The following is a 1,055,637-nucleotide window of genomic DNA, read 5'->3' as shown; positions in this document are numbered from 1 at the left end:
GGAGCAGCTGCACCACTGCCACTTAAGTGAAGATGCTCCTATGCTGACAGAAGAGTTTCTGCCATTGGTGGTTAGTCCACTGCCTCAAGAGGCGGTAACAATGTCAAAGAGAGAAGCTCTCTCACCAACATAGCACTGGCTACACTGGGGGTTAGGCTGGTATAACTATGTGACTCAGCCCTGGTCTACACTGGGGGGAGGGGATCGATTTAAGTTATGCGACTTCAGCTATGTGAATAACATAGCTGAAGTCGATGTACTTAGAACAACTTAACATGGTGTCTCCACCGTGGTGAGTCGACTGCTGCCACTCCCCTGTTGACTCTGCCTGCACCTCTCGCAGCGCTGGAGTACAGGAGTCGACAGGAGAGCGCTCGGGGGTGGATTTATCGCGTCTAGACTAGACGTGATAAATCAATCCCCACTGGATCGATCACTGCCTGCCAATCCGACAGTAGTGAAGACATACCCTCAGGGGTATGGATTTTTCACACCCCTGAGTAACATAATTATACTGCTATGCTGGGTCGACACTACAGGTTTATAAGAGGAAAAGTCTTGATTTTTACTTTTACAGGAAATGGTTCTTGTGTCCTACTCACAGCTAAGATGACTAGAACTCTCATTCTTGATGGGAGAGTCAGAGTGACAGGCTACAGTTACTCTACACTCTCTTGGAGGGAAGTGCAGGGGTGTGCAAAGATGGTGAAGGAGGGGCTTGCACATTCATCTTTTCCTCAAGTTCATCTTAGGCTAACTTCTCCGAGCTTCCCTTCTCTCACTACAATGTCCTTCTCTCACCTGGACTCTGAAATACACTGCAGCTTCACCTACAAAAGTAGGCAGATAATGAATGTAATACATTGCTGTAAATTCCCCAGAAGGACTGAGAAAGAATTCTTTAATAAGTAGATCTTACTGCACACTCATTTACTGCACTTAGAGTTACTGACAAAAATTTTCTGCCCTGAAGCTGCACTTTCCATTTCCATATTGCACTTAAAAGGCAGACTAACAAACTGTTTAATTCCATGTATGTTGTATTATGCTAATTAAAGAGCAGTAGATGCCTTACAGAAAACCATTTTTTCTGACTTTTTCATGTTATTACTATAAAATGGGTAAATCTGACATACTATACTTTTCACCAGGTTCAGTTAGGTTACTACAAATTAATTGTTATGCTAACCTAGCTGAAGTCATGTACACATCATTAAATTCTAGTGAATGTGACTATTGGCAATATAACAATACAATCATGCTATCTATATAATACATCATTAGTGCAAAGAGTGCTAGTAGTACTATTATGGGTATTTAGAAGGAAAGTGGATTCTACCACTTACTCTCTACTGTTTAGGATAGAATTTCCACACTACTAAAATTATATGATGAAGCATTAAACTGAACTCCTGACCACCTGTGATGATTAACAATATTAAGCACTTTTCACAAGAGATAGGATGTTCTTCCAAGTACCCTGCCAAAATAACATTCTGGTTATCTCTATTCCATTTATAGTTTCAACTGATACATTATTTTTCACATTCTATCCTGAAAAAAAAAAAAAAGGAACCTCTGGTAGAATGCTGATTGTCAAAGTGGCTATATACCAGTGGAGAATGTAAATTCTGTTTATGTTGCGACCTATAAAAGACATCTCACAGCAACATGGTGTGAGAAGCCAAAACAAACCACCCAAAGAAGCTTTAAGTTCTCCCCTGTGTGAGATATAATAGTTCAACAAAAAAAGGCCTTCCTTTTAAAAAGGCATACACAAGTTCAGATAAACATTCTTCCTGCTACCAATTTTTTTTTTAATATGTAAGTATATAAAAACAACCTCTCCCTTTCTGGAGTCCACCAATGGGCACAACATTCACCCATTACTGGCTCTCCCCCATCTTGCTTACTTCCATCTCCTTTTATGTCTAGCAGCTGGGCCTGACAAGTTATTGAGTTCAGCTGCAAGTATCTTACACTCCAAAGTGTAGAACAGGATCTTCCTAACTATTTTTAACGAACCAGTGCGTTATAATGATTTTATTGCAAAAGTGTACCAGAGAAAGCAGTATACACACTGTACTAGTACAGGTTTCAGAGTAACAGCCGTGTTAGTCTGTATTCGCAAAAAGAAAAGGAGGACTTGTGGCACCTTAGAGACTAACCAATTTATTTGAGCATGAGCATCCGATGAAGTGAGCTGTAGCTCACGAAAGCTTATGCTCAAATAAATTGGTTAGTCTCTAAGGTGCCACAAGTCCTCCTTTTCTTTTTGTACTAGTACAATGGCCAGACTCAAAGATCTGTAGCAAACAAGGAGGAGATCATTTTCCAAGATAATGAAACTGGCCTGTTGTCTTCCTACACTCTATGAGTCAAGTCCATAAGAATAAAAATTCATCAAACTTCTCCCCCGCCCCCCAAAAAATCACCAAAATATGAAAATCACCGTATGCTGAATATGAAAAAAAAATGTGTCACTGACATCTATAAAGATCACCGTAGGGGAAGTCGAAATGCCCATTGTGATCCTTGGAGACCCTGCTTACCCTTTAATGCCGTGGCTCATGAAACCCTACACAGGGAGCCTTGACAGCAACAAGGAGCGGTTCAACAACAGGCTGAGCCGGGGCAGAATGACTGTGGAATTTGCTTTTGGCCATTTAAAGGGCCACTGGTGCTCTCTGTATGGGAAGCTGGACCTGGCCGATGACAGGATCCCCACAGTTATATCTGCGTGCTCTACCCTCCATAACATTTGTGAAGGGAAGGGTGAAAGATTCACTCAGGCATGGAACTTGGAAGTTCAACACCTGGAGGCTGAATCTGAACAGCCAGAGAGCAGGGCTATTAGAGGGGCCCAGCACGGAGCTGTAAGGATGAGGGATGCCTTGGTGCAATTTGAGGCTGAAAGCCACCAGTAATGTCTGGTGCCCTGCACAGGAGTGAAGAGCGGTGGTTCCAATGTTAGTAGGAATCTGTGTTTGCTATGCTGACTTGCAGTGCCTGTTTCTTTCCTGGGCTAAGGTATCTTTTACTTTGTGCAATAATAAAGAATGTTTTCAAAGCCAAAAAATTGAAAATTAATTTATTGAAAAGAGACACAATTGCTTGGGAAACAGAAAGGCAAGGGGGTGGAGAACAGTACCATCACAGATTTGCGTATGTCCTATCTGGAGTACTGTGCACTGAGTGCTGCACTTCAGGATGGCTATACTGCATGGTGATGGGGGTTGAATGCAGTGAGTAAGGATCGTAGTTTTCAGGGCTGGGTGGTGAAGCTACAGGTGTTGGAGGCAGCTGGTGGCGGTAAGAAGCCGGATGTTGGGGAAAGTGGTTTGGAGGTGACATGGGGGCACAAGGGAAAGTGTTTTGGGACAAGGGCTGCGGGCGGGGCGTGGTAGTGCTCGACCTCCATTGCTACCAGCGCCTGTATCGAGTCTGCTTGACACTCCATGATGCTTAGCAGCTGCTCCGTGCTTTGGTGCCGGCGATCCGCATTCTGCTGGCGGACCCTCCTTTCACTCTCCTGCCACTCCTGCACTTTTTGATTTTCTTTACTTGAGTGCTGCATTACTTCATGCAACATGTCTTCCTTGCTTCTACGTGGCCTCTTTCTGATTCTTTGGAGTCTTTCAGCCGGTGATAACACGGACAGCTGAGATCTCAAGCTTGCATCTGTAAAGGCAAAATTCAACACTTAACAGAGGCAGCATTGTTCACACCAGACAGAGCAATGATTCCCCCATATTTAAGGGCAAGAACAGTCTACACAATAGCATAATTTGCCCGTCCCAAAGTGAGCGCACATAACCCATGGGAGTGCCAAAATGGTGAGTAAGCACAGGGTCAAGCGTGACTGATTGTTTCATGGCTGTACTGTCCTCTGGGTTTCTGTGCCTTGAGGAGAGCCAACAGCTGCAGGGGGCCCCAATACTGAACACTGTCCCCACATTTTCCACAGGAGTTCATCCTGGAAGATATCTCGCTGCTGAGGGTGACCTGGAAAGCAAGGGAGGGTCTTCTACTACAATGCGGCTTCCGCCCTGGCCCATATGCAGCTTGCCTGTGTGCAGCAATGGTCCCCCCGCCCCTCATGGCAGAGTGGCATGGACAAGTTAGCCTGACTGGGACAAGGACCACAGTGGCTCTCCCGAGAAACCTGCACAAGAGCATTGCCCAAGTTCTGGATGAGATCTTTGAAGAGATCGCTGAGGCCGATTACTGCAATGTGAGAGAGCACATCAACGCCCTATTCCGCATCCAGGCATGCATGCAGCCCTAACCCTCCTCACCCCAAAAGCCCGCACCAAATAACTTCCTTCCCAAAATAAAAGCCGCTTACCAGGAATCTCGTCTCATGTTTGTCCTTCCCCAAGCACCGGCCCCCGCAACTGGCTACCTTCCTCCTGGCTGCATGCATCTAGGGATTCCGGGGTGTCTTCCTCCGCCTCAGCACCCTCTCTCCCGCTTTGCTCCTCCTCCTCCTGCCTTGTTGCACTAGGCTCTGAAGTGACCATGGTGGTCCCCGGATTGGAGCCGGGGTTGCCCCCAAGTATCGCATCCAGCTCTTTGTAGAAACGGCAGGTTGCGGGGTCAGCACCAGAGCGGCGGTTTGCCTCGCGGGCTTTGTGGTAGGCATTCTGCAGCTCCTTCACTTTAATCCTGCACTGAAGTGCATCCCAGTCATGGCCCCTTTCCATCATGTCCCTTGATATCTGCCTGAAGGTATCGTAATTCCTATGGCTGGAGCACAGCTGGGACTGGACAGCTTCCTCCCCCCAGACACTGATGAGGTCCAGCAACTCGCCATTGCTCCATACTGGGACTTGCCTGGTGCGTGGAGGCATGGTCACCTGGAAAGATTCACTGAAAGCACTCCACGCCTGGCTGAGCAAACAGGAAGGGATTTTTCAAAATTCCCAGAGAATTTAAAGGGCGGGTCTGATGGTTAGTCACCTGAGGGCAGGGCGGTAGAGTTCAAAGTGATGACCATAGTGGCCAGCACAGGCATTGTGGGACACTTCTGGAGGCCAATCAGAGCGCACTATAGGACCAGGGCGTCCACACTGGCGCCGCAGCGCTCCAGCGGGGGCACAGCAAACATTATTCCACTCGCCAAGGTGGAGTACCAGCAGTGCTGTAGCCATGGAGTCAGAGCGCCCTACGTGCCTTACCAGTGTGGACAGGCAGTGAGCTAGTGCGCCCGGGGCTCCTTTATTGCGCTGTAACTCACAACTGTAGCCAAGGCCTTAGCGGAAAATCATCAGAGGTATCACCAAACAATCAAAACCTCTTAGAGGTAAAAAAGGAACATTACAATAGACTGAGTTTTGCCCTGGCTGTGAATGGAAACAAAATACTGTTTTCAGTATAACAAAGTGTAGGAAAAGGCACTATTCATTCACTGAGGAAACCACTTGAGGAGCAAGGGTACTTTCATGAAAATTTGGGATCCTTGTTATTGAGAAAATACTGAACTTGGGGCAGGTGGGGTGGTGAGGAAAATCTGTATTAGATACAATAGGTAACTACTGCTTAAGTATAGCCACAGGTTCACATTTGATTATTTTATTTTGTATTGTAAACATTTGCTTCCAGCACTCTTTCTTCTTTCTATTTAAATCTTTATTCTTTCTTAAATAAACCTACTTTTGTTTTATCATAAGTGCTGTGTGGTTTACAGGTAGTTTCAGGTAAAACTGGGGTACACTCCACCTTTGGGTGTAGAGGATCTGGAATTTCTATGAATAGTCAGTTTCAGGGGCTTGATACCACAGGGAACAATTCAAGGGTGAAGTTAGGGCTGGCGTAGCCCAGAGAAGAGAACCTGAGTGGCTGAAAGGCTGTTGATGCCAGGAGTTTTGTCACAGGTGCCCTTCTCTGTCCTTTTGGACCACTGCAAACAGGCTGGACAGTTCCAAGTTTATAAGCACCAGTGTGTTATTGATTGGGTCTCCTCTACCAGTTCACCAGTACAGCCTTGTGCAGCAACATACAAATTAGAAGTAAACTTCCCCTTTGGTCCATTCTCCCAGAAGTACTCCTGGAGGGAATTCTGCACCAAAAAGTTAAAAATTCTGTGCACAATATTTTAAAAATCTGCATATTTTATTTGTCAGAATAACACAATATAATCATGCCAATTTCAATTATTTTGGTAATTTATTTTAAAATTTCTGTCAACTAGTATGTCTATAACAATACAGACAACAAAAAAGATTCAGGAAATGTTTTTTGACAAATAGATTCCTTACTAGGCATATTAATATAGAACTTTGAGTAATAATTCATTGAAACTATAATACACAAACATATTTCCCGCACCCCTTAAAAGCAGTGCAAATGCTTGGAGTAGTCAGGGGTAAGAGAAGAGCTCAGGGAGAGAGAAGTAATTGCTGGGAAGGAGCCTGGGAGTCTATCTGGAGGGTTGTTGGGTGTGGATGAGAGAAATATCGAACAGGTTGGGGGAAGGGATTGTTAGGGAATTGGGGAGTCTTCCCCATGCCTGACTGACCCCTAGCATCTCCCATTCAGTCAGGCACATCTGCCTCTATTCCCATGTCACCATGTGGCCCTGCACTCCATCCCTCCATCCACACGTGACCCTGTACTCCCACTTACCCTCCCATTTGTCCCCATGTGGCCCTGTACCCACACTCCCATTCAGCCCCTGTCATCCCACTAACTCCTGTGCACCTGCCCCAGTCTGTTCCCCAAACTAACCATTCTGAAACCCCAGTTTGTGACCTCCCAGAAGCCCTGTGTGCCCCACACTGTCTGCCAGCCCTATATCCCATACCTTCTCACCTGGTCCCAGGGCAGGGTGCTCTAAGAGAATGAGCTCTCAGAACTGGAGACTCATACAAAACCAACCTTCCACACAAAATTCCACATGGCTGGACTTTACAAAAACAAGACAAGCCATTTACAATGCACACTTGACTTCTCTACAGAGGAAAAAGGACATTAAACTATCTAAACTCCTACATGTCACAGGGGCTACAAGAGTGGTACCCTTAACTCATCCAACAATATTGTTAATCTATCCAACAACACACTTAGCCAGCAGAAGACACTGTCCTATCTCGGAGACTCTCTTTCTGCCCCAGCCCACCCCACACACGTGATACAGTTCTGCGGTGATCTGGAAGCCTACTTTCGCCGTCTCCTACTCAAGGAATATTTTCCTCACCACTGAACCGAGCACTGACCTACAGGAACCCTCCTACCAACATTACAAGAAGAAGAATTCTGCCTGGACTCCTCCTGACAGTCAAAATGACAGACTGGACTTCTACATAGAGGGCTTCCGCAGATGTGCACAGGCTGAAATTGTGAACAAACAGCATCACTTGCACCATATCCTCAGCTGTACAGAATGCAACACCATCCACAGCCTCAGAAACAACTCTGACATTATAATCAAAGGGGCTGACAAAGGAGGTGCTGTAGTCATCATGAACAGGTCGGATTATGAAGAGGAGGCTGCCGGGCAACTCTCCAACACCACATTCTACAGGCCACTATCCTCCAATCCCACTGAGGAGTACCAAAAGAAACTACAACATCTGCTCAAGAAACTCCCTGCTAAAGCACGGGAACAAATCTCCATAGACACACCCCTAGAGCCCTGACTAGGGGTATTCTATCTGCTATCCAAGAGCCATAAACCTGGAAATCCTGGTTGCCCCATCATCTCAGGCATTGGCACTCTTACAGCAGGATCATCTGGCTATTTGGACTCTCTCCTCAGACCCTACACTACCAGCACTCCTAACTATCTTCGGGACACCACCAACTTCCTGAGGAAACAACAATGCATTGGTGATCTTCCTGAAAACACCATCCTATCCACCATGAATGTAGAAGCTCTTTACACCAATATCCCACACGAGGATGGACTACAAGCTGTCAGGAACAGTATCCCTGATGAGGCCATGGCACACCTGGTGGCTGAGCTTTGTAAATTTGTCCTCACCCACAACCATTTCAGATCTGGGGACAACTTATACCTTCAAGTCAGCAACACTGCTATGGGTACCCAGCATGGCCCCACGGTTTGCCAACATTTTTATGGCTGACTTAGAACAACACTTCCTCAGCTCTCGTCCCCTAATACCCCTCCTCTACTTGCACTACATTAATGACATCTTCATCATATGGACACACGAGAAGGAGGCCCTTGAAGAATTCCACCTGGATTTCAACAATTTCCACACCACCATCAACCTCAGCCTGGACCAGTCCACACAAGAGATCCACTTCCTGGACATTAAAGTGAAAATTAGTGATGGTCACATAAACACCACCCCATACCGGAAACCTACTGACAGCTATACTTATCTACATGCCTCCACCTTCCATCCAGGATACATCACACGATCCATTGTCTGCAGCCAAGATCTAAGATACAACCGCATTTGCTCCAGTCCCTCAAACAGAGACAAACATGTACAAGACCTCTATCAAGCATTCTTAAAACTACAATACCCACCTGGGAAATGAGGAAACAGATAGACAGAGCGAGATGGGTACCCAGAAGTCACCAACTACAGGACAGGCCCAACAAAGAAAATAACAGAACACCACTGGCCATCACGTACAGTCCCCAGCTAAAACCTCTTCAGCATATCATCAGTGATCTACAACCTTTCCTGGAGACTGATCCCTCACTCTCACAGACCTTGGGAAGGAGGCCAGTCCTCGCTTACAGACAGGCTCCCAACCTGAAGCAAATACTCACCAGCAACTACACACCATACCACAGAAACACTAACCCAGGAACCAATCCCTGTAACAAACACCATTGCCTACTCTGTCCCCATATCTACTCTAGCGATACCATCATAGGACCCAACCACATCAGCCACACCATCAGAGGTTCATTCACCCGTACATCACAGGGCCTAACAACATCAGCCACACTATCAGAGGCTCGTTCACCTGCACATCCACCAATGTGATATATGCCATCATGTGCCAGCAGTGCCCCTCTGCCATGTACATTGGCCAAACCAGACAGTCTCTACGTAAAAGAATAAATGAACACAAATCAAACATCAGGAATGGTAACATACAAAAGCCAGTAGGAGAATACTTCAATCTCCCTGGACACTCAATAGATTTAAAAATAGTCATCCTTCAACAAAAAAAACCTTCAAAAACAGACTTCAAAGAGAAACTGCAGAGCTACAATTCATTTGCAAACTTAACACCATCAATTTGGGCTTGAACAGGGACTGGGAGTGGCTGGCTCACTACAAAAGACATTTTCCCTCTCTTGGTATTGACACCTCCTTATCAATTATTGGGAGTGGACCACATCCGCCCCAACTGAATTGGCCTTGTCATCACTTTTTCTCCACTTGTAAGGTAACTCCCTTCTCTTCATATGCCAGTACATTTATGTTTGTATCTGTAATTTTCACTCCATGCATCTGAAGAAGTGGTTTTTTACCCATGAAAGCTTATACCCAAATAAATCTGTTAGTCTTAAAGTGCCACCGGACTCCTTGTTGTTTTTGTGGATACAGACTAACACAGCTACCCCTCTGATACTTGAGGAAGGCAGCCTCTCCCCACTCCCTTTCCATGGCAGTGAGCCAGCTGCTCTCTCTCTTCTGGCACCACAGCAGCCCCTGGTGGGCAAAAGGTATAATTGTAGCACCGCCCTGGCAGAATCTGTTATTCTATGGGTGGAAAAAATCTGGGAGGGGAACCTGGTTTCTGCACTTATGCAGTGGCGCAGAATTCCTTCAGAAGTATAAGAAGGAAGAGGACAAGTTCTTGCAATTCTGAGATCCTGTATCCCCGACCCCTGCCAGCCTTCCTCCTTGCACTTTCTTCCTGTTTTTAGCAGTTCCAAGCTGACAGATTGATTACTCTCATTAGCTTTTCAGTCTGCTGCCTAATAAAGTGCATGAAAATCTTTCCCCACAACTGAACCCACTCCAGGGAGGAAACAGCTAACTAATATCTTAGTGATCAGAGTGCTAGGTCCTAGCAGTCTGTCATAAGCTGACACCCAACTACCACAAGAAAGACTCCCGTCTCACTGAAGGCAGGGAGTAACAAGGTGACTCACAGTCCTGGGTATCCTGAGAACCATCACAATAGCCATCAGAAGTTAGATGGAAATAGAAATGGAAGCCTACACTCAGACTTTAATACTGGGTAGAGACCAACATTTCCACAATTCTGAATTTCAGCTACAGTGTTCTCATTTTAACAGGGCATTGAGATGGGGGTCTAACGACCTTATGCTGAACCAAGGCAAGCAATAGAGCAAAACTGGTCTAGGGAAACCCCACCCCTCAGCAGGTGCAGGGCATGCTCTCAGTGGAGGAATAGTTTAAAAGGACACGCAGGAAAAGTGTGCAGGTTGCAACAGGAAAAAAGGCTGATGCTCGGATAGGAGTAGTTACAGCTTTGTTAAGATTGTTATAGCAACAGTTGATTTCCCTACCCCTTGAGAACTGTAGGTTTCTTTATGCTAAAGTTCTTGACCCACTGCTGGTTATTCCAGGTCTGCATGACTATGTGATTCCACCAGTCTGTGCCTGTGGCCTTGCTCCAGAAGTACCAGTCTATGTGGAGGTCATCAGTGGTTACATTGAGAGTCGTAAGCAGCAGCAGCCAGTTCAAGTCCGCCATGTCTGTTTGTTCTCCATATTTGATAGATACCTTCGATAGGTCAGAAAAGGCTTCCAAAATGTCCACCAGTATCTCATGGGTGCGCTGCCTGTTTCCTGAAACAGGAGTGAAAGTCCACACAGGACAAATTCTTCAAATGGTGACTCTTCCATGTTGCTGGCAGCATACAGACCCAAAAGATGGCTCAGCTGGATGTTGTGGCAGGCTGCAACAACTTCCTGTTAGGTGCTGGGGAAGACAGTCAAGTTTTCCCATAGTGCCTCATGAACAAAGGGCTACAGTGACTTGGGTTTACTTGGGTTTGCATCATGCAGTGTAGATGCCTGAGCACAGGTGTGAGACCTGTGTTAAGAAATTCTAAACCTCAGATAAATATTCAGTGTGGATGCCCACATCTGGGCTTACAAACACTGAGGCTGCAGGCTTGAGTCCCATAGACTCTTGGTTTACATTGCAATCTAGAAATACCCAGGGCCTAAGTCTCATTGAAAGTCAATGGAAGTTGGCATCCTATGTGCCTAATTCACTTTTGAAAATAGGACCTAGCTGTCTAAGTCACTTAGGCCTTGCAGCACTGAGTGAAGCAATGCCTAAACTTTGAAAATCTGAGCCTAGACCCTTATCTTGGATTTCAGATACCCTCTCTTTTAGATGAAAATAATTTGTAGTGTCAACAATTCTTTTTTAATTTCAAAAATATTAATTAGGGCCTGATACTGCAATGAATCCTGTACAGTTCTCCATGTAGAGTTTATTGCAAGACTGGTACTTAAAATTAGTAACTAGCTTGCATAAAACCAAATATGTATGCAATGGAAAGAAAATAACCAATAGCTATTTTTCTAATTGTAAGAGGAGATGTTTGTTAAGATGCCATTTTTTTAGGTTGGACTTTTTTTCAGCTACATTGAATTTGAGAAGTCTTAATTTAATTGCAAAAATGCTGAATAAACAAAGGGTTAAATTGTCTTAAGAAGCAACTGACACATTGCGGGTCATGGCTTAACTGCAAGTGTAGACCAGGTTAGACCTTACTGTGGAAGCTTGCTTGCCTAAATAGTCCTTACCCAAGAGAAATTGCTCAAATGAATAGGAAGGACAAATATGAGTAAGGTAGGGTTTGTAGGATCAAGTCCATGGTTTAGATAATCTAGCTGACCTTGATTATTTAGAAGCTGTTTCAAGGTTAGGATAGTATTTCTCCCTCCAGTTTTGTGGGAGAAGTTGAAACAGTTTAATCTTAAAAGCCAAACATTTTTTCCATTAAAGATGTTTAATTAGTTAATTTGAGACTGCCGCTACAGCATGCTCTATTTCAAGCCTTGCTAATGTTTATGCAATAAGAGGAGGTAAAAACAGAAATCACTTTATCTCAAGACAACCAACCTCTATAACATCATCTGCTATATCCTTTGCCAGTTTCTTACCCATCAAATAAGTTCCAACCTTTCTTTCACACTCTATTTGACTGTCCCTATGGCCCTGGAAATCCCATGTTATTTTCTCCTTTCATAACAGCTTTTCTAGTCCTGTTCGATTAAGCTCCAGCTATCCAGAATCCTTTCCTTTTTGCTCTTCTGTCTGCTATCCCTTCAAGTTCACTACCAGACCTATATTTCAATGCTTTCTCTTAATTTTGAATCCTCCTTCTCCACCTTTGTCTAGTTTCTTCTGCTTTCTTATAGATAGTCTTAAATTCCCAAATGAAATTTGGAGTGTGTGCTGCACAGTGCTAATCCTTGTGCTGAGAAACCTTAAAGTTGTACTTAGGGGACAGATCACTACTTTGTGTTCCATTATTAGAAAGAACAGCACAGAGAACAATATCAAATTTTAAATGAAATTACATGCCTAGAAGGGGAGTATAAATGTAAGAGGGAGAGTACCTCATTATTGCTCCTCTAAGCAGCTAAAACAAAATTCAAGTAATTGTAAATTCCAAAAAATAAAAAATAAATCTCTTGGATATACTAAAAATGCTATTATGCACACAGCAATAATATGGGAAAGTTATTAGAGAGGGACATTAAGAGTAAGAAATTGCAGAGGCAGATTTCTGTGAGGGATAAAAAATAATAAGCTCATTAATAAATATCCTGAAGTAGTCAGCTCTCAGACTTTTGAGCAGAAATTGCATTCCTTGGAGTACTCAGCCAGTCAAGTGATATAAACTCTTCTAGTTCACTTAGATTTGCTACAGGTCTTTGCTGAGCCATGCATGAAAGTATGTATCAATAATGTACTGTATATTCTTGGAAAGATTTGCAATTGCCAGTGGTGCACATCCACGGTTTTACTCTCTTTCCTCCACCCCTTCTTCGATTTGCTACTACTACAAGGTAGGAGAAATATGGCAAAGGAGTTAAAAAAACCACAAACTAGTGAAAAAAGCACTTGAACTTTTATACCAGGTGTCATAAATATAAAGGGAAGGGTAACAACCTTCCTGTATACAGTACTGTAAAATCCCTCCTGGCCAGAGGCACAAAATCCTTTTACCTGTAAAGGGTTAAGAAGCTCAGGTAACCTGGTTGGCACCTGACCAAAAGGACCAATAAGGGGACAAGATACTTTCAAATCTGGGGGGAGGGGGCGGGGGGAAAGGTTTTGGTCTGTCTGTTCTGTGTGCTTGCCAGACACAGATCAAGGAAGCAAGCAATCCAACTCCATTAGAATTAGTAAGTACTAGCAAGGGAATGCGTAAGCTTATTTTTGTTTTGGCTTGTGATTTTCTCTGTGCTGAAAGGAAGGTGTATTCCTGGTTTTCTTTTTGTAACTTCAAAGTTTGGCCCAGAGGGCAATCCTCTGTGTTTTTGAATCTTTTGTGACCCTGTAAAGTTATTTTTCATCCTGATTTTACAGAGGTGATTTTTATCTCTTTTTTTTTAAATAAAATCCTTCTTTTAAGAACCTGATTGATTTCTCTATTGTCCTAAGACCCAGGGGTTTGGGTCTGTGATCACTTTGTAACCAATTGGTTAGGATATTATTCTCAAGCCTCCCGAGGAAAGGGGGTGTAAGGGCTTAGGGGGGATATTTTGGGGGAATAGGAACTCCAAGTGGTCCTTTCCCTGATTCTTTGTTAAATCACTTGGTGGTGGCAGCATGCCTTCCAAGGGCAAAGAATTTGTGCCTTGGGGAAGTTTTAACCTAAGCTGGTAGAAATAATCTTAGGGGGTCTTTCATGCAGGTCCCCATGTCTGTACCCTAGAGTTCAGAGTGGGGAGGGAACCCTGACACCAGGAATGGAGGACTGTTATTGCTCTGTAAGGGACTTGTGCTCTTCAATTTCTTTTACATAGTGAATAACAAACATATGTTAACATGTAGTGGAATGATGAACTTGTGGGTAAGAAACAGAACTGGGAGTCAGGAGTTCTCTTCCCCACTCTGCCACAGACTTCCTATCAGTCTGACCTTGGGTAGGCCATTTTCTGTGTACTTCAGTTTTATCATATGTAAAACTGGGAAAACAATACTGTTATAAGCTGGGTGAAACTTTTTTATGGTATTGACATTGATAGGTGTGAACTCAACCTTCAATTAACATAATGGTAAGCATAAGCTCCTCCTAAGACAAAGGAAGTGTGTGAACCCATCCAGGAGCTGAGGATCATTTTAGGCAGATGTAAGTGAGTGGGAAAGCAGAACAAAAAGAAATTGAGAACAGACAAGAGAGCAAGTGCTTAAATGAGCAGCCTAAATTACAGCAGGGTTGATTGCTTCCCCTAGAAGAAAGCTGGTGCGGATGACATTTGCGTCGGGATGGAGGCTGAAAATAGCATTCTTGGTGCTGTGAACATAAGAAGCTGTTTCCTTCTGCGTTCAGAGACACAAGAATTTGTACATTCTTTGTGAATAAAGAAAGCTGCATCCAAGAAATGCCTGATTCCATCAATACCCAGCTGGAGCACCCACAGGGCCCAAACTTTGACTAGCCACTCAGGTCAAAAGGGACAACAATACTTTCCACCATGAACATTACAAGGAGTAATGCCTGGATCCTCCGGTATCTATGGGAGTAAGTGCCTAAATACCTTTCTAGGATCTGGGCCGAGGGCATTAACAAATGCCTTTCAGATCCTCGGATGGAAGATGCTATACAAATGCAGGTTTGTTTATTTTATTTTTATTTTTATTTTATTCTTTATTTTTGTCATCATAGGGCATAGAAATCCCAGTCATTGATCAGGACCCCACTGTGATAGGTGTTGAACAAAAAGACAGATCCTGCCTCAAAGACCTTACAAGCTAAGTATAAGACAAGGGACAACTGTTGGATGCAGACAGATGGGAAACAATAAGGCAACAGAATGACAGGCAGTGGTCTCAACACAGTAGCTGTCTAACTGTTTCCAAGTTTTTTGGTAGATCTCACAGCAGCGTAGAATTTTAAGGAGGGTTTTGAAGGAGGATAGCATGGTAGCTCTGCGAATGTTTATTGGGAGCCTCTCCCAAACATGAAGGGCAGCATGGGAGGAAGTACAAAGGTGCTTGTTTGAAAATTAAACAAGTGGGCAGTAGAGGCTGGAATCAAGGGCAGATTCGAGGTGGGAATCAACTTTTAAATACTGAATGAGAAATGATAGGTAGGGCAGAGGTAGGTCATAAAGGACCTTGAAAGTGAAGACAAGTGGCTTATGTCTGATACAATAGAGAAGAGGGAGCTCATGCGGGGATTGAAAAAGAAGGGTGACGTCAAGGCAATGGGTAGGAAAATGATCTTTGAAGCAGCATTCTGAATAAATATTAGCAGGGCATTTGTTATGTCCAGAGAAAAGGATGTTGCAGTAACCAGGATTCAAGATAATGGGAACCTCGATGACAGTATTAGTTGATGAATAACATTTTAACGATTTACATTGCAAACTTGTTGATCTCCAAAGTGTAAAATTTTAAATTCTTTTACACTCACTGCATATAGAGTTACATGATTGCTTGCTATATTTTTCTACGAATGTTTTATCCTCCCTCCCCTCTCTCTCCTTTTGTAGTTAGTATTTTGAATTTCAATGTGTGTTGCCATGACAACATCATGATCTGACTGGTGCTGCTTTCTGAGTGTTTTCCAGTCTATGTTGTGCTATTTAAACTACACATTTTCTGTTAAAGGTGCCTGGAGATTTCCTCAGAACAACCTGATAAGCTTTTCCCTATCAGAAGCTATGCTGCAGACACACGTTCCTGATTCCTAACACCTACTGTTGATTCCTATCCCCAGGCATAAATTACTTTGAAGAATTGCTTCTTCAGGCCATGCTGGCTAAATATGAACTGGTGAGGATGGGTGTGGAATAGATACTATATACCTAGCAACACTGTCATCCCACTTTCCTTTGGGAAGCAACATGTGAATTGGAGCCCCTAGGCAAAATTTTCCGGAGAGATTGACCCCAGAATCCACCAGCTGCTACCATCAGCACCAGAGAAGAGTGGGAAGGAGATACCAAGCTCTCTTAATCTCTACAAACCAGGAAGAAGTAGCCAACTCAGTCCACTCCCAGAGAGTCAGGACTTTGGGGCATCTGGCCCCAGGGTATGACATAGTTATATCCTCAAAAGCCTCATGATATCAGCAGTTCCAAACTCCAAGCTGCTCTGTGGGCTTTGGGAAGAGACTGACTGTTGGGGAGGGCCAATGTAGGTAATAGGTAGGCCACAGTGGATTCTTCACAGCTCCAGACTGTAATGACATCAGCGTATGTGCTCCGTAACTGATCAATGGACTTTCTGCTCTCCTGTAGCTGTCACTTTCAGGGACCCTTCCCTGGCCCCTGGACAGGAGCAGGGAAATAGGAATAATTTTGAGGGTCCTGTGGTGCCCAGTGTACATGGGACAGGTTTCACAGAGTAGGGAACTTCCGAAGAAGTACAGAGAGGTGAGATTGTTGTGGGGATCATCATTTTTTTTTAAAGAACTAATAATGCTAATCTGTATAGAAAGGTAGAAAAATACATGCTATGGAGCTGCCAGTTGCAGTCATTAGTTACAATTCAACAGTTCAACTCTCGCCTCTCCTAATGTTGTCTAAACTCCCATACAATTTACAACCCTTATTATTGACTGCAACAATTAGCCACAGTGTAGAAGACAAGAGCTGCTAAACATCTCCATTTTAAAACAACTTAGTAGATAGCTTATGCGAGGTCACTGCAGGCACAGATCCCGAGTCTCACATAAACAAAACCAATATTATCCAGTACATCACAGGCTGACTTAGGTGCTGCAATGGTCAACCTAACTTTTAGGGGCCATGCCACAAAGTCGAATTCCCAGCTCTGAGGCACGCAGGCTCCCTATAGAATGCCTGGAGAGAGTTAAGCGTCTAGAACAGGGATTCACAGATGCTAGCATTCTGAGTGGTGAGCTGCTTAAGCTAATCAATAGGAAATGCTGAGGAAAGAGATGGGGACTAAGTCTCATCACTCAGAGGGAGTTAGGCACCTAACTCCAGGCCAGAGGGAGGTGTCTCACTCCACTAAGGATTCACAGCCTTGAACCCTTTCCCAGAGTTAGGCACCTAAACACCAGGTCAGTAATTTTTCAAGAAAAGCTGAGGGGGAGCTGCTGTCCTCTATCCAGAAGTCAGAGCACTAATCCAGGATATGGGAGAAGTGGCTTCAACTCTCCATTCTGGTTGAAGTGGAACAGAAACTTGAATTCAGGTCCCACAAAACCCCTGTGACAGCCCTAACCACTGGGCTATTAGGTATTCTGGGGAGGGTAGCTCTCAATCTCTCCTTTTAAAGATGATCAGCTTGGTTTAATATACTTTTAGTACCAAAAAAAAAAAAGATTATCTCTATAGCCCAGTCGTTATGGCACTCATGTGAAATGTAGAAAACCCAGTTTTGAATTATTCTGAGTCAGACAGAGTGAGGATTTTGAACTTGCCTTTGCCGCAGCCCTGGACTAATGGATATGTGAAGAAAAGAACAGCACCACCATCTTCTTCTTTGGCTGTGTTTTATAGTAGGGGCGGAGGGAACTGGTAGCTATGCTCTAAGGCAGTCTCTGAACACGTCTGCTGTGGAGATATGGGGAGGTAGGGATGCCTCGTTTGTGACTCACACAGTATGAGTTGAGGCACAGAGATGCTTAGTTGTGTCAGGATTGACATGGCTCTGGGCATGGCCATGAGCAAAAATTTAGCCACCTGGGGGACTTCACCATTGGAACGTTAGATGTCTAAAAAGTTTAGGCACCTCGAGGGTTAGGCAGCAACAAACCAGGCATCTTGAGGATCTAAATATTGTGCTTGGGCACCAAATGTGGCAGTTTGATGCCTCAGTCTCCACAGTGCCTTTCAGAGTAGGGTGACCATACGTCCTGCTTCGGTCGGGACTGTCCCTTTTTTTAGGCCCTGTCCCAGCCGTCACGACTTTTTTGACAAAACTGGGTATTTGTCCTGTTTGCTCTTGTCAACTGATCATCAGAGGGGGACCTTGGGCAGCCCCATGCGTGGGCATGCGGCGGAGGGACTCCGATGACCGGTGCTCAGCTGGCCTCAGGGGGTTCCCAGGTGTCCAATTTTCAACCGAACACCCGGTCAAGAAGGGACCCTCCCCCCAGTCTGGTGAAAATTAGCGATTGAGTGAGGTGGGGGAGAGTGAGCGACAGAGGAAGCAGGGGATGGAATGAGTGGGGCAGGGCCTCAGAGAAGGGGTGGGAGAAGGGTGTTCAGTTTTGTTCAGTCAGAAAGTTGGCAACCCTAGGCACCAGTGTGGAGGGGGACCTCAGGGTGGCCTCACATGGGCGGGAGGCAGGGAGGGCTCGGCCCGGCCTTGTGCGTCGGAGGGGTTGCGTGGGTGAGCGGTGGGATTCAGGCAGCCCCAAGCATGGGGAAGCAGCAGGAGGTCTGGGGCCAGCCCTGGTGGGGGGAGGGACCTCAGTCCAGCCCTGCATGGGCAGGAGACAGGTGGGGCATGGGCTGGCCCCACACGGTGCAGGGCTCAGGCCGGCCCAGGGGTGTACCATTTTCCCTTTGGGAAAATATGGTTACCCTATTTCAGAGTGACTAAAACAGTTTGTTATCCTACTTCTAATTACTACAACCCACATTCCTCTTCCAGATCCAGGAAGTGAATCCAGGATTCTTGATCGCTAATATTCTACTGCAGACCAGCCAAAAGTTGTGTAACCCCTCCTCCAGGTGCTGGGCTAGAAAGGAGCTAGCAATTACCCTGAATCTCAGCTAGTAAGGGCCTCAGCTAAAAATCTGAAGCTCAAGGGAGTGAAGCCATGCTGCCTATGTATGTGGGGGGAAGGTATGGTTACATGTGATTCACAAAGTGAAAAGACCACTTTAAAACAGTGACTTCAGCAAATTAAGGCAAATTAACTTCCCAAATGCATGGAATGTGTGACAGTCAGATGTGCTGATCTGTTGAAATACAAGCATATGAGGTCACTATTAAACGTTTCTGTTAGAGTCCAAGTTTGGTTAAGATGTAGTACATTCTGCTTTGGGGTATCTGTGGGAGATGGAAGTGAACCCCTAATGGAGTCTTGGAGTGTGTTATTGGATGTGTGGGCAATATGAAGTTGAGCAAGTCTTTCCCCTTAACTTCTTAAGGTTTTGTGTAGATGGGGTGTGTCCTGTTGCAACCTTTACTATTACTAAACATAGTTTTTTATTTTGCTAATTGGATACATTTCGAGGCAAGATTCAGTGTTGCTGAAGCCACAGACATCTCAATTAAACCCCATATGTTTTCCACATCACAGAATTATTTGCCAGCGCAATGGTCTGGGTGGCAGGGTTGCAAGCTTCTAGGGCAGTGCAGCTGCAGAGCCTGGCCTGACCTGATGCTCTGTGCTGGGTGGTGGGCATGACTGGCTCCAGCCGGGCAGCTCAGCTGTAGCACCACCAGCCACCAGTGCTCCAGGCAGCGCGGTAAGGGAGCAGGAAGCGGGGGGATTGGATAGACGGCAGGGGATTTCGGGGAGACTGGTCAGTGGGTTGGGGTGTGGATAGGGGTTGGGGTGGTCAGAGGGCGGGGAATGGGGCGGGGGTTGAATGGGGGCAGGGGCCCCAAGGGAGCAGTCAGGAAGGAGAGGGGGTTGGATGGGGCGGTGGGGGGCAGTCAGGGAGAAGGGGTGGTTGGATGGGGCAGAGGTACGGGGGAGGGGGACAGTCAGGAATGAGAGGAGGGGTTGGATGGGGCGGCGGGGGGCAGTCAGGGGTGGGGGTTCTGGGGGCGGTCAGGGGACAGGGAGCGGAGGGTGTGTGGATGGGGCAGGGGTCCTGGGGAGGGCCATCAGGGAACGGGGGGGTTGGATGGGGCAGGAGTCCCAGGGCGGGGCCGTCAGGGGGCGAGAAGCAGGGTGGGGGAATAAGGGGAGGGGACCAGGCCACACCTGGCTGTTTTGGGAGGCACAGCCTCCCCTAACTGGCCCTCCATACAATTTCCAAAACCCAATGCAGCCCTCAGGCCAAAAAGTTTGCCCGCCCCTGCTTTGGCAAGTCATAAGAAATACAAACCTTGGGTAGTGCTAGTGGCTAGAAACACTCCAAGTCAGAAGACATTTATGGTTTTATTTTTCTTTGCTTTGAAATCTTTCTGGAGAGGTACCAGAATTCTCCTTAAAATTCTGACCATCACCAACAAGTGGGCTCTGAGCTTGACATTTCATTTTAGCAGAATGTGGTTTGGATTTCTAGGCCTCAATCCTGTGAGGTATTTAGTGTGTTGTTGTTCTTATTAAGACATGGAAAACTGGTATTTTAAAACTATTACTCGTTAAGCATTGCATAACACAGCAATAAGAGCCTGCTTCAAGCTACAGCTAGCTACAATCTGTTTTGCCTCGTGCAGTCCACAATCCCACCTTCCAAAATGGAGGATGGCCTTTGGTCTCTGCAGCCACAACCACATCTTTACACAGCAATGACAGCTATTCCACATCTTTTGCTTTTATACAAAAGCAAAAAACAAACCTTATTTCTACACCAATAAATTGAATCCCACAAAAAAATTCTTTTTCAATAAGTTTCTTGGGTGTTTATTTGAAAACTATTCTGTCACTACATATTGTTGCAGGTGTTAAAACAGACCATTTAGTAGAAGGTCCTGGAATTGCAACTGCATGTTGTGGTGACATTAGTCCAACACATCATTACCAAGAAAGCACAGTGGTTCTGTGCCAGGGTATTAATATCCTTGGAAGTCTCATCTAGTTATACCATTTCTGTGCAGATTAGTATGGCTCCAGGCAAGTCCAGTCCAAAGGCTGTTGTAAGAGTGAGCACATGTGCACATTCTTCCATATGAACCCTAGTAAGTCTTTGGTCAGTGAAGCACTGGAACCAGAAACAGGTGATTAAAGTTTCTTCTTAACAAGAGTCTTACACAATGATAACTACAGCACACACTGAACTTTTCCAGCAAGGTGCTGCTCACCCTCCCATTGAAGCCCTTGCTGATTATTGGGGGGCTTGTGCCCCTGCTTGCCCCTCCTTGTGCACACCTGTGTGCCACCATTCTCCTTCATGTTGTTGTGCTGTGATTCAAGCAGGCTTCTCCAAACGACTAGTATCCAGGTTCCTGCCCCATTCCACTGAGCCTTCCTTAGTCCTTGGACTTATCTTCTTCTTTTTCCAAGCCCCTTCCCTTCTTGAGGTTCTGCTGTGATTCAGGCAGGCTGCCCTAGCTCACCAGTCTCCTTTCTGGTTTGGGATCTCATCTCAAGGGCCCTCTCTCCTGACTTGATGCTCCCCTGTCATTCTCTTCTGCTAGGAATCACCTAACGGCTGGGTTTTAGCATGTTAAGGAGGAAGCTACCTGATTAACACCTGGCTTCAGCGAGTCTGCTTCTCCCTTGAATACCTGTTTCCTTGGAGCAGGGTTCGGCTGGCCCAAAGCACCACTATCCCTTAAAGGGGACAGACCACCCTGTTATATCATACCACTTCCAACAAGCTCATATACCACCAGTAGTACATGTACCACAGTTTGGGAACACCTGAGCTACAGTAAAGAAACTGTGCCCTCTAAATTCTGAAGTAGGTTTCTACATGAGAAATACTTTCTGAATTAGCTTCTTCAACTTCGGTATTTAAAGGGAAAAATCAGCAGAAAATATTAAAATAGGAACTGTCTTCCCTGTTGCAAATATAATCATTGATCTTGTTTCAAAAAATATCTATTTTGTCTTTATCTCTATTTCAGTCCTGATTGTATCATAATTGTACATTAAGTGCAAACAGTGTGCTTCTTAGAAGATTGAAAAAAAAAAGGTTTTTTTAAGTCAAGACTCTGTTCTCCTTCACTGATAGCTGTTATTTAATGCAGATGATTGCATTTGCAGGACTACTTTGATATAATTTAAAAAAAAAACTAATCCAAAAACACCATTAATGTATTTGACTAGGATGTTGTAAAGCATTACTGTATGTAGTTTATTTTATAGGCACTCATCACTATATTGATTTTTATTAAACACAGAAGTTGCTTGGCTGCCTTTCATTAACTATCTGGTACTTGGGACAATGTTTGTGTTTATGTACAAAGTTGTTGTTTTTTTGCAAAAACTACCTTAACATCTCTACGTCTTTTTTGGTTTCTTTTAGATATTCATGCCAATACATCAAGAACACACTATTTGTTTCTTTTTCATCCTTTTATGTCCCTTTGTCCTTTTTACATACTGTATGAATGCAAAGGCTTGCCTGAACTTGAAAAGTAGCACAGACTGCACCACACTGCCACAGAAATTTCTTAATCTAGGAGTGTAACTCACCAGGCAAGAAGGGGTTAAAGTGCAGCTTTGGACCCACAAGGCATGCCAGTCGTGGAGAAGGAGCCTTAAAAAGGAAATTTCAACCAAAATGCTACAGCTATTTCCGAGAACAAGGCTAGGAAAAATGCATCATTTTGCCCACGTTAAAAACTTCCAGCAACTTTTTCTTTGAGAAGCTCTAGTGCTCCCAAGTTTTGGAGGAGGGTCTTGAAATCTGGCAGAAGTGGCCTTTGTGTCAGGTATGTGCCTTTTGCCATCCTGTGAAAAATTAACCCAAATTTGGCATGCTCCAGCCTGGGGTAAAGAAGAACTTCACTTGCATTTGGAAACTACTGGCTCCTAAGAGCCCTGTGGAGCAGGGGCTAAGACCTGTGGTCCCTGACAAGGAGGAAGGGAAGATTCTTTCTCTGAATGAGGTGTTTGTTGGTTATTTCAGTCAGGAGTGACAGTGGTTGTTCCTGACTCTTTCACAAGTCAGGAAGGCCATGGGTTGGATTACCAGATCTTGGGCCAGGACTCCTTTAGGATGTCCAGAACATCTTGATGAGTGAATGTAATGAAATCTGGGACTGCAAGTGATTATTGATTAGTGGATATAGGTGGCTGGATCCATGCTGTCTGAAAAGACTTCCCAAATGTGTGTGATAGTTCTTCTCGGAGGTTGGTGCTTGGCTCAGGTGCAGGTTGTAGGCATTCAGGATGGATTAATCCATTCATCACCCTGAATAACTCCTTGAGGAGAGATTTGACAGCCTCAGTGGAGGCTGATTAGAAGGTTCTCTTGGTCTGTAATATAGCTAGGCTTTGAAGAATTTGTTACATTTCATCCTGTCTGAATCATCCTTTGTTTCCTGCCATCAGTGCTGGAGTCTCCACTCATCTCTACTTGTCCAGTGCAGGGTGTCAAAAAAAACCCAGGTTTCAGAGTAGCCGCCGTGTTAGTCTGTATCCGCAAAAAGAAAAGGAGTACTTGTGGCACCTTAGAGACGAACAAATTTATTTGAGCATAAGCTTTCGTGAGCTACAGCTCACTTCATCAGAATGTATCTGATGAAGTGAGCTGTAGCTCACGAAAGCTTATGCTCAAATAAATTTGTTAGTCTCAAAGGTGCCACAAGTACTCCTTTTCTTTTAAAAAAAACAGGGAGATTTGTGTGGGTGTGAGGAGTAAGGGGCAATTTTGGGGCTAACATGTAAGTGGTAGAAGCCAGTTTAGAATGGTAGTGATTCACCAGGCTGCCAACTTCTTGTCCTATGGGTGGAATGGACTTGGACAGAGAGTTGTATGGGGAGAATGGGACTGGCTGGGCAAGGAGCCTGGACTGAGATAAGAGGCCTGAGGAGTGGAGATTGTTACTGGTATCTGAGAAGAATGGGATTAGGATAAAGAAACAGGACTGGCACAAAGGCAGGTTGAAGTGGATGAGGCAGAAGGAATCAAACTTGGAGCAAAAGTGCAGAAGCTTCTGTGCTCACTAAAGCATGCTCCCCTCCAGAGCCTTGAATGGAACCCAAGATTCCTGAGTCTTACCATTCCTCTCTGGTTAGCAAATGACTCTGGAGCCCTGTGACAAAGTGCCTCATCCCCATCAAGGTTGATCCACATAGAGGATTACATATTACAATTTACAGTGACTAGCATTAACTCCATTAGCTCAAGTGGCTGAAGTTTGGGTGGTGGATCTAAAGGTACCAATCTTACTGATGAAACATGGGTGACAGTATGATGCCAAATGATGGAATTTCTGGGCTCTGTTTAGTTTGATTTTAAAAAAAACCTAGCAAATTACTCACAAAAAAATTATATTAAAAGAACATTATTAAGGTTGTAAACTCAAGTACTCAAAAGTTAGTAAATGCTACAATTAAGATTTCCTATGCAAACTTAATTTTTCCTTCTTGTGCATCTGCTTGATGATACAGTTTTAAATTACATGATCACATACTATTTTCTCCACAATACCCCTGCCTCTTTAAGTGCACAGAATGGACCTGCTGTATGGGTAAATCAGAGTTGTGTAACAAAAGGAGATTTTTATCCACAAACCCCTGCTTCCTCCGTGAAAAAGTTGGAAGGCATGTCGTGAATGAGGCAGGGGATTTCAGGAAGAGAAAAGATGATGTCATGATTAAGATACTTAAATGTTGCCCAGGGGAGTTAGATTCTATCCTAGCCTCTGCCACAAAGTTCCTACGTGATGCTAGGCAACTCAGTTAAAACAAGTTTTTCAAAACTGTGCACAGGCAACCTTAATTCTGGCATTTCCTAAGTTGAATGCTTGACTTTGCGACCTTAACAATGTTCTTTTAATGTAGGTTTTTATATATAAATATATAGTTTCCACTGAACTCTTTCTTTTCTCAGCTACAGGCAAAACACCAGGAAATCAATTGCAGAACTTCTTGAAATTTAGCTTATAATAATTGTGTTTTTTCCATTTTCTCATTCTTCAGTTTTTTAAAAACAATACAGCTCTCTCAAAATTGTTTCCCACATTCATCTTCATAGGCTGTATGCATAATTAGAAGCTCAGTCTCATATTAGCATGTGGCCAGCTGTCACAGGATGGCACTATAGGGAATCCAGTATAATTTTAGTACAAGCTGCAGAGTCACATCATCCATAAATCTAAAATTCACTTGATGGTTTATAAGGGACATAGTTATCATCAAACCTGGAAACAAATCCTTCATTGCTTTTATCTTGAGTCTCATCATTTACTTGGCTTAAATTATTTTAATTATATAATAGATGTTGAAGCTCATCAGTGATAAAGTTGCAAAGTATAGTCTCAGTTGCAGAACTCTTTTAATGTCTTCCCAAAGACCTCTGATTCTCCTGCCCCTCCCCAAGCCTTTCAGGGTTTTTGGTTGCTTTTTTCTTAATACTTTGCAGCCCCTGAAAGAGATCTGTGGGCTGCTATCACTGAAATGTCATATCTTATGATCATGACTAAAAATAATCAGAAGCATACGTGTGTAGCCTAACTGCAGCCTAGGAATTTCAGTGTGAGTACAGATTTAATTGTCAGAAAGACTATAAAAAGTGTCAAATGGTCACCAGCTTCAGGTTTCTATCAAAACCTGACTTCCTTAATTTCTTATGCTGATTTAATTAGTAATCATTCTTTTATTTTTCACATAAAGCAGTCCTACAGTTTTCCTGAAAAAAGAGACAGAAGATGAAATTTAGCTCAGAATCATCTTCTTACTTTAGTAGGATCAGAGTCTCACATTCCCACTGTGTGTTTAATCTTTTACCATGCTTTACAAGCTCCTGTGAATTTTGGCATAAATCTCTCATTAAGGTGGCATAAAGCATTGAATGACTTCTAGAAAGTTTTTGAGAATGCAGTGTCTAATAATAAAATTTATTGTATTTGTATAGTACTGTCCAGCCCCAAGAATCCAAAAGTGCCTTACAAACTGTGGACCTGATCTTACAGTCCAGGTTCATGCTGAAAATAACAGGGTCTAGATCTTTGGAGCCAGCCACATGCAACCAAGTGCAACTTTTGAGGGGCAGCTGCAAAGATCACTCTTACTGCTCATTGATCCTCAGGCTTCCAAGTTCTGGTCTAGTCCTAAAGCATTTTTAGAGTCCCTTATAGCCACTCCAACTTCAGCCACTTGTAGTGACCCCTGCAGGGCTATTGCAACAGCTAGTGATTGCTGGTCTGCGGCAACACTCTCATCCCCTTTTCCTGGCTACATTGCCCTCGGTTGCAGGAGTATCGGGGCGGTGGGTGCAGAGAAGAGGTGGCGTAGCACTTCAGATAGCTGGTTAAGGCAAATGTAAGTCTGCTCCTTGCTACCAGAGAGGCACTAAATGTCTCAACAGAAATTGTGATCAGACTTTGGAAGTGCTGCTTGTGTTATGATTGCAGGATTGAGGTCTATGCTTAGGAAATACTTCACCCACACCTGTGTGCAGCCACTTCTCAAACAGAATGACCGTGCTGTATCTTAAGCGGGGTGGGGGCAGGGCATTGTCTGTATGTCTGGGGGACAGGGGTATACCTCTCTCAGGGCAGAGGCATGGATGTTGTTGCGGCTGCCGAGTGGATCAGCATGAGGACACTGACTCATTCCCCCCAGGTGACTGCTAAGAAGGGGGAGAGTAGATAGATGCAAGCTAGGCAGGAGAAGACATCTTTCACTCAGATTCTTCTGGAAGGGCTTTGGAACCAGAGGATATACACTGGGAGGGGCAAGTGGAAGTCAAAGGAACTTGCAGAAGTCAAAGAAGGATCAAGAAGGCTGGGGTGAATCAATAGTCCTTTGGGAGGGAAGCAACCCTGGGGGCTGCCCTGTGGAGGCTTTGAGGGCATACATGGCGATAAGACCGAAGAGTGATGATCTCCTTTTTGTGCATGGTGACAGGAATTGCCTCACAACATACCAGTTCATTACAGTGTTGAGATGGGGACTGGTGAGTCTGGGGCTCCCAGGCTATGAATTTGGTTCCCACTCATTCAGGATTAGGGCAGCAACAGCAGTGACACAGCTGGGTTTGGGGGCTAGGCCAATTCAGGCAATTGGGTGTTGGCATTCGGAATCATAAGGAACCTATGTGAGACCCCAGGTGGGGAATCAATGTTCATTTTCCATTGTGTTTTCCTTCCAGATGTGGGAAGATGGGCCAGGCAGGCAGTGGTATGGATCTGTGGGCACAGTATTGTACTGGGTGCACAGGTGGGCTTCCATGTTGTCTGAGGGTTCGCAGCTGGGGCTCACTGATTAAGCAATCCTGAGCTGGCATGGAAGGAGGGGCATGTTATGTGATCAGCTGATGCCCCTTTTGTATGTTGTGGGGGCTCATAAGTGGGAACCACATATAATTGTGGTGCACCTTGGGGGAAATGATTTGGGAGTGTGTAAAGGAGTAGCCTCAATGCTTAGAATGAAGAGGGACCTGGGGGAGCTCTTGGAACTTTTTCCAGGAGTAAAAATTGTATGGTTGGACATGCTGCAACACAGGGTGTGGTGGGGACCTGTGAAGGTCCCCTTGGGTTGACAGGCTAAGAGGTATGTGAATAGGGAGGTGGCCAAATTCATGGGGGTCATATGGGGCTCAGTAAGTTTGTATCCTGATATAGCATATGGGACACGAGAATTATTCGGGGAAGATGGGGTTCACCTCTCAGACGTGGTGGCTGACCCTTTTTTGTCTGATATTAAAGGGAACATTAGGAGACGCCTGGGAACCTGGCTGGGTATGCAGGGGAGTGGCCGCCTAGCTAATTGCTGGCACCTCCTTGTGACAGATGTCCAGTGTAGGTACTCCAGGGAAGGGATACAGTGATCAGACAAATGGTTTGGTAAAGGATTTGAAGGAGGTGTTTGTTAAAGTAGCGGAAACAGGGTGGGATTCAGGGTTCCGATGACTGGCATGGCAGGGAGCCACCCCTCCTCCTTTATAGCCTACCTAACCCTCATTCAAGGGTTGGGGAGACGGTAAGATCCCAGCAGGGGGTTGGCTGGGGACCAGGATGAAAAAAAAGCAGGAGGGCCTGATGGAAGCCCTCCAGGTAGATATTGAAATGATCATAGAGTTACCTGCACTGTACACTTTTATCTGTTGGGTATTCCCAGACAGTAATATAAAAGTTGTGGTCTAATTAAACGCATCCAGTTTTTGAGCTGTAGCTCACGAAAGCTTATGCTCTAATAAATTTGTTAGTCTCTAAGGTGCCACGAGTACTCCTTTTCTTTTTCCAGTTTTTCCTGTCCACTTTCCAGTATAGCCGGACAATGGATTTGATATTTACAAGGGGATTGGTTTATGTCTCATTCTAAAGAGTGCACCCCAGAACCTCATTTCTGTCTGAAGACTATGCTGAGGCACTTGAAAAGTAACATGTTTTATTTCTATTAGGCTGGGCCTGTTCACTCCTTGGATTTCTTAATTTGGGCCGCCTATCCAGAGTGGATATTGCTGTAGAGTAGTAACAGGATATTTTATTTTGATTCAACAGAAATGCCTTTAAGACCAACAAAGAAATTCCTAGCAAAACCAAGAAAGATCAGAGAATGATATAGACAGCACCAGCTTCACTGATGTCTGAACATCCTGTTACATTATGCGTCAGTTCATCTGTGTAGACTGATGGTGAGTGCCTTCTCATTCTAACAGCATACCACAAAGCTATCTCAGTTGGTTTATTCTGCCAAGCATCTGTCACTTCATGCTTATTGTATCCCCTATTGTTTTGGACCCCTGTCTGGAACTTTTTCTTACCTTGCTTGATTTCTGTACTTCATTGGAAATTTTTTACCTCCTAATTCGTTTCTTATAACCCTGATGTCTGCACTAAATTCCTGCTGGTTTTCTTTGACCTCTAGCTATATTTCTGGCTGATAGTTGCACTTTATTTATTTTTTTGGATTTACTTTTACATCTACTGTTCTTTAGAAAAGTGCTCTCCTGACCAGTGTTGTTATACTCCAGGTTTTTACCAGCTATTTTTCAAGATGTGAGTGGTGTCAGAAGAAGTACTTTTTCTTTGATTGGCAGTTTTAGGACCCTACACTACACTATGAAATTAGGTCGAATTTATAGAAGTCGATTTTTTAGAAAGCAATTTTATACAGTCGATTGTGTGTGTCCCCACTAAGCGCATTAAGTCGGCGGAGTGCATCCAGAGTACCACGGCTAGCATCGACTTTCGGAACGTTGCACTGTGGGTAAGCTATCCCACAGTTCCCGCAGGCTCCGTTGCCCACTGGAATTCTGGGTTAAGCTCCCAATGCCTGATGGGGCAAAAATATTGTTGCTGGTGGTTTTGGGTACGTCGTCAGTTGCCCCTCCCTCCATGAAAGCAACGGCAGACAATCATTTTGCGCCTTTTTTCCGTGCGGGCGTCATACTGCTTTCAGCAGACAGTGCAGTAGGACTGCAAACCATTGTCATCGAACGACAGCTTCCGCTGCCACTCTGCTCTCCTGCTCTCCTGATGCTATGAATCCACCTTGCAGGTCCTCTATATGACCGTCGTCATCCACCGCTTCTGCTTCCACTCTGCTCTCCTGCTCTCCTGGTGATCTCGCAGGGCCACTTCTGCTGCAGCTCTGCTCAGCTGCTATTGTCTCACCATACTACGGCAAGCGTGCAGCCCGCTCAGCTATTGTGTCCTGGCAGCAGACGGTGCAGTAGGTCTGCAAAACCGGTCATCCAACCACCGCTTCCCCTGCAACTCTGCTCTCCTGCAGACGCCATACCACAGCAAGTATGGAGCCTGCTCAGATCACTGTGGCAGTTATGAGCATTGTAAACACCTCACGCATTATCATGCAGTATATGCAGAACCAGAACCTGCAAAAGCAGACGAGGAGGCGATGGCAGCACGGTGACGAGAGTGATGAGAACGTGGACACAGACTTCTCTCAAAGCACGGGCCCCGGCAATTTGGCCATCCTGGTTGCAATGGGGCAGGCTCATGCTGTGGAATGTCAATTCTGGGCCCAGGAGACAAGCACAGACTGGTGGACTGCATAGTGTGCAGGTCTGGGATGATTCCCAGTGGCTGCGAAACTTTTGCATGCGTAAGGGCACTTTCATGGAACTTTGTGACTTGCTTTCCCCTGCTCTGAAGCGCAAGAATACCAAGATGAGAACAGCCCTCACAGTTCACAAACGAGTGGCGATAGCCCTCTGGAAGCTTGCAATGCCAGACAGCTCCCAGTCAGTCGGGAATCAATTTGGAGTGGGCAAATCTACTGTGGGGGCTGCTGTGATCCAAGTAGCCAACGCAATCACTGAGCTGCTGCTATCAAGGGTAGTGACTCTGGGAAATGTGCAGGTCATAGTGGATGGCTTTGCTGCAATGGGATTCCCTTCCTGTGGTGGAGTGATAGACAGAACGCATATCACTATCTTGGGACCAGACCACCTTGGCAGCCAGGCATAAACCAAAAGGGGTACTTTTCAATGGTGCTGCAGGCACTGGTGGATCACAAGGGACGTTTCACCAACATCAGCATAGGATGGCCGGGAAAGGAACATGACGCTTGCATCTTCAGGAACTCTGGTCTGTATGAACAGCTGCAGGAAGGGACTTACTTTCCAGACCAGAAAATAACAGTTGGGGATATTGAAATGCCTATAGTTATCCTTGGGGACCCAGCCTACCCCTTAATGCCATGGCTCATGAAGCCATACACCCTGGACAGTAGTCAGGAGCTGTTCAACTATAGGCTGAGCAAGTACAGAATGGTGGTAGAATGTGCATTTGGATGTTTAAAAGTGTGCTGGCGCAGTTTACTGACTCGGTTAGACCTCAGTGAAACCAATATTACCATTGTTATTACTGCTTGCTGTGTGCTCCACAATATCTGTGAGAGTAAGGGGGAGACGTTTATAGTGGGGTGGGAAGTTGAGGCAAATTGCCTGGCCGCTGATTACACACAGGCAGACACCAGGGCGATTAGAAGAGCACAGCAGGGTGCGCTGCACATCAGAGAAGCTTTGAAAACCGGTTTCATGACTGGCCAGGGTACTGTGTGACACTTCTGTTTGTTTCTCCTTGATGAAAACCCGCCCCCTTAGTTGCCTCTAAATTCCCTGTAAGCCAACCGCCCTCCCCTCCCTGCTTCGATCACCGCTTGCAGAGGCAATAAAGTCATTGTTGTTTCAAATTCATGCATTCTTTATTAATTTGTCACACAAATAGCTGGATAACTGCCAAGGTAGCCCAGGTGGGGTGGGGGAGGAGGGAAGGACAAGGCCACACTGCACTTCAAAACTTATTGAATGCTAGCCTTCTGTTGCTTGGGCAGTCCTTTGAGGTGGAGTGGTTGGGTGCCCGGAGCTGCCCCTGCCCCCTGCGTTTTTGGGCATCTGGGTGAGGAGGCTATGGAACTTGGGGAGGAGGGCAGTTGGTTGCACAGGAGCTGCAGTGGCAGTCTGTGCCTTTCCTGCACCTCAACCATACGCCAGAGCATATCAGTTTGATCCTCCAGTAGCCTCAGCATTGCATCCTGCCTCCTTTCATCATGCTGCTGCCACCTTTCCTCTTGACCCCGCCACCTCTCCTGTTGCTCCCACTACTTGTCCTCATGTTCATTTTGTGCTTTCCTGGACTCTGCCATTGTCTGCCTCCATGCGTTCAGTTTGGGTGGACTGCATGAGCTCAGAGAACATTTAAACGAGAATGTGATTTTTTCACCTTCTCATCTGCGCTAGCCTCTGGGATGGAGATGCTAGTCACAGCGTTGAAACATTTGCAGCTGCGGGAGGAAAAAAAGGGAGATTAAAATTGAAAAAGACACATTGGCCATTTAAAAGGAGGGGCTGATGTTTTCGGGTTAACGTGCAGCACAAACCCAACTAAACCGCCGCACACACCCAATTCTCTGGGATGATTGCTTCCAGATCTGTGTAGCTAACAGGGGGGATGATTTCTTTTCAGCCACAGGCAAACATCCCAGCAGGAACGGGCACCTCTGATGTCCTCTGAATAAAATTCCCCTATTTCAACCAGGTGACCATGAATGATATCACTCTCCTGAGGATAACACAGAGAGATAAAGAACAGATGTTGTTAGAATGCCAGCAAACACTGGGACCACACACTGCCATGCTTTCTTATGCAATGATTCCAGACTACATGCTACTGGCCTGCTGTGGTAAAGTGTCCTACCATGGAGGACGCAATAAGGCTGCCCTCCCCAGAAACCTTTTGCAAAGGCTTTGGGAGTACCTCCAGGAGAGCTTCATTGAGATGTCCCTGGAGGATTTCTGCTCCATCCCCAGACATGTTAACAGATTTTTCCAGTAGCTGTACTGGCCGTGAATGCATCCCAAGTCTTCAGGCAAATTAATCATTAAACATGCTAGCTTTTAAACCGTGAATTATATTTACAAAGGTACACTCACCAGAGGTGCCTTCTCTGCCTTCAAGGTCCGGGAGCCTGGGTTGGGACGGTACTGTCTCCGGGGTGATAAACAGTTCCTGGCTGTTGGGGAGAACGGTTTCTCCGCTTGCCTGGTGTGCGCTATCTTCAACCTCCGCCTCCTCATCATCTTCCTCGTCCCCAAAATACTGATTATGCTTCTAGAACCCTACAGGAAGAAGCAATGCTATTTTGTCTTTGGCTGTGTGGGCCTGCCTTATCTTCCACCATAAGAGATTAAATTCTATAATCCTATTTTAATAAATTAGGATGCAAGGACCATGCATAGCAGAAGGAAAAAGGAGCTGAGACTTAGAGTTGGAAAGACAAAGCATTCTTGTGGGGGACGTGTAGGGGGGAGGGGAGGATTCAGCACTGGAGTTTTTTTTTTTTGAGTATTTGTTGGTCTTTTGTCCTGAAAGCTTTTTTTTTTTTTTTCCCCTGGGGTTGCATCCTGTCACTCTCCTCTTTAACACGAGTATCAGGCAATTTGGAGAGTTAGCTAGAAGATACCCACAGAAACGCTTTCAGTATGCTGATGACACCCAGCTTTTTATTTCCACTTCATCCCATACAGACAGTGTGGTAAAGCATGCTTTCAAAAGCTTGGTAGGTATTGGGCCATGGATGACAGCAAGTTGATTGAAGTTCAGTTTATGCTAAGGTGATGAGAGATAGGGAAAGCAACCAGAGAATATGAAAAAGTTACATCAGGCCCCTTTGACAGTGTGCATCCATGAGTTCACTTGAGTTCCTAATTTGGGAGAATCTTGTTAGATTCCCTACTGCTTTTAGACGAAAAATAGCTGCAGGGACCAGGATGGCTTCCTTCCATCTGCAACAAGTCAAGATACTCTCTTGGTGTGGATCTCACTATTATGATTGAATCCTTTGTTGGCTCAATATTAGATTACTACAGTGCACTCTATTTTCACCACAAAATCCATTTGAAAATGGAAGCTAGGGCAAAATACAGCTGCCAAATTGTAGAGTATGAGCACGTGAAATCTGTACTCTGGTATCTACACTGGTGGAATGTTTCTGATTATATGGTGCTGGCTTGACCTTCTAAGCCACCTTCTCCTTTATCACATCAAACATAAACTGCTTGTATTCACTGTCAAGGTCCTTCACAGTCAATCACCATGGTATCCATCATTTCTCATTGAGCTGACAAGGCTCACTTTTGATTGCCCAGGTGCCAGACTCCACTGACCACTTGCTAAATTTTAAAACCAGCACCTTCATGCTTTCTCCCATGCTGCCCAACGCACTTGGAAGGCATTGCCTGTAAAGATCCACAAAGCTGCCTCATCTTCAAATCCTTTGCCATGATGCCTATGTAGAACTGGATAGTGGTTAGGCTGCTTGTGTGCAGAGACCACTGCCTACCATGCTAACCAATATTGTCTCATTGTTCACTCGTATTTCCCCTTCTGTCTGTATCCATCTCTTGTCTCTTACTTAGGTTGTAAGATCCTTGGGGCAGGGACTGTCTTTGTTCTGTGTTTGTACAGTGCCTGACACAATGGGATACAAATTCATGACTGGGGCTCCTAGGCACTATAATAATACGAATAAACAATAATAGAAGTCTTGAGACCTGTTGGTTTGAGAGACTGCATCTCTCATTATGCAATAATGCCTCAGTTGTGACCAGCATTTGTGCTCAAGCCCCTTTATAAACACGACTGGAATCAGAGGACCTGGGATCTATTCTTAGCTGGTTGATATTGGGCAAATCACTTAACCACATCATACCTCAGTTTCCCCATCTGCAAAATAGCAACAATAGTATTTGATGATCCCCTTCATAAGGTACTTCAAAACCTTGAATGAAAGGCACTTTGTGATTAAGTATTGCTTTTATAATAAACGAGGGGGCTCTCTCAGCAGCATTTTGTGAGGGTGCTTGATTCTGGAATTCTATTTTAAATATTAAATTAGTTTTAATTCAAACTCCTAACCCTAGAAAGAAAGGAACCATTTTTCTTTTAGTAGTAGATGCTGTCTGTTGGCTCTATATACTATTCTTACCCACCCCTGAAAACAAATATCTTTTGTGTTTTGAAAGATTACATTGACAACAATTACTTGTTTAGGTCTTACATGCCATTGTTGTTTGTTCTGACTGGAAAATATTTTTCCTTATAAATCTCATGGACCAGAAATCAGGATACAGTAATAGATGTCCTACATTACTTCGCAGTTTTTAAATAATGACTATAAAATGCATTTAGTGTTTGAGAGGGGGATGCTGAATTACCCCATCATTCACTTCTTGACCTTTCTGCTCCAACTGGCAACAAGCATACCAATTGTTTCTGAATAGAAACTGGACTGAAACCAGCTGGCTGTGGCTGAGTGAGGGGTGGGTGATTTGTTGAGGAGATGGGGGAGTGTTCAGCAGTCAGGAGTGGGTTAGAGTTGCTTTGCTCAACAGTTGGAAGAGGATTGCTGGGGGGAGAGGAGGGAGAGTGAGAGCTTTTCAGAGAAGGAATTGTAGGAGGATTCCATAGAAGAGAGTTGTTCAGGTCAGATTCCAGAGCAGTATATTCACTGAACTACACTAAAGATGAAGTTGAGTCTGCAGTATCTTAAGGGATACATCTGGTGATGTTACAGACTAGATCCCATACCCATTTCTTTGTAATGCAAGCTGGTCAGTCTGGCACTGTTCTGTTCTTGATAGTTTTTTTTTTTTCTTGAATGAAGAGTGAGTAACTTGTTCCATTCTGTGATTTCCCCCCCACACACACACACACTGACATTCAAGGGTTGTCAAAATTTTGACAGCTAATATTTTGTGAATTGAAGTGACCTTTTTAAAATACTATGTTCTGGCCACATGGCCACCCCTTTCCTCTCTGGATTTTGGGATAGTAGCCAAGGCAAATACAGAATACTGAAAAGATTAGTATCACATTATCATAACTCAGATGGTCAGAGAGTGATCCCTCATTCTTCTGGCAAAGCTCCTCACAAATAAAGGAGGCTAGATGGTACCAACAATTCACTTGGGTTTATTTATAGGCACTTACGAACATTTTACCTTCTATGTCCCATTTTCAAAAATGACTTGGGCACTTAGGGTCAGATATTCAAAGATACTTAGGTGCCTAGCCTGCATAGGCAGTCTTGAAAATCACACTAGGCACCTGGGTCCCATTGATTTCAGTGTATTATTAAAACTGGTGGTGAAGCTTTGAATGATTGGAATGTTAAAATAAATGGTTATCTATTTAGGAAGGATGAAATGTACAAAAAGGGAGAGAAGTAGCACTCTACTTCAAAAACAGCATTACCTGTTTGAGTCACTGCTAACTCAGAAGCAAATAATCTTGAATGCTTATGGATCGATGTGCTAACAAAGCACAAGATGGGGTATTAGTTGGTGTCTGTCACAGATCATTAAATCACACTAGAAAACAGCTTGACCCAACTTATTTAAGAACACATCTGTAATGTGTATGGGGGGTGGGGGGAAAAGCTGTGTTATGTGGGACTTCAATCTGAGTGACCAACTGGAAGCCTCAGGGTGCAATAGTAAAACATCAGAAAACTATAGATTTCCTAACTCAGTGTTGCATTCAACATAGGGAAAACCTATATTAGTCCTCATTTTGATAAGTTAAGAGGAATTGATCACAGAACTAAAAATTAGTGGTTGCTTTGGTGCATTTGAGCTTGACTTGATTTCATTTGTTGTGTGCAAACAGGATAAAGTCCAAACCAGTACTTAGGAATTTAAAAGGGCCAATTTCACAAAGCTGAAAACAATTATAACCAAATTATCTGGGAGGAAAAAAAATCAACAGAAAAATGTGAATAATTGGGAACTGCTAAGAATATTTTACTAGATACCTGAGAATCCTCAATCAAGGAAGAATACTACAATGATTAAAAAGTTAACATGGCTTAGAGTGGAAATGAAGCAGCTATAAAATTTAAATATATAACAAATGGAAAAAGGGGGAAGTTGATAGCTTCCAGTTTATGTACATTGCTAAAGAATTGTAGAAAATAGAATGGAAAGCAAAAAGACACCAAGAGACATCAATGGCTAGCAGAGTAAGAAGGAGTTTCCTACGTGTATTAGAAACAGAAGGAATTCTAAAAATAGTATCCTACCATTATTTGATGGAAATGGTACAATTTGTCAATAATGCAGAAAAGGCAATGTTCAATAAATACTTGTTTTGTAGTTAGGGATAGGCTATGAATACATCACTCTTCCCCTATGATAATGAAATACTTTCAATTCCAACAGTAACTCAGGATGTTAAATAGCTGCTATAGTTAGAGTCAAAGGTGTATGCAGAGAGCCAAAGGTGTAAAGGGCTGTTGCCACCCAACTCGCTCTCTGCTCCTTTGTACCACATTATCACAATTCTAAAGTAGCAGGGAAGAAGGGAGAATCAGGGAATGTGTATGTGCAGAACACATTTTGGACAATAGTTACCATACCATTTTAGTGAAAGAAAAAAAAAGTTACGTGGTGATGTACATATATTCCACTTCAGGTGACTCACCAGCAATTCCCATGTTGATGGCTGGACTTCAGAACCATTGAATAATAACCTAAACACCAACATGCTGAAGTTTGCATTAGCTCAGGAAGTCTGGGTAATGGCTTAGCACCTTGAGAAGGTTTGCCTAGATCATGTAGCAGCCCTGCAGCTGTCTACAAGAGACATAGCTTGAGGCATTCTGGAATAAGCCATTATCCTTGTTGGAGGAATGAGTTTAGCAAGGTCATGGCAATATTTTCATAAACTCAAATACCCAAAGGGGACAGCCTTTGAGCTGAGACAGGTTGTCTTTTAACTCTTTAAGCATATGCTACAATCCACCAAGAAGATGCTCTGAACACTTTGGTCCAATTGATAGAAGATAATGCTCTATAGACATACAAGGTATGAAAGCTCACTTCACTTTTATTTGCATGAGGCTCAGGACAAGAGATGGGCAGCTAAATCTGATTCGAATGAAAAGCTGAAATTCTTTGGACATAATTTCAGGATGGGGCCTCTGAGTAACTTTGTTTATGAAATACCATGAATGGTTGGTTCACTAAGAGATCCTGCAGCTCTGAAACTCTTCTAACAGCGGTAACTGCTACCAGAAAAGCAGTTTCCATTGACAGGACTGATAAAGACTGATGCTGGCAGACCAGGTGCCAGCTTATGCCAAGCCCCTAGTCCTCACTGAACAGTGACAAATGCATAGGTAGAAGCCTGTTTGCTATTAGATTTATAGAGGTGTGTTTGAACTTTATGAAATGTTTGTAGGATGCTGCATGCATTAATCTCACTTTTAAAATCTGTATCCCATGTTATAAGGCACTAGTTAAGGGTTTTTGCTCTAATTATTAAAGCATTTTCTATGAAACCAGAAACCCCCATAGTCAGAGAAGCATTACCAACTGTGAAATACTAGTTTCTGATGAGGTGTCATCTCCTGCCCAACAAAAGAAGGGCTATAGATACCAGACAAACTGTTTATTTTTGTCCACTGATGTTCAACAGGTTTTGTTTTCCCCACACCAATTAAGAAGGGATGTGCACAAATGCTTGTCCCATCATGGCTTGAACTCATGGAAAAGGAAATAAAAATCCCTGTCAAGAAGAAACTATCAGAATGTTGCTTGGAATTTGGAGAGGGCAATATTTCTAAGAATAAGCAAGGAATCTCCAAACTGCTTAACTTAGTTTAGCCCTAAAGGACACAGAGCTTGTACATTGCATATGACTTTTTGGAACCTCAGTCTAACTCATATGTTTACTTGCTTTAACCTTGTAAATAACTCATTTCTTTTTCCTAGTTAATAAACCTTGAGTAAGTTTATTATAGGATTGGCTACAAGCATTGTCTCTGAGAGATCTAGGGTGCACTTGACCTGGGGTAAGTGACTGGCCCTTTAGGACTGGGAGTAATCTGAATATTATGATTTTTGGTGTAAGGGACTAACTATGACAAGGGAGACCTGTCTAGGTGGCAAAATAGACTGTGGGACTGTCTGTGACTCCACGTTAAGGCTGTTAGAATGCCTGAGGGATTCACACTTGATACTGGGTTGGTGAAATGTAAGTGATAGAACACAACAAATTCTGGGTTTATGCCCTGGTTTGTAACAGTCTGCCCTGAGGTTGGCACTCACAGCCATGAGCCACTCCACACAGCTTGACACTGTCCCCATTAGTTCAAATGGGGGTCCTACTGAGCAAGACAGAACTAAGTTCAGATCCCAAGGGGGAACTGGAAATGACATGAGGATCATCTTAGACAAGACTTCTAAGGAATTTTGTTACCATTGGGTGTGAGAACTGAGGAACTATTGATGGGTGGGTGAAAAGTTGAAATGGCCATCAAATGAATTAACACCAAACTAATTGAGAGATGTGCAGGTTTCAGATGGAATGAATGGTCCAGCATATGCCTAACTTCAGTGTGAGAAGCTGAGAAACCATGAGACTGAGCCTAGACTGAACCTTTTCCATTGAACTGAATATAACTCTCATTGAGTCCTCTCTAGTGCTGTGAGATGAGCTAAATCATTGATCAGCCAGAGATGAGATGAAGGCTCTGTAAATCTGGATGCAGAGTGACCTTGATTTTGAGATGGAAGATCTTCCATCAGGGGCATGATCAGCAACTGTACTGAGAATTGCTAGAGATCAACTAAAATACCAAATAGCCGTTATCACAGAGGGAATCCCAGGTGAGTGCCCTAACCACCATGGTATAGAATCATTGGCCCAGTGACTATTTATCCAAAGAGTTGCTCTTTAACCCTTGGTTCCCTAGTGTGGGGCTTATATACCCATCACATACCTTCCCTCTCTGGCTAGGACCCAGAGGCAGGTCTTCCTCCTGTCACCTCCTCCATCCCAAGAAAAGAAATTAGTGTTTTGTGTGCCTTTCCCAGATAATGGAGTACCTGCAAGTCATAGGACTGCAGAGAAAGGTACCATTTTGTGATCTGGGCATTGGTGTCCTTCATGGAGTTTAGCCAGTGGAGGTGGGCCATAGTCTGCAGTGTGTAGAACGGAGTTCTTTAGGAGAAATATCTCTGGCCCATTTTACAGCCAGGGCTTCTTTCTTGATCATCAAGTAGCCCACCTCTAGAGGGAACATCTGTTTACTTGTGAATAGGATCAGATATTCTTTGCCCTTGACCTCTCAGGACAGCATGGCTCCGAGGACCACATCTGACATGTCCATTTGTGGAATGGATTGTTTCATGAAGTCAGGGTGGAAGAGAACTGGCCCCTGGATTAACTGGTTCTTTAGACTTCTGAAGGCCCTGTCACCAGTCTCCATCCACTGCTCCTCCTTCAGGGCTGGTGCCTTCCCACAAGTTGGTAAGAGGGGTGGCTACTGTGGCAAAGTTGGCCTGTAATAGCCAGCCAAGCCTAGGAATCCTAGAAGATTAGAGTTGGAAGAGACCTCAGGAGGTCATGTAGTCCAATCCCGTGCTCAAAGCAGGACCAACACCAGCTAAATCACCTCAGCCAGGACTTTGCCAAGCCAGGCCTTAAAAACCTCTAAGAATGGAGATTCCACCACCTCCCTCGGTAACCCATTCCAGTGCTTCACCACTCTCCTAGTGAAATAGTGTTTCCTAATATCCAACCTAGACCTCCCACTGCAACTTGAGACTTACTCCTTGTTCTATCATCTGCCACCACTGAACAGCTGAACTCCATCCTTGTTACCCCCCCTAACGTAGTTGAAGGCTGCTATCAAATCCACCCTCTCTTCTGCAGACTAAACAAGCCCAGTTCCCTCAGCCTCTCCTCATAAGTCATGTGCCGCAACCCCCTGATTTTTCTTGCCCTCCACTGGACTCTATCCAATTTGTTCACATACTTTCTGTAGTGGGGGCCCCCAAAACTGGATGCAGTTCTCCAGGTGTGGCCTCACCATTGCCAAATAGAGGGGAATAATCACTTCCCTCTATCTGCTGGCAAGGCTACAAATGCAGCCCAATATTCCCTTAGCCTTCTTGGCAACAAGGGCACATTGCTGACTCATATCCAGCTTCTCATCCACTGTAATCCCCAGGTCCTTTTCTGCAGAACTGCTGCTTAGACAGTTGGTCCCCAGCCTGTAGCAGTGCATGGGATTTTTCCTATGTAAATGCAGAACTCTGCACTTGTCCTTGTTGAACCTCATCAGATTTCTTTTGATCCAATCCTCCAATTTGTCTAGGTCACTCTGGACCCTATCCCTACCCTCCAGCATGTCAACCTCTCCCCCAAGCTTAGTGTCGTCAGCAAATTTGCTGAGGGTGCAATCTATCCCATCCCCAACCCCTGGGGCACTCTGCTTGATGCCAGCTGCCAACTAGAGATCAAGACGTTGATCAGCACTCGTTGAGCCTGACAATGTCATACCTGGTTTTTTTTGGCTGACTGCATCAGGCAATTTGCCAGCACTTGGTCCTTGTCTGCCAGGGGGAGCAGCCAGCTCTGCCCCATAGTGTATCTGAGGTACGTCACCTCTCTGTCTGAAGTAGCATTTGGCAGGGTTCACTATAAGCCCTGCCCTCTCAAGGGGTCAAACAATTGTGGTGACATGCAGTATGTGGTCTTCCCCATTACAGCTATAGGTGACCGTCATCAATGAATGTGGCTGTGTACTGATCACAGGGCCACAGCACCCAGTCCATCCACTGCTGAAAGGTGGCCAGAGTGGACTCAGCCTTTCCCAGTCTCTCGGGTAGCTCACCCACCTGGGGCATTGGGTATGTGCTGAACATCAATATCTCATTGACTTTCTGAAAGTCAGGGCAGAATCACGTCAAGCCATCGGCTTTTGGAACCAGCACAATCCAATTCTTCCTTTTGTTGTGGGACATGTTAACAACTCCAGGTTAGCAGAGCTTGTAGTTTGTGGACCACATTCCTCGGCAGGGGTAGATGACACTGGCATACTCTCGGCTCTGGTGCTGTCGCAAAGTGATGGTGGGTTAGAGCTTTCCCCAGGAGGGCCAACAACAGCCTGGGGAATGCCTGAGTCAGTGGCAGCATTTGTGCTCATTGCATCAGGTAGAGCTCTGTCTCCATTGGCATGGAGCCTGGGTTCAGAGATGTCATGGCTTGAGGCCCCCCACTTTGGCTATGGTGGGTACGGTGTTATCGGTGAGCCCTCCTGAGATTTCAGGCCTTTAAGAGGTTGAAATGATATGTTTGCATCTCTCCATTTTCCAGGCAGATGGATCTCCCAGTCTACAGGCCCTACCCTCACTGCTTCAAATGGCCCTTGCTACTGGGACAGTAGTTTAGAGTTTGCTGTTGGGAGTAACAACACCCTGTCTCCAGGTTCACCCCATCACAAGTCCCCTCTGTTGTGGGTGGTTTTTTGTTTTTTATGTTTGTTCTCTCCCTTCTATATCTACTGTATTTTATCACAACAATTTGTATTCAACCCAACTCAAAACACCTACACAAGCCTAATGGGACTCACTTACCTACTTCACTTCAAGCATATATGAAAGTATTTGCTCGATCAGGGATCTAACAATATATTTTTTTAAATAAAAGTTTTAACAGTTAAAGTGTAGGAGGTTCCTGCTTAATGTGCATCTCTCTTTCAACATAATGACTAGAGGTTGTTGGGAACTGGAATTTCCATTCTGTAGGAAATTCAGACATTTAAATGACAGGTTTCAGAGTAACAGCCGTGTTAGTCTGTATTTGCAAAAAGAAAAGGAGTACTTGTGGCACCTTAGAGACTAACCAATTTATTTGAGCATAAGCTTTCGTGAGCTACAGCTCACTTCATCGGATGCATACTGTGGAAAGTGTAGACAATCTTTTATACACACAAAGCATGAAAAAATATACCTCCCCTCACCCCACTCTCCTGCTGGCAATAGCTTATCTAAAGTGATCACTCTCCTTACAATGTGTATGATAATCAAGGTGGGCCATTTCCAGCACAAATCCAGGGTTTAACAAGAACGTCTGGGGGGGGGTTAAGAAAAAACAAGGGGAAATAGGTTACCTTGCATAATGACTTAGCCACTCCCAGTCTCTATTCAAGCCTAAATTAATAGTATCCAATTTGCAAATGAATTCCAATTCAACAGTTTCTCGCTGGAGTCTGGATTTGAAGTTTTTTTGTTGAAGAATTGCAACTTTCATGTCTGTAATCGCATGACCAGAGAGATTGAAGTGTTCTCCGACTGGTTTATGAATGTTATAATTCTTGACATCTGATTTGTGTCCATTTATTCTTTTACGTAGAGACTGTCCAGTTTGACCAATGTACATGGCAGAGGGGCATTGCTGGCACATGATGGCATATATCACATTGGTGGATGTGCAAGTGAATGAGCCTCTGATAGTGTGGCTGATGTTGTTAGGCCCTGTGATGGTGTCCCCTGAATAGATATGTGAGCACAGTTGGCAACGGGCTTGGTTGCAAGGATAGGTTCCTGGGTTAGTGGTTCTGTTGTGTGGTATATGGTGCTGGTGAGTATTTGCTTCAGGTTCGGGGGCTGTCTGTAGGCAAGGACTGGCCTGTCTCCCAGGATTTGTGAGAGTGTTGGGTCATTCTTCAGGATAGGTTGTAGATCCTTAATAATGCATTGGAGGGGTTTTAGTTGGGGGCTGAAGGTGACGGCTAGTGGCGTTCTGTTATTTTCTTTGTTAGGCCTGTCCTGTAGTAGGTGACTTCTGTAGTAGGTGACATTTAAATGTAGTTCTGAATCAGAAACATCAACATTTCTCATGAAATGAAAATTCTGAAATTGACTCCAGACCATCAAAACATTTTGAGTGTCAGTGTTTCATTTTGTTTTGGCTTTTGTTTGTTGTTAATCTGATATTGAAAGGAAGCTATAAGTGAAAATGACTTTGACCCTTTCCCCTAGAAAATTTTGTCAAAATCCATGTTTCTGCAAAACATTTGGATTTTTGACAAAACTGTATATTTTGACCAACTATTCCATCAAAATTTGTATAACGAGCTCTAATGATGTAGTTTCTACTTAAGTATCTACTACTTAATTAGTGTGCAATGTCTGAGGTCACTGTCATTCCCCCTTTCTCCATAAGGTGTAGTTTCTACTCTCAGGAATACTCTATTTGTCAGGTATTGTGCTCCTGCTCTCACACTGAAAATCTCTTCCTTTACCTTTACTACAGAGTAGTATTTGTTTCTGTTGCTAGAAATACTGGTACTTTTTTTTTAATCTTTGTTTTTGGTGGGTTCCTCCCCGGCCCTTGTGCTATAGATAAGTGGCAGAATACAAAGCTTTGCACATGCATAAGTGTTTGCCTGACTGGTATTCTAGTGTCATAAAAATCTATAGGTATCTGTCCTCAGGCATTTTCTGAGGTCTGCATAGGAGTCCCTTTAACTCAGTCTGTAATGGGACCATTATGGTTTGTAGATACTGCTGTCTAGTTTTATACAACTGTTTTTATTATATTGTACCTTTTTGCTTTTTACGTAACAAATGTAATATGAAGGAACAACATGGCCACAGGGCAGTCCAAATAACGTTTTTTGCTTCCTGGATCCTGTACAACTTACAAAGCCTAGCTACACTGCAGTTCTGGGAGGGTTCTGGTGGCTTCTGAAACAGACGACAATGAAGCCACTAGAAGGTGTCAAATCATTTCTAGGGATACCACCAAATTCCTGTACACAACTAACTGATACCCTTTAAAGATGAAGTACAAATCAAAAGACAAATAGCATATAAACTTATACTTAGCTGATGCTCAATCTTCTCACTGTTGTAGGAAGCATTCAGCTCAAAAACACTTTAACTTCCTCTTTTAAGATACCTCCTCCTTTACTGTATCATCACTGATTCTACAAACTCTGTGGTCCTTACTCAAGCACAACTGCTATTGTGTTCAGGGGAGTCTTTTGTTCAATTAAGGATTGCAGAATTTGGCCTATGGGTTACAACTAGACTTTTGGTATTTGCTGTCACAGTATGACACTGATACTATCTGGGATACTTTTTTTCAGAGAACCAGGAAGTACCAAGTGGTTTACAGAGGGAAAAATATTTTAAAAGTGAGTTCGGTGTTTGTTTTATGGCCTTACCCGAATAGTCATTAGTGGCTATTAGCAGAGTTGTCCCTTGGGTACAGCAAATCAGGGCGACCATTCCTGGCCCTGCTCTTTGGGAGGCTCAGCAGGCCAATGCAATTGTCTGGCGTGATTGGTCCCAGAAGTGACAGGTTCGTCACTTCCACCCCAGGCCCTGCACTCCGCTAGGGACAGCCCTGGCTATTAGTCACAATGATCAGGGATGCAATCCCATGCTCTGTGTCCTTAAACTCCGATTGCCAGAAATTGGAAGTGGACAATGGAGTGGATTACTTGATAAAGTACCCTGTTCACTTCCTCTGAAGTGTACCAGCCACTGTCAGAAGACAGAATACTGGGCTAGATGGACCATTGATCTGACCCAGTATGGCCATTCTTATGTTCTTACCCTGTTCTTCATGCTGAGTAATGAAAACTGTTTAGCACTTTGATTTTAATTAATCATAGATTTAACTTTTGCTTTGCAGTTCACCTTTAAAGAATAACTGAGCTCTTTTTGCACAGCACAACAATCTGAAAGTAAATAAGCTAAGAAGGACAGTCCAGTAGGAATAAGCTGTGGAAGGTAACTAAAATTAAAGGTTTTAATTAAAAATGGCTTTTCTAAATCTACAGATTATGCTGGCCATTCTTCTTGAAAAATTACACTGTTTGTGACAGACATAGGCATTGCACTCTTTCAGAACTTGTAAAACCAGCTCCAGCCTACTTTCATACTGGCTTAATAATTAAGAGGAGCATCTATCCTTAAAAAGAATTTTTTAATTCAATTAAGTTTAAGGATAGAAGCTCTTCTAACTCTTGTTAAACCAATATGAAAGCTGGCTGGAGACTATTTTACAAACTCTGACATTGGAATTTCTCTGCTAGTGTCAGAAATGTTATACTTTATAGGCAGATGCTTGTATGCCAGGATTAGCTTGAGAAGTGTCAATTGTAATTGAAAACAAACAAACAAAAAACCCCACCTCTTTATTTAAGCAGTCATAACCCCTGTCTGGTATTTCCTGGCAGTTACTGACCAGCTGGAGTTGTTGAGTTAAAGATCCAAGGCATTAACTGGCAGGAAATGATCTTCTAGATGGTCCTTATGCCTGTTAATTTTTTAAAATATTTTTATGGTTTAAGAAATAAAGCTCATTTTTAAAGTAATTTCTGATGCAAACTTAATTGTTGCCATGGACACTCTGTTTATAGTCCCAGGCCCAGATTCTGAGTCAAGATCCACCCAGAGAGGTTGCTGGGGTGGGGAACAAGTCAAAGAGCTGGTTATAGCGATTCACAGGCTGACCTGGCCCTGGGCCCTAGCATAAATTAGACTTGGGCTGCTTTGATTTGTCAGCTTTTATCTCCACGTAACAGGTATGGGTGGGGATCTGGGCAGCAAAGCAGGGTGTGAGTGAAAGTACTTTTGGGCTTGGAATCAGGAGGTGAATCTATTGGAGTATGATGCTATCTCACCAACGTAGTTTCCGCTGCTCATTGAGCTAGTTCTATTATATTGACAGAGCTCACTCCTGTTGGCATAATGTGGCTACACAAGTGATCTTACAGCAACACAGCTGTATTGGTACAGCTCTTAATTTCATTTTGTACTTTTCCATTTATATCTAAATTAAATCTTGAGATAGGATCTCCTTTTCAACTGGGTCATGATCAATTGAGCTCTAGTCTTTCACAATCTCACATAAATACATCCATATGCCAGTGCTGTGAAGGATTTCACTATTTCCTGGGACAGATACTTAAGGGAAAGTTCACAGCTGCTGAAAATCTATTTTTCCAAGTTTATTTTTAAACATGACACAAAGTTGTGCTTATATGGTTAAGCTCCATTACCCACTACCTCAATCCTTCTTCAGACTCGCTGTGTATTTTTAGGATCAAGCCTTCCTAGGAGGCTCTCTTAGCTTGGCAATAAATATATCTCTAATATGAAGATAAACAAAGACTTGAGGACAGGGCCGGCTCTAGGTTTTTTCCTGTCCCAAGTTACGAGAGCGCAACTGTCCAAGCCCCTCCTCCCCCCCCACACACAAAAAAAATAGGGTGGCCGGAATGCTGCCCCAGAATTGTGCCACCCCAAACACATGCTTGCTTTGCTGGTGCCTAGAGCTGATCCTGCTTGAGGAATTAAGATTCTTTTTTCTGTTTGTAGAATCCTCCAACATGCTGTTTCAGAATACTGATGTAAATCAGCGACCGTTGGTATTAAGAAGTTGAATTTTGTATCACTAATAGAATTACTTTCCAATAATTATTTGATGGAAATACCCATTTCATCTAAGTATCACTCTTGTGTCTATGGAACTTCATGTGGATTTGGCAGGACATCCTTTAGTTTAACATCTAATCTAAGACATATGACCCAACATCTTAATGATAGGCTAAGACAGCTGTCAGATGAACTCTTAGGGAAACTTCCTTTTATCCTCCATCTCTGACACCTGCAGGAGGTACTCAAGTAGTTTTTCTTTGTGGTTTTTTTGTTTTTTGGTATGAAGCATGTAAATGGATTAATTAGAGCTTTTTTGCACTAGACCACAAACAGTTTTTGCAGATACTAATACTTTCCATAGACATACTGTCTTGTTTTTTTTTTTCCTTTCTTGGCTGGTAGATGCCCACTAGATATTTCTTGTTGGACTAATCCCAAGCCTGCAGGTCTTCTTGAAACAGGAGACAAGACCCTAACAGACCTTGCTTTATATGTAAAACTTAGTGGACTGAGTGGTGGCTGCAAACAATGGCGAAAACAACATGGGAAAACCAAGTCTCAGTTCTCTGCACATTCCTCGATTTCCCGACTCCGGGGGCAGTGAGGCATTCGAATGACAAGAGGCTGCAAAGAATCTCTGGTACCAGGTTGCCAAAAGGAAACCAGACAACTCTCTCAGTGTGCACTTATAACTGCAGAATACTGACAAGGGAGGAATCTATTAAACCATCTCATGGAGGAAAAGGCAAAAACAACCTGCAATGTGCTGGGGGTTTGTGAAACATGATGAAAGAAGGAGATAGAAGTCAGCTGGAGGGATGGAAGCATGGTCCTTCTAGAAAAAGGAGAAGGCAGGAGGACAGTTGGAGTCAGATTCATCATAAACAAGGAATGGTCTTCAAAAATTGTCTCATGACATTTGAAGTCATTGCATATCAGGGTGCTTTACCTCCGATTGAACTGAAATAGTACCCTCAAATCATCCAGATCTATGCTCCCACAAGTGCATGCAAAGATGATGTGGAAGGATTCTATCAGGAACTGGAGGGAACCCTCGCCCAGAGTTCCACATATATGATTGTGATGGGAGATTTTAACACTAAGGTTGGAAGAGGGAGAGAGGGCAAAAAGTTCAGAGGAAGGTACAGTATCGGAGAATGAAAGGTGTGAGGAGAACAACTAGCTATATTGGCAGAGACTAGGAGAATGTTCATTGGTGTGATCCAGGTCCATCTTCTGTTGGCCTTCTTTTGGAACCAGGTGTTACCAAACATGGACAAAAAATGAAAGATTATTTTCTGATCAATAGACGATGCATTGTGCAGGATATTTCAGTAGTGCCGTCATTCAATATTGGCAGTGATCATCGCCTATTGAGAGCGAGACTCACGTTCACTGTGAAGGTGGAGAAAAAAGCACAGTGTATGACAAACAGAAGGCACCAACCGGTAGCTTTTGACAAGGCAAACCTGAAGGAAAACATTTCTAGGGAAGATTGGAGCCTCCTGGACAACTGCGATGACAATTATGAGAACTTCAGTAAGTCTGAAATGGTGTGTGAAATCAGCTGTGTGTGAAAGACCAAGAAGAGCTAGTGAAAGAATCTGAGAATACAAAGACTTTATTGGAGAAGAGGAGGAAAATGAAAAATGGCAGTGACAGGCTTGAGTACTCCCTTCTCTGCAAGCTGATATGAATGAAGTTGAAGGAAGACTTTGAGAAATTTCAAACTGAAAAGCTCCTAAAGGCTGCTGAAGATCATAAAAAAAATAAAAAAAAAAAGCAAACTGGAACTGGCGTTGTACAGGTCATCATTATTGAGTTTGAATAACACGGACAGAGAATCAGTAACCAATCGAACAGAGATGGAGGCAATCTGCAGGGATTTCTATACCCAGCTGTTTGCATCCTGTATAGACATCCCAATGCCATCACTTCAACAAACCGATGAACACATATTCCCGGTTCTCATCAGCGAAGTCTGTCACGCAGCCCATCAAATGACAGAGGGGAAGGCTCCAGGCAAGGATGGTCTGACAGCAGAAGTGCTTAAGGCTGGAGGTCAGGAACTTTGGAAAGCTCTCGCCCAAAGGTTCAGCCGCTACCTGGAAATCCAGAAGATACCGTCCAGTTGGAAAGAGTCCAATACCATCTTGCCACATAAAGGCGATTGAGAAAATCTAAAGAACTATCGCCCGATCTGTCTGCTTTCACATATCTAAGTTGTTCACTAAAATAATAAATCAAGTGTCGCAAAACCTGGATGAACAGCAATCTAGAGAGCAGGCTGGCTTTTGAAGGAATTACAGCACGATAGACCACATCTTCACTCTAAACCAACTACTAGAGCGTTCAAGGGAATACAAGTTCCCTTTGTGCATTGCCTTCATGGACTACAAGAAGGCATTCGACAACGTAGAGACTAAAGCTGTTCTTGAAGCTCTTTCAGAACAGGGCATCAGCGCAAAATATATCACCTTACTAAAGGAAGTGAACTCTGGCTGCGGCACAGACATATCGCTGTTCGATACTCCCTCCAAATCGCAACCAAGAGGTGTGAAACAAGGAGATACAGTTTCACCAAAATTATTCACAGCCTGTCTTGAATTGGTTTTTTCGACTAGCAAACTTGAAAGGCGGGATTGATATCAACGGTGAGCAGTTAAACCATCTCAGGTTTGCAGATGATATAGTGCTGATAGCTGAAAATACAGCCCAGCTAGAGAGAGTGCTTAAAGAACTGAACGTGAAAAGTAGTCACATCGGATTAAAAATGAACTAGTCAAAAACGAAATACATGAGATCAGATGTTCTGCCAAGAGTTATTTGGGTTCTTGGAGAGCAGATCCAAGAGGTTGATAAATACGTTTATTTGGGCCAGGAGGTCAACATGTGCCACGATCAGGAAGGCAAACTGTGTCGTGCAGGGAAAAAAAGCTGGATGGTGTGCATTCAATGACATCAAGGACATCCTCTAACGAAAGATCAGCAAAACAACTCGTGTGAATGTTTTTAACTCGACCGTGCTTCTAGCAATGTGTTAGGGCAGCAAAAAATGGTCGCAGTCAAAGATTGAACATCAACTGTCACACAGAGGGCAATGGAACAAACCATTTTTGGGCATTGCACTCCACGATCACATCCCCAACGAAATAATTAGCCAGCAGTTTGGAGTGCGAGACGCTGTTGAAAGTAGGCTCAGCAAAATGTGGTGGGCGGGACGTGGCCCAACTCAGTGACAACAGATGGACCACAGCTATATCAGAGTGGTATCCGCGAGAACAGAAATGGCCATGCTGTCGACCTCCAAAGAGGTGGGATGACTTCCTCATAACAAGGAGATATGGACAAGCATGGTGAAGGATGTCCAGAGCGAGAGAAGATTGGAAGATGTGTTGTGATCGGCTCAGTCTCAACCGATAAAGGACCGACAGTCTACGCAGTGGACTGATTGCTGTTTTGGAATATCCGGTCTCCAGAGTTTTGAATGAAAACTGGTAAAGCAGATGGCCCAAAAGAGGCTCTAGGTCTTAAATGGTGGACAGCACAGAACCTTTTGAGAACCATTACATTAGTGCTTTCGGGGCTACTTCTCTCCATAACAATAAATAAACCTGTAGTTCCTGGAGAAATTGAGAACTCTGGGTGAGGAATTCATCCCAATGAGCTGCCCGTTCTAGGTAGGATACATCATTGTTACTGTTACAATTTAGCAGTCCCTGCATTTCCACCATGCCAGAAAAGTTTGGAGGTCATTTGAGATATGAAGTCTTTGTGTACATTGTGGCCACTTGACCTCAGAATCCTGAGGTTGTCTAATGCCTTTGAAACTATGATTATTGTTGTTAATCCCTCCTATCATGGACCTGTCTTATAGCTTCTGGTTCTGGCAAGTCCTTTTTACCTGTTGTTCAATGGTCTGGATGCCAGCCTCAGTCAGGAAAGCTTTGAGATGTCTCACATATATGTATTCCAATTGTTTCCAGGATGCTGAATAGTTCTCTTGAACCCTAATGCCTCCATTACCCTGCTCGTGGGGTGGTCTGAATCTTGGATCTCTTCCTTGATAAGTTGGTAAAGGAACACCCACACTCCATTGTGTAAATATATGGTCACTATTGTCAAGCATTTTATAAAATTGGACAGTGCCAACACCAACTCAAATTGGGGATAGTGTTACAGTATTAGACATATGAGGTATGTGTCAAGTACAGGGTGCATCTGTGTCAACAATTTTCAAGGTTGATATTCTGCTCTCCTGTTTAAAACAAAACCCTATTTTGAATTTTTCTTTGACCAAATAAGTGATGGGCCTCAGATGGGCCAGTGTTCTGCCAGTCTCCAGGACTGATGCCCTAAAATCCAGAACTCAGAGTGGGTCAGCTATTGCCAGACGCTTTCTGTCCTCCTCCACCCCATCTCCTTTCGCTCCTGGAAGAGACAGACAAGGCAACATATCCAAGAGGGAGTTAATGTTTTTGGCCTTAGTGAGGGCTTCCAGAGGAAGTTCACACTGCTTCACAAAGATTCTGGTTCTTTAAAGCCTTATCCTGCACTTAAAATATAGATACAAATAGATACCAGATAGGAAAGCAACATAGCTGAGAGAACAAAATGCCAATGAGCTGAGACAAGCCTTCCTTTAATTTTCTGTTGCTTTGCAGGCTTGGAGCTGGTGAAGACTCCTTACCAGGTGTAAATACCTTTTTTTTTTTTTTTAAAAGAAAAATTTTTCACTAGTCTCTGATGCAAGGAATTCTAGGAAGCAGTCTAGGCTATAAAAGCCTAGATGTAACTGAAGACAGGATTTAGCTCTTGCTTGTCACTTGGGGATGACTGAAGAGTCTATTTCAAGGGAGACATTATGCAGAAAACCCTGGAACAGCTCTCACAGCAGGGGCCCAGATATTTAGGTAGAGCTTATACGTTTGATTTTTTTTTCTCACTTTGCAATAAACAGTTTAAGTTTTTGCAGGATACTACGTCAGGACACTATCAAGATGCCAGCACTTCTATCACTGTATCCTTAATTTAGATGCTCCACTCAGAGAGCAAGTATGACACAAAATTTGTGCCAACTAAAATTTAAAGGCAGTGTTATCTGTTGTTGGATTGGATAGAGCTATCACTTCATTTATTAGGCAATGACTCTGAATTATTCATACCTGATCTAAGCAGCGCCACCAGAGTGTTCACATGACAGATTAGGAACCAACGTGATTGGATGGCTACCCAATTATCCATCAGTATTTTACCACATCTGATCATTACAAATTAAGCTATTGACTGTCACCATTTTTCTATTTTTGCAAAGAGAGGATGCATTCTGGCATTTAAAACTGCCTGCAGGCTTGGTGATCAAGGAAAAGAAAATATACAAACAATAACCCAGAATAAATGATTCTTACATATATTTTGCTCCCACCTGTAGGAGTCATAATGTAGACTGATCCTCTTACTCTCATTTCTGCCAGTGACTAATCTAACTTCATTCTCCTATCCATACTGGCAAAAGTACCAGAATCATGTGAGGATGATTGATTATAGGTTTAATGAAAGGCCCTGTGTACTCAGGGGCACCATCAGCCTAGATCCTGTGGCAAGGTCCTATGGTTTCTTTAGCATACCAGTTCAAAATTTAAAGTTTTAAACAGGAAGATTGTGATGAATTTTATATTTAATACAATCATCAGAAATATCCCTTTTTATATTGAATTTAGTTTATTTTACCTCTTCCTTGAGGCATAGATTTGTTTTTTGTACTAATGATTCCTACCCATCTATAGGAGTTGCCAGAAGAAGCTGGAGGCTTTAGCAGCTGTGGAGGGGGCAAGTGGGCTTTTAACAATGGAGTGCAAGAAGTTTGGGACTGGGAGATAAGCCATTAGCTTCATATTTCTGCTAAAATAAACATCATTAAAATAAGTGTTGACATTGAAGTGGTTGTCGTTAGACATCAGAGTGAATGCCACATTGAAACAGGATAATTACATCTAACTGTCAGCAGAGTAAAAAAGATAGGACTATATCCATTTTACACTTAGCCATTATGTACAAAAACCTTAAAACAAACTATCAACATAATTTTTATTTTTTTAAAAAAGAAAGCTTAGATGCCAGTTCAAAATTCAGTAGCAAGGGGTGGATTGTGTTAGATATGGTGTGTGCTAGACTGAACTACACAAGGCCTTGATTTAATGCAAACATCATAAATTAAGGACACTTTTGCATAATCCATGTTCTATGCATGTATGTTCTGTTACACTCCCCGATGAGGGACAGTTTTAGAACTGGAATTTTATGAAACTTGCTGCAAAATAACCAACACATGGCCCATGGCTGCTCAGTCCTTTTAGAGCACACGCAACTTTGCTGCTGCAAACCAGAGCTACCTCCATTGATCCTTTCAGGAGACTGTCAATCCTTAAAGGGACAGAGTACAGATAAATCAGACGCTCATATTCCCTTATGAGTGCTACATATGCACTTTTGATCCTTTAGGGACAAGAAAAGGAATAATGCTGAAAAAGATGTAGTAGTATTCATGACATATCTCTTAAAATAGGAAATTGTCATTTATATAATCTACTGTGGCATGTCTGTCTCCATTTGTGTCATTTAAATGAGATTGTGCATCAACTGTTTTATAGAATGGAAAAACTAACTATAGTAACTAGCAAATTATGACTAAGACTTTGAAAAATACCTTCCTAAAATAAGGCTTCGAAGCCAAGATTTCAAAGGTATACAATGGCTGTCTGTTAGGCATCTAACATAGTGTCTAAGGTCCTTCTAGTTACCTGTGCCATTTTCAGAAGGGGGGATAAGCATGAATCAGGTCTTATTGGCATATTTCTGGGGACAAATAAATTGTAAAAATTCTATGTCTAATGGGAAATGAGGAAAAATTCTGAAAGATATGCTGGCACCTAATTTGAGCTTATTTGAATGGGAACCGCACTGACCTCATTAGGGTACCTATGGGATTGGTATACAGGTGATGCCTCCTAGGGGCAGTATAAATCCTGGTTCATGCCCAGTATCTTGTAACCCTATAGGGTGTGCGGATGCACTGGATATTTGCACATATAGAAAATTAGGCAGGGTCAGCCAACAATTACCTTTCCAGGAGCAGGACCAGGTAGTCTTCACCAAAATATTGTGTGCATAAATTTAGATATTTATTAGGCCTTATCTACACAGCTAGTTACTGCGTGGTCAGCCAGTGTGTGAATCTACAGTGCACCAGCTTGCTGTGCAGTAACATCCCATGAGGACACTGCTGTAGTGCAGTGAAAGACCTAGAGTATGGGTCGGCATGCCACAGTTTCAAGAAGTATTCTAAAAATTCCATCCCATAATCCTTATTTAGGCTCACCATAAAGACTACAACCTAACTGTAGTGCTCATTTTTAAAAATTTTGGGCTGTCATTATGCGTGTAGTACAAAGGAGAGCTGTACAAACAGGGTCCTTTTCATTCAGATCTGGAGGACAAATCCTGGCCATCACAGGGTGTAGTGGAGAAATCTGAGGAGAATGTTCTGATTTCAAACAAATGACATTTACTCCATAGTTTAATCTATTATTCAAAAATTATCACATACATTGCTAAAGAAGCATTATTTTTATGCTGAAGTGAGACTTTTCTGGCAATAAATTCAATATATCAGGTATCTTTTCCAGTTTTCTTAACTAATCCTAATTGGGTTAAGTGAGTTAGGTGTTATGCCCTTTTTTATATTAAATAATAATAAATTAACCATATATTAAGCCACTTGGCCAAAGTGTTCTCCCTCCTTGCGCCCCCCCGCCCCAAATAGGTTAGTTATTTGGTTTTGTAGTTTAAATGCTGTGGGCTTTTTTTTTTCTTTTTTCCCCATCACACCCACCACGTAAGATACTTATGTGTGGAAATTACATATTAGTTAAAATCTAATTCTCCCCAACACACTTGTGGGCAGAGAGAAATATCACCTTGATATTTACTTCAATGATAGACCTATGCAGTCTCTCTGGAGCTGTGAAATTGTTATCTAGGACATAGTAATCAAAAGGGGAGGTGATCATTTAAATTCCAACATGCACAAAGCCTTGCTCAATGAAGGTCACTTATAAATCAAATCAATGTCATTTCATAAACACCCCTAAACAACTGTACTCCATTATCTAAATGGGAAACAGAGCTGTTAATGGGTATCTAAGGACTGAAATCAATTTAGCTTACAGGCACTCAGCTGTTAGAACAGTTGTGAATGTGTCTGAATGTTGTTAAACATTGGTTTGTATTAATACCATACACATTTTGTAATGGGGCTAGAATGAAACTTTAAAATCATTGAAGGGTGGGGACTGCTGATAAAGGTTCAGTTTTCTTTATGCCCCGGGGTGTGTAGAGTTTACCATCAGCTTTATATCAAAGCACTAGCAGTGCTAGGTTTGTTAGTCTCTAAGGTGCCACAAGTACTCCTTTTCTCTTTGTGAATACAGACTAACACGGCTGCTACTCTGAAACAGGTTTTGGAGACTTACTCCCAAAGGCACTCTTTGCTTGTGATGATGCTCTGAAGGAGAATGTGACTGGGCTGTAATGTGCAAACAACATACACTATTGCACTGCACACTTAAAAAGCTTCCATGGGAAGAAGAGACTTGGAGCCATGAAGCAGACCTGTGGGGGATGATGCAGATATTTTGAAATGGAGTTTGGAAGTTGCCTAATTATATAGCTCAACTGCCAGTGTCTTTAGCCCAGCTGTGTTTTTCTTGTGATTTTTTTTTTCGTAACGTGATGATGTTACTGGGAAGGGAGAGCCTCTGGTATCAACTACAGCAGAAGTAGAAAAACTCACCAGAACAAAAACAACCATTTTGCTCTCCAAAACAGATGAGGACCATGTCAGCTCCACTTTTTAGAGGTAATTAGAAAATGTGAAAAATTAAGGGGTAATCAGTCTGGTCAGACTCTACCAATCCACAAAGGTCTGAATGGTACTCCTGGGGGAATTCTGCGTGTGCCCAGAATTCATGTCCCTTGCAGATTTCTTTGCTTCCCTGCAGAAAAATGACTTTCTGACAGGGAAGCAAAGAGAACCTGCAAGAGCAGTCATGCACCACTCCCTAGCAGCCCAGGTACATAGTTTTAGGCACCTGGAGCAGCCGACGGAGACCTAGTGGCTCCTATCCTGAGGCAGGATCAGTTGCTAGTCCCAGCTGGGGACTAGGTAGGAGAGGATCGGACTTTCTCTTCCCCTGCAAGGAGTGGCTGGGGCTTTGTCAGACCCACCCCCAGCTGCAGGAAGCTCAGCATCCTCCCCTGCTTTCTACCTCCATCACTCATCAGCTGTGGAGGGAGGAGTCACTGTATGGGGAACTGCTCCCCCATCTGCCCAACCCCCACGCAGCTGGACTTCCCATACCCAGATATGACTGCTAAGCCTCACCCCATACACCCAGAACTCACGTAGCACCCAAACCCCACCCCTCTGAACCTCAACTCCTCCATCTGGAACCCCCCTGCATCCAGACCTCCACCCCTGCACACAGACCACCCCCCACTGAGCTCCCTGCACTGAAACCCATATCCAGACCTCCACGCCACTCAACCCCAACTAGCTGCACCCAGACTCCCCTGCTGAGACCCTCAGACCTCTCTGCAGAATTTTAAAATATTGTGCACAGAGTTTTTAATTTTTTGGTGCAGAATACCCTCAGGAGTAGAGAGGCAATGGAGTGTGCTTGCACTGTCTTGCCACTCTGAAATATTGGCTGAAAAGAAAGCTCTTTGATTGAACCAGTTTTGACCCCACATGCTAAAGTGGAGTCTCGTCAGAAATGTGTGCCCTCGGAAGAAGAGAAAGTGAACTGGTTTTTGGGAAGCTGCCTGGTGTTCAAGAGTTTCCAGTAAAGAGTAGAGAAAAGACCCCGTGGAATCAGAGTTTGAAGAAACAAAGGAAACTATGAAATAAATGTCTAAACTTGCAAAACACTCCTAAAAAAACAACCTTGGGCTGGAACAAAACTTGGAAGCACTTGGGAATTAAGTTAGGGTTTGACATATGCATATTCTTGGAACATCAACTTGGTTTTTTTTGAGCCCCAAGCCATAGCAAAGCAAATCACTTGTGGACACTCCAAATGATCCCATATATATATTATAATAAAAAGAGGAATTATAGAACCCCTACATGTAAAAACAAAGTGTACAATGGAGGAAGCACAACTACTACCTTGTGTAATAGGTGACAGGAAGGGATTGCTGAAAGCAGCTAAACCCATAAGGGGAATCACTTACCAGAATTAATATATTATTTTTCTCTGATCAAACCCCTGTCACGCAGGTTCATTCAATAGTTTGTATGTCTTAGAAAGGCCATAGAAAGAGTCAGGATTAGAAACAGCTACATTATTCCTAGCAAAATTGCAGATAATCTCTTGGCTCATTAGTTCAGCTAAAGCCCTGCTGGAAAAGATCCTTAAAGCCAACTGATCTAGCTCAGCTGACTTATCAGAGGAGAAAGGGCTAATGTTTAAATAGTAATTACTGCAAAAAAGAGAATTTTTACTTTAGGGTGTGTCTACGCTTTGAGCTGGGGGTATGATTCCCAGCTCAAGGAGCCATACCTCTGCTCGTACTCTCATTTAGCTAGCATGCTAAAAATAGCCACAGGGGCATGAAAAGCAAGAAAAGCCAACAGAGTATATGCTTAGGGTCTTGGATGGGTACCCATTCAGGATGGCTAATTCCTCTAGCTTCTCGTACTGTTGCAGCTACATTCTATTTTTAACATAGTTAGCTAAATCCAGAGGTAGTACATGTTTCCCTGAGCTGGGAATCACGTCCCCAGCTCAAACTGCAGACATACCCTTAGTTGCCAGACATCTTATTCTATTGCAGATGGATTTACTGTCTATCCATCAATGGAATGCTTTTTCCCCTTCTTCTGTTATAATTGTGTATAGCTGTATCACAATGGCAGTGCATACACAGTGAAAGCAATTAGGAGAGTTCTTGTGGGCCGTAGTAAGACAAAACTTACATTTTCAGCAAGTTAAGTTTGACATCTCCCTATTAAAAAATGGCCAAAATTTTCATATTTGGATAACTAAAGTTAGGCACCTAAATAAAATGTCTTTCTTGCATTGGGGATGCTTCAAATTGTAGCCAATACTTGAGGAGGGGAAACTCCTCTTAGCATAAAGGATCATAGGAAGATCTCCCAGGTTTCTGCTTACAAAGGGAGCAGTAAAGATTAATTTTAACCCCTTTCTTCCTAGCATACAGCTCAGGTAGTAGTAAAATTTTCCAGATCCATAATACCTCCAACCATACTGTATTTGGTGTTCAGCCTATAGTCTTTTAGCCAGGGCTAGATTTGGCCATGTGTTCTTGCTCCAGGCTATTACTAGTAGTATTTGTACTGCAGTACGGCCCAGAGGCCCCATTCAGGATCAGGGTCCTGTTGCTCTAGGTGAATACAGAAGACTAGGAAAACACAATGCCTTGTACTGGTGCCAAACATGAATATTCCCCTCTCCTCAGTGGCACAAAGTCATCTTACACGAGACTGGAGCACGGGTATTGAACATGTGTGGCAAAGTGACTCATCAAAACACCCATTGGAGTTATCACTTTGGTCTTGGTCTCCCTGTGATTTACATGCTGTAGCACTGAATTTGCAAAGGAAGAAGACAGGAGACATAATGAACAAAGTGGAGCCACACTGCTGGGGTACCAATGCAAAGGCACCAGAGATGCAGTGCAAAGGGACAAGGAAAGGCCTCTTTGGATCTTGGGGAACTGCCCGTTTCTGAGACAGAACAGTAAAGGTGAATCTCTGTAAGGTTTTCTCCCCCACATCCCTCTCCTGTGGGTTTTACCTTGGACATGAATGATCTGGGTCAGAATTGTCTTAGTGTAGCTAAAGTTATGTGTTATGGGGAGAGTACACTTGCCTAATCCTTTCCCAGAAAGTGTGTCAGATTGATGTGGGTAACCTAATTAACATGAAAAATGGAAGAGAGAAATTGTGAGCACAACTAGTGTTACTAAGTTACCTGCATTGATGCATTTCATGGCAATAGGTGAAGATGGTAGCTGTAATTGTGGATACTTAGCATGGCTCTGCTGCTCTCATGACAAAACCAGTCATCTTCTCTGAAAGTTGAATGGATTAAACGGTTGTTCACAGCGTTGGGCCAGTTGGTGCCTTCACCCTGGAGACCACCATCTTCATGGTGTTTGTCTTCAATAAAAAAGGGAAAATTAGGTTAGGGTTTTTTTAATTAATAATATTCATTCAGCCACAGAGCACCTGAACACATGAACAGCCTGCCAGATCTTTGTACACACTCAGAGGGCTAGTACCACAGACTAACAGGTTGCAGACTGATGCAGAAGTACCATGAGAGCGATGCACTATTTGCTTTTATATCCATTGTGAAGAACTATTGCTGGTGTTCATTTAATAGAATTTTGGTGAAATAGGTGATTCTACTTCAATACACTGATTATATTTCATATAAAGTGTTAGTAAGAGTATTTAATTAAGGAACAGATGTTGGTGTAGGTAATTCAGCTGCTGCTCTTCTTCCAGGTCCCAGTAATAAAGTATGACCTGGAAGAAATGTTATTACTATAGATTTATTACTGCTGTCCTTATGGTGAAATTGCTGGTTAACAGTGAAGTAAGCTTAATTATTTCCGGATGCTATAATATTTAGAAGTGTTACATGAGGAAAGAGATGACAAAAGCTAAAAGCAAGCTTTTTAGGAAGCCTGGAGATAAGACAAAACTTGAGGGATAAAGAGGAAACAGACCACAAGAGGAGATACTAATTCAAAGAAAATAAGAGAAAAGTAGAGGAGAGCGAAAGACAGAAAAGGTAGTGACACATTACTCATTGTCAGGAAAAGCAGCCTGAAACTGTTGGTACCTGTAGGGGAAGTTTAAATAATCTGATCTATGCATTATGTGATTTTTTTTAATTAAAATATTTTTGAAAGACCACTACGGGATAGGAGAAGGGAAGGGAGCCTCATATGTCTTAGAATAACTTTCAAATAGACTTTTAGAGCACTTTTGAAAAAATATACATGTGGAGGATTCCAGAACTTGTTCTCCTATTGAGATTCAAAGCCTTTAGCAAATTCAGCTTCATGCCCAAGCATTTCTATTATGGCATAATGGCAAGGACTTTAAAACGTTTCTGACTCTGGGGGTTTAAAGTTAATAATGGCCTCTGCAATGCTTTCAATGTATTTATAGTTTTTGATCTAAGATAGACATAGTTTAATTGTGTTTAAAAAAAAAACAGGTGAAATTTTTAGGAATTTTTTTGCTCAGCTACCAAGAACAACACTCACATGGATCATCCATTGTTGAGCTCCTAAAAAAAATTAGAGGAAACGTTATTTAATATATGCATAGGCCAAGTTTACTTTTTCCAGATTGTTTTCAAACCAACAATTTTTGAAGTTATAGTTTAAATAAGAGAATAAAGTAATTTAACGTGTTATATTTCTGGTTGAAGGTTTTTATATTTCAAAATTATATAGTCCCTTCCTGCAAACTCTGTACAACACAGTGCTATAACTATGTCTTTGTGTCAAGCATAAATAATAGAGCCTACAATTTGAATTGATATGCATTATTTAATAAAAACTGAAGATAATATGGCCTTAGGGACATTGTTTTTGGTCTGCTTGCATTACTTTATTGTATATTTGAAAATATCTTAAAAGAAATACATGGAATAACCACATGTAAATCTGATCTAATTATTTTTCTGACAGCAAAGTCAGCTTATTTTTCTGACAGCATCAAAATAAACTTCTCTGTGTAAAAGGAACTTTGATGCTGTCAGAAAAATAAGTTTTTCTGCTATTCTTTTGAGGAGCAAAAAGAAAACCACTGATTAGGTTCTTATTTTTCTAATTTTCAAATGATTTATTGTACTGTATACTTATCTTTTATATGCCTGAAGGTAATTATGACATTCCAGGGTGCAATCCAGACCCGGGAAGGGGCTATGTCACCACCTGCCCTGAAACCTTCAGTGCCTCACAATGTTTTGCTGCTGTATTCTCATCTGGGTTGCTCCAAACAGCCTGCCAGCATGCAGGTCACACCCTGAGTGTCTGTGTATAGCTGCAACCTTCCAGCACACTCCAGTTGCACTCAGGCTTCCACCAGCCTCGGTTACTACACAGAAGGTGACCCCAACATACTGCCAGTCCTGGATTTTCCGCCCAAAACATATGATCTGTACTAGCCAGCCCTCCCTTAAACAGTCCAGGTATATTAGGTCCATTGCCCCTTGAAGGGGATCAAGATAAAACAGTTTGTCACCTCAAATGGAATTACCCACACAATTCACAACACTTTTTTTAATTAAAGAACAAAAAAGTGTATTTAATTAAGAACTGTTTTAAGGAAGTACAAGTATTGAGGCATAAAATCAGAAATGGCTACAAGAGAAAAAAAGAAAAAATGCTTTCTAAACTTAACAAACTAGACATGGTTCAAGAAAGTCCCTTACCACATGTTCCAGTAACTTTGTTGATTAAACTCTCAGGCCAGGATCTGTTTCCAAGCTTCAACTTTTTTTTTTGTCCTTAGGTGAAAGAGAGAGAGAGAATTAGGGCTGTTTTTGTTCTTCACATTTATAGTTGTCACCCTTTGAAATGCATTTTCCTGAAAGTGATCTCCTACATAAATTTCTTTCCAACTGTGACCAAAGAGACATCGACTCTGGTGGAGGATGTTCCATGCTCTTTCTTTACACCTGCATATGCTGAAACAAAGGTTTGCCTTGTTTCTTGCCTTCCCTTCTTTCCATGCCAATGAATGGCTGCTTGATACATGATGGCCCATCAGCTTTGACACCTGGGTAGAAGCGTCAGCTTGTCCTTTGACTTTGTGATATAGGTTTACCCACTTTCTGGACTGCTCTGGTAAACACACTTCAGTCATGATTTCAGCTTATCTTCATAATTTTACATATAATGTTACTACATACATGTCACCATATTATTGACCAGCAAGTTATTAGTTTTCTAATGATACTTTACACGAGATATTTTGTACAAATATTATTACAGTGGGGTGTAGGGTGTGAATACAGGGGTTCATTCCACCACAGTAATACGGTGGTTGGACTATCTTCCCTGGATTCAAGTTACTCCATCTGTTCTACTTCTGAAGTTTTTCTTATTATATCAAAGCAACAGAACCTCTGAAGATATTTTGTCAGGATTCTCATTCCTCGGGCTTGTGCACAAGGTAGAAGGAACTCTTCAAGCTCTAAGGATTTGTTTGATCCATGTGGGTTAAGGCACAGCCACTCCCTACTACACTGGTGGTGCATATCACCTTTAGATTTAAAAGACACATTTGGAACCCTTCCAGTTAGTTCCAGATTTGACCAGGACATAAAGGTTCAGCAAAGAAAAATCAGTAAATCATTAAACAAAATCAGTGCCTCAAAAAGTTAGAACAACATCTTTGAAAGGTAAAACTAGGCAAACAAACCAAAAAGGTTCCCTTCTGAACACAAAAGGGAGGTAGGTGAGTGCAAATCCTACCAGAGTTCTGTCCGCAGAATTACAAGGAAAGTAATTCCATGTTATCTAAAGAAACCATCTTTGGAAGCTTTCAAAAGCTTTGGGTTTTTGATGTTTTGGAGAGGGAAGTTAGGCCTGCTTAGTTTATGTTGATGATGATGCTGTGGCCAAATGCCCTGTGTTGGGGGAAACTAAGCCCTTTGAAGTCAATCATTGATTTGAAAGTTTTGTAAATTGAGTATTTCACTTCATGGCTGTTGGAAGGGGGGGCCATTTGATAAGACACACATCTAAAGGAAGGCAGAGTGACTCTTGACTCCTTTATCTTCTCTAGATAGGTTCTTGCTGGTATAGAGTAGATCCTATTCCATGCCTCTTGGTGGAATCTTGAGATCTGCAGCCAGTCAGCTGTGTGAACATTCACCCCTGAAACAGGGCTCTTGCTACCATATGCCTAAATCACAGGACTCCTGTACCTGATGTTGTATCACAGCCAGACTTTCAGGCACTAGCTTTTTGAATTCCTGATATTTGTCCTATGAAAGAGATTCAATAAGGGCAAATAAATTTTTCCAGAGCTTGTACCTTTTGACCATGAAGGCTTGGTTATCTAAATTGTGAAGGGTAGCAGCTGCACACTGAATTTTGTTCAAGAAATCTCAGTACCAAAGCTCAGGGTTGTGGGGTATAGGTACCATGTGTTTACAACTGGTCTTTGTTCTGCACTACAGATCCTGAGTTCTCTGGTGAGTGGGTGGAAGACATAGCCAGCAGCACCCTCAGAGAGGACATATTTTTGATGCCTTTCAAGTCAGAGCAGTGATCTTAGGTGTCCCCCATACCTTCTTCATCTATTGGCCCAAAATAGGGTGGAAGGATACAGTAGCTCTACTGAACAGGGTTTTGTGGACCAAGTACCTCTGCTCTGTGGCCCCTAAAGATACCTGTCTCAGATTCACCTGACTTAGCCCATCTTTCCAGAAACTTGCTCTCATGCAAATAGTTCTAGCAGAAATGGAGATGAACATGATATTGATACCATAGGCTGCTGAAAAAGAAGTAGAAATCTTCAGGAACCACTCTTTTCTTACCCTAAACCCACGTAAGCTCTCTTAAACTAAGTAGGATTGGGCAGTGCTAACACTTCGCTTAGAGACTTGCAAGAACAGCTAGGTGCCTGGGCCAATCCCCATCTCTAAAGGCATATGACAATGTAGAGCCAGGATTGTGTCAAAGTTTAAGAGTTGAAAAGGGCAGCATTCATTTCAGTGATTTGCAGGGGATGATGCAACACAAAACAGCTGTCTCAAAGTTCTGGCTCTCTGCCCACCCTTACCTCCCCAAACTTCACCTTTGTGGCGTTCACACACCGGGACTTCCATGTTTTCTAAGGAAGGAAATGAAACCACATAGGTTCCTTTGCCTCCCTTTACTTATTTAATGGACATTTGGGGCTAGTATTTGTCCCCCTCTTGTACTCTTCCCACCTAAAAACAAATGAAATGATTGGGTCCAAAGTTTGTAAAAGACTTTGAGATTCTTCTGTATGAAAGTAATAATATATAAATGTGAGTTCATTCTCAGTCTTATCAGTTTTCTTAAATACCACACATGGTTAATCATTCTCAGGACAGTACTAGTTTTATTTGTTTGTTGTTGTTCTGTCTTTGAGGGGAAAATGCTAATTTTTAATAATTTCCAAGAAATTAACATGACAAAGTAATTTCATACTGTTATTCTTTTTATTTTTGTGTTTTCAAATGTAAATGGCTTAACAGGCTTGTAGAGACCAAAGATGACCAGTATTCTGAATTCAGTAAGAAACTCTTTAATCCCTGTTGAGTATAGACAGCTGGATGTTAGCATTTGCATTGTGCCTAAGAGCCATCATGTAAAAAAGACGCACACATATAAAGGCTGATTGTTTTTCATTATGCCCTTGAGCAGCACATCATTAACAAAACTTTGTCCAATTAGTTTATGCTGTGGAGCAAAATTCTACTATACTTTCTAAATTAGCAGAGAGGAAACTCATTTAAACCTGCCGTAAGTTTCAAGCTAGTATCTCTTAGGGTTTCTAACTTACAGGAATGTAATAACTGACCTATTGTGCTATGCCCTAAAGCAACACAACAGAGTTGAAACAGTATCTAATTAACCTCCTGCTAAACCTCAAATGTCAGGCAGGAATATCATCAAACCTAAAAGGTTTTTCAATACAGTAGACATGGATGGAATTAGTTGTTCTCGATTTTGAGTCAATTGCCCTGAAAGGTGACAAGTCACTAACAGATAGGCACTTTGCATTTAAAACCTGGGACTTTGCCAAAAGGGAAATCTAAGGTCTTCTATATTTCAACCTATGTTTGTAATGGTGAGACAGACTCTAGTACCTGAAAATTACATTTTGCTTTTTTTTTAAACTTGAATTCGTTTGCAAGTAAATTGGTTTTCTGCTGGGAAGCTGTCATCACTGACCAGAATGTGCACATGATGATCATTCCAATTCATGTAAAGGTAGAAAGGAAAACTGATTCATGTTGTGTAGCAATTCCAATTTGAACATTTTACTTATCTGCTTTATATTTTTGATACACAGATGTTATACCTGGATATAATGCAGAAATTCATTAACAAATAAATTTCCCATATAGCTTAATAAAACAGAATCACAGGGAAAAAAAGCTTAGAAATTAAGATGCCATTGGTGGGTCCATATGCTAAGTGAGTCAGTATGAAAAGCACCTCAAATTATCTTGTACATCTGCATCAGAGGCTAGAGAACATAAACTTCAGTATTTTAATTGTTTGTGCTCAAATGTGTAGAGTTATGTGCTGGGAAGATGATCATGTTTCATTAACGGAAGGGTTTTGGTCAGAGTCCAGTTACTCTCTGAACATGGAGAGGTGTGTTCCACACCTGGAATAGTAGTTCCATTTTATGCTATTTGTGAACTATAAAAATCTTGTTAGAATGCTTTTGCTGCTGTGCTAGCTGTGCAATGGAGAGAGAGAAAAGTTCACTCGAGGTTCAACTCTGAACATAAAGTTACCTCTCCAGGTAGCATTTTATTGCAGGGTTTGAGATTTTAACACAAGTTTGGCTAAATAACTGCATTCCTTACATGCACTTTCACAAGCAGCAAACTCGAAATCCCTTCCTCAGAAAGCACAAACCATACTAGTAGCTCTCATGTTTCCCTCAAACTCTGTGCTCTGGCTTCTGATACAACTCCTTTTCCCCTCCCCTCACTGTAGTACCACACCCGTATTTTAAGGTTTTTAGCTTAAATAGTAGGATGACCATATTTCTCAAAGGGGAAACAGGACCCTGCCCCCACCCGCCCTGCCCCACTAGGCTGTCACTGGAACCCAGCCTATCCCCTGTGCAAGGCTGTGGCTGGTTGGTGGAACTCTGTTTCCCCCCCACACACACACACAAGCCCTGCCTGCCCCCTGCGTGCTGGCACCCTACGTGCCCCTGCCAGAGCCCTGCCTCCCCCCTTGCATAAGGCTGGCATCATAGCTCCCCCCCCAAACATTCCTCTGCACCGCACCCCACTTTTTTGACAAAAGTGGGGATTTGTCCCATTTGCTCTTGTTTGCTCTTGCCAACTGATTAAGTCAGAAAGAGCAAATGGAACAAATGGCTACTTTTGTCAAAAACAGGGATTAACAACGGGACTGTCCCAGCCAAAATGGAATGTATGGTCACCCTACTTAGACTCCATGACACTTAGGAACATAGGATAGGAAGGGACCTCCTGGGAAACCAAGTTCAGTCCCCTGTCATTGCAGGCAACCATGTCATAATTGCATTCATAAATTTATCAAGCTCTATCTTAACACTAATTAAGTTGTTTCCTGCACACACACTATTCCTATTGCCCTGCTGTTCCAGAACCTCACTCCTCTGATGCTTAGAAACTTTGTAATTTCCAGATTAAATTTATTCATGGCCAGTTTATACCTATTTGTTTGTGTGTTAGTATTGTCCTTTCACTTAAATAGTTCTTCACCCTCCCTGCTGTTTACAGTCCTGGTGTATTGACAGAGGGCAATCATCTCCCCTCACAGCCTTCAGTTTGCTAAGCTAAACAAGACAAGCTCTTTTAGTTTCCTCATCCTAGTAGTCCTTCTCTGCACCTGTTCTAGTATGAATTAATCTTTCTTGAATAGGGGTGACCAGAATTGTACATGGTATTCCAGATAATATCTTATCAGTTTCTTTTTTTCACCTCCCAGCCTTTCTACTCTGCTTTGTAGGTTCGTACACCATTCTTATCTCTGTAATATCTGAGCACCTCCCAGCAGTGCATTCAATGATATAACATCTGTCCCGTGTTGTTTGTTGTCTCATCCTCTTCCCAGGCGGAAAAATATGTAAAGCTGAATGTCTTGTTTTGGTAAGGATTTTTTTTAATTAAAAAAAGCCCCATGTTGCTAAGGATTGGGCTATACTACCGCGGTAAATCAATCTAACTTACGCAACTTCAGTTACATGAATAACGTAACTGAAGTCGATGTAGTTAGATCCACTTATTGTGGTGGCTACATTGCGCTGTGTAGACGAGAGAGCGTCTCCCATTGACTTCCCTTATGCTTCTTGGGAAGGTGGAGTACACAAAGTGATAGGAGAGTGCTCTCCCATCGATTTAGCGTGTCTTCATCAGACCCTCTAAATCAACACTCGCTGTATTGATTGCAGCAGTGCCAATCTATTGGTAAGTGTAGACATGCCTTAAGTATCTGTTAAAGAAGGCCAGGTCAAAGTAGTATGCCTTGCATTTGGAGTGGAAGGTGGTGAGATCCATCCTGTCTATTCAGAATGTAAACTCCTCAGGGTGGCGATTTCTCTCACTGTGTGTTTGTACAATGCATAGCAGAATAGGGTCCCTACCTTGTTTTGGGTATCTAGGGCACTACTGTAACACTGCAACTAATGATATTTCTGATTCAATCACATACCGTATTATGAAGCTGTAGGATTACTTGAAAAGTTCTGCTTTATTTTAAAAGAACAGGAGTACTTGTGGCACCTTAGAGACTAACAAATTTATGAGAGTATAAGCTTTTGTAGGCTACAGCCCACTTCATCAGCAGCAGAAAAACAAAAACAAAAACTTTTGTAGTGATAATCAAGATGGCCCATTTAGACAGTTGACAAGAAGGTGTGAGGATACTTAACATGTGGAAATAGATTCAATATGTGGAATGACCCAGCCACTCCCAGTCTCTATCCAAACCCAAGTTAATGGTGTCTAGTTTGCATATTAATTCAAGCTCAGCAGTTTCTTGTTGGAGTCTGTTTTGCCGATGAAGTGGGCTGTACCCACAAAAGCTTATGCTCTAAAAAATTTGTTCGTCTCTAAGGTGCCACAATTATTCCTGGTTTTTTGGGGGTTTTTTTTTGCGGATACAGACTAACACGGCTGCTACTCTGAAACCTGCTTTATTTTAGGCTCTGTCTAGTAAAATACATGTCAGTCTCTGGGTTTGCTCATTTTAGTCATCTCAGTACCTACAGTAAATAAACTTTCACTATTTTCCTATGCATGAAAATTTTTCATTTAAGAAAATTAGAAAGATTAAAAGACAGCAGTTATTGTATGGTGTGTTACTTTCTATTTATCTGTATTGGCTCCAGATGCAAGATAAGTCTCCATCATTTCTGTAATGAACTTTGATCTTTGTGGTTTGCTATCAGAACAATTCTGATTTAGGACATTTTGTTGTTCTAACTAAAAATTAAAACTGCATAGATTAAGCTATGGGCATGCGATATGGTACGACAAGGAAATCTGGATTAGCTTCTCATCTTGATTTCTTGTTCCTGGGAAGAGGCAAGAAGAGAAGTAAAGTTAGGATATTCTTTTGGTTGGCAGAGTTTGGGAGGAGATAGAACCCTTGACCACTTCTGGTCAAATGAAAGTGCTCATTGACTGACTGCAGAAGGAAGCAACATCTAACATTACTGGAAGAGGGGAAAGGTTTTTGTCACACCAAGGGACTTTTGAGGGAGGATTAGCATGACCTGGAAGGAGAAAATTGATGGATTTCAGAGATGTACCAACCAGGGCTGATTGTGCCCCCAAAGATCTGTATGTAAGGGGAATCTTTATTGCACAGATCACATCCATGCTTCATGAAAATCGGAGGAGAGAGAGAGGAAGCGAAGAGAGGCAGCAACCTCCATGGCAGCAGCTAGCTCTCTTCCCCAGAGCCTGTGGAGCGAAAAGGGGATGAGGGCTAAGGGGGGAGGAGTACTGATGGGGATATCCCCTTCTGTGCCTTGTGGAATGTGGTAGAGAAAGTAATACAGTGCCAGGTTGTATTATTTCTCCCCGTACGTGATGGTGATACCTCATTAAGGATTGTCCTGGAGTAGCTGCTGTCTGAGGAAGCCCCGACTCCACATCCAAACACACTGAAACTCAGTAGCTTGGCCCCAATTCCAGTTGTCATTTTTTAGTTCTCCTACACCTCTCCACTTTCTTGTTTGGGCTGCACCTGAAAGCAAAAATACCTAAAGCAGAGCCATTTTTCTGGTATTTCCACCAGTATTTCCAGTTTCTCCCCCCCAGTAAACTTCAGGTAATCTACTCAGCTCTTCTCTGACAGGGACCTCTCAGAACCCCAAAATCTTTGTGGTTTGTTCATCACTGGTAAAGACAAAATCCTTTGTCACTATTTCTGCTGGGATATGTCATACATCAAGTTGCACCACTCTGATCACCAAAAATGTCATGTGGCATGGCAGTCTGATAAAACAAATGGAACAGTAGCAGGGTGCACTTAAGATGCAAGGGTTAATTTCTATTAATTATGTAAGGGTCATGCACAAGAAAGTTTGAAGTATTTTTATGAATCATGTAGAACCTTTCAGAATTCCTAGATCTGTTTAAAAGTCATGGCAGCAGGCCAGCTGACTCTGTAAGTTCCATATGAAGAAAGAGCAAGAGACGGGAACAGAAGAACATTGCAACTTAGAAGGTATTTAAAGCCTTGCTAAAACTAGCATTTCCTTGCCAAGTTTGATAGGGTATAGCTAATTTTAGCAAGTTTATTTCCCTATAATCTCCCTCTCCAGAGTATCACATGCCTTCAAAAGAGAAAGATCTTTTTATTTTCCAGTCTGAGTTCACCCTCAGCCCACACCATAATGATGAAATACAATGTAAAGAGTCATAAAAGTTTACGAATGCCATATTTGTGATGACCTGAGGTTTCCTTTAGAAAATTCTCATCACAGATTCCATTGGGCATGATTTAGCCTAGTTGGGATTAAGGACACTCAGCAAGATATGTTCTAGTCTAGATAGATCCTTATAGTGTGCTCATCACAGTAGTATCTGAGCACCTTCCGGTAGGACATAAATAACATGACTTCTAAAATCTGACACATTTCCTCTCTTATCCTCACCCCAGGGGGAGAAGCATGTGCTGTGGATTGTCTTGTTTTGTAAATGTGTTTTTTGCGAGCACGGGGTTGGGTGGGATTCATTTTGTGTTTTATTTGCTTTTTAAATATACATGTTGCTATGTATGTGTTAGAGGCTGCAAGGTTAAAGAAATGCACCTCACACTTGGAGAAGAGACGGTGAGATCTGTGATGGTCCTTAGTTCTTGTGGGATTTTGTTCCAGAATTTTGGGTCAGCCTCTGAGACAGGAGCCTCTGGGAGCCTCTGTCTCCCACACAGATGAGTTTTACCCTTACTGTGAACAGTTCCATTGTGCCAGAGGAGAGAAGATGTCGACCACAGTGTTCATCCAGAATCCTTAGTAGTCTTTTAAATATCCTGGGCCAGATACCCTGGACCATGAAGCACCTTGAACATAAAGTGTAAGACTTTGAACTTGATTTAAAATATTATGGAGAAATCAATGGAGAGAGCAAAAGGCAGGCGTGACATGCTCACACTAGCCTTGGTTGCTGAGGAGACACGCTGCAGCGTTTCTATACTTGTTGGAGTTCTTAAGCATTGAAGCTTTCATGGCCAGGTATACTGCATTACTGTAGCCCAGCTGAGAGGTAACAAAAGCATGAATAGCTGAAGCCAAGTCATCATCTGACAGGATGGGTCTCCTAGCCACCCAGAGATTATAGAAAGTGTAATTCATGAATGCTGCTAGGTGAGAGCTTAGTGTGAATGAGGAATCCAAAGTAATTATGTAATTATTCTCTGTTGCTTAGCCTGATCAAGTGAATTCAAGAGGCACAAAAACAGTGAAAGAGTACTGAAAAAAATCTGCCCACTAAATCTGTGATGTGGGTGAATCAACAACCTCACCACTTTTCACAAGTAATTTTACAATGGTACCCACTGAAAGAACACTGCACCCATTTTCCTTTACCTTTTCCCCTTATCGTTCAGAAAGGAAGAAGCAATTTTCACAGTGAAAACACTAATGCATTTCAAATACATTTGACATTTCTGGGCCCGTGTTGGTCATTCCCGTCTTGCTGAAAAGCGACACTGGCAATATAACAACCCAAAAAGCAATAGTGCTGCAAGTAGATGCAGCCATGTATTGCATGTAGGTGTGTATGAGCAGTCCCCTTCGGACCTGGCAAGTGAAGCCATACCACAGCTCACGCTGCCCAGGCCACAGACCATGGAGTTGAGGCCACTGCTGGGCCCAAAGGCCTCCTCGATGCTGGTGCACCCTTTGCCACCATTGTTGTCTTGGTGACAGATCCCATTGTCAAGTTCAGTGCTGGCATCCTCTGCCCAGTCGGGCTCGACCCATGCCAAGCAAGGGGCCAAATGGTCATTTTGAGGATGTACGCGAGGGCGACCTACCAGACTATTCCCCAGGAACCGCTCCATCGTATATCCTCTATCCACACACCACACTAATATCATCCCAGCCTGGCTTGGTCTTAAAGCCACTGCTCTAATCTAATCCAATCTAGGCAGCTAGGCACTGGGAAAGCACAGATATTACACCATCCAAGTGTGATGAAAATGAGACAAAGCTGCAAGTCATCTTCATACAAATTGTCTTGCAATCTTCTTCAATGGCTTCATTGAACTTGAATAGGAGAAATTACAAAATTGAGCCTTGTGGAAGGTGCCACAAAAGATCCTTCCAGGCAGATGAGCTACTGTGCAAAAAGCACCCTTTGTGACTTCTTGTGGAGGAAACAGTAGAACTGATCAAGAGCAACACCATCCACCTTGGCTGGGTTGGTAGGCAGGTTAACAAAACTTCAAGTCAACTATATCAAAGAATGCTGGCAAATCTAAAAGAATTAGTATGAACTTCTAAACATGATATCCTCTAACAAATCAGCCAATAAGACCAGAGCAGCCTCCATCCCATATCCATATGTAAAGTCAGCTCAAAAGGGACCAAGGAAGTCTGAGGCCTACAGCTGATGCCAAAGTTATTTTATCATAATAATCCAAATCTTTCTCAAGGGAAGATTAAAGAGACAGAGATCATTAGCAACATTGCCAGCATTCAGAAATGGTTTTATGATTAAAGGTCAAACAACCATTGGTTTGAGAGAAGCTGGCCATCCATCTTCCCACAGGGAGGCTGTGGAGTGGACTAGTTGGTCCAGTTGCAATTCTTTCACCAAGCTGTTTTCCTTCCAGGCTTTATTTTGAGCCATTGTGTGCATTAGTTATGGAAAAAAAACCACAAGTGTTTTTAATATAAACACAGATCCAAGAGCAAGAAAACAAGCTAACAACCCAGCTCTTGAACAAACAAGTATAAAGGTCAACCTCAGAGATCTAACTTCCGATGACCATGTAGATGTTCTTCATATAAATTTTCTGTGTTCTCTCTGAGAGCCTGATTAGGCCTTCAGTTCTCAGCTCCGTTTCATTACTTCACCTTGTCCACCTGTGTAAGAACTAAACATATTAACTCCTTGCTGTCTGGAAAAAAGATAGTGTCTCTGCACCTGACACACATGATGGACTAGAGTCTATTTTATCTCAGTTGGAGGGGGAAAAGGCAGCAGCACCGAGGTATTGACAAGCCCAACGAACAAAGGGACAGTACCTCTCCGCTTCTTTCAGCATGGATATGAGCAAAGCTAAAGAAGGAACTTAAAGTAGGGAACCAGGAGGTGCAAATCATTAGTTCCTTCTGTGTTTCATTCACCTTTTTGATTATTGGATTCCCAAGCAAGAACGAGACACCAGCATACTGGAAGCACATTTGAGGGTAGCCAGACGATGAGTTGCTTTCCTTGCTGGTCCTGCTACGAGCAGCTCAGTGAGAATAAAGTTTGGCAGTGAATTGTTTTCTCATCATCAAGTTTCCATACTAAACTACAAAGAAACAGTACCTCATGAACTGAGAGCTGGCAGGGGATGTGGGCCTCCCAAAAAGAGAGGCTACTCTGCAAGCTACTTTCATTGCTCATGTGTCAGGTGAGTCTCGCATTCAATGGTACTCACATCACAAGTGAAGCAGAATACCAATGTTCTTTTCAGCCTCACGTGTTTTTTTTTTTTTATCATCCAGGATTTTAGGTAGATGTCAACAAGTTTACTGTAGCACAATGAGAAATTAAATGTCACTTTTCCAGACTGGGTTATGATTATCTAGGAGTGCTGAACAATGAGTAAGATAAAAGTGAATACAAAATTTATAACTGGCTAAAATCATCACTGTTTTACCCAATGGAATTACCCTAGATATTAATTTCATTTATTAAGACTAAGAGAATAGAGGTCAAGGACGCAAAGGACATTGGAGCTTATTAAGCACCGTACGCAGTGCCAGAACAACTTTTGAATAGTAATTTTGATTCTAACCTTTCATTGGAAGAAATAGGAAATAGCTTCATGAAAATCCACTGAAAACCTCTGTAGCATTTCCTGGTGTTTAATTACTAAAACATGGATCTTCAGTGTACTGAAACTTAAACCTTAATCTAGCTCTTTTTGTAAGAAATCCTTAATTATAAAGATGGGAAATCTAGGAGGGTTTGCTTAAGGGAGCTGTGATTTGAGACTATCTTCTTTTTTGTCGTAAAAGCTGAAGATACCTGGGTTGTGAGAAAAAGGTGTCATTCATTCCTGTGCAGAATGTCCACACAAAACTCATTCCGCACACTTATGCTCCATGGTAAGATCTTAAACAGCATAAAGGTCTTGTGTGGGTTCTCTGTACTGAGGTGAATAAAATGTCACTCTATGGCCCAAATTCCCTGCTGGTGTAAAATAGTGCTGCTCTGTTGGGTTCCACTGAGAATTTGGGCCCTAGGGCCTGGATCCACACAAACGTAAGCATTGTGATGCTGACCATTGCCTAAAGGTGCCTTAAAAATCCCTGGAATCCATAAAGTCTGAGTTGGGTGCTCAGGCTAGATACAATACACAGGGAGAGAGAGAGGCCCCTATGAATGGGATCCACAAAAAACAGCACACTAGGCAGGGAGCCAGCTAAACTACAAGTTTGAGAGATGGCAACAAGAGGGGTGTATCTTAAGCCCCACCCTTCTCAGGGAGGGACTATAGAATCATTTTCACCTTTTCTCTGGCTCAATTAATATTTATTACAAAGCAGAACAGCTTGAAAACAGGAGACTTGCATCAGAATAGGCCACAGGCCTGTGGTTAGGATGTTTTGCCTGGGAGGTAGGAAACCCCTATTCCAATCCTTTCTCCTTATCAGGCACATGGGGGGAATTGGACCAGAGTCTCCCACATCCAGGTGAGTTTCCAAACCACAGGGCTAAAGGTTGGTTATCCTTCTCCCTGTTTTGTGTGGAGTTAGGCAGGTGCCAAAGCCATTCTTGCAAGAAATGCCTTCGGTGTCTAAGCCTATCTGACTCCAGAAGACAATTCCCAGCTGTGGATTGCAAGCAGAGATAGGCATCAGCACAGATTTAGGTGCTGAAGGCCAGATCTTTACATATATTTAGGCATCTAGTGAGAATTTCAAAACATCTAGGTACCTAACACCCATTCAAATGAATGTGTTTTAGCCTAGGTGCTTTTGAAGATCCCACTAGGAGCCTAAATAGTTTTAAAAATCTGTCTCTGAGCACTGTAATGTCTAAGTTCCTTTGTGAATCTAGCCCTAGTTTCTTAAGGGGTTGTTAAGTGATACCTAGGAGCTTGCACCCTCTGCACAGGGTGAAGTTCATATATAGAGGACAGTAACTATTTCTCTTCATGAAACCCTGAGCTTTCTCCCCAGAAATCATTTCAACAGCCAAGCCTTTATACTGAACTTTTCTACATTGTTATGGAAAAGAGGGAATGACACTGTATATAGCTCTAGAGGGAATAGCAAATGCTTTGGGGCTAAAAGGAATAGGAGGTCTTCAAAGGTGAATGCAAACCTTACATGAAAATTGAATTAAGCCCAGAAATGTGTGCTGAATGTCTCCCTTAACTCGTCTCTGGGAGTGTGTGGGACCAATGGGATCCGGGAGCTCACAAAATGATGTAATTCAGCAGACAGTATCAGACAATCGAACAGAAATGGAGAAATAATTATTTAAAAAGTAAATGATCCATTTATGTGTGTTCCATGTCAGCCATAGTCTGGTACTGTGGGCAGCATTTTTATTAATTAGTCAACAATATTGCTGGTCTCTTTACAGACAGGGTGAGGTGACAAGGGCCCTGCACCCACTCAGCACATTTTTTTTTGGACTAGTTCAATTTTCATGTTAACTGTGCTGTTCACCTTTAAACTTTTAAGCTGTTTGCTCACGTTGAAGCTATTAGGATTCCCTTTGGTTCATTCCTGGAAACTGGCCTAGTGACCTCGGTAAGTCAAATGAAGGGGGGAAAATATTGCACAGCATTTCATGGGACAAAAAGTATTTGAAAGTACATCTGTTGTTGCCTGTTGTGGTTACTTTGGGATTTTGTCACATTTTGACAAAATTACCTTTTCTCTGGTGGCAAACAAGTCCATAATCATTATTCCCTATTTTTGACAGATATAGTAACACCTGCAAGCCCAGGGCCCTTTCATCACATTGGACAGACTCCAAGATCAACCACTATGCTGTCTACACTTATCAGTTATGTGAACTGTGCCTATACTCTATGGGCGATACTCTGCCCAGTGAAGCATTCTGTTTGTTGGAATGAGCTATTCTCTCCCTGTTGATTGAAATATGCCACTACAGATGTGGGGTTTGTTCCGGTCAAAGCTGCTCTGTCCATGACACAGTCAAATTATTACCAAGGACTTGTAAACTTCCCTTTTGCCTTCAGTTCATATAGGTGTTTTTTCCTGTAATCATCCCCACTTCTCCTGTATATAGAATGTCCAATATTAAAAAGCAGTAAATCTGTGCAGTTGTGATGGTGTTTACAGATCCCACACAGAGTCTAACAAAAAGAAGGAGCAAGACTGGGCCAAAAGGGCCCTGCCCCTCAGCAGTTACAAAGCATGCTTCAGGGGGAGGATCTGCTTAAAAGGATACTCAGTCAGGGATGCGGTGTGACAATAAATTTACTTGAAAAGGGTCATATAGAAAGTATGACAAACACATGTAAAGGTAGGATTAATCTATTTAAAAGTATTGCTGAGATTAAGTGGTGGAACAGATAAAAAAGTGGCGGTGATGCTATACAGAGCATTAATAAGATCAGCCATATGTTATGGGTGTCCAGCCTTTAGTTCTGCATTCGGAGAGGAGCTTAAAAAGTTAGTCAATTCAAGCTCAAGCGCTACAAACTCAATGTGGTGCATTTCTTAATAACACAATGTCAAATGCAGGTAGCTACTAACTAGAGAAATGCCTGTTGATTTAAGGGTGAAAATGTTAAATCTGACACTTTGGGCTAAAGTTAAGGGAAAGGGCACAGATAAGAACACTGGACAAATATATGAGGCATGTTGGGAATTAAGTGAACTAAATGTAGCTTGACACAGTAAACTACATCATGCTCTTGGGGTTAAAATGTAGGTAAAAGAGTTAAGTGAAAAGGAAGGATTAGACGAGATTAAAATCTATGGCTATGAGACAGAAAATGTATACCTGGAAAATCGTCTCTCTGAATGTGGACTTAGAATTATCTAATAAAGTAAGGGGAAATAAAGAGCCATCTTATATGACAGATAAAGTTTGAGTTTATACATACTAAATGGAGTCACCATTGCTGAATATAGACTGACAAATCTAAAGATGAAAATCAGGCAGAGTAGGAGTAGCATTTTGCATCCTTGAGATTGGAGTGAAGAAATCTAAAAGAATATCTAATTTTGTAGCCAGCCTGACAGCTGAATTGGTAGGAATAATGTGCAGATGACTGCAGCTGTTATCTTTTTTGATTCATTATCAGGTATATTGGCAATTAAAAGGAGTAGCTCAAAGCAGGAGTGACCTAATGAATGAAATATTGTTTTTGACAACAGTTAGTATGCTCAGGCATGAACACAGCACTTGCATGTATTCCTGGGATACCTGGCAATGAAATGGCAGATAAAAAAAAAAGCAAAAAATGCTTTAAAAATGGAGGAATTGATATAAAAATTCTTTGAGTAAGCAGAAATGTAAAAGTTTAGTTTAAAAAGGATTTAAAAGGGAATGGCAAGAACTGAGGACCAAGGAGACAAGAGGAGGACAAGTCTATGAAGTATGCCCCAAAATAGAGGATAATGCACCACTCCGGTACTAATGTTTAGACTGTTAGCTGGTCACTGTGTTTGAATAATAATTTATATTTATTGAATAGACCCAAAGCTGGGTTATGTAACCCCTGTAAGTTTAAAGAAACAGCTGATAACCTGATATGGGAATGCAGGGAATGTTCCCAGTGTGGGAAAAAGTCTCTTTGACTTTTGAGATGGCAGAATATACTATGAGGAGTTTAATAAAAGTATTGGAAAAGTGGGGAAACATTAAAAAAGGATATAGAGCATGGTGAAAATGTAGTGGCATAAATGTATGAGGAATATAGTATGTGGCAGTGACACACACAGTAGATGAGTCTGCTTTTTTGTAAAGGATAAGAGGAAGAGGAGGAGGAAGTGGGGAGCGAGGGAAAGTGAGTGAGAGGCTGTCAAAAGTGGGGAAGCCAGTTTGCAACATCTGGGGGTGAAGCAATCTACAGGAGAAGGTATGTCTGTGGGTAAGACCCAGGTGGAAGGGTAGGGGCTAGGATTGCCAATTCTGGTTGGACATATTTCTGGAGGTTTCATCACATGACATAATATTTAATTGAATGTTAATCTTTAATTCCTGGACCCTAGTAGGGGCCTGACCCTCTTCCTCTCCCCCTGCCCCCTGCCCTGCAATGCTGAGGGAAAGTAACTTGACACTAGGAAGAGAGCTGGAGAATGCTTATTTGACTGACTGAGCTGCTGAGACTGATTGGGTAACTCCCTGCTGTTTTGGGGACTAAGGACCTGTAACCATGCTCCAGGCTTGAGAGAGCAGGGAGGTAGGAAGTGGCCCAGGGGAAGCTGGTCAGATGCATTAGGAAGAGGAAAATCAACACTCCATGCATCTCCCCCCTGGGCCTTGGGTTGAGACACGGTAGAGAGAGAGGTCCAAGGTTCTCCAGCCTTCCCCTTTGCCCCAGGACTTTGAGGGTAGAAAGACTCTCTAGTCATGGCCTGCTCACAGGCCTTCCAGTTCACGAGTGAAACCCTCTACAGAAATATTGTGTTGGGATTACTATTAGGCTTTTTCTGATGTTCCAAGAAACGGTAGTAGGCCCAAAATATAGAGACGAATGGCTTGTATTTCGCAAAAATATTTTAGTGTAGTCATAATCTGCTAAATACCTAATAAAATTCTTGTATCCTAGAGGCAATATCCATCTGAGACAAGGAGATCTCTGAAAGAATATTATAAAGTGTCCTTGGGACATTAAGAAATTAATCCATTTTCCCTAGGTAGTAGTTTTCCATTCTCTGGAAGAAATACAATTCTCCCTTCTAGAAGACTATCCCTAAGGGAAAGGCATTAAAAAGTATGCTTATGGATCATACTGTCCCATCTACCTGAGTATTCCACTCCATTTCTGAATGAGACAAATGGGACTTGTATGTAAAATAACCTAATTTCTACGTGCGTGACAACATATCCCTTGAATCTGGCAGATTTTTGGAACTTTCCTTCTTTGTGCCAAGTAAAACAGATTTTTGTGTAGTTCTCTGAAACTAAATCTCAATCCAAATCTTCATTTAAATGCCTCTGCCCCTTAAAATGAGGAACTGTGACGTGCACCTTTGAAACAAAGCCCCTGAAACAAATCCTTAGGTGTGCTAGAGCAGTTCTTGACACACTAGAGAAAGGGGAAGATGATCCCACTATCTTTCTTGGAGACAACCAATGGTCCGTTCAACCCTAATTCAAATAACAGCTGGGAGCTCATATGCCTTTGAGGATTGCTGGAGCATAAATCACCCTGAACATGGACCCTCCCTCCGCTGTGGAGGCCAGGAGTGGGTGGTGTAGAATGAGTTATGCTGGCTTTATACCACTCAAGGATTGCCCGCTTTGAAGGGATTCCTGAACTGGCTGTTGAGCACACCTTTCTGTCAATATTGCACCACCACAGAAGAGCAAAGGGGATAGAGTGGAGTTGAGAATCTTCCTCCCCTGTTCCAAAGTTTCACCCAACGTACATTTATAATGCTATTATAACTTCTAGTTTGGAAAAGAAGAGTAATTAAGTCAAAGAAAGCTGACACTAAAAGAGACAGAGAGAGACATCAGGATTTATCAATATAAGAGACTAATGGTACTTTGTGCCTTGGAGTGTGCTTCATATCCTTCTCATAGCAACTCCTATTATGTGACCAATTGGATTCTTTAAAGATGCATTTCTTGCTCCATGAAACAAAATTTTGTATACATCTAGCCACAACTAGAGCCACTGTGACAGCAAATTTGCTTACTTGCTGGCTAACTTTCAATAGTTTGTATAATGTGTATCAACAGGCTCTGGAGAAGTATTACAACAGCCAGAAGTCTGAGGAAATGAATAAATAAATACCAGATGTGACAGGGTCGGGCCAGATGGCTACAGGAGAGTAATTTTTTTTTTTGAAGCAAAAGATGTTTTTATTTGCATAACACACTTACAAAGTAAAAACAGCAGCATATGCAATGTGTAACACAGCAACCAATCATAATTGTTTTCTCATTAGCTTCAGGGGAGGGAAGTGTTCAAGCTTGCCTAGGCCCAGAGCGGGGGGCTTCCTCGACTCTTGTGGTCTTCCACCCTTCCGAGTTACCTGGTGGCCCAGAGCGAGGGGGCTTCATCGACTCTCGTGGTCTTCCACCCCCTCGAGTTACCTGGTGCCACGCTCGAGTGTCACCAACAATTCCCTCCTCTGAAAGCACCCAACAAGAGGGGCAGGCTGTGGGGTGGACAATCCGGGGGGGGGGGGACGACACGTGCACCCAAGTGTGAAAGGACCCCTCTAGGGTGGTGGTGTCCAGAGCAGCAATGGCTGGAGCTGGGGTCCCTTACTGTCTCCCCCAATCAAAGGGTCAGACAAAGGGACCCGGATGGGGACACCGAGCAGAGAACCTCGGACAGCGCCCACCGCTCCTCAAAAGCATCAAGGGAGTCGGTGGACGCCACCCAGAGGAACTCCGCCCAGATACGTGAACGGACCGAGGATCGGAAAATGGCCCCACAGTCACAGGAAACTCCATCGGCCAACTTCCTCGCTCTGGTTTTATAGATGGCCGTTTTAGCCAGGGCCAGGAGGAAGTTAACTAGGAGATCCCGCGACTTTGTGAGGCCACGGATGGGGACTGCATAAATAAAAAGGTGAGGGGAAAAATGCAACCAAAAACGTAGTAGGAGATTTGTGAGGAGCCGGAACAGGGGCTGCAGCCTGGTGCACTCCAAATATACGTGCGCCAGGGTTTCCCTCACACCACAAAAGGGACAAGTATCTGGGACGGGGGTGAACCGCGCCAAGTACGTGTCTGTGCTCACAGCTCCGTGAAGGAGCCGCCAACTGATGTCCCCAACGGGCCTCGGAACCAAGATGGAATATAGGCTGGCCCACCGGGGCTGCTCACCCTCCAAAGGTGGCAGAAGGTCTTGCCACTTTGTGTCGGGGCGGGACACTAGGGTGAGGGCGTGAAGGGTGTGGAGCGCGAGCGTGTATAGATGTTTCCTTGGCACGGTTTGGAAGCGTACCGGCTGCAGTTCATGCAGCTGGCTCGCAGTGAAGGGGTGGGGGAGTCGATTGGATCTGCGAGCAGGGGTCCAATTAAAAAGTCCGGCAGGCCTGGGGTAGAGGGTGGGCGGGGTGTGCCCTCAAGCAGGACCTGGTCGAGGTAAGCTTGAGCAGAGGGCGTCAAAGCGGCCTTCACCTCCTGAAGTACATGCCGGGAAGTACGAGGTCTGGAGAGCCCGATGCGCCGGGCGAGCATCAGGGGATCCAGCCAGTCTCCCCGGTCATAGTCCAGGAGGTCTCCGACTCTCGTGACTTCTGCCAGGATCAAGCTCTGGCGCACCGAGCGGGACTCCACCACCTGCACACGGAGCTGGGGGTTTTGTAGCAGGGGCTCCACGAGGAGATCTACCCCCTCGGTGGCCACCACGGACCTGATCATTAAAAACAGTTTCCAAGTCCGGAGGAGGTCCTGATAGAAGACGGGCAGCCTGGAGAGGTCTCACAGAAGACCTCCTGGATGGAGATAAAAGAGCTGCCGGTCCTATTGGAGCCCTCGGATGCGGCGCAGGATGGCGTGCGCCAGTATGCTCCATGCCAAACTGCCTGCACCATAGAGGAGCCTCTATAGGGCCTGGAGGTGGAAGACACGGACCTGAGTGTGTAGACACTTCAGGCCCTGTCCTCCTTCCTTCAGGGGTAGATGAAGAACCCCTACAGAGGCCCAGGGCATTCCTGACCAAAAGAACCCCAGAACCGATGTCTGGAGGTTGGTCAGGAAACCCGGGACCGGGACCAGGGTGTTGAGCCGGTACCAGAGCATGGACAGGACTAGTTGATTAAGTACCAGCGCTCTCCCTCGGAGGGAGAGAAATCGGAGTAGTCCCGTCCATTTCTGGAGCCGCTCTATCACCCCGCCGTCTAAATTTTCCCAGTTCTCCAGCGGAGAGGGATGCGTGGCAGAAAGGTAAATGCCGAGGTAGAGCAGCGGACCCGCGCTCCACCGGATGGTCTGAAGCGCAGGTGGGAGGGTGCCCGCCTGCCGCCAGTCTCCTACCACCAAGCCAGAGCTCTTGACCCAGTTGACCCGGGCGGAGGAGGCTGCCGAACAGATGGCCTGGCAAGCCTCCACCCGCGCCAACTCGCCGGGGTCCTGGATCACGAGGAGCACATCATCAGCGTATGCCAACAGGACCAGCCGCAGCTCCGGCTCCCGCAGCACCAACCCTGTCAACCTCCTGCAGAGGAGACAGAGGAAGGGCTCGATTGCCAGAGCGTACAGCTGGCCCGAGAGGGGGTACCCCTGCCATACTCCTTGCCCGAAGCTGACAGGTTCGGTCAGGGTCCACTTGAGCTTAACTAGACACTCTGCGGAAGCGTACAGCACCCGGAGAAAACCCACAAACTGGAGTCCGAAGCCAAACGCCTGCAGAGTGCTCAGGAGGTACCCATGGTCCACCGTATCGAACGCCTTCTCCTGATCTAGGGACAGGAGGGCGAACGACAGACCGTCTCTACGCCCGAGTTCCAGAAGGTCCCGAACCAGAAATAGGTTATCAAAGATACTGCCATCTGGGACGGTGTAGGTCTGGTCTGGGTGGATCACGTGCGCCAGCACAGACCCTAGCCACAGCGAGATTGCTTTCACTACGATTTTGTAGTCCGTGCAGAGGAGCGAGACGGGACGCCAATTTCGTAAATCGCTGAGGTCCCCCCTCTTCGGCAATAAGGCAAGCACAGCTCGCCTGCACGAGAGAGGGAGAACCCCGCTCTGCAGAGACTCGGCCCAGACAGTGACTAAGTTGGGGCCGAGGATGTTCCAAAACACGTGGTAGAACTCCACGGTCAGCCCATCCATGCCTGGAGACTTATTGGTGGGCATACGACGGAGGGCTTCCAGGAACTCGGCCAGAGTGAGAGACAACTCTAGCCGGTCTTGGTTGCTCGCGCTGACCATGGGGAGCTCCTCCCAAAGCACTCTGCAAGGGCTAGGGTCAGTTGGATCCCGGGAGAAAAGACTTGCGTAGAAGGCTCGGGCCCTCACACACATCTCCGCTGGGTCCGTGAGGGGGGTGCCGTCTTCTGCCAGGAGGCAGGTGACGTGTTTCTTGGCCCCCCTCGTTTTCTCCAGGGCATAGAAGAAGCGGGAGCCGCGATCCATCTCCCGAAGGAGGCGGATGCGGGATCGAACAAAGGCGCCCCGGGCCTGATGGCCCTCGAGGGCCTGGAGCTCCTCCTGCTTCTCCCAGCACGCTCCACAGAGGAGCGGGTCTTTGGGGCTGGCAGCCAGACGCCTCTCCAGCTCTAAGACCTCCCGTTCCAACTGCTCTATTACCGCATTTCTCTGTCGGCTGGTGCCCTGCGTGTAGTTGCAGCAGAGAAGCGAGGTGCGCACCTTCCCCAGGTCCCACCATCACCGCACCGAGGGAAAGGCACACCGCTGCCCTCGCCAGGCCAGCCAGAATTCCCAGAAGGACGTCACGAAGCGCTCATCCTCCAACAGACTGTTGTTAAAATGCCAATAGGCCGGCCCCGGCCTCTCCGCACAGAGGGAGACTGTCACGGTGGCTAGGTGATGGTCAGAAAATGGGGCCAGCTGAATGCTGGAGGAGTGGGCTCGTGAGAGATGGAAGTGTGATAAATAAATGCGGTCCAACTGGGAGTGGCTCGACCGATGGGCTTCCACCCGGACAAAGGTGAACGTGGAAGTGTCATCCGGGTGGTGGTCACGCCAGATGTCCACTAGGGAGTGATGTTCAACTATCTCCCAGAGGGTGTTCGCGGCGGCCGGGCACTGCTCGGTCCCTGAGCGGTCTCGCTCCTCGAGAGTGGTATTAAAATCCCCTCCCAGGACCAGGCACTCGTGAGAATCTAAGGTGCCGAGGAAGGCGGACGCCTGCTGATACAATTGCAGCCGCTCCGGGCCCAATGTCGGGGCATAGACGTTAACGAGGTTAACCACGAGCCCCTCTATACGGACCCGGAGATGCAGCAGGCGACCCGGCACAGCCTCGGCGACCCCTAGCACCTCGGGCCGTAGGTCGGGGGAGAACAGGGTCGCCACTCCAGCCTGCCGAATCGTGGAATGGCTAAAGTAGACCCTGTCCCCCCATTCCAGCTGCCAACTATCTTCGGCGATCAGATCCGTATGGGTCTCCTGCAGGAAAATCACAGAGTACCCTCCCTCCCGAAGGAAGGAGAGCTCCTGGGACCTGCGGAGAGCCATCCTACAACCCCGGGTGTTCAACGTTGCGATGGTGAGAGGTGTCATGGGGAGGGCTGGTAGGGATCTTCACTGGCAGGGACGCTCGCATCCCCCAGCAGGCTGTGCAACAGTCCTTGTCCCATCCTGTAGGTGAGTAATTGGTCACTGAAGACGCGGACCCACCAGTAAGCCGCAGCATCCTGCTTCCCCGTCCCTTTACCTTCCCCCATAAGGGCCCTTGTGGCCCGGAGGATTTGAAAAAAATCCCCCCATCGCTGGAGAGCAAGCTGTACCTTGTTGCGGGAGCCACGGACATCCTCTAAAAACTTCCACAGCTCTCCTCGCAGCTCATGGGGGGGTGGGGTTATGGTTTCCCGGTTGTTCCCCGGCGGGGCCCTTGGTGCAGCCCCGTGGCCCACTAAAACGGGCAAGCAGGGTGCGGACCCCCGACGGGGTGCCTGATGGGCTGGAGCTTCTAGGCCCGCCTCAAGCCCTGGGGCAATACGGGGTGGTGGAGGGAAAATAGCAGCCCCTAATGGGTCGGGGCAGCAGAACGCAAAGGCTGCTCCCTGGGGGTCATCAACGGGAAAAGGGAAGGAGACAGCCCCGGGGGCAGCGATAACATCGCAGGAGGTAGACTGGATAGGGGTAGGGGCAGGGGCAGAGGCGAGGTTCTGGGTTTCGGGAGGCGAGCAGCTGGATGATGGGGCCTCCCTATCAGGCTCGAGAGTTAAGGGGGTGGGGAGGGAGCTCTCAGTGATACTGGGCGCGGGCTCCATGGTGGATTTAGTGGCTATAGCATCAGGAGGTGGATTATCTTCTGTTGGGCCCCCGCCCGGGAAGGAAATCAATTGCTCCGCACCAATAGGGGGTGCCCCTGGCGGCTTGTGTCCCGGTCACGTGGTGCTGGCTGTCACCTGAGCAGGCTCGGTGGTTGTCCGCAGGGTGCCATCGGGCGGCCGGGTCGATGGAGGAGTCCAGGGGCTCCTCGGAGGTGGGAGCAGAAGCTGCAGTTAGGGGGAGGGCGCATGGGGAAAAGAAGGGTGGAGTGAGGTCGCCCAAATCGAGGTTTGCTGGCAAAAGGTCGTCCTCCCCCTGGGCGACCGGGGTCAGATCTAGAGCCTCGATCTCCTCGAACATGGAGGAGAGGACACTTTCCGTCGCCCCGGGGTTCTCCCCGCTGGCACCCACCACGACGGTTGTCTCGGGGTTCACGGGGGCTTCGGGCAGTGTCAGGACAGAAAGGGCTTCCTCGAGGGTCTCAGAGGGCAGGGTCTCCCGTGGAGGGGAGACACTACCTTCCGGTGCTACCACGCCTTTCCCGGCTGACACCGGTGGATGGGACGCACTTGTGGGCAAAGCGGAAGGTTTGGCATCGGTGCCCCCCTTCCTGGTCTTCCGGGGGGCCTCTGCCTCGGGTAGATGGGGCAGAGCTCGAGCCTTCAGCTTGCCTCACTTCCCCTGGACTAGGGCCCAGCCCTCCATGGCATCATCTGGGGGCTGGTTAGCAGGGGTTGTATCAGGGGGTAAAGGCGATGGCTCAGGGGCTTGGGTGTGGGGATGGTGGGGCGGCATAAGGGAGGGAGAATTGTCCCTGGGGCAGGCTCTCTCCCATGCCTGGTGGTATATCTTCCGCACCCTCCTCCATAGGCCCCGCCAGATGGTGGGGCGTTGTAGGGGAGGTGCCCTTTGCACCTGAGCGGGAGAAGTGGTGGTCCGAAGAGGAGGGGGGGCGGGTTCGGGTATCGGGCGGCCAGGGGCGTCAGCAATAATGGGGCCAATGTCCTGCCGGGTCTCGGGGATCCCAGGTGCCCCTCCATGCCGGGCTAAGGGGCAGTCCCTCCGGACATGCCCTGACGCCTGGCAGAGGTAGCACCGGGCTTCCCCCGTGGAGAAATACACCCGGTAATGGGCCCCCTGGTGGGGGACTAGGAAGGACCCCTCGAGCGCCTCTCCGTCACGCGCCGCCGATGGCAGTAGAAGCTGCATTTGCTGGCGGAAGGAAAAGATGTGACGGAGGGTGGGGTCCTTGCAGCCCAATGGGAGAGGGCTGATGACAGAAACAGGTTTCCCCAGGGTGGAAAGGGCGGGTTATAGGGCAGCACTGGGGAGAAAAGGAGGGACAGAGGTCAGGACCAGGTGGACACCCAGGTCCTCTAGCGGCTCTAGGGGGACAAACACCCCCCCCCACCGCCAAGCCCCTCTCCACCGCTTCCTGGGTGGCAGCCTCTGATGCTAAGAAGAAGACAACCTTCCCGTACATTTTGGAGGCTGCCATAATGGCCGAGGGCCCCACCACCCTCGCCAACGCCCGCATATAGGTCTCCATGTGGGGCGAGGTGGGCACCAGGAGGCATCAGACTCCATGCTTCCTTGTCATGGTGGGAAAGGGGCCCCGGCCGCTATTGATGGTGGCGGAGGTGGTGGGCGGGAGAGATGACAAGGCGGCAGGCAGGGGGGCTGCTGCCGCCCGGGCATACATCCTGGGGGCTGAGGGAGGGACATCCGTAGAGCTGGTGGAGGGGGCAGCGGGGGAGGATGCCGTGGTCGGTGGCGGGGCCACAGCAGTGGGGGTGGCCCCTGCCACGGAGGGCCTGGTGGTTTTAGCGGGGCCCTTCCCCTTCTTCTTGCCCTGGCCTTTCCCGCCAACTCAGGGGGCTTCCCTAGAGTCTGGGGAGGCGATGGGCATGGCAGCGGTGGAGGTCACCCCGGTGCCCTCCATTGCCAATGCCCCAACGGGGGTGGTGGCAGGTGATTGACAGGAGTTGGAATCAGGTAGAAAGGGACAAGCTGTGGGGTGGTCAATTTTTGGGGGGGGGGCACATGAACCACCGTACGCTTGTCCAGAGAGTCCTGTTTGGTTGGCTGGTGCTTCTGGCCCACATGGTGGAATCAGAGCGAGCAGCTAAGTCCAGAGGCAGATGTTAGACAGCCAGCAAAGATGGTGAAGGAGGCAGTTGTGAAGATGGTAGCATGGGGGTTGGGAGGACACAGATGGATCGGGGGACAGCTCCGTGCCACACCCCCTGTGTCCCTACAAACACAGTTAAGACACAGTCAAGGCCTCCCCCCACACGAGACCACAGTTCAAAAGTTACTCAGTCTTAGGCCCCCTCCACGGCGATTTGTAGATTCCCCGGGCGGTGTTCCTCTGGTAGACAGCTTTTTCTCTGTCTGTTCCGGGTCGCAGCTGCAAACATTCCAGGGATGCCGGAGCGGATGATAAAAAATTCTCTCAGCCGGAGACGGGTCCACAGACAAACAGCAAGCGGCTGGATCTGGGGGCTGGGTCCTTCCACTCCCCCCTCCAGGGAGCAGCAGGCCCCCCCTCTCTCGGGGGGGGGAGGGTTTCAGCTGGAGCGGCAGCAGCGTCCAAGGGCGGGCGGGCGGGCGCGGGGGGGCTAACAGGCGGCCGGCGGCTGGCCAGCACTCTAGCAACAGCAGAGAAAGAAAAAAAAACAACAAAAAGAAAAGAAAGGGGGAGAGCATCTGGCCCGGTCGGGGGGAAGCCGAAAGCAGGGGCAAACAGCAAGAAAAGCCCAGGCCAGAGGGTAGCAGTAGGAGAGCAGGCTAAGTAGGTCCCTTTTCCCTGGGTAAGGTAACAGGGAAGTTTTTTGTTTTTGTTTTTTTTTAACAGAAAAAAAAATTTTATTGTGACAATTACAAGAATTACCAAAGAACCAAATCAAAGTATGCAACAAAACAACGCAAACAGAAGGTATAACACAGCAGCTTTCAGGAGGGAGAAGTGTTCAGGCTAGCCTGGGCCCAGAGCGGGGGGGCTTCTCGACACTCGTGGTCTTCCACCCTCCTGAGTTACCTGGTGGCCTAGAGCGGGGGGGCTTCCTCGACACTCGTGGTCTTCCACCCCCTCGAGTTACCTAGTGCCGCGCCCAGTGTCACCGATTATCCCCCCCCTGAGAGTACCCGGCAAGATGGGCACGGCTGCGGGGTGGGCAGTTTGGGGGTGGGGGGGTAGACACCCACGTATTATAGGGCCCTCCTAGATGACAGTAACGATGGTATCCACAGCGGCAACGGCTGGGGCTGGTGTCTCTCGCTCTTCCCCTCAATCAAAGGGTTAGACGGAGGGAACCGGATGGGGTCACCGAGCAGAGAACCCCGGACAGCGCCCACCGCTCTTCAAAGGTGTCAAGGGAGTCGGTGGACGCTGCCCAGAGGAACTCCGCCCGGATACGTGAATGTACTGAGGATAGGAAAAAGGCCCTACAATCGCAGGACGTTTCATGGGTCAACCTCCTCTCTCTGGTTTTATAAATGGCTGTTTTTGCCAAAGCTAGGAGGAGGTTAACCAGGAGATCCTGCAATTTTGTGGGGCCATGGATGGGGAGTGTATAGATAAAGAGGTGGGGGGAAAAATGAAGCCAGAAGCGCAACAGAATATTTGTGAGGAGCCGAAAAAGGGGCTGCAATCTGGCACACTCTAAATAGACGTGCGCCAGGGTTTCCCTCACATTACAAAAAGGGCAAGTATCCGGAATGGAAGTAAACCGTGTCAAAAACACGCCCGTGCTCACAGCTCCGTGAAGGAGCCGCCAACTGATGTCTCCGACGGGCCTCGGGACCAAGGTGGAATACAAGCCGGCCCACCGAGGTTGCTCACCCTCCAAAGGTGGCAGGAGGTCCCGCCACTTTGTGTCGGGGCGGGACACCAGGGTGTGGGCGTGAAGGGTGTGAAGCGTGAGTGTATACAAATATTTCCGTGGTGCAAGTTGAAAACTGACCGGCTGCAGTTCATGCAGCCGGCTCGCAGTGAAAGGGTGAGGGGTTTGTTAGAATCGGCAGGGTAGGGGCCCAATGGAAAGGTCCGGCGGGCCTGGGGTAGAGGATGGGCGTGGTGTGCCCTCGCGCAAGGCTCGATTGACATAAGCCCGTGCAGCGGGGGTCAAGGCGGACTTCACCTCCTGAAGTACGCGCCGGGGAGTACGGGGGCTGGAGAGCCCCATGCGCCGAGCGAGCGTCAGGGGATCCAGCCAGTCTCTCCGGTCGTAGTCCAGGAGGTCTCCGACCCTCGTGACTTCCGCCAGGACCGGCCTCTGGCGCACCGAGCGGGACTCCGCCACCTGCACACAGAGTTGGGGGTTGTGTAGCAGGGGCTCCGTGAGGAGATCTGCTCCCACGGTGGCCGCCACGGACCTGGTCGTGAGAAACAGTTTCCAGGTCCGGAGGAGGTTCTGGTAGAAGACCGGCAGCTCGGAGAGGTCTCGCGGAAAACCTCTCGGACAAAGATAAAAGAGCTGCCGGTCGTATCGGAGCCCGTGGAAGCGGCGCAGGAAGGCGTGCGCCAATATGCTCCACGTTGAACTACCTGCACTGTAAAGGAGCCTCTGCAGGGCCTGGAGGTGGAAAACGCGGACCTGAGTGTACAGACATTTCAGGCCCTGCCCTCCTTCCTTCAGGGGTAAATGAAGAACTCCGACAGGGGCCCAGTGCATTCCCGACCAAAAGAACTCTAGAATCAATCTCCGGAGGTGGGACAGGAAACCCGGGGCCGGGGCCAGGGTGTTGAGCCGGTACCAGAGCATGGACAGGACTAGTTGGTTAAGCACCAGTGCTTTCCCTCGGAGGGAGAGACATCGGAGTAGCCTCGTCCATTTCCGGATCCGCTCTATCACCCCGCCCTCTAAATTTTGCCAGTTCTCCGGCGGGGAAGGGTGCGTGGCGGAAAGGTAAACGCCGAGATAGAGCAGAGGACCCTCGCTCCACCGGATGGTCTGAAGCGCGGGTGGGAGGGAGCTCACCTGCCGCCAGCCCCCCACTGCCAAGCCAGAGCTCTTGACCCAGTTGACTCGGGCGGAGGAGGCTGCTGAGTAGATGGCTTGGCATGCCTCCACTCGCGCCAAGTCGCCTGGGTCCTGGACCACGAGGAGGACGTCATCGGCGTACGCCGACAGGACCAGCCGCAGCTCGGGCTCCCGCAGCACCAACCCCGTCAACCTCCTGCGGAGGAGACAGAGGAAAGGCTCGATCGCCAGAGCGTACAGCTGGCCTGAGAGGGGGCACCCCTGCCGCACCCCTCGCCCGAAGCTGACCGGTTCGGTCAGGGTCCAGTTGAGCCTAACCAAACACTCCGCGGAGGCGTACAGCACCCGGAGAAAACTCACAAACTGAGGTCCGAATCCAAACGCCCGCAGGGTGCTCAGGAGGTACCCATGATCTACTCTATCGAACGCCTTCTCCTGATCGAGAGACAGGAGGGCGAACGACAGACCGTCTCTCCGCCCGAGTTCCAAAAGGTCTCGGACTAGAAAGAGGTTGTCAAAAATGCTGCGACCCGGGACAGTATAGGTCTGGTCTGGGTGGATCACGTCCGCCATCACGGACCCTAGCCGCAGCGAAATTGCTTTCGCTACGATTTTGTAATCCGTGCTAAGGAGTGAGAGGGGACGCCAGTTTCGTAAGTCGCGGAGGTCCCCCTTCTTCGGCAGCAAGGCGAGCACCGCTCGCCTGCACGACAGAGGGAGGATCCCGCCCTGCAAGGACTCAGCCCAGACAGTGACTAGGTCTGGGCCGAGGATATCCCAGAACGCACGGTAAAACTCCACGATCAGCCCGTCCATGCCCGGAGATTTATTGGTGGGCATGCGGCGGAGGGCTTCCGAGAACTCGGCCAGGGTGAGAGGCAGCTCTAGCCGGTCTCGGTCGCCCACGCTGACCGTGGGGAGTTCCTCCCAGAGCACCCCGCGAGCGTCGGGATCGGTCGGATCCGGGGAGAAAAGGCTTGCGTAGAAGTCACGGGCCCTCCCACACATCTCCTCCGGATCCGTGAGGGGGGTGCCGTCTTCCGCTAGAAGGCAGGTGACGTGTTTTTTGGCCCCCCTCGTTTTCTCCAGGGCATAGAAGAAGCGGGAGCCGCGGTCCATCTCCCGAAGGAGGCGGATGCGGGACTGGACGAAGGCACCTCGGGCCCGGTGGTCCTCGAGGGCCCGAAGCTCCTCCCGCTTCTCCCGGCACGCTCCACAGAGGGACGGGTCCTCGGGGTCGGCGGCCAGGCACCTCTCCAGCTCCAAGACCTCCCGTTTCAACTGCTCTATCGCCGCATTTCTCCGTCGGCTGGTGCCCCGAGTGTAGTCACGGCAGAAGAGCTTGGCGCGGACCTTCCCTAGATCCCACCATCGCCGCACCGAGGGAAAGGCACGCCACTGCTCTCGCCAGGCGAGCCAAAACTCCTGGAAGGACGTCACGAAGCTCTCGTCCTCCAACAGGCTATTATTAAAGTGCCAATAGGCCGGCCCCGGTCTCTCTGCACGGAGGGAGACCATTATAGTAACTGAATGATGGTCGGAAAAAGGGGCCGGCCGAATGGTGGAGGAGTGGGCCTGTGAAAGATGGAAACGGGATAAATAAATACGGTCCAACCGGGAGTGGTGTGACCGATGGGCCTCCACCCGGACAAAAGTGAACGTGGAGGTGTCATCTGGGTGATGGTCACGCCAGACGTCCACTAGGGAGTGATATTCAACTATTCCCCGGAGAATATTCGCGGCAGCCGGGCTCGGCTCGACGCCTGAGCGGTCCTGTTCCTCGAGGGTGTAAGGTAACAGGGAAGTTTCCAGAACAATCAGGAACCTTCTGGAGACAATTAAGACAGACAGGCTGATTGGAACACCTGCAGCCAATCAAGAAGCTGCTAGAATCAATGAAGGCAGGCTAATCAGGGCACCTGGGTTTTAAAAAGGAGCTCACTTCAGTTTGTGGTGTACATGTGAGGAGCTGGGAGCAAGAGGCACTAAGAGCTGAGAGTGAGAACGCGGACTGTTGGAGGACTGACGTGTACAAGCATTATCAGACACTAGGAGGAAGGTCCTGTGGTGAGGATAAAGAAGGTGATGGGAGGAGGCCATGGGGAAGTAGCCCAGGGAGTTGTAGCTGTTGCACAGCTGTTCCAGGAGGCACTCTAGACAGCTGCATTCCACAGGGCCCTGGGCTGGAACCCAGAGTAGAGGGTGGGCCCAGGTTCCCCCCAAATCCTCCCAACTCCAGGTCAGACACAGGAGGAGCTGACCTGGACTTTGGGTTCAGAAAAACAGCCAAGCTGAGGGCTGCCGTGAAGCTCCAAGGCGAGCAAATCCGCCAAAAAGCACAAGACCCCCCAAGGTAGAGGAGGAACTTTGTCACACAGAGTAAAGTGATACAAAAATTATCCTCTTCAGGAAATAAAGCCTTTTAAGAACTATCAAGTTTTGAAACTGGAGTAAAATGACCCAGAGTCCCAGACGTTTGCTTGCAGAAGTTCTTATGAGGCACCTCACAGTGTACAAGAAGTGGAAGCTTAGACCTCTTTCTGTAAAGAATCAGCTGAGCTGGAGGATAAAGACTACTTCTGCAGTTTTGCTGTTGAATTTTTCTGAATGGAAGGGACTGGATTTAAAGTTTGAGAATACTTCTGAAGATAAAACATGCTTGGGTCTAAAGAACTTACTCTTACGTGCCTGCTGAGGAAGCACTTGGATGATAGCTTGTGATTTAGCAAACTCTGTACTATTTAACATCAAATTTCAGTCACTTTATATAAGCTGAGAGGAAGGGTCTGACTGAATGGTTATAATCAGAAATAATTTCATTTTTTCTTGTTACTTTTCCTTTGTGTCCACTGGGCTACCTGCCTGCATCTACAAATCATATATAGGTAATTAAACATCTAACTGCTGATATTGTGGGCATAATGATTTGCAGAGGAAAAATTGCAGCCCTCAAAACTGGCAAAAATTAGGCCATAAATAAATGCTAATTAGTTCTTGTGAATAGGGTAGGAGGTTGGTCTTTTTTCTCACATAATACCTAGGGAAGTGACAATCGAAACAATTTCAAATAGTAGGATGTGGGCTTTTGTTACCTTCTGTGCTTTTTTGAACACTTAGACAAAACATTTGCCAAGAGGAACTGAATTATTTTTCTAATGACTGCAAATCACAAAACAGTGGATCTCTCTTAAAACTCTTCTACCTATCTTAATCTTTCATCTGCGATGCACAGTAAGGGTAACTAGGTTTAACTAAGAAGAGCAGCTGGCTGTGTAGAATTGTTAGGAATTGTCTATAAATGAAACAATTCCTAAAAGATCTATCTCACCAGTCATATTAAATCAGACTATTTATTTATGCTGTGCTACATAGAAACTTCCACTTTAAATGAGTTGCATCTGCTTACACCGGGAAAAATGCATACCTCATGAAGCGGTGCATAGGTCATGTGGTGACTCTCTGCAAAGACATGAATCTCACCTGGTTTGAATTCAGCCCATAGGGGCTCCCATATAAGGGAATTTCACTTCCTGACAGGAATTTGAAGGAAATTTAGGGAATGTCCACAAAGGAAACCCAGGAAAGTTGACTAATCAACTAAAGGTGTGAAATCAACGTGCATAAATTAAAGTGTGTTTAATCCTCTCTCTATCAAGGATACTGTAATTCAGGAATGAAGTGGTCTGTGTTCACTGTAAGTTATATTCGTATAACAAAGTCGCTCAGGGGTATGAAAAATCCGCATCCCTGAGTGATGCGTTTGTAGCGACCTAATCCCCTGAGTAGACAGCACTACATTGACGGGCGGGCTTCTCCCCTCAACATAGCTACCATCTCTCATGGAGATGGATTAACGAGGTTTAGCAGAGTCTTCTCCGAAGCACTACAGTGGCTCAGCTGCACCACTGTAGCATTGTAAGTATAGACCTGCCCTTAATCCTCTTTACCTAGGATTTGTCTACACTGCAATCACAAGGTGTGATTGCTGTTCATGTATGCACACCTGAGCTAGCTTAAATCTAGCTAGTTTGGTTAGCAGTCGCAGTGAAGCTGCAGCAGGTTCCACAAGCCCACCCAGAACCCTGGATAATTGCTTTGCTGGCTAGCCTGCACTGAAGCCCATTGTCCTGCAGCTTCACTGCTCTAGTACTCAAGCTACCTAGGGTATGTATACATGAGCTGTTACCACACCCCGCTATTGTAGTGTACACATAACCATTGTGAGCCGAAACGTATGCTGTTTTCTCATGCCCTAGTGGTAATAAACTCTGTAGGAGAGAAAGTGGCCCATATTTGCTATTGCATCAAATAAATTGTCTTCTTTAAATATCTGCTTTTAATTTATTTTTATTTTGGTTATCAATATACACAGGTCTCTTGAACTTACTCTTGGCTGATATGTAATACAGTATTGTGTACAGCAGGCTTGTCTAGTCTTTAGATGAGCAGAGCCCATTATAATTATGTACAGCAACACATAAGTCTAAACCCTAAATTCCTGAAAATGTGACCTTAGGGTCAAAACAGTAAAAACCTTTACTGCTGGTGTGAGTCTTCTAATAACCTCAGTAGACAATAAAGTTATTGGCACCACAAGCTTTGCATTTAAAAAACCAACCAACAAACAAACAAAAATAAAACAGGTGACTTGACATTTCATATTTGAAATCAGGAGTGTAAATAAATGTGCATAAACCTTTGTATCATGATCTAACTTAGGAGATGCACTGTGCTGCTGCAGGCTGTATGAGCACAAACCAGTTTTATTTCACTAGCTCAGGAATAACAGATGTCTGGTACAGAAGAGATAATCCTCTCTCAAGAGAAGGCCAAGTAAAAAGAAGTAGGCTGAAAAAAAAAGAGAGGAAAAACCAAAGGAGTGGACTGAATTTTATTTACTTTCACTTTTGTGAATTATACTAGATATATAAAACTATTTATACAGACACTGGCCCTAGTTCTCCAATGTACTCAAGTTGTACTAGGACATGGTGGAGAGTGGCATTTACTACCCACAACATGCACATTCTTTACCCTTGTGCTAGGGCTTGAAGGACCAGACTTATGACCATGGAAATTGCCTCTCTAGTGGGAAAATTCACCTGTGGGTATCTCTGGCTGGTTTAGGTTAACTTTGTGCTGCTTATATGGCGCAATGTGAACTTGGCAGGCCAGGAAATTTGGCCCGCTGAATTTTTAAAGGTCATGCCAACCCTCATGTTACAGAATGGAGATGACCAGCTTTTTGGAGGGGGTCTGGCATTACTTGCTTGATCACATTCACTTCTCACCTTGGAGAAAGCCTAATTAAAACCCTAATTGAAAACGAGTGGTTTTTGAATGATTATGTATGCTTGGTCTATACTACAGAGTTAGGCTGGCAAGCCAGCTGACACTGACCTAATTATGTCAGTGTACACACTATAGCCTTGCCCCTGTGGATGTAAGTGTTCTAGTACACCGACATAATAACTCCACCTCCACGAGAGGTGTAGGGCTTACGTTGGTGTAGTTGGGGCAACGAAGTGTCTGTGTAGACACTATGTTACTTATATTGGCATAGAGCCATGAAATTGACAAGAAAGTCAGGCTGTCAACCTGGGGCTGATGGGGGCTCTAGCTAGAGCCCAGCTGCCCCCGAGGCTCCCTGCTCCCATACCGGCTGCGCCTGCCCTACGTGGAGCTGGGCTGCGCCCCGGGTCCTGGGTCCCCAGCCTGGCTGCTGCTCAGGCTCCATGCTCTCCACTGGATTCACCCTGGATTCCCTGTTCTCTGCTGGGCTGGAGCCTCAGGAGCCTCCTGGACTTAGGGTACGGAGCTCCTTGCTGGGGCGGGGTGGGCAGCTGAGCTCCCGCATGCAGAGTTGTGTGTGGAGCTGAGAGCCTGGATGGTAATTTACTGCGGTGGTTGTAGGGCAACCTACCATAGCTTGACTAAAGTTTCTAATGTAGACATGCCCTTAGTTTACTACAGCATTTTAATGTCATGCATAATACAATAACAGTCACAGATGGAGACCACAAAAACATAAAAATTGCCATACTGGGTAAGAACAAAGGTCCATCTAGCCTAGTATCCTGTCTTCTGACAGTGGCCAATGTCAGGTGCTTCAGAGGGAATGAACAGAACAGATAATCATCAAGTGATCCATCTCATCGCCCATTCCCAGCTTCTGGCAAACAGAGGCTAGGGACACCATCCCTGTTCACCTTGGCTAATAGCCACTGATGGACCTATCCTCCATGAACGTAACTTGTTCTTTTTTGAACCCCGTTATAGTGTTGGCCTTCACAACATCCTCTGGCAAGGAGTTCCACAGGTTGACTGTGCATTGTGTAAAGAAATACTTCCTTTTGTTTGTTTTAAATTTGATGTCTGTTAATTTCATTTGGTGACCCTAGTTCTTGTGTTATGAGGAGTAAATAACACTTCCTTATTTACTTTCTCCACACCAGTCATGATTTTATAGACCTCTATCATATCCCCTCTTAGTCATCTCTTTTCCAAGCTGAAAAATCCCAGTCTTATTAATCTCTCCTCATACGGCAACCGTTCCATACCCCATATCATTTTTGTTGTAATTTTCTGAATCTTTTCCAATTCCAATATCCAATATATCTTTTTTTGAGATGGGGTGACCACATCTGCACACCGTATTCAAGATGTGGGTGTACCATGGATTTATATAGTTTCAATATGATATTTTCTGTCTTATTATCTATCCCTTTCTTAATGACTCCCAATATTCTGTTTGCTTTTTTGACTGCCACCGCACATGGAGTGGGTGTTTTCAGAGAACTATCCACAGTGACTCCAAGATCTCTTTCTTGAGTGGTAACAGCTAATGTAGACCTTTAGTCATGACCAGAAAACCAGATGAAGCATATGTTTTTCATAAAGGCTTTGAGGATTTTTTTTCTGATAGTCTTCTTTAGTAAATTCGTATTGAAATTGAATATGAGACAAAATTGCTTTTAGAATAAGGCATAACAACATTGGGTCTGATTTTCAGATGTAATCAACACCAGCAGTTTCCACTGACCTAAACTGGCTTTCCGTGTTTAGCACTTCCGAAAAATAAATTCCCTTGTCATGTGCCATTTGGTTTGAAACTCACTGCCTCAGTGCCTCACCTTATCCTGCGGAAGCATAAACTCAAAAATTTACAAGTAACAGAAGTGTGTGTCGGTGGGGGGGGGGGGGGAATATTAAAAAGCAGAGTAAATAGTGAAGCTACCAGACAGAAAGTGGGATTTTTAAGTTTTTGGTATTTTGTTTTCTTCTGCTTCCCTGTCTTCTCATCTCATCTTCTCCCACTTAGTTCACTATAAGTTAACAAGGCATTTCTCCTCAGACTACTTGTCAGATATTTGTGATTAGAGTGTCTGCTTATATGGGGAGAATCCCAAGTAGTCTTTTGAATTGGAAAGAAGCAGCTTTAAAAAAATTATTCATTTTTTCTTTAAAATTTGAATAGTTAATGGGGACATTTTCAATATAACTAACTGGAAAATGATTCCTATTAAATGTGCTTCCTTTTGTGTTAGATGCCTTAAAATACCTTACCTAGATGGGTAATTACCATATCTTGGACACATTTCAAAATACAAATCATGAGAGGGCATGTTCCCACAGGAGGACCCCAAAACATGAGGAGAACAAATGAAACATGTACATGAACTTGTATGAATTAGCAAACAATTGTGAGTATAGGGACAGGAAACTGGAAACTGTGAGGGACAAGCCTGTCATAAGGACATTAAATAAAGAGTTTCCTGGAACTTGCTTGTCTGAGAGTAGCTGGCCCTCTGCAATCTTTTATTAAACACTCCAACCACTAAAACAACACAGCAAAAACAGACATAAAAAAAACATAAAGGGTCAAAAATAGAGACCATACTCATGCAAGACAACCTAACCGTCCTCTTCTTTCTGTCTGATATTCCCTTGACAGGAGAACCTCAACGCTAAAGGTTTGCGCCATCCTCCAAATACCATCCATTTGGTGGCCAAAGTCCAATCCAAGAAGAAATCAACCTTGACCAGTTGTCCTTGCTCAATACCATAACAGGTGCTACATCCCTCCATAGAAAGCCCCATACATATGCTGAAAATTCTGCTTCTGGCATCCTCCCAAAATGTGGGTGCAAACACAGCTCCTTGATACACAGAAACACATCGCTCCATAAAAACCAAAAGATAGAGAAAGACAATCAGCCTACAGCTATAACAAAATCCTCAGTCATTACATAATACTGATACTCTGTGCCCCGACATATTAATCAGTTAACTATACTCTTGGTCCAATGTAATTTCCCCCACCTTATACAGTAATCCCTTTTCCAATTCCCACTATATCATGAACTAAAACACATTCCAACATCCTCTTACTCCTTCACACTTTTGTCCCAAATTTACTCCCAAAGGCCTTTGTGCCTATACACTGGGCTTTTCTCCCTCAAAGGAGAGCAGCCCAACCCAAACTCAACCCATGTTAAACTCCACCACGTCCTCTCCTTCTCTAGGCTGCATTTTCTCTCTGCATGCCCCAACACCCCCAGCTCCTTCGGGATTGTGTGCATCAACTCCTCCACAGAATCCCACATCATAGGTTTCTTCTGAAACCACCACCTCACACCTTGCCTTGTACACAGGACCATGCTGATGAGATAGAAGGTCTCTCCCTCCCACTATACCAGACCTGATATACCAGCCTTGAAAAATCCTCATATCCCCATTGGGCCCTCTCTTGTCCTAAAATAACTGGCACTTTCAGCATTCTTGCTAATCCCACCTGAACCTTCTGAGCCCACAGGTATTCCCCAACAAATACGCCAGAGACTTCTGGATCACCACACCCCCCTGAACACAGCTGTTGCCTGGGACGTGCCCAGTCTTGTTTTTGCCGGGTTATCTATACTTCCCGCACGGCCACTTTATCAAGGCAAAGCCTCCAGGCCACCTCTTTATATTTAAAGGGGACCCTCTGGAACCTTAGAAGTCTCAAAGCCCCCAAAATGACTGAAGGGCTAAAATCTATATGCTATTTATGTAATAACCTGAAATATAGACCATGTCAGCTCTTTTTACAGGCCCAAAGTCCAGAGTTTGGTCAAGAGGCGAGAGGCCTAGCAAATAGTGAACAGTATTAGCTAAGAAGCAGAACAACCAAAAGACAACCTTGCTTATTGCTGAGATAAGCTTGGTCAGCAAGATGCCAGGTGAAGAATTATAGTTGGTGGTTTTATCTAAAAGTTGCAAACAGATCTAAGGAATGAAAGGGGCCCTGTTTCTTCTGTAGGAAGAGGTGCCTTTCCACACACCAACCTTGAGTTTATGGAAGAGGTTCAAACATGTTAGTATGAGATATGACATCCTCCTTCTCACAGATGTACACCCCTCCTCCAAGCCACTACCAATGCCTGCCTTAGAAACACAAATGAGCAACTAAAAAGTAATCTTTATTGCCATGTGCTTTTCATTTGTCTCTTTGCTTTAACCCATAGGTATGTACCTGTGGACAATCAGAGGAGCTACTTCATTCCTATGGACCCCAAATCAGAATTCAACATATATATTTTATACTAACACAGTTTATACATTTTTTAAAGGAAAACACCTGTGTACTAATTGTATGTTACTTGTTAACCTGAAACCATGGGTGGAGACATTATGTAATCTTTTTACTATTGGCTACTGTGCTTATCTTGTCTTGCTGCTAGACCTATCCAGGGGTTTGGGACTGCCTACCCCCTCATTTCCCTCCGCCCATGGAAAATCTATATAATCCACTGTAATCAATTGTTTGGCATTGTCTCTGAGCCTAATAAGCAAGGTGACACTCCGCCAGTGCTGTGTGTAACAAACCCACATGCTTGATTCTACACAGTGTCCATTTTGGTCCTTCAATGACTATCATCTGGACCACCAGCTGGCTGCAAAGGCTCATATACCTTAGCCTCCAACACCTGCTGGTACATCCCTATCTGGTCTGTCCTCCTCTCATCTCATCCCAGCATGTCCACCATTAGACAGGAGAGATTCCAGAGGACTGGAAAGGGCAAATATAGTGCCAATCTATAAAAAGGGGAATAAGGACAACCCAGGGAATTACAGACCAGATATCTTAACTTCAGTACCAGGAAGATAATGGAGCAAATAATTAAAGCAATAAATTTGCCGACACCTAGAAGATAAGTAACAGTCAGCATGGATTTGTCAAGAACAAATCATGTCAAACCACCCTAATAGCTTTCTTTGACTGAGTAACAAGCCTTGTGGACAGGGGGGAAGTGGTAGCCTTTTCATACTCCATTTCAGAGTGTAATCTGGTTTTCTGAATCAGGTCTTGTAACAATCCCATCTTCCACTCTCGTGTCGTTGGTGCTCTAACACAATTCACATTCAATGTCCCCATCAGAGGATCCAGCTCCCCTGTCTGCCCCTGCCCATTTTGCCCCTGCAGGTCATATTCTCACAACACATCCTGTTCACTTCGGACAGGAAGGTGGGAGGAGGGGGGAAGAGAGAGAGAGACTGACTGTTAATAGGTTTCAGAGTAACAGCCGTGTTAGTCTGTATTCGCAAAAAGAAAAGGAGGACTTGTGGCACCTTAGAGACTAACCAATTTATTTGAGCATGCGCTTTCGTGAGCTACAGCTCACTTCATCGGATGCATACTGTGGAAATTGCAGAAGACATTATATACACAGACACCATGAAACAATACCTCCTCCCACCCCACTCTCCTGCTGGTAATAGCTTATCTAAAGTGATCATCAAGTTGGGCCATTTCCAGCACAAATCCAGGTTTTCTCACCCTCCGCCCCCCCACAGACAAACTCACTCTCTTGCTGGTAATAGCCCATCCAAAGTGACCACTGTCTTCACAATGTGTATGATAATCAAGGTGGGCCATTTCCTGCAGAAATCCAGAACCTGGCAGGAAATGGCCCACCTTGATTATCATACACATTGTGAAGACAGTGGTCACTTTGGATGGGCTATTACCAGCAAGAGAGTGAGTTTGTCTGTGGGGGGGCGGAGGGTGAGAAAACCTGGATTTGTGCTGGAAATGGCCCAACTTGATGATCACTTTAGATAAGCTATTACCAGCAGGAGAGTGGGGTGGGAGGAGGTATTGTTTCATGGTGTCTGTGTATATAATGTCTTCTGCAATTTCCACAGTATGCATCCGATGAAGTGAGCTGTAGCTCACGAAAGCTCATGCTCAAATAAATTGGTTAGTCTCTAAGGTGCCACAAGTCCTCCTTTTCTTTTGACTGTTAATAGCATTTTTATTTTTAAATCATTAGGAAGTGATCATGCTCCACTGAGGGAAAACTATATAAGTACCTACATAGAACAGCTAAGTTTGTGATGCAAAGACCATGCCAAACTAACATGATCACTCTTTTTTGACATAAGTGTTGGTGAATGAAAAGACTACAATTTATCTGTATTTTAACAATTTATAATACTACACAGAAAACTCAGTGAGTGGCTTGAGAAATATTGTTGGGCTAGTATACAGTAAAATGGGTAATCTAGTTACTTAAGAAAAATATTATTTATCCCAATCGGACCAAATTACTGTGGGAGGATGTGTAAAATGGGATAAGTCAATATGGGAACAAGCATTATTCACCATAGTCATTAATGACCTTGAGAAAAATATTAATTCAACATGAATTCAGTTTGGTGATGAGACAAATAGAAGGTACAGCAAATATAAAAGCTGATATATTAAATGTGCAGAGGATCTGGATTATCTGAAACACTGGGCAGAACAAAGTGAGATGAAGTTAAGTATTAACAGATCTGCCAAGACTATTTTCCAATATAGACTACAGGTTTTTGTCTGCAGGAAAGCTCATATACACTGCTGGTTTTGTGCCCACTGATGTAATGGTAAAGGCTCAGTGAGGGGGATTTCATATGAAATTAGAAAGTGGTGTGGGGGTAAATACCCTTGGTATTAAAATATTTCAGTCATCTGCTTTCTTGATTTCTCTCAATTTATATTAGCCAAATCCATATATCCCGGGTTCTCTCACAAGCAAGTATCTTTCTTTCATTTTTTTAATGTCCAAATTTCTCACTTCATCCTATTTAAAATTTACTATGAGAACTTATTGACGCTACCATGGAATTTTACAAGTGGCTCTGAAGTCAGAGAGCCATCACTTTTGCATTTTTAAAAGAAGTTCATCCCTGACTTTTGAATCCATGATCTTAAAATATCACTACCAGTTCTTATAAGAACACCAGTGCTGTCCTTTTGACATTTTTGCAGTTGTTATAATGAAGCAAGGGATAGTACTCCCAGGGAATCCTCCCTAAGTTACTGCTTGCCAAACTGGAAATGTGGTATGAATGCTTTTAATTTATTTAATGGATTTATATACAGTATGTGACAAACAAACGATTGAGTAAATGTGTGCAATTATACCCTCATAGTGGCGTTTGTTACAGCATAACTTTAAAAAAGGAAGGGTAATGCTTCTGATGATCTACGCCTGAATTTATACAAATGTATGAAAACTTAGTTAACTTGCAAATCTAACGCTTTGTTGCAGAGGATGTTGGCAGGTATGTGTTTATAAAAGCCTTCAACATAATACAACTGGGGAAGTAATTCAGCAAAGATATATATTCATGGATTATTTAGAAATCAGTCATGAAGAGAGATGTAACTGGGTGGTCTGCCCCTTTAAGAGCTAGGGGACCTCAGGCCAGCCACCCTTATTCTGAGACAGAGCACCTTTAAGAATAGGTATTTGGGACTGGGAGAGGGGATTATCAGACACTGGTGGGAAGGGGTTGGGTGACTCCTCAATGAGCACTTGATTCCTATAACCGCTGAAAGAATGGGGTGCAGAGTACAGAAAGCAGGTTGGCTCATATGGCAGTTGCTAGAGTACGCGGATGTCCAAGCAGATGGTCTGGGGAAGAGCTGCTAGGAACAGAGAGACTCTGGCAAGGTAGCCCCTGGATCAGGGGAAATATGGTTTAGCTGTTGGATTTATGTTGAACTGTTTATTTGTTGGGTTTTGCAGAAGATTATTGGTGCCTCTGATAAATGAAGTCCAGAGAAAAAGGGCCTGATCCAGACTCAGGGTGTGGTGCCAATCCTTTGTGGGCTAGGGAAACAGATGATCAGCCCTCAGAAGAGATTGAGGAGTAACGTTGGGAAACACAGTAGATGAGTTCACAGCATAGTGTTGTGAAGGGCCAGTACTGTTCTGGGATGTGTAGAAAACATAGAGGGATCTCTTCACACTGCATTGGTAAGAATGAACCTGTGATATAATGCTGGAGACCGTTTTGGTGCCAACAGCTTTAAAAAGACATTAGTATGATAAAATAAACCTAAAGAATGGTAACTAGAGCAATGAAAGGATTTCAGAACAGTTTCAATAATTAAATTTGTTTAAATAAAGTTAAGGAAGAAGATGGTATCTTCATAGAAAAACATAAAAGGTAAATTATGCAAGGGAGGGAAATACTATTTAGATCTGATAATACTAGTAACACAACAAGCAGTGAAGACAAATTCAACTTGGAAAATAGGAAAGTCTTTTTTGATGACATTAAGGACAAGCAGACAGCAGATCGGTTTGCTTAACACAGGAGTTAGAGCAAACTAAAAGCAATTCAAGTCAAGGCTAGATCACATTATGTATAGTATAGACTGTTTCTTGCTTGGCAAAGGTGCTGCTCCCACCTCTGTAATCTCTGATTGTGTAGTGTTCTGCTTTAACTGAAGATCTGACAAATTTTGGCACTTGTGAACTTTTTTCTTATTTACAGTAGTAATAGATTTAAAGTATCACTCTTAATATTTTCTGCACTGTATTGACAAAAAGTGTGTGGTGTCTAAGTGCAATGTGAAAGCATACTTGTGTATGTATCAATATGTTTCCATAGCACACATTAGAAATGTAGGCACTATCCATGAAGAAAACATAGAGTTAACTTTATTAATCTGTTTCTGCTCTCATCCATTATGTTCAGTTCAGAATGGCTTATGTTAAAATATTTAATTTTTGTTATATATGTATGTGTTCTGAATGTTTTGGAGGATGCCTCTGTCTGCTAGGCATTCACTTGGCATTCCTGTCCATAGAGTAAAACCATGTCTCCACACTAACCCAAACCAGACTAGAAAAATATCATTATTTGTATAGTAAAATGTGATGCTTTCAAAGTAATTCTTACCATATCTAAAGTTAATGAGAAATTCAGTGACTCCCTCACCTAGCTTAGTTGAAATATGCTTCTCAAAACATCCTTTAATTAAATTTTACAGAGTTTTGCTTTTTAAGTCCTATTGCTGTTGGCTGTTATGAAAATAGGATAAGCGTTACTGCTGGAAGGAGAAAAATCCATTTTTTCCTCCAAGAAAGCACCCTTTGGCTAATCAGCATAGCGTGTAAATAGTGTGTTAGACGGTGTTTCTGTCTAAGGGGAAGGAACACTGAAGCTGGCAAGATACAAGTAGAAACTCAGCCAAAGATGCCAGGTAACTTGCTGTAGCCCCACAGTTTTTCCATTTGGAGAAATTAACTCTTAGTCATATTGATTTGGAGGAATAGAGGTCAGTGCAAGAACTGGATGAATCATTGTTTTATTTTTTGGGTACTCATGTGGGATACAGGAGACCCAAGTTCAAATCCCTGTTCCAAGTATTGATATAAAGCTTTAACAGAAGAGACTGAGGGAGACCCACCCTCCCGTACATGATAGTTTGGGGGCACTCCCCTGCAAAGAGGGAGACCTGGTTCAAGTCTATGTTGCAGAGCAAAGAATCAAACATGAATCTTCAACATCCCAGGTAAATGACTTACTCTGTAGGTTAACTCATTGGGTATGAGGGGCCATGTGAACTGCTGCTGCTAAATCCCTTTGTGAATCTAGTCTGAATTATTTTGTCTTAAACTGTCAAATATGAGAATAGTTTTAGTCAACCTGAGACTGCATTTTTTGGGCAAATAAACTATTTGTCTGAAATTTTTTTTAACTTGATCCTAGCCAGAATATAATCCACTGTGTTCAAAGTGCAGTGTGTACTGAGTGAGACATGATAATCTCTTTAGCGGGGGGGTTATCTCCTGGAAAACAACACATGTCAATGATATTTACTGCATTCCTAGTAAATGAAAAAGACTGACCTACTAAGTAAATTGCTTAAAAGGCCCCAGTAAAAATGAGATTTGTTTCTTCTTTCCTCCCCCCCCGCCCCAAAAGAGAGAGGTCAACAAATGTAATAGTCATAGGCTCCAGCCCTGGAGCACCCATGGAAAAACATTAGTGGGTGCTTAGCACCCATCAGCAGCCAGTTTCCCCCCTCCCCAACCCCAGTGCCTCCGGTCCACCAGTGGCCACGCTGATCACTTCCTCCCCCTCCCTCCCAGCACCTCCCACCCACCACAATCAGCTGTTCCGTGGCTTGCAGGAGTTGCTGGGAGGGAGGGGAGAAGCGGGGATGGAGCATGCTCGAGGGAGGGAAAGTGGTGGAGCAGGGGCTGGAAGAGGTGGGGGCTTGGGAAAAAGAGTGGGGTGGGGCATGGGGCAGAGTAGGGGTGGGAAGAGGCGGGGTATGGGTGGGACTTGGGGGAAGGGGTCAGTGGGGGTGAGGCCTGGGCAGAGCAGGGGGTTGAGCACCCCTTGGTCCCAGAGAAAGCCAATACCTGTGGCAATAGCAGATCCTGAGTTTCTACTTTATCTTCTTACAATTTAAATTTTTTACAGACTTACAGCTTAGATATAGAGAAGACATAGAAATTTACTTCTTTCTGAAGATGTCATCTCTGGGATTTCCCTCTTCTTCCCATCTTCCAATTACTTTGGGTGCTACTTTTTTAGACTATGAAGCAGTACTTCTCCTGAGCTAATAAGCTCCAGGACTTCTTGTTTTTATCCTCTGAGTTTTAGCCAATGAAATGGTTACTACCAACTTAACAGGGAAAGTGGTCAACTGTTATACTGAATGTATTATGATACTCAAATGTACTCTCCATCATCTCAGCTCTGCACTCTGGCTGCTATAAATCCTTCTGCTCCGATAGTCTATAGCCCTCAGGACCATATGCCCATACAGATAAGGATGCATTGACTTCTTATCCCATCATCCCTCTGACCCCCATCTTCTCAAAATCTACCCTTTGATTATCCGTGCCTCCTGAGGAAGGTTTCCTTGCCCCTTTTACTTCCTGAACTAAGATTAATTCTATTTTTAGTTACACTAACTCTAATTCTCATTTATACTCAGGCCCATTGTACTTAATATTTATTGTTAAATTGTGTGATAGAGTAGGAAGGGGAAAGGAGAAGAGGCGACCATACGTGTTGTAAGCAGTGTATTGCAATAAAGCAGTTTATTCCACGATTGATCAGTCTGAGCCTGGATCGAGGCAGCTCCTGGGGGTTAACCCTGCAGCACAAGCTATATTCTTCAGTCTGTGCACTACAGTGTTGGAATTATTATTATTTATGCAGGGTATTACCATAACACTAATTTAACCATAAAATCCTTTATTAAATCCAAAGGCTGAATGGTATTTATACAATTGCTTATTATTTAGGCTTTTAGGCATGTTTAGAGCAATTCACTACATCCAAACAGGAACAAAAGATTTATAAGCATTATCAACTGCCTAAACTCTGGGGTGCTTACACCCATATTAATCAGCTCTAACTTGGTTAGGCAGATATTAGCAATGAACCCTTTAAGAGTTTGTTTTTATACCCTTTAACAAACAAGTGATGTCTTTGCCAATTATCAGATTTTAGCTAAGTCCAGATGAAGGAGTTTCTTATATAGCTAATTATATTCTGCACCTGATACCCAATTAACCATGTTTTATTTCTATTAATTCAGCCCAAACCTGAAATAAGATAACACTGGTATTTCAAAAGGCCTCTACAAGTTTAGCACAACAACTCTTCTTTCTCATGATTTCATTCTTTTTTGGTCATAGGCTTTGGGCCTGTTGCTCATGCTAATAACCTAACTCAATTTAAAACCATAGATCACACAGGTTTAATTTGGGCCTATTTCCTACATATCGAATATCTGCTTGTCCTGTCACCTGCATATGGTAGGTGTACTCTGTACTTACTGCACCTGGATCCTGTCTCATTACCATCACAAAGAACACTACAGGTTTATGGATGGGGAATTTTGCTGATCTCTACTGCTATCTTTTCTCTCTTGCCCTATGCTAATCACAAAGTAAAAAACATGGTCGTTTAAGCTTCATACACAATGTCACATCTTTGGTTTTTATAATCCTTCTCTTGCCTTTCTGTTCCTCTTCCTTCACTGTTATTTCTGTATTGGTCTAATTTATGTTCCCCATTCCACTTTATATGGGAATAATCTTCAGGAACCATGCTACAAATTCCTCCTTCAACCTCCAGCTTCTACAAAACTACCCTCGAGGGATGGGATCCACATCACAGAGTGTCAAGCAATGTAAATTGTTGCAGCCTCTGTACAGTAATTTACTCTGCTTTGGCACACGTGTGTGTGTAAAATTGTGGCAGAACTTTGCCTACTCTGTCCACATCCATTGAGCTGGGACTCCCTGGAGCATACCATGGAGGAGACATCCCCTGCCAGCTGTGAGCTCTATACCTAGGCTCCCTTCTGTTAGCTCTTCAGGGAAGGGACCGTGCCAGTTTGTTTTCTGCAAAGAATCTTGCAGATTTGTGGCACAATATGAATATTAAATAATAATAATCCTGAGGGCAGTAACCAGTCAAAGCAGAGGGATTTACATAATCAATGTGTGGCTGTAACTGTGCAGTTATTAGGCATATGCCCCATCTCTGGCTACAATGGCTCTCAGCCAGTCAGTATGACTATTAGCATACTATATTGTTAAAATACCAGTAATAATTGTATGAATAACTTCCTGACAGTTCTTGCCACTTGATGTTATAGAATCACAGAATATCAGCATTGGAAGGGACCTCAGGAGGTCATGTAGTCCAACCCCCTGCTCAAAGCAGGACCAATCCCCAATTAAATCATCCCAGCCAGGGCTTTGTCAAGCCTGACTTTAAAAACTTCTAAGGAAGGAGATTCCACCACCTCCCTAGGTAACGCATTCCAGTGCGTCACCACTCTCCTAGTGAAAAAGTTTTTCCTATTATCCAACCTAAACCTACTCCCCTGCAACTTGAGACCATTACTCCTTGTTCTGTCATCTGCTACCACTGAGAACAGTCTAGATCCATCCTCTTTGGAACTCTCTTTCAGGTAGTTGAAAGCAGCTATCAAATCCTCCCTCATTCTTCTCTTCCACAGACTAAACAATCCCAGTTCCCTCAGCCTCTCTTCATAAGTCATGTATTCCAGTACCCTAATCATTTTTGTTGCCCTCTGCTGGACTCTTTCCAATTTTTCCACATCCTTCTTGTAGTGTGGGGCCCAAAACTGGACACAGTACTCCAGATGAGGCCTCACCAATGTCGAATAGAGGGGAACGATCACGTCCCTCGATCTGCTGGCAATGCCCCTACTTATACATCCCAAAATGCCATTGGTGGTCTTAGCAACAAGGGTACACTGTTGACTCATATCCAGCTTCTCGTCCACTGTAACCCCTAGGTCCTTTTCTGCAGAACTGCTGCCGAGCCATTCGGTCCCTAGTCCATAGCGGTGCATGGGATTCTTCCTTCCTAAGTGCAGGACTCTGCACTTGTCCTTGTTGAACCTCATCAGATTTCTTTTGGCCCAATCCTCTAATTTGTCTAGGTCCCTCTATCCTATCCCTACCCTCCAGCATATCTACCTCTCCTCCCAATTTAGTGTCATCTGCAAACTTGCTGAGGGTGCAATCCACGCCATCCTCCAGATCATTAATGAAGATATTGAACAAAACCGGCCCGAAGACTGACCCTTGGGACACTCCGCTTGATACCGGCTGCCAACTAGACATGGAGCCATCGATCACTACTCATTGAGCCTGACAATGTAGCCAGCTTTCTATCCGTCTTATAGTCCATTCATACTTCTTTAACTTGCTGGCAAGAATACTGTGGGAGACCGTGTCAAAAGCTTTGCTAAAGTCAAGGAACAACATGACCACTGCTGTCCCCTCATCCACAGAGCCAGTTATCTCGTCATAGAAGGCAATTAGATTAGTCAGGCATGACTTGCCCTTGGTGAATCCATGCTGACTGTTCCTGATCACTTTCCTCTCCTCTAAGTGGTTCAGAATTGATTCCTTGAGGACCTGCTCCATGATTTTTCCAGGGACTGAGGTGAGGCCGACTGGCCTGTAGTTCCCAGGATCCTCCTTCTTCCCTTTTTTAAAGATGGGCACTACATTAGCCTTTTTCCAGTCGTCCGGGACCTCCCCCGATCACCATGATTTTTCAAAGATAAAGGCCAATGGCTCTGCAATCACATCCACCAACTCCTTTAGCACTCTCGGATGCAGCGTCATTCATGTCATTCAGGCCTAAGCAGAATACAAGCACCACTCTGATGCTTGTCTATATACAAATGCAAGGAGTATGGAGAAAGAACAGGAAGAACTGGAAGTATTAGTGCATAAGCCAAATTATGATGTATTTGGCATCACGGAGACTTGGTGAGGTAAGTCTCTTGGACTGGAATATTGGCATAGAGGGATATAGCTTGTTCATGAAGGCCAGGCAGGGTAAAAAGGGAGGAAATGTTGCACTGTACATCAAGAATATATATACACTAGTTCTGAGGTACATAAGGAAGTAGGAGGAAGACCAGTTGAGAGGCTCTGTGTAAAAGATAAAAGGGGTAAAAAAATAGGGTGCTGTCATAGTAGGGGTTTATTATAGACCAACTCAGGAAGAGGAGAAGGAAGAGTCATTTCTAGAATAAATAACAGAAATATCCAAAACACAAGACCTGGTAGTAATGGGAGAACTACCCAGACTTTTCTGTCGGAAAAGTAATATGGCAAAACACAAAATTTCCAAAAAGGAATGTATTGGGGACAACTTTTTGTTTCAGGAAGTGGAGGAAGCAGTGCTTAATTTGTAATGAAAGAGTTGCTGGGGCTCAGGCAATTTTTTTACTTTCATATATGATGGGGCAACCCCAGAGGTGCTGGGGCTATGAACTGCAAAGCGTAGAGGTGCTTGGGCTCAGCCCTGGCAAGCCCTGGCACAAATTAAGCACTGGGAGGAAGTAACCAGGGATACAGCCATTTTAGGCTTGATTCTGACCAGCAGGGAGGAATTGGTTGCGAATCTGAAGGTGAAGGCAATTTGGGTGAAAGTGAGCATGAAATGATACATGTCATGATTCCAAAGAAAGGAAGGAATGAGAGCAGCATAATAAGGACAATGGATTTCAAAAAAGCAGACTTTAACAAACTTAGAACTGGTAGGTAATGTCCCATGGGAAGAAAATCTAAAGGAAAAAGGAGTCCAGGAGACCTGGCAGTTTCTCAAGGAGACAATATTAAAGGCACAATTGCATACTATCCCTATGCAAAGGAAAGGAAAAAGAGCCAATCTGGCTCCAGGAGGAGCTTTTTAATGAATTGAAAATCATAAAGGAATCCTCCAAAAAGTGGGACAAATTGCTAAGGAGGAGTACAAAAGAATAGCACAAGTATGTAGGAATAAAAGCAGAGAGGCAAAGGCATAAAATGAGTTACACCTAGCAAGGGACATAAAAGGCAATAAGAAGACTCATAGACTCAAGAGGTTCTTCAAATACATTAGGAGGAAGAGAAAGACAAAGGAACGTGTAGGCCCTCAACATATCAGGGAAGGAGAGCTAATAATTGGCGACATCAAGAAAGCTGATGGGTTTAATGCCTATTTTGCTTCAGTTTTCATGAAAAAGGTTAATGGTGAGCAGATACTCAAAACAATGAAGGGGGAAGGAATGTAAGCCAAAATGGGGGAGGGAGGTTAAAGAATATTTAGATAAGTTAGATGTATTAGACAGATGACTAGGGACAAGTATAAAAATATTGCTAGAGCATGCAGGGGTATAATAAGGAAGGTCAAGGCACACTTGGAGTCGCAGCTAGCAAGGGATGTGAAGGGTAACAAGAAGGGTTTCTACAGTTATGTTAGCAACCAGAAGAAGGTCAGAGAACGTGTGGGGGCAGCAACACAGTGACAGATGATGTGGAAAAAGCTGAAGTACTCAATGCTTTTTTTGCCTCAATCTTCACAGACAAGGGCAGCTCTCAGACTGCTGCACTGGGCCACAAAGTATGGGGAGAAGGTGAGCAGCCCTCAGTGGTGAAAGAACAGATGAAGGACTATTTAGAAAAGCTGGACGTGCACAAGTCCATGGGTCCAGATCTAATGCATCTTAGGGTGATGAGGGAGTTGGCTGATGTGATTGCAGAGCCACTGGCCATTATCTTTGAAAATTGGTGGCGATCGGGGGAGGTCACAGACCATTGAAAAAAGGCAAATATAATGCCCATATTTAAAAAAGGGAAGAAAGAGAACCTGGGGAACTACAGTCCGGTCAGCCTCACTTCAGTCCCCGGCAAAATCATGGAGCAGGTCCTCAAGGAATCAATTTTGAAGCACTTAGAGGAGAGGAAAGTGATCGGGAACAGTCACCATGGATTCAGCAAGGGCAAGTCATGCCTGACTAACCTAATCACCTTCTGTGACAAGAAGGTGGCTCTGTGGATGAGGGGAAAGCGGTGGACGTGTTGTTCCTTGACTTTAGCAAAGCTTTTGATATGGTCTCCCACAGTATACTTGCCAGCAAGTTAAAGAAGTATGGATTGGATGAATGGACTATAAAGTGGATAGAAAGCTGGCTAGATTGTCGGGCTCAACAGGTCGTGATCAACGGGTCGATGTCTAGTTGGCAGCTGGTATCAAGCGGAGTGCCCCAAGGGTCAGTCCTGGGGCCAGTTTTGTTCAACATCTTCATTAATGATCTGGATGATGGGATTAATTGAACCCTCAGCTAGTTCTCAGATGACACTAAGCTGCAGGAGAGAGATAGATACGCTGGAGGGTAGGGATGGGGTCCAAAGTGACCTAGACAAATTGGAGGATTGGGCCAAAAGAAATCTGATGAGGTTCAACAAGAACAAGTGCAGAGTCCTGCACTTAGGAAGGAAGAATCCCGTGCACTGCTACAGGCTGGGGACCAACTGGCTAAGCAGCAGTTCTGCAGAAAAAGACCTGGGGATTACAGTGGACAAGAAGCTGGATATGAGTCAGCAGTGTGCCCTCATTGCCTAGAAGGCCAACGGCATACTGGGCTGTAGCTAGTAGGAGCACTGCCAGCAGATCGAGGGAAGTGATTATTCCCCTTTATTCGGCACTGGTAAGGCCAGACCTGGAGTATTGCGTCCAATTTTGGTCCCCCACTACAGAAGGGATGTGGATAAATTGGAAAGAGTCCAGTGGAGGGCAACGAAAATTATTAGGGAGCTGGGGCACATGACTTATAAGGAGAGGCAGGAGGGAACTGGGGTTATTTAGTCTGCAGAAGAGGAGAGTGAGGGGGGATTTGGTAGCAGCCTTCAACTACCTGGAGAGGGGTTCCAAAGAGGATGGAGCTCGGCTGTTCTCAATGGTGGCAGATGACAGAATAAGAAGCAATGGTCTCAAGTTGCAGTGCGGGAGGTCTAGATTGGATATTAGGAAACACTATTTCACTAGGAGGGAGGTAACACACTGGAATATGTTACCTATGGAGGTGGTGGAATCTCCATCCTTAGAGGTTTTTAAGTCCCAACATGACAAAGCCTTGGCTGGGATGATTTAGTTGGTGTTGGTCCTGCTTTGAGCAGGGGATTGGACTAGATGACCTCCTGAGGTCTCTTTGAACCCTAATAATCTATGATTCTATGTATTCAACTCAGGAGGGCTTGATGACATTCATGCTAGGGTACTTGAAGAACTAGCTGAAGCAATCTCAGAACTGTTAGCAATTACTTTTGAGAACTCATGGAGGATGGATGAGTATCCAGAGAACTGAAGATGGGCAAACTTAGTACCTATCTTTAAAAAGGGGAACAAAGAGGACCCAGGAAATTATAGACCAGTCAGCCTATCTTTGATACCTGGAAAGAAACTTGAACAAATCATTAAACAATCGATTTGTAAGCACCCAGAGGATATTTGGGTGATACGAAATAGCCAGCAAGAACAACTCATGCCAAACCAACCTAATATCCTTCTTTAACAGGGTTACTGGCCTAGTGGAGAAGTGGGAAGCAGTAGATGTGATATATCTTGATTTTAATAAGGCTTTTCACACCATCCCACATGGTGTTCTCATAAGAAAATTAAAGAAATGTGGTCCAGAAGAAATTACTATAAGGTGTGTGCACAACTGGTTGAAAGACTGTGCTCAAAGAGTAGTTATCAATTGTTTGGTGTCAAAATGGGAAGACGTATCTCGTGGGGTCTGGCAGGCATCAGTCCTGAGTCCGGTACTAGTCAATATTTCATTAATGACTTGGATAGTGGAGTGGAGAGTATGGTTATAAAATGTGCAGATGACACCAAGCTTGGCTGGGTTGTAAGCACTTTGTTTGGAGGACAGCATTGGAATTCAAAACGACCCGGACAAATTAAAAAACTGGTTTGAATTCAACAAGATAAAATTCAATACAGACAAGTGCGAAGAATTTCATTTAGGAAGGGAAAATATCCAATTCACAAGTACAAAATGGGGAATAACTGACTAAGTGCTAGTACTGCTGAAAAAGGATCTGGGTGTTACCGGATCACAAACTAAATGAGTCAATGTGATGCATCTGCGAAAAAGGCTAGTATCATTCTGCATTGTATTAACAGTGTGCCATATTTAACACATGGAGGGCAATTGCCCCACTCTACTTGGCACTGGTGAGGCCTCCACTAGAATATTGTGTCCAATTCTGGGCGCCATACTTCTGTAAAGATCTTGAAAAATTGGGGAGTCCAGAGGAGAACAACAAAAATGATAAAAGGGTTAGGAAACCTCATCTATGAGGAAAAGTTAAAAAATGGGCATGTTTAGTCTTGAGAACTAGACTGAGAAGGGACTTGATAACAGTTTTCAAATATGTGAAGGGCTGTTATAAAGGGGACTGTGAACAACTGTTCTCCAAGTCCACTGAAGGTAGGACAAGAAGTAATGGTCTTAATCTACAGCAAGGGAGATTTAGATTAGATATTAGGAACATTTTTCTAACTATAGAGCTAGTTACGCTCTTAAATAGGCTTCCAAAGGATATTGTGGAATCCCCACCATTGGAGGTTTTGGCAGGTTGGACAGACACCTATCAGGGATGGTCTATGGTTACTTGGTCCTGCTACAGCACAGGGAGTTGAACTTGATGCCTTCTCAAGGTTTCTTCCAGCTCTAAATTTCTATGATTCTAATACTGTTTTCTTTTTTCAGCTGGTGGATCTATAGCTCTTGTACTTCCAGAACTACTACTGCTGGTTTCTTCAGTGGAGTTTTATTGAATGCTCATGTAGTTGAGTTATATGGAAACTTTAGGAGGTCTGTGTGTAGTAGGTCTGAAAATGTTCTGCAGAGGCTCACATCCTTCATGCTAATCTTCAGTGCAACAGACTGAACTGTTACACTGGTGTAAATCTGAAGTAACTTCATTATCTTCAGTGGAGTTACTCTGGATTCAGAATGATGTAATTGAGGTCAAAACCTGGCCCAAAGCCAGAAAGTTTATGAATATACAGTTATGCTTTACAGCTGGACATCCTCATGAGCTGACAGTCTAGTTTAAAATTAGCATTTTCCATAATTTCTTTCCTTGCCCTCGTGTCTGATCTTATATTTGTAAGATTCAGTCCTGTGAAGTTATAAGTATCAATATATGCCATAAGGTAAGAATACAACTCCAGTGCTAAAAATCTGACATCTAGGCAATAAAATTATTTACAGTTTAAAAACACAATCCAACTCATATTTAAAAGATACTATCCTAGATCTTTAGCTTGGCTAAGGGGCTCACAAGGCAACTTAGGAGAGGGTAATAGTACAAGAGTGACCTTTGTGCTCCCCTAATCCTGTGCTGAGGGTTTACCAAGCCCACCTCCCCACATAATTTATTGGAGCCTCTCCAAAGTTTCCCCAAATTATGCCAGCTATCAATTGCCCAAGTAGTCACTATGGCTGCTGTGGATCAGTGGGGTGGGCATACGGAGGCCCAAAACATGCCCTCTGCATCAACACCAAGAAAGAAAATTGGTACAGCAGCCTCTTTATCAAGTCAGTACTACTGCAAAACATCTTTACTGTTGTGATCATCCCCTGTCTGGCTATGCAGCCAGACTTTACTTGTGTGTGCTTGGATTTATTAATTTTAGCAAAATCCACCACCACCATAACATAATTTGAACCATTTGGTATTGGCTGGAGTTCTAGGCTCTTCTGGGACCAATTAGTTTTAACTTATAATGCTGAATATTACACATGAGTAGTTACTGAATATTTTTCCCATTAAAACTTCCTGAGCTTACTGAAGTGGCAAATTTTGTTTTATTTGCATGAATATAGCTACTGTATTGCATGTTCTTTCAGAAAGGTACTTGCTATACCAACAGAAAAGGTCTGCACTAGCTTGTTTTTGAGTCAGATCTTATCCTCCTTATAAATGTTTTGCATCTGACATGGTTTAAAGGGGGAAGAAAAAATCCACACAGTTGCAGTAGATGAACATTCCTGTGGCTCAATTTTAAAAACTAGCTGTTAGCAGGTTATATTGTCACTTGTATTGTTTTTCCTATGGAAATTCTTGATTATGAGTTACCCTGGAGGCAAGTGACTCAAATCTGTTAATATTTATATGTTGCTCTTGTAATTAATTTGCAACATACTAAATGGTCAGTTTTCAGAATGGAGAGAGGTAAATAGTGGTGTTCCTTGGGGGGTCTGTACTGTACTAGTGTTGTTCAACTTATTCATAAATGATCTGGAAAACTGGTAAACAGTGAGATGACAAAATCTGAAGATGATACAAAACTACTCAAGATAGTTAAGTCCCAAGCAGACTTCAAAGAGCTACGAAAGGATCTCACAAAAGTGGGTGACTGGGCAACAAAATGGCAGGTGAAATTCAATGTAGATAAATGCAAAAGTAATGCACACTGGAAAACATAATCCTAACTATACATATAATACAATGGGGTCTAAATTAGCTGTTAGCACTCAAGAAGGAGATCTTGGAGTCATTGTGGATAGTTCTCTGAAAACATCCACTCAATGTGCAGCGGCAGTCAAAAAAGTAAACAGAATGTTGGGAATCATCAAGAAAGGGATAGATAATAAGACAGAAAATATCATGTTGCCGCTATATAAATCCATGGCATGCCAACATTTTTAATAGTGCATGCAGATGTGGTCACCCCATCTCAAAAAAAGATATATTGGAATTTGAAAAGGTTCAGAAAAGGGTAACATAATGATTAGGGGTATGGAATGGCTGCTGAATGAGGAGAGATTAATGACTGGGACGTTTCAGCTTGGAAAAGAGACGACTAACGGGGCATATGATAGAGGTCTATAAAATCATGACTGGTGTAGAGAAAGTGAATAAGGAAGTGTTATTTACTCCTCAGGTCACTTGCCAGGATCATCTGAATATCTTATTTAATCAATTTCTTGCCATTGCAGGGGCCTCAAGTATTGGTGCAGCTCGGTCCCTCCTATTCTCTGCCTGTGGCACATAATAGTTTAGTCCCTGAGGGCTGTAATACATTGGTCTAATTTCAGTTGTTGGGTTTAGTGTGCAGGTATTGGCTGGTGTTAGTGTCCTGTGATACACAGGTAGTCAGACTATGTGATGATCCCTCTGGCCTTAAATTCTGACTCTATGACTCTGTCTGCTTGAGCATGTAGGCAGCCTGACGTAATAGCTCTACGGGGTGTGAACTACCCTATGCATCTTAATAGGATGTTAACTGTTCCATCCTCACCGAAGACCATGTATAGCAGGAGGAGAAGAGCACAGTTGGCCAAGTCCACCCATGCAAACATATACACCGCAGCTGCTGAGGTAATTATTGAGGCCCCCCTCTGCTGCTACCACTGCCTCTCCAGGAGAGAGGCTGAGGGAATCCCTGCTGAATGAGTGGACCTTCCGGAGTGAAGTCCAGTGTTGTTAACGGCCTAAAGGGTGAAGTCCTACATTGCCTTAATCCTGTCCTGACCTAGGCCCTAGTAAGGTTTTGTTTCCTTTCTCCCCTTTTCTTTTTCTTCCTTGCTTTGTAATAGGGTGGAAATTAAAAAAAAATTTCAAGCTACAATAAAAGTAAAGAGGAGGGTTTATTATGACAAAAGCAAAAAATACTGAAATGGTCTAACTCTCTGTTATGTCTGGGTATAGCAGCAGACGGAACATTACTTTTATCCCTATTAATTAGACACCTATAAATAATAGGATGAGCAGGACATCATGGTCAGTGAATATCAGCTGATTTCTTCATCCTAAGTGTTCTCTAGTAATGAGCCACTTTTGATTCTGAGCAAATGCACAGATCCCCAAAATGCAAAAAATTCACTTCTTGAATATCAAGATCTGTCAGACAAGTCATTGCCTCTGAAGTGTTTTAAAATGTCTGAAATGATTCAACTCCATTAGGAATAAGTATTTTAAGAACTTCACATTGCAAAGTGTGTGAAATAATTTTCATCTTTGAAGATGAAAAGCAAGTAGTGTCTAACTTGAAGAGCTTTATTTTGAGTCTTCAGACAACTTTCTTTTATTTCCTGCCATATAATTTGTGATCCATCAGCATGAACGACTGCAAAATATAAGGAAATGATTTGTCAGTTTTAATAACTATTTCAAAAGGATATTTTATGTACTTCTGTACCAGATATGGGCTGGTCACAGAACTTGCTTATGCACACCAGATGTGTTCATAACACCCTTTAATGCTCTTCCAGCTATGGCTCAGGTAAATAAGGTATTTTATGCACAGTATCACCTAGTGACTGAAAAGTATAATACAGTATAGCATTCCATTACAGATATCACTTCTGTTTCCTGCAAAAGTTGATGGAGTTATCCAGAAGACTATTTTGCATTACAAATATTTATCAGCCAGCCCTGCTGGATTGTTTTTGGGGGGATGATCACTGAATGAATGATGTACATTATAACAAACCTAGAGGAATGCTTTTATGTACTTAATTTCTTTTTTTAAACTTGAGCTCTACTTCTTTTTCTTCTAGAAAGTGTGTGTGTGTGTATATATATATATATATATATTTAAAAACCATTGGCAATAGCCACTTATCTGTAAGCACCCAAAAAATATATTCAGTCAATTGGTAACCCTTTATAAATGATACTTGGGAATGGGTCTATATAGAACATATGCGATTCAACTATGGGCATATGGTGGGGCATACAAATCCCCCAGTAGCCAATCAGCCCCAGCACGCTTCATGTGCAAGAGCTGTCAGGTGTGAAGGGTGCTCAGTCTGTGTAGTGAGAAAGTGGAAGAGGAACTATCTTCTGATTTTCATTGTGGGAAAAGAAAGGATGGTCGTGAGGCTATTGCAAAAGATAGGGAAATGAGTGTGGTGCATTCTATTTCCATTTCTGCAACAAGTTTCCTGTGTGATCTTGGGCAAGTTATTAACTTCCTGGAGCCTTACTTTCCCCATCTGTAAATATAGGATAATGTGAGACAATTAATCTTTGTAAAGTACTTTGTAATCCTAATATATAGAAGGCACATTAAATGGGTACAGATCCCTGCAGCACTGTCACTGGAAGGGCTCTGAGTTGCACTTTTTCTCAGTTGGAGACTGATTGGGAAGGAAAGCGGACAAGGAGCTACCACGTTGCATGAGAAATCTGCATGGGTCAAGGAGCTAACTGAAGTATGTGATCTTGCAGGACCTCCTTGTGCAAGGGTAGACCTGACACCAACTGTTATTTGGATTTGTTATCAACTACCAGGAACCTGTTGGTGGGTGATAAGGCAAGCCACTGCAGCTGGGGCCTGCCTAAAAGGAAGAGAGCTGAAAGCTGAACCCACTAGTCACTAATTCTTTTTAAGTATTTATCTATTTTTGTACATTGCTATACTAGCTGTTTCTATGCTAAGTCATCTTCCTTTTCACAGAACTGCAGTATTCTTTGTCTAAATGTGTCTCTATATAGTTATTTGCAGCTTATTTTCTGAGGTCTAGAGGGTTTAACATGTACTCTGACTCAAAGTGTCTCATCTATAAAAACAGACAAAAACCTAACAGGAAAGTAGCAGTTACTAGTGTGCATAGCTGTGGGCTTTGCAAGAAGTGCCTAGAATTACAGCTTGTTGGAACGATAGGTTGTTGCCTTGCAGCAAAGGTGCTATCCCTGTACATGCCCTAATGGCAGAGGATTGCAGGAGCACTGCCTCCCCCAATGGAGTTTCTCCCAATGGAGTCTTCAGCACACTTTGGTTACTGACGACACCAGCCAAGTCACTGCGAGAATTCAACTCCTTTCAGAGTTGCAGAGTCCTCAAGTCAAAATCCAACATAAACCCAAACCAAAAGAATCTTCTGCCAGTGCCAATTCAGTACCTGCTGTTTACAATGGCTCTAAGTGGCAGTGGACCCCAGTCTTTATGCTGCTTTCTTGTTCTTTGCTATAAGCTGTTCTGCGATAGTCACAAACCATATCATTCAAGATTTTTGTGGAAACAGCCCATGTCGCTGGAGGGCTCACATGCACATCCCTTAGGATCAGTTCATTTGGGACAGTGGCTGGGGAGAAAAGAGGAAGAGGGGCTTAAGAATGAAATATCCCACTTGTCCACATCCATAAATTGGGAGGTAAGCAAGATAGATTATCTGCTGGTTCTGAGACCCTCAAATCAGTTCTGCTCATAAAAGCTCTAGGTTTATTTGCTATTAAGATGACAGTATTGGATCCTAACAGGTGGTATGTTCTGCTGTAACAAATACTTGCAAACTGAAGTGTCTCCATTATAATGCTAATGTTTTCTGCAAGATGTGTTCTCCACATGGATTCCACTCTCGATGATATACAAAATCTGATTCTTTTGGCCAGCAGAGTCAAACTGAAACCATGCCTGGGCCTGAGGTGCCCTCCCACTTGAGGGCATAAAGGATGGAGCAGTCCCAATCACCCATCAGCACCTTTGTCAATACAGAAGCCCATAGGAGCAGTACTCCATAGTAGTTGATTCCATGACCCACCCTCTTTCCCCGTGTGAAAAACACATTTCAAAAACCAAGTCACTCCAGAATAATACTGTTTTTTTTCCCCCTCAAGTGGTTGTCCACACAGATTCCATTCTTGATGACTAACAAGCAGTTGTCTATTGCTTGGAGGTGGGCAACATGAGTCCTACTTAATTAGACTACAAATCAGCCTTGCTAAAACTGGCATCCGATCTGGAAATCTCTGTTAATTAATAATGTATTGTAAATGTGTTTGAGCTCCATTTAGCTCAACAAATCTCTACAAGGCTCTACAAATCTCAAACAGGCAGCAGAGGCTGCCTGAGCTCTTTTTATTATTTGTATTAAATAGCATCTACCAGTATGGCTACAGAGCAAAGAAAAACCCATGGGAGGCCCACGGGGGTTACATTTGTAACTAGGGTCAAGCCAGTGGCTTCACAGTAACACTCTTTACTGAAGTGATAAAGACACAAATTTAGGAGGAATCTCAGTCTTTGAGCCAGTGGATAGAAATGTTTGGGCTCTAGGAAGAATGCAAGTATTGTTCAGTGTCTTTCTTTCTGTCAGCCAGTAACTAAAGTGAGAACTTTCAAAATGGTGAATGGAGATTTACAATTTACATGCTCAAATCCCAGGAACGTTAGTGGGAGCTTTTTTACCTAACCTGCCTCCGTGCCCTCCTCCCATACCCCACTTGTGCAGCTTTAAAGATGCAACTTTTAGTAGCATTAGCCACATCACACATGTTCCTGTCTGTAGGGACAGAGATTCAGTCAAAAAGCCATCTAAATAATGGTTGGGTTCTATGGGGATAGAATAATGGGGCGCTGCAGGACTCATTTAAGTTACTTCAAATAGCAAAATCTTTAGGAACAGATCCAGGCTATTTCAGTTAAGTAATTTCAATTTAAACGTGGGCAAAACATAGTAAGCCGTTTTACCTATTTCAAATTAATGCCAATGCATAGAGAGAGAAAGCAGGCCCAGATTGTAACCTCAGGCTAACCCACAGGAAATGTAGACCTATAATTAACCATCATTAGGTATCACTACTGCTCAACTTAATTGCAGCTCAGAATGCATTTATCTAGCAGTGTAAAGTACTTTATATGTCTCATACAACAGCTTTGTACAGTTGCATTTCTAAATAAATCCACTTTATTACAAGAAAGCTTGGGTGGGGGGATTGGGAAGCATGAAGTTGTGTAAATATGAAACTTTATTAAGGAATAAAATTGTATGTCATTCAATGGGAATAGGTGCCATATGTTCCAGTTCTTGCACCCATTGCAGTAAATGGGATTTTTGCCATTGACTTTCTGGGAGCAGGACTAAGCCCCTAAGATCTGCTATTCACTGACCACTCCTATCTGACCACTGACATTTATTTAAACTTTAAAATAGAGGCACCTCCAAGGGTCTGCCTCATGATTTTTGACCTCTTAAGGTTGGCACTATTGCAGATTTTCTAAAGATCTGTGCATGCAACATGCTGAGCTTTTCAGAAATCTGGCTTCTATTTTGATATATAAATGGAAGGCGAAATCTTTTGAAAAACTAGCTCAACATCTCTCATAGTTCTTGTGAGGGTGATGTACCTTATCACCAGCTCATACATGGGACTGTGCCTTCAAGCCCTCTATATTTGCCTTTTGTAGTAAGGGTCTTTTCGCCTACTGATCTAGTGCAATAGAAATGTTGAAAAATCCAGTAGAGGACCTGATCCTACAACTTTTACACACTTATGTAGACTACATTGAGACTACTCATGAGTAAAAATTGCAGGAACAAGACCATATGTTCACTATTCAGTGATTGGAATTCAGTATGGCATAACTATTTGGATAAGATTGTATCAATTTAGTAATTAACCATGACAAAATATTACAATAAAATATTAATCCTAAAGGAGAAAAAAATATATATATGAAAAAGTAGTATAATGGTAGAAAAACTAGAAATGCAAGAAAGTTATGTGCACATAATTATTGTATGTGTTTTCTAGTTTAAGCGGGGCTTGCTATTTTGCCAAGAAATACTTGGCAGAAGATAGATGGTATCCATTGGTGCCACACATTATGGGTGTACCTGTAGTGGTCCCTCACTCACAAGCGAGGAGGGAGGCCACTCCACCTCACTACTGCAGGCAACAATAGCTGGGCTTACTGGCCCCCATAGACGACTGGTGCCTCCCCAAACTGGGCAATCTAAAAGGGAGGACATGTGACCACCTCATGTGTCTCCTCTGACCAGCAACACCCCCTGCGCCCAGTCTGGGCCCGCCGTGCTCTCCCCTCCCCATGTTACCTGCGAGGAGGGGCGGCTTTGTCCTTTGTCTGCTGCACCGTGACCTCCCACCCACCACAGCACGTTTGACCGTTCTCCCTCGCAGGTGGGCCTGGGCAGGGAGCAGGACAGTGCTGCTTCTCACGTGACTGAAGCTGGCTGCTCTGGGTCGCTGCTCTGTGCGGCGCAGCAGCTGCCTGAGAGCCTAGCTGGGGCAGCAGTGGTGGCCCGCCCCAGGTCTGGCTGCCAGGGACAGGAGCCAAGCAAGCTGGAAACATGCTGGAGCAGGTGGGGGGACTCCAGCTCACTCGGCCCCTGTTCCTGGTAGCTGGGCCCATGTTGGGGGCAGAAGGGACGGGCCGCCCCGCCACCTCAGGCAGCTGGCATAAAAGTGGCTAGTCCCACCCCTTCCACTCCCTGCCTGAGCCCAGCTGCTTGTGGGGTGTGGGGGAGCAGGTGCAGCGGGAGGACAGAGCCCCTCTCCCACTCCCCCCAACAGGCCAATATGAGGGAGCATTTGACCCCGCATGCCCCCCGCATGCGTTGCCCCAGCTAGCACCGCTGGCCGAGGCAGAGCAACAAGCAGTCCTTAATCCTAACCCTTCTGGCTGGGGCAGACAGCTGTCAACAGCCAGAGAGGAAGTGTACAGCCAACCCCAAGTGTGGGTATGGCAACAGGGGTACAGGGGCCCAGGCCCACCCTACTCCACTGAGTCCCAGCCAAGGGCTTTGTTAGTGGCAGGTGGTCCCTGCATTAGGTCAGCAAAGAAACAAAAATACACTGCTTTGCTTCCTACCAGCACAACCAGACCAAAGTCTGGTTCTGCTGGACTACTTCCTACCCAGCTCAGACAGCTTTGCTCTATTGGCCCCAGGCTCCTTCTCACCGCTTCACAGTTGGATGGCGTCCTTTCAGGCAACTCCTCAGAGTCCTCCACCTCTTCGGTCAGGAGGGTGCTAGTCTGTTCAGTTTCTCGTCCGGGATCCCGCAGAGAGCTCAGTTCCCTAGAAAAGATGTCCGTCTGTTCCAGCCCCAACTGAGCTACAGAGCCCTCTCTTTTATACTTCCTGTCCTGCCCGGATACTTCCGGCAAGTGAGGCAGAGCAGGACAGGAAAATAGCCTCTCTCTCTAGCCCAGAGGGAGGCCACTCCGCCTCACTACAGTACCCTTCAGGATCTCCATTAGAAAATGTGTGAAATAGAGGGATATGAGATAAGATGCTGTACCATCTTAATATAGGTTTTACCACTGCAGATCTCTTAAGTTACTGAAGATTTCACAGCTTTTCTGGCTTTGTTATGTTTGCATAAGGGTTATAAATACCCTCAGTTTGGGGATCTGCAATTGTTAGAAGGAGTGAAAATGTTTAACTTTGTTGCCCATTAGGGACTAGACTGACAAAGCTTCAGTATTTGAGAGCTGTATTTTCTCTGAAAGGTTCTGCCATGGCTGCTGCTACAAGATAAAGGGCCAGGTTCCATGTAGGTTTATGCTGGCATAAACCCTGGCAAAGACCACAACCTCATTTCCATGGAGAGATTGTAGGGACTCAGCTCTGCTCGAAACATTTCTAACGGATTATCATAAATGGCTCCCTGAAATAGGAAATGGGATTTGATAATTTTCTAGCCATATATATTTTTGTCACTTTTATGAGGCAATGTACAGGTTATGTTGATAGAGTAAACTGGGCAAGGTGAAAGATTACAGACTGTTCATTTACAGACATTTTATCATTTGGCTTTTTCAAAGAAGCAGAATTTTTGAAAAGAAAGTATATTTTTGGTGTTTGCTGAGCTTCCCGGAAACATACATTCAGTCTTAACTCCCTCTTCAAAAATATTAGTTTCCAGATTACTCTTTAAATATAAACTTTTCCTAAATAAAGGTAAAAAGTCTCCCGGCAAGTCTGTTACCACAAAGGTTTTCAGCCACATTGCCCTTTGTCTTGCGTCACCTGTTTCTGACAGAATTTCAGGCACATACCTAGTAAGGTTTTTCTCAAGACAGCTTTTGTGTTCAGTCCTGTATCTCTTTTGTGGGCAACCCTCGTCTTGGTCTGGACTTGCTCATTCTCTGGCTTCCCATCACTTGGTAACCCCCAGATATTGATCAGGTATTTTTGGGATTGGCTCACTCAAGTTTTCAAATTCCTTTCATCATCTTGTAGCACAGGGGTGGCCAACCCGTGGCTCCGGAGCCACCTGTGGCTCTTCAGAAGTTAATATGTGGCTCCTTGTATAAGCACCGACTCCGGGGCTGGAGCTACAGGTGCCAACTTTCCAATGTGCTGGGGGTGCTCACTGCTCAATCCCTGGCTCTGCCATAGGTCCTGCCCCCAGTCCACCTCTTCCCACCCCCTCCCCTGAGCCTGCCATGTCCTCGCTCATTCCCCCCCCACCTCCTGGCCTCCTGCATGCCACAAAACAGCTGATCTGGAGATGCAGAGAGGGAGAAGGAGGTGCTGATCGGTGGGACTGCCGGTGGGCAGGAGGCACTGGGAGCAGGGGGAGCTGATGGGGGGGCTGCTGACATATTACTGGGCTCTTTGGCAATGTACATTGGTAAATTCTGGCTACTTCTCAGGCTCAGGTTGGCCACCCCTGTTGTAGCATTTTATAAGTTATTGCAACTAATTTAATGATAAATCCTTCCAAAGACAACTTTCTAAAGCATATTAAACAAAATGTAACCCATTTAAAACCACTTATTAAAAATAACAAAAATGCCAGTTTAAAAAACAGCAACCAGTTAAATGGCTTGTGCATGTTAATTAGGAAGTGTTTCATGCAGCTTCTCCTTTCCTTTTGGTAAGCAGGGGAAAAAAGCCATCAAAGTCAGCCAGATCTTCTCCTCTATTTTCAGTATTTATAACAGAGTAAACTCATTTAAACAGTGAGTCAGCAGAGCTACACTAATGATCTTCCTCTGAGTACAAGGGGAGAGGAAACTGAGGTTAATACCTTGTTCCTCAAGAAGTAGGCACTGTTGTATGCATTGTCACACCTCTGTGTGGCATCAACAATTTTTTTTTTCCCTTGAAGGTTATTGGGGCTTTCCTGAAAAAGGATAATCCCTCCTCTCCTTTTGGTACTTAGAGTGGAAGAAACAATGAAACTTTCAAAAAAGCATTCTATATGACATACAATCTGTCAGTAACACTTCTCAGATGTATAACAAATAAGGAGCAGTCTAGATATACAGTGTCTCATTCTCATTTGCACGAAGACCTCTATGCTGCCAGAGTAATGTAAAATGGTTATAGTGTAAATGACACTCAGACTCATATACTTTTAAACGCCTTCGTACAGAATAGGAGATCCAATGTCATTGAGTACACTCTTGTATATAGACCTGACCTAATAAAATGTACAGTTGCATTAGAATCTGATCCTACATTCCTTACAAACCAAAACTCACTTTGCATTCATCAGGCATTCTGAATGTTCATGGAAAAATTAGGCCCATTATGTACAGCACTCAGTTTGTGATCTTCAGATTGAGAATATGGGATAAATAATATAATTTTTCAGAGCACAATATGGGCCCATGTGAAAAAAGACATAATAAATAAGAAATTGGTTCTAAAAAATGTTGCATAGATACCAAGGTCATAAGTGATCATTGTGATCATCTCATGTGACCTAGTATAAAACACAGGTCATAGAGTTTCACCAAAATAATTGCTAGAGCATATCTTTTAGAAAAACATCCAGTCTTGATTTTACAAAAGTCTGTCTATTACATCAACACTATTACCTTTATCAACCAAACTTGTAATCTCATAAAAAAAAGATATCAAATTAGTTTGATATGATCTATTTTCTATAAAGCCATGTTGACTGGTATTAATTATATTATTATCCTTTTAATGAAGTCCTGCTTCATTAATTTGCCCAGGATTGACATCGGACAGAAAGGCCTATCATTACCTGGGTCATCCCATTTACCCTTTTAAAATATTGAAACAACATTAACTTTCTTCCATTCTTCTGCAACTTCAAGACTTATAGAAAATCAACATTAATAATCTAGTGAGCTCATCAGCAAGCTCTTTTAAAACTCTTGGATGCAAGTTATCTTGGGCTGCTGATTTAAAAATGTCTAACTTTAGTAGCTGCTCTTTAGCATCCTCCTGAGATACTAGTGGAATGGAAAAAGTGTTATCATATGCTATGACTACATCATCTGTTCCCCCCTCCCCCCCGCAAATACAGAATACTCCTGTAAATACTCCTCCTCATCCTTGACTCTGCTAGCCATAGATTTCTCCTTGTGTCCCTTTGTATCCCTGATCAATTTTTTACAATTCCTAGCTTCTGATTTGTATTCATTACTATCAGCTTCCCCTTTCTTCCATTTGTTATCTTTTTTAATACTTACCCTCACTTCCCCTCTAAATCAGGTCAGTTTTTTTATCCAATATAGCCTTCTTCCTCAAATGTGGATTGTGACCTTTTGGGCATCTAGTAAAGAATTCTTAAACAATTCCCAATTATCAGTCAACATTTTTCTGATTAAATTTTTTCTGTCAGCTGATTTGGCTAATAATTGTTTTCAACTCTGTGAAAGTATCAAGTACATATATTACTGGTCTAGACTTCATTCTTTGTGCACATTATAAACGTGATCAGGTCATGACTGCTTGTGCCTAGGCTACCATTAATTTTTAGTTCTGTTATCAGTTCTTCTTTATCTGTCAAGAAGAGCTCTGATATTGAATTCCCCTGTGTTGAAGGCAACGCTTTTTGGCTTAGGGGATTGTCATCTATAATATTTAGAAATTCCAAGGATGTTTCAGTACGGGCAGCATGAGACTCCAGCATGTGTCATTCAAACTGGAGTCCCCCATGATCACACAGCTTTTTTTCCTATACATTATAGATTGGTACATAAGGAGCACTGGCCCTGGTCTTCCACTAGGAGAATGGCAGCCATAGTGAGACAGCTCCCTGATCCTCAGTTGACTTCTTGAAGTTGGAGAAGAAGGGGGAGCCTCCTGACTTCTACAACTAGCTGAAGGTCTATAACAGCCATTGGAGAATCAATCGCTATGGAGCTCTGCTCCTCCACACCCCCTCTTGTCCTTGGAATGACCCCCCTCTTCGCTGATGCTAGTGGCAAAGAGGTAGCTGGTGCAGAAACCAGTGTAGAGTTCCCCTACAGAAGAAGAATTCTCTACTGTCTGTCTCAGGCCATTTTAAGGCCATCTGGCATTAGCAAACTGGAGAATCCAGACTACTGTATATTTTATGCCTCAGTTATTTATTTTACCCCCTGTGTAGTTAAGATCACTATATGATACCTTAGAATACAGAATCTATAGTTTAAATTTTATGGTAGCAAGGAAGTATGAACCACAGTCATAGAAGCACTAGTTATGTGTTCCTGAGAAAAAGGTAAGAGACAGATTTCTGGGAGAAGTTCTGTCTGTAAAGGGACTTAGAACTGTGAATAAAGAATCTGTCTCCTGATGTTTGATTCCTATTGTGTTCAGAGAAACAGGACATTTTTACATTCTTTGTAATTAAACAAGATTGTAGCAAAGAAATACCTGACTCCATCATCTGTTTCTCCCCCAAATGGAAACAACCCAGAAGACCCTGCAATGTGGCTAATTGCTCAGGTTTATATGTTGTGATTGCATCTATACAGATGATCAAATCTTGTGTGTTACTGTAAATGTCTTAACCATTTAACAGCTGTGAGAAGGGCATTATATAAGTCCATGAGAGAACCAGGCAGCCTTGCTGATGGGTGCAGCCTGCAAATATCCTTTCCTAAATCTTTTCATTTTGGCTCCACACTTTGCCACTGCAGCCAAAGGCCCCACTTATAGTCATTAGCAGTGCATCTGATCACACCACTTCTGAAGCAATCGAACTTTCCCCAAAATAGCATGGAAGGTCAAAACCAGAGGCCTGGACTGTTGGATCTGTCACGAGATAGGCATTGGCTATGTTTTGTAGGTTGTTCTTGCCACCTACCACACCGCATGCAGGTGATATCAAGGTTCCTTAGGCAAATTGTCCAAATGGGGGTGACTTGAGCTGAGATGATGGCTCAGTGGATTAAATACATCTTGAAACAGGGATAGGTGTGATATGTCTTGCATCTAAAGGAGCATATTCCACAAGGTGGCTTGCACCTGATGTCAGGAGTGGGGATGTTGAACAGGACTGGCAACCAGGCCAGGTTGATCAGTATCGTGGTACCCATTATACACATGGTTCCATTCAGCTGAGTATCTATTAGTCCGGAGGGGGGGTGGAGGAGGAGGAGGCTGAGCCACACCGGGGAGCAATACTCTGCCACAAAATAGCACAAGGCATGCCAAGAGTATCTTAATGTCTGCACATTGGCTCCACAGGTAGAACCAGCTAATTTGCTGATCAGGTTGTTTCTTGTCCTTATTTTCTGTGAGGTCTTGGTAAGATGTTCCTTGAAAGTCAAGGTATATTTCAGTGTAACACCTGAAAGTCTTTGGGTTGTGGTCCAGCCTATGACAATTCAGGAAGATGCTGAGCTGTTTGTTGGTCTTTGTGTGGTATAGATGGAATCAGCTGGAATTTCTCTTTTTGGTACTATATTTAAGTAACTTTCACAATAGTGGGTCAGATCTTTGATGTTATCATTAAGGACTTCTTCCAGGTGACTGACATCCTGGTCCTGTACTCCTAGACAGATAAAACACCAGGCAGTGGTGTTGATAAAACATCTGGCAGTAATGTTATGAAAATCATTTGTAAAAGTTTAAAAAGTGTCAATGCTAGACTTTAGCCCTGAGGCAGAGCATTGTTATGGGACCTCCAGGAGCTATTTTGTGTGTGTGTTGTGTTGTGTGTTTTTTTCCAGGTAAAACTTGGAAAAGATGGCCTCTCAGCAACAGTTCCACAACCATGAGAACCCACTTCGTTAGGACCAATGACAGTTTGTACAGTAGGCCTGTATGTCAGATCGTGTCATATGCAACAGTAGGATCTAGGAGTACTGTCTTCTGCCTGGTCTGGAAGCAATTCTCATTGTAAATGGTCAGTGTCAGCACCTGAATACAGATATTTAGCTACACTCAGGACATCATCCAAGGTGGGGGCATTTCTTTGAAGGATAAGCTTTTCAAGTAATTTGTACACACAGCTTAGCAAAGAGATGGGTTGGTAATTTATTGCAAGCTGGTGATCTCTCTCTCAGGTTTTGGCAGGGCTATTACTTTTGCTCTATGCCAGAATTTAGGTATTTTATTCTCCTGAATGGCTCTAAATGGAAAGGTGGCTAGCTTTTGTCTGCTAATTTTTCCCAGGTTCTTCAGGAATTTAGGGGAGTTGTTATCAAGCCCACAGTCTTTACCATTTTTCAAAGGTTTGATTGCCATTTCTATTTCTTCTGCAGTGAAAGGCTGGAAGACTTCTTTGATATGCACTGTTTACATTGCTGCCATTTCTTCTTTACCTCTCCTTCAACCCTTTTGTCCTTATTCATCTTAGCAACATTTATCAGGTGGGTAGCAATCCTGCTTGGAGAGAGAGGGTAATGGGGCTGTACTGGAAGCTTCCGAGAAGCATTAAGTTATCTGATGAGTGCAGGCCTTGTGGTAGGATCTTGACATGTTTAGGTCCATGGTAGCCTGATTACACCTTGCTCTTCTACAAATGTTCAATCTGTCTAAAAGATGTGTGCCAATGTCTGGATTGCCATTCTCTTCATATTTCTTGAAGAGTTCTGTACTCTCCTCATCTGGGCAGAGAACATCTTATAACAGCGTCTTGGAATTGACTTGGTGGTAACTCTGCAAATCGTTTTGGTGATCCGCATGTAAGCTTCTTCAATAGAATTGTTGTGTGGGATTCAAGTGATGTGGTGGTGAGTGAATTGTGCAAATCTGGGCCAGTTTGCTTTCTGATAGTTCCAGAGAGTGTTTTTATTAGTGCTCAAAATAAGCATGATTACTTTGACTTTGGTAAGGATCGGACGATGTTGACCATATGGAAAGTTTTTCAATACACTGCTTATAGTCAATTCTTGCCTGTGTTGGTTGTCCAGGTGAGGTAAGGAGAGTGGTCTTACTTCCATCGGGTACAATGAAAAGTACTCAGTTGTCCCTGTTGATCACTCAGGTCGAAAGGGGTAACACCAGTCACAATTGATTTAGTAGGAGAAAAAGAAATTACTAAGAAATCCATTTTGTACTTAAAAGTCACAGTGAGACACATAGAAATGAAAAATTGTAAGTAAAGCACTGTAGGTGAAATCATGGCCCCACTGAAGTCAGTGGGAAAAACTCCTGTAGATTTCAATAAGGCTAAATGAATGAGTTAACACAGGACAGTATGTGTGTAGCCAAATGCACAGAGTTCGATCTGGTCTGATCTGCCAACAAGGATCTTCAGAAAGCAATGACATTTATGGCCTTATTTTAGAAAGAGAAGAGTTTAATTTTGCTTAAAGTAAAGCCCTTTGAAGCAAATATGTCATTGGGTTTAGCCAGATTTTTATAACCTATTGCAAAAAATGCACTCTTCTTGTAAGTATAAAAGATAATGCAGTATAGTAGGCAAAGGATGTTAAGGATGCACTTTTTAGCCTTAACATTGAATTTCCTGGATTATGTCAATTTAAAAAAGTCTTAATGTTATCTTTAACAATTTTTGTGTGTGTGAATTTATTTTCTCATGTTACTTAAAAGACAAAAAGTTGCAGTGAGGAAACTACAATGATTCCAAATGAGACACTGTGTAGTTTTCTTGAAAAAATCTGTACTGAATGCTTGGAAAGTAGTATTTTGGTAATAAAGTAATATTCTTCTTTAAAAGGCAGTTTCTATTTTTAAAAGTTACAGGATAATTTATTTCAAATTTTGAGCTAATTTTAATTCAAAATTAATTTCACTGCTTTTTTAAATTTCAGGATGCATATTTTTGTCTAATATTGGTAATTCTGTATATTTTTCACTCAAAATTTGAAACTTGTAATTTTAAAAAAACCTTTGTAAACTAAAAGGAAGTGGTGCAGAGCTGAGACCTTTAGCACCTAAGTTTCTGTATTAAATAAAGTTTTATTGACCAATGACAAAGGCTAACCTAACAATAAGGATTTTAGTGACACCATAGACAGCAGACGTGTACTTATAGCAGTATTATGGGAGACCAGAATACACCTTTTTGGTAATCAGTGTAAATATGCTTTTTCACTGCAATCTCAATTATACAGGCTTTTACAGATGACAGCGATTTTAAGAAAATTATGGCAGATCAGAATATTTTGAAACATGTGCCACCTCTTTCCCCATCCTCCCTCCTCTTATTGACAGCCTGCCACTTAGGTTCTAGTTTTCTTTTAATTGTACCTTAGCACCTGAGCTGTATTTCTTAAATGTTTGTTTTCTGAGTAAAATGCTGCCATCTTGAGGCTGTCTTAATTAAAACAAACAAACAAAAAACTTCTATTTTTTCCCCTACACTTCATGAAGTATTCATATATGTGGATTTTTAAAAAAATTATTGAAAAGGTTCTTCAGCTCAAAAGAAGCAGCTACTTTTATAGCCAGTCAATTAATGGAAATATTACTTCGTTTAACAGGTGTACACACTCATATGCCCGAATCCTGCAAAAACAAACACCTGTCACGGATGTTCTACATAATATTTAGTCCTGCCTCAGTGTAGTCCTCAGCAGACTGGACTAGATGACCTATGGAGGTCCATTCCAATCCTACATTTCTGTGATTCTATGTGCTTAACTTTATGCACATAACCACATGTGCAAGTCTTTGCAGGATCAGAGCCTAAGTTTTAATGATGAATCAGGTACTGACAGATTCTGAATTTATATTGTCTAAGAAAAAAATCTCTGACATAATCTTTAGGATGTCATACGAATGTATGTGAAAATGAAACTGGCAAACGTAATTTATTGCAGCAAACATTTCAGATGAACTGCATTAAGCAGGCTACAGGGCGTTCAGCACATCAACAATTACATTAACTTTCCTTTTCCTTCCTCACATTGCCCTGGCTAATTGTGCTTAGCAAAGTGATCACATAATGCATCAGAAAGAAGCACAGCTGGAGTGAAGACTGGATCTATAAAAGCTCTGATAACATAGTAGATTTTTTTCATTTAAAATTTATGACATGGTTTCATTTTTAGTACTATATACCCCTGATGATATACAGTAATATAAAGATAGGAATTTTCAGATTACCATTTTTCCAAAGATTTTTGTTTAATGTGGCACACAGAAACCATCATACTCGCTCTATAAATATGATCTTATGTATGCCATCCATAAATAGATCAGGATTCCAAAAAGCAAAAGAAATCAGTACCAGCTTGATCCTGAAGCATATTTATGGACAAACACTAACCCAGATCATTCAATTAAATAAAAAAAAAAACAGTTAACACACTTTTAAAGTTGAAATATCACAAACTTTAAAAGTCAGAAATTCAAATTATTGTTCCCATGGACATATTCAGTCACATTATATGTATTATGTTCTATTTTCTACTACTGTTTTATTAGTTAAATGTAAAATATTCAGGATAGCATGGGTGAGTTAATATTATGGAAATTACTTAATCTTTTGGGATTTCCTAAACTTTATGTACCTGATATTGGGAACTGGAACATATCTCTTCCAGTTGTGACTTCCACGAGCCTCATGAGCAAGAGCCCCGAGATCATTGCTGAGTCTGTCTCCCCCATATAGTAGAGCAACATGTTTCTTCTGGATCCCAAGGTTAGTAATGTCACTGACATTTTCCTCTTTGTGATTTATTTTCACAACCCAAATCCAGTGAGAATATACATTTTCAATTTGGTGATAGTGATGAACAGAGGAATGGAGGGAGTTTAAATGAAATTCTTTGGAGCGCTTCAGTTAAAGCTTTGGGGTCATTTCTCCGTTTCCCTTGTGTCAACTATGATAGGATAAGAGACTGATCTTGTGGAAACAGATATATGAAAGTTTGTGAGATTCAGGAGATCAGATACTATGATAATAATGGCCATATCAGTACCATAGATAGATTGATTAAAGGAATAAAAACCTTCTCTGATCATCAATGACTTTCAATATGAGAAAAACCTCCCTTAGAAAAGGAAAAGTCCTTGGCCAAAACTATTCTTGTGAAATGCCAGCCTTCTATTCCTTGTAACGATCATTTTACAAAATGTAATGCAGCCAGTTGCTGGGAATGAAGATAACTGAAAGTTGAAAGTAGACCAACCCAGCTATCCTCCTTGGTGAGTATATTAATATCTGTATATGCCCTATCTAAGTACATTATTAACCAACTTTTTAAAAGTAACCCAGAGTCACTGTGTAAAAGTGTATATGCTGCCTAGATGTCCAAATGCAATTCTCATAATTTCACATGAAAATAAAGAGTTAGGTGACTATTATTTGCAGGAACAGTCACTGTAATTTCATGGGCATATGTAGGCACATGACTGCCCATACATTTTGCAGATAGACCTCAAATCACTTTCTAAAAGAGTCTGTTGGCTTCTATGTATGCATAAATACACTGTACAGAATATATTTTAATTTATACTAGAGCCAAATTCTGCTCTCATTTACACCTCTGTAAATCTGGAATAACTCCATTGTTGTTGGAGTTACTCTAGATTTACATTGATAACTGAAAGTAGAATATAGCTTTTTTCCTCCCTTGCCTCTTACTCTTCCTGTTCAGCACAGGAGAGAAGGCACCTTCTCATTCATCTCATCATTTTTTCTTTATCATTTTATTTTCTTCCTATCCTTTCCCTCTGACAGCTGCTGACATGATGCTTTGCCAAATAACCTCTTCCTAAGCTAGACCCAATTGCACTCAAAGTTGCAGCCAGCATGGGAACATTGCAAGAGAAATAATGTTATCAGCAACCAGTCTCCTAGGGTCCAGGTCACCTCTATGTTTAACTCATGGACATAGATGCAAGCACAAAAAAGGTTGGGTGGATGGTGAGGGAATCAGTAGCCTTATTTGGACTCACAAGTTGAGGGGGAGGGGCAACAAGCTAGCTTCACAGAAAAGCTTAGTTCTACTCTTCCCAAAGGTCTCCCCAGTAACTCCACAACCTATATTTACACCATAAAGGTATGTGTGTGACTATCTTTTGTGTACATATGTGTATACCCAGTGATTTGTCACCCCCTCCACCCCATTATTCTGTCCCCTTCATTCTCTCCCTATGTGTTTTGTTCCCCACCAGCCTGTGTTCTTTGTCCCTTTTGCATTCCCCCATGTTCTCTGTTTCCCTCACCCATCTTTTGGGTCCAGGCAGTATCTGCTTCCTTCCAAGCAGTACCTTCTTCCTTTCCATTGGGAAAGTCACTGCTGGGTGTTCTCTTCTTCCTCTCATAAGTTGCAGCTTGTGGGGGCACGAGGGAGGGGCTCTTCCTCCCTGCCCCTGTGAATATAACCAGAAGGTAGGAAGTTTGACTTTTCCCTCTGGTTTTCCCTGCTGGATCTGTATGGTGCTGCCTCTGCTCTGCCTGTCAGATTGTAAGCAGCTCTTATCCTCACTCATCATCTATTAGTAGACTCAACAGGGAATGGAAGCAAGAATGCTGAGCCCACTGCTGGTGGAACTCATCCCCATTTGCTTCCCCTCCAACACAAGCTCAAAGTTGGGTGAGAAAAGACAGGGGTTGTGAAGTCTCACAAGTAATGTTATTTTGGCCCCTGCTGCAGACAGTCTTGCAATGATGTGAAAAGCTATGGCCCGCATGCAATTTTTTAGAAGTAAAACTAGAGAGAAAGACGCATCCCCACACCCAGCAATGCCCCTGTAGTAGAAGCTTTAACTGAGAGCTTATAAGCCATGAGCTCTAGTCCCAGCTCTTCCACTGACTGCTGTTAAAATTTCTATGCATTTAACCACCCTTATTATGAGCAATTTCATTCCTTTTCTGGTAATTTTCATAAACCTATTTCACAGATAAGATCAACAAAAGCTTGCACAAAATCACTTCAAACAGAGCTCACAACAGAAGTGAGCTCTCTAATAATAGACCTAAGTCTTTGCCACAGTCTTTTGAGAAGAATTTGTGAACGTAGGTGTTTGTTTAACTCTTACTAAGGCAGTGTGACTCTGTCACTGTCTACCTACAGTGACAGAGATTTATGGCTCTGCTACTACTTCCACACTGAGAGAGCTTGTTTTCCATCTGCAGTGGTAAATGCTCATGCTTTCACATGCAGGGTCCCAGTCTCAACGGACTAACCAGACAGCATCGTTGTTACATTTGGACATGTTGTCTGTAATCACTAAACAATAATCTGCTCCCGGTGCCAGGAGAAGAATCCTGGTGCTCAGTGTTCCACTGCTATCTTACAAATACTGTAACCCACTAGCACTGTGTGTATTGTAGGGGATGGTTCACATATCAGATAACAGCATGCTTTCACTCTCTACGGCTCCTCTTGTAGGTGGAGTGGATACTATAGATCTGAATTTTGTGGTTTCAAACCTTTCTAACTGTGAATAAATTGAGCAACTGTCTTGTCAAGCTTAAATGGAATAGAAGTATTGCAAATGTTGGGCCTCAAACTTCTGTTTACTTTAAAATGTAAGCCTTGCAAAAACAAAGCCTAAGCTTGTGGCTTGTGGTCAGGACGCGCTGCAACCAGATAACAATTTATGCTGACTCCTATGTACTTATCAACCCCAAATTACCCACATTCAAGATCTAATTGGCTACAGAAAATAAACAGGCCTAAATTATATGAACAACTAACAATTGGACATAAAAATTAAATATGCATCTGTCATAAATATAAAGGGAAGGGTAAACCCCTTTAAAATCCCTCCTGACCAGAGGAAAAATCCTCTTACCTGTAAAGGGTTAAGAAGCTAAAGGTAACCTCGCTGGCACCTGACCAAAATGACCAATGAGGAGACAAGATACTTTCAAAAGCTGGGAGGAGGGAGAAAAACAAAGGGTCTGTGTCTGTCTGTATGCTGCTTTTGCCGGGGACAGAACAGGAATGGAGTCTTAGAACTTTTAGTAAGTAATCTAGCTAGGTATGTATTAGATTATGATTTCTTTAAATGACTGAGAAAAGAGCTGTGCTGAATAGAATGACTATTCCTGTCTGTGTGTCTTTTTTGTAACTTAAGGTTTTGCCTAGAGGGATTCTCTATGTTTTGAATCTAATTACCCTGTAAGGTATTTACCATCCTGATTTTACAGAGGTAATTCTTTTCTTTTTACTTCTATTAAAAGTCTTCTTGTAAGAAAACTGAATGCTTTTTCATTGTTCTAAGATCCAAGGGTTTGGGTCTGTGGTCACCTATGCAAATTGGTGAGGATTTTTACCAAACCTTCCCCAGGAAGTGGGGTGCAAGGTGGGGAGGATTTTTGGGGGGAAAGATGTGTCCAAACTCCATTTTTTTCAGGAACCCAGATAAAGTTTGGTGGTGGCAGTGGAAATCCAAGGGCAAAGGGTAAAATTAATCTGTACCTTGGGGAAGTTTTAACCTAAGCTGGTAAAAGTAAGCTTAGGAGGTTTTCATACAGGTCCCCACATCTGTACCCTAGAGTTCAGAGTGGGGAAGGAACCTTGACAGCATCAATTATACAAGTAGGGCAACCACAAACAATGTGGCCCACCCTGATTGGTTGGTCTGTTCTAAAACACGGCTGTCAAATCAGATAAAAAGAACGAAGGCATGGGACTGTGTGTTTTCGGTACCAACACCCCCTGAACTGAAGGGACATGCACTTCTTGACTGTATCTGGCCAATGTGGAAAATGGCTGACTGAAGGGTAATGTATTTTTGGACGAGTGCAGGGTAAGTCTATGGAGTAACGAAGTCTGGTCGCTCGAGCCGAATTCGCTCGAGCCGAATTGATCATAGTTGTATCGATACTGTAGTATAAAATCAATAGTAGTAGTAAAATCAATCAATAAAATCAATGGCTGATCTATTAGTATAATAGCTTTGCATGTATTTGTGCTTCTTTTTTAAGTAGTCCAAGCAGATGCATGTAGTGCTGTCATTCACTAGCTCCTTATACGTATAGTTGTGTTGCCACAATATTACATGTACTTGCGCTTGTCTTCAATATAATCTGCCTTTTGTATTAATTCTTATTCAGTGCTGGTCTTTGGTTTTCCTTTTCTTTTTTTGTTTATGCTGTTATTGTCATTGAAAATCATTAAAAGCCTTTCTTGAGGAATAATTAGTAGTTATAAGGACACCACTTAACCTCATTACATCTGTGTTGGGTGGTGGGAAGTAGCGAACACCCCAGGGTGAAATAGGGCCCCAAGGTGTGCCTCCTTCTTCCTTTATCTCTGCACTAACGAGCCATGTGAGGGTAAAATACATTTATGTACAGAAATTAGTGTAAGGATGCTGAAATGATTTTATATTGCAAAAATCACAGAGCTAAAATATGATTTCATCTTTTAAAATCTGATGATTTGGGGGCCAACTTCATGGTGTTTGGGGGTGTCATAAATATAAAGGGAAGGGTAAACACCTTTAAATCCCTCATGGCCAGAGGAAAAAACCCTTTCACCTGTAAAGGGTGAAGAAGCTAAGACAACCTCGCTGGCACCTGACCAAAATGACCAAAAAGGAGACAAGATACTTTCAAAGCTGGGGGGGGGGGGGCAAAGGGTTCTCTCTGTCTGTGTGTGTGTGTTGGTTTTTGCCGGGACCAGAGCAGGAATGCAGGTCAGAACTCCTGTAAAAAGTCAGTAAGCAATCTAGTTAGATATGCGTTAGATTCTGTTTTGTTTAAATGGCTGATAAAATAAGTTGTGCTGAATGGAATGTATATTCCTGTTTTTGTGTCTTTTTGTAACTTAAGGTTTTGCCTAGAGGGATTCTCTATGTTTTGAATCTGATTACCCTGTAAGGTATTTACCATCCTGATTTTACAGAAGTGATTCTTTTACTTCAATTAAAATTCTTCTTTTAAGAACCTATTGCTTTTTCATTGTTCTTAAGATCCAAGGGTTTGGGTCTGTGTTCACCTATGCAAATTGGTGAGGATTTTTATCAAGCCTTCCCCAGGAAAGGGGGTGTAGGGCTTGGGGGGATTTTGGGGGAAAAGACATTTCCAAGTGGGCTCTTTCCCTGTTATATTTGTTAGACGCTTGGTGGTGGCAGCTATAAAGTCCAGGGACAAAAGGAAAAATACTTTGTACCTTGGGGAAGTTTTAACCTAAGCTGGTAAAAATAAGCTTTGGGGGGTTTTCATGCAGGTCCCTACATCTGTACCCTAGAGTTCAGAGTGGGGAAGGAACCTTGACAGGGGGTCTGACTCATTACTTTTGCCGTCCCTCCCTGTCTGAAAATTGGGGGCAGGGAATGATCCTTGTGTCCCCTTTGTAGTGGTACTTCCAATCATGGATAAATTAAACAATGATCTACCCTTTTGAGAACCTGTTTACATGAACAGGTAATTTCACCCCTTGAGCACCTATTTGTGGGCTCAGCAAATGAAGTGCTCAGCAGTCTGACCCTAATATAGCCAAACATTTAAGTACATGTTTAATTTTCAACATATGAGTAGCCCCACTCAAAGTTAAGCATTGCTTAAATTCTTTGCTGGATCAGGGCCAGGGTTCTCAGCATCTTGCAGGATAAGCAGGTGATCTCTGTCAAATACACAGTTGTAATGAATGAGAGAGAAAAATAGAATAGCTTCATTTCTTTTAGTAGCCCAGAATTGTTTAGTCCTACCTTTAGCTCACCATTAACTACATGTATCCTGATCAAATTTGCAAGGAGATAACTTTGATAAATGTCATACATTCAGAAAACTTGATTGTAGTATATCCAGTAAATCTTTAGCAGCATAAACTAGGTGGGATAGATAATTTTTTCAGTGTCCAGGTAGTGCATTTAATTGAATTTCTTGGATAGTTAGTTATTCAGCTTTTGGTTTTATGCCTTTTAATCTCAGCTAATATATGCAATAATCATTCAGAAATGCACTGCTAGTTATGTCCTCTTGCTTAAATTAAGATAGTTAAGACTTCACAGCTGATCAGATTGCTTGATTATCTAATTATCTCCATTATCTAATATTTCTGTCTCATCCCGCTGCCACAGCAAACCTTCACATGGTGCTCTTCTTGCATGAAGCAATAGTGACATCCAGTGACGAAATATATATATTAATCACAGGTATCTATGCCCATTGGCTTCTATGTATCCCTCAGGACAAAAATTCCATAATTGAAACTTTATGGGTTTACAGCTTCTAATAGGCCAAATTCTCCTCTCAGCTACACCAGTGCAACCCTAATTGGCTAGCTGTGTAGATGTTTAACAGTAAGCAACATTTAAAAATGTTGCTTGAAGAATTACAATTACTTTAGTCTCAATACAAATTTACTGGGAAAAAATCTGAAATACTCATAGATTATTATATCACCATTTTACAAAAGATCATAGGACCAAACTTGCTCTATCTGATCATAGAAGATATATATGACCAGATTTGGATCTAATTTACACTGAAGTTAATAATTAATTCATTTAGCCTATGGTATTTGAATGTAGGTCATACTTACAAGATGGGGGACTCTATCCTGGGAAACAGTGACTCTGAAAAAGATTTGAGGGTTATGGTGGATAATCATGTGAACATGAGCTCCCACTGAGACACTGTGGCCAAAGGGGCTAATGTGATCCTGGGATGCATAAACAGGAGAATCTCGAGTAGGGGTAGAAAGATTATTTTACCTCTGTATTTGGCACTGGTGTGGCTGCAACTAGAATACTGTGTCCAGTTGTGGCATCTGTAGTCCAAGAAGGATGTTGATTGGAGAGGGTTCAGAGAAGAGCTACAAGAACGACCAAAGATGAGAGAACATGCCTTATAATGATATATCCTAGGGCTCACTCTATTTAGCTTAATAAAGAGAAGGTTAAGAGGTGACTTGATTATTGTCTAAAAGTAACTACACAGGGAACAAATTTTTAATAATGGACTCCTCAATCTAGCACAGAAAGGTGTAACATGATCTAATAGCTAGAAGATGAAGCTAGACAAATTCAGACCAGAAATAAGATGTAAATTTTTAACAGTAAAGGTAATTAACCATTGGAACAATTTACTAAGTTGTGGTTGATTCTCTGTCAATGGCAATTTTTAAATCAAGGCTGGATATTTTTCTAAAAGAGATGCTCTAGGATTTTTTTCGGGAAAGTTGTATAGCCTGTATTCTATAGGAGGTCAAACTAGATGATCACAGTGATCTTTTGAATCTATGAATTAAGGGGGCTTCTCTGATTTTGCAACAAAGCTTTACAGTCGTTGAAGTTTATAGGATCCTGTCTTGAGCAGGCTGGGTCTTGTCTTCAGTTAATCAATGCTGTAAAAAGAATATTGGCAATCTGAGAATCCCATAGAACTTGCAAAGCCAGAGGGAACTCTGAAGACTAACTGCTAGAAAAATCCAGATTGCCTGAGACAAATATCTATTTGTAAATAAGTAACAGAGCAATTGAAAATAATATGTTAATTAGTAATTGGGTAAAGCTTCCATCCTTAGGTCCAAATACTGATACATATGTTTCATATTTACTGAGTGTAAATAATCTTTTGTTATGTGAAGTGGCCCCTGAATATTCCCACTGCATTCCACCTCAAGTGCTATTGAGTTTCAAGGACTTTCTGGAAAGCAGTGCCCGTTGGGGCCAGAAAAATGCCCTCTCACTGCTCTAAATGTTTGGAGCTAAATTCTTTCCTTTATGCAGCCAGTAGTGATTATAGGGCCCTTCAGTTTGTATCTGGAGTGATTTCTGGGTGTCTAGTCTAGACTACAGAGATAGGTTGACGAAAACTGCCTTACGTCAACCTAACTTTGTAAGTGTCTACACTACAGCATTGCTCCTGCCAGTGTAAGGCCCCCATTATGCTGGCCTAATAACTCCACCTCCACAAGAGGTGTAGCACTTAGGTTGATGTAATCAGGTCAGTGTCTGTATAGACACCGCATTACTTACATCGTCTGTCAGCTCCACACCCTGCCCAGCTCCCTGCAGGGAGTTCTGTGGGGAACTCAAAGCCCAGCCTCTCAGCACCAGGTAGCTGGGTTCCTAGCTGGGAGCACTGCAGGGACCTGAAACCCCAGGCTCTCAGCACCAGGCAGCCAGGCTCCCAGCAGGGTGCTCTGCTGGGTTTTGAGAGCCCAGGCTCTCAGCCCCTTCACTGTCCCTCTTAAGTTGGTGCAGGTGTTCCTCGTGTGGACGCTAACCACCGCAGAAGGATAGTGTGGATATGAAAAACTGTGGTAATTACTGCAGTGGCTGTAAATTAACCTAACATAGGTTGACTTAATTGTGTAGTGTAGACAAGGACTTAATTTATGGTTTGTCATAACTAGTTAGTTAAGTCAGGTAGTTCATTACCCAATGTAATTAGGGGCTGATTCCGACCCCAGTATGGTACTTCAGCAATGTATAGGGGCTGTGAATGACTTGCAATTCCTCCCCCTTCCCCACCAGAGAAGAAACACTGGGCCAGTGCAAGAGGCTATATGCTTCCCTTTCCTAGCAAACCTTGGACAAATAAAAGATGTTATCTCCTTCACCGTCTCTCTAATTGTTGCATGAGATTATGTGTGGCTGCAGAGACCAATAGTCATTCTCCCTTTCGAAAGATGGGCTTCTGGACTGCAGGCAGCAAAACAAACCGTGGCAGACTGAATCTTTCAGCAGGCTCTCACTGCTGTGTTACGTAATGCTTAAATAATAATAATTGTTAATCAGTCTTTCTATGCCTCAATAAGAACAACACCACAGATGTAAGTAAAAGTAGCCATAGCACTCAGCATAAGGGAGATTCTGGGCTTCATTGGCCATTATCTTTGAAAATTTGTGTGATCGGAGGAGGTCCTGGACGACTGGAAAAAGGCAAATATAGCGCCCATCTTTAAAAAAGGGAAGAAGAAGAATCCGGGGAACTACAGACCAGTCAGCCTCACCGCACAGACCAGTCAGCCTCACTTCAGTCCCTGGAAAAATCATGGAGCAGGTCCTCAAGGAATCCATTTTGAAGCATTGGAGGAGAGGAAGGTGATCAGGAACAGTCAACATGGATTTACCAAGGGCAAGTCATGCCTGACCAACCTGATTGCCTTCTATGATGAAATAACTGGCTTTGTGGATGAGGGGAAATCAGTGGATGTGTTCCTTGACTTTAGCAAAGCTTTTGATATGGTCTACCACAGTATTCTTGCCAGCAAGTCAAAGAAGTATGGATTGGATGAATGGACTATAAGGTGGATAGAAAGCTGGCTAGGTCATCGGGCTCAATAGGTAGTGATCAACGGCTCGATGTCTAGTTGGCAGCCGGTATCAAGCGGAGTGCCCCAGGGTTTTGTTCAACATCTTCATTAATGATCCAGATGATGGGATGGATTGCTCCCTCAGCAAGTTCGTAGATGACACTAAGCTGGGGGGAGAGATAGATATTCTGGAGGGTAGGGATAGTGTCTAGAGTGACCTAGACAAATTGGAGGATTGGACCAAAAGAAATCTGATGAGGTTCAACAAGGACAAGAGCAGAGTCCTGCACTTAGGACAGAAGAATCTCATGCACCGCTACAGGCTGGGGACCAACTGGCTAAGTGGCAGTTGTGCAGAAAAGGACCTAGGGATTACAGTGGATGAGAAGCCATTGTCCATCAATGGCTATTAGCCAGGATGGGCAGGGATGGTTTGCCAGAAGCTGGGAATGAGCGACAGGGGATGGATCACTTGATGATTACCTGTTCTGTTCATTCACTCTGGGGCACCTGGCATCGGCCACTGTCGGAAGACAGGATACTGGGCTAGATGGACCTTTGGTCTGACCCAGGATGGCCATTCTTATGTTCTTAAGCTGGGTATGAGTCAACAGTGCCCTTGTTGCCAAGAATGCTAATGACATATTGGGCTGCATTAGTAGGAGCATTGCCAGCAGATACAGGGAAATGATTATTCCCCTCTATTCAGCACTGGAGTACTGTGTCCAGTTTTGGAGCCCCCACTACAGAAAGGATGTGGACAAATTGGAGAGAGTCCAGCGGAGGGCAACGAAAATTATTAGGGGCTGGGGCACATGACTTATGAGGAGAGGTTGAGGGAACTGGGTTTATTTAGTCTGCAGAAGAGTGAGGGTGGATTTTATGGCAGCCTTCAACTACCTGAAGGGGGGGTTCCAAAGGGGATGGAGTTCGGCTTTTCTCAGAGGTGGAAGATGACAGAATAAGAAGCAATGGTCTCAAGTTGCAGTGGGAGAAGTCTAGGTTGGATATTAGGAAAAACTATTTCACTGGGAGGGTGGTGAAGCACTGGAATGGGTTACCTAGTAAGGTGGTGGAATCTCCATCCTTAGAGGGTTTTAAGGCCCGGCTTGACAAAGCCCTAACTGGAATGATTTAGTTGGTGTTGGTTCTGCTTTGAGCAGCGGGTTGAACTAGATGACCTCCTGAGGTCTTTTCCAACCCTAATCTATGATTCTATGCAGTGCAGCTAATAGGCAGCTGGGGAAAGGCTACTGCAAGTTAGGGCAAGGTTCATTGCACAGTAGCTGCCAGAGGGTATGCAATGGTGCGTGTATGCTGCTTAAGGAAAACCTTGCTCTCTGCTTTTGTCTATTACTCCCATCCTCTTCAACTCTAACTCAACCTTTTCTTTGTCTCCTCCTACTTGTGGCTCAGTGTTTCCCCCTGCTAAAATATTTCCTACACCTACAACTTACTTCCAAAGCTAGCCCACCTTTCCCCATCCTTCTCCTCCTTCAAATGTCTCCTTAAGAGACTTCAAACAAAGCTATAAGTTGTACACTTCCCCGCAGTGAAGTGCTCAAATCCCCTTTAATAGCTTATTGATAGCTTTCAAGTAGGGCTGTCAATTAAACAGTTAACTCACACAATTAACTCAAAAAAATTAATCAAATAAAAAAATTAATTGCAATTAATCGCAGTTTTAATCTCTGTTAAACAGAATACCAATTGAAATTTATTAAATATTTGTGGATGTTTTTCTATATTTTCAAATATATTGATTTCAATTACAACACAGAATACAAAGTGTACAGTGCTCACTTTATATTATCATTTTTATTACAAATATTTGCACTGTAAAAATGATAAAAGAAATAGTATTTTTCAATTCAGCTCATACAAGTACTGTAGTGCAATCTCTATCATGAAAGTCCAACTTACAAATGTAGATCTTTTTTGTTACATAACTGCACTCAAAACAATGTAAAATTTTAGAGCCTACAAGTCCACTAGTACATCTTCTCGTTCAGCCAATCACTAAGACAAACAAGTTTGTTTAGATTTATGGGAGATAATGCTTCCTGCTTCTTATTTACAATGTCACCTGAAAGTGAGAAGAGGCATTCACATGGCACTTTTGTAGCCGGCATTGCAAAGCATTTACGTGCCACATACCCTAAACTTTCATATGCCCCTTCATGCTTTGGCCACCATTCCAGAGGACATGCTTCAATGCTGATGGTGCTCGTTTAAAAAAAATGTGTTATTTAAATTTGTGACTGAACTCAGGGGGAGAATTTTATGTCTCCTGCTCTGTTTTACCCACATTCTGCCATGTATTTCATATAGCAGTCTCGAATGATGACCCAGCACACATTGTTCATTTTAAAAACACTTTCACTGCAGATTTGACAAAACACAAAGAAGGTACCAATGTGAGATTTCTAACGATAGCTACAGCACTTGACCCAAGGTTTAAGAATCTGAAGTGCCTTCCAAAATCTGAGAGGGACGAGATGTGAAGCATGCTTTCAGTAGTCTTAAAAGAGCAACACTCCTATGCCGAAACTACAGAACCCAAACCACCAAAAAAGAAAATCAACCTTCCGCTGGTGACATCTGCCTCAGATGATGAAAATGAACATGCGTCGCGCTGCACTGCTTTGGATCGTTATGGAACAGAAGCAGTCATCAGCATGGACGCATGTCCAATGAAATGGTGGTCAAAGCATGAAGGGGTATATAGATCTTTAGCACATCTGGAACATAAACACCTTGCGACGCCAGCTACAACAGTGCCATGCGAACATCTGTTCTCACTTTCAGGTGACATTGTAAACAAGAAGCGGGCAATATTATCTCCTGGAAATATAACAAAACTTGTTTGTCTGAGCAATTGGCTGAACAAGAAGTAGGACTGAGTGGACTTATGGACTCTAAAGTTTTACATTTTATTTTTGAATGCAGTCATTTTTTTTACATAATTCTACATTTGTAAGTTCAACTTTCACGATAAAGAGATTACACTACAGTACTTGCATTAGGTGAATTGAAAAATACTATTTCTTTTGGTTTTTACAATGCAAATATTTGTAATAAAAATAAATATAAAGTGAGCACTTTACACTTCTGTGTTGTAATTGAAATCAATATATTTGAAAATGTACAAAACATCCAAAATATTTAAATAAATGGTATTCTATTATTGTTTAACAGCGTGATTAATTGTAATTAATTTTTTAATCACGATTAATTTTTTTAATCACTTGACAGCCCTACTCTTAAGACAAATCCTCCATTAAGAACAAAAAATATTTACGGAATAAGATAACAACACTTCCTGCTAATCACGAACTGTAGCCTGTGAATGCCTTGCCCTGTGCTCCTTCGTTTATCTCCTCCCTAGCATGTAGTGCCTCACAGAAAAAAACATAGAACTGCTTATAGAATGTACAGGAAGTGTGGCATCTCTGCTCCTCCTGAGGACTCACTCTATAGCACAGCCCCCTTTCAATTTTTTAAATTTATATTTTATTATTTTCCCTCAAAAAATAAGGGGAGAACAAAACAAACAAACAAAAAAGGAAGGGGAAGGGAAGGGGAAGGGAAGGAAGGAAGGGGGACTGGTAGGAAGAAAGGAGTGCCACATCTCAGTTTCCATCTGCCAGGAATTAATCAAAGGTTTCTAAAATGTTAGAGCAAATCTTTTCAAATTTGTATTGAGGTCCCTCTTCTCCAAAACATTTCTCACTCTTTAGCTACCAAGTCAGTCAAGTTGCTGTGCCAAGCTTCTATCCGTGGAGGCAGTCTGCTGTTTCAGCTAAGTAATATAAATCATTTGGCTACAAGCACAGCTCTGCAGAACCAAACTTCCTATGCGTTGGAGAGTTTCCAAGATGCTGAGAAGTAAGTAATTTTAAAGTCGGTATCCATTATCATATTAATTCTCCTGCCGACTTCTAGCCAAGAGGATAGTACCATGGGACGGTCCCAAAACATGTGATTCTCCCAGAGCCACACTGGCTCATATCTCCAGAAGCAGTCTGTTTTACCAAGGCCCATGCACTGCAACCTGTGTAGGGATCAGTGTAAACAAAATACAATTTTCTCTTGGATTAGCCTTAATCATAGATCAATAGTATGGTTTTTAACGTTTTGTGAGGCACTTCTACATTGGCTAGGTTTCCAATATATCCATAAATCTTTTTTCCAGGCTTGGTCCAGGTAATCTAAATTAGGGAGGGTCTTTTGGGCCAGGATGTAATATTTTTTTTCAATTGACATGTTACATACACATTCAGTGTGTTATGTTCTCTTTTTTTCCCTTCCTTGATTTTGTGTTGCCTACTCTAATGCAAAGCTCCTTGGGGCAGAGTCTGTCTTTTATAATTTTGTAAAGTGACTAGCAAATTGTGGGTTCAACACAAACAATAATCAATCATTTGTAGACAGGCTTGTAGGAATCTTGGAAGAAATGTGTCTTCAACACAGTCTTAAAGAAAGAGAATGTGGGGACATTTCTTACAAAAAATATAAATCACAGTTGTGCGTTTGATAATTTGATTTCGATAGAACAATCTTTTTAAAATAATCACATCACAGACAGAATGTCTAAATGTAAGCACCTTGTTTGGGCAGTTCTCTTACTATGGAAGTAGGAGCAGAGTCATAAACCTCTACATGCTAGAGGAAGACACGTCGTCATACTGCATTAGTGTATGCATTACACAACCACCTGCTATGGCAGGTATCGTCAGGTAGCACTGGTATACATAATCTTCAAATTTATTTTTCTTTGAGTGAAAACAAATGATAAGCCTTGGAAAGACATGATGTGTGGTGTTGTTAGTTTTGTTATGCAAGGTTCTGTATAGCTGTTGTGGTCCTTGGAGGGGCAGTTGTGCAAGCAGCAGGAGCATTTGCTGTATGCCTCAATCCTTGATTAGAATCAGTTCCTGAAGTAAAGTTGCTCTGTGGGAACCAGGCATTGATGTTGGACTGGGATTATTGAAAGATGAGATTGCCAGCACGCTGTTTGACCATCTCTGTTCTACAAGTGGTTTACATGTGTAAATAAAACAAGTTACACTTAGAATATACTCAGACTCCACATCACTGACTTCTCTTCTCTGGGAAGGCAGCCTTCAAGACCCCAGCATTTACAAACTTTCAGGAGATGGGTGATTCTGGTGTTAGTATGAGATGCTGGTGTCTGGAGAAGGAACAATACTGTTATAATTTTTAAGGTGATATTGAATAGACTTGTCCATAACATTCAAGCCAATCATATTGACAGCAAAAATATCCCTACCAAAAGAATAATTTAAAAAGAAGTTTACGATTTCTTTCTTCAATAAACATATTAGAATATTTATAAAATGAATTTCCTATACTTGGTTCTCCTTGCATAAATGGAACTAGTCTTAAATCTTAAATTTAAGCATCACCAAATATAAGTGATTTGTTTTGAATATTGAAAAGAGATGTGTAATAAAATTAAACTTGTTTAATACCTGAATTATCTCTTTATGTTTTTAAGTTAACAATTCAGCTTGACAAAATCAATCTTCCATGAAAAACATTGCATTTCTTAAGGAACAATGTACACTGCATAAATTCATCACAAAGCCTCTGAAAGAAAACTTTCTGTCAACCCAGAACACACCAACTTTCCTCTGAAACATAATTCAACATGTACATAATAAAAGAACTCGTCAGAGGTTTGATTAAAAAAGAACAGGTTCCACAATAACATTTTTAGTAGCTTAAAATAAGTTTAAGTAATTTTATATTTAAGAACATCATCAAGTTTTAGTGCTCTGTAATTTTACTGTAAGTTGATAAAATGCTCTAAGGTTAAATCAGCTGGAATCAGAAGGCAACCCAGGTCACAGGCTGTGTGATCATGGAACAATGAAGTGATGGATCCTGTTCTGATTCTTTGAACTGTACTGAGGAATTCATTGATTCCAAGACCGGTGAGACACAGTGACTTATAAACTTAGTATAAGGCATTCCTAAAAGTTCTGGGAAGATAGGAGCATTTTGAAATGCAATGTTCACTGCAAGGGTCAATCTTTGTTGCAGCAATAAAGGACTAGAAATGTTCATACTACTCAGTCCGGCTGCATAAACCCAGAAGATAATGAATTTTTTTCAGGGTAGCAATTTCAGACTGGATAGTGTTCCAAAAACTGACTCATCATCAGACTCAGAAATCCAATATTTGCATGTATCTCTTTAGATTTATTCTGTAAAATACAAAATCCCTGAAAATGAAACTTCAGTTCCTAAAACTGAGCAGCTTTAATACTTGAGCAGTTATAACTATTTCAGAGCTCCTTTCATAGAGATTAACTATTATTCCAGTATACTAAATATTAAAAAATTGAATTTAAGCACATTAAAACAGAAGCTTCATAATGAACTACAAAAATAGGAATTCATATTGAGAAAAAGCTGCTGGCATCAGAAGATTTAGTAAATCTCGTGTGTGTAAAGTGATGACTATAAGTCAGTACATTCACCATATATTTTAAAAAGGACAGTCAAGTTAAAAATAATACAAAAACAAATAAATACATTTTACACATGTAATGCCCTGCTTGTTTGGAGTGGTGCTTTGTCCCCCTCTAGTGGTGGCTAGGTCCTGTAGAAAATTGAGCTTGCTACAGCCTTGGCTAACAGAGATGCGTCTTCCAGAGGTCCCAGAGTTGATCCCTGCTGCTCATGCCCATGTGTGGGTAGGCTTTACAAGTGGTGGCCCAAACAGGGATTTCAGGCAATTCAACTGGGAAACAGCCTCTGAAACTTGGGAACATGTTTCCCTGCCCAGGGGGAGTATGTAATCACCTGCTTTCTCTGAGGGGCACTCTTTCCCCATGTAGTGGTGGCTAGGCCCCCTAGAGCAGCAGTTCTCAGACTGTGGGTTGGGACCCCAAAGTGGGTTGCAACCCCATTTTAATGGGATTGCCAGGGCTGGCATTAGCCTTGCTGGGGCCTGGGGCCAAAGCTGAATCCCAAGCCCCACCTCCTGGGACTGAAGCTGAATCCCGAGGTCCACCTCCCAGGCAGCAGGACTCAGGTTACAGGCCCGCTGCCTGGGGCTCAAGCCCTTGGGATTCAGCTTTAGGCCCTCCTGCCTGAGGGGTTGGGGCTCAGGTGGCTCAGACTTCGGTCCCGCCTCCTAGAGATGGGTAATAATTTTTGTTGTCAGAAGGGGGTTGCAGTGCAATGTAGTTTGAAAACACCTGTCCTAGAGAATGCTGAGCCTGTTACAGTCTTGGCTAGTAGACAGGTGTCTTTTAGCTTGTACAGTAGAAGCTAATGCATTTAGCTCCAGAGGTCGCAGTTTTGATCCCTGCTGCTAATGCCCGTGTGTTGCCGGCACCCAGTGCCGAGAGGCTGAACAACAGCTTGAGTTGGTTCGCTACCCGGTGTGCTACACCCAATAATCACAACAGGGTGGAGAAGCAGAAAAGTTTATTTGAAGCTTCAAATAGGTACAGGGAGATTTGAATCTCAAATCCTGCACACAGAGCAGGAAGTTACACAGGCTTTTATACATCCTTTTTCCCAGCATACTTATCCAATAGCAAGCTGCCCCAAGTATCCATATAGCCAGCCAATCCAGTTCCCAGCTAGTTCCCTGGTTCTCTGTATCATTTATTAAACTATACATAAAGCTGCTTTATTCAGCATTGTTCTTCCATATCTCCCCTGTGTGGCCTTGCTTAGTTTCAGGCAGTCTGACTCCGCAGCATATTGTTGCAGATTCTCAGCATAACTGCTGTGTGCGCCTCCAGGCGGGGGGGCCAAGGACACTTCGGCCTAGTACGCAGAGCTGCTGCGAGTGCCTCCAGGCGGGAGGGGGGCCAAGGACACCTGGGCCTAGTGCGAGGGGGCTTCATCGACACTCGTGGTCTTCCATCCCCTCGAGTTACCTAGTGGCCATGCCCCAGTGTCCCCAACACGTGTGTGGGTTGTTGTTACACATCTATTGAAAGAGTGAAAGATAAAGGAGTTAAACAGGTGAATGGTCAAAATAAAACTATGAACCTAACTTTGCTCAGCAACTCCTACTGATTTTAGCTAGAACTGGGTGGGTGGTCATCACTTCTGGAAATAGAGCCTGAGAAATATCTATGTTCAGTGCCAATGCAATAAACCTAAAAACAAAAATAGAACAAAACCTAGAATGCTTGGCAATGGAAGAGGACTGTAACATAATGGACATTATTAAAACTTGGTGGGGCAGATCCTCAGCTGTCATGCAGTAGAATCCCTATTTTATGTGCCAATTGAGGCAGTCTTAAAATTGAACATCTCAAAAGTACAGTAGGCACTATATATAAATTGCAGTATGATTCACTGCATTGCTTTCTTCTTGTCCTTCAAATCATGCAAAGTGATTTCTAATGCACTGAAGGCATCAATGTGAAGGGATGTCAACTTGTTCTTCAATGACATCACTTCTGTTATGTGATTCCCTCCTCCCCCTCATCAGGAATAATAACTTGTATAACTGGTCATTTGTAAGATTGGTATTTGTAAAATGGAGATTCTACTGTCAGTGGAAAGATGACAAGTTACACCAACTGATGATAAACCCTGGTGGTTTTACAAAAGTCCATAGGATGCAGTATCACGTGAGTATAATCTATATAGGAAGGACAGGTTAGGTCACAGAAATTGGAAAGTAGCATTATACCTGAAAGATACCATGTAATCTAATTAGATGAAATTTCTGTAGGAAAGGACTTTACAGTAAAACCTGTACTGATACAAATTCCAAGGCATCTGAATTCCAAAATATTAGTATGGTTATATTTTTTAGTATAAAAACATAGTAAGAGACCCAAAAAAGTACCACCGTGGCTAAACAACAAAGTAAAAGAAGAAGTGAAAGACAAAAAGCATCCTTTAAATCCTAGTGAGGAAAATAGAAAGGAGCATAAACTCTGGCAAGTGAAGTGTAAAAATATAATTAGGAAGCCCCAGAAGAATTTGAAGAACAGTTAGCCAAAGACTCAAAAAGTAATAGCAATTTTTTTTAAGTACATCAGAAGCAGGAAGCCTGCTAAACAACCAGTGGAGCCACTGGATGATTGAGATGCTAAAGGAGCACTCAAGGATGATAAGGCCATTGTGGAGAAACTAAATGAATTCTTTGCATCAGTCTTCATGGGTGAAGGAGATTCCCAAACCTGAGTCATTCTTTTTAGGTGACAAATCTGAACAACTGTCCCAGATTGAGATGTCATTAGAAGAGGTAAAGAGTAATAAGTCTTTAGGACCAGATGGTATTCACCCAAGAGTTCTGAAGGAACTCAAATGTGAAATTGCAGAACTACTACCCTGTACCCTATCACTTAAATCAGCTTCTGTACCAGATGACTGGAGGATAGCTAATGTGATGCCCATTTTTAAAAAGGGCTAGAGGTGATCCTGGCAATTAGAGTCTGGTAAGTCTGACTTCAGTACCGGACAAACTAGTTGAAACTATAATACAGAACAAAATTGTCAGACACAAATTAACATTGATGTAAGCAAGACACAAGAAGTAATTCTTCTGCTCTACTCAGCTCTGATTAGGCCTCAGCTGGAGTATTGTGTCCAGTTCTGGGCACCACATTTCAGGAAGAATGTGGACAAATTGGAGAGAGTCCAGAAAAGAGCAACGAAAATGATTAAAGGTCTAGAAAACATGACCTATGAGGGAAGATTGAAAAAACTGGGTTTGTTTACTCTGGAAAAGAGAAGACCGAGAGGGGACATGATAACAGTTTTCAAGTATTAAAAGGCTGTTACAAGGAGGAGGAAGAAAAACTGTGTTTCTTAACCTCTGAGGTTAGGACAAGAAGCAATGGGCTTAAATTGCAGCAAGGGAGGCCTAGGTTGGACATTAGGAAAAAATTGCTGTCAGGGTGGTTATGCACTATAATAAATTGCCTAGGGAGGTTGTAGAATCTCCATCACGGAGGTTTTTAAGAGCAGGTTAGACAAACAACTGTCAGGGATGGTCTAGAAAATTAGTCCTGTCATGAGTGCAGGAGACTGGACTGGATGATCTGTCGAGGTCCCTTCCAGTTCTATTATTCTATAATTTGTTGTGGAAGAGTCAACATGGTTTTTGTAAAGGGAAATCATGCTTCCCCAACCTATTAGAATTCTTTGAGGGGGTCAATAAGCATGTGGACAAGAGGGATCCAGTGGATATTGTGTACTTAGATTTTCAGAAAGCTTTCGACAAGGTCCATCACCAAAGGCTCATAAGCAAAGTAAGCTGTAATGGGATAAGAGGGAAGGTCCTCTCATGGATAAGTAACTGGGTAAAAAGATAGGAACAAAACAGGTAAGAATAAATGGTCAGTTTTCAGAATGGAGAGCGCTAAATAGTGGTGTCCCCCAGACGTCTGTACTGGGACCAATACTGTTCAACATATTCATATTCATTCTGGAAAAAGGGGTAAACAGTGAAGTGGCAAAATTTGCAGATGATACAAAACTATTCAAGATAGTTAAGTCCAAAGCAGACTGTGAAGAGCTATGAAAGGATCTCACAAAACTGAGTGACTGGGCAACAAAATGGCAGATGAAATTCAATGTTGATAAATACAAAGTAATGCACATCAGAAAACATAATCCCAACTATACATATAAAATGATGGGGTGTAAATTAGCTGTTACCACTCAAGAAAGAGATCTTGGAGTCCTTGTGGGTAATTCTCTGAGAACATCCACTCAATGTGCAGTGGCAGTCAAAAAAAGCAAACAATGTTAGGAATAATTTAAAAAGGGATTGATAATAAGATAAAATATCCTATTGTCTCTATATTAATCCATGGTACACCCACATCTTGAATACTGCATGCAGATGTGGTTGCCCCATCACAAATTAATAAGCAGCAGGTTTAAAACAAACAAAAGGAAGTCTTTCTTCACACAACACATAGTCAAGCTGTGGAACTCATTGCCAGAGGATGTTGTGAAGGCCAAGACTATAATGGGGTTCAAAAAGAACTACATAAATCCATGGAGGATAGGTCCATCGATGACTATTAGCCAGGATGGGGAGGGATGGTGTCCCTAGCCTCTGTTTGCCATATACTGGGAATGGGCAACAGGGGATGGATCACTTGATGATTACCTGTTCTGTTAGCTCCCTCTGGGGCACCTGGCATTGGCCACTATTGGAAGACAGGATACTGGGCTAGATGGACCTTTGGTCTGACCCAGTATGGCCACTGTTAAGTTCTTATACTAATGGATTCCTATTCAGGAAAAGGATATTGTGTGCACACTGCTGAGGGAGATGAAAAAGATAACTAAATCTAATACAGCAGTAATGCTCAGTGACTTCAACTATCTGTATATAATCTGATTGTATATCATGTGAAGACAAGGTTTACAGAAGCTATTTGTAGACATATGACTACTTCTTAGAATAAGTAGTTCTACACCAGTCAAAAGGAGAGGCTTAACTAGTAATTCACTGTGATGCTTCCTGGGGATACACAGAGTTGTGAGGCACCTCGCTACCAGCTTAGCGTGAGGAAGTGTTGTCTGTGCCTGCTGTGAGTCAGCTCTCTAACTCCACTGGCCATGGGCAATACAAGCACTGCCTTCCAGACCTCCATAGACCTGCTCTCTCTTTCCAGATTAGTGATAGGCACATATCAACTCCCAAGCCCTGTGATCATCTCCCTGGGTTTCCAGCCCCTGTTCTACTGGACACTCACAGAATTCACAGATTCACTGCTCCCAAAGGAACAGTACACTCCAGCTGACCAGTTTCACCTCAGATCATTACTCCATTTAACACGCAGCACTTACATATGTTTATAGTGAAAACATGTAAAAGTTTATTTAACAAAGTACAGAGTTTCACATGATACCAAGGAGTATTAGACACGAATGATAACATCTAAAATAAAATCATAACATACATTCTATAACCCAGAGTTACTTAACTAAGCACTTTCATGTTTTATAAAGCAATGCTCTCTCAAAGCCTTCCATCATTTTACGAGACAAGTCACGCTGTCAGCTTTCCTCCTCAGTGAATGCTCCAGTGTTTCTGTTTGCACCCTGTGGCGCTGGAAAATTTTTAAGAGTTGGGGTGCTGAAAGCCATCCCCCTTACCTCTATCCACCCTACCCGAGAGCTGAGGCCAGGATCCTGGGTGCGTGGGGCTGGCAGCCGGGAGTTTGGGGGTGGTGCAACACCCCCTGCACCCTTAGTTCCCATGCCTATGTTTGCACCCCCAGATATATCAGAACAATCCTTTGTCTATATTCATCACAAGATACTTCTGTGTGGGTTGTTTTTCCTGTATACTTTTTTATTGTAGATTTCACAATCCTTTAATCAGCATCTGGCTCAGTAGGGAAATAGGCCTGCATTGTGAGGCATACAATACACAATGACCAGACAGGGAGATAAGCGTCTGTTACCCCTGGCCTGAAAGGAATCCATCCCAGACATGTCACCTCCTCGTTACTTGCCTCAGTAACATAATTTTAAGTATAGACACGTAATTCCTTAAATATTATTTGTGCATACATTTCACAATGATCATGGTGACCAGTGGGCTACGGGCTTGCAGTAGAGCCAGCATGTGTCAACCTTCAGTTCCCTCTGCCATTTGGCACCAAGAAGTCCCTGGGTCACACTCAGGTAACACTCAAGGAACATAAGCCTCAACTTAAGCTTTCCCCCCCACCTAGTCATTCTTCGTTTACTGCAGGCAGTGGTGGATTAGCCACTTGGCCCCGTGCCCAGAGGCCCCAACCAGCTGGCGGCCCCCTGGAAAAAATCCACTACTGGCAACAGAAGCCTGGAGCCCCGGCCACCAGGCGGGCAGGGTGGGGGAAGCCCCCATGCCCTGACCCTGCTCCGTGGCAGCAGCTCTGAGCAGGTGGGGTGGGAGAAGCCTCAGTGCCCTGACCCTGGTCCCCTACAGAAGTGTAGGGGGGATGGCAGGGGAAGCCCCAGCACCCAGACCCCCCCTGTGGCTCTGGGAGTGGAGGAGCTCTCACTCCCTTCTGTGACCCCGGGACCGGGGTGCAGGGAGAGAGCTCCTCCAGTCTTGGGACTGTGGGGGGGGGCATGGTGTGTGTGTGGCAGAAAGGAGCAAAGGGGTTGCAGGGCTGCAGTTCTGGGGGAGCAAAGTGGGCGAGAGACCCTGGGTGGAACAGGAGCAGGCCCTGGGGAAGGGACAGAAAGGGGTGCGGCCGCAGGCAGAAGGGGTGGGGAGGGGTCTCCCACTTGCTCTGGCCCCGGGCCCCAGCAAACCTTACTCTGTCTCTGGGACATACTTTGTGGGAAGCCAAACTCTTGGTGGTTTTGAGTCTTGTTAAGTCTTAGCACATCATTGCTGAAGACTAAGGTGTCTACACTGCAATTAAAAACCCATGGATGGCACGGACCAGCTGACTCGGGCCTGTTTAATTGCAGCGTGGGGCTGTTTAAATGCAGTGTAGACATCAGGGTTTGGTCTGGAGCTTGGGCTCTAGGATGCTGGTAGGTGGGAGAGTCCCAGAATTCAGGCTGCAGCCCAAGTTGGAATGTTGCAGCCTGAGCTGGAATGTCTACAAGGCAATTAAACAGCCGCACAGCCCAAGCCGGAGTCAGCTGTCACAGGCAAGTCATAGATGTCTAATTGCAGTGTAGACATACCCTAAGTATGATCTTGAAAAATACATGTATAACTTGACTCACCTTGGTAGCCCTATTTAGTTCAATAGGAACTATACACATAAATCAAGTTAGTCCCATGCTTGAGTGTCTGCAGGAGTGGGCCTGAACATAGGTATAATGCAGTGTCAGTTGGTGCAGTACCTAGCAACCATGCTTGTAAAAGGAGAAGCAGTTACTTTGGGTGGGGCAGGGGAGGCAGGAGTGAGGCTGTTTTTGTGTGTATGTGGAGGGGGGAGAAGGGTTGTTGTGGGTGTATGGAGGGAGGGAGAGCGGCTGTTGTAGAGATGTATGTGTGGAGAGTGGAGTTGTTGTGGGGATGGGGATAAGAGGAGGAATTGTGGATGTGGGGGAGTGGTAGGATGACCAGACAGCAACTGTGAATAAATGGGATAGGGGGTGCCGGGTAATAGGCGCCTACATAAGAAAAAGTCCTCCAAACCGGGACTGTCCCTATAAAAACGGGACATCTGGTCATCCGAGCGAGTGGAGCTGTTGTGGGGATGTGTGTAGGCGGAGAGTGGGGCTGATGGTGTGTGCATGTAAGGGGAGTGGGGCTGTTTTGTCTGCTTCCGGGGAGTGGGGCTGTTGTGGGGTGTGTCCTGGAGGAGTGGGGCTGTTGGGGGTGTGCGTGGGGGGTGAGGACAGCTCCTAGCCGTGAGCCCGGGGAGTGACTTCGCGGAGGGCGGGCTCCGGGCTCCTTTCCAGGCGTCTCGCTGAGCATCCTCGGCCCCAGCAGCCGTTGCGGGTTGGCGGCCCGAGCCCAGCCCGGCCGCAGGCGGCAGCAGCAACGCAGAGCGCTGGCCCCAAGGCGGCCCCTCTTGCTGGGCCGCGAGCGGCGCCTGGGTAAGGTCAGGGCGGCGGTAGCGGAAGCTTCTGCCGATTCAATGTCCCGGAACAAGCGGCGCCGCCTCCCGCTCGCTGCCACCTGCCGCCGCGCCCAGCGACCGGCCCCCGCCCGGGCACCATGACACCCGCCGCCCCTGCCACCGGCCGCAGTTGACACCGCGACGGGACCTGCCTGGGGGCGGCGGCCGGGCCCCCGCAAATCCCCGCTCTGGAGCTTCCTATATGGGCCACCTGCTCTCGAGGGAGGGAACCAGCCTAAGCCGGGAGAGGAGTCGCCGCCGCCGCGGGAGCAAGGTGCCGCCGCGGAGCCGGAGCTGCTTCCTGCGCGGGCCCTGCATGCTCTGCTTCATCGTGCACGGCGCCAGCCCGCCCGCCCCGGAGCAGCCCCTGCCCGGCCGGGACTCGCCGCCTCTCTGCGCGGCCCTGAGTTCCCCGGAGCAGCGCGCCGCCCGCCGCCTCCTGCACCTCTCGCCCGCCGCCTGGGAGCAGCGGGGCCCGTGCCAGCGCCTGCTCCTCTCGGGGCTGTTGCCTCCGCCCGTGCGGGCTTTCCTGGGCTCGGCGCGGCCGCCCGGCGAGCCGGCCCCCGACATGGTGTGTAAGCGCAAAGGGGCCGGCCTGCCCGCCTGCCCCCCCTGCAAGCAGCCCCGCTGCGGCGCCACCGCCCCGCCGGAGCCAGAGGCCGCCGTTTGCCAGTGCCCGAGCGAGCAACAGCTCTCTCCCCTGCCCTGCGCCTCAGACCGCGCTGCTGGCGGCGGGGCGCCACTGCCCAGGGGCTCCGCCGGGGAAAGTGGCGGCAGGGGGGAGCTGGCCGCTGAGCTGCCGCCGCAGGAGGAGGAGGAGGAAAGCAACGAGCCGGACCGCCAGGAGCCGCTGGAGAACCCCAGCGAGTGCTGCCGAGAGTCTCTGCAGCCGCCGACCCCTGACATCAATCAGCTGCCGCCCTCCATCCTTCTCAAGGTGGGTCCGGGTGCGGGGGAGGCCCCGCCAGAGGGGGCTGACTCCTCGCCAGCGGCTACGCGGGAGCCAGAGTTGAAGGTGCTTCAAACTCAGAGGGCTGGTGCTTTTTCCCGGTAGCTGTGTGTGATGGTGGGAAAGGGCCGCCTCCCTTCTGTGAGGTTCGGGCTATGCATGTTCAGGGTATGTCTACACTGCATATACGCGCCGGGGCTGGCCTGTGCCAGCTGATGGGGGCTCAGGGCCATTGGGATAGGTTGCTATTTAATGAGATGTAGAGGCGTAAGGGGTACATGGACACTGCAGTATAAGCTCAAGGTGAGTGGGACTTGAGCTAGCTGACTCATGTTAGGGATCCCTTACCTTGAGTGTCTACATTGTATTTAACTCCTACATTAAGATTTTTCTGACACATGCTCAAACCTCGGGTTCTAACATTCACACTATAGTGCACAGACCTCAGTCAAATACCCCAAGTCCCTAGCTTGCCCCACGGACCCTCTTCCCCCAAAATGTGGCTGCTCTAGCCCTTGGACTGGGGTGTACTGTAACAAAACTTTATTGTCCGACCTGCATATTATTAGGAAGCAGCTTGCTTTGCAGAAGGCTTGATTGGATTGCTTTCTATTGCAGACCCAGGAGGTTCTTTGACAGTGTACTTGCAGGTCAGTGATCAGAGCAGAATAGGTTAACACTGACCTGAGTTGCTGCCTTTTGGCAAGGGTGTGTGTGTGCGGTGGTGGTGAAGTCTTCTGTTTTCAATACTGGATTATAGATTGCTGGGATAGAGAAGACTAAGGAAGTTGTCCCATAGAATTGTGGGATACTTCCAGATGACTCCCGGGACTTGAGTCAAGTTTGAGTACGCCTACACTGCAGAGCAATAGGGCTCAGACCCTAGGTCCCAGCTTGACTCAAGCTTCTGGGTCTGAGCACTGGGACAGTGCAATTGCAGTGTAGACCCAAGGAGGGTAAGCCTTGAGCCTGGACTCAAGAACGGTTTTACATTCCAGTGCAAATATATCTTGGGACCCTGCTTTTATGTTTCAGGGTTACCGCTCTCCTTTCCTGAGTCTTGTAAACAAGTTTGGATCAATACATGAAGAACCATTAAACAATCTGTCTCCATCTTAATATTATGTTTCTTGAAAAATTTATAGCTACTGTTTTCCTCTGTGGATTATTACAATTAATGGGCAAATTTAAGAGATTTTATTTAGGGCTAAATACTGATCTTATTGGAGTAAGTATGGCTTCATTGCAAGCAGGATCTTGTCCTTATTTTTTTTTCTGAATCTGTAGGCAAGATATAGGATCAACTTTTGCCCCCTTCGCTGCTATGCAGGTCCCCCAGGCAGAAGTGGAAGAGAGTCAGGCCTTGTCTACACTACAAGTTAGGTTGACATTCAGCCACCACAGTAATTACTGCTGTTTTTCATGTCCACACTGCCCTCCTTCTGCTGATGGTGGTGTCTGTCCCCATCAGGAGTGCTTGCACCGACTTAAGTGGACCAGTGTTGGGGGTGACAGCAGGAGTCTCTCCTTCCCCTATCCTGGGGTCTGATAGCAGGAGTCAAAGTGGCGAGGCTCCAGCAGTGAGCTTGGGACAGGGCTGACAGACAGGGGTGGCAGAGCTCTAGCTGTGAGCCCTGGGGTGGGGCTGACAGCTAAGAGATGATGTCAGTAATACAGTATCTACACAGACATTGCAACACCCTAATTACATCAACCTCTCACAGAGGTGAAGTTATTAGGTCGGTGTAGTGGGCAACTTACGTCGGTGGGAGCAATGTTATAGTGTAGATGTTTACAGAGTTAGGTCAACATAAGTTGCCTTACATCGACCTAACTCTGTAGCGTAGATAAGCCTTAGCTGCCTCAACAATGCCACTTCTCTCTGCTGCATCCCTTTTCCTCTAGGACCTTGCAGGATGTGGATCCATGCATGGAGGTTGATGGGGTCTGCTTATGAAGATAATGGGCGTTCCAGAGTTGGGTGGGAAGGGAAAAGGCATGTGATTACTTCAGTAGCTTTACAGAATAATCTGGGAGACATTTAGTGAGGGTAACCTTGCCTGCCTTCTACCTTGTTCCCTTCAGAGTTCCTCTGGGCGGTGTCCACTGGCTCCCTTGGCACCTTTGAGGAGCAGTGGGCACTGTCCGGGGGTCTCTGCTTGGTGTCCCCCTCGGGTTCCCTTTGTTTGACCCTTTAACCCTCGTACCTGCCCCAGTTACATTTTTGGTTGTCCCCCTTAATTATTTGCGTTCCTGGACCTTGTGGAATCTCCCCTAAGGCTGGGGGAACGTCCTTTAGCAATGGACGGGCTTTTGCCCACCTGGTTCCTGAAACCCAATAGGACCTTGTTCCTTTCTGAGAGTCTTACCATGGGATGTGGAGTGACTGAGCTCTTAGTCGTAGGTAATGAGTTCAGTTTCAAGACTTAGCTCAAGGTTAATTTAAAGAATATTCTAATGTGTTCTCTCCACCCCCTGAGCCCCTAAGGCATAATCTCAGGTGAACTTCAGATTTAACCTTTCCTTGCCAAAATTTTCTCTATCATGTAAATACACCTGTTTGTTACAGCTGACCAGTACTAGGCTGTTGGAGTTGTGTGTGATTGAGGGAGATGCATGGGTGACCCCTGATGGCAGAATAAGAGATGCTGATAGAATGGAAAGGATTTTCATTTGACTAGATTGTGACCCAACTCTTGGGTCACACTTCAGAGGAAGTGCTGTTCAAAATTTATTTGAAATTAGTTGTACATATTAGGCAAATCTGACTCTGTACAACAATTGTAATACTCTTCCTTAGGCATATATTACAATAACGCCTTTTAATGTATGGTTCAGTGTGGGAAGTAAAATAAAATAATTCATGTGGACTTGTGTTACAAATTTACAGAAAAGTGCTTAACATTTTGCCATCAGTTTGTATCTATTTTCCTTTGATTCTATTCATGTATACAATTCTATTTGTTTTGTTCACTTCTTGTTCCACCCTTGGTGTTTAGTCTTCAGATATTTGTAGACTGTTATGTCTCCCCACTAGCTATTTTTTAGCCACGCTTTTCATGTTTAGCTCTTAATCTTTCCTTATGCATCTAACTCTCCAGTTCCATATTTGCTTTGGTTGAGCATTCTGATAAAGAATTACACTGGAGTTGTACACATTGGGATAACTGCTTCCCTATCCTTCGTATTCCATGATGCTTATTTGCAGCTTAAAACTGCATTAAGTTTTTTATGTTGGCATATTGCATTGCAAACTTGTCTGTTTTGGTGTCCATTACCTGGGTTTCTTTTAGCAGGACTGCTTTCCACATTTCTCCCAACCTGAATATTAGCATCTTTCTTGGATTATTTTTCTTAACTTACTCTGTTTACTGTCTTTCCAAGTACAAATTGATGATGTTGTTTTCCCCATTTTGCTAATTTCTTGGTCCCTTAGTATTATTTTTGTCCTCACTAGTGATCAGAGTGCTTTCCCATTTTGTTACCCTTCTTTTTGTGTTGCTAACCAAGATATTAAATGAAATATTACTGGATCCAAAGATTGATACTTGTTACCTCTTCCATAACTTAAAACATTGTTTCTTTACCTGTTTATTTTCCTTACATACATTCCCCAAGCCAGTCCTACTCATACAATTCAGCTTTTGTGAGAGACTATTGAATGCCATAGTAATACTCAAGCATGCATCATATTTTCTCATCTACTAAGGTCCCAATCCTGCTGACACTTAAGTATTTGCATAATTTATAGGAGCAGCTTCATTGAGTTGATGTGCTTTAAATGTTTGTAGGATTGGGATCTTTCTTCATAATGCTGTGAAAACAATTGCTTTGGTCTGGCAATATTAATTCTTTATAAGCCCATGTTGCTTATGGTCATAGTATTCTCTAGGGATGTTAAGTGTTTTTCTTCTTAATATTTGTTCTGTTATCTTACTGTCAATAACTTCTATTCCTAGTAATTCCCAGGATTACTTTTTTTTAAGATCATTGGCACATTTGCTTTTCTTTGGTCTTGCAGTACTTCCCCAGATCCCCAGGACTTCTCAAAATAGCAGCTTGGTGAGCCCACTAGCCCAGTGGTTCCCAAACTTTTCTGCATCATGCTCCTTTTTTAATTTTCAAGAAACCCTCAAATCCTCATGCCCCCCATCTCTCCTTTACCATCATCCAATCCCCCCTGATCCTTGTCTGCTGACTACCCCTACAATTTGCAGCCTCTTTGACTGTTGGGGAAATCACAGTTCTTCTAGACCAGCTGTCCATCTGATGTCTCCAACACCAGTAGCTAGTAGGGGAACCCAGGCCCACTCCCTGCACTGGGTTCCAGACTAGGGACCCTATAACATGTACTGTACTGACCTAGTCCTTGCTGCTGTTTCCCTGGGCTTCCACCTTCTCTGGGTATGCCAGCCTCCCAACTCCCTTCTCTCAGGGAGTAACAGCAGCCTGCCTTCCTGCTGTCTCTTGTTGCTCTCAGCTTCTGGGCTTTATACAGGCCCAACCTGTTCTTGCCTAGCTGAGCCTGCTACTAATTAGTTTACAAAACTTAAAAGCTGTATGTTTATTTCCTCTAATTAGTGGCCTCTTTGTAGCCTATATCTCTCCCTGACTTGCTGCTTAATTGGTTAATTAGGTGTGCCTGGATAATTTACTTTCTCAGGGCCAGTTTGGGGAATACACCCCATCACAGGTGCTCTCTCTGGACCTTGCTTAGGGCTCCATCTTAAATATTTTTCTTTAGCTAGTAGGCATCTGACAGACTTGAAGCTCTGCCTCTCTCTAGGTTTAGGAAAGACCTTTCCATATCTTTTTCCTAACTTTGTAGCCTCCTGGCTACTGCAAGGAAGTAGGTAGAAAATAAGTTAGCATTATTCTCTCCAATTAATTCTAATTTTTTCCTACAGTTGTGCACAAATTTTTCCAAGCATGAAACTGACTTGGTGGGGTGTCTTTGTTTTGTTTTGGAAAGTTCACTGCTGCCCATAGCATTCCAAAAAAACAGTCTGAAACTCACTGGTCTTGTTAAACCTCATCATGTTGCTTCTGGGTGAAGCTAGGAGTAGCATCAGAGGCACTGTTATTGTCAGAAAGATGTTTTGGTTCACGTTTTGAAGGTTATCTTTGCAACCATAATGTTCAGAAACTTTTTTTTAACATCTTAAATTCTGCAGAAATTGATGGCTTGGGCTTTTGCACTTGTCATTAAAAACTTCTGACTTATCAGTGTTCTGTTGTAAGCATGCTATGTGCTATAAAGATGAATTTACAAAGAGTTCAGTAAGTGTCTCAATTTAAATTGCTGCACAATGGTATAGAACAGCGTGGGAGAACAGATCATAGGAAAAATGACTGGGGGATTGGGAGAAGAGAGGACGCATATTTGTGAAGGGAAAGAAATAGACTGGCAACAGGAAAGAAAAGGTGGGACTGGTTCAGATGCTGTATGAATCAACATTAATTTTTGGTGACAGACTTATAAAGGGCAACCTTAAATATTTGAATGTTGTAAAGTAATCGAGCATCACCTGCCTGATTTTGCAGTCAGCATGAAACAATAGTTATGAGAGATGTGAACTCTCATTCACTTTGTTTGGAAGCACCCATGGACTTTTCCCAAGATGTTGTGGAACACCTCCCACTGCAAAAATGCTATGCATTTTGCTGCAGTCGTGTGCCTTCTGTCTCTGCCCTGCTGAAGTCAGCCTGTAGCTGCCTCTTGCTCTCCAAAGCTTTTCCTAAAATTGGTTGGGGGTTAATTGGATTGTCGTATGTGTTCCTGAGCTGATTTGTAGAGCCAGACATTTGTGGGTCAGGAAGTCAAGCTTGCAGCCAGTGCAGGGTGGGGAACCCAAAGGGCAAGCTGGGTACTTGGGCTGCCTTGTGAACAGCACAGAGCCAAAGGCTGAAGAGATGAGCTGTTGGAGGCTGGCTACCAGCCTCCTTTCCCTGACATGCATGGTGGGGAAGTAGGTTCCAAGACAGACTGACTGAACAGCACTACAACAGTCAAGACTTATGGAGCTGCCTGGAGAGCATAATGAATAACACCATCAAAAAAAAAATCATTGCTGAACATAATTGATGAATTTCTCAGTTGAACATGCTCATTATGAGCTGTAGTAGTAAGTGACGGAGGAGATGGGATAGAATAAAATATTACTGTGTAACTTAGTGATGTTTGTTACAGAATTTGAGCCCTTGTCCTACTGAGTACACATGGGACCATGCCTGTATCCTGTGTTCAAGTGTTAATACAGTTTTGTGTTCAGAATGAACTTTGAAGATGAAAAGCACTATACTATATGAGTGCTATGTAATTTATCTAACACAGACTTCAGTTGTGTTCCTTTCTTTGAGGTACCTGACAGCTGAATATATTTGCTTTTTTTCTGTAACTTTTTCCTGGGAGAAGTGTTTCAGAGAAAATATTTTTCTGTCGATTGTTGTTACCAGATTTGCCCAATATTTGGGGTGTGCTAATTGATTAGGGTTACTCTTCTGGGTGTGTGTGTCTGTGTGTGTAATTCTGTCAATGTACTGCTTGTATCACTTGTGTTGTCATACAGAGCTCTACTTCTCCCTGCTTCAAGTTCCTTCCCAATGGAGCTATCCTGCAGGACCTAGGTTCCCCAGGGCTGGGTTTTTCCAGCCCCAGCATCAGACAAATGCACACATTAACAGAGCACATCTTAGCAGCACTCCCAAGCAGACCCCTTATATGTTCCTGGACTCAGCAGGCTGGGTCGAACAGCACCTCCAAGCTGTCACCCTCAAATGCCATGGGCACCACACCGGAAGTGCGGGGCCCATGCTTGAGGTGGGGCAGCACGCAGAGCCCCATGCTCCCACTTCCTAGAAGCCGGACCCCCTGCTGGCTGGTTCCGGTACTGGGTCTCAACCTAAACTTTGAAAAACACTGCTATAAAGGATTTACTGTCTCTGAGTTTTCCGCCATTGTGTCTGTCTTTACTTTCTTTTAAACATATTTAGGAGTTCCCTAAGAGTAAATAGTAGCAACAGCATATTATTATTAATAGGTGGCAGCATCTGCAGGACATAGGCTGGAGGGGCCTTGTCTGGCAACAGCAGCCGGGCTAGCAACTTAGAGTAGTAATTGTATACCTAGTACCTTTTTTCCTAAAGCTCTGGTAGCAACTTCTTTCACTTCATTTTGGACCAAGGACTTTTGGCTGATTTTTCATCTCCCACTCATTGTCTCCAAGTGCCATGAAAGCTTCCAGCATTTTTTCTTCAGTCTTATCTGTAGTCGCAACCTTCTTTTTTCGCATTACAGCCGTACCTCTGAAAGAGGACTGGGTGTGACTCCTTTCCCAGCACCTCCGCTCCTATAAACCCTCTCTAGAGTGATACAGATCATTCCATCTTTGAAGATCATGGTGTGTCTCTCTAGCATTCAAAGCCTCAAATTGGGATAAGGATAAAATGCTAATCCTGCACTTGGATCCCTTGCATTGCAGTGATTTGTATTGCTGAACCTCTGGGCTATCCCTGTATGTGATCTCTGAGGATGCTTTTTAAAAAATTACTGAACATGTTTGTTAATAAAGCATTGTCGCAGTGTTTAAAAGGTGTGCCATGTCTCAGTCACATGAAGAACATCAGATGTAACACTGTGCCTGAACTAAATGTTTAAGTAGAATCCATGCTCTATACCATGTGGTTTATATGACTGAGATAAGTATCTCAACAAAGCTGTTTTGTTAGTCCTGTTTTTCATCCTTGGCTGAACAAGTTGGAGACAAAGAATAGAAACAAGTGGAAATTACAACTATATGAATATTTTTTCTGTCTGTCTTATACACAGGTTTTCATGATCAACTAATAAGGAAAGCATTTAATTCTGTCTCTCATATATGGTTACCATATCTGACAAAGTTTTTCTTCTTTTACAGATATTTTCCAATTTATCCTTGAATGAGCGCTGCCTTTCAGCATCATTAGTTTGTAAATACTGGCGTGACCTTTGTTTAGACTTCCAGTTCTGGAAGCAGTTGGATCTCAGTAATCGTCAGCAGGTATGAAGACATAATTATGAAAAATTGAGTACATTTGGACAATTCAAAATTTGTTAAAACTAAAATCAAAATTGTGAAGTACATGCTGGTAGTTGGTGATCTTTGTTCCTTCACTTTTCAACTTTACTTTTCCTGTTAGAAGCAGAAGATGAGTGAATTATGTCTTAGTTTAGATTTTCTAAATGCACTTTTGCTTTACTTTGAAGTCTGTTAGAACAGAATGAAAGTGTGCTCTATTTAAATCAAGTGGTGTGTTACCTGTCATCTATTCATTGTATACTTATGTAAATAAGACTACCACTGTTTAATAGCTCATCTTGGAGAAGAGGCCTGCCTTTGCTTAAATTGTTGAGAATTGGTTGCTATTAGATCTAGTTTTTGTGATCTTTGTCCAGCTGCTAATTGGTTCAGCATAATCTTAGGGAGAGGCGTATCTGTGGTGTTTTGTGGGCTTTTTTTTTTTTTTTTTTAAATGACCCTCTTCATCAGTAGAGGGTGCACCGCTTAAACATGGAGTCTGTGTGTGTCCCCTGGGTGAACCAAGTCCAGAATTAAACCTGTCTAGGATTCACAGAGCAAAAAGTCCATTTTTCTCCTTCCTTAGATTCCTTACGGTGTGTGACAGGAATCTTATTGGGCCTGGTGTTGGAGTTGTTTATCGTTATTTTTAAATGCTGCATTCTTCTTCTGTAACAGCCTATGTGATTATCAAAGTGACTTGAGAATCCACTCAAAACAGTGGTTACACACTGTAGTTTATCTTTGGGATAGACCTGGAGATTGAAAATATGAAGGTAATACATTGGTCATGGTCAGATGATCCATTCCTTTAGACTGGGGTGGGCAAACTTTTTGGCCTGAGAGCCACATCGGGGAATATAAATTGCACGGCGGGCCATGAATGCTCACAAAAGTGGGATTGGGATGCGGGTGGGAGTGAGGGCTCTGTTTGGGGGTGCGGGCTCTGGGGTGGGGTTAGAGGATGAGGAGTTTGGGGTGTAGGAGGGTGCTCTGGGCTGGGACTGAAGGGTTTGGAGGGCGGGAGGGGAATCAGGGCTGGGGCACGGGTGAGGGAAGGGGTGCAGGCTCTGGGGCAGGGCTGCGGATGAGAGGTTTGGAGTGCAGGAGTGTGCTCCAGGCTGGGATCGAGGGGTTTGGAGAGCGAGAGGATATCAGGGCTGGGGCAGGGCATTGGGGTGTGGGGAGAGGCTCAGGGGTGCAGGCTCTGAGTGGCGCTTACCTCAAGCGGTTCCTTGAAGCAGCGTCATGTCCCTCCTCCAGCTCCTATGTTGAGGCGCTGCCAGGCGGCTCTGAACGCTGCCCCATCTGCAGCCACCGCCCCGGCAGCTCCCATTGGAGTGCCGGAGGGGGCCATTGGAGCATGTAGGAGCTGTAACGGGGCCATGCCGTGGCTTTCAGGAGCCTGTGGTGCGGCTCCTGACCCAGCGCCCCGGCTGGAGCGGGGCTGAGCCACGTGATGTGGCCCCCGACCCAATGCCCAGGCGGAGCGCCAGAGCGGGGCCAAGCTGCAGACCCCGCTCCCCAGTGGCAACGGCTCGTGTAGTTTGCCCACCCCTGCTTTAGGCTGAGGTCAGGGCTTAGCCTTACTTCTGATAAAGTGGAGGTATTGGTCTTATGGTCTGCCCTACGACCATTGGTCTAATGCTCTGATGTAGGAGGTTCCTTGTTGAGTTTCCAAGTATGATACTTGACCACTAGTCCATTTGGTTGATTATTTAATAGGATACTAAACCAGTTTTTTAAAATGCACAGTCATACCCTCCATCCTTATGGGTGGTGTGTGTGTGTGTTTTTAGAAGTCACTATGGTTTTACAAATAGCCATTGGCTGATTAAATAAGGGTGGAGGCTTGAGGACCATTAACGGCAAACAGATTGTTTGTTTATTCCTGTACTGTACAAGAAATGGAGGCAAAAAGTTTTTATTTTCATCTGCCCATAGCAAAACCAAGATCTCATACAATGTAAGTGTTGAGTGATGAGCAATTTTGTCAATTTAGCTGGGTTTGCTTTACCTCTATTTTTAAAAGTAAACTTTTCTTCCTTACTGTTAGGAATTTTCTGTTCCTTCATTTGGATAGGTTTTGTATTGTACTCTGTCCAATATGGTAAAGCTTTGAATTGATTCATAGGCTTAAACAGCTGGAATTTGGCTGTCTTTTCTACTTTAAAAGACTTATATTATGCTAATATATTATTGGTTTTAATTGATGAAATGTGTTTAGGTGCCAAGGAGATGAGTGCTGTTACAAAGGAACTACTGTGAAAGGCATTGTATAACAATTCCTGGTTAACGATGACTGAGCGTGGGCTAACTGACATTTTTTAAAAAATCAAATTTTCTATTTTTTTTAAAATGAGAACATTATTTTTTAAGAGACTTTCTATTCCTGTTTTTTTTTTTTTCCCTGTCAACATATTGGATTTCCAGTTATCATTAGACTCTCCAAGCTGCTGCTGTCATTAAAAAACCGGGTATCACTGACATCACTGTAATGTTGAGATGGTAATAGCTATTGGATGGCTGCCAAAAGCTATCTAATACATAGCTTCTTAAGTGAAGAGCAACATCGAGTAATTCCAAGAAGCACGAGCACAATAGCTCTCTACTGTGTTCATAGAAAAGTACCACAGCAGGAGTGAGATTAAGGCCAGGTCTACACTTGGAAGTTAAGCTACATCACAAAAGGGTGTGAAAAATCCCAGTCCATGAGCAATGTCATTAAGATGACCTAACCACCAACATAGACCATGCTAGGTTGACAGAAGAATTCTTCCATTGACCCAGGCACCGCCTCTTGGGGAGATGGATTAACTATACTGATGGGAGAACCCCTCCCGTTGCTGGACTGAGTGTATATGCTGAAGAGTTACAGTGGTATAGCTGTAAGTGTTTCAAGTGTAGACAAGTGCTTAGTTTTTTCCCCATAAAAGACGGTGGTCCCCTGTTGAGGGTGTGAGCAGGCCATTTAAAACTATAGCTTTAATTGTCATCAGGGATTGGGACAGGACTCGTACAAAGGTAACTGTCAAGTTGATTACAATAATTCATGCTTGGAATCTGTTTAAAAAACAGAACTTTTTCCTCCCCTCCTTTGTGCAAATGCTTCCTGCTACCAAGTCATAGTACTCGTGTATTCACATATGATATCTCCTTCATTACTCTCTCTCTATACATTTTTTAATCTAAAGAATCAGATGACTATGAGAATATTAAATTGAGAATTTGAATTTTGTTGACAGGTCACTGATGAATTACTGGAAAAAATTGCATCAAGAAGCCAGAACATATCTGAAATCAATATTTCTGATTGTCGCAATGTGTCAGATACAGGAGTGTGTGTGCTAGCATTTAAATGTCCTGGACTTCTAAGGTATACTGCCTACAGATGTAAACAACTTTCAGACACATCTATCATTGCAGTTGCCTCCCAGTGTCCTCTACTTCAGAAAGTACATGTAGGCAATCAAGACAGGCTCACTGATGAAGGACTCAAACAGGTAACCTTAAATTTTTGTCAGAGATACCAAACTTGATACTGTCTTTTGCAGTGATATTAGGTTGTGATGACAGACTTTCTTCTAAAATCAGGCTAGTCCTTTTCAGCTGTATGAAGATTGTTATTAAAGGGGTACATAAAGAGGTCAGGAAACTGGGGATTTTCCATACAGACTTTCCATAAAAGAAATATTACTTGGAGTGCCTGGTCTGGTGTAGTGTAAATACATATCTTGCAAAATACAAAAAAAAAGTAACCTTTTGCTCTGTTTTGTTATGGTTTAGAAAAAGTTAATCTTTTAGACCAATAAGTTTTCCCCCGATGGTTGCTCTTAACATAAGAATGGCCCTACTGGGTCAGACCAAAGGTCCATCTAGCCCAATATCCTGTCTTCCAACAGTGACCAATGCCAGGTGCACCAGAGGGAATGAACAGAACAGGTAATCATCAAGTGATCCATTTCCTGTCTCCTATTCCCAGCTTCTGGCAAACAGAGGCTAGGGACACCATCCCTGCTTATCCTGGCTAATAACCATTGATGGATCTATCCTTCATGAATTTATCTAGTTCTTTTTTGAACCCTGTTATAGTTTTGGCCTTCACAACATCTTCTGGTAAAGAGTTCCACAGGCTGACTGTGCATTGTGTGAAGAAATACTTCCTTTTGTTTGTTTGAAACCTGCTGCCTATTAATTTCATTTGGTGACCCCTAGTTATTGTGTTATGAGAAGGAGTAAATAACACTTCCTTATTTACTTTCTCCACACCAGTCATAATTTTATAGACCTGTATCATACTCTCCTCCCTCCTCCCCAATGTCTCTTTTCCAAGCTGAAAAGTCTCAGTCTTATTACTTTCCTCATACCCCTAATTATTTTTGTGCCCTTTTCTGAACCGTTTCCAATTTCAGTACATCTTTTTTGAGATAGGACGACGACATCTGCACGCAGTATTAAAGATGTGGGCATACCATAGATTTATATAGACAATATATTTTCTGTCTTATTATCATTTATCCCTTTGTTAATGATTCCCAACATTCTGTTTGCTTTTTTGACTGCCGCTGCACATGGAGTGGGTGTTTTCAGAGAACTATCCACAAGGACTCCAAGATCTCTTTCTTGAGTGGTAACAGCTAATTTAGACCCCATCATTTTATATGTATAGTTGGGATTTGTTTTCCAATGTGCATTACTTTGCATATATCAACATTGAATTTCATCTGCCATTTTGTTGCCCAGTTAGCTAGTTTTGAGAGATCCTTTTGTAGCTCTTCACAGTCTGCCTGGGACTTAACTATCTTCAGTAGTTTTGTATCATCAGCAAATTTCGCCACCTCACTGTTTACCCCTTTTTCCAGATCATTTATGAATAGGACAGGTCCCAGTACAGAGCCCTAAGGGAACCACTATTTACCTCTCCCCATTCTGAAAACTGACCATTTATTCCTATCCTTTGTTTCCTGTCTTTTAACCAGTTACCAATCTATGAGAGGACCTTCCCTCTTATCCCATGACAGCTTACTTTGCTTAAGAGCCTCTGGTGAGGGACCTTGTCATAGGCTTTCTGAAAATCTAAGTACTGTAGTGTACACTGTATCCACTGGATCCCCCTTGTCCACATGGTTGTTGACCCCCCTCAAAGAATTCTAGTAGATTGATGAGGCGTGATTTCCCTTTACAAAAACCATGTTGACTCCCCCCCCCCCCCCCCCCCCCAACAAATTATGTTGATCTGTGTTTCTGCCAATTTTGTTTTGTACTATAGTTTCAACCAGTTTGACTAGTACTGAAGTCAACTTCACTGGTCTCTAATTGCCAGTATCGCTTCTAGAGCTCTTTTTAATAATTGGCGTCACATTAGCTATCCTCCAGTCACCAAAGCTGATTTAAATGATAGGTTACCAACCACAGTTAGTAGTTCTGCAATTTCACATTTGAGTTCCTTCAGAGCTCTTGGGTGAATACCATCTGGTCTGGATGACTTATTACTGTTTAGTTTATCAGTTTGTTCCAAAATCTCCTCTAATGATACCTCAATCTGGGACCGTCTCTCAGATTTGTCTCCTATAAAGAACGGCTCAGGTTTGGGAATCTCCTTCTCATCCTCAGCCGTGAAGACCAATGCAAAGAATTCATTTAGTTTCTCTGCAACGGCTTTATCATCCTTGAGTGCTCCTTTAGCATCTCCGTTGTCCAGTGGCCCCACTGGTTGTGTAGTAGGCTTCCTGCTTCTGATGTACTGAACATTTTTTCTGCTATTACTTTGAGTCTTTGGCTAGCTGTTCTTCAAAGTGTTTTGGGACCTTCCTAATTATATTTTTACATTTCATTTGCCAGAGTTTATGTTCCTTTCTATTTTCCTTACTAGGATTTAACTTCCACTTTTTAAAGGATGCCTTTTTGCCTCTCCATGCTTTTTTTACTTTTATTGTTTAGCCACAGTGGCACTTTTTTGGTTCTCTTACTATGTTTTTTAATTTGGGATGAACATTAAAGTTGAGCCTCTATTATGATGTCTTTAAAAAGTTTCCATGCAGCTTGCAGGGATTTCACTTTTTGCGCTGTACCTTTTAATTTCTGTTTTACTAACTTCCTCATTTTTGTGTAGTCCCCCTTTTCTAGAATTAAAGGGCATTTTTTGGTGAGTTCTCCCTGGAAATAGGACTATACGAATATGAAGCTGATACCTTAGTTTTTTGCCTTTGGTCAGAATGCAGGAATTCTGAACTTTGCCTCAGTATTTGAATTATTTTCTCTTGCTCTGTATTCTTTCACCCTAAATACAGTGGCTTCTGATTTCCCTTTTGCAGGTTAAAGACATATTCTCCTATTAAATGGACATAGACAGCTGTTCTACTTTAAAAAGTAACTTCTAGTTTTTACTTTTTATTCCCCCTCCTTCCATCTGAATTTTTTTTTTAAATTTCTGCCTCTGAAATCACAGTTAGAACAAACATTGGGAGACTCCTGAAACTAAAATCTATTTAAAGCAAAATAGACCTTCAGAATAGAACTTGGCTAATTAATGGGAGACTTGGTGGGTGTCTTTCAAGTTATATCTTGATTTTTCATATTGTGTGGAAAGTTGAAATTTCCATGAATGTTTTTTAAGTCATTTATTTTAATATGAAATAAAGTCTTCAAAAACCTCCTGGGTTTTTTTAGAACGATTATTCATTTGTTTTATGTTGTTTTCAAAATCAAGATTGTTACAAATTTTCATCTTATAATACACCAATGGTGACAAGGAAGAGAAAAACCATAGAGTTTAGAAGTGGGTGTAGGGATAGGAAACACCAATGAGGGAAGAAACGTCTCTAGTTTCTAGTGTTGTCTCAGTTCTCCATACCCTCCTCCAACAATTTCTGGTTAGTGTGTTGGTGGTGAGGAGTTTAGTTTTCTGGGAAATTAATGTGTTGTCATATTTCCTTCCACCTCTTAATAGCCCTCCCCCAACTCTTTCTGTAGACCTCCCCAGTACTACTTGCCTTATTTGCCTGAGCAAGGACAATTCCTGGATGACTCTATCTGTACCCCATTCTGATTATATCCTCTGCAATAAGGGTAAGCAACAGGAACAGATGAATTATTAAGGAACACAGATCCTATATTCACACAATTACCTAGTGTTTTAATAATAAAAAATACAGACTAGATCATGTAAATTCAATCACTTTTTTTTCAAAGCTCACCCAGGCATCAGCAGGCCTTTGAAGAAGATGGAAAAATTGAATGTTGAAGAGTAAGTCAATATTCAGCTTCAACAAAACACAACACACTGGTCTTATCAAAAGAAGTTTATTTCCCCAACTACACTTTGAGATCACAGATGCCTAAAAGACTATATGAATTCAAGTTTCCAGTACTACTGTTTGATATCATCTGTGTCAGGAAAGATTCTAGAATCTGGCCGGTTTAGTCAAGTGAAATGAGTTTTCAGATTTTTTTGAACAGTGCAGTTAGTAAGAAATGTTGATTGTACATATAAAGCTTGATATTAAAACGAACAAGTGAACCTACAAGCATGTCTAATTTTTAAACACAGTTACTATGTGGGACAGAGTCTATGTAACTGGGCAGATTGATGCTGGAGTCTTAAGCAAAGAAAGTCATCTTGAATTTTTGGCTTTACTGGGTTTTTGGTGTACCCTTCAATTAAAGCTCTTCCTGGACCACTGTTGTGCCTTGACTCCTAAATCTCAATGTCTCTGTTGCTCAAAAGAGCCTCTAGGAGCAGCACTGAAGTGAGGTGTGTGCTGACTTTGAGGAGGGAGTTAGGCGTCAGTAAACTAGTACATAATGTATTGTCAGTCAACTGAGTATCATAATGATTTAATTGTACATTCAGTGCTTGCCCATTTTTAAAAGTTGAGCGTATGGAACTACCTGTTCTCAGTTTTGTAGCATAATGTTGTTTTGATGGGAGCAATTAACTACAAAAACAAGTGAGAGAAAACAATCCTCCTTACACAGTGACTGTGTAATTGAACCACTTGTTGGCATTTAATAGGTTAACATGGAGGCTGTGGGGAAAAATGAAATTTTTTGGATTGTTCCAGAATTGTAATATCTACCTGAGTTTTTTGCATTTTTCATTATGAGCTGTACATCAGGCACTGTGACTATTGAATCACCTTCAGTTCAGGCACGCATATATCTTGCTGCACATCTATGAACTGTAAATTAGGATAAAAGCTGAGAGTATAATCTTATTTCAAAGGGTACTGTAAGTATTCAGCCTTCCTATTACAGTTGTTATGTGGCAACCCAGTTCAGTTCAGGCTGACCACTGGCACAACTTCTTACATAAAGAAAAGAGGTGAAATGTTTTTATAAGCCAAGGTTTTTAAAAAGTGTCTAGTGATTTTTTGGATGTTCTACCCCCCCCCCCCCCCCTTTTTTTTTTTTTTTGCTTGTCCATGTGACAGAGTGGCCTGTTTTTAGAAATATGGAGCACTTAGCCAATGAAAATAAGGCCCCTTTAAGGTTCCTCAGGTTAGGCAATCAAAAGTGGTGAAGTTAAAATAGCTAGTTACTTTTGAAAATTTCAGGGATATGGTAGTAGCTGTCCATGCTCAAATGCCTATTCATGATTTGAAGAATGTAGCCCATGAACCATTTTTAGTAGTGGTTCATTTTCTTACTATAGACAGGACTTTAGTGATCTGGCAACTAGAAGTTCAACTTGTTAAAACAAATACACTAGGAAGTTTTGTTGCAAAATGGAGACGCTTAACAGAATTGATGTATCTGTCTCTGAGAGAACTTTTCCTCAGTCTGTCTGTTTTTCCCAATGCAGACAGTGCAGCAGATACCTCTGATTTTGCCTTTGGCCACAGACATTTCCCATAAATGGATTTCCTTTACAAAAGGTCACTTTTGTACAAAGATGTGCATTAAAATACTGGTTATTCTTGCACCCCAGAGAATTTCCATTTCTTGACTACTTCCATTAAAGATCAGGTAATAATGTACCGCCAAATAGCTACACTTTTTCTTCAGTACAATGGAGCCCTCATCACTACCACATTCCATCCTGCACCTGCAACTGGGAGTGATTATGAATTACAGACTTCACAAAATATGTATCCTGAAGTGGTCTTAGTCATCCATTCATTATGCTTTAATTTTCTCAGACTGAGTGCAGTCTGAGTTTTTCAGGAATGACAGCCTTCTGCATAGACATTGTGATCTGGGCAAGGTTTCATGAGAATCTCTGCCGAGAATCTTATTTTATTTATCCACCAAAATGGGTCACCCATGAACTAATGAAATACTGAAGCTGGTAGTAAGCTAAGTTCAGGTTCTGATGTGGGCAGCTTATCTCAGAACCAGAGGGAATGGTTATCACAACAAATGGACTTTTTGACTGTGGACTTTGATTCCTCGGACAGGTTAGTTCAGGATCAGTGGTCTCCACAGGAATGTCACAGATGTATCAATTGTCTAGATCACTGAGCAACCTGATTAACTTATTGGGCAATAATTTCAGTAAAAGGTTACCCCATGCTATCATTAGTGAAAACATCATAGCCAGGTCTGTGTGAACAGGCAAGGAAAACAGTCACCTTCCCTATATGAGGAAATTGAATTCTATGTTTGTTAGATTTCAGAGTAGCGGCCGTGTTAGTCTGTATTTGCAAAAAGAAAAGGAGTACTTGTGGCATCTTAGAGACTAACAAATTTATTTGAGCATAAGCTTTCGTGAGCTACATCCGATGAAGTGAGCTGTAGCTCACGAAAGCTTATGTTTGTTAGAGAAACTCTTCCCTCCATTTGGGAACTTTCATAAGAAAGGTCTTTTTTTCATAGCAGACAAAAAGTGACCTGTTGAAATGGCACCTGCACAACACTGACTTTTTTGTCTCTCTCTCTGTTGGTAGAGATTTGGCTATCTAGCTGCAGACTTTTTTGCCAGGCAAAATTACAAAAGACCTTAGCTCTAGATGCTCTTTCCTAGCCCTTCCCCAATTTTACCCTTGGTCTTTCATTAAGTACATGGCAGTACAGTGTATTGGCACCTCTCTTAAGCTGCCAGGTTGTGCCCCAGAATCTAAGCTTTAATTTTGAGTGTAACCAATGCAGCAATATTGATCTGTGTTTGCAGAGACCTGAAACAGTAGTTCTTATTATTTTAGAGCTATCTTGTTCCCCTCAGTGAGATATCCTGATGATTTTAATATCAACATCGTTACCTATATCAATTCTAATCAAAGGATGTAAAAAGGGAGATGAAAGTTCACATTATGGAACAATGGTGGAAATCTCCTTTGCAAACAGATTGGAGAAGATCTGGAAGACAGGGCAATTGAATTCAGATTTTTGTCAGAACAGTGTGTGTTGTGGGATCTATCTTTACTCTCCTTAACTCCAGCACAATGGTGCCCATGTTACTGGTATTGGTGGAGCTTGCCAAGTGCTGCATCGTCTCCTATCCCATTGCATGGTAGGAGGGGGGTTGGGGCTGCCCTGTTCCCTGGCTGGAGGAGTTGGGGGGCCTCTGGCTTGTGATCTGTAGTTGATACTTCCAAGCTCCGGCACCCAGGAAAAGATGGATAGAACATTTCCCAGAGTGACTTCAGGCATAGTTACAAGTCTGTGGTCATGGGTGGGTTTGGGGGACAATGCTGCAGGTTACATTCCGATTTAGATGACTCCTGATTGGATTCTTAAGGATTATAACTGTAGAGCAGGGGTGGCCAATCTGTGGCTCCGGAGCTGCATGCGGCTCTTCAGAGCTTAATATGTGGCTCCTGCATAGTCGCTCACTCTGAGGCTGGAGCAACAGATGCTAACTTTCCAATGTGCTGTGGGGTGCTCACTGCTCAACCCGCTGCTCTGCCCTAGGTCCTGCCATCACTCCGCCCCTTCCCCCGAGCCTGCTATGCCCTCACTTTTCCTCCTTCCCAACAAGAGCCTCCTGTGCACTGCAAAACAGCTGATTGCGGCAGGCGGGAGGCGTGGGGAGGGATGGGGAGGCGCTGATTGGCGGGGCTGCTGGTGGACTGGAGGTGCTGGGGGCTGGAGGGAGATAGCAGATGAGGGGCTGCTGACCTATTACTATGGCTCTTTGGTAATGTTCACTGGTAAATTCTGGCTCCTTCTCAGGCTCAGGTTGGCCACCCTTGCCATAGAGATACTGCTTATGGCAACCATCATAGAGAGGCAGCCTAGAATCTGTCTTTTACATCCCAGGCAGCATTCCCACTTGTGGATATCACCAGTCTACTGTACTGGACCAATCCTTTGGATTCCCTGTGCTCTCAAGCCACCTGAGTCTGTGTAGTATCCAGACACTTCTGCAGTTCTGGTTTCTCTGGCGCACTTTCAGGTTGCAGACTCCCTGTCTGGTACCTCTGCTTGGATCATGTAGTCCAACTGCCTTCAGCTCTGAGACTAGTGCTGAAATCCCCCATGCCTCCATGGCATGCATCCGATGAAGTGAGCTGTAGCTCAGGAAAGCTTATGCTCAAATAAATTTGTTAGTCTCTGAGGTGCCACAAGTACTCCTTTTCTTCATGCCTCCCCAGTAGCTAATGCATGCTCTCCCCTGAGCTCCATCCTTGTGCGCATTCTGAATGATCGTTTAACTGTTTGAGGACTGCATGATAGATGAAGGTGTGATGATTTGGGAAATGTGTATATTTACAATTTATGAGTTCAGATTGCTGTTATGGAATTTGTTGTATTACAGGGGGCCTTTTTCTGCTTATGGAATCCACCATTTGCTGATAGGGGCTATAGCCCCTATCTATCAGACCAGGACAATGGAGAATTGTTAACCATAATGACTGTGCTCTGACCAAACAATAGATATGCTAACAAGGTTTCTTTAGTGCGGAAACTAGTTTGACCAAAAAAAGAAAAGGAGTACTTGTGGCACCTTAGAGACTAACAAATTTATTAGCGCATAAGCTTTCGTGAGCTACAGCTCACTTCATCAGATGCACCAAGTTTGACCAAGTTTCCCTGAAGGGGGATGATGAGCAAAGAGAGTGGGAAATCACCAGGAGCAGCACAAAGAAACAACCTGGTGTTGGTGGGGGAATATATAAACTTGAGAGACTTTCAGAGACATTCAAGAAGCTATTGGCAGGAGAGAGGAAGAGATGGGCATATTTTCCCTGGTAGCAGAAGAGGTCTGGCTTAACTGCAGGACAGCCAAGGTCAAAGAAAGCTAACTGACCTAGAAAGCTTCGTGTTTCTGAAGCGAAGCCATGAGTTGCTGGAGAAAGACCATGGATGCCCCAGAGGACTCTTTCCCCAAGCCCAAAGAACTTTCCAGAGTGGGGAGGAACCTGAGGCTGGGACATGCATAAATATATGTATGTGTTGTTTTGTGTAGCTCCATGTATTTCTCATGCTACCTAAGTAAAGCTACTGATAGTCTTAGCTCCAGAAGCTGTGGCTTTAAGTAAAATATTGGGAGACTTATAATATTTCCAGAGTTGGCTACAGGTGTTAACGTTCCTAATTACAACCTAGTTTTTTAAATATATACACTGGTTGAATGCGGCTATTGACTTAACTGAATTGAAGGACAGCAAGCCAGATCTTTTACAATGTTTCTCACATTTTAAAAAAATTAACAGATTTTATTTTAAAATCCCCACATTTTTTTTTTTTTGTCCACAGCTCAAAGTGCTACAAGTTTGGGGAAGATGTACTTTATTGTGTGTATGAAATAAAGAAGTTGAATCCTTATTAAAGGGGAAAAACTGATCTCGGCCTTAATAGCGGCACTACTGCATATCTATAAAATATATAGACACATTGTAGGTGCAGTCCTGAATGGCACTGAACAACTTCTTTCCTTCCATATCTCAGGAGCTTCTAAAACAAATGAACAAGAGTTTTGTTCAGATTATTCCACGTGTCTTCTTAGAAAACAAACGAATCAGTGTGAGCGTTTTTTGGCTTGTCATGCAGGAAATACAAGTGCATTATCTGGGTTATTTAATACTGTTTGGCTTGTTTTCATCAATGAGGGAAACTACAATTAAAAGAAAAAAGGGTATAAGACAATACTCTAAAATAATTTGTATAGTTTTCTTCAACTTACCTGATTACTCTGAAAATCAGTTTAGGATCAAATATATTTATTTACTTACATCAAGTGTAAATATGGTCAGTATGGCTATTGCTTCTCAATTTTCTTTCCAAGTGTCTGCATGATAGTATATTGAACCAAATTTCCTGGTCAGTCAATGAAGGGGGCTCTGGAAAAACTGCTTGTTACCTCTGAACTTTTTGAGGTCGTCTTGGCTTTCAGAAAGTTGTTTTTATTTGCCATTGGTTGCTAGGTCTGCAGTTAGTTGCTCTTTTTCCCAACTGCTGCCTATAAACCCCCAATTTTTTTTTTTCAGTGGTTACTTTGGTACCTAGCTTTTAAAATTACTTGTCAATTGATTAAATTATCTCTAATGTGTCAGTCTGGAGATTCATTATATTACAAATTTTTGGCTATTATGCCTGAGTTTTTCAAGGCTTGGCTGCCATTTGGAACTAAGGTTTGAGTATCTAACTTGCAAAATGAAAGAGAGAGTTAGTTGATTCTGACTGCTTTTATTCTTATTAGGTATGCCCCTCAAAATTTAAGGAGAATTAGAATTAATGAACATATATTTTAAACTGGTATTTACAACGCAATTATATATTAAAACAAATGTGTTGGAACTGGTGTGGGGCACAATCCTCCTGAGCTGCTCAAAATTGTCCTGTCAGAAATCTGATTTTCCTAGGCAATGTTGTAAACTTCTTCCAGGTTCTTCAATTTCATCATACTATAGGAACACAACAATCACACTAGTATTATTCACAAACAAGAAAAAGTATCTTCCAGATGAGCATATGCTTCAAAAACATGCTACAGATAAGTTCATATTCTTGTATGTTTGCTGTTTTTCTTTAAGTATTAACATTAATTTACTTACTTGCAGCTGGGCTCAAAGTGCAGAGAACTGAAAGACATTCATTTTGGCCAGTGTTACAAGATCTCCGATGAAGGAATGATCATTATAGCTAAAGGATGTCTGAAGTTGCAAAGAATATACATGCAGGAAAACAAATTAGTAAGTACATGTTGAAATATATGAAGTTTTAAAAATGCTCATGCTGTCCTTTGTTGTTCTGTTTCCAACTTTTCAGTATCAATATTTTCTCTAGATTTTAGTTCTTAATGCTATTTCTAAATACTTTTTTTGAAGTTGCTAAAACAACTTCTCCCCAGTTTGAGATTTTCAGTTCTCTATAGATAACACAGCTGTTGACTGACAAACTGAATGTCAAAACTCTTTTGGTATGTACTGATTAATCCTCTTGGAGGACAGCATATCTAATACCGCTCCAGGTAAGTGTATGTTTTTGCACTTGTTGCATGATCTACCCTACAGACTTTTTTTTTTTTTTTTTTTAAACTGCTTCAGTCTAGAAATAGATTTCTTATAAAATATGTTCAGGCGTCAGATAGATAGATAAGAACAGGTCAAGTCCATGCACAATCTTATGCAATAATTACACTCTTACCAATACATTGTTTAATAGGAAGTCAGTGCCACTTTCTCTGAACTTTCAGATGTGTAGTTTTTATAATGCCTGATCAGAAATGCTTGCAAGTACAACAATTTAGTAGTCTAATCTGGAAATGTGAAACCATTTCTCAATCAGGTTCCGGTAGAGCAATGTTCTTTAGATGATAAAAGGAAGCTATAACTGCAAGTAATTTATTAAAGAGTAATACAGCGTCTTTTGTGACCTAGATATTGGAGGCCATTTCTGAAGTGACAAGTTGTTACCATCAAAGCCAGCAACTGCTGAAAGCAATAGTTTAGAACAAGTGAGTGTCATGTATGTAGGTGAGCTGCATACTATGTGTGTGTTTGTTTAAATGGTTCTTAGCCAGTAGATCTTTAATCTCAATTAGATAGTTTGACAGTACAGATACTAAAGCAGAATGGCTGTCTGTGTGTGGTATCTAATGAAAAATGAGCTACACTCTGTGGTGAATGATAGACACGAAAGAATACTTTGTATTTGCAGAGAAGTATGGGGCGCAGCAAAAATTAATGTGATCGCCAAATGTAGCCCAGAACAACATGGAAAGGTCACTTCTTCATGGTGTAAAAATGGCATTTTTCAGTACAAGAGAGACTAAAATGATGGTATAATAATATTGGCTCAAAGTGCCTGAAAATATTAAAACAAAACCAAGATTTATAGTACTATAAGTTTCCAAAGATCAGGAGAAATAATACACACTACAGAATACGTTGGCGAAGAATTTTTTTTTTTCTTTTGAAAAGGCTGTTTTTTGCTTAGTTAAATTTAACTGTACTCCAAGGAAAGGCAGAAAAACAATCTCTGCCAGATGTGAAGATCCACGATTTGTGCATAATAGCATATGTAGATTTCAATAAATAATAACTGCAGTTGTGCATACCAGGTTATTTTATGTATTTGTGGCTGTTAAAGAGTGGAACTAGCTGCTATTCGCATAATCACTATAAATATATGGTTATGCAGTTTCTTGTGTAATTTGACCCTCTGTGTACCTGTTTTATTTTAATTATGGCATCTGTCTTTTACCCACTGTATTTTCATATTTCTCACCTGAAGTCATAGTCCTTGATTTGTGACATCCTAACTATTTGCATTAGGGAATTTTCATAACTAGGATTTTGCTACACAACAATTCAACTTATTTCTGAAATTTATTTTTTATTGGGGTCATTGTAGAATACTCATTTCTGAACTAATTTCTGAAATTATAGCCCCCTATTGGGGACACTGTAGTCAGAAATGAGTATTCTGCAATGACCCTAATATAAAGTTATATTTTCAGAAATGAGTTGAATTGCTGTGTAGCAAAATTCTTGTTATGAAAATACAGAAGGTAGAAAAACTTTTTTTTTTTTAAACATTTCCTGTAAATAGTATGCTGGTTTAAGTTGTAATTTGAAGTTTTGTCTTTATCTTCACTTATAATGTATTATCACTAAAGCTGAGCAGAAAATGGGATGAAAAGTGAAATTATTTTTTCTGAGATTTCAAATCTCAACTATTTATAGGTTTTGTTTTGTTTTTTTTTTAAACTGTAATTTTAAATTTCCAAATGAAATATTGTTTTGAACTGGAAACTCAAAAGCTTTCATTTTAGGAAATGTCAAAACACTCTGTTTTGACAACTTCAAAACTTTTTTCAGCATTTTTTAGAGCTGAGAAATTTGTCCAAACTGACCTGTTCCTGGAGAAAGTTTCAGTTTGAATTGTATTTTGCAGTGAATTAAAAAAATTTCAGCTCTAACTATCACAAAAAGAAACTGAATTTGTCACAAAGTATTCCTTCTCTAGAATCTTGAAACTAGAAATGAATTGTGAGACTGAGAGAACTAGATGACACAGAATATTTAGTTAATGGAAATACTGTAATATTCAGTGATGATACTTATTGGTAGCAAAAAGAAAAGGAGTACTTGTGGCACCTTAGAGACTAATCAATTTATTTGAGCATAAGCTTTCGTGAGCTACAGCTCACTTCATCGGATGCAAGTGAGCTGTAGCTCACGAAAGCTTATGCTCAAATAAATTGGTTAGTCTCTAAGGTGCCACAAGTACTCCTTTTCTTTTTGCGAATACAGACTAACACGGCTGTTACTCTGAAACCTGTCATTGGTAGCAAAGCTTTCAAAAAGCTGCTAGGTTACTTAAAAACCCCAAGCCCTACGTTTTCCAGCCCCCTAATGCAAAAACCTCATCTGCTATGGGTCAGGACAGTAGGTTGTGAGTTTTAAACTGTGTCACAGTTGTATGGTAATAATTTACAGTTTAGAAATCTGAAGGAAAAGGTTCAGAATCATTTGATGCCATGGGGTTGTCTGAAAACAGAGTGATAGTAAGTGTCAAATATGTGCTGATTTATGGTTTGCTTTAAGCAAGTCATAATTTTGTAGACTTCGCTTTATAAAACACCATATATTGCTGGTTGTGCTTAGTTTATTGCTCCTTTGAAATTATGTTCGCTGTGCAGATTATTCTAGCATCTTGTCAGATTTCATTTAAACTGAGATACATGAAACAGATTTATCCATGGACTACTTCCTTCAAATCACACATTCTCTAGCAAAATAATTTTAAAAAATGCCTGACGTTGTAATTTGTATACATATATTCTTTTTTTTTCTTTGTAATTGTTTTATGGACTAATAACATCCTATAGAAAAGCTGTTTTTATTCTAAACGTTCTGTTGTGGCTTCAGTCTATAAGATTGCAGAGCAACTCCCTCCTCTCTCTAAGGAGTTGAAAATATGTACATTTCACTGACTATTTCTTCTAATACGAAACTGTAGTAGTGCAGCATAGAGTGCTCCCTGGTGGCTGAGATTGCATGTGGACTCATCTCAGAGTTTGTTATATTAAAAAATGAACAAACAAAACTAGGAAGCTTCACGTTTACAGTGAAAACAAACTCATCAGTAAAAATTCAGCTTTTCTATCAAATGCATAAACAGTATAATTAGGTCCCTGTTTAATCTGTGATTCTGATTCTGTGGGATCTACTCCTTCTTTCAGAATTGTACTCCAGAATCAGAGGTGTCATTTTAAAACCCAAAAATTAGCCTTTTCATTTGCTAAAATAACTAACAGTTGAGAATGTAGATGCAGTGTTACTGTGCTTAGTCAGAGGGCTGAGTTTCTTCTCCGCTCCAGAGCTCAGCTTGATGCAGGGAAAGTGGGGGGAACATCAAGGAGCTGGTTGCAGCTCCCTGATCCTCTGCAATCCAGCCCTGACATAAATTGGAGCTGTTCTTACTTATGCCAGTGGCATAAAATCCCTTGCTGGCCTTAAACTAGTGGTGGATAGGCATAGTGGAGCTCCACTCCACTCTAAACACCCCTTTCTCATGACATGCTGTACCTCAAAATAACAACCTGTACCCCCATATTCACCACTTGTATATGGTTATGATATATATTTGTACTAAGTATGCCTTGTAAAAGTCCTAATCTGTTGACAATTAGTGTCCTGTTGAAATGCATGTATCATCATGGTATATGAAGTTATGAGATTCTGCTATAAGTCTGTGACTGAAACATGTGAGTCTCGGAAATACCCACAGATCAGCTCCTTAGAAATAACAAAGGAACTGTGAACACAAGACTTACATGTCAAGCCTCATGTACACAAAAGATGTAAGCAAGAATGTGCATTTCATATGAAGGACTGAATGCAGGGCTGTCTAACCCTATGACACAACAAGGATTTTTTTCTAACACCTGCAGGAGAGTATAAAATAAGGGACAGTGACATCATCAGGCCACATCTCCTCCACCACATATACTGAAGGCAACAAGATCATTTAGAAGACAGATACATCATTGAACTGGGGGGAGTGGTCATAACTGGAAAACTTTCTAGTTAGCACAGACTGTTGTAGGCTTTCATGTAAGAAAAATCTTATTGCTTCAAATTTGATTTAGTTTGATAAAGTTTAGGAATTAAGCTGCAATTTTATCTTTAATTCTGTATTTAACCAATTCTGATCTTCTATGCCTATATAACTTAAAATCTATCTTTCTGTAGTTAATAAACTTATTTTAATGCTTTATCTAAGCAAGTGTGCTTTTGAATGAAGTTTGAGGAATCTACTCATGTTACAAAGGTTGGTGCATGTTCATACCCCGTGAAGGAATCACAAACTAATTAATGAGCTTATTCTGTTTGGGGGATCTTGAACAGTGTAAGACACACAGTGTAGGACTAAGGGTGACTCCTGAATATCCCATCTGTAATTCAAGAATGGCTGGGCATAGCACTCTGGTATTTGTCTGGGAGTGACTTGCATGCTAGAGACTAGGGTGAGTGGCCATAGTGGCAGCTCAAATGGCAAAGCAGGGCATAGCACACCGGACTGGTGAGTTAAGGGGATGGCACAATGCAACAGTCCAGATTCCACCCTGGGATATGTCACATAGATCTCGTATCACAGAGCTGTGGCCAGGGGGAGGCTGGCACAGGAGCCGCTGTGCTGCCTCCACTAGCTTTAGGCGAGCAGCTAATTTCTGTACACAGGGAATTCTTTGCTGGCCACCTCTAGTCAGAATCCTATGGCCACTTTGCATCACCTTAGTAGTGCATGGTAGTTGTAGTGGACCAGTGAAGCTACCTCAGACCTGCAGGCAGCCTGAAAAAACACCTGAAAGTGGCAAATTGCCCTGTTTTTCTCACTGGATTGCGTCTGAAACCCAGTGATTATAGTATAAAATGTCAGCATTGTTAATGGTTTCATTGCAGATCACTTTAAACTGGCATTTCTCAAACTATGGGTCGGATCTTGCAAGGGAGGTGTGGGAGCATGTGAAGGGAGGTGCGAGCTGTGTGGTTTTTAAGAGCTTTGTCAGCCTCAAGTGGCTGGGACTTGTGCAGAAAGGCTGTGCACACCTGGTGGTGGGTATAAAGGAGGCAGCTGGAGCCCCACGACTGGGCTCAATCTTTCCTTTGCCCACCCCATCCCTCACCTGGAGGTGGCTGGGTGGCATCAGCAGTGCAGAAGTAAGTGCTAGGTCTGCTGTGAAAAATATTTACAGATATCACTTAGCCACTCTTACTTCTGTGCTGCTGCTGGTGCATGCTGCCTTCAGACCTAGGCGCCTGGCCAGCAGCCGCTCCTCTCTGCTCTGCCTTCAGAGCTGGGTGGTGGTATATGTACTTGGGGAGGGGAAGAATAAACAACAACTGACACAAAGAAGGGGACCTGATCAGATAAGATTGAGAACCACCGCTTTAAACAGCTAGGTAATGTGCTGATTGCATGATCTCCATACAAATCCCAGCTGCTTCTGACCCAGCAGCCAAAACCTCTATTGCTCGCAACAGCTTTTGTAATGTAGTTGTAAGTTGCCAGTTCAAAAATCGGAAGCATATCAAACAAAAATGTCTTAAAATTATATTTGATATCAAAGTAAGACCAGACGTTCTGTAATTTCTTCATTATTCATTTTCATATGTAAACATGTCCTTTCTTTTTTTTATTAAAAGTAAGTCTTAAAATCTTCCCTTTGCAGCACTGTTGCGGTGTAGTTTAGGTTTCAGAGTTGTATTAAGTCAGTGTTTGGTTGTAAACTTTTGAAAGAACAACCATAACATTTTGTTCAAAGATACGAATATTTCAGAGTTATGAATATGACCTCCATTCATGAGGTGTTCGTAACTCAGAGGTTCTGCTGCATTAAGTGAAAGTTACAAACAATAGACAGAGAAAGAAGATGGGAGAAGTTACACTGTCAGTTGGTTACTTTGTGTACATGTCTTATTACATGTGGACTATTTTGTTTCTATCCCACTAGAATGTCATGCTTGCTTGCTTGATTTTATATTCTCTCTAAACAGGAGAGAAAATACAGGCAAAGCAGGGTGTTCTCCCCCCCCCCCCCCATTGGGCAATTGTTCAGTCTGATAACATAGTAAAAAGTAACAAACGTTCCACTTTGCAAGCTTGTTGATTTGGTTTGATTTTTATAATTGCTCTGACAGTTTCTGATTTTATAATAGGGTAAAAACTGACATCTAACTACTTTACAGTAGCTGAACGTTAATGGAAAAACTGTTTTAGAACCAGGCTTTCAAGTTTAACCTGTTGGTGTGAAGATATGGTTTTTACTTAGCTGCTGCTGCTATTATTTGTCTGGCTGGAGCTAACTTCTGCAAGGTAAATATTAAATATATTTCAAATGAAATAGTAATGTAGATCAAGGTGGTAGGAGATGAATTGGTTAATATTCCTCACCCTATCCCTCCAAAAAAGGTGATTAGTAAATTAAATAGATAGTAGATCATTAAATGAAGCACGTAATCCTTGTCCTGCATTCAAAGGCACTGAAACCTCTCAAAAAGTGTAAAGCAACAGTATGGTATTGCCACCCTTATTTCTGCAATGCTGCTGGCAGTTGCATTGTCTTCAGAGGTGGATAGTTGGTAGGATGACCAGATAGCAAATGTTAAACAATCGGGACGGGAGTGAGGGTAATAGGAGCCTATATAAGAAAAAGACCCCAAAATCGGGACTGTTCCTATAAAATCGGGACATGTGGTCACCCTAGTAGTTGGAGACCCCCCCTGCTGCTGTACCCTCCACAGGCTACCTCCCCTCCCTGCAGTAGCGTTCTCTATTTCAGCAGTTCTCAACCGGGTTTGAGACCCCTGTGAGACCACAGTATGTTTTAGGGGGTCTGCCAAGCAGGACCAACATTAGACGCACTGGGGCCCAGGGCAGCCAAAGCCCCACCACCCTGAGCCCCGCCACCTGGTGCTGAAGCCTGAGCAACTTACCTTTGTGGAACGCTCTGTGGCATGGGGTTTGGCCGTTGCCCTGCTTGCTACCCCCTAAGGGCGGCCCTGGCTTTTCTGTGCAGAAAGACAGTTGTTGTGGTACAGGTGGGCCATGGAGTTTTTATAGCATGTTAGGGAGCCTCAGAAAGAAAAAGGTTGAGAACCCCTGCTCTATTAGGGAACTTGAAATATGGTAACCTGAGCACAAAATCTAAAGGTTATCATTTTTTTTTCTGATCCAGTGGCTGCCCTACAATAACCTTGTTGATTCCCTTTTGGGTTGGGACCCCCCAGTTTGAGAAACTCTGCTCTTGCCAGATTGGACTGGGAAGGGTGTTGTGTATGTGTGTGTTTTTTCCCCCACCCCTTCACTTTCCCCACAGCAGCCCAGGGACTCAGTGGGTAGGTTAGGTTATAAAATTCATTTTTGTTGCAACTTTGCAGGTGCCTTGTTCCATAGGTAGTCAGGTTCCCTGATAAAACAGAATTGGAAGCATCTTAAAAGAAGGCATCTACTAAAAGAAGAGGAGTAGGGTTGGGGCACCTAATGTCTGATACAACAAGACAACAGGTCCATGCTTCCTGATCCACTTAACTCTAGTAAGAAGGAAAGGCAATGGGGTCCCAGAAATGGTCTGAGAATGGGGTGGGGAAGGAGACAGCAGTCCTCCACCAAGCAAAACAGATTACAAAGTAAGCATGACCTGTACTGGGTGACTTGTTGCCAGGTGGTTCCTAATGAGTTAGTTAATAAAGTTGCGGCCTAGTTCAACCACATTCCTGGTGTAGTGTTTTGTCTTGTCTTTGTGTGGTGTCTAGAATAATTGGATTGATGCTTACAACCATTAGTAGTGGACAACTTCCATTTTAAGAAGACCAACTTCTGTTTGTATTAACCACTTGACATTTGAAAACCTTGTTTTTGATACTTTGGTTTGTGAGAGCATTTTGAAGTGTTTTAAAGAGAGTTACTTCAGAGTATTCTGTCTTTTAAAGACACCATGCTGATCTATAACGTAAGTTTGTCTATGTGTACTTGTGTGTTCCATATTTATAATCTTTGCTTTTCCCCATGCTGTTTTAGGTTTGTATCTTTTAACAGAGTAGAAATGGATTGTAAAATCTCATGCCATAATGATTAAATGTAGCCATAAATTAAGAGTGGATGTAAAGTGGGCAATCATTATAGTCTCTATATAAAGGAGACACTAGGCAAGGTCAGTTCAAGACATTTCAGTATAAATGTTTCTATCTCTCTATTGAATACATGTATGTGTGTAGAAACACTAACTTAAAAACATTTTTATACCTAAGTGAAACCCTCCTCTCTCTCCTTAGTAGTATTTAAAACCTATAGGAGAAAATAAATTTGCTTCTAACTTCTTCCACATAGATACCGTGAAGTAACTTGATCATTGATCCCTAGGGTATTTCAACACTGCAGTTGCAGTTGAAAACTTGCAGCTAGCCTGTGCCAGCTGACTTCGGTGTGTGGGACTCAGGCTCAGGGGCTGTTTAATTGCAGTCTTTCTCCACATTAGGCAGATGGGTCCAGGGTATGGTTTGACAGGGTTACATTGTAGAATTTTCAAAGATTCCAAATAATTTTCTCCTTCTTCCAGTATCCTCAAATCTGCAAAAGAGGCAAAATATGTAAAAGCCTATAGATTGTCCTTTGTGAATTGGCATAATAGAGTTCCTGAGACAGAGAGATTCTCTGACCAGTACTTGGTCTTGTTTTTGGTATCCGGGAGAGCCGGGGAAGACAGCGCTGTGTTGGACTTAAAACACCTGAACAAATTCATAAGGAGAAACAGATTCAAAATAGACACCTTGAAGTCAATAAGGTGGTCTTCCAGAGAGATTACCTTATGGCCTTTGATTTGAAGGAGGCCTATCGTCGTGTGCAAATTCACCAGCACACAGGAATATTCTATGATTTATTCATAGGACCAATCTTTTCAATACTGCCTTTTGGACTGCCATCCATTTTCAAAGCACTGCCTTTTGGATTGCCACCCATGCCTCAAATGTTTGCAAACGTTCTTGTTGTTCTGTTGGCTCCTCTCAGGCAGAGCATGTCCAACGGGGGGTCGACTCAAGAAACTCAGACCACAGTGCAACATTGTGAATTTATAGTAAATTTTGATAAACCATCTTCAGCCATCTCAGTGCCTGCTTCACTGTGAAGTGTTGATAGACACACAGGACCTCAAAATCTTTTCATCAGCTAGGAGATCAGATTGGCGATTACCCCTGTGAAATGCCTGAGGATGTTGGTAGGCACCCTAATGAATATTCTAAGGATGATTGTGTCCTGCATAGGGATAGTGCCTTGGGCAAAAATGTGTCAGAGGACTCTCCAGGGATTCTTCTATCCTTCCACTGCTATCTTCTGATACTTTCCATTTCAGAAGGTGAACATTACATTACTTGTTTGAATTCACTGGTTTGCTGGATGTGTCCAGAGAGATTCCAGGAAGGGCTGGCCATGGTGTAGCCAGAGAGGTCTGTCATAACTGACATGAATTTGAAAGGCTGGGGATCGTTTCCTGAAAGTCAGTGATTCAGGGGATTTGGTTCTTCTCAGAATGAAAGAAAAGCACACATTGTCTCGAAGTGAGGACAATAAAGTATGCTCTTCAACAAATGGCTGAAGCATTGCTGAATGGTCACATCCTGGTAATGATGGACAACACATCAGCGGTCGCCAGCGTAAACCATCGGGGGTGGGTACAGGGTCAAAGGATCTACAGAAGGAAGTGGCATCATTGATGCAGTGGACAGAAGGCCCATCTACCATCTGTCAGGGTCTCGCACATAAAGGGTGCCAGCAATATGAAAGCCGATTGGCTGAGCAGAAGGAGAAGAATCAATTTGGCAGAATGGAGTCTTCACAATTAATCCTTCTGGTTGATCCCCAAAACTTTCAGCACTCTGATTCTGGATATTTTTCTGTGTAAGGCAAACTGGAAGGGTCACCAATACTTTTCAAGTGAGAGAGAGCCAGGAGCCCTAGGCACATATGCCCTGCCATTCAAATGGCGAAAGGGCTTACTTTATGCTTTTCCCCGCAATGCCCATCATTGCCAAGGAAATACAGGTCAGGAAGGAGGAACAGAAGTGATTTTAATGGCTCTCCATTAGCCCGGGAAGTCTTGGTTTCCTGACCTCATGAACATAGAATTGTACAGTTAGAAGGGACCACTTGGGTCATCTAGTCTAACCCCCTGCCAAGGTGTATGATTTGTTGTTGTGTCTTAACCATTCAAGACAGATGGCTATCCAGCCTCCTTTTGCAAAACTCCAGTGAAGGAGCTTCTGTAACTTCCCGAGGCAGTCTATGCTATTGTCCTACTGTTTTTACAGTTAGGAAGTTTTCCCTGAGATTTAATTTAAATATGCTATGCTGTAGTTTGAACGCATTGCGTCTTGTCCTGCCCTTTGGGGTAAAAGAGAAAACTTTACTCCATCTTTTTTATGGCAACCTTTCAAGTATTTGAAGACCGCTATCATGTCCCCCCTTTAATCCACTCTTTTCCAAACTAAACATACCCAGTTCCCTTTAGCCTTTGCTCATATGACTTACATTCCATTTCTTTGATCATCTTTGTCGTCACTTCTGGATCCTTTCCAGTTTCTTTTGCATCCTTTCTATACATTGGTGACCAAAATTGGACACAGTACTCCAAATGAGGCATAACCAGCGCCAAGTAGAGCAGTACTATCACATCCTATGACTTGCATGCTATGCCTCTGTTAATGCAATGTTAAATTGCATTTGCTTGCTTTTTTTTTTTTTTTTTGCAATAGCATCACATTGTTGATTCATGTTTGAGGTCATGATCCACCAGATCCTTCCCAGCAGTGCTTCCTAGCTGGTTACCCTGCATTCTGTATTTGTGCATTTAGTTTTTCTTCCTTAGGTGTAGCACCTGACATTTCTTTGTTGAATTTCATTTTGTTGGCTATAGCCCAGTTCTCCTCCAATTTATCAAGATCCCTCTGAGTTGTAGCTCTGTCGTCCAAAGGATTGGCAACCCCCACTGGCTTTGTCATCTGCAAATTTGATCAGTATGCTCTCTATACCTACATCCAGGCCATTAATAAAGGTTCCTCCACTGACGTGTTGCTCCTGAATCCAAGGCTGGATTTATCATCCGGCGGTCCAGTTTTCCCCAGGATCCAAAAGGATTATATATAGCAGCCTGGCATTTGCAAGCAAGTTCCTAAATTAAAGGGTTGCACTGCTTGTTGCATTGAAACTCTGTTGGCATCTAGGAGAAAATCAATAAATGGGGCTTATTTTAGGATGCGGTCTAACTTGAAAGCTTTGTGCACAGGGAGATGTGTTCAGCATCATGTAGCCAAAGTGTCTCATGTTTGGGAATTTTTACAGGATATTTTTGTTCTCAGGTTACAAGCTAATCACTTGAAAGTATGTTTCTGCACTGTCAACAATTTTGAGCGTAGCCAGAAAATCTTCCATTTCCCGCCATTAGGACATATGTTGCTTCATTAGAACAATTGAGATACTGTGTCGCCCTACAGCTCATAGAACTCTGTCTTGGGATTTGAACATTGTGCTCAGTGCCTGAACGCAGGCACCTTTTGAAGCTTTGAAATCAGTTTTATTGTAATATTTGACTATCAAAATGACCTTTGTGATCTCTATCACCTCAGCACCCAGGGTATCTGAGCTGGAAGCATTAACAGCTAATCCGTCCTGCTGCATTTTCCACAAAGATAAGGTGGTTTTGAGAATGGATCCCACCTTTATTCCAAAAGTAAAGTTGCTTCCCCCCCACCAGTCAAACTCAGGAGATCTCATTGCCTTCATTTTTGTCCAAATCCTTTTCAGCCAAAGGAGAATCTATGGCATTTGCCGATTGTAAGGTAAGCCTTAAAGCTTTATATTAAAAGAACTGAGAGCATAAGGAAAAGAGGTGCAAAGGCATCTAAACCATCTGTCTTACAGTGGATATGCTGGTTCATTGCTGAGGCATATAGAGCAAAAGGAGTCAATCCTCCAAATAGGCTCACTCAGTACAAGTAGTGGCAGCATCATGGGCTGAGAAAGTATGAGAACTCTTGTAATGAAATCTGTAAAGCTGCGACTTGGTTATCCTTGCATAGTTTACGAAGTTTTACAAGTAGTTTTACTTGGTTTTCAGATAATGCAGCCTTTGGCAGGCAGGCCCTGCTCAGTGTGGTGTGACTGCTTAGGGTAAGGGAGTCCTTTATCTCAATGATGTTATTTTGTTCCCTGATGAGAAGATCTCACACTGAGGATCTGTGGTCCTAGCGCTGAAAGAGATTGGGAGAATTTGTGGTTGCGCACCTGAAAAAATTCCCTCATTTGACAGGATAGGACCATAGATCCAGCCCTCCCTGAAAAAGGTAACTAATGGTTAAAGTTATCTGCAGTAATAAAAATCTCTTATTCATAGTGTTCTCTTTTTTTAAGGTTTTTTTTTTAAATTTTTTTTTTTTTTTGCAAGGTGCTGATGAGGGTCAAGAGATTAGTGTTTTGTTTTGTGGTGCAAGTTCTAGAGGGGCTAGCTTTGGAAGCATTTCAGAACTGAGGGGATCTTCGGAAGGTGAGGGCTAGTCCCTCACCAGTCTTCCAATCAGCTTTGCTTCTGCATTCTACAGCGACTGGAAAGGAAGATTTTTTTTCAGGTAAGCAATCAGCAAGTCTCCCACTACTTCCTAGCAGGGCCTAATAACATCAGCCACACTATCAGAGGCTCGTTCACCTCCACATCCACCAATGTGATATATGCCATCATGTGCCAGCAATGCCCCTCTGCCATGTACATTGGTCAAACTGGACAGTCTCTACGTAAAAGAATAAATGGACACAAATCAGATGTCAAGAATTATAACATTCATAAACCAGTTGGAGAACACTTCAATCTCTCTGGTCACGCAATCACAGACATGAAGGTCGCTATCTTACAACAAAAAAACTTCAAATCCAGACTCCAGCGAGAAACTGCCGAATTGGAATTCATTTGCAAATTGGATACTATTAATTTAGGCTTAAATAGAGACTGGGAGTGGCTAAGTCATTATGCAAGGTAGCCTATTTCCCCTTGTTTTTTCCTACCCCCCCCCCCCCCCCCCCGACGTTCTGGTTAAACTTGGATTTATGCTGGAAATGGCCCACCTTGATTGTCGTGCACATTGTGGGGAGAGTGGTCAGTTTGGATGAGCTGTTGCCTGCAGGAGAGTGCGTTTGTGTGTGTGGTTTTTTGAGGGGGGGGGAAAAGGAGGGGGGTGAGAAAACCTGGGTTTGTGCTGGAAATGGCCCAACTTGATTATCAGACACATTGTAAAGAGAGTGGTCACTTTGGATGGGCTATTACCAGCAGGAGAGTGAGTTTGTGTGTGGGGGGCGGAGGGTGAGAAAACCTGGATTTGTGCTGTAAATGGCCCAACTTGATTATCATACACATTGTAGGGAGAGTGATCACTTTAGATAAGCTATTAGCAGCATGAGAGTGGGGTGGGAGGAGGTATTGTTTCATGGTCTCTGTATATATAATGTCTTCTGTAGTTTCCACAGTATGCATCCGATGAAGTGAGCTGTAGCTCATGAAAGCTTATGCTCAAATAAATTGGTTAGTCTCTAAGGTGCCCCAAGTACTCTTTTTCTTTTTGCGAATACAGACTAACACGGCTGTTACTCTGAAACCTGTAATTTTAAGTGTTTGTTTACTAGTACGCTAGAGAATATACTGAAATATACTTTTAAAAGGTAACATGATTTTAGTATGAGACCTCACTACAGCACTCAATAGATCTTTGCTGAGAAGTGGAGTAATATACTTTTGGTGAGAATTCTTGTATTATGTGAATTAGCCAACTGAGGCACTAATGTGGTGAGCTGTAGCTCACGAAAGCTTATGCTCAAATAAATTGATTAGTCTCTAAGGTGCCACAAGTACTCCTTTTCTTTTTATCCAGAACACAGGCTCTCTATTGGAAAGTTGTCCTCTCATTTAAATATTCTCTTGAGATCAATATTTTGCTATAATTGTTGTGAATCTATGACTAGTATAGATACTTACGGTGTAAAGATGTGAAATAGTTAAGTGTATTAGAGGAATACTCAAAGGCCAGCAAAGCTTTCTTCCTAGCTAGAGTCTGATCCTTTGCTTATTACTATGCATGAAAATCCTTGCCTTTTGATCCAGTTAAGAAGTTTCTATTTTGAAATAGGTTTTAAGGGGAAAAAAACCTTCTTGTCAATATCTCAGAGAAATATCAGTGTTCTTCAGATTTTTGGCTAAATATATTTGGTTAAAAGCACTTGAACTGCTATATAAATGTTTAATGTTTAATTTTTATGACAGTTCTCTGTAAATATCCTAGTACTAAATACACATCTTTACTTTGTGTATTGGCCTTTAGGTGGCAGTATTGACTTTGTAGATGGCAGTAACAGGCCTTTGTGTCCTTGGTATAACAATAATGAAATGCCAGTACGCAGGCTGTTTTTAAATACAGTACTGGTACTGTATGTTGCAGTATCCTTTATTCCTGTCATATACAAGTCACTGGATGACTATCTGTTTGTTTGTTGGTTTTTCTTTTAAAAGCCATTTCAAAATATGTTGACAGCGAGCACATAACAGGCAATTTAGCCTACATATTTAAATCTTACAATACAGATATGCATATTTTAGTTGCAATTTTTTTTAAAAGCTTTGCTTTTTAAATATAGGTCATTGCTTTGTTTCCAAAAATCTTAGCAAAGAATGGGGGGCAACTGACATGAGTTGTGGTGTTTGGGGAGTATATTAAACCCTTTCTTCTATAAAGTAAAGTTAGTTAATCATGTAGGACAGCAAACATATCCAGGGCAAGGAATATATGGAGTAGAAAATAAATGTGCTGAGGCTAAACATCACGCATCCTTAGGGAAATGTTGGAGAGAAACAACTATTGTTCCTTGATTAGACTTTTGCCCTGTCTTAAGTTCGTATGTCTGTGTTGTGAGTTGTGAAAGGTGAGAGGTTGGTGGTTGCTCATAGAGCACAAAGACCCCATCTTCTCAGGATGTGGTGTATTTGGGAATTCAACCTAAAGAGGATGGAAGTCTCCATCTAAGTACTGACATGCTGTCAATAATCAACAGCTAGTGTAAGGTGGTACCTCAGGAAATTGGAGGAAATTCTGACTAGAACTGTATTGTTCATATTCAAAATAAAATATGCTGAATGAGATTAATTTTATTTTACTCGTTTTTGTGTGTGCGTGCACATTTCTCTTTGATACTGTGTATTTTTTATGTACCATATTACGTGCCCTGTATAATACAAAATAAAGATACTAAAGCTCTTTGAAAATGTATCTGAAGAGCTATGTTTAGTTATTTTCAAGTCTAATATACCTTATTACTTCTGAGTATGACTTAAACAAATCCTATTTAACTCATTGCTGTCAGGTAAGTCAATAACTCCTGATCAGTTAGCACTGTTGCATCTCAGGTGCCTCCTCCTCCAATGTTATGTTAACATTTTTTTCTTATTGCCTAGTTTGTTCAAAAGGCATTTTGGTATGTGCAGGAGGAAGATATCGCTTAGAGTGGAGCAAATCTTTTTATGTACATAGTCACTGTTTGTTTTTCACCATCTTTAATAAATTAACTTAGTACTTAGGCCCATTATTACTTTTCAGAATTCTAATAACTTTATCAAGCAAACAATACTTAAATAAAGTGAAATATATATTCAGCTTTAAAATAAATTTAGTGCTTTTGAAACATGCCAGATTGACAGCATTGGAAACTGAAGTCCTCTTTTTGTCCACTGAACAGGTACAACGTGAGCAGCCGCAGTGCAAGCTTCTCCACACTGCCCCACCCCTGTGCTGCAAACCCTGACCTAGAGGATTCCTCTAGGATGGGTAAGAGAGTAGTTCAGTCTCCATGCTTGTTCAATCGTTACTGTGGCTGCCAACGAGAGTCCCCATTTGTGATAGTTGATAGCATCAAGAACTGGACTGAAACCACCAGCTCATTTTACATTAACCACCGAACATCTGTCCATGGTAATAACTTCAGTTACAGCAGACCTGGACCATTGATAGAAAAGTGAAAGGCTCCATGTCCCTTTGCCAATCCTCCGAGTCTAATCAAATATATAAACATTAATTATGATCACTACTTTGTTATATTGTACAAAAAAGTGTACAAATTATAATTATTTTGTAAAGTTAATGTCGTACAATTTCTAAATGGCTACCTTTTTAAGTTTAAGGGCCATAATTTAAAAAAAAAAACCCAAAACTTCAGTTACATAATTGTACTACTCTGTACACTGCAGACACTGCCTTTAAGTTAGAGATTTTTTAAAATGGTTTATATGACTTTGTCATTATACTATGTTACATACAGTATTTTTAGGCACTAAGCAATTTAAATTGTAATATGTATCAGCTTGTGCATTGTATATCTATTCTTTTTACTACATGAATTATGTTTTCAGTGCTCTGTTAGGTAATAAATGGGAGATAAATTGAATAAGAAATTTTTATAATTTTCCAATTGCTAATTTTAAGTTATCAGACACATTTTTGTATAAATTTATAATTTGGACATTTGATATTTATTAATAAAACATAAATGTAAATAGGTTATTGAATATCATTTGTGGTATTTATTCAGGTGTTAACTTGTTATAACATTCTTGGCTATAAATATTTCAGATATATATGAAAAACTTGGTGGATACACAGGAGCTGTGCAAATTGCAAATGAATATAACAGAAAAGATTACATTCAGTAGAGCTGGTTTTATGGTTTAGATAAGATGGAAATTTAAAAGCAATAGATACAAAGCACTGGTAAAAGCTGTGTCTATGTTTTTGGTCAAAGCGTAAATGTGGTATGATCCTGAATATTCTTCCATAAACAACATATGAATATATTTTGCATACAGTTGTATAGATTCAATGCTTTTATTAATTGTTGTTGACAGGAGACTTGCCAGTCATTAAAATGCAGGCATATTAGCACTACATAAACTTGTACATTGAATTTACAGTGTATATTAATGGATTCTAGTTTTAAAATTCTTTAAATCTTACTATATCAATCATAGCGTAATGAGTGGAGTTCAAATGGAAAATACGAAATTTAAAGCTGAATGAGAACTAAATCCCGCTTTGACCTGAGTAATCTAATGGAGTCCTATACTGTAATTTAAATTAGTACTGCAGGTAATGGGACTAATCAAGTGCGGAAGGTGGAAGAGGTTTTTCCCTGTTTTTATAGAACATACATTTTATTTGTATTAAATATGCTATTGATCTTTATTGTAATTAGTAGTTATTTAAAAATAAAATCCTAAAATTTCATTATTGCTGTGGTTTTTTGGTAATTTGAACTGTTGGCTTTTATGGATCAAGGAGAAATGTTAGCAAAATTAAACCAATAGAAAGGTTGCGTTAAGCAAATCTGCTCCAAATCAGGGCATCGGTATAGTTCAGAAAAATTATTTTACAGAAGCTAAATATTTTACTGAAGGATATTTGTAAAGTGCAAGGTATTTATCCTGAAGAGCCACAATCACCTTTTTTGTAAGATTTATTATGCTTCAAATTTTTTACCAAAATGACCAGAAAGAATTTATTAGAAAAAACTCCAAACTGTCTGAGCAGGATAATTCAATGTTGTTTATCAGGTTTGTGTATTATGTAATGGACATCATAAATCTTTGGTTAATCTGAAGTATATGTACCTGATATTTCTATTAAAAACAATCAAAAAATCTGCCCTGAGCTGGATATGGAGCCCCTTTGATTGCTTGAACATATGCATTATATTATAACCCAGGTCAGTGATGATCAAGTCATTACATTTTATACTTATATAAAATGAGAATTCTGTAGTGTTAGAGTGACCGAAAAGGGGTTTCCGCAGGTACATATGGTTAGGTGAGAGGAAACAGAATGTTTTAGCATTTCTGAAGTACTTGATATCTTTAAAGCACTGTACAAATAGTAAACCTCTGAATAAACCCGTGTGACCTAGCTAAGTGTTATCTCCATTTTATGGATGAGGGGGAAATGAAACACAGAGGTTGAGACCTGTCAGAAGCCACACAGTGAATCAGTGGCAGAGCTGGGGCTAGAAATCATGATTTCATTCTCTCCTGGCCTGTGTCTAGTCCATTGGAGCATTTACCTACCTGTAAAAAGCTAGGAGCAAATTTTTTCTAACTCGGGAGCCCAAAGTTAGGCACCTACATAAAAATGACCTGGCAATTCAGAGTTGGTCAGCACCCAGAGTTTCCACTACAATAATTTAAACAAACAAACAAACAAAAATTCCACCCACCACTGTGGGACAAGAATGATTCTGAAAATCAGTCCATTTTTACTTTAGTGTCTCTTGACTTCCAAGCTTGAAAAACTTGATGCTAGCTCCTTATGTCACAACTAAATTAAATAAAGAACTATTCAGATATTTCCTTTTAGTGTAACCACATCTTTTAGTTGAAGAGAGCACTGAAAAACTCTAATTATATGCGATTCTCCATTTACACAGTCATAATCTTGACCTCTTTTGTGTTGCTAAAATTTCTCAGCCACTCACTTAAAGGTGAGCAATGAATCAAAACAGTTGTTACTTCCAGTGAGCTGTAGTGCCTTCTGTTGAAAAGAGATCACAGTTATGATGCTATGAAGTGAGTCCTCATAACTGTTGGTATCATTTCTTTAAAATGGTAGCGATTTGCATCCATCAAAGATAATATAAAATAGACTTTTTATATCAACAGAACACAGACAAGATTATGCAAAAATAAAATGCCAAACAAGCCTTCCTATTTAAATCAAGCAGTTCTAACAAATACCAGTAAACATCCTTTTAGCTTTGTGAGCTAGGTTAAATGATCATATGTTCTTCCTTGTTCTCTGTTTTAAGCAGGACTTCAGCGATTTCTGTTCCCTCAAAGGAGATATTGATTATCACCATAAGTAGTTCAAAGTTTGGGGGTATAACAGTGCTGCCTCATGTTCCATAGTCTATCAAATGCCTTCTTTAGTGGAAGAAACTTCTACAAATTCTCTCCATCCATGCCAGTATAGTGCACCTATCACCGTAATAACTAAGCACCATGTGTAATCATGACCTGCTGATTTTAGCACAGTTACTACTGCATGGTTGGACACAGGTAACATTGTTGGCATATGCACAATAGAGGCCACGGACTGAATGGGCATGGAGACTGAACTATTCTGTCAGTGTTTAGAGGTAGTTACTCCTAAATCAAGGTTAAGCCTTTTCGCTTTTTTTCTCCATTGTAACGAACAACAGAACCATCTGTCACCCATGTTTACAATCTTGGATTCCTATTTCATGCTTCACTTTCCTTCTTGCCAGGCTTCCTGGTTGTCACCATGTTTTGCCACTTCAGCAATGTAAAATCTTTCCTGTGCTGTACAGATCAAAACCACAGTCAAACCCTGCCTTAATTACTGTAACCTCTACTTTGGCCTTTCTCCCCACATTAGTCCTGTTTAGTTTGCCAAAAATACAGCTGCTAAAATTACCTTCTGTTTATCAGGCCTTGTTGCTTCATTCTTCAGATCCCTTTACAGACTTACCTTTACTTGTCATTTTAAAGTTCTTGTCCTTGTCTGCAAAGCTATGCACAACTTCATTCTGGCTTCCATGTCAGATTCCATTTCTTATCTTGCCATTGCTCAACGATTCTAGCTTTGCCTCCTTTGCTGATTTTTTCCACTCCTGTCTTTTGCCTTCGTCCATGGTACCCCCATGCCAGCATCAACATGCCAGGTGCATTACCCTTTTTGCTGTTTTCACATCCCTCCTACAGACTCTTTTGGTGTGAAGTCTTTGAATACTAATCTGTGTCAGTCTGATGTCCTCTCCACCCCAATATTGTAGAAGAGGGATACTCACGCTTCATATATAAAAATAAATTTTATCTTCTTCTGGGTTTCATAGTGAGATTTGTTTTGATTGTTTACCTTTATAAACTCTTGAGGTGTAGAGATTCTGTACTTATTTTGTGCAGCATTAGAACATGATAATGCATGCCAAATAATAAGACCTGTTAGTAGGGGATTGGGGGAAAGATTGCATTGCCACTGTCCCGTGCTCCACTTATTTTGTAGGTAAATCAGGAGACCAACTCTGTTTAATAGAAGAAATACTTGTTTACTGTGCAGAACTGGTTAAATGTCTGTTCCTAGACGACTTAAATGTTTGTTTGAAAAGAGTGAACTACTGTTACAGTAAAATGCAATGAAAATGATCAAAGGGGAAACAAAAGTTGCTTTTTAATTTACTCATTTGTTTCTTGGTCTTGTGTGAACTTTACTTTTGTTCTATGTGCCTAACCCCCCCCCCCCCCCCAAAAAAAAAAAAAAAAAAGTGTGTTAACTATTTACGAGCTGTACAGAGATCCAGACGAAAAGAGCAATTAAGACTTTGGAAGGGTCAGTGAAAACTTGCTGCTGTTAATATTTTTGTGAAGCTCCAAAATATTTAGTTTGATGTGACAACTAATTATTTTATTATTATAGTACTGGTATTAGAGGGCTAATAGCAGTAGAAGTAACAATAACCAAATTTATGGTACTTTTTTAGCCTTTAAATGATTGGTTGAGAATAAAACAAAAAGGCTATTGTCAAATTATTTTTAAATTAATTTGAATTCATGACTGACAAAGGTGAAACACAAAATATTAATGGTTTCCAGGTTATACAGTTCATTATGCTTTTTTTCTTCTTCTGGCCTGGATTCAAATGTTGGTCAGACTGGTTAAATTTAATGGTCAGTCTTGTCCCTCAGTAGATGTTTATTCAGCATAAAATATACGAACTTTGGTATATTTGACTTTACATCTCTAAAATAGTATGGAATAGTTGATCCAGACTGAAGAGCATTAGAGTTTGTAACTTTTTAGCTACTATGATGATTGATTTATAGTGCGATCACTGATAGAAGGATATAGACAGCTCAGCACTGAGAAGGTTGTGGAGAAGACAATGCTGCAGCAGCAGCAATTTTGATTGTCTCATCCAGACCTCCTCTTGCAGCTTCCAGGGAGTATAAACTGCAGTGGTAACTCTCACTCTTTTTTAAATGATTCTTACTAGTGCTAAGGGCGGTGTAGTCATAACTCCACTATCTCCGCTTCCTGCTCCGTTTGTAAATGCGGGTGCCAGTGTCGTCTTCATGGAACAGTAGGATTGCTTCTATGCCACTCTGCATTGATATTGCTTGTGCCTCTTTCTTCCCACAGCCTTCCTTTTATATCCGTGTAGGGCTAGCCAAAGTATAAACCTCTTAAGACAGGTCTTTTTGCACTACCAAAGTCTGCTGTGTTCAAAACTCCTTTTATACAGTTATAAGTTGTTTCAGTGGTGCACAAGGCTCACCACTGCTTCAGCAGGTTATTCTGCTCCATTGTAATGTGAGTGTAAATCAAAAGTGCTGGTGTCTTTAGTTGCATTGTTGCAATTAGTTTATCTATCACAGTCCAACAATACTGAGAAAGAAATAGGTCCATGTCTGAAGGAAAACCTATTTTTGGTGAATAAACCAAACGTTTTTCAAAATTTCAGCTGTGAAGAACTTGCTACTGCAGAACATTAAAGCTTAAAATCAACCCCCCTTTCCAAATTCTCCCCAGGCAATCCCTTCTCCACTTCTGCTTGGTGGATGGGATGTGAAGAATCTCAGATGCACACATGACCCATACTAATGTCACTCTTGGAGGGTAAATCCGTTTTGGATTGTTAAGAAAGTTTACATGATCAAGTTTGTACAATATGTGTATATTGGGTCTCTTGTCTCTCTCCAGTCAAAGCTTTTGGCAGAATTTTGTTCCGGATTACATAAAGGGATGCTGGTAGAACATTTTGACAGACTTTTCAGGATGAAAAGCTTATCTACAGCACCTTTTTTCATTTATTGTGGAGCAGAAGTAATCTCTGTCCTGGTTAAAGTTGATTTCTCTATATTTAGGCCTGTGGTATGGATTTTTTTTTTTTTTTTTTGCGCCCCCCTCTAAAATCCACTGCATCTTTTCAGAATCCTGTACATGTCTTAAGATTGTGGAACGGGGGGTTTAGAATCTGGGGAAGTGAGAGGAAGAGGGGGAGAATAGTAGGTCTGCAGCTACATGTTGCTGAACTGCAATGACAATGCTCCCACTACTGGTTCTCCATAGCCTGGCAAACTGAAAGCCAAGAGAGATTTTAGTGCTTTTGAGGAAACAGCAATTTGCTATGAGGTAATAGTTTTAGTGAATATGCATATCAGATGGTACAATATCTCTCTACTGATGTGGGAGTGGGAATGGTTCTGCACCCCAGCTTCTTTTGAAAGCTCGTCTGTGGTGTGTGTGAGGGTACCTCCAAGCCTAAATTTTGGTTGGCTCTGCAGACAACTACTGGCATTTTTGCCACACATATGACAAGTCTGGAAGGACAGCATGGCCATCTCTGACAGCAGTAGCCTACCTGAATCAAAAGTAGGCTACTGCTGTCAGTATCTTTCCTGCAAATGGAAGTAGGGAATTAATTGTTAACGTATCATGCAAATGTAAATACTGTCTCTTTTTCCTTTGAAGCCCTCTATTTGCAGATCACTTCTACACCCGCAGGAATAGTAAGGAATTTTATAAGAGGCCATGCAGTATTCATTCACGAGTATAATCTGATGCTGCTGCCTTAGTTTGTCTTTTTTAATATCCCTTCACTTTCCATCAACAGATTTGGTAGCTTAGGAGCTAGATGGATGCAAGCTGTTTACTATAACTGTGAATTCAGAGCTTTTAAGGAGTTTTCCCTAACTTTCTTCTTTTATTTGTTTAAGGGATGTAATTAAACTTGGGTGGGGTCATCTTGGTATCCAAAAACACTCTAATGGCAGTGTTAATTTAAAAATTGAATCCTAATCGCTATGAAATAAGGCACTAATTCTGGAAAAACTTACGTCTTTGGTACTATTTGTGCATAAAGTTGTAACTGTTTGGAAGATTGGGACTGAAGGTTTTAATGTAGGTATTTGGATATAAAATTTTAGTTCAAAAATGTACTCCTAATTTTAAAAAAATGTATAGTTTGCAAAAAAAATAAAATAAAATAAAATATGGAAAACTGCTTGCTGTTATTGACCATTGTGTCTGCTAGGAAATGTTTCCTAGTAACTTAATTTGAAATATATATTTATTTTAACTACGTATGTGTGTGAGGTTTGAGGAATGCCTAATTTTTCTACTTTAGGGCATGGGAATAGTGCTCTTAAGATGGTAATATACATTTTGGCATATTCTCATTTGTTGTTTAATATTGGCCAAGTGATTAAAGATGGACAGGGTACTTGAGCGTATGAGAGCTATTAAAGGAAAATGCACATAGACTAGTTATCCCTCCAGGAATGTTTAAGACCTGATATTTCTGGCCAGGAAAGTGTGTGCTTGATTACAGCTGGTTTCTGTTCTGCAGAGGATATTAGCTACACTATATTACCCTACAAAGGAATCAATGTAACTAAACATAACTGATTTTTTTTAGCATGCTGTTTGAATAACAAGAATTCAAAGATTTCATTACCTGCTTTTAAAAAATTTATTTTTAATAAAATTTGGATCCAAAAATGTAGAAGTTCATTTTTGTCCAGTAGTTCAAACAGAAATTTTAATGGGTTCATCTTGAATTTAAACATGCTATTTATCTTTCTGCTTCCCGTATTTTTAGGAAACATTGGTTTGAAAGAAGATAAATTTAGATGCATAAATGAAAGGCAAAAGACAGATTAAAGATTTAAATCCAGTGGTTCAAGACCTTGCACCCAAAATGAATGTGTTCCTTTTATCTGGTAGCTGTGTTAACGATGTCATTCTTTATGGATCAAATCTACCCTGCTGAAGTCATTAGTATGCTGAGACTGTGTTTTCTAGAACATTTGGCTTTTACAGTACTTAAACTGTTCATCAAATTGGAGTTTAATTCCTATTCTTTGTACCGAATACTAGATTATTCCATTGCTTACTTTTGACAAATTTTATTATTTTATAACTAAAACTGGATTACACCATCCTAGAAAGTTAAAATTAGTTTTTTAAACAGTGTCCTTTTTAGTAATTTTTATTTTCCTTCAGATTTCTTTAGGGAAGGAATTACCCTAAATAATTTTCTTTGCAGTACTGGTTGGGGGTGGGAAGCAGGGGAGATTTTATTTCTTTTTTTAATTGCTTTTGCCCATTTGGGGACAAATTCCACACTTCATGATTTTTGTTTTTCTCTGGACTTATATTTACCACCTAGGATAATTAGACAGATTCATGAATGAAAGTAGTAGGTATTATTACTCTCATAACCTACAAAAGCAGCATGTTTATAAAGGAAACTGGTTTTGGTTGATACATATATTGCAAGGGACCGTTTACTATTATTATTTATTTATTTATTATTTATTAAACTATTTTAAAATTGGGACATTACTGAATAATTGATGATGATAATTTAGTTTAACGCCTCTAGTTAATGTTGCCAAATTCTATAAGACCCTATTTTCAGTTGCTTATAACTTTGCCAAACTTTTACTGTTTGTTTGGGCTGAAATTTTCCACGTAGGGTGTCTGTCTCAGGGTGATTGTGTGTGTGTGGTGCTTCAGCAATAAAGGTTCAACTGTTTTTGAAAACCCTTAAGGTTAGAGAAAAATAAGTTGTTTTGCCAATGTGAAATCCTAGTGTCAGGGAAATGCCATGTGCTGTCCGTGTGAAGAAAATTGCCATAAAGTGAGTCAGTTCATAATCCTCTGAAAAATGCAATTTGAACATGTTCAGCCAAGATTTGTTGTTGGCTGGCAGCACTATTCTTTGAAGATTGTCTGTCTGCTTTGAGCATGCCCCATTCCCACACAGCTCCTATGTTCCAGCCGGATTGTGCGTGCAGAGTGACAAAGCATGTTCTATTCCGGGTTGGAAGGGGCTACCAAGCAATTGCTCCTCCCAGGTGCCAGAAGCTGCTACAGTCCTAGTAACCTGAACTAAGATCTAGGAATCTGAACTGGGTCCCTCTACAAGCACCCAGTAGGAACTACCTGACTCAAATACAAAGGGTTGAGGAGCAGAGACGGGAGGAGTAGGAGCAGAGTGAGAAACTGAAGTCTGTGTAAACCACTAATGTACACTCCCTTTCTGGGCCTAGAACTGAGTTCAAGAACCTTGAATCTCAACATTCCTCAGATGCCTAGCCAATGGCTGTGAAATCCACTAGCAAAATGTCTCCTCTTCTTCTTATTGATCCCCATACAGGATAACCATCTACTACTCCTATCAATCTGTGAATCTAAAAGTCCTAATCTTGTTCATAATGTAGGGGTGGTCTGAATGCTTCTGCATGATGGAATTTTTTTCCCCAGTTTGTTTTTATAAAAACTTAGCAGTTTTTTATATAATTTTCTATGTTAGAATATTATGTTTGCAAAATCAAGCACTCAAATATAAGAAATTGATATTGCCAACCTCAGTTCTCGCATTTCCCAACTTTTTTGAGTGCTTGATTTTGCAATGTTAACTTTCTTCTAACATACATTTGATTACCCCCCCGGCCCTCTCCCTCCCAACAGCGTGTGCACACACAAAACTACGTATAGAATGACTGCTCCAGTTTAAACAAAAATCTGGTCTATTAAAAACACTGAAGCACAGTGAAACAAAACCCTGTGTAAGTAAATCTTTCATCTAATGTACATTGGATATCAGGTTTCAGGCCATAAACACGGAATAATATGTGAATTAATTGAATGAAATACTCCTGAAATCTCATCGGTTTATGTATAGATGCAGTCAGATCCTGGACATACACAAAGAAATTGCATCACTAGATCGATGCTTCAAAATGAGCCATAAAAAATTGTAGACCTTTGATATAGATTTTGTCCATGTTTCCAAATTAAGGTGGGGTGTGTGTGTGCGCGTGCGCTGCCTCTTTAACTATTATTTTTTATATTTTAATTCTACCACCGGTCTTCTTAAATGTTGTTCCCTTCTGGCAGCTGGTGGATAAGCAAGACACTGTATGAAAATTTTTATTGCTGAATTTTGCTGTTAATTTAGCACTTTCCTGAGAATATATTGGTTTCCATGCTGGTTTATGGAATTAGAGATGTACTATTCTATAGTAAATTCCACTCCTTTCTTTAACAACCTATTGCACTTTATTTCCATTTGCAAAGGGACTTAGAGCCAGTTAGCAATGATAAGGATCTATGCTGAAGGTTAATCAATCCTTCCAAGAATGGATGTTCAGGCCTAGTGGTCTCTGCCTCAGTTGTGTGGGCCCCTTTGAGCTAGGTGTAGAGACCCAGGCTGTGTGGCCTCACTAAAGAGCTTACAGTGGCGCAATTGCATTGGAGAAGCTCTCCTACCAACATAGCATTCTCCACACTGGTGCTTAGGTCGGTGTAACTTATGTCACTCAGGAGAGTGGCTTATTCACACCTCTGAGCAACATAAAATATATCGACATAAGTGGTAGTGCAGATATAGCCTAAGTGTCTTCTGACTAGGGAATAACTCACAACCTTAAGAATGAGCCCGTCTTAACAAGGTTCTTGCATATACAAATGCTAATTATGGATAGGTTTTGTTTTTTTAAGAGTCTTTGAATGATCTTTCTCTCTCCTAGCTAATTGCATTCCAGGTCTACCTCTGTGCACCACAACCCTGATTGTTTGAAAGGTTCCAAGTACAACTTTATCCAATAATAGTCATAATTGGTAGCTGGAAGCATGAGCTCTAACGTGGGGATATACCAAACAACTGCACCTGACAACAGTTGTGAAAACTTTTTAGTCTAGGTGTTCCTGTACATTCTTTTGATTCTCTAATTTCCTGAGTCTTCCAGACTTTACCACATTTGTCAAACGTGGTAACTTCACATCTTGTAGGCACCACCTACATTTGCTGAGGGAGAGTCAGGCATCATAAAAAAATTTCTATTCTGAGCTCTTATGTTAGAGGTAGCTTACAGTGAATCTTCTGGATGTTCTATATAGATATTAAAGCTGTGTGATACTTAGCCCAAAAGGAAGTGCCCCCTCCAAAATGGAGTATTATGGTTGACAGTTTGTCCCATTAAGCATTTTGATGACTACATTTATTTGTTACATTTATGCCTTAATTTGTGAACAGTGTGGCTGGTTAAAGTGGCTCTGGGAACTGTAGCAGAAGTTTTTTATACTATTTTAATTTGAGTACTACATTCAGTTATACTGTTTGAATTCTTTTATTTTCCCTTTAAAATTATGTAAAACATACATTTAAAATCTGTCTGCATGTGTTTTAAAGTACTTGCTTTTCTAACTGCAGGTTTTTGGTGTTTAATTTTTGGCAGTGCATTGGTGAATGTTTGACAAGTCATTGGCTCATTATGTTCTTGCAAGGACTGAGCCTCAAAGCTCCACCTCTTTATCCTCATTCTCTGTGCTGTTTCCCAGCCAGTCTGAGCTCCATAGGAAAGGAGGAGGAATGCTCCTGAATTGGCCCTTGCTTAGCTCTGTTGTTTCAAGTGCTTATCAGGGGAGGCATATCCTGTGTTTCTGAACATGGGTCTCATCCCCATAACCCACTCACTGACCAGTTTAGCCAACTGTGGGGGTGGGTGGGGAATGGCTTGAGCGTCTCTTCTCATCCACGTGTCTGCCTTAAAAAAAAAAAAAAAAAAAAAAAAGAAAACTTCAAGATGTGGGAATAAAAGAGAAAAATAGAAGCAAACTGCTTAATTTTGAGAGGTTTTATATCTTCATTTCTTTTGGTTACTTTTACAATTAAGTATCACCTTTAACTAGATTGAATTTTTCAGATAGTTTCAGAACTAACCTCTTTTCCCATTCCTCTTAAATGTTTGAATACCTTCCCCTCATGAAAATTTAATACACCACCCCACTCCACTCTTGTTTGGAAAAGGGTAGGGCTAATAGAGTGATCTCATTATGGTTCATGTTCACAAATTTAATGCAGCTTATGTCGATAGTGGTTTCTTTTCATCAGCTTGTAATGTAAAGCTTCTTTTCAGTTCAACTGCCTACGTTAAATTAATATTGTTCTATCTTCATGATGACGTGGGGTTTTTGTGTGTTCTGTTAAACAAGTTGACTTTTAATTGTCATGTTCTGGGAGGGTTTTTTTGGTATTGAGTTTCTCTTAGTTTCTTCTCTAATCTGACACGTTCTTTCTTTTTGCTCATAATATCGTTTCCTCTCCAGTTTCTAGTGTTACTGAGTTCCTAGAGAAACCACATAAAGATTTGGACTTCTTCCTGTATTTCTGAATTATCGGCAGCCCTTTTCTATATTCTATTCATCATCATATTGTGAAGATCACATTTTCATCTCTTTATCCACCATCCCTCCCCGAAGGCTAAATGTAATTGTGTCTGCAGATATTTTAATATCTTTCCCACTGAATCAAAAGAGTGTAAGAAATGTCATATTCATAATATGTTTCTGTAACAGGGCGCAGGTGGGCCCCTCTATCTTTGGCCAGTTCTGCACCCACAAACCAGCCAGAGACCTCTGCTTTGGTGCAATCACCCATGCTCTTTATTTACAGTATAAGCTTCCACCACCTTGTAGCTACAGACAGCGTCCAGCTTACAGCCTCAGGGACTGCTAGCTTCTGCAGCCAGCAGGGGAGAGCAGCCTCTAACTCCCTGGCTCCTCCCTTTCCTCTCCCCCCATGGCTCCCTTTCTGCCAGCCTTTATGCAGCCCCTGGCTAACGAGGCCTGCAACTGTTCTCTATTTTCCACTTAGGCCTGGGCCTCCTCAGCCAAGTCCAATTCCCCTTTCTGGATTGGAGCTGGCGTGACAGGTCTGGCTTAGGGTTTCCTAGCCTGTAACAGTTTCATAATGGCTATCACCATTTTTTTTTTCATTGTGAGCAAGTGGTCTGCTTATATAAAACCTTCATTGTGCCTTGGTTGCTCAAAATATATTTTGCCTCTTTATATTAGTGTTTTTCTTGAAAAATACATGCAGGAGGCTGACGAGCCTGAAGTCATACAAGCCTTTCTTCCTTTAAAAAAAAAAAAATTTGTGTGTTACAGGTTCTTTTCTCTCCATTTTATGACATGAACACTTATTTTTTTCCCCCGTTGTTGTTCTTCTGCTATGCTCTTGAGATACTTTATGATGTCAGTAGTGATGTTTTTTCCCCTCGAGCACACTTTCTCTTGACTGCTTATTTTCTCTGCTTGTTGTATCTTTACCGTTTATTTTCTGCTTACAGATGTTGGTGCCATGTTTGTCCAAGGTCAGTTTGTAGAACTGTTTGTCCAGCAGTAAAACTCTGCTGCCTTCTATAGGATACCATCTCGCTTTATAATTGTTTCATTGTTTGTCCTGCAAAAACTGTCACTTTTTTCATTTGAGAGTCATTTCCTTGTAGCCCTTTTTTCCTTCCAGAGTGATATTTTGTTTCTAGGATGTCTTTCTTTAGATCACACATGTTGTCAGATGCAGAAATCACAAGGTGCATATCTCCATCTCTTCAGCATGTTTTTATTATGTTATGCAAATAATTTATCTTCTTTGTCCAGGGTTTATAGATGTATGGTTTATTAAATAAAACATGTTTTTCTATGGTTCGTTTGCAAGAACTTAAAACCAGAAACTAATTTCAAGCGAGAGAAAAATGTACCATCTTTTCTAAGTTAGTTCTCAATATTTTGTACACTGATTAGTTTTGTGTTATGCAGCTTTGTTGATCTATTTTGATTCCATTTCAAGGATTTTCATGTATTGGCACCCTGTGGTCTTTTCTTTTCTTTTGCTTTTTGTTTTGCTATGAACAGTTTTTTGCCAATAAGCTAACACTGTATATAAAAAATATACTTATTTCAGAAAAAGGTTGGCTTAATTTTGCTGAAAATGGGAAATCAGCCTCCAGATTTCATATTTACGTAGATCACGGATTAAAAAATAATACAGCTGGATTAAACCAGTTTATGACCTGAGTCCCAGGGGAGCCAGCTGAGGCCACTCAGGGTGAACTGCAAAGAATGGGGCAGATAATCCCCAAAGATGGTGGATATTCCAATATTTAGGTTTACCAAGCCAGCACAAAACAGCTTCTTTATTACCTCACTGGTTACTCAGAAGTCAACACCACAGTTCCCTTAAAATAACCCAGCCTCAGGCCTCCCATAGGCACCCAAGTCAGATATGATGAGTGTCAGGGTTCCCTCCCCACTCTGAACTCTAGGGTACAGATGTGGGGACCCGCATGAGAGACCCCCTAAACTTATTTCTACCAGCTTAGGTTAAAAACTCCCCAAGGCACAAATTCTTCCTTGTACCTTGGATTAGGTAATGCTGCCACCACCAAGTGATTTAGACAAACTCAGGGAAAGGACCAGTTTCTACTCCCTAAAATTCCCCCAAGCCTCCACACTCCCTTTCCTGGGGAGGCTTGAGAATAAATAAGATGAGCATTGACCAATCTTGGGCTTTTTTAGGACACTAAAAAAACAAAAACAAAACCCAATCAGATTCTAAAAGAAACTTTATAATAAAGAAAAAAGGTAAAAGAAGCACCTCTATAAAATTAGAATGGAAGATAATCTTACAGGGCAATCAGATTCAAAAACACAGAGGATTTCCCTCTGGGCCAAACTTTAAAGTTACAAAGAAAATCAGGAATACACCTTCCTCTCAGCACAGAGAAAACCACAAGCCAAAACAAAAATAAGCTAACGCATTCCCTTGCTAGTACTTACTAATTCTAATGGAGTTGGATTGCTTGCTTCCTTGATGTGTGCAAGCACACAGAACAGACAGACCAAAACCACCTCTCCCCCCTATCCCCCAATATGAAAGTATCTTGTGCGCTTATTGGTCCTTTTGGTCAGGTGCCAGCCAAGTTACCTGAGCTTCTTAACCCTTTACAGGTAAAAGGATTTTGTGCCTCTGGCCAGGTGGGATTTTACAGTACTGTATACAGGAAGGTTGTTACCTTTCCCTTTATGACAATGAGGATTAATGAAAATCTTATTATCATACAAAAAAGGTTTTACCAACCCCAAAGGATCAGACACATTACCTCCCATGTTAATGAGTATTCCAGATCTTAGCCAAATACCCACTTACAGCCAATTCTTATTAACTAAACTAAAATTTTATTAAAAAGAGGAGAGAGAGAGAGTATGGTGAAAAGATCAATATACATACAGACATGAGTTAATTCTTGAGGTTCAGATTCATAGCAGAGATGGTGAGCTTTGTACTTGCCAAAAGTTCTTTTGAATTTAGTCCATAGATTATAGTCTAATGTCCAATATCATATTCAGGGTGTTCCAGTTTAACTGGAACTCAATCTCAATCTTGTGACTCAAACTTCCCCTGATGAAGCTTAAGCAGATCTGAGATGACTGGATCAGGACCCAAGGATCTTTTATTAAATTTCAAGGCCTTCTTTGACAGATTGGAGTCTGTTGGCTTACAGTAGGCAGTTAGGGTGAGTTTGAAGTAGGTCCATCACTGGTACTTAGCTACATTAATTAACATAAGGCAGTTGCCTGTTGTTCCACCATTCGCAGATTTACTATACATTTCAAAGAGAGATGAATAGAGCGATATCCTATGTTTACAGTTCATTTAAATGTTAAGAAGTTATTTTGATCTCTGAATTAACAGAATACAGCATAGACAGTGACTGTTGGATTATATTGTTGACCTCCTCCAATATATATGTAAATACACAAAAACACAAACATTATCTCCCCATATGTTTTTATGGGTTGAATTTGAGTAATTTGTTCTGCAGGATGTTTAACCCTTTCTGGTCATTTCACACAGTTATGAATCTGTACTGGTTTCTTATGTTTAGATCAGTGAAGATCTGTGCTTTCCTTACAAATATATATGTGATCACTGTGCTGCTACTTTCCAAATTGTCTTCTCTGCACAAAACTGACACAAGCAATCTGTTGTGGCCTGGCAGTTTGTCCCTTGCCCCTTACTACTTTTCTGGTATGGATCTTGCAAGGGCCTGGTTCAAAATTCACCATGTTAAAGTGGTGATTGTGCATTGTATTAGAGTGTCTTGATGGCTGGGATGAGAATCTGAATTGATGCCTCTTTTCCATATTTTCCTTCCTCTCTCCAGGAATGCTGTGGGTTGCAGATCAAGTCAGTGGACTGTGACCCCCCTGCTTACTTAGTTGATGATCTGGCCATGTGGCTGTCTGTGTGTCTTGAGGAGTTCTGGCCCAGATCTTCAAATGTGCCAAAAGTTAGATTCTGGAGCCAGATTAGCAGCAACCAGCAGCTCCTTTAAATAAGTTGTTGGCTTTTCAGTTGAGTTTGGCTCCCATTCAAATATCTGTTAGGAGCTGCTGGTTGCTGCACCCTTCTGAAAATCTGCCCTCGTCATTTAAGTGCCAAACCAGGAGCTGAGCTCTTAGAAAAGTTGTGCATGTTGAGCACTTTTGAAAATATGGTCTATACATTTATTTTTAGTCTCCTGAGTAAAGATGGCCAGAGTTTCAAAGGCATTGAGCATACTCGGCTCCCATTACCTTTCAAAAGTGTTGAGTATCAATAGGTTCCTTTGAAATCAGGACACCTTTATTTCATGGATTATAGCTACTGAAATTTGTAAATTGACACATTCATCATATGATGATAAAATGGGAACTGGATGAAACCTACTGGGCTATGCTTGTACTCTGAATAAGAGCTTTTAATCTGTTCTTCCAGACTGAAGAATACCACCATTTTCAAATGTAATATCTGAATATTTACAGTTGAGTGTCCAAGATACTATTATATAATGACAGTAAGAGTCTGAGAATGATTTTAAACATGCTGCATATAGTGTTTTCATTTTTCTTCCTTGCTTTGATATAGTGTCCAAATACTGTGTGTTTCAGTGATCTCTGAAAAGATCATATATAATATGTAGTAGTCTTATTCTGTGCTGTAAGGCTTCCTGAAAATGAAATTATTGCTAAAATACATAGCCTTACTAAACTCTGAATTAAAAAATCAAAATTTGTAATTATCCCATGTATCTGTTGATCATAGTCCTCTTATATGAAATTTCTGTGTAACTGCTAAAAGCTGCATGCTTTTATTGCTGTTTCTATGTATGTAAAAAACAAAAATAAAAAAAAAAACCCTTCTCCAACCCCTTTCCCTCCCCGCCCTTTCATTGCCGCTTGCCAGCTGGCCTGCAGTGACCTCATACAATATCAGTTGGAAACCTTTTTTTAAAAAAAGTCCTTAGTTTAACTACAGGACATTCAGTAGCTTTTGTTTTCTGAGGAAAGAGGATTTAAACAAACTTTCTATTACATTTGTTGAATGTGTATTTCATAGTAACCACCATGAAGTTCACAGCATTTAAGGAGACGACGAAACTGAGATGAAAAGATATAAATTCATGAAGGCTTGGCTTCACAGTTGGCGTATAATCCTTTCTGCTGTCATTGGTACCCTAACCCCAGTACCCACCAGAACAAAAGAAACTGAATTGGAAATTGTGGGAGCTAGGGAATGTTCTGTTGGCAGCACATCTCATGGCCCATAGGCCTTGTCAGGTCTCAGTTTGATACCCTTTATTCTATCTGACAGATGTGAGGTAAGTTCTATGAAGGGGAAGTCATTACTAGAGTGAGGGCAGTGTCAGATCAAAAGTAACCAGTGATCAAACAAGGTGAAGGGCTGTGGAAAACAGGCTTTTTTTTCTGGCCTTGACACCTGCCTGATCATTGAGGGGAACAGTCCTTGTGTGTCAGGTTGAGTTGATTCTCTTTGATGTACAGTGAATGAGTAAAGATGGAAACTGAACTGGAGAAGGGAAGATTTTGGTTTCCCTTTTCTTTCGGGTCAATTAAAGGTGCTTTGTTATGTGACACTGACATTTGGCTATACAACTGCATGTCCTCTGTATGAAATAAAATGTTCAGTCTTGGGGTATTGTGTTTTAGGTGCCTTAGTCTTGCTAATTAAATTTGCAGTAGCACAAATTGTGCTCAGTGAAAAAACAATCTGGTGTATTAGTATTTAAGATACACTTTTCAGAAAAGAATCAGCTCGTGGTTTAAAACACTCAATCTTTCTAGAATAACTTGTTTAAAATTATGATTCATATGTGCTACTGTTGGGAGAAAACTCTTCTATTTTGTGGAGTTACTTTGAAAATTGCAGGATTTGGAAATTGTCTCTGCTGTTAGTATACTCACACAGTAATGTCTCTCTCTTGCCTTTCAATCTTGATTTCTACATTTTGGTAGAAAATAATACTTTTTTTAAAAAGTAAGAAAATTTACCCACAAAAATTACTTCTGCTTGTATCATTAATAAAATAAAGTGTAAAATATTGAATACTTTCAAATGAAGCATGGATATAGAAAGCACCCAAAGGATTTGTATAAATCGCTTATTGCCAGTTCAAGTGTATTGATAGCACTTACTGGGGTTCTAAACCTAACAACTAAACATGTAGTCTGTTCAGCAAATAGAAATATATTATGTAAGGGCTAAATATACAAATGTTATAAATAGAAAATGAATTTTATAGTTGCCTAGAGTTTAATTTTAGGCTCTCCATGCATTCCATTGAATACATGATTGTATAAGCTACTGTAGTTTCAGTGAACTTCATTGGATCCCACAATTAGGATAATTTCTGCCTCATTTCTTTGCATCCTTTTTGATCTCTAGTTCAATATTTTTTACAATATTTTCATATTTCTGATGGATGGATGTCTTAATATTTGTAATAGGAAATATTGTGCAAAAATTCTATGGAAAAGAAATTCAGTCCGCTCGTAAAGCGTGATGTTAACTGTAACATGTTCACAGATACGTACTGAAATTAAATAACTCTCATATTCTCATACCTCTAAGTATTGCACATCACATCACAACTATATTTTTGTTTTCCTCTTTGCAAAAGGATATTGGGTATACAAACACACGTGCAAAAATATTGAAAATTTAAAAAGAGACAGGTACTTTAAAAAAGAAAAGCATTTGAAAGAAGAACTGTTTCATATAATCTTAAAGAAGCTGTATTTTAAATGAAATATTCTATATTACTGCTAATTATGGTCTGTTTTTTTTAAACATGATAGATCTGGTTCCACGTGTTTCTATATGTTTTTGTAGTTAAACTGGAAATTTGACAATATGGATTTCCCATAAATTTTAGTCAGTATTGGGCCTCTTCAATATTTCTTTTATTTTTAAAAATAAAACATTTAAGTTAGGTTAAGTTAGAGATAAACCTACCAATTTTAATTAAAATAATGGAAACTCTAATTGTTACCATCTTGGCTAAGCAATGCTGAAATGCTTGTCCAAAGTTCAAATTTGAAAGATCACAGAACTGACTGTAAACATTATTAAAACAGTCACACTTGACAACATACAGAGGAAATCTTTCTTTCTTTCTACAACTGTAAATTTTGTTTCTGTAGTAGGTCTGAGATTCCTATTATAAGAGTAATTTGGCCTTCAGGTGGTCTCTTAATTTTTATTTATTTAGGGCTGTCAATTAGTTGCAGTTAGTTCACGAGCTTAACTGAAAAAAATTAATTGCGATTGAAAAGATTAATCACAGTTTTAATTGCACTGTTAAACAATAGAGTACCAATTGAAATGTATTACATATTTTGGATGTTTTTCTACATTTTCATATATATTGACTTCAATTACAACACAATACAATGTGTATATTATTTTTTATTACAAATATTTGCACTGTAAAAATGAGAAACAAAAGAAATAGTATTTTTGAATTCACCTAATACAAGTACTGTAGTGTAATCTCTTTATCGTGAAAGTGCAATTTACAAATGTGGATTTTGTTGTTGTTACATAACTGCACTCAAAAACAAAACAATGTAAAACTTTAGAGCCTACAAGTCCACTCAGTCCTACTTCTTGTTCAGCCAATTGCTAAGACAAACAAGTTTGTTTATATTTGCAGGAGAAAATGCTGCCCACTTCTTGTTTACAATGTCACCTGAAAGTAAGAACAGGTGTTTTCATTGCAAGGCATCGCAAGATATTTGTGTCAGATTCATTAAAGATTCATATGTCCCTTCATGCTTCAACCACCATTCCAGAGGATGTGGGTCCATGCTGATGACAGGTTCTGCTTGATAACAATCCAAAGCAGTGCAGACCAACGCATGTTCATTTTCATCATCTGAGTCGGGTGCCACCAGCAGAAGGTTTGATTTTCTTTTTTGGTGGTTTGAGTTCTGTAGTTTCTGCATCGGAGTGCTGCTCTACTGAAAGCATGCTACATACCTCGTCCCTCTCAGATTTTGGAAGACACTTCAGATTTTTAAACCTTGGGTCAAGTGCTTTAGAAATCTCACACTGGTACATTCTTTGCGTTTTGTCAGATCTGCAATGAAAGTGTTCTTAAAAGGAACAGTGTGTGCTGGGTCATCATCCAAGACTGCTATAACATGAAATATATGGCAGCATGCGGGTAAAACAGAGCAGGTAAAACAATTCTCCCCCAAGGAGTTTAGTCACATTTAATTAAAGCATCATTTTTTTAATGAGCGTCATCAGCATGGAAATGTCCTCTGGAATGGTGGCTGAAGCATGAAGGGACATATGAATCTTTAGCGCATCTGGCATGTAAATATCTTGCGATGCTGGCTACCACACTGCCGTGAGAACGCCTGTTCTCACTGTCAGTTGACATTGTAAACAAGAAGCGGGCAGCAGTTTCTCCTGCAAATGTAAACAAACTTGTTTGTCTTGGTGATTTGGCTGAACAAAAAGTTAGACTGAGTGGACTGTGTTTTATTTTTGAGTGCAGTTTTGTAGCAAAAAAATCTACATTTGTAATTTGCACTTTTATGACAGAGATTTCACTACAGTACTTGTATTGGGTGAATTGAAAAATACTGTTTCTTTTGTTTTTTACTGTGCAAATACTTGTAATAAAAAATAAATATAAAGTGAGCACTGTACACTTTGTATTCTATGTTGTAATTGAAATCAATATATATGAAGATGTAGAAAACATCCAAAATATTTAAATAAATGGCATTCTATTAACAGAGCAATTACTTGTGATTAATTTTTTAAAATTACCTAGCCCTATTTTTATTAATTACTAATAAATATTACATTGTTTAATTAACCTGGGAATTAACCTCAGGCTACTCTTCCAGTTCAGGTTTCCCATATGGTCAGTTACTTATAAACACAAGCACACAAATTAACATTTCCATCTGTGGCTGTTTATTAATAACAGCTTTTTGAAAGAGAATATATCAATACTTTGGTAGGACAGTGCTTTAAATTTTGATTATTTTCTATCTGATGTCATGACACTACAGCTAAGAATCCACCAGCCAATGCAAATTCAGGACATTTTTGTTTTTTTTAAAGTTTTTTAGGAGGGTGACCTGTTATGATTGTTTTCATCCTCTTGTATGGTGCCCTGAGTATTCTGGGAGGAGGAGAACTATACAGATAAAATGATGAAGTGACCATTATACATTTTTTTTACTGAAGCAACTCACTGTGTAAGCTCCAGAGGGGTTAAATGCTTAAGGTCTCAGTGAAATGCAAAGCAATGATGCAGCTTTAACTAGGAGCCCCCGTTAATGTTTTCATAGTATTCAGTTTGTCTTAAAGATTTAGAGGATTATCATCAAGAGCTTTGCATTCAGTTTGACTCCTCTTAAAATGTTTATCGTTTAATGTGTAGATTCAGTTAACATGCTTCTCTTTTTGAACATACCTCCTAGCAACCCGCCCACCCCCCCAAAAAATTCAGAAAACAACCCAACAATCCCAACTTTGTGTAGTGTCTATCAAACAAATGTGTACATGTGCTGTCAGGTATCACAAGTAATGCACCTAGCTCTTTTTGTTTTGTGGTTACAAGAATTTGTGCATTCCTCTTTAAACTACTGCTTCAAGAAGAAATTAAAATAAGAAAAAGTTGATTTACAGTAAAATATTTTAAAAAGTAGTAAATGTAAGTTAAATTGGGAACTAAATACCTTTATAGTATCCCACTAAGAAAACTGGCACTAATTTTGTAAATTAAACTACCAAGTACTTACAGTAATAGATGCTTGTTTTGTGTGCATTGGGACTCCTTCGTAAAAGAAGTTTACTGGATTTGAAATGGACAGTTTGGATGCAGCATAAATTTATACTAATATTTAAATTCAGTTACTCAAATAGTTTAGTAGAATACTGTATGGTACTAAATAATACTGATTTTGTCATACCATTGGATTATTTTGTCTGAACTATTACTTCCCTAACCCCAGGTATTGAAGGGGGTATTGGTTCACCCTCAAATTCTCCTGCTTTTTTAAGGATATTAATCTTGTGAGTCTCCATAAAGTGTGCCTGGAGAAAACCCCAAGCATTTTATATTTGTGTACATCTCTATCTCTGTCTTGATTTTGAGGGGTTTTGGAGAAAGCTGTGTATGAATCAGTTTTTTTTTCTTTAACTGCCCTAAAGCACTTAATTCTCCTATGTTGCTGTAAAATGCATTTTTACCAAAATGTTTAGTTTTGCTAACAGTGCACAGAGCTGACTACTAAATATCTCAACTTTTCAGAAAACCAGGGAATTTCAAATAGCAAAAGTAACTTTATTTCAATTTAACATGGCAGATACTTCAGGTATGTTTTAAATGCTGAAACCTTTCTGTCACATCTGCTGTGCTATCAGTCATTAACATGCCATTAGTACCACTGGAATATTAGGGTGTGTCTGGTATATTCAGCATGGCTAGTGTATTGTGCCTGGAACATTAAAATAATGAACAATTAAAATACTGTGTCCGAAAATGGTATAAGCACCTTGGATATGAATATCCAAACTGTGCCTTGATGAGCATTTTAGAAAAATGTATATACTGTAGCCTGTAAAATTCTGATGATCAGCTTTATAAAAGATAAGTCTTGAATTGTCACTGTTGCATTAAGGAATTCAAAACTAGTTGTGTCTTAAAGTTGTTTTGACTGCTGAGGTATAATAAAATAAAACAGTCTCATATTTATAAAAACTTTACATTAAGAGGGGGAGAAGTCTGCACATTGACCAAACCAAACTACATCTTGAATTTCCAAGAGAGTGGCTTAGAAGCAAGTGAGTAAAAAATAATTGTAGAAATTCTAAAAGGTGGGGGTTGTTTTTTTTTTGGTTTGGTGTGGATGTGGTGTGGTGTGTTTTTTTTTTTGTTTTTTTTTTAGAGAGAGAGAGAAGAGAGCGAGCGCAACATTTCAAGTAGTATTTTGGAGGTCGGAGGATATTTTCTTGGAGGAAGACTTAATTTAAATCCATTAGAATTCCAAAGACCCTTGAGATGCACTAAATTATAGAATCCTACTTAACTTTAGTATCTTTTTCTCTCGACTGCTTTGAGCTAACTAGGGGGGCAGGCGGGCGGGGAGAGTTTGGAAGCTTTCCAAGACCACAGTCTATGTGTATGAGAAGTTATGATTTCTGGCTATGAAGTCTCAGTTTTACTGGGCAGGCTTTTCTGGTGGGTTAAAGCCCCCCTTTATCCCTTCCCAGATGGTAACTGGCTTTTATAACAAGAATTACTTGACATTCTCAGACCTAACTAAATGGGGCATCCACTGTAGGGTTCACATGCTGCCAACTGAAAGAAAGTGACAAATGAGAACAGATGACAAAACAGACTGGTATAGTAAGAGAGAGGAAGAAGAAAAGAGAAAACAAAAGGTATGAATATAAAGAAAAGGGAGATGGACACTGGGGAAAAATGAGGAAATAAAAAACAGAGGTAAATAATGAGCTCCAGCAAGTTTCAGGACTTCAAAAATTTATTACAGGAGTAAAAAATATGCCCTTTGCAATTAAGGATACAGTGAAGATTTGATGATCTTAGCTATGAGGTAATCTAGTGCTCAGTAATAGTGAAATGGAATGTTATCAGCAAAGTTTGCAAGATATTTCAGTGGTCTTTTTAGGTAAGGCCGGGGGGTTTTGAGTCTTTTTTAGAACCATTTTTCAAGTGTAGCAGGTCAGAAATATATTTGAAATTGGTTTATATAATCTGATCTCTGTATTTACCTACTATTACTGGTTAGAACTGCCCTTTGATTTAATTGTCTAGAGAAACTTATCATTTGCATAGTGAATACCAATAAACAGAACAGATTTCTAGTTAAGGAAAAATTACAAAAATATATGGGCCTTAGGTGTTAGAAAATGAATTCTAAAGAATTCCACACTTGAAATTATATATTTATTATTTTTAACTAACTATTTTAAACTACTTCCACTCTAGAGTACTTTTTAGTGTTGTAAAATAAAAATAATGTAGAATGTTATTTTTAAAATAGCCAGAGGAACATGAGAGCTCAACTGAATTTTGTTTGAACTGCTGTAAAATAATTCTGAACCTCTTTTACAGAACTTAAAAGGGACCAGTGAGTCCAGTGGGAGTCTTGGCAATGATTTCAAGAGTAACAGGATTGGTCTAATTCAGTAAAATCTAATACTCTCCTGAAAAATTAAAATTAAAACAGAATCTAACGCATATCTAACTAGATTGCTTACTAACTCTTTACAGGTTTCAGAGTAGCAGCCGTGTTAGTCTGTATTCGCAAAAAGAAAAGGAGTACTTGTGGCACCTTAGAGACTAACAAATTTATTTGAGCATAAGCTTTCGTGAGCTACACCTCACTTCATCGGATGCATTCAGCGGAAAATACAGTGGGGAGATCTATATACATAGAGAACATGAAACAATGGGTGTTACCATACACACTATAAGGAGAGTGATCACTTAAGGTGAGCTATTACGAGCGGGGGACACCTTTCGTAGTGATAATCAAGATGGTCCATTTCCAGCAGTTGACAAGAACATCTGAGGAACAGTGGGGGGTGGGGGTGGGGAATAAACATGGGGAAATAGTTTTACTTTGTGTAATGACCCATGCCCCACTGTTCCTCAGATGTTCTTGTCAACTGCTGGAAATGGCCCACCTTGATTATCACTACAAAATGTCGTCCCCCCTTCCCCCGGCAATAGCTCACCTTAAGTGATCACTCTCGTTACAGTGTGTATGGTAACACCCATTGTTTCATGTTCTCTGTGTATATAAATTAAGCAATAACATCTCTGCCGTCAGAATCCCTGAATTGTTTATGGCAGTCCTTATAATTAATTGAGTATTTTGAGGTCTAAACTATTATACAGCACCACATGCATTTTAAAATGTAAATAAAGTGTCATTTCTGGGAAGTCTTAGGTCTGACTGTATAAATATGTTTTTTGTTGCTGGTATTTAAAAAATGTATTGCTACATTCAGTGGGTAGTTTATAATTGGACTCGTAGACATAAAAACCTAATAAATCTGCAAAAGTCCCAGATATGTATAAATGTCAAACATGTTTAAGTGACAGGAATCTGTTGTACATCCTAAAGGTTTGCAAGAAGGTGATTGTTAAATACCTTATTTAGAAAACAAAACAAGCAACCATCTCATCCAGTCCCATACTTAAATTGACCATCTGCTGAATACAAGGTTCACAAACCTTGGCAGCAGTGAGATATTTTAAATTCATATGCTAATATAAATAGAAATGCCAAATTTAAAGCTTTGATAAATCAGGAAATATAAAAGTTGCACTTGAAGGCTCAAACATTTTGTTCCAATTTACTGTCTGTTTTTCATAGTCTGAATATGCTCTCAAAGGAAGTTTTCTTCTTATGATGGTAGTAGCAGTGTACCCTTTAAGTAAATTGCTAGAAATTGGTGATGCAATTTAATATTAGTTGATTAAAATGATGACTGCTGTTGCTGGTTGTGTATAATATTAAAAAGCTACCAAGCTATTTAAATTTTCACATTACTAGGATATATATTTTGATACTTCTGCCATATATGTAATATTCTAAGAAATGGAAAATCATATTACCGAATTGGTTCTGCATTTTTGTTTTCTATAAGAACAATTAAAATTTCAGAGCTTTTTTCCAAATACAGTAACCAACACCTTAATGTCTTGCATTTTTTTCTTAGTTTCTTGTCCTCCCTTTTTTCAGTGGCTGTTGCTCAATGTTCGAGTTAAAGCAATCGATAACTTGAAAAATAATGACTTTTCAAGCTGAAAATAATGTGAACTATTTTTGTTACTTAAGTAACTTAGTTAAAATGTGGAAAGCAATTTAGATTGGAAGCTCCTTGGGGCCAGGATCTTGTTTTCTATCTTTGCCTCAAAAGCTCTATGTTCTAAAGTAGTAAGATTTTTAATTCTGTACTTGGGGGTCCTATCATTCCTTTGCCAAGCATGATCCATGGTGTAAAGTTATCTATTACAGCCAAAGTCTTACTTTTCAACTACATGCACAAAGTGAAAATAACCAGTTTCTATTTTTGTAGGATTTTATCCTGTGTGGGGATAGCACTGAATTGTAACATGGAGACATTATGTCACAGCATACATGGGAGTTGGGAAGGAGTTCCTCTTGAAGGGAATTCAAAATGTTTGAAATATTGCAAAGGATATGGCAGTACCCACCAAATTAAAACCCTCTGTAAAAATTGGGGATGGTGGAAAATGTGTGTGGAGAAAGTCATTAGTAAAATGCAGCTCACCTTTGGATCCTGTATTCTATTGTGTTTGTTCTCTTTCTTACCCCAAAGTAAATGAAATAACCTGGATGTTAGAGTGTAATAATAGAAATTGGCTGTAACACAGCTGCCAGTCTATTTCAGCCTTATGGAAAAGCCATTGCAAATACCTAATTACTATTCAAAGCAATCTAGTAACTTCTGTGCTGTTACAAAAGCATTCTTCCGACTTGCAAATAAAAAGCATCAACAATACTCACGTCTCAGCAAAGATTTAGTATCATAGGGCTGTAATGAGGTCTCAGATTACCAAGATTTCATTATTAAAAAAAAAAATAGAAAGAGAACATAATGACTTTTATTGTAAATAATTAAAAGTAAGTTACATTTGTCAAAATAAATTAAGCTATGTTTTGTGATGCTCTAGCCCTGATTTTTTATTTTTTTCATTTACTTGCTACTTTACAAAGTTGAGCAATATTTAATGGGTTTCCTAGTTATTAATGAGGTTCTACTGACTGTTTTTGGACACGGAGCATTTTTGGGATATGTGCTTTCAGTTCTAATTACTCTTTTATTTTAAATAAGTAGATAAATCTAATAGGTCTCTATGCCCAGTTATATATTTCCAGTTCCCTCAGCTCGCACAGTAGTCATTTGAATATATTTTCTGTAGTCTTCTTCACTATTTATTTGGTAGCATATAGGACAAAATGTAGAGGACTTAAACAAATGAGCATTTTCTGCACTCTATCATATTAAGGACCACAGTATTTCATAAATCTAATGAGCATTAATGAAGGTAAGTAGCTTAAGGAAGGAATGTTGGCTTAAAATATTACTAACAATGTTCACAGCATTGGAAAAAATATATATGTAAAAATGTAAACTAAATCCTGCCTTTTTTCATCACCTCTGCTTGTCCATTACTCTTTTTCTATAAAAATAGGGTTTACCTGGAAGAAACTGGGAGGGATAACTAGGTCATCAGATTAAGAGGAAGGCAGTAATGATATTGTTTTAGGACCCAATCCTCTGAAATGCTGAGCATATTGAGCTGCTTTTTAACATCATAGGTATAGCCTTCTATGTTTTACCTTTTATTTAGGAAGTGTGAATGTTCATTTTTATTTCAAATTTCACTAGGAAATATGCATTTGACAAAAGCTAAACATGCAAGAAACTGGTTCTACATACTATTTGTCCATTTTCATACTCTGCTTGTATCAATATTTCTCGAAAATGCTTCAGTGTTTTATTTTTAAAATTGGAATAAATAAATTATTGATCATGTAAAAGCACTTTAGCTAATGGTTTCGTAAACAATTCTTATTTTATCTACGTTTTAGTCCTGGGTTAAACTGCTTTCTTTTTATGTTACATTAGTAAAAGCACATCCATTCCTGGTAATGGAGAAGATCATTAGTAACAGTGTGAGCATTTTTGCACTCTCTCTTTATGTAAAGCAGATTAACAATTGCAGATTACAGCACAGCTGCTGGATGGGGTTTTTTTTTTGGTATTTTTTTGGGCAAGCATATTGGTTTCCTTTCATAGAAATAAGTGTCAGTTTGCAAATTATTCCAATATTTTGAATCTTGCCTTCTATACATAGAGGCTTGATCAATGTGCTTTTAAAATGTATATTTAATGTATATTCTTTTAATGTTCAGAATAATTTTATAGGGTACGTAATTGATTATACCGTATTCTTAACATCGTGATAAAGTATAATCAAATTAATTTACCGAGGCTTACTCTACTTTTGCGTTTTATATGCTAGTAAATGAAAACTACACAAGATTGTCAACAGAAAAGAGTAGTGAACACTTCGAATAAAACAAACCAGACTTAAGCATCTGTTGTGTTTAAAAACAATAGACCTGTAGGCACCTGGCTCATATTTGTATGCCTTCATTATAGATTAGGTTCCATTGCTTTATTAAAGAACATTGCCATTTGTAATTTATATATAAAATCTGCATTTCAGTAAAATACACTATGCAAATTAAATGCTCGCATTTATACTATCTGTAGTCTTCAAAGATTTGGATATATGCAGTGGTCTTGATACATATTTAAAGAGATAATATTAAGACAGGCCTTAAATTTAAAGTATCTTTAAATTGTATGGGATATTATAAATTAAAATGTGATTTTTTTTTAATTAATTGTTTTCATCTAATTGTTCCACAAGGCTGAACAATTTAAAAAATGAGACTAAACAGAAAAGTATGGCACACAGTGTAGGTTCCAAGGATAAATAAAAGTGCTTGCAAACATGAAATTTGTGAAGATATGGTTATATATCTCTTTGTTTCTGTAGTACCTATTAGTACCACGGATGGGTTTGTTGGTTTGTTTTTACTTAATGATTCTTTCAATATATTTAATTTTACCCAAAAGCACTATGAACATGTTGTGTTTTATTCCCCTAAGCCACATAATTTTTTAAAAAGAAGTTTAATTTTGAGGGCTAAGCATGTTGAGAATCCCGGTAGTAAACAAAGCAAGAGATTTTGAAAGCTAGTTCAAGGCATATCTTCCCTTTCTAAAATGCACATGTGTAAATAAATTATATTTATGCACAAGCGTACATGCAGACACTGATATATATATTTATGCCTGCATAATAAATTTTAATAACTGGAAAATCAAAATAAATTTAAAAAATTCACATATGCAGCTAAGTTTTAAACTCAAAGAAATTGTATGCTATGTACTCTAAAATTAAACAGATTTTTCCTACTTAAGATCAGACATTTTCAGTAACACGGCTTCACTAAGAAAACCAGTGGTATCTACATGAATATTTATTTGAATTTTTAAAATACAACTGTAGGTAGAACCTAGCTAACCAATAAGATTTGAACAGTTTAATACGTAGTGCCAACCCATTTATTATGCTGAGAAAGCTAATTTGTCCTTTTTAGGAACTGTCTAAATTTTGATTGCTTAGTGCAATAGTAGAAAAACATAATATGTGACTAATAATTTGGATTTAGTTCTTGACATTTTAACGTGACTAGCCATTATCTGGCTGTTATCAAAGCTGTAATTTTACTTTATTGATAGCAAATGTAATCAATCTAAAATGCATAGTACGATTTTTAGTTTGCATAGATAACACCATGGCTCTCAGAAATGGTGGAGTGGTTTCTTACTGACAGCTTCTATGTACTGTTACCACACTGTTTGCTAGTAGTATCTGAGTGTTCTAGTAGTAGTAGTTTACTTGGTAGCGTTTAGTTGAAAGTTTAGGTTGTGGCACACAGGCTCACCTGAATGTACTCAATACTTTACATTTTGTCTTTCTAAATTGTAGAAGTATTCTTGAATTGTATTATAAACTTAAAGTGTTAGGTTTTGATATTGTGGAGACTTCAATGTTTGTAAAAAGAGAGTATTTTATTCATGTTAAATTATGATTTAAAAATATTGTATCTATAAATAGGGTTTTATTTTGCTAGAAATATTAACCATTGTGAAGAATATCAGATATACAATAACTTAACATCTTGCAATATTTGTCTGAATGGAGACTATATGTGGATGACAGATAACTTTGGAAGTGTTTTTTAAATCTTTTTAGGTGGCTGCTATTTCCTGTGCAATAATATTGTAATATGTTTTCAAGGTCCTTTTTTTTTTCTTAATGAAGTGTGCTCTGCTTCTATCACTGTGAATATTTTCAAGCCACTACATTTTAAGGTAACCTGTTTTGATAGGCTATTCTTATCCCTACCTTATGAGCTTTAATAGTTTGTAATATTTTATTTTGGCAGTAGCGTAGCTCTTGTAAGTGCCATTTTTGCTAAAGCGTGGTTTCTTGATTTATTTTTTAAGATGGTACATTTATTTTACTTTATGAATGTTGCTTTTTGAAAAATATTTTAAAAGTATTTTTGTTTTTATTTCGATAAGTTGAACAAAATGGTTTAAAGTAATAATTGTATATTGGCCTTCTGTTTCCTCTTAGATTTGCAGATCTGCTAAACGATAATTTGAAAGTAGATACTTTTTGCTATTAATAATAATGTTTTTTTAACGCCAAGAGCCCTTAATTTTTTGTCTCTGTATTTGATTGGTATTCTAGATATGTCACAAGAAGAAGGGGGAGCTAATGTGATGTTAGCAACTCTTTTTGGAAATTCTTTATTGCTGAACATGAATAATAGAAAATCTGAAAATAAAAGAACATAAATGATAAGAAAAGGTGAAAACGAATAAAACCCTATCCTGTCAGAAAGGGTTCACTGAGGTAGGGGTTCATAAAATGCCAATAGTTAGTGCGAATGGATTTTTGGATCTTTATTGTTTGACTAGACTGCCTAGGTTTTGATCTTTTGCACGTAAGATCCACATTATTCAGTGTAGTTTGACAAAACTAGAAAGTAATTAATCTATCTGCCATTCTGAATTGATTGTTAGAGAACCTTGTCATAGTGTACATAATGTATGACTTTGTCTTCTGTCGATAGTGATGTATTTACAACTTACAGAATTTAAACATGCATCAATTTCTTTTAATATGTCCTTGAAATGATCTGCTTATACTACATTTTGTGAAAAACACTTAGTTCTTGACACAGCAGAGAAGTAATGTGTTACTAGAAAGTGTAACTCATTCTAGCTTTTTGCATGTGTTAATGCAGCATCATGGTAGTGGCACTATAACTCTGGTGCTTTTAGGACCTCTGAAAGTGACTTGATTGGAATGAAACCTTGTTTTCTTTCTTTCCTAGTTTTCAGATTTGTGTTTGCTATCACTGCAAGATCACAAAAAATATTGTTTCACTCAGTGTAGTGAAGTACTTTAATCTTTCATTATATGAAGGATGGTCTTGTGCCTAAAGCACAGGATTAGAGGTCAAGAAATCTGGGCTATATTCCTAGCTCTGCCTGATTATGGGACTTCATTTTTATTCCTCTTTCTTCCCGACAGCAACAGCCTAAAGGCCTGCAGGCTGGGAAGGGGAAGAGAGAATTAGTTATTTCTGTTGTTAAATACTTGAGATGTGCTCAGACACTATACTACTTGGCACCCTGTAAGGAGATAGATTAATGAACTTCCTGTGTTACCTTCAGTAAATTACTTAACTCTTCTGTGCCTTGATTTCTCAATCTGTAAAATGGGGATAATAATGTCTGCCTCATAGGGTGTGGGAAGAATAATGTTTTCAGTGTGCTTTGAAATCCTCTGTTGGGAAGGTGCTATGAAAGTTCAAATTGTTTTATGTGGTTTGAATCTTAGAGCATAGGAATACTTAAATTGCATTGGGATATCAGAAAAATAAGGCTAGAGAGCCCCTTCTGTCCCATCAAAATTTAGCAATAATTTGAAGACGGGGCAACTGAGATGTCATTTATCCAGACTTTTATGCTGTGACTGTTCTCTGAGTATCCAGGATTGAGAATCACCTTGTTACCTCCCTGCCTTCAGCATGAGAGAGACTTACTTGTGCTTAACTGGGGATCGGCTAGTTGAAACCACCAGCCTGTTAGGCCAGAGGAGAGTGCTTGGGTGGTTATGCCAGCCTTTACCTAGGCTTGTGGGTTAACAATAGGTCTACTCTAGTTCCTGAAGCCCTTTGAAGCATTCCCCTGTAGTATCCAGCCCCTTACCTACTGAATGCTCCTAGAAATACCAGGTCTGCTGTCTCCAAGGGAACAGTGTACATCCCAGCTTGTGTGAATCAGCTTAATATCACAGCATTTAGATATATTTATAGTGAAATGAAGGATACATTTATTACCAAAGATGCAAGAGTAAGGATAATGGAAACCAAAGGGTTACATATAAAACAAAAGCTTAACATGCTTTCTAGAGACTTCTTTACTGCCTCTTTACTTCCTGTGTCTTTTTTGTTCCCCAAATATAGGCCAGCAAACCTTTGAAGTGTATTTCAAGATAAGGTTCTCTTCCCCCATTGTGTGCTTTTCCTTGTTGACTTGATCTCTCTCTGACTTGGTATGCGTAAATGTGCCTCCATTGTGATAGCTTACAGTTTACATGCCTACAGAGAGACAGGTGAATAAACACTGTTTGTCTAACAAGAAACGTGTTTCTCCCCCTGTGGTGTGATACAGAATCTAAGAACATATTTTCAGTATAGCTCCATAACTCCTTACCTAATATCGGTCCAACATTTCACAACAATGACCAATGTGACCCTAGGTTTCATTTAAGACCTCACATGACATTCTTTGATGAATCAGAATGTATACACCAGAATCAGGATATTCTTCTAACCTACTTGACAGTTGCCATTGAGGGGTTTTTGGGTCATATCTGCCCACTAGCTATTTGCAGATGGGAGTGAATGTGACATCTGACTGAAATAAAGAACAACTCAAACAAGGTGAGGATCAAGGAGAACTAAGGATATATCTACATTTGAAGTAAAGAGGTGAGTAAAGCATTGGTAGGCATACCGGTGTTAGGTTTAATCTAGCTAGCGTGGGTAACAATAGTAATCTAGAGGTCATGCTACAGTCTTCAACCTGGACTAGCAACCAGAGTACAAGCGTGCCAGGGACCCAGGGTACATACTTTGGTTGCTGGCTGGTGCCACCGCATCTATGCCAGCTAGATTGAACTAGCATGGATAGGCATACCTGTGATACAGTCACATTTTCACTTGCAGTGTAATCATACCCTAAATCACTAGTGTGATGGCCCACTGCTTCTTGAGGCTGCACTCAGAGAAACAGAACCTGTGGACTACTATTCTCAAATATTTAAGTTGATTGTGCTTCTGCATACTATGCATTGTGGAGGTGCATTGTGGACAGATGAAGAAGAAAGATGGTAAGAGGAGAGGGAGAGATTCTGAAAGGGAAAGGAAAGAGTACTGGTAGAGGCAATTGTTTTAATACATGTTAGAGTTTTAATACTGGGAAGTTGTATGTGTGTAAGGAAAACACTTCACATCAGCTTGTCTAATTAAATCTGTCTAGTTCATGGTAATGTATATGTATGTTAAAAAGTTACTTGAAGTCAAAAAATAAATACTGTAGGTTTATAAAAATTCTGTTAAATTTGCAGTTTATATATTGAACACGTATAAAAGATTTAATTGCCAGTATATAAAGATACAACGCATCAAAGTTATGCTGGCATTTTCTACTTGGTCTTTAGTTGGAAGGTAAATTTATTTTTTATAAATACCATTAGTTTTATATAAAACATGTAGTGATCAGAATTCATACAGTCTGTCATGATTTCCATAGAAGTTTTACTAAATTAAAGAAAAGCAAAATTAAAATTTTTAAGATAATGATGCCAGGAGTTGCATTTCAGTACTCTCTCTGAAATACTTCTTTAATGCACCTGACATTTGGAAAAATAAATACCTTGTCTTTATCGGTTTGGTCAATATACTTTGAATAATAAGACTTTGCTCTTATATAGCTCCCTGTTTTCAAACCACTCTAAAAATATTGAGTAATTAGTCCTCATTGAGGGCATAAGAATTTAACAATGGAAGGGCTGCATGAATCTTAGGCGTTTCATACAACACCTCAGATCCTTGGGCCTATAAGAAATTGAGATGTCTTCTAACTTTTGGGAAAAAAATTTTCTTGTTCACATTGTATGTACTTAAATGACAAATGTTCCTAATAATTGTGGTATTTTCAGAACTCCATTCATTAATTTATGTTCTGAAAATTCCTTTCTCTCCACTTTTATCCTACATATATCTGATTACCTACATGTCTAGAGTTCTTGAGCTCTGGATGTAAATATTGCAGACTACAGTTATATATGTGGACAGAGAATGATGACAGACAGGAAAAAAGCTGAACCATAATAAAACATTGAAATGCTGGTCCAGATCCTTGGGTATTGTGTGGCAGCTTTACACTGCATCAGTGGCACATTCTGTCATGAGAAAATCACCCCAGTGTAGAGAGATCTGTCAGTGCTTTAGGGCTGCAATATCTTCTCCTTTCACACTAGTGCTGGCATAAAGACATGGTTGGCGTAAAGGTGCATGGCTTGTGTTTCCAAATGACCAGCTGATTACCAACTGCACTATCGAGCTTTTGGGGCACTGGGAGATGTTGTGACTTGGAACAGACGTCAGGTTGCTTAAATTACACTGGGAGCTGCCTCAGGATCAAGGGAGCAGAGCACATTGTCTCTTGAGCTGAGTGCTCGCGCTCTCTGTCTCTCTGTCTCGCACTGCACTGCGAGCTCTTTGCATTATTTCTTTCCTCATCACTAGGAATTGTGAATGTTTGATGTAGTGATTGGTAAATGGGTTTTGCAGGAGGGCTGTTAAGAGCAGAGGGAGTAATGGTTAGAGTTGTGGAACAGGGTCTGTGGTGTACCGATGCTATTTAGTGTTTGCTTCTGACTGGAATTTCTACATACAATGCTTCAAACCTCGTTTCGGAGAGGAGAGCTTATTTAGAGATCCAGGTCTCACTGGCATATCAGTTTTACCATGAATAGAAGCCACTAAAGGCCTTAGCTTAAAAATGTGTTGGAATTCATCATGATTTTGGCTGTTTTTGAAAATACCTTCTAGTTTCTCAAATGTAACACAATTTGAAATAAAAGCCAGCAAGTTTCCGACAACAGAATGTAGGGCTGGTCTACGCTTGAAAGTTATTTCAGGTTAACTCAGGTATTTTTCAGAATCAATTGCCTTGTGTCCAGATAAACTTTTCCCCAGAAATTTTCTGGCATCACATTCCACATTCATTAATCTACTATGGAAGTGAATTTACTCAAATTCAGAAGAAGTTATTCTGCAATAATGTAGGTGTGGATTCAGATAAGCTATTCCCGTTCTGGCAGTACTCTGGCTGCTGTCCTTTACTGCATTGCTGCACACCTGCATAAGCCTGTCTGTTTGTCTGTGTGCCTTCTATTGCAGTCATCTTGACCTAATGTTGCTTTGCTATTTAAATTCTCATGCACAGCCCTTTGTGATTGCAGCTTCTGGAGAGTTCATGCACCCAGAGTCACATACTGGTTATACAGCAGCTGTATTCAGCAGCTGTGCTCTGTACTTCCCAGTTGTTCCCTGCTGAGGACTTGGACTTCCTTTCCCTCTGGGGAGAGGAAACAGTCCAGTTCCATCATAGCACCAGGTACCAGAATGCCAAGATATATGATAGGATATCAAACCAAATGAAGGACGGGGACACTCTAGGGCCCTGGTCTAGTGCCACAACAAAAGAAAGATGCTCCAGCTGGGTTATAAAAACAGAGGATTATGACGACTGTTGCGGGGGAGAGAAGGTTTGTATGGTCCTGAGCCTGCTGTGAGGAGCTGGACTGGATTTTTGTAGGGGAGGCCATCATCAAACCCTGACATATTCTGGACAGCACTGAAGACACCCCAGAGGATGCTGATTAGGACCCAAGCAGATTGACTATCCATGGTAGGATTAATTTGATCCACAAAACCCTGAGATGCAGGTGAGATCCCCACCCCCATCCCAGGAGGATGGGACCTCTTCCAGTAAATGTTGGGTGCTATATTACAATGCAGTTGTCGTGGGGGATTTAAATAACGTTGTGCTGGGTACTGTCAAGGCACTGCCATATTGGGCAGATGTGAGCTAGGAGCCTCTCACCTTTGCTTGCACTTTTGGTTTAAGTTGGCACTAGATTTAAATTTGTACTGTTATGTTGAATAACATTTATAATTCAGATCTTGGTTCATTTATTTACAGCTTTCACCCAAGATACCTTCAAATTCTCAGCCAGGTCCTTCCTATTTGTCAGAATCAAATCTTGCCTGTCCCCTCGTTGCTTTCTCCACCTTCTGAAATAAAAAGTTGTCTCCAATGCATTTTAAGAACTTGTTGGATAATCTGTGCCATGCTGTATTTTCCCAATAGATGTCTGAATAGTTGAAGTCTCCCATCATCACCAAGTCCTGTGCGTTAGATGATTTTGTTAGTTGTTTTTAAAAATCTTCATCCATCTCTTCTTGGTTTGGTGGTCTGTAGTAGGACTCCCACCATGACATCACCCTTGTTATATACCTCTTTTATCCTTACCCAAAGACTTTCTACAGATCTGCCTCCCACTTTTGTCTCAACCTCAGTTCAAGTGTATATATCTTTGATATAAAAAGCACACCTCCTCCCTTTTTCCCCCTGCCTGTCTTGCCTGAACAAGCTGTACCCATCTATACCACGTTTCCAGTCATGTGAATTATCTCACCAAGTCTCTGTGATGGCAATTATGTTGTAATTGTGATTATTCACTACAATTTCTAGTTCTTCTTGTTTTATTCCTTATACTTCTTGCATTCGTATACAGACATCTAAGATGTTCATTTGGGGTTCCTTCTACATTATTTTTTGTTTCCTTTGCCCCTGCTATGATTACCCATATGTTCCCCATCTTCCCCAGATTCTGATCCTTCATCAAGATCTTTCGCCTGCGCCTCTGTCTTCTTGCTCAGTAAGTCCCAGTTCCTTCCTTCACACACCCCGATCTCTCTCTCGCTCCTGGCCTCCAAGTTGTCGTCCTTCCTGCCCATATTCCCTATCCCCTTCATCTTGCTCAATTGCACTGTCCTTGCCTTTCCCAGTATCTTGTCCAGTCTTTGTCCAGCCAGTCCCAGTTCTCCCTGCACACCCAGTCTCTGCATCACATCTGTCTCACCTCCCCCCACTGTCAGGCAACCTTAATAGGTGGTGGTACACAGAGCATATTCTACGTGAAGAAATGGGATTATATATAGATATATATGGTGAATTGAAACAAACATCTAATAGAACATAGGCCATTTAGAAAAAAGAGAGTAAGGCTTCTGGAAAACAATAAACCCTGCAAACCCCATAATTCTTCCTGTAAGAATATAAAATGAAGTATTTTAGCTTGTTCAAGGCACTTTTTCAGTGTAGTGTTTCTTGATATAATTTATTCAAGCAACTTATTGATGCTCTTTGATATTTGTTTGAACAGGAAAGCATTGGTGAGAGAGGCAGGCTGCTGTTTGCACAAGTTCCAACTAAAGAGAAAAGGGGCTTACTTGAACTTAAAAGATACAAGGTTAAGAATTATTCATTTGCTAGTATTGTTTGGAATTTAGCACTGTACGAAAATACTGGAGTAGTCAGTGAACAAATAAATGTCTTTATAAATGTCATCAACTTTTGACTGATTATTACAAACAGTTTTTAAAATAACAGCACAGTCTAACTTATTCCTGGAATTGTGCATAGTGCTTAATAAATTATGTTAGTTAAAGGAATGGGTATGTAAATTTTTTTGAGAGAGCCATGAATATGAACATAGGAACCAGAAAGCACTTATGGCTGGTAATGTAGAAAGGTGATGGTCAAGCACAGGAATTACTTCCTCTAATTTTTTTTTTCCAGATGTATGGTCTATTTGGTGAGTAACTCACAGGGTAAGTCTTACAAAAAACCAACCACCCCAGGTGTTCAGATAACCTGAAGTGGTCAAATTATTAGATATCTTTTTCCACAGACAAGGAAACAAGCGATTGGTTTTTCTAAGGATGGAACCCAGTCTAAGTATAGCACAAGAGTCAGTCACCAAGGTTCTAGGCAGAAGACCTTCATTAACAATGCAACTACATCTTTATAATTCAATTTCCAAGGGTAGCCACAATAAGGGAGAAAGTTCTTCTGAACAGTAAAAGACTGTCAGACAACTTGCACCTTGGAGATCCATGTGGGAGTAGTATGCTCTGGGATAGAAAGAGATGCCTCAGCCAAAGTTTTTTCCAATGATCAAAATCCAGCAGTGCCCTCAAACATGAAGTGATTACCACTGAGGTTTCACATAAGTTACTTTATATTTACAATATTTTTATACAATACCAGCAAATGGAGAATCATTCTTAACCTCATATGTTTTAACAAATATAAGATGCAGGATGGAGTCCCTGGGTTTTTAGACAGCTTCCAGAAACATAGAGGATTTAATGTCTTAGATCTGGGGGATGCTTAGCTGTACTTTACGATCAGGAAATCATACAAAGTGTGTTTGAGGTGTTATTAATAGAACAGACACTTTCATTTGTGAACGAGTTCGTTTGAATTATCTACAACTACACTTCTTTGTGAGCATGTGAATAGTGAGTATTGCTTCCCTTTAGTCATTAGAAGTGCATATTTTCTCCTTTTTGGACGGCATTTTGACAAAGATATAATCTTTCAAACTGTATTGTTACCTGGTTGGGCATGAGGGAACAAACCTTGAAAGTGGTCACAAAACTATGACAACTAATCACTCAAGTGTCACAGTTTTGTGATGAATTTCAAGATCCGTTTCTTCATACGCTGGTAGGTGATTGATTTCAGCACTACCCCCAGATATTTAATATAAGAAAAATGTTCCATAACATTGAGTTAATCATGAATATTAAATTCAAAAGATCTTAATTGATTCGAGAGATGATGAGGGTTTTGGGTAGATGGTACCTTTTTTTATAGGTGTGACATGGGCCAAATACCGCTTTAGTTCCTTGAAAATGTTTAATCAGGGACCTAATTTTTCAAATAGGTCATGCAAGTCTACCTTAGAACCTAGGGCCAAGAGTTTAACTAAAATCCAGCAGAAATCATGGAAAAAAAAAGTACAGACCTCTTTAATCTGTTATCTTTGCAAATCTCTCTTAGCCTATTATGTGTCGAATAGTCCTTCAGAATCTGTTAGTCAAGCCTCCGTCTGCCTCATTCAAATTACGACTATAGATTTGCTTCTACAGAAACAGAGTGCACACAAACTAATGTACGTATGTTTGTGTTTTCACTAGACAAAAGGACTATCAAGACATATAAACACCCAACATCATAATTGTGTATCTGAAATCCATGTCTTTCCTTACTGCTCCCCTTCCTGGTATATGTTATAGTCTTGTTTGTTTCAAATCCATCCATTAGTTTATAAACATTATGGGACAGGACCTATTCTTTATATGTTTTCTGTGAGGTGTCTAGCACACTTGAGGGTGATATAAAATAGTTGGGATTTTTTTTTTGTCATGGCTTAGAAAACAAACCACAGATAAATATTCAGTTAATATATTAAAATGATTTATGCAAAGTTGTTTCAGGAACATCTGTATGCATTGTCCCATTTTCTATTTTGACTGATGAAGTTGAAATGCAAACATAAATAAGGTGTGTGTACAATATATATATTAGTATAGGTGGTAATGTTAGGATTTTCTTTAACAGCCCCTTGGCTATGTTTTTGGAGTATACTTTTATCTATATATCTTCAAACAGCTGAAATGATAGGAACTATAAATGCATATTTGCCTTTTAGGCAGGAAAAACTAATGGCAAGGATTGTTAGAAATTTGTGTGAACTGGTTCTATTTCTATTTTCTCATGTTATTGTTTGTATGTGGTTGGTGGGTTATTGTTTCCAGCAGCACCTAGAAGAAGCTAGGTATTGTATAAACATAAAAGCAGGTATTATCCTTCCCCCAAAGAACTTACAATTTAAAACACAAAATGATGCCTCCTCTCCACCACTCCCTACTCAATTTTAATATGTTGGGATAATTACAAACAGATGAAAAGTGAATTGAACAACCTCTGCTGCTGCAACGAGTGCTCTATAGAAGTCACAGAACTCAGCAAGCCACCACACTGTTGGTGTCCAATAATTTTTAATTAATGGAAGTATAATGATAATTTTTGCAGTAATATCTAAGGCCATGTCAAACACCTCATTTAACAGAATAATTAGGAGAATATTTGCCAATTTGGATATTCAAATCTTGGAATCTTCCGAAGGATGGAATGGATTGATTGCGAACTGTGTTAGATAAAGCAGTCGTTGGAATGTTCCTAATATAATAAGCAGTGTTGACATTAAGTGTTTATAAGTAGACTTCAAAGTTAACAGCTCATTTAGATGAATGAGTGAAATTAATTCCTGATGCTTACTGTTTTAGTTTTCCCAGCAGCAAACAATTCAAACATAATTCACATTCTGAAATGGATCTGAAAGCTTTGAATACTAGCAGGCTTTTTAAAATGAATTACTAGATTCTGGACTTTTGTGGGAAAGACTGTGAATCTTAAGTAATGTAACGGTAAGGTAAATATGTTCTATGTAAACATAACACTACCTAAGAAAAGTGAATAAACAATCACTACTGCCCAACATTTCATGTAACGTTATCACAAATGTTAGGCATTGTCCTCCAGGCCATAAACTGGAATGTTCTCAGTATCAGTGCTGACTAATATGAAGGCATGAGTGAATGAGATCCTGAAATGTGACCTTGTCTCTAATTCAGGGTCCATGACATAGGTTCATAGTGAAGGAGAATAAAGAGAAAATAAGGTTTATGCTAAAGAGTGGTTGCTAGCAATTCATACTGCTAAATTCTATCTAGTTTGAGATTTTAAAAATGTTTGTTCTTAAATTTGTGGCACAGGTAGTTTTCCATAGGATATGAATAAACTTACTTAGAGTGTTATCAGATTTTCTTCAAAGCATTCAAAGACATTTTGAATACTGGAAACTTTTTAGTTTTATTGCACGTGGAATGGGATTATAATGTGTTGGTGCGTTGATTTTTTTTTAATGATGGATTAATACAAATTATAAAACTTTATATTTTTCATTGTTGTGTAATCATTAATTCTTATAACAAGCTTATGAAATACATTAATGTCATCTTCATTTATGGAGAAACTGAGGTATAGAATGTGACTTGTATGATGTCATCATGACAAGTGGTCAGTGGAAGAACTAGGGGTAGAACTTGTGTCCAGGATAGAAACAGAGTGAAATTTACAGGAATGTGGTCATTTTGAGTGAGGCTAGCATTTCTGGCCAGCAATCAAGCTGACTATATTCTTGTAGTGTGCAGTGTTGTAGCCATGTTGGTCCTAGGGTGTTAGAGATACAAGGTAAGTATCTTTTATTGGACGAACCTCTGTTTGAGAGAGAGCGAGAGAGACAAGCTTACACAGAGCTCTTCTTCAGGTCTGAGAAATGTTCTCAGAGTCACAGCTAAATACAAGGTGGAGCAGATGTTTTAGGATAAGTAGTTAACGCATATTTCAAGGGACCATTCAACGGAAGTGGCCCATTAACACCCCTAGAGTCATAGGGGGGAAAGAAGGTATGGGAAAAGGCTGCTGTGTGTGGGGGTGGGGGGGTTGTTATTGGGTTATAGATTTGTTGTAATAAGCTCTAAATCCATTGTTCAAGTTGTGATTTTTAGCGTCTTACAAAGTTATGAATGTAGCCTCCCAAGCTTGTCTTTTGAAAGTATTGTGCAGGTTTCCTTTGAGGAGGAGGACTGATAAGTCAGATATAGACTGATCGCTTTGTGAAAAGTCTTCATCCACAGGTAACACAGTTTTTGTCTTTTATCATTTTCCTTTGTGTGTTCATTCGAGAGCATAATAATTATCTGCTTTCACCCACATAGTTGTTGGGACATTGAGGTACACCATATGTTGTGACGGGCATGCGTTGAGCCCATGGATCTTGAAAATGTTGCATGGTGTGTTGATCATCGTAGCAGTGGAGATATGTCTGCAGGTTTTGCATCTGTTGTTCTGGCAGGGTCTGGTGCCGCTTTGAATTGGTGTGTTCTGGTCTGTGGGGAGCTTGCTTCTGATAGTGAGCTTGGAGAGGTTGGGAGGTTGTTTGAAGGCTGGAAGAAGGGGTTCAAGAAAGTTTTTTCTTTCAGGTTAGGGTCTCCACTGAGTATGGGTTCTAGTTGTTTGATGATACCCTGTATAGGTTCCAGTGTGGGGTGGTAGGTGACAACTATGGTGTGCAGTCTGTGGGGGCGGGGGAGGTTATTTCTTTATTGAAGCAGATTCTCTTGGGATATTTGGGTGGGCTGTTCCATGATGCAATCTACTCCTCTGATGGAGTGTCCTTGTTTGATGAAGGCAGTTTTGAGTGTGTTAAGGTGTATATCATGGATGTTCTCCCTGGAGCATACTTGGTGGTATCTGAATGCCTGGCTGTAGATAAGATTTCTTGATGTGTGTTTGGGGTGGTTACTGGATCTATGAATAATATGGTGGTGATGCATGGGTTTCTTATATATAGTTATCTGTTGGGTTCCATTGTTGAAGCTGATTCTGGTGTCCAGGAAGTTGATGCTAGGGTGGGAGTGTTCCAGGGAGAGTTTTTAATAGATGGGTGATGGTTGTTGAAGTTGTGGTAGAAATGTATGAGGGAGTTTGTCCTCTGTCTAGACAATGAAAATATCATTTATATATCTCACGTATATCATTGGTTTTGTGATGCATTCTTATAAATGGCACAGTTTTGCTAGTTGGGAACACTATCAGAAGTAGCAGAGGCAAACTAAATTCTCTGCTGCTGTTTTGATGGACAGAAGAAAATGAGAGACAGAAAATGTTTAAAGCCTTCACTGTATTTTTTATCTTTGCATATATCTGATCATCCTCGATCTATACCATGCCTGCTTATATCTTTCAAGCTTTTGTAGTTTGTCTCTCTTTCTATAAAGTCAATAGGTGTCAGGAGTTAAAATCGAGCACATTGCTTTGAAAATGGCTCCCTTCTTAATATAGTTATGATTTCTTTTATTAAATATGGATTTCCATTGAATGCTTTTATTTATTTTTAAGGTTGAAATAGGAAGTGTGTGACTGATAATAGATATCAAATATATTTACAAGCATCCCATATCTTATCCATAGGGCAGCATGCAATAAGTCTAAACTGACATTTGCTTCTGTCAAAAAGGCATTAAAAATATATGTTGCTCTTTAAGATGAGGCACAAAAGGATCTGTATTTTTTTTCTACTGAGACATCAAAGTGAGTGCTAGGACTGTATCAAAATCTGAACCCTTATACATTAGTAATGTACAGTAAATAAATCCGTGCTTTTGGGTCTCTGAGAGGTTAGTCCTTTTCCTTTTAGGTTGTGTTTCTTAAATAGCAAGTATTCCTAGCATAGTGATCTCTTATTAATAAAATATCTTTAATAAAACAGGAAGTTAGAAATGAAGTACTGCATAAAGTACACAACCTTTCCCCCCAAAAAACCCTGAACAAAACTCTCCATTCGTCACATGTACATTCTTTGTTATCATGAAAGTAAGTGTTTTCTTTTAAGAAGATCCTTCTGTTTTTCAATGGACTTTGAGAACTTGTTTGCAAATTGCTTGTAAAAAAATTCACTTTCACCTGAAATTGGGTATATTGTACATATAGTGCTGTAATCTCAGACCAAAGTGAGTTAAATATATTTTTAATAAATAATATGGCACAAATATTTTATTTAAAATTTTGCCTGGTGCTGTTTCTTTGAAAGAGTGTGCAGGCTATTAGTCTGTACTATGGACTAATGTGTTTTACTTTAAAACAAACAAAACCTATTGTGGTTTATAAAGTAATTATAGTTTATGTGCAGTTCTTCTTTTATGTGAGGATTTTTACTAGGCCTTTTATGAATGTTCAGGTTAGCATAATGAACATTTAAAAAATCTAAATAGGAAATTTACCATTTCCCTTGAGTAAAGTCAGTTAAAATGCTTCATTTAGTAAAACAAAAATATAGAACTTTTACAGTCATAACACTTCATTTTGTTTAGTGTATAAAATAGGACATCTGGTTTTAAGTCAGTGTAAAAAATAACAAATGATGTTCAGCAATGAGAATAGTAGAAATTTAAAGTTTTCAAAAGTTGAAATAAGAAGAAATGATGAAAGAAATTATTTTATAAAATTATTTTATATTATTTTATATTTTATGGCTATTTTGACATAAGCTTCCACACAGAAGCTTAACAATTTTTCCTGGTTTAAACTTGTGGTATTTGTAGAAAAATCATTTTACTTGCTAATATAAAGCTGTTTCGTGACTCTACATTTGCATTGATATATAGTTCAAGAGATGTTATCTTCAGCCTTGATGTCCAGCAATCAAGTATATGATTAAACGGTTATGGATTGTTAGCAAGAAGTCTGTGTGTGTGTTTGCACTAAATGCATTTTTTATCTAAACAAAAATTAACGTAGAACACATTGAACACAAGCTTCATGGCCAGGACATAGTGTCATAATTCATCTTCTGTTGTATTCCATCTGAGTTATAATAAAATTATTTGAATACTTGAATTAAAATTTCAAAATATTTCAAGCATGTTTTTATAAAAGATTAGTGTGGTAGGAAAAATATTTTCAGAAATGAAAATAAGTCATAAACACATAAACAATAACACTCTCAAAAGAAAAGTAAATGACAGAAAAGTTAAGAAAATGAAGAAATAGGGTGTTTTAAAGTTAAAGTTGACTTCTCACAGAGTAAGGCAAGATTATTAACTCTGAACCTTGTGTAATTGTAATGACAACTGACTGAAGCAGGTAAGTACCTAAAATACTGACAAACAGAAAGGACCTAAATATTTTATGGACTGGATAAATACTGCTTAATAGTCAAAATGAGCTTAATTGCGAAATTAATAGCTTGATTATATGTATGGTACATTTTTTCTGAATTATGTTTAGTCTTTTATTATGGGTCTAACTATAATTAACAGAAATCTTAAAATACTTGTTTTTAAAGTTGACCAATTTGCACGTACATAAGTTCCTTAGTAGTGAATACAGTAGCTAAGTGAAAGTGTTTTGCAACGTTATAAACTTGCTTTCACTTACTCATAACTTTCTGAATAAACAATTTTCTGCCGAAATTTTCCATGCATGTTCTCAGATGAAAGGTAATTTTTTTTTTTTTAATATTTGAAGGAAAATGGTCAAGCGATTTTTGAGTTGTGTGAGGCAGAAGAAATATTCCCCCCCTATTGAAAATAAGCGCGCACAATTTTTTTTCCTGGTCATTTTTATAGCACAGAAGGTTGTTGCTGGAATAATTGTGTGAAAAAATTATAACTTTCTCATTGAAATAGAGAGAGAAATCCTCCAAGCTCTTCACCATATTAACATCAGGAAAGGAGAAAATTGTGGGCCTCTGAAAACTGCATATCCCATGATCTTGTGATTTCCCTACAATTTTTGCTCAATTCTCCAACGTTCTGCTGTCATTTAAAAAAATTCTATCTTTCTTACTTGCTAAGATACAGATATATAAAAATGGGGACTATTTAATTGCCGAATTGCAGCATCAATGGTGTGAACTCAGCCCTCCCCAACCTCCTCATCTCAGAGATATTAACTGCAAATTCTAATTGTTACCATTTGAATGGTAACATATTAAGCACAGGCATCTCTTCCCCGCCCCCCTTCTTTTATAAAAATGGAATGAAAAACTAATATGGCATTGAGGTTTAACACTTAAAATCACAAAATGGCAGGAATTTCAAAAGTCAAAGTTTCCTTCAGCAACATTAGGTCAGCGGCGTTGCACATCCTGTGTTTTATGGCACACATCCTGTGTTTTACATTTTATAGCTTTGATCCCAATCCTGCAAAACCTTACTCATAGAGGTAGTGCTTACTCATGTGAGCAGTCTCATTCATCTGCATGAGGCTTCTCATTTAAGTACTTCGTGCATATGTAAGATTTTCAGGATTGGCCCTTTAATCAGTGATTTACTAAGCTATGCATTTATCCAGAGGAACAACATATGGTACAGTTGGAACGTAAAATTTTATATTTCCTTTGTTTTTGAAATGTCCTTTGGAGTTGCATTAATGGTAATTTGCACTTGATATGGCACTTATTAAAACAATCAACTATTTTACTAGTATTATATCAATAATTTTTTCTGTTAAATTGTTCATTTTCTGTAGTAAACCTAGTGGTAATTGTTCCTTTTCCATCATTAAATGTGACCAACAAAGGAAAATTAGATTGGGTTTGTCCCCCTTTTTTCTATTCTGTTTTTTGTGTGTATGGTATCTAAAGACACGGAAGTTGGTTTTGGTTCTTTTTTTAATATTTTTTTCTTCTTGTTTTACCTTAGAAATATAAGGAATATTATTTCCTATTTGGGAATGGCATGGTGGGGCATGGTCTATTTAGAGGTCTAAAGAACTGTAAACTTTCCCAGCCTAATTTAATTGGTGGATGTTGAACTGTTAAAAAAAAAATATTTTCACCAAAGGGCTTGTCAAACATTTGAATTATGTGGGTGTTAACAAATATAAAAATAAACAAACAAAAAATCCCAGGATTTTAAACAGAGGCTAGAAAATTGCACCACTTTAAACTAAATCATTGAGAAAAAAATCAGTCTGGTTAAACTGATGCAAGCCCCTCATGGAGACACACTTAAATCAGCGTAACTCAGTTTAGATTAAGTCAGTAAAGAACCAATGCAAGCTTAACCAATTTAAGCAAAGCTTAAACATATTTGTATGTGTGTCAGGAGTTTGTTGATTTAACTAATCAACTTTTAAATCACTTAAGCTAAACTGATGTTTTTTTCTAGTATAGACAAAAACTTAAAGTTCTTCCTCTTGCTCAGATATCACTTCCTAAATACTTGCTATGTCATAATCTTCCTAGTGTAGTTCTCAAATCATCCACAGAGTGTGCAAGGGAGAACAAAGTAAACAAAGTCTGAATTCCTTATGGAGAAAAAATCATCAGGAACTCCCATTCTTTTTAGGGGAATTTTTTAGCTTTCTTTGTTCATCATAAAGGGCAGTAGAAAAGGCACCACATTTTCTCCCTCCCCTACCTTTTTCTGTACTAAGGTATATACAGATTTTTTTTTAAGAATACTGTATAATTTTGAGTAAAAGTTCCTTAAAATTAGAAATTTTATATATTCCATTTAGCCCAATCCATGAAATTGAGAGGTGAAGGATCCATCCTGCTGTCTTTTGAAGTCCATGGCAAAACTCTTGTTGAATTCAAAGAGAGCATGAGTGGTGGTCAAAACAGCCATTTTAATGCATGCCCTTGGATATTTTACTTTTGATTATTCATTTAAAAAAATGAATAGTGTCCTTTGAGAGCTATCTACTATTGATATTGACTTTTTGGGTTGGTATATCTGAGAGTTTGTATACTTTCTGAGAGTACAGTATTGTAAAAGTCAAGTTTTTTATTCTTTCTAATAGCATCCATATAAATACCTTGTGTGTAACCTTGTTCAAATCTTTTCTCTCAATAAATAAATTTTATTTTACACTTTTAGCTTTGCCATCTATAATCAGGTGCATATCATGTAGCAGTTTCCAATAACTGAAATAGTTTTCACTTTACTTTTCATTTTAGGAAAGAAATCAAAGCTAATTGAAAAGAGAGCTATTATACTTGGTTGACTTTATTGATTATCATAATCTTATTAATATCGAATGCAATAAATCATATGCATCTATTATTCCTGTAAAGGTGACTGGTCAATTAGAAATAATATGGAATTTGTGGCATAATGTTGTTTGGCTATTGGACAGTTTTATTAGAGACCGTTTTCTGCTTTATCCTTTCCTCCTCTCCGTGAGCCATTTTGAGATTTTTTTTATAAGATATACTGTTGTGTTAAGACAAATTGGTCAACAAATATTTAATTTAGTCTGTGTCCAGTTAAAACATTTATGTGTAAATACTTGTACCCACATAGGTCTCCTGCTTTCTTCCTTGATTCAAGCCATTAGCCAGTATTTGTGTCTATGCAATATTTGAAGAAGATTGTTGTGTGTGAAAATTGTGTTTTTTGTAATTTTTTTTGTGCAAAATCTTAATGTTATGATTATACCAGTGTAATTTTTTGCATTTGCCACATTTGGTTTTTAAAGGAAGTCTATGGGAATAGTTGCACAGTGATATTAATGCACAGAGTTTATTACAATATTAGCAAATATGCGTGGGATCACACATTCAACATACTGCATTTATATTAATGTATAATCGCTACATGAATTATTTCAGTGCTTTGCTGTCCAAATATATACAAGCTTCTGATGCACACTGAGACTGATAAGCACAGTACAGGTTCTAAACAGACAATATATGTTGGTTTTCATTTGTTTCATAATTTTTAACCACAGTTTTTTCAAACTTGGAAAAGCTTGAGAACTGTTATACAATCAGAAGTTGAAATTCAGACAAATGTGTTTGAGTACAAAAATGTCTTTAATAACTAAGGTGTGAATTTTTTTTCATTACCTGATTACTGGCTAATGGCTGGATTGAAGTTTGTCAAACTTCCTCCACAAAGAGAATACAGCCTTTGAACTCAGAACATGCATGAAAAAATTTGGCACAGAGGGCCATTTTCCTGGCAATTTACATGTGCTTGAAAACAGGGCCTTAGAATTTGTGGGTTTTTTTCAATACCATGGGCTAAATTGCTTCCTCCTTGTGAAAAGACATGGTAGTGGGTTCTTTTGGAAAAAACCTCTCTCAGGATTGCTTCATGGAAATTCTTTCTTTCAAATTATCCTAGTGGAAATAGGGAAAAGCAAAGTTTTCTCTCAGGGTAAAGTCGTGCAGAGACCTCTTTCAGACCTGGCAGATCCCATTAATGCCGCATTACTAGGGGTTCCCTGACCACACATGATTACATGGAAGGTATATTATCTTTTCTGGGTAAATTCTACGAGGTTAGAAGTGGGGCCATTTGCATCCTCACCCACCCAGTCTTCATCTTGTTAACCAGAGTAGACCCAGAGAGAGCAGGGCAGAGGATGTGGGTGAGCTGTTAATATCATCTGTGTTGTGAATCTTACAGGCAGGATGTGCATACGGAAGAACTCAGGTTATCTACTTCTCATTCTAATTTCAGAAAAACAACTGGGGAAATTTTGGATATCAGCTTCTTGCTGATATTTTTTATTAATCTCACAAATTAGAAATGGGAAAATACTATTAAATCATCTAGTCTATAGGACTTATGTTTTGATGGTGCCCATCACCATCTAAGTGCTCCCAGCACAGCACTGGTACCTACGGTATGTTTCTACTTCTTTGTCCAGCTTAGTTTTAATGGTCTGAGACAATGAAACTTATGTCACTTTATCAGTGAAATTATTCCACAATCTAATGTCAGTGTCCATTTGTTTGCTGATATTCAGCCAAATATTTTTCTTCCATAATTCCTAATTATATAAATTTGTAGCAACCTAAATAATTCCTCTCCTTTATGTTTATACTCTTCCTGCTTTACACACTTCATATAATTGCAAATGATTATTATGGCTAAGACTTTTTTTAAAAATGAGTGTCCAGAGTTACACTCTTAAATAAGTAGCCTGATTTTCAAAAGTGCTGCGCACTTAGCAGTACCACATAGTTGGTCCCTGGCTTTTCACTTCTATCTCTCATTTTTTGTATATACATATTTACATACACATATTGATTAGGGGAGTCTGTGTAGATCCCTCAACATAGCAGCGAAATTACAACAATGGGTTCTTTTGAGTCTGAAAATTATTCCCCCATCCCAGGCTTGTGGCCCGAAATATAAAAATTACATAAAATAAGACTGTCCTGGAATATAAATATCGTAGCATGAATGTGTTTCTTAAATGTGAACATACACTATGGATTGATTGCAAGTTTGGAATTAGATTTGTCCTTTTAGTGATGTCATGCAATGATATGTTCAAGTGAATAGCAAAGTGCTGGTAATATTTTTTGGGGGAAGAGATTTATTTATTTTTAAAAATGATTCCTGTCCTGTCCTGTCCAAACAATTTGATTAGTGTGAATATTTGACACACAGATCTATACTTAACTCAGTTTTCTTTTTTGGTTTGCAGTTAACCTTTAAATAAGTTGCATTAGCCCTTAATCAGAGTAGCTTAATTGAGATATATGAAAGCATAGCTAATAGGATAATATTTTTTGAATGAGATTCTGTGATTGAATTAAGAGATGTTTAAAAGTGAAACAATACTTTTAAAGTAGAATTAGCCTATAAATATAACGTACAGATAGATAAACTTTAAAATAAAGTATTTGAAAATCTGTTGTTCCTTTCTGTACTTGCCAAGACATGAGTTTAGGTTTCTATTACAGATGACAAATCAAACCTCAAAATAAGGAAAACCGGGGATTCTGCTCCCTGCTGTTGAGAAATTTACCAAATAGTAGATGAGAAAAACAGAAACTGAACTTGAATTTTGTTAGGGTGGGAATCAGTTTTTTTTCAGCTCCCATGGCTTCATTCAGAGTCTCGTGATTGGTGTTTTTCTTAAAGTCCCAGCTGCTGGAGTCATGTGACAGTGTTAGAATATCAGCTTTTTTTAAAAAGTAAACTTCTGCCTCTTATGGTTGGAAAGTAAAGCCTACAACCGTGAACTAAGGACTAAAAACAAACAAACAACCCTTAGTAAAAGAAACCCAATTTACTATTTTTAACAATCTCGCGATTTTTAAGTCAAGGTCATGACTTTTGAATGCTTGGAGTTAACAATACTGAGGAGCAGATAGATAGTTCTCTTAGGCCTGTATTTAAATTGCCTGTTGTTCCCATTCTCCTAAACTCTGTTGGACTGTCCCTAGATTGTGAGCTCAGACATGACTCACTATATGAAAATTTATTTTCTTAAGATACTGAAAATTTTTAATAAAAGCATGTAGTAGAGAAATCTCTTAACATTAACAATGTTTCTGAGCAAAAATTGCAACTTCATTTTGTTCCACTTAGTTTTTCTTTGTTTAAGTAACTTCTGTTTTCTGTTCAGATTTACTCTTGACTTTCAGTATACAGTATCTGTATTATTGCTGCTGCCTTTTGTATTCTGGAAATGCCAACAATGTGGTTAGTAATTTCCAAACACACAGACACATAATTACTGCCCTGAAGAGTTGATAATTTGCTCTTAAAATAGTGTAACGTATGTGACCAAGCAGGAATTATATCCCACATATTCCTACGTGACTTGAAAACAGGCAATAAAAAAGATTCCTTTGACTGTGGAGTAGATGTTTTGGCATAGAGCACTTGAACTATATTTATTCTGTTCTTTGATTGCATTTAAACTAAACTGGCAATTGTTCCCCCTACTATTTATTTACTTGTATTGCAAAGATGCCTAAAGGCCCACTGAAGAGGTTCCAAAGGATGGTGCATATATTTAATACCCCAAACTTTTCATTTCAGAAAAGTTGGCCTAGATTGTCTTTCAGTTGTACAGCTAGAATATCTATATGGAAGCAAAGAAGGTGCTTTACCCTATACACTATTTTTGAAGCATAACTGACTAGAAAAATCCCAATACTTAACAACGCTGGAGGGTAGGGATAGGATACAGAGGGACCTAGGCAAATTGGAGAATTGGGCCAAAAGAAATCTGGTGAGGTTCAACAAGGACAAGTGCAGAGTCCTGCACTTAGGAAGGAAGAATCCAATGCACCGCTACAGACTAGGGACCGAATGGCTAGGCAGCAGTTCTGCAGAGAAGGACCTACGGGTGACAGTGGACGAGAAGCTGGATATGAGTCAACAGTATACTGTTGTTGCCAAGAAGGCCAATGGCATTTTGGGATGTATAAGTAGGGGCATTGCCAGCAGATCGAGGGACGTGATCATTCCCCTCTATTCGACATTGGTGAGGCCTCATCTGGAGTACTGTGTCCAGTTTTGGACCCCACACAACAAGAAGGATGTGGAAAAATTGGAGAGAGTCCAGCGAAGGGCAACAAAAATGATTAGGGGTCTGGAACACATGACTTATGAGGAGAGGCTGAGGGAACTGGGATTGTTTAGTCTACGGAAGAGAAGAATGAGGGGGGATTTGATAGCTGCTTTCAACTACCTGAAAGGTGGATCCAAAGAGGATGGATCTAGACTGTTCTCAGTGATAGCAGATGACAGGACAAGGAGTAATAGTCTCAAGTTGCAGTGGGGTAGATTTAGGTTGGATATTAGGAAAAACTTTTTCACTAGGAGGGTGGTGAAACACTGGAATGCGTTACCTGGGGAGGTGGTGGAATCTCCTTCCTTAGAAGTTTTTAAGGTCAGGCTTGACAAAGCCCTGGCTGGGATGATTTAGTTGGGGATTGGTCCTGCTCTGGGCAGGGGGTTGGACTAGATGACCTCCAGAGGTCTCTTCCAACTCTGATATTCTATGATTCTATGACATACAGCTTGATTGTCCATGTCATTGCATTAGCTGGGCTTGTTCAGAGGGGTGCACATCTGTGGGTTGGCTCAGGGCTCCCAGCAGGCTCCAGTAGTGCTGTGCTTCAAAGTTCTCCATGAGGCCCAGTGCCTACTACCTCGCTACTGGGGCTGTGAGGCTCTGCAAGGCATAGTTGATTTTATATTGCCTGCATCAAGATAAATTCAAGTAAAAATAATCTTTGTTTTGTTGTTGTTGCACTCTAAATTTCAGTGAGCAAAACTATTTTTTTTAATCTTATTTTCTAAGAATCATTTACTGCACTGTCAGGAGTTGAATATTTTAGAGGAACATTGAAGCTGAACAGCTTTCTCATCAGTTTGTTTTGACAGTAAATGATGTAGAAGTTTATATACAGGTTGCTAAAAGTAGATGACAAAATATGATGCAGAAATAGATTTTCTAAATGGTTTTACAGAATATAGTTCTTTAAATAAAAATAACAGGACTCTTATAGGAAGGAATGTCATGAGTAGGTTTTGAGTGACAGAATGACGTATATTTTAGTATGAGCAATGTTTGGTTTAAATCAAGGCAAATCAAAATTGTAATGTTCAAATAAAAATACGTTCTTTAAATGTTCACAGGAAAACATCTTGCAAAGTATAACTATTGACTAAGTCTTTAAACCTTAAAAGACACAAAATACATCTTCGTTCAAGTGGAGATATCGTAAGCCTGACAGTATGAAGAAGGCTCTTCTCATAAATAACTTCATAAATAGTTCCATGGTGTCTGAGTAGATTCTTGAATCACATTTTTCTGGAATACTCTGCAAATGACATTAACTGCATTGGGATAGACATAGTTCACCAATATCCTGTGCTGTTCAGAATCATTACCTTATTTAAGATTTTCATGCTATTTATGGTGCTGTGTGTGTGAAAAACATGTGTGCTGGATAGTTCTTCCCCCTCTCTTCTCCCACCTTATTTAGAAATTATACTGCCAGTGTGCTTGTCAAAGAGCATTATGAATAGGGAGATAAAAATACCAGTAGTTAGATGGCAGTGTTTTATCCTTGCACGTTATTGATCCATAAAGACTTACAATGTATTATTCTAAGATTGCTATTGCTATAGGGGACCGAGGAAAGAATTAAGAAACTGCATGTACAGAAGTTGTCATTTTAATAACTGGCAATTTTGTTTGGGGTAGGTGGAGCAGTGAATAATACAATCAATCCTATCAGAAGTATTTTTACAAATTTTCCTAGTTTGTAACAAATGTTGTACATACCATCGAGGTCATTTGATAGTGTTCCCGAGATACTTTTTTCATATCATTACAATACCGGTGTTTTGAATAAACTGCCATGTCCAATTCCTTGGAATTTCCTCAGCACAGTGAAGCAATGAGATAGGAAATAAGACAGCTGCAAAATGAGACAATCACTTCAAAGTAATAGTTCTAGTATTTTTTGTAATAAGCAGTTTTTAGTACTGATCCTCCTCTCTTCCTAGTCCCTAATAAATGACTTGTGCCCAGGCAAAAAACATTTCCAGTAGAAGCAAAAGGCCTATGCTTGACCAGAATTCTGATAACCTGAGCAGATGTGTTTTCCTTCCTTTTGGTTTTTGCCTGCTGTCTTTAATGCTCCTTTGCTCTTGTAATAAAAACTCAATGGTAGGGGCAGAGATGGGAAACACACTTTATAGACTTGGGAAAGGTTGCGCTGAGGTGTATCCTCCAAACATAGTTTGTGTAGGGCATAAATACATTTCTTTATCATGAGGAAGATAATGCCAGATTTGTGTTAGAGATGGAACAAATCTAAAGCTGCCTTAATGTACAGTTAAAAGGTACAGTCAGGCCTTCTCACAGTATATGTGATTGAATCCATGCCAGTCTGACAAGAAAAAGGGTTTTATTCAGAGTACTAGGTGATTATTACAGGGATTCATGTAAGTTAGTTTTGAGAATATTCTCTTCCTTTAAGGATCCCAAAAGGAAAAAGTTCAGTATTGTGAGGTATGGAAAACTTGGGTAGTTTCATTGAAAACTTCTACACAATAAAACATTCTTACATTCATTCAGTGGAAGATTCTTCTCTGTTGATTTCATTGGAAGATTTTGGGAGATATTAAAACTTGGGTAGCAAGCATTTAACTATACTTTTTTCTCTTTTTCATTAAGAAGTATCCTGGGGTAGCCATTTACTAGTACATGTTTATATTCAGCCAGACTTCTGGATGTTATTCCTAGCCTGTCTCCTCCACTTCTATTCATATCTTTAAAGCCAAAGTGTTAATCTTGGCACAAGCATAAATAGTTATAAACTGAACATGAACAAATTTAGGCTGAAAATTAGAAGAAAGTTTCTAACCATGAGAGGAGTGAGGTTCTAGAGCAGCCTCCCAATAGGAGTTGTACCGGCAAATAACTTAATTAGTTTTGAGAGAACTGGACAAATTTAACAGTAGAATTGTATGATGGGGTCGCTTGTGATGATAGAGGGCCTCACTTCTAGTTTGTCTTATGTTGCTAATGCTCATATTTCAAGGTTTCAGCCGGCCACTATGTTCTGGGTTGTTGTTTTTTTTTAATCTCCTCCTTCTGAAATATCAGGGATGGGTGTTGCTGGAGTTGGGACATAGGGCGGAGTGGGCCAGGGCTCTGAGGTGGCACTGAGCATTCTCTCTCTCAGGTGCTTGGCTGGCTGAGGATCTAACTCATTGGTTCTCAAACTGTGGGTCGCGAGCCCTGACCCCAGCATGCGGCTGCAAGTTGCAAGCCCTGACACCTGCACCCAGGCTGTGAGCCCTGACTGTGACGCATGGCTGCGAGCCCCGACCCCGACAGGGACGCGGGGCTGCGAGCCCCGACCCCGACCCTGGCCAGGACCGGGGCTCTAGCTCCATCCAGGCACAGGGCTGCGAACCCTGACTCTGACCCCCCCATGGGGCTGTGGGCCTAGACCCCAACCCTGGCCAGGAGCGGGGCTTTGAGCCCTGAGGTGGGGCATCCAGGACGCTGTGAGCCCCAACCCCTGTACTGGGTTGTCAGGGGGAGCCCGGCCATGCTGAGAGTTATCAGCCGGGTGATCTGCCGGGCACGAGGTTAACCTCCAGCCCTGCCACACACAGGGTTGTCAGCCCCGAGCCCTGCTACCTGCTGTGAGCCCGGCCAGGCACTTGGTTGTGAGCCATCATCATCACCATGTGCCAACCTCAGAGCCCCAAGCTCCTCCAGCCCAGATCCACCCCAAACTCTGCTCCACCCCCAACTCCACCTCCAGCGCTGCTCCACCTCCAGAGAAAGGGCACCAAATAGAAGTTTGCCCAGGGCGCCATTTTTCCTATGGCTGGCCCTGGTACTGAGACAACATTAGAGGGCTTGATTCGCAGCTGAACAAGTACTTTATTAATTAACAGTCAGACACAAAAGTGCAAACTTTCTCCTGAAAATAATGGCCAGTTGTACTGCTAAAACCGCTAAAAAACAAAAGTATCTCGAGTCTTACATTATACTTGGTTTTACCAGTATCATTACCTCTGGTATTGAAAAACTGTAATGTGTAATTTGCTGTGAAGTTTTGTCTGCTGAATCAATGAAACCATGCAAAGTGCAGCGACATCTTGAAACTAAACATCCTGAGCATAAAAATCGAAATGTGGATTTTTTTCAAACGCAGACAAGAAGCAACAAAAGGCGGTCAGGCTTGATGCTGATGGAAGTTTCCGATCGCAAACGTCCTCAGCTGTGGAGGCCTCTTTTGTTGTGTCACTACGAGCTGCCCGTACCAAAGTGCCGCATACAGTAGGTGAGGAGTTTATTCTGTCAGCATGCAAAGAGATTGTGGCACTTATGGTTGGCAAGGATACTGCCAGAAAACAGAATATGCTCTCTGTCTAATGATACCATGATACGCAGAATATGTGAGATGCCTGACGATATCAAAAAGCAAGTTGTACACAAAATTCTGCTTTCAGTATGTTCAGCCTGCAACTTGATGAAAACTACTAATGTTATTCGCTGCGCACACTTGATTGCATTTGTCCAGTATGTTAATGCCGGGGATATTAAGGATGAGTTCTGTTTCTGTGAACAACTTGAAACAACCAGAACAGCACAGGACATTTTCAATAAGGTAAATGCCTTTTTTCAAAAGCAATGGCATTGAATGGAAAAATCTTTGTGGTATCTGTACTGATGGTGCTCCAGCAATGATGGGTGCATGGTCTGGCTTTCAGCAGAAGGTAAAGTGTGTCTCACCTAATGTGATTGTAACTCACTAATGTGATTGTGTGGAATCCATCGTCAAGTCCTAGCTGCAAAGACATTGCCAATATGCCTGAGTGCTGTGGTGGATGTTGTTACATGAGCAGTGAACTACATTAAAGCTCATGCTCTGAACAGTGGTCTCTTTCGAGAGCTCTGCAATGAAATGTGTGGTGAATATGAAGTTCTGCTTTTCCATACTCAAGTCCGATGGCTTTCTAGAGGACGTGCATTAAAGAGCGTTTTTATACTCCGTGAAGAGATGGCAGAGTTTTTCCTGCGAAAACAGAAACAAGAGCTGAACAAAATATTCAGTGACAAGAAATGGCTTCTCTGCTTGGCATACCTAGTTGATATCTTTGGTAGCCTTAATGATCTCAATCTGTCACTTCAGGGAAAACGTTCAACATTAATAGACCTGACTAATAAAATCAAAGCCTTCCAGATGAAGTTGGATCTGTGATGCAGGAAGCTGGACACAGACAGATACGGCATGTTTCTGACACTTTCCTCATTCAGTGAGGAGGAGGAGGAAGTTAACATTGATAGTGCTCTTAAGTCAGCAATCAGTGAACATTTGAGAGCCCTTCATGAAGAGTTCTCACACTACTTCCCAGCGCTACCAGAAGCTCTTCATTCCCTGGTGAAGAACGCTTTCAGTGTGACAGCTGAGCAGTTACCTACTGAAGATATTCACACACAGGAACAGTTTGTCAACCTGATCAATGATGATGAAGTGAAAGCAAAATTCACACAGCTGCCTCCAAACCAGTTCTTGTGGCACCTTAGAGACTAACCAGTTTATTTGAGCATGAGCTTTCGTGAGCTACAGCTCACTTCTTCTTAGTGCTCAGTTGCAAGTGAATACCCACTAGAATGGCCCTGAGAGTCCTTCTGCCATTTCCCACTACCTACGAATGCGAGAGTGGATTCTCCAGCCTTCTCAGAATAAAGACGAAATCTCGAAACTGGCTTCATGTGAAGTATGACATCAGATGCACCCTTTCTAAAACAACACCAAGAATAAAACTTCTTGTGTCAAATAAACCGCATCATCCACCTCACTGATTTTTGGCAGCTTCAGGTCATTAATTGCTGTCAAGTATTAAAATAAAATTCTACTTAAAAATAACTTTTCCACTTATTTTTAATTTGATAAAAAAGTGTTTTAGTCTTAATTTAAAAGCAGTGAGAAAGGTAAATTCATTTTAAGTAATAGGGTTTAAATTTAGTATTTAACATAGTGTTAAATATCCAAAATGTGTTCTTAATTTCTAAGGGGGGTCACACTCAGATGCTTGGTGTTTAAAAGGGGTCACTAATACAAAAAGTTTGAGAACCACTTATATCTGTATGTGGGGTTGGAAAACAGTTTTCCCCCAGGTGAGATTGGCAGTGACCTTCAGGGTTTTTTTGCCTTCCTCTGCAGCATGGGATGTGGGTCACTTGCAAAGATTATCTGGATATGTCATTTAACTTATTTCCCTGCCATTGCAGAGGACTAGGGCCTTGGTGAACCTCATTTCCCTCCTGTTCTCTGTCAGTGACACACAATAGTCCAGCTTCCTGTGGGTTGTAATACTTTGGTCTAATATCTGTTGTTGGGTTTAATGCATGGGTGTTGGGGGTATTCATGGTCTGTGAGATACAGGGGGTCAGACTGATCTGGTGGGCCCTTCTGGCCTTAAACACTATGACTCTGAATCCCTTCTACAGCATAGAGTTCCTAGTAGGTAGATGTGCATTCGCCTTCTGAAAATTCCAGGAGGGAAGAGACAGGGAGAAGAGAATCCTACTCCCATGGCATGGAGTGGCAGTAAATCTACTCAGCAGCCATGAGACATTAGTACCAACCCTGGCTCCTGTACTTCTGCTCTGTAGTAGAAAATGGCTGGTGAATCAGCACAGCCTTTGCTCTGCTCCAGATTTTCCCTCTGAGTCCTCACTGAACTCCACGCCCCAATGCAGGCTCCTCAAATCTTGTTTCTCCCTTCCATTACAGCAGAATTAGTGTGCCCGTACAGCTGCGAGGCATAATTTACCTTTAAATACATTGCATGAAATCGTGACTCTGTTAAAGTGAATGAGAGCTTGGCCATTGACTTCAGTGGGGCCATGATTTCACCCATTGCTCTGCTTGGAATCCACAGGAATACAAGGAGTTGCAGTCTGATAGTGCTGGTAAATAAAATGGACTGACATATGTTTCAACAAAGTATAGAAATAACTTGATATACATAAGTAAAACTTACTCAAACTCATCTCAATCCTCAATGGAATGTATAACGAAAGTATTGTAGTATATTACAGAAACTTACATTCTAGAACTGGATTTAATCTGTTCTCCTTTCATGTTTTTTATAAGAAGTTTGAAGTGCAAAAATAAATAAATGTTGTGTTCTACTAGTTGAATTGAATTCAAGTTTACTTTCAATTCTTATTTGCATTGCTAAATTAGTCTCCATAAGTTCTTATGCATGGGTTGATTCTTAATATGACAACTTACTTTTTAGATATGTTTTGAAGATATTGCTGGTATGCTTGAAATAGTTTACATATTATTTAAACAGACACTTGTAACATTGCAAATATTGATAGTTTTAGTTGTGCAAAGTATTGTATTTAAGTTCTGAATATATGGTTATTGTAATTATTGTAATTGGTTGCTACCAGTGCACATTAGCTGTGTAATTCTCACTTTATTTTCATCACAGACAAAAATTAAATCTCTAAGAGTTCTGTGTCCTCTCATCTTGTTCAGAGCTTCTCTAATGCCATCAAATTGCAGTTTTGGCTTGATTGCAGGTTTAGCAGATCCTGTTTTTCCCTGTCATTGATTGAGAGACTGTTATACTTCCATATTTGTATATTTTTGTACATAGTCATAAAAAGGAAGAAATATGAGAAAATATTTATGTAAGGACTTGGATGTATTGTGCTGATATGCAGGAAACTACTTGAGGTTCCTTTATGGAGCACCAAATGCAGACTGGATGTATATGAGCACAACTCTAGGGAGACAAATTTATTTTATAACAAATCTAAGTTTGGCAGTGAGTATTTGCTTATGTGCCCACTGGGAAATACACCAAGTTGCTTAAATGGCTCACTCATCATACAATAATTTTTTGCTGGACTGTGCAAGAGCTAGAGCAGAAAGTAATGTGCAGGAACATTAGGAAACATATGAGTAATGGCCAGTCTTTCTTTTTCCCAAGATGATATTTTTCTCCATTTTGGGGTAGGCTCGAGGGGCCCATATTCAGGCATATTTACTTGAACCAACAAGAAATTTCCTAATTTGGGTCTAGACTCGTATATTCAAGTTTTTCCCTGTCTTCTCCCCACAATATTTTTCTCCGTGGACCGGATCAATAATAGGCCTTTCCTATCTTCATGTCAGCTTCAATGTAATGTCAAGTTTTACAGAATATTTAGTTTGAGTATATAATGGTAATCTTTCTCTCACTCTAGGAGACTGTCCAAAGAGCATCAGGTTTGCAGCCTAGGACTGATTATTACCAGCTAACATGGTGTTGAATCTCATGCAGACTAGGTATTGAGTGAGGTTTTGAATGAAGATAGCCCAGCTAAAAGCAAACCGATTTCCTAACCTAGACATACCTATTATGTAATCTTAGACTATAGTGCTGACCCCAGTTATACCTGTTATCCTGACTTTGTGGTCTGATAGTTCCTTACTATATGCAATCAGTTGCCTTTATGGTAAAATAAAAAGGAATTCAATAGGTTCTGTTCTGCATATGCTCAAATTTGAGCAATTCTCATCTTTTTATTTTTATTTTGAAGATTGGGTCACTGGTGCCTATGTTAAAGATCAAACTGGGTTTGAGGTGCATGTGTGCTTTCCTTTAGTCTTCCTGAAGCTGTTCTTGATGGACTTTTTCAGTAGCAGTGTTGCTAAGTTTTACAAAATGTGATGTTTTGTGCCAGGTCCCAGCTCTTGGAGTAATGTGATTATCTGAGAATCTCAGCTTTCATTTTTTAAAAAGAAAGTGGAGTGGAGTGGGGCGCTAAGATTCCAGTGCACAGAAGCTAAGATCCCAGTGCACAGAAAAAAGCCGGAAAAAGTGAAATGTCAAAATGAAAAAGGCAAATGAAAATCAAAACTTTATTTGTTTTGAACTGTGGCTTAAAAATTGTAAATCTCATTACTTTTTGGGGCCTAGCTCATGATGATTGAATACTTGCAGTGGGCAATACTGCAGTAATAATTGCCATGGCAATGAACTTTGTTTTTAGCACTACTGTGTGTGTTACACAGAAGTAAATTAACAGGTATAAAATATTTTTTTCCAAAGATTTAAGTTTAAAAAGAAATTAAATTTGTGTATTCATATTGTAATGGCAAAAGTTTAGGACTAGGCATTTCCCAGGACCTGAGAGAGAGCCCAGGAATCTGGTCACGAGAGGAGGACAGTGTTCTATAACTGTCACTGTTGGTGGGTGGCCGGGTAGTAATTTCTGGAAATTTTGTGTATGGTTTGGATGACTTCAGTGAAAGATCAACAAGACTCATGTACATAGTGGAAATATGTCAATAAATTGCAGTACACCTGACTTAGGGTCACAGATTTCTTTAACAACTCAATCTGACTTGCTGCAAGGCCTGAAAAAGAACTACTGCTTGGTCAAAGCAACAACAGAATTAATAAGGAATAGAAAAAACACTTCTTAGGCTTCTATTTATAATTAAAAATGGACATAGATGGTAAGATATAAAAGTAATCTATAATAAAGAAATATAAAATTCCTTGCTGCACAGTTCAAACTGGGAATATTTCTCTTCATGTTACAATCCTAGATTTGTTTAGTTGAGTTGCAAGCAACTCAAACAGTAGTACATCGGGGGGAGTACCTCCTATCCCTAAGAGATTGATCACAATCAAGCTTTAATTGAAAAAAAAACAACAACATATCTACCCTTAAAGGTTGCAAAGAAAACCTTCTAAAAGTACTGAGTCTGCTATTGACAGAGAACCCAAAACTATTGCAGTAAAAGAGTATACTCCCCTTATTAATTCTAGTGGTCTGTTAATGCTAACAGACTGTCTCTGGAAGACATTTTTAAAATGTTTTCAGTTATTTATTTTAAAATCAGAATTGGGAGGGATGTCATTCTCTCCAAATCCCAGGCGGCATGAGAACAGGAAACCTATGGAAACCCATGCAGAGCCAGAGAAACTATATAAGTGTTCTCCATTAAAAGCAGGAGAGAAGGATGACCAAGTAGATGGGCATAGCTGGGGGCCAAAGACAAAGGAAGGGAATAATCGAAGCAGACTGTTGTGGAGGGTGTTGTATAAGAACCTGATTAGCAGGCCTGGATTAACCAATGTGTACTCAAAGCACTTGTACAGTGCCTCATCTCAGGGGAGGGGAGTTCCCTGACCACTGGATAAAAACAAAAATAAAACTGAGTGGTGCTGTGACCCACGCACCAGGTCACAATGCAACTAACTCATATGTGGCCTGGTCTCCTCTCCGTCATGACCGAGGGATGTTCAGGCCAAATTGAGTGGCACAGGGCTGTGAGACTGTGGGGAGGACGATGGAAGTGAGTGGATCTGCCTTAGCCTTGGAGAAGTGCAGAGCACTGAGCTGGGGGGTACTAATGAGTGGCCACAAAGGTCACAAGGATGGTGGGCGAGAGGCTGGGGGTAAGTTGTTGGTGTGCTATGGGGAGTGTTGGTGGGAGTGTTGGTGGGCTGTGGAGTGCGGAATTGGAGGTGAGTGGAGATGATGTGGGTTGGGGTCCAGGATGTTGGGGGCTTTGGCCAATGGTCTCTGGGGAGTGGCATATATGTGAGTGCTGCTGGGATGTGTGTGGTAGCTGTCAGAGTGGAGGGTTGTTGGGGTTTGTGGTGTGGGAAGAGGTGAATTTTGGTGTCTGTGTGGGATGGGGGAGCTTTAAGGAATGTGGGGGTCCCCAGTTTGCATTTTGCACAGGGCTCCAAAATTCTTTAATCTGAGCCTGCTGAGTAGAATACAAGAGTACAGAATGAAGGGAGAAGGGGCCAAAGGAAGTGGAAGTGGACAAAGGGGTTACAGGATGTTAAATAGAACCAAGGATGGAAAGAGGCAAGAGAGGACAGGGATTGCCAGCTTCTTCTCAGACTCTGCTATGTTTGCACAGCGTAGATCATCACATATTTGCTATTCTACCTATGACTACAGCTAATGGAGAAAATTCTTCTACTGTTACACAGCTGAAGAACTACTAACATTGTAAAATGACCCAGAATTATTCACTGCCGATGGAATAGTGTTTATTCATTGAGAGTTGACTGAATTGGTTGCTTTTCAAGAAAACCAGGATCTTGAAGATTTATTGCTTGTGTAAAGCAGTAGGTATTTTTCTATTCATTATATTTACACAAAGTTGGAGCTCATTTGCAAAACAAAAAACCAAACTCATTGAATGATTAATAGTGTCAATGCTTAAATTTTTTCCATGGATGTAGTGGCTCTTTAAGTACATTATGTATTTTAATGGAAAGAAATGTGATTCATACTGATTTAAATAATAAACATGAATAAAGAAAACAACTTTTCAGATACAGTACTGTGTATGTTGCACGTTGGATATAACACAGAGATTCATGTACGCAGTAAGACAAATTGGGTTCTGTAGCATGAAGCCGAAGTTAGTGTTACTTGAGTCTTCCAATAAATGGCGATATCCGTAGGACAGCTGACAATCTGTAGCAGGCTCCGGAGCCACGTGCGGCTCTTCAGAAGTTAACATGCGGCTCCTTGTACAGGCACCGACTCTGGGGCTGGAGCTACAGCCGCCAACTTTCCAGTATTCCGAGGGGTGCTCACTGCTCAACCCCAGTCTCTGCCACAGGCCCTGCCCCCACTCCACCCCTTCCCGTGCCCTCCCCTGAGCCTGCCATGCCCTCACTCCTCCCCCTCCCAGCCTCCTGCATGCCACAGAACAGCTGATTGGGAGGTGTGGGGAGGGAGGGGAGGCGCTGATCGGAGGGGCTGCTGGTGCGCGGCGGCCACTGGGTCGGGGGGAGCTGGTGCGGGGCTGCTGACCTATTACTGTGGCTCTTTGGCAATGTACATTGGTAAATTCTGGCTCCTTCTCAGGCTCAGGTTGGCTACCCCTGATCTATAGGAAAAGGTTGATAACTCTATAGAGTTTTTACACCACATTCTGTGGAATATTTTTAAAATTATCTGCCAAAGACCTCCCTCCCCCCAGTTTAATTTAAAATACACTTGCAAACGCAAGTTGTTTACGACATTATTTGTGTGTGACCTATTAAATAGTGCTCAGTAAAATGGCTCTTCCATTTTCACATTTATTTTTTACAATAATCTGGGAGAAGAACTTTTTGTTTCCCTCCCCTACATGAGAGAAGGAAGCCACTAGCCAGTTTGCTGCAAAGAATTCCCTCAGATCCAGTCATAAGGCCTGCCCCTCAAAGTCGAGGAATAGAAATTGAAAGGGTATGATTTCCCTTTCATCTGTTCATTAATCTCCTTATTAGTAACATCTGGCTGATGTCCAATTCCAAGTAAACATTGCCCACTCACAGTGCTGAGCTCTATGGATAAAATGTACTCTTCTTTACATTGGGCTGACAAAGAGCTTCTGCACCACATAAGCCCTGTAATGGAGATGTGTGGAGCTTCTTTTTTCCTTCTGTGCATACCATGGAGAGAAGGAGGTTGCCAACAGCTCTGAATAGGATAATAGAAAGTGGGGATGGAGGAGGGCTATGAGAGGCCCTGATATCTATTATTAGGCTGATCCACCATCCAGTATTTGTGGGTCACAAAACCCACAAATGAAGTTTGTGAATGGATAGTTATTGTCTTTTCCAGTGTGTAGGCTGAAGTAAGTGGCTGTATTTCAGTTGTGTGGCCTTTCTTACAGTTAAGAGCTGTTAATTTAATTTCCATAACCCTGGTTAGTTCCCTGTAAAGTAAGCCCCGTTATTAGTTCATTTCTGGAGTTCTAAGATTTTCATAGTGTGGCACATGTCATAATATAAGGAGTGCATTGTGAACACATTCCTTCCCATTCACAGTTGCACGGACTGCCTCCCCTCCCATGTGAATTTGCCTGATATAGCTGTGATAATGAAAGCAAAGACGTAAATGAAGAATTGTCAGGAGGTATATAATCTTAGTTCTCTTTAACCTAAGTGTTTTGTTCATTTCATAAAAATTAATCGCACTCTGTTTAATCCTTTACTCTTTTAACACATTTTTAAATGACAAATTTTGTTGTAAAATATGCTAAAATGAGCACAAAATAGAGTGGAATATATTTTATACACCACCTAGGGTCTGTTCTTATAGAACAATGCTATAGCTAAGAGCTTTCACATTATACTTCATTATATTTTTTTAGATGATGTTTACAGTGCCAGTGTTGCCAGGGCTCATACTTTTTAATTTAATGCTGGAGTAGGTTTATAAAAATAATCCTACATTAGTAACCAGATTTCCAGTCAGATAGATGCTTGGGCATTGTCAGCTTGTGAGATTTTTTTGGTTTTGGCTTTTTTTGAGGCATATATAACAATTAATTTGGTTTTGGTCCTGCTTCAGCTCTCCTTTTTGGTTTTGTTACATTATTTTCAGTGATAGGTAAGTTTTTGCACGTGGGGAAAAATCTGGTAAGTATTTGTCACACAAGTGTACCAAGAATATCACAGGTGCTTTCCACATAAATTGTATGAAGAGAATTTTTAGTAAATTCACACTGTTTGATTGCAACTCATTAATGAGTTGGGTCGATGTGTAAAAATCTCTCAGAAGTGATATTTGCCACTATTTGACACTGTGCACTGGAGTTGAAAAACATAGACTTGCCATAAAGCCAGTGTTAAAACCAAGTGAACATATGGTCCTCTTTGAATTTCAGAGATGTTTGTTTATTCCAGTTGCTTTAAATTTTGCTGCCAAAATACAAAACTACGGTTTTAAAGTATACAAATAAATCGTCTGTGCTGTTTTAAAGGGTAGTTACAGTAGAGAAAAAACGTCTCTTTACTTCTTGGTTTTGTTTTTAAACTTAAGGGTGAGAAGAGAATAGGTTAAAAGAAACAAGTTGAAATAAAAATAAATGTACTTTATTTAGACAAATTCAGACTATTAAGTAAGGCGTAAATTTTCAACGGTAAGACTAATTAACCATTGTAACAATTTACCCAGGGTTGTAGTGGAATCTTGATCTCTGTGGAGTGTAAGTACAAGAATGGATGTTTTTCTGAAAGATATGCTCTAGGAATTATTTTGGGGAAGTTCTATGGCCCATGTTATACAGGAGGTCAGACTGGATGATCCTTGGAATCTATGAAGCTATGATTGTGTAATTGGCCAGTCATCACAGGCTATTGGGTGGAAACTGTTGTGAGCTGTTAATAATGGAGGCATAACCATAGAGTCGGACTTATGGAAGTTTTGTTCTTGCTTGAAAGAACACATTGACACATGAGTGTAATGTAATAAAAAAGTACATCTCCAATCCACTTGTTGAATCATATTGCAACATGACTAAATGTCATCCAAGCCCTAGTTACTAGAGGCTTCACATTCCTAAGTATAAAGCTAAAGCCAACCAATGATAACTGAAGACAAAGAATTATAACAATGAAAGAGATCGCGGGAGAAGAGAAGGAGAAAGAACACTCTAAGCGAAGTTGCTTAACTTATGACAGTAATGGCAAACAGCAGAGTCCACTAATAGAGTCTAGTATGGCTAGCTCAATGCGAATCTTAATTACAGTATTCAGTAGATATCCACTTCCCTTAAGGAGGTAGTTCTTCACTTAATAAACATTTTTTTAATGTGGGCACTCACCAATTATTGTGGATCCTTGAGAAACCTTAGCTATACAAGTTCTGCTTTATTCTTGGTCACGCTTTTATATTACGCGTACATTTATATATAGTTTATAAAGGGATAATACATGATAAATGTTTTAATAGTTAATTGTTGATTTCAGCAGGTCAATATGCTGAAAAACCATCTGCAACACACACTGGTCATAGTGTTACTTGAGGTTCTTTCAACCCAAAGCTCTTGGTAACTTTTACTCTGTGTGAGATGGTGTCAGGAAAAAATCAGGGGAGACACGGCCGTCTGACCGATAGATGGCTGGCACAAACAGGACAACACAAGAGTGCTTTCACTTAAAGCTAAACTTTACTTAGTCTCAAGCACTTATACACATGTTTGCAACAGGTTAGTAAAACACCCCAACCCTTGATAATTACCAAAGCTGAGTGTGGCTCTCGAGTGACACAACAACAGGCTTCCAGTGGCCAAATCTTCCATCTGCCGGTGGGGACTGCAAGACGTATCCAGAGGGAGAGTCCAAAAAGAGTCTAACTACCTCAAACTTTTCCCCCTTATTTATACATTAGTAATAGAATGACATGTCCCTTAAAGAAAACTTGTTAAGTAAGCAGTTTCAATAGTCAAGCAAGAGGTTCCTTCTAATTATCGATTAACCAGGTGTGAGTTTTTCCAGAGTTTGCAGCCTTGAGGCCCCCAGTAGACATTGCTGGGGTATATCCTGCTCTTCTAAAACGCATGTATCAGCCACTTCAACACAATTCTTATCAGGAAGGACGCGGAGTCAAGCTGCCTTCTCTGTGGCACCCAAAGACCTCCCTCCCCTCCTGCCTTGGTTAAACTAAGCCTGCTGACTTGACGAATTTACAGCCTGTTGACTTGGCTGCTTTTAGCAATAAGCCATAGTGGTTTCCGGCACTTTACTGGTTTGCCAAAGTCTCCCCATACAATAGCTGCAACAGGCTTCTAACATACATTATTTATTAATTGTTTGCCAACTATTCATATATATACCTTTGAAATAAAATGGGATCCTGTTCTCCTTAGGATCTTATACTGTGTTCACCATCAAGATGTCTTAATGATCCAGATTATGCAAAGAATTATATAGTTCAGCCATGCAGCTAGTGGGAATTTGACTCAGTTGGCATTGTCAAAGTTCCTGGCATGGCGAGCTATTCAAACTAGAGGAAAACAGTTGGGAGCCAAAATGAAAAGCTGCTACTACTACTAAATGAATTGACAGAAGCTGTACAAGACTTTGACAAACAATTCTAGCGTGAAATATTATTGAATTGAAAGGAGTCATTCCTTGTATAGTTTTAACAAATCTGAAAATTTGATGGCAAGCGGATGGTCTCTAAAGTCACTTAGATAAGGTCAGCTTTCTGTACGTAGAGCTTGATTGAATCGATGTAGGAGAAATAGAAATCAAAATAATTCAAGGAGGATTCAGTGCCAGAAAGAGAACTTCCTCGTGTATGTGTTATATGAATTTCTTTTTTGCCACCTACAATAAGTGACTCTCATACTTACCTAAGGTCACACAATGAGAATCTCCTTGTTTTTGTAGTCTTTTGTTATGAATTATAAGTGGCCTTTCTACACAAACTGTTGGAAGAAGGAAGAGAAATAAAGATTTGAATAATTAAAGCCTATTTCTCTAATTTTGTAATACCAGTGAAAAAAACTTAGATTAGGTTGGCAAGGGTATATAATGGTAACAAAATGTCATGTGGGGACCAGTGATAGGTACTCTAGCTTAGTACTAATTACAAAGGCAGGGTCTTGAGTGCTGCTAAGACTGTACAGTCAACTATTGTGTCAAGGAGGATTTAAAAATTGGATGTTGCTTTGCACTGGCCACTTCGGTCATTTTGAATATGTTATTTCTGGGATTTTGAGTGAGCCTCACCCAGCCTTTGGAGAAAGGATCATTGAGACATAAAGGCATTTAGGGAGGGTGGAGTAAATGCGGGGAGGAGAGGGGGGAATAAAAGATTATTCTTGCTCCCAGACTGACTGAGGGGATTCTCACTTCCAGAAATGAAAAATAAACAATTTGGAATTCTCTGCCCTGTGTTATGTAGGGGAGAGGATCATCATATAAAACATTGCACTTGTTTCCCATTCTTCCAACACTAGTGTCCCCTTTTTGAGACTGATCTTGGCAAATGTCCAGTGCATTGCAGACAGACTTCCCTGTAGAAGAAAATTCTGTGATGCAGAGTTTGTGGGTAATATTCTAAGTCTAACTTCTTATTTAGACACATACAGCAATCCTGGACTTTAACAATAAGATAATAAATGATAAAACAGAAATTCTTCATCCAGTAATTGGAGGAGATTGCAGAGTAAAATAAATGATTGCCTGTCTTGGATTACTGAAGGCATTTAAAAATATGAATTTAACTTATGAATTTAACATGTGATTGACAGCCCTGGTGACTGGTATCTTCTTTGTGCAGCGTAAGTACAAGACAAATAAAATCGTAATCTTCTCCACGCTGCTTGGTCAGTGTAGTTTAACTTCTGTCCTGAAAGGAACATATTTACGGGGGAGATGGGATAGTTCTGTGTCCAGGCTAGTGTGTTGGCACCTTGGTACAACTGGGACTAAAGATGCTAACTGTGGTGGTGTCTTCAGTGACAAGAACATCTATCTATTGGGAGCTTGACTGAGGGAATTGACCAAATGAACATGCAGAACCCTATAATTTTTTATGAAAATGTATAAGAGCAGATCAGAGTGTGTAGAACCAAATTAAAATGTGAAAGATAATACCTCTGAGAAATCTATTTTAAATGGGCAATCAGATCTGTGTGGAGAACCGTTTAAGGGACTGTTAGCACAAAGAAGATCAAGCTATTCTCTGATTTGAATGGTTTTTGGTGGCTGTGGAACATGGAACAGAAAGATATGGTAGTGTGCTGCTATGTCACAAAAGAGAATGTAGCAAATAGGCTTGAGTTATTACAAGTGGATGGATATTAGGCACAGCTGGTGGTTGGCAGTGATTATCTTTTCTTATAATTGATTGATTGATTGTTAGTCACTGGCTGACATATGAGAATTGTTCCTATCTTACTTTCAAGAGTTAAAGTAAGAGTTTTAGAAAGATATGGGTGACCATTCCTGAACCAGTGAGCAAAGATTAAATGGTCAAGCCAGTAAACCAAGTAGCAAACTTTTAAAAGCTTGTCCTTAAAACTCATGCCATCTGAGTTTGAAAAACAGTTTAATCTTGACTGATGGAGTTAAAAAGGAGCTAAAGATAATGAAAGCCCAATCATGGAATGGGAAAATATTGATTGAATTTTTTCACAGCAAACAGCAATAGACTTGATAATCCTGATGATAGTTGCATTTCCCCAAGGCAGAGCTAATATCATTGGTAAAGAAACTGGTACCTTTCTTGGGATTTAACTGAGATATATTTGGCCTAAAACAGAGTTGTCGGGTCGTTTTATAGTGTTCATGTTGTACTAGTCAGAATGATACTATGATAAATTAACTTTTGTTCAAAAGTTATTTAGAAGAAAATAGGACATTTTAAAAACCATATATGAATGACAGAAGATGATGTAAGAGTAAACAAATTGGGGCAATAAATTTTAGGGATAACTTCTTAGGATTTGGAAATTCTTGTATTTTTCTTTCTTAAAACTCTTCTATACTTGTAAAAATAATAATGTAAAATTCATCAAAATAAGCAGAACAATGTTTACTCTTTTCCCAACAATTTTAATATATATTAAAGCATGCTGTAGGAAATAAAGTATGTAATAAAGACAGTATAGATTTCTAAAATCCTTAGTGAATAAACTATGTATCTGGTTTACAAATCTCTGTAGATCATTTTCAGTGCAATTGTGCTATGTATTCTGCAAAAAACATTTAGAGAGTTCTCTGCATTCTAAACGTTAGCAGGATCTTATATAATTGCACTCTAAGGGAAGATTAAACGCTGTGCTTTGGAAGCAGTATTTTTAACAATCCAGAGTAAACAACATCTTGAAATGAATAACGTTTTAGCATGAAAGCAATATTTTAATAAGCTAAAGAACATACTTATTAGTTTTAGAACTTTATTTCAGTTTCACAAGAAATAAGTTCAAACTTTTTGATAGTCCTGTTCAATATAATGGCAGTCAAATAGTGCTTTATTAAATGGTGGGGATTATTAATGTTGAATCAAAGATAATTTTACTGTAATACTGGTATTTCTTTAAGTCATAATTAAATTCTGAAGGCATGCGAGATGACTGTACATATAATTTTTCAAATTTCCTATGCTCTTTATTTGCTGAGATTTAGCCTCTGACTAGGTCAGCAGTTAAAGTAGATCAAAATAGGAAGGGAAACTCACCAGTTTTGGTGGCTATCACCACAAATCTCTATGTGATGTGATGACTTAATGACTGGGTGCATCCAGACGGAGAGAATAGGACCAAAAGAAGAGATGTTCCGAAAGGAGGAGGTTTGCATATGCAGGACCCTACCCAGCAAACAAGTGTGAGTGCAATGGGCATAGCTGGCCACTTGAATTATTAAACTACTTTGTAACTCGTACAGATACAGACACACATCATCTTCCTTTCCAAATGCAAACAGATGGACATCATACCAAAAGGACTGAAGGTAAAAAATCCATTACAATCTACATACCACACAGACTATGCTGACAGATTGTGCCACACACTCTCAAAGAAACTGCGGAATCACTTGATCAACATTCTCTACAGCAAACAGGGAAAGATTAAGAATGAGCTCTCAAAACTGGATACTCTCATAAAAAACCAACCTTCCAAACAAACTTCCTCGTGGCTGGACTTTACAAAAACTAGACAAGCCATTTACAACACACACTTTGCTTCTCTACAAAAGAAAAAGGACACTGAACTATCTAAACTACTACATGCCACAAGGGACCACAACGGTGGTTCCCTTAACCCACCCAGCAATATTGTTAATCTATCCAGCTATACTCTTATTCCAGCAGAAGAATCTGTCCTATCTCGGGGCCTCTCCTTCTGCCCCTCCACCCCCACGAACATGATACAGTTCTGTGGTGACCTAGACTCCTATTTTCGACGCCTCCGACTCAAGGAATATTTCCAACACACCTCTGAACAACATACTAACCCACAGAGACCTTCCTACCAAGACTACAAAAAGAAGGATTCTGGGTGGATTCCTCCTGAAGGTCGAAACAACGGACTGGACTTCTACATAGAGTGCTTCCGTCGATGTGCATGGGCTGAAATTGTGGAAAAACCAGCATCACTTGCCCCATAACCTCAGCCGTGCAGAACACAGTGCTATCCACAGCCTCAGAAACAACTCTGACATCATAATCAAAAAGGCTGACAAAGGAGGTGCTGTCGTCATCATGAATAGGTCGGAATATGAACAAGAGGCTGCTAGGCAGCTCTCAAACACCACTTTCCACAAGCCATTACCCTCTGATTCCACTGAGGGTTACCAAAAGAAACTACACCATCGGCTCAAGAAACTCCCTGAAAAAGCACAAGAACAAATCCGCATAGACACACCCCTAGAATATGCTACCCAAGATCCATAAACCTGGAAATCCTGGACGCCCCATCATCTCAGGCATTGGCACCCTGACAGCAGGATTGTCTGGCTATGTAGACTCCCTCCTCAGGCCCCTACACTACCAGCACTCACCGCTATCTTCGAGACACCACTGACTTCCTGAGGAAACTACAATCCATCAGTGATCTTCCTGAAAACACCATCCTGGCCAATATGGATGTAGAAATCCTCTACACTAACATTCCACACAAAGATGAACTACCAGCCATCAGGAACAGTATCCCCAATAATGTCATGGCAAACCTGGTGGCTGAACTTTGTGACTTTGTCCTCACCCATAACTATTTCACATTTGGGGACAATATATACCTTCAAATCAGCGGCACTGCTGTGGATACGCGCATGGCCCCACAGTATGCCAACATTTTTATGGCTGACTTAGAACAACGCTTCCTCAGCTCTCGTCCGCTAATGCCCCTACTCTACTTGCACTACATTGATGACATCTTCATCATCTGGACCCATGGAAAAGAAGCCCTTGAGGAATTCCACCATGATTTCAACAATTTCCATCCCACCATCAACCTCAGCCTGGATGTGTCCATACAAGAGATCCACTTCCTGGACTCTAAGGTGCTAATAAGTGATGGTCACATAAACACCACCCTATACTGGAAGCCTACTGACCGCTATTCCTACCTACATGCCTTCAGCTTTAACCCAGACCACACGATCCATTGTCTACAGCCAGGCTCTACGATACAACTGCATTTGCTCCAACCCCTCAGACAGAGACAAACACCTACAAGATCTCTATCAAGTGTTCTTACAACTACAATACCCACCTGCTGAAGTGAAGAAACAGATTGACAAAGCCAGAAGAGTACCCAAAGTTACCTACTTCAGGACAGGCCCAACGAAAAAAATAACAGAACGCCACTAGCCGTTACCTTCAGCCCCCAACTAAAAGCTCTCCAACTCATCATCAAGGATCTACAACCTATCCTGAAGGACGACCCATCCCTCTCACAGATCTTGGGAGACAGGCCAGTCCTTGCTTACAGACAGCCCCCCAACCTGAAGCAAATACTCACCAGCAACCACACACCACACAACAGAACCACTAAACCAGGGACCTATCCTTACAACAAAGCCCGTTGCCAACTGTGTCCACATATCTATTCAGGGGACACCATAATAGGGCCTAATCACATCAGCCACACTATCAGAGGCTCGTTCACCTGCACATCTACCAATGTGATATATGCCATCATGTGCCAGCAATGCCCCTCTGCCATGTACATTGGCCAAACTAGACAGTCTCTACATAAAAGACAAATCAGATGTCAAGAATTACAACATTAAAAACCAGTTGGAGAACACTTCAATCTCTCTGGTCACTCGATTACAGACCTAAAAGTGGCAATTCTTCAACAAAAAAACTTCAAAAACAGATTCCAATGAGAGATGCTGAATTGGAATTAATTTGCAAACTGGACACCCTTAGCTTAGGCTTGAATAAAGACTGGGAGTGGCTGTGTCATTACACAAAGTAAAACTATTTCCCCATGTTTATCCGCCCCCCGCCCCGATTATCACTACAAAAGGTGTTTTTTTCTCTCTCTCTCCTGCTGGTAATAGTTCACCTTACCTGATCACTCTCATTACAGTGTGTATGGTAACACCCATTGTTTCATGTTCTCTGTGTATATAAAATCTCCCCACTGTATTTTCCACTGCATGCATCCGATGAAGTGAGCTGTAGCTCACGAAAGCTTATGCTCAAATAAATTTGTTAGTCTCTAAGGTGCCACAAGCACTCTTTTTCTTTTTGCAGATACAGACTAACACAGCTGCTACTCTGAAACCTGTAAACTACTTTTGTTACAGTCTTGAAAGTTGGATTATTAGTGAGATCTGTATTGTGCCAGGTGCTCTGTATAAAAGTCAGTCTGACAAGTTATTTCTATCAAGTAAACTTGTAGTGTTTGTTTAATGTTAGCCTTTAAAGAAAGGGACAGGAAACTCTTTTACCAGACCAAATCTTGAATTATAAGATTATATCTATAGCAACTGCAGTAGGCTTGACTTTTACATTATATATGTTCTCTCTCACAGTGAAGGACTTCAGTTTCTAGGAAATAATGTAAACTATCTTAAAACTCACATCTGAGTAAAGACAACAATATTACTTTACTACGTTAAGTAAATGTTCTCACAGTTGAACACCAGCATATCTTTATCTTTTGGAAATATTTGTGATTAAACAAATGTGCCCTGTGCAACAAACAGTTTGACTATGCTAAGCAGACTGTTGGGGATGCTATAAGTTTTCTGTTCCATTGAAGCAAATCCAGTCAGTAAAATGTACTGAAAATGTAATTGTTCATTGTTGTCTTCTAGGGTATGTCTTCACAGCAAAGGAAAACTCGTGTCTGGCCTGTGCCAGCCAACTCAGTCTCTCAGCGGTAAGGCTGTGGAGCTGTTTAATTGCTGTGTAGACTTCTGGCCTTGGGATGAAGCCCAGGCCCCACGACTTTGCAGGGTGGGAGGGCCGTAGAGCTCGGTCTCCAGGTGGAGCCTAAAAGTCTACATAGCAAGGAAACAGCCCTGCTGCCTGAGCCCCGTGGCATGGACCAGCCACAGGTTGGTTTTTTTGCTGTGTAACAGACCCATAGTGTCTGGACCTTCATGAAAAAAAGATGCATCACATGAGGCTATCTCAGGGTGCAAAAGTGTTTGTATTTATAACTTGTTTTAACAAAACTCTAATGGATATAGAATTATGGTAATTCAAATGCTTTGATCTTAGCTACAGGAACCGGAATTGAATCTTGGTAGCTTTTGTTAGAGGCTGGATATATGTAACAGAAGAAATCCTTTGAATGTTCCTTGCCCTTGGCCAGAAGAAAGACCTGATAAAAACTTAACTAGATTGCAATAATCAGTAGCAAAATTTGAGATGGCCCATTGTAACAAATGATGAGAGAATTGATGAGCCTTTGCCTAGTATTTCCCATTAAGCAGTATGTAAATCATTCTGAGACCTGTTACAGAAATACTAATGAAGCAGTACAGAAATTATTTTAAGTGTTGTAGCTATAAAATGGCACTATGTCTTCCTTTTTTTAACCATCTCCTATTGAAAATCTTCATCAGAAATTAACATACATTACATAAACTGAAAATTACACTATTGAATACTTGAAACATAGGTTGGATTGTGCAGTATTTTCAACTCTTAAAATGTCATTATAAATTCATAAATTGTTCTGAAATAATTTCATCAAAGAAGAGGAGGATATTGAACAACTGGTACTAGAGAGGGATGATTCCTGGAGCAGCTTCAGATCATGCAACAAGGTTTCTGGGCTTGAGAAACCAGCGTGGATTGTTGGGAAAGAATTGGTCTGCGGACGTGGGATGACTAGCAGGGATGAGATAATTTCAGGATGGCAAAGGCAACCTTTTTTGAGATATGTGCTGAACTAACCCTGGAGCTGCAGTGACAGTGCACCAACACACAATACCCCATACCCATGGAGAAGGGAGTCGCCATTGCCATCTGGAAGCTGGTCACCCCAGAATGCTAGTGGTCCATAGCCAACTGATTCAGGAAGGGAAGATTGAATGTGGGGCCTTGGCCATGCAAGTGTGTAATGCCGTGAAAAAGGTACCGTTGCACCGGGTTGTAAAGTTTGGTAATGCTCAGGAGATTATTGATGACTTTGCACTCATGGGGTTTCTAAAATATAGTGGGGCAATTGATGGGACCCATGTGCCTATTATCTACCTTCCTTCTGCCGTGCCTGCTCCCCCAGAGCTCAGAATTTATAACAGAAAGGGGTATTGCTCCATGATGCTCCAAGGCCTTGTTGACCACTGTGGGAGGTTTACAAACATATATGCAGAATGGTCTGGGAGGTTCCACAATGCTTGATCTTTTGGAACTCAGCTCTGTTTACTTTCATGGTTACAGGATAGCTTGCCCACATGGTCATGATGGACATTAAAGGGTGGAGATTGCTCCAGTTACCCTGGGAAACCTGGCTTATCTTTTGCTTCCCTGGTTAATGAAGCCATTCAGACGCCGCTTGGACAGAAGGAAGGAACTGTTTAACTGTCACCTCAGTAGTTGCAGAATGGCAGTGAAGTGTTCATTTGGCCATTTGACAGGAAGGTTGTACTCTTTGTGGAAAAGGTTGGTAGCTTGAGGAAAAAAAGAGTACCTAAGATTGTAGCTGCATGTTGTATTTTGCACAATATTTGTGAGGATTAAGGAGAAAGCCTTAGTAAGGGTGGGATACTGAGGTGGGGAGACTTGCTCAGCAGTTTGAGCAGCCAAGAAGACATCCAGGAGAAAATGGAAACCTCCAAGGCAGTATTGGAAGGGATGCCTACTATTGCTCTTATATTGACTCTCAGGTCTGAAAATGTGCAGCTGTACATCCGAGCTGTTAGCCCATGGAGGGGGGTTGGGATGGATTGTGAGCAATGCAGTTTCATTTTTGGGTGGTGGATGTGGCATGTTGTGGCAGTCCTTATTTTCTCTTGTCTGTGCCTAGATACTTTTTGTAAAATCCTATGAATTAATTAAAATGTACAGACTTTCAGTGTAAAATGCATTGATGCATCTTTATGAAGGAATTTTAAATGGTTATTATTAAACAATCTATGATTTAGCACCAGAAATAAACCTTTAATAAAAACAATATGAAATAAACCTTCCAAGTGACACAGTGCAGAGGACGGCAGAACAATGCAAGGGGAGGGGGGGATTCAAGTCACAAGCAAATATATGCCTTGCCTCTCTGCCTCTTGTTCTTGGGCATTAGGATGACCAGATGTCCTGATTTTATAGGGTCAGTCCCGATTTTGGGGTCTTTCTTATATAGGCTCCTATTACCCCCCACCCATGTCCCGATTTTTCACATTTGCTGTCTGGTCACCCTATTGGGCATTCTTGTGTTGACTGGTGATGCTTGAAGTTATCGGGGTGTTGGATGGCTCAAAAGAGCTTGGTTCCCAAACTTCTTCTTGCTGCTCTGAGCATGGGTCTGTGAAGGGAATGACCCATGGGAGCAGAGCTGATGGGGTACAGTGGGGATGAGTTGCTGGTGTTCCCAACACACTGTATAGTCAAGGCGCTGCAGGACATGACTGGGTCCTGGTTTACAGCATTGTATTTCCTTCCTGGTGCCCTAACAAGACCCTGGGTTGCAGCAGAGCACTCTGGCTCTATATTGTCTCTAGGAGTTGCCTCTGCATCTCCTTCTCTTTTTCAATTGTGTCATGGCAACACTGTGCTTGGCCACTGCAATGCTGCCTTTGGTCACTACAACAATCTTTCTGGAAAACTCCATTTCTTTTTCTCTCTCTGTCCTCAACTGCAACCAGGACCTCTCTGTTCTTTTGGGCTATTGTTTGGGGGTGGCGGTGGGGGAGGGGAGGAGTCTGTAATGAGGTTTGCAAATATTTCATCCTGAGTTTTCCTTTTTGCCTGCCCCCCCCCCCCCCCCCCAGGGTAGCCAGCCACTCAGACGTTGGTCGTGCAGGTGTTGCTGGCTGCTGCAGGTGCTGTGGCTGGGAGCAGGGAAAAACCACAAGTAGTTATTGTTCATATTCATATTGTTCATAGAGAGGCTAAGTTAGCATTTTTATATGCATTTCTGACTTTCCCTTCTGGAGAGTCTTCCCTGTATTGGGAGAACTTGAGAGAGGGTAACTGGTGTGTGCATGAGGGCTGTATTGGGATTTCTGTTTGCAGAGTATATGCTCTTTGGGTTTGACTTTGTGCCTTGGAGGGTGGGGAAGGGGTAATGGGAAATACGATCCTGGTTTCAGTTTGCAGTTTTGCTTATTTGGTGTCGGAGGGCTTAGCAGGGGCATCTGGGACTGAATTGGGTAGTAATCTCTACGTCTCCTTTAGGCTGTCCCACTTACTTACTCAGAGGTAAGTAACTAGAAGGCAGAGAATGGCTATAATTCAAAAAGGAAAAGGGGAGACCATTGAGAGATGCTGTGAAGTTAATCATCAGCATATTCCTCCGGAAGTGCTGCAGGAGTGGAAGGGAGTTGGAGCTATACTGGGGAAATGAGCATGCAGCTTCCCCTCATAATGGCTGGAGCAAAATAGAGCAATTTCTCTGTCTTAAATTCTGCTTTATCTCCCCTGCAGACATGGTGAAAGTGCCGAGAAAAATAGATAGTGTTCTGCAGTGATTGTCTGAACCATTCAGTGTTCCCAGTTTTTCTCGGTGGAAGCCTGTAAAAAGCCATCACGAGCTTTGCCATCCCTAACATAAAGCTCTTTTCCTGTAAGAATGAGTGTTATAGGGCATTTAAACCTAAGTGTGGAGCTGTAGTCTTTGTACCTTTATGGGCATGCAGTGCCACATCTACTTCTTGTAAACTGACAACATGAAACAAAATTCTTTTCCTGTAACCACTGTCTGAGTAAACTGTTGAATTTTCCACAATTGTATGTTTCATTATCTGAATCTGCTGTGGAAGGTGGGGAGGGAGGATGCTGTGGCTGTGCCATGTTGCTCGACTGCCATTTTGAACTGGAGAACCAGGTGCGGGCAGTGTTTGCTGGGCAGGACAGAGGCGGGGTGGGGAAAGGAAAATAGGTAGATGAGCATGTACCCTCTGTGCTGTTGGCTTGAAAATGGTCAATGGTCAGGGCTTTAGCATGACACAGAGGCCGATTTGCCTGGCTGGAGCAGCTGCCATTTAAAAAATATGAACGGGGGCAAAACGGAGAGTGTGGGCTATGGGAGGGAGGGGAGCCAGAGACTCTCAAAGTCTCCTAACTCACATCTGCCTCAAATGGCTTTAGCTGTGGAACATCCGGAACAGAAACTAACAGGGCAGTATAGCATACAAATAATATTAAATTGTAACTAGAGATACTCATATGATGCGTTTCCCTTGATAGCGTCGGACTTCTTATTCCTGGCCTGTGTTTCTGGCTGGGAATTGGGCTCATTTCCTGCAAGGCAGGAATTTAGCTTGCCTGTGAACTGACCAGTGTCAGGGTAGAGCTAAGAGAGCTAATTCTGGGGCAGCTCTTCACTGGCCTCCTGGTGTACAAGCTCCAATGACTTGCTTTTTGGCCTCTGGGGAGGGGAGAAGCAGAGCCGGCAGCAGGGTCCACAACCTTCTTGGGTTGGGTAGTTGTGTAGTTGATCAAAATCCTGTCCAGCGCCTCAAAAAATGGACAGGTCACATGTCCACTGCTGGAGCTTTTCCTAGTATCCTTGGTTTTTAAAGTACATTTTTGTGAGCTGTTAGCTCTTTATCTTGCACTGATAGGCATCCTAGTTGTGGCCCCTCAGGGCCATTTGCTTAGCAGTGTCCACAAAAGATCCTGGTTCTGATGGCAGCTTCCAGCACCAACCCTTCTCCCCAGATGACAGTCAGATCTAGAATCTTAGCTGAACTCAAGGCGGCTGCTTGAGATATATTGTAGGGCTTCTGGAGTAATATCACAGCAATGCTGATATACTTGAATCTAGGACAAACGGGAATTCCTGGCTATGCACCAGTTTTTAAACAGGGAAGGGGACGTCCGGTAACCTTGATGCTGGAGCAGTGGACACGTGCATGTAAACGATCGCCCACAAAAGCAGTATGGGATAGCAGTTGGAGGACTGCCAAAGTTGTGCGCAGCATCATAGTGTACACATTAAATATGGACCAAACTCACTTGGTTCGCATAAAACATCTTCCATTTTGAAAGAGGACTGCAGGGTTTGTGATAAATGCAGAGTTAGTGCACTATAGTGAATTGTGTTGTGTGAACACAAGCATTTTCAGACCAGATTAATTTGAACTAATCTGATTTAACCACCTCAAGTAGACAAGCCCATAGTCATAGAACTAGTCATTATGCACGTGAGTAGCTTCCCTGACTTCCGTGGGACTATTCCCATTCGTAAGGTTCACCTGAGTTTCAGGTTTTGGCTCTGTATTAGAAATAATATACTATAAGGCCAGGAAGGGCCATTGCAGACTCATTAGTCTGACCTCCTTTGTAATAGAGGCCATTGGATTTCGCTGAATTAATTCCTGTTTGAACTAGAGCATATCTTTTTGTAAAAAAGATCCAATCCTGGTGTAAAAATTGTCAGTGATGCACAATTCACCACAACACTATGGTAAATTACCCTCACTATTAAAAATGTATGCCTTACTTCCAGTCTGAATTTGTCAAGCTTCAACTTCCAGCCACTGGATCTTGTTAGAGCTTTGTTATATTCCATGTTTAGATTTCAGCTTTAAACACTAATGTATATTTCATGTGTCCTGTTACTAGAACATGTGTAGGTCTTCTGTAAAATTCATTATTGAAAATGTCCACTGTAGTAAAATTTTCAGTTTATTGTTGATGTTCAGAAATTGGACTTGCAATTTTGGCAACATAACTTTCCCCTTGTTTTGAAACAATCAGCTAAATTAAGACATGAACATTCATTTTTTTGGTTAATAATCTAGAACTTTTATTGTCATATGGTAATATAGCTCACTTGAGCAACTATAATCTGTTTTATGAAGGACTGCATGTTTATAAGATTACTTCTCTTTTATAGGGTAAAAAAAAACCTAGAAAAGTTTTATAAAGCCATATTATGAAGAGAATGTATAACTGTAAATATTACAAATAATTAAAATGAAAAAAGAAAATTGGATAATTTCCTTACCTGCTGAGACTAGAGCACAGGAGTCTGTTATCCCCCTGCCACTCCCTCTCCCCTCCATGTTTATAATACTGAGTTGGCAATAAACCTGAAAGCTCTATATATTACTGCAGATTTAACCCAGAGCTCTTGAGTTGCCTTTTTGAATAAATCCACAGTTAAATTATCCAGCTGTTGTACTGAGCCTTAAGAAATTAGTAATGTGACCAAAAGCATTTAGATAAGGTGGGCATAGTACTGAACCATTAATGAAATTTGGATGTCTTGTACATTGAAGAATAATGATAAATTATCGTCATCTTATCTTTTGCAGATGTTTTGTAATTACTGTAGGGATTTGTGAATTTAAATAGTCACTTCAGCACTGGTTGCTTTCCCAGAATGTTTGCTCCAATTATCATTTAAATACAGTATGCCATTTGTAAAAAGTAAGCATCTGTACCATTTCTTTTAAATTCTGTGAGAACCTTTCACTTAAATTTTAGATAAGTCCTTTTTTATGTATTTATATTGAAGCTGTTTTCCAGCAATTTTGTCTGTGTGGAAATGTGCCCCCATACCGTGTGTGTGTGACAGAGAGAGAGAGAGAGAGCCGTATTCCCATCTAACTCAATACTACCACTTTAAATTCTGAGTTTTATATTTGCGCACTTTAAGGTAGCATGATCAATTTCTATTAAACTTTCTTTATTAATAAAGGTTAGAAATAAATGTTAATGAGTGCCCCTGGCATGCTAAGGGAAGGTGCCTTTAATTGCCTCTATACCCAAAAATGGTTGCTGCAGCCTGATGTAGAAATGGATTTCAGTGAAACTGAACAATTTAACAGTTCAGATTAAAAATGTAATAATGAATACTCATTTCTAGGGAGGCATCTCTTTTAGGCTTCTTTCAAGCTCATCTGTGATTGCAAGTTACATTTAGTCTTTGATGTATGTTCCTCTTTTCTTATTCAACCAATAGGGACATTCCAGAATATACAGTGTTATAGCTTCATCTATGAGGAGGTGAATAGACGAATCAGTGTGCACGCCCTGTATATAAGGTCCCGGCACATCTGTCATACTGTATTTAACAGTTTTTTTTTCTTTGCCTCCTGTTCCTGGAAGCATGAAGCATGCCTCTGTTCTCATGCCTAAGTTTTTCTCTTCCCAATCCTGAAAAAAGAGGGAGGAAAAGAAACGAGTGTGTGCCAGGAAAATAGAAAACCAGGGGCAGAGAGTCCTTAACAGTGAGTCCTCTGCTTCCTTCCTATCCTCCTTGTAGGACAGGGTGGTAATAGCACCAGTAGCTGTGAAAGGCAAAAGCCCCCCAAAGCTTCCATCCCTAGGGGCTCTTAAGTTGCGTTGCCTAGCACTCATCCCCACTCTGTTCAGCCATCTTGCCTTGTTGAGCAACTGCCTCTATCTTAGCTTCTCTGAATCAGGAAGCCTCTGTCCATAGCTCTTCACATGTAAAAAGTGAAGAAATTTGTTTTGCAAATTAATCGTTTGTCATAAATGCTCTGTAAGATAATAGTGTAGAGGGACTGTCACAGGAATCGTGAATAACAGTTAGCCATGTTTGGCAGATGTGTAAGACGGGTACTTGCTTTCACGTTATGTACAAATGAAAAATACAACTCCTCTGTTTGGTATAGAAAAAGTACTAGGTAACTGCAAATTTTTGAATTAGGCTGTTTTGTATATGCTTAACTTGACAGTGACAAGGTAGATTCATTGTGCCTTATTGTAAAGCAATGTATTGCTTTTTTCCTCCTCTTTCCTTTTGAAGGACAGTATCACAATTGTATCTCCTCTTCTGATAGGCTCTGATGTCTTCATAGAAAAACTTTGAATCAATTATAGTAAAAGGAACATTTTGATTGATTACTGTGCCAGTGCTCATTTACAAATTACAGGTTTCAGAGTAACAGCCGTGTTAGTCTGTATTCGCAAAAAGAAAAGGAGTACTTGTGGCACCTTAGAGACTAACCAATTTATGCGCAAATAAATTGGTTAGTCTCTAAGGTGCCACAACTACTCCTTTTCTATTTACAAATTAGTTTCTCTTATTTTCCCAGCCATATAGCTTGATTTAATACAAAACATCCCTAATTATGCAAAGATACTGACAGTGCTGGTGGTGGCAGTATGACACCCAAAAGCTGGGCCCTGAAGTATGCATCTAGGGATGACAGAAAGGTCAAAGGCTACTTTTCCCAAACTTGCTGGCTCCTATGGCTTTTTAAGAGCTTTTCAGGGCTGAGCGGCACAAGAGCTCTGGTATGCAGAGCTTAGCTTTTGACTGAGGCTTCAGACAAATCTCTTGGGCTTTAGTTGGCATTCTCATAACTGAAACTCTGTTAACTGGGGCTCAGATTACTGAGGTTGGACTGTATTCAGAATTGTATAATATAATTACTCATACATTTCCAAGGTAATTTTTCTACATTCCTCAGACAAACCCTCAGATATGAACTACAAAATGACAGCAACTAATTCATTTGTTAAAATCTCTTTGGTGATGGTCATTGTAATGTTGAGCACGTTTACTAAAAATTCCTCTAAAATAATACCACCATGCTCACAGTTTATTACTCAGAAGGCAATACTTTCCCCAAGTGCTCTTTAATCTGACTTTAAATGATCTAAATGTTTTCAGTGCTATTCTATAATAAGGGATTGACCATAAACCTCTCCGATTAAGTGGATCAATCGCTTGCATTGAAGCAATTGTCACAACTGCCTTATCCTTTTAGACAAAATGGAGGAGTAAGTCTCATCTTTAATTATGCTTTTGTAATTTGACATGCTTTAGCAATGTGGTAACCGAATTTCTTTTCTGAACTGATTTTTAGTAGTACATTTACAGTAATCTCCGTTTACAATAGTACTCTTGCTTTTGTCTGTATTCGCAAGAAGGGTACACAGAAATAGGAACAGTTTTCCTTACCTCTTGCCTTATAATATTCAAGTAGTTGTCATAACTTTAAACATTTTCATTTCTTCTGTGTTATAAAGGAGCCTACTCCCCTGTTGCAATAAAAGCTGGTAAAACCATTTCCCCCAAATTTCTCCTCTGGCATATTTATAAATGTATTTATTCTAAAGTTCACAGTAGTGAATTCTGTAGGGAAAATTGTGTGGATTTTCATTGTTATAGTTTTATGTCCTTAGATTTGTTGTAGTTATGTATGATTGTAAATATAAATTTTTAAAAATGTGTGTTTGTGTATAGCTGTTGTGATATGCTTGAAGTAGTTTTACCAAATCCAACCATGTCATTGCCTGAACAGTAGCCGATAAATACCATGTTAGCACATGTTATTATCATCAGTTACCAATTGGCTAGCTATTATTTGGCTGATCTGAATGTTCTGACAGTAAAGTCTTTAGCATTAAATGTGGGAATCACTGAGGACTTAAGGACTATTGCTCTTATAAATCATTTTCAGAAGTTGCTAACAACATTTGAAGATTAAGAGCAGTAGCGTGGCTGAAGTTAGTATATTGAAAGGTATTTGTACAAGTCAGATGACAAATTATATTCTTACAGTTTATAATCCAAAAATATTAATTTATACTAATTATTCTTTTTCTCCTTAATGAATAGATTAGTGGAAGCCATGGAAATATTTGGAAAAAAATATGGTCTAGAGCAGTGGTTCTCAACCTTTCCAGACTACTGTATCCCTTTCAGGAGTCTGATTTGTCGTGTGTACCCAAGTTTCACCTCACTTAAAAACTATTTGCTTACAAAGTCAGACACAAAAATACAGAAGTATTATAGAACACTGTTACTGAAAAATTGCTTACTTTCTCATTTTTATCATATAATTATAAAATAAACTGATTGGAATATAAATATTGTACTTAGATTTCAGTGTGATATTCGAGCCTGTTTTTCACTTGAGTCTTGTCTGAAGCCGGAGCTCTGAATGAGAGGGCTGAAGCCTGAGCTTCGCTGCCTGGGGCTGAAACATGTAACTTAGCTTCACGGGGGCCCTTTTGGTGTGGGGCCCCAGAGAGTTGCCCTGCTTGCCACCCTCTAATGCCAGCCCTGCACTTGCAACCCCCCTAAACTCACCTTGCGACTTCCCTGGGAGTCAAACCCCACAGTTCGAGAAACACTGATCTAGATGAGTTGATGTACCCCTGGAAGATCTCTGTGTTCCCCCAGGGGTACATGTATCCCTGGTTGAGAACCACTGGTCCAGAGTTTAAAGAAGGGGGTAAGGAGCCATTGAGAATCTGAATCTGTGTAATAAGTATCGATTACACAAACTTATGGGTGCCCTTAAGACTTCAAGATAAAAGAAGCTGCAAGAAGATAACTTTGGTATCTCAGTACCAGTGTGTTGGCAATTCTTGGAAAAGATTGATTTCTTATCTTAAAATTATTCATTTTGGCAGTGTGTCTTTACACTGGATTAAATATTCTAGAACTAAAAACAGCCATGCAGCTGGGGATGCAGAAGTATCATGTCATGGGACAGGACTGTGATAATCCCACTCTCTTATTATTCTGGTGTGACAGCCTCTGTGATATTGAGATGCCTCCTGGGCTCTTCATTATCAGAAAGATGGAAAAATTGGAGGCATTTTAGGAACGAGATCTGGAAATAGTTAAGGGGCTGGTAGTTTTATTTAAGATTAAAATATATGTACTTTTAGGTTAGCTAAATGATGACTACACAGGAAATAAATTCACAGGTACTTGAAAGATTTAAACACGAAGGATAGACAGAAATTCTTCATATACTTATATATCCAGGTTAGAAGAGAACCGAGAAAGAGGAAGAGTGGCCAGGCTGTACCAAGTTGGGCTGTCCAACCTTCTGAGTTCCCTCCAAAAGGCACCTTTGTGGCTCAAGTGATAATGGTCCGCAGTGACATGGTGAAAATTTAGGCCTCCAATCCTGAAGATGATGCATGATATGAGGGCTGTTTAATTTGCAGATATGGAATTTGCTTTCATTTCCTTTTTTTAAAAAAAAAAAGTAATTACACACACAGTCTGTTCAAAATGTTATGGTTTGGTTTTAACTGTAGCTTTATATAACCTTTTTATAAGTGTACCAAGAAAAAGAAAAGGGAAATGTTAGACTAATGATCAGAAAAAAGGTTTCTAACAGTGATTTCTCTTGGTTTGTGGCATAGCCTTCGTAATAAAAGGCGAAGAAAGCCCTGGAAAGAATACTCTTAAGGGGATCGTCATGCTGGCAAGTGGTCATTGAGATGACAGAATAGGTTTTTTCCACTTCTAATTTCTATGAAAGCATACCCTTGTAGTTTCTTTTAGAAAATTATATTTCAATCAACCAGTGAGGGTCAGTGGGTGGGTGCGCATGAATTCACATGAGTGGCCAATCTTGTTCCCACTGAAGACAAGAGGTATCTCCATTTATCCATTGTGAAGAAGCAGAAAAGGGCTCAAACAATTTTTTCTTTGCAGGTGATCCTTAAAAATAGCCCTTAGTACAGCTAAAGGGACAAATACTGCCTTCCTCTGCAGGCTTGGATGTCCCAAAATCCAGTGGCTCTATTATAGTTCCTGTAAGCCAGTGGGTTAACTCACTGTCCTGCATAACAAAGAACACTCTCCATCCACAGGAATCCAGCTCTACTTTGCTACTTTCCCCCAAGCGCACATGGTAGGCGTAAGGATGGGGGAGGCACCACCTGGGTCCTAGTACTACCATACTGTGCAGGCTAAGCTAGGGTGCGCACACCTTGTGTGACACAGAACACAACTAGCTGGGGGCTGCACACCAACATGTTGTTGTGCAGGAAGGATTTCAGGGTGAGCTGACAGAGACCTATTTTGTTTGTATGCATTGGGTTCCATTTTTAAAAATATGGTCCTTGATATTAAAGGTGAGATTATGTACAGTAATGTATGAGTCTCAGGTGAGTTCATACTGGGTAAAGTGTGGTTTAGTGCCTGTGCACCAGTTAAGTAAAAGTGTTTTAGTTTGAATTTTGAATTTCCTTGCATTTGTCAATTTGTGACCATTAAAAACACTAACTTTCTTTAAACATAAAGCTGAATTCAACTAAAAGAAACAACAACAACAAAAATTCAGTCTGGCTTATATGAGCCCTGAAAATCTTTCTGCATGGAGAAAGAAAATCTGGAAAAATAAGAATGGCATGTTGCACATTAACATCAATTTTTAATATGCATGTATAAGTTAGGGAACACAATTCCTATTTTAATCCAAGCTTTATTTATAACATTATCTCCTTTTATGTATTTCCAATTATTTCTGTTTCAGCTTCTCTTTAACTTTGTTAATCAGTTATTTTCAGTATTTTTTGTTGAAAGTTAAGTAGCTTGTGTTATTTTTCATTCTTGTTTAGAATTATCACCTTTGCTTCAGAGATAATCTTTTTTTGCAGGCTTGAAACTTGAATAGAATACCAAATAGGCTAATATTTAGTGAATTTAATTCAGAATATCCAAAATAGTGAATTTGAATAAAATAATGCAGAACTGCAATAATAGAAACTAGTCCAATAAATTAAAGGAAAATGGTTAAGCCAGGCCTAACTTATCATAGATCATTTTAATAGGTGAAAAATATCTGTGCCATTAGTTCCAGGCCAATGTCTTTCCCATTCACAATGCTTTAGTGCATAACTTATAAATCTCTGCTCATCAGCTTATATGACTATTTCAAAGCAAGACTAGCATTGAACAAGGCAGAGTGAGCGAAAGTCAATGAAGGTCGAACAGGCAATCAAATTATTACAGATTCCTCAATGAGCACTAATGTACTTTTGTAATGTGATTAGTTGCGAATTTCTGTGCCCTTGTTGACAAGGGGTCATTTTTAGTAGAACTATAGTATATTCTTTGATTTGCTTTGAGTTGCACTGACTAACCTATGTGTATTTACATGCAAAGAAAGATAAGGAAAAGAAAGTTATTTTGGTTGCAAAGTCAAGCACTCAGAAATTAGGAAATCCCAAATTTACAGTTGCCTCTGCAACCTTAATTCTGACTCTTGTGCTTCCATACTGTGGACTGAATGATGCAGGGGTTCACTAAAAACAAATTATGTGATCATGTAAGTAATGATTATCATAATGCACACATACAAAGGCACAGAATTAAGATTGTACAGTCACTAAATCTGACATTTCCTAACTTTCAAGTGCTTGATTTTGCAACCTAAATAACATTTTTAACACAAACTTTGTGTAATTTCTTAGTTGCTTTTTTTAAAGGAAATGAAAGAAAATTCCATTATCTGCAACTGTAAATAGCCTTCATATATTGCATCGTCATCAGGATTGGCGCCCTAAACTTTCACCATTGCAATGCAGGCTGTTCTTACTTGACCTACAGAACTAACTATGTTAGCTGGGTATAGAGGGTGCCTCTGGGGGGGAATCAGAAAGTTGGAGAGCCCAACTTGGTCCAGCTGGCCAGTCTTCCTCTTTCTCTCTGATCTCTTCTTACCTGGATGAAGGTTTTAAACACCAAAGATAGGGAGGTCTGATTTAGTGTGGTATAAGGATTAGAGCTGAGGATTTCCCAGGTTTTCCCAGTACAGCTGCTGCTGCTGCTTTGGCAGCAGTGTGTACTTGGCCTAGAATTTTCATGTTCCATTATTATTTTGCCAGTGTTTTCCTTAGGCCCATTTGTGAAAGAAAGGAAATGGCGATTTTTACACTTTGTATCTTAGCAAAAGCTGAATGGAATTTCCTGGGACAAAGAAAGGGAACTTCTGTAATTTGAGGGCGTTCTCTTTGCTGAATATCAAAGGTCTTCTGCAAGCAGTGGAGTTGGGGAAGCTTCTCAAATAAAAGACTGTAAAAAGTTTTCATAATGTAAAGTGCAACCTGAATGTTACCAGCTCGTCCTATAAAATATTATAATTCATTCTCTCTCTCTCTCTCTCTCACACACACACACACACACACACACACACACACGTGTTTTGTGTTCTGAGCTGAAATCGTACACTTGTTATATATGTCCGTTGTCTGTTCTTATGTATTGATGTCTGTCTATTTATATACATGTTCTATTTATATATAAATCTCTATATAAATAGCAAACACAAAATACTAATAAAAGAACATTAAGAATACAAAGTTAAGCACTCAAAGTTTAGAAGATGCTAGCTAGCATTAAGCTTGTCTGTGCAATCTTAATTTGGCCTCCTTGAGCATTTGCATTTTGATACAGTTTTTAATTACATGATCACATACTATTTTTTCCACAAAACCCCTGCCTCATTCAGTGCACAGGATGGACCTACTCTCAGGATGAATCAGAGATGTGTAGTGACCTTTGGTTCATTTGTTGCAGAAGTTGGAAGGTGTGTACTGAATGAGGCAAGAAGTGTGGTCTTGTGGTTAAGGTAGGTTTTTTTTTTGTTTTTTTTTTAAAGATGCATATACCTCCATTTGAATAACTCTCAAAATTTTTGAAACACTTCTCTCCAGATGAAAACATTGCATTTTCTGTAGGCATGTTGACTCTTTGCAAGGAAAAGTAATGTCCAAGTTAGGTTTGGTAATGGGATACTGTTATCAATGATTCTGGCTGGATGCAATGCTAAAGTATTTGGCCACAAAGGTATTTTTTGTTTGTTTGAAAAAAACCCCCCTCCCAATCCATCTCTTCCACCTCCCAAAATATCAAATCAAAACAGCTACCCTAAACACATCTCACACTAAATATCTGGCCAGACACTGAAGGACTTAGATCCATTTTTCCATAGATGTCTGTCGCTTTAATCATGTCCCAGTTGATTTCCATTTTTTATCGCAGCCAGGGAAAAGAGCAGCCATGTGTTAGAATTTCTGATTATTAAAATGTCTGGTGACATCTGTTGCATACTCACTGGACACTGCAACATTAAAATATCCATTTGCCGTGTATAGCATTTGGGCTGAAAAAATTCAGGAACTCCTGAGTACAAGTATGGTGAGGAATGTTAACTAGGAAATTACAGTGCTGACCAAAGAAATTTTATAATTTCCCCTTGAAAATTTACATTAGCCTCCAAAGTTAGTGGAATTTCTGCTGACTGGCAGCCAAGGAGGCTATCTATTATTGAACTGAGTCCAAAGTTGTTAAGCTGTTTCAGTGCAGTACTGGTTTTTGCAAGTCAATATTTAAGAGCACTTGTGTATGTTAGCAATACCCTATTGATGTCTGTCTAAAATTTAATCAATTCATGCATAATGTAAATAATTTCTATGAGACCAGAAAACATATGACTTGCATACTGTAGAAAAGGAGTGAGAGACCATATTTGATTGGGTGTATACTGAAATTACATATGACATTGAAAAGGTTCACTCAAGTAAGAACCTGTTTTACCAGTAAAATATCCTTTGTGCAAAGATTACTTGGTATGTAAAATGTTTTGTTGAGTACATTCATGTATTAGCAGGAAAGCATTGTGAAGTTTAGTAATTTTATTATTTGCAAACAAGTCAAATATTTGACATGTTTGTCATGTATTTAATATTAGTCATATATTTAATATTAATTTGAGAAACTGCAGAGCCTTATCATAAATCTATGGTATTTGACAATCTAACCCACTATTTGCCCACTCCATATCAGCAGGGGGAGGGAATGTTACTCCAGACTGAAAGAAATGATGCTCATACTCCAAGATGAGGTGGAGGAGGGAGCGTCAGAGCTAGCCTCTCCTCCAATATCAGTGAATGGAGGAATGTGCGTTGGGCGGGTGTGGGGGAGGTGATTTCTCTGCCTTCCATTGTCTGGCTAAAGGGGGGAGTAGAGCAGCCAGTTGGCTATCATTCCCCCCTCCCCCATTTTAAATGTCCCCAGGCTTTCAGTGGCCCTCTTACGCTCTTTGTCTACCCCAGTAACCCATCACTAGAGTGAACATAGGTCCCTTAACAGTCCTATTTCCAGTGACAGGACCCTTGGGGAGCCAAACCCCTCCAGTGCTGCTTTTGTTGCTGCCCTGATCTGGAAGGAATGTGTGCAAAGTTCTCAATAAAGTTGCAGACTGCCACTGAAATCCATCTGTAACAGGGTAGATGGCCCCTCAAATGAAATTGGACCCAGCTCTCCTGTTCCAGTCCAGATGTGCTATGGTTTGGTATAATGAGGGAGGGTAGGACTATCTCTGGGAATTATAAATGAAAGTCCAGAACCCAGAGAAGGGAGAGTTCAGATCCCAGTGTCCAGAGTGGGGGAGTGTGTTCAAAATCCAGGGTGAGATGGGAGAGTCCTGAGAATAGAGAGAGCTCAGAACAAGAGCAGAGCTGTGCTACGAGCTTCAGAGAGGGGATGCTCCTGAAGAAGGGAGCAGTGAGAATTCCCTAGTTGGGCACTGGGGGCACATCGAGCTGGTGAAAGCAGAAGGCAGCTAGGGGTCAGCTACAAACCTTCTCCAGGCCAGACAACCACAGGCAGAGCGGGCTGGTGAGGGATGAAGTCTGAGAGCATCAGTGGGAGATGCCTGCTGGCTCTCTAAGCCAGAGAGCTGAAGTAGGAAGGCTAGAAAGGGCTGAAGGCTGGGGAATAATGGAGGAGTGAGCCCACTGATCTCTCCAGGCAAGAGCTGGAACTATACCAGGAAAGGAAACAAGGCAGAGAAGCACCCCTGCTGGAGGGGCCTGGGTCAGGCACAGTGAGGAACACTGCAGCTATACCTAAGAGCCAGAGCATGGTGAGGTGGCGTGTTGATGGACTGTTGGACTGGAGAATTTTGAACTATGGTTGTGGGATTTTGGGTAATAAATTAAGCACATGAAAGGCTGTTTATATGTGAAAAGCTATGGTGTGGAGTTACTGGGGACCCTGTCAAGAAAGGGAAAACTGAGGCAGGCTTGCTGATCATTCCTGTGTGTCTTAATCAATCTCCTCCAGTATTTTTTTTAACTTTTCAAGCTCCTTAAAAGCTTTAAAAAATTCTTTGGTGTTTCCCACATTGTTCTATTTTTCCTTCTACTCCAAAATGTGGAATTTCCCTCCAGAATTATCCTGGTCTAAGGTCAGTAATGGCTTTTCTACACATAGAAATATCATGAATTTAAATTTGTCTCATGATCCAAGAAGCCTAAAATTAGTCCTATCTTCCTGTGGGGACCCAGCAGCATTCTCTTCTAAGGTGCTTGTCAGCAAAGAGGACATGTGTGCATGCACACAACATTTAGTTGTATTAAGAGCGTTACATGCATACTGTGAATGGAAAGGAAAATTTACCCAAATGAACATTCGTTTTCACATGTCAGAAGTTAACCTTCAAAAAATATTCTAAGTAACTATTAGTGAAGAAAAAATGCTCTTGATAACATTCATTTTAACTTTCTTTTCATATTTTACTGATTATAAAAATAAATTTTAAATATATTATTTTAATTCTCATAACCTTGAATATTTTCCAGTTGATTTGTTTGTGGTTCAGCACTGTTTTGAATGCACAGTTTTAAATGATGAAATGTTGCTCATGTGTTAATGAGGAACAAAAACATCCTGTGAATGGCAGATAACAAAATGGTACTGCAAAAGAAGATCAATCAAAAGAAGGTGAAAAGAAAAATGAGGGCTTCTGAGCTCTCTTTAAAGTAATGTTGCAGACTAGAAATAGTGTCATAATGCTCACAGTGTTTCAAGAGAAAAACTTGAGACAAGTGAAGTTTAGAACATGTTAGAATGTATTGGAAAAGTTATTTTTTGTATCAGAATTAGAACATGTACTGTAGAGCTGTACATGAGGTTGTAATGCTGTATACAGTAATCATTCTTCTTACTATTGCAGATAAATATTATAGTGTAAAACAAAGTATCCTCATACTTCCAAGGGACAGGAAACAAGATGTATCTAGATGTATGTTTTACTGCACTTAGAATCAGCTAACTTTTGTAGCACGGTAACTTTTTCAGCATATATACATTGGGGTCCAGTCCTATTCCCATTGAGGCCAATGGCAAAACTATCTATGACTTTAAGGCAGCAGGCTTTTGTGCACTTTGCTATCTTTAACTGAGCATATAACTTTATATATGATGAACATCGTTTTGATTCAACCTCAGGAAAGTGGAAAATGAGAAGGGAAACATGATGAAGAGGTTTCATGACAATAAAAGCATAGACTTGATTTGTTTATGGTACGTTGTATATTCTTTGCTTTAAACAAGTCTTCAGGAGAACATACAATACAAAACAACGCAAACTCAAAAAAACAAACAAACCCCAAAACCACAAGTGGCAACAATGCCTATTTTGCATTTATTAATACAACCCTTAGCTTAAATATGCTTCAGGCACGTATTACATTTGAAGGTGAGCTTAATATTTCATCAGATGAATGTTGATGCCAGTGGCTTCATTTCTTTTAAAAAGTACCCCTTTTGATTTGTTTTTATATTATGCTTTTAATATACTGTACTTAAGGATGGTGAGTTTTCAATGTCTGCTTAAAGTAGATAAAGTTCTAAGGTGACATTCTTAACAAGTAAAGCCAGTGTGAAATAGGTATTTGTAGTGAAGAATAGAAAATCTAGTAAAAATATGTAATTGTCTGGATAGTAAAATTGAATTCCAAACTGTGATGGAGAAAATTGGGTTTGGTTGATTTAAGCCATGCCTTAATAAACCATTGGGAGAAATACAGTAAAATATGGAAAAATATAAAGGAGTTGAAAATTTAAGAAGACTAAAAGTTTAAGGAAGGGAGTTCAGACTATTGTCCTTCCAATGAGAGAACATTTTTGTGCAGAAAGTCTAATATTAGAATATTTAAGCATCAAATTGAGTGCAGCACATTGCTCATGTTACATTTTATTAAGTTTTGTTGCAGATATAGACTTAATTATAAAGCTCTCTATATAGATAGATATAGATGTAGAAAAAGTAATATTCCAGAATAACAAAACACGCAGCCTGTACACCTGGCTTATAATGGGAGGTGGGGGGAGAAGGGGAAGGAGCAGAGATTAAATTGGAAAATTAGTCTCTTGTATGGAAAGTGAGGACAAAGCATTATTTACAACTGCTAGCCTATGTATAATACATTCACTTCTGTTAGTCAAAGATTTACTCATTGACAAGAAATTAGGATTGTGTTTTAAGATGAAAAAACCTTATTGATTCTAGATGGCTTAGATTTAGTGGAAGTTGTTTGAAAGATGAAGTAAAAAATCTTCTTGAAATATAACATAGTTCAAGTACTGTCTGCACAGCCAGTAATGGGGACCGTGAGAGTCTGCAGGAGCTGGCAATAATTTTCATTTGTTGATGTTCTGATGTTGTGCAAAGTTATGTGAAAAACAGATGGAATGGATTGTTTTTCCCCTACAGATAAATTCAGTAGTAAAATTTGAAATTCACTGTCCATCATCTAGTAGTTACTGTCTTTCTCTTTTGCTGGGGGAGATGATTCTTTTTTATCCCATACATATATATCTGCAGACCTGTAGGCACACTATACTTTGTCGCTCATACTGTCAAGACAAAGAGAACTATTGAACCAACAGTTCACCACTGTTGCTGAGATGCTTGCTAGATTTCATTGAATTGAGAAGATAAGAGTGTCATCTTCAACTGCTTTCTCTCTATCTCTTTGTGTAGGTGACAGATCACTCGGTAAAAGCATTTGCTGAACACTGTCCTGAGCTGCAGTATGTTGGGTTTATGGGCTGCTCTGTTACATCTAAAGGAGTCATTCACCTCACCAATGTAAGTACAGTAGCTACAATACTTAATTATCACCAAAACTGTTGGCATCAACAGTATTATGCTTGTACGTATAATAAAATAACTAGAACTGAGTAGAATGGAAAAAGATTTTTTTGTGGTCATAAGAAAAAAAAAGTCTTTGAAAAGTAAAAAGTGGGCTTTCCCTCTTCAACTGTATGCCATAAACATGTTGTGTAAAAAATCTTCCCACGGAAAAAATAGTGTAAATGTCAAATGTCTTGTAGGCAATCAGTCAGATTAGATGTATAGATTCAATAGAAAAACTTTCTGAAGTTCCATGCCCTCAGTTAATTGCAGACATAAAATTGTGGATGCAAATAAGACTTTAAACACCTGCCTGTGTGCACCAGCATATATTTTACATGTGTATGTATATGCATACATATACTATGTATACAGATATCTGTATTATGTAATATATAATGTAAATCACTCTTGATAATTATCTTTTATGTTTCCTTATTTCCTTTTTAATCAGTGTAGCAACATGAGAGAGATATGCCAGGCTCCAGAAATTGGTTTTGGGACTGGTCTTATTTAATATCTTCATTAATGATGTGGAAGAGGGGATAAACATATTAATTAAATTCATAGATGATATTAAATTGGGAGATGATGCAAAACAACAGGAAGGACAGAGAAAAATGCAAGATTAGCAATATAGCTGAGAAATAACAATGACATTCAAATAGGAAAATGCAGTCTAGTACAACTAGTAGAAATAATCAGGAATAGGGATGTCACAGGGTGACTGGGCCTTTAAGGGATGAGAGGTGCAGCCCAACTTGTGACACTTAGGTTACTTCTCCTGCTTGTCATGTGACTTTGTTTATATGCCTAAAATCAGGCTTTGGGGGTGGCGAACCAAGGGAGAAGAGAGGACAGACAGCCTGGAGAGGAGCATTGCAGGGGGAAGCCTACGTGCCTGCTTCACAGCTGAGGAGGAGTGTGGAATCTCTTTAACCTATGGGAAGGAACTGAGTTCCCTACAAGCTTAAATTAGAAGCCACAAGGGGGTGAACAAGTATGGCTATGAAGGGCCAAAGGAGACTACATTGTATACTTACTAAATTAAGCTCTGGAAAGGGGGGTGTTACTTTAAGAACTCCAAGCTGTGGATAAGCTATTGGGAAAACCAGGAGGGAACTGAGTGCAGATTATATCAAGACCATGCCATGCTATACAGGTTAGTGCTGTGGGATAGGATCCTACCTTAAATGTGAGAGAGAAAACTGGTAAGCAATAGTGACCAAAGAGACCTATGGGTGGCAGGTGACATCAGAGAGCATATGAGATAAGAATTTGTAATGTAATATGGCTGCAAAAAATACAAATACAATTTTGTGATGCAATTGTGTCTGCCTCTTGTCATGATAGTGGTTAATTATAGACTCTCTGTACTGGTCAGATCATCTCTAGACTATTCTGTTAAGTTCAGATCACCTCAGTACTTGAAAATGTTATTGAACTGGGAGGAATTCACAGAAAAGTCACAAAAATAATAAAGGGGTTGGAGGGACTAACTTACTTGAAAAGATAAAAAGAATTAATTATGTCTAGTTTGGATACATGACCGTGTTGGATACTAAAATCATGTCCTAGCATCTGAAAGGTGTAAACAGCATTAGGAGAGAGGAATTACTTAAGTGGGACAAATAGGACTAACATTCAGTGTCTTAACTGATATGTAAGTATTGTCCTGGGTATGCAGGAAGAAAGAGAAGATGTAAGGAATATGGTTTGATTAGGCAGAGACGTTATTAACTTGTCTGAGAAATACCTGATGATAACTTGTATAGTGCAGGTCATCATTCTTTCCTTTATCATTCCCATTGGTATGGGAGGGCTGCTGCCAGCTTTCCCCCTTCCCAACCTGGTTCCTGCTTGTTGTTGGAATCCTGCCACCTTCCTCTTACAGGACGGTTAAAGGCGGTTGGGCACTATACTATATATTAGGAGCACCAATTCACTTTCGCCAGCATCTTTAGGGGATGCCTTCCTTTAAGTCCACTTCTGACTGGTTTATCAGGGAACTGGACCCCCTATGGAATGAGAACCTGCCAAAGAAGGCAGCAGCTAGCTTGGTTGCCTCATTCTATCGTCAGCTAACAATTTCCCGATAGCTAACAGTTCCCACCCTAATACTGGCAAAAAATATATCCATGCTGAGGTCAGACAGGTGTACCCCGTTATCCCTAAATAACTTGGATACCCAATACTATATTTCCTGATGGGTAAAGTTAAGATTTAGTTATGGGTAATTTTAGTAAAAGTCATGGACAGGTCACGGGCAATAAACAAAAATTAATGGCCCTGTGACCTGTCTCTAACTTGTCCTGTATAACCCTGACCAAATCTTGGGTGTTCTGGGGGACTCTGGGGGCACAGCTGCTGGTCTGCATGGGGGGCTCTGGGGCACCTGCTGGTGCTTGTGGGGGCAGCACTCCAGCGTGCCTGCTGATGCTCGGGGGGCGAGGGATGGGCTGGGACTGTCACTGTGGTGGTGGTGCAGTGCCACAACTCCTTTTCTTCTTGTTGGCCAGACAAAGCCTCACCACATTCAGGTTGCATTGACTTCATTTAATCTAACCTATAATTTACTAAGGAATAGAGAGGTTAAGTAACCTGTCTAAGGTCCTGGAGAGATGACCTCACATACTTTTGATGCAGGACCATCCTTTCCCTTATTCTAATCTAGCATTACCTATTATTTAAGACCATTACATCATCATCTTTCACCAAGTGATCTTAAAATATACAAATATTTGTTAATATTAAGAAAATATTAGGTTTCTTCCTCTGATTAATATTAATTCATTTTTCTTAATATTTTCAATGTGATTTTTTCTTTAATAAATGAGGTTTTGTCATATCTGCACGCCAGAGTTCAAACTGGCACTCGGTGAAATATAGAGTAGGGGAAGACTAGGAGAACCAGGCAGAGGAACCGACAGGCTAGTGAAGGGAGTGTGTGGTGTTCTGGAAGTGTTGTGGTGCTCGCTGGGGGGTTTGTTTTGCTGTGGGTGGTGGTGTGTTGGTTTGGTTTGTGTTTCCTGGACTAACAGGACTTAGGTGTGAAGGCTATGACAGATACAGAGGCAGCAGTGGTGGTGACCCAAGCAGTGGAAGATACAATGAAGATGACTGGATGTGGAAGCTGCGCTATGTGCAGGATCCTAGAGGAGGTATCTGAAAAGAGTTTCGTCTGCATGAAGTGCTGCCTGATAGAGCTGATGGAAGAAAAGATCAGAGGATTGGAGATGCAGGTGGAAACTCTGATTGAGTTTAGAAGCGGGTTTGAGCAAATGATGGAGCAAAGACATGAGGGGAGACTGCTGGGTGAGGAAAGTGGACAGTGGAAGCGTGTGACTAAGAGAACCAGGCAGAGAAAAAGATGGGCTAGTGAAGGAAAAACAGAGCTGAGGAACAGGTTTGTGGAGTTGGAAATTGAAGAAGGGGCACAGCAGGTGGTCACTGAAGGTGGGAGGGCAAGGAAGAAGAGAAGAGCAGCTAGTTCTATAGGAAGAGACGAAGAATCAATGGAGATAACACCAAATATGAGCCCCAGGAGGATACAGGATGGGTTGCAGAGGATTGCAAAGGGAGGATAGGAATCGAGAGGACTTGCAGCCAGAGGGAACGGGATAGACCGGAGAATCGCACCATCACCAGGAAAAGGCAGGTCTACATGATTGGGGACTCCTTACTGAGAAGAATAGACAGCCCTGTAACAAGAGCTGATCCAGAGAACAGAAGGGTGTGCTGTCTGCTGGGTGCAAAGATACGGGATGTGGACCTGAGGCTGAAGAGGATCTTAACAGGAGCGGGAAGGAATCCACTGATTGTCCTTCATTTGGGAACAAATGATACGGCTAGATTCTTGCTGGAATGTATCAAGGAAGACTATGCCAGGCTGGGGAAGACGCTTAAGGAAACTGAGGCTCAGGTGATCTTCAGTGGGATTCTGCCTTTTCCTAGAGAAGGGCAACAAAGGTGTGACAAGATTACGATGATCAACAGTTGGCTCAGGCAGTGGTGCTATAAGGAGAGCTTTGGGATGTATGGCCACTGGGAGACATTCCTGGACAGAGGACTGTTCTCTCAGAATGGACTTCACCTGAGTAGGGACGGAAATAGACTTCTAGGATGGAGGCTGGCACAACTGATTAAGAGAGCTTTAAACTAGGAATTTGGGGGAGATGGTTGAGAGATGTCCAAGTAATCTCCATGCCGGATATTAACATTCAGAAGTAAGAAAGGATACAGCTGTGGGTAGGAGAATGGACATAAGGAGGAAGGGAAGTTTAGATACCAGTCTAATAGGTGATACTGGCGGTAGAATGTCTGTGCTTAATCAGGTAAAGAATGTGAGCGAAGCCAAACAGCAAAAATTAAGATGTTTGTACACCAATGCGAGGAGCCTAGATAACAAAATGGAGAAACTAGAGCTACTGGTGCAGGAAGTGAAACCAGATATTACAGGGATAACAGAAACATGGTGGAATAGTAGTCATGACCAGAGTATGGATATTGAAGGGTATGTGCTGTTTAGGAAAGACAGAAATAAAGGCAAAGGTGGTGGAGTAGCATTGTATATCAGTGATGAGGTAGACTGTAAAGAAATAAGAAGTGATGGAATGGATAAGACAGAGTCTGTCTGGGCAAAAATCACGCTGGGGAAGAAAGCTACTGGAGCCTGCCCTGGGATAGTGCTTGGGGTGTGCTATAGACCACCGGAATCTGATTTGGATATGGATAGAGACCTCTTTAATGTTTTTAATAAAGTTAAATACTAATGGGAATTGTGTGATCATGGGAATCTTTAACTTCCCAGTTATAGACTGGAGGACAAGTGCTAGTAATAATAATAGGGCTCAGATTTTCCTGGATGCGATAGCTGATGGATTCCTTCACCAAGTAGTTGCTGAACCAACAAGAGGGGATCCATTTTAGATTTGGTTTTGGTGAGTAGTGAAGACCTCATAGAAGAAATGGTTGTAGGGGAATAACCTTGGTTTGAGCAATCATGAGCGAATTCAGTTCAAACTAAATGGAAGGACAAACAAAAATAGATCTGTGACTAGGGTTTTTGATTTCAAAAGGGTTAACTTAAAAAAATTAAGGAAATTAGTCAGGGAAGTGGATTGGACTGAAGAACCTGTGGATCTAAAGGTGGAGGAGGCCTGGAATTACTTCAAATCAAATTTGCAGAAACTATCAGAAGCCTGCATCCCAAGAAAGGGGAAAAAATTCATAGGCAGGAGTTGTAGACTGTCAAGGTTCCTCCCCCACTCTGAACTCTAGGGTACAGATGTGGGGACCTGCATGAAAACCTCCCAACCCTTGCACCCCACTTCCTGGGGAAGGTTTGGTAAAAATCCTCACCAATTTGCATAGGTGACCACAGACCCAAACCCTTGGATCTGAGAACAATGAAAAAGCATTCAGTTTTCTTACAAGAAGACTTTTAATAGAAGTAAAGAAATCACCTCTGTAAAATCAGGATGGTAGATACCTTACAGGGTAATTAGATTCAAAACATAGAGAATCCCTCTAGGCAAAACCTTAAGTTACAAAAAAGACACACAGACAGGAATAGTCATTCTATTCAGCACAGTTCTTTTCTCAGCCATTTAAAGAAATCATAATCTAACATATACCTAGCTAGATTACTTACTAAAGTTCTAAGACTCCATTCCTGGTCTATCCCCGGCAAAAGCAGCATACAGACAGTCACAGACCCTTTGTTTTTCTCCCTCCTCCCAGCTTTTGAAAGTATCTTGTCTCCTCATTGGTCATTTTGGTCAGGTGCCAGCGAGGTTACCTTTAGCTTCTTAACCCTTTACAGGTGAGAGGATTTTTCCTCTGGTCAGGAGGGATTTTAAAGGGGTTTAACCTTCTCTTTATATTTATGACATAGACCAAGCTGGATGAGCAAGCATCTCAGAGAGGTGATTAAGAAAAAGCAGAAAGCCTACAATGAGTGGAAGATGGGAGGGATCAGCAAGGAAAGCTATCTTATTGAGGTCAGAACATGTAGGGATAAAGCGAGAAAGGCTAAAAGCCATGTAGAGTTGGACCTTGCAAAGGGAATTAAAACCAATAGTAAAAGGTTTGATAGCCATATAAAGAAGAAGAAAACAAAGAAAGAAGAAGTGGGACCGCTTAACACTGAGGATGGAGTGGAGGTTAAGGATAATCTAGGCATGGCCCAATATCTATACAAATACTTTGCCTCAGTCTTTAGTGACGCTAATGAGGAGCTTAGGGATAATGGCAGGATGACAAATGGGAATGAGGATATGGAGGTAGATATTGCCACATCCGAGGTAGAAGCCAAACTTGAACAGTTTAATGGGACTAAATGGGGGCCCAGATAATCTTCATCCAAGAATATTAAATGAACTGGCACATGAAATTGCAAGCCCATTAGCAAGAATTTTTAATGAATCTGTAAACTCAGGGGTTGTACCGTATGACTGGAGAATTGCTAACATAGTTCCTGTTTTTAAGAAAGGGGAAAAAAAGTGATCCAGGTAACTACAGGCCTGTTAGTTTGACATCTGTAGTATGCAAGGTCTTGGAAAAAATTTTGAAGGAGAAAGTAGTTAAGGACATTGAAGTCAATGGTAAATGGGACAAAATACAACATGGTTTTACAAAAGGTAGATCGTGCCAAACCAACCTGATCTCCTTCTTTGAGAAAGTAACAGATTTTTTAGACAAAGGAAACTCAGTGGATCTAATTTACCTAGATTTCAGTAAGGCATTTGATACGTTTCCACATGGGGAATTATTACTTAAATTGGAAAAGATGGGGATCAATATGAAAATTGAAAGGTGGATAAGGAACTGGTTAAAGGGGAGACTACAGTGGGTCATACTGAAAGGTGAACTGTCAGGCTGGAGTGAGGTTACCAGTGGAGTTCCTCAGAGATCGGTTTTGGGACCAATCTTATGTAATCTTTTTATTACTGACCTCGGCACAAAAGGTGGGAGTGTGCTAATAAAGTTTGACACAAAGCTGGGAGGTATTGCCAATACAGAGAAGGATCGGGATATTATACAGGAAGATCTGGATGACCTTGTAAACTGAAGTAATAGTAATAGGATGAAATTTAATAGTGAAAAGTACAAGGTCATCCATTTAGGGATTAATAACAAGAATTTTTGTTATAAAGTGGGGACGCATCACTTGGAAGTAACAGAGGAAGAGAAGGACCTCGAAGTATTGGTTGACCACAGGACGACTATGAGCTGCCAACGTGATATGGCTGTGAAAAAAGCTAATGCGGTCTTGGGATGCATCAGGCGAGGTATTTCCAGTAGAGCTAAGGAGGTGTTAGTACCGTTATACAAGGCACTGGTGAGACCTCATCTGGAATACTGTGTGCAGTTCTGGTCTCCTATGTTTAAGAAGGATGAATTCAAACTGGAACAGGTACAGAGAAGGGCTAGTACAATGATCTAAGGAATAGAAAACCTGTCTTATGAAAGGAGACTCAAAGAGCTTGGCTTGTTTAGCCTAAACAAAAGAAGGCTGAGGGCAGATATAATTTCTCTCTGTAAATATATCAGAGGGATAAATACCAGGGAGGAAGAGGAATTATTTAAGCTCAGTACTAGTGTGGACAGAAGAACAAATGGATATAAACTGGCCATCAGGAAGTTTAGACTTGAAATTAGACAAAGGTTTCGAACCATCAGAGGAGCGAAGTTCTGGAACAGCCTTCCAATGGGAATAGTGGGGGCAAAAGACATATCTGGCTTCAAGACTAAGCTTGATAAGTTTATAGAGGGGATGGGATGATGGGATAGCCTAATTTTGGCAATTAATTGATCTTTGACTTTTAGCGGTAAATATGCCCAATGGCCTATGATGGGATGTTAGATGGGGTGGGATCTGTGTTACTACAGAGAATTCTTTCCTGGGTGTCTGGCTGGTGAGTCTTGCCCACATGCTCAGGGTTTAGTTGATCACCATATTTGGTGTCGGGAAGGAATTTTCCTCCAGGGCAGATTGGCAGAGGCCCTCGGGGTTTTTTGCATTCTTCTGTAGCATGGGGCATGGGTCACTTGCTGAAGGAGTCTATGCACCTTGAAGTCTTCAAACCATGATTTGAGGTCTTCAGTAGCTCAGACATAGGTTCGGGGTTTATTACAGGAGTGGGTGGGTGAGATTCCGAAGCCTGCATTGTGCAAGAGGTCAGACTAAACAATCATAATGGTCCCTTCTGACCTTAAAGTCTCTGAATCTATGAATAGTCAATATTCTGATTAGTGTCTACATTAGTAGCTGTCATATTCATTTTGGCATTCAGAATACAATAATTATATTCTATTATGGAATCTACAATACCAAATATGTTTACATGAAATAATTTTTCTAAACAGTAGCAGAATTTACTTAACTAGGATTTGCTGTGGAACATAACCAATATATACAAAAATTAAAAATAAGGAATGCCATTACATAAAGAAAAAGTAGACAAAAGTGCTTATAATAATTTTATATATACAAAATACAGTGCTTCAAATAATTTTGAAAGAATTGCAGCTACTTTTTTGTTCAGAATGTGTATAGGTACATTTTCATCTGGATTTTTGGAAATTCATGCATCTGACTCCCAATGTACATACAAGTGTATAAACTCTGTTAAGTTATGAATTAATGGTATTGGAATATATAATATCCAGCTCCTAAATATAAATTTGCCTTTGTTTCCAGGTGGTTTTACAGTTATTTTTACTAGTAGTTCATAAGTGATTGCTTCTGGGTTACCAGGTATTAGTTTCAGCACCTATGATTGGTTCCATTAAATATCATTTTTATTTTTTAAATTGTGAGATACGTGTGGGAAATGTCTGATTCCATAATGAGGTGTAGAGCTCTTCCTATCCTAATGAGAGAGAGTGGCTTTACCAAATGGCTAATTATTTATCTCATCAAGGACTCTGTTTCGCTTGTCATACTCCTTTCCTGTCTTTTTCCTAATGTTTTACTTTTAAAGATAAAGATTGTGATGGGTTCGGTCACAGAGATCCCCTTGGGACTGTCACCTGATGTGCTGAAATTACCTCTGAGCCCATTTTCCCTTCCAGGAAACCCTGCCTTGTTGAGCCAGACACTCTAGCCTGCTGCAACACAGACTCAGGGTCTGGGCCATGCCCCCAAAGCTGGAGACTTTAACCAAAAACTGCTCAGCAGATTACCTCTCCAGCACCAGACACCCAGTTCCCAATGGGATCCAAACCCCAAATATATTTTTTTTGTATAAAACTTATACAGGGTAAACTTATAAATTGTCCGCCCTCTATAACACTGATAGAGAGATATGCACAGCTTTTTGCTCCCCCAGGTATTAATAACTTACTCTGGGTTCATAATAAACAAAAGTGATTTTATTAAATATAAAAAGTAGGATTTAAGCGGTTTCAAGTAATAACAGACAGAACAAAGTAAGTCACCAAGCAAAATAAAGCAAAAACATGCAAGTCTAACCTAATACATTAAGAAACTGATTACAGTTTCTTGCATCTGAAGAAGTGGGGTTTTTACCCACGGAAGCTTATGCTCATATAAATCTGTTAGTCTTTAAGGTGCCACCGGACTCTTTGTTGTTTTTGTGGATACAGACTAACACGGCTACCCTCTGATAGTTGAGTACAGGTAATATCGCACCCTCAGAGATGTTCCAATAAGCTGCTTTCACAGACTAGACTCCTTCCTAGTCTGGGCCCAATCCTTTCCCCTGGTACAGTCCTTGTTAGTTTCAGCAGACATCTTAGGTGGTAACTAGGGGTTCTCATGACTGGCCACCCCTTTGTCGTGCTCCCCCCACTTTTATAGCTTTGGCACAGGGCGGGAAACTTTTGTCTCTCTGGGTCCCCACCCCTCCTTCTAAATGGAAAAGTACCAGATTTAAGATGGATTTCATTATCAGGTGACATGGTCACATGTCATTGTAAGACTCCTAGTCTCCATTCTTCCTGGGTTAACCCACATGTACACAGGAAGATTTGCAAGTAAATAGCCATTTACAGTTCATTGACTCTGAAGTACCCTTAATGGCTTCCACTTAATATGTTTACATCAGTAATACAAGTTTAAATCTTATTCTCCTAACTTCAGACATAGAAATAATACATGCAAACAAATAGGATGAACACACTCTTGAGACTATAAGATTTATAATGATACCTTACAAAAGACCTTTTGCATAAAGCATAATCCAGTTACATCATATTCACATTCATAAGCATATTTTCATAAAGTATATGGAATGCAACGTCACAAAGATAATGGGTAAAAATTTGTGCTCTTAAAATAGGACAAGTTATGACCAAGTCATATAGGACAGTGCCATCATCGAGCAGTTGAAACAATCACAGTGTTTACTAGCACCTGAAATGATGGCAATGAAATAAGTGTCACTGCAAACTGTAGCCACTGTGCTGCACTAAATACACTAGCTGTGAAGTGGTTGGTATTGCTGAGTAAATCCCTTTCTTGCTGGCTTGCCCCTGAGGCTATGAAAAATGTCAGAATTATTCTACCTCTGAGCCATGTAGTTCAAGAAAGAGTCCAGATATCTCATACAATGGGATGTAAGGCTATTGTACGGTATATAACAATGGGCTCACTGCACTCTGGCAGCTGAATTTCAGAATCCGTTGTAAGAGGACACCTTTCATGTTTAAAGGAAGTAGGGTTAATCAGTTCTTCTGTATGTTAGGTTAACTGGAAAACTGGTTTCCAATTTCCTTCTTTAACAAAACTTTTCTACTAGATTCTCTACGTTTTCCATGCTGTACCTTTTTATGGAAGGTTTACTGAAAATTCTTCCCATAAGAGTTTTTTTCCATGTTTCATGATAATATTTTGCACCTCTATAGCATCTTTCATTTGAGGACTCTTTAATAAATATGTGTGCGACATAAGTATTGCGATCCATGTTTTATTAAAGAGTAAACAGAGGTACCGAGAGGTTAATTGATTTGCTGAAGGCCATACAGCAAGGAAGTAGCAGATACAGCTTCGGAATCCAGATTTCTTGATTCTCAATCCATTGCTCTTAACATGATATATTTCTTATGTTATGTTTTACGTTAGGTTTAAAAATAGTCCTTTTGCAAAAGCTATAATTCCTGTATGTTGTGGGGAAGAGAAGTACCTTGAATGTATGTGTTTCTTTGAATGTTTTCTGCTCCTAAACATGATGAAATTAAACAATCAAACAAACAAAAACTAAATACATTTTACAAAGATAGAAGTATTTGTTCTTGTGTCTTAGGTAAAATACTTATAATCTTAGACGTAAAATAAATCACAGTAATGAGACAAATAGGTGTAGGTAATCCTAGGACTCCATTCTTTAACTGTAACCAGCAGAGTCTTCCGTTTCCTCTCAATCATAACTTAAAATATTGTTACCATTGTCAGTTTCATAGCTGTAATGTCATTTTAAAAATAGTGCCACAAAACAGCTTGACAGTTCTCTGTGATGCCAAAAGGATTTGGTCAGTGGTTCTGCACTCTTTTGGGGTGGAGGAAGCACATTTAGTGAAGGATTGGGTGATTACACGCTTGTATACACAGTAATGCGCTATGGGGATTTCTTTTTTAACTATTTCTTTAGGAATCTTCAAGTTTACACATCCTTGCTATGTAAATATCAGAAACAAAACCATTATTACAAGAGTTAGTTTTTGTTTAAAGAGACATTATACAGGATTAAAGTAATCAGATCTTTTTGCTTAATAGGGTGTTACTCTATTACAGAAGGAGTATCATTACAACCCCTATGTTGTTTCTAGTGATTTTATTAAACTGAGTGAAATCTTTATCTATACATATTTAATAGACCAGGTATGTCTATCAAATGTTAATTTTTTAAAAAAGGGACAGGTGTGCTGGGGTTTTTTGCAGGTGAATGTACTTGTCTGAGTACTGAATAAAAGATAACCAAATAGTTATGTATCTATTCGCTGTCTGTTTTGCTGGGTACAAATTGGTGTGTTAATTTTTCCATAATCACAACCTTCCATATTTTTTTTTAAACATTCCTCAATGGTTGAGTTATTTTTCTTTTCCCAGTAAGAGTCTACCAAGAGCCAAGCAGCTAGTAGTAGATAAGAGATCAGTTCATTTCCTTTTGTGTGGCTGTTTCCACTAGGAAGCCACAGGGAGATTACCAAAGGATCATTTGGTAATAAATATCCAACAATGTGTGAGATTTGGTTATGGATTGCAGCCCAATACTCTAATGATTGGGCATGTCCACCATGTATGAATAAAATCTCCTCTTTCATCATGATTTCTCTGACATTTGTCCCTATCCTGTCTCTATATTTTTAATCTGACTGGTGTAAGGTATCACTGTTGTACCAATAAAATAAAAACCAGCAGGATCTTATTAAAGGGAAAAAGGCAAAATACCACATTTATTGTGAATACAGAAAGAATCATAGTAAGCAGTTAGTTACAGCTGTAACATTCCATTCAATCTCATATTTATGCACACATTCATTCATACACACACACACACACACACAGGTTCTGCAAAGTTGTTATCATAGTTACCAGCCTTAGAGTTGCTCATGCCAAGCCACTGGCCAGGTGGCCTGGACATGAGGAGGGAGCAGGGCCTTGTCAGATGCTCATCTGATGCTCCTGGAAGTTGGTTTGCAGAATCAGACCCCCAAAGTTCTCACTTTTTAGAGTCTATTTTTGTAGGAATTTCTTCCTATGCCAGTCTATGGGAATTGCTGCATCATGCTGTTGCTGAATCAATCAGCAGATGGCACATTCCTGATGGCTCCAAGATGTTATCTTGTTCTTTGGTTCTCCCATTCTTGAGGCTGTTGGGTGGATTCCAGTCTGCCCTCCGGGGGTCCTCTGGTTATTTCCACTTGATGCCTTCTTCAGCCGATGGACACTGGATTCTTAGGCTGGCACCTCCCTGATCATTCAGTTATTATCCACACCAAGCATCCATCCACATACATCCTCTATCTCTATTTTAATCACAATTGTTAATACAACAAAAGGGCGGGGAGTCTCTGGGTGCTGTTTCTGTTGTTAGAGTATTGCTTTGAGTCTCTGTGAATTGCTTTGAGAACAGACTCTGTCTTAGAATGTACTAACACAATTAGCAGCTTGCAAGTTTCACACACAGAGGGAGAGAAAGAGTACCAAAAACCAAGAGACCTCTTAATTAGTAATACCCTGGAATTTAAACTATGGGGAATCAAACTCATTTGTGATTTTAATACAGAACTTCTTTAATATGATCCAACATCACTGAAATAATATCTTAAAGAAGTTTTCTTTTATAGCGCTACAGACTGAGGTTGCTGGTCCTCTTTTCCAGATCAAACTCGATTCATCTGAGCTAATTTGTCTAGCCACAGCCTTCTTCCCGTATGTCATATATGGACACCTTTTTGTCTGCAAAGATTTATATCAGCTAGTTATAAGTTTTTTAAAAAGAAAAGGAGTACTTGTAGTACCTTAGAGACTAACAAATTTATTAGAGCATAAGCTTTCGTGAGCTACAGCTTGAAAGCTTATGCTCTAATAAATTTGTTAGTCTCTAAGGTGCCACAAGTACTCCTTTTCTTTTTACGGATACAGACTAACATGGCTGCTACTCTGAAACCTGTCTTTATAATTTTTTTGTTTCCTAATTGACCAGACACAATCGCTTCTATTAAAGTTAGCTTTCTGTATAAAACAGTGTTTCTAGAAAGTTGAGAAACATAGTGCCTGGCTTGAAAGTACTGGTACCAGGGGACAGTGGGCCAGTTAAAGTTAGTTCTGATCTCTAAATAAATTAGAAAAGTTTCTTTATTGAATAGCTAGCCAACCATGTATATTCCACATTTCTTCCATCTTTGAAGCTCTCTAGTTCTTGATTTGGGTTAAAATCTGGATTATCTGCAATGCGTGTCATTGGTGAGGGAAAAGAACTGATATCTCTAGTTCTATCCCAAATCCAAACCCACTGCTAAAGGATGTGTGTAAATTTCTGGTGGGCATGATTTTTTTAGTAATCATGGTAGCCTAGTGATGTTTACACTTTTGCAATCTTCTTGTGGCTAGGTTAGAGCACCCCCACTCCCCTACAGTTTAGAGCTGTCTGGCTTGTTAGTACAATAGAACATTTGGAACAGCTAGTCCACTCGGTTTAATCGGTCTGTACAAAGTATCTGCTATCTCTCTTGGACTTGTCTTATTCAATATAAATTCTACCATCATCCTCTGTATTCCTGCTAGGGTGAGATGATCACAGAAGGATTTTTAAATAAGAAAGAGATCCTTGGTTGAATATTCATTTTGACTGTGGCTATTCTTCACCACCAAAAATTGGCATTCTTCCCCTAGCACTCCAGACCTTTTTTTCATTTGCTGAAGTAGTGGTTTGACATTTAAATCATAGAGCTCTTCTAGGGTTGTTTGAGATTTGAATTCTGAGATATCTTATAGAATTTGTTGCTCGTTTGTATCCAAGTGTTTTCTGGAGGAGTGACTTTTCAGAGTCTAGCAAATTTATGGCTAACGTTTCAGATTTGGCATAATTTACTTTAAATCCAGACACTTTCCCAAAGTTCTGGATTTCTTTAGAAACTAATTTTAGGGAAAATAGTTGGTTTAGATAAAAATACTATTACATTATCAGCATGTAATGCTATTTTCTGATGTGTTCCCGCAAATTTAAGCTTTCGAGCCAATTGCCTATCACGTTTATTTCCTTTTTCATTAAACTGCTTTGTATACCTGCGGGCTTTTCCAGAGGTGTCTGTCCATTAACATATGCAACTGTCCTCTAGTATTAGTAACTGTTATCTTTTTTTTCTGAACCTGGGTTTTTATTAATGTCTTGTAACCTTTTTATTTCCTGTTCTAGTTTTATTTTTTCTTGAGCTCTTTTTTTCAATTGAGAACCTCTGCTTTTCAACTGAACCCTAAATATGCTTTACCTGCCTCCCAGAGAAGCCCTCTTTTTTTTTTATTTTTTATTTTTTTATTTTGTCCATATAATTTATTTGGAAGTATTGAACAATTCACTCTTCAATTGCTGCAACCCAGTCTTTGTCTTGGAGAAGCAATCAGTTCATTTTCCAATACAGTGATTTTTAGGACCAACCCAGATATCAAATATTACTTCCACTGGTGCATGATCTGACCATGTAATGTTGCCGATTTCCACAGACCTTGTCTGCTTCGTTAATGACTTAGAGATTAACATTAAGTCTCTCCTAGTATATAACCGATAAGGATGTGAATAATATATGCAGTCTTTTTCCCCTGGGTAGAGTTTTCTCCAGAAGTCTGAAAGATTGAGTTGTTGGTACAGAGAAGTCAATGCTGTATCTGCTTCCCTGTCCCCCATGTCTTTTTTTATCAGATCCCTCCCAATAAGGAGTCGGTGTGGAATTGAAGTCTCCTCCAAGTAGAATTTCCCCCTCCCCATAGTGTTGCAGTGTTTTAAATAAGTCCTTTTAAAAAAGTTTTTTTGCTTTTGGTTGGGAGCATACACTGAGCCCACTGTTATTAATAACCTAGCAATTGTGCCCTTCAACAGTATAAATCATCCTTCCTTATCCTTAAATTGATCTTTAATCTGAAAAGTACATGTTTAGCAAATATTATTCCTACTCCTCTTTTCTTTTCTTTAGACAAAATATCTGTTGAAACCAGTTACCTTTCATGTCTATAATTTGCTCCTCCTGAAAATGAGTTTCTTGAAGTAGAATAATTTGAGAGTCGGTTTTAAGTTCTACCAGAGCTTTTTTCCTTTTAACAACATGATATAGCCCTTTGATATTCAAAGATGTTACTCTCAATGTGTCTTCCTTTTAAAGTAACTGTTCAGCTTATTGAAAAACCTGAAATTATTGTGATTCTTCAGCTGTTTGATGAAATGAACCCTTGTGTTGCCAGTGACTCTCTTGTTTTTAATTATGTTGCATTCCCTATTGTGTGCCTGAATATGGCTTAGTTTCTGTTTGTAAACTTCCATATTTACTTCTTGTATTAATTCTGCCTGGCATCCCCAGTTCCCTCCCCCGTTCTGCATTCCCTTCACTCTAAACTGACAAATGAAATACCAACATAACATGTAAAACAGTCCCAAAACGACTATGCTTTGCTGAACCCTCATCCCTGTACTCTCCCCATAAGCACTTGGATTGCTTCTCTTGCAATCCAAAGGAGGTACAGTCTCCACCTATAGGACCTTGACCCTCACATTTAGGGTTATATTGCTATCTGATCATTTGAGTTATGGGGAGGGTTTACACAGAACCCGTAAAGACTCCTTCCCATCTCCTCTCTATCTTCTCTAATCTCCTCCAACCTTGAAATCTCCCCTTCCCCCGACTCCCTTCGTATTGTTCTTTATTTCCTCTACGTTTTAAAGTACAGAACACAACTATTAAAGTAAGCTTCATACTGTTTTGCTTATAACATTAGCATAGTCACTGTCCAGTTGTTCATTCCCGGTGACTCACAAGAAGTCCCTTCTGATTAGTTTTTGGATTATTGCTCAGGTATCTGAGTTCTCTTGTTCAGCTTCACTTCTGCCATTACTAGTGTATGGTCTCCCTTCTTTTCTTTTCCTGTCTTCTTTTTCCTGGGTTTCAACATTCACCAAGAGATTTTTTTAAGTAGCTTAGTTGTAGTTACTATCTCTGGAGAATCTTCTTGTATTTCTTGAGATTTGGATTTGTATCCCAAGTGACTGGAGTGTATTTTTTCCTTATTTACAGTCTCTTATTGTATAATACTGATTTTTGGAAGATGAATCAGATTTTAAATGGGAATCCCTGTTTATAGTGGATATCTTCCTTCTCGAATGCTGCTGTAATTCCCCCCGGCTCGCCTCTCTTTTTTAAAGTTAGGGCAGAGAGGTCATGGAAATTTTGCAGCTTGTGGCTTTTGAGTATGAGCTCTCAATACTCTCTGGCTTTTTTCATAACTACATTTTTTTGCTGATAGTCATGAAATTTCACAATGAGATCTCTGGGTTTATTAGTATTATGAACCCAAGTAAGGGGAGCAGCACCCTGTTTGCTCTCTCCCCTTTTCCAGAGAGTTCAGATGTAATAACTGCGCAATTAAAGTTTTTACATACCAAATTGGGTGTCCTCCTTCAGCGTTGTCAGCCAGTCCCATAATTCTGAAATTGCTGCTTCTTGGTCTTTTTTTATATTCTCCAATTTAAGGCAGCATTTCTGTCTCTGCTCCACCGCAGCCAGGCAGCACTGCAGCACTTTCTCTCACTTGCTTTTCTTAGGTCTCCAACACTGTGACTGTATCTTCTAAGTCAGCACCTTCTTTCTTTACTGCGAGAAGCCTGGTCATCAGATCATCTCTCATGGCCTTAAACTCCGAGAACTCATGTCTGCTTTGGTAGCTATTTGATTTTCTTGAGCCCTGGCATTTCTGCTTGATTTGGCTGCTACATGTTCACTTGGAGCCTGACAGGCTTCTCCATACTGTGAGCCAGAAACATTCTTCTTCGTGAGATGTCCTTTTCAACTGTCAGATTTTCTCAGAGAATCCATCCTCTGCAACTATGTGCTCTGTGTTTTGGGGGAGTGTTGCAGGTTTTGGGGGTCGATGGAGGCAGATTGCTCCTGACCCTTGCTCCTTATTCCAGGCTACCGCTGCTGGTTCCTGTTTCTGCTCCAGTTGTTACTCTGGCTCTGACCCTTGCTCCTGATTCCTGGCTCTTGGCTCCATCTCACTCCCTGGACTTAATATGTCAGCTCCTGATTTGGTCTCTTGCCACTGGGCCTGGTCACCTCTGCTCCAATCACGAGGCCAGGCAACCACCTTGACCATTAGATAAGACTGCCCACTACCCAGTCGGTAACAGTGTCTTGTGTACTGCAGTAGCTCAAATAGTTGTGCTGAGAATAGGGGATGACCTGACATTCCATTTTACTGGGTTTGCCCCAGTTTGGATAGAAAGATAGAGGGTCCCAGCTGTTTTTAGTGAAATCAAGGATTTTAGTTTGGTTTTCCTGTTTAATTTGGTTTTCCAGAGTAACCCAAAGACGTTTGGTCAGCTGCCTGTCTCATTGCCAACATGTGCTGCTTTGTCCCCCATCAAGTCTGCATTTTCCCTCCCATGATTCTGTGTTGGCTGCTTCTCAGGTCTTTAACGGATACATTTCTAGCAGATATACTCTCTTTAGAGTTGGTGTCAGTGAGTTTCAACCTTTAGAGGTTAATCTTCTGTCTAATACATTTAATAAAGCCAAGATAGATTTGTATTCATATTGAAGCCTACTTCCTTGTATTCATATTGTAGCCTAATAGCTTATCATTTTATGAACACTTCCCCTAATGCCTGTATGGGTGAAGTTGAGTGCATGATTTGGTTTAAAGTATTCCTTTTGCATTAATCCTAATTGGGCATGTCTTATTTTTCTCATCACCAATGTATCAGGTGATTCTTCATCTAAGAAACCTTTTACAGAATAAAGTTGTCATAATATCTGCCTAGCCATATTCTGATAATAGCTGCAACTATGCTATGTTGCCAAGAAATGTCCTGCACCACTTGGCACAAAGAAGGTGCTGCATGCCGTGTGTGTGTGTGTGTGTGTGTGTGTGTGTGAGTGAATGGCTGGTTGTGTGAGGGGAGATGGGAGGTAAGTAGGGAGGTGTTGCAGAGTTGGCCACAAGGGATGGCTGTATGTAATGAAGGGATTTCAGGGCTCTATTAGGACTGAATGAACCTCTTAGGTATATGATTAGTTTCCAAAACCACAAGTGGTGAATTATACATGACACTTTAGTAATTAATATGAAAACGGCAACATAGAACATAGCAGCAATTTTCCATTTTCAGCTCATAATCCCTTAACTGTTTTGTGCGACTATACATGCAGCTCAACTTTTAAATGCACATACACAGAAATTTGAAAAATATGAGTTGGGATTTTTTTGGTTAATATTTTCAACCTGCTGTCATGGAGCAGCAATTTGAATACAAATGTCCTTCATTTTGTCACTGCACTGCAGAGTCTGTTGTTGTGAAAAGGATGTATGCATAACATTATTGCTTTATTCAACACATCTCATCAGTAGTCATACTATTTCTCCCTAATGAATATACAAAACACTGAATATATAAAACACTTTGAGATCGATAAACGATGCTAGATTCTCTCATTACATAAACTCTTAAAATGTAGTCTCTACTGTGCTTGCTAGGGGTCTGATCATTAAGGGTGCAAGTCTGTCACGGAGGTCAAGGAAGTCACAGATTCCGTGACTTTCGGGGACCTCTATGTCTTCTGCAGCTGGCTGGTGCAACTGACCCCAGGGCCACTGGAGCAGCTAGGGTGGCCCCAAGACCGGCCACACTGGCCCATCCTCAACAGTGGAGGTCCCAGGCCATTCCTTTTCCCCCCAACAGGGACCACCCACTCCGCCGAGCTCCGGTGGGTGTCCCGGAGGGGGCCCCCCCAGAGCACTAACGGGCACCCCAGAGCCCCCCCTCCTGAGCAGCAGCTGCTCTTCCAGACCCCCCCCCCACCCAGGACACTCAAGATTTAGTCAGGGGTATATAGTACAAGTCATGGACAGGTCACGGGCCATGAATTTTTATTTATTGCCCGTGACCCATCCCTGACCTTTACTAAAATTACCAATGACTAAATCTTAGCTTTACTGATCATACATGGTGTTGAGCATACTTCTCATTGTAATCAGTGGGAGTTAAGAGAATGCAACATGTTGCAGTATTTGACTTCAAAAATGTTTTAAAATAAAACTTGTAGACATCTGGATCATTAAAGTACTCTGTGGGAAAACAGTCTCTTCCTGACCTACTCAATCATCTTTCATTATTTTTTTAAAAACCAGGGATGATTACTATTTAATGACAGCCATAGATATGAGTAGTATAACTGAAGTTAATCACTGCATGTAAAAAGAAGCCATTTACCTCCATCTTTAGTAAAGTCTAATATTTGTACCCAGCATTTTAGAATGTGAGATTCCATTCATATCTTCTTGGTGACCTCAAGTTTTTAATGGCAGTTCTTTAGAAATGCTTTAAAGTGACAGGGCTTGATTTTGCTCTCTTAGGGCAGTGGTCTGCAAAGTGGGGTGCGCAAGACGATCCGGTGGGGGGCGCAGCAGGAGGAGCGCTGCCAGAGCAAAAGGGCGGCGTGGCAGGAGGGGCACTGCCGGAGGGGGGAGGGAAAAAAAATGGGGGGCGGGGGGCGGTCTTGAGTCCTCCAGCCCGTGGAGGAGCAGCTGCGCAGCCAGCGGCCGGAAAGAAGCGGCACTTTCCCCTTCAAAGCCGGCCGGAGAGAAGCGGTGTTTCTCTCTGATCGCTGGCTGCACGTTTGCCCCTGCTCCTCCTGAGTCCCCCGGATCGTGCCCGCAGGGCTGCATTCCAAAAGGGGCTTTAGCGCTGCAGGCCAGGGCCCCGGGGCCCTGAAGCCCCTGCGTTCTGGGGGGGTGGAGGGAGGGCAGCTCCCAGAATGGTGCCCATGGGGGTGGTGCTGCGTTGCGGAGAGCCACCTGCACACCCCCTGCACCAAACAGGAGCTGCCCCAGGTAAGTGCTCTGCACCTCCTGCCTGCCCCAGCCCTGAGCCTCCTCCCACACCCTAGCTCCCTCCCAGACCCCGCACCCCACCCTGAGTGCCCGCTGTATCACAAAGTGTTAAGCCAAGATTTTCAAAAATAATAAAGCGTATTCAATCACATTGCTCTCACTAAAAATATTATTAATAATAATTTTTTTTAGTGAGAGCAAATAGGTTTTTTGTACTGTTAATAAAATAAAATAAAATAATTTTTTTAAAAAATATTGTTTTTCATCTTTATCACATCATTTTTTAATTTCTATTTTTGTGTATGTTTTATAATTTACATAATATATTAGTACAGTAGTACATGTATATAATTTATACATAAATAAATATACATATATTGGGGGTGCGTGCTCAAAAATTTTTTACTGATAGGGGTGCGTGATGAAAAAAGTCTGGATACCACTGTCTTAGGGAATGCCTACAAGGAGACACACAGGAAAGTTAAGCTGAATTAATGTCAATTTAGAGTGAATTAAGCCCCTGTATGGATGCTCTCATTCAGAAGGAAAGTGGCTTTAGTTCCTACAGGGTATTAAGCTAAAGCAAACTAAGGCACTTTGCTGCTGAATGAGAGCATCCACACTTGGGTTTACAAAAAGAAAAGGAGTACTTGTGGCACCTTAGAAACTAACAAATTTATTTGAGCATAAGCTTTTGTGAGCTACAGCTGAATGCATCCGATGAAGTGAGCTGTAGCTCACGAAAGCTTATGCTCAAATAAATTTGTTAGTCTCTAAGGTGCCACAAGTACTCTTTTTCTTTTTGCGATTACAGACTAACACGGCTGCTACTCTGAAACTTGGGTTTACAGTGTTGTTAACTAATCCACTATAAATGCATGCCTTCAGTTAATTTGTCTTAACTTTCCTAAGTGTACCTTTGTAGACATGCCCTTGCACATTGTTTCTGTGCCTGACTTTATTGATTTTCTTAAAGAAACAATGAAAAGTAAAAAAGGTCAATGACTTACAGGTTGTCTGTTTCCAAATACTGCACACTTCATGGAATCTCCAGTAGAAATATGCAAATGAGGCAATTTTGCCCCTGTCAAGGCTGCAAGACTGGACAATACTATGTAGACACAACATGTTAGGGAAGGGGTATAATAGTAATGAAATGGGAGAATATATACATGAATAGCGAAGGAGAAGATGTGGGGGGCAGTGAAGAGGAGTTAGGTGGAATGGAGATCTGGCATTGTTTGAACCTTCTTAATTTTTTTTATCCAAAGGTATCTAAAATTTCTTTGTATTCAAATAATTGTTCTCTATGGCAATAAACTGTTCTTTCTTTGGCTGTAACTCAGACAGGTTTGAATTCCACAGCTGTGTTCTGGGCATAAGGCTACTCTTCCATATTTGCAAAATCATGCTGTGACAGGGTCCCCGCGGTGTAACCTGGACTATGGGACTGCTGAGCCCTCCAAAGCCCACCAGCCTGTGATGCTGATGTCAAGCTACAAACCTCTGACAGGCACTGTACTTACACAGACATCCTTAGGCAGGTCCACACCCAACTGTGTTACATGAATGATCTCCCAGCCACTCAAGAACCATTAATAGAGAGACTCCAGCCAATTCCCCCCAGCTCCCCAGCCTTGCACCACAAGAACTTTGCCGACTTGCACTGGTCAGAAGCCTGGCCAGTGTAAGCTCACTAGTACACCACTCTGACAAAAGGGTAGTGGACATGCAATAGCTCTTGTTAACCTAAGCTGAGTTTTTGCAAACACTTCAACCAAAACACAGTTTTAGGTAAAATATAAAACAGATGCATTAACTACTGAAAGGTTGATTTTAAGTGATTATACATGCTCGTCATAAAGGTCAGAGATAGTTACCTTAAGAAAATGAAAAATAAACATGCATTCTAAAAACTAAAATTGTAGTCTAAGCAAGAGTTGAATCAAACAATGTCTCAGCCTGACAGATGGTACAGCAGGTTAAGTTCCTTAATATACCGACTGGACTCCCTTTCTAGCCTGGGACCACTCATCCCCAGTTCAAAGGCTTTGTCTTCCAGACAGATCCTTTTTCCAGGTGTTGAGATGTGTGGGAGAGAGGCCAAGTGATGATGTCACTTCACCTCTTTTATATTTTCTTCGAGCGGTTGGCTATGAGCATCTCCCAACTTTACAACATACTTCAGTAATACGTGTAGCAATGCTTCATAACTTCACAAATTATGATAGCACCATACAGTTCAATAGGATATTGATGTTCAGCAGATCAAGACTTTTAAAATGATACCTCAAAAGGTATACTTTGTACAAAACATATCATAAAAATATCACCATGGTGAATGTGGGGATTCCAGATTGGTACTTTGAGGTACGGAGTGTCACACATGCGCTTCGTGATCATTGCAGCCCTAAAGAACCAAAGTCTTTGTGGCAGAGTTAATCCCATTTTACCAGGTAAATATCCTATGATATAACTTTCATCTGCGGTTTGACTCCTGAAGCGGAGCTTTATTTTAACTCTAGAGTCCACCTCTTTCCACAGCTGCCTGACTATTGGACAGTCCCGTCCGGGCATCAGGGTTCTTTTTTCTTTTTTTGTTGTATTAAGCATAGGCTGAGATCCACAGACGCACTTTTAACATTAAATTATACACTTTGCCACTGGGATTCTTTTTAAGGGATGTGACAAATCCTTTGTCCAAACTAGGTTCCCAGTAGTTGTGGCCTCTGGCAGTCTTAGGGCATCTGGATTAATTGATACATTTAAAGCAGAAAAAGTCCCTTTTTTATACGCAAAACCGTGGGAGTGTCTACATTTGTCAATGACTTTTTGCATTGAAACTCAGAAGTTTCACTGCAAAAATGAAACCACCTGCACGAGAGATGGACAGCTCTTCGCCCCCCACCCCCCAACCTATCATCAAAATGGAGAGAGCTTCACTGTGGGATAGCTGCCCTAGAGCGCTGCTGTCATCGGGAATGGAAGTTCTGCTAATGTAAACGCTCTCTGAGGCCCGAGGAATTAAGTGAGTACACAAACCAGTGCTTTACTTTCACCGGTTCTCTTAGTTGTAAGTACTGCCACTCCACTGAGGACGGCAGGGCATAATGATGCTTTAGTGTTAGAAAAGAGACAAAGCCCTCATCACTGACTAATCGAGAAACGTGTATGATGCCCCTGCTCAGGCAGTTCTTCCAAATAATGGGTTTGTTCCTAATTTGCAAGTCTGGGTTGCCCCAAATAGGTGCTTTTGCACGCTTGCAAAGATTAAATTGCTGCATCTCTGCTTGGATAGCCCAAATCCTTTGTGCAGCCACCACAGTATGCAGCTTATTTTTTTCTTCATCGCACAAAAAGAGGAGCCAAGGAACCCATGAGGGCAGAACAGGTTCGGGGGGAATTGGATGCATTAATACACATTCCGTTTCCATCCACATGATTATAACAGTGTTAGCATGTTGGAACCAGTCTGACATCTGAGACATCATAAAAGCATATGAGTAATTTTGTAGGCCTCTGAAGACAACCCTCTTCCCCTTTGCCTCTTGGGAGTTGGAGTTTTATTAAATGATAGTTGTGAACGATGACCAGGGTCCCACAGGAAGGCTCTGATAATGCTATTAAATTTTCTTAAATAAGACAAAGGAATATATGCAGATAGGCCACTTAGAATGTAGAGGACCCGAAGCAGAATATTCATTTTTATTGTGATAATACTTTCCCATAGGCTCAGGAAGAGAGGATGCCACCTATTTGTGCCACTGTTTGAGAGAGTACAGGATCTAAATTTATTATCACTAGTTTATTAATATTTCTTGGAACTTTTATAGATAGGTTCATAATTGCATCCATTTGCCTATGAAAATTCCACTGAAAGAGTGCCCTACTACATGCCAACTGGGAGATTTCCAATAGTTCTGCTCCTCCCCCCCATTTTATTTTGTATCCAGATATTGACAGAAGTTTTTGAATTAGTGCTAAGAGGGCTGGAATTGTGATTTCTTACTTGCATGTAACATCAATTTATTTACCATGGAACCATGTTGGAAGAGCCTATATGGCTATTGCCAGGGCTCAAGAGCCAAATCAAACAGTAATGGAAACAACTTTCCTGAAGAGGCTGAAGGTAGCCGAAATCACATTGTTGGTTATGTTGTGGAAGGTGAGGTGAGATCATAACACTTCCACTGGCCGCGATTCGCCATTCCAGGCCAATGGGGCCTGCGAGAAGTGGCAGCCAGCACATCCCTCGACCCGCACTGCTTCCTGTTGGCCCGGAGTGGTGAACCGCGGCCAGTGGGAGCTGTGATCGGCTGAACCTGCAGGGCCTTACCCTGGCAGGCCACATGCCAAAGGTTGCCGATCCCTGCAATAAGTTGGCGAAGCTTAACAGAACCATGGCAGCCTCTGACAAACCTGACTTGATTTGGATGTATGATAGAGCCCAAGACCTTTTAATAGAATCATAGAATATGGAAGGGACCTCAGGAAGTCATCTAGTCCAACCCCCTGCTCAAAGCAGGACCAATCCCCAACTAAATCATCCCAGCCAGGGCTTTGTCAAACCTGACCTTAAAAACCTCAAAGGAAGGTGATTCTACCACCTCCCTAGGTAACACATTCCAGTGCTTCACCACTCTCCAGTCTCCCTGCCAGGACTCTTGGCAATATGTTGACATCACTATTAGTAAGTGAAATTGACCTATAATTGGAGTATAGTGGCATCTCTTCCTTGTTTAGGAATAACTGATATTAAGGCTTCTCTTATCATAGGCAGAAGGGTACCCTCTATAAGTGACTAATTAAATATTTCAAGCATCTTGTCAGACAGAAGTTCAAGGAAGTGTCTATGGAATTTAACTGAGAAGCCATCGGGCCCAGGGGCTTTCCGTACTTTTATATTCTTAATTGCCCAATTAACTCATCTTATGTTAGGGGGGTGTCAAGGTTTCAACACTAGGTTGCAGTAATATTTTGAAAAATTGATCCAAAACTCTTGTGGAGGGGTTTGTGTCTAATTTGTACAGATCTTTATAGAAATTAAAGAACTCTTTATTAATATCTTTGTGATGAATATAATTTACCATATTTGTCATGGCTGGTTGTGATTCTACATGTAGATGTGTTCTCTCTTATGTGGCATGCTAACAGCTTGCCTGCTTTTTCATCTGATACCCAGAAATCCTGCCTAAATTGAAATAAGGTGAATTCAGTGTGTGCCAAGTATATCTTGTTGAATTTATATCTACAATTGATAAGGGATCATAACCTATCTGGAGATGGGACTGTGGCATAAGAAAAATAAAGCTCCTTTACTTTTTTCTCAAGGGCCATCATATTTTCTCCATGTTCCTTCTTCTAGGCAGATGCAAAACTAATAATTCTACCTCTCAATAGGCCTTGAGCATCTCCCACAATAGCCTGCTAGAAGCTGTTGAAGGTTCATTTATCTCCAGGAACAGACCAATTTCTTTTTCAATAAGAACTTTGAAATGGGGATATAATAAAAGTGAAGTAATAAATGTCCATCTACATGGTCATTTCTTACCTGGCTCTTTTGATATTTGAGGAGTTTTATAGGGGCATAATCAGAGACAGCAACTGGTATCAATGGAAGAATCAATTACAGAATTAACCAAGTCCCTGGAGATCAAAGGTAATCTATATGGGAATAGGACTCGTACTGGGGAAAAGCATGAATAGTTCCTACTTATTTGGATGAGCTGTCAGATATCACATTGTCCCAGGACTTTAATGTGCAATTCCAGGCCATTCTATTTTTGGTTAGTTTATGACCCTTATGACAAAAGGATCGAGCCCTTAATTAAAATCCCCAGAAATCATAACAGGGGGTGTGGGGTTCTCCATATAATTTAGTAAATAGTATATGAAAGATTTTGGAATCATCTAGATTAAGTCCATACAGCAATTATTATGTCAGATTCATTTACCGTGACTTTATGGGTTAAAAATCTGCCCCCTGATATCTGAAGTTGACTTTGACATTGTTACTGCCAGCACTTTTTGGAAGAGTATGGCTGCTCCTCTGTATTTGGATGAGAAGCAGCATGACACTGCTTCTTCTACTGAGTCACATTCTAATTTAGCAGCCTCATCTGCGGTCAAGTGTATCTCCTGCAAAAAGCACTACATCTACTGTTGCTTTCTATAACTGGTACACTTTTTTCTTTTAACACTCCCCACAGAGAAAGGGAGAGGGAGGAGGAAGAATCTATGGCTAAAATGCTGCACATGTTTGTTCCACAATTTTTGGATTGTCTTAGAATCATAGAATCATAGAATATCAGGGTTGGAAGGGACCTCAGGAGGTCATCTAGTCCAACCCCCTGCTCAAAGCAGGACCAATCCCCAATTAAATCATCCCAGCCAGGGCTTTGTCAAGCCTGACCTTAAAAACTTCTAAGGAAGGAGATTCCACCACCTCCCTAGGTAACGCGTTCCAGTGTTTTACCATCCTCCTAGTGAAAAAGTTTTTCCTAATATCCAACCTAAATCTCCCCCACTGCAACTTGAGACGATTACTCCTCGTTCTGTCATCTGCTGCCACTGAGAACAGTCTAGATCCATCCTCTTTGAAACCCCCTTTCAGGTAGTTGAAAGCAGCTATCAAATCCCCCCTCATTCTTCTCTTCCGTAGACTAAACATCCCCAGTTCCCTCAGCCTCTCCTCATAAGTCATGTGTTCCAGACCCCTAATCATTTTTGTTGCCCTCCGCTGGACTCTTTCCAATTTTTCCACATCCTTCTTGTTGTGTGGGGCCCAAAACTGGACACAGTACTCCAGATGAGGCCTCACCAGTGTCGAATAGAGGGGAATGATCACGTCCCTCGATCTGCTGGCAATGCCCCTACTTATACATCCCAAAATGCCATTGGCCTTCTTGGCAACAAGGGTACACTGTTGACTCATATTCAGCTTCTCGTCCACTGTCACCCGTAGGTCCTTTTCCGCAGAACTGCTGCCTAGCCATTCGGTCCCTAGTCTGTAGCGGTGCATTGGATTCTTCCTTCCTAAGTGCAGGACTCTGCACTTGTCCTTGTTGAACCTCATCAGATTTCTTTTGGCCCAATCCTCCAATTTGTCTAGGTCTCTCTGTATCCTCTCCCTAACCTCCAGCATATCTACCTCTCCTCCCAGTTTAGTGTCATCTGCAAACTTGCTGAGGGTGCAATCCACACCATCCTCCAGATCATTTATGAAGATATTGAACAAAACCTGCCCCAGGACCGACCCTTGGGGCACTCCACTTAATACCGGCTGCCAACTAGACATGGAGCCATTGATCACTACCCATTGAGCCCGACAATCTAGCCAACTTTCTATCCACCTTATAGTCCATTCATCCAGCCCATACTTCTTGCCAGATTGCCACTTGCCAACCTTCAGGGAATAGGGTAGGTGCAGGAGGATTGGGTTGATACATCAACGTTATTTGCAGCTGCCTGCAGGAGCTTGATGCAAATCACATTCATGTAGGTTGTAATTTTCTTGAGTGCTGGTGTTAGAGAGAGAGGTGAAAGCGGGTGTGGAAGAGTGAGTGTAATAAGGGCTCTGGAGGGGAGAAGGAAGAGCCCAAAAAGACAGGTTAAAGTAAAAACATCAGGACACATAACATACATAACAACTTGACCTATTACCAAACATGACTGGGCTCTCTTTGGTGTGTCGTATTTTCCCATTCTCTCCTGAGTGGTAACTCCACTTAAAAGGTAAATGATAATGAAAAAGCAGCAATTGTCCAACATGTAATGCTGTAAACTAAATTAAACCAATCATCAGTTCTAGAGAGAGTTCAAGGCCAGGAGCTTCATCAATACCCACTATTTAAAAACAGGCATCCTATATTTCCCAGACAGCAAAGAAATAAGCACATTGTAAGGAGATAGAAAGGGAGTATACAATCCACAAATGTGATATTTCTTCACCTGGAATGTCAAGTATATGCCCCTGTGTTATCCCCTAATTGTAATCTTTTCAGTTTGCCAAACCAAACATCAAAGAACTGGTAGTGCAGGTTGGAGCACTGTGAGAGATGATGTATGTTGTGGGGATTATTTTCCCAGGGCCACATGCTTCCCTCCCTTTGTTTTACAACCAAACGTTCTATTTCCATTCTCCATATTAATGAACATATAACTGATGGGAGAAATTCATCTGCTTTACAAATTGTAAATTTATGCACCAAATAGCACAACTCTCAGTCCAATTCAGCCAGTGACTCTTCCATACTATTTTCATACTCCATGTCCATGGACTCAGGGTCTGAGCTTATAGAAAATGTTAGTTTGGGGAAAGGGGCTGAAGAAGTTGACAGGAGGCAGGGCCGGCTCTAGGTTTTTTGCCACCCCAAGCGCCAAAAAAAAAAAAAAAAGAGCCAGAGTGCCGCCCCTTGAAAAGTGCCGCCCCACGCGCATACTTGGTTTGCTGGTGCCTAGAGCTGGCCCTGACAGGAGGCTTTAGTGGGAGAGGGGATGAAGCAAGAGGGGGAAAAATTGGGGAAACAGAAGATGGAATAAGAGGAGCCAGGGAGGTATGGAGGGAGAGTAAGGCAGGGGAGGTGGAGAAAGGGATAAACAGTGAAATAGAGAGGAAGTAGGAGCTGATAGAGATGGCAGAAATCACTAGTCCATGTAGCTCAGCAACCGCTATTCTCTCCTGCTCCGTTAGCCCATATGGGGTACAGCTGCATTACTCGGCTCCTGTGCATCATACGAGGAGGAAAGCTACTTCTCATCCTTCCAGCACATCAAATGTCCCGTCACCAGGCTTTGAGGACCCACCAGTAGCTAGTTGTGGTGACACAGTAAGGACTCTCACTGAGATGAAATTTTAAAAGATGGAATCAGAGCTCTCAGGTTCCTACAGAGCAACAGGCAGCTGAACTGCTGCTGTGATCTCTTTGATATACTTCTGTGCTGAGGTAACACATAGATCTTATATAATCACAAACAAATATTTCATGTTGATCTATCCAGTTAGGGATGTTGTCAAATATTTCATTGACTTCCCAACACAAATACAGGCACAAAGACACTAAGTATTGTTAATACACATTTAAATAAATCATTTTCACAGTCAGTTCTCTCCCATGAGATCAGTTTAGGATGAGGTGTTCCCCTTAACGACCCTTCTGGGGGACTTCACTTTAGCCATTTGATGAGATGTGATATTTATGTCCCAAAAGTTAATAAAATAAACGCTTGGCGTAGAAGAGAGAGTCCAAATAAGTTAGTTAGTCCCAGTCACTGGATAAGTTTGGATGTGCAAGTAGGGTAGACATACCGATTGGGAAGTAAACTTGGCATAAACTAGAATAGATGCTTAATTCATTGCAGGTGATTTAAAAATATTTCTGCTTCTGATTGCTTTTGGAACAGATACACTTCATCCCCCAACCTTGATGTAGAACTGTGCTGCAAACTTCTTAAAATATTGGAGCCCTTGCTGCTTGGCAAGTTCCCTTGCTCTTCTAAAGGCTGATCTCTACTCAATCACATCTTTTGCTAAATCTTGAGAAATCATTATAGTATTTTGTGACATCCCCCCAAACAGTTCTCTCTCTTCATGAGCTAGCTGCATTATTTTTCCTTTTGCAGTAAATCTGAGAAATTTGACAATCAGTGCATAAGGCTTTGGCTTGTCAGGTCATCTTAGGAGCCCGGGACCTTTGTGTGTTTGTAAATCATATTTAAAATCATACAGCAGATGGAGCACTTCTGCAAGAAGCCAGGGAACCAATTCTTGTGGTTTGACTTTCTCTGCTTATTCCGGTATTCCTGTAATTCTCAAATTACTGCAGTGAGCCCTTTCCTCGAAGTCTGCCTCTTTAGATTTAGGAGAAGGGTAAGTCTGTTAGGCTTCTCTTCACCTGGGTAGAGAGCCCTTGTACCTGATCTTCCACTGAGGATATTTTCCTTTCTGCTTCATTCACCTGTCCTGTCAGAATTTGTAGAGAGGAGTTAATCGAGGTAACAGTTAATATTATTGTGGCCGTTGTGGCCTTGATATCTGATGCACCTGCAACAACTTTCTCCAGCAGAGCCACCACAGACACCGGGCCTGCATCAGCCATCTAGTTCAGGGGCCGAAGGGGGAGGGGGTGTAAATGGAATTGAATTAACTGCTATTTCCTTCTTTTCTAGCTTTCTCTTTTTCTTTTTACTTTCATATTTTTAATTCTTCTATTTGTACAATTCTTTCTGTTTCAAGAGAAAGGGTATGTTTACACTGCACACTCCGTTTGGTGGTGTTTAGAGTACATACACAACACGCCTTCCAAGCCCAACTATATATATAGCAGTGTAGATGGTGAGGCTCTGGTTAGGTGAGTAGACACTCCTGAATCCCATGGGTGTGTACCCCACTGGGTTCTCTACTCAACCAAGCAGTGTCTCCCCATCTACACTGTGATTTTTAGCAGTATAATGTCCTGCTACCTCACTCTGCTGGAGTCTTTCCCTGCCACAGGTGGGGAAAGGCTCAAGTAGTACCCTGAAAGACTCCAGCAGTGGGGAGCAGCCAGAGCCTTCTGCCCTGCAGCGAAAGACTCTGGCAACAGGAAAAGCTCTGCAGGAGGAAGGCAGCAAGGAAAGGCTCTGGTATTTACCTGCTGCTGACCCTTTCTCACTGTCTCCCCCCAGCCAGAGCCTTCCAATGACACATTAGCTATATATGACACTGTAGATGCAGCCTACCACAGTGTAAACACATGTCCAACATGCCACCACCAGTAGTGTGCAGTGTAGAAGTAGCCAAAGAGTAAGAGAGAGTTGTTTCGTACTTAGGGGAAAAAATGCAGAACTCAGCTTCTGCTTCACTTTGACTGCTGTTGGTAGTCAGTTTTGAGCTTTGGAAGTAAGTGTTGGAGAAAAGAGGGATTAATTGCAGGAACAGTCATCCTAAAAGTAGTCAGTAAGAGGGTATTGCTGCCTGTCAGAAGGCAGAGGAGAATTATACTCATTCTCATGCTCTAAGATGCAAAACTTCATTAATAGAATATTCTGTTCCTGCACTGTCTGTTTCTGACAGTGATTAAAAGTCTGGCATGTTTAGGACACTCAAGATTCATGCCTGACGGATCAAAAGTCCAACTGTTTACAAAGGTTTTTTAGTGTTCTGTGCTCTAAGAGCAAATATGTAAATAGTGAAATGATCATGTGTCTTGGTGCTGGAGTGGTTTGTAAATCAGTGGAATGGTAATTTGTTTGTTTTTGTATTATAGTTATTTGTGTATTAATGAATACATACTTTGCACAAAGATTTCAGATGCAGATCTTCAAAGTCCAGTTTAAACGATTAATTCCTAGATTCTAGCATGGTTATATTATTTAAAAGATTCAAGACAATATTTCTAAATCTTTCATGGACAATTATTTTTTCTTCTACATTTCAGGTACAAATATAAATAAATGTTTTGCCAGATATTCTGCAACCTTGTGCAACTAAAAATCTACAATACCCTAGTCCACTTAGGCCTAGAAGCAAAATTCCTTAGTGCATTGGAGTTTTGTGTCCCTTGTTTCCCTGTGGGTCATTGTAAAGTTATTTGGTTCTTTCCCCTGCTTGTAAAACTTGAAACAAAGAAGGAACACTGAACAAAGTTTGTGAAAATTCTATATAGCTTTTCTTTACTAAGTCTTTATAATGTGTTGCAGCATATATGGTGGTTGGAGTAGAGGACTGGGAGCCAGGAACCTTGGATTCTATTCCCATCTTTCCTACTGTCTTTATTGTGTGACTGTGAATATATCATCCACTGTAATTCAGTGTCTCAGTTTCCCCATCTGTAAAATTGCAATAATATCCACTTTGTAGAATTTTTTGAATCTTTACACTTCAAAGTGCTTTTTGATCCGGATTAAAGATGCTACATAAATGCAAAGTAGTAGTAGCAGTGCTATTACCAATTATTCATATATTTATATTATTCGTGACTTACAGGAAACTTAACACTGTGGCACTTACGTTTTACAAAATACTTCCTTTGAAATCAAATGAGAATGCCATGGGCATATGACAAGAGAGCATACACTCAACTCTAATTTAATTCGTGATGAAAATTGCTGCAAATATATTTAACACAATTCACTAGTAGCTAATGGCCACTGCCATGTAGTCCTTACCAGTTAGATCAGGAGGGATATGGCCTTTCCTTTTCATTTGTATAGGACCCACTGTCAAGAAACCACAAGGCTCCACTGTAGCTCAGCTGAACTAGGCACTAATGAAGCCAATAGACCCACTACTGATGTCTGAGCAATTCAAATCTTGTATACTATTGGGTTCTCCCAAGCCCAAAACAGTCCCTAATGGTTGGCTTATTTGTAAACCAGGACAGCCTTAGCAAATATGATTGTGTGGGATGGCTTCCAAGTGAGAGTCACAGATGAGATTTGCATCCACTCCTGGTTAGTGGCAGCTGGAGTATTGGCACCCTGATATACCTAAGGTAAAAGGAATGCTGACCAGATCGTACTCACCTTCCAGAAAAATCCACCTCAGCTTGATGTTATTAGTCCAAACATTTCACACTCATTTCCTTTGTGGTCTTTGATCCCATGGTGACTAATAATTACTTCTGGCCAGTTGTGCTTGTGCTACATATTATGGATAAGGATCACTAGTTAGTACAAGGACCTGCCTCGGATACCTTCTCATGTAATTTGGTTGAGTTCCTGCTAAATCCCAGTTGTGAGCCTCACTTTTTACCATTGACATGTTTTTGAAATAAAGGGGTATTCTGTGAGTGTTTGATAGCAACCACCTCTAGAACATAGTAGGAAGAAGGATAGATACAAACTTTCTGCCTATCCTAGGAAATTTTGCTACACCATCAGATGCACCCCTAAAAATCTCTCCAACTGCCATTTGTCAATGGCTCTGACTTCATGGTCTAGGGATCATCTATAGCAGCTGAGGTGGGGTCCTTGATATCAAAGGTTCAAGTTACATATTGTCTCGAAGGAAAGTCCATGAGAGAAGGTCTTGCAGTGGATTGTCAGAAATTGGTACTGGATAAGGAAGAGCACTATTCCCAGAACAGAAAGCTCTTTCCCTGGGGGTGGAGTGATACAACTTGGCTGTTGTGAGCTGTCTTGGTAATGAATCATTATAGGATGATGATCTAGGGCAAAATATTCCAAAGTGTGTCACTTAGAAAGCTAAATTCCATTTTCAAAGTGGTTTAGGAATTTAGGCACTTAAGTCTCATTGAAGGTCATTGAGACTTAGCCTCCTAAGTTATTTAGGTGCATTTTAAATATCTTACCCATAGCTCATATTCCTTCTGGTCTGTCTGTGAGAACTGGTTGTGAGGCTCAAATCAATCCTAAAATATATACTTGTTCCCCTAACTGTAGTGTGTTGGATGTGTCCCATCTTCTAGTCCTTACAGGCTGTTCACTCACCTGAAGTTCCCCAAAGATAGTGATGGTGAAGTAGCTTGGAATAAATGATGCTTGAAGAGCCTGGAGCTAGCCACTCCTACTAGCTAATGGATCCCTTAAGATTTGTGAGGAAATGTACATTGTGTATTTACAGTAATAACAATGATAAATATTAAGTCTAAGCTTCTCCACTGGTCAGGGAACTAGGTAGGCTACCTGTGAACAAGAGGATATGACAATTAATAGAAAATGATGATGAGATTGTATACATGTTGAATAGGATGGTGGAGTGATGGTAATCTCTAAAGATATGTCTACACAACAAAGGAAAACCAGCAGCTGGCCCACGCCAGCCACTTGTGGGATGGGTCCCAGCGCTCAGGCTCCAATCCAAGCCTGGAAGTCTACACAGCAATGAAACAGCCCAAGCCCCATGAGCCCGAGTCAGCTAGCATGGGCTAGCCATGGGTGACTAGTTGCTGTGTAGACATACTATAAATGTGAATTGGCCATGGAGTGACTGTGCAAACAAGGGATGACATCGTGGCCTCATTGAACTAAATGGCAATTTTGTTAATGATTTCACTGAGACTAGAATTTAATCCCAGTTTTGGGGAGTGTCTCCATCCAGAGCAAAAAGCCTTTACTGAGAAATTGTGTATTCTTATTTATGACACCCACTATCCTTCCTTCCCTGAGTTGACCCTATCATTTTGGTGCCCCACTTGTAAGCCACTTGCAGTAGGCCTCAGAGGCCTTGTTTTTCAGAAGTGCTGATCACGCAAATCTCCAGTTTAAGTCAGTGGAAACTGCAGCATTGGGAGCTGTTGAAGTTTTCAGCACCTCTGAAAATCGGACATTGAGTCTTTTTATCTTTATTAAGTGGTGCCCTTTATTGGACACTGTAAAACAATAAATAATAATAATAAAACTCATGAAGGAAAAAAGAGCCAGCAACATTGCTATCTGTGAGTAAACATAATGGGGCTTGAAAAAAGAGTGCTTTTGGCTGGCATTCACTTCTTGTAATATGTAGTCCCTTATTACCTCCAGGAGTTCCCTGTTGGATATTTGGTATTGTGGTATGGTGCACACGCCCTGCTGAATTGCCCAACAGAATTATTTCCTGCCCTTTTAAGACACTCATCCTTCATGGGATGGTCTTGTGGCTAAGGCAATGGACTGGGATTCAGGAGATCTGGCTTTAATTCTCCACTACAAACTCCATGTGTTAACTTGGGCAAACTTTGTATCTCAGTTCTCCATCTGTAAAGTGGGGATAAGAGGATAGTTGTCTACCTCGCAGAGCTGTTCTGAGGCACCTAGATACAGTGATGATGAGCACCATATGAAAACCTCAGTAAATTAATCATAGAGAGACTCTGGTACATCGTTGATTAGCAGCCCTCCAATAGTGAAGAGCTAGGCCAAGTATGTGTGTTTGGTTATTCTTTAGACCTTGTGTCTTTCTGGGATTTGGAGTGATTCTATGCAAAAACATTTATTCAGAAAACAGCAGTGAACTATTCCCTGGTAACAGTCTTTCATAATGTATAGATCCATTCTTTAGTTATAAGTGAAAGAGGAGAACATCTTTTCTAATATTGCTGTAGGATGTACATTTATTTGGATTGACATATAAAATATTATTGTAATGATTTGTTTGATGTTTGTGCATGCCGTTGATTGACTAAATGGGGGTTGCACTGCTTGCGGAAAATTTTTGAAGGGAACCATGAATTAGGATTATCATCCAAATTCATGACTAGCGTAAGTAAGACTTCAGTGGACTGTCATGTGGCCTGTTAGTCCCAAAATTATTACTATATATCAGATTATTTAATATAACCATTTAGTTGAGGCGAATCCATATCCCAATAGCAGCAGAGTCATTGCAGTTTCACTGCACAGATATGAAGGGAGATGGGATGCCTTTGTGGGGGACACTGAAAGTGTTTCTCCCCTGTGCTGTGTAGAGCCCAGTGCTGCTGAGGCTCTCTGTCCAACTAAGTGCATGTATTAGATAGGAGAAGGCCAAGAAGATCTGCTGCTGCTGTATGAGTCCATTGTCCCCCAATCTATCCAAACCCCATTTGCCATTCTTCTCCCCCTCCCAGTATGCATGCACAAAGTAGTAGGAATAAGTTAGGGTCACAGAGAGCCTTTCAGCAATTGGACTGGAGTAGCCTCTACATAAAGTGGCCCTATGTCTCATTTTGGCTGGGACCCTCCCTTTGTAAGCCCTCTCCAGAATGTCCTGAAAGTTTTTGGAAAAAGCAGGGTGCAGAGGAACATGTGGAGGGGTGAGCAGTGATGCCAGCCCCGTGCTGGAGGATGGGGGGAAATACAGAGCTCTGGGGGGGGGCAGGCATGGCTCTAGCAAGCAGCGACATCAGCCCTAGCCTCACATAGGTGGCAGGCGGGCTCAGGTGAGCAGGCATGCCAGCCCCAACCTTTGGGAAATATGGTCACCCTATCTAGTATGTGCGTTGCTGCTCACCCAAGCACTACCTGCTCCCCATGCGGGGAGAGGGCTCAGGTCATTCCCGCGCTGGGGGCTTGGGCGAGCGGCTCAGGCCAGCCCCGTGCAGGGTCCTATTTTGCCTTTGGGAAATATGGTCATTCTACCTCTACAAAACAGCTCTGCAACCTGGGGGTAGCATTCTTTTTCCCATTCCCTGAGGAAATATCCTCCATCCAACCTATTACTGGGGACTGGGTCCCTGAATTTAACTCTTAATCAGCAGAGTTTTGTAGGCAATAAATCTATGTAATTTCTTTTCTAACTTTAAATTGGAGAAAGTTAGACCTTGTGGAATAAAACATGGTTACACCAATTCTAAAGCTTGCCTGCATTCTAAGTCCCCAGTTTCTTTTAAATATCTTGACTTAGTGTTTAACTACTGAAGTGAACAATTTATATGATCTCAGTTGTAAGCCTTTACTTAATCAAATCCGTGGTAGTGACTTAAGTGAATAGGATTACTATTCTTTCATACAGAGAAGGTAAATTTAATTAAAATGTCAGTATTACCTAAATGCAATTATTTGTCCTAGAGTATGCCAGAGATTATTTCAGACAGCTTTTTTTTTTAAACACTAGAAGTTACTATGGCTAAGTGATTTAGAAATAAAAGGATTGAGAGTTATTGTCTGAGGAGTTTGTGGCAACTTGTGTACATTAACTCAAAATATGCCTCCTGCTATATCCATCCTTCACTTACGTGCATACTGAGTTCATCCTTTTTTATTTTTACAGGGAAATACTGAAAAATATTAAAAAATGGGAATACATCAAGTTAATGTTAAAGTTACCCAGGCTATATCGTTTGTCATATTGTGCTCCTCCCAGGAAGGCAGGATTGTGTTCTGTGTGCCTTTGAATTTTGTGTAACCCTACTCTGTGGATAGATATTTGTTTAAATTCTCCATATATAACTATAGTTAGATGTAGTATTTTAGACTGTTAGGTTAATAAGATAGTACTCTTTATACAAGATCACTCTGTCCAGAATGAGCTGGAAGCTGCCTGTTCCTGGAGAGAGAGAACACAATAAAAAGACAGCACAATTTTTGATGGAGGTCTGACTACTGTAATCAGGATTCAGTTAACTATTCTGGTAATAGTAATGTCTACTGTTTATAGGAAGATTGAGTATTTTAGGGGTATCCTTCCTGTCTCAATGAATTTGAAAAAAGGCTTTGATTTAAAGGGAAGTTGTCAATATGAAAATCACATTTCCATATGAAAACTGTCACAGGTCACCCCAGAGTGACTGAAAGAGATTAGAGAAATTAAGTCAATCAAAGCAAAGGTGTCTTGATTGCTCTCTGTAAATACTTACATGGAGAGAAGTTTTCAGATAGTAGAGGCCTCTTCAGCAGAGAACGGGCTTGTCCACATGGTGGGATGGGGTTGTGTGCTAGTGGGATGTTGATTTCTACTGCTCAGTAACATAGGCACTAACTGTTCCCTCGTTCTCATGCTTTAATGTTCTCATGCTTTAACGTAAAATGCACTAGGGAACATTTAGTGCACACCAGTAAGGTCTACAAGGACCAGTTAATGCATGACGCATTAGTGGGTGTTAAAAATCACACATCCCTAGTGCTTATTACTACACTGTGTAGGCAAGTCCAAAGATATAACAAGATACAGTATTGCCAACTCTTGCGTTTTTATCACGAGACTCACACTACTTCTAATTTTCTTAAAGCTTTGGCTCCCAGAGTTAAGTGATTACATTTGCATCTCAGCTCTTTCTTTTCTTTTTTTTTTTAAATATCTCCAGCACTTGTGGTTGCAAAGAAAAGCTTGAAAATGTGATCTAAAGTTTGTTCAAATGGCTCAAAAACCAGAAGGCAAATACCTCCCCTGCAAGTTTTTTTAAACACCTCATTATTTTTAAGCCAATCTCAAAATTTTGGAGGGGGTCTAACTTTGACTGCTTTTGGTTGACAATACTGAAGACCAATGGCTGTGCGGATAATTCACCATTGGATTACTTAACAATGGATATGAGGATTCCCCATCATGTAGTCTTTAAATCAATTTAGATGTCTTTCTAAAAGATACACTTGAGCTCAGATGGAAATTGTGGACTCGATGTAGAAATTGTATCACGGAAAAGCAATGCGATGTCCTGCAAAGATTAACTTTAAAAGTCAAAGTCACATATTTAAGTTCTAAGGTTGTAAAAAGTTTTTGAAAGCATTAACTTTATTTGCCTTCAACTAAACCACCACCAAAGAAACATTTTAGTATTTCAGGAAAACAAAATGCCGGAAGCCTTTGATTTCATACAGCCAAAAGCCAGAGCAGAGTTTTGCAGGTACTAAACCTGGGGGGAAAAAAATTCATAATAGAACTTCTAAAACACTCTAAACTATAGATACGCTAGAGGGCCCATATAATACTAGCCAACAGTTATTCTGTCATTTTAATTGTATTACATTTTCAGTAATAAACTCTTCTCAAAGAAAAATCTGGTTGTCTCATGCTGATGTCTGTATTATGTTTCTGAGTGAGAAGGGCTTTTCATTAACTGTAATGCATCTTGCCTGTCTGTCCTATACTGCACATGATTCCAGAAAGGTGTAAAAGCTTTTTAACAGAATGTGTCAGTACTTACTGAATATTAGTACCTTTTCAGACACTTTCCTCTTTATTGTATTTCTCTCAATAGCTACGAAACCTTTCCAGCCTGGATCTACGTCATATCACAGAACTGGATAATGAAACTGTGATGGAAATAGTGAAGAGATGTAAAAACCTTAGTTCCCTCAATCTCTGTCTGAACTGGATCATTAATGACAGGTAACTTAATTATACCATCTAACAGCAGTAAATCTTAGAAGAGCAAAGTTAACCCATTGTATTGAATAATTGGAGTCAGTGATGATTCATAGCAGTTTGGAGGGAAAGAACTCCTAAAAGCAAGCAAACTGTTTTTCAAACTGATGTTTCTGTCTATGTTGGGTAAATCATCTAGACCCTTATTTTCTGGTGCGTCAGTCATATTTTTTAACAGTAGAGAGTGAGTCACTTATAAATGAATGAGGGCATTATGCAGTTTTTCTTGTAGATAAAGTCAGAATGTGCTCCTTGATTTGGTTGCTTGAGGTATAGAATTCCTGTTTTGAATACTTCTGCAGACAGGTGTGCAGTATTTGAACATTGCTCATGGGCACATAAAATCCGAACAAAAACATGAGTATGTAAGGAATGATAATTTATTTGTAGGTTCAGTTTGTGGAACTGGTATTTGTTAAAAGTTAGAGAACTGTAATACTGCCAGGCTTTTGGCAAAAGAAATAGTGTGTATCAGTAAAGAATTACCCTTAGATTAACTTTAGCTATGACTTTATAACTTTAAATGTTCCTGTTTCCTTCTGTCTGTAAACTAATCTTGTATTTAAAATTAAGAAAAACCTCATGGGAAATTTAAGGTTACACCTTACATAGGGTGGAAAATATTGTTAAAACATGAGACTAAAAAGTTAGAAGTGTCTTTTAAAACAATTTGAAAATATCTCAAAGCCAGTTCTTTGAAGTGAAAAGCAACAAAAAATTCTTCTGAGTGAATTTCTACAAAAGGAGTTTTATAAATGCTGAAAATAGAGGCCTTAAGTAGAAGCCATGAGATATCCTTAAATTACAGTGGTTGTTCATAGTGCATTTCATACTAACCATAAAGACATTGTTTAACAGTTATAATATATTCCTCTTCCTAACCACAATCACAATTTTATTTTTAAACCTCTTACAATCTTTTTTCTTTATCCATTAAAAAATTATACCTGAAATAAAAATGGGAAGTAAGTATTGAAGCATATGATTAAAGAAATATTCACTCTTTCTCTCTCTCTCTTTTTTACAAATCTATATATCTATGACTGTCTTAATTAGTTTTCTGATTTTTCTTGAAATGGCCAACACATTTATTTTTAACTTCATTACATTTTACTGATATTTTCTTTTTAATTCACACCAGTACCAATTCAATATTGTTTTAGAATTTTGATTGGAAAATGGGTAAAACCTTTTTGGATAAAGGTCTTCTCACTCTCCCTTTGTCTTTATTTTTAAATGCCTAACATATGTTTGTGATGTACAGTACCATCATAGACCACTAACATGAATACCAATTATACCTCAGATTCAGTCATCCTTAGGCTGAATAGTTAATTCCTTTGATAATTAAATGGGCACAACAGATATAGTAACATACTTTCTTATAGGTTTCAGAGTGGTAGGTGTGTTAGTCTGTATCAGCAAAAAGAATGAGGAGTACTTGTGGCACTTTAGAGTAGACTAACAAATTTATATGAGCATAAGCTTTTGTGGGCTAAAGCCCACTTCATCAGATGCATGCAGGAAAATACAGGAAGAAGATATATATATATACACACAGAGAACATGAAAAAATGGGGGTTGCCATACCAACTCTAATGAGAGTAATCAATTAAGGTGTGCTATTATCAGTAGGAGAAAAAAAACGTTTGTAGTGATAATTAGGATGGCCCATTTCAAACAGTTGACAAGAAGGTGTGAGTAACAGTAGGGGGAAAATTAGCATGGGGAAATAGTTTTTTGTTTGTGTAATCACTCATCGACTCCCAGTCTTTATTCAAGCCTAATTAATGGTGTCCAGTTTGCAAATTAATTCCAGTTCTGCAGCTTCTCATTGGAGTCTGTTTTTGAAGTTTTTTTATTGAATAATTGTGACTTTTAGGTCTGTAATTGAGTGTCCAGGGAGGTTGAAGTGTTCTGCGACTGGTTTTTGAATGTTATAATTCTTGACGTCTGATTTGTGTCCATTTATTCTTTTGTGTAGAGACTGTCCGGTTTGGCCAATGTGCATGGCAGAGGGGCATTGCTGGCACATGATGGCATGTATCACATTGGTAGATGTGCAGGTGAACGAACCTCTGAGTGGCTGATGTGATTAGGTCCAATGATGGTGTCCCTTGAATAGATATGTGGACAGAGTTAGCAACGGGCTTTGTTGCAAGGATAGGTTCCTGGGTTAGTGTTTTTGTTGTGTGGTGTGTGGTTGCTGGTGAGTATTTGCTTCAGGTTGGGGGGCTGTCCATAAGCAAGGACTGGCCTGTCTCCCAAGATCTGTGAGACCCTTGATGATGCGCTGGAGAAGTTTTAGTTGGCAGCTAGTGGCTTTCTGTTACTTTCTTTGTTGGGCCTGTCCTGTAGTAGGTGACTTCTGGGTACTCTTCTGGTTCTGTTCATCTGTTTCTTCACTTCAGCAGGTGGGTACTGTAGTTGTAAGAATGCTTGATAGAGATTTTGTAGGTGTTTGTCTCTGTCTGAGGGGTTGGAGCAAATGCGGTTGTATCGTAGAGCTTGGCTGTAGACAATGGATCATGTGGTGTGGTCTGGATGAAAGCTGGAGGCATGTAGGTAAGTATAGCAGTCAGTAGGTTTCCGATATAGGGTGGTGTTTATGTGACCATCACTTATTTGCACTGTATTGTTCAGGAAGTGGATCTCTTGTGTGGACTGGTTCAGACTGAGGTTGATGGTGGGATGGAAATTGTTGAAATCATGGTGGAATTCCTCAAGGGAAAAGAAGCTTTAGTGTGCCATGTTATAAAATAGGAATCCTAATGGTCTTGTGTTTCTTTCTGGAGTGTCTCAGCTTGAGAGAATGGCTTTTTGTGGTTGGAGCCCTGGGGACCAGAGGAACATTTCCCACTCTCACTGTTGCAGAAGATGGTAGGATTATATTCCCTGTCTCTTAGTAGACCGGAGAAGAAATGGTCTTGCATGTTTGATGGCCCTTTCGAGGCTGAGAATAGGGAAAACTGATCATTCCCTTAAGTTCAAGAAAGGAACAGTCAGCAATTTTCTGAAGTGTTTGGATGGAGGCTTACAAGATGCCTCTAGAAGACAACACTAAGTATGCAGACAAGGGCAGGAGCTGTTGTTGTTTTGGAGGTAGGGAGTGTCCTATGGGAGAAGTCATTTAGGTGAGTTTTTTCAATTTTGTATCAAAACCAGTGAGTTTTGCTGTTTTTGTACTGAATTTCACTTTGAGGATTTGGATTTGTTTGTGTAAAACAAAAACTTAAAAGTGAAACTCTGGAAGTGTTGAAAACATGCAAACCAAACATACTGGTAAAGTTACATGTAATCTGGTTGACGAAAAACTAGACTTTTTGTTCAGCTTTAAGGTATAATGGTGAATAACCATGAAATGCATTTGATGTAGAACAGCAGTGAAATGAGGACAGACACATGGATGTGGCGGGCCACAATTTTTATTAATCTTAAATGCAAGGGAGGGGCACTACCTACCCATGACCCATACATTCCTATGCTAGGCATTTAGTTCCAGTGTAGGTGTTACAGGGCTCCTACCATATAACCTGTAACTTGTGTGGTAGGCTCTCCTCAGTCTGCTCCCCCAGGATTCAACTTGCTCTGCATCCAACACACATACCCCTGCAAGGAGAACAAAGGGTGCAGAAGGGTGGGGACCTCAGCTCCATGAACGCCACAAAGTCTTACCTTACGCCATGAGCCCAGGGCCCGTCACCAAAATCCCAGGTCTTTCACCTCTGGGAATTGTTCATTTTATTATTTTAACTGCACAGGAAACCAGATGCAAGTTGTGATGAATCAAGAACTCAACCAAGTACCTCAGTTAAGTACCAAGTGCATTGTTACTTAACCGACCGTGGCTTGACAGTGTGTGCAGGGAAGGCGTAAAACTCCCTGGCTCATGGGAGAAAAAATTCCTTCCTGACCCCAAAATTGACTAGACCTGCAGTATGTGTGAGGCCAGATTCCCATTCCTAGTTTGGGGTGGATAGGGTGGACTGCTGGGACGGAGTTGAAAGATGCTCCCCATTGCTCCTGCGCCAGGTTAAATCCTGGGAGCTGAGGAATTCTGGCCAATCAGCACCCCTCTCCCCAAACTGATCAATGTGTGTCAGAGGAGTTACCTGGTGTCCCACAGTGAGTGTCTCCCTCCCTCACTGCTGGGCCTTTCACCACCAGTCCCATAAAGTTCCTCCACCTGTTGAGGTGAGTGAGTGGATGGCATTTGCAGATTCTTTGGCAAAAGTAATCAAAGTTTGTAAAACTGCATTTCAGATGCAAAGTACCTTAACCTGGAATCACTAGAACTGTGGCAATGCACCAGTCTAGCTACAACGTTAATTCCTCCTGGTTGCACAGTGCCATCTCCCATTATGCTGCAACCAACGCATTTCTTGTTTTCAGGAATTTAAGCCTTCAGCGTGCAAGACTTTCACATGTCTTGTATACCCTGTAAATCATCTCCACATGCAGAAACTCATAAGATCTATTGATTATTTTTCATGTTTTATTAAAGCTATTTTGTCATAAGACGTCTGTGTCTTCAAGGCAAGCACAGAGAAATAAATTCATTTTCATTTTTACCTACAGGAAAAATATGTTCACTTAAGATAACTGTGAATTAGTTTTAATATGTAAAGAAAATAGGTTTCTTGTCATGACAAATAAACCAGTCTGTCAGATGCTGAGGGCTAAATAGGAACTTGAAAATAGTTTATTTTAAAATGGCTTATTAGGAAAGTCTAAATATGTTGAATACCTGAGTAGGTATTCAAAGTCGCTCTGAACTTGCACAATATATGTATCACTTAGGTAAAATAAAATGTGGAAAGAATTCCTTACTACCTGTTTCAAATGTGAAGGAAATCAAAAATGGTCGTCAATTCCATTAATAGACAGACTTGGGGAAAATGGTCATTATAGATTATTAGGTCATTTTGTATCCATACTTTATCATCTGATGGGTACAAACAGGAGATCTCTGTACACCCCTAGCTGCTGTAACACGCTTTGACACTGTATTTAAATATTTCTGTGGACCCCAATATTTTCTGCTTGCTTTCTTTTTACATCAAATTTCAGTTGATTCAATAACAACGGTGACATTTGGAAATAAAATTAATGGGGGATTTGAGCAAGTGGTGGTTTACCAGATGTTTGCAGAGTGCTCCATAGTATGTCATTTTCCAAGAAAGGTTTTGTGAACTTGTGCTATGTGTTGTATCTATAAATGATCAAGGATCAGGCAGTAGATAATCTATTATTCTTTTGTAAAAGTCATGTCACAGTGCACTTGGAATTGTAGTTCATGTCAATTTCAATATTACTTAATTCACCTACAGTTAAGTTTAAAAACTATACAAATGAAACAAAACTATATACTAAATATGGCACACGCACAGAGTAGATTTTGTTCTACAGAACTTTTAGTTTATCTTAAACTTGGGTGCTCTGGAAAGGAGAGATGGAATTTTCACTCAAACTTTTGGTACAAGGCTTGAGCGATTTTTGTTTTTCCTCTCCATGAATGGCAATGAAATCTTTGGCATATTACGGGCTGCATAAATTGCCTTTCGTGCTAAAACACTTTATTGGTAGTATTTGCACCACAGATGGTCTGTCTATGTCTATTGTGATCAACATAAGTTTTGAGTGGAGAGGGAACAGTACAGGTTTTTGTTTTTATTTTTAAATCATTACTAGAGAATTGAGGCAAATCATTTTAATTGGTGTGACTTTGTTTCTCTTAGCCAAGAGCATGTTGTACTTTTTCCACTGTATAAGAAAAGATAGAATCAGTGAGCATGGGAAAAGTAGCCACTGAAAAGATACAACTGAAAATGGAAGCAAAGAGGTAGAACTCAGCAGAGCTGAATTTTCAGTAAATCCACCAAGTGCTGAAACATAAAGTTTTTAGTTCTGTCTTGTACTTCCTTCTTAAGAAAATCGTGTGCAGTTGCATATACATTTTTGCAAGCCATTAAATATGAGGACCTATCTGCATGACAAAATTGTCAGTATTCGGGGACACTGCTACAACACAGTAGTGCCCCAACTATAATTAGAACACAGTTTGATCCTGCCTGTGTAGATGGTATCAAATAACGTTATAATCATGTATCAGTAGAGTTGTAAAAGAGTTTGGTAACATGGTGATAATACTGGCTGGTGCTATATAAAGAGGCAAAACCAACAGTGTCAAAGCACACTGGGGGTACTACCATGTTATTACCTAAAGTAAATTGTTATTAGAGCCATAACTACAATAGGGAAATATATGAACAGTTTCCTATTGTTGCTCACACAGGTTCATCTGAACTAGTGTTAACAACTTTGGGAGCCTGAGTGGAGATACGGCTTCTTTTCAGACTGTCAGTTGCATTTGTTGCAACCAGTGCTAGATGATAAAGTGCTGAAAATGGTGTCAGCAGCTGACTAGCTCCCTTGCTAGTGCTCCCAAAGTTGCTAATGATAGGTTCAGCTAAAATGGTGTTGGCAGTGGTGGAAAATGAGGCATTAGGACAATAACTAAGCTGTTACTCTCAGGTTTCTACTAAAATGCAGAATCAGTCAATGCTAGAAACAATCTTAAATGTCTAAAAATGGTCTAGTACATTTTAAAGCTTGTCCATTACATGTAATTAAACTAAAGCTGTTCCTTTAGAAAGTATAAGTTACTACATCTTGATGTTGAAGCATTATTTTAATAAAACACATTTTAAATTCAAATGTACATAGCCTTCCTTGCACCGTATTTTTACATGAGAAAGAGAATGTAAGCTTTCTTTATCGGTGGTAGCTACAGTAGTAAATGGTGCGTGTTCAGATCCATCATCTTTAATCTGACTGAAGTGGAAATGTACTTCAGGAGCATTGATATTTATTCTTCTTCCTATCGTGTAATATAACTTGTGCTTGGGGATATTCTAGAGTCTTCCAGAAGAATAAGTGTACTTTGTACTGTATGACAGCTTACATGAATTACTATAGGTAAATCCTAGCATTTCTTAATTCTGAATGCATTCACTTCTTTCAGTTGTCTTCTTTCAGTGTTGTCTAAAAGATCATAACCCTTGAGTCTTGCTATTATGCGTTTTGATGTCTACATATTCGTAAGACATTTACAACCATCTACGTTTAAAAAAATGCTCAAACTCCTCCACTAAAAAGATAAGTTATACAACTTACCATTAATGCACATATGACCGATATTGCAATCCTCTGCAATGTCTTTGGGGACCATGTTGTATTAAGTTTATGTATCACTGTGGGCCAGAGATTGTATGAAACTCTGGGGGGGATGGTTACCAGAACTCGTCCAGGAACAAAAAACAGTGTATGTGGGGCTGATTAAGGTGAATTGCTTAGGTTGTAAACACTTTCAGAAAGGCACCACCCTTTGGGAAGGCTTGCATATACTGGTACACACTGGATTTTCCAGAGACCAAAGAAAGGACTGTGGGTAAATAGCCTGAGTTTAAACTCAGGGCTCTTCTTCCTGATCCAGCAGACAAACAGGGCATTCTGTCCAGGAGGGGCCCCAACCCTTGCATTACGGTGCCATTGTTCTCTGGCTGCTGACGGGCACCTCCTACTGTACGGATACTGAAAAATGCTTTGGACACCCCATCTGCCTATATGGGAGTCTCTGTGATATAAATTGGGTCATACCGTCCACTTGTGTTTGAAGAGGATGAGGCTCTCGGCTCCCACTGCCCTAGTCCCTTTAGTATGGTCTCAGATTCCCTAACCACAAAAGGGGTAGGGGATAGAGGTACCAACCTCTACCTTGGAGCTTGCCCAATCTATCCTGTCTGATCAGTATACCAGGGACATTTTCTCCATATAGGCGGGGTGGTGGTGATGCTAGTGAATGGCCTGTCTTGGGGCTTCCAAATGTCTCCCTTGGGAACTATAGAACCACTGTCTGCTCTCTCCCAGCTGCTGGGAACTTCCTGCTTTTAAGCCCTTATTCCACGCCAACATGATAGACAGGGCTGGAGGGACAGGGGCCAGCCTTGCTCACAGCAGCTCTTTAATCCCTTTGTCACTAGTATGGGGTTTATAAATGTTTGGAAATACTTTAACTTACTAGGGCCCCATAGGGCTGATGAATGATGAACTTTTAGCATGTATATGGGAATGTTTGTTGTTTTTTATATGTTTTCTCTGTAATGAATGAATGTGCTTGCTTGGAAAGAGCTGTGTGGTAACTTCTAACTGCTGGCAACACAGTGTCAGTAGCCCTCAGAGAGAGAGAGAAAAGCCCAGGTACTGACTTTTGGGAAGACTGGCTTGCTGGGGATTTCACAGTGTAAGGAAAGGAGCTGTGCAACTTTAAGCCCCCCACATCAGAAGGGAGAGAAAAATGAATCTCTGCCCAATAGAGGTGATTGCTGGGAGCTGGAAACGTTAAATGAGTATCCTTGAGGGAGAACTGAGGGGGAATACAGGTGCAGTTACCTGAAAATGTGACAGTGTATTCATAAAATTACTTATTCTCTGAGAGTATCATACTATTGTGCTTAATTGAAGTAAATTTAGAAGAACTTTTACAACTTAAGTCTTTCATAACATAATTAGTTGATGAGTGTAAAATATTTCAAACTTTTAAATTTGGAGATAAAGTCTGACCAGTCGATAGAACTGGAATACTTTGGATGAGCTCCTACTTTAAATTGTTCTATTCAGAAGCTGTTTTATTTTGAAGATTGAAACTGTCTATGAAAACAGTGCATTTGTGATGAATACAGAGGTTGCATTAATCTAGAAGCTAAAGTAAATGGGGAAGACACAAAGTGTTTGTTCCTTCACCATTAAAAACAATCGGAGCTTTGCCCTTGAATTCTGTGGGCATAAGATCAGGCTCAGAAGTTTAAGCCAAGTGTTAAAAATGTTCATATAATGTAAGATCACTGAGACAAGAGGGATCAGTCAGGAAACTATCACAGGCATTTTCTGGCAAACATAAAATTGCTGGATGAGAAATTTGTCATCCTGAATTCTGTTAACAGAAAAGTATGAGGCAAGTTAAGTAAGGACAAAGTAAAGACAACTTCCCCAGAACACCAGTCAACCAAAAAGACCAGTGCCTGTGCTTTTTCTTCAATGGCTATGAATAGCATATTGCCAGCAGTTACAAGTTACCACACAGCTCTTTCTAAGCAAGCACATTTATTCTTAAGATAAAGGCATTGCAGAAAAACGATAAAGACAACAGACATTCCTTTGCACATGCAAATAGCTCATCAGAAGTTATTCATCAGTCTTACAGGGACCTAATAGGCTAAAATCTTTCCAAACTTTCTGTGAGGTGTGGGGCCCCCCTTTGAATAGAAAGTGCTGTCCATCTGTTGATTCAGTTGAATCAGGCTATTTATCCAAAAGTCCTTTCTTTGTCCCTTGATCTCTGAAGAATCTAATTTGCCCTAGTATCTCTCTCTTTGGGGTTATTACAATTTGGGTCATTGGGCTTAATCACCGCCCACTATTTTTAGTTTCTGGTGGAGCTGTAGCAGTCCTCCCTCATGAAGTAGAACACAGTCATACATAAACCATTGATTTAATACAATGGACTCCAAAGATGCTTCAACTTAAATTCAATAAGGATATAGCAGGAAGTTGCGATATCTGTCAGATGCCTCCATGCATCTTTGGTTGGAGACTTTCAGTAGCAGTGCCCATTTGGCCCGCACATGTGCTTTGGATCTCCTTCTGCCTTGTTCTAAGGCTACATCAAGCTGCACAGGCAAACCACCCTCAGTTCCTTCTCAACTGCCCTACGGCCCGACACAGAGCATCTTGCGTACCTGCTTTAAGCCCTTTAGTTTTTACATCTTAGACTTCTTTAGTTTTAGCTTACTCATTGGACTTTGAAGTACAGAAGGAACTGAGGATGATTTGTCCATGCAGCTTTGTATATCCTCAGTATGGGACATGAGGAGGTCTGGAGCACATACGTGGGTTGAACAGGCAGTCCTACCAAAAGCCTCCAATCCAAGGCTCTTGGGACACGTGTACTCCTGAAGTGGAGCACCCATACAGACACTCATTTAAAAAAACTCCAGTTTCTGAAGAAGGTAAATAACCTCTACAACTGGCATTGCTCTAGTCAGAGAGCATTTTAAAACTACTAATAAACGTATTTAGTGAATTCAGAATATTCTTTATTGTTTTCTGGTTATAGTGTTATGATTATGAGGAAATGGATTACAAATTTTTATTCTCGGAATTTTTGATAGTTTCACTTCAGTGAATGTTAGGTGTGTTAATAGATAAGGACGTGTCATGTATCACATTTTTCTTCATTTTTCTCTCAGATATATTTTGGTAACATTGGAAATTGTCCTGATTAAATGGAATAAGTTTTTGGAGCTTTTATTTTGTTAATGGTGTATAGGTTCTATGCTTTAAAATGTGTACATTATTGGATGATTTGATTAATTTTTCTCTTTGCAAGTAATAGTTTTATGTGAATCAGTGTATTATAGAATTTAATTGAGTGGGGGCCTGAGGATTTTGGAGTATCAGATAATTCTGCTGCAGTGTAAACAGGAAAAATATTAATAAGGTATCTACATTTGTAATTAAACAAAAGTTGGCTTTCAATTGTTTTATTGCTCTTTGTGGTTGCTACTTCAGATGTATTTCTGTTAGATTAATTATAGCCAAAAAAGTTGCTTGTTTATAGGTTTCAGAGTAACAGCCGTGTTAGTCTGTATTCGCAAAAAGAAAAGGAGTACTTGTGGCACCTTAGAGACTAACCAATTTATCTGAGCATAAGCTTTCATGAGCTACAGCTCACTTCATCGGATGTTTATATTCCCTCTCTTCTGTTGTCTCTCCAAGTCAGCTGTATCTGTTGCAGCTTTCACAGGACTATACCTAAAGGTGTTGACTATTAGGGGTTTTTCAACAGTAACCTAAAACCTGATTTTACTGTACTCATAAAATTGATTCATGGTAGCGTCTTTGACAAGAATTTATGGGAAACTAAAAGGACAAAATTATTATGTCTGATTCACTATCTCCTCCATGTTATATTCTGCCAACAATCTGTAATTTAAATAAAAATGCAAGTTCACATCTTATGTTCTCGCCATTAATGGTTTTAGGGAATTCCGATATCAGTTTTCTTTTAAAATCAATTAAAATTGTGAAGCTGCATGGTTCTGCTTACTGAATATCGAAGCACATATTCTGCAATATTTCATTATAACAGTAATGTAACATTTATACACACAATGTCTCCACTGACAGATTTAGGAGTTGTCACTCATTCTTTATTTCAGTAAAGTAATTTCTTGCATGATTTGCTTTTTGTTCTCATTGAGCAATAATGTATAGGTAAAAGGAACTTCATCTGATTATTCTTAGTAATCCATGATGAAATTTCTGTAGAAGCTAGCAGTGTACATATTAAAGTGCCATTCCACAGAGCTTTCTTTGGATGATGGAAGTACAGCAGCCACTTAAGTATGTTTACTGAAAAACAGTCTAGGCCAGTTCCCCAAACACCTCTCATAAATCAAAGTGCTTACTATAGTGAGTAGTCCCACTGAAGTCAGCTTATAGTAGTAAGCACTACATCCAATTAGAAGTGCTTGTGAATTGAGGCCCTTTGGCATTTTTACATCAATTTCTATTATAGGAGACAGATTTTAAATATCAAGCATTTGATTGAAACAGATCCTTTTCATAGTTGTTTTTAAAGTTTTACCAGACATAGACTCAGAGTATATTCTCAGTGATTAAGGTGGAAGTGTATGTTTGTACCTTCTTAATTCTACTTTTACATACCACCAGTGTTCAAATAAATGTCTTGTTAGAAACCATTTTCTAGTGGAGATGGATTTTACCAGAAGTGTTAAAATATTTAAGCCACGTTGCCACCATTTTTATTTTCTTCTTTCTATAGTTGAGAATTGGGAAAGGCAGTTAAATAGCTCAGTGTTGTCAAAATGCTAAAATGTATGATAAATGAAGCTCTGTAAATAGTGAAAATATGCTAAAGGTGATTAACTCCGACAATTTTCATGTAAGAAGCTTGAGATGATAAATCTCTCCTGTGGTTAATTATTAATTCAGTGCAAGGGATTTAGCATCAGCCTAAACTATTTTATGAATTGTGGCATAAAAAAAAAATTTAGAAGTTAGATACATGCATGTTAAACCAAAGGAGAAGTTGCTTGGACTTGATTGGTAGTAATTAAAAATGGCAGATTTGACGTAAGTGTGACTTGGCTATTTTCTATATGACAGTCCTTACAGAAATTAACAGAGTGCAATGGACCCTGAAGGTATGAAAAATGACAGAATATTATAAATGAGTCCTTAGACCTACCTGAAAACTGAAAGGTTTTATAGATATCATTCCTCTACAGATAAAATATTTGCAGTGGTATAATTTAAAGTACAAAACAATAAAAAAAACCCAGTTATTGACACATAGAAAACAAGACACAATCTTTATTGCAATTATAGTTTCATTTTGAGGCTACCACCTATAATTTACCATGCAACTAGCATGGACACTTTATTTACAAAAGAAAGAGAAAAAAGTGATGGTTGTCTTAAAGATTTACGGCACTGACTATATTGTTTAGAGTCTGTCAGTATTTCTGTTATAAACACCATTTTTGAAGGGTGAATAACTCATCTTTTAAATTTGCCTTGGGGTCTGTCTTGGTGCATGGGATATCAGCGCAAATATAAATTGTTCCTTTTTAAAATTTTTGTGCGTGAATTTGCTTTTCATAATAAATGAGTGATTAATATTACTGTGTGGAATCTGACATAGTATGGGCAGGAGCTACGCAAGGTGCCACAGACAGCTTGCTAAATCCCTTGAGTCCACATTTATAGTATCTCTGTGATCCCAGTTCTGGGAGCACTTTTAGCAGAGGTTGCTAATAGTCCTGAATTTTTGTGGTGGTTTAGTATGGACAGATATTCGCTGGGAACAGAGGGCGAAATGCTCATATGGTCAGAATCCATGGCTGGCCAAGATGATGTGCAGGAGAGGAGATGTGAACTTCTGCTTCTACAGAGGTAGTGATCCAGGGAAGGTTGTGGGGAGGAGGTTATCAGGAAATGATGAATCTCTGAGGGAGCTTAGTAGCATTAGGATGGTGAGGTGAGGGCTGCATCAGAGCTGGTACAGATTAAGCAATGGGGAATGCAAGTGTTAGCAAAACCAGCAACAGGTATACATATATGCATGTTGGGAGGGGTGCAGTGGCTTCTGAAGCTTGTGAGAGAGCAGACTTCTGGGAGCGTGTGTGGAAAATTATGAGAAAGGCTGGTGTTCTGAGGGAGGATTTGGGAGCAGCAGTGAGCACTACTAGTGGTGGTGGAAAGTAGGAGAGGATTAAGGAAAAGCAGCACAGTGGGAGGGACTATGCCTAGGGGAGGCAGAAGGAACACCTGACTCCTCACCAAATATAGTTTCTCAACTCTCATCTTTCACTGGCATCTTTCATCTGTCCCTCATTTGTGTCTTAAAGAAGGCCACTCAGTACTGGCTTGTCCCTCTCCTAATAAGATCTGTGTTTGCATAGATTGGTGGGCTGATTTGGAATACAGTCACCCTCTTAAAACGATGCTATATCAAGGGCACAGGTGCTTATTGTAATAATAAAAGAGGAAGAGATTCAGGCAGATAGTTGTAAACAATCTTTGACCTTGAGGACCATTAGGTGTTACTGCTTACTTCCACAGCCATTATGAAGGTAAAAGGAAGACATTTTCTGTTCAGAAATATAAGACCCTCCAATATTAATACTTACATTTCTATTGTGGATAGAAATAATTCTTTCTCCTGTGGCATCATTGCAATTAGTGGGGAAATCTGGCCAGGACCTACCTGTTCTTTGCTAGCTCTGTTCCATAGTGAGGCATATAGACTTCTAAGAGAGAGAAAGAAGTTTGTAGCAGCATCCTAAAAGAGAGTCAGATACTGCATAGTGTTTTCATGATGGCCTTACTTTCAGCTCTATGGAGGTACCTTCAGTTTCTGTCCATGAGATATGAAAAAAGACTGGAATGAACCATTACCCGCTAGGCAACCTGTCTTCCAAAATATTATATTGGAATTGGTATAGTCAGTTTACAATTAAATAAAATCAATAGGTTTCTTTTCTGCCGGCCTCTGAGACAAAAATGTTCACAAATAGAAATGTCAAGCCATTAATCTATGACTGCTTTACTTCTGGCCCATAAAAGGATGTACTACTACTTTTAAACAGACTTTCTTTAAAAGTTAGCAAAAATAGCAAGGCATTGCAGGTATATCTGAGAGCACAAAAAGGAGGTTTGTGTCTGCCAGACATACTCGGTGCATTTGTCATTTAAATACAGTGAACTGGCAACTGATGTTTCCGTTGATTTACTGTGGTATTTTGGTGTATTTTCTATTGTGCTTATTTGTAATTATTTTCCTTCACTGTATATTTAAAATTGTTATGCTTTTGTGTGTCCTTTTTTTCCTCCTATTGTGGGTGTGCGCATGTGTGAGATCATTGTCGAGTGCCATAACTTATGTTATATTTGGGGGACAGGGGAAATATTCTATATTTGAATAACTGCTAAGGATATTAATGTTTTCCTGCTTGCTTGACAGTTTAAAATTACTGTTAAATCTTTACAGCTCTCAGGAGTGAAGTGGGGGGAGAAGATTTTATTTGAGATGAGCCCACACTACAAAATTCAGATACAGATTCAACTCCATATTTTAACCCAAAGTTTAGGATGCTATGGCATGTTGCAGATTGAAACTCTAATTATGACATTGAAACCTGGGTTCAGGTCTGGGTTTCAAGCTCTACATCACTTTGAGGTATTCACATTCTTGTTCCTGGATCATTTCCTATACTTTACTAAAGCAAATTATTAACAACTATATTTTTAGATGTTAAGAGTTGTTGCTCTATTACATACAGATGACACTATCTTTGGAGCTCTGTTGCCAGTGTTATTGAAGTTGCATGGCTTACCACAACTAAGAAACATCAAACATATGAACAAGTATAAAAAGGGAAGTGGGCTGGGGAAATACTGGAATAAATTTATATCTGACAGAATGCCAACATGAGACAAAAGCTCTCTTATAAGTCTCCATTAACTAGGGCTAAAGGAAGAGAAAGCTGTTTTCTTTAATTCGTTCCATGTAAGTATAAATTGATAAATTAACCATCTGTACAGGCATACAGCTTTTGAGAATCTAATATTTATATTTTCAATTTGGCTAATGTTTTGGATCATAAGTGGCGTGCTTACTATAACTGAGACTTTAGAAATTTTTAGACCTCAAAGCAAAGTGCACCCTTGAAATATATTTGTTTACTTGCCATAATCTCTTCAAGTGGAATTTATTCCCAAAGTTTAAACATCATTATATTGTAGAGAACTGCCTTTCTGTGGTGAATCATGGCAGCCGTCCATCAATAGGACATAACAGTGAACTTGTTAGACCGAGGACTGAATGAAGTATTGCCAAGCAGGTCTTGTCAGATGACATTCAAATATTCATGCAAGTCATTGCAGGCTCTTGATAGTGGTCGCCCACTGTGAATAAAGCAGCTGCTTTAAGTGGAAGGTCGTAACTTCAGAATGTTATAGACTTATTGTTTACTCTGTGCATACCCATGTTTCTTTCAGTTCTGGGCGTACACCAATTTCTTTACTGTTTAGTTTCAAATGTATAATACTGTATCTCCGATTTTAAAAACCATCACTTTTGGACACATTTACACACATGAAAAAATCGGAGACAGTGGATTCTACTTCTGGAATTTTGATTTAACGTGAATGTTGTCTCCTACTTCAAGATATACAATGTAAGTGGGAGAAATTTTAGTTAAAACTTAAATCTCAGGAATGAAGCAAAGTTATGACTCTTTGTTTAATTTACATTTTGAGAAGCTGATACAGTTGCATACTTTTTTTGTGATACGGAGTTTTGTGGATCTGAAATTGTTTACAGAGTGTTTTAATAGAATATACATATGTGACTTTTATTAATCTGTTTAAATATGTTACATGTAAAGTTTTTTAAAATAGTTTTTTATTGTGTTTTAGTTATAGTAATATATCACTGTCTGTGGATATATCCACGCTACGAGCTAGGGGTAGCTCATGTACACATACACATGCTAGCTTGATGAGTGCTGCACATTCAAAGTGGAGTTTGCAGCTTGGTAAAGATACATATAGAGTTCAAATCTCATAGACAATTCATAAACTGTACAGAGTCCCCAAAATCATCACAGTGCTTAATACCCTGATTTATACATTCAAAGAACTTCTTGGGAATTTCTTTGCTTTCTCTGACCCACGTAATCCAAAACATGCTTATAGTGATGTTTGAATCTTGATTTTCAGATAGCAAAGTCATGATCTGAGGATTCTTTTCTTATTTAAAACAGTTTTGATCGTGAGCCTGGAATAATTTGCATTCTGGAAGAAAATTAAGGACCATTTAAATGCCTACAAAATGTTACTGCATAGTGTATGATACACTGTTTGCATTTCAGGCATTATTTCCCCACAATTTTAATGAGCTTTCCCAAATTCATTCCTACAGGAGCAGAAGTAGGTAAGTGACAGACGCACCACTATTGTTTACTGTACAGGGTTACCAGATAGCAAGTGTGAAAAATCAGGACACTCTTTTTTGGGGTGTGTGTGTGTGTGTGTGAGTGAAATAGTTCCATATATAAGACAAAAGTCCTATATCGGGATGGTCTCGATAATGTCAGGATATCAGGTCACCCTATTACTATAACAAATGTGCATACGTTTAAGTATTTTTGCTTACTTGTCATTTTATATACCAGAATTATATGAGCTGAAACATTTTTAACTTGGTCTCATCCATAACCAAAATATGATCCCCACCTTCCTTTTACCGTTTTCTGTTCCCACAAGTACTTAAAAAGTAATTATTTTCTGAAGCAACAATTTTGGTAAATACTCTCCCTTTCATACAATTTTTAGGTAATTTAAGAGGACCTGCACACCACTTTCCTAAAATTCAGTTGCCAGTTCGCTTCATGAAATCAGAAGTTACTTTACATAAAATCATGAATACTTTTCCTCTCTTCCTCAAAGAGCACAAAATCTAATATTACATATAGGCAAAATTAAGGAGCAAACACAATAGTGGAATAGGAATGGGGAGGAAAGACAAAGAGTATTGTAATAAGATTACAAGGTTCCTCAACAAAGGCTTATATGCAAGAAGGATATTTTTTCATAAAATGTGTAAGTAAAATAAGTACATGACTTTTTAAGTATAAATATTTGTCATGATTTTTTGTAGGTGTCACAGTTAGAAATGGGTCTTAAGGAAGGATTTGAAGGAGAGGAGGTTATTGGCCTTGATCATACATAGACACCTCCCACCCTTTGAGACACTCCTAAACCAGCAGTGCCCCTCACTTCTCTTTGGAATGCTCCAACCAGCAAACCTACTTCCCCCTCTACCCACAGGGGAAGCTGCTATGCTGGAGGCCTTTCCTGCCCTTCTACTTCCAATTAACTTTTTCTTTCAGTACTGCATGAGGAGTCCAGGGCGAGGGGGCTGAGGCTGGTGCTGCCAAACTTGAGATCTCTGCTGTACTAGACCTGCTTCCGGTTCTGTCCTGCTCAGAGCACACGGTTATGTACTGCGGGCAGCAACTGTCTGATGCTGTCTGCTGCACAAAGTGGCACGGTAACTGTCTTTTGGCCAAAGGGGGAATTGCTAGGAGCTCAGGTGAAATGTCCGAGCTACTAGCAGTTAATGTACAGGATTGAGAGTCCCCTCAAAATCTGACCTACGTTGTGACAAGTTTTGGCAATGCTGCTGCTTCTGAAGATGCCAGCAAGCAGGCTGGAGGACACCCAGAGTGGCAGAAGAATGAGCCCAATTACGTTAGGTGAAATTTGTTTCAGTTCTTCTTTCTCTGCTGAAAGGGAATTTGATAGCATCATCTTAATTCGTGTGTACTCCCTCCCAGCACAAAGAGGCCACAGAGGACAGCTAAGGAGTAGAAAATGTGTGCGTGCTCCTTTATAATATTGGAAGGGTAAAGAAGGACATATACTTTGTATGTCGAATAAAATTGGCCAGTATTTCATTAAATGGTTCTGAATTTAGAAATGTAGAAACCCTTTGCAGTACAGATGATGTAATCATCTCCTTGAAGGTCTACATTCATGATGCATCTGGAATATTACATTATCACTAGTAGATGAAAACCCATTTTGTCATGCACATGTGGCAATTGGGCCAAGTAATATACCATATGTGCAGTCTCCCTCAGACAGCCAATTAAATTGTTGCATGCAAAATAGCTGTCGAGTAAGGTTGATGATAGGTTAATTAATCTGTGATATCATGATGGTCTAGAAACTCTTGGCATGGCACAGATACATGGCTTAGTGTATCTATACACTGCATGGGTGTAATTCGAAAAGTCAGAGTGACTGAGAACTTGAGAACTTAAAAACTGGACAATTAACAGACCACAAATTCCAGTTATGATTGAATGTGGTGGTATTCTAAACAAAAAGAGCTCTCAGACATACTTATCGCTGTTTCCATCTCTCCATACTGTCTCAATGGACATTCTAGGCTTCAGAGTAACACAGTCTGTACCACAAGTTAGGAAGTGATTCCCTGCTCCTGTACGAGAGCTAGTATGAGTATAAGTAGTAATGAAGCTGCGGTTGCATGGACAGTGATATGTTGCCCTGGGTTTATACCCTTTGGTTTTACTTGGCACAGCTAAGCTAAGTTTTTTTGCTGTTTGAAATATTTGATAAGAGAGTTTGCCCTTTCCATCGTTTTCCATACTAATGAAAAAGCTTCAGGAATAAGTGTGGAGTGATGCACTAAACTCTTGCAAAAATTCTGTAACATTGAAACTTCTTGGAAATTTCTTCACCTTCTCCTAGTTCATATAATAATAAAAATGCTCAGCGATGATCTTATCAGGGTTCTCAGTGATTTGGAGAATCCTTTTTCTTTCTTATTCAGATAAGTTTTTATCACTTTGTTGGTGTGCATGGAATAATTAGCATGCTGAAATCAAAGTAAGGTCCAGTTAAATATCCACGTGAGGTAACTTCATGGTGGACTTTAAGCATGTGTCCTACAATTTTAGTTTTCTTAAATCTATTCACTAAGAGGTAGACCCAAACACTGATAGATCCACTATTGTACTTAACCTCAGTATATGCTAGGGAGACCAGACAGCAAGTGTGAAAAATCAGGACGGGGGTGGGGAGTAATAGGTGCCTATATAAGAAAAAAGAACCAAAAATCAGGACTGTCCCTATAAAATCAGGACATCTGGTCACCCTAGTATATGCCCACACAAAATTGTATTGTTGAGCAACCTATGTGAGGAGTAATAACTGTTTGCTGAGTCTCAGATCTTTTACAACTATTCAATAACTGGTCCAATATTTCATGTCTATCTTTATATGGGTTATCTATACTTAGGTGTGCTGCTACTCATTAGAGCAAAAGGTTTGAGAGGCAGTGATCTAGTGGTTAGAGAAAACTGTCTTTTTTTGTATTTGCTTAACGTAAGCTACAATTTCTCTTGGTTGAAGTTGTTGCTTAATGTATGCTTACCAGGTTCAATTATGTGTTCCAAGATGGTGTTTCCCTTTGCCTTTGAGTCAGGAGTCCTAGTTTTGGAAAATTCTTTAAAGATTTCTTCCTTTGGTTTACCTGCCATTCTTTCGTGCCTGGTTGTTCCCTGGACAGTTTAACCTTGCAAATCTTGAATAGCTTTTTCATACTCAAAGGAAAGTAAGGTTCAGTGTGTCCTTGGCGCTTTCCCTCACCTAATTACTTCATAGTTATAATTTCTTCTCTCTCTGACGTACATTTGTGAGAATTTACAAAAGCAATAAATGAACTCTTGAAAAGAGGAGGAAAGAAAAATTAATTATAATCTATTACAATATCCTTTGCCAAAATGTACTCAAGTCAAGCAGAGCAATCAATTACCGAATTAGACAAAGCTTTATGCAGTGTATTTCTCCTAATGCTGTTCTGATCATAATGCCAGTAAACCTCTTATAGGTTTGGCCAAGACAACACTGTGATGTATTTTTTGAGACATGTATAAATAGGCTTTCTTCTAATGAATAGGTTCAGTTCACCAATTTGGGCCAAGAAAACATGTTTTCATTATAATACCTTTGCATATTTATAAGGCTGAGGATAAAGTCCTTCAGAAATTTAATAATTGGATTTCAAAAGAGGGATCTCCACATATGTGAAAGCTAGTTTTTGATTAATGACTTGGCTTTCCATGCATTTCTGTGAAGTTTAGGTTTTGTTTTTCCAGTGTATAGTGCTGGATGCACCTCTTCAACTTTAAGTACTCAATTACACTGCTCTTTGCAGCATCAAGATTTTAATCACTGTCAATTGACATTATCAATAAAACATTTGGCACAGATCATATTTCTCCTGTACTTTACAATGAATTACACAAAATGCACAAAATGTGGGAACAGTTGAAGATTAAGCAGATTATAGAAGCACATCCTGCACATGTCATCACAATATCTCAAAGTTCTTCAAAAAAAAAAAAAAGAAAAGAAAAAAAGAAAAAGGTTTTCTGGGTTGTGGAGCCATGTCCCCTGCTCTTCTGTTTGTCCAGAAACTCCTTGCCCCAGGGGGTGACCATTTAAATTCATGGAGTTTCCACACACTTCATTCCTCCTCTATCACATTTTGTCATGGGAAGGTATGGTATGACCCAAATTGGATCTAATGATTTCACTAGTATTCTGATTAACAATATTCTGCATGAGATTCACTAAAATACAAAATTGGGCGGAAAGAGATGTTGTTCTTCTCTCTTTTTTCATTTCCCCTAAGCCAAATATAGATAATAAATAAATAGATGTGCTAACATGGTAAAAATGTCATTAACTTGCTTTCAGGGGTTTTATTACTATGAATTTGCAGTAAACATGTATTCAGGATTGTTAGTTTAAATACAAGATTATTGGGTACAGTGTTTTTGTTCTTGGTTTAATAATTGTGTTGGGAGACTTGTACAAATCTCAAAACCAAAGATGTTTTATGGCATACTTTAAATTTTCACTTTTTGTAAATAAAAAGTTGATTTAAAAGAATGAATACAAATTTTAAAGCTTAATGGTGTATAATGTGTACTTATTTAGTTATTTAAAATTCATGAGGTTGAAAATTTTAAAAATGGATTCCTCATAAGGATTGTCAGTAGCAGACACATTTGCTAGGTGTATTGTGTATAACAAATTATTTGGCTAGTGCAGTGTATTGCTTTTAAATACAATATGCAAATACTTCTGAGCCATTACAGTGAATACTGTCAGTTATATCTGTATTAATAATTGTAAAAATATGCACTGACAGAAATGTCTCACTTGATCCTGTAGAAGGTGTAGTAGTCTGTTTTATCAACTATTTTTGGATTATGCCAGTGAGTCGTTCACTGAGACTTTTAAAAAACTGTTGATTATACTTACCTTTTTAATATTTCTGTGGGAACTTAAAAGTGTAAGGCGTAATATTAGTGCTAAGTATTATCATCCTCATCATTGTCATCACTGTGTTCATACCTGTGCAATTCTGTACTTCAGTGTCACGGGGCAAACTGAGAATGGTGTGGACATTTTAATTCAGCTCTTTCATGGTACTTGCTGTTGCTTTTGTGTCTGAGATATTCATGTGCTGCTGAAGCATGGTTCTTTTTAAGGCTTGTTTTCTCATTTGTGTTCCACAGTCCTCCATTTGTATCTACTAAATGTTAGGCTAATAGCACTGAGTAGCCTAAAATAGAGTTTATGTAAACAATTGCTTCTGCTTTATATTTCCTGTACTCTCGAGTTCTATAACACTTAGTCTTTATAAAACATTTTGTGATAATAGTTCATCTTCAGCTTGTGTGTTCTGAATTTTTTCAAAATGTCTAAACTTGCAGACAAAGACATAATAAAATCCACCACCAGGAAGCTGAAGCTTGACAAATTCAGACTGAAAATAGGGTGCAGACTTTCACAGTGATAGTAACTAACTGTTGGAACAATTTACTGAAGGCTGTGGTGACTTCTCAATCACTTGGTGTTTTAAATGAAGATTGGTTATCTTCCTAAAAGCCATGTTCTAGCTCAGCAAGAAGTTAGGGGCTTCATCCAGGAATTACTGGGTGAAATACTATGGGCCATATTATACAGAAGGTCAGACTAGATGATTATAATGGTCTCTTCTATTTTCAAGTTCTATAAACCTATATGCTTTAATGTAATATGAATTAAGATAAGTGAAGACAAAACTAGGTATTTTAGAAAAATAAAACTGAAGCAAGATTTGTAATTTTCACTATTTACATCCTTTTGTTTAAATCAGGGGTGGGGAACGTTTTTTCTATCAAGGGCCATTGACCCACAGAAAAAATCAGTTGCGGGCCACACACAGCCCTGTTTGCAGGGGCGGGGGGTGGGGAGAAGGGGGCACAGAAACTCGGGGCTTCCCCTAGGCTCTGGGGTGGGGCCAGAAATGAGGGGTTCAGGGTGTAGGAGGGGGCTCCGGGCTGGGGCAGGGGATTGGGACGGGGGAGGGGGTGAGGGCTCTGGCTAGGTGTACGGGCTCTGGGGTTGGGGTGGGATGATGGGTTTGGGGTGCAGGAGGGGGCTCTGGGCTGGGGCCAAGGGGTTTGGAGTGCAGTAATGGGTTCAGGGCTGGGGCAGGGGGTTGGGGTGTGGGAGGAGGTTCAGGATGCGGCCTCTAGGAGGGAGTTTGGGCGCGGGAGGGGGCTCAGGGCTGGGGGTTGGTGTTAGGGTTGGGGTGGGGGTGCCAGGTCTGTGAAGGAATTAAGGTTCAGGAGGGGGTTCCGACCTGGGGCAGGGGGTTTGGGATGTGGGCTCCAGCCAGGCGGCACTTACCTCAGTCGGCTTCCGGTCGGTGGCGCAGCAGGGCTAAGGCAGGCTCTCTGTCTGCTCTGGCTACGCATTGCTCCCTGAAGTAGCCGGCATGTCTGGCCTCTAGGCAGAGGAGCCAGAGGGCTCAGTGTGGTAAGTGCTGCCCGCTCCTGCAGGCGTTGCACCCACAGCTCCCATTGGCCACAGTTCCCGGGCAATGGGAGCTGCAGAGCCAGCGTTGGAGAGCGTTGTGTTGCAGAGCAGCACACGGAGCTTCCCTGATTGCCCCTGCTCCTAGGGACCACAGGGACATGCCGGTTGCTTCTGGCAGCTGTGCGGAGTCAACTGGAATATAACGGCTCGGCAACCTTAGCTTCCCACTACAGTGGAGCGAGCCAGTGCTCGCAGCTTGGCATGGAGGCTCGAGCCTTCTGGCCAGCAGTGCGGAGACTTGTCGTGGGTCGGATGAAATGAAGCAGCGGGTTGGATCCGTCCTGTGGGCCAGAGGTTCCCCACCCCTAGTTTAAATAATGATTTAATAACACACAAATTAGAGATATAAAACATTTATTTCAGAATCAATTTTTATGGATAATTATGTGCTCCAAGTACCACTTCTTAGTCACAGACATCGTCTAGTACTCCTGGGGGAATTCTGCACCACTGCGTAAGTGCAGAATTATTGTCCCCACAGAATTTTTTTTTCTCCTCCAGAATAATTGATTCTGAAAGGGAGGCAAAGGGAGCAGCAATTACATCTTTCATCCATCGCAGTCTGAAATGGCTCCAGAAGAGAGGCCAGCTGACTCATGGGCTGGAGCAGCCAGCTGTGGAGAAGGAGGGGGCAGGGGCTGCCTTCCTCACAGTGCCCTCCCCATGGGGTCAGGTGCGGAGGCATGGGATATGTGGGGAATGGATAGAACAAGGCACATGGGATTGCTGTGGGGGGGGGGGTGTCACACAGACTGAGGTTCAGAAGGGCCAGTGGGGGGAACAGAAGGGAGGGGGGGTCCAGGAGCTAGTGTGGTGACATTGAGCCATGGGCTGAATGGTTAAGGGGGGTTGCAGGGCCACATGGTGACAGGGAAGGGGAGGTGCAGGGTGTGTGGGTAGCTGAGTGGGGGTGCAGGGACACATTGGGCAGGGGCAGCTATGCCTGGGTGAATGGGGAGTGGGGGTTCACGGTCAAATGGGGACAAGGGCAGATGAGCCTGACTGAATGGGAGAGGCTAGGGGTCAGACTGCGTCTGTATGGGGCTGGGTCCTCAATTCCCTAACAATCCTTCCCCCACCCCCAAAAAAGCAACAACTGTTCCATACTTCTGCCACCCACACCCAACAGGCCTCCAGGTTCACTCCCAGGCTCCTTCCCAGCAATTACTTCCCTCTCCCTCAGCTCCTCAGTTACCCCTGACTCCCCCAAGCCTTTGAACTCCTTCTGAGGGCTGCAGGAAATAACATTCTGTATTGTAGTTTAAATGAATTTTTACTCAAAGTTCTGTATTAATATGCCTAGAAAGGAATCTATTTGTCAAAAAACATTTCCTGAATCTTTTTTGTTTGTTTGTATTGTTACGGACATACTTGCTGACAGATATTTTGAAATAAATTTCCTAAATATTTGAAACTGGTATGATTATATTTTGTTGTTTTGACAAATAAAATATTCAGCATCTTGCAGAATTTTAAAATATTGTGCACAGAATTTTTGTGTGTGTGTGTTGGGAGGGGGTGCGGGGTTCAGAATTCCACCAGGAGTAATCTAGATCCATTTAGTGAATGCATGAAATCACACTGTGGTGCATAGTAACTTAATGTGTTTACCTTTCAGAAATGAAAAGATAATCACTCTTTTAAAAATGCATTTTTACCAAATTGTTGGGGTTTTTTGCACTTTTTGTAATACAATATCTTCCCATAATCTTGCATTACAAATACCAAAAAGAAAAGAATAAGCTTTGTCAAAAACTCCCCTGAGATTTTTTTATATTGACAGCCAAAAGGCAAACTGCCAGGAAGAAACAATAACAGGTGCTAATTTTACTTCACTAGATCTTGCCCTAGTTTTTGGCCCGGAGACTTACAGGTTTATTATAATCGTATGTTTATTCAGTTTTATTGGCATCTTTCCAGATTTGGTTATTGACATGTCTAAAAGTAGCAGAATGTAACCTCTGAATTTTTGAAACAGGTTTTAGTCAGTAGAGATATCAGCCAGCAAAGAATGCTTTAATAGCTGGCACTCTCCTCTGCATGCTGCGTGTTGCTGGTCATGATTAGTCTCTACCAGCAAAGGGCAGGAGAGTAACGGTGTTAAACAGGCTCCTTCATCTAAATAACTTGCGCTATCTCAAGTCATGTGGTCATGAGTAACCTCATCAATATGTAAAACATATACTACTATATTACATAGTAAAAGGGATTTCAGGAAACGAGCTATTTAAAAAAAATAAATATCAAGTGTCAGATTACCATATTTTGAAATCCTTTTCTGAGATTGTTTGAGTGAGAGACCTCCTCACCTATGCCCCCCAATTCAAAATACCATTTGAATTTCAATACTCATATAAATTACTTGTATAGAGTGAAAAGGGGCAAGCCAACAACATCTGTTGTTTATAGGGAAAAATAATTGTTTCATCAAATATAGAGGCGTTTTGATAGATAGATACCTCCGAAGATGATGCTTTTCCCACTTCAAGTTTATATATATATATCAGTAGAGGTGGTATTTGCAAAATTGTTTCACATAATTTGGTACTCCAGATATTTCAGTATGTTGTGAAATTTCAGGAGACTGAACATTTTTTACTTTGAGGCACATGATAAATTAAAAAGGCTTATTACACAATATTTTATTCAGGAGGTTTATTGTGACTTTTTGAAGAGGAGATTCCATGGAGAATACCTAGTGTAGAGAAAACATAGGACTGTAAGCCCCTGAGTCACATGCTGCTTGTGCCACTGATAGGACTTTACATTTATACTTTGCTTTTACATAGCACTTTGCAAGTATTGTTTGATTACAGCTCATAACATCATTATGAAAGAAGCTGTGTTTTCCAAATTGGGAAACTTCTGTTCAGTGCAATTACGTGACTTTCCCAAGATCATATAGCAAGTCAGTTTATAAAGAGGACTAAAATCCAGTCTACCCTTAAACACAGCCTCACAGGAAAGTCACTTAACCTCTCTGTTTCCCCATCTGTAAACTGAGGGTAGCAATTCTAGTCTACCTCCATCTATATGTTTGTCTATATTTTTAATGCTGCATATCTTTATTATTTTACAATATTATAATAGAGAATTGTATGAAACAGTATTTAATAAAAAAGGAGAGCTTAATGGCCAGATACCGTCTCTCTTATGTGTTTAGTAGTACTTGGTAATTGCTTTTCTAGCAGGAGAGGGAAATGATTTTTAATAAAGAAGTGTCAGACATGCAGCCTAATCCATGAGAAATCTGAGCTTTTTTTAGATGCTTTTTTAAAACAGTCCTTGTTCAATATGTACTCCTAATAATGGGGACATTTGATTTTATGTGGATTCTGCCTTTTCCATCAGTTACAAAGAGCCAAAGGGTGTGTGAAAAATTTAAATGATAAAAAAAAATTCTTTAATATGGTAATAGCGACAGACAGCAGTGTTCACCTTTACAGGATCAATGGATGTGTTGGGGGATAGATGATATAGAGTGTTCCTAAGATATTTGTCACTTTTCATTATCGTATATGATGTAATAGAATTTTCTCATCCCAACTGTAATTATTTCTTGCTAGAAATTAAACCTTGCCCACATGAGTGCAAATGTAAAATGCAGTTGTACTTTAACACCAGCATACAGCTGGTGACTGAGAACCACTTCCTTTGCTTTTTATTTAATATGTATGTGAAACGATAGAGATAGCGATTCGTCTAATTGCTGTACTGTAGTTACAATTATAGAGAAAAGGTCAATCTAGTCATCACCAATTAAAGTAGGAAAAAGCTACATTTATAGCCCTGAAGAGCCATTATGTCAATTTTATGCTGTTCATCAGGGTATAACACATTTTCTAGGATATATAAATCTAATCTTCCTTGGTAGCAGACTCACTTCATTATAGGCATTTGGTGCTGTAGAGGAGAGGTAACCCTGAGCAACGTCTGTTAATTGCACATCCTTTCATTGTATCTCATGTTTTTCAGGATTCATGTACTGTTAAACCTGGCAATTGTAATGAGTAGAAATGGATGTTCCAGATTGCTATTTGACCTCCTATTCTTATATATTTAACGATGTGAAGAATGAAATTGTGGAGTCTTGTGTCTTCTAACCTTTTCTTAAAGGCTGTGAGTGATAGTACTAATTGACTTCAGTTCTAGAATTGGCTACATTTTTAAAGGGACTGTTTTCACAGTTCCTAACATGATAGCAGGTACTCCCTGGAACTTTAATATATAAAGTATTACCAAAAGCTTAAAGGGATATTCAGGAACTTACTTATTCATGTATCTTTGCTGTGTGGTCAAAGGGCTTTCTCTCTGGTTCTTCATTTTAGTTGACCTGATTCTACTCTCATTCTGGTTAAAATCATGAGTAGCTACATTGATGTGGATAGGATTACATTACTATAAAACTGGTGTGATCATAAAATTGGCCCACTATATTTATCTTAAAAAGTTACTTAACATCTTGAAACAAATAAAACCCCTGCATTTTAATAGATTATATTTGAAACTCGGAAATATTAGGTACTTTTAAAGAAATTATAGGACAGCACAATTATGGTGGATGGCATATATTATATTATTTAAACTTACATTTTTAGTCATTTGACTTACTGATTGCTGCAATAGATTAAATACAAGCTATAATATAAGTTTCTAAATGTTTCAGAATGTGTTTGAGTTAAAATATAATTGTTGTTTGCCCCCAATGCTAACAAAATTAAATCTGACGCCATGTCTCCATGCCCTAAACTTATTACTGTATGTCTGTCGTCATGAAGCATGTGATTTTTTTCCCTAGGAACATAAGAATTTTGAGGCAAATATTTCCTTTTCAGCAGAAGACTGAATAGCTAAAAATTTCTGTGAAAAATTACTACACTTTCACTACAAATTAAATTTAAATGTGAAGGCATACTTTCACTACAGCTTCTCTTGCCAAAGCCATCTTGCATTTCAGGAGGAGTGTCTGAAAGTAAAAACTTGTGGAAAGCAAATTAGGAAAAAAAATAATTTGACAGTGTACTACAGTTTTATTAAAAATTCCTCTTAATGATTCTTTTTAAAGTAGGTGGATGGGCATGAGCAAGGAAAATTAATATAATTCCATTAATTAAGCTCAATGTTGATTTAAATGTTAAGAAAGGCAAAGTTTTGGTTACCTGTGCATAATGAAAGTAGTATAAGTAAGCAAGAATGCAAAAATAGTTATGATCTTATAAGATATACTAGTTAGATATGTATATAAGATTTTTGTAGGAGAAGGTCTGGTGTATATATGGTTATTTGAGAAAATAATATGAGACAATAACTTGAGATCATAGAATTAAAGATTGTATTGTAATCCATAAATACAAGGGGGCAAAGTTAAAGTTTCATGCACAACTTTTACATTGTTTTCTCAGTTTGGAACACTTAATGCTATATTATTAATGTTCTCTTAACATAGCTTTAAAATATAATTTCTTAGGTTTTTTTTTTTTAAACAGAAAAAACAAATTCTATAGTTTAGATCTGTTTGGTGCTATCTTGCCAGAATACTCTATTGTGTACGCTATATGTAAGAATTTTGCAGATAATCTTCACTAAATTCTATGAACGGGGCTGCTTTTATGTTTCAAGAGGCACAGTGAATGAAGCAAGGACGCCTGATGTCTGGATTCCTTTTCTAACCACTTAAAATTATTTACAGTAGTTAAGATGCACAGCGAATGCTTAGAAAATATGCGGTGAATGAGGCTAGGGCTTCTTCTGGTTCCTGAAATGCAATTTTCAGACTTATTATTTGGTCAGACCAAAACTATTTTTCGCCAGAATGCTTAAACACACTTCCCTTCAGAGAAAGCAGTTTTGAAATTTCTGTGCTCAGCCATTTTGCCACTAGAGCTGTTAATAAATATGGGTAGCATTTAAAAAAGTGCTTAGGAGGTTTAGAAGCACAAGTCCTTTTTGAAAATCTCTCCCAACATTGTGTGTATATATACACTCACACATACTCTCACACATATTTTCAACTTGTCCTGCAATTTGGCTTAAAGAATGGCTCAGTCATTTTAAAAAGAAATCTCCTTAAGACAAAGACCAGGCCTGGAAAGCTTCAGCTCAAAAATGACTTTATCAGGACATTACAAAGGACTAAAGCCAGCATTGTAGAAAGGAGGTGCTTTTGCTCTCTGTATAATGTAGTAATCCTTAACTCCCAGTATCTTTCATTTCAACAGCAAACCAAATGTTGTGAACACTTAGAAGAAATATGTGGTGGTGTTTAATTATCTTGTCCAATTTTAGATAGATGTAGCAGTTTGCAGACAGAATGAAAATCTAACCTTTCTTAAAACTTGCGTATGTTTAATATTTCTAATTTTAAAAAATCTATTATGATTCTGACATAAGCACACGTTTACAAGTGTTCTTCCTGCCCATTCCTTCCTCTCCCCCTCTCCTCCCCTCTCTCCCCTCTCCCTCCCCAGCTGGAAAAGGTTTGACACAGTGTCAGACCACAGTCAAAATATATTTCAGCCCCTTGTAGATAGAAAAATAAAATAGTGAATTATACAGTAGTATTTTAAACTTTTCAACATTATTTGGGAGACTTATTGTTTTGTGAAGACTTAGAGCGTTGTAGCAATTACAAGCCCCGGAGAGATTAATTTCTTTGTAAAATGGTTCTGGGACGTTGCCAGTGAAGGTATTTATGTGATAGTTCACCTTCTTTTCCCCTCTGCGAATCTGTACTAAATTTCTATGAAGTAAGGGTTGGTTTTCTGTGAAAGAGGTGAACACTTTGAAAAGATTGTAGAAAAGAACTAGTGTGAATATAATGGTATTATTGTAAACTGACATCTTATGTTCGGTTGTGCTAGGTTTTTAGGTTTTAGTTCCTGAGATCATACTGACAGAGAGTGAATATCTCCCAATGCTCCATTTTAAAAAAAAGGGTGAATGGATGACCCAGCTAATTATAGGCCTGTAAGCCTGACATCGATCCTGGGCAAGGTAATGGACAGCTGATACAGGACTTGATTAATAAAGAATTAAAGGAGGGTAATGTAATTAGTGCAAATCAATGTAGTTTCTGGACAATAGATTCTGTCAAAATAACTTGATAGCTTTTCTTTTATGAGACTACACAGTTGCTTGATTTAAGGCAATAGACTTCTATAAGGTGTTTGACTTGTTTCCGCACAATATTTTGGTTAAAGCACTAGAACAATATATAATTAACATGGCACACATTTTAATCCATTTAATAACTGAGAGGTCTCAAAATGTAACTGTAAATGGCGAATCATCATAAAATGGGTCTGTTTCCCGTGGGGTCCTGCAGGGATCTGTTCTTGGCCCTATGGTATTGAACGTTTTTTTCAATGATCTGAAAGAAAACATAAAATCATGACTGATAAAGGTTGGAGATGACACAAAAATTGAGGGAGTGGTAAATAATGAAGAGGACAGGTCATGGATTCAGAACAATAAATCACTTGGTAAACCACATGAAAGCAAACACTGTGCTTTTTAATACAGTTAAATGATTACATCTAGAAACAAAGATTGAAGGCCATACTTACGGGATCTATCCGGGGAAGCAATGACTCTGGAAAAAATTTTTTGGAGGTGAGGGTGGATAATCAGATGATTATGAGCCCCAGTATGATACTGTGTCCAAAAGACCTAATGTGATCTTGGGATGTATAAATTGGGGAATCTTGAGCAGCCGTAGAGAGGCTATTTTACCTTTGTATTTAGCACTGGTGTGGCCACTGCTGGAATACTGTGCCTGGTTTTGGTGCCCACAATTCAAAAAGGATATTGATAAATTGGAGGTTCAGAAAAGAGCCATGACAATAATTAAAGGTTTAGAAAACATGCCTTATAGTGATAGACTCAGAGATCAATCTATTTAGTTTAACAAAGAGAAGGTTAAGAGGTGAGTTGAATACAGTCTATAAATATCTACATGGGGTACAAATTTTTGATAATCAGCTCTTCAGTCTAGCAGAGAAAGGCATAACAATATCCAATGGCTAGAAGTTGAAGCTACACAAATTCAGATTGGAAATATAGCGTACATTTTCCATGGTGAGATTAATCAATCATTGGAACAATTTACCAGGTTTAGTGTGGATTCTCCATTGCTGACCATTTTAAAATCAAGATGGAATATTTTTGTAAAAGATATGCTCTAAGAATTATTCTGGGGATATTCTTTGGCCTGTGCTATACAGAAGGTCAAACTGGTGGTCACAATGGTGCCTTTTGGCCTTGGAATCTATGAAGTACCTCCTGTCACTGGATTGAGCTCAGATGCATTTTGTGTAGTAGAAAGAAAAGCTTCATACCATGTTATAAATTGTTCAGTATTGGCCAACATAGGTTTCAAACAAACAGAATACAGTAATGACATTTCAGACTGTTAATGGAAATATATGGATAACATGTTTTCATATTTGTGTGGAATTTTTAACTTTTTCCATACTCTTATTTAAAATAAATAGATTTGATTACTCTAATCAGACCAGTATGGATCCTAGTGTTACCAGTTTCCCCCCTGCTCCTAGTTTAGAATGCAATAGCTAAACTTCTTAGGATTACAGTTATTGATCATGTATTTGTATAGACAGTCTTAAAAACTTAGTTGCAGATTGATCTAGGTAGCACTCGACCTGCAAGAAGGCTACATCCCTTTGGGATTTGCCATGATCCTGATGATGATTGTATATTAGTTCTTTCATTGCTATTGTAAGGGGTTGACATTAGCACATTGACTGTAATATAAAATGTATCAAAAACTGTTACTATGTTTTGTGCTTAATCTTATTGTATCTTTTATCTGGAGTAGATCCTTTGTCTCTGCTCATTTTTAATTAAAAACAAAACGGACAAAACAAGTCCAGTGTAGAAGTCTTTCCACATTTTATTATTTTTATTTGAAACTCCTTCTGAACAGTTTTCAGGGTTTTTGGAAAAAGGGGGGTGTGTGGGGGGGGTGAGAAAACCTGGATTAGTGCTGGAGGTGACCCACCTTGATTATCATGCGCATTATAAAGAGGGGTTTCAAAGGGGGATGGGCTGTTGCCAGCAGGAGAGTGAGTTTGTATGTGTGGGGGGGGGGGGGAAGGGTGAGAAAACCTGGATTTGTGCTGGAAATGGCTCCACTTGATGATCACTTTAGATAAGCTGTTGCCAGCGGGGGAGTGGGGTGGGAGGAAGTTTTGTTTCATGGTCTCTGTGTGTATATAATGTCTTCTGCAGTTTCCACGATATGCTATGCATCCGATGAAGTGAGCTGTAGCTCATGAAAGCTCATGCTCAAATAAACTGGTTAGTCTCTAAGGTGCCACAAGTACTCCTTTTCTTTTTACGAATACAGACTAACACGGCTGTTACTCTGAAATCCTTCTTTAGTGTAATTTAATAACAAAATTTTAAAAAAAATCTTTTCTACTTAGCAAACGGTAGTGAATGTGTTGCACATTCTTTGTTTTCTAGTTGTCCGTGTTTTAGATCAAGTGTTAACAAATTCCACAATCTAATTGGAAAAAAAGGATAATTTATTTTTTGTGTACTAAGCATAGTAATCAGTACTGCTTCACGTAATCATGGCAACATATGACCTTATTTCCAAATGCATTTTTTGATGGCTTAGCACATATAATATCTGTACTTTAGAAACAAATTGTGATTTCTGGGACTTCTGAGTAGGTCAAAAGTCCTAAGCATTTCCATTAACTCATTTTGGTAGGACAGTAATGTGCCAAGTTAGAGGATTTGCTTGATTTTTTTCAGTTTTTTTTCCCCCCATGGAAAGAGAAAATCTTGAAGGAAAGTTTCTGAAACATTATTTATAAGAGCACAAATTAATCTAGCATTTCCAGATGTGAGGCTTTCATGCAAAAAACCCTGTAGATTAGTTGAATGCAGTGGACCTACATAGGGTTTTTCAGGCTCTTTGCTAAAGGAACCATATATCCCATAAACATTACTAAATATGACTGTAGTTCAGACATCATGCCTAGGAAATCTCAGTGAGATTTCTGGGGAAGAAAAACATAAAGCACTTATTCTTCTGTCTATTGTTATGTACATTCAGTTAGTTTAAAATTCTGTAACTATAATGCATTTGCTGAGAAACAATCTCTTGTACATGATTTCATGGCATATAGACTTCTTTCTAATTTTCATTAGAGTTTTCATAATCCCAACATGAAGTTTATCATAATCTATAATCCCCAGAGCCTCAGAGGTGAGGGTTTTTTGTCTGGGACAACACTTGCTTTTGGCCTCTTTAAGATTTGTAAACCCTACCCCCTTCTTGCGAGCTTGAAGGGGAGAGAAAGGGGCCTTTGTGGTTGATTGGTTGGGCAGCCGATTGGCTCCTGTGCAACCAAGGGTAGATTTTATAAGCCCTTCCCTAGCCCTATTCTGCACAGGGAAGAAAAATCCCCCTCCTCTTTTGGGATTAGGGTAGGACCAGGTTTGGGGGCCTTTCTCTGGATATTATGCTTGTAGCCTTTTTTGGGCTGGGAATGAATTTTTCCCTTACTGCCAGATTGTCTTGTGTAGTGTGGGTTTGGTTTTTGTTGGCCTTACTCTCGGTAGTCCAGGGACCTGGTGGGTAGGTTAGATTGTAAAATCCATTTTGTTGCAACTTGGCAGGTACCCAGTGCAGGTACTTGTTCCACAAGTGGTCATATTCTCTGATAAACCAGAATTGGAAGAGGATTAAAAGAAGACATCTCCTAAAGAAGGTGAAGAATTGGGTTGGGGATCCTAATGTTTGGTACATTGAGACAAACACCCCTCTTCCCCACCCCCATACCCTTGTATAAAGGGGGGGTGATGTGGTCAATTGATGAAATGTCCTGTTCTGTTCATTGCTTCTGAAGCATCTGGCACCAGTCACTGTCGGAAGACAGGGTTCTGGTCTAGATTGAAAGTTGATCTGGCTCAATATGGCCATTCTTACGTGCCCCAGAAATGGTGCTGGAACAATTTGTGTAGTGGGGGTGCTGCGAGTCATTGAACCAAACTGTAAATCCTGTATATGATGGAAACCACTTAAAGCCAGGGGGTGCTGCTGCAACCCCAGCACACCTACTTCCAGCAGCTATGGTGCTGGGGTCAGTTAATGGAGCCGGGGGCTGAAGCCCTGCACCATATGGAATGGGTTACAAAGGAAGGATGACTTTCACTGAACAAGTTATGCCAGATATGCTAATGAAGTTGTGGCCTAGTTAAAACACATTTTTGCTGTCTTCCTGTGATGTCCGGGACAATTAACAAGAAGCATATCTGGTTCTTAGAATCCAGGTAAAGTTCATCTTTGGGAGGGAAGGGGAACATGAAACAGAATCTAAATTATGTATTCTTATGGAATCATCACTAATTGTAATACCCAGGGATTTAAAAAACTTTTTATGGATGACCTAGTACTGGTGTGGTTGCTTCTATATAATCTAAGTAATGTTAGTGGACAATGCAATTGATAACTTTCTTCATGAAAATCATTTATACTATTTTTATTGTAAAATATGTTTTCAGAAAATATCTAGGACTGTATCTCAAGAATACAGAAATATACATTACTGTATGCTCGAAAGTATTTGAGTTTATTTTACAATGTATATAACATGACTGTGACAACTACTGAATGTTATTTATGAAGTGTATGAATGTACGTATTTGGAGCTAAATCCTTTGAGGCCAGTGGGAGATAGATGCTCAGCTTCCTTTCTCTATTATTATTCTTATTTATTTGCTTTACCATTGTGCCTAAATGTCCATCTCTTGTTCTCTGATTTCATGTAATAATTGGTTAAATCCAAACCTTACTAGGCATTGCTATACTTATTATTTACTCCAGGAGAGGAGCCTGGCACAAGATAGAATGGATTAAAAGATCGAGGCTGGTGGGAGAAGAAATTTACTTAGTCTGTGTATAAAGCAAGTTATTAGAATTAAGGCTAAGATTTTGTCACAGGTATTTTTAGTAAAAGTCACAGAAGGATGAAAGCAATAAACAATAAATCATGGAAGCCCGAGCCCCGCCGCTGACAGCTAGAGCCTCGCCACCCAGGGCTACAGTCATGGAGGTCACATAAAATTATGGAATCCGTGACCTCCATGACCAACTCGTAGCCTTAATTATAATTAAAACAATAAACTAAGTCACCCCTCTGTCTTCGTGTTATAACTACAAGCTTTACCCACACTCTCAAGGCTACTTGTAGAATTGACACAATTGCCTCTGAACAGGGTGAAGGCTTCTCTGGAACAAAAAATGATGCACATAGAATGCGTTTACTCTGTAGACACCACTCTGCAGAGATAAAGAAATCTTAACACTTGACAGTTGTTGGTAAAAGGATTTGGAACTTCATTAACCAAAAACTAAATAAGGAAAAATAAACTATTTAAATAATATATTTGGTTCAAAAAGAAACCGTGAAAAGTTAATGTTCTTTGCCCTAAACACATGTTGTTGAATCTAATTAATCTAATCCTTCTTTGTCGCTGTGGTATTTGAGCATCTTACAAGAAAACAGAATTGGGTAGTTTATGCAGAATTAGTTACTTCTCTGTTCCCATCTCTCCTGTTGAATGGGAGGGAAGGGTATTTGAATTTAGGTTTGTTTGTTTGGGGGGCCTTTGTCTTAACTTGGATCCAAAGGTGGTGAGAGTTGAGATTGCTTTGATTTCTTGAGAACAACAATTCCACAGTTGAGGGCTACCTACTGAAAAATTCTGGCCCCAGCTCTCTCATGTCTTACCTTTATTGTGGACAACACTGTCCTCAAGGAGTGTAACTGATGTGAAAAATTGTAGACATGGAGGGGAGGTAGATTTGATATTTAGTGGAGGACAAGTGTAATAATAAAAACAATCATAGAATTGTAGGACTGGAAGGGACCTTGAGAGGTCTTCTTGTCCAGTCCCCTGCATTCAAGGCAAGACTAAGTATTAGCTAGACCAGCCCTGACAGCTGTTTGTCTAACCTGTTCTTAAAAATCTCTAATGTCCTACCTAAACCTCCCTTGCTGCAATTTAAGCCCATTGCTTCTTGTCCTATGCTCAAAGGTTAAAGAAAACAATTTTTCCCTCCTCTTTGTAATACCTTTTATGTACTTGAAAACTGTTATGTCCCCCGTCGTCTTCTCTTCTCCAGACTAAACAAACTTATTTTTTTCAATCTTCCCTCATAGATCGTGTTTTCTAGACCTTTCATCATTTTTGTTACTCCTACCTACGCATTTTGCTGATAGGGTATCCTCACTTGTTCTCAGATGTAGGACATGTGCAATAATAATCCAGCCTTGAGGTCCCAAAAACTTGGATCATCATTCCTAAGTCAATAGTGGGAGCAGACTCATTTGAAGAAGGTTTTTATAGTGTTAGTTATAAATTGGGTCTACACAGAGAAACTCCCTTAATGAAGTGAGAAGAGACGCTTCTAGCTAGTTCTTCAAAAACCGCTTCATCTTCCTACCAACATGAGTTTCCCGGGTTTAGGTTCAGCCAGCTGCTTATCATTCATGCATTGGTATTACATAAGTATTGGAAGAGAAGGAATCATAGAATCATAGAATCATAGAATATCAGGGTTGGAAGGGACCTCAGGAGGTCATCTAGTCCAACCCCCTGCTCAAAGCAGGACCAATCCCCAATCAAATCATCCCAGCCAGGGCTTTGTCAAGCCTGACCTTAAAAACTTCCAAGGAAGGAGATTCTACCACCTCCCTAGGTAACGCATTCCAGTGTTTCACCACCCTCCTAGTGAAAAAGTTTTTCCTAATATCCAACCTAAACCTCCCCCACTGCAACTTGAGACCATTACTCCTTGTCCTGTCCTCTTCTACCACTGAGAATAGTCTAGAACCATCCTCTCTGGAACCACCTCTCAGGTAGTTGAAAGCAGCTATCAAATCCCCCCTCATTCTTCTCTTCTGCAGACTAAACAACCCCAGTTCCCTCAGCCTCTCCTCATAAGTCATGTGTTCCAGACCCCTAATCATTTTTGTTGCCCTTCGCTGGACTCTCTCCAATTTTTCCACATCCTTCTTGTAGTGTGGGGCCCAAAACTGGACACAGTACTCCAAATGAGGCCTCACCAATGTCGAATAGAGGGGAAGATCATATTTCCTAAACTTGTTGGGAAGAAGTACCGGCACTTGAGTCTCTCAATCTCCCTTCATGATCATTTAAAAGAGATCATGAGATCATGTACAGCACACATTATAAAACCTAGGCAAAATGGGATAATTTTTGGATTTAGGTGTAAGCATTAAGAAGAAATGTGAGGTTTTGTGGTAGTTTGTTACTCTACAAAGTATAGGGAAAGCATTGGCTAGGTTTACACCTCTTTCAGACTTTATATATTCAGTGAAATTATTAAGACTTGACACACCTCATTTAACCTTCATATTTAATACATTAATTTCAAATTGTAATTAAAATGTGACTCCCAGAAAAACTGAGCTTTTCAAGTAGCTCAGCATCCTGAAACAAAGCTTTTTCAGAAAAACAAAGAGTAGAGAATTTGACTAATTCATCTAATTATTTTATATGGTAAAATACTTTTTTGTTTTATTTTTAGCCAGTTCTGAGGGAATTGTGTGGGAAAATTGGCAGCCATCTCTTAGCTGTGGTGCTAGAGATTCTTCCTGCTCCTTCCCTTCCACTAAAAAAGAGGTCAGGAGATGGAAAAAAAAATTATCAGTATGCCCAGAAAGTATGAAATGTGTTCCTGGGAGCCATGTTAAAATGCAAAACTGAGTGTCTGTGTAATTGGTTACTTAATATGGGTACTGTTCCTTCAGGTTAAAAGCTAGTCTGAATCACTTCTTTTGCTCTGAAATTGTGTTCCTTCCTCAGAGCAGTTCTGATCAGATAAAGTTCTCTGAGTTAGGCTGATTGTTTCATTTATGGGAGCAGTAAGCAAATCAAATAATTATCCATAAAGAGGTGTGGTCTGGGCAAGGTATTCAGCAGACAGAAGGACAATGAATGATCTATAAAGTTAGAAATAATTGCAAAGTAGTTGTGCATAAAGGGATAGGCTGTTGAGAAGCAAATTCATAGAAAAAAAGTTTGAGATCTCAATTTAGTATTTGATAGTTCTAGTTATAGGCAAGATATTTTATATAGACTGCTTAAACTAAACTAAATTCTTCTTGCAGATATTAGATTCTTCTGTAATTTAATTCTTGAATGGGAAGATGAAACCTTCATCAAAATAATATAAAAATGGTTTAACAATCTGTGGTTGCAAATTTCTATATTTTGAAACAGATCCCGAGTCGTTATCCAGTTCTCCCTCACTGTCTTCAATGGGAATTAACCTGAGTACAAGAATTAAGACATAATTTTTATAATTTTCAGTCATAATAAAAAAGAACAGATGTTCCTTCAAAATAAACTGAATCTCAACCCACCAACCACTCACCAGGCCTGAGAGGAAAGATGAGCCTTGCACCATGCCATGAAAGTCAAAATACTATATTAAACCATGGGATGGTCTCTTTCCTAACCAGGACCAAGTAGAGAGGGCATTATTCATCAACGTTTACACCCACTTGAATTGAACACAGAAATTAATAGGAAGCCAGTACAGTTCCTGACACAGTGAAAATCAGATAACTATATACAGGCAGAATCAAGAATAATCTAGGTAGAAACCTCATTTTGGGAGAATCCTCCATTGTAGAACCTTTAAAGCAAGGGGTCATTTTTATTAACATATTCTAATAAATGTTATTGAATGCTTGGTCATTACTTAAGTACCTTCTTTCTGATGCAGCGGGACAGGAGTCAGCTAGTAGAGGGCTTCATAATTCCTAGAATACAGGAAAGAGAAGTAATATTCTAAGGTCAGAGAGGCCAGACTCAGAAGAGAGACAGAGATTTTCATGACGGAATGAGCAGCAGGTTGGCAGCGACAACCTTAGAGCTGAGACTAGAAGCATTAGAACTGGGGAGACACCTCCTGTTGCCGGCAGGTGGCAAGCAATAGCCACTCGAGCTTGGTGAATTATTGAGCTGGGCCACCAAACTGAAAAATAAAAAAAAAAGGGGGGGATTTAGGTTGACCTAAAACAACAAATTGTTGGTTTCTCTTGCTGAAATGAAAAACCAAAAGCATGTAGTTTCTGGTCAAACTAAGGGCTTGTTATAACTTAAGTTGCTCAGGGGTGTGGAAAAGCCACCCCCCTTAGCGCCATAAGTTACACCAACCTAAGCGCCTGTGCAGGCAGCACGATGTAAGTGGGAGAAGCTCTCCCGCTGACATAGCTACTGCCACGTGGGGAGGTGGAATAATTATACTGATGGGAGAGCTCTCTCCTGTCAGCATAGAGCGTCTGCACTAGAAGAGCTACAGCGGCAGCTACATTGGTACAGTTGCGCCACTTTAGCGGTTCATGTGTAGATTAGCCCTAAATGTTGAGTGCTCTGCACTTTCATTCTGTTTTAGCTAAATTTCACTAAATTTCAAAGTGAAAAGTCATTTTGAAACAGAGTTCAAATGTTTTGTTTCAAAAACTTTTCAACTGTTTTGGAAAGTTTTTTGTTTGTTTGTTTGTTTCCCTGGCCAAAATTATTAGATGAACAGTTTTGGTTGGCTCCAGACTATATTTTTTTTTACAAATAAACAATTTGTCAACATTTTTGCCCATCTGTACTAGCCGCAGATAAGATATTGAGCAGTGGCCTACACTGAGGGGAGTGTTCAGACATTATGAGACACTGTTACCCATCTGCCTTCCTACAGCACTGCCTCTAAAGACTTAGGTAAGAACTGTTCGGTTGATTATTTTGTTGTAACTGGTAAGGAAATTGTGTGTATGGTATTTGCATGTTTTTGTTTATGGCAGCCTTGGCAAAATAATTTTCTGTTACTCATAATGTGAAATTGTTTATGGAAACTTGCCAAGGACTACAGCCGGTACCGCTTTGTGCTTGGATCTCCTATAGAGCTTGAGTCTGAGCTCATGGTCCACAGAGTAGGCTACCAAACTTCCACAGGGGACTGGGAAGTACCACTACTCTCACAGCATCATTCTGCAGTGGGGATAGTTACAATATTTTTTTAAACAGTTTATATTCAAGCTTTGGCCCATATCTTTCTATTCCTGGACACTGTTGTTACATGAGGTATGTCCATAAGTCATGGGAGAACTGGCAGAATCTTAGTTTAAAAGCTTTAAATTCATTTAGCAGTGAATGGCAAAGATTTGAGTTTAAAAAGTGCCCAAACCATTAGCACCCCCAGTCTACAACAAAATGTAATTTATTCTTTTGGAAACATTTTAAAACATTTTACCTTCACTTGCTTGACAGACATGAATTCAGGATTTCCTAACCTCACAAATCCCTTCAATAGTTTAGCAAAATGGAAAGAAAAAATATCTTATGTCCTGATTTTCAGAACGTCTGCACAACTCCCATTAATTTCAGTGAGATTTATGGATGCCCTTCATTTCTGAATCTCAGGGCACTAATGAAGAAGAAATGGAAAAAAATCAGGTTTAAACTAAAGAATCAGAACTGGGAAATTTTGGGAAGTTATTTGGTCCAGCAAGTAGGCCACTGGATGGGGACTGAAAGATTTGGATATTATTCCAGGCATTTATTTTACTACATTTCTGACTACTGAGAAAACATTTAACCTGTCTCTGCCCTCATTTCTTCTTCTGTAAAATGAGGGTAATGATGCTATAACTCAGTTTTATATATCACTTAGATAGCTACTGATGTGGCTCTTTATAAATACTAAGTATAGATGGCTGTTATGGGCAGGGATGGCATCCCTAGCCTCTGTTTGCTAGAAGCTGGGAATGGGTGACAGGGGATGGATCACTTGATGATTACCTGTTCTGTTCATTCCCTCTGGGGCACCTGGCATTGGCCACTGTTGGAAGACAGGATACTGGGCTACATGGACCTTTGGTCTGACCCAGTATGGCCATTCTTATGTTGTTAGTTATTTTAAAACCAGATTTCAGCACAAGTAGGTAGTACTGTCTTGTGGCGTGACTGTACCTTTGTATTCACTTCCGATTTTCCCATGCCCGCTGTAAATTTTTGATAATGGTAGAGCCAGGCCACATGTTGTCCATTTTCTTTCGGTGATCAGAGAAAATGTAATGACATTTAACATGCTGCAAATAAGGAGAATGCTATCCAGTTGGGGTTGTTTTGCACAGTTAGAGTAAATTGGAGTGAGTATACTGGAGATTAAATTTCTCTGTAGTTAAATAAAAAAATTGCCTTGTCTTTTGTAGTTTTATCCAAATGAAAGAAATGCTTAATCTTTAAAGTCACTGACTTTTGGAGGAAGTTATCTTCTCCTCCTTCCCACTGGCACTTTTAAGACTTCATTTTTCTTAGTGTTTTTCTACTGAGATTATGTTAATCTCTTTTCCTACATTTTCATGTACAGTTCCTTCCTTCTTGATCTATTTATTTATCTTTCAGTTTATAAAATGTGCCTGCTGCTGAAGTCTCTGAGCACACGTATCCTTAATTTCTACGTGTTGTATGTCTATTCTGAAGTTGGGGCAAGCCTCCTAGCCCAGATCAAAAGACTCATGCTGGCAGTCTTTGAGCTAGCCTGCTAAAATAGCTGTGTGTGGACTTTGCAACTCCAGCAGAGACTAGGGTTAGCCACCTGAGCTCAAGCCCGCCCAATGTCCTAGTCTTGAGTTTTGAGGACTAGCCTCAGTCTCCACTGGAGCCGCAACATGCGCGCAGTTATTCTTGGTGTGCTTGCTTGAGCCCCGCTAGCAGAACTGTGTCTGCCTGAGTTTGGAGGCGTGTGCCAAGCTGCAGTGTACGTTCCTTAATAGGTCAAATAATTAGCTCCTCCCCAACCTCTCATCTAAAGCCTATGAAGAGATTATCTTTTCTCTGTGCCTGTAAAGTTAGTAAATTTCAGTTCTGTGAATTCCAAAGTCAATGATCCTTCCCCAAGAAGGATCTGTCCACTGAAATTTAAATGTGTGGTCTTGTTAGCTGATGCTTGGCCCCATGGGGAGAGGGTGGAAGCAAGGACTGACTACATGTGATAAATGTTAGTCACATTGCTTAATACATTGTTGGACAGCATTCAGATACTATACTGATGGGGGGGAATGTAAAAACCGATACAGAATATATCAGAAAAAAACTACATTAAAAGGAACATTAAGGTTGCAAAGCACTCAGAAGTTAGGAAATGTTAGAATTAAGAGTATACGTGCATCCTTAATTGAGCTCCCTTTTGGGTATGTGTTATAATAGTCTACAATTATATAATCACATATTATTTACTCCATCGGACCCCTGCCTCATTCTGTGCACATGACAGAGGTACTCCCTGAATGGATAGCTGTACAGTATTTCTTCTGATACTCATCATTCAATATGTGGCCCAGTCCTTACTCACTGCATATCATCCAAACCCTCCTCTAAATACAGAATTATTAATTTTCTCAAGGACTTTTCTGTAGCACTCATCACCATAATGTCTGGGTGCCTCACAAACATTTCTGAATTTACCTCATTTCCCTGTGGAATTTTGAAGATATTTTACTCCTCATTTTACAGATGGGGATTTGAGACCAAGAAAGATTCAAGCCAATGTTTCAAGTGTCCATTAATTTTGAGTCCCCAGTTTAAGATGCAAGGGCCTGCTTTTCCAGGCCTTGTTTATAGCATTTAATATGTGTAAAGTTGCAATTGATTTCAGGCGGAGATGTAAATGCTGAGCACCTTCTGCAAATTTGACTCCATGTGTTTCACTCTGAGCACCTGTAAAATAAGAAACACAAATAATTTGAAGTTCAACACCTGAGAGAATTTTTGATTTACGTAGCTTGTCCAGGGTCATATAGGAACTCTGGCAGACATCGGATAGAATCTAATTCTCCAGGATGTCACTCAACTGCCTAAATCATAAGACCATCCTTTCTTTTCTTGTAGCTCCCTGCCTCATTCACTATACAGCTTTCAGGTTTGCAACACACACTTTTTCTCCATTAGTACAGTAGAACCCCATTTATCCGAGTTGACAGCATCTGGGGCTTGGGCTGTCATCCCCAGGCGTCTGGGGCTCAGGCTGTCAGCCCCGTGCATTAATGACTATAAAATAGTTGCAGCAAAATGTCTGATTATCAAAAAAATTAGGAGGCATAACATAATACTTGAATGCTTATATTGTTGCACGAAATTGTTCTTAAACAAATAGGTTTTCTCTGGCTTTTCCAAATACTGCAATTAATAAAGCTCCATTATTACTTTTCTGTGATTTTTCGTGTCTTGTCCTCAACTGAGCCACAATATTTGACAATCATCCTGCAATTGAGGTAGGGCCTTATTAATACCACATTTCTTACATCTCATGGATTTCTCCTCGGCAAAGCTTTCTGACACACTATTCTTTTAAATTTTAATTTGCTCCTGTGAATCTGTTTTCTGAAAAGGAAATGTATCAGATATTCACATTTTGTAAGTCCAACTCTATTAGTTGCTTGAAGATATATCTACTCCAGTCCTCAACTAAAATGAAATTGCATCAGGAATGAACACCACAATGCAAGCACTGAGGTATTATTGTGATGGGGACCAAATAAGATAAAGTAAGAGAGAGATTAAAAAAAAGAGTAAGAGATACTGTGACAAATTTTTGTGGCTTTGATATGTCATCTGTAGAAGTAGTGTATATGCATTTTTACAATATTGTGTATAAGATGTGTAATATTATGTGCATAAATATCATAGTTAATGTATATATTGCATTGCGTATTGTAGAGAGAGCTGACAGCATCAATGTTTCCTGACATTTTCCTTTATAAAATCCCATTTTCAGTTGGTACAATCTGTGTGCTGGAGGATGTAGGGGTCCTATGGGCAAGACTATCAAAAGGCTCATGCACAAAGAGGCAAATTAAAGTTGCACAGGCAACCTTACCACTGGCATCACCTAAATTTTGAGTTCTTGACTTTTCAATCTTGATAATACTCTTATAGCATAGTTTTGTGTGTGCAATCTAATATATACACACACTACTCCTAAAGATATTTCAGAACCATAGAAGTATATTGTCTTTCTTTTTCCATTTATCTATATCTTGCTTCTTTTCTCTTATCTACTGATATGGCCCCCACCACTATAACACCTGAATGTTTTGCATTGTGGTGTCCCTTCCTCCTCTTCTTTAATTTTAGTTGAGGACTGGAGTAGATTTTGAATTAAGACAAATTTCTGATAGGAAAGGCTATATGAATGCATTAAACATACTGTGAGGAACAATATAGGCAATGAATTTAAGTATATGAAAGGGAAAAAGCACTCTGTATACTTTTTAATGTCTGACATTTGACTTGCTTACAAATTGCCAGTAGTATTGTATAATCTGGTATGGCCATTGCCACAGAAACGTGAAAATATTTTCATTCTTCGTTGACAGCATGCCTGTGTATTTTTGCATAATTTCATTCTAGATTGGATTTGTTGTATACTTATAGCTCTAAGGAATTCCTTTCACGTACTGAAAAAATATAAAATGAAGTCCACCATGCTATCACTTATTATTCTTGTGTATTCATATTATAAATATCATCTTGGGGGCTAGGTGGTGCAGTGAATTTGTGTATTCATTTTTCATTTGTGATGGGTCATCAAAACATTGTAATACCTCCAAATGCAAAGTTATACATCAAGGATCCAAGGCATTCAGGCCATACTCTACAGACTGAAGGACTGTATTCTGGAAAGCAATGACTAAAAATGATTTAGAGGGGTCATAGTAGAGGAGCAACTGACCATGAGCTCCCAGTGCAATGATACGGCAAAATGAGCTCATCTGATCCCTGGATTTATAAACATGGAAGTAATGAGTAGGAGGAAGGAAGTGATTTTACCTCTGAACTATGGCATTGGTAAGACCAATACTGGAATACTGTGCAAGATGACTTGATTACAGTTTATAAATCTCCTTCAAAAGGAGGTGTTACACAAATAAAAATGATACCAAAAGGATCTTGTAAGAGGGACAAGGCAAAATGCCACGTTTATTGTAAATACAACAAAATATTCCTATATGCAATTTCTATATAAATCCATTCACACACACAGACATTCACAGAGGTTCTGCAAAAAGGTTGTTATAGTTACCAGTCTAGACTTTGCTCGTGCCGAGTCACTGGCCAGGTGGCCTGGACACGAGAGTGGAGCCGAGTCGTTGTCAGATGCGCATCCGATGCTCCTGGAGGGTGGTCGTAGAACCAGACTCAAAGAACACAGTCCCTGGACCCAATTTTTATAGGTCTCTGGTTCAATACAAGTCTATGGAAATTGCTTTATCATGCTGAATTTACAATTGAAATGACCATCAATCAGCAGGTGGTACATCCATGATGGCTAGGTGTTATCTTCTTGTTCTTCCTTGATGCGTTTTGGGTGGATTCTGATTCGCCCTCCGGGGGTTATCCAGTTATCTCCACTTTGCATATCCTTCGGCCCATCGATACCAAGGTTGAAATTTTTAGGATTAGGCTGGCACCATTTACTAACCAATTATCTCCCTGCTTCAGGCTCTCAATTCCATGCACTCATCATTCATTCTTTTACTTAACAACACAATCTATGACTCTTCATTCATTTAACAATTGTTTTTTCCCCACTATCTTTTTTTTCCCTCTTTGGATACCAAGATTTACATAGGCATGACAAGGGGCACCCCCGCGGGGGGAAAGCATCAGGGTGTTGTTTTAAAGAACAGCATTGTTTTCTCAAACTTCTTATCACTTTCCAGCACAGACTCTTTATCCTGTACCGGCCTGAAATAATGAGCACTTTGGCCTTGCATTTGTTACAGAGTGAAATTCAACAGCATGGAACTGATGTCCATATCCTTTTACAATACCTATATACTCTTTTGTCTATCTTTATTTCTACTACTACATAATTACAATTCTATCATACTTATATAACTTTGAGGGTGACCCAACAGAGGCAATAATGGCTACTAAAGGACTCTGTAATCTAGCAGAAAAAAGAGCAACAAGAACCCATAGCTGGAAACTGAAACCCAGACAAATTCAAATCAGAAACAAGGTACAATTAACAACAGTGAAGTTGATTAACCAGTGAAACAAACTACCAATGCAAATGGTGTATTATGCATCTCTTAAAGTCTTCATTTCGAGACTGGATACTTTTCTGGAAGATATGATTTAGCCAATGCCAAATCATGCTTTAGTCAAACCTGAAATATTGAGCTCAGTATAGGGGCAAATAAATTGGGTGACATTTAAAGGCCTGTGATATATAGGATGTCCTAAATGATATCATGGACCCTTCTGGCCTGAAGCCCTGTGACTGTATGACTATGATGATTTTGAGGTAACTGGTTTTAATTGCGTTTGTGTTTGGGAATGTAAAAGGGTACAGCAGGCCTTTCTTGTTCCTGGTGCTCCCTGTAGGTTGTCAGCTCCACTTAGCAGATCTTCAGATCTTGGTGTGGGTTGCACTGTCAAAAACGAACCCCTTCCAGGGTAGCAAAGAGTTCAACAAATAGTCTGTTTGCTCTCACTAGGGTTTTCGGCCCCAAAACCAGGCCCTTTAAATTCAGCCCTTTGCTGTCACTTCTAAAGAAGCCTTGTCCCCTTCTCAGGGCTTAGGCCACTTCATCAGTGGCCACTCATCAGTGGCCGCTGGCCATCCATCCACCTACTACTCCAGGTTCTAACCCAGGGACCTATAAACAGCAGAGACACACTGTTCCTTTCAATTAGTTGCTGCTACTTCCTCTTTCCACTTGGCCTCTTTATCTTCAACCCTCCCCTTAGGGTTAAAATTCTCAGATCCAATATCTCCCAGCTTAAGCAAATGCCAGAGAGGAGCACTCCTCCTTGTCCCTTTGGTCTGAGCCAGGAACTGACTTGCTAAATTTCTGAAGGCCCTTTTGTCTGAGCCTGCTGGGCTCTGATTAGTTGCTTCTGTGCAGCCTCTCTAGGCAGGCCTGGAGGACCCATCTTTGCTGCTCCTTTTCTGGGGCAGGGTGTAACAGGACTGTGTGGCCTCCCGCAGGGTGCCATGAAGGTCAGGTACACCCCATCACTTGGAGTAATTACAGTCAACTTTGTATGGGGGAAAATACATTTGTATTAGGCTGATTACCTTGCAGAGAGTTGTATCACACCAAAGAACTTCCAACACCAGTTGTTTAACAAGGCAACTAAGTATTTTGACTATTCAGACATCAAAGAAAATTTTATCCCCATCAGAATCTGCTAGAATGCACTTACAATGACAGAGAGATCATTAATAAATCTCAAATAAACTTAATGTAACTGTTTTAGTATTCTAAACTAATTGAGGTTTGAAACCCACCAGTAATAATGGTTGTACTAGAGAGGTCATAGCTTGACATAGAAGAAGGTGATCAAAGACTTCATGATATTTATAACAAGGTTTCTGTGATTATGCCAATTTGTTAGGCCAGTCCTGCATATCTCAAACAGTGCACATGAAGTACAGTCCCAGAACAATGGCAGCTAATGCAGAGACCCATAATTCTATCTCTTGGGGGAAGGAAGAGAAATTCAGATAGGTTTAAGATTGTCAGTGTACCTGCTAACTCAAAGATGGCATTAGTTCAAAATTGTCCTACTCCTTTATCTGTTTAGATTTACGAAAGAGGCACATTTCATTGTAATCTCTTTTCTGTTAAACCTTTTAAAATGTTCCACAGTTTCTCTCTGGATCATGTTTCTGTGTTTGCGAATCTGAATCTATAAATATAAATATTATTCTGTAAACAGTCTCTGGTCTGATCTATGAATCCAGATTTCTAGTCACGCTCCATCATTTTGTATGTATCATGTTACTGCTACAAATATCCTAGAATCACCACACATCGTCCTAAATATGACAATATGCCTGAGAAAAGTTGTTATTTCTCATGATACTTTACAATAAGGAAGTTGATCTACGTGGGGTAAGCTTGGTTATGGTAGACTTTTTAAATCAGAAACTAGATGCAACAGTAATAGCAATGAAACACTATATTACAAATGTTACTCAAAGAAAATATGACCTCAAGTAACCTTTAAACTAAGTCTCATATAAAATGTATGCTTTAGGCAGTGATTAGCCTCATAAATTCTGGATCACAGTATATCTATATAATTATTGTAAAAACCTAAAGGATGTTAACGGTCCATTAAATTGACCATGTTTTTTTCTTTACATATTGTATAATGCTTCTGTAATGTCTTATAAAAAGAAAAAAGTAATCAGTAGTTAGATATAATTAACCTAAAGAGTTTTTAGGGGATTACAAACTGAGCCAGGCAAAGTGGCATAAGCCCTTAATGTTTTATTAAAGAGTTTCCTTAAAATGTTTGTACTGTCTTATAGCTGTAACAACTTAAATGTGAGATTCTGTTGTTTTTATTGGGTATGCTTTACTTGGTTCTATGTCATCTTTTATGCAAACTATGGCTTAGTTAATCTTTTTTCTCATTCCTCATCTTTTGTTGAACTAGTTCAAATCTGGACTTTCACCATGAGAAAAGTGGAGGAATTTGAGTGCTTTGTGCAGGGCAGGAGGGAGACAGTCAATATCAAACTGATGAGGAGTAAACACTTGTGGCAGGGCTTGTGAGTCAAGATCTCTTCCAGATTCAAGAAAAATAGCATACATTGTTTACTGAAAAAGTTATGATGCTGGCAAATCACCAGGACTGATGGGATCCATCCCAGAATTCCTAGGAAATTAAATAAGAGGCTAGACGAACCACTGGGATTTTTTTTTGTAAGTCACTGAGCATAGGGAGGTTACTCAATTACTGAACCAAGATGTAAGTAGTACCAGTTTTGGGGACAGGGCTGTTTGTTTATTTTTAAAAGATAGCAGCTGGTAATTACAGGTGAGTAAATTTGACTTCTGTTCCTCAAAAAACAGGAGTTAGACACTTAGGTTTACTAAGGCAATATGATATCTTCAATGGAATAACCAAAAATATTGATGAAGGCAGGGCACTGGGTGTGATTTATCTGGGTTCCAGTAAAACATATGATGTTTGAATGGTAGCTTAAGATGGTAAATATAGATATGGGGTGTGCTCCAACAAACACCTTTACACTTTTACCCTTGTCCCCTGGGAAGAGCTCCCTGTAAAAATTTCTGCTACACTACTGTTCTTTCACTTTCTCCTTAAAAGCAGCCTCAGCTATTACGCCTACAAATCACTAGATAGTGGCTAGGAGTTGGTGTGCTGTGACCACTGCCTATTATGCTTATAATAGTCTTGGTGTTATCTTGTACTCCCCCCATCTCTTTGTGGTATCCAATTTCGGCCCTTCTTATACTTAGGATTTAAGCTCTTTGGAGTAGTAACTTTCTTTTTGTTGTTTTTTGTACAGTGCCCAGCACAGTTGGACTAGGGACTCTAGGCATTACTGTAATAAAATAATAAAAACTATAAATAAATGAAACTATAAATAAGTAAAAATAATTAAACACTCTCCTTTATTTCCCAGCTATGGTGCAACAGAAGCAGCACCTATTTCCAAAGTAATTAATAATATGCTGTTTCCTTTCTTCACCTCCTCTGCTCTGGATTAGGCCCCAATTCACCAAAGGATTTAAGTATGTGCTTAAAATGAAGCTTGTGAGTAATCCATCCCTGTTCTGCATGTGTTTAAATCCTATTAATTTCAATGAGACTTAAACAAGTGCTTAAAATTCTAATATCCTTGTACAGTGGAACTTTGCCAACTACACTTTGTGTGGGGATGACTGTGCCTATGGACAGTGAGGGAGAGAATACTTGTCACCAAAAGTGGATTTGTATCTTATTTGCTAATAATATTTTAAAAATACTAAACTGATTATAGAACGTTATGACCTAATTGTTAGCTAAATACAATGTATTGTCTTAAAGCTATATTTTAATTATACAGACACGAAAAAGCATTCAAAGCAGAGAAGCTTTTTTTCATATAATCACTTTTAAAATGAATAAAGAGAATAGGTTTGCCAGGTTTCATCTTGGAGTAAATATTCATAATAGGTGTAACTGAGAAGCTGACAGACCCTTAACTTTTCTTGAGCGCAAACTCTGATCATACCATAAACATTGCTTCTGATGTTTTTCATTGTGGATATTTGTAATCATTGTATACTGTACCTGATCAGCTTTGTTTGTTCTCCTGAACAAATGGCCATCTACACTGTAAAATAAAGTAAATATGGGAAATTCTCAGATTCTTGGAAAACCATGAAGTTCAAAAGTACACTTTATATCTGCTGACCCATTCTGATCATCTAAGACAGAGGTGTCCAATAGAAATTCGATGCTAGCCACACTGCTAGCCACCCTTGTGGTTTTGAATTTTTCTTATTAGCCACATTATAAAAAAGCCACATGCATTAGCCACAATCCACATGTGGCTAGTGATGAATATATTGGACACTGCTGCTCTAAGAGCAGCACCCAATCTGTGCTACCTTAAATGTTCAGATTTTATTTTTTTTAAATAACAGAAGTAAGTGGCAAGTGTTTTGAGTGAAGTAATTTCCTCAATGAAAACTTCCACTGCAAATTAAGAAGGCAAATTAACAAATCTGTATAAGCACCATGGTTGTGGTAACAGTTTTATTGTTACTTGTCATTAAAGGCCTCAATTGGAAAGGCTGGAAGCCTGATAGACAAAAAGAGTTTAAAAGTTGTACAATTGCAAGTAAAGCAGTGAAAAAAATCTTTATGTAGACCAAATCATATGTTTGCAAATATAAACCTAATCTCTAGTCAGTGGACTGAGTTTTTGTTGTCCGTATCTGAGTTATCCTTGAAATATTAACAAAACTGACCATTACCTCTACCCTTCTATTCTGGAAATATTTGAAGTAAAAATAATTCTAAAAGGGGCTTCAATAGTCAAGAATTGACATTCCCACCTCTAGATTTATATGTTCTTGATTCTTTCAGAAAAAGTCAGAAGTATTAATATTTACTTCTAAAAAATAGTAGTTGGCTAGAATTTTGAATATTGCTGGAAGCTGACTCCATAAATTTTCATTTTGTCTTATTTCTTACTGAGCTTCTCTCTTTAATTCCTAAGTTAAAAAAAGGCCATTCATTTAAATGTTTTTCTTCATTGTCTTTTAGATTTTTAACATGCAATTAATTTTTAAAAGGCTGCAATTAGTGTTATTTATGTAGATTATAGAGACCGAAGCAGTTAACATATTGTAACAAATTGGCGTTTATTTATAATAGCCCACTGTTTTGAGGACTGAGATTGTCTCTTGAGTGTCAGAATGTTGTTGCTTTGAGTTGACTTACCAAAAAAAAAAAAAAAAAAGAGCATCTGGAAGTTTCAGACACAAATTATTTACAGTTTTACCTTATCATTCTGGGTCTGAGTACAGATTTAGCTCATTAAACACCTTTTAAGAATCACCTGCTGCTGGGAGTAAAGTGGGAAAAAAATTCCCAAAACAGTCTTTGAAAAATTACTGTTTGCAAAAAGATTACAGGGGAAGCAAAACATTGGATGCAAAGTAATTACAGTTAGAGTGCAGCTTCACAGTTTCTCAAGTACCAGTGCAAAAGTGATAAGACGTGCATGAGAGAAGTAATTTTGAAGATGTATTCAAATAAATAAACACAAATATTTAGGGTAATTAAAATTCTAATTCCTCCTGCTGCTATCTTCTTATCATTGTGAGAAGATGTTAAATATTTATAGGGATGATGACCTCTTGAGGTCCCTTCCAGTCTTACGATTCTATGATATGGATCACAGAACATTTTGATTCGCAGTCTAGGTCAGTGTTTCTTAAACTATAAACACCTAACAATGAGCAAATCAAATAATAAGTTTGCTAAATAGCATGAATAGTAGTTTATATTGGATGAGGTGAATGTCTTTAAAAGGGAGCTGAAAAATATTTGGAAGTGAATGTGATAACAGTAAAGTGTTAAGGATTAGAAGATTTCCAAGGCTCCCCAGAGTATTTCAACCAACTAGTGACTGGATTTAGATTCTTGTATGATTTGGAGCAAGTGTCTGCTTTCTTTTCATTGCTTCCTGGAAATTAGTAAGAAAAAGATCTCACGTTCCAATTCCAAACAAGCAAAAATATATAAAGTTCCACTTAAAAATATATTGTTATTTTATGTTTTGACACAGACAGGAGGAGAGGCAGAGCGAGTGAGGTCTCTTTCAAGACACGTTCTACACTTTTGCTTTAATTAGTCTCTGCTGACAGTGTTGGGTAGTTGCTTTGTTGTGCCTCAGCTCAGGTGCTACCGTCCTTGGTTGCAGTCTTGAGTTTTTTGGTGGGGGAAAGTCTGTGCACAAAAATGTGTAATTGTATGTGTAAATACAGGCATGCAGTCAGGCAATTGTACATACTACTGGCTATTTAGGCATCTAAAATAGCATTCTCATCAGTCCCTAACAGACATGTGAAGACCTATAAAGATCCAGAAAGAAACTGTGCGTATGTCCATAGAAACATATGTTTTTCATTTATCATTTTAAAGTGTAAAGTCACAAAAGGGCACTCCTGCCAACCACATGCTCCAGTCTGTCTCCACTCCCTGGACCCATCTGCTACTGAACAGCTCTCCCTGTTGGGCTAGATATTGCCATAGAGAAATCAGCCAACCTTGCAATGAGTCTTCTTAGTCATGAGCAGCAGGGGGAGCTCTAATCAATGAAATGATGCTCTGTTCTACGTCTGACCTCTTTAAAACAGCCAAAGGCAGTTAGACAATCTATTTCCCTGTTGCAGCAAGCAGCGTAATCCATGCGACAATCCAGAAATCATACAAACTTGATACATTTCTAGAATTCCCATGTATGTTGACAGACATGACTATGTCCAGTGCTAGTACATACGGTATGATTGGTGAACATGGTGGTGGTCGTGGCATCATTCCACTTTACATTCTCCCTTCTTCTAGGTCACCACTGCTGCTACCCTGCTGCGTGCCCTTTAAAAAGTTGCAGTGGCGGCAGCCTAACTTCTGCTGCTGTGTTCTATGACAAGGTTTGATTAACAGCTGGTTCCAAGCTTCTATGTTTGAAAATAAATTTTCTTATGTATCACACTCTTAAAAGGGACAAGTCAGCAATGGCAGTGAGGGAAGGCAGGGGAGGGGATTGAGGATCAGAGGAGGAACGTAAGCCCAGCTGCATAATTAGACTGTAAATCCATTGAGGAGGAGTGGTGATGAGATAAAACATATAGACAAAACAGAGGTGGGTGTGCTGATGCTACCAGAGCCACAAGATTAGCTTTCTGTCTACAAAAGAAGTATCATAAGGGTTTAATAATTGTTGTGTTCTGACACATTCTGCTTCTCCTACCCCCACCTTCCTATTTAATTGACAGATACATTTTTAAAGAAGGCCTTGGAATTTTTTGATTTATGTTTTATAGCGTGTGAAATAGTGAATTATGAACATCAATACTTGGTAAACCAAGTAAACAGCAGCAGGTGGAAAGGATACGCACCAGAGAAAAGCAGAGTGAGATTAAAGTAAATAATTTTTAACGTGCTGCAACTAGAATGATCCCCTCAGGAACATTCCACCAGCTGGGGAATTGGTGCAGCACTTTGCATAAAACCCCATTTTGCCTGTTGTGCTTTCTGTGCTGGCTTTACACAGGCCCAGAATTCCTCCATACAGAGATGTGGTATCTGCAGATGTACAGAGATGTGGTATTACACAGGAAAGAGGAAAATGTAGTATTGCCAATCCACTTCGGTTCCTTCAAACCTTGTAGTTTACCTACACCAGCAGTCCAAAATGACACTGGTAGAGCTCAGCACCTGGCCCATGGGTGGTATTTTTAAGTTTTATAAACTTTAAAAAAGGTACTTTTAGCTTGTTTGTAGTACTCTGCTATAGTCATGACAGTAAATGCAGTGTGCATTATAATTAGTCCACAATAGTTCCCTTGTGTCATTTCTCTCATTCATAGATACGTGTGTGTGTGTGTGTGTGTCTCTCTGTAGGTGATGCAGTGAGTTTGTGTATGCACACAGACAGATGTGCATACACTTAACTCACTGCGTCACCTAGCCTAATGCCATGACAGCAGGAAAAAATATTCTTACACTGTACTTCAGGGTGGCCACTTATCGTTTCTCTGCAAACTAAAACCACAGAAAGATTCCATGCCACACTGTATATAGTGCAGTTGCATAACATGCTTGCAATTTCACTCACTGATGCAAGTGTGCGATGCCTATATCTTTGCCACTGTTTGGTTAACCTTGACTCAGACTGCTGCTGGGTGAGCTCAGGCTGGCTCTTTCTGTAAGTCTTTGATCCTGTTTGGTTGACCCTAGGTCTCTGATGTCTTGCTTGCTGCTCTTATATTTCTTTAGTTGGCTCTGAATTCTCTGCCCCACTATGCTTGGGTAAGCTGGTGGATATTATGCTACCAGCAGCATGTTTCCTCTTTGTTGTCCCTGATGCCTGAAGCTGTCCCTTAAATCCTGAATAACATTACTTACACTTCCAGTAATCACTTCTACTTCCCAGATCTTGGGCTACTGTTGTTCCCTGTTTTCAGCTTAGGTGGTTTCATCTTAGTACGATGAACCTTAAAAATTCTAACCTGAACCTGGCAAAAAGCACACTTCCAATCATTTCCCAACCCTCTTCTGTCACTCCCACACTTTTCATATTCAGAATTCCAGACTTGGCTAACATGGTCTCTCATTCTCCAAATCTGACTAGTCTCCTGACTTCAAACTGCCATCTGTAATTCTTACAAATGTAAGCAATTATTGGTGTTCGGCTACTCTGCTGTGTCTATTTTTGTTCTCTTGGATCACCTGTTTCCCCTGTGTGTTACTGCCTCCTGCTTTGAAAATTGACAAAATGCCTGGACATTACAAATCTTGTAGCTGGTGACATCTTGTCTCAGTCATCCTAAGAGTAGCACAGTGATTATGTGACAAATTCAAGTCGTCGGTTTAGATTTCATTGGTTGGGATTCCATGCTTTATTGGTGTGCTTGCAAAATTGACCAGTCTCTCCTATAATTTTCACTCTGCTTGGGTTTCCAGTCGTCAATAGCAAGACACATTTGAAGAAGAGAGTTATTAAATGTAGTTAGAAACATTCATTTTTAATACTTACACAACCATATCTCATACTACTGTCTTTATGTGGTCTCAGTCAATATCCTGAGATAAACACATTTGGCCAGAATGATTCGTGCAGTTATGATATTGAGGAATGAATGTGAAGATATTGATGCTCCAGGTTGTAGCAAGCAGCTGTCCATCTACTTACTGTATGGATCATGGCTTGATCGCTCTCTCTCTTTCTCTCTCTCTCTCATCAGCAAAGTACATGCACTAAACAGATGCTGATAGGATTCTGGATCATTTCAAGGATCTGGTGGTGATCTTGAAATCTCTCAGTTGGCTTGACCCAGGCTATCTCAAAGACTGCTATTTTCTGCTACAACCTGGCTTACCATGATATCTATTTAAATCACTTGATTTTAAAAGGTCATTGGTTTAAATCAAGTTGCCGCTTTGTACAACTAATTTGAAAATGTGTGCTATAATGTTGATTACAATTTATAATGAATTAAATTATAACTGCAGTGTTTTTAAATGCCACGGTTGGTAGGATGTTCTTATTTGAACTTTACTAAGCTGTTATAGCAAAAAAAACGCAAAATATTGAAAGGCCCTGAATCTACAAATACTTAAGCAGGTACATAGCTTTACTTCTGTGTCTTCAGTGGAACTTGTCATGTGCTTGAAGTTAAATGTGCACACAAATGTAGCATCAGAAACTAAATCTTTCTCTTTTTTTCTCTTAAATCTTTTGTCTTAGTGGCATAAAATCTTTGTCACTTCAAAATAACTTTGGTTCAGTGTTAACAATGGAAAGCTATTTCAATTTTCAGTACATTAACAAAGTTGTTGTGAAGTCATTTTGGAGACACAGGCCAATTTTTTTCCCAAAAACAGGAGCTTAAAGGTGATAAATACAGACTCTTCCTAGCAAGCACACCACTTTTGTGTATTGGGTGTGTGAGTTATCTGCAATATGAAATTGCCTATGTATGAGCATGTCTATTTAGCAGAATTAAGTTTGAGTTGTGTTCTGGTGCAATTTGGTCTTCTCTGTTGGGATAGGACCAAACCATTTATCCAGAGATGGGATAGGACCAATCCATCCACTAGGGAGGAGTATAAAAATATTGCTAGAGCATGCAGGGGTGTAATCAGGAAGGCCAAGGCACAATTGGATTTGCAGCTAGCAAGGGATGTGAAGGGTAACAAGAAGGGTTTCTACAGGTATGTTAGCAACAAGAAGAAGGTCAGGGAAAGTTTGGGACCCTTACTGAATGGGGGAGGTAACATAGTGACAGATGGTATGGAAAAAGCTGAAGTACTTAATGCTTTTTTTGCCTCGGTCTTCACAGACAAGGTCAGCTCCCCGACTGCTGCACTGGGCAACACAGTATGGTGAGGAGCTGAGCAGCCCTCAGTGGTGAAAGAACAGGTTAAGGACTCTTTAGCAAAGCTGGACATGCACAAGTCCATGGGTCCAGATCTAATGCATCCAAGGGTGCTGAGGGAGTTTCCATTTTGAAGCACTTGGGGGAGAGGAAGGTGATCAGGAACAGTCACCAAGGGCAAGTCATGCCTGACCAACCTGATTGCCTTCTATGATGAGATAACTGGCTCTGTGGTTATGGGGAAAGCAGTGGATGTGATATATTTTGACTTTAGCAAAGCTTTTGATATAGTCTCCCACAGTATTCTTGCCAGCAAGTTAAAGAAGTATGGGCTAGATGAATGGACTATAAAGTGCATAGAAAGCTGTCTACATTGTTGGGCTCAACAGGTAGTGTTCAACGGCTCAATGTCCAGTTGGCAGCCGGTATCAAGCGGAGTGCCCCAGGGGTCTGTCCTGGGGCCAGTTTTGTTCAATATCTTTATTAATGATCTGGATGATGGGATTAATTGAACCCTCAGCTAGTTCTCAGATGACACTAAGCTGGGGGGAGATGTAGATACGCTGGAGGGTAGCGATAGGGTCGAGAGTGACCTAGACAAATTGGAGGATTGGGCCAAAAGAAATCTGATGAGGTTCAACAAGGACATGTGCAGAGTCCTTCACTTAGGAAGGAAGAATCCCATCTACCACTACAGGCTGGGTACTGACCGGGTAAGCAGCAGTTCTGCAGAACAGGACCTGGAGATTACAGTGGACGAGAAGCTGGATATGAGTCAGCGATGTGCCCTTGTTGCCAAGAAGTCCAGTGGCATATTGGGCTGTATTAGTAGGAGCATTGCCAGCAGGTCGAGAGAAGTGATTATTCCCCTCTATTTGGGACTGGTGAGGCCACACCTGGAGTATTGCTTCCAGTTTTGGTCCCCCGACTACAGAAGGGATGTGGACAAATTGGAGAGAGTCCAGCGGAGGGCAATGAAAATTATTAGGGGGTTGGGGCACATGACTTACGAGGAGAGGCTGAGGGAACTGGGCTTATTTAGTCTGCAGAAGAGAAGAGTGAGGGGGGATTTGATAGCAGCCTTCAACTACCTGAAGAGGGGTTCCAAAGAGGGTGGAGCTAGGCTGTTCTCAGTGGTGGCAGATGACAGAACAAGAAGCAATGATCTCAAGTTGCAGTGGGGGTGGTCTAGGTTGGATATTAGGAAATACTGTTTCACTAGGAGGGTGGTGAAGCATTGGAATGGATTACCTAGTGAGGTGGTGGAATCTCCATCCTTAGAGATTTTTAAGGCCTGGCTTGACAAAGCCCTGGCTGGGGTGATTTAGTTTGGGTTGGTCCTGCTTTGAGCAGGGCTAGATGACCTCTTGAGGTCTCTTCCAACCCTAATATTTTATGATTCTATCAAGGTTAAAAACAAACAACAGCTCCACGTGTATTATCCACCAAGGCTAAAGTATGGGGGTAAGGGGTTTTGTTTTGTTTTGTTTTTAAACTTGGTTAATTCCATCCTTGCAAGAGTGACCAAACCCTGTTATAACACTTTTGATATTAAACTGGGTTAAACAGCTACTAATATTAAACAGGGTTGGGTTTTTTTGGTCATCCATAGTGTAAAAGGTTCTTGGGTCTTTCTATTGGTCGCTCTCTTAATACCTCAGATCTTATTTACTCCCTTCCCTGTGACAATATAGATTTCAGGTTGTCTGAATTCTAGTTAGTTATCTTTTTAGACTCACTTAAAATGCATGTTAGATTATGGTTCATTATATGAAGGTGAGCAACGTAACAGAAATGACCTTATATACTCAGACATGCATAATAGTGGTCTATTTTGTTTTCTTTTATAAAGTTATAAAACATTCTTTTAAAAGAGAATAAACTGTCACAACTGTTCTGATATACATTTGGAACATATGGCAGTCCTGTTTTATATCCAAAGTATGAAAAATGCGAACTACACAAACAAACCTGCTATGGGCACACCTGATTTTCACATTGTTAATGTTGTTTGCTTTTAAATTAGCCTGGATGAAATTAAAGGTAATACAACATGAATGCATGATTAATTTTGATTCAGACTACGGGAAAATATCTTTTAACATGTGCATTTTATTTATAACCCATTTATATTTTTAGTGCTTATTCTTTCTTTGGCCAAACATTTTTCTCTTTTTAGTTCTGCTAAAGGTAGGAGTTTGAAATCATTCATAAAACTGTCAAGAGAAAAGGGTTAAAATGTTGGTCTTTTGTGGTGGGGAGTGGATTAAAATGGCTTTGTTCAATTTATCTTTTTTCTCTATTGCTTTCAGGAAATATTGAAGAGACCAAAGAAATTTTTCTAGATAACTGAAAAAGCAGGTTCACAGAGAGTGCTTTTGTTTTCCCCCAGATTATTTCTAGAATTACTTTTCTCTTGAATTTGTCACATACAGATTATCAAAGTGTGGGTGAATTTTTCAGTAAAGTTTTTGTTTTCCACAGTGGATCAGTTTTCTGTGCTTATTCTGTTTGAACGTAAGAACAAGCATTCTAGGTCAGAGCAATGGTCCACCTAGCCCATTATCCTATCTTCTGACTATGGCCAGAGCTGGATACTTCAGTGGGAATGAACAGAGCAGAGTAAGCTATTGAGTGACCACCCCCTGTCGTCGAGTCCCAGCTTCTAGCAGTCAGAGGTTTAGAGACCCTCAGAGCATGGGGTTGCATCTCTTACCATCTTTAGCTAATAACCATGAATGAAGCTATTCTGCCTGACCTTACCTAATTCTTTTTTTAAACCAGATATACTTTTGGCCTTCACAACATCGCCTGGCAACAGGTTCCGCAGGTTTCAGAGTAACAGCCGTGTTAGTCTGTATTCGCAAAAAGAAAAGGAGTACTTGTGGCACCTTAGAGACTAACCAATTTATTTGAGAATAAGCTTTCGTGAGCTACAGCTCACTTCGTCGGATGCATACTGTGGAAAGCGTAGAAGATCTTTTTATATACACACAAAGCATGAAAAAATACCTCCTCCCACCCCACTCTCCTGCTGGTAATAGCTTATCTAAAGTGATCACTCTCCTTACAATGTGTATGATAATCAAGTTGGGCCATTTCCAGCACAAATCCAGGTTTTCTCACCCCCCCACCCCCACCCACACACACAAACCCACTCTCCTGCTGGTAATAGCTTATCTAAAGTGACCACTCTCCTTACAATGTGTATGATAATCAAGGTGGGCCATTTCCAGCACAAATCCAGGGTTTAACAAGAACGTCTGAGGAGGGAGGGTGGTAGGAAAAAACAAGGGGAAATAGGCTACCTTGCATAATGACTTAGCCACTCCCAGTCTCTATTCAAGCCTAAGTTAATTGTATCCAATTTGCAAATGAATTCCAATTCGACAGTTTCTTGCCGGAGTCTGGATTTGAAGTTTTTTTGTTGTAATATAGCAACTTTCATGTCTGTAATCGCGTGACCAGAGAGATTGAAGTGTTCTCCGACTGGTTTATGAATGTTATAATTCTTGACATCTGATTTGTGTCCATTTATTCTTTTACATAGAGACTGTCCAGTTTGACCAATGTACATGGCAGAGGGGCATTGCTGGCACATGATGGCATATATCACATTGGTGGATGTGCAGGTGAACGAGCCTCTGGTAGTGGCTGATGTTATTAGGCCCTGTGATGGTGTCCCCTGAATAGATATGTGGGCACAGTTGGCAACGGGCTTTGTTGCAAGGATAGGTTCCTGGGTTAGTGTTTTTGTTGTGTGGTATGTGGTTGCTGGTGAGTATTTGCTTCAGGTTGGGGGGCTGTCTGTAGCAAGGACTGGCCTGTCTCCCAAGATTTGTGAGAGTGTTGGGTCATCCTTCAGGATAGGTTGTAGATCCTTAATAATGCGTTGGAGGGGTTTTAGTTGAGGGCTGAAGGTGACGGCTAGTGGCGTTCTGTTATTTTCTTTGTGAGGCCTGTCCTGTAGTAGGTGACTTCTGGGAACTCTTCTGGCTCTATCAATCTGTTTCTTCACTTCCGCAGGTGGGTATTGTAGTTGTAAGAATGCTTGATAGAGATCTTGTAGGTGTTTTTCTCTGTCTGAGGGGTTGGAGCAAATGCGGTTGTATCGCAGAGCTTGGCTGTAGACGATGGATCGTGTGGTGTGGTCAGGGTGAAAGCTGGAGGCATGTAGGTAGGAATAGCGGTCAGTAGGTTTCCGGTATAGGGTGGTGTTTATGTGACCATCGTTTATTAGCATTGTAGTGTCGAGGAAGTGGATCTCTTGTGTGGGCTGGACCAGGCTGAGGTTGATGGTGGGATGGAAATTGTTGAAATCATGGTGGAATTCCTCAAGGGCTTCTTTTCCATCGGTCCAGATGATGAAGATGTCATCAATATAGCGCAAGTAGAGTAGGGGCTTTAGGGGACGAGAGCTGAGGAAGCGTTGTTCTAAGTCAGCTATAAAAATGTTGGCATACTGTGGGGGCATGCGGGTACCCATAGCAGTGCCGCTGATCTGAAGGTATACATTGTCCCCAAATGTAAAATAGTTATGGGTAAGGACAAAGTCACAAAGTTCAGCCACCAGGTTAGCTGTGACATTATCGGGGATAGTGTTCTTGACGGCTTGTAGCCCATCTTTGTGTGGAATGTTGGTGTAGAGGGCTTCTACATCCATAGTGGCCAGGATGGTGTTATCAGGAAGATCACCGATGGATTGTAGTTTCCTCAGGAAGTCAGTGGTGTCTCGAAGGTAGCTGGGAGTGCTGGTAGCATAGGGCCTGAGGAGGGAGTCTACATAGCCAGACAATCCTGCTGTCAGGATGCCAATGCCTGAGATGATGGGGCGCCCAGGATTTCCAGGTTTATGGATCTTGGATAGTAGATAGAATATCCCAGGTCGGGGTTCCAGGGGTGTGTCTGTGCATTGCCTGAAGAAGTACTTCTTTTTGTTTATTTTAAACCTGCTGCCTGTTAATTTCATTGGGTGAGCTCTGGTTCTTGTGTTATGTGAAGGGTTATAGAACACTTCCTCCACACCATGCATGATTTTATAGAGCTCTATCATATCTCCCCTTAGTCCTCTTTTTTTAAACTGAACAGTACCAGTATTTTTAATCTCTCCTCATGTGGAAGCTGTCCCATGCCCTTAATCATTTTTGTTGCCCCTCTTTGAACCTTTCCCATTTCTAATATATCTTTTTTGAGATGTGGTGACCAGAACTGCACACAGTATTCAAAGTGTGGGTATACTGTGGATTTACATCGTGGCAGTATGATATTTTCTGTCTTTTCCTAATGGTTCCTAACATTCTATTAACATTTTTGACTGCCGTTGTGCATTGAGTGGATGTTTACAGAGAACTATCCACAATGACTCCAAAATCTCTTTCTTGAGTTGTAACAGCTAATTTAGAGCCCATCATTTTATATGTATAGTTGGGATTATGTTTTCCAGGGTGCATTACTTTGCATTTATCAACATTGAATTTCATGTGCTGTTTTGTTTCCCTGTCACTCAGTTTAGTGAGATCCCTTTGTAACTCTTTGCAGTCTGCTTTGAAGTTTGAAGAGAGTTTTGGAGCAGTTTCATTGGGTGTGATGTTTTATTTGGAGGCTGTGCTAGTTTTATTTGATTTTTGTATGCTTTTTTGTATGTATGTATGTGTTTCCTGTAAATGAGATTGTGTAGTACCACATGTTTGCAGAAGTTGGAAGTAGCATAGTTCCTTGGGTTAGTTAACACAGTTGGGATTTTTGTCTGCATAGTTCAAAAACTATCTCATAAAGAAGTGTGAGTCAGCACAGCATAGGGATGATATCTTCTCTTTGATACAGTATTAGCAGTAATTTATTAATGATTAGGGTGACCAGACAGCAAATGTGAAAAACGGGGCCGGGGGCAAGGGGTAATAGGAGCCTATATAAGAAAAAGCCCCAAATATCAGGACTGTCCCTATAAAATCGGGACATCTGGTCACCCTATTAATTATACTTATCTTTGTGAACACATTTAACAATGCTGTAGTTTAGATCCTATGTATTTATGGTTAATACTTTTTTGGTAAGCAAAATTAAAGTATTGGAAACTGTCAGCAATAGCTAATCTTCAATAAATTGATTTAATTGCTTACGTCACAATAATTTAACATTATTTTCAATTAAAGTCCTGTGACATTTCTATTTGAAACATTGTTTCTAGGAATTGTGCTGTAGGTATCAAAGGATAAATTGTGCACATATTAAAAAGTATTGTTGAATCCCAAAGTATTTGATCTGAGGTGTATTCAACATAGAAGAGCTAGGCAAGATGCCAACTCAATGAAACTTATATTTTCACTTATGAGTTTTTATTTTTCTCTCTGAGACCAACTTATAGGAAATGGAACTAATTGAAAGTAGTTATAATCTGTATCTATGGTGAACCATCCATGCTGGTTTTGTAACAGCAAGACTGAGTATAAATATTAAAATCATTACAACAGCTTTGCTTTAGCCAATCAGAATTCTAGGTCATCAGAGTTCATGGATTTGTAATTTTAGAAGGGTTTAAAGTGATGGTTAATTGAACCCCTGAAACAAAGAGCACCAATCTCTAGCTTTTTGTTCTCAGTAAGAGAGCATGAGATCAACTAATAAAATGTCCTCGGGGGTGGTGGTGGGGAATTAAACTAATGTTACATTTAAACCAATCACTTCAAATAGAAATGCAGATAAAACTATACCTGGATGGTATTTCTTCATATTCCTAGAACCTAATTTTTGGATTCTCACTTCCAGAGTGGAGGTAGAGAGAAATTACAGACTACTTTATCAGGTGATAAACCATGATATTATACCTCAGCTCAGAACCCCAATGTCCCTGTCTTGAGATGGCATTATGGTTAGTTTTGGAAGAGGCAGATGCTTTGCTTTTCCAGCCAAACTAATCTCTACGATGGTATGTATTCTGAAGGGGCGCAAAGGAAGAAAGGCATCTGAAAGAGGGAAATAAAGAAAGTGTAGAATGAAGGGGTAATTGAAAACTGGAGATCTGGAACTGCAGGCTGACAAATAATAATAATAATAATTAATAATTAACACTGATAAAAAACCACTCTTGAACCTCTGCCCCTGGAATCCTTTTGCATATGCACTGAATTATGATAAACAAATGAAGGTTCTCTTTCTGCCCTTATATTGTAGTAGAGTATATGTGTGTGTGTGTGTGTGTGTATACATCCTGAGATGATTGGAGAGGGGAAAAATTTAATGAAAAAATATGAGTCAGTTCAATATTTTGTTTCTGTTGGAACAAGTAACAGGTTCTACTAAACGTGTTTCCAAGAAAATCATGTCTAAATGGCAGTCGGATAGTTTGATTGCATTTGTAATTGTTACAGTCTGGTAATGTGAAGGACAATCCAAAGGATGTCAGTCTTTGTGGCCAACCTCCAATCTGTTTCTTTCCAGGGCTATTTTAGGGTCTAAACCTGCAAGTACTACTTAAGTACATACATAAGTGGTTGCGGCATTAGGCTCTTAAATTGCGCATACTCAAAGTCAGAAGAGTTAGGCAGTTTCCTAATACCAGATCAGTTGCACTGCTACAGTTAAGCATTAGTGATGCATCAGAGTCCTCTAGCAAGGATGCCTGTAACTGTGGGGAGACCCATTGAAAGCAATGGAACTCTGCCTGGATGCAGAAGTCTATGTTAGTAAATCCCAATGAATGAGTGAATCCTAAATGGGTAAGAATCCAGTTCATGATTCTAGTTTTTTCTCGTAGCAAGATTCATAGCTTGCATTAAGAAGAATAATCGTTCCCTGTACAAAAAAAATGGGGTTTTAGAGTTAGTTTTGAGTTTTATGGTAAAGCCATGTGACGTAATCCTTTCAGAAAAACTCTTAAAAGCAACTAACAATATCTTGTTAAATATCAGATTAGAAAAGTGTATTGTTTAAATCACCTTCTGAAGAGATTTGAATTTTCAGATATTAATCAAACATAAATGTAATAATGCTCCTCAAAATGGTTTGGCACTGTTTGATGTTGCTTCTTTGTTAAAATAATCCTGATGATTTTAGCCCCTTAAAGCACTTATGATTTTTTAGAAGTTGTTTTTCTGAATGTGTGGCTTTACATGCTGAACCTCATAATTGGTATCATCATCAGCTGCATACTAAAGTGTTCCCCTTTAACTTTCTTTAACAAGTGATAAGAGAGATCAACATCACATTAAATTTTAAAGATGCCCAGAAATAAAACTGTGGTACAGAACTTCACATAATTTTCATCTATGCTGTGTAGTCTCCTAATGCATGTGAAATTTTATGAGCTAGGTACAGCCATCAGAAGATTTTTAAATAAATAAATAAATAAATAAATAAATAAATATAATCTTAGAGTACTACTTGCCGCAGGGCAAGTTATAATAAGATGGCAACTACACTCAATGTGACATTAACCCTTTAACTTTTCATTTATTTCACAACACTGTTGATCTTGTAAAACAATATTTTACCATTAAGCCATAAACTAGTTAGGCTAACAGACCATAACAGTATGACTCTGCAGATTTTAGGTAGAAAGCATCTCCTGTTAAAAATGATAAACTAGAGAAATACCAGAGCTGTTTGTGAGTAAATAAGCATATTTTTGCTGTGTGAGCTTTCTGATAGATGTGAAGCAATGGATAATAAACTCGAGAAGAGTGAGTGAATTAGCCCTGTCTTTGCATTTTAGGGATGAAGGTAGTGAGCCTCTTGTGAAGAGATTATAGATTAAAAAAAATATCATTAACACATGATTCTCCCTTGAAATTTGGCAGATAAACTTTTAACATTCCTGAAATGGCATTCTTTGGAAGTGTCATAGTATTTAAATGTAGAGTACATAAACATCTATCTGGGCTTAATTCCTGCTTTAGGAGTCCACAGAGGTTAACAGCTTCTTGAAAGTTTTAAATTAAGTCATAATGATTGTTATTTTCCACAAAATTCATGTAGTGGGGGTCCTAAATCCACATTACAGGAATTCTGGTATTTTACAGGGAAATGAAACAGTTCATAGAAATTTTTTTCCCCATGCATTGGTATTAGATTTCGAATAGTAATATTTTATAGTAGTTTTTATGCTAAAAGATCTATAAATACTTCACAAATATATAGATATATGCAACATCACTGACATGCAGTCATCTCTATATTGGAAGGCAGCAGTTAACTGGCACACAGAAGGAAAGGAAAACTTTGACTAAAAATCATAGACTAAGCCTCTACTTATCATGGAAAGCGGTGTGAGAGTCATTTGAGTTTTTCTTTTAAGAAAATTAATGTAAGTTTATGGAAAATCCAGCTCTGATGGGAATGCCCATGTAACTCATTAATGTGATATGTTTCTGAAAGCATTTTCCTACCTAATTTCTTTCTGTAGCCCTGATACGCCAGTTTGGAATTGTTGGCTCATTGCTGTGATGTGAGTGGTAGAGAGAGGCATCACTTAATTTGCATGACTATTGGTCCTGCCCTGTGTCTCCTTGATTGCTTTGTATCTCTCTTGAAGGAGCTACAACCCTCAAGATCCCCTTGAAATAAAATTGGTGGGTCCCTTAAGAGATCTTACGAGTTTGTGCCTGACATGCTCATTATGGCATGGTTGGAAGAATTTCTGTCTTCCTCTAACAGGGCTGTGTCTCAGTCCTATTATATATGTCAGGACTCTCTAATCTCGTGTCCTCTTATCTCCATGATATGTCTCAAGACTGTTTAAAAATGTCTTACACTAGCAAGCACCACCATAGTGACATTCATGTACAGGAGGAAAGAATTCTGCAAAATTCTGGATCATGGTCCTTGCACATTATGATGGTTACTTTTTGAAAGATCCTTAGACCAGATACCAAGGGCCTGATCAAACTCCCATTGAAGAAAATGGGATTTTTTCTGGGACTTCAGTGGGCTTTGGATCAGGCTGTTAGAGACATTACAGAAATCAGAGGTGGTATGTATCTTCTTAGGAGACACTTAAGTCCTTTAATTCTTCTTGTCCATATATATAGTAAGTCCATACTGATTTTTGACTTTCCTTCTATAATGGAGCACTTAGGGACTGATAGTGGAGAAATTATCAAGGAAATTTGTTGTTTCATTCCAACTTCACTCAAAGGAGAGTTGGGAAAACACAGTTCTAAAATCATCCCCACTGAGAAGCTGTGGGGAAAAGAGGCAGACGTATCACGTTTCTTAATTAGTGGTGGTGCTTTGACCAGTGGACCCTCTTGATAGTCACCCAGAGTCTATTACGTAAAGATTCTAGACCTTCCAGACCGATCCTCTCCATAGTCCATGCACCTGAAACATTAGCTTTCAGTGAAAGGTTCCGTATCCTGATGGTTAGTGGTGCCTGTTAAAATGGATCTCTCTGCTGAAACCTGACTACTTCATAGTGACCACAGGGGCTAGGCTTGTGATATGGGGCCCTGATTGGGTGTGCAGAATGGTATAAGGAAAGTAGTTCTTTTCTCCATGTGAGGATTTTTCTATTCTTTTTTCCCGTATGCTTAGAAAAATCTCCTTACTCTTAAGTCCAGCCATCAGGAAAATGTAATTACCCATTGTTCTAGGAACATGAATCCCGTGTCTCTGAGTTTCTTGCTATTGTTCAGATGGGACACTCTTCTTTAGGGAGCCCTCTCCTTGTCCTCCTTAGAAGCCAGATACCCCACCGTTATAGTAGCTACATCAATTCACACAGGAATCTTTTATGGATGCCTTTGTGATTTTGTATAACTGTTGCTTCTAGTGGTTGGGTTTTTTTGGCTCCCCCTCAGTGATCTTCCCTCCTTTATTCCCCCTTTTTTCCTGTAATGGACCCTTTCAAATTCATTGAATTAGCTTTGAATTTTAATGAGTAGTTTTTATTATAATTATTTTATTGTAGTTTAAATGTTCCTGCTGTTCTGCACAGCACTAAAAGCATCTGATTAGAGGAGGGGTCTTTAAGAATAAAAGGATGATGATGAAGGAATGAATTATTATGAAGTGAATAATATCCAGGAATAATGCACACCATTTTATTTCCTACCATTTTTTTTTGAGATACGGAATAATGCTGCATTCAGTTTGCCAGTTTGGAATAAACATGGCATGGAAGAGAATAGATTAGAACCACTTCCAGCTGATTAGAAACCAGTGAGCTGGGACAGTTCCTTGAACCAGCCAGGCCTGTGGGGAAAAGGGTATTTAAAATTGTTAACAGCTACCAAAATTGTTCCAAAGCTATGTTAGCTAGATTTTTGTACCATCAGCAAGCAGAATATTGTTTTCAGTTCTTTGTCTTTTAAATGCTGCTGAGGGAGCGCTACATAAGTTATAATTGATGCAAGTGAAGAGATTTAGAATTTTATACTCCTATAAATTGGCACAGTTACATAGACTAGAAGAATGACACAGAGAAAATTATTTTCCGGGGCGAATAATACAAATGCTGTTTACACACACTAAAACATTTTTCAATCCATTCATTTTCAATACTAGCTGTATAGTCCATTTATTGTTATACAATAATGTGGGGGACAAAGTGAAGAAGTTTGCAGTACTTTTGTTTATAAATTAGGGCTGTTGGGTGATTAAAAAAATCATTTGCGATTAATTGCACTGTTAATAATAGAATACCATTTATTTAAATATTTTTGGATGTTTTCTACATTTTCAAATATATTAATTTCAATTACAACACAGAATAGAACATGTATAGCGTTCACTTGATATTTATTTTTGATTGCCACTATTTGCAATTTGTAAAAAAGAAAAATAGTTTTTTTCAATTCACTTAAGACAAGTACTGTAGTGCAAGCTCTTTATCGTGGAAGTTGAACTTACAAATATAGAATTATGTACAAAAAATAATTGCATTCAAAAGTAAAACAATGTAAAACTTTAAGGCCTACAAGTCCACTCAGTCCTACTTCTTGTTCAGCTAATCGCTCAGACAAACAAGTTTTTTTACATTTGCAGGAGAATAATGCTGCCCACTTCTTTTTACAATGTCACCTGAAAGTGAGAACAGGCATTTACATGGCATTGTTGTAGCTGACATCGCAAGATATTTACGTGCCAGATGCGCTAAAGATTTATATGTCCCTTCATGCTTCAACCACCATTCCAGAGGACTGGGGGGCAGCCTAGGGGTACCACAGATGCTCAGGGGGGTGGCCCGGGGGCGCAGTGGGTGCTCAGGAAAGGGGGTGCGGCAGGCTCCCTACCTGGTTCCACGCCTCCCCAGAAGTGGTAACATCCCTCTTCTGGATGCCCCCTAGGTGGAGGCATGGCCAGGCAGTTCTGTGCACTGCCTCCACTCAGGCTCCACAGTTCCCACTGGCCGGGAACTTCAGCCAATGGGAGCTGCGGAGGAGGTGCCTGCAGGTGGAGACAGCATGCAAAACCCCCTGGCCCCTCCACCTAGATGCTGAGGGAGGGGGATGTCCCACTTCCAGGGATCCCCCTCCCCCCCGAGATAAGCGCCACCCAGAGCCCGCCTCACCCCATCCCGGGCCCCAACTCCCTGCCCCCTCGCACCCAAACTCCTGCTGCTGCTGGGGGTACGATGACCAGAGACTGCCCCAACAGCAGCAGGTGTGACTGGCCCAAGGCTGCCTGAGCTGCTCAGGTGGCCCTAAGGCCAGGCACACCCAGCCGCTGCAGAGGTCATGGAAATCCGTGACTTCCGTGACCTCCATGACAAACTCGCAGCCTTATGCATAGCATATGCATTAGCCTACTCACAACCTTAAACACATCACATAATCTCAGTTGCATAGTAATTTCTATATAAATAATTTGATGCTTTATTCCTGCAGTTAGGGCCACATCCATTTCTCAATATTGTTCCCTTCAAAAGCAATCAAGAATGGAGAAGCCCCTCTAGCCTCCATGATGTCTGGAGAGTGCAACCAATATTGGAGAGGATGTGGGGTCGTTGCTCAAATTATATTTGGTGGATTGTTCAGTACAAATTGTAATGATGACTATTTATTATATGCATTTCCAGTGTTCTCATGGAACCCGAACGCATTGGGGTGTTCACCATTTGGTATTCAAATTTATGTACTTGAATGTGGGACACCATGTCTATGACAGATCTGTCTCACTGCATATTCTGTATGATATTCCCGCTACTACTAATGCAATCCTCTAGGTAATAGTGCAGGCTTTGCATCATTCTCAGCACAGTGTTCACAGTTTTGTGACCTACAGTTGATTTTTCTACTCACATCAACTTCTGTTTATTACAAAGCTGTCATTTTCCTCATGAGTTGGAGGTACAATATGTATGTAGCTAATTTCTTTGCTAATTTCTTGCTCCTTGTTTTTACTAAAAGGGGATCATCCAGCTTTATAGCACAAATACTATATATAAAATAATATGTATATGCAGTAAAATACATGCACAGCATGAAAAGGGGTATTTTAAAAAACAAAATTGTGACAGAAGTTAATAAGGGATAGAATGGACTGAGGGGATTTAGGACCACAATATTAAAAGTGTGTCCAAGTGAAACCCCTGAGACACAAGCACAAACTGAGATTTGCATGCATTTTTACTTGATCACTTCTTAAAATTTGTCCCATGCTGACTTGAGAGGGAATGATGTAATGGAAAAGACAGTATGATACAAATGAGGAATGGACATGCTAAAAAACATAAAAAACCATGTTATACAAAGCCAGAGAGTTAAACTTTATGGATGGGGAAGGAAAAATAAAGTTAGCACCATGTAACAGTTAGCTCTGGACCACCAGCTAGTGGTCTGTGGCTCATCAGTTGTCCATAATCAAAATTTGGGATTGTCTTCTTTGAATGTTCCCCCATAGGCATGTAGCACAGTACCTTTACCTTGAGATTACTATAGCTTTAAGTGAATTCCAAGATTCATCTCTATTTGTTTTTCAATTTGAATCATGACAATACACAATATATCATTTAAGGAGTAAGATGGAACAAAAGGAAAGTAAATAGAGCTAATGTAAATAGATTAAACAGTTATAGGGCAGAATGATACAACATTAAGTGCTGAATTTGGATATTATGATACAATTAAGGTTTTATATATAGAATGTTCAGATATAAAACAATATAATGGGTTAATCGGCAGCTCTTGGGTATCAATGGCAGCTGCAGCTCTGTATTTACGTGGATGGTAGAGAAAAACATTTTAAACATTCGATCAACAGAAGCTGCTTTAACACTTTTCTTGTAGATGGAGGTGTCCCAGTTTGCTTTCCAGCACTGAAATCTCAATGTTATTCTTATTAATATTGCAATATAAATGTCACCAGGAATGTTTAGTTCTCTTCCAACTTTGTGCTATTATTTAACTTGGTGAAGATGGGTGTAGATTTTAAGTTTACATTGTAACAGATGGCTGTTGCTAGTTGTCTGGCACACAGTGGATGCATGGTTCTTTCATGGTGCTACTGAGAAACTACAAAAAGGAAATCAGTTTAGAATAACTGGACTCTTAAGTCTGAATACTAAAAGATACTTGCCATTTACATGTTTCAGTTACTTAGTAGAAAATAGCAGGAATAACTGTATACAAAGTTTTAAGTTTAGAATATGTTTATTTCCTACAATGAATCTATTAAGAAGAAAAATGAGTTGTATAACCCAAATGTGTAAACAACCACGATTATCTTGTCCTGCTTCTGTGGATTCTCTGTCTGAAATTCAATCTGGAAGAGATTGAATGTTGAACATTGATTTATAATTTGAAACCCATCACAACACAATGGTAAATAATTTCATCCGTAATTACTGAGCTAAATTATAGCTTTGAGAGCCAGTGTAACACTGAAGAAATGGGGAGGGAGAAGAGAGCATGTGAGCAATAGGGATGGTATGCTATAGCTGTATAAGGCATAAGGTAACCAGGAGCCCAGAAGGCAATTTGATCCACAGCAGCATTTACTGTACCTGCACAAAAGATGTAAAAGACCTATAAAAAGACTCCCCACTGCTGTTCTCCTCACACTTGACAGTAGGTATGGGGTGGAGGCTAGGGCCTGTAAATAGGTAGAAGCAGCTCCCTGCGCCCTCTCTGCTACCTACCACATGTGTAATCTGTTTAACTGTGAATAGCTCCGTCCATAGGATTAGCAATCAGTGGTCTTTCAGTAGTCCATATTTCTTCTTTTTCTTCAACGCTTAGCCAAACACTTGGCCGTAGCGATCGTTCACCATTTGGTCCATTCCTGCACAACCGCAAAGACTTGACGGCCTGGGAGTCCAACATCGGAACAGACTTGATGAACCCATGTAATAAGGGGTCTGCCTTTGGGCCACCTCCACCCCTCGGTTGGTGGAATTTTATCCCAGATGTTACAAGCCACCTGGAGAACGGAGTTTGCTGGAATGTCTTGTGGCATCCCTGCGACATGTCTGAAAAGCAAATGGCCCCAGTAGTCTGTAGACCCAAACGACCATAAACATCTGCATTACAGATGAAGTCATTCCACTTTATGCCCAGTATATGACATTGACATTTTGTGTGTAACGCCTCCAGCTTTATCTAGTCTGCGCAGCGTAGTGTCCATGTTTCGCAGCCGTACAACAGTATGGGAAGGATACAGCTCGAATAAATCCTGAACTTGGTTGTCATACTAAGATTATGTTGATTCCATATCTGTTGTAAATGGCCCATGGCAGATGCTGCGATGCCAATCTAATGGGAAACCTCCATGTGAGAATTGAAGGAGATGGTAAGTATAGAACCCAGATAGTAAAAGCTGGAAACTGACTTAATGGTTTCATTGCTCAAAGAGGTTGGAGTCACAGGTGGACCTGGTTCAAATTTTGCAGTTTTGTCTTTGACCATGAAACATGGAGACCAATTTTAGCTGACTCCTCCTCCATCTGCTGGAGTGCCTCACGAAACCTGTTGGGGCTCCGTACTAAAAGAACAGCGTCGTCAGCATGGTCAAGGTCTGTGAGTAAGAGATCACTGATCTCAATTCCTATGGACCTGATGGAATGCTGCAGTATGAAATCCATTTCCCGACGAAAGAGTGCAGGGGCCAGAACGCAACCCTAACACCAGATACTGATTTAAAAGGCTCTGACATCCGGTTCCCCAGACGGACACAGACAGTGGTTCCATTATGCAGCTCTCTAATCAAGTCCAGCAGAGTGGTAGGACACCTTCATCCATTAGGCCTTCCATAATGCGACACGGTCTGCTTAATCAAATGCAGCCTTAAGATCAACATACACTACGTGCAGGGGCTTCCTGAACTCGCGATGTATCTCTGACAACAAGAGAAGGGCCAAAATGGCATCTAATGTGGACCTGTTCCTCGTAAAGCCTGACTGTTGGGGACGATACTTCCGATGTAGCAAAGGCTCTAGGCGTGCCAGCAAAACATGCACAAACACCTTCCCTGGAATGGAGAGCAAGGTGATCGGCCTGTCGCTCTTACATTCGCTGCACGGTCCCTTCCCCTTATTGAGTGAGATCACAATACCGTCCTTCCAGGCAATTGGCAGGGTTCCAGTTCTCCACAGATGAAAGGATGGCCAGAAGTGATTCTGCTACAGAATCAATAGCACATTTTAGCAGCTCTGTGGGGATGCCATCAGCACCGGCTGCGCATCCATTTTTAAGTTTAGAGATGGCACACTTCACTTCATCCAGTGGTGGTACATCAGTCCAAAGTTGGTACATCAGTCCATATTTGGGCTCAATAAATCTAGATAAATTTACAACAGATATAAGGTTGTGTTTGTGCATGTATACAGTGTTTGGTATCAGTATACATTATTGCATACAAGATGCCTTTCTAAATTTGTATATTCCAAGGAACAAAATCTACATGTGATGATAACATAAAGGTCATACTATCATACTTCAGCATGTACTAAAATTGCTAGGTTTTTGAATATACAACACCTTTTTTCCTGTATACAATTATTTTCTTGCCTGATTTGCTTCAATCAGCCATTTAGTGATATATGTATAATTGTGCGTCCATAATAGTAAATCTCAATTAAAATATGATGTTATGAAAAATTTATAGTAATTTTAAAACCAAAGACTCTTACTTATTGGGAACATAGTGAGTGGGATTGACTAATCACTGACAAATCAAAAGTAGTTTTAAGCGTAAGCAAATTGTAAAGGTTACTGTGCACAATAAATCAATAGGCAATTGTGCAGTTCCTTAGAGTTGATATAGGCAAAAAATCATGAATTTGTAACCACATCATGAAGTGCCAACTCTTCTGTTACATTTATCCTTGAGTATTTATTACAGTACAAACAATCAGAAAGTCAATATAGTGGCCTTCACATTTGGCATTACTTTGTGCAGAAGGTTGCTTTTCATACTCACTACAAATTCTGCAGAAAAAGAGTCGTGTATAGCTAAGGGGAAGAACTTGTTTTGTAATTACATTAACTGGTAATCATAGCTGATGAAAGCAGCATATTCTCTTATCATATATTGTTGAAATGAGGAGGAAACAAAAATACATTTCTTGATATTTCATTTTTAGCAGTTCTGCATTTTTCCATTTGAAATCTTAATCTAAGAGATTTAATTACATAATTAGGAACCCAGAGTTTTTGCTCACTAAATATATTTTAATTATAGAGTTCAAAAATATTGTATGCCTTTGCTTTACATGAATTGTGTCCATAGAAGGTTGCCCTAAATCATTCTAATATGTAGTAGACAGTGGCATATGCTAACTATCCAACCCAGAATTTATCCAATTTGGGGCTAATTATACACAAGCCAAAATGATCTTTTTGGCTGCTCACCCTTAGCAATGCTTTGAGTTTCCTAGGCCAGTGGTTTTCAAACCTCGGGTTGTGACCCAGGCACTGGGTTGGCTTGCTCAGCACCCAGGGACCCTGGCGACCGGCCAGTAAAAACTAGTAGTCCCTACCTGTTCTGACACCACGCTGCGCACTGGAAGCGGCAAGCAGCAGATCCAGCTCCTAGGCAGGGGGGCCATGGGGCTCTGAGCACCAGCTCCGCACTCCCAGCCAATGGGAGCTGGGGGGGCAGTGCCTGTGGGCGAGAGCCACATGGAGCTGCTTGCGTGCCTCCACCTAGGAGCTGGACTTGCTGCTGGCTGCTTCTGGGGCGCAGCGAGGTCCGCAGTGCCAGGACAAGTGGGAAGCCTGCCTCTGCACCCCGGCTGCGCTGCTGACCAGGAGCTGCCGGAGATAAACCCGTGCCCCAACTGCTCACCCCAATCCCCTGTCCAGCCCTGAGCCCCCCCCAAACCCAGATCCCCCTCCTGCACCCCAAATTCCTCATCCCTGGCCCCACCCCAGAGTCCTGACCCCCTTCCAGCACCCCAACACCCTGCCCCAGCCCAGAGCCCCCTCCCACACCCTGAACCCCTCATTCCCGGCCCCACCCCACAGCCTGCACCCCCACATCCCAACCCTCTGCCACAGGCCTGAGCCCCCTTCCACACCGCAAACCCCTCATCCCCAGCTCCGTTGGGTGACGGGCATCAACAATTTTCTTCAACTGGGTCACCAGAAAAAACATTTGAAAACCACTGTCCTAGGCTGTTCAGCCTCCAAAGTTCCATGCAGTGCTGATTTCATCTTCATACAGTACCACCTCTTTTCTTTCCCTGGAGACCTGTGTAACTCAATGGCACATACATAGATTTGTTGTTTGCAGCAAGTCATCTGTTCTGGTTAGTTTGACCTTCAGCATGGCTAGAATGCATAGCTTTCCAAGTTGTGCTGAATTTCTGCTGGTTAGGCCTGTTAGGTTGTTGCGGGGAGATCGGGAGGACAATTAAAAGAAAAGTGCAGGGAGGCTGAGTTCTTTACCATTGAAATATAGTTGACTTATTCTTCACCTTTTTACCAGGTGAGCTTGAACTCTGGAGACATTTCTGATTGTGCAGTAGATATGAAAGAAATTATTCTAATCTCTTGCCTAAATCGGGTATAAAAGATTTTTTGGAATGTTCAGTGTGCAGCTAGATGATTTCACCATGCCAGTATTGTGTTCTGAGCGTAGCAGCACCCAACCAGCAAAATTAATAGGTGCAAAGTTCATAGGCTATAGATTTTTTGCCAAAGTAAAATTCAGATCCACAAAGTTGGGGTGGGTATAAAGGATTTATAAAAGGACCTAGGCACCTAATTGCCAGAATCAGGCCTTGCTTTGCTGCCCACAAACCCTGCTGGCACCTAAACTTGCTCAGCGCCTAAATTTTTCAGTAAAAGCTCCCTAGGCAGCTATTTTTGTGACTCTCACAAGCACATTGCAGCCCCGTATCAGGTGTCCAGATGTCTAAGCTCCAGACTGAGGCATGGACCCTGGGAAAATAGGTGTTCCTCCTAACTCACCTGTGGGGTCCAATCCAGTAAGTATGCTCAGATCTCACCTACCGGATGGCGCCCATGTAGACAGGCTTACACAGAATGGGGGGAAGGGAGTGAAAGGCTGCTTTAGGATAGTGGTTAGATAGGGTACTCACCCAGTTTTGAAGCCATTGCACTGTGGATAAATAATGAAAGAATCACTGGGAGAGAGAGTGAGTGTGAGCAAGCAAGCAATCAAGCATGCATGAGAATGATTCTGCAGTGTGGTAAAGCACTCACCTAAGAAATGGGAGACCCAGGGTCCAGGGCCCTGTCTCCAATGAATTTTTATTTATTTATCCACAGTGCAACAGCTTCAACAAGAGAGACTGAGGGAATCCCTCATAACAATATCCTATATCCCAGTGGCTACATCAGTCCCCTGAGAGGTAGCAGATCCCAGTTCAAATCTCTTCTCTCCCTCAGGTGGAGGGGGGAGTTGAACTGGTGGTCTCCAATGTGCCAGGGGAGTACCACTGGGCGAAAAGTTATAAGGGAACGCCTTCTCCTCCTAAATTTCTTTGTGAATCTAACCCTAAATGTCTTCAGGTGAGGTTTTTTTCATACATAGAGAAGGTTTGCTATCAGAGTTTCCAGATTTACTTTAACAATTTTTTGGATGTAAATAATCTACCACGTTAATATTTATGTCATATAAAATATATTTTTGAAATAAATTAAATCAGTAAGAAACAATCTACTCTGAAGTGGTTTTATAGCTGAAAAACCAGGCATTGCTTAGCACCGCTATTTACAAATACTTCTAATTTATTTAATATAAAATATTAATATTTTAGTTTAAATGAGTACTGTAGCTTATAGTGGAGATTAAGGTCATACAGTTGTATAAAAATTAAGTGAATTTTGGTTTTGTACTTTCATCAGTGTTATATTAATTGCTTAAGACAGTGATAGGCCCCTTTGAAGCTATTCTAAAAATACTTTTACTAGATCCTTTTAAATGGAATCAATAAACAAGGGTGTCAAAGCTTTATCGTGTTTTTTAATTTTCACTTCAAACAGTTTTCAGCTAAGGTGTTCTTCAATTAAGTGCTGAATTTTTAACCCCCTTTTACTTGTTTTTTCTTGTTTTGAAAAGTAGTATCTGCAGCTAGTTGTTAATATGTATGAATTCACTGGTTCACTCTAGTGCAAAAAAGGGTCATTCTGGAACAGAAAGAAAAGTGATTGCAGAATTTCAAGCAGTTTTTGCTGCTCAGCAGGGTCTGTTAAAAAAGGGTCAGGCTAGCACCTGTTGCAAAGATGTTCTGACCTTGTCACAGTTAGAAGAGACCTGATGCTAGAATGAATAGTTTCTTCATGCATTTGTAGTAATAACACTATAGCTACCATGAGAAAATAGGCCACTGTAGCCCAAAATGGTTAAGATCACTTTTTAGAAGATCTACTAAAATGTCATCCACATTAGAACTGCATTTTTTAATTCTGCTTGCCAAATATTTGAGACCAATATATGTAACCAGGATTTTCACCCTTCCTGTTTGTTAGTTCTCTCCCACTGCCACAGTGATTATAGCCAGCTTCCTTGCAGCATCTTTTGTGGATATCACAGTCCATTTTAAGTTGAGTCTTCAAGCCCATTCCCTCATTTCTGCTTCTGTCTCCCTTAGAGTCAGAGGACAGTGTGCATCTTTCTGAAGTGCCTGACAGAGGACTTGTCTACACAGCCACTGGAAGTGAAATAACTAACTGTCTGGTTTTAAATCATTTTGTTATTTGTTCCTCTTATTTTGGATTAAGATGATCCATACTCAGGTTTGTACCAAAATAGCAAAGGGCGTGAATGAAGACCCAAGTTAAGTAATTTCACTTCCCGTTAGTGTGTAGATAAATCCAAAGTTTATACCCGCTAGATCTCTACACAACCATTCCATGTGTTTGGGGTGGGAGTAGTTACTTGTCATTGAATGGAAAATCAAAGAGAAAATGGTAAACAGTTACGATGTAAACAGAATGATGTAAACATAGGCAAATGCAATACGAAAAGCATAGCTATGCATGATCTAAACTTAGGTACACAGCATATTGGTTAAGAAAAATTAAACTGTGTATCTTAGAAAATTCTTTCTCAGACACATTCAGCCAGCTTCTCTCACATTTCCCCAGGCAGGAGTATGACGATGAAGTTTCTGTTTGCCAGGGAGGATCTTAGTCCTTTATAGGAAAACATCTTTTCTTTGATTTCCCAAAAGCATCTTCCCTTTCTTGTGCTGAAGGAGATCAGTTATCCATTGTCTCATGGTCCCAGACCAGTTTGAAGCCGCTGCATCCTTCTCCCCAGCCTCCAAGTGCTGTGAGCAATAAACCATATCTTCTTTGATTAGCTGCTTGTAGTCCTGCATTTGTAGCAATTTGTCATAATGACCCTCCACATTTTAGCTATGTTTTCCCGAACAGTTTGCCGTGTTAGTCAGTATCCACAAAAACAATGAGGAGTCCGGTGGCACCTTAAAGACTAACAGATATATTTGGGCATAAGCTTTCGTGGGTTAAAAAACCCACTTCTTCCGATGCATGGAAGAAGTGGAGTTTTAACCCACAAAAGCTTATGCCCAAATAAATCTGTTAGTCTTTAAGATCCCACTGGACTTGTTGTTGTTTTAATATAAATGGATTGTTCTCCTTTAGTAAATTATTTCATATTTCCTAGACGAAGATTTCTCACCCATTTCAAATAGAAGATCCTGTGTTTCATGGAATGCTTTATGGTTGGCCAGTCTTGTGGCCTATAAACTGTTATGTGCAGGAGATGCAAGTCTCTCACTCGCTAAACCAGCAAGACTAAAAGCAGATTGTGGACTGTGATGAGAGGAGAGTCTGAGAGTTTAATTTAAAAGATTTGATCTCCAGATTCTGATTGGGATGCTTGTTTTAGGAGACACATTGGCCCGCAAACATGCTATAAAACAGGTGACAGGGCAAAAGCCATATCACTATAATAAAATCTTATTTTGTCAGCACATTAATTAAACCACACAATAGGCATTACAAGACATCTAAATGAATCCGGAATACACATTATTAGCCACATTTTTATTTCAAGATGTACAAAGAAAATGATTGACCTGTTTCTCTTCCTATTTTGATTAAGCATATAAAATAGACTCAGTTCTATCAATTTTGATTACTTATTTGGGCTACTCAAATTGACTGTGAAATTCTATGTAATGGAAGAATATAATTCCCTTGTCAAATATATTGCTCACTTGTAAAGAATTAACTTTGCTGTTTGTTTAAAAGCTCATATATGATAGTGAGTAGTGATGTGGCTGCCTCCCCCAGAAAACAATCATTTGATAGCCAAATGATACTAAAAATTAAAAAAAAAAACAACCCATAGTAATAGAGAATTACACATTTGTATTTTGAATATATAATGCATATTTCTTTTTGAAGTGGTGTCTCCTTACTGTAAGTGTAGCACCCAGAGTCTCCAGTCAGGATTAGCACCCTCTTGTACTTTCCTATTGACCCTACTCTTGTCTAGTGCTTTTATAAGTTGAAACTAGTACACAATTATTTTCCTTCAAATTAAAAAAGCAGATTGAGGTAGTCATGTCAATCCCCAAAGAGTTTTGGATGTTTATAGTCTAGTTTGGATGAAATGGGTTGCTGACCTTTTTGTTAGTCCATCACTACTATTATATAAAATATATGTATTCAATAAGAAAGCAGCATTAATAGCATATTAAGGATTTAGAAATCAAATATTCAAAAGTCAGGAAATTCCAAAGGTTACAGTTGAAAACTCTTATATCTGCTTGCTTGTGTTCATGCTTTAAAATATGGGCTTTATATCATTATTATTTATCAAATAATACAATGTTGTCCAAATCCCGTTGTTCTTATATATGAATAGTCCCACTGAGTGGAATTACGTGCATGAATAATGCGAATAGGAGTTTACCTTATATAATATAACTAACATATAATGCATAATATAAGACATAATATGGAAAAAAATATATAAATTCATGCATCATACTCAGAGTTAAAGTCAAACTTTAATTTTGAAATTTCCTGTCTTCTAGACTTTGATCTTTCAATCTTAACATTGCATTTTTAAGTCTTAACGAGATCTACAGACAAGTCAACTTTGAACATTCTGGTTTCTACTGTTTTGAGCTAGCCAAGGGCAGAAATCCTGATTGGAACATATGGGGGAAATATTTTTCATAACTAGAAGACTCAAAAAATATTTTATTTTAAATCACTTTTCAGCTGTGGCTCAAAATAGAAAAACTTTTAGTTCAAAATAAATTTATTTGAGTGAGGTCTGAGCATCTAAAAGGTAGGCTAGAGTGTAATCGGAACTAAACCTTAACTAAATGCAACCCATCCCTGTTGTATTAAAAACAGTGCCACTTTTAGCCCTAAGATATCAGCTTCTCTATCATAAACTTCATTTCAAGCCATAAAGGTTCATTCCAGGCTGCTACGTGGAATACAAAATAGGTTTGGGGCAGATTTCTTTAAAGTAGTAGTATTCCAAGAATGGGCTCTGTATAGTTCAGTATTTGGTATGACCTATGGGAAAAGGACAAAGAGGAGAGAACAAGATGGGAGGAGTGTATTTCCTTTGCAGATATTGTAGCTCTGTCAGTTTGGGGGAAGGAATTGGCGTAGTTAATTGTTTTCAGCAATATATGTTAATAGTACTGATTAGATACTCTGGATTCTGAAGTTAATATTGGAGTTGTCTTGGCTGCTTACCTATATTTTTAGTATAAGTTCAAGCTGTTTTTATCTTGTTGTTCCTTTGACAATGTAAAAATTGTCTAGGGGAGGGAAAAGCCAAAAAGCCAAAAATAATAAGTATGAGTGTTACTTGCTGTATACAGTCACTCTCTTTCTCCCCTACAGCTACTTCTCATTTATGTCTTTGCAGATTGTCTTTATAGATTGCAACCAGTGCTCAATTAATTATTTTTCTTAAAATCAGAAAGCTAGATTGAAGTATGTTTCTTCAAACATTTGCACTGGAATACCACTTTCCTCCTGATTTTCTATTCTAGGCATTCCTCCATCTTTTCCTCCTCCACTCAGGAGACACACTCACATTTTTAAGTTCCTCTGATAAAATGCCATTAATCTCAGTTCCTTCAGGCAGAGCGTTGCTCAGGACTCTGTCAAAAGAGGTACTTCACTTCATTTAACGCAGCTCCCTGATTGTTTATGGCATTTACAACACTAAGCACTCTGGTTCACCTAGTTTGTGTACAATTTGACTGGAAGTATATTATTAACAGATATATCTTATTAATAATCAAAAGTTTCCTTGAAGTACTTTTTTATGCCCTTGTAACGCTTACTTTGGGAAAGTTATACTATTAATACCTTATTGTCAGTAATCCAACACAAAGGCAAATTATCCTTAAAAATATCCACAACGCTACCTCATTATCCAGTTGCAAATCCCTTTTCAAAACTCTCCTTTGCTGTGATGCCTATGAAAAACCTGAAAATGATTAGGTTGTTGGTGTGCTGAGACCATTGCCTGTTGTGCTGACAGACATTGTCTCATTGTTTCCTTGGCTTTCCCTTGCTCTATCCATCTTTTGTCTCTTGTATTATACTTAATTTATTATGTATTTGTCATACTGTAGCCCCTACGGGCCATAGTCATAGACCAGGACCCTGTTGTGCTGGGAGCTGTGTTATGCTATACAAAGCACACGAGATCTTTTATAGGGGAGAAGGCAAAACGCCGAATTTATTGAGAATACAGCACTTAGCATATGCTTTTCAGTCACACACACACACACACACCATGCACACAGTCCCACCAGTCGATGTTTATAGTTACCAGTCCAGAGTCTGAATCAATCTAGTGACCAGCCAGATTGGTCACAGAGGGGAGCCGGGCTCTGTCAGTCGCGATCCAATGCTCCTGGAGTGTGGCAAGACGAACCCAAAGTCCCATGGCAAAGCACCCTGTTCTTATAGTCTTTTTTTCTTCATTGAAGTCTATGGATTTTGCTGTGTCCGTCTGTGACTGGTTACTCCTTAATCGATGTTATCTTCTGGTGTTAACATTCCAAATCACCTCCGAGAGGATCATCCGGTCCTGGATTTGATTTAATCAATTGTCTTTAGGGGTGCCAGCCTTCACCTCAGGGTCGTCAATCTGCCCTTCCTCAATCATAGATGCGTGTTGATGGTTCTCTTGTGTCAATAAGTCTTGATCAGTGTCTTCGTTCCTCCTTTCTTGACCATCTGGTTAACAATGGCCTTCACAACTTATCTTTTCCTGATGCATGCATTTCTCATTCACACAAACAGTCTTTTACAGAGACCTTTAAGAATGCAAACAGCGGCATTTTATATTGAGCGAAAAGACATTGTAAATTAAACCTTGCTAAATTTTATAACCAGAACAATTCACATTGAGGCCCAGCCCTTCAATGTTCCTCTAATCTACTTAACATAGACACAATACAAGATCCTGTCTCTTACTAACTAAACCTTAAAACAAAGAACTAAAAGGGCTCAATTTGTAATGCGTATGGGAAACAGAATCCCATGGTCCCAGAGGGTCATTCCTTTCTGCTCTTCAGAAAGGGTGACTGGCAGGATGAAATCAAATCATACAATAATTCTCATAGTACAATTATAAAAATCCTTCTCCCACAGCTATACAGTCAGGGACCATCTTTTTGTTGTGTTTGTCTAGCACCTAACACAACAGAGTCCTGATCCATAACTAAGGCTCCCAATACAAATAATAAACAATAATATATGAAATAAAAGTATGTTTATAAAACTAATGTATTAATTTTATTGCTAAATTAAAAACTACATTCAACTGGCATTCCGATTGTGTGCATATCAATTACTTAAAGGCAGGGGCAGTGGAACCGAGGGGCGGGGAGGCTTGTATCCTTGCAATGGAAATATTGTGGGTGGCTGATGTATGTTTCCACACACCCCAGTGTTGTCTGCCCCCATACTATCTCTTGGAGGCGAGAGTGGGACCTGGCTATACTTTTGCTCCCCCCATCCATGTACATGGGGAAGGAGTGGAGGTGAGAGTGGAGCCCAGAGGAGGGGCTGGAGTGGCCGCTGCACACAACATTGACCCAGCTGCCAGGGAGCAGATAGGAGACACCCGGCCCAGGTGAAGGGCAGGACTTGGAACATATGTGCCAGCTGGCATGGTGACGTGAATGTGTGGGTTCATATCTTTTACTGAACCAGCGTCCGCTGATGAAAGAGACAAGCTTTCGAGCCATATTGAGCTCTTCTTTAGGCACAAAAAGGTGGTCTGACACCAAGAGCTAAATTTTATTAAGTATCCATTTTTAATGAATTTTAACTCATAAATTAATTAATCCTTTACTTGAAAATTCTCAGAATTCTGTACCCAAAGTGTCGAAGTGTTTTAGTTTTGGGAAGGATCCACTCTGTTCATCATACATAACAAGTGGTGGAATCTCTGCGTTTTAAGTATAAAACTCAACTCATCCTTTACTCCGGAAGCATGACTGGCACGTCTATAATACTACTACTACTACTAATTATTATTATTATTATTATTTATTGTTATTACTAGCAATTGCTAGTCTGTAGTTGCTACCTCTGACAGTTCCTCATTGTCATTCAGCAGCCTGTTACTTTCTTGGTGCATGTTACTGGACATACATTATTGATGAATGATGGGTATTTTCACTACAGTTGACTCATGTTATATTTAATGCATTTTTTAAAATTGTTTTGTATTAGAGCAATGTTTTTGGATGCTTTGACTTACTCTATGCATAATTTAGTTTTAAATCCTCAAGATGATTTCTTGGATTCTCTTATTTCCTTTTAAAAAAATAAAAGGGGCAGATGTTATCTTACTTTTCCTTGTCTGCATGCTATCCTGTGCAAGGAAAATGTTAAAGGGAAAGTTAATTTTAAAAAATAAAACTTTTTTCTTATTCAGTAATTAAAAACTTTCCCCCCATTTATATTGGTTGATATTGAAATTCAAGAGAGAGGTAACTCAGTTTAGTTCAAAAGCCACTTTCTAAATGAGAGGAATTAGCTGGGAACAGTACTACATTAACACACCCTGCCAACAGCTGAGCTCTGCATACAAAACACTTGTTCATGTTTTCCTGAACTCCTTTGATTGGACCTAACATTCAGCTTACACTGAATGAGCTCTGTCTGAACCTTGGCAGGAATTGGAGAATGTTGATGTGTGTTGTAATGAATAGTGGAACTTCGAAAGGCTTAAGTGTGCTGGCACAAGTACTGTCTCAGTATGATGAGCTAAACACAGGCATTGTTCAATGAGAAGCCTCTGTGTCTTTTTGGAAATTAAATCTTGGCCAGTGAACATTAGATCTGAATTGAATTTCTTTGTCTTCTTACTGTGGTATTCCATTCATAATCAAACATTTCAAGCAAAGTTCTAAAGAGGTTCTTGAATGCCACCTCCTTCAAATATGTCCTGAAACAAGTAGTTGATGTAAGGATGACATAGTCCTCTCTCTCTTAATTGGTAACATTCCTTAATTTACATCAAAAACCTTAAGAACAAACTTCTTGCTCTAGTTATAGTTACAGCTGGAAAATAGCATAGAGATTTATGACTGTTGGGGACATGATTCTTCTGAACTCAATGGTAAAATGAAATTTACAATAGATTGTATAATGTATGGTACTTTTATGTCTAGAATGCCTCCTGAATTTGAAGTTGCACTTCTATATTTGTCTCAAAATAAATCTAAAGTCAAAGAAGCCATCTGTTTTCTAACAAATGCCTGCTGTTTGCATGCAGAAAAATATGAAAGTAAAATAATTATTTAAAGTATTAATTCAAACTCATTAAAATTAGGGCTGTCAAGTGATCAAAAATATTAATCGTGATTAATCGTGCTATTAAAAAAATTAATTGCGATTAATTGCACTGTTAAACAATAATAGAATACCATTTATTTAAATATTTTGGATGTTTTCATAGATTTCATAGAATATCAGGGTTGGAAGGGACCTCAGGCGGTCATCTAGTCCAACCCCCTGCTCAAAGCAGGACCAATCCCCAATTAAATCATTTTCTACATTTTCAAATATATTGATTTCAATTATAACACAGAATACAAAGTGTACAATGCTCACTTTATATTTAATTTTGATTAAAAATATTTGCACTGTAAAAACAAACGTAATAGGTTTTTTTCAGGTCACCTAATACGAGTACTGTAGTGCAATCTCTTTATCATGAAAGTTGAACTTACAAATGTAGAATTATGTACAAAAAATAACTGCATTCAAAAGTAAAACAATATAAAACTTTAGAGCCTAGAAGTCCACTCAGTTCTATTTCTTGTTCAGCCAATCGCTCAGACAAACAAGTTTGTATACATTTGCAGGAGATAATGCTGCGCGTTTCTTGTGTACAATGTCACCTGAAAGTGAGAACAGGTGTTCACATGGCACTTTTGTATCTGGCGTAGCAAGATATTTACATGCCAGATGCACTAAAGATTCATATGTCCCTTCATGCTTCAACCACCATTCCAGAGGACATGCGTCCATGCTGTATATAAAAGTTTGGTGCAAGGAGGAGGGAGAAATAATGTTCTTCTTAACCTCTGAGAATAGGACAAAAAGCAATGGGCTTAAATTGCAGTAAGGGAGATTTAGTTCGGACATTAGGAAAAACTTTCTAACTGTCAGGGTGGTTAAGAGCTGGAATAAATTGCCTATGGAGGTTGTGAAATCTCCGTCATTGGAGATTTTTGAGAGCAGGTTAGACAAACACCTGTCAGAAATGGTCTAGATAATACTTAGTCCTGCCATGAGTGCAGGGGACTGGACTAGATGACCTCTTGAAGTCCCTTCCAGTCCTATGATTCTGTGATGACGGTTTCTGCTGGATAACAATCCAAAGCAGTGCGGATTGATGCATGTTCATTTTCATCATCTGAGTCAGATATCACCAGCAGAAGGTTGATTGTTTTGGGGGGGTGGTTCGGGTTCTGTAGTTTCCGCATCAGAGTGTTTTTCTTTTAAAACTTCTGAAAGCACCTCCACACCTCTCAGATTTTGGAAAGCACTTCAGATTCTTAGATCTTGGATCGAGTGCTGTAGCTATCTTTAGAAATCTCACATTGGTACCTTCTTTGCGTTTTGTCAGATCTGCAGTGAAAGTGTTCTTAAAATGAACAACATGTACTGAGTCATCATCCAAGACTACTCTAACATGAAATATATAGCAGAATGTGGGTAAAACAGAGCAGGAGACATACAATTTTCCCCCAAGGAGTTCAGTCACAAATGTAATTAACACATTATTTTTTTAATGAGCACCATCAGCATGGAAGTATGTCCTCTGGAATGGTGGCTGAAGCATGAAGGGGCATATGAATGTTGAGCATATCTGGCACGTAAATTCCTTGAAATGTCGGCCACAAAAGTCCCATGTGAATGCCTGTTCTCACTTTCTGGTGACATTGTAAATAAGAAGTGGGCAGCATTATTTTCCGTAAATGTAAACAAACTTGTTTGTTTTAGCGATTGGCTGAACGAGAAGTAGGACTCAGTGGACTTGTAGACCCTGAAGTTTTGCATTGATTTGTTTTTGAGTGCAGTTATGTAACAAAAAAAATCTACATTTGTAAGTTGCCCTTTCGCAATAGAAATTGCACTACAGTACTTGTATGAGGGGAATTGAAAAATACTGTTTCTTTTTATCATTTTTATCATGTTATCATTTTTACAGTGCAAATATTTGTAATAAAAATAATATAAAGTAAGCAGCATACACTTTGAATTCTGTGTGGTAATTTAAATCAATATATTTAAAAATGTAGTAAAACATCCAAAAATATTTAATACATTTCAATTTGTATTCTATGGTTTAACAGTGCGACTAAAACTGCGATTAATCACGATTAATTTTTTTGAGTTAATCACGTGAGTTAACTGCGATTAATCGTCAACCCTAATTAAAATTGATCAGACTACTAACTTTTTTAAAACTTCACTTTCTACTCCATTTCCTCCCCAATTCAAAAATCTATCACAATAGGAATTACTGAGGGAGCCAGGCAGGCGGGTGTTGAGGAATAGGAATTTGTACAGCAGTGCTTCATTTGTGTTATGAGCCTTGTGTATTCCATGATTCTGCAGTCACGTGATTTGCTGTGGAATCCATCCCTCTCTGAATGGTGCTCTGAAAGATATATTCATGTATCCAGTCATTCCACCAAGAACCCCCTGCAGAGGTCACTGTCTTACATGGTTCCGCTTCTCAAATGCACAGTAGGGTGACCAGCCATGTCCATATGTCCCTCATCTCAGAGAACCTGCAGATGGTATTTTTTGGATCTGGGGAAACAGGAGAAGGATTGGCGGGCGGGGTGGGACCCTGTTGGAGCCAAGCATCATTCTTGAACCAGAACAAGTTCTGAGTAACATATAATACAGCCCCAGACTGTATTATCTTTCTATGCCACTCTACCTACTCACCCATTCTCTATGATGGGAAATTGCCATAAAGGGGGTTCCTTCAGCAGCTGTCAGATTTGAGAGCCCTGTCAATACAGCTCCTTTGGAGTTACATTAGCAAGTTGCAGGGAACAGAAAAGCGAGTGTAAAGAGGAAATAAGCTCATGAGTGGATGACCTGAGCAACCCATTTCTCCCCCAGATCCATGTAGATCTGGCAGATATGTGAGTTTTGTGCTCAGGCCTTGCTGCCTGTTCCATGGGGGAGCAAACCTTACCTCCCAAATGAAATCAACAGGGAAAAGTTCAATGCAGTTTTTTAGTACAGTAGAAGACACACACACACAATTTTGTGCCTGTGTTAATCTGGTCTTCCAAATGACCTCACAGAATACACTGCTCTATTTGGTACTGGTGATGCTATGTGTTTGTCTTCAGGACATTCTATTCCCTACTGAGGCATTAAGGCATAGCATTAAGGCATTAAGGCCCAGTGTTTCCAGGATGCACTGATTCAATACAGTTAGGCAGTGTCATTAAAGTACAAACATGGTTGATCCCTGGTTGTGTTGTAAACACGATTCAACCATATTTCTTACATCGGATGAGAATATCACAGACTGGTTATAAAAACAAGTTTGTATTTGTAGTGTAGACAGGGACTTAATTTGGGAGGAGAACAAGGGACTGGATTCTTCAAGTTTCAAACTCACCCTAACCTTCCTGGTCCAACAGGGCCAAAGTACTACAGAGAAAGCGGGTGGCTCATGTTGCTCTTGAACAGCCTCTTCTGGCTGAGACTTGGAGTGATACTGATGGACTCTGGAGGGATGATTGGTGTGACATGATGTTTTATAGGATGATGGGGTTATTGAAGAAAATAAAGAGGGCAAATTAAAGGTTAAAGTCACCCAAATGGCTGCAGAAGATCAATGCAAAGAGCGTATCGGACACCTTGATTTGATGTCTGTGTGCTTATGAGGACAAGGAGATCTTTTTCTATGTGTTTTGATCCTTATAATGATAAGAAATATAAGCCATTATGTCTAGCTTTTAAAGCCAGTGAGAAGCTTAGTAAGAGCACTGGAAGTCTGTTTATTTCCTTCTTTGCAAGGGGAGTTTCAACAGTACCCTCCTGGGCATGATGTAAATAAATAAATACAGTCTCAACTAATAGTTTAGAAATATTGTCATATTCCAAAAAGAAAATAGCTATCCCATCATGGGAAAATGATGACTCAGGTTTGCCGACTGTATTAGCTCCCTAATGGCAAGATTTATGCCTGATATGTACTGCTCAGCATTCCTAGATAGAAACTGTTGATAATACAAAACCCTTTTAAAAGTAGTTCATGAATTGCTATTTTTTCTCATACGCTTTCAAAATATTTACCAGGTTTGTATGTAAAGGGCATAAACAATCAAACATACATAATTAATTTTGCATTTTAAAAGCATAGAGATACCTTTGTAACTTGTTTGTGTAGAAGAGTGTTTTCCCTGTGGTTTATCCCAGTTTCTTGATTAACTCATGAGTCTCATGGTACTTAATTTGGATGGAGTAATGACTGAAGGAAAGCATGTCTGATTGTTGTTGTTTAGTTTCACCGCTTGTGCTTTGTGCATGTATTATAGTGATGTAAGGCAGCTTTATTTTTGACATATCCAGGACTTGATGGTAACACGGATAGTACAATACCTTAAATTCCTTACAAGACTACAATTTGTTTTTTTATTATACTTACTTGTCCAGGTGAAATGTTTATGTTGTTTGTTTATGTTGATTTTAACAGATATGTATTGACTTGGTATTTACTCAGGGGGTAAACTCGGTGTTCAGCTACTGTTAATGACCTTCAGCTAACTGTTAAGCACTCATGGTACAAATTGAAATTCAAATACTGATGGTAACAAGGTCAGAGATTTGCACTTCTATCACAAAGTTTCCTCATGATTCCTGTATAGTTTTTGTAAAGATTTACAGTGATCAGTGTTACTGAGTTCATTTAAAGACTTTTTCTATTATATCTCAAGTAATATTCAGTAACTTCAAAAATTGTATTTGCTTTTTCCATAACCTCCTGCATGGTATTGTTTGACTGTCGTCGTTCTAAGATAAAATTTTATATTAAACCCCACAGAGTTTAAGATTTTAAATCTTATTCAACAATATGTACAGTGAGACAGATCCACCCTTCTTGGAAAACACTATTTGGGAATGTGTAAAAGGGTTCAATTACTGGCCAGAACATGAAGGGACTTGATGCAGATTCATGTTGTCAGACATGCATAAACGCAGGGTCTGGCTGGGATCTGTGGGGTGCTACCTGAGTGGACAAGGCACGACAGATGTTGATGGGGGGTGGTCAAATTCCTTGGGTTCATAAGAGGCTCGGCAGTTTGGGTATCCTGGAGAACCAAAATTACTCGGAGTTTGGGGTTCCCCCCTCAAGCTTTGGAGCTGATTTGTTTTGGCTAATATAAAAGGGGGGCAGTAAGAGATGTCTGGGAACCCAACTGGGTTTTGGTGGGGAGGCAGCCAAGCTAATTGCTGGCACCTCCATGTGGTATTCTTATGTAATCCACTGAAATTCAAGTAAAGTAGTTTCTGCTGAGAACTTGAAGGGATCAGTTTGACAATATACATTGAAATTTCATAAATGGGAACAGCAAACAAGCTTTCAATATAAACCTTTCGGTAAATTCTTTAATCTGTCCTTTTAGAGAACATAATTTGGATAAGAACTGTACTGTACCTTCTGGTCTGTTAATTCTCCCTTTAAAAATTGTACATTCCCCAGTAACATAATCAAAAAGGGTCCAGTTACATATGCAGGGAAAAAGTAGTTAACGTATCCTAAAAAATATCCTTTGAAATTCAAAGGAGGCAAGCTGCACAGTGAAAATCTTCATGTTTACATGAAAATAGGCTAGATATTTGAATCAGGGTTTAATGACTCGTATACTGTTATTGTCGAGGTCCTCTCTTGTTTGATAGAATATTTTGAAGTAAAAAGATAATGAATAAAATTAGGGCAGAATTTCTGCCATAGCATTACAAATTAACTTTTCTCTCACCTTTCCTCTTTCTACACATGCAAAGGGCTAAGGGCTGTGCTGCACTAGAAAATTAGATGAGCCCAGCTATCTCGCTGAGGGGTGTAAAAAGTCCACACTCGTGGAAGACCTAATTAATCTGACCTAACTCCCAACATAGACAGTGCTTCCATTGATGTAGCTACTGCCTCTCTGGGAGGTGGGTTACCTACAGAGATGGGGGAAGCCCTCCTGTCACTGTTGTAAGTGTCTTCACTGAAGTCCTACAGTAATACAACTGTGCTGCTGTAGTGTTTCTAGTATAGACATAGCCTTAGAGATTCATGTATGTAATTGAACCGAGAATTTAACCCATCATGTATTTACACTTTTTCCTTTTTTATGTGTACTCTACTGTGTGAGTCACTGGTTTATATCATAATCTAGTCAATAGTAAAAAAATAAAAAGTGACTTCACTGAGTTTCTAAATACACTGAAAATATTTAATATAAATAACAAATGAAACAATATAAACTTAACTAAAACTCATACATTTGTCTTGCTTCAGTTTAGTTGATAAATGTTAATATAGATAATCTGATAAAAGTATTCACATAATATAAAATAGTATTATAAAATAAATGATAGTGCTAAGTAATGACATCTGGAGAAAACAATATCAGACATCATTTATATTGCTTTCCCATCTTGCTTTTCCCAAGATAAATGAGAACTTTTTAGTATCTATCTGCAATGCTAAAAAGTGATGTGACTAACTGAAATGAAAATCTATCTTCATAAGTAGTGAATAGTTTATCATATATTAGATCTCTGTGTGAGGAATTGTAGAGAGATATGGTACATATAGACATATTACTAATTATTTTGCACTTGGTCTATTTCCTGTAGCACATAGGTACAGTCAAATGTTGGGAGATACTTTAATATGTATAGAAAGAAGAGTAGTATATACAGACCTTTAGGGTATATACATTTCTACAAAAAATTATCAGGTAGGGACACTTATTGGACTGATTGAAACTATATGTAGGTATATTATATACGTAAGTATTTAATCTGATAGACAATGGTACAATGATTTTTAAGTATATAATTTGATTTCTGTGTTAAAAAATGTGCTTTGGCTCAGTGGATGAGATTTGCAAGCTTTCTCACACTTATTAATTATACTGGATTTTTAGTTTTAATTAGAGTAGCTCTTCTGGGACTGAACCTTTTTACCATTAGGACATTTGAAACCTATGAGATAAAAAGGAAGAGTTCTTTCAGAATATTATTTACATGATTTTAATTAATGATTATAATCTCCATGGTCATTTTTGCAAAAGAGCATTTAATCCCTTAACCAGTTTTCATGATTTGCATTTTGCAAAAACATGTAAGCCCCATAGGCTTATTATCTCCAATTTTTTTCAAACCAAACTTCTTTTTAGAAAATTTTATTTTGTTCCTGCTCCAAGTCTCATTTCCTAACATAACACCTGTTTCTCATGCAGAGTGAACTGATAGGTAGAAAAGTAAAGTTTGCTTCCTTTTGCCAAGACAGAACATAGCCCTTGGCAAGGTTACCTTTGAAAACAGTTTTTCATGCAGAGACCGTATACAACAGCATTGCTGTTGCCAAGCTCCTCTGACTAATGAAGGGTCGGAGCAATAGTGTATTCTTTCTCATTGCTGGCGGCACGTATATGTAGCATTTCTTTTGAGGAAAGGCACTCTAGCGTTCCAAACAGAAGCTAGAAGTTTAACCTTCTAGGAGGAAGGTCAATGTTAGTTTTTATTGATAACACAGAAGAAAGCAACTTTATAGGAATATAAAAGTTAAATTCCGTGCTGAGCAGAAACTGTTAAAAACAATGAGTTTTCAACTGTTTTTATGAAAATCAGCGTGAAAACTTTTATGTTTACAAAGTTGCTTCTTTAGCTCTCAGTGCAGACTTTTGTTTAAAATGTCCATATTGACGATTTGGAGAACTGATTCCTAACCTGTATTAGCATACAGACTGAAATGAAAGGTCAAAATTTCAGGTGCACACTTATAGATAGATTTCCTCTTTTATTCCTAATTCAAGTTGTGCAGTATTAGGGAAAAAATGTACCCTTTAATGTTAATTTGGTTTACAAACATTGATTACTCATAATGATGGAGAGCATTTGCACTGTGTGTGTATTTTCAAGTCTTTGCAATATATGGTATTTCACAAAAGTATAGTTTAGGACCATATAGTTTGTGCTTAGACATGAAGATTTTGAGTAATAAGAGGTTTCAGAATGGTAGCCGTATTAGTCTGTATCAGCAGAAAGAACGAGGAGTACTTGTGGCACTTTAGAGATTAACAAATTTATTTGAGCATAAGCTTTCATGGGCTAAAACTCACTTCATCAGATGCATGCACTGGAAAATACAGTAGGAATATATATATATATATATGCACACACAGAGAACATGAAAAAATGGGGGTTGCCATACCAACTCTTAACAAGACCAATCGATTAAGGTGGGCTATTATCAGCAGGAGAAAAAAAACTTTTGTAGTGATAATCAGGATGGCCCATTTCAAACAGTTGACAAGAAGGTGTGAGTAACAGTAGAGGGAAAAGTTAGCATGGGGAAATAGTTTTTAGTTAGTATAATGACTCATCCACTCCCAGTCTTTATTCAAGCCTAATTTAATGGTGTCCAGTTTGCAGATTAATTCCAGTTCTGCAGTTTCTCGTTGGAGTCTGTTTTGAAGTATTTTTGTTGAATAATTGCGACTGAGTGTCCAGGGAGGTTGAAGTGTTCTGCAACTGGTTTTTGAGTGTTATAATTCTTGACGTCTGATTTGTGTCCATTTATTCTTTTGCGTAGAGAATGTCCAGTTTGGCCAATGTACATGGCAGAGGGGCATTGCTGGCACATGATGGCATATATCACATTGGTAGATGTGCAGGTGAACAAGCCTCTGATAGTGTGGCTGATGTGATTAGGTCCTATGATGGTGTCCCTTGAATAGATATGTGGACAGAGTTGGCAACAGGCTGTGTTGCAACGATAGGTTCCTGGGTAAGTGTTTTTGTTGTGTGGTGTGTGGTTGCTGGTGAGTATTTGCTTCAGGTTGGGGGGCTGTCTGTAAGTGAGGACTGGCCTGTCTCCCAAGAGACAAAGCAAAGCAAAGTTGCAACAAAGCCCGTTGCCAACTCTGGACAGTCTCTATGCAAAAGAATAAATGGACACAAATCAGACGTCAAGAACCTCCCTGGACACTCAATTACAGACCTAAAAGTCGCAATTATTCAACAAAAAAACTTCAAAAACAGACTCCAACGAGAAACAGCAGAACTGGAATTAATCTGCAAACTAGACTATTCCTACTAAAAGAGTAAACCCAATTTTCTTGACGGATCATTTTTTAAAATTAATTTTAACTCAAAAGCTAATTATTAATAGATTTACTTCTACATTCTGTCAGTGGGTAAGTGCTGTAATTTTGGGGAGGATGTGGTGAATTTTTCATAATACAAATAATAATAAAAAGATTGAATTCCTACTTTAAGTGCAAAGGTGAACTCAGCCCTAACTATGGAGCCTCAATTGGAACCTGCATAATGCCTTCTTCCTCTCTGCAGAGCTCTTCCTCTGCTTTTCCAAAACAGCATTTCTTATCTCTGTTTCAGAACAAGTTTAAAACCCTAGTTTGATATGGAACTCAGGGCTTGGGGCTTTCTCTTCAGTTAAATATTTTGAATGGACAATATCTAGCTGTTTTGAGAACCTGTCTTTTCTGTGTTTACTACATACAGACATTATACATGGAGGATATTTCCCCCCATGTGTCTGGAACCCTTTTGAAGTTTACACATAGAACTTCTATTGCACACTAACAATGGGCTTGCTAATTTAATAGACCCCTGTCTACAGGCTTTGGTTCACCAGGATAAATAGTTTGTCCTTTTTAATATCTTGTCATAAAATTGTATTAATTCACATTTTAAAAACCACTACAGTTTCCTCACAACATCTCAAGAATGCACCAGCCAAACCAAGTGCTTACTTGTAGTTGGTAGTATATTTTCAGTTACAATACACAAAGTGTTAAGTAATATAGAAACCTATGCTTAGTACCTGTATCTTGACTTTGTTTTTTAATTGGATATGTGCTCTAGAGGGCATTAGGCTGAAGTGAACAACAATATAGAAACAACATTGTATTCCTTGAGTATAGTCAATTAATCTCCCTCTACCTTTCAAAATAGTTAGTTCTAAGTAACTGTTGTGTAAATTAGGTCCCACTGCAATTGCTATATAATAAACAGAAGAGAGCCAGCTACAATGCAGATTAAATGCAGTATACATTTGATAATTCTCAACCCCTGGTGAGATAATCCATAAAACCTCATTGTTTGCACCCGCCAAATAGTTATAGAAACCAGGACCACAATGATTATGTAGTCCCATTGTAATTGCATATTTAAGTCTTGCAAACAGGTGTTCATAAAGACAGATTGTTATGCCTTTAATTAGGTTCTCTGGGTCTAGTACACTGTATAGTATTGCAGAGTGTTGTTAAGAAGTGTTTACTTTTAACTAGCTGTGACATAAAAACTTCTCTAAAGGCACTTGCAAAAAGAAACCAACCAAAGAAAAACAACCTCACCCCCACCTCTCAGGGAAATAAAACAATGATGAAAACCTGCTGGGAACTAGATGGCTCATATTTTGTGCACAGGTTTTTCACCTCTTCGCCTCTCGGTCACTGCTCTGAATTCAGGGTAGGTCCTCATTGACCAAAAGTAGTTTTGTGTTGAGGCTATTCAGTGACCTCTGAGTAATGAGTGTGGTCATACTCCAGTGGACATGTGTCCACATCAGAGTTGTTGCAAATTAGCAATTTCGTTGGCAGTGTCATTGAAGATGCCAAAGTTTGAATGGACCTGGAGCCTGGATAATCTGTTCATGCCTAAATACTTTGAAAAGAAAGAGATGAACTGTCACTGACAAAGATCAGATCCCACTTATTCTTAAAAAATATTATCATAGAGAAATCAAGAGGAAAATATTGACAACACTTTCCATAACTATACAAATTATATATTATATAAGCTTTATATTGTGTTCTTGAAAGTCTTTGTGGTGTTGAAAGTTATAGCTAAGGTTGAAAATCAACTTTTTTTAAATGAATTCCTGTGTTTACATGATCATGACTGTTCCTCAAATTTTAGTTTACGGCTGAAATGTCCATGCTTAAATTCTCACAAAAGGTGAATTTATTTTGGTAAAAGTATGATCAAATGCCATTTAGAATAATGCAAAAAGAGAAAATATCAGTTTTGTATTTTAAAACAACTGAATTGATTTGTGCATAGCACTCAGAAAAACCAGATTAATTTTAAAATGCCAATCTTTTCAGCCAATGGCTGTTCTTCACTGAGACAAATGCTATGTTTGGAAAACATATTTTAAAATAATGAAATTTATAAGCAATTTAAAATTAGTTTTTGCAAATGTTCAATAAACGTTGTCTTAGACTTTGTTTCTAAATTGCCTGCAGCACAAAAAATAGATTTATTTGCATATATGTATTATATAACATTATTTAAATTATGCAAATTATAAGAATACAGATTCATGCTGAAATCCATATTGCCACAGCTCACATATGATTTTATTTTTTGTTTCTGCGTTCTCTTTGGTGTATATAAAAATAAAGGAAAGTAAATAACAAAACCTATATTAATGGAGCATCATGGTTGTAACTTGAAATATGAGATGTCAGGAAATGAAAAAGTCAAGTTCACAATACAACATGAAGTCAGCTCTGCTGTTAAATATATGTGTAGTACTTTTTATTAATATTTAGATACCTATGGCCAGAGTCCAGCCTCCACTACAGCAAATCTTGTGCTGCTCTGGGGTGCGTAAAGAGGCCTTAAAGCTTCCTTCAGTTGCTCCTACCCAAAGCAAAGCTTCCTTGTAGGGGGGAAGGAAAGCCAAAATCTCAGTGAAGTCCACTAGGAACATCACGTTGCCACTTTTTTTCATGTTGGAGACCTTAAGACATCACATTGTTTAGGCCATTACAAAACCTCCAGGTAGACAGAAGACACTAAATTAAAACCACACCACCTCCTTGCCAACCCTTGTTGTAGTCCCCAGTGTATAGGATGTGTCAGACCAGAGTAGCTTTGGCAATCCTTCTCTTTGGAGAAACTTGAAAACTGTTCTAAATTGCATTGAGCCAAACTGGTACCTGGATGACCACAGGAACAAAGGTAGCTTAGAGCCATGTTTGAGCTGTAAGGTCACCATACCTATAGAGGTTACCATTAAAAAGCCAATATTTTCCCATTGTCACCACCCAGTGGAATCTGAGATACTATAGTTAGGGCTAGGCAACACACAAACCAATTCACTTGCAGCAACATAATCCACTTTCCTTTCGTCTGGTCTACCACAGATGTTGACGAGACATGTTGACTACAAATGGAAGCAAGTTGCTCCAGCATTTGTATCAGTCTCTGATTAACACTGCCTTTGAGAATCGAATCTCTTATATTGCTTTAGTCCTTCAGGGCAGCAATGACTAAACCAACCATAAATTGTTTTGCCAGATTTTAATCTTTAGCAGTTGCTCACTATGACTTTTGAAAAGCAGCTTCTCAGGGGAATTTCCTTAGAGGTGTTTTACTTTCAGATAATACTGTATACCCACATCATAAAAGTCAGACCTCTTTAAGGTGTCTTATATTGGCACTCAAAATCACTAATCACTTTTCAAAATGTTGGCCTTCAAAACCACCAACTTGCCATCTTAAAGTAATCAAGCATAATATCATCTCTTTTCTGAATACACAGATCTAAATATAGTTTTTCTTTGGAAAAAAATGCAAGTGATGGGCTATAATTAAAAAAATGGTCCTCTCTAAATTTAGTTTCTTTTATTGGTTAAACCCCTCCTGCTGATTTGAGGGTTCTGAAATGTTATCTATACATTAAAAAGTCAGAATAAAGAGGTAATAAAGCTGACCCTACCCTTCTTGCTTACAGTGTCATTCAAAGGTTAGCATTTATTTATGGAGTAAGTGGTAGTTTTTAGAGCCAAAGCCCAAATATATTTTCTCCTTACACTCATCTTTATTTGGGGTTTCAAACTTTTCTTGTCTCTTTTCAACTTCATCCCACCAAATCACAATAATCAAAAAGTAAGAACAGAAGAAACAACACCAGTTATGCTACTGGTAAGCAATCACTACTTATGATTTTAGAAAGTAGAAACTGTGTAAGCCCATATACTCATTTTTCAAAAGGAATAGCTATGGCAGGTCATAAACAGTTGTAAAATAGGCATGGTGTGTGTAGAATAGGTTGATGTTGCTTTTTAAACTTAAGTATGATCTAACTGGGTTAGCAAATTACACATTAATAAGCAGTTTTCCAATTTACCAACCTTTATCCTCATTTGCTCTTTTTTTTATTTATAGTACAGTATATTTCATAGACGTTTATTGATGTAACTTTTGGGTCATTTTGTCAGTTTCTAGGCTTTTCAGTAGATAGTGTACTATGTGCACAGGCCTCTTGTTAAACATTTTCATAAATTTGTTTAAACTATGAATTCCAAACTCCTCCTTTTGCAATTGTTGTATATTCTGAGGACTCTTCTGGAGAATCCCTTGCCTGCTACAGATCTAAAGACCATGTTTTCTCATTTGCTCTGCCATTTAGTGAGTTGCTTATGGACACAAATACCTAGTACAGTTATCATGTCTAACTTGTAACATGGGATAGTGCTAAAATAAAATATCATTCTGAGGTATGCACAAGTTGTTCTTAATGTTGTACTAAGTGTAAATGAAAAGAACTAGTACAATGTGAATTTCTGTGTAAAGAAAATAGTTTTCCTACCCTTTTCTTCTTTGGCTTAGTTCTTGCATTTGTCAGTTTCACATTTGTCTATTTTTTTTTTTAAACAACAACAACTGCAAGTTTAGTGATACAATCAGCATTGAATAAGGCCTGGACTGCCTCCAGCAATTCTGTAATGTCTTCAGTACCATGGAGCTGATGTAAAATGATTTTACAAATGTGTCAGTGGTTGAGGTCAGAAGCTTTATAACATTCTGTACAACTTATATGACATTCTTTAGATTGTGATGGCTTTGATCCAGAAATAAAATAACAACAACAATAAAAAATTTTTGTATAACTGAGAGTTACAAAGGAAAAATCTTGTTTATAGATAACATTGTTTTTGATATGACTACCTGTTCAATATCTTTAAATAGTATCATAGTGTGGAAGTGATTAGTTAACATCTTACTGCATTGGGTTTCGTGTTCCTATAAGCAAATAAGACTGAGTGCCTTGTTCTAAACTTTGCCTGCTTGTACTTCACAAAAAAAAATTGCATTTGTCAAAGATGGCTTGCACCACCACTTAACTTGACTGATTATTAAAAGGTATTGCAGGAATCATAGATCCCGCGTGATGTTCCATACAGTGTATATGCAGTGTTGCAACATATGCGTTGCAATACTGAAGCACAAGCAATCATTAGAGTCAACTTTCTGCTTTCATTTTGTTTATGAGTTAGTTTCTGTCAAAACTAGAGCATTACTGTAAAGGCAAACAGCAGTTTGTTTAAGATTCAAGTCATTAACAGAATATACTTGAAAAATCAAGAATTAAAAATAGTTACATACTCAAACAAATTATTTTGAAAATCATTTCTACTATCTGCAACAATCTGGGTTCAATGAGTTGCCACCATTATTTTACAGGTCGTAGCTGTTTATCGTGTTAACTATTGAAGGGAAACCACTTAACTGAAGGAAAATCAGTTTTAAAATACTGGTCCAATTTGTGCATTAGCCTACACTCCTTTGTGTAAATCAGCATACTATTACACCTATTTTATTTAAAAATGTAAAATGCTTGTTTGTAATTTTAAAATCTACAGTAATTGTTTCTTTGAACTCCCCGGTATGTATGTCTGTATCCATGTGTTGTCCTTTGTCTTATACTTAGATTCTAAGCTCTTTGGGCAGGGAACACTTTTTTTGTCTGTTTGTACGGCACCTAGCACAGTGTATCTTGGTCCATGACTAGAGATTTTAGGCACTACACTGAAACAAATATATCATAATCATAATTAATAATATACATGGATCAAATTGGAAAACGTAATCTCCTAGGCTCTGCCTGCTTGAGATGCCATCTTGAGATGACACTGGCAATAGATTTTGCATGTCTTTGAAATACACTTGCTGCTCTTCTTTCTTGCATGCTTAAATCAATCAGCAATGAAAAATAACAATTAATAGTTAATCTTTCCATTAAAATTATTATGACTCTTCAGAGATTGTGAACTGTTACTTAAATTAATGAGCAATTATTCCTGTGACTGGAACCCACTTCGGCTAGTGGGAGCTACTCATGAAAAAAGTGCTCACTAGCGAGAGTGAGGGTGGTCACAAACTGACCCTTATATATTTTTGTAATAAAGAATTAAACAATGAAGTTGAATTCAACCTATATGTGTGCATATATCATTAGTGTTTTCTGACAAGTTCACACTTTTAAAGCGCCATTCATCTTTAACATAGCTTGTTTATATGTTGTTTATTATTTTTTTCATCTAGAATAGAAGGATTTTTTTTTATAAATAATAGAAAATGTGGGGAGGTTGGTCTCATGAAGAGGGTTTGAATAATTTTTTCTTTTTACACAAATTCTTGAATAGTAAGACTACTATTGACACTTCTTAGCCTGTTCAGAAACGTAACATACAATACACAAAGCATTACGTGAAACTGTTTTTGCTTTATTATGATGGTGAGACTAAAATTCTTACAGTACTTTATTAACCTATAATTCATTATTCTGAAAAGAAACTATTTTGAAGCCTTTGTGGGCAATAAATTTTGGCTTTTTGGAAAAGAAGTGCTATTTGTCTTTGAAACTTAGAATATTTTTCCATGTATATGTTATCTCAAACCTATAATAAATCTTTATTTTTATCTTAGAAATTATTTTTCTCCAGTATTCCCATGTACCATGCAAGTGGTCTTAAATGGTAAATGTTGTTACTCAAAGGACGTTCCTATAATAGAGGACTGAGATGAGTGGGTGTTATTTTGCTTGAATTTTGAGACTGTATGTTACAAAGAAAGCATTCTCCGAATGTTGTACTGTATGTATTATTTAAATCACTGAATTAAAAATAAAATTAAGCAATTATAATGTGCTTTAGTCAAACAATAACATTGATCTGTCCAACAAACAGTTAAAAACCACATACTGTTTCAAGGTTCAGCCATTTTGACCTAAGTTATATGTGGATTTCAAATGATAACTTGGTAGTGTGTAGAATTCTTTTGTCTTATTATTTAAGATAATGTAAAGTTCCTTTAGATTTATTATAGTAAAATAAGGAATTAGGGAACATAGTATATAGAGTTTCAAAATTCAAATAAGCTATTTAAAATAATATAATGAACTAGTCTTCCCTCTCAAATAAAACACTGAATGTGAATGTATTAACAGATACTTTATTCTCTGCCAGTTTTAACGATTTCCAACCTTCTAAATTTATATAAAATAAAAAACATAAAAAATTGCTTTGACAGTGGCTGGTTCTCAAACTGTGGTCAGTGGACAGCCACTGGTCTTTGAGCCCTTTCTATTTATCTGCAGAGTGAAACCTGTGAAGCAGCCCTGGCAGAGTGGAGATCAATTAAAGGAGAGTTGCATCCATGAGAAGACCTTTCTCTTACAAAATGTTCCTCAGAATAGCAATTTTGGAGAACCACTGGCCTGGCACCAATATCAATGGCAGAGGATCACAGTCCTGGATTCAGGTTTGCAAGGACTGTGAGTGCTACAGAATAGTGTAAATGAATCATTCATATGCCTCCTGTTGCTCTCCAGCAACATTGGTAGCTACCAGGTGGAGCATTATTTTGTAGTGCCCATACGTTTTCTGGTAGCTTCATAGGAAACACATAGAAGATTGGCTCATGATCAAGGGAGCTTAGAATTTGAATGATGGACTTTAGGATAAAACATACACAAGGAAGAGGAGGTATGAGGAAGTGATTTTTGTGGAGCATACATATGCCATGGTTGTTTGGTTTTCTGGGTAAGTGAGCCAGTGTTGACTTGTCAGTAGAGGAGTTACATATAGTCCTCCTTATCCTGAATTAAACATTGCCAGGGTTTAACAGGATTTGTAAGGAGAAGAAATGGGGAAATGAATGATGACGCCTCAAAGGGAGGCTTGGATACATTGTACTTGGTTGTTTTTTAATTGTAAGATGTTTTGCAGAGGTTTTCATTGAAGAGTTTTATTTATTTATTGCCTTTAAGTTAGTAATCGCAGGATATGTTAGGAAGGTATCTTTAATGCTATTTTATTAATTTAGGGACAGATACTTCCTGTACAGTGGCAAGGAAAATCAGACTACGAAGTTTGGACACTTTAAATGTTTTCTCCTCATTCTCACATCTAGTGTGGATGTTCTGCTGTGCCTCTCACAGAAGTGGAGGAGTGTTTGGCCCACAGAACTTGTGATTTTCACAAAATATATAAGCTCTCAAGGATGCACTAGAGTCTAGGGCCTGTACCTTCAGACTGTCTCCCAGCCTCCTCTTCCCCCAGTTTGTAAGCGGGTGCCCTGCAGCCCCTCATTGTGGGAGGATCCAAGTCTTTGTGGGGAAACGCACACAATTCATTGCCAACTATATTAGCATGAACTTGTTCCAGGGTTTTCTTTGACGCTTTGAGGGAATGTTCTAGAAAGCCACCTTCCTCCTAGTTATCCCTCTTCAAATCTGCAGGGGCCAGATCATGTGGGGCACTTATAGAAAGGCTCACATTGGGTTGGGAGATGCATGCCATAGAGCCAAAGCAACAGGCAGAATAAAACTACCCATTTGCAGAGACTTCAGATCACAGTGAATGATACGGGGTTGTCCTCTGTCCCCCTCCATTGTTTGACATCTCCATAGAACCTATGACACACTGTGTTAAGTACAATTTTTACATAGAAGATTTTAATTTAAGGGTTACAAACCACGTGCTTTCTTTATTAATGGAAGACATCCTATTCTATCTGGGGAGCTGTTCACCTGAAAGACCTTCAGATTCTAATGCATCTTGAAGTAAAACTAGTCTGTAAATAATGTGAAGAGACTCAGTGTTACTTCCAGTAATAACAGTGCCCCAGGAATCCTTGTGGGAACCTACCTGTAAGGAGGACACCTGAGAAATGTGTATATACAGTGTAAATGTATATACATGCATTGTGTTCAGATAGGGTTAGCAAAACAAAATAACACAATCAGAACTATGTCCATGACTGTCACTTCCATAATTGATTCACTTATGAAAAATAACTGCAAAAATTAGATTTGCTCCAATAGAATGCAGTAATGCCATTCAGAGGAACATCCCCCATACGTTGCCTATATTTCCTGAGGCTTTCACATTAACTATGCACACAAGTCTTTCTCTGTGTTGACAGACTATTGAACATATTCCTGTGAAACGATAAAATGGTGGGAGCTTTGCCATTGACTTTGAATGACACCAGGATTTCACTCCAAAAGTTTGTTAAAAATATTGGTATTGTGTTTGGTTATCGGTAACCTTCTGGACTCTGCTTTTAATTGTTCTTCTGGGTAGGTCAATTATAATTTTAATATCTGAGTTGCAATATGGCCACTCTTCTACAATATATCAACTAGTTAAGACACTTCCAGCTCTATACCAGCCAAGCAATATTCTGTCTACTTTGACAAAAAATGAAATTAAAGCCATTACTCAGGATAGAACTATAACTGCATGTATCATTTGACATAAAGTGCTCAAACTCTGTAAAGTACATAAGCAATATCCCTCTTTGGTCTTTATCTAAAAATCCTACGTTTCCACAAGCTTTTCAAGATAACATTTTAGTCACTGGAAGTGCCAGAAAATCAAATTGCTATTAAATATTTATGGTGGAAGACACCTAATGACTTCCAGGGGATGCTGAAAGAGAGTCAGTATCCACAGAGTGCACTTATCATAGTTTGTTGTTGTTGTTGTTGTAATTAATTATTTAAGTGCTGACAGTTTGCTCAAAGTTGTACAAAACACAAATAAAAATAGTGTCAGCCCCCAAGAACTTAGTCTCCATCAAAGACAAGACAGTGTGTACCGGGAGATCCAGAGGAAGGAGTTAATTTATTTTCTTTTTAAAGCACTTTAGACCAATTGGCAGAAGAAAAGACCTGGAATTAGCAGTGTTATTACAAAGTTGCAATTTTGTTGTAGCTGATAATTTTTTTTATGTTGATGCTAAGTATACTTGTTTTCATATGGATTGCTAGTTATTTTAATGTCCATGTGGCTTGATTTTTTATATTGACTTATTTTTAATATAATGTATCATAATAACATAGGAATGGCAAAAGCTATAAAAAGGGAATTAAAGTCCATTTTTTATTCATGTATTTTTTGAATATTCCTTCTGTAGCTGATTCTAGATGCAGTTTAGCCTAATAAAGCATACCAAATGAAGCTACACAATCACTGCACTGCATCTAAAAGTGGGGGGCGTGGGGGGGGCGTGTTATCCAGTGTTGCTGGAGAAAGGCAGCAGTGCTTTATTGCAGCAGGGAAGGGGGGAGGGAAACAAGGTCAGAAACTGCTGCAAAAAAGGTGAGCGGTGGTCAGCTTTCCAGCGCTGACTCACCCCCCTGAGAAGGGCCGAAAGCTTTAAAGGTGCAAGCCCTGGCATTGGAAACCTCTTTCTCCATGCAGCAGGCAAGGCGGCACCCACCCTTCTTCCCCCAGAGGTGCATTTATCAGGTTGTGTTTGCTGTGGGCATTGCGCTAGTCGCTCATTTTTAGGGGGGCTGGGAAGGAATTGTTCCCTCACCACCATATTGGCTTCAGTGGAGTTGGGGGGGGTTTCACCTTCCCCACAGCAGGTGTCAGGGAAGACCTATTATGGTGAGGGAAAAAGTGGTTAGGCTGTATATCACAACTTATTTTGTAAATGTGGGGCAGATGTCCAGTGCAGGTAAAGGAAGCCAGTGCACAGATCAAATGGCCTAGTAAAGGACTTAAAAAGGAGGTGCTGATTAAAGAGTGGAACAGTGGGAGATTTTGCGGCTCCTATGGTTGGAACGGCAGGGAGCCAATCCCCTTTCTTAAAGCCCACTTTAATCCTCCTCCAAGGGGGGGTGGATGCTAAGGTCCAAGCCACGGACTGGCTGGGGAACCTGGATGGAAAATGAAGGGGGGGCTGGTGGAAGCCCTGGGTAGCTATTTGAATGATCATGGAGTTGCCTGCACTGTACACTTTTATCTGCCGGGTAGGCCAAAACATCTAATAATAAAGTTGCGGCCTGATTAAATCCATATCTAGTGTCTTCTGTTGTTCTTTCAGTATAGCTGGACAATGAGGGAGCTCTGGGTTTGTTTGTTTGTTTGCAAAAGGAAAGGTCTGTATATTTTAATTTTAGTTCTTTCAAATGTATGCATTTTTACTTTTTGAGAATGATAGCTACTTTTTTATTTTTGATCACAGCCTAATTTTTAGAGGTCATTTACGAGCACAAAGTTTTAACTTATCTGAGCACCAGAGAGACTACTTATTTCAATTACACTATACTTTTGTGAAATACATTTGCTAAAACATCTTATTTTACAAACCTGAATATTATACTGATATTGTGAGTACTTACTTAAATTGGAACTGAGAGTACTAGAATATATCCACAGGTTTAAACTATCCTTCATTAATTCAAATAATATAAGTTTTTGCAGACACTTAATCTATTAAAAACTTCAGACACAAAGAAGTTACTTTTAAAATTAAATGCTGAATATCTGAATTTATTCCAGTTTCCATTCCAAGAAAAATAGGACTGTCAGAAATTTAAAGACAATCCTGTGTTTAAAAGGTAAACTGATATAATATGTCATATTAATAACCTGCTATACATTTATGCCACTCTGATCTAGAGTAGGAACAAATGCAGTGGGAAGGAGCACAGCAAATGGTAGTTTATTTCGGTAACCCCTGTAATAATTGTTGAAGAAGTAATGCATTTCTTATTGTGCTACCTATATTTGAAGATACGTCGTTGAGAGTTTGTGAATGTTACAGTTTGATAAAATTTACAAAACATCTTTGCAACTGTGTCTCCTTTTGCATTATAGAAGAAGGAAGGCATAGGGCTGTGGCCCCTTTTTGAGAGGGTAGTAATTAGAAGTATATAGAAATAATACAATGATTAGATAAAATATTGTACAGAGTTTTCTTTTATGTGATTCTGCCTGTTCTAAAGTCAATTTATTAAGTGAAAATGCTAAATCTCTCTTCCCCAGCCCCAGTCTTTTTTTTCTCTCTCTCTCTCTTTTGTTCTACACGTTTTATTTCAGGCTGAGACACTAAATCTGTGTGTATTTAGTTCACAAATTTCTTTCAAGTTCTATTGCTGCTAGCTATAAAATATGTGGAATTTCTCTAGGCTTTGCATCTAAGTCTTATCTAGGCTTGGACATAGATCACATATGTACATCTGAGATACATGGAGGACCAAAAAGGCTTATTTATAGTGTTTTGTGATGTAGGGTGCACACTTTATACTCATTTTTAGGCTTTTAGAGAGAAGAGATGTGATTAATGAGATTTGGGAGGGGCAGGGAGTAGAGGTTGCTGGTTGGGGCAAAAATGTATTGGAGCCTATAAAGCTACATTTGTTGGTTCGTGTTCTCTCATTAGAAATCCTAATCTTAGTTACAGCAATATGATGATGATGAGATACATTGTAATGTGTTGTTGTAAGAAATGTTTCATATCAGCTATTTTACTTTGTTTTATTTTTAGTTTGAACTCTGAAAACAAAATTTAAGACTCAGGACAAAGAGAAACTGACCAAAACTGGAAACATTTAAATGAATACCCCTGTAGATGAAATGTTGACTGTTCAAATAAATGGGATCCGGATATCAACCTTTCCTGGTTTTGGCTTGGCAAAAACAAACCAAAAAACCATAACAAAGCTTTGCTAAAACAAAATCCCCTCAAGTTCAGTCCCTCTCTATGTAGAACCGTGTAGCTGAACTGTCCCACAACTCTGGAAAGTTGGATGAATTGGGATCAGAATTGAGCCTTCTTTGAATTTAGCTTTCCAAAACTAAAATGCTCAAATGCACATTTTTTGGGTAGCTACTTAAAGAAAATTGTGTGAAATGTGCTGGCTTACTCTAGCACAGGGTTATCATAAACCAGTGGATTTAGTAAGCACGGATTAGCATCCTGAGCATAGAGTTCATATGATCCTTAAGTGAAATCCTATAAAAGTTTCCATTTTCATACTGAAACTGGCAACTTTCATCAACTATAGGTTCCAGATTCCTATTCTAAGGGAGAGCCAATGCGACATTCAGCATCCTTTCCTTCAATATCTGGGAATGGCTGGCCTCTTCTATTCCTTCTGTGCTTGTTCTCATTTGTAGTAAAACACATAGTTTGGGGGTTTGTTCTGATAGCAAAATTCAAACTGGATTGAGTTTCATAGGAGCTATACGAGGGCATAAACCACAAGGGGTGTTCTAATACAGAGATGGTGGCTCACAGTTACATTTGCAGACAGTATTGTGCAGCATGGTTTAGAAGTGTTGTATTAGTCTTCATATATTGCTGTAAATATTGTTCTACTGGTCCAAGGAAGGCACCTGAGGAGTCTTTCCCTCACTATCTTCAGGGATTCTGTTTTTCTCTTAAATGCCTCTCACACCTCTCCATTAAGAACACTACATCAGCACAATAAATTCATCGATAGACTTCTGATAGCCTAACACAAGTCTGTAGAAGTACCTCAATAGTCAAAAAGAAAAGGAGTAGTTGTGGCACCTTAGAGACTAACAAATTTATTTGAACATAAGCTTTCGTGAGCTACAGCTCACTTCATCAGATGCATTCACTACAGTACAGTACTGAATGCATCCGATGAAGTGAGCTGTAACTCACGAAAGCGTATGTTCAAATAAATTTGTTAGTCTCTAAGGTGCCACAAGTACTCCTTTTCTTTTTGCAGATACAGACTAACACGGCTGCTACTCTGAAACCTGTCAATAGACAAAACCACTCTAAACTAGCCTCCCTTATCGTCTCCCCCGTGCCCCACCCCACAGCTTGGAGTGAAAGAATGAGTTGGAGTGAGAGAACAATTTCTAACTTTACCTTCCCACATGGTATCACAATGTCTGTACCATGCAACACACTTTAAGAAAAGAAAATCAAACAACTTAAAAGAGGGATATATACGGTATGCTATATTAATGTAAAATAAAAAACCTTTACAAATGCTACAGTTAAAAAGACTTGGAAAATGTCAGCAACAACATAGGATACAAACTACAGAGAGTAAAAAAAAAAATTTGGGATACAAACTTTTTCAAATAATTTATAGGATACCAATGAACCACAGGCGAAAAATACTACTTAAAGAAAACTTCAATGGAAAATGGGAAGCTCAGAATAAAAGGTACTCCTAGCGGAATGAAGCTTTGTTTAAAAATAACCAAAGAGACAAAGCTTAAAAGATTCAATTTTTAACTCAAGTAAGGAATAATGAAACTGACTCGAAAAGTTTGTGACTTGTTCGAAAACTCTATTAAAAAAGACAAACCCAAACAAGCCCCAGTTTCTGTTTAAAACTATTTTGACATTCAGGTCTCATATATATACATTTATTTGTGTAAACACCACACTTTTATGGCAATGTTTCCTTGTCTTTTGTAGTGAAAAGTGTTTTATTTTATTTATACTATATCTTGCATCCAATTAAACAAAAAACAAAAAGATCCTTTACAATGTCACAGTTAAAGAGGCTTGGAAAATGTTTGCAACAATAGGATACAAAGTACAAAGATCAAAAAACATTTTGGATACAAACGTTTTAACAATAATTTATAAGACACCAACGAACGACAGGCAAGAAATACTACCTCTTATAATCAAGTTATTTATAACCTGTTCTTCCAAAATATAAAATCACTGGTTTCTAAGGATAAAATTATGCGAGATTAGGGAAGGTCAAACTAATTAGAATAACTTAGTATTTTCTGCCCTGAACTTTTGGCCAAAATGTGAATCAAACCTAAACTTAACCTTTGTTAAAGGTCTGAAAAGTTCAGTTACATTTTTATTATTTTTATTCATTTATTTGAACTGTCATGCATCTCCAATTTCCAGGTTGGTCCGGAAGTCTGAATGGTACTTCAAGCCCAAGCAGAAGCAGGAAGCACTGCAAAACTCATAGAAACACTAGTCTCTTGAGATGATCAAATGAATTTTATAGAGTCAGAAAGTTGGTTATGTTCAGATAAGCATCTGGCCTTTAAGATGCTTTCTGAAACCAAACTCAGACTCTTAATGTTGTGGAATTTGTCCATCATTAGTCGAGAACATGCACAGTAATGGAGTTTGAAATACATTCTCGTGCCCAGGGAATTCATCAGTCCAGAACAGAGTGCTGATAGCCAAGCCTACAAGCATTCCTGGAGGCAGCTCAACTGGATACTTTTTGACCCTGATCCCTCTGTTTCATGACGGTGGAGATGTTGTTAAGGGCGCAATCTGTCCTAATGTGCCTTCTTTGGAGTATTTCACAAAGTGGGGGTGAGGAATTCTCCTTTTTGTTCTTTGCACATAGCTCCCATTGTCATTAATGAGAGCTCCATAAGAGATCCTCATTTCTTGAAAGTGCACCCACACTTTCAAAAGTGTAAGTTCTGAAAATGAAGGGTCTCCCTTCAACAAGTGTTCCTTTACATTGGCTGAGAAAGTTTTCCAAGCCCATCAATTAAGGCAGCCTTTCTGATATACCCAAGGTGCATCTGACTGGAAACTTGGCACATACTATAACACAGTGCATTTTGGAACATTCTTAAGAAGGAGTATGTATAATTTGATTTATGGGGCAGTAGGGTCCTAGCAAAGAGGCTGCGATAGCTGTTCGATCTTGCAATATTATTTGCTGTGGTACAGATGCTTTAAAAGACACCATGCTGTTGTCATGGGCTTCATGTTGCTAAGAAGTCTATGAGGGAAGTCATATAAGTGGAAAGAAAGGAAGTATCATATTTTTCAAGTGCAAATTAAGTTTTGGAGAAAAATGCAAACTTTCTAATATTTTTCAGAAACCACTGGCCTTCTTAAGCTTTGTTCTTCTTATACTCGCTTATCACCTTATTACTTCATTTAAATCATTATCGAAGGTGAGAAATTTTCAGTATGTAAGAGACACCAGAATATGACACTTAATAGAATCATAGATGATCTTTTGCGCATTCACAAATAAGTACTAACGATTGTTTCCTGGAACGCTGATTTAAAAAAAAAAAAGACAAGACAATAATGAACTCTCTCATTTCTCATACCATTGCGGGATTACCTGTGTCTCAGGGTCAAGGCTAACTCCGCACTTAAGACAATTTGGATAGAAAAAGGATTAATGAAATTAAGTATATAATGCAAGATGATAGACTGGCCTCCTTTGGTTATTCCTGAGAGAATTTTGTGCCAAAAAAATCAAAAATTCTGTGCACAATATTTTAAAATTCTGCAAAAATCTGCTTTTTTTAAATCAAAATAACAAAAGTATCACTCTAGCTTCAATTATTTGGGTAATTTATTTCAAAGTATCTGTCAACAAGTAATCAACAATACAGACACACACACACAAAAAAAAATTTCCCCAGGAGTATAGAGTTAAAGAAACCCCTACAACAGCACAGTTCCAGTTCAGTGGTACTGGAGGGGCTGCATGGGGCCACCCAGAGCCCAAATATCTGCACCCTTCTCCCACCAGAGCTCAGCTGCAGAACATTCCCCAGCAAAGACACCCAAACCCCCTCCCCCCAGAACCCAGCTATGGGGCACCCCCAAGTCCAGACATCTGCGCTTCCTCCTCACAGATCCCAGCTGCAGGGCACCCCAGAGCCCAGACACCTGCACTCCATCACCCACAGAGCCCATCTGCGGGGCACCCCCAGAGCCCAATATCTATACTTCTCTCCCATCAGAGCCCAGCCACAGAACACTCCCCAGCCCAGACACCCACACCTTGTCCTCCCAGAGCCCAGCCATGGGGTACCCCTAGCTGAGACACCCGCATCCTCCTCCCCCAAGAACCCAGCCATGGAGCACTCCTGGCCCAGACACTTGCATCCTCTCTCCACAGCTTCTTTACTGTCCTATCAGGGGACGAAGTATGGTGCCGCCCTGCCCTTCCTCACCATTTACCAGAGCCGGGTCTCCCAGACCCTCTCCTGTCCCTGGGTAGATGAGGATCAAGCCTGTCAGCCAGAGCGTGCAGAGCCTCCATCCCCCACCAGGCTGGGTGCTCCGCTCACTGTCAGCTGAAAAGCTAGGCTCTGCAGAGCGTGCAGGCCTGCAGCCTCAGTTCTTCAGGGAAACATAAAATTCTGTGTGCAGAATTCCCCCAGGAGTAATGTGGAACTAATACCAGCTGCCACTGTCTCACAGTTCCTTCTTTCAGAGGCTATGCTCAAGGATTCATTCAAGGCTAGGGGACAATTGATTTGTTTCAACTCTCTGACCTCTAGAGGAACACGTTAATATGGGGGAAAAGTCTCTTTGTAGGAATAGCTTACAGGTGAATTAATGCTTTGCAGCACTCTCAGGCTCAGTCTCAAAGAAAAATGGGAAAAAGAAATGACCCTTCCACATTTCAGTTGAGATAGTAAGGCTATCTGGCTTAATGTAAAGATACATCAGATACTCTTTATCCTTGTGATTGTTCCAGAGCAAGATATTTAACAGGTGCTACTGAACTATGGAACATTTGTTTTTCTAGATGGGCAATGCCCAGCGAATGTTAGAAATGCAAACAGTCACATGCTAAACTTTTGCACATCCTGTGTATCTGTCAAAAAAAAAAAAGCATGTGGTCTGAAAAACCATATTCATTGCTCTCTCAAAAACTTAGTGTCACTATTTTTCCATCTCCATACTTGTGTATTTTAGGAGTGCTAGATGACTTGGTATTACCACTTAACATTAAGAAATGCATGGCAGTAAGTATTCAAGTAGCCCAAAGAATTATTTTAAGAAAATGGAAATCTGTAATTCCTCCCTCATACATAGACTGGCTTAGTGAGCTCTTTACTACAAACATTAATGGGGGAAAATGACTGTCTAATAGAAACAACTGGAAAATATAGGAGGATGTCTGGTTGCACACAAAACTATTGCATACTTCTTCAATTTAGTATATATTAGTTCCCAATACTCAGAGGTTATGTTCTCACTTACCTATCTATTTAGTCATTTAATAATTGATGCCCTGCACAACCTCTATGTGCCTCCATGTTTTTTTTCAAAAGTTTTGCAAATAATGAACACTGAATTATGTTATTTTTGTTATTTCCATCTTATGCATGTATTTATACATGATTGTTATGTGTTTATAATTTATATTAGGGCTGTCAATTAATCGCAGTTAACTCACACACTTAACTCAAAAAAATTAAGCGCGATTAAAAAAATTAATCGCTATTAATTGCAGGTTAAATCACACTGTTAAACAATAGAATTGAAATTTATTAAATATTTTGGATGTTTTTATACATTTTCGTATATATTTTATTCTGTGTTGTAATTCAAAAAGAGCACAAAAACAAAACTATGTAAAACTTCAGAGCCTACAAGTCCACTCAGTCCTCCTCGTTCAGCGAATGGCTAAGCCAAACAAGTTTGTGTAAATTTACAGGAGATAATGCTGCCCTCTTCTTAGAATCATAGAACATTAGGGTTGGAAGAGATCTCAAGAGGTCATCTAGTCCAACCTCCTGCTCAAGCAGGACCAATCCCAACTAAATCATCCCAGCCAGGACTTTGTCAAACCAGCCATTTAAAACCTCTAAGGATGGAGATTCCACCACCTCACTAGGTAACCCATTCCAGAGCTTCACCACCCTCCTTGTGAAATAGTTTTTCCTGATATCCAACCTAACCCTCCCCCACTGCAACTTGAGACCATTGCTCTTTGTTCTGTCATCTGCCACCACTGAAAACAGCCTAGCTCCATCCTCCTTGGAACCCCACTTCAAACTGCTATCAAATCCCACCTCACTCTTCTCTTCTGCAGACTAAATAAACCCAGTTCCCTCAGCCTCACCTCATAAGTCATGTGCCCCAGCCCCCCAGTCATTTTCGTTGTCCTCCACTGGACTTTCTCCAGTTTGTCCACAATTTCTGTAGTGGGGAGCCCAAAACTGGATGCAATACTCCGGATGTCGCCTCACCAGTGCCAAATAGAGGGGAATAATCACTTCCCTCAATCTGCTGGCAACACTCCTACTTTTGTAGCCGGCATTGCAAGGTATTTATGTGCCATATATGCTAAGCATTCGTTTGCACCTTTGTGCTTTGGCCACCTTTCCAGAGGACATGCTTCCATGCTGATGATGCTCATTAAAAAAATAATGCATCAATTAAATTTGTGACTGAACTCTTTGGGGGAGAATTGTATATCCCCGGCTCTGTTTTACCTGCATTCTGCCATATATTTCATTTTGTAGCAGTCACAGCTGTTGACCCAGCACATGTGGTTCATTTTAAGAACAATTTCACTGCAGATTTGACAAAACGCAAAGAAGATACCAATGTAAGATTTCTAAAGACAACTACAACACTCGACCCAAGATTTAAGAATCTGAAGTGCCTTCCAAAATCTGATCGAGACAAGGTGTGGAGCATGCTGTCAGAAATCTTAAAAGAGCAACACTCCAATGCAGAAACTACAGAACCCGAACCACCAAAAAAGAAAATCAACCTTCTGAGGGTGGCATCTGACTCAGATAATGAAAATGAATATGCATCGGTCCACACTGCTTTGCATTGTTATCGAGTAGAACCCGTCATCAGCATAATCCCCTTGCTGAAATATATTTTACTGAATATCCTAATTTTGAAAATATTCACTTTTATTTTTTTGAGGGTTAATTCTTAGTCTTGGCTGTTGGCCAAGTGGGATCTGACTAAAGCCTTGTAACATTAAACAGAACATTAAAACCGTGGTTTCCGACCACCGGTAGGGGTGCTATTACTGGTGCTTCAGCTTTAGTGACTGCTACTCTAGATTTCCTCTTCATGCCATACCTTTAAAGATGAGCCGGGCCTCTCTGAGACAATCTCTGTCATTTAGGGGTTTTACCCATAAACAAACAGAGGTCATCTAAAAGTCTTCCCATTGATTTCAGTCAGCATTGGCTCAGACCCATAATCTTGTACAGTTTCCTGAAAAATTTAGAAAACATTGCATTGAGGCATTTCTTTTGAGGAGATAAATTAGAAAGAATTACCCAGAGTTTGCCAACAAATACTGTATTCGCATGAAGAGAGGGAAAGGGAAGATCACATACATTTTGAGCATTAGCAATATGGGCATAAAAGCTTAATTAATTTGATATTACCACAATATATTTTTCTTTTATTCATTTACCAAATAGGACCTTATGTGAAGCACTACTGTATGTAATAATGTTCAAGATTATATTGATGACAGATGCCATAATGATTTAGAGTAAAGCATTCCTGTAATTCCTTTATCTGCTTCCCATTTCAAGAGCATACTCAAACCATATTAAATTGTTAACTCCTCATATTATGTAAGTTGAAAAACATTTTTGGTAAGAGGGGGGAATGGGATATTAAAAACAATTATCTTACATTGTAGATAAATCACCTGCAAAAAAAAAAGTCTGGATGAGAAAATACGGGTGTTTTAAGTTACTAAACTTAAAACACAAAAAAATTAAAAAGGTTGGAGAGAGGACACTCAGTGGCTTAGAAGAGTGATAATGAAATATAAAACTTTTCTTCTATCTCCAGCTCCCACTTCAGATTGATGTATTGGGAAGCAAGATGTACCCAGAGGAAGTCAATATGACGCTTCCCAATTCTTGTTTGGCTGGAGCTAGGAATTTTTCATCCCAGTGGGCATTTTCTCTTCTCCAGGCTGAGCTCCACTGCAAGACTGTCAACCCGGCAGATTTACTTTTTAGGTTGCACAGTCCCACTTAAAATTCCTCCTTAGCTGACTGAATGTCAGCTCAGAAACAGCCACATGCAGTATTTAAAAGTAGGTGGATGCACTGAAGTGCCACTTGGGGTAAAGAGCAGCCACTGTGTAGTTAAGGAAGCTCGTGTAGTAGCTAGGTCAGTGGTTGTCAACCTTTTCTAATGTGGACTCCTGAAAAATTTCAAATGTAGGTGTGGACCCTTTTGAAAATCTTAGACATAGTCTGTGGATGCCCAGGGGTCCGTGGACCACAGGTTGATAACCACTGTTCTATGGTAACAACAACCTTTTCTGGGCCCTTAGACGTAGTCTGCAGACCCAGAGGTCCATGGACCACAGGTTGAAAACTACTGATTTAGGTTCATTAGTTCTGAAAGCTGTTTTCCCATGAATAGAGCTCTCATTATGCCATCTTTAAGCCTGACATGAGGGAGCCTTCTAATGCAAAGACTTTTGAACCAAAAGATGCCTCTGTTTCTTTTTTGTGGATTGTTTTCCAAGATTAGTATTGGGAAACTGCTCCTCCCCTCTGAGGCTGCTGTCATGTGGAATTCTGCAGGGTTCCATTCCATCACCCCTCTTGTGTAACGTGTATAGAGAGTTTTTCAGTGCATTAGTCTGGAGACTGGGCTATGGTTTTTCAGTACTATGATGAGTCTTGATACAAGGCTTTACCTCTCCCTCACCCAGTCTTATTCAATGTCTGGGTAAGATTTGGGAAAGAATGGGCATTAGCTGGCTGAGGCTTCGACTAGACAAGACCGAAGGGATGTTAATTTGTTAGGGAAAGAAACCAGAGGATATAGCAAGAATTATATGATTCCCATTGAGGGGGTGTGTCTGTTATTCACAAGTCAAATTCACAAACTAGTATTCTTGTGAAAAGTGGGTGCCTACTTGACATCACTGAAGACTGAAGTCCTCTATCCATAGAACAGTTATAGTACAGAATTCTAAACAATTACTACTTGTAAGATAGCTCAACTCCGAGCTGGGGAATAAAAAGACATTTCTATGGTTGTTTAGGATTTAAGGTTCTTAAGGGTTTAGAGGGTTTCAGCCTCATAGGCTATGTCTACACTGCAGTTAAACATTGATGGCTGGCCTATGTCTGTTGACTCGAGCTCGTGGGCTTGGACTGCAGGGCTATAAAATTGTGATGTAGATGTTTGGGCTCAGGGACCATCCCGTCTCATGTGGATAAAAAATTTTATGGAAGATTTTCAATAACAAAATATTGCTGTGTTTCAGTACCTACTGGCAATAAAATGCTTTCATAACTTTCAAAGATTTTTTCAATGGTTTCAACAGCTTTGTAAGAGAGTCCAAAGGTCTACATTTCTGTCTAGAAGCCTCTTACTGCACAAGAACTCAACAGTTGTGACAGGTAATATCAGCAATATGGAGAAGATTAATTTCACTCACTTTGATTACATATATCAAACAAGATCAGATGGTAGCAACTTTCTGTCACTATTCAATAAAATTGTTTCAGGCTGGTAATCTAATGGAGAACAACTCCATAACCTACTACCAACCCTCCAAATTACTCAGTCCCACTGTGAAAAATTATTTTTTTCTGTTTGGTGGAAATTCTGTATTGGCTCTCATTGATTCAATCTACGAAGTTTTGTTGATTTCCTTCTAATCCACATAATTTTAATGACAATATTTACTTTTTTTTAACACGTCCATACTATGATACATTTGTCCAAAGATTATTTTTTAGAGAAGATTCAGCAGGATCAAATTAGTTATATGTCCATAGATTGTTTACTACCCTTTTGTCCCAAAATTGTAATTTTTTTAGAAGCCCAACTTGTAAATTCCTATAATTGGTAAGCGTGAGCACAAAATTTTTTTTACTTCTCCAGTTGGTGCACTTTAAGTGATTTAAAGCAGTTCCTGTTAGCTATTGCATACTGAATAATTTCTTGATGACCAAGTAATACATTACCACCAATTTTCTCTTTGAAAAATTTAAACAGCAGCAAGACATTTAGGATGAACATCTAAGATTACATTTCCCATTTTTCAGAAGATCCAGCATGTCAAACACTTGATCCTAATTTAATCCACTCCCATATTTTAGTGCAAGCTGTTTTTAAAATGACATCTATTCTGTTTAGCGAGGAGGGACATTCAGTCTCTTCCCTTACACCATGCTTGCTTGCATTTCACCCTTTTTCCTCAATAAATCCTTTGCATAAATGATCAAGATGTGTCTCTAAGGGGACAATTTGAACATTAAGAATTCCTAACTCTCACCGTGTAGGATTTTATATTCAATTTTTCTTCTTGTTTCTATTGTTGATATTTAATTTCATTTAAAATAGTAGTAGTGTTTTAAGTTTTGAGTGCAATTATATAATCTGCTGAGATGGAACATTGTACATATTGGTGAACTCAGATCTCTAGAAATTGTTGTATTTTAGTATGTCTGATTTTCTTCCCCATGTGTCCTCTAGCTTTTTATGTGGCGTTTTCCCCCAATAATTCACACCAACATGCACTGGGACAACTTCTGAGTCCCAAGTCTTAGCCAGCAGTGTGCAAAGCATATATATGAAGAATGGGATTGTAGATTTTCTACTGCTGTGTTTTGAGATTTGTGGTGATGGTTAACAAGGCAGGGGTCTAAATAATTTTTCTTGTGGCAGAATAGAGAACTGAACTATTAAATGTTTCAAGTTGATTTATATCATAACAGTAACATAAAAGCCCAGTGTAGATTTACATATTTCCCTTGAACTACTAGTGGTACCATTTGTTTTTATATAATGCTGTTTGAATTCAGATTATCGAATTCTACACGCTGGCATCTATTTCAGATATGTTTATTTATTACCTTAGATTTGCTTAGTATTGTATCCCAGGAAAAGTTTACCACACTTTCAGCTTTACTGGCCATTATTTTATTAGTTTTGCCAGTTTTTAGTATTATTTATTTAATTACTAGTAAATATATATGATATTCAATAATTTATAGCTGTTTTATTATTTTATTTATTTTTGCATCTCTACAACAAATGGGAGTGCTTTGTAAATGACATTATTTGATTATGATAAATATGAAGGAAAAGCACTGAATTAACTATTATTCTTTTAGGACAAGATTACCATCTTGAAATCAGCCCTGAGTAAGGGGTAATACGTAGTAATGTTGTGTTGCCCCAGAAGCAGAACATAAACAGAATTGTGACTGAAGAGTCACAATTTGGTCACTGGTTCCCCCTTGCTTAATGTTTTTTTTTTATGTTAACATTTTAGATAAACTGATCAGAACTAACACTGGTGTTTTTTGTTTTTGAAAGTTTTAAAAATCTATTTTGGTATGACAGTAAAACTGAAGTATGTAGTGAAAGAATTTTGCTGTTTTTCAAATCATAACTGCATGAAGCAAAACAAGCCTAAGTCTTGGATTTATCTACAATTAGACAATCCTTGATGTGCCATATTATAACCAGTCTTTTTATTATAACCCACTAACCCTCACTGGAACTCCAGCATCAGGAGTATACTGGTTTCTGTAAGAGTGGAAAAGTTTACACTAATTGTGAATGTCAGCCATTCTAACATGTAGTCCAGAACCAGTGAGGTGCTTTGTATTGTTTCTGTAGTAACTGAAAGGGAAATTAAAATTTTGTGAAGTCCAATTGTTTGAGGTTTACAGGTTTTTTAACTCGACTAATATCAAACATTTTATCAATTTCTTGCGAATATTTGTTCCTATGTTAACTTATAAAACAGATCCAACTTCAGAGATGTTCCTCATGCTTTCTTTGAGTAAAGCTATGGAACATTTAATTGCTTGCACCCATTTTCATGGATGCATGAACTTGCTAGATGAATACCATCAGAGCAGTTATTTCTGCAATTATCCTTGCTCCTGTTTGTATGCAGCCCTATACTTCCTGAACTGTCTGTGGCTGCATGGGGGTTACAGTCCTCTCCCTGGCAAACAAAAGTTTAAAAATAAAAAATACCCGAACGGGGAGTCAAACTCTCAAAACTCTTTCATCAAAGTAGCAAAGATTGCTTTAATTCATGGAGCCACAGCACTCCTTATGAAGACTGCCGGATCTTGCTTGAAGGAGCAGAGAATGAAATGGGTGTGGGTGGGACAAGAAGCCCATTTATTTATTCTTAAATAAATACTTCATATGTTTATAATTTTTATAGCATTTATGGAGTCATTGAAATTAGAGATGGAAAAGATTTCTCTGTTAGTTATAGCCCATTGCCCTACCTTTGCCAACTTGTTTTCAAGTGTTTTTTATAATGTAGTTTTAAATGACCACTATTTAAACTATTCCTCGGCATGTTTCCTGATAACCATCCTGAATTTTCCTTTGCTGAATTTCATCCCATCCTATTTATAAACTCTTGGAGTATCGTTATAGACCCAGACAGAGATCAATTATTTTTTGAAAGTCCACATTTCTTGGTCAAAGTATAGTCAAGGTCTAGACTCCAGAGAAAATAATACAAAAATAGTAATAATAATGATTGCAATAATAATACATAAATAAAAAGATTTTGTGGTCCATTGAAAAGCATCTGGTGTCCGGATTTGACCCGTGGTCCACCTATTGATTACCCTGGACCCAGATTTTTAAAGGTATTCAGGCATGTAGGAGTTGACTGTTAATGGAATTTAGGCTTCTATGTGCCTAAATCCTTTTTGAGAATGAGCTTTAGGCTCCTACAGGAGTTAGGTGTTGCAATGCTGAGTGCAGTAATGCCTGAATACCTCTAAAAATCTGGACTTAAGTGTCTAGGTAATTAGAAGACTTATATCACTGAAGCACCTGATAACCTGCCAACTATTTATGGATTTATCCTCCACACATCCCAATGAGGTAGGAAAATTTCATTATTCCCATTTCACTGATGCAGAACTATCACCCAGAGGAATGAAGTGAATTGCCCAAAGTCAAACAAACCAGTTTTCCTGAGTCCCACTGCAGTGCCTTTAACCACAATATCATTCTTCTCCCTCTCTCCTTCAAATAGGTGTACACTACTACCCATCCTGGCTCCTAAACCCTCCTTAGTAATCATTTAGACAAGCTACACCTATTTATTTATCTTCATTTTTTTGATAAATCATCCCACTAGATAATCATTTTTATTGCTCTTCTCTGAATTCACACTAAGTGTGTCAACCTCTTCCTGGTTGCCCACCCATCTTAAGTCAAACATTATAATGTTATGCTGTTCTGCCATTACTGCTTTCCAAAATTTTCCTAACATTGTATACCTTTGTTTTGATTTATTTTTTCCTCACTGTATTGCTTTGCATTTAATGGGTTCATTCCCATTGAAATTCCAATTGCTGCTTTTCACATTATTTGTTTGTTTCATCATATTCATAACGCACTTTTTTAACATTAACTTTTCAGACTTTGAACTTAAATAGTGGATTATTCCACTAAATTTCAGGAGTTAAAACTTTTAGTTGTTCAAGAGTGTTTTCTGTTTGGCAATGTATATTTGAATTGTTCTTTCTAATTTGCTGAAGGTTTTTGTTTGTTTAAATCATTGCACAGGACAATTTAGCTGATGTAAGCTAATGTACAATGATGCTTTATTGTGAAGACAGGGTTACTTGCCTAATTAATTGTGCTGGCCAAGAACAAGAAAAAAAAGTAAAGCATTCGTATTATTATAGGTAAATTAACATATACCCATATCAAATCTGTGGTAAATGTTTAAAGGGTCTGCTTTTAGTACACTAAAGGGAATTACACTGATATTTTGCTAACAAAAAGAACAAAGATTTTCTTTTTAAAAACTGCAGAATTAATTGAACTGATGTACAGTAGATGCTGTGTTTTTTAAAAAAATCTATAGAAGCAAAATCCTGTTTGCTGTATTTATTATTGGTTTCTGAAATAAGCAATGTTTTATTAGTGCTGGATCTGGCACATGCCTGGATATATGATGTACAAGCTTTTCCTTTAAAGAACAGCTGAATCATGCTTTCTGCTGACTCTTACTGAAAGCTGTAAAGGAGTATGAGATTTCTCATGTTCCCACTTCAGGATATAAACAGTGTAACTGCCCACAGTAAAGTTACCACAGAGCTCTTTATAAGCAAGCACATTTATTCTTAAGGTAAAAGCATTACATAGAAAACATATTTAAAACAGTCAAAGAGTCTACATTCATGCTAATAAGCTTGCCAGAGATCACCCCAACTCCCAACCAAGGCCTCTGGCAGGTGAACAGTGCTTCAAACCCCACCGAGGGGTTTTTCTATGGTCACAAGTTCACAACAGCTGTTAGCTCAGAAGAAGCACATTCATGAAAAGTTTAGTCCCCTCTTTATAAAACCTGGGTCTTTAATCTGGGATAAGTAATTTGTAAACTGTGAGTTTCTTCTCGGGGCATAGCTTCAAAAGTCTGGGTTTTTGCATAACCGTAGGATTTTTCATTTGCATACACATCTCCCTAGATATTTCCTGGGAAACCCACTTAACTTTAAAAGTTCACATTGTTTCAAATAGTCCTTTGAAGCTCATAACGCTTCCCAGGTTTTACATTAGTCAGAACTTCTCTCTAGAAATGTGTCAAAGTCAGATTCAGGACTCACATAATTTGTCAGACCACTTTGTTTATTAGCAAAGCGCTTTGCCAATGCACCCAGATATGTGAGCCCCTCTCTGAGACTCAAGCTAACTTATTTATACAAATAAGCCAAAGCCAATTTAACATAAGAGACAAAAGGAAGCAGAAACTGACAAATATACATACATATCTTATTTGCATACTAACATTTACCAATCTCCTAGCTCAGTAGGAGCTCTAAGTTAATTAGTTTGAGGACCCATTGTCTCACACTCCTTAATGTTTCTCTTCCTGACAACTATATTTCAACAAACCCTTCAAGTAGCATTTCTTTAATGAATTATAATTTCAATATAATTCATTCTACTTTCACAATCCCTCCTTTTGGTCAAGCTACGCAATGACCAACAATGACTGGGTTCCACATATCAATCGTTCTTTATCTCTTTGTTCATCAGTGACATTTAAAATCATCAAATTAGCACTCTGGTTTGGGGCAGGTTTCTGTGTAGCATGCCTGACACAATTTTGGATATAACAGGAAAGTAACTGAAAACATATAAAAATTATTAGGATTCCAAACAGGAGAATTAGGGCTCCCTGAAACAACCAGTTTCCTATGCCAGAGAAATTGAAAAGGTTACTTAGCCACTTCCATAAAGAACTTGGCTCTTCGTGGGGAAGATATGCGATTTGTTCTAAGTGGCTAGCACAATCTATTACCTCATTGGTGTTGTCTGGTATATACACACAGCAGTCTCTTCCAATGAGAGCACAAGTTCCTCCTTTTGCTGCCAGCACTATGTCCAATGCCTGACGGTTTTGGAGGGCCATCTGTCGGATTGCCCCTGTTTCTTTGGCCAGGGCTCTTAAACTTTCTCCGGTTTCATTTGCCATTATTTCAACTACTGCTTGTAACCTTAGGAGCCTTTTTGCATGGTGTATTACTCCCCCTAATGGTATGAAGGAACTGCCAGTGGCCTCTTCCCAGGTTAAGGGGCTTATGTTATTTACATACCATTGGGCATCTGTTAAGTCCCTTCTTTTTCACCTGAAATTGCAGATGCGTTCTCGAGGGAAGGTTCCTAGCACTCGGAATTGGGGAAGAGTCGGGTGGGATAACAGATTCCTGACCAATTAGCTGGTAGTGCGGTATAAGCTCTGGTCCCACACACCCAGTGATGGCCTATTAAGGCCGGGAAGGGTCGGTTGCACCCATTTGTCATATAGGTGTTTGCAAAGGAGGAGGAGTATCCCCCAAAGGGTACAGGGTAATTCTCCTTACGAGAAGTGGTGTTATTTGCATGACTGTAGGGGGAACATGAGATTGATTTCTCTGTTTGATCCCAGGTTGAGAAAAAAATTCATATCTCCATACCCGGCCCGCCACTTTTTAGTTTTGTTTGAATAATCCCATACACCATTGGCCACAATATGCTGAACGCAACGGCTTTTCCCCAGATCCAGCCCTGTTCCATTACACACCCAACACCAATGACCTTTTCCCTCCACCACACTTATCCATTTAGATGCATTTATTCCCACCGCTTCCCAAATGTCATTGCTGTTCCCTATTTTGTTAAACGGACGAGGCCCTCCAGTGAGGTTTGGGGACTTGAGTGGGATAGCCAGGACAGGAACACCAGTTTGAGAGTGGGCTGGGATGTGGCTGCAGACTCAGCGATTAGAAATATTAAGGGTCTGAGCTATCCACACCTGCTGCTGGATAAAAGAATTGTCATCGTGGTCTCCCCAGACCATAAGATACCAGCAGCCGAGAAACAGGCAGAGGCGCATGTTGGAGGCAAGGCTCTTCTGGTTCTGACAACCTCAACTGAGGGAACCATAGTCACGGTTTTACGCCCACCGGGGTTTTTTTTTTTTTCTCGTCTGCTTCTGGCAACCCTTACAAGAGCGTAGATTGTAAGGTATTGCAGACTGTTCCTCTACGTCTTCTTCTGGAGTCAAAATTGACTCTGCGTTGTCCTGAGGTGATGATTGGTTCTCTGGGGATGGTGCCTTCTTACACTGTGAAGCATGTATCCACGCTGCGATGCCAGATAGTTTAACAGCCGTCTGTGTAGTAAGCAGTACCTGATGAGGACCCTTCCACCGGGGCTCCAAGGTGTGCTTTCGATGATGGCGCTGTACGTAGACCCAATCACCTGGCTCAAGGTTGTGGCAAGCGTCGGAGGTGGGTTCCGTGGGCCAGGCGGCTCGAACCTGTGAATGGAAGTGACTTATACTTGCATTAGTCCCTTGCAATACTGAAGGAGCGCACTGTGAGTCAAGTTCAAATCTGGAACGGGAGTAATGGTAATCATATCTCCCATAGCATAACAATTTCAAAGGGACTTAATTTATGCCTTTGGGATGGAGTGGATCTCATGTCCATAAGGGGTAATGGTAAGGCTACTGGCCAGCTTAATCCTGTAGAGTCACAAATTTTAGCAAGCTTATTCTTAAGTACACCATTTCGTCTTTCAACTGCACCTGCACTCTGTGGGTGGTAGGGACAGTGCAACAGGTGTTTGATATGCAATACGCGGTCCAGGTGTTGAACAAGTTGTCCAGTAAAATGTGTACCCCGATCACTGGACAGAGTAGCAGGAATTCCCTTGGCAGGCATAATATAATTTATCAAACATTTGGCAACAGACAGTGAGTCAGCCTTGCAACAAGGAAAGGCTTCAATCCAATCAGAGAATAAATATACCATAACCAATATAAATTCATATTGTTGACACTTAGGCATTTGTACAAAATCAAGTTGCCAATGCAAGAACGGTGCTTGAGACAGACCCCGGAACCCCTGGGTCACTTTTACAGGTTTACCAATATTATGGCTTTGGCAAATGGTACAGGCTGCACAGTGGCGGGCTGCAAAAGAGCTAAAATGGGGGGGCCCACCATCCTGTCTTAGTTACAGCAGAGACCATCCCCTCCTTTCCGACATGCGAAACACCATGTAGCAGGGCGGCCAGAGATGGGTAGAGTGAAAAAGGGGCTACAAAGGCACCAGTAGGCGAGCGCCAAAAAGAATCGGGATGTAGAAAGCAACCTTGGGCAACCCAGGATTCTTTCTCTGTTTCTGGGGCACAGTCTTGGAGCAGGGTGAGGTCAGTGAGGGACCAGGAGGGTAAGAGGAGAGTGGAGAACAAGGGAATCAGACATTTCGACTAGGCGCGCTGCAGCAGCCACAGCACGCAGGCAGGGGGGTAAGCCTTGGGCAACAGGGTCTAAAGTGGCAAAGAAATAAGCCACTGGGTGGTTCTTTTCTCCGTGCATCTGAGTGAGAACTCCAAGTGCACACCCAGATTGTTCGTGGCAGAAAAGGGTAAAAGGCTTAGAATAGTCAGGCAGCCCTAAGGCAGGGGCAGAAGCCAAACCCTGTTTGAGGGAAACAAAGGCAGAATTGGCATGGGCTCAGGCACAGAGAAAAGAGTGAGTTCCTGGAGAGGTTTTGCAAGGGAGGCATATTGGGGAATTCATTGTCTGCAAAATCCAGCCATGCCTAAAAACTTCTGGACCTGGCGTGGCGAGCGGGGTCGGGGAAAGCTAAGGATAGCTTGGACGCGGGTGGGAGAAAGTGCATGGGAACCCTGGGAGAGGAGAAAGCCAAGGTATGTGTCAGAAGCTTGACAGAGTTGTAGTTTAGAGCGAGAAGCTTTGTAACCCTTATTTGCTAGGGCAGTAAGGAGCACTAAAGAGTCAGTTTCAGAGGCAGACAATGAAGGGGAACAGAGGAGTAGATCATCTACATATTGGACAAGTGTGGACCTGGACGGGAAAACAAGGTCAGCAAGGTCTCAGGCTAATGCTTGGGAAAAATATGACGGGCTTTCAGTATACCCCTGGGGCAGTATGGTCCATGTGTACTGTTGCCCCTTGTAAGAAAAGGCAAACAGGAACTGGGAGTCAGGGTGAACCAGGACGGAAAAGAAAGCAGAGCACAAATCAACAACAGTAAAATGAGTTGCATCTGGTGGGATAGAAGCCAGAATCTTTGAGAGAGGCAAGTTTTGATTCTGTCCACCTATGATTTGCCTCTTCCCACCACTGCATGAAACAATCAACCTCTCCTTTTGCCAGTTTAGTTTTAGGTTGGCCGAGTTTGTCTTTTAAGACGTCTACTCGGTCTTTGTCCCAAGATCCTAACAGTGGCCACTGAATTTTGGGATTCTCCTGAGTTAGCCTAGACCATTTTTCCAGAAATTTACAGGAGTCCAGACCCTTCCTAAAATACATAAAATGAGCCGGCGTTCCTTTAAGGAACTGTCCCGACATAGATGTCTGGTTACCCATACAGGAGGACTTTACACACCAATCACACAAGAAGGAAAGACGGGTTTGTCAGAGCAATGCCCGGTGCAACACACAAAAGGAGACCACAGGATACTGCCTCAATCGCCCTTGCTTTCACATCAAGGGTTTTACCCAAGGTGCGGTGCGGCTGCGATTGTGCAGATTTCACGCATCAGACCGTGGGGACAGGGACCCTTTGGTCAGCCGATCCCCGGATGGAGACGGCGCCCAGACTCAAACACACCATAGGGAGGACGGATAGACACAGAGACAAGACAGTCCTCAGTCCGGACAAAACACAGAAATAATTACCTGACCAGATTCCTGATGTCAGATCCCAGGATCCCTACCAGAACAGAGTGGGAACGAACAGGTTCAATGGCGTAGACTTCACTGTGGTCACGCACCCTTCCGTTCTGGCGGAGGACCGCTCGGGCCAAATGCCCAGGTGCCGGCTTGCCACGGCCGTCCTAAGAAAGGTCAAGAGTCACATGGCCCCAGTGAAGATGGTTGCCATCTCGGTGGAACCTCCAAATTGTCAAAGTCAGATTCAGGACTCACATAATTTGTCAGACCACTCTGTTTATTAGCAAAGCGCTTTGCCAGTGCACCCAGATATGTGAGCCCCTCTCTGAGACTCAAGCTAACTTGTTTATACAAATAAGCCAAAGCCAATTTAACATAAGAGACAAAAGGAAGCAGAAACTGACAAATATACATACATATCTTATTTGCATACTAACATTTACCAATCTCCTAGCTCAGTAGGAGCTCTAAGTTAATTAGTTTGAGGACCCATTGTCTCACACTCCTTAATGTTTCTCTTCCTGACAACTATATTTCGACAAACCCTTCAAGTAGCATTTCTTTAATGAATTATAATTTCAATATCGTTCATTCTATTTTCACAGATGTTACTTAGAATTCCACAATAATACAAAGAATCATTGAAATGTAGGGCTGGAAAGAACCTCAAGAAGTCATAAACATTAACATTTTTGTTGCAATGAACTCATAGATAATCATAGAGTTTAAGGCCAAAAGGGACCACTAGATCATCTGATCTGACCTCCTGTATAGCACAGGCCACCAACACCACCCAGCACCCACACATTAAACCCAAAACTGAAATAAGACTAAAGTAATATGGCAAAATTTGTGAATGATACAAAATTATTCAGTATAGTTAGGTCCAAAGCTAACTGTGAAGAGTTGCAAAGGGATCTCACTAAGCTGGGTGACTGGGCAACAAAATGGTAGATTAAATTAAATTTTTATAAATGCAAAGTAATATACATTGGAAAACGTATTCCCAACTATACATACAAAATCATGAGGCCCAAATTAGCTGTTACCACTGAAGAATGAGATCTTGGGGTCATTGTGGATAGTTCTTTGAAAACATCCACTCAAGTGTTAGCAATTGTTAGGAAAAGGATAGATGATAAAACAGAAAATATCATAATGCCACTATATAAATCCATGGTGTGCCCAGACCTTGAATACTGTGTGCAGTTCTGCCCATCTCAAAAAAGATATGTTAGAATTAGGGAAAGTACAGAGAAAAGCAACAGAAATGATTAGGGATATGGAACAGTTTCCATATGAGGAGAGATTAAAAAGAATGGGACTGTTCACCTTTAGAAAAGAAATGATTAAGGTGGGATATGAGAGGTCTATAAAATCATGAATGGTGTGGAGAAAGTGAATTAGGAAGTGTTATTCACTTCTTCACATAGCACAGGAAACAGGGGTCACCCAATGAAATTAATAGGCACAGTCAACATGAAGAACTTGTGAAGTCCAAAAGTATAACTGGGTTTGTCATAAAAATAAAGGGAAGGGTAACCACCTTTCTGTATACAGTGCTATAAAATCCCTCCTGGCGAGAGGCAAAACCCTTTCACCTGTAAAGGGTTAAGAAGCTAGGATAACCTCGCTGGCACCCAAAATGACCAATGAGGGGACAAGAACATCTGAGGAAAAGGGTGGGGGGGGGCAATAAACATGGGGAAATAGTTTTACTTTGTGTAATGACCCATCCACTCCCAGTCTTTATTCAAGCCTAAGTTAATTGAATCCAGTTTGCAAATTAATTCCAATTCAGCAGTCTCTCCTTGGAGTCTGTTTTTGAAGTTTTTTTGTTGAAGAATTGCCACTTTTAGGTCTGTAACAGTCTCTACGTAAAAGAATAAATGGACACAAATCAGACGTCAGAGAACACGTCAATCTCTTTGGTCACTTGATTACAGACCTAAAAGTGGCAATTCTTCAACAAAAAAACTTCAAAAACAGACTCCAACGAGAGACTGCTGAATTGGAATTAATTTGCAAACTGGATACAATTAACTTAGGCTTGAATAAAGACTGGGAGTGGATGTGTCATTACACAAAGTAAAACTATTTCTCCATGTTTATTGCCCCCCCTACTGTTCCTCACATGTTCTTGTCAACTCCTGGAAATGGCCCACCTTGATTTTCACTACAAAAGTGTCAAACCCCTCCCACCCCCACCCCCCGCTCTCCTGCTGGTAATAGCTCACCTTACCTGATCACTCTCGTTACAGTGTGTATGGTAACACCCATTGTTTCATGTTCTCTGTGTATATAAATCTCCCCACTGTATTTTCCACTGAATGCATCCAATGAAGTGAGCTGTAGCTCACGAAAGCTTATGCTCAAATAAATTTGTTAGTCTCTACGGTGCCATAAGTACTCCTTTTCTTTTTGCGGATACAGACTAACATGGCTGCTACTCTGAAACCTGTCAATGTGTATCTATGTTACTAATAGGTAATCTGAGGGATTTGATGAAAGTTGCATACAGTTGTACAGTAGTGGCAGAGATAGCAATAGAAAAACAGTCTTGAGTCTCAACCACTAGATCACACTCACCCCTAAAAAGTCAGGTTTTATCTCTGTCTGATGTTTTAATGCTACTATTTACCCAGGGATTCTTGTATACAAAGTGTTTTACACAAGTGATTTTTGTGCCACAAATTTATTTGTAGTGGGGAAAGCCAGGGAAATTCCTCTCTCTAAATTAAACGTTCTCTAGCTCAAAATTCAACAACTTCCATACCAGAGGATGTCTCTTTCCTTATGTCTAATGTGTTCTTCTTTAGTTTGCATCATTACTTGGTAAATATATTACAGTATGTTATTTATTTGGTCTATAATTTCAAGAACTTTACATGCATTCCTTCCCCTTTTCTTTCTTTCTTTCTTTCTTTCTTTCTTTCTTTCTTTCTTTTCTTATCTATCTAAATAGTAATTCTGAGTTTATAGTGCTTTGCTAAGTACCTTCATCCCACCCTGTCCTGTATAATATGACATATTGTAAATGTGGTTTATAATGCATGGTAATAGTTGTTAATTACATTACTTCCCTCATCTTTTCAAAGTACACTACCGTAGCTCTTGAGAATCCTTAATAGCAGTTATCAACAACCTTTCTATGTCTTTGGCCCTTAATTGAGTGCTTTTAAAGATTTTTGACCACTTCTATTTTCCTTGATCTTGTTGGGGAGAGATGCCTACAAAGAATTATTTAAATGACTGAGGTTTGGCTGTTTTATACAAATCATTGAGATCATAGGTGGATCATTTTATGTGAGGTATAAACAAAATTTAAAACAGAGTGATAACTTAACCAGACAGTGTATTCCTTTTCTTTGATCTTTTTTGTCCTGTATTTAATTATGATAAGAGAAAAACAAGCTTTTAAAGTTCTGCAATCTTTACAAAACATCTTTCTTTTATTTATTTGGTGACTTCAGTAGTTTGAGAAAGTTTCAATAACAACTTTAATTCTATGGATTTATTCCAGTAACAACAGAGGTTTGTGACCTTTATCTACCTGCCTTGTGTGTTCTTTAAATGATGTGTAGATATAAATTTTTTTTTTATTGCTTAAGAAAGTTATTCTTATTTTTTCCCCCACCCCTGGCCTTACTAAATAGAGGAAATTTCCCAAATTGCATGAAGAATCAGTCCTCTAAGTGTGTAAAGATATGTCTTAATAATGCCTCCCATTATCTCGGACAAACGTCAACATTGCTATTCAGGTACAGTACCCCACAGAGCCTGAAAATATGTCATGGGCTGTGATCTTGTCAGCTGTCATAAATTAAGCAAAGTTAGTTCTAGTAAAAACAAAGCAAAGTTAGCTGTAGCTCACGAAAGCGTATGCTCAAATAAATTTGTTAGTCTCTAAGGTGCCACAAGTCCTCCTTTTCTTAATGCTAAACTAGTGTAACTGGATGTTTCTGAGAATTGGTAAGGCGATACAGAATCTTTCATCACTAGTCTTTCACCACAGTTCAGATATAACCTACATGAGAAGTTCTCAGAAATCATGATCATTTCATGACCGTTGGTGACCTAAGTAAAATGAGTTCATAATTTCCTTATAATTGCCCACAAGTGTCTCAAGTAATGCCATTCTCAGTAAGGAGGACAGAAGTGATTGGCCATGGAGACTGAAGTTCTATCTCACAGGGGGTGTTTCCTCCAGTTTAAGGCTAAGGCACGGTTGATAGAGCAGTGAGTCTAAGTCATACTGCCATTGTCTGTGCTGTACATCTTATATGGATAAACAGATGGCGTAAGTCTCTCGGCCTGGCGGTCCACAAGCACTAAAATTATTTAAAATTTTAGAAACTATCCCCAGTGTAGGTGCTGCAGTCATGGTGATTATTTGGTAGGGGAAGCTGTGGTGATAAGAGTGTCTTCTTTTGGATAAAATTAAAAAGAAAAAAACCACTACACAGATCCCTGAGCATGTATGACACTTTTAACTAGGAGTTATGTAGCAGTGTCAGCACTGGTATCTCAGCAAATTGGCATGCTAGCCATTTAGATTGCAAATTACCTGTTGTTTCCCTATATTTGATGCTGTAAGTTAATCACCATTTTTCAGAGCTAAATTATTATTAGGTGCTGCTGATACTATTTAAAGTTGTGTTGCATTTCAGCTTGTGGCCTCTTGTTCAGCTAGTGTATGTGAAATGCTGTTTGGACTCAGACCTTCTAGGTAAAAAGTGTACTTAAAGTTATAGAATTATTATTCATCAATATGTGGGAGTTGATGTACTGTAAACCATTCAAAACACCATGCTCGTATGCCACATCCATGTGTAAAACTATATGTGGGTTAAGAAAGAGGGAGAGAAATCTAGCTAAATTGTCTTTCTTATGGATGTGAAGCCCAGAATTGTAAGAAAAGTAACCAAAAAAATGTCATATGCAGTGGAGTTGTAGCCATGTTGGTCCCAGGATACTAGAGAGACAAGGTGGGTGAAGAAGTATCTTTTATTGGACAAACTTCTTTTAGTGAGACAAACATGACTATGAGCTTATACAGAGCTCTTCTTCATGTCTGGGAAACATACAGAGTGTCACAGCTAATAAAAGGTGGAACAGATAGTTTAGCATAAGTAGTTAACAGTCAAGGTGAAATGCCCATTAACACCCCTGCAGTGATGGGAGGAAAGAAAGGTGGGAGTGTGGAAGGCATCTTGGGGGCAGGCATTGTTAGTTGATTATAGATTGTTGTAATAAGCTGTCAATCCAGTTTGTCTATTCAGTCCATGATTTTTAGTGTCTAGCAAAGTTACGAATATAAGCTCCCAGGCTTTTCTTTTGAAGGTGTTGTACATGTCCTTTGAGGATGATGACTGAGAAGTCAGATATGGAATGATCGCTTCGTGAAAGGTGTTCATCTACAGGTGATACGGTGTTTGTCTTTTGTCATTTTTCTGTGTGAGTTCCTTTGAAATCATAGTGATTATCTGGTTTTACCCACATAGTTGTTACTGGGGCATTGAGTGCACTAGATGAGGTACACCGTATGTTGTGATAGGCATGTGTAGGACCCATGGATCATGAAAGGTGTGTTGCTGGGGGTTGAGCATCATAGCAGTAGACCTATGTCCTTAGGTTTTGCATTTCTTCTTCTTTCAGGGTCTGGTGCCTCTTTGAGTTGGTAATCCTGGTTTGTGGGGAGCTTGCTTCTGATGATGAGCTTGGAGAAGCCATCCTAATACCCATGGCTGTTCCTGTGGTTTGGACAAAGTGTTTGTTGTTGAATGTAAAATTCTTTTGGGTGAGGATAAAATGGATGAGAAAAGAATGCCAACAGGAAAGGCAAAGTTGTCCAGTGCTCAAAAAAATTTCCACAAAGACCTCCCACACCAAATCAGTGCTATAGACCACTGGCAAGAAAAGGACTGTTGAAGATTGTGATTACTAAGGTGAAATTGATAAAATGTAACTGGCTAAAAGGAAATGTCTCAGTAGGGAATTTCCGTTGTCTCCCACCCTCCAGGAAAGTGGTGCACAACAAATCAAGATCTGAGAATAGTATAGCTATTGTGGGCCTTCATGCTGAGTACTAATGGGACAGTCCTGGGCTCAGTATGATATGAGGAAAGAGGATATATCTAAATTTGCCAGGACACAAACCATTTAGCACTTTGCAGGTGAAACCCAACAATAAAAATTGCAGCCAAAAATCATGTCAAGCACTCCCTTGCAGGAAATACCACATAATAAACAGTCACATTCTGCCCTAATTGAAATTTCTAAACAGTTTGAATAGTCCAACCTTGATGAGATAAATATATCAATAAATTCGTTGCAGAACACAGATGACAAAATACATTCTTGGCAGCCATTGCTATCTGAATAGCAGCTAAGAACAAGCAAAGCGCCTATGTTGTGAATCTGAATAACAAATGCTAGATATATCCCTTATTTGTTTTCTCATGTAATTATGATGGCTGAAATCTTGGCAGACCATGGATTAAACTGTGGACCTCCAGAGCTAAAAGTCTAAAGTTCACTCACTTGGGCTGTAACACATTCATCTCCTCTGAAGATTGGGGACAGAAGGGGACCTGTAACACACACCAGATGATTACATGATCTCTGTAATGCCTTCTGGTCACTTCACCCAGCACATAAGCATTAGCTAACTCAAATCTAGGTTGAGTCTCATCAGTGTCCCAGTCCTGGTTAGGCACTGTTATGACTGAGGTAAATAGTACTGGATGGATTAGATGAAATGGAGGTGTAGAGCTTTGTGTCATCCATATTCTGAAGACACTGCAGCTTATACCTCCCTATTAGCCTGCTAGCAGCCTCATACACCAGCTAAACAGGAGAGGATGGCAGAATTAAAACTGGAGAAACCCAACAAGAGAGATTTCTCCGTGCAGATAAACAAGATCATCTCGGATCTTGCTAAGAAAGAAGAGAATGGAGCTACTCTCATCATTCTGTCAAAAAAACCACATGGTTATGTTAAAGATAGCTGACACATATAACAGAATCAGCACTGATGCCTGATCATTGTGCATAGCCAGAAAGAAATCATCTTGAACCAGGATGTAATAATTATTTCCTTAACTGATGCTGGAATCTTGCTTTCCAACAGCAAAATATTGATGATTGATTCCAAAAATGCCCCAAAGACATGCCTTCACCAAATAAAACCGGCAAGTATCCAACTTGCATGTTGCAACCTGAATGTCTTCTGGCACCTCCAGAATCTCAGAGAGTAACAGCGACTGAAATTCCTCTTCAAAAATAGAAATGGTGCTAATAAGGGAAAATATTTGAAGAGCTTGTCAAGACTCAGACCTCACCAGTGACCAATGGCATTAGACCATAGATCATCAAGTTGGTGTGACGCCTTAGGCTTTTGCTGGACTCATCGCCACTGCAGGAGTAATAGACTCAAAAATTGCTACTGTAGTGAGGAATTTTCGATGGATGACTTACCAGGAAACTGCATCTTTTTTTCTCAGGAATGGACCAGCATCCTTCATGCTAAACTCATTATGTGATGCCAGAGTCTGAAAATTACAGGTGTCAAAAGAAAACTGAAGTTGGTGCAGCATATGGTAGCATATATATCAGAACAGTGCAAGACATTGCCTCTGCTTTGTGAATTCATTGGTTCTCCATTCATTTCAGAACAGAATTCAAAGATCTGGTCCTAACCTATAAAGCCCTTAATGAACTGGTAAAGATGAACAGAGAAAATGCCATTTGTTCTTGACTGCTACTTTTCATCATAATATGGTCCAGCTCTCAGATACCAATGTTCTAAGCACCTTGTAAAAAACTGCAATATAAAGACTGATAGAAACATAAGCTGAGGAAGCTCTGCATTGTCACCAATAGACATGATTCTGCTACCATGGAGACAGATAGATCAGTATGAATCTGACTACTTGTAGCACCTTAGTGACTAACCAGTTTATTTGAGCATCCGATGAAGTGAGCTGTAGCTCATGAAAGCTTATGCTCAAATAAATTGGTTAGTCTCTAAGGTGCCACAAGTACTCCTTTTCTTTTTGAAAATACAGACTAACACGGCTGTTACTCTGAAACCTATGAATCTGAGTGATCTTATCTGCAAAATAATTTGAATTTATAATTTAATAGAATGAGGTTACTTATGCATCCAGAATGAGTTCTGTTTTCCCTATCTTTGAGCAACAAGGTTGTCTACCTGTCCTGCAAATAATCAACAAACTGTTTTGGGCTTCAAATTAAACAGCATAAACTAGTAATTTCATTAGGAGTTAGAGAGAGACTAATATTTCTCAAATATCCCAATCAATATTTCCTAGGTATAGCCTAGGTAAATAGTAACCACTCTGAATTAGATTTTGAATAATATAAAGCAGCATATTGAAGCTTGGGAGTATTGTTTGCGCCTACTGACTACCAGACATCAGCAGAGTTGTTTAACCATCTGGGGGGAAAAGTAAGCATACGTTTTTGTTTTCTTGGTGCTTATTTCTTCTCTGATTTCACAACTTTGTACATGTGGAAACTGTGTAATTCCTCCTCTCCCCTCCCTCCCCCCACACACTGTTTCTAACAAGCTAACCCTAAGCATTCTAACCTAACCCTAAGCTAACCCTAACCCCTCTAACCTTCTAACCCTAAGCATTCACACTAGCTACATTCGTTTTCCACCATCTTCCCTGGTGAGTAAAGAAGTGTGCCTAAACTGCTTATATACAGATTGAGTGGGAAATCAAACCAAGGCTACCTGATTTTAGTGACTATCAGATTTCTAAGCTAAGGCCAATAATACAGTCCTTACCTTTGGAAAGCTTGCATCAACTGTAATATTTCTTAATTTAATAAAAAGGTTAGGAAGGACAATTCATATGTTAATAAATTGTGATCAAAATAAAAAGTGTAGCTTGCTTTGACTCCAACAAAACCATTTTACCACAGGAAAAGTGAGGATGGATGGGTTTGCCATTTTAGTTACTTAGACTGCTTTATTAATAATTCTTTGGAAGCTGACATTCCCTCAAAATAGGCAGTGTTTAATCTCAGGGTCCTTGACTGAAATTGTCTACCTGCCAATGAGCAGAAGTGGAATCCACAAGACTTTGTTTGCCTATCTAGCACATAGATTTTAACTGATTTAGATAAGAATGGTCCATCTAGCTCAGTATCCTGTCTTCCAACAGTGGCCAATGCCAGAGGCTTCAGAAGGAATGAACAGAACTAATCATCAGTGATCCATCCCCTGTCGTCCACTCCCAGTTTCTGTCAAATAGAGGCTAGGGATACTCAGAGTATGCATCCCTGCACATCATGGCTAATAGCCATTGATGGGGCTATCCTCCAGAAAGTCATCCAGTCCTTTTTTTAACTCTGTTGTAATTTTGACCTTCACAACATCTCCTGGCAAAGAGGTCCACAGGTTGACTGTGCTTTGTGTAAAGAAGTATTTCCTTTCATTTGTTTTAAACCTGCTGCCTATTAATTTCATTGGGTAACCCCTAGTTCTTGTGTTAAGTGAAGGAGTATATAACACTTCCTTATTTACTTTCTCCATACCAATCATGATTTTATAGACCTCTATCATATCCCCCCTTAGCTCTCTCTTTTCCAAGCTGAAATGTCCCAGTCCTATTAATCTCTCCTTGTATGGAAGCTGTTCCATATCCCTAATAATTTTTGTTGCTCTTTTCTGTAGCTTTTCCAATTCCAATATATCTTTTTTTAGTTGGGGCAACCAGATTTGCATGCAGTATTCAAGATGTGGGTATACCATGGATTTATGTAAAGGCATGGATTTATGTCTTCTTATCTATCCCTTTGCTAATGATTCCCAACATTCTGTTAGCTTTTTTGACTGCCACTGTACATTGAGTGGATGTTTTCCAAGAACTCTTCACAATGACTCCAAGATCTCTTTCTTGAATGGTAACAGCTAATTTAGACCTCATCATTTTGTATGTATCGTTGGGGAGTATGTTTTCCATTGTGCATTATGTTGCATTTATCAACACTGAATTTCATCTGCCATTTTGTTGCCTGGTCACCTAGTTTTGTGAGCTCCCTTTGTAATTCTTTGCAGTCTGCTTTGGACTTAATCATCTTGAGTAGTTTTGTGTCCTCTGCAAATTTTACCACCTCACTATTTACCCATTTTTCCAGATCATTTATGAATATGTTGAATAGCCCTGGTCCCAGTACAGACCCCACAAGGAACACTACTATTTACCTCTCTCCATTTTGAAAACTGACCATTTATTCCTATCCTTTATTTCCCATCTTTTAATCATTAATTGATCTATGGGAGCACCTTCCCTCATGTCCCATGACAGCTTACTTTGCTTAAGAGCCTTTGGTGAGGGACTTTGTCAAAGGCTCTCTGAAAATCCAAGTATCCTATATCCACTAGTAGATCACCCTTGTCCACGTTTGTTGCCCCTAAAAGAATTCTAGTAGATAGGTGAGGCATAATTTCCCTTAACAAAAGCCATGTTGACTCTTTCCCAACATATTGTGTTAATCTATGGGTCTGATAGGTCTGTTCTTTACTATATTTTCAACCAGTTTGCCTGGTACTGAAGTTATTGGCCTGTAATTGCCGGGATTGCCTCTGGAGACTTTTTTACTAATTGGTATCTCATTAGCTATTCTCCAGTCATCTGCTATAGAAGCTGATTTAAATGATAGGTTACATAGCACAGTTAGTAATTCTGCAATTTTGTATTTGAGTTCCTTCAGAATTCTTGGGTGAATACCATCTGGTCCTAGTGACTTATTACTGTTTAATTTATCCGTTTGTTCCAAACCCTCCTCTAATGACACCTCAATCTGGAAGTTCCTCAGATTTGTCTCCTAAAAAGAATGTTTCAGGTGTGAGGATCTCTCTCACTTCCTCTGCAGTGAAGACTGATACAAAGAATTCATTTAGTTTCTCAGCAAAGGGCTTATCTTCCTTGAGTGCTCCTTTAGCACCTCAATCATCTAGTGGCCCCATTGATTGTTTAGCAGACTTCCTGCTTCTGATGTACTTAAAAAAATGTTTGCTGTTACTTTTATAATCTTTGACTAATTGCTCTTCAAAATCTTTTTTGGCCTGCCTAATTATACTTTTACATTTTGTATATGGGAATTATTTTGATTCAGGGATGCAACCTGTGTTTTTCTGTATCTTATTACAACTACTCAAGGATAAAGTTTCCAACTGGGGCAAATTAGTCACACTACCTAAATATAGCTTTAAAAAACCTTATCCTTTGGTTTTCTGTCTAGTTAGATTATTTCCCAACAAGATTTTGTTATTCATTTTAGGACTTTGGAAAAAGCAGACGTTTAAATACTAAGCAATATTTAAAATATGTATTTGCAAAACACAATTGGCAGTGTACTAAGATTATAATATAAAGAAGGAAACTCTCCCTTCCCAGTCCAGAAGAAAATATTTTGCTAGCATCACCTCTGAATTACAGATGTAATTTTATTTCCTATAAGCAGTGACAGCGTCATCAGGCATTTTTCTCAAGTAATGTACCAGTGATAGGAGTGCTAGATAGGCAACCTTGTTGAAGGGAATTCCTAATCGTTTCAAAAATAGGTCCTGAAATCTTGCCTTTAAACGTTTTATAAGAGTCACAGCCGTCTGTCTCTGCATCATTTCTAGATTTAAAGTGAGTGAAACATCTTAGAACTGTGGTATACCCCATCAAGATTTATAGTAATATTTCAGTCCAATTGAGAGGCTTAAGATTATACAGAAATTTTATATCAGTTTTAGGTGTGGGGTATTGAACTTCAGATAAGATTTGTATACTGAAAATTTCCCATGTCTTTGTTAGTATTGCATGACATAAGAGTTCTGCCAAGGAAGTTTTGTAAGCCTTGCTAGCATTTTACCTGTCTTATTACTCTGTTGAATAAGTCAGTGTCTTGCAAATAATGATGGAGCATTAGCCTGTACTAGGTGCTTTAGAGTTTCACTTGCACAAATTTTACACTAGTGAAATGCCATTTGACTTAGTGTTCACAAATCAAAAGTCCCTTTGTAGAGGCTGAGGCCATATCTATACATACTGTAGTGCAGCGGCGCAGCTGTAGCACATCTGGTGAAGATGCTCTGTGTCAGCGGGAGAAGCTCTCCCTGTGCTCACGAGGGGGTTGGAATATACACACCTTTGAGTGACATAAGTTTTGCCAACGTACACTGTAGTGTAGACATAGCCTTGAGATTGGGGAAAGGTATTCAGTGTCACAGCTAAATACAAGTGGAACAGAGTGTTTAGCATAAGAAGTTAACACTAGTTGCAAGAGATCATTAAAGGTGAAGTAGACTGTTAACACCTCTGCAGCTGTAAGAAAAGGATGGTTAGTTGGTTACACGTTGTTGTAATGAGCATAAATCCTGTGTCTTTATTGAGTCTATAATTTATTGGGTCTATCAAAGTTATGATTTTAAAATGCTCGTCTTTTGAAGGTGTTGTGCAGGTTTTCATTGACGATGAAGGCTGAAAAGTCAGATACGAGTGATCATTTTGCGAGAAGTGTTTGCCCATAGGTGCTAGGGTGTTTTTGTCTTTTATTGTGTTTTTGTATGAGTTCATTTGAGGAGAGTAGTGATTCCACTCTATTTAGTTATCTTGGTTCTTATTTTTTTACCTATAACCATTGTGTTTAAGCAGGAACTTGTAAGAAGCAGTAGCTATATAGAGAGAGGGAGAGAGAGAGAGTTACAGACACATGCTATATAGATTTTAATGACTTCTGGCAATAGGACTGAAATACTTAGCACTTAAGTAAAAAGAAAAGGAGTACTTGTGACACCTTAGAGACTAACAAATTTATTAGAGCATAAGCTTTCGTGAGCTACAGCTCACTTCATTGGATGCATGAATACATCGGATACAGACTAACACGGCTACTACTCTGAAACTTAGCACTTAAGTAGTGCTTTTATAATTTCAAAGAACTTACTGAACAAACATTAAATAAAAAATCTTCAAAACACCACTGTAAATTAGAGAAATATTATTTACTTCCATTTACAAAAGGGGGAACTGAGATGCAGATATTTTGTAATATGCCCAAAGTCACACAGGGAGTCATTGTCAATACCTGAATTAGAGCTCAGGAGTTCTTGACTCCGAGTTTTGTTTTCAGTCCACTACACCACATTGACTACTATGTTCTGCACTATTTATTTCCAAAAGGGTTAAAATTAATAAAATTCTGGGGGTTTGGGTTCCATTTTTGTGAGGCACAATCAGTAACAGTAATTGGCCCAATTATGGTAATGATTTTAGAATAGAGACCAACCAAAAGGTATTGATGGGTGAACCTCAATAGAATTAGTTAAGATAAGGATTTAAAATTTTAGTTGCTTAACTTCAAAAGCTTCACCAAATTTATTCTAACTGCTTTGGTCTGGAAATTGAGCTGTGAATCTGTGAGAACAGGGTTTCTTGTGAAACTCAGCCTAGAAATAATGTGCATATTTTTTAACAGTGAGGGTAATGACCATTGGAACAACTTACCAAGGGCTTTGGTGGATTCTGCATCACAGGAAATTTTAAAATCATGAATGGATGTTTTTCTAAAAGAGATCCTTTAGTTCAAGCACAGATATTGGAATTGAAGCAGAAGTTAATACAGGGAAATCCTATGGCCTGTGTTATGCAGAAGGTCAGATGGTCCCTTCTGGCCCTAAAATGTGTGAACCTATGAAAGTGTTCAGTGTGGCCAGAAGTAGCACTTGGGATGGTACTCTGGTACTTAGATACATGTCCTTGCTGAGACCTGAGCTGTATGAACACTGAACATTTTGGTTAGTTTTCTTAAAACTTCAAAGTGTTAAGTGTTGAGTGAAAGTTTCTGTTCTTTCCTATTTCATTAAAAAAATGCACCCAACTCTTCTAGAAGGATATGTGTTTTAGAAAAGCATTTTCAAAAGGTTCAGGTATAATGCAGTGCCCTTTATGTAGAAGGGCTTCCGCACATTAAACAAGACTATTTTCTTGCTGTAGAGAACAGCTGGTTTTGAGTACTCTGTTTACTAATATGCCAGAAACAAGATGACACAAAAGCATTTAACAAACAAATAAAAACCCATCATCATTGAGTCTAAATTATCATTATATATGAAGGCCTCTTTAACTCTGAAGTAAACTATCATAATCCTTAAAATGCAGAGTTGTTGTAGCCATGCTGGTCCCAGGATATTAGAGAGACAAGGTGGATGGGGTGATACTTTTTATTGACCCAACTTGTGTTGGTGAGAGAGACAAGCTTTCGAGCCACACAGAGCTCTTTCTTGAAACCTGGTCTCTCTCACCAACAGAAGTTGGTCCAATAAAAGATATTACCTCACACACCTTGTATCTCTAATAATCTGTAACAGGCAGAAGGAAGTGGGACCAACCTTGCTAGCAGAGGTGCTGTGCCTGGCCAGAGTTTAAAGCTGCCTTTCCCTACCTTTATTAGGGGAGAGTTCTGTCCAGCATTCTCAGGAGTGAATCTCTTTTGCACCCGTAGTAGCTCCTGCACCAATGGTTAAGGGGTCCCTGAATCTTTCTCCATGTATGAGATCAAATAATTATACTTGGCAATTATAAAGTGCCTTTCATCTAAAGATCTCAAAGCCCTTTTCAGTATGCATTATCCTCACAGCACCTCTCTGTATAATTCCCATTTTACAAATTAAATCAAGCCACAGGGAGGTGAAGTGTTTTACCCAAATTCACAGTTGCTTGCAAAGCTAGAAATACAATCCAGATATCCTGACTCCCAAGTCCCTACTCTAATCCCTATACAGTGCTCACCACTGAAATTTTTACAGTTTTGCTGTTTCAAATAGGTAATATTACCATCGTTTTCCTTATAGTCATGCATGGGGAATGCCATAATGTGTGAATTATTTGCAAAGGCATTTATACAGGTTGTGGTGGTGACAACTGTAACACAGTGTCATCCATCTGAATCATAAATAAAATTGACCAAAAGGCAAATAATATGCAGGTTTCTCAAGAAAGCACTAAAGAGCACTTAGTTCTGACCTTAAGTAACATAAATCTGAGTTACTAAAGAGCAATCTTGTACTTAAAAGGAGATCTTGTTTAAATCAGTTATTAACAGGCATACAGAAAAAGTGGATGGGACGTGGTGGAGGAGGGGCTCTTTGAGCAAAATAACCTGTTTTCCTTTTCAAAATCCTTTAGAGGGCATAATAATTAAGTGTTTTATTGGGTTTTTTAAAACATAGTCTGTGAATGTGCGTGGGGAAGTGCACCATCCTGGCAGCAGTTCCTGAGGGCCTGATTTCCATGTCGCTTACACCATTACACTAGCATACTCTTATTTACTTCTTGGTTTACATCAGTGTGAGAGGACAATCAGGCCATCTAGCATACATGGAGACATAATACCTTGATGAATGATTAAGGGGCAGCCAAGTGTGCAATGTGCATTCTATCTACAGTGGCTGAGCTATGCAGGTTGGCGTAGCATGAAGAGCCATGCCATGCCCTGTCCCACTCTGGCCCCTTTGGTAATTCTAGCACTGGTGACTCTAGAGACTCTCCTGATGCTTGTACTTTGGGAATGTAAGGACTGAGATGTTGGCTATCACGTACCCTGGGTAGAAAGAGAGGCCCATAACACTCTCTTCCTCTCTTCCCTCTTCTGTATGTCCATACAGGGCTAGCTCCAACCTAGCCTCATATTGCTTCTTTGTCGTTTAACCTAATAATATACAATAGCACAACTAAAATGTTTAAAAAGGAAGGCATTATTTATTTGTTCAATATAGACAAAAATCACTGCTGGCAAAAATTTTCCAACTCTATTGTAGTCAGTGGAATTGATTGCTCTTGTTTATTCAGTGGAAATATTGGCCCTATGAATTTAAGATGTTACACTTGAAGTTCTTGCTATTAAAAAGGTTGATGGCCTCTCTTCATCTGTCATCCATGTTTCAAAAGCTTATAGAAAATGGATAAAATGTAACATTTAATTGTCTTGCAGTCTCTAGCATCCCTAGTAGTGGACTTTTCCCTCAAGGTTCGTCCAAACAAGTCCTAAATCTTTATTATTTTCCACAGTTGCTGTTATTCTGTAAATCTGTTGTAACAGCACCTAATACTTCCAGTCAAGTGAGGAGCCTGGTGCATCAAAAGCCACCTCCAGTACTATTAATGTGTAGGCCTGCAAGGAGAATGAGACAATTAGCTGATTCTCCCCTTCTTTTCTGTTTTTCAGTCCCCCAAATTAATACAAATCAATTGCTAGTGTTCCACACCATTAGGGTAGCAAAAATTCTAAAGACATTTAATTTTAAAAACTACTAGAAATCTGAAAATAAATATCTGTCCACTTTTTGTGTCTTCTAGCATGACAAAATATTTATTAATTTCCGCTGTTTTAAGGAGCAAAGCTTCTTGGTAAAAATGATTTTCTAATGACATTGGCTTTCTAGAGAATACAACTTTGCTAGTGAGAATTTAATGACTGCCCTACGATAACTGTTGTTAACTCGTGGAAGTAGTGACATTTTGCAGATCAGTCCCTGACTACACCATAGTCTGCTCAAAACGTGCGTTGCACACACTATTTAATGCTTTTAATTGCAAGTCTTAGTCTGCTTTCTCTTGCTTGCAATTAATGTCTGTTGCTATAGAACATCTCTAATGCTCAATTGAAAAGTAATTTACAAGCATATATTTTCTACTGAAATTTAATTCAGCAGATTATTTAATTGTGTCCTATGATAGTGAAAAGAGAAGTGAAAAGCCAGTTTCTCATTGGTATAGAGCATTCACAAACAAATATATAGAAAGGGACAAATTTATACATACCTTAAATACAAAATAAGCAATAACAGGCTGTCCTGTGTCCAAATATACACACACATTTTTAAATAAAGAGTCATAGATTTTCTTTACATGGTGTTTTGGAAAGATTCATTTGATTTTATTATAGTTTTTATAGATGCTGGATAATACAACGCTACTTTCATTTTGTTACTTCTCCCACTGTTCCTCTGAACCTGAGTACAAATTTCCTAGGAGTTTATCGGTTCCTTAGTATCCTATATCCGATCCCTTTGCCTGGATGGGAGATTTTTCTGAGCTACAACTGCATTATTTGCCTCTTTTTGAGTTTTTAAATTATTCTGATTTACTGATTACTGAGTACTGATTTAATCCCTTTTCCCATTCATTTTATGCTTATCCTATCTGCAGCCTCTCCTCTCTACCTCTATCTTACTTGCAAAGCCATCCTTTCTGAGAACCCTGATGCATCTCTTTCACAAAAGTGTTCTGTCTCCACCAGTTTGTGCGTTAGAGCTCCATATTCATTCCAAAATCTGCTTCTCTTCTCAATGTACTACAGTGCTGTTCTTGCTTATGTTTTAAAAGATAGCAGGCATTTGGTTTTCTGCTCACAAAGATATCTGTGCTAATCAAATGCAAAAGTGACTTGGCATGCACATTCTGATGTTTTTTGAATCTCATCAAGTCATGTATTAATGTGTCTCTAATGGTATGATTTCTTTTCACACCTCTACGGTGATTGAAACTCAGTCCTTTTAAGTGAGATCTCCTAACCAGTGTATGGCAGTTCCAATTAGCTTCTCTTGGGCCTGAAGTGCATCACAAACGGTAACAAGGTCTCCCAGGAACACTTTTGTTGCAAGTACTGTAGTCATATTTCCTCATTAGTTCCTTTCAATTGTCACTAATGCCATGTTCCAAGCTTTTGAGAAGTAGACCAAAAACAGAAAAACTAAGCATCAGTGTAGAATAGACAATTATTTTTCATATTTCAAGACCCCTTTGAATGCCTTTGATAGTTTTGAAGCTTACACAGTTTAATTTATTAACCATTACCACTTACTAAAGTCAGAGGATTTAGTGATTTGTTGCCTCGGAAAAGAGAAAAAATATTTTGTCATGGCCGATGGTTCATTTTCTAAATTTGTGATTTTTTAACATTATTTTTAGTCTTTTAATTAAATTTTGTACAAACTATGAGCAAAATAAGAAAAACATAAAGTGTTTAACCATGTTATGTGTACTTTTATGTGGGTACCGTCAAAACCAATAGGCCTCAATTTTTGGTATGGTCTGTGTGTGTCCAGATCATGCTGTTTTTCTGCTCCACTTGTCAGCACAGTTCTTGGGAGGATAACAGTTTTTGGAGACTCTTGCCCTTGCGGACGCTCTAAAGGAATGATTTTTTTTTAACATTTCATTACTCTGCCTGCTTGTGTATGTAGAACTGAGAAGGGCTGAGCAAAGGAACAGCACAATATGGAGGTGCACTGTTGCACACTATCTCCAGGGTTTGTCAACAGTGGTCCTTCTAACCTAGGAAGCTGAGATTTTAACAATGTTGCAGTTGTTTTTTGTCAAGTTGTCATGCTTTTCAGAAATATGAAGACATTTTTAACTAATAGGTGTAAGAGGCAGTTTTGATCCTGCCATCCTCAGAACACCACTGAACTATGGGAGTTTGAAACTCCATTCATCATCACAGTACTGAATAGATTCTGGTTGCACACATTTCGTATTGTAACACTTCATATTTACATTAGTTATGTTCTTCCTCTGTGAAATATTATTTAATTAGTTTTGTACCGTAAAATAATTTTGTGCTATTTGCCTTTTCCTGGGCTCTGTACATTTGCTTGTTCAGGCTACCAACTATCAAATTTGATAAAAACTAACTGCATATCAGTCTGTCAGAGAGTAGTCTTCATAAAACTTACGGTGGATGTGGAAAAGGCTTGGCAAGATGGCACAAGGGCTTTTCCTTTGGCATCTTCAGACTGAGTGAATGAGTAATTACATCCCTCCCATAAAATACACTATTTATAGTTCGCTCTTCTTTGGAATTTTTCCTTTGTTAGATGGTTCTAAAGAGTTCTCCTCCTTTAGAAAAGTCACAAATCAAGTCAGAAGATTATATTTTTAGTGAGCTCAGTTCCTGAGTATCTTGTTTTTATTCTGCAAGCTCTACTAATTGAATTTCTTTAGCCCTTTGATTAGGAATAATTCATTGTTTTGATTATAAAATTGAGGGGCTCAAAAGAATATGTACATGTCAAGTGTATTTTCATAGTCTGGGAAAAACAAAATTTATTTTTATCGTTATTCTAAGACTCACTCCTATTTCCAACTTTCTTTCTGCAAAAACATTTGCTCTTTCTGTAGGTAAATTGACATTAAATAATGAATTGTTCAAAATAATAATTATTTAAAAATCTAACATTTTATGAAAATGGGTGCAAATCAGCCACAATATAAACTTAATGTCTTAAAAAGACAGATATGGCTACAATTTGGGGTAATTTTTTGATGGATTATAGCAAACAGACTAAATATGACTTGGTCCTTGCTTTGTAGAAAAGGTTAATATCATTTGATGCTTTTACCCTTTTTCTTTGATTTCATTTTTAACAATGATTAATAAAGGTAATGAATATACAACTACTTTCCCCTCTCCCTTTCATATTGTAAGGGACATGTTCACAAAAATAGTTTTAATATGTGTTCTTTCCTATACACGTTGATTAGTATGTGGGGGAGGCAATCTAAAGTGTTTTTGATATCCCTACAAATTAATTTACATGCGGGTGAGCTACAGAAGGGAACTAAAAGTGAGAATTAAATGGTGGAGCATAGAGGCAGCTGAAGGCGAACACAGGCATTTCTATAGCATTGTTCTAGCTATATTAAAAATTGCATGCTTTCAAAGAAATATGTGATCAATTCATTTATTTGGATGCCCCAGGTGATTCAGTGTTTTCATAAAATGAAAAATGGACACATTTTGACAAGGGGTTTCATGTATTCAAATGTAGTGCAATCAGCTGAAAATTGTGAAAAATTTACTCGGATTGTAGAAAGTTGAACCGTGTTTTCAATTTAAATTCTGTGTAGTTGCTCTGAAAACTGTAGAGGATTCCACAAGCCATGCAATGGGGGTTCAACTCTCACAATTAGAATAGCACAATTTGGGAAAATTAAAGAATAGGCAGTGTATGCAAGTCCCTTGCGTCCTAGTTAGTGAACTCATGTGATTATGTTAAAATTTAAGCTTTCATTAAAAATAATGCAATCTTGTATTTATGTTCATGGAGAAAAGTTGTAAAATATAAACTGAGTGTAAATCAATGCAGTGCATCTGTCTCAGTCTTCGGCAAACCTGAAAAACAGTTCTGAGAAACATAAATTGCCTCCAGACTTGGGTGCTCCTGAACCCCAGAAACCTCTCCTAATGCCATTCTTAAGAGGTGTGGGGCCATGACATGGGTAGGGGAAGCCATTTAGGGCAATGGATTGCCTTCACCTGGCCCTGAACACGGTGTGTTTGCAATGTTTCATAATTGACGACAAAATGAAAAACTAGGTTGTTTCTTTGGTTTGACTCTCTTCAGGTAGTAATGTTCAGGATTAATTATAATGCTGTGTGCTTGCTCAGTTAACCTTCTCTTGGTAAACACTGACATAATTATAAAAAATTCTAAACCTTATAGAATACATCTCATTAGACACAATAATATAAATAATTTTTTCCAAGATTAGAAGTTGGCCCAAAGTGTGTAATGTATGTAAGAAACATTTTCAAATTAGAATTGGAACTTCAGTTCTGTGCCTCATGACTTACCTCATAAATATTAATAGACAACATATCAAAATGTTCCTGTTAATTAAAAGGGCTGTTCAGCTTTTAATTTATCTAATTTGCAGATGTATGGTAGACTGCAAGTAGTTCTTGTTAAAATGTATCTAGTCTCATTTTGTAGGAGGATAATTTTCTTTTTCTTCAGATTATGGATGTGTGTAGTAAAACAGTATTATCATGGAATACAATATATAAATAAAGTCTTACATTTATTTGTCTTAAAAATAATCACTTTGTGCCACCTCACAAAGGCAATAAATTCCTCTGCCAAAATGAGGTCCTCCAAAAATGTAAATGCATTTAATAAATTTTATACAATAAGAGGGTTTAACTGTCTAGATAGTTTCTGATTTGTATAAAAGTAACCTGATGAACCTGCATAGTTCTAGAACATAAGAATGGCCATACTGGGTCAGACCAACAGTGGCCAATACCAGGTGCCCCAGACGGAGTGAACCTAACAGGTAATGATCAAGTGATCTCTCTCCTGCCATCCATCTCCACCCTCTGACAAACAGAGGCCAGGGACACCATTCCTTACCCATCCTGGCTAATAGCCATTAATGGACTTAACCTCCATGAATTTATCCAGTTCTCTTTTAAACCCTGTTAGAGTCCTAGCCTTCACAACCTCCTCAGGCAAGGAGTTCCACAGGTTGACTGTGCGCTGTATGAAGAAGAATTCCTTTTATTTGTTTTAAAGCTGCTGCCCATTAATTTCATTTGGTGGCCCCTAGTTCTTATATTATGGGAACAAGTAAATAACTTTTCTTTATTCACTTTCTCCACACCACTCTTGATTTTATATACCTCTATCATATCCCCCCTTAGTCTCCTCTTTTCCAAGATGCAAAGTCCTAGCCTCTTTAATCTCTCCTCATATGGGACCTGTTCCAAACCCCTAATCATTTTAGTTGCCCTTTTCTGAACCTTTTCTAATGCCCGTATATCTTTTTTGAGATGAGGGGACTACATCTGTATGCAGTATTCAAGATGCAGGCGTACCATGGATTTATATAAGGGCAATAAGATATTCTCCGTCTTATTCTCTATCCATTTTTTAATGATTCCTCACATCCTGTTTGCTTTTTTGACTGCCACTGCACGCAGCGTGGACATCTTCAAAGAATTATACACGATGACTCCAAGATCTTTCTCCTGATTAGTGGTAGCTAAATTAGCCCCCATCAAATTGTATGTATAGTTGGGATTATTTTTTCCAATGTGCATTACTTTACATTTATCCACATTAAATTTCATTTGCCATTTTGTTGCCCAATCACTTAGTTTTGTGAGATCTTTTTGAAGTTCTTCACAGTCTGCTTTGGTCTTAACTATCTTGAGCAGAAAGAAAAGGAGTACTTGTGGCACTTTAGAGACTAACCAATTTATTTGAGCATAAGCTTTCGTGAGCTACAGCTCACTTCATCGGATGCATACTGTGGAAAGTATAGAAGATCTTTTTATACACACAAAGCATGAAAAAATGGGTGTTTACCACTTCAAAAGGTTTTCTCTCCCCCCACCCCACTCTCCTGCTGGTAATAGCTTATCTAACGTGATCACTCTCCTTACAATGTGTATGATAATCAAGGTGGGCCATTTCCACCACAAATCCAGGGTTTAACAAGAACGTCTGGGGGGGTAGGAAAAAACAAGGGGAAATAGGTTACCTTGCATAATGACTTAGCCACTCCCAGTCTCTATTCAAGCCTAAGTTAATTGTATCCAATTTGCAAATGAATTCCAATTCAACAGTCTCTCGCTGGAGTCTGGTTTTGAAGTTTTTTTGTTGTAATATCGCAACTTTCATGTCTGTAATTGCATGACCAGAGAGATTGAAGTGTTCTCCGACTGGTTTATGAATGTTATAATTCTTGACATCTGATTTGTGTCCATTTATTCTTTTATGTAGAGACTGTACAGTTTGACCAATGTACATGGCAGAGGGGCATTGCTGGCACATGATGGCATATATCACATTGGTGGATGTGCAGGTGAACGAGCCTCTGATAGTGTGGCTGATGTTATTAGGCCCTGTGATAGTGTCCCCTGAATAGATATGTGGGCACAGTTGGCAACGGGCTTTGTTGCAACGATAGGTTCCTGGGTTAGTGGTTCCGTTGTGTGGTATGTGGTTGCTGGTGAGTATTTGCTTCAGGTTGGGGGGCTGTCTGTAGGCAAGGACTGGCCTGTCTCCCAAGATTTGTGAGAGTGTTGGGTCATCCTTCAGGATAGGTTGTAGATCCTTAATAATGCGTTGGAGGGGTTTTAGTTGGGGGCTGAAGGTGACGGCTAGTGGCGTTCTGTTATTTGTGCTGGAAATGGCCCAACTTGATTATCATACACATTGTAAGGAGAGTGATCTCTTTAGATAAGCTATTACCAGCAGGAGAGTGGGGTGGGGGGAGAGAAAACCTTTTGTAGTGCTAAACACCCATTTTTTCATGCTTTGTGTGTATAAAAAGATCTTCTATACTTTCCACAGTATGCATCCGATGAAGTGAGCTGTTGCTCACGAAAGCTTATGCTCAAATAAATTGGTTAGTCTCTAAGGTGCCACAAGTACTCCTTTTCTTTTTGCGAATACAGACTAACTCGGCTGTTACTCTGAAGCCTATCTTGAGCAGTTGAGTATCATCTGCAAACTTTGCCACCTCACTGTTTACCCCTTTCTCCAGATCATTTACGAATAAGTTGAATAGGATTGGTCCTAGGACTGACCCTTGGGGAACACCACTAATTACCCCTCTCCATTCTGAAAATTTACCATTTATTCCTACCCTTTGTTCCCTGCCTTTTAACCAGTTCTCGATCCATGAAAGGATCTTTCCTCTTATCCCATGACAATTTAATTTACATAAGAGCCTTTGGTGAAGGATCTTGTCAAAGGCTTTCTGGAAATCTAAGTACACTATGTCCACTGGATCCCCCTTGTCCACGTTTGTTGACCCCCTCAAAGAACTCTAATAGATTAGTAAGAATGATTTCCCTTTACAGAAACCATGTTGACTTTTGCCCAACAATTTATGCTCTTCTATGTGTCTGACAATTTTATTCTTTACTATTGTTTCAACTAATTTGCCTGGTACTGACGTTAGACTTACTGGTCTGTAATTGCCAGGATCACCTCTAAAGCCCTTTTTAAATATTGGTGTTACATTAGTTATCTTCCAGTCATTGGGTACAGTAGCTGATTTAAAGGACAGGTTATAAACCATAGTTAATAGTTCCGCAATTTCACATTTGAGTTCTTTCAGAACTCTTGGGTGAATGCCATCTGGTCCCAGTGACTTGTTACTGTTAAGTTTCTCAATTAATTCCAAAACCTCCTCTAGTGACGTTTCAATCTGTGATAATTCCTCAGATTTGTCACCTACAAAAGACGGCTCAGGTTGGGGAATCTCCCTAACATCCTCAGCCGTGAAGACTGAAGTAATCGATAATGTGAAAAGAGTTGGTCTCAGTCCAGTTCCCAGAGTGAAAATCACCATCACAGTTGATGCTAATAGGCGCCCTTGTTGGCAGTGTCAGTAGAGAAGAGAAGGACTGGAATGGACATGGAAACTGTATTATCCTCTGTCCCCTAGAATTTTTACTTAAAGTCAAGGTTGAGATGCAATGGTAAGAAAGTTTTCAGTCTTTCTACATTTGCTGTGTCTGCTCTCTGGTTGAAAAGAGGACTTCGCTCTTCAGTACTGCCACTCTAACAACTTTCCACAGACTAAGTTCACCCAATTTTAGAAAGGAAAATTAAAAAATTATTAAAAATGTGACCTGATGGATGATATAAATTTGGTGAGGGAAATCAAGGTCAAAGTGACCTCCACAGGAAGTTTTTTTAAAAAAGTAGGTTTTGGTTCAGGATGTGAGGAGAGGGAAGGGGACAGATAACACCGAAAGTATGTGATGCTGTTATCACTGTAAATTCTAACAGCTGTTCTGATTTAAGAAATCAAATTGTCAGCATCAACAATAAAATCAGGTTGGGGAATATACTGCTGCTCCCACTGCTGCTGTGTGGAGTGTGTTCCTGAGGGTATAAATGTATTTTCCCCAAAAGATTATGAAGAATTCAAGCATACATATTTTCACTTTAAAGTTAGCAAATATTTTTATCCTGAGTAATGCAGTTGGATTGACTTGGGAGCTGTAGCAGTCTATTGGGTCAATGACCTGCAAATTAAAGAGGACCCATTCTGGCTCTAAAGGAATTGTTACAATCTATCTTGCAAAAAATCCTCTTTTAAAAATGTGTCTATGTAGAAAGTTACCCACTCAGCAGGCTATCACAGCTTGTCTAATGAGCAAGGAATACATTTTAAAATTAGCAGAACAAAAAGACATTTGATGGTACACGATTGATACTGTGTAAATAATACAGTTGTAAACATAACATATATAGAGATATTAATCCAGATTCAGTTATAATTAAATTATAAAGGATAAACACATATTTTACAATATATTTAGTTCATTTCCCCCCTTTTTTTTGTACTTACAAGTTAAAGAATGAGAGAATTCACAGATAAAGAACTGTTCAATTATATAGTTGTGACAAACCAAACAGAAATGTAGAAATTCAAACCCCATTTTCATAAATTAGGCCTTCTGTAACAATATATTGGAACACAAATGGTACATGCTATTTCATGACCTGATGAATGCTGATCTCTGCAATAATCACAGTAGAAACATAAAACTGAATTTCAGCCTGACATTTATAATGGCTGGTATATTCTATGTCGCTATTGTAATGTAGCTTACACTTTTTGTCTGCAAAATCTCTCAAAGCTTAAACATTGCATGAAGCAGATCTTGTATCTGATAGTTGCATTGAATTTTACAACAGAAATCAAAACATTGTTTTTTTCAAATAACCTCTATGTGATATTGTATATTGAAACTGCATTAGTGTGTCTTTTTATACCGGTTGTCACAGTCCCACCAGGCTGTTGAGTTTGGGTCCACACAAGTCAGACCATGTATACTTTTAAGCTTACCTTGCTCTGTCTCTTTCTTCGGCCTCTCTTTTTGGGACATGGAAATCTTAGTAGTCAAAAATGTGTCTAATTGAACTCATACATTTTTTAGCATTTGAGTTTAAAAGGTGTGGCTATAATAAATTCTATTGAAAGAGTTCTAGGGAAGGTCACAAAAAGAAGAAAGTTTTGTATAATGCGTTCAGAATTACCTTGTGTTACCGTTGTGGATGAGTCCTTATTGATTTAGTATGAAATGAATTCTTGCAAGTGTGTCTCTTATTTTATGTGTATTCCAGATGTGTGGAGGTCATTGCTAAAGAAGGACAGAACCTGAAAGAGCTGTATTTGGTATCCTGTAAGATTACCGACTATGGTATGTAAAATGGCTATTGTTTTTCACCCTTTGTCAAGACTAATCTGTTGAAACTTTACATGGAGACTTAAAAAGTGAAATTTACCTTGTGATGCTTGTAAAAATGTTGCTGTGACACTAGACAGAGAAGATTTAGAATGGAGAAGCTACAGGACAGGCACTCTGTTAGATTTCAGAGAGCTGCAGATTTATCCTTCATATAGAATTGACTAAAAAAATTTGATTGATCTCTGTGATGAGAGTTTGAGTGTTGATCGATAAACACTCAAATTTAAATTAATTTGCCTCGTGCTCTTCCTTTTTTCTTTGCCCTTAGTTTAAATGGAAATTTGCAGGGTCTAGTAGATATCTAGTCTTTTTAATGAACTCAGACTGGTTCTTCCTTTCAAATCTTGCACTGTTCTGGGATCTGAGAGTTGAAAACAGAGATTATTTTTGGCCCAGAAAAGAGGCAGGGTCATGCAATGGTTCATTAAGAGGTAAATCACATCCACTGCACACCTAGCCTGAGAACAGTGGCTTGGTGCAGGGGAAACAGTGACCCTGGGTTTTGGGAAAAGAATCCTCCTCAGGATGCAAAATGACAATGAAGTCACTTTATGGCTACTGCTGAAGTTTTGGGGTTGTAGTAGCCTCTGCTCTGGTTGAAACCCCTCCCTCCCTTCAGGTAGTAGCAGATCCGCTAGCCATGCCGTATCCTCAAACCTTTCTTCCTTGGAAGGAAGGAATTCCTATAGAGTTCATGGCATCCTGTCCCTCATCCCAACCCAGTGAACTCACATCACCCTCTAAGGGCCTTCTTCTGCTGAAGGGGCTGACAAGGGAGCAGTAGTTTCCCTCAAAAGCAGTATGACCAGACTAGCAAGGTAGTGGGGAAAGGAAGGCAGATGAATGTATTGTATTGGATTTGAATGGAAAGTGAGAGGAAATGGTTATGCATAGATGAGACATGGGAAGAGCGTTGGGTGGGAGGATGGGTGGGGGGATAGGGAGCATCTCCATAGGCTTGGTTGGTTAGATACCATAATTATCCAAACTGCACTGTTACATCAAATATTTTAAGGTTTGCCCATCACTAATTTGTAAGATTCTGTAGTCGTTTCACATCATCAGTGTTCTTGATCTTGTAGTCATTGGGACTTTTCAAACAACTTTTGCAGGTGCTACTAATACTAGATGCTCATGCTGATACTACTAATAAATTAATTACCTTCGTGATAGTGTTAGTAAATTGTTCAGTACAGTAATTGTGGCACTGAACAATTTTTAACATTATTATTGAATTAGTGTATTATCAGTGTTCACTCAAACATATAGCCCTCAACACCACTAAGTAAATAAATGTTATGTCAGCCCCCCCGACAGCTCCATTCTTGTTGTGTTTTGTGTTAAAAATCATGAGTGATGAATGCTGTAGAGAAGCAGTGCTCATAAGCACCACTTAGCCATTGTGAACAACTCAGGAACTCTTACTTAAGTGGGGAAGAAAGGTGCCACTCTCCTTGCAAAGCTCCAGAGGTCCTTAGGGGGAATGGAGCCTCTCACCAGCAGAACTCTGTACTGTAGCGCCACAATAGGACGTGGGAGGAAAGAGAACCAGCCAACCCTTTCCCCTGAGCACATCCTGCTACATTTGGCAAGTAGGAGAAATCTGCTAGTGGTTAGTAGGATGGTTTGTTGTGGTCTGGTTTAAGAAATTTCCCAATGGTCTTATTATGCTGTTGATTTCACATGCATAACTGTTCAGGCCCCACCAAATGGCAGATGCTTCTCTCTTAGTGGAAGCATGTTATTCTATAAATTTTCAGGAAAGGTGTCATACAAAATGTAGACTCAGTAATGTCTTAGCCAAATTTTTAGTATCATATTACACTGACCAAAGTTCTGGGAGGGAATGACTGTATGTGAACATCCATTACTGCTTAATCTACCTGGTAGTCTATTGAGGATATTAGCATATGCACTTGGTCCATGTCTGTTTGGTAGATTCAACACACAATTAATGCCTGCTTTTTATATTTAAAATTTGACTATTTGCCAATTGTGACTGTACAGATTTCCATACATATTTAGCAAGACACCTGAGCAACTCTATTTTCCCAACTAATTTTGAAGATAAAACCAGGATTTTTAGAAAGAGACCAAGGAAATTATGCACCCATATTCCATTTAAGTTCATTGGAATTCAGATGCATAAATCCCTTAATATCCTTTGAAACTCCCAGCCCACATTTCTTGATACATTAGTGATTAGCTTAGTGGAATTGTGACTGCTGGTTCAAGAGCCTAATTGTCTCAAGGTTCAGTTAGCAAAAATGCAAATTCCATAGCTAAATAAAATATTATTGTTATTAGAACAACCTGTTTTAAGCACACCTTTAATTTGAGACATCAGACAAGAAAAAGAGATAAGTGCTAATGGTGATTGTTGACTCATACCTAATACCTAATACCTAATGTCAGATTTAGCAGTTTTCATAGTCCTGATTTGATTCTGACAATAAGATGTTGTGAGAAAATAAAAGAAGCAATATTGAAAATGGAAAAGGAGTACTTGTGGCACCCTAGAGACTAACAAATTTATTTGAGCATAAGCTTTCGTGAGCTACAGCTCACTTCATCGGATGCATTCAGTGGAAAATACAGTGGGGAGATTTATATACACAGAGAACTTGAAACAATGAGTGTTACCATATACACTGTAATGAGAGTGATCACTTAAGGTGAGCTATTACCGGCAGGAGAGGGGTGGGGGGGGAGACAAAAAACACCTTTTGTAGTGATAATCAAGGTGGGCCATTTCCAGCAGTTGACAAGAAAGTCTGAGGAACAGCGGGGGGGAGGGGGGGGGGATAAACATGGGGAAATAGTTTTACTTTGTGTAATGACCCATCCACTCCCAGTCTTTATTCAAGCCTAAGTTAATTGTATCCAGTTTGCAAATTAATTCCAATTCAGCAGTCTCTCGTTGGAGTCTGTTTTTGAAGTTTTTTTGTTGAAGAATTGCCACTTTTAGGTCTGTAATCGAGTGACCAAAGAGATTGAAGTGTTCTCCGACTGGTTTTTGAATGTTATAATTCTTGACGTCTGATTTCTGTCTATTCATTCTTTTACGTAGAGACTGTCCAGTTTGGCCAATGTACATGGCAGAGGGGCATTGCTGGCACATGATGGCATATATCACATTGGTAGATGTGCAGGTGAACGAGCCTCTGATAGTGTGGCTGATGTGATTAGGCCCTATGATGGTGTCCCCTGCATAGATATGTGGACACAGTTGGCATTGGGCTTTGTTGCAAGGATAGGTTCCTGGGTTAGTGGTTCCGTTGTGTGGTGTGTGGTTGCTGGTGAGTATTTGCTTCAGGCTGGAGGGCTGTCTGTAAGCAAGGACTGGCCTGTCTCCCAAGATCTGTGAGAGTGGTGGGTCGTCCTTCAGGATAGGTTGTAGATCCTTGATGTTGCGTTGGAGAGGTTTTAGTTGGGGGCTGAAGGTGATGGCTAGTGGCGTTCTGTTATTTTCTTTGTTGGGCCTGTCCTGTAGTAGGTGACTTCTGGGTACTCTTCTGGCTCTGTCAATCTGTTTCTTCACTTCAGCAGGTGGGTATTGTAGTTGTAAGAACGCTTGATAGAGATCTTGTAGGTGTTTGTCTCTGTCTGAGGGGTTGGAGCAAATGCGGTTGTATCGTAGAGCTTGGCTGTAGACAATGGATCGTGTGGTGTGGTCTGGGTGAAAGCTGGAGGCATGTAGGTAGGAATAGTGGTCAGTAGGTTTCCGGTACAGGGTGGTGTTTATGTGACCATCGCTTATGAGCACCTTAGTGTCCAGGAAGTGGCTCTCTTGTGTGGACTGGTCCAGGCTGAGGTTGATGGTGGGATGGAAATTGTTGAAATCATGGTGGAATTCCTCAAGGGCTTTTTTTCCATGGGTCCAGATGATGAAGATGTCATCAATGTAGTGCAAGTAGAGTAGGGGCATTAGGGGACGAGAGCTGAGGAAGCGTTGTTCTAAGTCAGCCATAAAAATGTTGGCATACTGTGGAGCCATGAGGGTACCCATAGCAGTGCCGCTGATTTGAAGGTGTACATTGTCCCCAAATGTGAACTAGTTATGGGTGAGTACAAAGTCACAAAGTTCAGCCACCAGGTTTGCCATGACATTATCAGGGATACTGTTCCTGACGGCTTGTAGTCCATCTTTGTGTGGAATGTTGGTGTAGAGGGTTTCTACATCCATAGTGGCCAGGATGGTGTTTTCAGGAAGATGACCGATGGATTGTAGTTTCCTCAGGAAGTCAGTGGTGTCTCGAAGATAGCTGGTAGTGTAGGGCCTGAGGAGGGAGTCTATATAGCCAGACAGTCCTGCTGTCAGGGTGCCAATGCCTGAGATGATGGGGCGTCCAGGATTTCCAGATTTATGGATCTTGGGTAGCAGATAGAATACCCCAGGTCAGGGTTCCAGAGGTGTGTCTGTGCGGATTTGTTCTTGTGCTTTTTCAGGGAGTTTCTTGAGCAAATGCTGTAGTTTCTTTTGGTAACCCTCAGTGGGATCAGAGGGTAATGGCTTGTGGAAAGTGGTGTTGGAGAGCTGCCTAGCAGCCTCTTGTTCATATTCCGACCTATTCATGATGACGACAGCACCTCCTTTGTCAGCCTTTTTGATTATGATGTCAGAGTTGTTTCTGAGGCTGTGGATGGCATTGTGTTCTGCACGGCTGAGGTTATGGGCAAGTGATGCTGCTTTTCCACAATTTCAGCCCGTGCACGTCGGTGGAAGCACTCTGTGTAGAAGTCCAGTCTGTTGTTTTGAGCTTCAGGAGGAGTCCACCCAGAATCCTTCTTTTTGTAGTCTTGGTAGGATTAGTATATTGTTCAGAGGTGTGTTGGAAATATTGCTTGAGTCGGAGACGTCGAAAATAGGATTCTAAGTCACCACAGAACTGTATCATGTTCGTGGGGGTGGAGGGGCAGAAGGAGAGGCCCTGAGATAGGACAGATTCTTCTGCTGGGCTAAGGGTATAGTTGGATACATTAACAATATTGCTGGGTGGGTTGGGGGAACCACTGTTCTGGCCCCTTGTGGCATGTAGTAGTTTAGATAGTTCAGTGTCCTTTTTCTTTTGTAGAGAAGCAAAGTGTGTGTTGTAAATGGCTTGTCTAGTTTTTGTAAAATCCAGCCACAAGGAAGTTTGTGTGGAAGGTTGTTTTTTTATGAGAGTATCCAGTTTTGAGAGCTCATTCTTAATCTTTCCGTGTTCGCTGTAGAGGATGTTGATCAGGTGGTTCCGCAGTTTCTTTGAGAGTGTGTGGCACAATCTGTCAGCATAGTCTGTGTGGTATGTAGATTGTAATGGATTTTTTACCTTCAGTCCTTTTGGTATGATGTCCATCTGTTTGCATTTGGAAAGGAAGATGATGTCTGTCTGTATCTGTACGAGTTTTTTCATGAAGTTGATAGATCTCCACTCCATACGGCTAAATTCAGTGCCTTGCATAATGACAGGTTTCAGGGTAGCAGCCGTGTTAGTCTGTATTCGCAAAAAGAAAAGGAGTACTTGTGGCACCTTAGAGACTAACCAATTTATTTGAGCATAAGCTTTTGTGAGCTACAGCTCACTTCATCGGATGCATTCAGTGGAAAATACAGTGGGGAGATTTATATACATAGAGAACATGAAACAATGGGTGTTACCATACACACCATGTTTATCCCCCCTCCCATCCCCCACTGTTCCTCAGACATTCTTGTCAACTGCTGGAAATGGGCCACCTTGATTATCACTACAAAAGGTTCCCACCCCCACCCTTCGCTCTCCTGCTGGTAGTAGGTCACCTTACGTGATCACTCTGGTTACAGTGTGCAGGGTAACACCCATTGTTTCATGTTCTCTGTGTATATAAATCTCCCCACTGTATTTTCCACTGAATGCATCCGATGAAGTGAGCTGTAGCTCACGAAAGCTTATGCTCAAATAAATTTGTTAGTCTCTAAGGTGCCACAAGTCCTCCTTTTCTTTTTGCGAATACAGACTAACACGGCTGCTACCCTGAATATTGAAAATGTAATGCTAATTGATTATTATTTGAAGAATATTACTAAATACAGGGCACTGAAAGATTTGCCTTCATATTGAAAGTTAGGAGTCGATTAAAATTCTCTAAACTGTAACATATGGTCATAGGCAACATTAGTTTATCTGACACATTGCCACCATGGAATTTAATTTGGTGGAATGAAGTACAGAATGATGAGATTAAAAACATTACTGTAGTGGACGGCAGCAGACTCTCTAGGTCTGTGTTTAGACACCAACAAATCTCCAAAACCTCTTTTAGTAGATTTTCTGTTCTCAGTACAGCCACACAGGACTTTTTTTTTTTAATATGGAACATTTAATTATATTAGACAAAAAGAAAAACAAAAAAAGGAAACCAAGATGGATTTGAAATAGGCAGCAGATGCTAAGAGTTGTTAACTGCAAAGAAAAAAGAAATATATTGTTGCTGATTGCACTGCTACTGTTAAGAGTGTGTCAGCACTTCTGTTATAAACTTCTCACAAGTATATAGCACAGCTGTAAAATTTTTCCCCATGTTAACACTTGCCACATAAAGTCTCAATCTTGTAATAAATTTATTTGTGTGTGTATGAATGCATATATATAAAATCACATACAAATAAATTTATTACAAGGACATGACTATATATATATATATAATTATAATTGAAAAAACAGCCAAAATTATTTGGCTTTTATAAAAACACACATATGTCTGGTTTTAAAAAGCAAAATCATTTTAGCTGTTATTCAGTTTTACTCTGTATGCTAAAAATGAAGTGTTTTGGTTTGATGTTTCTCTGTCCTTTTTAGACCCAAAAAATAGCTTCATTTAGGGATTCTTTTGTTTGTTTTGAAATGCTTAGTGAAAACTAGTTCTTGATATATAAAACTTGTCTGCCATTCAGTATTAAAATTTATGAATGTTAACTTATTTCATAATGTTTTATCTTTATATACATATTAATATGATGCCACATTATAAGACAAATTATTAGGATACTAAATAAGGATTTAAATATTCTTTTCAGTCTTTTCAGTACTAGATACGTACTAAGTGTTTTAAATATTTGGCGAGGCATACAATTACTAGACAGAGTTACCAGAGAAGCTGCCTGCAACATATGTGACTGAACCACTATGATCTCTATGGTAAACACCTGTTTACCCATGACCACTGGCAGAGTGAAGTCAAATCTCACATTATTTCCTTATGCCATTTTGCCTTTTTACAAACAATTATGAATTAAGCATTGACTGTCAAAGTTATCTTTGAATTTCCTGCCTTTTGTTGATTTGTGTCTCAACCTTAACTTTATTTAAGCATAGGGGCTTTGTATTTAATCTTTTACTAAGAACTAGTAAGAAAGTTGGACTTTCTAGCTGTAGGGAGACTGTCAAATGGATTAGGTTGATGTGAAGATGTATAGCTGTGAGAGAAAGCAGCAATCATATACACAATTGTGTAACTGTCTTTTCAGTTTTCCATTCTAATTCTGTAGTTAATTGATTCCCTGGGTACTGAGAATTTATTTCTAAGGAATACTTCCAGGAGTAAAATATTACTTACAAGGTTAATGATGGTGCATCGTGCTTGGTACAGACTAAAACACAAAGGTGGGATTTATGTTTAGAGATGAAAAGATTTGATGAAATGAGCTGGTGTGAGAGTAGGAGGGTCTCATGATCTCACAACTGTGCTATCCAGGCAGTTACTAAGAATTACTAAGAAAACTTGGCTTTCTCAGCTGTGGGGAAAGATAACCTTGGGTTTTAGAGTCAGTCTCTCTCGCTTTCACCAGAAAATTCAATCCTGGACCTGAGAAACCTTTTAGAAATAAGTTTTGTCAAAACCAGTAACTTTTTATGAAAAGCTTTGGTTTCGATGACTTGGTGTTTTTGGACAAAAAAAGTTTCATCCAAAAAAATGCCTGAAGAACTCCACCCATCATTTCTGTATACTTATTGTCACTTGTACACTGCAAAAGATACAACTGAGCTGGAGTGCATGTCTTGTTTCATTTTGATTCCCTAATAGTTCTGGACTTCGCAAAATTAAAGAATTCCCCACTTCCAGCTGTTAATTGCGCGGGACTTCTCAGGCACAGTGAACGCGAGTGTAATGTTCTCTTGATCCCTTAAGATTCTGAACACTGAAGCTGAGCTGAAGAACTCCAGATTTCTGGCCTTTTTGTTCTCTAGCTAGTCGCTCGTGCATATAATGATTAGGGTCCTTCCTCCCTTATGTCACCTCTTCCCCTCACACCCTCCAATACATTTAGTGCTCCTGAGGAATTTTGAATGTGAGTGGCGGGGGGAAGAGGTTTCATTCAAGAATTTCATGGATGTAGGCTCTATTTACAAATACCTGTTTGGAAGGCCCTATGATAATGTTTGTACTGACTGGTGCTCCACTGTCACAAGCGAAATCATTATTTCAAGTAGCTTCTGTCTTCCTAATTAGAAGGAAAAAATTTAAAAGAAAAAAATGAAGTATAATTAACAAGGTTAAAATATAAGTGCTGATGAAAAAATGTAATGTTAGAATAATATCATTATAGATTCAATATACACTATATCATCACTGGTATTAAAGGAACTTGCATATAAATTCTGCCTAAAGAATAAATGTCCCTCTTTGTTAAAAAGTGCCTAAAGCAGTATGTGTGCATGTATCCTTTCTCACGGACTGAATATTGCCTGAGTAAACTTGATTTAAATATTAAGAAATTGTCACAGGGCAGTTTGCCTTTGTGATTAAAAATAGGTCCAGCTTTCCTGTGCCAGGGCAGGTGCTCCCAGTTGAGCTAATTAAGGAGGGAAGGGCTGCATCTGGGATATAAAGGGTCAGAGGGATTGCTGTGAGGGCTTCAGGGAGAGAGGGTCTCCTCCACAGGGAAACTAATGATCCAACCAGCAGACCAAATTCGGTGGTCATGTGCCACCTAAGGCACATTGCGCATACGCTAAGAAGTGGTCCCCAAAGAAGGATGTTGGGGTCATGGAAGAAGACCCAGCGCCTCAGTACCTGTTGGGAAAGGGCACACAGTTATTGTCAACACAGATAAACTCCCAATGGATGTGGGCTGAAAAAGGAGAATTAGTAGAAAATATATTTGCAAGTCAAAAAGATTTTCTCTTTATGTATTACAGATTATGCAAGCTCTCCCTCAGTTTCTATCATTTAAATACACATAGCTTTTACTGCTTCTCTCAAAATAATACTAAATTGCTACATTGTCAAGTATTCCTTTTCTTTTTGCGAATACAGACTAACAGGGCTGCTACTCTGAAAATTGTCAATTGAGTTTCAAGTTTCCCTTATTTGTTTTCTTCTCAAAACTGGTCTTTCCCTATTTCTGTTTTCCTTCCCAGTTGTACACATAAGTATTCTTTTCTCCTCTGTTTCTTTCCTCCTTTTTATGGCCTAGATCATGCACAAATTAAAAACATGAGTACTACTCTCATGAATAAAATTAAATGTGAATAAATCTTTGCAAGATCAGGGCCTATATTTTTATCTTCAGTGTTATTTTCTGTAATTTTCTAAATTCTGAAATTTGTTGTTTTCCAAGGAGTCTTTCTTTTCAAAAAAGTATTTTGTTTCTATATTCTTCTTTTGTTCTCCTATTATTTGGGAACTCAACAGTGAGCACCTATTGAAGACACACAAATAAATGAACTGTATCTCAGATGTTCTGTAGAGAGCCCATTACTTTTTTTTGTTATTTTGCCTTGATGGGTTGCAAATTTTACTACAGTGATCTGTAAACTTCAGAGAGAGTTGTATAATCTTATATTCGTTAATGATACTTCCCTTGGAAAAATAAATATAGCAACTAACAAGTTTAAAAAAAATACTAGAATGTTCTATCTTTTAGAATCATATAAGAGGTAAAATCTTTCTTCCTTTCAATGAGACTGTGGCAATCTGGAGAATTAACAGCATATTTCAGAACCTCTTAAGTTCCCCTTAATTTGAAACTAGAAACATGAATTATATATTATATACCGTAGCTAGATCATTTTTATATATTTAATGTATTTTTATATTTTCCATGTATTTTCTAAAAAAACTAAGTTCTGAATTTGACTATTTACTGATTGAGAGTACAATCTTGCAAATACTTATGCACAGGAAGCCAACAGGTCTATTCATGTGAGGAAAGTTCAAAATATGCACAAGTGTCAATGTTTGCAGAATCAGAGATCCAATTTGTAAAGCTCCTTCTTTTTAGCAGTAATACTCAAGCAGTGGATTGATATGTATTCACCTAAGTAGAGTTTCATTATTAATCATTATTTTTTTAAAAAAGTCAATTAAAACTTTGTCAACACTAATCTTAACAGCTGAAGCAACAACAAAAACAAAAAAACCTTTTCTACACACTGGCAGTCTCATATGTAATTCATAACTATCAAAAATTTGTTTTCTCTGCTTAACTTTTAAGACTATTCCTAATGTGATAAGAATTCTGTGCAGTTTTCTTTAAAAGTTGGTTTACAGTGCCACTGTGCATCTTGAAGCCTCATACAGTGAGATAAATTACAGCAATAACATATTTTTCAAATACTATATAGTTGCAAATCCTTTGTCCTGCAGTACATAATAAAGGATTTTCTCCTTGAGCAATGAGGTAAACTGAATTTTTAGGGTTTTTTGTCTTGCTAGCTGGTGAACTGCACCCCTTTGTCTGTGCCATCGCCAAAACACTGTGCGATATAATGGCTTGTTAGAGGAACCTGATGTAGAAGCACTTTTGGATCAGTATGCACAGAGCAGTAGTCTCCCAATTTTGATTTGCATTCCATCTCTTCTGAGGTGGTCATTCTAAATTCAGAAGACTGTTATATTATATTTCCCTCCCAGTTCCTCTCTGTAAGAGACATCCACAGCTACTGAGGCTTGCATTTAAATTCTTCTAAAAGGAACTTTCACAATGTTTAAGGGTTTGTTGTATTGAACGGATGGGAAAGTAGAGGCAGTAGAGAATGGACATGGTAGCAAAAAAAATTAAAAAATCCACAAAATTACAGAGTAGTTTCACAGTTAACCTTCTAAAGATGCAATATAACAGCTTTCTGAATGTGCATCATTTTTGACTACTAAAAGGACAATATTTTTCTCATCTAATAAAAAAAATGGCAGTGACCTGTTTCTGTTCAGTACTATATGTAATCACAAATATATTTTCGGATTTCCATCTTATACATTTACTGTATTAGGACATAATAATTTAAAACTAAACTTTAGTTTGACCCAGAATGTGTGTTCTGTTTTCGTGTGATCTTTCAATACATTTTGCAGTTTTATGTGACCTTTTAAAAATAATATAAAACTTTTTTTCCTCAGTTAACATGTTAACTCCTAGATTGCGTATAGTGCATCAACTGCTTGCCTCAAAACAGTGGCGGAAACCGAAATATTTGCTATGATATCTAACCAAGTTATAGAACTGATAGCCTTAGCTCTGCATTTATTTATTTTTGTGGACTTGCTTTATGTCTGACTCTTAACTATATTTGATCATATTTTCCCTATTTTGAAATACGCTCTGGTTAAAAAAATCTGTTTCCATCACAGTAAACCATAGAACTCTTCCAGGATCTAGCTGCAGAATAGTGTAGAAGTTGTGTTGCTACTGCTGAAGAGGACATAGTTCATTTAATAAGAAAGCTGAAAGGCTTTGTGCTTCCAGTAATAAAAATGACATCAAGGACCTACTCTGGTCAGCCTTAAAGATTTAAAGAGTTTGCCTTTAAAAAAAAAATGTTCAAAGTCGCTTTTAATTTATGGATTTAAGTTCCTCATAAGTCAAGTGGAATGATTCTACCTTTTGAAATGTCAAGGTTCTTTTTAACCTAGCTTAGCTAACGACATTACTTGATTTGCAATTCTCTTTCATTCGGTGTCATATTGTTGCTTATTTATTAACTGTACATGTTGAACCACATTACTTCTAATTACAAAATGCCAAAAGCTTAATAAAAGGTATCCATAAATATGTAAGCACCGGGTCTTAATAGAACAAACAAACAAAAAAGAATCTTGCAGTAGGGGACATCTGAAAGTGAATAAAGTAAAGGAAATAAATAAAGTCCTAAAAGACACAAGTGCTTGATTTATGAAAGACAACAAATTATACATAGCCTGACCATTTTGAAATCTAGGTTGTGGATTTTAATTTTATTTTTAAAAACTTTTTATAACAGATAACTGTAATAAATCCATAGCCCTCAATTATTTACATTTTTACAAGAAAAGGTTTTGAGCTTGTCTGAACATTTTGTGCTAGACATAGTAACTGAGTATTATTCCCTTCCCATTTTTTTCATTAGCCCGAAGTCATCAATATTCTTTGCATATGGTCATGTTACCACATAATATGTAGTACATGTTATGCAGCTAAGCAACTCTCTCTTATGCCCATGTTTGAAAATGCATGTTTGTTAAATATGATGCAGCTGAGCTCCTCCATCAAGCTTAAACATGTAACTCTATCGGATTAACTCAGGGTTTAGACTGCGCTCCTATGTCTATATGTCCCAGTTAACTACAGAATAAGGATTCCACTCTGCCATGGGACTGGACATTAGTTTTGTTTAGATGAGTAAAGAAATACCCTCATTCTCTTCAATGGGGGAAATTCTTAGTTATCACTAGTGTAAAACAGACAGACAGCGGTATAACATGATAAAGGGAAAGTACGAAGAAAATAGTACCAACAGTGAGCCCAGTGCTCCACAATGAGTGGGGTACTCAGGCCTTGTTTTGGGTGGGGGGAGGGAATTAAGCCTGAAGTGAACAGGAGCGTTTGTGATTATCAGGTAAGGCTCATCATCTTTATGAAGAATCCAAACAGAAGGCTTAACAATTATTTTATATAAATATAATGGAATATCTTATTTTATTTCTATGATCAGAATCTGTAGGCGCCCCAGTCATGGACCAGGACCCTTTTGGGCTGAGCACCATACAAACAGAGGAAAGAGATAATCCCTGTCCTGAAGAGCATACAGTCTAAATTTGAAACATGATTATTCGTCTTTTCATTTCTGTGAAAACCCTTTAATGAGGTATTCATGCATACAGAAATTGGAGCAATGTCTAATTTTGCACACTTGTGAAAGAAACAGCGCATCCCAGTATTTTTGATGTTTTCTGTAACGTTTGCATAATATCTTGCAAAACTAATAACTTTCAAGGAATAGTGTGAATGCTTAAATTTGCCCACTAATGTAGGGGAAAAGGATTGATATTAGAATTGGTCTGTGTTTAAAAAACAAAAAATAAAAAACAGCTTGCACAGGTGTATACTTAGTGCTCAATGTACACATTCTCCAAACAGACGTCAATACTTCTTCCGGTGCTGCCTATTCACAAAGTGTCATGAATTCAGTGGCCTCGTGTTCCAGGCTTGGGGAACCTAGAGCAGAAAGTGCAATTTTTCTTTCCTGTAAATTATATTTCTTGAAGATGCTCTTCCACTTTGGGGTGCACCACAAAATAGCTGACGCTGAAGGTCTGACCATTTTTTCAGTTGTCTTGTATATATTACCAATTTTTGAAAGTGGTGTTGGTGTTCGTTGGTGTTTTTTTTTTAAATGTGTTTAACTTCCTGCTAAATCATTTTAACCTGGAGAGTGTAAGGTCAGGCTGCTCCTAAGAGGGAGCGCTGTTGGTCCCCAAATTCAACCAGCAGAGCGGTCCCTTTACCTCTTTGGAGTATGGCATGAGGAACAACCTATCAGTTCTTTGGTAAAAGCCTGTAGCCTACATTTGCCAAAGTGACTATGATTTTGTGTGTGTCAATTTTTGAGGGCCAAACGTATACAGCTTCAAGTTAAAGGATTTTCAGAGTACATGTGCTCAGCATTTTCTGAAAATCAAGTCCCTATAGGGCATCTCAAGTTGGGCACCTAAAATCACTAGATGCTTTTGAAGTTTAGGCTTTAAATTTTAGTAAGCACTCAGGAAATGGGAATATTAGGAGTGAAAACACAACGCTTTTTATCAGTAGCATGAGCACTCAGCTCGTTCCCAGTGGGGTCAGGCTTTGGCAAGTATCTAGCTCACACTGTGAACGCTCAGAGGCTTAATGCTAGTATTAGCGTAGTCATTCCATACTAGCATTACATCATCTCATGAGCCATAGTCTTGGTACCTTTCCTAACAGTGTCTCTCACAGAAACACAGTTTGCAGGTAAAACAAAAATTAGCTCTTTTGCTAATTTGAAATGAGGCTGCAATTCAGACATTTGGAAATGAATAAATATTAATAAAATGATAAAAATTAAATGTTCTTAAAGAACTTCCTATTTTAATTTTTTTTATATTTTCAGACCTTTAATAGTCAGTGTGTCCTTTTTATTTTTTGCATATTTTTGTAATGTATCATTTTTATTTTTTCTGAGTGATATGAAAATAAGTGATTTTTCTCTATTTCCTTTTAGCTCTTCTGTTTATCTAGGGAGAAACAAACATCTTATTAATTACTTGTATATGCCCCGTAGTGAGCAATTGCATAAAGACAAACTAAAAACACATTGACAGTACTGCCTGCTGCTTTGTTTTAACTCAATGGAACAATGAAAAACTAAGAACTGCTTTAATTGGCTAGATATTAATGCTGGCCATATTCAGCATTAGAGGGATAGCTTCTATATTCCGAGGCAAATCTGTGCACAACCCACTTCCACAGGAAATTGTGCCATATTGAAAGATCAAGTTATAACATGGTAGTGCCCTGAATTGATCATAACACATTTTGGTTTTGCTAGTGTAGACAATACCAAACCTTGTTATCAAACCGTGTTATAGCAGGGTCTAACTGTAACCAGAGTCTGTGCCAGCTTCTGCCAGCAAAGAACCCATCAGCTGGCCCCTAGCAACATAAAGTTTAAAGTCTGTTGAATGGAGTCCCAGTGATAGACAAAACCTCTCCAGCGAGGGGACCGCTGTAGCCTGAAAAATGAGTGATACTGACTGAAGGAAGGGCCATGGGTTGAGCGCAATCAGTGAATGCACTGATGCAACATATCCTTGAGGCACCCTCTGCCTCAGAGGTTTCTGTGAAGCTTTCCGTATGTTCTGGCTTCCTTTTGCCCCTCAGGGCTACCGCCCCAGTACTCCCTCAAAGCAGCAGTTTGCACCTCTTTGGGCCAGTGAGTATGAAGGAGGTAGTGGAGGGAAACCTTTCCAGTTAATCTATAATTATTTTTCTTCTAAAGAAGTTAACTTTGTCATATTGATCAACTTGCTTATTTTCCTAGATTGATGTTCAAGGGGGACCTAAACCAGTTTGGAAAAGTTTGGAGTGTGTTACCACTCATACAACCTCCTTTCTGCTTCAGACTCTGAAAATAATACCTACATCTTTCATTGAGATAAAAGATAGCAGCCATTGATTTTACTAGGAGCTACAGAAAGATCTCCATTGTCTCTCTTTGATGATATAGGTACAACTGGACTCTCTGTTCTACCTAGACAAGGCCCATCAGTTTTGCAGTAAACAGATCTTACCCTTCCTTCTATGCCATGTTGTTGCACTTTGTCAGACAATTAAAGGGGGAAAATTAACAGACCACTCTGTTCAAATGCTGTTAGGAGAATAAAAACTAACAACCTCTTTAATCAATAAATACACAAGTGCATTTTGAAATTAATGGAGACTCCAAACTGGGATCACATCCCTCACAATGGTGTGTTTTCCCTTTGCAATTCATTTTCTTTCCATACTTGTTTATGATTTATGGCCATGGGAGTGCACAGGCAACTAAGACTTCAGTTTGCTTGTCCAGCAAGAAGGTATGGCTGTCTCAATTTCTGACTTGTGTTGGAGTTTCTCGCTCTCTCAAGCAGGGGTTAAAGTGTGGGGAAATAGAGGAAAAATGCAGCTCCCTAACCTCCTAAGTTGGTGCTGTGAGAGCTCCCTCTTTTATTTCAGACCACTTTAAACACTGATTTCAAGTAAATTAAAATTATTGTTGTTGCTGCTCTGCTTTTGTTTGTTCCATTTGAGACTGGTAAGCCAGGGTTTCTTATTCTTATCCTCTTGTTTTTAGTGTGTCTGACTCTCACTTGTATGTTTTTTCCTTGCCTGGGCTCAATTTGAAGGTGTGGTTTGCTCGTAACCTGATCAGTGGTCTCTTATGACAGGGTAGTGGGAAGAGAGGATCAGGGCTTTTCAGCTCTGGTCACCTAGTTTTGCAGATAATGCAGTCAACAGCTAGATTTTCAACAAATGTGGACAAGGGGAATCCAGTGGATATACTGTATTTAGATTTCCAGAAAGCCTTTGACAAGGTCCTTCACCAAAGGCTCTTATGTAAATTAAGTTGTCATGGGATAAGAGGAAAGATCCTTTCTTGGCTTGAGAACTGGTTAAAAGACAGGGAACAAAGGGTAGGAATAAATGGTAAATTTTCAGAATGGAGAGGGGTAACTAGTGGTGTTCCCCAAGGGTCAGTCCTAGGACCAATCCTATTCAACTTATTCGTAAATGATCTGGAGAAAGGGGTAAACAGTGAGATGGCAAAGTTTGCAGATGATACTAAACTGCTCAAGATAGTTAAGACCAAAGCAGACTGTGAAGAACTTCAAAAAGATCTCCCAAAACGAAGTGATTGGGCAACAAAATGGCAAATGAAATTTAATGTGGATAAATGTAAAGTAATGCACATTGGAAAAAATAACCCCAACTACACATACATTATGATGGGGGCTAATTTAGCTACAGCTAATCAGGAGAAAGATCTTGGAGTCATCATGGATAGTTCTCTGAAGACATCCATGCAGTGTGCAGCGGCAGTCAAAAAAGCAAACGGGATGTTGGGGAATCATTAAAAAATGGATAGAGAATAAGATGGACAATATCTTATTGCCCTTATATAAATCCATGGTACGCCCACATCTTGAATACTGCGTACAGATGTGGCCCCCTCATCTCAAAAAAGATACACTGGCATTAGAAAAGGTTCAGAAAAGGGCTACTAAAATGATTAGGGGTTTGGAACAGGTCCCATATGAAGAGAGATTAAAGAGGCTAGGACTTTTCATCTTGGAAAAGAGGAGACTTAGGGGGGATATGATAGAGGTATATAAAATCATGAGTGGTGTGGAGAAAGTGAATAAGGAAAAGTTATTTACTTGGCCACCAAATGAAATTAAAGGGTAGCAGGTTTAAAACAAATAAAAGGAAGTTCTTCTTCACACAGCACTCAGTCCACCTGTGGAACTCCTTGCCTGAGGAGGTTGTGAAGGCTAGGACTCTAACCGGGTTTAAAAGAGAACTGGATAAATTCATGGAGGTTAAGTCCATTAATGGCTATTAGCCAGGATGGGTAAGGAATGGTGTCCCTAGCCTCTGTTTGTCAGAGGGTGGGGATGGATGGCAGGAGAGAGATCACTTGATCATTACCTGTTAGGTTCACTCCCTCTGGGGCACCTGGCATTGGCCACTGTTGGTAGACAGGATACTGGGCTGGATGGACCTTTGGTCTGACCCAGTATGGCCATTCTTATGTTCAGCCAAGCTAAAGTAGTCTATGTAGCAACTTTAGAGGCCTGCAAACTTAGTAGCCGCTGAAAGAAGGTTTTATTTGATTTTAAGAGGGAGATTAAAGTTTGCAAGCTCTTGGCCAGTCAGATCCTTCAAAGACAATTATTTCTGCCAGAAAGACAAGCAATAGTTTAATTTGCTAACTATAACAGAGTAGGCTTTGGGATAAAATAAGTACAATTTGATTACTTGCTACTGATACAAAAGACAATTTGATTTGATTTTAAGATGAAGGCCTCTAATGGTAGGGAGATGGCTTTTATGAGTGAAATTCCCTCTCTCTGATACTTAGCTACAGCCGTACAATTGAAAACTTAGCTGCTTGTGCCAAGGCCAGGAAGTATAATTTATAAATCAATCCTTGAATTGTATACTAATTTTAAAAATGTATATGCAAACTTTACAGACCCAGACTTGGTTGATTAAAAAAATAGAATGAAATGTCTGGATTACATGAAACCATCCCATTGGGTTTAAGCATTAAAAAACAAGGTAGATAAAAATAAATTAAAAACAGATTTTTTGTATTTAATTAAATACAGGTATATGTTAAAAAAAATCTGTGTAAAATTACATTTAAAATTGACAACCTATGTTAAAGCCTAAACTACTTACAGTCTATTAAAATCATTTAAATTAAATACAAAAAATAGTATAAACTATTACTGCCAAGTTTTAAAGAAAGTCAAAGTACCAGGAAGTCACTGACTAAGCACCTGGAACCAGCATTTGTTGAAGTGCTAAACCAGCATTTGACAGCAGTAGCCTCTTCGGCAGATTCAGATAAAGTATTTTCTTCATTTCAGTTTATTCAACTAGTTCAGTTCAATGACTAGTCCGTTCAAAGTTAGGAAAACAAGCTTTTCTGCTTTTTCTCTTCCAAACTGTGAATAAAGACCAGGCATGAGAAAATGAGATCTACTGGTTCTAAACCCTTGAAGGACTGGTGACCAGAAACAAGCAGTTCAATTCATTCAGTACAGATAATACTTTCTTTGTTTAATAAACCAGGTAGCTTTAAATGCAAAAAGTGTTTGGATATATAATGGAAGAGTCATTGGTCCAGAGAGACAGAGAATAAGTATAAGAGTGACTCTGTAGCCTGGTGGTTAAAACTCCCACCTGGGAGGTGGGAGACCCGGACCCAGTCCCTGTGCCCCAAAGCCTTTTAAAGTATTTATCCACAGTAGAATAGCTTCAACAGGAGAGACTGAGGGAGTTGCCAGTTCAGATCTCTTCTTGCCCTCAGGTGGAGTAAGGACTTGAATCAGGAGTCTCCCATATCCATGGTGAATACCCAAACACTAGGCTAAAAGTTATGAGGGAGCCTCTCCTCCGCAGCCTCTTGCAGAAAAACATTGTAAGTGCCTAACTCCAAGAGATGGTTTTATTTAAAAAAGGATCCCTGTCTTTTCTCAGTCATTGTATAAGGATCCTAGGCACCAAACTCAGGCTTTGTGAATCCTAGGGATTTTCTAGGCACCTTAGCATTGCCAAACCTAAGTTCCTTTTCGGCTGTAGCCCCCTTCGTTTACCCTACACTTAATATTAAGGCTGTTTGCTGTTTATACCCACCCATAACTTATGACTTTGTTCCTGTAGCCCTTCCTCCCCTGAGTAACTCATACAAGTAGGATGAATAAATTAAGGCCCTTCGTTTCTCATTTTTGTTTTATTTTTTTAATTTCCCCGGGATTATTCAATGTTTATTTCAAAAATTAAAAAGCAGGTGAAAATCAGTGCATAAAATTAACATCACAGTTTTCCATGAAAATATCAGGGTTAATATTGTAGGCATAGAAGGACAGAAAAACAAAACAACAAATAGAGAAAAGTAAAAGTTTGTTTATGAAACCATTGTCTTTAATCCCCATTGAAAAAGTAAAGCACCTTTTTAAAAGAAAAAGTTTACTGTTGGTGACTTGCACATATACTTGACAAAAGGGTCTTCATTCTGAATTTCAAAAGTCCGGGCTAGCACAGTCTTGCAGCAGTTTTTTCACAGTGTTTTTCCCAAGGCTCATTCTCCTGCAGACTTGGTCACATCCCTGTGCTCAGCTACTCACAGGGGCTATAAGGGGGGCAGTGGTTGAGGGGAGGTTTTGCCTAGCAGAAAGAGCAGGTGCCTGATACTCAAGGATCCCAAAAATCATCATCTTTCCTTTCACAGGCATGGGACATGGATTGGCAGCAGATCCCAGTCACTAAGGCTATGTCTACACTGTGCTTCAGTTCAGTATGAATTTCATTGTCCTCCAAAGTGTTGCACTGTACATGCCCCGTGTGGATGCTGCTGGTGCAATCTAAAAAGTACCTAATTCATGTTAACATAATCCTCATCAAATGCAAACTAGGTGCTTTCTAGGCTGCACCAGCAGCATCCACACGGGGCAGTTACAGCAGAGAACTTCGGTGCATGCTGCATTTCACACTATGTAGTCTGAACTGTGGGGCCATGTAGACAAGCCCTGAGACACAGACCCGCCAGCAGCACAGAGGCTGCCACTACCCTCCTCCCCACACCCTCCGCTCCTCAGGGTCACAGGGAGGATTAGAGCGACCTGTTCACTGGGGGCAGGAGGGGTTTCTGTATGATATTTCTGCCCTCTTAATTACAAATAGCTAAAAAGATTTCTCACAAGTTATTATAAAAATTCCTCATGGGGAATTTTGCAAGAATGCAAACTTTATCCAATAGAAGATTATTAAGCAAGCTCTCCCCATCCCCCCACCCCCAAAATATTGTTTGAGTGGAAATGTGAAGTAACCTCTCAGTAATGTCTGGAATTCATCACTGTAATATCTGGGACAATTTAGGGTCTCAATGGGATACAGAGGTATTAACTTGAAAAATGTGATTATGATATCACATTAAGTGGTCCGGAATCTCGACCATGAGATAAATTTACAAACAGAACAGTTTGCAAAGGTATCTTCAACTGATGGTTCAACATTACTGGGTTATGGTAACAAATAAAAAATAAATAAATAACAAAAACAAATAAAACCTAAATGTATTTAACAAATTTAAAAAAGCTTGTTTCAATAACAAGAGAGAAGACACATTTCTAGTTTTGTGAAAAATATTTTTCTTATGAATAAATGATCTGTACTAAGGTGACAGCTCTTCTATATTGGAGAGAGCATGCTATTTTTATGCTTTTTAACATTCATATTTTTAAAAAATGCATTTAATAAAAGTTCATAAAATACAATTACCAGCCAACATCAACATTCCTACTTGTGTTCAGTATGACCCAGTACAGGGAAGCATCCCAGTTCAGAAAAATACTTAAGCACATGCTTAAATGCAGCATTGAATAGGAATGGGTTTAAACACATGTTGAAGTGCTTACCTAAGTCAGGGCCAAAGCCAGTAAAGCCTGTATGTGACTACTGGAATAGAGACATGAATCTTACTGATCACAAGTCACACTCGTTATTTTGCTAGTTTCCATCTTTGCTTCTAGGCAAGGTAGTGAATGTATCTGAATCACTTATATTTTAGGCTCCAGTTGCTTTATCGAGGTCTCTTGGGTATGTGTACACTTCAAAAAAAGACCTGCGGCAGCGAGTCTCAAAGGTCAGGTCAACTGACTCAGGCTTGTGCTGCGGGGCTAATCATAGCAGTGTGGGTTTGAGCTGGAGCCCAAACTCTGAAACCCAGTAAGGGAGGAGGATTTCAGAGCCCATGCTCCAGCCTGAGCCCGAATGTCTGCACTGCTGTTTTTAGCACCGCAGTGCAAGCCCTGTGAGCCTCACTCAGTTGACCAGGGCTCTGAGTCTTGGTCCTCTGGGGGTGGTTCTGTGTAGGTGTACCCTCAGTGTGTTGGTTGCAGTGCTTTTTTCTACTTTGCCTGGGGCTTTATGCTTTTTGTTTTGAAAAGGCAAACCAAGCACAAAGCTGTTACTGAGAGTGCTTACTTCCCACAATAGGTCAGAAGACGTAAGAACATGGCTCATCTTCTAGAGTCATTGTTCACATCAATGTTTTCTAAGAATATCTTCCTCTTAGTTGCCTAGAAAGTTAAGAAGGTTGATGAATCAGGTTCAAAACATAAGTGTCTGTGCTAGAAGTGGATGTATCTGGTTCAATAGCTGACATATCAAGTCTACTTCATGATATTTGTTTCAATTAATGTTGTCAACAAACGATTTATGGAAATTGATTCAATAGATTTGTTTCGAGTGAGGAATGGCTTTGTTTCAATTAATGTGCTATATATCTTTCCATATAAACTGTATCAGATACATGCTATAATACGTTTATTTCCATTTATTTTTATAGACTTTTCTATGACACTCATCATTGTAATAGTCTTCCAAAATTATCAAAAAAACATACCAGCCTTTGCAAAAATCTACTAACCCATCCTTAAAATAAACACAAATATGCATAAGGCCCCCCTCATACAAGCACTCTCAGTACGTGTAGATACACACCCTTTTCTTTACTTTTCTCCCAATGTGCTCAAACATGCCTGCAAGTTCTCACCCTTGGGTATCTTTCCCATGCACACCACCTCAGATGGACGTACTTTCTCTCATTAACATACACTTCTGCACACACTTTTCCCTTCAGACTGATATTTCACAGCAGTTCACACCATATTGCATACTCTCTTATACACACACATTTCAAACTTATTTCTCTCAGAACTAGTCAATCAGCCCATCCCATTGATCACTTACTACTCAGTTCCTGACTCTGTCACACACACACCCCAGCTAACCTATTTAGGCTGTACATCACACTCACTCACGGTTCACTTGGCCCCAACTCAGCAATTTTCTTTCTCCCATAACAAACCTAGAAATAGCTGTCTTATTTCTTATGAATACTATGCATACCTTTGTGTGTTTGTTTATGATGGACTACTTGCTATTGGGTGAGATCAACAGGTAACCAAACAGGAAAGGCAAAAAGAGTTATCTAGATAAGGAGCATCCAAGCAAACACTTAAACAATAGCCAGGATATTAGCTGTAAATAAGTTATCTCTCCGGCGCCAACAAAATAAAAACAGTTGCTTTGCCAAAGCTGAGAGGAGAGAGAGACAAAAGACATTGGCTAGTTAAAGGATTCACTTTGTAGAAAGCCGGGGGAGGAGTGAGTGGATTGTCAGTGAGCTAGACGCTGACACTGAGGCCATGTATACACTACAGTGGCATAGCTACAGCACCATGGCTATACCACAGTAACCCCATAGTGTAGAAGCAGACTACAGAAAGGGAAGGGGGTTTTCCATTGCTGTAGGAACTCCACCTCCCAGAGCAACAGTAGCTAGCATTCTTCCATTGATCTAACTCTGTCTAAACTGAGGATTAGGTTGGCTTAACTACAGCACTCCATTGTGTGGAGTTTTCACACCCTTAAGCGCCATACCTAAGTTTTAAATGCAGATCATGCCAGAGACACAGAAGTGCTATAAGACAGTCTGCTCCACTTAATCCAAAGATGGAGGAAACTGGGCTAGAGGAACTTTCAGAAGCTGGCAAGGAAATATTAAAGTATAGATAAGACCATGCATATAGGCCTTTTTTTGTTTTAACCTTTTGCTCTGTGTGTTCTGTACCTTTGGATGAAGCAATAAATAAGCCTTTGCTTTGACGAAGCTGTTTTTGAATCACTGTAATTAGTTGCTGTCACAGGCTCCCAGACTGAAAAGACTTACAGGCCTCAAATCCAGATGAGCCTTTCAAGTTAATAGAGTTGCAGCCCACAGATCCAGTCCAAGAATGGTAGAACTGCTTGGTTGTGCCCAGAGTGAGTGCAGCTGGAAGCCAGGTCTGTCACCTGAGGATGCACTCAAGAGAGACTGAAAGGTGTTTAAAGTTTGCCCTCTGGCATCCTCAACTTAGCAATTCTCTTCTCTGCTTCACTTCAAAGCTGTAGCAGTCTCCTCAGTCCAGTCAGCCTTTCATGCCTACAGTGGCTTTCTCAGCATTGCTACCCCCAGCTGGTTTGCTAGTAATCCCCTGAAGGCAGGTGCCTTATCTCTCCTCCTAGTGCTCCTTTTGTAGCACTGTTTCCTTAGTCACAGTAGATGAGATGGAATTCTGCTCAGCCCCCTGTCTTGCTTATAGAGATTTCCACTGGAACTGTGGCACCTCCCTGGACGGGAAGGTGTGTGGAGTGGCCTGATGGACACTGGTTAGGGGAGGAGGCTGGGGTCAGCTGTGAGAAGGGGCAGCAGAGCAGGATTGTCCTGTCCATTGCCTCAGCCATCTTGGGGGGAAAGGAAAGAACAGATCTGGTCAAGGAAAAGTGCGGGGGGGAGAGTCTCAAAGAGTTGTTGATCTTCACTTCCTTGCCTTTGCTATCTGCTTCCACACTTGCTCTAGTGCTGAATTGCATTAGAGTGGAGCTCCCAGTATAAGTCTGACTGTGTAACAGTTTCAATTGCACTCATACTGACCAACAGCTGCAACACTTGATACACTTGGTCCACATTTTTAAGAAAGCTCAAATTCTCTAGAAGTTGACAGCATTAGTCATGCTCACCTGGGCAATTTTCTTTTCCATCACAGGGAGAGGTATTTTTCAAGTCTGCAGTAGTATCTGAACATCTTATGTGTGATATGAATGTTTTACAAGCATTATATATTTGACGTCTTAATGTACACAATTACTGTCAGGGTGTAGCATGTCTACTATTCTCTTATTCTGAATGTAAGGGCAATTCATTCTACTTAGGTGGTTCTCTGTGTAATCTGATGGTCTCAGGTGAAATTTGCACATAGTAGTTCTTATTCAAAAACAATTGAACCTCATTAACTGGCTGTCTGAATCAAGTGCATAAACAGTGTAAGATAGAGATAGGTTATTTATGAACTCAGAGAAGAAGGCATTCTTTATATAAGAAATACTACACAATCGTTCCTGCAGCAGTTAACTTGAGTTACTCCATTTCAGCTAGCCTAGGTCAAGTGCAAGCAGCAACACTGAGAAACTCTTGAGCTATACAGAGTGATTGGATTAGCACCACAGAGTGACTGAATTAGCAGAATGATTGGATTGGCAGCTGAGTTGTTGTTGTAACTGAGGCCTGGCCTACATTAGAAAATTAGGTCATCAGAACTACCTTGGTCAGGGGTGTGAAAAATGACCTAAATCCCTGTGTAGATAGTGCTAGGTCAACAGAAGATTTCTTCCATCAACGTAACTACTGCCACGTGGGGAGGTGAATTACCTATGCTGGTGAGAGAATCCCTCCCGTCAGGGTAGGTTGTGTCTGCACTGAACCACTACGGTGATGCAGCTGTGCGATTGCTGTGTTTTAAGTGTAGACATACCATCAGGCTGCTGTATCTCTATTGCATTATGAGCTCCAGAATCAGCAGCACTCCAGCTTCAACCCACCCTCCCTGATGGGCCAGCTAATGTAAAGCTTAACTTAACTTGAGCTAGAGACTTTTTGTGTGGATTGGAGTTGGGTTAGGTGCACAACTCGAGTTATTCTCAGGCTAACAATGCATTGAAGACAAGCCCTCAGTGGTGTTCTTTTCTGCATTACCAACTAATTTGTAATGTAAAAGACAAAAAAAGCACAAGAGGCTAATTTCAGGAGATGCTTCTAGGATGGTCTCTAACATACATCAAAGTATGAAGAGCTTTCAAGAGAAACATTAGAATATTCTCTTTGGTAGTCCTGGAATAAGTACACCATCTGTGCCGCTTGTATTGAGCTTTTAGCTTTCCCTTGAGGCACTTGGCAACATGCTATGTCAACCTGATACCAGAAATACAAGGGTTGATCATCTTTACACAAGAGTTGTTATAAAGGTGCATATAATGCTTTTAAAAACAGAAATAGGAACACAAGACTGAAGTATCTCTTTCCAATGAATTTTGTTCATGAAGATCTATAACAAAGTAAGCCTGTTTCACATGAACTATCAAATGTTAAGGAAAGTGGATTGAAAAAACTTGTATTTTTACTCATTTCCATTTTGTTACCATGAGGTTAAAAATGAACTTGACATTTGCAAAACTCCATGAAAAGGAATTGGTTTGTATCTTTGGCATTATGACATAGTGGGGCTATAGCTGACCCCATGTTAATTTGTTCAGGTTCCATAACAAAAGTCAGACTGCAGTTAATGCTTCCATGGAAAGGCTTTTATTTCTAACCCTTTATGCTCGCTAGTTAAAATTGCATATGAATTTTATATTATATATCTTACCCCACTGAAAAAAAGTTTGTTAATGGTATCATTTCAGCCTGGACTCCTTTACATTATCTCAGTGTACATAGAGAGTATATTTGACTCAGAAGAGTCTAAATTTATCCACTACCCGTTGTGCTGCCTTACCATACGAGCAGAATGATGTGCGAGCTTCAGTTAAGAATTTTCTTGCTTTTGAATCTTAAGTCAAACACATAATCAATTCCAGTATGTTTCTGTGGGGTTTAATAAAGGAATTAGTCACAATGTTTAGATATGGTTGTAATTATTGTATATGTAATATGATTTAGAAGAAACATCTATCTCCTAAAATGTGTAAACCAGAAAAATGCTTAGCAGCAGCTGAGCTCCTGCAAGTTCTGTTAACTAATCAGAACACTAAGTCATCTCTTGACTCCCATTGAGTTCAGTTGTAGATGCAAGAACTCAGCACCTCATAGGATTCAGCCTTGTGTTTGCATGTGTTAATTTCCTTACTCAAGACATTCACTGAGCCTGAAGAACACTGGCGTGATGTACAGTAACAGCTCCTTGAGAATATATACTCTGTATCAAGGCCTACTTGATGTCTAGGCTACTTGATAGTGCCAAGGATTAGTTGAAGACTGTTTAGAGGGGTTTTTTTTAATTTAACCCTCCACATATTATTTATTACTACCTTCTGTTAGTGCCCACCTTGTGTGAGGTGCATACACACAAAGGAAAGCACATCCCTGCCCCAAAGTGCTTACAATCTAAAAAGTAACACTCATAAATTGAACTCTGAAATGTTTATGCCTGATTTAGATAGTGAAAATAGTTTATAATGGACATACTGACAGACCCTTAACTATGAAGGCACAACAGAGCATCAGTATAATTCATCTCTCACAAGGAATGCTTTTAAACTTTTATTGGAAATCTATTAAATATGACAGGAAGACAGACTGAGGTCTATTTCTAAACATGGCATTATAATCGGTACATACACTAATTAAGAATGGCTTACAGAAATGTTGTCTGTGACTCCCATCAATTAAACAGAAATGTTCAATAAAGTGAGGGGGTGAAACTTAGTAATTTCCAAAGCACTATTTAATACTGACAGTACATTCAGCATGCAACCAATTTTTTTCAGACTCTTGATGGAGTGAATTTCTGTACTTACATATTAAACTTTTTTCACAAGAAGTTAAAGTTAATTGCCATGTTTTTGTTGTCTTTTAAGTATGTATTGAACCAAGGGCTGCAGTCTTATAAAATGAAACATCCATCTACAAAACCTGAATGACAAGCTTGCTATTTAACTTGTACCATTTCCTTGACACCCTAACTTTAACATCTTTTGAGTGGACACTGAATGGTACAGGTTGTATTGCTGTTACCAGATTCTACTGTCTTTAAATGTGCTCTTCTGCAAACAAAGCAACAAAACAAATTCATATTTTTATTTTTAGATGAGAGCACATGTATATTACATGCCATAAGCATCACTTAAAACTGACACACCTGTGATCCCGCATTTTTTCTTCCCTTCGTATTCAAGTAATGGAGAGTTACAGGAGTTGTAACAAGTATCAAACTACAACATATTTCTGTGCTCTGTCTGCTTATAAGAAACGCCACTCATCTTAGAACTAACACAGACCTGCTGTTAGACCACTTTCTTTACCCTGAATTTTTAACATCAGAAATACTAAACCATGTTTATTAAAAACTGTATTATTATGTAAATTAAATCCATGTTATTTCACACTTTTCCTATTTCATTATTTTGATGTGTCCCTAATTTTGTGTCTCTGACACACATTTGGGCCTAACAGATTGTGAGCTATACATAAATGAGGGCACATTGAGTGTGAATTTACTCATTCATATATATTCCATATGGACACACAATAAAAAGGCACAGATGTACGTACAATTTGCTTTTAGTTTTTATTTATTTATTTTAGATGTTTACACTCATGTTGTAAAAATGAACACCCATCCTTTGTTGCAGGTGCTTCTTCCACACTTTAAAAAGAGACTCCCCAACAATCTGCCATTGCCCAAAAGTGAAAATATAGAATAACCCAGCAGCTGAAAACATATTTAAGATCTTGACAGTCTCCCATACGAGTCTTACCAGTCCCTCATCACTACAGAATATAAATGAGCCTTGCAGCATGCCCTAGAGATTGATAAACTAGACTATTATGGACCTGGAAGGAAAACAAGTTCCAGAGTAACACATTTGCTTTGTAGTCCTGAGCACAAAAGAAGTTTGAATAAAATTTATATTTATTATTTATTTATTGTATATATTATCAGACAAATTTCTTGCCTAGAAGCCCCAGTCATTGACCAGGACTCCATGGTGCTTGGCACTATACAAACACAGAACAAAAAAATGTTCTACGTTACGCAAGCTAATAGAATTAATAGTAATATTAAAAAAATCCTGACATATCATTGTGATGTCATTCATTGAAGCTTACAGATAATCAGATAAAGTAGTTATAAGAACTTTGTCTTATTTATTATAGGCAAGGCTGATAGCATTGACTATTATTAAGGTTGCTCAACATTTCCTATTATAAGACCATGTTTTCAGTTGATTTAACTTTGCCAAATTTTAACTGTTTGAGCTGAAATTTTCCATACTGGGTATCCTCAGGCTTAATTTGGCTGGGAAATTTCCGCCATTTCTGAGAACAAAGCTAGGGGAAAATACATTGTTTTGCCCTTGTTAAAATTGTTTTGAGACCTATACTTTGAAATGTTTTACTGACTCCAGGCTTTGGAGCAGGGACTTGAAGTTCGGAAGGGAGTGGTCTTTTTATCAGGGATGTGCCTCTTGTTGTTCCTATGAAAATCTGCCCAAATTTAGTGAACTCATTTGAAAAATTTAACTTTACACATGCTCAGTAGGGACTTTTAGCTCTAACAGCTAAAATCTCCTCAGTGAGCATGCTTGAGCTTCTCACAACTCCTAATGTTGACTGGACTATGCGTGCGCCATCTCCACAGAACAACTGAGCATGCTCACAGCTCCTGTATGTGACCAGACCAATGACCTAAATATGATGGGACGCTGGGACTGAACCTCCCTGCTCCTCCCGCAACCTGGGCTTCAGCAGTTCTCCCATTCTCTGTGCTAGGTAGTGCCACTGAGCCCTGGATAAAACTTACTCCTCCCAGGGTTCCCAGTCCAACCTCCAGGGTCATAGACCCCTTCTTCTTTCCTGGCACAGTGACCCCTCGTGGTGTCCATCCCCAAAGACTGGCTGAGTATGCTCTATCCCCCAGCTCTGGTGCTGACCAGACTGTGTATATGCCATCTTGGTAGAGCAACTAAGCATGATCCATCACAGCTCTGTAGGGCTTCAGAAGGGCTTTTCTTGTAATGGCTGCTTCCAGCTGCTCTGAGTCAAACCTGGGCACTGGAACTGAGAACACGGAGCCTGTCTTCTATGCTCTTAATCACCCTTTACAGGCACCCAGGGAAAATGGAGAAGGAAGCTGTCAAGGTTTCCTCCTCACTCTGAACTCTAGGGTACAGATGGGGGGACCTGCATGAAAGACCCCCTAAGCTTATTTTTACCAGCTTAGGTTAAAACTTCCCCAAGGCACAAATCTCTATTTGTCCCTGGACTGAGGTATGCTGCCACCACCAAGTGATTTAGACAAAGAATCAGGGAAAGCACCACTTGGAGTTCGTATTCCTACAAAATATCCCCCCAAACCTACACCCCCTTTCCTGGGAAGGCTTGAAAAATAAACAAGGTGAGCACAAACTAGACCCTTGGGTTTGTAGGACACTAAAACCCCCATCAGATTCTTAAAAAACAGAACTTTATTATAAAGAAAAAATAAAGTAAAAGAAGCACCTCTGTAAAATCAGGATGGAAGGTAATTTTACAGGACAATCAGATTCAAAACACAGAGGATTTCCCTCTAGGCAAAACTTACAAGTTACAAAAACCAGGGATAATCTAGAGCAGAGAGAATACATATGCACCAGCAGCAGACACAATTTTCTACACTCTGGGTCTTAGTGGCGCTCCCTCCCCCCCAAGTCTGGCACCTGAGGCAGCCGCCTGAGATTGCCTCATGGTAAGGCCAGCCCTGCAACCAGGGTATGTCTCCTACCTTCTCTCTGGTGGAACCTGTCAAAGGCATGCTCTGGGTAACCTGCCTTTAACTACAATGTTCTAAGAACATAATTACATATATATATATACATTCATGCCTATCTCCTTACATATTATCTATACATACATTTCACAAAGGTTATGATGACCAGTGTGACACATATGTTCAGTAGAAACTTTACATGATACTCTTTGGTGAACTAGAATATAAATTCCAGACCCAGGGGATCCCTGTAACTCTTGTGCACCCGTCCATTTGGCATCAAGAGGTTCCTGGGTCACACACAATGCTAAAGAATGTTGATGAATTGTCTAATTCTGACAAAAAAATGTTTTGTTGAAATTTTTCCGACCAGCTCTAATCATTACCATGGCTGGTTTAACAAGCAGTAGTGCTGAAGAGGAGTGACTGTGAAATAAAATGGAAAGGGGGGGAAAGAGCTGAAGCTTTTAGACCTAATCAGTAAATTGGCATGTTTTTCATTTTCCCACCCGTTTTTTGTGGGAAAGCGTTAATGTATTTTTAAGCAGACTATAAAAACTATAATTGTACACCACTTATTTTCTACAGTCTCGTATATTGTCTAACCCTGACTGTATCTTTTCTTTTGTGGGACATTCATCTTGCCATAACCCTGTCTTTGGTTATTTGAACTTGATGAAAGAAGCACATACTTCTGATTTCTTCTTCTCTTGCTTAACTTAAGCAATTTCACATCTTTGACATAGTGTTTTGCTGTCCTTTCTTTTTCCCCTATACCGTAAAAAATAGTAAGGAAAACAGATGGGCTCCTAGAGAATTGTTTAGATGTAGATAATTGACCTCCTTAAAAATTAATGCTTTAAAACGTTCTCTTTTTTCAAATGAAGGGGACAAAATTGCCTTCTTTGGGACTTACTCTAGCCTTCCACAGGGACCCTGTCTCTCTTTATTACCCTTCTGCTCCTTCCACATAGTGCCTGACTGACACTTTCTGTTTCTTCCTACACACACTGCCTGGACGCTATTAATGGGCAAACCCCCTGCAGCTCCTACAACATGGAATAGCTTTTTATAGCTCTCTGCCTCTCAAATTTATATCTATTTTGAAATTTCATCTGCAAACATTTATATTTACTCCCTTACTTGTACCTTTTAGTTTTTCTCTTTCCCTGTTCTCGTTGTATATTTTAACGCTGTGTTATTTATTGAGGGAGGATGGAGGTCTGCCCCATAGTTTGAGAACCGCTGTACTAGAGCATACCTTTTAGAAAAACAACCGTCTTATTTCTGTAGATATGGAAGTCCAAACTTAAAAAAAGAAATGTAAATGAATCCTTTATATGAACAGACACATTTATGATAATGACAACAAATGTAAACTCCCTACTGTTCTGTCTGCCAGCACTAGATTATTTTGTCATAGACAAATGATCACTCACATGCTAATACAAGTATAATTTCTCTCACACGTAATTTATGGGAATCTGGTACTAGGCCTTATTCATGTTAGAATAGAGCAATGGTTAAGAAATAGGCCAACTAACTCTTTTAGCATGACAAATCTGGTGCATAGCCAGAAATAACATTAAGAAAACACTGTATAAAGGCCAAAGAGACTGTTCTTTTTTCGAACTAAACATGGAAGGCATAACTAAAGAGGTTTCTTAGGCCCAATCCCCTCAGCCCCTGGAGTTCACTATACTAACACCTATCTATGTGAGGTATTAGAGAGACAAGGTGGGTGAGATAATTGGACCGACTTCTGTTGGGGAGAAAGACAGGCTTTTGAGCCACTCTACCTTGAGTGGTCCCTTACAATATGTACTAACTACTTATGCTAAACAATCTGTTCCACCTTGCATTTAGCCGTGATGCTGGGAGTATATTTTCCAGACCTGAATAAGAGTCCTGTGTGACTCAAAAGCTGGTCTCTCTCATCAACAGAAGTTGGTCCAATAAAAGATATTACCTCACCCAACTTGTCTTTCTAATGTCCTGGGGCAACATGGCTACAGCTACATTGCATACCTACATAGGGTAGTCAGACCCATATAAGCCAAGAAATATAGCTTTCCTTTCCTAAAAAGTTTGGGAGTTTCATTTGAACAAAATATGCAATTAGTTGCAGTTCAACCAAACTACCCATACTGTATCTTGGGAAGGATTTATGGTTCGGTGAGTACCTTCCTGCCACTTATAAAAGTACTAAAAGATAGATTGATACCAAACAGTAACCTTAGAAACACAGAATGCTAGACTCTTATTTACAAAAGGGTTTCTGTTTCTTTTGAAAGTGCATACACATGTCAGGAACAAAGAGAGCTCCTGTAAGGAATATTTCCACCATATTTCCCATAATACGTGCAGTGATAGAAAAGTTCATGGTGTTTCTAAACTGAGGTAAATTTAGTTTCAAATCTGCATGTATTTATCAACAGGTATTATGTAAAGTCCAGGACTCTGCTTGTGCACATATGTCTCACAGCTGGTTTTATAAATGGCTAGTTGTACAATATTAACATATTAGAGATCAGTCATAGAATCCTTATGGTGTATTGTATTTTCTCTTCTCTCTGACACAATTAAGATCTACAATCTGATGTTTGGTTTCTGAAGATTCATAGATTCTTATTTCTCATTTGTTTTTTCTCTCTGTCTACAGGGATATTTAAATACAGCAAACTAGTTTCTTAGCCTGAAGTTGTTTCTACTTTTGCTGTAAAAAGCCAGTAAACAACATTCAGAATTATACCTTGAAATGTTCATGTTTCATGCTTAGTGAATGCACACCCTGCTAGCTGGCCCAGGAACAGCAAAGACACCTGCAGGGGGTAGGGAAGGGAGATCTCAGCCAGGATCAGCTGTGGCTGTGTTCCAGGTGCCTCTTCCTTCCCCCAACCTTCACTTCTGTCAGGTGGGACCTGCTGCTTCACTTCCCCCAAACTACTTGTTTGCCCCCATGCTGCATGGTGTGGGGAGGAAAAAGAAGGAAGTTACATGTTACATCTGAGACAGTCCAGGCCCTTGGCTGGAGGAGTTGCTACAGTTTAACAGAGTGGGCGATTAATCAGTGATAGAATTTGGGTTGGGGATGTATACAGTTTGCTTCACAGGCAGGGGTTTTCATTGCAGGATCTTTGTTTCAGCCTCATCTTTAAATTAGTTACTGGATCTCCTGTGATGCAAAGGCATGGCTGATCGTCAGCTTTGGGATCTTGAAGGCAAAATTAGCCTTCAGGATCCCAAAACTGACCCCACAAAACTGCTTTGTGGGCTTTTTCATCTTCTTCTATATATTCTAATTTCTAATTTCCTTTTTTTCTCTGTCTGCAGTTGATAGAGTAGGAAGGGTCCTGTTGAGGGCTGCGTAGGTGATGATCCCAGGAGCTCACATGGCATGGTGAGGGGGTATGTCTCTATATTTGGTGCAGCTTGTGGGTTTTTCTTCCACCTCCTGGAATACAGAGGGTATGATTGCATTAATTAACTTTTTATTACATGCAGATATTATCAAATGCATCTTTTCCATAGGCCAGAAAGCTGGGAAGCCACTTGGGCCATGGCCCAACCATTTGGCACTATATATACCTTCAAGTCAGCAGCACTGCTATGGATACCCGCATGGCCCCACAGTATGCTAACATTTTTATGGCTGACTTAGAACAACACTTCCTTAGTTCTCGTCCCCTAACACCACTACTCTACTTGTGCTACATTGATGACATCTTCATCATCTGGACCCATGGAAAAGAAGCCCTTGAGGAATTCCACCATGATTTCAACAATTTCCATCCCACCATCAATCTCAGCCTAGACCAATTCTCACAAGGGGTCCATTTCCTGGACACTACTGTACTAATAAGTGATGGTCACATAAACACCACCCTATACCGGACACCTACTGACCGCTATACTTACCTACATGCCTCCAGCTTCCATCCAGGACATACCACACGGTCTATTGTCTACAGCCAAGCTCTACGATACAACCGCATTTGCTCCAACCCCTCAGACAGAGACAAACACCTACAAGATCTCTATCAAGCGTTCTTACAATGACAATACCCACCTGCTGAAGTGAAAAAACAGTTTGACAGAGCCAGAAGAGTACCCAGAAGTCACCTACTACAGGACAGGCCCAACAAAGAAAATAACAGAACGCCACTAGCCCTCACCTTTAGTCCCCAACTAAAATCTCTCCAGCGCATCATCAAAGATTTACAACCTATCCTTAAAAAGGATCCCTCACTCTCACAGATCTTGGGAGACAGACCAGTCCTCGCTTACAGACAGCCCCCCAACCTGAAGCAAATACTCTCCAGCAACCACACACCACACAACAAAAACACTAACCCAGGAACCTATCCTTGCAACAAAGCCCAATGCCAACTCTGTCCACATATTTATTCAAGTGACACCATCATAGGACCTAATCACATTAGCCACGCCATCGGGGCTCATTCACCTGCACATCTACCAATGTGATATGTGCCAGCAATGCCCCTCTGCCGTGTACATTGGCCAAACCGGGCAGTCTCTACCCAAAAGAATAAATGGACACAAATCTGACATCAGGAATCATAACATTCAAAAACCGGTAGGAGAACACTTCAACCTCTCTGGCCACTCAGTAAAAGATTTAAGGGTGGCAATTTTTCAACAGAAAAGCTTCAAAAACAGACTCCAAGGAGAAACTGCTGAGCTTGAAATAATATGCAAACTAGATACCATTAACTCGGGTTTGAATAGAGACTGGGAGTGGCTGAGTCATTACACATATTGAATCTATTTCCCTAAGTTAAGTATCCTCACACCTGCTTGTCAACTGTCTAAATGGGCTCTCTTGATTATCACTACAAAAGTTTTTTCTCCTGCTGATAATAGCTCATCTTAACTAATTAGCCTCTCACAGTTTGTATGGCAACTTCCAGCTTATCTGTATGTGTGTGTATATATATATATATATATATCTTCTTACTATATGTTCCATTCTATGCATCGGATGAAGTGGGCTGTAGCCCATGAAAGCTTATGCTCTAATAAATTTGTTAGTCTCTAAGGTGCCACAAGTACTCCTGTTCTTTTTGCGGATACAGACTAACACGGCTGCTACTCTGAAACCTGTCATTTGGCACTTGGTGACACTCTGGCACTTCAGAATTTCCCCCTCATCTTCTCCCATTGGCTCCCTCTGAGTCTCATTCTCTTCCCTGACGTGCCATTACTGGGTTGCCTGGGGAGATGTTGTGGATGGGAGTGGTTGAAGGGGCACAGGCATCAGATAGTTTGAGCTAGAGGGGGCTTAAATCTGAACCACATGCCACCTGCTTGCACATCAGCTTGGCAGGTGAAGCTCCGGCTCCAGGGACATCAGAGCAGCAGGATGAGCAGGGAGAGTCTCCAGACCTTGGTGGTTAGGCAAGTCTGCTGTGGCTGCATCACAATGCTGCAGACAGCACCCAGCCCCCTCCCTGCTTGTCCCTTCCTGCTGCTTTGGAGTGGAGCTGGGGCTAGTGTCAGCAGTGGAAGAGGGGAGGGAGTGAGACGGGAGGGGAGGAGAATGGGAAGGGGCTGCAGAGGAGGGAGCTAGGCAGTTCTCTGTGCTCCCCCATTCCACAGCTCTCTGCCATAGACCTCGCACCCTTCCCACAGCTCTCACCTGACTCCCCTCAATCCCCATCCCACAACCCTTACCAAACCCACAAATAACACCCCCACTCAGCCCCCTGCCCCTGCTTAAACACACACCTGGACCCATCTCCCACCCCCGCAAATAAACCCATTGCCCCAAACCCCACAAAACCTCCTCCTTCCATGGTCCCCACTCATCTCACCTCCCCACCACACCAGCCCCCATCTTCTCAAATAACCCAGTCCCTTGTTGCACAGCCCCCCAAATAAACATGCCCAGAAAACATCACCCTGCCAAATCCCTTCCTCAACCTCCCTCTTTGCCCACGGCTGCTCCACTGCTCCCTACTGCCCACAGAGCCCTTCTCCTTCCCACAACACCCAAATCCATCTGCCATACAGGTCAGTCCAAATGGCCTGAACTCCTGGTTGCACTAAGCCCCCTCTCCCTTCTTCATTTGCTCCAATCCTCTATGACTCATCCGGGAAGCCCCCACAGGGCCTTTCATCCCTTTAGCCCTGGCATCAATATCCCATCTTCACTTTGGAGTGTTACGTGAGTGTGGTGACCTTTTCCCTCTTTCTCTTCTCCTCCTTGTCTTCTTGGATAGGGGCTTCCTGAGAGGGAAGAGGTGGATCAGACTAGTGGAGGCATGCAGTATACTGTATGGCTCCACAGCCCTTAATCTTTTCACAATGTTGATTCTGTTGCTTCTGTAGATGGATACAGTCATGTCTGTTCTTTGACAAAATTGGCCCAGTGGCTGAGATGCCACCTGCTTGTGTTCACACAATGGGAACCATATCTTCCTGCAGCTTTTGCTGGACCCCACTGGCCTTTTGGTGAATGACTTTTCACTAGGGAACCCACTGATTGTCCACTGATACCAACGTATGGATTTAGTTTAATTTCGTGTATTTGCAACCATATGACCCCAGATTACCCACCATGGACATATGTAAAAGACAGCTTTTTGAATTGGCAGGGGGAGTCATACCATTTATAAGGGTAAATCAGTATATGTGCATGTCTTTCTTTTCTGTTAACAGTAAAATAAAATGCATTAGATTATTGGTGGTTATCTTAGGTAGGATTTCTTTTGTTTGGTTTGGTTCTTTGTTGTTTTTATAGCAAGATTGGACTTTCTAGCCTTTTTGATTGCATTGGTTAATCCTTAAAAGAGGGCTAACATCTGATTTATTCAAAGACACTTAGGAAGATGGGAGTTCAGTGTTTCCTGATATAAGAGTTGTCATGATGAGGGAGATTATAACGTATGTAGTAACCAAGCCAACAATTTGAGATATCAGTGAGGTCAGAACAAGTGTGGATACATGTCAGCAGCTTGCCATGCCTGGTAACCATCATGAATCAGTACTGGGGTTTAGATCAGGGACCTGCTGATTCCCCACTGCTGTGATACAATGGGAGAAAAAACATTCTCCTTCTCTTCACACATGCAAGGACTTTCTATTCTAGGACTCTACCTTAATCTCAACGTTCAATTTGTGTGTTCGCACAACAGTGTTCTTTGAATATAGGAGGGTATGGAAAAATGAACACTGTTAATGAGATGGTGCTCATTGCTCTTAAATCGGGGAAAAGTCTAATTCAGTATTCTACCAAAGCATTTAATTTTGTAAATATGTTTTATCAGTTTCACTGGCAGTGATGCACTTTTAGCTTCAAAATTAAGAGAGAAAGTTCCATTTGAGTTTATTCCCAAGACCAGTTCCTGTTCACATAGGGTAAACATTACTTATAAAGATGATTCTAAAATTTAATTATTATTTCAAAGCTGTTTAATGATGTTTATAAATGTTATAAATTGGACATTTAAATGAGTCCTTCCATTACTGTATAATTAAGACTGACTGAAAGTAAAATTACATTTTAATAGCCTTCTCTCTTTTCCATGAAGGCAATGGCAGAACTCCCATTGACGTCAGAAGCTGCAGCATTAGGCCCTAAATGTCTCTGTCTTTGTTGTGAGTAATCTCAATAGCAAAATACTGTATCTCCTTACAAGAGTACTGTTTAGCCAACCATTGAGTGGCTGGTACAATGCTTTTTTCTGAGAAAATGTTTCTGAGCTAACATAGAGATTTTCATAAAAACTGATAGACATCATAATGTTTTGGCAGATTTTAAATTGCCATTTCATTTGAGAGAGAACTGTATTGCTCTAACCAGCATCAGCGTACTGTAGTAGCCTTTGTTTTCTGTACTGAGATTATTCACTGGGAACTACATTGAAGTTACCTGGCCCACTTTGACATGCATCCACATCTAATTATGCTCCAGTGATGCAAGGCCAAGATGGTGTAATGGAACATGAAATCAAAGTGAAAAGCTGAATGCAACATTGAGGCTCTTCAACTCTGCTATTTATTATTGCGGCAGAGTTAGCACCTAGATCCAAAGAACAAATAACTTGGATAGTCTCATTGGAATATCAAGTGGATAACCACAATGGAATGAAAGCTTTCTCAGAGCCATTAAAAATGTCAGGCCAAACACCTTTAGTAAAATGTAGAAGAACTGGAAGAAAAATATATAGCTGCTGATTATGATGTTGGTGTCAACAAACAATTTGTTTTTAATTTGAGTTATAAATACGTCTCCAACAAATTCTGTTCTAAATGTTGCCACTCACTGTGGTAATAACATAAATACAGTGACTTGTATTAGTGCATCTGTCTCCTCCAACTGATACCTAAGGTGAAGATGTGAGACAAAGGAGAAATAGGTGAGTTTCAGGGCAAGAACATCAAAACTATATATTTGAGCCTGATCTTCCTTTCAGAGATATCCTGGTGCACTGTGTGTGTGTTAACTTCTGTACACATATGGTATAGCTGATTTCACAAAATACTCTTTTACAGTGGTTGCACTTCAAAAGTTTCTTCTGTTTTGAAAGATTCTACCAGTGTGAGATGTTCCTTATATTTAAAACCAGTAGAACCAATAATATTTCTCAAATGAAGAGAAATTTGAGGGCATATAGGGAAATATGTAGGAAAAAAAGTAGCTTTGAGACCAAAACGTATTCTGTTAAGAGCTATGGTCCCGTAATAGGCTTTATTTAAGAGAACGGTATTGTTTCATATATATATGATTTAGTCCATTTTATTCAGAACATCCCATACACAGAATGTATACTTTTGTTAATTGAGAATTTAAAAAAATATTTCAAATAATTCTCCTATGGCATGTCTTCTTTGCAGTAGACTTTACTGCAGCTGATTATATTGTTTGGGTTAGTTCCAGCCCTGTGTTGGGTCTTCTTTTGCTAGTGTAACCTATGGACAAGGAAAGTCCACTGTAGGGGACATTGTGGCAGAGAGAAGGCAGTCACAACCTTTTCTCTGATAAAGACAGAGGTGATACAACCCAGCTAGTGAATTTCTAAAAGTAGGAAGTGCTAGCTGGAAGGAAGGGAAGCCAAAGCAGATGGATGTGTTAAATCAGTACATCCTCTGGGGAGACTCTGTAAATGTAGGAAAAGCCTTGGCCTGAGGCCAAATTAGTCTATTCTTGTTCTGGGGAGGCAGCCCTACAATGTATTGCTTACGTTAAATTCCCTTCCCTTCTTCTATGGAAACAAAGTTTCAGAAACCTGGGTAAAAAGAGTCACACAAGCTCTTAAACTCATATAATTTGTTTAGTCTAACTTTAGTATGTTCCTACATATTGTGCTTCTAATAATGAGAAAAGTAGCTAGGCCTATAATAAGCAAAAACAATGTAGACAAAAGAGAACATTGATTTAAGGTCATTGTGTCAAATGCAGCAAAACACTCTGTTTATAGCAGATCAGGCATGAGTTTACAATTAGCACTAATTACTGCAGAAAAATCAAAACAGCAGCTTTAAGGAAGGACACTTTTCACTGCAAGATCAAAGCCATGTCTGTGCAGAATAGCAAAGCCTCCACTATTTAATTGTACTGAAGTGCTAATTGGATTTTGAGGTGCTTTCATGTGTTCCCCCAATTAGCCAGTCATCCCTGACCAAATCCACATAAAAAGAGATTATGAGTTTTTAAAGCTTTTGTCTGCATGATTTTGATTGGGTAGAAGGAATGGTGCCTTCTTTCTATGTAAATTGAGGGGATTTGGGTCACAGTTACTAGCTTGCTTGAAATGAAGGGGCAGAGCAACACTATACAATGCTGTAAATAAATAGTTAACTGGCATCTAGAAATCAGTGGAGGAAAACAAAAGCTACAGCTAAACCATATATTTGTTTCTTAGTTTACTGATACATGTTTTGAAAAGGGAGATTTTGATGCCTGGGGCAATTCCTGTGTTTAGTGAATTGTTTTTTATTTTTGTCGGTGTTTTATATTTTTGATTATGATAGAACTAGCATTGTTTATTTTTAGTATTCATTTTTTAGACATATTTGCAAACTTTTCCAAGCATTTTTTAAATTCTTCAGTTTGTTTTTATGACATATGTAAAACTACTGTACACAATTATTTTAAATTTTTAAAAAATCTTTATTAAGTTATTAATGTTTGAACATTATATGCATATGTGAAAATACAAGAAATATGATGTCAAGACACCAGTAATGCAATTCATGGACCTCAGAGAGTTGGGAAAAAAACCCAGTTTGTCAGTAGTAAAAGTTAGTTATCTAGTATTCACAAATTGTGAACCTTTTAGGCAAGGGGTGGAGAAATTGCCTCAGTAGTAAGCTGTAGGCATCACCTTTAACAACCCTAAAACTCTGTCTCCAGCTTACAAGCAATACATCTCCTCACCCAGATTCAGATAACTTGCCATCATCCAACCTCTAACTCAGCTAAATCTGGGAAAGCACGGACAGTTCACCACACAGATCTGATGAATGTATGACATAAAGCTGAGTTTTATCCAAGTATTTGGGCACTGCAACCCAAATCATCGTGCTGTTCCCTTCAGTGACTTCATATACATATTGAACAGGAAGAGTAACACAATGTGAACTCCACAACAGAAATTCCTAGAGGCAGGTCAATAATTGATCACAAACATTGTATTAGTACTTCTCTGACAAACCATTCTAACAATATCACCTGTTCCTGCCAGGGTCCACAGAGGAGTCAACAAAACCTTTCCATCAGTGATATCTATGAGTATGATAAATGTAGAGGTAGTCTGAGTGATTGGCACCCAGGTTAGTCTACCTAGGGTATGAGAAGCTATACACCAAAGCTGTACACAAGTTACTGTGTGCTCACTGGTGCTGTGGTTACCTGTGTGTGTCACTAGGACTTCTGGGGGCATATTCCATGGTTCTTTGTGCTGCACTAAGCTGAGCTGCTCTAATTCTTTCCCTGTGACTTGTGACAGAATTTATCTGTCCTTCTGGGCACACAGGAAGAATTGTGGGAAGGCATCCTCAGGGAACGGATGGGTAGGATCCCTTGGGGGACTAACATGAAGGGGAAAGGAGTCCAGGAGAGCTGGCTGTATTTCAAGGAATCCCTGTTGGGGTTACAGGGACAAACCATCCCGATGAGTCGAAAGAATAGTAAATATGGCAGGCGACCAGCTTGGCTTAACGGTGAAATCCTAGTGGATCTTAAACATAAAAAAGAAGCTTACAAGAAGTGGAAGGTTGGACATATGACCAGGGAAGAGTATAAAAATATTGCTCGGGCATGTAGGAATGAAATCAGGAGGGCCAAATCGCACCTGGAGCTGCAGCTAGCAAGAGATGTCAAGAGTAACAAGAAGGGTTTCTTCAGGTATGTTGGCAACAAGAAGAAAGCCAAGGAAAGTGTGGGCCCCTTACTGAATGAGGGAGGCAACCTAGTGACAGAGGATGTGGAAAAAGCTAATGTGCTCAATGCTTTTTTTGCCTCTGTCTTCACGAACAAGGACAGCCCCCAGACTGCTGCGCTGGGCATCACAACATGGGGAGTAGATGGCCAGCCCTCTGTGGAGAAAGAGGTGGTTAGGGACTATTCAGAAAAGCTGGACGTGCACAAGTCCATGGGGCCGGACGAGTTGCATCCGAGAGTGCTAAAGGAATTGGCGAATGTGATTGCAGAGCCATTGGCCGTTATCTTTGAAAACTCGTGGCGAACGGGGGAAGTCCCAGATGACTGGAAAAAGGCTAATGTAGTGCCAATCTTTAAAAAAGGGAAGAAGGAGGATCCTGGGAACTACAGGCCAGTCAGCCTCACCTCAGTCCCCGGAAAAATCATGGAGCAGGTCCTCAAAGAATCAATCCTGAAGCACTTACATGAGAGGAAAGTGATCAGGAACAGTCAGCATGGATTCACCAAGGGAAGGTCATGCCTGACTAATCTAATCGCCTTCTATGATGAGATTACTGGTTCTGTGGATGAAGGGAAAGCAGTGGATGTATTGTTTCTTGACTTTAGCAAAGCTTTTGATACGGTCTCCCACAGTATTCTTGTCAGCAAGTTAAAGAAGTATGGGCTGGATGAATGCACTATAAGGTGGGTAGAAAGTTGGCTAGATTGTCGGGCTCAACGGGTAGTGATCAGTGGCTCCATGTCTAGTTGGCAGCCGGTATCAAGTGGAGTGCCCCAGGGGTTGGTCCTGGGGCCGGTTTGTTCAATATCTTCATAAATGATCTGGAGGATGGTGTGGATTGCACTCTCAGCAAATTTGCCGATGATACTAAACTGGGAGGAGTGGTAGATACGCTGGAGGGCAGGAATAGGATACAGAGGGACCTAGACAAATTGGAGGATTGGGCCAAAAGAAATCTGATGAGGTTCAACAAGGACAAGTGCAGAGTCCTGCACTTAGGACGGAAGAATCCAATGCACCGCTACAGACTAGGGACTGAATGGTTCGGCAGCAGTTCTGCGGAAAAGGACCTAGGGGTTACAGTGGACGAGAAGCTGGATATGAGTCAGCAGTGTGCCCTTGTTGCCAAGAAGGCCAATGGCATTTTGGGATGTATAAGTAGGGGCATAGCGAGCAGATCGAGGGACGTGATCGTTCCCCTCTATTCGACATTGGTGAGGCCTCATCTGGAGTACTGTGTCCAGTTTTGGGCCCCACACTACAAGAAGGATGTGGATAAATTGGAGAGAGTCCAGGGAAGGGCAACAAAAATGATTAGGGGTCTGGAACACATAACTTATGAGGAGAGGCTGAGGGAACTGGGATTGTTAAGTCTACAGAAGAGAAGAATGAGGGGGGATTTGATAGCTGCTTTCAGAGGTGGCTCCAGAGAAGATGGTTCCAGAGAGGATGGTTCTAGACTATTCTCAGTGGTAGAAGAGGACAGGACAAGGAGTAATGGTCTCAAGTTGCAGTGGGGGAGGTTTAGGTTGGATATTAGGAAAAACTTTTTCACTAGGAGGGTGGTGAAACACTGGAATGCGTTACCTAGGGAGGTGGTAGAATCTCCTTCCTTAGAAGTTTTTAAGGTCAGGCTTGACAAAGCCCTGGCTGGGATGATTTAATTGGGGATTGGTCCTGCTTTGAGCAGGGGGTTGGACTAGATGACCTCCTGAGGTCCCTTCCAACCCTGATATTCTATGATTCTATGATTAGAGGACTGTCAGCTTGAAGCCATTTGGTCTGTGTCCTCACAGGAAAGTGGGTGGATTATCAGCCTAAGGGCATGGCTACACTTGCAGATGTAAAGTGCTGGGAGATAAACCAGCCTTCGGAGACCGCAGCAGGGAAAATGCTGCCATGTGTTTACACTGTCAGATTCAAGCGCACTGGCTTGGCCACATTAGCAGCTCTTGCAACACCACAAAGAGCAGTGCATTGTGGTAGCTATCCCAGCATGCAAGTGGCTGCAACGTACTTTTCAAATGGGCGGGAGGTGGAGTGTGACAAGGAGTGTGTTGTGTGTATGTGGAGGGTGAGACAGTGTGTTTTGGGGGGGCTGAGAGAGAGTGTCAGCATGCTGTCTTGTAAGTTCAGACAGCAGCAGACCCTCCTCCCCCCCTGCCCCTCTCTCTCTCACACACACTCACAACAACAGCATTCCATACTAATGGTTTGCTTTGTCCCGGAGCAGATAAGCATGCCGGCTGTCAGAAATGGAGCTTTGAAAGGGGATATCCGCATTCCTACAGCCAGTTCCAAAACAATGAGAAGAGTGGCCACTTGACTTGACACCCGGGCATTTCAGCCGGAGCGCAGCAAGCATTATGCTTCTTGTGGAGGTGGATTACCAGGAGCACTCCAGTTCAGGGTCTGGGTGCTCTATGTGCCTTGCCAGTGTGGACGCGTCGGGAGTTAGGGCTCCCGGGGCCGCTTTAATGCGCTCTAACTTGCAAGTGTAGCTAAGCCCTTTGTGAAAGTGGCACTCCAGCTCTCACCTGTACCACCTCTGGGTCAGCTAACTTGGGATTAAAGCACCTCCAGACTCTAGTGAGAAGCTTTTGTGTGTAGGTGGGAGGGAATTTAGAGGTGACTACAGAATAGGAGCCTGAGTTAACTCTGCAGTGAAAACATATCCTAAGACTTTTGACAGATGGACACCTGACCATTGTTCATCACTAGGAAGAGGCTAGGAAGTGAACCAACAAGGCTCAGTCTCTGCAATACCCAGGCCAAAACCTGACTGAAAGAAATCAGGAAAATCTGAGGATTCCAAATGGCACCTGAACTGTCATGCCATGATTTTCTCAGTAATCTTCCTGAAATAAGGTGCTCAGTTGGTAGGACTGACAGCACTAACAGATAAGTGTCAAATAACCAGTTGCTAAAGGGTTCCTGGTATCCTGCCCTCCCATCGGCTCATCGTGGTTATGAGAGGGGTCTCTCTTCTTTCCTTATTTATCAAACTTTTCCATGTTTTTTACTGAAGACAGTTTTTTAAAAAGAGAAGCTGTGTACAATATCAGTACTACACCAACACAGCTAAGACTGTTGTGTTTAGTAATTTCACTATAATTACTTTAAAGTGTTTAATTGACTTAACCAGGAACAAGCTGTGAAAATAAACAATGTAAAGACCTTTATTTCAAACAAGGTATGAGATAAGGTCCAAAACCCCCCACCGTTCTTTTACTTTCTGATTTGACAAAACACGTTCTCCCTACCTCACTTTATTGGTTTTTATATTTCCTTTTCAAAGTGTGGCCACAGGCTCCAACCTTGGGACTTCATAGTATTCTCTCTTGGTTCCTTTTGGCTGATATGAAGGCTGAGCTGTGCCTGGTGGATGATCTAAAGATAAGGGTGGACATACAAGGCAGGCTGCAAAAACCGTAGGTGGCTTTGCACTTCCCGGATTCCTGGAGTTGTGTAAGAGATGTATTAACGTAGGCTGCCTGCAGGCTAACAGCACCCCAGACTGTTGCAGTATCTGACATACAGTATGACTCCATCAGGAACTCTTTAATGACCTGAAAATCAAAAAGGAATCCTACAAAAAGTGAAAACATGGATAAATTGCTAAGGAGGAGTACAAAAGAATAGCACAAGCATGTAGGAACAAAATCAGAAAGGCTAAGGCACAAAATCAGTAACACCTAGCAATGGACCTAAAAGGCAACAAGATGAGGTTCTTAAAATATATTAGGAGCAAGAGAAAGATAAATGAAAGTGTAGGTCTTCTATCTATCAGGGAATGAGAGTTAATAACTGATAACATCAAGAAAGCCGAGGTGTTTAATGCCAACTTTGCTTTAGTCTTCACTAAAAAGATTAATGGTGACCAGTTACTTAACACAATTAATATTAACAACCAGGGGGAAGGAATTCAAGCCAAAATACGAAAAGAACAGGTTAAAGAATATTTAGATAAATTAGATGTATTCAAGTCAGTAGGGCCTGATGACATTCATCCCAGGGTATTTGAGGAACTAGCTGAAGCAATATCAGAACCGTTAGCAATTATCTTTGAGAACTTATGGAGTTCCCAGTGAGAGTGAGGTCCCGGAGAACTGGAGAAGGGAAAACTTAGTATCTTTAAAAAGGGGAAGAAAGAGGACTGGGGAATTATAGCCCAGTCAGCCTAACTTTGATAAGATACTGGAACAAATTATTAAACCATCAGTTTGTGAGCATCTGGAGGATAAGGAATAGCAAGATGGATTTGTCAAGAACAAATCATGCCAAACCAGCTTAATTTCATTCAGGTTACTGAATAGGGTTACTGGCTAGGGGGGAAGCAGTAGATGTGATATATCCTGATATTAATAAGGCTTTTGACACAGTCCACATGACATTCTCATAAGCAAACTAGGGAAATGTGATGTAGATGACGTTCATATAAGGTGGGTGCACATCTGGTTGAAAGACTCAAAAATAGTTATTAATGGTTCACTGTCAAATTGGGAGGACGTATCTAGTGGGGTCGCACAGGGATTAGTCCTAAATCTGGTACTGTTCAATATTTTCATTAATGACTTAGATAATGGAGTGGAGACTGTGTATAAAATTTGCAGATGACATCAAGTTAGGAGGGGTTGCAAGCACTTTGGAGGACAGGATTAGAATTCAAAATGACCTTGACAAATTGGAGAGTTGGTCTGAATTCAACAAGATGAAATTCAATAAAGATAACTGCAAAATACTTCAGTTAAGAAGGAAAAATCAAATGAACAACTACAAAATGGGGAATAACTGGCTAGGTTGTAGTACTGATGAACATGATCTGGGGTTATAGTGGACCACAAATTGAATATGAGTCAACAATATGATGCAGCTCTGAAAAAGGCTAAATATAATTCTGGGATGTATTAACAGGAGTGTTGAATGTAAGACGTAGGAGGTAACTGTCCTGCTGTTCTCAGCAGTGGTGAGGCCTCAGCTGGTGTGCTGTGTCAAATTCTGGGTGCCACATTTTAGGAAAGATGTGGAAAAGCTGGAGAAAGTCCAGAGGAGAGCATAAAAAATGTAAAAGTTTTAGAAAACCTGACCTATGAGGAAAGGTTAAAAAAAAGCCCTGAGCATGTTTATGTTTAGAAAAGAACACTGAGATGGAATCTGATAACAGTCTTCAGATATGTTAAGGGTTGTTATAAAGAGGACAGTAATCAGTTGTTCTCCATGGCCCCCCCATTTTGTCTCTCTAGTATCCTGGGACCGACACCACTACAACTACACTGCATACAATTGTTTTCCATGTCCACTGAAGGTAGGACAAGAAGTAGTGGAGTAAGGGTGTAATCTGCAGCAAGGGAGATTTAGGTTAGATAGTAGAAAAAAACCTTTTAACTATAGGGGTAGTTAAGCTCTGAAATGGGCTTCCAAAGGAGGTTGTGGAATACCCATCATTGGAGGTTTTTAAAAACAGGTTGGACAAACACTTGTCAGAAATGATCTAGGTTCACTTGGTCCCGCCGCACCACAGGGGGCTGGACTTGATGACTTCTTGAGGTCCCTTCCAGCCCTACATTTCTATGATTACTGGAGAGCAGTGTGCTCCAAACACACTCTTCCCTGACATATCCTTGTACCTGGGGTTCTGAGGGAGTGGTGAAGAGCCAGCTACAGAAGCTCTGTCGCCCAGGGATTCTCCTACGCAAAGGGAATACTTAGATAGCCACTTAGGCCAGCTTTAAGGTTACTTTGTGCTGCTACAGTGTTGCAAGGCAGTGCTGAATCAGAGCCTATATCTAGAGACCTGTGTCTTTTGCAAATACAAAATAACAGAAAATTAAAAATGAAAAACAACCTATAAAACAGAATAAAATTTTAAAAGTCACCCTGTAGCAGCTGCTCCTGTGCTGTAGGGCTGGGCCAAGTTCCCTGCTCCCGGCGTTGTAATCTCCCATGTGGGATTGCAGCACCACTCAAGTTTGGCCTGGTCACCTCGCCATCATAAACCCTGTCCTGCCAGCTCACAATGCCACTGAAATTTGGCTCAGCCACCCCCCCATCATGATCCAGAAAGGGTGGCAGAGCCAAATTTGAGTGAGTGGTATTGCAACCTGGCACACGGGGTGGCAGCATCTCTCAGGTTTGGCCTGGCCACTCCTCCATCATCATGATAGGGGCAGGGGAAGGGGGGAGGAACTGAGACAAATTTGAATGTGTGGCATTGTGACCTGGCAGGACAGGAGCAGCTGCTGCAGGGTGAATGTGGGGCAGGATCACTCTGCAAACTCCACCTGCCAGGCATCCCACCTAACCCCCATTGCACCCCCCCCCCCCGGGGGGCAGGACCCTCCCTTCCCCTGCACCCCCAACAATAAAACAAAATAAGAAATTCCCCAAAAATTAAATGAAAATATATATATAACAGGGATTTCATGGGTCTCCATCTATACCCATGTTTTAGTAAGGTACTTAAGTATGTGCCTAACGTTGAAGCAGGAATTCCATTGAAGATCCATTTTCCATACTCTAAAGTTTTTGAGTTATTTTATTTTACTGTTATAGCTACTGCTCTTGAACTTTGAAACTCATTTATTGATTTTAGAGGCTTTAATTCCTTCTTGAGGGTCAAGTCATATTATAAAAGACTGCGGCTTCACTACTGTGATTTGTGAAAATAGCAGAACCTTCATAGTACCACTCCTTCATGTTTTGCAACAGTCAAGGAAAATAAATTAATCAGACATACCATTGCGTGCAATACAGAACTCTATATCTACAGTATTTGTTTACAAATATACACAGATAGCTAGAAAAACAGCTCACTAAAGCTTATAAACATATGTATAAGGCACACACATTTCTTTCTTGTTGCCTATTTTTCCTCTGTTTTATACATGGTAATAATGTCCTGATCCTGCAGGAGTGTTGATGGGAGTTATGTAACAGCAGGAATGAGCCACCAGTAGTGCTTCTGAACACGGCAGTTTACGTTTCAGTAAGTTGAAAGGAGTAGCCACTGCTGGCTCATGTCTTAGCAGCTGGATGTGAGCATTAATGTTTCATGGGAATCTTTGGAAGCATGTCTGTCAGTGGGTGGCCATCATCATAGCTATCCCTGCTCTGACTTTTAAGTGCCTGCTCTTGGTCAGTAGAAGGAGTAACTGAAAAACCTAAAGATGGCAATTACCCACATAGTTTACATACACTGTATTCCAGTTAAGCACTTAGCCTTGGCTGCTCACCATCTCTACTCTGTCATGTCCTCTCTTCCTCAACCTTGCTCACATTGCTTGGATATAGAACTGCACATTTCTCCACACTATGCATAAGAATGGCCATGCTTGGTCAGACCAATGTTCCATCTAGCCCAGTACCCGGTCTTCCGGCAGTAGCCAATGCCAGGTGCTTCAGAGGGAATGAACATAACAGGTAATCAAGTGACCATCCCGTCGCCCATTCCCAGCTTCTGGCAAACAGAGGCTAGGGACACCATCCCTGCCCATCCTGACTAATAGCCTTTTACTTATCTAGTTCTTTTCTGAACCCTGTTATAATCCTCGCCTTCACAACATCCTCTGGGAAAGAGTTCCACAAGTTGACTGTGCATTGTGTGAATTAATACTTCCTTTTGTTTATTTTAAACCTGCTGCCTATTAATTTCATTTGGTGATCCCTGGTTTGTGTGTTATGTGAAGGGGTAAATAACACTTCCTTCTTTACTTTCTCCACACCAGTCAACTCTATCTTATCCCCCCTTAGTCATCTCTTTTCCAAACTGAAAAGTCCCAGTCTTATTAATCTCTCCTTCTAAGGAAACTGTTCCATATCCTCAATAATTTTTGTTGTCCTTTTCCAATTCCCATATATCTTTTTGTAGATGGGGAGACCAGATCTGCACACAGTATTCAAGATGTGGACATACCACGGATTTATATAAAAACAATATGATGTTTTGTCTTCTTATCTATCCCTTTCCTAATGATTCCCAACATTCTGTTAAAAGAAAAGGAGGACTTGTGGCACCTTAGAGACTAACCAATTTATTTGAGCATGAGCTTTCGTGAGCTACAGCTCACTTCATCGGATGCATGCTGTGGAAATCTATTGGGAGGAGGCATTGTTTCATGGTGTCTGTGTATAAAATGTCTTGTGCGATTTCCACAGCATGCATCCGATGAAGTGAGCTGTAGCTCACGAAAGCTCATGCTCAAATAAATTGGTTAGTCTCTAAGGTGCCACAAGTCCTCCTTTTCTTTTTGCGAATACAGACTAACACGGCTGTTACTCTGAAACCTAACATTCTGTTAGCTTTTTTGACTACTTCTGGATGTTTTCAGAGAACTATCCACAATGACTCCAAGATCTCTTTCTTGAGTTGAACAGCTAATTTAGACCCCGCCGTTTGATAGGTATAGTAGGGATTATATTTCCAATGTGCATTACTTTGCATTTATCAACATTGAATTTCATCTGTCATTTTGTTGTCCAGTCACCCAGTTTTGTGAGATCCCTTTGTAACTCTTCTCAGTCTGCTTTTGACTTAACTAGCTTGAGTAGTTTTGTATCCTCTACAGATTTTGCCACCTCACTGTTTATCTCTTTTTCCAGATCATTTATGAATATGTTGAACAGCATTGGTCCCAGTACAGACCCCTCGGGGGGACACCACTATTTACTTCTCTCCATTCTGAAAACCTACCATTTATTCTTACCCTTTGTTTCCTATCTTTTAACCAGTTACTGATCCATGAGAGGACTTTCCTCTTATCCCATAACAGCTTATGCAGAAACGTCTTTTCTTAATGCTATCACTTTGGCTGTTTGCTCTTACTTGAACATTGTTTATTTCCCTCCAGAATTAAGTACATAATATCTAATATATTTTTCTTACGATTTTGGTAGGTAGATAAGATCCAGGGCCAGATTCACCCCTGTGTTACTTTGGCTTCACATCAGTATAGCACTGGAGTAATGCAATGGTGAATCAGGCCCAGGTGTTTACTAAGTATTCTATGGCTGTACTCTACATGATGGATTTGACAAAGTACCTGTTCAACTTCAATGATTAATTTACACTTTGGGTAAAGGAAGCCTTTGTTAAAAATTCAAGCAAAATGTTAGAGCTAACAAAGATTTTTGAGATCTTGTAGAGGTTCTCCAGCCATACAAGGAACAACTTTTAACTACTGATATTTTCAAGGTAAAAAAATTAGCAGAAAAAAGCTTATGAGGCATTACGTATATACATCATCATCATAAAGAATAAAAAAAATCCCAAAGCCTAGTTTTAAAAATAATTCTGTACGTGTCACCTTTAATAGTGCTCAAAGGAGTGTGTTGATAGAGACAGAAGGGGACTACTTGTAAGAAATGTATCTTGTTGTACAAGAAGTGTGCATGTTACTGTATTTTTCATTTTTCCTTTATTGTGCTCAAACAATATGCTACAGTGCTAATGAAATGTTAAGATTGCATCATTAAAAATATAGGAATTGTCATACCAGATCACACCAGCGGTCCAACAAATTCTGGTGCCATGCCTCTGTCAGTGACTGGTACCAGATGCTTCACAGGAAGGCGCAGAGATCTTCAAAATAGACATTTATGGAATAACTTGTCCAGAGGGGAAGATTCATTCTAACCTCAGAGTGTAAGCAATGAGCTTATAAAATTTTAAAAAGGAAATGGGAAAGTGAAAGCTCTACAATAATGTTAATCAGGTCAAGTTGCTTCTAAGTAGTATTTTCTGTTCCAAGAAAGAGTTTTGTTAATTATATATCTTATAGTTATTGTAAGCAGTAAATGTATGTTGCTGTTTATATTGTTAAAAGTATACAGTAAAATAGAGTTTGCAACATAGCCTGAGTGAGTTAATATGCTATAGTTAAATTTTGTGACCTTATTGTTGCATTAACATAGTTTCCTGCATTTAATAAGGAAAATTATTTAAAAAGACAGACTCAGTTTTACTATAAATACATTCTGTTCTGTCACCAAATAGTCTTTGTGTAATCTGTCTAGCTTTTGAGGAAACCAGACTCTCTCTCTCTCTGTATATATATATATAAAAAAAACTTAAATTGTGTATTGGTATACCTGTTTATGTATTTTAAGATTTAGAGCTTTTGTTTGGCCTGAGACCAAATATTATAGGATCATTAATTGCAGCGTAAGCTTTCAAATGATGCACAAGTAAGGGACTTGACCTGATTTGACCACATCATCTAGCGGGAAGAGAGAGAGATAATTCAGACTTCATATTTACTCAGCCTGAAGTCTTTTCTGAGTTGAGACTGACAACAGTCACATGTTATACTCATAAAACCCAAGGAATCAAAACTGAAAAGTTTCAACATCAACAAGATTTCAAATGTAATTAAGACAGCAGAAACACGTTACATTTAAAGTTGATGCTGCTCTTTAATATGTAAATAGTTAACTCTCTACTTTTATAGAATACATACTTGGCATCAAAGCTTTACATGAGTTAATGTGTTGAAGTGCAGTTTACTCACTATCACTGTGTTGAGTTCAGTCAGAAATCATGTCATTGTATGACCTTGGCAGTTGGCATGTTCATCCTTCTCCTTTCTGTGTTCAAAAATAAAAAAAAATTTAAAGGAAACTTGAAAAGCACCAACTTAACTGGAGCTTTAGTGTTTTGGGGGAATTCTTCTAAAGTCTACGAAAAAAGTGAGTGCAATTTGCATTAAAAGATTCAAGCTTTCCTTTCTTTTATACCTTATTCCTTCTTAAATTATCCAGGTGTTTCAGTCTTTATGTAACCACTGTTACCATACCAGTCTCGACACTTCAGATCCTGCTGAATGCAGTGAAGTCGGGGGCAGGGGGGATGAAGATGCTCAGCAACTCCCAGGAACAGTTCTTTATCTGAAAGGTCCTAAGGATGAACATCCCCTTTTCTCTTCAAGTTACATGAGATCTCTCGCTTCCCTTCCTTTTAAATTTGTTGGATGACTTGAAATGTAGGCCATTTAGACTAGAGTACTCCTTTCATTTGCTTTTTTAATTTTGATGTGATTATAATTGGCTGATGAAGTTTTATTTTTGGGTACATCTGCTTTCAGTGTTTTTTTGACACACATGAACATTGATTTTTAATTAGTACATGGGGCGACTGAACAACTGGTCTTTGTAGAAGTTAGTTTAGAGGGAAATTAGGAACAAGGATGCAAAGATTATGTGAAGAGAGGGAAAAAAGCATAGTTGCATTGAAAGAATAGGATTTGGAATAAATAAGGCCCAGCTCATATTCTGTCACTCTCTCCGTGCATTTTTCATGGAGAAGGGCTGTTGGTGACACTCACTAAAGTGCTGCAACATTTTGCAAATTTAAAAAGGTCTGCCTCAGATCGATTGCGACCTTATCAATAGGATAGTTTCATTCATCTCCTAAGCAGACTGCTGTCACATTGTACTATAATAGCTTTAGGCTGAAGTTACTCCTGTTAGAAGATAGAGTGTTTAGTAATGCATTGAAATGGGTCTCACACAAGGTGAAGCAACATTGTCCAGATTTCATGAAGACACTAGTTTCACTAAAACAATCAAATTAAGTTCTGAAAGCACAAATGTAATTGATCAAATCATAAATTCTATGACTGACTGACAAATAGTGTTTTGTTTTCACTGATGAAGAGATATTTTGCATAATATACTAGATTTGTAGTTAATGAATTTCCCCATATGTTGGAGAGTACTTAGAGTTTATTAATATTTCCTGATCACAGGTGGCAGAGGTAACCCATGCTATCGTTAAGGTTGCACAACACTTTCCATTATAGTACCCTATTTCATTTTCTTATAACTTAGCAAACTTAGTCTAAACTGAATTTTTCCATGACTGGTGTCTGCCTCCAGCTAAACTTTTGGAAAGTTTCAGCTAACAAGTTTCAGCCATTTCTGAGAATGAGATTAGGGGAAATATATGATTTTGCCCATGTTAAAAAATTATCACAATCATTTCACTGAGAAGCTCTCGTCACTCTATACTTTGGAGCAGGACCTTGCAATTTAGCATTGGGGATTTGCCTTGGTGTCATAGATGTGCCTTTTGCTGTCCTTGTAAAAATGTACCCAAATTTTGCCAAGTTATAACCTCTGAAAAATATTTGTTCACACATGCTCAGTAGAGACATTTTAGAGGAATGACTGGCAGGGAAATGGGAGCAGGCGCTTCGGAAGAGAAGAGGACCAGGAGCTGGCGGAGCATGTAGGGTTGCCACCAGTTCGGATTTTACCTGGACAGTCTGGTTTTTGGTTTCTATGTCCGGGTGCCATTTAGGGTTGCCAGGCACCCAGTTTTCAACTGGAAAGTCCAGTCAAAAAGGGAACCTGGCAATGCTAAATGGCACCCAAACCAAAAGTCTGGTTACCACAAGGCTGGGGGAGGCACCAGGTCATTTACCCACCTCCTACCTGCAGGCAGTCTCCTTGAGACAGTCCAGCAAGCGAAGGGGGAAGAGGGGCAGAGGAGTGGTCGATGGAAGCAGGGCGTTGGGAGGAAGAGGTGGAGCAGGGGTGGAGCCTTGGGGGAAGAAGCAGAGCAAGGGCAGGGCCTCAGGGGCCCAGTTACTAGCAATTAAAAAGATCGCAACCCTAGGGAGACAGGTAAGAGCAGATGGGTACAGGAAACTGGGGGAGGGGCAGGAGCAGAGGAAGGGGAAGGATAGGAACAGAGCAGGGGAGAGCAGGAGTTATGGAGGGAAGAGGATAGGAGCAGAGGTGGAAACATGGACAGGAGCCACAGGAAGAGATTAGGGATGGGGCAGGAATCCAGTGTGGGGAGGGGATAGGTCAGGAGTCAGGGGATGGATAGTAGCAGGACAAGGGACAGGGAGAGTCTTGCAGAGGCAGGGACAGAAAGGTTCATATCACTAGGGCATATTCCCCTGCAGAACTTGGAACTGAACCCAGGAGTCAGTCTCAGATTCCTTTGTTGTCTAGCGAACAGCTGTGAGACTCATTTTTAAAGCATGTATCTATCTAATGGCAGGTCCACACAAGTCTGTTGCTAATGGTTTCTCCATTATCTCAAGTGGCAGAGGACTGTGCTATGGATCTAAAGTTCCCAACCCCACTGATGACTGATGGGACAGGGGAGTGTCAATCTGGTTTCGCAGGATGAAGTTTTTGTTTTTTTCATTTGTAAAGATTTTTAATACTTAGGAAATGACATAACCCCTCCCCCCCCCCAACATTGATATAATATTAACATTGCAAAGTCAAGCACTGAAAAGTTAGTAAATGCCTGAATTAAGGTTATTTGTACAACCTTAATTCATCCCCCTGGGGTGTATGCATTATGGTATAGCCTGTAATTACATAACCTATTTTTCCCCAGAAGACTCCAGCCTCATTTGTTGAGAACAAATCAGAGTTGTATAGTGAATGAGTCTGTTGTCTGTAGGACCCCTGCCTCATTTGTTCCAAAAGTTGGAAGGCATGTTTTGAATGAGACAGGAATCTGCAGGAAAAGAAAGAATGGTCTCATGATTAAGGCAGGTGAATGCCATACTGGAGAACTGAGGTCAGTGTACTGAGTGAGGCAAGGGTCCTATGGGGGAAAAATGGGAGCATGTGGTTAAACGTTTTATCATAATGCTTACAGACAAGGGACCTAAATTAAAGTTGTATGGACAACGGTGGCATTTCCTAATTTTGAGTACTTGTCTTTGCAACCTTACCATTCTTTTAATACAGTTTGGATGTAATTTTATGTATATATTGGAGCAAATTCTCCAGCCCCCTGTGGAGACACAAAAGGCCGGATTGGTAGAAGAACAAATACTGGTTATGCTGTGCAAGCTGTGGCCAGATAGTGGGAATACATGCAATGGGCCACTTTCTGTGTACACCAGAACTTCTCTCTTTGGTAGTGGTATCAGCACTACCAGAGAATAGGGTTTTTGGGTCATAGAATCATAGAAGATTAGGGTTGGAAGAGACCTCAGGAGGTCATCTAGTCCAACCCCCTGCTCAAAGCAGGACCAACCCCAACTAAATCATCCCAGCCAGGGCTTTGTCAGGGTCGGGACCATGCAGCAACATATATCCACTAGCCATACTGCAGCCCTCATACTGTACTTCCCCTCCCACTGCTCCCATTACTTTGCAGTAGTGGAGGAGCTCTTAGGCCTGGAAGTGAGGATTCTATCCCCCTGCAAGCCTCCACTCAGAGGACCTGTTTACTTAGGCTCTGCACTGTTGCCCAGGATTTGACCCAGGGTAATGGTAAGTAGATCCTATAGGAAGTTTATTGTGTTTAGAAGTGTTTATCGTTATGGTACCATCTCAGATTGCTAAGATCAGTGTTTGCCTGCATATGTGCTGCTGTGATACTAAGATAATGCCTGGTATCATCGTGCTGTGATTTCCCATTCATATGGGCTCTGATGGACAGTTAACAATAGTATGGTGATGCTGGAAATCACTGCAGCAGCATTTCAAATAATCAAGGTGGGGAATACAATCACCACCTTAAGCATACAGTTCTATTCATTTTTCTGTCCCCCTCTTTGGCTAATTTTAAGGCAAACCCATGTATGTATATACTTTACAGTTTAGTTTTGTGTCTTTTCCCTGGGTTTCAGACAAAAGGAATGAACTAAAGTTGAATCCTAGGAATAAAAAATGAAAGTAAATTCCTTTTAAAAACTTCCCCCCGCCACCACCAAAATAAAATAATAAAAGCGAGGAGAAAGAGACGGACGGACAAACTGTTACTCTGTAAACTACTGCTGCATTAGTCTCTGCTACATCAGCATTGCTGTTAACTTGGCTCTTCAAGGAGAACTAACATAGAGGGATGAAGGGGCGGGGACAACAGCATGATATCAGCACTAAGTATCATGGGGAGAGAAGGCATTCCTCATATCTTGAAAAGATCAGGAGGGTTACTGCTGTGATGCGGTAATAAGGGATGCTGCCATTATATTTACATGAACTGTTTTATAGTTCAATGCCAATAACAGGTCATCAGATACACGTTGATAGAAGAAAAAGTGTACCCTTTTAGAACATTTTCAAATGAATAGTGGTCTGTTTGCCGTAATAATGATGTGTAATTCCATATGTGCAATCTTTTTTCAGTGATTACATCCATGTGCTTTTTTTTACTGCAAAATAAAAAGGGTCTTTTGGAGCTGAAAAAATGTGGCTTCTGTTAAGTCCTATACTTGAAAAATGGTCAGTGTTTTTCATCAGTCTGTAACTTATTTTAAGACATTTAATTTATCTATACCATATATCTCTGGAAAACAACTTGCCCTGAAAAATTAATATGCAACAATTGTTACTATTACTATTTTATTATTTTGTTAAGCACAGAAACAGATGAAAATAAGGAAAATATTTTCTCCATTTTACTTATTGTTCTATGTTCACTAATTCTTTTCAAATTAATGCTCTCTTCTGTCTGTCTCCCTTTCTCTGAGATTTCAGTTTCTTTCATTTGCCCCTTCTGCTCATTTGTGATCCGAGCCATTTTTCCTTGTAACTTCTTCTCTTAGTCTTCTGTTATCTTATTTGAGTTCCTCTCCTCCATTTTAATGAATATTGTATAGTATTTTGTTTATGTAAATCCAACACTTATCATATACAATGAAAATATCTGGATTACATGTGATCCCAGTGTAAATTGGAGCTTCAGTGCACAAAGACCATACTCTGTCTACATGCCATTACAGTGCTACCTATTGTGGAATATTTATATCCAAAAAATGTATTGAATTGAAGATGACCATATGAGTGAAAATAATTGATTAGCACAATCTTTAGATAGATGCTGTAATATTTTAGGGCTTGTCTATCTGTCTAGTCCAGGCATTTCTAATGTACATGTCACTTTAAGCCACAATTTAATGAAACAGGTAGCTAAAGTTAGCTCTTAAATCTACATATAGTCACCTAAAGACGTGGCCTTATTTTCAAAAGTGCTCATCATTCCTCATTTCACAGAGAAGTCAGTAAAAGGTGCTGGAGGCTAAGAACATTTGTAAAATCATGCTTTAAACACTTAAATGTGGATTTAGAAGCCTAACTTTAAGCATCTGTGTTTGAAAATCTTGTCTGTAGTGTCTAGACACAACTGTAAGGTCTGTGCCTGCTTCTAAACCTACTGCTTATTTGGCTCCTGTAAATCTTCGTGTTTCATAGCTTTTAGAAGAAGATCCATGAGTATTTGAAGTTGTAAAGTTAAATTTCTTATTCTGAAATGGAGGGTTTTTTAGAAAGTAGGTATTTGGTCAGGAAGTAGAGAAAACTGGAATATGCCTTGACAGAAAGTACATTTTTTATTAGTTCCTGGGAGACTTAAGTAACTCTTTGGCACCCTCTAGCATTTCTTCTTAAAGAATTGTTTGAAGGTGGTACTTCACATGTGGTTTACCACTTTATGACAAGAAAAAGTGTGTTTGTAATAACATATCTCATGGGGAATTTGCAACTTTCCCGACTGGAGCAGTAGGTCTGATTTTCATACAGTAATGCTTTTTAGCAGGAAAACTACAGCATAGTGGATAGTGCCCTGGATTGGGAGCCAGGAGACCTTCTGACGCTGACTTACTATATGATCTTTGACAAGTCACTTCACCTGTGTGTACTTCTAATTTTCTTCCCACCTTTTGTCTCTTTTGTTTATTTAGATTGTAAACTCTTGATGCAAGGACTGTCTTTCACTATGTATTTGTGCAGGTACTAGCGCAATGGTATCAGTTAAGAACATAAGAAAGTGTGTTTGTAAGAACATGGTATCAGTTAAGAACATAAGAAAGGCCATACTGGGTCAGACCAATAATCCATCAATCTTATCTTCTGCCGGTGGCTGGCGCCAAATGCTTCAGAGGGAATGAACAGAACAGGGCAATTATTGAGTGATCCATCCCCTATCATCCAGTCCCAGCTTCTGGCAGTCAAGGCTTTAGAGACACCTGGAGCATGGGGTTGCATCCCTGACCATGTTGGCTAATAGCCATTGACAGACCTGTTATCTAATTTTTTTTAACCGAGTTATGCCTTTGGCCGTCACAGCATCCTCTGGCAAGGAGTTCCACAGCTTGACTGTGCATTGTGTGAAGAAGTACTTCCTTTTGTTTGTTTTAAACCTACTACTGTTAATTTAATTGGGTGATCCATGGTTCGTGTGTTATGTGAAGGGGTAAATAATACTTCCTTCTTGACTTTCTCCATACTATTCATGACTTTATAGACCTCTACCATATTCCTCCTTCATCATCTCTTTTCTAAACTGAATTGTCCCAGTTTTTTTAATTGCTCTTTGTAAGGAGGCTGTTCCATATCCCTTATAATTTTTGTTGCCTTTGCCTATAGTTCTTCCAATTCTAATATATCTTTTTTGAGATTGGGTGACCAAAACTACATACAGTATTCAAGGTGTGGGTGTACCATGGTTTTATATAGTGGCATTATGATATTTTCTGTCTTATCTATCTCTTTCCTAATGGTTCCTAACATTGTTAGCTTTTTTTGACTGCCACTGCACGTTGAGTGGATGTTTTCAGAGCGCTATTCACGATAACTCTAAGATTTCTTTCTTGAGTGGTAATAGCTAATTTAGACCTGTGATGGGGTATCTGTCCAACACGGGCAAAGAAGGAGTTAATGGAGCCCTAGGGAGGCTGTGCAGAAAGTAGTCAATAGGAGAGGGGCTGTAAGGAGCGGCCAATCAGGGCCCAGAAGGCCGACATAAAAAAAGCCTTAGAGCAGAGCAGGGTCAATATTGCCTGGAGCTCGAGGAGGTGGGACTGTATCTGGAGTAGGCTGCAACCCTGTAGCACCTGGACAGAGCAGTGCAGGAAGGAACTCGGGGAGACGAGAAGGAGCTCTAGATGGGCTGCTGAGACTGAGGAGGGTGCTGTGGCTGCAGGGATGTCTCCCAGGAAAACATAGCAATAGGTAGAGGCAAAGGAATACAGTAAGTGACTGCGGTCTGGAGGGTTCCTTGGGCTGGGACCTGGGGTAGTGTGCAGGGTCGGATCGTCCACCCCGCACTCGCCACTGGGGAAGTGGCAGGACAAGTGACTGCAGTGGCCATGTGGAAGTAGCTGGAGTGGGAACTAAATTCCCCTGGAACGGGGGAACATAGGCAGTGACATTGCCAGAGGGCTGAGCCATGAAGAGGACACTGCAATTCCTGAGGCTATGAGAGAGGCAGCAGGAAGACAGTGGAGATCGAATGATGGTGTGCATACCATGGACGAGGGTGCTGGCCTCTCGCTAATCCCCAAGACAGCTAGCAGGAAGTGCCAGTCGGGCTGGCTGTGAGTGATGCCCGCTGTGACAAGACCCCATTGTTTTGTATGTATAGTTGGGATTATGTTTTCTATGTGCATAACTTTGCATTTTCAACATTTAATTTAATTGCTGTTCTGTTACCCAGTCACCCAGTTTAGTGAGATCCCTTTGTAGCTCTTCTCAATCAGCTTTGGATTTAACTATCTTGAGTAATTTTGTATCATCTACAAACTTTGCCACCTCACTGTTGGCCCATTTTTCCAGAGCATTTATGAATATGTTGAACAGCCCTGGTCCCTGTACAAATTCTTGAGGAAACCCCACTATTTACTTTTCTCCACTGTGAAAACTGACCATTTATTTGTATCCTTTGTTTGCTGTCTTTTAACCAGTTACTAATCCATGAATGGATCTTCACTTTTATCCCATGACTATTTACTTTGCTTAAGAGTCTTTGGTGAGAGACCTCATCAAAGGCTTTCTGAAAGTCCAAGCACACTATATCCACTGGATCACCGTTATCCACATGTTTGTTGAGCCCCTCAAAAGAATTCTAATAGATTGGTAACCCATTATTTCCCTTACAAAAGCCGTATTGACTCTTCCCTAAAGATTTTGTGTTCATCTATGAGTCTGATCATTCTATTCTTTAGTATAGTTTCCAACAATTTGCCTGGTATTGAGGTTAGGTTTACAGCTTGTAATTGCCAAAATCTCCCTAACATCTTCTGCAATGAAGACATATGTAAAGAATTCAGTTGGCTTCTTTGCAATGGCCTTGTCTTCCTTGAGTGCCTTCCTCAGTCATCCTGTGGCTCCACTTATTGTTTGGCAGGATGTACTATTTCTGATGTAGTTAAAAAAAAATTACTGTTAGTTTGTATCTTTTGCTAGTTGTTCTTCAAATTTTTTTCTGGCTTGCCTAATTATACTTTTACATATAACTTGCCAGAATTTATGTTCCTTTCTGTTTTCCTCACTAGGATTTGACATCCAATTTTTGAAGAATGTCTTTTTATGTCTAATTGCATCTTTTACTCTACTGTCTAGCAATAGTGGCATTTTTTTTGGTCCTCTTACTGTTTTTTGTTTGTTTTATTTTTTTTTTTTCATTTGGGATATATGATAGGCCTAGTTTGGGGAAGGGCAGGGACATTGCCCCTCCAAACCGCAAGCTTCAGGCAGGTGCGGAATTTGCCTCCCCCCACGCCTGGCCCCACTGGCTCACTGGAGCTGTCCCCCCAAATGTACAAGTCAAACTATGCCTATGGATATACGTTTAATTTGAGATCCTATTCTGGTGTTTTATAAAAAGTTTCCATACAGCTTGCAGGCATTTCACTCTTCTGACTGTTCCTTTTAATTTCCATTTAACTAACTTCCTTATTTTGGTTCCCCTTTTTAACGTTAAATGTTACTGTGGTGGGTTTCTTTGGGATTTTCCCCCCCACGAGGATGTTAAATTTAATTACATTATGTTCATTATTACTGTGTGGTTCAGCTGTATTCACCTCTTGGACTAGATCATGTGTGCCACTTAAGACTAAATAAAGAATTGCCTCTCCTCTTATGGGTTCCAGGAGTAGCTGCTCCAAGAAAAAGTCATTGATGATGTCTAAATATTTTATCTCTGCATCACTGCCTGAGGTGACATATACCCAGTCATCATGAGGATAGTCAAAATTCCCCATTATTATAGGATTTTCTATTTTTTATAACGTCTCTAAGTTCCCTGAGCATTTCACAATCAGTCTGACCATCTTGGTCAGGTGGTCAGTAGTACATTCCTACTGCTATACTCTTATTATTCAAGCATGGAATTTCTATCCAAAGAGATTCTGTGGTGCAGTTTGATTCATTTAAGAATTTTACTATATTTGACTCTATGCTTTCTTCCACATATAGTGCCACTCCCTCCATTAGCATGATCTATTCTGTTTTCCCTACATATTTTGTACACTGGTATTACAGAGTCCCACTTATCATCATTCCACCAAGTTTCTGTGATGCGTATTATATTAATGTCCTAGTTTAATACCAGGCACTCAAGTTCACCCATTTCATTATTTAGACTTCTACCTTTCGGATACAAACACTTATAAAATGTGTTAATATTTAGTTGTCTGCCTTCATGTGATATAATTGAGTGGGACTCTTGTTCGTTTGACTTTTCTCTTCAGTTCCTACCTGTATTTTTTCAACTTCTATCCTCTCTTCTTTACTAGGATGTAGAGTATCCCCTTAAATAAATCCTCCTCTAATGGATGTCTCTCTCCAAATTGTGTGCTCCTCCATACCTGTCGGCTTTCCCCCAGCTCTGAGTTTAAATACTCCTCTACAAAGTTTTTAAATGTACGTGCCAGCAATCTGGTTCAGTTTTGGTGGGCTCTCTAGCTGTTACTATAATACAAAAAATAAATAACAATCAAATTAATACTGTTTTAACATAATCTATGCCAAGTGTGTTATGGAATATAGTGAATAAATGCAGATATAGAATTAAAATCTATTTAACTGATTTGATTTCCCTGCTTCAGGTTCTCTTTTTGAGTTTAGACTTACCATGATTTGGTAAAATATTTGATCTATTACTTAACTTTCCAAACGGTGTGGTCATTTTTAAAATTTACCAGTTCTTTATTATTATTGTTGTTGTTTTGTTTGTTTGTTTGTATTGTGGTAGGAGCAAGGCCACATTGTGCCAGGCACTGTATAAACACACAAGTAGACACAGCCCAAAAGAGCTTTCACTCTTTAAAACCAATTTCAGACCAAAAGGAACAAAGTACTGGGGAAAAATCTTTAGTTTCTCAATAAACATTTTATTTTAAATCTCCCACTCTGTCAATGTGAAATCTGTATAATAGGCTTCAGAGAGACACACAGAGTGACAAATTTACAATCTTATTATGTCTGTATAGTCATTGTGAAATGACAGAAACAGCTACAAGCTTAGGTGAGAGCTCTTTTTGTTCAGAATATCACCAGGTTGAATCATCACTGGGTTTCACGGTCTGTTACCATTCAGTTATTAAGTTCTGAGCCATTTTGAATTTTGAGTTATACCTGTGCGGCGTACATCTGCAGTAAGGCAAGTATCTATGCCATGCCAAGAGCCCTAAACCATTCTAATATCGGTCGCCACCTTTACACTACAGCTGATTTGCATGCAACAGTTTCAATGGTTGTATGAGGGAGACTGCACATATGGTGGATTACTTGGGCCAGCTGCCACACCTGTACACTTAACTGCCACCCACAACAATTAATACAGATCTCCCAGCACAACCTTCCCTACAGACAAATCAACACAACCACCCATACAACAATACAACAATCATACACAATAACCCCAAACACACATAACCCTTCACTGCAGCACACACCCCTCATTTGCCATCCATACAAATCGACACAACTCTGCCAGCACAACACAACCACCCACACAGTATAACTAGCATACACAGTAACCCCAAACTCACAAAGCCCCTCTCTGCAGCACACATCCTCATCCACTTCCTGCGCAAATCAACACAAATTTCTCAGCACAACCCCCCCGACAGAAATGAACACAACCTGCACACACAATAACCCCAAACGCACATAGCGCACGGCCTTCATTTGCCACCTGTAAAAATCCACAGTTCTCCTAGCACAACACAACTCCACACAAATCAACACAGCCATCTACACAGCAATACAGTCAGCCTGCACAATAACCCCAAAACATCACTCTGAAGCCTAGAATGTCTATTGAGTCAGTGTGAAGCAATGGAAATAGCCACAAGCATTGAGAGCTCTTTTTTGTTTAAAATATCACCAGGTTCAATCATTACTGGGATTTGAGGTCTGTTATCATCCAATTTTTAAATTCTCAGCCTTTTCAGTTTTTTTACACACATGTTTTTTACAGATTACACCTGTGTGACAGCATGGACTTTCAGCTACTAGTTTGTTTGAATTTGAATCACTTAGGTGTAGCCTACCTGTAAAGACACACATGGTGTGCGGGAAAATTTATTGCAGCTTTTAGTCACAACCAATTGAACTACAGTGAACCTAAGCCAACAATGGAAGTTCTAATTGGGCCTAAGCTGTACCAATGTGCACTGGTAACCCACACCATTCAGAGCCAGCTGCAGTGATTCACTGGGCTTGACACCGTAGGTGAGATTCACTTATTCCCTAGAAATGGTCTAACATGTTAGGCTGACCATTCATAAAGGAACTCTTCTTCCTGCTGCCCCAAATCCATTATCATTATTTATTATTTGTATTGCAGTAGCGCATGGGAGTCCTCATCAAGGAGCAGAACCCCATAGTGCTAGATGCTGTAAACACAGAATAACCCCCCACAGAGATACAATCTAAATATAAAACAAGAGACAGCAGGTGGAGACAGACAGATGGGAGAGTACAAGGAAACAATGAGACAACATTGGTCAGCATGATAGGTTGTGATCTCAGCACCCCAGAAGCTTAACTGTTGTCATGGTTTTGTAGGCATCTTGGAAAGGGAGTTTTCAGCAGAGTTCAGAAGGAGGATAACGAGATAGCTTGGCAGATATCTAAGGTGAGCTCCTCCCAACTGTGAGGGGCAACAAGAAAGCAAGAAGAGAAGCAGGAAAGAACAGAGGTGCTTCTTTGAAAATTTCACAAATGGACAATGGAGGCTGGCATCATTTTCCAATTGGAGGCAGGAGCCAATGTCTTGATAGTGAATAAGAGATGACAGTAGGGTGGGGATAGACCAGGAAGGGCCTTGAAAATGAAGCAAGTAGCTCATGTTTGATGCGATAGAGGATGGGGAGCTAGTGGGGGGATTCAAAAAGAAATGTGACATGGTCAAAGCAACAGTCTAGAAAAATGATCTTTGCAGCATCATTCTGAATGGATATGAGTACAGCAAAATTGCGTTTGTCAAGGCCAGAGAAAAGGAGGTTGCGATAACTGAGATGCGAGATGTTGAGAGCCTGGGCGACAGGTTTAGCTGTGTGGATAGAGAGGAAAGGCCACATTTTAGGGCTTGTCTGCACATGGAGTTATTCAATACCAGGGACTGCTATTCTTAAATAACTCTGTGTGGACACTCTTATAAGGGTGCCTTGATCCTTTTAGCTTAATATACTTGAAAGTGGGCTAAATAGCTAAACTCCCTTTGTGCTTAAGACCTGTTATGCAGAAAGAATTGGTGAGATTTAGACATAGCCTGGATGTGAGGGGTCCCAGTTGAAGATGATGCCTCGGTTATGGGCCTCAGTGACAGGCAGGAGTGTGGAGTGGCCCACAGCGACTGAGAAAGGTGGTGGAGGGAAGATTAAGAGCTCTGTGGTGCTATATATATGCATATATCACATATGTGAAGGTGATATCCATGTGAAATATTTCTCTCACTTTCATTCTATGGCCCAGGGATTTATTGTAACATTCCAAACTCCTGAGCAACTCAAACAGCTGCTGTTTATTCCCCTTCAACTCCCACCCCCAATATGAAATTTTCCATCAGAATTACACAGCCCAAGATCTAGGAAGGCAAGATTCAGTCCTGCATCAATAATAACTTTTCTATATAGAAAATGTCTGATATTGCCTTCCAAAGTGTCCAGATTTTATTTCATCAGAGGAGTAGGGAGAGAAACTGTAGAGCAGTTAAATACAAGTGTATTACTGTGGGTACAAAACATGGTTTTGCACAGTAAGTTAGAGTACTCAAAAGATGCTGTGCCCCTCACACCTAACTAGTCCATTGTGTTAGCAGTATCATCCATGTTCATCTTGTTGCAGGACACAGGTCTCACCAGCTTCTCCTGCTATTTAAGATGACTTCAGTGACTGTCCATCCTGCAAATATGTACATATTGTCATACAAAGAAAAAGGCAACGTTTTGAAACTTCTTATTAGAATTCCAATATTGCCAGTATCCGTATACTGTATTATTTCTGGAATTACAATGACCATTTATCAATTGGCATCCCTGTTTTCCATGTGGTAACTGACAAACAGATAGCAGACAGCAGACCACCAAACCCACGTATCGTTACACTATAGGTCTCAGTTTGTTCCATTGACTGACCAAATCATGAATATATATTTTAAGTACCCAAACTTATTAACTGTATAATGCGTGCTCCATAACTGCCATGTTTATTGCTTTCTAAATACTTCATACATTATATACATTTATTTCATTTATATTTAAAATAAAACATAAAAGCATTTATAAACTACCAATGTGGTGGTATCTGAGTCCATTTTATGTGTCTTCGATTTAAAGTAAAAATATTTCCCAAATGCAGGAAGAATATAATCATGATCCCACACAGCATCATAACTTTAAGAAGAATAATGAAAATCTTGCTAGTAGAGTAAATACTAGGGCCACACGGGTGAAAAGCAATGTGGTGCGTCTTGCAGTTTACTGAATATAACGGGGCTTGGATTTAGATATACTTCTGGCAGAAGTGAATTTTTCAGAGATGATTATGTTGACTCTCTCAAATTAACTAAAGAGTCTGGGAGAAATGCAGTGTGGTAGGATAGAGGGAGTGATAGTTTCTGAGGTAACTGGGCCTTCACTCATTTAGGACTATAATTATATTGTATAATATATGATGTACATGCTATATGTTCCTAATACACTATATAATCATATGTGAGTATATTTTTATTGAAGTTTTTTTACAGGACCCATGGGCCTGATCGAAAACCCAGTGAAGTCAATGGAAAGTCTTTCATTGACCTATTTATTTAAACAAAGAATAAATCCAAGTCTCTTGAAGCTCTTGCCATAAATTACAAAAACAAAATTAAATCACCTGCAAAACACCAAACTCCTATTCACCCCACAATTCTGATTTCCCTCAAAAACCAACCTCTGCAGCAGCCAGTGTAAACAGACACATTTCAGCATGCTCTGAAGATCCATAGAAAGGCTGTGTTAGACTGGGGGAAGCCTGTTCCGCAGCCAAGTGCTCCTTACAGAAATGCTCTACTGACTGCTCTCCACCCCCCATTGTAAATCACAGGCCTCCAGTGTGGGTGCCTTGCTGATCACAACTGTAACAATATGGTTTTAGATCAGGTCCTACATGAATGGGAGTGATAAATTTTAAAAAACGCATTGGCTTACTGTAGTATATCATCTTTTTTTCTGTATAAGGTATGGTTTTTAATACCACAGATGGCAAAGTCATGGATGAATTATGATTATACATTTAATGTGTCAAAAGTAGAAGTTATATCTCACGGTTACTACTTTCATATAATTTAGGCTACATCAAATATGGGGACTGCAATGATTGATTTTTCAAATTTTAGAAATGCTTTACTCTATATACGTATGTTTGGGTTTGGCATACAGCACAACTGGGATTTTTTTTCCTGTCAAAAAGCTTCACTGCTGGCGGGGATTTTTTTGTTTTGTTTTTTTAACGCAAAATACGGAATTTTGGAATTGGCTAACTCCGGTGGTAATACTGAGTATTAGTATTATAAGATTTGTTATAGCGTCAGATGTGTGGAATGTGATCTGTGCCTATTGAAGGTTCCTCCATATTGGGGAAATCTTTAGCTTAGGGAAGCCAACTAATTTATGACCCTTTTGTGCCTCCAGAATAGTGCAAAGGGGCAGTATCGTGGGAGACAATAAAGCCTCTCGTTCACATTAAGCTTGCAGAGTCATGCTTTTCTAATTTTTACCAAACCTTTTTGATTGCTTAGCACCACTCAATGGAAGCTAGTGGACCATTTGACAAGACATACACAGAGCTCGATTACACAGCCCTTCTTTGGGGCTGGTGTGGAGCAGCACTACCGGTGGGATGCTCCCGGAGGAATTGTACATCAGCAGGGCAGAATTACTCCACGAGTTCCCCAATGTTATGCTCCCGGCTTGTGGGCGTGGAGAGGTTAGGGAGAGAGGGGTGTTAATGGTCTTTGTAATCCTTGCCCTAGCCCTCCTCTTTTATTAATTTATTATTTTGAGGCACTGAGGAGCCCCAAGGGGAGCAGGGTAAATCGTTTAGAGCCCCCTGACTATTCTTACAGGTGAACCTCCTGTGTAACACAGTAAGGGCCAGGCACAATCTGTCCAGTAGTAAATATATCACTGATCCTTCTTGCCAAATGATCCATAAAGAGGCTAGAATGATGAAAAGTATAGAGAAGTGATTAAATGTCTTCAGTGGCAACCCATAGAAATTGTACCCTTTTCTCCCTCATCCCTCCTGAAAAATATTATTTTGCTTCCAAGCAGGGCAAATGCAAGAATTGTGAATTTTAGAAAGATGAAAGGTGATTGCAAAAACTCCCATTGACATCAATGGGAGCAGAATCAAGCCCTATAACTTAGACGTGATTGGAACAACATAAAATGCAGGCTAATAGCAATAACATTAAAACACTGAATGTACTAAGGATATTAGATTAGGAAGGAGAGATTTCAATTTACTGTAACAAAGAGCCATCGTCTTGTTCTCAGTGTTAGAATAGCAGAATTTCTTAAAGCAATGCCCATGGTGATGTTTTATGCCACATGTGAATGGAAGATAACTCGTCTCTGTGGCACTTAAAATATGATGAGAGGAAAACTCAAACCATTAATTCCCGTGAGTTACATTTTTCAATTATGTTTGATACACATATGGTTGTTACAGTACTAACAGTGCCCCTTGTTGCTGGGGTAGTTTTAGGCCTTGCTTCTTTGTGGTTGCCCATGCTTGACAGGATATGCAGAAGCATGATTCACTGCAGAGAGTTATGAAGACAGATTTCAGTGCCGTGAATTATCATTTTTTCTGCAGTAACATTACTATTTAGATATGAAAAGTAATATATCATGATAAAGGTCTTATGATGTACTCTTCTGTTGTTCTGGTAAATCAGGAAGAAAATCAATTTAGGCACTTCTGTACTGGCCTCAGCTATGGTAAATCAATTTACCTTTTCATTTAAAAGATGTAATGTTTATTTCATTTAGAAACTGGATTGCATTTAGTGACATTTACATTATAAGCATAATATAATATGTAAAACAATAAAGGGCAAACAAACATTGTTTCCAGTGATGGAGATGCAAAAATTAACAATCCTGCTCTGTTTTTGTATAGCTGAATGCTGTCGTCATGTTTCAAGGTTACATGATTGAAACATGCAGGACAAGAGTATAGATTTGCTTTATGTTATGTACATTGGATTTTAAGCATGCAAAATGAAAGCCACTGACTGTGTTCCTTTTTGAGCCTTCCTACAGTAAAATGCAAAGGGTTTGCACACTTCTGGTTTTGCTGCTCTAATTATGTGATTTTTTTTCCATTTTATAGTGAGTTTTATAATGAAATACCATCAAATACATAGTGCAAAGAAGACTGATCACAAAGTTAAACAAAAAATTCAATATAATTATATTTATGTAAAAAAGACAAAAGACAATATATTTTCGATAAATATTTTTTCTGTCAGTTGAAATAATATAGGTTACATATTAAATCAGAAAATTGTCATTTTAATATAACAGCTAGGTTGTTAATGTAGATTTTTGTGTTTTGATGCTATTATTTTATTTGGTTTCTGTGGTTCTCATAACAGATAAAAAGAAAGATGTTTGAAATCATAAAATATATTTATAACACAAATTCTAGTTCTGTGAGTAATGAAATAATGATGAATTAGGCTACATACCCACTCACTGACCTGAGAATAATAACCCCAAAATAGACCTTTTTAAGTATAGTTAATACTCCTCCTATATCGTAAATAAAAGACAGAAAGAAATGGGAAAAGTTAGCTTTGGTAGCATTAATATGCAGGCATGTTTGTTGTACTGCAGGGTTGCATATATTTAATTTGTTGACCTGGCACCCAGTTTTGCAAACCTCTACTGATATTAATAGTCCTGTTGAAGCTCCCTGTGTGATCTATGTGCAAAAATTGTTGTTTATATCAATTGATTCTGTAAATTCTCTTTACTTATCTACATATAAAACCTTTATATTCATTAGTTATACTTAGAAATCATGACTGTAGTCTACAGTTGCAATTTTTTGAGGGAGAAAACATGAGTTATCAGTGCAAGTTATCCCTATCTGTTTTATGTTAGACCTTATATAATTTTTTATCCCTGTGTCAGCAATGGAAATTAAGCACATTTTCTGATAGCCAGCTGGGCTTTTGATTTAGTAGGATTGATATTCCAGCCTATTTTGTTCTCTAATCGGATAAATAAAGATATAAATCAACCAAGAAGTTAATATCTATGACATTTTTAAAAAAATCCAAGTTTTGATACAGAAGAAAGTGTTTTAATTGTTTCTCAGCACAGTTAAGTATGTCACCCACCATGAGAATTGTTAAACATCTCTAAATAAAGAAGTATTGCGACTACAAATCTTCATGAGATTATAACTCTTTATAAATGAAAATTAAATAAACATCAAATAAAGAGACTTACTCTGATTCCTTTGGGAACAAATCAAGCTACAAAACAAGAAACAGTTAGTGACGTAATATTGAAACACCAGGGAAAATATAATTGTTGATCAATAAAATAAACTCTGATGTAGTTAAAGAGAGTTTCTAACTAGACGTCCCTTTCACAAGAGAAAATTAATTTTAATATTATGAAAAACAGTTGCAAAACTAAAAAAGAAAAGTTTAAAAGGCAATCTAGCAAAGTCAATATCTGGCAAATCAGATATATTTATGAATGATTATACTGATCTGTAGTTACACAGTATAGCTCGGGGTGGGCAAACTTTTTGGCCTGAGGACCACATCTAGATGGGGAAATTGCATGCGGGACCATGAATGTAGGGCTGGGGCAGGGGGTTGGGGTGCAGGATGGAGTGAGGGGTGTGGGAGGGGGTGGAAAGTGCAGGAAGGGGCTCAGGGCAAGGGGCTGGGGCAGAGCAAGGGTGCGGAGTGTAAGAGGGGGCTCAGGGCAGTGGTGCAGGTGTGCGGGGGGGGCTTAAGGGGTTGGGGTGCAGGGAGGGGTGCAGAGTTTGGGAGGGGGCTCAGGGCAGCGGATTGGGGTGCAGGCAGAGCGCTCAAGGTAGGAAGTTGGGGTGTGGGGTGCAGGAGGGGTTCGGGGTGCGAGCTCCGGCCCGGCACCGCTTACCTGGAGCGGCACCGGCATGGCAGCAGCGCGCACCGGGGCCAGGGCAGCCTGCCTGCCTGCCCTGGCCCTGGCCCCACGCTGTGCCGCTCCAGGAAGCGGCCGGCACCATGTCCCTGCGGCCCATGGGGGATGAGGCCAGAGAGCTGAGCATGCTGTCCTTGTCTGTGGGTACCTTTCCCGAAGCTCCCATTGACCACAGTGCCCCGTTCCTGGCCAATGGGAGTTTCGGGGGAGGTACCCACAGGCAAGAACTGCGGGTGGAGCCCTCTTCCCCCCTTCCCCAGGGGCCTCAGGGACGTGGTGCCTTCTGCTTTCTGGAGTGGCGCGGGGCCCACGGCGCCACCACGGTGGCAATTCCACTGGCCAGATCCAAAGCCCTGAGGGGACAGATCCAGCCCACGGGCCATAGTTTGCCCACCCCTGGTGTAGCTGGATCAACCATAAAAAAATGTGACTTAGAAAACTCCAGTAAGTGTAGTTTACTTTTTGGCCCGAGGGCCACATCTGGGTATGGAAATTATATGGCTGGTTATGAATGCTCCCAGCTAATGGGAGCTGCGGGGGCAGCACGCGGAGCCTCCTGGCTGCCCCTATGCATAGGAGCCAGAAGAGGGACATGCTATTGTTTCCAGGAGCTGCACAGAGCTGTGGTACACACGCGTGGAGCAGCCCCTAACCCCACGGAGTGGCTCTCGACCCCGCTCCCCACTGGAGTGTGGGAGCGGGGCAAGCCCCAGATACCACTCCCCAGCACAAGCTTGAGGGCCGCATTAAATCGGCTGGCGGGTCGGATGTGGCCAGTGAGCCGTAGTTTTCCCCCTCTTGTTCTAGACATTCTGTGCCTGAGGGGCTTCTGCAGATCCCTAAAAAAAAAATGTAAATGTGCGGTTAAGGCCAAATCCCCGGGGCAGGGCAGGCAGAGATATCTCAGGGGGTCCATTCCTCTTCCAGCACCATTACCCTAGAGACATAGGGAGGAGGAGTCTGCAGTCCTGGGATCACAGAGTGGCTGGGATCTTGACATACAAGATCACCCTCTCTCTGTTCTAAAGCTCCTGCAGTACTTTGGGAAAACGCTGTGACTGCATGGAGATGCAGGCTTACCTGTGAATTTCCTTGTTTTTTTGCAAAAAGAAAAGGAGTACTTGTGGCACCTTAGAGACTAACCAATTTATTTGAGCATAAGCTTTCGTGAGCTACAGCTTCGTGTATGCGATGAAGTGAGCTGTAGCTCACGAAAGCTTATGCTCAAATAAATTGGTTAGTCTGTAAGGTGCCACAAGTACTCCTTTTCTTTTTGCGAATACAGACTAACACGGCTGCTACTCTGAAACTTGTTTTTTTGGATTGAATTTCAATCTGAATGCCCTTTTAATATCATGCTTTGTATTAGCACTATCTATCTCACTATTTTTAGAAACTGAAAAAAGATTATAAAGTGCATCTCAAAAGGAAGCAAGAGAAATACTTCTCCTGCTCTTCTGAATGAGTATTGAGAGTGACTACAAATGTGTAGCACTTAAACGGAAGGCACTGTACAGTGTCCAATATGACTTTAATTATTCTTATCCTGTTAAGTGCCTATAGATATTTCAAAAGCCCAGCAAGAAAGACTATAAAAATATAATGAAGTCTTCAAATTATACAGGTATAAAAGCTAAGCATATGGCTGTTTGCTAGAAGATATGTTAATAGTGATATAGCATATGGGTACCCATATGGGAAAGAATTGCCCTGGCAGTGCTTTGGAGATTAGACTAATATATCACTACTAAGCAGCTGTAAAACACAGTTCCTTGGTCACCTGTTGATTGTTATTGGTAGTTATGCAAGGTGCTTTTCTATAGCTGCAAGGTAGAATGTAGACCAGATATTTGTGAAGACAGAAATTATATATTTATAAAATATCGTGTATTGGAATAGAGTCACAAAATGTCTAAGTTGCAAGTCAATAATAATGTGCTTTTCTGCATTAAAGAATACATTTTTCTTGCTTTTATTAAAACACTGTATAGAATTTCAGTAGTGACTCCATAACTTTATATTTCTTAATGTGACTCATGAAGCATTTTCTCTTATTTTGTGTCTTCGGTACAGAAATTTGGGATGCTCCTCCCTGTGTTCACAATTGACAGGCAGCAGGACCTGTCATGTAACAGAATTTTTCCTGCCTTATTTGTGCTCATTCTTTCTCCTGTTGTGACTTTTTGACCCCAGTTTTTTCATGGAAACAGTAGCATCAGGAAGTACTCAAGTACTTTCTTCTGTATACAAACCTGCATTTTTACAGGCATGCTTAAGTGTGAGCATGTGGATTTCCTTTACATTCAACTATGGCAGCATCAGTATGGAATTTCCTGAGCTTTTGCCCCCAGGGATAGGGGTTTGGGGGGCTAATGTTTATTGTTGTTTGTTCATTTATTATTTGGTATAGCATTAGGAGTATGTTTTACAGACCCTGAAGAGCTTACAACAAGATATATTCGTTCTTATCCATGCCTGGGGAAAAATGAATACCTGCAGGAAATTCACTGGCTCCACCACCTGGCACTCTGACTAATCTGCAGTTTTAATGGGATTAAGGGAATGCTGAGGCAATCTTATGTATAACTCTATTACAGCAACCTTCTTCCTGTACTGCACCTTAATTCTTTGCTGAAGAACATATCAGAGTTCTGTCTTTTCATGACTTTTCAGAAAGTATCACAGAGTTAAACTCCAGGGCTATTGTAAATAAAATACTGATCAATAGGTGTTAATCATTTCCAGTCAGCTTAAAAGAGAAAATACCATACAGTTTCTTAGTAAACAAATATTTAATACCCACAGAAAACATTGTAAATAGTATAAAATATTGTAAATAGTATTTGCAATATGAATAACTTTTAAACTGATATGCAGTAGATCAACTAGTGTTCCTTACACAGATTTCCCCACTTTGTTGCCATTACGTTTATTCGCATGTAAGGTTCCAACATAACATTTACACACATATAAACACATTCCCCTTTGATCTTCTCTTGGAGATGATTTCTTGGTCTTTATGGAGTGGCCATAATATGTAGTGTGCGTCACTTGGACTCTTTAGAGCTTGAGCAGAAAGGCAGCATTTCAGTCCTTTCAAAATACTTCAGAACCCTGTCACCAAACAATCTGGGGATCTCTAGTAGCATTCAAGACATTGGGTTAATAGTTCACTGGTCCTCAGTTGCTGGTGAAAGAAATATGTACCCTGTATCCAAAGTGGTACGTATATTGGGACCCAGCCCTCACAGCAGACTCATCTCCACATCTTGTATGGATCAGCTAGTAAGTCCACAGGACTGCCTTTAACTCCTATATTTATAACCTCTTCCCCCTGTGATTTATGTTTCCTTCTTGGTTACATCAGTTTGTAGTAGTGAAAATCACCTTACACATGGTATATCAACAGCCATCCCCACTCCTTGTTTTACAAACAAACACTAATAGATTTTCTTTGGAGGTCTTTTTTTCTACAGGTGTAACTAATTAAATCTTATGATATTACAGCCTAGGGTGATATGGTTGCAGGCTATACTCAATCCAATATTAAAGACTAATACAGAAAACCCAAGGTTCTTTCACGGTAACCTTTCTGGATGTCACCATGTCGTCCTTGAGCCCACTTTTTCCCACCTTTACTGCTAAATTGAGCACCTGGTTTCAGTCATTCACACATAACAGCCCTTAAGATGTCTCATTCCAAGCAGTGTCCTGACATATCAATATAAATTTAAAAACTGCAACTTCAGAACAGCCTTCTAGTAGATCAAAGATATTCTTCCTAGAATAAATGAGAAGCAGAAATGTAACAAAATACTCATCAGTAAGCAAATTTTGAGTATGTCCCAAATAAAGCCACAAAAAACAACGTGAATGCAAGATTCATGCTAGAAAAAAATTGCTGTTAAAGAGATGTAAAACATGTGATGGAGATGGCACATTACTTCAATAGATATACTTATCCTTTTGAGCCCTGGTCTACACTACGAGTTTAGGTCAAATTTAGCAGTGTTAGATCAATTTAACCCTGCTCCCGTCCACACGACGAAGCCATTTTTGTCGACTTAAAGGGCTCTTAAAATTGATTTCTGTACTCCTCCCCAGCGAGGGGATTAGCACTTGAAATCGACATCACCGGGTCGAATTTGGGGTAGTATGGATGCAATTCGATGGTATTGGCCTCCGGGAGCTATCCCAGAGTGCTCCATTGTGGCCGCTCTGGACAGCACTTTCAACTCAGATGCACTAGCCAGGTACACAGGAAAAGCACCAGGAACTTTTTAATTTAATTTCCTGTTTGGCCAGCATGGCGAGGTCATCAGCAGAGGTGATCATGCAGAGCTCATCAGCACAGGTGACCATGGAGTCCCAGAGTCACAAAAGAGCTCCAGCATGGACCAAACGGGAGGTACCGGCTCTGATTGCTGTATGGGGAGATGAATCCATGCTATCAGAACTCCGTTCCAAAAGATGAAATGCCAAAATATTTGAAAAAATCTCCAAGGGCATGAAGGACAGAGAGTATAACAGGGACCCACAGCAGTGCCGCATGAAACTTAAGGAGCTCAGGCAAGCCTACCAAAAATCCAAAGAGGCAAACGGCCGCTCCGGGTCAGACCCCCAGATATGCTGCTTCTATGATGAGCTGCATGCAATTCTAGGTGGTGCCCCTACCACTACCCCAACCATGTACATGGACTCCTGCAAGGGGGGAGTCTCACACAACAGGGATGAGGATTTTGGGGACGAGGAAGATGAGGAGGAGGAGGATGAAACCATTCTCCCCGACAGCCAGGAACTATTTATTACCCTGGAACCAATACCTTCCCAACCCTCCCAAGGCGGGCTCCCGGACCTTGAAGGCAGAGAAAGCACCTCTGGTGAGTGTACCTTTGTAAACATAATACATGAGGTTTAAAAGCAAGTGTGTTTAATGATTAATTTGCCCTGAAGACTTGGGATGCATTCGCGGCCAGTACAACTACTGGAAAAGTCTGTTAACATGTCCAGGGATTGAGCAGAAATCCTCCAGGGACATCTCAATGAAGCTCTCCTGGAGGTACTCCCGAAGCCTTTGCAAAATGTTTCTGGGGAGGGCAGCCTTATTCCGTCCTCCATGGTAGGACACTTTACCATGCCAGTCCAGTAGCACATAGTCTGGAATCATTGCATAACAAAGCATGGCAGTGTATGTTCCCGGTGTTTGCTGGCATTTAAGCAACATCTGTTCTTTATCTCTCTGTGTTATCCTCAGGAGAGTGATATCATTCATGGTCACCTGGTTGAAATAGGGGAATTTTATTAAGGGGACATTCAGAGGTGGCTGTTCCTGCTGGGTTGTTTGCCTGTGGCTGAGAAGAAACCATCCCCGCTGTTAGCCACGCGGTAGTGGGAGGGGTGAAGAGATGATCCCAGAGAATTGAGGTGGGGGGCACGCCACCTTTTACCAAAAGCACATGTGCTTTGTAATGTTAACAGCTTGGTTCACTGTGAAAGAGTCTACCCATTTTTCTCTAAAATGTGTCTTTTTAAATACTACTCTCCCTTTTTCTCCTCCCACAGCTGCAAATGTTTCAACACTCCCCCTATCATCTCCATCCCAGAGGCTAGCACAGATAAGAAGGCAAAAAAAAAACACACTTGCGATGAAATGTTCTCTGAGCTCATGCAGTCCTCCCGCACTGAAAGAGCTCAGCAGAATGCGTGGAGGCAGACAATGGCAGAGTCCAGGAAAGCACAAAATGAACGCGAGGACAGATGGCTGGAGCAACAGCAGAGGTGGCGGCAGCGTGATGACAGGAGGCAGGATTCAATGATGAGGCTACTGGAGGATCAAACTGATATGCTCCGGCATATGGTTGAGCTGCAGGAAAGGCAGCAGGAGCACAGACCGCCGCTGCAGCCCCTGTGTAACCAACTGCCCTCTTCCCCAAGTTCCATAGCCTCCTCACCCAAACGCCCAAGAATGCGGGGGGGGGGAGGGGGCCTCCAGACACCCAACCACTCCACCCCAGAGGACTGACCAAGCAACAGAAGGCTGGCATTCAATAAGTTTGGAAGTGCAGTGTGGACCTGTCCTTCCCTCCTCCACCACCCCACCCAGTGCTTCACACCTCCCCCACCCCTCCTGGGCTACCTTGGCAGTTATTCCCCTATTTGTGTGATAAATTAATAAAGAATATATGAATTTGAAACAACAATGACTTTATTGCCTCTGCAAGTGATGATCAAAGGGGGAGGTCAGTTGGCTTACAGAGAAGTAGAGTGAACCAAGGGGGCAGGTTTTCATCAAGGAGAAACAAACAGAACTGTCACACCATAGCCTAGCCAGTCATGAAACTGGCTTTCAAAGCTTCTCTGATGCACAGCTCACCCTGCTGTGCTCTTCTAACCGCCCTGGTGTCTGGCTGCACGTAATTAGCGGCCAGGTGATTTGCCTCAACCTCCCACTCTGCCATAAACGTCTCCTCCTTACTCTCACAGATATTGTGGAGCACACAGCCAGCAGTAATAACAATGGGAGTATTGTTTTGCTGAGGTCTAACCGAATCAGTAAACTGTGCCAATGCGCTTTTAAACATCCAAATGCACATTCTACCACCATTCTGCACTTGCTCAGCCTATAGTTGAACAGCTCCTGACTACTGTTCAGTGTGCCTCTATATGGCTTCATGAGCCAGGACATTAAGGGGTAGGCTGGGTCCCCAAGGATAACTATAGGCATTTCAACGTCTCCAATGGTTATTTTCTGGTCTGGAAAGTAAGTCTCTTCCTGCAGCTTTTCAAACAGACAAGAGTTCCTGAAGATGCAAGCATCATGTACCTTTCCCAGCCATCCCACGTTGATGTTGGTGAAACGTCCCTTGTGATCCACCAGTACTTGCAGTACCATTGAAAAGTACCCCTTTCGGTTTATGTACTGGCTGCCAAGGTGGTCCGGTCCCAAGATAGGAATATGCGTTCCATCTATCGCCCCACCACAGTTAGGGAATCCCATTGCAGCAGAGCCATCCACTATGACCTGCACATTTCCCAGAGGCACTACCCTTGATAGCAGTAGCTCAGTGATTGTGTTGGCTACTTGGATCACAGCAGCCCCCATAGTAGATTTGCCCACTCCAAATTGATTCCTGACTGACCGGTAGCTGTCTGGCATTGCAAGCTTCCACAGGGCTATTGCCACTCGCTTGTGAACTGTGAGGACTGCTCTCATCTTGGTATTCCTGTTCAGGGTAGGGGAAAGCAAGTCACAGAGTTCCATGAAAGTGCCCTTACGCATGCAAAAGTTTCGCAGCCACTAGGAATCATCCCAGACCCGCAGCACTATGTGGTCCCACCAGTCTGTGCTTGTTTCCCGGGCCCAGAATCGGCATTCCACGGCATGAGCCTGCCCCATTGCCACCAGGATGTCCAAATTGCCGGGGCCCGTACTTTGAGAGAAGTCTGTGTCCATGTCCTTATCAATTTTGTCATCGTGCTGCCATCACCTCCTCGCCTGGTTTCGCAGGTTCTGGTTCTGAACATACTGCAGGATTATGCACAAGGTGTTTACAATACTCATAACTGCCATGGTGATCTGAGCAGACTCCAGGCTTGCCGTGGTATGGTGTCTGCAGGAAAGCAGAGTTGCAGCGGAAGTGGTGGCTGATGACGGATGCAACAAGAATAGATATTTATAGAGAACAACGAGAGGACCTGTGAGGTGGATTCATAAGAACAGGAGAGCAGAGTTGCAGCGGAAGCAGGAGCCCATGACAGCCAACATGGAGAAATTCGCTATCAAGACAAGAGCAGGAGAGCAGAGTTGCAGCGGAAGTGGTAGCTGATGACGGATGCAACGAGAATAGATATTTATAGAAAACAACGAGAGGACCTGTGAGGTGGATTCATAAGAGCAGGAGAGCAGAGTTGCAGCGGAAGCAGGAGCCCATGACAGCCAACATGGAGAAATTCGCTATCAAGACAAAAGCAGGAGAGCAGAGTTGCAGCAGAAGTGGTGGTTTGATGACAACGGTTAGCAGTCCTGCTGCACCGTCTGCTGAAAGCAATATGGCGTCTGCACGGAAAAAAGGTGCGAAACAATTGTCTGCCATTGCTTTCACGGAGGGAGAGGCGACTGATGACATGTACCCAAAACCACCCGCGACAATGTTTTTGCCCCATCAGGCATTGGGAGCTTAACCCAGTATTCCAATGGGTGGCGGAGACTGCAGGAACTGTGGGTTAGTTACCCACAGTGCAATGCTCCAAAAGTCAACACTAACCACGGTACTGTGGATGCACTCCGCCAACTTGATGCGCTTAGTGGGGGCACAAACAATCGACTGTATAAAATTGCTTCCTAAAAAATCGACTTCTGTAAATTTGACCTAATTTCATAGTGTAGACATACCCTTAGATAATCCCTCTCTTTTGAAAGGCAGTAAGCCTGTGAAAGATTTCATTAGATATTTGTTGGAATGCATTGTTAGCGAATGTCAGTTTTTAACTCCACGGTCTTTATTAAAACAAAACATCCAAATAGTATGCATGGAAATATGGGGAGGAAAGATTTTTTTTAAAAAAAAGGATGCATAAATGTTCTCCATTTCATATAAGTATCAGTAATTGTTTACATATCAAAGTAATAGAAAATTAATGATCAATAGATAATTCTTGGAGTTTCTTAAACCTGCCTGCCCTTGGTGAGCCCCTGCAATTACCTAGCAATTTTTAAAATTCTATAATAATACCTCAGTGTGGAAAAAGCACTCATTAAAAATAATGTTTTAGAAACATTTAGAAACTGAATTTCTGTACACTTCTAATTTGATAAACTGCCTATATACTAAACTTTTAAGCTTGCGAAAGGATCAGTGAAGTTGTCTGCATTTACAGTACTGTCCCTCATACTGGTTGATATAGTCAGTAGCCCACAGCATTAACCCTAACTACATGATCTCCTGACAATTTGACAATAATTTAGCCTCTAGCAAAAACACTGGGAAGAGTATAATAGCACGAATATTTCAGAATTTCAAAAGGTTGCTTGGTGAAAAATCATTTAAAATAGCTGCCCGCTGTCTCTCCTCCAGGAAAACAATTGGAGATATGTGTTTTAATCTTACTAAATCAGAAAATCAGACCAACTTAAACTGTAAAATGTTTTTATAGACTTTTGTTATGCCTTTTTATTTTCTGTTGCAGTAAAATTCAACAACTCCAAATTTCTTTCAGAAATGAATTTTTTATTTTACTGGAGTTATTTCTTTCTTCCTTATAAAAGCTGAAGTGCAATACAATATCTGGTTCAATTTGGAACATATTATTAAGTTAAGTTTCTCTTAAGGCTTCAATTTTAGGTGTATTCAGCCACTAGCCTAATGGCACATTTGCTATGAAGTTTTAAGGTCTAGAAAAGCTAAGTTCAGACATTAGGCTAGCAAAGACTGAGAAAATTGCTGGGGTGATGATCCCAGGTGCCCAGGGAGGGATACAAACCTACACCACGGTAACAATGTCTTAGCTGATACATCTAGTGGAATTGTGGTCAGAAAGGCAAAGAGACATTTAAGTACTTTTTCAGCTGGAGTCATGGAATTGTGCTATGAGACTAGTAAACTTTATGAAGAGGAAAAAGAAGCTGCCAAATCAAAAAGAAACAAACACCTAGAAAGTCAGCAAAAGCAGCTGAAGTGGAAAATATGGCTAAACCAGCTGCCCTCTGAGTTAGTTTAGTGACTACTCTGGGATTCTCGCTCCCCAGTTAATGGAAATTAGAAATTACCTATTGTGGTTACCCTGTGTATTCTGGGTGTTGCATGCTGCTTTAAAATCTTAAATGGGCAAATGTATACACATTAAAATCAATCCTGACCGTGTGGCTGCCAGGGATGTTGTGTTCCCAGAGCTTCCTCAAAAGAATCTGAGAGTGGGTAACTTTTTTATAGTCCTGTATAGGGTGAGAGGTTCATGTTACAATGTGGTATACCATGGGCCAGCCCTGGCTATAGAGTTGGCTTTGGAATAAGTAAAGTGTGAAGGAATGGGTAAAAATTCCCAGGATGATTGCATTGAAAGATAAGAGAAACATCCTTTTGTGGAGGACCCGTTAACACTGTCTCTGTAAAAGGTACTTCTGCTCTGAGAAGTAATTTTGTAAAAATGGCATTATGGAGTTCTACTTGTATTGGGTCTCAATGATTTATTTCCATGCTAGATTTCCTCAGTCTACAAATAAAAAAAATGGTGTGTTTTTTTCTGCCAGCCCTGCAAAGTCTTCTGGGATCTGAAAGTTAAGCTGGGTTCTTCCAGGCTTGTGGAGCAAGCCTTCTTCAGGCAAAATGCTGTACTTGCCTTCAGTGGGGCTGCACAAGAGTAAGCGAAGGAAAAGTTTGTTTTGATACAGTGGGACTGTAGTTGGAACTTAAGCCATGCCTATCTGAAAAAAAAAAGTTACACTGCTTTATCTGAATTATTTTTGAATCAATCCAATTAAATGGGGCGAATCGCTCATTAGATATTTTTAAACCATTTAACCCTCATTTAATATGTTTTAGGGCTTGTCTTCACCATTGTAGCTGCACCACTATATTGCTTTAGTGAAGACACTCCTATGCTGGCGGGAGAGCTTCTTCTATCGGTGTAGTTAATCCACCTCCCTGAGAAACGGTAGCTGTGTTGAAGGGAGAAGCTCTCCCATCGACATAGCACTGTCTATATGGAGGGTTAGCTCAGTATAGCTATGTCGCTCAGGGATGTGGATTTTTCACACCTGTGAGCAACACACTTATACCGATATAGGTGTGTAGTGTAGACCTGGTCTTAGGTGGAGTTAGTAAATTACTGAATAAAGCTAAACTAATTTAAGTGAGGGCTTAATTGGTCTAAGTGGATTTACATTAAAGGTTTGCACTGGTTTAACTACATTAAACCAGTGCAAATTTTCTCCTATAGGCACAAGCTTAGTTAAATAATTTGGTTCATGTATGAACCAGAAAAGAATCCCGCTTGGGTGCTGTCAGAAGTGAAAAGCAGTAAAACTTACTTTTGTCGATTGAAGTAAGTGAAATATGTGTTTGAATACACACTTGTGGACCCAGATTCTCCTGAGTTGCTGAACTGTGCTTAGCACAAGCTTGTTGGGGGGTGGGAGTGGGGATAATAGGTGGTGGCATTAATCTGCTTTTGGAGATCCCTAACATTTTTTAAAAAACAGTTACATTTTAGAAAAAAGAGAGGTTAACATGTTTTAAGATAATGTTAAACCTATATTGGAGACTGTTGGTCACTTCACTGTTGGTTTGACTCCAGTGGAGCAGTTTGGCTCCACTGAACCTGCACTGCCAGGAGAAGAGCGAGCATCAGCTTAATGTCAGAGGTACTGCACAGCCATGGGGCTTCCCCATGAATAGCCCTCCCTTCCCACAGATTCTCTGGGATTCTCATAGTTTCTGGATGTCCCATAAAGTTCACTTTTTGTCAGGGAAAACCCAACAGCCCCCCAAATTAATGATTCTGGGGACCCGTGCAAGGAGATTCTCACAGGGGTTTTCCTCCCTCAAGCTTCCTCCCATAAAAGGGGTTAATCAAGCAGTCTTTCCAATCTCCTTTAATCACCACTGGCTCAAGTCTCCCCTTTTGCATAGCTAGACTCAAATAAGAACATTCTTTGCTTTTGTTATCAAAATAGAGCAGCAATCTGTTACATCTGAAATCGTAAGAATCATATTTCCCCCTAACCTTCTACTGCCATTCCAAACTTCCATTATGATAGTTTTTCTCAATGTATATTGAATTCTCTGCAGTACATTCTAATTCAGGAGTCCCATAAGATTTGGGATAGATTTGTTATCCAATTGTTTCTGCTTGTTCAGCCCAATGTAACTTTCAGATCATTGTCCATAGTAATATTTTACAATAATTTTTCTTTATTTGGTCCTTGCTGATTTCTGTACTGTGTTCTGTTGAAACCACTATGGTCATAGACTCGAATAGACCATCCAAGGAAGCCAGTGGGTCTTGCAACTTTACAATCTGCCTAGCATGATTGGAAATATTCCTCAGCTGATCCCGTTGATGCATGAGACATCAGATTCTGTTTCTTAACTGTTATTCTGAGTCCGACAGTTTGTCCTGAAGGTATGGTCCACATTTTTTGCACTAGCCAGGATGTTTGTCCCAAATATCCAGCAGCTGCTTAAAGAAACCTGTATCAAGTGTCAGTCCAAAGCAAGAATTACTTCATGCTGCTCAAAAAGTGCACTCTATATGCATCTGCCTGATTCATTTGCATTATAGTAAAAGACACCCTCAAAATTTGTGTTTCTTTACAGGATGGACCTGCATAAAATTGGAAGATAAACCTATCTGATTGAAACACTCAAACTAGTTAATTCACTTGTGCTTTTAGGAAGAACTATCCAGCACATAATTTATGTCAAATACACAAAGCTGTGGCTGACAGGAATGAGGGACTATAAAATGATTTGATATACACTTTCTGAACTCCCATCATTCTCAGAAAAGAAATAGAAAGATAAGCCGTTTAGGAACAAAGTATCTAAAGGCCCTGGGTATTGTGTCTTTTTAGCCTTCACAGTGTTCAGTACTGACAGTTGAGTTTCTTTTCACCACTGATATGGCAAGACTCTTTGAGGTACTGTATATTAGAAATTTCACCTTTCATTGCCTTGTATTATTTGCCCTCCATTGAACTATGTGCAGAAAGGTAGACTGTAAAAGGCAGTGCATAACAAGGCAAGATCCGAATTATTCAGTCCAGCAAAACTAAAGAGATTCTGTGGTTTCTGCACATAACTGAATTTTGCCAGCGCAAGAAGCCCTCTGGAGATGTTGGTAGGAAAAAAAATTAGAGGACTTTTTTTGAAATGCCACATTTGAAACCAGCACCTGTATGCAGTTATAATAATTAGTGTAATTGGAAGGAGGCATGCAACTTAATGAAGTATGAAATGCCATGGTCATTTTAAAATTAGGAGTACATTGAACTACAATGCTTTCTGCTCTTCTTGTAGAAATCAGATATTGAATAAACAGTCAGCCTGTTAGTGAGAAGAGATCCATTTTCTGAAAATATGAACTTTCCATCCAACTGCTGTAGTCTTGTTGATCAACAGAGATGAAATTATTTTGTAAAGATATTCCATCCTTTAGCCTCTGACTCTTAAATTCATGTGTAAATATTAATACTTGTTAAAGAAATAAAATTGTTGCAAGATGAAACTACAGTATCTGAAGCCCAAAGATAAAATGCAATAGTAAGAATAAACCTTTTAAAAATCAGTTAAACTTGCTGCTTCCCAAAGCAAATTATACAACATAATTGTCTTATGTGAATAAAGGTTTAAATGAATAAACGTTTTAGAACCAGGAGTGGAACGGATTGCTACTGTATACTTACTTTCCTGCAAAGCTAGTGAAAGGATTGCATTTCATTTCCCTTTTTAATCTTAATGAAAAGCTACTCCCTAGAGTTTGAACATGCTCCATAGGTGTCCTATTTTCCCATTATTTGCCTCTACATGCTTCTCCTCTTCACCAGACTTTATGATACATCCAGGTTTCCTACACCAGTGGTCAAAGAGAAACAATATTTTCTCACACTTATTATTATTTAGAATCTCTTTTGTTATGGATGAGAGAGAGTGTGTCCAAGGGATGCTTTTCCCAGGACAGCACTAACGGTTTTTTAAATGGCCTCTGCAGGCAATCGGAACCTCACATCTCTGAGAGTGACACATGCAACCCTGAAATACTTTCTTTTCTACACTTAAATGCCACAGAAGGTCAGTAAAAAAATAAGTAGGTGGAAAAAAGTATAATTCATGCTGCTACATGGAAAGAGTGATAACACTTGCAAAACAGCAATGCTCAGCTTTGAAGAAAAAAGCAGTATTTTGTAATTCCTGCCATGCTTTTGGGGCTTTCTGTGGAAAAACTTGATATGTCAGCACGTTGAAATTAAACATGCAGAAGAAAATGATGTGATAGTAAATAAGGAATCATGAAGAGCTATGAAAAATGTTTAGTAACCTGAGCATAATTCATGGAAATGAAATATGATATGAAGGTTTTAGCATATATAAGAGAGGTAGCTTGACTAGTGACTAGCTGAAATGGTGGCAAGTTGGAACCTGCAGTTTCTTCCTGACTCTGGCCAAACCACTTAACATCTTCATTTCTCCAGTTAAAAATGGAGATAAGTCACCTTTGTAAACTGCTTTGAAATCCATGGATGAAAGACATTACATAAAAAACCAACCCTGCAAGCCCTTATTACTCAGTCAGTTATTATTCTAATTAAACATTTATATTAGAGTAGCATTCAAAGGCCCCAATCAAGATTGTGGTCACATCGTGGTGGGTGCTGTGCTAATACAGATAAAGAGACAGTCCCTGCTGCTGAGAGCTTACAATTTTAAAAGACACAAGAACAGATGAGGGGTGGTATATGTTGATGTAACATAGGCAAATGAACATGGTGAGGACTGACACAATATAATTAGTTTTATGTTTTATTGTTGGTCTTCTTTTGTGGGTAGAGGTAAAATGAGGGGGTATGGCAGAAGTAGGGGAATAAATAAGAAAAATGGGAACAAGAAAGGAAGTAGTGTGCATTTTAGTGGGACTAATTGGATGAGTAAAAGCTTTCAGGATCAGGCTCAAAGTACCAGATACTATCATTTATGTATTATATTTACAAATTAAAAACAGGGAGTAATTTTTCCTGTATGAGAATGTGTTTCTGTAACTCCTAGACTATCTCTGTCGTATACTGTAAGTGTACGAGGATACTCAGTTATACACGTCAGTGAACTTCAGAAGATGGTGCACTCAATGAAAACATGGCAAAACAATCATACTTGATAAACACTTCATTTCATGAGGAGTAGGGTACTCAGATATCATACGCAACACCTGAAATAATCACATCAAAATATTATTGTAGCTTTTAATTTTGCTTTTATAATATTTAAGGGGAAACTGCATTTTATAGTAAGTTGACATTTATCTCATGTTTTTGAAGGATCATTTTCTTTTAAAGAACTTTGTGGAATAGCATCTTGTGGGTTTTGTCTGCGATATCATGTTATAAGAGGGAAAAGAACAGTGCTAAGGTTGGTAATACTATAGACCAACACCACAAATCTGGCATATCTTTCTTATTTTTGTTGACAAAGAAGATGTTATTCATCCTTTTCTTCTCTCCCCCACTCCCAAAATAAGAACCTGATCCTGCTGTCATTAGACAAAATTGAATCTATGGAACTGGCTTTTGGAGCAGAATTGGGCCCCAACACAGCCGTATATTTGTAAAACAATTTTCAAAACTCCATGCCAGTAATTCATCAATCCAGACCAACCCTGTAATAAAACAGTATGAACACAAAGCAGAAGGAAATCAACTTCATTTTTCAGTCTTTGACATTTTATTACTATGGTATGAATGTAACTAAAAGGACTTCTTGTAGCATAGCACTTCAATATAGTTACCCTGTGATCAGCTCTATGGCCAAAGGGGCCTTTTCAACAGTTATATTTTTCATTCATTTCATTGAAGCTGTCATGCAGCTAATACAGGGGACATTGTAGACAGCTGCTATCCACAGGGCCCCGGGCTGGAACCTGGTACAGAGGGTGGGCCCGGGTTCCCCCCATCCCCCCAACTCCTGATCGTCCACAGGAGGAGTTGACCTGGTCTGTGAGAAACACCAGAAGGGAAGGTCTAATTTGGAAAGGGATCTGGCCTGTCCCCGACCCACTAGGTGGGACACAAAAACTGCGGGGATTGTTCTCCATTTCCCCTATGCTGGCCAGTGATTAGGTTAGCTGAGTGAATGGCAGGTTTGAGCCTCTAGCAGAAGCAGACAAACTGAGGGCTGCCATGAACCTCTGAGGCGAGTAAATCCACCAAAAAGCGCAGGACTCACCAAGGCAGAGGAGGAACTTTGTCACAGCTGGTGTCAGGGGTGGGATCTAGGTGCACAGTGCAGCAGAAGAAGGGTGTGTTTTAAAAAAAAAAAAAAGTTAAAAAAAAAGAGAGAGAGGGGTTGGTTTTTTTTCCCACCACCACAATGGATGACGTAGTGCGGGCACTAATACAAGCCACGGCTGCCCAGCAGGAGGCTACCCGTGTCCAGGCAGCCGCCCAACAGGAGGCAGTGAAGCTGCAGCAGGAGACCAATCGCTTGTTAATGGACCAGGCCGTTCAAGACCGTGCTATGTTGCGGGAACTTGTAAACCAGGTAAAGGCCCTTACAGAGCTGAACTGTGGCCATGATGGGACGCAGATCATACGGGCCAGCAATTGGCTGCAGAAAATTACTCAGGAAAATGACGTAGAGGCATATCTCCTGGCATTTGAGAGGACAGCCCTGCGGAGGCTTGGCCCCAAGAACAGTGGTCTGGCATCCTCACCCCGTTCCTGTGTGGGGAGGTCCAGAAGGCCTACTATGATTTGCCTGAAGAGGCTGCGGCAGACTACCCCAGCTGAAAGTAGAGATCCTGGCCAGATCTGGGGTAACGACCATAGTGCAGGCCCAGCGATATCATGAGTGGAGGTACCAGGAAAACAAAATCCCGCAGTCTCAATTATATGACCTCATCCATCTCGCATTAAAGTGGTTACGAACTGAGTCCCAGAGTCCGGAGGAGATACTAGGGGTTCTGATCATTGACCGGTACATGGGAGGACTGCCGCCAGACCTTCGTGCCTGGGTAAGCCAGAACAAACCCTCCACCTACAGCGAGGTTGTCGCACTGGTAGAGAGGTGAAGGACAGCGAGGGAGCTGACCCAACCAGTTAAGGAAGAAGCACCCCGGGTTAAACTAGCAGCCCCAAGCCCTGGAGCTCGGGCAACGGGGCCACCAGGAGGGCCCAAATGGAAAAAGAGAGGGGCTGAAGACCCATCGGAGGCCATAAAGAGTTGGAGCACTGAGAAGGAAGAGGATAGTGTCACTAGACTACCCAAAGCAAGAGACCGGGGAATGCCTAGGGCCCCATACAGATGTTACACTTGCAGGGAGCGGGGACACATAGTTGCACAGTGTCCCAATGCCGAGGAGCCTATGCAGTGTAACCTGGGGAACTGGGCAGACCCATGCTCCTTAATCCACTAACCCCGCATATGTACACTAGACCAGTAAAACTAAATGGGTCAGAGACCATGGCACTGGTTGATTCTGGGAGTGCGATCACGCTTATTTCAGGGAAGCTTGTGAAGCGTAGTCAGCTGCTGCAGGCAAAGCGCACAGGGGTGATCTGTCCATGAGACAGTTAGTTACCTCACCATTCCAGTAAAAATTGAAATCCAGGGGAACACCACTGAGGTAGCAGCAGGTGTAGTCCCTAAACCTCTATACCCGGTGCTCATAGGGAGGGACTTTCCAGAGTTTGGAGACTTACTCCCGGTAGGGGGATTGGAGAAAGGGGGAAACCTTGAAGTTAGTGAGACATCCACAGTAGTTTGTCAACCCCCAATCTTCTCTGAAAATCTCCAGATTTGTTCTCTACTCCCAGGCAGGGTAGAAAGATGAAAAGGGAAAGAAAGGCAGCTAAGGCCTTGGGGACCCGGATCGTGGCCCAGGGACAGAGGGTCACCCTTGTGGCAGGCGGACCAGGATAGCTGGAAAGGAGGCTGCCCCAGAGGAGGAGGCGCCCGAGCCTGACACCCACCCTAATGTCTCTGAACCAGGAGAGGCAACAGAGACTGGCCCCCTCGAGCACGGGCAGATTAGCCCCAGGAGAGAAAATTTTGGACGGGACCAAGCTGAAGACCCAAGGTACGACAACATTAGGAAGGAGGTGACTGAAATCAATGGGGTCCCTGTGGAAGGGAAAACCCAGGGACCAGGACCCTACTTCATAATGGAAAAGAATCTCTTGTACCAGATTGCATCAGTACAAGGGCAGAAGGCACAGCAGCTTCTAGTACCTCAAAAACACCAGAACGCTGTATTAACTTGCCCATAGTTATCTTTTGGCGGGGGGGGGCATTTGGGGGTAGAAAAGACCCTGGCATGGTCCTAAAACGGTTCTTCTGGCCTGGGGTGCACGAAGAAGTGCGGAGATACTGCGCCTCCTGCCCAGAGTGTCAGCTGCACAGTCCCCGTCCCCACTTGAGGGCACCTTTGTTACCGCTACCCATCATAGAGGTCCCGTTTGAGCGAATAGCCATGGACTTAGTGGGACAGTCTACCCAGGGCCACCAATATATAATTGTTGTTCTGGACTATGCTACACGGTATCCAGAAGACGTCCCCTTGCGGAACACAGCCTCTAAAACAATTGCCAAAGAGCTAATGGGGATCTTTGCTGAAGTGGGGCTATCAAAGGAGATACTGACGGAGCAAGGAACCCCATTTATGTCAAAACTAAAGAGGGACCTATGTGACCTTCTCCACATACATACCCTGAGGACTTTGGCCTATCATCCACAGACCGATGGGCTGGTAGAAAGGTTCAACCGAACCCTGAAGGCTATGATAAAGAAGGTGGTAAGTCAAGACGGGAAGGGTTGGGACACCCTACTACCATACCTTATGTTTGCCATCCGGGAGATACCTCAGGCCTCAACTGGGTTTTCTCCCTTTGAGCTATTATATGGGTGCCACCCCCATAGCATCTTGGACATAGCCAAGGAAATTTGGGAGGAGGAGCCCAATGAGGGGAAGAATGTAACTGAGCATGTGTTACAAATGAGGGACCGGATAGCACGGGTCACTCCCATTGTGCGGGAACACCTAAAGAAGGCGCAAGAGGCCCAACGAATTCAGTACAGTTGCCAAGCCAAAGTTTGGCAGTTCCAGCCCGGAGACCGAGTAATGGTGTTGGTACCCACAACAAAGAGTAAACTTTTGGCCCAGTGGCAAGGACCCTACGAAATAGTTGAACCCATAGGGGAGGTAAATTACAAGGTGCAACAACCAGGACATCAGAAACAAGAGCAAATATATCATGGCAACCTTCTGAAACCCTGGCATGCACAAGAAGCATGTGCAGCTGTCGAGAAAGACCTACCCCATGAAAACAAACCTTCCGAACAGGTGAAGGTGTCCCCCAATTTAATGCCAGACCAGAAGAATGAGGTGTCTGAGATGATCTTCCAGAACCAAGATGTGTTCTCAACAAAACCAGGTCGAATAACCGAGACACATCACCACCGGGGGCCAGAGTAACAATGAGGCCCCACTGGGTGCCAGCAGCCAAAAAGGAGGAAATAAAAGCAGAAGTAAGAAAAATGCTGGAGTTTGGGGATCATTGAAGAATCCCACAGACAGTAGTCCAGCCCAGTCGTGTTAGTGCTCAAACCTGATGGCACCACAAGGTTTTGCAATGACTTCCGGCGACTAAACGAGGTATCCCAGTTGGACGCATACCCCATACCTTGCATAGATGAACTAGTGGACCGTCTGGGCAATGCCCGGTACTTGACTACCCTAGACTTGACAAACGGGTACTGGCAGATTCCCCTTGCCGAAAAGGCAAAGGAAAAGACTGTGTTCTCTACACCAGAGGGTCTTTTCCAATATACTGTCCTCCCTTGGACTACATGGGGCCCCAGCTACCTTCCAGTGCCTCATGGACAAGCTGTTACGCTCTCATAATCATTATGCTGCTGCCTACCTGGACAATGTGGTCATTCATACCCCAGACTGAGAAACCCACCTAGAGAAGGTGGAGGCAGTCCTCGATACCTTCAGGCAAGCTGGCCTTACAGCAAACCCTGCCAAGTGCACCGTAGGGTTTACAGAGGCCAAATATCTTGGCTACATTTTGGGAAAAGGTCTGGTAAAACCCCAACTGAATAAGTTAGAGGCCATCCAAAATTGGCCCCATCCAAGTTGCAAGAAACAAGTCTGGGCATTCCTAGGTGTGGTGGGTATTTCCGATGATTTATCCCCCACTTTGCCACAAGGGCAAGCCCTCTGACAGACCTAGCGAAGGCCCATGGATCTGATCTGGTGAGATGGTCTGAAGCAGCAGAGAGAGCGTTCACAGACTTACGGACTGCCCTCTGAAGTAACCCCATACTAATAGCCCAGATTTCACCAAGGAATTTATCCTGCAGACAGATGCATCAGAAGTAGGGATGGGGGCCATCCTATCACAGATGATCAGAGAGGAGGAACACCCAATTCTCTACCTCAGTAGGAAACTCCTTCTGAGGGAACAGAAATATTTAGTGGTGGAGAGAGAGTGCCTCACCGTAAAATGGGCCATGGAAACGTTGTGCTACTACCTGCTTGGGCACAGATTTTTCCTCGTAACCAACCATGCTCCTCTTCAATGGATGCAGTGGAACAAGGAGAAGAATGCATGGGTGACCAGGTGGTTCTTATCCCACCAAACTTTCCAGTTCTGTGTGAAACACAGAGCAGGGAGCCATCACGGCAATGCCGATAGCTTGTCATGTGTGCACTGTCTGGCGTCCCAAGCTGCCCAACCCCTTGGTGTTGAGCAGGCGAGAGGGATATGTGACAGACCCATACCAGTGGGGTACAGGAGTCTGGTCCTATTGGGATCCAGGGTACAGGAGTCTGGTAGAAGGCAAATATACTGGCCGCTGAATGAATAGTTTTCTGTTCCCTGAGTGACCAGAGCAGAGGCTGCCCTAGGGCAATCAGGAACCTGCTAAAACCAATTAAGACAGGCAAGCAAATTAAGACACCTGGAGCCAAGTAAGAACCTACTAGAATCAATTACGGCAGGCAGGCTAATCAGGACACCTGGTTTAAAAAGGTGAGGGAGGGCGCAAGGAGCAGGGAGTGAGAAGGCGTGCTGCTGGAGGACTGAGGAGTACAAGTGTGATCAGCTTCAGGAGGAAGATCCTGCAGTGAGGATAAAGAAGGTGCTGGGGGAAGGCCATGGGGAAGTAGCCCAGGGAGTTGTAGCTGTCATGCAGCTGATACAGGGGACATTGTAAACAGCTGCTATCCACAGGGCCCTGGGCTGGAAACCAATGTGTAGGGGGCGGGCTTGGGTTCCCCCCATCCCCTGATTGGACACAGGAGGAGTTGACCTGGTCTGTGAGAAACACCAGAAGGGAAGGTCTAATTTGGAAAGGGCTTTGGCCTGTCCCCGACCTTCTAGGTGGGACACAAAGACTGCGGGGATTGTTCTCCATTTCCCGCATGCTGGCCAGTGATGAGATTAGCTGAGTGAACAGCAGGTTCGAGCCTCTAGCAGAAGCGGACAAACTGAGGGCTGCCGTGAACCTCTGAGGCGAGTAAATCCGCCAAAAAGCGCAGGACCCACCAAGGAAGAGGCGTTATATATATTTGTCACAATATGAGTAACTTTGGAATTTCAACAGGCAGCTCAAAGAAGGGATGAAGGAGAGGGATGACCATAGTAAATGGAAGAAAAGAGAGAGAATAAGGCAATATAGAAGTCTGAGATCTTCACTTGTCTTTTGTACTTTCTTAATTTTTTCCTACATTTGAATTGTTTTTATGTTCCAGGAAAATTTCCCAAATATGTAAAACTTTCTCAATTGATCATTAATTCAATCTGTTGGTTCCTTTTAAAATCCTGCCTCTTTAATACTGTATATAGGTCCTATTCTCCCATATGTTGGAGTAACCTATGTAGAGGAGTTGTATCAGCTTATTGAATTTTTATGCATTCTTCCATCATGGAGGCAGGTTTACTCCTTGTGGAAGAGGTAGGTGGTTCTAGTCCCCCAAAACTTCTGGCTTCCCAAAATATACTTCAAGCTGTGGCTTCCATGTGAATGTCCCTTATTTTTGTACTGCAGCTTCCTTGATCCATGGTAGTTATAGGCATTTATGCGTATTGAGCTGCCCTTAGGTTCCATTTAATTCTTCTCATGACTTTTTGTCTGTTTTGTCTAATCAGATTTAGGCATTTACACTGCAGTCATCACCATGGTATATGAGTATCTGTGAAAGAGATCTGGTATATAAAAACAAACAAAAACAGGATTTTGTGAAAACTTAAAAATAAAAGTTGCATCGGTGCTTTTCCACATATAAGCATAATAAATAATGGGGTTTTTATCTGTGAAAGTTGTTTCACGCACAACGGATTTATTCCCCACTGTTGAAATGGCTTCCATTATTTACATTAAGGCAATTTAAACTTATTTTATATGTACTTTCTAATCCCCAGTCTGAGGAAATTACAGACCCTTTTAGTTTAATTTAATAGTGTCCTACAGTCATGGCAGTAGAGAACCACAATTGAAGGAACTGTTAAAAGTATTGCTTATTTAAAACCAGAATCAAAAGGATAAGACTGTAGAAAAATAAAATTAGAAACACCAGTAAAGATACCCTTTGAAGGTGAGCAGTAAATATTTTTTTAGTGGGCTATCTTTTTTTATTCTTTGATGTATAAAGAGTTATTAGTTAGTTTTACTTTTAAAATATCATACATGTCAAATCTAATCATCTGTTTTTGCTGTAGGATATCTGTGGGGGGTCTCAGAGCATCTGTACTTTTAACTGAAAGGTTCAGGGGTTCTAAATCTTTAATAAAACGTCCTTTCTACAGAATGTTCATTAGTCACTGGCACTACATAGGTAATAAGAAAACATATTTGAAATAATCTCACTGAAAATCTATTTCCCTCTCAGTTGCTCATCCTTCTGTTCTTGATTCTTTTGATTTCTTAAGTTCTTTAGTGAATTTCTGATGGAGGAGAGGGTGTACCATTTGTTCTTTTATGACAAGAATGTTCAGGCCGCCTTTATGCATCAGAAAGAAGCTAAAACACATACACCATTTTTCCCCTTTGAAGATCACTTTTAAAGCCTTTAGCTATGAACTCTGATAAGACTGGCTGTAAGTGGTGCCCATACAGCTACTCTCCACACTTGGGCAAGCAGTCACATACTTTCTTAAATCTTTGATATACCATTGTCTTCATTATTCCAGTACTAAAAGCCACGTCATCCTTTTTCAATAAAACTAAAAATGTATCTCTTGGAACTGATTTTCTGTTATTTTCTCGTTGCATTTCCACCCATTAAAAACTATGCTGCTAGGCTCTGACTAAACAGGTGTGAAGAAGCCCACAATGAAACAGCTACTCTGCTCAGCACAGAGAGGCTTCTGGATATGTGCACAGTCCTCAATGCAAATAATATGCCTACACTGGAGAGAGGGAAATGGGGAGGGGGGAGGTAGGGCAGAGGTAGAGGTAGAGATGGGTGTGATCAAGAAGTAATGGCTTCAGTATAATCCTATGCATGCAGAAGATTGGCCAGATCCTTGGCTATGTAAATGAAATCAGTGGATCTATGCCAAATTACTCCAGGTTAGAATCTATCTCGTGTTTGTAGCATTCATTTCAGTATGCTCCTGTTGCCACTCTGAAGTATTGCTTTATGGGCAGTGTGGAAGAACTGATCTTAGGTGAGAGTGAGCACAGAGGATCTCATAAGGAACAGCTGCAGACATAGAATGCTTTTGATGTTTTCTATCAACATTATGTCTTACTTGACTTATTACATAGGCTAAACACAGTTTTCTCACTGAACTATAATGCTGCAAGTAACCAAGCATCATATTCAGCAGCCCTATAAGTGGCTCAAGTGATGCTCTCTCTCATATCTCATCCATACTCTTGTGGGATCAGGCCTTGTTACTCAGGCAAAACTCTCACTGAAATCTGTGGAAATGTTAGTATGAATATAAAGTGCTGCATGGGGCTCTTAGATTTACGCTTTTCAAAATTTTCACATGGAATAGCCAATTTTTTTTAACATTTCCTGAGATGTGTACTTATTTTTGCTTTAACAAGTAACTATTGACATAAAACATCAATACAAAGAAAAGGAGTGTCAACTTATTGAGATAACGTGTTGACAGAACTGTTTTACATAATATTCGGCCACTGGGATGTTTCATTTTTAGCCTGTGCATCATTGGGGAACATTAGTACCAAAGTTGTCTGTTGAATTCTCAAGGTCTATTCAGACCACCTGGGCATTCCTTGATGTGATTATCTTTTCTGAGACTTTTGCAGCCTCTTAACGAAGATGAAAACAGACACCTATCTCTCTGTGAAGTTGTTTGAAATGAGCAATAGTCTAAGAAAGTATTCTAATTGAAAGGTTTCTTATACCTATTGAGTGCTGGAGGACATTGGTTTCTTGATGATGTATTATATCGAGGATGGTTGCGTGGATATAAACTGGCAGATGCCGCTGTGGGAATTGTGCACCTGGCATCGCCACCCTGGTGACCAGCATATGAATTCTGCAGCGTAACTGATCTATAATTATTCAGAGAAAATGCACCCTTAATTTCCTTCAGAACTAACATATTTTCCACATGCCAGGATGTGCTAGGTATTTTTTTCAACAGTTTTGTCTTTTACCTTTATTAAAAACTAATAAAAAAGAGAGAGAGAAGCAAAAACATAATGTCTCAGCTATTATTAAAGAATATTACGTCACTGAGATTTCTATAGCACTATATTAAAAATGGATTTTCCAGTTTTAGCAGAATTGCTGTACTCTACTACTAGATAAATACATTTAGAAAACAATTAAATACTCTATGCAAATATGGTTTCCTAACATCCCTAGACACTTTTTTTTTTTTTTTTTTTTTTAAATAAAACTGCTAAATATAGTAGACCTAGTTAGGCTGTGCAAGATTTATCTGAATTTAGTCTTGACATCTAAAAGATTGCAGTTGTTGTTAACCTTATAGCATGTTAAATGGAGTTATTAATGTGAATGGTTTGTAACTCCAATGGAAACAGAGTTTGCAAACTAGAACAGAATAGATAAAGCTGGCAGTACATCTGAACTTCCGATCTTAATTTATTGTGAGTGTAAATATATGGTGGGGAGATAAGATGCAGCTAAATACCCAATATAAAATTCAGGAAATCTGTGAAATCTGTGTTTATGTCCTATGAAAATGGCAAAGCACTCTGGTAATAGTTTTGATACAAGGAACTCATACAGCTCCTAGTGGAGCTATGCAGTAATTTTCATGGCTTTATAGTCACAGCAAAATCTTCCAGCACTGACAGATTATACCATGGAGACCTGTTAAACACTTAGCCTTGGTGAACACTAAATATATCCCTGCAATATGTTTATTGCCAGATTAGGTACTTATTTCAGAGGACTTCATTGTATATATGTATTGATGTAAATAGGTGCACAGCTGATTTATAATAGGTTTCTTTATGTTATGGATTTGATTTTTGAAAAATGTTGAAATGTGGAATATTTATTAATTTAACAAAGAGGATCTTTTAAAAGTATTAACTGAAAATTTTGCAGCAATGATATGGCATTTACTAAAACTGGACACCAAATTTGTTACTGTTATTTTGCTTATATAGCTGTTTTATTTTTATTACTCCACCTGCAATTGGTGGCATTATTTTATTACTCCACCTGTAGTTGGGGTAAGTTTGTTGTCTGTAGCGTGTGTATCTGTGTTTGTGGTGTGCTTGCTGCTTGACTGAAATATTTTTGTTTGTTTGTGGGACTGTGTGCTGACCGTGTGTGTGTTGAGCCTGACAGCCTGCCAGGCAAGGCTGAGAGCTTCTTAACGAGGCTGTGATCCGTAAGCCTTTTAGCACCCATCAACCCTTAACCAGGGGGAGGGGCTACTCAGGGAGACCAGGGCTTTAAAAAGCCCGTTCCTGAGGCCTGGTCTACAGTACACGGTTATTTCGGAATTAGCCGAGTTACCTCGAAATAAAACTAATTCCTTCCACACAACCAAACCAGTTTTTTCGATTTAAAGGGCTCTTTATTCCGATTTCTGTACTCCACCTCGGGAAGTGGAGTAGCACTAAAATCGAGATCGCAGTTCCGGGTTACAGGTACCATGGACGCAATTCAACGATATTGGCCTCTGGGAGCTATCCCAGAATGCTCCCTTGTGACCGCTCTGGACAACACTCTGAACTCCGATGCACTAGCCAGGTAGGCAGTAAAAACCCCGGAAACTTTTGAATTTCCTGTTTGGTCACCATCAGCACAGGTGACCATCAGCACAGTCCACCATCACAGACGACCATGCAGAGTCCACCATCTCAAGAGACCACACAGTCCCGGATTCACAGACGAGCTCCAGCATGGTCTGAATGGGAGGTACTGGATCTCATTGCATGTTGGGGAGACTAATCTGTTATGGCAGAACTACGTTCCAAAAAAAGAAACGCAAATACGTATGCTAAAGTCTCCAGGGCCATGACGGAAAGAGGCTACTCCAGGGACACAGAACAGTGTCGTACAAAAATCAAGGAGCTCAGGCAAGAATACCAAAAAGCCAGGGAGGCTTCTACCATGAGCTGCATGCGATTATGGGGGGGTGACGACACCACTACCCCACCACTGTCTGTGAACACCTGCAAGGGGGGAGTAGCACAGAGTGAGGAGGATGAGTTTTTGGAAGACGAAGAGGAGGAGGAGGACAGTGCACAGGAGGCAAGTGGGGAATCTGTTTCCCTCCCTAGCCAGGAACTGTTCTTAATGCTGGAGTCAATAGCCTTCCCCCCCACCCCCCAGCATGCTCCCGGACCATGACCCTGGAGAAGGCACTTCTGGTGAGTGAGAGCTTGATCGGAGTCACGCAATGGGGGGTGGGGGGCAACCCAGCCGCGCTGGGCTGTTCGCGTTTAGTTTAAAGGGCTCATCCCTGCTCAGAGCCTCATCGGAGCCCCGCGGTGGGTGGGTGTGTGTGTGGGGGGGGAGGGTGTTGTGTGAAGCGATCATCACAGAGAGCCCGCAGACTGCCTGCAAGCTGAATTCTGTTGCCTGGCCGCATGTGATGGCTTACTCACACCAAAGTGGCAGGCACTTCAGTATAAGAGGCAAAATGAGACCTTGTACAGAAAGAACATGTGCTGTGTACTATGAATTGCCTGTTTCACTAAGAAACAGTGTCCTCTTTGTTCTCTAAAATGTATCTTTTAAAATACTACCCTCCCTTTTTCTCCTCCTGCAGCAGGTGCAAATGTTTCAATGCGGCCCCTATCTACTCCATCCCAGAGGCTGGTCCGGATTAGAAGGCGGAAAAAATGAACTCGGGATGACATGTTTGCCGAGCTCATGCAGTCCTCCCGCAATGATAGGGCGCAGTTGAATGCATGGAGGCAAACAGTTGCGGAGTCGCGTAAAGCGTTACATGAATACGAAGAAAGGAGGGACGTGGGCGATGAGAGCAGTCAAAATGCTATGGTCAAGCTCATGGGGGAGCAAACTGACATGCTCCGCTGTATGGTGGATCAAATGCGGGAAAGGCAGCAAGACCACAGACTGCCACTGCAGCCCTTGAATAACCGCCCTCCCTCCTCCCCAAGTTCCATAGCCTCCTCACCCAGACGCCCAGGAACACGGGGTGGGGAGGCTACGGGGACCCACACAGTCAACCCCAGAGGATTGTACAAGCAGCAGAAAGCTGGCATATCCTAAATTTTCATTTGGTTTCTAGACTTGTCCTTCCCTCCTCCGCCACCCCCCTAACCCAATACCCCTCATCCCCCGTCTAGCTTCTGATTTCTCTCAACGTTTTGTGCAACAAATAATAAAGAATGGTTTTTAAACAATTGTGACTTTATTTCCTTTCATATATGTATAGGGGGCAGGCAACTTAAAGAGAAACAAACACAACTCTCACATCGTACCCTGGCCAGTAATGAAACTGGCTTTCAAAGCTTCTCTGATGTGCAGCACGCCCTGCTGCGCTCTTCTAATCACCCTGTTGTCTGGCTGTGCAAAACTGGCCACCAGGCGGGTTGCCTCAACCTCCCACCCCACCATAAATGTCTCCCCCTTACTCTCACAGATATTGTGGAGCACACAACAAGCAGCAATTATAATTGGAATATTGGTTGTGCTGAGATCTAACCGAGTCAGTAAACTGCGCCAGCGAGCTTTCAAACATCCAAAAGCACATTCTACCACCATTCTGCACTTGCTCAGCCTATAGTTGAACTGCTCCTTACTACTGTCCAGGGTGCCTGTGTACAGCTTCATGAGCCATGGCATTAAGGGGTAGGCTGGGTCCCCAAGGATAACTGTAGGCATTTCAACATCCCCAACAGTAATTTTATGGTCTGGGAAGTAAGTTCCTTCCTGCAGCTGTTCAAACAGACCAGAGTTCCTGGAGATGCGAGCGTCATGCACCTTTCCTGGCCATCCCACGTTGATGTCAGTGAAACGTCCCTTGTGATCCACCATGCTTGCAGCACTATGGAAAAGTACCCCTTGCGGTTTATGTACTGGCCGCCGTGGTGTTCCGGGGCCAAGATAGGGATAAGCGTTCCGTCTATCGCCCTGCCACAGTTAGGGAACTCCAGCGCATTAAAGCCATCCACAATGGTCTCCACATTTCCCAAAGTCACTACCCTTGATAGCAGCTGGTCAATGATTGCGTTGGTTACTTGCAGCACAGCAGCCCCCACAGTATATTTCCCCGCTGCAAACTGATTCCCTACTGACTGGTAGCTGTCGGGCGTTGCAAGCTTCCACAGGGCTATGGCCACTTGCTTCTCAACTGTGAGGGCTGCTCTCATTCTGGTGTCTTTGCGCTTCAGGGCAGGGGACAACAAGCCACAAAGTGCTATGAAAGTAGCCCTACGCATACGAAAGTTTCTCAGCCACCGGGAATCATCCCATACCTGCAACCCTATGCGGTCCCACCAGTCTGTGCTTGTTTCCCGGGCCCAGAATCGGCGTTCCATGGCATGAACCTGGCACAACAGCACCATGATCTCCCAATTGCCACATTCCATGCCGTCTGTGTCCATGTCCTCATCAGTATAGTAATCGCGGTGTCATCGCTTCCTCACCCAGTTTTGCAGGTACTGCACATACCGCTGGATAATGCATGAGGTATTTACAATGGTCAAAACTGAAGCAGAGATCTGATTGGGCTCCGTGGCTATGGCGCCTGCACGGGTAATCCTGGAAAAAGGGTGCAAAACGTAGGAGAGCAGAGTGGCAGCAGAATCTGTGCTGTTCGGTTCACGGTAGCCGAACAACGGCGGAAAATGGTTGTCTTCTGTGGCTTTCACGGAGGTGGGAGGCCGGGACAGACAACATGGAGAAGCTCGGAAGCGTGGCAATAGCGGGAGAGCAGAGTTGGCGGCAGAAGATGTGCTGCTTGGTTCACAATGACGGAGCAGAGTTGGCAGCGGAAGTGTTCGATGAGGAAGAGAAAGAGTAGATAGTAGAGATTACATAGGAAGATGAGAGGAAATGAGAGGTGGATTCATAGTAGCAGGAGAGCAGCGGTGCACTGTCTGCTGAAAGCAGTATGGAGTCTGCGTGCCAAAAAGGCATGAAACGATTGTCTGCCGTAGCTTTCTGATGACACACACCCAGAAACACCCGCAAGAATGTTTTTGCCCCGTCATGCACTGGGAGCTTAACCCAGAATTCGAATGGGCGGCGGGGACTGCAGGAACTGTGGGATAGCTACCCACAGTGCACCACTCCGACATTTGATGCTCGCCTTGGTACAGTGGACACAATCCGCCAAATTCACGCGCTTTAGTGGGGACACAGAAGACCGAATGTATAAAATAGCTTCCGAAAATTCGAATAGAATAATTTTGAAATAATTTCGTACTGTAGATGTACCATAAGTGACCAGAGGAGCTAAGGAATGGGAGCAGCTAACAGGGGAGTTTGGTGAGGGAGTTTAGAGGGGGAATGTGAGCAGGGGCTAGAACCCAACATTCTTTAAACTTAAAAGCCAAAAACACCCCCTTGATATAAACAAAACAACAACAAAGGAACTGGCTGCAGGAGTAAAAAGAGAATGCAGGCAGAAGTCCAGCAACAGAGTGGGGGCTACCCAGTTTACAGCACCCAATGCAGCATGTATGATTACCTGCCCTATGTGCAGGCATATATATGCATTCGGTGCAAGGAGCTCCTGGCCCTCAGAGATCGTGTACAGGCTTTGGAGACCAGAGTGGCTGAACTGGAGGAGCTGAGGAGACAGAGAGGTACATAGATGAGACTTTCCGGGACACAGTAGAACGGTTCCATCCCTGGTCTGACAGCCACTGTGCTGTTGAGGACGATGAAAGTCCCAGGGAAGGAGAGCATCTAACTGGAGCAGAGGGCAACAATCCTATAGTTGGGGCCCTCCTTCTGAGGATACCTCTCTGGGGGAAGAAACTCCAGCTATTAGAAAGAGACAGGTATTATTAATGGGCGATTCGATCATTGGAAACACAGATAGCTGGGTTTGCAATGATCAGGAGAACCGCATGGTGACTTGCCTGCCTGGTGTGAAGGTTGCGGATTTCACAAGACATCTAGATAGACTTATGTGTAATGCTGGGGAGGAGCCGGTGGTCATGGTACATGTAGGTACCAGTGACATAGGGAAGGATAGGAGAGAGGTCCTGGAGGCCAAATTTAGGCTGCTAGGTAAGAGATTGAAGTCCAGGACCTCCATGGTAACATTCTCTGAGATGCTCCCAATTCCACGTGCAGGGCCAGTTAGACAGGCAGAACCGCAGAGTCTCAATGCGTGGATGAGACGTTGGTGTAGGGAGGAGGGGTTCAGGACAGGATGCAGAGATAAAGTTTCTTGACACCTTAAATGACTGCTTCTTGGAGCAGATCCTGGAACCCACCAGAGGAGAGGCAATTCTTGATTTAGTCCTAAGTGGAACACAGTATCTGGTCCAAGAGGTGAATATAGCTGGACTGCTTGGTAATAGTGAACGTAATATAATTAAATTCAATATCCCTGTGGCAGAAAAAACACCACAGTGGCCCAAAACAAGCATTTAATTTCAGAAAGGGGAACTACACAAAAATGAGGAGGTTAGTTAAACAGAAGTTAAAGGGTACAGTGCCAAAAGTGAAATCTCTGCAAGCTGCATGGAAACTTTTTAATGACACCATAATAGAGGTTCAACTTAAATGTATACCCCAAATTAAAAAACATAGGAAGAGAACCAAAAAAGAGCCACTGTGGCTAAACAACAAAGTAAAAGAAGCAGAGAGGCAAAAAGGCATCCTTTAAAAAGGTGGAAGTTAAATCCTAGTGAGGAAAATAGAAAGGAGCATAAACACTGGCAAATGAAATGTAAAAAATATAATTAGGAAGGCCAAAAAAGAATTTGAGGAACAGGTAGCCAAAGACTCAAAAAGTAATAGCAATTTTTTTTAAAGTATATGAGAAGCAGGAAGCCTCCTAAACAACCAGTGGGGCCACTGGACAATCGAGGTGCTAAAGGAGCACTCAAGAACGATAAGGCCATTGTGGAGAAACTAAATGAATTCCTTCATGGCTGAGGATGTGAGGAAGATTCCCAAACCTGAGCCATTCTTTTTATGTGACAGATCTAAGGAACGGTCCCAGATTGAGGTATCATTGGAGGAGGTTTTAGAACAAATTGATAAATTAAACAGCAATAAGTCACCAGGACCAGATGGTATTCACCCAAGAGTTCTGAAGGAACTCAAATGTGAAATTGCAGAACTACTAACTTTATTCTGTAACCTATCATTTAAATCAGCTTCTGTACCAGATGACTGGAGGATAGCTAATGTGACGCCAACTTTTAAAAACGGCTCCAGAGGTGATCCCAGCAATTACAGGCCTGTAAGCCTGACTTCAGTACCAGACAAACTGGTCGAAACTATAATAAAGAACAATATTGTCAGACATATAGGTTAACATAATTTGTTGAGGAAGAGTCAACATGGCTTTTGTTAAGGGAAATCATGCCTGACCAATCTACTAGAATTCTTTTAGAGGGCAACAAACCTGTGGACATGGGTGATCTAGTAGTGGATATAGGATACTTTTTCAGAGAGCCTTTGACAAAGTCCCTCACCAAAGGCTCTTAAACAAAATAAGCTGTCATGGGATGTGAGGGAAGGTGCTCTCCATGGATCAGTAACTGGTTAAAAGATGGGAAATAAAGGATAGGAATAAATGGTCAGTTTTCAGAATGGAGAGAGCTAAATAGTGGTGTCCCCCAGGAGTCTGTTCTGGGACCAGTCCTATTCAACATATTCATAAATGGTCTGGAAAAAGGGGGTAAACAGTGAGGTGGCAAAATTTGCAGATGATACAAAATTACTAAAGATAGTTAAGACCCAGGCAGATTGTGAATAGGTAGGAAAGGATCTCTCAAAACTGGGTGACCGGGCAACAAAATGGCAGATGAAATTTAATGTTGATAAATGTAAAGTAATATGTAATGCACATTGGAAAGCATAATCCCAACTATACATATAAAATGATGGGGTCTAAATTAGCTGGTACCGCTCAAGAAAGAGATCTTGGAGTCATTGTGGATAGTTCTCTGAAAACATCCACTCAATGTGCAGCAGCAGTCAAAAAAGCGAACAGAATGCTGGGAATAATTAAGAAAGGGATAGAAAATTGGACAGAAAATATCATGTTGCCTCTATGTAAATCCATGGTATGCCCACATCTTGAATACTGTGTGCAGATGTGGTCGTCCCATCTCAAAAAAGATATATTGGAATTGGAAAAGCTTCAAAAAAGGGCAACAAAAATGGTTAGGGGTATGGAACAGCTTCCGTATGAGGAGAGATTAATAAGACTGGGTCTTCTCAGCTTGGAAAAGAGACGGCTACGGGAAGATATGATTGAGGTCTATAAAATCATGACTTGTGTAGAGAAAGTAGATAAGGAAGTGTCATTTACTCCTTCTCACAACACAATAACTAGGGGTCATGAAATGAAATTAATAGGCAGCAGGTTTAAAACAAATAAAAGGAAGTATTTCTTCACACAACATACAGTTAACCTGTGGAGCTCCTTGCCAGAGGATGTTGTGAAGGCCAAGACCATAACAGGGTTCAGAAAAGAACTAAATAAATTCATGGAAGATAGGTCCATCAATGGCTATTAGCCAGGATGGGCAGGAATGGTGTCCCTAGCCTCTGTTTCCCAGAAGCTGGGAATGGGAGACAGGAAATGGATCACTTGATGATTACCTGTTCTGTTCATTCCCTCTGGTGCACCTGGCATTGGTCACTGTTGGAAGACAGGATATTGGGCTAGATGGACCTCTGGTATGTTCTTATGTTCATTGAAACACTGAAGATAAGATAAGTAAAGCATAGCACACCTTGATCTGGTTCTTTTTTTTTCTTGAGGGGATCCTGAATATAGTTGGTCATTACTCTTCTATCCTGAGAACTCTTTAATGTAGGGTGTCACAAGGCTCTGTTCTTCCATCCCTCCAGCTCAATGTGTATATGCATTCCCTAGGGATGAGTCATTTTGGGTTGCAATGAAACCTGCATCTTCTTTTCATGAATCTCTATGGAGCAGTTTCTCTACTTTTCTGGTGTCTAGCCAAGACTGGGGCCTGGAAGGGTATGTCTACATTGCATTGTAAATCCAGGTCTATGGAACCTGGGCTTATGGACTCAGTGGGTGCATCTGTACTGGAATAAAAGATTTGCAGCACAGCCAGGGCTGGTCTAGGACATCTGACTCAGGCTCATTGGACTATAGACTTGCAGTGTGCTTTTGGATGCGGCCTTGAGCTCTGACTCTGAGACCCACCCACCCCTTGCAGGGTCTGAAAGCCTGCACCAAATGTCTACACTGCTATTTTAGCCTCACTGCCCAAGCCCAAGTCATTTGACCTGGGCTCTAAGACTCGGTGCTACATTTTTTTTTTATTGCAGTGTAATTGTACCCAGTGTTTCCAAGGCTGCATTTGAGCATCCACTCTGCACTGTAAACCTGGACTTACAATTGCTGGACCTGGGTCTCACAGTGTGCTAACACATCCATACTGCACTACACAGATCTTCTGTCTCAGGTCTGCAGCTTGAGCTGTGTCCAGACTCCAAAATGGCAGGGCTTGGACCTGAGTCACAGTGGGACTTGGCTCTGACCCACTTCCCTCACAGAGTCCTAGGATTTGTGTGTGAATAGAAAGGGAGCTTGGCCATAAACCTGAGCGAGAGCCTGGGATTAGTGTGCAGTGTAGACATACGAAAGAAGGCTCCCTGGTTGATTCTTAGCCCTTACTAGACAAAAGTGAAGCCAGTTGGCTTTGAGGAAACATCCAGACGGTGAAAATGGTACATTTTTTCCTCCCTTTGTTAGTAAAGTGCTGAATGTAAGTGTATTGTTGGCTTGATGGCTGCTTTGAATTGATCAAATAGTAGCAAGTAATCAAGAATGATATATTTGGCTAAGAGATTGCAAGGTTTCTTCTTAGTTATGGCGCTCACCATATTAAAGTTCAACTCTAAAAAAATCCACCCAGAATCTTGTGGTGCCATACAAAACTTTGTGTCTGCTACTCAATATATTAAAATTTGACATCTGTGTTAATCTACAAAAATCCACTCAAAGTTTAGTGTGTGCTCCTAAACCTTTTTAACCTCTCATTGAAAATCAGTACAAAAATGTTCTGTGGTCTCAATGGTATTTTGCTATCCTAGCTTTTCTCCTCTCTCATTTATTGCAATGGAGTTCTTGCTGGAGGGTGCTCGTTACTGCGTCCCATTTCCCATCAGTTACCCGCCGTTGGTGGCATCTTCATCTCTCCTGTTATCTGTCTGTGGCATAGCATATAGGTTAGTCTCTAGAAGACTGAAACGCTTTTGTCTAACTAAAGTCTTTGGGCTCTGTATAGGTATATCTGGGTGAAAATTAATGGCCTGTGATATACAGTAGGTAAGACTAGATTATCTAATAGTCCCCTCTGGCATTAAATTCTATGAAACTATGAAACCTTTTCTTCATATGTCAGCTTTAGCGCAGATTAAGGCAATGTGCTGTATTTGGAGCTACATCTGAAGGCCACTCAGACATTCCAGCTAGTACAGAATGTGGCTGCCAACTAATTTAATGGTGTTTCATTCAGAGACCATATAATATGCGCTCCAGAGTATGCTCTAGTTTCCAGCTGGTTTCCAGATGCAGTTCATGATGTTGGTTTTACCTATTGAGCCCTATATGGTTTCATCCTGGCTTCCTTAGAGACAGCCTCCCTTCTCTTGAACTATTCCAGGAGCTGAGATCATCTAAGAGGCACTCAAGTTTACAGTGTACAGTTTTAAAAGGCTTTTGGTTTCCAGAATTCCGGAACTCTGGAATTCTCTCTCTCCACTGGTCCAACAGTTAGTGTGGGGTCAGGGGCAGGTTTATCCTGAATTAGGAACTTTGAGTCTTTCAACTGACATTGAATCAGTTTGATTTATAGTTTCTATTGTTATGTATTATTTTAAAAGGTCCATGCATTGAGAGATTTTGATAAGCGCATTTTATGCATTTGACAAATAAATAAGTTTAGTGTTCTTTGCTTTTTGTAATACAATGATCAGATCCATTTGCTATTTCAGATGAGATAGCAAAATTTGTAATCCGTACACTGCATAAGGGCAACAGACCTTTCCAAAGGCCTAATGTGATAATGCTTTTATGCACATTTTAAATGGATTGTCTGCAAAAAGAAAACACTTTCTGCAAATAAGAGGCTTGACTCTCCACTCCATTGCACTGGGTTTACACAACATAACTCTATTAACTTCGATTTACATCAGCATAAAATTAATGCACTAGAGAGGGAATCAGGTCCAAATGTCTTTATTTTTTTTCTTAAGTAAACATTCCTTTCAGCCCAGCCCAAATCCGGCAATTACAAAATGGGTGGGATTAACAGAAAAATAAGTTAGTTGCTCATTGAAGGATATACTTGTAAATTTAAAAACAAAGTAAAATAACTGCATCATACACAAAATGGAACCAAGCAGTTGCAGACTTACAGAATAACTCTGGGTAAGCTCTAAATTTTCTTGGCACTACTATGTTCTGTACATGTTTTGTCATTATGTCAGGATATTGGAATACATGTGAAAATTTGTACCTGGTGTAATTCAGACTACTGCTCCTCTAATTTTCCAGTTGCAACATACCTGTGTAAAAATATGCACCCTGAACTTGGACAGCCTGTACTTGCAATTAAGAATTATGCTTTTCCATGCTGCACTATTTATTCATCTTTTATCTGTTTTATGCCATAGTAGTTATCACTTTTCATAAAGCCAGCCACCAGTTTGCTAACTTTTGGTATTATTATTGCTAAGAAAATTAAGAGTATTAATTCTTTGGCTTTCTAGCACTATTTATGTTGACTTCCTAGAAAAAGGAATGTTTAATTAAAACAATTTGGTTTACATGCTTTCCCATATTGTAATTCATATAAACAATTGTTTTGATTGTTACTATTATACATAATATATTTATTTGTAGTATATATAAAATGTATCTTTTCTAAAATGGAGTTCCTTTTCTTCCTCTGAAGTACTGTAAGGAAAGGATAGTGGGACCTGGAAAAGTAAATGAATTCTTAGAAAAAAGGGACTATGACTTTGCGATGTACCTATCATCACACTCCAAGACTAAGTTCTTAGCATGTTGCAGGGAAAAGAAGTTAATACAAGGTTTTTATCTGTTAACCTCAGAAAACTGGAAATTATACGAAGTCTTCAATTCTTTCACTCTCCTTTACAAGACCAAATTAGGGAGGGTTCAGAATTTGGGGATTTGATCAGTTGTGGTTTCCTTCATTAAAAAAAAAAATCTGGAGTATCTATATCAGGGGGAGCCTGGAAGGGGTTAATACTCGTACCTCTTGATAGGGAACTGTTCCCATAATTCTGTTGAACCTCAAGCTTCCAGCTATCAGTTTTCCTTCCTTCCTGCTGAACTCATAGGGTAGCCAACTTTCTGATTGCAGAAAACTGAACACGCTCCGAGGCCCCACCCCTGCTTACTCCATCCCCCCTCCCTCTATTGCTCACTCTCCCCCACCCTCCCTCACTTGCTCATTTTCATTGGGCTGAGGCAGGGGGATGGGGTGCAGGAGGGTGTGAGGGCTCTGGCTGGATGTGCAGGCTCTGGAGTGGGGCTGAGGATGAGGGGTTTGTCGTGCATGAGAGGGATCCAGGCTGGGTGGTGGGGCTGAGGGGTGCAGAGTGTGGGAGGAGGCTCTGGGCTGGGGCAGAGGCTTGGAGTGAGGGCTCTAACTGGGGGTGTGAGTTCTGGGGTGGGGCCAGAAATGAGAGGTTCAGAGTGTGGGAGGGGTCTTTGGGTTGGGGTGCGGGGGGGGGGGGGGGGGGTAAAGGCTCTGGCTGCGGGTGTGGGCTCTGGAGTAGGGCCCAGGATGAGGGCTTTGTGGTGCAGGAGGGCGCTCCAGGCTGGGGCCGAGGGCTTTGGAGGGTGGGAGGGGGGTCCAGACTGGGGCAGGGGGTTGGGGCACAGGAGGGAGTGAGGGGTGCAGGCTCTGGGCAGTGCTTACCTCAGGTGGCTCCCAGAAGTGGCGGCATGTCCCTGCTCCAGCTCCTAGCCAGAGGTGTGGCCAGGTGACTCCACACGCTGCCAGCGCTCAGGGCGGGGGAAGCACACAGAGCCCCAGTGACTGCCCCTGCACCTAGGAGCCAGAGGGGGAACATGCTTCCGCTTCCGGGAGCGATATGGAGCCAGGGCAGGCAGGGAGCTTGCCTTAGCCGCGCTGTGCTACCGACCGGACTTTTAACTGCCCGGTCTGTGGTGCTGACTGGAGCCGCCAGGGTCCCTTTTCAACCAGGTGGTCTGGTCAAAAATCGGACGCCTGGCAACCGTATGAACTCAGAAGGAGAGCCCCTTCAAACACTAACAAATCAACAGCAGGGAGCCACACTTTCCTGCATCTCCTATTCTCTGCATGAGAGAAGACTTGACCCTGAGGATCTGTAGAGATTTTCAAAATTTGAAGACAGTTGTACTTTAGAAAGTGCTAAACTGGTTGAATAAAAGCCTGGGGCAAACTTGCTTTGTCTTAACTAGAGTTTTAGAATGTGGTAACCAGAGGCACTTCATACCTTCTGTAGGCAGAGCTATACACCCAGTGAGAGAGCGCAGCATGTGATGATGATGCTGTCTGTTATATCTGTAGGCAGTAGCAAGGGGTGCCACAGAGACTCCTCTCTCTTTAGCAATTTCATGACAGGAGGGGATGTGTAGGGCATAGGGGAGGGATAATGGGGACCAAGAGAATGGGCAGAGATAGGAATCATGGAGGCTTACAGACCCCAGCCCTTGCACTGAGAGCTGTTTTGTCCTTTACCTCCAATTACTCATTAATATCCCCTACTAGAATTATCCCCCTTCCACTTGCCCCCTCAAGCCCTGGCTGGGAATTGCTCCCTTCCCACCCCTAGGGCCTTTCTCCTTCCAGGGTGGATATTTGTAGAGGTTGAGCTGAGAAATCCTTCATTGTGCCCTCCCGCCCCATCCCTGCTTCTTCCACCACCAACACTCCCCTCAGGGTTTCTATTTCCCCACTCCTCTTGGTCCCTCCCCATCCCCAATTCAAATTCTTCCCCTCCACATCCCTGCTTCTCCCCTGCCACACCCCTAAGTCCCTGCTGTTTCCTCCCATCCAAGTTCCAGCTAATCCCACCACCACTGCCCCATCTCTCCACTCCCTGCTGCTTACTACCACCACCACTACTCTTGCCCCCTCCCAACACTCTGCTTCCTCCCCTCTCCTTAGGGCCTCTGCTCCCCTCCTGTAAAAACCCTCCCTGTTATGCTAGCAGTGGCACTGTTCATGAGTTTTAGATTATCCCAGCAGCAGAAAAGGCTGGGGATGGGGGAGCAGAAGTTGGAGAAAATACCTGAAATTGTTAGATTTTATTCTGGCTTTTCAATGGTATCACAGGTAGACATCTCATCTGGCAGACACTGTTAGCTAGCTAGTGTCCTGACTGAAGTCTTAGCTAGTAATGGATTTTACAAAGCAGGTGCTATGTGGCTTTATTTTTTACAAAAGTGACCAAAAAGTTTAAGTGCAAGGGATAAAGGTTTACAGAAGTAAAGACAGAGATTTGGCACAAGTACTGTTTTGTATGAAAAGGAGGTTGAACTTCTGAAACAATTATTGTCAATATGATTGAAGACAAAGAGAGCAATAAAGTAAGGCCAAAAGCAATAACAATAAAATGTGGTGGAAGTCCATTTCAGGTTTGGGGACGTATCTTCTGCAATATAATAGGACAGGAGACATGTTCAGAATAAAAAGTGTGCTCACAGTTGAGAAAAACAAAGAGGTATTGATCCATTTCAGGGATCAAAATTATTTTTTACACTACATGCGCAAAGGTGTATTCAGTGCTGAAAATTACCTGCACTAGTATGGTTGCTATCTGTGAACAATGTTCACTGAAACTTCAGACCAACAGACAGAAAAAAATAATTACTTCTGTAACTTCCTGAAGAAAGTTTGTCTCACATTTTTTTCCTGTTTATTGAAGAAAAGTGAAACTCTGGATTTAAGTTTAAAAGTACTTACTGACCTTTCGGTTTTCATGCCTGGGCAGTAGTCTCTGAGAACACAAGCTTGAGTTAAATATGCACTGTTTTGGTTTTTGATGGCATCTAAATTATATGCAACTTGGAAATAACTTCTCAACATTAGTTCTTCTACAAGAAAATTGCATTCATACATTCACACCTTAGGAATCTCATATCCCAGAACTGTGAGCCTAGACTGGGGTCTTGACACCTTGCCCACTAAGCCATCTGTAATAGCAGGCACAACAGCCCAGTCCCATTACTTCCCATCCAGAATTCAGAAACTCTGAAGACATGCTAGGAAAGAGTGAATTTATCTGCAGAGATCATATATTTGGAGACACGTTTTTTTCTCTTCCATGGCTCTACGTGGTTCATTCTTGTAGACTAGAGAGCTGGGAACACAGTCCGTAACAGCACTCTTCCTCTTGAAGTTCTAAAACTCATGCCCAAATAATACGAGTAAATTAACTAAAGGAATTATTTAAGGAGTTAAAGTGTTTCTCCAGCACCTATAACTGCCTTAGAGACCTCAGAGATTGGAACTTGGCCAAGGTAAGTATTCAAAGCTGCCATAGGTCTGATCGAATGAGTCTTTAAACATATAAAAGTAGGGTTGCCAACTTTATGATTACAGAAAACCAAACACCCTGGCCCAGCCCCCGCCCCACCTACAAAAATGTAGTCTACGCCAATTTGTCTCATTACTATGATTTATTTTAGGTAATTTTGCTATTATTTATAACCACCCTTGGGAAAAAACACTAAAATTATACTGCATATTTTACTAAGACACAAGAACTAGTACTTTTATCACTATGTTAAATATATTTAGGTTTTGTTGTTTGTTTAATTTCACCCATGTTTAGGAGCAGGAATAATTCAAAGCAACACATACATTCAAGGTACTTTTCTTCCCCACAACATACGGGAATTATAGCTTTTACAAAAGGACTATTTTTAAACCTATTGTAAAACAAAATGTAAGAAGAAATGTACCATGTTAAGATAGAGTTGCCAACTTTCTGATTGCAGAAAACCGAACATCCTTGCCCCACCCCTACCCTGCCCCTTCTCCAAGGCCCCGCCCCTGTTCCCTCCATCCCCGCTCCCTCCATTGCTTGCTTGCTCATTTTCACTGGGCTGGGGGTGCGGGCTCTGGGGTAGGGCTGGGCATGAGGGGCTTCGGGTTTAGCAGGAGGCTCGGGGGTGGCGCCGAGGGGTTCAGAATGTGGGAGGGGGCTCTGGGAGTGAGTTTGGGTATGGGAGGGGGCTCAGGACTGGGGCAAGGAGTTGGTGTATGGGGTGGGCTGCAGGGTCTAGGCAGCACTTACCTCAGGTGGCTCCCGGAAACAGCCAGTACGTCCCTGCACAGAGGTGGCTAGGGGGCTCTGTGTGCTGCCCTTGCCTGCAGGCGCCACCCCCGCAGCTCCCATTGGCCATGGTTCCCAGCCAATGGGAGCTGCAGAGCCGGCTCTCAGGGCGGGGGCAGTGCTCGGAGCCACCCTGGCCTCCTCTGCACCTAGGGGCCACGGGGCCATACCACCTCTTCCAGGAGCCAGGGCAGGCAGGGAATCTGCCTTAGCCCGGCTGCACTGCCAACTGGACTTTAAATGGCCTGGTCACCACCCACCAGGGTCCCTTTTCAACTGCGCGTTCTGGTCGAAAACTGGACGTCTGGCAATCCTATATAGAAGAGGGACACATCCCTTCTTATAACAAGTTTCAGTGTATGCTACTATCCATTTGGATAGTCTTTGAATAGAGGGACCTTTCCCATGGACCATGAGGAACTTTCTCAGTATCAAAAAGTCCATTCGCATAATGATTTCTGAAGAATTTTAGCTGCTAGGGAGTTACAAATCTGAGGCAAAAATACTAGTATACAGTAGATTGATTCAAAGGAATCCTAAGACTCAAGCTTTAGAAAAGTTTGGCGTAAAACTGGAGAACTACTTTGTTCTTCTGGAAGATAAGGAAAGGAGAAGATACCATAAGAGCTCACTTATCTAACTGACATGGATGCCAAATGGAAGGCCACTTTTCTCAGAAGGAAATGGAAAAAAGAATTCCTAGGAGGTTCAAAAGTAGGATGAAAAAAATTTACTCAGGACTGGCTTTAGACCTTAAGTCTGAAACTGTTAGTGTCTGAAGGTGAAGGGAACCTTTCCTTCTTCCCGTCTTTGTACAGTAGATAGCAGGACACATGACTCCAAGAGTGTGGATCTGTAGAGACAAGATATTCAGTGAATCTCAGTTATTGGTGGGTAACCTAGTTTCCTTTAGAAGTAAGCAGTACCATTTAGCTATTATTAATTTGGGAGGAAGAGGTTGATAGGGCTTCTCTTGCCTTTGTTTTGAAGAATTTGAAAGCATTCACAAGACTTCAAGAGGCTGGGTCATGGAACCACACAAACAGAGAGCTTAACGTGGTTGTGATGTAGGCTGGTCACTAGGTGTCCAGGCCATACGTTGTCATTACAAGACATTGACAATCCATCAGGGGGTGATGACAGGCCAGTATTTATCTGAGACTGCTTTAACCCCTCCTAGCCACCTCCCAGCGTGCCTCAGATCCACCAGTCCATATCTTGCAACTTATGTGGAACATCTGCCGAATATAATTTTGAAACGTTATCTGTTGTCCTTTGTTATCAAGAAAAGGAAACGTTCTTTGTATATTACCACAGCATACAAAACATGTAGAAAATAAATAATTAGCTGTCAAGGAAAGATTAAAGAGACATCATCACTGAGTTATAGTGGTATGTGGTATAGTGGTTATATGGCAGAGTTTGGACTCATTTTTTACTTTACATTTTCCATATTTTATACATTCTGCTTTTCTAAATGCCAGTTTTTCTGAATGCTTACAGCTTGACATTAAACTGAAGATTTTTTTCATATCTATTTTCTAATGTAGTGTGTCTACGTATATATATACACACATGTCCTCTCTTCAACCAGCAGACATCCTTTTCCAAAAAATGATTTTCAATTTAGCCTTGGGTCTCTGTTGAGCCAGTTGCCCAATATTAAGTTTTAAGGTGAGTGATCCAGTAAATTAGATTCTCAGATAAGATCACAAAGGTACAAAACTATGTTTATATTAACTGGCAAAAGGAAATGATTTCCAGTTGACCAGCTTAGCCAGATAAGCTTAACTTCTGCATTTTAGAAAAACACCATTGATTTGAATTTTGTAAAAACTTTCAACTATAAACCTTAAATGTGCTTGAGTAGTGTATGCATTTAATTTTGGTTTAATAAGGTAACTGTATTCTAATTAAATACTTGTTGAGTATTAAAACTGTTTCAGTATCAGTTAACAATATAGTTTAAATCCTGTGATCCTCACTTCAAACGCCCATTAACAGACTGCAGGCTTTGGCTCATAGTCCATAACGTTGAAGTAACATAGCAGATAATCCTCAATCATTTTTCATAATCAGTTTGATTTAGTTAATATTTCATTCAAGGTCAAATCTTAAGAATTAATTTAATAACTTGGTGTTAAATAGGCACCCGTTTATTTTTTTTAAAAGCTTTCATTGAGGGATAAAAAATATAAAAACTATTCATTGTTAGGGATAAAATTACCCCCAAAAATTCACAATTATGGATTTGTTAGTCTTTAACAGATTTATATTTTTAAAAATAGGGCAGTGCTGAATACCAAATTTGAATTCAATTGGTACAAGAATCCACTGATGCTGAGTCATGGTAGAACCAATAGCAAATACTCTTTATTAACAATAAAATATAGGTGTTAATTGCTACGTCAGCCCTATCACCTTTCCATCTCAGACTCTGATTTCTACCATCTTGTCTCTCTTTATGTCTGTTTCCCTCCCTGAGGGTACTGTCAGCCCACAAGACCTGTCATCTCTGGACAGTTAACAGTAAAATTGGCTATAGCTCTCTACTTTTGTATCCCAGATCTGTCCACAAAACAATCATTAGCAATGTTACCATACAGTGGAAGAACTTATGATTCACATGGTAATACATTTACGATTAACAAGAAAGTTTGCAGTTTACCTGCTTATGGTGCACATCCTGCTTTGGATGAATCTGCATGAAAATCTCAGAAGTATAAACTGCCTATGAAGAAATTATTGAAGGTCCTGACAGAGCTGTGGAGTTGCATCCCATGTTTTAACTCTTCTTGATTGGTAGAAGGAGAACTTGTTGTAAATGATTCATCATCATGGTAGAATAAGCTAATGAAAGGTGATACAAAATCATGGCTAGATTATTGTTTATCTGGAATCATATTTGCTGTGCTCTGGAATCAACTCGTATTTGGTATGCAGAGACTCTAAAAATACAGGCACATCACATCTTACATTTTTACAATATGTAGCTGTCATAAAATATCACAGAATAAATGTAGACTAAATGCTCTTTCATAACATGACATTTAAAGGGCTAATCTTAAAAAAAAATCAGCAAACAATCTGTGCCCACAATATATCTTTACTTGCATGCACAAAATATCCATTTTGCATGCTCAAATGTGTGTTTTATTATTAAAGTAGTCCTAAGCAAAGATTCTGCTTCTGGGCATTAGGGCAGTCTTTTAAACTCTGTGGAACATATCTGCCTTAACTTTAAAATATACTGTACTTGACACAAAAGTCTTTTTTTTATGTTTATCTTGTACTGTTGCAATCCTTGCCAGCTAACTCCCCCACTCCCACTGAGAAGAAATAAATACTTTCTACCATCTGTACCTGACACATATGATGTTTGTATATTCCTGTCCAAAATAAAATTCAAAATATTTCACCTCATATCTGAAGGAAGCATTAATATTCTTTCTCACCATATTAAAAAGAAAATGGGGGCCCCATGTATGATCCCACAATTTTTACTAAAGCTTCTCTTTATAGTGATAATCTTTCTGATATTCACAATATAATGGGTAACAATAGAGCTGTGCAAAACATTCACATTGAAATCAATCACGCAGTTCAGAGAGGGTTAGATTTGTGAACCTGGACTCAAGTTCCAGTTTGCATAGCTCCCTCTTTTCCCATATATGGTTGGATTACTGCAAAACCTTACACAATGAATTCCAGTGTTTGAAATAACCTAGATATGTTTCTGTCCCTAGCATTGTCCTAACCACTGCAAATACGGCCAGTACCTTTTTTCTTGGTCATTGAATGCTTCCCGCAAAGTACCTCAACAAATAACTAAAAAACTCAGTCTGAAGTATCTTGCAAATCCAAAACTGTAGATGCAGTTTCTTATCTCTCTCTCTCTCTCTCTCTCTCTCTCTCTCTCTGCAGTGTAGTTGTAGCTGTGTCAGTCTCAGGATATTAGAGAGACAAGATGGGGAAGGTAATATATTTTATATATATTTTATTGGACCGACTTCTGTTGGTGAGAGAGACAAGCTGTGTGGCTTGAAAGCTCGTCTCTCTCACCTACAGAAGTTGGTCCAAGAAAAGATATTACCTCATCTACCTTGTTTCTCTCTCTCTCTCCCCCTAGTTAGCCAGTTACTATAACTAGTTGAGTATCTATAAAGTACCTATCATATTGATAGTCCCCATAGAATGTAGGTACTGGTAAATGGACATCTAGTTGGAATGAACTCAAGCATTGTCCTCTATTACAGTAGTGCCATGCTGAATGACTAAATACCCAGTAAACCCAATAAAGCTATCAGTTTCGCTGTTAATAGATCTTCTGTTGAGGAAGGATTTAGCCAAATTAAAGTGCTTTCCTATAGGGTCCCTCAGGAAATGGCCCTTACTAGTGAAGATCCTGAGGAAACTGAGATTATGCTATTGAATGCAAAGTGCACTGAAGAAATACTTAAAGAAAAACAGTGTTTTTCAAGCCCTTAGGAACTAACATTTTTGTTTGCATTTCCATCATGTTAATTATTATTCAAAGAGTTCCCGAGGTGATTACACTAAGCTACTTTCATGAAGTTTTATCCCATTTATTATGCATTGCAGCTAATTAATGTTGGAAGAGTTATTATTCTAAGGAAGATGGAAATAACGTGTAACCATTCAGCTACAAACATCTTGCATATGTACTCTAGGTGTCATTATTTGAAAGCAATTTGATGAGTCCACTGCACACCCACTGTAATAAACTGTTTATTTCTTTTCATGGGAACATGGCTACAGTTGTTCTGTTGGGGTATCCAAGACACATCTAAAGTATTTAATAGAGTCTCTCAGTTGTGTTGTCTGAAAGTAGTTCCTTCATTAAGTTTTGAGTCTGTCTGTGATGATTCACAGTATGAAGCCATTTTAAATTTTTGTTCATTTTTTCCTGAGTCTCAGTAGTATTCATTCTAAACATCCATTTACACCGATTTATGTGAGTGAGATTAATACAGGTTTAGTTAATCATAATTAACTTAGTGGCCAGATACAATATTGTGGTCATTGGCTATCCCTCCCAATTCAAAACTGTGTATCTCGACTGAAATGGACCAATCATAAGGTTAATGAACACAGACACCTTGCTAAAGTTAATTCATGTTGAGGTTTGGAGTGATACACACTGACAAAAGTTGGAAAATTCAAAATTAAGTCTGACAGTTTGTGCTTACCTTTCCTGACTGTATAAATGTGTTGCGCCACATCTAATATGTAACTTCATTCTGTAACCTGGGACCTAAGCAACATGTAGGCACAACAGAAAACATTCAGAACAGACTGCCAGCCAGAACTTTTAATTTTATTGTGTCTTTTTATCATGTGTAGGGAACTAAAATTTAGTTGCATGTGTTAAATTCAAAAGTATTTTTTTAAAAAGGGAAGAATCAAAATATCAACACGTTTGGAACACTCATAGTGTGAAGTTCACTTTATAAAATATAAATCTCTATGTTTTTTTAAATAAGGCTTATGAAACAGATTTATTTTAAGTACCAAATTTCAAAATATGAGTGTAGAAAATACACGTGCAGTTACATTAGGGTGTATTTAAATCAAGTATTACACTTCCAAATGGCTAATGACACTTAACTAGCCATTTACAAGTATGGATCCTTGATTTGCATTCGCAGTTTTTGTAATTTTACATGCAAATGTAGGCACATAATGGTGCATCGATCTCTGAACTCTTCTGTTTAGCCTTTTGTGCATAATCCACAAACACAATGTTCCTACCCTTGCAGATTATGCTACAACAGTTAACTGTGAATAGTATTCCCAGAGCTGTCCTGGCATAAATGAATATTGCTGGTGTAGAAATGTGTTTTGGCATGATTAGTCAGGTGTCTGCATAAATATAAGATGTTGCAAAATTAATGCTGTCACTGTCCACATTTACTTCATATTTACCTACCAGCCCCTGGCAATGTCCTCTTCTGAGTGCAGCTCACACCATTATCAGGGGGTCTGCTGATGCTCCCACTGCACTGGAGTTGCTTGGATGTCTTCACAGAAATTGCTGTCTGCCTACTCCCCAGCTCTTCTATGTGTGTAAAGGAGGTCGCCGGTGACCGGGTCTCCACCTTAGACAGCAACTTTATGTTGTGCATATATGCAGCATGCTCATTAGAGCAACAAAAGAAGTGGGCATACAGTTTTCAGTTATGTAGATTATACATTTTTGTTTTAATTTATGAACCTTGAGAGAGACTTTCTAAGCAAAATAGCTATGTTAATTTTAGCTCCATTTTAACGAAAAAGAATGGGCTAGGGATAGGATAGAAAAGGAACAAAACTGGTGGTTGGGTAAAGACACAGTATTTTCCACAAAGTTAAAAGGATATTATAAATTGTGTGGAATATGAAACAAAAATTTAAAAATATGATAGATAGCAATAAGCAATTGGAGGCTCAGAATTGCCTCCCTTGGATTATATAGCCTCATCATTCCCATTTCATCTGATTTAATTTTTTTTTTTTTTTTGAAATATGCAATAGTGATGTCTCAATCACATCTCTTGGTGATGTATTCCATTTCCTATAATTGCCACTACTTTTAAGACTATTTTCCTAATGTCAAGCTTAAAAGTTTCTTTCCTGTGCTTCAAGCTATTGCTCTTTTTTCTACCATCATCTGAAACGGAATACTTTGTCTTTTATTTACATTATAATCGTGAAGGTCTCTATAGACTGTCTTTATATATCTCCTAACTCTTCTCTTTCTAGAGTATATGTACTATATATTCTTTTTTTAAAAAACCTACATTAATTCAGTGTTGTTTACATTGCAAAGTCAAGCACTGAAAGTTAGGAAATGCCAGAGATAAGTTGCCCTTATTTTCTTATTTTTGCTCTTTTGTGCATACATGCAAAAGAATGCTTAAGATTTTGAGCAACAGATCATACATAGTGTGTGGCACAGTGAAACAAAGTAGTACATGCACAGTGCTAATATAATATCTAGGAATTTAGGCAGCAAGCCAGAATTTGCGTTAGTGGGAAATGATGATTTTCAGCAGCTCAGAACTAAGCCAAATCTAACAGATTTGCATGGGACAAGCAAAAGACACCTCCTTCACCTTCGTGTATCACATTGCCAATTTCAAAGTCCTGCTACAAACCATGGAGGTCTTTGTAGCTTTTTTTTTTAATTTAATAAATGATCTAAATAATTTTTATAGCAGAAAGCATAATCATGAAGATTGTAAATTAAGCAACGTCACTCCAGAGCTATGCATATTTTCACTTATCATTTTAGTTGTATATGTAATCCTGTGTATCTGTTTAGTTTTCACCTTTTTTTCCCCTCCAATTTGCATTGCATTTGAAGCTCCTATTTAATTTGCTATGTACTAGGATCCCTAACTCTTTCTCAGACTTGCTACTGTAGAGCTTGATCTAAAGCCTATTAAACTCACTGGGAGTCTTTCCATTAACGTCAGTGGACTTTGGTTCAGACCCTTATTCCCTCTTCCTAGCTGTATGACTTTATGAGTTTAGTAATGACTCTCATCCAGTTGCATGCATCTCACTTTTCCAGTCTTTCCAAATCATTTTGCAGGAAGACCAAGTATGAAGGAAATCAAGGATAAAGTGACTTGAACTACTAAAAAAAATGCAATCTCTTGTTAAAAACAGCCACAGAGGATTAGAGGATTGTACTAATGCAAATGTTGTACCTATATTTTTTAAAGGCTGTAGTGGTGATCCTGGAAATTATACACAAATAAACTTTACATCTGTACCTGGCTAACTGGTTGAAATGATAATTAAAAGCAAAATAACAAAACACCAGGAAGATAATGATATGATCAGGTCTAACTAATATGGGTTTTGCCAAAGAAAATCATGTCTCATTAATTAACAATTTACCAAGGGTTGTGGTGGATTCTCCATCACTGAGTATTGTTAAATCAAGATTGGATGTTTTTCTAAAAGATCTGCTGTAGGAATTATTTTGGGGAAGTTCTATGGCCTATGTTATACAGGAGGTCAGACTAGATGATTGCAGTGCTCCCTTCTGGCCTGGGAATATAGAAATCTATAATCTGTGTGAATTCTCTGAATATATCAATAAAGTAGTAGACAAATGATAGCCATAACATAATTTATTTAGGCTTCCAAAAGCCCTTTGACTTCCCACATCAAAGGCTACTAAAGAAGTTAAGTAGTTACAGGCTGTAAGGCAAAGTATTGTCATGGATGAAAAACTGGCTAGGAGACAGAAAACAAAAAGTAGAATTGAATAGTTAGTTTTCATCATGGCAAAAGGTAAACAAAGGAATACCTCAAGGTTCCAACTAAGTTCAGTATTGTTTATTATATCAATAATCTGGAATGGCAGATGAATAGTGAGGAAGCAAAATTTGCTGGTGGCACAAACGTGTTTAGGTAGTTGGAACTAAGAGCATGGTGAGGAACTTCAGAGAGATCTCAACAAGCTAGGTGAAGTAATGCACATTAGAGTGAAAAATGTAAACTACTCATACACCTTGCAGAGTTCAAAATTAACTGTATCAATTCAGAAAAGAAACTGGATAAATACCAGCTTTGAACTTTGAAATAATTGAGCTGTCACCATAGACCAGGAATTCCCAAACTTGGTGTGCGGCTTGTTCAGGGTAAGCCCCGGTGGCCTGCGAGACACTTTGTTTACCTGAGTTTCTGCAGGTACAGCCGCTCACAGCTCCCAGTGGCCGCGGTTCGCCATTCCCAGCCAATGGTCTCCCCTTCCATATTTCTTGAAGATATTAGCTCTTTTCTAGTCCCCTGGTTCTCCTTCTGACTCTGATCGACACTGAAGATTATTTTAGCTAACATAATGTATCCTAAGTAGATAGAATATTTTTCTAATACAATTAACTAATACATTTTTCTTTGTTTTAAAGGTGTATAAATACTGTATCCTTTTCAAGCAGATTTTTAATAAAAATTACTGCATTCCCACTGGTTGAGTGATTTGTCACCTAGTTTCCAAGCAAAGGTCAAAATATGCATTCAGATAAAGGGAATTTAACCAGATTTGCTAAACTCATAGAGAAAACAGACTTGCTCTAAGGAAGCAGTCTGACTCTCTCCCTTTTCATTTCCTCACGGCATCATATTAGATTGGTTTCCCAATGTGGTCATGCCCCTATATTCCTTTTGCATTTGATTGCAGTCCCATACTTCATTCGTAAGAAATGTTGCCGGAGCCACAAATGCACAAAGGTATAACAATAAAATTATCACAGGAGACCTCAAGCAGCCTGAGGCAGGTGAGGCCCACAGAAAATACAAAACATACATATTTTATTAAAAAGCAGGTTTCCTATCCAAAAAGAGATGGTATAGCATTCCATTATAAAAATATTTCCAGGTGGACAAAAGCTTGATTATCTCTCTGTCTTGTCTTTCTATCTACCTACCTACCTATCTATTCACCCACCCTTTATCACCATATTTTATGAGCTGATTTTAAATATTAAACACTGGAAATATAATACTAATCTCTCTCTTTCTGTTTTCTTTCCTAAGCTGTGGGGGAAATGGTGAAATTCATTTTTTAAAAATGTTTTATTGTATGGATGTGTGTGTGTATTGTGGGAAAAACAAGTTGAAGAGATGAGTTTTCACTTAGTTGAGTGATGAAATCCATCGTCATTTTTTTTTATTTCATAGGAATTACTCATGCTTAAAAGGAAGCATATGCTTAAGTTGTGTGCTGGATCAGGGCTTTAGTGAGCTCCATAGTCGAGGTCCAGTTCCTGTGAAAGTTCTTGCTCCTGGGTTCATGAGCCTCCGTATTAGTCAACTGGTCTGTGATTCCACTGAAATGTAGCTGTCGTGGAAGATCATAACCCCAGAAGGAGAAGAGATCTCTCATGTAGCTAGGACCATAGTAGCCATGGAGGGCTGTGACTATCAGGACAGAGGACTTGAACTGGACTGTTCATTCTTTGGAAAGCTAGTGCAGAGGGTGAATAGCTGGGTGGTATGCTCACAGTGACCTGTATTGATTAGCAGAAGGGCTGCTGTGTTCTAAATGTCTACCAATTCAAACTTTTTCACAGTGTTCAGATTTGTTTGTAGATATGAGTTGCAATAATTAAGCCTAGAGGTCACATATGCTTAGGTTACTGATGGTAAGTCTATGTCTGCTAGGTTGGGAAGCAATCTTTAGTCTAGTCATGGACAACCTTCAAACGTGCCAATGTGTACAGGAGCAACTGAAATATTATAAGAGGTCTTATTATAATTTGTTCACAAGTGGGTCTTTGCACAACATGGATCAATTAGGCCACGAGGGGTTTGGTTGGCAAGCTGCAGCCTGCCACATCCATGTAGGTTATCACAGCAGTTCAGCGCAAGTCTCGGGGGACACGGATCCTACAGGCAAAGCCTTTTTAATTGAGCTTTTGCACATGGCATCCAGTTTGGGTGCAGAGTGCCAAATTCTGTTGTCCTTGGCCTTATTCAGACAAAGTATCTGCAGTCAGTGAGAAATTTTGCCTGAGCACTGACTTTAGGATTACAGTTCATTTTTAGAAGCTGAAAATAAATAAAATTATATTTTCTGAAGGACTGAAAAATGCATTATTCAGGAGTACTATGCTCCACTAATAGTTAATCATAAGGGAAGGTTCTTTTTCCTATGTAAGCTAATGTTTTTCTATATTAAATGTATATTCAGTGTTTCCTACATATTTATAATACATTCATGCAATATAGATACGCTATTTTTATCCTTTTAATTGTTAAACATGTTAGTATATGGTGAACTTAAAATCAGCTTCAGCTGCAATAAGTCATCCCTTTTACTAAGCTGTATACTTCACCAGTGAATAGAGTTTATTTTAAGATCAAGGAATTACTTAATTTTCTGAATGCTATTCCACAGATGAGTGGAAATGCAATATCAGAAAACATTATATGTAGTGTCAGTTTATTGCATTGAAGTCTCTGTAATTTATCTGCATAGTTTATATCATTCTTCTTTTAATTTAATAGAATAGAAATTGACAGTGAAAAAGATCTTTCAAATCCTCTTGTCTGATCCTTGCCAGTACAACATTGTTCTCTGTAATCTCTCCAGAGCTTTGTCCACTCACTTTTTAAATGACTCAAGCAAAGAGACTTCCACAATTTACCCTGGGAGAATATTCCACAGTCCAGCAGATTTGACTCTTACAAAATTTTCTTAATATTCAATCTACATTTTCCTTTGCTCATTTTCATCCTATTTCATCTAGTTATTTCCCCCTGGACCATCTTGAAAAAATCCTCACCCTTCTTTGTTCTTAAGCCCTTCAATTGCTTGTAGATGGTTATCACAGACCCTTTAATAGTACATGAGCCAAGATATACATACTGTAAATAAAATGTAATGGCAAGTACCATAAGAAGAAAACCATTACCTGGTATGATTTAGTGGAAAGATTGGTTTCTACTTAATATATAAACCTTTAGTGAGCTTAAAATTTTTAGTTCTTATATTTTTAAAGGCTTAATGATTAATTAGATCTAATAAACCAACATGAGGTTGTTTTAAATGAATGTATATATATTTATAGTGCTATGGTTTTCTCTGGTCAATCATGACCAATATTTGAAGACATCTCTCTCAAATCCTGTCCTGTTGCTGGCTAATGTGGTGCTTGTTGCATATACAATGTGTAGCTGATGGAAAGAAGTGAACAGCAGTACAATTGGATTTCATAACGGTTTATTTTCAGTTAAACTGCGGTAGGTCTTGTTAATATAGGAAATGTTCTGCTAGGACCAGGTGCATTTTAATAAAATTATTTCTTTAAATAGATCTAATTTTGTTCAGTTACACTAGACATTCAGTCACTTTGCCTGGATAAATTATGCAAATCATAGTGTTTTCTTCTTATATTTTTTCCCAGGTAAAAAACGAGGTTAAAATGGAGTTAAGCTTAGGACAACGTATCGATAATTTAGGGTAAACACTAATTATAGAGATGTAATTATTCTAACAACAATATTTTAAACCTGGAGTTAAGAAATAAATTTAAAATAACTTCAAATATGTTAAGGGATGGAAATACAGAGTTAGAGCACTCTTAAACCTTAACTCTGCCCTCTCATGGCAATAACCGTATGATTAAGGCATTTCAGTGTTTGTGGTCCCGTATTAAATTAAACTGCTTTCACATTAGATTTTTTTCATTTATTTACCCTGATGGTATCCCTGCAGGGAAGAGATAAAGTTAACTCATAAGTTATTTAACAAATTTACTTGTATATTCTTAGAAAATTCATTCTCTACTGAAAGAATAAGTTCTGTAATTTTGGGGAAGACATGCTGTATTTTTCAGCCATAAAAAAGAAGCTGAACCCTTATTTTAAGTGCAACACTCATCTGCACCTTAACTGTGGGGCTACAACAGGCAACTCCATTTTTATGTTAAATCAGGACAATTTACTAAGACAAACCTAGAAATCAAGTTAAAGTTAAAATTAACCCAGGTGTCATTTGCTGGTGGATGGATGGGGAGGTAAGAGGCTAGGAATATGGTAGGCAGAACAGATCGTGGGCGTGGGCAGTGCGCGGACCCCCCCTGGCCCCTCTGCCTAGGAGTTGCAGGGACATGCGGGTGGGAGCCCCCCACCCCGAGGTAAGCACCACCCTGCACTCCGATCTCCATCCCCTAACCCTGAGCCCCCTCCCGCACACCCAATTGGACACTTTAGAAATCACAGAAAGTTACAGAATCCATGACTTCCATGACAAACATACAGCCTTAATTATAATATTGCAAAATTTGGCAGGGAGAATCAAGAACAGGTGTAGTACCTGAAATGACTTGTAACTTATTTTTTGAAAATTATTAGATTTCAAATTGACAATGTTCTTTTTGTCTTATTGATATTCCTTCTGTAGGGTTTTAAACCAACCTATAGAATTTCCTATATCCTTGCTATAATTTTTTTTAGATTGGTTTAAAAATTCTGTAGAAAATTTATAATTTTCTGTTCTGTTTTCATAAGGATGACACATAAAAGGGCTGTGTAGAGGAGAAATGCAACAAAGCTATGTGCTCTCCTGCCACCACATCACTTGCCATTAGCCACTCTGTGTTAGCAGTACATTTTTTACTCCTGGAGGAATTCTGCTCCAAAAAATTAAAAGTTCTGCAAAATTCTGCAAATTTTATTTATCAAAATAACACTATATAATCACACCAGTTTCAATTATTTTGGTAATTTATTTCAAAATACCTGTCAGCAAGTATGTCTGTAACAATACATACACACACACAAATTCCCCCATGAGTAGAGAGTTAAAGAAACCCCTACAACAACCCAGTTTCTGCTTCTTTGACCCCTCCTCTCTAGAGCCCAGCTGGGGGGGAGGGGGGCAGACACTCACACCCCTTTCCCTGAGAGACCCCCCCTTCCCCCGCCCAGAGCCCAGCAGCGGGCCCCTCCCCAAGCCCAGACCCTCACACCACCCCCCATGAGTCCAGCAGCCGGGTCCCCCCCAGCCCAGATAATGACAGACCCTACCCTCCTAGAGTCCAGGGATTCAGAGGGAGAAACAGCTTGATGCTGGGAACCAGGCTTGCACAGTTTCCTACATGCTGCCACCTTCATCCTTCAGGGCATGCTAGGAACAGCAACTGCTGGAAACCCTCCAGTTCCCTCCCCCTTCCACCATCCTTGTCTTCTATTTGTGAGCTGGCCTCTGTCAGGTCCAGTGGCAGGCAACATCTCTGCAGCCCATTTCTGTGGTGGGGGAAAAGGAAATTCTGTGCAGACAATATTAATTTCTGCAAAATTCTGCATTGCACAGTAGCACAGAATTCCCCCAGGAGTAATTTTTGGAGATGATAGAGAAACAGAAGGAATGGCCCCAGGGGAATGTTCAGAATAGAACTGGAGTGCTGATGTTCTACATCACATCTGCCCATGAAACCATGTCTTAATGTATGCAACAAATTGCAGAATAAATTAATGATGCCAGTTAAAGGATTAAATTAATGTGGCCCCTTTTCGCCCAGTTGGATAGCCAGTTTTTGGGGTCTTGACAGGTTGTTTCCATTAGGAGGCGACAGAGTCAGGATTTCTGTGGTGCAATCCTGTTTATTTACAAAGAATATATAAAAAGTCCTGTTACCATTCACACAGTAGGAATCAAACAATAGAAGAAAGTTTCCTTTCTCAGTATTCCAAAGCCGCCTCATCTGGCACTCTTCCCAAAAAGCTCTTTCTCTTAGCTTACTATCAGTGTCATACTGCAAGTGCTTCTCTGGCTGTCCTTGGCTTCCTGCTGTTTTCTTGATTGTTTCTGTGGTGTTTCTGGCTGCATCTGCTCATACACACACTCAACTCCACCAAAACAATACCCAGCCCTCTACATTTGCGTTTAACCCTCAGTAAAACAACTCTGCCCACATAGTACAGCTCTTGACCAGTCCTGCACATGGCCTGTGTTTTGGGCAGTGGTTTCTATTGTTTCCACTATTTGACTCCAAAAGGAGCTTCACTCCTTACATTTATCCTGAATGAAGGATGACTGTTACACCCATCAGCTTCACAAGGTTTGACCCTATACCCAGCATAACATTACTGTAGCATTTCCACACACACTTGGAGAGAACAGGGCAATGGCAGCATGGCATCGGAAATAACCAAGCTGCTAGTTTGGGAGTTAGAGATGCTGGGAGGATGATCAAGGCAGACAGGCTACTCATAAATATAGTAAGGCCTGCAAGATACGGCCTTGTTTTGCCCATGCATCCCCAGGTTCCTCACACCGGCTAGAACATGCTCCTGCCCGTTACATATTTGCACCAGTTCTGCAATGCAAGAGGGAAAATATGCTGCAACAGTTGTGGAGTTTGGTAGATAAAAATGTTCATCATTAAGAATGCTATATGGGAGAAGCTGATATACCCAGAGGAAGCACAGCAAGAAACTTACTTCACAGTTTATAACAATGGACACAACTGTAATTCCTTGTCCAAAAAACTGTAGCTATTACTATGTGATTTTGTGTTAAGTTTAAAAAGATCTATATTTCAAAACAAGCAGAAGCCATGAATAACAATAAATCTGAGACATAGCATGAGTAACAAAAAATGTTCACAATTTTTTTATTTTTATTAAAAAATTGTCACTGACCAGGCAATTCTAAGGTGCAGCAAACTACTGTTGTTACAGCATCAGTACAAGCTATGAAAAGCAACAGTGGTGTACTATAGACTATATTGTTATAGAAAACTTCATGCACACTGAACAACATCTGCTACCTGTAGTTTTTTAAAAACTTGTTTTGATGAGTCAGAAAATGCCCTATTATTCTCTGAATATTCCTGTAGTAATTGTTTATCAGGTTGGCAACCCTGTAGCAGAGTGTTTGCTCATAAAAGGAATATAATCTCAGTTGTTCTCGCAGGAGAATCTGGTGGAATTGTCTCGTATTCTATAGTTATTTCACAGATGGATTGATCCTTCAGAAAATCAATTGAAGGAGTCCATACAGTATACAATTCTGCTAACAGATCTCTAGAAACATCTACTGGCTTATCTAGTGGGATAATATATCTTGTAGCACTTTGACAATATATAATACAAATAACAGTAAGTTTGTTAGTTTGTTTGTGGTTTAGAGCAGAAATGCTCCAATAACTGAAACTGAATTGAGTTACTCTGATAATTTTTAACATTACATTATTTGTTTTCTGTAAATAATTCAGAGAAAGAGTTCTAATTAATTGTTTGTAATTCACCATAACACATTTCCTTTCTTTCACTAGAATATACTTTTAAATATTAAATTCATGCTTTTAATTCCTAATTTGGAAATATACAGGTTGTTATGTAGAAGTGAAGTATTAATGTAGAAAATGTTTATCAGAAGGAAAACATTATGCAGATGAGTAGAGAAAGCTATGTGCTGTACAGCATATTTCTAAGGGATATTTTAAACTTCGCTCCCAGGAAAAATTATGAAAAATGCTCTAGGAGGAGTTTAGTTCCAATTGCATTATTTCAAGTCTGTGCATGTGTCTATTTAACCTAGTTCCTCCATCTCTGCTATTAACTTCTGTACTTTGTCTTACTTATTTTTACAGCCCTGATAGCCATTGGACGATACAGCATGACAATAGAGACAGTGGATGTTGGATGGTGTAAAGAAATTACAGATCAGGGAGCCACCCAAATTGCACAAAGCAGCAAGTCTCTCAGATATTTAGGGCTGATGAGATGCGATAAGGTAAGCAGCTTCTGTGAAAAGCGGATGTAGGCTTCTGAGTATATGTATGGAATGTGTGAGACAGACTTTTTTATTTTTTCCTATAAAAATATTTTTCTTCTTCGAGTGATTGCACATATCCATTCCACTGTAGGTGTGTGCACCTTATGCACAGTTGTTGGAGAACTTTTTCCCTCAGCGGTACCCATTGGAGTGACTTAAGCACACTCTGCCACTAGGCACCACTGTGTGCCGGCGTAAGAGGGAAGAGCCACCTCCAATCCCCCTTAGTTCCTGCTTACCACCAGTGATGGTTGTTGGAGCGCTTCCAGTCTGGCTAGCACAAGTTTATTTCCCTCACTCTTTGTATATAGTCTGTTTCTTGTTTAGTACGTAGTTAGATATAATGTATAGTTAGTGTTAGGTTTTAGTTGTTAGGTCACTTTTGGACCAGATTTGATTTTTGAGACTGGGACTGGAGCCATGCCTCTCTCTCTGGGGTTCAAGTCTTGCCAGTCATGTGCCAGACCAGTGACCCACACCTCATCTGCCTGAAATATCTTGGGGAGTTCCACATCAGTGACAAGTGTCACATTTGCAGAAGATTTAAGCCTCACTCAAAAAAAGGCAGAGCAGCGAGACTTAAGTGTCTCCTTATGGAGGCGGCACACCTCCTCCATCAGAGCCCTTGGGCCCAGAGTATACTCCAAGTGCGGCACCATCAGTGCAGAGTTCCCCTACTGAGATGTCTTCAACACCATGCTCTGTGTGTCTGGTACCAAAGAAGAGAGACAGATCTGCCAAGGACATGGTACCTTGTCCAAGAAGACCTTTGGTACCAAGGCCAGCTAAAAGCAAGATCTCTGGGAGACAGGAAGTGGAGCACTCCTTTGCTGCAAAGACTCTGTCGACTCTGGGACCTATGCCAGGTCCACCAAAGCCACCCCCTGAAATTTCTATTCAGCAGACCCAAGACCCAATCCCAGTACAGATGATGCCGGGAGCATACACTGCTGCCAGAGAATTACTTAACCACTCAGTACCGGTGTCCCTGGCAATGCAGAAAGTGTTCCAGCTCGTACCAATAACTGTAGTACCTATGCCAGCTCTACAAGAGCATATGGTACTGATCCCAATTCTGGTATCTGGGAGGCCGGTACACTCCCAAGAGCAAGCTGCCATTAATGTCCCTGGTACCACCATCTCTAGGTTTGGCTTACCTGTCTCCTGTCCACATGGGTTCTGCTCCACCATTTTCGCAGGACTCACTCATCTTTGTCAGATACAGAACTGGGGCTTGTTTTGTCCCGTACTAGCTAGAAAGCTTACCCTCCATCAGAGACGTGTGGTCCATGGATATTCCAGCAGTTCCAACACTGGGCACATCACAAGGGACAATGGCATGTGCAATCATGGGGCCCACCATCAACATGTTAATGGTCATTCTGGACATCATGGGGTGTCCCTCTCCCTGTTAGGACCTCTCCTCACCTGTCTGAGTTGACTTCCTTGAGAGTTCACCGAGATCATTGGCATCACAGATAATGTACAGGCACCAAGCAACTGGAAGTTGTTCAGACAGCTCCTCCACCACAAGAGGCAGATCAGCCATTGCCTCAGCATCCTGGTGCAGCTTCTTCCTCATCACAAGATGAGGCTGTAGAGATTGTGAGCAATTCTTCACCACCAGAGGATAACAAAGCTCACCAAGAACTGCTTAAAGGGGTGGCCTTGTTTTAGACATTCAAGTGGCAGAGGTCTGCGAGAAATCCCACAAGATAATGGACATTTTAGCTTTTGCAGGACCCTCCAGAGTGGTGCTTCTGATTAACTAAGCAATTTTGGAACCAGTTAAAATCTTTGACAGACCCCTTCTTCCCACCTGCATATGGCAAAATGGGCAGAGAGAAGATACTGTGTCCCTTCTAAGGCTTCAAACACCTCTACTCTCACCTACCCACAGACCCTTCAGTGATGGCAGCAACTAATGAGTGGGAGAGGCAGGCGTTGGTGCCAAGCATTGGTGCCAGTGAATAAGGAATCAAAGAGGCTGGCCTGTTTGGCCGTAAACTTTATTCAACAGGAGGTCTACAGCTAAGAATCGCTAACCAGCAAGCTCCACTAAGTCACTATAACTTCACCTTGTGGAAAAACATAATGAAGTTTAAAGACAGGCTACCGTCTTTATCCTGACTTTCATAATTCCTTCCCTGGAACAGGGCGACTGGGGTGCTGCTCTCAACTTTCAAGGACACTTACTTCCATATAGAGATCTGTCCAGAGCACCCCAAGTTCCTCAGGTTCATAGCAAATGGAACACATTACCAAGTCAAAGTACTTTCATTCGGCCTATCAGCATCCCCTCACATTTTCAGAAAGTGCATGGTGCCAGTAGCAGTGTATCTGCGAAGATAGGGAATCCATGTGTTCCCCTATCTGGATGACTGGTTGGTGAGGAGCCGGTGACACTGTCAAGTGCTGTCCAGCAGGGCCATCACTGAATCCACCTTCAGTGCCCTGTGTCTGTTACTCAGTCAAGACAAATCAATTGTAAAACCTGTACAAAGAGTTTTTTGGAGCACTACTGAAGGCTATGCAAACCAGAGCATTTCTGCCTCAGTCAAGGTTCCAAACACTCCTAGACCTGGTTCTGAAAGCACATTCTATTACTACAGTGCACATTTGCCTCAGACTTCTGGGGAACATGGGCACATGTACCTACGTGGTGTGACACGCGAGATTATGCCTCAGTCGGCTTCAAGGATGTCTAACATCAGTGTATACCCCCTGTCGTCATCGTCTAAACAGAGTGATTCATGTTCCAAGGGTAATTTTGTCCTCTCTGGACTGGTGGACGGATCCTTGGAATGTTTGTGTGGGTATCCCTTTCTTTCTCCGCAGCCAGAGCTCATTTTGGTCACAGATGCCTCATCCCTAGGTTGGGGGCGTACATCAGAACTCTACAAACTCAAGGGCTGTGGTTCTTGCAGGATCTGACTCATAAACATCAGATAGCTACGTGCTATCTATTAAGAAGGAACTCAGGGAGGATGTGGGCAGCTCCGCCCTCTTGTACCAGCATGCAGTGATGTGTGGTGGTAGAGGGCATTCAAGCCACCCCAATGGGTACAGCTGAGGGGAAAAGTTCTCCGACATCTGAGCACAAGGCCTTCACACACCTATAATGGAATGGATATGTACAACACAACTCCACAACAGCTATGGAAAGGTAGGTAACCTTTTTTGCCTTTCATTGTTATGGTGGTAACTCTTGTAGTGTGTTGTATTTGCAGGTTTAAAACAGGAATTAGCCACAAAGAGAAAGAGAGCATGATATCTTTTTGCTGACCTAGATTTCTGACATGCATCCTTACGCTACTGGCCCTGAGGCGCTAACACAAGTTTTGTGTACAAGCTATCCTTTTCTGATTTGATATATGATTGATGTCTCATATCATTAATATAACAGTCTGTCTTAAAAAAAAAGTAGAAGAATTGTAAAAATGCTGTAGTGTTACTTTCAAAGGAAATTATTTTCTGTAGCTCCATTCTCTGGATCACATTTGTATAAACATATGAATCAAGAATGTGGATGTAGAGATAAGGTTATGAGAATTTGAATTCATGACCTTTTGGAGTAAAACACTTAGTCGCATGCAGTATTTTAAAATTGTCAGCACTTACTGCTTTTTCCATTAAAAATAATTGTAAAGATGAATTTTGTAAATAGAATGTTCAGCTATAATTTTACAATTATTCAAAAGTTGGTAAATCTAAGATATGAACATTCTACCCAAATTTGGGTTTAGGCAGGTTAACTTCATGGCATGTGGAGTGGGAGACTTTGGGGAAAGAAGGGTTTGGGGATTATATTGTGCTAGAGCTAATGAATTTTCACATCAGGAAGTCCAGACTCAAAATGTCAGAGTTTTGTGGGACAGGCTGGGAAAATAGGCACACTGATCAGAGGGAGAGAGGGTAAACAAAAAAGCTACAGCATTCATATCTGAATTCTCTTTAGTCTCAATTGAAATGTATATTGCTTTATATAAATAATGTATTTATCTAAATGTATTTTCAAGGATTAGTTGAATGTTTAAACTGTATCAAAATGCAAACTTTCTTAATCTGAGACTTTTTCTGTTTTAGCTTCATTTACAACCTCTTGGGTTCAGTCAGAAATAAGAACAATGAAACCTATTTATCCAAAAAAAAACAACTCTTCCTTTTCCTTCCTCCTTTTTCCTCCTTTTCACTGTCCATTCTACAAAAAGAAGAGATGGAAAGCATAATTAAAACATACATCGATTGGATACAGAGCTGTGTGAGCTGCTCAATTCTATAAAAGTACTCAAAATCAGACCTGGTCTCACTTCAATCACACTCTGCTCAGAAACACATTTAAGCTTGTGTCTAAGGAAAGCACATGGTCAAGTGTTTTCTTGAATAATTACATTTTCCTGAAACTGGGCCCCTGCTTTCAGAGTCTTCAGGTCTAGAGATGAGTGAATAATGGGGTTTGTTGAGGTTTTTTTGTTTGTTTGTTTTGAGGATGAACCGAAAAATCAGGCTGGGGGGAAGTATCTGGTTCGATTTGAACTGAAAACAGCATTTTCCTAATTTTTTCATTGAATCAAAAAAACCCCAAAACTTGTGTTTCAAATCAGTGTAAACATTTTGAGTTGACTCAAACTAATTTTTCTGAAGTTTTTGTTTTGATTCAGCCATTTCAGGTGCTTTTCCTGTTTTGTTTCTCTTGTTGTTTTTAATTGGCCAAATTTGAAATTTAATCGCTGTTTCAAATCAATTTTTAAAAGAAACTAAATGTTTCAACTCTTCAAAAAAAATTCCCAACCAAAACTATTTGTCAGATTCAACCTGAATTTGGTGAATATTTTTGGGACCTGAAAAATGCATTTTTCAGCACACACACAAAAAATTGTTGAAAACAATTCACCCACCTCTGCTCATTTCACACTCACAAAAGTTTGGTGAACATGGGCAGAGGTTGTTTGCACATCTGTTAAAATAATGAACCTCCCTCCAACAGCCATCCTCCCTTCCTTCCCTTCACATAATCCTTTTCACTCCATTCTCAAAGAAGTCTCAGTTAAGAGGAGAAGGTCCCAGAGTCCATAGGGACTGACTCTGTGGGTGCTCCAGGACTGGAGCACCCATGGGGAAAATTAAAACATACTCAAAATTAAAACAGCTCTGCACCCACCGGCAGCCAAGCTCCCCTCAACCTCCTCACCACCTCTTCCTCCTCCCTGCCCCCCGAGCACGCTGCATCCCCGCTCCTCTGCCTACCTCCCAGCGTTTCCCGCCCAGCCGCCGCCAACCAGCTGTTTGGCAGCGTTAGCACGCTCTGGGAGTGGGGGAGGAGCAGGAACGTGGCGTGCTCAGCGGAGGAGGTGGGGAAGAGGCAGGGCCAGGGCAGGGATTTGGGGAAGGAGTTGGAATATTGGCGGGGCAGGGGGGGAATTGGGATGGGGACTTTGGGGAAGGGGTTGGAATGGGAGTGGGGAAGTGGTGAATGAGGGTGGGGAAGTGGCGGGGCCTCATGGAACAGGTGGAGTGGGGGTGGGGCTGGGGGCAGAGGGGGGATCGAGCACCCACGGGAAAGAGGGGAAGTTGGAGCCTATGCTAGAGTCCATGGGACCAGAGATTAAATGACTATGAGTCCTTGGAGGTTTGAGACCTCTGATCTCAAATCTCCTAGTGAACATACAGGGATTATTTCTCTTTCAGTCCCCTGTGAACCAAAGTTCAGCTTGTGAATCACATTGTGAAACAAGCAGAGCCCTAATTGGGTACAAGTTTTAGAACCACATTTTTATCATAAAACAATCTGTGCACGACAACTATGCTATGAATTTGTTGTGATGTGGAGAGCAGTGAGGAAAAGTATTTCAACCAGCAATGAATAAAAAATTCCAGCTCAACTGTAAAGTTTTAAATAGCATCACACAGCCTCAGCTTTTATAGTTTTCCAGATTGAGGGGAGGATAAGCATGTTAGAAGAATTGCTCTGGTTTTTGAAGCTGACTCTACTTAATCTCCTAAACTTTAGTGTTTTGTTAGAGCCAATAGAAGAAAACAGTGTGTGAGTTGCCTTTGATGAATTGGGCTAAGATTATGTACTTAGAAATTGTTCAAAGCGTTACTTGACCTTGGGAATTAGAGCTGACCCTGAACCACCTGATCAATTTTACATATATTTATTCTGTGGATTAGTTAAAACTGCTTGTACAATCAACAGGGATCTAATAAGAGCAATAGGTTTATCCAGTCTTCAGCGGCTATAGACAATCAATTGCCTTGATGCTGAAAACAAGTTTTACCACATCAAACAGCAGCTAAACCACATATACTGCATAATCTGTATTCCTGTAATTGGTGGCTTATGTTTTCCTAGTTTCTTTCAAAAAGATTGTGCAACATTTGGGAAGGCAACTGAACTGCAAGGAATAAAAATCTCTGAGAAAGTTGCAGGACAGATGGAAAAACAGTGTTCGGGATTAATAAAAAAAAATGTATTGGGTAATCAAAGCTTTCTGAGAAATGAATTAATTCTGTAGAGCAAACATTGTGGTGCTAGGAGTACCACGGGGGGACCCTTTTACTTCCTTGTGGAGCCTTGGTGGGAAGAAAAGTAGCAGCCTGAGAAGGAGTGAACTAAGTAAGGAATCTTAGAAGCACCATACCTGAATTTCACGTGTTGAAAGGCAATGTGAAATTGGCAGATATAAGATGACAAGCCCTTTCCCACAGCAATTGAATAGAGATGTTACAGAACAAAATAATTTCTTTTACTTTTTTTTCCAGCTTTGTGCAGAACTAATTTTTTCCAATGACTGCTCATTTAGATTGAAAATGCCAGCATCCGGGTATCTGGGGCATCATTAAAGCAAATTCTTGGAGCGTGGAGAAAGATTTATTTGCATGTCTTTCTGATTGGAATCCATGTCTTTATATTGTATGAGTTTTCAGTCTGGGGGAGGTGAGAAGATTTGCCCCTTCTGACTAGCCTTCCCCCCCCAAAATCAAAATCAGTACTAGGTAGGTACTGTGTGTTATGCTTTTCTAAGAATTTCCATGCATTCAAGAGAGACGTTCTTAAACACAAAGTTGCATAAGGAACATATATAAATAGATTTTAAATGGTTACCACTAAAATACCCTATGACTAAATCTCCTTGGAATTTCTTTGATATGCAATTGACATAAATTAGAATTACACAGGCGTCAAGCGTCCTCCCAGAAAAGATCAGAGAAGCTGCAGGGCTGGGTAAAGGCGTGCTGTGTTTGATTCCATTGATTATCTAACTGCCTTTGGGCAATGGGTCTCAGCCAGAGTGTTATTGATCCACACCATGAAAATAATCAAATTAATTCATTTCTCATCAAACTGCCAGTGCCATGACCTTCTTTTTCTTTTCCCCCTGTGCGCCTGCCTCCTAACATTCACAGCTCAGGAGCAAAATATTCACTGCTTTAAAATAAATGTCATTGTTTTCACGATGCTCATGAGAAATGTCAATCTTAACATTATATCCTTGTAATGAGGAAGATTATTTAGATTGGGGTTTTTGTATTGTAGCATTTTAAACCCAATCTTCTAAACATCAGAGTTCATTATTTAGTCAAATCAATAAAAGAATAAGGCCCAAGGCCACTAAGATAATGCTGAAATCCCTTTAAAACTACCAGTAGTAGTTGTGCTGTACAGCTCTTGGTTTTTGCTGAGACAAAAGAAAGTGTTTAATGTAATGTAAAAATATTCAGCAGACATACATTTCTCTAGAAAAATAATTACATTAAAGGAACTACTGTTCCCCTTAACAATCTGATACATATAACTCTAGATATATTAGTAGATATTGGAAATAGGAATTTCTTCAGGTTTTTAGTTGTAGTGGTGAGGAAGGGGAGTGGGGCATTTCTGATAAACTTGGCTTTTATTGCCAATGGGTAAAGATTTTTAAAAGCACCTACGTGACTTACGTACCAAAATTTTCAAAAGTGACATATGCAGTTAGACACCTAAATAACCCATTGACTTTCAATGAGAGATAAGCTCCTAATGGCCAGATTTTTAAAGATATAAGTTGGTCACCTAAATACTTTAAGTGTCTAAGTAGCTACTGAAAATGTAATTTAGGCTCCTAAGTCATTCCCCACATCTCTTTTAATTGTTTAACAGGGTAAGAGTTCAGACACTAATAAACTAAAGACAGAAATAAGATGGAATTCTCCCAGGTGTAAAGGAGTCCACACAAGGCCAACTTCAGCTTCCCATAGCCCTTCTGTGGGCAGAGTGGCCACATGAGGGCAGAGGGATCTGCACCTCCTGCATACCATTAAGAAGAGCTCTGTGCCAGCCCCAGATAGACCAGCAGAGAGGGAACAGGGAGGCCAACAGGTAGATTTTAGGGGCAACATTTATGAGCTTCCAATGATTCAAACCCCCCACATAGGAGGCAGAATTGAACTGTGGTCACAATTCCAGACCAGAGGCAGAAATAGTGCTCATGGATGGGCTGCATTGCAGCCCCCTGGCATACCTATGGTATCTAGTGGTGAATTCCATTCCCTCCAGGTCTGTGGAGTTCCCTACAAGAACACTGCATACAACATGTTGTTTTTGTGTCACCTCGCCCTGGGTCTTCCCAGAAAAAGGTTTCTTTTATTTATCATTACATGTTTGTGTATCTTTTACTTACATCTTTCAACACGTTACTTTTGTTCTGTCAGCAGTAACATATTAAGCAGATTAGCAATTCTATATAAAATAATTGGGAAAACTACAATTATGCCAGCAAGGACTTAGACTAAGTGTTACCTCATCTACTCATTCACTATACAAAATTATTAAAATATAAATTATTAAAAATATAGCTATCAAAACTCTTCATCTTACCATTAACAATTCTTCATTGTATATTTCAATATTATAAGTCAGTGCATGTTATTTTGTGCTACCCTCAATCTATTAGAAAGGAGTGGAGGGAATACGATGATTCCTTAATGTCAGCATTTCTTATCTTCTTTAAACAAGGGTTTTTCATTCAAAGTCCAGTTTTGTTTGTGAATCATTACAAAGAAACTTCATTAGAAATTTTCCTGTGAATGCATTCTGAGGGTTTCTCAATTTTAGGTCCTTAATATTTAGTTGTTTTTAATGCTACGCCAACAGCTCTATGCTTTTTTGTCATTTCAGTCACATGATCCCAAATATATTTTCTGGGAAATTATAACAGATACGGTTTTCAAACACCAACACTCACTGTTTAGGATTTGAGCTGGACATTTTAATCTTTAGTTTGGATATCCTTATTTGAAATTTCCAGCAGCATGTCAGGGTGACTGCAAAGACCCAAGTCTTCAGCTTTCTAGTTTACTTTTTGTAAACACGATTATTTAAACTTGTACCCCTAAATTGTCATCTAGACTGATACAGGAGGTTCCCTACAAAGTAGTTATTCCAGTTCATTTTAAAAAAATCCAACATGATTCAAACTGAGGGAAATCTGACAAACTGGGTCACATTAAATTAACTCATTTATTGCTGGAACTCATGTTTTAATGATTTTATTTGGTTTCTATAGTGTCCTTTATAACATCCCAATCAGTTTTTGGCTTATGGCAATCTGAACCCTTATCTTTCCTAAAAAAAACTCTTGCATGATGCCTAGGAAATATTGAATGAAAACTTCATTAATTTTCCTGACTGACGGTTTGGTTAGTTGGACTATCTGTCATAATAATCTTCAGTTAGAGGTTGTGAGTTTCCTATCACAGATTCTCATAACTCTGGATTCTTTGTGCAATCTTATGGTGTTATTTGAAATGGCTATCAGAAATACTAGTGTTAAAATGCAGCAAACATTTCTTGAAAACATACATAAAATGGCATTGAAAAACCCAGCCCCCAGGAATAGTGACAGAACTCAGCACCTCCAGTCTGACGCTGAAGTGAAATTAATTTGACAGAGTTGGCTGTGAAGGAGTACACCAGTTTCTTTCATTAAATTCACCATAGTCTTGGCTCTTTCCAAGCTTTTTGTTTTTAAGCAATTTAAGTTGATCTTCAACAGGAATATTTCTGAAACCATATAACTTATCCCAGAGGCTTTCTTAGATCATCTGCAAAATATATTTTCCATCAATACTTTTATTGAGATTTTAGGTACATATAAAGTGCCAATCAATACAACTGACAAAAGACCAACTCTTTTATGAAACTACAAGAGAAAAAAAAGATCAAACTGATCCCTAAAATTGAAAAAGTCTGTTAAGAGTGTTTTTTCAATATGGTTAGGTGATGTCACATTTCAACTGCAAATCCTTAGTGTGATGAGGATGCACTACCTGTGTTTTTTTCATGAAGAATGTGATTTGTAAAGAAACACCAACTTATGAACAAGGTTGATGCCTCAGTGTATAAAGAATTTCCTGCTTTTGTATATATTAATAAGCATGGTCTGTGCAACATTTTTCAACCTTTTGTGCAAGGTCTGCTGCTACTTACACAGATTGCTTGAAAATGAACTGAGTGGAAGGGCAATAGGATCTCAGGTGCTGGATCTTTATCCGGGCCAAACCATTATTAGTCAACAATGCAACTACAAGAATATAGGGCCGTGTCTTGATTTAATATAATTAGCATAGCCATTGGCCTTACCATTTTAAAAAGCTAATAGAAGCTAACTTGAAATAGAGCAAAATGCCTGACAAATTACTTCCACTTTAAAAAAAATCATTTTGAGAATTAAATTATGGTTTGATCTTGAGAACTGCAAAATCTGTTTTTCTCCCATTTAAAAAAAAGTCTGTAGCACTTATTCTCCCCCTAAATCACTGTAATTTGTTCAAATGACATTGCTGCATATTTAAGAAGATTCTCTGTATTTTTGAAGTAACGTGAAATGTAGGAGCTTCCATTGATATATCTGTTTATGAATAATGAGAAAGAAAAGGTGGGTGAGGTATATGAATAATGAAGATATCGGATGCATAAGACCACTGAACCCTATTAGAATGAAATTACAGCAATCCTCCCTCCCCGATAAAGACCCCACTGTCTTTTAAAGTATTCATTTTGCCCTTTGATTTTCAATATGAGCATTTTAAAAAACAGAACAATAAATGATTCTTTTTTTAGCTAACTGGAATAGCTTACCCATTAAGTGCATGACTGAAAGTGTCTGCTAAAATGCAAGGGAAGAGAATTCAAGTTAACTGTATGCTATTGTATCTTTAGTTTAACTATTTCATTTCCAAAATGTGTGCAAGTTGTAGGCAGCAAAGTTTGACAATGGGATACATTGAGGACTCAGTCCTTTAAAGACTTACTACAGGGCATACACAAGTCAATAGGTCTACTCATATACCAAAGGCCTGATCCAGTTCTTAGTATAGTCATCGGAAGGATTATTCATGTCAATGTGATCGAATCTAAAGCCCATTGGTAAGTATTTGCAGGGTCAGGCCATTGTTGAGGGGAAAAGCAATGTGAACTAACCAATATTATGTATGGAACACAAAAAGTGAGGGAATACTTTCTAGAAGTATTGTCTGAGTAACTTTTTAATGATGTCTGTTAACTGTGAAGTTTTTTAACTGATTTTTGCACTTACTTTTAAATGTCTCCCAGTTTATTAAACATTACAGTAATATGCTCACGGAATGGAGGAGATAGCTTTGATAATCCATAGTTTTCCACAAAGCAAAACAGCCATCACTATCTTATCAGTATGAACATTTTAAGAAGTTGAAAGAAGGTCCATTGTTTATAAATAAATACCATCGTTTCACTGGGCAGTCATCACTTATGAAATATTTTTCTAAATAAGGACAAAACAGCCTACGGAGTTTGCGGGGTTTATTCATTTGAAATAATTGTGAATAATTTTGTATAATATTTTTGAGATTTGTACTCTCAAGTGCTGTACAATCTGTGTCTAGAAGCAATTAGTTACTTTGTTTGAAACATACAAAAACAAACAACCAAAAACACTTTGGAAAGGCTTCTCTTACAAAATAACAAAAGTAAAAGGCTCCTAATGATCCTAGAGACTTGAGAATGAAACATCTTTGTCATTTATGGGAACGTAATACTTGATATTGCAGGAGATGTAGGAGATAATGGTTAGCATGGCCATCTTTGGGACGTGGGCTCTTCAAGAACTATGTACGCTACAGAAACCTGAAATTGATTATTTTGTTAATTTGCAATAACCTTTGTCCTCTCCAAGAGACCACAGTGATTGTTTGAGGCAATAGCATTCAAATGTAAGAGCAACTTCTCAACAAAGCCTTTGTCCCTGCCGGGTTGTGCATCTCTGTGTGAGCTGAAAGAAATAGAAAAAGGGGACACATATTCCACAAGTAGATTTGCCACAACTTCTCAATAGGAGTTTCATGATGTCAGTTCTTTTCTGAAACCTCAAAAGGTGCTTGAGCTAATTATGGAATTTGTGTATTTCATTTGTTTAATTTTGGCGCACAAAAATATCAGACATATTTATACTTCTACATAGTTTCTACCCCTCCTCCTTTTCCTATCCCACGCATAACTGGGAAATAAATTGCTATGGTCTTTTCAGTACAAAATTAAGTGGTTTGAATGTCATGATAATCATGTTACATCAATATTTTGGAGGACTTGGACTTGTCAATTGCATTAATCATCAATCCACAAACATAATGATTTTGTAAAAGAACTACATCAGTTAAGCCAAAATGCGTTCTTTGTCTAAACCATAAGGGAATTTATTCAGACTGTAAAATGTTGTACTAATATAGTTAGTGCTGTTATTTTATTATTAAAGTAGTCCTAAGCAAGGGTTCTGCTTCTGGGCATTAGGGCAGTCTTTTAAACTCTGTGGAACATATCTGCCTTAACTGATCAAATGCATAGCACTTCACACAAAACGATTCCAGAAATCTTTCATTTTGTTGTGGCTATAGGCAACAGTTATAATTGAGCCACTTGAGAATGTTACTCATTCGACTATTAGCTGGGGGAAAAAAATCAAACATTTGTTGTTAAGTATACTTTTAAAAAACTTCGAATTGAGGAAACAGTAAACTAAAGCTGGAGAAAGGAGAAAAAGAGTGAATAAATTTGACTACTCTATAATTCCATTCCCTCTAAATTTTGGATTTCATCTTTAAAACATGGTAGAGATTGTGGGTTTGTGAAATATGTCTAACAAAAGCTAGTCCATGACTCAATAGAATCATAGAATCATAGAATATCAGGGTTGGAAGGGACCCCAGAAGGTCATCTAGTCCAACCCCCTGCTCGAAGCAGGACCAAGTCCCAGTTAAATCATCCCAGCCAGGGCTTTGTCAAGCCTGACCTTAAAAACCTCTAAGGAAGGAGATTCTACCACCTCCCTAGGTAACGCATTCCAGTGTTTCACCACCCTTTTAGTGAAAAAGTTTTTCCTAATATCCAATCTAAACCTCCCCCATTGCAACTTGAGACCATTACTCCTCGTTCTGTCATCTGCTACCACTGAGAACAGTCTAGAGCCATCCTCTTTGGAACCCCCTTTCAGGTAGTTGAAAGCAGCTATCAAATCCCCCCTCATTCTTCTCTTCTGCAGACTAAACAATCCCAGCTCCCTCAGCCTCTCCTCATAAGTCATGTGCTCTAGACCCCTAATCATTTTTGTTGCCCTTCGCTGGACTCTCTCCAATTTATCCACATCCTTCTTGTAGTGTGGGGCCCAAAACTGGACACAGTACTCCAGATGAGGCCTCACCAGTGTCGAATAGAGGGGAACGATCACGTCCCTCGATCTGCTCGCTATGCCCCTACTTATACATCCCAAAATGCCATTGGCCTTCTTGGCAAGAAGGGCACACTGCTGACTCATATCCAGCTTCTCGTCCACTGTCACCCCTAGGTCCTTTTCCGCAGAACTGCTGCCTAGCCATTCGGTTCCTAGTCTGTAGTGGTGCATTGGATTCTTCCATCCTAAATGCAGGACCCTGCACTTATCCTTATTGAACCTCATCAGATTTCTTTTGGCCCAATCCTCCAATTTGTCTAGGTCCTTCTGTATCCTATCCCTCCCCTCCAGCGTATCTACCACTCCTCCCAGTTTAGTATCATCCGCAAATTTGCAAATAACCAAAGTTCTTTCTGTACTGTGGACTCATGGCATATTTCTTCTCCCCACAATATAAAGACAAACTTCCCTCTGCATTCACAACATGGAAAAATGTGCTTCCATATTATCCCATCAAGCGTGCAGAGAGAAAGCTGCATGTACCATTTCCATGGAAAGTCCACTCCCCTGAGCGACACACTTATACTGACCCAACTCCCGGTGTAGACAGTGCTATGTTGACAGAAGAGCTTCTCCCATCAACATAGCTACCACCTCTCCCATCAGCATAGGTAGCGTCTTCACTGAGTGCTAGAGTGACTGCTCTACTGGTCAAGCTGCGCTTTGGATTTTGTGGATTTTCCACACCCCTGGGTGACGTAGTTAAACCAACATAAGTTGGTAGTGTAGACCAAGCCTGGTGTAACTTAGAGAGCCCTTGGGCCTGTCTAAGTTTCAGTAGCCTCCCAAGGTTGCCCTGTGAGCCACAGCATGGACCAGAATCTCTTCAGCGTTGTGTGCTGCAGCCCTGCCCCTGACATACTCCTTACACCAGGGCTTTTTGAATGTGTCCTCTGAAGGCAGCCTTTATGGCTTTTTATTACAGTACACTAGAGGAATCCTCTTGCATTCTGGAACTGGAGCTTATAGGACCCCTTTACACCACTTCTGCCCTTTTACTCAGCATAAAGGGCCCAGAGCAAAGGCAAGTTATCGTCCCTGGAGACTTAGTTTAATTTTCTAATGACTCCTAAATTATACTGAAACATAGTACTTCTATAGATACAGAGATTTCAGCAATTACAGCTTTGACACCAGAAAGGTATACATGGTCTGTCATTACCTCTGTCACTGTCCCCACTGCAGCCTGCTCTTGGCAAATGTTGCTATCCACTTCACTGAAAAACTTTTAGATTCAGCTGATTGTATTTCAGCTGCGGCACCTAATTTCACTGAAGAAGATTCTTGAGGCTAATGAGGGGCTTAAATAAAAAATTGATTCTCTTGGATCAAAATATGATGTATTTGACCAATTTTATCTTGAGGGCATAATGGAGGCAGTGAGGAAAAAAACCTAGAAACAATTCCCTGATATAGAAGTTACAGAATATAGTATTAAAACTCTCTCTGGAGTCCAATATAGAACACTGCCTGAAGCATTTTTTAAAAAACCTGTGAGACTTTTGAGAATTACTGAAAATCTAACGATGTCAGGGGCTTTTGGATTTTCCTTGACACCTGAGTGGGGAGGGCCTGCCTGAATTTACTGTTAATTTCTTAAGTTCTTTGGAGCTTTTTAACCCTCATGTTCAGCTGTGAATGGCCTATCAATTCACTGATCTTGCTTTTAGGGACAAGGACTGTGTTTTCCTTATGTGCAGATAGCACCTATCACATTGTAGGTGCTATTGGAATACAAATAAATGATAATGTATTAGATAATGTAATTGATTTATCTTAGCTAATAGCCTTTCTTTTGACATTTCAATTGATGGAGATTAATGAAAGTTGGTTGGAGAAAAAAATATAACATTTAACATGAAGATGTAAACATTCATGTTTTTCCCTCGGTGTCCAATGTCATACAGGCTTGAAGGGGGAAATTGCTTTCTTTAAGTACTGAACTTATTTTTGGAGGTTTCTGTTTTATTGCCAGGCAAATTACATCTTATCAAAGATACAGAAGCTTAATTTTTTATTATTTTAATTATGAAAATGCTTGTTGGTATCTTAATTTAACATTAGAGGACCTGATGACAAGGACCAAATGATTGACATCTTTTTGATTTAAAGCTATTACCTCCTCTTGGAGAATGTACTATTTATCCCTTTGAGTAGGATACTGAACCTTTACAACTGCTAATGATTTAGTATCTGATTTGGTCTGAGTTTTTCTGGTGGTAAACAGCAAGATTTCCATTTGGTTTCAGAGGGAATAGTCTACGGCCTTATTTTTCAAATACAGTTTTTTTCTCATCCTAGAACTTTCATAGGTTTTTGTAATGGCTGAAAGTTTTTTTAATCTTTTTTTTTACTGTGATGTAAACTGGATTGATTTATCTTGTCTAATATAATTTTGTCATGTTTATGATTACTTTTATTAAAATGAATTTTTAAAATGTTTAACAACTAAATATTTAAGTAAGTCAAACAATTTCATCATGTATCATGAAACCTGGGGAAAAAATTCTCCTCTGGCATGAGAGTAAGCTTGCTAGTTTTCAATCTCAAAGTGGTTTCTTTCCAGATTTTTAAAAGTTCCAAATATGAACATAAGAGAAACCCTAACTGCAATCTTACCGGTAGCAACTAAGGTTTATATCTAGAGTCTGAATAAGAAAATTAAGGTTTTCAAATGACCTTAAAACAAATCTCTAGAAATCCTCATGACAGCCCTGGAAACTAGTTGTGTCTGTAAGTTTTTGTCCACATTCAGATTTTGATTGAGAGACAGGTGATTTACTTCTTGCTCTTTCTTCCATGGTGTTTTTGCCTGTCCCCTTCGTGCTCAGGTTTATCTTGTAGGCCAACTACATGTAATGACCTGTTTATGCTTGAGCTTGCCTGCTGGCTTTACTGTCTTACCTTCAAGAACTGTCTGTTCCTGCAGACTCTAGATTTGTATAACCTTCAACTTCACTCCCAAGTGGTCGTATTTGGGTGTCCTCTTGATACTCGCTGGACCACAGTCTGCCCATTTGGCAACCACAATTGCTAACAAACCTGTGTGTTTTTCCCCCCACTTATAAGATATTTCTATATTGTGGCACATAAAAGCCAGCAAGTATAACTGCCTATAAAGACACATATGGCATTAATGGCTTAAGCGTTAAGTGCTTTTTTATAGATTCATAGATTTTTAAGGCCAGAAGGGATAATTAGATCATCTATCTGACCTATGTATCATAAGCCATTATATTTCACCCAGTTACTTCTGTATTGAGCCCAGTAATTTGTGTTTAACAAAGCATGCCTTCCAGAAAAGCATGCAGTCTTAATAGAAAGACCTGAAAAGATCCACCACTTTGTGATTACACATTCCCACTGTTAAAAATGTGTGCCTTGTGTCTAGTTTGAATTTGTCTGTTCCCTATCACATGAAAATCTGTTTGCACTATTATACACATTGCTCTGCTAAACCCTAACCACGACATCTAGTAAGAAACCCCAACTTGTTTGAGAGTGAGTGCAATAACATCCACACATTAGTGTTTAAAGATAGTTAATGGATTAGTGTAAACTCTGCTTCCTGGGTTCCCAGCTAGGAAGGTCAAAATGGCTGACTCTCCTTTCTGAGCTTCTTCATTCTGTCTACATTAATGTAATGTAAAAATCATGAAATTTGGAGGGTTTAATCCAGTGATTCAGGTTTAGTATTCCAGAGAGGGAGGTGAGAGATGATAACATGATGAGTTCTGTACTCTATCTTTGCTCTCTGCAGAAAGCCTGAAAGGTATTGGCTGAAAGAAAACTGTTTGTTGACTGTTCTGAATAGGACAAAATGGTAACAAACACAGTTATGGAGACTCTACTTCCAAGAAGCATTTCTGCTGAATGTTGCTGTTAGTTTAAAAGTTTGTATTCACCAGTGAGTGTCAAATATTTTGGAGGTCTTATGCAACCTCTAATTTCATTTGGATTTATTAAAAGATGCTTCTTGTTTTTCAGCACCCACGGGTGTTACTTTAACATAGCTGTTTACCAAAAGAGTACAGAGCTTGCATTTTTCCTGTGTCCATGGAGGAGAAGTTAAACCAGTTTTCTATCCAAGTCAGCCTCAGATAGATGAATCTTCCCATGAAGACTGAGGGTTTCTATTATCAAAGCAGAAGAACTGGAGATTAAAGTCTTCATTTATCCCTGACAGAAAGTGCAATCACTGTTCAATCTCTGCAATCCCTGCTAGAGTTCTTGGGGTTTTTGAGAGGGAAAAAAGCTTTATTAGATGTTGTAGCTTTAAATATTCCAAGAAGACTCTCAATGATGAAAACAAACATTAATTTTCATTTTTTTCCTTGAATGTTGGACACTAGAAAAGTGGAGGATTGTATTACCGGTACATCCTGTCATTGTAGGCTGCTCAGTATTTAAATGAAATATTCATGCATTGTAAAATGGCTGAGTGTTCAATAAAGATTTCAAAGAAAGGTACCTAAAAGTTGTGGTTCTTAGGTTAATCTTTTATTTATCTAAAGGATGAAGGAAGCTGTCTACTTCTGTGATATGAACTGCAATCAGCTTAAAAATAATTGACAAATTAATCCCCTCACAGCATTGCAATTGTAAAGGTGTTAGGTTTAATTAGGCCTGTCTGATTGCCTTGTCTAATCAAGAATAAAGGTGGTACCTTTGATGGTTAAGGTCTAGCGGGGACATCCCTGACCTGCCAGTCTTGTACGTTTTAATTATTGATTCCTACCATTTCAGCCCGTCTCACCAAGGACCTGAGTTCTGTGTTAGCTTTACACTGAAAGGCTAAAAACAAAAGCTGCCACCAAAGATATATGTAGAGCTGTGTGGGCTTTTAAATATTTTTGAGGACTCTTTAATCTTTGGAAGTGCTGACCCATATTACCATATGATGTTCATATCCAATACAATTTGTTCTTATTGTTTTCTCCTTATGTAATCATATGATTTTATGTTCTTCATTAACAGATTCCCATACTCTTATTCACATTGATTAGTACCATTTCAAAGGTGCTAGTTGTGGAGTTATTACTTGTTGTAAGTAAGGATATCAGAATCATGCCCAAAGTTGTTTTTTTTTCACTTATCTTCAGTACTCTTAAAGCCAATTTCTCATTTTTCTGTCACCAGGAAAATCTTACACTTGGTAAGCTTCTGTCTAGCTGGTAGAGTTTGAATGGATACTGCTCTGTGAAAAGACTCCTAATAAAGGTGTTTGTCACTCTGACCAGTGCAGTCGTGAACAAGATACTCTAGTCTTTGAATGTTTACAATTTTGGCTCCCCTGAGTGTCCAGGGTAGTGGCGCATGGGATCTTAAAAGGTTTTAATCTGTTTGGTAAATATTATCAAATGGTTTAAAACCAATGTTTATTTCAAAATAAAGATTATGCGTTTGACTTTCCTTATCATTTTCCACCACAAACAATGGTATTAACTTATGACTTGCATTTTTTGTCATGATGGAGCCGTGATTTTTCTCATTTTTGTCATAAAAAACAACCGCACTTAATTACATTCAGATAACCCAAATTATAAACCAAGGGTCCAATGCTGCAAGCTCTTCCAGCATAAAAAAGACTTGCAGGATGAGTCATGCAGCTTCATATTCAGAAATCCAAACCCTGATATGTCTTGTTCTCCATATCGGGTTGCATGTTTTATTTACTTAGTGTGAGTTATAGAATCTTTTCTTTGGTTGTAGGTGAATGAAGCAACAGTGGAACAGCTAGTGCAGCAATATCCATACATAACCTTCAGTACTGTACTGCAAGATTGCAAGAGGACCTTGGAACGGGCTTATCAAATGGGCTGGACACCCAGTATGTCTTCTGCTTCATAACGACCTATGTGATACTACAATTCGACTAATGCATTCAGCAGGTCTAATGGGGACTGCAGATTTTGGTTGTACAATGTTGCAGGAATATTTTAAACCTTTTCATGTTTTTAAATGTCATTTTGCTTTCTGTGAAATATATGTTCAAGAGTCCATCGTTCTAAAAGAGGTTTTTATTTTATTTTTAAGTTTTAAATTAATGCTTTTTAAAGCAGTGAACATTTTATGTCTGGTGGCACCTCCTGGAATTTTGGAACACAAACTGGACTCTCTAATTCAAGTTAGACTCATGTAACTGTTCTGAATGTTAATTGTCATCCTAAAAATCTGCAAATCCCCAAAGACATTGAAGAGGGCTCACAACCTTTCATGATGCAATATAATTGTGAGTTTACACAAGTTACAGTAAAATGGAGTTGACTATACACTGACTTTGATGTACTGTAAAACTATGTACGAATGTTGAAAACAAATCTTAAGAAATGCATTGTATCCTTTTTGTACGCATAAACACAATGTAAAAGCCTTTGGCAGATTTCCTGAAGTGGATTCCTTCTAGTTCTGTGGATGGCTTGAGTTATATTAGATGTTAAGCCTATTTTCTTTTGTTCTATTCCCTTTGCCTCAGTCATGCGTGTTTCCTTTGGTTTGTAAGTGATAACTCAATGCTAGTACCAGTGTAACTGATCGGTATAGGCCTCTGCTGAAACTGGGAGCTAATCTTAATCCATATTATTATCTAGACTGACACCACCCATGTATTTTAGGATGCACAGTAATATAAGAATCCACAAATAATTGTGATTTTCTTCTAAACATTTTGCTAATTACAAAAATCATTATTTTGAAATTCATTTTTGAATGGAAAGCTTAATAAATGATGGTAACTATTGAATGGTTATTCACGTAGACAATCTTACTTGTTTTATGTTGTAGAACAGCAGACGTGATTTTTCCTTAAATAGTCATGTAGGAGATGTTGTATAGATTTCTCAATTTTTGCACCTTGCCATTTTTGTAATAGGTGAGCTAACAGCGCTTTAATTTACCACAGATAACCAGTTCCCACCTTGTGAGGTCAAATGCTGCATAGAAGACACCCGCTGTGGGAAATAAGTTATAAGGCCATGTTTATATAGCTTAAAATAATGTTGTTGTTTTTTCTTTGTTTTTTGTAATTAAACTTTCTGAATGAACCAGTTTTCTTTCACAACGCTGTCATGTTACCGAATTCTGAAATTTCAAGTAAAAAGGAAAGTTCAATTAATAAAAGCCACACCGCTGATTTTCCCCAATGTAGTGTGTGGTTGCTAATGTGGGTTCCACTCCTGCAAAGCAAGAGCGTGGCATAGCTGACTTCAGTGGGACTCCATGTGGGCATAAGGGTCCAACCACATGCATCCCTTTGCAAGATCAGGGCCTTACTCTAGAAGAGAATAATTGCTCTGGAAGAAAAATTATTCTGGCATCCTCTAAATCGTGTATTTTAAGCCTTGTACTCTCTGCTTTTCATATTTGTTCCCAAGCTACTGAAGACTACTTTGGTTGGCAATTGTGTACCCTGTTTTTTAATCCAAAACTGATTTATAAGATAATATATGCAGAAAATAGTTGAAGTGAATACATAAAAAGTTTAATTTTCTATATGTGTTGCAAGAGTTAAATTTGACAAGTGTTGATAAGCAGCCATTGAACATACAGATGTTGCAGCTTTGGTTTGAAGTTGCATTAACCTTTAGACTGTTGCAATTTGGTGAAAGGATGATTTTTTGAGGTGTATAACACTGCGTATTTGCTTTTTAAAGGTTATACTCTTTTAATCCAAAATATCAAATGCTCAAATTTCAGCTGACAAATTGCCATTATTGTCCAAGTGTTTTGCTAATCCAGAAGAACTGATGCAGCATAACCTGGAGAACAGTTTTAGTATGTCCGTGCAATTCTGCCAAAACTGTATTCCAGTCCCATAGCATTAATTCTTGACAATTACAGAAAGCATCAACTCAAAGTCCAGTGACAGTTGTTAAATGTTTTCTTATTAGACACTTCAAAATGAAGCTGAAAACATTTATCTGGAAAAAATATTAAGTAGAGTTTTACTTGGAATGTCATAAATACATGTGAACACGTATTATGCTGGACTTTTCATCTACTCCAAAATGGCAACAGTATTTTCAGAATAAAGACAGTGAATAATATTGCAGATATAGTGGAGAACTCAAGTCATTTCTCTTTAATGTCTTTTTATGAGTGCAACAAGACAATTCACACAATTTGTAAGTTTCTATTTTTCCGTGAAAGTTTTGACTTTGAGATTGGTTGCAATAAAAGAGAGAAGCAAAACTGTGTGTCTTTTGTTTGGTTATGTAGATTACTAACTCTGTTTAAGTTTTTGTATGTAATATTGGCCTATTACATCACCACTTTATTTTGATCTTCTGTTAGGTCAACTCCCTGCCAATGCAGGATTTTTCCCCTGTTGTACATTTGCTAATGCATTTTCCAGTCTAGTTTTAAATGTCCCAAGCAATGAGTCTTTCACCCTTGGAAGATTATTCCATCATCTACTTGATCGTACTATCAAAATATCCAGGTTATATTTTATCTGTCTTATTTCATTAACCATTATACCCACATGTAGCTGCTTAAATAATTCCTCTTCATCCTTGGTATTTACAACTTTCAGATGTTTGCAGACTGTTATCCTATTATCATGTCCCAGTGCTCATTGTGTAGCCAGGCTATACTCATTTAGCCCTTTTAATTCCCCCTCAATAAATCAGAATTACCTAGATACTACAATGATAGGTACATGATAGACAGATTAGAAAGACACATGACCTCATTAGTTTTGCTATTCTTTTCTAAACACCCTCTAGGAAAAAGTGTTCACTGCTTCTTTACCCCTCCCACTATTCTTTCCTCTGTTTTCAAAATGGAAAACAGCTTGCAGTGGAATCCAGACAACTTCCAAGCTGGATTGTCGTGGTTTCTTCAATCCCATTCTATATGCTCCATCATTTTATTTCTTCAAGGGAGTCTAGTAATTTATTGGTACCTGTCATTGTTAAGACACTTTATCCTCTCCCCCTCAAAACTCTTTCAAAATCCTCATTTACTGCTCACAATTTATGTAATCCGAGACCTTTAATCTGCCTTTACTCCAGTATCAACAATGACTCATAGCCCTAAGCTATTCACGCACAAACATATACATGGAGTTTATTTATCTCTATTATGAAAGCAACTAGACTCCTATCAAGGATCAGGGCCCTACTGTGATTGACTCTGAAAGTACATAATACAAATATAGACCCTCCCCCTGAAGAATTTACAGTCAATAGAGAGTTTTCAAACATAGAACCCTAGGCACACACAGAATCCTAGGGGACCAGACTTTATTTTCAATCACTTGCCACTCTAATTCCAGATTTTAATTCTTCTGTAATCTCCTTTGAATCACTCTCTTTGCAATGGTTGTATAACCATTTTTCTTCTCAGCACCACCACCCCCAAAATAAAAGAAAAAAGGAAAAGAAAGAAAAAGTGTGTGTGTGTGAGAGAGAGCGAGCGTGTGTCTGTACACGCACCTTTCTGCCTCCCCCACTTAGAGAAGTTCTGTGAACTTCCTGGGTTCAACAGCTAATGTGAATTCCCTAAGAAAAAGTAAACATGTTCTTTGAACATTCACAGAACCTTCACCCACAGGCATTCTATCCCCTCCATGATGCAGAATCTTTCTCTGCCAAGTCCAAGAAACTGCCATTCATGACAGCAGAACTGAAAGACAGCACAATCACAATATTGAGATAGATGCTTTGTTGATTGACTCAGAGATATTATTAAAGATGTCTTATATATAATGACCTAGCTGATTTTTATTTTTAAATGGCCATATAGAGTGGAATCCCTGAAAAATGGGGAAATTTACTTTGTGAGAACATAGGGTTTATAGAGAAGGAGCTGAATAGGTTCCTAGGTGAACTGGCTGATGTTCACCTAGATTCTCAAAGGTTCTGGCCCATGTTGCTGATTTTAAAAAATATTACTCAGTATCCTCTTTATACATTTTATTAGAGTTATTAAAAATAAAATCAAGACAAAATCATTACTAAACTACATAAATGCTGCCAAAATATACAATACAGTCATCAAATCAAAATCATATTAAGTTCAAGTGAACAAGTAAATAAGCATATTGGATTGTAATTAAGACCAATTTAGTGAAACAATTGGATTAATGCAGCAGATAATCAATCCTTACAAATTCTAGAAAGGAATCCAAGGAGATGGCTGTCAGTTTGGTTATAGACCATAACTAAAGAACTTTGCCAGTGGTGTGCAATCAAAACTTAGCTAGTTGTATATTTTAATATTACAACCAAATTATTGTTTATCTCTTAAATCACAAACTCAAAGCTGATTAAAGATTCCTCCTTGGATTTTACTATCACATGCATAGGTGCTGAAACTAGGGATGTTGGGGATGCTGTCACACCCCCTGGCTTGAAGTGGATTCCATTTTTTACAGGGTTGACAGTTTAGTTCAATGGCTCTCAGCACCCCCACTATACAAATTGTTCCAGCACCCCTAATTAATGCAATGGCTAACCTTATCTTCTCCCCAAATGCTGATACAGACGTTACTAAGATTCTTTGATCAACAGAAGCTTCACTTTACAATTTACCACTGATAGTTTTAAAGGCTTCTTAGGACACTTCTACAAAATAGGGACACTTTTAGCAAAGATTTTATAAGGGAATGTCTTTCCAGTGCCTTCCATATGTGGACTTTACAGATGCTTGTACACACATGCACGCACACAAACACACTTTCACACCCTGAAATGATTAACACCTGGGATGTTGCCCAGCTAATAAAAACAAAAGTCAAAACTAGAAAAAGGAAACACAAGATACTCACAATAACAGCGGGTTAAACTCTTCAGGGCGGCAATCTTTGGGTTCACATGGAGTACGAGGAGGAGTAGCAGTCAAGGAACCAGACGATGACATTGCGGACATAGTATTTCATTCAGACTTTTCCAGGTGCAAGGATACTGGTCAAAACTGGCATGGTCTGTCACTGATGATTTGACTGCCTAAATGATTGAACTCAGGGTTCCCTTAGATGGCTTGTTGCCTGGAAAGGCACACAGACCGTCTTCCTTTACCTCAATCTTTATATTGACAGTTCTATCTTACTCCACTTTCAGAACATCCCACCAATGCCTTTGGGCAAATCAGGTGTGATGTATGCTTTGGATGCCAACAACATGGTGGTCCAATCAAACTGGAATGGAGGAGTTATTAGGATACTATCGATTTGGAAGAGTCACACTTAAGCCATCAGTTCTTCTAAAAATATTCTTGTTGCGTACCATGTGCACTGTGAGTCCATAACACCGAAAAATATCAAAAATAAAAGAGGCACAAGATTACTTTTGAGGAAGATGACAGCGTCTCAGCCAAGTGACAACACTCTTGAACTTACCAACAAAAGGTAAAGGGGGGTCAGCCTTTTCTGGTTGCAAAACTTTTGCAATAACTGGTTGCAAAAGATCCTAATAGGAAAAAACAAAACAGCAACCAATGATAATCATGCATTCATCAGCAATTGTTAAAAAGAACTTTAGACCTCCTATGATAGGTCATAGATTTTCTTGCAAACAAGATCGTTGGGAAAATTCTCTTATTTCAAATGGGGTGAGAAGTGATACCGCTTGTCTGTTTGGAAATGTCCATCTTAACAGAAAGTTACTTTAAAGCTGACCAGGATAGCCCATTTAAAATTTATGCTAGGTCTGTATATGCTATTTTGCTCACATTCTTATCCATGTCTCCCACCCACTCCTCTGGCAGCATAGACTATGGGTTTTTTTGTTTAGTTTAGTGTTACTGGTGAATTTGGATCTGGGACTGTTGAGTCTGCTCTGCAATCCACAGACACACACACACGAGATACTCCAGCGTTGAATATTCAATTTTCCGTAGGTCAGCAACATTTAAAATATTCGATTGGGTGACATGCTTTAGCAAGCTGTTGCTGATAGATAGATGTGGATGTATGCATGTTGCTGAACCAGACAGGTTGGTTACAGAGTTGGGGGTTCTCTTTGCACCCCTTCCCCTTTGGAGTTTTAGAGAGGGGTTGTTTGCTTTTTATTTTTTAAGGATTAACAGGGAAGTGGAGCGTTTACAAAAAAACTAAAGTGGAAACCTTTATGGTTGTTTTAAATAAAGATGTTGCCTTGGTGAATTCAGGTGGTTAATCCCAAAAATGATATTCCTCTGTAAGATTATACTAAATGTAAACATTTATATTTATTTTCTTTTTTACAATTTTACTGGTGACAAGAGTCTGCTGGTCTTCTAAATTATAACTGGAAAAACTTCTGTACTGAGTCATCTGTTGGGGAAAAAGTAACATAAACCATTAGATTAATATGAGGAGCTGTGTAAAAAGGGGCTATCTGCCGGACGGGTTCCATTTTTTTTCCTCTTTCCTCTTTTGGTTTATGTAGGTTCATTCCCAGTTAATTTAACCTAAATTCAGCTAGATAATCAATGGGAAAAAAAGTTATTCCCTGGACTTCATGGGAGAGAGGATTGCTTAAAAATGAGCTTAGGTTTGCCCAAAACTCAGCCCAGGTTCAGATGTCTACAGCAACTGAGGCCCTCTTTCAGGTCTGTAACAAAACTTGGATTGGTTGAAGTGTGCTTCTTTTTGAGCTTTGTTCAGAATGTTTTGCACAGCTCTGTATATGAAACTAAGTGGTGCTTGTGTTGGGCTTTAACTGTAAAAGCCTGACAAAATTAAGCTAAAGACTTACTGGTAAATATTTGTTTAAGCCCCCAAATCCCTGTAATCTCTCCTGCCACAATTGTGCTCCAGGTACTATATCATCTTTTCTCTGCTTCTAGTCAGTGTCACACTGAGAAGTAGCATGGGGCTGATGACTGGGTGTGTGCAGAGCAAAATACTGAGCTTTACAGACAGGTATTTATTGATCAGTAAATTACGCACACAATTTCTTTTCCTATTTTGTGACAAAAAATACAGAAAATATTTAATGCTGAACTAGTCCAGGGCAGAAGAAAACTAGTCTCATTTGGTATCTTTTAGAATTACGCTTGAGTTGAGGAAAATGATTTGTTTTGCTATGTGATGGTTTTGAACTAGGAACGTTATGTATTTCACTTTTTATGGGTTAAGCCCGAGAAAAGAGAAAATACTGTAGCACAACCAAGGATCAGGGTGCAAGGTAATGAGAACACTTTTTAGAATTCCATTTCTGAGGTTGTTTATTTCGCAGCTGGTTACGCCTGGGCCAGACTGATTGTTTCCTGTCCAATGTCTTCAATTAAAAAACAGACATCAGTAACCTCAAGGTAAGAAACAAACATTTGCCAAACATTTAAACTTCAACCAAAAGCCTTAAGTGAGAGGATTCCTTGCTATTACATTGCTCTTTTCTTGCCTCCAATATTTCAGGAATTTAAACACATAAAGTCCTGTTCTCTTCCACTGCCCCAGCTGTTCTCGATCAGTTGCCCCACCTCTATTGTTCATCAGTGCAGAAAAGAAAAAGTAAAGTGGGACAAAAGGGACGAAATACACCATGTAACAAAGCTTTAGGAAGTTTGCTTACATTCAGACCTTCTGCAACACTTTAAGCTGGAGAAGCCCAGGGTATCCTTTGCAGCACAGCCCCTCCTCAGTGTCCTAGAATGCAGGCCAGGGCTTTAAAGAACAATCTGTTCCTGAAGTGGTAAAAGACTACTAGAAAATGCACTCACCTTAAACCCATTCAGAAAGTTAGTACAGAATGCAGTTGCTCATTAATCAATGCTTCAGTCTGCGTTTACCGTACCCCTGTGTCCTGTGCATTGCACTGGGTGCCTATACCTTTTTGGATGGAGTTTCAGGTATTTTGTTTAACATGCAGTATGAAGCCCTAAATGATTTGAGATTTGCCTGCTTGAGACACTGTTCATCTCCCTGTGTTGTACTGCCATAACTGCAATCACTGAAGGTGTTATAGCTGTCAGCCGCCTAGTTTAAAATAGCGGGGGCTAGTGGCAGGGCATTTCCCATAGAGAATCCTCTGGGCCACCCTCTGTCTGAATTAGGCGATGATGCTCATACCACACTAATGTGAATGGGTAAGGTGAGTTTCCACCTTGCTGTTGCTATTGCTTGGCTGGAGACATTTCTGTAAGGCTAAAATAATAAAGATGGAAAGTTAGGCCGAGATTTTAAAAAATGGGTGAATTAAATTTAGTGGAAGTTGCTGGGTATGGAGCACTTTTGATCAGCTGTTCTAGTTACAGTATTTAGGTGCCTAAATCTAGATTTAAGAGCCTACATTTCGGCCTCTCTTGTCTTAGAGCTTGACCTTAATTTATTTTTAATATGAAAAGGGAAATGTGAACAACAATATAGAATGTAAGTGAGCAGTGGAGAGATTCTAAAATTGTAGAGATGCACATTTTTCCTGTTCCTCATGTTCAGGTAGGGTTTTTCTTTTGTATGTATGTTTCAATAAGCCCTTTATAACCCCCATCATACAGTGTCCTAGCAGTCCCTTACTTAACTTGAACCCATTTATCAGGGCTGTTGGGGAAAATGTGTCACAAAATGGGTGGAGTTTCATTAACCTCTGTGATAAATGTAGTTGATACCCACTTTGCATGCTCGGAAGTGATATGTCAAGCACTTGTCATGTTTTAATTTCCCCTTCTCCCCAAAGTCTTTATATATCGCTGAAGTCGACTTTCAAGATTCAACCATTACTTGTTTTGGCCATAGATGTGTTATGTTTTTCCCACTATTAAAAAAAATGTTTCTACAATTCCATAATTTAGAACCTGAAGGGATTTTGCTCACAATTCTCTCCACCCCACCCCACCCCCAAACAACCTCCTTCCCCCATGCAGGGGTGAAAGTAAGTCGAGTGACTTACCGGTACTCTGGGGCCAGCTCTGGCCCCCGGAAGGGGCGGGGCCTAGGGTGGAAGGGGTGGGGTTGAGGGGGTCAAAGCCAGCCCCAGCCCACCCTGTAAAGTAAGTGCCCCCCCCACCGGGGTAGCAGCAGCAGCCCGGGCCTCCGGGGGCTATTTAAAGGGCCCGGGGCTCCCCTGCTTCTACCATCCCAGTCCTTTAAATAGCCGCCGGAGCCCTGGAGTAGCAGTGGCGGGGCTCCAGTGGCTATTTAAAGGGCCCAGGCGGTAGAAGCAGGGGAGCCCCAGGCCCTTTAAATAGCTGCCGGAGCCCTGCAGCCGCTACCCCAGGGTTCCAGCAGTGGGGCTCTGGAGGCAATTTAAAGGGCCTGGGGCTCCAGCCACTGTTGGGAGCCCCAGGCCCTTTATATTGCCCCCTGGGAAAGCCGGGCTGCCCCAGTACGGTGCACCAGCTCTTACCGGTACGCCATACCGGGGCGTACCGGCTTACATTCACCTCTGCTCCCATGTTCACTCAGACACAAATCATGGGCAATTTCAACCCAATTGGTTAATATTTTAGAGAAACAAGTGTATGTAAAAAAGCTTAAGAACGAAAACTGGCTTGTTACTTGATTACTTGGGCATATGAATTGCTATAATTGTGTAATAGTCAAGAAGTTTGCAGAAGCTGTTGACTTAGTTTTGGACAGAGAATGTCACCATTTAATACTTTCATCACCTCGCAGCTGGACTACAGCAAAGTGATATGCCTGAGCATGATGCTTTCCGCGCATCAGAAACTCCAGCTAGTACATAATGCTTCATAATCTCCTCAGCAATATCAGCTACCATGAACATATCACACCAGTCCTCCACTCTCTACACTGGCTTCCCATAGAATACTGAAGCAAGTTCAAGGTCTTGGTCCTTCTCTTCCAAGTGGTCCACAGCCTGGGCCCCAGATATCTAAAAGAAAGACTAAAGCTCCAGGATAAAGACTGTGATTGACAACTTCACTCCTCTGGCACTGTCAAGGTTCCTTCCCCACTCTGAACTCTAGGGTACAGATGTGGGGACCCGCATGAAAAACCCCCTAAGCTTATTTTTACCAGCTTAGGTTAAAACTTCCCCAAGGTACAAACTATTTTACCTTTTGCCCTTGGACTTTATTGCTGCCACCACCAAGCGTCTAACAAATATATAACTGGGAAAGAGCCCACTTGGAAACGTCTTTCCCCCCAAAATCCTCACAAACCCTACACCCCCTTTCCTGGGGAAGGCTTGATAAAAATCCTCACCAATTTGCATAGGTGAACACAGACCCAAACCCTTGGATCTTAAGAACAATGAAAAAGCAATCAGGTTCTTAAAAGAAGAATTTTAATTGAAGAAAAAGTAAAAGAATCACCTCTGTAAAATCAGGATGGTAAATACCTTACAGGGTAATCAGATTCAAAACATAGAGAATCCCTCTAGGCAAAACCTTAAGTTACAAAAATATACAAAATAAGGAATATACATTCCATTCAGCACAGCTTATTTTATCAGCCATTTAAACAAAACAGAATCTAACTCATATCTAGCTAGATTACTTACTAAGTTCTAAGACTCCATTCCTTTTCTGTTTCCGGCAAAAACCTCACACAGACAGAGAGAACCTTTGTTTCTCCCCTCCTCCAGCTTTGAAAGTATCTTGTCTCCTCATTGGTCATTTTGGTCAGGTGCCAACGAGGTTATCCTAGCTTCTTAACGCTTTACAGGTGAAAGGGTTTTTCCTCTGGCCAGGAGGGATTTAAGGCTGTTTACCTTTCCCTTTATATTTATGACAGTAACCTTGGAACTTTCTACAACAAGGCTAAAGTTTGTCAGGGGCTGGCCGAAGACCAAACTCCACCAGAACCTAAAGACCATCACAAACCTCTCGAAGTGCAAGGCACATTTCTTTATCTTTCCTTCTCTAACAAACATTTAGCAACATGTGTGTGGATGGCCGTGTAAAATATGAAAGTGTGTGTGTGTGTGTGTGTGTGTGTGTGTGTGTGTGTGTGTGTGTGTGTACAGCTACTAGATTAATAACATTTCAAGGGAAGGGATGAAAAGGGAATGACATCTGTGTAGGATGGGGACTGGATCTGGAGGTCTTCAAGGGAGACCAATAAGGTTACACCTAAAATATTATTTTAACGCCATTTAAAGAGGTTTGAATTGAATCCCAAAGCTCAGATGCCTGGATAAACTTACCAAAGGGAGAATAGGCCATGGAAGTGGATCCACTTAGAGTCTTTTCATTTTGAGTTAAAATTATGATGCACTTTAACTGCAAAACTAGAAGGCCATTGTCCAGTGTATGAACCTTTAAAATAATAAGACAGGATCAACAAAATATCCTTAAAACTATAGAACTACCAAATTTAATAGAAATACTGGACACTTCAGTTGAATGTACATTTAAACTGGATGTTAAAAGAAACAATTGGGAGGATAGGGCACAGGACTCAGAGCCCGGAAAGAGGTGATCAGATACTGGTTCTGCCCCTGAGTTGCTGGGTGCACTTCGGGAAGTGACTTAGCCCTCTGTGCCTCAATTTTCCCAATAACTAAATAGGGATAGCAATACTTTGTGTACCTCCCATTTGGCTCTATCCATTCATGTTTCCGAAGTGCTTTGACATCTTCAGATAAAATAGATATCCAGAATATTATTGGTTTATTATTAATAATTACTATTGAAAAAGATCATTAGCCTTTCCAAAGCATTGCATCAAGGTTCCAATTAGGCCAGTCTGGAAATTTTCCATCTTGGCTGCCCATTGCCTTTTGAAACAGAAAATCCAAATTCATGCAAACAAAGAGTTTACATGAATAGCCTCAGATTAACTGAGGCAAAGCTGTTTCTTTGCTTTTTCCTCAGTTTGTAGCTCTACGCACACAGCTTGTCAATGATTCCACCATGAAGTCTAGCTGAATTATTGCTTTTTTAGCAAGCACCTCTGTATGACAGAAACTATAGAACTCTGTGTTATTACAACATTCAAAATGATGAATATAGTCAGGCTTTTCAATAGCAATTGACATAAAGAACAAATGCCATAACCCCCTTCATGGTTTTAATAGAAGTAATTTCCATTTGTAGTCTCCTGCACATGGTCACAGGAACAGTTAAGTGTATGAAGAATATTTGCATTAGCTCAGCTACAGATAGAAGCAAAATGCATTTATGGATCAGTGTAATCCAGTCATTGGTTATGGCCCCAAAGTCCTTCAGGGAGTGTCACATATCCCCAGGCTGTCCCTGAGTGCTAGATTTCGCCATTGCATCTCTGAGCTAGCTGAAAGACAAGTAAAATGACATGTAGCCAGGCAGTTCCCTATTGACTAGGCATCTGTGAAGGCTCGAGGCACTAGCTCCTCCAGGAAGGCTGTGCAGTAAATTAAACTCAATAAATTTGCTTCAGAAAAATACATGCTCTGTAGAATAGTACCAGGAAAATGTAGACGCTGTACTAAATCCTTCCCTTCTTGAGGCTCTTCCATCAGAAGTGGACCCAGAAGATGACAAAAACTGGTAGGTCAGCAATTAAGCATGGAGTTGTCTGCCCCTCAAAAATCCACATTTTTTTTCTTTTCAGAATGTTGTATGTATATGTGTGTGGGTCAATAGGAGTCCTAAACTGTAACCACCTTTTAATTAAATTCTATTGAGATTCCTGAAATTTGAGAACAAAACATTACGTCATAATCCATTATGAAACAAATTGGTGCCACATGACATTTTTTAATAAAACGAGTGATATATGCCCTATTTTATAACTAGGCAGAAGAGCTGGTACTTGATAGGAAAAAAACTTACCTACCAGCCAGTTTTCTGAGTAAAAGAGCTTATCTGAATCTCAACACAAGCTTTTTTAACAACAAAAATTAATACATTTAGGCAGTGGCCAAGGGCAAATCTAAAGGAAGACAGTTGGTTACAGTAGCTATAATTCTCTAAATAAGGTCATCTGCTTTTCTAGACCAGCCCTTTGCCATTCAGGGAACTTGCCCACTATATCTGGGGAAGAGGAATGAGTAGGGGAGGAGGGAACTACATTAATCAGATGAAATCAAGAATCATTAAGAACAGAAATGAGCAATTCTCTCCAAATTTTCAGTGTTACAATGCTCATATATTGAAATCCTAGGAAATGCTAGGAAACACAAACTATTATTGACATAAGATTAAGAGTAACATTTGCAAAAGCACCCACATAACGTAGGTCTTAATGCACATGGGCCTTTTGAAAATTTTACCCAAGATGCCCACATACCATGGCAATAGGTGCCATAGAAATTTATCTCTTTTGTTCTTTCTGCATCCAGGAATAGTCTGAATCAACATAGATGAAAACAAAGCTGACCTAGCCAACAATTATGCTGAAATATGGACCTCTGACCTTCTTCTCTCCTTCCTTTTGCTTCAAACAACTTGAATTCTTAGTAAAATAAATATAAAGCAAATCATATGTAGATCTGGCTTCCTTTTAGAATGTCTGCAAAACAATCAATCTAACTTGCCGGCAGCTAACACGAGACAATCGTCTTCCTTTTTTATTTTTTGACTTGCCCTTGGCCACACCAAAAACTATTCTTTTTGTTATCACAAAACGTATTATTTAAGTTTCATTTAAGCTCTCTCCCTGGGAAAAACTATCTCTAATATGGTAGCATTTGCATATCATTTACCAGCTGCAACAGCATAACATAAGATGAGGGATTCTTTATTGTAGTTATGTTCAGTAGGACAATGGCACAGACTGCTAAGGAAGTCATGGAATCTCCTTCACTGGAGATTTTCAAAAGGAGGCTGGATAGCCATCTGTCTTGGATGTTTTAAACACAACAAATCCTGCATCTTGGACCTTGAGATCCTTTCCAACCCTATTGTCTATGATTCTGTGTTCAGTTACTGAATTAACTTGTGGTACTTAATTTTATAATGAGGTCCTGTTTTAGTTACCTTTGTTTTTCTTGTCATTTTCTATTGTCTTCCTGACAAGTAGTTAGTATTAAGAGTCGTCTTTGTGGGTGAAATAACAAATCTTAAAGCCATGTCAAAAACCTTGGTAAAAGGGCATGATTGAACTGCTGCTTTCCTGATAGTGATAATGTTGAGCACGGTTTAACCAATGTTCTTTAAAAGGAAAAGCTTCTTTGGCTACACAGCAACCATCTCAAAAAATGGCTAAGGAGCGTTTGTTATAATTACCAAAATAGGGTCTATAATTACCAAAATACTGAGTCTAAGAATGTCTAACTTACCTACTGAGGAGGCTAGAAGAAAAGGACCACTATATCCAAAACTGAGTAGAGAAGAACTATAGACAGATAAGTGAAGTTTTTGGAGGGGCCATGAAAATGCAGTATGATTGGAGAGGAATAACATTTACTCATTGACAAACAATAAGCTGCTGGCTTATTCGTTACTGAACATTCAGAGTGTCCTTGGTGCTACACAGAACAGAGTCCTGTCCAAAGCACTTACAGGCCACACAGACAAAGAAAACAATGCAAAGAGATGACATATCAAATGATCAGAGTATGGCACTATCATAGTGCTTTGCATCCAAGGGGCAACAAAGGGTCTTCCTTCAGATGTGCTCTGCATATTCCTACTCATGGGAATACTCCAGCTGGTGCAGCCTGCGTGGTAAAATTCTACTAGCAGTAGCCATTGGAGCATCCACACACCTCCGTACCCCCCCAACTCTGGACGTTCTAGGGCAAGGGTTTAAAAGGAGCATGGTGCTCCACTGCCTCAGTTCCTTCAACTGCAACCAGCTGGATGGTTACATTGCTGCTGTATGATCCTTTCAGGTCCCTAGTCAATCGATCACTTGTAGAGGCTAGTTGTTACATAAGTACATCGGTTACATTGTTTTATTTGGATCAGCAGGCTATGAAACCTGGATTCAAGAGATCTGTCTCATGCCCGGTGGTATTCGCAGCATCAGATGCATGTGCCTGCCATACGTCTGGAGGAAGGGCATTCTCTCTATATCTGTCCAATATGCTTAACATTTATACCACAAGAGCAAAGAGACAAAGCAGGCTTCAGGCAACTTTACTGCAGGAATCACAGTCGGTACTCAGAGACTGGCTTTGGCACCACCTCCAACCAATTTAGCAGGGAAGAAGTAAAATTCAGCTTCTGTGTCAGGTGCACGATCCAAGAGAGCTAAGGATCTAGAAAAGAAGAAAAGGTCTGGATCAGTGACAGACTCTGTTTCCAGAGCTATCCCAGAGCAGAGACTCAGGTGTGGCACCGAGGAAAATTTTGCAGCCCCTCCTCAATGTTGGTCTCATTACAACAAGCCAATGTGAGAAAGAAGGATTTACAGGGGCACAATCTCAGTGTGGAGCCAGGCCGTGATTCAAGCTCTCAGCACACATTTAGGAGCCATTCTCCTATGGATCTGACAATATCAGATCCAGAGGAGCCTTTCCTTAGGGTGAGATCTAAGGAGCAAAATAAGAGAGCTGATAAGATTTTTGTCAACACGGCTCTGCACAGAATTACAGTTAAAGCAGTAGTTCATCAGGTAGGTTGTACTATGACTCCAGTAATAGTTGAACCAGGTACTGCATCTAAGGACACGTCAGGTGTGTTACTACAAACCATCAGGCTGACTGCTTCTCCAGGAGTCAGCAGCGAACAGGAAAGGGTCGGGAACTCTCAGCTGCTGCCTTCTCCACAGACAGCTTGGGGATCCCTGAAGAAGAACTTCTCTCTGCTGTCTTTTTTAAGAAGGTTATTATCTATGGTCCCATCTGAGCTGTAAATGGATTGGGATGAGAAGAGAGATGCAGATCACAGATTAGAACCAGGAAAAAATTTTTATAATCAATTCAATACAGCCCCACAGGATCCGCAGGCACAAAGATATTTCCAATCAGATCCATATGGGATTTTGGCATGAGTGGCATGTAGCTCCTTGGATAAGGTGGTTTCACTGCCCATTTCTGGCATCTTATCAGGAAGGACCAATGTATGGGGACAGAGCTTCAGCAAGACAGCATCAGGAGGACAATTCAATTGTCAGTTCCAAGGGTAAAGACCACCCAATGCCGCTTACTCAGAACAAGTCACCTATGGAAATGGGTGAAATATTATCTGATAAGGAAGAACTGGAGCTGGCGGAATCTGATTCAGAATTAAAGGATATGCCTTCTCCAGATGAAAATGTGGGGGACATCTCAATATCATCACCATTGGAAGATGCTATAGCCTTTCATGAGTTAGTATCTGGAATGTCAAAGATGTTTGATGTTCCTACTCTTTCTGTGGAGAAATCATCACTTACTGTCTTCAGTATTTGGGGACAGTGGCTAGTCAATGAGTTACACTTCACTGTTTAGAGGGATTGCTTTAACCAGCAATGGAAATCTCGAAAACTCCCTCAACTATTCACCCTCTATGTAAGAAGGCTTACAAATTATGTAAATTCCCTCAAGAAGGACTTGCAATAATTCATACTAATCCTCTTCCTAATTCATTGGTGGTCAAAGTGGCACTTCATGAGCTAAAGGTGTCTTAGCTCACTCAACTCCATCAGATAAGGAAGAGAAGAGGCTGGATGTACAAGGAAGAAAAATACCTTCTTCAGCTGCATTAAACATACACATATCCAGCTATGAAGCTGTCATGGCTAGGTACCAATTCCACCTCTGGAGCAAAATGTCCTCTTTTATTAAAGCACTTCCAGGGGGACACAAAAAACTTGTCAAATGTTATTTTGACTGAAGGACTGAATGTTGCTAAGCAACAATTGAGAGAGGCTTTTGACTCCTGAGATATTTCAGCAAGATCAATAGCTTCAGCAGTCTCACTAAGGAGACACATGTGGCTAAGATCAGTGGGACTCCTTCCCAAGACAGGAATGATGATTGACGACTTTCCATTTGAAGGAGCAGGTCTGTTTAGTATTTAGACTGATGAAGTATGAGAGAAGATGAAAAATGTAAGATCTACAGCTAGCTCTTTAGGTTTCTTTAATACAGGAAAGGGGCCATATTCTACTCCATTTCATGAGTATCAAAGGCAATAGCTTCCTTTTTCTTCTCCTTCATTTAATTACAATTATCAGAGAAGGGCATTTCCAACCTTAACATTATACCACCCCCCGCAACACCAGCTACAACAGAGGAAGAAATTTAAAGCTCGTAATAATAAAGAGAAAGTTTTGTCTTCTTAGTCCTCTATAGTTCCTCCAAGACAGTTGACATGAGGACATGGAGCTTAAAGCCAGTCCACCTGGACATTGTTTATGCACAGGTTTTGGACTGGTTGTCCCATTGTTATTACCAATGGGAGTTAATAACATTGGACAAGATGGATTTAGAAGTTCTCATGTGGCTACACAATTCAATTCAAAAGTGCCCCCTCCCCCACCCCACCCCACCCCACAAGCCATCGACTTCATATCTGAGCAGGGATTAAAGCCATCTCAATTTGCTGAAAAAAGAGGTTCACTCGCTACTGCAGGTAGGTGCAATGGAGGTAGTTCTGTGAAATCACAGAGGGAAGTGGTTTTACTCACTTTATTTTCTAATCCTCCAAAAAGACAGGGACCTTCAGCCTATTCTGGATTTAAGGAGATTAAACACTTACATAAATACATTTTACTTCCACCTGTTGTCTCAAACTTTAACTTCTCTTTCCCTCCAGGAAAGGTTTGCAGCTCTGGAATTAAAAGATTCAGACTTCCACATTTCTATAAGACCATGTCATTGGAAGTACCTGAATTTCTTTGGTGGAGAGGACCATTTTCAGTACAAGGTCCTCTCTTTCAGGTTGTCTACAACACCTAGGGTATTTGCAAAATGCCTGTCTGTCGTGGCAGCATACCTAAGAAGGCATGGGATGTATGTATACTAGAGCTGTCAAATGATTAAAAAAATTAATCGCGATTAATCATGCGATTAAAAAAATTTAATAACGATTAAAAAAATTAATCATGATTACTCACGCTGTTAAACAAATAATAGAATACCATTTATTTAAATATTTTTGAATGTTTTCTACATTCTCAAATATATTGATTTCAATTACAACACAGAATACAAAGTATATAGTGCTCACTTTATATTTATTTTTGACTACAAATATTTGCACTGTAAAAAACAAAAAAATTGTATTTTTCAATTCACCTCATACAAGAACTGTAGTGCAATCTTTTTATCATGAAAGTTGAACTTACAGATGTAGAATTATGTACAAAATAATAACTGAATTTGAACTTAAAACAATGTAAAACTTCAGAGCCTACAAGTCCACTCAGTCCTACTTCAGCCAATCACTCAGACAAACAAGTTTGGTTACAATTTGCAGGAGATAATGCTGCCCGCTTCTTGTTTACAATGTCACCTGAAAGTGAGAACAGGCGTTTGCATGGCACTGTTGTAGCTGGAGTCTAACCTTTTTCAGAGTTTTAATGATTCATGAACAAATTCTTCCAAAATCTCACTAGCAGAGATCTTGTCTTCATTCATTCATTCATTCATCTATTTATTTTTACTAAATGATAGATTTCACTCACCTCAATTTTAATTATTCCAAAAGAGAAACAAAAAGATACTGTGGGTGAAATCCTGGCCCCACTGAAGTCAGTAGGGCCAGGATTTCATCCACAGTTTCTATCATAGAATATCAGGATTGGAAGGGACCTCAGGAGGTCATCTAGTCCAATCCCCTGCTCAAAGCCGGACCATGTGTCTATCATGTGATCTATAGAAGCAGCATAAGTAGTAATACATTGGCCCCTTTTCTACTGGTTCAGACATTATCTGTGAGGCTTGCTGGTTAAAGGAAACAGTTATAACACTGCTGGCACAAGAAGAAAGGACAACAAGAGCTTAGTGAGAATGAACCTACTAAATAATATTACTGAACGTTGCACAACTATGAGAATTTACTGCAATTATTCTAGATGAACCTTGGTGTTTAAGTTAATGGATAAGATGTGCTTCCAGATCTCTGTCTTAGTTCTTTGTGCCTGCAGCCATCACTATGGAGTCTGAGCACAAAAGTTTTTGAGGGAACTGAACACTGTAAAAGTAATGTTTATGCAAAGTTCTCCTCACATACCAGCTGGAGTTAAGTCTGCCTCTGTAAAATCAGATCCATTTCTTTTCAGTGCCCTATCGAAATTAATTTGTTGACTCAGTCAGATTCACTGGCATCTGGTTTTCCTCACTTCCTACCTTTTACTACTCCACTTCATTGAGGAAACATATACACAGTGAGAAAAATGGGATGTTTCGAATCAGCTTAACACAGTAGGTTTTTCTTCCATTTCAAAGCCTTCTCTGATTTCATGTTATGGATTTAAAGGTGTGGCAAGGGACACTGCTTTTATTCTTTCTGGGAAAAGTGTGTTGACTTTAATAACATTTCCTACCATTCCTGAATAGAATATGGGCCAAACCCTGGTGGAGTTACGCATGGGGTGAATTTGGCTCAGTGTAATGAGATTAACTAATTTCTTTTTTAACTGTGAACCTCATTTCAATCCAATCAAAATTTTAAATCCAACGTCCTATAACATTTTCATTCACAGATAATTGGGCTTTTTAATAATTTATCCGTGTTGCTGGAGAGATGGGGGGGAAAGGACTGGAAGTTTAAAACACAAAGGAGAAAAGTTAATTTAAAGTGATGTTTGGAAAAAAGTCCCCTTTGAGATCCTGTTGTGTAATTGAACAGATTAAGAGAACTGACAGTAACTTCACGGTGTGTCTAAGTGGAGGTCTCTACGGGTCAACTCTCGGATCCTGTGCTGACATGTTAAACAAGTTTGTCAATTTTCCATCAGATTGATTTTTCTCACAGGTCTGGAAGCCTCGTCTCATTTCATCTTATTTCCACAGGGGTTCTTAACATTGCAAACTGCCGTTTACTTTTGTCTCAAAGTGTGAGGAATGATTTTTATCTCTTAGTGGCAATCAAGGCAGGAGGCTCCAGAAATGGAACTCTCTGTTTACCCTGTAGCACATTGCATTCACCCACTGTTTCTTTTTTTAAATTCTTCCCCCCACTCCTCCCTTTTCCAATATGATGTGGAGTTTTTGAATAAATTTTTAATAATTATGAACAATTTACTTAAGGCAATTGTCTGTATCCAATTTCTGAAGCATTGTTTTATGAAGAAAGAAGTGGACAGAAGTCATATTTTCCTTTGCAATTTCCAGGATAATGAAGAGTCAGCTTGAGAAAATATGGTACCCCCTAAAAGGTCACAAGAAAGCCTATTAACGTCTATTTACATTTCAGTGTCTGTTCTCCCCTCCTGTTAATATTAAGGGAAATTACATGCATGGAATAAACGGAGAGCTTGTTTCTCAGTGGCCAAATGCTGCTAAAAAAAAACCACTGTGTAATTCTGAAGTAATGCCATAAGTGACAATGGAACGACTCTAGATTTACACCAGTGTAACCAAGAGCAGAATTTGTCCTCATGTCTGTAAGCCCTGATTCTATTCTCATATGGTTGCATACTAGTGCAATTCCACTGACCTCAGTGGACATCCTGATTAACACCAGTGCAAGGGCCTGATCTGGTTTCCACTAAAGTCAGTGGAAAGACTGTCATTTACTTGAATGAGAGCTGGATCTGACCCTAAGAGAGGAATCTTAGACCCCAGGGATCTGATTCTTTGTTGTCCTACATCCAATGTAGTCATTTACCCCTGTGCAAAGTAGGTATAAAACACCACCAAATCATAATGGGAGCATTTTACATGTACTTCTCACTGATGGAAATGTCTGCACAAGGTGCAGGCCAATGGGCCTGATTCTTATTTACACTAACCCAATTTACACTGTGCTGGCAATGTAAAGGGGCCTTGTTATGCCTTCTTTAGGGCTCCTTTATATTACCAGAGCGGTATAAAATGGCCATAGTGTCAATGAGAATCAGGCCCATTCTGGAATGTAATATGCTTGAGTCTAATTTAATAAAATAAAATAAAATAATGATGTGAAATATTACAAAACAGTTTGATTATCTTATTTTTGCAGTATTTTCCATATTTTAAAAAATGTTTTCTGTAAAACTTTTTGATTTCACTTAAAGTGAAGCTTTTGGAACCAAAATCCTATTATTACAAGTGAGGAAATTACAGTTCAAAAGGAAAGGGAATTTTGGGATTGGTTAAAAGGATGCCATCGATCCTTTGGAAATTGTCCTCTGCTACCTTGCAAGTTGTATTAAGTCATGGACTTATCGTCTAACTTTCACATGACTATGTATTTTGTTAAAAGCTTTGCTAGTTCCTGAAAATCAAGACAAACCCATTAAGCTTCATCAGGACATGGAATGAGCTGAATTTTGTTTTATAAATTTGGAGAAGCTTTAGTTTTAGTTTTTTGTAATCCTGTGTGGACATTAAAAATTACAGGGCACTTTCCTAAGAGTAAGGATATGTTTCAAATATTCCTCATTATAGTTTCTGACCTGCACAGTATCAGACTATGATGTAATATGTTAAAATTGATGTAGAAGGGTATCACCGATATGATATTGGTCAGACAGGTATGTCTAGGTAATAATTGAGTTAAACAAGTAAGAGAAAGGGGACAAGTGCAGAAAAAAGAGCAACAGTTTAGCCATTTGTGTGTTTTAAGTGCAAGGTCAAGTTGAAGCAGAGAACTCAGAGTTTCGAAAACTGGGTTCTTTTCCTGGCTGTCACTGATACACTGGACCCCCTGTCACACCCCTTCTGTACCCTAACCCCCTGCCCTGAGCTCCCTCCTGCACTCCCTACCCTTCCTGAACCCCAGCCCCCTTCCCTGAGCCCCCTCACTTACCCTCTTGGTGCCTCTTTCCCAATCTGAAAAACAGGGATCACAATGTTTTCCAACTGCACAGAATTTACTTATGATTTATTAATAGATGTAAAATTCTATAAAATTGCACAATCATTATTATAGCCATATATTCATATATTTTCTATGGAAAAAATACTATGCAAAATGGCCCAATTCAATTTGTTTTTTAATTTTGCTCTCAGGCTGAACTCTTGTGTTACAAGTTTCTAGCTGCAGCAGATTTTTACTGGTTGATTTATAAACGAGTTTCTGATGTAGTTTACTGATTACCATTGCAGTGCAAATGTAATGGAGCTCTAATGAGTTTTTTGGTCAATTTGTAATGTGGGCTTAGGGGTTGAAATTGACAGTGGTGCTAGGTTTCAGTACCACAACTCCTATTAAAATTAACAAGAGTTGTGGCAGCTAAACCTCCAGAATGATCTTAGAAAATGTATCCCATGGTGAGTTTCATCGAGATTTGTGTCCTGTCGCTACCACCTTAAAAAAAAATATTTCAAGAGAGTTGGCCAGTACCAAAAGTAACAGTGCTATGTCTTTACCACATAAAAATATACTAAACTTTTCCAGATTTGAAACCCTCTTTGTATTGGGATAATGTGAATTTTTTTATGCTTTAAGAGTTTTGTTGGTATTTGACTTTAACTAGTAATTGCCTGAACAGTATTTTAATCTGAGAAGTTCATGCTTAACCTATTTACCGTCACTGTAGAACGACAGAGTGATGGAGTGCAACTGCAGGAAGGGGCATCAGCCTGACAAGGCTAATCCCAAGACATGGCCAGAATGAGGCACTCCACTGGTGAGTAGAGTACCCCAGGACAACCTGGTGGAGAATGTGTGCAGGGTTGAAAGACTGTGCATGATGATTGCCTCGGATAAAAGGGGAGTAAGAGACTGTGGCAGACAGTGACCCAGATACAAGGGGACTGTGAAAGGCCATAGCAGAGAGAAAAGGGAAAGACACAATGGAGCTGCAGAGTGCAGATGTCTTTTTTGCTGACATCTCCCAAGCTGGACCTTAGAGTCACTGCCTCTGTTGAAAGGGGCCAACAAACAACAGGGATGGATCCAGGCTCTGCTGAGGTAGGTGCTAGAGAACAGCTGAGATAGTGGGAGGCACATGTGGCCCTGCAAAGCTATTTGACACAGCTGGCTGAAGAGAAGCTGTATTTATTTAAACTCATGCTGGAAGAAATGAGCAGAGGCTGCAGATGGCAAGATTGGAAAGGAGGGGCCAAGAGGCCAGAGGCCTGGCCAAAGATGTTTTATACCTGTGGGCAAAGGGGACACCTAAAAAAGAGAGTGCTCTTACCTGTATGGAGGAAAGAAGCCTTACTCAGAAGGCAGGAAAACAAGAAAGCCTAAAAGAGTCTAACCTGTGGGGAGAACAGGAAAGGGAGAGGCATGTTTTGTCTGTGCTCAGCATGGGTACCTAAGAAGGAGATGCCCATGAACTGTTAGGGGAAGGCTAAGCCAGGAGAGCAGGCTAGACAACAGAAGGCTGGAGTATGGCCTACCAACAAGTCAAGGACAAGGGTTTGTTTTGGGTTCTGTGAAGCTGGCCATGTAAAAAGGCACTGCTTTCTTAAGAAATTGTGGGGTAGCAAAGGAGAAGCCATGGACACCACTGAGATAAAAAAAAGGGAGGGGTGTCTGGGGACCAGAGTGTGCTGGAGACTGTCAGGGTAGACATGGCAGTGATGACATGGACCTGGCAGGTGGCCAACCCACCTGCCAGTCGTGGGTTGTTAGGAAATAGCAGATAAAATGATTGGGAAATAGAGGGCCCAGACAAACACAGAAGCAGAGCTGGCTCCTGTGAGCACTCAGACGCTGAGTGAAAGGGTGATGGGGGATCCTGTTGGGCAAGTAAAGGAGCTACAGGAGAAATTAGTAGCAGTGAAGCAGGCCTTGCAAGAAGCTGCAGGGACCTATCATTGCAGTGAAGAAAATACCAAGACTCCATGGAAGAGACTGCTCCTTATGGTGGGGGACCTGGAACAGGAAAGGGATGACCTGCAAGCCCATATCAGACAAATGCAGGGCAGGAGGCATCCCTACCCCTGAGGGTTACAGGATTGAGCAGGAGGGTATGTGATGGGGAGTCCACCCCATACCAGGCCGGGGTTATGGGGGCAGGTGGGCTAATTAACTGCCTAGTCTGCATCTGGAGGAGGAGCCAGGGAGTGGGGACTAATTAGGGAGGAGAATCAGCTGAACAGGACCAGGAGAGCCCTGTATAAAGCTCAGGAGCTGAGAGCAACTAGGGGTTGCAAAGAGAGAAACATGCAGTCACTGTCAGGGAGAGAACGCCAGGTAGGAAGTAGCCCAGGGATACAGCAGTAAGGTTTGGGACTGTGCAAACATTGCTTGTTGTAGGGTCCCTGGGCTGGGTTTCCCTACCGGCCATTGGGGAAGTGGCACTATTCAGGGTCAGTGAATGGGAAGACTGCCTGGGACAGTGGGTCCTGAGAGACTTTGACACCCTGGAAGGGGAGGATTACAGTGACCTGGCCGGAGGGCCAAACCAAGTGGGAGCAGTTGAGTGCGAAGAGAATAAGACAAGGAAACTAATGGAGTGCAACTGCAGGAAGGGCGTCGTCCTGGCAGAGCTAATCCCCAGACAGGGCCAGAAGGAAGCACTCCAGTGGTGAGTAAAGCACCCCAAAACACGGGGCCTAAGCTTTTGGAGTGCCAAAGCTATTGGAGTCAAGGCATAACCCATCAAGCCTTGTCCTTCCAGGAAATAGGCAGACCCTCCTTAATTAGTGAAGAAAAGGGGCAAAAGGGAGGACTTTCTACCTTTTTTTAATCCTCCTTTTAGAGCCAGTGGGAATTCAGGGAACTCAGCACCTCACAGGGCTAGACCTTTCTCCTCCTGGTCTTTTTCAGATTCTAGGTCTAGGCTCAGGGGACAGCAGAACTATTCTTGCCTTCCAAGGATAAAAGGCACCCACTAGGTCTAATGCCCTTTCAAGTAACTGGATGACTCAGCAATGTAATGGTGAGAATGCAATCCAGTGGATGATGTTTGTTTGCTAAGTTTTCTGTATCTAAATAATTGTTTAAGAAACATTATTTGTGAAGCACTTTCTTGTACTGAAAAATAAATTCATTAAAATTTATCCTCCCAGAAGAGGGAGAATTGTTTATTGTCTTGGATCTAGCAAAGATATAAAAGGATACATTGGCTGGAATTTGAAGGAAGTGAAGTTCAAACAGGAAAAAAGATAAACATTTTAAAGTCAGGGTAATTAAGCATTAGAACAGATTACCAAGGGATTTGATAAATTCTTCATTATTTGCAGTCTTGAAATCAAGTTTGGCAGTCTTTCTATCAGATATGCTTTATTCAGTCACAAGTTGCTGGGCTAGACACAGGAATAACTGGCCTGTACTTTGCAGAAGGTCAGATTAAATGTTCTTAATGGTCCCATCTCACCTTAAAATCTATGTACAGTATCTGTTAAAATATTCAGTGAAAGCAGATTAGGCCATTGGGACCCTGGTCTATGCTACATCTCCATCCTGTTTTAAAATATGTTCAGCTGAATCAATTTTAAAACTGGTTAGAAATTTCCACTATGTTGACTAGACCAGGGATCGGCAACCTTTGGCACGCAGCCCACCAGGCGCTATCCCTCGGCCCGCGCTGCTTCCTGCAGCCTCCGTTGGCCAGGAGCGGTGAACTACGGCCAGTGGGTGCTGCGATCGGCTGAACCTGCGGATGAGGCATGTAAACAAACCGGCCCGGCCCATCAGGGGGCTTACCCTGGTGGGCCGCATGCCAAAGGTTGCCGATCCCTGGACTAGACCTTTGAGTCCCTTGGTCAGTAGATGATTTACTTTTGTGCTTTCATACTGTTCAACATCATGGAGAGCTAATTTTCATCTAAACATTGTCTTATCACCTTATCACCCAAAGTATGTGATTTATTTTCCCTTCGTGTATTTTAGTAAAATCTTCAGAGTAAAGGATTCAATGTCCCCAAAAGTATGTCCAAGACTTTCTATTTCTTCCCATTCAAACCCCAACACATCTGAGAGCTATGCAGCTACCTTTGTGTGTATTGGTGTCTGTCTCACTTGAATTCAGGATTTCTGTGTTTTGTACTGCCATAACATGCAGCATTTCATACTGGGGCAGGGGTTTCCCTGATCAGGTCTATAATTATGGGGGAGGGGGGAATGTAAAGCTCTCATTGCATAGTGGGGAACAGAGTTCCTGTGTCCCAATTTTGTTCCATGCTTGGGCACGAATGAAGTAGGCACCTTGAAAATCTCACTTATAAAATAAGATTAGATTAAGATAGATGTGTGTGTATAAGGGGATAAAAGGCCCATACCAGGGACAGGAGTGGTGTGCGAAGAATGGCATAATAAGGCACGGCAGGTGAGGATATCTGCAGTGATAAGTGAAAGATTTAAACTACATCACAAAATCTATTGTCTGGAAAAAACACTCTTATCCCTTATAGGCAAGGCAGTAGTGAAGACAGATCCTTTTACTGAATTAATCTTTTCTTAGATAAAGTTCTAGATGGAAACTCTGATACCAAACAGTTTAAGCAAGATCTTTTATGGATGCCTGTTGGGGACTTACTGTTTTCTTAAGATGGAGCTCATGGATGGCCAATTTTTGAGTATAAATCACAGGCGGAGTGGATAATTTTGAGTCTCTCTCTTCATATAATGTGTGTGCAGTTCACACTGGTTTTTTTGATAGAACTCCACCTCCAGAAAGCCAAAGTTGTTTCCCAAATTCCTACCTCAAAAACTAGAAAGTGATCACACTCAGCCAGCAACAGCAGAATGCCAGCAGGAAGGCACCAACACCCTGGAGCAGCATCATTTAGAGCTAGAGGCACAATATGTTTTTAATCCAAGCCCTGATCTCGCAACTCACAAGAAATTAATGAAAAAAAGATTTAGGTGAAGCAGTTACCCAGTCTGCAGAACAGCTCATGCTGGAATATCAGTATTACGAAAAACTGGTTTTCATGTTACAAACAGCAGTGATGAAACATTTAGGCATAGACAAATAGCAAACCAAAAGAACAACCAAACAGCCTTGCATTCTAAAACCTTAAATGACAGGTTTAAAGATTTCTTTATGCAAAACTTTAAGGCTCCCTATAATGTAAATGCAATAAAATATTTGCTAAATGTGCGTAAACTAGGAAAGCTTAAGGGTGGTAATAAGGAAGAGTTGGATGCTGGGATTACCATATGAGAAATAAAAGCCCCAGCCCATCCATGAACTATGGAAAGGCATGGAGCAAGATGGCCTTGCAACTAAACTATAGAAACTACATGCAGAAGGTCAAATCCTGACCCCGTACCAAGGCCAAGCACACTGCCTGGTGCTGGGGTTCTCTGCTGCAATCAGAGGAACAGAAACTTCCCAAAACCTCATCCTTTTCTGACATGCACAATAAGAAATGGACATTGATCTTCCACTTGGCACAACCCTTTTTCTGTCTGCACAGGAGCACATCACTGTCCCTACTGTGCATGGTAGTTACTCCCCCTAACTCCATCTCATACTCCAGTTGATCCCTGTTCAGTGTCTATAGACTTACACAGCAAAGGAGAAATCCTACATCCCTTTTCTGAACACATAAAATACAGCAGAACAACTGTGGTTCCTTTGCACAAGTTGGGACAAACCATGGAGAAGCTCTGCAAGAATACTCCACATCCTTTGATTCATTATTATCATTATAACAATGGCCTTCTCCAGGGATCTGTACTCAGTCTGATGCTCTTAAATATATACAGCTGACCTGCTGCTCACCTTGGCAAAGAAGTTTGTGTACGTTGATGACATCCGCTTGGAAAGAGCCAGATGGATCTTTGAGGAGCTAGAGTCCTGCCTGCCATCTGACCTTGTCACCTTGGCCAAGTACTTTTCAAAGTGGTGACTTAAGCTAAATGCCCTAAAGACAGAATCATCTTGTTTCCATCTCACCTGCTGGTTAGCTCACGGACAGCTGCAGGTCCTTCTGAACAATCAGCCAATCATTACTGATCCATGCCTTACTTATTTGCTCTCTGTCCTTTTGACAACACATTCAGAAGACACACGCCGAAGTCCAGTTGAGAGTCACACTTCTCTGCAGGCTTGCTGGCAACTCAGGCCAGGTGCCTTCTGGACATTTCCCAGTGCCCTACTTATTTCATCTGCTGAATACCGTGTGGCAGCTTGGGGCTCCAGTCTTGTGGCAAGCTGGATATCAACTCTGCCCTTCATATCATCACTGTGCCCCAGATAAGTCCAGTGTCCAACCTTCCAGGCCTGGCTGGCATTGCTCCCCTTGCAATTAGGTGTGAAGGCAGGGCCCTGGCTACATTACTGCACACAGCTGGCCATCAAGACAGCTTACTTCGCTATTCCCTCTCAACGTCACATCAGAAATGCCAGATAAAGACAAGATGCCCCTTTTCTGAAATAGTTGAGCATCTCAGATGGTACAGTCGACATGACTTGTCTAACGAACAGTGGCAACAGGTGGTGTGGGACTACATTTTGAATCAATGGCACATTTCTTGGCAGATTGACAAGTCAGATCTGCTCTCGCATGAACCAACAGGATATGTTGTGCTCACAAGTGGTTTAACTCACATCTGTACCACTGGGGCTTCATGAGCTCTCCATCCTGCCCCTGTGGAGCTCTGGAACGAACATGCATGCCATCTGGCTGTGGACTCCCGTCTTTATTATCTTGATAGTGGATGGATGCGCATGCTGTCTCTGGATGCTGCTTCTGAGACAGAGTGGCAACATCACTTACCCAATATTTAAGTAATTGTTTGCATCATCAGAAGCTGTCCTCCAAAAGATTATTATTATTCAACACATGTGATAGCACCTAAAGGCTTCCACCATGCTAGAATCCATACTAATGGAAGTGGTACAAACATACAGTAAATAAATGGCAGTCCCTGCCCTCCATGCGTACAATCTAAAAAACAAGGCATAACAGGTGGATCAGACAAACCTATGGATCAGGGTAGAATGGGGAGATGGGTAGGAAAAAGAATAAGATATTCACAATGCTGAGCCAGTCATGAGTAGTAATCACAGCTCATCACCTGCTTGGCCATTGTCAGGCTAGAGGTCACTGCATACTTGCCGTGGAGCAGTGCAGAGGAAAGGACTGTGGGCAGGCCAGGGGCAGAGCAGGGCTGTGGGTAGTGGGTCCCCTGGCTAAAAACTTCACAGAGGGGAAACATAGTAGACTGGAGTGGCTACATCAGAGCTTTGCAAGTTCGATGTGGGATAGATCCATAGATCTCTTGTACAAAGCTGTTTACTCTGTGTGGGTGACATTGGTTTCCCCACAAATGAGCTCCTGTTCTGTAGTGGGTGGGTTATGTCTCTGGTTGGGTTCTATTCATTTTAGCTGTTCCACTGCCTCTTGACTCTGCTCTATTTCCACCACGATCACTGCTGACTTTTCATTTAAATGCTATAACAACACTGTAAAAGATTAGCTTAATAAAAAGACTTTAGAAAACATAAACATTGCTTCCATTCTCTGAGCATCTTTCTTACCTCCAATCTAATGCCAATTTGCATGACCCAGACACACATTTTATATGCTCCCTGACCTCCCAGACCACCTGAGAACGTAATGTGACAGACAGACAGCAGTGTGAGTATGCAGGAAAACAATGCAATAGAACCATACTACTGTGCTTAGATTTTACAGGAGTCAGCTCAGCACACATGGACCAAACAGGCATCTAAGAAGTGAATGTGCCATGTGTATTTCCCTCCCTGTCGGACTATGCTGTGGTGTTAGTTGCTTGGATGCAGTTCTGAGAAGTGGGTTTTCCCAACTGAGAACAGATATCTGGTTAACAATTTATAAATCTACCCTTCAATTTCCCTCTGATCTGGCAAAATAATGGAGCACAAATAAACCTATATTTAAAGCATACTGCCTGCCTCTTCCCAGGAACTGCTCATGATAGCAAAAAGACGGATAAACAAATAATTTTCTGGTTTTAATGAACACATCCATTATAACAGCAATAGTTATGGCAACAGGAATTATGTACTTGGTGCAAACATCTCTTGTGCCTTGTAAACACCTCAGCCTTCTGTCAGTGCCCCCTCTGGGGCTATTTACAGCCTCAGTATTACAAGGTAGCTACTGTCTAATTATACACAGCTGGATTGGTTTCTACCACTCAGGTCCTTAGTTAACCCTTAATAATAATTAAATTTTTACTGTTACATTGTATATCAACTTTAAACTTTCAAGATTCTAAGGTGTCCCAGTAGAATTGAAAACCTATTAAGTTATCAAGACATGCATGCTTTGCAACTTCTGTTTTCATTAGCAGAAGAAGGCCCTAAAGAAAAAAGAGAGCTGTACAAAGGCACGGTAGCTGAGGTCTCAGAATTTAATGCAGCAGCACTCAAACTGCAAAAGGGCCAGAACCTGACATCCTTACTTAGTCACACATTAACTTTGATGAGAGCTTTGCCTGAGTAAGGACTGAATTAAACTCTCAGGATTTGGTCCAGAGTAGACAGAAGACCCAAGAGACCCATGCATCAGCAGCACAAGTAGCCAGGTCAACTTAGGTAACAGATACATTGCTCAATCCTAAAGGAACCTGAGCTCTGGAGAAATTTTAGAAATCCTGTTACCTACTCCACTGGAACCTGGAAGCATCTTGAGTCACTACTCAAAAAAAGAAATGGCCAGTTCAGAAGAGAGAGAAGGGGAAGGACAAAGAATACATGTTGCTAGAATAACAGGATGCTATTGAAAACCCTGTAACACTTCCATGAGGTTTTACACTGAATAATCTGATTCAGGTTAAGACCAACAAGGTGATGGGAATCCCACACCAGAAGCCCCCCACCCCCCTACAAATATATGGGGCTGCTAATGCAGTGTGAAAAGCTGAAGTGGGGAAACAGGCAAATTAAACTGCTCCAATTCTGCCCTTCCCTCGCATCATTCCTCCTCTTTCTCCAATCCCATTCACTTAAAATACTGGGCTAGACTCTGATCCTGTTGACACTGGTGGAAATAATAATAATTAAAAAACCCAGGACAATTAGATTTATTTCAGGCCAGGAAACCTTCACCGATGGAGATGGAAGGTGGAACAGCTGGTGGAGAGGGCAGGCAAAGCCTGGTGACAAAAGAGGATCTACTTCCTGGGAGCAATTCCAGAGGAAATAAACGTCAGAGTGAATGACTTACAAGGTACTGTAACCTCATTTGTTGGCAAACTGGATAATCTTACCACACAGATAAATATTCTTGAGTTGAGGTCTGATGTTGTGAGCTCAAAGCTATTAAAACAGCATGGATTTAACAGCATGTGAGGAGAAGGTTAAGCAAACATTTGAGCTGTAAAACTCATTAATGAGACATCATAAAATAGTAGGTTTGAGAGATGAATTGCTTGAAAAAACAAATCAAGTCTCAGAATATTCACAAATATCAGACCCAGAGGGACTAGCAGAGGGGAGGAAATGTGCCACAACTCTGAAAAATAACTGCTAATGGATTGGGATCAGCACAGAGGATGACTCCCTGCACACAGAAAGGTAAATTCACCCCAAACAGAAGGTCAGCCTAAGGCCTATGGACACTTATGTCCTAGTTTGAGGGCTTAGGTGGGACTTAAGTGGTGCTTAGGCCTTTTGCTGTCTCCCACTGCACAAGAGTAAATTCACCTGGAAAGCTTGCAAAACAACAGGAGACATTACCCCCAAATCTGAGTAGACAGAAAGCAGCTGTGCGATTGATGAATTTCCCAGATAAAACCAGGAGTGAGACCCTGGTCGAAAATAGAGAGAATGTTCCTATACTAAGAGGATTTTGAGTTTCTCCAACACAAGTTTTCAGACTTATGCAAAAAAAAAATATATATTTCTCCTGCTCAGGGAGATAATTCTGGATAAGAAAACGGAGACATCTGAAGGGGAAAAAACTAAGGAGGACCAACCTATTTTGGAACTTTGACTAGGATTGCCAAATTTGGTTGGACAAATTCCTGGAGATTTCATCACATAACATAGTCTTTAATTAAAGATTAATCTTTAATTCTTGAACACTATAGGACAACCCTGGGAGGGCTGGCAATCCTAACTCTGACTCAACTTACTTCGGAACAGTTAAATCAGTGGTTCTCAATCAGGAGTCAGAGACCCCCTGGAGGGCTGCAAGTAGGTTTCAGAGGGGCTGCCAAGCAAGGCCAGCATTAGGTTCACTGGGGCCCAGGGCAGAAAGCCAAAGCCCCATTGCATGGGGCTGAAGCCCAGGGCCTTGAGCCCCGCCACCTGGGCTGAAGCCAAAGCCTGAGCAATGTAACTTTGTGGGGGCCCCTGTGGCATGGGGGCCCCGGCAGTTGCCCTGCTTGCTACCCCCTAACACCGTCCCTGGCTTTTATATGCAGAAAACCAGTTATTGTGGCACGGGTGGGCTGTGGAGTTTTTATAGCATGTTGGGGGGGGTTCGAAGCAAAAGGTTGAGAATCCCAGAGTTAAATAACAGAAAAAATATAGATTTAGAATGAGACCTTGTTAGACCTGTGAGTCATGCCTAGAACTTTGCCTGTCTTTTAGCCAGGAAAATTATTAAACCCTGACACACACATCCTTGGTTTCTTGTTCAAATTTGAATCATAGAATATCAGGGTTGGCAGGGACCTCAGGAGGTCATCTAGTCCAACCCCCTGCTCAAAGCAGGACCGATCCCCAGTTAAATCATCCCAGCCAGGGCTTTGTCAAGCCTGACCTTAAAAACTTCTAAGGAAGGAGATTCCACCACCTCCCTAGGTAATGCATTCCAGTGTTTCACCACCCTCCTAGTGAAAAAGTTTTTCCTAATATCCAACCTAAACCTCCCCCACTGCAACTTGAGACCATTACTCCTTGTTCTGTCATCTGCTACCACTGAGAACAGTCTAGAGCCATCCTCTTTGGAACCCCCTTTCAGGTAGTTGAAAGCAACTATCAAATCCCCCCTCATTCTTCTCTTCCGTAGACTAAACATCCCCAGTTCCCTCAGCCTCTCCTCATAAGTCATGTGTTCCAGTACCCTAATCATTTTTGTTGCCCTCCGCTGGACTCTTTCCAATTTTTCCACATCCTTCTTGTAGTGTGGGGCCCAAATCTGGACACAGTACTCCAGATGAGGCCTCACCAGTGTCGAATAGAGGGGAACGATCACGTCCCTCGATCTGCTGGCAATGCCCCTACTTATACATCCCAGAATGCCATTGGCCTTCTTGGCAACAAGGGCACACTGTTGACTCATATCCAGCTTCTCGTCCACTGTAATCCCTAGGTCCTTTTCTGCAGAACTGCTGCCGAGCCATTCGGTCCCTAGTCTGTAGCGGTGCATTGGATTCTTCCGTCCTAAATGCAGGACTCTGCACTTGTCCTTGTTGAACCTCATCAGATTTCTTTTGGCCCAATCCTCCAATTTGTCTAGGTCCCTCTGTATCCTATCCCTACCCTCCAGTGTGTCTACCTCTCCTCCCAGTTTAGTGTCATCTGCAAACTTGCTGAGGGTGCAATCCACACCATCCTCCAGATCATTTATGAAGATATTGAACAAAACCGACCCCAGGACCGACACTTGGGGCACTCCACTTGATACTGGCTGCCAACTAGACATGGAGCCATTGATCACTACCCGTTGAACCCAACAATCTAGCCAGCTTTCTATCCACCTTATAGTCCATTCATCCAGCCCATACTTCTTTAACTTGCTGACAAGAATACTGTGGGAGACCGTGTCAAAAGCTTTGCTAAAGTCAAGGAACAACATGTCCACTGCTTTCCCTTCATCCACAGAGCCAGTTATCTCGTCATACAAGGCAATTAGATTAGTCAAGCATGACTTGCCCTTGGTGAATCCATGCTGACTGTTCCTGATCACTTTCCTCTTGTCTAAGTGCTTCAGAATTGATTCCTTGAGGACCTGCTCCATGATTTTTCCAGGGACTGAGGTGAGGCTGACTGGCCTGTAGTTCCCAGGATCCTCCTTCTTCCCTTTTTAAAAGATGGGCACTACATTAGCCTTTTTCCAGTCGTCCGGGACTTCCCCCGATCGCCATGGGTTTTGCTTTTCCTCTTTGATGTTTAAAGCTTCAGTAGTTGTAGTAAATGCTGTGTATAACTATGTGTCAGACCCAACAAGGCAATTTGTATGATATGTTTGTGTTCTTTCTGTCTTAAACAAAGAAAACAAGAACATGATTATCTTAATGCAAAAGGTTTGTGGAGATATTAAAATGGATAAACATAGTTTGGAAACACCTGACTCTTTCCAGTCACATTTTCAAATGGCCTCTGTTTGCGGAATCAAACACCCATTAGTGTGTGAAATTGCCACATTTCTGAGTGCAGATCAGATAGGTGTGCAGATTTGCACATGTCATTTTATGTGTAAGGGGCTAATTTGCATGTGGTCATTTTATGTGCAAGGGGCTGAGAGTGAACATACACCAAAAGGAAACCATTTGAAAGTTTAGCCTTTTGTGTCTTAGAAATATATCTTGAAAAAGTACATTTTTCTAGTTCCTCACCCTTTCCCAGTTCCATTTCCTCCTCCCTTGGGATATAGGAATATCCCAAGGTAATTTGTTGTTGGACTGTTGGAACACTATAAGTGTAAGGTTCTGAAATTATTATTTGCTATTTTCTTCCTTGCAAAGTTGCAGGTCCTTATCATTATTTTCTTCTGTCCTGTACCTATCAAAATTCATAAACATTTTTAAAAGAGATTTCTATGTTGTTCAACTTTGAGTAAGGGCAGAAGTTCGAGGTGGGGTCGTGATAGTTCTTAATTATACAAAATTGTTTCGATGTCTCTAATTGTAATGGATTTGCACAGCACTTAGATACCAGGATGACAGATGGTGAAGAGAGATTTGAAACAGAAATGGCAAAAAGGCAGCTACAGAATATTAGACAACGATACAATATTGTACATTGTATCAACACTAACACAATATACTGTACTTTGGAATATATGTTTCATAAACTCTTTTTGTTCTGTGTTTGTACAGTACATAGCACAATGGGATCCTAGGCACTATGATAACGCAGATAAGAAGAAATTAGAGAAGATTGGTTTTTTAACATAGTCAAATGCTACTAAAAACTACAGCTGGTAGAAAACCCCATCTTCTTTTGTGTGGCAAAGTATCAGAATATTTCAAATCAAAATCTTCATTTCAATTCCATTTTCAAAAACTGAAGGAAACTTGAAATTTCAAAATTAGTGTTTTTTGTTTTTGTTTTTGTTGTTATTGCGTTCCTCTTTCTCCTGCTTTTCCCTTTTTTAGCCACTTAATGCAAAAGAAGGAATTCTGTCTAGGGGTTTTATTTTCCCTTTTTTCCTTTTTTTTAAATCTCCCTTTTCCCCCCCACTCTGTAACTTTTCAAAATGTCTCCAATTTTGAAGCTTACAATATGGCAAAAAGAAAACTGAAACATTGGAACTTTGTCACTCTGCAACTTTTCCACAGTTTGATAACTTTTGAAAAGTTACAATGCAGCAAAAGTAAAAAACCAAACAAGAGAAAAGTGAAGAACTCAGCCTCTGAACATTTTTCTTTTTCTTTTCTTTTTTTTTTTTGCACTCACTGGGGGGAAATGGAGAATGGAGAAAAATTAAAATATTAAATTTTAAAATAATTGATTTGTGAAAACTATAACAACACAAAAATTTCAAATTGAAACTAAAAATGAAAAAAAACCCAACCCTCATTTTGTTTTGAAATTACCCATAAGAAAATTGGAAAATATCAAATGAATATAAAAAATTCATTTTTGATTAAACCCAATTTTTTTGGCAAGAAAAAATTTTGGTCGAAAAAACATCAAACAGCTCAGTGGGTTTGGTTTTTCTGTTTTTTTTAAACCACCCAACCTCTTATTTTGCTCAGTGAAGCCTGTATTTCTCAGCTTATGTTACCTTGCTTTCAGTTTCCATGCAGCTGATAATATTATGGAAGGAAAAAGGTTACTTTGCATACTAAAAATATGCAAACCCTTGAGTGCTTGCAGTATTTTTTTAATCATTTTTATGTTGTCCAATAAATAGACAAAGTATGTGTGAGGATTAATTTATGCAACATGCTTTGAGATCCTCAGATGTTCTATGTAAATGCAAAGTAGTAATATTCATGTGACCATTTTTAGAGTGTTCATATTAATTCCATGTTCATATTAATCATCAGCAAGATGAAAACCTCACAAAATAAAAAATAAGCATAGTTCTGCCAGGACTCTGTTAAATCCCCCATCCCGTGTATTTCCCAATAATATTCCCCTGTTGCTTTGCTGGGTGATATTGAAGGATGTGAGAATAAACCATGGAACCTGCAATAGAGCAAAATAAATAAATAAAAAGCTCCTCTTTGTTATATTAAATAGTATCCCGCAGTGTTTCAAATAAAATCTCATTTGATGGATCTCATCTCTTCTGTGAGCTGTATTTATATATTTAAAAAAACAAGATCTTTGCTGCATTGCCAGTTCCTTGTCAACTCTTTTGGTGGCCCCTGACAGAGCAACAGGGGAATATCATTGGGAAGGGGAGGTGTAGGGGAAATTAAACAGAATTCTGGCTGCATTCAATTTTCTGTAGTTTGGGGAGATTTTGCACCTTTCTCAGAGACTGTAGCCAGCTGGGATTAGTACATTCCATTTCCTGGGCTCCTCACAAGGCTGAGAGCTAAAGAAAATTAAAATACGTCTGTGAACTTGGCTTCATTTCTCTCTCAGTAAAAACTTGTCCATATGTTTGCTTCTTTTTTCTGTGATCCCTTCTTGGTTTTGCAGACTCTCTCTATATATCTGGTGAGCTTTTATTTATTTCAATTCTATTACATAACCATTGTGTGGCTCCATTGGGATTAAGTGTATACAAAAAAGCCTTAAAGGAAGACTCAGCCTTTCTAATGCAGCTTAATAAACTTCCACTCTTTTGCGCATGGAAATAACTTTTTTATTTATCTATATTTTTACTATTTGATCAAATTCACTGTTAATGAAAGGTGATGGATTGACAGTCCTGGAAACTGAAACCCTCTCTCTGTTCAGACAACAGGCTATTCAAGATTCTCACATATACCTGTAGGGGCATCCCTTACCATGCTTACGCAGTGCTCAGCCTTCCTGCTGAGATTTCCAAGCAACAAGGTGGTGATTTTGTGATAGAGACACCTGACTGCTGTGGCCTGGCCTGAGAGTACCAAACTCATTTCACGCAGGCGCCAAGTAGTCATCATAGGGTCATAACTTTTGGTCACTACTAATCTAGTCTGGATTTAAATCAGCAAGATAGAGATGAAAGACTCCAACCCTCATTATTAGCCTCCTGAGCCAGCCAGTCTTGCTTATATATTTATGTACCTAATTTACTTTACTCACATGCATTAATATTCTAACACATTAACTATACACTTCTTTCCTGGACCACCACCCATCTCTTGAGCCCAAGAATCATGCCCTGAAAGTCTGAAATGCACTTGTTGACATGGGCAAACATTTTCAAACTTGGGTTCCTAAAATGAAGCACCTAAATAGAAGTGACCTGATTATCAGAGGTAATTGGCACCAGCAGCTCCTACTAACTACATTTGGAGTTGCATTGCAGGCAAATAGTCCATTCACTTGCAGCTGAGTTCAATATACATAGCACAAAGAAGGAAATAAATCTCTGAAGAGTTCCTGTTGAAGACAAGGAGAGCAGGTTAGTAGCAATAGCTTTTCTGATTATCTTCCTGCAGTGGTTGATGCTATTGACCATGTCACTTGCATAGTGGCTTAAAAAAAACAGCCACTGCAGCAGTAAGAGTTGAGTCCTATTATCCCTCAGGCTAAGAGGAGAAATAGGGAACACCTACAGTTATGAAGAAATCTCACCATAGAGCCCGGAGTTCACAGCTCCCCTATTGCTTGCATGGAGTGTTCTCCAGTAGGCCTTGCCCCTGGGGGCTCCTTGCTATTCCCCCATCAGTGTAGATCAATGATGTTCAATTGTGGTTTCATTTTTACAACGAATTCTGCACAGGAATTGCAGTCAGATAAAGGCCGTGCAGCCTGATTTTGAAATATGGCTGAGCTGATCTCAACAAAACCTAGAGGGACCAGCAAATGGCAAAACAGCTTGTACTGCTCAGACCCAAAAGCTTTCCTTCCTTTGTCTCTAATTCCACATGCTAAACATCTTGGTCCCAGGAATAGATGTACAGCAGATGTCATTAGAGCTTCTTTTCATTTCCTTTTTTTCTCTCTCTTTCACTGATGTTGTTTAATTTAAATCTCACTAATTCTGAGACTCCAAAGCCTGCAGAGAAGTGTGACTCAACTGGACTTCGGCGTGTCTCCTCAATATGTCGTCGAAAAGACAGAGAGCAAATAAGTAGGGCACGGTTCAATAATGTACTGGTGACTTTGAAGACTAAATCTTGGGAAATGTAATACAGCCTAGTAAAAGGGCTACAATTCTTACCCTTTTTTGTTAGTTCCTAAAGAGGGAATTTTGCAACTTAAGAAACTTCTTGTTTTATATCAGAGTGCAAGTGAACAAGCCACTGTATAAATTCACAACTAGTGATTCCTACTTAGCTGCAAAATTAAAAAGGAAGAGGAGGATTAGGATCAGTGAGGGAGAGATTTATAGGTATTACAGGAAGAGAAAATGATAAATATTACAGAGGGTAAAAAATGCAGAAAAGAGCATAACAGAATTTAGAAGATTTGGATTTTATTTAATTTAGCATTGTCCCAGTATATCAATATCAAAATTCTTTTAAACTCAAACAACGCAGAGAGTGAGCTGGATTTCATTACTACGTGTGTATCATCCAAAGAAATATAAAATAAGGTCCAACTGCAGAATCTTGACTTTAAAGGTCCCAAGCTGAGTAGGCAGAACTGGCAGATAGGAAAAAATCTTTTATCTGTAAATGGAATGCAGTTGGTGGTAAATCAGAAGACACAATAAACAATGAACAATGATTCAGTTTTACTGAGTCACTTTTTGAGTAGAAGTGCACTTTACATTTTCAGAAGAATTCTGTAGTGTGGACAACACAAACTTTCTCCTACCTGGGAATCTTTGCCCCATTTTAAATAACACACACGAGATTTTTTTTTTGTTTGGTTGGTTTTTTGAATGAGTTGTTTCTGGATAGGCTGGATTCCTGCAGAGTGAGGATCCACAATCTCAAAGGGCTCTTTACAACATGGAAGGCCACAGATGTTTTTTTACTGACTCAGCCCTTCTCTGGCTATTTTATTGTTTTTATTATTTTATGTATTTAGTCAGTCTTTCAGGACCATGTATACAGTGACAAATGTGGGAGTATGGGGTCTTAAAAAGTGCCATTCCCAGCTAATATAAATTGAGATTTACAGAGATTTACACCAGCTGAGGTCTGTTCCAAAGTATTTTAAAAGGGCATTTTATGTTGTTAGACAGTAAACATATTTTCAGCAAGCTGGAGTGCTTGTTCTTGGATCTTTAAGCATTCCAGCTTGCTGAAAAAATGTTTGCTATTGAAAAAAGTACAATGTACTCTTAAAATACTTTGGAACAGACCCTCAGCTGGTGTAAATCCCTGGGGAATGTATTTTAACACTGCAGGATATTATGTTTAGACTAGTATTTTACAGTCCCTTTGCACTCAAAAACCCACTTATACATGCACATTTACTGAGAATCTGCCACTAAGCTAATTGCCTTCTGGGAGTCTCTGTGGTGCAGAGCTCTGGAGGTAGTTGGTGTAAATTTTTTAAAGAAGCCTGCTCTTTATCACATGCTAAATTCAGGTTTCACTAACCAAAAAAACAAGCTGTAGGCATACCTACGAAGTGTTGTAACATCTGCTACCAGTCAAAGTCTGCAAAGGGCAAATTGACCCAAGCCCCATTACTGGTGCACATAGATGGCTGCCTGGACTCTCCCCCAGATACCTCACAAAAAGGGAAGAAAATATCAAAAGGAAGTTAAGGATGTTTTTGACAAAGTCCTTCACAGGTGACTAAAAGACAACTAAGTACTCCTAGGGTGAGAGGTAAAATAGTCATGTATTAAAACCTGATTGGAGGCAGGAAATAAAGTAGGGATAAATGGTCAGTTTTAAGATTCTGTGGTTTGTCTGGGGTTGTTTCTTACATGCATTAATTGTCTGAAAAAAGGGGTAAGCATGACCTGACAACATAAAATGATGTAGATTAGACAAGCAGAGAAGACTCTGAGGAAATTCAGAGACACCTATCAAAGCTAGGGCAATGGGCAGCACCAGACCAAATAAAATGTATTGATGATAAAATTGTTAGGTTCTAAATTAACTGTAGCTACTCAGGAAGAGAGGCCTTCCCATCATTCTGGACAGCTCACTGAAAAACTCTGCTTGATGTACTGCTGTGGTCAAAACAGCCTAGTGTAAGGATGTAGAAAGAACGGGATGGAAAATAATTGTGTATACATAATGAAGCCATTACATAAACTGATGGTGCACCCTGGTGAGTTCAGTTCTGGTCACTCCTCTATCAAAAAAGCTACAGCAGAAATTAAAAGGGATTGATAGCTTGGACATGGTCTAAAGAGAAAGAGTATTGGGCTGAATTTCTGAGATCTTTTATGTAAGATCCATTAAAGGTGGTTGATTCTCCTTAGCCTTCACAGTGAACTTGCTTCCTAACTTATCAAATGTACCTATGTACTAATAATTAAAACAAAATGGAAATGAATGTCACAAAGATAAAATGCTCTTTGTCTTCCTGATTTGTTGTACAATGTTATATAACTGACTATGGAAAACAGACACCAGCATCCCTTTGGACTACACCAAAGATACTGATATCTCTGTCGACTTTTAAATCTCCATCACAGTAGTCAGAGAGTTGCCCACAGTACTGAATGACAGAGGCCATGTGGCCAGCTAGTCTGGTAATAGGAAGTCGTGTTGGAAAAGCTCGGCTCTACAAAAGGGACTTAGGCCTTGTGATGCTGAGCACTGCAACACCTAACTTTTAGGTGACTAGAAAATCACAGGAATAACAATGTGATCCACAAATCCTGAAATAGTGGTATAGGCTTCTATACAATGAATGGGGAGGAGAGGCACCTTCGAATGTGAACGACAAAACCACCATGCTAGGTGGGAGCCACCTGAGCTAGCAAATGATGATGAGTCCTAAGCCCCAGCCCTTCACAGAGATAAGCACCAAGTCTGGGCTACAGGAAGGTGCCTATCTCTGCTTGCGGTCCATGAACTGGGGGAATATAGACGTGCCTAAGTTGCATACAGGGCCTGATCTGATAGGCATGCTCAGAGGCTGCCTAACGCCACACAAAACAGCACTGGTAGAGGGAGAGGCAACCTGAACCAGGGGTCTCCCGCATCTTGGATGACTTCCCCATCCAATAGGCTAAAGATGGTGGTGCTGCTGCTGCATGCGAACTTGCCTGAGAGTTCTGATCCTGTAGGTGCGCTCAGAGGCTGCCTACCAGATCATGTCCCTGCGTGTGCCTTGGGCAGCCAACTCCCTGTCTTTCCTGGGTTGTGAATTGCTCTGGGGCTTAGGTGGGAAACGGGTCTGTATGCCTATCCTGAGGCAGTAGTGCACATGTTCAGGCAGGAGACTGGTGCCCAAGTGTTTAAAGTGAGGCTGCAGTGTGCATACCCAGAGGAAAAAACTTAGGTTCTAAGTCAGTTTAGTTGCCTCCAGGGTTAGCTGAGTGGGAGTTCTGTGGATTGCAATGGTGACTAAAAACTAAGTACCTTTGGAGATCCAACCCAAGATGCCTAAGTACTTTTGTGAATCCAAGCCTAGCTCAGCAGGCCAGTCTTTTTGCTATGAGTGTATACTGCGATGTGCAGCCTATTCTTGTAGAGACAGACTTCTGGAAACAGTGAGGATGATGAGGATGGTATACTCCACTGAATTAAACTTATGCTCCTTAGTCAGTCTGGTTTTTCAAGAATTCAGCTGTAGAAATGACATTTACCAAGAGGCTTAGTGCAGCCAAGTGATAAATGGGGCAAGTTGGGTGTAGATGAAAGGGCCTCTCTTCCCCTCCATTCATAGACATGGGCAGGCAGTGGCATGCTAAATAAGTACATGGTGAGTCATGTGTGAAAAATTCTACTGGTAAAAGATAATTAGAAGTTAAAATGTTACTCTCATCTTCAGAGAGTTGCTAAAATAATGGAGGGTACATGATACCATTTGTGTTTGAAAGAGAAGCTAAATAATTTAATATTATAAACCAAGACGCTCAGTACTGGGCAGAGATGATGAAATCCCCGTGCAGTCTGTGTTGTGCAGTTGCCACACTAATTACAGATCAATTACTTCCCAGTTGTTTGCAACCTTATCAAAGAATAGTAAATTCACCAAGAGCAAAATGTGATAAGATGACTTTTCATTATTACAGTAGATTTGTTGAAACAGCTCTGACACTGAGATTAATAAGAGCTTTCCCAGAGGTAATATGATCTGTAAGCATAGAACGAGAATTTTAAAAGCCAAAAACTTGATTTTAGCCACTGTCATAAAAATCCTTGCTTCTTTAATTGTTACCATGAGAGTGATTTTAATACAGAAGGGGGAGGAAGGTTTGATAAACTGAAAGCTTGTTACTAGAAATGTTACTATACCTTTTAGCTTCCACAGATCAGGTAGTGAGTGAAAACAAAGTACAGTAGTATAAAAATGTACACAATTCACAGTATAAATGAAGTTTAAAATATTTATAATAGAGTGTAAGAAGGGTGTTTTTGTAGAACAGGGGGCATGAATAAAAAGTAGAGATTCTCAAGTATGTCAAGGTGGGTGAAGTATGGTACTTAGAGTAAAACACGGCATGTTCTGGATTTTATTCCCAGAACTCCCATTGACTTACTGTGTGACCCTGTTACATCAGCCGAGCTCGCTGTCTGCCTCAGCTTCCCCATCAGTAAAATGTTATAACCTACCTCATAAGAGCGGTTCTGAGGCTGAATTCATAAATGTTTTGAGAACTTGGGTTGGAAGAGAGATTATTATTATTTTAATATTATCTCTCTAATATTTTACAGCCTTTTTTCCACCTGAAGGCAGACATGAAGAAATTTAGGTTTGGTTTGTATAAGTATCCCAAATCCCGCTCCAACCTGACCTGAAGTGCAACAAAGAAATGTTTGTGTCACAATGACATTTGCATGAAGGTATCATTATTGCTAATTATCTGTATTGTGGTAGCAGCCAGAAGCACTGTTCAGGATTGAGTCCCATTTTGCTAGCAACTGTACAAATACATAGTAAGAGGAGGCCCTGAAAAGTTTACAATCTAATTTGCATACAATCTAATCATGGTGTGGTGCCAGCCCAAAGGAGCCTGCACTCCGGTGGGAAACCACCCTAGCATTATAGATAGCAGAGTAGGGCTGGTGGCATGGGGAAAGGGCACCAGCTGAATCTCTCCTCCTTTCTGAATTCTGGGGATAGACACTTGGAGCATCAGCTCTTCTGGGTTGCTACTGTAACATGATGTGTATGTGCTGGTGACACAAGGAACACTCTGAGACACAATTGTCTCTCAAACAGGACCGCAAATGGTTTGGATTTGGTTCAACAGATTCCAACAAGCCAGTTCATGTAAGGTCAAATTGTCTCCCAAATTCTTTCTCTATTCCTACATATATTCATTAACCCCTTGGTTGCCTTCAGCCACAGTGTATATTATGGACCCACTCCAAATCTCATGGACTTCTGTGGAAGTTGGATCAGGCCTTATATGAAGAAGAGGCTTTCATACAAGACCATAGAGATGCCCTGTACACTGAAAATAGAAATGTCGAATGCCATGGCCCTGAGTTTTCAGAAGAATACCAAGGGAGTCATTGTGCCATGGATTGCTGCAATCTTTAGACACGTTGTAAATAATTAATTAATTAATCATGGTAAAGTGCTTTTAAAGAGGAAAAGTGTGATTTGTGTGATGTATTAAGCAATATATTCTTCTTAAGAATCCTATTAATTACTGCACAAACATTAACTATATTAAAACAAATATATATTCCACAGACTGGAAAACAAGCAAGGAGCTCTCTCAATTTATTGGGTAAATGTATTTTAAAAATATCATAAATATGGTTTAATACTTAAATTAATAAAAATGTGTGATAGGTATTTACTGGATCTGATCTCTTGGGTAAATTTAACTCGTTAAGTGTTTTCTTTTCTTCTTTTCTTTAAATTAAAACAAAAATATCTCTAAATGTGGACATTTAAATAAGGTTTAAGAGTTTGATGCAAAGGTTCAAAAGCCAGGAACATCAAAGTGCAGACTGGCATGCTGTCTTGGTGAGCTCACAGTTACAGAAAAGGCACCAGCGGTGTGCTTTCAGGACAGGAGGAATGACCCTCTTTACTTTCATTTTCCTGGCTTTGGTCAGTTTTGTGTCACAGGTGCACATTATTTAAATAACTTTATGTTACACTACATTTTCTTATTTGTTCACTGGAAAATTGATAACCAGATGTAAAGAAAAACCTGATTAAGCTGTGAATGACACAGATTCATAGTGACTCTCTGCTCCTGGGAGTAGACAGCAGTTAATAGTGGGGTGCACCAAAGAGATAAGGAAGCACAATAGCTGAGGAAAATTAACTTGAATAAAAGCAGTGGGCCTGATCTTGCTTCCATGGATGTCAACGGGGCAAAGCTTCCCTTGATTTCAATGACAGCAGAATTGAGCACTAAGAAAAACCACAGTGGTGAAAGCAGCTTACACCAGATATAAGTGCTGATTACGTCTACATTTGCAGGATCATACACAGAAAAGGACTTTGAGTCATTGTTGCTAAGTCATTGCAACTGTTTGCCCACTCAGTGGCGGCAACTAAAAATCAAGAGACTCATGGGATAGAAAATAATACGAAAAAAAGTATAATGACATTATTTCAAAAAAGGGTACTCTGTTATCTAGAGTATCGTACCCAGTTTTGGAGAACAATCCTATCTTACTTACTTAGGCAAGACTCCCAGAATCATAAGACTGGAAGGGATCTTGAGAGGTCATCTAGTCCAGTTCCCTGTGCTCATGGCAGGACTAAGTATTATCTAGACCACTTCTGACAGGTATTTGTCTAACCTGCTCTTAAAAATCTCCAATGATGGAGATTCCACAACCTCCCTCTGCAATTTATTCCAGTGCTTAACCACCCTGACTGTTAGGAAGTTTTTCCTAATGTCCAACCTAAACCTCCCTTGCTTCAATTTAAGCCAATTGTTTCCTGTCCTATCCTCAGAGGTTAAGAACAACAATTTTTCTCCCTCTTCCTTGTAGCAAACTTTTATGTTTTGTGTTTTGAAAACTGTTATCATGTCCTCTGTCAGTCTTCTCTTCTCCAGACCAAACAACCCCAATTTTTTCAATCTTCCCTCATAGGTCATGTTTTCTAGACTTTTAATCATTTTTGTTGCTTTTCTCTGGACTTTCTCCAGTTTGTCAACATCTTTCCTGAAATGTAGCTCCCAGAACTAGACACTCTACTCCAGTTGAGGTCTAATCAGAAGGTATTCCTATGTCTGCTGGAACTAGGGCTAATGAAGAGACCAAGAGGAGGTGGTTTGTGCCAGACCTGTTTAGGGGCTCTAAACAGCTAAACCAATCCCAGAGACGAAGGCAACCATATGGGTTCTCCTAGCTTGCATCCGCTACTGCTACCACTTGTGGCAGCTGAGAATTGTCAAGGTTCAGGGCTGCCCTGGATATACCTCCTCTTGCTTTTGGCTCAAAGCTGGTCTGCCTTTGACATGCCCCCTGAGCTGGATGCTTCTGTATGGAGTCCACAGAGCCAGCAGAGCTAATTCTACTCCTGGGAGAAAGGCATCATTTGCTGGTGCTACTTAGATTCATGGGTGAATCTAGCCCCCCAGTTGCTGAGTGAGGATCAAGCCCTTAGTAAAGATATAGCAGAAATTAAAAAGATCTAGAGAAGGGCAACAATGAGATGTGGACATGACAGGAGATTGCATAAAGTAGGACTGTTTAACAGGACAAGAGGAAAAAGTAGACGGAACTTGAAGGAAATATTCACATAATTGCAACGTACATATGCAAGGTGCAATAAAAACTGATCCCTTTCCCTTTTTTAGTCTGTCCTATAGTATGAAAGTATGGAGTGAAATTAAAAAGCAGTACATTCAGACCAAACAAAAGAAAGATTGCTTTCCTCTGAGATTTCCATCGGTGAAATCTCTACTATGGAAGCTCATTGAGTTAAATACTCTTGATAATTTTATGATGACTTATAATATTTATAGCTTTGCAAATAAGGATCATAGTGACAACCATAATGTTTTGGTGGATCAGGACTAAATCTTTTATCTCTGTGTGTTGCCCAGTTAGCTGGGTGCATTATCAAGTGTCTCTTCCCTTTACGTCCCCCCGCCTTTCTCTGAAGCATCTGGTGCTGGCTATTGCATAAGCTAGGAAACTGGGCTCTGTGGAACCAATGGTCTGATCCAGTATAGCAAATCCTATGTTGCTAAATCAAGGCTTTAAAGAGGTTTCTTAGTATTCAGAGAACGCTTCCTTTTTTAAGCAACAACGGGAAAGAATCTGGGTAGATCCATCCTGACCTTTAACCCTCGGCATGGTACAACAGATCAGAGTTATTCTTAGTGCCCTTTGGCCTCTTGCATGTCTGAAAGGCAAACTTCTCACAGAATTAGAGATAATCACTGCTGAATGTTTTGCACCCCTCAGGTTTCAAACAGCCAGTTTCAAAAATACTACTTCAACAATTCCTGTATCAAAAACACTATATATCTACTACCACGCTGCCCAAATATATTTCATTTGAATGTGCTTTCTATTAATTATCATAGTTCACCTCACTGATTTGTTTTTTCCTTCATGGATCGGTTTAGGAGTACATTGCTGTGCAGTTGCTGATTTTATTCAAACAGATCAACAGCTTCCTGCAATGAAGTGTTTCTAGGTTAAAACTGCCATCATTCCCACATGCCAGTCACCGGAAGGGATTGTGAGGGTGGAGTGGTTAGTTATCTCCAGCCTCTACAGCAATCTTCTGTAGCTAACAGTGCCTCTGGTAAGGAGATCCACCATTTCATTTACATTTTAAAATCATTTCAATCATCACAGCAGACTGACGGTGGTGTACACATTTTGCTTTGGATGCTACATTTCTACCATTTGTCTCCACATTTTTCTGTACTAAAAAAGCAACATTCATACATTTTTTTTCCTGTAAGGAAACACTGTACCAAACCCAAGAGTGAACAGTACTTTTAAAAATAACGTGTCTGATGTTCTGATGCCCCAAGATCCTACCTTGCTGCTAGTCCCCGATGGCTAGCTGGTCACCTTGTTGGCTAATGGAATGTCTTCAATTATCCTGCTACACACAAGGATCTAGTTAGGAAGGAATTATAGTATGACAGCTTCCATGAGCTGTTTGTTCTGCAGCCTTAATAAATGTTAAGGACCTAATTCTTACAAAAGTTAGTCATGTAACTGCATGCACAAATGGAGTAACTGTGCCCAAAGGTATCTGTAATTAGCTACTAGTCTGTGCAAGTACTTAATTTGTACAAGTACTTGGGTACTTATGTACACAAATTTGATACATAATTGCTCATCTGTAACCCTGCAGGTTATATTTTCAAAGGAGAGCCTAATGGGTGCACCAGCAAAAATTCAAGCATGCATAGTATGCTCATACTTGTTCATGTAAATTAAACTATTGTGCATCTATTTTATTTACAGTCACAATCACCCACTTTGATAATGACTGCAAGTTTTTTGCATGGCCATTTTACAGGAGTGCCCAGTGCACTGATCTTTGAAAATTTGTCTTTAAAGTTCCAAGAGTCTGCATCATTGGGCTCTATTTTGGGGAAATTTCACTTAGCAAAATAATAATTTTCCCCCTACTGTCCTCCCTTGATGTTACACCAAAGAGCAGAGCACCACAGAAGCAATATAAATTAATTAGAAACTTGTTATGTTCTCTATGGATTAGATTTAGGTACCAGACTCTCAGCTTGCACTCATTCTGTTACAAAGCTGGAAGGGAGATAAAGTGACCTAATGATCAGTGTGTAATTTGGAGTCTCCAGTCAGGACAAAGCTTTCTGTATTCACCACCAGCTGAGCGGTCTGGGGCTGAAGTGGACTAAGGACTATTTCAATAAATCTTACAGATTATTTAACAAATATGAAATTATTTTCTTAAAAGGCTTCTTCTTCCACTGCTGATTTCTATCATGGTGCCTGGAGTGTTCTGCTTCAGTTTAATGCCTTTTGTCCTTGAACTGTTGCCTTCTAGAATCCAACCAGTCTTGATCTTTTTGCAGCCCCACTTCAGAATGTGAAGATAAGGAGCTCTCTAACATGACTGCTCTTTCTCTAGCCATGGTATTTCATTTTTTTTTTTAATTAAAAAGGCATGTCTGCAGTTTTCTGCTACAGTTTCAAAATACAAAGAAGGTGCATATCAACTACTCTGCTGCTGTTGCATTGTGAAAAGTCATGAATTATGTTCTCCCAATTGCTGGCTTTTCCCCCTAGTTTCAGTTCCCATTAAACCATGTCTGCCAAATTAAACAGTTAAAAAACAACAAGAAAAACAAAAAAGCCACCACAGACAATGCTACAGTAAACTCTACTGCAGAGGAGTTTGGAATGTGATTTTCCTCCCTCCCTAGAGAAGTGATATGATCATACAAAACTGTAAGAAGAAGAGGCAATGTTACAGTGCTGGTTTGTTGGGTTTTTGTTGTTTGGAGGAGGGGATTTTGTTTTAAAGGCATATTGCCAAAAACAGTAGTTTAGGCCCAAAATTTGACTAGCACTCAGACTCTAGGAAATGAAACCCACAATGCTATCATTTATCCTCCACTTCCAGGAGGTTAGGTTGGGGATAAAAAGGATTGATACTCTACTGAGGCTTTGCCTTCAATCCCCAGAGTAGGTGGATGATTGTGCTGAAGTACTGAGTGCTGAAATAGTTGACAGTGTTGCCATTTAAATTTTCATCATTAGGTTTGAAAGCTTGCAGAACATGAGTAAATGAAGGGAAAGAATCCCGCAACACCCCAAACTGTCTGTGTTTAAGGCCTCCCAAGGCCAATCAATCAAAATTCTTATCCCACAGCCATCAGCATGACATCTGAGCACCTTACAAGTGTATTGACAGTTCTCCACTGTCTCTTTCTCTTTCCTGCTTTCATAGGTACTTGTTTGTTTGGTACATATATGATTCAGGTTGAGAGAGCATTTGAACTGGAGCAGAATTTGACTTATGAATATGAACTGCCAAGTCTGCAGTCTTTGTTCTACATTAGGTCACATTCAGAGGCATTTCTTTGCAGCCATAAGGGATAGAAACTTCATTTTATTAAATAAAAGCTTAAAGTCTGCAGAAACTGATGAGACAAGAACTAGCATGGTCTGCTGTCATCTCCTGACTTAATCTAGTCCCTGATTGGTCACCTCATTGTCTCCTTCCTGAGCATCCTTTTAGTCTGGTTACCTGGACACTCTGGTTACCTTCCCTAGACCTGAAGATGAGCTCTGTGAAACTCAAAAGCTTGTCCCTTCCACCAGTAGAAGTTGGTCCAATAGAAGATGTTACCTCACCTACCTTGTCTCTGAGCTTCCTTTCCTAAGATTTCAAATGATCTGTCTTCACAACAACTCCTAGGGAACAAGTGTCCAGCGCAAAACGTAGCCCCTCCCCTAGCATTTCTTAGACTATAGGACTGAGTTCTCTGTGGAGGCATAGACCTTTGCCAGGAGGCTCAAGAAGCCCTGGGAAAGTGGGAAAGAAATACTTTTTCTATTTTCTTTCTTTTCCTTTAGGACTTGACAAAAAACAAATGGCCAGAACTGAACATTCAGAAACGAATATTTAATACTCAGTAGATGACTCCTAATTTTCCCTGTTGGAAATGATCCAGCAAAAGAGAAAAATAGAAAGGCTGTTCTGTCTCATTCCAACCGTTCAAAATAGAATGTCCAAATATACCATATTTTCAACATCAAAGGCTTTGCTTTCCCGGCCCTCTTTCCTCCACACATGTCCTCATTCCAGTTTTCAAAATGTTAGGCCTGAATATTTTTTCTGCCTTTAGGGGAAGAATGTGATGATAAAATTCAGGGAACCTTGATCTAACTTCCTCCCTGCCCTCCCAATGGTTTGTCAAAGTTGTTACTTTCCAGTTTGTATGCAGCCTGGAACCTGAAAACCTCAATTCATCCACTAAATAAACTGGGAGGCTAAATGCTTGATGGACTGTAGTTTTGTAGAGGTGGAATCCAGCCCCATGCATGGGGCCTAAGCGCTACTTAAATTGAACGTAAACCTTCAGAATAGGCCCTGTTTCTGCGCTGGGGGAAATGTCCAGCTACCCTTCTCTTGAAGCCATAGGCACAGCTATAGCCACCCTGCACACTAATCTAACTCTCTAGGCATACCATGAACATTGCTCTGTTGAGATTTTTAAATGATTTCATCCATCTTTTTATTCCATGTTACCATTTCCTCCATCATAATAACAGTCTGATACTGCCCTTTGGTTTAGTTGGGTTTTAGGGCAATCTTTTGTGGCTGCTAGGGCAGCTATCCAAGAATACCACATATAAATCCTCACCCCATCTCAGAAACATTCCTAACACCCCCTAGCCGGAGGACTGTTTCAGCATCTCCTTTATGTGCTAGCTACTTGAGCCTGATCCACAGTACAACACTTCAACAGGTTTGAACACAGTTGTGAACAATGGAAGTAGTGCACATCATGTACTAAGTCATTGTCAGTATCATGGCATCTAATTCAATGGTTGAATCATGGTAAAATTTTGTAGCAGTGACATAACCTTGCACTCCAGAGTAAGTCCTAAGTTCTGTACTGAAAGTAATTCTCCTTCAGTTTGCCAAAAGAATGCAAATCAGGTAGATCTGGATATTTTAAAATGAACGAGGAATTTTTAGGTTAGCTTTAACCTAAGCTAAATGAAAAGCTAAGTATCTGTGTGTTTGCTTTGTCAGAACCCAACTGAATGGCAGCTGCCGTGAGCTAGTGAATTTTTTTCTGGTGCACTATTTAATGCTGACTCATTGGAGTTGTTTCACTGGGTTCTCCAATAAATCCAAGGATTTCCCCATGACCACTTTCTCTAAATACTAAAAATCCTTCCCCAGGGCCCCTCTCTTTGTGATGAACTGAAGGCATACTGCTGATTCTATACCAGCACACTCTTCACTCGGCAGATTGGTATTTTTTGCAACCGAAGGGGAACTGTGAAGAAGATTATATTCCAATCTCAGGGTAATGCTCGACTTTCAGAGCTGGGCCAAAATAGTAGTAACTTAGTCAGCAGAGCAGTGATTTGATCCAGGCTCATCAAGAACATGTTACTCACACACTCTAAGGCCCCTATGGAGGGCTCAAGGTGTGACCCAATTAATTTAGGCACCCCTGCCCTTTTTCTTTTGTGGGCTTGGGATGTGAGGCACCCATCCTTTCCTGTCCAGGGCTCAGAGCAAAATTTGGTCAATTTAAGTTCCCATCCTTACCCCATTTCCTTGGGGCTTAGGGCTTTATGGGTCCACAGGACCTTTTTTCAGTGAAAGTGCCTTACACACTTTACACACTAAAGCTGCGCTTTAAACATTTGTTTATTAGCAACACACCCCGAATACATATGCTCAGCAAAGCTATTATGCTTACCACTTTTAAAACACAGTCTTATTTTATCCAATGGACTGTCAGGCTCCACTTGTATGGGGTTCCGGTGACCTTACATCACGGTTGTGCAGGGGGTATGATGTTTCGCAGCTTGTTTTTGCACTGCAGTCCAGAGTTGATTTCCAAGAAATCTTTGTTTTTTATGTACATTATATAGGCAAACCTTTTAAACCTATTATATTGTTCACCACACCTAGTTAACAAATTACGCAGTGGCACCTATGTGTTTTTCTTTTTGCCAAAGTTTTTTACATTTTTATTTTTTTGCCCAAATTGTAACTTATTTATTATCTTTTTTTGTTTGTGCAGATGGTCAGCATAAATTTGCTGGTCAGAGCTTATTTTATTTACTACCATTTCTTTTTGAGTTTTGTTGTATTCTTTTTAAAACTTCTCAGTGCCTGTGTGTCTTTACTTTACAACCCTTGGCGTGATTATAACTTTTGTTAGGGGCATTTTTGCAGGGAGCTTTATTAGCTTTATTAGCAGCAGAAAATTCTTTTTTTAAAATTTCACCCAACACTGGGCCAGGCTAATTTAGCATGGGGGTGGGTTAGGTGCCAGGCCTACAAAAATAATATTTCATATAATTTTTCTGACTGGATTATCAGTCACAAAACCCTCCTTGTGCTCCTATGCCATGTACAGCTGTGTGTGTGTGTGTATATAAGCATAAAGTATCTGCATCTCTTTTTTGGTGGCACAAAAAGCAAAAGTGTTTTTTTCACAAAGAACAGGTTAGCAACCTCTAAAATAGCTGAGATTTGGACTTTTTGAGGAAAGAAACCAGAACAAATAAGGCAAGCTTCATGTCACTAACTTCCCTAATACAACACGGCAGAGTATGCCGAAGATCTCTTATGCAGTTGCTTAGCACTTCTCTGAAACTGATTGGCTTGAGATGCTGTGAAGTTCAGCCTTGTTATTGGCACATGTTAAAACAACATGTAAACTTTTCTTGTCTCTTTGTCTCCTGATAGTACTGAATATGGTGGGACAAAATAAACAGAACAGGCAGCCACGGGTTGGAGACTTTATAGTTGTGTATATGTCTGCTGTATACTGTATTGTACATTATCGTGTGGTAAGAGCACCCTCCTATAATCTATTCTATAGCACTTTATTTATTTCTTTTTTTTACATCCCACACTTCTTCCATGCCAACCTTGTAAAACCAGTATGCAGCAGTTTTATTTCACTCTTCATTTAGTTTAAAACTCTAATTTATTGGTCTAATTTAAACAACGGTGGGAGATCAGACTGAAACAAACACAAACAAAACTTACCTTTCCTGATGCTGACTTTCAAATTGTCTGAAGGGCCTCAAAGATTAAATGATGGATGTTTGGAATCTTCCTATTAGGATCATTTTTTATTTTTAATAGAAAATTTCTGACTGAGACAAGAAGGCCAAGAGAGATAGTGCCTTGCAAAGTATATCTCATGTGGCTGTGCCAATGGGAAAAAAATCCCAAACATTGCGTGACACTTCAAGCTCTGTACATGATCAAGTATCTTTGAAGCTGGTAGTTATTCATCGACCTGGGGATCTACATGTGTTAGTTTCATAAGTGGCAAAAGGCTGGATTGTAAATGAGTCTAAAGCAATAACCAGGCTTATGCAATAGACTTTTCAGGAAGGAGAAGGAGGAAGCGTTAGTGTTAAGAAACCCTAGCTCAGAGTATCAGTTCCAGTAGTTGCAATGGCTAACACTAAACCTTTTTATCTTCCAGTGTACCTTCCATAGTATTTGCTTCATTCTGTCTATACATTGGCCCTATAATTTCCTTTGCCCTGCCAAACACACGGACATGCTTGTGTGTGCATAATACATGAACAAAAAACTCTATTGTTTCAAAGACTTCTTTCTGGGGATGTTGCTTGCAAAAGATGCGTGTCACATGCAGTCATTTTTCTTAATTATTCCTGAAATTTCATTAATCAGATTGTGTGTTCCATCCTCTCACCCTCTAAATGTGCAGAGGTTTAAAAAAAGTCCCTTTCCATGACTCTCATGTTCCAAATAAAAGATTTGTGATTTGTTTTGAAAAGGGCTGGTCAGAAAGGACCTGATTCTCCCTTCACTTATGCTGATCTAACTTCACTGACTCCAATGGAATTATTCCTGATTTACACTGGTGAGAGAAGAGGCCCACAATTTTCTACCTTTGATAAGTTTTTGGCACAATGGGAGTAAAATTATGTGTACTGGAAAAAAATAGATGGTGTATACAAGTGGAATGCCTCTTGTAGCTCAGTTAGTTTAAGTTAAGAAATGTTTTCTCTTGGGAAATGCCAGTAAACCAGAGCTACTACATGTTATTTAATGGTGTGGAAAAATTCCACAAACTAGCTGTATGTGAAATGTATTTCATTTGCTTTTTTCCAGCCAGTCAGCAAATAAGGCGAGCATCATATCACTAACTTCCCTAATACAATGCGGCAGAGTATGCTGAAGATCTCTTATAATTCATATTTGGATGTAATGTTAAGATCGAGTGTTTTGAGCAGCTGCTTAGCACCTCTCTGAAACTGATTGGCTTGAGATGCTGTGAAATTCAGCCTTGTTATTGGCACATGTTAAAACAACATGTAAACTTTTCTTGTCTCTTTGTCTCCTGATAGTACTGAATATGGTGGGACAAAATAAACAGAACAGGCATCCACGGGTTGGAGACAGTCTCTGGGAGAAATACAGTCCTGATATTATTGGCAAGCACAACTCTTATTGACTTCAGTGAGAAATGCACTAGATTACTCCAGGGATGAGTTTGATCTTCAGTCTCTCCCTAGTAATGAGTGCACTGGCAAGAACATTAAGCACAACAAGCAAAGAATTAGCAGCCCCAGCATTATCTGTGTGTTGTTGTCAAAAGACACGGACAGCAAGCAGGAGACAGAAGGCAAGGTATCATATGTGCTTTACTGGTTTGCAAATATATACTAATTCTATCACAAGCAACACATTGACAAAGTTAGGGCTTATTTTTCCCCCTGCTAAAACCATACCCAAATAATAATTATTTAAAGCCCTTAAGCCATCTATTAATAAGTTATCACTGTAAGGGGCAAAGGCCCTTAGAAAGAGGATTATAACAGGAATAAATGCAGTGCTCCCTCAATGACAGAGATAAATTGCTGAGAAATGTTTCTACCATGAGAGCTACTAGGTGGCACCTAATCAAGTTGCACAGGGTCCAGAGGAGGCTGGCAACATCTGAATTGGGTAAGCAAGCCTGGTTTGTCCCTCCAGGCCAAAGAAGCTGAAAGAAAGGGCCACTTTTAATCACCTCCAAAGAAAAAGGGAAAAATAAAGGCAGAAGGAAAAAAGACGTAGGAGTCAAATGAAACAGAAAGAAGCAGTATCAGAAAAAGCAGTAGGAGGAGACAGACAGAGGAAAATATGAATAACAGAAAAGCAGGGATAGTCAGAGACACATTCTCTACCCTCCCCATTCTGTAACAAACACTAAACACAGGATACGCCTGGCCTGCACCATGATTCTGATGGTGGTCTTTTTCTGTACATACTCTGCATCTCAGCTGAATCTGGCCATAGCTATAAAGCTGGGAATTCCCATAAGTGGAGCTCTCAGCTGGCAGAAAGACAGTGGAGCTGGCTCCTGTGCCAATCCCTACCTCCTTTACACCCACCCATGGCATGTGGTGGGCAGGGAGGAATGGGGAAACGGTAGGGTATAGTCACTCTTTGCTGAATCTCATTTGGTGTATCATTCCAGAAGAGGCTATACCCAGCTGGAATGTTAGAGTGAACTCAGTCTTGGACCAAACTAGCCCACAAAAATTAGGTAGCTGCAAGTAGCTTCTAGATGCATGCACCTTGCTCCCCTCTGCTGAGCAGATCTTGACCCACCAAAGAATTTGGACCTTTAATCTTTGTCCCTCTCTCTGTCCTTCCTCTTTTCCCATCTTTTGTTCACTCCCTTCTGTGCCCCTCATTTTTCAGTGTTCTCTGTTTTGTTTCTGTGTTATCCCCCCATTATCTTACTCATATTCCTTTGTTCATTCTCCGCTGGTTCATCTTCAGCCATGAGGAGAATGGCTTCCCCCTTCTTTCTCCCCACTCTGAGCCCCAGTTTTATTCCCTATACAAGAGATCCCCCTTCTCTAATCAGCCTCTGGTTAGAAGTCCCTTGTCTCACATCACTGCCCCCCTTTCCACAGGACAAGTTGCTCTTCCCTTCTTTCAACCATTCTGTGCTCTTTTCCATCCTTTCTCTGATTGGCTCCATGCTGCTGAAGGCTAGAGAGCAATGCAAAGTCTAGAGGTTGGGAAGGAGTTGGGCTTTTCCTGGAACAGGGAGATTGCTATTGCTCTCATCCAGGTGGTCTGCAAGAAGGGTGGAGAAGGGGTCTCTGACAGAGACTGCAACAAAATAAATCCTTAGGAGATTTCTCCTAGAAATAAGAGAGAAATACGAAGCCTGGGCCTGAATCTCCACTCCAGTACACTGGTTCTACTTCAGTATGTTACTAGACTGAGTGGACAGCCAGGCTCCCTATGTCTAAAGAAAGAGACTCTGTCTTGACTTACACCCCATGCTTCCCTACTGAAATCATGGGGATTGCATGCAGTGTACCTTAGAGTAAAATTTGGCTTTAAGTCTCTAGGAGCTCCTTAACCTCGTGCTTTAAGGCCCTGCACAATTCTCTCACTGCCCACCTCTCAGCTGTCATTTGCTCGTGCACCTTATCTTTAACTGTATACGTTGGCCAGCTCCATCTCTTCAGTGCTACCTTTGTCACTTTCTCTCACTCTGAATTCCGTGCCTATTTGTACAATGGCTCCTATATGTGGAAAAGCCTCCCAATGCCTGTGCCTCAAATCTCTTCTGAAACCCACCTAGACTTCCATTGCTGGTTGACTGCAAACATACTCATGCCTCACCTATTCTTTTTATTGTTTTCTTTCCCTTTAATTTATAAGAGCCTTAAAGCAGGGACTTGCCTTTTTTCTACGTCTCTGGAACACCATGCATGCTCTTTGATGCTGTATACATAAATAATCATCTCCTGAAAACCCCTCCTGTGGAGTGTGGATGAATGAGGAAGGGATGAATCCTCTTTTTGTTATTCATCACACCTTCCCTCTCCTGCCTCCCCTCCCCCGGGTTTCAGCTAAAATGGCTGAAGTAGTAAGCAGAAGACTGCTAACTAAAGACTGTATTCTTCTATGAGTGTGACCTTCCTACTGAAGGCAAAGGAAGCTGTGTGGATTTGGACATAATATAGCACTAAAGCTGGCTGAGCTATAAACCCTAAAAAGGAAAACACTTGTGGCTAGTTTAAGATTTGTTTTACCTGCCATGTATGATTGATCCGCAAATTCTGTTGAATGCACCCATTCTTGGAAGTCACAGGGTATAACCGTATACTCAGCTCTATTTGAATGCTGCATAGAAATAAACGTCACATTCTCTGGTAAAATGAGAAATAGATGGGCTTCTGTTGTGAATAATGCAGGCTTATCAGTGATAAAACAAAATGGGATGAATGATGCTTATTTTGTTTTCCATATTTAACATTGCAAACTCTAATTTTTTACCCCATGAACAAATAAACTGTGCAGGAATGGACTGATTTCTGATAAAGCAAGGGTTGGTAAAATCCTTGGTGCAGAATGAAGTGTATTTGGTTTGTGTACAGCATACAATTAGATTTCCTCTCTAATCTCCTGACCTTCAGTGATGCTACTAACTCAAGGCTATCCTCTCAAATGAAGCAACACTGTACAGCAAAATGTGCACTGTTCTTATGGCACAAGGTGAAGTGGGACAAACTAGTATGAAAATAGGTCTCCTCCTGGGGTGAAGGCCTTTTGTCAGGTTAAAAAACATAGCTCTCCAGCAAACATTTGTCGCTGGTCTCTGGAGAAACATTCTTTCCTTTTTAAACAGAGCATGTGTAAAAAAACAAGCTGAAGAGTAATTACTGAACTTAGTCTTAAACATAAGAGCCCACAAACCCATTTTTATTCAGTGGGAATTAAAAGATTATAGTGTCTAAAAGGACAAAAAACAGCATAGTTCATCATCTATCTGACCTTGAGGTAGTACTAATTAATTGGCCAATGGAGCCCATCTCAGAAAGACATGCAGTTTGCAGTACAACTGTGGAAGATAATTATTCAAGAAGCTGACCAAGGACTAGTGGCTTTTGTTAGAGAAATACATTATAAAAGGACAGAGAATCTGTTACACCAGACTGACCTTGTCTTTCAAAAATGTTTACCTGTCTCTGGCAGTGGCCAGTCTTGATCATTAAGAGGAAGTCAACCCCCCATAATGCACCTACACAATTGTGCAATATTATACATAACTGAGGGATGGGTGGGCTTTATTTCTTCTTTCCACTCTTGTGCCCAATTCTGCTCCTGAAGCAGGAGACCACATTACCAATATCTTGAATAACCATAAGTGTTATCAGTGGTCACAAAATTAATCAGACCTTTTTATCTTGCAATAGTATTTAACTCAGTGACCCCCTGTGACAGTGAACTTTATAGGTTAACTACACATTGTGTGAAATAAAGCAAAAGAAAGGAAAAAACTAAGCTTACTGGCCATTATATTACAGATCCTCAGTGGTGTGCCAGCTATTTCACACATTATTTCCTTTAGAACTATTGGACAAGTCTTATATGTGCCTAGTGATTTACTGTACTTGAATTATTTCAGTTCCTCCCTACCGTTCTCTGGCTGACATGCCCATCGGTATGGTATTTTAGTGCTTCTTTGTCAAGGCCACAGTCTGCAAATTCCATCACAGTCTCTCTGTTTTTCTCCATGACATTTTTGCTGCCTGTCCCAGTGACAGGTGCTTAGTTGTAGCGTTTAGTCATGGCCATGGCGTTCTCTCTGGTGGGTCACCCTCCAGGTTGCCCTCCATTGCTGCACAATCTCTGTCAGATTGGACAGCCAGTGCTGGTGCATGCTAGTCTGCGCTCTCCCAGCCAGACTTTCTAAGATTTTATCCATTTTTATTATGTTTATTAGTTCCGCTATCATCCATGTCTCACGCAGGAGCCAACAAGTCACCTGGCCCATGAAGAACCTGGTAAAAGAACACAACCTCAGCATTTCTCCTCCTCCTCACCAAACAGTTCAAAATAGCCACTTCCCAGCCTTGCCCTCTGCAGTTGCATCTTTATTCAGGGCCTTGATCTCTAGTGTGCCTCTCTGCTCTGAAACAAAGTTAACAGGTAGCTCAAGATCCCTTCCACTAAGCTACAATACATACCCACTCAAAAGTGACCAGATGGTCATCATCAGGTCCAACTTGAATGAGAAAGGTAAGCACCCAGCTGCCAGTAAATCTAAGTTTGCCAGTCCTGGAAGCAGTTGCTCATGGAACTGTTGCCGTTATTACTATTGGATTGCAGACTGGGCTTGCTGCCATTCCTGGAGCTTTTGCTGCTCTTTCCTAAATTGCAGCAAGGTGTAAGCAGGTGACAGTCTCACCTTATTTTGAATAAAGGCTCTATGCATCATATATAGTTTAATCTTACCCTTCTGTTAGGATAAATTGCCTTACTGGTAACTCAACTGTGCCTCATTTTATGTTCCCCTCCCATCCAGCTTGGCTTTTCCAGCAATCCCTACTCTGTCCTCCCAGGGAGGCTCCAATCTCTCTTATAGCCTAATAAACTCAACCTACCGTCATGACTCAGCAGTAATTATACTGCTTCTTTATGCACTTCCAGTTTTTGGCCTTAGGGTCACTCAACAAAGCAGCCTTACGTCACAGTACTGGGTCCTAGAAATTGCTATTTTGTTGCAGCTGCTCTCTCTTGCTGTGGGTAGCTGCTTGCAACCTCCTATGCCAGAAGAATGTTGTGATCCTGGGGATAATTGCATGCAACTGTCTCTATAATTTTGTTGTTTTATGAGGTGCTATAGCTAAAATATATTTTATTTCCATGCACTGCAGGCCAGATTTACCACAGGATCTCTGCCATTTAAAGATGGCATAGACCCAAGCAGTGGGCCTCAGTGAGAGGAAAGTGGCACAGAGCACGAGATAGGGAAGGAACTCAAGCAGCAGAAAATTGCTACCATTTTCTTCCACTGGGAGGTCTGGTGGAGGCCAGCACATCATGAAAATTAGTGCTTGCTAGGAAAGGGGCATGATCGGGGTGACTGCCAGAGCAGCGAGTCCCTTTAGCTCACTCCACTAGCAGAACCCTTATGGCATGCGGTCTGCAAGCTAACACCTTACCCCCAAAAAGAAAAGGAGTACTTGTGGCACCTTAGAGACTAACCAATTTATTTGAGCTAGAGCTTTCGTGAGCTACAGCTCACTTCATCGGATGCATACTGTGGAAACTGCAGAAGACATTATATGCACAGAGACCATGAAACAATACCTCCTCCCACCCCACTCTCCTGCTGGTAATAGCTTATCTAAAGTGATCATCAAGTTGGGCCATTTCCAGCACAAATCCAGGTTTTCTCACCCTCCGCCCCCCCCCCACACACACACAAACTCACTCTCCTGCTGGTAATAGCCCATCCAAAGTGACCACTCTCTTCACAATGTGTATGATAATCAAGGTGGGCCATTTCCTGCACAAATTCAGGTTCTCTCACCCCCCCTCCCCCATACACACACAAACTCACTCTCCTGCTGGTAATCGCCTATCTAAAGTGACCACTCTCCTTACAACGTGCATGAAAATCAAGGTGGGCCATTTCCAGCACAAATACAAGTTTTCTCACCCCCCCCCCCTTTTTTTCTCAAAAAACACACACACACAAACTCACTCTCCTGCTGGTAATAGCTCATCCAAAGTGACCACTCTCCCTACAATGTGCATGATAATCAAGGTGGGCCATTTCCAGCACAAATCCAGGTTTTCTCACTCCCCCCCCTCCCCCACAAACTCACTCTCCTACTGGCAATAGCTCATCCAAACTGACCACTCTCCCCACAATGTGCATGACAATCAAGGTGGGCCATTTCCAGCAAAAAATCAAGTTTAATCAGAACGTCCGGGGGGGGGGGGGGGCGGGTAGGAAAAAACAAGGGGAAATAGGCTACCTTGCATAATGACTTAGCCACTCCCAGTCTCTATTTAAGCCTAAATTAATAGTATCCAATTTGCAAATGAATTCCAATTCAGCAGTTTCTCGCTGGAGTCTGGATTAGAAGTTTTTTTGTTGTAAGAGAGCAACCTTCATGTCTGTGACTGCGTGACCAGAGAGATTGAAGTGTTCTCCGACTGGTTTATGAATGTTATAATTCTGGACATCTGATTTGTGTCCATTTATTCTTTTACGTAGAGACTGTCCCGTTTGACCAATGTACATGGCAGAGGGGCATTGCTGGCACATGATGGCATATATCACATTGGTGGTTGTGCAGGTGAACGAGCCTCTGATAGTGTGGCTGATGTTATTAGGCCCTGTGATGGTATCCCCTGAATAGATATGTGGGCACAGTTGGCAACGGGCTTTGTTGCAAGGATAGGTTCCTGGGTTAGTGGTTCTGTTGTGTGGTATGTGGTTGTTGGTGAGTATTTGCTTCAGGTTGGGGGGCTGTCTGTAGGCAAGGACTGGCCTGTCTCCCAAGATTTGTGAGAGTGTTGGGTCATCCTTCAGGATAGGTTGTAGATCCTTAATAATGCGTTGGAGGGGTTTTAGTTGGGGGCTGAAGGTGACGGCGATTGGCGTTCTGTTATTTTCTTTGTTATGCCTGTCCTGTAGTAGGTGACTTCTGGGAACTCTTCTGGCTCTATCAATCTGTTTCTTCACTTCCGCAGGTGGGTATTGTAGTTGTAAGAATGCTTGATAGAGATCTTGTAGGTGTTTGTCTCTGTCTGAGGGGTTGGAGCAAATGCGGTTGTATCGCAGAGCTTGGCTGTAGACGATGGATCGTGTGGTGTGGTCAGGGTGAAAGCTGGAGGCATGTAGGTAGGAATAGCGGTCAGTAGGTTTCCGGTATAGGGTGGTATTTATGTGACCATTGTTTATTAGCACTGTAGTGTCCAGGAAGTGGATCTCTTGTGTGGACTGGACCAGGCTGAGGTTGATGGTGGGATGGAAATTGTTGAAATCATGGTGGAATTCCTCAAGGGCTTCTTTTCCATGGGTCCAGATGATGAAGATGTCATCAATATAGCGCAAGTAGAGTAGGGGCGTTAGGGGACGAGAGCTGAGGAAGCATTGTTCTAAATCAGCCATAAAAATGTTGGCATACTGTGGGGCCATGCGGGTACCCATAGCAGTGCCGCTGATCTGAAGGTATACATTGTCCCCAAATGTAAACAGTGCCGCTGATCTGAAGGTATACATTGTCCCCAAATGTAAAATAGGTATGGGTGAGGACAAAGTCACAAAGTTCAGCCACCAGGTTAGCCGTGACATTATCGGGGATAGTGTTCTTGATGGCTTGTAGTCCATCTTTGTGTGGAATGTTGGTGTAGAGGGCTTCTACATCCATAGTGGCCAGGATGGTGTTATCAGGAAGATCACCGATGGATTGTAGTTTCCTCAGGAAGTCAGTGGTGTCTCGAAGGTAGCTGGGAGTGCTGGTAGCGTAGGGCCTGAGGAGGGAGTCTACATAGCCAGACAATCCTGCTGACAGGGTGCCAATGCCTGAGATGATGGGGCGCCCAGGATTTCCAGGTTTATGGATCTTGGGTAGTAGATACATTGTGAAGAGAGTGGTCACTTTGGATGGGCTATTACCAGCAGGAGAGTGAGTTTGTGTGTGGGGGGGGCGGAGGGTGAGAAAACCTGGATTTGTGCTGGAAATGGCCCAACTTGATGATCACTTTAGATAAGCTATTACCAGCAGGAGAGTGGGGTGGGAGGAGGTATTGTTTCATGGTCTCTGTGCATATAATGTCTTCTGCAGTTTCCACAGTATGCATCCGATGAAGTGAGCTGTAGCTCACAAAAGCTCATGCTCAAATAAATTGGTTAGTCTCTAAGGTGCCACAAGTACTCCTTTTCTTTTTGCGAATACAGACTAACACGGCTGTTACTCTGAAACCTTACCCCCAGTTATCCTCCATCAGCGTAACCTCCCCTGGAGAGAACAGGACCAGTCTGTCATAGGAAGATGTATTTTATACTTCCCTGTGCCAGCTGTGGTGAAATGGTCTCTCTCTCTCTCTCTCTCTTTCTAGTGGCCCTAAGGTTCTCTGGCTAATTGATCAGACAAAAGGTACTCAAATGAATGATTTTTCTAGTATCCAAATATATTTGTACATAATGGAGGACTATTTGTAAAAGCACAAGATAAGTTGCTCTGAATCCGTGAGATCCTCATTTAATTTCATTCTAATTTCTTGCTTTACAAAAAGGTTATGACATGGGGCTGGGAAGATTCATCCCTTCTTCAGCGCCCTGGGATCTCCCCATTGAAAAGCCTAATTACTCAAGTTTTGCACTGGGTTCAGGGTTGGCCTTTTAGAGCAGTGTTAAATATATCTATACACTGGGGTACCTCATCATCCTTTGGTTCATTTAGCTGTAATGTGGTGTGATGTCGGTCCATCTATGAAACACAAGTTTGGCTCATTGCATTATTAGATATAATGTTGTTATCTGTGTTTATGTATTTTGGCAAAATTAAAGAAACCAAACAAGCCTTAAAATGCCTTGGTACACTTTGCTTAAAATATCTGTAAAAAGGTTGAGTGGGTTTTGCAAAGTGCTAGACAATGTGCCCTGAACTGATACACCTTATGCATCCTGATTATACTGCCCCACTCATATGTCACAATTTTGTTACAGAGGGACCAGCAGGGCTACTCAGTCTCCATGTCACTGTAGTCCTTGTTCCTCTCATTTCAACAGCTGTCCACTAGGAACTGGACCATTTAAACTCACTTCACATGTGTCACTGAGCAGCCATCAGAACCAACATGAACATGAACTAGATTTGAACCCCCATGTTTGTTGACAGATGGCTTCTCTATCCTGCATTGGTTGCACTGGGTCAAAACTTACCTGGGGTTTGGCTTTGTTCACAAGAGGAACTCAAAGTCAAACAACATATTTCTTCTCCCAGGCTTGGCTGTTCCTTGGATTTCTCCCTGAGGATTGCTCAGCCCACATGCTAGTTTCTCTCCAGAGAGTCACTGTCACCTCCCTATTTCCCAGTCAGCATTGAGGTACATTGGTAGGGTGGTGTGGAGGAAGCTTGAACTACTTCTCTCTTCTTTTGTGGATAAAGAGCAGACTTCAGTCTCCAGCTGGCACCTTCTATGAGCACTAAATCCTCATGAAAGAAAATGCATTTTCTTAAACAAAGAAGCATCTGCCGAGCATCCTTAGCCAATTCATAGCAGATAAATACATGGTGGGCAAACAGCTGGATCACCCTATTGAGATTCTTACTACAGAGAGGTAATAGCATTGGTTTAGAATCTTTTAGAGAGTATATTTGTTCACATTGGGTGGGCAGGAACCAGTAAAAGTTAGAGAGAGGCTCATTTAGTGCATGGTAGGCTGCTACTTTGCTGCTGTCTGTTATTGACTAGATGACACTGACTGCAGTGCTTCAAACACAGTAATTCATCAGACAGATGCTGACTAGTTACCCATTCATTGCTTATTTATGAGAAATGAAAGATTTCCAAAGGTGCTGAGAACCCAGCAATCAATGCATATATACTTCCGGTTATAATTCAAGCTAAATTCTATTTTATTATCTGAAGTAAAAAAATAAAATAAAAGCCCTCGGGGGCAAGCCAACTTTTGTTACTGAAGGAATTGCCCATTCAGGGTGGACTCTGCCTCCTAACTCCTCATTAACTATTTATCAATTCCTTGGAAAGAAAACCTACTGTACAGTGAATCCCCATCAATATTTAATATAGCAATGCCTGGAGCACTGGATCGACTTTCTCACTTGTGCAAAAGGGAAAAGCACTACATATACTAGCCAGTTCCTTACTGGGGAAAACCTCAGATAAATGCCAGTGTTTATTACTTCCTTTTTACTGGTTATTTTATTTTATATACTTAGCATTACTAATGATCTGTGGCTGAGTATTTCTGCAAGAGCTCTTACCGTTCTCATCCTGTGACACATAGCAACTACATTTATTGATCATCATTCTGTTTTGTCTGAGAGCCAGGGACGTTCCATGTTGACCTAACGCTACCATCTCCGGCTCAAAAAGTGCCTTTGCCAGACTTGCTGATTGGTCATTTGTTTGAAGTTGTGTTATGAAACAAAATGATCATGTGTGTGGCTTGCATCATTGCTCTGGTTTTAGTCCCCTGGTTTATGAAGCTCAGATTGTAATCTGTCACTGGACCATATTATTCATTAATAGAATTTGTTTCCAGTTTTAGATCCATCATAAAAATGTTTAGTGATTCCTCCTAGTCCTTCGGTTGTTCCAACACTATCAGGCTGGCCAGTTCTTAATATTAGATATTCTGCCATCATTCCAATTAAATTTACAGCTGCCAGACTGCAGTTAGTCAAACCTCACTTTCCTCATAATTTCTATGGCTCAGATCCTGACCTAGGGTAATATGATAACAAGGGAGTAAGGAGCAGGTTCATCCTTTACTTCTGCATCACTTAGACCCAGCTCCTCACCAGCCCAACCAATCCTGAGAGTGGTTAGGCCAGTAATGAAGCGATGCAAAGGGGACTTGCACTTGTTCCATGACTGTGGGGTGGGATGCTACTTAAGAGACAGGGACCTTGAGTGACACTTGACAGATCCTGATCACCCTATCCTGGTTGTACCTACTGAGGTTTTTGTTTTTCACCTCAAGACAGCAGTAACTCCCATAGACCTGCTGCAATAGGAGAGAGAAAGATCAGAATCAAGGGTCCCTAAAAGGGATTAACCAAACAACCTCAACCCATTATAATTCTGAGGGTTGCCAGGGTTGTCTGTTCTCTCATTACTCACCCTATCTGATTGTTCTCTCTCAGCCAATGGTTCTATTTCAGGACTGTCAGCTAGGACTCCTAGCTCTGGGCTCTGGTGAGTAATTTATTCTCCCTGGCAATCAAGTGTAGAGTAGCATGTCCACTCCCATTTAGACATTTAGGAGGAAATAATATCATCTCCTGCCCTCTGGTTGCCATATATGGCAATTGGGGAGAGGACTGAGGGGACACTTAGGAACTATCTGGCCACCCTGGAGAGGATCACTTCAAGGTGTAATCATGGAGTGTCCATGACTTGCTAAAGCCTTCGCACCCAGTGGCTACATTGCCTGATTTTGTCCCTTAGTTAATTATAAGCTAATTTGATTTCTTCCATAACCTTGAAATACTTTGCCTTTAATTCTTTTCCTCTGGCTGTTCACATTACTCAGCAACGATCGCTCTCTTTCTTCTCGGTTCCCTTTTTAACCGTTTGGGAGCATCGTGGCAATCTGCCACGCAGTGTTGGGATAGTTTTCTGGTTCTCGTTTATTCCTTAGTCTCCTCAAAATTTATTGCAAAGTTTTAGTTTATGTAGTGCCCAGTCCTACTGGCAGATGCACATTGGAGCGCTCTGAAATTTGGAGTAATTTATCTGTCAGAGGAACTGCCAGCAGCTTCTTTGCTAGACTGTTGATCTTCTAGTCTGTGGCTGTCATCCAAAAAGCAGGACTCTCCACATTTGTGATGGCAGATTCCCCAAAACGCTGTGGTTTGGCTAAAAAGAGGTAGATTTAGCAGAATATGTAAACTCATGTGCTACCATTGGAATTAAGGGTAGTGGAAATCCACTTATCGTGACAGTGTGATTTCTTTCAGACCTTGGGGCCTGACCTGAGAGGCATAAGCAATAAACCTTGCTCTTCAGATATGTAGGTAATATGGAGCTCTCTCCTTATCTGAGGAATAAGTATTTTTTACATGTCTTTCAGCTAAATCAAAAATCCAAATCCAAAATCACCCTTGGATATCAGGCAAATTTGTGCTATTTCCTGGAGGACTTTACCTCCATAAACTAGATTTACAGTCATCTTCAGACAGCATGTAATCACTTCAGGGTGTAATCAGCAAGGTGTACAGATGGAGTGAATCTGCTGCCTGCTCCCCCACTGGCCACAGCTATCTTAAAAAAGCCTGCTTTTAAAAATAGATAGGCTCACAATGTGTCTGTGCAACTGCAGGCATAATTTGCATGTGCACCTTGATTGTACAAACATTTTATGTAATTGTATATGGAATGGTTAATCATGGTGCAGAATTGCACGTGCGTTTCTTTTCTTCTTTTCATTATTTTCCCCCTTTCATCCTCTCCAGCCTTGCTTGTAGAGGTGGTAAAATATTATTTGTTGAATAATCTATTCCCATGGGCGGAATCTATTAATCTGAAGAAGACCTGAAATTTGCTGGGATGGCCATGCCCGCAGCAACGTAAGGAAGTAGCTCTGTTAGAAAATTCTGGAATCAAAGATCTCTCTCTATAGAGAGCTGAGACTGCAGTATTTCCCCAGAATTTTGCTTCTCTTGCAGTGAAGACAGCTTGCTTATTCTCTCTGCTCTTCTTGGAACATAACTAAGCTCTTTCCTTAGAAGGGATTTGGAACTGTGTGATCTGAACATATTCCCCTCTCTTTTTCTGTATATTGACGCTTCTCTTCCCTTACTTCCCTCATGGATACTAACTCGGAAGCTTTCAGCACAGGACTTCAGAAGCAAGTTAAGAGTAGATGGGCCCTGTCTGCTAATTACTGCTCTCTACCACCTTCAGTGATGCCACCGTTGAGTCTCCTGGCACCCCACCCACCCCCAACACAGGGCCTCATCCTTGTGACATGGCTACATCTCTTCACAGAGCAGCAGCACATTTCAGAACTACAATGATTTGGGCAGTTCACACCCCTGAGAGTTATTGTTTCAGGCTGTTTGCAAACTCAGGAAGGCATCAGTTATACTTAAGTCATGTCTTCAAGCTTTTCTCTGAATCCCTAGGATCTAGAAAAATAAAATAAAATAACCTTCCCCCATGTGATTTTGACCTCATTATGTGACTCCAGGATCTGGGTTCTAGTCATGGGCCTATAGTGTTTGAGCATTAATCTGGCCTTGATTGGGCTCCAGATAATCAGTTTAACATTCAATTACTGTAGCACTCTTGCAGCTGTAAACCAGCTTCTCAATGGGATCTATGTGTGAGGAATTTTAATGCTCCTAAATGCAGCTGATCCAGCAGCTGTCAGGAAGACTGAATGGGAGACTCCATTACAGCATCCCTGTGCTTTGTCACACCTCTATTTACAGGTAGAATGGAACATTGTAGAGCTTGGGGTTCTTGTGGGAGATCTTTCTTTGGAGGGACCCTTCTAGCTTCTGTGAGTTCAATCCACTCTCATTCATTCTGTGTGTAAGATAAGACAATTTTGTTCTCACCCATACATATGTCTTCTCATAACAAGATTGTTATTGCTTTGAGGCAGGAATTGTGCCTATCTCTGTGTTTGTACAACATCCAGTGCAATAGGGCACCACTCCTGACTGGGGCCTCTGTGAACTAATGCACTATGTCATAAACAATCATGTTAATATGGCACAATGGCTTAAGGTAATTTATGTAACCAACTGCTGTATTTGTAAAATGATTAGAACAACACTTACAGAACCAATAATATTTCCCAGGGATGTCCTGCTAACTAATTAGTATTTGTAAAAGTGCTTTGAGATCCTTGGATGAGAGGAGCTATATCAGATCTTAGCAGGCCCTTAAGCATATCCAACCTGTTCTATCCAGTTCTATTTATGATAATTAAAGAAAGGGGTCCATAATCCTTTTACGAATTTCATTCTTTTAAAAAGATGTTGAAATCTTCTTTCCTTTATTCCAATTAATGGGCCCAATCCTGTTCCTACTGAAGTTGATGGGAAAATGTTTGCTGCATTCAGTGTTAGCCGGACTGGGCCTTACGCATGTATCAAATGTATTTTCATTATGCTATTCAATTCTTAAGTATGGTGTGATATAGATGTAACTGCCTGTGTCATTTATACTGTTTTCTTTGTCGATGACCTCACCAGTGCATTAGCTGAAGTGCCTGGATCTTAACATAATTGTTTCTCCTTTCTTTGTGGGAATAACTGCATAATCGCAAAAGGTCAGGTCACATCAGCCTAGTCCAATAAGACAGAGTCAAAACTGGTTTTGATCGTTCTGCTTTGGAACATCGTCTAATTAAATTCAAATACAAGCATGTAAACACCATGGAGGAAGAAGAATTGTTTAGGGCTATAACTAGCAGGAGTGGGATGAGAGTAAAGAAAAGAAAAATGTAGCTCAGATATCAGAATAAAAATCTTTATGGTTAAGTCTGTAAGACTGCAGACTATTCTCCCCAGAGAAGTGGAAGATTCATCATTTGAGGCATTTAAAACTCCACTGTCCAAATCACTGGAGTATATACTGTAGGGAGCATTTCCCCCTCCATTTTCCATGATTCTGTGCAATTCATTTTAAAGCTATTGCATTTGCTCATACAATGCTGCTTTCTCACTGTAAGATTCGGTTCTTTCGCTGTCACTGATACCATTATTACCATTATCTTACAAACAAGTCAAAGCTTAGCTGAAAATATGCATTTCATTAGTCTTTTTTCACTAGAATCTTTTTCCAGTTGGAAGATCAGGCTACAGATATCTAACTAATGCAGCATTGAGAACAGTCCATAAAAACAAATAGGCAGACAAAGCAACGTTTACTCATTGTTTGGGTAAGTGCGGAGAGGGAGGTCTTAGAGTACGGGAGAACAATGAGAGAAAAAGAGACAGTGTCCTTACGAGAGGAGATAAAAGGGGGAGGTCTGGTGGTTCTGGGAGAATTGAAGGGGGTGCATGGTGGGAAGAAGAAGGAGAGAGAAAAAAGAGGGTGGGTAGGGGAAAGGGAGTAATGTGATGGGGATTCTAGTGAGATGGAGGCTCTCAAAACTAATCTGGCTTGGGGTTCTCAATATCCTAAAGCAGGCAATTTTAATTTAAACATATAAAGTCAGATTTTTTTCTGGCAGGGAGCAGAGTGGGCTGGGAGGGAGGCTCAAGAATCATCTCTGATTTTCCCCTCCATTCTAAAGCCATTCATTTGGAAGAAGGTTTTAATATGGGGGGTCCCTGGTATACATTGGGGTTGTGTTCTTGAAAAGTGCGATGGATACAGAAATGATGTAAACTGGGGAATTTTTCCTCATAAGAAATAATGGAATAAGGGGGGGGATGTGTTCACAATTTCACCACACTCGCCTATGATAATGCTCTTTTCACCTTTACAGTGTATGTTTTTACAATGTCAGGTTATACAGTACACATTTTACACATAAAACATTAAATAAAAGAATGTAGACTCCTACTAACACCATTCAAACACATAGAACATTTTAATACAGTAATAGAGTATAAAACAGTGTCAATTACACTCTGCCGGCTGGGTTTTCTTGGGCTGGCTTTTCTGTGGCTGGCTTTTTGGTTGCAGAAGTCTTAAAAAGGATTTTATTGATGTCTGCTCTCCTGCATGAATCTTTGAAAGATAGATCTTCCTGTAGCAAGCCATTGCATCACTGAAAGCCCTGGAGACTTTGGCAGACCATTCACGAAAAGGATCACTGTTCTGTATGATTTCCATCATCTCATCCAGAAATCAAAAGAAACAGGAGAGATTCTTTGTCATCAGACTCCTGGCTTCCTGCCCCACAGCATCGTCATCATCGTCCTTGCTTTCTTCAGATATCCGTTGTTGGTCCAGCTCAATCAGTTCCTAATTTGTTAGTTGTTCAGCGTGAGACTCCAACAACTCCTGTACATCCTCCTCCTCCACCTTCTTGAAGCCGACATCCAACTTGACAATTTCTTGCTTGAGAGCACGAACGGCATCAAATGCTGTGAAGCTGTGGACAGCATCTGGCCATGCATGGCACCAAATACCGTTCATACATTGCGAAGTGACCTCTTCCCATGATACATCAATTTTTCCACACCACTCAAGATGTTGTAGGACTTCCAAAACTCCTTTATACTGGGCTTTCCTTCACCTGCCGTCTCCTTAATCAGCATGGAGAACATCCTCAGTAGGTAATAAGCCTTGAACGTGGCTGGCGGATGCAAGTACAGTACTGTACAATAGGGGAACGTGTTCCAATTCACGTCGGTCCCGATCCATGCAAACGATGGATATGCAGATCAGGACCAACATAAATTGTAACACGTTCCCCTATTGATAAGCTACGGATATCTGAAACCATGGATAAGGGGGAGATGTTCAACAGAGACCCCCAGTATGCTGCTGTTCCAGGGTAACTCCTTCAGAATGCAGGTTTAAGATTTGTTTTTAGAGTCTAATTTTAAACCCATAGTATTTGGATAGATTAGAAATTAAGCAAAAGAGTTCACCCTTTTCTAGGGATTATTAATTATTATTAGTCGTAAAACATGTGATTTAGTCTGTCCCCCGGCCCGCGCCACTTCCAGCAGCTCCCATTGGCCTGGAGCAGCGAACCGCAGCCACTGGGAGCCGCGATCGGCTGAACCTGCGGACACAGCAGGTAAACAAACCGGCCCGGCCTGCCAGGGGCTTTCCCTGCACAAGCAGCGGAGCAAGTTTGGGAACCACTGTCCTAGAGCATATCTTTTAGAAAAAATCCAATCTTGGTTTAAGAATTTTCAGTGATGGAGAATCCACCACAACGCTTGGTAAATTGTTCTAATAAATTGCCCTCACCTTCAAAAATGTACACTTTATTTCCATTATGAATTTGCCTAGCTTCAACTTCTAGCCAGTGTTACACTTTTCTCTGTTAGATTGAAGAGTCCATTATGAAATATTTGTTCCGCATGTAGATACTTATAGACTGTAATCAAGTCACCCCTTAACCTTCTCTTCTTAAGCTAAATCGATTGAACTTTTTGAGTCTATCATGTTTTCTAATTCTTTTATGATTCTTGTGGCTCTTCTCTGAACTTTCTCCAATTTATCCACATCTTTCTTGAATTGTGGGCACCAGGACTAGTCACCGTATTCCAGCAGTGGTCGCACCAATGCCAAATAAGAAGATAAAATAACCTCTCTACTCCGACTTGAGATTCCCCTGTTTATGCATCCCAGGATCTCATTAGCTCTTTTGGCTACAGCCTCACACTGGGAGTTTGTGTTCAGCTATTATACACCCCCACCTCCAAATCTTTTTCAGAGTCACTGCTTCCTAGGATAGAGTCCCTGATCCTGTAAGTATGACCCACATTCGTTGTTTCTAGATATATATACATCTACAGTTAGCTGTACTAAAATGCACATTGTTTGCTTGTGCTCAGTTTATCGCCTCTATATTGTTAGACTTCTTTGCCTGTTGGAATCATCTCATATTTGCATATAATGTCAAACAAAATTGACAGTATAAGACTTTGAATATAATGCACTATTGCATTCCAACTCACTATCAGCAGGATATGTTATCTCTCTTGTCCATGACCAACTATATTTTTCATATATTCTGCACCATGCATCCTGACTAACCAGGATCTATTACTGGTCATACCACATTCAGTAAATAATAGAACTTTCTTTTATACGTTGGAGTAAAATTTGCAGACTCCTTAAATCCATGAAAAATATTTTTGTGTGTCAATTTGTTGCAAATAAAACATGTTTACTTCGGTGAACGCAAGTCCTGGATTTTAATACTAAGGTTTTAATGCTATTTAGTTGTACACTTTAAATATTCTCTTCCAAGCGACTAGAATACTTGCTAACACTTTAAATAGGATGTACAATATCAGCAGAGAACAGTTAATCACTCTGGGTGAAATCCCTTCCCCACTGGAGTCAATGCGACTTTTGCCATTGACTTTAATGGGGCTATAATTTCATCTTTTCAGACCAAATCAAATACTCCAAATGAAGAGTCTAGGCTCCTAAACAGGACAGAGGACTTATTGGTAACTAGGACCAAACACTTTAAAACAACACTTACGCAGACGCAGTACAAACAACAGCATACCGTGTATGTAGAAACTTTGTGCAATGCTGTGATTTTTACTACTTCTGTATCTTTTGAAGTTAAGCTGCGCTCTGTTTAAACACATGCTACCAAATTACATCCAGGCGGCCTTTATTATAAATCAGTGACAATATCAAAAAGAAGCTAAGAAGGATCAGAATATCTCTCATGTGTGACCTGACTTGCTCTTAGTGCAGTTACTTAAATGAGTATAAGTGACAAGGAGATGAGGAAAGGGAGAAAGGGTAGTGGACGGTTCTTGGGAAAACAATACAAGGCATCTGTCTTTTGATTCTCTAAAAGGCTTGTCTGCAGGGGTCCTATTGTGTTCTAACATTTTTTAAAATACTTACAAGCAACTTTAATATATTCCATCCATCCAACTATGCTTAGAGAAAATAATGAACTGAATAGCGATGATACTTTGAAGGGATTAACTGATTGTTGCGGAACAAACTAGATCAACTGCAACTATACCAAAAACTTACTGAATTTATTATTTATAGTTGCTACCAGACAGAAAAGCAATATAGTCAAAATTAAGTAGTCTTTCTTTGAAAATTGTAGTTATTTTGATAAACAGTGCTGTCAAAACAGCAAACGTGAATGCCACAAACTCTAGATCATTCACTTTCATGTAAGGTTTGCAAGGTTTTAAGTGAGAATACTTCATAGTTAAAGTATGTCTTCCCTTGGTGATCACACAAGCATTTAATTTTTGTTCTGGCATTGCGCCTATTGTGTTTATGAGGTTCTTTGGAAAAATAGAATTGATGACCACAAAGGAAAAATTGAGAGTTACTTATTTTAAACCACTATTATAACCTTTTAAGTTTTTCAGGAAAAATATGTTTTCTTCCAGATATAAAATAGAGGCTTTACTGTGAAAAGGTTTCAGAGTTCCATATTTATCCTACCAGTAAACGTTCATATCAGGCTTTGTATTGTAAGGCTATCTATTGTGTTATGATGGTATCCTTTGCTCTTCTGCCCAGTTACATTAAACTATTATGAACTATATTCTCTTGATTTAGAACATATAAAATGTCTGTTGGCAAGTATAATTTTACAGGCAACGTTTGATTTTTCACATAGACCTTTACATTGTTAATGGCCATTTATTGTGCTTTTAATCAATAATGATTTCTCAAACACATATGTAAATATACAACACATATACGGTAACACCATCTTTAGCAGTAAGCCCTAAAGCTTGTGCAGCAGCAAATGACCATATATTGTGAGGTACGTGCATAGCAAGAGAAATCCTGCTGTGGCAGGCTAGCATGCCACTTGCTGATCTGACTCTATATTTGCTATCTTGTAGCTGTTGCCATGGCCTCTGTCATGAGTGACTTGCATGCTGCTTTGTTGGCTTCTTGCACAGAGTTATATCATGGTTGCACATATACTTTTCTAGTTTTCCATCTTAGCGTCCACCTTACTGGACACATTCAGCATCTTACAGCATCAGGCAATTTGTGTTTAACCATGCACTGTTGTAGGTTGTGGTAGAGTATCGGATTTACCTCAACACCATGTGCAGTGCTGCTTGTGCGCTATATTTGGAAAAAGTACACTATTTAGGAAGGAGAATTAATATGATAATTGATATTTCCTTAAAAATTACTTCCCAGAACTGGGTTTAAGGATATTTCCCATCATCTTGGGAACTCTCCAACTCGCGGAAAGCTTTGTTCTTTAGACCATGGCTTGTAGCCAAATGACTTATATTGCTTAGATGGAAGAGCAGACTGCCTCCAGGGATAGAAGGTTGGCACAGCAGCTTGGCTGACCTGGTCTATGCTAAAGAGCAGGTAACATTTTCAGAGAAGAGAACCTCAGACAAATATGAAAGATCGGGTCTAACATTTTAGAAACTTTTGATTAATTCCTAACGGATGGAAACTGAGCTGTCGCTCTCCTTCAACCTCTCCCGACCGCTCTTCTTTTCCTTCCCCTCCAGTCCCATTTCTTTACTTTTTTCATCATTATGTCTCCCCCCCCCCCCCCGTCTGCTCCCTTTATTTTTTTTTGGGGGGGGGGGAAGTCAATAAAATATAAATATAAAAAATTGTACACTCATTTTGCTGCTTATGAATCTGTGCAGACATGGGCAGAATTTAACCGGCATCATATAACAAGTATGTGAATATGCCAAGTGATGATGATAATATACCATGTAAATCTCTTCTGATGAAACTCAACTACAAATCATATTCTAATACGTTAGAGAAATATTGAACTGGTCAAACCTTAAGTAACTTAACTGCATTGAAAAATGTTCTTATTTTAAATGTGTTTTTGCCCTAGAGCATCACATTCTGATGTTTTCCGAAGTAGGGTCTAGTAATAGGGGAAAATGAATTGTTATATTCCTGTTTCATTGCTCAGGGGAAAAGTGGCAATGTTTGCACAATAGATAACATCGGTTGTCACTCAAAATGAAAACCTTTATGCTGTCATAGGAGATAGCAGATTAGCTGATTTCATCGGCAACCTCTACAGTGACATGATTTTCTACTCTAAGTGCCTCCTCCATATCCCTGTTGACATAGGATTTTAGAAGTGTAAAATAATTAGCTTCTTTTTTCATTTTCAAAAATGCTAAATGCTGTTATTCAAATAGAATACACAGTAGATTTTGTTAGATAGTAATAATCACCTTTCATTAAGAGATCTTACTTCAGAATTCTCTTCATGATCACATTTCTTCTCTTTTATGACTTATCAGTAATTACTCAATTCTTGACTTCTGTTCAATTATAAGATATTAATATATTTCACATCTATCCTTTATTCATTTATAGCTAAATTCTATAATCTTTGGTGACTTCCTCACTTTGAAATTAAAGTCTGATATATTTTGATTCCAAGAACACCTTTCAAAATTCAAATAGATGACATGTGCCTTTCAAATATTTGTGACAAAAATCCAAAATGCAAAACAAACATCAAAATAAATCTTGAAAAGGTGTGGGATTAATTTATTACATATGTATGAAGATTTCTATAACTTCGTTTTCAAGCACCAGCATTTTCTTACGTTAATTTACAGTAAACAAACAATGAGTTTATACTAGATTTGTCTGGGTAGAAGCTACATAAGGGTCTAACGTTTATAGAATAATTCACGTTGAAACATTTGAAAGAGAAATTGTGAGCTAACTTTTCAAAAGGAAGTACCTCCTGTCTTACCCCAAGGCACATACAAAATTTAGTGACCGTAGCCACCTTGTAGTTGTGGGGTTAGTAAAATATTAGATAACATTCTAACATTTAACCCATTTGGATCTCTCAAGTTATAGCACTTTGTAGCTTATGCCACTATAGATGGGCAGGGGAGCACTATTAGTTTGGAATTGGTGCAAGCATACCATGGCATGCATACCATTGGAGATATCCTAGAAAATGAATTAATGAAAACATTTTCACAGTCTCATCAAGATTACAGCCTACCCAAAGACTGGTTTGGACATTATATACAACTTGAAATATATAATCACAGTGTCTCAGAAAATCGAAGTTCTACCTCAGGTCCATTTTGTCTGGTCTATGTTAATTCAAGTGACCAGCTACACTATGGCAGCCTCGAATATATGTTAAACATCACTCAGGATTCCGGAACAAGTTTACAGTTGATTTTAGGCAAATATTGTGGAGAAATTTCATCATAAACAAGTTGGCTATGCAACCTCAGAAACATGACTCAATGGATGTTCATATCTCAGCAATTTTATCTAAGATTATACACCAAATGGTCTGGGCACCATCTCACCTTTTAAAAATCTGTCAGGTAGGCACAAGTATCTGCTGGAAACAACCAACCAACCATGGAACCCTAATTCACATGCTTTGGAAGTGTATGTGGCAACTCTATCTTGGATAAAAAACTTCGGCCCAGATTTTTAAAAAAAGAAATATTAAGTAATTTTGGATGTCCTAGACACCTGGAACATGATTTTCAGAAGTCCTGGACACCCACAATTACAATGCAAGTCAGTGGGAGCTGTGAGTGCTCAGCACCACTGAAAAATGGACTTTAGGAGTCCCAAGTCGGGCACCCAAAATTAGAGGTCACTTTTGAAAATGTCCTTAGATTTTAACTTTAATAGAATGTGCAGCATCTAAATGTATATTTTAGGCAACACATCTCAGCCTTTTGAACAACAATCCATCAGTAGTGCACTTGAATATTATTTGTGTCCGTATGCTGTTCATGAAAGATTTTAATGAAAGCTTCTTTTCCCTATCTGGATTTCCATGAACTTTATTAGCTTGCTGTTTGTGGCATTTTTCAAGTTTAAGCCCATTTTGTTGGCATAGATAACATGGGGCAAGTATTTAATCAGTGTTCCTGTATTTGGCCAGGCCCAATCTATGTTCTCAGGAGAGTCAACCCAGCTCAGCGGAAGGCATGCAGAGCCTGCATAAAACTCTAGGTAGCTAAGTGATATGTCAGTTGAGCTTTCTGACTGAGATGGAAAAATCTGCGAGAAAAAAAGTTCTGCCAGTCACATTTACTGGGTCTTTCTGATTTAACAGGCCTAGTACACTAATTGTTTTCCTTGGGTAGCTGTTTTATTAATTTATAAACAGTATTGCCAACCCCAAGCATCCAAACATCATAAATTTTGGGTTCTTATTAATCATCTTCTGCTTTTTAAACTTTTATGGTGCACTTTTCAAGCTTTTCCCTACAACCATGAGGGCTAGAAAATTACTTTTCTATATATGAAAGCTGAGATTCCAGGAACTGGGGCTTAAAAAAACAAACAAAACAAAAAAACCCACACCACCAAGTACAGTGATATTTGACAATGCAGCAAATATCTTCCCATTTGCTAAGGGGCCATTGATTTGTTTCACCACTTAAACCTCTGATTTTTCTTTGTTGCATCCCTATTCCCTCAAGCTTGCAGCACTACATGGTATTTTTAGAATTTGCCTGGTCACTGATTTTATATTTATTTCATATCATGTTCATAATCAGACAGACCTTCTCCGTAACATGAACATGCTTAGACCTAGAATCAGATTGAACAAATGTCTTGCTGCTAATATATGAAAGAGACTATATCCCAAGGCAGAAAAGGGATCATGTAATTTTCTTAACATTGGCCACCTCTCAGTTAGGCATCTCCACCTTCAGAGCTGTTGCCCAACTATGTGCCTGTATAGGAAGAAATATGACCATACTGTTCATGAACAAGTCACTGATCAGTGTACAAGTGCAAGCATAAGCATTTCTCCCTGAGTTTGGTAAAAACACCTGAAAATAATGATTTATTTGCATGTGTGAATTTGCATGTTGTTTCCTTTAACTGAACTTTCCCAGCAGCAGCTGGCGACATCTGAAGTTGCATGGACGAACGGGGCGTACTATAAATGCCTAGTCTGTGTTAGGCTTCTCTCCTGCTTTTCTTCCACTGCTTTACATTTTGTCTTACTGGGTGGGTTTTGTACACACCTCTGAAAAGCAGGGCAGGCATTGCTTGCCTTTCATGCTCTGGACTGGCCTGGACCATCTCCAGCCTCTGAATGCTTAAAATGTATCCTGAAAAGCTAATTCTCCTTACTTTGTAAATTCTGAAGGAACAGATTCCCTGTGTGGGCCCTTGGAGGACACAAGATATCCCTTGAAAACATCACTTGGCCAAACAGCATCTCTGACTTTTACCTGCTTGTTTATCTTTGTTGATGAGCCTTGATCCTGAAATGACTCCACACCTGCACACAGCTTCATACCTTCAGTGGAGCTTTACTCATGGGGCTGCCTGCTGGATCAAGACTATATACAACAAGTTGTCTAAAAGTTTCCCAATGACTAACTTCCATTTATTTTCACACATCTATTTTACCATCCAGACAATTCAGTTTTACATAGTCTTTCTTAAGCCTAAGAGGTCTGTAACGTAAGAACTGTCTTCATTAAATGTAGTGAGTCATAATCAATTAATCCCACAAAGAAGGTATTTTTAAATTTCTCAATAATCTTTTTAATTTAAAAAGAGTGCATGTGGGGAGAAGTAGGATGTATGGGCAAAAGGAAGTTAGAGCACTGCTTAAAAACTATGGCTTCTGTTACTTAGCAACAATAGCCTGAACTGCATCAGCTGGTCTGTTTTACCATATAATTATTCTCATTGATTCATCATTAATGACAAATCAAGACAGCTGAACATGACTTCCTTGGGTGGCCAGAGAGACTAATCTGAATATTTAGACTGGATAGAGAAGCAAACTGTTAGTTTAATATTTTCAGCATGGTAGGATACAGAATATTGTAATTTAACAGAATTTTTAATTCAAATGTTCATCTTCATAAATGTATCAAAATTAGGAAACTGACCAACAAGAACACTTATCAGTAAAAACCACATGATACTGAAGGCAATTACACTTTTTATTTGATAGCTATTTCCAATTTTACATGTATTCTGTGACGAATTTCATATTGTATGGGAAGATTTTCCAAAGAGCAATCAGGTGCTTATCTCCCATTTATGGATTTGAAAATCTCTCCCTGTAATGCTTTGTATATCAAGTTTTGCTGGAAAAAAAAGTTTGATGCCAGTTTGAAGTTCAGGGAAATCCTCTGCTTTCTTCTCAAAGGTCTTTCTTGAAATATTTAAACTCTAAAGTTTCCAGGCTAGCAGCCAATAGACATGTGCAGAAGATGTCTATCAACAGCTCCGTTCTTTTTCTAATTGGTGAGTTCAAGTGCTTCTGGGTGCTCAGACAGATACACAGATTTTGTACTGACACGTTGAAACAGAAACAGTGTGGATGGTTATTGATAACTTTCATTAAAGGTATAAATGAATTCCAAGAATAATTTGGCAAAAAAATAGGCAAGGTTTCTGGGGGTGTCAGACAGCTGTTGAGAACAGCATCAAATGAAAATTTGCAAAAATATCATTGACAGTTTGCATTTATGCAGCTCCTTTCAACTGAGGATCTCAAAGTAATTCATCTGAAAATCTACAAACATTAATTAATTGAGTCTCGACACATTCCGGTGAAATAGGTGTATCTATATTAGCATCTTTTAGTACATGGGGATACAGCGGCTGAGAGGTTAAGTACGTGGCCAAGGCCACACAGTGTCATTGAAAGAATTGTGAACAGAATTGAGAGTCTTCCATTCATCCTCTCTTCTAATTAGTAGAAAATGTAATTAAATATTTGAGGCAAGTTTATCTGTGATCATTTGATTCTCTACTTTTCCACAAAATTACACAAACTCAAAAAAAATGAAATAAAAAATCCATGTGTACGTTACACACACACTATCTCACTTAGGTAAATGCATATCTAAGAGGGAAAAGAAAAAAAGAAAACAAATCCTTAAGTCAGAAAATCACCCAGCAAGAAAGGCTTCTATCTGGCTCATGAATATTTGCCTATGCTTGATTCAAATAATGAATATATTTCTCTGTAAAGAGTTGAATGATTCTCTCTAACATTATTACGTATGCCTTTGGTACTACTCATGTTGTATGAAAAATATGTTCAAGATTTTGTTCTGTATTACTCTTTGATAGCCTACAGTGTCAGGAGTTACAGTAGAATAGAGGAGGATTTATAATTATTAATCATTCTGTTCACTTATTAATTTTAAAAACAGTCTGAACTACAAGTTTTGAAAGTCATATTTCAGTAGTAGTTTTATGGCAACAGGAAGGGATTTTAAAAATGTAAGGAAATGTAATGTTTGGAAGTTCTGAAACAGAAATTTCAATGTATGCAATAGATAAACAAAAGCTCGGCTTTTAATATATATTGTTCTTCATAAAGAACATAAGATAAGTTATAGAGAGTCCACTAAGAGAGTCAGCTATATAAATAGGATCTTGTTTTAGGTTAAACCCAATAAAATTCCACTTAAACAAAAATGTAATGAAAAAATTCCCCTCCCTTTCTATAAAACATACACAGAAAATTCTTGAAACTTACACTGTTTGCAGTTTTAAGCTGTTTTTGCAGGGGGTCAGTATTTCTTAAAGCTCTTGTCTGCACTCCCCCATATTTTTAATTATAGATAAAATTCTAGTGGTCAATCCTTTCCCCAGTGAAGTCATCAGCTTCAGTAGAAGCAGGATTGGGCCCCAGTTGTTTACTCTTAAAATAGGATCCAAAATTTATACCTCAAAAATCAACACTGCAAACCAAAAATGCTACACATATGCTACAGGAAAAGTTTTAAGGTGCTCTGTCTTATTGTTTATATTTGTGCATTTAGCTGACACCAAACTATCTTTAGTCTAGCTCATCTGGCACTTAGGAAATATACAAGTTATTTTAACAGAACTGCTTGCATGAATAAGACAGTCAGGATTTGGCTCAGTATGTAATTAATATCTGTTTAAATGACCAACTATTCTCTTGATTAATGGTTCAAAACACTGTGTAGTTACTTAAAAGTCCATGAAAAGCCAAGTATTTCTCTGCAGCTTTCTCAGGTATATTAAAGGAAAACCCATTATAAGTGTAAGTCTAAAGCTACTCTTAGTTATGTACTTTAAATTATTTCAAGATACCTAATCTGTTAGCCTAATGTTTAACAGCAGCACAGTATAACCAAGGCAGTTAAAATGCTATGTAACTGCCAGAAAACACATATTACATAATTCATATTTAAACATTTGTTAAGATTGTCAAGCGGGGGATAAGGTGGTGGCTATGGAAGCCATTCATCAGCCAATTCAGATCTATTGCTTATAAACTTGGAAATACTTTATTCAAAACAGTTTAACTGAAGTTAATGCTGAACAGTTCCCTGTTAACAATCCTTATGATTCCACAAAATGCATACAAGGCCAAGGTGCTCATTGGAATGCAGTAGCAGTTTACATCTTTGATGTCAATAATTGCTTAATCATGCAACTACAAAAGGAGGCATTAAGACAGTGGATGACATCTTGTTGGATGTTAGATATTCAGTATGCCCATATAAATTGCTCATGATGTGACATCTGCAAAGAGCATAGACCTTTCAGTCACTAAAGAATTATTTTTTTAAAAGACGCTTTTTGTTTTGTTTTGGTTTAAAGTGCTTGTTTCTCTAACTCTCTGCATTGTCTATAAACGAATAAAATACAGCCATCTATAGTTTATTAAACAAAAGAAGGTGGGGAGAGGGAGACAGTACCATGACAGCTATGTCTTTCTGCTTCAGCCAGTATTCTCTTTTTTTACATTTACAGACCATATTAATTTTACTCACTTTACTTGTGTTCTGCACCTCTCTGTTGCTGTTAGTATACAAAGGGTCTGCTCCTGTATACCTTGCAGAGTATTGGATGTGCAGGATTGAAACTCAGTGGAAATATATAACAGACTATCTATCAAAAATGGCTTAACTAAAAAGTCAGCTTTTTCCTGCAATATTTCTTACAAGACACCAAGGGAAAAATAAATTAAAGGAGCAAAAGCCAACCACTTTTCTTTTTAGCTGTCATTAAGGAGATCCCTTGAAAGGGTCTATAATAAGAAGATTTCTTGCCCAGGCAATGCAAGGATGTCTGTGTATAATATTCCTATTATCAAAATAGTTAAAGGAAATTTTAACATAAGATGGAATCCATTCACACACAGAGAACTCAGCCCAAGCTATCAAAACTTGGAAAGCCTACAAAAGTGACAAAAATAATAAAGGTCATAAAATTAGAAATGCTATTTTTTTTTTTTTAGAAAATAAAATAACTTAGCTTTTTGGGGGGTATTTGTTACTTCTGGAGTCTTAGATGGGTTTTTTTCCCCCCAGGAATATTTCATGGGCTGCAACATGTTAGAGTAGGAGGCTGAAGGTAATCCTGGTAAGTAACAACTAAATAAATCCTTTTAAATCCATGATAAGGAAGTAAAAACAAAACAAAACACACTAAAGTTGTAACTTTTGTTTAGATAGATTTTTTTTTAAATAGTTCAGGTGCTATTAGTCCTTGCCTTGTAATTGAAATATGTTTTTTTTTAATTGTGGCAAAGCTGAATATCCATTCACAGCTTCAAAATATTTGTATGTAGTAGAGTGTATACAAATAGAAAATATTAATCTAAATATACTTTAGATGCAGAGAAAAATGCATAATGAGATCAAAGCCTAAAGCTAGAGCAGCTGTGAATACTATTTATATGAGGGATTTTTACTCGTTTAAAGGGAAACACACAACAAAACAGTGAAACTTGAAGTGGTGTTTGACCTATTCATTTAATTTGGTATTTCGGACTAGTCCAGTGTGGGGAATTTTATCGGGCTCACTTTTCTAGTCTGTTTAAGAAATACCAACATGAAGTGCGGCATGATAATCTACCACTGGAGGGAGTCTGGGAGCTTTCAAACAGCTCAAAAACACCGGGAAAACGGCGAGCCACAGGGGGAGACTGAGTGGGCACGGAAGAGAAGGACACGATGAGAGAGGTTTTTATTGAAGCAAAAGAAAATACAGCGGCGCTGGCACGATTTCAGTCCAAAACTAAAGGTGCTTGGGTCAGACGAGACAGGAATACTTGAGAGGGACCTGGGAGGGGGTAACTGTAGCCTGAGTGCTGTGACCCTTCGCAGTCCATGCCGCCTTCTGTCCATAGAAAAAGAGCAAAGCCCTCGTCCACAACTATTGTCCCATTCAGCCAACCTCTTCCTGAGGCTTTTGCAAACTTCGGAGCTAAACGGGTTTGTAGCTTGGGGGGACAAATGGAAGGTAAGAGACCGTGTGTCTGTATAGACACAACACACCCCTTCAAATTAGGGATGGAGAAGCTCACCTGATCTAAGCTGCCTGCCAGTGCAGCATAGCACGTACAGCTATGGTGCATGGTGATGGCATTTCTGCCCTTTGAGAGATGTTAATGAAATAGAGCTGAGTAGTTCCATTATTATTAGCTCATCCTCATAGTTTACACGTAGAACTTGCAGTGTTTTTTGGCGGTTCATTTTGCCGCATTAACACCAGCTCCGCCGATGCGGGGTTACATTTGTCTGATAATTGTCCAATGAGATATTTGCAGGACACGCCCAATTATAAACTCTCGCTTGAATAAACTACTTTAAAGACACACACAGCCGTTTAGCAAGCCAAAATGCAATTGTTGGAAGAAGAGGATTAAATCTGTTTTCCAGACTGCTAAACAACCGTCCGGTTTTAATTTGATTATGTAATATTTAAGATTAGCGTTGCAATTTTGCAAACCAATTCAATTGATCCTGTCGCATCTCATCCAGTAACAGCTGATGTCAGATCCCCGGTGGCGTATAAATCATATATCTAAATCTAAACTAAGTGATGAAGGAGCTTTATTGCACGATTGAATTATTTTCTACACTCTTTTCAGTGACTGCTGCCCACTCTTAAGATTGAGTTTATGGGCGTGTATGTGAGTGAGAGAGGACCCCTAGACAGAACCTGGGTTGAAATGGTTACATTTAGCAGTAAGGCCATACACGGACCACTCGGATCTCCTTGTAATTCAATTAGTCAGGTTTCAGGAAGGTGAGGCTGGGTAAATTTTTTGGCATGGGGTAGGGGGAAATAAGGAAACGCCCCTTTTCTCGCGTCGTAAACCAATCCGCGTGCAGTAAAAAAAAGGGGAAAAAAAGCAGTCTGTAAGCAAACAGCAGGCTGTGCCCTGACTGGCTGCGCCGGCACATCCCCCCCTCCCTTGCTCAAGTAAACTGCATGCAAAAATCCCACATGATCAACCAGCAGCGCCTCTGCTCCGAGCTAGATGTCTGCGCCTCCTCCGTGCATCTACTCCTCGCACACACCAGCTTCCAGATCTCTCTTCTGACGCACACGCATGTGTATGTATGTGCGTGTGTGTGTATATATATATATACACACCGTGTATATAGCTATGCAGCTGTCTGTTGCACACGCACATGCACACAGACGCCCAGAGCACTAGGCTCCTAGATTTTCCTAGGCTGCTGATGTCGGATTCACAGGCAGTGAAGGGACCAGCGTTGCAAAAGGGGGCGTGACAGTTTAAATATCCCCCCTCCCAAACATTTTTTTTTTTTTGCAAAACTGACTTTTGCCCCTCCCCCCCCCCCGCTGCATTCAAGTGTATTTGCTTGCTAGGGCGGAATATTTTTTTCTTCAGAGGGAAAAGCTGCCGGGCAAGACCAAGACGAAGGCTTGATTTGTTTTCTGATGTAGTCCTCTGAGGGGTGCTTGCTTTCCTCCCCCTTCCCTCGCTCTTTCAAACTGTTTCGTCCTTCTTCCCAAGTCGACGGTTCAGGGATGGACCCTGCTTTATTCTAACACAGACACTTTGGGAAGCTGAGGGAGGAGATTCCTGCGGCTCCATCTCGTTCCCTGTGCAGAGGAGGCGGCTTGACACCAGCATCACCAGAGGAGTTTGTGGGCTTTCAGTTTCCGCGCCTGCGGGGTTCGGCTGGTTTTACAGCCTCTCCTAAAACACCCTCATTTCCATCTGCTCGAGTCCCGCGCCGCAGTACTGCTTGGATTGGCCGCTTTTTGTGCCTTTGCTGTGGCTCGGTCCGTGGTGCATCCAGCGCCCAGGAACAGGAAGGACAAGAAACCCACCCCACGAAGTCTCCTCCACCCGAGACGCTCTCTGCTGCAGAGCAGGCTCCCCAGCTCCATCCGCGCAGCAGCCGGACTCCTCGGGGCTCGCGTGCTGCCCTTCTGCAGTGTGTGTCTGTGTGGGGGGAGAGCCGCAAACTTTGTACTGGCTGCACGGATTCGCCTCCCGCCCGGCCCAGCTGCCTGGACACATTCCCAGGACCCCGGGGGGGAGGGCGCCAGGGGGAAGATTTGTTGCTGCTGGTGCCCCTCCATCCTCGCGCGCTTACCTGAACCGGTTGCAGCTGCCTCCAGAGCCGGAGGGCTGCGAAGGAAGGAAGGACCTTGAATCCCCTCCCCGCATGTGCCACCAGCCACCAAGTAACTTTGCAAGAGGCCGGAGAGCGGTGCCTTGAGAGGAGCCCCCAGCCTAGCGCTAGCAGCCTCCCGGCACCGGTGTATGTCTCCTCGTGGGCTCCGCACTGGACTCCCGGCTGCCGCCGCCCGCCTCGGCTCCCACATCCCCCTGCCGGGGTGACTAAGCTCCAGCGGCTCCTGAAGGGACCCAAGGATCCTCCCCCCCCCCCGCCACACCCTATCGGGGGGGCGTCTTGCTGCGGCTTGTCAGTGCAGCCTCCGTGTGGCCCCCTCCCTGCCCTTTCTGTGACTTGCCTGCCTGAGTGGACACCCCCCGGTGGCGGTGTGGGCCGGGACTCAGTGATGTTGCACGTGGAGATGTTGACGCTGGTGTTTCTGGTGCTCTGGATGTGTGTGTTCAGCCAGGATCCCGGCTCCAAGGCGGTGGCCGATCGCTATGCCGTCTACTGGAACAGCACCAACCCCAGGTAAGAAGGGCGAGGGGCGGGCGTGGGAGCCGATCCCCGAGCACCCGCTGTGCTGGGCTCTTCTCCCGCGGAGGGCGTGAGGAGCCGGGCATGGGAGTGAGCAGCGCCGCACGCCGGGGGAGATCGGAGCGCTCCTCCGGCTGCACACGTGCTCCGAGCACAGGCGACGAGGACTGGGAAAGAGGAAGGGGCTGTCCCCCCACTTCACGTAGCCGACAGAGAAGGGCTTCTGGGCAGCGCCCCCCGGGGCTGGAGTAGGAGGCTCTCGACCAGTGCCTGGAAACCTGCTTGTCTGCAAGAGGGGCGAAAACTTTCTTCTTCGGGCTGCGTTAAGTGCAGCAGGAGGGGGAACTCTTAGTTTGGGTCTTCCCGGTTCTCCATAGCAGACAATATTGCATCAGGCTAACTGCCCCCTTGTGCTTGGCACTCTGGTTCCTTAGAGGGCCAAATAGTGATACTTGTGTATCAAAGTGGAGGTGCGGCATCTACAGTTAATAATGAACTCTGTGTATATGTGTCTGTACCTATATCGGCATATGTGTAAGCATATGCGTTTATAAACATTTTAAAATCTAATTCCCTATTCTAGATAGGTAGTGAAACCCATTTACACTGACCTCTGCTGCTCTTTATAATGATGTGAAATGAAAGTCTTGAACTGTTTCAGTGCACTGCCGCCTCCATTATAGTGAACCTGTTTATAGTGGATTTGTTCTGGGGGGGCGGAATTACTTTTCTGTAAGAGAAGGGAAACGTTTTGCCTGGATTGAGATTGTAGAGGCGCCTGGAACTGGCTTCCTTGCAGCCACATGTGGCAGCTGTTCCGTATCAGGGCTTCAGAGATGGAGTAAAGGAGCAGCGTCCCTCTGCATGAACTTATGTAAGCTGGTTAAGTCACATTAACGGAGCAAAGAAGCCTCCAACTTCTAAAACTTCAGCACTTGTAGATGAGTCCTGGGCTGAACGTTTCCCATGAAAAAGGGCAGCTTCTCTTGCTCAAGTTGTCATAGCAAATTCAAGTGCAATAGTTAGTGATGCACTCACAATAAAAGGGGCATCTGATGGTTTAGAACTACATTTATAAATGTTGGTGTGGGAGGAGGAACCAGTTGTTCACTGAGCCACTTAGTGAGAATCAAACTGTTCTTGAATTATAGTTGACAAGACAAATAGACCGCAAGCTTTCCAGTTGGGATTGTGCTAAAAGATTTTTTTTTTTTGTATCTTTGCACGTTTTTGGATAGTGTAGCTATAAATGAAAGATTTTTATTTCAGAACTTTCTATTCATAATGTTAAATGAACCTTCTTTGAAATAAGAGGTTTTATTTAGCATCTATCAGTGTTCCTGTTATTTCCCCTTTACTTCAGTATAATGATATTTCAGTCCTGTTCCAAATGGTATCCATATGTTTAGGTAAAAAGTCACCTGTTGTATTTTTGCCTTGTTAAAGTAAATGTGAGCAGATTTTTTTTTTTTTAAACCTGTCACCCTAGTCAAAGTAAATTTGAGGACCTTAGGTTATCTCTGTTTTATGTTTCTGATACTGCTGTTTGGTTTGCGATTAGCACATTGATTTTTGTTACATGTCATGTTTTTTAATACATCTGCATTGTTTGCAGAATATCTTTGTACTCTGTATACCATTGGTATCACCTATTTTGAAGCCAAAGTTAACTGGCAGAATTTTCAAGTGCCTGGAGTTTGCTAGTTAGCTTAGTTCTTTAATGTTATGCTTCTGATGGCAGCTTTTCAGTAAAGTTAAACTGATGTAAAAGAACAGTGACAGAAAATAATGATTTATCTGGATAATTTTTTAGTTGTGATGAGTAACTATACTTTTTTTAAAAAAAATCTGTCACCACGGGCATAACATTAAAGTACTACTACAGTAGAATTAAGGAAGGTCCTACCTCCCATCACACTTAGATATATTTTAAAGCATATGCCTCTTTAAAAAATATTGTGTCATCAAACAAAGTTTTCTTAAAATAAAGTTGAAATGAAACACAGTAAAATCATTTTTAAAAAAAATCAACCCTCAAACAAACAATGTTCACTTACTCTGCTGTAAAGAGAGAGAAATATTTGAGGGAGTAAATTTGACCAAATGATATGCACATGTTGCTAGTATGGAGATTTTTTTTGAACAAAGTCTATAATTTTAACTTTTCTGCTTCTCTGCGTGTAGTTATTATGCATGGCTTGTAAAAAGGTGAAGATACTTGAAATAATATTTAATCTGACAATAAGTAGTATGTATTTAATGGGTTGCTTTGGAATGATTTTTATTAAACTTTATAAATTACATCACTGTAAAATAACCTTTTGTAACTTAAACTTTCAACATCTTCAAAGAAAACTTTGTTTTGTTTTGTTAAACTTCCAAATACAGGAGGAGCATGAGTTCATTAAAAATTATTTTAAGCCATCTCTTCTTAAAAAACAAAGCAAAACTAAACAAAAAACACTTTTTTGATATCTTAAAATAGGAAGCAGCCTTTTTTTTTTTTTAAAGTATCTGTTTCTATATTACATGTTTGTTCAAGAGTTAAAATATGGTAAAGTTATAAAGAGCTACTCTTCTGTTTTATAGAGTAGTGGCAGTAAAAATCTGTATTTTGTTCATGCCTATCAAGTTCCACAATCTTGTGCTATAAAAACAGGCAAACATCTGTTTGAATATACATAAGAGGATGGGAGGAAAACTTGCTTTGTATTTTGTATTGCCTTTGTCAGGATCTAAGTTCAGAAGGTAACATTCAGTCTGGTTATCAAAATTTTAAAACTAGTTAGTTGTTCAATAGTCATAACTTGTCAGTAATTTTTCTTTGTATGTCAGAGGATTGACTGCATTTTGTTTTTACTAACATGTGGCAATCAAAAACAATACCTAATTGGATATTAACAATCTGAATGGGCAGGTGAAATAATGTTGTATTTCTTTGACCTCTAATGTAGCCATAATGGTTTAACTTACTTTTTTATAATATTTATCCAAAATTACCAATCCACTGTGAACTAATTATTCAGTTAAAAATTCAAATTTCAATTCCAGCGTAAGAAAATAGAAAAATGCTCTACAATACAGTTTCTTCAAACCTTTTGAGTGAATAGATTTTTCATGTACTTCTAACAAGTACAGCTATATCTTGGTTTTATAGTTACTAACCTAACTAAACAACTTATGAAAACAGAAATAATTCCTATTATTATTATTATTATTAAAAAGTACTATTAACAATCTGATGAGTGGTGCAAATAGATTAGTGCCTGCACTATGAAACACACTTCCTTAAATAAAACACCATGAGTATATTACCAAGGTTTGTATTGGATATTTTTTGAATAGATGCCAAAATCCTGGTAGAATAGTTAAAATATCTTCTGTAATACGGTTAGTAATATAACAAAGTAATTTATTTTTAAATCATCCAAATATATTTTCAGAAAAATCACTTAGAAGTATCATTTTGCTTACTTCCTATTATGTCACTTTAATTAACAAAATATATGACTCCTCATAAATTCCATATGCTGATTCCAAATAAAAACATGTGTTCCACTTCTATAAATGTGAAGCTTTCTAAAATGTGGTAAAATAAGGTTGCTTTATTACAGGTGAAACTATGTAAAAATTTGTGGATAGAATATTTTACAATAGGTGTTCTTGAAAATTTTATGCAAGTGATTTTTATACGTGGTTTTGTGGATGTTAAAGTGCTTGTGAATTCTGATCTTCTCCTAAAACACATTAGTCTTACATCTGTGACTGCAGAAGTACCACTTCACTGTAGAGAAATAGTAAGATTCTTGTCATAGCCACGTTCCTGTGTGCAACATTTAAAATAGTTTTGAGAGTTCATTCAGAATGCAACGTATTGATTTCATCTGACTCATCAGTACCTTGATGATGACGATTTGGTCACCGACATTTCTCCCGTTTAGGGCCAGATCCTGCAATTGCTAGCTACTGAGCACTTGCCATTGTGAGTAGTATTACTGAAGTCAAATTGGACTACTTGCCGTAGTAAGTGCTATGCGCTGTACTCATTGCAGGATTGCATTTCAAGACTGCAATTTCTGTTTAATTATATAAGTTATTTCAAGAGTTGCATGTTATGTAGAATTTATAAATTGATTCTGGTTTTAAAGAATTTTAAATAGTGTGTGTTTCTAGTTAGGTCAAATCTCTTATCACTAATACAAAGGGCAAAATCTTGCTCATCTCACTTGGAACTAATTCTGTTGAAATCAGCGGTATTTACATGAGAAGGGTGTATGCCGTTGGCCGTAATAAATAACTTTGGTAAAAATATATGTAATTTAAAATTCAATATAATTATTTGTATTCATGGATTGATCGCTCTAGATATAGATATGTGTGTATATATGAGGGTCTACTGGAAACAATATAGTCAAAATAATTTTAATCTCTAACTGGATGGTTCTAATAATCATAAGTGATGCCATAATTTGACTCATCAATATTAGAGTTCTCATTAGGATAGTTGCTTGAGGTCTCAAGTACAGAGTAGAAAAATGAGCGTGTTCCTGTAAATTCCATGAACAGATTAAAATTTCCAATGCAGGTGTCTAAAGTTAGGAAGCTGAATCCATAGTTAGGCACTTAGCCCTTGATTCAGGGAAGTATCTGTGTTCACAAAAGCACTTATGTACCTGTTTAAGTCCCATTATAATAAACAGTACTTAAGTATATGCTAACAGATAAGTGTTCGCTTAAGTGATTTCCTGTATCAGAGCCTGAAAGAAGTGGACTGATTTTTCAGATTCGTTTTCAGAGTTTATGAGCACCCTCAGCTTCTGTTGACTTCTCAAAACTGTGTCATACATCTAAGTACCTCAGCATGTCTTTATGCACCTGCGTTTGAAAATTTGGCCATAATATGTTGATTTCAAATGCACAAGTCGCATGGATGGGTTTATTTTTTAAAACCATGAAATATTCCTGCAGAAATGAGGGAAATTACATGGAAAGGGTTGGAGCTCAGAGAGTATAGATTTCAACTGATCAGTTTGAATCGGTGTTGGGAGCAAAGTGGGGCGAACCAAGGTGTTTGATATTGATCATTCAGAATTTGTTAAACTTCAAAAGGGACATACTGCTTTAAGTACCAGAAGTATTCAGTCTTTCCATCTTTGGGTACGATATGTCTTGTATTTGGAGGGATAGTTTTATCTGGCAGCTCAAATCAGAAAGACAATAAGATCTCTGGCCCAGTACATTTCTTATGATTAAACATGCAGCAGTAGAGGCTTCAGTAGTTCATTTCACCTAGCTTAGCAGATTTTAATAATGTTACTGTACCCTTTGTGACTCTGAAAAAATACCTTTTGGTTGAATTAGTCATGGCGTCCCTCTGTGAAACCTGCACAATAGTTTTACAGGCCCACATCTTTGCAGGGAGGAAATTTAGTTAAGGGGTAAATTACTCTCCTGAAATTCTTCCCGTTTAAACTTTTGCAAATGCCCATAGTGAGGGCATTTCATTACACTCTGCCCACTGGCCCTATTTCCTTGGAGAAGGACAGATAAAGATGAGCCTTTCTTTTTCTCCCCTGTTGCTATGAGCCCAGCAATCTACCAGTGCCATGCTGGGCTGGGAAAATGAATGAATACAATTAGTCCTTCAGGAGTCCTGGCCTTTGCAGTCTTAGGGAGGGGCATACATACATACATACACATACATGTACACAGACACACAGAAGTGTCTTTAAAAAGTGGTGGTGGGGGGGAGAATAGCATAAATGTAACACCCACCAAGAAAAGAAAGGAAATATGAAAGTTTTTTTTTAATTAATAAAGATGGCTAAACTCACAGGATGAACAGTGTGTTGTACAAACGGTTTCCCAGCCATCCTCTTCCAATTAAAAAAAAATACAATTTCTTATTTGATTAAAAATAAAAAAATGTGGTTTTTAGTTCTTGGCCCTCCCCTCCACTACCCTACTTCTTTCACACGTTGGTAGTCCCTTAGTAGCAATGTATATAAACAAATGTAATATGAAACACATGAAATTACAGGCCACTGCTTCAGAAAACAAATCACTGAGAATTCTCTGCATTTATTAAAATACAGTGCTACTGCTTTTTTCCTGAAATAATCCCACATTAGGAAGTACGCTATACTGCTTAAATATTGTGATTTAATTAAAAGAGCACATAAAGTGGGAGGGTTGTGGGGAGTTCATGTTGCTGTGAGGCAATAGTTCACGTTGGAGAAAACAATATTGAGGAGAAGCCACTCTTGCAGTCTGAGAAACTATGAGTCGAGTGTAATTCTTCCTTGGTTAGCAATATGTGTCCTTTTGTTTTGGTTGACAGGTTAAGGGTTTTATGTAAGAAATGTCTTAAAATTGAAATGCAGAGAAGCTCAAGAATTTTTTTCTTCTTCTACTCACTCCATGCCCCTCTCTCCACTTCTGAGCACTGCTTTGAAAAAATGTCTTTGGGCTCATGATTAATCTAATCTTCTACTATTTCTGAATGATGTATTCATTATTGAGAAGAGAGGATTCTGTTTTGTTTAAATTTTCTTAACACTTCTGCATAAAGATGTAGTCAGCAGCATACTAACATAATTCAATGGACATGTTTAGTTTAAAACAGGCATATTATTGAAACTGCTTTCTGGTGATTATTACAGCTATTGTGAGTAAACCTATGGTAATGTACTTCAGCATAGTTGAATATAAAAATAAAAATCTTCAGGTCTCAGAATTCTTCCTGGTACTTTTTCATTGTCTCTGTTAATTGTACTCTCTACATGATAGATTACAATAGTTGAGCCCAGTTAAAATGGAATAGTATTCTTTAGTGTGCAAGCCTCCATATAGTTGAAATCCTGGTTTTTAAGGATCCTACGATACATTCCGGTATTGGCAAAATTTAAAACAAAAAGAATCTATATTAAAATCAACCATTTGAAAGAGAATACACTATTTTACAGTGATCATGAGCTTGGATTTCACTCAGGTAAAGTTCTATAGGTTCCAATAAAATAAAATAAAATCTTTGTCTTAAGAATTATACCTTATATATTTGACATTTGATAGGTAGATGAAAATGGTCTGTCAATCCTTATTTTTCATTTAAGTTGGGAATAAAAATGGGTTTAACTAATTTATTTTTCTTCAATACTTGCTGCATAACGTAGAGAAATGTTTGTAATTGATACCCATGTTTGACTATCTCGTATGCTAGAGTTTTTCCATGATTTGTTTCAGTTAAATGAAGGAGCAATAACATGCATTTCAGTGAGAGAGCATCTAGTAGCTAAATGTGTGAACGTTCTGCTAACTGACAAGGTATATACTTGAGTTGCTAATACTGATGTTTGATAGCAAGTTCTTCATGATCGGCAGTTTTCATTTATAATCTTCAAGCCTGTTTGTTTTTTAATTTCTGTTGCAACTACTTTGTAATCTGTTAGCATGAATGGGCAAAGATTCAGGCATGTCAAAAACTTTCAATAAGGTGAAATCTATGAATACAGTATTTACAGCAGAAGTGTGTTTTTACTTTTAAAAATTTCCTTTTTGCTCATTAAGTGAATATATTTGTCCGGGAGACAATTGTGCAACAAAAACTACTTTGCTGCATTATTATTGGTAGGTTGCTTGGCTAACTTTTTACTTTCATTTCAGTTACACCAAGTACTTTCCAAAGAGCCATTTTTGGTTGAGTTGAGCCTGTTCGGCTCTTGAGGAGAGCAGTGAAATGGAAATGGAGAGTAGAGAAGGACTAAACCATTTGAGAGTCATTTGGTGAGGTAAAAACTGGACTGGGAGAAGCGTGAGGTTTCTACTTTTATCTCCCTTCAATTTGCTAAAATTTTGCTAAATGCTGTGTTCTATTTTATAGCAAATATTTGGCCTGTTTCTTTTTTTTCTTTTTCTTTTTTTTTTTTAAAAGATTAAAATTTCTGCGTCACGTGCTTTTGTATAAAACTCACTCACTGTGCCAGAATTAATCTTTACTTTGTGGCAAGACGTTCGTTGTTCATTAGAAGAATATATTCTTTTTGCTCCCCAAAGTTGTTTTTCATTTCTTTGCTGTTGGGTGAATGCTTGCCAGCCGCTGGCAAATCCACATTGCACTCGAGTGGTCCACCAACACATGCTGTATACCTTAGCACTTCCCTAGTGGTTAGTAACGAAACATTGCATTTTTGCTTTTTGTACATTTTAAAGTAGTAATCCACATATTCAGATTCTTTGTTATGAAGAACCATCTTGCCTCCCACATACATGCATACTCCTCAGCCCCCACAGTTATATAATCTCATAGGGAACTATTGAGGGACATAATGATTTTTTGATAATGCACATTATTATACTGTGTGGTTTTGGTTTGTATTTTGTTTTGCTTAAAGTGTAATTTCCCTGCTGAGTATGTTTCTCCAGATATCAAGTGCTTATCTTTACTGTGGAATCAGGGTTCAGTAAATTCTAAATCACTTAATAAAAACAAAATTTTTGTGGTGCTGTGTAACCAAACATGTAGACTTTTGTCTGATGCCAACTTTAAAATTTATTCTATCTGTTGATATGGTGATAATCTTTACCGTGCCAATCTGCTGTATTGGACTGGCAATACTGGTTAGCGATTGGCCCCGGGCTGGCAACAGCTTTACCAGAACTGCCATTGTCTTTCTTTGAATTAATAAAATGGCTCCAAAGAACCTTAAAAATTAAATAGACATTCTCTATTTTGATTCACTCAACATGTTTGTGACAGATGTTTTATAATAGTAAATATGCCCTAAAATAGTGGGGGAGGGAGAAGAAATGGAGAAATGACGCGCTTTAACAATGAACAGATAACTCGTTCCTTAACTGACCAACAAAGGCCTCTAAAGGCCACTGTTGCCAAAATATTTTTCCTCTGATTTAGTTATGTGGTAAACGCAAAAAATCTTTATGTAGCTTTATTTGCTGGTCCAAGCTTTTGAGGTTTACATTTTTAACTTTCCTGCAAATTATTAGTGTTTGTCAAACCTGTAACTGCAGCTACTGTTACGCTCCTTGTATAAAAATACAACAGAAAGAGAAAGTAAATAAAAAGCATTTTTTCCTTATGACAACAGAAACTTGTTGTGCCTTAGTTAGCTCAGTTGGTGAGTTAGTGGGGTTGGGTAATTTGGAGATTTACTATTTGCCTGCCCTTGATAGCATTGGAAGTTTGTCTTTCCCTGCAGTTTTATTGGTATCAGTGAGGTTTTCTTTGAGTTGTACTGTAAAGTTGCTGTTGAACAAAAACGAAAATAATTCAACTTAAAAGAACAGTAAACATGCTCCTAGAGAGAGGAAATGTATTCTCCTATCATTAGCAAGTAGGAGTTGACAAAGTAGAAGCTTTCAGTCCTACTTTCCCTCCTAGTGTTTTCAGGAAAGGAGGGAATAAAGAGAGACGCTGGAATTTCAAAGTAGTGACCTTCTGACACTCACACACAGCATGGTCATTGCACTGGCACAGAAAGTGCCTTAAGCTACCAGAATGGCAAACTGATTTTTGAAGTCACTGATATGAGAGCCAGCTGAATGGGGGATGGAGGCTCTGCCATTGACTTCACAGCTATTTGCAAATTTCCATTTTATTGCAAGCTACTTTAACTTTTAAATTCCAAAACTTACTCTTTAAGAATAATGTTACTTTGTTCAGTTTAGCCAGGGATTTGTGACTGTTACATAAACTTACTACCATTTGGTCCAGAATTCTGTGGTTATTCTTCATAGAGATCTGCTGCACAAAGTAATTTCGTTCATCTGGTGGTGGGGAGGGATGAGAAACAATGACGGGAGGTTCATATCAACATTCTTCTGCAAGTAAAATCCTCATCCACGTTATTTAGTCACTAGAGCCTTTTTTAAAGATGTAGGCTGAGATTTGGAACAAGTAGCAAAGAACCAGTTCAGGGCCCCCCCCCCCCGCCCCCCTTCAGATTACATGGGATCTCCTGGATAACCACTGCATGCATAGTATAGAAAAGACCTAATATTTTACATGCTGCCCTTTTGTATTTGTTTACTATTATTACTTCAATACACTTTACATCTTTTTATAGTTCTCTTAGGGCTTAGTTTATTAAAAATTAGTGATCCATCACTAAGAGGGGTACAGTACAAATAGCGGTGCTCCCGTCAGAGAGTTTTTGTGCCAGACCGAGGAAATAATAGGGATGTGAAAGCTGCCAAAAAGTGCGTCTCCCAATTGCTAATTAATCAGGCAAAAAAACCCACAAAAACAAACAAACCCCCAACCTCTCAGGGACAGAACTAGAGAGGCTGTCATAGTTGATATTGGGAAAATGTACTCTAAATATTGAATAAAGCTATTTTAAAACAAAGTAAGGGGATATGTTGCCCTTTTAGCTGCTATCACAATATATGTATTTTCTTTAAAACTATTTTAAAAATGTTAACTACAAATTTGAGTTGGTGGGAAATTTTGGTGGTGTTGTTCCTGATGTTGTCAATAGCTTGAGCTTCTTAAATAGCATGTCATTTTTTTTGAATGAACACACATTGTTTTCCCTATTGAGCATTCCCCAGTAATTTTAAGGTGGGGTCATTTGAAGCTGTGTAGCACTAGAGTAAGTGGTAATACAGTATAACATTAGTTTAAATTGTCAGTAAACAGTCACAGGGAAAATATATTTGAAAAGCCCACATTTTCAGTAATTTGGGCACTAGAATAGGGAAGAAAGACCTATTTTTGTGAATATCTGCTATCCAAAGCTGCAAATCACTTCTGGCACAGCTCCCATCATAGTTGCTGTGCCTTTAATTAAATGCCTGCCATTAGTGTATTTTTTCCATAACATTTCAAATGGAAAAGGCAAGGGGTCCTTGCAGAGCTGTGATTGTCAGGGGAACAAAAAAAACTAATTACATACTGTACTGTCACCATTGTCAGCGCTGCTTTTAGGGGGAAAGAACATGGAAAGTGTGTGTCTAACAATGTGTAATTCATGTGCATGTATGTACGAGTGTGTGTATCTAGATAGATATACACACTTATCAATATAACTGAGTTTACCCAAGAGTTACTGTGTGTTATATATAAATAATTGTGTGTACAGATGTACACAATTATATTTATCAGTATAACTGAGTTTCCCCAATAGCATAAGTGTGTATAACACATTCTGACTCTATTGGGGAAACTCAGTTACATACACTCACAATTATATTTATCAGTATATCTATATTTACATACACACGTTCATATATAAACACATGCATTATATATTTAGTGTACACACACTAACACTATTGGAAACTCAGTTATATTGAAGTGCCATTTACATGTTTGTTCATAATTTCTGCCTTCAAAAGACTTGAATTCTTGCAGTATTTTCCCCCCTCCAATTTGTGATCAAATCATATATATATTATTGCTCTTGCAGTTCACCCACTTTTTCCTTTCTCTCTGTTGCACATGCTTTCTGTGAACTGAGCTTTCCAATAAAATTGCAGGGATCAACGCTGCATTTGCCTGCATTTATTGAAAGGGTGCAAGTCATCTGTCCTATTGTAAATTTTAGATTGCAGGCTGGATAGTAAACTTGATCAAGAAGTTGAATGAATGCAGCCAGTTATTTTCAAATTACTCTGTATAGTCAGGTGTTTTTTTTTTCTGCTTACAATCTGGGGCCCATGTGCAAGGCCCTTTGTTTTCTGTTTTTATTTTGTTTTAAAATTTTCCAGGAATTTATTGGTGGTTATTACAATTGTTAAAAGAATGGGTAAAAATTAGGACCAAAAATTAACTTCATAGTTTTCTGGGTAAATATGAGGGTTATTTTTGGAGGAATAGGAGTACAGAAAAAAGCAACAAATAGAGAATAGTAAGAGTGTTGAACGTAAAAGCAGTTTAATTGTGGTTTATTTAATGAACTGTTCATTAACAGTATGTACACACATGCACACACATTGCCTTGCTTTAACAGATAAACAGCGTAAACGTGAAGTTATTAACATACATACTGTAAATGTAACGTATTGGATTTTGTTAACATAATCTGTTTTTTCATATACTTGAATGGTCCAAAATTTGGTTGAAAATCGGTAAACCCCCAAATAATAGCTTTTGTAAAACCCAGGAATCTTTTGATAAGAAATGAAGGATTTTAGCCATCTGCAATGAAATCAATAGGCTATAGGGCTTTGGGATGTCTTTGGGATGTTTTGGTTTTGTCAAACATTTGCCCAATTCTTTTTAATATAAAAGTCTGCTTTCAAATATAAGGCTATAAACACAAATGAGGATAGAATTGAAATTTTATCAACATTTCAAGCAGTAAGTAAAGTGGAAGAGAGAGACAGCACATCATGCCACTTTTTTATTATTACTGTTACTTGCATAGCCACCAAAATGTAGACTCTGCTTTACTGCCTGACTAAACTCAAGAATTTAAAAAATGGCTGAGTAAAGTTAGGTTCTTAGGGCCAGATTTTTAAAGGTATTTAGGCACCTAAATATGCAGCTAGATGCCAAGGGAGATTTTTAGGCGTATCTACATACCTAAATCTATAGAAATTAGGTGCCTATGTGCAATGAAAATCTAATTTGGTGTATATCTGCCAATGTAGCCGCCTAAATACTATTTACAGTCAGGTCCCTAAATCCTTAGGAAGGTGCCTACTGTTCTTTAAATGCCTTGGTTTTTTAAAAATTGCTGAAGGCAGTGCGAGGTGATAATCAGTTTGGGAAATTGGGGCACTTATTTTCAGTATGTGTATAAATGAGGATTTTAGGAGCCTAATTTTAGGCACCCATTTTTTTTAAAAATCATGGTTTGATATCCCTGTTCCACAACCATTTAAGCCTAGGCCATAGTCCGCTCCTGTTAAAATCAATAGGAGCCTTTCAGTTGACTTTAGTTGGAGTTGGATTAGGTTCTACATACATAACTATATTTATGGACATAGTCCCCTAGACTTCACTAGTTATGCATGAGCTTAAATGTGGGCCATGTATATCTGCAAGACGCACTTTATGTATGTGAGTCGTGAGGTTAATGGGGCTACTCAGGCATAGAGTTATTTACGTTTGTAGAATTGGGTGCAAATCATTATTAAATTTGTTTTTTACAGAACTGGAACCTCCTTGTTTGAGGAACTGGAAGAAAGTGGGTTTTGAACAATTGTTGCTCTGGCTTCAATAGAGTTAACCTCGAGAATGAATTTTGCACGGTAATATTTTATTAGGTAAACAAAATAGGGAGTAGTTAAATTATGATGTGTGTTGGATACTTTACACCAGCGGCTGTACCCCTTTCAGGAGTTTGATTGGCCTTGCATGCCCCCCAAGTTTCACCTCCCTTAAAAACTTCTCGCTTACAAAATCAGACATAAAAATACAAAAGTGTCACAGCACACTGTTACTGAAAAACTGCTTACTTTCTCATTTTCACCATATAATATAAAATAAATCAATTGGAATGTCAATATTATGCTTGCATTTCAGTGTATAGTACATAGGCAAGTATAAACAAATCATTGTCTGTGTGAAATTTTAGTTTGTACTGACTTGGCAAGTTCTTTTTATGTAGCATGTTATAAAACTAGGTAAATATCTAGATGAGTTGATATACCGCATGGAAGACCTCTGGGTACCCCCAGGGGTATGTGTACCCCTGGTTGAGAATCACTGCCTTACACAATACAGACCAGTTTAGTACATGATAACTATGGTGAATAAAGTCAGAAGTTTAAAAAGGTAAGACCATAATTAATCAGATGTAAGAGTGCAAAAAATGTAAAAGCAGATGAAATCTCCTCGAAGTATCATGTGATAGGTTACTCTTTCAAGACCATCTGGAACTTGTGAACACTTACTTGTGTGAATAAAATTATGTGGTGTTCTATGACCAGCTTGTTGCATTCCTTTTGAGAAGTGGGTTTCTAGTTCTGCAGTATAGCTCTAGCCATCAACTCTCCTTGCAGTATGAGCTCTGTATTAGATAATTCAGTCATCCCTCTTCCATTGCCTAGAATCTCAAGCACTGGGTCCTGCACTGTAAGTTTAACTAAATTAGGGCTGAGGGTGTTAGGAGGGTGTAAATTGTAAAGATTGTCATTTAATATGCTGTCATGTATTTGATCATTTTGTTGAATTTAGGTGGACTGGAAGATCCCTTGTGAGGTGTGATGTAATGGGGAAAATGTAGGGGAGATCGAAATCTCCAGAAGTTGAGATGTTGATTTAATTTTAAAAGACAAGACTTGGTGAAATAAGACCATTTTACTTATAACTACTGAGTAAAATAAAATAATTTGAAAACTAAGCTCCAATCTTGTAAATCGATTCAGCCCTTCACTTATGTGGAGTCTCATTTACTTCTATGGGGCATGTTAGCAGATCCCATTGTAGGATCAGGGCCCAAATAATGTTTTTATATGTATTCATGCTGAATTTGTCTTAAAGAATCCAACACATTTTTGAAAAATGTGTGTATAACTTTGTTTTTCAGGTGAATTTCTTTGAATTTGGCAAAATATCCCATGGATTTCCAGTGGCATTATTCTGATCACTTCACAGGCTGTCTTTTAAAAAGTTCCTATTATAGATTTATTAAGAAATTAATTTCTGAAGCCACCTCCAAACAAAAATACCAGGAACACTTCTTACACAGAGTATCATTTTGTAACACATTTAATAGCATAATTGTCCTTTAAATCCATGAAGTATAAATCAGACAAAGTCTCTTATTAACTTGGAACAGAAGTTGTCTTGCAAATAGTTTCTTTGCTTTCATTAGCAAATGTACCATAAGCAGGCTGAGCATTTGTTTGAGAACCATAAAGAGAATGTTTATTAAATAAAATAGTGGCATTATGTTAAATATTCTTAGTGTAAACCAGGTGATAGGAAATCCATAAGTGTCCTGGAATGTCGTTTGATGTATATTAGCATAGCAGGTAAGGAGTGACAGCATAGGGCAAAGGGGAGGAAAATAACTAAAGTGGGAGAGTTGTTCTTTTCCTTCCCATTACTATTTTCATGACTGCCTACCACTTGATAGCCATCAGCAAACTCTCTCTGTCTGAAACGTACAAAATTTATTTGCCAGAAGCGCTTACGGATAGATTTTCTGCCCTAGTTTCTAGTCCCATGCAGGTTAGTTTTTTTTTTTTTTATAATGGTTTTGTGTTTTACAGTCTCTTTTCTATTTTACTTTAGCAGACCCTGTCACTGAGTGAACTGTATTTTATAGTTCAATATAAAATGGAATCCTAGCCTTTCATTTTCATATTAGCCATCTTGATTTACTGCTGATAAAATGGCCTTCTTTAGAACAAAACATTTGGAAGAGTTTCATAAGCACTTTATTTTAGGTGCTGGGTTTGGAGCTAATATAATTTTATTGATGAAAGTGTGTTTGCCTGTAGACTATAGCGTAACTTCTCTGGGTAAATCAAACCGTTGTGCTTCTTAGCAGTGACATTGAGGCAGTACCCAATTAGGACTTTTGTTCTCATATACAAAGGAAGAAAGTCTGAATCTGTGTGTGTGTGTGTGTGTGTGTCTGTTTCCTATAAAGCAGGTGCTCTAGGTGCCTACAAGATTGTTGATTTTTAGATTAGAATCAGTATGAGGTAGGTTAAGGTCTTTGAACTGTGTGTTTTCTTGCATATCAGAAAAGTTACGCCCTTAAGACAAAAATGTCCTCTACATTCCACATGTTAATCAAAATGCCCAGGGACAAAGCTAGGTTTGGGAGGGTCTGAAGCCGTAACACCTAGATCAAGGCAGAGTTCCTGGATGAAACAGTTTAAAAATGGAATTAATATTTGGTAAAGATACTAGAGATTTGTATTTTTCCTCATGGTTACCACTAGTAATGACATTGCACTTAAATGTGTCTGCATGAGCAACATTCTCATGTTAGCAGTCAGAGGACAAAATATCAAAATCAGGATCAGGTTCTTGGGCTGTACAAGCAGGCTATCTAATTTGGAAAAACATCTAGGTTAATTAATCAAAATTACTAATTTAAAAGAGGATGTTTTCTGCTCTAAGCACTTATATAGCCCACATCACAATTGTGCCAGTTATTATTAAATATTCCTCAGTGAGGGAAAAATGTGGGGAAAATATAATCCTGCCAATTCAAAAGGCACCTGAGTGGCATGAAGGATCCATAATCATGACAATAATATGGGGATATGAAGATGACCCTTACTGTGCCTGGGAGTATTAATCCATATTTAAGTGTTGTGGAGATGCTAATAAAATCAACATTGGGTATATACTGTAAGTACTTTATAGTAATATTTATTTGAAGAACCTATTGTAAAAGTCTGAACTGGTTGTATACTCGCAGATATGCTGACGAGATGCTACAAGTATTTGCATACAACTCCCATTGCATACATCCTACCAGTGAAGATTACACACAGAAGGATTTGCAGCTCTAAATACAGTGAAATAGTGTATAACTAGCAGTTCAACTAGTTTTAGTAGTGTCAACGTATTTCAGAAGTTAGGGCATGATTGAAAGAGTTCCCTAAAGAGATTTCCCATGCCTCACTCTTATGCTTAATATTTCAGTTCTGGTGTTTTAAGTCTATTTTATTTTCGTATTTCATTGGTTTTCACTGCATGTTTTGTCCCTTTTTAAAACTATTTTCCTCCTAACTTTGACCTGTGGGAATTGTTTTAAGAATGATGTAACACTCCCTTAAAACTCCTGTTTAGATTGAGAAATGGGAGAGTACAATATAAAAGGGTGGGGGAAGAGAAACTGGCCGTGAAGTGATTCCTGGATAAATGACTCCAGGTTTCTTTCTTGAAAACGTCTAGTCTTCTTCCTTTCAGACTCTGCTTTGGAGAAGCAGTACACTCACAGCATCTTTCATTCACTCTGGAATCCCTCTCCGTCCTAGCCCTGCTTGTCCTTAGTCTGTAATCTGATTGCGCTAATCCTTTGTAGCTATTATTTTGTGCTTATAAGCATTTCTGTTTTACCTGTAAAATGGAAAAAAGGAAAGCAGCTTAGAATCCTTTCTATTCTCCATTTAAAAAAAAATATCAAAAAAGTGCTAGCAGGAAGAGGGGGAAATCTAAAAAACAAAACACAACTTTCCATCATTTCAAAAAAATAGTAGTGAACTGCTGTTGCGTGCCCTTTAACCCCAGGACTGTCATAAACTATGATTTTCAATATGTCGTGACACATCTTGAAGTTTAAGATGTAATTTTTCCTATTCTAAACTACAGTTTGTCAGAGTCTTTGGTTGAAAAGTACAAGTAAACTGGGAAAATGTGAAAGCTACATTTGGACAAGTCTCTAAGCATTTTAAAAAATACGGTTACCTATCAGTTTGAACAGGTAAATGATGATCATTATGACTCTGGTTATACCTAATCTTCATAATTTTTTTTAGTTCAGTAGAAGACAGTCCTATTTTATTTGGTTTTTATTTTAATGATTGCTGTTCCCTAAGATACTGTACTAAGAAATCATTTTAGTGTCCATTTTTAAAAAAATTGATCCTGAAGTTGTACCTACGAAATATGTGTATGTGGAAAATGCTTAGCTAAAAGTTGAAAACGTGTAACTGCCTACTTTTTCCCATGTAAAACAAGTCACTTATGTGTTTTCAGTGACAATTACTTCTGTGCACACAACTTAGGTCCTTAATGTCATAGAGGGGAAAAAATATTCTGTGTCCTTTTTCTAGTTCTGTTCCGCTAGCAAATTTCAGGTGTATTTTTAATTATAATTTCAAAACATCATCAAACAATATGTTTAGTCAGGCTAAAAGAAAATGGTACATTCATAATCAGTGTCCTTGCATACGTGGTTAACTTGGGTCACTTTAACTGGATTTGCATACTGTAGCTGTCTGATATGTGATTTTCAAACTCTTCTAATCAGCTTTAAGGGGAAGAGGATTTTCCTAATTCTAAATTGCTAATTAGTCTTGAAACCTAAATTGTTTCATTGTTTAGAATCTTCTGCACCTTTATGATCTTCCTCCTCCTTTTTTCTTTGTTTGTTCCTTCTCTCACCGTGATTATTTTCATGAAAAAGTGGTTTTGGTTGTGATCTGTTTACCTCCTCATTGCTTCCGTGTTAAAATAAAATCCGGCAACCTCTTAGGGTTCCCCACTGGTAAGTTCTGCTTGGAAGGAGCCGTAAAACAGTGGTTCTAAACTGCGGTAAATATTGACTGGGTCTCTGAGCTGAGCCCTTCTCAAAGCCTACCCTGAAGACTTGAAAAGCTCCTATTGTTGCTCCTTAGTCAGCACTCCATAGCCAAGGCTAAAGTATGCATCTGTTAGAAAAAGAAGAAAAGCAGTGGGGGAAATTAAACAGGGAACACTGCTGATCTCCTAACTGCTCAATGTGGAGGAACGGAAAACCTACAACAAAGAGGGCAAGAGCTTACTCTGGGTTACAGAAAACTTTGCAGAAGTGGAGTGCCAAACATTGGCTGCCCTCTCTCTGTGGGAGAAGTTAGATACATGTAGCTGCTTGCCTTGGCTAACAGTTAGTTAACAATATGTGGCTAGGATTAGGTAAGGCTCTTAAGTGAAATCCTAAAATTGGTCCCTTCTGTCAGTCTCTGGTGGCTGCCCATGTTGTAGTTAAAGATTCCCTAATACGTTTTGGAACAACTAGGTAATGAGCCTGGATTCTTGGTTAATAGTCTTTCTTGGGTTCTGATAACAAATGCAATAACTATTTTTGAGTGCTCAACTGCTCCCATATTTGCCAGTGTCCAAGAGGTGTCTATCTCCTTACTGTAAAGAATATTGGGATACTTTAAGTATGAAAGGCACTGTATAAAAACAGTTTTTTATTTCTCTTCTGAGAGAACCGATTGGCCCTTTCCTTAGGAAGGGACAGTGCATGACATTGCCTGCTCCTAAAAATGAGTTTGTAGTTTACTTTAGTTGTCTCCTACAGGACTATGGCAAGTGGAATCCTAATCTTTCGGAGGTGTATGTATGATGAATGGAAGAAAGCCTTTACTGAATCCTGTGAAAATTGTCTAATGATCTGCAAGTATTCAATGTTATGCATTCACAAGTGCAGTAAATATGCCAAGTTGGTTATAGCTCATGAAAACAGTTTTCTAAATCCATGTTGTGCAATATAGTATTTCCAAGAATACATGATCTTTAGATAAGTGTGGAAATAACACGTGGTGTGCATTGCTGTTGGGGGGACTTGCCCAACCTTCTGTTAACCAGGAGTGTCAGTTAATCAGAGGCTGGCTAAACAGGATTGTAAAGTAATTCAGTATAGAATATTGATTTAATGACTTTTTTTAAAGTTTGACAATGATGGTTTTCAACAAGCAGAGAGATTCATGCAAAACTCATATAATTGACTGCAATAGTATAAGAATACTCAACCACTGTGCTGAAGATCTATGTCCAGTATCATTAGCTAGTCTGTGTTCACAAATAGTAGAATAATCAAGGCCTATGCAGAATTAGAAATGAGACAAAAAAGGGCAGATTTATGTTTTTTCCATAAATGTATATTTTTCCCTTTAAACCAATAATCTAAAATCACATTTTTTGTGTGTGCCATAAATAGTAACTATCACTCGTATTTTTAACAGCTGGAAATTTTTATGTTTTAGTGACAGGTTTCAGAGTAACAGCCGTGTTAGTCTGTATTCGCAAAAAGAAAAGGAGGACTTGTGGCACCTTAGAGACTAACCAATTTATTTGAGCATAAGCTTTCGTGAGCTACAGCTCACTTCATCGGATGCATACTGTGGAAAGTGTAGAAGATCTTTTTATACACACAAAGCTTTTTTTATTTTTTATGCTTTGTGTGTATAAAAAGATCTTATACACTTTCCACAGTATGCATCCGATGAAGTGAGCTGTAGCTCACGAAAGCTTATGCTCAAATAAATTGGTTAGTCTCTAAGGTGCCACAAGTCCTCCTTTTCTTTTATGTTTTAGTGAAAACCGCATATACTGACTTATAAAAGTAAACATCCGTAGAATAATTTCTCATGTGCTTCAGATGCAAAGTGACTTTCAGTAACGACAGTATAAGGAAACCAAATGATTGGATTGGATCCAGACCAGTTTCCTTTTCTTTTTAATCAGTCTTACTTAGTCTGAATGCCCAAACTCTTGGCTTCTTGCTGGATACAATGACTTCAGTGTTATGGTTGATTATTTTATTTGCAGAAAAGTGTAAAAATTCAGAGTTATTGTTCTCATAGCAACTGGTATTCAGCCCTCTTGAAAATACTATAAGTAATATTTTCTGTTTCCATATAATGTGTGTGTATTGAGGGTAATTTTTCTTCCTAACGTGCAGTAGGCAAGTGGAGCCAAGTTACCGCTGCTATGAAATACAAAAATTAGAATGTCCTGCTCTTGTGTTGGTAAAACCTCAAACATAATTTTTCTACTGGAATAGTTTGTGATTTTTTCGGGGGTTGGGGGTGTATTTCTTGATTAAAAATAGCGATTGTGACACATTTATTTCAACGTTCTCGTATCCACATGCCATCACATGTGAAAACACAGTCTTCTCTTTATATATGTAACTCTTGAAATAAATTGAGCTTTATTTCATTGGGCAGATATTTATTTACTGGTATATGCACACTCACCCATGCAAATATTGGAATAACACTTGGAGCCTTATCCCGCACCATGGAAATCAATGGGAGTTTTGACACTAATTTCAGTAGCAGCAGGATCTTGATGTATACGTAAGGGCCCATCATGATCCAAATAAAGTAAATTGTGCACCTGTCACTGAATGGATAGGAGCAGGATTGGGCCGTCAAACTGGGGGGGTGGGGGGAATCCCCTCACCCAACATATTGGCATACCTAATGTGGTTTCCCTTATATATTGATTTTTTTTAAAATTCTCATCTACTATTCAAACTTAGTAAAGGCACATTCCTAACTGAGGACTACAACTCAAAAATGGTTTCATTTTGAATATTCAAATTTGACAAGTATGATCAAATTTATGATCTATTTAAAAAAAAAGTGTTTGAAAAATACCTTAAAGCTTAAGTGCATCTTTCTGACAATTGGGTCACTCAGAAATGAGCAAATGGAATTTTAATAAATTATATTACATTTGTTTGTCTAACAGATTCTTAATACATCCTTCTCCTTTGCTGCACTGGTTATATTCTTATCAGCGTCTCCAGCTCCTCATTTTTAAAAAGACACCAATTAAGAAAACAGATTACACTCTAATATATGTTTTGTTCAGTTTCCACTCTAACGTCCTAGTTCTGCAAACACTTATGCATGTATTTAACTTTATTTAATCCTAAATTAGTATTGTTCCTAGAAGATGCAGTATAAATTTAAAGTTTGTTTGTGTATAATTGATTATATCTATTTTTTCTTAGATGTTGTCACCCACCTTGTTGTCATCATTATTTATTTTTTCTTACCTTTTAAATAATAGAAATTTAAAACTAAATAGTATCCCAAAGTTGAATGGGTTTACCATAAACTTTGAAAATGTTTTCAGTGATTCCTTATTTTACTGGATTCATTGTAGTTTGAAAGAATTTCACAACAAGAACTGAAAATTTAGATGAGCTGAACCTGTCAAAGAAAACTTTTGTTTTAAATTAAGCTTTATAGACTGAGAGTCAACAAAGGAAAGAAATGAAATAATCTAAGCACTTATTAAACATGTTTGCATGAAGATTGTGCTAATGTATGCAGAGGCAGGTTACAATAGGCTATGTAACTGAACACTAATGCACCTGTTAACTATCTACTCATGCTTCACATTGAAATAGACCTGCTTAAGGAGGAAGGGGGAAAAAAAATCTAATTTATTTACTGACCCCAAGCCCCATTTCAGCATACATTTCCCTTAGCTGTTCCCAAATCAGATTCATCTTAATCAGTTTCCTGGTTGATTGGAACTGATTCAACACATTTCCTGTGGCACCGTGGATTTTTAATGAACTGATCGAAATCACAGAGCACAATGAAGAATGGCTCTCCTAGAGGTTAGGGTTTGTTCTCAATCAGCCATTGCTTCAAGTAGATTGATCAGGAAACACACACGGCAGCCTAGCCATTGCAAACCGATGAATATATTCATGTTTGCCTGTGTGTTTGCATTCAGAAATTTGTTGAACGTGTTTTTATGCCTTTTCCTGTTCCTCACTTCCATGTTATCTAATAGTTTAGTGACTCACTCTCTGACCTTGCTTTAGTTTTCCAATGGCATTTGTTTCTTCTTTATGTGCGTTCCAGTTTTTTAAAGACAAACATAAAAGTAGGTGATTTTGTATTTTGAATGACCAAGGATGGATTTTATACATGGTGCAAGTGATCAAACATTTATTATTATTATTATTATTATTATTATTATTATTATTCTGTTTTAAAGAATGGATAATTCGTGATCTAGGAATAGGAAGTGGAATGTAATACATAGCTGCGTAATGCAGTTTTAAATCCCAGAATGCATTTGTGTTTAATTGATTCTTGGTTAGGTTTACTAGAATTTGTATTACACTCTGTACAAGTCTGTGTGAGTGCATACAAAGTGTGTATGTGTGAATGTGTTACATTTTTTTAGAAAGGTGGTTGTGATGCACACCAACAAAAAACAAGCAGTGCTTAGGAAAGTGTCCTTAAGTCAACCCATTATGCTTATGTATTGCAGTGAACGTTACATAATTTCACACATTTTTTGTAATTCTACAGTACCTTAAAGCACCTGGTCATGGATCTTTCAATTGATGAATTATAAGATTTCTTTTGAGGCTATTAGAATATATTTTATCTGTGCTGTGGAAACCTTATCATGCATATCTTATCTATCAAAAGAGTGAACCTATTCCTGTTCATAAAATTGTTTTGAGTACATCTAATGCGTTAGCTTATATACCCCTCTTCTCTCTCTCTCACTCACTCACTCTCACACACACACACACACACACACACACACACACACTGTGTGTGTATGTATTATATATACACACACTTACATTTTATATACACACACACACACACACACACACACACACAAATACTAGAGAGAGAGAGTGTGTGTGTGTGTGTGAATGAGTAATATTTTACAAAGCCTGAAAAGGAGAGAGTTTGGCTGGTTTTATGTATGTTAGTTAAGAGATTACTGTGCACATGCTTAGAATACTTTTCAGTGATCATATTTCTAATATTTATAATTTGAGATGTCAAAATTTTTGCACTTGGATGCTTGAAGTTAGGAACCCAGTAAAAATAATCTGGCCCCGCCTTTTACTTAAATACCTAACTTCACACCTTTACTGTGAAAATGTTGGCATATACATTTTATCATTCTCTGACACTTAAAAAGTACAGTATAATTATGTAAAGATTATGACAAAAATTAAGACCTGAGATCCAGTCTGGTATGTATCATGTTATCCGGAGGTAGACTTTTAGATACTAATTAAGGTTAAGGGTGCAATTAACATAAGTGGGTTTATCTTTGAAGCAGTGAAAGCCTCTTAACTTTAAAAAAACAGTGTCATTGTTTCTGATTTTATTACTGAAGAATTATTGACATCTCTTTATGCCCAGAAAACATTTTTTGTATACCAGTGTATGAAATATTTTAAGGTATTGAACAAATTATTATGAGGATATGTTTAGTTTCAATTTTTAGGATTCATTTTGTTGAACTCTACTGAAACATGACATTTCATAGCTGAAAGTCTTTGGTTTCCTAAGCGTCCTCTCTCCTGATAGGTGTCCAGTAGCGCCTTTTCAACAGCTTATCTAAATAATTGTTGAAATGAGAGAAAGCATTCACTTGGTGAATTATAAAACACACACACACACACACAACCCCACCCACTGCACTTTGGAAGGGTTAAAGCTTTTCATGAAGGTTAATAGAAAATAAAGAAGTGTAGCAATGTAGTGTTAGTCTGAGGAATTTGAGCCAAGGTGTCTGTCTATCTTTAATGGAGGATGACAACGAAGGATTTAAGAAGTCATCCCACTTATTGTCTCCAACACAAAAACCTTCCGCCTGCATCTTTCAGTTTGCTTCACCACTTCTCAAGGAGCCATGGGCAAACTGCTGAATTTTTATTAATCAGCTTAACCTAATGAGATGAAAAGACCTTTTCAGAAGAATGGGGAGAGACATACATACAGAAAACTGTTTTCGAATGCTTTTACATAAACAACATGTAGGAGTTTTCTTCATAGAGGTTGGGGGAAGACAAGTTTCAGTTCTGCTTTTTACTCTTTCATCTGGCTGTTCTCTTCCTCTTTCTTTCTCCTAATTTTATACTTTCTGTAGCCATATGTTGATGAGTGGTGGGTTTTTTTTTGTTAAGACAACTAAAAGGAAGACTTAGTGGGGGGAGGGGGGAATGGGCGGAAATACCTTTGGGAACTGAGGCAAGAAAGCCTAAGCTGATAAAACATGACTCTCTTCTGATGGGGGCCCTGCTTGGATAACTTGCCCTCTTCTAAATTCTTAGTCTCCCTTTCTACACCCCTCCTTCCTCTCCTTTTCTCTCTCTTGTCAAACCCACTTCATAAACAGTAACAGCTGGAGGTCTTTTTAGTGGCATTCAGGGATTACTGCCCTTCAGGATTTTAATAAGCCCCAATGCCTGAAATGCCTGTAAGGGTGCTCTCTGAGACAATTACCATTCAGGATGGGGATTGAGGACCCTTCAGTGGCCCAGATGGCCAGGGTTCTGTGCACAGGGAGATAGCGTTCCAAGAACAACAGATCACTGGAGCAAAGAGGGGTTTTTTTTTTTGTTGGTTAAAACTGGGAGCAGGAGAGGGAGAAAGGGAAGGGAATAAGGGGGTTCTCTCACCTTCCAGCTAGTCAAAGCCGAGTTTACTCATTCTGTACTTAACTGGATTTAAAGCTGTAACCTCTTAAGAGCAGCAATTTTAGGTTACCACAGTCCTATGGTTGACTTGCACAGGGCACTGTAAACTGTAGGGCAGCTGCACTTCGTAGTTTAAATGTACAGTACTCCTGATGATAAAGAAGCATAACTAAGTATTCCTTTTGTTAGGACCATAATGAGGTGGCTACCCATAATACTTCAATACTGAGAGTGGGTGGCAAAGGTTGTGGCGATAACAGATTTTTAGCTATGAGTGTTTTGGAGGGGAAAGTCTGGAAAATGCAGTTTTTCCACATAGGGCAAATATCCAGTCAGGAAGAACTGACTGTTTCAATTTCCCTTTACCTAACGTACTGCATGGCTTCCAAAGGATAATTCAGAGCCCATGGGAGAGAAGTGGTTTGCTATCTCAGAGTCCTGTCATGCAGGGATTTCCCAGAGAGAATCTATTTTTAGCCCCAGGGCTGATATGAAATACGTGGGATGGTAGAAAGTTTGGAATTTGTTTGGGTTATCAAAACCCTCTGATTTGAGCTATGAAAGGGCTTCGATGGTGACTTTGCTACAATCAAATCAGTTTGGTCTTACTGTTCCTAACAATGGGTGGGGAGGAGTGGCTTATTAGCTGAACAGCTGTTCTCTGTCTGTGTGGACAGACATTAATTTTTTAATCCTTGTATCCCCTGATGGCAGAAAAATCCTTTTATGCCTCTTTAGATTAAGGTTAATATTTGTGGTACTGAGTTCAGATATTCCATTTGCTGACCACTGGTGTTTGATTTTTACAATGTATCCTTTATTGTTGTACATCAAACTTAATTATAAAAATAATTACAATAAATAAAATGCATCATTACATCATGACAGAGAAAGTGAACTTGCCTTAATAAAAAGTATACATCTGGACTAAGCCTCATGATTGAAAAGTCTAGATCAGTGGTTCTCATCGCGGACCACTTGAAAATCGCTGAGCGTCTTAGCGGACCACTTAATGATCTTTCCAAATGTTGTTTGTACCGTCAGTGCTTTGGATAAATGCGCTGTATAAAAAAAAAGTAATAATAATTAACGTTATTTTGTTCTACAAATAAAAACACACAACTCCTATTTTTATATCAGTCGTCTTACCTTTCTAATGTGGTGATGTGCCCTCTCTCCCTGGCTGTGGCAGCCCCGAGCTGGGGCTGGGAAGGACGGGGGGTTTCTCTCCCCCGTCACAGAGCTGAGGCTGGGAAGGAGGGCTGTCTCTCCCCGGCAGCTGCAGCCCTGGAGCTGGGGAAAGTTGCCTCTTCCTCTGGCTGCTGCAGCCCTGCATGTCCCAAATTCCTCCCAACCCCTCTTCTCACCCCACTGCCCCCCCCCACCTACCCCCTATTCCCCCCCCAAGGCCGGCACCTCACCTTACATGTGCGTCTTCTCCAGGGTCTATGCATCTAATTCGAGGACACGACTGTGTGGCTCCAATAATTAGGTGGGTGACCCTTCATTCTCTCGTGTGCAGACCACAGTTTGAGAACCTCTGGTCTAGATGGATGAGGATAATTCTGTAGGTATTGATTTTGAGGCTTTTGTCCTGTCTGCTGCGTCCCGTGTCTCCCCTCCCTCTGTAGTCAATACCCCCTGACCCTTCATCTGTCTCTTAAACTACCTGTACTGAGGATACTTATAAGGTTAAGAAATCATTTGTAATATGAACAGAAGTACAGCAAGACAGTCAGTTCACCTGCAGATAATGTTTCAGTAGCCTCTTTCAAACTGACAAGTGTAGCTGCTTGAATATGCTCCCCTTGTGAAGCTAAAAGATCTGGTTTGTTTTTCTTCTGCATTGCTTTCACAGGTCATTTTCCATAAAAATCTTGCTCCTTTGGCTTTATTAGGGAAATAAGTTAATAAACAGATAAATAAATCTCATAAAGCAGGAAGGACCTAACCCACTAGTGGGTGTCAGTAGTTGAAGTTTTGCTGACCTTGTTATGAATTGTAAACTGTGCAGGCAATGTAAATCTTACGGCAGTTTCTAAATGGGCGAAATCCAGCTTGCCTTGCTTGTACGAGTTGACTTGCTAAAGTCAGTGGGATCATTTATGTGAATAAGGTGAGTGGCATTTGGCCCACTCTAATTTGTTAGTCTCTAAGGTGCCACAAGGACTCCTCGTTTTTTTTGTTTTGTTTTTTGCTGGTACAGACTAACACGGCTACCACTGAAACCTGTATAGAAATAGTATCTCCTTTAGTCTTATCTTTTCTCTCAGTTCTCCAGGTTAAACTCTCAGGAGATATAATATTTTAAAACAATTTTATAAAATATGGAAACTTAATTCTTGTCTGTTTTCACAATTGAATTAAGAATACCACAAAAATGTAGTAAGAATATACATTTAATGTTATATATAATGAAAACTATACAGTTCCCCACCCATGAAGTCCATTAATTTCAGTAGAGTTATGCTAGCATATAACTTGGCTAATGTAATAAAGTGGTGAATCAGGCGAGTGTTTTTAGAGCATATGTAGAAATATATAAAATAAACATGATGGTCTCTCTCTCTCTCTTTCTGTGATTGATTATATATCTGTGTTTGTGACAAGGGCAGTTCTTCTTTCTGATCACCGTGATGGATCTCTTCAGGATGATCCTGCTTTCCCATACCTTTGAAGGATTCTAATTTATATTAAGGATGGTGCCTTTTCAAGGAGATTTCTGCTCTATTTTTGTAGACACTTATACCATGTGCATCACCATGATAGGTGAGCACCTCTGTGGTATCTAATTGCTGCTAAAGAAAGGGTGCACAGAAGAGATTATAGTGCATATCAGAGAGGAGAACTTGAGCTCAGTATCACAACCTTTATTCTGTCAGGAGCCTTTAGCCTTAAATGGCATCTGTGGTTTAAGTTACAGAGAGGGGCCATTCCCAAATGCTCCAGGTCTTGCCACGTTATGATAGGATTTTTTTCCCAGTTCTCTCCCACTTCTAAGGGAAATATTTTAACTACACTGACTTAACACACGGAATCCTCCCGCCCCCACCTCCATTGTCCTCTGCCAAGAATTCTTAGTCCCTATCTGAGCCTGTAGCATTCTTCATTAATAAGTGAGACCTGAGAAATAGACCATGATCTTGGATGTTAACCTGTTTAAAATAACTGTTTGTTTTAAATATATGGCTCTGGAGTTTTTATTCCTTATTTCCCCCAAAAGGATGTAACTGATTTTAGTCTTTTCACATTTTTTTCATTTCTGCGTCAGTGAATTGAGTATGAGCTGTGATTTGCCTGATGCTGTCTACGACTGCCAGATGCTAGAAGGCTGATGGAGTCATGGAACAGCACTACAGTGCTTGTCATTCTAGATATCTTGAATTGAGAGGACTTCTGTAACCTGATTAGACTCTTGCTTTTTTCTTTTTTTTTTTTTAAAGCTACAGTCTCAAGCTACAATACTTACAGTTTCCTAGTTACTACTAATGGTTTTCATTATTTACTTTATACATTGTTGGTTACAAATGTTGCAGAGTTAGGGTGGAGAGGAGAAAATGATGAGCTCATTTGCTATAGTTGGATTGTTAACAAAAACCTAAACGGTCTGCACTTTTACATGGTTGCATAAATCAGCCTTGGAAAATTTGCAATAGTTTTAAAGTCAGCTAGATAAAGTAAAAATATATAAAGTGGCACACAGATATTACTGTAATCTGTAGGTGGCATTTAGTAGAACATGCTTATAAAACTGAACCAGCAATTTTGAATCTGCTCTAGTGGAACTAATGGCCTTGTATTCAAATATAATTTATGTTAGAAACATGTAATTCCTTCAACTAATGCTCTACTAATTGTGGTATTATATTGTATAAGTGCTAAAATAATATTAAACCTGTTTAATTTTAGAGACTTGCTTCAGAACTTTAAAAATATTTTTGCTTCCCATTTGAGACAATCTTTACTAGGCTTATGTGTTTAGCCTTCTGCTAACACAATAGTATGTTGCTGCTACCTCCCTATCTCCCTGTTTGTCCATCCTCCGTCCAGGCTCATCAACATAGGATCACACAACATGATGTAATGATACACTAGAAATTCATTGATGTCAGGCTTGCTAGGATGCCTTTCAATGAGATGAGCTGACATGTCAGTCTCTGTAAATATGGAAATCCATAAAAGTACTGATAAATGGATAACAGGATAGTAATTAAACTGGACTTGCACTCAAAGCCCTCTACAAATAGGAGAGCTGTGAGGATTAGGTACTGTTAAGTAAGTGTTGTTATGAGATGAGAAACTGAGGCATAGAGTTTTAAATGACATGTACAGGGCCACAGAGCTAGATTGGGTCAGAGGCTTCACTGGAAGACCGTTCCCTGTACTCCCCTACCTAGCTCATGGTGCCAGACTACACCTCTCTCTGCATGAATGATCAGCTGACTCTTAATCAGTGTCTTATTTACTCTGTGTCCCAGTCAGTAAACACCAATAAAAGCATTCAAAAGCATCTGCTCGTCATTTCCTAAAAACTTGCCATGGCTCCCTGGCGCTTCTGGTTTTGACGGATTATTAGTCTGTGAAGGAAAAGATAAAGCATTTCCTTGTATTAAATTTGAGCACGCTCTGTGCTTTGGGCTGAATGAAATATTAAAGGCTGTTTGCGATCTCACAGATGACTACGGCAGGCAAACTTTCGCACGCACATGGGGGGAGGAAAAAAGAAAACACGGTTGAGACATCCATAGGCAACAAGACCTGCATAGGCAGTTTGTTCATGTTTGGTGGTAATATTTCCCTCCGATGCGCTTTTGGAAAGGAAGGAAGCGATTAACACCGATGGCGCATGTTTTACATTATTATTTTAAATGTACTTAGGCCACCTACATTTGTTAATCCTCTGATTTACCACAGCTCCTGAACCCTTCAGTCTTCAGAAGACTGTAATAAATTCTATGAATAACAGGATCTAGTTTACAGGAAAGTGTGCATAAAGTATAATATACGTACATAAAATCTCATCTAAAGGATGATGAGGAGAGGAGGATTTTTGCAGCATTGGCTAATCCTTCTAATATTCTATAATAATACAGAAGTGGTAATTGTCCTGTAGAGATTTTGTCCAGTGCAATCCTTCTTGATTACAATTACCTTGCACATTGGCTCACTGCTGAGAACTTTCATCCCATGGATGGCTGGTTTTACAAGTTTGGCCTTATCTGTCAGTCTGTCTATGTGGAACTGAATGGAAACGCATCTATGTTACTTAATGAGAAACTTTGTCTTAAGTGTAGTGAACCCTCTCACTTTGAGGATGTCTGTTACCTAAGGCTTAAAATCCATGATAATTACCATGTCTATAAAATGCCCCTCATTACAGCACATAAAATGCTTGGCTTCAGAGAACCGCTTTGTGGAGATGGTTGCACTGTGCCCGTCAGCATAAAATAAAACTCCTGGGTTTAAAACAAACAAACAAACAAAAAAAAACCATTGCACTTTGTTTCATTTGCGCATCATACAGTAAAAGATATCTCCAAATTCTCTGGCTTTGGCCTGGTAGTGACTTAAAGCATGGGCTGTTCATCAGCAAGGCACTAAAATGGAGGGCAAAGTGACACTTATAGAGGCCTGTAGGCCCCACTACAATAAAAGCTATGGCTCTGGGGGGAGCACTGTTCACGAGGGATTAAGCAAGGCTGTTCTCAGTAGATCAATACTGGAAAAAAATACAGTAAGAACCTCGTAACCTGCCAAAGAAGTTGCATTGAAGTGTTCATATAACAGTAAAGGGGCAAATTCCCCTTTTATTTGAGGGAAATTTAGCAAAGATGCACCTAACGTGAAGAAATACAAAAACTCTTGTACTCAATTACAAATGGTTAGCTTGAAGCAAATAATGAAATCATTTCAGAAAATAACTGAATGATTAGTTATTGAATTTGGCCACATGATTTGCTAAGTCATATGGATGCTTTTAAGTAGGTTTGCTTTTTTGAGCAACTACTTCCCCCTCTTCCCTGTACCCTCTTTAATTTGCCATGGCTAAATCCCAACACATTTTTGAAACCACAATTTGAAAACTTAATATTTTCAAACTTGAAAAAATTACATTTATAAACGCAGTGTTTCCTTTTTTCTTAATTGTGTCCCCCTCTGTTATTTTGGAGTATTTCTGTATGTTGCAGTCACATCTCAGATGGAAACAGTGTTGACTTGAATTGTGTGCTGCTTGTTCAAAACTAATTTCCTGAAGTGTGGACTATCAAGTGGAAACATTCCATGTATCCTCTATTGCAGTGTCTAAATTATTAGTGAATTTTCCAAGCAAACAAAAAATGTAATTTAGATCCATTCATGTCGTCTACACTTCATCTTGAAGATCCCCTTGTTTTAAGTCAGTGTGAGCTGGGCCTAGCACACTTTAGGAAAAAAACTCAAAAACTATAAACTGCTGGTGTTAGAAATGCTGAATCATGAAACTGATGTTAGAGAAAACTTTGTGTATATTTAAACTAATCCAGTGCTGTTTTGAACTTGTTCCTCTGCTGTTTTTGTCTGAGCAAAGCCCTCATTTTAAGTCTTTGTCATGCATTTGAAAGGTTGGTGTTGCACATTTGATCCTTGGCAGGTTGCGAGCTTGTTTTGAATCACACATTAAAACCAAAATGAAAGCTGTTCAGAGCAGAGATTGGAAAATGTCACTTTTTACATCAGTGTCTAAATGGCAGGAGACAGGTACTGGAGTGGAGAGGAAGGAAGTGAACTTACTGTTGTCAAAGTACCAAATAATATTTTCCAGTATGCTGTTCTTTAAAGAAGTAAGTTTCTGTCCCCCATTAAGTAGCCAGAGAATGCTTTTTATGGCTATCTTTTAAAACTTCTAATTTTTCTGTCTGAAGACCCCTTTTCTCCTTTCCTTCAATTGAGCAGTAGAGGAGGGAGCCCAAGAAGCTCAGAGTTAAGCAGAGCCTTCCAACTTCTCTTGAGTATAGATCTTTGAAACTCGCCAACTATTCCAGCATTTGTGATGCTAATATATTTTTTTCTAATTAAAAATATTTTTTTAACAACTGTCCCCCACCCCCTTCATTCTTTGTCAAGTCATGCAATGGCAAGAGCCTTAAAGGCTAAATTATGCAGCAGCCCTCCCCATCAGCAAACTGGGGAGTTGTCAGTACATTAAGAATCTGAGCCTTCTCTAGCAGTACGTTAGGTTTTGCCAGCCTCATATCACTAGTAAAAGGAACATGGCACGCAGGTGTTTAAATTATTTACACTCATAATAGGCCTTTATGTTACATTGCCGAGCCAGCCTCTGTTATTCTAGTGCATAATTGATGGTGCTCAGAAGTGGAAAAGTTAGAAAAGCGGAAGTAATGTGATGCGAAAGTGCAGTGAGGCAGCTCCAGCTGGCACAGCCTATCGGGACTGAACAGTCTGAGGCAGAACAGGATGGCGTGCACACGCCCACCAAGGAGAAGACATCAGAAGTAACAAGTCTTGACTCGGCATGTTGTCAGGAGTTTTATTTAGGAGTTGAGTGGGGAAAGGAGTCAGCACTTCAGATTTCTTCAGCCAACTCATGTGACTAACATAGAGCTAAAAAGTTGTAAAGGTTTGTCACAAAACACCTTCATGAAGCTTTCAAAGGAATTGGAGATCAGTATTCCCAGACAGGGCCAGTTTATAGTGAGACTTAGCAAGCTTTTCAGATGGATTGATGACTGGTACGAATGCACTTTATGGCAAAAGGGAGTTTAATCCCCTAGTACTTTTACTATAGGGACTCCAATAACAGGAATATTTTATAAAGAGGCTTGGAAACACGGCTAAAAACTGTTAAAAGTTTTGCACATTTTATGTTACACAAGAATTTTGTCATAATAAAATCCAAATACTTCAAATTTTAGGAGCATCCTTTGTAACATTGTTGCCGTCTTGGGTGAAAATACAGTATAGAACACATCAAAGAGTAATTAAGTTAGCTGGAATTATTACATGAAGTGGTGTTTAGAAAGAGCTTGCATGCATGGATTTCAGATGATGTCATTTTTGTGCATAAATAAAATACTTGTAATGCCCTGTTTGGAAATTAACCTGGAGGTCTTTCCTAAAGAATACATCCCATTTAGATGGATAGAAGTCATTTTAAATTTTATTTTATTTTATTTATAAGAAAGAATCAGCAACTTTATTTTGCTGCCTACTTTATATAGGCTGCATGTGAGTCTTGTATGATAATGCACCTTGCCTCCTGATGGTGCCTATTTAGGAAATAGGGTTGCTTTCCCCAGTAAGAACTGAAATAGGCTTTTCCTTAAATAAATAAATAAATAACTGGTTGTCATTTTGGGCTGGACTTGCATCTCTTGACGCGCATAGAAGTTTTGCACTAACTTCAGTGGGTGCAGGAGCAGGCTCTTTGCTTCCAGTTCTTATGCATGAACGTCCTAAGGCGCAGAAAACTAGCAGTGCTTGTGGGCAGGTTGAGATCCTGGGAAAAATGTAGGGATGAAACGGTCTTCTTTTTCTCCTTGTTCCTTTAGAGCTGGCCAGAGACGATAACAGGAGGTTAGGGCAGGCAGTTGAGGAAATGTGATGCGGATGATTATTTTCATTCTTCAGGTTTTTAGCACTGGAATTCTTTCTTCAATGACAATATTTGTCCTTAAAACAAATGAGTGTTTAGCTATGTACAGTTGCTGAAGGTAAAACTTCTTCATAATTGGCAGTGAATAGTGCGAATGAATTGGACTTTCTCAACTCTTGTGAAAACAAGTGTTGCAGCTTGTATAAACACTACTGATGTAATTGAAATGGAGATACTGTAATGTGGGACGCACAATGGAAGTAATGAAACATTCCATGTTTATCTTTTGTTTCTAGTAGAAACAGATACATTTCTACGAACTGGAGCATCTGGACACAAGCACAATGGTTTAATGCACTTTAACTAATTATGTATTCTTATTCTAACAAACACTAGTGTTGTTTGTGTGCGTGTTGTAAATGTCCGCACTCTAGTTAACTAAACCTCTGCTTGTAATACCTTCATACAGAGGTAGCGCTAAATACAGGCGTTTGCATGCTAAACACTCCCTCTGTGACAATTCTTTAGGTGATAAAGTGGCTAATAACTTTTATTATTATTTCTATGCAGAGAAAATGAATGTTTCATTCCTATTCATTGGGAAGAATAGTACAGAGGTCCCAAATCAATTCATACCCGTGCTTTAATAACCCTGCCTCATTAACATTTTCTATATTAATTCTGCCAATGAAAGAAACAAACAAATAAGAAAAGAAAAGAAAAAAAGAAATAAAGGAAATCATACAAAGATTATTATAACAATAAAAATGACAAAAAAGGTATGAAATGATATCTCATAGAGGAAAAGGCAGTCTCGTAACGTTTAATGAAGCAACACAAATCCTTACCACTTCTTTGGTGCTGGTACTATAAAATATCCTAATAAGCTATAAAGAAAGGAGCCTACATCCTGTTGAAAATAATGGCTACTGCAAAGTCCCGTGCCACAATGTTAAGAAGGTAAAAACAGAGGAAAGTAGACACTGAAAAGAAGAAAACCTCAAACAGCTTTTTCCTAGTGCTACAGCTATCAAGCTCTCTATGGAAGTGCTGTTAAGAAACAGTTTTTTTTGTTAAAATATATTTATGAAGGAATGAATTTTTTTAAAAAAAACTACACTTTTAATTATTTTTACTTATTTATTTTATTTTTTTCCTATTTCATCCACTGCTTCAGTGTAGACTATGTATGTCAACAGGAGGGGTTCTCCCATTGGCATAGGTAATCCACCTCCCTGAGATGCCGTAGCTAGGGAGAGAGAGGAATTGTGCCTCTGTCTATGCAGGGGGTTAGGTCAGCATAGCTAAGTCTCAGGGTGTGGATTTTTCATACCCCTGAGAGACGTATCTATACCAGTGTAAGCTCCCAGTGTAGATCAGCCCTCAGTTTCTCTGTGTCGTGGTTAACCTACCAGTACAACAGGAGTGTTTGTAAACTGCTTTGAGATACTTGGTTAAAAGGTGGATTCCTGCTTAAGAAGGCCAAAACTAACAAAATTTTGCTTCTGATTCTGCAGTCTTTGTCCAGGTAAAAATCCCATGAAGTTCAGTGGCAGTATTGCATGCATAAGAATGTGGGGCCCTTCCTTTTGAAAATATGAATTTAAGCTGAACATTAACTTTATTCTTCCAGTTATAGACATATGAAAAAATTATTTAAGTTGAACCATAGAAACCTGTGTAGAATTTGACTGAAATCTACAAAAACAGTAATGTACTGAATTAATGCCCAAAACTTCATCTGACGCTTGCTTCACTGTGCTTAATTTTTGCAATCCTCTCCAGGCAGGAAGTGATTTTATTTGTGTTGCAGTACTTCAAGAGGGTGAGAAAGGAAATGAGTTTTTGACCTGACCTCTGAATTTTTCCTTGCTTTTGTGGGATTTAAAGTCAGACCACTTAACTTTCTGTATTAAAACCACAAGAAACTATAAACAACATAACATATGCCTGTTGTGTCAAAATCTGCCATTCTTATGTTAAAGAAGGGGGCCATGTTTAATGGCAAAAGCATAGGATAGAAAGTTCAGAAATCAAGCTTCTGTTCCTAGTTGTGTCAAGGACTTGCAGCGTGACCTTGGGTAAGTCACACAACCTATTTGTGACTGTTTCCTTTTTTTGTAAAATGGAGATATGACTTGCCTAACTCACAGGGGTGTGAGTCTTAATTCACTAATGTTTATAAAGTGCTCTGAGATAGGCGGATGGAAGCTGCTATATAGTAGTGTAAAATATTATTGATTTAGAATTAATGAAGGGGGAAAAAAGGGATCTCAGTCAGGATGTATCAATACTGAAGTGTGCTTGGCATGATCTTTCACTCACATTAAAACAAAGATTATTGCAAATGATGTCCATGGAATAGTGTTATGCATTCACTGTAACCATAATTTTCAAAATATGTTGTTTAAAGGAAACCAAATTTATGAAACTAGATGAGTGTCTCCTTTTTTGCTATATATTTTTCATATTTATAAGCTACATGGTCATTATTAATCTTTGAAATTAAAGCTATTGCTCAATAAAGAGCAGGAGTATTGATGCTAATTAAAGCTCGATTTTGGAAGCCCTTCCATTCATGTATTGCTCATTTCAATGGCAGTTTTGCATATGGAGGGACAGCAATAATCCTGTAATACTTTGCAGTAACTAAGTGTTAATTAATGCTCAATTACAGTGGAATTTTTCTAAAATTAGATCTTTCATTGACCCAAAATCAGAAAGTTTGTTGTATTTAATGTTTAGTGACTGAATGTGAAAAGCATTAATGTGAGTGAATATTGTGAAATCTACCATCTTTGTATCAAACCTCTTGCTCTGCAGAAGAGCTTGCACTGTAGGCATGTGTTGGGAGAGATTTTGTTTTTTAAATTTTTTAAAAAGAGAAACCTCTGGAGACATTGGTAGGTGGCTAATGAATATTCTGTCTAAAGGATAGGAGTACTTGTGGCACCTTAGAGTTGAACAAATGTATTTGAGCATAAGCTTTCGTGAGCTACAGCTCACTTCATCGGATGCATTCATCGGATGCTGCAGCTCACGAAAGCTTATGCTCAAATACATTTGTTAGTCTCTAAGGTACCACAAGTACTCCTTTTCTTTTGCGAATACAGACTAACATGGCTGCTACTCTGAAACCTGTCTAAAGGATGACAGTCAAGTACATGAGACCTTGTGATGCCGTGCCCAGATGGGCCTGCGACATGAAGTCCAAACCACGCATCTATCATAACGAATTAGAAGGCACTTACCTATATTGCTGAGATGGTGTCTCCACCTCCTGATTGCCATTTCAACTCTTCTGACTCACTCGAGCATCAAATCTTTCCGCGATCGCGGGACTTGCCCTTTGTATGCTATCAGTGCAGGGAGAGAGCATGGCTGGCATGGAAAAATTTTTTAGCCGGCATTACCCATCCTGAAATGAGCCAGCTCACAGAGCAGGAGATGGGAGATTTCAAGAACGATGGTTCACTTCATTTTGTTTTGTTCAATAATTTCAATTATTTTCTTTTCATCTTCAGAGTTATAGCAGGTCTTAAATTTTTACTAAATACTATCTGCTGTACTCTTTGATTTAATCACCTATTAGGTGTTTCAGTGTAAATACTAGTTATTATGTACACGATGCCATAAATGTCCAGATATCTAAGGATGTTTCATTTCTAAAACAAAAAGAAGTTAGGGAAGGATGTTTCTAGATATAGGTTCGAATGTATAAACAAGTTGCCAGCCACCTGCTTTGTTGCCTTTATATTTACTCTGCCATGTATATCATAAAAGCCATGTAAAGGCTCATACCTCAGAAATGTATTTGCACAGATAACAGGACATAGTTTATCACATTTCATGTGTTTACTTGACCTATTTTTTTTGTCCCTACACACTTGTCCTCTGTGTTCAACCATATAGTTCTGTGCTTAATTCTGTCTAGGTGGAGGTGTCTTATGGAGAAAGAGAGGACAGCTTAAAAAAGTGGCAGCCAGGCAGACAACTTTTAGGGAATTGGACATCTGCATGTTCAGAAAAACTTCAGGACATTTTCCTGAATCCTTTTTGGTTTTATTTTGTGAATGTTGTGCCGTTGAAAAGGAACAGAAATAACTGGACACCAAAATATACATAATATAAATATATATAATCATTATCTGGGGAACACTCCACAGCAGATTCAGGGAGGTGGTTCTTTCCAGTATTTATCTTACCTTTTTCTGGTGGAGAAGGAAGAATTAGTGCATCCTTCAGGGGACAAAGGATTTTTCTGCCAGAGAAATTTATAGCATTGACTAAGTATTTTTCATAGCAGCCAAGTGCTCTTTTTTATGTTTTTGGAAGTAATAAGGCAGGATTACAAACTATAAATTATTATAGTGGTCATTGCTCACTGGCTTGCCCACCCATTCACGCTGCATAGTACTTTATGGAAAGTTATGTTTAATGTCACTTAATGAGTACTTAGGACTGAGTGCTCTCAAACGCTTTGATGGGCTGTTAAATTTACAAATGTCCTGCAGCTATAAATTACCATTAAAGATTAGCAGAAAGAGACAGAGTGCATTGCCATATATTTCACTGATTTACTTTAACTGGAAGGTTCTTCTCCCAGAACTGGAAATCCACAAATGAAGGGAGAGGATTTATCAACCATCTGTGGTGACTCCTGTTTATATGTTACAACGTAAATTCCCCCTTTTTTGGTGAATTTTGGCATGAGTCTCTTTATTTTGGGGGATTTTTCTGAGGAAGCATTTTAAAAAAAAATTGAAATTGTTACAAACCAGCAAATTAGAGTAACTATAATTTCTGTAATTAATAGTACTACCCAATCGGGGTAGTCAATAGGTGGGTCGCGGGTCAAATCTGAAGCACCAGACGCTTTTGAACAGACCCCAAAATCTTTTTATTTACTTAATATCAATAATGGTGGTTTTTTTTATCTTCTCTGGAGTCTGGACCTTTACTGTACCTTGACCAAGAAATTTGGACCTTGACAAAAAATAGATTACCCCTGTACCCAATCATAAGAGTAGATAAGAATATTTTTTATCACAGGCATAAAAAGAGGCAATGACTCTTATTCTCAGTAGTTATTTACTGTTTCTCCTAAATAAATAATGGTATTAACCAACACAAACTAAGGGCTCAGTTCTGCAAAATATCTACTTATGCATATAGTCCTTACACAGGGACTTCACTAAGATTTACTACTCATGTGAAGAAGGGTTGCTTAGGTGAATAAGGGTTTGCTGGGTTGGTCCCAGGCACTTGTAGCTCAAGAAGTGGTTTGCAGCTGGAGTTTTAGGGACGATTTCTGGTGGAAATGTAGTCTCCCATCTTTTTGGAACAGAGATGTGTGTTTTTCCACATGTAAAAGAGAGTTGAGAAAGTGCAGATGACCTGGATAGAAGATGAAAGTAGGAAAAAGAGATGCACTGATTTAATTTAGGCTCCAAATTGTACATTTAAAAAAAAAACATTTATGGCAAATTATTCCCTGATTTATGTACCCTTGGATTTCAGATGAGTTATACTGTGTATCAGTTAAGGATTTGGCCTCTTAGGATATTTTTACCACCTCCATTGCTCTTGTTTTCCCCACTCCTCCTGCAAAAGACTCTTTCCTTTCCACTGGTTTTAATAACTGCACAAAGTTTTGGAAAATTGATTGCTACCAAATTTGTACTGAATGAAAAGTGCGTATGGGCAACTTAATTAAGGAGGAGCAAGAGTACGCTCCTGTATTTATGTCAGATGATAATTGAAGACCACCTGGTGACAACGATTTTGTAAATATTCTTTATTGCTGTAGGTTTACAAGTGAAAACCAGTGAAACCACTGTGGTATTTAACTGTAGAGATATTTGCAAAATCAGCTTACTCTGAAGAACAGTGCTGTGGTTTTAAATGTAAAAATAAAGATTACAATTTCTTCTGAAATTTACCACAGTGAGATGCTTTTGGGATGAACTTTTCCTTTTCAGAGATCCAAGAATACCATTTTGAAACTCTTCTTTTGCATATTGATAATGTTGCACCAATTGCTATTCTCCCCCACCTCCCTTCCCATCACCTAGGAATCATATGGAAGTAGATTTAAAAATGTGTGAATGGTTTTTAACTTCATTTTTGTTTCTTAGCTCTGATATACATCAGAGCTGCTGGACTAATACTTACAGCCATGACCCTCCATTTACCTCCATGACCTGTATGTACTTCCCAGGGCAGCTGATATGGAATCACAGACACGATGTAACCTTTGGAAATAGGATATATAGCAGGTAAATTTATTCCTGAGAATTATTTATCAAATAACGTTAGTAGAGGATGTGGAGCAGAAATTAATGGTTAAAATACTATGATTAGTGATTTGCACTATGTTATATTTATAGTCCCATTGAAATGAAAATGCTCTGTGGTTCTTGTCCCAGGTAATATTTTTCAAAGTTTTTGTATATCACAAAATACACACAAAATATATTCCTCCTGCTTCTGTGCCCTCTAGTAAGTCATATTTACTGTCTTCAGAATAGGTTTGAAACAAAAATAAGGTTTAGGAATTTTGTAATTGCTAGTATGTATGTTAATTATGTGAAGGACATGTCACATACATCCTTCTGTGTGTTTTATGCTACCTATGCTGTGTAATACCACTGTTAAATTGAGGAACAGCACAGGTTAGACAGTATACTACTGTTGAATCAGCTGTATGAGATGCCTTTCACTTTATTGGTGTATGGTACATGTTGCAAAATGCAGCAACTCCTTCTTTCAGATCGGAAAATTAGTAATTGTTTATGATGAGCTAGCTGTACGTTCTAAAGTCTTAACAAGAATATTGTATACATATTAGTCTTCCCCCAAAATTTGACACATCAAAAGATGATGCCAAATGTACTTTCAGATATATTTCATAGTTTATTCAAACTGAGAGTTACTTATTTTCTTTTGACAGGTTTCAGAGTAGCAGCCGTGTTTGTCTGTATCCGCAAAAAGAAAAGGAGTACTTGTGGCACCTTAGAGACTAACAAATTTATTTGAGCATAAGCTTTCGTGAGCCACAGCTCACTTCGTCGGATGCATTCAGTGGAAAATTCATCGGATGCATTCAGTGGAAAATACATCTGTGTTTTCCACTGAATGCATCCGATGAAGTGAGCTGTAGCTCATGAAACTTATGCTCAAATAAATTTTTTAGTCTCTAAGGTGCCACAAGTACTCCTTTTCTTTTCTTTTCTTTTCTTTTCTTTTCTTTTCTTTTTCTTTTCTTTTCTTTTCTTTTGTCAGACTGTTGGTCTAAGGAAAATGGGTACAATTATTTTTTATGGAGCAGGACAGATGTGGAAACACACCAATATATTTAGAGAGTTTTATGCTACTGTTACTCACACCGTCTTGTCAACTATTTGAAATGGGCCATCCTGATTATCACTACAAAAGTTTTTTTTTTCTCCTGCTGATAACAGCCCACCTTAATTGATTACTCTTGTTAGAGTTGGTATGGCAACCCCCATTTTTTCGTGGTGTGTGTGTGTGTATATATTTATATCTCTCTCTCTATATATCTTCCTACTGTATTTTCCACTGCATACATATGATGAAGTGGGCTTTAGCCCACGAAAGCTTATGCTCAAATAAATTTCTTAGTCTCTAAGGTGCCACAAGTACTTCTCGTTCTTTTTGCTGATACAGACTAACACGGCTACCACTGTGAAACCTGAGATACTGCTGAGTATGTGCAAGATGAAGCTAGGGTACCTAGACCCTATGGTAGGACAAGTAGTAGTAGTAATTAATGTTTTACTGGCTGATATTTAAAAGGTTCATGTTTAGGTTTACATATTAGTACTTTTAACTGACTAAGAAATTATTGTACTGTGAGGGAACCCTCAATTTCTGCTCTACCTAGTAACTTTCTGCATGCTGTCATGCAAGTAACTTTAACTTCTCTTTGTGACCCCATCCATAAAACTGGGATTAAAAACAACCACCTTTGTAAACTGCTGTGAGAGCTACAGATAAAAATAATTAAGTGATACTTTATGTAGGACTAAATTAAAATAGGCCAATAAACATAATACATTTAGTAAACGTTTTTTTTTTATAAATGGGTACTTTCTTTCAGATACACACATAGAGGTACACCTATCGAGTACCTGTCAGCAGAGACTAGCGAAGATGAGTTATTCCAAAGTCAGTTATAAATTTGCTGCCTCCAAAATGTGTGTGTAACTGAATATGTACATTATGGAGCATCTTTACTTTTATTTCCTAACCACCAGCTCCCCGTTCCTCATGTCTTCATGACTGTCTTTGTGTCCTGAGTCACTAATGTGGAAGGGGATGGTGAAAATTGAATCCCAGACTCCGTTGAGTAGGGTAGATTGTGGCCAAATCTGAATGATGTCTGGAGACTGCTAATGCAAACAAGATTTCCCGGTATCAACCTTTCTCCTGAAATCTGCAACACACGTCCCAGAAGATTGCTGTGTCAAATTTGGCCCATGATTTTCAGCAGCTCTACTTGATAACTCTCAGACTTCTTGTGAAAAAGTTCCTGTTGACAATTAAGCTCTCATCAGCTTTATTAAATTACATTTTTGTGCAAGTGTGGTAGATGGTTTGTTTGAAAACAAATAGAGGTTTGTTTTCAATGGTGGCAAAACAGTGGAGAGTTTACCTTTTAAAAAAAAAAAACCAAACAAATACTCCTTTCCCCCCCCCCCCCTTTTTTTTGTTTTGTTTTTGACTTAGTCTAGTGGAACTTACAGCTCTTGCCACAGCTAGGAATAATGCAGCAAAGATAAACCGCATAGTGCACTTTTGTTGATTACATCTCAAGAAAAGTGAGGTTTTGAGTGATGGGCTGGGAGAGTATTTAGTCAGATTTCATGTAAGAACAGCATTTAAAGTCCAAGTACTGGAGAGTTGGGGAGGGAGGGAGGGAGGTTGTCCCTCCTTTAGAAATTTGAGAGGAAAAGATATAGACTTGTGCAGTTCAGTGAAGATCTAATCTTTTTGAATTCATTGCTTGTGAGTTGTTATTTCTAATCACACGCTTGATTGGCTCCAGCTAAATGACTCGGACTGAAAAGGCAGGGTGTTTAAATCTAAAACTGCAAGTACATATTTTAACTGAAAATAGGGATCATCATGGAATGTGTTCTCAATCAGTGCTTGACACCCCACTGAATATATAGTTAAAAAAGAAAAGAAAAAGAAAGTAAACTGTGCTGTCCCTGGGCAGGAACAGAGCATAACAGACGGTGATTGAGCTCTGAGGAAGAAAATGAAACTCAGGAGGGTATATCGAATGATAAAACTGAGCTCTTTGATGCCATGCTATATATAGTTAACAGGCCACTTTACTCTGACAGGAGAGTCAGGTGCCCCTTAAAACTCCTTGCTATGATTATGGTGTCATTATGAGGTTTCAAAAATTTTTTTTTACAATGGAATTGCTGATTACAACAAAATGTGGCTACTTGGGGATATTATTTATATTGGGAGCAAACGCGGGGCCCAATTTGGCCAAGCCATTTCTCATATAAATTGTTCTTACTCAAAGGAATAGTCCAGGTCTCCTCAATGAGAGACTCCTGAAAACAACCGTGTGGGATCAGTCCCAAATTTTTTATGATCGCGTATTCCAACTACGTGCAGAATCATTGAGGTAACTGAAAAGCTAACTTAATTTGGTTTTGGTACAACAAAAAAATAAATCAAGAGAAGGAAGAATCTTTTAAAACAAACAGAAGAGTTATGCTACCTGCAAATCTCCTTTCCACAGGTATTGCAAAATTTTCTTTTCCTGTGGGTCAGACATCTAACTTGCCACTTCCCTTTGCCTTTTAATATACATAATATGTTCATATACTGAGGTTTTAATACAGAGAGCTCTTTGTAATTTTACGGTTTAACAGTAGCCCTTTTCTTAATTTTCCTACAAATTTTATGATAAACTAAGTACTTCTAATCCTTACACTATTGTGTGTGGTTTGTGTGGACATCCAAAACAGCATAGGGAAATCAAATAGTATGTTTGAACAAATGAAATCCTAATTTGGAATTGTTAATTTCACATAAAAGTGGAGCTGGCAAAGTGACTAATATCTACAAGGCATAACTGTAAAGTCTTTTATTTTTAAGAAAGGAAAGACGATGGCAGTCACTGCAGATAATAAATCTAAGCATGTCATTCGTTTTGGTTATTTTAGGGCCAAATCATAGTCCCATTTAAGTCAATGACAAAATTGCCATTGACTGCAATGATTTTGACCCTTTTGAAAACAAAGAGAGTCAAACATTTCTAATAAATACATAAGTGTGCCAGACATGTTTAAATGTTCTGTTCAGCATATGTGAAGGAAAAACAGACATGGTCAAATTGTAAAGAGTAGGCAATTTTAATTTCCTTTGTGAGTTTTGAGATTAGGATGATTTCTGTCTAGATAAATTAAAGTATTTCTACATGTTAAAAACAAATATGTGATTTTTTCTCTTGCTTGAGTGACATTCGGAAAACTCATCATAGAGCATTTACAGCTTTGTACACGTGAGCATTTAGGTAAAGCTTTAAAAAGGGAAGGAAATATGGAATGTGTTTGTGTCCGCATGTAGATTGTGTAGTACACAAGTTACTCTGAGATTTCAGTTAATCTTTTTATGAAGGTTATCTGATAGTGACCATGGACAGGTGTTGGAACGGCTGTCGGGTCCCCAGGGATCAGAAGGTTAGACAAACTGCCCCTAGAATTTGAACAGGGCAGTTGTTTCATGTCAGTTTAATTATCCTTATGTTTTATGAGACAGTCGGTCAAGTCATCTGGAAATCTTAAGAAATTGGAGGCTTTCACAGCTCTGAGGGCAAAGTTCTGATTGGGTTTGTTTGATAATCATTCTCTTTGTGATACTCTTAATGCAAGTGGTGGGCTGATAAAACCACAAGGCATTCTTAGTGCCAAAACAAAATTTAATCAAGATGGTATCATTCAGTGAGAAATGCCTTTCATTCCAGTTTTATTTATATGAATTTACTCCATAACTCAGTATATCCGCTTGGGGTCATTACTTTGATTATAATTTAGCAATTTAACTCCTGAAGTGCTTCAAATAAAAATATCCTTGAAGGAATAATAAGTTTAAATAGTGCTGAATTGGTAGAAAATAGTTTTTTAATTTAGTTCAGACTGGGAGCACAAACTGCCAGGAAAAAAGAGACTAAGTATAAAATATATCACACTGTGCCATGCAGCCACAAAACTTAACAGGGGGAAGGTTCATTCTCCTCCTTTCTAGCACATTTGCATTAATAAATACCCAATGATAATACATAATAAGTAATAGCCCAAATAATATTTTTATTTGTTTGTGGCTTTGATTATACAGATCTCATTACTAATATTGGAGATATAAAAATGTAACTATGACATCCTAAATTAACAACTTAGTTACTAAATGGGGAAAAGACATTTTAACATAAATAAAAATAAAAATCTCTAGTCATTTCAGCCAGCCCCATTGCTTTTATAAAGCACTTGAGATTTTATTTTCATTAGCACTGAGAGGCACTTTGAAATGAGTAGCTAGAAAATAAACTGAGATAATTCAAGTTTATATTGTTGAGTTAATAAAACTAATAAAATCTGAACATTTCCCAAGGTTTTCCATTATTACTATTTAATTTTTTTTATTGCAGAAGAAAATTGTTAGGTTTATATAGTCTAAGGCATTATGAAAAATTCCTCTTCCTATTTTATGTTCCTTTATGACTTGTTGAAGAAAATGAGTCTTGTTTTGCAGCTTGTGAACAAGGAAATGCGTTCTTCAGCGGTTTCGGCCGGGTTGGGTTCATCATTGCACGTTGCCTCTTGGTGTGTGCTTGAAGGTTCAATCCTTTAGCAGTTATTCCTCTAAGAGGATTCTGGGGATCTTAGTGCAGATTTTACAGTCTGGTAAACAGAAAATGTATTCTTTTAGCAGCTCTGTTCCTTTAGCAGCTATTCATTAAGTAGGTTTCAGTGTATTAATACAGTGACTGATAGGAACATCAGAAGTTGTGCCTTCACATAAGGATGTCTATTCGCTCCTTCTCTGCACCGCTTCGCTTTGCCATGCTGTGGGTTTACTTTTGTCTTGTGCCGCTGCACAATTTTTTAAACAAGTCTCCTTCTCTTTTCATCGCTGACCTCCCCCCCTCAAATACCTATCCTTGCAGAGGAGATTTGCTCAGACTTGACTGTGCTGAGGAGGTGAAAGGTCCTTGCCAGGCGGAAATGCTGGAACAGATTTTTAAAATAACGTAGATCATTTATCTAACAAAGGTTGACTTTGCCTTACCATATGCCTGCCTGCCTTCTATTTATTTGGACCATTGCCCTGTAATGTGCACTTTCTAATAACAAGAAGCCTTCTCCTAATCTCAACAAACAGTCTGGGAATAGACCAAATAATTTGGAAAAACTGTCTAAGAGCTGTTCAGCCGTAACTCACATGGTGTACCTCAGGTATTGATGTAGCGTAATCCCCTTATTTTGCCATTGGATATATTGCATTATTCCAGGTGGAATTTTTTTCAGTTCCAAGTTATGTTGTAATTTGCATTCATTAATTGATTCTTAGTACAACTATGTGACACTTAGCTCTGAGTAAATATCAGACGTGACAAAAAAGATGAATAAGTTAATGATCGTGAACAGTGCAGAAGTCAGTGTAATAAGGCCCAATTGAGTTTTTGATATGACATAAAAATGCACATATGCAACCAAGTATTTGAATGATCTGAAAATCCATTAAATGTTTCTTAGGGATGAGAAAAAAAAGAAAAGCTTTTGGTGACTTTTGTGACTAAGTTCACGTTAGGATTTTCCAGACTCTTGGTCATTTTCTCTCCTCTTTCTTTTACTTCTGTATAATTAGTAATTTGAACATAATATAAAGCCTGCTGCAATACGGAGTTGCCTTTATTTTCTGTTAACAGACTAGTAAATAAGAAATTAAACTTGAATTCATATTACATCTAATTTTTAGTACTCAAATAAAAGTTACACCTTTAGATTTAATTCAGGGGATAAAAGATGGCAGAAACATTTACAGAGCATAATTTGTCTTTCAGAATGCCCTCATTTTGATTGTGCCCTGCCCTTCATCATACCCACAATTGAAAGCAGATGCTGAGTGAAAGGGAAAAATTGAAAGAGGGTTTTTGCTTTAATTAAGAAAAATATCACTTACTGATATAGCTGAACGTTTTGCAATATGAATTTGTTGTTGTTGTGGTTGTGTCCTTTGTTACTTTCCTGGAATCAAGATGGAATCCTGCACAAAGGCTTGGCTCAGGAGGAGTGAGACATCAAGTAGAGATAATTTCATTTCTCTGTCAAATCAATAGAGCAAGATAACTTTCTCATATTTTTGTGCATGCCAATATTAGTTCCCACCCCCTGATTTCAATACAAAAGGACTTTCAGGTTTGATTTATTGTTTTCACCAATCTTTCCTCCCTTCCCCGCATTTTGCTTTGTCTAGAAGCAGATCAAGTCGGTAAAGAGTTAATTTCCAGTGAATACGAGACAGGAGTTCTTCCATGGTATTTCGTGCTAGGTTTCGTGTCTGTCACTGCCCCTCTTTCATGCTTCTGTGAGTATGGAAATGATTTGAGACAGAAAATTGTTGGAGTGGGCAAATGGATAAGTGCCCAGGTCTTGTGACCGTGCATTGCATCATCAGAAGTGTCTCTGTAGAACTCCTCTGGTATTCTTGGCACGCAATGCGCAGAGGGGATGAGATCGAGAGAGCACGGATCAAAATCTGCACTTCCAGAAAATTCCTTGCTCCTCAAACAGCCCCCAAACTTCACTTCCGAAATCCCCCCATCAATTTAGAAGTGGCAGGATTGCTGTAGAAGTGCCAGGCAGTGCGGCAATAAAATGTGAATAACACGAACAGTTGGTCACATAATTGTGTTAATTGTTTTTTGCTCTTAATGGTCTTAGATTTTGTATAAAATGCTGTGTGTGTTGCCTTGAAAATGATAGGGTTGTGTGTGTGGATTTTTTTTGTTTGTTGTTGTGGGTTTTTGTTTTTTTTTAAGTTTTCAGTATGACTCTAACTACTGGATAATGGCTCATATTTTTTCCAGTGCCCTAAACCATCCCTCTCAAAAAAAAAAAAAAAAAAGAAAAGAAAAGAAATTATATCAGGAAGAAACTCACCCACAAAGTAATAAGAAAGGGAATCATTGTGGCATCTCTCGTGGCAAGACAGGAAAGGTAACCTCCGTAGCCCAACAACTTAAGGGACTAGCCCAAATAGCTAGCTTTAAAATACCATGGCATGGATGATGTAACACATGTATTAGCGCCTCTAAATTGACTGTTGCACTCTCGGATCATCATGGGGAGGAAAGGAAGCACCTCCCAAAGGTACTACGATCAGCAGAAATTCACAATAAATAGTGTTCTCTTGATGTGCCTGAAAACTGTAGAATATAGTAACAGTATTGTTAGTAAAACAGAAAAATCTGATGTCTTTATAGATGCACAAAGTGGTGTGATTTCCGTGAGAGGAGCTCACCCAAAGAGTGCCGTATCCTTTTATAAATAATACCATTGTGCTTTGTGGTGATCGGAACACATAGCTATTGGTCTGTATTAAAGCTGGAAATAATAGAACAGGTTTCTATTTTGAAGAGCAGACTTTTATTATTATTATTATTTATTATTCCCATCCTGTTAGGTATTATCTATCCTTGCTTCTTAAATGAGAGGTGATCTTGCTGATGAATAAAATCAAAAGCTAATACAATTTTTTACTTATTCAGATTCTTCCACCTTTTTGTTTTTGTCCTTTTGGAAATAATAAATTGGGTTTGTTATCATGACCTTTCAAGGTGTTCAGTTCAGTCATCTGTTAATCAACCAGTAGGTGGAGGAATGGAAAAAAAAACGTGGAATATAGACAAGCTTCGTACTTGTAAGTCTCCCATAGCCTTGAATAAAGTGCTGGACGAGGAAGAAATGTGACCAAAAAATATTCAAAATGATACTACTCAAGGTTAGCTGCAGTCGCCTACATGCTGACAGATAGCTGTTCCTCCAGTGATTCAGCGCAGCAGGCTCAGTCACGCTACATGTTGGGAATATTTGGTATGTGTGGTTGGTTTTTTGGGGGGATGTCTTGGCGTCTCTGGCTGCTTGCTCAGTTCAGATTCGTTCCGCTCAGGAATTACTTACCTCATTTCAACTTGAACCTGCCACTCCTGCAGCTCATGTTATTAACACAGGCGGACAGATCAAAGGAGACACAGCCCCAGGAAGAGGGAAGTAGGGTAGCTCCAGTTGGCATAAAAGACCATTAGTTTTAATTATTAGGTTCTTTTATGATGCAACTTTAATAATGGAAAATGTATCGCTTTAAATAAGCAAATATTCTCAATGTTGAATTATTACTGTTTTTAACAAAATTTGTGTTTTAGATTGTATGCAGACTTAGAACCCAATCCTGAAAACATTTATGAATGTGGTTTTACTACTAATAGCCTTCTCATCCAAGTGAATAGGAAGACTCACGCTAGTACACACTATTCTCAGTAGTAAGCATTGTGGGATTTGGTCTATAGGAACTGCTTATAAAATGGTTCAACCTTTAATGTATGGAACATGACTCAAGAAATTTTGAATAGGAAGCCATGCTGGGCAGGTATCAGCACATATAATTGTAGCTGATGGTAATATTTTTTTCTTCTTCACAATTAGTCCGTGTTTTGATTAAAGATAATGAAAGTCATAATTTTCATTAGGAACTGTCTTTATTGTTATAGTTTATAGAGTAAGAATCACACTCTGGATGGAGGGAACTATCTGATCAGAGCCAAATGCAAAGAGAAGGAGCTAAGAGCACAAGGAGACAGAGCAAAGCTGTGCCCATGGAAGAATAGGAGGGTCAGTGCCTGTTTCTAGCAGTGCAGACAGATCTGGCCTCATCCTTCCTCACCTTCAGTAAGTGCCAAGGGGACACAGTTAGTTCCCTTTAAAGCTAAAAATGTCTCCTCTACAGAGCTATAAAAATAGACCACATTCTCCAGTCATTGTGAGCCCTTGATGTTGGTTACAAGTTGAATATAATTGTGCTGTTTCGCTTTACTGCCACACTGTGGAGAAAGAAGCCAAACTTTGGAAGCTTTACTACATTTTTCACAGCATAGTAGTAAAGCAAAACGATGCAGCTGTATTCCAATCACAACCTGGATTTGCGTTTTTGCCTGCTAAAAATAAGCAGCTAGTGAAGAGATCCCCAAGATTCAATTTCACATCTGGAATGGGAATCGATATGTTGCTCTTCCCCCAAACCAGGCCCCCTGCCCTTGTACCATTGTAAATCAATACAAGAGAAATTAATTTTGATAAAAACACATTATTAACTGGGCAGATGAGACCAGATTACATGCACCACAAAATTTGAAAGTGTTCCTGGATGAGATAGGAAAAGTTCCAGGTTTTGAGAAGCACATTTTTGTGGCAACACTTTCATACAGGTTTCAGAGTAACAGCCGTACAGTAATTGGAGGCCAAAGGATGAGAATCCGATATTGTCCGGCACACCACAGATTCAGTAATGGCTCTGAAATCTCTTCTGAAAGGAAAGTAGATTTAGATTAAATCTCAGGAAAAACTTCTTAACTGTAAGAACAGTAGGACAATGGAACAGACTGCCTAGGGAGCTTTTGGAAGCTCCTTCCTTGGAGGTTTTCAAAAGGAGGCTGGATAGCCATCTCTCTTGGATGGCTTAGAGAGAACAAATCCTGCATCTTGACCGGGGGTTAGACTAGATGACCCTGGCAGTCCCTTCTAACCCTATGATTCTATGGTTCTATGTTCATAAGCGAGAGAGAGAGAGAGAGTGCTCTGACCAGATCTATATGGAAAGAGCCCTCTTTACTACTTGAGCCTTGGATCCCTGCCAAATTAGTTTTCTGTAACGAGCCAGACAGATTTAGTGAATGACACATGTGTACTAAAGCCTGATTGTTTGTTAGTAATTCAATTTTAAGAGTAATTCAATTTTCACTGCTGTGTGCCTGCATGTATCTTACCTTACATCCTACAAAGTAGCAGCAGCAGCAGCAGCAGTGATACATGTGTTGGTTGCTTTGTTGACTTAACAGTATCGGGATCAGTTTTGGCTCACTGATGCTCTGTTTCTTCTTGTGCCGCATTTTATTTAAATAAAGTCTCCCCCCAAAAACAATACAGCTTACAGGTCTGAGGAAGATGGATCACTGGGACTGCAAGGCCTGACAATTAATCTGCTTTTGTCCTTTTTTTTTTTTTTTGGCAGGCTATATGTAACATAGCAGCCTGCTCTAGTTTGCTCTCAGGTGAAAGCTGTTCTTTTTAGCATGTGTAAAGGTGGCTTCTCGTTTAACACATAAGATTTATTTGTCCTTTTCTCTTTCTCCTCTTCTTTCCCCAACCCCACTCTCCCAAATTTCCAGTTTTGGTACTATAAGCTGGTAAACTCAAATTCTCTTTTTACATTTTACATGGTGAAGTAATTATCGGTCTTTTTAAAATAAATAGGCATTGTTGGCTGGGAAAAATACATATTTAGTTTGCCTTGAGACATGTTTTTGCAGGCATTGATCTCTAGGTACCCAGCTCCCCCGTGAACATTTGGGTGAATAAATAAATATGGCATAGATGTTATCTGCAAACCACTAAGATTTTGTGAACTTGTGGCATAGCTCAGTAGGCAGGTCTTGTTGTCTCCCTTCAGTCAATCCAGTATTTAATTAAATGCGTGGTGAAGTGCTTTGTAAATACTAGATACTATGGTGATTGGCACCATATAAATACCTAGGTCTGATAGGTGGAAGTGCAGCTTTTTCCCCCCCTGCATATTTACGTGAAAACCAGTATCTGAAGCTCTTTTTCCCAGAGTTCTCCCTTCTCTTTATAGGGCACAGAGCTGAAACATTTTCTTGACTTTAGACTCTTGGTTCAAAAACACATTAGGGCCAGATTTTGTAAAATTCCTCTTGCTTCATGAGAGTAACGATATGCAGGGTAGTAAAAATGAAGCCCTTAATTTGGTGCAGAAACACTCTTTTGTATTACATATTTCTTCTTGCTAAGAACATGCATTTCCCACGCAGATCCCTGAAGGGAACAATAGGATCGTGGGTTTAATTAACCCTCCCAAAATGGAAGTTAGGGGAAGAAAATGTGCATATTCATTTTGGGGGAGGTTTTCAAGAACTTTAAGGGATTTAGGAGCACAGTGTAAAGTGAAGCTTTTGAAAATCTTCCCCTTTCCACTTATTTTGCACTAATTTAATATTACAGTAACTGCTGTGTTATCCAGCACTTTACCAACTGGAAAGCTCTATAAACCAGCATTTCTGATCTTCAATAGGGTTGACAGGTATCCGATTTTCAACTGGAAAGTCCGGGTGAAAAGGGACCCTGGCGGCTCTGTTCAGCACCGCTGACCAAGCCCTGAAGAATCAGGTTGGCGCTGGGCTGGCAGGCTCCTTACCTTGCACCGTGTGGCTCTCCAGAAGCAGCAACATGTCCCTGTTGCTCCTCCATGGAGGAACGGCCACGGAGGCTCTGTGCACTGCCCCTATCCTACCCCGCCTGAGCACTAGCTCCGCAGCTCCCTTTGGCCGGGAACCACAGCCAATGGGAGCTGCAGGGGCGGCATCTGTGGGTGGAGGCAGCGCGTAGAGCTGCCTGGCTGTGCCTCCGCCTAGGAGCAGCAGGGAGAGGTCGCTGCTTGCAGGGAGCTGCCCAAGGTGAGCGCCGCCCAGATCCAGCACCCTGAAATCCCTCCCATGCCCCAACCCCCTGCCCTGAGCCCCCTCCCGCACCCAAACTCCCTCCATCTTAGTTAACCGGAATTTTGGACTTACCCCCCATTCCTCCAACATGCCGGATAACAAAGTTTTTACTGTAATTATGAAGTTGCAACAGAACCTTTCATAAATTAGATAGTCTTCTACCTTCCCCTCTTTCGAATACTGTTTTTAGAGATGAGGACTGAACTAAAAGTGAATGAGAATGTTTTGTTTAAATATAAGATGATTTTTTAATTAATAAAAAAACATATTAAACAAAGTCAGTAACAGCAGACCTTAGGCTCATGGACAGCAAAGGGCCTGGCACTGGGACAGCAAAGGCCCCAAATATCATCTTTTTGATAAGTCTCAAAAGGATCTATTGCCACTTCTGTTTCTTCAGAAAGCCAGTTAGAGTTAAGGGACCTTCTTGGCTCTGGAACAATCCAATTTCCTTGCATCTCTGATCTGCATGCCATTGTCTAGGGAGGCAGCAAATCCAGATGTTTAGTTGGCGTCTTGGGTAGAGTTGGCAGCGGGAGGGGGGACTTTCTTATGGGGAAACTTTGAATGGGAGGCTATCACATATTCAGTGAATTGGAACAAGCAGACTGTGCTGTGTCTCATTCATCCATGTCGTCTCCTTTTTTATTATCTGTGTCTTTGATATCCTTCCTGCTCCAAAATTACTTGAATTGATATTACATGAGTCGAGGGCTGTGATGAAAAGGGTTGGGACAGGCATCCCCAAGGGAGTGGACTTCCTCCATTATAATAGAAAAGAAGAACACTCCCAAAGTTGTTCCTTTGGGAGCCCGAAGAAGAGGGAGAGACCATGTTGGTGAGTGCATGCGTGTGGGAATTCAGAGAGAAATGCAAGCAGAGGGAAACCTCTCCCAAGAAAAATGTCTACTTTAGTTTTTATTTTAAATCATTTGCAACATCTCTTCTAAATTAAAGCTGAAACTTTAAACCATTTTGGAATATGTGTGAATAAACAAAACCTTGTCCTCACCCAAAAAGCAAAAGGTTCTGGCAGCGTGCCATGTTAAAATATTGTTGTTTGAGAGTTTGAAGCATGATAGAGGTGGTGGAAGGTCAACTCAGAAACAGAATCTGCCATTCACAGAAAAAGAAAACTAAGCCTCCGATCTCCAGTTCTCTTGACTTTGTTGCTCCGATGTTGGCTCACTCAGTTATCATTACTGATATCTGCTAAAACTACAATTTAATGCCAATTATGGTATTTAGATAAGAAGAGGTTGAAGGTTTTGTTAAATAAATGTCTCTTCCCATTGCCCCATGCCTCTGGTTAGGCATTAGTCTCATATAGGTTAGGTTATGTTCTCATGCCTTCTGTATGATGGAGGGAATTGATCCCCTTATGGGTCACACACACTTTCTCTCATAAGGGGTTTAAGGGAGGGAAGGAGAGGAATATAAACACAAAAACCACATCCTGACAGCTGCCTCCAGTTAGCCCTGTTTTTCCCCCTGGCTCTTAAATCTTACAGCAGCTCCTAATTTGTCCCACATGACTCTTCTCCCAACGGGGCTGTTGTCCGTTTCCTCAATGCTTTCATTTGATCCAAAGCAAACAGTTAATGAAGAATAAACCAATTCAGGCAGCTGTCAATGGGCCATCAGCTTTCAGGTGTCATGGACAGGAAGAAGAGGGCACATTATTTTGGGGGCAAGGAGGGAAATCGGGACTGAAACCTGATGCTTTTTTAGAACTGAAAAGAATCTCCAGGTCAGGTATGCTTAAGACAATGAGGTCACAGTATGTCCTGGAGAGAAATTTTGGGCCTTCTGGTTTTCTTTTGTTAATGCAAGTTGTACCCTTTCACAGTAGGACCCCGAGAAATTAAAAATACATATGTGGTATATGGTGAAGAGGCTACTCTTGAACAGAAAACATTTCCCAGTGCATTTCTGGTAATTCGTGAGATTTGCAGGCTCATTTCCCAGAGACCGGAATAAACATGCAAACATCCCTGCTGCTAAACGTAGTGGCAGTTGCATATTTATTTGCTGGTGTTTAAGATGAGATTTTTTTTTATAAGATACAAATGTGTCTTGCCTGTTCGGTATGAAAATAGTTAGCAGGAGGAAAAAAACACCTTCGCTTTAAAATCAGACATATCTAGAGTGGTGAGACTAGTGTTTTACTGCAGTCCAATTCTGTTAATCTCTGCTATGGATAAATTGCTTATCAAATCTGTGAATCTAAAGAAAGCAATTCATCACGTCACTTGAAAACTTCTGTAGTCTGTGTGAAAGAAGGATCTGAAGGATTTTTGTGACATTTCCTGAAAAGTAAAGATTTTCTCACAAGAAAGAAACTTTATATTCTTATCCAAGTGCCCCTTTTTTGTAATCATCTCAGTAGTGACTTTTAGTAACACAGAATTATGTATATGTTGGGTCCTTTTCTCTCTCTTTCCTTCCAAAATTATAATTTAAAAGGAAAAGAAAAATAAATTGCAGTGCAGTTATGTATTGGAGAAGATTGTGTGTCTATATGCGTACTACTTTGCCTTTTTTGAAGGCATTTCATTAAAAATTCGTCGAGGCATGCACTACATCAGCACCTTATCAGCAACTGAGGAAGCTCCACTTTTCTGCTCACTCAGTACTTGTAAAAATGGAATCCATATATCGGTTTCCTCTTATCCCATAGAAAATCTCTGGTTAAGCATCTGTTTAAGTGAAGCTTGTTACATCTGATATTCATCTTGCGGGAGCAACAACAGAGCATGAGGCTCAGACTTGCTCAGCCTGGCTTTTGTTTCCATTCATTTGCTGTACCACTATTACTTAGAGGTGTTTTCCCTTCTTGTTTTGCCATTTTTTTTTCATTTTCAAAAAATAATATTTTACAAGCTTTTTGTGAAATATAAGATGGCATATTATTTCAGTAAGTACCATAGCACCTAGGCCAGATACTGGTTCAGCTGCTCACTAAAGAAATTAGAAAGTGTCAATACCAATGGAAGGAAATATCTTTGTAGATACAGGCAACTTTTGGCCATAAGGTGTTTACTAGTTTTGCGTGGTGGATGCTGAACAAGAGAAGCCAGAGGAAAATTGTCTGTCTGTCTGTCTGCCTCATATAGGTTAGGTTATGTTCTCATGTGTGTGCATACATGAGAGAGAGAGAGTGATTTTTAAAGGACAAAAACACAGTAAAAAAAAGAAAATAAATTACAAACTCAAAAATAATTGCCTACCCCGAACAGTACAAACTACACTTCCAGTAACCCACCACTGAATAAATTGATCGAAATTGCTTATATGAATATAATATCTAAACTGCAAATGAGGGCATAAAACCACTAAAATTCAAAGAACATTGGCAACCCCAATACCAAATAATTTGTCATTTTATTTTTTAAAATGGCCATCTTTGCTTGACACAAAGTAAAGTTTGCAAAGCATACCACAGATCTATGTACAAATCTATATCAAACAGTAAAAATAAATGCAGTAGGAAAAAAATCAAAGGACAATAACTAAAAAATACCCTAAAGTAAGACACATAGTGGCTGTAACTTGGAACAAGTAAAAAATCTCCTCCATGTCTCCTCCATGTCACAAAAAGGACATGACACAGACCCCTTTGGAATTAAACTATGCACAGACACATTTGTGGCATGAAGAATTCTCTATTGGAGATCACCCATCCTTTTTACAATTGGAGGCTTGTATACAGTTCACCAGGGTGGATGGGTGGAGTCCATCACAAGAAGCGGTCTTCTCCATACTGTATTGGATAATCAACAGGCATTCAGAAATGATGAATCTTTACCACAAGCACATACAATGACTTGTGGGCTAAGAAGTTAAAAGTAAATTCAGAAGATGCACTGAAGGTAAGCAAGCTGCCAGGCTTGTCAGCATTCCAATCCACAGTAGGAATACTAGGCAAAAAAAATAGAAACATTTAGTATAATCAGAAATGGCTTGCTCAAGGAGGCAACAGTCCAGACTGGCAATACTGTCCCTAGGAAGGGCAGAATCCTCCTTCAGATTAAAATCTGAGAAACCCAGTGAATTGAGAGCTTGACAGCCAAAATATCCACTGAGACTTGTGTAAAATTAGTAAAATCAATTAAATGAACCTGTTTTGTTACACCTACTGCATTAAGGGAAGAGACAGGACTCCTAGAACCAAACACTTGGAATCCTCATGGCAGGGTCATTAAAAAGGAGTACAGCAAGCAGCCCTGGGAATTCCAGCCTCCTATTCTGTGGTTTACAATCTCCAAGCTTTAAAAAGTCTTTGATTAAAAATCAGGTAACACCTCAAAATTGAGGCACTCAGGTTCCAACAACAAAAATTCAGAGTCAAAACCCAACCACGCTCCCCCACTTGCCTAAAAAAAGCAAAGGCCAGTTGCTTCCAAGGAGGAAGCTTATCCCCAAACAGCAGCTGCTGCAGAGACTGTAACCGGAAAGTAGTGACTCTGCTCAGAAAGTCAATGAGACCTTGATCCCCTTCTGCACACAAAATACTCTGCCTTGTCAGTGATGGCTGTCAAGCTTTTTGGACTGGCTCAAATGCATTAGTAGCAACCTCAGGGAAGACCCAAATTGGTTTTGAGTTCTGTACTTAGATTTCAACCACCAAGTATCGCGTGTAAACTCCTGAGGCACTATAACAGCCAGTCACATATAGTCCCCTTGCATACCTCTGTCTTGTCAACTGGGCAAGCTTACCTTTAGGGTAGATAGTCCCTTACACCAAAAAAATCACAATAATATTCAGGTTACTCCCAATCCCAAAGGACTGGTCACTTACCCCAGCTCAATTGCACTTTAGCTATTACATCAAAGATAATCCTATAATAAATTAACTAAAGATTTATTAACAAAGAAAAATAAATGAGATTTATTTACAAGGTTAAAGCAGATAAACATGTTCACACACAGACACATGAGTTACAGTCTTAGGTTTCAACAGGTGATAGAGAGTTTGCATAATACAGAAGCTTCTATGTCCTTTAGGGCTAATCCAGGCTAAGCAGCTGGGGATCCCTTGCTTATGCATAGAAATCTTGACATCCCAAAGTCCAAGCAGCATAGAGATACCATTTTTCTTGTTAGGGATTTGTATTCCCTTCCCCCCAGAGTTCAAGCAGATGAGATGAGTTTGTGGGCATATCTCCTCCTCATGGGGGGAGGGACAGGAATGCATTTAATAAAGTCTTTGTTCTTTGTTGTTTCACAAGGGCTCATTTGGTTTCCATGGGCCTTCCTGGTGGACAGGATCTTCTGTAGAAAGCCAACATTTCTACATGAATTAATGCTGCTTTCCTGTTTGTTTGACTTACACAATCACAGAGGATTACAATGCAAACACTCACTGTCACCTTATAACATGGGGTACAGATGTTGTAAGTAAGATGAATACGTGCAACATCCTACATGCGTTTCATAAAGTCTAAACACTAAGCACGTTTTTATATTTCTAATACCTGTTTTAACAAGACTAACACACAGGTGAGCCAGACTGGTTATGGCTGTGCATTCGTCTTTGTTCAGTTGAGGTCTAGGGCAGGGGTCTCCAAACTATGGCCAGCGAGCCGTATCCGGCTCGGGGCTTCCATTTGTCCGGCCTTCCAACCAACAGGGGAGAAGTGAACAGCTGAGTAGGCGCGCCGAGCAGGCAGGGGGAGGGGCCTCAGGCAGCAGCTCACATGCGGTGGCAGCACAGCTGAGCTGTGCAGAGGAGTGAGTGCCTCTGGGAGCCAGTGTCCCCCCAAAAGGGGAGCCAACTTAGGGGAGAGTTGCTGTTGCAGCCGAGCAGGCACGGACCCCTGCCTTAGAGTAAAAATACAAGCCAGATGCTTCATTACATCTCCAATAAATGGAGTAAAGAAGATGGAAATTAACAATTTCATAATGGTTAAATTTTAACTACAGCACTAATAGAACCAAACAGTCCCAACCAACAGTGGGAACCTGGAGCTTCTCTTACCAAAGTACAGCCAAACTTTCAATCCTTTGTCATTTTCTTCAGCAGAGCAGGCATGCCTAGCAGGCACAGGGAGAAGGGAGCAGGCACGGGGCAGAGCAGACCCAAAAAGGGGAGCAAACTTACAGTACCTGCATCGATTAACTTTTATACCTGATTTAGAATTTAATGCAACACTGACACAGTAGAATAGTGTTGTTTTTTTAAGTATTTTGCATATGTTTACTTAATTTCTTTCACAGTTGCTTCAGCCCGCAAAGCCCCTTCAAAAATCTAATATGGCCCTCGTCTCATAAAGTTTGGAGACCCCTGGTCTAGGAGCCTGGGTCTGAGCAGTCACCTGGTCTGCCACTGTCGCAATGGCCTTCCCTGAAAAAGTCCATGTAGTGGGGTGGTCACCCCGCTCCATCTCAGAAAGGGTTAAAAGCCAGCTCTTGGAGAGGGCTGGGGCTGAGAGCCAATAAGAAAAGGCTAAGAGGCAGCCAATCAGGGCCAGGCTGGGCCCTATAAAAGGGCTGTGGGGCCAGAAGGCAGTCAGTCTCTTTCTAGCTGTGGAGAGAGAAGTACCTGGCTGCCTGGGAGCTCAGGGACTGGGAGTAGAGCAATGCTGGGGAAAAACAAGAGGAGCTGGGGAGCTCTAGCCTGGCAAATCCCCAGGCTGTGGGCCTTGCTAAGGGCCAAAGCAGGTACTGGGGTTGCAGAGCTGCAGCCTGGGGTTAGGCAGAGGCAGCTGGTCTGACCCCCTTGCCGATGATGGGTGGCCTTTACAGACTGCAGTTTGCCCCAGTGACAGGGGACTAGATAATGACTGGCAGTAGCCACTGAGGCAAGGTGGGGGTAGAGGGTTGGGGGTTCCCCTGGGAGGGGAGACCCAGTGTGTGGGGTTACTGTGCTGGGGCAGCACCCCAAGGTACTGGGCACCAGGGTCTGCGAGGGACATGGGGCCTAAGGCAGGTGAGACACCAGCCTGCAGAGGGTGCTCTGGGCTGGACAAGAGCTAATTCCCAAGATGACCAGCAGGAGGTGCCATGCCGGTGAGTCTCACTTTGCTGCAGTCCAAAAGAACCTCCTGAACTCCTTTCTAAAGTGTGAAGGGGGATCCAAAATAATAGAATTATGCCACAACATAAAGACAGCTGGGGGGAGGTATAGCTCAGTGGTTTGAGCATTGGCCTCCTAAACCCAGGATTGTGAGTTCAATCCTTGAGGGGGCCATTTAGGGATCTGGGGCAAAAATTGGGGATTGGCCCTGCTTTGAGCAGGGGGTTGGACTAGATGACCTCCTGAGGTCCCTTCCAGCCCTGATATTCTGTGAAATGATTAATGACTAACACCCACTCTTAGAAGGAGAGTTGAGGCAAACCCCACTTTCACCTTTGCAACCTTCCCTCCAGCTTTTCCATAACTCCCTCCCAACTTTGACCCAAAGTATCATTTGGTCCCAGCATAATTCCCAGTGCCTTAAAGCCATTTCAGCTCCACAGTAGCCTACTCTAGCAAAGTCGGGGGCGGGAGATCACCAAAGCCTCCAATACGAGTGTGCCATTCTTCTCCCACTTTATATGAGCTGAGCAAGCCTTCATAAAAGAGTGCTGAGAGTCTGTCAAAACTTGGCCATCACAATCATGAGTAACACAGTCACATCGTCAGCAGAAACTTGCACCGGAGTATAAGCTGGAACAGGGAGAGAAAGGCCAGAAGGCTGTTTTGCAACATGCATAACAGAGGCTTGATAGAAAGAACCTACAGTAACCCAGAGAGGGAACAACCCTATCTGATTCCCCTGCAGACTGGAAAGGGGGCTCTTAAAGCACTGTTCACCTTAAGCATTGTTAAACAGTGACTGAAAGTAGGAGACAAATCTGGGCCCAAAAGCACAAAGTGTGCAAAACAAATATCCATGATCAAAAGCTTTTTCTTGATTAAGGGAAATCAACCCAACATTCAAATTCAGACATTTCTGAGGCTGAAATTACATCCTGCAATAAGAAAGTGGACCACTCGGGGACATAATGGGCTCAATAAGGGTGCACGACCAAACCAATCAGTCTGTTTTTTCCAAGGCCTTTGAAAATAGTTTTTCTAGTTGGAGCAAAGCAGGGACATGAGTCTCCAATTCTTCACCTCCCCAAGATCCCCCTTCTTAGACAACAGTATAAGAACCATTTGACAACAACCAAATGGCGATATCTTCTCTCCGCTCTCCTGAAAAATCTGGAACAAGTGAGGCCCAAGAAGGATCCAAAGGCCTTATAAAACTCAATAGGCAAACTATCAATACCACGTGCCTTCACTGGAGCAAAGTCATTTAGGGTAGAAGTCAATTCTGTGGTTGTCCGATCCTGTTCAAGTCTGTCTACGTCCAACACTGAGATCCTAAGAAGAGCCTCAAAGAGGCGCTGAGTCTCAGATGGACACACTGGCTCTGTGGCATACAGGTCTGAGAAAAAAATCACTGCAAATTTCCTAATCCTTACATGATCTGAAAACTCTTGCCTTACGATGTCTTGAAGCGGCCAATCATCTTCTGTTTCTTTTCCAGGTCGAATTGAAAGTGAGTAGGCTCATCCTCTTGAGAGAGGCCATGAAATTGGGCCCTAACCAGTGCACCCTGAACTTTGCTATCCAACAGAACTGTTTGTTTATATATGTTTTATTTAATGTGTGTGTGTGTGTATATGTGTATGAGGGCTTGAAATATACATATATTTCAAGCCCTCATACAATCTAGCATCATTACTGCCATGAAAGACTTGAAGCTCTACAATCCCCAACTCTAACTTCTCCATACTCTGGCAAAGGCCCAGGGTTTTGTGCTGCGTGTATTGCTGACAAAACATTTAATATTAATTTTATCCATCTCCCACCATTGCCTCAAGGAGGGGAAAACATCCTTTGAGGCAACCCAGGCTCCCCAAAAATGAACATCTTGTAAAAGGTGACTGTTAAAATACCAGTATGGGTGTCTTGAATAGAAGGGAGAGAAAAGACAAATAAGATTCCAAACCATTATCTGAAATCCCAGTAGGGACAGTGTAGCTAGAAAGCAAATGAGACAAATAAGTGAAAACAGCCCAAATGCGCCATAGAGAAAGAGGTGGCACTAGCACTCAATCAAACGTAATGCTGCACATAAGGTTGAAAATGTCACTACACGTCAGTAAGGTCAGAAGCCTGTAAAAGAGTTGCAAGTCACTGAACAGATCGTGGATGCTGTTCCAAATGATTCCTATCTAATCTCTCATTAAGAGTACAATTAAAATTACCTTGCCAAATTAAAATATCACTTGTCAAACAATTTGTCAAAAGAGCACCCAAGCACTGAAAAAAACACACCCTGTATTTCCCTACAGTAGGAGCATAGAGAATAATCAAAGAGAGACTGCTCAAAAGTAGCTTGAACTGTCAATAAATAGCTTGCAACAACTTCTGCTTGTGACTCTGTCCACAAAGAGAATGGCAACCCCTGCACTTGCAGTGGAACCATGACTCAGAAAATCTCTCCCTCGCCAATCAGCAAGCCAGCCAGTTTGGTTGCCTGCATCTGTTTGTCTCTTGCAAAAATGAAACGCCCACCTTTTTTTGTGAAAGGTGCTCAAAAAGAGCCATGCATTTTTTAATTCCCTGTACCCAATCACATTCAGAGAGCCACATACAAAATTATCCCTCAGACCAATACTTATCAGAAAAAATAAGAAATAGATCCAGAAACCCCACCCCAAACAAAATCACCAAATTTTCTATATCCATTAATCCCCAGATTTCCATTGGTCAAGGAGACAAGCACTTTGTCATCAATTTTGTCAATCTGTATAACTTCTTTTTGTCCAACTCAGACATGTCTCACAGTATTCTGAGCAGTCAGTAACAACCGATTAAGGTCAGGAAACCAACCTGCTACTCCACTCCACGTTTCCCTGTTGTCTCGTCCAGAAACCTACCAATAGCATCTGGGGTATATCCCCTCTTAGGGAGTTCAGTAACTTAAGAATATGTGAGTTTGTCATCCACCACATTCTGACTTAGAGTCACTACCAACCTCAAGAAGTGGAACCTTAGAGACCGGAGGGAGAGGGGCTGCTGGGAGTGGGGTGGGGATCAAAACTAATACCGGAGAATTCTCCATGCCCCCAAGAACCACCCTCAGCAATGGGCATCCCAACTACATTGACAAAACTAGCCCACTTTGCAGCACCCTCCAAAAATGGAGCTCCCGCCTCCTTCAACAGATGCTTTTTGCTTTGGGGCTTTGTCAGCAAGCCAGATTCCTCAGCTGAGGCTGCAGATTCCATAGCAACAGGCTCAGCCTCCGTTTTGCAGTCAGACTCAGGCCACTGAGTCAGGAGCCACAGAACCAGTAATACCATCTCCCTCAGGTTATAAAGGGGGCACTACCCCACCTCCCCCCGAACCAACATCCCCAGAGACACTGGAGCCTGATGGGACCCAGTATCTGTCCCACCCACCCAGCACCCTTGTGCTTTACTCTCAGAAACCTCCACGTTCCCAGGCACAGGGTCACCATTCCCAGGGCAGTCTGCCTCCTCTTAGGCCACTGATCAACCAAGTGTGTCAGACTCCCACAATGAAAGCTGGCCATTCCTCAGTGGCAACAAACACAGTGTAGTTAAACTCCTCAATCCTTACTTCAGGGAAACTTTCAACTTCGAAAGCATTGTTTAAATATCGTATAAACCTGCCTTCAACAGGATAACACATGCCAAACCTCTGGGATATTACAACCCAAAGGAATCCGTCTAATAGGGCTAGTGATCTTACCATAACTCGCCAGGTCTCTAGCCAGTTGCTCCTTTCCTAAAAAAAAAAAAAAAAAAAAAGGAAGAGCCTTAAAGATAGTGACAGCAGATGTTGAGAGGGGCACTACAGGGACAAAAACATCCTGCACAACAATCTCCTCCACAATAGTTTGCTTAGCCATGCCAACAAACAAAACAGCATGGCTCATGTGGCCATACCACATTTTTAAACTCAGTCATCTTCTACATACTTTGAACATGCTCCTCCCAAGGAGCAGAGTCTGGAGGCAAAATCTGCAACCCATGGCAACAGGTTAAACCTTCATGATCCACAAGAAACTGAGCCAGTGGGCAGACAAAGCTTGCGAAAACTAAAGAAATCCTGAAATTAAACCCATAACAACCACAAAACTAAACAAGCACAAAAAACCGAAACCCCATTTCCCACCAGAAACACAGAGGGAACAGCAAAGCACTCCCACTCCCAGACACTCCCACAATCCTTTGAGAGAGATTGTGTATTTTATCGATATTTACATCTCTCCCACAAACACAAGTGTGTGTAAATACACACACACACACACGTGTGTATGTATACCATTATAGGAGTGTGTGTGAAATAAATATCAACAAGACAGACTTTGGGAGTTTTATTGCTGATGTAGTTGGGACTAAGTTTGCCCTATGGTATAAGTCAGTCTCTTGCAAATCACAAACATTGCAAAACATTAGCTTCAATTAACAAGTTGGAGTGGTACGGAATGCTTGTTAATTGGCTTGAAAAATGCATAAACAGAAGCTGAGTGGATATTGAGTGTATATCTTTAGCTTCACTGTTCATTGTAGTCAGCCCCGCCTCTCATTCTTGTGAAATAGCAATTAGAAGAAAGCTAATACTTTCTCCTGGAAGTTTAGAGAGAAGGGAGGTCATGTGTGTGAGCTGTAATCTCTGACCTATTTTTACATGCTCTTACTTCAGCTGCATCATTACATTCTCTGCAAGAGAGGGCAGGAGTTGATTGTCAGGTTGTCCTAAAGCCAAATTCAGTGCTGTTCAGGTGAGAGAGGAGATGCACCAACCTCCTGTGTCTCTATGGAGATTTGCTAATTAACTCTAAAGCATGGGAAAGAGAGAGTAGGTACAGATTTTGAAGACTGACTTTCAGGATGATAAACATAGAGGGTCTGTTCGGAATGAGATGTTCCTCTTTGTGATCTTCTTCTTGAACTATCTTAACATTTTTATAAATAAATCCTAGGGCATATGCCATCCCCAGTGTGGGAGAGACCTACGATGGGCACAAGGCACCTAGGTAATGTCTATACTGCAATTGGAAGTAAGCTTCCTAGCTCGGGTGGTCAGATTCACATTAGCTTGGCTTGAGCTAGTGTGCTAAAAATAGCAGTGTGCACACTGAGGTGGCAGTTCAGGCTCTAAAGCCTACCAGACCCCCTTGGTCCAAGCGTGGGTGGTTAGCCTGAGCCTGTGCTGGTTCTGCAACATCCACACTGCTATTCTCGTGCACTGACTCGGGCTGAGCTAGCACTAGTCTGTCTATCGGGACTGGGAGGCTTGCTCACAGCTGCAGTGTAGACTTATCCTTAGCAAGGTCCACCTCATTTTCCCCTTGATCTTTTCATTGAAGGACGGTGTTTGTGCCACTAACCACAAAAACAAACAAACAAACAAACAGAAAAGACCCCAACAACCGAGGACAGGGCCATCTGTATGGAAGCCATTTGCCTCTGTACTTTCTCTGGGCCCCCCTGCTGTATCCCTCTGCCAAGCTGCCAGGGACTCTGTCGCTAATATTTCCTCTGGAGTTTCCGTAAGAGGGGATGGTGTGCAGAATGTGCAGGAGGTATGTACAAAAGTTAATACTGACTGATGTTCTGCTGAATTTGGGGAGAGGTCAGAAATTATGTATTTCCTCCTCTCCATGGAATTCAAGTAAGGGGCGGGGTTATGATGAATGATGAAGAGTTAGCATTTTCCCCATCCATGGGTTCTCTCCCCTTTTCATTTAGGGACTGTGGGGACAACTTAAGTCTTATTTTATGTATCTGTTTTTTAAAAGAAAGTCTCTGTTTTCTCCAAGAAAAGGAGTACTTGTGGCACCTTAGACTAACAAATTTATTTGAGCATAAGCTTTCGTGAGCCACAGCTCACTTCATCTGTTTTCTGTTATCTTTGCTTCTGGAACTCTGAACATTTGATTTCTAGAGCCACAACTTGTAGATCCTCATCTCCTACGTTAGATGTATCTATTTCTTAATGAGCCCCTCGTATTCTAGTTAGCTGGTTCTGCATTTATGAAGTGACACAAAGACCTCCCTTTGCAAAGTGCCACTGCCTTTCCCACTCCTTTATGAAGACAAATTATTAATTTTTCCCTCTTAATTAGGTTCCATCTGCTGTTAGTGTCTTGAATTCTAAAGGTTATAGTTATTACCATATTCATAAAACTGCCCAACCGTGTAAGAGAACTTTAACAACAATTTTAAAGCCAAGATGCTCCATTATGCTTTATCCAGGGTACTGTCTCCAGTTAATGGTAGGGGAGTGGATCATACAGGACAGGGTTCTACATATTCTTTCTCCATTGCCTGGTCTTAAAAACATGCCACACTGCGAAGAGAAATATTTCTGTAGTCCAGTACACATCATATAAACTAGGGTGTTCAGCATAAAATACATAAAGAGGAAATGTGCGTAGTTGAGTGGCTCTTGGATGAAAATCCACACACACACACACACACACACACACACACACACACACACACACACACACACACACACACACACACACACACACACACACACACACACACACACACACAGGTTTTCCATCAAGGATGCAGTTGGATCAAGACAGTGGTGCTGAAACAATTTTTATAGTGGGGGTGCTGAGAGCCACTGAATCTTCCACACCCCATGCTGTGTTCTATGCTCTTGTTTTCCAGTGCTGTATGTGTATAGTTTGAGAGTTGCTTGAGGATCCGTTGGAATGAAAGGTGATATGTAAATGTTAATTATTAGTATTACAACTATTGTGAAACGTTTGCAAATTTATTTTCCTAAATGTATCATTGTCTTTAACTTTGAGTTAGCTATCCCATTGTGGAGTCTACCATGTTGCTGACAAAGACTGACTAAAACACATGTAATTGTTATCCATACACAGAAAAACAAAGTGTATTGTCTGTCTGGTGCACTGTCTGAGCCAGTTTGGACACCAGAAGTAACAATCCATTCAAGAATAAGGCATCAGTGCAGAGAAGTGGTCTTAGCAGTTACTATTCAATTAACTCTTGCTGTTGCTGAGGGACAATGAGCGGCCAGTGTAATTTGCATATAGAAGCCTATTTCAGAAGGACTCAGTGAGTAGCTATGTCTTTATGGGAGATTAAAAAGTTTGCTTTTTAATTTTAGCTATTAGTGACAGATTTCAGTATGCGTTGCTCATGGTAAAGGTGCTGGGGGTGTCTCTTCAATAGATTTGTTTGCATAGTATAAACTGTAGTCAAGATAACATCACACTTGTGACTAGAGCTTTGTGACAGGGATATTTGACACAGGCTGTAAATTCTTTCCCCACCAGACCTTTATATGTATTCTCAGGCATTTCAAGAATTCCATCCTTCTCAGTGCTGCCCTTAGGAGAGTTCAGGATTTAGGGAAAGAAATACATCCAGGACCGAGGTCAAAACTGTATAGGTTGTTAAGCTGAAACATGAATTTAAGTATTGATAGCACAACACAGTTCAATTCAGTGTGCCTTTTTTAGCTTGACAAGCTATGTTAGTGTTGCCAAAATAGGTTTTAAAGACAGGCCTCTCAGGTATCTGTTCGGGGTAGGTGAGATCTGCCCACCATAGGGACACTGTGTTTGGAGTCTGATCCCCTGAGTCTATTAGTCAACAGTGTTCAGTGCTGACTTGGTGGCAGTTTGCTACATACAGTGCCATCTTCACCACCTTTCTGCTAGGATTAGGCACAGTTTTGCTTCATGGCTCTTGAGAAGTCTTCTATGGTTCATAATAATTTTGAGGAAATATCTCCCTCGTGTTTGGGTATTGGAGTAGAAAGTGCCTCTCTGCTTCAGATTGTCCTCTAAAATAAAAGGAGGACTTGTGGCACCTTAGAGACTAACAAATTTGTTAGTCTCTAAGGTGCCACAAGTCCTCCTTTTCTTTTTGCGGATACAAACTAACACGGCTGCTACTCTGAAAGACTGTCCTCTGTTGCATTGATTGCACAGTTGCTTTTCTCTAGGTTTGGATTGTGCTCTGTGCCGCTCAATTTCCATCTATAGGTTATGGTAACAGTTCCTGTATTTTGGTGGGAATCTACTTGTGCATTTCCTTGAATAGGCTAGCCTGTTAGTATAATGGGTTGGTGCAGGCATGTGTAGCAATCTAGCTTTTTGCTGTTTTGGTATTTCTTTCCAGTGACTCCTATATATTGGTGTATTTGATCTAACATTTTGGGTCAGAATTATTTGCTTCAGAGTTCAGAAGGTTAGGGTTGTTGAGTCCAGGGAGTGAGGAAACATAGATGTGGATCATGTTTTCATTTGGATTCTGTTTGTCTTTCTGGGTCATGCTAGAGAAGGTAGGCCTCATTTAAAATAAATAAATAAATAAAAAATCCAAGCCTCCATGTGTGAGAAATCTTAGATTAGTACTATCTTGCAGTAGTTCAGCTTGGCTGGAAGGCCACTTTTATTTTGTGTGTAAGGAGAAAGAAGGGGGAGTAAGGCAATAAGGATCTTTTTCTGGCATAGCTCAAGGAACTAGAAATTTAGGAATTAGCAGTTTTGGAGAAAATAATATAATTTTTGGTTTACTTAGTGGGGAAGAGGGAAAGGTCCAAAGCAAATATACTTTACTGTCTTAAGGCAGTGGCATTCAGAGTAAAATTTTGTTCTCTTCTTCTGGGATTCACAGCAGTAGCTGAAGCAGAGAGTAAATGAGGAATTAAGAGCTGGTCTTGTTAGAATCTTTTTAGCACCATGGTGGTAAAACAGCAACAACAACAAAAAACAACCTATAAATGAAATGGAAAGGAGTGAAGGAAGTGACCCTCCCTCTCACAGCCTGAGTTCCCTTGTGGGGGCTGCAGAAATGGATGGTGGAAAAGGTTTCTGCACCGCAAGATTAGGCATTGGGGTGCGGGTGGGGGGGGAGGGAGATGAGCAGGGCCGTGCTTAGGCATACACAGAATACACAGCTGCGTGCTCTGTATGCGACAGAGGCCAGTCCCATCCCCCAGCTGGTCCCCCTGTGGGGTGTGCCCACTGCAAGGGGAAGGGCCGTTCCTAGGCGGGTGTGGGGCCCGGGACAACTCCCTCCGCCCCTGCCCCGCCTCTTCCTGCCCCCATTTCCCATCCCTTCTCCAAAGTCCCCTCCCACAGCAACGGATGCGGCCCAGGGAATGAGCGGGGGGGCCTGGCCGCTGGCAGCAGGGGTCAGGCCTACCCCCGCACTCACCGGCGGTGGCAGAAGGCAGAGCAACCCAGCTCCACTCCGCTGGCTCCCCGCTGTGTCGCTCTGCTTCCTGCCGCCGGTGAGTGCGCGGGGCTGGGGGGACCCCTTCTCCCAAGACCCCCCCCACGAGCGACATGGCTGGGGTGGGGGGGAGTGAAGTGGGCTGGGGCAGGTCGTTCCGCTTCCTGCTGCCAGTGCCAGGCTCCCTCTAATCCCCCAGTCTGCTCTGGGCCTGTGGGGCCCCCCAAAGTGGCCCCCCACAGCTTCTGCCTCCGCGGCCCTGCAGGCCTTGAGCACAGCCCTGACTCTCTGCAGGGAGGAAGGCAGGTGCTCAGGCTGCGTAGGGCACCATAATTGGTAGAGACGGGGCTGGGGATGTGTATGACTGCCTATATCTGTATATCTTTGCTATGCTGTGACATAATTTGGAATTATTTTTCAACTTTAGTGCTGCAAGTTGAAGTGTAGTGTATGGCCTGAGGGCCCTATTTCTGGCCACTTATTTAGCTGTGTTGTAGGAATAAAGGGAGAAGTGATTTTTGTTTTTTGTTTCCCCTGAGCAGGGGGAGAAATGCTGATGCAGAGCAGGTTGGTCAAATGCTGTCTGTGCCTTAGAAGCCAGAATGGTGTACGCATTCCCATTTTGCACTAGAGCCAAAGCACCTGCTCTGTGAGAGGAATCAGCTAAATTACTAGATGTAATTGATGTTTGTGCAAAACAGGGAACATTTGTTTTTCTCTCCTTGTGGTTAATGCTCAGCATGATAATGTAAATGAGTCCTCGACTCCCCCTCCCTCTCCTATTCCATCACACATACTTTTTACCCTTTTCCTTTGTCTTGTGGGTACTAACAGTTGCTAAATGGTTTTTATGGAGGATAATATATTTAGGAAGCAATTTCCATTTGAGATTTTAACTGCTGCCTCTCCCTTTCTACGACTTAGGGAATGGAAAGCAAATATAATACAGTTATCTTTCCAAGATGAGTCACTTTAAAGCATGTGCACGTAATATATAGTTTTTAATAATCTTTCCTGCCATAGAGCATAAACTGGTCTCAGAACGAGGACAACCAGATGAAACTTGCTTCCCTGTAAACATGGCTTGAGCAGAATCAGCCAATTTCAAGGCAGATTAGTGTCTGGGCAATGAAAACAGGATAAGGAAAGTATGAATATAAGGATAGCAGGAACATCAGTTGAAGAGCAAAAAATCTGCATGAGATCACTTTTTATTTTATTTTATTTATTTATGACACAAAAATATTTTTGGTTGACTACATTATGTCCTGCCTCTCGATTCTTCCATGCTTTAAGCCTAGAGAGATGTGTGGCAGGGCAACGTTCTTCCGTACATTCTGCCAGCTCATGATACCGGTCTGCAGATTGCCTTGGCATGTTCAATGTTACCGCAGACCCATGTAAGCAGCAAACATTTTCCTAACATTCGTCCCAGACCATGCTTTGGTTTGCTTGTCTAATTTCTTACCAAACTATACTTTTTAATGAGTCTGTTCCCAAGCCAAAGTAATGGGTCACCGTGAGTTTTTGGCTTCATCTGCACACATGTTAAATTGTTTAGGCCTCTCAATTTGTCTGGATTTGATTAACTTTTGTTGTGCTCAGTGGTTTGCCTGCTGGTGACTGGCTTCATGAGGCCTGTTCCTGCTAGTTTAGACTCTGGGAGCCAACCCATTTCTCCCTCAGCTTCCTTCGTGGCCTTGTTTATTTTCCTAGCCGGCAGGACGGCCAGCCTCAGAGCGGAGGGAGACTACTTGTCACTTCTCAAAACTGCAGGCGGCATAAAACAAAACAAACAACCCCCCACCCCAATAACCCCCAAACACAGAGAGCAGTAGAACAAAATTTGGTGGCAGAGAGCTATCACTAACTAATCACCCTTGAGCTGAAAGCTACAGCTGGTGTTGCCAGGATTCTACCACCATGGTATTTCAAGGCTAAATGAAAGTCCTGCAGTTTCTAGTGGACATAGTGCTCTACTTGAAGGTAAGTCTTAGACATCTAAATGGCAGTGGTGTCTTAAATCTGGGCCACCTGTGCAACTGTATAAGGCTCTGCTTTCTCAGGGACCCCACACTATACGTGTGACCCACCATTGACTCCACCTTTCTTGATTACTGTGGCTGTGAGCCTCTTTGGCTCTGGTTACAGTAGGTCACAGAAGATGGAGATGCTATTCCCTAATTGTTCTGCCGTATTATCCCAGTCTCCATTTGGAAAGTCACACTTCAGTTCCACTTCCTGGCTTCCCAGTTCATGTAAGAATGTCCTGAGAAGCCATAGAGTCTCATAAACAGGTGTGTTAAGTGTGTGTTTACCACAGCCTGATGAATCACAGGCTGGTAGAGGCAGGAAGGCGGCAAAAAACAAAAGGTTAAGATGGGTACAAAGAGGCTGAAGGACCCAGTCATTAGTGGATGGGGAGTTGGATGTCATCCCTGCAAGGCTGGTCCTATGGAGCTGGATGAGGAACCTAGTGCTGACATTGACAAATCGACACTCTTGGATGCTTTGCCAGAAGTGAGACCATCCCCTTTGTACTCTCTCATCATTACAGCACAGAATGCATTGTGTGATTAAGTATGTTTCCCTTGGGACTTGGTATTTGATATTGTTTCAACGGAGCCCCTTTTCCTTTGCTGCAAATAATTCCAATATATCTGAATATTTTACTCCCTTTTAAATTATTGTGATCAGACAAACAGGTTAAAATTGCAGTTCACTATGAGTGTCACGTGTCGGAGTTATGGACAGTATGTTCATTGTTCAGTGTTTCTTTCGGTGGGTCTTGTGGCTCAGGATGTGAATGTTTTAAATAGTAAATCAGCCTGTTAAAATTGGCTGAACATGAAGCTGTTAAAAGCTGAAGACTCATACATCTCAAATAACGAAGAAGAAAAAATACATACATTGTGAATTCATTGTTCAAAGTGATGGCTGAGGTTGGGCATGCTCAGAAATATAAGTAGGTAGGTGGCAGATCTGTCAGGAGTTTTGAAGCCCCTTTGATATTTACACTGGTCGATCTGTTTTATTTGGTAGTCCCACCTCGCAGCAATTTAACTTAGTCTGTTATTAGAGAGTATAAAATATACCAATGAATCAACCTGCCCAAAGCCCATTCAGAATATTGTAATTCCATTTATTACCATATGGTATCTTGTATTGATTTATTACCTGACAAATGCTGCTAGATAACTTCACTTCTAAAGAGTTGTGTTTCCATGTCACATTTCTTGCTAATTTGAGGGAAGGGACCTTTTAAGGCTCAATTGTGGTGATGATGGCAACCTTTTCTCTTGGGGTGAAACTTTTTTTTCTCTTCGGAAAAGTACTAATTTTCTCTGGGGTGTCACTCTTCCATTAATTTGGAGCATTTTGTAATCAGATCCATCCCATTGTACTCACTCAGACAGACTTTGTCAAAGACCTGAGTTAATTTAAACATGAAAAGTTTGCTTCCTATCCTTAACTTTCATTTTGTCCCTCATTTTAGACTTAAATTTCCCCTGTCCCACAGAGCGTGGTGTTCTCACTTCTGTCAGAAAACTTGAATCAAATCATGAAATGGAGGTTTATGCTGAAATAATTAGCCATCATTGAGCTTCCAGCTTTATTCTCCTTGTGTAAAATTGCCCCCCACCCCTTTATTTTTAAGCTTCTGTTCCACATTCAGACCTTGGTAAACTGAGATGTTATGGTTTAGCTGCTGTTCCCCTTATATTTTTTAGAAATATTTACCTAAATAATGTAAAGCTTTGAGCATGACAAATTTCTCCCCAACTACCCTTGAATACTTGCTTGGTTTTTTTTTTTAATATGAAAGAGATTATTTTGCACTTTAGGAGATACCATGTAATTTCCTTCTGGGGGGTAGATGGAGGCTTAAATTGGGGAAATTTGGGGCCCTTATTGTCATAACCTTTCAAACCATAAAGGAATCCAGGTAACTAGATTACAGTGATTTACAGCTGTTTCCTCAAAAAGCCAAAGTTCTCTTCATCTGTTGTTTGAAATGGAATGAGGGTTTTTTTACACACTAGGCTGACTGGAAAGTAATTCTCTGTAGTAATATGAAGAAAAGAGAGTATTATAGAAAATATGCTTTCAGAGGTGAAGCTTTCGACGACTCATGCCTGGTGTCACTCTTTATTTGCCATGCATGTTTGAGAACTAAGCCTGTGCACCACATACAATAAAAATTCCAATTCAATAGTAAATAATTTCTCTGATGAAATGAGCCAGGGAGCAAGTTCCAATTTAAATACTCAGCAGTACTGTGTGTTTTTAAGTTGCCGGATATCACTGTGGTGTCTGGCAGGAGCTCAAAGGAGCATATTTTTCTTCAAGTTAATCAGTGATAGGAGAAATTTGTAACAGTTGCATTCTTAGTGTTCTGTTGCTAATTTTGCCCTGTACACCTGGCATCTCGGCTCTCACTCTGCTTCTGTAGAATTTTGTAAATTTGCAACAACAAAAGAAGAAGAGAAGTTACTGTTATTGACTGTGACAGAAATGCTATTGAATGTTCTACTGAGAACCAATTCATGCTTATATTTGGGATGGACAAATTAGTCATTTTGGATAAAATGGGAACTGACTCAGTTGTCACTTAAAACCGATGATTGATGTTTGATGCAGTTTAACTTTGTTACAGTTTTTGTTTACCTTTGTACTCTCTGGTTTCATCCCCATGTGGAAATATTGCTTGAGTGTATTCTTGTGGTATTTTAAAATACTAGAAATAGTGTGATAGCCTTAATTTTATTCATTTGAATTCCCAGATTAATTAATATTCCTAATAGATAGGATAATTGGTTGGATTAGGATCCAAATTATAGGGAGTTACCAAAACTTTGAACTTTTTGCGGTTCATGCATCTTTGGATTGAGCATTTAGCTGGGAATTAGAACTGAGTTTTATTCCTACATGTACCACTGACCCTCCCCCGCAACCCCCAGACCTTTTGTAAAACATTTGTGCCTCTTTGTGCCTCAGTTTTCCTATCTATAAAATGGGGCAAAGGTTTTTTTTTCCATTTTGCCAAAGCACTTAAAGATCTATGGATGAAAAGTGGTATAGTATTTGAAACTATTAATCATGTTTTCCTTTCTTTTTATTTTTTTTTATTTCAAGGAACATTTTAATGAGACAGGAATTTTTTTGTTTGTTTGAATCATCAGTCTCAGTGATGTCACTATCACTTCTGAAGGAAACAGTTATAATACAGTAGAACCTCAGTCACGATCTGACCGGTCAATCAGACACCTCATTTGGAACTGGAAATATACAATCAGGCTGTAGCAGAGACAGACCCCCTCTTCCCCCCCGAAAAGCAAATACAGTACTGTGTTAAATGTAAACTACTAAAAAAAAAAAAAAAAGGCAAGTTTAAAAAAAAAAGTTGACAAGGTAAGGAAACTTTGTTTCATTTAAATTAAGATTATTTAAAGCAGCATTTTTCTTCTGCATAGTAAAGTTTCAAAGCTGTATTAAGTCAATGTTCAGTTGTAAACTTTTGAAATAACCACCATAACGTTTTGTTCAGAGTTACAAACATTTCAGAGTTGTGAACAACCTCCATTCCCAAGCTGTTTGTACCTCTTGAGGTTCTATTGTACCACTAACAGAGGGTTCTGTCTTCAAGTGGGGAAGAAACAGAAGAAGCAGATTAATAAATTAAAGTGAAAATCGTGGTTTCATGCATATTTCACAATCAACAAAAACAGAGGAACAAAAATACAGAATGTATATGATAGACTGTATAAGAAAAATCTCTAACAAGAATACCTCTCAAAGTTTTTCATGAGCCATCAGTGGGGGCCTTTAACTTGAATTGTAAGCAGCATCAATTACACTATGGCTGCTGTGTAACTGCAACATGTTACATTTTAATTGTATTTAGTTAAATAGGCTTCCCTAGCAACTTCAAGAGTGTAATTACATAGCTGGCTAATACAATGCCTTTATGAAGGGGTTGCATTATTGTTTCAATCTTTGTCCAAAGCCCATGAAATCACTCTTTATGTCCTATATAATCAACAGGTTACGATAAATTTATGAAAGATTTATTAACAAAGACTATGACTGTAAGTATTCTGTGTTTTTAATTGATTAGACATTCCACTTGTTCCTCGTGTTACAGATGCTGTAAACAGGGAGGAATGCGAATAACAACTGAAATTACCAAACAGTGCGGCAGTGAGAAGTATAGTTTAATACAATCTTTCACACAATTGTGTACATCTTTCAATAAAGAGATAACAGGCAGGTAATACTGAGTTGTGGGGTCAAACAGTCCACAGGGCCTTACTGTTTCTCTATTTCACTTTCCCAGCATTGTGGATATCCAGTATGTCAGTGAGATTGAAAGGACTTCTGCTCCTCACCCCAGGAGTCTTTTAAAGGTAGGCGTAGATGAGGAGCTGCTGACCCATTTAAGGAAGGAGAGGGCTGAAATTAGCTGATCTTGGGAGAACATTTTGCTTTGGAAATAATTGAAAGTTTGGTCTGGATATTATTTTGTCTGAACTAGCTCGCTGTTCTCTCTTAGGACCATATAGGAGTCTGACCTTTTTAATTACAACCTTTTTAACTACAGAGTTAGCATACTAGCTATTTAAAAGTGTAGAATTTTATAGTTGCTAGAAGCTTTTTTTCTTTTAAAATTCAACTTCTGAGAAGAAAGAAAACACTTATTGCTAACTGAAGATAGTTTGTGAAGTCTGTGGTCAGAATAAAGGCCTTCCCCCACTCTCCTCTCCTGCCAAATGCCAACTGCATAATCCAGAGGTTTGGGAAGGAGACCTAAGGTCTTTTTGAGCTCCAGCAGGCCAATGAGATTTTTCTCAGTTTTTGGATGGCAAACCTTGGCAACTCTCTTCTAAGCAGGGAGAGAGCAACCTTATCCTTTTTTATAATGACATTTTTTCTAATTTTGTTTTGGACAGGTGAGTCTTGGACATTATCCATCTGGAATAGCAGGTATATTATAAAAAGCCCCCGTATTGCAAAGCGCTGTTCTCGTTTCCAAGTCCCATCAAACATATAGTAATTCAGATTCTGGCAGTAACAGCCACTATGGTTTTCATAGGTCACTATGTCTACAGACAAAAAGGCATGTACTGAAAACACTTTTATACAAGCAGTATCTGAGGAGAAAATAAACTCAAAAAACCCACCCTTATGCCAGAGGTGTAGGTTGTGTATATCCAGGATTCACTTGTTCACAATGACAATAAACCAAGGATGAATAATGGCTTCAGAAGGACTCCAGAGGACCTGAGAAAGTAAAACTAATGCTGTTTGATTCTTTGGGAGGTGAAGAGGTTTTGGCTTACATTTTACACTGAAAAGAAGTGCTGGCAGTGAAGGCTGAAAACCTGTTTGATTGGCCTGTGGTCTTTTTGATCTGTGAACACAGTTTAGTGTATTGTTGGGGGGGGGGGGGGGGGGATGTTTTCCGTTGAAGGAGAGGGATCGGATGGCTGCCCAAGTACACTTCCATTTTTGCTGTTCTGGAGTTTCTTCCATCTGGACTGGAGAAGGGCATGAAATTTCACACCACCAAGGTCCAGTGTGCAGCCATTTTGGCTGCTGAAGATCAGGACACATTACACCATTCTCCTACTATAATTAGGGCCCTACCAAATTCACGTCCATGAAAAATGCGTCACGGACCGTGAAATCTGGTCTTTGGTCTGCTTTTAGCCTATACTCTACATTCATGAGGGAGACCAGCTTTTCTCAAATTGGAGGTCCTGAAGGTTATTGGGGTGGGGGGTTGTGCTATTGCCACCCTTCTGTGCTGCTGCCTTCAGAGTTGGGTGGCTGTTAGCTGGGCGCCCAGCTCTGAAGGCACCGCCCTGCCATCAGCAGTGCAGAAGTAACGGTAGCAATACCATACTATACCTGCTTACTTCTGCGCTGCTACCTTCAGAGCTGGGTGGCTGGAGAGTGGCAGCTGCTGACTGAGGGCCCAGCTCTGCAGGCACCCGTGCAGAAATAAGGGTGGCAATACCATACCATGCTATCCTTACTTCTGCGCTGCTGCTGGCGGCGGCTCTGCCTTAAAGCTGGGCTCCTGGCCAGCAGCTACTGATCTTCAGCTGCCCAGCTCTGAAGGCAGCACCGCTGCCAACAGCAGTGCAGAAGTAAGGGTAGCAGTACCGCAACCCCCTCCCTCCACAGAATAATCTTGCAGCCTCCCCACAACTCCTTCATGGGTCTGGACCCCTACAATTACAAAGTCATGAAATTTCAGATTTAAATAGCTGAAATCATTAAACTCCTATGACCGTGAAATTGACCAAAATAGACCATGCATTTGATAGGGTCCTAACTATAATCTATTCCTTTGAAGCTGTTTCTTCTGAGAACTTTGTGTATATATAAAGCAGTTATTTGTTTTGGAGTTATATGAAGTTATTTATTAGAACTCTGCAAGCAAGATAAACAGCAGCAATGCTTGATGTCTTTTGTTTTATTTTTTTATTGGGTGCTGATGGAGTGCTTGGTGCTGTACAGAATAAAGAGGCAATGTAGATCCTGACCTTGAGACATCTATAATCTCTTCGGATGAACTGAAGTCAGTCTGAGTTGCTTTGTGAGAATGTACCATACCAAAATTTCTGTTGTGCGACTATCACTTTCTGTAAAATTTAAACTTTTTTTAAAAAATTAAAATTCTAGTCCTTCTGATTGGAAAAAAAGAAGCTTCTAAATTTAACCCTAATGCGTGCTAGTTTCTTGTAACTGAAAGACAAAATGAAGTTATAGGTGAGTGTTGTGAACTGCCCCAGTCATCTTAATTGAATGTTGATTCTATAACCTAAGGGTAATTTAACTGTCAGGATTGTCTATCATGAGAAGGATCCGAGTCCCACATCTTTCCTCTGTATTGTGATCTTGATAGATACAGTGACTGGATTGCATAGTCAGATGGTTGAAGGGTATCATAGCATTTGTTTAAGAATAAGAACACATTTTAAGAATAAGAATAACAACATTTTTTTGTTGTGTTAACTGGGTATGTGAGACTTCATGAAAGAAGTACTTTCTAAGGGAAGAGTTGGTGGAAGCAACGGCATACCAAGCCCAGAAGAGAGATCCAGGCATATGAAGCTTCATAGATGAAGAAGCAAAGATGAAACTCTTCTTAAAATCCCCAACTCCAGACTGACATTGAAACATTCCTTCAAGAGCAATTTGTTTCTGCTCATGAATTTCTTGTCTACTAGTTTTTCACACTAGCGACAACCAAACATCAATGTTAGTATAGCAACAGTTATGGTAAAATGCCTTATTTGAAGATGTTGCAGACCATTCCTGTAGTACTGTACATAGTCTTATATGTCCTATTGCAAGGGGATCTAATAAAAGATTATGGTTTAGAGCAGTGGTCCCCAAAGTGTGGTGCATGCCTCCCTAGGGAGGCATGGAGGAATATTTGGGGGGCACATGGCAGAGCCAAGGCTAGTCCCCAGAAAGGGCAGAGAGGGAGCGCCACCCAGCCTCACAGTACCCTCCACCCAGCTCCTACACCCAGCTGCAGCTCAACTCCACCTCCCATCTAGCTCCAGCCCCAGCCACAACTCCACTTCGCCCCCTGCTCTGCCCCTAGCCCAGCTCTGGCCCCAGCCACAGCTCCGCTCCGCCCCCTGCTCTGTTCCCTCTCCGCCCCCAGCAAGTTCTGCCTCCAGCCCCAGCTCCTCCCCCATCCTCAACTGTGCCCACAGCTCCACCTTCAGTGCAAGGTCCTCTGCTGAGGAAGCCTTGGCTGTGCAGAAATGAAGGGAAGGGGTTGTGATAGATTCTATTACTGGTAAGGGGGAGCATGACAGGAAAAGTTTGAGCACCACTAGTTTAGACTATGTGTCCCTTCCCCTTAATCTGTTTGGTTTTTAGATTATCAGTCCTTTGGGGGCAGATATTGTGCCTTTACTGCTTGGAAAACGTCTATCATGTTGTGGATGCTATAGAAATAAAAATAGGCAACTGGTGATAGCCTATAATGGTAAGGTGTGGGATCTGGGAAGGTTGTAGTTTGTAGAAGAATTAGAATGAATTAGATTTCTGTTGCCTAGAAAAAAGGTGACCGAAAAGGGACATAACTTATATGTAGAAATTGAGAGATACATGGGAAGTTGATGGTACAAATATTTGATGGGGAGAAGCTTAAAACAAACAGAGCATTAACTGAAGCTAATCTAGGACCAAGTATGAATGGTGTTTAGGAAAAAATTCTCTACCCTAAAGAGAATTAACATTATAGCTTGATGACAAATTGCCTCAAGCAGAAAAAGGAGCTGCAAACACAAATATATTCATTAAAAGGCAGATAGATCTATAGCACACGGCCTTCTTTCCATCCTTGAATGCTGCTGACCTAACTACTGGGCTATAAACCATCCTTCCTTGTGCTCTGGTTAAGTGCATAGTTAAGTATTTCATGTACAGTGGATCAGGTTCAACAGGGGATAGTGAGAGAGACCCACATCAGAATATCCCATAGTCCGGTGGTTAGGGTACTCACCTGAGATGGGGGGGACCCATGTTAAATCCCTTCTCCATTATCAGATGGGGGGAGGCGGGGAACTGAAATCTCCCACACCCCATGTGAGTCCCCTAATTACTAGTCTAAAGGTCTTTCCTCCTTTTCTCATGGCTGCAACCCTCTCACTTCTCTCCTGCTCCCCATTTTGTGTGAAGTTAGGCACGTACCTTTCTTGTAAGAAATGGCTTAATCCAGGAGAGGGTGCCCGTCTGTGAATCTCAGTTGGAATTAGGCACCTCTCTCTAGCCTGGATTTAGGTGACAGACTCCCTAATAGGGGTGGGGTGTAGGCCATACCCCTGTCAGAATTTCCTGTTAGCTGGTTTAGGTGGCTTCCTGCTCAGTTTTCTGGCTAAGGCAACTCCCATCTTTTCCTGTGCTGTGTATTTATACCGCCTACTGTATTTTCTACTCCATGCATCTGATGAAGTGGGTTATAGCCCACAAAAGCTTATGCCCAAATACATTCGTTAGTCTCTAAGATGCCACAAGGACTCCTCGTTGTTTTTGCTGATACAGACTAACAGGGCTACCCCGCTGAAACCATTCTTACATGCCTAACTCTTTGTATGCACTGTATAGAGAGCCTGGGCACCTAAGTCAGCTTGTGTGGTTTCCAGAAGGTGGCTAGAGGCCTGAAAGTTAGGCGTTGCTCAGTGTTGCTATTCCTAAATCCCTTTGTGAATCTAGCCCTTAGAGTATGCAGTGAACAGTGGTGCCTATGGTGGTTAAATGATTTAAGAGGGAAGAATAGGTAGAGGAGGATCTTGGAAAAGATTCACTGTGTCCATCTGCTGGATGTAAACAAAATAGCTGTAGAGTCCTAACCAGTGGTGAAACAGAAAAGAAACTTATAAGTTAGGACTGTGTCAAACCCATAGTTTCTCTTGCTTAACAAACATAAAGGGAAACTCCTGTATTAGGTCACACTAGGATAATTCATTGGTACAAAAGTTTCTTTCTACCATGAGAGTATGCTTTGTGGTAAATACTGTTTTCAAATTCCTGATCGCAACTTTTGCTAGTATTTGGCATACCCCCAACTTAATTTTATAAATAAAGCTGCAGATTTCATCCCTTTAAATAGCCTGGAAAACAGTCAGTTGATAAAGCACGGTGTAATAAAAAGTGGTGTAGAAATCAACAACAAATATCTGGTACAATGATGTACTACTACTAGCTCATTTCCTTAAACAGTTTTCTAAACCTGTTACCTGATTGTCATAATCATGCCAGTTACTGGGTTTTAGGATAGTACATTTACTTTGTAGGGACTTGGTGTAAACATATCTTTTTCAGTTTATACATTTGGGAATGAAAAATCACCTCAGTGGTTGTGCTGAAGGGAGGAAAACATTAAAAGGATATCAGATTAACAATTGCTCCATTTTATTACACATCAGACACAGCCAAAATGTTGGCCACATTAAAATCAGTTGGGTTTAGAGCACTTGTTAGACTTGCGTTTGAAGATGATCCTTTAATGACTGAAGTCCGTTGTGTATTAAATGGGTGAATTTACTAAGAGTCTTTAGAGACAAGTTGATTTATGTAGCACAGCATATGAGGTGTTGAAGGCATGTGCCTAAAGGAAGTGGCCCCTAGGGAATATTTCTTCTAGGGGAAAGGTTACCATGGTGATGCCAGTAAAGCAAGAAATGAGGCAATAGGTTGTGGTGGCTGGAAAGTGAAATGAACGACTCTGGGAGATGGCTATTCTTGATACCTTGGATGCGAAAGAATGTTTTGATTTTTTTTATTCATGTTTAATCTGATTAATTAGTTACAAATTTCTGTCTCTGTTTGAGAGACATTTCACCTGGTGTATTTTCCCTTATGGTCCACTTTGATTAACCACCCGTGTCTTTTCCCGGATGGGAAGCAATGGAACACTCCAGTTTCCCTCTTTGCTGTATTTCAGGGATTAACTGGAAATAGTGTCATGCTTTCTCAAGGGACAATTTTTCATACTAATGTTTGCAAAGCAGAGCTAGTGCCCTGTGCTGTGGCTCTTCACCATATTACAAAGGAATGTCCTTCTAAGTCTTTGTCAATGATGGGTATAAATCAAAGTAAGAAAAATGATACATAGTAAATTTAACATTACTGCATTTTTTAATATATAAGTAGGCTTAACTTCTTTTCCTGTCTTAATCCCATCAAGATCAGACTCAAGCAGCGTTCACATCCACAATTGAAATGCACCAGCCTTTTCCTTTGTTAACATTGGTCCAAACTCTCCCCACTGCTTTTGTCAATAGATCATTTAAAGGCAGGCAATAGAGTTAAGTTTGCCTTAAGTCTTTTTTTCTTCTTCACAGCTTCAAGCCCAAGGGCATCTTTTTTAATAGGCATTAGTTAGGGCCCAGAATTAAGTAGACATTTGTGAAGGAGACTTGAAGTTTGGAACAGAATTGTCCTTTATACTTTTTCACGGGGGGAAAAATCTTCTTATGAGAATAAAGGCTGTAGGCTAATCTCTTGCCGTCTGGAAAATGGAGAAGCCAGAGGTTGTTGGCATCGGGTCACATCCCTTATGTAAACTGTCAAATTCTTTTCATATTAATGGCATATTGAGTTAAACCCATGAGGTTTGTATCAGCCACAGCTAATTTATTGATTTATATTTTGGTTGTTTCCTATTAAAGTTTAATATCATTGACTGATCTTTGATAGAAATTTGTTGCCTGTTTTTGGATATGAATTTTCCTACCTTTTGCTTCCTCCTTTCCTCCCCCACCCCCCCGCCCCCTTTGTTAGCAGGTGATGGTGTTTGTTAGACTCCATTAAATGAAATCCACTTAATTTGGAGTTTTCTTAAGTGACTTTTGCAGCTAATTAACTTGAAAGGAAGCTAGGGACAACTGTTGTGTGCAATGAGATCGCCTGTCACATGCCACCATATTTAATCCTGGCACTGTAGACTACTGGAGAGGTGCTACCATCCAATGTGGAAACTATTTGGGGATGAGACTTGATGGAACCTTAAGCAAATTCAATCAAATTAAGATGTTGTTTTCCTTGGAGGACTTATGCCTTGTGGTGGTGGGGTTTTCTTTTCTTTTCTTTTCTTTTTAAACAGAGAACTTGGGTGGGGGGAATAGGTTATGCTGTCATACGGATATCTTCCTTGTAATGTAATATAATGCTGGCATTTTGGCACTGTCAATATCTTCAGCAAACCTTCCCCCCTCCAAAAAAAGGAGCAAAACAGAACAATGATTGTTTAAAATCATTAATTCTCTAGGCCTAGAAATGTAGCCTCCAGTGGAAATTGGGCCAAATAGCTTTTGGACATATTGACAACTTTGTTCAAAGACGAAGAAACACTTGTCAACAGCTGCTGTTATCAAAGTTGGTGTGTATTGATTTTTTTCCTCTTTTCTGAAACTTTTCATTCTTCTTCCTTCCCCCAAATAAAAGAGAAACCATGAAGTTGGTTTTAGACCTTTTGATAGCTAAGGGCTGAACAACGTAAACTACACCAAGGAAACACGCTATGTCTTGTTATTCCAGCAGACAGCCTTTAATGTTACGTGCTGGAAATAATGGCCAATAAAACAACACCATATTGTTTTCCTGCCAAATACTGCATACTCAGAATACATTGCCAAAATGTAAAATGTGATTGGTAGTGACTTGCACAGTAGTTTGTTTCCCTTTTCTCCATCCCTAGCTGTCCTTTTATTGCACAAGTCTTATTAAGACCATTAGGATGAAAGTGACCAGAATTAAAGTATAAAGATTGATATTTTCATATTATAAAATCATCATTATTATTTGATGACCAGAAACCTCTCCACTAGGGATCAATGTGTCTTCCCCGCCCCCCTTTTTGTTGGTGTATTGTCTAAACCAGAGCACTAAAATGAGGCCAGATAACCAAAGGGTTTGACTGTTGTTTGTTCTATCCATTATATTTCTCTGCTCGCTTTTAGATTCCTCCTCTGTTCCCTGTGTTTGAAGTAGAGAGATGGGAACAAGCAGAAGATTGAGGTCCCAGGGGAAGTCAGTTCAGCCTCAACCAGGGCAGTTTGTTCTCCCCAGTCTGACTAAAGGGAGGGAATTTGCTCAGGAAGCTTTGGGATGGCATATCTGGTAGAGGGGAGAAAGAGAGAGGAGACTTGTGGAGGGACGATCAAAGGCTTTGTCCTCAGGCTATGTAATGTGTACTGTAAACAGGGCCTTTGTCATCTGTGTGTATGGAGCTGAGTGGAACATATTGGCAGTTTTTCTTAAGTAATGACAGGTTTCAGAGTAACAGCCGTGTTAGTCTGTATTCGCAAAAAGAAAAGGAGTACTTGTGGCACCTTAGAGACTAACCAATTTATTTGAGCATAAGCTTTCGTGAGCTACAGCTCACTTCATCGGATGCATACTGTGGAAAATACAGAGAAACCTTTTATAGTGATAAACACCCATTTTTTCATGGTTTGTGTGTATAAAAACATCTTTTGTATTTTCCACAGTATGCATCCGATGAAGTGAGCTGTAGCTCACGAAAGCTTATGCTCAAATAAATTGGTTAGTCTCTAAGGTGCCACAAGTACTCCTTTTCTTTTTTCTTAAGTAAGTGTTTCCAATTGATGATGGTGGGAATGTGCTTGCAGACATTGCCTGTGTTACACAGGATTTTCTATCAAAACCCTGAGATACTACAGTAGTGGTGATGTGATATGGAAAACTTGCTACAAAATGTCAGTGTAATTCTGTGAAATAGCAATAGCAAAAAAAAATTGCAAAACCAGAGGTCTGAATTAAGTGAGAGTATGGAATGAAGTATTATGGCATGATAGAAAAACAAGAATACAAAACTGATCTTGCTGTTATCTTTTCACGGGTTAGACAGAGATTCTGCTCTAGTGTTAAAATAATTTTCAGTGCTGTGTCATAGTATTGGACATTAAGGATTTAAAATTATTGCATGAAAGTTTCCTGTGATAAATGCTTGCTTATTAAAATTGTTGCAAAATGATCTTGCCTTCTCAGTCTCCAGTGACAAAAGGTATTTTTGTGGTTGACGAGTACTGTTCTCTTTCTTCCTAAGTCTCTCGCTTGCAGATCAGCCATCAGGTTAGTATCATTCACCACTGCCCTCTTGGAATTAATCTGTCTCAAGAGAACTAAGATTGCAAATATACCGTGATTTGGGGGCTGTTGCTTACGCAGCCATTTTCTTTTCCTGTCCCTTAGTAGGGATTGAACTCTCATTGTTTTGTGACCCTTTGTCAGAGTTTAGCTGAAAATATCTGATGTCTCTAGAGCAAGAGACCGAGCAAGTTCTGAGCAGGGGCCAGCAGGGGGGTGCCCTTACCAGTTAAAGGCAGACATGGAAGAGTACAGTACCATGAGAGAGGGAGAGGGTGGGGAGGAGCTCAGGCAGTCAATTTGAATCTGCCTTCCATCCCTTTTATTAGGTTGAATAGCTAGCACTAAAGCAATTTCATACCCTTCATTCTCTTGCCCTTCCCCGCCCACCCCCCCCAAAAAAAAAGAAAGATATATCTGTACTGTTTCACCTCTGTGGTGGTGCTGTAGTCAGCGTAGGCTGCAACCTGGGAATTGGGCATTCTTTATAACACCTGTCATAACCATACAGCTAAGGGCAGCCTAGAATTCCTCCTTACCTGTAAGGGGTTAAGAAGCTCAAATAACCTGGTTGGCACCTGACCAAAAGTACCAGTGGGGAAAGAAGATACTTTCAAATCTTGTCGGGGGGAAGGGGGAGGCTTTGTTTTGTGTGTTCTCTTGGGAAGCAGAGAAGCATCAGGTCAGAAAACTCCTTCTCCTATAAACCATCCTAAAAGTCTCTCATATTACAAAAATTGTAAGTAAAAGCCAGGCAAGGCATGTTAGATTATCTTTTTTTCTGCTTGTGAATTTTTCCTTTGCGGGAGGGAGGTTTATTCCTGTTTTTTGTAACTTTGAAACTAAGCCTAGAGGAAGTTCTGCTGTGTTTTTGAATCTTTTGTAACCTGTATAGTTATTTTCCATCCTGATTTTACAGGGGTGATTTTTACCTTTTTTTTTTTTTAAATAAAATCCTTCTTTTAAGAACCTGACTGATTTCTCTATTGTCCTAAGACCCAGGGGTTTGGGTCCGTGATCACTTTGTAACCAATTGGTTAGGATAGTATTCTCAAGCCTCCCCAGGAAAGGGGGTGTAAGGGCGGGGGGATATTTTGGGGGAACAGGAACTCCATGTGGTCCTTTCCCTGATTCTTTGTTAAATTACTTGGTGATCGCAGCATACCCTCCAAGGGCAAATAATTTGTGCCTTGGGGAGGTTTTAAGCTAATCTGGTAGAAGTAAGATTAGGGGGTTTTTCATGCAGGTCCCCATGTCTGTACCTTAGAGTTCAGAGCGGGGAGGGAACCCTGACAACACCCAGTCCTTCTTGTTTCTTTAAAATGTCTTTCAGAGGGAAAGTTCTATGTCAGCCTCTCCCACAGAATTAAGGAGATAGTAAAGGGGGCAAACATCATCTTTAGGGACCAGGAGCAAGTTTTCAGACAGTAATATTCCCAAATTACATTATGTAGTTGCTAAAGAATGTCAAATCTTTCATCTTTCTAGAATAAAGAAAACCTATTTTGCTATCTCGGTGGAGAGCTGTGTGTTCCCTTGTCATTACTGGTACTGCTCGCTGTCTTTCTGTGGATTTGAAGTTAGGGAAAGTGTTAGAAATTTGAGCAGGAAAATTCCACTGAGTGATTTCTGGCTCTTGTAGCCTGGAGGATGAAATCTGTGTTGTTGGGTGCCATGGTAGTTCATTCAGATAGTGAAATAATGACACAACTAGATATTCCTAATGAACAATAATGTCTTTCCTTATCATTCTTCAAATGGATAGCACAGTATAACATCATCTAAGTGTAATGTGAGTAATGTTTTTAATGAAGTACAGATGACACATAATTTTTACTGGGTTTAGACCTGTTATGCTGTACCCAGACAGCGAGCCAGCTGCACAGTGAAAAAAGTTCACTGGTTGTATTGTCAGAGATTGTAATCACAATGTGGTGCTTTATCACTGAGCTCTTTGGCTTGAATGACTGACCCAGTGGGTTCCCATGCACTATGCCCCGTGTTGGATTAAGTGCATCCCTGATGCTGGGATGCTTCCCAGGCAAAACTAAAAGAACAGAAGCCATGCAGCACATTGCACAGCTTTTGAAGGTTCATGCGCTGGCCACTTTACCTTTAGCTGGGAATGGTACCCAATAACAGCTGCTACCAATTCTACTGTTAGTTACTCATTTTCACTTTGAGACAAATCTTCTCCAAGAAGAAAATGTGTATACACATCATCATTTGAAATGAGTAAGCGGAAAGCCATTAGTTCTTTTTACAGGTTTTCTGGTATATCAAGAATTTTTCAGTTTATGGGTGTTCTTTTACTTCAATAGGTCTATTTATTTGATTGAATTATTTCCCATTAGGAATAGTCTTGTAAATACCACCATGTCTGTCATAGCTCAGATTTAGGGCTAACACCTGTTGGTCCCTATTGTGTTTACACACTGTATGCACATTTTCATTTAGTTGTAAAGTCACCTGTTGAAGCTCCCTGTTACAGAGAGCTTCATTGTTCACTAATTAATGTCATGAATCCATTTGAACACTAACAGGAGCTTGTTATAATTGCTCACATACAAGTAAAAACTTTCTCCATATATTAATTAGTTGATACAAGGGATTAAGATTATTACATGGGAGGCAATGCAGTTTCTTTCTTAATAAGTTGCCTGGAGTGGGTGCCAAACCAGCTCTCGATCCCATTTGAGCAGTGTGTTTTGATAAAAGCATAGATCAAACCACTAAGCTCCCTGTGGCAGCAGGAATGTAGATCATTTTGGTTTGCTATTACTGCTGATCTGCAATGTAGGATATTAATCAAGACTAATTATACGCACTGGCTATGAAACAAACTCAAGGCCAGCGCAGGGCATGCTTCTCTATGTAATTACGGACTTTAAAGGTACTGGGGTAATTACTAGAAATTAGAGGACCTTCTATTTACAGACATCACATCTCAGAATAGCAACACAGTGCATTGGTTATTTCTTTACAGCTCTGTCTGGTTTGTTATGTCATGTCAATCTGCAATTAGATAGGCATCACTTAATTTCCTATTTTTCAGATTCCATACTTCTGTATTTTCTCAGACTCTACCAAAGTGGGTTTTTTTTTTATTTTTGTTTTGGAAACAAACTTTAGATAGTGAGGGGCATCATGTGATATTACTATGGAGGATGTGGAATGTGATCTACTTTTGTTAAACACTCTGATAGAAGATCCCCTTAACCTAAGCTATTTTTCAGTACAGTTTAATCACTTTGTGTATAATATGCATTATAATATATGTTAAGTATATAATGTATATAATTGTCTGTAAACACACAAACCCGTGTGTATATGTATATAATTATATACACATAAGCATGCATGGACATTCTCTCACACACACACACACACGTGTGTGTGTGTGAGAATGTCCATGCATGCTTATTGTGTATATAAATGGTACAAGTGGTCTTTCTCTGGAAAGTGGCAAGATTGCTAGTGATCATGAACTAACACTTAACTGCAGTGACAGAAAGGAAACTGGAATGAAGAAAGTGCTGGTATTCCCCAGGGGAGATGATTGCTGATACTCTTGAGTTTTTATTACCGTGGTCCATCGAAGATGTGCTAAGATTGATTACAGAATTATGCAGGACTGTCATTCAGGGCCATATCCAGAAGAATATACCGAGAGAAGGGAATTCAATAAATATTCCTTCTGCTATTAACTTTACACTTTTGCAACTGTAATTGTAAGTACAGGAGGGAGAGCTGAGTCTCTGAGGGTATGTCTACACTACGAAATTACTCCGATTTTACAGAAGTCGATTTTTGGGAACAGACTATGTAAAGTTGAGTGCATGCATCCACACTAAGCACATTAATTTGGCGGTGTGCATCCACAGTACTGTGGCAAGCGTCGACATTCTGAGTGGTGCAGGGTGGGTAGCTATCCCACAGTTCGTGCAGTCCCCGCTGCCCATTTGAATTCTGGGCTGAGCTCCCAGTGCTTGATGGGGCCAAAAATTTGTCGCGGGTGGTTATGGGTAAATGTCGTCAGTCAACCCTTGCTCTGTGAAAGCAACGGCAGACAATCATTTCTCACCCTTTTCCCTGGATTGCCTGAGCAGACACCATAGCACGGCAAGCATGGAGCCTGTTCAGCTCACGGCAGCAGTTATGACCATTGTACACACCTCGCGCGTTATCGTGCAGTTTATGCAGAACCTGAAAAACCAGGTGAGGAGGCGACAGCAGCACGGTAACGAGAGTGATGAGGACATGGACACAGATTTCTCTAAAACCGCGGTCCCCAGCAATTTGGAAATCATGGTGTTAATGGGGCAGGCTCATGCTATGGAACGCCGATTCTGGGCCCGGGAAACAAGCACAGACTTGTGGGACCGCATAGTTTTGCAGGCTTGGGATGATTCCCAGTGGCTCCGAAACTTTCACATGCATAAGGGCACTTTCATGGAACTTTGTGACTTGCTTTCCCCTGCCCTGAAGCTCAAGAATACCAAGATGAGTGCAGCCCTCACAGTTGAGAAGCGAGTGGCAATAGCCCTGTGAAAGCTTGCAACGTGAGACAGCTACCGGTCAGTCGGGAATCAATTTGGAGTGGGCAAATCTACTGTGGGGGTTGCTGTGATGCAAGTAGCCAACGCAATCATTGAGCTGCTGCTATCAAAGGTAGTGACGTGGGGAAATGTGCAGGTCGTAGTAGATGTCTTTGCTGCAATGGGATTCCCTAACTGTGGTGGGGCGACAGACGGAATGCATATCCCTATCTTGGGACTGGACCACCTTGGCAGCCAATACATAAACCGCAAGGGGTACTTTTCAATGGTGCTGCAAGCACTGGTGGATCACAAGGGACGTTTCACCAACATCAACATGGGATGGCCGGGAAAGGTTCATGACGCTCATGTCTTCAGGAACTCTGGTCTGTTTAAATGACTGCAGGAAGAGATTTACTTCCCAGACCAGAAAATAACTGTTGGGGATGTTGAAATGGGGATGTGGGGTAGTGGTGGCGGCCCCCCCTAGAACTGCATGCAGCTCAGCATAGAAGCGGCATGTCTGGGGCTCTGTCCTGGAGCGTCTATTTGATTCTTTGGTTTTCTGGTACGCTTGTCTGAGCTCCTTAAGTTTCATGTGGCACTGTGTTGCATCCCTGCTGTAGCCTCTGTCCATCATGGCCTTGGAGATTTTTTGAAATGTTTTGGCATTTTGTCATTTGGAAAGTAGTTCTGATAGCATGGCTTCATCTCCCCATACAGCAATTAGATCCAGTACCTCCCGTTTGGTCCATGCTGGAGCTCTTTTTCGATTCTGGGACTGCATGGTCACCTGTGCTGATGAGTTCACCTGGCCAAACAGGCAATGAGATTCAAAAGTTCCCGTGGCTTTTCCTGTACACCTGGCCAGTGCATCCAAGTTCAGGGTGCTGTCCAGAGCAGTCACAATGGTGCACTCTGGGAAAGCTCCCAGAGGCCAATACCGTCGAATTGCGTCCCCACTAACCCTAATTCGAAATGGCGATGTCAATTTCAGCGCTAATCCCCTCGGGGAGGAGTACAGAAATCGGTTTTAAGAGCCCTTTAAGTCGACAAAAATGGCTTCGTTGTGTGGATGGGTGCAGGGTTAATTTGATTTTAACACGGCTAATTTCGACATAAACTCGTAGTGTAGACCAGGCCTGAGTTACAACAGCTGTTTCTATTAGGGTTTTTTGCATTCCACATCCTTGGTGTGAATTGATTGCTGGACTACCAAAGGAAACACAAGAATCCCAGTTTGTGCTTTTGTGATGTATTTTATTATGCTCCATGTGGCAATGAGAAAAAATACTGTCTTTGTGTTTTTAATAATAATTGGTGGTAATGGTAATAGTTCTATCTTCTTTTCACAGATGTATTTGATTGCAGTTCACTGAGTGCCACCCTTAACAAGCCGGAAATTGTTGCTACTGTCAAATGCCTTTTTTATCTAGGTTTGAACTTCTCTGGCATGAATTGCTTGTAGATGGAGTCTGAGCCAGTCCATTCCCATTGTGTGTGCAGAACTAGACACATGAATGCCCAAAATTAATCAAATCTAAGGCAAGAATAGAAAGCTCTCACCCACTTACATGTTTCTGAATGCAGCTTTGAGTTGGAGGGAAAGAACCTATCAAATGTACATGAAAAATGGTGAGTTTGTGAAGGCCAGGGAATTGTGCAGCTTGACTGGACCTGCATGCCACCATGTGGGGGTGGGGGGTGGAGGAGGAGTTACAGGGTGGGAAGACTACCAGTCTGTGAGGTTTTCTTCTAAATGATTTTCTTTGATTGATTGATGCTACTGAGGTCATAAATGAGCTCCTTGCTGAGGCAGGGTTGGAGGTCAAAGTGTAGTGCCAGCTGCCTGGCCTGCCATAGAACAATAGCAGCACCCTTCTATACATAAGAAAGGAACATTCCAGCATAGACTTCGGACTAACCTTTCCTTTTGCAAACCTCAGGATTCTCTTGGGCGGAAATTATACTGTGTCATTTATAATTAACCCTTTTCCCCCTACCCATGTGCACTTGAGTGTTCCTTAAAATCATCTATAAAAACCATGCATTAAACACTCCATCCTCTATTCTCTTTCTCGGTTATGTTTAAAAGTACGATCATGTAAATGAAACTGAAATAAAACTACACCTAAAGGTAAACTTTTGGAATGATGCACTAAAAATGTGGTGGTCAACTCCCATAAAATAACAACTGGAATTATATGCCACATTCCCTAGTCTTGTGTTTAAATATTTACCTTGAGATGCAGCAGAAAAATTGTACTTTTTAACAAACACATGGAGCACTGTGGAAGACTAGAAATCACATTGCTAAAGAAAATAAATGAAATCTTGGCATTTATAGAATGATTATAATAAATACAAAACCATCAAATGTGCATACATTTTTAAAAATTCCTGAACACATCCTGATTAAATTGAAAGTTGGTCCTAACATACTGCTTTTGGTCTTATGGCTGCAAGATTTTTTTATTCTTTCTGTGGTTTGTATTCCACGTCATGTTTACTTTTCTCCATTCTTCTGTTCCTCATATGGAAACTGCATAGATCTTTCTGTGGAAAAAAGAGCTTTGTATCACACTTCCTGTGCAGTGCCAATTAGTTCCAGCGTGGACTTTCTTTGTGGCTTTCTCTTGGAAATACTATAGCACCATTATTGGCCTTCAAATCTGCTGGAGCAGCTACACTTTTCCAACCTCCAGCCCCAAGTCATGCCAAAGGTCACACTAGAACTAACCTCAGAGGGTAAAAAACAAAGTAAGGGTGTACCTTTTCTCAAAGAGATGACCCTCCTCAGCTTGGCCTCTGCAAGGCTCTAATATACTGATAAAGCTTAACAGCTTGTAAAAGCACTAACGGCTTGAGGATAGCCATGTTAAACAAATGGCTGGCTCACATTACTCTTTGTCACTATCAGATTTATAACTCAATATCCACCGAAAGACTCTTCAGGAAGTTGGGGCAGGGGAGTGAATAGATAGGAGGATTTTGTAGGGACTCAGCAGATCATTACTCATACACATTATTTAGAAACTTTAGCTAGATACTCCTCTCTTATCAGCATCCAAAGAGAATTTTGGGAAACTCATATATAAGTAACTAAGTAGGACTGTTGTGCTTCATATCTCTGTCAAAAGATTGAGTACACCTCTGAATCCAGTCAGATTTATAGTCAGACTCTTAATTATTAGTCCAATTTGAATAGAAATTAGAGAACCGTTTTTAGACTGAAAAGCTGCCTTTCTGATGATTTCGAGGAAAACAAAACACTTCAGCTCTTGAGACTAGGTCAGCCCCCAGCTTTCTGCTGGCAGGCACAGCACTTTCATCCAAGTTAAAATAAAACATCCATAGAGAAGGAAACACTTTAGTTCCTTCCCCACACCTCATTTCCTGTCAAGTCCCTTGAATTGTCTGGCTCTAGCTGCAGCCTGGGATGGAGTTGGACAGTAAGGTTATAACTACCATCAGACATTTAAAGTCAACAGAGCAAGCTCAGCTGCAACCATCTTCAGAGCCTAGGAACAGCTAAAACTTGCTTTGTATTCAGATCTGGTTGTGGCCCACCCAAATCCCAAACTCATCATTATTGTACATAGATAGAAGTTCCTGTTGAGAAATCCCAATATCCAGAAGAAGGCAGAACCCTGCTACTTCCCCAAAAGTATGAACTAATTATTTGTTCATTGATATATGCCAATCCAGGTGCCTTTTAAAATAGTAAACTAGGAGACAAATCCAGAAAACAGGCAACCTACTTGTGTGCCTCTGTGGAGAAAGAAGTGGTTCAGGACTATTTAGAAAAGCTGGAAGTGCACAAGTCCATGCGGCCAGATGCGTTGCATCCGAGAGTGCTAAAGGAGTTGGCGGATGTGATTGCAGAGCCATTGGCCATTATCTTTGAAAACTCATGGCGATCGGGGGAAGTCCCGGACGACTGGAAAAAGGCTAATGTAGTGCCCATGTTTAAAAAAAAGGGAAGAAGGAGCATCCTGGGAACTAAAGGCCAGTCAGCCTCACCTCAGTCCCTGGAAAAATCATGGAGCAGGTCCTCAAGGAATCAATTCTGAAGCACTTAGAGGAGAGGAAAGTGATCAGGAACAGTCAGCATGGATTCACCAAGGGCAATCATGCCTGACTAATTGCCTTCTATGACGAGATAACTGGTTCTGTGGATGAAGGGAAAGCAGTGGACGTGTTGTTCCTTGACTTTAGCAAAGCTTTTGACACTGTCTCCCACAGTATTCTTGCCAGCAAGTTAAAGAAGTATGGGCTGAATGAATGGACTATAAGGTGGATAGAAAGCTGGCTAGATTGTTGGGTTCAACGGGTAGGCTCCATGTCTAGTTGGCAGCCGATATCAAGTGGAGTGCCCCAAGGGTCGGTCCGGGGGTCGGTTTTGTTCAATATCTTCATAAATGATCTGGAGGATGGTGTGGATTGCACCCTCAGCAAGTTTGCAGATGACACTAAACTGGGAGGAGACGTAGATACGCTGGAGGGTAGGGATAGGATACAGAGGGACCTAGACAAATTAGAGGATTGGGCCAAAAGAAATGTGATGAGGTTCAACAAGGACAAGTGCAGAGTCCTGCACTTAGGAAGGAAGAATCCTATGCACCGCTACAGACTAGGGACCGAATGGCTCGGCAGCAGTTCTGCAGAAAAGGACCTAAGGGTTACAGTGGACGAGAAGCTGGATATGAGTCAACAGTGTGCCCTTGTTGCCAAGAAGGCCAATGGCATTCTGGGATGTATAAGTAGGGGCATTGCCAGCAGATTGAGGGACGTGATCGTTTCCCCTCTATTCGACACTGGTGAGGCCTCATCTGAAGTACTGTGTCCAGTTTTGGGCCCCACATTACAAGAAGGATGTGGAAAAATTGGAGAGAGTCCAGCGGAGGACAACAAAAATGATTAGGGGACTGGAACACATGAGTTACGAGGAGAGGCTGAGGGAACTGGGGATGTTTAGTCTACAGAAGAAAAGAATGAGGGGGCATTTGATAGCTGCTTTCAACTACCTGAAAGGGGATTCCAAAGAGGATGGATCTAGACTGTTCTCAGTGGTAGCAGATGACAGAATAAGGAGTAATGGTCTCAAGTTGCAGTGGGGGAGATTTAGGGTGGACATTAGGAAAAACTTTTTCACTAGGAGGGTGGTGAAACACTGCAATGTGTTACCTAGGGAGGTGGTGCAATCTCCTTCCTTAGAAGTTTTTAAGGTGAGGCTTGACAGAGCCCTGGTGGGATGATTTAATTGGGGATCGGTCCTGCTTTAAGCAGGGGGTTGGACTAGATGACCTTCTGAGGTCCCTTCCAACCCTGATATTCTATGATTCTATGAGGTAAAACTACTTAAAAAAATCTGATAGGTTCAAATGCCCCAAAAAATTGTTGATCAGATCGAAAGAAACTTCCAATATCTGTACATTAAAGATACCAGTGGAGACAGCTTCATCAGTGACAATCCCCCAAACAAAATACGCCTCACCTCTTCATTCAGTTTCTTACTAGGAACTTAAGTTGGATCATGTAGAATATAGTATGTGATACAACTAAGTCCAGCTGTCCTCTCTCTATCAAGATGGAAATCTCAAGTCTACATCTCTAGTGGTAAATGCTGTGAAACAGAAAAGCATTGTCCCTAAAGTCTAAGTAGAAAAAATCATTTTCCAAATCTCTTAATCCAACCTTGAAAAACTTGATTTGCCCATTCACTAAAGTGCGGGGCTTTTTTATCTTTGGTTTTGATAAGCAGGTAAAATATCTTTAGCTTTTTAATTATCAGTGATTATGGTAAAGGGCAGGCAAGTAGATTTTATGCGTGGCCTGGTACAATTTCATTACAGTTTTGAAAGTCTGCTTGAATCTGAAATTCCCTCTTACCCAAATGCAAGCTGGTTGGTTGGTTTGTTGATTTATATTTTAGACACCTATTGATAGTATCTATGTTCTTACAAAGTAAATTTAAACCAATGCTTCAGTTGGCTCACTTAGATCTTGAGGTAGGATCCAGATCTTCACTTGACATATCCTTGAAATCAATGGGACTTTGTGCATTTATAAAAGCATCTACTTTGTAGTCCCATTGCAGGATTGGGGCTTTATCCAACCAGTGGCCTGATTATCCAGCCCTGCACACCTGCAAATATTTCTGATGCCTATACAACATTTTTGATAAATGAGTTTGTATTGTAATTTTATTCCATGGAATGAGTGTCAAAAACATTTGTTTTAAAACAAATGTAAAGAACAGGAAAATCAGCTCTTCAGTGGAAAGAATCTGAGCGAACTCTAATTTTATAGAGCATCTTCATATCTCACAGTGCTCACAATAATGAATTAGTGATTAGAACCAATATGAATACCATATATCTGTAGCTAGTCTATATAGTCAATTTCAAAACATATATATATATATATATATATATAGGTAAACAATAGCTACAGATGCCCCATTTTCAAAACATTATATATATATAATTTCAAATTTGCAAAAAAATCCAAAATAAGTTTATTTCAAATAACATTCTTTCTAAACGTTATGTCATCATGTACATTGTCTTTCCAGAGGAATCAATGGATACATTTGTCTTTGCATAATGACGTACCTACCACGCTCTCTATAATTCCACTCATTATACTGCAGAGATGACTACTGAAATTTCCTCTCCAAGTAAGGCATAGTGTTGTTTTAAGAACTTCTTGTCAAGAATTAATTTTTCCTCTTGAGAAAAAATATTCTTTTTCTTCTCGATATTGCTTAACTCAGTGAATATGCTGACATAAACCTTGAAAGAGGGTCATTCTGCAGTTAGAGACAGATGGATCAGCAGTACTACAGATTATTTTAAGTTGGTTTTCAGAATAAGGGGATTCACTGAACCAAGTCTCCAAAAATGACAAATGCCACGAGAAATGCTGTCCTTTTCCTCCTTCCCCTCATTCCCATTGAGGGGGAGGAAAACATTCCCATTCCTACCTTTTTGTTTTTCGGTGCATATTGTGAGTCTGTAAGCAATGGATGGAGAGGAAGATAAATATTTACCATACTTGGTTTCAGAAATCTCTTGAAATTTATTTGTTGTTAAAACTATATACAACAAGATTGTCTGCAGTACCAAAAAATGTAGATCACTATGCACTTGATGCTTTCACTTTCTCTTAACCCCCTTCCAAATATTTTGACATCATTTTAATAAGAATTTATTAAAGATGAAACTTAGCAAGGTTAAATACTATCTGAATGCAGAGCTGTGATACTGTTTGTAGTATTGCTTGCCAGATTTGAAGTTACTTTCTAACTCTCAGTATTTACAGATTAATTTATTTGGAGCTTGTCTCCTCAGAAGTAGCCATAATTCCAAACTAAGGGCTGAATCCTGGTTTGTAATGGTTGTGTATCCTTTTGGGACAGGGACCCATGTCTGCATCAGTGTTTGTGCAGCACCTAGCATGGAGAGAGCCTAATGATGCTTGGGGCTCTGAGTGCTATGGTCATATAAATAATAATAATTAATAAAGGGTGAGAACTCTCAGTTCGGGGCTAAGGTAGTTTAAAGCTAACCAGTGTGGCCTCCTGATCTGGGGTTTTCCAGGGCTCTCAGCGTAACTGCCTGTCTGAAGTTCAGTATCCCCTCGCTGCATGGAACCTCAACAGCACTTTCCAAGCTAAAGTGATGTAGCTCTCCCCTCTGTAGATGCTACAGCAGGTGGCAACATGCTCCTATAAACCTGAAAATAATCAGGATGTAATTCAGTTGATGGTGCTTTAAAAAAAAAAAAAAAAATCAGGCATGTGAAATGTATTAACCTTTTTAGCTTCAAGGGCATGAGCTCTTTCTCAGCAGATTATGGCATAAAGATGAGTTTTACTAAACATTTGCCTTGGCTGGGGGTCTAATGACGTTACATCTGTAATGCAAAGAACAGTATTCTCCATTGTCAAGGGAAAATATGAAATATTGAGTATTTTATATTATATATATATATTTCACATCTAACCCTCTGCTATTGGCAGTTCTTTGTACACACCCGTTCTATGGCAAGTTAACTAAACAAAAGTTATGGCCAGTTTCCATTAGAATTGATGAAGTACTTTTCAGTCAAAATAGTTTAAGGTGACTATGCCTGTTAATCTGGAAACTTGCTTTAAATAAAACATCACAATAATACTGCAAATTGCAACTTTATTTACAAGGCAAGGAGGCAAACTCTAGTAGCCATAGAGTTTGTACCATAGCCATAGAGTTTGTACCATAGCCATAGTGCCATAGCTACTAAACTAAGGTATAGTTTATTGGGTAGTGGTGGGAGATGAATAAAGAAACAAGCCACAATAACAACAGCTAGAAAGCTAATGGAAAATAAATTTCAGCGCCACACAGAGACCTCACAGATTTGTTTGCTGGATGTCCAACTAGATGATGGGGGAGGATAGCTGTCTTAGGGTTTTGAAGGTTTTATCAGAACAAGGTAATGGAACTGACTGTCTGACAGACAATCTGCTTTGAGAATTCCAGTCAGCTATGAACTAGCGTGTTGACTAATAAGTCAGTGGCTTGCTAAGCCTTGTCATTACCTAATATGTTTTTGTTTAACAACTTGGGGCCTTGCAGGAGTGCTGTTTCCATTGTTGTCAATGCCTATTTTATTCTCTTCCCTGCTTCAGAGCTCTGAATGGTTCCGAACGTGGCAGCTTGAAGGTTCAGTATAAGGTAGTGGGTTTTTTTTTTGTATTCTTACCATAAAAGCTTTACTGGTATTACTGAGTTATATTATTCTTATTTTTTTTAAATCTACAGAAGTTAATGATCCCCCTACAAATTGGATGCAATATTAGAGTAATGTCAGCATGCTGAGATTTTATATAATATCATTGCAATGAGACTGCTTGCTTCGTGTTATTAAACCAAACTGCTAGATGACTTTAATAACTATTTACTTGGTATATAAAAATATCAATCTTGGATAAAGATGCTTTTTGTTGTTTGAGTTTGAAATTTAAATAACAATTACTATAGTTATTAATCCAGTATACTAATAGTGTATTTTTTGGACCCTATAAAATAGTTTGTGCCCAAACTATTTTTAAACATTGGCCTTTAGGTTTGCAGGCAAAGTTTTGTATCCACCAATAATTGTGTGTACATTTTTGTGTTCAGGTGCAACTGATAGTACTATCTAAATAGTTGTTTGCCAGTACAAGTCTGGTAGCTAGATTACTTTTAGTGCTTCCAGATGTGTCTGAAATTCAGGCACAGAACTGTGAGAGCAATTAATGTTCTCTGTTTTTTTAATTCATATTTTGTTGCTTAGGAAATGAATTCCCTTTCATATCCCCAACAAAAATACTCCCCGCTCCCGGACCTTTTTTATGTAGGATGTACTATATGTTTTTCTCAGGTACTGAAGAGCAAGCTAACCGACAGAGGGGTAGAAGTTTAAAGGGACTCTGTCATGTTAAATATCTCAAAGGCTATTGTAAGCCTAGCTTGTAGGACATAAAGGACTATAAAAAGGCCTCAAAATAAGTCTTGCACTCAGTGGATTGTCATAACAGTGCATCAGCATTGTGATGACAGAATACACACATCACAGCGAGCAACCATATCCCATAGGAAAAGCGTAACTTGAATATTTTTATTTCCTTTTTGGATGAGTCATGACGATGACAGGAACTGAAATATTATTCACAATAAATGGTCAGAGCAATAATACACTTTTTTAAAAAAAAGCTTTAATCTGCATTATTTTCAGTCCTCCATATACAAGTAGTTAAATAAAGCACTATACACAAATTGCTAGGTCATAAGTTAAAGAAAAAAGAAGGGATTTTTTTTTTGGGTGGGTTGGGGGAACCAGGAAAAGGGGCATGAGGGAGAGAGGAGATATATGAATAGTTGGAGCACATGACTGTGAGCCAGAAACTCTATTAACTTTAATCTGCACAGAACAATTTGCAGTTTGCCCTGTAAAATGGGTTTAATCATATTCTTACCTTACAGGAATGTTCTGAAGATGAATTGTTTAAAGTTAGTATAACATTCTGAAGGTGGAAAGTATTATACTGGTGCTGCAATTATATTATTTATTTCTACTGTATTTGTAAAATGAGTTTTCTTCCAGTTTGAACATTTTAAAAATGTTCATTTTTTCTCTTTAATTCACATTCACATTTAATTCACAGTACTATAGCTATAAATTATTATTTTTGACAGGCTGTTTTAGAATTGCACAGTTTTGACCCAGCTTTGCATACACTTAAGCAAGTGTATAACTTTACTCCCATAATTAGTCTTACTGAGGGAAGTTAGTAAGACTACACGCATGTATGAAATTATGTATTTGCTTAAGTGTTTGCAGAATTGGGGGCTTTCTTAGGTACATTACCGTCTCTTAAGACACTGTTTCATGAATTTCAATCTAAAATTTGCCTTTGTCAAAGTTAAGTCTAAAAACAAAACTCGTCAGATGACCCGTGGTCAGTAGAAACGCTTTCATAAATTCGTGTATGTTCAATACGTTTCCCCTCCCCCCCCACCCCCATAGCTATTGTAGTGTTTACAATCCAAATGTTGCAGCTTTGTTCTAGGGCAAAAGAACAAGAAAGTGAAGCAGGTTTTTTTGGAACTTAGAACAGGAAGTTCCCACTAGTTGCTTGGCGGCTCTGGAGAGAACAGACCACAGCTCTACAGCTTCCAAAAGAGACTCCTGGAAACCTTCAGGGGAATTGCCATCCGGAAGGCCATTTATCAATACCTCTGTGACGTCAAAGAGACAATGAGCCTGGTGTACTGGCCGGATCGGATAGGTTCAGCAATCCCCAAAGCAAGCCAGTTGGGCAGTTGGTGCTGCTATCCTCTACCCTTTTCGTGGTTAGGGGATCTGAGACAATACTAAAGGGATTAGGAGTGGGAGCCAAGAGCCCTGTCCCCTTCAACCCAAAAGGACTATCTCTCACAATTTGTATCATAGAGATGCCTACTTAGGCAGATGTGGGGTGCCGTAGGGACTTTCAATGTCAGCCCAGTACAAGGCACCTGTCAACAGCCCAAAAACTGTGACCAGTTTCACAACAGAAAAGAGATCTGTTTTTTTAAATAGGATCTTTATGTTGCTGCAAGGTTTTGTGCAGCACTGTGTGATATTTTATGCTAGTTATTAAATGATTCAAATTGTATATTTCCAAATAACTTGGATATAACCACAAATGTCAGCTTAAAACACTGTGTGGATTTAGTGCTGATGAATGCGTCAGAGCCCTGGTGAAGTCCTCTGTTTATCTACAGAGCTGAAGCAGAGTAAGCTTCCCACATACCCTGCCTGCATGCTGATCTGGGAGCAGGGAGGAGGCTTCCTCTTGGGGCAACAGGGCTAGTTCAGTCACCCATCCACGACCCATACAGTTCTTGGTCTTTGAGCCTGCAAACTGTGGTAATGAATTTGTAATGCAGCAGCTGGAATGAAAATTCACCTCATTGAGGGGCTGCTAAACATTCATTACACAGAAACAGCCTTTAATCCCTGCTCAGCTGGGCTGGATTCAAACTAGTGACCTATAGGTGAAAGTCTGTGTAACTCATTAGCAATGCCCCAAGGCTTCCAGCCACCCAACAAGTGCTAATGTTAAACCTTTGAGACAGAGGCTTGCTTTCTTGACAGATAAATTTATTAAATTAAGTTCTGACCTTTTTGGAGCCCACAAAGGCAGGATCTTCCATTTTATGTATACACAAACAAAATCATCTACACAGCACTATTCCTTTCTGGCAAATACATTTTACAATCTAGTGCCCCACCTGTTTCTTAGAGACAGCCATCATTAATCCAAACAGCAATAAAACAAATATTGATGTCAAAGTTCTCTTCTAAATGCAATATCTTGCAGTGTAAAATCAGAATCATCACCCAGGACCTAGCAGACTACTTGAACTAAAGGAGGAACCAGTGAGAAAACTAAGTTATCTTCTGTGTGCGGCAGCCTCTAGAAGGGACATGAAATACACTTTGCCAGTAGATTTTGTGACTATTCGTGAGATAGTAACAGAATGTTATTCAGATTCTTGGTTTCTGTCCCTGACTGTGATAGCAGAATGTGGACTAGTTGTTGGAGCAGAGTTAGAGCACATGCATGAAAATAGATTTGACATCTTCCATCTGAAGGTGACTGTGGCTGAGACTTGGCCATGTCATATAAGAAACTGGGTTCCATATTTTCAGCTCTTCCTAAAGTGAACTTGTGCAAACTACTAATATCCTTATTTGTTAGAAGGAGGAAATATTAATTGTTTGCCTTCTGGGATGTGAGAGCAAAACCTTTGTCAGTAATAAGGGTAACTGTACAGAAATATTAACATCTCTCAGTGGAAGAGATAACACCAGAACTCCTGGCTCCCAGCCCAGTGACCTGCCCTGAAGCCAAAGGGGAAAGGGTGTCTCTCTCTCCAATGAGTGAAATTTTTATCTAAAATGCAGGCACTGTTTTTCTCTAGAGTGTTTCTTTTAACTTTAATGTATGTTTGGAAGGTAAAAGGGGAAGTCTCATATTCTGTGAATTCTGCACTTTTCCTGAATTAGTATCTTAAATTCAAATTCTTTTAGCCTTGCTCACATGAATAATTCTGCTGAAGTCAGTGGGCCTATTTGCCTCAGTAAGACCAGCAAGATTTGGCTCTTGGTACTTATAGCCTTACCCTGTAGCCGTTCCTCATACATAACTTCCCTATGAAGACAATGGGAATTTTGTGTGTGGAAAAGCTGCAGAACGGGCTAAGCAAAATGCAACTCACAAGATTACCTGATATTCAGAATCAAAGTACATCTTATACCTTTTAAGTTTCAAACTTTATAATGAGGGCATTTTACACTTACTCCCCTTTATACACTTGGACCACTTATTGCCTGCCCCCTCTCCCCCCAAAAGAGTATGAGGCTGTAGAGTGAAAAGGTTTTCACCCTTGTTCCCCATGGTTAACAGAATAAGTAATACCTTCAGGCACTTGTGTGGTGCAGGTTCTGCTATGCTGAAATGCACTAACAAAAAATAGCAAGGATCAGTCCAGAATCAACGCAAAATAATTTTTTAAAATTTTTTGTTTCATACACATACATAGCATAATTGTGAGAATCGGCTCTTTTATTTTTAAAAAAATCCCATACATGTGTGTGTTAAAGAAAACTCCAAATAGCCTATTTTTGAGGATTTTAAACAAGGGTGGGGGGTGGTATATTCTGTAGAGCATCACAGGAATTTTTTATCAACTTGCTTAGTGAGTATATTATTTACACACACACACAGTTCCTAGACTTTGAGGAATTTGCAGGTCTTAGGGGAAATTTCTGAAGAGAATTCATATTCTCATTTAGGGAAATCTAAACAGTTTATATTCACAGTCTAAGAGGTGGCATTTCATCATGGAGGGTGGAAGAGAAATATAGCAAGTTTTATTGTAACCTTATTAAAACATTACCCATGCACTGGAAATGCCACTTGTCATTGGAGATACCGGTATACTTTTGCACTGTAACACAGATCTGTTTTAATAACCTTAAATTGGCATTGAACAAAGTTAAAATATACAGGTAGGTTGTGTAAACAATTACACGGTCTGCTTGTGCACTGGGCTGTTGCCTCTCTTACCCTCTTCTCTCCTGCCATGTCCCCCTCACCCACTTTTCCTTCACTGTCTCCTGTCCCTTCACTTTTCTTTCTATTTAGCTTATCCCCTCTTAACTAAATCCACCTGAAAATAGTAAACATGGAACTAACATGATCTTTGTTGCCATCACATTGATTGCTCTGCTTGTTGTTATACCTCTCTCTCCCATCCCATGTCTATCTTTTATCTCATTGTAAGCTCTTTGGGGCAGGGATGATCTGGTATTCTGTGTCTGTACAGTGCCTAGCATGATGGGATCTGATCTTGGTTGATCCTTAGGTGCTACTGTATTAAACATGATTAATAATAATACCGAAAGAGGTGGAGTAACTGCTTTGCTGTCTACTGCCAGTGCTCAGTTAGGATCTGATTTTGAAAATTGGCGCTGTGCAATTGTGTATCCAATTTGTACCCACAATTTATATCATTACAGGAGCAGATGGCGTTCTATGCTAACTGGCCATTTGCATATGTAGTTACCCAGATTGTGTGTTTTAATATTTGGCATACATTTACACTGTTGTTATAGTGATTGTGAAAGGACTGGATTGAAATGCCAGGACGCTAATTTACTCTTTTTATCCACAGTATAGATAGGGCACAACAATAGTGGTGCAGGCTTCTGCATACTCTACCTACCCATTTGCCTCAGTTCTGGGGTAGAGGTTAGTTGAGTCTCTATGGCTCCTTCATTCCTGGGCTTATCTGCCAGGAAGGGTTCCAGTTATTACAATATATCACAGTGGTTTTTGAGGCATGGAGAGCTGTCCAGCAGGAACTGGATGAAGACCACCAACTCATTTCAAATAGTCTGTCTGATAGCAATGCTTTTTACACATTTTGTCACTATGCACAAAGAGCTTATTCACAGACATGTAATATGGTGTCAGTACGTTTATTGCAGTAAAGCACCGAAGTTTGTCTCACTACAGTTCCACATTTCAGGAAATGTCTGCAGCATGTAATTTTCATATAATACCTTGGTACGTTATTCTGGGAAGAGTGTTTTCTTTTTGCAGTCACAGGTGTTGCCGATTATATGCTCTTGTTTGTCCACGAAGAATCTCTGCAGGAAAAATCCATCAATTTTTATTTCTTTTTGCTCTTTTTGACATGTGTTCATGTGAGTTCAGTACTTGGGAAGGGTGCTGGATTGATGATCGTGGAGACTGAAGTGCTTTAGTTAGTCATGAAATGGGTACACAATAGGGAGTGATGGGCAAACTGACCAACTGCCCTGCCTCGCTTCTGGGCCACCATTTTAGATGCCATCTGTGCAGCAGTGGTGTCGCATGACAAAGCCTATACCTGCCAGAGTGATCTTTGGAAGGGTGAGTGGCCCTATAGCCCTCCTCATGGAGGTTGTTCAGTCTCCTCCTTTGCTGAGACTGCTTCCCCAGATGCCAAATACCTCTTGTTTGTTTTTTGGTTTTCTTCTTTGTAGTATGGTCAGTCACTTGTAAACTGGTCAAATGACTGAAACCACCAACCAGCTTCACATAGACCACAGAAGAGTATTTGGAGGTTAATATCATTTGGTTACTAACTAGCTACCTGGTCTGCATTTAAATCATTTACCTGGAGATGAAAGACTTCTACCTCTGAGTCATCCAGTGCCTTCTTAACTGTGTTTCTGTATTGTACATTTCTTCTCTTTTTGGGAACGAGACATAGTTGATTAAGAATGTTATCTAGATGTGTTTAGACTTTTAAAATGTGCTTATCACAAGTCTCAGTGCATGTACAAAACTTAAACCAGTAATTAAAAATATTTGAAAACTAGCTCAGTGCCAACAAAGGACTTCCCTGATAGCCAGCTCTAAAACCTCAGTCAGTACCCACCTCCTCCCTTGGAAAAGCCTGACAATATAGATAGGGCTTGCAGCATGGCCTGAAGATCATTCCATTATTGTATTGCAATGGTAGTGCTTACATTAAGTTGTATAAAGAAGTTCATTTCTTCTTTTTATCCTGTTTAACAACACAAAACTTGCAGCATCTTCTCCCCCATACCCAGGCTGCATATGTATGTGTTAGGGAGAATGTGGGGTGGAGGGGACTTTGAATTGCAGCAGAAGTTTACTATGATCATCTAACCCTAGCCTAAGAAATGCTAAGTGGATCCTACCCCCTGGACTTCGTATATGGAGCCAGGCTGAGTCAGGAAGTAGCACACCTTCATTCTGCGCCATCATTTTAGGCATCATCTGTGCAGCAGCTGCATTGCAGCACAAATCCTAGGACCTATACAGAAGAGGGTTGACCACCTTCCTTAAGACACTGCAACTCTAACTAGCCTCTACGTTGTGCTCAATAGTGGTTCTTTCTCTACATTCCTGTCTGCTAGCATGGGCTGCTGAAGGTATTTCTGCCTCAATGGTCCCAGTCCCTGCTGGGTTACAATGGTGTATGGTGTTAGTGGACAATGGAATAAATCTCCTAGGAAACAGTTAATTGGTTCTTGTAACAAGTACCCATTAAATTCATGTAAACTTGTATAATTGGTAACTGTCCTTCTTTGTGCCTTGTCCTCCATTAATTGTATGTAAAGGCTTCTTGGGGTGTGTGTGTGTGTGTGTGTGCAGTTCATAGGTTATGTTGATTTAAAAAAAAATCCAAGTGTACTGCATATGAATATATCTAGTTTAACTGTATGTTGTTGCTTATTGCCTGGCCATTTGAACAAAAATATGGACTATATGGAGTTTAAGAATTCAGAGCTAGTGCATAGATAGTTCAACTGCTCAAAAAGGCAGAAATTACTTTGCACTAGTATACTAAGTGCATTTGAGGTGTGCCCTGGTATCATTCTGTCTCAGGACTGGGGTCATGATGAGGTGTGCATCTCATATGTCAGAATTTATATGAAGCTATCTTTCTGAAAAAACTTTTCCCTGGAGTCCTAGGGAGGGTTCTTCTCTGTGTTAGTTTCATTATACTGTAGTTTTCAGATAGGGCAACATAGCGCAGTATATCCATGGTCTATGTTTGCAATAAGGGAATGAGTCTATAGTAATAATACAAAAAGCTACTTCTCTTGAGGCTTGATTAAAGCAATACTGCTTGGAGATGCTTGGTTGTCAGTTTGGGCTTGTCTCTATCTTCTTTCTTGCCTCATTCTTCCATCCATCACTCCAGGGATCACAGAAGGAAGAATACTTGCTTAGGCCTTGGCAAATAACCATTCATCAACCTACTAGCTTTAAAAGAGACCATTCATTGGCCTGGTAGAACATTACAGCTTACCCAGTGTTCCCTGGTGTAAGGAAAGTCACATGATCGGATCTAAAAACAAAAGGAATCCCACAATATGTTCTCGGCATTATTAATTAAAATAACTGGTGTTGAAAGGAAAGCACATGAAAGCTTTTGTTGCATGATCTCAATATTTTGTGGAGAGATTCCTTTCCTTCCTTGTTTCTCAGAGAGGATTGTTCAAAATAATAAGCATGCCCCTTGCCCCCAAAACCATTAATAAACTGTTTTCTGTCTGCATGGTTTCTTATTTCAGAGTAGTAACTCTGAGACTTTGTAGCAGGAAAGAATAAATGTAATCAAAGCAATTGGCTGCCTGAGATCTTTTTTAATGCACTGCTTTGGACACGGCACATATGCTCTGCAAATAAATACAGAATTAGTGTTCCTGTTGGAAGCATTTGGTGAGAATGAGTGATTTGTCTTGCTTATGAAAGGTGCATATATTTTCCTCTCTTAGCTGTTTATCAGCCTGCCGTTTTTCTGCTTATGGATTCAGAGATGGAATTTATCATTTGTTAGCTCATAAGCAGATGTGCTGGAGACAACCAAATTGATCAGTGAGGATGAACAGAACAGTGGTATCAGTGTTGGGAGGGCAGCTCTTACAAATTGTATTACCTTCCTATTTTTTCCCCTTTTTCATAGGCTATTTTCCATTAGCTCTCCTCCAAATTGCAAGGAGAGGAAGGAGAGAATGCTTTTTTTGTCTTGTTTGGAGACAAGCACTTCAGTACAGTGAATGAGAAGGACAAGGCAGACAAAGACTGCACCCAGAGTGAAATCACTTTGCTGCAAACCACTCTTTAATGCCATCAGAAAGGCATCATTTAGTGCCACATGTCAATTAAAAAAGATCACAAGTATTACTTGCTGTGTTACCATGAGGAGTTATTTTAATTGTTGTCTGTCTTTCATACAAATCCCGGTTTGAGGGAAGGTGGTGGGAGGTGAGAGAGCGCAAGCTATTTGACAAAACTGATTGACTTTTAAAAGTTTCATTTGCTTTTAGCTAGTGCAGGAAAGACTGCTGGAGCTGGGTTGATTACACAGCCATCAAAGGCCTTTCTTGCCAAAAAGCCCTCCTTTGCTCTTGTGTACTGTTGAAAATTGTGATCTGATGCCAGAGGATTGAAGAGCTAAACACATGTCGCTGAAGAGCTACATGTGGCTTTCAAACCACAGGTTCCTGACCCCAGCCTTAAGTAATTAACAACTGTCTCTGGAATGATGCAGTGCTCTACATGAATCATTAAGAATAAATACCTGCCCATCTTCAGTAAATGGGAAGGTTTGAAAATGCACATTGTTTCTGATTTAGATGCAGGGGACAAGGATAGATATCCCTCATGGGATTTGGGGATGGGATTTATTTTTTTCCCCCTTTGCATTGTGGTAGCACCCAAAGGCCCTAGTCCTGCTGGTTAGCCTTTCATGGTAGGTGCTGTACAAATATGAGGATGGATAGACATTTGATGTAATCAAGATGCCTAATTGGAGCTGGAGTTCTTTTTCATTAGATAGCAGGCTCTCTGCGCAATGTTGCTGCTTATGAATACAACTTTTTCTATAGGGTATATTATTTCATCATGTTTTTTTAATTAAGTAGACTCACAAAAGTTAGCATATGTCATATTATGCTTAAGATCATATAAATGCAAGGCCTTTTGAAATTGCAGCTGATGGATTAAGTACATATCGGTGGCAGCCAAGATCACAAAATCAACTTAGTATTTTGCTTTCCAGGATCTGATATCTTGACAGGTAGGTAATGTTTGTGAAAGATGTGGTTTTGATGCAGTAAGGAAAGTGAGAGGGGCAACATGTAGCTTTTATTTCCCGTTTATTATTTTATTTCCCCCATTTAGTGGGGATTGAGGTAGGGCTTTTAGAAGGCAGAGAATAACATATGTCTCAAACCTGTCATTCAACTTGTAGCCACTTCATGCTCTCAGTTATGCTAGTCATCAGTATTTTTAAAGGCTCATTGCTGCCGAGGTGGAACTGTGTAAATATAATTAGTAGGATATCTAAGATTCAGTTAATTAAAAATTTAAAGGAAGAGATTGTCAATATTAGGAACTGGAAAATGGGTGTAATTGTAGGTTGGGTTTTTTTCTCAACAGGATTTTTCACCGTGGTGTGTGGTTTTTGTTTTTTTTTTTCTTCCCTATCGTCCAGTTTTGGTAAGGTTTAAAAAATAATTTTCAGAGTTTACAAGGACACAATATTTCCTGCTCTTGTGTACTTTAAAACCTAGAGCTTTGCAAGTATACACAAGAGAGCCTGTCTCTCAGGAGCAAACTTGTTTCACAGTCAGTGCGGGGTAGATGTGATTTGGTACCTACAGAAGTCACAAGGAAAAGCTCGTCCTTTTCTGACTGGTTGTCAGGTGCTCAGGGTTGCCGTGGACACTAGATTTCAGGGGCTGTGTACTGCTTAGTGATGATCTTGTAGGAGATAAAAAGGCCTCTTGTAAATATAAGCACTACAGTTCTTCCCTTCCCCTGTTTTCTTCTTCAGCAAATACCAAATTTCATCTGCATTGGCTGAACTGTGCTGATTGAATACTAGTTAGCGTTCTTCTGTTCTCTATAACCTCTTCATTTCTTTCCTAAATGATCTTAGTTGCTTAATACAGAGGCTCCATTCTAAAGCTTTCTTCAACAGTTGGCTGTCTTTTCCTAACTGTAATGATGTTAAATGTAAAGAGTGAAGTATTCTATTTTAAGTGGACCCTAGGCCCAGCTCTGCTGCTGATTCACTATATGGCCTTGGCATGTCAGATTATAAAAATTGGCCTGTAAAATTGGGGATAATACCACCCTCTCTCCACATATGAGTATTGTGAGAATAAATTAATGTTTGTGAACTGCTGAGATATTATAGTGATGAGAGCCATAGAAAAGCCCATGAGGAAATGAATAATTCTGTATTTAGAGTTTGAAAAGTGGGAGCATGCTGGGAGTCTCACAGTGTATCAGAGTCTTGAGACTCTCAGCCTGCTCTTGATCCTGTTCCCGTTTGTGCCTCAGCCTTGCCCAAGCCCTGTTCCAGTCTTGTCGCTGCCCTGCTCTAATCTTGCTCTAGCCCTGTTACTGACCTGCTCCAGCCTTGCCTCCACTTCCTGCCCCTCCCGGACCCTCAAACTCTGACTAACCTGCTTTGACCTATGGCCTGTATCTGGACCCCAGCTGTGATACAGATTTGCCTTGTCCCTGGGCTCTGACCACCAGGCTTTAAACCCAGGCTTGTACCTGGACTCTGGCTACAGTACAAATTCTGGCTTGTCCATAGGTGTGGGAACTAGGGATGTGGGGGGGGGGGGCAGTGCTGCAGTACCCCCAGGCTGCCGGCTCCACACCTGGGGTCTTGGTTGCTGGCTCCGCACCTCAGCTCTTGCGGGGGGAAGGATGGGGTAGATGGGGTAAAGGGCCTGGCTTTCAGCACCCCCACTATTAAAAATGTTCCAGTGCCACTAGGCTTGTCTATGAGCTCTGATCTCAGTTATGACCCTAGCTGGTCCCCGGATCTCGATTCCAGTGCCACGCTGCATCTGGCTTTGGCAGAAGTGAAAGTAAGCCGGTCCAGTCCGGCATACCGGCAAGAGCCAGTACGCTGGACTGGACCGGCTTTCCCATGCTGGCGATTTAAAGGGCCTGGGGCTCCGGCTGCTGCAGGGAGCCCTATGCTGACTATTTAAAGGGCCCAGGGCTCCCTGCAGCAGCCGGAGCCCCAGGCCCTTTAAATTGCCACCCGAGCCCTGCTGCCGGAGCCCTGGGGTAGCAGCAGCAGGGCTCTGGCAGTGATTAAAAGGGCCAGGGGCTCCGCGGCAGCTGCTGCCGCAGTGGACCCCAGGCCCTTTAAATCTCCGCCTGAGCCCCAGGGTAGCAGCAGCAGGCGGGAGCCCCTGGGACTCTGGCAATTTAAAGGGCCCGGGGAGCCCCGGGCCCTTTAAATTGCCCTTGAGCCCTGGGGCTCCCAGCCACCTCTGCTGTTGGTAACTCTGGGGGTGATTTAAAGGGCCCAGGGTTCCCAGCTGCTGCTGCCGGAGTTCCGGGGCCTGTAAATCTTGATTTAAAGGCCCCGCCTCTTCTGGTTGAGGCCATGCCCCCTGCTCAGGACTCCGGCGTACCGGTAAGTCCTTTAAATTACTTTCACCCCAGGGCTTTGGCCTCTGCTCTAACCACTAGGCCTGACTACTGGGAGGCAGTACCTGGTCCTGGCATAGCCAGGAGCAGCAATTGCAGGGAAGTTCTGTTCAGGCCTGGACTAGAGCATGCTGGAATCTTTGAGGAATTTGGCTGCTAAAATCTAAGAAACCTTTACTGAGCATGTGCAAATTGTGATTTTTCAAGGGTTATAGTTTGGCCAAATGTTGTGGATTTTCACAGGGATGGTAAAAGGCACATCCCAGACATAAAGGTACTCCCTGCCAATTTCAAGCTTCTGCTCCAAAGCACTGAAATGACTGAACCATTTTGGCTGAGATTCTCGCTGAAATATTCCAGAAAAATTCATCCTGAGGTAGATACCAGCATGGAAAATTTCAGCCCAAGTGGTTAGAATTTGGAAAAGTTATAAGTAACTGACAACAGGGTTGTATATTGGGAAGTGTCGGGCAACCAATAAATAGCTCCACCAGTAATATAAAGAGCTTCTGCTGAAAACATGTGAGGTAACAAGAACACAATTTGCTCTGCATCATGGTGCTCTGTCCCAGTACCAGAATTGTTGTACGGGGCTATGGATGTGTTCAGGAAATTCCCTTGTGAACTGCAGATACATAGAGAAAAGTGTAGAGAAAATCCCACTAGCAAATTCACAAAAGATGCCATTCTATGGCCTCTCTGGTTGTTTTTATCCTCCCTTCTTCCCAGCATACAGGCAGGTTTCACTGCCCTGAAAGTTGTGTATCACATGTGGTGACTTCAAATGCACTGATCCCACTTCTGGCATTTTTCATCACTTTGCATCTTAATGCAGTTTAGGATAGCATCAATTAACACAGTTGTATTCATTTTTAATTATAATTTCTGTGATATTTGGAGCCCAAACGTCTAGTAGTACGATTCCTTGCATTTCCTCCTGTGTGACTACTGTAGATCTTGTTGCTGTGGCTGTTTGGGCAATACACCACATACTGTTTCACTGATAGGCACTTTGTAGACACTTTTAATAGTAATTTACCAACATCATCTTCCTTTGCAGCATGCATTGAATAGGTGCATATGTCCCTAAACTTAAAAGAACTGGGGGGGAAATAGTAGAACTTAGTACATCTGACTTTTTTTAAATTTTCCAAATAAAATCTTTTATATAACTGTGTTTAAACTCCCCCCCACCTTTTTTTAAATGTGAGGGTGGGAAATATATTTTAAACAGAAAAAGATCTGCATTGCCACTTAAATTCAAATGCCATCTTAAAATAAATTCTGAAGTTGCTGACACAACTGTTAAAATCATTTCTGTCTCTGAGGACGATCTTTTTCTCTTGCTTCTATTTTTAAACGCGTAAGTTAATTTAATGCTCAGGCAAGTGGGAGACAGAGAACACTTGTGTGAGACACCCATGCCAGTGCGTTCCAGTCCGGATCTGCAGCACCTTTGCTATTTTATTCCTGGGCAATTCCTGAGCAGAGACTGTCAGCTGCATTGTGTTGGTTTGGGGCAAACAGCGTGGTGTTTTTATGGGAACTAGTATTTGTCCACCAGTTTTATCGCTTGTGGCTGCCTATAACCTTAATCCTACAAATACTTCTGCACAGGCAAGACTTTCTTTTTGTAAGGTGTCCCATACAAGTCAAAAGGAATCTTTAAGAGAGTAAAGTTGCAAGCAAGTGTAAGTGTTTCCAAGATGGGGGACAAGTTTTGAATACAGCTCTTCTGTTGTGAAATACTTATTAACTAACCCATTGTATCACACAGATCTCTGTGTATTTCAAATAAAGAATTTTTCCTCCTTTTCTTGCAGCTGAAAATATTTTGTTTAACATAAAACCAAATTTATTATGAAGTGGATCAAAAGAGATATTAATTACATACTGATTGTGAAATGCAGTATGCAGGATATTTACCAAGACAAGACGCCATCCAAAGTGTCTGAATCTTTGTTATCTTCAAATGTCAAACGTTTTTGTATTAAATTATCTGGTAACCAGGAGAACACTGTGTCTGGAGTCTTTTCCTTGCTGGAGCACACATTAGGGCTATTTGCTGGCAGAAGAAGTATGTATCTCCCCTAATGGTGGATGGTGCATGAGCAGCTCAGCTTTCAGGTTCCTCACAGATACTAGAGTTCATCATTCCCATCTTCACTGGACCAGCTCCTGGAATCTGCACCTTCTTCTTTCCCTCCCCTTTGGCATGGAGATGGCTTGTCCTCTGCGCAGCAGGCTCTCACTGTGCCTATAGGACCAGATCAAAAAGAATGTTTTATATGCCTCTCTCTTCACCAGTGTCAGTGCACTTTTCTGTCAGGGGTTGTTTTTTTTTTTAATTTCCTGAAGGCCTTTGTCACTCTTTTCTCATTGCATTCCCACAAGGTCTTGCAAAACATAAAACATAGAAGATGGAATAAATCTTCTCCAACATAGGAAGGGGCGCCAGGAAGATAGAAAAATGCAGATATGAAATTTCTGTCTCTCAAAATACATTTAGAATACAACTTTAATCTGTGTACAAGATGTATCCCATGATGCTTTTGCATTAAATACAAATACTTTTCTTATTAATTATTATTTGATTTGCTGCAGCTCCCAAAATGTACTAGGCACGTAAGTAGACATAATCCCTACAAGCAGACATCCTAAAGACCCCAAACTCATAACTCATATGGTTGCAGAATTGGATCCTTAGACAACAACAGGTGAAGGGAAAGAGAATAAACACATTACAGATTATTTTAAATAGAACTGGCTCTCTAGCCATGACTAGTTGGTTAATTTCTTGTCATGTACAAGTGGGCCTTGAAGGTTTTGAAGGAGAAGAGGGTAATGGTGTGTCAGACTAGTTCAGAAAGGGTGTTCCATGCGTGGTGGGGTATATGAAGGAAAGCATAAAGCCCACGGTATGAGTTGCTGTTACAGTAAAACGGAGGACAGGGCAAGGGGGCATGATACAATAAGAGACCAGGGCAGTTAAGTAGAGATAAGGATGTGCAGAGGTATAAATGACCTTGAGGGTGAAGACAAGAAATCTGTATTTAATCAGAAAATGAGGGATTTAAAGGGGTATGTTGACATGGTTGTGAATGACTGAAGGGGAAGATGACTTGAGCAGCTATTTTTTGCATGTACTGGAGGGAATAGAAAAGTGTTAAGTATGCCAAAGAGGAAGATGGTAGCCGTAGGTCGATCATATATGATTTGTACAGTAAATATATAAGAAAGTAGAGAAGGGGACACTATGGTACTTAGATGTTGAATGTTTTATGCCCTTCATTTTTGGTGTCCTCTGGGCCCGATCCTTTTAGATGTGGGATGAATATTTTACTTTTCTGTCTTACTTTTTAAATTTCACCTTACTAAAAATACAATAATTTGCTTTAAGGTTACAAGTAACTAAGCCAAATAAATAAACGAGAGTGCAAGAAAATCCTCCAGCCCCCAGAAGAAAGCTTTTGTGCAAAGTTGCAGTTTGAAAAGAATTATTATCCTTAAATGCTCACTGCACCTGTGAACCGAGGGGGTGTAATTTAAAAGACCAATCGACTGATAATATGATGTTATAATTCTACCTTTGTGCACATGTAAAGCTATTATATTTATATATATAAAAAATAGCACATGCTCTAAGAAGGGGTTGAGATTGGTTTTTACTTTCAGTTCTTTGAAACATCCCCCCCCCCCACATTGTTTCATCTTTCTTTTAGTGTATTATACAGGTCGTTAGTTCAGTTCATAGAGTTCCCTCGTGCTCCTAAAATAGTCTGGAAAAAATAGTTCATGGTGCTAGGAAAGCTGATGAGCATTTTAGTGTGAAATACCAGTAGTGGCTGTGGTTGGTATCTGCTGAAAATATAGTCAGAAACTAGGTGCCACAGGCTATTCTATGGCCAAAAGCTCTTCAAATAACAAAACATCAGTAGTGTAGCCACTGCCTTCAGGAGTCTACTGCTATTTTATATGATTTTGTATAATTAGAATATAAATGGTCTGAAATCATTTCAAGATCTTTATAAAGCCTAAGAGGATTTTTTTTTCTTAAATTTCATTCTTATCTGGTAGTAGTCTCTTTGCAAGGCAGGGTTTCTGAATTAAATACACTACCAGGAAACTGACCCAAGTTGTTATTGCTGTCTACATGCTCTGCCTATAGCCCTTCAAAGGAGGGTGAAATCCCTTGTGTAAGCTGTAGCCTTTTGCATTTCCTCTGTAAAAGGTTCAGTTCCCTTAAAAACATAAATTAAATTAGCACACGTTGCACCCTTAAACAGTCCAGACATGTAAAGCATAGTTATCTTGCCGAGAAAATGATCACAACAACATTCAAAGAGCCCAGTGTCTCCCAGCAATCTGCCAAGGACATCTCAATGTGGCATGACCTTTTCAGGATAAATGGGATTTTAAATTCAGCCTTTTCATTAGCGTCCTCTCTGTGTATTATGCCTTGCAAGTTGGAGCTAGCTTTGAAGCTGAGAATGTTGTGACAGTGGCTATTGTTCCTGTGTGTGCATTGTTAATTGTAATAGCAGGAAATGTGCGAACCATATCAAAACAAGCGAGAACATAAGAGGGGAGAAAAGTCTGGAAACTTCAAAGTGAACAGTAAATAAAAAGGTGCAAAAAACCCAAACAAATATGTTCACAGACAGCAAAATGCTGTACAGAAGGATTGGGTTTTTTTCCTCTGAGAGAATGATATGGAAATAGTAACAGCCAATCTTCCCCTATTTCTAAAACACATCTTTCTGTGAAGGAAATATTTAAAGGGCTCTGAAGAGAGGAAGAAGATTAAGATGCAGAACTACTGCTTGGATGCTGAGGGCATTCAGATGGGGGAGGGATGTTGCCCCGCATTGCACCATGTACATTTGGTATCGGGGTGTTGCTCCAATATGCACCATACACCTATTCTGTAATAAAAAAGACTTAATTTTAATCCTTTGGGGAGGATTAGGCCATCAGTCTTTCTCCTAAGACACCACACTGGTGACCCAATAGTGACCCCATAGTTGTAAGAGTCAGACAAACCAGGTGGGAAGACATTGCTAAAACAGACTGAAAAAGTGCAAGGCATGACGATATCTGGGAACACACACTAAAGTTTGGATGGGGATAATCACTAAGTCAAATAGGAGGTTCATAAGGAAGAACAAAGTTTTAGGAATGAATAAAGATTGCATGAAAACATCATGCTTAAATCTATTGTATGAAATAGGAGTGTCATAGCTTACTGTGTTTATAGAGGTTACCTGGATTTAGTATTTATAAGAAAATAACAGAATAGATGATTGAATAACTTTTTGGATTTAAAGGAAATGCAGTTTGTCATTTCTGCGTTCTGCGTTTTGTGCTCAGTGGATGATCTGAATGAAGGACTTTTGTGCTCCAAGCTCCTCTAAGGCTTTGTAAAGCCGTTACTAGAAGAGATGGCAGAGATTTGATTTGAAGAAGTCAAGAGTAGGATCTCATCTCTAAGTAATACTATCTGATTCCAAAGACAATGTTCCCTTTTTGTTTAATTTAAAAAAAAAAATAGCTCAAGACTAACATTCTCTCCATCGCTATTGGTTTCTTAGAACTAAACTGACAGTTCCCCCCTCTCTCCTTTCAAAGAGAGAGGCAGAATTTGAAGATGTTTCACAAAGGTTTGAAGGGTCCCACATGTGTAAATGAGGGCAGAATTTGGCATGCAGAACCTTTAATACTAGTGAGGTTGATATACACAATACCGACAGAACACAACTTGACTTGCGAATACTAGATTGAGTTTACAAGGAAGGCAGTTAGAAAAGACATTCTTTTACCTCTAATCTGAGCAAATGTGATCTAGAATTGATTCAAACAAAATATAAATTGAAACACATAATGTCCATTTTTACAGAATAATTTTTCAGAGGAGAATCACATTTTAAAAGTGTTGCAATGAAATGTAAAAAGAAGGGGTGAATAGGAAGTAGAGCCAGAGACACTGTGTGTTCTACTAGAGACTCTGCTATTGTCAGTCTGTTTTTATGTGGAAGATGCTCAGATACTATAGAGATTGGTAAGAGTAAAAATCCTGTGTGTGTTAGGTTTTAGAATTTGTTTCCTGAACAACTCAGGTGACATGGGAAGCTTTTAAGCACCCTATTTCTGTAAAGAACCCCATGAAGCATGGTGTTGAAATTTCCATGAGCATTCTGGGGAATTTATGTTCGCTGTCATTTTTATGTTTCGCATCTCCATAGTATTCCTTAGCTGTAAGCTTGTGAGAAAAAAAAAAAAAAGGGCAGCTCAGGACTTAAAGTTTGGAGTCTCATCTCAGGGTTTTGGCAGTAGCACTGAGAAATTTATCATGAAGTAGATTAGAGTATGAACAACACCAGACAGAGATGCTAGTGGGATTTCATAAGGTAGAAAAGAGACCGATGTAAAAAGGTGAAAGAAAAATGTGTGTAGTCTATTTATTATGAAATATTCGTGCTTGACAGTTAAACCATAAATAGCATTTTACCTTTAAAAATTCACTAGATTTTCAGCATTTGCAATTATCAGCATTTGCAATCCAGCAGTTCTTTCAAAAGTAATTAACAGCTCTTGTATTTCTCTGAGTATGTAGCATGCTCACTCTTTCTAAAACTCTCGCGCACATATGCATATCCTCTTCCTTCGCCTATGTAGAGCAGGAGCTAGGTCCTGTGTCATATTCTTGATGTAGTAGAGATAGTATCAAACCTCTCCCTGTTTACACATCCTTTAACTGTATTTATGGTGAAAGTCAAGATTTTGAATTGTTCGCTGTTAATTGGTTTTATCTGCTGCTATCATAAGAGCCTTATCTTCGCAGACAGTTGCATGGATAATATTTGGAGATCAGAATTCAAGCCCAGCCACACAGTGTCATCCAGCAATTAAATGTTATTTGATTGTTCTGTCTGCGGCTCAGGTGCCACGGAGCTCCCATCTCTGGTTGAGTCTTTATAGCATCATAAAACTGTTCTCAGGGGAAATCTGGTTATGGAAGGCTTTCCGAATGGAAATGGTTAGAAAAGCCTGGGTAAAGTGCAGTTCAAGCTCAGTGGCACTTCTAATCATTGACTATTGGCTAATGACTATGCAGTTCAGCTCTGAAAGATGTCTAATTATTTCTGTTGTTGGCATTTGGTAAGGGAATAAAAAGCCTCTGTCTCATGACATGGATGCTTACATGTACTATGGGGGAGAACATTAAATGTCTCAATATTGCTTTTCTTATGGACTTCCCCAAGTGTTTTACAGGGCTGATTAGGTAGCCTTTCTGTTGTTTTGTTGGGCGCTTGGCTTTGTTCCTGCTGTATTCCTTGGTGTAAGAAAAAAAGAAGCATGTCTTAAAGCAGCAGTGGCGAGCACCTGACATAGCTAGAGTTCAAATGCTATTATAGTGTGTTTCTGGCCCCTTTGGGAGTGAATTGTTTCTTGACCCTATTTGGCCATTATAGGGGAACTATAAAGAAATCCGGTATATGCATTCTGTGGTAGAAACACTAAGTGTTCTGCTCATTACACCTTTTAATTGCTCAGTTGCACCTAGGGTGTAGATTAACTATTGTAGCACCTGATTAATTTCACCCCAGATGAGGGTAGAGACCAGTAGGATGACAAATGGAGTTGCTAAGTGGAACCCTGATCGATAGAGTGCTGTCCATTTGAGTAATAGACATCACTGTCATATCAGCTGTTAAAAAATTAGCTGAGATGGGTCCCCATCGGTCTACGAAGTATATAACCTGTCCAAGACAAGAAGCATTACCAAGTACCCCAACATAAAAGGTAAATCTCAGGAACTCAATCTTTGAGCTGTTAGAAGCACACATTCACTTAATATATTAGGTATTTATTTAAAAAAGCCAAAAAGAAAATGCTTTTTTATTTCTGGTAGAAAAAGACCACATATTTATCGTGCAGGGTATGAAGATCTTTGTGCACATTTTATTTATCTGAAGTTATGGTTATCCCCTTCAATCATTTTCCTTTCTCCTTGGTGGTAAAAAGCCACTACCATTCCCAGAGTCAAGAAGATTGCTGATGAATACTTTTGAACTAACAGCATGTATCTGGGACATTGGGTAAGAGAGACTCTGACCAGTACACAGATTTCTTATTCTACCCAGAGGGTAATCAACGTTGCCAGTTCAGTTATCACAGTTGTCCTTGTAAAATACATGATTCTGCAACTGGGTTGTTGGCCATAATTTATCATAATTTATCTTTTGAAGTGGCCATCACCACATAAATCCTCCCCCAGCAGTAGATGGCCAGATTTTCTGGAAGTACACTTATCGTGATACCTTCTGCCTTAACAGCTAGCTACATTTCTTCTCCTGAAAGGGAACTGTTCTCAATGCACATGCTCCTGTTACTGGCAGTTGCTAAGTCTGAGGACCATGGAGGAGGAGGACTTCCTGGAGAGGCTTCTCTGACCAGGATACTGAAGGCTAGTGGCTTCCTCACCTTCAGAGGGTAAAATATTAAGTGTTACTCTTTGCCTCTCTTCACTTTGCCACCACGAGTGCCTTTTTATATACCTTTTGCCTACTGCTTCCTCTCATTTCCTCCCTGTCCCACCTTTAAATACCAAGTCCCTTCCACACACTGCTACCTGGTACATACTTCCCCTCTTGTCCCAGACCTCCAGAGTTCTCGCCACATCCACTTGCTGCCTCTCCCTGCCCTTTCCTCCTTCAGTGCTGCATCCTTTCTTTCTTAAAGCCATTGCTTTCTTTCCTAAAGCCATTTCTTTCTTTCCTATGTGCTCCATCCATCATCCTCTTTCACGTGCCTGGACCCCTTTCTGTCATTGTGCTACCACATTTTACTTATGTCTCAAATCCAGGGTTGGTGTATTCCAGCACCATCTCTCTCACAGCTGCTTCCTATACCAGGGATTGGGAGGAGTGAAGTAGAAATGTCCTCCCACCTATTCTTTTTCTTTGTCAGCAAGCAGAACAGGTGACGGAAACTCCCAAATCCAGTAAATAGTAGAACTGGATGTGGTTCACTGACTCTAAATTCAACAGCAAAGCTACAGAAAGCAGGGAGATTTGTTGATAGTGGATCCTGTGGCATATTAGAATGTAGCATTTCTGTAGAAATTAGAAATCAGCCTAAAATGCAGAGGAAATAGTTTTTAAAAAATGAAATGAAATTAAACAAGAAAATGATTTTATCATAAACTTCAGTGGGAGCAGAGTTAGGGTAATGCTGAGCACTTTTGAAAATCTCACCCTACAATGATATTTTGAAGGAGCTTTTTATTTGAGGTAATAACTATTTCCTGGGCTGATTAAACTCTAAGCTACAAATGAAATAAGCTCTCAGGCCAAAAGCCCAAGAATTTATTAATCTAGGATGAGGTTATTAATGAGTTTTTTCATAGATATCAGAGTTGGAAGGGACCTCAGGAGGCCATCTAGTCCAACCCCCTGCTCAAAGCAGGACCAATCTCCAATTTTGCCCCAAATCCCTAAATGGCCCCCTCAAGGATTGAGCTCACAACCCTGGGTTTAGCAGGTGCTCAAACCACTGAGCTATCCCTCCCCCCTCTCAAATAGGTTACCCTCTCAAATTGTTGGTACTGTATATGGAAATGTTTAAATGTGTTAAATGAAAGAGGGGCACCCAAAATGGGCTGTGAAACCACTGAATGATAAGCTTTTTTTAAGTTAAAATGTCCTTCAGCTCTTCCTTCCTTTTCTCTTCCTGTTATCTCTCCTTATTTTCATCTTTCTTGCCTCTCTCTTATCACTCCTTGTGCAACAGGTTAACGCTTCTCCCCAGGCTGCAGTGTATCTTTATTTATGTTTTGTGTCAGAACTGACCCGAGAGGGAGAGACTGCACACAAACAAAGCAGGCAATGTAGTCAAACAAAGACAATACAAATGTATGCAAATTATTATGAAGACAGGCCCTTCTGACCTGTAGGGAGGGAAGCTTGAGAAGGACTGATCCTACTCCTGTAGTAGTCAGTGGCAATGGGATAAAGTTGCAGTTTGAAGCAGAGAAAATAGTTCCGTTGTTTTATCTTTTAATTATTTCTGTTTCAGTAGTTCCACAGACTCAATTTCTTTACTTATTTGTATTTAGTTTTTCTTCATTCACAGACCTTTGTCTGTTTCAGCTGAAGGTAGTGAGAAACTAAGATGGGATCCTTTTGGCCTACAGCCGTTTGGCTGTTCTGGGTAGAGGTCTAATGGAGCTGAAGAAGTGTAGTAGTCAATCAGAATACAGAGATGTGGGCATTTACATTATGGTTATTGAGAAATAACTGCATGGTGATTGTGCATTGCAGACAACAGCAGCCCACCAAAATGAAGGGAATTTCATAGCTACAAAAACAGTGATTCTCAAACTTTTTTTACTGGTGACCCCTTTTACATAGCAAGCCTCTGAGTGTGACCCACCGATCAATTAAAAATGCTTTTTTAATATATTTAATACCATTGTAAATGCTGGAGGCAAAGCAGGGTTTGGGGTGGAGGCTGACAGCTTGCGACCCCCCCCCACGTAAGAACCTTGCGACCCCCCTGTTGGGTCCTGACCCCCCAGTTTGAGAACCCCTGTACAAAGATGTTTTGTCATGGGTCAATAACTGTCAAGGATCCCTGCGCTCTGGCTGAAATAGTTTCATAGCATAGTCAATACTGTTGTATATAATATAGTAAATCCCTCTAATTTTCTTAATGTTTTTTCTAGGACTCTCATTTTGATGCAGAATGTCTGGTTTGTGGTAAAATTCAGCATTAATATGCTGCAAAATGTAGGGAGTTTTGCTTTACAGTTTAGGTGCAATAGGCCAGTGTATCTAAGGCATTGAATATTATTCCCTACATATTGCATTGAAATATTTAGATTGAGGAAGCATTCATGTTTTTTGCTCTCCATCCCTAGACTCCACCGTCTTCTGCCTCTCACGGTATGGAATATACAGGATATAATGTTCATTGCTTTATCTGTGTTAATGCTTTCTGTTTAATTAGCTGGCCTCAAATAATCTCCAGTAACTGGTACCCACCAGATTCAATTCTGAATGTGAACATTGTTATGAGGAGTAGAGTTTCACTGGGTGGTCAGATTTGGGTCACTAATTTTCAGCGCTGCTGTTTAACTATTAATGAGGTCATGGCCTATGGGACAAATCTGATGTTACCTATCAGATGTCTTACATATCCCAATAGGCCTCTCACTTTTAGTCAAAGCTCTTGACTAATAATTGTCTCCTGCAGTGTTCACATTCCATTGTTTCATCTTTTACCCTGACCTTCTTCTAGATTAGATATAATTCCTTGTGCCCATCTCCACACTCCTCCATTTTCAGCAGGCCCCATAAAACAAAACTGTCCCCATACTCCATTAACCTCCTTGTCATGCAACTAATTGATATACATATTTGCTTTTTCAACCAAGGCTACCAAGTTACCACCAGTATATTTCTTGCTGAGAGGCATCACTCACGTTCGTCCCAAAGTTGCCTATACAAACTTAGTATCCCCTCACTTTCATTTTAAAAAATAATTTACATCAGAAACAAAGAATTATGAAAATAAAGTGAAAGAATTATGCTAAAGGAATGAATCTCTTAGGATTTTAAGTTTCCTGCATGAATCAAATTTTGGGTCTTTCATTTTGGGTCTTTGTAACACGTGGCTTTGACGGATTGAGAGGTGTGGTCACCAGTTCCAGGAAGTCTGGAGAGGCACCCAATTTACTGTTGCCACCACCTTCACTCTTGTTTTCTTGTTTACTAAATAAGTTGAAAAACTCTAAAAATGGATGATGTAATTCTTAGCTGTCAGCAGCCTTACCATATCACATTTGACAGCAGATTTCATAATCTGAAGGGACATTCTGCTGTATCAAGTTTCATGGGATGTTGGGAAGGCCAAAATTATAACTGGCTTCAAAAAAGAATGAGATAAATTCATGGAGGATAGGTTCATCAATGTCTGTAGCCAAACCCATGCTCTTGGTGTCCCTAAACCTCCAACTGCCGGAAGCTGGGACTGGGTAACAAGGGATGGACCAGCTGATAATTGGCGTGTTCTGTTCATTCCATCTGAAGCATCTAGCACCGGCCACTGTCAGAAGACAGGATACTGGACTAGATGGACCATTGGCCTGACCCAGAACGGGCATTCTTATGTTCTTCTGACTTCAGTGTAAATAAAAATGGCTTTTTCAGAGCACGCTACTGCTTGCTCTGTACAGCATGTAATATGAAAACTATTGACATAATGATCAGTATTTTTGCCTTTCCTTACTGCACATAGTTGCTGTAATTTATAACATGCTGTAACTCTCTCTCTCTCTCTCTCTTTTTTTTTTTTCATGTGTTTGTCTGTACTTTTTGACAGGTAATATTTGAAATTGGGAAAGCCAACAACAAGGGAAGACTCTTTTTTAAATTCAGGGCTATCCCCAGAAAGACCTTGTGCACTCCTCTTTCAGAGCAGTCATCTTGCAATAGTGATGTGACAGTTATGGGGCCTGTATTTTTTTATGTTTTGGCAACTCTGCTTTGCCCATTGGAATGGTTTTATTTATATATATTTTTTCAGGTAGAAAAAATAGTGCCAGTCATGCTTCTTGCAAATTAGCATTCTCCTGTAAATATTGAACAAATCTGCATTTTGATTCAAGTCTTTTCATTCCACATACATTTTTTTCAGTGTATTCCTGCTCTCCTGATAAGGGACATTGCTCTACTTTACATGTTTAGATTTTTAACTAGAAGTTTTATTGATTAAAACATTCTACTAAGAATACAGAAACATTGGCCGTGTATGAAATAATTTTGAGGAGAAAGGAAAAAGAAAAATGTGGAAAACTTGAACAGCAATTAGTATGGTAGAACTGCTGTCAGTTCACCTAGTGTTAGGAAAGTGATTGATGTTAGTAACCAGGAAGTCTAGGCAGTTTGGAATAATATACTTGAGGTCACTCATCTCAGAGAGAGGGGCTCTGTTCTAGGAAAGATGATATCCATTCTGATAGAGACAAACAGCAGTTCCCTCCAGAATCTGACAAAAGTATATCTGCTATGCATAGGACAATCCTAATGATTAATGACTTTTCCAAATGTTATTCCTAGAAACTCCAGATCAACATGTGTGATCCACTATTTCCTTGTCACAGTGCTTGAGTGTTGCTGTTTTATGCCATGGGCCTGCTGATCCTCTCTGTTGTGTTTCTCAAAGCATTTTTCACTCTCTGCCTTCTATAACTCTCTCAGGGCACAGATACATCAGGACATGCAAATAGATAATGAGGCTCCAGAAGGTCTGTGGTTCTACCAGTGCAGAGGGTCTGACTCTTCCCTCCAGTGCCTCAGGATCTGTGAGGGATTAGAGCCTGATTTCCCCACAGTCAAGTCCTCTGCTCCTCTAGTGTGGCTGCAAAATCTCTTTTTTGAGAAGTATATGTTGTGTTAACTTCATGAGGTTTATTGTGGGCTGGATTAAGCCATAGGGACATTATCGACCCTGGGGGCACTTAGTACCTCAGCTTCTGGAGTTATGTGATTACATCAGAATCTAAATTTTCATTTTTAAAAGGAAATTTCTGTTTTCACGTTTGTGAGGAAAAGCTTGAAAAAGTTAATTGTTGCAGTGATCTCTGCCTAGGGCCATGTCTACATTATGCTTTACTGGTATAGGAATACTGGTGTAGTATACCAACAAAGCTCTCCTGATGAAGATACAGCTATATCTGCAAAACTGATCTTTGTACCAGTATAATAAACCTCCTCCCAGAAGCAAAATAAGTTATACTGGTGAATGTGCAGGTTTGCTGGTGTAACTATCTACACTATCTACACTAGGGGCTTCTGTTGAAACCGCTATGTTGGTCTGAGATCCCACCTTTTCACATCCATTCGCGACATAGCTATGCTGCCCGAAGTTTCTAGCGTAGATGTGGCCATGTCTCCAGTGGAGCCAAAACAATAGCTCAGAGGTATGAACTGCCCCATTAATCTTAACGATGAAACGTTAACTCCAAGACGAGCTACTGTGGGTGGGTGGAGAAGAGTGTAGAGAACCCGGTCTATTTACCTAACAGATGCTGGGGTAAGTACGAGGGGCTGTCTTGTTGCTACCTCTGCCGTCCCTTTTCACTCCTGGGGGAATTCTGCACCACTGCGCAATCCAGATTTTCTTGAGAACTAATATTCTTCGCAGAATTTCATTTTTCCCTGCAGAATTGGTGCTGCAGAGCTGCTGGCTGTCACGAGGGGCTGCTGGACCCCAGCAGAGCCTGCCTCTCCAGCTCACAAATAGAGGACATTGTCGAGGGAAAGGGGAGGGGAGCTGGAGTGACAGCTACGGTTCCCAGCATGTCCTGAAGGAAGGAGGCAGCATGCAGCAAACACCATACAGGCACAGGATTCAGCATCAGGCTGTTTCTCTCTCTCTCTCTGCATCCCTGGGCTGTGGGCGGTAGGGGGTATGGGTTTCTGGGCTGGGCTGTGCCCCACGGCTGGGCCCTGGAGCGAGGGTGTGTGGGTGTCTGGGCTGGGGTTGCCCGGTGGCTGGACTCTGGGGGTGCAGGTGTCTGCTGGGGGTTGCCCAGTGTCTGGGCTCTGGGGAGTGGAGGGTGTGGGTGTCTAGGCTGGGGGGGCACCCCACGGCTGGGCTCTAGGGGGTAGGAGCTGTGGGTGTCTGGGCTGGGGCGTATCTCCTGGGAGGGGTACGGGTATCTGGGCTGGGGGGTGCCCTGCAGCTGGGCTCTGGGCGGGGATGCCCTGCGGCTGGGCTCTGGGGGGAGTGGTGATATGTCTGAGACTAGAGGGGCAGATTTTTTCCCCCAAGATACGCCCAGCTGGCACATGTGACACACCCAGACTGAGCTGCCCAACAAAGCATAAAAGAGAAACAGGAACTGGGTTATCGTAGGGGTTTCTTTAACTCTCTACTCCTCAGGTTAAACTTTTATGTTGTCTGTATTGTTACAGACATATTTTCTGACAGGTATTTAGAAATGAAGTATCAAGATAATTGAAACTAGTGTGATTATATTGTGTTGTTTTGACAAATAAAGTATGCAGAATTCTGCAGAATTTTAAAATATTGGGCAGAGAATTTTTAATTTTTTGGCTCAGAATTCCCCTAGCTGTAGCTTTTTGTTGCATTCCGGGAAAGAGGGTCCTGTGTCATAATGTACGTAAGGCCCTGGATTACCTTAACCCAGCCCTCGGTTCATCTTGTGAAGTCCACTGACCACATTTCCCCCCCCCCCACCTTCTCTTCAAGAGAACTGGACTAAGAGTCATATTTTAGAACATATGTAAGCTATTTGTGACCCCATTGCTTAGAGTCTGTTAGGATCTTCAGCGTGAGACCCTATTTATAAGTCAATAGGCGCTTGATTGTTTACACTTCTAAACTCTTTTAAAAAAAAAAATAAAAAATGCTAGGACAGTCCCGAACCTTCGGAAATATCATCACATTCTATTTAGATATTTCTAGTCTACAAAATAACTGTCTAATACTTTTAGAAATGCACATTTTCACGTAAAAATTATCTGTCTGTAACTCCTACGCTAATAGTTACAAGCACAATTCAGTGGCATAATTCACTTGCATATAAAAACATGAATTCTTACAATGTGAACAATCTGAGTTTGATTAAAGACAAAGAACGCAATTCTCATACATGCTACTAAATCTGTGCACTATAAGATTGTAATTGAGGTGAGTCACTGTAATCTGCATTTCTCCGGTAATCTCCCTGCAGACTGCAAGGACTGAACAGTTGAACGAATTATTCAAAAAGTCATGAGAAGAAAGATGCAAAGCTTCAGTGTCTGTTGAGCAACAGGCAAAATTAATTCTTGAAGCAGATTTGTTGTGATTTTGGCCTCTAGAGTACTTTAATTGTATTTTCAAGGAGATACATGTATAGGTCAAGGAGTAGTATTTTGTATTTGTGAAGATGGGTAGGAATTTCATGGTAGTCTTTGGAGATCATCTACTTAGTCTTTTACACTTTTACATCTGAACACTGATGAAAAGGATATTGAAAATGGTGCATGTCGTTATTCTTATTATATGTATATAGATACGTTAGCACAGGGATCGGCAACCTTTGGCCTGTGGCCCACCAGGATAAGCCCCCCGGCGGGCCGGGCCAGTTTGTTTACCTGCCGCATCCGCAGGTTCACAGGAAGCGGCACGGGCTGAGGGATGTGCTGGCCACCGCTTCCCACAGCCCCCATTGGCCTGGAATGGCAAAACCGTGGCCAGTGGGAGCTGCGATCGGCTGAACCTGCGGATGCGGTAGGTAAACAAACCGGCCCACCCGCCTGCCAAAGGTTGCTGATCCCTGTGTTAGCAGCATGATTCTGCATTCCTCGCACACTCAAAGTTCTGATGGGCATCAAGAATGCAGAATCAGGCCCCAGAAACTTCTTTATGATGCTAATTGAGCTAGAAGATTTTTTTTTTTAATGTTGTGGTAGAATTGGAGGGTGGGGTAGATGTTGAGTGGTTATGATGGATTAATGTTTTTCTGCATCTTTTATGTTGCTCATATGGGGAAATGGTCACGATGTACTCCAAAGGCTTTTTCAGATTCTCTATTCAAACAGATCAATCTGACTCTACAAGTGCAAATATCTAAACTAAGAAAATGCAAATCTGATCGATTGGGATGAAGGTTTGCAAATCACAGATATATAAAAGGGAGGACATACCATATGGCAGAATACATCTTAATGCATCCAGCTCTAGGAAGCAGATGTGCAGAGTTTACCCTATCCACTACTAAAAATTATGCTTAAGTAATGGTAATATTCTGACTTAAACTCATAAAAGGAAGGAAATTCACAGTTAAAACTGAAAATCCAGTCTGATATAACAGCATTCAGTTAAGCCCTCTAACTCACGTTATTGTAACAAGTTAAAAAAGCATGTGTCTTAAATCATTCATGAAGGTAAATCTACTTTTTCAACCTTACCTGTTCATTTTCTTCTCTTTGTAGAATTAAATCAGGTCCTTAATGTTACATAAAACGTACATTTTTAAAAATATGGTTAAACTTTGCGGTATGTATCATACTAACGTTTTTAAAAAGTAGTTTTGGTGGTTATCTGTCACATTGAAGTGATAAGAATTTAAAACGCATAATACAAGAACTTTTAAATTGGCTGTTATTTACTTTGGCTTTTACTTGAAAATCCCTAACAGTTCCCTTAGAGCTCTTACAGATGGTCAAGTAAATACAAAGGAATATATGCTGTCAGTAAAAGGCTTTCTGCTGGGGTTGTGCCAGAAAATCTGTGTTGCTAAAATTTTATGACATTATAACTTTAAAAAAGTATATGCACAATAATCTGTTTGTAAAATGGAATTACTCAGGTTTCTTAAATTAGGATAGCAAAACCAATAAGTTTCAGAGTAGTAGCCGTGTTAGTCTGTATCCATAAAAAGAAAAAGAGTACTTGTGGCACCTTAGAGACTAACAAATTTATTAGAGCATAAGCTTTCGTGAGCTACAGCTCACTTCATTGGATGCATTAAACCAATAAAACCAATTAGCTTACACTTTGAAAAGCTAATCATCTGTAAAAATGCTCTGTGATTTTAAGGAAGGAATCTGTTTTAGTTTCACGATTACAATAGAAAACATAGAAGAGCATCTTAAGACTCCATTATCCCGTTTATTTTTTGCAGACTCATAACTGTGAATTTTGGTGTATACCGATATGTACAATTAATATGTGCAGGCATATTGTTAAATAGTGGTATATATCAAAATTCTTCACCCATCCTATTCGAGTCCTCCCCAAACTGGTCAATTCCTAGTTCATATCACAGTATCCATAATCATAAAAGCCACTAATTGTCAACCTTCCTCGAAGAAGTAAGGAAGACTAATTGGACATGGACACTAAACTACTTTTCACTCCTAACAAAAAAACAAAAACACACACTCAAAAATGTTTGCTTCTCTTGAAATCTCTTAGCTGTGTCTTTTTTCCCTTTCCAGTGGAGTTTGCACTGGGAGCTGCACTAAGTGCACTAAAAAGTCCACTAGTAAACTCTGAGAACTAACGAAGAATGCCATGTTGCAACATTACACAAACATGATTTAACAAATAAACCCCAAAGAAATCTTAAAGGAAATGGGTGGAAAAAAGTGCCAAAAATGTCATACCTTTAGCAATACTCACGCAAACAAATGGTCTTCAAATTCTGTAGGCTAAATATATTGTTTTGGTCAACTTACAAAATCCCAAAGAATTTTTTTTAAAAAAAAATTCTTTTGGCATGACTGAGAAATGTTTCTCACACATAACTCACATGGGCTTCAATATGAATTATGTGAGGGGAACGTGTCCCAAGGTCAAGTTCTTTGTGATTAATTATAAACATTTTTCCAATGTTTGTTTGAAATGGGGAGTGCTAGAACCATGCATTACTAGACAATTTCAGGGCATTAGTTTTTCTTAGTTACTGTACATTACAGATATTTTTATTGTGACCTTTTATAGACCATGTGCAGCTTTGAGTTACTAATTTTGAGGTGTTGGTGTGTAAAACACAAGGCTTTTTTAAATTATAGGGAAAACTTGGGTGATTTGCTTTATAGTGGAGAATGCAGCATTTTGGGACTAACTCTTTATCATCTTTACTCATCTGAATGTTCCTATTGACTTCACACCCCACATGACATATTTCACAGACTCTAGTCAATATCCCTCTGCCCTTGAAAAACAAAACCTCAGGTTGATCCATAGTTTTTCTAAACGTTTTAAAAGAATTGTAGCTGTATAAATGTACATATTTCTAATTCTGTGTGTGTGTGTGTGTGTGTGTTTACCAAATGACACAGAATTTATAAATTGCTGGCTCGTAAATATGTAAATAGTTCTGGGAAATAATTTCTTGTGCTTTTGTTATCTAGAATAGACTTTTGATCTTATTTTCTTTGGCTACCTGTAAGTAAGCATGTGTATTTCTCTCAAAAAATTTTTTTTTAAGCATTTCTAAACTGATGAGCTGTGGGACTGTCCTGTCGTTTACTTTGATGTCTGGGTAAGGCCCAAGGAAGAAATGCTGTATCTGACTCTGTATAAATAACCAGAAAAGTCAAGATTTTGACAGGGTGATTTAAAACCACTAGCTTAAAAATTAACTCTTCTGATTGTAAGATTACAATCACCGGAATGATGTGTAGAAAATTGTTGCTTTAAATTGCTATGCATTTGAATTACTTTATGACATTAGGAATGGTTAAAGCACTTGGGAAAACAAAAAAGGTCTGCTTTTGCTAACTGCGTGCCATAATCCCCAAACAGCTCCCGCTACCTGTATTGATTTGTCTTTTGCCAACCAAATATAAAAGCAGCCATGTCCCTCCTCATCTGCATACAGGACAAGTAGGAAACTCTCATTAGGTCTTACAAAGGGGTTTATTTAAATAAAGAAATAAAGCAGAGGGATGACAGATAAGCACACTTAAACCCTTTGAGTGTTACGTCAAGCTTGTAGAATGTGGACACCAAACATGATAAGCTTTGCATTCTTCCTTAATGATATAGCCTTGTAGAGAAAATAATGTTGTGGTCTGGACTATAATCTCTCTTTATGCTGCTCTGAAGGCATCAGTCCTTGCAGAAATATGGATGTGCAGGTGCATTTCTAAGATTTTCCCCTGCCTGGCTCTGAAAGCAAGAGCAAGTTATTCCTTTTGACGCTTGTGTGTGTCTGTCTGTGTGTATTTTCTTAAATATAAGCATATGTGTGTACATGTAGGGTGGGCCTTCTGGGATTTTATACATTGTTGCTCAGTATGGGGTGAAGCAGAGATCATCTTTGGCCAGAGTATGTGCTTACATGTATCTTGTTCAAAAGTGTTGTTGTTGATTCTTCATGAAAACAAGTAGCATTACTCATCTGCCCACGACTTCTCACTCTGCTCTCAAACAGTGATGGACCTAGTCTAAGAACATAGGTAGAGTTTCATTGCCCTCGACAAAAAGGGATACCTACTGCAACTTGTGCAGGTGGAGAGGAAAGGGGATGAGGAGACTTTCTGTAGGCTCCTTGGCATTACACACGCTGCCTGGAGTCATCAGTAATCCTAGTCCTTGTTCATTGCAAAGGAAAGGAAAACACAGCACCACCAAGATGAGTAGATGCCCCCAAAGGGCCTGCACGTGCTTTTGGCCTATCTCCTTTAATAGCCAGCAGAGCTGGTAAAGGATGAACAATTGCTGTGTCTGTTAGAGTATCACAGCTTTAACATTTTGCATCTGCAAAATGGTGCCATCTTCTGAGTGGAAAGACAGTACTCCTGAATAATGGTGGTTCAAGAGGGCTACTCAAGCCCAGTGAGACCTGGAGAAATGCTGCCTCCTGATCTTTTTTCCTGAAACAGGTGACAGAATGAGAACATTACTAGATGGAGAAACATTTGGGTCTATTCTCAAGTGCAGTCCAGGGGTAGAATATCAGAGCTGAAGCATGTCTACACAACTGGGTAATGTGCACTACTGAAGTGTGGTTTCTAGAGCACGCTGATGTTTTGTGCGCTTATTGGTCCATGTAGAATCTGGTGTTGTGCACTAAAAGTTCCCTAGTGCATTTGGTAGTATACGCTATGTTAAAGCGCAAGGGAACTTTTAGTGAGCACCAGCATGTCTACATGGACAAATTTCAGTGCAACATGTTAGTGTGCTTTAGAGCATACTACCCTGCTGTGTAGACTGTTTCAAACCCCATTATGCCTGACTTTGGCTACACGATTAATTCCACACTATTATATGATTCAACACACACTTTAAAAAGTCATGAGACTTTGCAATCAAGTTCAAGGGCGTACCGAAGGTACTTTTACTGACATGTTTGTATACATATAGCTTATTTGTGAAAGAGATTGAGGATCTATTCAGCACAAAGAACTGAGCAAATGAAGAATTGGTTTATCTCTATGACTTACAGAGAAGATGTTTAAAAACACAAAACACCTCTTTTGCAAGCCTGAGAGATATCCCAGAGAGTTTTAATTATTTGTTCATTTATTTTGTTGGAATAGATATTTTTATTTACACCGTTCTGTGTATTTCTTGAATCTGAATGGTTAAGAAAATGGCAAAATGGAGGGTTTTTTAAAATAGTTTCAGTTGCCCAACATCTTGTAAGGTGATTTGAGCAGGTTAATTTAAAGGATTGCGTGATCTGACAGTGCTTTATTTTTCATAAGAGTAATGCCCAGTCACCTTTTAAAGGTGATATATTTGTAACCTATTTCTGATGATCAAGGTTTTATAATATAGAATAGAGTGTGTATATGCAATATGTATTTAACTGTATTTGAGTATACTATATATTGGAGGTGATAGCCTTTTCATAATTGTAGGGGGATTGTGAAACATTCATTTATCATCAGTTTGATTGCCTCATCTGCCCTCTAATGCATCTTTCTGGGACTTGCTTTAAAATTTCAAACTGCTACTATTTAAAAAAATCAATCTTCCAGAGAAATGTTTATACTCTCTGGTACCTTGCTGGAAGCCCTAGAGGTCAAGATTTAGTCCTTAGTCAGTAAAATTTCTTCCAAACATAAAAGTCATAAATTTAAAATCATGGCCCTGCAAGTCTAGAAAGGGGAGCTCTATCCTACTGGAAAGTCGAGATGATTCCCAGCTGGACTAAAGAGAATTCTAGCCCTGGAAGGATTTCAGGTAATCAAGTTTAAAGCCATGACTTTTAGATATTGAAAATAAATCATTTTTAGAAGTTTTTATGACTTCCTCTGAGTTCTGTACAGTTGAAATCATGGTTACTAAAACGTCTAAAAATTTAATCTAAGATAGCTCTTCCATGTACAAAAAGTCACAGTTTTCAAGTTCAGTTTGTCTGGAATTCCTAAGCCTAGAAATAAGGGCTGTTTATCATATTAGAAACCTGAGAAATTCTCATGTTCTAGAACTTCTGTTTCTAGTTGTGAAGGGTTATACGAAATCAGACCTTTAAATCTGTCACTTGTCCAGGATGGAATATTATCTGAATGCTGGGCTCCACACCAGAGTAATTTGGGAATGAGGAGGAGGTTGAAAAATGTATATATTGGTGGTTTAAAGCTGTTCAGAAATTTGGAAAGCATGGGGAAGTCCTAGGGGAGATGGATTAATGGGCAGGCCTAAAGAGAGCTGGTCAAAAGGGCAAGACAAATACAATTTATCATGTGGACATGACCACCAAGTGTGTGGGGGGGGAGGGGGGAAGGAGAGTGCTAAACAGCCAAAACAGACTTGTTGGACATGTGGTTGGAGTGGAGGATTCACTAGAAAGGTGAGATTTCCACAGATAAGTGGATTTCCTTTGCTGAAGGGTCCTGGTCCATGACAAGGACACATAGGCACTATGGGAATACAAATAATTAATAGCGATAATATATACACAGATCCCCATATGGCTATATTTCCTAATGTTGTTGTAGGGCAGGTATTTTGGAGAAGATTCCTTTTGCCTCCTCAATATATGACTAGCTGAAATTTCCCTGTGGACTGCAGTTTACTGGATTGGCCGTAAGTTTTTATGTACAAGTGTTGCTTGAGACTAGAAACTTGGAAGGTCAGGGAAGAGGGAGGGATTCATTATTTTACATGATACCATAACACATTATGTTTGACTAAATAGCTCAGAGTTGATAACTGTTGACTACTCTAATCACTCTATGGTATTGCAATAAAAGTTAATTTATAGCATGAGTAGCAAAAATATCCTGCCCATTATACATCACTATCAATCCAGGTCGGATTAGGTAGAAGTAAATTGTATAGTAAAACTATTGAAAAAATGCACAAACATATACATACTCTTGTTAGTGTGCTAATAATTGTAGCTCAATTGACTACTTCTCTGATCATAGAATCATAGAATATTAGGATTGGAAGCGACCTCAGGAGTTCATCTAGTCCAATCCCCTGCTCAAAGCAGGACCAACACCCACTAAATGGCTGACGTGGTGTTGGAAAGAGAATCTTGGGGAGACAAAGCTAGGAAACTAGCAATACACTGGTGCTTTGGGGACTGTATCTTGAAGCTGACAGTCTGGGATTTTAATATAACTGTGTGTGTGTGGGTGGAGGGTGGTTCCTTGTCATGTAACAGAGTGGCATATCTAGAACTGACGAATGCTTCTCTTCCAGTTTATAGTGGTTTACTCCATTTGTAGAATTTACTGACAAGCCAGCTGTGTTATCTGCTAACCATATCAACTCGCCTGTATAAAGAGGGATAACCTAGAGTACGGTACATGAGAACAGTTATTGTTATACCAGAGACACTATGATTCATGAAGCGTCAAACCAGGTTTCCTTTGAAGAAATCCTTTCTTTACATCTGTCTTTTGTGCTTACTTCTGTTGTCCTGGTGACACAGTATCCCTCTAGGCTCCTGAAATAGTTCTGTGGCCCTGCTGAAAATGAATGGAGGGCCTCTTTTTTCTGTCTACCCGGGGGAAACAAAGCTAGTGAATGAGGAATCAGGAAAGAATGGGAAAGTGAGTCACTGTGCTTTGTCACAGGTACACTCACTCCATCACACCTGACACAAACTGAGCAGTACTCACAGTTCAAAGGGAAAAACCAGGCCCTACTCTGGTATAATTTTGCCTCAGTTCCAGGGCTTTCGAACTTAAAATATTTCCAAAGTGTGTCTTTATTTTTTATTTTATTTTAAGAAAATACCTAAATGAAGCTGTTTTAAGTGGTACTGTTTCTTCGTTCACCCTGAATGCTGTATGGAAGTTTGCGAAATAACTATAGCACTTGTTTAAGATTTTATTTTCACTCTTAAGATGCGTACCAATATTTTATGCTTCTGTGTGTTGCAAGATTTTTAAGGAATGTCTGCCTTGCCAGAAATAATCATCCAGACAAGCTTTCAGAAGATATTTTATTTTGAAAGACTAGATTTGCAGGTGCTCTTTGGCATCAGTTTTCTTGTATTTTAGAGCGTATTGTTTTTCCTCCAAATTTTGCTGCTGTATTTCTTATTGTTTCCATATCATACCAGAATTCTGTGCCAGGCTGTCAGAACAATGGGGTGAATTAAATAGATCATGGCCTTAATTCTGTTCCCATGGAAAACAACAGCAAAATTCCCAAGGTCTACAGTACAAACTGGATTATGCCCCAAATGTTTTCCGCACAGACCAGGATAAGGGCCTGCTCCCACTGATGTTAGTGGGACTTTTTCGATGGGAGCAGGAGGAGCCCCATGAAAATATTTGGAGTTCTCATGCCAAGACAGAATAGCTTATATCAGATTTTTGTTGAGGGGAAATATTTACAATCATACTTGCAAGAGGTGCACGAGCAAAGAAATTAACATTGGCTTCTTATACATTAACAGGTATGTTAGCAACAAGACGAAAGTCAAGGAAAGTGTGGGCCCCTTACCGAATGAGGGAGGCAACCTAGTGACAGAGGATGTGGAAAAAGCTAATGTACTCAATGCTTTTTTTGCCTCTGTCTTCACAAACAAGGTCAGCTCCCAGTCTACTGCACTGGGCAGCACAGCATGGGGAGGAGGTGACCAGCCCTCTGTGGAGAAAGAAGTGGTTCAGGACTATTTAGAAAAGCTGGACGAGCACAAGTCCATGGGGCTGGATGCGTTGCATCCGAGAGTGCTAAAGGAGTTGGTGGATGTGATTGCAGAACCATTGGCCATTATCTTTGAAAACTCGTGGCGATCGGGGGAAATCCCGGACGACTGGAAAAAGGCTAATGTAGTGCCCATGTTTAAAAAAGGGAAGAAGGAGGATCCTGGGAACTACAGGCCAGTCAGCCTCACCTCAGTCCCTGGAAAAATCATGGAGCAGGTCCTCAAGGAATCAATTCTGAAGCACTTAGAGGAGAGGAAAGTGATCAGGAACAGTCAGCATGGATTCACCAAGGGCAAGTCATGCCTGACTAATCTAATGGCCTTCTATGACGAGACAACTGGCTCTGTGGATGAGGGGAAAGCAGTGGACGTGGTGTTCCTTGACGTTAGCAAAGCTTTTGACACGGTCTCCCACAGTATTCTTGCCAGCAAGTTAAAGAAGTATGGGCTGGATGAATGGACTATAAGGTGGATAGAAAGTTGGCTAGATTGTCGGGCTCAACGGGTAGTGATCAATGGCTCCATGTCTAGTTGGCAGCTGGTATCAAGTGGAGTGCCCCAAGGGTCGGTCCTGGGGCCGGTTTTGTTCAATATCTTCATAAATGATCTGGAGGATGGTGTGGATTGCACCCTCAGCAAGTTTGCAGTTGACACTAAACTGGGAGGAGAGGTAGATATGCTGGAGGGTAGGGATAGGATACAGAGGGACCTAGACTAATTAGAGGATTGGGCCAAAAGAAATGTGATGAGGTTCAACAAGGACAAGTGCAGAGTCCTGCACTTAGGAAGGAAGAATCCCATGCACCGCTACAGACTAGGGACCGAATGGCTCGGCAGCAGTTCTGCAGAAAAGGACCTAGGGGTTACAGTGGACGAGAAGCTGGATATGAGTCAACAGTGTGCCCTTGTTGCCAAGAAGGCCAATGGCATTTTGGGATGTATATGTAGGGGCATTGCCAGCAGATCGAGGGACGTGATTGTTCCCCTCTATTCGACATTGGTGAGGCCTCATCTGAAGTACTGTGTCCAGTTTTGGGCCCCACACCACAAGAAGGATGTGGAAAGAGTCCAGCAAAGGGCAACAAAAATGATTAGGGGACTGGAACACGAGTTATGATGAGAGGCTGAGGGAACTGGGATTGTTTAGTCTACAGAAGAGAAGAATGAGGGGGGATTTGATAGCTGCTTTCAGCTACCTGAATGGGGGTTCCAAAGAGGATGGATCTATACTGTCCTCAGTGGTAGCTGATGACAGAACAAGGAGTAATGGTCTCAAGTTGCAGTGGGGAAGGTTTAGGTTGGATATAAGGAAAAACTTTTTCACTAGGAAGGTGGTGAAACACTGGAATGCATTACCTAGGGAGGTGGTGGAATCTCCTTCCTTAGAAGTTTTTAAGGTCAGGTTTGACAAAGCCCTGGCTGGGATGATTTGATTGGGGATTGGTCCTGCTTTGAGCAGGGGGTTGGACTAGATGACCTTCTGAGGTCCCTTCCAACCCGGATATTCTCTGATTCTATGATTAACAGTTTCTCTATCTGTAAAATGGTTTAATGATAGTGACCACCTTTGTAAAGCAATGAAACAATGAAAAGCAATATGTATCAGCATTGCTAGGTGGTGGTATTATTTATTAACAGGATGGTGCTTCAGTAAGACCAAAAGAATACAGAATTTTAACCACTTGTTGAAATTTTAATCACAACTTATAGAATCAAGTGTTACTGCTGTAGCCTATGTGAAGAAATACAGTAAAGCATGAAACGTGTAATCAATAATTTGTCGATAATTCTGTTCACTGAAGCTATACATTTAAACACTGAATAGAATTGCTTTTTCCCCTTGATATAAAGATGTGATTGTTTTCTAAAACGCTAGTTGGAGACAGATACTACTTGAGATATGATTTCACAAGTAGGCCTTCAGAGCAGTAGCTGGAGAAGAGGAGTGGAAGTAACAGCCAAAATAGATGGGTAGGACATGGAAGAAAGAAAAGTTACCCATATGCAGTCACATCGTAAACCAGTTTATTAACATGCCAATGAAAGCAATTTGCTCTGCATTAACCAACAAAGAAAACTGGTTTGTAAAGATGAAAGGAAGGGAAATTTCATGCTTTTCTGATGTATAGATGGTATACCTTCTAGTGAAGGCTATCTGACTGCAGAAACAAAGATCAGAATCCAAGTAGCAAAAATGTTAAGAATTGCTTGCAGTCCTGTGATGCACTGAAAAGATTTCACGTTATGGCTGCAGTGAGCACTCAGCATGGAATTTCTGTTGAGCAGGTCTTCATCTGATTTGAGGCTGTGGTTTCCTGTCTCTATCACACTTCATGAAATCCCAATCCTAAAATTGAGGTTATTGTAGATTACAGAAACTGAAGCCTGTGTACCCCTGGTTAAAATGAGTTTTCTAAACAGCTTTACTGCTATAGTAACACGTATGGCACATTTTCTCATGGGAGCCCAGACATAAGTACACAGCAGCAAGGTGCATGCTAAAAAGTGGTTACAAAGGTAGTTTTATGAAAGACAATCTCAGAGTGGAGGGATTTTTTTTTCCACGATGAACCCTCCTGCTTTCTAGTTGGTACTAATTGACTAAGAATGTAATTTGCAAAGTTTGAGACACCCCCTAGCCTTCCAGGCTTTGCCTGCTTCATTGTTCAGCCTACTGTCTGCCCTTCCTCTATTAAGCATGGTCAGTACTCAGAGCTTGCCTCTCCAGAGATGTGTATGTATTATCAACCCTTATACAGGAACCAAAGGCTTGTCAATCACTGTGACCTCCAAGGGCCTCTAACAAGCCCAGCAAACAAGGCGCTGAGGTTTGAAATGGCCTTTTTATTTTTCAATCAGGTTTTTTGGAGTGGGGTTCTCTAATTATTTGGAAGTGTATGCAAACACTGAAGGAGCATTAGGAGCATCAAGTGGGGCCTCTGCTTTTATTAGGAAACTCTTTCTCTTCTAAATAGATGTCAAACATATTCTTCACTCTTTAGACAGTTAACCTTTCATCACTCCTGTAGCAGAAATTCCACACTCTGAGCTATGCTAATTTGCTATTTGCAGTATTCTAAAGCAGAAGAAAAATGTCGTTCTACAGGGCCTTCATTAAAAAACCCTTTATCTGTGTTGTACATATTTTCTGCATTCCAGCTAGTTACATTTTATTAAACAAAAACACCCCTATATGTCCTGTCCTTCTAAACTATAACAAGACAAAAAACCCAAAGAGAAGACAAAACTGCACTGAAGATAACTCTTTGCCATGCTTGTATTTGGTACAAAACTGTCCTGGCTTCACCTGCCACGAAGCAGGAGACAGAAGATTTCTTAGTCATCCAAACTTGCGTAAAGATAATCTCCACCCAGTTCCAACAGTCTGTGTGCTTCCTCTCTGTTGGAACAACCAAATTAACAGAGCTTTTTTCTGCATTTCAGAGTAACAGCCGCGTTAGTCTGTATTCGCAAAAAGAAAAGGAGTACTTGTGGCACCTTAGAGACTAACCAATTTATTTGAGCATAAGCTTTCGTGAGCTACAGCTCACTTCATCGGATGCATACTGTGGAAAGTGTAGAAGATCTTTTTATACACACAAAGCATGAAAAAATACCTCCCCCCACCCCACTCCCCTGCTGGTATTAGCTTATCTAAAGTGACCACTCTCCTTACAATGTGTATGATAATCAAGGTGGGCCATTTCCAGCACAAATCCAGGGTTTAACAAGAACGTCTGGGGGGGGGGGGTAGGAAAAAACAAGGGGAAATAGGTTACCTTGCATAATGACTTAGCCACTCCCAGTCTCTATTCAAGCCTAAGTTAATTGTATCCAATTTGCAAATGAATTCCAATTCAACAGTTTCTCGCTGGAGTCTGGATTTGAAGTTTTTTTGTTGTAATATTGCAACTTTCATGTCTGTAATCGCGTGACCAGAGAGATTGAAGTGTTCTCCGACTGGTTTATGAATGTTATAATTCTTGACATCTGATTTGTGTCCATTTATTCTTTTACGTAGAGACTGTCCAGTTTGACCAATGTACATGGCAGAGGGGCATTGCTGGCACATGATGGCATATATCACATTGGTGGTTGTGCAGGTGAACGAGCCTCTGATAGTGTGGCTGATGTTATTAGGCCCTGTGATGGTGTCCCCGAATAGATATGTGGGCACAGTTGGCAACGGGCTTTGTTGCAAGGATAGGTTCCTGGGTTAGTGGTTCTGTTGTGTGTGGTATGTGGTTGCTGGTGAGTATTTGCTTCAGGTTGGGGGGCTGTCTGTAGGCAAGGACTGGCCTCTCTCCCAGGAGTTGTGAGAGTGTTGGGTCATCCTTCAGGATAGGTTGTAGATCCTTAATAATGCTTTGGAGGGGTTTTAGTTGGGGGCTGAAGGTGACGGCTAGTGGCGTTCTGTTATTTTCTTTGTTAGGCCTGTAAGTCACCTACTACAAACTGTCAAACTGGACAGTCTCTACATAAAAGAATAAATGGACACAAATCAGATGTCAAGAATTATAACATTCATAAACCAGTCGGAGAACACTTCAATCTCTCTGGTCACGCGATTACAGACATGAAAGTTGCAATATTACAACAAAAAAACTTCAAATCCAGACTCCAGCGAGAAACTGTTGAATTGGAATTCATTTGCAAATTGGATACAATTAACTTAGGCTTGAATAGAGACTGGGAGTGGCTAAGTCATTATGCAAGGTAACCTATTTCCCCTTGTTTTTTCCTACCCCCTCCCCCCAGACGTTCTTGTTAAACCCTGGATTTGTGCTGGAAATGGCCCACCTTGATTATCATACGCATTGTAAGGAGAGTGATCACTTTAGATAAGCTATTACCAGCAGGAGAGTGGGGTGGGGAGAGGTATTTTTTCATGCTTTGTGTGTATAAAAAGATCTTCTACACTTTCCACAGTATGCATCCGATGAAGTGAGCTGTAGCTCACGAAAGCTTATGCTCAAATAAATTGGTTAGTCTCTAAGGTGCAACAAGTACTCCTTTTCTTTTTCTGCATTGTTGTTGTTCTACCAGTGGAAGAGTTTTAGCAGAGAGGAAGGAAACTAAGAGAAATCAAAGGGACTAAGAAATATATGAGGAATAAGCAACAGGATTGAGTTGAGGCTTAAATGTATGGAGGGAATGCAGCCTTCACAGACTCAAAAGCCTTCTTTGCTATTTTCTTTTGTCTTTCCTGTCAATACCTGACTAGGCCATGTTCTTATGCTGCAGCCCAAGCAGGCTGCATCAGTTGCAGCAGAGCGAGAAGGAGATGTCACAAGTCATGCCTATCTTCCATAAAATCCACATGTATTGCAAGCCCAGGCCCTTAGGCTATGTCTATGCTGCAGTTGGAGGTGTTGATTGTAGTGTACGTAGCATTCATCTTGCTAGTGCAGCCAAAAATAGCCTTGAAGACGTGGTAGGCATGGGCTATGCAAGTCTGCCCAGTACTTGGGTTGTTAGCTGACGTTTGGGTCTGTGCTACTAGACGTACCCTTAGCTGCTTCCCTGAGAGTGCACATGCCATGGTTGTGTTTCTCTTCTTCCACTTTTCATTTGGGTGTAGGGAGAGAGAGAGAAAACATTCTCTGGCCTGGTCTAGATTAGGTAAAGGTGTTGAGGTTGACATCATGTTAGATAACATGATGCCATCTATGACTTTGTCCCTCTTGTAGACAGATTAACATCTTTTCATGTGTTTATTGGTCATGTGCCCCTCCCCACCTCCTCTCCCATGGCAGGGAGACATTCTCAGTGTCCACTAAAAGAACATTTCATACACTTTAGGAAACACTGTCAAATTTTGTGTAATCAGTCATGCAGAGGGTGATTGTTCTCTCCGAATCTGTGCCACAGGTCAGGTGTCAGTATCTCCTTGGCACCACAGATATGATCTGCTTTTTCCACAAATGTGTAAACCCTGACATCTTCCTCTTCCCCCTACCCGTTCGCGTACACGGAAATGGAATGACCTCTGTGAAGGCTCTTCATGGTTTTCCTCCCAAGATTTCTCACCCCAAGTAATGAGTTTAACTATATTCCCAATATAATCCCATTTCTCTTCCCTTTTGTGTTTGCATTATCCTAATGATTTTTGCTGGCAGGCTAAGCAACCTGCATTTGCAAATGTAGTTGTATAACAAGCATCCATTTAGCCAGATTCAAGGCCACTGGAATGTTTGTTTTTCCTTAAATTTTGTTAAATTGTTATTTATTATTATTTGATGTTTCCAGCTGAGGTGAAATATCACATTCACTACGGACTCCTGAGGAGGGCAGTAGCACTTACATGATAGAAAAATAATAACTGAAATTGGGTTTTAAACCTAAATAGTTCAAACAAACTCTGATAATTAAAGAGCGATAAAGTACTTGGAAAACATCAGGTTCCTTAATCACTTTTCAGTGTTTTTAGCTTGTGCAGGTTTGGGGTTTTTGCCCCTAAATCACTTCTTTTCGTCAAATAAATGATGGTAAACAACTCTCCGTTATGTGAGCTGTTTTTGCAAGGACCACACTGGAAGCATCCACCTGCTCAGGCAGACAAATCTAATTCTTCACAAGTGATTGGACATTCAACACGATTTTTGTATTGCACACAGGTAAGTGGAAAAAATAGAGCTCCGTAAATGAGTCCAATATGGGGTGGTGATGGTGTGATATTTTGTCTGCGTACCATGGGGTAGGAAGGGTGAAAGAAGGAGGAGAAATAATTACAGACAAAACAGTAACCTTTTCTTCTTTCAGACATTCTCATAGGCAGAGAAAAACACACAAATGATTCCTTTCCTATCATGTATTTAGACATTCCGTTAAGATGGATCTTTGTGAATTCCCAGGTGGAAATCCCAATCTGTATTTAGTCTAAAGTACTTGGGCGCGGGGGGGAGGGGGGGGGGATAATCTCTTGACAGGAGCCATGTACTTTGGCGCTCTTTTGTTTAGGTCTAGAGAACCAGCTCAGTTTAGGCCTCAACAGGGGGATGTTTCCAAACTTAGTGCCAGAAAAAGAAGGAAGATGAATTATTATTATAGTTTTTAATGATGTGGCAAAACACACAGCTAAAACCAGGAAATCAGGAACAGAACAGCCAGCGAGTGTGACGGTCACAGAAATAACTCTTTTGACTTTTGTTTTATTTTTTTATTTGGCTTGGTTCATGTAATGAGAGATTTGTATTCCCCCTTCCCCTGCCCCCCCCTTGGTATTAGCTGTTGTTTTTATGTTTACTGCAGATGTTCAGGAAACTAATTCCAAACCCTGCACCTGTGCAACACTGACCCAGGTCTACCTTGCCACATCCTGCCTTTATCGGTTGCACAGATCAATTTGCAGTTTATTCCTCTTCCCTCTCTCCTTTTAACCATTCATCAGGCACTCTCTTCCAACAAGTTGGGAGGGTGAACACTTATTTCTGTGTCTCTGGGCTGTTTTGGAAGAGCAACAAGAGACCAGATTTTTATCAGGTTAAGGTGCCATCTATTAAAATAGTATTCACATTTTCATTATGAAACCCATTTTGAGGGATTTATAACTTGGATATAAAAATTTTGCTTCAGGCTGAAACTTGTCATACATATTTTAATCACAGGGGAGATTATCATCATTCTCTCTCTGATTCTCTGAGCCAGTCCAGATTCTTAGAATATAGTTCTCCACCCGCCAGAAGATGGAGACGGAACAGTACACTGAGACTCTTTTGGGGTAATGTCATCTCCTGCTTGCTGGCTCCCAACGTTCACTTGTTTCTGTCACCACCAGATGACACATCAGTGGATTTGTGAATTTAGGGGAGAGGCCAGAACAAAGAAGAAAGTGAATAGACCTCAGAGGTCTACTAGTATTTCTGGTCACACACTAGTGTGCAGTTGCCCCTACAGCACCCAAGTAAGGTTCCTATAATCTTCAAGACCTGAACTCAGAGCCAGCAAGTCCCTTTCTCTCACAGAGCAGATCCCCGTAGTAGATTCTTCCCCTCTCTCCACCAGGGAGTGGGTAGAGTACTGAGAGGCTGGAGGGGGAAATTGGGGAAGGTCCACAGTAAGATTAACTACCTTTTACAAAGATCCCTTCAGTGGGGCCCAGGTAGAAAGTGGTTGCTAAAGAGGGTTCCCATTCTTTCTCTAGGCACCTTGCGCCTGAGGTCCCAGAGGTGTCAGTGTGTCTAGCTAACAAGACCATGTTAGGCAGCCTACAGAATTTGTCTCTGTCGCAGTGCCATTGCTTCTGCCCAAAACCAGGCTGCTGCTACTTCCTTCTTGTGTTTATTCATATATACAGATCAAAACATATACCTAATCTAAATTGCCTATATTTTAAATTAGAGGCAGGACAGGAACCAAGCAATAACAAAAGTAAAGTTTCTGCTCGAAGACTTAGTGTGCTGAATATGTCACTCGCTTTGTGCCAGACTACAAGCAGGTCTGAGAACAAGATGGCTGCTGCACAGTTCTATGTGGCTGGGAATTTTAATGGCATCAGCAGCAGGCTGTTATCCACTCCTTTTCCAGCTACAAAAGCTGCCACACTCTTTGGCACAGGGCACATCTTCTTCTAGGTTCCACTCTTGCTCCTCCTACTGGGCAGTAGCTCCTTTCTCCCCTCACAAAGGAACTGCTGTCAGGCTGCACAGCAAGAGAGTCAGGAATTGTGTGTGTGTTTGGGGAGGGGGAGGGTTCAAATATACAGGAAGGGTGTCCGCTGACGAGAGGTGAGACCATGAGGGCGAAAGTGGGCCATATGGCACGATAGTAAAAACTTTAAAACGTTTCACAACAATTTTATTAGATTTAACTCGTCTTTTAAAAAAATCACACAAATTAAAGTTGACTATTCAAGCCTACTGTGAAGCGCTACATCTGCATGCTTTTGGTTTCTTGTTGTAATTTTGCACAAATCTCTTAATGAATTTCTTGAATGCATCATGTTCATCTTTGGTGTCTTCTAATTTGTCCGGTACATCCAGTCCTTCATGATATGTTCATAATTAGGCAGAAGGTGACTGCTTTCAGAAAACATTCTATTCAATGAGGAAAAAGAATGCTCAACAGTAGCTGTTGTGACTGGGAGTAGCAAGAGATGAATTCCTACTTCTTTCATAGCAGGAAATGGAGCACAAAGATTGGGTTGAACCACTAGTGATGATGAAGAAGAAGTAGAAGTCAAATCTTCGTTCATTTATCATATGATATTCCACTCTGTGTTCAAATTCTCTACTTTGTCCTTATCACATAGCAGCCTCATTGCTGGTAGTGCCTCACTCCACTCAACTGTCAGTGTTTCATAAGACATACATCTGTAAAAACTATGTAGAGGCTGAGTAGAATCCAGAAGTTACTGCTGTAGATTTGTAAGAATCACATCTGTGTACTTTTTCAGCTGACTTAACAAACACTTCCTGTTGTCTTCACTTAAAGAGTCAATATAAGTGCCTTAATTAGTCAACTTCTGAACTGAAGTCTTTGCTTCTTCCACTGTGTTTTCAATGGATATCTCTCTGATTGATCCAAATGTAGCTTCTGTTGCTGGACAAAGATCTACTACTGTTGCAGCAGGTGCCTGGATGGCATTGTTTAATGACCCAAGTGCTTTCAACAGTAGACTTACAAAAGAGAGAATGGAAATAGTCTTCTCTGAACTTAGTAGCAAAAGTAGTCCACCAGCCTCACTACAAAGATCCATCCCATCGCGGGAGATACTTTCCAAAGTCAGTAATAACGGTTGCAGTAATTTTAAGACAACAGCCAAGGATCACTCATGAAAAACCCAGCATGTTTTCCTAGGATGGACTCATTTGAACTTCAGTCCTAGTGTATCTTCTGTTTTTTGCAAGATGTTCAGTCCTTTTAGACTCTTGCTGAAAAAAAGAGTATTACGAAGACATTACATTTATGGCTTTTTTAATGTCTTTTGCAGATTCTGCAGCTCGTATTAGTGCTAGTTGGAATAGATGGCCTCTGCAGTGTGTATAGAAGAGATTAGGGTTATACTTTTCTCTGAGCAAACCTTGTACTCCACTTTGTCTTCCAGAGAAGTTTGCAACTCCATCAAATGCACAGGTAGCCATCTCTTTGAGGTTCAATTTACAAGCATTTATCTCTTCTAAGATGTGGGTTATCACAGATGTAGCCTATGTGTCTTCTATAACCTGAACATCTAGGAATGCATCTGCTGGACTTTTACTGACATCAAGATAACATATGCAGTGACTTAATACTTGACCCCATTTGCATCATTGCATTAATCAGCCATGTATGCACATTTTCTGAATGTGGGGGGAGAGTTCATCACTTTTTCAGCTGCTGAGTTTTTCACTGTTGCACCGCATGCTTCTAACCAGTCAGTTGAGTTTCTTGCAGAAAGATAGTGAGCATTTGCCAATATTGGTTGGAACCAGTGTCCAACTTCAGGATTAACAAGTCACAATACATTTAACATTGGCCTCTAGTTTGTTGTCTGTGGTATCTCTTGCTTAAATAGAAAGTATGATGTGACAGCCATGTTTGTTCGCATAAACTATGTTGTGTCTCCAGCATTCTTAACAGCCTCATTAAGTAATTCTAATATTGGCTTTTACAGTGACTGGCTTATAAGGCTTTCTGCGTGTCGATGCAATCCAGAGGCTTGGTGCAGCCTTTTCATGTAGGTTGTCAGTATTGGCTTTGCTGATTGGTCTGGCAAACCAAGCTGCTCACGTTTTTACTATATAAATCCATGGCATGCCCACATCTTGAATACTGCATGCAGTTCTGGTTGCCCCATGTCAAAAAAGATATATTGTACCCCACTCACAGTTGTTGTCCTTGGTCAGTGGAGACCCAGAGTTCAGAGGTACTTTTGAGTGAGTTCACCTCCCACCGTGGGGGGAGGAGGAGGGAGAAGGCACTTTGCTCGTTCCTCTAGCCACTCACCACTTGTTCTGGCAGCTCGCTCCGGTCGCTGCTTGTCATATCACCATTTACTCCACCACTCGATGGCCCTGTGCCGTCACCTTCTGCTGCCACCTGCCACTGTGACCTCTGTGAATCTTTCTCTTGAGGCTCCACCCAGCTCTCAGTAATTTCAGCTCTCTGTGATAGAGCCTCACTGCTAGTGCAGGCCGGGCAGGGTCTTCCACAGAAAAGCTGTCCCACAGCATATCTGAGCACTTAGACCTGACTATCAGTGATTTCAGCTGTAGTGGTCACTTAACAAAACAAAAAACTCTCAGAGAGCCTAATCAGGTCTATCTTTAAACAGGCGAGGGGGCAGGACAGATAGGGCCTGTGACACCACCAAGCAAAACCCCTGTCTCCACACACTTTCCCTCCCCCCCCCCTGCATTGGGATCTGGCATCCAAACACCCTGCTTAGCAAGGTCAGTTCAGTTGAGGGTGACCAGTGCTTAATTGGTAATGAAAGAGGTGCCAGGGCTCAACCAAGTTTTTGACTTTCATATCTCATGTGGAAAGTCCCGGGGCTATGAACTACCAAGCCTAGATGTGCTGGGGCTCAGACTTGGCAAAAATTAAGCACAGAGGGTGACCCTTTCAATCAGGACAGGCTAAGTATAGCTCTGCTGCCCCTGATAATAAGGATAACATTTCATTACCCCCACATTCAATACTAAAGCGATTTATAACCCAACACCAGCCAAAATTGATCGCGTGGGCAACACAGCTCTGTCTGCTGGATACCTAGACAGAGTAGGTGTGTTCATGTAAATACAGTGTGGTCCTGAAGCCTTCCCCTCACCTCTCTCCCCCCGCTCCCCCCCCACCCCACGGCTCATCACTAGCTATCAGGGGAGAGCTCACTCAGATCTTGCTTACAAATCATAATGTGAAATTATAAGGTTTGCCAACATTGCCGAAACGAATGCACTGACATTGTCAGAAAAAAACAACAGCTGTGTGAGGAAGCTAGTCTTTGTTCCTACTTTTCAAACCTATTATGCTTTTTCAGGTACAAATATTTTATCATACACTGTATATGCTTTTCAAGTGTGTATTAATATTTCGGTTTCAATTCAAAATTCCAACTACTGACTAAATTGGCAACACTACATATAACTAGTTGACCACTGAGGGGAATGTTGGGGAAATTCGGGGTGGGGGATGTACACACCCCCTGGGGGAGAGGCTGTAGGCTAATCCCTGGTCAGGAAACCAGCTGCTCAGTAAAATCCTACAGAGGGTTTTCAGTGTAGGTTCTGCAAGTTTATGAAAACAGCATTTATTAAAACATGCTTAGAAAAAGGGCCAGACTTAGAGAGAGGGGAGAAGAAAGAGACTCCTCCTCTCAGGAGCAAACTCTGTCCTCTTCCAACACACTTTACTGTGGGTCCAGTTACAATAAGGATTCTTTTGAACAAAGTAGGGAGAGATCTACAGCACTAAGAAATGTCTGACTGATTCCACAGCTACGGAAAAGGAGATTTCAGTCTCCTCAAGAAAAGGGATGTGTCCCCTTTAAATACCTAGTTATTACAGATTGAAAGTTTGGCAGAGATAAAACCAGTGGACCCATACTGGGGATCCTGTCCTTTTGAACAGCCAGAGGCCCCAGTAGCCTTGTTGGTAGATCCACATGTTATAAATATGATTACATTTCATAGGTATTCTCCTAATAAGAAACTTCAGATTAATAGACTTTGTGTTTTATTTGCAAGAACATAATTGAGAAATTTCAGGTTGGTCATCTGTATCTAGGATGGCTGAGCCCTGAACAGGAGAATAGAAGGTTTTGGGTCATCTGGTTCCATCTTTTTGGCTTCCATGCAGGTGACATAAGCTTGCTAACCTTGCAGATTTATAAAGGTAGAAGGGAGGTGAGATTACTCAAAGTGAAACTTGTGAATGTTGAAAGGGATATTTTGGGTGTCTTTTTGACTTAGCATGTTGTGGGAAACTCTGTTTTGTGTCATAGCTAGGATTTAAGTTGAAAATAACTTTACCATCTAGATTCTGTGATCAGGTGGATGGATGCATAGGTTTGGGGTTTTCCTAACAACATTAACATTTATGAATAGATTTTTCACATGATCTGCAATTTAGGCACAATATGTCTTAGGATTTGGAATATACATGTCTTGAAACTTGACTTAAATATTTTAACACTTTTTATTGTTGTTCTATGAAAACGATAGAACTTCCATCTTGGTCTCTCAGTTTTACTCTCTTCTGTTAAGCTTTTGAATGTGTGTTTTGTGCTACACATGGTGTACACAGTATATTGCATAAATGCATATCTGGGGTAGGACAGTTACATTTTCTCAGTAAAACATGAGATATAGAATCATTCCCCAAGGTTTCCAAGTTGTACTAGTGTCACATTTCAAAAATTTACCTCTCTGCACCTAAGATAAATGTTTTTTTTCTAAAAGTAAACAATGAATACTATATACAAATGTATTTGTTGAGTACTGAATATATTCCAGAGTAGTTCACTTTGCTTTTGAAAGATTTACTTGAATATTCCCCTTGGAATACTGAGACCATTGCTATCTGTTTTCTAGCTCTTTTTTTGCATTTACTTAGCTGTGCTTGTCTTTTACTGTTAATATCATGACAGCTCATAGTAATTTGAATTAAAGATATACAACTTTTTTTTCTTTTACACAGAAAGTCTTAAGGTAGCTGTAACTGTATGATAAACTTGGAGCATGTATTATAGCAACACCTTTAAGTACAGGAACACAAAGAGTTTGCCAGAGTTTCAACATAAACTCTTGTTTTCAGGATTATTTTTAACTCCATCATAAAAACTTGTTCTTGGTATAGGAGCAGTTTCTTTTATCATGACTAAAAAAAGATGTGGCTGGATTTTTTAGGTATGTTAGTGTTTTTTTGGTTTTTTTTACTCCTGAAATTTTGTTTAAAATGGAGGAGGAAAGTATTGTATGTTTGTGATGGGTTTTTTCTTTTTGATTTTATTTAAACATATATATTCTTTTTCTTCTTTTCATCCCAAAGAATTTTTACTGGCAGGGGGAGCAATTCAGCATCGCCATTTTTTCCTGCTTGTTCCTCCATTAAGCCCAGCTTGGTCATGTCCCCGTGTACAAACTCACACCATCTATTGGTGGTTGGACTCTAGGTCAGACAGTCATTGGTTATGTTTGTATAATTTTCTTTGCTATCCTGTCATCTGTTTGTTTTCTGCAATGTCCCCGGCATTGTACTCTTTTTGACTAGACAATCCCATACCTTGATTTCACACCCTACTCTTCTTCTTTGTCTTAAAATCATTCCACTTTAAGCCTGCTATCTTTCACATAAATCTCATCTCTACTTCCTCCAGCCTTCTGATGTCTTGACAGCAGGGACGTGCTGGCCGCCGCTTCCCACAGTTCCCATTCGCTGGAAACGGCGAACTGCGGTCATCGTCAGCAAAATGTCTTGTGGCCTACAATCAGATTACCCTGATTGGCCACATGCGGCCCGCCAGCTGCAGGTTACCCTGCTCGATGAACAGGACAGTTTACAAGGCAGAAGGGATATCAGCACTGAACCACCATCAGAATTGAAAACAGAAAGAGCAGTGAAGCAGTTAAAAGGGGGAATGTACATATTGACAAATGTTTTGCTCAGAACTAATGTGTTATCACATTTGGTATATAACAACAAAAAACAAACAGAAAAACCCAGGAGTGATTTAAAGGGTTTAAAACCATCTGTGTGTACATTTATTTATTTTTAAATCCACAGCTTCAGTTATTTGCATTAGGCAGGCTTAGTGCACATGCATGGGTGCCAAACTGACTTAATAGATTGTAATTACTCCAAAGGAGCATTCACAGTCCATCAAGGCAGTAATCTTTGACCTAGATAATTTACATGACCGAAACAATAACTGAAGGAATTGTGGAAGGCAAGCACTCACTTGTGCTTAAATAAGGTATTGCTCAAATGAGCAAGCTAACTCCAAAGGAACAAATGTCGTTAATCGCTTTGGACACAATCCTGAAAGGTACTGAGCACTTCCTGAGATGTCTTGAGGACCCATTGGCATCCAGTGAAATAAAGTAAATACTTTATGTGATAAATGGAACTAGATAAGTATCACACAGGGTTTTTGTTAAAACAGATTAAAGGAATTAGCTTTCAGTGGGCTTTCAAAGGTGTCACTAATAGCATAAGCTGAAGGTCATAGGATTGCACAGGTGTGGTAATAATACCTAATAATAATGCCTAATTTAGTGTCACTTTGCAGTAGTACAACCATGCAGCTCTACCTTGAGAAGTAACTGTAACAGTGACTTTGGTGGGATTCCATCTTTATTGTCTCTCAGTGATTTCCACATCAAATATGTTCAGTTTACAAGTCAAAACATGGTTGGTTCGGTTTTGTAACTATTTTCCTTGCAAACTCTGCCTGATCCACTGAGAATCGAACAGGGATTAAACGATTACTCCATCCTTTGCAACAATAAAGCTTCTGCAGGCCAAATTAGGCCCACAGTTAACACTCTTGCAATCCAACTGCCTTCTTATTATGCCTAGTATATCTGTGCAAGTCCACACCTGCCCTTCTAACAGGTACAATTTACTAAACACTCCTATGGATGAAAATGATTAGATGGAATCTTCTTTTCATTACTTTTCTCAACTGTTTTGGCTCTGCAGGGCTAACAGGAGTAAAAAGCAGTGAAAGCTAATTTTTGTCACTAAAGTCCACAGATATGACTGAATGCACACAGAAAACAGATACGACAGCCAAGAAGCTGCCATTTTTACCCAAGTTCTATTAATATTAAGGATATGGCTTGACTAGGGAAAAGCTTGTTTTGCCTTGAAACTTGACTGTTTTTTTCTTCTTTGCTTCTATTGCCTTCTGCTTAACATTGCTATTAGCAAATAGTAACAGGGCACAATTCCAAACTTAAATGTTGCTTTCAACAAAACAGACATAACTTCAAATTAATGATGCTTTCAAGACCTATAGAGCCTCCAATCCACTACTGTAAATATATGTTACTATGCTTGTAAAGGCCTATTCAATTTTAATGGGATTTTTTATATTCTTAATGGTGTAGAATACTGGTACGTTGAAACAGTCATGAGGTAAAGATGATTAAAAAGTGTATATCTTATATTAAGCAGGGTATTTCCTGAGAGGGAAAAACACTAGTAGGAGGTAAGAGCCTTAATTGGCATGTGGCTTAAAATTCACTTAATAGAAGTATGTATCTTGAACGCTTATGCAATAAGCAACGTAAATATAAATAAGCAACTTCAATGCAGATACGATTTTACATGACAACCTTATGAACAGCCATCCTGTGGTGCACTTTGAGTTAGCACCTCTTATCTACCACGCAGGTTCCCAATTCAGTTTAAATTCAGGCAAAGCCAGTAATTCTATTTGTTTTGGGTAGATTTATCAAGCTGTTCCTGATTACACCTTAGCTGTGGACCATCTGTTGACAGTGCTCTCTCCGTGAAGTAGTTTCTGCAGGCGATGAATGGGAAAAGTATTGGAGCACCAATGCTATTAGAAAGCAGATGCATGCTATCATAGAGCATCCTTCCTGCCTTTCAATCTGCCAGGTCCCTGTATTGATGGAGTGTTGTATGCCTGCAAGCTAGTCTGTCCTAAGGCAATGAGAAGTGCTCTCTTAGGGCCCATTCATCAAGTATTTCTACTGGTGTTCGATGGACAGGAATTATGAATGCATAGTTTAATACAAGAACAGAAAACATGGTCTGAATTTTCTTTGCTCTTCCCTATCTTATACATGAACCACATATGCATGTTTTTTCAACAGTGAACTGTTAAAAGATTTGGTATTAGAAACAACAGGCTACAGCTGCTTTTTGTAATGTAGTGAGTAAATCCCAAAGTTCCAGGAATGGATGATTTTTAATTTTGTTTCCACAACTGCCAGTTTATCAAATCAAATCAAAAGATGCTAGACCAGTACACTATCTTAGGGGACCGTTTTTGAGTCTGACCTTGGCATGTTGGAGAATGTCTAAATGATTGGGTTTTTTTATGTTATAGCTATTAAAGTCATGACTAAGGTTGGTACTATATTTTCAGTTCACCATAGGCAGCAGCTTCCTATTGCAGGCAGATTCAGAAGATGGCATTTGTGAAATAGCATGAACTGCTTCATCCTGTGTTTTGAAACAGTTGGAAGAGAGAGAGATGGCCAGATAATGTGATCGATTGGGTAATGAGTTATCCGTTTAACTCTGTGAACCTAAAAACTGAATAAGATCAGTGAAGTAAAATGACTGGTTATTTTTTTATGGTAGGTGGTGTACAATAGCCCATTGATACAACTAGCAGTATGCCAGACGGTACAGTTATGAGCCTCACTTAAGGTTTGCTCCTCACTCTGTTCGTATGGAAACAGAATTTACCCATGCAGATAGTGTTAATCTACTCAGATTACAGGTTTGTTGTGGAGTCCTCACTGGAACTATGGTTTCTGTTGGGCAACCATACAATTTGCATAGGCACTTTCATTAGTTCTCATCTTCAATGAGCCAGGAAAGGTGTGGAAGCTAGGTAGGCAGGAAATTGTGTGTCCATCAAAATTTCACATAGTGCACCCACCACTTAAATTTATCCAAAGGTCCATGTCTCCTGGTTCAGAGACACATAAGGTAATGAATCACAAAAGTGACAGTTTGTGCTGCTATACGATTATGAGAATCTTGATGTAGTAATTTCAGCACATGATTAGGTTAATCGTGTATTCACTTTAGTTTTATAACAAAATATAATGATTGCATATTAGATACAAAGTGCGAGAATGTGGCAATGGAATTAAGATTAATGAGCTGTGTTAATTCTTTAAGAAAAAGAAAACAAAAATACAGGGAATTTCTGACCAACCCAGGGCAGTCTGATTTTATTGCAAAGCCGTTTAATGAATATGAGGTTGATTTAATCTGCCATAATGTTTGCAGTAACCTACCAATGCAGTAAATGTATTGTATGTGAGCTCTGATAGTGCAGCACGGTAGCTGATCAGTGAAAACTGTAAGTCCATACTAAACCGTACATGTAGGGGCATACTGCAGGTGATGCTGGGAAGAGGGTTTACCTTAGAGCTGGTAATTTGTTAGCTTCTAGTAGCCAGTGATTCAGAAAATAAACTCTGGGCTTCAAATAGGATTATTTTGTATTATTTGTATAACAGTAACAGGAGGCCCAAAGCAGGATTGACGGTCCACTGTGGCAGGCACTGCACAAACCACATAGTAAGAAACCGTGGTTGCCCTGAAGTGTTTCTGATCTGAATAAACAAGACGGGCAAAGGATCAGAGGGAAAACAGAGGTACAGAGAGGTGAAGTGGTATGCCCAAGGTCACAGAGCATGTCCGTGGCTGAACTAGGAATAGAATCAGCATCTCCTGACTCCCAATCTAGCGGCCTAGATCATGCTGTTTGCCTGCCAGACTGCCCCTTTGAAAAACAGGCATGTAATCCAAGTCTTAGGGATATAACTTTTCCTTTCTTCACTGTATGCACTAGATTTTCACTGGACTGCTATCAACTGATCACAAAGCAAAAACTGTGTGTGTGTGAGTGACAGTCTGGTTCCCTCCCATATGTGCTGGGCCTAGGGTGACCAGACAGCAAGTGTGAAAAATCGGGACGGGGGTGGGGAGTAATAGGAGCCTATATAAGAAAAACACCCCAAAATTGGAACTGTCCCTATAAAATAGGTACATCTGGTCAACCTAGCTGGGCCCAATTCTTCTCCCACTGGTAAAAAAAAAAAAAAAAAAAAAATCACACCGAGTTCAGGAGGAGCAGGACTGTGCCCATTGTGTGTTTAACTCTCGGGTTTATGTTCAAACTGAGGTAATGGTCCTCATGCAATAATGCTGGGCAGTCTCTACGGAGACTTCAGTAGACAATAATCTACATGATAAAACCATCTGAATAACTTTGTACACTCAATAGTGCTTGAACAGCATCTGAAGAAATTGGTCTTTCCAGGTCATGGCTGCTGGCTGTTTATAGGGGAGCTTCATAAGCAGTGCATTCCTGTGTATCTGGTTTGGTGATGCATGAGGAACTGTTTTCAGTCTTATTTTTGATATTATAATGTCAGGGTTGTAGAGCACAACAAAGCACCTTATCTTGACATATTCAAAAGTCATAGTTGTGAAGTTCTCTTCAAGTGCTTAACTGTTCAACTTATTGTAAACAAACAGTTCTTGTGTTACTGTTTCCTGTCTGTGATGACACTTCCTGTCGGTGAAGTGTATTGGCTTTAGGGTTTACAACTGACAATGTCCCTTTTTAATGATACAAAAACTGAAAAGAGAAAACATTTTTAAAAGGTTGTTTTTAGGCTTTTCTGATGTTGCATATTGTAATGCAAAGACAAGATCGTGGGGCACTTTGTCCAGCAAGAAAATGCAGACTAATAATAAATACTGTTTTTTTGGTTTTTTTTATCACAATGGAAAAGATTATACAGGCATCATCATCCTTTCTCTACATGTTGTAAATGAGAATCTCTTTTTTCTTTCTGCCTCTCTTTTTATTTCTTTCCCACTATGTGGCCATTTTTCAAAGAACCCAAACGAAAACAGAGCTCAAATAGCAGAATACTTGTTTGTGATGAGCTGATACAATAGGAAGGAAGTAATCAGCATCTGCTGATGGGGCCCTGCAGCAGGGGTCAGGCTGCAAAAGTATGGCATTTGGATAAAAAATGAGGCTTTAGTCAGGAGACTGTCACAGCGCCAAGTCACAGCTGCCTTTGAGCTATTGATCAGTGTGATTTCACCAGGCAAATTATTCCTACCAGGATAACTGCAAAGCACAACAGCATTGAGACACTGACTGTGTTTTGTTTATTTAACCTCCCCCCCAAATATTCTGTTTGGTTTACCTGCTTTGTGATGTGTGTGTCATTCTCTGCATGGAAAATTGATGCATCTGTGTGGGTAATATTTCCACCGTAAGGCATTCAGATCTTGTTTTCTCACTGTTGCAATAATGCATTACAATAAAAAAGGCTTTTACTGGCAGGAAAAGAGTATGGAAGAAATAAAACTCCCAGTTATGGCAGCTTTAATTAAAAACAACAAAAATGTTTTATTCCTGTTTAGTCATTAGCTGATACCTGGATATTCCTTATGCATCTGGGCTAAGACTTTTGCCAGAAGAAATCTAGTTCAGCCATGGCATGAGTGTTTGGGTTTATGATTTTTCATTCACTGGCTGTTAGTTTAAAAAAAGGCGATCACAGCTTAGGGTGAAAATATATCAAGATTTTTGTGTCACAAATGGCAAAAAGCAAAGGTGTTGTGCACATATGGAGAAAATGATTCTGAATAAGAGAAGTATAAATGAGAACTGATAGGTATTAAGTAATTAAGGTGGCTTAAATATGCTTGCCAAATTCCAGCTGTTGACTGAAGAGGTATGGAGTGTTTTGTTTGTTTTTTAACAAGTTCAACTGGACGTTGATAAGACCTCCCTAATGGACAGCTTCATCAACGCTACAAGTAAATGGCAGTTGATGGGTGAAGAACCCAGCTCTTTAGTTCCCCAAGTGATTTGCAATGGGATCTAGAGTAATGGCTATCTGTGTGCTACTTCAGTTCAGCAAAGACTGTTATGTATAACCTGTAAATTTATTTCTTAAAGGCAGATTTGATCTTCAGACTGTTGTTGAAGGATCCATAGGCTGAAGACACATGCTGGGTAGAAGGTTAAACAGCTGGAGGTGGTATCTGTGATGCTATCTCTGGGTGCCCAGGACTGAGAATCACCCTGATACCCCCTCTGCTTCCAGGGAAAGCGAGAGACATGCTCTTGCTTAACTGGGTGTCAGCTCCCTGACACCACATTTCTGTTAGCCAGCTAAACAATCTCCTCAGAGTTCTGCCCGCCCACCCTTCTTTTACTTTTGCAGGTTAACACAAGGTGCACCCCAGTCCCAACTGAAAGCATCCTTTGTGGTATCCAGCCCCTGTCACTGGACACGTGCAGTAATTACCTGGTTTGCTGTTCTTAGTGGAACAGTATGCATGCAGTTTGACTGGTACAACTCAGGATCAGGTCCTTCATAACGTCACAGCCTGGAACTATATTTATAGTGAAACAATCATAAGTTTATTATCAAGGGCTAAGATTTGAGTGAGAACAATAACTGTGGGAACAGAATAACAATAACAGTGGGAACAGAAATGGCTACATATAAAACAAAAGTAAAACATGCTTTCTAGAATCTAAACTTAACCTTAACAGGCAAAAATCCTTGTCTAAAGTAGTTTCTCACCTAAAGCAATCTCCCATCATCACCAATCCACATGGCTGGGATCCACTGTTCATGGATGCAAAAAGCAGTGTCCTTTTTGTACCCTCAGTGATGGATGAGCGGTTGCTGTCCCAGTCCCCCAGTTATAGTCCAATAAATCTTTGAGGTGCCGCACCCCGCCTCAAACCAAGCTCTTTTCCCCCTGCGCATCTTCTCTTCCTATTAAATCTTACAATCCTTCATCTGCATTTAGCTCAGACTGATGATTTTGATGAGACAATACTCAATTTATAGTTAATCAGATAGATGGATAAACCCTTTGCCAGTTGGCATTGAGGAGCTCTTAGGCTCAGTGTCTGGTCCAGCAGGAAACCAGATTTTCACTTCTGCTGAGGAGTAACGCTTTGATACAAACTATAAAGACTTATTTCCAGTCTATGGAGATAAATTTTAAAATATCACCGGTCCATATATTACACAATGATATTGATAACCAGCATGATCCTGGTTTTCATTTAAGATTTTACATGGCTAAAGACTATGAAAGAAATGTGTTAGATGTAATGAGTTGGTCAGGCTGATAGGAGTTGCTGTTAGAGTACAGTGACCTCTTCACCAGTTGGTATTTAGTGGCTTTTAGGGTCATAGTGGTCATGACATTTTCTGTGGAGAAACCGACAAGACTGAGTCTTAGATCTGACCTTTTCTAGTAGAAGCATAGGTACAATACACGTGCAAAAACTCCAAATAAAACACTAAGCTACTTGTTAACAAGATGGTATTACTGAAAGAATTTGCTCCCAACAATTAGCCTAGTAGATCGATGTCATGTTTCTTGGTGTGTAGTGGACACTATTTCTAAATCTATCGTGATCAGAAACTGAGCACTGGGAAACTATATTTTGGTGTCCGTCACTGCTTGGTTGGTGCACATCTGGAAGTAACCACTGGAATTGATACTTTCAGATATAACAGTTCATTATTCTAGGCATGCTGGTGAGTGACGAACCTTCAGTGAACGAACATTTTAGCACCCACACATCTTCAGCTGAGAGCTGGCTTTCACAGGAAAATTGACCGGAATGGCTATTGTGGACTAAAGTGTTCTGCAGTAGGTATTCTGAAGTTGCTCTATACGTGGGCTATTGTTCTTTAAATTCATCTCCTCTCTTATTCTGGAATAACTTCTCCATGTAGACAAGCCCTAGGTAGTTAGAAGTAGCTGCTTAGTTTACCTATGCAAATAGGAAGATATTTTGATAAAAATGACATTTTAATTAAAAAACTAGAACAGTATAAAATTAACATGGTACACATTAAATTGATTAAAAACTGGCTAACTGTTAGGTCTCAAAATGTAATTGTAAATGGGGAATTGTCATTGAGTGGGCATGTTTCCAGTGAGGTCTCACAGGGATCAGTGCTTGGCCCTATGCTACTTAATATTTTTATCAATGACCTAGAAGAAAACATAAAATCATCCTGGATAAAATTTGCAGATGACACACAAATTCGGGGAGTGGCAAATAATGAAGATGGCATGTCACTGATTCACAGTGATCTGGATTGCTTGTAAATATGCATTTCAATACAACTAAATGTAAATGTATACATTGAGGAATAAAGAATGCTGGCTGTACTTAGAAGATGGGGAAGCAGTGGCTTTGAAAAAGTTTTGGAGTCTTGGTGGATAAACGGCTGAACATGAGCTGTCAATGTGATGCTGTGGCCAAAACTGCTCATGTGCTTCTGGAAGGCATAAACCAGGGAATCTTGAGTAGGAGTAGAGAGGTTATTTTGTTTTTATATTTGGTACTGGTACGACTTCTGCTGTAATGCTGTGTCCAGTTCTGGTGCCCACAATTAGAAAGGGATGTTGATAATTGGAGAGGGTTCAGAAAGAGCAAGGAGAATGATTAAAGGATTAGAAAACTTGCTTTATAAGGATAGACTCAAGGAGTTCAATCTATTTGGCTTAACAAAGAAAAAATTAAGGGGTGACTTGATCACAGTCTGTAAGTATCTACATGGGGAACAAATATTTAATAAAGGTCTCTTCAATGTAGCAGAGAAAGATACGGCACGATCCAGTGGCTGGAAGTTGAAGCTAGACAAATTCAGATTGGAATTAAGGGGTACATTTTTAACAGTGAGGGTAGTTAATCATTGAAACGATTTACCAAGGGTCGTGGTAGAGTCTCCATCATAGATGATTTTAAAATTATGATTGGATGTTTTTCTAAAAAACTATGTTCTAGGAATTATTTTGGGGAAGTTATATGGTACTAAGGCCAGGAGCTCAGACTAGATCATCACAATGGTCCCTTTTGGCCTAGAAATCTATGAATACATAAATGTGAGTGCAAGATTTTTCATCCAGGACAGACACTTTAAGTATTGATCCAGGTACAGATTGGATGAGAACTCATAGTTCCCAAGTATAACCATTTGAATAATGCTGGTTGTGAGGACCAAACTAGTGGTTCCCAGACCCCTTTCCATTTAACAATATGTGATGGACAAAGGTGGTGGCAGTAACCAGAAACAAAAGGATCCATGGAGCATTCTCTCTCAAACAATTATATAAAGATTTTCAAAGGGGTTGGAAGTCTGTAATTAGAGGCCCATACAGAAATGTTCAAAATTATTAAAACTAATCTTAGTTATTAAGAAAATGTGCAATCTAAAATCAGGTGTAAATCTTATAAGATATTAACTGTCCTAATTTGGAAACATTCTGTATTTCTTGCTTTTCCATATCAACAGATTCTTTAAGCGTCAGTACAATTAAAAAACCTCCCTCCTCCCCCCTTTAACATTTTTGGTCTGTTTTGGAATGTTCATTAGGGTCGGAGGGTTCAGAGTTCATAATAGTGGTCAGTTTGGACAGAGGCATAGCCTATTCAGAACGCGTATCAGTATGGCCATTGGGAATTAGAAAAATGTTCTCTTATTCCTGATCAATACATTTAGGGCTTGTGTATATGGAAAGTTATTGTGGCATAAGGGCAGTATGAGTTTATGCTACTGTAGTTCTACTGGTGTAATTCCCTGGGTGGATGGACACTCTTATTCCAGAATAAGAATAAATTTATTCTAGTTTAGTTTATATTGCTTTAGAAGCAGTTTAAACTGTTTTGGAAAAGGCCTTTTATTCGGAATTAGTGTGTCCACATGGGTAGTTATGCCAGTAGAACTGCGGTGGCATAATTAGATTGGCATACTTTTGCGACTTAATTTCCTTAGTATAATAACCAACCTGGATAAAGATACAAGTTCTGTCACAGCTCTGTGATCTCCACTGTAGAGGTTATTCTCAAATACTCACACTTGAGTTGATCCAAAATAGTACAATATGACAAGTATAACCTGAGCTTTGTAGGGGATTATTGTGTTTCATTAAGTTTTATTAAAGCTGCGAGTGAAGGACTTTATGCTTGAGAGCTATAGAAATTATACTCCTGCAACCTTGTTCTGTAAAACTGTGGATGCCAGTCTGGACTGCGATTGATATTCACAGCGGGTTGGTTCCATAGGAACAAAGAAGGAGGTGTGGGAATCTGGACTCCAATTACCTCACACGTTCTGCTGCTGAGCTCTTTAATTTTTCTTATCAGTAATTCACTTCAGATAACAACCCCGTAGATAAAGTAAGCCTTCAAGGAAAAGGGGGAAAATGGAGGTTTTATTGGCCTTTATCGGTTTACTAAAGAGGGTTTGGTTATAAAACATTAACACAATATTATTCTATCTGTAACAAAAAGTAAATGAATAAAAGTAACAATTATAAGCCAGGGCAAATAATGACTAGAATATATTTGCCTTTCCCTGATCACTGGGGGCCTCCAATTTTTTTCTTCTTGTCTCCATGATTGTCTTCATTTACAGCATGTCCACCGAACATGCTAATTACAGTTAACCCCTTTTTCCTTTCACAGCAAGTCAGAGGGACTTGACCTGCTCTCATTCTGATTTGTATTCATTTAATTTTGTACATGTCTTTCCTCTGAGACTGAAGTCTTGTCTTGGGAGAGGAGCATATGAGAGAGTCATTAAATGAAGCCAAGAGGTTCCTATTTGGGACCTGAGGTTATGATGATCTTTATTATAAGGAAAACCTGCAGTGCTACGTGTGCATTAATTACAATTCTCTGCACGTTGATAGCTTCAAATAAGAGTTCTTACCAAGTTTTTTGTTGTTGCTGTTGTTAGAAAATAATGATTATAGTGATCGTGTAATCTTCCTTTTTCACATAACCATAAGATGATACTTATAAAAGAGTCGGGGTACTTGGGATGATGAGTGGTGGAAGGATGTAATTAACAAGCAGTTAGGTAATTTATTAATTTACAACAGTAGATTTTACAAAGACATTACAGATTTTTAGCAGCAAGGAGACCTGTTTGGCGACATAGTCCAACTTCTTAAATGTGAAGGTTTCTTTTGTATGTTGTGTTCTAGTTTTTTGTCCCACCAAATGATGGACTGCTACATCTTGCCTTTGAAAGTTTGCCATAGTAATAAGTTCTGTTTTTAGGAAGTGTAAAGTGCAGTTGTAGTTTTAAAAACTACACTGTGGAAAAGTGTAATGAATACACTTTTACTCAACAGATTTGTTCCGAGTGTGTACTCTGGGCCATTTTAGCTTATTAAAGTACTTGAAGTTTTTCCCCAATTCTGCATACCCAAGAATAGAAGAGAGCTGAACTCTGATTCATGCATCATTGACAGAATTGTTCATTAAATTTCTGAGCCAAATTCTGCTGCCATTTGCATCTGTACAATGTCACTAATGACAATGAGTTGGCACAGGTGTAACTGAGGACAAAATTTCATTTATAGAATCTTTTATTACTGGTGATGATGGCTTAGTTGGAAAGAACACATCTTGATTTCCAGCTTCCAGATTGAGTTACAGGGATAGCAGTTAGAAAAGCCACGCTTTTTGCATATAAACTATGCAGATTTGCTCTAGAAGTCATTGAAATACACTAAATCTAGAACTTCATAAGATCATTTTTACAGTCACTTTTAAAAGCACACTTCCTAGATCTAAAAAAAGGAATTTTAAGTTTGTGTCTTTAGCATTTATTTGAGGGAACTGCTCTAGGCAATTGGAAGTGCAATTTTGAAGTGAAACTGTCCAAGCAGAACATTTGTTTGTTTTAAAGAAAATTCTTTCACCTTTCCATTCATATAGATAAGAGATGGCTCATATTGATTTGCACAGCATCCTAGAGCAAAGACAGCATATTGGAGCAGAACTACATCACACCACAATTCACATTATGACATGAAGAGGGAAAATTAGTTTCAAAATGGTAACACAGTACCCACTAAATCCCACAAAACCAGGGAGCTACCTAATGCAGAATAAGTAGAAACCCTAGTATACCCCAACTTTTTCCAGTTGTGCTCAAGATAACAAGGAAATAATTAAAGAGTCTACCATTTTGAATTACAGACCTTCACCAAATTTTAATTTCTTGAAATGATTAGCCCACAGTTTTTCTACTCAAATATTTTTACACTGAATTGGCAATTCTCATTTTCACCTGGTAGGTCTGCTCATATGCGTCTGTTCATAATGTCCTTGCCTGCCCAATTTATTGAATTTATTTACTTCTGAGTATTTGATGGTGGAGGGAGAGATTATTTAAAACAAAACTCAAAAGGTTGATCTGTTTATAAGCATTTACTGCATCAGTATGAGTTTTGACTCATAATTAATTTTTAGATGTCTTTGCCAGATCAGAGGTATCGTTTACCAAAGCCACATCTAATACACAAATTGATAGAGTTAGCAGCGAGGCATACAGATGTCCATGTGATTTGTTTACAAAATAAATAAGGGATTATAGCAACATTTTTTCCATATGGTTATTGATTGGTTGCCTTACATATTTTAGTGCTTTTAAGTAAAGAAAACCATAATTTACTCTTATTGTTTTCTTCACACTGAGATTAAAGATTTTCAGGCCATGCTCTTATTCATGTAAGTAAACATCTGAGGAAACCTGCTTTTAGATTTTTTTTTTAATCCTTCCTTATGCCTCTTTACTCACTTTAGATTATATTCCTTTTGTTCATGAGATCTACAGCATCTTCCCAGCTACAGTAATAGCTACTGATCAGGATCACACATTAGCCCTATATTAATAGACACTGTGAATTCACAGTCCTTCCACCTACGGAGACATGAGGAAGACCAGCCATTTCTAATACAGCGGACTAGCTAAATTTAACAGTATCATTTTAGCCAGAACAATGATTTGTCCTAACATAATATATCTAATTTGTTAGCTTGTGGGCTCTGAGCATTTAAAAAAAAATTCTCATATAAAATCTTGCACTTTTTTCATGGTCATGATGATTTTAAAGCTTATGGGTCTCTGTGGCAAAGAGAGAGAAATATTTTATTGAAAGTATCTGCGGGATTGGTTTTAAAGTGTTTTTACAGATCAAAATGTACTTGAAAAGAGAGCCACTGTAATGTGGAAATGTAATACTTCTGCTAATACAGAACCAATAGTTTTCAATCATAAAATAAAAGTTGAATTAAGACTGCGGATGGAAGAAAACAACAATGGAGATAAAGTTTAAATTTCTTTTTAATTTGAAAGTTCTTGCAACATTTTTTCCACCTCCTTAATCCTTGGTGGAAATTGTGTGCTGTGCATGTTTGTTTTTTCCTTTGGGTAAAGCTGCAATAGACTTGAGTTTCTTATTAGTCGAAGGCGGTGGTTGAACACTCATCTGTGTTGTGAACCAACTTGACTAGTAATTAACGTTTTGATGCCCATAAATATGAAGAATGCAAAACCCAGTGGCATTGCGTTGAGATAAAGCTTCAGCAGGAGAGCTCCTGGCAATCTCTCACAATTAACTTACTTTACAGATTACCTGAGGGTCCGTGGGGTTAAGTTACCTGCATGACTTGGAGACTATTTGACATGTGTATATAACCTCAGTTTAAAAAGAAACTATTCAAAACAAAAGTGTGAAGCCTGAGTGTCTCCTACTGGTGCACAGGATGGAATGATCCTGCTGTGCCTTGGGGAGACGGGCGTTCTCTAGGGCAGGACAAGCAATGTTTATAACTGTCTCCCTCCTTGTGTGTGTAATGGATTCCACTGGGGAAGGGCAACTTTACACAACTTCTGGGGCTCTGTGTGAAGGCTGCCCTGGGGATGTGCTGACTTTTGCAAGTGTATCTCAGGGCTGCATTATGTTATGTTCCCCACTATCACAGATAGTTATGGACTTGGATAATAGTAGTAAATAAAATGAGCTGGGAGTGGATTAGTCTCCTATAGGAACCTTTGACTTTAAAAGGCAATTTCTGGGTTTGGTTTGCATTATAAATTCTCCACTCAGCAATGCTCATTGAAATCTAGAAGCTTGAGCAGACCACTATCCATCAGGAAGGGAAGTGTGAGTCATGATTGACCACTGGTCTTGTAAAATGTATGCTGATCTGGGAGAACTCCATTTGTGGTGCCTGGATGCAAACTGTCACTGGTTGTAAAATTTGTGCTTCGAAAAAACAGACGGTGTCAAAAACAAGAGAAGACAGAGATAAATTACACATACACAAACAATCTAGCCAGGCTTTGGCTGGTGAGAAAAAAGCATGGAAGTAAGCCAGATATTGACGGAGGTTTTAGGATGCAAACAAAGTAGGTAGATTAAGAGTTACATATCTGCATTAAGCAGGAGCACAGGTTCAATGGGTTCCCTCATGGGGCAATTTAGTCAGAAGTCTAGTTGTTGGACTAGAAGTGGTCTGTGTGAAGAGAAGAGAGAGCATGTTTTCTCATACAAGTTTATGTGTCATTAAGGATTTCAGGATTTATTTGTAATTTAACTTGAAAGCCATTTTGCACCAACAAAGTGAAATTTAATTTGGACCTTCAGTGGAATTTGTTTTCTGTGGGGAATCTCTTAGGTAAACTGTATTTCAGCTGTATATTCCTCAGGTATGTTTCCTGCCTAATATAAATTATGCAGCGCTTTAACAGGACACTGATCAGGAATATAAATGGGTAAAAAAAACAAAGCCGAGGAATACAAATATTTTATTCAGAGTATTTAATTAATTTTTATATATTCATGAATAGTCATATAGTCCCAGCTCTCTAAGATGAACAAATAATGTTTAAAAGAGTAATATGTTATTTCAATATATTACAAAATGATTCAGCTAGTTGGGGTCACATATTTATTATTCACACTGAGTACTGAGTAGCACCGTTATTTTGCAAGTAGTCCCATTAAATCAAATTGCCTAGTAGTGTCTTACCTTACAAATAGTCCCGTTGACATGATAGGGACTATTTTCAGACTAAAGTGCTACTCAGCTTGAGTAGAGGTGATGGAAACTGGCCCTTAATTAATATTATTTGACCAGTGCTAATCAGAAATATTTTAGATTTTATTAAATGTGGCATTTTCCCAATCTTAGATCAGTCTCCCTAAAAAAGAAAAAAAAAGACTAGTGAAGTTTAGTGAAAAACAAACTTATTTAAAATTCAACTCTGAACATAAGCATGTGCAGAGATTACTTTCTTTAGCACTGTAAAATGAATTCTTCATGTGATCAGGAAAAGAAACAGACTGATCTAAACCCAAATTCATTATCTGAAAATGCACTGTAGATCCCAAAACCATACACATTTCATCAACTCCCATTTGACCACTGATGCTTGGGTTCTTAAGGCTGATCTTAAAATAAGCAACAAAGGATGCTGGCCATCCTGCCATTGCATGGAGAGGGAATAAACGAATAACTGTAACTCTGAGAATTGTGACATTTCAAAGATGGAAAAGTAGACACAGTGATACATTTTACTGGACTAGCAAAGAGGTCCAATAAAAGTAGCACATTATCTTGTCTACTTTTTCTTGAGTACTGATGCGACTACAAACATTTTGTGCACTACAAATTTAAATGCTTTTAAATGGATTTTTCTGTTTATCTGTCATTTAAGAAAGTTGAAACATTGTGTAATATATGGACATACCTCAAGGGGTTGCGTTCAAGAAGCTACATCTAGTACACTGTATTTGGAAAATGTATTTGGCTATTTAAACAAATTTATTAGTACTTTCTGTCCTTCATGATGGAGAGGAGAGAGGGTGGGAGAGGGGAGTGAAGGACTCCCCCAAATCCTGGACTTTATGAATTGAAGACAGGAAGGTAGGTAAAGGCATGCAAAGTAGTCAAATACTCTTGTGGCTAAGGGATTAAAGATATGTTAATATAGTTTTGTTTTGTCTTTTTCTGTTTTCAGCTAAAGTGAACTGTACTTTCCATAGGAATATAATCAAAGAATCTTCTGTTTTAAAAAAAACAAGTTATTTTCTTAAAACTTTCTCCCAAAATTATAAACTACTAACAGTGTTTGTTGATCAGAAAAATTTGGGTGTTCACTGTTAGGCAACTCTGGGACTGGTTAAAGTATATATGAAGTATTCTTGAACAATGGACCTGTTTTTAAGCATAACTTCCATCTATGTACTAGACATAAGTTTAAAGCCAACAGTTTAACATGTAAATTGAAGGTTAATGAAAGTTAATACTGTAGCAATATTTTTCACGCTTTTCACTCACAAAATTTTTCCTATAATCTTTCATGCATTCAGAACTATGCAAGCTGTCTGTAATCTACTAAATCCCTGAGTAGCTGTGTGATTTCAGGTATCTTCATTTAAGTAGCCTGCTGCTTGCTAGCTCTCACAGGACTTACAGACATTAGCCTTGTGGGAGAATGGAGTAGTCCCTTGAGCACAGCAGGATATGGCTCCTGTAGGTGTTTTGGGGTCACAAAGTCACAGCTGTGTTACCTGTTCTTTACTAATTAAGAGTTACTATGGATCTCTTTGACAATTAAGAACAGAATGAACTTTAATGTAGATAGGCACTGTGGGACAGTAAACAGTTCTAAAGCAAGTAAAGAGCCGGCACAGAAAATACTGCTGACAGCATGGACTCTCTTTTAATGATGTAAATTGCAGTGCATTAATAAATGTCTAAACTCACCATTGCAGGACCGAAGCTTGTATCAGGTAGGGACACTGTCAAAAATTCTTGCAACCATTAGATTTGTCTATTCCACGCTTCACAATCTTCATAAAACTATTGGTCCTAACAGTCTCTTCTGAGAATGACTGTAATAAACATCATGAGAGCCAATGCTCATTCCCTGATTAGTGGTTAAGAGCAGCACAAGAAGGTTAAAGTTACAAATGACCTGGGAGGAGGTGGGAAAGGGGTGCTAGGGAGGATCTTACATAGTCAGAAGATACTCATTAAAAAGGGAACCCTGGTTCCCTAAAAATCAAGGTTTCCTAATTCAACCTAGTAATTACAGATACATCTTGGGGTTTGGTGGTTTTGTTGTTGTTGTTGTTTTTTGTTCAGTTTATATTAGTCAGCTATTTGGTTTTCCAAGTAGTTTTAACTTAAAAGGTTCCTTTAAAAAAAAATTGTAAAGGGAGGGATGCTCTGAGATTACTCAGATTTTCAGAGGGAAAAATATTCTTCTTGTTCATGTTTCCCTGGGAAGATATATATTGTTGTATGCTAATAGGCTGGTTGAAAACTGGAAATGTAAATTAAATTTAACGAGGTGCATTCTTTAACAATAAGAGATTAGGGATTGGTTGATATGGGAGGCCATTGAAACACAAGTGATTGATGCCAACCTGTTTATATCCCCCTCCCAGAGAAGGAGGGAAAAAAGGGAGAGGTGCAGTTTGATGTCTATATGAAGTAATCTCCAGAAAGAAAAAGATTATATTTGTTAAACTGTATAAAAAAAATCTGAAGATAATATGGCTTTGTTCACAGTGTTACATAAAGAAGATTAAAGACAGGAAACAAGCTGCTTAAACACTGTAAACTAATTAGTTCGACGAATTGTTTTCCCGAGGTTCATGAGATATGAAACATTGGCACCAGTGCATGAAATACACTCTGCCTCACTGCTCTTTTCAATTTATTTTTCTGTTAGTGTCGTGTGTGTGTGTGTATATATATAAGAGCAGCCAAAAAGAGAGAGGTTACAGAGGGAGACCAATGCCTGTCAAATGATTGAAGCTGACATTTTGTCATCTTAAGCCTGATGCAGGAGGGCTTTTTTCTGATATCCTTGTATAAATACCAGCTTTATTTTCTGCCATCACAGGCTACATTGCACAAATGATGTCATGACAAGGCCCAAAGGAATTCCTCTTGTTGCTCAGAGCCACTTTGGCAGCTCCAAGCTAAGCTAAGCACAAGTGAGCTGACACATCATTAATTAGTTTGCCCAGTATCAGGATGTTCTGTGGGAGGAGGAGAGTCAGAAGGGCAATGGCAATGGAGTGGGGACAGGTGTTCGGCATCTTTTTTTTTTTGTTTTGTTTGTTTTTTCCCTTCCCCCTAAGTTGACACATTTATCAGATAACATGCCAACCAATGCACAGGTTCAAGGCACTTTCCAAATTTGTGTTTGCCTCTGCTGTCAGATCTCCGAACTTTTATCCGATGATTATGTTGTTGTCATATTTATAGGGTCCCAGAGAAGTAAATGACAAAGCTCCTGTTGACGTCAGTGGAGGCAGGATTGCATCAATAAACTTAAAAAACCCCAAACCCTTACAATTATATCCTTTTCCCTTCTCTTTCTTGCTCTGCATGTTTCTTTGTAAATGTGTATACAATATAATGGCTTATATGGAGACATGTATGCACAATGTGGTGGAGTGGAGAGAGAGTGTGCACAAGTACAATAATAGTTTTGGTTTCAAAGAAATGAGGAGGGAAAATCCAATTTTGACTTTAGGGTGCATTGCTTAATAGTGTTGAAATATTAATAAAGTGAACATTTTCAATTTAAATAACAGCCCATGGGTTTTCGAATAATATCTGCTGGGCACTGAATATACAAATGAGACATAGTAGAAAGGACATGGTATACATTTAGTTGCCTGTGTGGAGGAAAAAAGAGTTAAGATTTTTCCCTCTAGGTTTTCTAATAATCTTTTGCTTTATGTTGAGACACTCAACACTATATTTTCTGTACCATGTACAGAATCTGCAAGTTATTGGTATTTGCTTTATTAGTGAATATATATAGAGAGAGAGAGAGCAAATCTTTTACAAACTTTATATTTTAGGAGGTAATCTGTGCCTGTGTTGAGTTGTTGAAATATGCTGGTATACAGTAGAGTATTGTCGCTCAAAGAAACAAACCAGTTGTTGAAAAGGGGAAGGAAAAAAAAAAGGCTGTGGGTGAGGAGAAAAGAAGACATTATCTTTCAGAGTGAATTAAATTGTCACTTCCTGTATCCTAGAGCACTCCAGTAATGTCCCGTTTCATCAGCGACAGTAACTACCCAACATTCTTCAGTAGCTCCTTGACATCAAAGCTCTTTAACGACCGCAAATCATATTTTGGCCTAAATAACTGAGTGCAGCTGTACATTTTTAAGATTTTTTTTTTTTTTTTACTACTTTCCCCACCTTGATTTTTGCTTTTATTGAGGTCAGTGCATTTGTGCCTAAAAAGTGAATCCAGCCTGGAAATCATTGTAGCCTGGGCACTGCTCAATTATTACTTTTAAATAGGCAAATCAGATTCTAATTAGCACCACAATCAGAACTATTAGTGCTATTTTTATTACCCATTATAATGTATTTGCTTACAAATGTACCCTGAGGTTACAGATGTTTTATTCATTATTTTTGTTGGCCACAAAGGTAGCGCTTTTTACTTCTGATTTGAGAGGTACCAAACTGAGCAATACTTTTTAAGTCACTATTCACAAAGACATGAACAGCAGCACGTGTCAATTTTACGTCACATCCCAATGAGCTACAAAAATCAGTGCCTATTGGGTAGGATGATTGCCTCCTGGTAAATTGTAATTGTTCCATCTCTTCCCCACTCCCTTTAAAAAAAAATAATGATAAAACACCTTTGCAGCTCATATTAAAGTAGAAATGTAGGCATGGCAGCTATTGATTTTAATGGTTGTTCTGTTCAAAATCTGATGGAAATATGTGGCCCATTGCCATTACTAACTTTGTTAAATACTCCATCTGACTGAAAAATTTGCATTAGTTACATTAAAATGTAATGGTTAATATCACTTAGTTATATACCCCTGGAAGGACATATGGTGTATACACTATTGTATCATGTCAATAAGAAGAAACCTTTAGCCTTCTTAATGGATGAACTTCATTTTAAAATGCTGACTAATGAAAAATGAGCCAATCTACTGACAAAAGTAAATGGAGGAATAAAACCTCAGTCCTTTTTTTCAAAAATAATTAGATACTAAGGGGCCTTTATAGGTTCCAGAAGTAAGCCCCTGTGACCCTGTCCTATTTATTAAGACTGATGAACTCTTGTTAGTGTGTTTACCATTTCCCTCCTGCATTACTATTTTTTTTACAAGCTGTCTAGAAGTTTGCAACTTTTATGCTATATATATTTTTCCATCTGACTTTTATGACTTTTCCCATAAAATTTATTGGCTGGCTGAGTCTCACAAATCTTAAACTACTTAATGGTTCTGGCTGCATCCATTATATCGCCTATATTTTTTTTCCAGACATCTGTGTAGATATCTTCTGAAATTTACAAAACCTTTGTAAGTAATCCCATAGGCTGAGCTGCCCATTGAAATCTCTACCAGTGTTTGTTGCTGCTAATTACTTAGTGTAAACCTGTGGGAATCAGGCCCTTTCTTAATGAGTTTGGGCAAGTGACTAAAAATTCCTGTGTAATTTTAAGGAGATTTACTACTCAATTTCAGACCTAAAAGTCGCAATTCTCCAACAAAAAAACTTCAAAAACAGACTCCAATGAGAAACTGAAGAATTGGAATTAATTTGCAAACTGGACACCATTAAATTAGGTTTGAATAAAGACTGGGAGTGGGTGGGTCATTACACAAAGTAAAAACTATTTCCCCATGCTAATTTTTCCCCTACTGTTACTCACATCTTCTTGTCAACTGTTTGAAATGGGCCATCCTGATTATCACTACAAAAGTTTTTTTTCTCCTGCTGATAATAGCCCATCTTAATTGATTAGTCTTGTTACAGTTGGTATGACAACATCCATTTTTTCATCTTCTGTGTGTATATATATCTTCCTACTGTATTTTCCACTGCATGCATCCGATGACGTGGGTTTTAGCCCACGAAAGCTTATGCCCAAATAAATTTGTTAGTCTCTAAGGTGCCACAAGTACACCTCGTTTTTTTTCCCCCTACTGTTGTGACTTTTGGTCAAGACTGGTGTCCTGCATAGACCTGGTCCACAGTGCTGCTTGTGGAATTTTGTTCTTTGTTAATTTAGAGAAAGACAACTGTATTTGGCACTACTCTGTAACAAAAAGAGCTGTGTAATGTGGCACAAGTGGGTTATTAGATATGACATAATGAGTAGTATTTCTATCATGGAATTATATATCTGTCAGTGCTTTTGTCAGGCAATTTTTTCAGAGGTTGAAGTCCTACTTGTCTATTTTCAGTGGGTATCAGTTAAAATGTCCAGAAATCCCAGTGCAACCAATCAGTTTTGCTTCCTTTAAATATCCGCCTTTGATTGATGGCTTGTTAAAATGAGTTAGGAAGCCATGGGGAACTCAACTTACAGTGTGCAGACACAGCCATAACTTGACACAAGGAGTATTGATTTGCAAGGGTTAGGCAATAAAGCTAATCCTCTCATAAGTAGAGATCTGTGTAATTGAAGATCTGGAGGCTTTTTTCCCCTTCCTCTTTAAGTCAAGAACATATCTTGTATCCCATGCGTTTTTAAAATCCCCTGCATACATGCATAGTTGTAATGTCTCATATGAAAAAAACAGACTGACTAACAAATTGTCTTACACATTCATGCAGGCCTTGGAAGACACTTTGGTCCCATACGGGGGGGCTGTAATCTACTTCTAAAGGGGGCAAAAAATTTGTAAGTCTGTTCCTGCTCTCACATGGCATTGTTGTCGGTAGTCTATCTCCCTATTAGGATCTGTCATAGGCACCTTATTATGTGACATACTGATTCAGTTGCTGGTTTCTGTGCTCTGCACTAGAATATTATGTAGAGTTCCAGATTTGTGAAAATAAGTGTTTATTCCATTTCAATACAGTTATTTGATGTGTTCTGAGTATATATTGGGTATCATATATTATTCAAACAGTGTCCAAATGCTAACGTCTGCACTGACGGACAGCCAGGAACTTGAGGGCCACGCCTCATAATTTGCCATAAAACTGACCAGATTGCAGCCACTTTTATCTGTGTAGGCTACTAATGTGATTGCTTGGATCAAAATGGAGCACTGAATGCCAGGATCTTAGCAAGCTGCCCTCCGTGTTAAAGATGTGTGTTGCTGCAGGCCATATTGTAAAATTCTGTGAACCGCAATTGGTCAACGGGCCACTTTGGTCACCTCTCTCTATACTAAACTAGAAATGAATTCAGTATTTAAGAGTGAGTTGCTGATTCACAGTTTTAAAGTAGTTTTCAGTACCAAGAGTAGGCAGACCTCTCTTCTCTGTCACTAATTCACCAGTCAATAACTAATAAAGCCACCTCCACTTCTTATTTTATCCACTTCTCTTTTTATGCTGTTAAGAGTTGTTCTTTCAGTTAAGATAATTTTTTTAAAAATTATGTCTTTAAAATATTGGAGATTAAAATTAAAGATTTAAGTATCATAAAAAATTGGTTGAGTACTTCCTTTTAATTTGGTAATATAATCCTGGCTATATTTCTGAGTGATAGAGTTGCAGAGATAGGACATAGTTGGATCAAGATGGACGAATGAATCAGAATCATGCTTTCTTCTGATAATGGAAGAGGTCAGTTGATTGAAAGGGGGTTATCTGAGAAATAGAATTACTTCTGGGGGAATTCTGCACCACTGTGCAGGCGCAGAATTTATGTCCCCTGCAGATTTCTATGCTTCCCCGCAGAAAAATGACTTTCTGACAGGGAAGCAAGGAGAAGCCACAAAAGTGGTCATGCGACCCTCCCCAGCAGTATATTTTGGGTGCCCAGGGCAGCCGGCAGAGAGGTAAATCACTGTGGGGCAAGAGGCGGAACTGGGGAAGACCCAGCTGGTGGCTCCTACTCTGTGCCAGGCTCAGCTGCTAGTTCCAGCTGGGCTGGGGAGAATGGGACTTCCTCTTCCCCTGCATGGTATCTAGGGCCAGATCAGACCCACCCCCAGACTTCTCCCCCAGCTGCAAGAAGCTCTGCAAACACCCCTCCCCCCACCACTTCTTGCACCCATCGTTCCTCAGCTGCAGGGGGAGGGATCCCTGTAAAGGTAGCTTCTCACCCATTCACCCGACCCCAGGCATCCAGACCCCCGCATATGGACACCCTCCTGTCAAGCCTCACCCCCCACTGCACTCATAACCCCCCAATGAGTCCCATTCTCCCTGCACCTGGACCGCTCTAACGAGCCACCTGCACCCAGATCCCACCCGACTGAGCTCTATCCCCCACATGCCCAGCACTACACCCTTCCCTTCCCCTCCCCCCCCCCCCGGCTGAGCCCCAACCACCTTCACCCGGACTCCCCTGCAGAGTCCTATTACTGTTGCACCCAGAACCCCACCCAACAAGCTCTGTGCACTCAGATTCCCCGAGCTGGCTGTACCCAGATTTCCCCACACAGAACCCTCTCAACCCACACCTGGATCCCCCCACACTTCAGGCCTTTGCTGAACCTGCCTGCTCACACCTGGTGCACGAGGCATAGAGGGGCGGGGCCCTGGGGTGTTTCTGGACAGCCCAGTCGTTGCGCTACGTCAGGATTGGGTGCAGCCTTACTGCTGAGTCCATGTCCCGGGGAGGGAGGCAAAACTGCACAATCATTTCCCAATGCCATGCTTGAGCCTCCACATTTATTTGATAAATAAAATTTGCAGAATTTTGCAGAATTTTAAAATATTGTGTGCAGAATTTTTATTTTTTGGCACAGAATGCCCTCAGGAATATAAAGTGAGGAGAACAAGAGTTGCAGTTGCATTGAGCCTTGTTGCAGAAGCTTGGATGTGGTAAACCCCTGACTCAAGAGATGAAAAATAGTAAGATTGAGTTCTGCACGAAAATCCTGTTGGAGAAATGGCTGTATTATACCCAATTACAATTAAAGAGAATGAGTATTCCCAGAGGATGTCTCTGCAACAAGTTAGTTAGGGACATGTATTTTGATCATGTGGTTTACTCATGCATAAATGGAACCCTTCATGATCATGTCGAGAACAATTAATTTTGTATCTCTTGCATTATTGTTGCCTCTTCTGCAAGACACATAATTGTTCATTACCTCCCTTTCCCCTGGAGATAGATGAGTGTTTGGAAGGCCCATTGTTTGGGCCTTCCAAGCCCAAACAGACATTCTGTATTGCTTGGACAAAAAGAAGCATTAGCTTAGTTATAACAACTGCCTCAGGCTAATTCACTGGTGATCCTTAAATTCTAATAGTGATGTAACAGGATGATTGAAAAATAGTTCTATGGTATGAATGTAGAGATCTTTAAATATTGTTGATTTGTTTTTATCCAAATCTGTCCCCTTTCCCTGATTCCTTTTTCCTTAAATGTTGTTTCCTTGTTAAATATGAGTATTTGTAATTCTGTTTAGCGTATAGTATTAAATCATGTGGATTACCCAAAAAGTGGAACTCGGTTACTGGATTGGGTGGAAGTCACTGCTTTAAAGTAAGATCTTGGCAGGTGTTTATCAACTGCCAATCCAGAACCCAAGAGATAGAGGTGGTGATGCCATGCGAACTTTAATAGGACCCAGGCCTGTCATTCCAGATGGTATCAGTGAGTTAGCTTGCATTCATAGCCATCAGCTCTTAATGGGTGGCTGATGCTTATATGTGCATATGGCTTAATGTTTCTGTGTTTGTGATATCATATTTATGTGGCTGGCGCACAGATATCAGGAAGGATAAGGGACCCACTGTTCTACTACCATGACCAATTAGGAGAGAGCTCCACTAGCTCTGGTGGAAGAAGCATTTGGTAATAGAGCTGGAGAAAAAAAAATTCCAGTTCCAGATCTACTAGTGTATTGGAGATTTTTCGAGTAACTGTATCTGGTTTTTGCAGTACATGGATTCGGTAAAGGTGACGACAGTAATGACTGTACACACCTTAACTATAAGCCTTACAGTTTTAGTGCAACATACGATTATTACTCTTAATAGGAAGCAATCTCAAAATATCAGCTACTTGTCTTTACATCAGTTTGATAGACATTCTCTCCACTATAAATGGCTGTAGTAAGAGATGTGTCCATTTTAATAAGATATGATTAAGCAAGTTTAGCATATTTAGGTAGTTCAAGACTCTTATTAAAATATTTAGTGGGTAGGAGAACATGTTTCAGTTCTTAGAAACGTGTAGAGCAGCCTAGATAACAACGTTTAGGTAGATAAAGAGCATTGGCAGATGGTTCAAAACTCTATTAACAGTGTTAAGGTTCCAGAATATCAATGAGTTTGCAAACATTATATTTTGCTCTTTTCATCAGCTTTACATTTGCTTTACTTTATCAAGCAGCTTTATTTCAGAAGTGAGTATGGTTTAGATAACTGATCAGCCTCATGTTACTGATCTGTATCTGTTTGTGTTTCTACCCCCTTTACCTCCTACATGAGTTGTACCTTTCTGGTGCAAGTAAGCTGCCACTCCCCCCTCCTTCCCCCCCCCCCCCCATGCTTGATCTCTATACTACAGATGTCTCTAATTAACTTTACTGTGACAGGCCAACAGGATACAGTTACAGAGGTTGACAGGTCTCAGTGTCCTTGGAGGCATTACCCTGTCACCTGATGCATTCCTCATGCTAACATCCTTTTGGCAAGCTTTCTTAGTGATTACAGCCATCAAATACCTGTGTGTTTAATATGGGGAGTGTGGAGTGATAGTGACTAAGAGTCAGCAAAGAATGCAGGACTTGAAAAAAAATTCCAGTAACTACTTTTGGTTATTGATATAAAAGATGTCACTAGGTCTGCTTTCAGATCTGGCAGAGTTCTGTTCGTGTATTGCACCAAAAACCAGGTTCGTTTTATTCTTAAGGTCTTACATGAGATGTTTGCAGTGTTGGTATAGCCATGTTGGCCCCAGGTTATTACAGAGACACGGGAGGCTACCTTTTATTGGACCAACTTCTGTTGGTGAAAGAGACAAGCTTTCAAGCTACACTGTGATCTTCAGTCCATTTCAGACGTCCGTGTACCTCGAAATCTTCCCTTTCACCAACAGAAATTGATCCAATAAAAGATATTACCTCACCCACCTTGTCTCTTTAAATGAGATGTATCTACTTATTTATTTAAACTCCATTAATCTACTGGAAGGGCTATGCTCTGGTGTTCACTTTACCATAGGCTAAACGTTACTGCAAATGTCACTGGTGGCGCAGCATGGGAGTGAGAGTAGTAGGGGGTCGTAGTCCTGTACCATGATATTAAACTGATTGTATTGCACAGTGCTGATGCTTTTCATCCACCTGAGTAGGATAGCTTGCTATGGAGGGTACTTACACTAGAGAAGAGTGTCCTGAGCTTTAGGGGCATCCACATTGCCTGGCTTTGTCCTGGATGAACTTTTCATTTTGGGGTGTCTGGAAAAAGTGTGTGTGAGAGCGAGGGTATCATGGCAGTCCCCATAAAGGAGGGGATATCCCCAATATTTTATCTGGGCTGGCCATCAGCCATTACCAGACCAAGTGAGGAAGGAGACACACACTTCAATGTCAGGGGGCAGGAGACACCATTCCCACAACGAGCGACCAGTTACAGAGTTAGGCTTGTAATCAGAGTTCCAGAACCCACTTAATGAATTTAAGATTGAGAATCTCATTCTCTTAGAGCTATCACTTGAGAATCAGAGTAATTATTTCCTATTGCCCTTTGTGGAATACAATTATAATTGCATTACTGTAACAGTGTTCACATTAACACTTACTTGTTAATATCCTCCTAATTTGGAGGAAATCATCACTTCTTCATATTTCATTGCCAGAAAAGACTGTGAAATTGAAAGAAGAGCATTTGAATCCACTGAATAAGGGAAAAAGCTTAGCTGATATATCATTGGCTTGGAAGACAGAATTCAGATATATATCTCTATTTTCCTGAGATATGTTTCTCTTGTCCTTTAAGGTACTCTACATCTGCTTCCTCTCAGAGGTTAAACTAGACTGAGCAATCGTTCATCAGAGAGAAACAGGGATTCCTGTGTGGCATGAAAACTATGCTTGTGTTCATTGTAGGAAAAGGGCAGTAACTTTCTCATGGCTGACATCCTGTTCAAGTGCTGAAAGATACATTAGCAAGAACAGAAAGACACCACTGTGGCAAGGTCAGCCAGATGATGGTGGTCTACAAGTTTCCACATCCAGATGACTGTAACTCATTCCTTTACACCTGACTGAAGTTCTTTATAGAAAAAGCCATTAGGCATGAACTAGACTGTCCACTTAGCAGCACTGTCAGATACTTATACAGTAAAATTTCTAGAAGAAACATAGGAAGTGGTCATTGCATTGCCTCATTTTTATCATAATGAGCAAATATTTGACCTTGTTAAGGCATTAGTGGCTTGATACCTCCACTGATTAAAGCAGTTCGGTATAATAGGGGGAGCTCACCAGTTTTGATGGCTGTCATCACGAGTCTTGAAAAGACATCACCACAAGATCGACACAAAGCTGCATCACCACAAATGTCAAGACTCGTGATGACAGGGAACAATTGGCTATATGTATCCAAAGGGAATACGCTATGTGAAACAGGTCCCTTATCCTCAATGGGAAAATTTGTGTGTACAAAGGCTTGTGGGTGTGGCTGAGCACGTTCCTGAGGCTCCTGTGCCAGTTCTTAGAAATGCCATCATTTAGAGTTGATCAGATTGGAGAATCTGTAATGATCAAAAAACAAATAAAAATGGGGGAATCCCTCCCAAATTTCTTACATTTTACCAACTGTTAAGACAAAGAAATTGTATAAAGAATCTGTTATCCATCTTTCCCTCCAAAGAAAGTCAGAGGCAGCACAGGGAGCTGGCGGTGATGTGGAACAAAGAGGAGATGCAGTGGGATGAGAGGAAAGTAGGTGAATAGGAGATTCTTCGCTGGAACTCTTCCTCTTTCCCTGCTGGGTGAATCTGCTCTTCCACCAATTGGTGGGAAAGGATCAGGGTTGTCCCTATCCATACGCAAAGTACACAGCTGCGTAGGGCACCAGGAAATTTGGGGCACCAAATTTCCTGGTGCCCTGCGCAACTGTGTGCTGCTCCAGGCCCTGCCCCGCCTCTTCCCCATGGCCCCTGCCCTTGCTCTGCCCCAGCCCTGCCTCCCCCGCACTTCCCTGAGGACTGTTGGAGGGCCAGGTCTGTACTCACCGGTGGCAGAAAGTGCAGCGACCCGGCCCCTGGCACTCCACCGGTGAGTGCAGGGTCGGGGGGGGGGCAGTTCCCCCCGTGGAGGTCTGGGGCTAGCCTCTCCCCCTCCCCCCGCAGAGGCCTGGGGCCCCACACACACACCCTTTGGGGAGGCTGCATAGGGCCCCAGAATAGCTAGGGACAGCCCTGGAAAGGATAGGAGCCCAGAAACTCCTTAGCTAGACACCACCACCTCCTGCTCCCTCTTTAAATTCCTCCTGCTGGTGAGTCCTCACCTAACAATCCAAGAATGATGGGGAGGCGCACAAGTAAAGCAGCACTCCCCAAAGACAGCAGAAGGTGAAGGGAAGAGCACAAAGGAATAAAAATTGTGCTACCCGTTATTTTCACCACCAGTTGCTGCCGTTTGTGCATTCGTTTTCCTCCACTGTCAAGTGGAGATGTGTTCGGTATCACAGTGTGATGTTTCACTTCATCAAAAACCTCGTGACCGCTGGCTGTACATACACAGCTCTCCAGCTGGTTGTACATGTGTAGCTCTTGTACATATACAAATAATTAGAGTAGCCGGCAGTTATATCTCAACCCGCTCCCTTTAGATCAACTTTCATTGACCAGCTAGAGCAACTGCAGCGATGTTCCCTTTTGCTGGCATTGAAATGGTTAATCTTTTTAGTCATACTTGTTTTAACATAGACTTTTATCACAAAAGAACTGTCATGGCTGCTGATTCAAAAGTGGGCTGTTTAAAAAAAAAAAAAGTGTGTGTGAGAGAGTGGTTTTCATATACCATTGGAATACCCTGGGGAGCTCCTTATTTTGTAGGAGTGTGATAGCTTAATTCTGGAATATTTCAAAAACACCTCTAAAAAGTGAGGCCCCTCCTCTAAATAAGGCCAACTGGCACAATTATGGTTCAGGAATGGCTGTAGAAGGATTGCTCTTCGTGTGAGTTGATTTCTTATCAAGTTGTGTGCTGACAAGTGAGGAACTACAAGATTCATTTTCTTCTGCTCTGTGACTCATTAGTTTTATTTCTCATAAATGCCTTCCTCTCCCTCCTCCTTCTGCCTTCTAAATAGAAGCTAAAAAATTCTGTCATTAGAAGCAATTTTGTCTTTTCTGCCTTAGGAGGACTATTCCAAACAATGTATGTTCATTTTTGAAGATATGAGTCCTGCCTGTTTAAAGCTGTGGTATAATTCCTTTTTATTTGGTGATAAACTTATTTTCAGTCTTCCAAGCTCTGGGAAAACATAAGACTTTCAATAGTTCTCTGTTTTAGATTAAAAAAAAAAAGCATCTGTGATTTAGCACTGCTTTCCATATCATTCAAGATAGATTTTATGTAGATATACTTGTTACATCCAAGGCATACTAGCTGTGCACCTGACCTGCATACTGCCTTCCTATTTCAAGCACAACATGGTACTGGAGTTCTACAGAGGCCAAAAACAAACAAACAAAAATCCTCCCAAAACACAGAGACAAAAGAAACAAAATAAAATAGTAGATGCTATCTGTGAGAGAGATGGCATGTCAGTCACATGCATGGTAAGAGACCCCCTAGGCTTTCAAGTTCAAATGCTTGAGCACTCTAACCTATTCTAGTCATTTGGAGGCAGTCTGAAGAATTTCAAAGCTGATTTCAGGGAAGAACCACTGCAAAAGTTTATTTCCCTTCCTCTAATTTTCTTTGTTTTGTGCAGTATGATGCCGACGCCAGAACACTATGTTGTTACGCTTTATGGGAAGTTCATAATTGTGCAGATTATTATCACAGCCAGTCACTCCACCTTCATGAAACAATTTTTTTGGGGGGTGGGGGTGGGGGGGAATATGTCCAAACCAATACCAACCCCTTACTCCAAACAAAAAGAATACCCCTCCTTCCCAAACTCAAATCACATGTGAGTTTTCAACTTTATATATTTGTATCACTGGATCCAAATTGGATGTTGGGATTTGCTCTTGCTATGCCTACCTTCCTTTTGCTATGCCTACCTATGGTATGTGCCATGGGATTGTGTGTGTGTGTGTGAGAGAGAGAGAGAGAGTGTGTTGCACTTAAGACATAGACTTTCAGTTATAATATTGGTGTCAGCATGCTCTCCCATCCACTCTTCCATTTGAGCTGCCCAGGTTTCCCGTATTATTGTTGTTAAAAAAAGACACCATGCTTTAGTCACAACTTCACCATGAGCACAAACCTTATAGCCAAGAGACACGTAATGAAGTCTTCTCGAGACTGTGAGTTTTCTGTAAGTGTCTGGTGGAGAGGAGGTAAGGAGTCCAGAGAACAATGCTATGCATTCCCTTCCATTTCCCCATGACCTTCTCGACCTCTGCCTGTTTTTGTTTTCAGCATAATTTACTATCCCAAAACCATTAGTCTGACCCTCTTGGACAAACTCATTTTGTTAGAAAAATAAGGGTGGGAAGGGAGGGGAAACTGGATATTTGTAAATTTGTAGGACATTTCTTGTGGCTCCTGTGGTGGATATGGTTAGAAATAATGCCCAGTAATTGTTTTGGCTACCTGTTTTTTTTGGCTTTTAATTAAGCTGGACTAAACTTTTCATAAGCTAAATTTCCACGACAGGATGCTTAGCAATCCAGATGAGCCACATTTATGATGGAGAACACATTGATATATGTAATTTTCTTGACCTACCTTGAAGAGGAAGTTTTCCTTTTCCAGAGCCCCTTTATTCTAAACCTTTTAATGACCTGGCCAGAGATTCTTAAATAGAATGCAATAACTCCTTGGACTCTTTGTGCAGTATATGGTGCAGAAGGATGACATGATGCACAAGAGGGTTTTTACCATGAGGGAGGAGGGGTTTGAGAGAGAGGAAAAGGATACTCATTTCTGCCTTTATCTTTTTTCAGCCAACCAGGAACTCTGTGGATTTGACTGTGTGACCCGTAAGGGGTTAAAAACAACAGCAGAAATCACATTTTTAGCAAAATCAACAGAGTCACTCTGACAAGGACATTCCCAGATTTCAGGGACATATGGTCACCCTACTTGGCTTGAGCTCTGAAGGTGTAGGAGGATCAGTTAACTACCTGGAGAAAAAGAGGGGTTAGATTTAAGTGGGGATGTGAAGTAGGTAATGTTGAAGGGTATGTTTCGGAGAGAGGATTTTCTTGAGGCATTAGCAACAGTGGCACAATTAAAAAGCTGTTTCTAAAATGATGCTATAAAATATTTTTTTAGAAAGCAATAAAAGTTCATGTCACAGGTGTGAATGCTTAGGCATTGCTTCCTCAGTGGCCCATGAACGACACAGAGGACAAAGTAAAGAGTTTTACATTCTAAACAAATTTCTGTCTTTAGTCAGAAGGACCCAGGCTGCCACCAAATGCCATCTCTATTGCACTATGGGGCTTGGAACTGGAAGCAGTAAACCATTTTCCAGCTGTGTATTTTCCTCTGATTACCTGAAAACCCCGCTCCCCCCACCTGGTGTGTGTGATAAAATATTTCATATGATAGAAATTAATTCAAAGTTCTCACTGTACTAAGTTGAAGGTTGGGGACTTGGGGCTGGGTACTGTGTTTCAGCCTATGAGTGACTCCATTTATGTTAAGGGATAATATTTGCTGAATCTTTCTCTCTGGGTTCAATAAAGCTGTCCGTGTTGCAGGGAGTTGAGTTATGATAGCTCATTGTAATAGTTTCAGTCAGGAGATGGAACTGCGTGCCATATAGAATGAGAGTTCTGGGGCCAGAATACTCTGTGGTAACTGGATCCAGAGGAAGAGTGCCTGGTATTTGTCTTTTAGTGAAATTGTGTGCAATAAATTTCCTACTGATGCTGTATCAGCAAGTAATTACTTCTACTGTATCTTAAAAGCTTTTGATATTTAAGGTTCTTAAATGTTCTTTTAAATTTTATCTGTTGCTTTGAATAACTTTCCTCCACACTTAAAACCCATTCTGCTTCCAGAGTTTCTGAAAGTGGACACTGTGCAAGAAAATTACTGCTGTACTTAGGGGAGGTCTGCCAGGTACGCATTTCGGTCCCAGATATATAGCTCAGTAATTGCATCCTTCTATCTTTAAAGCTGATCATGAGTCATGTAAAATCAGGGCTATGTAGTATGGAGGAGTCATTTTCTGCTCTCAAGAAGAGGAAAGAGAAGATAATTTGTGCGAACGCGCTCTCTCTCTCTTGCTCTCTCTGCATATATGTACAGTTTTGTACAGGGAAACAAATCTAGCTGTAGTAGTCAACAATTAGGTATTTTTCAGGAAAAGTGGGGGGGGTTTGTGTGTTTTTGCTTAACTTATTTCCTTGCTATATGATGATCCAATAATCATTTAATATGTTACTCTTGGTTTTGGCTAGGAAAAGACCTCCGTGACTGTTCAGAAGAAGGCTGTGATAGTACAGTTAAAAGCAACAATCAGTCTCCATAAATATAGAAAGAGAAGAACATTTCTCAGGGGAATGTGTTCAGTGTATGCATTTCCTCATATCTGTTGGAAAAAATTGTGTGTTTTGGAAGCAAAATGTAACACAACATCCAAATGTTTTGAATAAGTTGTTTAAAGTCAGTTAAGTGGAAACAGGTTTGTGGGGTTTTTTTTTTTTTCATCTAACCGAGTAGGATTAGAGGCCACTCTGAGTTTCAGCATGCAAGAAAGAGAGCTCTCAAAGGCACATAAGAAATATGAATGAGAATTCCAGCCACACAGGTGCGGACTTCTTTTTTCTGGCCAACAAGCACAGTGTGCTTGGAGTCTTATCGTTAAGTTATTCAGCAGTGTGGGTGGTTTGCTTGGAACAAAGTTTGCCATTGAATTAAAAAATACTAACACCATGTCTACAGTGAAGCAGATGTTTAATTTTCTGTTTGTTTGCTGCATTTTTCAATACAAAGCCTGGTGTTTAGGACACAGCTAACTAAGTGCATGTAAAATATAGCTGTGTCGCTCCCTCTGTCAAAAGATAATTACATGCAGTAAGGTTTTCAGTATGATGAAGTACAATTTTTGTACATCACAAGACCTATCTAGGCAAATCTAAATTTTTTTTAAGAAGTTGCAGGAAATAATTGATCAAAAGGTTACTGCATGTAGGGCACATTGGAATATAGTTAATATGTACCCTGCAGTAGGAGGTTCCTTTTTGAAAACATCTGTAAGCATTTGGTGAGAACTTCAGAACTCTGTGAAGCTGCCTTTGATTCTGAGGATATCCCAGATATTACAGATGCATTCTCCCCCATCTAATTTAGGTATTGCCTGTATTAAATAATTGCAATTTGCAAACTAACGTGATTAAATAGGTGAATTGTCTTATTGCTGCATTTGCTTAACTTATTTTGTGCGTTTTTAATTTTGGTTTTACTGTTTAAAGAGGCAGAACTGGTTCCGTCTGCCTCCACTAAAATGGTACTGCACTCACAGATCAGTTAAAGTGATAGCTGTGAAGTTGGATCTTGTTATCAAATGTTCTCGATCCCACTTTTCAAAGCTTTAAACCTTATTTAAATCTTACCAGTGTGTTCTCTTTATCAGTCTTCTTTCCTTTTACATTTAACTTCTTACACAAAGCAATTGCTTGATGTGAGAACTCCAAGCACGAAGTCAGGTGTAAATAGGAGATGCACAATTTCAACATTCCTTTTTTGTTGTTAAAATATTGTCTTCCCCTCCCTCAATATTGTATCAGTGTTAGGTCAAATCCCACATCTCTTACGCACTCGCATAGCCCCACTGCAGTCAGTGTGACTATTATTCCTGTGCTTAAAGTGACTCTTCCATAGTCACCTGAGTAGTTCCTTTACTTTGATCATGCAAGTGGTGCCGCTGGCTTTAGCTCTGTATCTGTATTTGGTCTACATTTGAAATCAGCCTACTTTTAAAAACAAATAACTATATGTTTGAAGGCTAGAGGGTCCAAATCCATAAAGAGACTTTAGCATCACAACTTTGAGGTGCCTAGCCACCAAGTGGCATCCACAAACCCTGAGTTAGATGCCCGGGTTCCCTGTATAGTGCATTGGGAGAGATAAGTGCCTGAGAATAGGATCTACAAAAGCCAGCACGCTGCTCAGGGGGCCACGTAAGCTAGCCAGGAACAGATCCCCAGGAGAGGGGTGTGTGCCAAGTTCCACCAGTCTCAGGGAGCTTGGTGCCTAAGTCCGGGCTGGAGGGAGATGCCTTTTGTTGCTTGGGATCCCTAACCAAGACCTGTTCTCCTGGAGTCAGGCATCTAAGATGTTTCTTGCAAGAAACTCCACACAGAATGGGCTGGGAGAGGAGGAGGTTTCCCCTATAACCATTAGCCCAGTGATTAGGGGACTTATTCAGGTTGTGAGAGAGCCTTTCTCATTTCCTCCCTCTGCTTGACATAGAGAAGCAATTTTAACCTGGGTTTCCCACCTCTCAAGTCAATGTCCTAACTACTGGTCAGTAGAGTCATTCTTACTCTCTTGCTGGCCCAATGCCTATGTAATTATTTATATAGTGGAACAGCTTCAATACGAGAGACTTACATCAGAATATCCTATAGTCCATTGGTTAGGGCACTGACTTCACATGGTTTGAGGATCACTTGGTTCAAGGATCCTGCTGGGGCTTAGACATGAGATAGGTGCAGGCTGACAGGACTGAGAGAGTAGTGCACGTGCCCCAAGGAAGACACTTTGGAACTCAGGGACTTTTATTTTGAAAATTTAGGCAGTGAGAGATTTTTAGGCCAACTCCAAGGTTAGGTGGCAGCTTAGCAGGGGTTTTGAGGATCTCATTAGTACCTGTATTTTTGACTTGAAGAATTGAAGTGGGAGTTCGATACCCTTTTGAGGATTTGGGCTGAGGTGACTTAGAGGAAAATGCTCTCTGAGGTTGATGGTCTGTTTATTGGACAGGAGTGGGGGAAGTTGAGAAGGAACCTGCATTTGTCCTTTTCCTCTCACCACATTATGACCCATCCTATGGACTGGTTGTCCAGATGGAACTTTTTTTAAAAAATGTGGCAAATCTAGATGTCTGGAATCACTGGCAGGGTGTCTTCCAATGGAAATGATGACTTTTAGGGAGCTGCTACGTTCCCAAAAGTGTCTGAAACCAATCTGTACCATAAATGGGTGGTCATGCTATTTAGTGGGATCTGGGAATATAGGATGGGGGAGAAGTATTTAGCAGAGGAAGTGGGCAAGATTATCTCAACTTTCCTTTTCTGAAGTTACCAGTTATATGTAGGGAAATGGGGCCTACATTTTCCTTTTAAATTATTTTTCTTCCAGCAAACAAGTTTAAAAATAAAAGGAGTACTTGTGGCACCTTAGAAAGTAACAAAATGTAAGGGAGAAGAGATATCAAGAGCAGATTTTTTATATATATTTTCTCTTTGATGAATTAGATTTTACTCAGTCAAGTTTTCAATAAATCACTTACACTGATATGCTTGCTATGTGACAGGCTGCTACTGAACCTCATTATTCATACGTGTCTGTGTGATGTGACTGAATCAATTTGTGCCGTATCCATTTTGTACTCATGGATAGTTCACACTCCCTTATGATCAGAAATAGTCAGCAGGCAATAATGGGAGACATGGAGCAGAAATGGATTGAGCCCACAATCCTTTGCTTTGTGGCACTAGGTCTTTCTTTCATCCACTTTCAGTGTCTTTTTTTTTCTTGCCTCATCAATATGTACAGAGCAGCAGCTAAGTCAAAAAGCAGATACACTCTAGCTCTTTACAAATCAATCCTTTTACATTGTAACAGGCACAGAGTTAAATGAGGGTAGAGAAAGGTCTCCCTATTGTCTGATTGACAGAAGAGGGCCATGCCTGAATGTAATTGCTTATTGGATGTAATTCTGTTCAAAGACACTGGCACGCCAGTCTTGCCAGTGCTTAGGCTGGTATAAACCGAAAGGCTAGCGGAGGGCATCATTTTTTGTTGCTGCAGTACTGTGCACAGCAGGTATGAACTATCTGTTCTTACAAATTTCACTTGATAAATAAGGAAAAAGACAAGGAATCTCTTTAAAATTTATTTGCTGGAGAAGTATATATCATATATATCAACATCTATGATATATCATATATATCAAACATCTATGTTTAAGATTATACACACTGTGATCTTACGTATCATCATGTTTCTCCTATCCAGCCACATTTCTCTTATTCAGCCTTTTTCCTTTGCCTATCTGAGAAATGCTGCTTAATAAAATGAAATAGAGATGAAAAACAGGACCATATATGAAATCAAAGATGACAGACATGTAAACAACAATAGGAATTCAAAATGTTCCAATTATAATCCCTCGCCATTTTATCCCTTGTGTGCTTTTGTTTTAGTATATAACAGTAATGCCTATTGGTTTTTGGCAGGTGATGACATAAATGTAACCATTGGAAGTGAATTCTAGTAGAGATGTCCAGTACCTTAATATGTCATGCAGCATGTTGATATGTCATCTTGCAGGTGGTGCATTCCTCTGCAGGATGGGCTCGTTCTCTCTGTCACTAGAAAGACGAAAAGTCTTTTCTTTCTCTTCTTCTCCACCATCATTTCACTGCCTGACGAAACTCACTCCCTGAAGCTTGCTTTGATTGTATCTTTAATTCTCAATTGTTCTAAGTGTACTGGGAATTAAGTTATAAATCGCACATGTCCCCAGGCTCCATAAACTAGCTCCCTGAGGCATTTAATCATTGTGCACGCTTGAGTCCCACTTTTCCTCAACAAGGCTGAAAGCGTCTAAAAAAACCTGAATGTTAGTATTAAAAAAAACAATCAGTCAAAATACAACAAAAAGCAGATTTAAAGGATGCATAGCTAGAATGTACAGCACCACTGCCATGTGTCATGCATCTCTTATGACAAGCATTTGGCAGCCCCTTTGCACAGCCCTGCTGGGTTGTCATGTATCCAAATCTGCAGGGGGGCAGCAAGAATTACCCCTGGCAGGGATTCATCCTTCCTACCAGGGGCCACAGTGGTTCTTGTGGAGACGGTAACCCTCCTGTCTTTCTGTTTCCACTCTTCGGTGGCTCCATTCTTTCTGCTGAATCCCAGCCACCATAATGGAGAAGCAGCAGCCATGGAGGGCAGAGGAGAGGAGGGAGTAGAGCAGACACACAGGGCTGTGGGGTTGAAGAGGCATAGATAAGAATCAGGGAGAGCATTGGGGCGGAGATGGCACTGGTAGTGTCGGGGAGGGTGAGGAGGCTGTGCAGCAGGTGCAGAGGAGATACAAAAGGGGGAGGTGATGACAGTGGGGAGCAGCTAGTAGTTATCATAAAGGTGAGGGCCCAGTATTGCTCCAGACTCTTTACCCTCTCTTCTGATTGCCCAATTGCGTATCCTCCCAACAAATCCCTTGTCTCTAGCCCTCGATCAACTGAGTCCGCATTGCCTCCTAACCCTCTGCTAAATTAAAACTTGCACCCCTCAGCTTCCACTGACTCCTCTTATTCTCTACTGACCTGAACATCCATTCCTATAATGGACTAAATTCTTTCTCGCCTCTCTGCATGAGGGAAACCCTTCTCATTTCAAGAGGGAATTCCAAGAGACTTCTCCTGCCCATAAAAGACAACTTCATGCTGAGCTCCATCTTCCCTTTCAACTGAGTGAGTGGGAGGGAATCTCTTCCTAGTGCAAGAGTAAAATAAAGAGATAGGTGCTCTCAAAACTGTGCTAGCCCACCAGATGGCATGGAAACAGCGTGGTGTGAGCTGGGAGATCCAGGTTTGAGAACAAAAGCAGATTGTCTTACTCTTAGCTGGTTGGACTTGATGGAGAAAGGAGGGTAAATAAATTGTTTGGACGACAAGGAGTGGCTAAACATGCAAACACCTCCTACTGACTGATTCACAGAATCAGAGAGATGTAGGCCTGTAAGGATCCTCAAGAAGTCAAGTCCAGTCTCCTGTGCTTAGGCACGACCAAGTAAACCTAGACCACCCCTGACAGGTGTTTGTCCAGCTTGTTCTTAAAAACCTCCAATGGTGGGGATTCCACAACATCCCCTGTGGAAGCCTGTTCCAGAGTTACCTTTACAGTTAAAACGTTTTTCCTAATATCTAGGCTAAATCTCCCTTGCTGCAGAATAAACACATCATTTCTTGTCCTACCTTCGGTAGACATGGAGAACAAGTGATCTAATAGCCTTTAACATATCTAAAGACTTTTATCAGGTCCCCCCCTCAGTCTTATTTTCTCAAGACTAAACATGCCCAGCTTTTTAAAATCTTCTATCATTTTTGTTGCTCTTGTCTGGATAGTCTCCAATTTATCCACCTCTTTCCTAAAGTGTGGCACCCAGAACTGGACACAGCACACCAGCTGAGACCTCACCAATGCTGAGTAGAGTGGGACAGTTATCTCCCGTGCCTTACATACATAATGCTGTTAATACACCTCAGCATATTAGCCTTTTTCACAATGGCTTCACATTGTTAACTTATTATATTCACTTTGTTATCCGCTGTAACCTCCAGGTCCTTTTCAACAGTTCTAACACCTAGCCAGTTGTTCCCCATTTTGTAGTTGTGCATTCGATTTTGCCTTCCTAAGTGAAGTACTTTGCACTTGTCTTTATTGAATTTCATTTTATTGATTTCACACCAATTGTCCAATTTGTCAAGGTCATTTTGAGTTCTAAATTAATCCTGTTATCCAAAGTGCTTGCAACCCCTCCCAACTTGATGTCATCTGTACATTTTATAAGCTTACTCTCCACTTCATTATCCAAGTTATTAACGAACATATTGAATAGTATCAGACCCAGGACTGACCCTGATATACGTTCTCACCGTTTGTGAGCGAACCACTGATAACTACTCTTGGAGTGTATGGTCTTCCAGCCAGTTTACAGTAATTTCATCTCGACTGAATTTCCCTACTTTCCTTTCCTGCAACAGCAGAGCTACAGTCCTATGAAATCCTCTCTTTCCCCGATACACATAAAGAACTAGATGAAGATGGAAAACATGCAGTAATTGTTTCTCAGCATGAATTATCTCCTAAGGATTCTATATGGACTGGCCTCATCTGCAGCTAACATGGGTGTATGTAGAACTCAGTTTTGGAGAACTGATCAGAATACAACCAAAGAAAGAAAAGCTGGGTCTTAAATGGCAGGACAAAGTTCTCTGAACTGATCTTCCTTGACATACTTCCCTCTAGGTCAGAGGTGGGCAAACTATGGCCCGCGGGCCACATCTGGCCCGTGGGATCGTTCTGCCCGGCCCCTGAGCTCCTGGCCCGGGAGGCTCACCCCCGGCCCTTCTTCTGCTGTTCCCACTGCACTGCCAGCGCAATGCTCTGGGCAGTGGGGCTGCGAGTTCCTAGGGCAGCGCAGCTGCAGAGCCTGGCCTGAGCCGGTGCTCTGTGCTGCGCGGTGCGTGGCTGGCTCCAGCTGGGTGGCTCGGCTGCCTGTCCTGGCGCAGCCATGCTGCCAGCCACCGGTGCTCCAGGCAGCACAGTAAGGGGACAGGGAGCTGGGGAGGGGGGTTGGATAGAGGGCAGGGGAGTTCGGGGGGTAGGGGGGTGGTCAGGGGCCAGGGGTGTGGATAATGGTTGAGGCAGTCAGAAGGCGGGGAACAGGGGTGTTGAATGAGGGCAGGGGTTCCGGGGAACAGTCAGGAAGGAGAGGAGGGGTTGGATGGGGCGGCGGGGGGCAGTCAGGGGTGGGGGGTTCCGGGGGCGGTCAGGGAGTCAGGAAGGAGAGGGGGGGTTGGATGGGGAGGTAAGGGGCAATTGGGGGTCCAGGGGTGGGAGAAGGGGTGGTTGGATGGGGTGGGGCGGTCAGGAAGGAGAAGGGGGGTTGGATGGGGTGGCAGGGGGCAGTTAGAGTACAGAGAGCAGAGGGGGTGGATGGGGCAGGAGTCCTGGGGGGGTCCGTCAGGGGGTGAGAAGCCGGGGGGTCAGATAGGGGGCGGGGGCCAGGCCACGCCTGGCTGTTTGGGGAGGCACAGCCTCCCCTACCAGCCCTCCATACAATTTCTGAAACCCGATGCGGCCCTCAGGCCAAAAAGTTTGCTCATCCCTGCTCTAGGTACATACATGTCCCTCATTGCTGTCAAATCCAAGTGCCTCACAGTCATTAATGACTTATTCCCTCACAACACCAAGAGAGTAGGGAAATGCTATCCCCATTTTTTTCAGATGGGGAACTGAGAAACAGGTCTGTGTGCTCAAGGTCATACAGGAAATCTGTCACTGGGAATTGAACCAGAACTCCTGTGTCTCTGTCCACTGGTCTGTGCCCTAGACCATCTTTCCATCCTATTGTACTTTATAGTATTGTGGAAATAGTTCACATGACAAAAAGAAAAAAACGAGTAATATAAGGGAGATAAACTGGAACAATGAAGAGATTCATATTAGGCCTATGACTGTATCCTACTGTCCCAGTATCTCAAAGCTCTTTTATACTATACTTTCACCATGATTATATTGTGCAGCAAATCTCTTCTTTGTAAATACAAAAGCAGAGTAACAAAGAAATCTTACGATACAATCTTATGTTTTCTCCTCTTAGTAATTATGCTGTGACATTCCCACAGTTCATCAGGAGATGGAACTCAGAGTAATGTTGCTTAATCAGATGATAAGTAGCTGGGAGTTGCATTCCTTAATGCATTCAATACCTTGATAAGAGATCTGTAGTTTGCAGGGGGGAGGAGGGGTGGAATGTCCTTAGATTTTGTCAGTTGGTTCCAAGAGTTGGGTCTTTAAATCTGTATCCCATCATTCTTTTCTCCCAGTGCGTGGAGCTTGTATTCTGAACCAAATGAGCTCTTCTCCGAAGGATGCAATCTGGACAGAAAGCTTGTGATGTCAAAGCTTAAGATCAAAACAGAGAAATGTATGAAAGTAATGTTTCCATTACAGGGTTAAAAGAAAAGGAGTACTTGTGGCACCTTAGAGACTAACCAATTTATTAGTCTCTAAGGTGCCACAAGTACTCCTTTTCTTTTTGCGAATACAGACTAACACGGCTGTTACTCTGAAACCATTACAGGGTTAGGCGTTAGCATTTGAACAGCCCCCTGTCTGCAAAAGGAACATGAAGTAGGCAGCTCATGTATACAGCCATTTGGCTGATAGTAGTGCCTATTGCAGTGCTTTGAGCTGACCTAGAGTATACTTAGAATGGACCCAAAATCTAATAATGATGGACTCCACCCCCGCCTCCCAGCAACCCACAAGCCAAACAAAAACACCACATGTGGTGCTGAACCACCCAAATCAGTGGCGTAAATCAAAATGTTCTTTTGGTGTTGCCTGAAGTTACAGTAAATCAGTGATAAGGGCAGCTCCCGTTTACTGACCTGGTATGAGCCTGCTCAACAAACCATTGATGACATCCAGATAAACACAAAACCTGGGCACAACACTGCGTTGCTTGGTTTGCATTTTGATTTGCAATATTCATTCTCCAAAAGGGATGTATGAGCTCTCTGGAGGTTTAACAAATGTGAAGGATTTGGAATATGTTTGCTGACTGAAGCAGGCGTTGCATGATATAACCTTCACCTTTACCTATGCTCAAAACACTGTATCCTCCTGCTTTGCATGTTCAAACAAGCCCTGCTTGGCTAGATTACAGTGTGTGAACAGCTGGTTCCTGAGATGCTGCAATGTCCTGATGTTACCCAAACAATCAATACACTTTTTTTTAAATACTTTAGCCCAGAGGGAAACTTTGGTATGTCAGGAAAGGGCTACAGGTGGTTTCTCTGTGAGGATTCCACCAATGTATCTTATCACGGTGAGCATCCCTAGAATAGAAACAAAAACTAATCAGCAGATGTTGAGCAGATTCAGACTCCATTTATAACCATCTTTTACAGGAGAGTCTCCTTGGCTACCCCTATCAACCATACAAGCGTAAACCAACATGCATCAACAAAATTAACAAGTGAAATGTGAGCCAGTATGATCAAAATCTGTTTGAATTGGATCCTGATTCTAGTTACTATGCTATGGGTGAAGTATTACATTTCCTGTTGAAAGAATAAACTCTTGCAATATAAATATATCTACATAAGGAATACCATACATGTGCATCTATGTATATAAATGAGTGGACATAAAATCAAAATAGTAGCATGCAATATACAATAGATACTCAGAATCATTATTTTCAGTTGGTAGATGAAATTTGTATGCTGAAAACTTTCTGAATTGGAGGTTCTGCTTCACTAAAGCAGCATGGTTATAGGGCTTCTGAATGGATGCTGATACTAACTGGACCAAAGTGTTGGTTTTACAGTTCACTGGGAATCTTGTGAAAAATAGCAATTTGTACTGGGTCAAGTGAAGAAAATTCTCCATTGCCAGATTGCTATGAGTTCTGACTGTATAGATGGAGAGGCACCACTCATTTTCTTAAATCCATAGCTGACTGTGTGGAGTGGGTGGATAGCAAAGAGCAAGCTTTCCCCCATTCAAATACCTAAACAGCTTTTTTGAAGCAAGAGGGCAATTCTTCCTTTAAAATCCTCATTTGGCGTCTCTTGACATGTATCGGCCTATATAACAGGTCTGCTAAATAATCTTTCTCACCCACATATTTACTCATTCTTTCTTGGTTAAACGGTTTCTGGCAATGCACTTGACACCTTTGAATGCAAGGGGGTTTCCCGATCTCCTTCTGGACACACCAGTTAGGAGCATGAAAGGATCTGGGCACAGACAAACATGGTTAGCTGGCTTTTACTTATCCTGACAAGAAGAATTTTAAAAATGTGCCAGCGTTAGCAGGTCAGAGGCTAAAATATGGATGTGTTTAATGTGTATTTTGATTGTCCCTCTAAAAGACAGTTTGCCACATTCTTTCAATGAATTGTCTGCAAAATAAATATGCTCAAAAGCAGAGGAAGGGAAAATGTCTTCAGTCTCAGGAACCAAAATGTTATCTAATTAATGCAGCTATTTACAAGCAACAAGCAAACTAGCTGGAAATTCCTTTGATTCCTGTTGCAGTTTGGACATGTAGATTGAAGTATTTGGCGGTGCAAAGTGTTTAACTTCTCTAACCTGATCATAACGTATACAACCAGGGATATTGGCTCAAAGGCCTGCTACAGTGTGAGCTTATTGGCATTAACCTTTTGATAACTCATTTAAAAGACATTAATCAAAAACATGCCATTATGTTCAGTCAGCCAGGTGAAAGGAAATATAGACCTTCTTCATACATTTCATATAACGAAAGCACCAAAAGTTCCATTTAAAGAATCTCCTCTACATGTATGAAATATGGATTATGAAAGCAAAGGTCTATTTTTAGCTCCTCCGTCCTTTTACTTCTCAGCTTTTTATGTGTGATCAACTTCACAGTTTTTGAAGATATCAAATAAACAATGCTACCACACTGCTTGACATGCTTTTTGAAATTATCAGCCTAGAAATAGAATTTGTCATTGTATATTACTGATCATTCAAATAAATACTCATCATTTTCACCAGAAGACAAATACTAATGGAAACATGAATTCGTTATAGTCAAGAAAGTAAAAATGGTAGAATACAGCATAGCAGTACAGAGACAGCATGACACAAAATCTGTTTATTTTAAATATTGCAGGTTTTCCTAATGATCATAATATTATTTCCACATTTTCAGAGAATCACAGTTGTACAGGAAACTCTGGAGAGATGAGCATTTTGTCAAGTGTAAAAAAGAAAAATGTAAAATTCTGTTTTGAAGGGGTTAATTAAGATAAAACTGGAGAAAAATGTTGTCTACTTAAAATATCTTGAAAGTAATTTCTGTTTTATGCAGTTAACTCTTAATGACACGTATCATTCAGCAGAGGTTCAGGGATTTTGTAGCTCTTGTTTTTTCAGTGACAAAGTATGACTGGATCCCCACTTGCAAGAAAGGCTGGAGATCAGCATTTGCTTTAGTCTATATGAAAGCAATGTCAAAGTCACAGAAGGAACATGTCCAAACTAATTATGAAGAGAATTATTGGCTTTGTTCACATAGGAACCCCTTTATGTTTGATGAGTGGGTAAATTATGTGATCTGGCATTCATTCTGCGGTGCATCATCATTATCATCATCATCATCATAAAAAAAGCCCTCGGTTGGCATTTTTGCCTACAGGCTGCTGAGAGCTGATTATTCTTCTAATCAGAACCATCATAATCAAGGGAGACAATTAGCTAGGTTATCTCTCTGCTGATTTCTCTGTGGCCCTTAGCATCAGATGGTTTTGAACATGCTTGAATCATATCAACAAGTATTTCTGTAATACCTGTTCTGCTCCACCGGCTGTCATTAGGACCCTCTTTTCATTCCTTGAAGTGCTGGACTTTTGGCATACTTATTTATAGTAAATCGAGGCTGCAAGGTATTGCCATCTTTCAAAGGAGAAAACTTGCCAACAAATGGAGAGTTTAAGCATCTAGTCTGCAGCATAAAACTGTACTACGTGTATTTGTGTCTAACCCTGAATTTCTGCCATTACAGATACATTTTAGTTCATAAAGTAAATATATATTTAGAATAGATATGTAATCAAATATACAGCATGGATGTGTCATACATGCAGTGAACCTGTGTGTGTTAGTAAATGATTTTTGCATCACAGCGTGCTCCTTCTCCCAGCATTCGCCTTCTGTCAGGAGTTCTGGTTTTCCATTAGTATTTTTTCATACAGCAGATGCTGTTCTGCTTAGTAGGATTTGTCATACCTAGTGGCCTTCTTAATAGCTGAATGAATCAAATATTAGATAATGGGAGTGATTCTGCTCTCAGTTACATCAGTGTAAATATGGAGTAACTGCACCGAAAGGTGAGAGCTACTCCAGAATTACACTGGTATAACGGACACCAGAATTAGTTACAGTATCTGTTGGGATAGACTTCTCTGCCAGTACAAACAACGAGGAGTCCTTGTGGTACCTTAGAGACTAACAAATTTATTTGGGCATAAGCTTTCGTGGGCTAAAACAGACGTCATCAGATGCATGGAGTAAAAAAAACAGTAAGCAGAATATATATTATAGCAGATGAAAAGATGGGAGTTGCCTCATCAAGTGAGGGGTCAGTGCTAACGAGCCAATTCAATTAAGGTGGAAGTGGCCTATTCTCAACAGTTGATAAGAAGGGGTGAATACGAAGGGAGGGAAAATTACTTTTATAGTGCTAACAAGGCCAATGCAATAAAGGTGGCCCATTTCCAACAGCTGACAAGAAGGTGTGAGTATCAGCGGAGGGAAAATTACTTTTTGTAGTGACCCATCCACTCTCAGTCTTTATTCAGGCCTAATTTGATGGTGTCCAGTTTGCAAATTAATTCCAGTTCTGCAGTTTCTCGTTGGAGTCTGTTTTTGAAGTTTTTTTGTTGAATAATTGCCACTTTTAAGGCTGTTATTGAGCGTCCAAGGAGATTGAAGTGTTCTACTGGTTTTTGAATGTTACAATTCTTGAGGTCTGATTTGTGTCCGTTTATTCTTTTATATAGAGACTGTCCAGTTTGACGAATGTACATGGCAGAGGGGCATTGCTGGAACATGATGGCATATATCACATTGGTAGATGTGCAGGTGAACGAGCCCCTGATGATGTGGTTAAATCCTATGATGGTGTCCCTTGAATAGATATGCGGACAGAGTTGGCAACAGGGTTTGTTGCAGGGATTGGTTCCTAGGTTAGTGTTTTTGTTGTGTGGTATGTAGTTGCTGGTGAGTATTTGCTTCAGGTTGGAGAGCTGTCTGTAAGCGAGGACTGGGCTGTCTCCCAAGGTCTGTGAGAGTGAGGGATCGTTCTTCAGGATAGGTTGTAGATCCTTGATGATGCGCTGGAGAGGTTTTAGTTGGAGGCTGTAGGTGATGGTTAGTGGCGTTCTGTTACTTTCTTTGTTGGGCCTGTCCTGTAGTAGGTGACTTTGGGTACCCTTCTGGCTCTGTCAATCTGTTTCTTCACTTCACCAGGTGGGTACTGTAGTTTTAAGAACACTTGATAGAGATCCTGTAGGTGTTTATCTCTGTCTGAAGGATTGGAGCAAATGCCAATATATTTGAGATGAGCTACTTCAAAACCCTTGATGACTCAGTGATACTTCTGTCTTCACTCACTTGCACCAGCTTACCTTTTTATAGCGCACAAAAGTTTAGGTAAAAAGTATGCTGGAGATTTTTGCAATATATAGTTTGTTTGTGACAACTGCTACTTAAGAGTCTCTGGTTGAGCTACTTGATAAAAACAATCTATTCAACAAATTTAGCTCTCTTATGTTCACAAATTGTGAATACATTATGGATTTTACAGATTTTTCCATTATTTAATGTTTTTCAATAAACTTATTTGAGCTACAAATTGTCAGTGAACTGTTCACACAAGTATCCAGTTAGGTATCCAGTATTTGGAATTTGCTACTGGAGCTGTTTGACTGGTCACCTAAGTCACACAGTATTCTGTTTGCTCAGTGAATAACCTAAGCTTTATAAACTCTTTCGGCCTGAAATGAATTTTATTTTGACATGAAAGCCATTTCACTTCCTGATTAAACAAACTCTGAAATGAGCCCAGAATTCTACAAATATTCATGTAAACAAACTTTGAATATTTGCAAATGGTGAATAATAAAAGGAGTATAAACAGGATGAATTGATATCCATTCTGGTATGTCAAACTGTTTGTAAACCAGTTTTAAACTATTCCACCAGCTCTGTTTAATTCAGTAAATCCCTTTATAAAGCCACTAGTTACAAGAGAAAACAGATGAACCACAAATAGATTTTTTTTTTTAAATGGGCATTAGCCCTGTAGCTAAGGCATGTGAAAGAAAACGAAGGAAGTGGCAGAGGATTGCACCAAGTAAGATGATCTGTAACATTTTTTTTTCCTTAGAGGCTGCAATGTTTGGGGTTTTTTTGGTATTATCCGTGTAAACGCCATTGCATATGTCTAACGTTAAAATTTGCACTAAAGTATGAATATGTTTTGAGCTTGTTCAGTAGTAGAAACTGTTCCAGTTACTACTGTATGTTGGAATTGCCTTCAGATTAAATACAACATATTTGCCAAACTTTCAGATTGTCCTATCCTTAGATGAAACAATTCGCTCTGTCAGTATGTTCACTTTTTCTCACTAGTAGGTGAATTGACTAAGCTAGTCAGGATGGTGGACTGATTCTGCATGTGTTCACTCACTTGTGTGCTTTTGTCTGATGTCAACAACAATAAACATTGCATACAGGCTGAAAAACAAGCAATTCAGTATTTGGCACCTGTGGAAATAAAGGGATAATGTGTTGAACTGTCACCTGAACTGTTAGGCCCCAATTCAGGAAAACATTTAGTGGTGTTGTAACCATATTGGTCCCAGGATATTAGACAGACCAGGTGGATGAGGTAATATAAATATGTATATACAAGAAACGCACAAATCACCACACTTAAGAGATCTAGTAACCATCCCAAATACGCCAAGAAATCCATTATCTACACCGAGGCACTCAGATACCACAGAATATGCTCCATAGTGAAGGTCTGGGATATCACCTTGACACGCTTAAAACTGCCTTCACCAAACCATGACAAGACACCAGAGAAGTAGATTGCATTGTGGAAGAGGCCACCGAAATACCCCTAGAGAACTTGCTTCAGTATGGGAGGTGGGGGAAGCCTCTGACTGCACACCCCTAATTGTTACCTATCATCCCACTCTGGAACCCATATGGGGTGTCAGTAAACCATTACAACCCATATTTGATGGGGATCACATCCTGAAAGAAATCTTTCCCAAACCTCCTTTTCTGGCCATTAAACAACACCCAACCTTGCCAAGGCAAGGCAAGGACCCCACAGATCAGGACACACCAAATCAAAGTGGCACCAGTCCCTGCCATAACAGATGCAAAACTTGCAGACATATCTCCACTGCTACAATGATCAATACCCTCCCATAATATGCATTTCAAGATCCATGGGTCCTACACATGCCTATCGCAACATGGCGTGTACATCATTCAGTCCCGGTCTACATTAGCAAATTAGGTCAGTATAACTGTCACTCAAGGGTGTGAAAAATCTACACCCCTCAGCAATGCAGTTAAATTGACCTAACCCCCAGTATAGATAGCGCTAGGTTGATGGGAGACTTTTCCTGTCAACTTAGCCACCACCTCTCAGGGAGGTGGAGTATCTAAGCCAATGGGAGAAGCCCTCCTGTTAGCGTAGGTAGTGTCTTTATTGAAGTGCTACAGCATCACAACTGTGCCATTGCAACATTTTAAGCGTAGATAAGCCCAAAGTGCACTAACTGCCTCAATAACAGCTATGTTGGTGAAACGAAATAATCACTATGCTCTCAAATGAACTCACGCAGAGACATGATAAAGACAAAAACACAATATCACCCGTGGGAGAACACTTTTCACAAAGTTATTACTCTGTCTGACCTCTCTGTCCTTGTCCTCAAAGGAAACTTGCACAACAGATTCAGAAGGTCTAACTCTGCTAGACACCAAAAATCATGGACTTAATAAAGACACTGGCTATATGGCTCATTACAACAGTCGTTAAGCCACTAACCCGCCTTTGTTCTACAGCTGTAGAGATGTTAACTGCCCACTTCACCTTGAATCATCTCTTGCAACATATGTTAACTCCTTGTCCTTGTCTGTTCCACCCTGTGACACTCTGAGTACCTTTCCCAGGCCTGAAGAAGAGCTCTGTGTAAGCTTAAACCAATAAAACATATTACCTTCCCTTTGCCCTTCTCTTCCCCCTCCCCCCCGCCCCGGTCTCTTTAAAAATGTACTTAAGTCCCATGCATATGGGCAGTCCTGCATAGGGCTACTTTCCAGAATTGGGGCCTTAATAGATAGATAGATAGCTTTAACCTTTAGCCCTTTTTAAAAACTGTGGTTAGTTGTAGCCTCCACAGCTTTGAACCAGTGTGTCAGGCTTTATTAGTTCTCATTATAATTTAAATAGAAACCTATTTCATTCCAGTATTAGCAAGATCATTCTTCTGTCTAGTGACAGTATCCTATAAATTGCTTCAAAGTACATCAGAATTTCAGTATTTGAACATGTTAAGATGTGAATAAGTGTGAAAATACCAGAACTAAAGAGCAAAAGGTGCTTATTAATAAATGAATAAATAGTTTGGAAACAGAAACAAAATAGCCAGTGGTATGGTGGTGGAACAACTCAGTTCCCATAGCTCAGTGAAAACAATACATTGCTCTAACTAATGGCAACAATTTTCCATATGACCGATTTGTCTGTGTTTCAGAATTACAAAGGTGTTTTTTTCGGATTTAGAAGAAACTGTTTTTCTGCTCTGAAATGGATCAGAAAATATAGATGCCCAGGAATAGTATAGAATGATGGGTTTCAGAGTAACAGCCGTGTTAGTCTGTATTCGCAAAATGAAAAGGAAGACTTGTGGCACCTTAGAGACTAACCAATTTATTTGAGCATGAGCTTTCGTGAGCTACAGCTCACTTCACGTATGCATCCGATGAAGTGAGCTGTAGCTCACGAAAGCTCATGCTCAAATAAATTGGTTAGTCTCTAAGGTGCCACAAGTCCTCCTTTTCATTTATAGAATGATGGAATCAAAATGCACAGGGTTGGGTTTTTTAAATAATTTTAACCAATGTTGTTCCCTTGACATAAAAACTAAGTCATATATAAAGTTCTTCTTAAATTTTCATCATAATAAACTCAAATTTACTGGTGAAATAATTAATCATTTAAAGTAAATTGCTTGCCTCACTGCTGGGACATGCAGGTATCTAGTGTACATAATAACAAAGAGGTTTTCAGTATATTTCCCTTTACAGAAGAAATGAAAAGTTAGGGAAATAAAGAAAATGACCTCCATCTGCCCAGCATACTGTCTGCAAATTTGGTGACGGCCAAAGCCTTAAATTACCATTTCCTTTTGGGAGCCTGGATGGCATAATTTCCTTCCTAAAGCCTTTGGAATAGGAGGAGATTTATCATTCAAAGGCGTGCTCTACAGACGTTTCTTGCTGTCATTGTTTTGTAGTGGGGAGCAGGTGTAAAACAGGTTTGATTTTGCGTGCTGCACCATAAAAATTCCCACAGCAGGTGTTATGGAGCATAGATAACTTCCCAAGAACCTTAGAAATTGAGACAATCTGCAGAATTGAGCATAAGAGGATTGTGCTATTAATCCAACATGTTTGACTATTGATTGTAAGGTATGCACATGTATGGGAGTTATATAAAGAGAACAACAGAATAATAATCTCCATTGCCCATGAAGTGCATTAACATTTTACAAATAAAGGTAAATTAAAGTACTCACTCTGTTTTTACTCAGTCCTTGCTCTGGCCAAACTCCCATTGTAGTCAGTGGTAGTTTGACTGAGTTTGGATCAGAGGATTTGATCAAAAATAAGGAAAACCTGGAATCCCCACTTTGCCTCAGCTCATTTCATGCAAATATGAAAACATCCTTGGAAAGACAGTGACTTCCATTTGGACCCAGTGCTCTAAAGTCTTCAATTAAATTGTGACGTATCTGGCTTAAAATGTTACAAAATGGGAAATTCAGAGATAATATGGCAAATCAAATCTAAATCTACTGCATATTCCTCCCGACAGTAAATAATTTTACATATTAGCTGTGCTGCAAAATCACATTATCTTGGGGCTAATTAGAGATCAAGTTTTATCCTTAATTCTGGGTAGGTTTTAATTAGTGATGGGGAAACCTTGGGAGGTTCAGAGGTTCCATTCAGGTGTTCATCAAACCTTTTGACCCAACACAACACTTGAGTGGAGACATCTAGTGAACTGATCTTTATTCCAAGCAGGTGTTATCTCCCTCCCTTGTGATTTCCCATCACACCCCCAAATCTTTCCTTTCTTATAACTGTCTTATCAAAAGTTACAGGTTCTTTCCTCTGTCCTTAGCCCCCTTGTCTTTGAAAACCCATGTAGCAGTAACATATCTGGCTATAGTTTAGTACTAATTTTTTTTAAAGGAGAAACCTTTCATGTATAAGTATAAATATCTATAAAATAGTGTAAACTTACTGATAGACAATCATGGCTCCAATCATTGGTAGATGTGCAGGTGAACGAGCCCCAATCATTGCAGCCAATAATAAATAAGTAATGTTTTTACAGAAAATACTGCCTCATAGGTGCATGATTGGGAGTGCTTTATTACTGTTACACTGACCGTAGAAATAAGGAAAACAATTTAATTTGTCTATAGTATTCTCTATTACTTATCCTAAACTGTAGTGTAGCATTCTCTGCTCTTAAAACAGTTGTGGTGTCCTGCCAATGAGGCGGCCGTGATTTAGCTGTGGGAGAAGTGATCTCTGTATAGAGCAGGCTGAAGATGAAAAATTGTGTACATACTTTGCTGAAGCCCTTTGGGATGAAAGTACTATGAAAAGATTGAGGGTGCATTTTAGTAGTTTTAACCATTTTGAAAGTTATGCTTTTGAAAGAGTCTTTCTTTCTCTCAAAATAAAATGGTCAGATTCTTACTCATGTTGAGTGGAAGTCATACATATAGAAAGGATACATTTGCGGGTTAAGTGCTATTGAATGTGAATAAGAGATGCAGAATCAAATAAACCCCATAATGGGAATATAATTAGAAACAGTAAAAATTTTCAAAATGGTAAAAGTTCTGTGTGTGCCCATTGTATAGAATTATATCATTTACTAGACCTCATTCAGTTAAAAATATTTGTAATTGTTGTCCAACAGACAAAATATTACAAAGATTACAATCTGCTTTATAGGGCTTGAAATATGTGTTAACTACTTATGATAAATAATCTCTCCCACCTTCTATTTAACTGTGACACTCTGAGTATGTTTCCGAGACCTGAAGAAGAGCTCTGTATAAGCTTGAAAGCTTGGTCCAATAAAAAATATTAGCTCACTCACCGTATCTCTCTAATATCCTGGGACCAACATGGCTACAACACTGCGTACAATATCTCAGCACATTTTCTTATGCCAGATACCAAAACACAGATTGTATTACAAACTAATTGCCATTTTAAAAAGCAAAGCAGAGCTATTTGAATCATTTTTGTAAGCATAAAACCCTCCCTTGAATCAGTATCTTTCTATTTTGTTTGAATTGGATAATTTACAGAGGCATATTTCTCTGGAAAAAATGTTTTAAGTGCATTTGTTCTGAGACTGTGTGTACCAACATTCAGTCTGATAGCAAATGTAATAGACTAGTTGTACTGTAAGTCTTTAGAAAAAATAACAGTATTAGAATAATATTTCTATCATTAATAATAGCTTTACTTGATGCTGTAATTTCTAATATAGAATTGTATTTTTTCTTTAAATTTCAGTGTGTGTGGAATGCCAAGGGTGTCTTTTAAAAAGACTCGAATATAGAAAGTTAAAAAGAGAGAAGTTTAAATTATTAAATGTCCCTCTGGAACCCTCTCTAAAATTGTTCTCTTGATGTCATTAAGGTCAATCTTTCTTTTTTTTTCTTACGATCTCATAGCTAAACATGGCTGAACTTTTTGTTACAAACAATTTATTCATTGATTGTGGCCCATTTTTCTGATATCAAATAGTCTGTGAATAGGTAATGACATTTTACGCATTTGTTAGTTATTCTTAACGGTTCAAATAGATTTGGCAAATGTATTTGAACTTGTGTTATTCGTGACTTGTTCATAGCAAGTACTTCTTTGAGTATTAGATATTAGGATTTCCCTGATTTAGTAGTTTGTTTCCTGTCACATTGTATAGCTTACATTCTCTGATTTGATCCTCTCACTTGTATAGATACTGATTCACAAAACCATCTGTATTCAGGACAGCATTTCATCATTTGCATTAACTTTAAGCACTTGTTAAAGCCCATTGAAAACTACTTGAAACAAGGTCATGCTACTATTCAGTTGTTGAGATCCTACAGGATATTTTGCAAATAATTGTGAGAGCTCTACCCATATTGTATTTTAAGACACATAGGTCTTGAAATAACTGTTTTTCCTTCACAGTAACAATATTTTAAGTATGTTACAAAAATTGTTTAGTCCCAGAAGTGAAAGTAGTGTACCCAAGACTAACAAAATACAAGGAAAGTGTCCATAACTGAGTTGTCTGGTGGCACCTTAAAGACTAACAGATTGATTTGGGCATAAGCTTTTGTGGGTAATGCATCTGAAGAAGTGGGCTTTTTTTACCCACAAAAGCTTATGCCCAAATCAATCTGTTAGTCTTTAAGGTGCCACCAGACTCCTTGTTGTTTTTGTGGATACAGACTAACACGGCTACCCCTCTGGTACTTCATCATTGAGTTGGAAATTAACAATATACTTAACTTACCTAGAAAAGGTGATATACGTATTCTGTATTTTTGCAGCACCCTCCCATAGGCTCTAAATGATAGACTAAGGAAGAGAGCTTATATTATACGTTGCTTTTTGGGTGTTCATGTTGCTGCTTGAATGGAACCAGGTTGGTTCATGGAACATTTGTGGTGTTAGGTGTTGCTATTAAAAAGTGGTTTTTCATCTTACTGCACTTGGTTACACCATTTAAGTGAAAAGTTGTGAAATTATGGCAGTACATAAGTTTGTTAAACATGAAAATAAGGGGATTTTTTGGTGAACAATGTATAACTTTTGTGTTTGCCGATAAGGAAATGAATAGTTAATGTGATCCAGCTAACTTTTAGCGATCCTAGTAGCTTTTTTAAAAAATTCTAAATTGATCGCTAAACACTGAAAATAAAAGTTTATTAATCACTTCAGAGATTAATTATAAGCAGATGTATAAACAGTTGGAACTTTTTATACCCCTGGTAACTATATTTGCTTAAATATAAATTCATTGTCATTTAGTGTCCAAGGCTTCAGCTGATACAAATCGACATAGCTATTTTCCCATAGAGTATTGAAGTCAATGGAGCTATGGCGATTTACACCAGCTGGCTCTAATTCTTTAGTCTGACTTTAATATATCAGTGGGAAAATTTGTTTGCAAAGATGACCTGCATTAGTGTCAGTGAACTGTTTATTCTGTACTCCTCAAGGTGGAAATTGACTCCACTTTATGTATATCAATCACATTGTAGGTCAACCCGCCTGTCGTGCAAGTGTTCTTTCTTTGGCTTTGAGTGTGAAAAACAAGACCTTTCGGCAAATGGGGCATTGTTCTCCATATCCATTAATAGACGTCAGTGCATGCCTCAGGCAGGATTAATCAATACCGATCATGGAATCACATTCTATCAAGCCTGATAGACTGCGCCTTCTAGGTTAGACACATGGTCAACACACGTTGTTATGTAGTGCAAATCTGGACTGTTTAACACTAACTTATAATTATTAGTGCCCTGTATTTGCCCAGTTTAATTTAAAACCCTCCTCAATTTTAACTTTGAATGGGGGAATTCTGCCCCCTAATCTCTGCTGATCCTAAAGCATGCATGTTAGTGTGCCTGAAATCTGAGATGCAGACCATGATGTTCATTTAAAAAAAAAATCTGCCAGTTAATAAACAAGTTTGTTGAGATGGCCTAGGCTAGGGCATGAATATTGATGTGGATCTTGTGTTTGCAGGTAAGTTTGTATTACACATACTATAAAAGGAAAACCTTGAGAGTTTCTGTGAATATCTGCAGGGGAGTGAGTGTGACTGAGGGGATATTGTGAGTGGTGAGTATTTTGAAGGCAATGTATAGAAATGGGTGGATGTTAATTATCAGCTTCACATTCCACCTCAGATAAATTGGAATAAATGTTGAGTGCCAGGCCACGAGTACCATTACTGGAGAGAACTAATATGAACAAAAGTAATTGGGAAATCCACATGAGCGCATGTCCACAAATCAACCTAGCAAAGAGGCTGGCATTGTCTCAGGCATTATGGTTCCACAATCTGGATAAAGAGTCTGTGTGGAAACCCAGACTGACTTGAGTGTCTTCTTGGGTGTGGTTCCCTGCAGTTTGTGTGACTCAGGTCATCAGCACTGAAGTTTAATGTGTAAGTCTAAGGGTATATCTACACTCTGAAATTAGGTTGATTTTATAGAACTCGATCTTTAAAAATCAGTTTTATACAGTCCATTGTGTATGTCCCCACTAAGCGCGTTAAGTCGGTGGAGTGGGTCCTCAATACTATGGCTAGCATCGACTCATGGAGCAGTGCGATGTGGGTAGCTATCCCACAGTTCCCGCAGTCTCCGCTGCCCATTGGAATTCTGGGTTAAGCTCCCAATGCCTGATGGAGCAAAAACATTGTCGCAGGTGGTTTGGGGTACATGTTGTCAGTCTCCCCTCCCTCCCTCCTTGAAAGCAACAGCAGACAATCGTTTTGCATCTTTTTTCCTGGGTTACCCATGCAGACGTCATAGCACGGCAAGCATAGAGCCCACTCAGCTCACCACTGCTGTCGTGAGCATTGTAAACACCTCGTGTGTTATCCTGCAGTATGTGCAGTACCTGGCTAAGAGACGCCAGCGTGAGGACGATTATGAGGAGAACATGGGCACACACGTTCCTGAAAGCACAGGCTGTGGCAACTGAGACATCATGGCAGCAGTGGGGCTGATTGATACAGTGGAACGCAAATTCTGGGCCCGGCAAACAAGCACAGACTGGTGGGACCGCATAGTGTTGCAGGTATGGGATGATTCACAGTGGCTGCGAAACTTTCACATGCATAAGGCCACTTTCCTTGAACTTTGTGAGTTGCTTTTCCCCACCCTGAAGCGCAGGAATACCAAGATGAGAGCTGCCCTGACAGTTGAGAAGCGAGTGGTGATAGCCCTGTGGAAGCTTGCAACGCCTGGCTGCTACCTGTCAGTTGGGAATCAATTTGGAATGGGCAAATCTACTGTGGGGACTGCTGTGATCCAAGTAGCCAATGCAATCACTGATGTTCTGTTATCAAGGGTAGTGACTCTGGGAAATGTGCAGGTCATACTGGATGGCTTTGCTGCAATGGGGTTCCCTAACTGTGGTGGGGCAATAGACGGAACACATATCCCTATCTTGGTACCAGACCACCTTGCCAACCAGTATGTAAACCACAAGGGGTACTTCTCAATGGTGCTGCAAGCACTGGTGGATCACAAGGGCCGTTTCACCGACATCAAGGTGGGATGACCAGGAAAGGTGCATGACGCTCGCATCTTTAGGAACTCTGGGCTGTTTGAGCAGCTGCAAGAAGGAACTTACTTCCCAAACCAGAAAATGACAATTGGGGATATTGAAATGCCAATAGTTATCCTTGGGGACCCAGCCTACCCCTTGCTTCCATGGCTCATGAAGCCGTACACAGGCAGCCTGGACAGTAGTAAGGAGCAGTTCAACTATAGGCTGAGCAAGTGCAGAATGGTGGTAGAATGTGCCTTTGGACGTTTAAAAGCTCGCTGGCGCTGTTTGCTGACTAGGTTAGACCTCCGCGCAACCAACATTTCCATTATTATTGCTGCTTGCTGTGTGCTCCATAATATCTGTGAGAGTAAGGGGGAAACATCTATGGTAGGGTGGGAGGTTGAGGCAAATTGTCTGGTGGCCGATTTTGAGCAGCCAGACACCAGGGCAATTATAAGAGCACAGGGAGGTGCGCTGCATATCAGAGAGGCCTTGAAAACCAGTTTCATGACTGGCCAGGCTTCGGTGTGACAGTTGTGTGTGTTTCTCCTTGCTGCAAACCCACCCCCTTTGTTGATTTTAATTCCCTGTAAGCCATCCACCCACCCCCTTCGATCACAGCTGGCAAAGGAAATAAAGTAACTATTGTTTTGAAACCGTGCATTCTTTCTTTGTTAATTTAAAAAAATTGAGATAAGTGACAAGGTAGCCTGGGTGGAGTGGGGGAGGAGGGAAGGACAAGGCCACATTGCTTATTGTAGCCACACTACAAATCAAAACTGTTTGAATGACAGCCTTCTGTTGCTTGGGCCATCCTCTGAAGTGGAGTGGCTGGGTGCCCGGAGCCTCCTCTCACCTCTCCTCCCTCCCCCACCGCGTTCATGGGCGTCTGGGTGAGGAGAGTATGGAAGCTGGGGGGGGAGGCCAGGCAGTTTACACAATGGATGCAACGGGTGTCTGTGCTCTTGCTGGCTTTCCTACAGCTCCACCAGATGCCTCGTCATGTCCATTTGCTCCCACATTAGCCTCAGCATCGCCTCCTGCCTCTGCTCATCGCAGTCACTTAATGCTTTCCTGGCCTCTGCCACTGAACGCCTCCATGCATTAAGCTGTGCCCTATCAGTGCAGGAGGACTGCATGAGCTCGGAAGACATGTCATCGCAAGTGCATTTTTTTCACCTTCTAATCTGCAATAACCTCAGGGATGGAGATGACAGGGAGAGCATAGAAACATTTGCAGCTGCTGGGGGATAAAAAGGGAGCGTAAAATTTAAGATGATACATTTCTGAGAACAAAAGGGAGACTCTTTCACAGCGAATCAAGCAATTCACACTAGACAGCACATGTGCTTTAGGTACAAGGTCGCATTTTGCCTTTTATATTGTGCGCCTGCCGGTATGGTGACACATGACACATGGCTGGGCAACAGAATTAAGTTTCCAGGCAGCCATGGTAAGCCAAAGGGTATGCGGGGTTGGCTTCTTACGCCTTCATAACATGTGGGAATGGTTTCAAACCGCAGCACCCTCCTTTCCCATAGCAAGCAATGCCAGTTGGGTTTCACATTTAAAAGGGCTGCGGTTTTTGTGTGGATGTGCAGCACACACCTCCCTCCACCCCACCGCGTGGCTATTCTCTGGGATGGTCCCTTCCCCCTTCCCCCCACTGCGTGGCTATTCTCCCTTTTAGCCAAGCACAAACAGCCAAGCATGAATGGGGTCCTTTTGCTGTTCCCTTACAAAAATTCCCCTATTTCAACCAGGTGACCATGAATGATATCACTGTCCTAAGGCTAACACAGAAAGATCTAGACACAATGTTGCTTGAATGCGACCAAAACCCAGGACCATTTGCTGCCATGTTTTGTGCTGCAATGATTCCAGACTACTTGCTACTGGCTTGGCGTGGTAAAGTGTCCTACCGTGCAGGACAAAATAAGGCAGCCCTCCACAGAAACCTTTTGCAAAGGCTTTCAGAGTACCTCCAGGAGAGCTTCATGGAGATGTCCCTAGAGGATTCCTGCTCCATCCTCAGACATGTTAACAGACTTTTCCAGTAGCTATACTGGCTGTGAATGCATCCCAATTCTTCAGGGCAAATCAAACATTAAACACTATTGCTTTTAAACCCTGTACTATAGTTACAAATGTGCCCTACCAGAGGTGCCTTCTCCGTCTTCAGGGTTGGGGATCCCGCCTTGGGAAGGTATTGGCTCCAGGGTGATGAAAAGGTCCTGGCTGCCAGGGAGAACGCTTGCCTGCTGCGCATTCTCCTCCTCCTCCTCATCCACAAAATCAGACAGTGGTGGGGTAGTGGAAGGGTCCCCCCATAAAATGGCATGCAGCTGATCATAGAGGCGGCATGTATGGGGCTCTGACCTGAAGTGACCGTTTGCCTCCTTTGTCTTTTGGTAGGCTTGCCTCAGCTCCTTAACTTTCATGCGGCACTGCTGTGTGTCCATGTTGTAGCCTCTCTCCACCATGCCCTGTGCGATTTTGGCATATATATTAGCATTTCTTCTTTTTGATCGGACTTCGGCTGCACACATTCTTCTCCCCATACAGCAGTCAGATCCAGTGACTCCCTTTTGCTCCATGCTAGAGCTCATTTGTGATTCTGGGGGGGACTGCATGGTCACCTGTGCTGCTGAGCTCGCCACGCTGACCAAACAGGAAATGAAATTCAAAATTTCCCGGGGCTTTTCCTGTGTACCTGGCTAGTGCATCGGAGTTCAAAGTGCTGTCCAGAGCAGTCACATTGGAGCACTCTGGGATAGCTCCCAGAGGCCAATACTGTCAAATTGTGTCCGCACTACCCAAATTCGACCCAGCAAGGTTGATTTTAGCAGTACTCCCAGACCAAAGTCAATCTGAAGAGCCCTTTAGGTCGATGGAAGGGGGTTGGTTGTGTGGACGCATTCATTTTAAAATCGACCTAATGTGGCTAAATTCAACCTAACCCCGTAGTGTAGAACAGGGCTAAGTAACGCCTTTGACAGAATAATAACTCCTCTACCCTTCCTTCCTCCTTCCCCCTCTATCTGGCTCAGTAAGTTAAATGCCCACAGCAATGAAAAAATCAATAAACAGGTAGAGGCTGCAGCTTCAGGGATTAAAGCTATCAGAACTGGGAGAAGTTGAGGGCGGGAGTCCGACCTCTTTGGGATCCATTCTGACATTCCGCACGGCATGAGGGTGTCCCTTTTCACTCTCCTACTTTATCGTCCTTGTGTCTTGGCATGACTGTGTCACTGAAGCCCCACAGACCAGACAGGTGCTTCGCTTCACAGGCTGTAACAGAACAAAAATTCTTAGAGATGAAAAGGAGGGCATGTGTGTTTACTTTGAACCGAAGTTCTTTTTCAAATGCAGACTTTGAGAGAGGACAGTGTTGTTAAAAGGAATGAAAAATGTCCACATCATCAATAGGCAGTTTGGAAAGGCTGTGAAGTTAAGTGGGTAAAGGTGTTGCAGGACTTGAGCATCCCTAGAGCACTCAGATTTATAGATGGGAAATAAATGTTGATTTTTGTTTCCCCTTCCCTCTTATGTTTTCTCAGGAAAGAGCAATTAGTTTCTATTTTTTATGATTGCATTATCATTGCATATATATCTTTCTGCAGAGCTGGCTATAAAAAAACAATATAGGACCCAGCTGTACAAATAAACATAGTTATGAGTGTGAGGAGGCTATATTAATAGTAAATGGAGCAGACACATTTTTGCATAGTTAATAAACAGCTTTTAAAAAGAAGTCCTCCATATTTTTAAGTCCGGTGCCATTGGTAGTTGCTTTAATGTAGCCATAGTTTCATATGCAGCACTGAGACTGGGAAAGTTTTTTGAGGGCTTAGTGCTTTTAATGGAATTTGCATAGAATGTGCTATCTGAAGACAGTATACTTATACACAAGAGGAAACAAAATAGGATATATTACTTTTCTGCTCAAATCCACCCCTTTCTCTTTTATTTAGTGGTGTCTCTGATGTAATGCCATCAATACAAACCTCGTCCTGCTGACTATAGTTTTCTCAGTGTGGAGGGTCAGTTTCAACCCTCAGGACTGCTCAGTTCTAAATGTGTTCCTTTGATTAAAAACCAAAGGTCAAGTTAGCTTTGCTCTCCTCTTTCTTCCCACTCCCCCTCTCTTTAAATAAGTTGTCTGTCAGTTTTAGCATGTAGCATAATGTTCCATATATGTTGGCAGTTTATCAGAAGGGTAAACTTGCTGTTTAACAAAAAAATAAAATGTCTACAATGAACAGAGCAATTGATAACCAGGGGGAAAAGGATGAATTCCAAAGGGAAGGCAAACTATATAAACTGGCCCTGTGCTCTTGAAGTCCAGCTTAATGCTATTCCGTTCTGTACCATGCCACTGTGCTGTCTCGTCTTTGATTCTCTCCTCTTTCCCCCATTCCAAGGAGTATGTCATATTTTGCTGCCAGTGCGGGAAGGCAGCAGGAATATGAGGTGAAGTTAGGTCCCTAGTACATTTGTACAAAGTGAAAAGGCAGGAAGACTGTATCAGTTTTACTGCGAAGGCGATAGGTTGTTGCAGTCTGTTGTAAAACAGTAATTTGAAGTCTGATGAACTCTCAAATGCAGGGACTGGATTCTGCTCAGCTGCGTAATTGTGATGGAAATGGGCCAATGAAAGCAGAGGCTTGGGCACAATCTTTTGGGTGCCTATCTTCTCACAGAAGCCTGACAATTGCGGAGCAGCTTTAGCTGAATGCCTGTGACCATGTCTTATTTTGATCAGCTGCATCATAGCAAAGACATGTAATTATCATAATCTAACAATTAGTCTGACATCCTTTCCCAGTGTTTAATTACCCCCGATAAATGATAATTTAATAGAGGACTTAATGACAAGAGAATAACTTGCACTTTGCTTCATGTACGTAAGTTGCCTCTTTGTCTAGGCATGTTTTTGTGGCACTGCTTGAAGAACAGTCTTGATGGTCATTTCCCTTGTTTGTTCTGTCAGTCATTATTTTGTCTCATAATATTCTTTTCTCATAAAATTTGAACTTCTCCTAACTTGTGAAATTGTAATGTATAGGATCAAAAGATGATGGTAAAATCTTCTTTATTACTTTCATTTTTGTTTGTTTGCTTGCTTTCTGAGGTTGGGAATACACTTTTAGATGCCCTAAAATGTCACTTATTTCATTATACACACTTTTCTTAGCATCTGGAAAATGCTGAATATTCTTCTGGTTTGAATGGAGCTGAAATTAAAAAAGCTCTTTGATTACTTCATTGTTTGTGCATCAGAATTAGTGATGATGTCAGCACAGCTATATGAACAGAGTTTATTAAATGTTGTGACAAAGCCAGTAAAGGCAGCAGAAAAGCATTAATGGGTGCCACAAAAATAGTAGCTCTAAAATAAATTCACAGCAATAAAATTATGTACTTAACCCCTGAGGTTATTAGCAAGCATGAAACCTTCCCCATCACATTATAGAAATTTTAATCAAATATGGGTCTTGGGGGGACTGTTTTAAAAGAACAAAGAATAAATAGACATAGGTTTTCCTGTTATGAGTTACCATGCTCCCATCAGGATTCAATGGAAGTAGGAGTTTAATTTTGGATGTTAAAAGGCTTTGAATAAATCTGTTTCTTATGAGTTGATTAAGCCACTGATAATGTGTTGATTGTGTCATTATAAGTAACACAGCACACCTGTAAAGGGGATCAGTGCTGCTTAGGATAGATACATACATCAAATACATCTGAAGGGACATCAAAACGTTGTCATAGTAGACATCAGTATCTCTTCAAAAAGGATTTAATTTTGCCTGAGATTGTACTGTATTATTTCATGCAGAAATACTCAAATGTACATTCAACTCTCAAAACAAAAACCTTCTACTGTTCTGTTTCTGACAAAGCCCAGCTAATTCATTCGTTTCATCTTTCTTTCTTTTCCGCTTTCCTGTTAAATTTATGTTAAGAATTTGTTGGTTCATTGAGCCTGATTCACTGTTGCCCTGCACTTTGTATCATTAGTAACACGAGGACAAATGGGTGTTTAATCTTCTGATTTGGTAACATCCGCTTTGCATAGGTAACAAAGAATCAGGGCCACCATCTGCAATTGACTACTTCTGGGGCTATAATCAAGACTAGAATTTCAACATTCATGGTTACAGCACTTACTTGAACTAAATTCCTGTTAAAATTAAAGACCTTTCATCCATTTGAGAGAACAAACTCTGAGTAAGGGAAGGAATGATACTACAGAAGGAAGTGTTTCCTGTGCACTCAGTTTGAAATAGAGGAGCTGCTAGTAGAATATGTACTTAAGAAAGGATATGACTTCTATAATTTGTATGGGAGAAGCAACAAGGAGAAGCTAGTGCAGTTTTTTATTCATCTATATGATAATGGGCAATTAATGTCAGTTGCGCTATGTTTTAAACCAGGTTTTTATATTGTTTATTTAAAGAAGGAAAGAAAGAAAAGAAAGTGAAGTAGAGCAGCATGCAAAATATTATTTCAGTCTAAATATCTAGTTAAATAAATCATTTCTTATTTCAGTAGCCAACAAAGTTATTAAATTCAAGATGAGGCTTGCATATGCTTCAGAATTTATAATTGTGAAAAAATGCATGTGCACAGACTGTGTGCTTGAATTTGCATTAATGGATAAGCAGAGCACCAGAATTAGGTTCAAAAGATTTTTGTCATCATGATGTTTCTGTCATTTAAATTGTCATGCAGCTTTTTCACCATGTTCTGAATTCCTAGTGTTGAGAATTAAAAAAACAAAAACAGGAGGCATCTGAGAAATTAAGTATCCTTATGTCTGTTGTTTCTCCCAACTATTCTATAGTGGTATCAGTGTAAGTTTTGTGTAATGATCTGGTATGTGTAGGTTATGGAGAAATTTTGGATTAGAAGGTACTTAGCTATCTGTTTTTGTGTCTCTAATGCCTCTTCCACTTTACAACCTATTAGCCAGCTCAGTAGTATGTAAGTTTCTGTGGCACTGAATGAATGTTATGTGACAGAAAATAAAGGTTAATTGTTTGAAGGATAGACATGTTTTGCTGTGTGTAAGAGAAAGCATAAAAAGAAAATTGGCATTATTGACAAAAGGAATATTTGCAGAACCCTCCTGGCTGCAGGGTCCACCTGCTCCCCCCCCCCCTCCCCCCCCCCCCCCCCCCCCCCCCGCTGGCTGCTTTCTCCTTAATCTAGCTCCAGATCCTGTCTTGGGTCTGTGACCATGAACCCCTCCCCTACGACCTCTAATTGGGTATGACGGTCCACGTGAGTGGATCCCAATGCAGGATCAGGGCTGACATAAGGAAAAGTAAAAGAGCATCTCTGGTGGTGGGAGAGACAGTAGGAGAGCATAAGGTTTACATTCTCAGCTGAAAGGAACAACAGAAGTGGGGGAGGAGGAAGATGCTTGTTATGACATAAACACAGGCTGCTGTTTTTCTCATCCTTTCTCAAAACATATTTGTAAACTAATTCCACTTCCTTTCTCTGTGTTGCCGCGTTCTACAAGCAGTTGGCTAACAGGAGCTGATATATGCTCTTATTTAAAACCAAAGCTTTGTCTCACTCTAATATTTGGTTTTACACTAATAATATTAGGTTTGCAGCTGGTAAATGTCAAATATATTCCCTTTGGATTCAGTTTAGGGTGCTTTAGGGGCAGTTTCATCTTCTAGTTTTTCACTAGTTACTAATCAGCACACTTAACTTTTTAATACAAGAAGTGTCCTGTCTCTTTTCGTTTTCCCTTTCTAAGCATAATATGGCAATTGAAGAAGGGAGAATGTAGTCTTAATATACACTGGTAGGCATGTTGGAAATTATGTAACTTCTTTGGTAAAAATAAAATAAGTTTTGAAAATCTAGTGAGCCTCTGTTCTATTTAGCTTGGACTCACATTAACTTGGTTACTGGATCCCTCAGAACATTACAGGAGAGGGAATAAATGTCCTGTCTGCTTCCTTCCTCTCTAATATCCATTCTGTCTCCTTTCAGTATTGCTGTTACTATATTTATGGAGTTGCTTGATAAAATATCTGGTATGTGTTTTCCCTGAAGCAGGTTCACTGCTGTGCCAGCAATATCAGCTAAAGACCAATTTACATCACTTTAAATATGCACCATCTTCTTCCTTTTTCAGACATTTAAATGTGAATGCTTTTTGGTGATAGAAAACGATTATGGAATGAAAGTATAGACACTGTAGGGAAAAGTGATTAAAAAAAATACCAAGAGGAAAAAAATGACTTAGCTGTGCACTTCAGCTGCAAAATCTGCTTTGCAGTTAGTGTTTCCTTCAAGGCTTTGTGTTTCCAGCTGTCCATATTAGTGACATGGGAGTAAACTGAAGAGCTTGAAGAAGACCATAAGGTCCATGACTTGTAGAGGCAGAAGGAAGTTCAGCCAGTTCTTAATTTGTGCCGGGCCTGAGCCTGGACTCCTCTAGGCTTGGCAGTTAATGGCCCTGGCACCTCTGGGCTCCTGGCTGGCAGCCGCTGCTCTCTAGCCACCCAGCTCTGAAGGCAGCACTGGAATACACTATACCATGCCACCCTTCTGCAGTGCTGCTGGTGGCTGCGCTGCCTTCTGAGCTGGATACCCAACCAGCAGCCACTGCTCTTTGGCCACCCAGCTTGAGCCCCAGCACCTCTTTCATTACAAATTAAGCACTGAGGTCATCTCTGTTAAAAAGTAATGGTCGAGGAGAAAAGTTAGGTCATGGATTTATTTATTTATTTGTTTGTTTTTGTTCAAAGAAATAAAATGGAAGGACACCACTAGAAAGGGATTAGACAATTTCAACATTTATAATATTAGGTGGAGCAGCTCTTTCATTCCCAGTAGAGATGAAGTTTAGATCACAGATTTTTTATTAGTCTATCTCTTTATTTATATGATACCCATTACCATAGCCTTGGTTCTTAAGCACAATAGCTCCCATCCCTAAACGATAATTGTCCCTCTCTATTTGGGAGAGGTCTAGTACCAAGGAACCTGGTGAATAACAGTGCAGGAAAGTTTGCAGTGTCTGCATGTGTATCCCACACACCTTCTGGGTGTGGTGGTCTGTCCCATCTGGTGGCACTGAGACCACTTAAGGAGAGAGATAAAGGAGTCTGCTCTACAGCTTAGCTAACAGCCAGTTGGCTTTTAGCTCATGCAACAGAGTCTCATGCATTAAGCTCCAGAGTTCCCTGGTTCGATCCCACCCACTGACAACTGGGGTCTGTTGACGTTACACATGCACAGTAATTAAAGCCAGGTAGGGCACATACTCACTCTTCTTTACTAATTAAAAAATGGAATTTTAGAAAAATATAAATAAGGAGATTGTTGGGAAAATTGGGTTTCTGTATACACACAAGATATCCCTGTTTGTAACCTCTAGGATACAACTAATAATTTAAATAAATGAGTTTTTGTCTGAAATGACAGTAGTTCAAAAAGGCTTTTCCGTATTACAGGAAGAAACCATGGGGCTGTGCGTTGGCAAGAATTCTACAGCTATATCAGGCTTTTTCCTTTAAAAATCTGTTATTGAAGCACAATTATTGTAGGGATATAAAAATGTATAGTTTGCTCTGAATATTTCCTTGGAGGACCAGCAGATCATTGCTTTTCTCTGAAATTAGGTAGAAGGACCCAGGTGGCAGATTTCAAGCCCGTCAGGTATTTAAAATATGCCCTTCAGCTGAAAAGAAGTATTATAGTTAAACCTGTCATTATCCCTTTATCATTCTGTGGTGCACTTGACAACTGTAGCAGTCAAAGAAAGAAGCCACAAGTAGTGATGAGCAGTCAGCCTGAAGTGGAATGGGTCAATGTTTGGTTGCACGAGTTGCCCTAGGGGAAGTTCACATCCATTGACAGACTTACAGATGTTGGTTTATGGAATCTTTAAATGTATCAGGGTGGGCTCACGTGAAGGTGTTGAATTCCTTCTCATAGTTTCTTCTACAAATCATGCCAGGCATTAGAAAGTCAAAGTTAGTGACACTTGCTAAACCTCCTCCTTTCAATGTCTAAAGAATCTTCAGTAATAATAATAATATAAAGGAGTGCATCTGGGCCACTGCCTTACACTACATTTCTCATCTGGCTCTCATTCAGAACTGTCAGGTTAGGAGGAGTGCTGATAATTCATATCCCAGTATCCTTTTATCTGAATGTAGCAGTATCTTCTCTGTGTACTTTGGCAGTGGAGTTGCACTGCTTTTCAAATACCTTTAAAAAGCAATCCAGGCTTTTCTTCCATCTTGACAAAGTGTTGCCAGTAACGAAGAAAAAAGTAAATGTAGTTGTGCTGCTGTAGTCAATTTAAGAATTTTTAGACCAATCAGCTTGCAGCACGTAAGTGATTACTGCTGGATTGGTGATTTTGTGCGTGTCTGTGTTGATGTGTACAGCGAGATTGATTTGGTGAACCTAGTGCATTTTCTCTTTCTTTTCCTCTTTTTGCTTAATTTTAAATTAAAAAAAAAACAAACCACTGTTCAGAAAACCACAGGAGAAAATACACTTTAACTTAGTGTACATTAGCAAGAAGATAATTCTACATGCCGAAGGAATGAAAGTGTGAATGATCATGGTACTGCATAAGCAGGTGCTACTCTGCTGATGTCAACAGAGTAGCATCCATTTACACCAGAAGTGAATTTGGCCAGGATTATTTTGAAAAGTGAATGATGTGGCTGAAGTGAAATGAAGTGGAAGTAATGACATTATCATTCTCGAAAGAGAAAAACTGTAGCTAAGTATCCTGAATTAACTCTATCTTTTGTCTTCGTGTTTCGTTTAATTTTAGATTCCAGAGGGGTGACTACCACATTGATGTCTGCATCAATGATTATTTGGATGTGTTCTGCCCTCACTATGAGGATTCGGTGCCAGAAGAGAAGACTGAACGCTACGTTCTTTACATGGTGAACTTCGATGGCTACAGCTCCTGCGATCACACCTCCAAAGGATTCAAGAGGTGGGAATGTAATCGGCCTCATTCCCCGAATGGACCATTGAAGTTCTCAGAAAAATTCCAGCTCTTCACTCCCTTCTCACTAGGATTTGAGTTCAGGCCAGGCCGGGAATATTTCTACATCTGTGAGTATCTAGAAATTTGTCATTGTTGCATAGCAGCTGTAAGAAACCAGGCTAACTTTTTCACCTATGTTTTATGGAGCTGCAAAAGACCAGCCTATGTGGGCGGCAGATGTCTCTTAGTAAATGCAGACTTCAGGATCCGCAGATTCATTAGCTGGGAATCTAAAGTAAAAATGAGATTAAAAGCAGTTTCTTTTCCCCACATGAAATAGCATGTCAGCCTGTTCAATGAACCTTTGCTGATGTTTAAAGCTAGAGATACTACTGTAGTTTTTCAAACATTCTAAAAATTCTCGGGGGAAAATAATTAACTTTGTATACATAAGTCCCTAACTGTTCTTATTTGTGTGGCTGAAATACCCCTGCCATCACCATCATCGTCGTCATCATCAGAGGGGAAATGCTGTATACCCTGAAGATGCTATAGCTGCACATGCCAATGGTCCAACATTGTTTGAAGTAATAATGTCTCAGGGTGAATACTTCTTGCACCAAGCCAAAGAGAACTTTATTCAGAGCAGCTGTTTCTTTAAGTGTGGGGGATGTGGAATGCGGTGGAAGCAGGTTCCAAGTAAATTAGCATGAATGAATGCATCAGTAAAAAGTGATGGTGAATGCTGTGTGCTGCAAGCTATGTTCCAAGGAGACCTGTACCAATTTAGCCAAGAGAGAGATGAGGAAGTGGGGACAGAAACCTAGAGGAGAGGCAGGATAACTGCTGGGGATAAAGGAGTAAAAATATCAGGAGGCTAAAACTGGAAAGTTGAGCTAACTGGAATTTCATGATCTCATGGCCAGTCTGGATAGCTGTCACTCCTTCAGTTATCTTGTTTGGGTGATACTCCACCAAAGATCTCATTTCATCCATTTGTTATGTACCTGAAGTCTCCTGTTTCCTAACAAGCTTCCAGTATTACAACTGCAATATTTTCCCATGCTTTCAGTGTCAGACAAGGGAATTAAAAGCTTTAAACAGTGCTGAAGTTCTCAATAAATATTGCCTTCATGTCTGTAGATGGCCTTTCTACTGTGAAACAGTCATTCCACCTCATTTCAGCAGAGAAACTGAATACATAGCATTCCTATTTTTCAGCCTCATTTCTTTAGCATTTTCCCTTTTAAACCTACAGGGAAGTGTACTCCTAGTGAATTGTTTTCAACTTCCTTTCCTCCCCATCAAATAAAGTTTTATAATAAGAGGAATTTCAGCATCATAAGAATACTACCTTTTTCTCTCTCTCGTGCTGCAGTGCAATAAAAAAAAAAAAGAACTGTAAAAGTTTTATCATTTCAGTACTGGTTCCCTGAGATAGTCATGAGAAAACATGTAAAAGCCTGATGCCATTTCACATCTTGTAAGTGAATAAAAAAGGGAACCATAGCTATGTGGAGAGTGTTGTAGAAAAAATAATGCACATTGTATTGAAAACATGAAAACTGCCCATTAACGTCCGAAGCAGTTTTCTGTCACTAAATATTACAAAATCAGGCCCCGTGTAAGCATCAGGTTTGTCTTTTGGGTGAATTTTTTCCTTCTTAAAAATCCTGCTGAGAAAACAAGCAGGGATATTTAAGATGAGGAATGAATTTTAATTTGCATCATGTGATTGCTTTGCAATAAAATGCTGTATAACTCCCATACCACACACACTGTTCAAACCTCCTTATTTGCTTTCTAGACTAACAAACGGTAATAAAAGTGAAAACCAAACAAGGATGTAGAGAAATCTCAACTTGGTCTAACTAGTTAATAGCCTGATTATCAGAAATACAAAATCCACTGAGCTTTATAAACAAGACATTATTATTCAAATGCACCCACTGTGCTTATGACTGGTTTTCCTCATTTGTGGTTAAACTCAATATTTCACTAAAAATCATTGTGTCTTCTATAACATTCATTTAACAAAGTCATTTAACTGTCAAGGGTTCCCATCAAAGTAATTGTTCTAAAGAGCTTTAAAATATCAGGAGTTTTATGCTGTTCGACTGAGTTTAGCTGGAATTACTTTTTTTTTAATGAAAGATAAGAGCACAAAATTAGCAGCTAAGAGATGTCCATTTACCAGTAGTATATTGGCCTGGTATTCAGTTAAATTAGATTTTCAGCCATGTTTCAGAGACACAAAAGCATTCTCTCTCCTTTGGTATAGTTGGAATATTTCTTCCTCTTCATTCTTTCACTCATTGTGGGCAGTAGCACAGAGTAGCTAATACAGTGATCCCAGAGAAGCATTATATACTGTGGTAACAATTAAACGTGAAGATTCTCAAGGGAAGGTTGTCCATCATGATGTTTTTTTTTCTTCAAATATGTGCTGAATGAACAAGATGGTAAAACAGTTCCTTGTTCCTTCCTTGAAGTTATCAGCATGCCCTCCATTGCAGGCCGCAGAAACAAGCATTGCTACCTTACTGTCTGAATGGTTAATATGCTCATTGCTCAGCAGGGAGATGTTTCATCTACTCATCAGATCCAAAAATTTTGACATTTTTAAACATGTTATCCAAGGACAGAAGGCTAGTAGCTTTCAGGTTGGTGTATTCTGGGAAACAGGATTCAAATTGTCCAGTGACTAGATAGCCTGGAAAGTAAGAGGAAATTGAGCTATTGCCTGGGTTGGTGTAGTGTTAGGCTAGATTTCACACTCCTTGGTATTTATTTGCAAAAGTTTTTAAATAAGAGCCATTATCAATCTTCCTGCCATATGCTTTAAGGACAATTTTTGTCCCTCCTACTTCCACCAGTCTCAGGAAATGTAATAACCATAAACCAATCATTTTCTTTCTACCTGAACTATCCTTTTTATGAAATATCGCTTCCCTTTATTGCTCCATGTTCTCATTGGCATTTGGCACACAACATGTATCAGTGGAATGGAGTCAGATCTCCTTGTTCTTTATTTCCCTCATCTAGAAATCTTAAATTATTACATGTTTTGTATCAGATCATCTCTATTTGCACTTGAGAGGTGACTTCAATAATATAAACCTGCATATCAGCAAAATACCAGTTAAGTACGTTTACTTTTGGAAGGGGAAAAGTTTATTAGCTGGAGTTTAGTTCCAAAAACCTAACTGCTTACAGCAGCGTTTATTAGGGTAATTTTAGTGGAAAAAATAATGGATCAAATTATAGGGCTCAGTCCTTCTTCAGACTACCATCTGTGGAGGGTAGAATGTGTTAGCCTGACTAAAAACCAAGTAAAGATCATGGAATTTAGACCTTTATTATTATTGTTACTACTGAAGCAAAAGCAAACAGAAGAAGATGTAACATACTGAAAGAGTGAGGTTACCCAAAGAACTTGAATGTTTCATGGAATTGTTATGTTTTGAGTAACTTCTTTAAGGAGGGAAACAGAGAGAGCTTGCAGTCTAACAGCAAAAAGGGGGGAAAAAACAACATAAGGAAGAGGAAAGTTTCAAACTGACCTTAACATTTGGATTTTGTATGGTTCAGAATACAGATTTGTCTTGAATATATTTCAATATTTTTATCAATGAGGTGGAAGTAACTATAAAATCACTGCTGATAAAATTTACAGATGACACAAAGATTGGCCTAGTGGCAAAAAATAAGACGGTCTGGAAACTCATATGGAATGATGTGGATTGCTCAGTAAATGGAGTCCATTCAAATGAAATGCATTTCAGCACAGCCAAATGGAAGATTTTATCTCTAGGAATAAGGAATGTAGGCCACACATACGGAAATGGGGGACTGAGACTCTGAAGCAATAATTCTGAAAAGGATTGAGAGGTCATAGTGGATAAACACCAGCGTGGCTGGTCCTTGTGACCCTGTGGCAAGAATTTCTAATGGATATAGAAACAGGGGAGCAGTGAGTAGGAGTAAGGTGATCATTTTACATCTTTAAACAGCACTGGCAGGACCTATACTGGAATACTGCATTGAGTTCTGGTGCCTTCGTTTTTTACAAGATATTGAAAAATTGAAGAAGGTGCAAAAAAGAATCACAGAAATGATTTGATGGCTGGATAAGGAGCTCAATTTGTTTAGTTATGAAAAAGTAGCCTGGGAGGTGACTTGATTATAACTTACAAATACCTTCATGGGGAGAAAATACCAGGTATTAAAGGGATCTTTAACTTAGAGGAGAAAGATATAACCAAGGCCTGGTTGTTAAAACCAGACAAATTCAAATCAGAAATAAAGCATATATTTTAACAATGAAGTTAATTAACCATTAGAACAAATTACTAAGGGAAGTGGTGGATTTTCCATCTTTTGAAGCGTTCAGATCAAGACTGGATGACTTTCTGAAAGATATGCTTTAATCAGACACAAGTTACTGGGCTCATTACAGGGGTAACTGGTTGATATTCTATGACCTGTTTTATGTAGGAGGTCCTACTAAATGATCTAATGGTCCTTTCTGTCCTTAATAACTATTAATCTAGGAGTCTTTCTGAGCTTGTTACTACTAGTTTGTACTGATGGGTATTCCCACTCAGGTAAAAAAAGTCAGTTACCTAGCATGATATTAATAGCTTCTTTCCACTGGCTTGTACATACCTCTTTGGATTGCCAATCTCTTTACTGTCGTAAAGTAAAGGAGATTAATACAACCATATCTCTGTGAAGTTAGATTTGTGGGGCAAAATTTTCAAAAACTCCTAAGCCCCATTGTTAAAAATTACTTAGACACTTAGAAGTCTAAAGTCTCATTGAAAGGTAGTGGGATTAGGGTGCCCAATTTTTTAGGAAATGTTAGCCATTAATATGTTTTCCGTGTAAGTGTTGGGATGCAGGAGAGACCAAAAACAGCCCTATGTGGTAGTGACATTCAAGGTGGTGGTGTTGTGAAAGATGTAACAGGAAGATAGATTCCCAAATTCAGTCCTAGTGTAAGTGGATAGAATCCCAGTGAAGGCTGTAGAGTATGCAAATGCTGAATTAGACCTTGAGGCTACTAAGCCAATAATCCAGTCCCTAAGTGCCACAAATACAAAACTGTAAAAGATTTACCCTTCATGGCGAGAAGCATCCTCAAATCTCTGAATGAGGTTGGCATTAGAAATGTCCAGGACAGTCTAACAAGAAAACTGGCAGTGATCTGCTTGTTACCAGAGCTTGGTATGTGCAAACACAGACCAACAAGTAAAACAAGAAGGGCATTGCCCTGTTCTCATGGAAAGTTAAGTCACAAAGAGCAAAATAATTTTCCATGACTAAAAACCTGGCAAAGCTTCACAAATTGCCAATGTGGCCATTATCCCTTAGGATTGTTTTAGCTATTGCAGCAGTTTTTTGATCCTTTAGAAGGGGTGGAGAGGCAAGGTGGTATATTGGCCTGTAAAGCTATGCTAGAGAAATTTATTGGGAAACCACATAACCTACAGCATATTAGTAGGTTATGTGGTTTCCCAATAAATTTTGGTCTCTGAGTCTATTGTACTGTATATTAATTTTAAAAGCTATATTAGAAGGATCATAGAGCTCCCTACTTTCACAGATGCACTGCACAGACTAAAAGTGTATCTGGGCAAATGTTCTGTATAATGAGGCACAGGATTTAATGAAATAGGACTATTTGATTGTAGATAGGGACCGCCGCTTGCTCTGGAACAGGGTTGGATTTGTGTGATGAGGGGACAAAAAGGGAGGATTAGGACGGCAATCTTGTCCTTTCAGAGATTATTTGGAGAATATTTAAATCAAAACTAAAAGCTGTGGCACTCCATGAGAACACACTATTCTTTCAATCCAGGAAATCAAGTTAGTAAAAACAATCAAGACAGGTCAAATCAGAGTTATTGGTTTTGCCCTGATATGTCCCAGGGTTCCAGAGCTAGTTTGAAAGTCACCAGAACAACTATTGATATCACTACATATAAATCTGCTGACTGTGAAGCACTGTGCGGTGAGATCAGCCCAGAATTGCTCTAGCTCCCAGTTTGAATTGTATGAGCAAACTCCTGTTGGAAAGTGAGATACGAAAGAGAAGCTAGTGTGACTACTCTGTTGCACCTTGCAGAATATTGGAAGTCAACCCAGGCTTCCTGTAGATTAGATCAGTGGTTCTCAAAGCTGGTCCACCTGCGGAAAGCCCCTGGCAGGCTGGGCTGGTTTGTTTACCTGCTGCGTCCGCAGGTTCGGCCTATCGCGGCTCCCACTGGCTGCGGTTCGCCGCTCCAGGCCAATGGGAGCTGCGGGAAGCGGTGTGGGCCGAGGAATGTGCTGGCTGCCCTTCCTGCAGCCCCCATTGACCTGGAGCAAACTGCGGCCAGTAGGAGCCGCAATCGGCCGAACCTGTGGACGCAGCAGGTAAACAAACTGGCCTGGCCTGCCAGGGGCTTTCCCTGAACAAGTGGTGGACCGGCTTTGAGAACCACTGGATTAGATCACTATCTTTTCATAATGCAGAGATAATGAGGTCTTTTTTTAGGAAATCAGTTGATCGATATTCTCAAACTCTTGCAGTAGTGGCAAAGCAATAGCTAACTAATAATATCAGTGAAGTACATTTTTTCACATCTAGTGCCCTTAGAAAACATGGTTTCTCTATAATCTCTCATTCCTATAAAGTCAGGTCTCTTGGGACCCAATTCTCATTTACACTAAGGCCACTTTACACCACTCTGGCAATGCAAAGGGGCCTAGTAGTGGGTATAAATTACATTTGCATCCACTTTAAGAGCCCTTTGCACTTCCAGAATGGTGTAAAATAGCTTAAGTGTAGATGAGAATGGGCCCTTGATGTTCACAAATATGACCAACATTAGAACTCAGGTAAGATAATGATTAATTCTTCTCTGAAGCCTTACCATGGTTGTGCAAAAATATAAACCTCCATTTGAATGACTGGGCTCTGTTTCTCCGTTAAACTGTCCTGGAGCTATTGCCTACTCTGTCATTCAGCAATTTCCGTGTGGCTTTTCATGAGGAAAACTGGTACTTTGCAGTCTTCTGGCACTACTTCTCGAATTAGAGTCCAAATACAGCATTAGGTGGTAAATTAATTTCACTAGTGTTATAATTCTTCCATATTATAAAGACTTTTTAACATTATTTTAATGTCGACAGAGCCATTCCTTTTTATTTTGTTAAGTAACAAATCTTCCACACAAGTGGCTTTCCTTTTGAAGTCCCCACAAAGGAGCATTAAGTTTATGGCCTTGTCATCCTTGCCAAACGGCTAAAGACTTATGTCAGAGCAGGCGGAAGATTTAAGGGGTTGTTAGTCCCAATGGAATCTGGATTCACTCCATCAGGGCTGGCTTTTCCACTTGTGAAGAGTGATGCTTGCACAGCGGAAAGAAGGATAAAATATGGCTAAGTGAAGGTCTACCCATGGAGATCTGTATGTACCTGTGTGTGGGGTATTCAGGTTTTGATGATTGTCTTTCTCTTTTTAAGAGTCTTGATATTCAGAACCCACCTGTCTGAAGTAGCAGCACCCAAACCTTGGAAAACACAGGAACTCGCAAAATCCAGCAGGACACTGATAATTTTGGTTAATTAAAATATTTTTTTCAGTACATATTGTTTCCCTTATCTTGAAGTGTGATGTGTAAGAAATTAATTGAAAGGCAGTTTAGTTTCATTCTGACCTCTGTAGGTGCTCATCCTTTCTTGAGATGCTTGTTTGTAATGTTTTACAGCAATACTCCCTAATGAATCACAGGCATATTTATGCCTGCAACAGCATTCATACATGAGGGTGGACTGTCTTTCTTTCTCCACTGATGAGAAAATACAACTGTCACGAGAGGGTATTATACAATAACTATTAACCTTTCTATACGAATACCAGTAAATTCTGTGTATTGTACAGTTCTAAAAGAAGACTTTTTTTCTGTAGTTTCTTTTCTTAGCTCATTAGTCATGAGGTTTAAAATCTGGTATAATTCGGGTTGAAAATTTATAACCTGAAAAAGCAGCTACTTCACTTTGGAAATTAAGACTAGTCTGGTGGTTCAGTGAGAGTTTCATAGGGTATGTCTACACTACGAAATTAGGTCGAATTTATAGAAGTCGTTTTTTTAGAAATCGGTTTTATATATTCGAGTGTGTGTGTCCCCACAGAAAATGCTCTAAGTGCATTAAGTGCATTAACTCGGCGGAGTGCTTCCACAGTTCCGAGGCTAGAGTCGACTTCCAGAGTGTTGCACTGTGGGTAGCTATCCCACAGTTCCCGCAGTCTCCGCTGCCCATTGGAATTCTGGGTTGAGATCCCAATGCCTGATGGGGCTAAAACATTGTTGCGGGTGGCTCTGGGTACATATCATCAGGCCCCCGTTCCCTCCCTCCCTCAGTGAAAGCAAGGGCAGACAATCGTTTCGCGCCTTTTTTTCTGAGTTACCTGTGCAGACGCCATACCACGGCAAGCATGGAGCCCGCTCAGCTCACTGTCACCGTATGTCTCCTGGGTGCTGGCAGACGCGGTACTGCATTGCTACACAGCAGCAGCAACCCATTGCCTTGTGGCAGCAGACGGTGCAATAGGACTGGTAGCCGTCATCGTCATGTCTGAGGTGCTCCTGGTCGCCTCTGTGAGGTCGATCAGGAGCGCTTGGGCAGACATGGGTGCAGGGACTAAATTTGGAGTGACTTGATCAGGTCATTCTCTTTAGTCCTGCAGTCAGTCCTATTGAACCATCTTATGGTGAGCAGGCAGGCGATACGGATTGCTAGCAGTCCTGTTGCATTATCTTCTGCCGGGCAGGCAAGAGATGAGGATGGCATGCAGTCCTTCTGCACCGTCTGCTGCGAGCCAAAGATGTAAAAGATAGATGGAGTGTATCAAAACAAGAAATAGACCAGATTTGTTTTGTACTCACTTGCAAACCCCCCGCCCCCCGCCTAGGGGACTCATTCTTCTAGGTCACACTGCAGTCACTCACAGAGAAGGTGCAGCGAGGTAAATCTAGCCATGTATCAATCAGAGGCCAGACTAACCTCCTTGTTCCAATAAGAACAATAACTTAGGTGCACCATTTCTTATTGGAACCCTCCGTGAAGTCCTGCCTGAAATACTCCTTGATGTAAAGCCACCCCCTTTGTTGATTTTAACTCCTTGTAAGCCAACCCTGTAAGCCGTGTCATCAGTCGCCCCTCCCTGCGTCAGAGCAACGGCAAACAATCGTGCATCTGAGTTGAGAGTGCTGTCCAGAGCAGTCACAATGGAGCACTCTGGGATAGCTCCCGAAGGCCGATACCGTCGAATTGTGTCCACAGTACCCCAAATTCGACCCAGCAAGGTCGATTTAAGCGCTAATCCACTTGTCAGGGGTGGAGTAAGGAAATCGATTTTAAGAGCCCTTTAAGTCGAAATAAAGGGCTTCATCATGTGGACGGGTGCAGGTTTACATCGATTTAACGCTGCTAAATTCGACCTAAAGTCCTAGTGTAGACCAGGGCATAATAAAAGGTGTTGGCTTTATTTCCTTCATTTTAAAGGTCCTACAGTTAAGCCAGGAAGACTACACTTGTTTGAGTTTTTAAATTTCTTTTTAAAGCTATCATGTCAGAAGAATTCTCCCCAGGCATCTTTTTGAGAATTATGAATGTATTCAAAAAGTTAAGAAATTAAGGTTAACTAAAGAGCGTTAGGAAGGGATATGAGGGAATTTAAAACATTTTAAATGTGTTAATAGTACTTTTCTTTTGGGGAAACAGTTGTTTATTACTAGGCACCCTAGTAACCTTTCAGTCAAGATCTGATCAGCATAAACACTGATGCTACTTTGAGAGCAGTGGGCCCAGACATGCCGCACGAGTAGGAGTCTTGTCTTTGATAGCTGGTTCACCCAAAGTGCTTGAGATGTTCTGAGTGAATTGGAAGGGTTTGATAAATGTGTACGTTAAAAAAATACATTATTTTTTTATTTTGGTGTGATAATATTAGACAGATGAGCAAGGTGACCTTTACAAGGGAATTCATGCTTAGCTTCATGTGTAGATTAAAGGACTAGTGGCTATTAGAAAGCATCAGAAGAATTAAGTGCTGGGTCTGTTTTTTAAAAAAAATCAAGCTGGAACAGTCGCCAGAGACTAACAGATTTTGACGTTGGTAGTGTTCTTAAAATCCTCAAAGGGTGTATTAGAAGCTGGTGAATAATTTGGTACTCAGGAGAAATCCATATAAGAAAATAAAGAGAGAACCCACAGAAGTATTGGTCGCTGTTGTTTGAGTTTTTCAAAGAAAATGTCTTTCAGATAAGTTGAAAGAAGATGATTTGGATTCATACGCTTCAAAAATTCAAGTGCTATTAAGACACTTAAAGGGGGAGGATACACAATACATCTGCAACTTTGAAAACTGTTTCATGAGCATATTGTAGAAGGTCTTGACCCCTGTAGGAGGATGAATGAATTATGTTGCATTCCACTGTTATATGCTCCATTGATACTGGACATTAAAAGAGAGTGTAGGGGGAGCTTTTTTCTTTCTTTTCATCTAATGTTGGAAGAAAGCCAGCCTGTCTCGGGGGGAAAAAGCACATGTTGAATTTTGTTATATCTGTGATTCCATCAAATCCCATGACTTAACAGGGGATGGACTGATTAGTACCTGGATAAAAGACCTCCAAGGAGCATGTAGGTGCTTGGTGATTCAGTAGGTGACATTCTTGCCTCAGTGAAAATACTGAACCAATGTCTCAACATAGAGCTAGGGAGCACGATATTTCTGAAGAGTAATGTCCTTTAGATATGTAAAACTGAGGTTCTTAATATTTATGGTAATTAAGGATCCCATAGGATATACTTGGATACCACTGAGCCTGCCTGTTCCACCAGCCTGGGCTCCCTTACACTGTCCTGCTGAGCGAGGTCCTCAAGCCTCCTCCAGCACACACACAACTAGGGACACACACAGCTGCAGAAAGACACAGACACTGAAATTAGCTCTGCATTGGAAGGCTTCAGCTAGAGAATTGCCCAGCACTCAAGTGCACACCCCCTCTGGAGTGTAAAGCCAAAATTGTAGCATCTTGCACTGCACAGAGATCTGTACAGCATAAGCTGATTGAAATTCACCCCCTCTCTCTTCTTCAGTGTGGAGGAAGATATGCACAGCTTTTTGCCCTTCCCCACAGTTATGAATTCTACAAACTGGTCTTAGAGAAAACAAAAACAAGTTTATTAACTACAAAAGATATATTTTAAGTGATAAGGGATATCAAACTGATCAAAGCAGATTACCCAGCAAATAAAGCAAAAACACAATATAAGCTTAAGATACTAAATAAACTGGTTACAAGTAGTAATTTCTCACCCTATATGTTGTTTTAGGCAGATTGCAGAGGTTCTTAAAGACAAGCTGCTCTTGCTTGCAGCTTAAAATTTTCCAGGTATTTCTTTCACAGGCCAGATACCTTCCCAGGGATATCCCCCACCCCTTTTGTCTTTGTTTCTTTGTTTCAGATGTTCACAGCAGCCATCCTGGGCGGGGATTCAGTGAAGAACCAACACTGATTATGTCACTCCCCTGTCTTAATTAGGTTAATTATGACTGTGCTTCACCACCCTCCTAGTGACATAGTGTTTCCTAATATCCAACCTAGACCTCCCCCACTGCAACTTGAGACCATTGCTCCTTGTTCTGTCATCTGCCACCACCAAGAACAGCCGAGCTCCATCCTCTTTGGAACCCCTCTTCAGGTAGTTGAGGGCTGCTATCAAATCCTCCCTCACTCTTCCCCTCTGCAGACTAAACAAGCCCATTTCCCTCAGCCTCTCCTCATAAGTCATGTGCCCCAGTCCACTGATCATTTTTGTTCCCCTCCGCTGGACTCTCTCCAATTTGTCCACATCCTTTCTGTAGTGGGGGGCCCAAACCTGGATACAGTACTCCAGATGTGGCCTCACCCATGCCGAATAGAGGGGAGTTCTATCATGGAGTCCAGTACCAGTTGACTTGAACATATGACCCTGCAGTGTCAAAGCAGCTAGGAGTCAGAGATGGTTTGTAGCATCCCAGGAAAGCTTCTTAGGAAGGGGGAGATTAACATCTTCAAAGATCTAGTGTTCTCCGTAAGGTCCATTGATGTGTTCCCAGCTAGCCAGCTAGACGATTGCAGCTGGTACAGGAAACCACAAGGGGAGAGGCCACTCTCGATCTAGTCCTGAGTGGCGCGCAGGATCTGGTCCAAGAGGTAACTATAACAGGACTGCTTGGAAATAGTGATCATAATATAATAACATTTAACATTCCTGTGGTGGGAAGAACACCTCAACAGCCCAACACTGTGGCATTTAATTTCAGAAAGAGGAACTATACAAAAAGAACCCCAGAAATTAAAAGGTACAGTGACTAGAGTGAAATCCCTATAAGCTGCATGGACACTTTTCAAAGACACCATAATAGACGCTCAACTTAAATGTATACCCCAAATTAAAAAACACAGTAAAAGAACTAAAAAAGAGCCAGCGTGGCTTAACAACCATATAAAAGAAGCAATGAGAGCTAAAAAGGCATCTTTTAAAAAGTGGAAATCAAATCCTAATGAGGTAAATAGAAAGGTGCATAAACACTGCCAAATTAAATGTAAAAATGTAATAAGAAGAGCCAAAAAGGAGTTTGAAGAACGCTAGCCAAAAACTCAAAAGGTAATAACAAAATGTTTTTTAAATACATCAGAAGCAGGAAGCCTCTAGTTAAAAGTCAGGTTGACAGAAGGATGTGACGTCAGGGATAGAAAAGGAGCACTTAAAGATGATAAAGTTATTGCAGAGAAACTAAATGAACTCTTTGCTTCAGTCTTCATGGCTGAGGATGTTAGGGAGATTCCCCAACCGGAGCCGTCTTTTGTAGGTGACAAATCTGAGGAATTGTCACAGATTGAAGTGTCACTAGAGGAGGTTTTGGAATTAATTGAGAAACTTAACAGCAACAAGTCACCGGGAGCAGATGGCATTCACCCAAGAGTTCTGAAAGAACTCAAATGTGAAATTGCGGCACTATTAACTACGGTTTGTAACCTGTCCTTTAAATCATCTGTTGTACCCAATGACTGGAAGATAACTAATGTAACGCCAATATTTAAGAAGGGCTCTAGAGGTGATCCTGGCAATTATAGACCGGTAAGTCTAACATCAGTACCGGGCAAATCAGTTGAAACAATAGTAAAGAATAAAATTGTCAGACACATAGAAGAGCATAAATTGTTGGGCAAAAGTCAATATGGTTTCTGTAAAGGGAAATCATGTCTTACTAATCTATTAGAGTTCTTTGAGGGAGTCAACAAACATGTGGACAAGGGGAATCCAGTGGACATAGTGTACTTAGATTTCCAGAAAGCCTTTGACAAGGTCCTTCATCAAAGGCTCTTACATAAATTAAATTGTCATGGGATAAGAGGAAAGATCCTTTCTTGGATTGAAAACTGGTTAAAAGACAGGGAACAAAGGGTAGGAATAAATGGTAAATTTTCAGAATGGAGAGGGGTAACTAGTGGTATTCCCCAAGGGTCAGTTCTAGGACCAATCCTATTCAACTTATTCATAAATGATCTGGAGAAAGGGGTAAACAGTGAGGTGGCAAAGTTTGCAGATGATACTAAACTGCTCAAGATAGTTAAGACCAAAGCGGACTGTGAAGAACTTCAAAAAGATCTCACAAAACGAAGTGATTGGGCAACAAAATGGCAAATGAAATTTAATGTGGATAAATGTAAAGTAATGCACATTGGAAAAAATAACCCCAACTATACATACATTATGATGGGGGCTAATTTAGCTACAACTAATCAGGAGAAAGATCTTGGAGTCATCGTGGATAGTTCTCTGAAGACGTCCATGCAGTGTGCAGCGGCAGTCAAAAAAGCAAACGGGATGTTAGGAATCATTAAAAAAGGGATAGAGAATAAGACGGAGAATATCTTATTGCCCTTATATAAATCCATGGTACGCCCACATCCTGAATACTGCATACAGATGTGGTCCCCTCATCTCAAAAATGATATACTGGCATTAGAAAAGGTTCAGAAAAGGGCAACTAAAATGATTAGGGGTTTGGAACAGGTCCCATATGAGGAGAGATTAAAGAGGCTAGGAAAAGCTTGGAAAAGAGGAGACTAAGGGGGGATATGATAGAGGTATATAAAATCATGAGTGGTGTGGAGAAAGTGAATAAGGAAAAGTTATTATTCCCATAATATAAGAACTAGGGGCCACCAAATGAAATTAAAGGGCAGCAGGTTTAAAACAAATAAAAGGACGTTCTTCTTCACTCAGCACACAGTCAACCGGTGGAACTCCTTGTCTGAGGAGGTTGTGAAGGCTAGGACTATTACAGGGTTTAAAAGAGAACTGGATAAATTCATGGAGGTTAAGTCCATTAATGGCTATTAGCCAGGATGGGTAAGGAATGGTGTCCCTAGCCTCTGTTTGTCAGAGGGTGGAGATGGATGGCAGGAGAGAGATCACTTGATCGTTACCTGTTAGGTTCAGTCCCTCTGGGGCACCCGGCATTGGCCACTGTCAGTAGACAGGATACTGGGCTGGATGGACCTTTGGTCTGACCCAGTATGGCCATTCTTATGTTCTTATATTCTGTCTGGTGGGCATTCCCCAAGTGCAAACACTTTTGTAGTACAGATGTATAGTCAACATTCCTAACTTTAGATACAAAAAGGATACATGCCTACGAATAGGATAATCATAATCAGTAAATAATAACCTTTCCAATGATACCTCACATGACCCATCTTGCATAAAATATATCTTAGCTATGCTACAATCATATTATAACAATATTTCAATGAAGAATATGGGGGTGTAGTATCACATTGGTGTCCTGACCAAGTCAGCACTTGAGTGATTACATTGTCTACCTAAATTCTTCCTGCAGTTTTATTTTGATATAGCATTTATCACTTCTTGGCTTAAACAGGTTTTGGTGCTGCTGTGTGGTGTTAAACAGCTACCTCTTTTCACTTCAGAGGTGGCTGCATTTTAGTTGTTGGTAAAGTTATTTTGTAGTGATATTTTGTCTCTTACCTACTCTTCAGAGACGTAAGGAGATTAATAAAGTATATAAAACACTTACAGTCCTTGGATGAAAGGCACTGTAAAATTGGAGAGTATTATTTATTATTATCTCAAGGAAGCTGTTTCTCTCAGATTTATAAACCTGTATCGCTGTGGTAATTTGATTTCTGAGCTAACTGAAGCCAGTTTAATGAGCTTCTGTATTGCATGTTTGTATTTTGTAACATGGAACAGATGCCAGGAGAAATGGAAATAACACACCAGTGCCATTTGGAATAACAGTGTTTATATTCCATTGCCTCCATGTCATCAGCATGTTAGTCTCGTAGTTCCTCAGACTAACTTTATTGAGGCAGCTTATTCTAGGTTGATATTGTTGTTGTGTCATGTTAGACATGATATATATGCCTACAATTGAAGGACCAAAAAAACTAAATAACCTCCAAACAATAAATAGACATTTCTGTGTTCTGAACAATTGGCTGTTGGAGTTTTTAAAAAAACACTAATGTATAGGTTTCTTTGATTTGGAGATGCAAGTGGTTTAAACTGAGCAAACTTGTCTATCATGATGATATTACAATGTGGTTTAAAGAGTGAGAATGGTATTCCAAGCATTTTTTCCCATTAATGCATAGAACCGCATAGAATGACCATGTAACTCTTGTGTGAGGATTGTGGCCAGGTTGGTCCCAGAGAGACTAGGTGGGTGAGGTAATATCTTTTATTGGACCAGCTTCTGTTGGTGAGAGAGACAAGCGTTCGAGCCACACACAGCTCTTCTTCAGGCCTGGGAAAGATACTCCTAGCGTCACAACAACTTCAAAAGACAAGCCCGTGAGCTTAAATTCATAGCTCTGCAAGACATTAAAAATCATGGACTGAACAGACACACTGGATTTATGGCTTATTACAGTGATTCTCAACCTATTTACCATAGTGGGCCACATCCAATACCACCTATATGGCCCTGAGGATGTCACATGGGCCGCAGCTGAGTGCTGACTGGGCTGCAAGTTGAGAACCACTGGCTTATTACAACAATCTGTAATCCACCAACCCCTTCTTTTTGTCCTTGACTGCAGAGGTTTTAATGGGCCACTCTGCCTTGAATGGTCCCTTACAGTATGTGCTAAGTACTTATGCTAAACTATCTGTTCCACCATTCATTTTACTGTGATGCTGGGAATTCGTTTCCCAGCCCCGAAGAAGAGCTCTGCATGGCTCCAAAACTTCTCTCTCACCAACTGAAGTTGGTACAATAAAAGATATTATCTCATCCTCCTTGTCTCTCATGTAATTCTTGCCTTAAAAGGGTGTCATACAGCCACGTGGCAGGTTTAAATTATCTCTCAAGTTCTTTAAGGCAAAATAAATCACCCAAAATTAGATTTTTTTACAGCCAGAATTATTCAAAAATTTGTAGAAAGACTGCTTGCATACTGAAAAATATCTTCAAGCCTACAGGAAGTCTCATACTTCTTTCTCTTTGGGGAGGTGCCATGTAAGCCACCCTCAAAACTTCCAGTTTATTGCCCAAGGAACTTTTCCTACCCCTAAACATTTGTAGGGCTTTCTTTGCATTGCAGATCATTAACACTAAGTATGAAGTAGTGTCGCCAGCTAGACATCAGTCCTTCTTTAGGGAATTAGGAATGGCTTGAAAGGCTATAGAAATCTGTGCAGCATACCTACTACAGTGACCTTCATTCACAGAGTTAACTAGGCCTCCATGGCTACTGGTGGTAGGTATGGTGAATGCCTTCGTTGTTGCTGATCTGCTGGGGTACCTTGATCATGTGAAGGATAATCAAAATGGCAGTATGCTGATCAGTTAAAAGAGCACTGGTAATTTAATTGTAGCAGTGGAGTATAAAAATGCTGCTGGATGAGGATTACCACACAACTGGGGCCGAAACACTCAGGTTTATTAATTCAAACCTTTATTTGAAGCAAAGCATAGTCTTGTATTTTACAATTACTATAAAAGCAGTGAATGACAGATATACAAAAAAGGTATCGATCAATGACCTTCTTCCAGGGTTATGATGGATTTCCTCTACGAGTCTTCAACTATACCTTACACTCTAGCATATTTATACCTTTCCACATAACGACCATCAAATCAATCATTAAGCATTATGTTTTAAGTAACATGCACAATACACAGGCAGAGACTTCAGTTTACATACCTTTTGCTGTCCACATTATTTTCATGTTGTGTCACCTTACTCCATATAGGAACTTTCCTTTCCCCTCCCCACCCCAGTACAGAGGCTCTTTGGCATTACATTTTGTGTATTAAGAGGATACTGATTATTTTAAGAGGGGGTTGGTGGTTTACGGATTGTTGTAATAAGCCAGTGGTTCTCAACCTGCGGCCCAGTCAGTGCACAGCTGCGGCCCATGGGACATCCTCAGGGCTATATAGGTGGTATTGGATGTAGCCCACTATGGTAAATAGGTTGAGAACCACTGTAATAAGCCATAAATCTGGTGTGACTGTTCAGTCCATGATTTTTAATGTCTTGCAGAGCTATGAATTTAGGCTCACGGGCTTGTCTTTTGAAATAGTTGTGACACTAGGAGTATCTTTCCCAGACCTGAAGAAGAGCTGTGTGTGGCTCGAACACTTGTCTCACCCACCAACAGAAGCTGGTCCAATAAAAAATGTTACTTCACCCACCTAGTCTCTCTGGGACCAACCTGGCCACAATCCTCACACAAGAGTTACATGGTCATTCTATGCAGTTCTATACATCAATGGGAAAAAATGCCTGGAATACCATTCTCATTCTTTAAACCACATTGTAATATAGAATCATAGAATATCAGGGTTGGAAGGGACCTCAGGAGGTCATCTAGTTCAACCCCCTGCTCAAAGCAGGACCAATCCCCAATCAAATCATCCGAGCCAGGGCTTTGTCAAGCCTGACTTTAAAAACTTCTAAGGAAGGAGATTCCACCACCTCCCTAGGTAACGCATTCCAGTGTTTCACCACCCTCCTAGTGAAAAAGTTTTTCCAAATATCCAACCTAAACCTCCCCCACTGCAACTTGAGACCATTATTCCTTGTCCTGTCCTCTTCTACCACTGAGAATAGTCTAGAACCATCCTCTCTGGAACCACCTCTCAGGTAGTTGAAAGCAGCTATCAAATCCCCCGTCATTCTTCTCTTCTGCAGACTAAACAATCCCAGTTCCCTCAGCCTCTCCTCATAAGTCATGTGTTCCGGACCCCTAATCATTTTTGTTGCCCTTCGCTGGACTCTCTCCAATTTATCCACATCCTTCTTGTAGTGTGGGGCCCAAAACTGGACACAGTACTCCAGATGAGGCTTCACCAATGTCGAATAGAGGGGAACGATCACGTCCCTCGATCTACTCGCTATGCCCCTACTTATACATCCCAAAATGCCATTGGCCTTCTTGGTTTATCATAATGATAAACAAATCTGTCCTTCAATACAGTACAAACATTACTTTTATCCTACATAGCTAAAAGCATTATTTAATCAAGTCCACACAACACCACTCATGTCAAGCAAAGACTAGGCCAAACTCAGTTAGCTTAGCATAAGTATTACCTTGGCCTATATACGTGATCCAGGATTGTGATATTTCCAGCAATCTATTCGGGGAAAGTTTGGGAAACTGCTTACCTTGCAACACTTTGGACAGATTTATAGGGGCACATCCTGCAGAAGTCAACATGTAGGATTTTTACATACTTTTTTTATTTGTCTGTTTCATTTGTGGTGGCTCCCACCCCTCCTCCTCCTCCTTGTTTAACCTGATGTCTTAAGATGACTCTCACTACAGGTCTGGTGGAATCAGAGATGAATTATGCTTTTGTGTGGCCCTGGGCCAGAGCAAGTGGGGGTCCCTCCCCACCCCTTCGGCCTGCAGTCCCCTCTATCCCCCACCACTCCCGTCCCCTGTGCTCCTGCTAAGGAAATGGGGTCTGGGCATGGAGTCTCCTCCTTCTCCCAGCAGGAGTGCTGGGTGGAGTGGGGCAAGCCCCTGCGGCCTGACCCCTCTCCCCCCAGCAGGAGAGCCGGGCGGAGCAGGTCAGGGCTCGGGGCGCCCATTTTTGTGGGGTTGCCCCCCAGAAGGCCGTGACCCCTGGGCACGGGCCCCGTTGTCCCAGTGGCTAATCTGCCACTGGGTGGAATTAAAATGGTGCATATGCTTTCTTTCTATGAAACATTTTAGTTACAATGGCAAGTAGAGCGTGAAAGGGAATACTAAAGAGTGGGCTGGATTATGGCATATAACCACAGCCCCGTTTTGGCGGTACTATTGAGGTAAACTGCCCCAATAGGAGCTAGAGGAGACACTGTGCCTCAAAACAGAATGCCCCTCGAGAGCACGGAAGGAATGTGACCGCTGTTGTATCCTTGGAAAGGGTGCGTATTTACTTCTCTCTGCAACTGGCCAGCATTGCAGTTAAGTACACAGGAGCTTAAAACCATGACTTGGCTCCCTGTCCTTCTCGCACATCTCTCTTGGGGTGCCTGACAACGGTAGCCCCCTGGAGTTCTTTGCATTCCCTGAACACCATCTGCCTGGCCCCTGCACATGAGAACAATGGGGAGAAAAGCTTCCTCTGCCCTCTCCTTCCCTTGAATGCCTATGTATAGGTTGGGCCCAGCCTGATCTCCTGTATACAGAGTAGGCAAAAATAAGGTATATGTAAAGGGGCTGAAGTTTTCTAAAGGAGGTAGGTGCCCAGTTCCCATTGAAAGTCACTGGGAGTTGGGTGCTTAACTTCATTAGGCTCCTCTCATAATACTAACAAAATAAAAGGAAGGAACAATTTAGCCAAAAGTCAATAGGAGCATATTCCAGCCAGAAAAATGTCAGCACACTGACAGGTCAGTTTCCTGAAGACTTGAGAAAGTAAAAATGTAGACAGAAAAGGTATATTTAGAGAGAAATGAAAATAACTTCTAAGGAGGAAGATGACCGTAAGTTGTGGCTGAGGCCTGAACACCTGATCTCAGGTGGATGTTGGTGTAATAAAACTCTTAGTTATGAAAAGTCATAAAACGTATAAAAATTGTCAGTTCTTCCTTACTTGCTTTCTTTTGACAGTTGAGGAGTGGACCATATTGGAATGTATGTATGTGAAAACATAATTCTGTTAAAACTTAAGATCAATAATGTTTGTTTAAGAATACTTTTAAAGTTCATTTATGGTAGAGCAACAATTAGATATTGAACTTTGATGTCTGCATTGATCTCTGGAGACATGGGTATTAATTATTATTTATTATTTGAACACTAGTGATCTCCACTTTTTACCCAGCTCTAGGGACTAATGGAGTAAACTAGAGGCCACTGGATCTCCTTTGGATTTTAACTTTAACTGGCAAGTTAAGCAACTATTTGGCAACTATATGGTATCATCCTGTGGAATGTACACATTCCAGCCCACTCCCAAATTTTAAAGATCACCTGTCTTTTTCCAACAGTGATGTGTGTCCTCCACTTGACTTGGAGAACACCCCATTTTCTCCTTGTTTTAACTGTCGCCTACGGATGCCTCCATTGATATGACAGTCACAGAACTAAAAAGATGCTGCTGAGGAAGCAGAGCAGCACCCTCACTGACCCCAGGTGTACTTTAATGACTCCTGAGCATGTGCAACATATGCCAGAGTGTTATCAGTGAGAAGCTAGTAGGTGGTTTTGAATGTCAACCTTCCGCTCCTGCCAACGCAGAGTGATAAACCAATGAAGATGTGGTTTGAAAGTATTGCCATTGATAGGATTCTTCATACATAGCACTGTACCTGTGTTAGCTTTCCTCAGAAAAGTGCAGCGATATGATAGCACATTGTGCACAGTCCCACTTGAAATACTAAGTGGTAGCTCAAGCAAAACTGTATAAATTAGTATCTGTCACATTTAGGCATTAAAAGTGGAATTAGTAATTTATATTAATCACAAATGTTTATCCACGTTTATTAACAAGCAGAATGGCTGCCAAAGTGCTTTCTGGGGGACATTTTTCCCCCCAAACTGCCACTGAGAACAAACCAGTTTATTATGGTCTCTTAGATAAAGATTAACCGTTTCAGCAATTCATTTGTGGAAAACCGTGTTTTACTATACATTCCCCTTCAGCGCAGGGCATCACTGCGGGCATTATTTGACAGCTCTTTGATAAAAGTATACAGTGGAGAGACAAGATGGTGTAATTCATTTTAAGAACAGAAACAGATTAATCAATAGAGCAGTCTAAAGCTACAATCAAACCAGACCCACATTTCTTAATTTTTGGCAAGTCTAATATTCAGATAAGAGAAGCAAGATGTCTATCTAGCTGCTGTTTTAGCAATTGCTGGATCATTTCCTCTTCACGCTTATGCATTTTCTTCCCTCCTCTTCCCCCTTCCCCTCTGGCTTCTTTTCTTAAGAATGCTTCAGATGCCAAATTTATGGCTCCAGGAAAAAAAACATCTGAGGCTATTTAATATTCTGTACATTTGCAAGTAATCCTGTAGAATACTGTAGGAACTGTCCATGAATAATGGTACAGAATATGTGGAGCTGACCAGAATGATAAGAAAGAGGATAGAACGAATCCTGCAGGATCTAAGAGCAGTGTGGGGCAGACTGTCGATATGACCTTCACACTTTATGTATCTTGTACAGGCAAAATCAATTTCCTAGCATACTACTTTTTGAGGCTTATCATGTTCCAACAAATTAAAGAACAGACATACAGTATCCTATTCTGTTCGGGTTAACTTCCCCTTTCCCCCGTGCTCTTGTGTTTTAAGATGGTAGAAAAGGAAGGAAACCAAAACAAACACACACAAAATCAACTGCTTGCTACAAAAGACACAAACAACGATAAGGGGGAAAGAAGCTCATTATAAAGAGATTAGAAAATTAATTGATTGGTGGCTCTGACAGTTCCCATCGGACATCTAAGGACCCTGCAAAATGAAAGTGTAGTCTCAAACATAACATTCCTTCCTATTTCTTTTTCTCAGTTAGGAACTCCTCTGAAGCATCATTAAGTTCCAATTATTTTCAGTGAAATATTTCACAAGAAAAGGCCATGATAAAATCAGCAGTGGTGGTGGTATTCCCTAGAGAAACCTACTATGTCTGATATTAGAACTGTATAAAAGGAGGCTCCTATTCAACACAAAATTTAGATGCTTGAGTACAAAGGCTTCTGTTTCATAGAGAATTGATACTCTAGTGGCAAGAGGTTTAGCAACCTCTCTTGATTGGTATTGGAACGTTGATGAATTTAGTGATGGTGAGGTGTGACAGTTTGAGCAGATATGCTGGACTGACTAACATAAATATAAGTGAAATCTTCATTGAGGGATTTCTTTTTAAACATGACGTCTCAAGATGGATGTTGAGTTAAAGATTTTAATTTAAAAGCCATGGTGTCATTTTCAGAAACTACAAAATATTTGTAATCTTTAATTGTTGAGGACTTCGTATATATCATTCCATCAAATTGTGTCTCTAAATGTGTGTTTAAATTTTAAGTCAAAACTGTGTTTGATGGAAAATTAGTTTTTCACAAAACAATATTTTGTGTGTGAAAGAGTCTGCTTTCTGCGAAATTTCATTTTTTATTGAAAAAGTGAAAACCCAACCTCCCCCCAACAATTTTGGAAGGGGTTTTTTGGTTTGTTTTTGTTTTTTGGTTTTTCAGCTGAAAATTGAGTTACTTTGATTCTGAAATGCCACCGTGGTGCCTCATGGGAGATGTAGGTCGGGTGCCCATTCTTCTCTTTGGGCTGGGCTGGGCTCCCCAGCTGGGCTGCTTCTCCCTGGGCTATGATGAGAAACCAGGGTACATTGTGGGAGATATAGTCTCATCAGGGAGTCTGACCAGGGGAATGTGTGTGGCACCTGAGCTTTAACTTCCATGAGGCAGAATTGAAATATTTCAGTTTTTCCACCAAAGTAGTTCAGATTTTAAATTTTCTCAGAAATGCAAATTTTTTGTTTTTAGTGAAATTATTCATGGGGGAAAAACACTTTTTTCTAATCATCTCTAATATGTAATATATAAAATTACCGCTTAGAGCAGCTTTTCAGTTGATTTAGGACCCAATCCTGTGAGGTGCTGAGCACTTCCTCTACGTTGGGAGTTGAGGGGGCCCAGACTTGGTTACACTGGTGTAAATTCAAAGTAACTGCACTGAGGTCAATGAGGGCCACATAAACTAGTGACTGGAGGGAAACTTTCGGAATACTCTAGGCTGTTCCAAAAAGATATGATGCTGGCCAGGAATATTCATTTTTGTAAAATTATCCTGAGTCACAAATAGTGTAAGCCAAAAAGAACATACTGTTATATTTAAGAATTCAGGAGAAAAAGAAGAGAAAGTGTTCTGAACTATATGGTCTATAAAGAACACAATGATTGTATTTTAAAAACTTGGAGTTAAATTGCATTTTAATATGGGGGCCTAGATGTCCACAAGGTTGTGTGCCATTCCCAACCATAAACTGGCCACGTGTAGGATATGATATTTCCAAACCAGATGAAGCTATGTTTAGGCACACCTGCACAACTTCTGGAAACTTCCCCCCAAATTAAAAGTGGGTGAAGCAACAGAGATTTTCATGTAAGTTCAAATGTAAAACTCAGCAATGAAAGCTTTCATAAAAATGAATACATTACAATTGAAATGCTTTTAAACTTGTTTTAGCTTGTAAAGTGACTCCAGTAGTGTGAAGTAGAAGGAGGACTCTTAAAAGAAACAGAAGACAATATCCTGTGAGAGCAAACATAATTAGATATATGTAATTATTTCCATTCTTCGCAGAGGAACAGGGTATTTTATATAACTGTACAAGAAAGTCCAGTTTTGGGCTTCTGTATGAAGATTTGGGCAGGTGAATGTACAGAAACCTTGTATGTGTATGTAATTATGAATGATGTGATTTGAAACCTTTTTAGTGACTGGTTTACTAAAACAAGTATTAACGAAGATAGCTAAATTCAGCCCTGGTATAAGTAGGTGCAACTCACACTGACTTCAGTGAGCATTGGATCAAGCCTGTAGAGCATATACATTTTTTCTTAGATTGGAAAACAAATAAGACTAAAACAAAAAAAATAGACTATTACATTCTATTAATCTATCCACCTATCAAAATAATCCCATCTCAGACCACATGCTCCTTCAAGCTCCCCCACTTTCCCTTCTCAAAAACTTGGTAAAGTAGATGGGCCTTTCATTATGGGCCAGATTTTCAAAAGTGCTCAGTACCCACAATTAGAGCCCAATTTTCATAAGTATGCAGCTCTAATTTAGGCATCCAAAGAACTGCAGCTGTCCAACATTCACACTGAGTGCGGAGATCTTCTGAAAATTTAGCCCAAGTTGTGGATGCTAAAGTTTGTCCTGGAGTTGTTTGGAAAATGTGGCTTAGCTCTGTGTCTTGCAAATATCATAGCTGACTTGCTGGTGAACATACTTGTAAAAAGAAGAGCAAATACAATCGTGATTTATCCTTAGCTTAGCATCTCTAGACCAAACCCCCCTGCTCCAGTGTGAGGGCCACGTTTAGTCCAGAGATGCTGTGCATAATGATAGCATCACTATATTTGCTTTCCTTGTTGTACCTAGGATCAACAGCAAGTTTAGAAATATATAAAAGGGTTAGTATATCATTGATATAAATAGAAATTCCATGGATGTATGCATGTCATGTAGATCTGCTCAGATGACATGCCTGTGTTTTTTTAATCTAGCCCAGTGTGCCATTTGAGCCCAGTGAACTGAAATTGACTTTAAAATATGAGTTTTACCTACATTTAAGTCGTGTTTTGAACAGTTGTCTCTTACAATGCAGATTTGTGGCTCCAGTAATGCTTCAATGAGATAAAAAACAATCTAGTAGATGGCAAAAACTAATGGTGGGTGGAGTGGGAGCATCAGATTGTCCTGCCGTGGTACCACTGCAAGTATCATTCCATGTTTCTTGTCAGGGGATGAAAGCAGGCATTGTGCCCATCCTGTCTGTCAAGCCAGTCTACCCCAGATCCACTGCACTACTAATATGTACTTTTTCTCTATTTTTTTGGTGGTGTTTTCATATGACATTACATATCCGTGAAACTAAGCTGGTGTGATTCTGTGCAATTTAATAGGTGAGTATGTTATTTTCAGCCTCTTTAGAGGATGGGCAAAGTTTAAATTTTTTTGTCTTTGCATTTGCAATACCTCTCATTGGCTACTAATGAATGTAATCATAGAGTAGATGGGTACAAGTCAATACTTTCTTCTAAATGCTTCCTACCACTCATCAGATGAATGAAGGTTGTCTTTACGAACCCCAGCACCGTCCCTAGAGATGGCTACTGCAGTGTGTCATTGCTCGAGTCCAGACTGTAAAGGAGACCTAATGAAAACGTTGGGAACGTCTGATGTCTTTTGGTCCTTGGCACAGCTGTGGCACTCACTCTCCCTGCTGTGCTGCATAGCACACTGGCCATTTGTTGGCGAGTTCATATTTCACACTGCAGGGAATTGAAATGATTGAACAGATAAGACGAGTTTTATTTGTGGTAGCCTGTGTATCCCTAGACTCTGATTTGGCATAAAACATCTGCTTCATGATCTGTTTCAAGGCCAGCTCCCTTCCGCCAGCAAAGGTTACGACTTCAGGCAAGCTGTGCCTTCGCTGGCAGGGGGAAATTTGCCTGAAGACTTGATTTAGTCAGAATCAAAGCATCCTGCCACAGAAATCCTTTTTCCATTACCTCTGAAAAGGCAGCCAGATGGTAAATGTATCAACATAATAAATGTAGTGAGTAAAGGAGGCCAATGGTTTTTGTTGTTTGGGCATTTGTGAGAAATAGACATGTACAATGTGTGTCTGTGTAGCTATGTATGTGTACATATAGAAATGCACATTTTAAAATACTTTGGTAGATATTCTGCATGTACTCACTTCACTGCAAATGAGCACAGTAGATCAACAGTCAATAAGCACATCTATTGGTTTCAGCTACAGTATATGCATATTTTCAATTTGTAACATTAATTGGTGCAATACTGAGTGTAATTTCTACAGATAGGCACTGCAAATTGCGGTACTTGGAAATGAATCAGTACATTAGGTCTTTGTTTTCCTGATAGGTACCTAATTACATCTTTCTCTTCTATATATTTTTTTGAGTCTGATATAGATTTCTGTGCAGGACTGTCATCTTGATACATACAAATATATACACAAATGAAATGCCTGTTCCTTCATAGTCAGATTCAATCTTTATTACTGTGAGTAGCATATTATTACCCACATGTTTTACTACTGTTGGTACAAAGTCTATACAACATATGGATATTTCTCCTCCTTTAAAAAAAAATCCTTTTTCTAGCTTTGAAAAAAATAGTAATTGAATATTTGCATATCTCCAAGGAGCCATGCGGGTTGAACTGTGCATTCATCTTCCGCCATTCTTAGGCCACTTTGGTTTAAGAGTAAGAACTATTGCTTTTATGAAGTGCCTTTTTCTATAAAGTCAAAACCTCCCAGCAGTGCACAGAAAGCCAGTGGTATAAAGGAGCTAAGTAGAGTCTTTAATAGAGAGAGCTAGGTTGTAAGTGTTTTTGTTCCTATGGAGCAGATAGATTTGGCTCCATCTGTTCCATATTCATAACAAAGGAGCTCACTTACAGGAGGGCTGACTTCCCTGGAGTAGCATGGTAATGATCTTTTCACCACAGAACGAAAGGATCTGAATGCGGTCACTTCAACCCTGCAGAAAGCAGTGAGCACTGATAGCACTTCAGACCTGCTATTTTCCCTACAGCTCAGTTTTAGCACAAACCCTTTTATGACATATTTAGGATCCCCCCCCCCCCCCCATATTCTCTATGTAGCAGTCTTGCTGCGGGGATGTTCAGGATGATGTTATTTCTGAAACAAAAAGGGGAGTCACAGTTTACAGACTGGGAGTGGGGGTTCCCCTTTCATATGATCTCAATACTAAAGACAGAAATGAAAACTGGTATAAATACTACCACTTTAGATCCCGTTTTTGAGCTTTTTAAAGATGCTAAATATCTTGACTTTGTGAACTGCAAATCTGAGGTACGCAAAATGTGTTCATAAGATCCTTGCTGGGTCTTATAATTAGGATGATCCAAAGCCAACTTTGACTACACACCTTATGGGCGTACAGAAAAAAATATTCAACTTGGCCCAAGACAAAATATTTTTGGCTCCTCAGGACATTTCGCAAAGGGAAAAACAGAAAAACTTTCCAAAAATGTGGGAGTGGACAGCAAATGCTGCTTCTTGGCCAGAGCACAAATTATACAGTGACCCCTTGAAGGTGAACTTTCAATATGCAACGCTTTAAAAATTAAATACGGTGTTTAAGAACCCAAATCATACAGTATTTTAAAATTACACATCAATTGATTTTTAAAACAAAATATTTTAAAATCCATTGGCCAGCTCCAGAGTTCTAGGTATGTGCTGCAGCAGCTGATGAAAGCACAACCATCTCATACAGCTCTCCCTGCATGATTAACGTAGTTGGAGGTTGATCCACTCACTTGTATGGGAAGCACAGAACCCTAAATCTGTTTGGAATTTGCCTGGGAAGTAAAGAAAAAACTCTCATACTTACCTGGTATGTCTCACCCTGCAGCCAATAGAACCATATTATTGGGCATATAATTTATATAGGTCAACTTCTATAACATCTACTGTTGCCAGATATTAAAATTGGTCCCTCTAGAGGATTTTCATTACCATGGAATATGAGGGTAGGATCCTGAATCTGAATGGATCCCTGAATAAGTTTGAAGCCTTCTGATCAGACTTTTATCTTTTATTCAAGGAAACTTAAAAAGACCACATATCAAGTCAGAGGCATTCAGATATAACAGTGATGGGTGCTGTATAAGATACATAGATAAAGATTAATTCTATGGACAGATTTTTTGTGCTCTCCTTTGAAATGAAAAATGCATCAGTCAAATTTTAAAGAATGGTCAATAAAGTATTATCAAGGCTAAGTGATTTTTGTAGTCTCCCGTACAGTTAATATAACAATCATCAACTAGACAGGGGAGGACTACCTGGACTGTATAAAAATTCTAATTACAAGGTTACTACAAATAAACTTAGAATTATAGACTTTAAGGTCAGCACGGACCAATTATGATCATCTAGTCTGACCTCCTGCACAATGCAGGCCACAGAATCTCACCCACCCACTCCTGTAACAAACCCCTAACCTATGTCTGTGCTATTTAAGTCCTCAAATCGTGGTTTAAAGACTTCAAGATGCAGAGAATCCTCCAGCAAGTGACCCATGCCCCACACTGCAGAGGAAGGCGAAAAACCCGCAGGGCCTCTGCCAATGTGCCCTGGAGGAAAATTCCTTCCCGACCCCAAATATGGTGATCAGCTAAACCCTGAGCATGTGGGAAAGACTCACCAGCCGGACACCCAGGAATGGATTCTCTGTAGTAACTCAGATCCACCGCATCTAACATCCCATCACAGGCCATTGGGCATATCTACTGCTAATAGTCGAAGATCAACTAATTGCCAAAATTAGGCTATCCCATCATATCATCCCTCCCATAAACTTATCAAGCTTAGTCTTGAAGCCAGATATGTCTTTTCCCCCCCTGCTTCCCTTGGAAGGCTGTTCCAGAACTTCGCTCCTCTGATGGTTAGAAACCTTTGTCAAATTTCAAGTCTAAACTTCCTGATGGCCAGTTTATATCCATTTGTTCTTGTGTCCACATTGGTACTGAGCTTAAATAATTCTGCTCCCTCTGTGGTATTTATCCCTCTAATATATTTATAGAGAGCAATCATATCTCCTCTCAGCCTTCTTTTGGTTAGGCTAAACAAGCCAAACTCTTTGAGTCTCCTTTCATAAGACAGGTTTTCCGTTCCTCGGATCATCCTAGCAGCCCTTCTCTGTATCTGTTCCAGTTTGAATTCATCTTTCTTAAACATGGGAGACCAGAACTGCACACAGTATTCCAGATGAGGTCTCACCAGTGCCTTGTATAACGGTACTAACACCTCCTTATCTCTACTGGAAATACCTTGCCTGATGCATCCCAAGACCGCATTAGCTTTTTTCATGGCCATATCACGTTGGCAGCTCATATTCATCCTGTGATCGACCAATACTCTGAGGTCCTTCTCCTCCTCCTCTGTTACTTCCAAGTGATGCATCCCCAGTTTATAACAAAAATTCTTATTAATCCGTAATTGCATGACCTTGCACTTTTCACTATTAAATTTCATTCTATTACTATTACTCCAGTTTACAAGGTCATCCAGATCTTCCTGTATGATATCCCAGTCCTTCTCTGTATTGGCAATACCTCCCAGCTTTGTGTCATCTGCAGACTTTATTAGCACATCCCCGCTTTTTGTGCCAACGTCAGTAATAAAAAGATTAAATAAGATTGGTCCCAAAACCGAGCCCTGAGGAACTCCACTGGTAACTTCCTTCCAGCCTGACAGTTCACCTTTCAGTGTGACCGCTATAGTCTCCCCTTTAACCAGTTCCTTATCCACCTTTCAATTTTCATATTGATCCCCATCTTTTCCAATTTAGCTAATAATTCCCCATGTGGAACCATAGCAAATGCCTTACTGAAATTGAGGTAAATTAGATCCACTGCGTTTCCTTAACAGGTAGGGCCAAAAAGTGCTATCTAGACATGGGGGGATTCCTTTAGAGGTGGAGTTTGGGGAGTGGGATAATAGAATCAGAGTCTGCTAAAAAGGGAGGTTGTTAGAGTTTGGCCCACTTCCACAATAAAGAAGGGCTTTTCTGGGGAGATAATGAAGAAATACTCCTGTTTTCTGAGCCATTATGGTAGCATTGCAGCCCTTATCTTGGATCTGATAAAAAGACAAATGCCAGAGTAACTTGTCTCTCTCAAGAGTGTGATCAGTGTTTTTCATTGCCTTTAAGAAATGATTGGCAAAGTCACCCATGCTTTTGAGTGAGGTACACACAAATGCATCTAACTTTGAGTTATGCTAAGACCAATCATTTTGAAGAGGGATGAGTATCCCGGGGTGCATGTTACTAAAAATTTAGTACTGAGGGAAATTATTTGTGTCACATGAGAAAGCCTTGCTATAGTGTAGGCATTTCAAACTCTCTCTCAATTGTAGTTGTGACAATCCACAGTCTCTTTTTGGGTTAAATTGTATGAATGAGACTACTGTGGTAAAGCAATTCTTGAAGAGACTGCAGTAATATAATTAACACCCATGCAGATTGGCTTTTTCCTTAAATATACAGGATGACTTGTAGGTAGCCTGGAATGCTGCCAGAAAGAAGGTGCCAAAAAATGTTACACTTGCTGAATTTCAAAGGAATTAGTTAGGAGTTAGGGCTTGTCTACACTGGCACTTTACACCGCTGCAACTTTCTCGCTCAGGGGTGTGAAAAAACACCCCCCTGAGCACAGCAAGTTTCAGCACTGTACAGCACCAGTGTAGACCGTGCATGAGCACTGGGAGCTGCACTCCCAGCACTGGGAGCTATGCCTCTCATCGAGGTGGGGTTTTTTAGAGAGTTGGGAAAGCTCTCTCTCACCATGCTGCCACAGCAGAGCTTTAACATTGTCAGTATAGACTAGCCCTTAGATGCGTATTTAGATGGATAATTTTCAAGGAAGGGAAGACAAGTTGGCTAAAGGAGTTGGGAGTGGGGGAGAATCCTTGATGTGGAATGGAAGCAAAGTCCCTGGCTCATCTGGCGAATAGAATGAAGGGCTGAATACTGATTAAATTTAGATTAAAGGCTCAGCTGGCCCTCCCCAGGAGTGAATAGCAAACTGGGAATTTGGCTGCTGACGAGTATTATTGATTTAATTAATTGATTATTTATATGGCAGTAGAACATAGGAGCACCAGTCATGGACCACAACCCCATTGTACTAGGTGCTGTACAAACACAGAACAAGCAGACAGTCTCTGTCTCTTATTTTCAGCGATAGAGATTGGGGATAAGAGAGAATCTATCACATGATTTTAGACAGGTATATGTTTATCTTTTGTATTTCAACTTAATTTTAGGGCTTGATCCTGCAAACCTTTGGAAAATCTTGTGTGAGGGTGGTGAAGTAATCTTTATGCAAAAAAGCATTATTTTGGATAAAATATACTGAACTACTCTTAGACTTTCACTTATGGAAATCATTTACCAATACTTTGTGAGCAATGGTATTCTCTCAGCACAGTGCATTTGCACACATACATTAGAGTTCAAAACTCACCCAATTCCCAGGGTCTGCCTTTATTCTTAACTTAAGTAACAACCGAATACAAACCTCAGCCTAAGTTTTCTCCTGAGTTTCCCTTTTTCCTATGGCTTCCCCCTGCAGGATCCTCTGTCCCTGCCTCTGGTTCTTTTCTCCCCTAGATAGAGAATTCAATGCTCGGTTTTGTAGCTAATAACACTCATCTGGTTGCATGCATCAATAGAAATAATACTGTATCTTTATGCAGAATCAAAGCACTTATCACACACTTGGTACAATACAAAATGTATGTTTATTTTTATAAACGAGCAAAATTTAGAAGCATGGCATGGTATGCTAGAAATTTTTTCTGAAATATTTCAAAGCTAGTTATGAGCCATGAACATGCCCTTCTCAGCTGAATTATAGTGTCAGTATTGGTAATGCTAGACATGGGTAATGTGACGTCCATTAATGTATATGAGGTACAATAATATGATACAGTATCCACACATTCCATGCTGGTGAATATACATCTGCAAAGATCAAAAGAGATGGTGATTACTAACAAGACTATACCGTCTCTTCAAAGAATGTACTTATGCCTAGTTCTTAGAGATGGAAATTAGCCAAATGGATAGCCTGCTTGTAGAAAAAACAAGTTATTTCCAGTGATACCAAGGGAAAAGCAACATATGAAAGTGCTTATGAAAAGGAGAAAGGGGATGTATTTTCTCTAAGTGCTGTTTGAAAGTATTAACTTGTTTTATTAGCAATTTACTGTAAAACAGTTGAAATGTAAAATAACTTTTTTTTTGTTAATACTGTCAGAAACAGTAATGAGATTTGTGGCTTTCATTTCATTCTAGTTAACACTAATGCTGGTATCATGCAATAAAAAAGTGTGCCACAAAAAAGTGTCCTTGTTTTGTGGCACATAATGTAGCTTGTGTCTGTTTATGCAGGGGGAACCTGATGTTTGTGTGAATTGGCTGTGTATATTTCTTATAGAAACATCCATATGACCTCTTCATCTTCTATACCAGGCCTTGGTATCTTTTACAGGAGCCTGTGTACAGCTGTAAGCCTGTCCAGAATGTGGTATGTCTAAATTTTAACTGGGTTTTATTTTTAATGAGGGGAAGTACTGTCCAGACAGGATAGATTCACTAGTAAGTTCAGGTTAGCATGTGCTTCTCTGGCAAAGTAAAGCAGTGAGAACACACTAGTGACTAGCATCCATCCTCTGCAATAAGACCTCCCCACAGTCTGCAAACAGATAAAAGAGCTCTTTCTTTTGTGAAGAAAACTTTGCAAAGCACAGCTGAACTGGGCTGTTGTAGCCAAGGTTGGGTCTGGGAAAACCGTTCAAATAGGGTTATTTTCATAGATATGTGTTTGCCATTTATTGTTCTCTTGAAGGAAGTCTGAAGGCAACAAACTACGGTGCATTGGGATGATTTCGCATCTTCCCTACTCAAGTGAACTCTGTGTCTTGGGGCAGGAAGTGGGGAGGTTGCAATAAAACCCGATCCTGTTTGGTGCTGAGTGCCTTCTGAGAGCCCTCAGCTCCCGCTGACATCAGGAGGTGCTCTGCAACTTGAAGGATTGGGCTATTGGGTGCTTTTAAGTTGTCCCGCAATAAAATAAAACAAAAAACCAACTCTGACTGAAGTGCACTGGCAGGGCAGTTATCTAACAACAGAGAAGCCTTGGTATTAAATCACCCCGTAGAGCAGATAAGAGGCCATCTTGAGTGAAATCTAGGACTAGACCACACTAAATTCCTAATAGAGGAAATATTGGACTAATGGTCTAATTACAGTGGAAAGCCCCAGTTTACATCCCTCACTATAGATAGTTTGATTTTGACTTTTTATATGAAATCTAATTTCAATCCATTCAGTTTTCAACCAGATCTGTAGGCTAAAGTGGATTAGAGTCTGCAAGATAAATTATATCCTTGCTGACCAAGCAGTGGAAATAGGACAGTTGGTTCACCAGTAAGTGCTAATGCACAAACAGTAAATGCCTTTACTTTCTTCCAAGAACTCTCTCTGAAATACAGTTCATTCTTGCATATGTCTGGCAAGCCATTTCCATTTACTAGACTATTTTTAGCTCATAAGGGGGAAATAGCCATTTATAATGTACAGCCTGATAATTCACTGTCTTACACCAATGCAAAGTGAGTGGAAACTGGGTATAAAAATCCAAATAGTAGCATTTTAGATCCACTCTGCCATTTTGCACATGTAGTTTAATGAGCCTGTCTCTCCATTGCTTTGTACTGTGTGTAGTCACTTATATTTGTGAAAAGTGAGTGCAAATTGCTACCACCCATGTAAGTGAGTGGAGAATTATGCTTTTAGTTCCATTTTGCACTTTGCACACCTCAGTCCCTGGAAAAATCATGGAGCAGGTCCTCAAAGAATCAATCCTGAAGCACTTACATGAGAGGAAAGTGATCAGGAACAGTCAGCATGGATTCACCAAGGGAAGGTCATGCCTGACTAATCTAATCGCCTTTTATGATGAGATTACTGGTTCTGTGGATGAAGGGAAAGCAGTGGATGTATTGTTTCTTGACTTTAGCAAAGCTTTTGACACGGTCTCCCACAGTATTCTTGTCAGCAAGTTAAGGAAGTATGGGCTGGATGAATGCACTGTACGGTGGGTAGAAAGCTGGCTAGATTGTCGGGCTCAACGGGTAGTGATCAATGGCTCCATGTCTAGTTGGCAGCCGGTGTCAAGTGGAGTGCCCCAGGGGTCGGTCCTGGGGCCGGTTTTGTTCAATATCTTTATAAATGATCTGGAGGATGGTGTGGATTGCACTCTCAGCAAATTTGCAGATGATACTAAACTGGGAGGAGTGGTAGATACGCTGGAGGGGAGGGATAGGATACAGAAGGACCTAGACAAATTGGAGGATTGGGCCAAAAGAAATCTGATGAGGTTTAATGAGGATAAGTGCAGGGTCCTGCACTTAGGATGGAAGAATCCAATGCACCGCTACAGACTAGGGACCGAATGGCTAGGCAGCAGTTCTGCGGAAAAGGACCTAGGGGTGACAGTGGACGAGAAGCTGGATATGAGTCAGCAGTGTGCCCTTGTTGCCAAGAAGGCCAATGGCATTTTGGGATGTATAAGTAGGGGCATTGCCAGCAGATCGAGGGACGTGATCGTTCCCCTCTATTCGACACTGGTGAGGCCTCATCTGGAGTACTGTGTCCAGTTTTGGGCCCCACACTACAAGAAGGATGTGGATAAATTGGAGAGAGTCCAGCGAAGGGCAACAAAAATGATTAGGGGTCTAGAGCACATGACTTATGAGGAGAGGCTGAGGGAGCTGGGATTGTTTAGTCTGCAGAAGAGAAGAATGAGGGGGGATTTGATAGCTGCTTTCAACTACCTGAAAGGGGGTTCCAAAGAGGATGGCTCTAGACTGTTCTCAATGGTAGCAGATGACAGAACGAGGAGTAATGGTCTCAAGTTGCAATGGGGGAGGTTTAGATTGGATATTAGGAAAAACTTTTTCACTAAGAGGGTGGTGAAACACTGGAATGCGTTACCTAGGGAGGTGGTAGAATCTCCTTCCTTAGAGGTTTTTAAGGTCAGGCTTGACACATCCCTGGCTGGGATGATTTAACTGGGACTTGGTCCTGCTTTGAGCAGGGGGTTGGACTAGATGACCTTCTGGGGTCCCTTCCAACCCTGATATTCTATGATTCTATGAAATGGCTACCCGGGGTGTGAAGCAATGGAGAATCTAATCCACTTTTAGATTTGGTACCCTCTGATATTTTATATTAAAAGAACCCGTCCCCTGACCGAAAACAATAGTTAGTACCCACAGTACCTTGTCTCATACCAGTCTATAGGCTATATGAGAGGTTCTTTTATCTTTTTTTTTCCTTCTCACTGGTCCTTCTAAGACACAAAGGCATCATGACATGGTTTTTGACTTCCTCCAGCAATGTTAAAGCAAATGGAATCTTCCTGTCTGATGCTTTGAGACATCAAAGTCCTCAGTTTGCACTATACTTTTTTCAGAGTAGCAGCCGTGTTAGTCTGTATTCGCAAAAAGAAAAGGATGACTTGTGGCACCTTAGAGACTAACAAATTTATTTGAGCATAAGCTTTCGTGAGCTACAGCTCACTTCAATGCATCTGATAAAGTGAGCTGTAGCTCACAAAAGCTTATGCTCAAATAAATTTGTTAGTCTCTAAGGTGCCACAAGTACTCCTTTTCTTTTGACTATACTTTTTGTGTGTGACCTGATCCTACCGACGATTAATGTGGAGATACGATAGGCTAAGTGAGATCAAATGTGCTAGAAAGTTTAGTCACCATGTTTGGCTATGTAGCAAAGCAGTTTACTCAGGATGCATGCTTGATAAATCAGGTACCAAGAAAGAGCAAGCAATGAATGGACAAAACTTTAAGTTTCCATGAGCAGAGCAATCATATTTATATGACCACCGCAGAACTTGGCATTTCACTTTTGCATTGAAAATGGAGTCAAAGAGCATATCTGCATAAATATTTTTAAAGGACTCAACTCAAATTGGTAGAGGCTAAGATTTCCGTAGGAAGGGAACACAGCTATTTTTTCTTATAGATTATAAATTTTATCCTGAAAAGACAAATCTGTAAATTCTTTTAAGAAGTCTCTTATTTTAGTTAATAAATTTATAAAACTCTCACTTCTTTTTTACAACATAGCCCCCACTCTACACGCACACACACATAAAGTGGTGTTTTACTGATTTATTAAATTCCAGCAGACTATTTCAGTAGTACCGTTTATGCAAATTTGAAACTTTTTTCAATGTGCATTGTGAGAGAAATATTAATGTCTAATTCTGCATTTACCTGGCTAATTTCCATATATTTGTGTTGTATGGTAAATCACATGAAAATCTACAGGGGAAAGGCTCAGCTCTGCTGACAACTAATAGGCTATCTTTTCTTTAGACTTCCACAAATTGAGAAATATAGCCTGTGGCAAACATAATGGAAAACTGCATTTTTAATGCTCCCACACATACTCATTTCTTTACAAAGAAGAAAGCAGATGACTATTCTTAAAAAATAAAATTTGCCAAAGCTCTCGGAGTGATACAGGGTATTGGAAACTAAATGCTTCTAGCTGTGGGAATTAAGATTTGAGGGTTATTTTTTGACTAATGGGAGTGGCATTGTGCCTGAAAGGTCTCAAGGAAAATCATAGCTATACATACTTTTCCCCCAAAGATTATCTATAAGTTACAATACTAAGAGAGCAGAAAGATTGCCTAAACTTGAGTTTCAAATTTCCCGTGTTCTGCATGTTTTGTAAGGTAACTCCCTTCTCTTCATGTGTCAGTATAATAATGCCTACATCTGTAATTTTCACTCCATGCATCTGAATAAGTGGGTTTTTTACCCATGAAAGCTTATGCCCAAATAAATTTATTAGTCTTTAAGGTGCACCAGACTCCTTGTTGTTTTTGTGGATACAGACTAACACGGCTACCCCTCTGATACATGTTCTGCATAATTGCTGCATGTTCTCCTCTCTTGGTACTTTTAAAGGTGATTACAAAAGATGCTCATAACAACCCTTTTGACTGGGCTTAGTGATGTCTGGGTGGCTACATCTGCCTTTTGGACAGCTTTTCTATTTAAAATTACAAGACATTTTAAGGTTTAGATTTCTGTCTCTCAGCAAGGAGAGACCACTTGGTTGATTTGATATTTCTGTTAGGTATTCATGGGTCAGACGCACTGTTCAGTTTCTGTGGTTTACTTCACATATATGCAGTTATTCTTTTGATGTCTGTCATGAACTGGACTGTGGAATTCTAAATTGAACTACAGTAAACAGAAGTTCGCACTGCAACAAGATAGTCCAGGTGGACCATATTAGCAAAACACAAGTGGTCAGATACAGGGGGAAAGAGATGAAATAACAGTTTTTTGAAAATGTAGTGAGAACAAATAGACTTGTCTCTGGGAGTGTTTCATAGACAGCAGCTTATAATTATCTACCTTCAAGGAATATTCTAAGTGGATTTGTAATAGAAGCTTACAGAGTAGTAAGAGATCTTGTAGTTCCTAGTACTTCCTCAGCATGGTATGACAGGGCTGTGAAGACGTGTTGGCGGAGTGTCGTTCTATTTAAATAAGGAATACTTCTGTGTCACTGCCCTCCTGTTCTGAAAAGAAGGTGACTGAAATATGAGACTCCACTTGTGTACTGAACAGTTTCAGTGTCCTTTTGCTCTGCCTGGCTAATAGGGCCCATGGTGGATTGTGCATTGAATATTAAAGGAATTTGTAATGCAAAATACAGATTTAAACGGCAGTCACGGATTTTTTTGACATCAGGGTGTTCCCTGACTTGCATTTTTCTAAAAGTTGCAATGTTATAATTAGACAGCCAGTGTTGAACTGTGAAGGAAGCAGTAGATACTGTTGATTACAAATGAATGTCAGTAGATACTTTTGGATGGTAGAATTGTAGAGAAACTTTTAAATGGTCGTAAATAGTGTACAGCTCAATTAGAAACGGAAACTCAAATAGGTAGGAGCTAAAGTGCTGCTACTTGTCTGAAGAAAGAAGTTAGTGTAGCCCCAGCTCGTGCTATACATTTAGCTTATGGCAGTAACTGTGAGTTATTTTTAAAGTTTCGAGTCCTGTTTTCTTAAAACTTTTCCCTTTGCTTTTAATTAAGACCATTCTCTGACTTGCTGCAACTCACATAGGGGATTTGGGGAGCTTAATGCGCTGATTCAACCACAAATCTATTAGAAGAAATGTTTTGGTGCCTGTTCCTATTTGTTGTCGTTCTGTGACTTTACTGCAGATCTAAAGTAACTCTCTGATAAGATTACCTTGGCCAACTAGGATTTAAACTGTCGTATTATATCTGTTATCTGATTGTATCCACTAAATTGTATCCATTGTGTAATATGATCCGATTGAATTTCTCAGTTGGGGAATGGAAGTTGTTGTTTTTTTCTATTTAAGGCAGTATGAACACAAAGGATGGGGAGGTGTACGTACATGTGTATTTACATATGCGTATATATACACACACGCACATAGGTATTTTTAACTGTTCTCTTTGGAGACAATGATTTCTGTCATTGCCAAAGGAACTAACAGACTAACATTTCACTGTTTTGGGGGCGAAAAAGAAGGTATGGCTAGCAAACAGAAAATGTGTGCTGTATATTGTGGCTTGATTCTAGATGCTGAGAGTGTGGAATCTTTTCTCATTCACTTAATTTTACTTATAAGCCATAAAAAATGGCAGCCAAAATGATACACACAAGAGAGGTTTTCCCACCCATTCTGTCATTCTGGGCTGTAATTTCATGTCCCATGTTCGATCTATTGCCATGGATATTTCTGTCTAATGTAGCTGAAAGGAGGTAAAGTGAGTATTGTCAGCCTCAAGCATTCAAAATCAAGAGTCAGGCCCCCCAAAATCATGAGATTATTTTAGAAATCCAGAAATTAAGAAAACAAATGAACTAACCTATTGGCTCTTTTTTTGTGTCTTCTGACTTTGGGGCCTTTAGGATACACTTGCTTCTCATTTTCAAGCTTTTCTCTGCAACCATGACAGGTAAACCATTGTTTTTTTTTTCAGTGAAAACTGAGATTATCATGCAGCCTCTTGAGAGAAAAACACCAAATATTGTGAGAGTTGCAGTAAAATCACAAGAGCTGGTAACAAGGCAGAGATCCTCCTTTTTATTTTATTTTTTCAATCAGAACTCTTCTTGCTGACATTTACTCAAGTGACCAAACTCTCCCCATTTTCTCACCTACATGGAGAGGAGAAGATACAACTTCTGCTCTTTGTCAGAGATCCTTTTCCAAAGGATTCTTTTCCTTGTGCAATACAGTTTTCTTCATTTCCCTCTCCCCCCCAGGAATTTTGCCATGTGGAATGGGGGACATTGCTGAGGACAGATTCCATTCGTATCAGAGGCTTCTTGCTCTTGGGACTGGCCTCTATTTGTACATCTCTGATAGTACAGAGTACAAATAGAAAAGACCTATAGCAAGGCCTGAGAGATGAACTTGGTTCTCTGCAACCAAATAGAATGGTATTTTCCCAGGTACTGTCCAGACAAGAGACTTTTTTTGTAGCAGCATGTCTAATTTCAATAGATGCTAGCAACAGGCAAATGGCATCTTATCCTGAAAATATGCTACAGATGCCAGTTGAATAGTTTTCTCCTACAACGGGGCTAGTTCACTCTCTCCTTTTGCAGAGTTCAGAGATTCTGCTTATTTCACAATCATCCACAAGTAAGCGCAAGAGTCTCCTTGAAGTTTTTCCACCTTCCCTTGGAAAGGAAAAATGGCCAGGAAAATATACAAAGACAAGGCAGTGTCATTCCAGTAGCACTTTGATGATTATGGCTTTCCTATTCTCCTCAGTTAGATGTGGAAGTCAAACAGTATATCCTTCCAGCAGGGGGTTGGACTAGATGACCTCCTGAGGTCCCTTCCAAACCTGATATTCTATGATTCCAGTAATCCTGGTGCAACAGGGTTTTTTGGTTAATCCTGATCACCGGTGCCTAGAGCTTCTCACCTGGAGCTCAGGGATTGTTAACTTCTTGGGTGTATTGAGGCATTCTGAGATTTTAACTTCATTGGGGTCCTAACTGAAATACTATTCCTCCTCCCTTGCCCATGAAAGTTATCGTAAAATCTGATTAGCAGTTTTCTTCATAAATGAAGAGTGTATTTAGACTTTAATCTCAGCAGTATGTGTTGTACATCTTCTCCTCTTCTGTGGCAGACTTTGGTCACATTGGCAGAGTTTCTGTGTAGCTGTGATTCGCAATGCCTACTTCTAAATCACCCCAAGGACTGAAGGTTATGTGAAGCTAAAAACTCTCAATAAAGCTACTTTTAAACAGCAGGATGGGAGCCTATGCAACAACTCAACTAGCTAAATTGAACTTCAGGATGGTACCATGCATTTGCATTGGGAAACAGGCTAAGTTTAGGTCAGATTTAGCTAGCAAGTGTTAACTAAACTCAACCTAAAAACTCTGATAGTGTTTCCTAATCAAGACAACATCTGTGATGTGCCTAATATTCACCATTCAGAAAGAGAGGATCCAGAGGCAGCCAGTCATGTGTTACCATCTCAGCCCAGACTTCTGTGTCCTAATGAAAGGATTAAGATAATCCCAAAGATTTTCAGTATCTGAGTTTCATGAGATGAGTGGGCAAACTATTTCACAGTAAGAAGAAGGAAACAGGTCTTGGAAGATGCAGTGACACTAGCACGCCCGCTGCAGTATGTATAAAGAGGACAGATGATAGGAGCCACCTTAAGTTCATCCTGTGAGTAATACATCTGGATCTAAAGTGTACACTAACTGGTCGTTGGGTTTTGGGAGTTTCTTTTTTTGTTTTCTTTAAGATGAAAAGAGAGAAGGAAGGGAAGAAATAAAAACTGATTGCAGTAGCCCAGTTTGGCAGGCAATTCTTAATTTCTCAGGAAGTCCAGGGAGATTACAATGTGTCCCTTAATCACCTTATTCTTGGTAGTTCACGCAGATGTAAGAGCAGGGCAATAACTCAATTGAATTTTTTTCCTCCTGAGGTAATAAAACATTATGGGGAATGAGGAGTATTATGCATTTGTTTTACTGTAAGCATACAAAATAAGCGACCTCCTTGGAGGGGAGAGGGGGAAGCTCTTACCTCATGTCTATCATCAAAGTGTGCATCTGTTCCGAGGAGGAGGAATTTAATATCGCTGTTACATTGTAGTCGTATTTTTATCATGGAAATATCAATCAGCTGGTGGAGTAGAAAATTGTTTACCACACCCATGTTACCATTTGTGAGGCTTTTCTGAGGAAGGAGGGCTAGATAGGATACCCCTTTTTTTCTTCCAAAGACGCAGACCATCAAATATTAATTGTGTCTGTAGGTTTTTGCTTCTAGCTGTGGCAGTGCAGGGTATAGTCAACATTGGAGGTGTATTCAAAGCATCACTTTTCTATTTTCCCAGATGAAATATTAATCCTATTTATCACAGGACTACTTTCATCACAGTTAGCAAACCGCTCTAATAAATAACAGTTATGCATGCAAGTCCATGCAATCTCATTTATGAAACTGAATAACAGTTTCCAGACTTAAAATGTACGGGCTACATTCTGCCTTTGAATAAGTATATGTACCTTGCTGAATCATTTCTAAAATAATTTTCTACACAAGATAGAACTGTAAGTGGTGAATCAAGTATGTGTTGGTCTTTGCTTAGGCTAGCAGTGGAAATGGTTATATGTACAATGGTATCACCACATCTATATTAGTAATGCAGGAATAGATATAGCTTTTTTTCTATGAATAATCCATGACTATGTGTGTAGTCTAAGCAAAGTATTCAGTACTTGCATGTATACAGTCATGGGGCCATAGAAAGGACATAATTTCCTGGATGTAATCACAGAGTGCAAATATTGTGCCCTAAAAATAACACACCAGTTACTGTAAATGTCAGCAGGGGGAGTTTTTCTGAGTTTGATTTAGTGAGAGCCTACAGCAAAGCCAGCTGTTGGCACTTCTTAACGACTTGTCATTGTGCACAAGAGAGGGAAAGCATCATTTCTCTATATTTTTGTCTTGTGATTAAGAGGAGACAATCTCTCCTGCACTTGCCAACAGGCACAGAATCAGAGCACCGGTTCTGTTTAATTTCTTTCTCTTGTTTGCATGGTGAATTTGCTGTTTCTTTGCACTGATGCCAGCCCAGGAAGCAAGGAATCTAGGAGTGAGGAGAGTTTGTTTTAAGTTAGTTCAGAGTACTTCAAGTACACTGTTACCTTACAGAGAGTGTGTGAGTTTGTGTCTGCGTGGGTAAATCATTTTAGTTATCTGTTACACAGAGGAGGACACAGTTAATAAAAACAGATGAGACAGGAGCAAGAGACAGAATCACTTTTTTCCCAAAAAATCTTCTTGTAAACCAAGACAGCTCCCAATTGTTGTCATTTTCTGGAACACAGAACCACTTGCTATGAGCCAATACATAGCTCTTTAAATCACTGTGGATTCTGTGTATTGAAATAAAAATGATTTGCAACACTATGGGCTGTGCTTTCAGCTACAACCTCTGATATTTGTGGCCACAGAAAAGTGCCCAAAAGTGTTTGCACATAAAGAATGTGCTGTCTGCGTGGGGACTGAATGCAGGTGACTTGACTCTCAGTTTTCATGCACAGATACAGGTGTGCTTACAATTTTGTAGTTGCAAACATTTATGCAGGTGCCAAAGATCATTTGAAACTAGTAGAAAATTTACCTCGAGAGATCTATATTCTCCTCTTGTGGATGTTTAATTTACAGTAGTCACCATGCATTTTAAGGACAGACTAGTCCCTTAACTGACAGAACTGTGTAGAGCTGCATTTGTCATGGGGAAACAAGTAGATACTAACCACTGTCTTCCCCAAATTATCTTTTGCACAGTATGAAATTTAGTATTATGGCCCTGTTATTAATTTCATATTTTTCTCTTCAGGTATTACCTCTATAATGACATAATTTGAATGGCAAGTAGGAGGTGGCTATTTTAGTTTAGTTGTATAGGATGCGGGGTGAAGTTTTGAGTAGATCCTCTGTATCACTGGCAAACAAGTTTTAGGAACATAAGCACTATGTTACCTTAGTAAAGTCAGGTTATGTTAATTTTCTTCTGATTACTCTTTTAAAGTCATCCCCTACCATTTCATTTTGTGGTGGTCTGGTCCCCATTTTGTGGCACTAATTCTAAAACCGACCAATATCAAGACTAGCTTTTCCTTTGATGAACTCAGGAGAATCCATTTCATTGTGAGTGTGGGGAAAATACTGTAGTGTGTCATTTTCCAAGGTAAGCTACCTGGAATACAAATTAATGTTAAATAGGCTGTTGAGAACAAGGGTTGGGAAGGGAGAGAGGGGGAGATTGAAACTTTCAAGAATATCCTGTGCTTTGTTTCTCCCATTTTTTAAATAGGGACATTGACTCATAGAAGTGTAGGACTGGAAGGGACCTCAGTAAGTCATCTAGTCTGGTCCCCTCCACTCAAGGCAGGACTAAATAATAACTAGACCATTCCTGACAGGTGTTTGTTGAATGTAGTCTGGCCTGCAATTCTCTTCATGCACTTGCGTAGCCAGGGAACCCGGGTACTTGACTTTTTTGTTCCTTTCTTTGTATGGCAGAGCCTGGAATATGTATATTCCCTTCAGAAGATCTGGAATATTTGCCTTTAAGATAAAGAATAATTGTATTTTTCTCTCTTTCTCTTCTTTTACAGCTTCTGCAATCCCAGATAATGGAAGGAGGTCCTGTCTAAAGCTTAAAGTCTTTGTGCGGCCAGCAAGTAAGTTCTTTAGATCAAGCTTTAGAGGGTGGCTTTATAGCGCATGCTTTATTGTGTGGTCTGGTAAACAGCAATAAACCTTTTTGTTTTTTTTTTACTGTTAAATCTTGTGTGGTATTTGTTCTGTATAGCAACATTTGTGTTTCAGTTTTCCCCATATTTTCTTATCATCCTTCATAAAGCTTTTTGTTTTATTACCTAGCAGTTGCTAACTTGTTGTTTCTTAAATTGTTGTACAAATGGACGACTATACTGGCATTTGGACAAGTGCCAGAGACTTTAAAATATAAATATATATATATATAGATATATATAAAAAAAACAGAGAGAAAAGATAGAAAAAAAAAGGAAAGTGGGGAGTTTAAGGGTGTCTCACTAACATATTTGGCTGTTATCTCTATTTTTGTTATAGACAGCTGTATGAAAACTATAGGTGTTCATGATCGTGTTTTCGATGTTAACGACAAAGTAGAAAATTCATTAGAACCAGCAGGTTAGTATGCTTAGAGAATCTCTTTTAACAAATGCGTCTATCCCTCTGGTGCTTCAGTACTTTTTTCCTTCTCTTTCTCTCTGCATGCTTTGCATGGTATAATTGCTCTGCTTTGGCTCATTTCTAGCAGTGCTAATATTGCTTATGGTATACCTCATTCCTCCAGTATCCTTGTGTAATGCTTGGGAGACAAAATGTTGCTTTTTTGTGGCATATGGGTTAATAAAATGCAGTGCCCAAATTTAAAATCTCCAGTGACGTGTCCAGAAGCCACTTTCTGTTCCATCTCACACCCCAAGCATGTTGACAAACCACTCTATCTTCTAAATGGGTCCAGAGTTTTAGAAAGATAGCAAATGTCTGAACTGTAAATACTCTGGTTTCATGTGGTTTGTATGCACATTTAAAAGGAATTGGGTACTGCTTATTTAATACTAATGCATGACAAAGGCATGTAACTGATAAAAGTTAGTGTTTTCCTAAATAATTCATTTGTACACTTAGTTAGGCAAAGTGGTGTTATAAATTTTCCCATCTAGTTTTTACAAGAGAATTGTAATCATGTCATCTTCTGGTCCAAATATGAGAGCAAATATATTCTAAAATCTTGTGGCCTCTCTTTGTATCCAAGTGTTGTAGCCTTAAAAACAGAGAGAATGCTTATATCACCAAATATTTCCTTTCCCCTTCCCTTCCCCCCCGCCCCCGCCACCCAAGTGCACAGTCAGCAATAAGTCAAATTAATGTCAGCCATGAAAGTGTGTGTGTGTGTGTGTGTGTGTGTGTGTTTATATATGGTTCAGACCATGCACAGATTTAGACACATGCTTACCTTTAAGAAAATGATTAACCCCACTGACTTCAATGGGACTACACATGATTAAAATTAAGCATGTGTGTAAGGCTCTGGAGAATCAGGGCCTAGATGTGTATTGTATAGAAACATGCACACATAGTAATGCACTGCTAATTGAAAATGGGTAATTAAACACACTATACCAAAAAATTACACAGACACAATTTTTAATGCAAATTCAGGGAGCACACTAGAAGAACTTCTCTTTTTTTAGGTTACTTGAAAGAGGAACTTCCCTTTGATATGAAGCAACAAATTATTTTTTCCTTGCTCTGTTTTGTAATGGAATATGTTTGCTGATACTTTCAGCTGAACTAGGTTATTAGGCAGCAAAATAAATAAGACTTTAAGAAATTTACTAGTCTGTATGATATGCCTGTGGTCATACACTGTCTTTCATTATTTTTTACTCAAGAGGATATTCAGGGCTCTCTAAAATGTATTGATTTTGGGAACCGACTAGATTCTCAAAACAAATGAGCATCTAAATGCATGCTGACTCCAAGCAATGTATTTTTGTCACAATAAATGTAGTAGTTTTATTATTTTAGCATACTCCTAGAGGAGGCCATAAGGGCAATATCTCCCTAATTGTTCATTAACCTAAGAATCCAGAAGCCCTATGTGTTTTCTCCTGATATGAAATGTAGTGAATACTGGCTAATTAATACATACACCCTTTGTTAATGGTTTGCAGCAAAGACTTTAGTCTGGGTGAGACCAATAACAAAGAAGTGCTTTCAGTAAAGCTAGAGGGTCAAATTTTCTAAAGTGCTGAGCATCTGCAGCTCCCATTGACTCCGTAGCGCCTACTTAACACAGTAACAGAAGCAAATCATTAAAAGACATCAGGCAATGGGGAAACTAAACCACATGGTGGGCATCCTGCAGACAGAGATGAAGTGGAGTGGTGCCATGAGGATGAAAGTTGGGCTTAATAAGAAGTTTATATTTAGAACACATCAGTTACCAAAAAACTCTTCCCCCCCTCCCCACCCCCTCGCTCGAGCATTGCATATTCACAACATTATTTGAGCTAATCCCCAGCTGAAAATTAACCATTGCTGGAGCTGACAGTTTGCTGATGCGCTTCTTTATTGTTAGGATGTAAGACAGTGGATCTTGTGGCATGCTATCTGCACTGTGTACTAATTTACCTGTCCTTGGAATGCATTTGTCTGTTTTGCATCTTCTCACGTTGTCTGCCACCATATTCTGTCAACAAAGGACACGAGGGTTGGGGCAGGTCAGGGGCACGTTGTACAATTGCCAATCATTCTATCTAGAAATCATTCTTGTAAAAATTGGGCACTTATGTGATGACCTTCCTGGTTTCAAACAGTGTTTGTTCATAATCGGGAAATGGCGGGAAACCGACAAGTGAAAAGTCACTTCTTAATTTCAGAATTTGGGTTTGTAGCCATAAAACCACATAAAAACTTCAGAAGCCATAAAATGTATCAAATTCAAAAAGGCAAAGTTAAAATAAATTCTTCCCTCAAATGAAATTGAGACTGTGCATTTCAGGCCAGAATTAGACCCCCAGGGTATAATTTAAAGTGATGGTATCTAGAAAATTCATATTTGAGACGGTTGTACTAAAGTGTGGTCTATTTTCATTTCCTACCTTCTACGATGGTAGTGACATTCTAGTTTTTACTAGTGAGGTCCTAGTCTCCTAGTTTAACTTTCCTTTTTTGCTAAAATAATCCAACCTCTTTCCCCTAAGTATTTAAGATTGTGCACGGTTTTAACTGCACAAATGCAATTAATAATATTTATAAAGCAATATGGGAGCCATGGATAAAAAGTGTGCTCTACTGTACAAGTGCAAAAAGACCTTGGGATCATCTTGCCAAAAAGCCCAGATGCTGCTTTGAAGAAGTACCCCTTAATCTTACATGAAAAAAGCAGTTCTACTTTGAAAAGTGGCTTTATAAAAATGGCATCATAGGGTCCTTCATCTATTAGGTCTCCGTGATTTCCAAACCAGATTTGTTCATTTACAGGTAAAAAGGATTTGGGTTTTGTTTTAACCAAATTGCCAGTGCTGCATTCACCATGGGATCTGTAACCCAAGCTGCCATTTGTATAATCACCACTCACAAATTCTGCCTTTATTTACACCAAGGCAGGCCTGTGTGTGATTGAGGCCAGAATTTCATGACAGTGAGGGTTGTACAGGGAATTATAGGCGGCCCAAGAAATGGAACTTAGTTTGCAATTTCATTGATGATACATGAGATAGAAGAGAATCAGTTTCATTCCAGGAGTTTTGATTTGACAGTAGTAAGTAAACTTTTCCTCTGAATTGAGCAGATAGGGACTCTGAATAGACACTGGGAGCAGATCTGATGATTAGGAAGATGCTATTCTTACACAGAAACTTTTAAGAGTATTTTCTCAATGAAAGGCTCTTTTAAGAAATCTTCCATTCATAAAGTAACAGCGTGAAACACATAAGTGTGTAAATCATAAGTAAAAATTGTGCATTGCATTTGGGCCATATGCCCTTCTGACCCAGTTCTGTTATCACTGGAACTAGTGAAGTTCTTTAATTATCTGTTGCAGTTACAGAGTGTAATTTGTAAGGTGTTTTGAAATGAAAGACGCTGGATAGAAAGATACTGTGGGCCTGATTCAGAACCCATTTAAGTCAGTGGGAGCTTTTCCCATGTATAAACTGTAGGTCGTTCAGTCCAGTCCTGAAGTCATTACTCTGACTTTAGCGGGACTTTCATTTGAATGAAAGACTGTGTTTGTCCCATTATCATGTAACATAAATAATATAATAAAATATTTATATTTGAATTTCAGTTACTCTGCATGCATGCTTTTCATAGTTATACCTTGAAACAACACTGAAAACATGTCATGATAAACTTGAGACTGTTCCATTGGCAATTTGTCCTGGAGTCAAACCTTTGATAGATTGCTAGTCAAAGTTACTATACAGATTCCAGTGATTTCAGATTGGGTATGAAGAGCCTATGGACCCAAAATCGTACTTCCTTTATCTTTTAACATTCTGTGCACTTGCATGTTGGGTGCCATTACGGTGCAAATATAGGGGTTTCTTAAAAACTGCTTTTAAACTAACATTAAGGGGTACATTTTCAAAACAGTGTGGCATTTTTAGCACTACTTCCCCCATCATTAAGGAGAGTTGTGCAGCTCACGTCGTATACAATCCTGGCAATGTAATTTGTATACGCAGGAATTACTTGACTCACCATGGAAATGTGGACACATCTTGCATGAAATGCAGCAGTTGTTTATTACACTAAGTTGTAAGTGGCTGTGAAGTTTTCTGTGAAATTTTTTTAGTTAGGTTTCAGAGTAGCAGCCGTGTTAGTCTGTATTCGCAAAAAGAACAGGAGTACTTGTAGCACCTTAGAGACTAACAAATTTATTTGAGCATAAGCATTCAATGGAGTGAGCTGTTGCTCACGAAAGCTTATGCTCAAATAAATTTGTTAATCTCTAAGGTGCCACAAGTCCTCCTGTTCTTTTTTTAGTTAGGGTGGATCAGAAGAAACATCTCAAGTTAACAGTACATTTTTTTAGACCACTTCGTTGTTTTAAAAAGGTGTGTCTGATTTAATCCATTTATTTGGAAGAAAATTCACATCCAAGACTGATGCTTTTATCCCTAGCTTAGGAGAGATGAAAATTAAAATATCTAAGTTCGATAACTTAAACTCTGAGATACATAGTTGTGTAATGGAAATGGTAAAATCATCCACAACTACAGGTATATCAAAGATAGTTTAATGTGATCTGTGTACAGTTTCTTTAAAATGTCTTATTGTGTTAATTAGAAATTGTGTCAGAAATTTAAAAGCTTATAAAGAGAGAAAAAATGTTCTGCCCATCATGTTCTACTACTAACATACATGTACTTTGCAACTATTTTTTCCAGTGATGCTGGCGGATTTACATTAGTTTTAGATTTAGCAGAGTATATGAGTAATCTGCTATATACAATAGATAGCAAATAACTATTTACTAAGAGTTATCAAGGTTTGCATGTTTTCTCTTTCAGATCAGTGATTGTAACCTGTTAGTATTTTTTCTTACATTCATAGTTCTGGGGAAAAAAATACATTCCTTGTGCACCCCAAACTCCAGTTAACTGTACTGGAAGTTTTGCACATGGAGTGGACTCATAGGCCAACATTCCAAACTTAGGAGCCTAAAGGTAGACTCCTAAATCTATACTTAGGTACCTAAGTAAGGGATCTGATCTTCAAATGTGCTAAGCACCAGCAACTCCCATTGAAGCATCTTTGAAAATCAGGCACTCTTATTTAGCTGTCTAAATATGGATTTAGGTGACTAAAGTTAGATACGCAAGTTTTCAGAGATTATAAGACCGGGGAAACCATTGTGATCATCTAGTCCAGGGGTGGGCAAACTTTTAGGTCCGAGGGCCACATCTGGGAATAGAAATTGTATGGCAGGCCATGAAGGCTCAAAAAATGGGGGTTGGGGTGTGGGAGGGGGTGGGGCTCTGGTTTGGGGTGCGGGCTCCGGGATGGGGCCAAAAATGAGGAGTTCAGGGTGTCGGAGGGGGCTCTAGGCTGGGACCGAGGGGTTCGGAGGGCGGGAGGGAAATCAGGGCTGTGGCAGGGGGTTGGGGTGCAGGAAGGGGTGCAGGCTCCGGATAGGGGTGCAGGCTCTGTGATGGGGCTGGGGATGAGGGGTTTGGGGTGCTGGAGGGTGCTTTGGGCTGGGATTGAGGGGTTTGGCGGGCAGGAGGGGGATCAGGGCTGAGGCAGGGGGTTGGGGTGTGGGGAGAGGTTCAGGGGTGCAGGCTCCAGGCAGTGCTTACCTCAAGGAGCTCCCAGAATCAGCAGCATGTCCCTTCTCCAGCTCCTACATGGAGGTGCGGCCAGGCAGTTCTGCATGCTGCCCCATCCTCTGGCACCGCCCCTGCAGCTCCCATTGGCTGCAGTTCCCAGCCAATGGGACCTGCAGTGGCAGCATGCAGAGCAGAGCTCCCTGGCTTCCCCTACATGGAGGAGCCAGAGGGGGGCCCCTCCACTGCTTCTGGGAACTGCATGCCAGATCCAGCCTGTGGGCCATAGTTTGCCCACCCCGATCTAGTCAGACCTTCTGTAAATGTGCACATACTGTTTTATTTTAGGGGAACACTGCATTCCTTAACCTGGCAAAACCACCAAGTCCCTCATTTTTGCTCCCATTGCCTTGAGTAGGAGTCTTGCCAGAAAAAGGAATGAGTAAGGAACACAAGATTTGACCCCAAGTTTCTTACATAATGAGTTATTACACGCTCGTGGAAGTCAATTTGCTAGCACAAGGTTCACTGCCCTACTTCACAGAGGATACTGAAATCTACTTGCAGACTGCTGAAAGAGACCTTATTAAGGATGCAAAACCTCATCGGAATGTGTGCTTTCTGTTTGAACAGATGATACCGTACATGAGTCAGCCGAGCCATCCCGCGGTGAGAATGCAGCACAGACACCGAGGATATCCAGCCGGCTTTTGGCAACCCTATTGTTCCTCCTGGCGATGCTTTTGACATTATAGCACAGTATATTCCAGTAACCTTCTCACAGAAAACATCAGGGTCTTGGAACATCAAAGATCCACCTAACTGCTCCTCCCAGGAAAGGGACTTTATATTGGTTTTGCAGATGTCAAATTTTGGGGGGAGGGCGGGAGGGGTTGTTTGTTTGTTTGTTTGTTTTCTTTTCAGCCTGAACTATGAGCAAGAATTTGAGGGGAATAACTAGTTTCAGTTCCCAACCTTCCCCATGACTTTCCTTGACCCCTCCAAAAATCAAAGGACTCAAAATGAAAATGCCAAATTATAACAGTGATACTAGTGATTCTTATTTTCCTCTTCATTCTCCTTTAAGAAGTCACTTCTGCTAGCTCACTGTATCATCTGTATGTGAATACGGAAGAATAGTGGCAGATGCAGTCAGTGAAGGATAAGGAACCTGAGTGGAAGCCCACCAGGGTTTTACTCTCCAATACAATATTTATGCCTTCTCGTTCAGTACTGTAAGATGATCCTCCAAGGCATCATGTCACCATGTCAGGACTGGAGGGGAAATATTAAGAACAGATATAACACTATTTCCTCTAGGAGTTTCTAAATGAACAGGCTTTTAAAAGGAAGAGACACAGTTTCTTGTAAGACTGTCTTGAAACATCATTGACAGTAAAAACCTGTGCTCCATAATAGAAGCTCTCTTTAGAAAAAAAAATATTAATATTTAGGAATGTTAGCACACAGCAAGCAAGGTCAGATTTAGGAAACTTCACTGGGGGTACGAGTGCCTCTGTTATTTTCATTTAAGTGGGTAGTGCACACCAGATTATTTTCTTTCAAAACAAATCACCATGGTGCTACAATTTTTTTTTCTTGAAATGCAAAGAGGCATTTTTTTGTGAATAAAGTGACCTTCCCCAGGGCTGACTTAGTAGCTGGTAGCTTTGTATGCAGCTCTGGGTGACAATATGCTCTAAGGAGAGGACTTCAGTGGCCAGAGGAAACATTTTTTGGGACACAGGATATCCAGTGTGTTCTTGAAAAAAGAAAAGGAGTACTTGTGGCACCTTAGAGACTAACAAATTTATTTGAGCATAAGCTTTCGTGAGCTACAGCTCACTTCTTTGTCTCCCCTGCAAGTTCCACCATCATGGGAATAAAAAAAGCCAGAAGAAGCCAGGACAGCCAATCAGCATTGTTTGGGGGTGGCGGGGGGTAAGGAAAAGTGTTTGAAAGTAAGGAATACAAATTGAAGTGTTGATTTTATATCTTCTCCCTTTCCAACACAGTTTGAACAGTAGAGGAAATATGTTTATCAGCAGGAGATAAACCAGATGGGCTCCCAAAGACTTTAACAAAATATTTTTTTAAAAATCCACTAGAATAGAAAATACATTATTTAGATATACTTTATGCTGAGAGTGAGTATATATGCTTGTCCTATTTAAACGTGAGAAAAGTGGTAACCCTTGATGCAATTAGGAATATGGGAACTGTTTTGTTTGATGAAATTGGGGGGTGACCCTGTTTAAGGAATCTGAGCATGACCAAGAAAGGACTTGAGAAATCATTCACCAGGAAATGCAAGCCTTGGGGTTTCTATTGGCGAGGCTGCCATGATCTTTGAAATCTGAAATATAGTCAGGGAAATATGTCAGGCCAATATCAAAACAAAGCCTTTCAAACAAAAACTGATGATTATGATTATGATTATGTTGAATGTGGAAAAAAATGGAACACGTTGCAACAAAACAAGGGATTTTATGTATTAGTTAAAAATTAATAGGGGTTGTTAATGGGCTTCATTTTGTGAAAATGATTATAAATTAAATTAAATTAAAAAGAGCTGCTTCCTAGAATTTTGAGCAGTCCATGATCCAAAAAAGAGAAAAGGAAATTGTACACATGTTAAACTAAATTGAGGGGTTGCCTGATACTATACAGTATGGGTATTGATGCAGAAGCTGCCCTTGAGATAGAATCAAGGAAATTTCTACTAATATTGAACACACAAAATCAAAAACCACAGTCTAGACACTGAAGAAAATCACCATTTCATTACGAAATAGTCAATACATTTCTCTTTCTCCAGCATGTATAGTTGGTGCACATGCTAATGTTTCCTTCAACTAAGAATTACAGAACTTTGGGGGAGGTGGGCTTAAGGATGAAAACACACCTTATAATAGACAGCAAAAAGATAATATTGCTAGGTAAGCATATTTAAAAAGATTCACATTGGCTGCACTTAGTCATACTTATATTAATAGTGCTGATTTTATTTCAGAAGTGAATTTCATTGTGTTCTATCATTTCTCTATAAATGACAATGGACTCTCACAACCGTAGGTGTAGTTTAACTTCTGTATTGGGGAGGGACAGCTCCAGTCAGGACAATAGGATTGCATGTCAGGGGGGAAATTCCATGCCTGCCCAGGCTTGCAGTTTGGCCGGGGGCGGAGGCGGAGAAAGGCCCCCCATCTCCAAATTATGCCTATGCTCAAAAGCCACACTTATCAACAGAAAACTTTTTTTTCACTAGTGTTCTCCACAGTGAAATTCAATCCTTTATTTTACCACATTGTCAGCGCTAACTAAATTAATAATAGCAAGACTATCACAGCTAACGGACAGACTACTACACTACATAGAATAATATAACTGTGAATTGCAAGCTTACCAGACATCAGCTTGGATACTTGATGGCATCAGGCAATCCCAGTCATATCAAGTAAGCAAGTGCTGCAAACCATTGAATCTTTGGTTTTTGTTGTGCAGAGTTACAAGACTCTGGAAGCTTTGAAGGATGTTGGTGCAAGTGTAAGCAGCTCCCCCCCCCACACACACACACACACCCACCCTGTGAAGTCTGAGGGACTAACTAATTCTGCAACAGACATCTCTCAGCCCAGATAGTTCACCCCTGTGACCTGCACTCCTGGTTGCCAAGGGCTTTGCAACGTGAAGCAGGGAAATAAGGATCAGTCTGTTTAGTGGATACTATGTATCCTTTAATAGACAAGGTAACATTTCGTGTTAGCTTAGAATATTGTTTTGTACTGTACTTTCTTGAATGGCAAAGGAAAGACAAGTAAAACTTAAAAAAAAAGGTATGTTCTTTAAATTCTGTATTTAGCAACCTCTGTTGTATATAGTGTTTGATAATAAAGTATTAATTTGATTCTTATGTCTTTTGTAAGTGAGAACAATAGACTTTCAGGATATTAAAAACATGCATTGATTATAAGACAGAGCTTTGAAGCATCAAGTGTAATCATGGCTGAGAACTGAGTTATAAGGGGCCATGACACTGCATCATACAGGACTCATCTGTGAAAACTGTTCACCTGATCTCAAGACTTCACAATGTCAAAACCTGGAACAACATGACTTTTGATGATCAATGTTTTGTCCTCAGTGTTTAAAGGTCTGATGTTACAGCGTGTGGTTTTTTGTGTTGGTTTTTTGTTTTGTTTTGTTTTGGGGTTTTTTAACATGTTGGTTTCTAAAAGGCTTTGGGGATTGAACAATTCTTCTATTCCTTTGTTTTCTTTATCCTTTGTTGTTTTCTGTTTTCCTTCTGTCTTTTCCTTCCCCTCCCTTCATGGATAGTTTTTTCCCCCAGAAGGGATCTTGCCAGTATCATGTGTGACATGTGCATGGACTTGATTCCAAAACAACAAGCAACAGACTTGGGAGAGTCAAACGTGGATTATTTCCTTTCCTGTATATTTGTGGAAGGAAAGGGATTGTATTTGTACCTGTTGATTTTTCCTAGAAACTGAACTTTATCTGTTGCCTCATGAGAGCAATTGTTCTTTCAGTTTCAGAAAATCAGAAAATAATTTAATTTTTCCCCTTCATCCATCCACTCAGATTTGTGCTCACCAGTTTTACTTTACAACTCCTCACTTTACTCCCATCCCCCTCCACTCCCCTTCTCCCTCGTTCTTTTAATTTGGAACAGTGAATGGGCAGATCTGTTTCTGGTTTGGCATCACTGAGTTTTTCCCATGCATTCGCCCCTGAGCTTCTCGGATGTGAGACAAATCTCCCTACAATAGGCTTGCTGCCATTGTCTGTACAGTTTAATAGATGCTGGCATGTTGGAGGTTACCCATGAGTCTGCAAAATCCGCTTTCCATGCTTACTCTTGACACCCCATTGAAGCCACTCATTGTGTGTGCATCTGGGTATGAAAGTCCAGCTCAGTGTGGTCCTGTGCTTGTACTGCCCTGCTTTGCAGTTTCTTTGCACTTATTCATTGAGTGCTGTTTTTGAAATGCTTACATTATATGAACTTAAAAGAAAATGTTAAAAAAAACAACCCATAAGATCTGTATTTGTATATACACGTGTCCGTACAATTATACTTAAATAAAAATTAAAGATTTTCATCATTTTAATTGGTTCTCTTAGGCTACATTTTTGTTCACTGAATGATGCCTTTATTTCAGGGGCTTTCGTCTTACGTATTTGTGGGCAATGGACGGCAGTAAGGAGTATAATAGGGAAAGGCTATGGAATGTGAGGAAAGCCATGTGTGCAATGACAAACTGCCTGGATCTGTACCCCCCAACATCCTGGCTGGTGTACTAAACTCTGGCAGCTGTGAGATTTTTCACCCCTAATGTATGTGTTAATAGCTTTTCAGAGTACTTGGGAGAGTAAGGAATTGTGTCCTCCAAGTGCTAGAATATTCTTACCTGCTTTATATTTAGGGCCCTACCAAATTCACGGTCCATTTTGGTCAATTTCAGAGTCATAGGATTTTAAAAATCACAAATATAATTCTTTCAGCTATTTGAATCTGAAATTTCACGGTGTTATATCTATAGGGGTCATGACCCAATTCTGAAGGCAGCAGCGCAGAAATAAGGGTGGCATGGTATGGTATTGCCATCCTTCTGCGCTGCTGCTGGTAGGATGCCGCCTTCAGAGCTGGGTGCCTGGCCAGCAGCCGCTGCTCTCTGGCCACCCAGCTCTGAAGACAGCGCAGAAGTAAGGATGGCAATACCGTGACCCCCCACAACCCTCTTTTGAGTCAGGACCCCCATTTCGAGGAATGCTGGTCTCCCTTGTGAAATCTGTATAGTATACAAAAGACCAAATTTCAATGTTGTTGCTTTTGCCCCATGCTGGACCTTTTTAATAGCCGCCTTTATGGCCCTTGCTAAGATGGTCACAAGTTCTAAGGCAAGTATTCTGCTTACAGAGGATCCGAGCAGGTGCAAGGGACATACAAACAGGGCAGTCGCACATGGCCCCCCTTTAACCATGATTCCCCCTGACTTACAAAGAGAAGGGGGGGGGGTATTAGCGGCTTTAAAATAAATGTTATTAAAAAAAAAAGGAGTGAGAGCTGTGGGAGCCTCATGGGAAGTGGGGAGAGTTTGAGCAGTGGTGCCTCTTCATGGGATGGAGGGGAAGTGAAATGACGAGTTGCTTCTTTCCCTTTTCCCCCAGCCATTCTTGCAGTGCCTCTAAAAATATGTGAGTCTGGATTGGCAAAGATTTGTACTCAGCTCTGAAACTGTTTTTCATGGTACCTGTTCTGGGATCGCATGATAGGTACAGCAGCTTAACCTGAGAAATTAAGTCACGTGGGAGGTGGGGGATACATACTGAAACCTCTAATATACACACTATGCATTTCAAAACTCAGCTTTAATTACACCATGTTAGCATGAAACTCATTGAAAGCTTTTTATTACATGCAATTAGTTGACGGGGCAGCAAGTACTAATTGTAACTTACCGTAACCTCTTTTACAAATAAGGAGTGACAGTTTCGTGGGAAGAGGAGCGGTGTATGCGAGTGCTTAGTCCAAAGAACTGGTGCTCTGGACGTTTGCCCATGGATGTGTGATCTTACAACCAGGGCAGGATTATAAGTGACACATGTTCAATATGTCTTAACATAATAGCCATGTCTGACGCAGCTAATAGTCTTGGCTCAGAAGTCACTCTGCGTTTGCTGAGAATGGCCTTTGATTTCATTTCTAGACCCTGCTTTACACGAGATGTCTCTGCATTATTTTCCCCAAGAATAATTTTATTCCCAGAATACCAGTGTGGGCATTACTGAGAATATTCTGACACTCCTCACATCATTCTGATACAGCAAAGTGTTGGTGCAGTTTGCTGTACATTACACAAAACATGTTATTTTGTTTCATTTAGAGACACGGCAACCAAATAGGGTGGTTGGGTGTGTTTTTTTCCAGATTTTGTGTAATATAAATTTCCCCCTGTTTTTTCTTAGTCCCATTTTCATTATGTTTTGCCTTTGTTAGGAAACTTGGTTTAAACATAGTTCCTAATAAACAGTATATTACGTGGCACTTAGGAGCCACAATTGGGAATAAGGCTCCTGTTATCCTAAGTGTTGTACAACCATGTAAAATGAACACTGTTCCTGTTCTAGAGAGCTCATCATGTAGCTTTGTTTTTGACATGATTTTGGCCTTCAAGAGTGAATCGGGCCACACTGTAGTAATACTATAATTAAAATACTATTCTAGACTAGCTAGGGACCTACAAAAAACATACAAAGTGTCTCCTAGATGAAAGAATGCCAGTATGCTACTTAAAATCCAATTCAAATGGGTTAATATAGCCCTGTTAAGTGAGCCAAAGCACAGTACTATTGCAGAAATATAAAAGGCAGAGACAGATTTTTTTCAGGTAAAACACTGTCAGTCCTGGTTAATTGAGAAGAATTCAGATTAACGGGTGATTTGTACAGTCAATAATGCACTTCGAAATATCCGGATTTTCCTGTGATGATTACTTCAGGAAGTGCAGGTGTCATCCTGACAAGAAAACTAAGGAAGAACAAGAAACAAACTAGATACATACACTGGGGAAAAGAAATGGAATGCTTCCATGTTTTGCTAGGAATGGCTAGACTGTACATAGTATTTAAGATAAGGTAGCCAGAGTAGTTCCTACAAACTCGTACATTTTATAATTTACTAAAGGAAAGCGCAAGTCCCTCTTTCTCTCCCTCTAATCTTAAGAGCATTCTTCCTGCCTTTCAATTCTCGTGTTCAAAGTTTATCTGCTCTAAGTTCTGTTTTGTGGCACGCACATGCCCCCTCAGTGACTTGTATTTGTCTTTACTCGTTCGATTTTAACATTGAAGTTTTGCCCACAGTACTTTTATCTCTGGGGGGAGAAATGTGTTTCAGTTTTTGTCTGTACAGTATCTGTAAAAGGAAAGGTCAAAGAAATCAATAGCATACTGTAGATATAAGCATCCCTCTGTTACTCCTACTGTTGAGAACCAGTAGTGTTTTTGTTCTCATGTACTGTAACTTGCAGTACCTTAACGAAAGGTTCCACAGAGAGATCAGCTAATAACCGGCCTCCTAGTCCAAACAGTTAAAGAAGGGCTTCTTTATCTCTGCACTTTTACTTCACCCATGGCAAAGAAAAAGCGCAGTAGAAAAATGACCAAAAATCAAATGCAAGAAGAACATGTGATTAAAATATATTTTACCCTGATTAGCAAGCCAGAAGTGAAATTGTCAAGCTGTTCCCTTTAATGTTAATGGTGACTAGAAATAAAAATATTGTAGCTGCTATCCTTTGTCTGAGGAAGGTCAGGATCAGGCCCCAGGCCTGGTGTGAAAGCCTAAGGGAAATTCGGATTGATGTGCATCATGGACCATTATGTATATCCTAATGCTTCCACTTTTCCACTATTATAAGCCAGATTTCATTCAATCGGGAATGTCATCAGTAAGAGCAAGGTGGGATAGACTCCAAACAAAGGAGATTACTGTTGGTAAAAACATTCTCTTTCAAGTTTATCCCTGCAAAAAAGTCTTCCTCTAATTGTGAGGATGCATAACAATCTAAGTCATAAGCCAGAAAGACGTGAGGCTGGGATTTCTGAAATTGCTCATCACTGGCCTAACTCTATTCCTGTGAAGTCCATAGATGTTTTATCATTTGTGTCACAGAGAGCAGACGTAGGCCAACTGGGAACAATTTTGAAAAATCCCACTCTCAATGCATTTAGAAATGCGAGGTATTAATTAGTTATACAAGAGCCCAAAATATGCCAGGTGTTTTAGAGAGCAAATGAAGAGCCATAGCTTACCACTGGAGCTAATAGCCTCGTGTGAAGCAACGCTCAGGGAGCGAGTTGCAAACAATAAGCCATGGGGTAAAGAGAGGGCAGGAATACCATAAGCACTGGTTACTCAAAAATATGCCATTTCATTCACTCCACCCTTTTTTAAAATAGGACAATTCATTTCTTGTGAATTATATTGGAGCACTAGGTTTTATCAGGGATTTGTATGGGGGAGGGTACAGTATAGAATGATATATTCTAGTTATGCATCATGCTTAAAAGATCACCTTCTGCAAAATCTGAACCACTCAGCTGTTAACTCTTAATATCTGCAAGGACCTGAGCACCCCTTTCAGGCTGCATCTGGAGCTAAGGGCATTGGGTGCATACTCAGTATCTTTGCAGGATCAGAGCCTGATGAGGGAATGCACAGCTGCCCCCTGGCTGCTGAGCACTCTACGCATCAAACATTGTAGTAGGTTTAATCCTTTTTGTGTCATTAAAAAGACCTTAGTGCTGAGGCAGGAATGCAGAGCATAGATAAACTGGCTTAAAGGAGTCAGACAACTGCTAAAGTTGCACCCAAGAACACTACAAAGAACAGGATGGCTGCTGTACTTTAAAATGGGGTTTTCTGATCTTGAATCATGCATGATGTCAATAATTATACTTCAAATGAGAAGCAGTTCCCTGTAAACCGATGCAGTGATGTTGATCTGGCTTTGCAGCACTGGCGTTAAGTCCCTTAGTCTTATAGCTTCCTGGTCTCCATAATACCCTTGTAGTGCAAAGTGTTTTGTGTTATTGCTTCCCTATAACACACAGGAAAAAGTAAGCAAGCTAGTGAGGGCATGAATCTTCATCACCAGTGAATGTGGTCTCTGGTGGGGTTTTTTTGGTTAATTATGTAAAAAAACATATTTATTCTGCATTTGTTTTCAGGTAAAAAGGAAAACCTGAACCCATTTCCTGTGCTCTGGTCTCATTAGCCAGCTTTCCTCCAAACTCTTGTGCTCTCGAGAAGTTTTGCCAAGTGGCTAAATGAAATGCACACAGTGGCAAAGTGTTATGAATATTTATGATGGTTTAATGATGTGATTTTTGCATCCATGAATAATAAAGATTTTTAACAAGAACAGATAAGATCAATACAAAACAGTGAAGTGGTTAACACAAGAACCTCTTGGTGCGGAGACCCCACTGAGAGCAGCAGGGGCTATTCAGCTTCTCGGCCCTCCCCCTTCCTCTGCAACCCAAACCAAAAAATACTAAGAAGGGGGACACAGATTTTTAAATAGCTTCATAGAAAGCAGGCGCTTTATCTGTTCTTTATGCCATAGTCATCAGCTCCTGCATGCTTCATTTGAGGAAGTTCAAGGTTTTCAACAATAAAGTAACCTTCAACTTTTGAACACATTTATCCTAGATATTCTCAGGGTGACATTTACATCTCGAGTACAGGCTGAGGCTGCTGCTTTTCCAGTCTTTGTAGGAGCAACTAACTGAAAAGTGTTTACAAGGGGCTGAGGGTGCAGGATACTGGAGTACATAACTAAGGTCAAAGGAGACCAATTGTCATATGGTGACAGAGGGGAAGGCTGCTCTCAAACAGATCATGTTAAAGGAGAAGCACATAAGTAGAGGATTGTTAGACTTTTTCTCTGGGGGTGGGGTAGTGCTCCCCTTCTTAGTTCAACAACCCATAAAAAAGCAGTCTTGTGTAAAATCACCTTGTAGTTTATTATGAGGAAACCGCTAGGGTATGTCTAGGGTATGTCGAGGGACGTGATCGTTCCCCTCTATTCGACACTGGTGAGGCCTCATCTGGAGTACTGTGTCCAGTTTTGGGCCCCACACTACAAGAAGGATGTGGATAAATTGGAGAGAGTCCAGCGAAGGGCAACAAAAATGATTAGGGGTCTAGAGCACATGACTTATGAGGAGAGGCTGAGGGAGCTGGGATTGTTTAGTCTGCAGAAGAGAAGAATGAGGGGGGATTTGATAGCTGCTTTCAACTACCTGAAAGGGGGTTCCAAAGAGGATGGCTCTAGACTGTTCTCAATGGTAGCAGATGACAGAACGAGGAGTAATGGTCTCAAGTTGCAATGGGGGAGGTTTAGATTGGATATTAGGAAAAACTTTTTCACTAAGAGGGTGGTGAAACACTGGAATGCGTTACCTAGGGAGGTGGTAGAATCTCCTTCCTTACAGGTTTTTAAGGTCAGGCTTGACAAAGCCCTGGCTGGGATGATTTAACTGGGACTTGGTCCTGCTTTGAGCAGGGGGTTGGACTAGATGACCTTCTGGGGTCCCTTCCAACCCTGATATTCTATGATTCTATGATACGCTGCAGCTGGGAATGAGGAGCCTGGGTGGACAGACTTGTACTAGTGGGGCTCAAACTAGTACACAAAAACAGCTGTATAGACATCGCAGCTTGGACGGGAGCTTGGGCTCTCAAGCCCGCCCCTTCCGACAGCAAAGCCCGAGAGCCAGTCCAAGCCACAATGTCAAAAGCAATGTCTACACTGCTCTTTTTAATGCACTAGCTCAAGTTTCACTAGTACAAGTCTGCCAACCCAGGCTGGGAGGCTCACTTCCGGATGCAGTGTAGACATACTCCAGGGGACTCCAACACTCACTGTAACTATCTGTAGCCTCAACTGCCAAAGGGCTGAGTTCTCTAGAATCGTGGAGAGCTGCTCCAAGGCCACATTAATGATATGCTGTGGGGAAAAATGGAACATTTTATTTTCAGGACACATTTTAGAATCAGGATTGTGTATTGATCCTGCCTGCTGACCTGATTATGTGGAAGCAGGTAGGCAACATGGATTTTACATTAAAGTCAAACACCAAAAATACTCACTTTTAAAAGTGTATTTAAAAGATTTGTAAGATTACTGAGCTATGGCAGGCCAAATTCATCCCTGGTTAATTCTTTTACAGACAGTGGAGGTACCCCAGGGATGAACTGAGACCATTATTTCTCAATTTATTAGTCGTTGACGATCCAGTTCACAAATCTTCTACTTGGAAATATGACAAACTGTTTGCCTGAATTTTCACCTTTGGCCAAATCTCCCTCAAAGCTGACATTCAGCTCTGCTCTTCATTATGAGTCTGCCTGACATAGCTCATTAGACGTCTGATGAAGAGTGGGCCTGAAATTGTGCCCCTGACGCTGGGAGCAGCTTCTCTACCAAAGCAAGAGCTGTAGGTAGTGTTAGAATGAGATTACTGAGGTTCGGAATTTTTTATAACAGAGCGGATGGGCGTGTTGACACAATGCAGACAAGGCAAAAAGATTGAGGGAGCAGTTGTTATACTGTGAGACCATTTCCTGCCTCCTCCCCAAAAAACAGGGAAGAAAATATAAAACAAAAGGGTGAACGTGAAGTGAATGGAAAAAGGTCACAGCAGGGTGCATTCTTAAAAAAGAGGTTTTAATTTTTACAGGTGGCCAGTAAGGGCAATAAAAAAGAGAGACTTTAGCCCTGGGCTCCAAATCAAATAAAGAAACACAGAGCTTAAGTCACTGCTTCCCCATCCTCCACATGGAAGTTTATTTTATATTATACCTGATACCAGTTAAGGGGGAGCAAAAAATCTTGGAGTGCTTAAATGCCAATGGTTCCATGAATTTTTTGTAACATGTAGCAAACTGAGTGCATAAAACAAATGTGACTGATAATGAGCTGCTGCAGCTATGTTTTCTCACAAAGCATACACTGTCCATACAATATAGCAAGCTCTGTCTGTGTTATACACGTGCCTTATGCAGCGATGCCCTTTAACTCCATCACAAGTGCCTAAGACAACCTTGTCATTGTCATTTTGCACACATTTTTCTTTTTCTATCTTTTGATGCAAAGTTGACTCCCCAACCCACTGTTAAAGGCTACATGGTCTCAAGCTCAGACATAGGAATTAATTAATAGACATACCACTGACCTAGGTCCTGCTCTCCTGAACTGTACAGCCACCAGGAGAGCTCAGTTAGAAAGGCATGGAAATGTCTAAGTGTTATTGGGAGAGCTGACTAGTTTAAGAACACTGAAGAATAGCAAAGCATTTTTGTGAAGGGTAATTCTAACAGCCAACTGCCTTTGCTATAGAAAACAGTTACAGTATGAAACTATACTACCCTTTCCTCTTTCTCTACTGAATAAAATGTGAAGACCTAAGAGTTGCTGCTGAGGAGATAAGAACTAAAGCATGTACCACAGCCATTTGAAGCACTCTGCAGCAACAGTGACAGATGCAGCTCAGATTTTGGCAGCCGAATATATACCCCCAAATGCTAAATCTGTGATTAAGGCACAACTGATGCTATCAGCAGAGGAGAAGACATGATATCTTGGTCTTGCAAAGAAGTAAAAACAAACAAACAAAAGGGGTGGTCTTCAGGATGAAGAGAAAAGTGCTCCTGATGAAAACAAAGCCATGCACGTTTAAGACCAGAAGGGAGTGATAGCAATTAAAAGAAATCATCTGAAGGAGAGAGAGAAAACAGGTTAATGATGCTGTCACCCCATTGGATGGGCAGCTTCCACCTGATGGAAAAAGTCACCAGAAAGTCATTAACATGCAACATTGGGGATTGTCCACATCAACACAATAGATCTAACCAAGGCTATTTGTGGCATGCATTTAGTGAGCTAGGGGAAGCCTGGAAGCCATGGTGGTGCAGCTACAGTCACAGTGACCAATAATACATGTAAAGTATACTGCCCCCAGTCAGTCTGAAAACACAAGTGATAAATCAGTAGGTCTCAAACTTTTGTATTGGTGACCCCTTTTACACATCAAGCCTTTGAGTGCAACCCCCCTTATAAATTAAAAACACCTTTTTTATATTTAACACTAGTATAAATGCTGGAGGTGAAGCGGGGTTTGGGGGTGGAAGCTGACAGCTCATGCCCCCTCCCCCATGTCATAGGTGCTGACTCCGTGGTGCTCTGGGGTTGCAGCACCCACAGAAAAAAAATAGTGGGTGCTGAGCACCCACGCCAATCAGCTCCTTCACCTCCCTCCCACCACCTCCTGCCCACCAGTGATCAGCTGTTCAACGGCGTGCAGGAGGTGCTGGGGAGGAATGGGGGTGGGCGTGCTTTGGGGAAGGGGGTGGAGCAGGGGTAGGAAGACTTGGGGGGGTGGGGGCTTGGAGGGAAGGGGCGGAGTGGGGGCAGTGCCTGGGGCAGAGCGGGGTGGTTGAGCACCTCCTGGCAAATCACAAAGTTGGCGCCTCTGCCCCAAGTAATAACCTCGTGACCCCCTGAGGGGTCATGACCCCCAGTTTGAGAACTCCTGTGATGATAATAGTGGTGCCCTGACCTAGAAATAAAACCTTAAGCGCATTGCAATTCTGTTATGAATTAAACAACTTAATTTTATGATATGAGCTATGCTTTTACTCCAGCTCCAACTGGCTGCCTTACTAACAAACATAGTCAAATGCCACTGTGCCATACAGCCACTCTATCCATACATAGCTGTAAAATTTGTCCACCTCTTGGTTATTTTCAAACAGCTGTTCAAATAGTAGTATGATGAGTGTGGCATAAAATCCTAGGCAGATAGATTAGTTACAGGCTGCAGGGCTGTTTGGTGGATTTGAAGTAGAAGTCATGAGCAAATCTATAGTACAATTAAGAAAAATATTTTGGTTCCTTTTACTCCTCTTTTATTGCCACTTCTTGGGTCCTATTTCCTCACTCCATTCTGCCTCCTGCTGTGGTGTTGAATGTGCTTTGTTTGAGACCTTAGTTAGTCATTTTCCAAGAATTAGATTTGAAAACATTTCCATTCTATTGTATTCTATATAGGTTCTTATATAGCGCTCATCGCCATAGTTTCTGAGCACCTTCTAGTCATGCATTAAGCAATGTGACAACTAACTGTCTGGTGTTGTTTATTCTTTCAGCATCTCCCCAGGGTGAGAAGTATGTGCAGTAGAGTGTCTTGTTTGGGAAGGGTTTTTTTTTATTATTATTTCTGGGGGGGTTGGGGTGGGGGTTGTTTGTTTAATATATATATATATATATATATATATATATATATATATATATATATATATATATATATATATGTTGTTATGTATTTGTGAAGGTAAAATCAAAGAAACACGCCTTGCACTTGGTGTGGAAAGTTATGACGCTTGTGATGGTTCATTCCACTGTCTCAGCCTGCCACCAGAGAAGGATCTGGTTCTGGCCCAGAACTTTATTGTAATGAGTTTCATTGTGCCTAAAGAGAAGAGTTGACAACTGTGATTTTCATCCTGGCGCGCTTGTCAAGGTTCCTTCCCCACTCTGAACTCTAGGGTACAGATGTGGGGACCTGCATGAAAGACCCCCTAAGCTTATTCTTACCCGCTTAGGTTAAAAACTTCCCCAAGGTACAAACTTTGCCTTGTCCTTGAACCCTATGCTGCCACCACCAAGCGTGTTAAACAAAGAACAGGGAAAGAGCCCACTTGGAGACATCTTCCCCCCAAAATATTCCCCCAAGCCCTACACCCCCTTTCCTGGGGAAGGCTTGATAAGAATCCTCACCAATTTGCATAGGTGAACACAGACCCAAACCCTTGCATCTTAAGAACAATGAAAAAGGAATCAGGTTCTTAAAAGAAGAATTTTAATTAAAGAAAAGGTAAAAGAATCACCTCTGTAAAATCAGGATGGTAAATACCTTACAGGGTAATCAGATTCAAAACATAGAGAATCCCTCTAGGCAAAACCTTAAGTTACAAAAAGACAGGAATACACATTCCCTTCAGCACAGCTTATTTTACAAGCCATTAAACAAAAGAAAATCTAACACATTTTCTAGTGAGATTACTTACTAATTTTACAGGAGTTGTAAGGCTTGCATTCCTGATCTGTTCCTGACAAAAGCATCACACAGACAGCCCAAACCCTTTGTCCCCCCCCCCCTTCAGATTTGAAAGAATCGTGTCCTCTCATTGGCCATTTTGGGTCAGGTGCCAGCAGGTAACCTAGCCTCTTAACCCTTTATAGGTGAAAGGATTTTGCCTCTGGCCAGGAGGGATTTTATAGTACTGTATACAAAAAGGTGGTTACCCTTCCATTTATATTTATGACACCTGGAGTACCAGAAGGTCTTTTAGATACCCTGTGCTTAGGCCATGGAGTGCTCTGAAGATGAGGGCTGAAACCTTGAAGTTGATATGGGAAGCCACTGTGGAGAATAACCTTGAAGTTGATATGGGAAGCCACTGTGGAAAATGGATGACCAGTTTGATGTGCTCATGGCAGCCTGTGATGCTGAAGAGATGCTCTGCAGTGTTCTGGACTAGGTGATGTTTCCTAACTGCTGAAGGCTTAATGCCAAGATACATCACATTGCTGTAGTCCAGATGACAGGTGACAAAAGTGTGTATACCTGAGGCCAGGTTACCATCTGTCTGGTTGGGACAGAATCTTCTAGCTAAACACAGATGCTAGAAAGCATTACTCATGGCTGCTGCTAGGTGAGTACTTAGCATCAGCAAGGAATCCAAGAGTTCTCCTAGACTATGGACTGAATTGAGCAGTTGTGGATGTGTATCTTCAACCAAAAGAGGCTACAGCATGGCTGTGAATTCTTCAGAATGCTTTCTTCCACCTACCAGTATCACCTCTGTCTTGAGAGGCTTCAACTTGAGCTAGTACTCCATCCATGAACTGATCTCATCTAAGCACTGGGCCAGCTTGGTGGTAGTGGTGTGGTCATATGTAGTGAAGGCTAGGCAGAGCTGTGAATCATCTGCATAAAGCTGGCATTTGAATCCATTTCATCTGCCCTGTTCAGCCAGTGGTGCATGTAGCTGTTGAAAAGGACGGGAGAGAGAACCGCTCCTTGTGGGACAAGTGAGGGGGTTCATGGAAGAGTTTCCTATCACTATTTTTCGGGTGCATCTCTCCAGGAAGGACTCAAACCATTTTTGTACATTACCCTGGATCCCTGCCACTCTTTCAGGTGAGACAACAGTATCTCATGGTCAACAATGCGGAATGCTGCAGAGAGGTCCAGGAGAATGAGAATAAATGTCTATCCATTGACTGGAGGAGATCCTCAATCAGTGCCACTACTGTACTTTAATACTATGGGATGGGTGTCTAGAGACCATGCACTGGTACAAAAATGTTTAGGCAGGTTGCACAAAAACTCCTGTGGTGGCAGAAAAACTGCTGCGGAAACACAAATCGAACCACGCACCATGTCATATGTAACAGGCTAAGGTGACCATGACGCTTATCTGTTACAAATTCACAGTTAAAAGTTTTAACATGGCCAGGTCTCTAGTGACTAAGAATGTTCTAAATAGATAATTATGCTGCACTGAGTTCAATAACAAACATGGCCATCCAGCAACTTGCCTCAATACTATTGCCCCTTTTTGATCCGAGTGGCTAATCAAAACTTTTGGGCCATGGAGATGCTCCAGTTGAAAGTAGACATTGATGAAGGCTGGTATTTCTTTGATGCAGCCTTGTTTATTTACAAAGAATGTACAAAGACCAGCTTCTCTGAACGCAGGAGGAACCAAGAACAAATGGAGTTGTTTCTTAGCTTAGCTCCCCAAGCTTCTTTAGCCAACACCAAACTGAAAGCTCTCTCTCTAGCTTTTTCAGTGTCAGACACCATGCTCACAGGCTACTGCTTGCTTTTCTTACTTTTGCCTGTCTCTGTTCTATCTGTTCTCAGCTGCTAATTTCTCAGCATACTCCATGGGTCTGTCTACACAGGAAAGGAAAACCCGCAGCTGGCCTACGCCAGCTGACTAGGGCTTGCAGGGTTCAGGCTGCAGGGCTGTTTCATTGCTATTTAGACTTCCAGGCTTAGGCTGGAGCCTGAGCTCTAGGACCCTGCAGGGTGGGAGGGTCCCAGAGCTTGGGCTCCAGCCCGAGCCCAGAAGACTACGTAGCAGTGAAACAGCCCCGCAGCCTGAGCCTGAGTCAGCTGGCATGGGCCAGCAGCGGGTTCTTCTTTACTGTGTGGACAGACCCTATTAGGCCCTGTGTATTAGGCCTTAAGTGTTTCTTACAGTTATTTTAAATGAAGGGTGCATTCATACCCAATCTCGGAGGTCATATTGTACTCTTCCATGAAAATGCTTGTAGGACAGGGTCAGAGGGCCCAGAAAATTCCATGATGCTTATTGAGTTTCTGACAAATCTTCTCCCAAGCCAGAAGAGAGGTCTGCTCAGAAGTGGGAGAGGCAGGGACTGCAGACTTCCAACCCCCCAGACCCTTCATAGCCACAGGCAGAAGAAGCTCCAGTCCCACGAAGGCAATGATGCCACTCTGATCCTGCTACCCCTTGCCTGGATGGATCTTGCATTCATCAATCATCCTGAACCAACAAAAAACCTCTCTCTCTCTCTCTCTGAGGGAGATATAGGTGTGGAGCATAAGTGAATACTACTCCACTACCCAGGGCCATCCCAATCTAGCCCTACCCGTAAATTAAAAAAAAGAGCCCTGATCTCCCAGTTCTACTGTGTGTGTATGTCTGTGTGTGTGGTGGGGAAGATCATAATGCTGAGCTGGCACTTTTTTCTTTCGATGCCCCATCCCTTCCCAGATGCACCTTATCTGACACCCCTCCCCTAACAGAAACAGATGGCCAATAAGGCCCCCTATGACTAATTGATATCAGCTTTCAGATCAGAGATTGGAATAACTCCTAGCTGCTTTTCAAAGGGGTTTTAATATATAATTTCAGTGTCTTTGTTCTTCTCCCCCCACACTTCATCTTCTTTGAAACACACCATTTATTATAATTTAACGCTCTCTTGGCTCTCAAACTTGGCTCGCCTTTTTTTTTTTTCTAAAGGAGGGAGGAGTTGCAGGGGTAGGAGGAAATGAAACTTTTTTCCTGGCAGATGGATTATTCCCCAGCTCTGACAACTCTCCTTATAAGAACATGTTGCACAGTGTGGAGGACAGACTCAGCAAGAAAAGGACAGTGGAAAGTACAATATGCTCTTTAAATGGCTTCCAGGCACTTTCTCTTGCCAGTCCAAATGTTTGGGTTTGATTTTTTTTTTAAGTAGAATTCATTGACCTCTCACTAAAAATATTTATCCAATGTGATTTCTATCAGATGGATAGTGACCTTATTTTCTTCTTCAAACCTTTTCTTTAAGTGTTGTTTCAAACGTAATTCTGTGCTGTCACATCACATGTAGCCGTTGCCAGTTCCATCTACTGTGGAACACAGCTGGGAGGCGAAAACCACTTGTGATACCTCACATTCAAGCAACACTCATCTTAAAACAAATCTCTTTAAAATATTCTGCCAAACTGCATCTTTGTAAATTTTTCCTTCTAACGTAGTAAACAAACCAGAAACTCTCTGTGTATGAAGAGAAGCATTCGCTACCTAGCCAGCTAGGGCAAATAAGAAATGTTAATTCGATAAATTCTCTAACACACAATGCTTCACAGAGCTACCCATTTTTTGACTGTGGTACTGTAAATCCTTTTTCAGTGCTTGCTAAATCTAAAAAGTCACAAGAAATGAGACTCATTTGATGGGGGGGAAAAATAAACAGAACATTTGAACAACACTACTTCCCCTGCACTGTAAGCAGTCAGCTTGGGCTATTTTAAAATTAGCTATAATTTGCATAACATATTTTAGTGTTATAATTCACTGGCTGGATTTATAGCCATTTCATAACAATCAAGCTTGTTTTTCACTGGGGTATGTGATTTGTATGAAAACCATGGCTAAGTCATATATTTTTTGTTCCAGAAGAGCACACGAGATGAAGAGACATTGTAATGTCATATGTTTAGAACACCGTATGATATGATAATTCCAGCCTCCTTGAATTAGAAGCTTCACTTACCAATGCTCTTGTTTTTCCCACTTAACTAAACAAAGCAAAACCTTTTGCAATGACTGATAGGAACAAAATATGCACACATATCACATATTTGAATTAAGACCACCTGCAGATCAGTTAAAACAACACAATACTCTTTGACGTTTCCATATTCATCAGAAAGAACTAGAAACCAAATGCTAATATCCTGCAAAAATAGTCAGTCACCAGGCCTGAAAATCACCGCATTAGGAGACTGCACCAATGGAGCAAACTAGATAAAAGGTCATTTTATTGCACATTGTATTTTTCAGTGCTTTAAGCTCTAATGGCCCAGATACGTCTTTGCCTTACAGTGGAATTGCTACTTAGCAACAGGTTTGAATCTTACATCAACTGAGACTGTGCTGGGTTGGAGATTGCCTGAACAAAATTCTCAGAGGCTGTGGAGGCTTCATATTGCATAAACAATCCCATGGAGCTGTCTCATCTTATCATTGCATTACACAGAAGCATGCATTCCTACTATCACTCCTGGTGAGTGAGGTTTAAACAAGTTTTAACTGGATCAGCTGGTGCCAAACATTCACTGATCCTGTGTGCTCATCACTAACATAGATTTTTATGTATGTTTCACAACAGTGAATTACTACCACGTCAGTTATATGTTGTTCTTCTGCATTGCTGCTCTGACTATTTGGATGACATCTTTAAGAAGAGGTAGTACTCGCACTTCTGAAAAGTTCATGGTGTCCCATTTATTGTATGCATATACTCTGGAAAAGTGGAGTTTGGAGGAGATTTTTTTAATAATATGTCTGTTAAAGTGGCAGATTGATCCAACATGTCACACATAGCATGCACTGGGGTTTCTTCCTACATAGGTAGTTGTACTATTTAGTAAAAGGAAAGTCTTTGGACTATATCTCATAGCAAAGCCTGTAAAAAGATTCTAGTGATCTCTCATTCATTGTTGCCTTGATTTGTAAATGGGTAGAATGGAAACAGCCAGGATACAGAAGAAAAAAAAAGAGCTGGTAATAGATAATTGGAATAGAGAGTTTTTGGCAAGTATGAGTTTGCATGGCTTCTGAGCAGAATAGCATTTCAGGCTCTATTTGACTTATTGACACTGATATTTTGTTGTCCGTTTTAGTTGACAGGATTGATTTTATAATATCTGGAACTGCCCTATTAGTTTTGTTGCAGCAGAAAGTCTCTGAGTGAATCTTGCCACTAGGAAACCTCCTATATCTCCCCACTTGGGGCTCACCATCATCATATGTAGACAGACAGGTATGGTATTGTGTCTTTAATTAAAACATATATGATCAACCAGGGACAGAGATGATGTCCTACATCTGAGGGAGGTGTCTAGGTCCCAATTCTGTGGGGTGTGTGGGGAAAGGTTAGATTAAGTAATAACTAGAATTAGTAATTTACAATAAAAGTAGTGGACGAACATCACAACAGAGGCCAAAACACAAAAAGTTACAAGAATCAGTGCACCTACTAATCATCAAGGACAATGAACAGGCCTTATTACTGATCTTCCATTCTAGAAAAAGTCTAGCTGAGGATAGTCTAACAAAATATAATAAGACTGTAACAAAACAATCTCCAGATCCCCTCTAGAGGCCAGTATCCACAGTGACATCACCATCCCCTGCAAAACCTGCTCAGAAGATTTTAATCTTAGTATGTAGGATGACATGGGAAAGGGGAAAGTATGACCATCCTAGGGCCTGTTGTTGCAAGATGTTGAACACCATATGAGAGCTGCTGAGCACCCTGAGATTTCAGGTCAAAGTGCTCAGGAAACTCACCATGTCAATCTATATGGCTATAGTAGTCATATGAGGAAATGAAAACATAAATTTAAACATAAAGAATTACAATGCAAGAAACTTTTTCACCCGAGCTAATGAAAACAACCCCAGTCCCCCTTTTTTGACCATCTATGGCACACCATACAGAGATCTGTAATTTCTTCACAAGTCCATGCCAAGTACTGGCCATTTTTTATTTCTTTAATAACTGTGTCTCATATGCAGAAGAATTTACAAGATCCATGGCACCAATCGCTGCATCTTTCATCTGGATTGAAATTGCTTCAAATCTCTTGTCAAGAAAGGATCCAAGTAGCACCATCTTGGATGTTATATCCTTCTACATTTAGTAGCTATACAAAGAATTTAAGATAGCTCAGATAGCTTAAGAATGGTCAGAACAGATTCACATATTAGCATGTAAACTAAAAGACATTTGCTGGTGTAAATCTCTGTACCTCACCTGAAGCCACTGGAGCTACACTGATTTACACCAATGGAGGAGAATATAAATGACTCAGCTCACATATATGGTGTGCTCCCTGCCTAGCATTTTACTTTCTCTGAGCAACTTTGATGACCTCTTGTAAAATGTGATTCACAGTTGTGATGCAGTGATCTAGTGCTTAGAGTCAAAATTCCTTAAAGATACCAAGATGGCATGAGGATTTATGTCTCCTAACTGAGTGCAACTGAAGTAATTCTGAATGAAAATCCTCCCACTGACACTCTGTTCAAGAGTTTGTAAAACTCAATTTAGTTTTTGGAGGTGGCTTTCTATCAGTGAAATATTGCCCAAAGTTATAAAAATGTTAACACTGATCTTATGGATACTAATTCTGATTTGATCTTGTGACCTTTAAGCAATGCACAAGCAGTGACATCAAGCCAGGTGTAATCACTGCATCGTTACAGTTAGCACTATATGTGAAAGAAAGCATAGAGTTAAATTTAGTAAAAATCACCATAGAATCTCTGTGGATGGAAGTTTTATGCTTGAACAGCAAGCAGTAGGAATATACTACTGACCACCTGACCAGGATGATGACGGTGATTGTGAAATGTTCAGGGAGCTTAGAGAGGCTACAAAGGTAGAAAACTGGGCAATAATAAGGGTGGATTTCAACTATCCTCATATTGACTAGGTAGGAAGGGACGTAAAAATAAAATTTCCAGACACCATACATGACTGCTCCTTGGAGCTTCTTGCCCTGGAACCCACGAGGGGAGAGGCAATTTTTGATTTAGTCCTAAGTGGAGCACAGGATCTGGTCCAAGATGTGAATATACCTGAATTGCTCATTAATAGCAACAATAATGTAATTAAATTTAACACTCTAGTAAGGGGAAAATGCCAAAGAAACCCACTACAGCAGCATTTAATGTCAAAAAGAGGAACTACACAAAAAAAAGGAAACTATTTAAACAGAAATTAAAAGAAACAGTCATGCAGTGAAATGCCTATAAACTGCATGGACACTATTTAAAAATATTATCATAGAGGCTCAGACCAAATGTATACCCAAAATAAAAAATAAAAACAAATGTTAAGAGGACCAAAAATTGGCCATGATGGCTAAACAGCAGAGTAAAAGAATCAGTTAGAGGCAAAAGGCATCCTGTAAAAATTGGAAGTCAAATCCTACTAAGGAAAATAGAAAAGAGAATAAACTCTGGCCAGACAAGTGTAAAAGCATAATAAGGGAGGCCCAGAAAGAATCTGAAAAGCAACTAGCTAAGGACACAAAAATAACAGCCTTTTTTAAAAGAAAAACAGAAGCAGGAAATCTGCCAGTCAGTGGGGTCACTGGACAATCGAGGTGATAAAGGAGCACTCCAGGAAGAGAGAGAGGGCCATTGTGGAGCAGCTAAATGAATATTTTGCATCCGTCTTCACTGCAGAGAATATCGGGGAGAACTCCACAACTTAGCCATTCTTTTCAGATGACAAATGTGAAGGAACTGTCTCAGATTGAGGCATCAATAGAGGAGGTTTTGGAACAAATTGATAAATTAAACAGTAATAAGTCACCAGTACCAGATGGTATTCACTAAGCGTTCAGAAGGAAATCAAATATGAAATTGCAGACCTGCTAAGTGTGGTATGTAATCCAGCACTTAAATCAGCCTCTGTAGCAGATGATTGGAGGGTAGCTAATGTAATGATAATTTTACTTAAGGCTCCGCTCAATGTGCAGCAGAAGTCAAAAAAGCTAACAGAATGTTAGGAACAGGATAGATAGATAAAAAGGCAGAAAATATCATAATGCCACTATATTAACCTATGGTATGCCCACACCTTGAGTTCTGCATGCAGTTGTGGTCCCCCATCTCATAAAAATATATTAGAATTGGAAAAGATACAGCGAAGGGCTACAAAATGATTAGGCGTATGGAACAGTTTCCATATGAGGAGAAATTAGAAAGACTGGGACTGTTCAGTTTAGAAAAGAGTTGACTAAGTGGGGATATGAGAGAAATCTACAAAATCATGAATAGTATGGAAAAAATGGTATGGTATTTACCCCTTCACATAACACAGGAACCAGAGGTCACCCAATGAAATTAATAGGTAGCTGGTTTAAAACAAACCAAAGGAAGTATGTCTTCACTCAATATACAGTCAACCTGTAGAAGTCGTTGCCATGGTATGTTGTGAATGCCAAAATTATAAATGGGTTCAAAAAGGAAATAGATAGGTCCATTGATGGCTATTAGCCAAGGTGGTCGGGGATACATCCTCATGCTCTGGGTGTCCCTACACCTCCAACTGACAGAAAGCTGGGTCTGGATGACCAGGGCTAGATCACTTGAAATTGCCCTGTTCTTTTCAGTCTCACTGAAACACCTAGCATTGGACACTTAGCATCAAAAACAGAATCCTGGGCTAGATGCCCCATTGATCTGACCCAGTATGGCCGTTCTTATGTTCTTACTGTGGATAGGACTTACAGACTGGTTGGGATATTTAGGAGTTGGGGGTGGTTAGGATTAAAATCTTGAGGACAGACTGTCGATTCTGTATTGTTATGTAGGACACACTAAGGATCTAAGGAGGCCATGTTTAAAAATAGTATAATAAAATTAGTACAGTTCAATCTGCCCAGTGGGGCTGACATGACCTGACTTGATGAAGCTGCACATACTGAATGGCTTTTATTTTTAGGGCACTCTATCTGGGATAACAATGACTCTGCTGATAGTGAAAGAGTGGGTATAGTTTGTCTTGATGGCTGGCACTTATGCCTGAAAAGAACAGAATAGCATATTTAAACTGTTAAGCCTTAATTGTTTCATTAGACGGTGGTACCTTTTGCACAAAAGGAGCAAGCTAACTGCTGAAAGAAAGAATGATGAGCTGCAATTCTGGAAGGGCACAGGGGTGCTGTACTAGTTACCTCTTTTTCTTTGTTTCTTCCCAGTTCATCTCTGTCACCAGGAGAAATTTAATTTTTTAACATAATGACTGTTATTAAAATCAGTTAAAAGAATTTCATGAACTCTGTGGCATAGCTCTCCCATATTTTTAGATAGAAATGAACCACAAAAATATTCACGCTGCTGAATTCAATTATTGTGTCTCCAACATCTAGTTTATTGATGATAATGATGACTTTCATTTATAAATGTGTCTTTTATCCTGTAGAAACCCAAAGTGTTTTTATACACACAGGGTATATGAATCACTTCACCCACCACTTGAAGTTCAGCTACCTTGAGGTGTCAGCTGCTTAACTGTGCACACCAACACAACAAAACAGTTTGAGACAGGAAGTGAAGAGTATAAATCATTGTCAATTGAAACTACAACACGGGGCTCTCAACATATGTGAGATCTAATAACCCAGCTTAGAATTTGGCCAGGACAGCAGGGCTGACCACGGGAGCTATACATTTCTGTGGTGGGGGAAGTGATAGCTATAGAGTACATTGAAGCTGCGAGGAGTTTGTGTGTTCTTCATATCAGTGGGGTACCAAGAGATAGGAAAGGATAATGATTTATTTCCCACTACCATGTGGAATATAGATCTATAGCCTGTTTCCCACTTACATACATTTAAGAATTTAGAAGCTCTTTTATGGCAAAAGGATGGTTATATTTAATCAAGAAATAAAAAAAGCTTTCCTCTCTTTTCAGCATGCAATCAGATCCTGAAGGTAAGTGTTTTTCTCAGTTATATTTATCCTTCATATCATGATTTTTTTCAGGTACAAAGAACAGACTGTGATTAATGTCTTTTTTAAGAGCTGGAATCCTGCTCTTGGTGCGCTGTAGAAATGGAGGGGAGGATTCCTCACAGATGTCCTCCTTTATTCTCTGGAGGGTGGATGGCAGTAGTTTGGCTGTTTCTCCTTTTAAGGTGGGCAAGCTGATTTATTGTCATCTCCATTTGTTAAATTGGTTTTAAGTGGTTAGCTATCTTCTTCTTAATCCAGTTTCACTTTTATTTGAATCTTACTTTTTGCAGATACGTGTCTAGCTGAGTTGTACAAGGCTGAGGCATCATGGGCCTGATTCCTAATTACAGTGAGGCCTCTTTACATAACTTTGGCATTGCAAAGTGTTTGTCCCTGTCACTTACATTCACTTTATGACTCTTTTACACTGCCAGCATGCTGGGGAAAACCTGAGCATGAATAAGAATCTAGGTTTCTTTGATATTTAGGGGAGAGTTTTAAAATCTGTTGAGCTGCTCCTGGATGGCTTTACAGTTTTCTAGCTTGCTGTTGGAGCAGGGAGAAGAAGGGATTCATGTTCTAGGGCATTTTACAGGAAGTTCCTCACTCATACCAGTTCTATGCTGAGTAACTCTCAGGACTCTGGTCTCAAACACAGTCCTTTCATGAGGTAGCCTTGGCTGTAGCGCCACATCAACATACAAGATTACTAGCAAATTCACAGACTTGGGTGGGCCAACTTCCAGGGTTCTGTGACCCACTTCCTGATTGGCCACATGATCTTGACCCTGATTGACTGGTGACTATATATAAACTTCCTGCTTCCAGTCTAGTTTTGTTAGGGCAACATGTCATTGCAGCAACCTGACTCTGCCTTGTATCCCTCCTCCTGGCAAATTGGCCTTGCTGCCCTACCTGACCCCACCAGCTGCCTTATTGTACCTTCCCCTGGGACTGGATCTCCTGGTGATTGGACCCTTTGTGTGAACTCTGCCCACTGTCTGCCCTGTGACCTGCCTGACTCCTGGGCATTACAGTAACTTCATTGACTTCAGTTCAATTACTTACAATTTATACACATGTGACTGAGAAGAGACTCAGGCCCCTAGTGTTTTGACTGCTGCTGGAAGGATCACAGAATAGCAGACATTGGAGTGCAGTGAGCATTGATCAAGAGTGGTGGGAGAGACAGACTCCAGAGAAGGTCAGTAATGTGATTGCCTACAGACAGCCCCCCAACCTGAAGCGAATACTCACCAACAACCACATACCACACAACAGAACCACTAACCCAGGAACCTATCCTTGCAACAAAGCCCGTTGCCAACTGTGCCCACATATCTATTCAGGGGACACCATAACAGGGCCTAACAACATCAGCCACACTATCAGAGGCTCGTTCACCTGCACATCCACCAATGTGATATATGCCATCATGTGCCAGCAATGCCCCTCTGCCATGTACATTGGTCAAACTGGACAGTCTCTACGTAAAAGAATAAATGGACACAAATCAGATGTCAAGAATTATAACATTCATAAGCCAGTCGGAGAACACTTCAATCTCTCTGGTCACGCAATCAGAGACATGAAGGTCGCTATCTTACAACAAAAAAACTTCAAATCCAGAGTCCAGCGAGAAACTGCTGAATTGGAATTCATTTGCAAATTGGATACTATTAATTTAGGCTTAAATAGAGACTGGGAGTGGCTAAGTCATTATGCAAGGTAGCCTATTTCCCCTTGTTTTTTCCTACCCCCTTCCCCCCCCCCCCGGCCTTCTGGTTAAACTTGGATTTATGCTGGAAGTGGCCCACCTTGATTGTCATGCACATTGTGGGGAGAGTGGTCAGTTTGGATGAGCTATTGCCAGCAGGAGAGTGAGTTTGTGTGTGTGTGTGGCCGGCCCCCGGGGGGTGGGGGGGGTTAAAAAACCTGGATTTGTGCTGGAAATGGCCCACCTGATTTTCATGCACGTTGTAAGGAGAGTGGTCACTTTGGATAGGCTATTACCAGCAGGAGAGTGAGTTTGTGTGTGTATGGGGGTGGGGGGGTGAGAAAACCTGTATTTGTGCTGGAAATGGCCCACCTTGATTTTCATGCACGTTGTAAGGAGAGTGGTCACTTTGGATAGGCTATTACCAGCAGGAGAGTGAGTTTGTGTGTGTATGGGGGTGGGGGGGTGAGAAAACCTGTATTTGTGCTGGAAATGGCCCACCTTGATTTTCATGCACGTTGTAAGGAGAGTTTGTGTGTGTGGTTTTTGGAGGGGGGTGAGGGGGTGAGAGAACCTGGATTCCTGCAGGAAATGGCCCACCTTGATTATCATACACATTGTGAAGAGAGTGCTCACTTTGGATGGGCTATTACCAGCAAGAGAGTGAGTTTGTCTGTGGGGGGGCGGAGGGTGAGAAAACCTGGATTTGTGCTGGAAATGGCCCATCTTGATGATCACTTTAGATAAGCTATTACCAGCAGGAGAGTGGGGTGGGAGGAGGTATTGTCTCATGGTCTCTGTGTATATAATAATGTATTCTGCAATTTCCACAGTATGCATCCGATGAAGTGAGCTGTAGCTCACAAAAGCTCATGCTCAAATAAATTGGTTAGTCTCTAAGGTGCCACAAGTACTCCTTTTCTTTTTGCGAATACAGACTAACACGGCTGTTACTCTGAAACCTGTACTTCAATAAACTCCTTGTGGAAATACCTGCTGCAGGTTTCTGGAGAAACAGAGAGTTTCCGAAAGCTGCTGAGAGACCTCGGAGAATGAGGTGAATAGGGCAGGAAAAGGTGAGAATTGCAGAGAGAGACAATCTCTTGCCTAATGCCATACTACCTTTACCTTTGAAGTTAAAATAAGGTGGGCATGGAAAAACAGTAAGGTGGTAGAAAAGCCCCCATTTGCTATAGGAAGAGCCTGTAGATTTGAATTGTGAGATAGTGAGTGTGGTCTCATGGTGAGACTTCTAATGAGTTTCTTATATAAAACAGTTGATATTTATCCTTTTATAGCGGCAAAGAGTCCTGTGGCACTTTGTAGACTAACAGACGTATTGGAGCATAAGCTTTCATGGGTGAATACCCACTTTGTTGGATATCCGACGAAGTGAGTATTCACCCACGAAAGCTTATGCTCCAATACGTCTGTTAGTCTATAAGGTGCCACAGGACTCTCTGCCGCTTTTACAGATCCAGACTAACATGGCTACCCCTCTGATACTATCCTTTTATAGTTACCTCCACCCAAAGTTTCCAAAACACTAGTGACTGTATTTTATCTTTGAAGTTTAGTTGCAGCCTTCTCCAAGTGATTCATTATGACTCGTTATGTGGCTTAGACCAGTATGATGCTCATTTACTATTTTAAACCCTTCACAGCCTTTTAAAACCACCTTTTTTAGTGCCCGAAGTACTCCAGTTCATTAAGGATCTGGGCCTCTGTCAGTGTAGTTGTGAGTATAACTGTGGTGGGTCAGTCACCCTGGGTGAACAAAATGGTTCTTGCTGTGCCAGGAAGATTAGAAGAAGATGTTACACACATTCTACAAGGGGAATGAATCACTCTGCTTTATAGTCACCTGGTACTGTAGGCTTTCATCCGTAGTTCTCCCAGGGCTGATTGGTGGAAATAGATTGGATGACCATTCTCCTATGTTCTAATCTCTAACCCCTGTTTACTACTATGACCTGTTTACTACTATGTTAGTTGCTCAGTCTGTCAAAAAGCTCTCATCTGCTCGGCATGGTATAAGAACCAAAATCTAATAGAATATTTGTCATGATCATATGGTATTGACCTGTACTGCAAAGAAATATCTTGGATCAGATGATGCAATGGTAAATACGCTAAATCCATTTTAACTCTAATCCAAACTGGTATGCTGATGCAGTAATTTTTGTGTGTATTTATTCACATTTTTCACTTTTAGTTCTGCTTATTTAATTTTGAGCATATTTAGTTTTCTGTTGTGACTGACTCCTCCTTTACTGACCTTATGTTTTATTTCCCTGCCCCCTAACACAGAATGTTACTGTTTTTTCTCAATCCTTAAAAGCTAATCTGATGCGCTTCCATTAGGCTCATGGAGGCTACATCTCCCATATTGGATGAGTAAAGCTGAATATTTAGAGGCATTTCCTGGAGCCTTTGTAGAGTCAAAACTCCCCTTCGATTCTGACAAATGATTTAGGGCTGCAGGGTTGGGCCCTTACTTTTAAACTCACTTTATGGTTTAGTTATAAGAAAAGGAGTACTTGTGGCACCTTAGAGACTAACCAATTTATCTGAGCATAAGCTTTCGTGAGCTACAGCTCACTTCATCGGATGCATACTGTGGAAAGTGTAGAAGATCTTTTTATACACACAAAGCATGAAAAAATACCTCCCCCCATCCCACTCTCCTGCTGGTAATAGCTTATCTAAAGTGATCACTCTCCTTACAATGTGTATGATAATCAAGGTGGGCCATTTCCAGCACAAATCCAGGGTTTAACAAGAACGTCTTGGGGGGGAGGAGGGTAGGAAAAAACAAGAGACTGCTCGGCAGCTCTCCAACACCACTTTCTACAAGCCATTACCCTCTGATCCCACTGAGAGTTACCAAAAGAAACTACAGCATTTGCTCAAGAAACTCCCTGAAAAAGCACAAGATCAAATCTGCACAGACACACCCTTGGAACCCCAACCTGGGATATTCTATCTACTACCCAAGATCCATAAACCTGGAAATCCTGGGCGCCCCATCATCTCAGGCATTGGCACCCTGACAGCAGGATTGTCTGGCTATGTAGACTCCCTCCTCAGGCCCTATGCTTCCAGCACTCCCAGCTATCTTCGAGACACCACTGACTTCCTGAGGAAACTACAATCCATCAGTGATCTTCCTGATAACACCATTCTGGCCACTATGGATGCAGAAGCCCTCTACACCAACATTCCACACAAAGATGGACTACAAGCCGTCAAGAACACTATCCCCGATAATGTCACGGCTAAGCTGGTGGCTGAACTTTGTGACTTTGTCCTTACCCATAACTATTTTACATTTGGGGACAATGTATACCTTCAAATCAGCGGCACTGCTATGGGTACCCGCATGGCCCCACAGTATGCCAACATTTTTATGGCTGACTTAGAACAACGCTTCCTCAGCTCTCGTCCCCTAACGCCCCTACTCTACTTGCGCTATATTGATGACATCTTCATGATCTGGACCCATGGAAAAGAAGCCCTTGAGGAATTCCACCATGATTTCAACAATTTCCATCCCACCATCAACCTCAGCCTGGTCCAGTCCACACAAGAGATCCACTTCCTGGACACTACAGTGCTAATAAACGATGGTCACATAAACACCACCCTATCCCGGAAACCTACTGACCGCTATTCCTACCTACATGCCTCCAGCTTTCACCCTGACCACACCACACGATCCATTGTCTACAGCCAAGCTCTGCGATACAACCGCATTTGCTCCAACCCCTCAGACAGAGACAAACACCTACAAGATCTCTATCAAGCATTCTTACAACTACAATACCCACCTGCGGAAGTGAAGAAACAGATTGATAGAGCCAGAAGAGTTCCCAGAAGTCACCTACTACAGGATAGGCCTAACAAAGAAAATAACAGAACGCCACTAGCCGTCACCTTCAGCCCCCAACTAAAACCCCTCCAATGCATTATTAAGGATCTACAACCTATCCTGAAGGATGACCCAACACTCTCACAAATCTTGGGAGACAGGCCAGTCCTTGCCTACAGACAGCCCCCCAACCTGAAGCAAATACTCACCAGCAACCACATACCATACAACAGAACCACTGACCCAGGAACCTATCCTTGCAACAAAGCCCGTTGCCAACTGTGCCCACATATCTATTCAGGGGACACCATCACAGGGCCTAATAACATCAGCCACACTATCAGAGGCTCGTTCACCTGCACATCCACCAATGTGATATATGCCATCATGTGCCAGCAATGCCCCTCTGCCATGTACATTGGTCAAACTGGACAGTCTCTACGTAAAAGAATAAATGGACACAAATCAGATGTGAAGAATTATAACATTCATAAACCAGGCGGAGAACACTTCAATCTCTCTGGTCACACGATTACAGACATGAAAGTTGCGATATTACAACAGAAAAACTTCAAAACCAGACTCCAGCGAGAGACTGCTGAATTGGAATTCATTTGCAAATTGGGTACAATTATCTTAAGCTTGAATAGAGGCTGGGAGTGGCTAAGTCATTATGCAAGGTAACCTATTTCTCCTTGTTTTTTCCTACCCCTCCCCCCAGACATTCTTGTTAAACCCTGGATTTGTGCTGGAAATTGCCCACCTTGATTATCATACACATTGTAAGGAGAGTGATCACTTTAGATAAGCTATTACCAGCAGGAGAGTGGGGTGAGGGGAGGTATTTTTTCATGCTTTGTGTGTATAAAAAGATCTTCTACACTTTCCACAGTATGCATCCAATAAGTGAGCTGTAGCTCATGAAAGCTTATGCTCAAATAAATTGGTTAGTCTCTAAGGTGCCATAAGTACTCCTTTTCTTTTTGCGAATACAGACTAATACGGCTGTTACTCTGAAACCTGATTTAGTTATGATCACTTTTCTTTTTCTACTTCATTCTAAGAATACTTTGTGATACTTCCAGGGTTCATAGTCAGTAATTCTTGAAGTAAAAATGGTATACTTGAATGATGGGAGTCTGTGCACAGAGCATATCCTGCCACTGAATGATCTAGCAGAACCTGCTGTGGTGGTGTCAAAATTACAAGGATGGTATTGTGGATTTGTGATTAGAGCAGGTTATTCACTAGCTGAGCCATGCATATGGACAGAATCCACACAAAGATTTACTATAAGGTTAACTAAGTTACTGAAGAGTAATTTGCATTACCTTAAATGCACAAATGAGAGACTTCTGGGAAGCTTTTCTTCTGGTGTAAAGTGGTTATGTATGTCAGTTATATTTGATCCCTGCCAGTTTAGAAGAGGGGATTAGCTTTATGACTAACATTACTATTTATACAATATGGTTGTTGAAGAAACACGAGAGGCTCTGAATGCTGTGGGTGAAAGGGTTAAGGCTCCAAAATGGCCTACTTTGGCAGTCATCCCATCTGGACAGCTTTACGTCTTCTGGAGTTGTTCCATCTGTATTCCCTCTCCCCTCCCCCCCATTGGAACTATTCTGTGGAGTCTGTTCAAAGTTTTCACTTCTCCTTGTTCAGATAAAAGATCAGCATTTAATTATAGTTTCTAATGTAATACTCCTAACCCATTATTATCTTCATTCCGACCCCCACATTTAATTTATCATAACTGTTCTCTTCAGTACAATGCATTACCCTCTTCCTCACCATGAGTACTTGAGTACAGAGACACAGTACTAGAGAAAATATTGTAGCCATACTGCATTCCCAACACTTCAGCATATGAATCTGGCTAACTTTTCCAGGCTTTCTAAATTTCTTTGTTCTAGTTTCCCTCTCCTTTTTGTAGACCACATTCTAACAGCGTTTTGAGTTCCCTGTGCTTGAGAGATTGAATCTGATTTTGATTTGTATAACACCAAAAAAGATTCCCTGTTCAAGTCACAGTTAATATTGTTTTTCTTGGAGTTTCCTTTTCTATTACAGTTCCCTTCTACTTTTAATGTATTTTTCCTAAATGACAGGAGGACATTAAATCTCAAATATTAATCATGTGTCTTGTTGGAAACCCAATTCCTTTAAATCTATGAAGCAGCCCCGGTAAAGAGGGGAAAAGGAAAAAAGAATAATAATTTGTGGGAAAATGCTTTGAAGTATGGTATAATAGTCTTATGTAAAAGAAAAGCAATTCAAACAGAACGATAAAAATAAACATGTTGTATGGAAGGTCTAATGCATAAACAGCTGGTAAGTAGATATACAGAAAAGAATCTGCTTTCAGTTTTCTGCTCTTATTTCTTTCCATTAAAGTCAGCAGAAGATATTAGTTGAAAGCTAAATAAATAAATAAAAAGGAGATGGAGAACTACTTAGGGCTGTTCAAAATGTTGGATGAGGGAACAGATGTTGCAATTTTATATTTATGTCCGCTTACTATCAGCGTCTGTACTTATATGTAATATATGCATATATTTATAAACAGATACAGTATTCATTACACAATCATAAAATATTAAATAGTAACTGGTCTGAGGTCAACATTTTATAGCTATTTCTCAGCAGTATATATCAATTATTTTGTTTATTACACTCTTTCTAGTCAGAGTACAAATGTTAATTTAAAAGGATGCATGGGATTAAAGTTCCAGCGAAGGTTACCAGCTAAAGTGCCACATAACTTGTTTTGGGATGCTAAAGCTGTTACAAATCTGTCTGTTCTTCATGAATAAATGTACTCTGTGTGTGAGAGAGACACACCAATCTAGGATGAAGTCTCTTTTTATACATAAATGACTTTCTTGGTATAACCCCTGGGTTCTGTTCTCATTAAGTTTGGCTGCCTATTTCCTCTGCAAGTCAGAGGTGTGGGATTAGCAGGGAACATTGACTGCTGGATATAGGAAGACCAAAGATTTCTGGGAAAGTAGGTCCAAATATGGTAGCTCTTGGGCATCTAAATGCTGTGTCTTTGCCTGCATGTCACAACCAGTAACCGCCCCTTGACTGACTCAGTTATTGAGATGCTATTGGTTCCCTTGAGGTAGCTGACAGGATTCTACCTGCAATAATGGAAGTTAATTGCTGCTTCTAGTATCGTTAATTTAGAATGGGTTTTCCAGAGTCAATAGCATCTATTTTTGGCATATTTTTCTCCATTTACACATTTAATATTTCCTAAAAGCACACTGTTCAGCTCTTCGGTGAACTTGGCTGTCAAGGACAAAAAAATTTAAAATTGTGCTTTGGTAGCACATTTCTGAACAAAGACATAACAGAAACCAGAATGAACATGCATGTCTGCATTCTAGGCCAGATTTCAGGCCACCTTTTGGGTTCAGTCAAACCAAACTGGGTAGACTCCAAAGACCTCAAGACTTCATTGCCTACCCAGACCTGGATAGGCAATCTGATTGGGACCACAATGAGACAGATTCTGAATCTTACTTAGGCCTTGTTCAGGCAAAATTCCTATTGACATTAGTAGAATTTTCCCTCAATAAGGCCCAAATAAAGATTTGGCTCCGAGTCAGCGAAGAGAGTTAGTTACCATTAAAGAATCTCATGGCATGTCAGAGAAATCTTTGACGTCACAATCTCCCACAGACTCAGACTGGAGATTAATCACCTTCCCGTACACCAAAAGGCTATATATATAAACTCAGTTCTCAGTAAGATCTGTTCTCAATTGCAAAAAGGAACACAGAATTGAGAATCTGAATACAGTCAGGGGTAAAACCATTAAAACGTCACTGCCAAGCAATGACGAAGGAAGTACATAGCAATAACAAAACCAATGTCACTGCAAAGAAAGAAAACATAAAAATTTGGTGCTAGTGACCGTACCAGTGCATACACAGCTGCTTCAACTAACAAACTTAATCTTAATAACAAATTCTCTTATTTTCCCCCACAATCCCTTTGCTCCAACACATGGATTAGTGTGTAAAAATTATTAGCTAGAGTAAGTGAGACAGCAAAATGGGCCCTTGAGTTGCTGCCCTGTTATTTATAGGGCTAAGTGCCTGTCAGTTGGCAGGCCCATCTTTGCATCTTTGGGTAATGCATCAATTTGCCAACCTTTAAAATCAGTCAGTAATTGGCCAGTTGGTGTTATGGTCGCTGCTGATCTCACGGTGTGGGAGGGACAAGGGTGATCACAGCATTTTGTCAATCACCTTAATGTGTTTTTTTTTTTTTAAATAAAAGACTGGGGGGAGAGAGAAGAGAGACCTCCTCAACCTCTCCAAAATCAGATGGAGATTCAGCATCTGCCACTTTGTTTTCTGAATGCTAAGCAGGTTGAAGCCTACACATTAATTGATAGACTGGCTGCTTTCACACACTGGTTCTCAGTTGCATCAACAATGTCTGCTATCTCTGACCACATGACTGTGCTACAATGTGAATGTTTAAAAATCAAAAGCCATGTGCATAGAGCCATGCACTAAATTCCATGCAAAAAAGCTGCCAATTTAATCTTTCCCAGGTTTTAAGCAAAATCATGGAGAGAGCCCTTAACTGATGGTTTGGTTCAGATTTCCAATATCGTGAACTTCAGGTGGATTCTATTTTTCTTCCGGGTCATTAGTGTGACACTATCCATTCCTTCATATGGCCTGAAATTCTTTAGTATTCAGCCATCATCACTCCTTCTGAAAGCTTCTTGTGGTTGAATGTTTAAGCACTCTGAGAGCTAAAAGGTATTTAAATGGTGTAATGAATCCTTATAATTAGATTTACTCTTTTTAATCAAGTATGCAAAATAGTGTTTCTTGCTCCCAATGAAGCTTCTGGCTGAGACAGAGGATATGTAACAATAAATGAATCTGCTTGTGCCTATTAGAAATTCTGCATCTCTCTTAAATTATTCTTATTATTCCATAATGTTCTTCTCAGTGTACAATTATTTTTATGGATGTAAAAAAACCCAAAGCCCACAACTACAATATTCAAGTAATAAGAATTCCAGCCTGGTGGGACTGCAGCTGTATGTTGTAGTGAAAGCTATCTTTGTGCGGGTGATGAAGATTAAAAGAAAAAGAACAAGAAAGTAAAGAACAAGAAAAATGGAAAAGGAAAATGTAGAAACATATACCTTCACTTCCGTTAAGTTTTGGGATTCCTTTAAACTGTTCATGTGAAACACAAAATACCTGTCATAGAGAAGCCAACAAAGACAGGATATTAGAATACAAAAATCTTATTTTTCTTAGAGCTGATCGGGACTTGGTAGAGATCTTTCTTAAAACATTCATTTTAACTAAAATGAATTTGTCGGTCTCAGGAACCAGTCTCCATCTCCAGATGAAAAATAATCTTGTTGTGATTTATGCATTTAATATTTCACACTGGAAATATAAAACTACAGCAGTTATTTTATTGTGACAGATCAGGAAATATAGGGGCAATTTATTACATTATTTTGCTTTATAAAACTATAAATCAACATTATTGAAAATTAAATGTACATTAGACTGTAAGGGACCTTTGAGGTATAACAATGTTTTACATATGACTTTCGAGGATATGATGGAAATCAGAATTATTCATGGGATCCTTGGATTTTTCTTTGACTTAATCAAATTAATAAAACAATTTCATTTCTAAAACTTATTAATGGAAGAGAGCAACTGGGATGCATTTATCTTTAGGGGCATGTGTAAACACACACACACACAACAAAGAAAAATGCTGTAATCCTAGGGGTTTTATTATTTTATTGTGCTGCCTTCTAGCCTGGCTGTTTGGGGTCTATCACTGGTCCCCCTATAAGCTCTGTATTTCAGGGGCCATTTCAGCAGTAAAAATCAGTTTGGACAGAAATGTGTACAAAGGCCTCAGTGCAAGAGCACTCTTTAAAACTAAGTATTTAAAAAAATTCAACCATTGGAAAAAGTCAGCCATTTAATAGTGAGGTTTAATTGTTTTAAATGTTTTGTCTTTTATTTTTTTTAATTTTGGGAGTGCATTAAGATCCTGTAGAGGTGGGGAACAAGAGCCAGGAAAAGGAAAGCCAAGTGTTGCCCAAGTTTCCATATACAAGTCTGTCAATGCACTGAAAGTCTGACTTGCAACACCGAGGCCATTCCGATTATGGGTCACTCTTACTTACACGCACACACGCGCGCAGCCCTGTGATTTTTCTTCCAGATACACTGTACAACCAGCTCATTTTCACTCATGAAACCCTAAAATAAGATGCAAAAAAGCATCTTCAGAAATGGTTTCACTGCATCACTTACTCACCTTTATGCTTGAAATATCCAAATTAATAGATGGGGTGTATGTATAAAATATACGCAGCTTTGCACATCTCTCTTAGATGGACTTTTTTTTTAATGGCTAAGATACAGAAAATATTTTACTGCTATGTGTACACTGAGTCTCCAAAATGGTTGCCTAAAGTTAGACTTCTATATTTATATTTTGACACTTATATAAGTGATCTAAAGTGAATGGGAGATGCTAGGTGCTCATTAGTATTAAAAAATCAGGCCTCTTATTTCGGCGCCCAAGAATGGACTTAAGGTAGAATCATGGCCCTACTGGAGTCAGTGAGATTTTTGTCATTGATTCAATAAGGCCAGGATTTCACCAGTACCTTAGGTGCCTAAGTCTAACATTAAAGTACCATTGGCATTCAGCACTCCCCCTCCCACACGGATGCCACCTAATCCTGAAGGCACTTAAGCATCCTATGTGCCTATGTTTCTGCAGTTAGTTTTCAATGTGCCTAAATGTTAGCGACTGTGCATGGGCACGTGCACAACCACCTCAGTCTTGACGCTGCCCGGCAGCTTGGTGCCCAATTCCTGTGTAAAGCCCAGTGGGATTAACAAATTAGGCATTCCCCTGCTTATCTTGCCTTTGGGGTTTGAGCTGGTAGGTGTGGTTAGAGCATGCGTAGACCCACACAACTAGGGTTGCCAGGTGTCCGGTTTTTGACTGGCACATCTGGTTGAAAAGGGACCCTGGCAGGGCTGTTAAAAGTCCAGTTGGCACATAGCTGGCAGGCTCCCTACCCAGCTCCGCATGGTTCCCAGGAAGCAGCTGGCACATCCCTCCAGCTCCTAGGCATAAAGGTGGCCAGGGGTGCTCCCACAGGGAGTTGTGGCCAACGGGAGCTGGGCCTGCTTGTAGGGGCAGCATGCAGAGCCTCTTGGCTGCCCCTATGCCTAGGAGCCAGAGTGACATGCCAATCACTTCCCAGGAGCCACCTGAGTTAAGGGCTGCCCGGAGCCTTCACCCTGCACTCCCTCCTGCACCCCAAACCCTTCATCCCTGGGCCCAACCCAGAGCCTGCACCCCCAGCTGGAGTCCTCATCCCCTCCTGTACCCCAACCCCCTGCCCCAACATGGAGCCCCCCCCACACTCTGAACCCCTGATTCTTGCCCCCCTCCTGCACCCCAAACCCTTCATCCCTGGGCCCAACCCAGAGCCTGCACCCCCAGCTGGAGTCCTCATCCCCTCCTGTACCCCAACCCCCTGCCCCAACATGGAGCCCCCCCCACACTCTGAACCCCTGATTCTTGCCCCCCTCCTGCACCCCAAATCTCTCGTCCCCAGAGCCTGCACCCCCAGCTGGAGCGCTCACCCCACCCCCACACTCTGAACCTCTTGGCCCCAGCTCAGAGCCCTCACCCCATACTGCACCCCGACCCCATGCCTGGTGAAAATGAGCGAGTGAGTAAAGGTGGGGGAGAGTGAGTGATGGAGGGAGGGGGGAATGGAGTGAGTGAGGGTAGGGCCTCGGAGAAGGGGCAGGGTGGGGGCGTGGCCTTGGGGAAAGCGTGGGGCAGGGCAAAGATGTTCGGTTTTCTGAGATTAGAAAGTTGGCAACCCTACACACAACACCTAGAAGAAATGCAGCCTTATAAACTTTAGTTCAATGGTTAGGAGGCTGACCCAGGAGCTACAAGACCTAGGGTCACACTCCCCCTTTGCTTGATATGCAGAAGGGATTTAACTTTAAGTCTCTCAACTTCCAGGGCTATCAGATATTCTGGAATGGGTGTGTCTAAATCTCTCCCATTGAAGCTGTTCCACTGTGTTTAAGTAATTTAACTATGCATTGTGCCTGTGAGAGAATGTGACTTTGTAGCCTGCTGGTTGGAGCAGTCACCTGAGAGGTTGGAAGGCCAGCTTCTATTCCCCCTGCTCCATGTGGAGTTAGGTGCTTCCCTCTGGGCTGCATGTAAACACCTAACTTACTCTGAGGGATGGTGTTTCGGTCACACTCCTCCTCAGCATTTCCTATTGCCTAGCTTAGGCAGCTCCCTGCTCAGCATGCTGACTCTTGTGAATCCCACTTCTCAGGTGTCTGATTTTCCCTGTTGACTCTACAGGGAACCTGGGCACTCTACTCAGGGCTGTGAATTTCACTGGGTGCATCTGCATCTTTAGCTGCCTAAACAACTTTTAAAAAAATCTAGCCTACAGTGACTTAGGAGCACAAGTGCCACTGAAAATCCCAGTTTGGAGCTTAATTTTGATCACCCATTCATGAAAATTTTATTATTTCTTGTAGAACTCCTACTCCACATGTCAGCAAAAGGAAAGAACCACCACTAACCCCTATTTGCAGGTTAGAGGACTGATAGGAAATCCCACTGCTGACTTCCTGTCCCCACCAGCCTACTGCCCATTAGAGGAGGCGAATGCTGTTTAACCTGCCCAAGTGGGGCTAGGATTGTTTGTAGGCCTCCTGGGTCAATTTAGTTTCAAGAGAGACAGTGCTGGGAGAAAGTGCATGTCTTGGGCAGAGAACATATGAACCCAGGGCTGAGTCCAGGTGCAAAGCTGCAGCCAAGATGAAGAATAGTCCAGAATGAGCAGAGGAAGCTTGGACTGGCAAAGTGAATACAGGAAGAGACATCCGGAGACACTATGAAGACTAGGACTTATAATACTGAGCTCATACCGCACCCAAGCATTGGTGATCACTACCAGAGGCAGGAGGTGCCCTGTTGGGATGCTAAGAGACTGAGGCTGGATGGCAATTTGCGCTGTTTGTCAGGTAAATTAGGATTTATTCTGTTCAAGTATTAGAGACACTGTATTATTACTGAGTTTGTGTGTGACTTCCTTTAGGAGTCTCACAACGATCCCTTGTATTGATTGTGGTTTTGTCCTTGCCCACTAGGCGGCAGTGATATATAGCAGTGTGCAGCAATTATTCCTGGGTAAATTCCTGACTCCCCAATCAATCAAGAGATCTAGGCAGATCTAGTGAAAACACGAGAATGAGGGGTTATTCAGTGAAATAGAAAGTGTGTGAAAAGTATTTCCTTTTATGTAATGAATTTTCCAAATGTGTGGTTAGACTATGGAACTCACTGCCCCAGGAGGACATTGAGGCCCAGAATTTAGCAAGATTCAAAGAGAGATGGGATATTTATATGGATATCAAAAATATCCAGAGTTGTTATAGTTATTGCTAAGAAATATTTTAAATCTGATATTAGGTATTAGGATGAGGCTTTCATGGGGGGCAGATAATCCCACATATGCCTACTTTAGGGTATCCCGCATCTGATTCTGGTCACTTTCAGAGACAAGATATGGGACTAGCTGGATCAAAGAGCTGATCCAGCCTGGTAAATTCGATCTTCCTTCCAAACTAGGTGAAAACTGGATTGTCTAAACACAGAACAATCAGACTGTAGCTTTCATAGCTAAAGTTGGATTATATGGTAAACCATAATCTCCACAAAAGAAGCGTTTATCAGCTTTTTTCATACACTTCTTTGAACAGCATTTTTTCCCACCCACCCTCCTCAAATCATGTTTGTCATTCTTAATACAAAGACGTGTGGAAAAATACTGTGACACAAAACATAAAACCCATTTTGCTAATAAATAGTTAAAACCAATTACCGTTAGACTGTAAGCACTGTCTCTGTTTGTCGGGGACTAGTTCAATGCAGCCCTGATCTTCTCTCTTGTCTAGGTGCTAGTGTAATGCAAATAATTAAGAATAGTAACAAAGATGAAAGTTCTACCAGTTATATGATGAAAATGTTGCTAAATTTCTGGTGGTTTTTGTTTGTTTTTGTTTTTTTTAGATTTGATTCTTTGAGTATATAATAAAAGGAAAGTAGATGATTAGATAACTGGCATGTATGAGTGGCTTGTGGAACTAGTCAGCTTTTCTATGGCGAGCCCATGCCAGATTTGCTTGCTTGTTTACCTATTTTGCAATTTAACAAAGGTTAGCGTTAAATTTGTATGAAGTGTTTGACAACTCAAGAAAGCAAGGAAATTTTTGTCATTCCTAACTGGCATTCTTCACTTGCCTCATCATGCCTTGGTATTGCAGCCTGTAAGATATTTCAAGCATGATTCCAAAACTTCAGCTACAGGGACTGTTTCAGATGTGTGTATGGGTGAGGTGGGGTTACATAATTAAGTACTTTTATTATGCTTGCATGCCTCTGAATTGCAAAGAAAATGTTTATGACATCTGTTGAAATAGGGTGTAGGGTTTGTTTTTATTGTTTCACCCACAAACATACTTTACCAGCTCAAGCTATTATGAGTCTTATATGGTTTTCTTGAGCATGTTTGTTATAGGTGACAATGATGATGAGGGAATAATTTCAGAATAGAGTTTTTTACATGGATGTGCTGCGGGGCTTAGGGGAGATGAAAAGGGGAGCAATACATGGACCTGCAATAGGGTCCCCAGCTATTTAGTGGCCTCTAAATGGGGGTTCTTAGCTACTGAATCTGCACTATTTTGGATCCAAAAGCCCTGCCTCCCAGTTCCTATGTATACTCCTTTCCATGCTGGCCTATTCAGAACCAGTATGGCATCCCCCAAAATTGGCAATGCAGGCAAGGGTAGAAACCCCATTTTATTGTCACTTTCCCTGTGGCCTTTTTTCCTCCATTGCATGTCTTAAGTGGTATGGAGGACTTTCTACCAACTCTTCACATCAAGGTGAATTTCACTCTGAGTAGCTATAACAGCATAATTCACTCAGACTAGATTTCTTGCACCGATTCAAACTTTTGAGGAAATTGCCAGTGGTGGAAACTCCTCTGAGAGATCAGGTTGTGGCAGTGCAATTCAGTCAGATTTATCTTTTGAATTAGGGGGGAAGCTATGAGAGATTGGCACAGCTCATAGAGTTGGTGGCTCTAGCAAAAAATAAATCTATTTTTATTCTTTGTGTTAATGCCCAAAATACCATGGTGGTGGGTGCTTATATCAGACATTGATAAATGGGAAGAGGACATGGAAGAGGACATGGACAGGGCAGCTGGATTGTGCCCTAATTCAGCATCTCCCCACAAAGGCTTCCACTGAATTATGGGAAATGAAGCTGCCTTTCAGAGGCTACCCCAAGAAGGACTCTGTCCTTTGGGGTGAATATTGTACAGGACTACGTAATTTCCAATACCCTGTGCCAGTTTTGCTGAAGTTGATCCTCTATCAGTTTCACCATGCACACTGTTCAATATAGAGCAGCTGCCATAGAAACCGACAAAGCAAACAAATTGAAAAGAAACACCACATCCCATAAATCAGACATAGTGGAAAAATCTGCTGTATGGGACAGTGATTATACTTTTCCCCCACTGAATAACTACTCCTCATGAGAGAACCCTATGCAATTCTTTAGGGAATATAAGAGACACACAAGGCTGGACCAAACAGATTCGTCCTAAACCACAGGGATCAGCAGCAAAACACTGACCAACACTAGCAGACAAAATAGGAAGACTTGAAAGTTCAGCTTCCACATAGAGTGTAGGACAATAACTCGTTCTCTCCCTTCAATCAAAATCTCACTTCTTACCCTTCATTCTCCACCCATGGCAAAATAGGATACGCTGAATTTTGGGCCTCATCCTCAGCTACTGTAAATCAGCATGTCTCCGTGGACTTTAGTGGAGCTATGTTAATTAACGCTCGCCCTTAAGTCTACCCCCTCTAGTTGGCTAGACCCACGCTGAATTCAGCTTCCAAAAGAAATCAGTGTGGGTTAGATATGGGCAGGACAGAGTGAGCTGCCAGTGCCCTGTTTCTTGGAAAAGTGTTTCCTAAACATGCTGGGACAGTTCACTAACTGATCCACCCGCAGTGGAAAAGGTACAATATTGTTGATTAAAGTCCAGGTATAACCTGTTTGATTGGAGCTTTTGTAAAATTCATTGCTAGTTTGCCTCGCTTTTAGCATTTGATATATAGTCTCCTAAGGTTGTTTTTTTTTTTTGGCTACTACTTGTTGCTTAAGGGAATTAATTTTTTTCTTGTTTGACCTGATAGTAGATTTCCAGAGGTGAAAGCTTCCATCTGAGAAGCTGACTTTCAGTAAATTTACTGACAGTTAATAACAATATCATTAAATAAGTGCCTGACTCAAGCAAAAATATGACCATTCGTAATACCTTATGATCCTCAATTAATAGGGTTTACTTTTAATTTGTGCAAATAATATTCAGTCGATAACTTAACAATGCTAAATAGCTCTTCAGAAACTACTGGAATGTACCATGGTTTGCTTTTCAAAGTCTATCTGTTTTACATAGTCTTAGAGTTGGTGCCAGTAAAAGCATGTGCCCTGTTTCAGTAAATGTAACAAGGTGTCTGGCAGACCCGATCCATCCTTGTCAAGCTGTTCTTCTTTTGTTGCAGGGGGGAAGAACGAGTGGGTTTCTTCTGAAAACAGAGTTCAGCTTTCTTTATGGGAAATTCGTCTCTCTCCTTTTGTAACTCGCCTTTAAGTTTTATAGGACACCTCTAGCAGAGACTCATAAGACATGTATCCGTCTAAAGCCTCTAGGTATCTGTGCTGCTGTAGGAGGAGCCCTTCCATTTGTCTTTCATTTAGATTCGTTGCATGTTTACCAAGGTGAAAGGATTAGTGCCCTGGAGATCATTTGCTTTCATAAGCTTTAAACTAGAGTAGAAAAAGTTTCATGCCTTGATTCTTTTCCAACAGCCCTTTCACTCTCAGCAAGGCATATAGGAGCAAGCTGAGACATATTGATTGCCAGCAGACTCTTCCAACAAAATTGCCCTGTCTGAATCAGTTAAACTGGGTGGGAAGAGAGAACTTTTGCCAGTTTCTCCCATCTTTTCTACCACGTGGTGAGACACCTGGAGCATTCCTTGGGGGTTTATAATCAAGATGAAATACTTCAGATTTCTACGTCTAAAAAATGCCAAAATCCCAGACCATATGTAACGATAATTCACATGCCTTCTAACCTTTTGTGTTTTGCATATAGTCTTGCAGTGAAATATTGATTCCCTAGATGCTTTTCTATAGAAAGAAAAGTTTAAAAAATTGGAAGAAAAGAGGAGTCTTGGTTTAGCGTCATTTCCATTTAAATATAAAATCAATAGTAGGTAAATACATTAAAATCCTTGCTGTCCTGAAATTGACATCTGCTGGTATTTCTCCCCTCTGAGACTGGTAGCTTAAATAAAAAAATTAAAAAAACATAACATTTGACTGAAACTGGCTATAATAAATTAATACAAGCCAGAAGAACAAAACCCCAATGCAGGAAACTCCAAACTAGATAAGTTCAAACTGACATCTTTCTCTGAATGACATTTTCAGAACATTTCATTAATAATTATAAATTCTCTGTGATGATCCTTTCACCACACAGTGCGGTGTGTGGCAGGGGGAGGGGAGGGTTTATTTACTGATTTACAGTGAAATACTGTGGAGGTATTTAAGGGATAATAGGAGGAATCCTCTGCTTTACAAGGGAATAATCCAATTCCCAAATGGATTAACTACCAGTCTATAGCAGAACAGTTCATTTAAGCAAGGGAACTCCCTTAATACTGAGAAAATCAGAGCAGCTGTTCTGTTGTCAATATTGTACAAGTGAAATCATTCTTATTAAAAGTAAAATTGAGGTTCCCTTTAACCAGGTAATTACCCTTAATTACATTGCATTTTAAATTCCTCATTCTCTGATAAATGTGATCTGGGTTTCCCACTACTGCAGCTGAGAGAAAACATTCAACACAAGAGGGACTAGGAGCAAGACAAATGTATGGAACAAACTAATTAAAGAAAAAGCTTGCACGAGGCAGTGTGGTCTGAGGATGGAGAATCAGGAAGTCTTCAGTTCTAATTCCAGTTTTGCCAATGACTTGTGTTTATACCAATAAAATAAAAACCAGCAGGATCTTAAAGGGGAAAAGGCAAAATACCACATTTATTGTGAATACAGAAAGAATCATAGGAAGCAGTTAGTTATAGCTATAACATTCCATTCAATCTCATATTTATTCACACATTCATTCATATACATACACACACACACAGGTTCTGCAAGATTGTTATCATAGTTACCAGCCTTAGAGTTGCTCGTGCCAAGCCACTGGCGAGGTGGCCTGGACATGAGGAGGGAGCAGGGCCTTGTCAGATGCTCATCTGATGCTCCTGGAAGTTGGTTTGCAGAATCAGACCCCCTGCAAAGTTCTCACTTTCTAGAGTCCATTTTTATAGGAGTTTCTTCCTATGCCAGTCTATGGGAATTGCTTCATCATGCTGTTGCTGAATCAATCAGCAAATAGCACATTCCTAACGGCTCCGTGCTACTAGATGTTATCTTGTTCTTTGGTTCTCCCATTCTTGAGGCTGTTGGGTGGATTCCAGTCTGCCCTCCGGGGGTCCTCTAGTTATTTCCACTTGATACCTTCTTCAGCCGATGGACACTGGATTCTTAGACTGGCACCTCCCTGATCATTCAGTTATTATCCACACCAAGCATCCATCCACGTACATCCTCTATCTCTATTTTAATCACAATTGTTAGCAAAGCAAGATGAATACAACAAAAGGGCGGGGAGTCCCTGGGTGCTGTTTCTGTTGTTACAGAATATTGCTTTGAGTCTCTCTCTGTGTGAGTAGTTATTACAAAGAATTGCTTTGAGAACAGACTCTGTCTTAGAATGTACTAACGCAATTAGCAGCTTGCAAGTTTAACACATAGAGGGAGAGAAACAGTACCAAAAACCAAGAGACCTCTTAATTTGTAATACCCTGGAATTTAAACTAGGGGAATCAAACTAATTTGTGATTTTAATACAGAACTACTTTAATATGATCCAACACTTGCTGCATGGCCTTGTGTATCCTCACCTTCTGCTTCCATTTCCCTGTGGAGATGATAATACCTACCTGCTTCACACTGCAGAGTTGAGAAGATTGGTTAAATAGTGTCTTAATCTTCCATCCTCACTCAAGCTGAGTACTTCTTACTATACTAGTGGTCCCAAACCATTACTCTACTTCAATACATACTACAATGCTGGAGTAATGCATTATAGTAATTTTATAGGAGAATTGTATCTGAGTGCATCATGCAGACTTGGAGGAAGAGGTGGTGATGCTGGCAGACCAGATCATGCTAGAGTGTATTCAGGTCAATTCAGTTGTGTATTAGTATAGATCAAAGTAATGGTTAGATGTATCAGAGTGTATTGTATGTTTAAACTCCATGAAAACTAGTGAGAGGTTATTTGCATTGTTTTCACTTATCTGTTCCTGTTACAATGTAAGAGCAAACATTTACGTTGTATGTACCCCTGTAACTAAATAACCCATCAAAGAAATCTTGTGAAATGCTAACGAAGGGTTTAAGGACTTTAACAGAAAATGTTAATTTCAAGCAAGTGGCTATTATGTATGATGGTCAGAGGTCCAAATACTAAGTGCGTTCCTCACTCATCATCAAAGGAAAAGCTCGTGGGCAGAGAGACTGTAAGCTTGTCTTCTGTGAGAAGAAGCTACAAGAATGGAGCCAAAGAAAGATCCTTCATCTCTGAACTGTTTGGACTATTGCAGAGAAGTGTATGAAATGCAAAGCAGAGATCCCCAGAGACAATCTGGGTACCCTGAAAAACTTTTGGAAAACTGTCAATTTATTACATCACTGCCACAGGAGTTGCAAACTGTGACTCACCTGTACATATACATTACTTGCTTTAACCTCTCAATAACTCATTCTTTTTCTTAGATTTTTCTTAGCTTTCTATGACTCCATGATATGATTGGTATAGTGATCTAGGAATTCAGTTGTTACTGGCTGCGTGAAATCTAATTATAGAACCATCAGCAGCTTGGGGTATCTGCCCTGTTTCTGACAGTCTGCCCTGAGGTAGGTGCTCACAGTTGTGAGTCACTCCAGAACCCCGTGATAGAGCTTACATGGCTACTTTTTCCTGGGATATTATAAGTTTCTTTGAGAATGCAGGAAAGGTGTTTGCATTATGTCTCCTTCTGTAAGAACACCATGGGAGGGGGACAGAAAACAGGAAAACCCTATGCTGTTCCTTTAGAGCACCCTTTCAAGGAGAGCAGGTTTGCAGCCCTGTGCATATGTGGAGAGGAAGAACTCCATCTTTTTGGAGATAAGAGGCCATAAACATAGGAAACACCACAGACTGAGGGCTTGTCTACACTGGCACTTTACAGCACTGCAACTTTCTCGCTCAGGGGTGTGAGACCCCCGGCAGCATAGCAGGTTTCAGTGCGGTAAAGCACCAGTGTAGACAGTGCACCAGTGCTGGTAGCTACGCTCTGCCCTCGTGGAGCTGCATTTTTTTTTTTTTTTTAGAGCTCTGGGAGAACTCTCTCCCAGCACTCTGCACGATTAAATAAGCCATGTTAAAGTGCTGCTTTACTAGCACGTTAGACTAGCCCTGACTGTATGGTTGAACACCCTACTGCTGATCAGCAGAGGCCATGGTGGGCATGTATACTGCTGCCTCACTCTAGACATCTGGATGCCTGCTTCCTGCCTAAGCCCTAGAGCGCATCAGAAACTGGGAGAAGATACATGTTAGGTCATCTTAGTCATGAGCAGGGCCTGATCCAGTAGATGTCCTCTGAACATGCCTGCTGGATAGGGTCCCCTTCGGATCTGGCCAGAGGAGGAGATAGTGGTGGTTCTCCCACTCACCTTATGTCTTTTAGCCCAGTGGTTAGAGCTAAATGGGATGGGGGAGACCCAGGGTTCAGTCCCCCTGTTCCAATCACTCTTTCGCTATTTGTCCACAGTGGAACACCTTCAATAGGAGAGACTGAGGGAGCTTCACATAAGAATATCCCATATCTTTGTGGTTAGAGCACTCTCCTGGGAGGTGAGAGATGTCCCGCTCAAATCCTGTCTCCCCACTCCTTGGGGAGTAGTCTAACCACTGGGTGAAAACTTAAGGTGGATGGTGACACCATCACCTCCCCTCCCGCTAGAGAGATAGGCACCTACAACCACCACCTCATCCAGCCACTTAGTGTGGAGCAAGGCAGATGCCCACCACTCCTCCACCTTAGCTATTTTGACTTTGTCTACACTTCGAGCTAGGGCTATGATTCCTTGCTTGCCTAGACCTATTTGCACTAGCTCTCATTGAGCTAGCATGCTAAAAATAGTGTAGCTGTGCTGAGTACAGACCCATCTAAGCTCCATGCATATGTATTTAGCCTGGCTAGCTCATACCACCATTATTCTTAGTGCACTTACTCAAAGAGAACTAGCTCAAATATGTTTCTGCAACCTGGAAATCACCCTCCTCCGCTCCAAGTGCGCACATACCCTTTGCATGGAGTGAGGCCAACACTCAACTCATTCCTGCAAGAAATGCCTTAGGCATGTAAGTCACCTGACTCCAAGTGACTGGTTCCTGCTGAGGGTCATTAAGCAGAGATACAATCTTGCTAAGCAGAGATAGGTGCCTAAAAGTTCAGCACTGTTACTCAGCATTGCAATGCTTAATTTCCTTCATGGATCTTCCCCCCCCCCCATATATTTTCATTTACAATACTCATGAAGAAAACATTTAATTCAAATTAGAATTTCCTGTCTTGACTGCACTCTGAAGAGGGAGATGGAGATAGGGATTAGATTTAAAAGAATAAAGAGGCAGCAGATGTTTTCCTTAAGGAGAAGCTAGAGGCTGCATATATTGTTGTTGGCTGACCCTCGGCTTGAGCTCAGCTGTAGTATCTTTGGGTATCTTGCCCCTGGGTCCCCTACTTCTGGGCAATCTTACAGGTCCTGGCAAGAGTTCAGCTTTTTCCCAGGTTCTCTTCAGTACCCAATTTACAACCCCCTTATCTATAGCCCCTGGCAGCCTTTCCCAATATCTACCACAAGTCAGCGGTTGGAAGTGGCCCTGCAGGTTAGAAGTTTGCTCATATCAAGATTGTAATGTCAATCTACCCCAAACAGAGGGTTGAAGAAAAAGGTTAGCAAGTGCCTCACACTGAGCTCTCCTTACAATCAGTGCTCACTAGCAGTCCCCTAATAGCTTCCCTAGTACTGGGAGACAATCTTTCTCCCCCTGCCCTTTTTAAGAGCCACTTCTTCAGTTGGTGCATGTTTACAGGTGCACCTAATTGGCACTGCCCAAGTGCGGTAATGCTCATTAGCCTTTCCACCAGTAGGATGGGGTATGTCCCGTCACATTACTCACCTATTTGCTCTAAAAAGCTGTTAAATGGAAATTTCACATTGACCATTAGCTGCATCAGAGTGGAAATTCTAGACTGATTAGTGCTGTAAGTGTAATTCCTTGTTACCTGAGTAATAGGGTAATCTTCAAGTACTGAAACTTCAGGACATGGATTAGTCAGGTTATTCAAAAAAATTTTCAGTGGCCTCACTGTTTAAGCTTCCATATTTTTCTGGATTGGTTGCAGAGATAGTTTTCACTCTGTAAATCAATACTTGGTGGCTTTGTTGGTTCTACTGCCAAGCAGACTGAAATAAAAGGTGTGAAGCTATTCTATTCATCTTAATGGGGTGTTAATGATTTCAAAGCCTAGCTGTGACCATTTAAATGTGAACACTATTAATCAATGGCTATAACACAAACACTCAGTTTGAGTCACTGAAATTTAAATGCACAGGGCAGTTGGTTAGCGAATGAAGATTTGTGGGGGTTTTTTAAGAGGGGGAAAAAATCCCTGCCACATTAATTTGGCAGATTCAAGGAGGAAAAAAACCTATAACTCCTGCTTTATTGAGGATTTAAAAAGTATATTGCTACCATAGTCACAAATTAACCAATCTGCATGAAATAAATACATTTCAGCAGTGGTGTCATTTTGGTTACTACTACAAGACAGCGACTTGCAAAATTAAATTTCCTTCCAAACAGTTCTCATGTGCCCTTTGATTGCAAAGCTCATTTAAACAGAACCCCCCTTCAGAATTGCTTTAAAAAGTCTTTAGTTCCACAGAATATTCTCATTCACTCAAATAGTATATTACATGTCTGCAGAAGCTACATGTACAGATTTTGCTAGGGCTGTAATACTGTCCTTGTGAATTTGGAGAAAATCATACTGGATATATCACTATTAAAGTGTCAGGGAAAGCAGGCGGTAGGTAGAGGTTGGAACAGGGTAGCACAAGGTGGCAGGTGTGCTATGACTGTTGCTTAATACACATCATAACTGTTCTCTCTATCTAGTTGTTGCATCTGTAAGTTGCCTCTTGCTGATATTCAGACTGTAAACTCCATCGTTCTGTTAAATGTTTATACACAGTTGGGCTCTGGCCCTTGATTGGTGCTTCTGCTAGACAAGTAATAACAATCAGAAGACTTTGGTTCTTTTTCCAGCCCTCCCTGCATGACGTTAGGTAAGTTATTTAACCTTTTTGTCCTGGTTTTCTCAATCCCCCTTCTATTATTATAAATGAACTTTGTGAACTTTGGAGGGAAAAAAAATGTTATAGATTCCAAATTGTCTTGGAACAGAAATCGTAATTTTTTTTAAATTTAAGATGACTGTAGTGCTTATGATAAAGCCTGGTACAGTTAAGTGTGTGGCCAGTCCTTGGACCAACTCTGCTAATGTACCTCAATTCTGACATGTGTCAATCTTACAAACTTTCTGAGGACATATGAGACTTGCCTGCGGGCTGCAGTGTCATCTCCATTTTACCAGGTGAATATACCTTGCTGCTTGTTCCTAATGATAGAGGCCTGGTCTACACCTAAAAATTAACCTAGCTACATTGCTCAGAGCTGTGAAAAATTTCACACCCAGTGTGACGTACTTAGGTCGATTTAGCCCCCACTGTAGATGCCGTTGGAAGAATTGGAAGAACAGCTACTGCTCGTTGGATTACCTTTTCTGTCAACATAGGAAGTGCCTATGCTACAACGGCACAGCTGCAGCGCCATAGCTGTGTTGCTGTAATATAGACATGGCCTGAGTCTGGGCTACATCTCTTATATGAAAGGGGGACATACCCTTTCCAGCTAAAGCCTGGTCTACCTTATGTTGGCATAGATACATGAAAAAAATCACCCGTGACTGATGTAGCTATGTCAGCATAGTTGTGTCTACTGGGGATTATGTTGATGGAAGAGTGCTTCAGTCCATATAGCTAACTTGGGCCCATTCTACACTAAAAAGTTAGGTTGACCCAGCTATGTCGGGGTGTGAAAAATCCACATCCCTGAGCAGCACAGCTAAGTCGATCTAATCCCCAAGGTAGAGAGCAATCTGTCAACAGAATAATTTTGTTGCCCTAGCTACTGCCTATCGGGGAGGTGGATTACCTACACCAACTGGAGAACTGCTCTTGTCAGCGTAGGTACTGTAGTGTCTACACTGAAGCACTAGAGCTGCAGCTTTGCCACTGTAGCATTTCAAGTGTAGACAGGCCCTTTGTTTAGGGAGGGTGTTCTTACACCTACAGGAAAAACCCCTGCTGTCAGTGTAGGCTGTCTATGGGGTTATGCCAGCGTAGCTATGATGATATAGCTATGCCATATAGTCTTTGTAGTGTAGACATGCCCTAACCTACCTACAAAATAGCGTTGTAACATTCTCATCTTATGTTGTGGACCAATGTGGAGGTATGAAAGGATTATTAATAAACTCTTCTCTTAAAAAATCAGATGAAAACTCAAAATCTCTCCTTTTGTGGCTTCTTCTCTGTAGAGCATTCAGCAATTTCTATAAATTAATGAATTCTTCTGACTTTGTCAATCAGAAGCTGGAGAATAGTGCCACAGGTATACCACTGTGAATCTTGTTAAATATGTAATTTGTGCTGGTCCCATGCAGCCCCGCCGTCGCCCATCTTCATCCACATAGCCCTGCCAAAGGGATGTATGCCTACAGCCAACTCTCTTACAGTATCTTGTTTGCCTGTGATTTCAGACAACTGTGAGAAGCCATCAAATTAAAAACTCACTCTTGGCTTTACAAAGAATCTTTTTTTTTTTTATCGGGAGTAACTAAGGAGGGAGATGGAAATAATGCACAGAACCTGTTTTTGGTTGTGATGGGGTATTAACCCTGCATGGGCTCTGCCAGAGCCTAATTGGGCCAGGTGGACCCAATCAGCCAATTAGGCTGCAAATGGGGGAGATTTAGGTTGTGTGGAGAGTTTTGATTAGAAAGAAGCCCGCCTGTGAGGGACCAGGCAGGGCTTCTATAAAGCCAGGAGATTGGAAATAGTATAAGGAAGAAGTCTTTAGTTCTCTGAAGTGAAGGAAGGGGAGAAGAGGCATGGTAGGAAGGAGTCAGGTAGTGAGAGTAGTAAGGTGGTGCAGATGCAGGCCTTGACCGTTCACTACACAGGGTCCTGGTCTAGAACCAAGAGTAGAGAGTGGGCCTGGATTCCTCTGCTAACCACTGCAGAGTGGTAGTGCTAAGGGTTATGGATATGAAGACTGCCGAAGTCATTGTGAGAGTGACATAGTCAGGGCAGTGAGAGGACTGCCTGATGCTGCTTGTGGAGAGAGACTTTGAAAGACCACCCTGGAAAGGGAAACCACTGAGTGACCTGGCCAAAGGGCTAAGTCATGAAGAGGTAGTAGCAGTTCCTGAAGCAAGAGTGGGGCTGCAGACAGACAGATAGAGAGAGCAAGAGTGCAATAGCAGGAGGGGTGTTGGTCTTCCAGAGCTAATCTCCAGAACCGTCAGGAGGAAGTGATGTCTAGTAGTGAGTACTGTGCCCCCTCACTCTGGTGTGGGCATCAATTTCCTGCTAAAGCTTAACTTACGTTGTTTCTGTTAATCACAAAGTTCAGTACCTGAAATATATTTTGCAATAATCACATCTTCTATCAAAGGATAGTCCTGGTTATTGTGATAATTTTTTCCCACACATGTAGCCTCAAACCTTGGAAGTGCTTTAGCGGCAACAAGTAAACAATAGGATTCCTCAAAGAACAGCAGCAGGAAATCTGCTCCAAGTCAGGAACCCTAATTATATTTGACTCCCAGGTCTTTATATCAAAATCCACATATTGGTTGAAGGGTAGAAAACAAACCTTTTCTAGAGGAGGAACATATTACTATCAGTGATTCCCAGTATTGCTTCCAATTGTTTACCGAAGCTGTCCTGAGACTGTTCACCTGACACATGGGGAGTTTTTTACAAGCACATATATTTTAAAACCTTGTCTAAGGGGCATGTCTACATGTACCGCTCTGTAGCGGCGCAGCTGTACCAATGTAGCTGCAGTGCATCTGGTGAAGACGCTGTCTGCCGATGGGAGAGAGCTCTCCTATCTGCATAATAAAACCACCTCCGCAAATGGCAGAAGCTATGTTGGTGAGAGAAGCTCTCCTGCTGACATAGTGCTGGGCACATGAACACTTACGTCGCTCAGGGAAGTGATTTATTCACACGCTGAGCGACATAAGTTATGCCAACATAGGCTGCAGTGTAGACATAGACTAAATTTTACTTTTTCTCCTGCTTGGGATGTTCTTAGTTGTGTGTACAACTGCTTATCAATATTTACTTCTATAATAGGAGATTCCCCAATCTCCCCATGTCCAATTATTGATTTTTTTTTTCTATAAATTCAACTTCAGGGGCCATTTTATCAAATAAATCCTTCAATCTGTCTTTTTTAAGAATGTTTTCTCCATCTCCAGCGCTGATTTACATAAAATTGGTAGGTGAGCCTCCCCTTCACTTAGAAAGATCTAATGGACCTAAGTGCATCTTATGTAAACGCAATATTGGTGATAAGCATGAGGTTGATTTCCAAGCTATTTGTTATAGGAAGAGCACAGAGCCTGTGGCTCAGATTAAGAGCTAATGTGTAAGGGTGTAGCTGTATGTCAGTAAATGACGATGTTAGAAAATCTAAGTAGTTGTAATTTACCGAAGGCTGATAACCCCTTCCCTCTGTAAAACCTACCTATTGGGGGTTAACAGAAAAGACATCTCTACCTGGAAACCTTTTGCAAGGTTTTTCACTGATCCTTCTGTTGGAGAAGGGAGTCTGTATTCCTGCAGAATGAGCCAAGGGCTCTTTCCTATGTCCATGTTAGGCTCTGGATTTCTGGGTCCTTGATAGAACAACTTCAGTGGAATTCCCAGTGATTTTCTTTGACCCCAAACCCTCCCTTAAATGGTTTCGTCCCTGTGTAAGGGCTCTATAGAAAAGAGATTCAGGTGCTGTATTACATTAGCTTTCTCAAATCACCATGGGGCCAGTGGGGTGAGGGGATGAGGCCCCATGGTGATTTGCCTCCTAACCACCTAGCAAAGGGCCAACTGGTCCCTCAGTCTCCGCTGCCTCCTCCAACCTCCGCTCAGATTCCTGGATTGTTGACTGCCTTTCATAAGGCTTGGGGGAATGGAGGTAGGGAAGGCATGTCACCCCTTCTGTGGGGGAGAAGTTCAGTACGGAGAATATCCACCACACATGGATTGTGGGGCATGATGTAGCTTGGAGAGGCTAGAGAAGTTTTGTTTTTCACTAGCTTAGACTCCCCTAGAGTCACTAATGCTACTTTATACATCACTTCTGAATTTGACCCTGTAGCATTGCCAGGCAGGCTAAAAGTAAGAGTTGATTAAGTTGGTACAGGCTTTTGTTGGGATAACATCAGGTGAAGTTTTACTTTTTGAGGTCATTGACTTGTTGGCTTCATAAGACTAAAAACATAAAAGCTGCCAAATAGCAAAGAAATCACAATGTCAACAGCTTCACAGAAAGGAGCAGGAAAGAACTGGGTGAGTTAAAAGAAATCCTGAGACTGGCACCAGCAAGTGCCTAAGTAACACTCAGTCTGTCATCTTGCCTTCTGCTACATCTTGCAAACATTGGCAGGCATTCCTAGGCAGGGAGTAAAGACTGCCACTACACTAATCTACACCATTACTAGCCCTTGGAGAAGCCCTGAATGTTTTTTGATAACCAGACCATCCTGTACCCAACAGCTGCTGAAGACAATGGGAGCTTTTCTGTTTAACTCTCATATGACTTAGATCAGGCCCCTTATGTGAGGAGGAAAGGCATTTAAAAATAACTTTATATGTTAGTTTGAAGGGGAGGGTGCTACACTGGCCAAACAGCTGTGATATGAGAGTGCAACAGAATAATAAAAGCATAAATTGGAAAAAAAAAAATTCCACAATCCCTTTTAATGTGACATCCCTGCCCCTAGCTTATAAGAAAATGATGGAACAAAATCTATTATCACTTACTAGTGTGTAGCCTTCTCTTTTCTAGTGAAAAATGTTAGTTTCATCAATCAAAGGACTAAACTGAGTGAATATTCCTGTCTGATTTGTCATAAACAAAACGAAAATAATGAATCAAATTTGTTGATAAAACTGTCAATTAGACAGATTCTTATCTAACAGCGGGTTGAAAATCCAAGATGTCTGCCACAATGGAAAATGATGAAAATGACAGCTGTTTAAATGCCAGTGCAAGATTTCTACATCTGCTTGGTACAGCAGCTGAAAGTTCAGACTCTGGGCTTTAAAATGATAGAAAGATTAAGCTAAATCTTCATGTGATTGTCAAGATATCAATGTTTAAAGCAGATGTTGGCAATTTTTTAAGGAATGAAAACTCCTACAGATGTTGGAGGCTGGAGCACTCAAAGTAGTTGGGCTATATAAAACCCTGTCTGAGGAAAAGAACATGGTTTTTGTAGAAACTAAATGATCTGCTATTTCTGAGCTCAAAAATGGAACTTCCCTCATCATGGGTATGAAAAGCACTGCTTTTCCGTGCTTGTTCCCATTCTGCTTTGTGACATTTGTCAGTTATGCCCAGAGATTTTTACCTCTTTCTTTATGGTGATGCCACAAGTTAAAATGAAAGATTTTGGCAAAGCTGGTTTAAAAGAAGGCACACATTAATCACCAACTCTGGAATAAACATTTTCAATGCTTGGCCACCCCAGACTTTGGTTATTTTTCTTTTACTTCTTTAACTGTATATCTCCCATTTACAAGTTCCACTTATAAATATCCTGGATCAAATTCAAGGTCCCCATCTTAATTTTCAAGACCCCTGCCTCTGTCTTTGTGATGATGACCTCCCTTGACAGCCATGTTCCTCAGAAATTGAGAGCCTGTCATTCTCAAGGGTGAAGCTGATGAAAGCAGGAGATAGGGCTTGCTTGACAACAGGGCAAAGGCTTTGGAACTCATTACTAGAGGAGATAAGAATTACTACAAATTTTGCTGCTTTCAGAACAAAGCCTAAAACTTACTACTTCAACTTAACTTTTCACTAGGTACTGTTAAAAACAGCCAAAAAGAAGAGGAGGAGAAAGAGGCAAAGGGAAGGAATTAGCAGGAGAGGGGGCAGGAGAGAGAGAGAGAGAGGAAATAATTAAAGAAATAAAATGTAGTCCTGCCTGTCTGGGTAAGTAGAGAGGAGAACTAATTTAGTGGCCTATTGTGAGTTTGGTTATTATTTCTTATGAGGTACTCAACCACTACTGTGATGGGAAACATTATAAGAACTTAAATAGAAAGGTATAACTCCAGTTTCCAATGACAATAACAGACATCCTAATTAACTAGGGAATCAAAAGAATAGTTGAAAATATCTGAGTAATTAAACTGTGATAACTTCTAACTTAGATGGAGTTGAAGGGTCCATTTACTCATAGCATGTGCAGACATTTTCCTCTCTTTTGTTTGGTCTACTTTAGTGGCCTAAATGTGGTGGAATAGGACATAAATTTCTACCACCTATGCTGCTCTGCCTCCTTATACCTATAATATTACTGCCAAAACCCTAACTTTCTACTGGTCTCCCATGAAGACCTATGGCTCAACTATCTGTCTCTCAGTCAAGTTCATTGAACTGGTAACCTACAGTACTGCATAAGCAGCATATACACTCATACATTAAAGCATCTCCACATACATTTACCCACCTACCTTAACTGTGTTATCACTTTCATTTTTTTCACCTTTTACCACTTGCTTGCCTTTCAGCATAGATCCCTCTTATAATCATGCGAACACCCATACAAACTTATTCTCCTTTTAGCCTTCTTCCTTGGTATCCCATTTTCCCATCTATGCATCTGGAGTCCCTGTCCAAACTTGCTGCCCAGTCTTAACTCTGCTCTGGCTTAATTAACACAACTCTTCTTTCTTCACCTATTATAACCTATCCCTGTGGACCACCTCTATGTGCGATCACAAGAGCAACTAATTGAGAAGTTATTCTTAGGCCTAATCTTGGCTTGTGCCTCTGTACTATTCTCTTATCCCTTCTTGAAAATAAAAAGAGGTCACATTTCTGAGTTAACTACCTGTTAGAGTTTTCACTAAAATTAGGACCAAATTTCTATTTCAGATACATGCACAGGGCTCCCGTTAACTTAACATGTTCAACATTGGAATTTGGTCCATAGACCTTGCTTGACCTTTGTACAGATGAACAGTGTAAGACTGAACTTTCTGAGGGCTGTAACATGCCAAAGGTCTGAAGCAAACATTTCACATCATGGCTAGAAACATCATGCCAGAAACATGCAAATAAGGCTGACGATTAAAAATCTTACGGGATGGTGGTGTTTTTCAAGATTTTTTGCAATTTCAGCTATCAGTTCTTTTGTTTCTCTGGAGAAGATAAAATAGTATTTCTGTGTTTGTGACATTATTCCTCTAAATGGTTAGTTTCTGCCAAAAACCAGGCCTTTGATGTATATATGCATAGCCTTCAGAAATATGGCTGTGACATAAATTAGAACTGTAATGTATGATGAAACTGGAGTATTCTTGCCATAACCTGATTTTGTTTAGCATTGCTGTAAACTATTTGAAAGAGGGTGTGTGTGGGTGTTTTTTGTTTTTGTTTTAGTCCTAGTCCTAACCAAGAACAGAAAAATATACTAATTTCGTTGTGTTTGAAATTCAAAAGGTACAGTATCTGGATACCTCTTTTCTTGCTATGTGCTCCTGGAACTGCATACCTACTACTTTTTTAAAAAAAAAAACAAAAACCAAAAACCAACCCCCCCCCCCCCCAAACCCATTTCTGACAACTTGTGACTGTTCTTTCCACCTCTGCTCTAACCCCAGTGACCTTTTGATTCTCTTGGTGAATCAGACATACCTTTCACTATGCCTCTTATATTTTCTGTTAGAAATATAGTTAGTTGGGAAAACCTTGGATAGACCAAAAAGTCGTTCCCCGTGATCTGTCATTGTCTGACTTTGAGTGGGTGCATCTGGCAGAGATAAAACTGGTATCTGTGGGTTTTCTTGGAAACAGTCCACCTAATGCGTTCTTCTGAATTTCTCAGAATTTTTGTTTTCCTAACACAGAGCCTAACTGCCACTTCCTGCTGTGATTAAAATTCAAATGGCCAAAGAGATTATTTAAATTCTAATAACAGAATATTCTCATCTAAATTAGGAACAAATTCTGGAGTCAGCAGAAACATGACACTGTAATCTTGACATTAATGTTTACCTAATTCAACTCAAGATCATGATCTTAAAGTCAGAATGTGTTTATTTTGTCAAGTCATTACAAATATGCTTCTTACCGTAGAATTTATTTACTTGTTCTTATTTTCTTCACTATTTAGGTATTCTCTGGGCATACTAATTCCCTTCTGAGGCCAATACCATTGCTAATACTGCATTAATAAAGATAAAGACATAAAATAAAATGTTGCAATAAATATATCTTGGTAGACACAGGCCTGTATTTGAACTGAAAATTGTCTCAAGACACTTTCATTCTTTCTATTGCTATGGTTGTAGAATTAGGGCACATTGCTAAGGGGACCTCTATTACATCTATTAATGAGATTTATAAGAACGCTAATAGGTAAATCGAAAGTCCAACTCTAGTAACAGTAATGCAAATTAATACAACGCCAACTCTTTGCAATTCAGGTTTATAAATATTCATGATTGTCTTCCATTCTCATATGTATAAATACTTTCAGGACATACTTAAATATAAAATGTGTATGTTTAGAATATATCCTATTATATGTATGTCCTGTATCACACAGAGGGATATTAAATCTACATAATGTGTAAGGATTAAGTCATGTCACTCTCATTATTGATGAACTGGAGAATGTATTCCAAAGTATTTGTGCCTTGTGGTTAAGAGAGATTATTTCTGTGTCATTACCATGTTAACTTTTTTCACTTGCTGCACACAGTATTAATGTGAGTTTATCTGGTACCTACATTTCTCATGTTTCCTGTTTTGTAGGGTTTTCTTATTAAACAGGTAAAAGTTAAACCATGAAGAGACTGCCAAACAAAATGGTGTTAGAAAAACAAAATATCTCATTGGTTCCTGTGATGATATTGGAAATTGGATTGGATTATATAGCGGTAATGTACATGTATAAGAATAATACCTTGCTCCACCACTTAAGTCATCTCGTTTATGAAAATCAATACCATATTAAAATTTGACCTATTAAATAATATGGCATTTTTCCAGTGCTGTAATAAATGTAACTGATATTCAAGCCTACTGTTTGTGTGTGTGGTTTATGACTGTTAAACACCAAGCACAAGGTCTTTTTTTGTTTTGTTTTTTAAGTATTATTGATCTTGTCCATGGGTTGCTTTACTCAGTTATGTGATATTTAGGGCATATACTTTTTACTTTATTTTGATGATTAACTTCGACCTCTATACTTTTCATTCTGTTGAAATAGTTACTTATCTGCTCTCTCAAATCAGTCAGGTTTTAGCCTTAAATACAAATAAAATTAGTTTAGTTCTCTGCTTATTTTGGTCTTGTCTACAATAAGACTAAAAGGGGGAAGTTAGAATGTGTTAGCTAAAAATGTTTGAACTAAATCTAGTGTAGACAAGGCAGTGTAGGGTTGAACGCATGTTAGGTTGGTCGAGTTAAAGCCTAGGCTCCCCCTGAGGCCTTACGTAAGAATGGCCATACTGGGTCAGACCAAAGGTCCATCCAGCCCAGTATCCTGTCTCCCGACAGTGCCCAATGCCAGGTGCCCCGGAGGGAGTGAACCTAACAGGTAATGGATCAAGTGATCTCTCTTCTGCCATCCATCTCCACCCTCTGACAAACAGAGGCTAGAGACACCATTCCTTACCCATCCTGGCTAATAGCCATTAATGGACTTAACCTCCATGAATTTATCCAGTTCTCTTTTAAACCCTGTTATAGTCCTAGCCTTCACAACCTCCTCAGACAAGGAGTTCCACCGGTTGACTGTGTGCTGAGTGAAGAAGAATTTCCTTTTATTTGTTTTAAACCTGCTGCCCTTTAATTTCATTTGGTGGCCCCTAGTTCTTATATTATGGGAACAAGTAAATAACTTTTCCTTATTCACTTTCTCCACACCACTCAAGATTTTATATACCTCTATCATATCCCCCCTTAGTCTCCTCTTTTCCAAGCTTTTCCTAGCTTCTTTAATCTCTCCTCATATGGGACCCGTTCCAAACCCCTAATCATTTTAGTTGCCCTTTTCTGAACCTTTTCTAATGCCGGTATATCTTTTTTGAGATGAGGGGACCACATCTGTACGCAGTATTCAAGATGTGGGCTCACCATGGATTTATATTAGAGCAATAAGATATTCTCCGTCTTATTCTCTATCCCGTTTTTAATAATTCCTAACATCCCATTTGCTTTTTTGACTGCTGCTGCACACTGCCTTGATCAGTCTAGCACACGTTAAAGCAGAGTGTCTACACTAGACTGTGTGTTCTAACTGATGTTAGAAAATTGTCTTACATGTTCTAACAATGCACCTTTTATCCTAGTTTAGACAAGCCTTCATGTACCTCCCATGCAGACTACAAGAGCTTCTTTATTGCCACTGGAGTTTTCTTACTTGTGATGGAAACTGTAAAGCAAATGAAAAGTGTGATCACTTTTTAGGGTGCTGTACTAGGGGTTGGATTTTCCAAAGTGCACAGCGTTGGCCTAACTGAAATCAGCAGTAACTACCTTTCCCAATGCAGCATTCTCCTTTCCTCTTCATTATCAAACACCTTTTTATTGCTATGCTTCCTTTATCATATGCTGGCTTTCTCAGCATTATTTGATAGTAAGCATATTTTTGATAATTTCACTGCATGGCCTTTCCTTCCTTCCTTCCCCTTTCCTTTTTGTACAATAACTCAGTTTTCATATACCATTTATTCTCCTATACTATGAACACCGAGCTCTTCTGCTCTTGGCAAGGTCAGCACTCAAAATGTCTTCTGTTAATTCTCCTGAATGTTGTAAAGGATGGTAATTTGATTCTTTGTATCCGCAGTCTTGCTCTGAGAATGCTTAGCAAGGTAGCACAGCTGTACATACCCAAATATTTCTCCATATATTTTCAACACAGGAAACATCTAGCACAACCCAGAAATGACAAGATTTCTTTGTATTTGAGTCCCTAAACAGCTGCAATCCACAGTTGATCATAACCTCTACAAAAATACTTGAAATCTAAATAGAGAAGGTCAATGAAAGACAGCAGTCAATGGCTAATACTCATGGACACTGACACCTCACAAATACACTCCAATCAGCTGTAGTCTGAGTAAACTCAGCAGTACACAGGTATAAACAGAAATGACTTCAATAATTATTCTTAACAATCTTTTGTTAGGGCCTTTTGAACAATACACACTGGCAACACCAAATCAGGAAAGACCAGGGAAATAGTAATGAGATACAGCAAGAAAACCCCCAATCGGACCAGCTGTTGCCCAATTAAACTCAACAGTTCGCAGGTGTTCACTGGAGAATACACAATTTTGCCTAAGATGATGTACCTTCCTAAATAACCCTTAAGAGAATAATACAAAATGCACTTTTATAGTGCTCTTCACATACTTTTTAAAGCTTTTACATTAAGTCAATAATTTTATCCATTAAACATCTCCCTCTCCACTTATGACAACAAGAGGGTATGCATACACTGCAGCTGAGACTGTGCTTCCCAATGTGGGTAGACAGACACAGGCTAGCACTGCTCCAGGTAGCCTGCTAAATATAGCAATGTGTCTGGGGGGAGCTTGGCAGTGGCTAAGGCTAGCCAGCTGAGTACAAATCTGCCTGACCCTTGCTTATATACTTGGGTGGCTAGCCCAAGCTGCTGCCCAGGCTTCTCCCTGCCACATTGCTATTTTTAGTGCATTAGCTTGAGCAGAGACTGGATGTGTCTGTCTAGACCTGCTGGGAAGCATGGTCCCAGATGCAATGTAGACGTACTCTCAGTCAAAACTGAAAATGTAAGCCTTCATAACTAATGTGTATGTTCTCTTTTCTTTTTGGCTCTTAGCCTGCTTTGAAAAATAAAAACAAAAAACCCTAGAACAAAGTCATCTAGGGGGCCTCAATTTTTTTTTTTAAAGAAATGCCTTTTGAAGTCTTTCCGTGCTGAGCTTCAGAAAGTTAGAATAGTAGCAATTCAGTTCATAGACAAGCTTTTCAGTGAAAGTATTCATATAATTCAAACCATTTCAAAACCATAGTATTGGGTATTTAAAATCCTGGTGTGATACGTGCAGAATACTGAGTGCTGAACAGTAGGCTAGCAAAAAAATGTAGCCTATTTGCAAAGGTGATGGAATAACCTTCACAATTTAGCTGTAAATCATTGTGGCTTCTTGTCACTTTCTGATTCTTTTTTTTTTCCCTTTGTCATTCTGCTTCGAAACACAATGGGCAAATTAAATATCTGTCCTCAGTTGAGAGAGAAAATGGGATTATAATATTATGTAGAAAGACCAGTCATAGAAGGATCATTCCTGCCAGGTGAAATCCATTCCACACAGAAAGCCATTAGGATCTAGGTGGGTGGAGTGCAAAGTGTCTGGGAAAGGTAGAATTCTTACCATCAAACCAAAGCCTGCATGAGGGGTGCTGTGTAGCCCCCACAGATGCTATTCAATTCTATAGGCTGCAGTAGCAGCTGCTGCCTCTATATATCAGTTGTGTGGAGTTCTGGGCTCAGCTGATCTCCCAGTCCAGTAACTAAATTACTGTCCCAGTACATTCACTAGTCCACAATGATACCAGCCAGGCTTGGGCTTGCCCTGAGTTATTGCACAGTCTGAGCTCTTATTGTGCATTCTAATACATCTGGCTTTGGTTTTAATTGGGTTTTTCCTCATACTTGCTAAATTGTTAATCTGAAATGGTTGTCAGCATTAGGGCAGGTTAAAGAGGTTCTAATGCCCAGCAAGAAGGGTTCTAATGTTCAAATAAACAACTGAAATGTTGAGGCTTATTGCTTATCCAAACTAAGTCAAATTTCCCAGTATTTGAGGTCTTCCCATCACTACTTCTCATAAGGATTTTTTTATATACTTATGATTTAAAGAGATGCATATGTATAGCATACATGTTGCAGCACAGTTCAGCACCAGCAGGGAGAAAGTTAACTAGCTGCTCAAATCTCCTGAACATGTAAGAGGGATGGTGAATAAGGACTGGATGGAGTGTCTGGTCCAGAGAATAGGAGTTAAACCAGGGAACTCTGAAAACACAGCTCATTGGTAGTCAGGGGGGAAATAGGTTTTTTTTTTCTGATGGACAATGTTGTCCTTCTTGCCGGAAGGGTATACATTTAGGTCCCCTTCCAAACCCACTGAAAGTCGATAGAAAGTCACTGGCTTCCCTAGGTTGCTCTACATCATGCCCCCACATTGTGAACAAACGCTCACACAGGGTAAAGTTCACCACTGTGCAGAGTCTGACCAAAACCTGTTCACCACTGAAGTCCTACTTTAGACACAAGTCCAGTTTCAGGCCTTCTGCACAGGAGTGAATTTAACCCATTATGTGCAAGATGTGGTGTTGGCTGTAAATGCGCATTAGCATGTGTCCATTGTGATAGCTTATGTAGGAATGTGATGGACTCTCCATCACTTGAAGTCTGTAAATCAAGACTGGATGTCTTCCTAAAAGATGTGCTCCAAATCAGTCAGATCTTATGGTTTGATATAGAAATTATTGGGTGAGGGTGTATGTCCTATGTTATCTGGAAGGCCATACTAGATAGTCATGATCTTCTTTGACCTTTAAATACCTATGGATTAACAAGAATACACAAAAGTTGGATACACCTGAACAGATAGTCTAATGCAGGGATCAGCAACCTTTGGCCTGCGGCCTGCCAGGGTAAGCCCCCTTGCGGGCTGGGCCGTTTTTTTTACCTTCTGCGTCCACAGGTTCGGCTGATTGCTGCTCCCAGTAGCTGCAGTTCACTGCTCTAGGCCAATGGGGGCTGCGGGAATCAGCTGCCAGCACATCCCTCGGCCTGCGCAGCTTCTCCCATCAGTGTCGTTAGTCCATCTCCGTTAATGGGACATAGCGCTGTCTACCATGTAGCTTAGGTCTGTATAACTGTGTCGCTCAGGCGTGGATTTTTCACCACCCCAAGCGACATAGCTATACCGATGTGAGTTTATAGTGTAGACCTGGCCTTACTTCTAAGAAATGATTAGAAGTCTGAAAGCCATTTCATTCCCTGTGTGCTTATTTCCTTTTCAGTTTAGCAGGCATTCAGTCTTTCCTTCTATTTCTTTTTTTACACACAAGTGCATATAGTAAAATCCACCGCAGAAACATCACATCACATTCATATGTTAGAGTGAAACTACCATAGCTAACACATATGCTCTTTTTTTAATACAAATGAAAATTGTCCGACTGCAACAGTAAATGTGATTTACACACCACATCCGTTTTTTTTTTCCTCTTAGGGAATAAATGGTGATTTATTTAGTCTCTCTAACAAGTCAGTCAATCCATGAAGGAACTTGCCTTTTCCTTGGAGTCAGGAAGGCATTGCTTTCTCAGATGTCCTCCTAAGCACCATTATTGCCATATATGGTAGTCGGAGGCATGCAGTCAAGTATTTCTGCCTGGGAGAGTGGTTGGTGAAATGGGTATAAAGCTTTTAACACAAACTGCCTCTAGCGGGGAGATGTCCTACCAGGACTCTTACTGGATAATATTAGATAATACTTAGTCCTTCCATGAGTGCAGGGGACTGGACTAGATGACCTCTCAAGGTCCCTTCTAGTCCTCTGATTCTATGATGTTCCATTGTGGGCTTCAAACACAGGTAGTTAGGATTTGACTCTAACTTTAAATGGACACTAAAATAACATTTTCCCCCTAAGTATCCAATCCTGAGGTTCCCACATAGACAATCTTGCTGCTGCTAAAGCAAAATTCATATTGTGGACCAGATTTTTCATAGATGTGTGTAAGCAAACACAAAATTGCTTCCCTAACTTGTATGCACAGTTACTGGGAATGCATGTACACAGGCACAAAATGTGTGTGCAAATGATCAAATACAGAGGGCACTCTCTGCATAAGACCTTTTATTAACTTGCTGTACAAGGCTGAACGTTATGCATCAGGAATATCTGTTTATACCTATAATATCTTACCTAACCGAGTGTCCTTTCTTTATACATATTTATAATATATATGAAAGGGCACCCAATGTACGTCATTGTGCACTGATCTACTGGGTATATGCACAGTTCTGGAATTCTGACTGAAAATCTACAATTCAGCCCTTAAAATTTTAGTGACCGAGTCTGATCTTCTTATGCTGGTTTTGCTCCTGATTTTCAGCAGCATAAGTGAGATCAGAACCAGGCAGTAGGTATTACACAGCTATTTTTCTGACTGTTGTAATAAATATTATCCTCGTTATTCAGAGGATACTTGAGGTTTTTAAGGGACTGAATCTGGACACATTTACAACATGTCCTGAGATCAAGCCTATATTCCAGTCTTGATCCTGCTCTTGTCTAGACACTGGTAGCATAGTTTTAAAGATTCCTCTTCATTTAGAAATGCATCAAATGTATCAGTTTGCTCATCTAGTGGAACGCTTTCTATGTAAATGGTTAACTTGTGGAATTTTTCAATGCAAGATTTTTTTAAAAAAAATTTGAAAGAAAGAGAATAATACTGTCCTTGATGCATCTTTTCAACTTTAGCATAAAAACGAATCAGACTGTGTCTGTAAGCTCATTGTAATTTTCAGAGCTGTATCTAACCCCTTTCTAATTATTGTAATGTAATTTCATCCACTCAGGAAGAAAACTTTTAAATGATTCTGTGCGATTCAAGGGCAAACTAACTATGCAGGGCTTTATATCTCAAGATCTTGTGTCAAAAATGCTGCTTTCATGGTTTTTGGGGCGAGGATAAATGTTGGATTCCTTTAAAACTCGGAGGGTCAGATCCTCAGCTGGTGTAAATTAGCATGGCTCTGTTAATTCCAATGGAGGTACAGTAATTTACAGCAGCTGAGCATCTGGCTCAGAGATGGAACTGAGCCATGCAGCATTTGGATATGATTTCAAGCACCCGAATGCTTGGCATTGTTCCAGTCTAATGTTTTGGTTTGGGTCCATCTTTATTTAAAAACCTAAACATGCTTTTTTTTTTTTTAAGTAACTTGATGCTGACATTGTTTGCTCCATCCATATTGTTCCTTTACGTTTATTTGTTTTTTTTTCTTTCCTTCAATGAATGAGCAGAAAGAAAAAACAAAGGTGAAATCTTAGCTCTTTATTTAGACTAGAACTGGTAGACATGATGGCAATGCAAACAAAATGATAATGCTATTGGAATGCATGCTTGCTTATTTTTGAATACTGCCAAAAGATGTCCCAATCCTTTGTCTTTTTTTTCTGAGAGTTTATTTTTATTACTAAATGTTTAAAATTGACTGCAGTTCAGTAAGACTTTTATCTAGTCTGGAGCATGCGACAGGGCTGCTTATGAATGACAAAGCTTCACACCAGAGGCCAGGTTAGATAAATGTAAGCTCTTCTACATGGGCTCTATACGAGCCTCTTAAAGTTGACTAGAGCTCTGTGAAATGTTAATCATAAAGCCCAGAAATCATATGAAACGCACCCGGGTTTCAGTTTTGTTACAAACTTGGGCTAGCTCCTTACAAAGGCTCACTCAGGTATGCAACCTTTTAGAGCAAAACTTGACTAATTTACAGTTTTGCATTGCAATTAGAGATAGTCCTGAGCTGCAAGCAAATCTAGATATTAAACTTTCTAAAGTTCAGGTGTGTTCAAATCCAGGATTTTGGTTTGTCATTTTGTACAGTCAGGAATCCACAACAAATTTCAGATCTGGAACTTAGTTTAGAGCCCTTTCTAAGTATTGGAGTACTGGGATCCACTGATGTTTGGGTCCTTCTCTGACTGAAATCTGGTGAAACTCAGTGACTTTTTTTGACGGAGTTTCTGTGACACTAAGCTCCCCTGTGTTCACGCCCTACACATTATTGTAACGATCTTTGTACAAAATAAGCCTGGAGATCTATCATTTGAAAACTAACAACTCACCGACCATTAGTATCCTTGCATGATGCACGTACACGATGGGTCTTGACTTATCAATATATTCTGGAACTATGACTAAAGTGTGTGTGTAACCGAGGTCTGACAGGGGGAGTTGTTAAACAGGTCTATCCTAAACAAAGGAAAGTGTGTGTACCTCAATTTACATATAAGCAGTAAATGGACCCATGAAGCTAAGGAGGCTTGGAGGCAAGCCTCACCCTAACAAGTGTAGACAGCATAGTGTCTACACCCAACAGGAGAGAGAAGAAAGGTCTGGGTTTTATTTTTCAAAGAATCCATTTCAAAGGTTTACGGGTTTATAAAGGCGGGGGCTAGGAGCAGGGGAAAGCAGCTGAACCTCCAGTGTCAAGCACCTGAAACAAATGATTGTATACAGTATTACTGTAAAAATTTAAAAAAAAAACAAAAACTAAAAGGGTATAGAGTGAGGTCTCCTTTGAAAGCAAATGACACACTGGTGATTCATATCCTTGAGAAATGTATATATTAACCCTACAGGAGGAATTAGGAATTTCCTGTGCTATTTATTTTATGCAAAAAATTAAAAGGGCTGACTATGTGAGTCTGTAGATACCTCTCCCGTAAGTTACAAAAACAAGTGCAGAACACCAAGCTCCCCGCTGTATTTTAGTCTTGCATGTTTATGATCACTTAAACTTTGACCCACAGAATAGGATAGTGCATTTTTAAATAAAAGGATTTGACCTTCTGGTTATGTTATCGTCTTGAAATGACTTATTTTAAAAAGTGAATTTAAATCACTGGAGAAGTTGCTGCGGACTTTGCCAGAAATGTGCTGTGCTAATTTGTCCCCTCAAAAGCTGCCCTTCCTGACTCAGGCTCTGAAAAGAGAAAGGAGATGAGTTTTTGGGCAAGCAAGAGAAGATGAAAAAGGCAAAAAGATGGCAAATGACTATATTTGAGGTTAATGTTTGTAGAACCAAATATTTAAAGGGCCACCATTTTTATATGCACAAAACTTGCCTGAATACACTTTCACAAACTGCATTACCCAGGGAGGTTGTAGAATCTCTACCATTAGAGATTTTTAAGAACAGGTTGAACAAATGCCTGTCAAAGATCTAGATAATACTTAGTCCTGCCTCAATAAAAGGGATTACACTTCTGTGTTTTTAAGATTTATGAGTGCAAATTGGGTAATTACTAGAGTTGCGTGAACTGGACATATGCTGGTTAGTGTTAGTTGGACACATACTAAAAGGTAATATAATATTGTTTCTGTTCTCTGGTTAGATGAGTGTAAGGCCTGGTTTACACTGAAGTTTTTACTGGTAAAACTTGCGTTCTGAATAACGTTGGATGCATTGACACTCATTGTTGTATCTTGATGACAAACCCCTGAACCTCAGCTGATCAAGTTAATCAGCTCACTGTGCAGTATAAGTCCTCTACTGACACTCTTTCACCAGTACAAGTCTGCATGGTTGCCTGTACTAGTACGGTCCCCAGCAACAATCCCAAAATGAATTTCTGTCCCCATAGCAGTGACAGTTGAGGTCAAATTTTTGAATGCTGCTTGCTAGGGCTCACACCTTGGCCTACACCCCTGCCTTTAAAATCTCTGGTGTCTTTTGGAAATGCCTCTCTTCCTAGTAGCCCACCTTAGCGAGTCCATCTTTGCTATCTTAGCATATAGGTATGGCCCCGCATAAAGTTGCAATTAAATCTTGTGCTGCTGCCTGGTCCAGGAAAGAAATCCTGGATTTCCTCAGTGCAGGGAGATGAGGCAGTGCAAGCACAGCTGCAGAATTTCTTTAGGAATAAAAATGTTTACTTAGACATTGTGAGGAGATGCAGAAGCTGGGTATGACAGGGACGAGTTCCGAGGCCAGGCAAAGAAGGAACTGCGGCAGTCCTGCCAGAGGACAAAGGAGGCCAACAAAACTTCTGGTGGTGCTCCTCTTCCCCCCCAAAAGGTGCCACTACTCTGTGGAGATAGATGTTGAGCTGTGTGGGGACCACATTGCCTTCCAGTGAGTGACAGTGGACACCTGTGAGGTCTGGAAGAAGGCATCACAGGGCTGTACAGAGATGAAGAGTTTATTTTGGAGAGGGAGGTGGAGAATGCAGAGCCCATGAACAGCCAAGAGCTCTTTGAAACCCAACCTAATCCAGAGAGAGAACCCGCAGAGGGAGGGGAAGGGGACTCAAGTAGATGTAACTTCTGTTAATGCTCATCTTTTGGGGAAAAAATTCTTCATGGCCTGTGACACTCTTCTCTCCTCCCATATCCCTGCTCATGCAGGCAGTTGCAAAAACTCAGTCTCTCTCCCCTTCAGAATGGTGGCTGATTGTGCATGGTCAGAGAACAAAGGAATTCTCTTTTAAAAGAGCCAGTTTATTTTAAGAGCATGCACCGATAGTAATAGGCAACAAATAATTAAATACCTTAAGCAACCAAAAAGCATTCTGACATACATACTTTAAACTATATTTCTTATTTTTTGCCTGCAAAATAAAAACTGTGCCAATATAATTAAATGCATTCAGAACCAAAAAGGAAATACATATTAACCAATACCTGAGCATTCAAACTAAACACATCAAAAATATAAAAGAATGCTTGGCATTCAGATAACATGAGTTATAAACTTATTGGATGTGGTTTTCTAGTCAAACACAATATTTTGGTTTTCAAATCCATGAACAAAACAAATTACTTGCATGCTGTGCTTAGAGTCGTAAAGTAGAAACTGTTGCTGGCTCAGGGGGTTTGGCTTGCACAGGCTCATAGTAATATCTGCTGACCACAACTGTACTGTGCTTTCAGAGCTTCTCCTTTTTCTTGGCCCAGACATCCTTTTCATCCTCTGGTATCAGCTACCCCGGGTTGCAAGCTTTCAGAGCACAATTACCACCATTTCTTCACTGTCACAGCATCTCTCATTTCAGTGTCTGAGTTGGAGTGCTGGGACAGACTTCACACACACAAAACCAGGCATGTGGTGAGCTGCATCCAGAAGTTCTACTGACAGTCTGATTTGCTGCATGATCAGATCCCCATCACTCAGTGCTCATTTCATGGGCTCAGAACCACTGTTTCCCCATTGAGACCTGGTCAGTGAATATCTGCAATAGCTGGCAACTTTCATTCACTGTTTTGTATCATTCACTGCTCTGTAGTTTTCTCATTTTCACTGCTACACCGTGGTGGTAGTTGAAATTCTGCAGGTTCAGAAGAATCAATCACTTTGTCTCTAAAATGGATGAGATAGCTCTGCTGATCTGTTCAGCATCCATGCTTCTGCAACCAAGATGGCAGAGAGTTTAAGATGTGGCACAAGGAAGAGAAGATTGTGGCATGGAACTGAGGGAACAGTGGAAATTTGACCCCAGACTCCCACAATTCCCCAAGAGGAGTGCTGGTATCCCATAACACATGGCAAAATCTTCCCAGAAGATGGTGTGCTGGAAGGTGGGACAGGTGACACTGGGATGTCTACCCATGTACTGCATGTCTTTTGCTGACATCTGTTGTGTGAGGATATGCTGTACTGGCAAAGGCAGCCAAACATGAACACATTTTAGGAAGATAGCAAGGATGTCAGCAGGGATATGCCAACAGAAATTTTACTGGTAAGATTTTTATAGTGTAGAATTAGCCTAAATCTGAGCATTAGGTTTCTAGTGGGAAGATTAAGTAGGACTCAGACTCTGTCTATGCTAGAAAATGGTACTGCTTTAAGTATACCAGTATTGTTAAAGCAGTACAACAAGGGTCCTAATGTAGGCACAATTATACCAGTTTAAAGGTGTCTTATACTGGCATAGCTATATGTGTACAGGAAGGGGAGTAACTATACTATACAGATATAGTTACATCCACAATAGGGCTTTTACTGGTATAGCTATTTTGTTAAAAAGCACACCCCTAACCAAAATAATTATACCAGTAAAACTACTAAGCCCTAAGGGAGGGGCGGGTGGGGGGCATGCACCTGATCCTGCCTCCTCTCTCATTCCTGAATACTCTCTAAAATTTATTTTTCTAAGCATCTATGGTAGTAAGTGTATTAGCTGGAATAGTCATGGAAAGTAAACACAAAGGCAGTGCAAACTCAGTCAGAGACTTAATGTATTTTCATTTGGGTGAATGTGTGCAGATATTTTTCTGAGGTATTCACTCAGATCTGGTGATCTAATTGTCAGATTTGCACATGCAAATGACTGTTTGAATATGCAAACAGATGTACGCAGATTTTCACACAGGCAAGGGAGACCTAAAAAGCTTTATGGCCGATGTAGAGGAAACCTGTTTAGACCGTTCCACTGAGCGTGTGTATCAACTGAGGTTATTTTGACAGGGGTAGTCTCTCTCTTTCTCTGTCAATATACTGATGTTAAGGACAACAGATGAAAAATTTGTTACGTCTGAGTTAGAAAAAATATAGAAAATGATGATTGAAACCAAATATTTTATCATATTCCAGAATCAATGAATCAAAGTAACTTTTCTTCCCAGAGGGAATAAGTAGCAGCTGTTGTCTGAAATACAAGCAACTATTTATTTTTTATTACGTTTCTGTATTTTTTTTTTAAAGATTGTGCATGAAAGTTACTTCACTTTTAGTCAATTGAGGGTAGATGTGGGTAATCAGAGTACAACCATTTCAAAGGTAGAAACCTTTAAAGGGCCACGCCCACTCCTTTGACTCTTGTGAATACTGGTTTATGCTTGGAACCTTTTTGAACTGTAGTGTTTCCTATCCCATGCTTTATTGTAACTGATTCCAAAGCATCTGTATCTGGAAAACTTTTGGTCAAATCACCGGACAAAGCCTGCATTCTAAAAAACAAAATAAACCACACCTTTTTCTTGCTCTCTTTATCTGAAAAAAGGCAAGAGACAGCCAGCTGCCATTCTCAAATTACCCTCACTATTACCATAACCTCTCACTAGCTGGCAAGCAGTTCTCTTCACATAAATTCCTTTTCATTTTTTGGCCGATAATAGATTTATATGATGCTGATCTGTCCATGGAAGCAGCAGTGGGAGGAGTGTGAGCACAGCAGTTGGCAGTCCATGGTGCTGACACGGAGAAGAAACCAAGAACAGAAGATTTTACTTTTTAAGGTCAGCATCTTCATTTCATAACTGAAGCAGGAATAATGATTTTTGGTGAAGTTTTAGAAAGTTAATTTGTCCCTGTATATGCATCAGCATTGGCAGGGATCCATTGGCAGGAGGAGAAAAGATATGTTAAGTAGCATTACTGAAGCAAATAGTGCTTTCCATTGGGTGTTGGCTGACCAAAGTCCCAAATGCTGCATGTTATAAACTATACTCGCATCTAAAATTGCTACTCTCCCGCTGCCTCTAGCTGCCCAACTGAATTGTTTCATTTCTTAACACTCCATTACTTTCACCATGCTATAGCTGTTGTTTATGGGATTTGTGGTCTTCTCTAATTGCAGGCTCTATGTTCTCTTCTCTTGACTTTCCCTCACACTGGTGGGGGCGTCTGACAATGTAGGGAAGAGTGGCAATGTTTTTCTGGGAGTCCTTGGCACAGAACTGTCCAGGAACGGCAGCATACAGTTTCTCAGCTACTGTTTCTCTAGTTATACAACACAGTATGAAACAGTCCTGCTATGTGGATCCCCTGAACATTTCAAGGCATCCTGTTCCCTCTGTGCAGCAAAAACACAGCCATTCCATGATCTATTGTATTTTCTTGCTCACAGAGGACTGAAAGGCAGGATTTACCCAGTACAATACATATTATTATACTCTTACTAACGAGTACTGCCTTACTCCACAAGTCATCTCGTTGACTTCAGTGGGATAATTTGTGGGGCAAACTTGAGTACACATATCAGTCTGGCCTGTAATGAATAATTTTGTTCAATTTCTGAGGGGAATATTCATGGGACGCGGGGGAAGAGAGGGAGAAGAGTCAGTCAAACCTGGAGATAGCATGTAGTAATATTTATGTCAAAGAACATACTCTAATGTTACATTTATGGTACTTGCAAAGCATCTTAGCACAGAATTACTCTTAGCATTGATAAAGTTTTGTTTTACAATTAAATAGCAGCAGAACCAGAAAAGCAACGAGCACATATGGATTTTCCTTTAGCAGTTAACTGAAGTTTTCTGTATTTCCTTCTAGCCTGCAAATGGATTTTGGACTGGAACCATCAGCATATTTGCATTTTTATTTATTTTTTTATTTGCTTTTTTTGGTTAAAGCAAAGCAGATGTAAGACCCAGCTTTCAATAAAAATAAAATCTCATTTACAAAGCACCTAATACAGGAGCGGGTACACCACAGGCTGTTTTTATCTTCCAGTGTTCAGAGTGGGGTGAGGGGAATTGGGCAGTATTAGAAAACTGCAAGTCATTTTTATTGTTTTAGAACTAAATGTGTGCTGAGCTGATACATTGAAAGGACCCTGAGACTGAGTTTACATATGGTGTATTGTAGTGTAAAATTTATAAGCATAATACAAACCTGGATTCCAACAAAGACTAGTTCCAACTAGCTGTGGATTTATGAAATGATTAGGCAATTTCATGTAGCAAAGCCTGATGACCGATAATGTAGTTTACTTAAATGGCAGCGGATTAGCACTTAAATTGTTTAAAGCTACATGAAAAGCAATCTTCAGTGAGCCACAAAAATCTGCTTTTTATAAACCTCATCTTTTATCAGGGATTAAAGGAGCAATGTTTTGACAACATAGTTGATTTACGTGCAACTCATCATTTGTGTATCATTAATCCAAGTTGATTAGTGCCCAAGTTTTCTGTCTCTGGTATGTGTTTCAGCTGT

At 40.4% G+C, this 1,055,637-nt stretch overlaps 2 protein-coding genes and 5 long non-coding RNA genes across 16 annotated transcripts; 5 read left to right on the top strand and 2 right to left on the bottom strand.

Annotated features, from left to right (window-relative positions):
* Positions 1 to 31,471: 31,471 nt before the first annotated feature.
* On the bottom strand, positions 31,472 to 61,208 carry LOC119566531. The gene is made up of 5 exons (XR_005225688.2): positions 61,133 to 61,208; positions 58,649 to 58,836; positions 32,280 to 32,465; positions 31,749 to 31,908; positions 31,472 to 31,630 (listed from the first exon to the last, which is right to left on the bottom strand). It is a non-coding gene; the product is annotated as an uncharacterized LOC119566531 (long non-coding RNA).
* Positions 61,209 to 77,083: 15,875 nt separating this feature from the next.
* On the top strand, positions 77,084 to 99,095 carry LOC119566628. Its single transcript, XR_005225906.1, has 3 exons — positions 77,084 to 77,213; positions 97,166 to 97,282; positions 98,718 to 99,095. It is a non-coding gene; the product is annotated as an uncharacterized LOC119566628 (long non-coding RNA).
* A 57,106-nt stretch (positions 99,096 to 156,201) lies between these two features.
* Positions 156,202 to 631,248, top strand: FBXL17 (F-box and leucine rich repeat protein 17). 9 transcript variants are annotated; one of them, XM_007059572.4, is made up of 9 exons: positions 156,202 to 157,410; positions 165,339 to 165,461; positions 168,725 to 168,982; positions 179,423 to 179,554; positions 290,321 to 290,428; positions 329,633 to 329,763; positions 481,534 to 481,610; positions 609,129 to 609,271; positions 628,771 to 631,248. In XM_007059572.4, exons 1-9 carry the CDS (start codon positions 156,676 to 156,678, stop codon positions 628,906 to 628,908), a joined length of 1,845 nt encoding a protein of 614 aa, XP_007059634.2. In that variant the 5' UTR covers positions 156,202 to 156,675; the 3' UTR covers positions 628,909 to 631,248. The 9 variants fall into 9 exon arrangements, with proteins under 9 accessions (XP_007059634.2, XP_037759266.1, XP_037759267.1 ...); XM_037903338.2 differs by lacking the exon at positions 628,771 to 631,248 and adding an exon at positions 519,068 to 519,134 and having other exon boundaries at positions 156,306 to 157,410; positions 609,129 to 609,250; XM_037903339.2 differs by lacking the exons at positions 609,129 to 609,271; positions 628,771 to 631,248 and adding an exon at positions 564,639 to 565,597 and having other exon boundaries at positions 156,319 to 157,410.
* Positions 375,633 to 402,050, bottom strand: LOC122465769. Its single transcript, XR_006290796.1, has 4 exons — positions 402,037 to 402,050; positions 394,660 to 394,670; positions 389,190 to 389,197; positions 375,633 to 375,786 (listed from the first exon to the last, which is right to left on the bottom strand). It is a non-coding gene; the product is annotated as an uncharacterized LOC122465769 (long non-coding RNA).
* Positions 631,249 to 659,824: 28,576 nt separating the features above from the next.
* Positions 659,825 to 672,687, top strand: LOC122466007. The gene is made up of 3 exons (XR_006291192.1): positions 659,825 to 659,951; positions 671,806 to 671,934; positions 672,437 to 672,687. It is a non-coding gene; the product is annotated as an uncharacterized LOC122466007 (long non-coding RNA).
* A 35,149-nt stretch (positions 672,688 to 707,836) lies between these two features.
* EFNA5 (ephrin A5) lies at positions 707,837 to 985,939 on the top strand. 2 transcript variants are annotated; one of them, XM_007059571.4, is made up of 5 exons: positions 707,837 to 714,816; positions 930,850 to 931,142; positions 974,686 to 974,751; positions 975,164 to 975,244; positions 981,535 to 985,939. In XM_007059571.4, exons 1-5 carry the CDS (start codon positions 714,692 to 714,694, stop codon positions 981,654 to 981,656), a joined length of 687 nt encoding a protein of 228 aa, XP_007059633.1. In that variant the 5' UTR covers positions 707,837 to 714,691; the 3' UTR covers positions 981,657 to 985,939. The 2 variants fall into 2 exon arrangements, with proteins under 2 accessions (XP_007059633.1, XP_027677829.1); XM_027822028.3 differs by lacking the exon at positions 975,164 to 975,244.
* A 21,643-nt stretch (positions 985,940 to 1,007,582) lies between these two features.
* LOC122465989 lies at positions 1,007,583 to 1,055,106 on the top strand. Its single transcript, XR_006291166.1, has 3 exons — positions 1,007,583 to 1,007,765; positions 1,053,816 to 1,053,935; positions 1,054,975 to 1,055,106. It is a non-coding gene; the product is annotated as an uncharacterized LOC122465989 (long non-coding RNA).
* The last annotated feature ends 531 nt before the right edge of the window (positions 1,055,107 to 1,055,637 follow it).

This window comes from Chelonia mydas, chromosome 5 (assembly GCF_015237465.2).
Source record: "Chelonia mydas isolate rCheMyd1 chromosome 5, rCheMyd1.pri.v2, whole genome shotgun sequence".
Lineage (NCBI taxonomy): Eukaryota > Metazoa > Chordata > Testudines > Cheloniidae > Chelonia > Chelonia mydas.
This window is presented reverse-complemented; position numbering and strand designations above follow the sequence as displayed.

Coding starts and splice junctions, on each gene's coding strand:
- FBXL17 (XM_007059572.4), top strand. CDS start 156,676: ATGGGCCACCTGCTCTCGAGGGAGGGAACCAGCCTAAGCCGGGAGAGG. Junction 165,462..168,724: donor ATCTCAGTAATCGTCAGCAG/GTATGAAGACAT, acceptor TTTTGTTGACAG/GTCACTGATGAATTACTGGA. Junction 290,429..329,632: donor GAGTCATTCACCTCACCAAT/GTAAGTACAGTA, acceptor TTCTCTCAATAG/CTACGAAACCTTTCCAGCCT.
- EFNA5 (XM_007059571.4), top strand. CDS start 714,692: ATGTTGCACGTGGAGATGTTGACGCTGGTGTTTCTGGTGCTCTGGATG. Junction 714,817..930,849: donor TGGAACAGCACCAACCCCAG/GTAAGAAGGGCG, acceptor GTTTAATTTTAG/ATTCCAGAGGGGTGACTACC. Junction 975,245..981,534: donor AAATTCATTAGAACCAGCAG/GTTAGTATGCTT, acceptor CTGTTTGAACAG/ATGATACCGTACATGAGTCA.